Source organism: Schistocerca gregaria, chromosome 7 (genome assembly GCF_023897955.1).
Source record: "Schistocerca gregaria isolate iqSchGreg1 chromosome 7, iqSchGreg1.2, whole genome shotgun sequence".
In the NCBI taxonomy this organism is placed as follows: domain Eukaryota; kingdom Metazoa; phylum Arthropoda; class Insecta; order Orthoptera; family Acrididae; genus Schistocerca; species Schistocerca gregaria.
The window spans coordinates 315,111,441-316,264,873 of NC_064926.1; the positions used below are offsets into that span (position 1 = coordinate 315,111,441).

General features: G+C 42.3%; 6 protein-coding genes, 1 long non-coding RNA gene, 1 other non-coding gene and 1 pseudogene across 14 annotated transcripts in view; 3 read left to right on the forward strand and 6 right to left on the reverse strand.

The window, feature by feature from the left end:
* LOC126281804 (uncharacterized) overlaps positions 1–131,435 on the forward strand; it is a 312,553-nt gene extending 181,118 nt beyond the window's left edge. Inside the window, exon 2 of the mRNA XM_049981021.1 lies at positions 131,423–131,435. The gene's annotated coding sequence lies outside the window, so the exon portion shown is untranslated. The remainder of the gene's footprint in view (positions 1–131,422) is intronic.
* On the reverse strand, positions 756–1,407 carry LOC126281806 (uncharacterized). Its single transcript, XR_007551307.1, has 3 exons — positions 1,317–1,407; positions 1,064–1,158; positions 756–885 (listed from the first exon to the last, which is right to left on the reverse strand). It is a non-coding gene; the product is annotated as an uncharacterized LOC126281806 (long non-coding RNA).
* Positions 1,602–153,179, forward strand: LOC126281803 (S-phase kinase-associated protein 2-like). 3 transcript variants are annotated; one of them, XM_049981018.1, is made up of 12 exons: positions 1,602–1,739; positions 1,875–1,966; positions 26,082–26,216; positions 38,471–38,757; positions 42,941–42,985; positions 65,436–65,471; positions 74,137–74,320; positions 90,183–90,487; positions 92,419–92,604; positions 95,352–95,531; positions 139,389–139,616; positions 145,009–153,179. In XM_049981018.1, exons 3-12 carry the CDS (start codon positions 26,196–26,198, stop codon positions 145,148–145,150), a joined length of 1,614 nt encoding a protein of 537 aa, XP_049836975.1. In that variant the 5' UTR covers positions 1,602–1,739; positions 1,875–1,966; positions 26,082–26,195; the 3' UTR covers positions 145,151–153,179. The 3 variants fall into 3 exon arrangements, with proteins under 3 accessions (XP_049836975.1, XP_049836976.1, XP_049836977.1); XM_049981019.1 differs by having other exon boundaries at positions 1,610–1,739; positions 1,875–2,353; XM_049981020.1 differs by having other exon boundaries at positions 1,635–1,707.
* A 59,465-nt stretch (positions 153,180–212,644) lies between these two features.
* LOC126282376 (myrosinase 1-like) lies at positions 212,645–307,470 on the reverse strand. Its single transcript, XM_049982035.1, has 8 exons — positions 307,377–307,470; positions 303,181–303,314; positions 287,592–287,726; positions 260,780–260,902; positions 258,309–258,510; positions 242,591–242,685; positions 238,381–238,528; positions 212,645–212,781 (listed from the first exon to the last, which is right to left on the reverse strand). Exons 1-8 carry the CDS (start codon positions 307,468–307,470, stop codon positions 212,645–212,647), a joined length of 1,068 nt encoding a protein of 355 aa, XP_049837992.1.
* A 91-nt stretch (positions 307,471–307,561) lies between these two features.
* Positions 307,562–315,242, forward strand: LOC126282377 (craniofacial development protein 2-like; annotated as a pseudogene).
* An 87,566-nt stretch (positions 315,243–402,808) lies between these two features.
* On the reverse strand, positions 402,809–913,734 carry LOC126281263 (solute carrier family 2, facilitated glucose transporter member 1-like). 5 transcript variants are annotated; one of them, XM_049980075.1, is made up of 13 exons: positions 809,346–809,387; positions 803,537–803,561; positions 802,869–802,898; positions 795,915–795,962; positions 787,425–787,451; positions 413,989–414,087; positions 412,903–413,119; positions 410,212–410,345; positions 407,990–408,203; positions 407,345–407,532; positions 405,443–405,655; positions 404,859–405,065; positions 402,809–404,332 (listed from the first exon to the last, which is right to left on the reverse strand). In XM_049980075.1, exons 2-13 carry the CDS (start codon positions 803,546–803,548, stop codon positions 404,189–404,191), a joined length of 1,533 nt encoding a protein of 510 aa, XP_049836032.1. In that variant the 5' UTR covers positions 803,549–803,561; positions 809,346–809,387; the 3' UTR covers positions 402,809–404,188. The 5 variants fall into 5 exon arrangements, with proteins under 5 accessions (XP_049836032.1, XP_049836031.1, XP_049836034.1 ...); XM_049980074.1 differs by lacking the exons at positions 787,425–787,451; positions 795,915–795,962; positions 802,869–802,898; positions 803,537–803,561; positions 809,346–809,387 and adding exons at positions 878,863–879,058; positions 913,632–913,734; XM_049980077.1 differs by lacking the exons at positions 787,425–787,451; positions 795,915–795,962; positions 802,869–802,898; positions 803,537–803,561; positions 809,346–809,387 and adding an exon at positions 683,559–683,609.
* Positions 913,735–996,046: 82,312 nt separating this feature from the next.
* On the reverse strand, positions 996,047–1,041,938 carry LOC126281867 (actin-related protein 10-like). The gene is made up of 8 exons (XM_049981137.1): positions 1,041,691–1,041,938; positions 1,030,568–1,030,720; positions 1,022,434–1,022,542; positions 1,013,805–1,013,980; positions 1,009,680–1,009,756; positions 1,007,636–1,007,838; positions 1,005,352–1,005,553; positions 996,047–996,317 (listed from the first exon to the last, which is right to left on the reverse strand). Exons 1-8 carry the CDS (start codon positions 1,041,771–1,041,773, stop codon positions 996,184–996,186), a joined length of 1,137 nt encoding a protein of 378 aa, XP_049837094.1. The 5' UTR covers positions 1,041,774–1,041,938; the 3' UTR covers positions 996,047–996,183.
* Positions 1,041,939–1,068,363: 26,425 nt separating this feature from the next.
* On the reverse strand, positions 1,068,364–1,094,456 carry LOC126281931 (brachyurin-like). The gene is made up of 7 exons (XM_049981270.1): positions 1,094,348–1,094,456; positions 1,090,461–1,090,533; positions 1,083,377–1,083,527; positions 1,078,476–1,078,642; positions 1,075,263–1,075,361; positions 1,071,356–1,071,498; positions 1,068,364–1,068,593 (listed from the first exon to the last, which is right to left on the reverse strand). Exons 1-7 carry the CDS (start codon positions 1,094,402–1,094,404, stop codon positions 1,068,417–1,068,419), a joined length of 867 nt encoding a protein of 288 aa, XP_049837227.1. The 5' UTR covers positions 1,094,405–1,094,456; the 3' UTR covers positions 1,068,364–1,068,416.
* An 8,967-nt stretch (positions 1,094,457–1,103,423) lies between these two features.
* Trnas-cga (transfer RNA serine (anticodon CGA)) lies at positions 1,103,424–1,103,498 on the reverse strand. Its single transcript has one exon. It is a non-coding gene; the product is annotated as a tRNA-Ser (tRNA).
* Positions 1,103,499–1,153,433: the final 49,935 nt, after the last annotated feature.

The window sequence follows — 1,153,433 nt, forward strand, 5'->3', positions numbered from 1 at the left end:
GGAGGTAATGGACTTGTATCACTATTGAAATAAGCTCTTCACATTACATGACGACATGCAGATTCAGCATCAGTTATGATTGGTCAAACACAGCTGTGACTCTGAATGTATTATATTAATAAGAAGCAACATTGCCTTTTTCTCCTCAAAATATCAGGTAACGTAACAAATGTGATTCTGCTTCCAATATGACAATTTTGGTTAATACTCCACATGTCTACAGGACTTTGCAATGTTAACACAGCAGAACTCAGACATCTGTGTAAGTGTAGTGAAATGAAAACAGCATTATTGAGTCATATGAATGCCTCACTTTTACTCCGGCACAGTTCAAGACTTGGGATAAAAGTTTTGCCCCTGGTGTTCTACATGGCAACTTCACACACACGAACTTTTTACCGACACTACAACCACCTACATAAGTAAGCTTTTCCTGTGTTACTTTCAAGTACTGCACTTTAGCTATTCCTGATTTAACTGTAAGATCTGTACTTCCCACTTTCATATCAACAGCCTCAAAATGCATGTTGTAGACTTCGTGATATGTTACAGGTCGGTGTCACACCAAGATTGTGGAGAAGGGGGGGGGGGGCAGCATGTCACTCTCCAACCAGTGTTTACCAGTAAATAAGTGGCGGAAAATTACGGGTATAGGACGGCTTAAACATGTGGAAAATGAGATTTTCATTATTCAATCACTGTATTTAACATTTATTATTCCTTTAAAATCGCATAACAACTTCAATAAAACACTTATTTCACAATTATGTCGCTTCTAAACTGCAAATCCTCTAAGAGCTGTCTTGAATCTTCACGAGTCTCTCTCAATAGCCTTGATGTGGATAGATAGGTACAGCAACCGGTAATCAAGAGTCAGAACTGTGTCTGCAAAATCACAAGAATTATTAAACAATTTTTGCTGTCACTAATTACAAGCAATATAATTGACAGAGTAGATTGCTAATATTTGCTGTAATGAAAGCCACTCAATGGGGTATATTTCACATGTGCAAGAACGATCTCACTGAAGTAATGAAGTCCATCGAAACACTTAGAAACTAACCTCTCATCTGACGAAAACGGTCTAAAGACGCAGTGGCAATTTCTCCAGATCTGGAGTTATCAATTTACTGAGTGACTGAAATGTAGTTCGGGTACCTGTGAACATAACAATATGTTAGAATTCATTTTCTAAACACGAGCTATTACGCTACTGTATGGCTACTTACATATTAATTACACTATTAATATTTTCACAGTTGTTTCTTTAATACATAATTAAAGCCAACGGAAGAACAAACGTAAAACTTACTTACCAATGACAGGTTTGTTGAGATGCAATTTTGTGTGGGCAGATGTAACTTTTTCATACGGTGGTAAGTCGCAGAAATCGCAGGAGTCACAGAAATCGCAGTAGTAGCAGAAGTCACAGAAATCGCACAAGTAGCAGAAGTCGCAGAAATCGCGGAAGTAGCAGAAATCGCGGAAATAAAAGTGGGGGAGGGATACGCGACCTACGTTCCTTAACTGCGACAAATCACAGTTAAGAATAGCAGATACTGAAGAGTAGCATTCACTGAAATCACTGATATGGGCAAATCGCAGTTTAGCCCATCGCCAACTGTGTCAGTGCAACAGACTGTTTGTTCTCAAAACATGTGACGTTTCTTGCCGGTGGCGGCCTGCGTGCAAGCCAACACTTGAAATGTATTGTGGAATTTTTTGTTGTGACAGTATGGGTAAATCACAATCTGTGTGAATTATCTTTTGACTGCATCTCAGTTGAATTTTCGATAATGTGACATGAATGTTTTCAACTTGCGTTGTACTTAATGTAGTATCTTTGACTAATCGCTTTGGTTTGTCATTTACAGGAAGCTATCGATGGATGATAAAATTAAATAGCTAGCGGTTGATGGCCGTAGGGCGGTTGAAAATGTTATTAAGGCTAATGGAGCGAAACATTGTGAGCAATATAATTGACTTAATAATAGAGGTTTTATGTTTGTATATTAATTTCTTACTTCCACATCATCACCAAGTATGGCGTCTTAATGTCACTTTACATTAGCAAGAGAATTTTCAATAAAATTGATCAAAGTAAAGAAATTGGTTTTCAATATATTAAAATGTGTTTCGTTGTCCGAATGACCCTGCCCAAACGTCTGTTTCACTTTTAGCGGAGAGATATAACGAATGAGGATTTATTGCCGGTAGACTTGTAACTTTCGTTGTGTCAGCAGTTCTTGACGGAAGTTAGATACGTACAGCACTGTTGTCACCTTACGATAATTAACTGCATGTAATCGAATCGTAACAATATCATCTGCAGAATTGAAGAAACTAATAAACGGTAATGCGTTTGTTGTAAATGATGATAGGCTAGAGTAATTACACTTTTATGTCAATCAAAGATTACGCTGTTTTTGTGAAATAATTACTGTATCCGTACGGAAATGAATGTCTTGGGCCTAAAGGTACGCGGGAAACTCCGTACTTTTACTACCTTCCTATGTTAAGGAGTGATTCCAAATCCTGGAAAGCCAGTATCTGATTTGTGGACCATTTGTTTTTTTTCTCCCAATTGATTTATTTCACAGCTTCCGTAACGGAAGACAACATTTGGGAATCAAAAAGAGCCAAAGTACATCTGACGGCGTGAAACAGTAGCCTAGATAAATACTGAATGTTATAACTTATCTGTTATTTTAAATACTATAAACAAACAGATGATAAAATTAGGAGAAATCTTGATACGGGTTTTCAGCCCAAATGTAGATATATAGCTAATGGAATGAGTGACAAATTTACGTTTGCAGTCTATGTGGATTCTATATTTCTTGCAGGTCTATTAGTTTGGTAAACAGTTTTGTGTTTGAATACAGAACTTAATTTTAAGCAACAGGAAAGGAAGCCAATTCTTCAATGAAATTAATTATAAATTCGTAATATGTGTTTCACAGTTCAGTTTAAATCAATTTTGGTCACCAAGTGTGTTATTAGTTACAGTTATAATACTCCTATTGCTTTCTTCTGCCGTAAACATGTTACTTCAATTACCCCGAAAGATTATATAAACTAGTGTGCAAAATAAGTTATCCTTCTTGTTGCTAGGCGGGATAATTTGAAATGCACATCAAATCTGACTGACCGGTTTTGATTAGAGTATCAGAGGATTGACTCTTTTTATGTGATATACATATGAAAATTTCACTGCTTAGTGTTATTTTAATATATGACTTCTTGTACGTCTCTGGTGTCCGTTCTTCATTCAAGCTTCTTGTCTAAAGGATTAGATTCTGGCAACTTACTCATGCAGAGGTAATATGAGAAAAGAAAGAGTTGTTACATAATTATATTAAGGCTAACTATGTAGATATCCCTCCCCCCCCCCCCCCCCCGCCCTATCCCAGTAAATTTTGAATTTTTTATTTATTTATTATGAATTTGTATTCCTAAGTTTGCTGTCTGTAAGAGAGCAGCAAGCAGTTAATACCCTGTGATGACTTAGTTGAAGATGATCTAATGGATTCTGAAAGGAAAAATGATCTGGAAAGCTTATTTGGATCCTACAATTAGATCTTGTTAATTAATTTTCCAGCATGGGTGCATAAAGGCAGTAGGATCCTAATTGATAATGTTTTCATTGTTGAAGCTCAAAGCAAGAAAATAACTATTTACCCTGTCAAAAGTGCTTTCTGTGATCGTGATGCACAGTTAGTTAGGACAAATAATGTAGTGCAACTACACTAAAGATACTCGTAGTGGACTTCAGGTAGAATAAGTAATGACTTGAGGAAAATTAATGTTTTTAGGAATAGTTTACAAGAGATGATCTGGGATGAAATTTATAATGTACAGGAATTAAAAAAAAAAAAAAAAAAATCTGTTCCATGATAAACTCTTGTCATTATTTGAAAATAGCTTTCTGCATAAGCTAATCAAAAAGAACATTTAACAGGCATGTACAAAACCATGAATCCCTAGAACAACTATGGGTCATGCTGTAGTTCCATACTACAAAACTCAAAATTACTAAGAAAAGTTATTAAAAATGGAGGAACATTTACATAACATCAAAAATCAGTAATTCTGATGACATACTTAAGGTTATTTGGAATGTAGTGAAATGAGAGACAGAACAACCAGCCACAGATTTAATATCACTATTGAACTGAATGGAAGGCCTATAAATGATGAGTCACAGGTTGCAAATATATTTAACAATCATTTCTTAATGTAGCAGAAAGTACAGGAACAAACAGTTCAAGAGAAAAAGCACAGCAGTATGTTGAAAAAGTAACTCTCATAAAATTCAGTCATCACAGCAGTATGTTGAACTTCTCCTTCTGAAATTAAAAAAAAATTATGGATTCTCTTAAAAATACAAACTCATCGGGTTTTGTTGGTGTTTCCAATAGAGTGCTAAAGATTTGTTCCCATATAATAAGCCCATTCTTATATGAAATATGTAATGCATCACTAGATCAAGGCATTTTTCCAAAGAAACTGAAATATACCATTGTCGAACCTCTCTGTTAGAAAGGTGGTAGGAGGAATGTCAATAACTACCGACCTCTTTCACTGCTGATGGCAGTTTCCATAATTTTTGAGAAGATGATATGTTCTTGATTAATATCTCACCTGAACAACAACTTCTCCAGCTAATCGCAGTTTGGATTTCAGAAGAGTTGCTCTACTGAGAATGATATTGACATACTCACTCACCAAATTTTATAAACATCAAATAATAAAATATTGTTGGCTGGTATTTTCTGTGATCTATCTAAGACATTTGACTGAGTGAATCACAGGTTTCTCTTATGCAAACTGAAATTTTATGGGGTTGATGATATAGCTAACCGGTGGATAATGTCATGCCTTACAAAAATAGATAAATAAATGGAGGAAGTTGTACCTAACATTGCAACCAATATAGTAAGGGAACATTCACTGACTAAAGAGAAATCACCTGTGGGTTTCCCCAAGACACAATCTTAGGTCCACTATTGTTACTCAAATACGTAAATGATCTTCTATTTAATATACAACAAGCATAATTAGTTCTTTTTGCAGATGACACTAGTATTGTAATCAGTTCAAGCATTCACACAGAAACAGAAGAAATGGTAAACATTGCCGTTAAAGGTGTCATTGGTGCTCTGTGTATGGTTTCACTCTCAGTTTCAAAAAGACTTAACATTTTCAGATCTGGGCATCTAGGGCTACTACACCAATGACATCTCCCATGACATGGGGTTCTGGGTGACTACTCTGAACTCTACTTCTTTTCCTAAAGCTATCCATATCGTTTCCTTTCATCCGTTCAACCCTTACACCAATGATAAGTGCAACACATGCAAATAATAATAATAATAAAAAATAGATAAAAACTTCAAAATTCTTGGGTATCCTTGTTGATGAGAATTTAAAGTGGAAAAAGCACATTTTGGAACTCCTAAAACATCTTAGTTCAGCCACTTTTGCATTTAGAATCTTCATAAAGTTTGGGGAGAGGCACATAAATAAGTTGACATATTTAGCATATTTTTCATTTGATAATGTCGTGGAATGATGATGTGGGGAAACTCATCTTTAGAAAATGAAGACTTCATTACTCAAAAACATGTTGTAAAAATAAAATATGGTGCTCAGTCATGATCATTTATAAGACATCTGTTTAAAGAGTTGGGAATTCGGATTACTGGGTCACAGTTTATTTATTCCCTCGTGAAGTTTATTGTAAATAATCCACTGCAGTTTGAAAGGAACAATGATGTACATGATTATAGTAACAGAAGAAAAAAATGACATTCATTATTCCACATTAAAGTTGTCTTTGGCGCAAAAGGGGGTCACAGTGTTGCAACAAAAATTTTTGATCACTTACCCTGTGATATAAAAGTCTGAGAGAAAGCAAAGTAAAATTTGAAAACTGACTAAACAAGTTTCGCCATGACAACTCATTTTATTGTGTAGAAGAATTTCAATTACTGTAAAGTGTGAAAGGTGGTAGGTAGGAATTACTAATTCACATCTATATATTAAAAAAAGAATACTTTATTAATGCTCAGCATGTAGCCATATTTAAAAATTAAGTTGTGATGTGTTTGTAAAATGGCTCATTCTGCATTATTACAATTAATCATGTAGATGATCCATGGTAAATGAAACTAACTAACAAATAATTAGTACGAGGTTTTTTTTCAGATTAAGCCTTGATGTGTTTGCTGTTCATTGCCAATTTCAATTTTTACAGCTAAAAACGTAGGTTATTTGTATGCTTCAGTGTAAGCCCTTGGTTAAAATTATTGTACCGTGGCTAACATTACAATTTTGAACAGCTCTGTTGTGTCATTGGTTCAATGATTATGTTAGATTAAGAAATTATTGTTAAATTTGAAAAAGAATTGCATTCCTCTTCAATAAATATTTTAGGTTCTTCTAATTATTTCCGGGTATGCAGCCGGATCCCGTCGACATTCTGCCACGATATTTCGGCCCAGAGACGTCCGGCCATCATCAGGTGAGTACACAACTACTGAAGAGCCCAGGTGCAGTTGCGGTATTTATACCGATTCTCGCGCACGTGTTGACATGCGCGCGAGAATCGGTATAAATACCGCGACTGCGCCTGGGCTCTTCAGTAGTTGTGTACTCACCTGATGATGGCCGGACGTCTCTGGGCCGAAATATCGTGGCAGAATGTCGACGGGATCCGGCTGCATACCCGGAAATTATTAGAAGAACAAATACGCCGGGAAAATTTCAGAAGTCACAATATTTTAGGTAATTGGAAAAATACAATCAACCAGTTTTGACCAGTGATGCTACTAACCAGTATGATGACTATGATGTATGGTATCATACAGTACAGCATATTTAAAGTATCAAATTATTGGGATCTCAATTGAAATATGGAGGTTGTTGTTGGGGATGTTCTTGTTTGTAACACCATTAAATGGATTAAATACTTGAAACTTTCAGACCATCCTGTAAAACTAAAGGTTTCCACCGGAGATGGAGGTATATCTACAGAAAGTGTAGGATAGATAAAAAAATCTACTCACCAAGAGGTGGCAGAACACACATTAATAAAGGAGGGTTGTAATTAGGCAAGCCTTTGGAGCCAGTGGCTCCTTCTTCAGGCACAAGGGTTGAAGTGGAAGGAACTGTGGGTGAGGGAAGACTTACTGCACGGGATGAGAAGGAAAGTGTTTCCTTCTCATCCCGTGTGGTAAGTCTCCCCTGACCCACAGTTCTGGGTGACTTTTCTGAAATCTACCCCTTTTCCTAGACCTCTCCAGACCTTTTCCTGTACTGCTCTTCCTTCCTCTTTAGCTCTTCTGCCTGAAGAAGGAGCCACTGGTTCTGAAAGCCTGATTACAACAATCTCTTATGTGTATGTTCTGCTGCCGCTTTGTGAGTAGATCTTTTTCTATCCAATTGTATTGTTTTGTCAAAAATTGATTGTTTTTGTTAATTTGTATAAATCGGATTGTCATGATTCCTTCTTTTGGCATCACCACATCATGACAGTTCACTTTTATACTTAACCTATACCTTAAAAATAATTTGTTTTTGTGACATGTTTGCCAAATCATGATCAGACTACCACATTCCATACTAACCAAATCTTCAGGCTACTATACAAACCAATGTGACAACCTTCATTAAAAAAAACAGCTGGCTGTCATGACACATTTGTTGGCTTTGCTGACTTGCAGACAAACTGTCGTGGAGAATCGTAAACCAGACCTTGGGCTATACTATAGATCAGTAATTCCAAACAGCCTCCATTCAGTGCAGATGGTGATGTCATTGGTCAGTGCAGAATGGCTGTATCACTGATGTCAATATAGCACAAGTGATTATTCTCAAAAGAGTGAAGAATATATATAATGAACTTGAGAAATTAATATGAAGTGCTGTCTGCAGTAATGGAGTAAAGGAAGTACCCATAAAAGGAGAAAAACTTTATAGATTTTGAAATTATAAAACACCTTTCTTTCAAAATTTGTATTTTCAAACTAAATATTTTGAAAGGAAAGTCATTATTTATACCTGTAAACATTCATAAAGCAGAAGACAACCATTCTATATCCCCCCCCCCCCCTTCCCAACTTCCTTTAAACCAGCACAAGGCTACACTAAGCTCAATAAATGACATGCCTTAGTACATGTAAACCAATAGAACAGTAAGCACAGTGGTTTTCTGGGAAATTGAAGTACATTAACATGGGCTGCAGAATAGAATAAAGAAATAATCATCATTCTGTGACGAAAAATAAATAAAAAACACTGTTTACTTATGTCAGAGCTAGCCATCATACCTCAATGCCCTGGATCCCTTGTGATTGCCTGAGGATACTGACACATAAATAGAACTAATGTTGCTCATACATTATGATTGTTATTGGGCTAATTGGTTTCTACTTAGGTGGTCTGCAGATGACGTAATTGAAATGATGTGTATGGCAGGAAACCAACAGAAGTATCCAGAATGAGATTTTCACTCTGCAGCGGAGTGTTCGCTGATATGAAACTTCCTGGCAGATTAAAACTGTGTGTCCGACCGAACTCGAACTTGGGACCTTTGCCTTTTGCGGGCAAGTGTTCAGATGGTAGAGCACTTGCCTGCGAAAGGCAAAGGTCCCGAGTTTGAGTCCTGGTCGGGCACACAGTTTTAATCTGCCAGGAAGTTTCAACAGAAGTATGTTTACAGTTGGTAAGAATTGTTGTTAATGTGACATATGAGAACTAGCAGTAGATGCTCTTTGCACAGGAATTTGAAGTGAACTGACAAAGAGATGCAAATGGGGTGGTTTAGGTCTGCAGCTCTATTGGTATATTTAGAGAATCCTCTAGACATATTTGTGAGTGTGTGACTACTTAGAAATATATGGTTATATTGATTAGATAATTGGCATGATAACACATAAGAACTAAACCATGTAAGAGAAATGCTAGCTTCAAGTTCACCACCAGCCGCTGTGGCCGAGCAGTTCTAGGTACTTCAGTCTGGAACAACGCGGCTGCTAAGATCGCAGGTTCGATTCCTGCCTCGGGCATGGATGTGTGTGATGTCCTTAGGTTAGTTATGTTTAAGTAGTTCTAAGTCTAGGGGACTGATGACCTCAGATGTTAAGTCCCATAGTGCTTAGAGCTATTCCCCCCCCCCCCCCCCCTTTTTTTCAGATTCACTGAAGATTTTTTTCCCAATGTTTACAAATTGAGTTAGTACTCCATATCTTATGATCTCATTGTTGAGATATGTTAACAGGTTTACTACCACCATAGGGGGAAACAGTTTACCAGAGCCATTCAGCTGTACCAGCATTAGATGTTATTTTTTTTCCTTTTGAAGCGCAAATGTCATCTACCTAGGAGCTGCAAACAGCATGCTTTCCTAAAGTACCTACATGTATGTTAGTTTAGATTGCCAAAGCAACACGCAGCCATGGAATTTTTCATCTGACACCAAAATTGTCTTTAAAGTGGCAGAGACGCTACCAGAAGTGTCAACCTGATGCTTTAAAACCTCAAGTGTAGTGAAAATGATGAACTCTATATCCCTTCTTGGTTTCAGGCACTTAGCAGAAAGTTGATTGGCTTAGGCATGTAGCCTGCTGGTGGGAGAGGATATTATACTCAGTCACTAAAGGGATAAGTGTCAGCAAATCCAAATCACAGGGGTTCAATTGTTGGGTGATACTAGGATTTTTCAGTTATTTTTTGCTTCTTTCACCTATAGAAATGATTGGTTAATTTGAAAAATGTCAGTTACACCATGACTTGGCATCTACAGTAAGCTAAGGTCCCCTTAGTATTTGTCGGGTAAGTCATTTTAGAGGTCAGAGGAAGGCAAGGGTGTTCCACTTCCAATAGGATCATGCCTAGTAGTGCACTGTGGTATTCAAACCAATCTTTCGTCTGAGTACTGCTTTCCTATTATCGTATGAAACATGACATAATTGATGTTTAGGAGAATGCTGCAGTTAGTGAAATGATTATTTTTTCCTCATGCACATGGAAATATGAGACATTCATCACTACAATGAAGAGGGTTGTAAGAGGATTTGCTGAAAAGTAATGCCTCAGAATTTTTATGTGGAAACTTTTAAAGCTTTTACAATAAAGCAAATGTTATTAACATTCTACATCTTTATTCTTCATGACTGTGTATTTGCAACAGAGGGTTCTGAATTGTAGCATGTAATGTGCTGGTGTGTAATGTAACTATGTCGGTGTGTGAGAAACAGTGTCTGTAATCGAATTTTGAATTCAAAGAGTTCACCCACACGTCCTCTCGTTCAGCATGGCAATGCCAGACCACACATGAGTGCTGCGACATCTGCAAAAATCGATCATCTTGGATTCACTGTCATCAGTCATCCTCTATATAGTCCCAAATTGACCCTTCCAATTTTCTTCTGTGTTCAAAACTTTAAAGAATACCTCCAAGGACTTCACTTTGATAGTGATCAAGTGGTGCAAACAGGGTTGAGGCTATGGTATGGCTCTGTCAACAAACTCAAATGTTCTACAGCCATGGTATCAACCAACTAGTGACTCATTGGGCAAAATGTCTTCATCATCAAGGTGACTGTGTTGAGAAATAAATATGTAGACATCAGAGAATAAAAATGTAGAATGTTAATAATGTTTGTTTTATTTACAAAGCTTTAGGAGTTTTCACATAAAAAATTCCGAGGCATTACTTTTCAGCATGCCTTCATAGGTTACAGATGAAACTCGTAACTTCATAAATAAAATCTGTAATTGTGCATTTTCAACTTCTCACGGCGTAATGAATAGTCCATTAAATTTTGGGCATGCAGCCATGCAAATAAAATTTCCTCCACTGATATTTCGGCCGCGTGTCATCCGGCCATCCTCAGAGTGAGTCACAAGTCTTGTGACTCATTCTGAGGATGGCCAAATAATACGTGGCTGAAATATCAGTGGAGGAAATTTTATTTGTGTGGCTGCATGCCGAAATTTAATTGACTAAATTTTGTAATTGTTGTCCATTTGAATAAGAGAAGAAAAGAAAATTATGTCCTGTCTTATGCAGAAGTACATTCTCTGTCTTTGTACATATACAAACATAAATGACTGAGAAGTGCTTGTTATAGCTGTAAACAAGATATTGGATGATTTTTAGTGACTTATCAGCAGCATTAAGAAATTACTGACAAAACGGAGAGAGCAACATTTTGGGTTCAAAATATGATCGAGAATCGTAGATTTCGCATTATCTGGGGTAACAAGGAAATATAACTTTGCTTTCTGCATCGTACAGAAACCATGAGTTGCTGTAGTGTTTGCTGCTTAAATTGTATCATTCTTTTCAAATGTGTGAAATTCATTGTGTGATCCATTCTTGAGTACTGCTCAAGTGTTTGGTCCCCCACCAGTGCGGATTATAGCAATACATGGAATCAGTTCAGAGGTGTTTAGCCAAATTTGTTAGTGTTAGGTTCAGTCAACAAGCAAGTATTACAGGAATGTTTTGTGAATTCAGATGAGAATCCATGGAGGGAAGATGATCTTTTTGTGAAACACTATTAAGAAATTTCAGGGATCTGGCATTTGTGACAGGCTGCAGGATGAACTTACTGCTGTTGACATCCACAATGACTGTGAAGACAAGATAAGAGAAATTGTGGCTCCTATGAAAGCATATGGACAATTGTGTTTCCCTTGCTCTCATTATAGGTGGAGCAGCAAAGGACATAACTAGCAATGGTACATGGTACCTTTCACCATGGACCATATGGTTGCTTGCAGGATATGCATGTAGATGTGATTGAAGTCATTTTTCAAAGTGATAAACTGTACAGTTGCAGCACTTAGTAGAGCATAGTAAAGTAAGAGGAGAGAGTTCCCATCAATGTTCTTAGGTCAATTATCTTGCACACAGATTATAACATTGTAGAGAATTAGGAACTGATCATAGTTGTTTCTCTTTCATGGCTAGCTCTTTATTTGCAAGGAAAGAGCGTTTTAGTCCCTTTCTAGATTTTAATAATATCATGCATTTGAGATATTTCTCAAGTCTTTCTCCCTTCTGGTCTTGTGGTCTTGTCTCACATCCAGAGAAGTGCTATGAGATGTTCTCCATAAACTGTAGGTCTACCCACAGAGCTGCTACACACCATTATTAACAGCACATAACATTTTTGTACCTACCTTCATAGCCAATGTTGCTTCTACATATGCATCTATATTCTGCAAATCACTATGAAGTTCATGGGAGAGGGTACTTTGCACTGTATCACACATTGAGATTTCTTGCCATTCCATCCATGTATGGAGCACTGGACGAATGATTGTTTAAATGCTGTTGCACATGCTGTAATCAGTCAAAGCTTGACTTCATGATCCCTCGATTCCTCACTTAATATTGTTTCTTAAAACTTTGTAACCAGGCTTTCACAGGATAGTTGGCGTCTATCTACAAGCAACTACCACTTCAGAGTATTCAGCGTCTTAGTGGTGATCTCAAGAGGATCAAACAAATCAGTGACCATTGTTTCTGTATGTTCAGTATCCCTTGTTAGTCCTGGTTGATATGAGCCCTCCACACTTGAGGAATATGGTTGCTTTTACATTAGTGCTCAACCTGGAAGTAATCAATTCAGATCCTTTGATGGACCATTTTTCATCACAGGTAATTGACCAAGAGGAGTGAGGGGTGGTAATTATGTGCTGTTTACGATAACTAGATTGCATGCCAATATGAAGAGCTAAATTTGAAACCTCTACAGAGTCCCCCATAGAATGTATTTATTTATTCACCTAGGAATCATGACTGAATTTGTCATCATTATGAAAATAATAAAATGGAAATAAATAGTTCGGAGAAAAACCGAAAACAGGATTCCAAGACAGAGCAAATTCCACCCTTCTGAATATGAAATCAGTGTCTTAGCAAAGGCACTTCATAAGTCCATTGGTCCTGTTGTGGTAGTGTTTGATGCTGTTAATGCTAATCCATTCATTAGTTTTGTTTGTTGAACTTCATAACTAGTGTATGCTCTTTGAGAGATGTAGACTCTATATCTGCAGTCTTCATTTAATTCCATAGTAATTCATAACAATGTAAACAAACACATTACTGTATAGTAAGTTAGGTAGTTTCATCTTCCATTCATCATTGTGCACGATAAATCATAATATTGTGGAATGGGTCATTTTCATTAACATGCAAATTAACTGGTAAATATGTTGTTTTTTTTTTTTTTTTTTTTTTTTTTTTTTTTTTTTTTTTTTGTTTTTTAAAATATACAGATGTGTGTGAGTTAGCAATTCAGTTTTCAAATTTTAATTTGTCTGTGTCAGACATTTTATATCACTGGGTAAAGGATCAAAAATCTTACTTGCAGCATTACGCACACCTTTTTGTGCTAAAGGCAGCCTTAATGTGCAGTAATAAAAGTAATTTTTCCTTTTGGTATTGTAATTATGTACATCATTGTTCCTTGCAAAATGCAATGGATTGTTTAAAACAAACTTCAGGAGGAATAAATATACTGTGAAGCAGTAGTCAGAATGTCCATCTCCTTAAACAGATGCCTACAAGATGATTGTGCATGAGTACAACAGTTTATTCTTACAGCACACTTTTGAGCAATGAAGACTTTCTTTTAGAAAGATGAGTTTCCTCTGAACATCGTTCCATATGATATATTAAAATAATCAGCAACCAGTTGCATAAAAAAACTGTTTGCTAATTATTTTGATATATATAACTACAGTTGCTGAGGATGAATAAGATATTAAAAATTCTGTATAAAATTACTAAATGAAAATGTGAAAAATATGTCAACTTACTAATGTGTGTCTCCCCAAGATTTGCAGTGATTCTAAGTGCAAATATGCTTGAACTAAGGTGTCTTAGGAATTCCAAAATGTGCTTCTTCCAGTTTAAATATTCATCAATGTGGACACCTAAGAATTTTGAAGTTTCTACCATATTTGCTCATCATGTGCTACGTGTATCATTGGCGTAATACTCTTAGGTGTGCAGAACTGAATATGTCATGTCTTTTTGAAATTGAGGGTGAGACTATTCGCAGAATAGTCCTTTTAAGGACAATGTTTCCAATTTCTTCTGTTTCTGCGTGTATGCTTGGACTGATTACAACACTTGCACCATCTGCAAAAGGAGCTAATTCTGCTTGTTGTATATTAGATGGAAGATCGTTTACATATATGAGGAATAATAGTAGATCTAAGATTGAGCCTTGGAAAAAACTGTAGCTCATATCTCCTCAGTCAGAATAATGTCCTCTTGCTACATTGGTTGAGTAACTATCTACAAGTTTCTGTATTCTTTTGGTAAGATGTGACATTATCCATTGGTGGACTATACTATCAGTTCCATAAAACTTTAATTTATCTTTCCCAGTATGGTGGCACAGGTCTCCTGTGATGTTCCCCCATGCTCTGTAAAGGAGTATGGGACTTCATCATCATTAATTTATCTATGAGAGTACTGTCTACTCTATCAATGAAAATATTCTGTTTTTGAAAATATAATGTAATTGGATATATAAAAAAATCTACTCACCAAGCAATGGCAGGAGAACATATGTATTGAAGGTATTAAAGTTTACAAGCTTCCAGATTCAGAAGGTACTTCTTATGGCAGAAGGGTGGAAGGGAAAGGAAGAGGGTGAAAGAAAAGGATTAATGATGTTTAGGAAAATGGGTAGAGTTCGGAATAGTCACCCAGAACCCTGGTCAGGGGAAATTTCCAGTGCAGGAAGTCTCACCTGACCTGGGGTTCGGGCTACTTTTCCGAATTCTACCCCTTTTTCTAAACATCACCATTCCTTTTGCTTCATTTCCTTTTCCTTCCCATAGAACCCTTCTGCCAGTGGAAGGTGTCCATGGCACTGAAATCTTGCGAACTTTGACACCTTTTATATTTTGTTCTTCAGTCTCAGCTTGGTGAATAGATTTTTTTCATCAATTCAGTGTCATTATATGTAAGAGAATACTGCAATTCACACAGTCAAATGCCTTAGACAGGTCAAAGAAACTAGGAACTGGAGCTGTTGTATTATTTGATGTATGTAAAATTTGATGAGTAACATGTAAATGGCATAATTAGTAGAACAAATCTTCCGAAATACAAAACTTGATGTGCTGAGTATATTATAGTTGCTCGAATGAGGTTTTATTCTAGAATAAATTACCTTCTAAAAATCATGGAAAATGATTTCAGCAGTGAAAGAGGTCAGTAGTTCGTAACATTCCTCCTATCACCTTTCTTAAAGAGAAATTTGACGATAGCATATATCTGTCTGTTTGGAAAAATGTCTTGAGTTAGCTATGAATTACATATTTCAGATAAGAATGAGGTTATTGTTTGGAAACAAATCATTAGTGCTCTATTGGAAATGCCATCAAATCCAGGTGAGTTTTTATTTTGGAGAGAATGTGTAATTTTGACATGGCGTTCCGTTCATGGTCCGCGCCCACTTGGCACTCCTCCTAAGTTGTTGGCACTTCCCTGGTGCTCCAATGGACGTCCGCGCCCACCTTGTCCACCATCTGCAGTTGTGGCAGTTGTGTGAGGCCCGTCTCGCGTTGGGTGCTCCGTTCGCAGTCCGCATCCACCTGGCGCTGCTTGTAATGTGTTCTGTCTCCCGCGGTACTCCCTTGGACGTCCGCGCTCAACTTGATAATAAACTGAGACAGTGGTTACGAGCTCAGCTAGGCCTGGGGACCAGCTCTGAAGCTTATCAGGGCCCAACGAAAGGAACCAAGATACTCCTCAAGAAGTAGTAACACTGCAGGAGCAGTGCCAGGCGGGCGCGGACCGCGAACGCAACTCCTGAGGAGATATGGGCCTCTGGCAGCCGCCACGACTGCAGATGATGGACCAGCCGGGCGCGGACGACTGTCAGAGCACCAGAGAAGTGCCAACACCTCAGGAGCAGAGCCAGGCAGGCGCGGGACGCAAACGGGGCGCCTGCAAAGGACGGGCCACAGAGAACTGCCACAGATGGGGACCAAGTCCGGCACTGACGTGCGAGGGAGCACCGGGGAAGAGACAACACCTTACAAGCAGCGCCAAGCTGTTGCAGATGGCAAAGGGAGCACCCAGCACACTCTGGGCATAAATAAAGGACAAGATCCTCCAGTACGGCAGTCTCAGGTAGCACCTGAAGAAGGCAACAAGTTACGTGGCTGAAATATTGTGCCAGAGTGACACAAGCATCCGGCAGTAGACCCGATTATTCCACATGTCAAGATCTCGCCGGGAAAGTCTGAAGAGTTACAATGCATAATTTTCTTAATTTCAGAAGAAGCTGACGACACATTCATGTGACTGAATTTTATAAGAGTTGCTGTTTGAACATACTACTGTGATTCTTCTCTTGAACTTTTTTTCCTGTACTTTCTATTATGCATAAGAAATGATTATTAAATATATTTTCTACCTGTGGCTCATCGTTGATAGCCCTTTCACTGAGTTAGTAACGATGTTAAATCTTTGGTGGCTTTTCCTGTCTCTCATTGCACTAAATTCCTTACAACCTTAAGCATGTTGTCTGAATTACTAATGTGTGATGTTATGTTCATGTTCTTTGATTTTTTAAAATAACTTTTCTTACTAATGTCTTTTCTGATTAGCTTATGCAGAAAGCTATTTTTAAATAATGATTCTAAGTTATCATGGAGCAGATTAAATTGCTTGTTAGTATTTGGTTCATTATAAATTTCTTCCCAGTTCATTTCTTGCAAACTATTCATGAAAATGTTTCTCCTGAACTTGTTCTAACCGATTTCCACTGAGGAGTGTCAGTACTGTAAGATGCTATCTTATTTATCCTAACTAACTGTGCAATGTGATCAGATAGAGCGTTTGCTACTGGGTAAACTGCTTTTTTCGTGCTTTGAGCTTCAGCAAAGTAAAAACTATCAGTTAGGGTCCTACTGTCCTTATCCACCCGTGTTGAAAAGTAAATTACTGAAATCAAATTGCAGGATCCAAATAAAATTTCTAGATCATTTTTTGTAGCAGTATCCATTAGAAAATCTACATTGAAGCCACCACAGACTATTAACTGCTTGCCACTGTTGACAGATACCATAGTAAGGAATCCAGATTTCTCATAAACACTTCACAATTTTCCCAGTGGAGCTCTGTGTACATCTACAGTTGAAAGTGAACTATTTTTAACTGTTAACTCACAAGCACACACTTCTATGTGCTGATCACTACAAAATCTACTTGTCTCAACATTTTTGAACCTTTGTTTTGTTGTAATATAGGTTGTTTGGAAATTTGAATTACAAACTTCAAGAACTTGTAGAGGGGAGTGAGTACATAATATTTTGAATAGGAATCCACATCTGGAAACATACCATTTCCATTCTGTGATGGTTTCAATTCAGATGTTTAACTCATCCATTTATGCTCGAGGAATTGAATTAAACATGACACAGTTCAATTATTGGGAAACAAATTTGAAAGAAAACACAACGAAATATTGCATGTATCACTAAAGTACATTTGTTTGTGTTAAAGCTTAAACATTATGAGTTTACAAAAAAGATCCTAGCATACTGTACATGCAAGACAGTACTGATGCATTAAAACAGTGGCTCAATATGGCAACTAAGAAAGTTGTTGCAGACATTGTACTTGTTGTGCTATGCACTCTTTTTCCCGTCTCGTGTCTCTTCAATTTTTAGTGCAGCGACCAGAACTTGTGCCAGCAGATCTTCCTCTATGTGTACAGCAGTCTCATAAATTACCTTTGCACATGACATCACGTGATTGTCTGACACAATATACATCATCGTGTCTACACTATTGTATAGCATGAGAAGTAACTCTGAGACTTTTCTCTGTCCCTCAGCAGACATGGATGCATTACACATCCGAGTTGAAACCATTGTAGAATGGAAACCTTGTGCTACCAGACATGGCTTCCTACTCAAAATATTATGTACGCACTCCCGTCAGCAAGTTCTAGAAGTTTGTAACGGGAATTCTGAACACACTGTATACGTAACAACTCCTGCTTTTCCCATATTAATTTTGTGTTAGTAAGTTGCTAAAGTGTATTTTTTCATAAGTAACTTATTTAATCCTGTGGTTATGTGGTGCTCAAATAGTCACAGGATGTTTATCTTTTCAGAGCTCTTTAAATTTGCTGTACAGGGAAGAAGTTCTTCTCCCTTATTACTCAGTCCTCTAATATTTTGATGGGATAAGCTAACCTTACTTTTCTGTACATTCTAAAGCATTTTGCGGGGCTCTTCTGTTATTTTGACTTTTTTTAAAGCAGGGTGCCTGAATTGTGATTCTAACTGAATAAAGGCACCTCTCTGACACCAGTAACCATAGTGATCTTGCTTTGTATGGTGACACCCTCTATATATTTTCTCCAAGAAACTCAGTGAACCTATTCTTCCATCTCCTATTTAGTTGTAGGCTATGTCTTGTACATCCCCACATCCCAATTGTAGCAACATGCACTTCACTCATATGCGATTTCATTTCTGTTAGCAGTAGTCTGCTCAACTCAGTGTTCACACGACCCTCAACAGTATTAACCCAGGGCATAGCACTGCAGGACATCCACAAAACTCACATTTTTGTTTGTAGCTGCTGCTCCTGTTTCATCTTGGTTCCCCCTAATGCTCTATTACAATAACCTGATCCTCTCTGCTGAAATCTTTGTCCCTCCAGGGGACTCAGCACTCTTTGGCGGGTTCATGCTTGGCTACAATGGGGACCCAGTCTTTACAGCACTTGTATCCTTCTGTGCTGCAGGTCTATCCTCTTGCTGTTCTTGTTCCCCTCACTTGGGGAGCATGTCTGGGGTGTTATTGGGAATGTTCTGCATTGTCTGTCGCTGATGTAAGAACAGCCTCACTACTGTTTTTTGCTCCCTTTTCCCATCTTTGAATGCCTTCTCTTCTCATTCCTCTGCTTCAGCATTTGAGATTCCTCTTTTTCTTCTTCCTCCCTGTGCACTCCTGAAGACCAGCCCATGTATTTGACACATAAAAGGGACTGGGTAATGCATGATTCCAAGCCCCGGATCGACTGGTAGATTTCGCACATACCCCTGGTACACAGGCCAGGCCCAGGGAGGGTTGATTGCCTGAGCTGCAACCTTCCCAAATTGCTGATTGGTCCTTCTGTCAGGTGTTCGGGAGGTGTGACCTAAAGTGTGAACAATTACCTAAGGAGAGTGCGCCCCCTTGTAAAGGGGGTCCCCAGTTGGAAGGAGCACGTCATCAGAGACGCTGGCAATCATGGAGTATTTGGAGTATTTTCTCCCAACGAGCCACTCATCTTCACAATCAGTGTCTACGAAACGTAAACATAATGAGGCTAATGATTCAAAGACCCTTGCCACTGCACCATGGTTCCTCTTGGTCTCACGTACTGAAGACAGTCAGTCCTTCGCCGTGGTAAATCCGTTTATTATTTAGAAAGGTATTGACCCAGTTGATGGCCCTGTGAAATCCTGCTCTCATTTGCGGAATGGCACTTTGCTTTTGGAGACTACTTCTGATTCTCAAGCACAACAACTGCTTGGCGTCTCTCTTCTCCATGGCTACCCTGTTCGTGTCAAGGCCCATAGAATTCTGAATTCTTCTCATGGTGTTATTTACACTAGGCTGCTTGACTGTCTAACCGATGCCGAAATCCAATGTTACCACTCTGATCAGGGTGTCATTCTGTCCTTCGGGTGATGAAAAAGGTAGATTCCTCCTTAGTGCCCACCTGCACTCTTTTTCTCACCTTTGATAGAATGGTGCTTCCATGCAAGATCGAAGCAGGCTATGAAATTATCACAGTCTGGCTGTACATTCGGAACCTGATGCACTGCCACCAGTGTCATCATTTCAACCACACTAGAACATCTTGTCGACACCTAGCCAAATGTGTAACCTGCGTTAGGGTTGTGCACGAGGGCGATTGTCTGCCTCCTTCTCCTCACTGTATCAATTGCAATGGCAGCCATGCCGCATCCTCTTGGGATTCTACTGTGTATCTTTATGAGCGGGCTTCCCAAGAGATCTGGGTAAAAGAGAAAGTGCCTTACCCAGTCACATGCAAGTAATTGGCTAGTCGCTTACCCTGTGTTCTCCCGTTTGGAAATTACAGTTCTGTTCTTGCTACCTCTCGCTCCATGGAGGACATGGCCACGTAGACATGTGACCTCAGATTCAGCTCTGAGGTTGTGAAATCGCCCAGTGTCAAGGTAGCATTGTCATCCCCCCTTCCAGCTGTGCAACAAGCCATCAGACTCTCACCTCAAGGGGCGAAGCCACCAGCTACACAACTGGTAGGCCGGAAAGGCCAGAAGGGGTACTCCTGTGAAGACTTCATATGTCCCTCCAGCCAAACAACACCTGAGTCTTCCTCTAACCAGAAAGGCCCGAAGAAGTCCACCAAAGGCAAACGGTCTTTTCCTTCACCATCTTGAGATCTTCTTCAATGATATTGCCATATGATACCTTAGCCCAGCTGGTCTCTGTGTCACCAGTGTGCACCACCAAGCGTTTTTTAGTGTTGGACTCCACAGACTGACAGCACAAGCAAGGTGATGCTTCGGTTGACCCCATGGAGCAGGATTATCCTGCTTCTGTGCCCTGTAGCAGCGACTCTTTACAATCTGTCACTCAGCAGCTACCGATGTGACATCCCTACAGCTTTTTCTCATCATGACTCTCCTCCAATGGAACGTTCTCGGCCTTTGGTACCACAAAGAGGATTTGCGGCTGTTTATAGCATCACAGCATCCCCTTGTACTCTGCCTTCAGGAAATGAAATTGCGCCCTTATGACCGCTTTTAGCTTTCACATTTCTTCCAGTTCATTTTGACCTTCCCCCTGAGGTCGGCAATCCATCTCGTGGGGATATCATCCTGCTCATATAGGATGACATTCATAGTCAACCCATCTCCCTGGCTACCCATCTTCAAGTTGTTGCTGTTCGCTTTTTTATTCCCCACCTGACTTTTTCTCTATGTACCATTTATATTCCTCTGTCATTCATTGTTACCAGGGCAGACTTCCTTCACCTTATTGGCGAGCTACCTCTCCCTTTTCTGCTACTCAGTCACTTTAATGCATATCATCCCCTTTGGGGTTTTCCCAGAACATGTCAGAGAGCTGCCCTCTTGGCTGACCTTAAGCATCTCAATCTCTTCTACCTTAACACTGGAGCACCCACTTTCCTTTCTGACTCCTTGCACACCTTTTCCCATTTGGACCTATCCTTCTGCACTGTCCAGCTTGCCCGTCATCTTGAGTTTTTCCGTTCTTTCTGACACCTACTCAAGCAACCATCTCCCATGTACTCTCCGTTTGCTGACTCCTACCCCACCTGTGTGCACAACCATATGGCAGCTTACTAAGGCTGACTGGTGGCTTTACTCCTCCCTGGCGACCTTCGAAGAACAAGATTTCCCCGTTTGTGATGACCAGGTGGAATATCTCACAAACGTTATCCTTACTGGTGCAGAATGCTCCATTGCTCGTACTTCTTCTTTACCACACCTTCTGACAGTCCCTTGGTGGACTGAGCCATGCCGCGAAACAATTCGTGCACAGAGATGTGCTCTGTGCGATTTTAACCATCATCCTACGATGGCAAACTGCATTCATTGTAAACAGATATGTAAAAAGTGTCATCGCATGCTTTGGGATAGCAAAGAAGCTAGCTGGATTTTATTCACTAGTTCTTTTATCAGTTCCAACCTTTCCTCTGTCATGTGGGTCAACCTCCAATGGCTCCCTGCACCCAAGATCCATTCGCTAATTTCTGGCCTTACAATAGCAGACGATGTTATTGTGGACCCTATTGTTATCTCCAACACCTTGGGCTGCTATTTTGCGGAAGTTTCGAGCTCTTCCCTCTTCCTTTGGAAATGAGCAGGGGAGTTCTTGGGTGATACCCGTCTCTTCTCAGAATTGGGAGTGCCACAATGCCACCTTTACTATGAAGGAGCTAGATCATGCTCTCAGTTCATCCCAACCCTCTGCTCCACAGCCAGACGCTGTCCACATTCAGATGTTTCAGCACCTTTCTCTTGCAGGCAAGCACTTTCTGCTTAACACATACAACCGCATCTGTCCAGAGAGCACATTTCCCAGACTTTGGTGTGAAGCCACCATCATACCCATACACAAGCCCAGTAAGCAAAAAAACCTTCCTTCTAGCTACCTCCCCTTCTCTCTCACCGGCTGCATTTTCAAGGTGATGGAATGTATGATTCATGCCAAGCTGGTATTGTGGTTCAAGTCTCGTAATTTACTAACAAATGCACAGTGTGGATTTTGAGCATGGTGTTCTGCAGTTGACCATCTCATTTCTTTGTCCACCCATGTCATGAATGGTTTTGTGTGGAAATCCCATACTGTGGCTGTGTTTTTCAATTTGGAGAAGGCCTACGACATGTACTGGCGAACTGGTATCCTCTGTACTCTTTACATATGGGGCTTCTGTGGCTGTCTGCCCTGTTTCCTTCAGGAATTTTAAAAGACTTAGTTTTCAAGGCATGTGTGGGTTCTGCCTTGTCAGACAACTTTATCCAGGAAAATGGTGTGCCTCAGGGTTCCGTCCTGAGTGTTGTCCTCTTTGCTATCGCCATTAACCCTATAATGGCCTGTCTCCCACCGGGCATCTCCGGCTGTCTTTTTGTTGACTATTTTGCCGTCTATTGCAGATCTCCATGGACCTGTCTCACTGAGCGGCGTCTTCAGCAATGTCTTGATCTTCTTTACTCCTGTAGCATTGACAATGGCTTTCATTTTTCCACTGACAAAACTGTCTCTATGAATTTCTGGTGGTGCAAATGGTTTCTCCCACCATCTTTACATCTTGGTCCTGTTGCCCTTCTGTTCATTGAAACTATGAAATTCCTGGGGCTCTTGGTCCTCCCTGCACACGGTTCCTCAATGTCCTACATGTCCTCAATGGTACTTCCTGGGGTGCCGGTCGAACCACCCTCCTCCGTTTGTATTGGTCCGTTTTCCATTTGAAACTCGACTATGGGTGCTATGCTTATGCGTCTGCACATCCACTGCTCATACATCATTATCAACACTATCCACCATTGTGGCATCCATTTGGTAACTGGCACTTTTTACACTAGCCCGGTTGAGTGTCTGTATGCTGCTGAATGATCACTTTCTTACCTCCGTGACTTTCTCCTCAGCAGCTATGCATGCCGTTTGTCTGCTGTCTGTGGCCACCCGTCCTATGCCTCCTTCTTTGATGATACTTTTGATCAGCAGTATGGGGCACATCCCTCTTCTCTGTTACCCCCTGTAGTCCTCTTTTGGCACTTGCTGCAGTGGCTTTACTTCACACTACCTGCAACTTTCCCAGTGGGTGTGAACCCTTCACAACCTTGGCTTCGTGAAGTGGCCCATGTTAACCTCGGCCTTCATTCCCTTCCTAGGGACACTACTACTGCTTCACTCTATTGCCTTCTGTTTCACAACCTTTGCATGGAACTTAGCAATAGTACCTTCATATACTCTGATGTCTCTCGGAATAACTGTGGGATCAGGTGTGCCTTCATCATTGGCACCCATGTCTTTCGATTTCCACTTCTAGCACACTGCTTAGTATTTACAGCTGAGCTCTTCGCCCTGGATCTGGCCACGGAGTACATCCAGCAACACAGACTTTTCAATTGTGTCCTCTGCTCAGACTCACTCAGCGCCCTTCAAAGTCTATGTGCGCTGTACACCACCCATCCCTTAGTGCAACGGATCCAGGAAAACTGTTACTTGCTCACTCTTGGTGGAGCCACTGTGATATTTATGTGGGTTCCTGGTCATGTCAGTCTGCCAGGAAATGAGGCTGCTGACACAGCTGCCAAGGCTGCAGTCCTCGTACCTCAGCCCGCTAGTTCCTACATTCCCTCCGATGCTCTCTGTGTTGCCATCTGTCAGGAGATGGTGTCCCTTTGGCATCGCCAATGGTCCTCCCTTTATGGAATAAGCTCTGGCTTATTAAGCCTACCCCAGAGACTTGGACAACCGCCTCTCGGCCCTCCCACTGGGAGGAGGTCATTTTAAATAGGCTACATATTGGACACTGCCTTTTTAGACATCATCATTTGATAAGTGGCGCTACCCAACCACTTTGGAAACATTGTGCACAAGTTTTAACTGTGTCACTCCCTGACGGAATCCCCATTTTTTAACCGTTTACATTCCCACTTGTGTTTGCCATCTGGGTTATCAGCTGTTTTAGCAAATGACGCATGGGCTGTCGACCGTGTTTTACTTTTTATCCACCAAAGCAATATGGTGAAAGCCATTTAATTTTTAGTTTCTGCATGGTGTCTTTTTTTAGCTCTTTCTCCATGTCCCTATTTTTAGCTGTTTTCTCTTATGTCAATTGGGACTGACATGTAGTCATTTTTTAACTCCTCTCTGTCTTCATGTTCTATAGTTTTGACTTGGGTGAGTTTTTTTTGCGCCCTAAAGCAGAACACAACCAAACAACCAAAATATTTGCACAAATTCACTATGTCTTCTGTCACCTTGTTAAGGCTAGCATGTGGCTTCATTCCTAATTTGTTCTGTACCATTTGGCCTACACCCCTCCCTTGCTACCGCCTAACAGCAAGAGTCTTTTTTTACTGCTCATTTTGAACTGACCTACACTGAAATTCTTTGCTAAAAGCCTGCTGCAACCTACTGCAATGTACAACTTCATTACACCCTTCCCTTATTGTAGTTACCTACATTGTACTGTTCATAAGTAGGCAGTGGCATACCACTCTGTTATGATTTTGCCCTGTATAGCAACATGGGATTACTCTCAGTTCTTTAATCCTGCCAAATCTTTACTATTGTGATATAGTTCAACATGGCATGCATACTGGAAATGGCAGACTATTTGAGTTTACTATGAATGTTTGTATACACTATGTGTGTAACATTTGAGTAGATGATGAAGTCAATCTTTCCTATGCAGAGTCGGTGTGGATGTGTATGGATGGATGACATGATTTCCCTATGGTCTGTTTCCTTCATTGGTTTCATAGCCACTGGAGTCCTCATAACTCTCCTTACATATCAGGTACCTTTCATCATTCCAGAACTCCAGTACCAGATTGGACATGTTCAGCATCTTGGCTGTATCTTTGCATAACAGTCTCTTTCTCGATCTTCTCTGTTTCAGTGATATGACTGTGGAATAAAGCATCCTGTAACCTGTAGCTTATCAAAAACTACTCTTTATTCGAGAGGAGATTAAAACTTTATCTGTTTATCATTGGCACAACTTCTCTTTTGTAATATCACCTACTGCTTGATAGAGAACCAGTATGTCTGTAACAATGTGAACAGTCTCTGCTTTTCTTGTCCCTATTTATTTCTGTTTTCTTCTTTCCTTCTCATATATTAATCTTACTGTATTACTTCTCACTCTTCCTCAGACCCATCAGCTTCTTCTCCACATCTGATTTATTCTATACTGCTGCCATATATTTCTATTAAATAAATAGAAATGTGGGCACGGCAAATGTTCGATCTCATTACTCACATTCTACAGAACTGTAATGAGGAAATCGGTTAGCACAGTGTTATAAGACTGACATTTCTTAAATTCTATATAGTCAGTACTATATCATTGTTATATTTTTTGTTTTATGCATGTTGTAATATGACTCACTAAGGATGTCTGCTTAGATGTAAGAGAGAGTTTGAAGGTGAAATAAATGCATAAATAAATAGATATAAATGGTGTTTATCCTTGGCAAATTTATATTTAGAATACTTATTTATTGACATCCTTCAGGTAAGAAAATCATTTGATGGATCCTGTCTTGGAGTTTTGTTCATATTTGGTTGAAATATTTCAAATAATGCTCTCTGAGTCACAGAAAGAGACCTCCTATATATTCTATAAAATATAATTTATTTCGTTGTTTGCATTTTAAGAAGACATTCCTACAGTTCTGTTGTGAGTGAATCATATAGAAACTGGAAATGACAAAGTTTAATTTTGAAGAGAGATTTTTCATTACAAATATACTAAGAATACGTTCTATGTTTACATTCTACAGCATCTACAGAAAACTTATATGTGAGGGGTGCAGCTTATCAGCGAACTTTTGCTGATATTTCTATGCATATACTATTTCAATATTTTATGAAGAGAGAAAACTACTTCCAACAAAATGAAGACTGCAAAAAGAATGGTAAGTAGGCTCACTAGCTTTTCTGAGACTACTTAAGTGACAGACCTGTACTTAGGATTTTTGAGCAGTTTACTGACAGATCTGTACTTACGATTTTTGAGTAGTTTATTTCTACTTCTGTACTGCACAAGTCAGTGTGTGGCAGAGGGTGTATCAAAAACATTTTCCCATCCATGTTTCATTTGTGAATGGCACACAGAAAGAAAGTAAACCTCTGTGGGTACAAGGAATTCTCTAGTTTTTCTTGTGATCATTGCACATATAAGTTGCAGGAAGTAATTTGTTTATTGACTCATTTTGGAATATAAAATATGATTTATTTTCTGTAATGAGTTATATAAGTTTAAGAAAAAAATAACAAATGGAACCTGACTGTTCCATATCAAAGTACTTTAAAAATGGATTACCCTCAGTCTTGATTGCAAAAACATTTATTTCAATGGTAACCAGTTTCAGTCTGTATTTTATCAACCTGAGACCCTCATACCATGATGGTAGGTGGTATGAAAGTAGTATGAAGTTCTGAGGATGGTCAAATACTGACCAAAACTGATTACCATCGAAATAAATGTTTTTGTGGTCAAGACTGTTTGTAATCCATTTGTAAAGTACTTTTAGCCAGACTGTTGTTTCTTCACAAGAACTGTTCTCAAACATTACTCACACTGCAATGACTGAAGCTGTTGTTCATGTGGACCCAGTATTTTTTTCATTTGATAATTATACCAATGACTGTATTTAAGTTATTTTAGAGTGAAATATGCAAAAATATAGGGAACACGTTGGCTGTTAGTAAAATGGCGATCATAACATTTTGCACATTCCCTTGTTTACAAAAGTGATGAGAGACATTGTGATCACAGGATAACTTAACAAACAGTTACACCATTTGTATATCTAGTCATTAAATTAGCAAACAGTATTTTACATTTGAGGCATCATTTTCAGAACTTAGAGGAAAATGTGTTTGTCAGATGAGTGAACCGGACATTTAGACATGTGAAGATGTGAATACAGCAAGTTAAAAGGAGGTGTACAAGGTGTAATAAAAAATATGGATAGTGAATTTTTTTTAGCAGCAACTGCTCATGTTACAACCATTTGATGTAATCTGTCCAATAGCCTGTTCTGTTGAGACAGGCAGCATCAAGTTGAAGCACATTCAGCCAGCATCCAGAGCCGCTAGAGTGAGGTTATGTTTATTACGTCTGCTGCACAGTGTGGATTTTGAACAATGCAGTTTGCAAAAAGTACCAAAGAAATTCAAGAAATGTTTTGGTGTACGGCAATATTGTTGTAACTCTGAATGCTGCTTACAAATGGTATGAGTGATTTACAAGATGAAAATATTTGGTTGAAGATGAGCTATGTTCAGGGCATCCATTAACCTAAAAAACAGAAGACAACAAAAAAAAGTGGCAAAAATTGTTTGTTCAAACAGGCAAATAACTATTTGAGAGCTTAGCAAAGAACTTACAAGGGAACCTCCCCATCGCACCCCCCTCAGATTTAGTTATAAGTTGACACAGTGGATAGGCCTTGAAAAACTGAACACAGATCAATCAAGAAAACAGGAAAAAGTTATGTGGAACTATGAAAAAAATAAGCAAAATATACAAGCTGAGTAGTCCATTAGCAAGACAGGCAACGTCAAGGACGTTCTGAGCTCAGGAGCGCTGTGGTCCCGTGGTTAGCGTGAGCAGCTGCGGAGCAAGAGGTCCATGGTTCAAGTCTTCCCTTGAGTGAAAAGTTTACTTTCTTTATTTTCGCAAAGTTATGATCTGTCCCTTCGTTCATTGACATCTCTGTTCATTGTAATAAGTTTAGTGTCTCTGTTTTGCAACCGCACCGCAAAACCGTGCGATTAGTAGACGAAAGGACGTGCCTCTCCAATGGGAACTGAAAACATTTGATCGCAAGGTCATAGGTCAACCGATTCCTCCACAGGAAAACACGTCTGATATATTCTATACGACACTGGTGACGGCATGTGCGTCACATGACAGGAATATGTTGTCGGCCCACCTAACTTGTACACTTGGCGAATGGGTAAAAAGATTCTTCTACCTTGCCTGATTTAGGTTTTCTTGTGGATGTGACAATCACTCCCAAAAAAGTGATTAAAACATAAGAGTTTGTCACATAAACTGCAACAAATGAATGCAACAGTTTCACAGTCGCACAGTTTTCCCTGTGCTCTGTCAAAACATATTTTTTTAAAGTTTTAAAATTTTTCCATGTGTAGACTGTCAAATCCTGCTTATGTCCAAGCAAATCTGAACATGTCCTGGAATTTTGGAGAGCGAAGTTGATTATGTGTGAGTGCCTGAGCTTTGATGAGTGTCTGAAAATAAAAATTTTTTCACTCGAGGGATGACTTGAACCATGGACCTCTCGTTCCGCAGCTGCTCACGCTAACCACGGGACAACGGAGCTCCTCAGTTCATATTGTCCTTGATGTTGCCTATCTTGCACATGAACTACTCAGTTTGTATATTTTGCTTTTTTTTCATAGTTCCATACAACTTCTTCCTATTTTCTCGAGTGATCTGTGTTCAGTTTTTTTAGGCCTATCCACTGTGCCAACTTATAACTAAGTCTGAGGGGGGTGCAATGGGGAGGTTCCCTTGTTAGCATCTCATATGGGTCTTTACAATACATTTTAGCTGATAATTTCCAAATTAGATGAGTGTGTGGAAAATTTGTTTCCAGGCTCCTGAGTGATGAATAGAAAGAAAATTGTGTGTCAGTTTGCATGGCGTTGAATGATTGTCTTCATTCAGATAGAGACTTCATGTCCAAAATTGTAACTGGAGATGAAACTCTGGTCTGTGGGTATGAACCTGAAATATATAAATTTCACTTTTTTAGTGATGCCGTAATGCAATCAGAGTTCATTCCAAGGGGAACAACAGTAAATACTGAATTTTACTGCGGTGTACTGCAAAGGTTGCAAAACAATGTAAAAAGAATGAGACCAGAAAAATGGGCTAATGGCTTCCTTCTTCATCATGGCAACATGCTGTGCTACACTCTGCTTCTGATTCATGAGCTTTTGGCCAGAAAAAGTGTCCCTGCCTATCCACATCCACCTTACTCACCATGGCCCACTCTCTCAATGGTTATTGACATTAACCACCTATAAAATGATAGATGTTATTGCAGTGATTAGTATTGCAAACTCCAATGATTTGATTTTGGAATAGTTTTTGGTGACCTTATCGTCTTTAATTACATATATTGAATTAATATGTAAGAAATATTTTAAAGTGTATTTTTGGGCTGAGCCTGTATTATATGTTGTCAGCCCCCAATACACTCATTGTAAGAAACTGTTTAATGCAGCTATCAATCCATTTTGCACATAATGTTAAACAAGAGTAATTATTCCACAAAAAGCTGTGTTCATCATCATAGAACAAGATGCAGATTTAACTTATATGTACTTAGAAAAATTACACAAATAATTCAAAACCATATCTGTTACTAATGAATTAGATTGTTTGATAAATTTGACCAAGGCAAAGAACAAGATAACTAAGACTAACATTTTTTAAAAAGGCAGTTAAATAATACGTAGTATACAGCAAAGGATGTTCTGTCCAAAATGTGTGTCAATATCAGTGTGATTTACCAGCAGAGAGGTGACTATTATTTCATTAACTACTCTTTCAGGCAAATTTACAGTTCCAGAGCTAAATCAATGACCTTCAATAATCCCCTCCCTCAGAACACTCTCATCTATTTTCTGAGTATGTGCTTGGTCACTATGAGGCCGCAGCCCTTGCAGTGCTTCTTCCCTTTCTATGCTACAAATTTAACTTTCTACTGTATCAACAAAAATAATCAGTTTTTGAAAATATAATGTAATCAGATAGATAAAACATATAATCAACAGGCAATGATTCGAGGACACACAAGTAAAAATTATTACAGTTTGCAAGGTTTTGAAGCCAGTGGCTCCCTCTTCCAAGCAATAGGTTGAAGGAGAAGGAAAAGGATTGGTGAGGTTTAAAGAAAGGGATGCATTTTGGAAAAGTCACCCAGAACACCAGGTCAGGGGAGACTGATCAGTCTTCCCTTTTCATTCTGTCCTGTAAGTCTCCCATGACCGGGGGTTCAGGGTGACTTTTACGAACTCTACTCTTTTCCTATAACACACCAGCCCTTCTCCTTCACCCTTTTTCTTTCTCCTTCAAATCTTCTGCTAGTAGAAGGAGCCAGTGGCTTCGGAAGGTTGCATACTGTAATACCATATAAATGGGTATTCTCCTGCAGTAACTTGGTGAGTAGATTTTTTATCTGTCCAATTTCATTTACCAACCTTCTACTTTTCATTTTTCCTCTCTGTCTTTCCATTGGATTTTCTTCTTGGTGCCGATTGTACTTGGATCTGGTTTGTGATTTTGCACACTTGTTTTCTTCCATTCCCACACTACAACTTTTCATTCTTAACTGTATTGTACCCTTGTTGAATTTGACTTGCTACTCCTTTCCTGAGTTTCACAGGAGTGCAGATCGTGCAGGGAAGGTCGCTCAGTGGGCCTGTTTTCTACCTTTTGTGCCTTTCTTCCTTTGCACCCTTCCTTTTTTGCAAAAGTACTGCATCCAAAACCCAGCACAGTAGCCATTACATTGAGGGAGGGGGGGGGGGGGGGTGTTCACCTGGTACCTGAATGGTGGTAGCCCTCTGAGTCACCTAAGCTGGAAACTCCTTACTACACAAGCCAAGGAGTATGTACCCAATGTGAAACCAAATGCTCCACCGCCTATGAGGTGCTTCGGATGTTTACACGGTGGGCATATGTCATCCTGCTGCAAGGCAGATCTGAAATGCAGCAACTGTGGACGATCACACCATGAAGGTTGTCCTTGGGAACATCCAATTTTGTGCATCTACTGTGTGGAGCATCACCCTCCCTGTTCACCAGTTTGTCCAGTTTTCAAGAAAGAACAGAAGACCCAGGCCCACAAATCTATTGATTGTCTGTCATATACTGAGGGACAGAAGAAATATAAACGCCTACATCCTGTGGGAATGGTGATAAGTTAGGCCAACACCATGACCATCAAACTCTTCTACCTCTACATTCTCCAAAACAGTTCTGTCACCACTCTCCTCTCCTTTGGTTTCTGTGGTGCATTCTTCGGGAACCACTTGCTGCTTCTTCAGCATCTCTCTCTCCCCAGCAACCACCAGACAGAAGCCCGATACCAAACAGTACCTGAAGGAGCCTCAGTCTGTGGGTTCCAGGGCTTTCCACTTTTCATCTGCCCCTGCACTCAGTGTGGGTAGCCCCTTGAATGAACCTTGCCCACTAGCAGTTACAAAGTAAAAGAATAAGAAGAAGAAGAAGAAAAACTGGAGGGTTTTGTACTTTGGTTTGTAAAGATGTTGTCAGTGTATGGATTCCCCTTTGTACCTCAGTGGAGACAGTAACAAATGGCCTATGTCATTGCCCTTGCCGCAATGGTAACACCAGTTCCTATCAGATCACTGAAATTAAGTGCTGTCAGGCTGTGCTAGCACTTGGATGGGTGACCAACCTGCGTGCTGAGTGCTGTTGGCAAGTGGCGTGCATTCAGCCCTTGTGTGGCAAGCCCGACCATATCTGCATCCAGTGACACTTATGGCCTGAGGATGACACGGCAGCTGGTTGGCTTGTTATCTAATCAAATGCAGTAAGAAGGAATGCTGGGAGCACTATGTCTGCTCCTGGGGGATGTTTGACTTCTTCTCAGGTGTGGGCCAAGCTCCATTTTCTTAAGGGCTGCCAAAGATCAAAGGCTATTCTGGGTCTTATCCTACTGGGTGATGTTTGTACCGATCCATTGGTTCTTGCAGAACACCTTGCGACAGCATCAGCATCGTCTTCCTATACAGCTATCTGCAGAAGTGATGAGTTGAAGAGATCCCCTTATGTTTGACTCCCCACTGAACTGAATCCTGTAATGAACCCTTCACTGACTGGGAACTACTTCGGACTCTTTCCTCATGCTACGACACAGCCCCAGGCCCTAATTCAGTTCACGATCAGATGATCTAACACCTTAATGTTCCCCAAAGGCAGCATCTCCTCAGAGTCTTCAACAGTATCTCACTCGAAAGTGTCTTTCCCTCACAGTGATGAAAGACTATAGTTGTCCTAATCCTTAAGCCAGGAAAGAACCCAACATCTCTTGACAGGTTTTGACTGATGAACATGGACAACTTACTCTGTAAGCTGCTTGAAAGGATGGTTGCCCACAGATTACACTGGGTTCTCAAGACACTGGTCCTTTTGTCCAGCAGGGACAGTCCACAACCAACCACCTACTGAAGTTGGAAGCAGCAGTCTGAAAGGATTTTTCTAACCACCAACATCTTATTGGAATCTTTTCTATCTGCATAAGGTGTACAACACTGCTTGGTGTCATCAAGCTTTACTTACCCTCTGTGACTGGGGATTTTGAGGCTCCCTACCAATTTTTGTTCATCAAATTGCATCCTACTTTTTGTTCCAGATTGGAGTTGGTACCTCACTCAGCTGCCTGCGGGCCCAGGAGAAAGTCATCACACAGGGCTCTGTCTTAGAGTGCTACTCTCTTCCTCCTCATGATCAATGGGATAGTGACCTCTGTGTTGGGCTGCTGGTTATCCCTGCATTGTATGTTGCTGATTTTTGCATTTGGTACAGCTCCCACTCAGTTGCCACAACTGAATGCCACATAAAAGGTGCTGTCCGGTCTTCCTCTGAAAGCGCTATTTCCCATGGTTTCCAGTTCTCTTCTACAAAAATGCTTGTCATGTATTTCTGCTGTCAAAACACACCCCATCCTAACCTGGAACTCTACTTGGATAGCCAGTCGCTGGACATTGTAGCATACTCCAATTTCTTAGGCTCCCATTTCGATGAAGAGCTCACTTGGCTGTGGTTGCCAGATTTATGGCTTGACAGCTCCATCTGCTTTGGAACTTTTAGGGTGCTGAAGCAGGGATCTTCCCTCATCAGATTTGATGGTACGAGCTTCTAGTCTCCTATGCAATTGCCATATGACAATTCCCTTATCATTTCATGTATCCCATTCTCTTTGCATACAAGGGCTGTCTTCCTCCTGATATGCACTCTGAGGTGGGATTCCCAGTTCGAATGTGTGTCATTTCCTTTTGCCAAGGTTTCCATCTCCTCTCCCTGGACTGTACTCCCTGTGTTTTCTTGTGCACTCCACCTTTGATTGTGCTCAGGCCACAGATTAGGACCAATCTCTTCACAAAGCCCTAATGTCTCGGCCACCTCCATATGCTTTCGGTGTCTTTTGTGTCCAGTCTTTCAAGAGGTTCAAGGTGCTACCATCTTTTACACCAATAGCTTCCAAACTGTGGGTCAGACAGAATATGGTTTTACATCTCCTACAAGTGTGGAACAACATTTGCTGCCAGGAACGCATAATATGTTTACAGCAGAGCTGACAGCTGTTAGCAGAGCCCTCCATTTTATTTAACAGTCTCTTGACCATGTTTTAATGCGTATTGATTCAGTATACAATCTCGAGGCTTCTGACCAATGCTGCCACCCTTTGGTCTCTGGTATACAACTCCCTCTAGATGATCTCGCTGTGCTGCCTTCTCAGTTGCCTTTCTTTGGGTCCCAAGTCATGTGGGTGTTCTGGGGAGTGAACTGACCAACCGTTTGGCTGAAGGAGCACTTACTTGCTCCCTGTTTGCTTTTCTGATCCCGGATGCGCATTTGTGAATGCATGTGAGATCTCTGCTCACTCAGAAGGTAATGACATCTAGTGGGCTACTGTCACATCTAATAAACTCTGCACAATCAAGGGGAGTATTGCAGTGTGGTACTTTTCCTTCTGCTTCTCCCAGAAGGAATCCACAGTTCTTTGTCATCTCCACATCTGTCATACCAGGTTAACCCATAGTTTTATTTTGTGTAACAAGCTACGCCCCACATTGTGATTGTAGAGCCTCTCAGGAAGTAGCTCATACCTTGGTTGAATGCCCCGCCACCCTTTGTGGACCTCCATGGTACGCATGGACTACTAGATTCAGTGCCTCTAATATTGGTGGACTATTCGTGGATGCTTAACCTGATTCACAGCTTTCTCTGTGAAAGTAATTTTTATTCTCAGTAATAAGATTTTAATCTACCACCAGAGTAGGGCATGTCAGTTGGGAATGGTGCGTCTCCCACTGTATGCTAGATCTAAAGGTTCCCAAACCCTACCACCTTGGCCAGGCTGTCCTTTAATCCCTCTTTTACTCTGATTTAATTGCTTTTAGCATTTTCTTCTTTTCTGCTTCACCCAGTTTTCTATTCTAGGTGTCGCACTCTGTTGAATAGTGGGCACTCTTGACTATAAAATATCAGGGGTGGGACTGCTGTGAGTGGGATGGTTCCTGTCATCTGCAGGCCCCTGGAGGTACCCATTTGCTGTGTTTCCTGTTTCCTTAATTTGCTTTTATTATTGTTAGTACAAAAGATGTCAATTATGTTTTTAGACTTCTCACTTTTACTGTATGAATCTCTTGACTAGAGCAGAAAATGTTCTTGGTGGATGCACCACTCTTGGATCGAGGGCCTGATGACGCTGTTTGGTTCCTTACCCTTCCTCTCCTTGCCCCAAATTAACAAACCAACCAACCTACCCTCAGTAACATTCAGTTTTCAATTATCACTCTGTTTTCATTGTATGTGATCATACTCAATCGCTGTGGTAATACTTGATGAATCAGGGTATACAGCATAAGCTTTCCCCATAGAAAATATGGAAAATGTACAGTTAAAACACTTGCCAGGCCCATTAGTGCTACTACATTGTGATGAGTGTATACATGGAGTCTGTGTTTCCTTAGCCATATGGCTGGACCACGCAGTGAGTGCTCACCCTCAGTGGGTGTGCACCGTGTGATACTGAGTTCAGAAACTACTGGTCACGTACTTCCACAATGTGTGCAATGTGAATGATGGGCAGCATCAGATAATGCTCATGTGGATGCAGTGCTCTACCATCTATGGGTGCTGGAACACTGTTGGCATATTCTTTAGTGCAAATAGCACTCTGTGGTAAGGGGAATGATGCAATGGAATGGTAAACAAGGTTTTAAGTCAGTCCTCTATTGCTACATCCAAGTGATGGTACCTGATTCACAAATCCGTAGTTGTAAAATATTGACTGCTCCAGGCTGTCTAAAGTTTCTTGATATTCAGCATTAAGTATGCATTCATAACTGTGGACTGATTTAAATGCCAACAGTGACAATAGAAACCAATATGCCTTACTCCCTTCCATGTGTTTCTTGGTTGCAGTTATCACTGGTGCCACCAAAGGGCCAGTACTTTCTTCTATAAATCAGTCAAGTAGGATAAACAATCATGTAATGTTCAGATACCATATTAATAGTGAGCTGCTTGACACAGTTGCACCATTTAAACATCTAGGCTTACATTTACACAGTAACTTGAGATGGAACAAACACATAAGATTGGTTGTAGTGAAAGTGAATGGTTGACTTCAGTTTATTGGGAGGATTCTAGGAAAATGCAGCTCATCTATAAAGGAGACTGTACAGAGCACTTGTCACCCTTTTGTGAGTACAGAGAAAACAAAAGAGGGCAATGCAAACACTGGGTATCCTAAAGACAAGAAATAGAGAAAGCCACTAACAGCAGAAACTAAACTAAAAGGTGAGAGAACAGGAAAAAAGAAACTCGAAGACTGCCACACGCAGGCTCAATGACTCTTCGCTAGATTTGTTGTGTACGACTCCATATGCAATGGTCAGAAGAGGTGGGTTACAGAGTGGTGAGGCGTCTGTCATCGTAGGAAAGCTGGACAGGAGCAGAAATAATTAGTGAACAAGTTGTCATAGTGAACAGAAGGTTTACTCAACTTGTATTCCTCCAAATGTACAAAGACATCACAAATAATGCTGCAAGAGTTTGGATCCAGTTCATAAAATAACATCTGGATGTGGCTCGCTGTACTGAGCACAAATGGTGATCTCATAACAATGAGGTTCCAAGTGCTGGTGAGGTGAGTGGCTGCCGGCCATCCTCTGTTGTAGCGATGGAGGACACGCGTACTCCAGAGTGGTTGAAGGCATGGCTCTGCAGGCATGCCAGATCCCATGCGACCCCTATCAGTGTCAGATGGAAACTTGCAATTCTGTTGTTGTGACACACTTGGGGTGGTATCAATATGTGATACCACAACCTCCTTTCCACAATCTTCCTCTGTCTCTGTTCTGTCTTCCCTGCTCAGTCCATGTCATTGTGTGCTTCATTAACTCCCCCTGGCTACACCACAGTCTGCTTGCTGATACCATATTCCTATCTTATACTCATGCTGCCTCTCCCTCCCAGCTGTCAGCTACCCTTCCCTCCAATCCTCCCTTCCTGCTCCCTACTTCCTTTTCCACTTATCAGCTTTACCAACTCAGTCCATCTATCGAATCAAATTGTTTGTTTGTGTGTGTGTGTGTGTGTGTGTGTGTGTGTGTGTGTGTGTGTTTTCTGATAGCTATGTAGAAAATTCATCCAAAAGCTCAGCAGCATTCAGTCTTGTTCATGTGCCTGTTGACGGCTCAACACCTCAGCTATGTGGTGAGTTGCTGCCATAACTCCTTCCATTATTTATGAAGACTAATATACCTATTTTTATTTAGTTAAAGATAGCATGTGATTTAGAAATTTGTGAATCCCCAGCATGGAGCCAGAGACGCAAACAATTTGTTTATGCATAGCCTATAAGCTCTCTTTTTCTACATTATTTCAGTAGAATTTGTTCAGATGGTCTATAGAACTTGAATTTAACCAATTAATAAGTAAAATCTTATTGCATAAATGGCTGGGAGGCACTGAAGGGCAGATTCAGCCACCTAACTGGAAAGGATTTTCCTATCCTTTGCATCTCCAGGCACCTTTCCTTCATGAAGTATGAGAACTATGTGGGTAAGTGTAGGTGTCTGTAATGTGTGTGTGTAGAATGTAGCATCATGTTTATGTTGGAGATGATGAGAGAAGGGAAACCCAGTGCTGGCAATAGCCTGCTTCTCTCGAAGAGCACCCAGGGGCTGCCCATCTTAATGTCTGCATCTGACAGGTGGATGACAATCAACAGTGTCACATGCCCTCACTTGATGAAACACTGTGGAGAGGTTTGCAGTACATTGGCACAAAGACTAGTGATCAGGGACTTTACACCACCATATTGTAAAGGCAAATGAAAAATTGTCAACAGCATGCAGCATAACTGGATGGTCGCCCATCCAAATACTGGCCGCTCCCGGTGGTGCTTAACTTCAGTGATCAGATAGGAACTGGTGTACCCACCTTGGGGTGGCTCTTGACAAACCAAGTTCCGTGGAGCACAACTGTTTGACATATTCAAGAAAGAATGCATTTCTTTGTATATGTTGTGGAAGGATGATAAGAACATGGTAAGAAAGATTAGGGTTTATTCAGAGGCTTAAAGGTAGTCATTTTTCCGACACTTGTTGCTAGCTGAACACACAAGTGAAGGATAAGTAGTGCTATGACCTTTTCCAGAGTGAGTAGCAATTTACAGCAGTTTGCTGTGATAGTGTGGTGTATGGGAAGATGTCATTGTTGAGTGACTGTAGGAGTATACACGATGTCTTAGACAGAATTTCAAGCTGGTGCAATGAATGACAACTTGCTCTAAACGTAGAAGATAGTGAGTTAATACAGATGACTAGGAAAAATAATCCTGTAATGTTTGAATACAACATTAGCAGGATACTGCTCGACACAGTCACACTGATTAAATATGTAGGCATAATGTTGCAAAGCAATATGAAATGGAATGAGCCCATCAGGTTGGAAGTAAGGAAGGTGAATGCTCAACTTCATTTTATTTGGAAAGTTTTGAGAAGGCGTAGCTCATCCATAAAGGAGACAGTATATAGAATGCTAGCTAGTGTGAAACTTTCTTCAGCACTTTTCAAGTGTTTATCCCCACCAGGTTAAAAATTGCTTATCTGCTATTTCCAGCTTTCTTGCCTGATTTATTAACTTTAGATGTTGAACTCGTAACAGGTTAAAACTTTTTAGTGACCTTTCTTACGAACCCAGACAACAGAGTTAAGTGAGCCCTACTCATCAAAGGTAGTCATCTAGGTTTGAGTCCAGTCTGGTACTTGCTTTTAACCTATAAGAAGTTTTCAACTTTAATAGCAGCATGAATGTTTTAAAATTACTGGCAGTATCTGGTTAAGTGAAAAATAATGCCCATTGCAGGTGAAAGTGACATCATCGCGTCTGGTTAGAGGACGAAGAGCAAAGTTACTGGCAATCAGATCATTGGAAAGTAAAGTAACATGTGTAGAAAAGAGAAAAGTTGAGCCTCTTGTGAACAAAGATGATGTGCACAATGTGACAATTAATGACTTACCAGATGAGCTGCTTCTCAATGTTATGAAGTTCTTGTCAGTGGAGGAGCTGCTGATAGCTCAAGAAGTATGCCACCGCTGGGAGCAGCTGACTTATGGACCAAGTGTGTGGTTGAACAAGAGTTTTGTTGTTTGGTAAGTACTGTCCAAGTGACAATTAATTACTTTAATGGAACTTTAGTTATCAATACCAGGACATGGGCCTTTTATTCATTTATCTGAGTATCCTGTTGGAACTAGAGACTATTGACCCTCCAGCTGCGGGCAAAGCAGATGTACAGTCAGCAATTTCCATACAATTTCATGGGATCCACAATTATTGCTTCGAATGCAATTTCTTTTCTGTTTCCATATCAGAAGTCACAATTTACTGTCAAATACTTTTCTGTTGGTTTGGAATGCTGTAGGCTGCTATTCTCCTGCAAAATCTTTTTTTGCTGCTCTTGAATACAGGGGCTTGCTATTTTCCTGGAGCTTGTGTATGGAACCTTGCTTCAAGATGTACAACACTCAGAAAATTTACCAGTAAGTTTATTTTGCTTCTGTAGTGTTGAACTTGATTTTCAGGTTTCCCTCATTGTTTACGTTAAATGTCAATGTAAATCAACTCTAAAGTAAGTTTTTGGTTTTTTTTATACATTCCTATAATTTTATCCTTACAACTGTTCTAACTATCAAATAGAAATACCCGCAACTTTGCACAGAAAAAAACTGAAAATTGCCTACAGTGTAAGGGAATGTATATGGAATAGACATAGTTTATAGGATTGTATATGGAATACGCAGAGCCCATATTCTGAAAGCTGATAAAACTGGTCTACATTTGGCAGAAATTAAGACAGGTTTCAATCATGCTGAGTAAATGACTTCTTCTTTGGGCATTGCAGAAAAAGAAGAGGTGATGAAGTCTCGCATAGTTTTGGCAAATACATCCAAAGAAGCCATATGGCAATTAAATTTGTGGTACCACATCTTATGTCATTAGAATTCCTTATCATACATAAACAAATGGTTGTTGAAGAGGCTTCATCATTTATGCTCGAGTACGAATAGTGGCATTTGATGAATATTTTTATGCTTAATGAAACACCCAGTCATAAGAAGACAGATTTCATACATGGTATAAGGTACAAAAACAGATATGAAGTTTGATTGGTTATGAAGATTGCATTTTATGTACCCAGCAGCTTCAACTGGTCTATTGTGTAGCTTGGCCACCACATAGGCATTGCGTGCAAAATTAATCCTTCAGTCTTTACCTGAGTGTGCACCATTTTGAAACTTATTGATAAAAGTTTGGAAAGTAGGAGAGTCATACTGATGAAACTGAAGCTGTGAAGGCAGAGAGTGGATCAGATCTGAATAGCTTATGAGATCACTGATTGTGAAAGGTGAGGTTCTAGATTTGAGTCTCAGTCCAGCACACAGTTTAATCTGAAATCAGGCCTCAACAGTGCACACACTGCTGGAGAGTGAAAGGTTCATTCAGGAATTTTATTTGTTATTCATTAGTTATTGTTTGTCTTTATGTAATGTGGGGTTATGATAAGTCTGAAAATAAACAATCCTAATGCTTCTGAAGTCAGCCTAGTAATATTTTTCAGTGCAAGAAGATGTAAGAATTCTCTCTGATGTTATGGAATTGCAGCATGTTATACAGTTGATTGTGTTGCACTATCAAGCAAAACAGTATGTTGCACTGGTAATTTGACAATAATAGTGACCGTCATTGAAGCTTTTGCACCCTGTAGTCAGGAATTTGTTTTGACGGATGAGACAGTGCAGTCAAAGGCTTATGCAGTGAGCAGGAGAAGTTGTCTGCCATACAGGTAATGATGAAACTTGGTGATACAATATATTGGAGTCAGGGCTTCCTCCTCCAGCTGACTATACTTAATCTGAGCACTGTTCAACACTTTGGAAGCAAATGTGTTGGGGCATTCAGTTTTGCCAATTTTGTGGGATAAAACCACCCCATTGCCACGGAATGAGGCATTGGCTGCAAGCAAAAATGGTTTGAGTGGATCGTAGTGCATAAGACAATGTTGATGAAGCAATGTGTTTTTCAAACTTCGAAAAGCTGTGGCAATTTACATTGCATTAGGAATGAACTTTATGTAGTATGTCAATTTTCCGAGAACAGTTTGCAGTTCACTTAAATTCTTAAGAGATGGCAATTGCTGAATTGGTTGAAAATGTTTCATTGAAGGACAAGCACCATTGGTGTTGATGATGTGTTCTAAGTATTCAATCATTGTGTTGGAAAAAGAACATTTCTGAAAATTACATTTGAGGCCTGCCTCAGTTAAAATTTAAAAAAATATTGTCAAATTTTTAAGGTGGTGTTATGGCGTTTGCCCAGAGACCATTATGTCTTCAAGATAGGAGGACACCATAGATGTTATTTGTTCAAGAAATTTTTGAAACAATGCAGACATGGAAGCACTTCTAAAAGGTAGGCATTAATATTCAAACAAGATAGCATGAATATTGGCAGCAAAAAATTTCTTTGTCTCTCTGTCTGGTGGTAATCGAAGATACGCTTTTGCTAGATCAATTTTTGAGAAGAACTATAGGTGATCCAAAATTTCCTGTATATGTGGGAGCAAGTAGGAGTCAATGACTGTCTGTGAATTTACTGTGCATCTGAAATCTTTCCATGTGGGTCATGAATGATGACTAGGGGTGATGCTCACTGACTTGCTGAAATAGGTTTTAAGATACTCTGAATTTTTGTAGCCAAGCTGACATGTAACGCATGAGGTACAGGGCATGCACAGCAGAATTTGGGTTGTGCATTAGCTTTCAGTTAATATGAACGTGAAAATTGTTTGCTCGTCCTAGAGTACCGTCAAACAAATGTTGCTACTTGTTGCAGACTTGTTTGAATTGTGGCTTGGGAAATGTTTGTGTCAATGGCATGCACATTGTCTTGTATGTCTGAACTGAAGGAATCAAATGAATCCATGCCTAAAATATTTGGGCTCATGCAAGAGCTAACTACAGTGAAAGAGACTTCCATAGTCATGTTTTTTTTATATTGCAGGTAAGCGGCACACTCCAAACACTGAAATGCTGTCGTTGTTATAGGCAATGAGTTGCAGACTTGATGCATGCAAAGACGGTTGGCTAGTTTTTTCATATGTATCTATGTTAAACAACTTTACAGAAGCTCTGGTACCTAGTTGAAAACACTGACTGTTAAAAAATTTGCAATGTAATTGACTGTTTTCAGCCTGTTCTCTGAATTCAATTTCCATTCCATGTAGTGAAAAACTATTCTTTGTTTCCACAAGCGCACTAAAGCACATTCATGAATTTCAAGATTGGGAGAGCCTTTCTTAAGTGTGTGCCTGTGAGTTATTCACATTAAATGTGTGTGTGTACATTTTCTGCACCTTCACTTGTCTGGTTTTTGAGCAGGGGGAGGCATAGAATCTGAACATGAAATAATATTGATTTCCATCCATTCCAGCTTTGTGTTATTCCTTCATGAAACAGAAAATATATGTAGTCTCTTGCAGCAGACCAGTTTTTTATGTCCTGTGCAATAACAAAATTAGCATTCAGCTTGTCTGAAGAAGCAATTCTTCTGATCATGGGTGACATGGCATTTCATACATGACTTGGCTTTACGTGGAGATGGGGCATTGTAATTAGCATTGCACTGGTGTGGCAAATGCTGTGTGTAGTGTGTCTGGTCTTGTTTAAGCGGTGCTGACTTGCGAGTGCTGAGGCCAGGGCTGTGGTTGGGGCGTGGGTTGTTTGTATCAAGTGAAGTCATGACTGGTAGACAGAAATCTTGCTTAGCTGTATCTTGAACTTCGTGTGCATCGATAACTTCAAGCACTTCACTGAGGCTAGGGTTGCAATGATTTAGAATTTTGCCTGTAGGACTTGCAGTAGCGTAACTCGTGGTGCCTGTATTTGAAAGTGTGGCCGACTGGATAGTGAGTGATATCACAGGTGAGAGCTTGTGTGAAGTTCAAAAAGGAGGGAGATTTAGGAAAAATACACACTGTAAAGGTAGATCATGAGTCTGAACCTCAGTAACTAAGAGAATTGATTCTGTAAGGTAAGAATCTGGCTTCAAGTTCCAGTTCTGTGAATTTGTTTCCTGTAACTTACTTGCTTCATCATGTCATCGCAAAATATATCACATCGATCAGTCACTTAGTTTGCCTCTTCTAACGACTCAAGAATAACTTGTGGGCCACAATTCCCATCAGCCTCAGTTCTTCATGTTCAGATTTTTAAAAACAATATCTGTGCATAATGTCGGGAAAGAATATACAAATTATGCATTACTTATTTCCAGGCATGGGCGTCATGCTGTACCTTTGGCACGAGGTGACAGAATTGGGTAAGTTAATAAATAATTTTGTGATTCAGTTAGGTGTATCTAATAGTTGCATTGTTTCTTAGGGAGTCATTAATATTTCTGTAAGACATTTCAGTAAATACAGCTATTGTGGGCCATTAGACTTCTCATTCAGTTTTGTATTTTAAAAGCTTCTACACCTGATGTCAATACCTGTATTATACTGTATGAATCATCATTCAGTTATGTCGTATTTATTAATAAGAAAGCATAATGAGTATAATAGTAGAGAATCTTGGCTGGAGTATACCATTAATATGAGAAAAGAAAAAATTCTTGTTGTAAAGAAGAGTTTAGTGGTAGAGGGGCACACAGACAAGACAAATGATGATTATTATTCACTGTTAAACTGCCATTTCTTTTCAGACCAGACATACAATCATGGATAGCCACTCATTTGTATGACTCTGTGGCATGATGGTCCAGTATGTATGGCTTTCATATTCTTCTTTGGACTATCAGTTTCAGTTTTTATGTTATGCTTGTCGTAATACGAATTATGCTCAGTGTAATACACGAAGAAATTGTCTATTCACAGGAAAGCTTACTAGTTCCAACTGCAGCATCACAGCTTGTTCTTTATACCTTATGAGCTATACTCAACTCTGGCAGATCTTCCTGCAAATATTATCAGTTTTGTAGGTGGTAGTCATGTAATGGTTTTCAAAGAGCACTGTGAAGTTGGTTATGCATCTGTGAAAGACCCTACTATGACCTAGGCAAGACAAGCACAGTGAGATGTGTATTACCAATTACTTATGTTACTGAACATTGTTTCTAAGCAACAAGTAATGTTTCCGAGCAGCAAGTAAGTTTGTTCTGGCTCGTGTCAGAATCCAGGGCAGCTGTGTCCATGCCACAGGAACAGGTGGAGACTGTGGTGCAGGAGTAGGGGTTGCTGGGGCCAGTGTTGGACCAGCAACAAATGTGCCGGAGGTGGCTGAGGATGCGATGGGCCAAGATGAGAAGTACTATTGGTTGGATTGAGCTGGAAAGCCAGAGAGGGTGGAGAAGAAGTCCCCCAAGAGATAGAGTATGCAGGAGCATGGAATCTATTGTGGGAGTCATAATGAACAGTGAGCTGGTCATGCAAATCTGTGTAGGAGAGGGCAGGAAGGTCAATTCCAGTATTAAGGGACTGAAGAAGGCGATAGGCTGAGAGAGCTGGACGAGGTGAGGAGAAGAGCTTGGCAGTGAGAGTCATCAGTGGTGATGAAGGCCACGAAAGAATGCTCCAGATGATCAAGGAAAGCAGACCATGGCTCCAAAGTGTCATTGAAGGACTGGAGTGTCAGTGCTGATGCCTTGCTGTTGGAGAATGGGAAACAGTTGAATGGTGACTTGCTGCTGGGAAAGGGCATCAGCTGGCCAAGGTATCAGCTGCCATGGTGGGGCCATGGCTGTTTGGCAGACTGCTGCAGGAAGAGCGTGTGTTGCACTGCATGGCTTCGATGTCACAGTGTGTGGTCTGTAACTGGAACAACAATGTTGAGACAGTGAAGGGCAACCGTTGCTGATGCTACCAGTCCAAGATATACTGAAGAGAGGAGACCCGACAAAGCGTTAATTCGACACTGTGGAATAGAAACCAATAATCTTCATCACCACTTTTATTTCCACATATTGGGCGGTAGTATTTACAGCAAACAGTGACCGATGATTATACAGTTAGTTTGACAACTTATATTTATTTCAGTCGCATCACCAAAAAGTAAAGTGCCCCATAATAAAATGATAATAGAGATGATCATCATTGATCAATGTGAATGTAGAAACACCAAGAGTTTGTCTTCATCTGGGTCATGACAAAGGTTGTGATGTAATCACTGCTGCAAGACTGCACTCTAGCACTGGGTCTCAGGGAGAGTGCTGATGGCTTCTGGATGGCGCAGTGGAGCAATGTGGCATGGTGCAGAGCGGCTGTGCTCCAACAGATTGGATGTCATAGGCAACTGGTGTGAGTGGCCTGGAGCAAAGCTACGACTGCTACTGACCATTGGGGAGTGTGCCACAGCATTAGTACACTGCAGCAAAGGAATATCCATGAGCTCTCAAGGATCAAGTGATCTGCAAACATAAGATAGTCCATGATAGCAGTGCTGCTGTTGTTGCTGTGTGCACTGCTTGTGTGTGATGATAGCTGTCCCTGTTGGTGCATGTTAGCATTGGGCCTGTGAACAGAATGTTTACAATCAGCACTGAATTTAAAAAAAAAAAAAAAAAAACAGGGAGTACTGGCAAGATGTTTAACTTTCTGTCATGCCAGAACAGGAGTAGCAGGGGCCTACTTCTGTGTATATGCTAACATATTAAAGGGTGACCATACATTCCTAACCCCCATAAGATGCTTCAAGTTCCAGCACCGTAGATACACCACATGATCACAGTAAATGTAGAAAGAAGAGAGTTGGTTTTTCCCTGCCAGGATATGTCAGTGGCTCTGGGAAGCCAAGCCGTCTGGAGTAGAGAATGTAGTGTCTCTATGGAAGAAAGAAGGTTCAGAAATAAAAAAAATCGTGAAACATGTTTCTTCTTCTTAACCCAGGATCATCTATAAAGAACATAAATCTCCGCTGTGTGTCTCAACATTCACCTCTCTAACTAAAATTTTATACCTTTTGCATCTGTGGCAGAGACCATGGACATTGTAAATTTAGAAGCTCTACCACAAATGACTACTGGCCACCTGAGGAACTATGAATATGATGACATAACTGGTCGCAGTGTAGATGGAAGTCAGTTTTCTTCAGGTAGCCACATCAAGCAGATCATGACCAAGCTACACTAAGTCACTGTCTCCTCATTACCACTGCCATTGGACTCTCGAGTACAACATTGCTTCACTCCACTGGACTGTCAAATTCATTGTTTTGTCCTGCTGTAATGTCATGGGACTTCGACTCTGTCAGCAATCGTTGCCCATAAGTGATAGGCTGGGAAATGTTTCCTGTAGATATCTGTGGTGCCTATCATACGTTGTGTGGAACACTCTGAAATTGTTGACATTATTGTCAATTGTCAGTGACTGCATCCTGTGATATATGCTGAACTTCTGGAACTCCAAGTGTTAGTTACTTCTACTTCGTCTGTTCTCTTGTGGAGTTTAATTTTTTCCAGATGAAAGGGTCTGGTAAATTAAGTTGTATTACTATTTGATTCACAGTAACTTTTGTAACTGTAAAAGTGTTTACTTGTCACCGTTGGTTACACCAAATGATGAAGGGGTATTTGTATCGTGTATGCAAGAAAGCTGCAGTATGAGGGATCATAAACAGAGCAGTATCTAGATACATTCAGTTAGTAAGGGCAGGACAGTGTTTTAGCAATGAAGACAGTATTTCTTAAGGTCATCAAACAAAACAACTGGAACTACAGGCATAATAATATGAATGGCAGCAGAAACAATTACAGCAGCAGTCACATCAGCATCAGTAAATGCAACAGTGGTAGATGCAACTTAGGAAGTAGCTTTTGCTTCACTGTGAGGTGGCCCCACCCTCTCCAACATAGTCCACACTGGCCCATTCCCTATATTCAACATTGACTGTGAGGAATGGAGTTAACAAGCAGCATGCCTGTGCTTCATCTCTCAGTGTAACATATTACTGTTGCTTCTTGTTGCCAGGACTACTTCTGCATATGGTGGATACTTTAAGTCTTTTAAATGGTATAGAGGATCACCCCTCAGCAGGAGCCTTCTGCCTTCACCCTGGTGTGCGAAATGAGAATACCAGATACAGGAGTGGCACCACACTGTCTCTTAAGTCGAGTCTTACTTCTGCATACAGCATCACAATGGATGTATCTGAATTTGGAGGCTCCCAAGAGAATGAACATTTGCATTCATCATCAACAAATGGGACCAACATCTGGTGTGATGGTATGAGATGCCACTTAGTGCATAACAGGATTATCTCGTCCTGTCTGAATTTTAATACACTGCTCATGAAGTGTTGATCCTCTACAAGTCTTTCTGCATTTCACTGCTATTTTACATGATTCTTACTATCCTCTGTACAATAAGTTAAGTGGTAAACGGCTTCAGGGAGCTACCAATGTTTTCTGCCAGATCATATATATAAGAGGACTGCTGAAAAAATTCTGAAACTTTGTCAACAAAATTTTTTCTATGCTTACCTTTTACTTATTGTGCCTGGTATTCTTCGAAATACTGTCCTCCACAATTGACACACTGCTCGCAATGCCATTTCCAGTTCAGGAACCAGTGTTGGTATGCCTCTTGCTGGTTTGCTTGAAGAACTGTCTGCAAATTTTTGCAAATCTTTGCCCTTTCAACAAAATTTTCAACTTTGAAAATAAAAAAGGCCACAGGGACCAGGTTTGGAGAGTGTGGAGGATGAGGCAGCACAGTGATTTCATTTTTTGTGAAATAGTCACACACCAAGAGGGATGAATGTGCAGGTGCACTATCATGATGCAAGAGCCATCTCACCACATTTCAGGCTGTTTCCTTCTCACATGCAACATGTCCCGAAAGTACCACCGAGTTTGCCCCTGTGGCACAAATTCATGATGAACTAAGCCTTCAAAGTCAAAGAAAACTATCAGCATGGCTTTGACATTTGACCTGACCTGATGAGCTTTTTTAGGTTTTGGAGAACCTTCCCTGACCCACTGTGAAGATTGAACCTCGGTTTCAACATTATAATCATAGATTCACATTCCATCACCAGTTATGCTTCTCTTGAGGAAAATCTCATTCTCATTTGCACGGCCCAAATGCATTCCATGATCCAACACAATGCATTCCTGTGCCAGGAATTCATAACATGATCGAACTGAAGTCTTAAATTCATTTGCAATCTCTTGGACAGTCTGCCTTCGATTGACATGCACATCAAAGGGCATCCTGAACAAGGGTCATCTTTAACTTCTGCCTGGCCATTTTTAAACTGTGTGAACCATTTTTAACGCTGAGTATGGGTTAAGCATGCCTCACCGTAGACTTCCTCCATCATTTGATTTGTCTCTGTAAAGGTTTTCTTGAGTTAAATGCAAAATTTAGTGCAGATGTGTTGCTCCTCTAACTCTACCATCACGAAATTCACAAACTGTGTGACACAACATTCTACTCAATACAGCACTGAACAATAAGTAACAGACATACAACAGTGAAACTTCTGGCAGTTACACATTAAGCACAGTCATATGCAGGGACACCAACCACATTTTGCTTCAATGCACCGTTGGTGTGAATTTATGAATGTTCCAGAATTTTTTCAACAGAACTTGTATACCTTGATTAGTAATTATCCTATTGCACTCCCATGAGGTACTCCCAGAATTAGTTTGATATCCAGAAACATTGCCCTTTATGAACAACATGTTTAGTTCTGTCTATTAGGAAGTGCTGAACCTAGTCACAAAGTTTTTACAATATCCCATAATGTTATGTTTTGTTCACTTGGTTGTAGTCGCCTTTTGTGCTTCAGCAAGGCTTTGCACCCAATGTATTCAGTATCTGCTGGCAGATCCTCCACATCTCACATGAGACTACCTGGTAAACATAAAGAATCAACTAGGTTATGAAAAGAATAGATTGCTACTTACCATAAAGATAAAATGTTGAGCTGCTGATGGGCACGATGGAATAACTGTTACATACAACCTTTGATTGAAGCCTTCTTCAGAAAAGAGAAATGCACACACATTCACACAAGCAAGTGCTCCTCATGCACAAATAACTGCTATGTCCATCTACTCTGGTCAGTCTTAATTAATTCAGTATCTCCGGTGATATCCAAGTATTTCTACTTGGCCTTGTCTTTTGATCCTCGCTAGCTTCACTATCTCACCTCTTGAAGCTGCACAGTTTTCTTGTACAGAATTCCTTTCCCCTGTTTCAGTCAGTCATTGCCAAATGCTCCTACTGAAACTCTCAACCACGTCTTGTTCTTTCAGCTTATTCAGGTCCCACTTTCTCCTTAATTTCTTACATTTTTGCGACTTCTTCTGTTTTAATCTACAGTTCATAACCAATAAACTATCATCAGAGTCCACAGGAAATGTCTTATGGTTTAAAACCTGGTTCTGAAATCTCTGTCTTATTATTATATAATCAGTCTGGTGTCTCCAGGTCTCTTCAACATATACGGCTTCATTCATGATTCTTAAATGAAGTCTCAGCAATGATCAAATTAGATTCTGTGCAAAATTCTATTAATCAGCTTACATTCCTTTCTTCCAGTCCTTATTCTTCTCCTATTTTTCCTTCTCTTTCTTTTTCTACTATTGAATTGCAGCCCCATCACAATTAAATTTTCCTGTCCCATAACTATCTGAATAATTTCTATTATCTCATCACACAATCTTTTAATCTCAGTATTATGAAAAGGAAAGTTGCTACTCACCATATAGTGGAGATACTGAGTCGCAGTTAGACACAACAAGAAGACTGTCACAAATAAAGCTTTTGGCCAGTAAAGACTTCATCAAAAATAGATGACACACACACACACACACACACACACACACACACACACACACACACACACGACTGCAGTCTCAGGTAACTGTAGCCACACTGCGAACAGCAGCACCAGTTGATGGGAATGGCGACTGGGTGAGGGGTAAGGAGGAGGTTGGAGTGGGGAAGGGGAGAGATAGTAGGGTAAGGGTAGTGGACAGTGCAGTGTTGCTGGGGAGTGCGCAGGGATGAATGAAGAGAGGGTGTAGGATAGTTGTGTGTAGTCTGGAGGTTAGGAGGGCAGAGGAGAGGTGGGGAGGGGTTGGGGGCAGGGGCAGGGGCAGGGGCAGGGGCATGGAGGGGGTAGTAAAAAGGAGAGAATTAAAAAGACTGGGTGCGATGGTGGATTGAGGGTTGTGAAGTGCTGGAATGAGAACAGGGAAGGGGCTGGATGGGTGAGGACAATGACTAACGAAAGTCAGTTTTCAGTGATATTGGTCTTTAATTCTGTGCATCTTTTACCATTTTTGTAAATAGGATCAACCTGCTCTCTTTTCTGCTCGTCTGGGGCTATTCACTGTCAAGTAAATTTCTGTAAGTGTTGATTAGGAAAGAAGCTACCTCCACAGTACATTAAGTGGAAAATGTAATTGGAATTCTCTCAGGGCCTGGTGTCTCATTCTTTTTCGATTATAGACATCCATGTTGTGGTGGTCACACATTGATAGGGAAAAATTCTCATTTGTAAATACAGTTTTAAATGTGGGATTTAATGTATCTGCTGTCTGCCTGCTGTCTTCTGTTTCAACCCAAGACAGGCCTACAAGACACTGAATGGGAGATTTGGATTCATTCATTGACTTTGTGTAGGACCACAACTTTCTAGGCTTTTCATCTACATCTACGTGTCTACTTTGCAAATCACACTTAAGTATCTGGCAAAGGTTTCATTGAACCACCTTCACAATAGTTCCCTAATATTCCACTCTTGAACAGCACACAGAAAAAACAAACACCTATATCTTTCCACGTGAGCTCTGATTTCCCTTGTTGTATTGTGATGATCATTTCTCCCTATGTAGGTCAGATAGATCTATCCCCTGGATCTGACTGTAAAAATTATTATATGTTTCATGTGTTACCCTCCTTACTAATGTGTGATTTGCTGTTAAGTTTTCTCTGTCAGTTTCCCTACAGCCTCTTTTGTAACAAGAGTATAGTAGTCTATATTTGTGAAATGGTACTGTTGAACAAAAGTTGATTGTTGCCCTCTTTGATTGCTTTATTTGTTTAGTAATTACCTAGACGTAAGTGTATAATGACTTTCAGCTTTGTTTTGCATTTTGCAGATCCCACCTGTAATTCTGAGTTGATAATGGCCTCTTATCAGCTCATCCAAAGAGCTTCCTTTTTTTCCCATATTAATAGTGTCAGGTGAGGTTTCTTGTCAGGTCATATCTTACAGTAATCTGATCCTTGTGATGATGCATGAACACTGGAATAGTGTAGCGCAACAGAATCTTGTGTTGGCCATGCTTGCTTACTCAGTACACCCATTCTCCATCAGGTGCCAATGGTATAAATTTGCATTTGAGACTCAAAAAAATAGGAGCATATAGTGTTATGACATAAAACCTTTTCCCATTCACACATAAGGAGATTCAACACAGGTGTGCTAATCCCAAGTTTTCAGTGCTCATTATCAACACTACTATATCCTCACTCTGTCACCTCTCCTAAAAGCTGACCGCTTGTGATTCTCAACTGACTCATGTGCAATCATTGTGCAAATAAGAAGTTGATGCCTCCTCAAAATAGGCGAATGCAGGGAGTACAACTGTAAATAACTTTGCTGCATTTCTTTCCATTTGTTTACCCTCCTTAGAAAATTTGTGTTGTTTTTTGTATCTACTAGAATTCACGTTTCACCTGTTGGTATAGCCTAATCTACTCTTGACAATCACAAAGAAATTACTGATATCCCAGAGCCGTCTGAGTTTTAACTCTTTGCTTATGCTTTTGTTGTGAATGGCATTTTTTAACACAGTGCTGCAACTTCTATAGTCTATCCCATGGTTCACAGTCACTTTTAATTAAAATATTTTATTCATGCAGAAAAGGAAATGCACATTTCAAATGAGGCTACTTTTTTATATAATTAGAGGCTAAGTATAATAATTTATTAATGAATTGTAAACATATGTATTTAATGTATGTTTAGTATTATTTTTTGAATGATGAGACAAGAAAAGGTACCTCACTGTTCAAAATTGAGTGTCCAATAATTTTAAATCCCACACTTACATTTTATTGACAATTAATTATTGGAATTTCTTCTTGACCAAATTTCTTCTTGACCTGTACACTGCAACTCACCACTAATATCCTGGGTGACATCATACTTACACTCCTAAGTAGTCTAGTTGCTTCCAGTTCTTTTCTCTCATTTGTCAAATGAAGGACTTCTGTTGTTTACTTCTATGTTTGCTACCATCTGATAAATAGAAATATTTCCCATCTTTATTTGGTTCTGCATTGAGAAACCTATCCAATAGTTTTTTAATAAGTGAGAGCAATAAAACTGAAAATAAAGGCAACTCTGTGTATTCCAATATGGATTTTCATCAGGTTTGCTGTATCTTCATGGCAATTAAATACTTGTCAGATAATGTTTCTTACAAGTTTGTAATGAAACATACTTTGTTCCCTTGTTTGTTGTCCTCAACTTGTAGCATCTGATGTACGCAATACATTCCATGTTCCAGTGGCAACGTTGTGTCTCCTACAAGGTCCACATGACAAAATGTTTCAGTGCCAATTTATCACCACTGAGACATCCAATTGTGACAGAAAGTGACTTTTAGGTGAACATTTCATGACTGTTAGTGTATATTGTGCCTATATTGCTCTGTGCAAACTTATTAGATAGAACAAAATACAATCACTTGCTAAAATATTCATTTTGCCTTGCTTGTAATGTGGTTATTTTACCATGCAGGACACACAAATTGTAGTGTATATCATTTAGCACGTTTTTATTTGATTGTACATTTACTATGCTTTGTACAAGTACTTTAAATTTCATCTTCAGTAATGTTCATCTCATATTGCAAAATTTGATTATGCATATATCCAGCAAAAAACTCCAGAGAAATAAAGAAAGAATTAAATGAATACTTACTAACACAAATAGAGGCAAAATCATAACCTTACATAAAATGATAAAGAAATTTGTCTTTCTGAAACACTGTCCATGGGGCCCACAAATCTTTTGTGGCCACCCACAGAGTGTGTATGGTGCCCCTAATCATTACAGCTTTTCTTCCCTCTTTTTATCTTTTTTTCTCTCTGAAGTGTGGTTTACTAGTGGCTCTTCTCGACATTTATCTGAATTTTCTCTTAGACTTGATTTTCATTATCCATCTCCAATTTTTTTTTACCTGTTTTGCACTACATTCTGTTTCAGCTTATGCCGAAGGCAGAGAAAATCATCTAACTTGGCTTATGTCCCAATAGTTGGAATATTCCACCTTAAATACCTTTTGGGTATGGCACGTCTGATGTACCCAAACCCATTGTGGCCGTCAGCCTGTCGTTGGTCGAGGAGGGATGGGGGGCGGAGTGAGGGGAGGGGGGTGGGGGGCAATCAGATACCCACATGGTAGCGGCTTCCTCACTAAGCAAGGATCACACTATTGGTACAAAATCTGAAAATTTCCATGAATTCCTAAGAGTGAGAGTTCATTGTATCTGGGGCAAGTGTATTCTGGGCAACAGTTTCAATGCCAGGCAGCTATTGCTGTTGTGATATGGTGCCCATGTGGTAGCACATAGTTGATGTGAGTGGCAATATGGTGGACAAAGGACAATAAAAAGTATTAAACTATCTCATACTGGTGGTTGCACAATTCCAGCACTCTCATCTGATGCTCACCACAGTTTATGGTCTGTGCCACGACAGACCACAGATCTTTATTGGCTACAGAACCATTATTCCGCATGGAATATATTGAAGACAAGTCGGGGTCAATTGCCTTAGCAGATAAAATCTGAAGGGGCTGTCTGTAATGACCAAAACAGTGTCCCCTGCTCAATAGCAGGAACTACCCTCCTGCAAAAAAAAAATTGCTGATGTTCCTGTCATAAGAGCCACACACACACATGTATACCGCTGCATGGACTTCGACCTCCTCATCCATCTCCAAAAGAAGAAAGAATTCAACTTCACCAATATCTCCTGAAGGATGGTAGTCTTCTCCTCCTTCGACCCCCAAAACCCTGGTAGCCCCATGCCCTGATGACGGGTTGTGGAACAGCAGCTTAATAATAATACTGAGAATTTACCAGATGATTGGACATCTGCTCTGATCCACCCCTTACACAAGAAGTGTGATTTGACTGACATCAACAATTATAGAGGGACCTCATTGATACCAGTCACCTATAAGATATTATCTAAGGCATTATTGAACAGAGCTGAACCTCAATTTGACCCAAAACTTGGAGATTATCCAGGCGGTTTTAGAAAAGGACATTCTTGTGCTGAATAGATCCTTAACTTGAAGTCAGTATTAAATCAAACTAGTGAATAAACAGTACGTAGTTACTTTTCGTGACTTCAAGAAAGCATATGATTCAGACGACAGACATACTCTTATGAGAATTTTGCAGGAAATGGGCCTGGACCAGAAAACCCACAGCCTTATCCAAAAGATCCTGTGTAACACTAGATCACAGGTAAAGTTCAGGGAAACACTTTTAGAGGCTTTGAGATAAAGACAGGAGTTAGACAGGGAGATGGACTTTCACCTCTTTTCAACTGTGCACTGGAAAAGGTGATCAGAGAGTGGCGAAAAGAAATGGAAGTACAAAACATACCAAGTTGTATTTACCTGGTACACAAATGGAAGGAACTAGTAGTAGACTGTTTAGCTTTCACAGATAATTTGGCACTTATAGCAACCTCATTGGAAGTAGCAGTAAAGCAGCTCAGGATACCAAAAGAAAAGAGGTTTCAGGGCAGATCACCCCGTAAAAAGACCGGCACCCTTTGGACAAAGGAGAGAAAGGTGAAATTTAGCCAGAGAATGCATGATTATTGGGCAGACATCAAGCCCCTCTCCAGGCTGAAAAGTTGAATATTGTGGTCCTTAACTGGCCCATTCAAAAGAAGAAGAAGAAGAAGAAGAAGAAGAAGTCATAAGTAGTAGGAAATTGAAAATACTGTTCGCCGTCTTTTACGAGAGCCTGGAAACTATTTCTGTGGTCAGCCAGAAAACAATAGGGAAAGTACTGACCATAGTTTCCAGTCTACAAGTCCACATTCTTGTCCAGCCTACTGAAAAAAATATTTATATTCTCTTTTTATTCAGAGGAGTCAGGAACCATGATTATAAATGAAGATTTTGAACTCTGATTGATAGATATATTTGATAACTTTCACATGCTCAACATAGTAATATCCCAGATGATAAGACTAATAATAAATGTCTCTAACCTAAACAGCACTATGAGCAGTTCAGAGGCAACCTCTGCAGTAAGTTCCCATTAAATGGTCTTTCGCCCTGACTCCTGATAATCAAAATAATTGCTCACCACAGAATGCGAAAATGAGTATCACCACTTGACACAAAGATTTGTTAACATTGTGGGTGGCACACTGACAGTCACTTCTGAGAAATCTAAGTAATCCAGGATAGTGTACAGTCCTCAAGAGTTACTAATGAAAATACACATTTATTAACAACCTGTCTGTGACGTCATCTGAGACAGTGCATACTGTGGCGTTTGACGGACGTGGATCATACAGTAGCAGGGCATGGAGTGAAGTCTTTTCACAAATCTAAACAATCCAGGTCAGTGTACAGTCCTCCAAGTTCACTTTCTCTTATTACTAAAAACATGCGTTTAGTAGTGGTCAAGTTGTGATGTCATCCAAGGTATCACGTACTCCTGCATTTGCATTTCACTGATGTGGACTGTATGGTAGCTAGGTGTGAAGTGAAGTCAAGTGTTGCCTCTCAAGCTGTATTTATATACGGTTGCAGCAGATGACCAAGGGAACACCTGCTGTCATAGGCTCTATGGCCCCGGTAGTAGCCTCTAAATTGCCACTTTTTCAGACACACAAAAACTGTTGTGTATTAATTTTGAGTTTTTGTAATTTTTGTATGAATGTAGTTAAGTTGGTTAAAATCACAAAATAATTTTAGCTTGCCTGCATTTAAACTTTGCCGTCTAGAATTTTTTTGAATGGAACTGACAGTAGTAGAATATGGCCTCTGAATTACAACTTTAAGAGACCTTGTATTTGTTATTATTTACATCCAGACCTTGAAACTTGTTATAGCTTTATTATTTAATAGGTTTCATCATGTGCTGTAATAAGAACTTTCTAGTACTAATATAACAGATACTTAATCAACTACAAATAAGGACGTTTTTGTTCCAAATTTAGTTTTCAGTAAGTTACTCAAAAACTGTTATAGATAACTCAATGGGGTCACGTAGTTACTATCTTTATGTTGAACTGAAGCTTCATACAAATTTTCATATTTCTAAGTCCTAATATTTAGTGACTTCAATTTTTCTTTAAAATGTGGATTCTGACCAAAATATTGCTTTAATCACATTGAGACTTGTACCAGTTAATTTTGACATACATCTGCACATTATGACCAATTTTTGGGTTCCTAGCTTTATTATTTAGCACCACTTACTTTTTCTTAAAACGTTGTATTTAGGGAAAAATATTCATCTGATCAATCTGAGATATGACAGTTTAAACATTAATATGCTAAAGCACATGCTGACAAAGTTTGTAAAAGCAACTTTGATTTTTAACTTCATTCTTAAAGTATGGTGCAATACTTGTGTGCTGCGCATTGATGCGTTGTGGTGATGTGGCACTGCTAAAAGTGAACTGGTGTAAGTCCTGGCACACTCGCTCACCTCTGTATCACTCAAATGATACAGTGCTTGTTTTGCCACAGGGGAATTGGACAATGGTCATCAAGATGCCCCACTCTTCGTTGAATAACTGTTCTCCCACTCCTGTATATTTAGTTTTCTCCCATTTACCTTCTGGAAAGTTTCTGATGACTTGCGTGTTGGTGACCATTTTGTAATCGTGTTGTCCTTAGCACACCACTACCTAAATGGATTACCTTCACATTGGTTCCTCAACAATACTGACTGGCACTTCCTTGGCACTTCTCCGTGTGGGATAATTGATATTGTCCTCCACAGCACAACTACAGTAAAATTACATACAGCAGAATCAGCAATCCCCATTCCCGTGGGATCTGCTTATCAGAAACCAGTCTCATGGTGGACAAAAGAAATCACCATGGTCATTAAACACCAAAGATGTGCACTTCAACAACATAAGCATCATCCTTTGAAGGACACTCACTCGTCTAACCTTCAAAAGGCTCCAAGTAGTTTGTAACTACCATCAGGGCACAGACCCCTTCTTCACATGCGTTGATCAAAATGCACTGTATTTTTGGCCAGTTGTCGATGGCAACAGGTATCTCTGGTCCCTCTCTGGACAGTGTAATCCAGTCTGACTATGCTAATATTGCTGAACAGCTAGTAACACATTTTGACGGAACTTCGGCACCTGACAACTATCCTCCCACCTTCTGTCAACAGAAAAGCCTCATGGAATGTGTCAGTCTGTCCTTAGCTACACAATCATGGCATCAGACAGTGTATCTTTTGTGGTATCATATACTGATACCACCTCACGGATATTAACGTTGACAACGGTATTACAGGTTTCCATCAGACGCTGATATGCCCTGGAGGACAGTATGAATTTTCCCACATGGAGAAGTGTCCGCTGTTAGAGAATGGCCAAAGATGTGAGGGATATGGGAGACCCAATAGTGTGTGCCTGCTGAGCCATGTGTCCAGTGGCTCCATACCATATGCTCCTCAAACCACTGTAGCGTTATTCTGGCTCTGAGACACAGACAATTATATGGCTGATGATGACATTGCCATTGGGGAAAGACATCAGGCAAGAAGGGTTGCAGGTGGTTTGCAGCTGTCAGTGTGTCTTTATCACCATAGGTCCCATGCAAGTGCAGGAGAATGTCTCCCATAGCATAATACTGCCCCCACCAGCCTGCGTCCGTGGTGCACTGCAGGTTTTGAGCCACAGTTAACCTCAATTTGTGGAGGTGACCATCGACCTAGTGTGGTAGCAGTGTGATTCATCTGAAGAGCTTACATATTTCCATTGATTAACTGTTGAATCCTGATGATCCCATTGCAATTGAAAGTGTCATTGGGCCAACATATGAACACACAGGGGTGGTCTGCTGCAGGGCTCCATGTTCACCAATGTATAATGAATGGTGTGCTCTGAAACACTTGTGCATGCACAAGCATTGTGCTTTTTTAGCAGAGATGCCACAGATCAACATCTATTCTACTTGCAGAGCAGACAAGCTTCCGAACCCCACATTCTGCGAAGAGTCATGGATGTCCAACTACTTAGCACCTTGTACTAGTTTCAGTGTCCTTTTAGCTCTTTCCATAGATGCTCATCTGAAGAGCTTACATTTTTCCATTGATTAACTGTTGAATCCTGATGATCCCATTGCAATTGAAAGTGTCATTGGGCCAACATATGAACACACAGGGGTGGTCTGCTGCAGGGCTCCATGTTCACCAATGTGTAATGAATGGTGTGCTCTGAAACACTTGTTCATGCACAAGCATTGTGCTTTTTTAGCAGAGATGCCACAGATCAACATCTATTCTACTTGCAGAGCAGACAAGCTTCCGAACCCCACATTCTGCGAAGAGTCATGGATGTCCAACTACTTAGCACCTTGTACTAGTTTCAGTGTCCTTTTAGCTCTTTCCATAGATGCTCATGACAGCAGCATGTTAACATTTGACCAGCTTTGCTATTTCTGAGATACTGATTCACAAGCTCTGTGAAATAATACCACTATTGATTTTGGATTTATTACATATCCAGCATCAGATGGCAGTTACAGATTTTCTTCAAACAATACATGTGTCTGGTTGCTGTTTTAAATTCTAAACTTATAGTTGCATCTTTCTTTTGCTATTTGTCAGTACTTCCTTAGTTGTTGCTCTTTCTGTATTGGTAGACAGACATTCTTCTGACTGGCAGGAGTTTGATATAACTGTTTAAAAATTGACTGTTTGTTCACATGTACTTACTTTTTTGTTTCTGCAGGGCTGAAAATTTAGCAGCAAGAAAACGTATCAACATCAAATGAACTTGAACTGGTTTGTCTAAATCTGAATTTACACCTATGCACACTGCGCCTACTTGCTATGCACCTGTGCTTGCCCCCCAGATGCAAGTAGAGGCACACTTTAAGGGCGCGCCTCTTTCTGATCTTGTGTACATGATTGATTCCATTAACATCTAGAGAGAAATACTCATCCTATTCCTGAGGTCAAACTACAGTTGCAGGTTAAATGTGCCTGTGTGGCTGGCCAGTGGGCAGTGGGTTTGTCTATCAGAGCCAGCCAGAGTGTGTTAGTGATGTGCACCAGCAAGGCTGGAGCATTAATTTGCCTTTTAAGGGCAGCTCGAGGGCCATCTAACATTATTTATAAGGTTTACTGCGAGGAGCAAAACCCTTGCTGGATTCTTAACATTTACAATGAATAGATCAAGAATGTAAAAGTACCTGTATTTTATTCATGTTACGAAACGTAAGAAGAAAGTAAGATTGTCAAAGCAGCAGACTTGTAAAGTCTTTCAGTGCATATTATGAATACATATTTTTCCTTCACTTGGAGGGCCCATACACTGAGGTATTATAAAGAGTTTGAAACACATTGACATTTTAATATTGCTCTGATGAATTCAATTCACTGGCTAAGTCGGGTGTGTTGAGATGTGGAATTTGTGATGCATAAAGGGAAGCAATTACTGCAGTATATGGATCTCCAACATACAAGATGTAGGGTCTCTTGTTCTATGCACAAATAAAAAGTACTTTATAGCTGTGTGTTTCTGCTAGATAGTTCAGTGTCCTTTTATTTGCTTGCATCGATGAAAACTATCAATGAATCATAGTGTTTCATAAAGGAACCAGGATGGCTTTGACAAATCAAAGGCCCAAGAATCATTCTTCTTCTTCAAGATATATCTCTCAGAAGTACGGACAAAAGCTTTTTATTTTGTTCACGTTTGTCTCTGTTCTTTCCATGTGGTTCTTGTTTTTGAGTAACTGTAGATGTAGACAATAATTTAGTTTCACTCTTGTACATAATCCATGGAAGTAACCAGACATAAAAAAGGAAATACACAATAACACTGTTCAGAATCCATGTGTTTCTCATTGGATTGTTTGGCTAAAATCCTAGCACAAAGACAAATTGGAATGCATGCCAAAAACTGAATCTTTTAATGGTGATGCACAGTAAAACAAAGCACCAAAACGGAGAGAAATGCAAACAGATGCATGACTGTTGGATGTGTTTCCCTGCCTGTGATAGGGAGGCCCCTGTGCATGCACATGATGGCTCATGTGCACAAATCAGAGACATGCTTGAGTTTGCAGTGGTGCATGCACTTTCTCTCCTCTTCATATAACAGTCTCATGCAACTAGTACAGACGGAAAATTGAACAGGTGTAAATACACCTCAAGGGATATTTACTGTGTAAAAATTATCTGCTGTTTGTCTGACAGGTGATTTATTCATAATTCCTTCAGTCTTCCATAAATCCTTTATAGAGTGCATTCATAATTGTCATTAAAGTAAATTAAACTGTTTGTGTTTATTCAAGTTAATTTTAAAATAGTAATATTATTTATTATAGTCTGTGCTTTGAACTAGATAGAGCTCTCACTTCCTGGTGTAAGTTACTTACCCTTGCCCCCATGTTAATTATACCTTCATTTGTTAGGGAAAACAAGTCTCAAACGCTATAGAAATTTGTTGAATAAAAAGTTAATTTTTAAAAATATTTGTAAATCTCTCTCCAGCATTTTTCATCAGAGCTCTCTCAAAATATTATTTATCATTTTGTTTCTTATTTAAACCTAATTGGTCAGCATATTTTATTGTTACCATTTGACAATTATGGACAGTTAAACATTTACTGTGACTTTTGCTTCTAAATCAATGTGATCTATAACTTTACTGCTTGTCTTTTACTTAGACATATATACATGCTGAATACTTACAAAAATCTAGTAGCCTGTTTCTACTTTCATGAAGGGCAGCACATTATGAGTTGTGATAAAAAAGTAACAGATTTTTTTTTGTTTTTCTTAAAGAATATTTATTTATTCGTCAACATTAACTTTGTCCCCTTCAGAGTAATCCCCTCATATATAACACACTTATTCCAACACTTTTTCCAACCTTGGGAGCTTTTCTGGAACTCACATCTTGTTATGGTGTTCAGCATCTTCAGCATTTCTGTTTTTATCTCATCAATGGTGGCAAAACGACATCCTTTCATGGTTCTCTTCAGCCTTGGAAGTAGAAAGAAGTTGCAAAGGGGCATACTCCATGAATACGGTGACTGAGACAGCAAAACTGTTTCACATTTTGCAAAAAAAAAAAAAAAAAAAAAAAAAAAAAAAAAAAAAAAAAAATTCATGAACGGACATTACTGATGTGTGAGCATGAGCATTATCACGATGAAATTTCCATGAGTAGTTTTAGCACAGTTATGGTCATTTTATTTGGATTTCTTTGAGCAAATGATACATAACTTCCAAGTAATATTCCTTATTGACCATACAACTGTAAGACGGGAACACACGATACACTATCTCATTGTAATCGAAGAAAACAGTGAGAAGAACCTTCACATGTGATCGAATGTGTCGAGTTTTCTTCCATCTTGGCTCTTCACACAGTTTCCATTGGGACAATTGGGCTTGTTTTCAATGTCAGATCAATGTTTTATCATCTGTTGTAACTTCTGTAAAAGTTCTGGATTATTGACTTCTTTCAGTAGTTCCTGAGTGATGTCTATGTGATGTTGTTTTTGGTCAGAATTCAACAATTTTGGAACAGACTTTGCTGCTACATGTTTCTTTCCCAAAATATTTGAAAAAATTGCTTGGATTGGGCCAAAGGATATGCATGTATCATCAGCAACCTCTTTGATGATGATTTGACAATTTTCCAAAACCTTTTATTTACTCCTTCCACATTGTCATCAGTAATTGATGTGTTAGAGTGTCCGAGGCAATCGTCATGTTTAACATCTTCTCAACAGTCTTTGAAATGTTTATACCACTCGTAAACTCTTTTTCACTCATACCAGATTGCCAGAAGCCACAGACAACATTTCAAATGCAGTGCTGCACTTTATTCCATTTTTCAAGAAAAAATTGATGCAAATTTTTTAATCCTTCTTTTCAAAAGTAAGAGTTTGCATGTATAGCCGTTTTAACTGTCAACAATAAAGTAAATATTTGAAACAGCTGAAAATGCAATTGTACATCAGGAACCTGTATATCAACATGTTAAAAAAATTATAAATCAGATTATAAAGCTCACAAAACTTAAAAACTTCCAATACTTTTTGATCACCCTTTGTATATATGTTTGTAAATGTTAATCAGTTTCATCTATCTATTGGTTATGAACTGCAGATTAAAATTGAAGAAACTGCAAAAAGGTGGGAATTTAAGGAGATGGGACCTGGATAAACTGACTAAACCAGAGGTTGTGCAGAGTTTCAGGGAGAGCATAAAGGAACAATTGACAGCAGTGGGGGAAAGAAGTACAGCAGAGAAAGAATGGATAGCTCTGAGGGATGAAGTAGTGAAGGCAGCAGAGGATCAAGTAGGTAAAAAGACAAGGGCTAGTAGAAATCCTTGGGTAACAGAAGAAATATTGAATTTAATTGATGAAAGGAGGAAACATAAAAACACAGTAAATGAAGCAGGCAAAAAGGAATACAAACGTCTCAAAATGAGATTGAGAGGAAGTGTAAAATGTCTAAGCAAGGATGGCTAGAGGACAAATGTAAGGATGAAGAGGCTTATCCCACTAGGGGTAAGATAGATACTGCCTACAGGAAAATTAAAGAGACCTTTGGAGAAAAGAGAACCACTTACATGAATATCAGGAGCTCAGATGGAAACCCAGTCCTAACCAAAGAAGGGAAAGCAGAAAGGAGGAAGGAGTATGTAGAGGGTCTATACAAGGGCGATGTACTTGAGGACAATATTATAGAAATGGAAGAGAATGTAGATGAAGATGAAATGGGGGACACGATACTGCGTGAAGATTTTGACAGAGCACTGAAAGACCTGAGCCGAAACAAGGCCCCAGGAGTAGACAACATTCCATTAGAACTACTGACAGTCTTGGGAGAGCCAGTCATGACAAAACTCTACCATCTGGTGAGCAAGATGTATGAGACAGGCGAAGTACCCTCAGACTTCAAGAAGAATATAATAATTCCAATCCCAAAGAAAGCAAGTGTTGACAGAGGTGAAAATTACTGAACTATTAGTTTAATAAGTCACAGCTGCAAAATACTAACGCGAATTCTTTACAGACAAATGGAAAAACTGGTAGAAGCCGACCTCGGGGAAGATCAGTTTGGATTCCGTAGAAATGTTGGAACACGTGAGGCAATACTGACCCTACGACTTATCTTAGAAGAAAGATTAAGGAAAGGCAAACCTACATTTCTAGCATTTGTAGATTTAGAGAAAGCTTTTGACAATGTTGACTGGAATACTCTCTTTCAAATTCTAAAGGTGGCAGGGGTAAAATACAGGGAGTGAAAGGCTATTTACAATTTGTACAGAAACCAGATGGCAGTTATAAGAGTCGAGGGGTATGAAAGGGTAGCAGTGGTTGGGAAGGGAGTGGGACAGGGTTGTAGCCTCTCCCCAATGTTATTCAATCTGTATATTGAGCAAGCAGTAAAGGAAACAAAAAAAATCAGAGTAGGTATTAAAATTCATGGAGAAGAAATAAAAAAATTTGAGGTTTGCCTATGACATTGTAATTCTATCAGAGACAGCAAGGACTTGGAAGAGCAGTTGAACGGAATGGACATTGTCTTGAAAGGAGGATATAAGATGAACATCAACAAAAGCAAAACGAGGATAATGGAATGTAGTCGAATTAAGTCGGGTGATGCTGAGGGAATTAGATTAGTAAATGAGACACTTAAAGTAGTAAAGGAGTTTTGCTATTTGGGGAGCAAAATAACTGATGAAGGTCGAAGTAGAGAAGATATAAAATGTAGACTGGCAATGGCAAGGAAAGCGTTTCTGAAGAAGAGAAATTTGTTGACATCGAGTGTAGATTTAAATGTCAGGAAGTCGTTTCTGAAAGTATTTGTATGGAGTGTAGCCATGTATGGAAGTGAAACGTGAACGATGAATAGGTTAGACAAGAAGAGAATAGCTAATGGGGAGGTATTGAATAGAATTGGGGAGAAGAGGAGTTTGTGGCACAACTTGACAAGAAGAAGGGACCGGTTGGTAGGACATGTTCTGAGACATCGAGGGATCACAAATTTAGCATTGGAGGGCAGCATGGAGGGTAAAAATCGTAGATGGAGACCAAGAGATGAATACACTAAGCAGATTCAGAAGGATGTAGGTTGCAGTAGGTACTGGGAGATGAAGAAACTTGCACAGGATAGGGTAGCATGGAGAGCTGCATCAAACCAGTCTCAGGACTGAAAACCACAACAACAACAACAACAACAATCAGTTTCATCATCATTTGGTTTTAAAGCTGTGTTTGCAGGCTAAATTATAGCAGTTCAAGTGAGACAAACAATCTTTTTATTGTGCAAACATGTTTTGGCACATTTATGCCGTTATTGGTTGGTTGATTTTATTCAGATATGTAGATGCAAAAATGCTTTGTGTAATGATTATTGGAACGATAATTTGACTTAAAACTGTGTTGTACCTATTGTGATTATTAACTTATTTTCTACACCATTAAGATATGCACGACCTTCCTAACATTACTTTACAGTATACCATCTGCAACAAAATGTTGTTTTTTGTGGGATTGGGTAGTTAGTTAGCATATAACTATTGTTGGACATAATTCTAATATGCAGAAATATTTTGCAAGTAAAATAGTGTGGTTTTTCTCATGGATCCTGTCTTCATCTGCGAGCTCAGCTGTCGCAGAAATACTCAGAGACATGGTACATGTTTTAAATGAACAAAATTCAAAAGTTAAAGCACTGAGTTTTGCAAAACACAGTTTTTACATTCCTGTTGTTAGTCTTATCACTGTTGATATTCAGATGTTTTATGCTTGTTCTGTCACCTCATTTGAACTATATGTCTCTCTCTTCTGTATTGTGTGTGAACTATTTTTTAAGTGATAGCTCACATAGCATATTTCCCTACTACTTCCAGCCCACATCCCCCACATGACTAAATTTGTCAATACAGACTAAAAATCTCAAAATCTTTCTTCAGCTTATATCTAGAACTTACTGTAGAATAAAACCAGCACATACAGGAGGCGACAGCAGAAGGAGTGCAATTATAAATGACAACACTACAATATTCAATGACATACTGCTTGGCACACTAAAGGAATTATACTAATAGAACAACAAAAACAGATAAAATAGGTGCACACTCACAGCTTTGTGACATACTTTTATGCAATAAAATTTCATTTAGAGTTGAATTGATTTGCTAACTCATCAACCAGCCTCCTTGTGAAGACTGTCTTACAGAACCTAACTGTCTAGAAAGTAAGGTAATGATCACAACTGACACATACAATGTTTTGGGTCAGACTTTTGCTCCAGTAATTATTATGTAAAACATATTTATTTTTTACAGTCCTGAATGAAAGTATCCATTGATAATGGCACAAAATTGTGAAAACATGTTCAACAATAAAAATATTGGTTTTATATGTAATAGGCAGACCTGAATGACCATAAGTTAAACATTTCCAACAATAAACTGAAATACCAATACCTTTTTTGATATCAGTTTATTAATGAAGTATTTAATTTTATGTTTCAGGAGGTACTGCAGTGTGGAAACATCACTCACATCCTGGTAATTACAAAAACTTTAATTTTATGTGGTCTGTTGCATTATCAACAACCCTGTTTAAGCATTAATACAATCATCATCTTCTTCTTCAGCTTGTGCAGCTCCCCAACTCTGCCAGTGACAGCTTGGAATATAAACCTTTCCATTTTCTCCTGTCTCCTCACCAGCTCAGTGACACTTCTCTGGCTATATTATGTAACACTACAAAGAAGTATATTGCATTAATAAGCACAGAAGTAGGAAAAAATGTTCTTAAAGAAAAACATACTTTAATTTTAAAGGAGTCAATATGGCTTAACATTTAAATGACAGTGGTGTTCTCTCCTGATCTTTTAATTGAAGGAAATATGGTTAATATGGAATTAAATAATTATAATATGCATCCATTTGAACCACACTGTACCTATGTAGGCATTTGACCATTCTTTTATATTATACACATTCATGATGTGAGTTTCATAGTTTCCATAAAGCACTCTTAAGTTGAGCATTCATAATGAGCCTCTTAGTGCAGCATGCTACATTGTAACATGTATTCTGTCCAGGTTTAAATACTGGTAAAAATATTTGAAAAAGCCATGAATTAAATTTTAGTTAAAGTTCACTTATTCTTTCCACCAAGTTTTTCTTCCCAGACATGCAAACATGGCCTGTTAGCAAGTCTTTGTGGACTTTTGAAGAAAAGGGCAAAATTAGTGGTGAGTTAAGCCATAAATAGATGTGAGTGAGGCTTGCTTGGGTAACTCATCTGCAAGAAAACTGCATTCAGAATCAGAAATTTGACTTAAGTTCCCAATTAAGTTTTTAGTTTCAACATTACTCAGATGTTTTTTGTACATGTTGGCAAGTTTTAGCTACCATTTTGTGTATTGTTATCCAGTCAGGTTTTTGTACATGGGTGATTCTTCTTTGTATCTGATATGAGATTAGCAAATTTGGAAAAAAGAATGCCGAGTTTGACTGGAATAACTAAATAGTGGTAACTGATGCATATGATGCATATTACTCATTTGAGTCACAGACAGCACAACAAATATACTGCTATATATTCAAGCTTTCAGCCAAAAGGCTTTTTCTAAACTACAAAACACACACACATTTTCACAAGCAAAACACACTCATGGAAAGGAGGGAAGTAGAGGAGGGAAAAAAGACTACTGGCTGTACTGGTGGAATAGAAGGTTGTATAGTACTGGAGTGGGGAAGGGGATAGGTTCGTGAAGAAGAGGAACTGGTAATAGCTGACACCAGGGAGATTGCGGGAATATAGGGATATGTTGCAGGGAGAGTTCCCATCTGTGCAATTCAGAAAAGCTGGTGTTGATAGGAAGGATCCAGATGACACAAGTTGTGAAGCAGTCACTGAAGTGAATTACATTGTGTTGGGCAGCAAGTTCAGCAGTTGGGTGGTCTAGCTATCTTTTGGTCACAGTTTGTCAGTGGCCATTCGTGCAACAAACAGCCTGTTGGTTGTCATGCTTGCGTGTGCAGAGGTTGCAACTTTGTTTGTAAATCACATGACTGCTTTCACAGGTAGCCCTGCCTTTGAAGGATGTGTCATGCCTATGACCAGACTGGAGTAGATGGTGATGGGAGGATGTATGGAACAGGTCTTGCATCTAGGTCTGTTGGAGGGATATGAGCCATGAGATAAGGGATTGGGAGCAGGTGTGGAATAGGGGTGGACAAGGATATTGTGTACTTTTGGTGGGTAGTGGAATACCACCATCGGGAGGTGGGAAGAATGGTGGGTAGGATATTCCTCATTTCAGGGCGCAGCAAGTAGTAATAAAAACCCTGGCAGAGAACACCATTCTGTTGCCTCAGTCCTAGGTAGTACTGAGTCATGAGGGGATTGCTCCTTTGTGGCCGGACAGTGGGAATGTGGGAGTTGATAGGGGACTGGAGAAACAAGGCATGGGAGGTTTTTTCTGTACAAGGTTGGGAGGATAATTTCAGTCTGAGAAGGCCTCAGTGAGACCATTAGTATATTTGGAGAGGAACTACTTGCCACTACAGATTTGACAGCTGGGTGTGGCTAGGCTGTGTAAAAGGACTTCTTGGTAAGCAGCGGGTGGCTGCTGTCAAAGTGGAGGTGTTTCTGGTGGTTGGTTGGTTTGATATGGACAAGCCATCTTTGAGACGGAGGTCAACATCAAGGGAGGTGGCCTATTGGTTGAGGAGGAACTTGTGAAGTTTGTTGAGGAATATAGATAGGGTGTCCTCATCTTCATTCCAGATCACAGAGATGTCATCAGTGAATCGGAATCAGGGGAGGGGTATGAGATTCTGGGTGGTTAGAAAGGATTCCTTTAGATGGCTCATGAGTAGGTTGGCATAGAATGGTGACATGTGGGTGCCATTTGCTGTACCACAGATTTGTTTGTTACCTTCAACGATGAAGTAATTGTGAGTGAGGATTTAGTCAGTCACAGTAACAAAGAAGGGGGTTGTTGGTTTGTAGTCAGTCAGGCATTGGAGAAGGTAGTGCTCAATAGCAGTCGGGGCATGCTGGTTGGTTGGATTTATGGATTTTAGGAAGCATGTAAAAGGTAGGAGTTTGGGGAACGGCAGGAGTGAGGGGGGAGGTTCTAGGATGGGCCTAAGGATTTTAGGAGGAACTGGAGATCCTGTTGGATTTTCTGGTAGAGTTTGTTGGTGGACAAATCTGACAGCTGGCAGAGTCCCTCTGCCAAGTAATAGCTGTAGCTGAAAATCACATGGTGGAACCTTTGTTGGCAGGTAGGATATAGGGTAGGGATCAATTTTTAGGTGGTGGACTGTTGTTCTTTCTGTGGATGTAAGGTTAGTTCACATGTTGAGGGATTTGGGGAATGATGGTGAGGCTAGTTTTGAGGTTAAGAAGTTCTGGAATGTTAACAGAGGGTGATTTGGAGGCAGTGGGCATGTATCATGTTTTGAAGAAGGAGTGAACTGAGTCAGGCAGCATTCAACATTGGGTTCGGGTTAAGTCTGATTGATAGGGCTGGGGGGAAAAAAAATCCACATGATGCATTGGGTGAAGGAGAGGAGGTCTTTAACAAATCCAGCATGATTGAATTTTGGAGTGGGGCAAAAGATGAACCTTTTGAAAAGAACTGATGCTTATGTGGGACTAGGGGTTTTGGAGGAAAGGCTGGAAAGTCGTGACTGTATTTAGACTCTGGATTCTGTGTGGTGTTGGGAGGAGTACCCACAATCTTTTTTTCCTCTCCTCTACTTCTCTCCTTTTTTTACCCCATTGTCTAATGTCCCAACCGCATCTAACAGCCCCACCCTGTCCCGATCACATCCCTGTATGCTTCCCCAAGCAGCACTTTACAATCCCCCACCTGTACCTGGTATTCCTCCCTATCTTTGCCCTGGCCTCTTCCTATTCCTCAACACCAAAATTTCTTCTCCCATATTATGTGCAGTTGCTCTCTGTCCAGCTTTGGTGGCCAAAGTCTGCAACTCGTGGTCTAGTGGCTAGTGTTGTTGCCTCCAGAAATCGTCTTCGCAGGTGCAGTTCCCAGACGGGTTGGGGATTTTCTCTGCCTGGGCACTGGGTGTTTATGTTGTCATCATCATTTCATCATCATCATTCGTGAAAGTGGCTAGTTTGGACTGTGTAAAGATTGGGACTTTGTACAGTCACTGATGACCGTAAGTTGAGTGCCCCACCAACCGAACATCATCATCATCATCATCATCATCATCAGTGGCCAAAACAGAGTTCATGTGTGACTGAAAGCTCACATGGTAAGCAATCTTTTTGTTGTGTCTGTCTGTGACCCAATTTCTCTTTTATAATGTGAATAGCAATATCTCCTTTTAATAGTATAAACATTTACTTTGCTGCATTCTCTATATTCTTAGCACATCTTCAGGTTGCCAGTTATAGTCTTGTCTGTCGAACCACAAGGGCTGCTTCTTTTGCCTGGTCAGGCAAACAGGAAGTAATTTTGATTATGTTGAGCACTGCAGCTGACAATAATTATGAATTTTGTAGCACAATAAATGTGTAATAATACAGTTGAAACTGTTTCCATTAACCATTAAAATTAGTGTCAGCTCAGCATGATCAAGATTATGATTGGAATTTCTCTTCATTAGCTTCTCCATAATATCTTCTCTTGAGCACCATCTGCGATTTTTTATTTTTTTTAAATTTCAGGTTTCAGAAATTCCATAGTTATCTTTACATCCATTCCATCTGAGATATAATAGATTAATAGGACTTGGTTTAATTTGGGAGCTGTAAAGAAAATACCATGTATTCTTGTTTCTTTCTGCAGTGACTGATCATGTGAACCATTTGTTAAATTTTCCTCTTCCTATACACTGGGCCTGCTCTTGAATTTAAAAATAAATTTTACTATGTGTTATCACCACTTTCTTAGTAAAAAAAATTACTACACCACTTCAGGCATTAGTTACCTTGCTTACTTCATTAATGGTACCACATTCCAACAATCGAGGGCTATGAAGTCCCTGTCAACTCTAACACCTCCTGAGCTATAATGTGAAAATTGCCTTCAGTCAAATAATATTCACTTCTCACTTAGAACTATGAACCCTGAATTCATCAATTATTAGTGGTTTGCCTACTACTGATTATCATTGCATATTAGAAAGTGACTGATATAATTCAAATCAGTATGATTTTATTCAGTTACAAATTTCATTGAAACTGTACAACCATATTATGTTAACTGTTGGATGCTTATCTGTTTAGCGACTAACACAGTCTCTATTATTGTAGTGATTACTTTGTCTGAATCTACTTCAGAATGCTCTACCCAAACTCATAATATCCACCTGTGAAAAACATGCTATTTCTTGCAAATTAACAGCAATTCCATTATTCTGTAACATTATTGTAATTTCAGCTTGAAAATCTTGATTCCTAGCAGCCAAGCTCCATCTTGTTTATTCTTAGGCCAGCACCACTTCTCTGTCGGTCCAAGCACTGTGTGTACTTTCTCCAGCACCTTACTGATCATATGCTCAACTTTATTGTGCCAATTTTCCCGCACATTAATATATTTAGACAATAAAATGTCCAACAATTATTAAGACACAAGAAACAAAGTTATAACAGTGTCCAGTTCATCACTATGTACTCAAGACAGTGTGATTCAGAAGCTGTGAGGTCCAAAAAAAAAACTTTGAACCATCACAATACGAATTTTAAAAAAATTAAAAAAAAAGTTGTACTGCTAGCATTAAATTTTATGAAGCTTTTCACAGCAAGGAAAGAATAGATCAGTAAATAATTACAAGAGGACATGATGGCTGACTGTAACTTACTTTCAGGAGGCACATTTCCTAGTAGAAACAATAAAATAGTAATTGTTGTTTTCAGAACTTATACAGGATGGTCCATTGATTGTGACCAGGCCAAATATCTCATGAAATAAGCGTCAAACGATAAAACTACAAAGCACAAAACTTGTCTAGCTTGAAGGAGGAAACCATATGGCGCTATGGTTGGCCCGCTAGATGGCGCTGCCATAGTTCAGACGGATATCAACTTTTTTTTTTTTTTAATGGAACACCCATTTTTTATTACATATTCGTGTAGTATGTAAAGAAATATGAATGTTTTAGTTGGACCACTTTTTTCGCTTTGTGGTAGATGGCGCTGTAATAGTCACAAACATATGGCTCACAATTTTAGATGAACAGTTGGTAACAGGTAGGTTTTTTAAATTAAAATACATAATGTAGGTACGTTTGAACATTTTATTTTGGTTGTTCCAATGTGATTCATGTGCTCAAAATGATGTCCATCAACCTCGATGCATTTGGAAATACATGTAACGACATTCCTCTCACCAGCGAGTAGTTCGCCTTCCGTAATGTTCGCACATGCATTGACAATGCATTGATGCATGTTGTCAGGCATTGTCGGCAGATCACAGTAGCAAATATCCTTCAACTTTCCCCACAGAAAGAAATCTGGGGACATCAGATCCGATGAATGTGCGAGCCATGGTATGGTGCTTTGAACGACCAATCCACCTGTCATGAAATATGCTACTCAATACCGCTTCAACCACACGTGAGCTATGTGCCGGACATCCATGATGTTGGAAGTACATCGCCATTCTGTCATGCAATGAAACATCTCGTAGTAACATCAGTAGACCAATGCGTAGGAAATCAGCATACATTGCACCATTTAGATTGCCATCGATAAAATGGGGGCCAATTATTCTTCCTCCCATAATACCGCACCATACATTAACCCGCCAAGGTTGCTGATGTCCTACTTGTCGCAGCCATCATGGATTTTCCGTTGCCCAGTAGTGCATATTATGCCAGTTTACGTTACCGCTGTTGGTGAATGACACTTCGTCGCTAAATAGAACGCATGCAAAAAATCTGTCATCATCCCGTAATTTCTCTTGTGCCCAGAGCTGTACACGACGTTCAAAGTCATCACCGTGCATTTCCTGATGCATATAAATATGGTACGGGTGCAGTCGATGTTGATGTAGCATTCTCAACACCGACGTTTTTGAGATTCCCAATTCTCACGCAATTTTATCAGCTAGTGATGTGCGGATTAGCCACGACAGCAGCTAAAACACCTACTTGAGCATCATCATTTGTTGCAGGTTGTGGTTGATGTTTCACATGTGGCTGAACACTTCCTGTTTGCTTCAATAATGTAACTATCCCGCGAACGGTATTTTGATTGCAATATCCATACATCTACATGATATCGACCTTTTCCGCAATTGGTAAACAGTCCATTTTAACATTGGTAATGTATCATGAAGCAAATACCGTCTGCACTGGCAGAATGTTACGTGATACCACGTACTTATACGTTTGTGACTATTACAGCGCCATCTATCACAAAGTGACAAAAGTGGTCCAACTAAAACATTCATATTTCTTTACGTAATACATGAATATGTAATAAAAAATGGGGGCTCCTATTTAAAAAAAAAAACACAGTTGATATCCGTTTGACCTATGGCAGCGCAATCTAGCGGGCCAACCATAGAGCCATCTGGTTTCCCCCTTCAAGCTAAATGAGTTTCGTTCTTTGTAGCTTTTTCATTTGATGCTTATTTCGTGAGATATTTGGCCCAGTCACTATCAATGGGCCACCCTGTATATTCTTTCTTAAGGGAGGAAAGTAGAAAGGGGATATGTAACTCGGACACTAGCCTTAGAGGGACACACCAGAGGATAAGGTGAGACAATATGAAGGAAATGGTATCAATGAGAGTAGGAGATAGTAGGTAGTACATTGTTAAGTACAGTGCTAGCTTCCTTACACAGAAGATAATAGGGACTTATCAGGAAGTAAATACAGTTTAAAGAGGAATAGCAATAAAAAGTGGAATGAGTAACCAGGTGAAAGGGGGTAAGAGAAGGAGAGGAGGGAGGGATGAAATCATTGCCGGCCGGACTGGCCAAGCGGTTCTAGGCGCATCAGTCTGGAACCGCACGACTGCTATGGTCGCAGGTTCGAATCCTGCCTCGGGCATGGATGTGTGTGTCGTCCTTAGGTTAGTTAGGTTTAAGTAGTTCTACATTCTAGGGGCCTGATGACCTCATATGTTGTCCCATAGTGCTCAGAGCCATTTGAACCATTTTGATGAAAGCATTAAAAGTGAGTGAAATGAAAAATTTTAAAAATAAATAATGTATTGCTACCACATGGAGAAAGGGAGGTTCCCGTCAGTCGCTTTGAGTTAGCCTCTGTTTGCAACTGTCCACCCTTTCTTCACAGTAGTATATTTTACTTATTTACTCAATTGCCACTTTATTTTATTTTTTCCCCCTCTCTTGATGTCTTCTGATGACATTTCCCCACTTTATTTCCCCTGTTTCTAAATTGCATCATTCCTTAGGCCTTTTGTTTCTCTTCATCACTAATTTTCAATCAAGACTTTCACAGCCAGTATAACTTGTTGCTGTACAACAAAAAAGTAATAAGAGAATGAGGAATTTTGGCTTCTCACACACAGAGATGACATTTATGTGGAGTTCTGTTTCGTTCTATATTTTCTACCGTATCAGGCCTTACTTTTGTTACACACCTTGTAGATCATATACAGAAAAGAGGAGGAAAGGGTGCTGTGAAAAAGGTTAGAGTAACCACGTGGGAAGAGAGTAAAGTAAACTAAGGCCTGTTGAAAGACATGAGATGAGGGTTGGAGAGCTGTTACCTTGTCAAGGGAATAAGCTATACTACTTTGGATTTTCTCTATTTTAGCTAGCAATCCCATCTGGTTAGAGACCTCAATGACTGATATTAGAACCTAACATTGTGTTGCATGTATTGTTAACATATGTTGTAATGCAAAGAAAAAGTAACAACAGTCCTCGGTTAAAGTTACATAATCTGACTTGCCAATATTACATAGTAGTTAGCACAGCACATAGCAGTCATTAACAGTAGATTTTCCAATGTATTCGAAATTCAGTTGATTGATTGATAGATAGATGGTTATTTGCTCACAAGTATGGCTGTTGCCAAGGTAATGAACCATGACATTTTTACAGCACTTAATTCCTTTATATCCCTGCTATTATTATGCAGCAATTTATTATAAAACCAAATTTGCCCATCTTTGGTGTTCTCTAACTTGTTATAAGTAAGGTTGTGTGAACTTTATGGTGTGTATTTTTATTTCATTTGTACGTATAATCCATTATGCAGGTCAAAAGCTGACATCTTTCTGAGAACTCAGTCACCAAAGTACCTGAATAAAATTTTAAAAAGGATGCCTCATCTACGTGTATGTGCCTTACCATTTGAAAGGCAAGCAATTGAAGCTCTGTCCACCTATTGTCAGAACATTACAAAGCTGGAGATTATTACCTGCTCTGAAGTTGATACCATAGTAAGTTTAAACAACTCTTTGAGATACATGTTTTTAGCATTTTTAGCATTTTTGAAGTGTAAACTTCAAAATTAAAGAAAGTCTTTTCTTCTCATCCCATCCGGTAAGTCTCCCCTGACCCAGGGTTGTGGGTGACTTCCCATAACTCTTCCCATTTCCTAACCCTTGTCAGTCCTTTTCCTCATTCCTCTTCCTTCTACTTCAACCCTTCTGCCAGAAGAAGTAGCCACTAGCTCTGAAAGCTTGCACCAGGGTTGCTACTCAACCTGGAAAAACCAGGAAATATCAGATGATAGTAAAGTTCTGTGAAAATCAGGAATGTTTCACATATTTCTGGAATTTTTGGTTTTTAGCTTTAATAAACGATGTGCTTTTATAATGTCGTACATAACTAACATAAGATATGCTGAAATGTTTGAACTGTGCTAGTAATCGTGAATGTTAGAAACAGAGTTTGCATTGCGCAGCTCATTAACACAGATGTAGGTATTTCACTGAATGGGATATGAAAAGCATGTAAGCCATGCAACCAGGTGAAATCAAGTGAAGTAAAGTGTTTGTTCCACAGTGTGGGCGGCAGCTGTCAGTTTTTTGAAACAGGCAATGTCACCAGATGCACAATTTCCCCACCTGACAAAACTTATTTTAGGGAGCCATGCTTCATTATTTACTGTTGCCATTTTCTTTTCAGTTATATTGGCTGGTAAGTTTTGAATTTCAATTAGTGTTTTTTCTACTTTTCTCCTTTTTTGTGGCAGTAATATGGTCCTTCATGGCTGAGTTAGGACGGAGTTTAGTTTGGTTTTTAATAGTTATTTATGCTTGTTTAATTAAGGTTATATTATAACTTTTATTAATGCACAGTACATGAATTTAGTGTTTTTATTGTTTATAAGCATAAGATTAATCATGCAATTTTTATAATTAATTACCTAAATAATAAGAACACATCTTTCACAGATGATTGCCGGTGGCAGGTGTACTTTCAGCCCATCACGGTACTCGATGAAGAATGTTCAGTTTGGTTAGGGGGGGGGGGGGGGGGGGGAAGACGGCACATATTGTGCTTACTGTAAGCTGCATACTGCAACTTAAGTAATACAGGTACAGTTGTGTTAACAAGTCATATAAAAGGGAAGAAACATAAATTGGCAACTGAACTTTCAAAGAAATGTTCACCTGTTTCTTGTTTTGTCAAAAGAGAAGCAAGTTGTGCCAAAGAGTCTTTACATCTGGAAAGTGATGACCAAGTAACAAGTACAATGCAACATCTTTTTCATCAAATACCACTTCTGATTGTTCATGCAATGAAAATTCTCTAAAAATGTTTTTATTGTAAAAGCAACCAACAAAAGCTGAAATGCTGTGATTTAGCATATGTCCTTTTGCAACACAGCAGATACTGTTCCTCTTTTCACAATGATGTTTCCAGACTACTACAACTGCAGCTGCAGCATACCAAAGTTACGTACACAGTTGTCCATGGTCTTGCTCTACATTTTAGGGATATCATTTCAGAAACTGTAAAAGAATGTGACCGTGTTATTACATGCTATGATCAAAGTTAAATAGAATTACTCACAAGCAACAAATGGATTTGATACTCAGATTTTGGAATACTGAGAAAACTGAGGTCTCTGAGAGAAGTTTAACATCTTTTTTTTTTTTTTTTTTTTTTTTTTTTTTTTTTTTTTTTTTTTTTTTTTTTTGAGGGTACACAACAACCAAAGACCTTTTAAATCAGCTAAAAAGTGGTTTGGATGAAGAAAACATGAAGAAAGCTGTACAAATATCAATGGAGGACCCGGACATCAACTTGGAGGTTGTTATATGGTGTAACAATTAATAGCAAATACTTGTCTTCATTTCTCAGTGGTCCCTGTTACTGCAGTGGCTGTAAAAGAATTTGCAAGTATCTGCCCCAGCAAAATTTGCTGCAGCTTCCTGAGCTAGCTAATGATTTGGTAGAGCCAAGAGAAATTTCAAGAAATTCAGGTTGACATGATGTTCTCTTTTAGAATTACATATTTATTGTGAAAAAAACAAACAAACAAACAACTGGCTCACAGAAACCATCTAAAAACTGAGACTCTGATGGCTGATTCACCACTCCTTATATATTATTTAATGATTATTGATTAAGTCATCCATTACTAGAAACAGGAAATTTATAAATTACTTTCGTAAACATGCTTATGTGCAGGCTGACATCATGAATTATATATTGCAACAAAAAAAAAATTTACACAGCTTTTGGCTTTTAGTATTGAAATTCATAAAATGTGTTTGATAAAAATGCTTTTTATAAATTTGCTTATATCATGAAGATTATTGGTTGGAAAAAGTTCTTAACATGTGCATGGATTCATTCCATGAATCCTAACACAAAGCTATTTTCACTTCTTCTGAAAGGAATTCTGGAATTACAAAATGAGAACTGTTTATGCTTTATGTTGAAGTATCAATTAGTGACAGTCAGACCAGTGTAGTTGTTTGCTAAATTCAAAATGAAATTAATGAGAGAATTTGAATCAGTATAATAAATTGAGTTCTAAAATGACCAGATGAATGAAATAAGATTGTTACAAAGTGTATATAACCCTGTGAATGTCGCAGTCTCACAGCTGAGGTCAAAATTTCATGTTTCACTTATTCTAACAATCTTATATTGGTGCAGTTCAAGGTATTGCAAGAGTCAACAAATGTGCTAAAACAATCCCAGGGTGCAGTGCTTTTAAACATTGGTAACTGTGGTTTACACTCCACTAAATAATGCTTTTAAAGCTGGCTTTTAAAAACACTGATTGAAATATAGTAGAGTTTTTACAACCATTGTATTATTTATTGAAGAATGTGCCAGCAAGAAGAGCTGATTACATTAACTCTACAGGTTATTGTACATTCCCACTTAAGTTTTGCTCCGTGAGATGGTTGAAAAATGTAAATGTAGCAGAATGAGTTATTTTTACCTTGCTGAATTCATCAGTGTTTTTTATAGATGTTGTTCAGAATCACAAAGTGTCAGAGAACAGTCACCGTTACAAAGCAAATTCAAGATAAATTTCTTCGGGCAAAATTGGCATCTTTTAAATCTGTTGCTCCTCACTTTGAACAATTTTTAAGAGTGTTCCAAATTGATATGCCATTAGCTCTGTTCCGTACAGTGTTTTGACAAATATTTGAAGGTATTTATGGATTTCATCATGAAAGAAAGTTTTTGAACAGCTTATCTTCCTTTTCGAGTTCGCCTGACTATGTAAAGTAATTTTATTCCTTCAAATAGTATTTATCTTGATTTAGCAACAAAAAATAGAGTTAAAGAAGGTTAAAGGCATCATTGATTTACGTAAGCTGCAGTTTGAAAATGACTATTCAATCTGGATTAAGTTACTGTTACAGAAGTTAATGGAGAAGTCACCATTACAATTTTTCTTTGATACAGGCAATTTCATTTTTAGATCCATATTTGGAAGCATTCAAAACAACTTAAACAACCATGCACATACATTAATGCTTTCAGCTTCTGGTTGAGAAAGAATGGCTGTCTGGGATGCAGGCTGATAATGCTGAGCACCAATTTAAGGAGTTTATTGCACTACCAAGAATAAAAGAATAAAAAGTCAATGTACAAATGAAACAAAAGTAGACTGAATAACCACTGGCTCAAACTTTTAAGCTTATTTGGAGAAGAGTAATTTCCTGATTAAAAGTGCATTGTAAGATTTATTTCCACACTTTCTCATGGAAATGCATCAGTATTCTACAGCAGGTTTTTGATGCTGTTATATCTTCCAGAAGGGTAGCAGAAGTTGAAATAACATAACAGTTGATACATGCCATGAAAAATGCTCATTCTTGTTATGTAGAGTCACTGGAAAAGGACAAAAAAGAAAAATGGAGAACAAAAGGGAAAGTGCAACTTATTGAAGAAAAAAGTGCAAGATCTTAAGAAGTAGTGTCACATATATCTTTCTTCCTTATAGACAATATTGTGAAAAGCTACGCCATTTACTAATGTCAGTGTTTTGGCATTGATAGAACTTATTGTGCTGTAAGTGTACTCATTTCACATACTACATATGCAATGATGCAACAATAAATCTTGAGCAAATTGGAGACCTCTAAAAGGGTATACTAATTTTTTTACAGCATTGTATTTTTAAAAAATTGACTGTTTTTGCTTATATATTTGACACAGAACAGATTGTTATGGCCCAGTACCTGGGAAGAACCATCTCAGAAATGGCAAAACTGATCGACTGTTCACATGCCGCTGTTGTGAGAATCTATGGAAAGTGGTTGACAGGCAGTAATACCACTAGTGGGAGATAAAATGTTGGACATACACTCCTCAAAATGAATGCAGAGGTTGGAGGCATGCCCACTGAGGAAAGCACAACAGGCTGTGATCTGTGGCAGATCTAATGACAGAGTACAATGCTGGTGCAAACCCAAGTGTTTTGGAGATTGCTGCTGTGTGCACATTGTTCAACATGAGGCTCCACAGCAGAAACTCTTGCATTTCCCCATGTTGACCCAGTGACATCATCAGTTATGATAGCCATGGGCATGGTGTCATTGACAATGGGGCAATGGAAATGCATTGCCTGGTTGGATGGATCGCATTTCTAATTACACTAGGTTGCTAATCATGTCCAAATATTCCAGCATCCAGGCAGACGGCTGCTTGAAATGTGCACAGCAGTGTGGATACAGCACTGTGGAGGCTGTATTAAGCTACAGGCAACTTTCACTTTTGTTTCTATGGTGCCTTTGGTGGTGATCAAAGGCACCACGACAGCTGTGGGCTCGTACTTTACTGTGGACCATCTGCATCCCTTCATCTTGATGTCTTCCTTTATGGTGATGGCATCTTTCAGCAGAAAAACTGCCTGTGTCAAGGCCAGAGTATTGCTGCAGAGATTTGAGGAGAGTGATAGTGAACCCTTTAATTTCTTGGCCAGCAAATCCATCAGATCTGAAGCTGATGGAACAAACAGGAGACACTATCAGATGCCAGCACTGTGCCCACAAACCACTGGCCCATAATATACAGAATTTGTGTTACCTGCACAGAGACATCCAGTGCCACATACCTCCAGAAACTTACCAAGGATGTGTTGAATCCATGTCACACAGGTAAAACATCTTTGATTGATGAGTTGTGTACATTCAGATCTCTCATAAAGATAAGTGGTTAAATGTGTAATAACAATTAATGAAGGCAATATTATATAATAAATAAGTAAATTAGTACCTATTGTTAGTTATCTATTGAAAGTTTCACTTTTATTTTGGAAAAAGAAAACATTTCATAGTTGCGAATTTTGTCCTAGGGTTTGTTTACATTATCATATACCGTACGTTTATAAAATACTGTTGCATTGTCTGTGTATTCTTACATGCTATCCATTTGACTCTCTAGTAAATGCCAAAGTGAAAAAGTTGGGAAATAAGTGAAAAGATCATATAGTGTAAGCTCAATTCTCCGTTAAACAGATTTAATTGTTTCTATTTCTTCAAAAGTTTTGAATTAGTATTCAAACTTTAGGCCCAAACTTTCTGAGAAATTTAATAATTGAATTGAGTAGTTAAGAAGTTATTCTTGCTTAATTTAGGCTAAAACTAAAATTTGTTTACCATGAGTGGGAAGTGTATGACTTACCATAGGATAATTAGTTCCGGGATGTAGTGTGAGGGTTGTTGCAGTTTCTTTCATGTGGGTGACTGTAGTGGCACTGGAATTGGGGAAATGAACAAGGCTCATTGGCTTTGCAGGATTTGTTGTAGAGAAGCAAGATAGTGGAACAAGAGGAGAACATTGTTGCCCTTCAGGGGAAACCAGGTAAGGCAAAACAAGATCTGGAAAGGTTAAGGGGGGAGAAGGGAAAAGAGAGGCGGGAAGTGACAACAGGTTATAGAAGAAATAGGAATAGGACTTGCTCAAGCAGTTTTGTTGTTACTGTGGAAAACAGGTTTAATCTGTTGTCACAGTTGGCAACTGATGAGCCACACGTAGATGTAGGAGTAGACAGGACACAACAAACTTTAAAAAAGTGTTTAACACTATGACCACTGGCAACATTTTGGGAAATGTTTCAGTTTGGCCACGACTTTCTTTTTACATATTGTAAAAATTGGTTTTAACCTGATAAATATGATGTGATCAGATATGATACACATGACCCATTTTAAACTTATGATACAACTAGAAGCTTTATATGGCCATGTGCATCACTCCTGATGCACACTCATATATCTGAGGAAGAGGTTATTATTGGAAAATAAAAGCTCCAACTAGCTGTTATGTAATTGCTTTAATTAAAAAAAAAACTTTCATTTTCACACAACTGAGCATTGCAAGAAAACAGCCCATGTACATGAAACTTTGAGTACAAATTTGGCATTTCAATGACACCTGCTTGGTATGTTTGATAGCATGCTTTCACCCACCTGCTTTGGGGAGTTTGTGGTAACAGCTGTCACAACATCCTCCGACTGGAGTTTCAACCAGTTTGTGATTGCCATTCATTGATGTCTCCAGAACATCATCAATCCCGAGTAATGCATTTGCAGTAGCCTCGCAGAAAGTAATGATACCCATTTTCGTTTTGTAATTTGAACATACAAAGTATGCCCGCATCTCGTGGTCATGCGGTAGCGTTCTCGCTTCCCACGCCCGGGTTCCCGGGTTCGATTCCTGGTGGGGTCAGGGATTTTCTCTGCCTCGTGATGGCTGGGTGTTGTGTGATGTCCATTAGGTTAGTTAGGTTTAAGTAGTTCTACGTTCTAGGGGACTGATGACCATAGATGTAAGTCCCATAGTGCTCAGAGCCATTTGAACCATACAAAGTATGAGCATTCACAAGAGTAGTATTGAATAGTAATTCAAAGGCCACTTTGTGGTACCACTTCACTGACTTTCTAAGCATGAGCCATAGGGTTTTCTTTTGATCTGAAAGATCAATGTAGGGTTTGGCTTCATTTTAATTCACAATTGCATTCGATTTTTTCACTTCACCTCTCCTTGTTTTCACTACCACAGGCTCAGGTTTGTGTGTGGTTGTCATAAAAATGACATCCCTCTTGTCATGCCACTTTCAACAACAACCTTTGAGTTGCTTTCCGCAACCAGCACTTCCCCCTTCTTCATCTTTTTTGTGATGATAGTTTTCGGATTTCCCCTTCTTTTTGCACAGAGTGTTTTCACCAGATAAGTTTGTTTTTCTAGAAGAATGTGTGCCAAGTTCATAAAAGTGTAAAAGTTATCTACGAAGAGTGCCCTTCCAGAATTCAGAAATGAATCCTTTAACTCTAAAACAGTTGTTGTTGTTGTTACATCTATAACATTAACTTCTTTTCCACAATATACTTTAACATTCCAAGTACATCGACCTACATCACATACTGTATATAATTTCACTCCATATTTAAAACATTATCCAGCAATGTCCTGATGAAATCATAACCATCCACAAACTAGAACCATTGGTTCATCGATAAAAACCGTTTCACATGGAACGAAAGCTTCCTGGAATATTGTGTTCAGATGATTGACAAACTTCCTGATTTTGAACATATTGTCATGTTCATCTATGTTTTCACTGTTGCAACAATGTATGCAACTGAGGAACAAGTCAAACATATTTCAGGACCTAATAGAAGACACCTGGTTTTTGTGAAGCGGATTCTGGCACAAATACTCTTCCATTCTCAGCTTATGATCAAGCCCCATCCGCAACATAAGCTCCACAAATTTCCTCAAATCATCAGTGGTGATATCACTCCATAAAGTCAGTCTGGATGATGGTTATAATGTTTCTGCAGCTCAGTATAATGTTTTGTTTCATTCACTATGAAATTGCACATTTCTTCATCAAAAAAAAAATTGTAAACGTCAATGGGACAAATATTTGCAGGTAGATTGTCCAAAAGCGCATTGCTTACACCACAGTTACCAGAAAAAACAGAATTGTTTAGGTTTCCTTGTCTATCAAACCACTTTATTTGTGAAGTAGGGAGCCCACCAGCACAAGAGATCTCCTCAGGTGACAACTCACTTTCACTGTCCTTTTCAGTGGAAGATGAAACTTTGTTTGCCCCATTTGTAGACATATTACACTCCTGGAAATGGAAAAAAGAACACATTGACACCGGTGTGTCAGACCCACCATACTTGCTCCGGACACTGCGAGAGGGCTGTACAAGCAATGATCACACGCACGGCACAGCGGACACACCAGGAACCGAGGTGTTGGCCGTCGAATGGCGCTAGCTGCGCAGCATTTGTGCACCGCCGCCGTCAGTGTCAGCCAGTTTGCCGTGGCATACGGAGCTCCATCGCAGTCTTTAACACTGGTAGCATGCCGCGACAGCGTGGACGTGAACCGTATGTGCAGTTGACGGACTTTGAGCGAGGGCGTATAGTGGGCATGCGGGAGGCCGGGTGGACGTACCGCCAAATTGCTCAACACGTGGGGTGTGAGGTCTACACAGTACATCGATGTGGTCGCCAGTGGTCGGCGGAAGGTGCACGTGCCCGTCGACCTGGGACCGGACCGCAGCGACGCACGGATGCACGCCAAGACCGTAGGATCCTATACAGTGCCGTAGGGGACCGCACCGCCACTTCCAAGCAAATTAGGGACACTATTGCTCCTGGGGTATCGGCGAGGACCATTCGCAACCGTCTCCATGAAGCTGGGCTACGGTCCCGCACACCGATAGGCCGTCTTCCGCTCACGCCCCAACATCGTGCAGCCCGCCTCCAGTGGTGTCGCAACAAGGGTGAATGGAGGGACGAATGGAGACGTGTCGTCTTCAGCGATGAGAGTCGCTTCTGCCTTGGTGCGAATGATGGTCGTATGCGTGTTTGGCGCCGTGCAGGTGAGCGCCACAATTAGGACTGGATACGACCGAGGCACACAGGGCCAACACCCGGCATCATGGTGTGGGGAGCGATCTCCTACACTGGCCGTACACCTCTGGTGATCGTCGAGGGGACACTGAATAGTGCACGGTACATCCAAACCGTCATCGAACCCATCGTTCTACCATTCCTAGACCGGCAAGGGAACTTGCTGTTCCAACAGGACAATGCACATCCGCATGTGTCCCGTGTCACTCAACGTGCTCTAGAAGGTGTAAGTCAACTACCCTGGCCAGCAAGATCTCCGGATCTGTCCCCCACTGAGCATGTTTGGGACTGGATGAAGCGTCGTCTCACGCGGTCTGCACGTCCAGCACGAACGCTGGTCCAACTGAGGCGCCAGGTGGAAATGGCATGGCAAGCCGTTCCACAGGACTATATCCAGCATCTCTACGATCGTCTCCATGGGAGAATAGCAGTCTGCATTGCTGCGAAAGGTGGATATACACTGTACTAGTGCCGACATTGTGCATGCTCTGTTGCCTGTGTCTATGTGCCTGTGGTTCTGTCAGTGTGATCATGTGATGTATCTGACCCCAGGAATGTGTCAATAAAGTTTCCCCTTCCTGGGACAATGAATTCACGGTGTTCTTATTTCAATTTCCGGGAGTGTATTTGTAACTTGCAAGTATACCTTTTGTTTCTTCGAAGGAATTACTTTGTCTTCACTACTACTATCACTCAAGGAATGAGCATGGTAACCTGGGCTAGAATCACTACTACTTCCAAATAGTGATTCATCAGATAAACTTGATTCCTCCAACCATTTTCATATTTTCTCCTCTTGTGAATCCATTTTTCACCGAACATCCACAAAATCTTACTGAAAACAACCACTACACAACACCACATCTGTAAACAAAATGTCAGGGCCAGCAAGGAACACGCACTGACACTACAGGTAACCTATGCCTGTCATCTATGCTCCCACTAAAAAACCAGCATCACAGTACTTTCACCACTGGCTGGTATAATGTGACACCCATTTGATTTCAATGCAGGTTTGATTGTGTAAGTACCACAGGCAAATACTCATGAACCCTCACGTGATCAAATGTGATGCACAAGGCAAAAACTGAAAAACTGATATGCGTCAAATATGATGCACATGGTGGTGAAGGTATTAAGAAGTAAGAAATCAGCAAAAGTTGTGAAGAAAAAGAAAGTTTTGTTGTTAGATAGTTCACATAGTAGAGATGTTGGCCAACTGTTGCAGTGTGAACTACGGGCTAGGTTACTAGGTCACAATTTTTTTAAAACCTGGTGCAAGTCTGGACCAGGTGACTGAGGATGTAGCTTCACTATGCAAAGACTTCACAAAGGGAGGCACCATGATAACAGTGCGTGGGGCAGGCAACAGCATGTACAGGAGCCCTGATTTTTCAGTTGAGGGTGACCTGGTAAGGATAGCTTCAGCAATGAGATATACTGGTGTTCTGAGGCACTACGACTGGCCTCATTTAAACTCTTCTGTTAGGAGAGCTAATTTTGAGCTGGAATGGCTTCTTGGATCAGGTATGAGGTCTCATATTGGTGTTGTTCCTGTTGACGTTGTCAGCAGGTGGGACTCTACTAGGCATACCCTTCACTTCAACAGGAAAGGGAAGGGAAAACTGCATGGGCTAATAGCAAATATCTTAATAGGAGACACTATCACATGTGATGAAGTACCAGTTGTTACAAGTGCCAGAACAGCAGTTTTTTGAGGGTAGGGAGGGCAGAAACAAAAGATGTTCTGAAAATGACATCCACATTGAAAATTCAGGCAGCCAGAAGGCAAATTTTAATATACACAGTTCATACAAACAGTTCCTAATTGAAACTGGCGATTTTCAGAAATTGACAGGAATTTTTGTCCAACCAGTTGTAATTCAGCCTGTGCATACAATCAGTTATACTTATTGCATCAGAATATGTGAGGACTGAGAGGTAAGCTTAATGAGTTGCTTATTTGTAATGAAGAATTAGAGTTGAAAAAACCAGTTGATATAATCTGCCTCTCTGAACATCATATGACCAGTGGTATAGATGTGTAGAATGTTAAAGGATTTAAGTTAGCCTCTTACTTCTGTAGAGAAAATATGGAGAAAGGAGTTGCCTCATTTATCAGAAACTGTTTTAATTTCAAGAATATTGATATTAATAAATATTGTTCAGAGCATCACTTAGAAGCTTGTGCAACAGTAGTAGTATTCCATAATAAATCCTTTATAGTAATAAGTACATATAGGGCACCTTCAGGAAATTTTAACTCTCCGTAAAACATCTGGAAGCTCTGTTTTCCTATCTCACAGTAAAAAACAAGGAAATAGTAGTTGCTGGTGATTTTAATGTGGATTTATTGAAAAGCTCTGCCATTGAAGAATTATTGCAATCAGTAACAGTGTCACTCAATTTAATGCCTAGTGTAAACTTTGCAACTAAGGTGTGTAAATGCTCTGAGACTGCTATTGGTGATATCTTTGTAGACAAATCTAGGGAAAAAAATCATATAACAAAACCAATGCTAAATGGGCCATCTGATCATGACATACAGCAACTTGTGTTAAATGTTGAAACATGTCAGGATATAAGATCTGTTAAATCTGTGTACAGGAGTGTAATAAAGCAGTTAAAAATTAATAATTTTAGGAGATTGCTCAGAAACATGATCTGGATAGATGTTTACAATGCTTCTGACTCAAATGGAAAATACAAAGCTTTTATTAATAAAGTTACTTCCTCATTTGGAAATTGTTTTCCCTTAAATGTAACTCAGACCAAATAGAAGTCTAAAAATAAACCATGAATTATGCAAAGAATAGAATAAAGGTATCATGTGGGACAAAAAGGAAACTATCTACTATCTAGGACAGCCCTGGTGTTAGAATTGTAATGCGCTACAAAGAACACTGCAAAATATTGAAGCAAGTAATCTAGAAATATAAGCAGCTTCATTATGAGAAAAATATAATTATATCAGGAATCAAAATAAAAACTGTATGGGATATAATCAAGACAGACAAATGGGGCCATAAAGGAAGAGGAGCAGATAGGCTCTAAAAATAAATGAGATATTGATAACAAGTGCGTGTAGTGTTGCAAATCTCTTAAACAAGTACTTTGTTTCTGTTACTGTCAGCTTGCTGGTTATTATGTTCAGTAAACAAATAACTTCAGTGAAATGGAAATGACACTAACTTCTTCCAAAGAAGTAGTGTCCATAATAGGTCCTTAAAATCAAAGTATTCTAGTGGTTATGAAGTTAATCAAAGAGTGTTCATGTGAGTTGAGTTTCATCTTAATTTATTTGTGTAGCCAATCTCTTTATCAGCAGAACATTTTGAGACTGGCTAAAATATACTGAACTTAAGCCTCTTTACAAGAAAGGGGATAAAGAGATACAGTCAAGCTATTGACTGATTTCACTTTTGGCAGATTTTTCAAAAATATCTGAAAATGTTGTGTTCAAGAGTCTTCTTAAGTATCCAACTGCACACAATATATTGTCCAAGGCACAATTTGGGTTCCGTACGAGTTCTGATGTAGAGAAGGCTATTTCCACATACAGTGAGAATGTACTTAATTTGTTACACAACAAATTAGAGGCTACTGGTATTTTCTGTGATGTGTCAAAAGCCTTTGGCTGTGTGAATCAGAGCGTTCTCTTAAGTAAATTAGAATGTTATAGTGTCACTTACAGTGTTATAATGATTTGAGTTTTATAAAACTGACAGAAACCAAAGGTTGTCACTGTGAAATACCTGTGGAGTAAACAGTCAGTCTTCATCTGATTGGGAATTAATTACATGTGGTGCTCCTCAAGGTTCCACCTTGTGTCTGTTGCTTTTTCTTGCGTGCATTAATGACCCCTCATATGTTACATGCCAAATGATAAGTTTCGTTTTGTTTGCAGATGATACGAACATTGCAATAAATAGCAAGCCAAGTACAGATTCAGAAATGGCTGCTGATCAAATTTTCATTGACATTAATAAATTGTTTACAGCTAATTCAGTGTCAGCAAATTTTGAAAAGAACCTGTGAGAGATTTTGTTCCAGCATGTGTGTAACATATGAAGACATGCAGATAGCGGAGGCTGACAGTGTTACATTCCTGGGATTACAACTTGATAGTAAATTCAGTTCGGAAGGGCATACCACAGAACTGCTGAAGTACCTGAACAAGTCTGTATTTGCAATGCAAATAATGTCAGTTGTAGAAGATGTAAATACAGAAACAAACCTGACCACCCAGGACGCCCCATTGTGGCTGATTACTGTGCGCCCACTGAGAGAATCTCTGCTCTCATAGACCAACACCTTCAACCTATTACCCGGAACCTATCCTCCTATATAAAAGATACCAATGCCTTCAACCTATTACCCGGAACCTATCCTTCTATATAAAAGATACCAACCATTTCCTCTACCGTCTTCCCACAGTTCCTGCCCCTTTACCACACGGTGCCCTCCCTGTCACTATTGATGGCGCCTCCCTGTACACTGACATTCCTAATGCCCGTGGCCTTACTGCTGTCAAACACTACCTTTCCAAACGCCCTATGGATTCCAAACCAACATCCTCCTTCCTAGTATCCAATGACCAACTATATCCTTACCCACAATTACTTCTCCTTTGAAGGCATTACCTACAAATAAATCTGCAGTACGGCTATGGGCACCCGCATGGCACCATGCTATGCTAACCTATTCATGGGCCATCTAGAGGAATCTTTCCTAAAAACCCAGAATCCTAAACCCCTCACCTGGTTCAGATTCATTGGTGACATCTTTGCTATCTGGATTGAAAGTGAGGACACCTTATTCACATTCCTCCAGAACCTCAACTACTTCTCCCCCATTTGCTTCATGTGGTCCTACTGAACCCAACAAGCCACCTTCCTAGATGTTGACCTTCACCTCAGAGATGGCTACATCAATACCTCCATTCATATCAAACCTACTAACCACCAGCAATACCTCCACTTCAACAGCTGCCACTCATTCCGTACCAAGAAGTCCCTTCCATACAACCCAGCCACCCATGGTTGTCACATCTGCAGTGACAAGCAGTCCCTCTCAAAATATACTGAGGGTCTTACTGAAGCCTTCACTGACCATAATTATCCTCCCATCCTTGTACAAAAACAAATCTCCCATGCCATATCTTTCCAGTCTCCCACCACCTCCCAAAGTCCCACAGTCCGGCCACAGAGCAGCATTTCCCTCGTAACTCAGTACCATCTGGGACTGGAGCAACTGAATTACGTTCTCTGCCAAGGTTTCAATTACCTCTTGTCATGCCCTGAAATGGAAAATATCCTGCCCACTACCCTTCCCACCCCTCCTACCGCGGTATTCCGTCGTCCACCGAACCTACACAATATACTTGTCTATCCTTACACAACCCCCAGTCCCTTACCTCATGGCTCATACCCCTGTAATAGACCTAGATGCAAGACCTGCCCCATACATCCTCCTACCACCACCTGCTCCAGTCCGATCACTAACATCACCTATGCCATCAAAGACCTGTGAAACCAGTCATGGGATTTACAAGCTAAACTGCAACCTCTGTGCTACATTCTATGTAGGCATGACAACCAACAAGCTGTCTGTGCGCATGAACAGCCACCTACAAACTGTGGCCAAGAAACAAGTGGACCACCCTGTTGCTGAACATGATATCCCTCATCTTAATGACTGCATATGGATCCTTCCCACCAACACCAGCGTTTCTGAATTGCGCAGGTGGGAACTTTGCCTATAATACATCCTACATTCCCGTAACCCTCCTGGCCTCAACCTTCGTTAGTCACTGTCTTCACCAATCCAGCCCCCTCCATATTGCCATTCCAGCACTACACAACCGTCATTTCACTGCCACACCCAGTCTTTGAATTTCTTTTATTTCTCTCCTTTCTGCTTTTTACCCCCTCCCCCCTCCCCCCTCCCCCCTCTGCACCTTTTCTCCTGCCCTCCGTCTAAACTGCAACACTTGACTCTCCGCCACTCCCACCATACTATCCCTGCCCTTCCCTGCCCCAGCCTCCTCCTTACCCCCACCCAGTCGCCACTCCCATGATGCACTGGTGCTGCTGTTCGCAGTGTGGTCTCAGCTCTCCAGACTGCAGATATGTGTGCAAGTTGCGTTTATGTGTGTGTGTGTGTGTGTGTGTGTGTGTGTGTGTGTGTGTGTGTGTGTGTACTGCTGACAAAGGCTGTAATGGCAGAAAGCTTTAATTGTGTGAATCTTTTTATTGTGCCTATCGTGACTCAGCATCTCTGCTATATGGTGACTAGCAACTTTCCTGCTCTGGTATTGTTACATTCCATCCTGGATTTTCCATTGTTTGATTTTTGCAACAGGTAAAGTAGTCAGCTAGCAGTATTTTGGAATTTGGTATGTGAGGTATAGCAATTACCTGTTGGAAAATGAGAAATTAAGCACAGGCATACTTGCAGCTCTGCAGTATATAAATTTCCCAACAATTTTTTTTAAAAAAGTGCTTAAGCAAGTGAAAACATTCTCTTCCAACAAAGCAGTGCACTTATTTCATTTAGTGGATATAGCCACGGTCATGTTCCTGAGTAGTTGTCTTGATGGATTTGTCATCCACACTGTTCTCTAGGTGTAATGCTTCTCTACCATTCCTTCATAAACTATATTACTTAATGATATGAAATTGACATATAATAAAAACGTCTTGGTATCAAGGAAACTCCTGTTTAGGTGAACTCAAGTGCAGTTCCCCTCCCCCTCCCCCCTTTTCCCCATGCACATTGGGTAGAATGAATAAACAAGGTAATTATTGGAGAAAGGGATTTGGTCAAATGAAGACAAATTTAAGAGATAATTTGTATGAGACTGAACAGAATTAAATAATTTAAAGTATCTGGCTTTGTAGTCACTTTTTTGCTGTAGTGAAAAGTGGTGGTTTTGTGTTACAGACTCTGACAAATTTAGTGGATCGGTGTCCCTTGATTGAAGTCCTGAAATTGCCTGTGAGCTTCATGACAACTGAGTGCTTGGCAGAACTGATTGCACATTTGAAATATCTTCAGGCACTCAGTCTCCATGTGGACATCAGCAATTGGTATTCACAGCCTGTGGTCCTGCAGCCCTTAGCAAGAAACTGCAGCCGTCTTTGCAAGCTTAATCTGTGGTGCTTCACCCTTTCTGACATTGGATATTTATTTAAAGCACAGCCACCTTTGGAAGAGCTGTCCCTTCGCTGGACAACTGAGGAAAAGAGGTTAGTTTCTGCATAGGAGATCATTATTGTTTCTTTGAGTAAAATATAAATTACATAAAGTCACAATTGTGTAATATTTTATTAAGTAAAATGGAGTATTATGTTTAGTGCTCTGCCCACTTTGAGTAGCATAGGAGGGGGTACCCAAAAGGAACTCAACTGATATTGTAGTGTGCAAAGTTTTTGTAATACCTTGTTCTGTGTAGGAGTATACAGAGCTACCATTCCCAAGTCATTAAGCCAAGCATCATTGCTAAGAAAGGTTGCATGATTTTTTTATTGACAGTTGTTTTTGTGCATGTTGTTTTGTTAATGGCTGATTGTCATGAACATGCTGGCTATGAAGTTTCACTTCTTGCTCGGAAAAACTGGCACAGGAACTCTTGAAATGTTCAAAATGGTTTACAAGAAACTCAAATCTTTGAGTTCTTTCCCCACTTCAAAAGAGGAGAAATATCTGTTTATTGCAAATCTTGCTCTGGTCGTCCTTCCATGGTCTTATCAATGTAAAAGTTCCTAACCAGTGTGGAAGTTGAAAACATTCACAAAATCATCCTGGAAGACTAACAACAGACCATTGAAGAATTTGTGAAGCAGTGAAGAATGACATGGAGTTCATTTCAGCAAATCTTAATGGAAGATTTGGCAATGAAAAGTGTTGCTGCCAGTTTCGTACCTTGAGTGCTAACTGCAGAATGAAAATAGTGTCACATGGAAGCATGCTATGCTTTGAAACACAAATTCCAAAATGAACCAACTTTTTTCTAAAGTCATTACAGAGAACAAATTATGGTGCTATTCTTACGACCCTGAAAAGGAGCAACACCAAAGCCAGTGGAAACTTCAGATTTGCCTCATCTCAGAAGAGCTCGTCATATGAAGTCAAACATCAGAATGTAGCTGATTACTTTTTTTTTTTTTTTATGTGTTAAGAGTTGTCCATCGGAGTTTGTTCCAAAGGGACAGAGAGCATAGGAAACAAACATATATTTAGTGGGGAATACTGCAGTGTATTGGCATACCACTGTCTACTATTAAGAGTTATGAAACATGAAATCAAGTTTTCTCCACGGATGACATAAATCACTTACACAGTCAAGGTATGATAGTAAACTTGCTTTCTGACACTGGCAAAACTGGATGAGACGTTGCTACCGCACAAAATTTCCGGTTGAAGTAGGTTTCCTACAAGCTAGAAGTTGCATACTAAACTTTATAAGATGCATGATCTACAATCTAAACACAAGTCTGTTGCTAGCAAAAGTGAATCACTCATAAAACAAGATACCAAATCAGAGTCTGGTTGAAATAGTTACTAATGCAACTGAGTCCAAATAAATGTTGATAGTACTGAGACACAAGCAAAATTGCAGATTCGCGTTGTTTCTCCACTTCAGGAGGTGGATATTCTACAGAGGTTCAGCCCACCGTAGGGGGGAAGTGGTACTACCGGTGGTGAGAGTGCACTTACGGTATCAAAGACAGCTCCAGCTGCTCTGATGTACTCTCTGGATTCTGTGATTCTGGCTGGGATACCAAATTGTCATCTCTGGTTGTCAAGTGGATTACATTAACAAACTTTCAGCTATTTTCATACAGTTCTGATGGTAACCACTGTTTGGTGATAATATGCCTCAGATGCTTTTTCAATTCTGGATAATTTGAAAAACATAGTGGCAGTTTGCTAGTAACTACTAACATGCTCTGTTCAGTATTTCAGTCGAAAGTGAAAAATGGTAACTATCAAGTCTTTCTATTTTCCCCATATTTTCATTCCTTTCCTGAAGTTTGGTCTCATGCAAATTTGGCTAGCCTTTTCAGATCCATAGCTCACACCAGATCTTCAGAGTAAAAAACAGAGTATTCAACAAAATACCCGTGGAATTCTTCTGAAAAACAAGGTGACTTAAATGAAATTAATTTCTTTGTAGGTGTGTACTCCCAGACTTACTAGCCTGCTGGAAATCAGTTAAATTTCTTCAACTGCAAGAGTATAATGTGAGACACGAGGAGAGTTTTCAAGCATTCCGTTCACTCGGGGAGCTCAGTAGACTGAATTGGCTAGAAATACAGTGTGTGAAAGAGTGCCCAGAAGGAGCTATTGGGGAGGCATTTAGGTAATGTTGCTTATGTTTTTATATGTTTTTGTTTGTTATTTATGCACAGTAATCTACACAGATATTTTCTGTAAATTGTTACTTTTCTTGGTATGAAGAATCAAGTAATATTTGTTGCAATGTTAAAATTTTTTATTTCACAATGACATGTTTCACCTTTCTTTAGGCATCTTCAGATTGGCATATGAAGAATTGAAAAATTTTATAACAGTGATGTGATCCCATGTAGTGAGATTTGATTATCAAGAAAATATTAAAGAACTTGACTGATATTTTGTAGGAATTGTACGTGGGATACCGTGCATAAAGTATCCTAGCAGGAAAATGCCTCTTGTCAAAGCCTTAAAATACTGTACAATGTCCTATAAAAGAGTTATAAGAGAAGATAACTGTAAGGTATTTTTAGAAAATATGTAACATACTTTGCTCCTAAATCGACATTTCACAGTACAAATTATGGGAGCATGCCGCGCAGTTCTGTGCTACCAAATGGGATCATGCCTATAGCAAATCCTTATATCATAAACATGCCAGAAGTGTATTGCATATTCTGGCTGCACACATCACTCTGGATATGAAAACATACAAGACTACTAAGACTAGCCCACACAGCTCTCGGCAGGTGGTGTCTGCAGGATGTGAGCTATAATACTGTTACAGTTGCTAAATCTTGTCATAACAACAGCCTATGACAGTCATTATAAATGACTGGTGTTCTAAAAATTGCTGATAAAATGCTTACATTAATATCCAGAATAATCGGGGTTAGTAAAAATTAAAAACTAAAGTTTATAAACAATACAGTGCTATAATGGGAAAGCATAAAAGTACATAGGGTAGCTCCGAATACCAATTTTGATTAACCCAAGTAGTATTACAGCTAACATTGTGCATACCCAACTCTTCCTAAAACCAGAATCTATGCCCCTCCCAACTCCCTCTGATGTACAAGATCATGTCATGCTAGCTACCTGTCACTACTGAAGAACAGTGTCAATGTTAGGGTCTGAATGCGAAGCAAGTGCAGCACCTAAGTCATAAAATACACTTTAATGGGATCCTGGTAAATGCAAATGCAAACACGAAACATAATACATAGTCACACAAACGTTAACAACTGTCATTGTTAATTAGATGGTCTCTTTTTAAAGACAGGAGTCCCTCAGTGCAAAAACTGATAGCAAGAATCAGTATTGAAAATCCCACTTCCAGGGAATAATGAACCTTCTTGTTGAAAATGTAGAGCTACAGTGGTGCAAGAGCACAGCCAAATGCCACAATGTGTATAATATAGACCACACAATGAGTGAAAAAGTAAAAGTGAAAATCAGTAAACATTAAAAAGATAACTTTCTGAAATGTGTAGTAGGTGGCATGATTCAATTACAAAGCATCCAGGGCTTAGTTATTAACATTAAACAATGATCTCATAGTGTCACAATACGCTCGGTACCTTCCAGTCACCTGATCATTTAGGAGCTGCCTGTCTGTTTTGGCATTTGTGTTTATCGATTTCCTTTTCTTCTTTTTCCTTTTTGAGTGTAATAGAGGAACTCTATCATAACTTACAGCCTGCGGGCGACATCTGTCAAGAGCTATATGCACTAGTCTTAGGGCCTTGTATGTTTTCATATTCAGTATGGTGTGTGCAGCCAGAATATGCATTACACCTCCAGCATCTTCATGATGTAAAAATTTACTGTAGACCTGATCCTATTTGGTTTGCATTGGTCTGCATCACATGCTATAATAAGGTAATCTGCTGCTTCCTTTTTATTTTTATTGTGGGTTGTCAGTGTAGGAAAAAAGCAGTTACATATTTTTAAAAAATAGATTTTGTCATCTTCTGTTTTATTCTATTTTATAGGGCACCAGACAGTATTTTTAAAGCTTTTACAAAGGACATTTACCTCCTGGGATAGACTTGCATTTGTAAGGACGACGGTTCAAACTCCAGCCATCCTGATTTAGCTTTTCCGTAATTTCCCTAAATCATATCAGGTAAATGCCAGGATGGTTCCTTTGAAAGGGCATGGCTGATTTCCCTTCCCATCTATCCGTAATCTGAGCTAGTACTCCATCTCTAATGACCTCGTTGTCAATGGGATGTTAAACACTAATATCCTTGTCCTCCTCCTGCTGTGATATTTTATGCGTTGCCTCCCATGTACCCATCCCTACCAAATATCAGTACGTTCTTTTATATTTTCTTGTTAATCCAATCTCACTAAACAGGATCCTGCAACTATTATGAAATTCTGTATTTCTTCCATAGGCCAAACTGAAGACCCCTAAATAAAGCTGAAATGCTTCATTGGAATACAATTAAAAAAAAATTTGACATTGCAACCAAGACTTTTTGTTTCTTGGTTGCTGTACCAACTCTGTTATGAACTGGAAAATGTTTTACTTTTCGTGTTATTATTCTTCTTATGTTAGAATTACTTTTTATTGTTTACCACATGCAACAACTGTATGTGTTAACAGAACTACAGTATCCATCTTTTAGTTGCTGTCCTTCTGGCAGTATGGTAGCTGTCATCTCCCTTCACTTATAAGGAATATTTTCCTCCCAGTTTATTGCCCCATTTTTTCTCCTGCCTTTGATTTCCAAAGAAATGAACCTATATTTACATTTATTGTAGATCATTATATGCAACTGCTTCATATTTGTGTTAGAACCTGTCACCAACAACTCCTATTTGGGAGGGAATCTGTAAAGTATGTAACCCTCACTTTATTACCAGGTATGGAGGTCTTTCGCAACTGCAGCATGTTGACTTGTCAAACAGCTGGGCATTAGATGATACTGGTCTAATTTCCTTGATTCATGGATGCCCACAAGTACGATGGCTTCGACTGTTTGGTTGTTATGGGCTAACAGATGAAGCATTCAAGGACATTTACAAACTTGTGCATTTGAAAAGGTAAGTGAAAAAGATATTGTTGTACATTACGGTTTAACTTTATTGTGTTGAGTAGTTATGTATAACTAGATAGTTGTATAAAGGAAAATTAATTTGAGAATTGCTGGCCAAGACTTACCTATAGGAGGAAAAACATGTAGTACTGCCAATAGATACATACAAAAAGAAAAGTGATGTATGACCTAGCTTTTAGAAATAATAGTTCCTTCTGTGAGGAGAAGAGAAGAATAGGTTGGGGAAAGTTGAAAGGAAGGACAGCTCACTCCAGTCTCAAGATAAGTAGGCCCCATCTGTAGTAAGGACAAAGGTAGGTAAAGATGAAGGGGAATCCATCAGAGAAAGATCAAGAAGTCAGAGATAGTATGTTTGCAAGCAGTGGTTGGTTGAGTGATTCAGGCAGAGGGGACCAAACTGCAAGGTCATTGGTTGCATTGGATTAGCGAAGTATGGGGAAGGAAGTCAGCTGTGCGCTTTCAAAGGAACCATCCCTGCATTTTCCTGAAATGGTTTAGGGAAATCACAGAAAATCTAAATCAGGATGGCTGGACACAAGTTTGAACCGCCATCCTCCCGAACATGAGTCTAGTGCTAACCACCTCTGTTTTGCAAACAATGTGCTAGCTTTTGTGCAGAGACTATAAGGTGAGAATGAGAAGTAAGTACAGAGTAAGGGCAAGAGAGATGTTAGAGAAATTAAGAATTGGGACAGGAAAGTGATAAAATAATAAATAACTGTACTCAAGTATCATCAGCTTCTGAAGTGCAGTGATGCTGATGGTCTTTTGAAATGTATTCCACATAGTGATTACAGTGCTGATTGATATTTAATGATAGCTATGACCCATCTGTCTCTCATGGAACTACTATTAAACTGAGGTACAGTTATGCCCATGTCAACTGGATCCTGCACCTTTTACATTTCCAGTAAATTTCAATCTCATTATTGTAATATTTTCTTCTACCATCCCCTTCTCACTTCCCTCTGTCTGATGGTCAGCCAGGAAAAACTATTTGTCTCTTTCACTCTTTATGGATCATGCTTTCGCAGTCACTGTGTTCATTCTTGTGACTTACTCAACATTTGTGGACCACTCGAAACAGAATTCTCAGCACCGCAAATCGTGATACAGTTATCAATTTCCGTTGTTACTAACCCCAAACTAACTTTTCCAAATTTTAAATCATTTTTCATTCCTAGACCTGAGACAAATGTTTTGGCATGCTAGAGCTTATAGTGTCACCTGGAATCATGGACGTCACTGCACCTTGTGATTTGCACATCCTGGCCGGTCGACACATACCTGGTGGTGAATGGTTAACAGTGGCAGGTTTGGAAATCTCTGTGCAGAATGTGATAGTGGATACTGGTCTCATAGCAGTCCCCCCTGTGCCTTAAAAATAGGTATGAGCTATAGGAGCTCATCTTCATGAAAGGTTCAAACAAGTGCAGAGGGTGGGATTTGTCAATGGGAGCTCAGCATAAGGAAATACCTGACAGGTCAGGAAAGAAGGCCATTGTCCACTCTGTTTGCTTACTTGGGTCACGTCCGAGGTGTGATGTTGCCATGTCGGCAGCAGTAGAGTGCACGTGGTGCACCCATCTGCAAATCATGCCTCATGTTGTTACGAATGATGCCTGCCACCTGGGTTCAGAGACCATCCTCAGGTCATACAAGTGGCTGTCTGCTTTGTAAAGACAGGCAGTCTCACTCGCAGTGTGGAAACAGAGCTACTGTTCTGCAACATCATTCCCAGAATTGATCTTGGTCCTCTGGTTTGGAGCCAAGTGAAAAGGTTAAACCAGGGGGTCAGATGATTTTGACAGTCTGTGATGCAGATTCTTCAACTTCTGCTGTTTGATGGAGAACTGTAGGACCTACCTTAGTAGAACAGCCATGCACTACACGCAGAAAATGACTGCAAGGCTAGTGGAGTAAACATGGTTTTTTTTTTTTTTTTTTTTTTTTTTTTTTTTTTTTTTTTTTAAGATAGAGGCTTGATTTCGTACATGGAAGAATACTTTCCCAATTAATTGAAAAGAATATCAGTCATCATGATATGGCAAAGAAGGAAACTGTTAATATACTACTGTGGTTGTAATTAAACTGGCAGTGTTCTGAGTGCTGCAGTGCAGCTTGTATATACTACAGGATTCTGAAACATTGTAGGTATGTTCATTAATTGCACCATGTGATGTGGGTGGAGAAAGGAGGGAGGGGGATGATCAAGCACATGATAACAGTGGCTCTGGCACTTTTATTAAGATATGGTCACAAATTAAAACATGTGTTCAATATGGTCTCTCGACTCAGCGATATCTTGTGTCTGTATCACAGCATGATCAACATTTGCTCGCAGCATATCCGGTGTAAGCAGAGCAATATGTTTTCATATTCTGTTCTTCAGTTACGTCCCTGATAGTCACAGTCTTTCAGATATACCCACAGTCATAAGTCACATGACTTTAGGTTGGGTGGTCTGGAAGGCCATACATCTTGAAATTGTCTGGAAATGATGAAGTCATTGCTGAAGGTTTCTCAAAGCAAACCTTTCATCTGACAAGTGACATGTGGTGTTGTCCAATGTTGCTTGAAAATAATGGTGTGGACACAGTTGTATTCTTGCAAAACTGGAGCCACTTGTCTCACAAGGTGATTATTATAATGTACAGATGTCATTGGACATCTAACAGGTGTGTAAAGTGCCATCTCCTCAAAGAAAAACGGACTGTGAATGAAGGAGCTTGTGAAACCTCGCAACACAGTCACATAAGCTGAGTGAGTGTATGTTCCTGCACAATATCTGGTGGAGCAGAACCCCATATATGACAGTCCTGTGTATTCGTGGCACCATGTAGAGTAAAATGTGCCTCTTGTGTCCAAAGAATATTCCCAGGCCACATATCATCATGCATGCTAAAAAATGAAGCTGAAAAGTCAATATGTTGTAGCCTATTGTGGTTCTTTGTTTGGTGCCAATTCTGAATCTTGTAGGAATACCAGTGTGAAATGCACCACAAAATCTTCTGAACAGTTTACCAAGGGAGAGAGAATTCTCATACCATAGCTTGAGCACAGCCTGCAGAATTTGAGGCATGTTCTGCTTGAATAGCTGTAGCTACAGCAAGTGCATCAACTGCCATGGTAATGGACCATCTCCATCTCCCTGCTGCACCACTTAACTCACCTGTTTCTTAATATTTCTTGATAACATTCTTTAGTGATTTATTGAGATGGTACCTCTTCACAGATGTTTCTGTCACCAATATTTTCGCAATGAAGCACTGCTATTTCTGTTATTATGATAAAACAACTTTACCAGCAGTGCACTGTCTTTCTTCTCAAAGCCATTGTATTTCATACAGAGAAATTCAACTTTCTTAACCCTCTACACCAACAGTCACTTCATGAAAGAAATCAGCATGAATCACCAAATGACAAACAGCACACTGATATCAATACAGGAAACATATGACATTACGAGTGAGTACCATATTTTCACCTGACGGCAGAAAGTGAAACTATTATTTTTTTCATCATACTCTGTGAGTGGACCGATTAATGAACGTACCTACATTATTCCAGCATCCTGTGATGTATACAGCTTGCACTGCAGCACTTGGAGCACTGTCACTTTCAGCATAACCGCCCAGTATTAGTCGGCTGCTACAGCATCTATGGGAATATCCCAGAACTATCCTTGCCTGGTAACAATGTCCGCGTTCTGTTAGGGACAGAAACCTGTCTGAAACCAGATGTTAATAGCAACAAAATTCTGATTGAAAAGTATTTTGCTAGGAAAAGTTGAATGCTGGTGTAGAGGTAGAATAGAATAGAATATTTTTATTAGACTTTCAGTATTTTCATACAACTGGCTTCATCAAAGTTTACAGAGGGTTTTACTTTCAGTACAATATTCAAATAGATACAGAAAGAGGAGAAAAGGAACTAAAGACCTTTTCTTCAGCATTATGTAAAACAATGTTTTATACAGTAATTAAATACACACATAAGAAAAGAATCACAGTAAATAACTAGCTTATATAATATCAAAACATTTTCTTCACAACTTAGGTAAAACATATATTTTGATGATTAGTTTCTAAGAATTCTTCAGTTGTATGGAATTCGTTGTTTTTCAGCCAGGTTTGCAATGTATTCTTATATTTATTTAGTGGTACTGTACGAGCTGAGCATGGTAACTTATTGAAAAATTTTATGCTTAAATACTTATAGTTATTATGGACTACAGCAAGTCTTGTGGAAGGCAAGTCCAGCAGGTGACTGTTTCTTGTACTGTGTGCATGCACATCACACCTCATGTTCAATTTTTTCAGATTTTCTCTGGCATATATTAGACAGTTATATATGTACATGCTTGGCACTGTCATTACGCCAAGAGATTTAAAATAATTTCTGCAGGACTCTCTGGGTGCTAACCCCTCCATGCACCTGATTGCTTTCTTCTGCCATCTGAAAATACATTCAGCCCCTGGGGAGTTACGCCAAAGCAATATTCCATATTGCAGTTGGGAATGAAAACAAAACACAGTACGAGTGGAGGAGCAATTGCTTGCTCACACTGTTTCTTAATTTATACAATAAGAAAAGTACTCGTGCTAGTTTACTGCATAGATAATTGGTGTGTCCTTCCCATGAGAGCTTTTGCTCTATGATTAGCCCAAGTAATTTCACTGTTTTGTTTTCATTTTTAGTCACTTTGAGATTAAATATTATTTCTTCTGTTTTTGTTTGATTTATGCACAGCTGGTTAACCTGACACCAGTAATTAGCCATTTGCATCATTTCTCTATCTTTGTCCAGTATACTCTGTAAGTTCTCTCCTGTACTTATTAATGTCATATCGTCAGCATATAGTATGTTCTTACACTTTATGTATTTCGAGAAGTCATTGACATTGACAATGAACAGAAAAGGTCCAAGAACAGAGCCTTGGGGTATTCCTCTTTCTATAGGGAGTATTTCTTCTGACCTCTGGCTATTTGCATATACAAGTTGTAACCTATTGCTTGGATAAGATCTGAATAGTCGGAATGTGTCATCTTCAATGCCATAGTATTTTAATTTTTTGATGAGTATGTCATGTGACACCGAGTCAAAAGCTTTACTTAGGTCAATAAGTGTTCCAGACATTGATACCCTTTTTTCATACCCTTCATAAACATTGCTTACCAAAGCTTCTACTGCTTTTACAGTTGATAGGTGTGACCTGAAGCCAAACTGTTGTTCATTTAAAATATTGCTGGTTTCAAAATACCTGTATATCTGCTTATGCATACAATTTTCTACTAACTTGGATATGATTATCAAAATATCCACGGGTGTACTGCCGGTCTATAGTGTCCAACTGGCACAATATTTCAGCGATCAAACATGTCGCCATCATCAGGTGAACTGACGGACTGAGCTCCTGTGAACGTGCCACCACGAAGATCCGTACGCTATGGCTGCTCAGGGGGAACTGGGTTCGGTCGCGGCGGCGGCCGATTTAAATACCCTCCACCCGCGGCGCGCTCCCTCCGCTGTCCGCGCCCCGCGCCACGGTAGCGCGGTGGAACAGATTGCGACGGCATCTGAGATGATGTCGGTGTGATGGCTCTGTCTGCTGTGGTCGTCCCAACTATGCGTTTGCTCGATTTACTCTTTATTAACCCAATTGCTGGTTCCAAAGCCTTGCTAAGATTATAGCCACAGTCACGGTTTATGAGGTCGTCATTGGTGTGAATTTCGATGGCCTCTCTAACAACGCTGTCGCAGTATCTCGACGTCTGTACCAGAATCCTCGTGCGGTCATACTCCATAGCGTGATTTTCTGACAAACAATGTTCAGCGACCGCCGACTTGCTCGGATACATCAGTCGAGTGTGCCTCTGGTGTTCACGGCATCGATCCTCGACGGTACGCATCGTCTGACCAATATATGACTTGCCACATTGACATGGAATCTGGTACACGCCGGCCTTCCTCAAACCGAGGTCATCTTTGGCGCTCCCCACCAGTGCACAAGTTTTATTCGGAGGACAAAACACAGTTCCGACCCGGTGTTTCTTCAGAATGCGGGCGATTTTCCCCGAGAGTGCGCCTGTGTATGGAATAAATACAGTGCCTACGTCCTCCCTCGTGACTTCATCCATCTCAACAGGTTGTGCTGCAGTGGTTGGGCGGAGAGCACGTTGGATCTGCCACTCTGAGTACCCATTTTTTCGAAATACAGTTCTCAGATGTTCCAATTCCTGGGGTAGACTCTCTGTGTCAGAGATAGTGTGCACCCTATGTACTAGAGTTTTAAGTACCCCATTCCTCTGTGAAGGGTGGTGGCAGGTGTCTGCATGCAAATACAGATCAGTGTGTGTTGTCTTTCGATACACCCCATGACCTAGGGTGCCGTCAGCCCTCCTCCTGACCAAGACGTCAAGGAAAGGTAATTTACCCTCCGTTTCAGTCTCCATAGTGAATTTGATGTTGGGGTGTATGGAGTTTAGATGTGTAAGGAAGTCAAGGAGTTTATCCATACCATGTGGCCAGATGACGAACGTGTCGTCCACGTAACGGAAAAAGCAAGTAGGTTTCCATTCGGATGACGATAGGGCTTCCTCCTTGAAGTTCTCCATGTACAAATTCGCTACCACCGGTGAGAGTGGGCTACTCATGACGACTCCCTCCGTTTGTTCGTAGTATTCTCCATTAAAAAGAAAATACGTGGAAGTCAAGACATGCCTAAAAAGTTCAGTGGTATTCTCGTCAAACCTCTGACCAATCAACTCTAGCGACTCTCGCAGGGGTACCCTCGTAAACAAGGAAACAACGTCAAAACTCACCATGATATCTGACTCATCCAACCTGAAGCTATCAAGGCGTTTAACAAAATCCACGGAATTACGGATGTGATGAGGGCATTTACCCACATAAGGACTTAATATTCCCGTCAGATATTTGGCCAACAAATATGTAGGTGCTCTGATGTTGCTGACAATGGGGCGTAATGGTACCCCCTCTTTGTGAACCTTTGGGAGTCCATATAGTCTAGGCAGTACCGGACCTTGGGGTAACAATTTCTTAGCGTCACCCTCCAGTAAATCTGCGTCCTTGAGAAGAACCCTCATCTTGTTCTCCACCTTCTTTGTAGGGTCAACGCTGATCTTAAGGTAGGAATCGTCATTTAGCAGGCTCTGCATCTTATCAGTGTAGTCCTTATGGGAGACAACAACTGTAGCATTGCCTTTGTCAGCCGGTAAGACAACAATTTCATAGCGTTCCCTCAGATTGGTACTATTGAAATGGGTCTGTCGTTATTTGGGAGGTTTCTTTCACCTTTTTTTAAACACAGGCAATGTAACTGTGAGCTTAAGACAGTCGGGGAATATTCCTTCATCAAGTACTCTGTTTGATAGTGAGAGAAGTGGCATTTCAATTTCTTTTGCTAGACATTTAATGATGAGATTACTGAGTCCATAATAATCTTCTGTTTTGGAATTACTTAATTTGTTTATTGACTTGTGAGTATCATTTAATGTGATTCGGGTCCAAGTGAACTTCTCACTTCTTGTCTGTTTTGCACAAGTGAGCAATGCTTCTGCATCAGAGGCAGAATTGATGGGTGGGGTGGTGATGCTATTTAGAAAATATTCATTGAGAATATTGCAGTCAATAGGGATACTCTTTTCTTTATTGGTATTATTTATTTCCCTTTTATTGACAGTCCAGGCAGCTTTACATTTATTTTTAGAGTTTAAAATATATTCGTTATTTGCACAGCACTTAGCATTTTTTATTTCTAATCTGTAAAGGTTTCTCATTTTAGTGTAATTTTCCTTGTCCCTATCACTGTTATGAGATTTGTCTTTCATAATCATCAGTAGTATTTTGAGTCTGTTAAGTTGTGGGGTGTACCATTTGTTGGTATTTTGTTGATTATGAGTAATATTACTCTGGTACCTTTTGGTTACCAAGGGGCATGTCATTTCTACTATATGCTTGATCTCTGTCAGGAAAATGGAAAAACATTTATTAATCGTTTTCTTGTTATCCATTACATGAGTCCAATCCATTTCTTTTAACTGGTTTATCATTTTGTTTACATTGGATTCACCTAGAATTCTATATGTCACTTCTCTCTCTGTATAACTGAAGGCTATCTTTTCTATTTGAAGCCATAGCCCTGCATGATCTGATATTCCTAATTCTATTACATCACATTGTATGGAGTCTCTTTGTACATTGCTAATTATGTTATCAAGGCATGCTTTCAGTCTAGTGGGTTTTTCATTGAGACAGTAATAGTTTAATGACTTCAGAGTGTTAATCATACGAATTACATTTTTTCTCTTTGCCCTTATATCTATGTTAATATCACCTACAATTACAATTCTATGCTGTTTATATTTTGACAACAACAATATTAAAGTATTAATTTTTTCTGTAAATACTATCTCATAAGAACCTGGGATTCGATAGATTGAGTCAATTACAGTTTTCTGTTCATGCATTACCACGCCGGCTACTTATATTGTAGCTTCAAGGCATATTCTACTAAGGTCTATAACTGAGTAATGCAATTCAAGATCACTTTTGACATATATTGAGACCCCACCATGTGTAATACTTTTTCTGCAGTAGCTTGTAACTAACGAATATCCAAGAGGAACACACAAGTCTATTTCAGTGTCTTTCATCCTGTGTTCATTGATGCATAGAACACTGCAGTTGATTTTATCGAGCCAGTATTGTAATTCATTGATTTTACACCTAAGAGATTGTACATTTATATGAAGGAGGAAGAAACTGTCACTGCTACACAATGGTATTCTACTTTCACAGAACCTTCTGTATTCATTTATTTTCGCCCCATGATCTGGGATTTCACAATTATCCGAAGGAATTAGACTGCTGCAGTTTCCACTTAATGTGGTTTCTAACTTTCCTTCGTCTGTAATGTCGTTTTCTCTAAAAAAGGAGGTGTACAGTCATTCTCTGTGGGATTGTCTTTTAAGACAAGTCTGCTGCGTGCTCGTATTTCATTTACAACTTTGTTTATCTCCTGACACAAAAATGTTTTCCCACGGTAATTTAGATGCTCACCATGTTCAGTGTGCAAATTTCTTTCAAGTCTACTAATATCCACTACATTACATTTAGCATAAATGGAACATAGTTGTTTGATTTTAATATTTGTTTTACGAATCTCTTTGTTAACACATGAATTATAGATCAAGTCATGTCTATGAGGTATCGTCACAATAATAGTGTTTTCCACATTACTTACATCTAAAAAAAATTTCAAACCTGTTATACACTTTTTTGCTTCATTATGTGCTACATCATTTGCACCAGTCACACAAACAACAAAGTCACTGTCCCTTGTTGTATTCTTGTGTTCTAAGATGCCTTCAACAATATTTTCTGTCCTCGCACCAGGTTTTACGATACCAGTTGCACGAAGATCCGTATTCACATCCTGTAGAATATTTGCTAGCTTTCTTCCGTGGCTGTCCGCTAGAAAAAGCACATTGTGTTTCTTTGTTCGCTGTTTCTGGCTGTTGGCGATGTTTCTGCAGCTCCTTACAATGTTTTTATCTTCACGCTGGGTGGGTTGTTCACTTTCAATGTTTATGGAGTTGCTGCTGCTTTCTGATAGCACACTGAACTTGTTTGTGCACACGAGATTAGATTTATTCCATGTATTTCGTTGTGAGCAAGGCACTTTTTTAGTCACTTTGTTTGTCATTACACGAGAAATAGTTTTTGAATTGTTTACACACTTTAGGCCACTGTTTTCACTTTGAAGGGCATTTGTGTTAGGCCTATTTACGCAGTTTTGACCGTTACTTTCACTGGCATTTGAGTTCGGCCTCTTTACGAAACTTTGACCATTAATAAGTTTGTAGCTATTAATAATATATCTAGTGAGCTTAGTACAGATACCAAGTGCCGTAATTTGGATAAAGATAAATTTTAAAAGGTAGATAAAACATCATTGTCTGATGCTCAGAAACAGTAGTGTCAGAAACATGGAAATATTTCTTATAAATTTGCTGGTCATCTTGGAGATTTCAATTTACTACGTATACAATGGAAAAGTGTTAGTAATGACAGAGAATCATGTGACATTGTTCTAAAAGCCTTATCCAGATATTGCCTCAAGCAGCTAGTCAGAGAAATGGCTTGCAAAAAACCTGAACTTTTTGACTCATTTAGTGTAGAACAGGGAATCAGTGATCACAGGGCCATTACAGAATCATTGAATATGGCTGTAAATAGGAATGTAAAGAAAGCAGGAAGATACTTCTGCTTGGAAAGTGCAACAAGAAACAGATTTCAAATTTCCGGGGTGATCAAAATGAGAATTTCATCTCCAGGTTTGACAATGTTGAGCATCAGTGGACAAAGTCTAAGAGTGTTGTACAATACACTTTATACAGATATGTTTTGAGTTGTGAAGAATGTAAAGACTCACTGTGGTTTGACAGCCTTGTTATAAAATTGCTATGTACGCAAAGAGCTTCACTGCAAATTCAAACATAGCCAAAGCCTCACAGACAAGCAAAAACTAAATACAGCCAAATTAGCATAAGGAAAGCGATGTGTGAAGCTTTCATAAATTCAAAAGGGAAATGATACCTACCAACATAACATAAAGTCCTAAGAACATTAGGTTTTATGTTGACCAGTAATAGATCGAAGCCATCTATCCAGATGTTGTGACCATAACGGCATTAAAACAGGGGATGGCGCAAAGAAGGCCAAAATAGTAAATGTCATTTTCCAAAACTGTTTCACTGAGAAAGATCACTCTGTAGTTCCTTCTTTAAATTGTTGCATGAACATCAAAACAACAGATACTGAAATAAGTGACCATTGGATAAAAAAGCAACTGAAATCTCTCAACAGAGGAGAGGCCACTGGTCCTCATAGGATACCAGTATGATTCTACACAGAGTATACAAACGAAGCTCGTCTTCTAGCAGAAGTGCACCACAGATCACTGTAGGAGTGAAGTGTTCCTGATGATTGGAAAAGGCACAAAACTATGGGCCAAAATCTCTTACATGAGTATGTTGTAGAATTTTGATACATGTTTTATGCTTGTGCATTATGACATTCTGGAGACCAAGAATTTCCTCTGTATGGAACAACGTGGGTTCCACAAACAACAGTCAACTCAAACACAGCCTGCTCTCTTCATCTGCAAGCCCCAGAAAGTAGAAGATATCAGTGTTCAGATTGATGCCACATGCCTTGACTTTTGGAAGGCATTTGATAAAGTTCCACATTGCTACCTAATGAACGAAATACGAGTGTACAAAATATCAGAGTACATGTAAGATTCAATTGAAGAGTTTCTAGCAAACAGGACATAGCTTCTAATTTTGAACAGAGAGAAATCTTTGAAGTGAAAGTAAATTCTGCCTTACCTAATGGGAATGTTACAGGACCAATACTTTTCACATATATACAGTATAAATGATCTAGTGGATAACATCAGAAGTTTCATGAGGGTTTTCACAGATGATGCTGTTGTATACAGAGAGGTCACAACATTACAAAACTGTAGCAAAATGCAGGAAGACCGGCATACGATCGACACTTGGTGCAGGGATTGGTAATTGACCCTCAACATAAAAAATGTAATGTGTTGGGCATAAATAGGTGGAAGACCAATTATTTTTAGGTTAGACAATTTTCAGACTACCACTGTAAGCTGTCACATCCATAAAATATCATGAGCATGCATATGGAGCAATTTGAAATGGAACGACCACATAAAACTGAACACAGCTAAGGTACATGCCATACATATTCATTGGAAGAACCCTCAGGCAATGTAGCCTACTCACAAAGGAGATAGCCTACAAAACCTTCATTTGATATACAGTATGTGATACAAAAGTATCAGGACACCAGGGTGAAAATGACTTACAAGTTCGTGGCGCATCCATTGATAATGCTGGAATTCAGTATGGTGTTGGCCTTGATGACAGCTTCCACTCTTGCAGACATATGTTCAATCAGATGCTGGAAGGTTTCTTGTGGAATGGCAGCCCATTCTTCATGGAGTGCTGCCCTGAGGACAGGTATCGATGTCATTCGGTGAGGTCTGGCACAAAGTCGACACTTCAGGTCTGGGCTCTGTGCAGGCCAGTCCATTACAGAGATGTGTAACCACTCTGCCAGGTGCCGTGCATTATGAACAGGTGCTCAATCATGCTGAAAGATGCAATCACCATCTGCAAATTGCTCTTTAACAGTAGGAAGCAAGCAGTTGATTAAAACATCAATGTGGCCCTGTGCTGTGATAGTGCCACACAAGACATGGAGGGGTGCAAGCCCCCTCCATGAAAAACACGACCACACCATAACACCATCACCTCCGAATTTTACTGTTGACCCGACATACTCTGGCAGATGATGTTCGCTGGGCATTCGTCATACCCACACCCTGCCATCGAATCACCACATTGTGTACCGTGATTTGTCACTCCACACAACACACAACATTTTTACACTCTTCAATCGTCCAGTGTTTACCCTCTTTACACCAAGCGAGGCGTATTTGGCATTTACCGGCATGATGTGTGGCTTATGAGCAGCCACTCAACCATGAAATCCATTTTCTCACCTCCCGCTTAAGTGTCATAGTACTTGCAGTGGATCCTGATGCAGATTCGAATTTCTGTGTAATGATCTGGATAGATGTTTGTCTATCACACGTGATGACCCTCTTCAACTGGCGGCAGTCTCTGGCAGTCAACAGACGAGGTCAGCCTGTACGCTTTTGTGCAGTATGTGTTCCTTCATGTTTCCACTTCACTATCACATCAGAAGCAGTGGACCTAGGGATGTTTAAGAGTGTGGAAATATCACGTACAGACATATGACGCAAGTGAAACCCAATCACCTGACGACATTTGAAGTCCATGAGTTTTGCGGAGTGCCCCATTCTGCTCCCTCATGATGTGTAATGACTACTGAGGTCACTGATATGGAGGACCTGGCAGTAGGTGGCAGCACAATGCCCCTAATATGAAAAACGTATGTTTTTGGGGGTGTCCAGATACTTTTGATCACATAGTGTATTTAATATTGCTCATCAGTATGGTATTCACACTAGACTGGATGTTCTCTATCAATCCTAAGATGAGCAGTGAATTTCATTACAGGTTTATTTGTTGTTGTTGTGGTCTTCAGTCCTGAGACTGGTTTAATGCAGCTCTCCATGCTACTCTATCCTGTGCAAGCTTCTTCATCTCCCAGTACCTACTGCAGCCTACATCCTTCTGAATCTGCTTAGTGTATTCATCTCTTGGTCTCCCTTTATGATTTTTACCCTCCACACTGCCCTCCAATACTAAATTGGTGATCCCTCGATGTCTCAGAACATGTCCTACCAACCGATCCCTTCTTCTAGTCAAGTTGTGCCTAAACTCCTCTTCTCCCCAATTCTATTCAATACCTCCTCATTAGTTATGTGATCTACCCATCTAATCTTCAGCATTCTTCTGTAGCACCATATTTCAAAAGCTTCTATTCTCTTCTTGTCTAAGCTATTTATCGTCCACGTTTCACTTCCATACATGGCTACACTCCATACAAATACTTTCAGAAACGACTTCCTGACATTTAAATCTATACTCAATGTTAACAAATTTTTCTTCTTCAGAAACGCTTTCCTAACCATTTCCAGTCTACATTTTATATCCTCTCTACTTTGACCATTATCAGTTATTTGGCTCCCCAAATAGCAAAACCCCTTTACTACTTTAAGTGTCTCATTTCCTAATCTAGTTCCCTCAGCATCACCTGAATTAATCCGACTACATTCCATTATCCTCGTTTTGCTTTTGTTGATGTTCATCTTATATCCCCCTTTCAAGACACTGTTCATTCCATTCAACTGCTCTTCCAAGTCCTTTGCTGTCTCTGACAGAATTACAATGTCATCAGCAAACCTCAAAGTTTTTATTTCTTCTCCATGGATTTTAATACCTACTCCAAACTTTTCTTTTGTTTCCTTAATTGCTTGCTCAATATACAGATTGAATAACATCGGTGATAGGCTACAACCCTGTCTCACTCCCTTCCCAACCACTGCTTCCCTTTCATACCCCTAGCCTTCTCTAAGTCTACAAATGCTAGAAACGTAGGTTTGCCTTTCCTTAATCTTTCTTCTAAGGTAAGTCGTAAGGTCAGTATTGCCTCACATGTTCCAACATTTCTACGGAATCCAAACTGATCTTCCCCGAGGTCGGCTTCTATCAGTTTTTCCATTCGTCTGTAAAGAACTGGCATTAGTATTTTGCAGCTGTAACTTATTAAACTGATAATTCAGTAATTTTCACATCTGCCAACACCTGCTTTCTTTGGGATTGGAATTATTATATTCTTCTTGAAGCCTGAGGGTATTTCGCCTGTCTCATACAGTTTGCTCACCAGATGGTAGAGTTTTGTCAGTACTGGCTCCTCCAAGACTGTCAGTAGTTCTAATGGAATGTAGGTTTATTTAATAACTGTGAAAGTGTTGCGATGACGCTCAACCATCTCCAGTGGTAGACACTGTAAGAGAGACATTCTGCATCATCATGTGGATTACTATTAAGGTTCTGAGAGTGTACATTCCTAGAAGGGTCAACCAATATATTGCTTCCTCATACAGATATCTCTCAAAAAGACCTTGATAGTAAAATCAGAAAGATTCGAGCTCACACAGCTAGGCTTACCAACAATCTTTCTTCCCGTGGGTCATTCACGACTGGAACAGGGAAATGGGAAAGTGTCACTAGTAGACAAGGCACCTCCAACCGTACAGTTTAAGATGGCTTGTGAAGTACAGATCTAGATGTATTACACAATGCCAAATCATTGTAGTGCTACAGAAGATGTTAAATCCATCAGCAGAACATAATCAAAATGTTGTTGGTACCACCTGACTATTTTCTGTAATGTCTCACAATGTTTAGCTCGCTTTATTTATTCAGTCCAGTTACTCTGACTGTCAACAATGCAGTCTAAATGATGAACACACTTACTGCCCAACAATAAAAATAATCATTAAAATGAATTTTTGTTGCGAATTAATAACTGTACTGCATATGGACATTGTTATTTATGGTTTACAATTCTTGAATTTACTGTTAGTGAATGAGCCTTGCAGCTAATTCAGATTTCAGTTGCCACATTCCAGTACTCAGTACAGTTCCAGTATAACTGTAATCTAAACATTTGACTTTTCTGTCATATTCATTAAATAATATTCGAATATTGAAAATGTATTTCCAATATCAGTCTACTTTGAAGGTGACAGAGAAACTCAAAGTAGAAACAAAATAAGTTTCCAAAAATAGACTAGTTTTTGCAATTCTATTTTTCATTCTGGTAATCGCCAACATCTAAATCATGATCAAACAACCTTTTTCATTACTAAAAATGTTGTGAAGTCTATCAATACTCTTCGTAATTTAGGTGGATGTTGGACAAATAGTCTTGGCACCTTTTCATCCATTTGTCTGCCAAAACTGGGATAGTTAAATCTTGTGTTTGTAAGCTAACACTGTGTATTGTCCATTTTTTCCAGATTAATGTCATCATGAAAAATGTATAAAATACGGAAACATGTGTGGGAATAAATTATTCAGTTGCAAGTTTGCTGTAAAACTTGTGAAGATGACCGCATCAAATAAATTTCGTCCCTTCCCCACCTTCAATGACTAGCATTATTTACAATCTATATCACTTTTCAAACTATGCACTGACTCTTAATACACAGTGAGAGTTCTTTCCATAGAAGATCACAGGCTTTACTTTGCTTCCCATACAAATTGGCAAAATGAAGAAAAAATAAAAATAGAAACATTGATTTGTAGCTTTTATATTAACCAAGTAATGTCATGTTTCTACTAGAAAAAACTTCTTTTTATGGGCACAATAATTGTCACAAGTATGAAAATAACATATACAAAACTATCAAGAAATAAAATTTAAAACATTGAAAAGCAATTCAATGTACAATATCATTTCTGTTACAGAACATTGTACCATTTTTTCTGTTAAAAATTGTAATTTAAAACAATTTTTGTGCCCTGTTGAAAAATTTATCACATGTATTTGCTAAAATCTGTGCCAGTGTTTATGATTCATATACATAAGAAAAGAGAGTGTTACTTTTACAGACTGTCTCATCTTACTTATTATGTAAATGAGCACTATGCGGTACAATACAGAAATTACTGTAATGCCACAGGCATGTGTCTAAGTAAATTCTCATTGTTCAACCACATTATAGTTAGTTCTATATGTATTAAATGGATTGTTTAATTTCAGATATCTGCAAGAGAAAATTTGAACAATTGTTAGTATTTAATACCTCCCAGTCCTGTACTCTCCATCTGTCACCACGCAATAAGAGTCAACAACTGAAAATTTAAGGTTGCTTATGTGCTACTAATATCACTTTTTGATCAGCTCACCAAAGGACTATGACTTCTTGCACAATCACCACCTGCTGTGTGCATAATGTATAGCTCTTTACTGAAACACAGATACCAAGTGAAGTTCAAAGAGTATGTTCATCATTGTGCACAGTATGGAAGAGTGCAGCTTAGGCTCTTGTAGCCTGCTGTTGCACATTTGTCATGTACAGAGACCTTTGGCACATGGCATTAGGCAGTGTAGATGCAGCAGACCACATAAATTTCCACAGGCTCACTAACACCACCAGTGTAGCAGGATGCACATAACTGATCACTGCACCATACAGCCAACAGTTTAAGAGGTTGGTGCTCGCTGAGGTGAGGAGGAAGAGGTGAGACTAATGGGTATTTGGTTTTCTGATACAGTTTGCATCTCAATATTATCTGAGAACAGTTAAGATTATTTAGCGATAGACAATGTCCCTGGGATTACATCCCAACTGAATGACCCTGCTCTAGGATCAGACAAGTTTACCACCTGCCACATGGAATGACCTCCAGTGGTGATTGTGGCTGCCTGGAGGGCAGTGAAATCACGTGTTGAGGTGAGACTGCAGAATGGGAAGCAGCAATGCAACCACCAGCTGAGTGATGACTCCAGGAGAATATGTCTGTCAGAGTGAGAAGCTAAACAGAATATGATGTTCGAGCCAGACACAAGAGTAATGAACTCTACCCAACCTGGAAACTGCTCCTTTCTGGTATCTGTGAATCATCATCTGCTGTTGCTAACATATATGATCTCAATAGTTTCATGTGTTCCTACACTACCAGCTTCATTTTGTATGAGTGCACTGTTCTACAAGTATTAACTGTTCTGTGTCTTGTGTCCACCTGCAACTACTACTAGTCCTTCATTTCCCTTCTAAAACTCACACAAGGGCAGTTATTAATATTTTATGATTTGTATTTTGTTCAATCTCAGGTTTACAGTCAGTCAGTGGAGATAATTCTGTTGTAAATCTCTTGCTAGTAACACTACAATGTTACCTTTGTGCCATGTAACCACATGTATGGATAAATTAAATAGCAGGGATTATAGGCTAGCATCACTTTCATGTAGAGTTAACATGGAAATAGTTGCAATGTATATAAAAGTTGGACACAAAGTAAAAAAAATAATGAAACAGGTAGTTTATGTGTAAATCAGAACCTAGAAGCGTGTTTTTCTGAGTTTTTTACTGTAGAATACTTCCCTGCAATTGTAACAGTCTACAGATCCTCTCTAGGAAACTCTCAGCTCTTTTTGCAAAATATAGATGGATTAATGAGCTACCTGTCAGATAAGAAGAAATGTTTAGTGGGTTGTGGAGATTTCAGTGTAGATTTCTTAAAAGACATGGACAGGAAAAATGTACTAGAATAAGTTTTGGATGTTTCAATTTAATGTCAGTAGTTGGTTTTCTAACTTGCTTGCAGCAAGATAGTAGGATGCTGATTGACAAGGTTTTTATAGACAGTGTTCAGGTTGAAATAATTAACATGTATCCAATGAGAACAGGATACAATGATTTAAGAATAAGTTAAAAGAGGTGGTGCAGGATGAGGTATATATGGAAATAATTGCTAATGTCAAATTGAGTTTGTTCCATGGTAAATTTCTGTCAGTATTTGAAAATGGACTTCCTTAAAAGTTATCCAGAAGATCGATTAAAGAAAGAAGGAAGAAGTAAGCCATAAATAACCAAGTGAATAAAAATGTCATTGAAGAGGAAAAGGTAAATTTATATAACGGCTAGAGTAAGTCTAGATCTGACATTACTTGTGTACTACAAAAATCACTGTAATATTTTAAGGAAAGTCATTAAAATTTCAACAGTTATGTACATCTGGCAGATATTGATAATGCAGGTAATAAGATTAAAACTATGTGGGCTATTGTCAAATGGAAAACAGGACAGTAGTCAACATACAAGATACCATAATGGTGAAAGTAAATGATTAAGTTCTGACTGATATTTCACATGTCATGAGTACTTTCATCAATCACAATCTAAATGTAGCAGCAAAAATATAATGAAATGGTTCAGTTGAAGCAGAGAGAGTATTAAAATGTTATTTCATGAAAATTTGAGCAAGTAGAATAATCACCAACATCCTTCACATAAATGAATAGAATTATAAAAAACAGAAGCTTATGTGGTGTTGATGGACTTTCAAACAGGATTCTGAAAAGTTATTCTAACTTGATAAGTAATGTCCTTAGTGATATATGGAATGCATCACTGGCAAAGGGTATTTGTCCAGGCTGATAAAAATATGCAATTGGTAAACCCCTTCATAAGAAAGTTACAAGAAAGATTTAAATAATTATCATCCAGTTTGCTAACTGACATATTTTTCTAAATTATTCGAAAACATCATGTACTTGAGAGTAGTCTCACACTTAAATAGAAATAATTTATTTAGCTTATCACAGTCTGGATTCCAGAAGGGTTGCTTGACTTGAGAATGCTATTTATACATCCACACATCGAATATGACAAGCCTTAAATAATAAAATATCACCGGTTGCTAATTTTTGTGATAAATAAACACTTGCTCCGCTTATCTGATACACAATTGATTCCACTGAAAAACACTCCACTGTAACAGATCCTTATGCTAAGGCAAACTTAACTCTCATTACTGATCAGACAAAATTATCTCTCATAAAGACTATTATTTCACTGTATTCCATCAAATTGCGTGATATTCTAGCCTGATGGGTGATGTACATACAAATCTTGCTTACTCGTTCCACATATTACTCCAGGCAACTATGTTTAAAGTTTTAATTCCTTAATGTTAGAAAAGACTACCATGACACCCTTCTATGGGTAGATGGCTGTCTCCATATACTAACTGCACTGAACACACACGCTTCTATTATGCCACAATTAATATTAATAACTTAGTAGTCCAGATGCTATTTACTACATATTGCCTCTACTGCTGCACTCATGAGTTGATTACTTCAGATGATAATTATAGTTTTCAGATAGTCTGCACCTTCTCCTCCACATAATACTGACACCTTTTATTTTATGTTTACATTACCTCTTTGATAGAAATTCTGTAACCTTGGTACCAATTTACTTTCTTACATCCTCTTATCATTCCATTACTTATCACTAACACAATATATATATATATATATATATATATATATATAGCGGGAAAGCACTGGTAGATAGGCACAATAAATAAAACACACACACAGAATTTCGAGCTTTCACAACTGGCGGCTGCTTCGTCAGGAAAGAGGGAATGAAAAGGAAAGATGAAAGGATATGGGTTTTAAGGGGGGAGGTTTTAAGGGGGGAGGGTAAGGAGTCATTCCAATCCCGGGAGTGGAAAGACTTACCTTAGGGGGAAACACACACACACACACACACACACACACACACACATCCATCCATACATACACAGACACAAGCAGACATAAAACCCACATCCTTTCATCTTTCCTTTTCCTTCCTTCTTTCCTGACGAAGCAGCCGCCGGTTGCGAAAGCTCGAAATTCTGTGTGTGTGTGTTTTATTTTTTGTGCCTATCTACCGGCGCTTTCCCGCTTGGTAAGTCTTGGAATCTTTGTTTTTAATATATTTTTCCCATGTGGAAGTATATATATCTTAAAAACAAAGATTCCAAGACTTACCAAGCGGTAAAACGCCGGTAGATAGGCACAATGAATAAAAAAACACACAAACACACACACAGAATTTGAGCTTTCGCAACCGGCGGCTGCTTCGTCAGGAAAGAGGGAAGGAAAAGGAAAGATGAAAGGATGTGGGTTTTAAGGGAGAGGGTAAGGAGTCATTCCAATCCCGGGAGCGGAAAGACTTACCTTAAGGGGAAAAAAAGGATAGGTATATACTTGCGCGCGCGCACACACACACACACACACACACACACACACACACACACACACACACATATATATCCATCCATACATACACATACATGTCTTGTTGAAAGACAGGTGAGGCATGAGCGGCGGCAACTTGAAATTAGCGGAGGTTGAGGCCTGGCGGATAACGAGAAGAGAGGATATACTGAAGGGCAAGTTCCCATCTCCGGGGTACTGACAGGTTGGTGTTAGTGGGAAGTATCCAGATGACCCGGACGGTGTAACACTGTGCCAAGATGTGCTGGCTGTGCACCAAGGCATGTTTAGCCACAGGGTGATCCTCATTACCAACAAACACTGTCTGCCTGTGTCCATTCATGCAAATGGACAGTTTGTTGCTGGTCATTCCCACATAGAAAGCTTCACAGTGTAGGCAGGTCAGTTGGTAAATCACGCGGGTGCTTTCACATGTGGCTCTGCCTTTGATCGTGTACACCTTCTGGGTTACAGAACTGGAGTAGGTGGTGGTGGGAGGGTGCATGGGACAGGTTTTACACCAGGGGTGGTTACAAGGGTAGGAGCCAGAGGGTAGGGAAGGTGGTTTGGAGATTTCATAGGGATGAACTAAGAGGTTACGAAGGTTAGGTGGACGGCGGAAAGACACTCTTGGTGGAGTGGGGAGGATTTCATGAAGGATGGATCTCATTTCAGGGCAGGATTTGAGGAAGTCGTATCCCTGCTGGAGAGCCACATTCAGAGTCTGATCCAGTCCCGGAAAATATCCTGTCACAAGTGGGGCACTTTTGTGGTTCTTCTGTGAGAGGTTCTGGGTTTGAGGGGATGAGGAAGTGGCTCTGTTTATTTGCTTCTGTACCAGGTCAGGTGGATAGTTGCTGGATGCGAAAGCTGTTTTCAGGTTGTTGGTGTAATGGTTCAGGGATTCAGGATTGGAGCAGATTCGTTTGCCATGAAGACCTAGGCTGTAGGGAAGGGACCATTTGATGTGGAATGGGTGGCAGCTGTCATAATGGAGGTACTGTTGCTTGTTAGTGGGTTTGATGTGGACAGACATATGAAGCTGGCCATTGGACAGATGGAGGTCAACATCAAGGAAAGTGGCCTGGGATTTGGAGTAGGACCAGGTGAATCTGATGGAACCAAAGGAGTTGAGGTTGGAGAGAAATTCTGGAGTTCTTCTTCACTGTGAGTCCAGATCATTAAGATGTCATCAATAAATCTGTACCAAACTTTGGGTTGGCAGGCCTGGGTAACCAAGAAGGCTTCCTCTAAGCGACCCATGAATAGGTTGGCATACGAGGGGGCCATCATGGTACCCATGGCTGTTCCCTTTAATTATTGGTATGTCTGGCCTTCAAAAGTGAAGAAGTTGTGGGTCAGGATGAAGCTGGCTAACGTAATGAGGAAAGAGGTTTTAGGTAGGGTGGCAGGTGATCGGCATGAAAGGAAGTGCTCCATCGCAGCGAGGCCCTGGATGTGCAGAATATTTGTGTATAAGGAAGTGGCATCAATGGTTACAAGGATGGTTTCTGGGGATAACAGATTAGGTAAGAATTCCAGGCGTTCGAGAAAGTGGTTGGTGTCTTTGATGAAGGATGGGAGACTGCATGTAATGGGTTGAAGGTGTTGATCCATTTAGGCAGAGATACGTTCTGTGGGGGCTTGGTAAACAGCTACAATGGGGCAGCCGAGATAATTGGGTTTGTGAATTTTTGGAAGAAGGTAGAAGGTAGGGGTGCGGGGTGTCGGTGGGGTCAGGAGGTTGATCGAGTCAGGTGAAAGGTTTTTTAGGGGGCCTAAGGTTCTGAGGATTCCTTGAAGCTCCGCCTGGACATCAGGAATGGGATTACCTTGGCAAACTTTGTATGTAGAGTTGTCTGAAAGTGACGCAGTCCCTCAGCCACATACTCCCGACGATCAAGTACCATGGTCTTAACTACTGAATTAGGGTGTTGTGGTTCCAGATTGTGTTGATTGGAATTTTGAGGTTTTGGAGGGAGTGGAGCTGTAAGTGGGAGATTGAGTAGTTGGGGGAGACTGGGTTTGTGTGCAATGAGAGGAGGTTGAGGTTTGCTGGAAAGGTTGTGAAGGGTGAGTGAGTTGCTTTTCCGGAGGTGGGAAACCAGGAGATTGGATAGTTTTTTGAGGTGGAGGGTGGCATGCTGTTCTAATTTGCGGTTGGCCTGTAGGAGGATGATCTGAACAGCCGGTGTGGATGTGGGAGAGGAAAGATTGAGGACTTTTATTAAGGATAGGAGTTGATGGGTGTGTTCATTGGCTGAGTTGATGTGTAGGTGAAGGATTAGGTGGGTGAGGGCAATGGATTGTTCAGTTTGGAACTGGTATAGGGACTGATGGAAAGAAGGGTTGCAGCCAGAGATGGGAACTTTAAGTGTGAAGCCTTTGGGGGTAATGCCAAATGTCAGACAAGCCTCAGAAAATAAAATATGGGAGCGTAATTTGGCTAGGGTGAAGGCATGTTTGCGGAGGGAATGTAAATAAAACTTAATGGGGTCGTTGTGGGGGTGTTGTGAGGGTGACATGGTATTAGAAGGTGGAAAGTGTAACATGAGGCTGAAATGAAAATAAAAATATATGGGGAGAGATAAAGGTGAATTAGAAAGCAACTGGAGATCTGGTGAGAAAAAAGGCGAAACATCTAACTGGTGATACATAGGGTTTCAGGTCAACAATATTCTTTAATCCTAAAATCCTGTTACTCTTTGTGTAAGCCAACTCATAAGAGCTGTCATGGGCAATGCATACCACTCTGAAAGGACCATCTCTTCATTTATTTTGCTAGATTTTTTTGGTTTTGACAAGGACAAGGTCACCTACTCTGAAAGTAGTCAGAATCACTGCTTTGTCATGCCTTCTCTACCTTCCTACTGCTCTCTTTTTCATCACCTCGTTAGCTAATCTCATCTTTTTGTCCTGTGCTACTTCACTTTCCTGAGGGAAATCCACTTCATCTGTGATGATGTTGCTGGCTCTCTTGTTGAACATAAGCTCACATAGAGCATATCCTGTTGATTCGTTCCACAAGTTGCTGATAATGTTTTCAAATGTTAAATATGATCTACCCAAGCAGTGTCTTTCTTACTACAATAAGTTCTGCACAGCCTATTAATCTCCTTCATAACCCTTTCACCCATGTTACCTTGTGCAAAATAGGTAGAAATCTTTGTGTGTTTTATCTTGCATATTGCCATACAGTGTTCAAACCTCTCTGAAACAAATTGTGGACCATTGTCAGACAAAAGTGATTTTGGTACCCCTACATTGCAAATGTAATCAGCTGTCAACTTCTCAATTAAAGTACTGGTATTTGCCTTCTTAAATGGATACAGTTTTACATATTTTGAGAATGTGTCCAAAACAACGAAAATATATTTACAACCTGCTGTAGATGTAGGCAATACTACTAGAAGGTCAACTGCTATAAGCTCTTTTGGTTCACTAGGAAGGACAGACTGCATTAAGCCTTTTGGTGGCACACCAGTTGTCTTTACTCTCTGACATTATCACACCCTTATGGTCTCTGCTTAACCCTTCTCCACAAGTTGTTAAATATTACTGTATCTTAGCTACTATTTTCCTGGTCCCATAATGTCTGTAACTGTCATGCAAGTAGTCAATAAATTTATTAACATGTTGGTCAGGAACACATAACTTCCTGATCATTCAAATTTTTCCTCTTAAACAACAACACTTTATGTGTAGTATAGTACTGTCTCATCTTTGACATGTTGTCTGAGTTGTAATATCACTTAACTAAACTTACATTTGGATCCTCATTTTGCTCCCTTCTCATTTGCTTGCAAATTTTTGTAATAAGCTTCTCATCCTTCACTCCCTGCAAATAAAACCACCTTACTTGTTCTTCACAGTTCTCACTACAGTCAGTATCCTTCTTCCCTGCTGACATCCTAGATAATGCATTAGCCACAATATTGTCTTTTCCTTTTACATACTAACCTCCAAATCAAATTGTTGCAAATACAAAGCCCGCCTAGTTAACCTGTTGTGTTTCAGCCTCCTTTGTCATGCCTGAAGGTAACTCAAAGCTTTATGATCTGTATACACTATATCTTATGTCCAAGCAAATAGTACTCAAACTTTTGAAACCCAAAAATAATTGCCAAAGCCTCTAATTCTGAAATGTAATAGTTCTTTTCACGTGGTTGTAATGTTCTACTTGCAAAAGCAATAGTTTTGTGTTCAACCTCCATCTCAGTAGGCACTAATTGGATAATTTCTACCCCCAAACCACAAAAACTTGCATCAGTTCTCATACAGAAAGGCAGTGAAAAATTTGGATGTCCTAACATCTTACTATTTACTAATTCGTTTTTCAAACTCTGAAGTGCCTCTTCACACTCCTCTGTTCAATTCCACACCACATTCTTTTTCAACAAATTGCCAAGGCAAGGACAATTAAATGACTGATCTGATACGAACTTTCAGTAGAAGCCAGACAAGCCTAACATAGATCCTTGTTGTTCTTTGAGGGTGGGAAATCCTCAATAGCAGCAAGCTTTTTTGTATCAGACTGTATATCTTCCTCATTAATCCTGTGACCCAAAAATGAAATTTCCTGCTTTACAGATTCTGATTTACTTAATTTTAGTTTCATACCTCCCCTATACATAGCTCTCTGTACTTCATTCAGAATCTTACAGTGCTTGAGCCATTCTGCACTCGCTACGAGGATATCATCTACATAGACCGTGATTTCATTTGTTAATATCTCACCTAGCACCTTGTCAATAGTTCTGATAAACACACACACAGACAAGTTCAGACGAAATGGCACCACACAGTATTGGTAACACTTACTTTCATGTAAAATGCTGTACATGGCCTAGATTGCTTGGAAAAACTGATTATTCCAATAGCCACAAGTCACATCGAAAGGAGTCTTAAATTTACATCTACAGAATTTTTTGCAAAATTTCGTCTATGTTAGCTGGTCTTTCACTCTCCCCTATTACAATTTCATTCAACTTCCTGGCATCCAGAACCAACCTGATGCCACCATTCTCCTTCCGTACAATCACAAGTGGATTATTATCCCTGCTGGTTGTCCTTCCAACAATCCCCCATGAGACCATATTTTGAATTTCTTTTCTCACTGCTTCATTTGTTGAAAATGGAATAATAAAAGTTTGCTTGAAAAATGGTTCATGATCCTTAAACTTTAATTTGTACTCAAAATCTTTTATTAAACCTGGCCTGTCTAAAAATCCTTACAGTTGATCCAGAGAATACCTTTTAATTCCTCCCTTTGATTATTTGTAATACCTTCAATATCCTCAACTCTCTTTATTATTTCAAACCTTACTCTCTCCTCCTCTTCTTCCTCAGTAACCTGCTCAGTGGTCAAAACTCTTATCTAATTCAGTTAGCACACACTCGTCCATACATCCCAAAAATGATACTTCATACCTACTTCTGTTGCACTTAAAACTAAACTAACCATGAGCAAAATCAATATTTACACACCATTTGCTCAAGAAATTAGTCCCAAATATTACACAAGTGCTGAGCTTTTGAATTACCAAGAAATTGCACTCCAACAGCTGTCCTGCCAATTCCACATTTAATAGTACCTCTTGTTTCACACTTCGATAGCTTACCAGTGGCACCAATAATTCTTTTTCCAGAAACATACATCACTACTATACCCTCTGTGTTCTTAATAAATTAAAAAAAATGCCTGTGAAATACCATTCAAATCACTACCACTGTCCAGTAAACATTTAACATGTATACCTTGTACACTTGCTGCTATTATAGGGTGCTACACTTCCTTTTTACTTGCCGTGTGATCATCTTCATACAAAAAAATCCTCATTAATCTTTTCCCTGGATTTCATCCACTTCAATATGGTTTTCGTCCATTTCGCTCACATCACCATACAATGTATATGACACTTATCATTCCATCTACAATAGGGCTTCTGTCCTCATAATTCAAAGTTACATCTTTGCCTGGCGTATAATCACTATTGTCTACAGAGCCAGTCTCCTGTTGTCCCTTGTGTCTCCTAACACACTGTCTTGTTCATTAAGGTCACTCATTATGTATAACTTAATACAAAACAGCTTTTGCAGTGAATTACCTTGTTTTTAATTACTCATCTGTTGCCGATCTGCTGTGGTCATCTCGACTCATGTGCTGCAAGTTGTAATTCTCTCGGCGAGGCATCTTGTTTATCTTGGTCAGCAGTGTCCACCTGCATGCTGCTTGGCTACTCCTGTACTCAATGGTTGCTTCCATAGAACCTGCTTACTGGTTGGCTGCTGTCCTGCTGTGGCCATGGAACCCCAGCTCTGATCGGCTGTAGCATCACTTCCTTTTAAATCCCTGTAAACCGCCTGAGTTCACACTTCACTGTCAAATTTCGTGAGTTCTAGTTTATTGTGCCCACATACAATAGTCCTCACCTCGGGGCACCATATGTGACACTTTGCCTTCTTTATTTCTTCGTTTGTTGTCCTCAGTGTTGACATACTGGGTTGTGATACTGGCTGAAAAATGGGGTGTGGAAGTACAACACTGACTACTTTAAATAACGTAGCCGACAGATCCACAGTTGTGTTCCACAGTAGTTTACTTTCACTGTTCACAACCCCCCAATAATACACAGTTATATACGACCAGTGCACTATTGTTTTAACTTCCCATAAGACTCATTAATAGTTTGCAGACAAACCTCCACATACTGCTACAATAATTTACTATTTAACATCTACAAACAGTAAAAACCTAACAACAGAGTTCACAGTTCTTGAAGAATAGAAAGGCACATGTGGAGCAGACACTGTCATTGTTTTAACACACAGCCTAATTTTGTAACACTTTTTTCACAGATAAAGTTGAAGCATTGTTGTTGTTCTAACCAACACAGGTTTCTTGTCTGAAACTCTGCTATGGACTGACTGTATGTGACTACAAATCGGGTACTTATACATCCTCACAACAATAAGTACTGAAACTAAACATTGTTTGAAGTTAAATTTACAGAAATTACATTTAAAACCTAACTCAATAAATTAACTGACTACACCAAAAAATTCTTTCCTTTTCACAGTTTCTTCTATTACAATGTTTAGGCCAAATTATTTTTTTAAATGATGACGATTAACATTCTGTATATAGTTCCACAAGCACTGCTTTTGATAAAACTATTAATTACTTTGGGATTAATTAAGGGCTGGCTTTGCTAACATGTTTTTGAATAGAGCCAAGTAAATCCTTTAAGAACACTATTAGTTGTTGCTCCAAATGTGTATAATTAGTACAGAATTTATATTCGTTTATACATCAACAATAGAATTTAAGTTTTATATCAATTACTGAATTCACCCTAGAACAAAAGTATTAACTAGTAATAGTCAAATAAATTAGAAAATCAATTATATTCATAAAACTTAGCGCAAAATTAGACCTGGTGTTATGTTCTTTAAAACTGAGAGCCAACCTTTTTCTTTTATGGAAACGCAAATTATGTATGCTGGTGCAGTCTTTCTTGCCGTACGCCACTGATGAATTCTTCTTGGGTTATCAGCCGAGTGGTGGCATCTTGATGGCAATGTTTCAATGAGTTTCGTACCCATCATCTTCCGATGAAGTGTCGGGATGCTGTGTTCTGCATATCTATATAGCTACTTGGCCGTTGTTCGCTACTGTAGGCCGGCTGATCACGTTCCTCTGGAAGGGGGTACCGCGTTGGTAGGGGGGGGGGGGGGGGGTCCAGCTTCAAGACCCGGTGGCTATCCAATCTGTCTGCGGATGCTGTTGCCTTCAGTTCGGAGCATTCCTGATGTATTTTTCCAGTTTTGGAATTCCATGCTGCACTGAGCTGAAAACCCCTATCCCTGTTTACTAAATTGTTGTGCAGATGTATCTCCACTGCCTCTTTGAAGACCGAGTCCCAGAAACCATTGGCGCCCACAGCTTCTTCGTATTTTCGAATTCGAAGGTGTGTCCCTCAATAATGCTATGTTCCGCTACTGCAGACTTGTTTGTCTGTTCTAGTTGTACGTTCCTGATGTGTTCAGTACAGCACTAGGAGATACATCATTGTGTCTGCCCGATGTACTCCATCCCACATTCACACTCAGTACTGTAAGTCGTGGTGTCTTCAACCCCAGTTGGTCTTTGGTTGTTGGCGGTCCAGCAAATGGCAGAAACACCACATGTTTTGCTGTGTCTTCTTCTGGTTTCTCCTCCCACCTCTTGTCTGCACGCAAGGCGTGTCTTATTTGTGTCTCAGTGTATCCATTCTTACTGAAGGTTTCCTGCAGATGTGCTAACTCACGCAGCAAGCTCTTGCTGTCACAGATCGACCTAGCTCTTTGTACTAAGGTGTTCAGTACTGAGTTACATTGTTGTGCTGGATGGTTGCAGCTTCTTCCTGTAGACCAAGTAGTGAACACCTTAGTACAAAAAGCCAGGTCGAGCTGTGACAGTGAGAGTTTGCCGCGTGAGTTAGCACATCTGCGTGAAACCTTCCATAAGAATGGTTACACTGAGACACAAATAAGACACACCTTGCGTGCAGACAAGAGGAGGGAGAAGAAACCAGAAGAAGACAAAGCAAAACATATGGCATTTCTGCCATTTGTTGGACTGCCAATGGCCAAGATCGCAAGAATATTAAAGAAACACGAAGTAACGACCATCTTTTATGCACCGAAAAATGTCAAAGATATACTTGGCTCAACCAAAGACCAACTGGGGTTGCAGGCGCCGGGCATTTACAGTATTGAATGCGAATGTGGATGGAATATATCGGGCAGACACAACGATGTATCTCCCAGCGCTGTACTCAACACATCAGGAATATATGACTAGGACAGACAAACAAGTCCGCGGTAGCGGAACATAGCATTATCAAGGGACACACCTTTGAATTTGAAAAAACGAAGAAGCTGTGCAGCGCCAACGGTTTCTGGGACTTGACCTTCAAAGAGGCGGTGGAGATATGTCTGCACAAAAATTTAGTAAACAGGGATAGTGGTTTTCAGGTCAGTGCTGCGGGGAAGCCCACAATTGACAAAATACGTCGTGAACATTCCGATCTGAAGGCAATGGCGTCCGAAGACAGATTGGATATTCACCTGGTCTTGACGCTGATCTGCACTGCTGTCGTCCCCTTCCCCCAACACTACCGATGCATTACCCCCTTCCGGAGGTACTTCATTGGCCGGCTTACAGTAGCGGATGACAACCAAGCAGCTGTATAGATATGCAGAACACAGCATTCCGACACTTCTGGCGACGCTTCGCTTAATCAGTGGAATATGCGGGGAAAGACTGCAATCACATATATATCACCTCTACAGGGAGGATGTCCAGCACAGCTACAAGATGCTGCAGAATCTATGAATCAAGACAGGAAAGCTGCTCAGCGAACTAGCCTTCTTGCTAAGGTGTCAGGATAAGGAAGTGATGCCGCAGTTTGTGAACTTGCAGCATCCTGTGAACACGGCGAGGATAAAACACGTATTACGATGGGCTGATTCAGCCTTAGTACAGGAACTCATATGTGTTACCAGAGCGGAACTCCCCAAGAACGCCAAGACTTTGCTCACTCACAACTTGTGCCTGGCTTCCACCCTCCCAGCACACACCTAGCAGTGACTGTACGGCAACACATACGCCAGCAGTGATCTCCACAAGAAGTAAGCCACCAACAAACAGTGCCAGAAGTTCCTCAGACTTCCGGGCTGATGTCAACAGGAGGAGAAAGCCATCAATATTAAGACCGTCATCAACATTACAGAGAGAACACTGGATGAGCCAACAATCTCCATGCCTGAACTTTGCTCCGATAAGAATGTTACCAAAATGTGACATCATCAGCGACGTCGAGCAAACCATTTGTGGACTCCCGCTGAGAGCAGCCAAGGAAGTGAGGAGGGAGACCAGCCGGGTACTCGAGAAAGCAAGAATGCCAAAGAACAACATTATGGCAGAAGAGCACAAGGCACTGTTGAACCTCCATGATGACAAGGGTATAGTGGTCTTAGCAGCAGACGAAGGGAATACGACAGTCCTACTGAAGTCAGAAGATTACTGGCAGAAGGTTGATACCTTACTACGAGATCCAGCATACAAATCAGTGGGGAAAGACGCAACTGCTTCTGTTACGCAAAAGACCATCGATCTTCTCAACAGCTCAAGACTTGACAGAAACACCATCAGGAAGCTTTACCCTCAGGCGCGCTGGCTCCACCGTGACCGTGTGGCCTCCCGAACATCCATAAGGAGAGTGTCCCACTACGCCCTACATTGAACACCATAAATTCTCCAACATATGGTGTAGCGAAGCACCTAGCACAACTGTTAAAACCACTCGTGGGTCACTGCCCTCACCATGTCAAAAACGTGACCGAATTTGTTAAGGTACTCAAAGGGTTATACCTGGACGAGAAGGATCTACTAGTCAGCTTTGATGTCACTTTTCTCTTTACCCGGGTGCCACTGGATGATTCCTTAGCTCTGCTTGAAGATCACTTTGTTAAGGACACTTTCAGATTCTTTCATCACGTGTTAACCACAACGTACTTCAAATGTGGTGGGAAATTCTATGAACAAACAGATGGTGTTGCCACGCATTCCCCCCTGGCCCTAGGTATTGCCAACTTGTACATGGAGCGCTTTGAAGATGTGACACTGAACACTGCCCGCCATAAATCAGAGGTGTTCTACATTTACGTAGACGACACTTTTGTAGTGTGGCCCCATGGCAAGGAAACACTACAGGAGTTCCTACGCCATCTCAGTGGCATACATGACAACGTCAAATTCACCATGGAGGTAGAAGAGAATGGCTGCCTCTCCTTCTTGGGTATTGTGATCAAGAAAAATCAGGACGGTATGTTGAAACACTTGGTCTACATGAAGAAGACACACACGGACTTATATCTCAATGCCCGGAGCTGCCACCATCCAGCACAACATAACTCAGTTCTGAACACCTTAGTACAAAGAGCCAGGTTATGACAGTGAGAATTTGCTGCGTGAGTTAGCACATCTGCGGGAAACCTTCTGTAAGAATGATTACACCGAGACACAAATAAGACACACCCTGCGTGCAGACAAAAGGCAGGAGGAGAAACCAGAAGAAGACGAAGCAAAATGTGTGGCGTTTCTGCCGTTTGCTGGACTGCCAACAACCAAGATCGCAAGAATATTAAAGAAGCATGAAATAACGACCATCTTTCGCACACCAAAGAAAGTGGAAGATATACTTGGCTTAAACAAAAACCAACTGAGGTTGCAGACGCCTGGCATTTACAGTATTGAGTGTGAATGTGGGATGGAATATATCAGGCAGACACAACGATGTATCTCCCATCACTGTACTGAACACATCAGGAACATACGACTAGGACATACAAACAAGTCCACGGTAGCAGAACATAGCATTATTGAGGGACACACCTTCAAATTCGAAAAAACGAAGAATCTGTTCAGTGCCAACTGTTTCTAGGATCTGATCTTCAAAGAGGCAGCGGAGACACGTCTGCACAACAATTTAGTAAACATGGCTTGTGGTTTTCAGCTCAGTGCAGCTTGGAATCCCACAATTGACAAAATACATCAGGAATGCTTCGTACTGAAGGCAGCAGCATCCGCAGACAGATTGGATAGCCACTGGATCTCTACGCCGGTCCGTGCTGCCCTCCCCCTCACTGCCGACGTGGTACCCCCTTCGGAGGAACATGATTGGCCGGCCCACAGTAGTGGACAATGGCCATGCAGCTATATAGATATGCAAAACACAGCATCCTGACACTTCGCCATAAGATGATGGGTACGAAACTTACTGAAATGTTGCAACAAGTTGATGACACCACTCGGCTGATAACCTGAGCAGAATTCACCATGCAAATTATGCTAATGTACGTTAATAGTAATTAGTCAGAAATGAAAAAAACAAATTTAAGGAGGCAGATGGAAAAACAAGAGGGGAAGTAAAAATATCCCATTCTCTTTGAGGTAATTCGTAATGTTCAAAAACATTATGTGTTTCAAAATCCTGTTGCATATCAATGTCAGTAATATGGGCCTGTAATTTTGTGGATTACTCCTACTACCTTTCTTGAATTTTGGTGTGACCTGGGAAATTTTCCAGTAGTTGGGTACAGATCTTTCGTCGAGCAAGAGGTTGTATATGACTGTTAAGTATGGAGCTATTGCATCAGCATACTCTGAAAGGAACCTAACTGGGTTGTGGTTTGGACCAGAAGACTTACTTTTATTAAGTGATTTGAGTTGTTCACTCCGTGGATATCTACTTCAAAGTTACTCATGTTGGCAGCTGTTTCTGATTCAAATTCCGAAATATATAATTTGTCTTCTTCAGTGAAGGAATTTCAGTAGGTTGTTTTAGTAACTCTGTTTTTGCAGAAATGTCATTGTAGAGATGGAATTGACTGCGTCTTGCAGCTGGCATACTTTACATATCACTAGAGCGTCTTTGGATTTTCGAAATAAAGTTTCGTTGTGGAAACTATTATAAGCACCTCATGTTGATGTCTGTGCTAAATTGTGACCTTCTGTAAAAGATCACCAATATTGGAGATTTTGCATTCTTTTAAATTTTCCATGTTTTTTCCATTGTGTCTGCAACAGTGTTCTGACCCGTTTTGTGTACCATGGGGGATCAGCTCCATCGTTTGTTAATTTATTTGGTATAAATCTCTCAATTGCTGTCAGTACTATTTCTTTGAATTCAAGTCACATGTCGTCTACATTTACATTGTTAATTTGGATGGATTGGAGATTGTCTCTCAGGAAAGCATCAAGTGAATTTTTATCTGATTTTTTTGAATAGGTATATTTTTCATTTATATTTTGAGGATTTGGGGGCTAAAATATTCAATCTTGCTCTGTGTTAACTATCTGTTTTGATGTTCATTATTAGCTCTTGATTGTTTATTGCTAAGGGGTCAAGTGCGTTTTCACAACTGTTTATTATTAATGTGGGCTCATGAACTAAATGCTCGAAATAATATTGAGAGAATGTATTCAGCACAATTTTGGATGATGTTTTATGTTTACTCGTGGATTTAAACATGTATTTTCGTCAACAAATCAAGGGTAAATTAAAGTCACCACCAACTATAATTTTATGAGTCGGGTACATGTTTGAAATTAAACTCAAGTTTTCTTTGAACCTTTCAGGAATTGTATCATTTGAGTTGGAAGGTCAGTAAAAGGATCCAATTATTATTGTATTCTGGTTGTAAAGAATGACCTCTGCTCATACCAACTCACAGGAACTATCTGCTTCAAACTTCGCTACAAGATAATCTACTTCTAACAACAACAATCAATGATACAGATAGCCGTACCGTAGGTGCAACCACAACGGACAGGTATCTGTTGAGAGGCCAGACAAACGTGTGGTTCCTGAAGAGGGGCACCAGCCTTTTCAGTAGTTGCAGGGACAACAGTCTGGATGATTGACTGATCTGGCCTTGTAACATTAACCAAAACGGCCTTGCTGTTGTGGTACTGCGAATGGCTGAAAGCAAGGGGAAACTACAGCCGTACCGAGGGCATGCTGCTTTACTGTATGGTTAAATGATGATGACGTCCTCTTGGGTAAAATATTCCGGAGGTAAAATAGTCCCCCATTCAGATCCCCGGGCGGGGACTACTCAAGAGGACGTCGTTATCAGGAGAAAGAAAACTGGCATTCTAAGGAACGGAGTGTGGAATGTCAGATCCCTCAACCGGGCAGGTAGGTTAGAAAATTTAAAAAGGGAAATGGATAGGTTAAAGTTAGATATAGTGGGAATTAGTGAAGTTTGGTGGTAGGAGGAACAAGACTTCTGGTTGGGTGAATACAGGATTATAAGTATAAAATCAAATAGGGGTAATGCAGGAGTAGGTTTAATAATGGATAAAAAAAATAGGAGTGCGGGTAAGCTACTACAAACAGCATAGTGAATGTATTATAGTGGCCAAGATAGACATGAAGCCCATGCCTACTACAGTAGTACAAGTTTATATGCCAACTAGCTCTGCAGATAATGAAGAAATTGAAGAAATGTATGATGAGATAAAAGAAATTATTCAGGTAGTGAAGGGAGACGAAAATTTAATAGTCATGGGTGACTGGAATTCGAGTGTAGGGAAAGGGAGAGAAGGAAATGTAGTAGGTGGATATGTATTGGGGCTAAGAAATGAAAGAGCCAGCTGCTTGGTAGAATTTTGCACAGAGCACAACGTAATCATAGCTAACACTTGGTTTAAGAATCATGAAAGAAGGTTGTATACATGGAAGAACCCTGGAGATACTAAAAGGTATCAGATAGATTACATAATGGTAAGACAGAGGTTTAGGAAACAGGTTTTAAATTGTAGGGCATTTCCAGGGGCAGATGTGGACTCTGACCAAAATCTATTGGTTATGAACTGTAGATTAAAACTGAAGAAATTGCAAATATGTGGGAATTTAAGGACTGACTAAAACAGAGGTTGTATAGAGTTTCAGGGACAGCATAAGGGAACCATTGACAGGAATGGGGGAAGAAATACAGTAGAAGACGAATGGGTAGCTCTGAGGGATGAAGTAGTGAAGGCAGCAGAGGATCAAGTAGGTAAAAAGATGAGGGCTAGTAGAAATCCTTGGGGAACACAAGAAATATTGAATTTAATTGATGAAAGGAGAAAATATATAAATGCAGTAAATGAAGCAGGCAAAGAGGAATACACACGACTCAAAAATGAGATCGACAGGAAGTGCAAAATGGCTAAGCAGGGATGGCTAGAGGTCAAATGTAAGGATGTAGAGGCTTATCTCACTAGGGGTAAGATAGATACAGCCTACAGGAAAATTAAAGAGACCTTTGGAGAAAAGAGAGCCACTTGTATGAATATCAAGAGCTCAGATGGAAACCCAGTTCTAAGCAAAGAGGGGAAAGCAGAAAGATGAAAGGAGTATATAGAGGGTCTATACATGGGTGATGTACCTGAGGACAATATTATGGAAATGGAAGAGGATGTAGATGTAGATGAAATGGGAGATACGATACTGCGTGAAGAGTTTGACAGAGCACTGAAAGACCTGAGTCGAAACAAGGCCCCGCGAGTAGACAACATTCCATTAGAACTATTGATGGCCTTGGCAGAGCCAGTCCTGACAAAACTCTACCATCTGGTGAGCAAGATGTACGAGACAGGCGAAATACCCTCAGACTTCAAGAAGAATATAATAATTCCAATCCCAAAGAAAGCAGGTGTTGACAGATGTGAAAATTACCAAACTATCAGTTTAATAAGCCACAGCTGCAAAATACTAACGCGAATTCTTTCTAGACGAATGGAAAAACTGGTAGAAGCTGACCCCGGGGAAGATCAGTTTGGATTCCGTAGAAATGTTGGAACATTTTAGGCAATACTGACCTTACGACTTATCTTAGAAGAAAGATTAAGGAAAGGCAAACCTACATTTCTAGCATTTGTAGATTTAGAGAAAGCTTTTGACAATGTTGACTGGAATACTCTCTTTCAAATTCTAAAAGTGGCAGGGGTAAAATACAGGGAGCGAAAGGCTATTTACAATTTGTACAGAAACCAGATGGCAGTTATAAGAGTTGAGGGGTATGAAAGCGTAGCAGTGGTTGGGAAGTGAGTGGGACTGGATTGTAGCCTCTCCCCAATGTTATTCAATCTGTATATTGAGCAAGCAGTAAAGGAAACAAAAGAAAAATTCAGAATAGGTATTAAAATTCATGGAGAAGAAATAAAAACTTTGAGGTATCCCTATGACATTGTAATTCTGTCAGAGACAGCAAGGACTTGTAAGAGCAGTTGAACGGAATGGACAGTGTCTTGAAAGGAGGATATAAGATGAACACCAACAAAAGCAAAACAAGGATAATGGAATGTAGTCGAATTAAGTCTGGTGATGCTGAGGGAATTAGATTAGGAAATGAGACACTTAAAGTAGTAAAGTAGTTTTGCTATTTGGGGAGCCAAATAACTGATAATGGTCAAAGTAGAGAGGATATAAAATGTAGACTGGCAATGGCAAGGAAAGCGTTTCTGAAGAAGAGAAATTTGTTAACATCGAGTATAGATCTAAGTGTCAGGAAGTCATTTCTGAAAGTATTTGTATGGAGTGTAGCCATGTATGGAAGTGAAACATGGACAGTAAATAGTTTGGACAAGACGAGAATAGAAGCTTTCAAAATGTGGTGCTACAGAAGAATGTTGAAGATTAGGTGGGTAGATCACATAACTAATGAGGAGGTATTGAATAGGATTGGAGAGAAGAGAAGTTTGTGGCACAACTTGACTAGAAGAAGGGATCGGTTGGTAGGACATGTCCTGCGACATCACGGGATCACAAATTTAACATTGGAGGGCAGCATGGAGGGTAAAAATCGTAGAGGGAGACCAAGAGATGAATACACTAAGCAGATTCAAAAGGATGTAGGTTGCAGTAGGTACTGGGAGATGAAGGAGCTTGCACAGGATAGATTACCATGCAGAGCTGTATCAAACCAGTCTCAGGATTGAAGACCACAACAACAACAACAACAACAACAACAACAACTACAAATACATCTCCACCAATTGTCTTTAGCCTATGCTTTCGGAACACTGGTAGGTTCTTCACAAAAACTTTGGCTAAACTAATCTCCGGCTTTAGCCAGCTTTCAGTGCCTATAACGATTTGAGCATCAGTGCTTTTTATTACCACTTAGAGTTGTGGTACCTTCCCACCACAGCTACAACAGTTTTACCAAATTCTGCTTTCCCCTCTTTGCTTAGAACTGGGTTTCCATCTGAGCTCTTGATATTCATACAAGTGGTTCTCTTATCTCCAAAGGTCTCTTTAATTTTCCTGTAGGCAGTATCTGTCTTACCCCTAGTGAGATAAGCCTCTACATCCTTACATTTGTCCTCTAGCCATCCCTGCTTAGCCATTTTGCACTTCCTGTCGATCTCATTTTTGAGACGTTTGTATTCCTTTTTGCCTGCTTCATTTACTGCATTTTTATATTTTCTCCTTTCATCAATTAAATTCAATATTTCTTCTGTTACCCAAGGATTTCTACTAGCCCTCGTCTTTTTACCTACTTGATCCTCTGCTGCCTTCACTACTTCATCCCTCAGAGCTACCCATACGTCTTCTACTGTATTTCTTTCCCCCATTCGTCTTCTGCTGTATTTCTTTCCCCCTGTATCTACGTTCTTCCTATGTTTGACCTGCACCCTTTGAGACTGAAACCATTTTTGTATTTCCCCAGGTCCCTCTAACCTAGAAAACCGCCCAGTCCACACCACACAGACCCTGATACCCATGTAGCCATCTCCAGTGAGTAGTGCATGCCTGACCTATTCAGCAGAACCCAAAACCCATTCGCCCTGTGGCACAAGTTGAGGAATCTGCAGCATACACAGTCACAGAACCTTCTGAGCCTCTGATATAGACCCTACACTTGGCTTTGTGCCAAAGATGCCTGCACTGAGATTGACCCCTCACCCACGGTTGAGTGGGAGATCATTACTAAGCCTGGCAGGCAGTGAAAAGCATTCTGAGGGCTGATCATAGGGCCTCCCCGGTTTATTTGACGAACAGGTTTCAGGCGTTATCTGTGGCTGACGATGTCTCTAAGCCGGATGCAGTTGTCCACCTTGTACCAGAGGAAGCATCTCGGCACACAAGGTCTGGGCGTTCACAGAGGGTGGGTTTGCTGGTAGTTGGGAGTTCCAACGTTAGGCGCATAATGGGCCCCTTAGGAACATGATTGCCAAGGAAGGGAAGGAAGCTAGTGTGCACTCCGTGTCCCTACTGGGGGAGGATGCTCCTGGATGCCATGAAGAGTTCAGGGTGCAGCCAACTGCAGGTGGTGGCTCATGTCAGTACCAATGACATGTGTCACTTTTGATCGTTGGAGATTTTCTCTGGTTTTGGGCGGCTAGCGGAAATGGTAAAGACTGCCAGTCTTGCTTCTGAGATTAAGACAGAGCTCACCATCTGCAACATTGTTGATAGAACCGACTGTTCCTTTGGTGCAGAGCCGAGTGGAGGGTCTGAATCAGAGGCTCAGGCAGTTCTGTGACCGTGTAGGCTGCAGATTCCTTGATTTGCACCATTGGGTGGTGGGTTTTCGGGTTACGCTTAATTGGTCAGGAGTCCGCTACACACAGGAAGCGGCTACATGGGTAGCAGGTGCTGTGTGGAAGGGACTGGGTGGTTTTTTTAGGTTAGAGAGCCTCAGGGAACCACAGATAGGGCATCTGTCTGAAAGGGGGCAGGTAAAACACAGTAAGTTAGTTGTAGAAACAATCAGTATTGTGGTTGTAAATTGTTGTAGCTGTGTTGGAAAGGAACCAAAGCTCCATCCCTAATGGAAGGCACTGAAGCTCAAATAGTTATAGGTACAGAAACCTGCCTAAAGCCGGAAATAAGCTCAGCAGAATTTTTTTCTAATTATTTAACAGTGTTCTGAAAGGATAGATGAAATTCAGTTGGTGGTGGAGTATTTATTGCTGTCAGAAGTAGTTTGCCTTGTACTGAAATTGAAGTAGATAGCGAAATAGTGTGGGTAGCAGTTATACTTGACAATCGGACTAAACTATTAATTGGATCATTTACTGACCCCCAACTCAGAAGATATAGTTGCTGAACAGTTCAAAGAAAACTTGAGTCTCATTTCAAATAGGTACCCCACTCATACAATTATAGTTGGTGGTGACTTTAATCTACCCTCAATATGCTGAAAAAACTACACATTTAAAGCTGGCGGCAGGCATAAAACATTGGCTGAAATTATACTGAATGCTTTCTCAGAAACTTATTTTGAACAGTTGGTTCATGGGCCCTCTCGAAGAGTAAATGGTTGCCAAAGCAAATTTGACCTCTCAGCAACAAATAATCCTGGACAAATAGTGAATATCATGACGAATACAGGGATTAGCGACCACAAGGCAGTAGCTGATAGGCTGAATACCACAACTCCTACAACCATCAGAAAGAAACGAAAAGTATATCTGTTTAAAAAAAAAGGTGATAAAAATGCTCTTAATGCCTTTTTTAAGAGACAGTCAGCACTCCTTCCGATCTGATCATTTAAATGTCGAAAAGTTTTGGAATGCTTTCAGAGACATAGTATTGGCAGCAATTGAGGGATGTATACCACATAACTTAATAATTGATGGTAATGATCCTTCATGGTACCAAAACGGGTCACATTGCTGTTGCAGAAGCAGCAAAAAAAGCATGCCAAATCTAAAATAAAGCAAAATCTGCAAGATTGGCAAAGTTTTGCAGAAGTTCGAAATATAGTACTTACTTCGATGTGAGATGCTTACAATAATTTCCATAATGAAACTCTGTCTCGAAATCTGGCAGAAAACCCAGGGAGATTCCGGTCATACATAAAGCACACCAGTGGTGAAACGCAATCAATGCCTTCACTGTGCGATGATAATGGTGAAGTCACTGATGACAGTCCCACTGAAGCAGAGTTATTAAACAAGATTTTTCTGAAACTCCTTCACAAAAGAAGACAAAGTAAATATTCCTGAATTCCAATCACAGCTGCCAAGATGAGAAACATGGAAATAGATATCCTCGGTGTCGCAAAGCAGCTTAAATCACTTAATAAAAGCAAGGCTTCCGATCCAGATTGTATACCAGTCAGGTTCCTCACAGTGTATGCTGATACAATTGCTCCATATTTCGCAATTATATACAACTGCTCGCTCACAGAAAGATCCACGCCTAAAGACTGGAAAATTGCTCAAGTGACACCAATACTCAGAAAAGGGTAGGAGTAATCCGTTGAATTACAGGCCTATATCACTAACGTTGATTTGCAGTAGGGTTTTGGAACGTATACTGTATTCGAATATTATCAAGTACCTCAAAGAAAATGATTTATTGACATGTAGTCAGCACAGATTCAGGAAAATATAGTTCTTGCGAAACACAACTAGCTCTTTATACTCATGAAGTAATGAGTGCTATCGACAGGGAGTGTCAAATTGGTTCCATATTTTTAGATTTCCAAAAGGCTTTTGACACCGTTCCTCACAAGTGTCTTATAACCAAACTGCGTGCCTTTGGAATATTGCCTCAGTTGTGTGACTGGATTCGTGATTTCCTGTCAGAAAGGTCACAGTTTGTAGTAATAGACAGAAAGTCATCGAGTAAAACACAAATGATATCTGGCATTCCCCAAGGAAGTATTTTAGGCCCTCTATTGTTCCTGATCTGTTCTCAGTAGACGTCTTAGATTGTTTGCAGATGATGTTATCATTTAACTTGTAAAGTCATCAGATGACCAAAACCAATTTGCAAAGTGATTTAGATAAGATATCTGTATGGTGCAAAAAGTGGCAATTGACCCTGAATGAAGAAAAGTGTGAAGTTATTCATATGAGTACTGAAAGAAATCTGCTATATTTTAATTACACTATAAGTCACACAAATCTGAGGGCTGTAAATTCAACTAAATACTTAGGGATTACACTTACAAATATCCTAAATTGGAATGATCACATAGATAATGTTGTGGGTAGAGCCAACCAAAGACTGCAATTCATTGGCAGAACACTTAGAAGGTGCAACAGGTCTACTAGAGAGATTGATTACACCACACTTGTCCCCCTATTCTGGAGTATTGGTGCGTGGTGTGGGATCCATATCAGATGGGACTGACGGATTACATCGAAAAAGTACAAGGAAGGGCAGCTTGTTTTGTATTATTGTGATGTAGGGGAGATAGTGCTACACACATGGTATGTGAATTGGAGTGGCAATTATTAAAACAAAGGTGTTTTTTGTTGTGGCGGGATCTTCTTATGAAATTTCAATCATCAGTTTTCTCCTCCAATTGCAAAAACATTCTGTTGGCACTCACTTACATAGGGAGAAATGATCATCCTGATAAAATAAGAGAAATCAGGGCTTGCGCAGAAAAAAAAAAATTAAGTGCTCATTTTTCCCACGCGCCATTCAAGAGTGGAACAGTAGAGAGACAGTTTGAAGGTGGTTCATTGAACCCTCTGCCGGGCACTTTATTGTGAGTAGCAGAATAATCACATAGATGTAGATATAGAAGATCCACAGTTAGTCCTGTCTAGTGTTGAAATCAGCTTTCATCTCGCAAGCAAGACTGGCAGCCTTTACCAGTTCTGTTAGCCACTCGAAACCAGAGAGACTCTCTTCTGATCCAAAGTGACACTTGTCATTGGTACTGACTTGAGCCACTCCAGCAGGTGGCTGCATCCAGTGCTCTTCATGGCATCTGGAAGGACCCTTTCCACATCTGGAATGACTCCATCCAGTATGCCCAGGGAATGCACATTGGTTTTCTTTCCCCTCCCTGGTAGCCATGTCCCTGTACTGTGCCTAACATTGGAAGTCCCAACTACAATTGCTCGGATCTCGTAGGCAGAGAAGTTCGCTCTGAAACAGGGCAAGTGACTGCATCTGGCTGAGGGATAGTGTCAGCCACAGATAACATCTGGAACCTGTTTATCAGACTAACTGGGGAGGCCTTACATGTGGCCTCTGGGAAGTCTTTTGCCACCTGCCATGGCCCTAGGTGACCTTTCACTCGACCACGGGTGAGTGTTCAACCTCAGTGCAAGTAGTAACTGGGCTAGTCACCAATGCGGGCTGTTCAGCAGACTCAGATGTGCTGGACGTCCATTTGATCTGTACAGTTGGCCCACAAGAGTGATCTCATCCACTGCAGCTTCCAGCTATGTAACTGAAGCCATCACAACCTGGAGCTGAGAGCGAAGTGTCACCAACTCGGCTTCCATTTGCACACAACAGCCACAGTCCCTATCCATACCAAAGACCATGGAATATATCCCCTCACAGACGAACAAGGACAATTCACACACACTGTGGATCTCTACTGTGGGCGAGGAGGAAAACACAAGAACAGTGTACATTAAATTAGATTGACATGCAGAAATTCAAAAACTGAACTCCCAAAGTACACACATGAGATTAAATAATTTGCTTATGATTTGGAAATGATAATATGTCACAAAATCGGTTTACTTTCCTACAAAAATGAACACATGAGAAATGTTAAAGATTAAATCATCACTCATGAAATTAAACTACCAAAACACACAGATGAAACTATACAATTTGCTCTTGGTTAGGAACTCATAAAGTGGCACAAAATCGGTTACTTCCCTCTGGTTGCTTGTGTCTTGGCCCGCTCTGCTGCTGCTTCAAGTGGAAACCATGAATGTAGTAGTAGTAGTAGTAGTAGTAGTTTTATTCATCCGTAGATCTCTTTTTACAAGGATATAGGACATGTCAAAGTATTTACAAGCTTAGATCAATTTACAATAAGCTAATTCGTATACACATATATTTACAGACTTCTAGTTAGAGACAATCATTAGATTTTACTCCTGGTATACAATAATTTATTTACAAATAACTCATTAAATAATGTAATGCCACACTATTCACTCATATTTCCCTATCAGTCACTGCACACACTATACACACATTGTTTCATAACACTTCACTCACTACACACACACACACACACACACACACACACACACACACAGAGGTGATCCTTGGGCCATTTTCTGTACTGCAAGTTCCCATTTGCTATCCTGAAAAACTGAGTCAGCATCCCTTCATAATGAGTGAGATGTTGAGCTCAGAAAGAGGAAGAGGTGTTAGTATTGTGCTATGCATAGCTTGAGGGGAGAGTGTCTCTAGAAAGGAAAAAAGAAGAAAAATAATAAAGTGAAGGTGTTATGTGGAATATTGGATGTTTTATAATCATCATTATTATTATTATTTGTTTGTATAACATTTTTTTATCAAACCCCTACTCTGCTTTATCTAAGTAATCCTTCAATGTATAAAATGTATTGCATAACAGGTACTTTTTAGCTGCCTTCTTAAATAAGTGTATTTTTGAAATTTCTTTAATCTCTTTTGGTAATTTATTGTACAGTTTTATTCCTTGGTAGAAAATGCAACAAATGCAACAAATGTAACTTTATTATCAGTACTGCAAAGAGCAAAGGGACTTAGAGTCAAATACAGTTCCAGATTTTTGTCTTAATCCTACTGTAATTCCCCAAGAATAAATTTCAGCCAACAATTTTTTGACGCTTTAGGTAAATAACTGTTTACTCATGATTACAACATACGTGAGTATATACAGCAGAATTTCAAGCATCTGAAGTACATGAGTGAGCAAATGGAAATAGCACAACCAGAATGAAAGAAGAAGGAAGTAATGAGCATCCTCCAGATAAACCTCTAGTCCATCTGGTTTGTAGAGTAAGAATTTGCTAATAATACAGAGCAAACAGGCAATTATGAGCAGTTGCTCCACCTTCAAATTACATCAACTGAAGTTTTCTGTTAAGTATATGCATTTTCAACCATAGGTATTGTATAGTTACTAATGATAGTGTTTGAACAGTCTGTCTTTCTGTGTCACTCAACTTCTTTATCAGAAAATTGTCTTTATGTTACAGGTTGAATATCTCTCGATGTGTGGGATTAGGCTCAGCAGCCATGTTTTTCATTGCTCGTCTTCCAAAGCTGCGTACACTCTGGGTTGAGTACACAGACTTCAGGCGTTTACGTCCAGGAATAAAATGCATAATTGACCTACCAGAGTTGCGGCACCTCCACATGGGAATGACCACAAATCTACAATATGTACCATTTGATTCCTTCCCAGAGAATCTTCCAAATCTCAAGTAAGTTAAAAAAGAGCATCAAAGAGTCTGAGAATTCTCTCAGTCATTTGAAAAAGTGTATATATGTAATATTTTGTCACAATCTTTGTTGTTTGTTTATTAATATTTCAATTGTGTTTTTGTAATGAATTAGGTATCAAATATGAGTATGGAGCTGAGCTTAACTTTCGTATATTCACACACCTGCTGGTACACAAATTTGGCGTATGCCCAAGTGGAGCTCAGAGCATACACATGACTTGCTTTCAGTAGACCAATGTTGTAGGCCTATAGTACATGGAAAATTACCAATGATTCTTTAGAGATTGATGTATTGTGAAACTCATCTTGAAAGAAGAAGTGACATAGTCACCATTCTTTCACAGCCTCAGTTGTGGAAGCCAGCTCTCATTCTCATACATGGTACATTTCTTAAGCAGCGCAACGTTTACATTGTATCAGCTAGAATGTGTTTAGGGACATATCACAGACTATGGAAGAATACATATTTATATTCTAAACAAATCGGTAGATGATATCAATGTATTATACAATCTCATCTGACTAAATTTCTTATATACTCTCACTTTGTTGCATAATTGGCTGATGGCTCTCCTGCCAAATGTTCTGTGTGTCTTGGGGATGGAAGGATCCTCTAGATTTCATTACAAGTTATGGAGCAGCGACTTGATAGTTCTCTAGATTCAGAGATTCAGGATTATTAAATGATGTACCTTTGTTTATTAACATAACTTTTGTAGTTTACATTACATTAATATTTGTTCGATAGATCATGAATATGACATATTGTAATGATGTGGCATGTACTAGTTTAACATGTTTTTTTTACACAACATAATTTTTTTGCTGTTACTACTTCATATTATCTGTTGAGTAGAAGGAGGAGTCATTCAGAGATTCTTTTAATTTATTTGTAAATACTGGTTGGCTACCTGTTAGACTTCTAATCCTGTTTGTCAGATGACCAAAGATTTTTGTGGCAGCTTAATTTACCCCTTTCTGTCCCAAAGTCAGTTTTAAACTGGAATAGTGAAGGTCATCCTTTCTTCTAGTGTTGTAGCTGTGTACATTGGTGTTATTTTTGAATTGGGATGGGTAATTAATAACAAACTTCACAAGTGAATATATGTATCGCAAAGGTACTATGAATATCCAAAGTTCCTTAAGTAAACGTCTGCTAGATAATCTTGGGTGGGCTCCAGCTATTATTCTGCTTACATGCTTATGCGCAATGAATACTTTTTCTCTTAACAATGAATTACCTCAAAATATAGTGCCATATGGAAGCAGAGAATGAAAGAGAGTATACTAGGCTAATTTACTGATATGTTTATCACCAAAATGTGGTATAACCCTAATAGCATAAGTAGCTGAACCTAACTGTTTCAGCAGATCATGAAAGTGATTCATCAATTCAATTTCTAATCAATGCACACATCCAGAAATTTTTTAACATTCTGCCTTAGCAACAGACGTCTGTTCAGAGTCTTTATTTACCCATGGTGTTATGGCATTTACTATATAGAACTGTATACTCTTGAGTTTTCTCAAAATTTAGTGAGAGTCCATTTGCAGAGTACCATAATTTTCATAAGACATTATTTACAATATCCTCATCTAATTCTTATTTTTTGGGTGTGATTACTTACTTGTATCATCAGCGAAAAGAACTAGGGTTGCATCTTCACGAATATAGAGTGGCATGTCAGTAATATATATTAAGAACGATAAGGGACCCAAGACTGAACTCTGTGGGACACCATTCTTGATACCTCCCTAACATTGGAGGACTCTGCTGATTTTTGAAGACTATCTTTTCTGTTAATTTCAACCTTCTGCATCCTTCCAATTGAATATGAATTAAACCATTTGTGCACTGTCCCATTCATTCCACAATACTGAAGCTCATTTAGAAGAATTTCAGGATTCAGAGTCAAAAGCCTATGAGAGATCACAAAATATCCCAATGGGTGATGTTTGGTTATTCAGAGCATTTAATATTTGATCAGTTGTGGCATATGTAGCATTTTCTGTCGAAAAGCTTTTCTGAAAATCAGACTGCCATTTTGCTAATATTTCATTTTTACCAATATGTGAAGCTGCTCTTGAATACTTTACTGTTTCAAGAATTTTGGATAAATCTGTCAGAAATGAGACTGCGCAGTATCTGTTAGCATCGGACCTTTCCCCTTCTTCATGCAGTTGTTTAACAATAGCATATTTCAGTCTATCTACAAAAATACCATATTTTAGTGAGCTACTACATATGTGAATGAGAATTCTGCTTTTCTGTTGGAAATGCCACCAATTCCATGTGAGCTTTTACTTTTGAGTGAATTTATTATGTTCCTTGTTTCAGTAGGAGAAGTGGGTTGAATTTCAGTTCTATCAAATTGCATAGAGATTGCCTCTTCCATATGTAGCCTTGCATTTTCTAATGAGTAGCTGGTTCCAATTTTTCTCCACAACACTTAAAAATGATTATAAAAAATATTTTACTTCTGACTTTTTGTTAACAAACTTTTCTTAAAGACAGTCTTCCTGTGTTTTAATTTTATTGTCAGAGGTGCTGATCTCAGACATAATGGCCATACTTCTGTACTTTTTAATAACTTTTCTCAGTACAGTGCTGCAGTTTTTATAATGTTTGACTGTTTCTGGATCATTACTCCATCTAGCTATAAGATACATTTCTTGTTCCTGTTTACAAGATATTTATATCCCTTTACTAAACCATGGCTTTTTAGATGGTTTCTTACAATTATATTTCACTGGTTTCTTAGGGAAATATGTTCACATTGTATCAAGAAATAGGTTAAATTTTAAATTAGTATCAGGTTTCCTGTACACCTCATCTCAGTCCGACTGTTGCAAGCTTTCCCTAAAATTTGCATTTGTTAAATTGTTAACTCAATGCATTGTTTTGGAGCACTAGTTTGCATTAGTGCATGGAGCTGTGTTATATACTGTAACTAGCTGTGCATTATGATCAGACAGATCATTTTAACACGAAAAGTATGTATTGGATTAAATTTATCTTGGTCTGTCAAAATGACATCTACCAGTGTGCTGTTTTACTGTACTATCCAAGCAGGAAAATCAGTAACTGACATCAAATTGAAAGATCCAAGTGATACTTCAAGGTCAGGCTTTCTATCAGACTCTTTCAGAAAATCTACATTGAAAGCCCAACGAACAATAATTTGCTTCCCTCTGTCTTGACCGTTAGCACAACAAAGATCCAAGTTTTTCAAAATAACTGAACATTTCTCAATGGGTACCTGTACACAGCTACAGTTATAAAAGGACCATTATTTAGTTTAAGCTCACACATTCACACATGCATCTATATGTTGTTCAAAAGAAGCATGAAAGGGACTGTTTTGGACTCAGGAGGTACCCTTATAGACAGGCCCTCTTCAAGTTTCTTCCTAATTACAGGATATGAAAGTCAGTGATAAGATATCAGTTCCTGAAAGCAGTACGACAGAACTGTCAACTCGAAAAATCAGATTTGAAAACTAAAAGATTTCTGAGTGCTTTTAAGTATAAGACATTTTGAAATTCGTTACATGGTCACCAGTGTTTGAGTGCATAGTGGCCCATGTAATCATAAAGTTGCTGGTTTAAATCTTGCTAGCACCAACATTTTTTAAAACTTTTATTAAAATTCCATATTCATTCACAAATGGAAATTTTAGTTAACAAATATTGAATCATAATATTTTAATAGAAATAATGTTTTTGTTTTAATTATTTGTCATACGAAAATAAATCAAAATTTGGTACAGACATGTGAAATGCCTTACTGCTAAATGGAAAAGTTGTATACATCAATGATATGTTCAGTTTCTAGAAACAAAGAAAGTATGTTATTTTTTTATTTGACATTTTGCATTTTTATACATGAATAACTTCATTTCCTTGTGATTAGTAATAAATAGGAAGAGGTAATTTTTAGAACTTTTTCCAGTTTATGGTGGGATGATACAATAGTTGTGGTAAATGTTTTGAACAGTCTTGGCTGCAAAGCTAGATCTTTTGTTTTGCAGTCAAGACTGTATATCTCTTCAAAAAGTTATTTTTACTTATAAATTACAGTTCAGTATATGTTTATTAACATTTTAATTTGTTAGTAAATATGGAAGTTCAGTAAAAGTAAAGAAAGAAAGTTGCTACTAGTGAGATATCAACCAGCTACTTTTTGAATACTAGATATTCACTCTATGCAATGAGCTACCAGTGACCAGTAATAAGTTGAAAATGTTTTGTACCTGAAAGTGCTCAGAAATCTTCCAATATTGCACACTTATTCTGTTTTGAGAGTTTTTGAGAATCACATCATACTGCTTTAAGAAACTGATCCCGAGGCACTGACCTTCAAATCTTGTAAGTATGAAGAATATCGAAAAGGGTCAGTTCATAGCACCCCTTGTCAAGGATATACCTGACAATTTTACCATAACACACAAGTTAGAGGACTTAAAGAAAGTAACAGCTGAATTTAATGAGCAATGCTTTTGCACCTTGGTGAGCCTGAAGGAAGGCTGCAAAATACTACACTATGTTAGCTGATCTTAGAATAGCACAAAAAATAAACTCAGATCAAGCTGAATTTCTGTTGTTAATTTCTAGAATTATTTAGAGAGAAACATTAGTGTATGTAACAGCTGCTGTCATGAATGGCTGAACCAGTATGTGATCATGTTGACATAATTTTGCATGTATACTCATTAGCTTTCAGAGTTTACTGTAATTTTGTTGATGTCATGTTTCTTGAGTGGTCAAGAAATTTCAGAAGCTCAAGAGGAAGAAATTGGTCTCTCAGCTTAGCCACAGCCTGGGGGGTGTTTGCAGAATGAGATCTCATTCTGGAAACATTCCCCAGGCTGTGGCTAAGCCATGTCTCTGCAGTATCCTTTCTTTCAAGAGTGCTAGTTCTGCAAGGTTCGTAGGAGAGCTTCTGTAAAGTTTGGAAGGTAGGAGACGAGATACTGGCAGAAGTAAAGCTGTGAATATCAGGCGTGAGTCGTGCTTCGGTAGCTCAGATGGTAGAGCACTTGCCCACGAAAGCAAAGGTCCCGAGTTTCAGTCTCGATCGGGCACACAGTTTGAATCTGCCAGGAAGTTTCACTAACATAACTGCCTTACAAGGTTAAGCAATGATTAAGATTTAAATCTCTTTCCAGCCTTTCAGATTTTGGCTTCTCATGATTTTTTGATTTCAGATGCTACAATGATTTCTTTGAAGAGGATGTGGTTAGTTTCATTCCCAGTCTTTGTCGAATCTAAGATTCCACTCAATCTCTTATGAACTAATTTGCCTCCTTTTAAAGCAGCTTATGGTATATCACCACCACCATATGAAACAGGAAAGGATTTATTTTTTCAGGTCACTGGATGTACAATGCTCCAAATTTGATGCTGCGGTAATGGAAAATTTGAAGAAACGGATGCCATCCCTAAAAGTTCATGTTACTCAGTTCCAGTACCAAGACATAAACAGTGCAGATACAAGTGATGATGAAGTTTAGTACACACTATTTTGGAGATACATTTTTTAAATCATATTTGTACTTCATAGTGATGTTTAGAGGTAAATTGTACATACTTTTAACTGTGATTGATATATCACTACTTCTGGTGCTGCAAGATAATTGTGCAATTGTTTTGTATCTAGTCATTTGTTATTCTGGAGTTCTCATTTAGTTTGTAGTATATTTTATGCTCTCATGTAAGGCAGCGTTGGACATTTTAGTTATAAATCAAACAGATTCTGATACGTAGTATATTTGTTTATGAAAAATCAGAAATTATTGCCACGGGTGCAGTCCTGACACCTACGAGCAACTGAAGGCCGTGCTGCACAATCTGGGATATCAGTAGTTGCTGGAACTATAAATCTTGTGCAAATTAGTATCTTTCTCATATACCCTCTATTTGCTGTGAGTTGATGGAAGTGCACATTATAGTGGAAATGTGCAGTCTGTGAGAAACCAGTCCTTTTATTTGATACTGTCAAAGAAGAATGATTATTAATTAACAGTGTAGGCTGATGCCTGTAATACACACAATCCCAACCACAACCACAAACTTTGACTAATTACTCAGATAAGGGGCTGCAAGAAAAACTTCCACATCCCCTGACAGTGATCCGTTGGATTCTAAATCGCACAGCTAAGAACACTGTAAAGATTTCATACACCTAAATGCCATGGCCCAGAGGTTCCTAGCTAGCTAGCCAATCAGAAACTAATACATTGCATTACTCATCGGTGTCAGAATCTAACTTCTTTCCTTCAAATATCAAATCATTTGAGAGGAATAGCCTCCATATTTGTTGTGATTGTTTTCCCTCTTTTCACAGTATCACTATTTTAAAATTTTCCTGTTTCAATGGTATGAAGAGGGATATATGCAGTCATTTGAAATGTGTGCACAAATAATGCTGTATTGCACATTTTTCGGTTTCTAGGAAATTGACAAAAACAGTTAATTCCAGAAAATTATTGTAAAATAATAATGTAATTGCAGATATGTATTGTTTGTGCATAAAAACTACTGAAAATACTTGGTTGTGCTTTATAAAATTGAAGTAAGCATAGGTTTTATGAAAATAAGTGAATATTAAAATGGAAAAACACTGTGTAGCAATAGATATACAGCATTATTCCATACCTGTCTTCTGCTGTAATGATAAGGTTGTCTTGAATCCAAAAGTTGTAAGAAAGAAAATTATAACAAGATACAAAATAATATTTTTGTAAACTGATAATTTTGGTCTTAAAAAAAGTAATAGAACATTCCAGCCCAAGATGCTGGAGTTGGCTGTCCTGTGTGCATGAGGTGTGCTTGCTTGTTTCTATATATATGTGTGTGTGTTTTTCTCTCTTTACTTATTAAGGCTGTGGCCAAAAGCTGTATGTGCCTGTCTGCAACTTGACATGTCTTCTTTACAGTAAATAGCAATCTGTCTTTGCCTATATTGTTAATAGAACATGAGTTTGTTATAAAGTTGAGAGACAAATCTGGTGCATTAAACTCAGTTGTCAAACTGCAGATTTTCATTAAAATTCCTGTATTTTGGTTCAGTATATTTCATCATGTCCAATAAATTATTTCCTCCTTCTTATGAAGTTTCAGTGTCCAGTTGTAGAGAAACCAAAAATCAAAAGCCAACGGAAAACTTTTTACTTGATGTTCACAAACTGATTGACAATACAATGTCTTCGCCATGTGCAAAGCACATTGCAACTAGACACATGCTTATGTCACTAAACAGTCTCAGCCAGAGTAATTTTCAAAGCAAGTGACTTTTTGGAACTTAACTCATTGGATCCTGTCTCCTTGAAGTCTTCCATCATCTTGTGAATGGTCAGCTTTGAAGGACTGACAAAGCCCTCAGCAATGACATGCTTTCATTCTGAAGGAACCATAACTTTTGACACTTTTTTCTTTTTTCAGTCATTGTAAAGTCCATATCAGAAAGTAGGAAACTATGACCTGAACACACAAACTTTTGATGTATTTCTGTAAAGTACTGGCAGCTGATCGGATAGAAATAGAGCACTAAAAATCTACAGTTATTTTTCTGCCCAACACAGCAGTAAGACAATACTATCAGTTGGTGTCTCATATCTTCTTCAAGTGTATTGTAATTGTTTGTCACGAATTCAAGCAGATGGGAAACTATTTCAACTAAATGTCTCCTTGTGGTGGATTCATCCCACAAATTTACTGTGATGTTTTCAGTACCAACATCATGAACCATGAAATTAGACGACGACAGCTGTCTCTGGTAGAATACCATGGACTGCATCAAAGTAGGACGAAGTAAAGCCTTTCATATGTGAGCACAAACAATTCTGTAAGGTACACATGCTGTGCTGTGGGGCTATCAGTATGGTTGAAAATGAACACACTTCATACGTTGCAATCACAGTGTAGACACTTTTATTGCTTCACGATTACCGGTTTCAACAGTCTTATACTGCCGTCCTCGGATGATCTGTACTTTCTATAAAATTGTCCTGTTACATTACATAAAATCAGAGTGGGTATTGGGGAGTGCTTTTTATGCTTTGACTTCATGTAAATTAACTTTGCAATTTTCTGGAAGTTTCAGAAGATTGGATGATGGAAACTGTTGAAACTTGTCATCTTGGAGCAGTAAAAGTGTGTACACTGTGATTGCAGTGTATGAGGTGTGTTCATTTTAAACACATATAATAGGTATATTGTTTTTCCTTTTACCTGTTTCTGTATCATTTTTTAGCACTTTGAGCTGCATCATGCAAAAGCAGATCAAACATACCCTCTCAGGTTCAGCGTTGTGCAGTTCTGTTTTGTCAGAAGCTGCAATGATTTTGTTAAACAACAAATTTCACTGTCTGCAAGTATCTAACCTAGTACTGTGAAATGTAAATTAAAATCTGTTTGATACACACTTTGATAGTATGATCTGCCTATTGATTTTCAGGAATTTTTTTGGTAAACACTCAATACATTCTAGATAGTTTGAAATCAGGAGGCAGACATTCTTTTAAGTATTTGTTCATGTTGTAATGGCTCACCTACTTTGGAAAACAGGAAATGTGATCCCAAATCAGAGCCATGCTGTCATGTGATATGGCATGCGGCCTACTGAAATGTTTTCCTCGACTGTCTTTAGAGTTGGTCATTCCACCTTGTAGTTTATATTGAAGAGGCTGTATTCATCACTGGGTGATGTAGAATATATCAAACAATGTTTATTGACACGTTTCTTTTGGTTGGACTTTGTATTTGAAAGTAACTTGTTTCCGTGAAACATCATCTGTCGTACCTTTCTTTCATCTGGCTAAGCACACCTATGTTGATGGATTTTGTCAAGTAAATGGACAGCTCTTCATATATCAAGGCGCGACATTCTTTGTCCAACTTTAACTTAATTGCCAGGTTTATATCCTTGCATACTTCTTTTGAGCACACTTCTGCATTGCAAACATTATCCTGAATCATACAGTCAAAATTACTATCTAACATTCAACTGGATCAGGTTACCTTCCATTGGGAAAGGAGGTTCACTCAGCGACTGTTATGTGATTTACAAATTATAGAGCGCTGCAGTCAGTCGTATATAGAGGGTGCAATATGACCAATCGATGTGTTCCCCACATAACCTACCTTCTTTATTCAGTAGTATTCGAAGAACTTTGACTGACGACCGAACAACAGGGAACTAACATGCATCGAGATTAGAAAATGTTGGTATGTAATCTAATATACAAGCCATAGAGGTTATGTCATGAGTTGTAACATTTTATTGCATCGTCTGACCATGTACTTCTTGTATTTTTGGCATTGAAATGGCTAGGCACTAGCCGAAATCTGGATTTGCGTAATAAAACCTACAAGAAAAGGATGACTGAGAGCAGCACTCTATAATTTGTAAATTCAAGTGGATTATCATATTTCACATTTTTTAATATAAGAGTGCTCAGAGTGTGTATTATATTTCTTTGTCAATGATAAGACAAAACTGGAGTCAATTTTATGTATGTTACATATTTTTGCTGTAATGATTTCAGAGGATGGACATAACGTACATTGTTAGTGTCATACACTGCTGTACGGGGCACATATGCTTCTCTACACATGTAGAAAATCAAACAATGGAAAGTCCAGGATGAAATAATGACAGTATTATGAAAAGAATAGATAACAATTCAGTGTATGGGTTCAGTGTTGTAGGATCGCCGGATCCAATGATGCACACTACTACATACAATAAGCACTATTTTACCTCTCGGAAGCACACATATACAGTTATATACATTCTTGATTTACGGTGCACGCGTGTACTGTTTCGCACGCAGCCACAGACTGCTCAGAGAGAGCTTGCCAGAACAAAGAGATTACGTGAGACTTGGTCGATAGTTGCCAGATTAGCCCCCCCTCTCCAGAGTGTGGAGCACAAAACATAAATATTGGGGCTTACATGTAACGGAAACAGCCGGGGGGGGGGGGGGGGGGGGGGGAAATTGAAACTATACCTTAAATTATATTACGTTAGTAACTGAAGTTTTTGAGCCAGCGAGGGGGGCAGATGGCCCTGCCTGACCTGGCGAATCCTTGTACAGGTGACGGTGGGTTGTGAGGAGCCGGGGTAGTGGACCTGAATGCTTGTTGAGGTGCGTAGGACGTTTACCGTTGATGGGTCACTACCAACAGGCGAGGGGACAGACTGGAGAAGATGAATGTGGGTTAAGTTGTCATTGGGGGAGCTGGCTCATTCATAGAAGACACACGCATTATCTGGCTGCATAGCAAAAAACACTTTAGAGCTGCAAATAAAATCTGTGTTGACATTAACTACCACTTCCCTATACGGGTTGACAGAATCTCCACATGAGTCGTACGTGGCAGCATGACGTGTTCCGAGGCTGGCCCCTGATACGTCACTAAATCCTAACAGGGGAGAGGCAAGGGGGCTGCCTGTAGGAGGGGGAGTCATCAGACACATCACTCTGTAGGGGAATGTCACACACACCTGTAACACTGTCGTGTTGAGTACAGCTAGTCAGTGTGTTCAATCACTGCGTCGAACTATTGCCAACACAAGGTGGGTAACTGGAAAACCATGCCAAAGAATCCATTGGAAAACCTAGTTGGCATGTGTGCGAAGTAGCGGGCGGCACGCGATCCATTGTGTAGGGCTCAATGGTACAAGAGTTCATTGTAGCACTCATCAACAAAAGTCAGGTTTACCAGTATCGGTTTAGTGTTGTAGGATTGCCGGATCCAATGATGCACGCTACTATATGTAATGAGCACTATTTTATTACTTGGAAGCTCACATATATGGTTATATACGTTCTTGATTCACGGTGCTTGTGTGTACTGTTTTGTGCACAGCCTTAGACTGCTTGCAAAGAGTTTGCCAAAACAAAGATATTACATGTGACTTGGTCAATAGTTGCCACAAGTGTATATCAGAGATTCTGAGTCGCAGATAGGCACAACAAAAAAACTGTCAAGTAAGCAAGCTTTCACCCAAAAAGGCCTTCATCAGAATTGGACAAAATACACACACACACACACACACACACACACAGGTGAGAGTCATATGTGTGTGTGCACTCTGTAATTCTGATTAAGTCCTTTTTGTCCGAACGCTTACTTGCTTGACAGTCTTTTTGTTGTGCCCATCTGTGGCTCAGCACCTATAGACATAAACCTTTTTACAAAACCCATACAGCATTACTCCATTCACCTGCATTGGAGGCTGTTTCACAGGAACTACTTTCCCTTTACATGATTTATATTCCAATCCAGCATGACAAAGCCTGTTCCTCTTCATATCTTGCAAAGTATTGATGTTCATTTCCCTTTTCTCAAATTATTTGCATGTTTCAAACCTAAGCATCACCTTGTTAAACTCCCCAATTCTAGTAGCATGCATCATTGCATGAATCTCCTCGCTATTTAGTGCTGTCCTCAGATGGGAAACAGGCCAACTATTACAACAGGTGATGCAGAATTTTGTATACAACATTATTCCACACAATTCTACAAAATGTCAATGTGCCATACAGTGTTATTAGTGTGCATGCTTCATTTTCTGAAACACTGAGTAGGCAGCATAAAACTGTATATTGGCTTGTTTTCAGTGGGTCACTTTTGTGTGTGTGTGTGTGTGTGTGTGTGTGTGTGTGTGTGTGTGTGTGTGTGTAATGTAATGTAATATTTTCACCATGATACTTTACGTTTCATTCTGGTTACCAATTCTCACAATTAGGATAATTGATAAACTGTTTGTTTGTATTATTATTATTATTATTATTATTATTATTATTACCACTACTGCTGACACACATTATGTAAGGGAAAGAGTGTCATAATCCTTTTCCCAATTCCAGGCTATGTTTTCACATTTATGCAGTGTGATATTGAGAGTGCTTGATAGAAGCTGCAAGTCTAAGAATCAGTATCCTAAGACTTCTACTTTTATAGCATGCTGGCAGCATGAAATTCATTTCCACCAAAGAAGCTAGCACTAACTACTCTTGGCATAATTAAATAATGTAAACAATTTTTGAAAAGGTTTCTTATGTAATAATGAATCTACTGTTCCCATACCTTTATGTTTGGATGTACTATTTCCTTTTTCATTACCACTGTGAAGACAGTATTCTGATGAAGTATGAGAAGAAATATTCTTCACAGTTGGCTGCATGTATAAATAATTGCAGTGTGTTGACATTTTACCCTTAATTTCTTATTGTTTACTACTCTTCCACCAATATGCTGCAGGGTGAGGTGTAGTTAAGGGTTGACTCCACCAAAATAAATGTGAACTAAGGGTGTCTTTTATCTATTTGAAAATTATGAGCCTGGTTGTCAACGCATGAAAGCAAGTAGTTTAATGTGAACATCAGCCCATAATTTACAGCAAGATATTCATCATTCACTTATTGGCAGTGTATATCTGTAGATTTCATGTACTATTATTACTTCCTCTTTATGGAATTCTAGCATTTCTGTCTCCATCCTGTTGATATTTCTTCTGTGTAGTAAGTGTAAGAAAAGTTACTGATAAGTAAACCTCAGTAAGGTTAGTGTTTTTTTATTTTTTATTTTAATGTTTAAATTCATTAGATGTATGTAAATAAAAGTAGTAGATTCACTGTTAAGGATTTTAATGTTATTGAGCTTGTCACTGTGTTGTAGCTAACAAAACTGTAAATTACTCTGTTATACCCTGTTTACCTGATGACATTGTTATATGGGATGCATTAATTTTTAACTGTATGACATTAAAAATAGACATGGATGTTGGCTGTGACTAATGTTTCGTTATATTGTCAGATATCTAGTTCTTGTTCTGTCTGGCTGAACTTTATTATAAATGTTCAGAACTATAAAACTTACTGGGAAAGGGAAAATGTGAAAGAATGTGGCATGTTGGATGTTGTTATTACTCAGGTTTGTTTGTTTGTTTGGTGTGTGTATGTTTGTGTGTGCATAAAGCAGGGGTAGTCAACTTCTGTGATTTTTACTAGTAAAGTTTTCTAAATGCCCACTGGTTGCACAAAGCAGAGGTGCAGTAACATTGTATGGAAACCTAATGAAAATGTTTTTTAAAACCCCTACCATCTACTGCCCACCTTGAAAGCTGGAATGCCTGCTAGTGGGCGGTAGGGACCAGGTTGACTGCCACTGGTATAACGTTTATACTGAAGTGTAGATGAAGATATGAGACTGATCATTAGTATAAAAACTTCATTTTAAAATGTGCAGTATTGTACTCATATTATATCTGTAGTGCTACATTATGTTGTGAAAGTCTAAAGAATTCTGTCTAGCATCAGTCTTGTGGATTGTTATATGGCTGTGTATATTTGTGTAACCTACATAATATATGATTGTGTTACATGTTGAATACAAAATTTGTTTTATTGTGCTCCTAGAGGTCTGACACCATATCTGTGTAATTCTTTTATATTTGACTGGATGTATTTCTCAACTCATTATAGTAAAACGTTGTTCTCTCACTTTCACATCTGTAGAGATGTAAAAGAATATCACAGTTTATTTTTTTGAAGAAGTGATCATGTAGCCACAATACTCCTTCTTTAACCCAAACTTTTGCCTATGCATTCAGCAGTCATGTTCAGCCATTGTGGCAGACACTTGTGCTTAATGATTGCAGCAATCACTCGTGCGGATTGCTTAGGATGCCGCTTCCTGTCCGAGTCCTTGAAGTCCACCGAGTCCACTTGATCCTGTAAATGAGTATACATTTTTGTCAGTGTAAAGATCCTAATTACATACAATCTCCATACTAAAATCTATTAAAGAGTCCCCGAGACTATCTCCTCTTAGTTATTTGTGAAAGAAACCTTGTGTGTTACTGTGACAGTAATGGCATAGCAATATGAGAGTGTTGCAGTAGTTGAAGCAGCTAAATGGTATTTTTTCAGGTTAATTTCACCAGAAATAATAGTCAAGTTTGAAATGGCACGATAAAAGACAGGAATGGTAGGAATAGATTATGTAGTGTTGAATTTAATCAGTTGTGAGTATTGTGTTGCACATTGGGCAGATTGTTTACCCAAATAGCACATGTAGCACATGCTATGCACCCTACACAGTCATGACCCTGCAACCAAAATGCACTGTTTTTCGAGGTAGAAATAGTCGATGATGAAATCTTCTCAGGTTGTCATTCGAGTCAAAGCATAGTTCTGCGGCAACATTTCGACAAGTTTCGTACTCGTCATGTGCAGACAAAGATGATGAGAAGAAACTTATCAAAAGGACGCCCTGACTCAGCTGATAGTCCAAGAACACTTTATCATCAAAACTCACCAAGAGAGCCTGCATTGCCATGTCAAAATAGTCATCTCTAATTTTGAATTAAAAATAGTAATACTGTCTGGGAATAACATTGCAGGAAAAGACAGATTGCTACTTACCATAAAGAAGACACATCAAGTTGCAGACAGGCACGAGTAAAAGATACACACACACACATGCACACGCACTTGCGCGCGCCTGCAAACTCCTGCTTCCATCAAACGTGATGTTTTTTCATTCCAGCCCGAGATGCAGGAGTTCAAAAGCTATACGTGAGAGTCTTTTAATCATGCTTGTCTGCAAATCGACATGTCGTCTTTACAGTAAGTAGCAATCTGTCTTTTCCTACACTGTTGATATTCCTACCTGATGTTTCCATTGTTTGACTGTCTGGTGTTATCTATTCATGATTGTGAGTGTTTTTGGATGTTTGAATAACACGTGTCATTATTGTTAAAACATATTTTACATATTACAAATGGGCACAAATTGTTATTTATATTTTCTGTTACACTCTTTTCTGCTGTGAATTTATACAAACTTGCAGCACAATATAGTTGTCAGATATTATCAACATAAAAGGTTCTGGAGGCCAGAGTTACAATAACGTTAGTAACATGTGGTAAATATAATGAATTTCAGGCCATTAACAAAGAAAACTGTCAGTATACTAAACAGATACTCTGGCTTGCACATTCTTTGGACTTGGCAGAAATGAATAGTCTAACACTGTTCAAATGCTGTACACTATCTTTTGTTTGTTGTTGTTTATGGTTGAATTTTATATATTTTTCTGCTTCCAGCCATTGATGGGGACTTCATGCACCCAACTGTCAAAATACAAATATTTCCTTCCTCTACACAAAAGATTCTCCTATCCTAGGTGGAGCATCTTCAGTTTTCAAGAAATTACACTGTGTCATATGAAGGTTTTGAAAGATTTAAGTGCTGAAAAGGAGTTTACCACCAAAGTATTGTCACAGTGCCACACTGCTGACTGTTGTAAGAGCACATGGAGTACAAGGTGCTACCCAAAAGTTCCTGAACTTTGAATGACCCACAATTACAAATGGTAGTACAAGCAAACACCACTAGATTTTGAGTGTCAGTATGCCAAGTGTGTTCTATCTAAGCAGACCTGTTTATTGCTGATAAGTAGGTTTCCTGTGTGAAATTTGCTCATGTTTGCAAATTTGCAATGACTCATGTGAGAGAATTGTGTTTCTGTATGGAGTTCTGTTTTAAATTTAGTAATACACATGCAGAAACACACAAAATTGTAGTGCAAGCATTTGGTAATGATGCTTTGTGCCAGACACAAACATATGACTGGTTTAAATATTTTAAAAATGGTAAGACATCTGTTGATGTCGACAATGATGATTATGGTCATGATGAACATTCAGGTCGATCATCTATTAGCATTAGAGCAGAAAATATCAGTGCTGTTCAGAATGCGATTCTGAAAGACTGTAAGCAGATGGTGCATGACATCTGGTGACGTTCTAAGGCTGCTGCTAAGGAAGGATATGAGAAGGAAACATCCCGAGAACTGGCCAAGAATAAATAAGTCCTTTGCCACACAATGCAAGGCCACATACATCTTTCATCATGCAGCAGTTTCTGGAAGGGGAAAGGAAAGAAGAAGAAGAAGAAAAAAAAAATTATCCTGAGCCACTGTATTCACCTGACTTGGCTCTGTGCAATTTCTTTCTCTTTCCCAAGATGAAAATGAAGTTGAAAGGATGAAGATTTGACATGATAGAGGGGATTCAAATCAATGGCTGCTGTGCCTATGGCACCACTACTTTGGAGGTATGAGGGCACATCTTGCATGATGTGATTGTGTTATGTTGGTGCATAAGTTTATAGCGTTTTTTCCATAAGTTTAAAAAACACAACAGTTAAACATAACAGAGACATTAGACTACAATAATATATTCTCCTTCACTATTTACAACAGTCTGCCAATGCTGGGATAACTTTTCGAATCCACAACTGTAAAAATCGTCTAGTTTTGAGGTGAAGATTGGAGCAAATTTTCATCCAGAACATTAGTTCCTTGAAGGTTGTTCGACAAAGAGCATAAGAGACGAAAACCTGAGGGCACAAGATCATGTGAATAAGGTGGGTGTGGAATGACTTTCCAAAACCCAAATAATCTTTCTTTCTTTCGTTCTTGTCAGTCTAGCAGAATAAGGGCAGGTATTATCGTGGAATAGCATCATTCCACGCCACCTTCCTGGTCTTTGTTCTTGGATTGTGTCTGCAAGATTTTTTAGAAACTGACAGTTATTGTGAGCAGTAATGGTTACACCTCTGGGAAGCAATTGGTAGTATGCTACACTGTCGCTGTTCCACCAAATGCATAACATTACCTTTTGCTGATGCCCGCTGGTCTTTATATGGGGAGTTTCTGCTTTGTTTGGGCTCAATAAATCCTTTCTTTTCCTTATATTAGCATAAAGACTCCATTTCTCATTACAAGTGATGATACAGGATAGGAATGGTCAGTGTTGTTCACAAGCTAATTGATAACAAGCAAGCAGAGATGCACGTATGGCCACTCATTGATTTTGTGATTTTAGCTTAGAGGATGGGGTACCCATTTACGAGAATTTTGTATCTTCCTCACTGCATGAAAATGTTGCACAATGTTGGAATGGTCACAGTTCTTCACTTTTGCCAGTTCTTAAGTATACTAACGTGGATCATTGAGGATTAATGCGTTTAAACAATCTTCATGAAATGCCGAAAGTCTTCCTGAACCTGGAGAGTCACTAATGTCAAAACAATCCTTCTCAAAATGAGAAAACCATTTTCTTGCCATTCTCTGTCCCTTGGCATTATTCCTATTAAAGACACATATGTTTGCCTGCCTCAGCTGCTGTCACCCCTCTGTTGAACTCCAGCAGAATAATATGTTGTTAATGGTCCGAATTCTCCTGTAGGTACTTAATTTTCTAGCATCCACAGCTCCACTCACTTCCTCCAAATGACAAAATGACAATATGTAAACTCAAATAGCAACAGTGAACTACAAATGAAAAATAACAATGACAAATAAACCCCTCAGCAATTGGAATACCAACATGGAAAACAAAAACAGTATGATCTTGTGCTCCATGCTGATATTTAGTCTTAGATTTTGGGAACTACTGCGCAACACCTTGTACATTCTGAGATATGTGAGTGACTAAGACTTTTTGTCTAATAGGACCCCATACACTGCCTGGGGCAACGAATGTTCATCAGAGACAATGGTATATCATATGGGGAAGAGGGAGGGGGGAGTGTGTGTGTGTGTGTGTGTGTGTGTGTGTGTGTGTGTGTGTAAAATAGAGAGAAACATTCCACGTGGGAAAAATATATCTAAAAACAAAGATTCTGTAAATTACCAAACAAAAGCATTGGTACGTTGGTAGAAACAATAACAGACACAAACACACACACAAATGTCAAGCTTTTGCAACCCACGGTTGCTTCAACAGGAAAGAGGGAAGGAGAGGGAAAGACGAAAGGATGTGGGTTTTAAGGGAGAGGGTAAGGAGTCATTCCAATCCCGGGAGCGGAAAGACCCACCCCAGGGGGAAAAAAGGACAGGTACACACTCGCACACGCACACACATCCATCCGCACATATACAGACACAAGCAGACATTTGTAAAAGTAAAGAGTTTGGGCAGAGATGTCAGTCGAGGCGGAAGTACAGAGGCAAAGATGTTGTTTAATGACAGGTGAGGTATGAGCGGCAGCAACTTGAAATTAGCAGACATACCAACAATTAAAGGGAACAGCCATGGGTACCAGGATGGCCCCCTCATATGCCAACCTATTTATGCATCGCTTAGAGGAAGCCTTCTTGGTTACCCAGGCCTGCCAACCCAAAATTTGGTACAGATTTATTGATGACATCTTCATGATATGGTCTCACAGTGAAGAAGAACTCCAGAATTTCCTCTCCAACTTCAACTCCTTTGCTTCCATCAGATTCACCTGGTCCTACTCCAAATCCCATGCCAATTTCATTGACATTGACCTCCATCTGTCCAATGGCCAGCTTCACACGTCTGTCCACATCAAACCCACCAACAAGCAACAGTACCTCCATTATGACAGCTGCCACCCATTCCACATCAAACGGTCCCTTCCCTACAGCCTAGGTCTTCGTGGCAAATGAATCTGCTCCAGTTCGGAATCCCTGAACCATTACACCAACAATCTGAAAACAGTGTTCGCATCCCGCAACTAACCTCCCGACCTGGTACAGAAGCAAATTACCAAAGCCACTTCCTCATCCCCTCAAACCCAGAACCTCCCACAGAAGAACCCCAAAAGTGCCACACTTGTTACAGGATACTTTCCGGGACTGGAGCAGACTCTCAATGTGGCTCTCCAGCAGGGATACGACTTCCTCAAATCCTGCCCTGAAATGAGAGCCATCCTTCATGAAATCCTCCCCACTCAACCAAGAATGTCTTTCCGCCATCCACCTAACCATGTGGAATGTTTCCCACTATTTATATATATATATAAAATACAAGGAAACTTCCACATTGGAAAAATATATTAAAAACAAAGATTCCAAGACTTACCAAGCGGGGAAGCGCCGGTAGATAGGCACAATGAATAAAACACACAAACACACACACAGAATTTCGAGCTTTCGCAACCGGCGGCTGCTTCATCAGGAAAGAGGGAAGGAAAAGGAAAGATGAAAGGATGTGGGTTTTAAGGAAGAGGGTAAGGAGTCATTCCAATCCCGGGAGCGGAAAGACTTACCTTAGGGGGAGAAAAGGATAGGTATATACTCGCGCATACACACACAAACATATCCATCCATACATACACAGACACAAGCAGACCTATTTAAAGGCCATTAGCATATACATTAGTATATAATGTGTGGGCGTGTGTGATGAAAAGAGAGAGAGCAACCTATGACCGTTCGTTTGTGATGCTGTAATGTATGGTAAAGTGTCATTGTTTATGTGACTGTAGGAGGATGACTTCAATAAATTTGTATTTGGTTTGATGAATGGCATCTGTAAAAATGTAAGTTAATGCAGATGAATAGAAAATATAAGGGGCTTAAAAAAAAAAAAAAAAAAGAGCCGGAGGCATAATTACAGATGCAGTACCTGTATGTTAGAAGTATTGACCCTGGCTGTTGAAACACTTGTCCCACTGTGACACAAGGCAGTGAATGGCTGTCTCAGAAAATTGCCAGGGCTGCGATGTTGACCACTTCCGCGCAGCTCGACGTCATCGTCCGAGGTCAATTGTCTGCCCCCTAAGGGCCTTTTTGAGGGGACCAAAAATGATGTAATCACAGGGAGATAGGTCCGCAGTGTATGGAGGATGGCCGAGAACCTCCCATTTGAATTTCTGCAGGAGTGCCGAGACTGAGTTGGCCTTGAGGCTTTGCACTGTCATGGAGCAGAATGACCCCACGGGTGAGATTGCCTGGTCATTTTGATTTGATCGTTTGGCGAATGGTGATCAAGGTTTGCGAGTAATGCTGGGCGTTTACTGTTGTCTGGTGCTGCAGGAATTGGATCGGAAGGTGGCCATCTTGGTCAAAGAAGAACGTCAGCATAGCCTTTCCTGCACTCGTGTGGACGACGACGTCCAGCTGTACATGCGGAACTGGTTAACATCACAGCCCCGGGAATTTTATGAGACAGCCATTCACTGCCTTGTGTCTTAGTGGGACAAGTGTCTCAACAGCCAGGGTCAATACTTCTAATGTACAGGAACTGGTTTCCGTAATTATGTCTTCAGCTCGTTTCTTTTAGAATGCCCCTTACAAAATGGGCGAGGTGTGAGTAGGATTTGTGCACTGACGGTTCTGTAGAAATTTAATTATGTATCAGATGGCTCATCTATTTCAGGAATTAAGAATCTCAACCATTTTTGCCTGTTATCAACATTGATACTGGAAGGGTATCAGTCCCAGGGGTTCCAAGGTTTTTTTAGAATGTTTTAATTTCAATAATATAAATGTGACAAAATCATGCAGGAGGCTTAATTACAAATTAACAATTTTCCCATTTTTTCCTTTATGTGTACTGTGGAACCTTGCTTCTTGCCAAATTTCATGATTCTGGTCCATAGTGCTTAGTATGTGACAAATTGCAGCTTGAGACACCTACCTATTCCTGAGAAAAAGGGTTTTTAACAAATGGACAACAAAGTGACCTATAAGGGATCTGTTTTTACCAATTGAAGTACATAATTATGCTGCAGAATAGATTAAACAACTATGCATAAAGCTGCAAAGTGACATGAAATGTAAGGAGCACATAAGGTCAGTTGTAGGGAAGGTGGGTGGTCAACTTCAGTTAATAGGATAATTCTAACAAATTGCAGCTCATTTCTGAATATAGTATGCTCGTGTGGTCAATTGTTTGACAACTGCTGAAGTGTAGGATCCTCACTATGTCAGATAGAACATTGAAGTTAGATTCGTTAGCCGTAGGTTCAGGCAACACACAAGTGTTGAAAAAATGCTCCAGGAACTCAAATAGGAATCCCTGGAGGGTACGAAATGTTACTTGTTTGAGTACACTCCTGTTTTCTTGATGATTTGGCATTCACACTAATAATAATTATAAGAAAAATATCAGGTACAAGCTTTTCAGATGGCTCCATTATTTTTGCAGTGTTGTTAATTGAAGTATTTTCTGGAGAACTGTCAAGCGTACAATTTTATTGCTTTTGCTGTGAAATCTCCTCACAGTAATAACTGCCATCATTGACATTTCTGCCATGTTCTCAAAATTAGTAGTGTATTAAAAATAAAAAGATGCTGGGACTTACCAACGGGAAAGCTCTGGTAGATAGACACCACGGTTGCTTCGTCAGGAAAGAGGGAAGGAGAGGGAAAGACAAAAGGATGTGGGTTTTAAGGGAGAGGGTAAGGAGTCATGCCAATCCTGGGAGCGGAAAGACTTACCTTAGGTGTGTGTGTGGGGGGGATATATATATATATATTTTTTTTTTACACACGCACACACGGTGGTCCATTGATTGTAACTGGGCCAAATATCTCCGGAAATAAGCGTCAAACGAAAAAACTACAAAGAACGAAATTGTCTAGCTTGAAGGGGGAAACCAGGTGGCGCTATGGTTGGCCTGCTAGATGGCACTGCCATAGGTCAAATGGATATCAACTGCATTTTTAAAAATAGGAACCCCCATTTTTTATTTCATATTCATGTAGTACATAAAGAAATATGAATGTTTTAGTTGGACCACTTTTTTTCGCTCTGTGATGGATGGTGCTGTAATAGTCACAAACATATGGCTCACAATCTTAGACAAACAGTTGGTAACAGGTAGGTTTTTTAAATTAAAATAGAGAACGTAGATATGTTTGAATATTTTATTTCGGTTGTTCCAATGTGATACATATACCTTTGTGAACTTTTCATTTCGGAGATATCATGCTGTTACAGTGTGATTACCTGTAAATACCATATTAATGCAATAAATGCTCAAAATGATGCCCGTCAACCTCAATGCATTTGGCAATACATATAACAACGTTCCTCTCAACAGCCAGTAGTTCGCCTTCCGTAATGTTTGCACATGCATTGACAAATCGCTGACGCATGTTGTCAGGCGTTGTCAGTGGATCACGATAGCAAATATCCTTCAACTTTCCCCACAGAAAGAAATCTGGGGATGTCAGATCCGATGAACGTGCGGGCCATGGTATGGTGCTTTGACGACCAATCCACCTGTCATGAAATATGCTATTTAATACCACTTTAACCACACATGAGCTATGTGCCAGACATCCATCATGTTGGAAGTACATCGCCATTCTGTCATGCAGTGAAACATCTTGTAGTAACATCGGTAGAACACTAAGTAGGAAATCAGCATACATTGTACCATTTAGACTGCCATCGATAAAATGGGGGCCAATTATCCTTCCTCCCATAATGCCACGCCTTACATTAACTCGCCATGGTCGTTGATGTTCCACTTGTCGCAGCCATCGTGGATTTTCCGTTGTCCAGTAGTGCATATTATGCCGGTTTACATTACCGCTGTTGGTGGATGACACTTCGTTGCTAAATATAATGCATTGCAAAAAATCTGTCATTGTCCCATAATTTCTCTTGTGCCCAATGGCAGAACTGTTCACAACGTTCAAAGGTCGTCACCATGCAATTCCTGGTGCATAGAAATATGGTACGGGTGCAGTCGATCTTGATGTACCATTCTCAGCACTAACTTTTTTGAGATTTCCGGTTCTTGCACAATTTGTCTGATACTGATGTGCAGATTAGCCATGACAGCAACTAAAACACCTACTTGGGCATCATCATTGCCGCAGGTCATAGTTGACATTTCACACGTGGCTGAACACTTCCAATTTCCTTAAATAATGTAACTATCTGGCGAACGGTCCAGACACTTGGATGATGTCGTCCAGGACATCGAGCAGCATACATAGCACATGCCTGTTGGGCATTTTGATCGCAATAGCCATACAGCAACACAATTTTAACGTTTTCTGCAGTTGGTAAACGGTCCATTTTAACACGGGTAGTGTATCACGAAGCAAATACCATCCACACTGCCAAAATGTTACGTGATACCACACACTTATATGTGTGTGACTATTGCAGCGCTAACTATCACAGAGCGGAAAAAGTGGTCCAACTAAAACAGTCATATTTCTTTACATACTACACGAATATGTAATAAAAAATGGGGGTTCCTATTTTAAAAAACGCAGTTGATATCCGTTTGACCTATCACAGCGCCATCTAGTGGGCAAACCATAGAGCCATCTGGTTTCCCCTTCAAACTAGTCGAGTTTTGTTCTTTGTAGTTTTTTCGTTTGATGCTTATTTTGACAGATATTTGGCCCGGTCACTATCAATGGACCACCCTGTATATGTATATGGTAATCATTCCTTGAATTCATCAATTAGCTGTGTGCTAGAAAAACACTGGAATCATTGAAGTTCCTCAGTAAAATGTAGTATATTTGTACAAGGGGAAGGGCTCAAAGGGCAGGGAGGGATGCATTTTGGCAGAGAGTGATGCCTTGAACATGTATAACAGCCATCAGGTACCTGCGAGTTTGATGGACAGTTTGCTAGTGGAAACAGGAAATCAAGTTAACCTTCCTCTCCCTCTGAGTTCACCACACTAACCTAATAAACTGTGAAGTTTAAGACGTAAACATAGCTGTGGGTTAATTTTTGTGAAATTAGGTCTTTGACATATAATACTTAAGAAGAATGTTTCACATAATAGTATTGCAGCTCCCTTGGTAAGAACAATAATAGATTAGCAGCATTTAGTTTCTACGAAATGTTTAGTTTTGTCTTTTTCTTACATGTTTATGTGAAGATGTAAACAGTTACTTAATATATGGTGAGTAGTGCTTTAACTTTTTTCTAAGGCTTTGTATATTTTGTGGGCATTTGTGTCATGAATATTCTGCAGTGATAGCTAGGAACATGCATCGTATTTAATGACTGCATAGTGGAGCAGCATATTTCTTCTTATATAGTTGAGTGTAGGTAAGAATGAACAGTGACTGCACCTGTTGTGTACAGGTGCAGGGGAAACTGACCACAGTTAACAGGCCTCAGGCCACTGCCTTGGGCTATGACAGCATTGAGGCACTGGCAACCCAGGTGGTGCAGCACTTTCCTACATGCCTGAGCCAGCATTTTCACTGTCATTTGAGGGCAAAAGTGGATCAGGCCACACATCTGTCCCCTTACAGCTCAAAAACAGATCTGAGATCTTGCCTATTGCTGAGAGTACACCTGAGCCACCATAGAACACCTCATAAGTTGGAACTTGGTTGATTTCCTGACAGGTTTGGACATGTGCAGATGGTGGATGTGCTGGCCATTGGAAGCTGTAGCATCAAGTGAGTGATGAAGCCCCACAGGAAAATAACAACAGGTCAGTACACCGGACAGGGTTTCATCCACTGTGTGGAAGCTACTGAATTCATGGGGTGCAATGAATTGATGAAGACTGTCAGCTGTGCACATGGGGTGGAAGATGAACTAAGATGTTGCAACAGTGCTTGCAGAACTGATTGTTGTCCTCTGGTTTAGAAGTGAGTAAAACGCATACACCAGATGCTCAGAAGATTCTGTGACAATATTACTTGTAGATTTCTTGACCTCTGCTATCAAGTTGACTGTTATAGGACGCTTTCCCCCCTGCAATAGATCTGGAGATTTGGAAGGCCACCAATGATGAAGTTCATCTTCTGCTCCTCTTCTTCCATTCCAACGTCCCAGACCTCACACCTTGTTAGTTTTATGTGTGGCGTTATGTAAAAGACCATGTTTTTATCTCCCCTATGCCAAACAATCTTGGAAGTCTGCGACATTGCATTGTTGAAGCTGTGTATTCAATAATGAGACAGCAGCTGCATCATGTGTGGCAGAAAATGAGCCACCATTTTGATATTTGTCACGTAATATATGATACAATGAATGGATAAAAATTTGAACTTTTCTCTTTCCAGGAACATTGGAATAGTGTTTCTATCTTTTGTAGTTTGGAAGCAATAAATGTTTGCAATCTGTTCCTTCTTCTTGAATAGCCGTGTGCATTATAAAGATAGGCTCAGCACCAGTGGTGGAAGCATGTTTATAGCCATAATAATATATCTGATGAGATTATTGTTAATTCTGAATGTGAAATAATTTGGTTAAAGGTGCAATGAACATGACAGTCAGGTGCTTTTATAGACCCCCTATCTCAGAAGATCTACACCTGCAGCTATACTTTGCAAACCACCATGAGAGTGTAACGGGACACCCTCCTCTAACATTACTTTTTTTAGTAAGATATAATTGATACCAAAACATTTTCGAATATTGTATAGCTTAAAATTATCTCAGTTGCTTAACTAAAAGAATTTCATATGATTTTATGTATGAAGCATTATATTTCAGGCTAAAATGTGTAAAAATAAATTAAAAATATATGTATTAACTCTGTATGTACAGTTAAAATTGCTTGTCTTTTGGAATTATTTGAAATAATGGACTATCTGGCACACTTGCTATAACTTGGTGAAGATTCTTTTTTTTTTTGTGAAGAGAACTTCACAACTATGACGAGGGACACCAAAAAGGAAAGGCAAATACAACTTATTTGTGCATTTATTTTTTTGTTTTTTTTTCTTCTTTTTTTTTGGCTCGTTGTATTGCTAGCAAAATGCATAGAGATGAGGGTAGTAATGATGTAGAAGTGAAAGCTGTAGGACTCAACCAGGACATGTTTGAACCAAGTGAAAGGGTAGTCAGCAAAGAAAACAGTAAAAAATGATGTTTTGCAGTTGATTTTGGCAAAATTAGAGAAAATGAAGACAGATAACGATAGTAAATTTAGTGCAATCAATGATCAGTTAACAGAAATATGAACTGAAAACAATATTAAAATGGACAGGGTACAATACCAAATAGACCAACTTAGTAATCAGGTTTCAGAGCTAAAAAATAAGTTGTAAGACGGATTAAAAATGTGAATAATAAGTCAGTGTCTTACAAAATAAATTTATTGTTTTGGAAAATGAGTTTATTGCTGAGTCTGCAAAACAGAAGAAGAACGTTAATGACGTCAGAGCTGAACAGAAGGCCTTATTGGAAAAAACAGAACAAAACCTTAGTAGTTTAGAACAAAAAATTTTAAATGTTGAAAACAGTATGCAAACCAATATAAATGTCTTACATTCAAACAATGATATTGTGTGGTCCATCACTACAATCAAAAGTTTTCCATCAGATAATTTACATCTGTGGATTTTCTGCACCATTGGAGAGATAGTTTTGTGTCAGGCATGATTGACAATCAAAAAATTAAATTTGTTGGAAGATGTCTTGAAGGCGAAGCTCTGTCATAGATAAATTTATATTTAAGTCAGTGGGAAACACACCAAAGTTTTGAAAGAAGGTTTTTAAATAAATTTTGGTGGTAACTTCTATCAGGAGTAAAATGGTTGTTATAGTTGTTGTTGTTGTGATCTTCAGTCCTGAGACTGGTTTGATGCCGCTCTCCTGTGCAAGCTTCATCTCCCAGTACTTACTGCAACCTACATCCTTCTGAATCTGCTTGGTGTATTCATCTCTTGGTCTCCCTCAACAATTTTTAACCTCCATTCTGCCCTCCAATGCTAAATTTGTGATCCCTGGATGCCTCAGAACATGTCCTACCAACCAGTCCCTTCTTCTTGTCAAGTTGTGCTACAAACTCCTCTTCTCCCCAATTCTATTCAATACCTCCTCATTAGTTATGTGATCTAATCATCTAATCTTCAGCATTCTTCTGTAGCACCACATTTCGAAAGGTTCTATTCTCGTCTTGTCCAAACTATTTATTGTCCCTGTTTCACTTCCATACATGGCTACACTCCATACAAATACTTTCAGAAAAGACTTCCTGACACTTAAATCTATACTCGATGTCAACAAATTTCTCTTCTTCAGAAACGCTTTCCTTGCCATTGCCAGTCTACATTTTATATCCTCTCTACTTCGACCATTATCAGTTATTTTGCTCCCCAAATAGCAAAACTACTTTACTACTTTAAGTGTCTCATTTCCTAATCTAATTCCCTCAGCATCACCAGACTTAATTCGACTACATTCCATTATCCTTGTTTTGCTTTTGTTGGTGTTCATCTTATATACTCCTTTCAAGACACTGTCCATTCCGTTCAACTGCTCTTCCAAGTCCTTGCTGTCTCTGACAGAATTACAATGTTATCGGGGAACCTCAAAGCTTTTATTTCTTTTCCATGGATTTTAATACCTCCTCCAAATTTTTCTTTTGTTTCCTTTTCTGATTGCTCAATAAACAGATTGAATAACATCAGGGAGAGGCTGCAACCCTGTCTCACTCCCATCCCAATCACTGCTTCCCTGTCATGCCCCTCGACTCTTATAACTGCCATCTGCTTCTATACAAATTGTATATAGCCTTTCGCTCCCTGTATTTTACCCCTGCCACCTTTAGAATTTGAAAAAAAAGTATTCCAGTCAACATTGTCAAAAGCTTTCTCTAAGTCTACAAATGCTAGAAATGTAGGTTTGCCCTTCCTTAATCTTTCTTCTAAGATAAGTCGTAAGGTCAGTGTTACCTCACGTGTTCCAATAATTCTACGGAATGTAAACTGATCTTCCGCAAGGTCGGCTTTTACCAGTTTTTCCATTCGTTTGTGAAGAATTCGCGTTAGTATTTTGCAGCCGTGACTTATTAAACTGATAGTGTGGTAATTTTCACATCTGTCAACACCAGCTTTCTTTGGGATTGGAATTATTATATTACAGTTTTGTCAGGACTGGCTCTCCCAATGCCATAAGTAGTTCTAATGAAATGTTGTCTACACCTGGGGCCTTGTTTCGACTCAGGTCTTTCAGTGCTTTGTCAAACTCTCCACGCAGTATCATATCTCCCATTTCATCTTCATTTTCATCTACATCCTGTTCCATTTCCATAATATTGTCCTCAAGTATATCACCCTTGTATAGACCCTCTATATACTCCTTCCACCTTTCTGCTTTCCCTTCTTTGCTTAGGACTGGGTTTTCATCTGAGCTCTTGATATTCATACAAGTTGTTCTCTTTTCTCCAAAGGTCTCTTTAATTTTCCTGTCGGCAGTATCTATCTTCCCCCAGTGAGATACGCTTCTACACCCTTACATTTGTCCTCTAGCCATCCCTGCTTAGCAATTTTGCACTTCCTGCAAATCTCATTTTTGAGATGTTTGTATTCCTTTTTGCCTGCTTCATTTACTGCATTTTTATATTTTCCCCTTTCATCAATTAAATTTAATATTTCTTCTGTTACCCAAGGATTTCTACTAGCCCTCGTCTGTTTACCTACTTGATCCTCTGCTGCCTTCACTACTTCATCTCTCAAAGCTACCCACTCTTCTTCTACTGTATTTCTTTCCCCCATTCATGTCAATTGTTCCCTTATGATCTCCCTGAAATGCTGTACAATCTATGGTTTAGTCAGTTTATCCAGGTCCCATCTCCTTAAATCCCTACCTTTTTGCAGTTTCTTCAGTTTTAATCTACAGTCCATAACCAATAGATTGTGGTCAGAGTCCTTATGTGCCCCTGGAAATGTCTTACAATTTCAAACCTGGTTCCTAAATCTCTGTCTTACCAGTATATAATCTATCTGATACCTTCTAGTATCTCCAGAATTCTTCCATGTATACAACCTTCTTTTATGATTCTTGAACCAAGTGTTAGCTATGCTCTGTGCAAAATTCTACCAGACTGCTTCATCTTTCATTTTTTACCCCCAATTGGTATTCACCTACTATGTTTCCTTCTCTCCCTTTTCCTATTCTCGAATTCCAGTCACCCATGACTATTAAATTTTTGTCTCCCTTCACCAGCTGAATAATTTCTTTTATCTCATCATACATTTCTTCAATTTCTTCATTATCTGCGGAGCTAGTTGGCATATAAACTTGTACTACTGTAGTAGGCATGGGCTTCGTGTCTGTCTTGGCCACGAAAATGCATTCACTATGCTGTTTGTTGTAGCTTACCCGCACGCCTATTGTTTTATTCATTATTAAACCTACTCCTGCATTACCCCTATTTGATTTTGTATTTATAACCCTGTATTCACCTGATTTAGCTAGTTAGTTAGTTAGTTATATTACTTGTTCCATGGATCATGAACACGATTCTTTCGTAATGATGTGGAACGTGTCAAAGTACAAAAGATTCATTTATCCCAAATAATCTTTGTTAGTCTTATATATGGTACAATTGTTAATACTTACTGTATTTCTTTAGCCTATGTCTAAAAATTCATCTATGGAGTAGAAGGAGTTGTCATTCAGGAATTCCCTTAATGTACTTTTGAATGCCGATTTGTTGTCTGTCAGGCTTTCGATATTGTTTGGCAAGTGACCAAAAATCTTTGTGGCAGTATAATTCACCCCCTTTTGTGCCAATGTCAAATTCAGTGAACGGTAGTGAAGGTCACCCTGTCTCCTAGTATTGTAGCTGTGGACTGTGCTATTAATTCTGAAGTGATCTGGGTTACTAACAACAAATTTCATTAGGCTGTATATATATTGTGAAGCTACTGTCAATATCCCTAATTCTTTAAATAATTGTCTACAAGATGATCTTGGATGAGCCCCAGACATTATTCTGATAACACGTTTTTGTGCAATAAATATGTTCTTTCTTAGTGATGAATTGCCCCAAAAGATGATTCCGTAAGAAAGCAACGAATGAAAATATGCATGGTAAGCTAACTTACTGATACGATTGTCTCCAAAATTTGCAATGACACTAATAGCATAGGTAGCTGAGCTCAATCGTTTCAGTAGATTGTCAATGTGTGTCTTCCAGTTTAAATTCTGATCAATACAGACACCCAGAAATTTTGAACAATCTGCTTTAGCTAAAGATTTTCCCCTACACTCTATATTTATTTCCGGTGTTATGCCTTCCCTGTACTGAACTGTATGTACAGTGTTTTTTCAAAGTTCAATGAAAGTCCATTTGCGGAAAACCACCTAATAAGTCTTTGAAAAACATTATTTGCATTTTCCTCAGCTGATTCTTGCTTTTTAGGCTTGATTACAATACTTGTGTCATCTGCAAAGAGAACCAAGTTTTCATCTTCATGAATATAATTAGGCAAGTCATTAACATACATTAAAAACAATAAAGGCCCCGAGACAGAACCCTGTGGTACCCCATTCTTGATACATCCCCAGTCTGAATAATCTGATGCCCTTTGTGTACTATGTGGGTTTACTGTTTCAACTTTCTGCATTCTACCAGTTAAATATGAAGTGAACCATCTGTGTACTGAACCATTCATTCCATAGTACTTCAGCTTATCTAAGAGGATTTCATGATCCACACAATCAAAAGCCTTAGAGAGATCACAGAAAATCCCAATTGGTGATGTTCTACTATCCAAAGCATTTAAAATTTGATCAGTGAAAGCATGTATAGCACTATCCGTTGAAACACCTTTCTGAAAACCGAACTGGCATTTTGTTAAAACGTTATTCCCACTGATGTGTAAAGTTACTCTTGAGTACATTACTTTTTCAAACACTTTTGAGAAGGATGTCAGAAGTGAAATAGGACGATAATTGTTGACGTCTGTCTTGTCACCGTTTTTATACAAGGGTTTAACTATGGCATATTTCAATCTGTCCGGAAATATTCCCTGATTCAATGAGCTATTACATATGTGGCTAAGAACTCGACTTATCAGGTGTGGACAAGATTTTAGTATTCTATTGGAGATACCATCAGTTCCATGTGAGTTTTTATTCTTAAGTGAATTTATTATTTTCTTCATTTCAGACGGTGTGGTGGGTAGGATTTCAATTTCATTTGTTTGCACCGGGAATGCCTCTTTCATATAGAGTTCTGCCCTATCTGGTGAGCAGCTAGTGCCTATATTTTCCACTACATTTATAAAATGATTATTAAAAATATTTTCAACCTGTGATTTTTCATTTATAAGCTTTTCATTGTGCTTAACAGTAATACTGTTGACCTGTGACCTTGGTTGCCCTGTTTCCCTTTTAACGATATTCCATATTGTTTTAACTTTGTCATCAGAGGTGCTAATCTCAGACTTGATACACATACTTCTGGATTTTTTTATAACTTTCCTTAGTATATTACAATATTTCTTATAATGGTTGAGCTTTTCTTCATCTCGACTTATTCTAGTGTCTTGGTATAGTTCCCATTTCCGGCTACAAGAAATTTTAATCCCTTTAGTCAGCCATGGTTTTTTATCAAGTTTATTTGAATTATGATTCACTAATTTCTTAGGAAAACTGCTTTCAAATATACCCACAAGTTTATCATGGAATAAGTTAAGTTTAACATTTGCATCAGGTTCCCGATAAACATCCTCCCTGTCTACCCGTTTCAAGCTTTCCTTAAATTGTTGAATTGTTATATGGTTAATTGGGCGTATTATTATTATTTTTTTCACATTACTGTATGGAGCAAAGTCATGAATTGAAAGTAGCTGTGCATAATGATCAGAAAGCCCGTTCTTAATAGGATAGGTGCTTACTTCTTTTAATTTATCTTGGTCTATGAAAATGTTATCTACCAGGGTGCTACTGTCATGTACAATACGAGAAGGAAAATCAATGACTGATGTCAGATTGTAAGAGCAAAGTAATAGTTCAAGGTCTTTCTTCTTGCTTGAGTGTTTAAGAAAATCTACGTTAAAATCTCCACAAATGATAATGTGTTTTCCTTTTTCTGACAGATAATGCAGCAAGAGATCTAGGTTTTTAAGGAACATTTGAAAATTTCCAAGTGGGGACCTATACACAGTCACAGTTATGAATTTACTACTGTCCAATTCAAGCTCACAAGCGCATACTTCAATGTGCTGTTCTACACAGAATTTTACGGTTTCTATGTTTTTAAAACCATGTTCCCCCTTAACATAAATGGCAGCTCCTCCTTTCTCCATATTGTCTCTACAAAAATAAGTTGCTAGTTTATACCCATTAATATTTATATTTTCTATTTGTGTAGTTATGTGATGTTCAGACAGGCACAGTACATCAACTTCTGTTGTATTTTTAATATTCTCAAAACAAATTATTAGTTCGTCTATTTTGTTCCTTAATCCCCTGATATTTTGGTGAAATATATTAACACAACTGTTTCCTCTACCTTTATTCGAACCATTTATTTTTTTACCTTTAAGAGCTGCCTGTCTGGACATCTTGTTCAACCTAAAAAAGGTGCCCCTATGCCCTTTCGGGTCACAGGGGTTTTGCCTTGAGTGCTAGTGGCCCCCTTTAGACGACCTACAATTAAATCAGCTAATCTATCCTTCCCTAGACTATTTAGGTGCAGGCCATGTCGAGTGTATCCCCATCTCCCAATGCTACCAACAGGCACTGTATAAATGTGTGTTTTTGCACAGTCCAGCAGCTGCTCGCTCAACTCTCTGTTAACTCGCCACACAGAAGGGTTAAGCGAGGGCTGATCGTAACGCTGCAATACCTCAACAAAACCCACATTCGTACATCCTGTTGCAGCTCCTATTTTATCCAGGTCACTCTTAATATCATAATTCCTATCCTTAGCCAGGCAGTTTCCTGCCCCACCTATTACTATCACCTCATCATTCTTGTCAAAGTCCTTACAGAGTGGTCCTATGTCTTCTATCACCTGGCTAAGCCTAGCACTTGGCTTAAACAAACTCGTAACCTGGTAATCTGCTCCTAATTTCTCCTGCACTAGTTGGCCTACACCCCTCCCATGACTGCTACCTAGCAGCAAGACTTTTCTTTTCCTATTACTAGATTTTCCCGACCTAATGCTGTTACCAATTTTAGTAGTCTGCTGCACCCTACTTTCAACTACTCCTGTTTTTGGCTCCTCCCTTCCTACTTCAGGTAACAAGGAGAATTTATTCATAACTGGAACTTCGACAACATCTACATGGCTGGTCCCTTTTCGCGATTTCCTTGTTACCGATTCCCATTTCCCGCAGTCTTTTTCCCCCTTTAACTTAGCTAATTCAGTTTTTACCGAATCTAGTTCAGCCTAAAGGGCACACATCTTTTCCTCCTGTTGTACGAATCTTTTTTCTATACTGCAGAACCTACAGTTCCATGGGAGAGCCAAAAGCATAATCTCGTCAAATTTCCCGCTACATGAGCCCCAATGAAAAACACCCCCACATCCGCCACATACCACACCCGATTCTATCTTCCTACGGCAGCTTCCACACTTAGTACTCATGGCAATGTACAGTAATAAAATTTAAACAATGATCTCTTAATACAACAAACTAAATTCTTAAATCAGTAAGATAATGAACCTACAATGGATGTAATCTAACGAGCTACGTGAATTTAAGCAATCATTACCTGAAAGAAAACAAACGCCAAATGGAAAGTCTATGAACAAATAAGTTTGAATAATCTACAATCCGACGATAAAAAGCTTTAATTATTGACCAAAGAAGTATTTAAGATTATAGGCGCAAAGTTAAGTAATAATAAGAGGTCTACACACGCACGAAATTTACGCCTACAAATGTAAACAAACACTGACGAAAACCAGCCGTTAAGTAAAACCTTCTTTACGAGTAAAATACGCTAATATTTGCGAAACCTTCAATACACAGTCTAACACAGACGTTAATTTAACTATCTAAACTATAATTTACACTAAGTTTAATATTATTCTATTACTGAACACTTAACTTTTGCCAGAGCTCCGACAGCGCGCGCACCGCACTATACACTTGTGGAAACTGTCAAAAGTCTTGTTCCTCCTGCCACCAAACTTCACTAATTCCCGCTATATCTAACTTTAACCTACCTATTTCCCTTTTTAAATTTTCTAACCTACCTGCCTAATTAAGGGATCTGACATTCCACACTCCGATCCATAGGACGCCAGTTTTCTTTCTCCTAATAACGACGTCCTCTTGAGTAGTCCCCGCCCGGGGATCTGAATGGGGGACTATTTTACTTCTGGAATATTTTACCCAAGAGGATTCCATCATCATTTAACCATACAGTAAAGCTGCATACCCTTGGGAAAAATTACGGCTGTAGTTTCCCTTTGCTTTCAGCTGTTCGCAGTACCAGCACAGCAAGGCCGTTTTGGTTAGTGTTACAAGGCCAGATCAGTGAATCATCCAGACTGTTGCCCCTGCAACTACTGAAAAGGCTGCTGCCCCTCTTCAGGAACCACACATGTGTCTGGCGTCTCAATAGATACCCCCCCCCCCCCCACCACCACCCACAATTGTGGTTGCACCTACTGTATGGCCATCTGTATCGCTGACGCACGCAAGCCTCCCCACCAACAGCCAGATCCATGATTCATGGGGGGAGGAGTAAAATGGTAATAGACAGAAATTTTGAGCATCAGCAAAATAGAATTAATGGGGAGAACAATGGGCAATTTAATAAGAGAAACAATCATAATGGTAACTACTTGGGAAATGACAGTTTGCCTCAATGAAGGTCATAAGGTTTTTAATATGGCTGTCAATGAAGGTCCACACTTTTGGGGAGAGGAAAAGTAACAAGTACAGGACCCCCACCCCCCTCCCTTTACACCTGCAATTAGACAATAATAAAAGTATTAATACTGTGGCACGTATATCTGAAGTTGAACAGAAGGAATATCAGATTTATCATTTATGTTTTGATAAAACGTTTTGGGATACTATGTTTAATTATAGTGATGTAGGTGTGAATCACAAGCGAGTAACAAGACTTTTGATGTAGTGTGTATTAATGATTTATTCTCTTGGTAAGAGATGAGTGTTATTGATGTATGTAAAACAGGTGATGACTTTATTGGATCTGAATTAAGTGGTATTTTTTATGTAGATGTGTATTAGAGTTGTGAAAGAAGTGAGGTTTGTAAGTCTGAGACAGTACCAGAGAAGAAAGTTGCTACTCACCAAATAGCAGAGATGCTGAATCGCGATGTTTGCATGAGTGCGTGTGTATGTGTGTCTACTGCTGACAAAGCCCTTAATGGCCGAAAGCTATTAATTGTCTTGTGTGAATCTTTTTGTTGTGTCTGTCGCGACTCAGCATCTCCGTTATATGGTGAGTAGCAACTTTCCTTATCTGGAATTGTTACATTCCATCCAGGATTTTCCATTGTTTAAGTCTGAGACAGCCTATTGCAAATAAATATAGGTGAGGTGTGTGACTGTGATGGAGATGGAGATGAGACTTGTGTTGTTAATGATATCATTGATGAAGTAATTTTGAAAGACTATGATGATGATTGATGGTACCAGGTATTTGGGGCGTTTAAGACTAATGAAGTTTCAGTGTTATTTGTGAATACAGGTAAGGTAAGTGATGTATGTGATGATGTAAGTGAGAGTCATGTGTTACCAGTTCAGTCACAGCAGTTTTTCATTAACATTATGCAGAACAGTGATCCAAACAGTAAAGGTAAGTTATCTGAAAGCCTAGGGAGGCTGATCCGGATCAGAATGCACCTTCTGCCTTCTGCTAGGATAGTGGCTGCTCCTTCAGCAAGGTCTGGACAGGCACGGGGGGGTTAGGGGTTTGTTAGTTATTGGGAGCTCCAATGTTACGCGGGTCATGGAGCCCCTCAGGAACACAGCGGCTAGAGTCAGGAAGAAGTCCAACATTCACTCGAGGTGCTTGCCGGGGGGCCTCGTCCAGGATGCGGAAGAGGCTCTTCCGGCGGCTATCGAGTGTGCGGGGTGCAGCCAGCTGCAGATTGTTGCGCATGTCGGCACCAATGATGCCTGTCATCGGGGTTCCGAGGAAATCCTTGGATCCTTTCGACGGCTGGCTAAATTGGTGAAGGTGGCCTCTATCTCTCGAAGAGTGGAAGCCAAGCTGACAATCTGCAGCATCATACCCAGGGTGGATCGGGGTGCTCTGGTTTGGAGTCGAGTGGAGAATCTAAACCAGAGGCTACGTCAACTCTGACGAAAATGGTCATAGATTCCTCGTCCTACACTGTGGGGTGGAAGGTTGCAGAACGGCCCTGGATAGATCAGCGGTGCACTACACACAGGAAGCAGCTACGTGGATAGCACAGTACTTGTGGCGTGCACATGGGGTTGTTACAAGGGTAGGAGCCAGAGGGTAGGGAAGGTGGTTTGGGGATTTCATAGGGATGAACCAAGAGGTTACGAAGGTTAGGTGGATGGCGGAAAGACACTGTTGGTGGAGTGGGGAGGATTTCATGAAGGATGGATCTCATTTCGGGGCAGGATTTTAGGAAGTAATATCCCTGCTGGAGAGCCACATTCAGAGTCTGATCCAGTCCCGGGAAGAAAGGATGTGGGTTTTTTCACCTATACATCGTCTCAGCCAATGAACACACCCGTCAACTCCTATCCCAAATCAAAGTCCTCAATCTTTCCTCTCCCACATCCACACCGGCTGTTCATAGCATCCTCCTACTGGCCAACCACAAATTATAACAGCATGCCACCCTCCACCTCAAAAAACTATCCAATCTCCTGGTTTCCCACCTCCGGAAAGGCAACTCACTCACCCTCCACAACCTTCCCAACAAACCTCAACCTCCTCTCATTGCACACAGACCCAGTCTCTCCAATCTACTCAATCTCCCACTTCCAGCTCCACTCCCCCCAACACCTCAAAATTCTAGTCAACACAATCTGGAACCACAACACCCCAATTCAGTAGTTAACCTTTCCTCCAAACCTCTCTCCCAATCCGAAACCTCTGTCTCACCCAAAGGCCTCACCTTCAGCCCCACTCCCAGGTTCAACCAAACTGCCCTTGTCAAAGATTTACTGTCCTACACTCGTAGTCTCCGCTGGAAATACACTTTGCCATGAAGAAAAATAATCCTGATCCCACTCCTAATGATCCAACTCCCCAAGACACTATCCAAATTGAACCCTGCCTGGAACAGTTCTGTCCTCCATCACAGCGGGACCCACCTCCTCTTTCTCAAAATCACCCTCTCCAAACCTTCCAAGAATTTCTCACTTCCAGCCTTGCCTCTCAATCTTTCTTGAAAACCCTTAATCCTACTCCCAACATCACCACAGCCGAAGCCCAGGCTATCCGGGAATGAAAGCTGACCGATCCATCATCATTCTTCCGGCTGACAAGGGTTCCACGACCGTGGTACTTGATCGTCGGGAGTATGTGGCTGAGGGACTGCGTCAGCTTTCAGACAACTCTACATACAAAGTTTGCCAAGGTAATTGCATTCCTGATGTCCAGGCAGAGCTTCAAGGAATTCTCAGACCCTTAGGCCCCCTACAAAACCTTTCACCTGACTCCATCAAACTCCTGACCCCACCAACACCTCGCACCCCTACCTTCTACCTACTTCCTAAAATTCACAAACCCAAACATCCCAGCCGCCCCATTGTAGCTGGTTACCAAGCCCCCACAGAACGTATCTCTGCCTACGTAGATCAACACCTTCAACCCATTACATGCAGTCTCCCATCCTTCATCAAAGACACCAACCACTTTCTTGAACGCCTGGAATCCTTACCCAGTCTGTTACCCCCGGAAACCATCCTTGTAACCATTGATGCCACTTCCCTATACACAAATATCCCGCACGTCCAGGGCCTCGCTGCAATGGAGCACTTCATTTCATGCCGATCACCTGCCACCCTACCTAAAATCTCTTTCCTCGTCACCTCAGCCAGCTTCATCCTGACCCACAACTTCTTCACTTTTGAAGGCCACACATACCAACAATTAAAGGGATCAGCTATGGGTACCAGGATGGCCCCCTCGTATGACAACCTATTTATGGGTCGCTTAGAGGAAGCCTTCTTGGTTACCCAAGCCTGCCAACCCAAAGTTTGCTACAGATTTATTGATGACATCTTCATGATCTGGACTCACAGTGAAGAACAACTCCAGAATTTCCTCTCCAACCTCAACTCCTTTGGTTCCATCAGATTTACCTGGTCCTACTCCAAATCCCATGCCACTTTCCTTGACGTTGACCTCCATCTGTCCAATGGCCAGCTTCACACATCCGTCCACATCAAACCCACCAACAAGCAACAGTACCTCCATTATGACAGCTGCCACCCATTCCATATCAAATGGTCCCTTCCCTACAGCCTAGGCCTTGTGGCAAACGAATCTGCTCCAGTCCTGAATCCCTGAACCATTACACCAACAACCTGAAAATAGCTTTCGCATCCCACAACTACCCTCCCGACCTGGTACAGAAGCAAATAACCAGAGCCACTTCCTCATCCCCTCGAACCAAGAACCCCTCACAGAAGAACCCTAAAAGTGCCCCACTTGTGACAGGATACTTCCCGGGACTGGATCAGACTCTGAATGTGGCTCTCCAGCAGGGATACGACTTCCTAAAATCCTGCCCCGAAATGAGATCCATCCTTCATGAAATCCTCCCCACTCCACCAACAGTGTCTTTCCGCCATCCACCTAACCTTCGTAACCTCTTGGTTCATCCCTATGAAATCCCCAAACCACCTTCCCTACCCTCTAGCTCCTACCTTTGTAACCGCCCCCGGTGTAAAACCTGTCCTATGCACCCTCCCACCACCACCTACTCCAGTCCTGTAACCCGGAAGGTGTACATGATCAAAGGAAGAGCCACGTGTGAAAGCACCCACGTGATTTACCAACTGACCTTCCTACACTGTGACGCTTTCTATGTGGGAATGACCAGCAACAAACTGTCCATTCACATGAATGGACACAGGCAGACTGTGTTTGTTGGTAATGAGGATCACCCTGTGGCTAAACATGCCTTGGTGCACGGCCAGCACATCTTGGCACAGTGTTACACCGTCTGGGTTATCTGAATACTTCCCACCAACACCAACCTGTCAGTACTCTGGAGATGGGAACTTGCCCTTCAGTATATCCTCTCTTCTCGTTATCCGCCAGGCCTCAACCTCCGCTAATTTCAAGTTGCCGCCGCTCATACCTCACCTGTCTTTCAACAAAATCTTTGCCTCTGTACTTCCGCCTCGACTGACATCTCTGCCCAAACTCTTTGCCTTTACGAATGTCTGCTTGTGTCTGTGTATGTGCGGATGGATATGTGTGTGTGTGTGCGAGTGTATACCTGTCCTTCTTTCCCCCTAAGATAAGTCTTTCCGCTCCCGGGATTGGAATGACTCATTTCCCTCTCCCTTAAAACCCACATCCTTTCGTCTTTCCCTCTCCTTCCCTCTTTCCTGAAGAAGCAATCGTTGGTTGCGAAAGCTAGAAATTTTGTGTGTGTGTTTCTGTGTTATTTTATTGTGCCTGTCTACCGGCGCTTTCCCACTTGGTAAGTCTTGGAATCTTTGTTTTTAATAAATTTTTCCCATGTGGAAGTTTCTTTATATGTAACTTTGACAGTAATATATTTTGTGTTCCTTCTGTAATAATTGATATTAGTTATGCTATGGAATCCATTCAGTCTGTTCAATCTTTGCCTGACAAGTAGAGTGACCAAAGTAATGCTATTTTACCAGTAAAGTTCATAAAACCCTGCAAAAACAGTGTGGATGTAGCATTTGATGAAGTAGAAAGTGAACTTTTACATGAAGTGTCTACTAACAGAGATGATGATACAAATTTTGGGTGTCCTTACATTAAGATTGATCATGGGAAGGAAACTGTTTGATTGATACAGGTAGCCCAATTTGAGGTTTATCTTAACAATTTAGAGACAAAATCCTTTATAGTAAGAATTTTGTGGAAATGCCCATTGTAGGTGTAAAGATAAGAGGAGCTGCAGATAAGCGAAGCAAATTGGTAGAATCTTTGTTACATTTAACTTTTAGTTGTTGTTGTTGTTGTGGTCTTCAGTCCAGAGACTGGTTTGATGCAGCTCTCCATGCTACTCTATCCTGTGCAAGCCTCTTCATCTCCCAGTACCTACCGCAACCTACATCCTTCTGAATCTGCTTAGTGTATTTATCTCTTGGTCTCCCTCTACGATTTTTACCTTCCACGCTGCCCTCCAATACTAAATTGGTGATCCCTTGATGCCTCAGAACATGTCCTACCAACCTATCCCATCTTGTAGTCAAGTTGTGCCACAAACTTCTCTTCTCCCTAATCGACTTATGGTATAGAAGGCAAAACCTCTGAACATGGATGCTTAGTGATCCCTAGTCTGGAAGAAAATGTAATTCTTGGTATGGATTGGATAGCGTAAGTTGGGGCTTGTTTTGGATGGAATGCTGAAGAATTTTTTATTTTGGAGCCTAAAAGTAATACTTATGTGAAAACTAATTTCTGTATTTTAAACTGTGTGAAAAGTTTTAACTATTTGCAAAATATTTTGAACCAAGGCGAATACCAGGTGTTTCATGATATAGATTTTGATGAGACTGAGGATCAGGATTTTGAAAGTGTAGTAGATTCTAAAGTAAAGGAAGCTACAACTCTTAATGACCTACAAAATGAACAATTTAAGAATTTGTTATTGGTGTTTAGAAATGTGTTTGGTGAAAAACCATAGAAAGTGAAAGGCTGTCAATGCATACTTTACCTTAGAAATCATCAACCTTTCTTTCTCAAGCCATGTAATATACCATTTTCAAAAAGGAAAGATGTAGAGAAAGAAATTCAGAAAATGGAAAGAAGAAGGAGGGACGGGGTAATTGAGAGAAATAGGAGTGTTTACAATAATCCTTTAGTTGTGGTAAGTAAGAGAAATGGTGGAGTGAGAATTGTTTTTGACTCTAGACATCTTAATAAATTTCTTATCAGAGAGAATGACCATCTCGAGAACATGTATGAGCTGTTACAAAAATTTGATTATGTAAAATACATGAGTAGTTTGGACTCGACCTCTGGATTTCACCAGATCCCATTTTAAATTTATTCTAGAAAGTATACAGCATTTTTGTATGGAGGTAAGTGTTTTTCAGTTCTGTATGGCGCCATTTGTGCTAAATGTATCTGTAGCTGAATTTGTAAGAGCTCTGGATTCTGTCTTGGGAATTGAAGTGAGTTCCAAATTAATTGTGTATGTTGATGACATTCTGGTTACAGAAAGGATTTGGGAGCAATGTTTGTATTTGTTAAGAGATGTGTTTTAAAAATTAGGATCAGGAGGTATGACTTTGAAAATAGATAAGTGTAAATTTGGTATGGAAGAAGTTAAATTTTTAGGACATGTTATATCTGAAAAATGAATTGCACCTGATAAAGAGAAACGTGATGCTATTGCTAATTTTCCTACTCTTTGAAACAGAAAACAGGGTAAATAATTTTTTGTGTTAAATGCTTTTTATAGAAAAATTTGTAGCAGTCAAACTTTGAATGCTCCATGCTTGTATGAACTTTTGAAGAAGAATACCATCTGGGTTTGGAATCAGGAGAGTCTGGATGTTTTTGGTGAGACTAAATGACAGTTGTGTCAAAGTTAGATATTGTTCAGATCAGATTTCTCTCTTCCCTTTTGTATTATGACAGACAGTAGTGATGTTGATTTGGGTGCTCATTTATTTCAGGAGGTTGAAGTTGATGGTGTTATTGAACATAGATCTTTTGCAGTTGCTAGTAGACTATTACAGAAATATGAAAAGACATACACTGTAACTGAGAAAAAACTTCTGGCTGTATGTTGGATGTTCAACAAATCCAAAAATTATTTTCTAGGTAACAAAGTCATCATATATACTGATCACAAAGCATTATGTTATCTTACAGATGTGTAAGCTGAACTGTAACAGAATTACTCGTTGGCCTTTGGTTTTACAGCAGTTCAATTATGAAATCAGATACATTATGGGCACAGACTATGTAGTTGCTGATGCTTTGTCTAGGCTACCTTTAGGGTGTGAATCATCTAAAAATTTTGGAAAAGGAGAAAAAGAGTTTAAAATTATGTACTTGAAAGGTATGAAAGAGGAAAAAGAGGTCTTGAAAATTTGCAGAGACATCTGTAGGTATCAAAATCATGATCAAAATTTGAAATTGGTTAAGAGCATGTTGGTTAAGAAAGGAAGAGAAAAGACAGAACAATACTATAAGGTACACAAGGGTATTTTATTCAGGAGACATAAGACTGATTCAGAGGATTGGAAACTATGTTGGCCAGAACAGTGTATTGATACTTTAATTACTTACACACATAAGAGTTTTGGTCATTGTGGATCAACCAAAAGCACACAAAAGATTCACGAAAACATCTATTTTTATAACATAGGTAGGAGAGTCAAGAAGAAGATTGCCAGCTGTGACAGATGTCAAAGAGTGAAGGTAAGTAACCAAACAAGTAGAGGCCAAAGCTCGAAACATACTGCCTAATAGCAACCTAGATCTCATGTCTGTGGATATTTATGGACTCTTGCATAGGTCTAAAATCTGAACTCTGTCCGAACAGACCTCGGAAGGCCCAATGGTACCAACCGGCCACTGCGTCATCCTGAGCCCACAGGTGTCACATATAGAGGGGCATGTGGTCACCACACCGCCCTTCCAGCCATATGTCAGTTAATGAGACTGGAGCCACTACTTCTCAATTAAGTAGCTCTTCAGTTTGCCTCACAAAGGCTGAGTACATCCTGTTTGCCAACAGTGCTTGGCAGACTGGATGGCCACCCATCTGAGTCCTAGCCCAGCTGAACAGCACTTATCTTCGGTGATCTGATGGGAACCTGTGTTACCACTGTGGCAATGCCATTGGCGGCCTAAGACGAAGAATGGATTTTTTTATGTTTTTGTGGTGGTTGATGTATGAGGTGGGATTGGAAAGTTTTAAGAATGGACTTGTAATTGTGCATTGATGGTACGTACATGCTACTGTGGTGCATCTCCTTCAAAATAGTCCCCTTGTGACTGAACACACCAACTCACACGGTGTTTCCAGTTTTGTAAACATTCCTGGGGATTCTTTTCCTGAAGTGTGTTAAGGACGCTCTCCATATTTGCCTGGATGTCTTCCATTGAGTCAAACCGCTTCCCTTTCGGTGAAAATTTCTGTTGAGGAAAGAGACAGAAGTCTGCAGGGGCATATGGCGGTTGTGGAAGCACAGGAATTTTGAATTTGGTCAAAAAATCAACGATGGAAAAGGCACGATGAGCTGGTGCATTGCCATGGTGAAGCTCCCAATCCTTGTCTTTCCACAGTGCGGGCCTTTTCTTCTGCGCCTTTTTGCACAAATGGTCAAGGACACATTTGTGGTGTTCCTAGTTAATTGTCTGTACTCCAGGGTTAAATTGATGATGCACAATGCAATCACCAACATTATCATCACTTTCGACCAACTTTACCACACTTTTTTCGGTCATGGTGAACCTGGAGTCTTCCACTGTGAAGACTGCACTTTGGTTTCAGGATCATATCCATATACCCATGATTTGTCACCAGTAAATACCATATTTAACAAATCTGGGTCATTTTAGTCCAATTAACCAGTTCTTGGCACACTTCAAGTCTGTATTGTCTCTGGTCACTTGACAACACTTTTGGAATGAATTTTGTGGCCACTCGACGCATGTTCAGATCTTCAGTTAAAATTGGCTGAACTGCATAGAAGCTTAAATTAAGTTCATCAGCCATCTCCCTAATTGTAAGTCTATGATCAGATCGTACTAAATCATGAACTTTCACAACATTTTCATTCGTTTTTGAGGTGAAAGGACGGCCGGACTGTGGTTCATCTCCAAATGATTCGCAGCCATTTTTAAATCTATTGAACGAGACAAAAACATTTGACTGGCTCATACAATATCTCCAAAAGCTGTTTTTATGGTTTGTAAGTCTCAGAAGATGATTTCCCCACTTTAAAACAACATTTGATACAAACTCGTTGCTCTATTTTTATGTACATTTTCATGCAGACAGAATCCGGCAAGAAGCCCTAACAGACCTGCACTCAACCAGCTGCCACAACACACTGAATAAAGGAAACGCAGTTTCCTGTCAGAGGGTGTTCAAGGACAAGGCAATGACTCACTCCACAAGCACATATTTTAGTCAGGCAGGTATTCCTAAAACAATTTTATCTGATAATGGTTCTCAGTTTACAGTACAAGCTTGGAAATATTTTGCTGATCAAACAAAAATAAGACATACTCAAACTTTGGTGTACCATCCTTTGAGTAACCCTGCAGGAAGATATATCATAGAGATTGGAAGACTGTTTAGAACTTATTGCAGTAAGAATCATACCAATTGGGTAGATTATTTAAGTGATTTTAAGGATATTATGAACAGCTTGCAGCATTCTTCAACAGGTTTTTCTCCATTTGAAATGATGTGTAATCGCAGACCAGGTAACCTCATTTCTGAAAATGTTGAGTTTCTACCATGTAAAATTACGTCACCACAACAGAGGGAAGAATGTGTTAGGGAGATGATGAGAAAAAGGGGGATAGGAGAAAGCAGAGACGTGATGGTAGAGGCGGATTTTCATGTTGGTGGAAGCCAATGAGAAATCTAAAGTGTTGATATCTCAGATAAAGAGATGTTACGATATTTATATTGCACCATTTGAAATTCTTGAAACTCCACTTGTTAATGCATAACGGGCTTGTGTATCCTAAATCTAAGAAGTTGTTTGGATTACACAATATCACTGAACTGAAAGCATATATACATGATCCATAGGTATCTAATTTTTGTTTGTTCTTTTTCCATTCTTGTGAATTTAGTATGTAAGATGATGTGATTTTTAAAGGTCTGTCTTATCTATTGACTGAGTTAAAATCTGTTATACACTATATAATTACATTCTGTAGTAGATTTGTGCTTTAGAATTTGATACACTGTGTGACCAAAAGTATCCGGGCACACCCAAAAACATATTTTTCATACTAGGTGCACTGTGCTGCCACCTACTGCCAGGTACTCCATATCAGCTATCTCAGCAGTCATTAGACATCATGAGAGAGCTAATGGGGTGCTCCGCAGAAGTAGCGGAGCTCACAGACTTTGTATGTGGTCAGGTGATCGGGTGTCACTTGTGTCATTCGTCTGTACAAGAGATTTCCACATTCCTAATCATCACTAGGTCCACTGTTTTCAAAGTGATAGTGAAATGGAAACGTGAAGGGACATGTACAGCACAAAAAATGTACAGGCTGACCTCGTCTGTTGACAGACAGAGACCGCCAATAGTTGAAAGGGGTCGTAACGTGTAATAGGCAGACATCTATCCAGACCATCACACAGGAATTCCAAACTGCATCAGGATCCACTGCTAAGTAGTATGACAATTAAGCATGAGGTGAGAAACTTGGATTTCATTGTTGAGTGGCTGCTCATAAGCCACACATCATGGAGGTAAATGCCAAACTACGCCTTACTTGGTGTAAGGAGTGTGCAAAAATGTTGTGTGGAATGACGAATCATGGTACTTGATGTGGCAATCTGATGGCAGGCTGTGGGTATGGCAAATGCCTGATGAAAGTCACCTGCCAGCGTGTGTAGTGCCAACAGTAAAATTCGGAGGCAGTGGTGTTATGGTTTGGTCATGTTTTTCTTGGAGGGGGCTTGGATCCCTTGTTGTTTCGCATGGCACTATCACAGCACAGGCCTACATTGATGTTTTAAGCACCTTCTTGCTTCCAACTCCTAAAGAGCAATTCAGGGATGGCAATTGTATCTTTCAACATGATCGGGCACCTGTTCATAATGCACAGCCTGTGGTGGAGTGGTTACATGACTATAAAATCCCTGTAATGGACTGATCTGCACAGAGACCTGGGATGTTTAGGAATACCGACTTCATGTCAGGCCTCACTGACAAACATTGATACCTCTCCTGCCATTCATCAAGAAACCTTCCAGCACCTGAGTGAACGTATGCCTGCGAGAGTGGAATCTGTCATCAAGGCTAAGGGTGGGCCAACACCATATTGAATTCCAGCATTGTTGATGGAGGGCACCATGAACTTTTAAGTTGTTTTCAGCCACGTGTCTGGATACTTTTGATCACATAGGTAAAGTATATATATGTCATGAGACTAAATGAGTAGATCCTTTTACAATTTTGAAATGATACATTATTCATAATTTGTACTGCAAATATTATGAATAGTATCTTAGTATATCTGTATCAACTTGTTAGTTCATTTTTTTATTGCATTCAACTCTGATTATTAATGTTTCATATGTGAACACTTTTTAATCATGCCTGAAATAAATCCCATATAACTGATGTTGGAAGATGAATAGGAAGAGCATATCTTGTGTGATGTGAAGAAGGTATTGAACAGCATATTTAGTACAAAGAACAATGTTTCAGGATTTGATGTGAATACTGGACAGGACATTATTTATCCACTGGAGCGTGTGATGAGAACTCTAAGAAGGAAACTGTAAGATGTGGGCAGATCCACTCTCCACACTGCTGTATGGCTGTACCCTGCTGGACCAGTCAACTTAGAGGAAATCATAGGTGCTGGGTAACGTACTCAAGCATCTGTTAATTACATCATTGTTGTGACAGAGATTTGTAAATGGTTAGGAAAGACTGCCAAAGGCAGTGTTATTCCACATAAATGTATGTTTTTTCCAAGTAGGGTGATTGACTTTCCAATACATTATGTAACTTTAAATGAGTATGTACTTTTTTTATCAATTGTAAATTAATCTTCTAGGCTTTTATATGTGTAGGTTTGTTTGTATGGACAGTTAGCAAATAATGTGGAAGACATTTACTAGTATAGACAATATAACAAGACGTATACATGTCTGCTTTCATACATTGATTTTGGTTCTCAAGCTACTCAATTGTGTCATCATTCAAAGCTAACTATGACTCTGTTTACCTGTATTTATCCTGAGTAATGCCATATTGTATCTGACAGGTACTTGTGTTGTGGGCAGATTCATCCTTAACTCTGTTTTGGTTACTCCTGGTCATCGCGGCTGTATACTCAATGAGAGTGTACAACTGTTAATTGAGGCTACATGCTTCTACAATTACTCTTTGCATATAATTGAACTTATTGATATGATTATGAGCTTTATTCATTTTGTTGTGTCGAAACATTTTTTGCTGGTTTGTATCCAGTGTGGTTTCGATTCATGGGTCGGTCCCCACATCATAAACTGAGGCCCTAATATTTTTTCATCATTCTGTCCTTTAATGAATCAACACATCCTTAAATACTATGGTTTATATGGCTGATTGATTCCTACTCACTATTGAATGTATTCTTTTGGTCTGTACTCATTGTCATGAGTTTTTCGAGTCAGCTCACTTGTCGTACACTTAGGCTCTGAAATTTCTCTCTTTTCTTTGAATAGATTGAAGGTTTGATTGTATGGATGTAAACTTAAAATTTGTAATCATAGTAATTTACCTTGTCTCTGTAATTATTTCTATAGTTTAGTGGTGTAATGTTGTAGTTTTGGTTTTGTATTATTTGTCTTGTGACAGTATGTTCCACAGATCCGAAAATCTGAATACCATATCCTGATATATGTATAGATTCTGACTCATATAGTACATATTTTTCTTACATTTTCTGTAATACATTATGTATCAGATACTTCTATACATCTGTAATCTAACTTTTGACATCATTTTGTACGCCGTTTGGCAAACCTTGTAGTCTGTCACAACACACTGTTTCCAAACTTTGTGAGGGGGCTCTTGTAATAGGACACCCTCTTCTGACATTACCTTTTTCTTAATAGAGATAATTGACACCAAAATATTTTCAATATAGGTTAAAATTATCTCAGCTGTTCAACTAAAAGAATTTCATATGATTTTTTTTATATGAATGCATTATATTTCAGGCTAAAATGTATAAAAAGAAATTAATTCATTACAGTCATATGTATTAACTCTATACGTACAGTTAAAATTGCTCTTATTTTGGAAATATTAGAAATTATGAAATATCTGGCACACTTAAATTTCTTCATATTAAATTAATTTCTGGAATCATTCTATAAAATAATGATGCAACTTGGTGAAGATTCTTCTTTTCTCAAGAAAGTTTGTAAACTTTTTGGAATATTGTTAGACACCGCAGAATGTAAGTAGTAGTGGAATTGGAGGTGTTTTTATGTTTATCAATAACAATGTAAATTTCTATTTCACAGTGGATATTGTAAAGACAGTGTGACATAGAAGAATGAGATAAAATAGAAAAGTCATAGGAACAGAAATTACTTCATCAGTTATCATGTCATCTATAACATCTATAACCCACAAAGTCAAAAATTTCAGCCTCAAGAATCTACCCCTAGATGTGACAAACTGCAGCCAACAATGAGAAAATGAAGGTCAGTAATAAATTATTTGTACTTATTACTCCTCTCAAAGCTTATGAAATGAATAAATTTTTATGAAGAGACTGGATATCTATTTATTTATGTGTCTGTGTATGTGCAGATGGATGTGTGTGTGTGTGTGTGTGTGTGTGTGTGTCTATGTGTGCGTGCACGTGTGCGCGTGCGCGTGCGGGTGCGGGTGCGGGTGCGCGTGCGCATGCGGGTGCGTGCGTGCGTGAGCGCGTGTATACCTGTCCTTTCTTCCCCCTAAGGTAAGTCTTTCCGCTCCCAGGATTGAAAGGACTCCTTACCCTCTCCCTTAAAACCCACATCCTTTCGTCTTTCCCTCTCCTTCCCTCTTTCCTGATGAAGCAACCGTTGGTTGCGAAAGTTTGAATTTTGTGTGTATGTTTGTGTGTCTATCGACCAGCCAGCACTTTCATTTGGTAAGTCACATTATCTTTGTTTTTAGATATATTTATTTAATTATTTATTTTTGTCCTCTGAATCAATACTGTACATGACATGCACATGGTGACGCACAAACATAAATTTGGTGTTGGACATTATGATAATTTGCTGGCATGAAGTAATATGCTGAAAGTTTACACAAACATGAGCTTACATACATATTTTCTGAGAAGTTATGAACACATAAATTACATACTCAGTTATACATTTGTATTTTAGTGCTGTATTCTTCTCATACATATACACAACAGTACCTGGTTAGATATTCTTTCTGCACTTAATTTGCTTAGTAGCAGATGATATAGATGCAAGATTTTTGCACATACTTGCATTAATGTTTTAATCTTTACAAAATTCTTTGTTGCAATTTGTTTCGTGTTTCTTTTCACCCATATGAAGCAGAAATTCACTTGCACTGTAGAAACAATGTTCAAGTAGGAATGATTTTAATTTTTTATTAAATACAGTCAGGGACTTACTGTTTTTTATTTCTGATGGCAGGCTATTGTATATTTTAATGCCTTTGTTCAAAGGGAGAGTTTTAAAGGCAGAGGTGCACATTTCTTTAACATGGAGTTTCATTTTCTGTCTAGTACCATAGTCATGGACATTTAATAAAAATGTAAATTTTGTAATATTACTTTTTACAAATTTGCATAGTTCTAGTATATACAGGATGCCAAGGGGTAGGATGAGCAAATTTTGGAAGAGAGGTCTGCAGGTATCAGTCGGCTTTGCCTTATTCATTATTCTTATAGCTCTCTTTTGGGTGAGGAGAATGTTTGGGCTATGTGTAAAGCCTCCCCAGAATATAATACCATACTGCATTACACAGTGGAATTGTGCGTAGTAGGCTGTCTACTCTTGACATGTGGGAGGGTAAGATTACAAGGTGCATGGCAGAGGGTACATCACATTGTACCAGTTATTAGGGTTTCTTCCTGTTCCATTCACATATAGAGTGTGAGAAAAATGATTGTTTCAATGCCTCTGCACATGCAGTAATTATTCTACTCTTATCCTCATGATTGTTATGTGAGCAGTCCACAGGGGCTTATAGTATATCCCTAGAGTAATCATTTAAAGCCAGTTCTTGAAACTTCATTGATAGACATTCTTGGGATATTTCACATCTGTCTTCATGAGACTGCCAGTTCGCTTCCTTCGGTATCTCTGTGACACTCTCCCATAGATTAAACAAACCAATGACCATTCATGCTGCCCTTCTCTGTATACATTCAATATCACCATGAGAAATATTCTAGGATAGGTAGCATAGGTGATCTGTAAGCTATGCCTGCTGCAGACTGATTCCCTTTCCCCAGCATTCTACCAATAAACTGAAGTCTACCACCTCCTTTACCCACAACTGAAGCATCATTCCGTTTCATATCCCTACAAAGTGTTACACCAGGGTATTTGTATGAGTTGGTCTATTCCAACTGTGACTTATTGATATTACTGGTATAGGATACTATGTTTTTTTTGTTTTTTGTTTTGTGAAGTACATAACTTTACATTTTTGAACATTTAGAGTAAGTAGCCAACCTCTGGACAATGTTGAAATCTTACCTATAATAATAATAATAATAATAATAATAATAATAATAATAGCTTTATTCAACATCGGATGGTACACTGCACATGTACAAAGAAACAGTAATGATTAAAGTTATTTGTATAATACACAAGACACATTCTTCTGAATACGTCATTAATTTACAACAAAATTACAATAAGATGTTTACTTATTTCTATTCACATAATTTCACAAAGCATTTGTTGTTCTTCACATAAGTATGGTACTCTTCTAATGTGTAGAAAGGGTGTTTTACTAAAAATTTCTTAAGCTGATGTTTCAGTTTAATTGTAGGAAGAGCCATGACTGCACTAGGCAGTGCATTAGCTAATTTTATACCTGCATACTGAGGCCCTTTTTTGTAAAGTGCTGTTCTGTGGCTGTCAATGTAAAATCTTTTTTTTATTTCTAGTATTGTACTGGTGGAAATCTGAATAAGTGTTTGGGTTCAGTCTTATCACAAGCAATATGGCTTTTAGAATGTATGTGTTTATAACAGTTAACACCTCTGTTTTTGGAAACAAGTTGTGTCAATATTCCCTATATTTTGCTCCTCAGATTATTCTCACACCCCTTTTTTGAAGAATGAGTAGCTTATCTAGATTAGCTTTGGTTGTTGCCCCCCAAATTTCAATACCGTAGTTCAAGTGAGAGGAGAACAGAGCATGGTATGCAGTCTTTAGTACTATGGTGCCTTTACAGAACTTGCTAATAGAACTGATTGCAAATATATTTTTTGACAACTTAGTTGCTAGGGAGTCAATATGTGTGTCCCATTTCAGGTTGCTTTGGATTGTTACACCAAGGAATTTTACACTAGACTCTGTCTTTACCAATTCATTGCCCATGTATAATTTAATTTCATTATTCAAACAACTTTTGTTAAACTCCATCGAACATGTTTTACTGGTGCTTACATTTCAGTGGCTTTCATTAAAAAACTGAACAATTTCTTTTGTCACATTATTACAATTAGCCTCTAGTTCATTACATGATTCGTTTTTACATACAATGGATGTGTCATCAGCATACAGAACAATTTTGGAATTTATTGTACAGTATTTAATATCATTTACATAGATCAAGAACAGAAGGGGGCCCAACACCGAGCCCTGGGGCACACCATATTTTATGCAAGTGATCTCTGATTTGTAGACACCACTTTCCATTTTAAGTAGAACAAACTGTTTTCTATTGCTCATGTAACACTTTATTAGGTCATAAGCAGTGCCTCTAATGCCCATGTTCCATAGCTTGTCTAATAGGATGTCAATGTTCACACAATCAAAGGCTTTTTCCAGGTCTAAGTCTACACCTGCTACATGTTCCTTGCTTTTGATACCCCCTAACACCTCTTCAATTAGTTGAGCAACTGCAGTGCTAGTTGATTTACCTTTTAGGAATCCATTTTGATTTTCCAACATCAGGTTGTGTTTGTTAAGAAAGTTCATAATCCTGTTGTATATAATGGTATATCAATATTCATTAAAAATATTTGCAGTTTCCAGTTGGTCTTTTATGAGAATGCCATTGTGGTTAATAGTAAAGTCCCTACAGGATTTGTCATTGCAGGTTCTATAACTGTTTATGACTGCCCATATGCCAGCAGCTACGTTGTGTGAGTTTTGAAGCTTATTTGCAACATAGTTGCTCCTGGTATGTGTGATTAAGTCCTTATAGTGTGCTTGATATATTTTGAAGGCTTCCTTTAGCTCAGGAATCTCTCTATTACTCAGCATTGCACTGTGGAGTAGTTTTAATTTTTCCCTCGCTTCAGTGACATTACTATTTATCCAAATATTTTTGTTTATAGAATGAGATTTTCACTCTGCAGCGGGACCTTTGCCTTTCGCGGGCAAGAGCTCTTGCCCGCGAAAGGCAAAGGTCCCGAGTTCGAGTCCCAGTCGGGCACACAGTTTTAATCTGCCAGGAAGTTTCATATCAGCGCACACTCCGCTGCTGAGTGAAAATCTCATTCTGGAAAAATCCCCCAGGCTGTGCCTAAGCCATGTCTCCACAGCATCCTTTCTTTCAGGAGTGCTAGTTCTGCAAGGTTCGCAGAAGAGCTTCTGTAAAGTTTGGAAGGTAGGAGACGGATACTGGCAGAAGTAAAGCTGTGAGTACCGGACGTGAGTCGTGCTTCGGTAGCTCAGTTGATAGAGCACTTGTCCGCGAAAGGCAAAGGTCCCAAGTTCGAGTCCGGGTCGGGCACACAGTTTTAATCTGCGAAGAAGTTTCATTTTTGTTTATATTTTTTTGTTTCATTTTTGTGATTACAACTGGGCATGTAGCTTCAAAGCAGTAATAGAAGTGAGCAGCAAAGCTATCATATGAAAAGCTATTATTTTCAAACCATTTTATTTGTGCTAGCATGCAGTTTAGTCTATTTATGTTGTCATTATACATTATTCTTTTAGTTACAAACTGTTGTTTTGTGATGACAGCGGGAGCCTCATGGAGTTCCAATTTAAGCTATACTGCATGGTGATCTGAGATGGCTAGTTTTAAAACTGATGCACTGTGGGATAGGTGGGTCATGTTTGTTATTATGTTGTCAAGACATGTTTTACTATTGCCAATTTCTCTAGTGGGTTCCCGAATGAGTGGGGTCAGGTTAAATTCATCACACAGACGATGTAACTTTTTGGTGCTGACATCATTTGTTAATACATTTATATTTATATCCCCTGTAACTAAAATATTTACGTGACCATTTGGCCCAGAAAATGTTGTGTCTATATATACAAACAAGTCAGAAAGATTTACAAGAAAGGTATCTGTATTTGCTGCAGGTGGCCTGTAAACACCGATAACTGTTATGTTATCTCTACCCCATTTTAGGTTTATTGCAGCAAATTCTGAGACTCCTTCTAAGCAGAAGGCACTCACATCAGTAACATTAAAATTACTTTCATTTACAGTGAAAATTGTTACACCTCCCCCAGTCTTCTCTTTTCTACTGAAGGCTGTGCAGAATTTCACTCACAGTGGTTGACTAATGCTAATCAGAGCTTCATTGTACCAATGTTCAGTTACAACTAATATATCGGGTTTGTCAATCCATGAAATTACATCTAGATCATTATGCTTATTTCTAAGACTACCAAGATTCTGGTGTATGATTTTAAGGCTGAGTTTTACCTGCTGGACCTTGGAGGATAATTTTGGACTAGCAATGAGGCCAGCAGGCTTCACAAGTTTCCCTGGCTTGCCAGCGGTGGCTGGTGTTGTGGCAGATTTTGTTGAGGTGGGTTGTACCACCCCATGGCAATGGACTTCTTTTCATCACTTTGTGAACAATGTTGCCTGACTTCCTCAATGATTTTTCTACTAACGATCTTTTTGCCGCCTCTTTTTTTCATGTGCAGACCATGAGATGTGTGCAGCTCTCTTTCTAGATAGCTGATATCTACTAGAGACACATTCTGAAATTTACTACATAGAGCGTTAATCCTGTCATTTGTTTTATGAACTTCCTGGTTCACAATAGACTGTTTCATAAGATCATGCCTCTGTGGAATGTTGACAACAACTGGTTTAGTGTCATTTAACTTACCCAGTACCATTTTGATATGTCTAATTGCATCATTTGCTTGATTTCTTGGTACATCAAATGAACCTCCCATAATAACGACACAGTCATTGGATGAGGAGTCACAATCCTGCATGCATGGCTTCACCACAGCAGAAAGAGCGGCTCCAGGCTGGATTTGGCTTACAGCTGCAAAGTTGTCGTGTATGTTTGCGATGTTTTGTGCTATTTCACGTCCATGGCTGTCTCAATATAATAGAATCCAACCCTGCTTCTGTTTCTGATTGTCATCGTTTCTTCTGTTTTTTTCTAGGGACTATTTCTTGCATGTAATTTCACAGATTCCATTTCCTTGGACGGTTTGTTTACGTTCAGTTTCACGTTTTGCACATGAGTTTGGGACTTGGTGTTTTCTGAACTTATCACTGACAGTTTTTTTGCTGCTTGAAGGATTACTTCTGGTTTGCACGGACTGAACTTGTACTTGTTCCACTATTTCGCCAAGAATTTGAAATCTGTTTCGAGTAACGATGGCAGGAAATCTTTCCTTGGTTTTTAGTTTAGGACTACAGTTGTTCATCAGGCGCTGTTGTTCTAATTCACACACCTTCTTATTTAAGCGGGTAACTTCAGCCTTTAGGCTCTGGATTTCACTTACCCTATCGCCAACTAGTACAGATAATTCACACCTACAGTCACAAATTTTTGCTTTATGATAGTTATCTGAGTTCTAAACGCAGCACTGACTACAGTTCCAGCATGTTATAACGTCATTATTTTCTTTCACAGATGAGTCCACTTTTGCACATCAAAAATGATACGAGTTATTACATTCCTTGCACATGATTCCGGTTTTCAGTACTTTTCTGCATTTTTTACACTTTTCCCCATCAAAACACGAATTTTTACGTAAGCTAAGAACTTTACCATTACTATTTGCCACCATCTAGTTCTGACTGAAAATTTATGCAGCTTCTCTCAGATAGTACTTCATTATAGATAACTCCATAATCTGCAAAAAGTGTGATTTTATTATTAATATTGTCTGCAAGGTCATTAATATACAACATGAACAGCGAGAGTCCCAAAACACTTCCCTGAGGCACATACAAACTCACTTTTACATCTGATGATGACTCTCATCCAAGATAACATGCTGTGTCCTCCCTACCAAAAAGTTCTCAGTCCAGTCACAAAATTCACTTGATACCTCATATGGTCATACTTTTCACAATAAGCCTAAGTGTGGTACTGAGTCAAATGCTTTTCAGAAATCAAGGAACACTGCATCTACCTGGTTGTCTTGATCCAAAGCTTTCAGTACGTCATGTGATAAAAATTCGAGTTGGGTTTCACATGATCAGTATTTTCAAAATCCATGCTGATTGGCATTGAGGAGGTCATTCTGTTCAAGATACCCCATTATGTTTGTGCTCACAATATATTCTAAGATTCCACAACAAATCAATATCAAGAATACAGGATGGTAGTTTTGTGGATCCCTTCTGCTACCCATCTTGTAGACGAGTGTGAACTGTGCGTTTTTCCAAGAACTGGGCATGGTTTTTCATTCATCATTCAGCATCTCTCTCTATATAGCCCTTGTTTTACACCTATTATGCAATAGTTTCTGTTTCTTTAGACAGTGTCTTTAGATAGTGACTGTATATCATGAAGGTTCCCTCCTATTATGAACTGTTCTACTATATACATATCTATCCAGTGCATGCTCAACTATTAAAGTTCCTCACTGAGATATGACACTGCTGATTATTTTTATTGAGTTTACTGAGCATATGTATCTTTCTGCTTGTTTTAGTTGTCGTCTCTACTTTGGTAATCATTATTGCCACAACTGTGTCGTGGTCAATGATACCAGTTTCGATGTGGATATCCACAAAGAGGTCAGGTCTGTTTGTTGCCATTAGATCCAAAATATTTCCATCATTAGTGGGGTTCCTAACTATCTGTTCTAGGTAGTTTTCAGAGAAGGCATTTAGTAAAGTTTCACAGGATGTCTTATCACACCCACCACTAACAAAAATGTAATTTTTCCCAATTAATTGTTGGATGATTAAAGTCTCCATCAATGGTTCAAGTATGATTGGGGAACTTATGTACAACTGAACTGAGGTTTTCTATAAAGTTTTTGGCTACGTCAGCAGATAAGTCTGGTGAGCAATAGAAGGATCCAATTATTTTATCTCATCGCTGATATTGAGTCTTATCCAAACAACCTCACAGGCAGCATCAGTTTCTATCTTGATGCATTTGAGTTTCTTGTCTATGACAACAAATACACCACCTCCATTTCCCTTTGCCTGTCTTTTTGATATACACTTACATTTTCCCCAAAAATCTCACTGCTCTCAATTTCAGGTCAGATGTAGTGATGCAATATTTTAGAAACTTGGAGAAGACTGTGAGTAAATTTGCTCATCATGTTCTGGTGTTAGTAGGAGGTTTCAGTTTAGCAGCTATAGACTGGGATATTCAAGTGATTGAAGTAGGTAGTTGGGACAAGAATTCTTGAGACACTTTTCTAAAAATCTTATCTGAAAATTATTTACAGCAGTTAATCAGAAAACCAACTCTTGCAAGAAATTCTCAGATCTCCCAATTAAAACAGGGCCAATTTTTTTAACACAGTTAATATAGACCACAGAATCTGTAGTCATGATCCTGTTATAGTGTCAGTGACTACAGGAGTCAATAAGAATTTTAAGAAAGTTAGGATGATAATTCTCTTTAGTTAGTGTGACAAAAAGCCAAATAAGTGCCTAGCATTTTGTGGGGGATGGGAAAGATTGGCTCTGATTTAACATTCATTCATGTTCAGGAGTTCTACAAAAACAAAGAACTTCACCACAAATTTAAATGCAGCCAAAGTTTCACAGACAAGCAGTAACTGAATTAAGCCAAAAGAAGCATAAAGAGAGCTGTGTGTGAAACACATGAATTCAAAAGTAAAATTCTCTGTATGAGTCAGCCAAAAAATCCTAAGAGGTTTTAGTGTTATGTCAGTAAAATTAATCAAGCCCACCTGTACAGTTTGCTGGTGAGTGTGCTGGCACCGAAACAGGGACAAGGCTGAAATGTTAAATTCTGCTTTGTGAAATTGTTTCACTATGGAAGATTGTACTACATTTCTTCTCCTAAAATGTTGTATGAATGCCAAAATCTCGATAACAAAAGTCAGTGATCTCGGGATAAAAAATTAACCAAAATTACTCGAGAGAAAATGCAACATGGCTTTATGAGGTATCTGTATGATTCTTCCTAGAGTATGCCCCTCTTCTAACAGCAGTGTGTCATAGGTTGCTGGAGAAACAAAGTGTTCCATGCAGATGTAAAATACAATCAAGATGTTGAGAGAGACCAAGGAAAATAATATAACTAGTCACCAGGTGATTTCCTACTTTATTACTAAAAATTTGAACCATGTTTACCACTATTTATGTTGTGAATAAAACTCCTTTGAGTAGCTCCTTCAGTGCCAAATGCAATATTTCTAATCTATGTACACCTTTCACAGTGACTGCATATCACTTAATAATACCTACTTTGGATTAATAAAACCACCTTTCCACAAAGTTACTATTACTTCAGGTTTCACTGACATTTTCAGTGAGATGCATTCCACTTCACACTGGAAATATTTCCTTCAGAAATGTTTTGCATCAAGTCTTGTAGACCCCTGCCATGCTATACCACAGCAAAGTCAGATTGATCTGTCATGGCTATCTGTACATTATTCTTTGCTTTGGACACAGATATTTATCATGAGATCAGCCTTTTCTTGTTTGGTCTGTAACTCTCCATCTTTTTATTCTAAACAAAACTACTTTGAATGGAGGACATTTACTGAGCCCAGTTAGTAGCAGAAGTGTGATAAATGTTTTTTCTTACCTGTAGCCATTATCCCACTCGTAGCCGTCCATGAGGCTCCAGTATGTGTAGCCAATGACAGGCACTTTGTCCACATAAATAGCTTTCAGCATTTCTGACATATAGCTCTGAAAAATAACACTGTACTTCAATGCCTCCAACTTATGGATGATGCATTTGATTGTCATGTTACAAAAATGACACTGAAATGCTGAACGATTATTTGGCCATTATGAAAGGAACAGCCAGCTTTCAAAGATATATCACATTTATTTCTCAAACAATGGAAATTCCAGGTTGGAATATTGCATATAAGGAGAAGATAGATTGCAATTCACTGTAAAGATGACACGTTGTGTTGCAGACAAGTACAATGAGAGGTCATGTGAGTGTGAAGTGGTCTTGCCTGTGTGAATGAATTTGTGTATGTTTCCTTTTCTGATTAAAGTGTCCTTCTGTTGTGAATGTCTGTAACTCAAGTGTCATTTTTACAGTGAATAGCAATCTATCTTTTCCTGATAATGTTCACATTTATTTTTAGATTTCTACAGATCCTCATGAGTTGTCATAGTTTAATCACATTTACATTTTGTCCATTTCTTCTACTTTTTATACTGACTGAATTAGAAAAAGTAACATTTATTATACAGTTTTTAAGAAGTGTTTTCTATACTATGAGAGGTATTTAGGCACATGTCCAACATCAGAATCAAACTTCCATTTGACAGTGGAGTGTGTTTTACTCAGACTTTTCTCACTGGTGAAGATGGTGAGCTGGCCTTCGGTAGTGAACCAGAAGTATTTCCATTTTGTCAGTAATTCTTTGCCACTTCAGCCATATGACGAATTGATTCTTCTACGTGCACCTTTGACCTACTCTTTCAAACCACAAATCAGATGTCAAACACATACTGATTTCAGTTAGCCACAACTCTGCAGCTCCATTCAGCACCACATACTTGAAATTTTGTGTTTGCAATATTTACTTTTTACAGAATGAATGTATAAAAGTACCACCATACTTACTCTTTGGAAAAAAAGACAGTACTCACAACAATGTAATGTATACGATCAGTGTCATTGAGGCCACCAAGGTCAGCATAGCCATTCTCAGTTACAAAGATAGGATATCGTGGATATTCTTTGGCCAGAGTGTTGACGATCTCACGAAAGCCCCAGGGCACCACCTGTGCAAACCATGCAATAAAAAGCCAACAAGGATCCACACTCTGCTGCATTTTTGTTGTTAGTGAAATAGTTTCAGGAATTGCAATAACCACAAATGTGTACCCAGAGTTCTTTACTTCAGTAACAGACATAGACACACATAAGATAACACTTTTGACAGATACCCAGCAGGAAAAGTTTTAAACTTCATTAAGCCACTGTAGGGAGTATTAACAGTTCTTAGTAGGAATAACTTGGCAGTGATTGTAAGTGGAAATTCCAATACAGATTTCATCACCGATAGTTCTAATTGAGGGCAGCTAGAGGTACCCATGTCTGTCTCTAAATTGGCCACCACAGCAACATTCTGAACAAGAATAGGACTTAGTGCAATAGCAATTGATAATTTATTTCTAAATTCAACTGTATTTAATGTGACTCCGATAGTAAAAAGTTTATCTGACCATGATGACTGAATGTTAGCAATAAAGGCAGGAAAAGTAACCTTTCACAGACTTGTGAATGCCAATTCAGTTACAGTATTGAAACAAAATTTATGAGATGGAAAATGGGAGCACGTTTACAAAGACACATAGTAAATGAGAGATTTAATCCTTTCCTAAAAAACATTCTTACAACATTATGGATTCAGTTTTCTTTTAAACAGTTCATGGATAATTACAGTAGCGCTGAGAAAAAGATGGGCTCACATCTCACATCAAAATATATTTTACTAGAAAGAGAGAGCTGTATTTAATGCAAAGGACTGAAAAATACATTAAAAGCAGCAGTGCAAACTTTATAGCATGTCACCAAAAAGTTAAATACCATGTACTAGAAAAAAAATTAAAAAATTTGAAGAACAAGACAAGGAGAATTTGGAGCTTTACTAGGCATGAAACAAATACACTCAACAAGGCAGTTGATATTGATGGTCCAGATGCCTGTAGCAGTGAGACAAATTGTATGAAATGTAAATCATTAGCTACTAAATTCAGTTAATTTGTCCAAACAGTAACTGAAAAAAGGGGACAAAAAGCTTATTCAGACAATGCAGTGCATATTCCAGCATCAGACAGCCTTTCTGCCAAATCTCAAAAATCTTTAGTTCATTGAAGAGTATTAACTCTTTAGTTTCTGATTGTATTCCCTTTGTCAGAAAAGTTCCAGGACAGATTTTTTTTAAAATAGAAAATTGTATTCACCAAGTAATGATCCTTTCTCCTATTGAAGTAGTCTCCTTGGCTTTCTACGAGAAGCTATCCAAAATTTTCGGGTCTGGTGTGCCATCTGTTGAAAACCTTACCTTTGGACTAATGGTCGCCATCACCCTCAAAGTATTTCCCTTCCACATATACACACTGGCCCCAGCACTTCTGCCGTTGGTCAAACGTTTTCTGGAAATCCTGTTCTTTGAGGGTGTTTATCACCACCAGCGATGCTTGTTGAATCCTCTCTAAAGTGTCGAACCAATGGCCTTTCAACTTGAGTTTCAATTTTGGGAATAGCATGAAGTCACACGGTGCCAAATCTGGCAAGTACAGTTGATAGGGCACAACCACCATGTTGCTCTTTGCCGAAAAGGTCCTGGTGAGCAAGGACCTGTGAGGGGCACGTTTTCGTGATGCATCAGCCAGTTCCCTTGACGCTAAAGTTCGGGCCGTCAATACTGTATGTTTTCAAGGAGCCATCACAAAACGTCACAGTTGTACTGTTTTGGTTGGGTGGGACGAATTCTTTGCGCACAATTCCCTTGATATCAAAGAAAATAGTGATCATGCTCTTCATTTTGCTCTTCATTTTGCTCTTCACTCTGCTCTTCACCTGTCTTGCTTCTTTGGGTCTTGGGGAGCTCACACTCTTCCACTGGGATGATTGTTGCTTTGTCTTTGGGTCAAACCGTAAATCCAGTGCTCGTGACCAGTCATAACTCGTGACAAGAAGGTCCGTGCACACTTCAACATGCTGTGTCTTCTGATCGGCAGTCAAGATCCTTGGCCAAATTTTTCAGTGACACGATGCATGCCCAATTCATCAGTCAACATTCGTTGACATGTCCCATAATCAATACCTACTTCATCTGCAAGGTTTTGAATGGTTTGACGTCGATCCATATGAACCAATTGTTGAAGTTTGGCAACAATGTCTGGCGTTGTGCGGCTAATGGGCCTTCCAGTGTGAGCATCATCTTCTACGTCTGCATGGCATGCTACTCAAACACACTCGTACGGCTCATTCACTGTCCCCCAAACATTTGTTGAATCATTGCAAGGGGCTCTGTAGCACTTTTCCCGAGATTCACACAGAACTTGAATCACAATCACTGTTCTGTTTGCGGATCCATCGTAAAATCTCCATACACCAAACACAGAGTGTTATGGAAATCACTGTGGACACACATGTTCTCTAAGCTGAATGCCACTCTGCACACAGACTCATCCGATATGCAGCTCTTGCCACCTCACGGTGCAAAGATCTAAACCCCCCCCTCCCCCCCCCCCTCAGCCCCCCAATATTTTTTATAAGTCAGGGCCCCTGAGCCAAATAGTACAGTAGAAGGTGATTGGTGATTGGGTAGATTTAAGAGATGAAATAGTGAAGGCAGCAGAGGATCAAATAGGTAAAAAGACGAGCCCTAACAGAAATCCTTGGATAACACAAGACATTGAATTTAACTGATGAAAGGAGGAAATTTAAAAATTAAACAAATCTAGCAGGCCAAAGCGAGTACACATGATCAGAAATGAGATTGGCAGGAAGTGCAAAATTGCTAAGCAGGAATGGCTAGAGGGCAAATGTAAGGATTTAAAAGCATATTTCACTAGGGGAAAGATAGATACCACCCACAGGAAAATTAAAGAGGCCTTTGGGGGAAAAAAAAGAAGCAGCTTTATGAATATTGAAAACTCAGATGGTAAACCAGCCCAAGCAAAGAAGGGAAACCTGAAAGCTGAAAAGAGTATATGCAGTGTCTATACAGGAAAGATGAACTTGAAAGCAATATTATAGAAAGAGAAGTGGAGCACATGAAGATGAGATGGGAGATATAATTCTCTGAGAAGAATTTAACAAACCTCTGAAAGATGTAAGTTGAAACATGGCCCCAGGAGAAGACAACATTATGTCAGAACTACTGATAATCTTGGGAGAGCCAGCCATTACAAAACTCTTCCATCTGGTGTGCAAGATGTATGAGATGGATAAAATAACCTCAGACTTCAAGAAGAATGTAATAATTCCAATTCCAAAGAAAGCTGGTGCTGACAGGTGTGAGAATTACTGAACAATCAATTTAATAAGCCATGGCTGCAAAAAACTAATACAAATTCCTTACCGAAGAATGGAAAAACGGGTAGAAGCAGACCTTGGAGAAAATCAGTGTGGATTCCAGAGAAATGAAGGAACATGCAAGCCAATACTGAACCTACAAAGAAGGTAGGTTAAATAAAAGCAAACCTTCATTTATAGCATATGTGAACTTAGAGAAAGCTTATGACAATGTTGACTGAAATACTCTCTTTGAAATTCTGAAGGTAGCACGGATAAAATACAGGAAGCAAAATGCTATTTACAACTTGTACAGAAACCAGACAGCAATTGTAGGAGAAGGGAGTGAAAAAAAGGTTGTAGGCCTATCCCCAGTGTTATTCAATATGTACATTGAACAAGCAGTAAAGGAAACCAAAGAAAAATTTGGAGTAGGAAGAAAAAATAAACATTTTTAGGTTTGCTGATGACATGGTAATTATATCAGAGACCGCAAAGGATTTGGAAGAGGAGCTGAAGGAATGGATAGTGTCTTGAAAGGAGGATATAAGATGAACACCGTGAGCGTACAAGCTGGGGGGGGGAATTAGAGTGGCAGTTTTCCACCGCAGAGCATGTGGCTGGTGGTTGCTGTAGAGCCATGGTGAGCAGCTAGCTATTACGCAGCCTTGAAAAAATCTGAGTGGAAGCTTGGCAGGGGAGTATATGGCTATGTTTGCATGCTTGGAGGAATTTATATGCCAGAGAAAAATTGATAAAAACAGAGCTAAGAGTGACACAGAGGTGCAAGTTGGCACTTGTGGACAGAAAAATGTGTGAAGCTAAATTAGCTAGATGAACAACAAAAATATATTATAGTTTAAAAGTTATTGTTAACTTAAAAATTGTAAATTTATGAAAGTTCAAAAGCTAATATCTCGGCAATGCTTTGGCTGATTAATATGAACAAAGTGTCTATGGATGCGGCTAGTTGATCTGCAGCGACCAATCATAGCCGATTTAGCAGAATATGTACCATTTTTGAATGAGAGATCAGAATAGGGGATTGCCCATCAGGGAGAGTATTAGGTTGGTAGCCAAGATTGGAGACTAGTATGTATGTAGTGACATTCAAAAACAATCAAGTTGAGCACAATATAGTTGACAGCAGAGAACAGTGTATTTTGTTAACTGTGAACAGACTGTCGAGTGCCATGATCACAACACATTAATAGCCGCACTTACATAAAAGCCCCTCAGACTGAATTTTAAGTGTTTAGTCAATACATTAAAGACTATTCATGGGAAATGAAAAAATAAAATACTTGTTCAAGTTATATATCAATGTGAGTGACTCAATATTTTAAATTTCACCTCAATACTTGCGTGCATTGTGTTTTTTTACATTTTATTTCCGCTTGAAATTGAGTTTATGACAGGTGTGAGCTGGCACACCATGAAAAAAAAAACATAGCCAAACATTGAGACCAGTCACATCTCTGGGGCAGCTCAATTAAGCTGAGTGTTGAGTGTAACAAATATATATCTTTTCGTGCCATAGCACTTGGGGGCTCAAGCTAATTATGCAATGTAAACTAACTTTTTTAATAAAAAATCAGCAAACAGCACCAACGCCAACTATATAAATATTTTCATAATTTTCAGTGAATTTTTACAGTGCGTAGTGTCCAGTACGGTCGTTACACCAATGAAAGGAAAACAACGATAATAGAATGTAATCAATATAAATCAGGTGATGCTAAGGGAATAAGATTAGGAAATGAGACACTTAAACTAGTAGATGAGTTTTGCTATGTGGCAGCAAAATAACTCATGGTGACTGAAGTAGAGAGGATATAAAATGTAGACTGGTAATTGCAAGAAAAACATTTCTGAAGAAGAGAAATCTGTTAACATTGAATATAGAGTTGAGTGTTAGGAAGTCTTTTCTGAAAATATTTGTGTGGAGCATAGCCATTTATGGAAGTGAAACATGGATGATAAACAGATTAGATGAAAAGAGAATAGACGCATTCAAAATATGGTGTTACAGAGGAATGCTGAAGATCAGATGGGTTGATCACTTATCTAAGGAGGAGGTACTGATAGAATTGGAAAGATAAAGAATTTGTAGCAAAACTTGACCAAAAGTAGGATCACTTGATGAGAGACATTCTGAGACATCAAGGGATCACCAGTTTAGTATTGGAGGGAAGTGTGAGTGGTAAAAATTGTGGATGGAGATGAAGAGATGAATACAGTAAAGATATTCAGAAAGATGTAGGTTGCAGCAGTTATTCAGAGAGGAAGAGGTTTGCACAAGATGTAGAAGCATGGAGAGCTGCATCAAACCAGTCTTTGGACTAAAGACCACAACAACAATATGTGTAAAGTAGAGAGAAAGTATTTAATGCACAATGGCAACAATGACAATATGCGGAACTAGGAGAAAGATAGCTGTTACCTGTAGGAAAATTAAAAGAAACCTTTCAAGAAAAGTGTGGTAACTCTATGGCTATCATCTGCATTGATATTGAAATAGATATCACTTATAGAGTTGTTGGTTCACCATCCTCTTGAGCAGCTTACAAACATGATTCATGAGAAATATTAGTGTATAGTTGTCTAGAATACTTGAATTCTTTCCTGGCTTCACCCCCCCCCCCCCCCCCCCCCCCCCCCGCCCCCACACACACACCTTATGCTTGCATGCAAGTGTTCACCCAAGAGGGATGGTGGGCTTAAGGCTGTCTATTTGATCCATAACTTTTAGGGTGCAATAAGAGAAAAGTGAGAGTTGGGTTTCACATAATCAGTATTTTCAGAATCTTTTCTTATTGGCCTGGAGAAAGTAATTCTGTTTCAGTTATCTCTTTATGTCTGAGCTCAGAATATGGTCCAAGAGTCTCTAACAAATGTACGTCAAGGATATTGGTTTTAGTTTTCTGCATAACTTATGGTGTCCTTCCTGTGGATGGGAGTAGTCTTTCTTCCAGCTACTGGTACGATGATTTGTTAAAGAGAACTAAGAAACATTATAGTTGAAAGATGGGTTAATTCAATCCCAAATTTGGTAAAGACTCTGATAGGGCTGCTGTTGGACCTTCGAACTTTGATCAGTTTTAGCAATTTGAGCTGTTTCCCAACACCACTGACATTAATATTCATATCACCATTTCAGCTGTCTTTAGTGAAGCAAGAATTATAACTGAGTAATATTCTTGCATTATCCATTGTAAAGAAATATTTAAAAATCGAGTTAAATATTTCTGCTTTTGCTTTTCTACCCTCAGTTTCACTTCCTATCTCTCTATGAGTGTCTGACACTAACTTTAGTACCATCTTACAAATGCCCCCCGCCCCCATCACCCAATAAAAGAGAGAAAGAGAGAGAGAGAGAGAGAGAGAGAGAGAGAGAGAGAGAGAGAGAGTGAGTCAGGTTGGGCAGAGGGACAGAGCTTGTAGTAACATCTTGCTGAAACAATGAGTAGTTGATTTTGTCTTCCTTTAACTGGCCAATGAAACTGTGGATCTTTAAACAGTAAAGTTAACTGTTTATGGTTTCTTCAAAAAATAAAGGTCCAACATTATGTCGTCTGGATGTTGCTACAAATGCTACAATTTTCCAATGATGAAATGGCATTGCAGTCACAGCACAAGGATCCTTTGTTGACTTTAATTCTGTGTTTTGTGTGTTAACATGACTAGAAAGATGGAACCAGGCCTTGTCTTTATAGAAGGTGACATCAAGAATATCGGTGGTTTTCCTCGCAATAAGATATATGAAACATTTGCAGTATCCCACCTGCACAATTCAAGAAAGCTTGTGCTTGTATTAAGGATCCAGATGATACAGGCTGGGAAGCAGTTATGGAAGTGAAGGCAATGTGTTGGCAGCATGTTCAACAACTGGGTGGTCCAGCTGTGGCCATTCATATGGACAGCCTGCTTGTTACTTGCCATGCCTACATAGAAAGACCCCAGTGGTTGCAGCTTAGTTTGGACATAACATGACTGTTTTCACAGGTAGCCCTGCCTTTGATGGGACAGATGAGTGTGACTGGACTGGATTAGGTTATGGTAGAGCATGTATGGGAGAGGTATTGCAGCTAGATCTATTGCAGATACAAGCCATGAGGCAATGGGTTGGGAGTACGGGTCGAGCAGGAATGGACAAAGCTATTGCTTAGGTTTGATGGGATTCAGAATACCACTGTGGGAGGGATGAAAAGGCCATTAGGTTGGATATTCCTAATTACAGAGCTCAGTGGAGATAGATTAAACCTTGACAGAGCATGAGAATTTGGACAAGACTTAGTATTAGGGTGGCATAAACTGATAATTACATCAGTCTATAGATCTCCAGACTCACCTCCAAAAGTAACCAAAAACTTTAGAGGAAAATCTCATTTTGCTAATATACAAGTTTCCTAATCATACTGTCACCACCAGAGGAGAGTTTAATTATCCAATACTCAGTTGGGAAGATTACAGTTTTGCATGTGGTGAGTGTGACAAGACATCCTGTGAAACATTACTAATGCCTTTTCTGAAAACTAACTAGACCAAATATGGCCAAGCTGACCTGTGAAGGTGGTCAGGATTTAGTGTGCATCCAGTGGAGTGGGTGACTGAATAACCAATGCCAGGTTGAAAGTTGAAAACTGACTGGTGTGCCATCTTTATTGTATAAATAAGGGATACATCAGAGCCTGGGGAGGCCACTGACAGACTGAATGTACACACATCAAAAAAAGTTTTGCATCAGCCCAGTTCCTAGAACCCCTAAAGATAGACATTGACTATGGATATTTTATCACAGACACAGTCCCATTGACTGTTGAGTTGTCACTAAACCCGCCCAAAGATGTAAACAGCCATGCATGAGCAGCGCCTATTACACGGAGGGAGTCCGACAGCGCATCAGTTCCCGTCATTCCAACAGGCTTGTGTTGTCTGTAGTTTAACCATGCCTAGATGGTCAATACCACAGTTCAATTGCTTCCGCATTGTTACTTTGTGCCAGGAAGGGCTCTCAACAAGGGAAGTGTCCAGGCCTCAGAGTGAAACAAAGCAATGTTGTTCAGATATGGAGGCAATACAGAGAGACAGGAACTGTTGATGACATGCCTCACTCAGGCTGGCCAAAGCCTAATACTGCAGCAGATGACTGCTACCTATGGTTTATGGCTTGGAGGAACCCTGACAGCAATGTCACCATGTTGAATAATGCTTTTCATGCAACAACAGGACGTCGTGTTACAACCCAAACTGTACGCAGTAGGCTGCATTATGCACAACTTCACTCTCAACATCCATGGTGAGGTCCATCTTTGCAACCACGACACCATGCAGCATGGTACAGATGGGACCAACAACATGCCAAATGGACTGCTCAGGATTGGCATCACGTTATCTTCACCGATGAGTGTCACCAGACAATCATCGGAGACATGTTTGGAGGCAACTGATCAGGCTGAACACCTTAGACACACTGTCCAGTGAGTGTAGCAAGGTGGAGGTTCCCTGCTGTTTTGTGGTGGCATTATGTGGGGCCAGCGTATGCCACTGGTGGTCATGGAAGGCACTGTAACAGCTGTATGATACACGAAAGCCATCGTCTAACCAATAGTGCAACCATATCAGCAACATATTGATGGAGCATTCGTCTTCATGGATGGCAATTCGCACCCCAATTATGCACATTTTGTGAATGACTTCCTTCAAGATAATGACTTCACTTGACTAGAGTGGCCAGCATGTTCTCCAGACATGAACCCTCTTGAACATGCCTAAGTTAGATTGAAAAGGGCTGTTTATGGATGTCGTGACCCACGAACCACTCTGAGGGATCTACACTGAATCATCATTGAGGAGTGGGACAATCTGAACCAACAGTGCCTTGATGAACTTGTGGACAGTATGCCACGACTAATACAGGCATGTGTCAATGCAAGAGGACGTGCTACTGGGTATTAGAGGTCCAGTGTGTGCAGCAATCTGAACCACCTCTGAAGGCCTCGCTGTATGGTGGTACAACATCAATGTGTGGTTTTCATGAGCAATAAAAAGGGTGGAAATGATGTTTATGTTGATTTATGTTCCAGTTTTCTGTACAGGTTCCAGAATGCTTAATGCTTGGAACCGAGGTGATGCAAAACTTTTTTTATGTGTGTGCATGGAATCCAAGAGGATCAGAAGGGTGCATCTGACTGGAATAAGAGCTGGCTGCCAAGAGATGTTGAGATCTCTGCTTAGCTGTGCTTCCCAGTGAACTTCACAGCTCTCACATGACACTTTACAACCCTCTGAGTGGTGGGCGATGCCACTGCCACTATTTATAAAGTGTCACATCATCAGCAGTGTCAACTGTGAGAGTGGTGTTTACCAAACAGCTCATGAACAGAGAGTGAGTTGATGTTGACATCTGGTGCCAAGCCAGACCAGACTCAGCCATAGATCACAAGAAAAACTTAGTTATATCAAACACTGAATAAAGAATCTGCTTTAAACCATTTGTCTCCCATACAGTCTGCTGGTCTACCAGAACAGATATTTCAGAAGATCACTCATAATGGAAATATATTGCATCTAATGGTAACTAACTGACCTGTCCTTGTTGCCGATGCCCACAATGAAACTAGTATCAGTGACCTGATACAGCAGTAGCTACGATGATTATCAAAGTACAAAAGGAAACTAACATGAATAGATGGATTTATGTGTTGGGCAAACTAGAAAAAGAGAAAACTGTGTCATATTTCATTAAGAAACACCCTGAGGAAGACCATTTGCAACAGTTGGAAATTTTACATATTGATAATGTGCCCCTTGATAAATTTTGTTGCCATAGAAACATTAAGCATGTAGAACAACACTGACTCAAGTCTAAAAGAATAGTTGGCCATGCAGTCGTTAGATATGTACCTTGTGGTGTGCGTACTGTAAGACCTTCGGTACGCACACCATCAGATTATTCGACTTGTCGCTCTAACAAAGTAGGCGAGTGTCAGCAATATGTCTCGTGGTCTTATCGTCGCGTGTTTATCTTCTGCCGTTAGGTCAGACAATAGAAATGCCACTTGCACGCTTAGAGTAGCAGACTGATGGTGACCAACTTTAAAAAGAACTTTATTAATTTTCACACAGATTTATTAAAATAATAACAAGCATAAACATTACATAACTTGATTCTGGATGCTATTTACAAGTGACAATCTGAAGTTCCTTTGGTCTTGGTATTTTAATCTTATTCTCACATATCTCTGATACTTGACAAAGTGTCTATACATTTATCTTCATGGCTATGTACAGAAATATGATAATCTTCTTAGGTGCAGACTGAAACTTGACTATAGACTGGTACAGACTAATGTAGACTGGTGCAGACAAATGCAGACTGAGTAATCGGAGGTCTGTACACTCGTTATAATACCTCGCGCATTCAGGTATCACTGCGCGAGTGTGATCTGTGAGGAGAAAAGGTTCTACGTTAGCAGCGATCTCATTGGCTGCGTTACATTTTAATATGCAGATTGGCGGAAGCAGAATTTGGTCCGTCTTTATGGCAGCGCCATCTCGTAGAGCGGAGATGGACGAGCACTGCGCCTGCGCTGTTGTGCTTAGCAGGGCGCGCTCTAGTGGGAAGGTTGTGTATGCGCTGACTACGCGGAACTATGTACACAACATACCTATTACCACAGTTGTTGATGACAAGGACCCTCCATGGTATCAGAGACTACTACTGAATAATAGATGTAAAACAAAATGTAGGACTGCAGGTATTTACGCTGAATGAAAGGCATTTGGCTGAGAAGAGGGCAATCCATCAAGCCTTCAAAGACTATGGTAGCAGGATATTATCAAAATATCTTTCACAAAACCCAGAGAAATATACTGGTCATTTGTAAAGGCTGTCAGTGGTACCAAAGTTAGTTTCCAGACACTCATAGGTGAGATAGGAACTGAAACTGAGGGTAGAAAAGCAAAAGCAGAAATACTGAACTCTATTTTTAAAGTTCCTGTGTAAGTTAGTAATCAGTTTTGCCATTTTTGGGGAGCAATGTGGAAATTTCACATTGCAGTCCTAGCTAAATTTCTTTGGAGGTGTTTCATTATTCCCACTTTCTCATCTCCCAGCAAGTGAGAAAAGTGCTCTTGCACAAGGTGCTTGAAGTCTGCCATCAAGTTCCGCAGGGGATACCGTAAGCATTTTGGATCAAGCCAACAACACTTTTTGACTGCACAGACTTGAAGTGTATGTTAAAAAGAACTTTTTCACAATTAATAAATCATTTGGTCATTAAGAAATTGTTCATAATATAACTAATAAATTTAAGTTCAGTCAAAACAATAAACATTCAGCACAACAAGAATTTTGTCTCAGAAACATCACACATTTAATTTTGTGCACAAATTATATAATAAATGATTAATGTTTTTGACCAATGGTAATGTAAGTTGGCATAAACACAATGATTAGTGGAGTCACCATTAGCTTTATCATAACCAAAGCCACAAGATCAACATCAAAACAAAGAGGAGGGGGGGGGGGGGGGGGGGTGGAGGAAGAAGGTTAGAGTGCTACTGCCAAATTGCCTGCTACACTGCTCTTATTAGCTATACATTATGTCAATTACATATTATTGTGTAATTTTACATGGCCTCAATACTGGACACATGATCTTACCACTACATCAAAGAGCAAAAGTTGATTGTTTCACATTGCCATTTGACTGTGTATGCTGTCTAGCAGAAAAAGTGCTGCATCCCAATCCGTGATCACTCATCAGCCCTACTTAAATCACAGATTAGGATCAGAGTAGAATGCATGACACTCATTTTCTGTCAGCAGCAACCTAAATGCATTGAATATAATAAAGATTAGCATTCTTGGTAACCAAAAAATTGCTCTCTAATGTTTATACTGTTTAGTATATATTAGCATATGGCCCATAAATATCCTTGGAATGTAGCACCTCTGATCTGAGGTCAAGGAAAGCAGTAGAGCTTATTGTGACTTCTTTTGGCCTCACAGAATTCTGATTTCATACCAGAAATGATATGTATTGTCACATAATAGGGATATATTATTTGTTTTGATTATATACACATATGCCAAAATTAATCCTTATCTGAGAATTTCTTTACAGTGTTGGACTTTTATATTGAGTAATAATAATGATTTTTAAGATTTGGAAAACGCATGCTAAAAGACTGATATGAACATTATTCAAAATTCAATAAAATAAGGTCAGTGAAATGGCATCCAGTCTCTTCTATTCTTGCTCTGAAAGATTCATAAAAATCCACATCTATGTACATTACCATCCTTTAAACTAAGCAAGATGGCACAGAGGTTAGCACTCTGGACTCACATTCAGGAGGATGGCAGTTCAAATCTGTGTCCAGTCATCCTAACTTAGGTTTTCTTTTATTTCCCTAAATCACTTCAGGCAAATGCCGGGATGGTTTCTTTGAAAGGACACGACTGACTTCTTTTCCCATCCTTCCCTAATCCAATGGGGCCGATGAGCTTGCTGCTTGATCCTCTCCACCAAATAAACCAACCAAATGTCCTTTAAAATTTTGTGATGAACACAAAAATCAAGAAAAGCCTAAAATAATAGATCTTGAAGGAGTGAGTAGCTGATCACTGACAAAAGGAAAAAAAGATGATTAATCCATCCTAAAAATATACTACTCACAAAAGCTTCACTTTAACAATGTGAGTTTGATGGCAGGCAGAGAAAAAAAAGGAAAGAAGAAAATGATAGAAGAGAAAGTATGGAAAAAAAGATTCTTGTTATGTTTGTCATCTTGACAACTAAAATGAAGAGCAGGCATTGCACTAAACTAACAGATCCAATTATCACAGTGTACAGTAAAGTTTTTTAATCAATAATCTGACAGGTTAGACATGGTCTGTCACAATTTCCTATCTCTTCCCTCCCATACAAGTTTTGCCCTCCACAGCTCCTTCTAGTATTATGGACATTATTCTGTGATGTCATATAATCTTGTCCATTCTTCTAGTTAGTGTTTTCCAATCATTCCTTTTATCTTTGGTTTTGAAGAGGATTTCCTCATATTTTATCAGTTCAATCATCAAAATCTTTTTGTAACATATATCTCAGATGCTTTTATTCTGTTGTTTTTTTCAGTTCTCCCACAGTACATGATTCACTTCCTTGCAATGCTGTACTAAAGATGGACATTCTCCGAAATTTCTCTTCCAAATGAATGTTTATCTATCACATCCATAGCTGTCTTGTAGTGAGGAATGCTTTCTTTTGCTGCACAAGTCTGCTTCTTGTGCCCTGCTTACATCATCATGCCTTGTTTTGTGTCCAAGGTAACATATTTCTTTCATGGTCCCATTTCTGATGTGAAATTTATCACTAATCTCATTTCCACTACTACTCGGTACTTTTGTCTTTGTTCAGTTTACCTTCATTCCACATTTTGTAGTCAGTAGACTCTTCATTCCATTCAACAGGTCATGTAAACATTCTTTACTGTTATTGACGATGGCAACATGACCAGTAAATCTTGTCATTGATATCCCTTCACCCTGAATCTTAATCCCTTTGCTGTGTCTCTTTCTTATTTACACAATTGCTTCTTTTCTGTATGGGTTGAATAGTAGAGGAGAAAATCTATATCCTTGTCTTATAACCTTTTTAATTTGAGCACTTCTGACTTGATCTTCCATTCTTATTGTTAGCCCTTAGTCCTTGTATATATATTATACATTTTCCCTGCAGCTTATAACTGTTTTCCGCAAATTCCAAACATCTTTCATCACTTTAATTTGTCAAAAGCTTTATCTAGGTCAACAAATCCTATGATAGTGTCACGGTTTTTCTCTATTGTTGCCTCAAAGTGCAATGTCAGAACGGCTGCTCTGGTGCCTTTACATTTCCTAAAGACAAAATTATTGTATTGGCATCTAAGAGATCCTTAGTTTTCTTTTCTCACATTCTGTATACTGTAACTGCACTAGTGTTTCTTATAATTTTAGCAGCAGAAGAGGTATAGTAGTAGGAGGACATAGTTCATATAATGCATTCAAACCTGAAGCCATATGGCTGCAGCAGTTGGCCACTGTGGGTTGAGGTCCATGCTGGCTCCAGCATCCCCTGCAGATTCATTGGACCTCCCCAGTGCTGATGTGTATTCATTTATACCTATGAACTCTGCAGAGCCTATAGGAACAAAAATATCAGGTACTGAAGACATGAAAAAGGACAAGTAGGTTTATTCACTGAACTGGAACGATAAAAGCAAGAACAGTATTTTCAGTAAGTCTAAGAAGTATACACCCGAATTCAAAATGTGTGTGTATCTTTGTGGCAGAAGTCTAAACCATAACAAGTGGACAAATTACTTTTTGCAAAAACTAAATGCTCCCCCACCCCATCTATCTTCATCACCCCTGTCCTATCCCTTTTATACCAATGACCTTTGCCCATCCTAGCTCTCTTTCTCCCCCCCCCCCCTCCCCCTACCTCCTGTTTTTTCCTTGCCTATCTCATGATCATTTTTAACTAGGCATAGGCTGAAACTTACCAATATTTCTGTAAGTATAATGAAGTGATTATACACACCATTTTATGCACAATACCTTGTATGTTTAGTTGCAACATAACAAACAAAGTGTATACCTCTAAACAAATACATTGTCTGAAAGACATTTTCATTGCATGAGAAATGTGACCACTCTCACACCTATCAGAACAACTGTGAGAAATTACTAAAAATATATACATGGGAGGGCTGATTTCAAGGCTAATTTTTACTCTCTGTAGTGTTCCCCTTGACTCAAATCTAAGACGTGAGTCGTGTGATTCCAGTGGAACAGTTGCGCACAGCAACTGTAGTATATTGCAAAAACCGAAAAGGTATTCAAGAATCAACTGCAAATCCAATCTGTATTTTTATTGCACATCTACATTTCAGCTACTGAAAAGCTGTCTTCAATGTTAGAAAATACAATAAATATACAAGAATCAGTATTTAAAAGCTGTAAATTAAAACCACATTGTACAACACCACCATAGTATTAAATTTTGTTTTCACTTGTTGAACTGGCAAGTGCAAGTTTACATGGTTTTTAGTTCTCTAATTTTAATTTCAATTTTTTAAAAAATCTGTACTGGTACTGGTAACTTTGAGCTGATGTTAGTAATGTAGAGGGCACTGCTCTAACCATATGACATATCCTATGGCTGCTTGTACTGCTCTGCAAACAACAGCTCCAGTTAGAATCTGGCAATGTATATCTTAAAGCCATATAATAACCTTTGTTGTCACAAGCTTGATGAGTATATGATTTGACTTAAACAGTATGTTACCTACTATTGTACACAGTGGTTTTTATTTACAACCTTGCAGGTTCACAAGAGAGCTTCTGTAAAGTTTTGAAGGTAGGAGACAAGATACTGGCAGAAGTAAAGCTGTGAGTACCAGGCATGAGTCGTGCTTCGGTAGCTCAGATGGTGGAGCACTTGCCCGCGAAAGGCAAATGTCTCGAGTTAGAGTCTTGGTCGGGCACACAATTTTAATCTGCCAGGAAGTTTCATTACGCAGATTATCATTATTATATGAAAATGGTGAAGCTGGTTGAATGTTCATGTGCTACAGTCATATCTATGGAAAGAGGTATAAGGACAGTGAAAGTACAACTAGGCACTAAATGGTTGGATGTCCACAACTCTTCACAACAGAGGCTTGTCTATAAAACAGAACAGATGGTGACTCAGGCATCTCTGCCAAAATAGAAAAATACTGGTGCATGCACAAGTGTTTTGGAGCAGATTGTTCATTGAACCTTGAACACAGAGCTCCACAGTAGGACTTCCTTACATGTTCACATGTTGACCCAGAAATGTGGTCAATTACAACTGTGGTGGGCATGAGGCCACCAGCATTCAAATGTCAATCAATGTAAATGGTTCAGCTGTTTGGTTGAATCTCATTTTTGCTACACTAGGTCAATGGTCATCTCCAGAAATGCCATTATTGGGCTGAACTGTGGTTCAAATCATACAGCATGCCTCGGACCCAGGCTGTTGAGAGCAGTTTATGCTATGGCAGACATTCTCCTGCAGTTACATGGGACCTGTGGTAGTCGTAAATGACAAGCTGACAGCTGCAAATCACCTGGATCCCTTCATGCTTATGTCCCCCTGGTGGCAATGTCATCTTTCAGTAGCATAACTGCCCTTGTCTTAGAGCCAGAACCATGCTACAGTGGTTTGAGGAACATTATAGCAAACTCGTGTTGATATCTTGGTGACCAAATTCACTTACATCTACATCTGCATCTACATAGATACACCACAAGCCACCTTACAGAGTGTGGCAGATGGTACCCTGTACCACTACTATCATTTCCTTTCCTTTTCCATTTGCAAATAGAATGAGGAAAAAATGACTGTCTATCTGTCTTCATATGAGCCCTAATTTCTCATATCTTATTTTCGTGGTCCTTATGTGCAATGTATGTTGGCATCAGTAGAACAGGTCAGCAGTCAGCTTCAGATGTCGGTTCTCTAAATTTTCTCAACAGTGTTCCTCAAAAAGAACATCGCCTTTCCTCCAGGGGTTCTCATTTGAGTTCCCAAAGCATCTCTTTAACACTTACATGTTGTTCAAACCTATCTGTAACACATCTAGCAGTCCGCCCCTGAACTGCTGTCACCGCCTACACAAATCAGTGGTCCATTATTTATGCGAATTACTTGACCTGTGCATACACATCTAATGCCACATACCTCCACAAACCTACCAACGAACTGTCAGATCACTGATACACAGAATCAGAATTTATTTCATTACAGGGATGGACAAACAAGCTATTGAGCAGCTAATCATAATTTTTTGACTCATCAGTGTATCTATGTGTTCTTGTAGTTAGGACACTAACACATCCAAAGTGATTGTCGTGGACATCTTAGGTCATTTTGCGAAAACACTGGCATGGAATCACTATATACTGACCATAATAGATCATTTTTCACATTATGTGGGAATGGGAGCGATCCCGAAACAGCCAGCCTTCCCAGTGATTCAGGCCATGGTAAATATTTGATTGTTGAAGTTTGATATTCTGGAAATGGTAATTGTGGAACAGGGTACCAATTTTACCTTGGAATTAATAAAGCAGCTGTGTTATCTATTGCATATTTGTAAGTTAAGGACAAGCATGTAATACCAGTGGGTGAATGGATGAACACAGCATGTGCATCAGACAATAGGGAAGATGTAGAGTCATTATGTAAAGAGATATCACGAGGACTGGAAAATGCTGTTACTATTGTTGTCTTATCATGTAATTCGAAAGTTGATTAAAGTATCACTCTGTCATCATATGAGGTAATATATGGCCAGAAAAAAGCTATAATCAATTGAAAGAATCAGATCTAAAATATGGAATGATGATGAATCAGTGCTAAATTTCACAAGAAATTCATTGGACATATGGAAGCAAGTACAATAAGTCAGTACAAAGCCCTTAAAATCTCAGGAACGGATGGGACAATGGAATGCAAAGCTATCCGAGTACTGATTAGAATAGTGGGTAATGTTAACTAACCCTTACACCCTGAAGGTAAAGATAAACAAATTCTTCACACATTATCAGGGTCCATATCAAGTAACTGAAATGACCTCATCAGTGAATATAGAGCTACAACTACCTGGTACGACAGTCATTCATATTGGGTGTATCTAGCCCTTTCAGTGTACTCTGGACTCTTTACTGCCATTACTGGCACCTGTCCCAAGAAAGTGGAGAGGAGGTAGGAAGAGGAGGGCAACACAGCAAGCAGAACAGACTGCACTTGCACCCATCCAAGCTATGCACAGATTACCATACATTTAAGACCTAGGATTAGGGGAATGTAAAAAGGATGGATATAATGAGTTTTTGGGTTTTTTATTACATGATTTGTTTTAGGAAGGGTTTTGTTTTTATTTATATGTGGATATATTTTGTGTGAGGATCTACCAAAGTGCTGGAGCATGGGTGTATGAGAAGTATATGATGTACGAATGGTGAAGGAGTTTTATCTTATTTGTGTGTATTTTGTTTGAGATATTAATTTGGGGCTTGCAGTGTGAAAGTAAATGACATTCATGTTAACCGTAAATTTGGGGGTGATCCTTTTGGTTGTGCATTTGTGTTCTCACTGTGGTAATTTGAGATTTCTTTTTTAACTTCACAATGAGCAGCAGATGTTACCTAAGTGTTACAGTTATGAACAACTTAAATTGCAATGGTTACATAGACAATGTTCTGGGGAAGGCAAACCAAAGACTGCATTTTATTGGCAGAACACTTGGAAGATTAGTAGGGCTATAGGAGACATCCCACACTATGCTCATCCATCCTCTGTTTTGTAATACCGCAAGATAGGAGAGAGAGTGTCAAAGACATGATAAGTGAGCTGGGGTGGCACTCATTAAAACAAAGGAGTTTTTCATTGAGGTGAGATCTTTTTGCTAATTTTCACCTCTGAATGTGAAAATATATTAATACTGTCACCCTACATGAAAAGAAATTATCATAATAATAATATAAGAGAAATCAGAGTTTGTACTGAGAGATTCAAGTGATCATTCTCTCCATGAGCTGTTCACGAGTGGAATGGTCTAGAATTCGGCGGAAGGCAGTTTAATGAACACTCTGCGAGGCACTTAAGTGTGAATTGTAGAGTAGTCTTGCCGATGTAGATAAGATAAAGTGTTTGTTTGTTTTGTATATTATTAAAGTTTACATGCCAGTGCATTCACTTGTAGTGGAAAAAATGTGTTGCATTGTAGAATGAGTATATAATTTTTTTCAATCTGATAATTAAAACTAAAATAAATGTACATTCTAAGAAAAGAAAAAAAAGCAACGCACTATGAAGGAGTTATCCAAATGGGACAGAAATTTGTAGATGTGATGTACATGTAAGACAAACAAATAATTACAATTTCAGCAAAATTCATTCAAGCAATAAAGCTTCACATGTGGTCCACCTCTGACCCTTATGCAAGCAGTTATTCAGCTTGGCAATGATTGGTAGAGTCATTGGATGTCCTCCTGAGGGATATTGTGCCGAATTCTGTACGATTGTCACATTAAGTCATCAAAATGCCAAGCTGGTTGGAGAGCCCTGCTCTAAAAGTTTTCCGTTGGTGAGAGATCTAGTAGACTTGCTGGCCAAGGTAGGATTTGGCAAGCATGAGAGAAGCAGTAGACTCTTTTGCTCTGTGTGGGCAGGCACTATCTTGATAAAACGTAAGCCCGGCATGACTTCCCATAAAGGGGCAAAAAACAGGGCCTTTGCTGGCCATCAGGGCTCAATTTGAAGCAGGACTTGTCACTGAAGATGATATTCCAGGCTGACAACATGTATGGTTGGTTGATTTGGTGTGTGCATGTGTGTGGGGGTGGGGGGGGTGGGGGGGGGGGACCAAACAGCGAGGTCATCGGTCCCATGGGATTAGGGAAGGAAGTCGACCGGGCCTTTCAAAGGAACCATACCGGCATTTGCCTAAAGTGATTTAGGGAAATCACAGAAAACCTAAATCAAAATGGCCAGACCCTGGATTGAACCGTCATCCTCCTGAATGCGAGTCCAGTGTCCTAACCACTGCACCACCTCACTCAATCGACACGTATGGAGACGCCCCCGACACTGGAGGTTTACCAATCTGATTGTGGACGACCATACATTCGTGCAATCAAGAGTGATGGTCATGAGCACCATTTCATTTCATAGCAGGTCCCCCTTTCATTGTCATCCACAGCATTGCTACCCCACAGCAGTATGTTGAAGATATTGTAGCCCCTGTTTTGTTGCCCTTCAAGGCTAGCCGTCCTGGGCTTACATTTCAGCAAGATAATGCCTGTCCCCACAAGGTGAGAGTTTCTACTGCTTTTCTTCATTCTGGTCAAACCCTACCTTGGCCAGCAAGGTTGCCAGATCTCTGCCCATTTGACAATGCTTGAAGGAGTAGGGGAGGGTCCCGCCAACCAGCTTGGGATTTTGACTATCTAATATGCTTTCGTAGTACTGCTCAGGGGGACATCTAAGAACTTTATCAAGCTGCATTGTGTAAGGCCCAGAGGTGAACCAATGTGTTATTGCCTGCTCAAGTTGAGAAGCTCTCTCTCTTGAATAAATTATTCAATTTTCCTGAAATTGTAGTAATTCGCTTGTCTCTATGAGTACATGTAGATCACATCTGCTGATTTCCATCCCATTTGGGTAATTCCTTTGTGGCACATCTGAATGAGTCAAAGGACAGAGTCTTGAATAAAATGCAGATTAAAATTTCAGATGGAGTGTGATGCCTACAGTTTTATACAGGGTGTTTCAAAAAATGACCGGTAGATTTTAAACGGCAATACAAACTAAATGAGCAGCGATAGAAATACACCGTTTGTTGCAATATGCTTGGGACAACAGTACATTTTCAGGCAGACAAACTCGAAATTACAGTAGTTACAATGGTCAACAACAGATGGCGCTGCGGTCTGGGAAACTCTATAGTACGATATTTTCCACATATCCACCATGCATTAGCAATAATATGGCGTAGTCTCTGAATGAAATTACCCGAAACCTTTGACAACGTGTCTGGCGGAATGCCTTCACATGCAGATGAGATGTACTGCTTCAGCTGTTCAATTGTTTCTGGATTCTGGCGGTACACCTGGTCTTTCAAGTGTTCCCGCAGAAAGAAGTCACAGGGGTTCATGTCTGGCGAATAGGGAGGCCAATCCACGCCGCCTCCTGTATGTTTCAGATAGCCCAAAGTAATCACACGATCATCGAAATATTCATTCAGGAAATTAAAGATGTCGGCCGTGCGATGTGGCCGGGCACTATCTTGCATAAACCACGAGGTGTTCGCAGTGTCGTCTAAGGCACTTTGTACCGCCACAAATTCATGAAGAATGTCCAGATAGCATGATGCAGTAATCGTTTCGGATCTGAAAAATGGGCCAATGATTCCTTTGGAAGAAATGGCGGCCCAGACCAGTACTTTTTGAGGATGCAGGGACGATGGGACTGCAACATGGGGCTTTTCGGTTCCCCATATGCACCAGTTCTGTTTATTGACGAAGCCGTCCAGGTAAAAATAAGCTTCATCAGTAAACCAAATGCTGCCCATATGCATATCGCCGTCATCAATCCTGTGCACTATATCATTAGCGAATGTCTCTCGTGCAGCAATGGTTGCGGCGCTGAGGGGTTGCCGCGTTTGAATTTTGTATGGATAGAGGTGTAAACTCTGGCGCATGAGACGATACCTGAATGTTGGCATCATTTGGACCGCAGCTGCAACACATCGAACGGAAACCTGAGGCCGCTGTTGGATCACCTGCTGCACTAGCTGCGCGTTGCCCTCTGTGGTTGCTGTACGCGGTTGCCCTACCTTTCCAGCACGTTCATCCATCACGTTCCCAGTCCGTTGAAATTTTTCAAGCAGATCCTTTATTGTATCGCTTTTCGGTCCTTTGGTTACATTAAACCTCCGTTGAAAACTTCGTCTTGTTGCAACAACACTGTGTTCTAGGCGGTGGAATTCCAACACCAGAAAAATCCTCTGTTCTAAGGAATAAATCATGTTGTCCACAGCACACTTGCACGTTGTGAACAGCACACGCTTACAGCAGAAAGACGACGTACAGAATGGCGCACCCACAGACTGCGTTGTCTTCTATATCTTTCACTTCACTTGCAGCATCATTTGTTGTTGAAAACTGTAACTACTGTAATTTCGAAAGTTTGTCCGCCTGAAAATGTACTGTTGTCCCAAGCATATTGCAACAAACGGTGTATTTCTATCGCTGCTCTTTTAGTTTTTATTGCTGTTTCAAATATACCGGTCATTTTTGAAACACCCTGTATATACTGGTACATAAAAGGTCTTTAAGAAGAAAATTCTGAGCATCAAGGAGGAGGCATTGTGAAACTAAGGGGTGAGTAACAAATTCACTGTTAATCACGCTTTGAAATGTGCATACATGTCCTGAAATGATAGTGATAGCATTCACATACCAATTATAGTCTTAGGCATTCATGGTGGCTGTGCAGTGGAAGATGACAATGATACGTATGCCACTTCCTCATCTTATGGCAGTCAGTTTTAAACTGTCAATGCAGAGGGCCCATATGCATTGAAGCACTTCCGTATTGAACCAACACTGTTGATGTAATCCATTATGTCCATGCCAACAACATGATCATCACTTGCTTTGGTCACAAGGCCTGCTACTCATTGGTTAGGACTTCCTCCTATCCATTGGTACAACACATGCATCACTGTTATAGCATCATGCCCTTCATAAACCAAAGTATCACGATGTCTGACCCATTTCATGGAGAATCATCATTCTGTCCTGTATGAAATCACTCACATGCCCATACTCCATCCTGTGGCATTGCCAAAGCATATTTGCATTTGATTTTAGGCTTCACCTTTGTTTGAAAGCTCTTCAGTGGCTGTGTAAGATCTAATGTTGATATTGCTTTTTTGTTTGTTCTATAGATTAAGGTGAGATCCTTGAGGATGTGAAACTTGACAGAATACCAAAAATTTATAATAAAAATTTACAAAAGAAATTTTGTGCTAAATTTTCTTCACAGCTGTTATCATTTGGTCCAGAAGGATGCGAAAAATGTATAAAAATTGACCGCATTTTCATCTATGAATTCATACAAAGCTTATCACCAATACACACTCATCAACCAAAACATTATGACCCCTGCCCAACATGACATTGTATGGTACCTGGTGGCATTGCAGGCATGTGACATGGTATCAAAAGCATGGAAATAGAGCAGACATGCACAAGGGATCACCATAGCAAAGATATGTGCTCATATGGAGAAATCCAATGAGATAAACAAATTTGACAAAGCGCAGATTATTATTACTCAGAACCTATGAAAGATTATCTCAAAACTGGCAAATCTGGTTGAATGTTCACATGCTATTATCATGAGCATCTACGGAAGGAGTTAGAAGGACAGTGAAACCACCACTAGTGCACTGTAAAGTTGGATAGAGGGTGATCTGTGGCATCTCTGCCAAAAGAGCACAATGCAGGTGCACGCACAAGTGTTTTGGAGCACACTGTTCATTGAACATTGTTGAACACAAGACTTCCACAGCAGACCATCCCTAAGTGTTCACATGTTGACCCAACAACATCATCAATTGCAACTGCAGTGGGCACAGAACCATCAGGACGTTACCATTACCATCAATCAATAGAAATGGATTGGCTCTTCAGGTGAATCAAATTTCTGCTGCACTAGACTGACAGTCTCTTCCACAAACACTGTCATTGAGCTGAACTGTAGTTCAAAACATGCAGCATGCCAAGGACACAGGCTGGTCAGAGCAGTATTATGCTATGGCAGTTGTTCGCATTTTGTGGTGTGTGGTTGTAGCTGTAGCAGCTCTAAAGCTAATTACTGACAAAGTTGTTTGTGCACTGTATTCTAATATGAAATTTAGTGGTTTTCAATCATTCATCCCAAAATTAGGAGTGTGTTTACATTTCACAGCAAGCATTTGCAGCTGTAGTGGTTCTTAAGTTAAGTCCTGACACAATTATTTGTGCATTGTTATTAAGTTAGTAGCTCATGCTGTTTCTGGTGAAGTAACTGTTTGATAAACTTTTGGAAATTTTCACCCACTGTGTTAGAGGTGAAGTCATTTATTGAATATAGACAGTAGATTTCAGCTGACATTTCTTATTGTTTGCAGTGAAATATTTCAGTAAAAACTTTTGTTTTCTGTGTTTAATTTTGTTGAGTGTTCCGATGGTTGCTTGCATTTTTGGATTTAGATAAGAAATTGTTTTAAGGGTTTTTGTTATTGGTATTACTTGTGGTTTGGTAGTATTAACGAAGGTAGTTGCTTTCTTAGCAGAGTGCGAAATTCGAGTTCACAATTGTTAGTTCTTTAAGTAGTTCTGCTGTTGTAATTGAACTTTGGTAACGCAGACATTTAGTTTTTTTCAGTAACTGTTAAAATTTTACCACGAGTGAGAAGTGTGGACTGCTTTGTAGGTTTTTGAGTAGCGGGTTATAGCGTGAGATTTGTTCAAAGTATTTTCATTAGCGGAATGCAGTGGGGAAGCCAGTGGGCACTCTAGCCAGGTCCTCTCATGGAAATGGAGAATTTGTAGTAGAAATAAGTTGACAGGGGAGCAGGAGTGCAAGATCTGTTCCCTTCAGGTGCAGTTACAAGACACAAAGGAGGAGCTAGATAGGTTTGTGGTGGGGAACGGGAACTGGCAGTAGGTAAGAAAGCAGCTAGGAGGAGGAGATATTCAAACAGTTGTACTTTGTGTATAACCAATAGATTTGACCAACTGTCAGAGTTGAGTGGAGAGGAGCTTCTAGTAGTTGTAGGTGTAGGAAACATGCAGCAATCCTCAGCAGTTCAGGAGCTTAAGTCAGTTGTAAATTCTAATAGAAAGAAGATGTTGCACTCCTAGGTAGTTCACATGGCAGAGGTTTGGGCAGCAGTTGCACAAAGTGTTGGGGAGTAAGTACCAGTTCACCATCACTGTGAAGCCTAGTGCAGGGTCGACTCAGGTGACTGTTAACATAGAGGAGTTATGTAGGAATTTTACAAAAGAGGATCAGGTAGTGACTGTTGGTGGAGCTGGGAATAGTCTTTATAGGGACAGGGAATATGATGTAGGTGGTGACCTGGTAAAGATAGCTATTCAAACTGGTGAAACTAATGTGCACTTCATGCAGCTGTGTCAGCATAATGATTGGCCTCGTGCTAATGCTGCTGTTATGTGTGTTAGCATGGGGCTGGGGAAGTCACTGATGACAGAGGGCATGGTTCACATTGCAGTGGTGCCAGCTGAGTCTATAAATAGATCGGGTTCAACTAGGCATGGCCTGCACCACAATAGGTATGGGAAGGGGAGGCTGACAAAGCTTATAGGTAACAGAGTAGTGGGCAGTTTAGATTGAAGTCAGCTGGTAGGTATTACTGCTTAAACAAAGTCCCTCTGACAAAAGAATCATCTTCAGAGGAGATCATGTATCCAAGTAGAGAATGAATTAGCATACTTCATCAAAATATAAGAGGTATTAGAGATAAAGTTAGTGAACTGCTTTTAGATGTTGACTAACATTATTGATGTATTGGAGCACCACTTAAATAATTTGAGAATCCAGAGGCTTCCTTTACCAGAATACAGATGAAGGGGCTATTTTTCAAGGAGTTCTTTGTGGAGTGGGGGAGTGAGCATTTATGTTAAAAACAGTACTCCATTTGAGTCCATAGATGTATCACAACATTGCACAGAATAGGTATTTGAATGTTGTGTAGGGGCAGTTGAATTTAGTGAAACTAAACTCCTAATTGCTGTTGTTCACAGGTCTCTTAACTCTGACCTCAGATCATTTCTGCTCAAGCTAGAGAGGGTTCTTGGTTCACTTTATAGGAAGTACCAAAAATTAGTTACATGTGGTGACTTCAGTATTAATTTTGTATGTAACTGTGGAAGAAAAAGGATGTTGGAAGATCTCCTAAATTCATATGATCTGATGCAGATTGTGTTTTTTTTTCAACTAGGGGAAGAGTAGCACAGCCATAGACAATATTTTTATTCATTCCTCATTACTAGGTGAGCATTCTGTTAGTGAAGGAGTGAATGGCCTTTCAGACCATGATGCACCAATTTTAACACTGAAAGGTTTTTGTACTTAAACAAATGTTATATATAATTAAAAACTATGTAGAAAAGCTAATCCAATGGAAATAAAGAGTTTTTTAAAATATAATGAAGGAACAAGAGTGGCAGGATGTTTATAGGGCCGATATAACAGACAACAAATATAATGCTTTCCTTATTACATTTTCATGCTCTTTGAAAGTTAATTTCCATTAGAACATTCTAAACAGGATACTGACAGTAAAAGGAAGCCTAGGTGGCTGACTATTGGGTTAAAGATATCATTTAGAACAAAGTAGTAATTATGTCAAAATGTTAGAAGTAGTCACAATCAAGCTACAGTAGACCATTATAAACAGTATTGTAAGGTGATTAAAAACGTTATTAGGAAGGCAAAGAGTATATGGTATGCAAATAGAATAGCTAATTTACAGGATAAAATTAAAACAGTATGATGAGACGTGAAGGAAGTGTCTGGTCAGCAGCACAAGGTTGACAATTCAAAGTCAGTTTGTAGTAAGAGGATTTCTGTTACTGATAAGTCAGATATATGCACAGTATTTGACAATCACTTTCTGAGCATTGATAATTAATTAAATAAAAACTTAGTTGCTACAGGGAACCATTTACCTCTCTTGGAAAATTCCTTTCCAAGACTGATGTCTGAAATACTCCTCTGTGGTACTAACAAGAGGGAGATTGAGTCAATAATTAAATTATGAAGACTAAGGACTCTCATGAATATGAAGGAGTGTCTAACAGAATATGAAAGTACTGTACTGCACATGTTAGCCCTGTACTTAGCCATATTTGTAATTTTTCTGTAAGGATGGTTAGTTTCCTGAACGACTAAAGTACACAGTAATTAAGCCGCTTTATAAAATGGGAGAAAGGGATAATGTAGACAATTTTAGACCTATTTCTATGCCATGAGTGTTTGCTTAAGTTACTTAAAAGGCTGTGTATGTAAGGATAACTGATCATTTTAGTCACATAATTGCCATCAAATGTACAGTACAGTTTTAGAAGTGCTTTAACAACGGAAAATTCTATATTTACTTTTCTCTGTGAGGTACTGAATGGATTAAACAAAAGGTTTTGAATCCTAGGCATCTTTTTTGATTTAACTAAGGCATTTCATTGCGTTTATCACAAAATATTGCTCCAGAAGTTGGACTATTATGAAATACAGGGAATACTTACAGTTGATTCTCCTTTTAATTTAACAACAGACAGCAGAAGGTCATTATTCACATTGTTGAGAATGGCTATGATATGGGGGCATGGTCAAATTGGGGTTGCCCCAGGGATCAGTGCTGCGGCTACTCCTGTTCCTTATTTATGTAAATGATATGCCCTCAAGTATTACAGATAGATATCTAGTGGTCACTGGCCCTGCAGACCACATGCTGCGTCTACAAACTGCCTCCATTCCTTCATGTTTTCTGTGCGGTTCCTCCAGGTGTCTTAAGTTCCCAGGGCTGATAGGTCCTTCACCAGGTCGTCCATCCAGTGCTGCCTTGGTCATCCAATGGGGTGTTTTGTGTTTGGCTTCCCCTCCAGGGCCATCTTTGCCTGTCTTCCATCTGGCATACGGGCTACATGGTCCACCCATTGTATTCTTTTGCTCTTTATCTTCTGTAGGATAGTTGGTTATCACATCAGAAGGTAGATTTACTCAGTTTTCCTCCTCTTCCATTCTCCGTTATCTAAAACTGGTTCCAATTTCTTCCTCATTACTCTTCTTTCAAATATTAATAGATTTTCCTTTTCTCATGTAGTCATGCTCCATTAATGCTGGGCATATCACTGTGTTGTAGATTTTCATCTTAGTGTTCACTGAAATTGGTTTAGAGCTGAGCATCTCTCTGAAGGAGTGCATGCATTTCATTACCACTGCTATTTCCTTGATGTCAATTTTTATGTTGTTGTCTGTGGTAAACCAAGATCTCAAGTATTTGAACTAGTGTTCTCTTTTGAACTTCTTGCCATCTATCTCAAGAAATTCTTCCCGCTCTTGTCTTCTTCCTAATTGCATGAACTCTGTTTGGTCTTGGTTCACTTTGAGCCCTTCCTTCTGTGCATAATTGTCCATTTTCTTGTACATTCCTTTCAACTCGTGCTCTGATTCACTTAGTAGTACTATGTCGTCTGCATATGCAAGAAAACTGAAGTTACTGTCCATCTCTACTCCAGCCCACTCCTGTATTACAGGTTATTCTAAAATATTTTTGTTGATGACACTAGCTTGGTAGTAAAGGATGTTGTGTGCCACGCTGGCACTGTTTCAAATAGTGTATTCATGACATAAGTTCATGGCTTGTAGAAAATAAACTAACACTAAATTATAATAAGACCCAGTTTTTAGAGTTTCTAACACACAATTCAACATAACCCAACATTTTAATTTCACAGAAAGGGTGTACGATTAGTGAAACTGAACAGTTCAAATTTCTAGATGTTCAGATAGATATTTAACTGTCATGGGAAGTCCATGTTCGGGATCTTGTTCAAAGAATTAATGGTGCCATTTTTACTGTTCGAACATTATCAGAAGTAAGTGATAGTTTGACATGAAAAGTAGTCTACTTCGCTTATTTTCATTTGCTTATGTCATGTGGTATTATATTTTGGAGTAACTCTTCCCATTCTCAAAGGATATTTTTGGTTCAGAAATAGGCAGTTTGGGCAATAAGTGGTATAAGTTCACGGACCTCTTGTGACCCCTGTTCATTAGTCAGGATATTCTGACATCAGCCTCTCAGTATAAACATTGTTCACTGTTGTTCTTTTGTTAACAATATGAGCTTATTCACAAAAATTATCAGCTTTCAGTCAGATAATACTAGGCAGAAATCCAATCCTCATTTGGATCACACTTCCTCGACTCTTGTGTAGAAAGGTGTGCAGTAGAGAGCTGCATCCATTTTCAATAAGCTACCACAAGAATTCAAAGATCTTAGCAGTAATCCATGCACTTTCAAATCAAAACGGAAGAGTTTCTTCATGGATCACTCCTCCTATTCTGTTAAGGGGTTCCTTGAAAAATTAAGCTGATTCTCTTGTACTTTGTTGACTGCTTTTACATAAACTTATGGCTTGTCTTTTTTGGGTTCGTAAACATTTTATTTTACCTGTTATTACTTGTATGTTGTAATTTCATGTACTGACACTTTGCATAACCTAGGAGTTTTGCTCCTCAATTTGGTCCAGTTGAGCTAGATGTTTGAAATAAAATAAAATAAAAAAACATTCTCCTGCACTTGCATGGGACCTCAGGTGGTAATTGAAGAAAATCTGACAGCTGCCAACCACCAGCATCCCCTTTATGCTTGATGACTTCCTCAAAGGCAATTTCATCTTTCAGCAGTATAGCTGCCCATTGTGTCAGAGCCAGAACCATGCTGCAGTGGTTTGAGGAGAATTATAGAGAACTCATGTTGACATCTCGGTGACCAGATTCACCTGATGTAAATCCTATGAACCCATATGGGTTGCTATTGGTTTCTACCACAGCGTACACAAATCAGTGACCTGTTAATTACGTGACCTGTGTATAGATGTCTAACGCCACATACCTCCACCATCCTGCCGACAAGCTCTTGAATCACTGATATGCAGAATCATTGATTTATTTCATTCCAAAGGCAGACAAAGAAACTATTAAGCAGGTGGTCATAATGTTTTGGCTCATCAGCATAAATGTACACAAACAAAATGCATAAAATAGTTTTTAAGCTATCATAGCCAAGCATCACCAAAAAGGAAACATTTAATCTTTACAGTATTTGCTCTGCTAGCATTGCTACAATTTAGAGGAGCGCAAGGGTGATATTACACTGAATAAAATATTAATTGTCTCTGCTAAGAAATTCTTCAGTGCAGTAGGCAGAGGTGGTCATTAAGAAAACATATAGGCTTTTCTTTATTGTACATTTTTGGTAGCCAGGTTTTTTATGACCGCCATCTAGTTATTAGAAATGTGCAATCCAGATTAACACACATTTTTTCGACCAAAATAAGTGTTTTCAATAATTTATATGCATTATTTTTTATCCCGCCCTCCTAATATTGATACCACAAACTGAGTTGTGGCTTTGATAGATATAATTTCTGAAAATTTTTGTCAAGGAATATATATAGAAGACATTTTTGGAAGGGTAGTCATGATATTTTAATAACCAGCTCAAAAAATGTTACTGGTACATAATTTATTTTATGTATGTTTGTATTCAGGTTCATGTCCTCAGTCCTGTTACATATTGAAATCCCTGGGCCATACTACCACCAATGCCACTAGAGGTGCCAAAGCAAAATGGTGTAACTATTAACAGAATGGGGTATCATGAGGTAATTCCAAATAATTTTATCAGGACTGTGGCTCTTTCTGGGACTGTGTTTTTAAGGATGCCATACATATCCATTTGATGGACTGTCCTACCAACAGGTATGCAGGTTTTGAATTAAGCACCACCTGGACTGTCATTAAATCAAAACAGAAGAAACTACTCTCCTGGAAATGGAAAAAAGAACACATTGACACCGGTGTGTCAGACCCACCATACTTGCTCCGGACACTGCGAGAGGACTGTACAAGCAATGATCACATGCACGGCACAGCGGACACACCAAGAACCGCGGTGTTGGCCGTTGAATGGCGCTAGCTGCACAGCATTTGTGCACCGCCGCCGTCAGTGTCAGCCAGTTTGCCATGGCTTACGAAGCCACTGGTAGCATGCCGCGACAGCGTGGACGTGAACCGTATGTGCCGTCTTCCGCTCACGCCCCAACATCGTGCAGCCCGCCTCCAGTGGTGTCGCGACAGGCGTGAATGGAGGGACGAATGGAGACGTGTTGTCTTCAGCGATGAGAGTCGCTTCTGCCTTGGTGCCAATGATGGTCGTATGCATGTTTGGCGCCGTGCAGGTGAGCACCACAATCAGGACTGCATACGATCGAGGCACACAGGGCCAACACCCGGCATCATGGTGTGGGGAGCGATCTCCTACACTGGCCGTACACCTCTGGTGATCGTCGAGGGGACACTGAATAGTGCACGGTACATTCAAACCGTCATCGAACCCATCGTTCTACCATTCCTAGACCGGCAAGGGAACTTGCTGTTCCAACAGGACAATGCACGTTCGCATGTATCCCGTGCCACCCAACGTGCTCTAGAAGGTGTAAGTCAACTACCCTGGCCAGCAAGATCTCCGGATCTGTCCCCCATTGAGCATGTTTGGGACTGGATGAAGCGTCGTCTCACGCGGTCTGCACGTCCAGCACGAACGCTGGTCCAACTGAGGCGCCAGGTGGAAATGGCATGGCAAGCCGTTCCACAGGACTACATCCAGCATCTCTACGATCGTCTCCATGGGAGAATAGCAGCCTGCATTGCTGCGAAAGGTGGATATACACTGTGCTAGTGCCGACATTGTGCATGCTCTGTTGCCTGTATCTATGTGCCTGTGGTTCTGTCAGTGTGATCATGTGATGTATCTGACCCCAGGAATGTGTCAATAGAGTTTCCCCTTCCTGGGACAATGAATTCACGGTGTTCTTATTTCAATTTCCAGGAGTGTAGAATTCTGATTCTTGTCAAAGCAGTACACTGCTGAGATTTAACTCAGCTTTTAACCACACGACATCTGGCAGCATAGCCATTGCCCACAGTGCACATGCAAAAGGCCTCTCTATGGCTCCCAGCAGGGGGCCCTCCAAGAGCCTCTTTCCTCCAACTGTGGGCATCCTCCCGCATATGTGTATTCTCCTGGCCTATAATTTTCAAAGTCCCCATGTGCCTGGTGTCAACAGCTACCATCACCTGAAGGTATGAACAGCAGTATTGCCAAAATATTTTGGGATTTGCACAGTATGATCTGACAGCAAGAGATGTCAGGAAAGCCTGAAAATTCACATGACATAAATAGTTTTCTGCAGCAGTGGAAATGTTGCAGCTGTGTCAGCCAATCTAGATTACTTCATTAGAAGTAGAGCAGCTATTCAGTGTGGCATGCACCTCATATTGTGACTTCTACACAGTTACTGTATATGTCATTTCCATAGTTGATTAGACCTATAGTGCAATTGGCAGGTACTCAGTGAAAGGTTGGCGAATACTTTTAAGGTTCGAATTTTCTGAACTTTTATTTTGGTTGCATGTAGATGGTCTGTAGTGTAGAACCCAAGTTTTTGACCTCAAAAACACTGTGCTAACTTGGGGGAACTGAGAAGCTGCAAAATTAGGGGACATTTTTGTCTTTTTTTCCTCTCTAAATTTTTCGCTTGTGTTCTATGACTGAAAACCTTTCTTGTAGAGCATTAAATTTCCCACAATTTTTATACACCAAATTTCGCAACTCAAGGACTGCTAAAAGTGCACCCACAGCATTATAGCTTTAATTTTACGAGTTTTTATTTATTTTTTAATCTTAATGCTATCTGCCTCTAACAGTTAATATTTAACAATATTAAGAAGCCACACTCCCCTCCACTAGATTTTCATTTCCACTTGAGTTGGAGGAGGATCAGGTGGCTGAATGGGGCAATGTCCATGGAAGACCATAGCTGTTGGTACTGTCCAACCTCCCGCCATGTTACGTCATGCCTGAGTTCTTGAAAATGAGATTACTTCACATAGTATTGCACTCCTACTGTTGCACTATGGATTCAGTGTTCCCACATGTGTACTCTAATGAAAATCTTCATTAAAGCTGAATGCATGTGGGATCCAAGGTTGCATGTTGAATGTGTCAGAGAGATGGTTCCTTACTACCATGCAGTAGGTATTCTGAACTAATGGTGTGCTAAGAGTGGAAATCTTTACCACAAGGGCATGATCAGGCTAAAATAGGCATTTTCTAACTATGTGTTGTGTCTTCCAGAGGGGGCATGGCCTTACATAGGGACATCCTGATGGGTTCATACAAAGAACAATTAGGTTTATTTGTTTTCTGAGTAAAGGGCCAATGTATTCTCAGGAAGTGGTATCTAGTAGGCTGACAGATAAGTGTTCACACTACAGCAGCATGGTAGATGGCAGTCTAATATTGTGGAAGAAAAAGATGGATTATGAAGGTATTCATTCCTTTCTCCCTGCTCTTTGCACACTGTCAGAGGACTATGACTTTCAGTTCAGCGAAGAATTGAGGTTTGTGTTTGTGGCTCATTTAACTGAATTCAGTGATTACTGAGGGAATTATCCGAATGGGATGGAAACCTATAGCTGTGATGCATATGTACAGACAAACAAATGATTTCAATTTCAGAAAAACTGGATACTTAAGACAAAGAGCTTCACAAATTGAGCAAGTCAATAATGCATTGGTCCACCTCTGTCCCCCTCACCAATATTCTCATGGCATTGACTGACAGTTGTTCAATGTCCTCCTGAGGGTTCTTATGCTACAGTCTGTCCAACTGACATGTTAGATTGGCAAAATCCCGAGCTGGTTCAAGGGTCCTGCTCATAATTCTCCAAACGTTCTCATCTGATGAGAGGCTGGCAACTTTTCTGGCATGTGCAGATGACTGGCTTACCATAGAGGGCAGCAAAACAGGATGTAGAATATTGGTGACATAACGCTGAGCTGTTACGATGCTGTGGATGACAACTGAAGAGATCCTCCCATGAAAAGAAATGGCATGCTAGGCCATCACTTCTTGTTGTTCATCTGTACGACAGGTGACAGACACATCTCCATACACATCTCCACTGGTCACCAGGGCTCAGTTCAAAGTGGGACTCATCACTGAAGTCAATTTTACTCCAGTTAATGAGATTTCAGGCCAAAGACTTGTCTGACAATGCCCTGGAACGTGGCGGGATACCGACCTGACTGTGCCTGTCATATGATCCAACAACCAGGAGTGATGGTCTGGGGTGCCATTTCTTTTCATAGCATGGCATCTTGTGTTGTCATCTGCAGCACCCTTAAAGCACAGTGGCACATCGATGATATTCTACACCTTGTTCAGTTGCCCTCCATGGCAAGTCATCATGGGCTTACATTCGAGCAAAATAATGCCCACCCCCACTCAGCAAGAGTTTCTACTGCTTGTCCTTGTGCTTGCCAAACTGTACCTTGGCTCACAAGGTCACCAGATCTCCCCCCATTTGATAACGTTTGGAGCAATTTGGGCAGGTCTCACCGACCAGCTTTGGATTTTGTCGATCTAACATGCCAATTGGACAGACTGTATCAATCAGTGCCAAACCAAATAATTGCTTGCATAAGGACTAGAAGTTGGACCAACGTATTATTGACTTTCTTAATTTGTGAATCTCTTTCTTTTGAATAAATCATCCAATTTCCCTGAAATTGTACCTATTTGTTTGTCTGTATGTGTACATCATACGTACCAATTTCTGTCCCGTTTGGAGAATGCCTTCATGTTGCATCTTTTTTTGTTTAGAGTGTATTTTCCAGAACAATTTAAGCATTTTGCATCATTTGGCAGTCATCATCAGGAAATACAGATTGCGAATGACTATGGAGGAAGATGTGCAAGTCACAATTTCCAATCTTCAGCTGAGATTTGGGGAACTGATGAAGCACTCTCATCCTTCGTATCTACTTTGTTGTAAGGATTAGATGTACTAACGTTAAAAGTTGATTAAAATTGGGTAAATCAACAGTTAATAAAGAAATAACTACTCTTAGTCATTTGTTTGAAACTTAAGTTTATTCATCCCACATTTTGAATCGGATTCCATGTGTCTAAGGTGCTGGTCAGCGTATAAATTCAGGTCAAGGGTGCTGTGGATACAGAATGTTTGAAAACCACTGGCCTAAAAGATGAATCTTCAAGAATTTCAGAAATTCACAGCTGATGGCTGCTTCAGTATTCGTCATATCGAAAAATTATTGTCGAACTTCTGATCTGACATGACCATAGAGCAGGTCTGAGTTAAGGAGGGTTGTCTGGTGGTCGCTGCTTAACGAATAACGTGCTGTCTCATTGGGCTTCGGGTATGCTGTGCCTCCACCAGTTTTATAAAGAAACAGATGTTCAGATCTGAACAACATGTAGGTATGACATTTTCCTGTGTAGCCAGGGTTCTCTGAACACACACTGTTCCTTGAGATAAGGGAGATAGTATCACGAGAAGGTGACCTCTTATTTAGCACAAGGAATTGGCATGAGCTACACAAAGAAATTGGTGCTGAAAAATTTTGAAGATGTTAATTTTAACGAAAGAGTAAAGATTTTACTTTGATTGTAGTTCAAATTTGAGCTTCCATCCTTTCCAATGTGTGTCTGCACTGAAGTCAGTATTTACAAGAGCACGAATTCAGCATTATAGTATGCAATGTTCATTCCAATACAAGAAGAAGTAGACCTTGAGATATGTGGAGGTGCAGTAGCTGTCGATGGATACCTTCTAGATAAAAGTTATATGCAGTACGGCTACAACAGCCTTATTCATGTCAGTATGCAACATCTATGTGGACTGTGTGCAAAAAACACTTTATATATAATCCCATAAAAGTTTTTGACTGGTATCTCAGCTGACGTCCGTTGCCACACCAACAGGCTTTACTGCACTTGTCCACAACGTTAGTCTTCTCCACAGCAACAGCTGTTACAGTCTCACATGAAATATTTTTTATCGATGAAACCAACAACAGAAACTTCATTTCAGTGACGAAAACTAAAATAGCAGCAAAAGGGCATTACGGTTATGAAGGCAATAGAAGACAATATTATGACGATAAAGACTGCCAAGTCTGATAACGTTACCAACACATATGAAGTCGTATATCCTGGTATTCCTGACAGCATTAGTCTCTTCTCAAAATAACATCCATTTCCGGAAGAGTGGGAGCAAATGATTCCCCCAGCATTCTATACTCATCAGCATCATGCAAACTCAGTCTTCAGGAGATTTTTTCCATTCAATCAGAATTCACGTGTGACACTACTTCAACGCCGTTTGCGTAAGAGTCAGCGCCATTTACAAGAAAAACTCGTAATATTTTCATACAGCCAGACGCAACATCACGCAAAATTTCTGAAGCATGGGGAGGGTTATTTGTGATACTGTGCGGTGAAGTCACGATCAGACACATACCGGTACAGGACGATCTTTACCACTGACAAATCTCTAAATCTGCATAAAAACCCAAATTCCAACTAGTGAGGGTGGCACCTACTCGAGATACTGTCCGATACCATTCCTTTCGTCCCTACCTGCAAGTACAGTCATGGCTGAGTGACGAAAACATTACATCAGTTCTGGGCTGGACGCTAACAAGAGGAGCAGTAATTCCTATAACTACAACGAAAACTGCAGCTTCAGGCTGTTTGCTGAAAATAAACAAAAGATTGTAGCACAGTGAACTACAGCCATAGGACAGCAGGACTCCTGTATTTAGTCACGGGCAAATATTTTGTGGGTATCTCTCGGAGAGTTCACTCTTTGCGGAACGAAGAGAATATCGATACGGATTAGCCTAACATATACACTATGTGATCAAAAGTATCAGGTCACATGGCTGAAAATGACTTGTAAGTTCACGGCGCCCTCCATCTGTAATGCTGGAATTCAGTATGATGTTGGCCCACCCTTAGCCTTGATGACAGCTTCCACTCTCACAGGCATATGTTAAATCAGGTGCTGGAAGGTGTCTTGGGGAATGGCAGCCCTTTCTTCACAGAGCGCAGCACTAAGGAGAGGTATCGATGTCGGTCGGTGACGCGTGGCATGGCATGAAGTCGGCGTTCCAAAACATTCCAAAGGTGTTCTATAGAAGTCTGGTCAGGACTCTGTGCACGCCAGTCCATTACAGGAATGCTACTGTCGTGTAACCACTCCGCCATAGGCCATGCATTATGAACAGGTGCCTGATTGTGTTGAAAGACGCAATCACCATCCCCGAATTGCTCTTCGACAGTGGGAAGCAAGAAGGTGCTTAAAACATCAATGTAACCTGTGCTATGCTATGATAGAGCCATGCAAAACAACAAGGGGTGCAAGCCCCCTCCATGAAAAACACGACCACACCATAACACCATCGCCTCCGAACTTTACTGTTGGCACTACACACGCTACAGATGACGTTCACTGGTCATTCGCCATACCCACACCTTGCCATCGGATCGCCACATTGTGTACTGTGATTCGTCACTCCACACAACGTTTTTCCACTGTTCAATCGTCCAATGTTTACACTCCTAACACCAAGCAAGGCGTCGTTTGGCATATACGACGTGATGTGTGGCTTATGAGCAGCCGCTCGACCTTGAAATCCAAGTTTTCTCACCTCCTGCCTAACTGTCATAGTACTTGCAATGGATCCTGATGCAGTTTGGAATTCCTGTGTGATGGTGTGGATAGACGTCTGCATATTACACATTACAACCCTCTTCAATTGTCGGTTGTCTTTGTCAGTCAACAGACGAGGTTGGCCTGTATGCTTTTGTGCTGTACATGTCCTTTCACGTTTCCACTTCACTATCACATCGGAAATAGTGGACCTAGGAATGTTTAGGAGTGTGGAAATCTCGCGTACAGACATATGACACAAGTGACACCCAATCACACCTAATGAACGTTCCGAATTATCGAAATATGCTGTCATATAGTCTTTCCATTGTTGAGATGGCTGTATGGGCGCTACCGAAAGCCAGAAAATTAAAAAAAGTTGTGAACCTTTTTTGTGTGCTGCAAAATATATGTTTAACTGGTAAGAAAATGCAGTTTATTAGTGGGCGGGAGGTGTTCTTGCAGTTGTTTGATATTTGAAAGCACCTGCCATGAGGAATGTGGATTTCTTGTCATTTCCGAGCAGCCTTAGCAGAAATCAGCAGCCCATTAGTTTTAGAGGAGGGTGGTGGGGTACTTAATGTGCATTAAACATTCTTCCAAAAAAGTTGTACAGTTAAAATTACAATGCTAAAACCTGTCCTTTTTGCACTTTTTCTTTGACGATTTCCAACTTTTGCCGTTCGTTCTGTCTGATAAAAGTACGTTTGACCAGAACACATTTTAGAAAATCTTACAATCTGCAAGTAAGTTCTGAGTACCTTTTATTGTGGGAGGAAAAGGAAAAAAGTATTGAGAAAAAACTAAAGAAAGTCCCAAAATGTTGTAGTTTTTTGGCTCCCTAGTTAGCACAGGGCTCTCGAGGTCGCTACACACCACTACAGGATTCTACCATAGGTCTACATACCACCTACACAGTACATGACGTACTAAAAGTTCATAAAATTCGTTCCTTTTGTAACATCCAATGTGCGTGCCGACTGGGCTAAAACCACGTGATTGAAATCAAAGTACAGCTACTCTCCAAGATCCAGTGTGGGCTGTAATCATCCTATGGCGTCGGAACTTGGGTAGATATGGTGATATAGAACTGATTTATGCTGAGGGAAAACAAATTAGTTCCAATTATGGCACCACGAGCAAATTTGGTGCTGCACACTGTATGACGGTTTCTAGCATCCACGCTGTCATTTGACAACCCATAATGTGACTAAACAGTATGGCTATAGAGAACAGAGACCACGCACTGTTAGTAAAACCATTTTATGTGAACGACAGCACAGCAATAACAGTACTGCATTGATAGAGTGTCGCTTACTGAGAGGTCTGAGGAGAGGTTCGATGTCATTAAGAGGTGTAAAGAAAACAATGGAGTCCGAAAACGAGGGTGAGCTTGGTGAGGCACCTGGGAGAGGAAGGCATCCGATACTGGTGGAAGTTATTGACGAGGTGGTTGTTTGTGTGAATGACCATGCAGCACTTGCGCCGGGTAGTGCTAGAGTTGTGCAGTGTCACGATAATTTTTCAGTCCATGGTCAACAGAAAAAAGTTTTACGGTTTATTTTACACTGTTACACGTGCAAGATCCAGACGGTGCAGCAACTAGAACCTTATAAACCACAGAAATGTTCAGAATTTGCTCTTCGGTTTCTGACACGAACGGAAATTGATGATACGTGGCCGGGCAATATTCTTTGGAGTGAGGAGGCATGTTTTTCACTACAGGGTGCAGTGAATACACGGAACCGCCGAATCTGGGGTACTAGTAAACTGCGTGTTGTGTACGAAGAGCCATTGCATTCGCCTTATGTGACTGTGTGGTGTGGATGTTTTGGTAAATTCTTCTTTGAAGAGAATACTCTCAGAGGAGCTGACGGGTGTAATGTGATCTCTGCACGTTATCGAGACCTCCTTGTATGGCATTTGAATCCTGGCTTTGGAAGAGCGCACTTATATGGAAACCACTGTTTTCATGCAAGATGGGGGCAACATCTCATGTTGCTCGCCCAGCAGAAGATCTGCTTGACTAGTAGAAGGTCTGCTTATCCAACCTTCCACGAACGTGTTACCTGCAGAAGTTTGCCACACGCATGGCCTGCAAGATCACTTGATCGGAATCCATGTGATTTTTCCCTTTGGGGATATCTAACGGAACAAGTTCATCTGGAATACGTTTGGCCTGCAAGATCACTTGATCGGAATCCATGTGATTTTTCCCTTTGGGGATATCTAACGGAACAAATTCATCTGGAATACGTTTGGCCTGCAAGATCACTTGATCGGAATCCATGTGATTTTTCCCTTTGGGGATATCTAACGGAACAAGTTCATCTGGAATACGTTTGGTCTCTACCTGATCTGAAGACCAGTATACAGGAACGCGTAGGTTTAGATTCCATCAGAACTGCTGCGAGCAATTGTTGATCACGTCGTTTTACAGATGCGGTGCTCATGCTGGAAAAATTGTGTCAACGGCGGTTAATAGTAAAATCAGCATTATGCATTTCTCACTTGTTTGACCTTTTGTGCCCACGTCCAGTTGCTAAATCCATTACATATGGAAACATTTCTTTAGGTTTTTCTTGCATTCACAGCACCAGATATGCACCCGGTGGCCAACATTGTAACTAATTTTTTTCCAGGGTAAATCGATTCGTCATCGTTAACACGTGAGAATGTTTACGTAGTTTCGCTGCCATACAATAATTACAGCCTACACTGGACCTTTGTGAATAGCTGCACTTTAATTGTAACCACCGGGTAGAACCATCGACGTGGGAAGCGTGATACCAGGGAAGGGTATTGTGTACACTGCAATACCTGTGAGCATCCGGCACTCGTGTTCGTTGAAGCTGGGCAGACGCGACCACCAGCGACCCTCCATCCGACTACGGCAGTCCATGCGCTCGTGCATCACGGGTGGGTAGTCGCCTTCCGTGCTATAAACGGGCTGCGCGAACCAGCCCACCTGCCAACAGCCACAGCACCACACCCAGTTACAACAGTTTAGAACCAAGTGATCCGATTCAAATGTGTCACATGCAGGCCTATTTCAAAGTTGATCCATGTGAAGGATGTCAAAAAATGGTTCAAATGGCTCTGAGCACTATAGTACTTAACTACCCTCAGCTGGCAAAATCATGGCAACTGTCTTCTGGGACTCTGAAGGGGCTATTCTGTTTGATGTCTTCCCTCATGAGGCAACAATCAACTCTGAAGTGTATTACGCTATCTTCAGGAAACTAAAGAAATGGCTTCGGCGTGTGTATCGCTACAAAAATACAAACCAACTTCGTGGCAATGCAAAGTCTCACCCTAGACTGTATACCTGAGGGGAGTTCACTAAACTTCAGTTGACTATTGTTTCTCGTCCGTCCTACAGCCCAGATCTCGCACCTTCCGACGTCCATCTGTTTGGCTCAATGAAGGATGCACTCCGGAGGAAGCAATACGTGGATGATGGAGAGGTTCTTGATACAGCAAGACATTGGCTCTGTTGTCGACCAGTAGAGTGGTACTGTGAGGGCATACAGGCCCTCTCAGTAAGGTGGCGTAAGGCCATCACATTCATAGTAATTATGTTGAGAAGTAGGGTTTTGAAGCCAAATGAGTGGGAAATAAGATGGTGTATCGGAATGCTGGACAAAATCAACGAGTTTTCAGAAAAAAAGATGTTGCATTACTTATTGAATTCCCCTTGTAATTGGGAGATACCTCAGCATTCCTATCTTCTGCCTACGAGAAGAAGCCTTTCTCATGGCCTGTTTCCACAGTGCTCCTACTACGTCGTTTCGTCCACATACCAGTCACAAAGAAACGACTACCATCGCTAACATGGCGTACATGACGACAGTATGCTTTGTTTAAACAGCTGTCGCCTATAGTCGTTCGTTCTCAGCAATGCAGTTTTTTCTGTTACTTCGCTACAGTATTTATTCGAGTCAACGAAGGAAAATTGGGGGAAAAATTCGTGTGGATCTCATATTTTTGTAAAGTGGTAGGAGGGAGCACCATGACAACACACTGAAAATCCTGACTGGTGGGCCAGCCTGAGTGGCCGAGCGGTTCTAGGCACTACAGTCGGGAACCGCGCGACCGCTACAGTCGCAGGTTCGAATCGTGCCTCGGGCATAGATGTGTGTGATGTCCTTAGGTTAGTTAGGTTTAAGTAGTTCTAAGTTTTAGGGGACTGATGACCTTTGAAGTTAAGTCCCATTGATTCATCAGGTTGGTTGATATAACTTTGCGAGGCACCCTCTAGTTGCTAGTGTGGGCGGGCACTACCTTGCTGAAATGCAAGCCCAGGATGGCTTGCCATGAAGTGCATCAAAACGAGGCACAGAATACCGTCGACGTACCGCTGTGCTGTAAATGTGCCGCAGATGACAACTAAAGGTGCCCTGATATGAAAAGAAATGGCACCCAAGGCCATGACTCCTGGTTATCAGGCCATATGGCAGGCGACAGGTTGGTATCCCACTACTATCCGGGGCTCAGTTCGAATCGGGACTCATCACTAAAGACAATCCAGTCAATGCGATTCCAAACCGAAACCATGTCTGGAGATAACCCAGACAGTGGTGGGATACTAACCTGACTGTAACCTGCCATTGGCCCGACAACCAGGAGAGGTGGTCAGGGATCTAACCCGCCAATTGGACAGAATTTGGTATAATATCCCTCAGGAAGACATCCAACAACTCCCTCAACCAATGATAAGCAAAATAACTGCCTGAATAAGGGCCAGAGGTGAACAAGCGTTTTATTGACTTGCTTAATTGGTGTTGTTGTTGTTGTCATCAGTCCCGAGACTGGTTTGATGCAGCTCTCCATGCTACTCTATCCTGTGCAAGCCTCTTCATCTCCCAGTACCCACTGCAACCTACATCCTTCTGCATCTGCTTAGTGTATTCATCTCTTTGTCTCCCTCTACGATTTTTACCCTCCACGCTGCCCTCCAATACTAAATTGGTCATCCCTTGATGCCTCAGAACATGTCCTACAAACCGATCCCTTCTTCTGGTCAAGTTGTGCCACAAACTTCTCTTCTCCCCAATCCTATTCAATACTTCCTCATTAGTTATGTGATCTACCCATCTAATCTTCAGCATTCTTCTGTAGCACCACATTTCGAAAGCTTCTATTCTCTTCTTGACCAAACTATTTATCGTCCATGTTTCACTTCCATACATGGCTACACTCCATACAAATACTTTCCTGACACTTGAATCTATACTCGATGTTAACAAATTTCTCTTCTTCAGAAACGCTTTCCTTGCCATTGCCAGTCTACATTTTATATCCTCTCTACTTCGACCACCATCAGTTATTTTGCTCCCCAAATAGCAAAACTCCTTTATTACTTTAAGTGTGTCATTTCCTAATCTAATTCCCTCAGCATCACCCGACTTAATTCGACTACATTCCATTATCCTCGTTTCGCTTTTGTTGATGTTCATCTTATATCCTCCTTTCAAGACACTGTCCATTCCATTCAACTGCTCTTCCAAGTCCTTTGCTGTCTCTGACAGAATTACAATGTCATCGGCGAACCTCAAAGTTTTTATTTCTTCTCCATGGATTTTAATACCTACTCCGAATTTTTCTTTTGCTTCCTTTACTGCTTGCTCAATATACAGATTGAATAACATCAGGGAGAGGCGACAACCCTGTCTTACTCCCTTCCCAACCACTGCTTCCCTTTCATGTCCCTCGACTCTTATAACTGCCAGTTGGTTTCTGTACAAATTGTAAATAGCCTTTCGCTCTCTGTATTTTACCCCTGCCACTTTCAGAGTTTGAAAGAGAGTATTCCAATTAACATTGTCAAAAGCTTTCTCTAAGTCTACAAATGCTAGAAACGTAGATTTGTCTTTCCTTAATCTTTCTTCTAAAATAAGTCGTAAGGTCAGTATTGCCTCACGTGTTCCAGTATTTCTACGGAATCCAAACTGATCTTCCACAAGGTCAGCTTCTACTAGTTTTTCTATTCGTCTGTAAAGAATTCGTGTTAGTATTTTGCAGCTGTGGCTTATTAAACTGATAGTTCGGTAATTTTCACATCTGTCAACACCTGCTTTCTTTGGGATTGGAATTATTATATTCTTCTTGAAGTCTGAGGGTATTTCGCCTGTTTCATACATCTTGCTCACCAGATGGTAGAGTTTTGTCAGGACTGGCTCTCCCAAGGCCGTCAGTAGTTCCAATGGAATGTTGTCTACTCCGGGGGCCTTGTTTCGACTCTTTCTTTTCTCGAATTTGTCTGAAATTTTAATCATTTGTTTGTATGTGCATAGACATATGTACAGATTTCCGACCTATCCGGGTAATTCCTTCATCGTGCGTCTTTGTTTCCCCCCTTAGAGTGTATATGTTATCAAAGCTGTAACGGTTATTTGAGTACACCCTGCAATTAAGGGCCGACGGACAATTTATCGCTCTCTTACTATAGCTAATCTGTTGGTGGCTCATAACTTACTATTTATGTACACTACCAGTTAATAAATCGATACATTTACGGCCTGATGTGCCGTCCCACAATGTCAGTATAAGCTCTTAAGCAAAATTGTTTGATGACCCCTGGTGTAGAAATCCACAGCAATCGTGGCCAACACTAACTTCTGGCCAAAAACTGCTTTATTTAATGCTCGTCAAACCGCTACCACTTGAGTCTTTTGACGCAACAAAATGGACCCAAGCTCCCCGTCCTTCGAAGAAAGTACGCTTATTTCCGTACCATGTAGCCGTGTTGTATACCGCAACACGGGGTCCATATTTATTGCGTCATTTATCGCACAAGAGTTGCCTTAGGAAACGGCCTCCTAACCTTAGACTCTCTCCTATACATATATTTTCCTTACTATTTTCAAGTACACCAGAGGAGTTTTTCCATCTCTTGTTTTAAGATGTCGACTGAAATGTACAGCTTAAAATATGAACGAGTTTGTGAGAGAGAAGCAGCCTGGTCTTTTCAGTATGTTTAGCACTTTTATCTTAGCTGTTAATACCTGCTACGTGACTGACTAAGAACCTGAAACTGGAAGAGACGGCGCGCAGCCGCAACATCCTCTGGAGCATCCGACGCAGGCTGTATGTGTACAGCACTCAGTGCCAGTCCCAGACGACCTGCAGCAGAACACACTGGAGTCAGTAACTAAAAAAACACACACACGAACAAATACGATACTTCAGACCGTTTTGATACAGCTGCTCTGGTCCAAACGCTAACGTAGGTTACAATCTTGGTAGTTTTAACAGATCTCTTGCTATGAGGGGCGTTTGGAAAGTACGTGCAAAAATAAAAACTACTTACGTGTTTGGGGTAAACCTTTTTTATTTTTCCACATAGTCTCCTTTTAGATTTATACACTTCGTCCAACGCTGTTATAATTTGTTGACTCCTTCCGAATAATAGGAATTGTTCAAGTCTGCAAAATAGCTATTAGTTGCTACAATCACCTCCACGTTTGAATAAAATCTTTGTGCCGCCAGCCATTTCTTCAAATTGGGAACAAATAGCAGTCCGAGGAGGTGAAGTCTGGAGAACAGCGGGGATGTGAACTGAGCTGAAATCGTATTTCCATTAATTTTGCGACCACAACTGCTGAGGTGTGTGCTGGTGCATTGTCTTGATGGAAAAGAACTTTTTTGCGGTCCGATTGCCGGCGTTTTTGTTGCAGCTCGGTTTTCAAACAGTCCAGTAACGATGAATAATACGCACCTGTAATAGTTTTACCGTTTTCAGACAGTAGATGAGGATTATCCCCTGTGAATCCCAAGAGACAGTCATCATAACCATTCCGGCCGAAGCACTGGCCTTCGGCTTTTTTGGTGCAGGTTCTCCCTCGGTAACCCATTGTTTAGATTGTTATTTGGTCTCAGGAGTATAGTAATGTATCCATGTTTCATCCACAGTCACGAAACGACGCTTAAAGTGATGCAGATTCTTCCCGAAAGCTGCAAACCATCCTTGCAACACTTAACACGATTCCGTTTTTGGTCAAGTGTGAGCAATCGGAGAACCCATCTTGCGGATACCTTTCTCATGGCCAAATGTTATGCAAAATATAATGTACCCCTTCATTCGAGATGCCCACAGTACTAGCAATCTCACGCACCTTAACTCTTCTGTCATCCATCACCATATCATGGATTTTATCAATGATTTCTGGAGTTGTAACCTCCACAGAGCGTCCAGAAGGTTCAGCATCACATGTGCCCATATGGCCACTCCGAAAATTGTAAAAGCACTTGTAAACTGTTCTAATCGAAGGTGCAGAGTCTCCATAATGTTTATCAAGCTTCTGTTTAGTCTCCTGAGGCGTTTTGCCATTCATAAAGTAATGTTTAATAACCACACGAAATTCTTCTTCGTCCATTTTTTGACAATCACTCGACTTCCTTGATTCACACGAATGCCAAACACAAAGAAGTAGACCAATATGGCTAAAACTTGGTGTGGTTCTTTCCAAAGATGCTGCTAACTGAATATGACGTCGATACGCACCGGTGGTGCCATCTCCCGGACTTTGCACGGACTTTTCAAACGCCCCTCGTATATGTTCACTACTGGCCCTTAAAATTGCTACACCAAGAAGATGACGTGCTACAGACGCGAAATTTAACCCACAGGAAGAAGATGCTGTGATGTGCAAATAATTAACTTTTCAGAGCATTCACACAAAGTTGGCGCCGGTGGCGGCACCTACAGCGTGCTGACATGATCAAGGTTTCCAACCGATTTCTCATACACAAACAGCAGTTGACCGGTGTTGTCTGGTGAAACGTCGTCGTGATGCCTCGTATAAGGAGGAGAATTGCGGACCATCACGTTTCCGACTTTGATAAAGGTCGGATTGTAGCCTATAGCGATTACGGTTTATCTTATCGCGACATTGCTGCTCACGTTGGTCGATATTCAATGACAGTTAGCAGAATATGGAATCGGGATGTTCAGGAGAGTAATACGGAACCCCGTGCTGGATCCCAACGGCATCGTATCACTAGCAGTCGAGATGACAGGCATTTTATCCGAATGGCTGTAACGGATCGTGCAGCCACTGCCACGTCTCGATCCCTGAGTCAACAGATGGGGACATTTGCAAGATAACAACCATCTGCTCGAACAGTTCGACGACGTTTGCAGCAGCATGGACGGTAAGCTCGGAGACTATGGCTGCGGTTACCCTTGACGCTGCATCACAGACAGGAGCGCCTGCGATAGTATACTCAACGACGAACCTGGGTGCATTTTTTAGGATGATTCCAGGTTCTGTTTACAGCATCATGATGGTCGCATCCGTGTTTGGCGACGTCGCGGTGAACGCACACTGGAAGCGTGTATTCGTCATCGCCATACTGGCGTATCACCCGGCGTGATGGCATAGGGTGCCATTGGTTACCCGTCTCCGTCACCCCTTGTTCGCATTGACGGCACTTTGAACAGTGGACGTTACATTTCAGATGTGTTACGACCCGTGGCTCTAACCTTCATTCGATCCCTGCGAAACCCTACATTTCAGCAGGATAATGCACGACCGCATGTTTCAGGTCTTGTACGGGCCCTTCTGGATACAGAAAACGTTCGACTGCTGCCCTGGCCAGCACATTCTCCAGATCTCTCACCAATAGAAAACGTCTGGTCAATGGTGGCCGAACAACTGGCTCGACACCATACGCCAGTCACTGCTTTTGATGAACTGTGGTATCGCGTTGAAGCTGCATGGACAGCTGTGCCTGTACACACCATCCAAGCTCTGTTTGACTTAATGCCCAGCCGTATCAAGGCCGTTATTACGGCCTGAGCCGGCCGGGTGTGGCCGAGCGGTTCTAGGCGCTACAGTCGGGAACCGCGCGACCGGTACGGTCGCAGGTTCGAATCCTGCCTCGGGCATGGGTGTGTGTGATGACCTTAGGTTAGTTAGGTTTAAGTAGTTCTAAGTTCTAGGGGACTAATGACCTCAGAAGTTAAGTCCCATAGTGCTCAGAGCCATTTTTACGGCCTGAGGTGATTGTTCTGGGTACTGATTTCTGAGGATCTATGCACCCAAACTGCGTGAAAATGTAATCACATGTCAGTTCTAGTATAATTTATTTGTCCAATGAATACCCGTTTATCATCTGCATTTCTTCTTGGTGTAGCAATTTTAATGGCCAGTAGTGTAATATAAGCAAATACGGAGCTTGTCGGGATATGTAAGAACCGTCAGACGCATATTAACAATTTTTGGTGGAAACATTATACAGGTTTGCGTTCTTGAGACAAATAAGCGCTATACTTAGGATTTTCCTGACGAGACTTCGAATTTACTGCGAAGTGTCGAACTTCTCAGCAGTGAAATTTATCTCGAATAAATTTCTGAAATATCACTATCATGCGGAGCACCAAGAAAGCATCAACTAACTACTGTCCCCACTGCTGCAGGCAGGCGTCGTGAGCCTTTCCCACTCGTCACAGCAACACACGTCTCGACCGAGTTCGTCGTGAGGTAAAGCTCGGAAGATGTTACAATGTTGTAAAGAGCTGGGCTTTTGTACGGCACGCTCCAGCTCATCCGGACATTCTGATTTAGATTTTCCGTGGTTTCCCTGAACTTCTCTACATCCATATTTCTCATGCAACTGTTAAGTGTACAGCAGAGAGTACTTTCCACTGGACCAGGTGTAAGGTGTCAGGAAAATCCAACACCTTCCAGCAAAACACTGACATTATAGCAAATCCGGCAGTATGTCACATAGCTCCGAATAAATCCTGACATTAAATTAACCAAAGTAATACGATCAACGAGTGAGCAAATGGAATACCACAGACAAGCACAAGAACGCCTAAATGCCTGCCATACCTCCCGACCGTGAAACAGACGCAGTTCCGAGGAGAAAAACAAGAACAGAAGCCGAGAGCAGAGTCGTGTATGCTGGAAGGCCCTACGGTAAGGAATCGACACCCAAAACACAGGCCGACCGCCAAGACCACCCCCAGCCCATGTTAAAAGATAGAGCCCTCCAGAAGAACAGTATAGATCTTACGATAACACTAAAAGGGCCACACCAGCTGCAAGTTTTAGCGTGAGATTATACGCGTCTCTGTTACGTTGCAAACATTAAAAACATTGCCCCACCACCAAACTATAACGTTTCTCATTGGATAGACAGAATTTTTGGAGGCGGAGCTTAAGGTTAACGTTGAGACCCTAACTGGTCAGTTGAAAACACAACCAGATACCCTTTTCTTAAACCCACTTCAGTAAATTGTAGTAAAGAGAAGTTGGAGAGGGTTGCTACCGAGACGGCGAAGAGTGTGGAGCTGCGCCTCCCGCTGACGCTGACTAACTACCGACAAGGTAATGAACGCACGCGATGCCGCATAAGAGCGCATAAAGCTTCACTCAGAACTGCAGAAGTCTCATCTGTTACACCCCCTTTTTGCGTAATACTAGTGTCGATCGTCAATTAAAGCTCATGGTATTCACATTTGCTACTTGAAGTTAAAATCTGAAATGCGATTATTTTTCTGTTGTATAACTATTGAGAATCCACATCAGCCACTGTAATTTACGATAAGTTAAATAAGTAATTAAAGATAATTGAGGGACACGGTAGACCATTTTTGATAGTTTTCTCTTTTATGAAACTTAATTTAAACCTAGATTATAGATGTGATATGGCATAGGTCATCCTTCGATCAATTGTAGAACTTGGAAACCCACTCAGGGAATATTCGTTCACATTTTTGTGAACGCAGTTGGTTTTTATCATCCTGTATTAAAATATTTCCTTTTATCAACAGTGCAACTTGTAAACACTTTTTTGTGAGTAGAATAAAAATTCCAGTGGTAAAGTTAACTACTTTCTCGACGTTATTTTACCAGCTAACTAAAAATAGGAAAGCCTTGAACCCCTTCCACTAAATTTAGTTAGTATTAAGATTCTTTTACAGGGAGTGCAGTGGAGCTGACGCTGAAATCATTAAGTATTTGATTATATCATCGCTAGTCTCACTGAACTCTTCTGAACTCTTCATGTCATGTGTGGTCTGGCGTCTCCTTACCAGCAGCAGGTCCCAGGTCCAAACTAGTCAATTCCCTAAAACACACACTCAGAGCGTCGTTGCGCGAAAGTGATAGGGAGACACGACTTAGAACAGACAGACACCACACAGAATGTTAGACAGGTACTACACTGGAGCGCAAAGCTTAAGGATGAAAGTAACTTTCTCATGATGTGTGACGTCTTTAGGTTAGTTAGGTTTAAGTAGTTCTAAGGTCTAGCGGATTGATGACCATAGATTTTAAGTCCCATAGTGCTCAGAGCCATTTTTTCTCACGATGTGTCACTGCCAAATAACGTAGCTCGATGAAACATTTATCATATGTAGAACGAACTACTACAGTATAGCACAGAACGTAACTGCAAGAAATACGCAGCTGGCTGAATGGAAGAGACACTTTTATTCAAAGACAATAATTACACTGAGACTTCAGCGATCCATAACTGTCCCCAGAACATTGCAAAAGACACGACATGGTCCTTAGTAGATTGTGTGATCAGCAATCCATGCTCAGCAATGTCCTCCATTGCTGCACGTAAAGTGGGTAAGGAGTTCTTATGGTTGGGCGTTCCAGTCTTCTACCAGCGCGGTTGATATCTGCTGGGTGATCTTTAAGCCTTCGGCAGTCGGACCATCCATCCGAACGTTTAGACTTGATCGGGCAGAGTTTGGGAGGTCATAGCGTGGAATAGCAGGTTGGTAAGTCCTTACGAACGTGCAGAGCAATATCTAGCACGTCAGATATTCTGGACGTGCGGTTGAACATGGACCAATGAGGTGGCACAACGCCACCTATGTCACGTGCACGCCATCTCCCTTCGGTGCAGAGTTGTGAGGCTCCATGTTGGCTTCCAGTTGAAGCCCGTATGTATAAATGCAACTTCTGACCACCAGCAAACGGGGGAACTCTCAAAAACACTCCTTTAATTGTATGCTTCGTTGTGACAAAATAACAAAAAAAAACCACGTCATATTCGCGGGAAAAGTATTATTGTAACTTGCGTATTATGAGAGTAGGCATTTGACATCAACATGTTGAAGATCCATTAAAATGCATTGTTATTGGTACAGTTCGTTATAATTAAATTTCAGTAAGTAATAAACATCTACATCTACATGACTACTCTGCAATTCACATTTAAGTGCTTGGCAGAGGGTTCATCGAACCACAATCATACTATCTCTCTACTATTCCACTCCCGAACAGCGAGCGGGAAAAACGAACACCTAAACCTTTCTGTTCGAGCTCTGATTTCTCTTATTTTATTTTGATGATCATTCCTACCTATGTAGGTTGGGCTCAACAAAATGTTTTCGCATTCGGAAGAGATAGTTGGTGACTGAAATTTCGTAAAAAGGTCTCGCCGCGACGAAAAACGTCTATGCTGTAATGACTTCCATCCCAACTCGTGTATTATATCTGCCACACTCTCTCCCCTATAACGTGATAATACAAAACGAGCTGCCCTTTTTTGCACCCTTTCGATTTCCTCCGTCAATCCCACCTGGTAAGGATCCCACAAAGCGCAGCAATATTCTAACAGAGGACGAACGAGTAAAGTGTAAGCTGTCTCTTTAGTGCACTTGTTGCATCTTCTAAGTGTCCTGCCAATGAAACGCAACCTTTGGCTCGCCTTCCCGACAATATTATCTATGTGGTCCTTCCAACTGAAGTTGTTCGTAATTTTAACACCCAGGTACTTAGTTGAATTGACAGCCTTGAGAATTGTACTATTTATCGAGTAATCGAATTCCAACGGATTTCTTTTGGAACTCATGTGGATCATCTCACACTTTTCGTTATTTAGCGTCAACTGCCACCTGACACACCATACAGCAATCTTTTCTAAATCGCTTTGCAACTGATACTGGTCTTCGGATGACCTTAGTAGACGGTAAATTACAGCATCATCTGCGAACAGTCTAAGAGAACTGCTCAGATTGTCACCCAGGTCATTTATATAGATCAGGAACAGTAGAGGTCCCAGGACGCTTCCCTGGGGAACACCTGATATCACTTCAGTTTTACTCGATGATTTGCCGTCTATTACTACGAACTGCGACCTTCCTGACAGGAAATCACGAATCCAGTCGCACAACTGAGACGATACCCCATAGCTCCGCAGCTTGATTAGAAGTCGCTTATGAGGAACGGTGTCAAAAGCTTTCCGGAAATCTAGAAATACGGAATAGCTATAATAAAACTTTCATGGTATAGCAATAAGCTAGATATGGTCCTTAAACAGCCGTGGTCACGGTAGTGTTAGTGGTTCGTATCCCACAACACCTAAATATTTTTTTCTCCTGCCCTTCGCTTTTTAATAGGTTCTGATACTTTCTTATTAGTTCAGTCTAAGTATATACTATAATATTCGATGTTACGTAAATATAAGTGGTCTTTTTGAGAAATGAGTGTGTTCGCTTAATCTATAGGGCACCTGGCACTACTTCCAGTAAGATATTTTGCCCTTTCTTCTTTTGAGTTTTGTAATTCACATGTAAAGATTCTGCTACTGGGTGATCCCATAAGAATGACCGTGATGTTTTACTAAAAAGGCAGAATGATGCAATGATTTTATACTATGTGGGGAACTATTGTACATTTGTATTGCCTTATTTTCACGGATATTGAATTTTTCATTTATACACACATCAAAAAAAGTTCTGCATCACCCCTTTTCCCACAACTCTTGAAGATAGATGTTGACTGTAAATACTGTATCAAAGACACAGACCTTTGACTGTTCAGAGATGTCACTAAACCCACCCAAAGATGTAAACTACCATACATGAGCAGTGTCTATTAGACGGAGGGGGTCCGACAGCCGATCAGTTTCAGTCATTCCGCCAGGAAAGAGGCAAACGGCTTGTGTTGTCTGTAGTTCAACCGTGCCTAGACGGTTAATAGGGCGGTTCGATCGCGTGCGCATTGTTACTTTGTGCCAGGAAGGGCTCTCAGCAAGAGAAGTGTCCCGGCGTCTCGGAGTTAACCGAAGCGATGTTGTCCGGACACGGAGGAGATACAGAGAGACAGGAACTATCGATGACATGCCTCGCTGAGGCCGCCCAAGGGCTACTACTGCAGTGGATGACGGCTACCTACCGATTATGGTTCGGAGGAACCCTGACAGCAACGTCACCATGTTGAATAACGCTTTCCGTGCAGCCACAGGACATCGTGTTACGATTGAAACTCTGCGCAAAAGGCTGCATGAAGCGCAACTTCACTCCCGACGTCCATGGCGAAGTCCATCTTTGCAACCACGACACCACGCAGTGCGGTACAGATGGGCCCAACAACGTGACGAATGGACCGCTCAGGGTTGGCATCACGTTCGCTTCACCGATGAGTGTCGTATATGCTTTCAACCAGACAATCGCCGGAGACGTGTGTGGAGGCAACCCGGTCAGGCTGAACGCCTTAGACACACTGTCCAGCGAGTGCAGCAAGGTGGAGGTTCCCTGCTGTTTTGGGGTGGCTTTATGTCGGGCCGACGTAGGCGGCTGGTGGTCATGGAAGGCGCCGTAACGACTGTACGATACACGAATACCATCCTCCGACCGGTAGTGCAACCACATCGGCAGCACATCGGCGAGGCATTCGTCTTCATGGACGACAATTCGCGTCCCCATCGTGCACACCTTGTGAATTACTTCCTTCAGCATAACGACATCGCTCGACTAGAGTGGCCGCCTTGTTCTCCAGACATGAACCCTATCGAACATGTCTGGGATAGAACGGTGACTTGATGAACTTGTGGACAGTATACCACGACGAATATTGCCTTCAGCATCAATGCAAGAGGACGTGCATCGGGTATTAGGGGTACCGGCGTGTACAGCATTCTGGACCGCCACCTCTGAAGGTCTCGCTGTATGGTGGTGCTACATGCAATGTGTGGTTTTGATGAGCAATAAAAAGGGCAAAAATGTCGATCTCTATTCCAATTTTCTGTACAGGTTCCGGAACTCTCGGAACCGAGGTGATGCAAAAGTTTTTTTGATGTACGTATATACTACAGACAGAACAACCTGACTAGCATATGGACAAGGGAGAAAAGTACGTTTTAATAGAGCTAATATGGGAATTTTACGCCCGTCTATTTATTTACGAGCGAGATACTGCCAATAACTGCCACTGGAGCGCGTAGGAGTCCACGTACATGCACAAGTCGCAACGTTTCTGAGCGTTCAGGAGCACGTTGAAGTCGGCACGGTCAGCGTTGAGGTTCAACAGCACGGTCCGTGTGCCTGCGGCTTCACTGTTTGCGAGTGTGCTGCTGTACGTCTCCTCAACGCATTCCACAACTGGTAGGTGGGATTTCATTCGGGGGAACTGGCATTATTCTAGTCCATCAGTCTAATATCTTCCCGTTCCAAGAACTATTCCACCCGCGATGTTCGATGACATCGTGCATTGTCATCCAATAAAACCGTGGTCGGGGCCGAACGTACGCCTGAAAAAGAGACACGCGGGGAAGGAGTACAACGTCACAGTAACGTTGACCGGTGAGTACACCATATTCTAACATTTGCAAGTCAGTACGCCCGTGCAACATTTTACTTCCTCATACCATGACGCCTGGACCACCAAAACGATTACGTTCGACAGTGTTATTTGCTGTATTAAGTACTCTCATACGTCGAGATGGGGTAACACGTAATGTACGCAGGGACATTGTTGCACATGATTGTTTTGGTGATTCAGGTGTAATGGTGTGGGGATCCGTAATGTTGCATGGGTGTACTGATGACCAAATCTATGAACGCTGCGAATAATTCAATAGCTTCTCTTGCTGACATTACGGGTAATGCAACTGATGATCATAAACAGAAGGCCGAAATTCTAAACCTAGCTTTCAGAAAGTCGTTTACGGTAAAGGACTTCAGCAACATTCCCCCTTTCAACTATCGAACAAATGCTAGGATGTCTGACATAGTGTTTAGTGTGTCTGGGATTGTTCAACAGTTAAGATCATTAGACGCCAGGATGGCATCTGGCCCAGACGGTATCCCCGTATGATTATATGTTGACTATGCTACAAATACAGCACCATTCTCATCAATCATCTATCAGAGGTCAGTGGAACAGCGGGAAGTTCCACGGGACTGGAAGAAGGCCCAGGTTATAGCAATGTATAAAAAGAGTAAAAAATCGGATGCACATAATTACCGGCCAATTTCACTGCCATCGATCTGTTGTAGAATCATGGAACATATTTTGTCTTCAGACATAATGACCTTTCTAGATTCTGAGAAGCTCATCTGCAGAAACCAGCACGTTTTTAGGAAACAGCTGTCATGAGAGAGACAACTGACCCTCTTTGTGAAAGATACATAACAGGCTCTAGATACGGGCTCCCAGGTTGATGCCATATTTCTCGACTTTCTAAAGGCGTTCGACTCAGTTCCGCACTGTCGCTTGCCCCAAAAAGTGCGCGCTTTCGGTCTATCCGATGACATATGCGGTTGGATAGAAAGTTTTCGAACAGACAGCGAGCAGTATGTCGTCCTAAACGGAGTGACTTCAACAGAAACAAGTGAAACTTCAGGTGTACCCCAGAGCAAAGTAATAGGTCCGCTGCTTTTTACGATTTACAAATGGTTCAAATGGCTCCGAGCACTATGGGACTTAACTGCTTAGGTCATAAGTCCCCTAGAACTTAGAACTACTTAAACCTAACTAACCTAAGGACATCACACACATCCATGCTCGAGGCAGTATTCGAACCTGCGACCGTAGTGGTCGCGCGGTCCCAGACTGTGGCGCCTAGAACCGCTCGGCCTCCCCAGCCCGCTTACAATTTACACAAACGATCTGGTTGATGGTATTGATAGCGGCATTTGACTGTTTGCCAATGGTGCTGTAGTCTACAGGAAAGTAGTATCACAAGAAAGTTGTGAAGAAATCAATGATTTGCAGAAAATACATGTGTGGTGTAATGACTGGCAGTTATCTCTCCATATTAGTAAGTGTAAACTACTGCATATAACAAGAAGAAAATCCCCGTTAATATATGAGTACAAAATAAATGCCCAGTCTCTCGAAGCGGTAACATCAGTCAACTAACTGGGTGTGACTATTCGAAATGATCTCAAATGGAATGATCAGATTACACAAGTAACCGGTAAGGGTTTGCGGTTTATTGGTAGAATCCTGAAGCGATGCAGTCCTTCAACAAAGGGAATAGCTGACAATACGTTAGTTCGTCCAGTCTTGTTCGTCTGTATGGGACCCTTACCAGTTGGGTGTGATCCAAGAGATTGAGAAGGTCTAAAGAAGAACGGCAATATTCGTGACTGGTATATTTAGCCACGGCGAGAGCGTTACAAATCTCATAGAAAGTTTGAAGTGGCACACACTTGCAAAGAGGCGGCGCGCTAAACAGTAGGGGCTGCTCACTAAATTCCGAAATCCGATTTTCACCGAGGATGTAGAGACAATAAGCGACCGCATCGAACAGAGCAGGTGGTGGAAGTCTTGGAACGAGGGATGTTCGGGCGAATGGACTGGCACGCCTACTCCTCCAACTTAAAACCCATCAAGCACGTGTGGAATGCATTGGAGAGACGTGCTGCAGCTCGAGCACATGCGCCAACGATCATCAACAAGAACTCCTTAGCAACATTGTGACCAGCATGGAACAACATTGCAGATCACCCATTGCAGTGAAAGTTGACCGCATACCGCATTAAGAACCGAGTCCCGTCTTTTTGAATGTACACAGGACCGTAATAAGTGGCGGTGAGTCAGTGTAATTACTGTCTTCAAATAAACGTGTCATTTCTTTTCGTGTCATTGCGTATTGCTTTCAGTTAGCTTCTCTACCACACTGTAGCAGTTCTTTGTACGTGTTATCCTAGTTTCACAAAGCTATGTCACTTGACAGAGACACGTCTTGCGAAAGTTACTTTTGTCATGAATGATTTGGGCAACTAGGTCGCTCGACATGGGTCCCATCGAATATTTGTGGGACGTAATGGAGAGGTTAGTTGGTGCACAAAATCCTGCATAGGCAACTCATTCCCAATTATGAACGGCTACACGGGCAACGTGGCTTAATGTTTCTGCAGAAGACTTGCTACGACTTGTTGAGTGCGTGCTGCAGTACGCCAGGCAAAAGGAGGTATCGCATGACCTTGTCACCTCTGTGTAAATTGGAAAAAGGTGTCTGAACAATCGGAAAGACGGACGGACTACAAAGCGATCGTATAAGGGCTCCGTTTCAGATACGAAACCCCAAAAATAAAAAGAAGTCGACTCGGGGAATGAGTGCCTTCTAGAAGGGATCTCAGATCGATTCCATATTCCTAGGTTTCCAGAAGGCTTTTGATACCGTTCCTCATAAGCGACTATTAATCAAATTGCGTGCATATGGAGTATCGTCTCAGTTGTGTGACTGGATTCGTGATTTCCTCTCAGAGAGGTCACAGTTCGTAGTGATAGGCAACAAATCATCGATTAGAACAGAAGTGATATCAGGCGTTCCGCAAGGTAGTGTCATAGGCCCTCTACTGTTCCTGATTTACGTAAATGATCTAGGTGATAATCTGAGCAGCCCCCTTAGATTGTTGGCAGATGACGCTGTAATTTACCGTCAAGTGAAATCATCAGACGATCAATTCCAATTACAAAATGATCTAGAGATAATTTCTGTATGGTGCCAAAAGTGGCAATTGGCACTAAGCAAAGAAAAGTGCGAGGTCGTCCACATGGGTACTAAAGGAAATCCGATTAATTTAGGGTATACGATAAATCGTTCAAATCTGAGGACTGTCAATTCGTTTACAAACCTAGGAATTACAATTACGAGCAACTTAAATTGGAAAGACCTCATAGATAATATTGTGGGGAAAGCTAAACAAAAAAATGGCGCTTTGTTTGCAGAACACTTACAAGATGCGACAAACCCACTAAAGAGACAGCCTACATTACACTCGTTCGTCCTCTGCTGGAATATTGCTGCGCGCTATGGGGTCCGTACCAGGTAGGATTGACGGACGACATCGAAAAACTGCAAGGAAGGACAGCTCGTTTCGTGTAATCACGCAATAGGGGTGAGAGTGTCATTGATATGATAAGCGAGTTGGGTTGGCAGTCACTGAAACAAAGATGGTTTCAGAACCTTCAACATCGCAGCGCGTCAGCAATCGTTGGTTAACGTATTAAAAAACTAAAAACCCGCCTCGATTGCGAAAAAAGTACCTATTGTTAAGTGTTAATCCAGGTTGCGGCGTAGATAACTACACCTTCTTCAGAACAACAAAACCCACAAGTGCCTAAGAAGACCTTTGTCAATGACTAAAAGAACACCATAGCTATACATTTATAAAAGAAAAAGAAAAGGAAAAGGCAAAGGCAAACAGTGCATATGTACAAAGTCAAAACCACTACTTAACTTAATGGTGTACGCTCCACCTCACACCGGCCTATGTTCGATGAGCCATGACCCGCCATAACCTGCAGCTACAAACGGTCGCTCTCTTACAAGCCTGACCCGCTTTCTATGCACATGCGCAAGACAAGGGAAGTTACTTCAATGCGCATGCGCATACAAATACGACAAAGTTTATACATGGGTCGGGGCTAAATAGCCCACACATTCCCAACCGTGGAGCAACGTATATCAACAGATGAAATGGATAGAACAAGAGACGAACTAAATAGGAGATGAACCTAAAAATAACCGCACACGGTTGCTTATGCTAGTAAACAAACTTATATATGAAGCTACTACCTATGACAACAGGAGGAACTTAGAACTATACCTAAAGCCAGTAGTTAGCCTGGGGGTGGGGGAGGGGGGGGGTGAGGGGACGTAAACTAAAGACGTCGTGGTAATAAAGATATAGGGGTAAAACGTGAGGTGTTCAACGGGCTAAAATCACCTTCATCGTAAAAGAAAAGTGAGGATAGAGAGAAAGAAGATGAACAGCTTGACCAACCGCGTTCGCCAATGAGCACGCATGTGATAATCCCCAGATCATCAGATTTACAAGTATGAAGAACAAAGTAAAGGCGTGAAACCTTCAAAAAATTTTCTATTCCTTAGTAGGAGTTGGTCATTGAGGATATTGTCTTTAACATGTTGCAGATGCTTAAAGATCTGCATTTCTTCCGAGACATCCAGTTTTAAGCCCTTAACCTCGGCATGAAGTAAGTCGATATTAACTGGAGGACTCGGCGCATGAGCTGTTTGCACAAGGCCTCAACGACCAACTCCTACTAAGAAATAGAAATTTTTTTGAAGGTTTCGCGCCTTTACTTTGTTCTTCATACTTGTAAATCTGATGATCTGGGGATTATCACATGCGCGCGCTGATTGTCGAGCGCGGTTGGTCAAGCTGTTCATCTTCTTTCTTTTTATCCTCACTTTTCTTTTACGATGAAGGTGATTTTAGCCCGTTGAACACCTCACGTTTTATCCCAATGTCTTTATTACCACGACGTCTTTAGATTACGTCCCCTCAGCCCCCCCCCCCCCCCCCTCCCTCCAGGCTAACTACTGGCTTTAGGTATAGTTCTAAGTTCCTCCTATTGTCATAGGTAGCTTCATATATAAGGTTTTTTACTAGGATAAGCAACCGCGGCGGTTATTTTTAGGTTCATCTCCTATTTAGCTCGTCTCTTGTTCTATCCATTTCATCTGTTGATATACGTTGCTCCACGGTTGGGAATATATGGGCTATTTAGCCCCGACCCATGTATAAACTTTCTCGTGTTTGTATGCGCATGCGCATTGAAGTAACTTCCCTCGTCTTGCGCATGTGCATAGGTAGCGGGTCAGGCTTGTAAGTGAGCGACCGTTTGTAGCTGCAGGTTATTGCAGGTCATGGCCCATCGAACATAGGCCGGTGTGAGGTGGAGCGTACACCATTAAGTTAAGTAGTGGTTTTGACTTTGTACATATGCACTGTTTGCCTTTGCCTTTTCCTTTTCTTTTTCTTTTATAAATGTATAGCTATGGTGTTCTTTTAGTCATTGACAAAGGTCTTCTTAGGCACTTGTGGGTTTTGTTGTTCTGAAGAAGGTGTAGTTATCGACGCTGCAACCTGAGTGAGCACTTAACAATAGGTGCTTTTTTCGCAATCGAGGCGGGTTTTTAGTTTTTTAATGTAAAAGATGGTTTACTTTGCTGCGAGGTGTATTCACGAAATTTCAATCGCCAACTTTCTCTTCCGAATGCGAAAATATTTTGTTGACACCCACCTAGGTAAGGAGAAATGATCATCATAATAAAATGAGAGAAATCAGAGTTCAAACGGAAAGATTTACGCTTTCCTTTTTCCCAGGCACAATTCGAAAGTTGAATGGTAGAGAAGCAGTATGAAAATGGTTCGGTGAACCCTCTGCCAGACACTTAAGTGTGAACTGCAGAGCAACCATGTAGATGTAGGTGAAAAAATGTTCAAATGTTTGTGAAATCTTATGGCACTTAACTGCTAAGGTCATCAGTCCCTAAGCTTACACACTATTTAACCTACATTATCCTAAGGACAAACACACCCATGCTCGACGGAGGACTCGAACCTCCGCCGGGACCAGCTGCACAGTCCATGACTGCAGCGCCTTAGACCGCTCGGCTAATCCCCCGCGGTGTAGGTGTAGGCGAACCGGAGACCCAGGTTAAAGAAGACCGGAATAAGGAAGTTAGGAAGGTTCCGGCGTGAGGCCCGACGGGAAGGAGGAGGCGCCTCATACCGTGCTGGCAGTGCCGGAAGGTGGTGTTGTAGAGGCGGTAGGCGCGGCCGTGCGCCAGCAGCATCGTGTGGGCCGTCAGGTAGGAGCCCACGCCCGGGTGGCCGGACAGCCCCGGCGCCACGCTGGGTACGTATACGGAAAGAGCAGGCTCGTAGCCCGCCGCGATGTGCTCCGGCTCCTTGATCGTCACCCACCACTTGACCTGCAACACGCGCAGCCTCCGCTGCTAGGCCGTCTCACTGCGAGGACAGCTCGACAAGTTCTCCTCTCGCTATACAGACAGCGTCAGTACCGAGGAAATTTCATCTATGTTACGCTGGTACGAGTTGTCGGAGCCGTAAGGAGGTGGCAAGATAGGCCCCATTGAAGGACGCCAGAGAGGAGGTGGGGAAAAACTGACAAAAAAAAACTACAAGACAGAAAGACGATTTGGTAGTTAACCGGAAGAGGTACGTGATGTCTACTTGTCATGTTCGTATCTTTCGCCAACGAAAAGAAGCCTTTCTGTCGGCCCTCAGTTATTAATGCTCGTTATTGTCACAGTAATTGCTATACTGTCGTTTCGTCAAAGTAGCACCACAAAAAATCGGACATGTCTGTCACTATAACATGGTAATGTACACTGATCGGCCAGAACATCATGACCACTTACCTTATAGCCAGTAAGTCCACCTTTGGCACTGATAACAGTGGAGATGCGTTGTTGCAATGAAGCAAGGAGGCCTCGATACGTCGCTGGATGGAGTTGGCACCACATCTGCGGAGAGGGGGGGGGGGGGGGCGGCGATGAGCTCTGACGCCACTTTCAATCGCATCCCAAATGTATTCGCTCGGGTACAGAGCTGGCGAGTTGCTGGGTCAGCACATTAACTGGAACTCGCCACTGTGTTCCTCAAACCACTCCATTACAAACTTCCTGGCAGATTAAAACTGTGTGCCGGACCGAGACTCGAACTCGGGACCTTTGCCTTTCGCGGGCAAGTTCTCTACCAACTGAGCTACCCAAGCACGACTCACGCCCCGTCCTCGGAGCTTTACTTCTTCCAGCACCTCGTCTCTTCTTTAACCTGGGTCTCCGGTTCGCCTACACCTTACAAACTTTGCAGAAGCTCTCCTCCGAACCTTGCAGAACTATCACTCCTGAAAGGTCCCGAGTTCGAGTCTCGGTCCGGCACGCAGTTTTAATCTGCCAGGAAGTTTCATATCAGCGCACATTCCGCTGCAGGGTGAAAATCTCATTCTGGTCACTCCATTACACTTCTGACCTTGTGTCATGACGCTTTATTTTATTGAAAAATGCTACTGCGGTCAGGAAACATGATTGTGATGAAGGGGTGTACGTGGTCTGCGACCAGTGTATGATACTCCTTGGCCGCCATGTTGCCTTGCACGACCTCCACTGGACCCATGGATGCCCTCGTGAATGTTCCCTCGAGTGTACTGCAGCCGCCGTCAGCTTGTCTCCGCCCCACAGTAAAGGTGTCAACGAGCGGTTCCCCTGGAAGACGATGGAGTCACGATCTACCATTGGCATGATGAAGTGCACATTTCAGTCGTAGCTGCCGAAGTCGTGGTATTAACATTGTCACATGCATGGGCCGTCGGGTGCGGTGGCCCGTCGTTAGGCGTAGTTGGTGCACTGTGTGCTCACACACACTTGTACTTTGCCCGGCATTATAGCCTGATGTTAGTTCCGCCACACTTCGCTGCCTATCCAGTTTCACCAGTCTGCCCAGCCTGCGACCGTCCGACATCTCTAACGAGGTGTGGCCGCCGAACCACCCGACGTCTGGAAATGATCTCACCTTGGTTTCGCTTTGTGTTGAAGACGCTCACCACAGCACTCCTCGAACACCCGACAAGTCGTGCAGATTCCGAAATGCTCGAGCCGGGTCTCCTTGCCATCACAATCTGTCCTCGGCCACACTCAGGTCGCGCCCCTTCCCCATTCTACACACGGACAGCACGCTCACTGATGCTGTATGCACCGTGCGTGTGTCTAACTAGCAGTCATTCCTCGCCAGGTGACGCTGCAATCGCCCGTACGTGTTTACATTGGATAATAGATCGGTGGTCAATGTTATGGCTGATCAGTGTAGCAACAGTGCGCTTGGTTCACAAAGCAGCTGTGTACGTAGCTCCCTCGTCTTCAACCATAGAGTTCTTGCTGAAAAAATTCGTTTATACATCTTATTTTCCCAGAATTTATTCACTGAGGAAGATCACACAGTAGTTCGTCCTTTAAATCGTCGCATATATCAGATATAGAGATAAGTGACTTCATGATAGTTGCTCTGGAAGGTCGGTAGTTTACTTAGTGCACTCAAGCGAATACTGCAAGAGAAAGATCTTGTTATCCGGATATAACTAACAAAGCATTAGGGTCTAGAACGATCCGCAAAGAGTCGCTGTATTAGTGGAGGGGCTTTCTCGGCTGGAACTGTGCGGGACGTGTTACTGGGTGACCTTACCCTGTCGCCGAACTTGGTGAAGAGCACACTGGCGTACTCCTCGAAGTAGGAAGCCACTATCGGGTTGGCCCATCCACCTAAGTCCTGCAGGCGTTGCGGAAGGTCCCAGTGGTACATCATCACCTGCGGGCAGCAGAACATCAAACTGACGTGTCTCTTGTCCAGCGGACGGAATTAACTCGTAACGCGGTCGTCTCTGTACATATACAATGTTTCACTGAGCGCATGCTTAAACGCAACAAAAAAAGCAGCCCTAAACTGAAGAATTTGTGAGAAGTACGATTAACGTTTATCTATTTGTGGCCCGTAGATTGTTGAGACTATCAAATGAAACGTATAAACACCAAAAATTATGTATAGATTTAAGGTGAAATTTAAACATATAAAGTAGATGTCTCATTTGTCATTGAGGAATCGAGTGCAGCACTGCGGTACATTCTTATTACGGTGTCTGATGAACAATGTTCTGAAAGGTCTGATTTTTCACAACACGCTTCCTCCATTACCAAGTCTCATATTGTTGAGCCTTGACTATATGACAAGTGGATCCCCATGAGAGGCATAATATACTGTACATGTCCCTATGTTGCTAGTGAAAAAGGCAGGAAGGGTAGAGGGCAGTGTGCATTTCTCCTTCTGAGGCTTAGTCATGAATAAAATTATCTTTCCCTAAATTTTTGTTTTTATTAAGGTTAGGATGATGATTATGATGATGATGATGATGATGGTGGTGGTGGTGGTGGTGGTGGTGGTGGAGAGGGTTGTAGGGGCGCACGACAGCAAGGTCTTCAGCGCCCGCTCAGTAACAGGTTGAGACGGGTTTCAAGAAAATACTCAAAACAGTAAGTTAAAACAGAACGTAAAACACAGATAACAAGGTTGGAAAAATATGTGCCTACCCACACCGAAACGTGGGACGAAGCATGCTCTCAGCAGTAAAACATGGACAACAGAAGAAGAAAGTGGTTTAGGGAGCTAAAACAATATAGCAGATGGAAGCGGCTGGCTGACCGCAAGGAAAAAGGGAGGAGCCAGCCAGTGTGCAATACACTAAAACCTCCAGCCTAAAAGTTTAGGCCAGAGTCCAGACATATCACAAAACTCTAAAACCCTAGACACACACGTCTCATCATTAGCTAAAACACAGGGCATATCCCCATCAACTTGTGTTTCTGCCCTTGCATCACGGTATAAAATGCAGTCTGTTAAAATATGGCGGACAGAGATGTGCACACCACAAACATCACAAAACGGGGGATGCTCCCGCCGTATTAGAAAGCTATGTGTGAGAGGACAGTGCCAAATTCGAAGACGCGTGAGGGTCACTTCTTCCCGCCTGATCAACCGGCAGGAGGGACGCCACGGCCGAGTTGTTGACTCAACCAACCGCAGTTTATTGGCCGTCACCGCCAGCCATTCTTCCTCCCACAACTCCATGCACTTCTTGTGGAGTGCAGAAATGACAGACTGCTGGGGAACAGGACATTGGACCACATCCTGCTCTCTGCAGGCGTCCTTGGCAGCCCGATCGGCCTGTTCACTGCCCCATATTCCTACATGACCAGGCACCCAGTAGAAGGACACCACCTTACCCCGCCGTTGTGTGGTCATATATCAGCTGGATCAGTTGGGTACAGATTCTGAAATGATTGTAAGGCTCTAAGAGAATCGTAGCAGAGGAGAAATCGATTGCCCCGAACACGATTCATCCGCTCCATTGCCTTCAGGATCGCGTGGAGCTCCGCTGCGAAAACGGTATATTTATTAGTGAGACGAATCCGGGTAACATGATCAGGGAACACTACTGAACAGCCAAGGAAATTCTCCTGTTTGGAACCATCAGTGTAAACGACGGTAAAACCGTGATGCGCATCTAAAAGGTTAAAAAACTGAGATTGGAATGTAAAATCTGGTGTACTATCTTTCGTAAAATTAGGCAAATCTAAAATAAGTCTGGGTCTCCGGAGGAGTCAAGGTGGAAATCTGCTCCAACCGCGACGGAAAACATAAAGACCACCCATATCCATCTCAGAGAGGCAATCGTGTGCGCGAATCTCATAGGGCCGCGTCGCTCGTTGCCGGTTATGAAACAGCTGTGCCACAGGAAGCTGAGCAACGGTATGGTATGCAGGTGTGGATGGTGTGGACAAAGTTTTATACGCCTGGCGCACCGTAAGTAGCCGTCGCCGCATATGAAGTGGCGGTTCACCAGCCTCTGCACAGAGGCTTGGTATGGGGCTGTTCTGAATGCCGCAGTGGCCAACCGAAGCCCTTCATGGTGCACAACGTCCAACATCTTTAAGTAAGAAGGCCTCGCAGACCCATGCACCGTGCACCCATAATGAGCCGAGATCGCACAAACGCCCTGTAAAACTGGAGCAGACAAGTCCTGTCGGCTACCCATGTACTGTGGCTCAGAGGTTTTAAAATACTTAAAGCCTTAAGTGACCGTCGTTTCAGGTCTTTAAGATGAGGTAACCACGTAAGCTTCGAGTCAAAAATGAGCCCCAGAAATCTCACCGTATCTTTAAAAGTAAGGACAGTGTCCCTCATCCTCAACTCAGGGAAGGTTAAAATCGAACGAGAACGCTGAAAAAGAACATATACGGACTTCTCGGTGGAAAACTTTAAACCACTCTTCTGCGTCCAGTCATCCAAACGTCTAAGAGTAATTTGCAACTGACTCGTTGTCGTTGCAAGGCTTGAAGAAGAGCAAAACAAAGAGAAATCATCCACAAAAAAGGAACAAAAAATGGTTCAAATGGCTCTGATCACTATGGGACTTAACTGCTGAGGTCAACAGTCCCCTAGAACTGTTGTTGTGGTCTTCAGTCCTGCGACTGTTTGATGCAGCTCACCATGCTACTCTATCCTGTGCAAGCCTCTTCATCTCCCAGTACTTACTGCAACCTACGTCCTTCTGAATCTGCTTAGTGTATTCATCCCTTGGTCTCCCTCTATGATTTTTACCCTCCACACTGCCCTCCAATGCTAAATTTGTGATTCCTTGATGCCTCAGAACATGTCCTACCAACCGGTCCCTTCTTCTCGTCAAGTTGTGCCACAAACTCCTCTTCTCCCCAATTCTATTCAATACCTCCTCATTAGTTATGTAATGTGCCCATCTAATCTTCAGCATTCTTCTGTAGCACCACATTTCGAAAACTTCTATTCTCTACTTGTCCGAACTATTTATCGTCCATGTTTCACTTCCATACATGGCTACACTCCATACAAATACTTTCAGAAATGACTTCCTGACGCCTAAATCTATACTCGATGTTAACAAATTTCTGTACTCCGAATTTTTCTTTTGTTTCCTTTACTGCTTGCTCAGTATACAGATTGAATAACATCGGCGAGAGGCTACAACCCTGTCTCACTCCCTTCCCAACCGCTGCTTCCCTTTCATATCCGTCGACCCTTGTAACTGCCATCTGGTTTCTGTACAAATTGAAAATAGCCCTTCGCGCCCTGTATTTTACCCCTGCCACCTTTAGAATTTGAAAGAGAGTATTCCAGTCAACATTGTCAAAAGCTTTCTCTAAGTCCACAAATGCTAGAAACATAGGTTTGCCTTTCCTTAATCTTTCTTCTAAGATAAGTCGTAAGTTCAGTATTGCCTCACGTGTTCCAATATTTACCTAAATAACCTAAGGACGTCACAAACATTCATGCTCGAGGCAGGGTTCGAACCTGCGACCGTAGCGGTCTCGCGGTTCCAGACTGTAACGCCTAGAACCGCTCGGCCACTCCGGCCGGTAAACAAGGAACACTGGCCAGGACTTTTCACTATGGAGGTAATGCTATTAATAGCGACGGCAAAGACAGTCACATTTAAAACGCTACCTTGAGGGACACCGTTCTCCTGCTCAAAGCAGCCAGACAGGACGTCATCAATTCGATATCTAAACTATCATGGCGAGAGTCTCTCAGCAGTGTAGTCATTGGTAGCCTTACACTGTCAGATATTTAGCGCTGCAGCTAATCCGAACAAAAATTGTAATATTTAGAGAATAAATGTAAGAAAAAGGTAATAAAAATGAGCAAAAAATTATAACACCTATCAAAATAGATTCCACATGACTGGCTATATGCAAATGGGAATTTAGTAAAACTACTACAAATAAATCCGTAAAATTTTGGGGTCAAGACGGGCACATTAAAAAGAAATGTATTTGCTATTTGCAATTTTCCGTCCTCACGGTAAATAGAGGCCAAGTCCACAGACATTACGATTTGCTGTCTTATGGGCAAAGTACACCGATAAGCCAAAACATTATTACTACGGTACTTCCCACCGCGAAGTTGGATGCCACCTGGTTGCGTTCCGGGCACTTGAGTCGGAGAGGAATGTACGAGGGTAAGTGCAAAAATATGGTCTCCTATTTTTTTTATAAGTACATGGACCTGTTTATTTCTAGAATGGTTTACATCAGCTTACAAAATGGCCCTGAGAACTGTGGGACTTAACATCGGAGGTCATCAGTCCCCCAGAACTTAGAACTACTTAAACCTGACTAACCTATGGACAGCACACACATCCATGCTCGCGGCAGGATTCGAACATGCGACCGTAGCGGTCGCGCGGTTCCAGACTGTAGCGCCTAGAACCGCTCGGCCACCATCAGCTTACAGCTTGAGCATTTAACTACTTTCGACATAGTCACCAATTCTGTGAATGCATTTTTGTAGACGCTCTGGCAGTTTTTGTATGCCTATGGCATACCAGGTGGCCGCCATGCGGTTCGGAAAGTTATGAACCTCTTCTTTCACCTCGTCGTCGGAGCTGAATCGCTTTCCGGTCAAATGTTGTTTTAACCTAGGGAACAGGTGACAGTCATTGGGCTCCAATTCGGGAGTATAGGGTGGGTGGGTGATTATGTTCCACTGAAATTGTTGCAGGAGACCAACGGTTTGCCGAGCGATGTGTGGGCGAGCGTTGTCATGGAGAATGTGTACGCCCTCGCTCAACATTCCTCTTCTCCGGTTCTGAATTGCCCGTTTGAGTTTTTTCAGAGTCTCACAGTACCTGTCAGCGTTAATTGTAGTCCTAGCGATTCAGCTCCGACAACGAGGTGAAAGAAGAGGTTCATAACTTTCTGAACAGCATGGAGGCGAGCTGGTATGACATGGGCATACAAAAACTGCCACAGCGTCTACAAAAATGCATCGACAGAAATGGAGATTATGTCGAAAAATAGCCAAATGTTCAAGCTATAGACTGATGTAAACCATTGTAGCAATAAACAGGTCTATGTACTTATAAACAAATACGAGACCTTACTCTGGGATTACCCGCGTATGTAAGAGGAGCAGACACCCAGGGTATCACCCTAGTGAAGATATCTGCTGCAAATGGGGAAATCCATTGAGATAAGTGTCTTTGACAAAGGACAGATTATTATGACGCAGAGTTTGTGAACAGTGTCTCGAAAACGCAAAGATGGTCGAATGTTCACGGAAAGAGGTAGAAGGACAGTGAAACAACCGCTAGGCGCTAGATGTTCGGACGTCCACGACTCTTCACAGAACGTGAGATTCGGAGGCTTGTCTTCTTCGTGAAGTAGGATAGATAATGATATATTGTATCTCTGCTGAAAGAGCAGAGTGCTGATGCACGCCCGAGTATTCCGGAGCCTACCGTTCATCTTACATTGTTGAACATGGACCTCCGCACCCCTACGATAACAGTCGCACGGGGCCATCGGGATTCGACCGTCAATCAACGGAAAAGTATCGGCTCTTCGGGTGGATCACATTTATGCTACACTAGGTCGATGGTCGTCTCCACAAACGCTGTCATCGAGGGGAACGGCGGCTCGAAACGTGCAGCGCGCCACGGTCGCTTGCCGGTGGAGCAGTATTATGCTATGAGAGATATTCTCCTGCCATTGCATGGGGCCTGTGGTAATAATAGAAGACACGCTGACAATTGTGAACCACTGCATTCCTTCATGCTTGATGTCTTCCCCAATGGCGATGTCGTCTTTCAGCAGTATAATTTTGCGTGATTCGGAGCCAGAACCGTGCTACAGTTGTCTGCTGAGCATTACACACGGCTGGCCATTAAAATTGCTACAGCAAGAAGAAATGCAGATGATAAACGGGTATTCATTGGACAAATATATTTTAATTGAACTGACATGTGATTACATTTTCACGCGTTTTTGGTGCATAGACCCTGAGAAATCAGTATCCAGAACAACCACCTCTGCCCGTGATAACCGCCTTGATGCCCCTGGGCATTGAGACAAACAGAGCTCGTGTGGCGTGTACAGATACAGCTGCCCATGCAGCTTCAACACGATACCACAGTTCATCAAGAGTAGCGATTGGCTTATTGTGACGAGCCAGTTGCTCGGCCACCATTGACCAGCCGTTTTCACATGGTGAGAGATCTGGAGAATGTGCTGGCCAGGGCAGCAGTCGAACATTTTCTGTATCCAGGAAGGCCCGTACAGGACCTGCAACCTGAGGTGCTCATTGTCCTGCTGAAATGTAGGTTTCGCAGGGATCGAATGAAGGGTAGAGCCACGGGTAGCAACACATCTGAAATGTAACGTCCACTGTTCAAAGAATCGCCAATGCGAACAGGAGGTGACTGAGACGTGTAACCAATGGCACCCCACACCATGACGCTGGGTGATACGCCAGTATGGCGATGACGAATACACGCTTCCAATGTGCGTTCACCGCGATGTCGCCAAACACGGATGCGACCATCATGATGCTGTAAACAGAACCTCGATTCATCTGAAAAAAATGACCTTTTGCCATTCGTGCACCCAGCTTCGTCGTTGAGTACACCATCGCACGGGTCAAGGGTAACCGCAGCCATGGTCTCCGAGCTGATAGTCCATGCTGCTGCAAACGTTGTCGAACTGTTCGTGCTGATGGTTGTTGTCTTGCAAACGTCCCCATCTGTTGACTCAGGGATCGAGACGTGGCTGCACGATCCGTTACAGCCATGCGGATAAGATGCCTATCATCTCGACTGCTAGTGATAGAGGCCGTTGGGATCCAGCACGGCGTTCCGTATTACCCTCCTGAACCCCCCGATTCCATATTCTGCTAACAGACATTGGATCTCGACCAACGCGAGCAGCAATGTCGCTATACAATAAACCGCAATCGCGATAACTACAATCCAACCTTTATCAAAGTCGGGAACGCGATGGTACGCATTTCTCCTCCTTACACGAGGTATCACAACGTTTCACCAGGCAACGCCGGTCAACTGCTGTTTGTGTATGAGAAATCGGTTGGAAAGTTTACTCATGTCAGCACGTTGTAGGTGTCGCCCCGGCGCCAACCTTGTTTGAATGCTCTGAAAAGCTAATCATTTTCATATCACAGCATCTTCTTCCTATCGGTTAAATTTCGCATCTGTAGTACGCCATCTTCGTGGTGTAGCAATTTTAATGGCTAGTAGTGTAGTTAACCCACGTTGATGTCTCGGCGTCCAAATTCGTCTGATGTAAATCCTATGGAGCCCATCTGGGCCGCCATCGGGCTCCATCACCGCATACGTGAACCAGCGGCCCGTTATTTACGTCACTTACGTGACCTGTGCATAAACATCTAATGCCACATACATCCCGAACCTACCAACAAACTGTCGGATCCCCGACGCTCAGAATCAGACTATCTGGTAAATTCAGCCCAAAATAAGTAAACAAGTTTAGCACTTGCCTTTAAGATGGAACTACTAATTGCTTTAATAATCACGTCGTAAAAGACACGTGCTATTCTTTTTTACCGGCTTTGGGCTGATTTTACTAGATATGACGTGTTAATGGTCTAACAACTTTCAGTACTGTACTCGATAAAGGGGTACAGAAGAAAAATACAGTCAAATGGCGGTGTATTCTTTAAAAATGTAGGCGTTCTTTCTAGTGCGAAACTAATTTATCTTGGTGAATATAAACTGAGCGTAATGGATCAATAGTCCGATTAAAATTGCTTCATAGTTGACATTTCTGGCGTTGGAGCTCGTTTCCTTCAATCAGAGCGCTCAACGTCACGCCTGAACCGACCGCCGCTGCCGAATTGCCACATCAATCGGTCAGTTCACTTCCAATTTCTTGTCTAGCTTTCTTTCTTGACGTGTTTGGATTCCAAATCCTGAGTCTGATCCTTTTATTTCATATTTCGTCATATACACACACACACACACACACACACACACACACACACACACACATCGATGCTAACGAAATACACGTTTCATACATAGCTCTAACCAAACACTACCGGGTTCTTCCGCACAAGGCGCAATTCAGCCTCACATTCACAGTTATTAAGATCACAGAGTTCGGGTTACATTAGGTAAGCTTTGCACGACGTTACGTTTAGCCGAATTTTTGAAGGCTTCATTACTCATTTCAACTGGGTCGCCAGACTCATAAATATAACAACATAGCGCAGAGTAGTGGCGTAGTGCAGTGATTAGCTTGTAAACCTTACATGTAGAAGGTCGTAGGCTCCAATTTGGTCACTTGCAGCGAAATTGTTTTAATTTCTAAATCTAACCCGAAGACTTTTTATACAATTAAATACCTTAAATGTTTTGTTTTATTTCTAATATATTGCCGCATAATTTTCATTATTGTATTGACTTCTTTTTGCTCTAATTTTTTATTGTTTTTTCTTTTGGAATCTGCCTGTGTCACCTTACTCTGCATCCAAGTGCCAGCCAGGAGTGCTCATCGGTTGGTAACACGGCAGCTCGTGGAGCCAGTGTGAGGATAGTTTCTGGTAACAAATGACAGCGAGAAATTAGAGCTTGCTTTTAGTACTGAAACAATTTCGTTTGTCATGAGTTTGCTCGTAGAGTTTTGCTTCAATCACCGTGAACAAAGCGATCGTGATTTTATTTCAGCCACAGATTGTTGACCTAAGTTTCTCTCAGATACATTATATACCAAAAGTTTGTATTTAGGTTTGGAACATAAAATCACGGCTACAAAACGATTTGTCTGCCGCAGTTCACTCGTTGGTCGCTTAAAATCAGCAGTCGACAAAGCATCTCTCATTTCTGTCATACCTCGCCGCAGCTGTTTCCAACATCGCTCCGTATTATACATTAACATTTAAATTGAACCGCCGTGTCTCTGTGTCGCCTATAAACCGAACGGTGGCCGGCAGTAGAATGAGCATCACTGCAACAGCTAATGACAGACATCAACTATCAAATAATTTTAATCGGACTGTAGTGCCAGTGGCACTATGGATAGAGTCATAATTTGCTGTCTACTAGGTTTACGTACAAAGAGCTGTTACGTGCAGAATACCAGTACTCTTGTAACGAGGTAGATGATCGCAGCATGGACGCAGGCTCGTGGAGGCAGTAGTATGCTGTGGAGGACGTTTACCCTACCTTCCATAGGAGCTGCGTCAGTAATCTAAGGTACCTTGACATCTGTAGACTACGTGAACATTACTGTGGATCACCTGCATCCCTTCATGAAACTTCCTGGCAGATTAAAACTGCGTGCCGGACCGAGACTCGAACTCGAGACCTTTTCCTTTCGCGGGCAAGTGCTCTACAGTCTGAGCTACCCAAGCACGACTCACGGCCCGTCCTCACAGCTTCAATTCTGCCAGTACCTCGTCTCCTACCTTCCAAATTCACAGAAGCTCTTCTGCGAACCCGGAACACGAGTCTCGGTCCGGCACACAGTTTTAATCTGCCAGGAAGTTTCATATCAGCGCACACTCCGCTGCAGAGTGAAAATGTCATTCTGCAACCCTTCATGCTTGACGTCATTCGCGACGACAATGGCGTCTTCCAGCAGGATGACCCAGTGTCAAGTCCAGAATCATCATACAGTGGTTAGAGGAACATTATAGTGAACTCACGTTGATACTTTTGCCACCAAATTTGCCTCTTCTGAATCTGATAGAACACGTTTGTGATGCTCTACGTCCACAAAGCACTGGCCCGTAATTTACATAATTTACGAAGACTGCGTGACTTGCGCACAGACATCTGGAGCCACATACCTCCGGGAACCGACTAAGAACTTGTCATACCCATTCCACGCTGAATTGTTGCTGTATTCTGAATTTAGTTCCAAAGATGGGCCAAAGAAAGATTAGAGTTTAACGCCCCGTCTACAACGAGGTCGTTGTTAGAGACGAAGGACGAAACACCTCTCTCGGATTAAGTGAAGGATGGAGGTGCGGGGGGGGGGGGGGGGGGGGGGGGGGGGGGGGAGGGAGACCGGTCATACCCTTTCATAGGAACCACCCGGAAACTTGCCTCGACTGATTTGGGGAAATCACATAAAACCTAAATCTGCAAAGGTGGACCAACATGCTGTTTAGTAGGGGATTATAAATTTGTGTGTCATCAGTGTGAAACGGATGCGGCTATCAGTATTTTTTAGGTAATAATCCTACAGTAAGGAAGTGAGTCGTTTAATTCTCAGATTTTGCACTGATATTTGTGTACCTGTCTCTTTCCTATATCCTTTTCCGTTAATTTAATGCAGTATACGTAACTGAGATGAGTGCATCTGAGTTTCACAAAGTGGTCGGTGTCTGTAGCAGCTCTTCTAACTAGCAGCAGCATAGGCGGAAAGGTAAAGAGGTCGGACATTACCGTCGGGGCAGAGCTTGGTCAACTAGGCACACTTAGGTGCCTACTTGGGTTTGAAACACGAGAGTGGGTGCGATATGTCTTGTGTGGGACATTCTGCCACTGAGGGCGGGTAACAGCTAGTGTGCCTATCGGACACTCTTTGGATTGAGGTATGTGATATTTGTACTTAATGTCTTTTATTTGAGCATTTTCGATATTGTTGGAAATCATCTTAGTTATTGTAGGGATAATTTCATGTGCACTGCTATTATTATTATTATTATTATTATTATTATTATTGTTATGTTTTACATATGAAGTATTTTTTGTGCGAGTTGGTTTGCTACTACTTTGAATAGGGCACAAAGAAACTATTCACTTTTACAGTTAGTAAAGTGGAACTGATTTCAGTATATAAAGTAGATCCGTGAAGTATAATTGTGCACATGCAGGGCTGAATTTCTGTATTTTTCATGACTTGTAGAGAGTTGGAGGTTACTGGCTTTGTTCAGCCACGACTCCGCATGACTGGTGGTAGAAATTAAGTTAAGTCTTTCATTAATTTTCCGTAAATAATCAGATTCAGCACTTATGTAATATACATGTAGGTTTCCAAAACAAGGGATGATATTTTTCATGGAAAATATGGGTTTTCTTTGTGTGCACAACGGGTATGTTCAGCTACATGTTACTCAGAGTGCACCGAAATTCAGTTACTTGCTAATAATTACACAGATCAAAACTTGTAGAATAGAATGAGCTCTTACACAAGCGGATCTTTTTCCTTAGTTTTTGTGATGTGCAATTTAATATATTTTCTGTGGCTTGATGTGTTCTCGAGGTTGAGATGCCGAGTATACAGTAGACTTAGTAGCGGTTATTGGTAGTGGAGAATCGCTTTAATTTGCATTTCTTTGATGAATGGACAATTGTGTGATTATGTTGTATTGTATCCTATACTTCATGCTCTCTTGTGTCCACATCAGTGCCCTCCCCATGCACATTGTCCTGTATAATTATATGAATAGCCAGTGGGTTAGTTATTCATTATTGAGACATTGGTAAACCTATTTTTATTTAAAGTGGGGGCCATGCATTTACATTACATTCTTGAAAGTATTTTCTTTGAGCATGCCCAGTCTGACCAACCATGCTTGACAACTGCAGCATCTGAATGGAATACTTATGAGAAACCCAATTCTATAGTTAAGATCCCATCAAGTCCTTGATCCATTACCACATGATAAGACGGTATTTCATCGCTAAATGTAGATGTACACTGATTTTTCTACAGCATGATTTAAGTGAGGTAAGATTTTCCACAACTCTTTATAAGAACTATTTTCACGTTCAAGTTAGAATAAGAACTCAAAGAAAAGTGAAGTGGCTAAAATAGCAGCTTTTTAATATGGTGACCGAACCGAGTTCAGGTCTCTTCTAGAGAAGAGTAACCGTTATGTGCATTTTAAGTGAGTGTCTCTAGGTGATCGTAATCTAAACACGTTCAGCCAATAACGTGTCTAGGAGCACTGAATGCTCTGGTCGAACGCTGTCATTTGTCGTATCAAGAAGTGTCGAATGGTTACTACAGCTTTGCTTATGTAACGATTGCTGATGTGAACAACAGTAAGGTTTAATAGATTATCCATGATATTCGAGGTGCTTACATCAGCCTTTTCATTTATCAAGCAGAATGTTTCTATGTGAAAAGTCAGCTGGTTCACAAGCCCTTCGAAGAGCGTATTAACTCATAAGACCGTATGGACAGACAACATATGTTTTTGAAAGATAGCCGCTAATTGCAAGTGAACATTAACTTGTGATTCAAGGCATATAGGTCATCATTAAGGTTTGACAAGACTCAAAGCTTATAATACATTAGTTCTCACAAAAGCCCACGAAGTCTAAAATAGTCCTTTCAAACAGAGAAATATAAGAACTAGAAATATTGATTTTTTGCGAGTCTATCTCTAATTTAACTGTAAAAGCCACTGCGTGGAATTAATGGAGGGATTCAGTTCAGCTGTGGTGGATGTATGTTTCGTTAGTGCTACAGGTGATTTGAAAAATGAAGCAATTAGTTCATTCCGTTTGCTTATATTCACTGATGAATTGCATAATCATCTTTGAGGGAAACTCAAGTTACATGGATAACATTTTCAGAATGCATAAGCGTCACTAAAATCTTCTCGTGATTTTTTCCTGTTTTCCGTGTTTCCTTATTGCTTTAAAATTCATAGAGGTATAATCCGTTTATGCAATTAACTGAAGGCAGTTTGTCGTGTAACTTGACGGAAAGTGCCTGACATGGTGTGATATTCCTGGCTGTGGACGCCAGTATTTTACCTTGTTAGAATCTCGCCTTGATGCAACTTGATACAAGTGAAGCAGCATATGGTACAAAAGTGGAGATACAAGCGACAGATGGTACAGTATGTACCAGCCCTGTGGGAGAGTCCGCCAATTGTACTGAACTTGCATCAGATTGGTCGGCACGTTCGGGTGCTAGGTGCCAAAACGCCTAACTTCTCTCATTAATTATTTATATACTTTTCATTGCATTTAACCCAGTTTTAAGTATGACAGTCTCTCGTGGTTACCCCACGACTCTATCCTTTTTGTTTATTAAGTTTCACTAGTTTTGAGAAACACAAGAGTAACGATATTGCAACCGAAGTGCTTCGGGCACCTTCGGGTCGCTTTGGCGCGCCTGGGAGATGAAGCACTTCAGCTGCACTAGTCACACTGTTTCGGGTTTCTGCAGGACCAGACACGTATCTCAGTATTGTGCGTTCCTTAATTGTGAATATGTAACAGTCACACTGTTTTTGGTGTTCCTCAGAGTCTGACATGTTATACTCCATATCGGGCGTAACTTAGTTGTGAATATGTAACACTGACTCTGTTTGGTGTGTACCGGACGGCCGGACATGTGTATCGTATTTCGAAAGTTGGATGGAAAAGTTACCATACAATTCAGAAAGCTGTGTCGAGTGATGTAAAAGAAAGTGTAAGCGTGTGAATATCTGAATAATAAACGAACAGGCTACGTTAATGAGAAGTGTCGCCTACCATCATTGTCGGGACTATAGATCTTACCATCTGTAGATACAGTGACTCACCTGGGCAAGTGGCAGTCCGTAAAAAGCACCATTACGGGTTCGAACTGACAGCGTAGCAGTCTCCGCTGAACAAGATCCCATGACCGTCTTCTGCGCAGGAGACCCAACTTCTGAAGACTACAGGTTGGTGGATAGAACGGTCAGAGACTCTTATTCAATCTCTCCAGATCTCTCCAGCTTCCAGATCTGACTTTCAAAGGGACACATAATTTATAATGGCTGCATTATCGTCATTTGTTTTTTCGTATTGTAAGATGTCGTGGTCTCCTGACCTTCATTGCTTACATATTCCGCCCTCACAATAATATTCCGCACATCAAGACGCTTCATTCGAACCCAAACTCGATAAGATGAGGTCAATGATGTATGAATTCATGAAAACGGTACACAAATAACAAGTGCGCACTAGGGTTGAGATACTCGAGGCTGGCGTACACACACACATTCGAGACACGATGGTCACAAGAGCTTTTAGTTCAGGAGAGGTGGACTGCACGCCGAGAGGCCGGTCCGTTCAGAGGACGATTCAGCCTATCTACGTCGGACAGCGACCGCCCGTGGAGTGGACAGCATTTGCCCGAGTGAAAGGGAAGAACAATCCCGTGTTTGGCTTAAAAGCAAATTCTGCTACATTGTGTGGGAGCGCCCAGCCTACGCATTCTTTACAAACATAGCATGCAGTTTCAGAGGTTTTCACAGGGAGACAGCAAACGCCAAACGCCGATGCTACAGATTTCCGGATTGGTCGCCTTAAACGAAACGTCATTCTCCCGTTTTAGAAGAGCAATGCTGATTGGCAGACGATATTCCTGACACCTTGAGCTGAAGGAGTAATGGAAGAGACCGAAAGATATACCCCTTCACATCTGGCGTGGAGAGGGGCCGTTCCGTTGTCACTCTTGGAGCGAGAACACGTAACGAGAGCGTGTACATGTGCTCAAAGAGCGAGGAACAAGTCTCTCCTCAGCACTTCACTCGGAGAGCACCTCTGTCGAGAGTGAATCGGAGTGCGACTCTATATTGAGTCCCTGTGATTAAGCGTTGTTCACTGTGTTGGCCGCCACACTTATTGTGTGGTGTGAATGGACAGTTATAGTTAAACTCTTGCGAGCGAATTTTTGAGTTGCATCGTGTTGGACTGGTTATCTGACCAGTGTACCACGCCAATAGTTAGACTAGGGGCGAATGTAAGTCCTTGACTTCATTAAGGCGTAGGGAGAGTTTGATTGGCGAAGGTCAATCCAGAAAGAACGAGAGTTATCTTATTTGTCAGCAGCGAGCGGCGCAGACAGCAGTCATCGGAGCTTATGGTATTGTGCGCTACAGCTCTTGCAAGCCACATATTTCCTCCACAACAATACACTTCACTTCATTTCACACGCGACAGCCTTGACCCTAGCAACATTCTAATGGATAATTATTCAAGTTGATTAGGCGCGGCTCTCAGCCATTCTGCCAAGTCAATAACATTCTTAAACTCTGTATAGAAATTTCATTAGCGAATCATATCCTTAAGAGGTAACTTTACATTCTGAAAAGAACCCGGAAATAATTTGTTCAGTTCATAACTAAAAGTGCCATTGTGATTTCTCAGAATTTTTGCAAAATAAATAATAATTTTCGTTAGTTTCATGTTTTTCTTACAGTAACTAGTACTACTCCAGTACCCAAGTATCCCGCTAGTTACGTAAGAAATGTTGTGAATTTTTGTGTCATTTCCTTACAGCGGACGACTCCAGAAGATATTTATTGCTGAACGTTTTTCAGGCATTTCTCTTTAGAACGTTAGGAGCGTCTGTCTGACTTCTGTAGTAGTGTGGTGGTGGAAATTGCATCTTGCAGGAGCCACAGGGTAAAGGGTACATCTCAGATGAATTCGTTGCTCAGAATGACAGAATAGCACCCATACGCTCACACTGTTTTCCGTCTTTCCTTAGTTACTTTAAAATTCGTAGAGGTATATCCCGTCTATGCAACTAATTTCAGGCAGCCGAGCTGCTTTCAATTATTTGCATAGACGGAATATACCTCTACGAACGAAAATCTTCTTGGTTTATAGGCCGCGTCACTTCGAATAAAATATTCGAACTTTGGACAGCTGCCTCCACCATTGTCATTACGAGTTAAAGTCACCGGCTGCGGAGGCTGGCAAGGTGTTCCGCCTGCATAGGTGCGATCGCAGCGACTGGAACCGTCCGGAGAGGACAAACGTGGGAAGGCGAGTTGGACAGCACGTAGCTCTGGCCCACCGACAGTCCAGTTGCGTCAGGTGGCGCGAGGGACCTGCGCCATGTCAAACTGCCACTCCCACCACCCTACAAGCGTGACCATCCGTCTTTGCTTGCGCTTGGTATCAAAAGCCCATCCCCATGCCCAGATAACTGTGTACCCCTGGTCTCTATTAAAATTGTTGCAGTTCATTCTAACCTCGGCAGTCTTCTTTTTTTACGTAATACCAGTATCACGGAGTATAAGCCTAAAGAGTCTCGTCTTTTTAATTTTTATTCTTTGTCCGTATCCCAGGCAATGCTCAGTTACGACCGACTTCTCAAGCGCCCTTTGTTTAATATGTCGAGAATGCTCGGCACAATACTCTACATCTAGGTCTAGAGGATTACTCAGTAATTCACAATGAAATGCCTGGCAGGAGAATCATCGAATCACCTTCAAGCTATTTCTCCATCGTTCCACTCCCGAACAGGGCAATGGGAAGACAAACACTTAAATCTTTCTGTGCTATCTCTGATACATGTTATCTTATTATGATGGTAATTCCTTCCCATTTAGCTGGTCACCAACAAAATATGTTCACACTCTGAGGATTGAAATTTTATGAGAAAATCGTGTCACAACGAGAAACGTTTTTGTTTTATTGTCCCCCAATGATTGTCCCCCAACACACAGCCGCTGAACTCTCTCCCTCGTTTCGCAATAGTCCAAAACGAACTGACCTTCCTTGAACTTTTTCGATGTCCTCCGTCAATCCTATCTGATACGAATCATACACAGCAGGGCAAGGGCAGGAAAGGGCAGACAATTGTAGTGTAAGTAGTCTCTACAGTAGACCTGTTTCATTTTCATTGCAGTCTTGTGTTTGCTTTTCCAACAACATTTTCTATGTGATCGTTCCAATTTAAGTTATTCGTAACTGTAATCCTAAAGAATTTGAGTTTACAGTCTCTAGATTTGTATGTTTCAGCCAGTAACCGAAATTTAACGGATTCCTTTTAGTACTCATGCGGATAACTTCACACTTCATCATTTGGAGTCAACTGCCACTTTTCGCACCATGCAGTTACCTTAACTAAACCGTTTGCAATGTGTTTTAATCATCTGATGACTTTATAAGACGGGAAATGACAGCATAATCACCAAACAATCTAAGAGAGCTGCTCCGATTGTCTCCAAATTTGTTTATGTACATTAGGAATAACAGAAGGCCTGTAACACTTCCTTGGGGGACACCGGATAGAACTTCGTTTCTACTAGACAATTTTCCGTCGATTACTACGTACTGTGACCTTTCTGACTGGTAATCACGAATACAACGGCACAACTGAGACGATACTACACAGGCACGCAGTGTGAGCATAAGGCGCTTGGGAAGAACATTGTCAAAATCCTTCTGGAAATCTAAGAACATGGAATCAATCTGACATCTCCTGTTGATAGCAATCATTACTTTGTGAGAAAAAAGAGCTATCTGTGTTTCACAAAAACGCTTATTCTCAATCCATGTTGGCTATTTGTCAATAAATCGTTTTCTTCGAGGTAACCCGAAATTGATTAACTTCACAGTCAAGTAGAATATTTTATAAGACATTATATTCACCGTTAAATGTAGAAATTATTTGCATCACAACTGCAATTTCGGCGTTTGGGCCATTTTCAAGAGGTGCTGTAAAAGCTTTTCAGCTCGCTTCCCTTCTGCACGTATATTAATTTTAACACTGATATGTTTTGGAGTCCCATCGTTGGTCTTAAATTGCTTGTTAAACCTTACACACTGAGTTGTCTTCAGCAACTTAAGCTTCATACGAAGGTTAAATTGCTGAAAACAGTACGAAGATTAAATTGCTGAAGACAACAGAAGCCAGTACAAAGATAAAATTTCTGAGAACAGCGGAATGTATAAAGTTTAACAAGCAATGGAAAGCTAACGACGTAACTCCAAAATTTATCACTGTTAAAGTTAAGTCGTCTATAGCAGCGAAGTGAGCTAAAATACTTTTTGTACTTTCACTCGAAAAGCTGTGAACTAAATAATTTCTACTGTCAACGACGAATATGATGTCCTTCACAAAAACGTGGACTCGTAATGTTCCAATGCAGTATTACGTCCCAGAATATTACTACAAATCGACGTTAACAATATGGGTCTGTAAATCAGAGGATTACTCCTATTTCCTTTCTTGGATATTGGTGTGACCTGTGCAACTTTCCAATCTATAGATACAGTTCTTTCGATAAGTTAGCGGTTGTATATGATCGCCGAGTATGGAGCTATTGTATCAGCATACTCTGAAAGGAACCTGACTGGTATCCAATCTGGACCGGCGGTTTTGTTTTAGTAAGGGTTTTAAGCCGCTTCGCTACAACGGGGATATCTACTTGTAAGGTCCTTATGTTGTCAGTTGTTCTTGATTCGAATTCTGGAATTTTACTTTGTGTTTTTTGATGAAGGAATTTCGGAAAACTGTATTTAGTAACTCTGCTTTAGGGGCACGTCATTCGTGACATTACCATTGTTATCGCGCAGTGAAGGTTTTGATTGTGTCTTTCCGCTGAGGTGCTTTACATTCGACCAGATTCTCTCTGGATTTTCTGCCAGAATTCGAGAAAGAGTTTCATTGTGGAAACTATTAAAAACAACCCGCACTGAAGTTAGCGCTAAATTACAAGCTTCTGTAAAACTTCGCCATTCTTGGGAGTTTTGCCTTTTTTGAAATTTGGCATGCTTTTTTTCGTAGCTTCTGCAATAGTGTTCGGACCTGTTTTGTGTACCATGGGGAATCAGTACCATCTCTTACTACTTTATTTGATTGCTGCCGATACTATTCCTTTTACTCAGCAGTCATTCGTTTACACCCTCAGGAAAATAAAGTTAGTCTGAAACGACGTAATGTGGATGTCACTTTTTATGAGGATGCCAGTACTAAACATCCTAGATCTTTTAAGGTATAGTGCAATGCCTTAACGACATTGTACTTCCTGTAATGCAACGACTGTTATGAGATGACAAATGGCAAAGCGGTGAGATCCCTATTATCTCAGGCCATCTCGAAGTCGCTCATGGAGCCATTTGTGGAGCAAGCTCTGAATTCTATGAGATTGCATATGTGTTGCTTCCTACGGTTCGTCAACGACACCTTTCCGATATGGGTTCATGGTGAAAGTGCACTGCAGAAGTTCTTTTGACAACATAAACAAAGGTCAAAGCAATATTAAGTTTAGTACAGAGATGCAGACGAATGGTAAGCTTCCGTTCTTGGATGTTTTACTTGAGCGAAAGGCAGAAGACTGGCTTGGTCATTCCGTATACAGGAAATGTACGCACACTGACTGGTACTAGAATGTCAATAGTTTTCGCTAACCTGTACACAAGAAAGAGCGGACCCGAAAACGTTAATACACAAGAAAAATATTATTTCTGACGACGATCATCTGCAGTCCGAATTTCAGCATTTGAGACATGTTCAGGGAAAATGGTTACAGAAAATGTGGGCTAACGATTAGCGAGAAGGATAGCAGCTACAGAAAACTTAGGTCTACGACATCCTGGCGTGTATGGTGTTCTCTGCGGCTGCAATAGCATTGGCATATGATAAACTATTCGCACCGTTGCTGAGCGTTCTGCAGAGCACTCAGGACGTTAAATGAAGGGAACTTGAGAAGTAGGCCGGGACTTAACATTGACTGAAATTGGAATAATCAGCAACAGTTTTTTGACAGACTCCAGTGCTACACATTCAGTAAGTCATGAGGAGGGGGGGGGGGGGGGGGAGAGTGGAGGGAGGGACGGCTTTGGATATCAAGAAAAACCAAAGACTTACGTTTGAAACTTCTAAGGAGGTGGGGGGGGGGGGGGGGGGGGAATTTGAAATGTGGAGCCAGCCCTCTCGTGTCAACCATCACTCGGTCCCTCGACGAGCCGAAGCCGCTGTGTGTTGCCCAAAACGCCTCCGCGCATGCACCGCTTTGGGCCTCTCTGGAAGGTTCCAGACGATGCTGTCGCACCGTGTACTGATCACTCAAAACACTATTGCCACCAACTTACTATAGATATAAACCCTTATAGGCGATTGCAGCGTCACCTGGCGAGGAAGTCAGACGCGTACAAGGTGAAAGTAGTATCAGTGAATGTGCTGTCCATGTGTAGAATGGGGTAGGCGCGCTATCTATCTGAGTTTGACCGAGGGCAGATTGTGATGGCCCTAAGGCTCGGCACGAGCATTTCGGAAACTGCACTGCTTGTCGGGCGTTCGAGGAGTGCTATGGTGTCTTCAACACGTGGCGAAATCAAGGCGAGACCCACGTCCAGACGTCGTGAAGTTGAGCGTGCACCCCTCTTTACAGATGTCGGATGTCGTAGGCTGGGCAGAGTGGTAAAACAGGACAGGCGGTGAACTGTGGCGGAACTAACATCAGACTTCAACGCTGGGCAGAATACAAATGTGTATGAACACAGTGCATCGACCACTCCTATTGATGGGTCTCCACAGCCGACGACCCATACATGTGACAATATTAACACCACGAAATCGGCAACTACGACTTAAATGCGCACATCGCCACTGGCGCTGGACGTTGGCGCAGTGGCAGAGCGTTGCATGGCCTGATGAATCCCTTTATCTTCTTCTTCATGCCGACAGGAGGGCGCGAATCCGTCGTCATCCAGGGAAAAAGCTCCTTCACACCTGTACTGAGGGACGGAGACAAGCTAGCTGTGGCTCTGTTATGCTCTGGGGAACATTCGCGAGGGCATCCATGGATCAAGTAGAGCTCGTGCAAGGCACATTGGCGCCCAAGGAGTATCATACATTCTCTGCAGATCACATACATCCTTTCATGACGATCATGTTTCCCAGTGGCAGTGGCATTTTTCAACAAGATAATGCTCCGTGTCACGAAGCCAGGAGTGTCCTGGACCGGTTCGAGGAACACAATGGCGAGTTCGAATTGACGTGCTGGCCCAGCAGCTCGCCAGATCGAATACATCGGGGATGTGATTGAACGTGGCGTCAGAGCTCATCGCTCCCCTCTCCGAAATTTACGGGAATTAGGTGACTTGTGTGTGCACATGTGATGCCAACTCCCTTCAGTGACGTATCGTGGCCTCATTGCTTCCATGCCACGAACGGTCGCCGCTGTTAGGTGTGCCAAAGGTGGACATGCTGGCTATTTCGTAGTTGATCATAATGTTCTGGCTATACAGTGTATTCCGTACCATCCACATTAGTCAGTGATTTTCACTTCTGGTACCAATGGCACGACGGCGAAAGCTATCTAAAGCTCGAGTAACGACGCTTCATTTCAAGTTTTTTTTACTGCTCTATTTATTTACTGGTAATGATAAAAGTTATACTGCGTGCTTGTTTCGGCAATTGGCATTATCCATTGTACCTGAGTAGATAGTATATTAGATGTAATATTGTGCCTTACGCCTGTGTAAGACTATGTATACATATGTTTCCCTCGTAGGAAATTCTTGAAAGATCAGGTGTTTTCAACCAAGTGAGGGGGCTTGTAAATTGAGAAGATTTTGATGTAAAAATTTTCTGTGTATGATACCGATTCATAGGCGGTACCATACTCAAAAAACTTTATATCAATTCACTTTGGCCGGGGAAGTCTACGCAATTACATCGGGAGATTTTTATTGAAGAATGATCATATGAAAGATTCCGAGGACACAGTGCATAAGCTCGTTAGGAGTATTTTATCTGGTGTTAGCTCAAGAACATCCTGCACAGATCTTTTCCAAAGTCTTTGTATTCCGCCAAAATTGAGTATCATTAAGCCCAAAAACCAGTCCCTACATGTGAAAACGTGCATTCAACTACATTAGTGACTATATTTAAGGTTTTGCAGGTGATGTGGTGTAGTTTAAAACTAAATTGAAGAACTTTCTTCTGGGCAACTTTCTATTTCAGTAAAGAGTTCCTTATGAGAAACTTAATGGTTTGGATTATTTTGTAATTAACACTAGCATTGTAGTAAAATAATCATTCATGTTATTAAGGCATTTCGTTCTGTTAGCTGATTCTTCCGTCGCATATTGGCGGAACTTCATAGATATAAATCAAAGTCCCAATATTGTGGATGTTCTACGCTATTAATTTATTTCGTCAACCGGTTTTTGGCTTATAAGGTCATGTTCAGACTGTCTATAGATGGGCTCTTAAGCCATCAACCTGTTGTCGAAATAAATTAATACTGTAGAATATTTAACAATATTGTACTTTTCATTTACAATCATTTTGTTCAATTGTGCTTCATTAAAATGTACGTCTTTTACCTCTTTCTACATCCCAGCCCTCTCGACGGGACCTACAAGTAACTATAATGTTGTAAATATAACATAACCTGCTAATGTCAGTTGCTATGGAGCAGTGTATCACCGAAATCTCTCAAAGATATTCGCTACCATGAACAGCTGCATTTCTCAGCAGCAGCTCCAACTTCAGTAAAAAGCCGAGCGGTCTAAGGCGCTGCAGTCATGGACTGTGCGACTGATCCCGGCGGAGGTTCGAGTCCTCCCTCGGGCATGGGTGTGTATGTTTGTACTTACGATAATTTAGGTTAAGTAGTGTGTAAGCTTAGGGACTGATGACCTTCGCAATTAAGTCCATAAGATTTCACACATATTTGAACATTTTTTTCAAGTGAAAAGACCTCTTACGCGGCACTGACAAACAGAAAATACCCAACAACACAATGCACTAAATAAGCAAGCCACCTACGCATCATTACTCCGGACACCGCTTCTTACTTGGTAAGTAAATCATTGAAAATGCTGCCTGTAGTTTACTGCATCTACATTTGGACCTGTACTGTACTCACACTAATGGAGCAGTTCAACAGTTACGTTCTTTTCTATGATTTCGTCACTGCCTTTGGATATTTAAACAAGGAAGTTTCCACATTTTGGCTCGTCATATACAGAGTAAACACAAAATATCCTTCCCATGAAATTAATGAGGACTGTCTAGATCACAAGTAACGTTCATTAAAAAATGACAGATTTCGATTGTCATGTTTTAATAAACGTGCTTGCGATCTAGGCTGTTATGATTAATTACAAAGATTATATTTTGATCGCTGTTTGATGGTTTCAAAAATGATCTTGCCCTTACCTGAGCAAACGGCGAGGTAGGGGTGAGGACAACGGAAGTGCTGGGGGCCCCGTTGTTCACGGCCACTGCACATTAGGGTAAGGGAAGTTTGATAGCATAGCTTACAGCCAACGATTCCAAAAACGATCATATTTATTGATTATCGTATGGGATGCTTGGCCGGAAGAGCCCATTGTGTAGATTCAGCCAGCTAATGCGTGCACAACGTGCAGTTTACCTCTACGAATGTTAGTGTTCTCTCTTCCGTGTATCTATTGAGTGAAGGTGACTAATAGATGTGTGAACAGATGTGTGTATAGTGTTGTGTTACGCTTCTGTTGTATGACGGTAGAAGGTAGATGGGTGATACCATCTGGCGGCACAAAGCATTGCCTCTTTAATAGCACCAATGTGGTCACCAGATTTAACAATTCCATATAACAGATGGATCACCAGTAACGTGGTCACACTCGCTCACTTTACGAAACGCTCTGGAGAGGTTTGGAATTTAATCCAGGATATTAGCACAAAGTCTGGTGATCAGGAACTTTACGCAGCCAACAACAACAGTATTACTAGGTTACTTGGAAATTTGTGGTAAGCTTCTATGGGACCAAACTGATAAGGTCATCGGTCCCTAGACTTACACACTCAATCCAACTGAAACTAACTTATGCCAAGGACGACAGGCACACCCATGCCCGAAGGAGGATTCGAATCTCCGACGGGGGAATCCACGCGAACCGTGATCCTAGGGAATGACAGTGCCTCTACACCTACGTGATTACCCTGCATTTCACAATTAAGTGCCTGTCAGATGCTCCAACGAACCACCTTCAAGCTATTATGCTACCGGTCAACTTTCTAACAACGCCCGGAAAAATGAACACCTCAATCTTTCGATGAAAGCTCTGATTTCTCTCGTTTTATTGTGATGATCATTTCTTCTTATGTAAGTGTATACCAACAAAATATTTTCATACTCTGAGGACAAAGCTGGCGAGTCATGAAAAGGCTCTGCCGCAACGAAAAACTCCTTTGTCTTAATGATTGCCACGCCAATTCTCGTATCATGTCTGTAGCACTCTCTCCACTATTTCGCGATAACAGAAAACTAGCTGCATTTCTTTGAACTTTTTCTGTGTCCTCTATGAGTCCTATCTAATACGGATTCCGCACTGCACAGCAGTACTCCAGAAGATGGCAGACAAGCGTTGTGTAACCAGTCTCTTTAGCAGAACTATTGTATTTTTTAAGTGTTCGGGCAATAAATCACAGTCTTTGGTATGCTTTCCATCACATTATCTATGTAATCGTTACGTTATTTGCAACTGTAATTCCTAGCTATTTAGCTGAACTAACAGGCTTTAGATTTGTGTGTTTTATCGTGTAACCGAAATGTAGAAGATTCCTTTTAGTATTCATGTATAGGACTGCAAACTTTTCATTACTTAAAGTCAATTGCCACTTTTCGCAACATACAGGTATTAATTAATAATTCGACAAATATAGACATTCAAAGTCAATAGTTTCTCTTTAGAATATCGAGAAAGAAAGTCGGAATAACAAAGGACGAATCAAGGCGAAAAGAGTCAGACCATGCACTGTCAGAAGGAAACCCCATAAAACAAAAAAGGCATACACTGATACTGGCAATCTAAAATAATGATCATTTGTCACCCAGAAATAGAGTGTCAGCTCCCCTAACATCGTGTACGTCAAAGCTAAAAATAAAATTCTCTCTTTCTCCTCCTGCTGTGTCTTGCGTAAAGTAGGGAAGCCGTAGAAAGTACTTCTAGCAAAGTTTCCCACCTCGTCCTTTACGAGGTGCATTCAAGTTCTAAGGCCTCCGATTTTGTTTCTAATTAACTACTCACCCGAAATCGATGAAACTGGCGTTACTTCTCGACGTAATCGCCCTGCAGACATACATATTTTTCACAACGCTGACACCATGATTCCAGGGCAGCGGCGAAGGCTGCTTCAGGAGTCTGTTTCGACCACTGGAAAATCGCTGAGGCAATAGCAGCACGGCTGGTGAATGTGCGGCCACGGAGAGTGTCTTTCATTGTTGGAAAAAGCCAAAAGTCACTAGGAGCCAGGTCAGGTGAGTAGGGAGCATGAGGAATCACTTCAAAGTTGTTATCACGAAGAAACTGTTGCGTAACGTTAGCTCGGTGTGTGGGTGCGTTGTCTTGGTGAAACAGCACACACGCAGCCCCTCCTGGACGTTTTTGTTGCAGTGCAGGAAGGAATTTGTTCTTCGAAACATTTTCGTAGGATGCACCTGTTACCGTAGTGCCCTTTGGAACGCAATGGGTAGGGATTACGCCCTCGCTGTCCCAGAACATGGACACCATCATTTTTTCAGCACTGGCGGTTACCCGAAATTTTTTTGGTGGCGGTGAATCTGTGTGCTTCCATTGAGCTGCCTGGCGCTTTGTTTCTGGATTGAAAAATGGCATCCACGTCTCATCCATTGTCACAACCGACGAAAAGAAAGTCCCATTCATGCTGTCGTTGCGTGTCAACATTGCTTGGCAACATGCCACACGGGCAGCCATATGGTCGTCCGTCAGCATTCGTGGCACCCATCTGGATGACACTTTTCGCATTTTCAGGTCGTCATGCAGGATTGTGTTCACAGAACCCACAGAAATGCCAACTCTGGAGGCGATCTGTTTTAAACATGGTTTCGATAGTGGTAACAGGTCAGCCTTGCGTGAAGCATCTGTGACAATCTAAGAAGTTTCGTTGAGTCAACAATGAAGGACATGAAGCCGAAAGTAAAAGTGAACAACAAACTGACTGAGAGCTCTAACTTTACAGGTGGAGTGAAACAGTGAAATGGTTTCGCTGCAATCCTGTTCAGTTTAGCACTGCATAGTAGACACAAAAAATAGGCAAGACAGGAACGATAAAGACGAAACTGCAATTGTGGCATGAGAAGTAAACACCCTTAAAGAAATTTATGAAATAATGGAAGCACAAGGAGCAACATTGCACTTTTGGTAAACAGAAACATCACCAAATACATGTGAACGTCCAATTCTAACGTAAGAAGAATACTAAATAACCTGAAGGCCTCAAATGCTTTTTAAGCTGTCAGCTGCTTCCATTATTTAGCTGTCCTCTTAACCAGTTATGATAATATGAAGCTATGTGTTAGAGAAAGAATACAAGTAGAAAGCTGGGGCTATTACGCAAACTTAGAGGTATTCAAGAATTCTATAATTACAAGAACTACCAAGTTAAATATGTACTATTCATTTGTGCGATCAGTTATTACATATGAGTGAGAAATGTGGACGATGACAGAAGCAGATATGAACAGCCTACAGCCACTTAAAGGAAAATCCTGAGAAAAATATATGGGTTCGAGAGAGGGGCACAGGGTTGGAGAGTAAGGTACACCTACCATGTACAAAATCTTGTAAATGGGAAATATATACTGAAATTTATTAAATCTGGAAGAATACGCTGGTTAGAACAAATGGAAAGGATGAGAGATGACTGGATTCCCAACGAATGATGAAAGGCAGATTGTGTTCCACCAGAAGGAAGGGCCAACCAAGATATAGACGGCTGGAAAGTGTGTTAGCTGACCTTATCAAGATGGAGATCCGAGGATGGAAGAGAAACGCTAAGAACACAGTTGTATGGAGGAACAGTGTTGAGGGAGGCAAGATCTATCAAGAGGTGTAGTGCCAAAAGAGAAAAGGAGGAAGAAGAAGAGGAACAAGTAGAAGAAGAAGCTGTGTACTCACCATGGGTGTGATACCATTCTCCAGCAGCAGGTTGATGAGTGCATCGTAGTGGGCGACGCCCTTGTGGTTGATCTCAGTCGGGTCGCCAGTGGGCAGTATGCGAGGCCAGGACACTGAAAATCTGTAGACGTCCACCTGAAACAACCAAGGATAGGCGTGGAGCGGCTGGGGAGTGGCGAAATATCTAAACTGAAGTAGCAATAAATTGTTTTGATGATACATCTAAAACAAGAAAGGACCATCGTCTAGTGGTTGAATGAGTGAGTGCACCGAGGTGGCGCTGTGCCCTGGCACAACTTGCAAGGCTGCTGCCTCCGCTCTCTGCAACCTTCCCAACTTTACTGTATTTTTGCACAGTTGTCTATAATGTTTTTATTTTTTGCAGGATGAGAATGAAATTTTTGGTGAACATGCTCGGAACATTCAGCTGTAAGTTGGTATATAAAAGTATTTTCTTTTATTTACACGTGAGCCATAATAGAACGTGAAGTAGATGCCCGGTTCGACAAAGGTCGGTGATGGAGTTCCTCTTCAAGACCGGTGATGACTCTGCCACATCGATTCACGGGAAGTTGGTCCCTCTTTATGAGGAGGACACAGTAGATCGCAGCAGTATCCAGCGGTGGTTGCACAGGTTTAAAGAAGGTGATCTCTCTCTAGTGTACAATTCCCGATGTGGTAGACCATCGACGGCAGTGAGTGATGTGAATAAGGAGACCATGGATAAAATCATCCAAAATGACAGATGTGTGATGATACGACAGCTTGCTGAAATGACTCATTTGTCATTGGGTAGTGTGGTATGACTGGTACAGTCACTAGGGTACAGATTAGAAAAATCTGTGCATGTTGGGTGCCTGGATTATTGACAAGAGAAACGAAAGCGATGAGGAAGTATGTGTGTGAGGGTTTAATGAAGAACTTTACTGAAGAGTGGAAACTGTGTTTCAACGGCGTCATTACCCAGGATGAAACATGGTTGTTTTTGTCCGAACCTGAGAGCGACACCCAGTCCATTGAGTGGCATCATCCAGATTCCCTCGGAAGAAGAAACCAAGACTTTCACGAACAGCAGTCCGAAAGGTGATCGCATCCTTCTTCTGGGCTCAGTGTGGTGTCATTTTCATTGGCTTTTTGGAACCCGGCTACAAAATTAACCGGGACAGTTACTGTGTGTCACTGGACAAGCTGCGACGTGCCATCAAGACCCACAGACCACATCTTCAGGGTCAGCTCATCAGACTTTTACTCATCCTCCCTACAGTCCAGACTTGGCTCCGTCTGACTTTTACCTCTTATGTTGTGTGAAGGCCCACCTGCGCTGTAAAACACTTGATAGTCAGAAAGACCTTATTTCCCGCGTCAAGCGATGGCGTAAAAGTCAATCCCCAGAATCGTACCAAAGTGCATTTACATCATGGAAAGTACGTTGGGCCAGATGCGTCACACCTGATGAAGGCTACTTGAGGACGCTCATACCTAGATGTTCCAAGTATGTTCACAAAAAAATTCATTCTTCTCCTGCAAAAAATAAAAAAATTAGAGACAACTGTGCAATACTTTTTGATCGCCCTTTGTATAATAAAATTGTTGTATAGCGAAATCAAATGTTCAGTATAGAATTACACTGATAAAACGTTTAGTACAACGATCAGGAACTAAACTTATACTTTCGACGCTTTGGCATGCATTAGAGTTTCATTAGCGATAGAATAACAATAAAATACCTAATACACAAATAACGCATTCTGTACAGTAGTCTTATGACACCACATGCTAGACCAATGCACCCGATGACGAATGGTACATTATCCGCTCAGCTTAGGCTAACATAACTCTCTGTAGGCATACCGACCAACTCCTGCAGTACTGTTAATCAGCCACGAAAGGCTTAGTCTTGGCTCAAATGGTTCAAATGGCTCTGAGCACTATGGGACTCAACTGCTGTGGTCATCAGTCCCCTAGAACTTAGAACTACTTAAACCTAACTAACCTAAGGACATCACACACATCCATGCCCGAGGCAGGATTCGAACCTGCGACCGTAGCAGTCGCACGGTTCCGGACTGCGCGCCTAGAATCGCGAGACCACCGCGGCCGGCGCTTAGTCTTGAATTCTTTTTTATTAACACAGCTGATCGTACCAACCGAAATTCGTAGCTGCGAAAGAACTAGCTGGAAGGAGAAGTAAATCACATATTATCCTCTACATTTCTTTTGCTTGCTTTCGCTCTTGTCGCGTCTCGCGGCAGGTCTCAGTCGGTAGAAGCAGGCGAATATCGGAATCCTTCGGTCAAATACATATTTACTTCTGCGACGGCTCGGTGACCTCTGACGCCCTACAGTATTGTACCGGTGGCGAAGCAGCAGCAAGAACACCACTGCTGAACGTGAATGAAGAGTGTAGGCAACAACTACATGAACCATGTGCACCATTGCTCATACCCCATGTAAGACGTGTATATTTCTATTGTCTATTGTCAAACCACAATGTATGAAAGATGTTTATATTTTATTAATAGGATTAAGTAGGAATAATTAATATTTGCCATGTTGGAAATAATTGTGGTAGTAGGGAATGTCTGCACCAAAGTATTGCTGGCAAGAGGGACCGCACATTGATATAATTTTAAAAAGGGCTGGAGAGACCGCTTATGGATACATTTTAAGAAAGAGCGAGAAAGACCGCGCAATGATACATTTTGTAATTGTAGCAGGAACTGTCTGCACCAGAAAGCATTGTTGACAGGGGAGACCGCACTTCACCGTTCGTAGGAAGTCAGTAGTAAGCGAGATGTGAAGCGAGCCGGTTGCAGGTCTGAAGCGAGAGGTTGAGAGGAGCGGTGTGCCTGGCAGCCACCAGCTATGGTTTACAAGAGATTATAACCGGATGTATAGAGACATCAGCTAACTATTATCATAAGAGGAACTAATATTATTGAATTATTTTTTGAGAAACTCAAGACTACTGAGGGTATGTTTGCGCAATGCTATCTGTAAGATTATTGTTAAAAGTAAGTCCCATTTGAACGTTTGTAAAATCATTTCATTCAGAATATAATTAATTTTTGCCAGCAATATTTCATTTCTGATTATAATCCATCCCAAAAATCATCAACGTAAAATTTTGCAAAATTGTATTGTTGTCAAGAAAAAAATTTACTATGAATTACGTAACTTCACTCAAATTAATTAAAGAATAACATCAGCTTTGCTATTAAAGAATAATGTCAGCTTTGGTAATAAATACAGCCACTTAATATGAAAGCCCACCAGCAGCTAATAGAGTATAGTAAAACAGTAAGTACACTCCTGGAAATTGAAATAAGAACACCGTGAATTCATTGTCCCAGGAAGGGGAAACTTTATTGACACATTCCTGGGGTCAGATACATCACAGGATCACACTGACAGAACCACAGGCACATACACACAGGCAACAGAGTATGCACAATGTCGGCACTAGTACAGTGTATATCCACCTTTCGCAGCAATGCAGGCTGCTATTCTCCCATGGAGACGATCGTAGAGATGCTGGATGTAGTCCTGTGGAACGGCTTGCCATGCCATTTCCACCTGGCGCCTCAGTTGGACCAGCGTTCGTGCTGGACGTGCAGACCGCGTCAGACGACGCTTCATCCAGTCCCAAACATGCTCAATGGGGGACAGATCCGGAGATCTTGCTGGCCAGGGTAGTTGACTTACACCTTTTAGAGCACGTTGGGTGGCACGGGATACATGTGGACGTGCATTGTCCTGTTGGAACAGCAACTTCCCTTACCGGTCTAGAAATGGTAGAACGATGGGTTCGATGACGGTTTGGATGTACCGTGCACTATTCAGTGTCCCCTCGACGATCACCAGAGGTGTACGGCCAGTGTAGGATATCGCTCCCCACACCATGATGCCGGGTGTTGGCCCTGTGTGCCTCGGTCGTATGCAGTCCTGATTGTGGCGCTCATCTGCACGGCGCCAAACACGCATACGACCATCATTGGCACCAAGGCAGAAGCGACTCTCATCGCTGAAGACGACACGTCTCCATTCCATTCGTCCCTCCATTCACGCCTGTCGCGACACCACTGGAGGCGGGCTGCACGATGTTGGGGCGTGAGCGGAAGACGGTCTAACGGTGTGCGGGACCGTAGCCCAGCTTCATGGAGACGGTTGCGAATGGTCCTCGCCGATACCCCAGGAGCAACAGTGTCCCTAATTTGCTGGGAAGTGGCGGTGCGGTCCCCTACATCTGCGTAGGATCCTACGGTCTTGGCGTGCATCCGTGCGTCGCTGCGGTCCGGTCCCTGGTCGACGGGCACGTGCACCTTCCGCCGACCACTGGCGACAACATCGATGTACTGTGGAGACCTCACGCCCCACGTGTTGAGCAATTCGGCGGTACGTCCACCCGGCCTCCCGCATGCCCACTATACGCCCTCGCTCAAAGTCCGTCAACTGCACATACGGTTCACGTCCACGCTGTCGCGGCATGCTACCAGTGTTAAAGACTGCGATGGAGCTCCGTATGCCACGGCAAACTGGCTGACACTGACGGCGGCGGTGCACAAATGCTGCGCAGCTAGCGCCATTCGACGGCCAATACCGCGGTTCCTGGTGTGTCCGCTGTGCCGTGCGTGTGGTCATTGCTTGTCCAGCCCTCTCGCAGTGTCCGGAGCAAGTATGGTGAGTCTGACACACCGGTGTCAATGTGTTCTTTTTTCTATTTCCAGGAGTGTATATTCATGTCGCAGTTCGATGCAGCAGTCAGATGGCGATCCAGTAACAGCAAAAAAGGTTAGGACAGTTTTAGGTTATTGCAGATAACGACTGAGGGTCACGACGACGACACATTCTATGTTTCGTCGAAATAATCAGAAAATCACTTTTAATAAGCTGCAATTAAATTTGTATGCGAAGATTGAGAAAGAGAATAAATTTCAAAGGGAAGATTTCATTTGTTGTTATTAAGCAAGAGGTAGAAATCCAAAGGGAAGGTTTCATAGGTTATTGTAAAAGGGAAGGTTGCGTAACAAAAGAGATATGGAGGAGACGGGAAGGTTTCAACCATATTAAACAAAGGATGAATGTTCTGTAGCATTCGTTCCTTTATACACTGAAGAGCGAAAGACTCTGGTACAGCTGCCTAATACCGTGTAGGGGCCCTGCTAGCACACAGAAGTGCCCCAACACGACGTGGCAAGGCTCGACTAATGTCTCAAGTAGTGCTGGAGGGAACTGACACCATGAACCCTGCAGGACTGTCCATAAATTCGTAAGAGTACGAGGGGGTGAAGATCTCTTCTGAATGGTACTTTGCAAGGCATCCCAGAATAATATTCATGCCTGAGGAGTTTGGTGGCCCGATGAAGTGTTTAAACTCAGAAGAGTGTTCCTGGAGCCAATCTGTTGCAGTTCTGGACGTGGGGGTTGTCTCGTAGTCCTGCTGAAGTTGCCCAAGTCCGTCGGAAGGCACAATGGACTTGAGTGGATGTAGGTGATCAGACAGGATGCTTACATACGTGTCGTCTGTCAGAACCGTATCTAGAGGTATCAAGGGTCCCATATCACTCCAACTGCACACGTCCCACACCATTACAGAGCATCCAACATTTTGAATAGTCCCCTGTTGACGTGCATGGCCCATAGATTCATGAGGTTGTCTTCAAACCCGTGCACGCCCATCCGCTCAACACAATTTGAAACGAGACTCTTCCAATTAGGAAACGTGTTTCCAGTAATCAACGGCCCAATGTCGATGCTGACGGGGCCAGGTGAGGCGTAAGGCTTTGTATCGTGCAGTCATCAAGGGTAGACGAGTGGGTCTTCGGCTCCAGAAGACCAAATCGATGATATTTCGTTGAAAGGTTCGCACGCTGACACTTTTTGGTGGCTCAGCTCTGAAATCTGCACCAATTTGCGTAAGGGTTGCACTTCTGCCACGTTGAACGATTCTCTTCAGTCACCGTTGGTCCCTTTCTTGCAGGATCTTATTACGGCCGCAGCGATGTCGCAGATTTGATGTTTTACCGGATTCCTTATACTCACGGTACACTCGTGAAAAGGTCGTACGGGCAAATCCCCACTTCATCGCTACCTCGGAGATGCTGTGTCCCATCGCTCGTGCGCCGGCTGTAAGACTACTTTCAAACCCACTTTAATCTTGATAATTTCAATGCGCATGCCTATACAAGTAGCTTTGGCGCTTCAGTGTAGTACTGTACTGTAGTAGAGTGCTATCAATATGACCATCGCCTATGCTCGACATCAACATGCAATACACACTCACAGACGGTAGGTGGCTGCACTAGTAGCGGACGATATACAAGGCGGGTCGGGGGTCGGGAAGCGGAGAAACAGAGGAGTCGTCGTATCACGTATACGGAGCAATTTGTCTGACATCGAAAAGGTCATAATCACTTGCCTTCAGGCCAGAGGTGGGAGCATTTCCGAAACGGCTAAGTTTGTAAATTGTGCTATCACACCACTTCCTCGGTAAGTCCCTGACTGAGTCGTACTACACACGACTACATGGTAATGAAAGGAACAATATCTGGCCACTCCTCTGTCCAGTTCGATGTACGGTTGCCAGATTAAATGGGCAAAATTACCGAACTTTGCCTGGCGAGAGGGATTTGATGAGCTGAGGGCACAGACTGAACACACACACTTAGCAAATATTAAAAATCGTATTTATTATTGCTAGTTACATTTCTCAACATTTTATATTTTTTAATTTTTTCTTAAAGTTTTTGCATGTCGCAGACTTCAAATTACAACGAATGCATAATTCTGCTTTAACCGTATCTACGTCTACATGAACACTCTGCATTTCACACTTACGTGCCTAGCAAAGGGTTCATCGACCCACTTTCCCTCTATTTTTCTACCTTTCCACTAACTGCGCGCGGGAAAAACGAACACTTTTAAATCTTCTGTGCGACTTCTGATTTCTCTTATTTTTACAATGATTACTTCTTCTAATGTAAAAGGGTGTCAACAAAATGTTTTCGCATTCGGAGGAGAACGCTGGATATTGAAATTTCGTGAAAAGATATTGCAGCAACGAAAAACTCCTTTGTTGTAATGACTACCACCCTTACCCGTGGCATACTCTCCCCTATTTCACGATAACACAAAACAAGCTGCACTTCTTTGAACTTTTCCGTCGTCCTTTGTCAATCCCATCTGGAAAGCATCCCATTCTGCAAGGCAGAATTCTAGCAAATCACGGACAACCGTAGTGTACTCAGTCTCTTTAGTAGACCTGTTGCGTCTGCTAAGTGTTTTGCCAATAAAACTTAGTCTTTCTGTTGCCTTCCCCATAATATTTTCTGTGTGATCGTTCCAATATAAGAAATCCGTAGTTTTAATTTCTGAGTATTTAGCTGAAGAATTGAGAGCCTTTAGATTTGTGTGATTTATAATGTGGCGGAAATTTACTCCAGCGAATGAACTCATACTTTTCATTATTTGCCACTTTCTGCACCATACAGATACCGTGTTTAAATCATTTCACTATTGATTCTGTTCTTCTGGTGACTTTATTAGACGGTAAACGATAGCATCATCTACAAACATTATGAGAGGGCTGCTCAGATTGTCTCCTAAATCATTGAAATAGATCACCTTGGGGAACGCCAGATATTACTTCTGTTCTATTCCACGACTTTCCGTTAGTTACTACGAACTGTGGTCTCTCCGACAGTCGCACAAATAGGCACGCAACTCTATTGTAAGCCGCTGGTGAGGAATGGTAATAAAAGCCTTCTGGCAACCTAGAAATATGAGATAAGTTTGAGATCCCCTGTTGATAGCACTCATTACTTCGTGAGAATAAAGAACTAGTTGGGTTTCCAAGAACGAAGGTTTGTGTATCTGTACTGACTATATGTATTTTCTCGAGGTAGTTCATAATACACTGACGGAAAAAACGCAATACCAAAGAATAATTAATGTAGGATAATGAAATTTCTGGAATAAATTTGTCTAGGTCTATATTTAAGTGATTAACATTGCGATATTACGCACGAGATAAGTTTTTTTGCAATTGTTAAATACTGGTACATTAATAACCAATACCACCGCCGGACTGTTGAGTCCAAGTACACATACGTGCATTCATTGTGAAGTACGGGTATCGGATGTAGGTTTGTGGGACCGAGTTCCAAGCCTGTTGTAATTGGTCGGTCAATAAAGTGATGATTAATGCTGTTTGCAGATGACGCTGGAGTTGTTGTCCGATGATGTCCCATATGTGCTCGACTGGAGAGAGATCTGGTGATCGAGTAGGCCACACACTGTAGAGCATGTTGGATTACGACAGCGGTGTGTGGGCGAGCGTTAATCTGTTGGAAAACACACCTTGGAATGCTGTTCATGAATAACAGCACAACAGGTCGAAACACAAGATTGATGTAAAGATTTGCAGTCAGGGTGCTTGGATTAACCACAAGAGATCTCCTGCTGTCACACGAAATCGCACCCTCGACCATAACTCCACGTGTAGATCCAGTGTGTCTAGCATGCTGACAGGTTGGTTGCAGGCTCTCAACTGACCTCCTCCTAACCAACACACGGCCGTCAGTGACACTTAGGCAGAACCAGTTTTTACAAGTAAACACAACATACCTCCACCTGCCTTCCATTGAGCTCTCGTTTGACACCGCTGAAGTCGCAGGTGAGAATGGTTTGGCGTCAGTAGAACGCGTGCTCTGACCTTTTCATCAAATAACTGATCTGCAACAGTTCATTGTATCGCGGTGGTGCCAACTGCTGCTCCAGATGTAATACAATGCGTCAGAGCCATATTCCAAACAATGGTCTTCCCTCTCGTAGTGTCACATGGCTGTCTGGCGACCATACGTTTCCTTGACCGCTACTTCCAACAGTGACTTACAGACCTACATTCCTGCGTTTCTCGTAGACCTATTACACGACTTCGTCCAAATTTAATGAGGTGTTGATAATGCGTCTTCGTCACCTTGGCGGCATTCTTGACTAACATCAGCGCACCACGTCCTATCTCAAAGGTGACTAACGCTCACGACCGTTACAGCGTGTATGTAAAGCAAAACCGATTTGCATCCTCATACTGCTGCTGCTAGCGCCATTCTTATCCACCTGGTGCGGACTGAATAATCATCATTTTTCAGATGTTATTGAATGCAAGGCTGCAAACGTGCATTCACTGTTAAGTACGGGTGTCGGATGTAAGTTTGTGGGACCGAGTTCCAAGCCTGTAGTAATGGGTTGCTCAATTTCCTTTCTTGAGCGTTGATATACAAAAACGAAAAAGCTGGCACACTGTGCTTACTTTCATTCCATAATGTCATTTGGGATTATTTTTTGGGGCAATTCATCATGCCAAGCTTAAGTTTTCCGGGCACAAAAACGTGCAATAAGAGTTATATGTGCTGTGAACTCAAGAACATCTTGCAGAAGCCTGTTTAGGGAACTAGGGATACTAACTACTGCTTCCCAATATACACTCCTGGAAATGGAAAAAAGAACACATTGACACCGGTGTGTCAGACCCACCATACTTACTCCGGACACTGCGAGAGGGCTGTACAAGCAATGATCACACGCACGGCACAGCGGACACACCAGGAACTGCGGTGTTGGCCGTCGAATGGCGCTAGCTGCGCAGCATTTGTGCACCGCCGCCGTCAGTGTCAGCCAGTTTGCCGTGGCATACGGAGCTCCATCACAGTCTTTAACACTGGTAGCATGCCGCGACAGCGTGGACGTGAACCGTATGTGCAGTTGACAGACTTTGAGCGAGGGCATATAGTGGGCATGTGGGAGGCCGGGTGGACGTACCGCCGAATTGCTCAACACGTGGGGCGTGAGGTCTCCACAGTACATCGATGTTGTCGCCAGTGGTCGGCGGAAGGTGCACGTGCCCGTCGACCTGGGACCGGACCGCAGCGACGCACGGATGCACGCCAAGACCGTAGGATCCTACGCAGTGCCGTAGGGGACCGCACCGCCACTTCCCAGCAAATTAGGGACACTGTTGCTCCTGGGGTATCGGCGAGGACCATTCGCAACCGTCTCCATGAAGCTGGGCTACGGTCTCGCACACCGTTAGGCCGTCTTCCGCTCACGCCCCAACATCGTGCAGCCCGCCTCCAGTGGTGTCGCGACAGGCGTGAATGGAGGGACGAATGGAGACGTGTCGTCTTCAGCGATGAGAGTCGCTTCTGCTTGGAGCCAATGATGGTCGTATGCGTGTTTGGCGCCGTGCAGGTGAGCGCCACAATCAGGACTGCATACGACCGAGGCACACAGGGCCAACACCCAGCATCATGGTGTGGGGAGCGATCTCCTACACTGGCCGTACACCTCTGGTGATCGTCGAGGGGACACTGAATAGTGCACGGTACATCCAAACCGTCATCGAACCCATCGTTCTACCATTCCTAGACCGGCAAGGGAACTTGCTGTTCCAACAGGACAATGCACGTCCACATGTATCCCGTGCCACCCAACGTGCTCTAGAAGGTGTAAGTCAACTACCCTGGCCAGCAAGATCTACGGATCTGTCCCCCATTGAGCATGTTTGGGACTGGACGAAGCGTCGTCTGACGCGGTCTGCACGTCCAGCACGAACGCTGGTCCAACTGAGGCGCCAGGTGGAAATGGTATGGCAAGCTGTTCCACAGGACTACATCCAGCATCTCTACGATCGTCTCCATGGGAGAATAGCAGCCTGCATTGCTGCGAAAGGTGGATATACACTGTACTAGTGCCGACATTGTGCATGCTCTGTTGCCTGTGTCTATGTGCCTGTGGTTCTGTCAGTGTGATCATGTGATGTATCTGACCCCAGGAATATGTCAATAAAGTTTCCCCTTCCTGGGACAATGAATTCACGGTGTTCTTATTTCAATTTCCAGGAGTGTATTTCTTCCTTAATGAAATTTGTCATTAAAAATATATCACCTTTTAAAACCAACAGCTCAATTCATGGAATCAATACTAGAAATAAGAATAATCTTCACAAGGATTTAAAGTCACTTAGTCTTGTACAAAAAGGCGTGCATTATTCAGGAACACACATTTTCAATAACTTGCCAGCAGCCATAAAAAGCTTAACAACCAATGAAATTCAGTTTAACAGAAGCCTAAAGGATTTATTGGTGGCCAACTCCTTCTACTTCATTGATGAATTTCTCAGCGGAACTGATTTGTGTATATAACTTCTGCACAGTTTCAGTGCAGTAATGTCTTATTGTAAATAAGAGAGAGAGAGTGTGTGTGTGTGTGTGTGTGTGTGTGTGTGTGTGTGTGTGTGTGAACCTGTGGAATGGTACATTAGCATATTTGTTTGAGTTGCAAGTATTTTTGATGTATTGTTGTTTCTCTGACATGTTCTACATCCTGCAGGACCTCCTCACTACGGATCAATCGGAATGAAAAGAAATCTAATCTAATAGGACCTGCGCATCTTTCCAGTCTTAGGTATGGATCTTTCGACGATCGAGAGGATGAATAAGACTTAAGTATGGAGTTATTATATCAGCATACTCAAAGTTATTTAACTGTTATACAATCTGGACCGGAGGACTTGCCTTTCTTAAGCTATTTAAACTGCTTTACTACACCAGGGACATCTACACTATTGGCCATTAAAATTGCTACACAAAGAAGAAATGCAGATGATAAACGGGTATTCATTGGACAAATATATTATACTAGAACTGACATGTGATTACATTTTCACGCAATTTGGGTGCATAGATCCTGAGAAATCAGTAACCAGAACAACCTCCTGTGGCCGTAATAACGGCCTTGATACGCATGGGCATTGAGCCAAACAGAGCTTGGATAGCGTGTACAGGTAAAGCTGCCCATGCAGCTTCAACACCATATCACAGTTCATCAAGAGTAGTGACTGGTGTATTGTGACGAGCCAGTTGCTCGCCCACCATTGACCAGACGTTTTCAATTGGTGAGAGATCTGGAGAATGTGCTGGTCAAGGAAGCAGTCGCACATTTTCTGTATCCAGTAAGGCCCGTACAGGACCTGCAACATGCGGTCGGGCATTATCCTGCTGAAATGCAGAGTTTCGCAGGGATCGAATGAAGAGTAGAGCCATGGGTCGTAACACATCTGAAATGTAACGTCCACTGTTCAAAGTGCCGTCAATGCGAACAAGAGGTGACCTACATGTGTAACCAATGGCACCCCATACCATCACGCCGGGTGATCCGCCAGTATGGCGATGACGTATATACGCTTCCAATGTGCGTTCACCGCGATGTCGCCAAACACGGACGCCAAACACGGATGCGACCATCATGATGCTGTAAACAGAACCTGGATTCATCCGAAAAAATGACGTGCAACCAGGTTCGTCGTCAAGTACACCACCGCAGGCGCTCCTGTCTGTGATGCAGCGTCAAGGGTAACCGCATCCATGGTCTCCGAGCTGATAGTCCATGCTGCTGCAAACGACGTCGAACTGTTCGTGCAGATGGTTGTTGTCTTGCAAACGTCCCCATCTGTTGACTCAGGAATCGAGACGAGACTGCACGAGCCGTTACAGCCATGCGGATAAGACGCCTATCATCTCGACTGCTTGTGATACGAGGCCGTTGGGATCCAGCACGGCGTTCCGTATTACCCACGGATTCCATATTCTGCTAACAGTCACTGGATCTCGACCAACGCGAATAGCAATGTCGCGATACGATAAACCGCAAAAACGATAAGCTACAATCCAACGTTTATCAAAGTCGGAAACTTGATGGTACGCATTCATCCTTACACGGGGCATCACGACAACGTTTCACCAGGCAACGCCGGTCAACTGCTGTTTGTGTATGAGAAATCGGCTGGAAACTTTCCTCATGTCAGCAAGTTGTAGGTGTCGCCACTGGCGCCAAACTTGTTTGAATGCTCTGAAAAGCTAATCATTTGCATATCACAGCATCTTCTTCCTGTCGGTTAAATTTCGCGTCTGTAGCACATCATCTTCGTGGTGTAGCAATTTTAATGGCCAGTAGTGTACTTTTAAGTTACTCATGTTGGCAGCAGTCCATGATTCGAATTCTGGAATATTTACTTCGTCTTAGTGGTGAAGGAATTTTGAAACGCTTTATTAAGTCTGCTTTAGCAGCTTTATCATCGATAGTATTTCCATTACTATCGCGCAGAGAATGCGTTGATTACGTCTTGCCACTAGCATCCTTTACAAACGACAAGAATATCTCTGGATTTTCTGGCAGGTTTCGAGACACAGATTTGTTGTGGAAACTATTATAAGCATCTCACATTGAAGTCCGCGCTAAATTTTGAGCTTGGGGATTTTGCTTTCTTTTAAATTTGGCATGTTTCTTTGTGGCTTCTGCAACAGTCTTTTCACCTGCTTTGTGTACCAAGGAGATCAGTTCCGTCTTATTAATTCATTTGGTATGAATATATCCATTGTTGTCGATACCGACACTCAGTTTCTTTCTAGCGTCAGACCATAAAATAATGATGACGGTTCCATGCAGCAGTGCCCACGTGGAAAGAGTCTTCAGTCACAACAAGATTCGTATGACTGAAGACTTTCACGTAGGCGTTGCTGCATTGAACCGCCATTACCCTTCTGATAATTTGTTTTATGTTAGGCGCTTCTTCTCTGTTTACAAACTTTTCCATGGAAACGGGCTTTTGGACGTAGGAGCTTGACTTCGTGATTGTTCCAAAGTTTTATTTAGTATCTATTTTTATTACTGTCACGAATGCAGCACGCGTCATCCGACAACAGCGCACAAACTTTTATAGACTTGATGATGTCTAGTTTGTGGGGCGCTTAACTGCTGTGTCATCAGCGCCCGTACAAAGTCCCAATATTTACACAGTCCAGTGTTGACGTAATCCAAACTAGCCACTGATACAAATTATGATGGTGGTGGTGATGATGATGATGATGATGATGATGATGATGAAGATAAGATGAGGAGAACACAAACACCCAATCAGATAAAAACCCCACCTGACCAGGAATCGAACCCAGAACCCCGTGATCCACAGACAACAACGCTAGCCACTAGACCATGAGCTGTGGACTTTCATGGACTTGATTTTGCAAGTCAGCAAATAAATTAGTGACCTAAATGGACTTCTGAAAATAACGAACCACTCTTATTTCAGTACTGAACACAGGGCTTAGATAGAGAACAGTTAGGTAAAAAAAAAAACTTAATCTGGCAATGCAGCTTCCAGGGAGTCTCATCACCACCAGCCAGTCATCACCACCAGCCAGTCATCACCACCAGCCAGTCATCACCACCAGCCAGTCATCACCACCAGCCAGTCATCACCACCAGTCAGTCATCACCACCAGTCAGTCATCACCACCAGTCATCAGCACAGAATCTGCATAACTCCACTGAGAAACAGGGAAGAAAAATCCGTTACAACACACTCCCTTCATAAAAAGACTTTAGTCACCCACATTCGATTAAAACTTGTCTTATATGATTACATGGAAATTCAAGGGGGAACTCTAATACTCCTACGGTGCACAACCCTAAGCCAGCATACACTATTTGAATCTCACTAACACCGTTGCTTGCATGTGTAAATTTCACAGTGCTTCCTATTTCTTCAATTTCACCACTGAAAAACGCGAATGTTGAAGTTTCGTGGCCGGCCGTTGTGACCGAGCGGTTCTAGGCGCTACAGTCTGGAACCGCGCGACCACTACGGTCGCAGGTTCGAATCCTGCCTCGGGCATGGATGTGTGTGATGTCCTTAGCTTAGTTAGGTTTAAGTAGTTCTAAATTCTAGGGGACTGATGACCTTAGAAGTTAAGTCTCATAGTGCTCAGAGCCATTTGAATTTTTTTAAGATTCTTGTAAGCAAGGCTTCAAGCCAGACTGGTCCACCAAGCCACGCTGCCCTTTACATTATGTGTACCCTTTCGATCTACTCGCGTGACAGATTTAACTAAGCCTTTTGCATTTGGCCAGTATCTAAATAACTGGTGCATTTTTCATGTTAGTGATAAATTTGGTTTTCTCTGCAGAGGCTCTTAAGACAGCTCTACTAAACCGTCTTTTACTAGAGAGAGCGAGAGAGAGAGACAGAGAGAGAGAGAGAGAGAGAGAGAGAGATACTCTTAGTTCTGTATCGGCCAGATTTTCAGGACGTACAGCAAAGTGGTCTGAAAATTACAGGCAGCTCATTTCAATGCATTGCTTCGGTCCTACTAGTTTTAATGACGACACTTTATATACTTTTAATTTTCCGTTCCAAATTCTTAGCATTTTTTCTAACAAACAGTTGAAGAAGACTGAAGATAAGCCGTCATCTCATCTCACACCCGTAGTTTTATTTTAAAGGGCTTAAAAATTTCGCTCGTGAACTTTACGTCTGAGACTTACTCAGTAAGTGTTTTAGATTTGTCAGTTTAGTTTTAACTCCAAAATTTCAGATTAATTGGTCTAGTGCTTCCCGTTCAACAGAGAAAATTGTCCTCTTGAAATCCACAAATGTTTGAAATGTGTCTTTGATACTCATTTAGCTTTTGGTTGAAGGGGGAAACTCAGTGCAGCCCTGTTAGCTATTGTAGTGACAACGTTCAGTACTCACCCCCAATTCCTTGAGCATGGCGACGTCTCTCCTGTACTTGTCATACGAGTCGGCTGCCACATCGCCGTTACTGCAGTCAACCGAGTAGTTGGGGTTCCTGTGCAGCAGGTTATTCCATATGCTCTCCCCTTTACCTAAAAAAAACACGTTCAATAAGGCTCCACGTGTCTATTAAGACATCGTATGTTCCAAGCTTTAGCAAGTTTATCTTACAAGTAAAGTTATTTCACAAAAATGCTACATTGTATGTAAGTCAGACGTAAATGAACAATGGCAGTCAACTGATGACGAGAATGATTTCCGTTCCTTCGGCACATACACGCAAACTGTAGGCGCGCCGAATGCTTGCTCGCCCGCGCCTGGAGTGCAACGAGAATTTCAGTGAGATTTCCTATCCGCAAAGGGAAGACAGACTATTGTCTCAATCTGTTTGAATATTCGACGCTGCTTTTGGCCAGGTTTGGATGTTAAATGTGGCTGCCAATTATGATTAACAATACTGCATTAGACAAGTGCCGAGATTATGGAGCAATCTACGAATACGCAGCGCCAGAGAACCTCTAGTAGGTAAGCATTTTCTTTAGTCCCGTCAAATTTTAGTACTCAAGACACTTTGGCATCAAAGTGCTCTGCACCTAGAAGAGACACTCCAAAGGACAATACTTCGAACTAAAGCTTTCCCTGACTGCCTGTTAAACGAAAGGTTGTCAGGTTTTGGTATTTTCTCCTTTGTGTGAAGCTACGGATTTATACAGATAACGCGTCCCTCGAGTCTATAATGGAATTGAAGACTCGTGTGCGAGTAATTCACTAAATTTTACACAGCGAGAATTAAGTTTGGAGACGCGTTACACAACGAAATATCTTTGATGTCAAGTCGGGGCTTCCTCTAATAGTAAAAGACGCTAAAAGTATACAGTGCATAGGAAAAGGGCGAAAAGGTAATGTTAATCGCGTGTATATGGGGCAAACCAAAATTCACGTGCTCGATCACAACGCAATTTCTTTCATACTAACAGTGTCAATATGTCTAACAAAATTTCGTTCCGTACATATTTTCGGAAGAAAATGGACGTGGAAGAAAGGCATTTTGGTGACACTAACCACGTGAAAGACATCAGCAGTTAATATTGTGTTGTTGTGGTGGCCAATGCAGTGTATATCGTTTTGCGTTAGAACACTCGAGTTGTATATTCGAGGACTGATAACTTTTTTTTCTATATGCGTGATACCTCGCATGTGATTTATACAGCAATTACGGAAGGGTTTACAGAAAACACGCGGCATTATTTAATACCAACAGAGAAATGAAGATACAACATTGTTTATTTTACACTTTTAAAGATGTATTTTGCCTTTAAATGTGTACTGTGTTGTCTTACACACACAACAACCTTCCATGCTTCATGGTACATTAACAGTACTGTTCCCATTTTCTTTAGTTACATGCCTTCCCCTACAGTAAAAAATAAATACATACATATACACTCCTGGAAATGGAAAAAAGAACACATTGACACCGGTGTGTCAGACCCACCATACTTGCTCCGGACTCTGCGAGAGGGCTGTACAAGCAATGATCACACGCACGACACAGCGGACACACCAGGAACCGCGGTGTTGGCCGTCAAATGGCGCTAGCTGCGCAGCATTTGTGCACCCCCCGCTGTCAGTGTCAGCCAGCTTGCCGTGGCATACGGAGCTCCATCGCAGTCTTTAACACTGGTAGCATGCCGCGACAGCGTGGACGTGAACCGTATGTGCAGTTGACAGACTTTGAGCGAGGGCGTATAGTGGGCATGCGGGAGGCCGGGTGGACGTACCGCCGAATTGCTGAACACGTGGGGCGTGAGGTCTCCACAGTACATCGATGTTGTCGCCAGTGGTCGGCGGAAGGTGCACGTGCCCGTCGACCTGGGACCGGACCGCAGCGACGCACGGATGCACGCCAAGACCGTAGGATCCTACGCAGTACCGTAGGGGACCGCACCGCCACTTCCCAGCAAATTAGGGACACTGTTGCTCCTGGGGTATCGGCGAGGACCATTCGCAACCGTCTCCATGAAGCTGGGCTACGGTCCCGCACACCGTTAGGCCGTCTTCCGCTCACGCCCCAACATCGTGCAGCCCGCCTCCAGTGGTGTCACGACAGGCGTCAATGGAAGGACGAATGGAGACGTGTTGTCTTCAGCGATGAGAGTCGCTTCTGCCTTGGTGCCAATGATGGTCGTATGCGTGTTTGGCGCCGTGCAGGTGAGCGCCACAATCAGGACTGCATACGACCGAGGCACACAGGGCCAACACCCGGCATCATGGTGTGGGGATCGATCTCCTACATTGGCCGTACACCTCTGGTGATCGTCGAGGGGACACTGAATAGTGCACGGTACATCCAAACCGTCATCGAACCCATCGTTCTACCATTCCTAGACCGGCAAGGGAACTTGCTGTTCCAACTGGACAATGCACGTCCGCACGTATCCCGTGCCACCCAACGTGCTCTAGAAGGTGTAAGTCAACTACCCTGGCCAGCAAGATCTCCGGATCTGTCCCCCATTGAGCATGTTTGGGACTGGATGAAGCGTCGTCTGACGCGGTCTGCACGTCCAGCACGAACGCTGGTCCAACTGAGGCGCCAGGTGGAAATGGCATGGCAAGCCGTTCCACAGGACTACATCCAGCATCTCTACGATCGTCTCCATGGGAGAATAGCAGCCTGCATTGCTGCGAAAGGTGGATATACACTGTACTAGTGCCGACATTGTGCATGCTCTGTTGCCTGTGTCTATGTGCCTGTGGTTCTGTCAGTATGATCATGTGATGTATCTGACCCCAGGAATGTGTCAGTAAAGTTTCCCCTTCCTGTTACAATGAATTCACGGTGTTCTTATTTCAATTTCCAGGAGTGTAGTTTGAAGAAGAGCATTTTTATAGCCATCAGCTGTACAAATTTAAATTTATTCCTGATTGGTTTTAGTTTCTACAAACATCACTGGAAGGCTAAACAAAAACAGGAAAGTGTATAAAAAAGAATGAAAATGTAATAATTGTAGTTACCTACAACAAAATCTGTCAGCACTTGGTTCAAATGGCTCTGAGCACTATGCGACTGAACTTCTGGGGACATCAGTGGCCTAGAACTTAGAACTAATTAAACCTAACTAACCTAACGACATCACACACATCCATGCCCGAGGCAGGATTCGAAACTGCGACCGTAGCGGTCGCTCGGCTCCAGACTGTAGCGCCTAGAACCGCACGGCCACTCCGGCCGGGCTGTCAATACTAACAAAGCAGTGCATCTGATGGAACAAAAATGCATGTCACTCCTACAAGACTCATTAGAATGTCAAGTACGATGTCTCACTGTGGCATATAAAACACACATAACCAAGTCGATGTCAAATCGCGCAGACAGGCTCGTAATGATTACTGACAGTTACCAGATGTATCTAATCAAAGACACATGTAACCTAAGACCACCAAAGGGTCTAACATCAAAAAGTAAAAACATACGAAGATCTTTAATTTACTCCTTAGAAGAAGAGTACAATTTATGCAAGAATAGTTCAGTGTTGGCAACATGTTGTGGTTACCATAAACAAACGACATAAATTGAGTGTAGCATAGGGAGAACAGGGATGGACGACGGTACGTCGTGAAACATGACAACCAAATAAATCTTAAAAATGATGTCTTGCATGATACATAATTTTGGTCTACTAACATTATTTAAAGACATTTGTAGATAGTAATTACAGTCAATGGGTTTGTCATCCAAGCAGAGCAACCATGTAATCTTATATTTAAGACGCAATATTGTCAGCCTTCTCAACAACAAAGTGGAGGTAACAAACGTAACGCATACTAACACTGAGTTTTATAGTCAGATCGCCTTCAAAGCCTTAATTTCACCGATATGTAACATAATGATGAAGTAATTCCTTATATCATAAACATCGAATGCTAGAGACAGAGGTCAGCTGCTGTGAATATAAGACTATTTTTGACAGGAAATGACCTGGGGTGGTCTCTGCAGACACCATGAGATCTGGCGTAAAATGGGGGTGATACGCGATTACAAGAACTCAGCAAGAGAGTTCTCACATCCTCTGTCACCTCAATTCTCTAACTTCCTACCTACACGTGGTGCCCCTGTTAAGCCGAGCAACTCAGCAGAAGGTTGGGTAACCAACCCCAGCGAGAAACTGAGTCGGTGAGCAGATAGGAGTTGGAGGACAGTGGAAGGCAAAGGGAAACCACCACTGAACTATCCCAAGAAAACCCCATGGCTTCGCTCAGCTCAAAATGTTCCGGAGTTTCAAGTTCCCCGATTGGATCTCTGGGGAGAACCAGGTTGAGAGGAGCTTCACGAAGAGTAAGATAACGCAAAGAGAAGCACTGCATAGGAACATGGAATGTAAGATCCATGTATCAAGGAAAACTAGACATAGTGAAAAGAGAAATGGAGAAAATTAACATCGACATATTGGGAATAAGTGAAATGAGGTGGATTGGCATGGGAGAATTTGCTTCGGATGGCCATATGGTGTATTATTCTGGGCACGATAACAACAGAAGTAATGGAGTAGCCTTCATAGTTAGTGATAAAATGAAAAAAGCTGTAATGGGGTGCAAATACAAAAATGATAGAATGATGGGCATCAGACTTCAAGGTCAGCCTTTCAACATGACAGTAATTCACGTTTATGCGCCAACAACCGATGCTGAAAAGGAAATTATTGACCGGTTCTATGGAGATTTACAAGAATTACTACTGTCATCGCCAAAAAAGGATATCGTCTTCATAGTTTGAGATTGGAATGCAAAAGTGGGAAATCAAACTGTAGAAGGTATAACAGGGAAATATGGTCTTGGTACATCAAATGAAGCAGGATAGAGACTCCTAGAATTCTGCCAAGAAAATTCATTAATAATTGCTAATACACTGTTTCAACTACGAAAACGACGCCTATATACCTGGACTTCGCCAGATGGCCAACACCGGAACCAAATTGATTACATACTTTGTAATCAGAGGTGGAAGAGCGCGGTTCAGTCAGCTACAACAAGACCTGGGGCTGACTGCGGATCAGATCAAGAGCTCCTGATTGCAAAATTTCGGCTGAAACTTCAGAATGTAGCAAAAAGTATCCCAACTTGCAGATACGGCCTTAACTCTAGACCTTCAGACTGCACTGTAGAGGTGCATAACAGATTTAATGTACGAGAGATGGAGGACAAAAGCTCACAAGAGATGTGGACAGAAGTAGCTAATACTGTCAAGGAGGCCGCAGAGAAACACATTCCCAAGAAAAGCAACAGCAAGAAAGCTAGATGGCTATCAGATGAGGCACTGCAAGTTGCAGAAGAACGAAGGAAAGCAAAACTCAAGGGAGATAGATCAGCTAGTTTGAATTAAATAAAGATTTTCAAAAATTAGCTAGAAGAGATAAAAATATATTCTTTAATGAACAGTTCAAGGAAGTTGAAGATAGTAACGGAATGGGGAAGACAAGAGATCTTTATAAGAAAATTAGAGAAATTAAAGGAAAATTCCAGGCAAAAATTGGAATGATAAAAAATAGAAACGGGAAAGATCTGAGTGAAGCAGAGGATGTTAAGGAAAGATGGGCAGAATATGTAGAAGACCTATACAAGAAAGAACTGCATAATGACAGGGCTCCTACTGCTGATGTTAATGTCAATTTAGAACTAGAGCCAGATATTTTGGAGAGAGAAATCCAGTGGGCCCTTGAAAATATGGCCGATAACAAAACTAGTGGACATGATGAAATACCAGCAGAATTGTTTAAAGTCACTGGAAAGGATGCAGTGAAAGTGCTGCACTCAATATGTCAAAAAATATGTATCACGCAGCAGTGGCCAGAAGACTGGAAAGATCAGTGTCCATCCCCATTCCAAAGAAGAGAAGTTCTAAAGAATGCTCAGATTACCGAACAATCGCACTTATTTCACATGCTGGCAAAGCTACGTTGAAAATCTTACAAAATAGACTTACCCAATATCTAGATCGAGAGCTACCAGAAGAACAAGCTGGATTTAGGAAAGGAAGAGGAACTAGAGATCAAATTGCTAACATTCGATGGATTATGGAAAAAGCAAGAGAATTCCAGAGAGATGTGTACCTCTGCTTTATTGACTACGCCAAAGCCTTTGACAGCGTCGATCACAACAAATTATGGAACGTACTGAAAAACATGGGTGTACCAGATCACCTCATTCATCTGATACGAGGTTTATACCTTGACCAAGAAGCCACGGTGAGAACTATGTATGGAACAACGAAACGGATAAAGATTCAGGAAGGGTTCTGGCAAGGCTGCGTGCTTATTCAATCTGTATGCAGAACATGTTATGAGGACTGCGAGGCTAGCTGAAGGAGAAACAGGAATTAAAATAGCTGGAATAAATGTAAACAACCTCAGGTACGCGGATGATACGATCCTGTTGGCAGAAAGTGAAGAAGAATTGAGAACACTCTTGATGAAGGTGAAAAACGAAATTGAAAAGGCCTGTCTTAGGCTGAATGTGAAGAAAACGAAAATTATGGCAACTACACCTACCAATTCGTGGGATATAGCAGGAGAAACCATGGAGGTAGTGACCACATTCAGTTATCTTGGTTCCCAGATCTCTGCTGATGGCGACTGCAGCGATGAAATCCGGAGACGCCTGTTGCTCGGTAGACAGGGGATGTTAAACCTTGACAAGGTTATAAGGTCCAGAGATATAACACTAACAACAAAGACCCATATTGTGAGGGCTATGGACTTTCCAGTTGTGACTTATGGATGTGAGACCTGGACCATTAGAAAGGCTGAACAGTGAAGAATTGACTCCTTCGAATTGTGGTGTTGGAGGAAACTTATTAGAGTTCCATGGACTGCAAAGAGAACCAACAGATCAATATTGGATCAAATAAAACCTATTTCTCCCTGGAAGGACTAATGTTAAAACAAAAGCTGACCTATTTTGGACACACAATGCAAAGGCATCCATCGCTGGAAAAAACATTAATGCTGGGGATGACTGAAGGAACTAGAAGAAAAGGACGTCAGAGGATGAGATGGATCGATGGCATCACAGAAGCAATGTGTTCCAACCTGGAAGTTCTATGGGAGAAAGTGCAAGACAGGAAAAAGTGGCGTGATTTGGTGCATGGGGTCACGAAGAGTCAAAACCGACTAAACGAAGAGAGAGAGAGAGAGAGAGAGAGAGAGAGAGAGAGAGAGGGGGGGGGATGAAATAATTCATTATATCATAAACATCGAATGCTAGAGACAGAGGGGTCAGCTGCTGTGGATATAAGACTATTTTTGACAGTATAGAAACAAACAAACAAAAAAAAAATCATGAAGTTATACGAGGTGCATTCAAGTTCTAAGGCCTGCTATTTTTTTTTCTCCGGACTGGAAAGAGATGGAAACATGTGCATTATTTTAAAATGAGGCCGCGTTCATTGTCAATACGTCCCAGAGATGGCAGCACCATACGGCAGATGGAATTTTACCGCCAGCTGCGAGAATGAGAACTGTTTTAAATACTTAAAATGGCGACATTTTCCTTACTTAACAGCGTGCAATCATTCGTTTTCTGAATTTACGTGGTGTGAAAAAAATTGAAATTCATCGACAGTTGAAGGAGACATGTGGTGATGGAGTTATGGATATGTCAAAAGTGCGTTCGTGGGTGCGACAGTTTAATGAAGCTAGAACATCTTGTGACAACAATCCGAAACAACCTCTGGCTCGCACAAGCCGGTCTGACGACATGATCGAGAAAGTGGAGAGAATTGTTTTCGGGGATCGCCGAATGACTGTTGAACAGATCGCCTCCAGAGTTGGCATTTCTGTGGGTTCTGTGCACACAATCCTGCATGACGACCTGAAAATGCGAAAAGTGTCATCCAGGTGGGTGCCACGAATGCTGACGGACGACCACATGGCTGCCCATGTGGCATGTTGCCAAGCAATGTTGACGCGCAACGACAACATGAATGGGACTTTCTTTTCGTCGGTTGTGACAGTTGATGAAACGTGGATGCCATTTTTCAATCCAGAAACAAAGCGCCAGTCAGCTCAATGGAAGCACACAGATTCACCGCCACCAAAACAATTTCGGGTAACCGCCAGTGCTGAAAAAATGATGGTGTCCATGTTCTGGGACAGTGAGGGCGTAATCCCTACCCATTGCGTTCCAAAGGGCACTATGGTAACAGGTGCATCCTACGAAAATCGTTTGAAGAACAAATTCCTTCTTGCACTGCAACAAAAACATCCGGGAAGGGCTGCGCGTGTGCTGTTTCACCAAGACAACGCACCCGCACACTGAGCTAACGTTACGGAACAGTTTCTTCGTAATAACAACTTTGAAGTGATTCCTCATGCTCCCTACTCACCTAACCTGGCTCCTAGTGACTTTTGGCTTTTTCCAACAGTGAGAGACACTCTCCGTGGCCGCACATTCACCAGCCGTGCTGCTATTGCCTCAGCGATTTTCCAGTGGTCGAAACAGACTCCTGAAGCAGCCTTCGCCGCTGCCATGGAATCATGGCGTCAGCGTTGTGAAAAATGTGTACGTCTGCAGGGCGATTACGTCGAGAAGTAATGCCAGTTTCATCGATTTCGGCTGAGTAGTTAATTAGAAACAAAATCGGAGGCCTTAGAACTTGAATGCACCTCGTAAAGTAGGAGGTGGGAAACATTGCTAGAAGTACTTTCTACGGCTTCCCTACTTTAGGCAAGATACAGGAGGAGGAGAAATCAGAAAATATTAATCATAAACATGTTTGCACTAGCATTTAATTCTGCAGTTTTGGGAAAAGGCGTTTAATATTTCGGCATTTTCTGTTTCATCCTCCATTCCAGTGCCTTTATGGTTACGGAGAGTGTGGAGAAATGGCTTCAGTCCATTTACTGATTTAACAAAAGAGCAAAACTTCCTAGGATTTTCTGTCAAGTCAGTAGATAGAATTTTACTTTCAAATTAGTTGAATACTTCACACGCGTCCTTCCTTACGCTAATTTTGATTTCGTTTGGTTTTTGTTTGTCTTTGAGGCACTGGCTACGTTTAAATTTGTAGTGTAGTTCTCTCTGCTTTCGAGCAGCTTTTTACCGCGATTGTCAAACTATGTCGGATCTTTTCCATTGCTCACAATTTTGCACAACATACCTGTCTAAAACAATGCTCTTGAACGTTGTCCACTGACACTCAACACCGTTAATGCTGGAGATGCTGGAGATGAAATTTTCGTGTTGAACTGTTATGTAACCTGCAATCTGTTTCTTGACGCTCTTGTTAAACAGGAAGATGTTCCTCACTTTCTTCGAATTCGTAGTTACAGTCGTATCCAGTGATGATGTAACAATCTTACGATCACTGATTACCTATTCTACGCTGACTCGAAAAGTTCGGGTCTGTCTGTCACAACAGGTAACTTAACAGCATCACCAGTTGGTTCTCTGAGTAATTGCTCGAGATAATACTATATGTAAAGTGAAGGGGAATCTCTGTTATCAGCTGCAGTGAAACGTTAGATGGAGTCAGCGGCGACGAGCGAAAATGTGTACCGGACCGGTCTTCGAACACAGGATCTCCCGATTACTTGGCGGATGTGGTAACCACTGCTCCATCCGGGACACAGAGTTACCGCAACTGCACGGACTACCTCGGTACGCCTCCCAGCCGACCCACACTCCCATCGAGGACCACCTATCCGCAGTCCCTGTCTATTCCACTTCTGTTCGGGACTGTCTGGTAAGCAGGAGATCGCGGATTCGAATCCCGGTCCACTACACATTTTCACTCGTCGGCGCTGATTCCACTGCTGATAGCAGTAACCCACCTTCAATTCACATACAGTGTTTCACAGCTTCTGGATCTGCGTGATGTATGTTCTTTCGAAGGAACAGACACTGGGCAGTCAATCAATGCTAAAGATAATTTCCGGATAAGGCATTTAGAAGCATTTCAAACGATTCTCTGCCCTTATCCCCCGCCATACTCACTTGAGTCTCCTAGGCTAAAACCAGTAAGCAAAAATTTCTTACTAAAACTATAAAAAATAAAACTATAAAAACTATAAAATGTTCGCCAAATTTCCCCTCAAATATTCCGCCACCATTGCTCCGGAGGCGGCTGGTCTATAAAATCATATGATGATCATGTTTTATCAACTATTAACACATTATCTTCCCCTAAATTATTTCGCATTCCCAATCTCTACTAATCGCTACGGTCGCAGGTTCGAATCCTGCCTCGGGCATGGATGTGTGTGATGTCCTTAGGTTAGTTAGGTTTAAGTAGTTCTAAGTTCTAGGGGACTGTTGACCTCAGATGTTAAGTCCCATAGTGCTCAGAACCATTTGAACCAAAAACACCGTCACCAGCGTACAACCTACCTTTGAGATAAACATTTCAGTTAGAGTTTCGAATTTCATTGCTGTTAACCTCTAAGTCACTCAGCTTTCTGTACCTGTAATATGGATATTGTTATCGTTTGTGAGCGAGATTAGTTCCAGGATCTTTCCATAGACGCTTCTGCAGTTAATTAATATTATATAAACATTTTATTTCTCCGATCTGCTATGACGGATGCTGTCTTGTCTGGAATTACACTCCTGGAAATTGAAATAAGAACACCGTGAATTCATTGTCCCAGGAAGGGGAAACTTTATTGACACATTCCTGGGGTCAGATACATCACATGATCACACTGACAGAACCACAGGCACATAGACACAGGCAACAGAGCATGCACAATGTCGGCACTAGTACAGTGTATGTCCACCTTTCGCAGCAATGCAGGCTGCTATTCTCCCATGGAGACGATCGTAGAGATGCTGGATGTAGTCCTGTGGAACGGCTTGCCATGCCATTTCCACCTGGCGCCTCAGTTGGACCAGCGTTCGTGCTGGACGTGCAGACCGCGTCAGACGACGCTTCATCCAGTCCCAAACATGCTCAATGGGGGACAGATCCGGAGATCTTGCTGGCCAGGGTAGTTGACTTACACCTTCTAGAGCACGTTGGGTGGCACGGGATACGTGCGGACGTGCATTGTCCAGTTGGAACAGCAAGTTCCCTTGCCGGTCTAGGAATGGTAGAACGATGGGTTCGATGACGGTTTGGATGTACCGTGCACTATTCAGTGTCCCCTCGACGATCACCAGAGGTGTACGGCCAGTGTAGGAGATCGATCCCCACACCATGATGCCGGGTGTTGGCCCTGTGTGCCTCGGTCGTATGCAGTCCTGATCGTGGCGCTCACCTGCACGACGCCAAACACGCATACGACCATCATTGGCACCAAGGCAGAAGCGACTCTCATCGCTGAAGACGACACGTCTCCATTCCATTCGTCCCTCCATTCACGCCTGTCGCGACACCACTGGAGGCGGGCTGCACGATGTTGGGGCGTGAGCGGAAGACGGCCTAACGGTGTGCGGGACCGTAGCCCAGCTTCATGGAGACGGTTGCGAATGGTCCTCGCCGATACCCCAGGAGCAACAGTGTCCCTAATTTGCTGGGAAGTGGCGGTGCGGACCCCTACGGCACTGCGTAGTATCCTACGGTCTTGGCGTGCATCCGTGCGTCGTTGCAGTCCGGCCCCAGGTCGACGGGCACGTGCACCTTCCGCCGACCACTGGCGACAACATCGATGGAGACCTCACGCCCCACGTGTTGAGCAATTCGGCGGTACGTCGACACGGCCTCCCGCATGCCCACTATACGCCCTCGCTCAAAGTCCGTCAACTGCACATACGGTTCACGTCCACGCTGTCGCGGCATGCTACCAGTGTTAAAGACTGCGATGGAGCTCCGTATGCCACGGCAAACTGGCTGACACTGACGGCGGCGGTGCACAAATGCTGCGCAACTAGCGCCATTCGACGGCCAACACCGCGGTTCCTGGTGTGTCCGCTGTGCCGTGCGTATGATCATTGCTTGTACAGCCCTCTCGCAGTGTCCGGAGCAAGTATGGTGGGTCTGACACACCGGTGTCAATGTGTTCTTTTTTCCATTTCCAGGAGTGTAGTATGCATCTCATCGGCCATGTGGAGGGATTTTTCCATCCTCAATGACCCACGTGTCCACGCTCCATGTACTCCACTACCATAGTAGCAGCTTCTTACATGTAGTGTGCAACAAATCTATTGAGTGGGGGGGGGGGGGGGGTCTTACATTTCTCCAGTCGATAGCGGAGGTTGAGAAATTCGCATCCAAGATCGTCACAGAATCGTCTGAGCCTCTGATTTAAGCCTTCCACTACGCTCCAAACTGAAGGACTATGATCGGTTCTGGGGACATACCGATATCTCTGCTTCCTCCTCGTGAGCCAGCCACCTGTAGGAACAGAGGAGGGACTCTGAACCCAGACGTCGGGCCTCATTCGTGCCGACATGAGCCACGATTTGCTGCCAGGTGCACCAGGTGCGCTGAGTCACTAGCGCCAGAGCCTACTCCACGTCTCGGACGAAACCCCTGGTAAGCAAACTGGACACTGGCCTCCTTCCCCGGCCTACCCGCAGTTTCCCTGAGGAGCCCCACGTCTCACCTAATACTGGAGCTCCCAATAACAAGCAGTCACACACTCTGCGCTGCCCATACTTCTCAGGAAGATCATTCACAAGCCCGATAGTTGAGGCGTCATGCGCTGACTCAGAAGTACTTTCAGCAGCAGGCAATACTTCAAATCTGTTTTTAACATATAAAATCATAGACGTGCGGCCGATATGCATTTGCGGTATCCGTCCAAAGATTCACAACCCCGCAGCTGCTCGCCAGTCAACGTAAGACAAGGGTCTAACGGCAGTCAGATGCGAATCTAGAAGCTCAGTGGCAACCGCGATCCTCGGCGACACGAAGGGCTCCAGAGGTGCCAAAGCATTCGTCTCGTGTGCCCCAACGCCGCCACAGCCCAGGGTAATGGCCTGAAGTCTGTCGACCGTGGCCAACACAGCTGCCAGCTGTTTACAGGCAGTGGACAACTCCCCTTGCATCTGTACACAACAGGCACAATCCTCGCCGATTTTTAGTCAGTCCGTCTATATTACAAGTAATGTAACACTGATACAAGAAATAGCTGAGTGCAATCTAAGCTCTCCTGCTAAGAACAAAATTGTCCTACATGTCCAGTAGTGACACTGATATGGAACAAAACATTTATTTCTAACAACCAAAGAATTCTGCAGGGCAAATGAGTTCTGTGAACTACTTACAGACCTTGTACCATTCTAGTCTTAGGCCATTCACAGAATGTACACAAGTAGTGAAATCCACAAGGTACAAAACCTAGTGGCCACAGAAACTTTCCATACGCACCGTCCTCGTTCCAGGCGCCCTCTGTCTGGTAGGCAGACGTCGCTGTGCCCACCAGGAAGCCGCCAGGCAGCCGTGACAAGTCCACAGCCGATTCCTCCGCTGCTACTGCAGACACAACTCCCACCAGTATCACCAGCATTAGGCTGCTCTCTGCAACAGCAAGCCACGCCCAGCTTTTGCCTTGTCCTGTCTTCGACAAATAAAGAAATCTGTATGGCATTGTCGCCTGATAAACAAAGTAAGAGCCTAAGGAATATCAGACCAGCTGTGTGGCTGGATTGAAGAGTTTTTAGCAAACAGAACACAGCATGTTGTTATCAATGGGGAGACGTCTACAGACGTTAAAGTAACCTCTGGCGTGCGACAGGGGAGTGTTATGGGACCATTGCTTTTCACAATATATATAAATGACGTAGTAGATAGTGTCGGAAGTTCCATGCGGCTTTTCGCGGATGATGCTGTAGTACACAGAGAAGTTGCAGAATTAGAAAATTGTAGCGAAATGCAGGAAGATCTGCAGCGGATAGGCACTTGGTGCAGGGAGTGGCAACTGACCCTTAACGTAGACAAATGTAATGTAGTGCGAATACATAGAAAGAAGGATCCTTTATTGTATGATTATATGATAGCGGAACAAACACTGGTAGCAGTTACTTCTGTTAAATATCTGGGAGTATGCGTGCGGAACGATTTGAAATTGAATGATCATATAAAATTAATTGTTGGTAAGGCGGGTACCAGGTTGAGATTCATTGGGAGAGTCCTTAGAAAATGTATTCCATCAACAAAGGAGGTGGCTTACAAAACTCTCGTTCGGCCTATACTTGAGTATTGCTCATCAGTGTAAGATCCGTACCAGGTCGGGTTGGCAGAGGAGATAAAGAAGATGCAAAGAAGAGCGGCGCGTTTCGTCACAGGGTTATTTGGTAACCCTGATAGCGTTACGGATATATTTAGCAAACTCAAGTGGCAGACTCTTCAAGAGAGGCGCTCTGCATAGCGGTGTAGCTTGCTGTCCAGTGTAGCTTGCTGTTTCGAGAGGGTGCGTTTCTGGATGAGGTATCGAATATATTGCTTCCCCCTGCTTATACCTCCCGAGGAGATCACGAATGTAAAATTAGAGAGATTCGAGCGCGCACAGAGGCTTTCAGACAGTCGTTCTTCCCGCGAACCATACGAGACTGGAACAGAAAAGGGAGATAATGACAGTGGCACGTAAAGTGCCCTCCGCCACACACCGTTGGGTGGCTTGCGGAGTATGAATGTAGATGTAGATGTAGATGTAGTCGGGTAGGCGCTACACTTAATTGGAAATATTTCTTTCTTTGCGCACTGGTACCTTTCCGTTACCAAGTGAGAGACGTGTCATGTTAGCTGAATACCCTGCATTGCCAGGTCGTTATTTATTCCAGTGTTCTATTCCAAAGAAAAAAAATTGTGTTTCTAGTGTAATATACTCTCTCTGTCCACCCCCCTCCCCCTCACTCTCGGGCCATCTTCTCCTCCCCCCCCCCCCCGTGTCCATCTCTTCCTTCCCCTATGTCTGCCCACTTAATATGCAACCGCTCCTCCCCTCCTCCTACCCCCCCTCCCCCCGTGGGAGCTAGGTGGTTCTTAACCATTCAGTCCTTCTTTCCAGACAATAAGGGTTATGTGCAACATGTATGGTTGACTGAAACACTCACCCAGTACTATTTGCAGGCTGCTAATCTAATGGTTTCCAGGGGTAACAAAAAATTGATTTTCAGTAGTTCTTGTAATTATTTACAAACGTAAAAATTTTAAATGCTGTCATAATCCACTCGGTAAGAGGTATAATCCTACGTTAAAGGTCAAACACAATAAATATAAACGTTAAAAACTGTGTAAACGTCTTGAGGCAGAGTGACTCAGGGCATACAAATTACCCAGAATGTATTCATCCAGTATTTGAGAATGAGACAACTTAACGATTTCCAACAAAGTTTCTTTCAGGTGTGCTAGTCCTGTAAGTTTCGCAGGAGAGCTTCTGTAAAGTTTGGAAGGTAGGAGACGAGATACTGGCAGAAGTAAAGCTGTGAGTACCGAGCGTGAGTCGTGCTTCGGTAGCTCAGATAGTAGAGCACTTGCCTGCGAAAGGCAAAGGTCCCGAGTTGTAGTCTCGGTCGGGCACAGTTTTAATCTGCCAGGAAGTTTCAAAGTTTATACATAATTTCAAACGTTTAAGAAACTTTTTGTTGCTGACAACATCTCAAAAAGGAAAAACGTTTATCGGTTACTACCTTTACGCTATTCATACAGTAAAACTTCTACTTCATTTATTACGTCTTTACTACTAATTGTATTAGCAACATTTTTTACATTCAGTCTCCAAGTACATCATTACACATACCTCCGAAACGTCTAACATTGTAGGGTACATACACTCCTGGAAATTGAAATAAGAACACCGTGAATTCATTGTCCCAGGAAGGGGAAACTTTATTGACACATTCCTGGGGTCAGATACATCACATGATCACACTGACAGAACCACAGGCACATAGACACAGGCAACAGAGCATGCACAATGTCGGCACTAGTACAGTGTATATCCACCTTTCGCAGCAATGCAGGCTGCTTTTCTCCCATGGAGACGATCGTAGAGATGCTGGATGTAGTCCTGTGGAACGGCTTGCCATGCAATTTCCACCTGGCACCTCAGTTGGACCAGCGTTCGTGCTGGACGTGCAGATCGCGTGAGACGACGCTTCATCCAGTCCCAAACATGCTCAATGGGGGACAGATCCGGAGATCTTGCTGGCCAGGGTAGTTGACTTAGACCTTCTAGAGCACGTTGGGTGGCACGGGATACATGCGGACGTGGATTGTCCTATTGGAACAGCAAATTCCCTTACCGGTCTAGGAATGGTAGAACGATGGGTTCGATGACGGTTTGGATGTACCGTGCACTATTCAGTGTCCCCTCGACGATCACCAGAGGTGTACGGCCAGTGTAGGAGATCGCTCCCCACACCATTATGCCGGGTGTTGGCCCTGTGTGCCTCGGTCGTATGCAGTCCTGATTGTGGCGCTCACCTGCAGGGCGCCAAACACGCATACGACCATCATTGGCACCAAGGCAGAAGCAACTCTCATCGCTGAAGACGACACGTCTCCATTCGTCCCTCCATTCACGCCTGTCGCGACACCACTGGAGGCGGGCTGCACGATGTTGAGGCGTGAGCGGAAGACGGCCTAACGGTGTGCGGGACCGTAGCCTAGCTTCATGGAGACGGTTGCGAATGGTCCTCGCTGATACCCCAGGAGCAACAGTGTCCCTAATTTGCTGGGAAGTGGCAGTGCGGTCCCCTACGGCACTGCGTAGGATCCTACGGTCTTGGCGTGCATCCGTGCGTCGCTGCGGTCCGGTCCCAGGTCGACGGGCACGTGCACCTTCCGCCAACCACTGGCGACAATATCGATGTACTGTGGAGACCTCACGCCCCACATGTTGAGCAATTCGGCGGTACGTCCACCCGGCCTCCCGCATGCCCACTATACGCCCTCGCTCAAAGTCCGTCAACTGCACATACGGTTCACGTCCACGCTGTCGCGGCATGCTACCAGTGTTAAAGACTGCGATGGAGCTCCGTATGCCACGGCAAACTGGCTGACACTGACGGCGGCGGTGCACAAATGCTGCGCAGCTAAAGCCATTTGACGGCCAACACCACGGTTCTTGGTGTGTCCGCTGTGCCGTGCGTGTGATCATTGCTAGTACAGCCCTCTCGCAGTGTCCGGAGCAAGTATGGTGGGTCGGACACACCGGTGTCAATGTGTTCTTTTTTCCATTTCCAGGAGTGTAGTTCAGGGGACGTCATAAACATTGATATGCGCGAAAAACTAGCTTTTCTTCAAATAGATTTACAAGATTACACTCATCCTGTTTTTTGTAAAAATTCAAATGGCTCTGAGCACTATGGGACTTAACATCTGAGGACATTTCAGGGTCTTGGATTCCGTCCCTTCGTTCCAGTACCGCGATCGAAAGGATAGGGCGTCCAGCAAAGATATCGATACAGATTTGAAATGACTTCCCTATAGAGGCACTGGCGCGACAAGAAAATATAATCCTGGCGCGTGCTTGTCTCCAGTCCGTCACCGACAATGGGGAGTGGATATTTGACAAGTCACTTGTGCTGTAGAAACGTTAGAAAACTCGTTAAACAAGGTGAAGCAACTTCTCAAAACTCATAATGTAAAATTTCCAGGGTAAGCGAAAGGCATACACTGAAAAACTTATTTTATTAATTTATTCGAATTTTACACAAAATATTCAGGTAGAACTCTTTATAAAAATGTTTTATTACTTTTTTTAACTTCCAAGATAGAGCTTTTCTGATGGACTAAATGCGGTTTGTTGGGTGCACAACATGCCTTTTCACCTAAGCTGTTTTGGACATAATGCATTTTGCCATTTGGACACTTTGATTAGGTTGCAATAACACACAACAATGCTGCAGCACCTAAAAAGAATGCCAGTCAGTCATTGTTGGTCAGTCAAAAGGTTTCACTGCAGTCCACCAGTCTTACATTGTAGCCACTTGCTTAAAGAAATTAAATTTACGGACTTTATGCTGTTTTATTCATTCATATTACACGACGAAATGTCATTCGTTGCATCTGCTACATATGAAAGCACTTTTTAAAATGAGTTTCGTTAAGACCTGACAGAGTATGTAGAACGAGTCAGAAAATACACCATTTTGTATCAAACTCATTTTTTGAACCAGTGGACGTTGTGCGTTTTGGAAAGTTGTTGCTCTAACTTAATGCGAAGATCCCAATATGAAAGCCAACAGGAAGTACGCTAGGAAGTTGCCAGGAAAGCTTCAATCCTACTGTAAAATAAATAAATAATATACGCGACACAATTTGTGCGCGCGATTGAAAGTTAAATCTTTAGTCATTTGAAAATGTTGCGTTAGCAGTTTTGACACGAAAAATGTTAGCTGATAATTGCTTACAATGTGCATCAGGGTGACGACGGAAACAGTGTCCTGGAGGTGCAGAGATCAACCTCGTACAGAAAGTATGTTTACCACTTCATAGAATGAACATGGTCGACAATCAAGACACGGTAAAAACAAACATACAGAGGCTGATTTTGTCCAGTGGTTCCAGGTGGTATGAACTGAAAAGTCATGCACTTTTCAGGATGGATAGTTTGCTTCAAAGGAGTATGATTTTTATACGCAGAGCAGGTATCAAGCAAAAGCAAGTTATTTTGACCATCTATTCGCCAAAAGCCGTTCTCATACCATAGTTTCAGTTTTCTCTCGCCAGTTTTCCCGCTCTTGCTTACTGTGTAGTAAATATTTCCTACTACCCTTGCAAGATCATGCACAGGAGAAAGGGGGGCAGAGCACCTCCACTTTCTCGCAGCACAATAAATAACTTTCTAGGTGATTTACCGCCCAGATTAACAGTCGGCATAATTGTATCCGTTATGGCACTGATGTTAGCTGAACTTGATGCAACTCTCTTGGCACCTCTAACTTCCGGTTTCTTTTCATATGCATTTCCTCTTCAATGACTGATTGATTGATTAACAGAGAGAGTATGGGACCACATGGCGAGGTCATCAGTCCCGCGGTTCCAAAGCGAGTTACATAAGAAAGTGTCTGCTAAAAGTGAACAGATTAAGTCAGAGGAGCCAAATTATAAAAGAATGAACATTAAACACACACAGTTTAAACATAAAAGGTGTGACCAAATCTAAAAACTGGAAAAGGGGGAGGGGGGGCGGTCAGTGGGTCACAGACCGTGAAGACTGCAAATGGATTCACAATCACAACTAACCCGCCCCTGCTCCAAGACGAAAGGAGAACCTTATATCTGGAAATAAAAACCACTTTCACGGAGGAAACCGAGGACCAGCTCTATACCATCCGTGGATCGTCCGCTAATATTAAATTGAAGGAAGCAGGAAGACTATACTTAGCGCGTAGGGTCAAAAGAAGGGGACATGCCACCAATATGTGAGATATCGTAGGTCTGGTGCCACAACCACATTGTGGGGTTGGTTCGTTACGTACGAGGAAACAAGGGGTGAGTCGGGTATGGCCAATGCGTAAACGACATAAATCAGTGGACTCCTTCCGAGAGCAGCGGAAGGAATAGCGCCAAATTGCAGTAGACTCCTTGATTGTGCGGAGTTTATTACATTAGGAGCAATGCACCAGGTGTCATTCCTTTTGTGGGCAAAGAGAGATTTGATGTAGATCCACATACCCACACAGCTGGAATCATACAAGGAAATGGGGGTAAGTATCTACTTCTCTAGCCAAACGGTCAGCCAGTTCATTCCCTAGGATGCCCACGTGACTTGGAACAGAGAGATATACAATGGAACAGGTGGCACGGCCGAGGGGCAGAGAGAAGATCATGGATAGCAGAGACCAAAGGGTGACGAGAGTAACATTGGCCGATATCCTGCAGGTTGCTCATTCAGTCTGAAGAAATTAAAACACTGTGGAGGAAGGCCTGAGAAACAAAAAGGAAGGCTCTGTGAATGGCTAGAAGCTCTGCTGTGAACACACTACATGACCTCGGCAATAAATGGTGTTCTAAGCCAGTAGGAGATGTGAAAGCGTATCCCACCTTATCGATTGTCTTAGAAATATCAGTGTAAAAGATGGTAGCACCCTGGAACTCTGCTAGGATGGCGCATACAATACGCTGGAAAACCATAGGAGTGGCAGAGATCTTAGAAACCTGGAATAGATTGGTCCTAGTCCGTGATCTAGGCACCATCCAAGGGGGAGGAAAACATGGGGGGGGGGGGCATTCCATTGGGTGGTGATGGAGATCCCGACAGTGGGAAGTGAGATGCATGCCAGCCGGCAATCCCACCCATGGGTGCATGTCAGGAGGAAGACATCCCTCATTGGCAAAGAGCACAGGGTACACATAATGGTCAGGGAATTGGCCAATGGCGATTGCATAAGAAACCAGGAGTTGGTTCTATTGTATGTGTAGAGGGGAATCTCCACTTCTGTGAGGAGACTATAAACAGCACTAGTTCGAAAGATACCAATAGCCAGACGTACCCCACAATGATGGACAGGGTCAAGCAGTTTAAAAGTGGAAGTAGCTGCTTAGCCATAAACTTGACTGCCATAATCTAGTTTGGACAAGACCAGAGCATGGTGAAGATGAGGAAGAGTGGAAAGGTTTGCACACAAAGATGTGTGGGCCAGGACTCGGGGAGCTTTAATCTTCCGCATACATGTAGTCTTTAGCTGGCGAATGTGGGGCAGCCATGTCAGCTTGTTAGCAGAAGTAAGGCCCAAGAAACGGGATTGTGCTACAACATTGAGGAACTGGCCGCCTAAATAAAGTTCAGGATTGCAGTGTACTATGGGCCAAGAACAAAAATGCACAACCCGCGTTTTGGAGGGAGAAAACTGAAAGACATTTGAGGTGATCCACGCAGAGGCCCACTGGATGGCGCCTTGGAGCCACCGCTCAGCAGATGCTACTTAGAGGGAGCTGCACCAGATGCAAAAATCGACGACGTACAACGCTAGGGTAACCAGAGGGCCAACAAAGGTCACAAGCCCATTGATGGCAATTAGGAAGAGTGTGACACTTATCACAGAACCCTATGGGATACCGTTCTCCTGAACTTGAGGAGCGCTGAGTGAAGTGACAACTCGAACCCAGAAGATACGGAGAGGTAAAATTTCGTGGATAAAAATCTGAAGGGGACCATGGAAGCACCAGCCATGGAGGGTAACTAAAATGTAATGGCGCCAAGTCATGTCGTACGCATTACGTAGGTCAAAGAAGACCAGAACAAGGTGCCGGAAGTGAGTAAAAGCCTGTCGGATGGCTAATTCCAATTGGAGTAAATGGTCAGTTGGAGGTCGTCCTGCCTGGAAGCCACATTGATACAGGTACAAAAGGCCCTGAGATTCGAGTACCCAGCACAATCTGAAGCTGACCATCATTTCGAGCAGTTTACAAAGTACATTCGTCAGGCTAATTGAACAGTAGCTGTCTAGAGACGTAAGGTTCATCCTGGGCTTAAGGACGGGGATAACTATACTGTCTTGCCATTGTGACGGAAAAGCACCTGTGAGCCACATGCAGTTGAAGACACTGAGGATATGTTGCCTCTTGTGAACGTCCAAGTATTGGACGATCTGGTTGTGGATGGAATCCGGGCATTATAGTGCTCAGCATGATGCTGGATGGAACAAAAAAAAAATGGTTCAAATGGCTCTGAGCACTATGGGACTTAACATCTGTGGTCATCAGTCCCCTAGAACTTAGAACTACTTAAACCTAACTAACCTAACGACATCACACACATCCATGCCCGAGGCAGGATTCGAAACTGCGACCGTAGCAGTCCCGCGGTTCCGGACTGCGCGCTTAGAACCACTAGACCATCGCGGCCGGCGAGGATGGAACAGAGAGTGTCTCTTCAACTATACATTTCTGCCTGAGTAATGAAGTAGGGTAGGAAGAGGATGCTGATGCCATCGCAAAGTATGTTGCGAGGTGTTGCGCGAGAACCAATGGATCAGTGCATAGAGCAGCTTGGAGGTTAAGACCCTGGACAATTCACTGTCGCTGGCGGCCCAAGAGGCTATGGAATTGGATAAAACCTGCTATTGGGCATACATCCCAGAGAGGAAATATTTGGAAATTTGTGGTAATTCCTCTGGGACCAAAGTACTGTTGTCATGAGTCCGTAAGCTTACACACTACTTAATGTAACTTACGCTAAGGAGGACACACACATCCATGCCCGAGGGATGACTCGAACCTCTGATGGGGGGAGCCGCCCGAACCGTGACAAGACGCCATCGACCCTGTGGCTATTTCGCGCGGCCCCAGTGAGGAAACATAGCGCTCCCAGCATTCCCTTTTACTCCGCTTAGTAAGGTAACGAGCCTTAGCATGGAGACGCATGCAGGAGGCTGGTCTGTGAAGGGTGTCACTTAAATCGTTGCAGTGCCTGGATAGCGGCTGTGACATCCTTGGTCCACCACAGTACTGGTCGAGACTAAGGGGACCTGCGGATATGGGGACAGCAGTGCGAGCAGCATGAAGAATAGTGGCAGAGACACCTTGCACGACTACATCAATGGAATTCGAGAGGGAGGTGTCGAAGTGCACAGCAGATTTACCAGGTGATCAAAAAGTCAGTATAAATTTGAAAACTGAATAAATCACAGAAAGGTACAAATTGACACACATGCTTGCAATGACATGGGGTTTTATTACCACCAAAAAAATACAAACATTCAAAAAATGTCCGACAGATGGGGCTTCATTTGATCAGAATAGCAATAATTAGCATAACAAAGTAAGACAAAGCAAAGATGATGTTCTTTACACGAAATGCTCAATATGTCCAACCATCATTCCTCAACAATAGCTGTAGTCGAGGAATAATGTTGTGAACAGCACTGTAAAGCATGTTCAGAGTTATGGTGAGGCATTGGCGTCGGAAGTTGTCTTTCAGCGTCCTAGAGATGTCGGTCAATCATGATACACTTGCGACTTAAGGTAACCCCAAAGCCAATAATAGCACGGACTGAGGTCTGGGGACCTGGGAGGCCAAGCATGACGAAAGTGGCGGCTGAGCACACGATCATCACCAAACGACGCGCGCAAGAGATCTTTCACGCGTCTAGCAATATGGGGTAGTTCTAATAAAATCCATGTCATTCCAGCCACGAATTCCTTTCCTGTGCTAACCTCTTCATCTCAGAGTAGCACTTGCAACCTAAGTCCTCAATTATTTGCTTGACGTATTCCAATCTCTGTCTTCCTCTACAGTTTTTGCCCCCTACAGCTCCCTCTAGTACCATAGAAGTCATTCCCTCATGTCTTAGCAGATGTCCTATCATCCTGTCCCTTCTCCTTATAAGTGTTTTCCACATATTCCTTTCCTCTCCGATTCTGCGTAGAACCTCCTCATTCCTTATCTTTTCAGTCCACGTAATTTTCAACATTCGTCTATAGCATCACATCTCAAATGCTTCGATTCTCTTCTGTTCCGGTTTTCCCACAGTCCATGTTTCGCTACCATACAATGCTGTACTCCAGACGTACATCCTCAGAAATTTCTTCCTCAAATTAAGGCCGGTATTTGATATTAGTAGACTTCTCTTGGCCAGAAATGACTTTTTTGCCATAGCGAGTCTGCTTTTGATGTCCTCCTTGCTCCGTCCGTTATTGGTTATTTTACTGCCTAGGTAGCAGAATTTCTTAACTTCATTGACTTCGTGACCATCAATCCTGATGTTAAGTTTCTCGCTGTTCTCATTTCTTCTACTTCTCATTACCTTCGTCTTTCTCCGATTTACCTCTCTATCTACATTATTCCGTGAACAGTGAGGTCATCGGTCCATTGGATTAGGGAAGCATTGGGAAGGAAGTCGGCCATGCCCTTTCAAAGGAACCATCCGGGCATTTGCCTGGAGCGATTTAGGGAAATCACGGAAAAACTAAATCAGGATGGCTGGATGCGGGATTGAACTGTCCCGAATGCGAGTCCAGTGTGCTAACCACTGCGGAAGTGAGTAGACGTCAGCACAATTGACACACACACACACACACACACACACAGGTGGCGGAGCGCAGGGGCTTCCCTGATGGAGTGGGTGTCTACAGTCACCACACAGAGAGTCTGCCGTACAATTGGAAAACATATGGCCAAAACTCAAACACCAAAAGCACTGCATATGTAGATGGACATATGGCTTCACATCACATCTGTAGCACATAATCTTGACCTTCTCCTGGAGGGTATCCTCTTTGAAAGCCAGAAGGAACGTGCCAGTATCAGTCTGGTTGTCTTTGCGGCCCTTATGCAAACGTCGAACAAAATGAACGCCACGCTGCCCCAGATTAGCCCAGAGTTCCTCATCTGTTTCTGGGGTGAGATCCCTATGAAAAATCGCTCCCTAAACCATATTCAGAGATTGGTGATGAGTAATAGACACTGGGACATTGCCAAGACGATTACAGGCACGAAGAGCTGCGGATTGTGTAGCAGAAGCAGCTTTGATCAATAGGGAGCCCGATCGCATCTTACTAAGAGTCTCCACTTCACCAAGCGTGACCTCGATATTCTCCACAAAAAACATTGACTTTATGGTGGTGAATTTGTCCTCACCCGTTCTAGTACAGACGTGTTTCATCCCAACACAGCGTGCCTGGCCCTCCTCCGATGGTGTAGCTGGGTTATACGAGGCAGCATTCAATTATCCTTCACCATTTGAAGAGACAGCTGTTTGAGAATGACCAGATTTTTGCAGCTTGATACGCTTCATGCGCCAAGCATCCACCCTGACATCACACACTCCTACCAGGGGCTCTCCTCATGGGCACCACCGAGCCACAGCAAGGGCCGTCTGGCACAGCGACTGTTGCTGGGTGCTCTGATGCTCCAAGAGGATAAGCAACCACTCCTTGGAATACAAGGGGAGGGAACAGTTCATGTGTCAGTAGTGTGATCCCTGTGTTTTCAGGGGGCTACCTATCAGAGTGTAAGGGGCTGCAGTGGGGAAGGGAGAGGATAAGGAAGGGGGGGGGGGGAGATGACTCCACACCATAGACGCTAAGAGGTAGTTCTTTCCCAAATGGCTCACACTAAAAACAGGAAATTTTGGAGTGGAGGTCAAACCTCAAGTGGGGACTTAAACGCCAAAAAAGGATGAAAAAACAAACAAAAGAAACAAAATTGCAACCAATAGAGGAAACCAGGTGGATAGCCAGGTCGACATAAATCAGAACGCAGAGAGAGGGAAAGGAAGGGGCAACAGAAGGAAGGGAGGGATGGAGGGAGGGAGTGAGGGAGGAGGGTGAAGAAAATGCAGCGAGGGAAGGAAGCATTGTCTGCAATAGCTCAGGGCCCGTGTGCACCACTCACGAACGCACGAAAGAACAGTGAGATTCTTGGGGTGGGGTGGGGGTGGGGGGGGGGGGCGAGGCGAGATGGCCACATTATGACAGATTTTTTCATGTTAATGTCCACTGAAATATCAAGTTGTTATTGGCTGCCTCGTTTTAATAGTGTGCCGTGTTGAGCACGAGGGAGGTGGGAGGGGAGGTTAGGAGAGGGGAAGGGTGGAGTAAAAGGGGGGTGAGGCTTGTCACGTGATGACAATAGTGTTTACAGTGACCTCATCACAAATATGAATGAAGTGCCCCAGAATAGCAGGTGTAAACAAACAGGCCTAAGTAGTACATAGATTATACTACTGGCTGGCTTTCTTACAACTTCGTTTATTTCTAAGATATGAAGAACAGTCATAGTGATAATACGTAAACATCGAAAATTAGATTACCGGTTTATAATATTAATTGTACAAGGAGTCCAATGAAAATTATATTAGTAGAAAGAAACTTTGTCATAGTTGTGCACAACAACTGTACGCAAAAGCCGCTGCTCTCAGTCATTAAGTGATGGCCGTCGGCCACTACGTTGTCCTTGGCTTGGTGAAAGGTAATGCCTGAAATTTGGTAATATCGGCACAGTCTTGACACTGTGGATTTCGGAATACTGAATTCCCTAAGGATTTCCGAAATGGAATGTCCCATGCATCTACTCAAACTACTATACTACGTCCAAAGTCAGTTAATTCGCGTCGTGTGGCCACTATCACGTCGGATACCTTTCCACGTGAATGAATTTAGTACTAACGACAGCTCAGCTATCGCACTGCCCTTTTGTACCTTGTGTACGCGAAGCTACCGCCATCTGTGTACGTACATTTCGCTATCCCCTTGACTCGTCACCTCAGTCTACACACCTGAGAAAAGCTTTCTTCTGTGTCTCACACTGCTACTAACTTCCACCACACGCACCGACAAGGTGCTGTGGTAGAAATGACCCACTAAAGTATGAATGTTTCGTGAAATCGGATTTTACGGACATTCATGTTCAAATGTTGCAGATGGTCCATTTGCATACCGGGCAGCTACGATGCCGAAACTCTAGGTCGCTGATGTTATCTGCAGTGAACAACAAAACATCGTAGTAACGAAGCCTTCGAGGGCAAAAGAGTCTGTGCATAAAGTTTATTGGCACCGATTTTTAGCCTTTCTTTGTCTAACGGTATATGGAAGTAACTTTGTGTTCGTTTGCCGCCTAATTCTCAATTTCTTCATTTTGAATAGCTACGACTTCCCTTATTATATCTGTTTCAGTCTACGCCTCGAAGAGTAACACTAACTGCTCGTACTGAAAGACAAAGAGCGAGACATACAATTTTTGCGTAGATAAAGAAATAGAAATAATGCGGACATTGATGATGATTCTATTGTAGCTTTGAAAATATATTTAAATGTGCCCGAGCAAACTTCCAGATAATTTTAAGAATTATAATTTGGTTTGACGAATTAACAAAGCGGATTCTGTAATGCAGAATGTTTCTAATTCTAAGGTTACTTTAAGCGATACAACGGTATTCACGCTATGTTGTCAGCAGGCAAAAGCTAATTTGCCACCGTTAACACAAAATTTATTTTTCGACGAACTATATCAAGTACTCACTTTAAATGATCGAACAATTAAAGAGAAATCAAAGAGAAATTTCAGTAATATTTCGTCGCTACAATGCAGTATTTGCTATGTTCAGTTCTGAGACCAAAATTTCGGAAAGTTTTACGTGGAGTGTATCACTTTAAGATACTAATTTTTGTCATAGATAAGGTTCAATGACTTCTTCGTAAGGTCGTTCACCATGTTTTGCACAGTTATACTTTTATGACATCGACAAAATTGGTCGAATTTCGATCGCAGGCGATACTAGTATACTTAATTCTGTGGAAGCGCGTCGTCCTTCGGCGACATGGCATGTTTGGAACTTGATCGAACACTAACAAGGCAACAGAGCAACCAATCATTGTCCATCGTCAGCAAAGAGGTCTCCTAAACGTATGTCCTCCCCTGCCAAATATAACTGAACACCTTGGTCAGGTGTGGTTCGTGTGTTTGTTATTGCGGCAGTCCTATGAAGTTCTCAACCCCGACGGGACGTCCCGGCCAACAAAGCCATACGATCATTTCATTTCATTTCTCAAAATATTGACCTAAGGCAATGATACATGCTATACAGCGATTTCAACTGGATTAGCCATTGTTATACTGCATTTCATGCCTTGTTTTAAATTTCCCTCACCGGTAGAAGTCCAGAGGTGTTAAATCTGCTGAGCGTGCCGTTCTGTGTTTCCCGTACGAGCAATTTAACGACCTCCAGACGTTCTGTTAAAGCAGTCTGCTAATATCTGCGCGGTAGATGGGGGAAGCATCCATCGTATTGGCATCTTCGGTGGAATGTCTCCCAATAACTACGGCATGATATATGGTTGGCTCTGAGTACTATGGGACTTAACTTCTGAGGTCATCAGTCCCCTATAACTTAGAACTACTTAAACCTAACTAACCTAAGGACATCACACACATCCATGCCCGAGGCAGGATTCGAACCTGCGACTGTAGCGGTCGCGCGGTTCCAGACTGTAGCGCATAGAACCGCTCGGCCACCTCGGGCGGCCCAGCATGATATCTGTCATGAGCTGTACTGTAGATACTAGTGGCTATTTGGAGTCTCAACGTTAAGACAGGAAACAATAATACGATTCTCGAAGAGACCACAGCCGGCCGGAGTGGCCGAGCTGTTCTAGGCGCTTCAGTCTGGAACCGCGCGACCGCTCCGGTCACAGGTCCGAATCCTGCCTCGGGCATGGATGTGTGTGATGTCCTTAGGTTAGTTAAGTTTAAGTAGTTCTAAGTTCTAGGGGACTAATGACCTCAGAAGTTAAGTCCCATAGTGCTCAGAGCCATTCGAACCTTTTTTTTTTTTTCCCCGGGGAGACCGCACCACACATTGACTTACAGAGGTCGGTATCTACCCACTTCTCTCAGACAGCATGGCTTTCCAGGCTGACTATTCTGTACTTGATTGTCTTAAAATTGAATCTGATGCAAACAAACATAAACGCGGAGATTTTTCAGCTGCAGTAGCACACGTACACTGTGGTGTTACACTCTTGGAAGTAGGTCCTGCTTATGTTACTGTAAATGAAACTAAGATATTCTAATGTATTAACGGCCGGCCACGGTGGTCATGCGGTTCTAGGCGCTGCAGTCCGGAACCGCGGGACTGCTACGGTCGCAGGTTCGAATCCTGCCTCGGGCATGGATGTGTGTGATGTCGTTAGGTTAGTTAGGTTTAAGTAGTTATAAGTTCTAGGGGACTGATGACCTAAGATGTTAAGTCTCATAGTGCTCGGAGCCATTTGAACCATTGATGTATTAACGGCCGTCAACATTTTTCTTAATCATACTTTAGCTATGTAGTTTTTATTTCAAAAATCGTATAAAACGCAGTATCCGTAACCGATAACTGTGCTCTGATCGTCGTGCTGTTGATACGTACCGCCAAAATGGCTGACGCTGCGTTCTGCTCTGTAGCTAAACGTGCTCGTGAACACCGTTAAAAGTAACGTGGAACATGTCATTAATTTTTTTACAAGTTTACAGATAAGTTAGGCTTTGAAGTTTTCCAACGAACTTCACTAAATAAACTTCAGTCGTTTTCTATAAAAGAGAGGTGTGGCTGGCCTGGTAAAGGAGATTAGATTATTTTGTTATCTTCCATGTTGAAGTTCGCCTTAATGTTCAAAACTAACGTCATGTGTCCTGTACATCCTTTAAATGTACTACAGGGATCGGTTTTTCTGTAAACAACAGTAAAGGTATATGGTAAGAATACATTTTTATTCAGTTCTCACATATACAGTTTGATTATTGAGATACAATTTGGTTCTAGTATTCTTTTGCTTTTTTACACAATAACAAAAAGAAAATTCACCATTCGAAATATTTACCATTTTCAGTTATATACGAGTAAATGTACACTAAAAACTAACACAGAGATAGTTACATTCTTTCACTACAACAGCTCCAATAGTATCAGCTATACGATTATTACACAACACCAATTCTGATGAACTGTTAAGTATATAGATATATATCTGTGCACATATTTACAAGTGTATACAGTACATATTCCTCACACACATGGTTTGTATAAATAAATGCTTGCACTCGCACTCTATGGCAAAACGTCATACTGTTCTGTGAAATTTACATTCATTATAATTATCTCATTCAGTCCCCCACCCCTCTCTCTCTCAACAAGTGAACTGTGTGAGTACAGGAGAGTATCAGTGCCATCACGCCAAATGACCCTGTTATTATGAGACAACACGCTGTCTTTAGATTGCAGCACAGTGTACACATTGCGTCCTCTTGGTCGAATACCAGTTTGTCACACCAAATGCCACAGTTGTAATTGAGCACCGCGAACACCGCTGTGCAGGCAGTGCAAACAGTGTCTGATAGTGAAGGCTCTCAGTGTCATGCTACACACACCCATAGCCTTCCTCCAGGTGGCAGCCTCAAATGTGCATACATTTTTGCTCGCAAACCAACAAATTCCACAATCGGCAATCATTAGGCTAATAATTGTTCTGTGGAATAATACTGTGAGGATTATTGACCATGAATGAAGGACATCTAGTTATTCACTGTGGCACGTCATTACTTCATATGGATTGCAGTTCTTCATCTTATAGATGAAGTTATCTTTATCCATATAAAGTAAATGACAATCAGTGAATGAAGTTTCACAAACTCATAACGAAAATTGTACATGTAGAGTTTGGATAGGTATAGTATGCACATCCCCACATAGAAAGGTTTCGTGGACTCTACTGCAACCTTTCCCATCTCCACACCAACAAAGTTCTCAGTGAATATGGTGAACCAGTTCAAATTAGGTCTGGCAAAGCATTATCTTATGCCCCAGCGCTCAGCCCACCATTGAGTTCTAAACAATATTTAACGATGTTTCCTTAGATTCTCCAGTATTTTGTCAAAAACGGAATTATTCAGTAATTTAAAAAATCTTTCTCAAAATCACATCGCAGAACCTATATTTCATATTCAAGTCAATCAGCTGGGATGATACCTTGAAGGAGGTAGCCCAGGTGAATAACCAGCCCCGTCCCAATCTGAGACACTGCAGGAGATTATTTACTAGCGTAATGTATCTCCGCTTGCTTCCAGACTGTCATCAGTTTTGGGATGGAGCCTCCTTGTGGAACTAGTTGCTCCAGTACAGTGGCAAATCAGGATGTGCCTCATGCATTCTAACAGGGTATGCGAGTTCTGCCTCCACCACATACCCCACATATCAGAATCAGCAGCCAAACCCTCGATCTTTGCCATCCAAGAACACGACGCAACTCGAATCAAGGTATGCATTGAACATGTCACCCATCCCTGGGTTATTTGCCTTGGCGTGACTCTGAACATATTGACGAGCTCCTCCATGGATCCCTCGTCAAAGAAAACAAGCATGACAGCATCTGTCAATAGTTTGATACTGCATTTCGTTTTCTTGAGCATAGAGTCCCTAGACAGCCCAGGTGCTGTGTAATAAAAGGTGGGACCCAAGAATTTGTGGTCATGCATAGATTCTGGAATTTCTGTGAAACATCCACGAGCAAGCGCACATCTGCGTCCATGTGAAGCAGCATTTACAGCATGATCAAACTCTGCATCCGTTATGGCATAACCTGTCAGATAGTCTGGTTTCGTCGAATTTTGCCATACTATCCAGTTCATATGGAAAACCTCCTTCCTAGTCACATGTTGAAACCTTTTCTCATTGGGAAATGCAGCTCGAGTGATGTGCATATCATCTTGAGGCAGAGTTTAACAAGTTTCTGGAGTGAGGCCTCTGTAAAACACAGCGAGTCATGGAATTGCAGCGTAATTTGTCTGGAGAATGAAATATTTCTCGACAGTCTCAGATAGGACAATGGTCTGAGCTTTCTCCGTACCGAAATGAGCCAAGTGCTCAACAAGAAAGCGAGCGTCATACCCACTTAAATTATAAAACAAAACGGGTATGTGTAGTGGTAATTGATACTTCAAGTTTCATGTATTGTGAACTGCGCCACGGATCTTTCCCCTAAGATGACAATGGTCCCTACGAGGACCTTCCGCTTCTCTATGCAATGGCAGCCCACAAATATGGCAGTCAACCCCTGCACGCACAAATCTTCGTTCTCCTTGGATTTGGCCATGGGTACATTGTCGCTGTAAAGCTTATCAACATCCCATGAAAGGTTTTCATGCTCAGTGAGAAGCCAAACCACAGGATTATCCTTGACAGAAAACCAGTAGTGTTTAAGACTCGAATCATAGGACAGTAACACTTGATATGCTGCTGCATATTGAACATGTTTTTTGTGAGGCTGTAGTGACACCTTCACATCGGGTCACAGGAGCGAGGAGGCATTGAAAGTCGGCACACACAGCTTCTGATGGTGAGCATTAGAAACTTTACGAATTTCTTTTCCTTAGTAGGTATAACAATACATACCAGGTCTTTGGAAGCGCCATAATCTAGATGCTTTGCTAATAACTTGTCTGAGCAAAAAGCATTAATACACATTAGTCAAATATGCTGTTTACCATTATTTTTACTAATTTGGGAGTAAATGAGTTGGAACATGTGCCTAATCGAATCATAATGATGTGTGTTCATCACAGAATAGCAGCATTTCACATGCATGTTACGCTTACCAGCAAATTTTGAGAAATGGAGGGGTCGTACGACTATATGCTGTTCAGATCATCTGACTCATTTCTTCAGACCATAAACATGAACCAATACTCCAGTATTCTGTGCCTCAAATTTAAGTATGTCCTGGATTTTGACAGGAAACACTATACTGTCAAAGTTATAACACTTATGAATATCAAGGTATCTATCTTACTGAAAGAAATTTCCATGTAATTTCTTTCACTAGTCATCACCGAGCATGCAAAACTAGCCCCATCGTACTCATTGTTCAGATCAATACATGCCTTCTTATCAGCTATATCCTTAGGAAGTTGGATATAGCTGAACCCTCCATGTACTGGATCATAGACATGTTTATGGATGTCAAGGTGTAGTATGTGGATGAGTGCTTTAGCTGACTCTGTAACTTCCATCTCTGAAAACCTGCCAGAAACACTTGGTGATCTATGTGCTCTGTGATATCACGCCGTTTTCCCTCCAAAGACAGTGAAGGCTTCTCTCTTCAATGCCAGAGGTCTGTTTTTTTTTTAGGGGGAGGGGGGGGGGAGTATGTGTGACACTTCGATGGACAGCATTGAATTTAATGGTGGGATACCATGGATCATTAACAACCTAGAGGAGCTCCATTTCAAGAACAGGGAGGTATGCTTTCAGAAACGCTGCAGGGTCACGGTAGCCTACTGCCAGGTTCTTGATAATAGTGAAGAAAATTCGCTCCTCAGAGGCGTTCACAATCACTGAATATTCTAATTGCAGTATGACCATACTAATCTGATATTCTTAACTAAAATCACAGGGAAATGCTGAGAGAAATGCTGCGATCTACAGGGTCGCTACTGTCACTATAATCACAAATGAACGATGACAACGATGCTATACCTGGTTGCAATAATGACGATGGCTGCGTGGAGGAGTAGGGAGGTGCATGAACCTTGTGGTTTAAGCAAGAACATGGGGGGGGGGGGGGGGGGAGTATGTGTTGCCCCTATGAGCAGCCTGGCTGTGGAGATGGTTGTTGCCACGATCCTGAGTCAGTTGGCAAAGAGAGAGTGGTCCTTGGACGCCAGAGCAGTGCTGGTGTGGGGGGAGGGGCGGCAGTGGTGGGGGCAGCTGCAGCTGCCACGGCTTCCCTGGCAGCAATGAGTGGCGTCTTACCTGCCTGTGCATTGAGCACAGGACCACGTCTTGTTGGTTGTTTCTTCACTGCCCCCTGTACCTGCACCACAAAGTATTAAGGAGAGACACTTGCTGGAAGAAGAATAACGAAAAAACTGAGTACAATATTCCAGATATTGGCTGATGCAGCTGCTGCTGCTACAAGACAGTGAAGAACACTGATTGTATGAAAGCAGCTGTAAGATGTCGTGGTCTCCTGACCTTCTTTGCTTACATATTCCGCCCTCACAATCATATTCCGCACATCAAGACGCTTCATTCGAACCCAAACTAGATAAGATACAGTCAATGTTGTATGAATTCATGTAAACGATATGTAAATAACTAATAAATCGCAAGTGCGCACCGTGGTTGAAATACTCGAGGCTGGCGTACACATATACATTCCAGACACGACGGTCACAGGAGCTTTTAGTTTGAGAGAGGCAATCGCACGCCAGGAGGCCAGTCCCAACCCATCTACGTCGGCCGGTGGACGCCCGTGGAGCAGACAGCATTCACCCCAGGGAAAGGAGAGACGACCCCATGTTTGGCTTAAAAGCAAGTTCCGCTACATTGTGTGGGAGCGACCAGCCTACGCAGATTTCCGGATTGGTCGCCTTAAACGAAACGTCATTCTCCCGTTTTAGAAGAGCAATGCTGATTGGCAGACGATATTTCTGACGCCTTGAGCTGAAGGAGTAATGAAAGAGACCGAAAGATTACCCCTTCACGTCTGGCGTGGAGAGGGGCCGTTCCGTTGTCGCTCTTGGAGTGATGAACAAGTCTCTCCTCATTACTTCACTGGGAGAGCACCTCTGTCGAGAGTGAATCGAAGTGCGACTCTGTCTATACTGACTCACTGCAATTAAGCATCGTTCACTGTGTTGACCGACACTTATTATGTTGTGTGAATGGGCAGAGTTATAGTTAAACGCCTGCGAGCAAATTTATGAGTGGCATTGAGGTGGACTGGTTATCTGACCAGTGTACCACGCCAATAGTTAGACTAGGGGCGAATAGGAATCCTTGACTTTATCAAGGCGTAGGGAGAGTTTGATTGGCGAAGGTCAATCCAGACAGAACGAGAGTTATCTTATTTGTAAGCAGCGAGCGGCGCAGACAGCAGTCATCGCAGCTTACGGTAGTGTGCACTACAGCTATTGCGAGCCCCATATTTACTCCAGAACAGTACACTTCACTGCATTCCACACGCGACAGCCTCAACTGTACCTAGCAACATTGTAAAGGATAATTATTCAAGTTGAGTAGGCGCGCCTCTCAGCCATTCTGCCAGATCAACAACAATCTTAAACTTTGTATAGAAATTTCATTAGCGAATCCTATCCTTGAGAGGTAGCTTCACATTCCGAAAATAACCAGGATTCAATTCATAACTAAAAGTGCCATTGTGATTTCTCAGAATTTTTGCAAAGTAAATAATTACTTTCGTTAGTTTCATGTTTTCTTACACTAACTAGCACTACTCCGGTACCCAAGTATCCCACTAGTTACGTAAGAAATTTTGTGAATTTTTGTGTCATTTCCTTACAGCAGACGACTCCAGAAGATATTTATTGCTGAAAGTTTTTTAGGCATTTCTCTTTAGAACGTTAGGAGCGCCTGTCTGCCATAGGGTAAAGGGTACATCTCAGATTAATCCATTGCGCAGAATAACAGAATCTCAGATCAACCCCACACTCACACAGCGTCAGCGCATTTAAAAAAATTACTTGTATTGCTCTGACTGCACGATAATATCACCACCATCTATGGCATCTCTTCACACCGCTGCAGATCCCTCTCCATCTACTCCACCCATTCCAATATGTAATCATTCTCGCCCAAAGCAGGGTGCATACATCGATCCAGCTTGCTGAAATCACTTACAACAGCAACATACTGATTTATTAAAAAAAATGAAATATACACAAAACTGCGAAAAAAAATTTCGGAATATAGACTTATCCAATAGCTGTGACAGGGAGGAATCGCAACCTCCATCGTTCCCTGCTCCTGCTCCTTGAAATCACTAACTACAACAAAGGATATGCCTCAGACAACAACGTATTACATATACAAACAGCACTATGAAAAAGAAAATATGTACTTATAATGCTGCTGCTGCTGTTGCCTCTCAGCTTCCAGCTGTTTCACTATTTCATGGATATGAGCTGTAACAATAACAAGATATGTATTCAGTTCTACGAAATTCTTAGTGAGAGAACTGTGAGGTAAAAAGTTATCAATTTGAGTATGTAGTTACCAGGTAATTCTCCTTACTTAGGGTGTTTGCTATTAGCACCACTGCTGTTGCTGGCTGAACGTCTCTTCTTGTAATGTAAACGAGTTATGCACAAGCAAACAAAGACAGGGAACATCGATAAGTGCACAGACAATCCTATACAGCCATGGGCTATAGCAGTATGAGGGTGACTGGGGGCTTACGGGTGGGATTTGTATACGTTCACTGATTCAGTATGCCAATATGAACACAGTATTGTGAGGAGGGATGAAAACCACCATCTGTGTGTTTGGACACTGGTTCATACAGGTGTTCACACAAACAGGGAGAAACTATGAGAGAGAGAGAGAGAGAGAGAGTATGCCTGCGGTTCAACAGGAATTTTCCACTCAAAGGGATGCTGCCAGTAAGTAATCAGAGACAGTACACAGGTTCTGAGGAGGAGGAGGAGGGGTGGAGGGGTTTCTCAGAAATATAGGTTATCCCCACAGGGTCATAAATCAACCCTCAGGGGATCAAACTACTTAGCGGAACAATAGGTTAAGGCAAGGGGGAGTGGAGTTATTCACCCCTGGATATATGCAACCCGCACAAACAAAAAGTGGGACTGATGATCTTGTTGTTTGGTCCCCTCCCACAAATCAACCAACCAAAAAGGTCAAGAACTCTTTACCCTATTACTTATAGGAGAGGGTATGTTCCACCGTACATGTTATTAGGGATTTCTGTCTTCCATTCACACGTGGTGCACGGAAAAAATTATTACTTAAATGTCTCTGTGCTCTCTTTAATTACTCTAATCTTGTTTGTGAGATCCCTATGATGATGTCTGGTTTGTGGCGCGCTGAACTGCTCGGTCATAAGCGCCCGTACAAAGTCCCAATTTTTACAGAGTACAATTTTTTTTCCACTGTCCAATCTACCCATTGTCGTGAGATCCCTATGGGAGCAATACACAGAGGTTTACAATATATTCGTGGATCCCGAAACTTTGTAAGTAGACTTTCTTAGTATACTTTTCATATGTATGTTCAAGTGTCTGCCACATCTGTTCTTTCGTAACACTCTCCTATAGGTTCAAATGGCTCTGAGCACTATGACACTTAACATCTGAGGTCATCACTTCCCTAGAACTTAGAACTACTTAAACCTAACTAACCTAAGGACATCACACACACGCATGCCCGAGGCAGGATTCAAAACTGCGACAGTAGCGGTCGCGCGGTTCCGGACTCCGGACTGAAGCGCCTATAACCGCTCGGCCACCACGGCCGGCGTCCTATGGGTCGAACAAACCTGCGACTATTCGTGCTGCTGTTCTTTCAAACCACCTTTCAGTCCTTTCTGGCCCAAGTCCCACACACTTGAGCAATATTCCAGGATGAATCGCATGAGTGTTTCGTATGTAGTGTCATTTGTGGACTGATTGCATTCTACCAACAAACTGCACTCTACCACCTGCTTTACCTATTACAGACTATATGATCATTTCATTTTCCTACAGGTTGTTAGGCTCAGGTATTTCTATAAATTGACCAATTACAAATGTAAACCAATGACGTTATACTCATTCTCTGAACTGTACAGTTTTACATTTCTGAATGTTTAAAGCAAGTTGTCAATCTTTGCACTACTTTGAAGCTCTGAATGAATATTTGTTCTGCTTCTTTCTGCAAAAACAGATTACTACAGGGTGGTGCAAAATAGGTGTTAGAAATTTTTTGTCTCCTACGACATAATATGGGGTGATAGATTCGTGTTAACATATTTACACTATAGCAGTCAGCATGAAATTTAACACATAAGGTTTTCAAAGTGGTTTATTTCGACAGCAATGGGTCTATAGAACCTTCAACAGAATTCCGTGATTACGTTCTGAAGAGCATCATTTTAAACTGCATGAATCTCTCTGGAAAAGTGCAGTACAAATATCTTTGAGTATGAAGACGCATCTTAGAAGACTCTGGCCTTCAGATAACGCCATAAGCAGTCACGATACTGGTGGAATTCGGGTCTCTAAGTTGGCCACACCACATCATGTCCAGTGAATGCTAACGTGTCCAGGACAACGATATGATCTCTGAACATATCCTGAAAGACGTCCAATGTATGGCGTGGACGTGCTCCATCCTGTATGAAGCAGTAGTTTCTGAGCATTTGGCAATGTCGTGCAGGCAGTACAAATTCATGTTCCAGTACCTGTCTGTATCTGTCTGCTGTTACAGATCGCTCAATAAACAGCTGAGGTGGAACAGCCAGTTGAAGGTGTGTGTTCTCAGAAGCTCAGTGGCGCCGCTTCTATTTGTTGACGAATCCACGGAGATGGAAGTGTTCCTCATGACTAAACCAGGTCTGATCAGTATTGACTGTTACATTTCCAAAGACCCCAATCATCTAATTTCCAAAATTACTTCACCACTGTATACTCCTGACCTTCAAAGGTTAGCAATGTCGAATTTTTTGAGGCAAAAAGATTACGTTTATCCTTTGGAGGACTGTCATGACATCCTGAGTTTTGCTGCTGCGTGTCTTGTTGATGTAGTAGGCTCCTCATCGAAAAAGGCTCACAATTCGTCCCACATTCCCAGGATTGTAGCTGAGGCTGGTCGTTCTGACTCTCCCTTCCTGGAATCGTGTAGAGATCCGGTCCTTTCAAAAGATTTCATCAACTTGTTAACAATAGGGAAAACATTACACGAAATCGGTATCAGAGAATGCTCAAATTTTCTCACCACAAATTGACTTCAGCACTAAGAAATGGACATTCCTGATGGCGCAGTTCTTGGCCACATGTGCTGCTGAATGAACGTCTCATCATAACTATACGTGAAGAATTTGCTTAAAATATATTTACGAGAAATAAATGCTGTTTCAATGTTAGTGCTTCTATTCTGAAATAAGACATCAGTGACTGAACTATAGAATTTTCAGAGTATCTCGGAAACGTATAAAGATAACAAGAAAATTTTCAAGACTGTTCAAGACGAGATCTTAGGACTACATCGTACAAAATTACAGCAGTTTGCTGTACATGGTCGACTTACAATCAGCAGCTCGGTTTTGGTGCTCAAAAACTATTTTTTTAGTGTTTCTCGTTGAAGGATAATGATTTTTGGAAACGGAAAGATGGCACTTCTAGTTAAATACCTAGAGAATACAGCGTTAAAATTTAAGCAATTTTATGTGGCTAGTTATTTAGATATTCGCTACTGACGGCGAAAAAAATGGTGAGAAATGTAGTGTGTCGTGTACAAATGCACTCTGCGAGACAGCGCTCTCCAGGTCTACGTCGTACGTGCAGGCAGAATCTGCTGTCATCGGTAAAGACCACGGCATGTCATTCTCCCTTCCAAGTAATTCTCTGACTGCAGAAATCGAAATATATTGTATATTCCACGCAATCGCAGCTGACTCTGTAAGTTGGCTGTTTAGGTTTCTATGTTGGTAACGCCACGTAGCACTCTGTATGAAAATCACTGACTGTGCTGTGTGCAGTCTGTGGCTGGTTTGCATTGTTGGAATAGTTGCTATTGTAGTGTTGGGCAGTTGGATGTGAACAGCGCGTATCGTTGCGCAGTTGTTTTATCCTTGCGCAGTTGGGAGGTGAGCCGTCAGCAGTGGTGGATGCCCGGAGAGGGACAGCAGTGGTGGATGTGGGGAGAGAGATGACAGAATTTTGAGAGCGGACGATCTGGACGTGTGTCCGTCAGAAAAAGGAAATTCGTAAGATTGGATGTCATGAACTGATATATGACTTTTGAACACTATTAAGGTAAATAAATTGTTTGTTCTCTACCAAAATCTTTCATTTGCTAACTATGCCTGTCAGCAGTTAGTGCCTTCAGTAGCTAGAATCTTATTTAGCTTGCAGTATTGGCGCTCGCTGTGTTGCAGCAGTTCGAGTAACGAAGATTTTTGTGAGATAAGTGATTCATGAAAGGTAGAGATTATTGTAAGTCAAGGCCATTCTTTTGTGGGGATTATTGAAAGTCCGAAAGTCCTAAATAATATATCTCTTTTTCCAGCAAACAGTTCAGTTCATACATACAATACCAGGAACAAAAATAATCTGCACAAGGACTTAAAAGCACTTACTCTAGTTCAAAAAGGGGTCCACTACTCAGGAACACTCATCTTCAATAATTTACCAGCAAACATAAAAAAATTAGTTACAAATAAAGATCAGTTTAAAAGGAGCCTAAAAGACTTACTAGTGGCCAACTCCTATTCCACTGACGATTTTTTTAATAGAAGCAAATGATGTATTGTATATATTCATACTACTAGTATTGTTATTTCAGCTTAAAAAAAAAGAATGTGACATGTTCCACATCCACGAGGATCTCCTCAACACGGATCTGTGGAACGAAAAACTAATCTAATCTAATCTAATCGTTGCGCTAAAAATATTGTATGTCAGTTTAGTGTTGATCAGATAAAGTATAGAGAGAAATGTCTGAGTACTTTCAGTTTTGCTCAGCTGTTTGAAAATCAAATAACGTAAGAGGTTTTATCAGCACGCAATAGTTAATAATTTTATAAAGGGGGTTTTTCACCTCCACTAACAGCTGGTGAAATTGTTGTTTATTAAAACACAACAGGCTCCGCGGCCTAAAGACGCATTATCAGTTGCAACAACGTTAGAAAATTATAGGCATACCCATCGCTCCTAGTCAAAATTTACTATCATTAACCATATTCTCTGAATTGTGAACTCTGACTACGAGCGATGGGTATGCCTATAATCTTCTATCGCAGTTGCACCTGATGCGTCTTTAGGCCCCGCAGCCGGTTGTGTTTTAATAAACAACAATTTCACCAGCTGTTAGTGGAGCTCTTCCTGTCATTCACATGGATGCTCTGGTGTTAGTGGAAGACGGGCTAGAGCTGTGTGTGCCCGTAGTCCTGCTGCTAATAAACGGTTCGCAACAGTTCGTGTTGCTGGGTGGATGTCCAAAACCTCGCCTATGGATCTGAGAATGTTCACGTGACCACTGATACCAACACCGTTGCACAACTGACGCAGCACATCAACTTGCGTAGCACTTCTCCGAAACAATCATCCCGCCACTCACAAGGCTGCAATTTGATCCCTTTCAGAGTCGCTCATTTGGCTTTAGAAAGCACGAGTGTGTGTCCGTGACACGGCTGCCTCCTTGCTTCACTGAGCCTTCTGGCTGTGAGAATTCCCTATTAAAGGGCAGACACAGATGGTGCTCTGTTAGCTATGCCACTACGGACGCATCTTGCGGACTGCGTTGAAACAATTATCAGTACGTCTACTATCCCCCAGGTGCATGCATGTCTTCCCAAGTACATATTTTTTTTCCCCAGGCAGTGTTTTATACCGGGAGGGTGCCGAAGGTCATAGCGTTTTTCCAAGATTTTAATGAACACAACAGATACTTGATCATCAATAATACACTACTGGCCAATTGCTACACCTAGAAGAAATGCAGATGATAAACGGGTATTCATTGGACAAATATATTATACTAGAACTGACATGTGATTACATTTTCACGCAATTTGGGTGCACAGTACCCAGAACAACCACCTGTGGCCGTAATAACGGCCTTGGTACGCCCGGGCATTGTGTCAAACAGAGCTTGGATGGCGAGTACAGGTACAGCTGCGCATGCAGTTTCAACACAATACAGCAGTTCATCATGAGTAACGACTGGCGTATTGTGACGAGCCATTGCTCGGCCACCATCGACCAGACGTTTTCAATTGGTGAGAGATCTGGAGAATGTGCTGGCCAGGGCAGCAGTCGAGCATTTTCTGTATCCAGAAAGGCCCGTACAGGACCTGCAACATGCGGCCGTGCATTATCCTGCTGAAATTTAGGATTTCGCAGGGATCGAATGAAGGGTAGAGCCACGGGTCGTAACATATTTGAAATGTGACGTCCACTGTTCAAAGTGCCGTCAATGCGAACAAGAGGTGACCTACACGTGTAACCAATGGTATCCCATACCATCACGCAGGGTGACACGCCAGTATGATGACGAATACACGCTTCCAACGTGCGTTCACCGCGATGTCGCCAAACACGGATGCAACCATCATGATGATGTGAACAGAACCTGGATACATGACGTTTTGCCATTCGTGCACCCAGGGTCTTGACCAACGCGAGCAGCAATGTTGCGATACGATAAACCGCAATTGCGATAGGCTACAATCCAACATTTATCAAAGTCGGAAACGTGATGGTACACATTTCTCCTCCTTACACGAGGCATCACGACAACGTTTCACCAGGCAACGCCGGTCAACTGCTGTTTGTCTATGAGAAATCGGCTGGAAACTTTCCTCATGTCAGCACGTTGTAGGTGTCGCCACCGGCGCCAACACTGTATGAATGCTCTGGAAAGCTAATCATTTGCATATCACAGCATCTTCTTCCTGTCGGTTAAATTTCGCGTCTGTAGCACGTCATCTCCGTGGTGTAGAAATTTTAATGGCCAGCAGTGTATATCCTCCTTGACTATTTACCACAGTCTACCAACACTAGGGTAACTTTTCGATTCCACGACTGTAGAAATCACGTAGTTTTGAGGCGAAAGACTCGTCGAGCCATGTCTGGAGCGCATTTTTAATCGGAAAGGAAGCCCCTTGTAGATCGTGCGACAGAGGGCGGAAAAGCTGAAAAACTGAGGGCGCAAGATCAGATGAATAAGTTGGGTGCGGAATGACTTTCCATCCCAATTCCTGTACAGCGGGTTTTTGTCAGTGTAGCAGAATGCATGCGGGCGCTATCGCAGAGTATTATTTCTTGACGCAATCTTCGTGCTCGTCGTTCTTTGACTGCGTCTGCAAGACGCCTCAGTTGTTGACAAATGTTAGCTGTGATGATTACACTTTGGGGAAGCAATTCGTGGCACATCACACCGTCGCTGTTCCAGCTGCTGATAACATTATCAAAAATGATTCAAATGGCTCTGAGGACTGTGGGACTTAACTTCTGAGGTCATCAGTCCCCTAGAACTTAGAACTAATTAAACCTAACTAACCTAAGGACATCACACACATCCATGCCCGAGGCAGGATTCGAACCTGCGACCGTACGGTCGCGTGGTTCCAGACTGTAGCGCCTAGAACCACTCGGCCACCCCGGCGATAACAGTATCTTCTTTGGTTGTGGGCAGGTCTTTGGACGGGGAGTTGCCGCTTTGTTTGAGCTCGACCATTTCTTTCTTTGCCTTATGTTAGCATAAAGACAGAATTTCACGCCAACGGTAACGACACAGGACAGGAATGGTCGGTGTTGTTCACGAGCCGATTGGCGACGAGCAAGTAGAAATGTACGAGGGTCACTCCAAAAGAAATGCACACTATTTTTGTAAAAATACAGTTTTCATTCTGCGTGTGTGAAAGTTATATAGTGTGTAGATACCTCCTTTCCGCTTGTTTTCAAACTTAGTTCAACCTGTTCCCGTGAGTGGCGCCGTTGCAGCATGTTCAAAAAGGTTCAAATGGCTCTGAGCACTATGGGACTTAACATCTGTGGTCATCAGTCCCCTAGAACTTAGAACTACTTAAACCTAACTAACCTAAGGACATCACACACATCCATGCCCGAGGCAGGATTCGAACCTGCGACCGTAGCAGTCGCGCGGTTCCGGACTGAGCGCCTAGAACCGCTAGACCACCGCGGCCGGCCACAGCATGTCTTCAAGATGGCTGCTACACTTGACGTTCGTCAGAAGCAACGTCATGTCATAGAATTCCTGTACTTTGAAAAACGAGACTGTGGGAAACATCCACAAGAGGTTGAAAAAGGCGTATAGAGATGCTGCTGTCGATCGCAGTACAGTTAGTCGGTGGGCAAGCAGGTTACGTGCTGAAAGCGGGCACGGCAATATTGAGGATTGTTCTCGCAGCAGCAGGCCTCGTACTGCAGACACTCCAGGCAATGTGCAGAGTGTTAACGAACTGGTGACTGCTGACAGACGAATCACAGTGAACGAATTGCCACACTACATTGGGATAGGGGAAGGAAGTGTTTGCAGAATACTGTATCTGTTGGCGTTAAAAAAGGTTTGTGCCAGGTGGAAAAAGGTTTGTGTCAAGTGGGTTCCCATGATGTTGACAGTGGCTCACAAAGAAACAAGAAAAACTGTATGCAGCTAACTTCTGGATCAGTACGAGGATGGTGGAGATGAATTTCTTGGAAGAACTGTGACAGGTGATGAAACATGTCTCCACAATTTTTCACCAGAGACGAAGAGGCAATCAATGGAGTGGCATCATGCAAATTCACCCAAGAAAAAAAAAAAGAACTTCAAAACCACACCTTCTGCTGGAAAAGTTATGGCTACGGTGTTTTTCGATTCCGAAGGACTCTTACTTGTGGACATCAAGCCAAGTGGAACCACCATAAATTCTGATGCATATGTGACGACACTGAAGAAACTTCAAGCTCGACTGAGTCGTGTTCGACCACATCGGCAAAAGCAGGATGTTTTGTTGTTGCACGACAATGCACGGCCACATGTCAGTCAAAAAACCATGGAAGCGATCACAAAACTCGGATGGACAACACAGAAACACCCGCTTTACAGTCCTGACTTGGCTCCATTTGACTATCATATCTTTGAGAAACTGAAAGACTCTCTTCTTAGAACAAGGTTTGAAGATGATGACTCCCTTGTGCACGCTGCCAAACAGTGGCTCCAACAGGTTAGTCCAGAATTTTACGGTGCGGTTATACAGGCGCTGGTTCCAAGATGGCGTAAGGCAGTTGAGAGGGATGGAAATTATATGGAGAAATGAAAATATTGTTCCTGAAGGATGTATCTACTCTCTGTAAAACTTCCAAACATGTAGAATAAAAGATGGATTTTTTTAAAAAAAAGTGCATTTCTTTTGGAGAGACCCTCGTACATATGGCCACCTGCTGATCTCTGTGATTTTGGCTTAAAGCATGCGGTACCTATACACTTTATTTCTGTACATCCCCACTGCATGCAAAGTCACACAATGGTGGAATGATCAAAGTTAATCACATTTGCAAGTTCTTGCGTACACTGATGTGTATCGTTGTCGATTAAGACGTTTAAACGATCTTCATCAAACCCCGAAGGTCTTCCTGTACATGGAGAATCACTAATGTCAAAATGCCCCTCAAAACAAGGAAACCATTATCTAGCCAAACGCTATCCAGTGGAATTATCGGAATTATCCTCATTCACAGTACAAATGTTCGTGGTTGCCTCTACTGCTGTAAGCCGTCTACTGAAGTCAAAACAGAGGAACATTACTCCACTCACCATCTCCAAATGACAAAATGATGATACGTAAACTCAGATAGCAACAATGAGCTACAAATGAAAATTGACAGTCTATAAATAAACCCACAGCAACCGGTTTACCAACATGCAAAACAAAATCTCTACTAACTTACCGCACCAATTTAATAATTTCGAGTTCCACACCTTCAAAGTGGGTGAAGTCTGAATAAGCAGCCGAAATTTGCTTCCCGGTACAATTTCCAGTAACATCCCAGTTCAGCGTGTATGTCTAATTCCCAAACACATTTAACAGTTGCGAAGCGTTGCCAGGTTCGCTAGTAAAAAAGTGCAGCACTGACGGAAAATGCATGTAACCTATGCGCTGTCACACATATAATCATTACCTTGTATTTGGTTCTTGAAATGTGATGGGAACAAGCCGGAAACTGTCTCCCAATGAGTCCCCCATCTGCCTTCTAGTACAGACAGCAGTAGTAGTAATCTGAAGCTTTTAATGCTTTACGACCACTATCTTTCCTATCCCACACATTTGTATAGGTGCTAGCGACTTATCTCCAACTTTACGGTCTCATATTTTGCCGGAGGTTGGCATGTGCTTGTTGTTCGGTCGTTGCTCAGCACGTCTCACGGCTGTCTGTTGTAACTACTGTCACGTGCGCTGCAGCTGTGTTTTTCTTGTAATAGCGTTTTTCTTGTAGGTTGTGTTAATGGCTGTAACCTCAAAGCCATGAGGAGTTTACCTCTGCCCTGATTCGGCGGTTACCGAACGATGTGGCACGGTGATATGACAGTTGACATACATACATTCTCGTACCCTTTCTTATGCAAAAGCGAAACAGACCTTACCATTGGTTTTGATCCATCTGTGTAGGTGCCTGTCGAATGTGGGTAGTCACGGAGAACCAGACGGAACAGGTGGCTGACAATGGAGAGATCAGCGTTTTTCTTAGGGCCAAAAAGAGGTCTACACTAACTATAGGACCGGGTACATACGAAGTAAATTGCCTAGAGGGGACGCTACGACCACAGAAAAGAGGGGCTAGTTTGATGTCCCTGCATAGAGCTTCCAATCTATCCCAACTGTTCTACCAGTTTTTGGGCGTTTCGTAAACATTCTGAACTGTCGGTTGCATCCAGACGTTTCCGAGTTAGGAAATTAGGATGGTAGTTATTACATGCGGACAGTTTGACAAAGCGTGCCGTAAAAAATTCAGCAATTACCGCGAGATCAGTGCAGATGTAGCCGAAGAGCGAGATGCAAGGAAAAGCTGTAGATGGTGGGTGGTCACATCTACATCTACATCCATACTCCGCAAGCGACCTGACGGTGTGTGGCAGAGGTTACTTTGAGTACCTCTATCGGTTCCTCCTTCTTTCCAGTCTCGTGGAAAAAAAGATTGTCGGTATGCCTCTGTGTGGGCTCTAATCTCTCTGATTTTATTCTCATGGTCTCTTCGCGAGATATACGTAGGAGGGAGTAATATACTGCTTGACTCCTCAGTGAAGGTATCTTCTCGAAACTTCAACAAAAGCCCGTACCGAGCTACAGAGCGTCTCTCTTGCAGAGTCTTCCACTGGAGTTTATCTATCATCTCCGTAACGCTTTCGCGATTGCTAAATGATCCTGTAACGAAGCGGCCTGCTCTCCGTTGGGTCTTCTCTATCTCTTCTATCAACCCTATCTGGTACGGATCCCACACCGGTGAGCAGTATTCAAGCAGTGGGCGAACAAGTGTACTGTAACCTGCTTTCCTTAGGATTCTTCCAATGAATCTCAGTCTGGCATCTGCTTTACCGACGATCAACTTTATATGATCATTCCATTTTAAATCACTCCTAATGCGTACTCCCAGATAATTTATGGAATTAACTGCTTCCAGATGCTGACCTGTTATATTGTAGCTAATTGATATGGAATCTTTCTTTCTATGTGTTCGCAGCACATCACGCTTGTCTACATTGAGATTCAATTGCCATTCCCTGCACCATGCAATTCGCTGCACATCCTCCTGCATTTCAGTACAATTTTCCATTGTTACAACCTCTCGATATACCACAGCATTATCCACAAAAAGCCTCAGTGAACTTCCGATGTCATCCACAAGGTCATTTATGTATACTGTGAATAGCAACGGTCCTACGACATTCCCCTGTGGCACGCCTGAAATCACTCTTACTTCGGAAGACTTCATCCATTAAGAATGACATGCTGCGTTCTGTTATCTAGGAACTCTTCAATCTAATCACACAATTGGTCTCATAGTCCATTGCTCTTACTTTGTTCATTAAACAACTGTGGGGAACTGTATCGAACGCCTTGCGGAAGTCAAGAAACACATCATCTACCAGTATAGTCTAACATGATACGTGTTCCAAAATTCTACTACTGATCGACGTTTGAGATATAGGTCTATGATTCTGCACATCTGTTCGACGTCCCTTCTTGTAAACGAGGATGACCTGTGCCCTTTTCTAATCTTTTGGAACGCTACGCTCTTCTAGAGAACTACGGTACACCGCTGCAAGAAGGGGGGCAAGTTCCTTCGTGTACTCTGTGTAAAATCGAAATGGTATCCCATCAGGTCCAGCGGCCTTTCCTCTTTTGAGAGATTTTAATTCCTTTTCTATCCCTTTGTCATCTATTTCGATATCTACCATTTTGTCATCTGTGCGACAATCTAGAGAAAGAACTACAGTGCAGTCTTTCTTTGTGAAACAGTTTTGGGAAAAGACTTTTGTATTTCGACCTTTATTCGACGATGGGGTGTGGGCTCCCACATATGATACATACTGTTCCCAAAACTCCTTCCTCTTCTTTATTAAAAACAGCGCCTTCCCTCGAAGCCTCTTCAATGCAGTTACATGTTTTGTACCAGGGATACGTTTGTGTCGAACTGCCCAACGGTGCTCTTTGATAGCTGCAGCTATTTCTTCAGACTAGCGTGACACCAGTGTCTATAAGGAAGAGCCTGAAGAATATGGTACCGTTCCTGCTGCAGCGTGTGTAATCGTGCTGAATTAGGCTCCACTGGATTCCCATTAACAAATGTCTAGTTAGGCAGAGCCACACGGACGTGATCAAGCCTTATGCAACTGGAGCGCAATTGGTGCCCCAGAAGCAAAAACTGCTTCACCTCAGTATCGCTCATCCCATCGAAGAGAGAACACATTGAAGTTGCTTTCTCATTTTTTTGTAGAAGTTTGTACCTTCCTAACAACCCAGGCCAGAAAGTTTAGCTAAGATCCACGTTCTCTGAAAACCACAACGTTCCGTAGTCACACGTAACGATGGTCACTGAATTATGCTCAGAGCTTACAGTAGAAGAGGACTGGTGATTGTGACCAGTCCCCAGCTTGGGAAACGTGGGTTTTCCATGCCTGTACCCAATCATTACTGTTGATATCTCTTGAGGAAGGTTCCCTCAGTCGTCCCTTTCTTAAAGTGGGAGGGAGGGGGGGGGGGGGGGGGAGGGGTCACGCTTCGTCTGCCTACTCTTCTGAGGCTGATCCAGATTGGGAGGCCCCACCAGCAGCTATCTGTGGTTTGCATACACTCGAGAATGGTGGGAGTCGCTGTTTTAATTAAGACAGAACTACTTTGTAGTTTACTGAGGGAAGATGTTTCTCCAAATCCATTTTCCATATTATTCACAAATAACATAGGCTTAGTAATTAGAAATAACTCTCCATCAGTCGTTGTGCACACCAGATATTGAGGGGAGAAGGTTTCTGTAGACCACATGATCTTTCTTTCCTTCATTGGCTTGACCAAGAAGGGAATGTTCTTGGGGTCATAACAATCTACGCTAAAACATTCACGTCTTTCTGGAGGTTCTGCTGGGTCATCACCGACATCAGCTGACAATCTGTATCTTTTCACAGTGCATCATATCTTCCATGACGCTGCCTGCTCCAGTCGATGACTCTCACAATGGGCACAACCTAGCCAGTGCAATGACCAACTGATTTAATGACAATCACGCGGAGTCCCGGTACCCTCAAGAGGACAGGTACCTAAACCCCAGCATGTGCGGGAGCTAACATCTCTGATATCGACAGTGCGATCGCTGTATAGTCAGGGGACTACTATCATGGTGGTGTTTTACTACCCTCCACCAGGATAGTTTATTATTTACCACATGCACTGGCTACCAAGTTGGGTATAGGGCGCTGGTACCCGCATGGTAAGCTCTTTTGTAAAAAAAAAAAAAAAAAAAAAAAAAAAAAAAAAAAAAAAAAAAAAAAAAAACTGAAAAGTGGAGATCAAACACGGATTTGGGGCCAAACATGAGTTAACAGAAACGAGAGTTGTGAAATAACGTTTGAGGGAAAAGTGGGAAGACTCATAATCGAAAGCTACGTTGTTTTCAATGAGATGGTCCTATGGACATAGACAGTAAGACTGCAGTTCAGGAAAGGAAAGGAAAGGAAAGGAAAGGAAAGGAAAGGAAAGGAAAGGAAAGGAAAGAATACTTCATTGATTCAAGAGACCCTCTTGCTCGCCACACACATACTCTCCAAATAGTTGTTTGCCTCCTGCGGAGTCCAACTGTTCGTAAAACTGGTCGTTCTATTTCAAGTACTAAGCCTGAAATAGTACTTAAAACACTGCTATATCGATATGATTCGGTTCAATTGTTACTTAACTTGTTAAACGGAACCATAGTAAAAATGTAAATGTCGTGTGACTAGGGCCTCCCGTCGGGTAGACAGTTCGCCTGGTGCAAGTCCTTCGATTTGACGCCACTTCGGTGACTTGCGCGTCGATGGGGATGAAATGATGATGATTAAAACACAACACAACATCCAGCCCCTGAGCGAAGAAAATCTCCGACCCAGCCGGGAATCGAACCCGAGCCCTTAGGATTTACACTGAGTCGCGCTGACCACTTTTTTTTAATCTCATTTTTGATCGCTTTTGTTCGTTGCATTTGCTCGGGGCGGACGTCGTAAGACACCCGTTTAAGTTCGTGGTTGATCGATGAACTTAGTTTTTTAATTACGGAGGACAGCTAACCCTCTGACCGAACACGCTGAGCTACCGTGCCGGCTCAGCTACCGGAGCGGACGGAACCATAGTAAACAGCGGTACCACACTGAAGGTGAATAATATGTCCCCCAACTGGTCTATCAGTTTTATGCCGAATACAATCCTGTCGGTTACCACGCAGTCATAACAGTGTTGTCCGGAACTTAACAGTCGATTAGGTGATTGAAGCAACTGCACGTATTGAAGGCCCCAATGGCGAGTTTCCTCTCTCAACTTTTGGCAATCCATATAGCCATGTAGGGCATCCGATCTGAAAAGAACTTTCTTAGTTTGACTAAGGAGTTTATCAACCGCGTGACTGTTCTGAGAACATTTGCTGTGGGGTCCTTACACAGTTTCCTGTTTGTCTGCGTGTATAATGAGTCGGCAGTGTTGCTGTGGTAGCCACGTTTGTAACTACTGTTACACTGCTCTTGTGAGGAGGAAGAGTGGTTATTGCTATCGTCCGCTTTTAGGCGTTTTATGGCATTCCTCTCACTCACAGGAACGCTACATTTTTGTGGCTTTGCCGGAGCTAATAGTATTGCCCATTCTGTACTGATTTCTTCAGCTGTTACAGAGTACGCATTACAAATGTCTGCTGCTATTTATAGTTTCCTCCTTTTCCTCATTTCTGGGATTAAAGGCAAAATTTCCCTTTCGCAGTCACTGAACTCTAATTGTCCGTAATGAATATCTGGGTAGATTGATGACAGTACGGGATACGTGTAGGCTGCAGATCATTAGATTAGGCTGCTAATTTTCAAATTACAGTGTCTGACAAGAAGAACTGAAGCAGCCAGAAGATACGATCGGATTTCAATGTACCCATCATCGGCCGGTATGTGACTGATTATAGAGCAGTTCTGTGACTGCTAGAACTGCCACCACAGTGCATTAGAGTTGTTCGTGTTTAATGTTGTTCCAGGGGCGTGATCAGCTTCAGGTGCTGAGTGATCACTGAAGGTCACAGACTTGTCACTTGCTCTGAGGAGACAGTTTTATCAGAACCTGCTATAGTTTGAAAGTGTCTTTATTATGGGTCTCCATTTGGCTGGCTGGTTTGATTAGTGCAATATCGTGATTTGTAGGCCATTGGAATATGATACTGGCCTGATGCTGGACTGCATAGGAACGTGAGGGCAGGTGTTCTCATCGCCAAGGTACCAGTCGACCATATCTGACTACCACAAGCGACGGTCGTCGTATGGTGCACCAAGCACATAGTAACCATGTTTTAAGCTAGAAAATAAAATAATGTCGAAAAATGCACAAGGATTCGGTTAGTCGATAATTTTAAAATTATTAATGGCAGTTTTAAAAGTGAAATACATCAAAAAAAGTTTTTCATCACCTTGATTCCGAGAGTCCGGAACCTGTGCGGAAAACTGGAAGAGAGATCAACATAAACATAATTTCCGCCCTTTTTATTGTTCATGAAAACCACACAACAAGTGGTACCACTATACAGCGGGACCTTCAGAGGTGGTGGTCCAGATTGCTGTACACACCGGTACCTCTAATACCCAGTAGCACGTCATCTTGCACTGATGCATGCCTGTATTTATCGTGGCATACTATCCAAAAGTTCATCAAGGCACTGTTGGTCCAGATTGTCCCACTCCTCAACGGCGATTCGGCGTAGATCCCTCAGAGTGGTTGGTGGGTCACGACGTCTATAAACAGCCCTTTTCAATCCATCCCAGATATGTTCGATAGGGTTCACGTCTGGAGAACTCTAGCTGAGCAATGTTTTTATCCTGAAGGAAGTCATTCACAAGATGTGCACGATGGAGGCGCGAATTGCCGTCTATGAAGACGAATGCCTCACCTATATACTGCCTATATGGTTGCACAATAGGTCGGCAGATGACATTCACGTATCATATAGCTGTTACGGCGCCCTCCATGACCACCAGCGGCGTACGTCGGCCTTACATAATGCCGCCTCAAAACAGCAGGGAACCTCAACCTTGCTGCACCCGCTGGACAATGTGTCTAAGCGTTAAGCCTGACCGGGTTGCCGCCAAACACGTCTCCGACAATTGTCTGGTTGACACTCATCGGTAAAGAGAACGTGATGCCAATCCTGAGTGGTCCATTTGGCAAGTTGTTGGGCCGACCTATACGGCGCTGCATGGTGTCGAGGTTGCAAAGATGGACCTCGTCATGGATGTCGGGAGTGAAGTTGCGCAGCATGCAGCCTATTGCGCAGGGCTGAATTGTAACACGACGTCCTGTGGGTGCACGAAAAGCATTATTCAACATGATGGCGTTGCTGTCAGGGTTCCTCCGAGCCATAATCCGTAGGTAGCGGTCATCCACTGCAGTAGTAGCCCCTGAGCGGCCTGAGCAAGGTATGTCATCGACAGTTCCTGTCTCTCTGTATCTCCTCCACGTCCGAACAACATCGCTTTGGTTCACTCCGAGACGCCTGCACACATCCCTTATTGAGAGCCCAGCCGCGCGGAATTAGCGGAGCGGTCTGGGGCGATGCAGTCATGAACTGTGCGGCTGGTCCCGGCGGAGGTTCGAGTCCTCCCTCGGGCATGGGCGTATGTGTGTGTTTGTCCTTAGGATAATTTAGGTTAAGTAGTATGTAAGCTTAGGGACTGATGACCATAGCAGTTAAGTTCCATAAGATTTCACACACATTTGAACATTTTTTATTTTTTTATTTATTTATTTTTCTTTTGAGAGCCCTTCCTGGCACAAAGTAACGATACGGACGCGATCGAACCGCGGTATTGACCATCTAGGCATCGAACTACAGACAACACGATCCGTGTACCTTCTTGCTGGTGGTATGACGAACTGGTCGGCTGTCGGACCCCTCCGTCTAATAGGCGCTGCTCATGCATGGTTGTTTACAGCTTTGGGCGGGTTTAGTGACATCTCTGAACAGTCCAAGGGACTGTGTCTGTGATACAGTATCCACAGTCAACGTCTATCTTCAGGAGTTTTCGGAACCGGGATGATGCAAAACTTTTTTTGTTTGTGTATGTGTATATTGAGTGCAGCTAACAATAATCTGCTAAATTAAAATTTATTATTTTTAATTAACTTTTGCACATAGCGATCCAAACGTTCTGTATCATATCTACGCTACAGCAAGCTTTCAGTATTGATTAGTGTATTTTGTATTATAGTATATATCACATTAGACTATGCCGGTTTCTTTTGCATATTCTGTACACTGAATGCCTTTTCAGAATCAAAGGCATTGCGAGATGGCCATTCAGGATCAATCCTCAGGAATTTACTAACTCTTTCCACAGAAAGACGATTTCTGGATTGTTTTTGTATTGTTCATGGGGCTAAACCCTCGCTCGCAGTCAACTGTGTGCAGGGGAATACTACCGGCGAATTCTCAAATTAAATCCGTAAGAGGGAATCGTGCACTCATATTATTAACATAAATGATTTCTACCAGCTCTTAAAATCTTTGCATTGCATCTACTGTTCAACCCCTTAAACAATGCCATTCCAAAAAAAGATCAATAAAATTTATAGATGTGGCAGAATTAATTGGGGATAGATTTTTATTATTGGCTGCGTAAATACTAACGCGAATTCTTTACAGACGAATGGAAAAACTGGTAGATGCAGACCTCGGGGAGGATCAGTTTGGATTCCGTCGAAATGTTGGAACACGTGAGGCAATACTGACCTTACGACTTATCTTAGAAGAAAGATTAAGAAAAGGCAAACCTACGTTTCTAGCATTTGTAGACTTAGAGAAAGCTTTTGACAACGTTGACTGGAATACTCTTTTTCAAATTCTAAAGGTGGCAGGGGTAAAATACAGGGAGCGAAAGGCTATTTATAATTTGTACAGAAACCAGATGGCAGTAATAAGAGTCGAGGGGCATGAAAGGGAAGCAGTGGTTGGGAAAGGAGTGAGACAGGGTTATAGCCTCTCCCCGATGTTATTCAATCTGTATATTGAGCAAGCAGTAAAGGAAACAAAAGAAAAATTTGGAGTAGGTATTAAAATTCATGGAGAGAAAGTAAAAACTTTGAGGTTCGCCGATGACATTGTAATTCTGTCAGAGACGGCAAAGGACTTGGAGGAGCAGTTGAACGGAATGGACAGTGTCTTGAAAGGAGGATATAAGATGAACATTAACAAAAGCAAAACGAGGATAATGGAATGTAGTCAAATTAAATCGGGTGATGCTGAGGGAATTAGATTAGGAAATGAGACACTTAAAGTAGTAAAGGAGTTTTGCTATTTAGGAAGTAAAATAACTGATGATGGTCGAAGTAGAGAGGATATAAAATGTAGACTGGCAATGGCAAGGAAAGCGTTTCTGAAGAAGAGAAATTTGTTAACATCGAATATAGATTTATGTATCAGGAAGTTGTTTCTGAAAGTATTTGTTTGGAGTGTAGCCATGTATGGAAGTGAAACATGGACGATAACTAGTTTGGACAAGAAGAGAATAGAAGCTTTCGAAATGTGGTGCTATAGAAGAATACTGAAGATAAGGTGGATAGATCACGTAACTAATGAGGAGGTATTGAATAGGATTGGGGAGAAGAGAAGTTTGTGGCACAACTTGACTAGAAGAAGGGATCGGTTGGTAGGACATGTTTTGAGGCATCAAGGGATCACAAATTTAGCATTGGAGGGCAGCGTGGAGGGTAAAAATCGTAGAGGGAGACCAAGAGATGAGTACACTAAGCAGATTCAGAAGGATGTAGGTTGCAGTAGGTACTGGGAGATGAAGCAGCTTGCACAGGATAGAGTAGCATGGAGAGCTGCATCAAACCAGTTTCAGGACTGAAGACAACAACAACAACAATTTGGATCAGCCTGAAATAAGTTCTGCAGAAATTTTTACGAAGTCTCAGACGGTGTTCAGGAAAGATAGATTAGGCAGAATTGGTGGTGGAGTGTTGGTGTCCGTCAGTAGTGGTTTATCTTGTAGTGAAGTCGAAGTAGATACTCCGTGCGAATTGGTGTGGGTGGAGGTTATACTTAACAGCCGAATTAAGTTAATAATTGGCTCCTTCTACCGTCCCCCAGACTCCGATGATACAGTTGCGGAACAGTTCAGAGAAAGTTTGAGTCTCGTAACAAATAAATACCCCACTCATACGGTTATAGTTGGTGGGGACTTCAACCTACCCTCGGTATGTTGGCAAAAATACTTGTTCAAAACCGGTGGTAGGCAGAAAACGTCTTCCGAGATTGTCCTAAATGCATTCTCCGAAAATTATTTAGAGCAGTTAGTCCACGAACCCACGCGAATTGTAAATGGTTGCGAAAACACACTTGACCTCTTGGCCACAAACAATCCAGAGCTGATAGAGAGCATCATGACTGATACCGGGATTAGTGATCACAAGGTCATTGTAGCTAGGCTCAATACCATTTCTTCCAAATCCATCAGAAACAAACGCAAAATAATTTTATTTAAAAAAGCGGATAAAGTGCCACTAGAAGCCTTCCTAAAAGACAATTTCCATTCCTTCCGAACTGACTATGCGAAAGTAGACGAGATGTGGCTCAAATTCAAAGATATAGTAGCAACAGCAATTGAGATATTCATACCTCATAAATTGGTAAGAGATGGAACGGATCCCCCGTGGTACACAAAAAAGGTCCGAACGCTGTTGCAGAGGCAACGGAAAAAGCATGCGAAGTTCAGAAGAACGCGAAATCCTGAAGATGGGCTACAATTTACAGACGCGCGAAATTTGGCACGTACTTCGATGCGAGATGCCTTTAATAGGTTCCACAACGAAACATTGTCTCGAAATTTGGTAGAAAATCCGAAGAAATTCTGGTCGTATGTAAAGTACACAAGCGGCAAGACGCAATCAATACCTTCGCTGCGCAGTGCCGATGGTACTGTTATCGACGACTGTGCCGCTAAAGCGGAGTTATTGAACGCAGTTTTCCGAAATTCCTTCACCAGGGAAGACGAATGGAATATTCCAGAATTTGAAACACGAACATCTGCTAGCATGAGTTTCTTAGAAGTAGATACCTTAGGGGTTGCGAAGCAACTCAAATCGCTTGATACGGGCAAGTCTTCAGGTCCAGATTGTATACCGATTAGGTTCCTTTCAGATTACGCTGATACTATAGCTCCCTACTTAGCACTCATATACAACCGCTCGCTCACCGATAGATCTGTACCTACAGATTGGAAAATTGCGCAGGTCGCACCAGTGTTCAAGAAGGGTAGTAGGAGTAATCCATTTAACTACAGACCTATATCATTGACGTCGGTTTGCAGTAGGGTTTTGGAGCATATACTGTATTCAAACATTATGAATCACCTCGAAGGGAACGATCTATTGACACGTAATCAGCATGGCTTCAGAAAACATCGCTCTTGTGCAACGCAGCTAGCTCTTTATTCGCACGAAGTAATGGCCGCTATCGACAGGGGATCTCAAGTTGATTCCGTATTTCTAGATTTCCGAAAAGCTTTTGACACCGTTCCTCATAAGCGACTTCTAATCAAGCTGCGGAGCTATGGGGTATCGTCTCAGTTGTGCGACTGGATTCGTGATTTCCTGTCAGGAAGGTCGCAGTTCGTAGTAATAGACGGCAAATCATCGAGTAAAACTGAAGTGATATCAGGTGTTCCCCAGGGAAGCGTCCTGGGACCTCTACTGTTCCTGATCTATATAAATGACCTGGGTGACAATCTGAGCAGTTCTCTTAGGTTGTTCGCAGATGATGCTGTAATTTACCGTCTAGTAAGGTCATCCGAAGACCAGTATCAGCTGCAAAGCGATTTAGAAAAGATTGCTGTATGGTGTGTCAGGTGGCAGTTGACGCTAAATAACGAAAAGTGTGAGATGATCCACATGAGTTCTAAAAGAAATCCGTTGGAATTCGATTACTCGATAAATAGTACAATTCTCAAGGCTGTCAATTCAACTAAGTACCTGGGTGTTAAAATTACGAACAACTTCAGTTGGAAGGACCACATAGATAATATTGTCAGGAAGGCGAGCCAAAGGTTGCGTTTCATTGGCAGGACACTTAGAAGATGCAACAAGTCCACTAAAGAGACAGCTTACACTACACTCGTTCGTCCTCTGTTAGAATATTGCTGCGCGGTGTGGGATCCTTACCAGGTGGGATTGACGGAGGACATCGAGAGGGTGCAAAGAAGGGCAGCTCGTTTTGTATTATCGCGTTATAGGGGAGAGAGTGTGGCAGATATGATACACGAGTTGGGATGGAAGTCATTACAGCATAGACGTTTTTCGTCGCGGCGAGAGCTTTTTACGAAATTTCAGTCACCAACTTTCTCTTCCGAATGCGAAAATATTTTGTTGAGCCCAACCTACATAGGTAGGAATGATCATCAAAATAAAATAAGAGAAATCAGAGCTCGAACAGAAAGGTTTAGGTGTTCGTTTTTCCCGCTCGCTGTTCGGGAGTGGAATAGTAGAGAGATAGTATGATTGTGGTTCGATGAACCCTCTGCCAAGCACTTAAATGTGAATTGCAGAGTAGTCATGTAGATGTAGATGTAGATGTAGAGGTTTCAATTTAAGGTCCTCGAGTCTTTGTATGCATGAGTTCATGCAAATTTGCGTGCACTAGGGATAAAAGTTTCTAAGATTGACTTTTGAAATAAATAATTTGTTAAAAAGCAATGTAACATCTTTCCTAAAAGACAATTGTTGTTTCTATTGTGGCCTTCAGTCCGAAGACTGGTTTGATGAAGTTCTCCACACTGTTCTATCCTATGCAAGTCTTTTCATAACTACTGCAACCTTCATTCTTCGGAAACCGCTTACTATTTTAATCTCCGTTTACGATTTGTATTCCCCCCTCACTTCCCTCAAATACTAAACTGGTGATCCCTTGACGTCTCGGAATATGTCCTACCAACCAATCCCCCATTCTTTAAGTATACCAACAAAATTCTTTTCTCCCCAATTGTATTCAATGCTTTCTCATTAGTTACGTGAGCTAGCGATCTAATCTTCATAATTCTTCTGAAGCACCACATCTCAAAAGCTTATATTCTCTTCTTGTCTAAAATGTTTATCAACCATACTTCACTTCCATACACGGCTACACTACATACAAGTACTTTCAGAAAAAGATTTCCCGACATTTAAATCTACATTCGAAATGTGATCGGAGGCTTTCCGGGCGTATGTGTTGTTTCCAGGGCTCTCGGGTGTCCAGTGGGACTTCAACGATCGCATCCGGCTGGCGACCCGAGAGCCCTGGAAACATCTATATTCGATCTTAATAAATTTCTTTTCTTCAGAAATGCTTTTCTTGCCGTGGGCAGTCTACTTTTTATATGTTGTCCACTTCGGCCATCATCAATTTTGCTGCCCAAATAACAAAACTCACGTACTAATTTCATTGTCTCGTTTCCTAATCCAATTCCTTCAGCATCGCCTGATTTAATTGATTCCATTATTCTTATTTTGCTTTTGTTGTTATTCGTCTTATATCCGTCTTCCAAGACACTATCCATTCCGCTCCACTGCTCTTCCAAGCCCTTTGCTGTCTCTGACAATTACAATGTCATAGGCAGACGTCAAAGTTTTTATTTCTTCCTCCTCATCTTTAATTCCGACTCCTAAATTTTCTTTGGTTTCCTTTAGTGCTTGCTCAATGTACAGATTGAATAGTATCGGGGTTACGTTTCAACCCTGTCTCATTCCCTTCTCAATCGTTGCTTCCTTTTCATGCTTCTTGACTCAGAGTTGTCCTCTGGTTTCTGTATAAGTTGTACATAGCCTTTCGCTCGCAGTATTTAACCCCTGCTACATACAGAATTTCTATGAGAAAAGTTCTCTCTATGTCTACAAATACTTTAAATGTAGGTTTGTCTTTTCTTAATCCATCTACTTAGGTAAGTCACAGGGTCATTACTGCTTCGCCTGTTCCTAAATTTCTCCGTAATCCAAACTGATCATCCCCAAGGTCTACTTCTACTAGTTTTTTCGTTATTCCATATAGAATTCGTGTTAATATTTTGCAGCAATGACTTATTAAACTGATTGTTTAGTGATTTTCATACCTGTCAGTAACAGCTTTCTTTGGAATTGGAGTTTCTACGTTCTTCTTGAAATCTAGGGGTATTTCACCTGTCTCATACATCTTTTACACCAGATTGGAGAGTTTTGTAATAACTGGCTCTCCCAAGGCATTCAGTAGTTCTGCTGTAATGTCGTTTGCTCCCAACTAGGTCTTTCACTGCTTTATCATAAGAGGGAAAAATACTAACTCGTTCAGAAACCTACAAAATAAGTTTACTGTCAGTGCAACTTTAACATACATTGACGTCAGATCTAGTTTTACTACAGTGTGTACTGAGTGAATTAACATATCTGAGGAGTGCACTATCACCTAGCAGGATTTATGCCGAGCAAACTGGGATGAAAGCCTGCCACAGTGGGCTGCCACCTGGTGTCACTGACAAACTTGTAATTGAGTGGCAAGGGCTAGTTGTGCACATCGTGAGCCGTGCACGTTGTTTATCAAATCGGCATGTATTTGGCCCATAAGGCAATTATGTCACGCGAGTTGCGCATGCGCAAAAGCGCCTTAAAACGTGTACAACTGAAGGTGTGCTCGTGACCCTGATTCCAAGTTTCAGGAAGTCTAGAGGAGCAGTAGATTTAAGTGCTGTATCTTTCAGATTTGCAGCATCTATGTTACGTTTAACAGCATTCAAAGAAAAGTAATCAATAAATCTAGTAGGTGTCTTAAAGTTTAGGTGTTCAACTCCTCTTGTTCTCTCACACAGCAGCTGCCACTGCACAAGATTGTCAGTAATGATACAAAAACATTAATTTTGAATAAATATTCTGAACTCACATCTGTCACTTCACTCCTCGTTTTAACATGAAATGATTTCCTCCTCTTAGTGCGCACCTTAGGAAATTCAGGATTGATATTAATTGCACAGACAACTTTAGATTCAGGGACAATTGTGTCCCAATTTTCGCGATGATATTTTTAAGTAATTTAATAAGGTCTCAGAAGAGTTTTACATCAAAATCTGTGGTAATATTTCGAGCTTTTAGTCAACTAGCAGCAACAACTTTAGACAAATTGGTGTCATGATTAATCAAATGAAAGTTCTCACCTAACCCAAAACACCCTGCACTACAGAACTTGTTTCAGCTGAAAAATTTAGCTTACTTTGAGTTTCAGCAGCAATGGCACTCTGATCCAAGTCAACTGCAATTAGTCTTAACTCCAACAGGTGTCAGAAAAGGAGTATAAATAACTTACGACGCACTGTTTCAGAATTTCCCGTCATTGTGAACTCCAGGTTGAAAGATGGAAGCCCTCAAAAACAAAAAGAAGTAAAAAAGTATTTACTTCATAACAGCTCTTAGCTTCATATAGGACACATGACGCTACGACAAACACAGAGAAAATTTCACTGAAGAAAATGCGGCTGAGCCCCTTTATCAGACTGTCTCATATTACTTCTGTTATCATTACCTTGTCTGAAGCATTTACTGATAGGAAGTACGTTTCACAGGTACTGATAGAATTAAATGTCCCATAACAAATCCAGTTTTCTGATTACAATCTGTTGTTGTTGTTGTGGTCTTCAGTCCTGAGACTGGTTTAATGCAGCTCTCCATGCTACTCTATCCTGTGCAAGCTTCTTCATCTTCCAGTACCTACTGCAACCTACATCCTTCTGATTCTGCTTAGTGTAGTCATCTCTTGGTCTCCCTCTACGATTTTTACCCTCCACGCTGCCCTCCAATACGAAATTGGTGATCCCTTGATGCCTCAGAACATGTCCTAGCAACCGATCCCTTCTTCTGGCCAAGTTGTGCCACAAACTTCTCTTCTCCCCAATCCGATTCAATACTTCCTCATTAGTTATGTGAGCTACCCATCTAATCTTCAGCATTCTTCTGTAGCACCACATTTTGAAAGCTTCTATTCTCTTCTTGTCCAAACTATTTATCGTCCATGTTTCACTTCCATACATGGCTACACTCCATACAAATGCTTTCAGAAATGACTTCCTGACACTTAAATCTATACTCGATGTTAACAAATTTCTCTTCTTCAGAAACGCTTTCCTTGCAATTGCCAGTCTACATTTTATATCCTCTCTACTTTGACCATCAACAGTTATTTTGCTCCCCAAATAGCAAAACTCATTTACTACTTTAAGTGTCTCATTTCCTAATCTAATTCACTCAGCATCACCCGACTTAATTCGACTACATTCCATTATCCTCGTTTTGCTTTTGTTAATGTTCATCTTATATCCTCCTTTCAAGACACTATCCATTCCGTTCAGCTGCTCTTCCAAGTCCTTTGCTGTCTCTGACAGAATTACGATGTCATCGGCGAACCTCAAAGTTTTTATTTCTTCTCCATGGATTTTAAAACCTACTCCGAATGTTTCTTTTGTTTCCTTTACAGCTTGCTCAATATACAGATTGAATAACATCGGGGAGAGACTACAACCCTGTCTCACTCCCTTCCCAACCACTGCCTCCCGTTCATGTCCCTCGACTCTAATAACTGCCATCTGGTTTCTGTACAAATTGTAAATAGCCTTTCGCTCCCTGTATTTTACCCCTGCCACCTTGAGAATTTGAAACAGAGTATTCCAGTCAACATTGTCAAAAGCTTTCTCTACGTCTACAAATGCTAGAAACGTAGGTTTGCCCTTCCTTAATCTAGCTTCTAAGATAAGTCGTAGGGTCAGTATTGCCTAACGTGTTCCAACATTTCTGCCGAATCCAAACTGATCTTTCCCTAGGTCGGCTTCTACTAGTTTTTCCATTCGTCTGTAAAGAATTCGCGTTAGTATTTTGCAGCTGTGACTTATTAAACTGATAGTCCGGTAATTTTCACATCTGTCAACACCTGCTTTCTTTGGGATTGGAATTATTATATTCTTCTTGAAGTCTGAGGGTATTTCACCCATTTCATACATCTTGCTCACCAGATGGTAGAGTGTTGTCAGGACTGGCTCTCCCAATGCCGTCAATAGTTCCAATGGAATGTTGGCTACTCCAGGGGCCGTGTTTCGACTCAGGTCTTTCAGTGCTCTGTCAAACTCTTCACGCAGTATCGTATCTCCCATTTCATCTTCATCTACATCCTCTTCCATTTCCATAATATTGTCCTGAAGTACATCGCACTTGTATAGACCCTCTATATACTCCTTCCACCTTTCTGCTTTCCCTTCTTTGCTTAGAACTGGGTTTCCATCTGAGCTCTTGATGTTCATACAAGTGGTTCTCTTATCTCCAAAGGTCTCTTTAATTTTCCTGTAGGTAGTATCTATCTTACCCCTAGTGAGATAAGCCTCTACATCCTTACATTTGTCCTGTAGCCATCCCTGCTTAGCTATTTTGCACTTCCTGTCGATCTCATTTTTGAGACGTCTGTATTCCTTTTTGCCTGCTTCATTTACAGCATTTTTATATTTTCTCCTTTTATCAATTAAATTCAATATTTCTTCTGTTACCCAAGGATTTCTACTAGCCCTCGTCTTTTTACCTACTTGATCCTCTGCTGCCTTCACTACTTCATCCCTCAAAGCTACCCATTATTTTTCTACTGTATTTCTTTCTTCCATTCCTGTCAATTGCTCCCTTATGCTCTCCCTGAAACTCTGTACAACCTCTGGTTCTTTTAGTTTATCCAGGTCCCATGTTCTTAAATTCCCACCTTTTTGCAGTTGCTTCAGTTTTAATCTACAGGTCATAACCAATAGATTGTGGTCAGAGTCGACATCTGCCCCTGGAAATATCTTACAATTTAAAACCTGGTTCCTAAATCTCTGTCTATCTGAAACCTGTCAGTATCTCCAGGCTTCTTCCATGTATACAGCCTTCTTTTATGACTCTTGAACCGAGTGTTAGCTATGATTAAGTTGTGCTCTGTGCAAAATTCTGCCAGGCGGCTTCCTCTTTCGTTTCTTTGCCCCAGTCCATATTCACCTACTTCGTTTCCTTCTCTCCCTTTCCCTACTACCGAATTCCAGTCACCCATGACTATTAAATTTTCGTCTCCCTTCACTATCTGAATAATTTCTTTTATTTGATCATACATTTCTTCAATTTCTTCGTCATCTGCAGAGCTAGTTGGCATATAAACTTGTACTACTGTAGTAGGTGTGGGCTTCGTGACTATCTTGGCCACAATAATGCGTTCACTATGCTGTTTGTAGTAGCTTACCCGCATTCCTATTTTCCTATTCATTATTAAACCTACTCCTGCGTTACCCCTATTTGATTTTGTGTTTATAACCCTGTATCCACTTGACCAAAAGTCTTGTTCCTCCTGCCCCCGAACTTCACTAATTCCCACTATATCTAACTTTAACCTATCCATTTCCCTTTTTAAATTTTCTAACCTACCTGCCCGATTAAGGGATATGACATTCCACGCTCCGATCCATAGAACGCCAGTTTTATTTCTCCTGATAACGACATCCTTTTGAGTAGTCTCCGCCCGGAGATCCGAATGGGGGACTATTTTACCTCCGGAATATTTTACCCAAGAGGACGTCATCATCATTTAATCATATAGTAAAGCTGCATGCCCTCGGGAAAAATTACGGCTGTAGTTTCCCCTTGCTTTCAGCCGTCCGCAGTACCAGCACAGCAAGGCCGTTTTGGTTACTGTTACAAGGCCAGATCAGTCAAACATCCAGACTGTTGCACTTGCAACTACTGAAAAGGCTTCTGCCCCTCTTCAGGAACCACACGTTTGTCTGGTTTCTCAACAGATACCCCTCCATTGTGGTTGCACCTACGGTACGGCTATCTGTATCGCTGAGGCACGCAAGCCTCCCCACCAACGGCAAGGTCCATGGTTCATGGTTCATTGTTCAATCTATGAATTCAAAAAATCGTTCGTTTATTTCGTATTTATCAATTTGCTTACTGAAGTAAATATAATGCAGGGTGAATGTTGTCAGCTCTGCATGATTTGAATCATGAATTGCATTAACAGTAATCGAATAATACTTGTTATTTGCTCTCTGTTCCAAGATGGCACTCCTTAAAATATGAGCACAACTAGAAATAATTTCACTATCGGCATCTGTTTACAGAAGGGTCTTGTAAACGCTTTCCAACTTCTTGTCCGTGTGTGACCTTGCTAACGTGTTTTGCAAGAACTGCACCACAATGACTTAAGAGCTCCAATATTCCGCGGAAATTTCTATTATTTCGATCTCGAATTTTCCGAGATGAACCTCTTAAGGCCAAGCTTCTTTGATGAAGAAATAACTTCATGTCAAGTAACATGAGAGTTGCCATGTTGGTTAGCTATTCTACGGACAAACGAAAGAACATAGCCTCTTTCTCCGAGCATCAGCATGGCCAGTGCACCTTTTTCATTTATCATTTCTTCGCTGTTATGATTCTTCCAGAACAATTATATACAAATTCATATACTTCCCTTTTTGTTTACATTCAAATGCAAAATACTTCCTATATATTTCGTGTAAACTATCCTTCTGATGGAGTCAGAAGTACCTTGTCAAACCTATCAAATTATAATGTTTCACAGTTGTAGCCGCGCACATTTGCTGGGGAAATTATTTTGGTAGGATTTCAAACTACATTTAAACAAAGCACGTATTCGGTTCCATTACAAGTTCGTTTTATCGCACCATGTCTAAAGAAAATACTCTAGATCCAAGATTAAACGCGAAATAATTGTACGTAATAAACCTGTAACAATTGTAAAAACCAAGAACTAAAGCGGAGAGCAAGGGCTGGATTGCTGTGGTACTGAGGGGATAAAGGTCCTTTATTATACGGTATAGAATTTATTTTTTAGTAACAGTCCGATATTTGCCAACTGATGCAAGCCGCAGAGACTTTGCCCTCCCCCCACCCTCGTCAGGCCTGTGTGTAACAAAAAGAAATTACGCGACAAATCTGAGTGGGGAAGAAGTGTACGTGATCTGAAGAAGGGGAGATGGAGCAGGAAGAAACCAACATTGGACGAAAGAGGGGTGAACGCAGTGGACCAAGCTTTTATAAGATCTCAAAGAAGTCTTACAGCAAGCTGCGTTAGATGCAGGTGTACGTAAATCAAGTGTTCATCGCATTTTAAAGCAAGCAGAGTGGAAATCCTACTTTCCTAGGTTACTTCACACGATGAATGAGAACTATCCAGATAGTCGCCTAGAATACTGTGCTGGATTTGCGATAGTGAACAGCTGACTTTCGTAATTGTTTGATCTGATGGTTGAAATGGGTCTGAGCACTATGAGGTCATCAGTCCACTAGACTTAGAACTACTTAAACCTAAGGACTTCACACACATCCATGCCCGAGGCAGGAGTCGAAAGTGCGACCGCAGCAGCAGCGCGGTTCCGGACTGAAGTGCCTGGAACCGCTCGGCCACAACGGCCGGCATTTGATCTTATGACGCAATCTTTAAACCTGAATGGAACCATCAATCGCCGTAACTGTGTGTGGTGGGCAAGAGAATCTGTATGTTACGAAAGAACGAGCTGATAATCTTCCTGGGTTATCAGTGTGGTGTGGTATGGTGTGGTATGTCTAAGAGAGGACTTTTAAGGTAATTATTTTTTGAAGGAATAGTGAAAGATGTAGAATATCTTACCTTGTTGCAGGAACGATTTGTACCAGTTGTTCACCAACTGTACCGAGATTTTTTTTTTTCTTTCAATAAGACGGTGCGCCATCACGTTACCATCGTGACGTGCGGCAAACATTTGTTGAGAAGTGGATATCCCGACGAGAAAGTGTTGTTTCCACACAGATCTCCCGATCTAGCGGCATCAGGCTTCTTTTTGTGGGGAACTGAAGGACACCGTCTTCGCAACAAAGCCACTCACGGTGAGAGATGCGATTGTGTCTGCTTGTCAATCCATTCCAAAGACAACCATAACAAGTGCGTTGATCTGTTCCGCAACGTTCCAGATGATGTACTGCTGCTGATGGAGGACTTCAATGGAAAAACATCAGCAGTAATTTCGTGACTATATGGCTTAAAAATTCGTAGTTTTTTATTTTTGTTCGAATTATTAAAGTTCAAACAGTGTAAACTTCTTTGTAGGATACCTTATACACAACAAAAGTATTGTGAAACATTGTTTTTTAGGCATCTGATATCCCTATTCTCCGCGAGTCGTAAAACAGGTAAAATAATTCACTATAAAGTATTCCGTGAGATTTGAACGAGTTATATGCATGAAATGAGTACAGTACAAGATATGTGAAAATTAATTCTGTCGATTGTTCGTGAGATAAAAACGAACGATGTGTTATTACGTCTACTGTTTGAGCGGAGTTAAGACGCATTATTGAAGCAGACTATTTTGAATTCTAAAAGTTAGGTGCTATACTGAGTCTGAGAGTCAACATTCTCTTTGGCTACGGTATACTGCCACCCTATTGGCTACAGCCAACATCAATGAACTGCCAACATCAGTACGCAACACAAGAACCGCGGACACCGCCAAGTGCACTATATCATTTCTTGCATACCAGGAACAGCACAATAAACGTTTCGGGTTCAATTTTTAGTACGTGACATAAGATACAGCATCGGGAATTTCTGGTCTATGTTCTCGAAACCAGAAAGATTAATTTCTGGTCAAATCTCTTGACAACGTAAATAATCAAATCGCATAAAATAAAAAGTGTCCTCAGTGGTCTAAAGGACATGAACGTAGTAGAGTAGAAATTCTCCAAGACTCGTTAAGGTATTATACTTTTTCCGGGTATTGCGTTGAAAGTTTGGTGACTAAATGTCCAGGATTCAATCCTCAGTCGTTCATAGGATTTCAGTCGCGCACAGATTCATTCCCCTCTAGGATTGATTTGTATACGTGTATGATGTCAAACTGCACCGTGGTTGAGGGTCCACGTAAAGATGGCTACAAACGTAACTGCAAGTTCGACAAGAATGCTTGATTAAACAGTTTGTGCAAGAACGTTGACTCTCCGCAGGGTTATCTTGCGTATGCACTCAGGTTGTTCAAGCTGTTCGAGGGTTGATGAATTTTCAATCGTCCACGCTTGTGCAACGTGCACATACTTGACGTGTGTACCGACAATGTGCAGGCCTTTAAGGAATGCATAGAAGCAAATGAGATCTTCGTAACCCTCTCAGATCGCAAAAAAGCGTTACCACTGCAGTTTGCCTTTAAAATGGCGCTTTAGTTCTTTTCCATGATTGTGTCCTACGCTTTTATCACAGATTTTGCGTGTAAGTTTCTCCATTGATACCGAAATAATGTCAACCACATGGTTAGGCCTATATTCAATTCACAGATGAGTTAATGTAAAAATAAGTTCGTTTCATCAACTTGTTTTTACGCTACTAACCAGCGTTCCTACTGTTTTCGCATCACAATGACAAAGCTAGCCAAAAGGAACACATCGTCCTCGTCCGATACTCACATATTCAAAGCCAAACAACTGTTTATCCACGCAAATCTATAGAACAACGAAAGCCTTCGGTATGTTTTTTGAAACGTGACGACATATGGGTATGTTACGTAGATTACGGCTAGTGTGTGTGTTTAAGTTGTAAAAGTCGGCTGGATGCTTCGTGTATAATATGTCGCCTATTTCTCGTAGGATCGTGTTTACTAGACTTACATAGGACATGACGATACGCTGATGGGAACTGTTCTGAACTGTTGTATACTAGTCGTATGTATGTGTTTGTAAGAAGTAGTTGTGGCAGATTGAACTGTAGCATAGCCGAGGTATTTGTTAGGTTTGAAGGTGACAGTTTAGCTGTAAGTTGAAAAGCCAACAAGTCTGTCATGATTCTCTTATTTTTGTATACATTTCGAATTTTACTTGCATTTGTGGCCATTCACTCTGAGTTTTTTTATGTTTGAAGGCATTTATAACAAGGACATTCTCGGTCCAAAAATCCCTGTTCTCACAGATATCGCACTAGTTTGACGAATTTTATTTTGCTAATTTTTTCATGTTGGGGATGTCAATCGTTGGTCATTTCTTAACATCCTCAGTCCTTATGCCGTATAAATGCTACATCCAACTTTAATTTTTTTAGCTGAGGGAGTTAATTACACTTGCTGCGCCCGATTTTAGCGTGTGCTTTGGACCACGCGTTTTCTTTGCATCATTTCTTTTTCTGTGAACTTACAGTAATTTCAGTATCCACTCGAAGAAAGCTGTTTATCGCACAGTCAGCACAAAGGTAATTTGTTCTAATAATTTTGAACTAAAATGTGTTTAGAATATACTGCAGTATGGTGACATACTATGCATAAGTATTTCTTTAGAACGATACGGCCGTACATTGTTTTTCGATGGAGCACTAGATCTGTCTTCGGCAACGATCTATACTTCCATATTCACAAGAGAAAGTAAAAGAATGTTATGATAAAGTTTATGCAGTTTAAATGAGGAAACGCCACAGAACTCGTAAGCGTACTATCCATTTACGTGATATGATTAATAAAACCCAGAAAAGTTGTTTCAGATATTTGTGTCTCAATGCTAGTATTTGTGCAGTGCACCAAATGCAACCTATATCTGTGTAAAAAAAATCCATTCCATAAAAGAAATAGAATTATGAAAAATTTCTGATTTTGTGGTAAACTAATGTTTCATGTACTTACATAAATGAAATCAATAAAGCAATTCCTGGAAACATTTTATAACTAGGATAAAGAGCACATTTCAGTTCAGTTCGGTTCAGTTCAGTCATATGTTCCATATGACCCAATATTTTAGTGACTCACACCAGCTTTTAAATTTGGTATTTTACTCTTATTTCGTCCCAGAACAAAGCAATGATCACCAATATAAACATTTATTCATAATATCTAAGCTCAGGACTGAGGAAGTTAAGGCTTGTATCTCCACTATGCTATGGATATCAGCCAATCGACGCAGTATCACGCTGTTAAGTATAGCCCGATTAAAATTACTTGGCAGTTGACATGTCACTTGCCGCTACAGTGTTGCCGCATCTGCTGGCGGCTACTGCTCAGTTTAAGGCGAAACACAAACACTTCACAAGTGCTATTAATATGTAATGCGGAGCAATGTTGGAAGCAGTCCCTGTGAGATGTGACGGAAATGGGAGATCCTCTGTCGGCATCTGATTTTAAGCAACTAATGACTGTGGCAGACGATGCGTTTCGTAGCCCTGAATTTAAACTCGTGCCCTAAGCTGACCACAACCTCGTGATGTGCAGTGTATCCAAGAAAACGGCGATCAACAATGTGTGGCAGAACTAAAATCATGATCGCTCTATTCACAAGGTTTAGGCAAACTCCTACGAGCAAACTCAAGACCCAAAAACATTCAAGATACGTTTGTTTGCGTAAACATGTTCACAGCAAAATTTCAGTTATTGCGGTAAAAGCAAACAGTAATTTCTCGCTGCCAATGATTGCCTGAAACTATGCTCACACTGGCTACATGAGATGCCACATTACCAAGCCGATACAGGCAGATTCCAAACGAAAAAAGAATGACAAGGAGAAAAATAAGAGCAAATAAAAAAGTCAACACGATCATGAAAACGACGCAGCAAAGTATTACAAATAAAAAAATACTAAACTAATTAAGTTAAAAAAGTGATGATCAAGTATTTTGATTAGGTTCAGAAAATTTAAAATATCTCCACATTTAACGAGGTTTTTAACGCTCGACGTGAAGCATACCAACTTCACACAGTACCCACTTCGCCATGCCGTTATTTTCGTTTATGTATTTGAAACTCTATTGTTCAACTCGCAACGATTAATAGACAGCCTTCATAATTTCGGCTTCATGCAATGTCGATGGAAGCTTATCTAATGTGAGCCAATATCTGTGTTTATAAAAACTGTATAAATGAGACTGAATCGTGTCATACGCAGAAGGATCCAACCTGTATCAAAGCAGTATATTTAAGCATCGTTTTCGCGTGTCTGTGTGTTTTGGTTTTGGTGTGGTTAACATGTGTGATTAAATGTGAAATAAAAGTGTTGGGGATCCAAACAATGCTGGACAAGGAATTGGAAGCGAACTGACCAATTGTTGCAGCACTTTGGCAACAACGAACAGTTCGGGTGTGACGTTGAGCGCTATGATTGGAGGAAACCGGCTAAGCGCATAAATTGTCATCTGTCAAGCTATTTTAATCGGACTATAATCCCGCACAAACTGCCTTTGGAATACGTAATAGTAAATTGTATTTGTGCATGCTTGCAGTTGCGTGTGTGGGCGCCTTTAAACTGTAGAACCCTATAACTGGCTGGATGAGTGAGTTTGAAAGCACTGCGATATTGCAACCAACTTTCGTCTTAAGAACAGCCTTACCTTAACCTGCAGTCCCGACCGCGTCGTTACACAGCTGGCGACACACTGACGGATCCCTAGCCCATCGTGCCGTCACTGCTTGGCGCTCTGTCATTGGCTGGGCCGCAGATCGCGACAGCCCCCTCTATTTTTTTTCTTTATTGTAATTTTAAACTCCTCATACAAGGGGGGCTAGCACCAGCATATTACGCTGCTCTTCAGCCTTGAGTGGTACAATAATATGACATATAGGTGGCACAGACAATACAATAAAACGGTGGGCAAAAAAATGTAGATATAAAAAACAATAAACATGAAGCCGTTCACACTGAACGAGAAAAAAACACTAACACTTATTGACACAGTGCACATAACACGGATGACTGCGATGGCACACGTGAACAGTGGTGGCGTGACGGCGAAAGAACACTAAACACAAAACGATGGCACACACACGAGACACTGATGGCGATGATCTCCGAGACACTGATGGCGATGATCTCCGGCGCACGAATGTTCACTGAGCGTGTGCGAGTCCGGGGACCTGCCAAGGGAGGGGGAGGAGGAAGGGGAGTGGGACAGGGAGAGGGGAGGGCAGATGCCATGGGCAAGGGAGATGGGGGAGGGGAGGAAAAAAGGGGGGAGCCCGGGGGAAGAGGGGTGGAGGAAGGGGGCGGGGGAAAAGGAAAGGGAAGGGAGGGAGGGTGCCAAGAGGAGAGGACAGGGAGTGGGGGTGGTGAGGATCAAAGTTGATAGGAGGGGTAGATGGAGGGGAGGAGGACATCATCAGGGAGGGGGAGCTGGCGGAAGCCACCTTGGGAGAGGGTAAGGAGGGTGGAGAGACGGAGACAACAGCCCCCTCTGCTGTGCTGCAGTTTAAGACCCCCTACACATGCAACAACTTATCGGTTGGTCGACCGACCGACCGACCAATTTCGTGCCAACCTACACACGTCCCGATCGTCGGAAATCAGCGATCATAGCACCGTCCTGTTTGTGTGATTAGTTTATCATAAGTTCATTGTTTATTTCCCGCGAGATACCTTTTGGTTTCACGCAGAAACAAAAACGGGAATTTGCCTTAGCTGTATTAGAGGAAGCAATTGTTGTTCATAATAGTTTCCACAACGAAACTTTGTCTCGAAATCTGACAGAAAATCCAAAGACATTCTGGTCGTACATAAAGCATTCTAATAGCGAGGCACTACAGAACTGCTGAAGCGTCTTAACAAATCTCTGTTTGCAATGCGAATTTTGTCAGACATAGGGGATATAAAAATGAAAAAGCTGGCATACTATGCTTACTTTCATTCTATAATGTCATATGGGATTATTTTTTCGGGTAATTCATCAAGCCAAGCTAAACTTTTCTGGGCACAAAAACATTGTGGTGTGAACTCAAGAACATCCTGCAGAAGCCTGTTTAGGGAACTAGGGATATTAACTACTGCTTCGCAATATATTTATTCCTTAATGAAATTTGTCATTAAAAATATATCACTTTTTCAAACCAACAGCTCAATTCATGGAATCAATACTAGAAATAAGAATAATCATCAGAAGGATTTAAAGTCACTTAGTCTTGTACAAAAAGGTGTGCATTATTCAGGGACACACATTTTCAACTTGCCAGCAGCCATAAAAAGCTTAACAACCAATGAAATCCAGTTTAAGAGAAGCCAAAAGGATTTATTGGTGGCCAACTCCTTCTACTCCATTGATGAATTTCTCAGTAGAATCAACGGATATATATATATATATATATATATATATATATATATATATATATATATATATATATGTGTGTGTGTGTGTGTGTGTGTGTGTGTGTAACTTATGCACAATTTCAGTGCAGTAATGTGTTCATTGTAAATGTGTGTGTTTCAGTGCAGTAATGCGTTCATTGTAAATAAGTATTTAGTAGTTGTATTACATGTTTATTACCTTATAAATAAATTAAAAACTTTTTTATTTTAAATTCAGTGCATTAGTATTTCTAAAATGACTCTTTCATGTAGTGTTCATTAAAAAGTGACGATCATTCCACTTGGGAACTGTGGGATGGTACATTAGCTTATTTGTTTTAGTTGTAAATTTTTGTCATGTATTGTTGTTTTTTTTGTGACATGTTCCACATCCTGGAGGACAACTTCAGTACAGATCAATTGGAATGACAGTAAATCTAATCTAATCTAACCTAAACTAATCTGCCCTATAGCAATGGAAATTCTATCGAAGACAATGCTGCCAAACCAGAGTTACTAAACACCGCCTTCCGGAATCTCTTCACCAATGAAGACGAAGTAAATATTCCAGAATTCGAATCTAGAACGGCTGCCAACATGAGTAGCGTAGAAGTAAATGTCCTTGGAGTAGTGAAGCAACTTAAATCACATAACAAAAGCAAGTCTTCCGCTCCACATTGTACACCAGTTAGGTTCCTTTCAGGGTATGCTAGAACAGGGCTCCATACTTAAAAATCATTTGCAACCGTTCGCTCGACGAAAGATGTGTACCCAAAGACTGGAAAATTGCACAGATAACACCAATATCCAAGAAAGGTAGTAGGAGTAAGTCACTGAATTACAGGCCCATATCATTAACGTCGATAAGCAGCGGGGTTTTGGAACATATATTGTGTTCGAACATTATGAATTACCTCGAAGACACACAGTCAACATGGGCTTAGAAAACATCGCTCTTGTGAAACACAACTAGATCTTTATTCGCATGAAGTGCTGAGTGCTACTGACAAGGGATTTCAGATTGATTCCGTATTTATGGATTTCCAGAAGGCTTTTGACACTGCACCACACAAGCAGCTTATAGTGAATTTTCCAGCTAATGGAATTTCGTCTCAGTTATGTGACTGGATTTGTGACTTCCTGTCAGAGATACCACAGTTCGTAGTAATTGACAGAAAGTCGTCGAGTAAAACAGAAGTGATTTCTGGCGTTCCCCAAGGTGGTGTTTTAGGCTCTTTGCTGTTCCTTATCTATATAAACGATGTGGGGGAGAATCTGAGCAGCCGGATTAGGTTGTTTGCAGATAGCACTGTCGCTTATCAACTAGTAAAGTCATCAGAAGATCAAAACAAACTGCAAAACGATTGAGAAAAGATATATGAATGGTGTGAAAATTGGCAACCGACCATAAAAAATGAAAAGTGTGAGGTCATCCACATGAGTGCTGAAAGGAATCCGTTAAACTTTGGTTACACGATAAATCATTTAATTCTAAGGGCCGTAAATTCACCTACATACCTTGGAATTGCCGGCCGGGGTGGCCCAGCGGTTCTAGGCGCTACAGTCTGGAACTGCGTGACCGCTACGGTCGCAGGTTCGAATCCTGCCTCGGGCATGGCTGTGTGTGATGTCCTTAGGTTAGTTAGGTTTAAGTAGTTCAAAGATCTAGGGGACTGATGACTTCAGAAGTTAAGTCCCATAGTGCTCAGAGCCATTTGAGCCATACCTTGGAATTACAATTTCGAAGAACTTAAATTGGAGGGAATTTATAAATAATGTTGTGGGGAAGGCTAACCAAAGTCTGCGTTTTATTAGCAGGACACTTAGAAAATGTAACCGATCTACTAAGGAGACTGCCTACATTACGCTTGTCTGTCCTCTTTTAGAATACTGCTGCGCGGTGTTCGTTCCTTACCAGATAGGATTAACGGAGTACATCGAAAAAGTTCGAAGGAAGACAGCTCGTTTTGTCACGAAATAGGGGAGAGAGTGCCACTGAAATGATATAGGATCTGGGGTAGACTTCATTAAAACAAAGGCGTTTTTCGTTAGAACGGAATCTTCTCGCGAAATTTCAGTCACCAGCTTTCTCCTTCGAATGCGAAAATATTTTGTTGACGCCGATCTACATAACGAGAAACGATCGCCATAATAAAATAAGGGAAATCAGAGCTCGCACAGAAAGATACAGGTGTTCATTTCTTCCACCCGCTATACGAGATTGGAATTATGAAGGTAGTTTGATGAACCCTCTGCCAGAGTCTTCAATGCAATTTGCAGAGTATTCATGTAGGTGTAGACGTAGATGTAGAAAAAGGCAAAAAAAACGAGGGAAAGCTATGGGCAAAAAAGTGGCTAACGCAGAGAAAGAAATTTACTCGCGTTCTGTCACTTAAAGCGGCTGGGAGCCGATGATTTTAATAATTATCTCAAAATGGATGAAACATGCATTTCGGAGCTGCTGAACTTCATCAAACCATTGTAAATGAAAAACAATACAGTCATTAGAGAGGCTGTAAGCGGCAAGGAGAGGCTGTTAGTTACATTACGATTTTTAGCCAGTGGCAGAAGTTAAGAGCGCCTCAAAATCAGTGCTGTTGTATTCCCACAATTTTCAACTAAAATGATTCCTGAAACATGCAACGTGATTTGTAATGGACTGAGGAAATACATCATGGTACAGAAAAATAAATGAAACAAAAGATATTAATGTAGGCGTTATTAATTTATTTAGCTGCATAGCATAAAAAGTGACCTGTAAATTTAATGAACTCATTCCACATTCAAATGTGGTGATGCACATGATCTAACTAATACAACAAAAGGTGCATAATAAATTAAGCGTTTAGCTACTGTTTGAACTGTACAAAAACTTACACTTTGTTATTCATAACATAAGGCTTGGAAGTAGACTGGAATTTTTTTAACATTTATAATAATGAGGCAAGTGCGTTTAATGAATAAACGCCCATTAAATGTCGATATTACGTTTTTTGTATTTCTTTTCCGATAAGTACCGGAAATAGAACTTAAAAACAGAAATACAGAAGATCGACGAACTTTTATGCTCTCTAAGTTCCACCTGAAACCGTTGTTGTTGTTGTGGTCTTCGATCCTGAGACTGGTTTGATGCAGCTCTCCATGCTACTCTATCCTGCGCAAGCTTCTTCATCTACCAGTACCTACTACAACCTACATCCTTCTCAATCTGCTTATCTCTTGGTCTCCCTCTACGATTTTTACCCTCAACGCTGCCCTCCAATACGAAATTGGTGATCCGTTGATGCCTCAGAACATGTCCTACCAACCGATCCCTTCTTCCGGTCAAGTTGTGCCACAAACTTCTATTCTCCCCAATTCGATTCAATACTTCCTCATTAGTTATGTGAGCTACCCATCTAATCTTCAGCATTTTTCTGTAGCACCACATTTCGAAAGCTTCTATTCTCTTCTTGTCCAAACTATTTATCGTCCATGTTTCACTTCCATACATGGCTACACTCCATACAAATACTTTCAGAAATGACTTCCTGACACTTAAATCTATAATCGATGTTAACAAATTTATCTTCTTCAGAAACGCTTTCCTTGCAATTGCCAGTCTACATTTTATATTCTCTCTACTTCGACCATCATCAGTTATTTTGCTACCCAAATAGCAAAACTCCTTTACAACTTTATGTGTCTCATTTTCTAATCTACACTCCTGGAAATTGAAATAAGAACACCATGAATTCATTGTCCCAGGAAGGGGAAACTTTATTGACACATTCTTGGGGTCAGATACATCACATGATCACACTGACAGAACCACAGGCACATAGACACAGGCAACAGAGCATGCACAATGTCAGCACTAGTACAGTGTATATCCACCTTTCGCAGCAATGCAGGCTTCTATTCTCCCATGGAGACGATCGTAAAGATGCTGGATGTAGTCCTGTGGAACGGCTTGCCATGCCATTTCCACCTGGCGCCTCAATTGGACCAGCGTTCGTGCTGGACGTGCAGACCGCGTGAGACGACGCTTCATCCAGTCCCAAACATGCTCAGTGGGGGATAGATCCAGAGATCTTGCTGGCCAGGGTAGTTGACTTACACCTTCTAGAGCACGTTGGGTGGCACGGGATACATGCGGACGTGCATTGTCCTATTGGAACAGCAAGTTCCCTTGCCGGTCTAGGAATGGTAGAACAATGGGTTCGATGACGGTTTGGATGTACCGTGCACTATTCAGTGTCCCCTCGACAATCATCAGAGGTGTACGGCCAGTGTAGGAGATCGCTCCCCACACCATGATGCCGGGTGTTGGCCCTGTGTGCCTCAGTCGTATGCAGTCCTGATTGTGGCGCTCACCTGCACGGCGCCAAACACGCATACGATCATCATTGGCACCAAGCCAGAAGCGACTCTCATCGCTGAAGACGACACGTCTCCATTCGTCCCTCCATTCACGCCTGTCGCGACACCACTGGAGGCGGGCTGCACGATGTTGGGGCGTGAGCGGAAGACGGCCTAACGGTGTGCGGGGCCGTAGCCCAGCTTCATGGAGACGGTTGCGAATGGTCCTCGCCGATGCCCCAGGAGCAACAGTGTCCCTAATTTGCTGGGAAGTGGCGGTGCGGTCCCCTACAGCACTGCGTAGGATCCTACGGTCTTGGCGTGCATCCGTGCATCGCTGCGGTCCGGTCCCAGGTCGACGGGCACGTGCACCTTCCGCCGACCACTGGCGACAACATCGATGTACTGTGGAGAGCAATTCGGCGGTACGTCCACCCGGCCTCCCGCATGCCCACTATACGCCCTTGCTCAAAGTCCGTCAACTGCACATACGGTTCACGTCCACGCTGTCACGGCATGCTACCAGTGTTAAAGACTGCGATGGAGCTCCGTATGCCACGGCAAACTGGCTGACACTGACGGCGGCGGTGCACAAATGCTGAGCAGCCAGCACCATTCGACGGCCAACACCGCGGTTCCTGGTGTGTCCGCTGTGCCGTGCGTGTGATCATTGCTTGTACAGCCCTCTCGCAGTGTCCGGAGCAAGTATGGTGGGTCTGACACACCGGTGTTAATGTGTTCTTTTTTCCATTTCCAGGAGTGTAATTCCCTCAGCATCACCCGACTTAATTCGACTACATTCCATTATCCCCATTTTGCTTTTGTTGATGTTCATGTTATATCCTCCTTTCAAGACACTGTCCATTCCGTTCAACTGCTCTTCGAAGTCATTTGCTGTCTCTGACTGAATTACAATGTCATCGGTGAACCTCAAAGTTTTTGTTTCTTCTCCATGGATTTTAATACCTGCTCTGAAATTTTCTTTTGCTTCCTTTACTGCTTGCTCAATATACAGATTGAATAACATCGGGGAGAGGCAACAACCCTGTCTTACTCCCTTCCCAACCACTGCCTCCCTTTCATGTCCCTCGACTCTTATAACTGCCATCTGGTTTCTGTACAAATTGTAAATAGTCTCTCGCTCCCTGTATTTTACCCCTGCCACCTTTAGCATTTGAAAGAGAGTATTCCAGTCAAAATTGACAAAAGCTTTCTCTAAGTCTACAAATGCTAGAAATGTAGATTTGGCTTTCCTTAATCTTTCTTCTAAGATAAGTCTTAAGGTCAGTATTGCCTCACGTGTTCCAGTATTTCTACGGAATCTAAACTGATCTTCCCCAAGGTCGGCTTCTACTAGTTTTTCCATTCATCTGTAAAGAATTTGTGTTAGTATTTTGTAGCTGTGACTTATTAAACTGATTGTTCGGTAATTTTCGCATCTGTCAACACCTGATTTCTTTGGGATTGGAATTATTATATTCTTCTTGAAGTCTGAGGGTATTTCACCCATTTCATACATCTTGCTCACCAGATGGTAGAGTGTTGTCAGGACTGGCTCTCCCAATGCCGTCAATAGTTCCAATGGAATGTTGGCTACTCCAGGGGCCGTGTTTCGACTCAGGTCTTTCAGTGCTCTGTCAAACTCTTCACGCAGTATCGTATCTCCCATTTCATCTTCATCTACATCCTCTTCCATTTCCATAATATTGTCCTGAAGTACATCGCACTTGTATAGACCCTCTATATACTCCTTCCACCTTTCTGCTTTCCCTTCTTTGCTTAGAACTGGGTTTCCATCTGAGCTCTTGATGTTCATACAAGTGGTTCTCTTATCTCCAAAGGTCTCTTTAATTTTCCTGTAGGTAGTATCTATCTTACCCCTAGTGAGATAAGCCTCTACATCCTTACATTTGTCCTCTAGCCATCCCTGCTTAGCCATTTTGCACTTCCTGTCGATCTCATTTTTGAGACGTCTGTATTCCTTTTTGCCTGCTTCATTTACAGCATTTTTATATTTTCTCCTTTTATCAATTAAATTCAATATTTCTTCTGTTACCCAAGGATTTCTACTAGCCCTCGTCTTTTTACCTACTTGATCCTCTGCTGCCTTCACTACTTCATCCCTCAAAGCTACCCATTCTTCTTCTGCTGTATTTCTTTCCCCTATTCCTGTCAATTGTTCCCTTATGCTCTCCCTGAAACTCTGTACAACCTCTGCTTCTTTCAGTTTATCCAGGTCCCATCTCCTTAAATTCCCATCTTTTTGCAGTTTCTTCACTTTTAATCTACAGGTCATAACCAATAGACTGTGATCAGGAGATATGACATGATAAACACTGAGATGCGTGAAGTACTCCCACACTCGAAACAACTTAAAGAAATTCATGATACGTGGCAGTGCTTTTGACCGTTCCAACTGCGAAGCTTAAACGACTGTAAGCGAAAACAAATTGGTGTATAGAGCTATGAAGAGACTTTGCCATAGAGACATAGCAAATCACCTTATAGACACGTAAAGCAGCTGCACCCGGAATAGAGAAACTGTTCATGATCATCTCACACCAAGTCTACTACAGAGGCACATATAAGGTTTCGTTTCTAATAAAAAATTGGCAAAATGAGCACCCAGGCATTTCAGGATTTGTCAGCTAGTTTTTTATGTATTTTTGAAAGACAATCGGCGACTTGTAAGTAGCCATAAAAAAGTTCCAGTTACAACGCTGTTAAAAACATATGTAATATTGAATTTTAAATCATTTGCTTGAAAGAAAAAACCTGACTAGACTACGTTTTTTCCATCTCATGAGAGCTAGCGGGAGAGGGACGGGCTCAGTCCCCTCTGACCCCAGAGATGGGCATCCTTGTATATACGTGTAACATAACCTGGTTTTTATTTTTTCCTGATATCATTCATAACAAATAACACTTTAATACTATTATTTTTCAAATTTAATTTATGTGATATCAAATCAAACTTCATTGCTCTCTAAACAAAGAATTAATTTCATATTCCAAATCTATAATTAACTTATCCAGAAATAACTTGACTTGATGTAACACTAAATTACACATAATTTCAAAAGTTATGTTTGATAACTAAAAACTGGGTGGTTATAATTAAAATGCAGCTAGTCACAGATGTTCAATGTTGGCTGTAATTATCGTATGACAGCAAAAATTGGTAGATATTCTAGTGCGTTAATGCGGAATCGATCTGCATTGGAAAAAAATTAGTTCCAATTTTGGCCACGAGGTGCAAATCTGGCGCTACGAAGACATGTAGAAATTTTTCCATATGTACTGGATTAGGAACGGGCTATGGACAAAAAAGGTCAAACAAGTGAGAAAGGCATAATGTTGATTTTATTATTAGCTACTGTTTACGTAATTTGTTCAGTATGAGCACCGGAGACATCGACGAGATGTTGTACCGTGCCAAGTTTGCATCTAGTGGCCAAAATTAGAACTAACTTTTCCAGTGTAAATTGGTTCTGTATTAACGCAATGATATATCTACATAGTTTCGCTGCCATGCAATAATTACAGCCCACACTAGACCTCTGTGGGTAGCTACACTTAAATTGTAAACAACCAATAAACTTTCGTACATTTCAAAGTATGTGCGATGTGTGTCTCCTTTGTCTCAGTTCTTTGTAAGATCTCGAACACGAAACAACGTATGTCTTTTGTTACCATGATAAGGCACTTATGGAGAAGCTATCCTTAGTGCTGAAAGACGAATAACGTAGTTTTTTTAGTATTACAATAAATCAGCACGTGGAATAAATCTTGTGGATTGATAGCATGAGATGGATTTTCACTTTATTATTTAACACACACGACTTCTGATCAGCTCCGAGAGAATACGACGAGCCTGAATCATCGACAGCTTAAAATATGAGTGCATTACTTAGTTATATTATTGTGCATTGAACTTTTGTTGGCTTTTTCCTAGCAGGATAAAACACTGTATAGCCAGAACATTATGACCACCTACTTAATAGCCGCTATGTCCACATTTGGCACAGATAACAGCGGCGATGCATTGTGCATGGAAGCAATGGGGCCTTGGTAGGTAGCTGGAGGGAGTTGGCCCCACATCTGCATATATGAGTACAAGTCACCTAATTCCCGTAAATTCCGGGGAGGGGCGCGATGAGCTCCAATGCCACATTCAATACCATGCCAGATGTGTTGGATCGGGTTCAGATGTGGCGCGCTCCTGAGTCAGCACATCAATTGAAACTCACCACTGTGTTCCTCGAATCACTCCATCACACTCCTCGCCTTGTGACCTGGTGCATTACCTTGTGGAAAATTGACACTGCTGCTGGGAAACATGATCGTCACTCTAGACTCCCACATCAAATATACCAACTACTTCCTCCACCAACTCTCCACTACCCCACCCTTTACCTCATGGATCCCTGCTCATCACCATTGTTGCCCCTTCTATATACATCAACATCCCTCGTCCCCCTGGTCTTAATGCTGTTGAACACTACTTCTCCCAATGTCCTTCAAACTCCAAACCCACTACTTCATTCCTCATACACCTTACTAACTTTATTTTCACACACAACTACTTCTTCTTTGAAGGAAAGGTACACAAACAAATCCATGGCGCAGTCATTGGCACATGAATGGCACCTTCCTATAGCAACCTGTTTATGGGCTGTCTAGAGGAAACCTTCCAAAGCTGTCAAAACCCCAGATGTGGTTCAGGTTCTTTGGAGGTATCTTCATGATTTGGACGCAAGGCCAAGACACCTTATCCTCATTCCATCACAACCTCAACACCGTGTCCCCTATCTGCTTCACTTGGTCCTCCTCACCCCAGCATGACATCTTCCTGGTCGTAGACCTCCTCCTCTCTAATGACTCTGTCCACACCTCTGTCAACATTAAACCCACCAACGACCAATGGTTCCCAAACTCCAACAGCTGCCACCCAATTCATGCTAAAAAAATTCCTTGCATACAGCTTGGCCACCCAAGGACAATGTATCTGCTGTGAGAAGAATTCCCTTTCCCAGTATGCTGAAGGTCTCACAAAGGTCTTCACAGACAGGCACTATCCCCGTGACCTAGTCCTCAGACAGATAACCCATGCTGTGTCCTCACACACCTTCAATCCCCCACCAACCCCGATAACCAGGTGCAAATGAGCACCCCCTTTATCACGCAATACCCACCCTGGACTGGAACAACTGAATTACATCCTTCATCATGGCTTTTGGGAACCTATCATCATGCCCTGAAATGAGGGACATCTTACCTAACCTCTGTCTCACCCTTCCTAAACTGTGAAATGTGTTTTATTCATCTCATGATGTACATTTGCAATCTATTGAGTTTGCATACAGGAGACATGTCAAAAGTTTAAAATAGAATTACATTAATAAATAATAGCACTACAATAAATAATAACAGTATAAGGATATTTCTTGGAATATGTAACACATTGTATCCAGTTCTAATTTCCAGTCATCCACTGAGTAATAATACTTCAGTGTCAGTACCTCATATAGCTTTCTTTTAAGTGGACCTAAATCATGTGTATCAACTTGTTCCCTTTTAATTTATTAAAAATTTTCATTCCCGTGTATTGAGATCCCTGGGCATACAGTCTGAGATAGTGGGTGAGGAGCATAAAATTTTCTTTATTTCTAGTATCATGTGAATGGACAAAATGGTTTCCTTCAAATAATTAATGTCTGATGTACGAAAATATAATAATCTCATATATGTATAAGGATGGCAGAGTTAATATTTTTCTAAATAATGGTCGACATGGCTCTTTGTGATTTGCAGTGCACACGTTTGAATGTTGTTTTTTTTCTGCATTTTTAGTATCCCAACTATGTGGAGTTACCTCAAAAAACAATACCATACTTAATAATGAATTCACAGTAGCTTGTGTATGCTACTTTTCATGTGTCCATGTCAGATGCAGTTGATAATATTTTGCATTGCAAAGGCAAAGCTGTCAGTTTTTTGCTAGGTATTGTTTTCCATCGCACACCAAACCTCAACAACCCAGCACATCCTATTCAAGTCCTGTCACAGGCTACCCTACACCAACAAAGGCCAGGTTGCCAGTGAAATCAGCCATGTCACATAATAGCTATGCTGCAATCATTGCACAGCTTTTTATATTTGTATGACTACGAACCAGCTGTCTACTAGGATGTGTGGCCACTGACAAACCATGACCAAGAGCAAAGTGGACCATGCTGTGGCACAATGTGCAGCTGAACATAACATGCTCAACATCAATGGCTGCTTCACAATCTGGAACATCTGGATTGTGCCCTCCAACACCAGTGTTTATAAAGTATGCAGATAGGAGTTATTCTTAAACACATTCTGTATTCCCAAAATTATACCAGCCTCAACCTATGATAACCTACAGTCCTCACATTCTCCACCCTACAGCTTCCATCCCCTCTGTCATATCACATCCTCCCAATTCACTTGCCCTCATCTTCATTGTGTGTTTCTGTCAGTACACCAAACAATCTTTCTCTCTCTCTGCTTCTCTCCTTTTCCACTCCCCAGTCCCCACCCATTCCCCACAACCTCCCGACACTGCATTTGGCATCCTTAACCTGCCATCTTCTTGAACCTGCATGTCGTGCCAGACAGTGCTTCCCCTCCCTCTTCCCTATGCCACACCAAACTGCTGCCTTCATTCAATGCAACTGTTGCAGTCTGGCCTGAGAGGCTGAAGAAACTGGCCACATATGCATGAGGTGTGCCTCTTTGAGTGATTGTGTATGTATTTCCCTGTCTTCTCTGTAGAAGGCTTTGGCTGCAGCTCAGTGAGTAACAATATTTATGTTGTGTCTATCTGCAATTCAATGTGTTATCTTGATGGTGAGTAGCAGCCTATCCTTTTCATAATTTTTGGTTCATAATGTAAATTAGAGGAGACATTGTAATATCAGTGGTAATTCTAAAATTTCCATTTTTGAAATACAATATGATGTGATAAGTTTGAAACTGTCTTGCATCCCAGGAATTAAATTTGACAAGAAATATAAAAATCTTTCCCATGCCATATCCTCACTCATCCCCAATCCTATCACCACCCCCAAAACCAGGAACAAAGGAGCACCCCCATTGTCACTGAATACTATCCCAGACTGGAACAACGGAACTACACTATATGATCAAAAGTATCCGGATACTCCCAAAAAACATATGTTTTTCATATTAAGTGCATTGTGCTGGCAGGTATTCCATATCAGTGACCTCAGTAGTCATTAGACATCATGAGAGAGCAGAATGGGGCACTCTGTGGGACTCATGGACTTCGAACATGGTCAGGTGATTGGGTGTCACATGTGCCATACGCCTGTACATGAGATTTACACATTCCTAAACATCCCTAGGTCCTCTGTTTCTGATGTGATAGTGAAGTGGAAACGTGAAGGAACATGTACAGCACAAAAGCGTACAGGCCGACCTTTTCTGTTGACTGACAGAGACGGCCGACAATTGAAGAGGGTCATGATATGTAATGGGCAGACATCTATCCAGACCATCACACAGGAATATCAGACTCCATCAGGATCCACTGCAACTACTATGACAGGCAGGGGGTGAGAAAACTTTGATTTCATGGTCAAGTGGCTGCTCATAAGCTACACATCATGCCAAACGACGCCTTGATTGGTGTAAGGCGTGTAAACGTTGGATGATCGAACAGTGAAAAAACATTGTGTGGAATGACAAATTACAGTACATGATGTGGCAATCAGATGGCAGGGTATGGGTATGGCAAATGCCAGGTGAACGTCATCTGCCAGTGCGTATAGTGCCAACAGAAAAATTTGGAGGCGGTGGTGCTATGATGTGGTGGTGTTTTTCATGGAGGGGGCTTGCAGCCCTTGCTGGTATTGCAGCACAGGCCTACATTGATGTTTCAAGCACCTTCTTGCTTCCCACATTGAAGAGCACTTTGGGGATGGTGATTGCATCTTTCTACATGATCGAGCACCTGTTCATAATGCAAGGCCCATGGTGGAGTGGTTACACGACAATAACATCCCTGTAATGGACTGGCCTGAACAGAGTCCTGACCTGATTCCTTTAGAACACTTTTGGGATGGTCTGGAATGCTGACTTCATGCCAGGCCTCACTGACCAACATCAATACCACTCCTCAATGCAGCACTCCGTGAAGAATGGGCTGCCATTACCCAAGAAATCTTCCAGCACCTGATTGAACGTATCCCTGTGAGAGTGGAAGCTGTCATCAAGGCTAAGGGTTGGCTAATACCACATTGAATTCCAGCATTACTAATGGAGGATGCCACGAACTTCTAAGTCATTTTCAGCCAGGTGTCCAGATACTTTTGATCACATAGTGTACATCCTTCATCCAGGTGATAGTCTCACAGATCTTGTGAACAGTCTTATATACCCCCAGATGACCCCCCCCCATGACAGAACTATGATAACATTTGAAAACAGCCAGAACGAGCTTAGTATGCAGACAGATTTTAAGCTCTTTATCAGGGTACCCACAGTAGCAGAGAATGTCCTTCTGCTGTCTGTACCTGGGAACTTGATGACTAGGTCTCAGTTGCTCTCTAATGAAGCCCAAATTGAGGTCCTGCTCTTGTCATTGCACAAGATCAGCAAACAATGCCAGAACCTCAGTAAGCACTGAATTAACAAGACTTTCTACCAGCTTGGCATCATGGGGAGAATAACCCTCCTCCTCTTCAAAGATTCTGCTTAAGATATCCATTACAACATTATTGCACCCCATAATGTGGCACGTGTTGAAGTAGAAGGTGGAAATTCAGACAGCCTACCTCACCATATTCCCTGTTTTATGTGGGCAAGCCAGAACCCAACTAAGGGCCTTACTATCTATTTCCAGTGTGAATTCCTGGTGTTCAAGCTAGTATTTAAATTTCTCTACTGTGAAGAAGGCAGCTAGCCCTCCCAACTCACAAGTAGGGTATTTCTTCTAAGCTGGAGACAGGCACCTATTGGCAAAGACTAAGGGACTTCCGCTCACCACCTTGCTCCTGAAGCAACACAGTGGCAACCCCTGAGTTGGAGGCTTTGGTTTGGACCACAAAGATTTAATTGAAGTCAGGAATTGCCAGAACAGGGGCTTATTCAAAGTGATCTTAAGTAATCCAGCACCTCCATGGGCCAGGAAAATTCACCAATGCAATGGGAAATGCACATGGGCCCTATCAGAGGAGGAGCTTCACCATTAACAGTTCTGCAAGTTTTATCCATGGGCTTTAAATGATGAAAGTTACAAGTGATCTGGTGTTAGGAATAACACCTACAACTCATTAAGTATAGATTGCTTCCAGAATCTAATAGTACACAAAGTGACTCATGACTGACATATGCACACATAAATGGAAGAGGATTGTGGGACACCCCTTTTACTTTATTACATGCACTCAGTAATGTGATAAAGGTGCCATACCATCTCTGCCTATATTGTCAGCTGTTGATATGTCTTGTTCCATTGACCTCACACTAGTGAGCAAACTGCGCCTGCTGACCACAGTAATAACACTTACCTTGGGAGAACATCATCTTACTAGTGGAAATGGCACCCAAGGTGGGTTTGGAGTAAGACTGAGATAACACCTTCTCAGAGCCTCTCCTTTGATTGGCTTGTTTAATCCCTTCCACAAGAGTGACTAAGTTACCCAAGTCATGATAGGTAGTCAGCCTCTTGAGAAACAAGATCCTGGAACGATCCTCTGGTTTAAGCTCTTAGAAAATGGTGGCAACAATCTCATGCTCAGCCAACTATAGATCAAAGGCCAGAGCTGCCATGCATACTTCATGAATATGCTCAGCTAGGTTCTTGTAATAATGTTGAAATGAAAAAAATACTGATTAACAAGGTAACTTTTAACCCAGGCAAACAGGTGCTCCTAGGCATGCAGACCCACAGTTCAGTTAAATAGCCCTTCCTCGCTAAAATATTATTGACCATTTTGACCAAAGACTCTTGACACAAAGGCTGCACAACTGAAAGACAGTTTCCCATTACACTTTAAAAATGTTAACTTGTTCTTCTAAGGTAACAGTAAACCACAAACATTCACCCAATTCCTGTCACAAAGCAATAGAAAGGCATTTTATCCCATACAACACATTCAAGAAGGGATTAGGTAATTAAGCAAAAATGGACTGCGAATTGTCTACATTGGCACTTCTGGGCCCCAGAGCAACAGTTTCATTTTTGGTAACCTCCGGGATTTTGCAACTCTCTAAGCCCCTGATCACTCTCCCAATCTAAGGCACTCAACCTAATTTGCAAATTTACCACTATACTATGTAATTGATCAACTTCAGATTTGAACTGGGAATCTGTGATTACTGAAGCCAGGTCTTTAACTCTAGGCAACCAGTGCGTAGTTCACACCTGCATGCAGTGCAGCTGAGTGCATGATGGGGCACTAAACCAAAGAAACTTTAAGGTCTGCTCTATCTCTGACATGGAAGTGATGCAGAGGTCAATGACCATGCTCACCTGACAAATACACTCCTCTGGAGCTACCAGGATTTTATGGACTGCTGGTGAAAGGTTGCCTGGGAGTGGAAGGACCAGGCCAAATAAGGGTTGAACGTCATTCTTATGAAGATTTTCATTAATACTTGCCAGAAAAATAACTTTATTAATTAGGTAAACAGGACCTTCACGTATTTTGAAATTAAAAATATTTAAAAACTGTTGCTGATACTCACTCAATAACTTATCAAATATTTCAGTGAGATCAAATAACATAAGGTTATAGTGTTAATTCAAATAGTTGCTCTCAACTCACCAAAAGTCATTCATGAGAACATGAAGTATGAAAATTTAAATTTACAGCAGATGTTATTCTCTTTTCAAAAATATACAAATCTTGTGTGCCACTTGATACTTTTGTTGAAACATTTACAGAAAATTTTAATAAGGGAAGCTAGATAATATTTCACCAACTGAAGTTACGTAAAACACACACACACAAAATTTAAAGCTATTTCATATGAAACCATCACTCAGTGGGGAATGTGGTATGGACAAATGGATGTGAAATTACTTAGAGCAGCCTGATACACTGCTCACCACATTCCTCCTCATGCGCCAAGGCACAAACAATGATAGCCTGATGAACAGAGAAGCAATTGTTAAGTAAAATGAGTAAATCTTAAGACACCAGATTACACACTAGCAGCATATTTATGAAAAATTGCTGAAAGATAATAAGGTAATGGCCAAGGCAACCACCCCACTTACACCTGTTAGTAAAGAAGTTCAGCAGTCAACCAAGATTTAGCTTCAAACCATTCCATGAGACAGAAACAATAAATTCTCAACTGTCATGTGGTATGGAAAACATAGGTGTAAGGAAGATGTAAATGGTTTACTGACCTATGTAAAGACAAGCTTGGCTTTGAAGAATAACCCACCAAGGTACAAGCAATAAGATTTGCCCTGATGAGGTACATAAGCTTGCAGGCTCCAAATAATTAAAGAAAGTGACTTGGTGATTTAGTACACAAGGTACCAGACAAGCAAAATGTTTTGGACATTGCAATTAATGACACTGAATAAACAAGAAATCCACAAAATCCCTATAATGTAAAACATACAATCAAATTATAACTCTATGAAAATTACCAAATGGAAGCTATAATATTTTGATTCCTGTGACACAAACCTCAAATCACCTGGCCAGACACAGGAACATGGAACAACAAGAGGAGACTGAACTGAGCCCAATATAGAAGCAGCAGGACACAAACACTTGCAGGAAGTGAACCAGTCTCAATTATCATGCTCACAGCAGGTAGGAAGGTCAGTCTTTGAATGTGGTATGGTCTTGGCACCAAAGCAATGAACTAAAAGTAGCTTGCCAAGCATACAAAGTCACTGTGGGATGACAAACAGTAGAAAACACGGACCTGTCAGAAGATTTGTAGATGATGATGACCCACTGCTCACCCCCAGATCTGGCCAGCTGAACGAGTAATGTGCCCACTCCCATTTTTGGTGCAGGTTGTGACATTCACCTGCTTTATTTTTTCATTGATAGTCCTCAGTGTTGATGTACTGCGTAGTTATACTGGTTGAAAAATGGGAGTTCAACACTGAATACTGTAAATGATGTAGCCGACAGTTGCACAGTTGCCTTTCACAGTTCTTTACTTCCACTGTTCACAATCCACAATATTACACAGTTAATATGGCCACTTCACTATTGGTTAACTTTCAACGAGCTTCATTAATAGTTTCCAGGCAAACATCAGCATACTGCTACAACAGTTTACCATTGTACATCTATGAGAAGCAGTTAATACCTAACCACACAGCTCTTGCAGAATAATATGGTACGTGTGACAATATTGAACAGACACTGTCAATGTTTTAACACACAGCCTATTTGTGTTACAGTTATTTCATGGTTAAGTTGATGCATTGTTGTTGATTGACCCAATACAGATTTCTCGTCTGAAAATCAGTTGTGGGCTGACTGTCTCAGGACCACAAATCTTACCTTTATATATCCTCACAATAGTAAGCACTGAAACTATACACTGTTTTATGTTTAAGTTACAGACATTACAATTAAAACATAACTCATTCAATTAACTGAATACATAGAAAAATTCCTCCTTTTAAGCAGTTACTTCTACCACAAAGGTTAGGCCAAAATATTTGTTTAAATAATGAAAGTAATAGATTACTTTTGACAAACCTGTTTTGGAATTAATTAAGGGCTGTCTTTACTAATATGTTTTTGAATAGAGCCAAATAAATACTTTAAGAATCTTAGTGGTTCTTTTTCCAAATGTTTATAATAATTACAGAATTTATATTTGTTTATAAGTCAACAATAGAATCTAAGTTATGAAACAATTACTGATTTCACCCTGTATCAAAAAATATCAGCTAGGAATAGTCAAAATAAATTAGAAATTGATGATGTACACAAAACTAAGCACAAAATTAGATCTGGTGCTATATTCTTTAAAACTGAGGGCCAACCCTTCTCTTTTATGAAAATGCAGATTATACTCACGTATGTTAACAGTAATTAGTTAAAAATGATGAACCAAATATAAGGAGACACATGGCAAAACAAGAGAGAAAGTAAAAAGATCCCAACTTGCTTTGTCACAATGTCTCTTGTGTCCAAAAGATGCTCAGTCAGACCAAATTGGAAGTCACATGGGCATTAGAACAAACACTGGCCCATTGCCCTACAGACGTGTGCTGCTTCACACACTGCCTCCTACCACAAAACGTCCTCAACAGCACTTGCCACATATATGACAAGGGCCCTTTCATGCCAAAGATCATTTTCCAGGAGAGAGGGTGTGAGCTATTGATCATACAACAGTTCACATACCAACTGGACTGCTGAATTCATAGCTCACTGATTACATTGGCACTTTGTTTACCCCATAAAGTTGTGAAGGTTCCAATTCCTGGAGAGAACATCTTTTCAATCTTAAAATTTTACAGCTTTTGCCTCCTTTTCTAGTGCTTAAAATGGGATTTTCTGTTTGGGATGATACACTTGAACTAACAGATTAGGTACAGACAGCTGTGTTCTTCAGAGTCTACTACAATACCCTCTGCTGTGTAAATGTGAATCTAGAATTGCAAGCCATCATGGGTCTTCTTTCTCCACAGAGAAACAGTGAACTACTGTTGAGATTCCATTGTGCATCAATGGGAGGGAGGGTTCTTCAAGAAGTTCATTACAGATGACAAGCATGTGTACTGCTGGCATGCTTATGATGTACTGGAAACTGCTCTTCAGGGTGTTGGATTAGTCTCTTGACTTGAAAATGGCCGGAAGGAACAGAAAGTGAAAAGATTGATGACACTGTTTTAGCACTTTCCTGTAGAGATTTACATCTACATTGATTACAAATATCACCAAACCTGGTGCCACACCAAAGAATTAGCAGAATTTCTCATGCACATCAAGAAAACCAAAGAAATCGCATGACAGGTAGTCATTGCTAAAGTCACAGTATTTTCTGTCACACTAAGTGATGTTACATCTGCTATTTAATAGAGTTGTGTGCATTCATTGCTAAAATTTCTTGAAAATGTTGTAAAGAATAAGAAGTCCATCCCCCAAATTCCTGGTGGGGGCAAGTGTCTTTCCCCCTAGTAGGCAGCTGTGACCTCAGGTGAAATGGGAGGCACTTGCTTGGTATTGTGCTTCTCTGTTATTTGCTGTGAGACTTTTCAATGAAGGCATCATTGTTAGTTGCATGTCCATCCTGTATATATTTTTGCTGCTCAATATCTCTGCTTCAAACAGAACTGCCAATAAAAAGTTTTTCTCTTGTGTCCTTTTATTTAAGAGCTGTACCAGTGTAGTTTATCACATTTTCTTGGTACTTAATCAGTTTTGAATCTTTTATTTACTTGTGACAACATTTATTGAATAAGTTAATGGGACATCAGTAAACATGTCAAACACCCTGTCAACAATGTCACACTCAGACTTACCCACTCAGCTGTGGATATCTTGGCCCTCAAGTGTGTAATGTGATTGCTTTTAATATTCTGAAATTCTTAACACAGGAAGGTTGCTGTACACTATAATTAACACTTTTAGTAGTCATGTGCAAGCTTAGATCACACCACAGTCTAGTTCATTTTTATCTAGACTCTACATCCACATTTACATCTATATCTACACCCTGTGAACAACTGTGAAGTGCATGGCAGAGGTATGTCCTACTGTAACAGTTGTAGGGGATTTTGCCTGTTCCATTCATGTATGGAGCATGGGAAGAGTGACTGTTTCAGTGCCTCTGTGCATGCTGTAATTAATCTAATCTTATCCTTGTGATCCCTATGGGGGTGATATGTAGGGGTTTGTGGTATATTCCTAGAGTCATAATCTAAAACTGGTACTTAAAACTTTGTTAGTAGTCTTTCTGAGGATAGTTTCCATCTATCTTCAAGAGTCTGCCAGTTCAGTTCTTTCAACATCTCAGTGACATTCTCCTTCAGGTGAAACAAACCTGTGATAATTCATGCTGCTCTTCTCTGTATACGTTTGATATCGCCTGCTAGTCCTATCTGATATGGGTCGCATTGTAATTATATTGTCCAAGCATGCATCTTATCTTGTTGGATGTTCATTGTTATACTACAAATTGACTTTTCATAAATAGTTCAAAAAGCAGGTCACAATTTGAGTTTTACACCTGATGAAAAGATTAATATCTCCACCAAACACAATCTTGAAGTTGCCACATTTTGTCTACAGGTAATTACTGAGATTCTCTACATTTTCAGTAAATGCTGTAACTCTTGTGACATCACAAATACCACTAAGGAGCATATGTATTGGCACATAAGTAAAACTCCTTAGGTCCTTAAAAGGCTTTTGCAAGTTGTTCGTTATCAACTTTACTCAATAATCTTGTTGTGTGCATCTGCAGAATTTGCTTTTTTCCTTAGCTTCATTATCTCAGTAGATCACGTCTTGGGACAGTATTAAGTAAAAGTATGCAAAGTAGGCCTACTCCATCTGCAGGTCAACACAGTAAGAGAGATTTTCAAGTGCAATCAAGCAGAACTAAGCCTTTTATCTAACTGATGCATGAGCTGGTGGTACTAAAATTTATTGCCCATCTGAACACTTAAGAACTTATCCAGTGCATGCCAGTTAATCATTAGTTCTGGTGCCAATGCCTTTGCCTTACTGAAAAACCAGTTCCTTCCAGATCACTGAAGTTAAGCATCATCAATTGCGGCTGGTATTTGGATGAGTGACAGACTGGGTACATCACACAATGTTGGCAATTTTCCCCTTGCCTTTCTGGGAAAAGGGAAGAAGGGGCGGTAGTGTAAAGTCCCTGGTCACCAGTCTCAGTGTCAATTTCCTAGATTAAATTCCAAACCTCTCTGCAATGTCTCATGGGTTGAGAACATGTGACTTTTGATGGTGCTCTGGCTGTTGGTTGGGGATGTTAAGGTCAGCAGCCCCCTGGGCACTATTTGAGAGGAGTACTCTATGTGCCAGCATTGAGTTTCACACTCACCCTTCTCCCATCATCATACAATGCAAACATGCCATCACACTGCCCACACATCCATTACAGCCATCTACACATATCATATTCACTTAACTCACAAATCACACACTTAGAAAAGAAAAGGTGACAACTCATGCAAAGGGTAGGAAAAGCATTTCCAATTAGGAGGCTGAATTTGCCCTTGGGGTCTACCAGCCAGCATGCTGTACAGCTTTACTTTTTAGTTATGGTAACTGTAAAATTTTTATTTGTCTGTAATTGCATAATATGAGCCTTGCAAGAACACAGATAAAGCTGTTTGATGCTAACCACGTTAAATTTATTACATTACTCCCCTATAAGAGTTTGGCATGGGTATGTTTGGACCCTTCATCACTTTTCTTGCATCATCAGCAGATATCACAGGTTTTGAAGAGTTCTCAAATATGCCTACTAAGTCCCTCATGTAGGTCCAAATCAGGAGTGGACAACACAACAAACATTTTGGGAGGGGCAACATTTTTGACATTTTCTCACTCCTGATGTAGTCATGTGTGTCATAAATTCTTTAATGCAACCATCTGTTTCCTGAATTGAATATATGTATATTTTGATACCATACCTGCTTGAATTAATCCACATTTTTTGTGGTTCTCATTGTGTGATGATACCAACAGAACAAGAAGAGTGACCATGAGTATGCAGTGGAATTGCTGTCGAAAAGGAAATAAGGGGCTGAATATTAATGTAATATTGACATTGATGTCTTTAGAAAGAGTTCTATCTTTAACTGGACTAAGGAAGAGGTTTCAAAATCAGCTAGAGCACTATTGCAGGTATTTCTCTAAAGTTAATCAGAGTAATCATGGAATACCGAATCAGGAAGGGTGAATGGAGATTCAGGATATGAGTGTCCCATGTCATAACCTCTGTACCACTGTGGAACTTAAAAAATGGCCATGTTGTACTACCAGCTTGCATTTTGAGGTTAAGCACTTAGCAATTCCAGATACCTCAGATGCTAAAGTACACCCATAGAAGTCAGCAATACAGGTAAGAGCTACAGTTCCATTTATGGTTCAAATGGCTCTACCACATCTGTGGTTATCAGTCCCCTAGAACTTAGAACTACTTAAACCTAACTAACCTGAGGACATCACACACATCCCTGCCTGAGGCAGGATTCGAACCTGCGACCGTAGCAGTCGGGCGGTTCCGGACTGAGCGCCGAGAACCGCTAGACCACTGCGGCCGGCACAGTTCCATTTAGTTTCAGCATGGCAAGAAGTTTCATGTAATACTTTAATCCGAAGCATCTTTCATTTGCCTTTATTTTATTTAACATAATTCATTTTTTTTTAGAGGTAAACGGTACTAAAAATATTTAAAAAGGAATTAAATATATCCTTTCAGTTGTCTACTTTGTGCAACCCTATATCCCTGTCTATTGCACTTGCTGTTACATTTCTTGATGTACAATGAATTAGGTATTTTTATTGTTATGCTGTGCATTATTACTTCTGCAATGGTGAGGCCTACCTGATGAGAATGTTATCTTGGTTGCCAGACAAAGTATTTATTATCCATCACTGTAATATGTAATTGTCAGTGGCCAAGCATGATCTTCTATCTCAGTTTGCAAATAAATCTTAGTAATATATGTCTGGAAATAAACCTTAGTAATACATCATAATGTAATTGGATAGATAAAAAATCTACTCACCAAGCAGCAGCAGAAGAACACACACACAAGAGGTTATAATTAGGCAAGCATCTGAAACCAGTGGCTCCTTCTTCAGACAGAACAGTTGAAGGGAAAGAAATAGGAGTGAAGAAAAAGGACTGTAGAAGTCTAGGAAAAGGGGTACATTTCAGAAAAGTCATCCAGGGGAGACTTACCAAGCAGCATGAGAAGGAAAGACTGACTTTTTCAAATTCTGTCTCTTTTCCTAGACCTTTCCAGTTCATTTCCTTCACCCCTCCTCCTTCCCCTTCAACCCTTCTGCCTGAAAAAGGAGCCACTGGCTCTGAAAGCTTGCCTGATTATAAGCTTCTTTTATGTGTGGTCTCTGCTGATGCTGCTGCTTAGTGAGTAGATGTTTTATCCATCCAACTACATTACATTGTCAAAAATTGATTAGTCATTCATCAGGCACTCTTCTTATCGTTGTTAATGAATTGCATCATAAAATAAACTTTTAAGTAATCTTTCAAACTGCTTCATAAAATGAAAAATATTTTCAATTGGTCTCTCTTATTCCATCAGATTTACTAATGTCTATAATACCAGTTCTTGTACTGTTCCACATCATTCAAAAAGTGTTGTTTATTCATGTTTACATTATGAGACCTGACTGATTTTTGTGTGTATAGCTTTCTCACCAGTTCTTTTACTTTTTAGCCATGGTTTGTCCCTAATATAACCATTTGGGTGCCAGGCTAGTATCCTAAGGATGCTCACACACCTCAGCCACAGGTAATCTTAACCAACTCACACAACCAGGCGGGTCCAATATGGCAGACTACAGAATACTGCTCAAGAGTGTTTCTCTGAATAGGAAAAGCAGTAAGTACAGGTTAATGATGGCTCTTGAGTGAGTGATGCTGGATCATAAGGTGAGATGTGAGCGTGTAACATGTCATTCCTTAACCATGCCTGTGTGCTATTGTCATCACTAGTGCTAGTTTCCAGCTGTAGGAGAAAAGGGGTCTTTGTTCAGGTTGAAGGCAATGGGATGGCCTTTCCTTAATCATCCTAAGTGGTTGATGCTGGAGTCCAACTTAATGAGTTTCACTGTCAAAAAATTTTCCCAAGATGAACGATGTTTTTTAAAACCTATTGCAGAAAATCTTCTGAAAGTTCTGGCTAGAAACAGCACATTACAGATGCATTGTAAGTGGGAGTGGAAAATGACCAATGAAGGTGCCTTTATTCAACTCTTGATTCTGATTGGCTGGAAAGGCTAAATGTCAAAGAATTTCACAGAGCATTATAGAAGCTTGTGAAATTGACAATTGGCTGACAGCTCCCATGTATATACATGGAGTTGTGTGTCCTCTGTGGTGGAGGTAGTGGTCTAAAGTTGGTGTATAAAGTCAGTAGCTGATGGTCATGAGCGATCAACCAAACTGTTTTCCAGTATATGAAGTTCACAAGAATCTAAAGTGTTTTTCTGTGAGCCAGCATGGAATATTGCTCATGCATTTCCTAATTTTTCTTGTGGAATGTCAACTTTAAGTGATCATGCATGTGCCTGGGAGGAAAAGCTGCTACATCAAATCATAGAAGCAGCAGCTAGCAGGATCAAAGTTTTTTAATGAACAAGGTGGATTTGGCAGGTTTAATAGGCACCAATGAATTATATTTCTTCCTGCCAAGATTTAGAGTGAAGTTTTTGAGTATGTGCATTGTGTTGAACTGTCAGTGGTCAGATCTCAGGATCTGCCCTGAAAGTAGTTAGATAGCTACAGAGCTCTTTTTTATTGACTTTTGAGCTGTTAGAAGTTTAACCCTGTTTTTGGGTCAAAATGAGGCTAGCAATACTTATTTTGATAGTCTAATACTGTAGCAGAGCACAGAATTAACCCGGATCTGCCAGTAAATATTCCTGGCTGAGTCTGTGGAGTAGTACATCACATATTTTGTCTCACACATCATACACTGTCAAGAGTGTGTGGATTCTGGCCACAGTCACTAGTGTGATTTTGCACATTGCCCAAGAAGCTCTGAGGCACAGATGAAAGAAACATTCCAGTATTCCTTAGCCACAGACAGAACCTGATTCCTCTTGTCAGTCCCACCAACTCTCACACTGTTGGACAAGTGCCAGATGGTGGTATGTAGAATACTACTTAAAAGTACTTCTCTTTATAGGGACAGTTATGAGTGAAGATGAGTGAAGATGAGTGATGATGCCTGAATAAGTGGTGTTGGAGCATGAGGTCACATAAGTGTTTATTGCATCTTTGCACTTTATTGTGCTGCTCAGTCACTAGCTATTTGTTCCTTAAACACAGGATAATGCTTTGTCCACTCTGTGCTGGATGTGTGCACAGATTACAGTTTGTTCTGCCTGATCAAAGCCTGGCCAAGCTATGATGTACATTGGTGGTGAACTTGATTTTCAGAATTATCCACTGATCATACACATGTGATCTCAATGAGATGGGGCTGCTTTCAACTTATTTCTAAAGTTAACTTTGACCCATTCTTCTTTATTAATTTTTTTGCAATTAATATTTTATACCCAAGTGTAGATTCATTCCTTATGGCAACATACAAACTACACTATCTTTGGTAACTGAATCAATTTTATTTTGAAATTATCTTCCTGACACTTTTACTACAAAAGATCAACAGATATAGAAAAAGCAAGTAGTTGTTGAAATGAAGGTTTAAAAACATTACTAAAATGTTATATCTTCTGGTGTTATATCTTTAGTGGAATTTGATTGGTGCTTACATCACCAAAAAGGTAATTATTTTGTGTGCAAACTGACAGATATTGTACACCTCGAACTGCCGCCACACCTCAGAGTTCTTCTTTGTGATGAGAACTACTTCAGCTTGATGGTGCTCTACTGATTGAGACTGGTGGCACTGAGCATAAGGGAAGACATCTGATGGTATCTACAATGAAGTTTCACAACAAGAGATTTTATATGGATAACAATAAAGGATGTTGTGTACGATTTTATACAACATGTTTTTGCAGGCATTTCAGATGTTTCAGCAGTTCCCCATGCACTGCATGTTTGCACACCACCACTCGTCCCCTCCTGCAATGCTGTGGTCACATCTTTGAGAGATGTCAGATCAACTGCTTTCATCCCTCTGCCACACTGCACTTCAACAGAACCTATCTTTTCGAATTTTGTAGTCATTTTTTCCAAGCCCTTGGGCAGACATTGGACCAATACTTTGTTTCACTCTCCTGAGTGTCTGAAACTTTTGCATCTCTCACGCAAACTAAGGAACACCCATGTGGGATGCAGCTGTTGTTGTGCACATTCTGACACTTATTGGTCAAATTTTGGTTAAAAAAATTTTGTGCCATGATGTTTGCCCCTGTGTCAATAATATGATGTTCCAACGTGACGTCATTCTGAGCAGTGGTTCTCTTGATACAGGCTTTTACACTGGAACTTTAATTACGGACACCCTGTATATTCCAAAAATGTTCTGTCCATTTAGTCGCTGGATATTATTTACTTGAGCAACTTGTTTTTCTGTTTGATTGAATATTTTTTCATTGTTTTGCAAGCTACCATTTGCCTTCCCTGAGTATCTCCTCTATTAAGTGCATGAATGATTCTTCTCTGTCTCCTTCATACTCATATGTAACATCGCAACCTAAATAAGCTATTTTTTGTCCACAGAGGGGATTTTTCATTTAAAAGCCATTGATTTTGTTTTCTTTTCTGAAATCATCAAATCATACTGACAGACACTGTGCACATCAAATTACCCCCACACCTCTGAGAGTTCTGCTTCGTGATGAGAACTACTTGAGCTTGATGGTGGTCTACTGATTGAGGCTGGTGGAACTGAGCATAAGGGTGGACAGCTGATGGTATCTACCTTTGTTGGTCATCTGCATTCTCATTCTGCATATAAAAACATTTCAAGTGGGAATTTCTGTTAATCTTAATTCTCCCATTAAAAACTCATCTTCATTCCACAATGTATCCTAGGCCTAACAGTTACCCTGTTGCTTATAACTGGACAGAAAAAGGACATTATAAGTCTTGTAGCTATACTTCAAAGTCAAGGTGTCTGTTGACTACAGACACCAAAGTGTTGCTGATGTCAGTGTAATAAGGGGCACAACTCCCAACCAAACATCAGGGACAACTACAAAAATAATTACATTCGTATTTCCAAAACACACATTAATTCAGTGACACATTAATCACTTCAATAAATCATTTACTATAATCCTAGACTGTGACAGGCTTGCTCTGAAGTCAAGTCCATTTGGTCTTCTATCCAGAACAGGCACTTCCATGGTGATGTCATGCATCATCGAAGAACAGGGGTCCTGTTTTGGACAGGTGAGCTGTGATGAACTGGAGTGGTAGTGACTAGAGCTGGAAGACCCTCACTGGAACACTGCAAAACATCAGTTACGACATGGAATGCAGCTTATATCCTAGTGTGCAGTAATACTATGTTCTGCACTGTTTGTTTCCATGATGCGTGAAGTGAAACATAGAGCCATAATTCCGACATGCAAGTGATGTCTGCGGAAAGCTGCTAGAATTTGCTGGTGAACTCGCTTTGCCTGATGACACGGCCATCCTGCAGAGCTTTCAGTGTTTGAGGGAAGTCTAGTCTGCAGGAATTGCAACTCATGGCCACAACTATAGGACAGCCTTAGGATAGAAGAAAGGGAGCAATAGGTCACTGTGGAACACAATTTGGCCTGTCCAGCTTGGGTGACCTTTCTGGTAGATAAGCTACTCCCTGACTGTGGTTTGGAGTACCATCTTTATTACTAACCAAAATGTCCTTGGTCCCTGGTTCAAAACATGACACCCCTTAAATTTTGATTAATAGTCAGCATTGGTGGCTGAAGACTTCTGGCATAAGAAGTCACCCTCAATCTTCCAATAGTCTAGCCAAAGAGGGTGAAGGAGCAGGTAGAGGTTTAGGGCACTCTTGTCCTTGGGGTGGGAAACTGCCCCTAAAATGTGGAAGAATCAGCAATGATCAATGGCATGAGGATGCAGAAGGCAATGGAAAATACTGCATTAAAGACACATACTGTCTGTCAACAGGACACATGGCCTGTAATTGAAAAAGTGTCGTGATGATCTCTCCATTGGAAAAAATTCCAGAAAAGTCCCTCATTCGGATCTCCATGAGGGACTGCCAAAGGGAGGTGGCCATGAGAAAAAGATTGAACAACCAACAGAAGGATAAGATTCTATGAGTCAGGGCTTGGAATGTCAGAAGCTTGAATGTGGTAAGGAAGCTAGAAAATATGAAAAGGGAAATGCAAAGGCTCAATACAGATATAGTAGGGCTCAGTGAGGTGAAATGGAAAGAAGTCAATGATTTCTGGTCAGATGAGTATGGGGCAAAATCAACAGCAGCAGAAAATGGTATAGTGAGAGTAGGATTCATTACAAATAGGAAGGTAGGGCAGGGAGTATGGCTGCTCTTGCCAGGTGCTGGAGTGAAATGACAAACTTTTTTCTGCAACTCAGTTACAGACTTTGTTTCTATCTAATACACTGGCAGAAAAACGCCCCTTGGGACAAATAGTATTTTGTTTAACAGAATAATAAAACTTCTTGTATAAAAACAGTCATCTATTTATCATAAAATACATATATATTACACATATATCAAAAGCATTTTTACATTGCATATTATATCTACACATTCTATGTTACATATTTACAAAACATATACAAATGGCACTGATATGTACAAAATAAAATATGCACAGAACACCATTAAATGTTACATCTACTTACACAATTATTGTTATAAATTAACAAACTCCAGTAACATGTCATTTTGATTAATTAATACACTGCATTCTGTTCCTTTACATGACATGATTTATTGCTCATCAAAATGTATCTGAAACATTCTGTACTAATTTCTGAATGAAATGGTTGTGCATAGTAATTTTGTCGTGTTGTCTGTACATTCATGTGTATCAGACAAAAGATTGGCAATTATTTATTTCTTTGATGAGAATGGTCACCCTTGTTATCTGCAACTGCTTTTGATATATTGTGACAAACTGTTTTGCAGGCTTGAAATTGTGCTATGACATGTACTGAAAACACAACTTTACAACTTTCTATAAAGAACACAGTCTACTAAAAACACTCATCTTAGAAAGCTTTAAGTCTGATATGAAATCTACACAATTTTCTCTGTTTTGTGATGTAATTGCAACACAATTTTTTTATGTTTTACAATGTCTATGAAACTTGCATAGAAATGAGTATTTCTTTACACATATGAGTATTATGATGTGAAACATTGATCCATAACTCTTCTCTGAGAGTATAAATATGTTCAGTCTATGATATTAACAATACTTGTTTTATGGTGACTCCTCTCTTATAAGCAAAGTGACTGCTTAGCTCCTGTAGATAGGCTGACAAAATTTCTATCCTACAGCTGAAGTGTCGTCTTTTTCCATCATGGAAATATATTACTAGAATGCAGTTACTTGATGTCATGGGGGGTACAATGACTATATATCAAGCAGAGGCTTCCAAACATTTTTACTAATGAAACAGCAATTTATTTCTGGGAGAGCGGAATGTAGATGACTAACAACTAAGGTTTACACTGGTACTGACTGAGAATTTTTGTCAAAGCTACAAAATCTAAAGTAATTGTACATTTTATCAGCCTACCTATTAATGACTTGCATTTACTTGAGCTGTAAATTCTTATCCAACTTTGTCATTAGTGCACAATATAAACCATTTCCCACATTATTTGTACACGATCTGTCTTATTGCACACAGCAGTGAGATGTCTTAACTGAAAATAAAGTAAAATAAAGCCTCATTTGTGAGTTGCTTTTTATTTATGCTTTGATGTTATGAATGTGTTTCCTATAAATATGTGCATCCTGTCGTTACACTTGGAAAAGTCTTTTCTACTCTCAGTGATTTACATTTATAGTATCACAACAAAATTCTACCCAAACTGAGAATTTGTAATAACAGTACCATCATTTCTATCATCTTTCACTGTTGCCCTTCTCTCCACATTTGGTAACAGTCTTTTACAAAGAAACTGGCAGCATCTGTGCTTGCTGTTGTCATGATTCCTACTGCTTATTAATTTCAACACAAAATGATACATTTCATAAATAACAGTCTACTGTCATCATGTTCACAGAATCACTGGAACTTAGTTTCTTCATGATCATTTCTGTTCACAGCAGAAAATGCTCAGTTGTATGAAATTTGCCTAAACATTGCTGTAATCTCCTCCAAGGTCTTGTTCTTGGTCTCAGGTACTTTGAAATAAATAAATAGCACAAACAGTGCTTGAAGTATGACGAATATGATGAACACATAACCTCCAATTGCTTCCTGCAAAATGAAAATGTAAAGGGTAAGATAATTCCTTAGAATATGCGAGCACACAATATGACACTAAAACTATCACACAGCAAATCCAAACTATCACATAGCAAATCCAAAAATATACAATCAAAAGCAGACTACAAGGAAATGTAAATGTGAAAAAGTGTTTATCAACCTGAATGGGAGCAGCAGGGCAAAAGCCAAACACAGAAAAGCAAAAAATTTGAAGTCTATGGAACCAATAGTTGAGATTTTCTCCTCTTCTGTGTGAATCAATCAACCTGCTGTCCTCCAAGTTAGTAAACAACCAATTTTCCTATATCTAGGTAGGCTACTAAAATCTGAATGCCATATATAGTTTCAGACTAGGGCCACACATGAAGTTATGAGTAACTGAACTGAAATGTATGTGGAGAGCAAAACTTTACTATGGTAACGTCTATATATCTAATATTTCTTCAGTTTTTGTTTCTGTACTTCTACAGCCATTCTTTAAATGCTACTTATGTATAGAAACTGATAGATTTATTACCTGAATGGGTAAGAAAGCAATGCCCACAATGAAGTTGGCAGTCCAGTTGATGGCAACAGCAAGACTTGTAGCAGTTGGTCTCGCAGACTGATTGAAAAGTTCAGAAACCAAGAACCATGGAATCGATCCTGGTCCAACAGCAAACATTACCACAAACAGAATCACCAGGATGATTGATATCACAGACAGCCACATTACTCCTGGTTTCTGCAGAAAGAAAAGAAAATCATCACTATAAGGAAGGCAAGAAGAGTAACATTTAATATCCAAAGTCAAAAACATTATAGTCATGTATTAATACTTCATACTGGAGGTAAACTGGTTATGTAAATATGGTACTGAATGCAAATAAGTGCACAGGTGTGGACAATTAATTACAGGAAACCTACACTGTCAAGAGTTATCTAGTTTGTTAAGATTTATGGGACCCTATTTTAGGCTTTCCAAATCTGGTAAAGCTTAGTTGATCACTCAAATGTGCTTTTGATTTCTAACCAAACCACAGAGATAACCAGTTGTAAATATCCATATTTTTAACTGAATGGGTGTCTCCCTGAAGTCTGCATAATATTTTTGTTACTTACCACATATACAATGCAGATTGTGAGCAGGATGGTCACCACACACATTCCAGAGAAACCTATCAGAAGTAATGTTTTGCGGCCGGCCCTTTCGACCACTACCAAGGACACCACTGTCATGAGTACATTGATAGATCCCATACCCAGAGTTGCATATTGGGCATTTTCCTTGCTCAGCTGTGCCATGGTGAAGATGCGTGTTGAGAAGAACATCACCTGAAATGTAAGGTTTCATGATAATAACTGGAAAAAATTTCTGAGAAAGTAAAGGTATGAACTGTGCTATAATGATTTATAAAGAAAACATATATGCTGATTTTAACTTGTTTTATGTATATTTCCTTTTACAGCTTGTCATGTGCAAAGGACTGTTAATGCTCTTCTGATGATGGAAAAGAAATTTTAATCCTGTTATTTTCTTTCAGTTCTTCTTTGTGTAATTTTATTGAGCCTGGTGTTCTTGGAAAGCTATTGTTTATTATAGGGGAGGTGGAGATGGAGGTAATGAAACTTTGATTTCTTGTATAAAATAACTGTGAAGCTTTACATGAGAATAGAAATGCTGCGTTCAATTGTATACTGAACCACAAACAATTCCAACCACCTGCATCATTATAGCAACAGACTTGACACTGGTATACAGAAATTATTTCATATTTTAGTATGTATAAAAATGATTCAACATATGCATTATGAAAGACTATTTCAAATGCTGGACAGTTAGAATGTTGCTGATCTAACTTCAACTAATTAAGGAGAAGAAATTGGAACATTTACTGTATCTCCGGTTAATCTGCAGCTGTAGGAATGGGAAGTGCCATACAACAACACTGGGATCAGGCCTCTACCACTACTTTGTGCCCAAGAACAAACACAGGAAATGATGTTGAAATATAGGTATTCCCCCATGTGAAACAAATATAGAATTGCACCTACACACATGCATACATTGGGAAATTCTTCTTTTTCAACTGCAGTGATTTACAGCATGTCTCTGTTCTTGACCAGGGGGCAGCAATCACTGTGGAACTTCATGAGACTAGTTTCACAAACTGAGGGATAAAAGTTGGTAAGTTTTGAAACATCATTAATGGAATCATTGTACACTGTGACAAAATTGGCAATAGGCATTTCAGGAGGTTGCTAGGAAAATATTTTAACATCTTATGGACAGACTTTTTGTCACTTCTGTCCAGGCTATCTGTTGTAAAGTATGGACTACTTGCTCTATTTTTACACTTAATGCATTATTGAAAGCTATATTTTGTGTTTTAATATTTCCTCTAGTACCTTCAAGGATTATTTTTAATCAAGCTATCACATTATGAGTCTTTCTGGCAAGTGGAAAAATATGTTATATTGTAGGCTAAAGAAAGAAAGGGGAGAGGAGTGGCAATAGATAATATTTTAGGAGCAACTGTCCAAGTGTTAGGTTCTTACAGCAAACAAATTTCATCACTTGGTAAAGAATAGTTTTATAGTAGCCTGAATTAATGTTAATCTGAAAAAGATTTTTATAGTAGCTCCTTTACTGCTTCAAAAATCTCACCAATGGACTCCCTCACAGAAAGTACAAGATTAAAGCCTGCAACACAAAACACTAACCTCAGTTCTTTTCTCAAGATGCGTATGAAACATCCTTGTTTAATAAAAGTACAGAAACATGTTTTTACAATGTTCTCTCACATTTTGGCACAGTTTACTTCATGTAGTCAAATCACTACAACCAGAAGGTTTTTTTCAGCAAATTGTAGTGCCATTCCTATTTTAACCATGGATTGTTGACTAAGCGTACCACCAGCACTCTTTTATACATAGCCTCAATATGTAGTGAACAAATCTAATAGTAAAGGAACTGTAGTAAAATTAAGTTACTGTAAGAACATAGTTTAGAAGTGTACTTACAGCATTAATACCAGAAAGCTGCTGAGCAATCATCACCATCATGGCAATTATAAGTGGAATACGAAGGCTAGCATTCACAAACATCTCTGTCAAAGTCACTTTCGGAACCATCTTCAGATTTTCATGTTCATTCCTCATTTCTTCCATCTCATCATGAACTTCAATTGTACCTCTCAACCAAGTAAGAGCTGGAATTGGAAAAAGTACCATGTGAAATACCACTGACATGCTGATATTCTGAGTAAGAGTAAATACAAAACACTCAGAGTTACTTAGGTTTGCTTCAAAATTGTGATTAGTGATACCCTAGAGCTTCTGTGATCTGAGGTGGAACTAATAAGCTGAGTTTTCCAGATAATATTTTTACTTTAAGCCAATATGTACTGAAACTCAATTACAAAGAAAAATTTATTTTTATATATAAAATTTTCATAGGTTTTGCTTTTATTTGTAGCTGATAATATTTAATACAGAGACTGAACTTAATATTGTACCTAACAGATTATCCAGAGTCCACAAGAAAATTCCAGAAGCTTTTGATTTTCCCAAATAACACATTTATTGCAGCAGTAAATCATTGCTTAAAATGTGGCTTCTGTGACCCAAGTGTACTTTATGGGTCCTGCCATGGACTGCAGATCTTACCTCTCTGTGCTTCAAGCTCCTGGCCTTTATTGATGAGCAAATACTTGGGACTTTCTGGACACATGGGGAGTGTTGCCAACTGGAAGAGGCCAGGCACAATGGTCAGTGCTAGTAGCAGAGGCCACAGGTCACTGGTTCCCAGGACAGATTCCAGGCCAAGTATTTGAGAAATTAAAATTGAAATTGTGATCACCAGCTGGTAAACAGTACCAACCTGCAAAATAAAACATTTGTTGTAGGCCACTTTCCAGACTGTCTTCTTCTTAAGAAAAAAAAAGTCAGAATTAGATTGCTATAAAACAAAACTAACTGAATGAAGCTTTCACAATGAACGGAAGTTTACACTGAAATGAAACTTATGCTACATCTTATGTTGTGTCATGAGCAAATGCATCAGATATAGAGTTTTGTCAATCACCAGCAACAAGCTAGTGGTTGTGTCAACCATCCCTGTTTGAGGTATATATAATGCCCAGAGTGGTCAACAACCATTCATGTTTAATAATAGCTTCTTTGCCATTGCAGTTATTATGCAGTCATGATGGTAGATAAACCATTTTTACACAGAAAAAACAGAACTCCTGACTCAAAAAAGATTTGTCCTAGTTAAAGGATGGACGAAGAATGGTAAGGCCAAGCCCTTATTTATTATATGACAACTGCAGTGTAATGTATAAATCCATACATGTTACAAAAAGGATGAAAGTATGTGTTTTTATGTGTGTATATTCCATATCTCCTCCTAAACCACGAGACAAATTTCAACCAAATTTGGTACACATATCCCTTAGCTCCTTGCAACAATTACTGTGGGTGTAAGAACCACATATCTACCATAGCTTAGAAGATGTGATATCATAAAAAATTACTGCTAAGATGCTCCCACAGTTGAGTGAACTTGAGAAAATTCAACCGATTTCAACCAAATTTGGTACACATATTCCTTAGCTCCTTGCAACAATTACTGTGGGTGTAAGAACCACCTATCTACCATAGCTTAGAAGATATGATATCATAAAAAATTACTACTACAGTTGAGTGAACTTGAGAAAGTCCCTGACACTGGATGTGCTTTTGAGAGCTTACAACTGAAAAGTGCAAATGGCTGTAGGCAAAAACAATAGACATCTGTAGAGCAATGAAGAGGTGTTGCCATAGACATGTAGACACATAAGAGAGCTGTATCCAGTATACAGAAACTGTCCAGGACCATCTCACACCAAGACTACTGCAGAAGTGCATACTGTATAAGGTAATAATAAATGAAAGGAAATGTTTATCTTTGTCACAGATCAAATTGGCAAAATGAATAGCTAAGCAATGCTAGGTTAGGCAGCTAGTAAAACACTAAAATGTCGAGATGCACAAAAAATTGTAGGTATCAGTGATCAAACCCTTATTAAATGAAAAACTATCTTACTGGCGCACAAATAATGAGAAATGTTCAGTATAACATTATAATCATTTTAAAAGTCATTTTCTCCACTGTTCTTCCATCATCTCCCCTCTTTTTATTTCATATCCTAACAAAGAAAATGTCTGTAGGTTCAAAAATCCAGTCTTGAATACGTTACTTTAATCTGCATGTATTTCAGCCCATGAAGTCAGATACAAAGCCTCTGCTACTATTCCAAATCAATGGCAAAAATATTATGTATCATGGTGTGTGCCATCTGTTCAATCTGATACCTCTCTGCCCTCCTTCCTGTACACAGATTTTGGTTCTGTGGGGAAAGAGTACTAAATGTTGGATATCTATGGCAGGGGTTGGTGGTGGATAAGGCATGTCTACTTTTATATGTGTTATTAGAATGCTTCTCAGTAGTATGTCAGGCATACATGAATTGTCCACTAGTAACCTGTTGTGGCTTGAAACTTCACTTATAATCTGTATGAATCACTAGCATTATTTTATGTGTAATAAGTGTAAGAAATAGAATTAATGGCATTCATTTGCTTCTCCATTTAGAGAATAATAAATGCAATGGTCTTTGTATTGTCAGTAGTACACGTACATTCGAACAGTTTTACTTGTATTTCTCATAGTATATTGTCTGCACTTAACCAAGCCTGTGAATTTACAAAGTTCACACACAGATTGACCTTTACATACTTTTCACTTTCGTATGTGTCCTTCAGATACTATTCCTCTTCATGTTCATGAACATTCAGAAAAAAGTATGGAGCGACAGTGGGATGGAAGAGTAATTAGTTATACGTACCGCACCCCTGAGGTGCTGTGGAGAGATCTCTGCAAGGTACATTGGTGTGAGACCAGCATTTAATCCAGAATTGATTCCTATTAGAAACCGGCCAATGATGATCATTTCATATGAACTTGCTGCCTTTGAGCACCCTGCAAAAATAAGAAGTAGGTTCTAATAATATCGACATTATTAGTGTGTTTGATGAATAAAAACTATTACTGTGAAGAAAATTTCTAATGTCCAGGATTATCCATTTTTATTAAAAAAGAGTGAAATACAATAAAAGTTAAAACTGGAATGGAAGAAAATGAGAGCAGTCCACTGTAGGAAAACTAACCTTTTTGAAACCACAAACTTCAGACATTTTTAACCAGTTTTACTAATGAAATAAGTGTGGAAAATGTGATTCACTAATTTTCACAGAGTAAGAATTAATGTGAATTATATGAATAGTAACTAAAATGTGATAGAAAAATATAGTGGTAAGGTAAATGGTAACACAACTATTTGTTGCAGTTATACAGAGTGGCACAGATAAAAGAAACCCATGTAAGTATAAAGGAAAAGCAGTGAAATTACAAAAATGAGGAGCCACAATTGACTTATCATTTATTTACAATGAAAAATACAGTGAAAAATTCATTTATAGGTGTCTAAGATTATTCAGATACAACCAGCATCAAGTTCAGGTAGTGATGGCAGTAACTTCATGATTGATACTGTCTTTGAGTTGCTGTATTGTATGTGGATTTGTTTCATAGACCTTGCTCTTCAAGTGCCCACACAAAAACATCACATTTTACAGTGAATTTGGTGGCCATAAAAGTTTGCTGATAGTTATTTCCTCAGTAAACACATCATGGACTCATTTTTGGGATATGTTATATATGTGGCATGCTGCTCCATTTTTTCAGGAAAAAGCAGTATCATCTTTCATATTCAGTGATTTGAGACAAAATGTATCATAAGTTTCCATATACGAAACTGTGTTGACAGTAGTGTCAAAAAATATTGGTCTAGTGATGTGTGTTATTGCTGTACCACATCAAACAGTTGTACTTTCATCATAGAGTGGTTACTGACACACAGTTTCAGGCTCTCCATTGCCCAGTACCTCATGTTGTATGAATTCATATGACCAGAAAGATGAAACAATGCTTAATCACTCATAACGTAATGGAAATGGTTAAACAAACAATCACTAATGTTATCCAGAAGCCATGTGCAGTAATCTACCGGTCTCCAGCTGTCATCCTCCCATAATTGCTGAACAGCTGTCATACGATATGGCTTCAAATTAAGACTTTCAATATCTGCTGGCCACTCCTCCTACTTTCATGCATCTGTTGGGCCAGTTTATGTATAGACTTATTTGGGCTCTGAATAATTCTTTAGCCAATGACTACAATAACGTTTTTTATGTTAACTGAAGGAAGCCTTTGTTATTTTAAATTTTGCACAGATCTGAAGGTGTGCCAGTTTTTATGCAGACTCTGTATTGCTCTCTATGTTGTTAGTCCTCTATCCATATACTTGACCCAAAAAATTTGGCATGTTTCCTTAATCAAACCTGTTTTCACATATGCTTCCACAATTTCAACTCTTTCTTATATTGATAAAATCATTTGCACACCATAAAGAGAAACATGTAACTATACTGATGAAATTAGCTGAAATGCTGACAGAAAAATGCTTACAACCGATTACTGCATAAAACTGTCCATTGTTGCAGTTATTTACTCTCTTACAGAAGTCAAAATACTGCATTTGCATTCAAAAGACAGGTGGGCTACTTTTAACTGTGCCACCCTACACTTACTACACATCTTCAAGGTTTCTTGGGAATGGGTTAATTCATTTTCCATATCTTATTGATGACTTTGTACACATTAGTAATATCTCATCAAGACAACAGATTGTAGTACAGAGGCCCAGATTTTTTGTTTGTCTGTCATCAAAAATAAGGGCAAATTGTTTTTGTGCTAAAATATTGGAGGCCAAAGGAAAAAGTAATGAAGTAGATTTTAAAAGTGTAACTATCCTGGGAAAAAATATCAAGAAAGCTGTATATAAAAATGATTTTAAATTACAGTGCACACACAATGCAAAGCTTTTAGGAGGCAGTATGAACATCTATACATAAATACTTTGCCTGACAAAGCAAAAATAAGTCATCACTGTGTGATAGACACGCCAAACTGCTTCAGTGTAGTCAAATGTTTTCCAGCAAATTATAAATTAGAAAAGCTGTAAATACTGAAAACAAGAAGAATTTTGATAAAACATTTGTCTACAGTGACAAATGCACAAGCCTGAGAGAAGATAAAAACAATGTACATAAAATCTACAGAAATTGCCACAATATAAGTGATATTATTTCAACATATAAATTGAATCAGTGGCAATATTTCAAACAAAATACACAAGAAGTCCACAATAAAAAGAAGTTGAATCCACGAAGATAAAACAGACGGTAAAAAATAATATAGGAGACAAGAATCCAAAAGACATATGTTTTCAGGAAAGGAAATTTGGATGAGAAGAGTTTCTAGAGCAGAGCAATAAAATAACAGCATCAAGTGATGACAAAAAGAAGAAAAAATGGCTAGAAGATAAAGAAAAGGAAGGGAAAATAAGCATATGTAGCACATTAATGATTAAAAAAAGGGAGGAAAGAAGGATGGGCGATCAGAAGGGCTTTAGTACCTTGCAGTAGGGCACTAACGACGACAAGTGCATTGTTGAGCAGAAGTCCACCCTTGCGGCCAAAACGATCTGCAACAATGCCAGTGATTGCACCACCAATCATGCCACCCACACAGAAGATGGAGACTGCAATGGACCAGATCATAGTGACCTTAGTCGAAGTCACCACCTGGCCCGTCCGCGCCTCTTCTGTCTGATTGATCCATGTCTCGATGAGCTGCATGCAAGAACACAAAATACACATTAGATTTTTTCTATTGACATTATCTCACTTGTGAGATGTAAATGTTCACAGTGCTAGAAATGTCATACATATTAATATATTCCAAACTGCTGTGCCATGGCTGAATGAATTTTTGGAGAAGAAATAATTGTTGGTGAAACACTGAATTTCTCTAAAGAAGAAATTCATTTGACCATGGAATAATAACCCAGAATATTTTGGTAAATGTGACTGCCTCACTTACATTAGTATCTATGCATGTACTTTAATGTAAATGGACAGATAACTTTGCTATATGTATGTACTTCACAAGTCACTGTACAGTGTATGGCATGGAGTACTTTCTGTGGTTATTAGTGTCTATCTTTCCTATTAGATTCATAATGGGAAAAGTAAGGGCTATCACATAATATTTATGTATGTCATCTGGAATTGTAGAGTGAGTGCAACAATCTATCATATCCCACTTAGTTAGGCAAGAATAGTCAACCACTGAATGGCCTCTTTTAAGGTTTGCTTTATTGTAACTTATGTGCACTCTTGAAAAAGACAATAAATACTGTATTAAACTGCTATAAAATTACCACAATAATACTGGAACCCACCCACCCTCTCTCCTTCTCCCTCCCTCCCTCCCCCTCTCTCTCTCTCTCTCTCTCTCTCTCTCTCTCTCTCTCTCTCTCTCTCTCTCTCTCTCTCTCTGGGCTCCCACTATATAGTTACATATGTGACTTTTTACTGTATTTCGGTAAATGAAAAGAAACTCACTGGCCAACTGTTTGCTGTGAATGGTGTGCTTCTCATAGATTCATACACATCTTAGCAACATTGATCTAAATGGGTTCATTTCTGAATGTACTCACCTCCTGTGGGGCATTGACGACTCCAGTGTTATACCCATGCTGGAACGAGGAACCTAGGGCTGCCGCTGCAATGGCGAAAGCGAGGCGAGCGTTGAATCCCTGCAACATAAACCAGCTGGTGAGCACACTTCAAACTGCATGAAAACAAGAAAATTTAACTCCCATTATAAGTAAAATAATTTGTATTTTAAACAATCATCTGGTCTGTGAGCTTCCTAATAGCTTTGCTCTGCAAAACATTTTTTTCTCAACTAAATTTATTCAACATGATGTATAGGGCTGGGATTGTTCAATATGACTGAAATAATTAACAGTCGGTGCTCAGTATTCTACATACTTCATTTCTTGCAAATATAGCTGGTTAATTTTGCTCACACACCTGTCTTCCATTCCTTTATTAATTTTCTTTATTATTTCTGCAGCTGATGTGAACTAATAAAAATAGTGTCCAGCTGAGTGTCAAACTCTGACCCCTGAATTTTGAACACTGTGCAGCTCCAATAGGATATCTAGATGCTTGACAAGAACCACCTCTGAGTTTTTATCTGTGTCTCCTATCTTCAAAATGCGACAGTAGCTATCTTGGTAGCTACACAGTGCTAAATCCAAGGACAGCGAGGAAAAAGAGGCACAGTGGAGGCAATCAACAATCCTTAATGAACTTTTGAATGTACTGATACCCATCTACCAACACTCATCAAGCTCAAATATGCAGTTAAATGTTTTATCAAAATTCTTATTGTTTTTAATGTTCAGCATTTCTTAACAGGAAATGTTATTCTCATGACTTCACATTTGTTCGTTTCACCAACATACAACTAAACTGTCACCTTCCAACCTGATCTAGGTACTAGGGTAGGCTACATATCAGTTTGTCTCCACAACCTACATTCCATAACACAATTCAGAAACAAATTAAACATCGTCAGTGTTCTATTCTATTTCAGTGTGTGCACATATGATGTCACATCATCATTGTGTCCAGTGTCATAGCTGATGTTCAGTACTGATGTGTTCAACCCACTTGCCTATAGAGTAGAGTTTAAATAGCCCAAAAGGAAGATCACTGGCAGATTCCTTGAAGCCTTCAGATGTGTCCCATTAACCAATCTCTTATTTTACCCAAGCTGTGCAATAAATTTCTTTTTTCATTCGATTGAATACCTCCTCAGTATTTATTTGATCCTCCCATCTCATCTTAAGCATAGTCCTGTAGAATCACATTTTAAAAGCTTCTTTTCTATTCTTGTTTGAAGTGTTTATCTACAACATTTCACGTGAATACAAGGTTACATTCGAGACAAATGACATCAGAGGAGACTTCCTAAAACTTTAAATCTGTGTTTTATGTTAAGAAATTTGCTCTTCTTCAGAAACACTTTTCTTGTCATTTCCAGTCCTTGCCTCTCTACTTCTACCATCATCAGTTGTTTTACTGTCCAAATACCCAAACTCATCAACTACGTTTAATATCTCATTTCCCAGTCTAATTCCCTCAGCATCGCCTGATTTAATTCAACTACATTCCATTACCCTTGTTTTATTTTTGATGATTTTCATCTTATTACCTCTTTCGAAATACTATCCATTCTGTTCAATGGATCTCCCAGGTCATTTGCGGTCTAACAGAGTATGAAATTTAGCTTGATGAAAATAGTCGCGGTCGTTCCATATTCGAATTCTTGCAGGTGGGGAAGAGAGAAGAATTCGTGATCTCGCTAATGTTTATTGACTGGTGCCGCTCTGAGCGTAGCGGTTTTGACGGAGCACTGAAAGCTACGTGGTAACAATTCTTTTGTCACAGCGCTTTCTTTTACCTAGTGTTGTTTATCAGTTCAGCAACGACAACTACGTAAACGATAACGACGTCGATGTCGTCATTAGAGGAAAAAAATCGCTCGTGTCCTTTTCAGAGGAACCATTCCGGCGTTTGCGTTGAGCTATTTGAGGAAATCACAAGGTTCTTTCAAGTGTTAGTAGTTTCACGCATGTATGTTAATGACAACAAAAATTACGAATGAGAAATCACGAACGCAAACCTCGTCATCGCAAACGAGATCAGTGAATTGCTACGTTCTATGAGTTCCTCATATTTTCCGGAAAGCCAGAGTTTCTGATAGCAGAGAGCAACTCGGATCAATCTCAGTATCTACACGAACTAGCGTCAAGCTGTGTCCCGCTGCAGTTGACTCGTGGACTGTTGGACTTTCGCACACCCAGAGCGTAACCTCAAAATTCCGTAGCTATAGCGTCTGCGAACAGTCTTATCTTTCGTATTCTAGAGGTCTACATTATACGGGAGATACCCTGCAGTGTCATGGTTTGGATAGTTCGCTAATTGGCAGCGGGCTAATTGTAACCATTCTCACAAATAACGACAGAAACGGGGTATGTCCGGGCCTAAACTCACGTAGGCTCAAGGGTCACCTAGCTTCTGTCTGCACCAAGCGAAGCCAAAATAAAGAGTTGCACTAATAGAAACACGTAATTTTTTATGTGCTTGTATGCGCGATTCACTTTCAGGGATGAAACCTTGGGGGCATTCAGCGCTGTTTCTTTAATAAACTGTTGAACAATCCATTCAGTCGTTTTATTGATGACATTCAATGCACCCACATTCGTAGATATCACTACAGATTTTTGGTATGACTACATTTTGGATCGCTTCATGTTTCGGTCGAGCTGGACTGCCGCAAGCAATTCTAAAGACGGAATTGCATAAATTCGAAATAGATCGCGTGAATTAGATGTTATCCATAAAACAGGCGAGGGGATTAGGCACTAAAATTACATTAACATTTCCTATTTTTAGAGTGATTCTGTTCGTACCTGTTTACAGCCTGAAACGGCAGAAGATTTTTATACTTTTTTGTTTACATAAAATGGCTTCTAATCGAGGGATGAACTAAATCTTCTTGAATATGAAAGAATGACTGAGTCAAGTTCGTAATGAAACGGTGAAAACAATGATTAACCTTACGTCTCTAGTAATGTGACAACTCCTAGGGCTATTTTTCACCTAGGTCCATAGTCTTAGCCGTACTTTAGCCTTCACTGAAGCAATGAAGGTATGAAGTTTTTGTCTAAACTTTCAAATATTGTTCTGGCTACGTGAGTCGTCCTTGCTGGTAGGATGACTTCACGATGAATATCTTCTATAGGGTGACTTCGCCTCACTAAAGCTGTTGCGATCAATGACGTCTCGAGTCCTACACTATCATTTCAAAATTATTAAGGTAGCTTCCACAGAAAGGAGAAGATAACCTTAGTCCATACAACTTTAATCACAGGAAGGGCACAAATCCTGTCAAGCTTCTAACTCGAGGAATAGTTGGTTTATTCGTTCGCGACCCAACATCAACTCTTCAAATTCTGCTCTGCAAACAATCCTTTATCGAGAACCTTGGCCAACTCTTCGTGGCTTGAACGACCCAGTTCCTCGGATGTTTCCATCAACGACGACGAATTTCTTAAATTAGGACGACTCCTGTAGCAACGACACACTCGCGGAGCTTCCTGGAGCTTGCAGCATACACTAAATACAGGTTCTGCACGTTCTTGCAACGAATCTCTCCGACAACCACTTACGGAATTGTAAAAATTGGTAAATTGTACTGAGGACAATAGACGATTGCGTACAGTTTATTTTAACGTAGCACCACCAACACGGATGCACAACGCATGTGTCTTTTGTGAAACATAAGCAATTTACAAATACGTATCTGACACATATTGCCAATTGAAAACCACATACTGCCTGAAATATACAGAGTGAGCAGCTAAAGCAGGACACCGAGGTGCAGTTTAGTTATGAGAACCATGTGGTGAATTTTCTGATACAAACATCAAATTTATAACGTTATATTAAGGCCTAGCAGAAATCCTCAGGTGACACAGTAGATATTGAAATTAATTAATGAAAGGAGAAAATATGAATATGCGGCAAATGAAGCAGGCGAAAGGTATTACAAACATCTAAAAAATGAGATTGGCAGAAAGTGCAAAACGGATAAGCAGGAATGGCTGGAGGACAAAAGTAAGGATTTAGAAGCATATATCACAAGGGGAAATATAGATATTATCTACAGGAAAATTAACTAAGCCTTTGGAGAAAAGAAAGACGCAGGGGTATGGATACCAAGAGCTCTGATGGAAAACCCGTCCTAAGCAAAAAAGGGAAGGCTGATATTGGAAGGATTATACAGAGGGTCTAAACAAGGGAGATGAACTTGCAGGCAATATTATAGAAATGGAACAGGTCACATATGAAGGTGAGACAGGAGATATGATACTGCGAGAAGAATTTGATAGTGCAGTGAAAGACATTCCACAGCCACATTGCTGGGATGGTTCATTAGGCAGCAGGAAACAATGCGTGAGTCTGATATGACCAATGCGTAGACGGCATAAAGCAGTGGACTCCTTCCGAGAGGAACGGAAGGAAGGGTGTCAAACTGCAGCAGACTCCTTGATTGTGAGGAGTTTATTACTGCGAGCAGTGGCGCACCGGATGTCATTACACTTTTGGCAAACAGATTTGACGGAGATCCGCATACCCGCAGCTGGAATTATGAAAGGGAATGGAGGTAAATATCTGCTTCTCTAGCCAAAATGCCCACTTGACTTGGGGCCGAGAGAAAGACAACTAAGCAAATGATACGGCCAAGGGCAGAGAGAAGGTAATGGTTAGCAGAGACCTAAGGGCGACTAAAGTAGCTTTGGTCGATAGCCTGCAGGCTGCTCATTGAGTCGGTACAAATTAAAACACTGTGTATGAAGGCCTGAGAAACAAAATGGAGGGCTCTGTGAATGGCATGCCGTAGAGGAACAATTCGGAAATGAGTATTGTTTCCATCAGCAGACAATGCATCCTGTGAGGCCAAGATTTGTGGACAATATCATTCCTAAAATGCACTTTCTTGTCAAGAGTCCCGACATGAACCCAAATGAACATGTTTTGGATGAACCAGAACGTCGCCTTCGCTCCAGGCCCCAGACTCTACCATCACTCTCTTCTCTAGTTGCGTCTCGTGAAGAAGAATGGGCAGCCATTCCTCCACAGACATACTGACTCTTTACTGAAAGTGTGGTGTCACCGCCAGACACCACACTTGCTAGGTGGTAGCCTTTAAATCGGCCGCGGTCCGGTAGTATACGTCGGACCCGCGTGTCGCCACTACCAGACCGAGCGCCGCCACACGGCAGGTCTAGAGAGACTTCCTAGCACTCGCCCCAGTTGTACAGCCGACTTTGCTAGCGATGGTTCACTGACTTCTACGCTCTCATTTGCCGAGACGATAGTTAGCATAGCCTTCAGCTACGTTATTTGCTACGACCTAGCAAGGCGCCAGTATCCGTACTATTGATATTGTGAATCATGTACCATAAAGAGCGACATTCTCCATTAATGGATTTAAGTTAAGTATTCCACCAGCTACGTCCGTTTTTCTCAATTATAATTCCCTTGTCATGTTCCAGACCTCACACCAGCCTGCGTGAGCTGAATTGCGTGCGTTTCGGTCTCCTTTAGTTACGAGGTGTTGGCTCTCCTGTCAGCCACAACTGAATGTATCGCCAACGGGTTTCAAGCCGTCATAAAGGCGAAGATTGGACAATTCCCATATTAATATCTACTAATAGATGTCAGAATATTTTTAATCAGAGAGAGCAGTTAGCAAAAACCACAGCTCTGTATATTTTCTCGACTGGGGTATGTTTGGTGTGGCCTGTATTAGTTGTGGCACCCTTCATTATTTGCGAACACTGGTGCCCATCCTAATTAGGATTAATGTCTGTAAATGAAAGAAATCGAAGGAGGACATCAATGGGGTGGAGGATGACAGTCTTTCAAAAATACTACATCGTTACAAGCCGTAGAAATAGTACGGAGACACAAAACCAGATGGAAGGACTTGCAGTTTACCTCTGTAAGTAGAACTGCTGCTGCTGCTGCTGTTAATAATGATGGTGGGGATAATAATAATAATGATGATGGTTCCCAGCTCAAACTACACTATTGGCCATTACAATTGCTACACCACGAAGATAATGTGCTACAGACGCGAAATTTAACCGACAGGTAGAAGATGCCGTGATATGCAAATGATAAGCTTTTCAGAGCATTCACGCAAGATTGGCGCCGGTGGCGACACCTACAACGTGCTGACATGAGGAAAGTTTCCAACCGATTTCTCATACACAAACAGCAGTTGACCGGCGTTGCCTGGTGAAACGTTGTTGTGATGCCTCGTGTAAGGAGGAGAAATGCGTACCATCACGATTCCGACTTTGATAAAGGTCAGATTGTAGCCTATCGCGATTGCGGTTTATCGTATCGCGACTTTGCTGCTCGCATTCGTCGAGATCCAATGACTTTTAGCAGAATATAGAATCAGTGGGTTCAGGAGGGTAATACGGAACACCGTGCTGGATCCCAACGGCCTCGTATCACTAGCAGTCGAGATGACAGAGATCTTATCCGCATGGCTGTAACTGATCGTGCAGCCACGTCTCGATCCCTGAGTCAACAGATAGGGACGTTTGCAAGACAACAACCATCTGCACGAACAGTTCGACGTCGTTTGCAGCAGCATGGACTAGGAACTCTGAGACCATGGCTGCGGTTACCCTTGACGCTGCATCACAGACAGGAGCGCCTGCGATGGTGTACTCGACGACGAACCTGGGTGCACGAATGGCAAAACGTCATTTCTTCGGATGAATCCAGGTTCTGTTTACAGCATCATGATGGTCGCATCCGTATTTGGCGACATGGCGGTGAACGCACATTGGAAGCGTGTATTCGTCATCGCCATACTGGCGTATCACCCGGCATGATGGTATGTGGTGCCATTGGTTACACGTCTCCGTCACCTCTCGTTCGCATTGACGGCACTTTGAACAGTGTTACGACCCGTGGCTCTACGCTTCATTCGATCCCTTCGAAACCCTACATTTCAGCAGGATAATGCACGACCGCATGTTGCAGGTCCTGTACGGGCCTTTCTGGATACAGAATATGTTCGACTGCTGCCCTGACCAGCACATTCTCCAGATCTTTCACCAATTGAAAACGTCTGGTCAATGGCGGCCGAGCAACTGGCTCGTCACAATACGCCAGTCACTACTCTTTGATGAACTGTGGTATCGTGTTGAAGGTGCATGGGCAGCTGTACCTGTACACGTCATACAAGCTCTGTTTGACTCAATGCCCAGGCGTATGAAGGCCGTTATTACGGCCAGATGTGGTTGTTCTGGGTACTGATTTCTCAGCATCTATGCACCCAAATTGCGTGAAAATGTAATGACATGTCAGTTCTAGTATATTTGTCCAATGAATACCCGTTTATCATCTGCATTTCTTCTCAGTGTAGCAATTTTAATGGCCAGTAGTGTATTCAGTGTAATTCATACAGTCTACATAACTGTGGCGGCAGTGGTTTAAGACACCCAGTTTAATGTCGAGCCAGCAAGACAACCACCAAAAAGACATCACGAAGATTGGCAACCACTGCACTGTCTACTGATTCGATTCGCAAGTAAACTGTGTATTGAAGGAATCTCCGGAAATGCGGTTTTCTTTAGCCGCTGTTTGTGTGTGAGCGGCAGGATATTCGCCGGCCCGCACTTCCACATGAAGCCGTTGCTCCCGTATCTGGGGCTCTTCCGTCCGCAGCGGAAGCTGTGGCGCAGACCCCGCACTGCTTGCTGCCAGCTCAAAAGGAGAGACCTAGGTAGGTAGGCAGGCCGGGCTACACGAAGCACTTTCAGAGCACCCGCAGGGAGACTCTGGTCTGGCTCTTGTGCTGACGGGGCGGCTTCGAACAGTGGTTGCGGGCCGCCGATAAGCTGCTATCTGTGTGCACAGCACTATCTGCCAATCACCTGGTGCAAATGGCGAAGCGACGTTCCGGCGCGGTCCGCCGTCCGTCCCACGGCGTGCAGCCTGCCATTCTGTGCTCGCTAGTCAACTGCCTATACTCGCAGTCACGGCTCCGAAACAGGCTACACTGTCACTTTTTACTCTCAGAACACGATGGGATACACTGACAATCCGAACTCCAAAGTATAGAAACAACAGAGAGAAGCTCTTTTAGGCTCCGTGTGACATATGGATTTGATAAGGTTTGTACTCGTGGTTGTTATAGCCTTTCTTACTAAATGCTGCAACTGTTGTGGTCTTCAGTTCGAAGACTGGTTTTGTGCAGCACTTCACGCTGTTCTATCCTGGGCAAGCTTCACCATCTCTGAATAACTACGGCAAGCCCGTCCTTTTACACCTGCTCACTCCACTCATGTGTTTACTCTCTCTTTATAATCCGCCCACCTCCTTCCATCCCCGTCTCCACGCACGCACACTTCCTTCCAATGGTGATCCCTTGATGTCTCAAAATGTGTCTCATCAACTGATCCCTTCTTCTAGTCAGGTTGTGCCACAAATTTCTTTTCTCCCCAATTCCTCATTGTTTACATGATCTACCTATGTAATCTTCAGCATTCTTCTGTAGCACTACATTTGAAAAGCTTCTATTCCCTTCTTCTCTGAACTGTTCTTCGAGCACATTTCAATTCTCTACAAGGCTACATTCTAGCCAAATACCTCCAGAAAAGACTTCCTAACACTTAAATCTGCATTCGATGTTAGCAAATTTCTTTTCTTCAGAAACACTTTTCTTGCCATTGTCAGTCTAAATTTTGTATCCTCTCTACTTCGGCCATCGTAAGTTATTTTGCTCCTCCTTTTAGTGGCTCGTTTCCTAATCTAATTCCCTCAGCACTGAATGATTTAATTATACTACTTTTCATTATCCTTGTTTTGCTTTTGTTAATGTTCCTCTTACATCCTAATTTCAAGACACTATCCATTCTATTCAACTGCTCTTTGAAGTATTTTGCTGCGTATGACAAAATTATAATGTTATCCGCAGCCTCAAAGTTTTTATTTCTTTGCCCTGAAATGTAATTCCTTCTCTAAATTTTTCTTTCGTTTCTTTTTCTGCATGCTTAAAGTACAGATTGAAAAATATGGGCGATAAGCTACAACTCTGTCTCAATACTTTCTGAACCTTTCATTCCCTACGACTGTTGCAATTGACGTCTTGTTCCTGCGCAAGTTTTGTGTATAATCTTTCACTCTCTGTATTTTATCCCTGCTATCTTCATTTTCCTTAGCTTATCTTCTAAGGCTAGTCGTAAAGTCGTTATTGCTTCGCTTGATCCTACATTTCTCCGGAATCCCTTCCCGAGGTCGGCTTGTACCGGTTTTTCCATTCTTCTGAAAAAAATTCGCGTTAATACTTCGCAATCGTGACTTACTAAACTGATTGTTCGTTAATATTTACAGCTATCACGTGCTTTGTTTGGAATTTGAATTATTACATTCGTGTTGAAGTCAGAGTATTTCGCCATTTCATACATCTTGTGCACCAGGTGGAGTAGTTTTGTTATGGCTGGCTCTCCGAAGGATATCAGTAGTTCTGAGGGAATGTGGTCCACTCTAGGTGCCTTGTTTCGATTAAGGTCTTTCAGTGCTCTGTGAAACTGTTTTCTCCTGTTACTTGTATCTTAATTTGGCTACATAGTCTATAGCGAAGTAAGTCTACGAGGAACAAAGTCTATGGAGAAGTAGGTATTTGGAGAGCCCTCAGTAACAGAAGGAAATGGTTACTGGAATATACCCGAAAGCTTCGAGAAATAATTCGGAAGAGAAATGAGAACGAGCAAGAGAAAAAATTGCATGGAGACAAAGAATAGAAATGTAAAAATAGTTTACAGGAGAGACATGAATGTTGTAAATACACAGAGAATAGTTCAGAGCTGCAAAGGATCAAACTAGTCAAAAGACTGATGAAAAACCACAAATGAACAAATGAAGACCTTTCCTTCACCTTCTAATGTTGGAGTTCCAAATTTTTTAAACAGCTGTAGAACGACATCTTTGGCTACATGCTACAATCGCAAATGAAGCAAGGAATTCATCAAGTAGAATATCGGTTTATAAAACATTGATTTGAGTATTATAATCCTGTTGGTAGTGATCTATCTGCCTCCTTTCACCCACTGGAGAACTAACTCAGAATACCTGTTACGTTTGGACGTTCAGTCACGGTTAAGAGACACGGAAAGAGCTGTGATTGAATGGGAGTCGAATACAGCACCGTTGGAGACCTAGTCAGATACTTAACTAGGTGAGTAACTACACCAAAAATCTTTCACAGATACAAACACAAAAAGTTTCCATAATGTATGCCACTAGCTGTTCCGACCGAGGGAGGTGGCGCAGTGGTAGCACACTTCACCAGTATTAGCGAGGATAGAGGTTCAAATTAACTTTTCCGTGATTTCCTTAAATAGTTTACGGCAAATTCCGGGATGATTCTTTCGAAAGGGTGTGGCTGATTTCCTTCCCCATTTTTCTCTATTCCGAGATTGTGTTCCGTCTCTGTTTACGTCGTCGGCGGGACGTTAAACACTGAACCTCCTTCCTTGTGGCACAGCACTCGTGCAACGTGACAGTGTGTCCTTCCAAACGTCTCGTGAAAGTAATCGCTCATTCTGCAGTTGGACACGACAGCTTTCCGGTTGGAACTGGTTGGCCTCTGTGTGGGGTACGACGGGTCTGACACCGTGACGCACTGCCCTGTCGGACTTCGCACGCTGGCCGGCGATGCTGACGTCTGCTGTGTATGCTTATACTATCAGAGCTCATTTGTTTGTCGTGGTCTGTGACAACCCGGATCCGTAGACGTGACCACCCACCGGCCGGGTACCCGCACTAGCGTTGGGTAGGCTACCCAGCCTGCATTCCCAACTGAAGAATCATGCCGTGGACCACTCACAACTGTCGAAATGGACTTCTCGGCGTCAACAACACAATCTCAAACACGAGTACGTCCCTCCAGAGCAATCTCCCCTCTATATATGTGGCAGACAATGGCTATTTCTGGTGTGCATTCTGTATTTGGTCACGAGGCCATAACCATGTTTGATCGTCATGTCGTGTGTAGTCAACAAGCGGGAATACGACGTGCATTATGGGCGTAACTAGAGATATGGTGTTCCTTCCCATTCAGCATTGGGTTGGTTGTTCATGAATGTTGCTGTTAATCGGAACGATACCTCCATGTCAAGACTTACGTGGCCCATTATACCAAGTTCGACCAGAGAGGAGCACTGAGACATATTTTCTGCATAAACGATGCAGTCTGGAGGAGGAACGCTTTTTCATTAGAGTAGCAATCACAGTACCAATCGTGGCCTGGGGTCTACAACACTCGTCCTTCAGAAGCCGTGGTACGCTTCGTCTAAACAGTCGACCTATTCAAGCGAGCTGGAGGATACTGCTCCCTCTGCACTGACGGCGATACGTGATCCAACAGTTAACACCACTTTTATTATGCTATTTGGCACGTCAACGACATGTAGAATAGAAAACACAAGGAGGAAATGTTTGAAAATTTGTAAGTAAAACAATTAAATGTCAGGAATTTTTCATTGACCACCAGCCGCAAGCATTCACTTGGTATAATTCATAGGTAAATTGAAGGGGGATCACTGCTGTCAGCTGCAACGGAACGTTAAACGGAATTACCGACTAGCGAAAATGTGTACCGGACCGGGATTCGAGCCCGGGATCTCCTGCTTACTAGGCAGGTATGGTAACCACTGCGCCATCCGGGACACCGCGTTATATCAACTGCGCGGACTAACGCGGTATGCCTCACGGCCGATCCACACTCCCACCGAGCACCATCTATCCACAGTCCCTGCACATTATAACGAAATTAGAATTATATATTAATACCTTCAGCTGCTGACGGGGACGCTCTATCCATCTATGCCACCGAGGACACAGAGGATAGTGCGACCTATCTCGCGCACGCCTTCTGCGAGACCCACATTCTCACCTTATATGTCCACACACAGCATTCGTAGTGTCTCTACCCATTGTGTCCCATATCCATATAAGTATAGACTGTCCATTATACTCCTGTTCGCTACTTAGAGATTCCCGCAGGAGGTCGGGCGTATCTGTGCATTCGCAGTGAAGAAAGTGGATTCATTGCCACGCCAGGCTTATCAATTATTTGAACGTAGCTGATAGCAGTGATCCCCCTTCAATTTACATACACATATAGTGTTTCACAGCTGCGGGATCTGCGTGGTGTCTGTTCTTTCGAAGGAACAGATACCATTAATTCAAATAAACGACGTAATTCAGTTTGAGATCGTCTGTTGTAATCGAAGTAAGCGATAGTAAGTACGTTCCGCTAGCTGTATCCAATCTTTACGGCTGACGTACTAAACGGCGACGCAAACACTGAAAAATGAAGAACCATTGTCCAGCCACCAGCCATGCTATGTGATTTGGAAGTACCTTTAAGGGCCGTCGACACTCGTCTGAAAATAATCAACACTCTTCAATTACGTCTGCGTTTCAGATTACGAACATAAGATAACCCTCATTGTAACTTTGTATGTACCAAACCACTAAGCCAATACCCATCATATTCTGTGAGAAATCTATCGCCGGCCGGGGTGGCAGAGCGGTTCTAGGCGCTACGGTCCGGAACCGCGCGACCGCTACGATCGCAGGTTCGAATCCTGCCTCGGGCATGGATGTGTGCGATGTCCTTCGGTTAGTTAGGTTTAAGTAGTTCTAAGTTCTAGGGGACTGGTGACCTCAGAAGTTGAGTCCCATAGTGCTCAGAGCCATTTTGAGAAATCTCTCAAATACATTAGCATCAGAAACCCCAATTTCTCCACAGAAGACGACATATGACCTTCACACGTCACGGTACACATTACTCGCATGCGCAGAACATAGGCAGAACCAATATTACGTAGATTTTTATAAGGTCTGCGTGACTGCATCGATCGCTGTGTCAGAAGTCAGGCCTAAGCTGAGTAAAGCATCTGTCAAAAAATCACACAGTTTCATGCTCTGAAAATTAGGACAATCTTGGATTTCATGACATGTCAGCCAATCATCACAAGCCGTAAATTAAGTGTCACTCAAAAGGAAACAATTCTTAAAAACCTCCCAACTACTCTTGCAATTACTACAGTCACTTAGGTCTTCCAGTTTCGTAACATGGGTTTCAAATGAACAAGCAATAATAGGAGTGGTTACCATAAGTGTATTGTGGACTACTTCCTTCATAGAGATACCATCGTTCCTCAGTTTAGCGAATTATGTCATTTCTTGTCTCCATTGCTCGGCACACGACGACCACCTATGAGGCTGAAGGATTATCATGTGTAAGTTCCGCATAGAGAACCTGCGTTTAATAACCGCTGTCGTCTATTACTTTTACTTTATGGAAGGATTGTAATCATCCCTGCAAGAACAAGTAGAAAGTAACTGAAGGAACAATGGCTACGCTGGCTTCGAAACCCGACATTAAATATCACGAGATTTTCGTGCTGATGTTGTCCTGAAACTTCGCCTGGGAAAGATCAGTCACCAGCTATGGTAGGCTCACAGTACTAAGTTCTTAATATAAAAGTTACCGTGTCAAACTAATAACCAGTCTCAGCTCTGTCTCCTCTCACACGGCGTAACTGAGAATATATCTCTGGTCACAGCCTTGGAGAGCAATGGTTTCCACTCAAAATCAGTCTTCCAATATTACTCTTGGAAGAAACTAAGTGGAAGTACAGACAGTATTGCAGTGGTACCAAAAGCAGTTTCTGCTGGTACAGTGTTTGGTGGTAATGTGACAAGCGTTTTGGCTGAGCTGATGATCCATTATAGAAACGACGCTGCTGTCAACAGGTGGTCATCCATTCACTACAGCCGCACCATTCATCCATTCATTAGGTGCGATCCATGATCATCCCCGTTTCGCTACATCGTAACGGTGGTTGGTAAACTAACAAATACAAGATTCGGCAAATGTCAAAATACCTTAGTTCGTCGAGTATAAACCATTCTTCCACCTCAAATGACTAACTTTCCAGTCAGAACGAGAGCAGAAACGTGGTCGCCCTTCAGTTAGTAGAAACATAGGCACGTGTCACACTGGCTGAAAGACTGGTTTTGCGTTCGCCCGTCGCCGTGTTTAGCTTCTGAGTGAGCTGTGTGCAGGCCAGGGCACGTTCTGTTAACAGACACTAAAGCGAGTCTGCCGTGGCTCTTGCTGAGTAGAAGCAGTCCTCTTGTACAGAAAAGTTACGTCGCAGTGCATCTGTTTTTGTGGCAGCCGTTCTGGAATTGGAGGTGGCACCAGGGAAATTATTGTCCAGTTACTGCAGCCCTAATTTCCTGTTTGATTTCAGTACATCAATCATGTGGTCTGCAGCACTTTAGTGTAGACCTTATCAAATCAGACGATGGAGAATAGTGGCCCATTGTGGCATCTACAGTTCTCTGACTAGGTGCCTACCTTCGAATTGGACATCTATAATTAGTAATACAAATGAAAAATCTGTCATTGACTGCTGGAATCAGATTTCGCTGGTTACTGCTAAATCCACACATCTGTTGGGCTCATACTCGACACACGCATCCCTGCCAAATCTTTACTTTTTACGGACACTTCTGCTTTGCGAAACGACGTACTCAGTAACGTGATCATACACCACTCTTTTCGTGTCTTCATGGTCTCTACTGTAAGCTCTTTTGCTGACAGATCAGTTAGAATTGATCAACGATCCTCTGCGCCTCCACACAAACAGCCAACATGGCTTCACTCAAGGCACTGCTCGGACCATGTACACCCTATCACTCGGTAGCTCTTATCATTTACAGTTTCTTCAAAGACAAAGGGTACAATAAGTTCGTTTATATTCAAAAACAAAATGGTAACACATTTCGTGCGCCACCCTGTATATCCGAAGTTACAGTAGATGAATATCAAAATACAAGAAACTTAGTATTAAGAAAGCAGTCTTAATACTAAGTTAATTTATATTAATCGCTGTCACTCCACAACCACGTTGTCCAAAAATACAGGAAGCCTCGATGAAGGAACTTAAGTCAGTAGCAGTCAAAACAACTCATCAAGTTCCAGGGCAAATGGAGAAACATCGCTTTGCGTTATTACAAGATAGAGATCAAGATGTGGTCTAGAAGCGTGTAGTGAAGAGTCTATGGAAGGAGAGTGAGGAAACAACCAGTGACAGAAGAGTATTTTTGTGGGTTTAACTGATGGGGCGACGCCGGACGTCGGGTGCCGTGTTCTACCGGGACATTCCAGGAGAAATTAAATCTCTCCCGATGAGTCTGGTGTGGATGCGATGTTGCCTGCTGGCACGACGCCACTCTGAGGCTGCGGACCCACTAATGATGCCAGGAAACTTCCCTAATGAAAGGGTGGTCATCTCTCGCTCAGAGAATGACAACCACTTCGTGTCACAAGGACTTCCTGCCCACTCCATAATGTGAGATTGGCCAGAATGAATCATTAGGACTCTCATGGTAGTAATAAGATGTACAGTTATAGTGAGTTGTTATACTTAGCGCTTATTTAATAGCTTAGTATAGATTATGGGTGACACAATCATATTCAATATATATGAGGATGTGCTGAAAAGTAATACCTCCGAACTTTTTATGTGAAAATTCTTAACGCTTTCTAAATAACAAAATACGCTGTTAAGATTCTACATTTTTATTCTTCGTGTCTACAGATTTGTTTCTCAAAAACATTTATCCGAACGAGAGACCAGTTTGTTGATACCGTCACTGAAGTGTGTTTGACTTTGTTGACGGAACCACAACCTCACCTCTGCTTGCACCACTTCATTAAGATCAAAGTGAAGTCCCCCAAGGAGATCGTTACGTTTTCGAAACACATGAAAGTCGGATGAGACTAAGGAACTCAAAGGCGCCGAATCGTTGCAGCTGTCGCAGCGCTCATGTGTGGTCTGGCAACGTCTTGCTGGCAGAACACACTGCCATGTCACAAGCTACAATTCGGAGACCTGTAGCGGCAGAGAGCGGCAAATGCGTAGCCACGAAGAAAAAATTTCGGAGGCATTGCTTTCCAGCAGGCCCTCGTAAAATGTACTCAAAGCAACATAAACCTGACATTTAGTTTCAAGGGAACAGTGGTGGTTTCTTACGATAGATTATTCTGGCTGTAGAAAACTCATTCAACAAAGAATAATGCTTGTAAGAGTGAAAGATTTAATATACCTGCAATTACAATTGGTGTTATACAATCTGCAATAGGTAGCGAAACTTCAGTTTTGGTGTTCAGCTGCAATAAATGAGTAAAAATGTTAATTTGCGACAGCCACTATGTTTAAAGCGAGGCATTACGGTATCACTGTAAGATACAACTTCATGAACAGTCACGACCTGTTCTCCCGACATTTATTGTACAACACGGAAGGGCGTGTCAATTGGACGTTCAGCACTGGCAGATGAAATTGAACAGCGGGGCTTGAAACGTAGGCTTACGCGCATGCGCATTGCAACCGTTTGTACGTCTTAACCGCTCTTAACCGACCGGCGACTGGTCGCTAACGCCTCGACCCCAATTCGTCACCAGTGGTGAGCTACACACTTCGTTCTCGATTGCCAATGCGTACTCACGCGACACTGATTCCACTCTACGTGCGACCTTCAACGTCGTCAGCTCAGACCCTGCTCACGGCCATCCCGTCAATCCACGTAGATCGCATCGCCCGAACCTAGTAACCCACTTCCGACAATGACAGGAACTTCCAAAGGCCGAGGTAAGACCGATTAGGTACACAAGCGACATCAGCTGTCCCCGACATCCCTATTCTCTCTGAAAGCGAGCAAGAATTTCAGGACTTGTTCAATGGAATTGACAGTCAGGTGGGCGCAGAAGATGGATTGCGAGTAAAAGAGAGAATTTCGTACTGAGGATCAGCAGAAATGACGTAAGAGACAAGGTTAACATCGAAATTGGGAACCACGTAATAGCGAAGGAATTCCGCTACCTTGGACGCAAAATAACGCATGACGGGCGGATAAACCATGAGAGAGACGACAGATGACCAAAAATTAAGTCCTACATTAAAATCAACAATAACTGCACAATACTGTACACTGTTCAGAGCAAGTAACCAATGTGGTGTCCCATGTCCCCCAAAATCATCTCTTGTTCACTATCTCTTTCTTTGTACATGCCTTGCAGTTTGTTACAAAAGAACTACTTTACAAGACAATAACATATCCTCGAGTATTGCTCCCTTCCTGGGATCATATCATGAAAAAAAATGACTGACTATGCCGGAAAGCTTCTTGGAGTTGATTGGCGGAAGAGCTCAACAAACATATGAAGAGCCAGTACAAGAAAAACATTGACGAGTCCGGTATGTTAACTAATGAGCCATCCAGCTCGGTAATTTAAGACGATGGAGCGGACAACGATAAATGAGAAGAATTTCCTACTTTCGTAATTGTACTGAGGTAGCGAGGGTTAGCGGTATGCATGCAGAAGGCTGGCTCTGTCAACAATCAAAGTAGGGTAAATAATTAGAGATAACGGAATATGGAAGAAGACAATCATAATGACTTTTCTTAACAGCAAGTTGACATCGGAGCTCGTCCCCTTGAGTGAACAAAGAGTCGTTGGACACTAGCACTCCGTCTTCAGGCCACGAGTGGCCTACCAGCACCATCCGACCGCCGTGTCATCCTCAGTTGAGGATGCGGATAGGAGGGGCGTGGGGTTAGCACACCACTCTCCCGGTCGTTATGATGGTATTCTTCACCGAAGTCGCTGCTATTCGGTCGAGTAACTCCTCAATTGGCATCACGAGGCTGAGTGCACCCCGAAAAATGGCAACAGCGCATGGCGGCATGGATGGTCACCCATCCAAGTGCCGACCACGCCCGACAGCGCTTAACTTCGGTGATCTCACGGGAACCGGTGTACCCACTGCGGCAAGGCCGTTGAGTTGGACACTACATGATTTGATAAACAGTGTTCCCTTAGTACGAACTGCCCGCGTATTCCATATATCCCTATCTTGCTATGAGTTTTAGTTTTCTAGCAGTGACGCTTTTGGTGACTGTCTAACGGTATGGGATGTATTTTAAGGTGACAGCTGGATTCATATGGCCGAAGTGAATCAGTCAAAAACTAGAAATAACTCTCATCACTATATTTCCATGAACATTATTTATAGTACAAATGGTGACATCTTTCACAATGACAGTATTTGATGGTGCTGGGTACAGACTTTTGTAAGTGAATTGCCAACAGATAACACAATTTTACCACACTATTTGTCCACCGATATTGTGAAATATCTGGGATACCATCGAACGATCTACTTTATTTTACACATTAGATCCAGTATGCACAGCATTACAGATAATGTAAATTAACGGCACAAAATTAACAATCTATACCTCGTAGAAATCGCCAGAAATTAGTCGAATGTGTTTTTTGAGCGCTCAGAACGCCAATCGCCACCAAGAGAACGATAATTCGAGTCATGTTGCGCGGTTGCTTTCCCTGACGAGTGCTGGAAGCTTGAGATATAGGAAGTAAGTATGAATAGTCCGAGCGATGAACAGTCTGAACAACGGAATGGTACGGTGTTGTTTCTGTTCCTCTCTCTCTCTCTCTCTCTGTCTCTCTCTCTCTCTCTCTCTCTCTCTCTCTCTCTCTCTCTCTCTCTCTCTCTCTCTCTCTGTGTGTGTGTGTGTGTGTGTGTGTGTGTGTGTGTGTGTGTGTGTGTGTGTGTGTGTTTGTGTGTGTACAGTTTTCAGTCTATGCTAGTTGGCCAGCGGCCACATCTCCGACCTCTAAACAACGTGAGTAATCCTTATTGCGACTGGGCTTCCACGTTATCTGTCGAAGCACAATTCACTGCGTATCTTCTAGGAATTTACGCCGACTTTAGTAATCTATCGGTATGCTGTCCTTCGCTCGTTTTGAAGACGTGCTGCTCCAAGTTACGGCCACATCTAAAAATATACTAGGCCCGCTTTTATCTAACAAATTGTATTCCATTATATACTTGTCCGGCGGATGTAGTGATCCGTGAAGAAAAGCGCACGACTGAAATAGAGCCCACAGGCGGCGAGCGTGCAGTCTTGGAACCGGAAGACAGCATCCGGGAGCACTCGCCTTGAGGTGAAATTATAGCTCATGTTTAAAGATCCCGGTGAACAAATGATTAGTTAGAACTCTCATAAACCCAGATGAAACATGACATACAACGGTTTGCAACGAATTCCTAGGGACATAGCATAAGCGGAAGTGCTGAGAGGACGACGAGTGGATGTAGTAGGTGTCTCGTCATCGCAGAGGTCGTTAAGGAACACTGCCGCAGTTAGACCAATGAAGAGAAAGAAACCACCCTGCACCTTGTTGAAGGAATCATCCCAGCATTCTTGTGAAGCGATGTATCCGCTCAGCGGCCAGCAAGAATACCGAAATGCAGTAAGAGTACGCCGACAGAGTGTCTTTTTACCTTGACGACGTGCCCGCTTACGTGAATAATTTCATAGATGAATCCTGTCTCTTAACGAGAACTTAATATATCTTTACAAAGATGGTGGGATTAGCGATGAACACTAAATCTGATTTTTTATAGTGTAAAAAGCATGATTGCGGTTTGCTCACAGGTTCCATGTTTACTGAATTACCGAAGGTCATTTTATTACTGTTTTTATTGCTGAGATCGAGGTAGAAATGTATGCAAAAAAATGTTATGAGATGACCGAGTAAACACAGAAAGTTCAGATTTATTCTCCTAAGAATGTTTTGGACATCTGTGTTTTCCTTGGTAATGCGTCAGTCATTTAGACCCAAAGACGCGTAGCGAGAAAAGCAAGCCAAATCGCATTACCGTAAAAGCGACGCCTGTGTCAGAGGATCAGAAGCTAATACTGTTACGGGCGCCGTCGTAACAAAGCAAAAAGCTCTGCAGCGATATGGCTTCTTTCCGGAAAACAGAAAATTTGCGGCCTCACAACTTTTAACACTAGTGATACTTGGTAGAAGCGTTCAATGATTGCGTGCTGAACACCATCAGATTGTTCCTTTCAACGGCACCGAGTGGGGAAGTGCAGTGGATAGCACACTGGACTCGCATTCCCGCTTCAAACCCGCGTCCTGATTTAGGTTATTTGTGATTTCCGTAAATCGCTTAAGGCAAATGCCGGGATGGTTCCTTCGAAAGGGCATGGCGGCTTTCCTTCTCCATCCTTCCCTAACGCAAGCTTGTGCTCCGTCTCTAATGACCTCGTTGTAGTCGGGACGTTAACTAATCTCCTTCTCCTCCTTTCAAGGGAGTGTTTGAATATGTTACCTAACTTTTTTTCCCGCTTAGCTACGTGGATGTCAGTGAAGGCGATTTGCGGTAAACGTGTTTGAAAATAATACGAACGAAATTGTAATGGTACTTCTACAAAATACTATGCAGAATGACCAATTCGTGCTCTCACAAAAATCCACAAGACTGACTACAGGACAAAGAAAAAAACCCATTTCGTTAAAAAAATTTCATCTTCCCAGTATCGCTGCTATACTTTACAAGCGAGCAGGTTGTCTTTTGGTTGAGGAGGTAGCACCATAAGCGTTCAACAGTTTACTGTATATACGCAATTTTGTGTATATGGCGAATTTTCGAACAGTTACTACTTCAGTTGACTTTACCATGTAAATAATAATTAATTGTAACAAAAATTAATTTACAAAAGGTGTATCACATTTATTGTTGTCTAAAGTGATAACAAATGAAATGAGTTTTTTAACATGCCTAAAACAACGGAAACATGAATTCTTCATCAGAACTCACGAAAAGCTGTAAAATGCAACGTAAATATAAAACTACTACCACAAAACAACTGATAGCTTCATTTGAGACAGACAAACAACAACAACAAAAAAAAAAAATCCCAGTAACAACACAGCTTTCACGATCGGTATTTGCTCCCTTGATGACTTTCGTTCTACGTTCCTTAGGGAGCCGTTCAAGGCATCTTACTGTGCTGCACGTTTTGTCTGCTAATGTTGGAGACATAGTCACAGGCTGGACAGAAAAACCAAGCCTCTAACTGAAACAAACTCGGCAACCGAAACTTTTACAGCCTCTGATGATGGCTCCAGCATTCAGCCGCCAAAATTTGAGCGTAGAAGCAAGCCTTAGGCAACAGCCTAATGTCCTTATAGCAAATCACCAAGGGCGCACTGAAGATTGGGCAAAAAGTGCTAAAACATGTTTGGGTAAAGCAAAAATAATTATGTTAATATCAGTGACTATTGTCCCTACTTCCTCTAAAGCTGGAAACATCACACGTATGGCTTTTCTGGGCAGTGAGAACTTATTCGTGATCCCCAAATTAGCCAAGTAACATAAACTTCCGTTTGTTGCGCTACACGCGTCCGTGCTCAGTGCACAATTCCACTTTTTATGAGAAAAGAAGGGCTGCCATCTGTGGCCGGACCCGTAGAGCACCACAGTCGCGCGGGAACCCGCCAAAGCTGCGCCGAGCGCTTACTCACCTTGACGTACATGGCTGCTACTTGCCGACTAGACCGTCACTCGGAACTGTGCGTCGCGCGGCGAGCCCCCAGACATATAAAGTGGGGATCCGGTCGTGCGCGGGAGGAGGAGGAGGGGCGGGGGGAATGTGGGGGCACGGCCTCTGCGCGCGTGACGTGGCGCGCTCCCATTGGCCTGCGGGAGACTGGCCCACCGCCGTGCCTAGAGCCGCCCGCGAGACGCGGCGCCGAGACGCGGTGCACGTGGGGCTGAGGGGACGCCGAACCTGGCTTTCCCGCCTCCGGAGAACAGCGGAAGCCGATGGCTTTGTGCCGGCCCCAAGGTCGCCAGTGTTCCCAGTAAAGTGTATCCTCTACCAGTGAACTGTCGCTGCCCTCAGGAGTCCCAAAATTCACGGAAAACTGAACTATTTCTGTACACCATCTTCCATTCTTTTCTTGGTCCTAACTGCACCATTTGAAGAACAAATTATGAGAATTGGGTATGCAACGAACTTTTTCTTCTTCAGTTGTTTTCCTGATATAAACTTTTGTTCCACCACCAATGTGGCCTTATTGCATTGAGACCCTAAATTGCAGTTGGTTAGGCTTTGTAGTATTTTCATTAAATGATCAGAAACTTGGTCATAATTATTTTCAGCCATAATGGCTATGAAACTTCCTGGCAGATTAAAACTGTGTACCCGACCGAGACTCAAACTCGGGACCTTTGCCTTTCGCGGGCAAGTGCTCTACCATCTGAGCAACTGAAGCACGACTCACGCCCGGTACTCAAAGCTTTACTTCTGCCAGTATCTCGTCTCCCATAATGGCTATGTTTGTGAACCGTGACTGTGTGGGAAAATTATTTATTTCAAGTTTCTGCAACCAGTCACTTTATTTTATGCTTAATCTAACATAATGCAACGCGTTTCGAACATGTTTTGTTCATCTTAAAGCGTTTGTACATACATACATTTCTCGATATATGTATGTATATTTGTACAAACGCTTGAAGATGAACAAAACATGTTCGAAACGCGTTGCATTATGTTAGATTAAACATAAAATAAAAAGTGACTGGTAGCAGAAACTTGAAATAAATAAATACTTTTTTATAATTTGTGTGGTTGTTCTGGTGGTCATCCTTAATTTCCTTTCTTGCAGATGGAGGTGTCAAAAAGTACACATGTTATCAATAATTATCCACTTTGCTGGCTGTTGAGGTCTTTGGCTGTGGATTATATTACGTTAGTGCATAAATTCGTAGCGTTTTTGTTTTGCATGTTGGTATTCCGTTACCTACGGGTATATTTATCGATTATCATTTTTTTTTTAAATTTGTATTTCACTGTTGCTACTTGAGTTGACATATTGTCTTTTTGTCATTTGGACATAGTGAATAGAGCTGTGGACTCTAGAAAATGGAATGCCAAGTACAGAAATTGGAACATTTCCGCAGTATTCTTCTTTTTGAGTTCATTAGAGGGCTGAAGCAGCGGTGGCAACCAGAAAAATTCTTGCCATGTGTGGGGATAACGCCATTGGACGTAACCCGGCAAGAAAATGGTTTTCTCGTTTCATGGAGGATCGTTTTGATACTAGTGACTCTCCACGTTCAGGAAGACCTTCGGGGTTTGATGAAGATCGTTTAAACGCATTAACCCACCACGATCCACATCAGTGTACTCGAGAATTTGTACATGTAATAAACTGTGCTCGTTCCACCGTCGTGCAACATCTGCATGCAACGGCGAAGGTTGAAAGATCTGGTGTGTAGCTACCCTATGTTCTAAGCCAAAATCACAAAAATCAACGGGCTTACGCGCATCCCTGCTTACTCGTCATCAATTGGCTCGTGAACAACACCGGCCATTCCCATTCTGTATCATTACTGGTAACCAAAAATGGTATCGTTAGGCTAACATACGGAAAGCAAAGGAGTGGTTGAGCCTAAATAACTCCCCGTAAAAAGATCTTCTCGCATCCAAAAAAGATAATGTTGTACCTCTGTGGTACAGTATAGTGTACTACGAACTGCTTCCCCTAGGTGTAACCATCACTGCTCACAATTATTGTCAACGTCTTGCAGACACAGTCCAAGAACAACGATGAGGAAGATTGCGTGAAGTGACGCTACTCCACGATAACGCCCGCCCGCATTCTGTTATGCTGACGAAAGACACTACACAGGAGTTGGGATGGGAAGTCACTCCGCGCCCACCTTATTCAAGTGATGTTGCGCCTCCACACTGTCACATTTTCCGCTCTCTATCCAACGACCTACAAGGAACTTCTTTTCCCGATGAAAATACGCTCCGAACATGGCTGGAGGAGTCCTCTGCCTCAAAACCACGTGATTTCTACAGTTACCTCAGCATTGGCTGACAGTTGTAAACAGCGAAAGAGAATATATTTTTGATGATTCAAGTTTCTGTTATGTGTATCTATTGTGTTTATCAAACTTATGAATAAACGATACGAACTTACGCACCAACCTAATACTATTTTAAGGAAAATAGCAACCAATCACATTTTTATGTAATTTTATTTAAACCAATACGCATTTCGGAGTTCCACTCATATTCAATTAGTGTAACACATATCACATTATTCTGTAAGTTAAGTCACTATACTGTCTACAAAGTGTAGTAGCTAAACAACATTTTTATTTGACACAAGGCAGCTGCAGAATCCAATCTGCTGTTGATGTTTTAATGATGTACTTACTGATAATTGTAATAAGCATTACGCTAGCTGAAAATGGATGAAAGCCCGAAACGCCTACTGGCTTAAATAAAATACATAAAAACTTGGGTGCTTGCTGTATTTCTTAAAATAATGCACAAGTTATTTTTCGTAACAGCACTAACAAGCTTAATCCCTGCCGCATATGAATATGTATATTATGTTTCTGAAGTTCAGTGAGTGTTGTTACGAGACGTAACAAGTGTATTATCTTTGTACCTCCATCTGCATGAGAGGAACATGTGCATGATGATACTAACTGTGACAAGTTACGTAATCAGTTAATCCATGTCGTACAGAGCGTGACCAACTAGAAAATAATGCCTCGTTAACGTAAGACCACTTTGTTGAGGATGAAAATGTTCCGAAACATGTTTGAACGAGGAGAGTAATATAAGAAGATTCTAGTATTATTGCAAGAGATCACTTTAGTTGCGACGTATATTAACATGAAACACATCCGTTTATAAAAAGAAATGCCGGGGATACCTAGGATCACATTTAACTAACCTCTCGACAGAAACTGAGATCCAAAGTAATTTTTTCCGATTTTTTTTTTCTCCGCCGATTTTGGATTCATCTAATGCGTTGACCAACTTCTCTTTCCAGTCAAGCTTAGCTAAGTCGGCTGGCAATTTTTCCTTTACAAATTGAACACACGTTGTTTTATTTGCTTCCTACTATTTCTATCGCCTGTTTAGCTGGATTACTAGCTCTTTTACGTTTACCCCGATTACGCCTCCCACCGCCTGACAAATGTTCCGCAAATGCCTCTTGGTTTCTGTTTAATTCTGTATAACGATTGCTCCATTTCACTTCAAAATTTAATTCAACCTACTCCCTTAAATATTTACATTCTCCCTTACTATCAAATATAACACACTTCTGACCTCTTATTCACTAAATCCATATTCTCTGCATTTCACAATCATCTAGTAATTTCCATGTCACGAATTATTTCAAGAACTTTTTCTGTAACTATAGCGAAGTATTTGGGGCCAGCAGACATTTTTTTATGTTCACCAATACTAGGTCGCTTTTAATCTGCATCAGTATTTGCCGTGGATATAAAAACTACTAATATACATAGTATCATGTTACCCTTCCCCATTACATCCACGGTGGTTCCCCTTAATGTACAAACGCATATCTGCGATTTTGTCATACTCATAACTGCTGCACGTATATTAGAGAAAAATACGCATTTCTTTGACGCCTCTTGGAATACAGGCTCCCCGTAGTTCAAGAATAAGCTTTTACGTGGCGCAGTCTTTTTTGTCCTTGCCTGTCAAACCGAAAGAACGATTTTATGGTACCCAGAGTCGTAAACAAGCCTTGGGTAAGGAGATAATACAGTTCGTAACATGCGCAAAGAACTGAGACAACAATATTCAGTATTTGGCTTCTTTTCTTCCCGCTGATCGCCGTTCATAGCAACAGTGACGCTTTTGGCCCACACTTTAAATTTCCTATGCGCGACATAGTTCGAAATCACACACAGAGAAATTAAATAAAAATATGGAAATAAAATGATGAAAAATTGCTACTGCTCCGCCGTCGATAGAGCGGCAACAGGCGTAAATAAAAACAATATCGTATAAACAGAGGAAAGACACCGGCAAAATAACCGTGATGTGAGGCAACAGTCACAAGTAACGAGTATGACTTGGAAAATGTCAACACATATTAGCAGACCCGACACTTCCTAGGAACTCCTGCAGACTTACTACGCAGTGCAAGGAGTCTGGGATTTTACGTCAGCCTAGTGTGACACACAATGTTTCGCTAACAACCCGTGGTAAACCCTAAGCAAACGAGTGCGTTACAGCCTTGACAAGATGCGCGGGAGATTTCCAAGGAGGTCGTAACTCAGAGATACCGCAAGTACACAGATAAGGAAGCCATTTCTCCTCCGTACGCGACCTCTTATTCAAAAGTTTTGGGGACGTTTGCATCATACAACCAGATGAAAGCGAAATTCGAAATTGGTCCTACAACTACGAGCGTCCAAACGCGGGAAACAAACATGTTACAACACGAGTACGACACCATTAAGAGATTATAGAAATGTTGAAAATCAGTAGGTCTCGAACTGTACGTTATTAGCATAATCTAAAACTATACTCTGGAAACAGTGTGAAGTGCAATGAAAATGGTACTTTCAATTTTACCGCTATTAGGATTTCTTTCTGCTCGATTCGCGTAAGGAGCGTGGAAAGAATTATTGCGTAAATGTGCCTCGCTGGTGTAATTAGTAAGTTATCTGTATTTGGAATAGGTAGCAGTGGCGCGACCATAGACGCAAACCGAGTTTTCGTAGTCTCACCAACAAAAGTGGAAGATTTATGTCGGAACTCGAACAAAAGCTGACGTGAAAAAGAAACTATTTCTACGCCCGTTCTGTGCAGTCGTGAAGCCTGCCTCTTGCGGAGATGCAGAACGCAGTTTGCCGCGCTGTGTGAAGCCCCTTATCCGTCTGAGGGGCTGTTTTGGTTGTCCACCCCTGGGCTGGAGATTCTGCCCGTGCAGCTAGGCACGTACGCACAACGCAGCCGCTGTACGCACCCGTTCGACGTCTCACCACCGCTCATACACTCTTTTCTGCGTACCAGATTAACACGCGAGTTCACTACAGGCCCCAAATTAAATCACCCAATTGAACAATATAATTATCTGTCAACTCGCAATTAACATATACCATACAAACTTTGCAGAGAGCCAGAATAACTTCTACATTAGACACATACTACTATCGAGCTCACTAAATTTTTTAATCTTATTTTTTATCATTTCTAGATCTAAATTATCAGACGAGTATCACTTTTCAGGTGGTGTTGTTCGTCTTCTAGCTTTTCGCTATCTTCGTTTCCAGTACATTTAATTTTTTGCTGTTTTATTCTTCCATCGATTTCTTAGCTTTCTTCTGTATGTGTACACTTGTAGTTCAGTACTTTCTTCTCAAAAATCTCTCTTCTTTAAAATTCTCTTAATCATTTTTTTCTGCCTAGATCTTTTAATTTCTGCGGTCCGAAGTATTGTTAATTTAATTTTAAAAAATCTGATTATTGTTTCGGTGATGTCTGGGACAATGTTTTATGGTTTCAAGAACTATGTCTCCGAATTTAACATTAAAATAGGTAATCTTTGTGTTTATTGTTTCTTTGTCCCCAGAGAGAAAACATTTCTTGCAATATACACAGACACTGTACATATACAGAGTGACACAGAATAACGGGAATGTTTGAAATAAATAGTGGCAGCCATGGGCAGGTGGCAGCACTGCGGTTCCGTATAGTTAGCGAGTAAACAGTCCGCCATTTCAGTAACCATGGATCCGTGGAACAGACAACAGTGTGCGTTAGCCATAAAAATGTTTTATAAAAACAATGACAGTTTGGTAGCGGCGCAGAGGGAATTGTGACCTTTTTATAATGTAGGACGTCATGACGCTGTTCCGTCGAAACACGTGATAAAATGTTGAATTAATAACTTTGAAGAGACTGGATCTGCCCTCAAGAAGAAACCAACAGGACGACCATGAAATGTGCGTTCTCCAGCGAACAATGATGGCGTACGCGAGTCTGTCTTACGGAGCCCACGGAGTTCAATTCTAAGTAAGCAGCAGTTGTTGAATTGTCCCGAGAGAGTGTTCGCAGAATTCTCCATGTTGTTTTAAAATTTCATCCGTACAAACTACAGATGGAGCAACAACTGAAGGGCAACGATTACCGGTTACCATTAGGATTCTGTCAACAAATAATAACAAAAATAAACAACTACCATGATTTTTTAAACAAGTTGTGGATGTCAGATGAGGCACACTTTCATCTCACAGGTTATGTGAATAAACACAAATGCTAATTACGTTCAGGAGCGCCCTTTACACGCTAGTAAGGCGACAGCATGGTGTGGTGTTTCATCAAATGCGATTATCGGATCGTATTTTTTCGCAAATGAACAGGGAAACACAATAACTATCAATGCCGATCGTTACGTGGAGATGTTACAAACTTTCATTACAGCTGCATTGAACAACTTTCCAAACGTTCAAGAAGCCTGGTTTCGACAGGACGGAGCGACATCCCACACTGCACGGCAAATCAATGGCATATGTGCGAGAATTGTTTGGCAACCGTGAGATCTCACAATTCGGTAATATTCTCTGACCCTTTAGATCGCCAGATTTATCCGTTTGTGATTTTTTCTTGCGGGGATACTTCAAGAGCAAAGTCTACACGACTCGACCAAAAACCCTGGATGAGTTAAAGCAAGGAATTCGAGATGCAATTCACAGTATCCCAGCTGAGATGTTGCAGAGGTCAATGATGGACCTCAACAGTTGTACTCGTACAGAATGACACCATATAAAGGACGCAATTTTTTTAAAAAAATGGTAAATGCCATTAATGTTTCGTAAATGGCAAAGTTGTAAGCCGACATTCTTCTGAATCTGCTTACTGTGCACATCTTTTGGTCTCCCTCTACGATATTTACCCCTCACGCTTCCCTCTAATGCTAAACTGGTGATCCCTTGATGCTCAGAATGTGTCCTATCAACCGATCCCTTCGTTTGGTCAAGTTGTGCCACAAATTTCTTGTCTTCCCAATTCCTGTCAGTACCTTCTCATTAGTTACGTGATTTTCCCATCAAATCTTCAGCATTCTCCTATAGTACAACACTTCGAAAACTTCTATTTTCTTCCTTTCTAAACCGTTTACCGTGCATGTTTCACTTCCATATATGGCTACACTCAATCATATACTTTCAGTAAAGACTTCCTAGCACTTAAATCTACATTCGATGTTAACAAATTTCTCTTCTTCAGAAACGCTTTACTTCCCACTGCGAATCTACATTTTAAATCCTCCCTACTTCGGCCATCATCCGTTATTTTACTGCCCAAACAGCAAACCTCGTCTTCTTTTCTGCACTTTCCGTTTAACTGCTCTTCCAAGTCGTTTGCCGTCTGTGACAGAAGTACAATGTCTTCGGCAAGCCTCGAAGTTTTTATTTCTTCATACTGAAATATAATTCCCTTCCCAAATTTCTCCTTGATTTTCTGTATGCTTGCTCAATTTCGAGGATAGGTTGTCTAAAATTATACTGCAAAATAATGAGACTGGTTCAGTCCTTTCTAAGACATTTAAGTAGATATCTAAAATTTTGGCGTTTTATAGTGGGATTACACAGGGCCGCTTGATGACCTAGTTACATATCGGAAACTTGACACAACATTTTAGAAGATGTGTTATTCTTGATCCAACACCGCCTAAAATTGATGACAAGTTGATCGACCGCATTTGAAACACAGAATGTTAAGAAGGGATGCAGTTGAAGGAGTGTCGTCTTAAATTAAGATTCGTAGAGCGTGCGTGATCAAGCTGCTTCTGCTGCAGCATGTGAAACAAAAGTGTCCCCTATTCTAATCTGATCACTGTACGCAAAGTGCAACGGCGACACAGCACAACCAACTTGGCACTATACCGTTTTATCTTTATACTAACTAACCATGGAAGCTATAGGACAAGTTCAGGATCCTGTAACGGTAGTGGAGTCTGCTTTTAATAGAATTTTTATTTACTCTAAAAAGGCTTTGGGCGATGCTTTTATCGCGACTTTACCAGTACGAGGTGTTGCTCTCACTCTGATGATCATTGAGGCGCTAACCTGTAAATATTTCTATTTTTGAAAAAAAGCTTTGTTTTAGTTTACATGCTGTTCGTCATGTAGCCTGCATAAGAATAGCAAAATAGCCTTCGTTTAGAATTCCTAGAGTGCGACGCTATGTACCACCAGCAGTTAGCGGTTTACAGATGGACAAGATGTGCTTCCCCCGACTCCAGACAGATGACGACCCACGAGGCTGGCCGCTAAGAAACCACCACGTGGCGCCTGTAGCTGGAGGAGTGTTGCTAACCAAGTGGTTAGCGCTGAGACTAGGCGCAGTGAACACCGTCGGCACGCTAATGACGTCTTCGAGGCGACGAGATAAGAGAGCGACAACGTACGCCACGGGGGGCAGTCGTCTGGTCTCCAGCAGCCTATAAGACGAGCAGCGACGGCTGGCAGCTGCTTCTCTGGAGACATCTAGCCAGTCCACTGCACTCCACTACGAACTGATGCAGCTTAGCCACAATCCTCAACAATCTGGTTTTCGGCAGGTTGATACCTTGTATACTTCTACACGAAATAAAGAGTATTACGGAATGGGTGAAAGAGGCCTTTAAAAACTTCGACAGTCCCCGTTCCTCTCTAGCCCCCTCACCTCTACACAGACAAAAAGATTAATATAAACATAGTTCGAAAATCCTTGGGTTTTGGGGTGCTTAATGAAAAAAGGAACGTTTTATATAGTCAGAAATGTACAACAAATAGTCGAAATGACCTCAGATCGCTTCTAAACATCCCGTGTTCATTTGATCATGCGAAGTGGTTACCTTGCATGGAGAATAATGGTTTCGCAGACTTCCGCGACACATTGGTGACACGTCTCTGTATTCCGAAACCAATGGTTCCAAAAGGGTCCCGTACATAGAAGCCCAAAGAACTGAGGTCGGGTGAACGTGCAGACCATGGAAATGGTCCTAATTTACCTATCCATCTGTTATGGGAGATGCCGTCCAGGGAATCTCAAACGATGCGATCGCAATATGCTGGAATTGTATCCTGTACGAACAACATGCTTCCTCTAATTTTCAGTGGTATGTCCTGTATAAGTGTGGAAGAATATTCTGAATAATAAAGTAACACACTGCTGCTGGTATGATAGCCGCCACCAGCCACCACCACCACCACTTCAAAGGTGAAAAGTTCAAGACGTTACAACCTCAAACGTACATATATGTCAAATGTAAAAGTCTCCATAACCATGTCGTCATCTATAATGCAATGAGTTATAAGTGAATCTGACTTGAATCAAGAATATAACTAAAATCTCTGATAAAATAATTTGCAATTATTGAGAACAAGCTTTATTAAGTGGATTTAACTCTAACTACCTTGAATTCAAATTTTCATTAACAATGACCTCACAGAGAATTTTTGGAATTTACTTATGCGGTCTTCTTTGCCTGTTCTTATGTGAAATGCGCGCCAATGCCTGTAAAACCACACTAGATAAAACACGTGATACGGACGGAGAGAAAGAGGCTACAGTGTATGAAACACCCGTGATACATAATACATTGTTATATAAGTGTCACAAAAGCGAACAGCAAGAGCATCCTAAGGTTTTTCTGATGAATTACCTACAATGCTCGTTCGACCTATGTTGATACATGGCTGAAAATGACGGGTGGGAGGTGCGCTGCCAACTGACAAGTGATCAAAAGCCAGTGACAGTGTTGTCAAACGGACGTTTCTGCACGGTTCCGAAGAAAGCCATTTTTGTGACGTTCCTTCCGTGTACAGAACGGAAAAAAATCTTACTATTAGCCAACTATAAGATATCCTTTCGGCATTCATATAAATACTTGACAAACTGCTTGGAACGCATAGCAGAAGTTACCACATTTTTACCTTCCTTCCCTGTTCCACTAGCGAATTGAGATACCTTTACCTCAATATCCTCCGGAACTGCACTACACTTTCTGTGTGTTCTCCTCATGAGTCTGAGCGATCCATTAAGAATACTTACCACAGTTTGTACGTTCGTCACACTTGACATAAATTTGTTGCCACTGAATACATTGAAGAGCCAAGGAAATTGGTACACCTGCCTAACATCGTGTAGGTCTCAAGCGAGCACGCATCAGTGCCGCAACACGACTCAGCATGGCCTCAACTAATGTTTGAAGTAGTGCTGGAGGGAACTGACATTAAAAAAAGGCTCAAATGTGTGTGAAATCTTATGGGACTTAACTGCTAAGGTCATCAGTCCCTAAGCTTACACACTACTTAACCTAAATTATCCTAAGGACAAACATACACATCCATGCCCGAGGGAGGACTCGAACCTCCGCCGGGACCAGCCGCACAGTCCATGACTGCAGCGCCTCAGACCGCTTGGCTAATCCCCACACTGCAAGGCATCCCAGATTTGCTCAATAATGTTCATGTCTGGAGAGTTTGGTGGCCACCGGAAGTGTTTAAGCACAGAAGAGTGTTCCCGTTGCCACTCTGTACCAATTCTGGGCGTGTGGGTTGTCGCATCGTCCTGCTGGAACCGCCCAAGTCCTTCGGAATGCACAAAGGACATGAATGGATGCAGGTCATCTTATAGGTTGCTCACGTACGTGTCACATGTCAGAGTCGTATCTAGACGTATCAGGGGTCCCATAACACTCAAACTGCACACGCCCCGCACCATTACAGACCCTCCACCAGCTTGAACAGACCCCTGCTGACATGAGGGGTCCATGGATTCATGAGATTGTCTCCATACCCGTATACACCTCCATCCGCTCGAAACAATTTGAAACGAAACTCGTCCGACCACACAACACGTTTCCAGTCATCAACAGTCCATCGTCGGTGTTGACGGGCGGAGGTGAGGCGTGAAGCTTTGTATCGTGCAGTCATGAAGGGTACACTAGTGAGCCTTTGGCTCCGAAAGCTCACATCAATGATGTTATTTTGAATGTTCACACGCTGACACTTGTTGATTGCCCAACATTGAAATCTGCAGCTATTGAACGTTTCTCTTCAGTCGTCGTTGGTCCCGTTCTTGCAGGATCTTTTTCCGGTCGCAGCGGTGTCGGAGATTTGACGTTTTGCCGGATTCCTGATATTCACGGCACACTCGTGAAATAGTCATCCCCACTTCATCGCTAGCTCGGCGATGCTGTGTCCCATTGCTCACGCTCCAACTATGACACTACGCTAAGACTAGCTTAAATTTAGATGCCGGCCGAAGTGGTCGAGCGGTTCTAGGCGCTACAGTCTGGAACCGCGAGACCGCTACGGTCGCAGGTTCGAATCCTGCCTCGGGCATGGATGTGTGTGATGTCCTTAGGTTAGTTAGGTTTAACTAGTTCTGAGTTCTAGGGGACTAATGGCCTCAGAAGTTGAGTCTCATAGTGCTCAGAGCCATTTGAACCATTTTTAAATCTTGATAAACTTCCATTGTAGCAGCAGTAACCGATCTAACAACTGCGCCAGACACATGTTGTCTTACATACGACGTTTGCGACCACAGTACTGTATTCTGCCTATTTTGCGTATCTCTGTATTTGAATACGCATGCGTATACCAGTTTCTTTGTCGCTTCAATGTATATTGGACTAAATATATAGGATGAACTGAGTGTATGTGGTAATTTTCATCTATATCTTGCGTACGTTCTTGAATTTAAGATTTTGCACCAAGTGTGTGTTTCACCTGTCACACATTTAATAAAGGATTTAGAACGTATAGTTTACGTGGTAAAAAAGTAAAAAAGTCCCCGTATTGAGTGCTGTAAACATTCTGATACTGGGCACTAGTCATTGTATTGTATATCGAAAAGTTTATTGCTGCGAGTTTCATGAAACATTCATTTCTGGTTCGTAGTTTTCATATTACGTAGCAGTGTTGATCGTCAAAAACATGTGGCGATCCATAGCACTGTTTACTGTTCGTGAAATACTGTTCTTCGAAACGCCTGATTTACACAAGACACAATCCTCATCACCTCAGATTACAAATAGGAATTAGTAAGAGTCTCGCGTATTCTCTGCAAAACGTTTGGAATATTTCTTCGCAGCATAGCTCGAAGTATTACTTCTTCGGCATATTTGGTGTCAGGGTAGTATCACTAAGCAACCGGGGCATTATTATATTCAAGCAGTCACTCCCAAGTAAATTTTAGATTCAAATCGAAACACAAATGGAATTGGTGTCAAAATAACCGTCTTTTGACAGTAGTTAAACTGGCTCAAACGTAAAACGTTTATTTGTATTGTATTGTGTTTTATTTAGTCGTGTGTGACTAACGCCGTGTGAATTTCAAACCTTTCTTTGATGGTGTAGCTGTTTTTTGTTTAACGGAGCAGATTCATCATCATCAGAATATCTGACGACGTATGCGAACAAAACGATCATTCTGTAGTTCGCAGGCAGTCAGTTATCTGTTACGCTTTCCGTGTAACGCATTTAACAGACATCGCTTCGTTCTTAGACGTCACTGGCTGCAGTTGATTATCTGCCTGCGGCGAACTGACAAACCATTAACACTTTGTGTACTTCACGTTTCTTTAATTAACAAAGTTCGAGGTATTAAAACGTGTAAATTGTTCCGGAACTTCCTTGTATACCTATTTCTTTATCTAAATTGACACTGCCACTGGATTAACAAACCATTCTTAGAAACAGCCAGTCGAGATATGTACCTTCTGCGCAGAGAAATAATACACGTTTATTTAAACAATAGCCAATAAATTCAACCTTCATCAAGTAAAAGTATCATCACATTGTGGAAACTTAAAAGAAGGGCAATATGTGAAGCCTCCATAACGATTCCAGCAAATTTTTATTGAAGAACTACTTCTAAAATCTTGAGAAATACTGATGATATGCAAAGTCTGCTGTGCCATCCAGATATTCAGGAATCGAAGTAGACAATACGTTAGTGCCATTCAATTGCTATAATAATACATGAAAATAAATAGTAAATGAAAAAATGGCTAGAAATATGAATCTTCCTGTGAAGAACGCTGGTTCCGCTCTTTTCCTGTCCTAAAAGTTCGTTTGACAAGTCGCCCACTGAACTGGGGTATGCTCTGTGAGCGACAACCTATTCTCGAGGGTCCTCCAACTATCACTGGTGAAGCTTTGTGGTTCCCAGGTAAATTGCTTGAAGGTAGATTCACTATGCGTATATTTGGGACATTCTTGTTTTCATGTTATTACGTCTAGTTGCTCTGATGGTTTGGGAGAATGCTCAATTTTCAGTCACAGATGATGTACGAGTATTTCACAATCCTAATAATGTATACATACCTAATTGTGATATAAAATCCACTTTAGTCCTGTTTACTTTCTCGATGTTGCAATTTTCACAAACACGAGTGTTAAGTGCTGCTCACGGGAGGGTTCAACTATTCTTCCGTTGCGGACTTCCCCCACTAGATACCATGGACACTGTTTGACGGAACCACTGTTACTTGCCTTAGTTGTAAGAACGAATGACTGATAAAACAACTGGTATTGCCTTTGACTGCAAGTAAATATAGTGAAGCTTTCGGCACTGAAAGACTGGCTAAGGATGTCTTCACTCCGAAGACTGGTTTGATGCAACTCTACGCACAATTCTATCCTATGTAAGTCTCTTTCATCTTCGAATAACTACTACAACCTACATCCATTTCAACAGGTCACTGTATTCATTCCTAGGCTCGCTTCCTTCGATTACCAAATATATTCTTCAGGTTTTTCCTTTCAAATGATGCTTGCTTTTAGTCAAGTTGTGCCTAACTGTCTCTTTTCTACAACTGGAGACTTCTTCATTTGTTGCTCGGTCTATGCATCTGATATTCAGCATTCTTCTGTAGCACTACATTTTCAAAAATTCCTATTCTCTTCTTGTCTGAACTGTTTCCCGTCCTCGCTTCACTTCCTCACGAGGCAACACTCACTCAGGAAAAGTGCCTCCAGTAAAGACATCCCGCCACTGGTACAAAGTTTAATTTATTGCTTCAGTCTACATCATTATTGTAGATAAAGGTGAGACTCAATTCGCCTCAGGAACCTCAACTGTATATGATTAATAGTAAAATTTATATTTCATATTAATAAATTTCTCTTATCTCTACTCGGACATTAGCTTTTTACTGCCCAAATAGTAAAACTCACCAACACTTTTAGTGTCTCTTTTTTTAATCTAACACCTTCTGCATCAGCTGATATCATTCGACTATATTGCATTACTCTTGGTTTATTTTGTTCTTGTTCATCTTATAACCTCTTTACGAGATTACTATCCATTCCACTGAACTGCACTTACAAGTCCTTGGCGCAAACCTTAAAGTTTTAATTTCTTCTCCATAAACTTTAATTCCCTCTCCAAATTTCTCCTTGGTTTCTCTTACTGCTTGCTCACTGTATACGTGGAATAACATCGAAATGTTGGCTGCAACCCCGTCTCACCCCTTTCTTGACCATTGTTTCCCTTTCATGTCCTTCTACCCTTTTAACTGCAGTCTGCTTTCTGTACAAGTTGTAAATAACCTTTCGCTCCCTGTATTTGATATCTGTTACCATCAGAATTTCAAAGATAGCATTCCAGACGACATTGTCAAAAGCTTTTCCTGACCACTAGGAAGGAAGGTTGAAGGCACTTCGAGCCAAGATTAAATGCAGGCATTCGAGATAGCTTATTCCCAGTTTCTCAGATGGAAAAATCCTGGTCCTTGGGAAAATTTTATCAAACGAGAATTGTGTCGTAGGGCAACTCATTGAAAACCTCGGACAACGGATAACGTACAAGAGGAAAATCACAGATCCAGTATAAGTTGCACAATCGAAGGTTACAGTTCGTCCCTTTTTTTTATTGGTGGGGCGGAAGGATTGATCGTGTTCTGAGAGGACTCCTTCAGTGGTCCGTACAAGGACGCAGGCAAGAGTTATCAGACGAGGACGCGAAGATAGATGGCATAGTTGGAAAGAAAGTAGGTATCGACACACTTGTAAACGCTGTATCAGCTCATTTTTGAGGTGACTGAACCACAGTTTCATTTTTCCTTGGACGGGAGGTGGGGCGTGGGAGTGGTGATAACAACTGGTCTTGTATAAAAACCAGTGAAGTATTGGACTAAGTTGACTTATACAAAGAGAATCGAAGGGGCACGCAAGCATATCCACATTCGTGCACTGTTCCTTGTAACTTTCTAACACAATTCAGGAACTATGGGGCTGTGCACTGACTTGCTGAAGAATATAGTTACCTGCAGTAGGCTATCTGTATCCTTCGCTGGTCATACACTGGCAACCTTATCAGAAGTCTGATTTTGTCTCATGTGGTTTAGACGCTCACGTATCCGCCCATCGGCGCGCACCAAAGCGTACTATACCAGCTCAGGAGATTTCTCATTCTTCAAGTGTCCAACGCCGGTGTTCCTGCACGTCCATGTTAATTTCCGTTCCGCGTGCAAGGGCATATCTAGCGAGTGGGAGGCGAGCGCAGTTGCAACCCCCCCCCCCCCTTCCTCCCCCCTTCTTATCTTAAGTTTTCAAAGATATTTTTTTCTTAAGTCACATTCTGCCTTGCCAAACAAGCAGAAGTATTAGCTTCAAGAGATCAACATGTAATGGGTACTGACTAGTAGCAAGTGTATTGAGAGTCGTCAAATATCAAAGCTCCGCCGTCCACCATCTCAGGTCCTGGATACGCACTTGTTGTTCGGTGAACAGAGGTACCGTGCATGTGTGGTACGGTGGATGCTTTGCCCTAGCGCATGGAGGTTGATCTATGTAATGCGGTTGTTCAATGGTTCTCGCCCCGCACTGAAGAACCGACAATATTCGACATCGATCCCTAGCACTAACAAGTTGTTGCCCATGCGAGTGGCGGATGTTTATGTCAAATCTGTGAATTTGTGGAACATCCTTGACACTTGACTCTTTGGCTGCATGTTCTTGCTGTAGGAGTATTAAATGACTCTCACGATGTGGTCGAGATCAAATGCACTGATATCAGGCGTCTTCTCCATCCACCAATCGACTATCAGGCCTGGCCAAGGACCAGTACGAGATCTGACGATCTTCTGCTCATGTGACACGCCGAATTATTCCACTAGCCAAGGAATTAATAGAGCTCTCTCTCCAACACAGCCACTGTCTCTCATCCAGTTGTTCATGAGTAAATTCGCACTATCTGTTCCTTTCTGTCCCTAGCTGGTGAGGTTTGTTCAAATGGTCCAAATGGCTCTGAGCACTATGGGAGTTAACATCTGAGGTCATCAGTCTCCTAGAACTTAGAACTACTTAAACCTAACCAACCTAAGGACATCACAAACATCCATGCCCGAGGCGGGATTCGAACCTGCGGTCGTAGCAGTCTCGCGGTTCCGGACTGAAGGGCCTAGAACCGCGCGACTACTCCGGCCGGCGGTGAGGTTTGCAGTACACACTTCACATGTTCCTTCTAAAAAAAGACATCTAATGGCGTCGAATTACTTCGGCGGTACAACAGATCCATCTCTTTTTTTTTTTGCCCATTGCTCTTTGCAGATAGCGGTAATGTTCACTCACATTATCTTTGTTCAATGAGTACACTTATCCCGCACTTTATCCACTCGTACGGATACACGGCGGAACATCAAAATTGCTTGATAGGAAACTCCAGCTTTCATGTATCACAGTGGACTCTGTCCAGAATGTTTCCAGTTTCCTGACAAGGAGAGGTGGTGTAGTCGTCAAGGCAACAGAGAATTTAAAAGGCTCATATCAACAACTGAGATTTAAGCTTTCCGCAGATTCTCTCAACGATTTCAGCCAAATGAGATATCGATTTTCTCAAAATTATCGCGACTATTTTCGGCCTCATCATTATCTGATGCGAACTTGCATTTCGTATCAAAGCCCCATGTCGCCGTGACGTTAATTCGTAGTTTTACTGCATTTTGTTTTTCCTCTCGTTTTCCTTTGCCAGAGAGAGACGTTTTTGTAGAGCCATCACAGCTACTAGCTTCTGTAAATCCTCACGAGTGCAAGGACTTAGTGGTATTCATTCCAGGTGCATATTATTTGTGAAATGATGTATAATTAAAAAATGGCTCTGAGCACTATGGGACTTAACATCTGTGGTCATCAGTCCCCTAGATCTTACAACTACTTAAACCTAGATAACCTAAGGACATCACACACATCCATGCCCGAGGCAGGATTCGAACCTGCGACCGTAGCGGTCACGCTCTTTCATACATGAAGCGCCTAGAACCTCACGGCCACACCGGCCGGCTGATGTATAATCACATGGAATGTATTTGTCAGTTTCGTCACCATTACTCTCCCTGGTGTTGTGTCATGCGGATAATGCAGGGCATTTGATAGATAGTTCTGTGTACATTTTCAGGTTATTCTAATAGTTGTGAAGTCTACACAGCTATTTGATTTATTTCAAGCGCTTGACGATGGAAATGCTCAGATATCATGTGGTAGTGTACAAGTGAACAATGAAATAAATATTCAGTTAAAAGTTATTCAATATCTGAAGGTGACAAAGGAGTTTTAACCTTCAAAAAATGTTAGAGTTAGATGTGTCTCGAAATAGGGAAAGGGGGTTGGCTCTGAGCACTATGGGACTTAACATCTCAGGTCATCAGTCCTCTAGAACTTAGAACTACTTAGACCTAACTAACCTAACGACATCACACACGTCCATGCCCGAGGCAGGATTCGAACCTGCGACCGCAGCGGTCGCGCGGTTCCAGACTGAAGCGCCTAGAACCGCTCGGGCAGCCCGGCCGGCAGGGAAAGAGGGCCCCGAAGATCAGCCAAAGGTAGACACCACTGTCTTCGGTCACTCACCTCGCTAGGGTGTAGTACTCATACCAGACATCGTTCCCAAGTTTCTGGCTGTCATAATTTACTAGGTCATTATATGAACCTCATCCCCATATCCTCTACAGATGTCAGATGTACTGCAGTCTGTGCACAAGCGGGAGGGCAAAATTAAAAACAATAGCAATACCATTCGGATAATTCATTTGTGGTGCGTCGGTTAATTTTTTTAGTTTTTTTGTCTTAGAATGTATTTGTGCGCTTAAGAAATTGATAGAATGAAATGCAAATGACGCACTAACGGACTGTACCGACGGATATCACTGCAGATTGGGGGAACTGTGTTGGGAGGGTGCAGTTCATGCGTGGTGGCCAGATCAGCGCACGTGGCAATCGTGAGAGTGTTGACTGACTAACCATCCGGTACTCTCTGCTTGGCGCCCTAAGAACACGGTAAATACATCATCTGCGTTCAACATGAGGGCTAGCACGTCAGCTCCAATTAACGAAGAACGCAACTTTCAGTGGGATAAGCGAATGAACGATTGTTGCTCGTGTATTATTTTCCACGTCGCCGAGCGTTGTGTACTGTTTAAACACCAGTTCGCTCCTTCACTATAAGCTGGCGTAGTTATGTCTGTGCAATGTTTTGGTTTTTTTCCTGTCTGTGTAGTCTGGGACGCAAAGCTCCTTGTACCCCCCTCACCCCTGCTCACGACAAATTATACGTGCGGAAATTTCTGAAAAACTGACACTCCTACAACGTCATCAGCGTCTTGAACAAGTATGCAAATGTTTGAATTAGTCGAACAATAAGTAGAATAAACAGATAGCGCCACATCGCGTCACATCCCTCCTGGAAACGCAAACACTAACGGACAGGTGTTTAGTTCTCACAGAAACGCTAAACGCCTGCGGTTAGCGTACCCGGCCGCACCGTTTCGCAGTACCGTACTTTTCCCCAGCCACTTCGCTAGTTTACACGCGACTGCAGGTCAATGGGTGGAGACAGGGATCAACTGAAGTGAATAGCGTGCGTAACTGGCGCCAAGACAACACGGCGAGCATATGCGTGGCTCACTCATTGTCCAGTAAACAAGCGGTCTGACAACGCAGTGAAATCCACGCCTGAATGAGGTGCCTACGACATCCCTCCCCCCACCCGCACACGCACGCACGCACGCACGCACGCACACACACACAAAAGAACATTTTACTGAAAGCTTTTACACACATACATATCTCTTTTACACACAAACATATCTCCAAATTTTCCATTTAACTTTCAGAGAGTAAAATAACGTGAGAACTAAGCGAATAGAGAATGGTGAGACATTCTGGAAAAACCGAGCGAGGTGGCGCAGTGGTTAGCACACTGGACTCGCATTCGGGAGGACGACGATTCAATCCCGCGTCCGGCCATCCTGATTTGGGTTTTCCGTGGTTTCCCTAAATCGCTCCAGGCAAATGCCGGGATGGTTCCTTTGAAAGGGCACGGCCGACTTCCTTCCCCGTCCTTCCCTACTCCGACGAGACCGATGACCTTGCTGTTTGGTCTCTTCCCCCAAACAATCCAATCTATTCTGGAAAATTAAACAAACCTTATTTTCCTCCTCTCCCCGCCTGCTCTCTCCCCGCGCCAATCTATACTCTCGCAGAGCTGGATTATGCTGGCCTGTATTCAAAATATTATACTGGAAATTTCCTGGCAGACTAAAACAATGTGCCGGATCGGGGCTCGAACCTAGGAGCTTCAGAAGGTCCCAGGTTTGAGACCCCGTCTGGCACAAATTTTTAATCTCCTAGGAAATTTCCAATCTACGCCCGGCCCTCTGCAGCATAAAGTCTAGTGCTCTCATAAATCTTCACAGTGGTAAGAGCAAACTTTGATTTTATATCGGCTTCACTATGAAATCATTAGTTACTGTATAAAATGTGAAATCATTAATTGTGTAAGTTCATTGTCGTCATTCTATTATAGAGCTGGAAGTGATTCATATTCGCAATTGCGAATATATTTCATATTGTGAATGTTTGCTGCTATTGCTATTCTCGAATAATTTGCATGACACAGGTAGTTCTCTAAATTTTGCATGAATGCTTTTCAAATGAAATATTTATCTAGTTCTAGAAACTTACGCTAAAGTATGTAAACCAATTAATGTAATACTATTACAATCTGTATACACTATCTGATCAGAAATATCCGGAAACCTCTGTGAAATGTGGAACTGATCACTAGAGATCATGAGTGGAGGAGCCGCCAGTATAGAAGGAGGCAGGGAGTACCGTATTGCCAGTGGGGAAGCAGTAAACCAGAAAGAGTCGGCCATGAGAGCTCAGTGACCTCGAGTAGGGCTGGTCACTGGATGTCACCTGAGTAATAAATCCATCAGAAACATTTCAGACCTTCTAAAGCTGCCCTAGTCGAATGTTATTGATGTGACTGTGAATTGGAAACGCGAAGGAACAACCACACTACAGTAAGACCGGGCACATCTTGTGTGTAGAACGGACAGGGACCGTCGAGCAATGTGGAGGATTGCTGAAAAAAATAGCATGAAACAGTGGAAGGAACCACTCGTGAGTGCCGAAGTCCTACCAGCGGTTCAGCTGGTACAATGAGTGTGTGGGAGTTAAACAGGGGGCGCAGTGATCGAGCACACATTTCTGTAGTCACTGCTAAGCGACACTTGGAAGTTGTGCGAAGGGTGATGCCACTGCATTGTCCGTGACTTTACTGGAAACTAGTGATTTTTAATTATGAAACACGTTATATTCTGTGACAATCCAAAGGAAGCGTTTGGGTCTGGCCAATGCCTGGAGAACGTTACCTGCCATCACGCGTACGCCCAACATTTAAGATCGGAAGAGGTGGCGTTAGGAATGGGGGTGTTTTCGAGTCGGAGTGTGGTCCCCTTATTGCCCTTAAGAAAACGGTAAAATCGGAAGGATATGAATACGTTTTACAGCACCGTGTACTGCTTGCAGTAGAGCGAAAGTTCAGAGACGATAAGTCTTCGTACCAGAATAACAATGCACCCTGTCATAAGGCAGCATATGTGAAGCAATGTTTTCTAGACAATAACGTTTCTGAAATGGACTGGCCTGCCCGGAGTCCCAACCTGAACTCAAAGGAACACCTTTGGGATGAGTTAGAGCGTCAATTCGCTCCAGATCCCAGCGTCCAACCTCAGTAGCTTCTCTGGTTTTGGCTCTTGAGGAAGAAAGAGTTGCCATTCTCCCACGACATTCAGACACCCCACAGAAAGTGTCCACAGCAGAGCTCACACATTTCTCCCCATGTTGCTTTTTCCTTGCTTTTGTCCATGTTGTTCTTGAATTTGTATTTTGCCCTGAAAGTTTTCTAAATTTAGATTTTATTCTTAAAAATGTTTCTTTCTGTTATATCTGCTCTTTCACGTTGGTTGTTTCTAGTTCTTTCTTTTCTGTTATCTGTAGTACTATTGACTTCCTTTCACCAAAATACTAGAATATTGGTGATGTTAGTCCGTTCTTATTCATTCGGTAATGTTACCCCTCGCTTCTTTGACACTCCTGATATTTTCTGTATGTTTTAGTAGAGCTCATTACTTTGCATAATGTTGCTAATAACCCGTGTTTAAAGTTCCTCCTTTAAAGTACCTCTCTCCTGACTGGCTTGTAGCTTTCCGTCAACCGTTCACATTCATATAAACATCCTGCTCTCAGCACTGTGGTGCAATGCTTTAGAGTCATATTTCTAATCATATATTTCTTCTTGTAAATATTTCACCATATGCTTTTCCATTTAACTAAATCTTTCATCTAAAGCAAATTTGCTAGTCCATTATACTGTATGGTTTTCTCAAATGTAAATATGAATTTACAGACTCAATCTACTTTACCTATTTGTGCTTTACTGAAATATTTATATTTGTCAAGATTTTATTTTTTTGCAGATGAAATTCTATGACTACGTTTGTGTGCTATTCTTGGCAGAAGATTTTTTTGAGTAGTGGCATCTACAGGACTTCTTGAGAGCTTAGCAAAATCATCTCCATAAGCTAGGCAGCAGAGTTATTAGTTCAATTAGTGATGTTTTCAGCTCCAATTCTACATCTTTATACTTTTTTAAAAAATACAGTTAAACGGTGGTACTGATAAGCCACTCCTTGTCTAATAACAGGTTTTATTTGAAAGGTTGAGAAATTTCTCCCCTAACTTTCTCTTTATATATAGTATTTTTAGAGCTTCATGAATAACGTTTACTAGTTTTGCTTTAACATCAAATTGTCTAATGGTTTCATATATTGTATCTCTGAGTGCAGAATAAAATGTTTTCCTGACACTATTAGATGATACTGTTTGCAGGTTATTATTCTGTGATGAACGATTAAATTAGAAGTCTGTTCTGTGCAGGATCTTCCCTTTCTAAGACTACCTTGATATTCTTCTAGCTGTATGTCTGAAGTCTCTTCAAATCTGACCAGAAATTTTGTTAATTACAATTTGTGTGCCACTGGTAGAAGTGGCATTCTCTGTAACTGTTGACATTTTTTCCGGTCTCCCTTATTTTTAGTGATCAGATAAATGCTACTTTCCACTTTTATGGCATCTCTTCTGTTTCCAGAGTTTTCCCAAAAAGCAACTGTAGACCTCTTATGACCTTTGGTTCTGACCATTTGAACAATTCTGTTGAACTGAGAATAAAGCATTTAATTTGTTCTTTTTGTGTGTTTTGGTGGCTTCATGAGTTTATAGTTCTGTTGATGGGAAATCTTACTATGGATTTTCTGGTATTGCTGAAATCTTAGGAATCTTCGGGCCTTTAAAGATAGGGGTGAAAGCAAGTTAAGCTGAAGCACCGAAGAAACCGGTATATGCATGCATATTCAAATACAGAAATATGTAAACAGGCAAAATACGGCGCAGTGGTCGCCGATGCCAATGTAAGACAAGTGTGTGGCACAGTTGTTAGATGGGTTACTGCTGATACAATGGCAGGTTATAAAGAGTGAATTTGAACGTGTTGTTATAGTCGGCACACGAGCGATGGGGAACAGCATCTCCGAGATAGCGATGAAGTGGTGATTTTCCCGTACGACCATTTCACGAGTGTACCGTGGATATCAGGAATCCAGTAAAACATCAAACTTCGACATCGCTACAGCCGGAAAAGATCCTGCAAGAACGGAACCAACGATGACTGAAGAGAATCGTTCAGTATGACAGAAATGCAACTCTTCCGCAAATTGCTGCAGATTTCAATGCTGGGCAATCAAGTGTCAGCGCGCGAACCATTCAACGAAACAGCAACGGTATGGGCTTTCGGAGCCGAAGGCCCACTCGTGTACCACTGATGACTGCACGGCACAAAGCTTTACACCTCGCCTGGGCCCGTCAGCACCGACATTGGACCGTTTATGACTGGAAACTTTTTGCCTGGTTGGACGAGTCTCGTTTCAAATTGTATCGAGTGGACGGAGGTGCACGGTTATGAAGACAACCTCGTGAATCCAAGGACACTGCATGTCAACAAGGTGCTGTTCAAGTTGGTGGAGGCTCTGTAATGGTGTGGGGCGTGTTCAGTTGGAGTGATATGGGACTCCTGATACGTCTAGATAAGAATTTGACAGGTGACACGTAAGCAAGCAGACTGTTTGATCACTTGCATCAGTTCGTGTCCATTGTGCATTCCGAAGGACTCGGGCAATGCGACACCCTACAAGTCCAGAATTGCTATAGAGTGGCTCTAGGAATACACTTCTGAGTTTAAACATTTGCTCTGGCCACAAACTCGCCAGACACGAACATTATTGAGCATATCTGGGGATGCCTTGCAACGTGCTGTCCGCATTCTTACGGATTTATTGACAGCCCTGCTGGATTCATGGTGTCAGTTATCTCCAGCACTACTTCAGACATTAGTCGAGTCCATGCCATGTCGTGTTGCAGCACTTCTGTGTTCTAGCGAGGGACCTACCCCATATTAGACAGGTGTACCAGTTTATTTGGTTCTTCAAGTGTATACTGGAGGTGGGGCAGTGGCCAAGTGTGACTCATTCCCAGAACCGAAACCTAACCAGATTTGTGCTGCTGCGCTGTAAACCTCTGACAACCGCATGCGCCACGCGCAAGTCACTGGTGCTGACCGTTGTGTACGTGCCTGAGGTTCTCTACGCGATCTGAAGAACGTCCTCGTTTGGTGCGAAACGCGCCTGCATCGCTAGGCGGGTGTGACTGCCCACCCGTGAAGAGGGCTGTTTACCGGCGGACGTGTCCGGCGTTGCCAAAAGGGCTCCACTAGCCCAGGGCCCGAGAACGGCGACCGTGGTCTGCTTCGCTGGCGTCCCGACCCAGGACCGCAAGGGAGTGTCAGCAGGGGAATCGCAGACCAGGCGTCATAGAACACTGCAGTCTTAACCCAGGAGCCTCGTCAACGTTACTCTGCATACCTATCTGGCATTCTTCCAGAAACGACGTCAAGGAGACATCCGTCCCATCTGCAAGTTGTAAGTGTGGCAGACACTCGACTGTCGAATACTCTGCCTCAACATGCATGTGGTACAACACTTGCTCACTTTTCAATGTAAAACAGGTTCTCAACTATTGAAACAGCGATGGCTCAGTATTTTTTTCTTATTTTTATTGCCATCCAGTACTGCAACACGCTTCATTATGCAGCAATGTTGCTTATTTTTCTTGAAGTGCGGTTCTTTTATCAGATGTTGGAGGTCTACACAACGCTTCTATCTTCGTTCATAGCATTTTGATAAACTAAGGCAGATATCCTTTTCAAAGGACTCATGCCGTCAATCGATTTAGGGGAACGAAAGAAAAAAGTAATCTCTTTGGGTGAACGGATATTTGAACGCCACCGCCGCTATGTATTGAAGGAACTTGCAAAATTTATCACAGAATGTTTGCGAAAGAACAATTATTAAAACATAGAAATGGCTATAATTATGCTCCTTTATAAGAAATGGGACATGTGAAGCATAAGAAAGTATAGATGTATTAGCATCTTCTCTTAATGAATGAGATTTTCACAAAACTTCTTAATGAATGAGATATTCACAAAACTAGTCACCAACTTATTAGCATCTTCACTTAATGAAAGAGATATTCACTAAAGTAATCACCAGGTGAAAGAACAAGCTAGCTTCCGACGTGGATATAGCACAGTGAACAAAGAGTCGCGAACGAAGTTACAGAATCGAAAAGTGAATATGAGGTGTCAATATTTCTGAAATTATCAGATTTTGAGGATGCTTCCGACTCTTTTAACGGTATATTTAATAAAAATCCCAGGGAAACAAAACATCGATCTAACATATATTATTATTATTATTATTATTATTATTATTATTATTATTATTATTGATTCCACCTACATCTCCAGACATACTCGCCAAAACGCCATATAGAGCCGCTACAAATCATTTCCAGTTCCACTTGGAAATACATCGACGGAAAAACGACTGTTTGTATGCCTCGGTACGAGTCCTAATTTCTCTTATCTTCGTGATCCTTACACGAAATGTACGTTGGTGGCAGTAGAATCGTCTTGCAGTCAGCTTCAAATGCCGGTTCTCTAAATTTTCTCAATAATGTTCCTTGAAAAGAACGTCGCCTATCCCCCAGGGATTCCGTTTGATTTTCCAAAGCATTTGCATAATACTTGCACGCTGATCGAACCTATCGATAAAAAAATTTTACAGCTCATCTGTGAATTGCTTCGATGTCTTTGTTAATTAGACCTGATGATGATCCCAAACACTCGATCAGTACTCAAGAAAGGGTCGCACTAGTGTTCTATAGCGGTCTCCTTTACAAATGAACCACACATTCCCAAAATTTTCTCAATAAACCTAAGTCAACCGTTCGCCTTCTCTATTTTAATCCTCATATGCTCGTTTCATTTCATATAGCTTTGCAGCGATGCGCCAAGATATTTAATCGACTTGACTGCGTCAAGCAATTTCCATCGGATTCAACAACGTAGTGAGAAATTGAAAAACTGAAAGAGTATTCATAGAAAGAGATTATATCACCCAAGCTATCCTAAGTAGTTCTCGAGGATGTTTCAAATTGGTAGAGTGGGAAAACGAAGAAGGGATTCGGGTTAATGGAACAGACCTTAGTTCTATAATGTTACTTAAAAACCGTCTTGATTGCATTTTTTTTATTCATATGACCGGTTTCGGTTCATTCAGAACCATCTTCAGATCTGATATTTCAGTTACAGGAGTAACCCGTCCAAATCCAGCAGTTTTCACATGCTACGTCACATGCTCACACACATGTGAAAACTGCTGGATTTGGACGGGTTACTCCTGTAACTGAAATATCAGATTTGAAGATGGTTCTGAATGAACCGAAACCGGTCATATGAATAAAAAAAATTGCAATCAAGACGGTTTTTAAGTAACATTATAAAATCACTGATTGCTGTTGTCCCATAAGACATTATGTATGTTTTTTGCAAAGACCTTAGTTCTTCCCACGGCATTGCACAATTTGCTTGTATGGCGAGTAAACTTCATGAACAAATGACAACTAATAGAGCAAGTTCGGAAGTAACAATAAAAACACTAAAACAATACAATAAGCCACATACAATCATTCTACACTGCCTGACAAAATTCAGCACCCAGAAGACATGATACGAAGGCAATGTAACTTCGTAGACGTTCACATTATCGGTGGGCATGTAAATGATTGGAGTTGCAACTCTCTTTAACAGGTAGAACGACCACGAGAGTGCATTTGTGCTCCGTGTGTTTAAAGTTACCAGGCCTTGTGGTGTGTATATAACGGACGTGAAGAACATCGGATGTTGAGTGATCATTGCGAAGGACACGGAAACGCCGCACTGGAGTGTAATAGCGTTATCAACACGTCGCAGATTTGAAAAGGGGGCTCATTGTTGTTATCCGTTTGGCCGACTGATCGAATCGTACAGTGTCCAGATTTTTAGGGCATTCGTCTGTATCAGTGGCCGGACGGTGGACTGCATGGATACGTGAGGGCAGGCATACCCGTCGACCACATCTGCACTAAGCTCAGAGTAACCCCTTCATATATGGTTTCTGTGAAGGCTTGAATAAAATTGATACCAGCAGTCGTAATTTTATGTAGTAATTTTATTTAGCTATCAGTTTGGGTGCACCACTGACACGATCTTCAGGCCGCTATACACGAAACTATGTAATTCATCCAGTCGATTGTGCTGTTATAGGGACCACTATATCCAACTGGTTGCAGTACAGACTTGTAAAAGCTTCTCCGTCGACGTGCGCCCTTCACATCTCTAACTGTGAAGGATCCAAGTCGAGATGTTTTTAGAAGTCTACGGAAACCAGCTGCATAAAGTTATCACTATAATAGCAGAAACGACTGGATGACTTACCTAGTTTCGTATATAGGCGCCTGAAGATTGTGCCAATGAGGCACCGCAACTGGTAGCTAAATACAGTTATTAAATAAAATTACGGTTTTTGCTACCAATTTTCTTCAAATCTTCAGATTTGCATCTGTCATCCCTGACAAGTAATGGTCTCTCTGCAACATTCTGTGTCTTCGTGCACCATTGGTCGGAGATTAGGAGCAGCCGAATTAGGGAATTACTGTCCCACGCGTAGCCTGCAACACAAACGGCTGTGTTTGGAGTGGTGTTGTGACCGGCAAGCTTGGACTGCTGATGAATGGGGTCTCATTGTATTCAGCGATAATAAGCGGTTGTGTACTAGCCCGTATGACCATCGTCAGTGAGTATGGCCGCGAGCTGGTGACAGGACCTTTGCTTCCAATGTTTTGGACAGGCACAGCGGTGTACTTAGTGACCTCTTGATGTGAGCTGTCATCGGGTATGGCTTCAGGTCACAGCTGGTAGTGCCTGCATCATCATGTCTTACCTCTCATTAGATACTATCATGGTGCCCGTCTAGACATGGCATGTGTCTGTATATACAGTATGCGCGATGTTGAGATATTCCCGTGGTCAGCAAGATCCCCAAATATGTCCCCAATAGAACATGGCGGGCGCAGCTCGGACGTCATCTCTGTCACACTGCCAGTACACCAATGACAACAGTTGTGACCCACCTTGTGACAGGACAGGCTGCAAAGGTTTTATGACACACTTCCCAATCGAATCACTGCATGCATCCAGTCCAGAGGGGGTGCAACGTCATACTGATAAGTGCCCTCATACTGCCAAGTTCTTTGTAAATTTGACTCGATGTTTTAATAGCAGAAATAACATCACATACCCTCTCAACCACTGAAGTGACACTTCGTTCATTTCTGCTCTTCTGTGTGCTACACTTTTTTTTTTTTTTTTTTTTTTTAGCAGTTCTGACAAGTAACAGGAAACCTAGACTTTTAATGGGGAAACCATTCAAACCCTGAGGGTGGCCCGTCGAAAGCTAGAGAGATTTAGGTCGGATGTTACCAAGAGACACTAGAATAGAAAAAACAGATGTACCATTATAACCGTAATTAAAATGAGACTGTGCTGTGCGGGATGTGCACCGAGATGAACAGATAGTAAATGGACGAAGTAAATTCCCTATCGCAATCCATAGGCGATAACACACTGAAAACTGCCTAGATGACATCGAAAAACACAAAAGGTCAAATGGTTCAAATGGCTCTAAGCACTATGGGACTTAACATCTGAGGCCATCAGTCCCCTAGAACTTAGAACTACTTAAACCTAAGGACAGCACACACATCCAACTCCGAGGCAGGATTCGAACCTGCGACCGTAGCAGCAGCGCGGTTCCGGACTGAAGAGCCTAGAACCGCTCGGCCAAAGCGTCCGGTACACAAGGTCAACAGTGATGTATTTAGCTGAAAACTGTATTACATGGAAAAGTCTACATAATTGTTTTAAAAAAACTTGTAACACAGCTGATTAGGTCGCTAGGAAAAGAAAATCGCTTGGTGTTCAATAGTTCACACCTACTGACGCGTTTCGGGATCAACTCATTATGAAAACATCTGTCAAAAGACTACAAAACTCATATGCAACAGAGCAATAAATATTTTCTGAATAACGGTTAACAGAATTTTTTTTTTTTTTTGAACATGCAGGGCAAGCCCACGAACACACCTTAGAAGAAAGGTGTTAATCGTCGTAGACAGTAAGGGGTCATGTGAGAGCAAACTGCTCCAGAGTACAACTAGCGTTAAGCCCATCACAGACTAGCAAAGTGACAGAAGTGACCGTCAAATTCGGTTGGTATATGAGTGAAGTGGCGGCGCTACCAGGAACTGATGGAGGTACGAAGAAACAGCTGTGCTAACAATTGAAACCCGATATAAAAGAGTAAATACTTAACAATATACAAAATGTAGCAAGGGACAAAATAATGTAAGAAACGTCTCATATACATGAATAACAAGCATCTTCGGGAGGCATAACAAGCAAATAAAGGATCATAAGGGGCGGTAAATAAGAAAATTGTAAAAATACGAAAGATTACAGTTAAAATGAATGGACATCATACAGATATGTTAAACGAAAAAACAGGAAATGGGACAGTGGCACAAGAGGAACAATACAATTTCCATTGATTACACAAAATTAAACACGATGTAAACACATATAATGCTAGACACATTAAAAAATAGTGTTACCATATGACATTAGAGCAGTATATCACATATCACAATTTTGTTTGTTTAAATTATTTTGTGAAAATACATGTGAGAGAAGGGGAACAGACAAAAGGAAGAGCCAAACGATAAGAAAGGACGACAACATGCCACACACTAGGAAATCGTAATGAGCAAAATGAAAGGCAAGAGTGCGCATAAAAATATAACCAGGCGCATAAATGAAACGAACAACAGAAGTGTATATGCAGTCATCGCATCATTCCGAACAGACAAAGAACATGCCGTCAAAAAGCCATCTAAAATACTAAAAAAACCTTTGGCGAGCGGAACGCGTCTGTTCATTATTCACTATAGCAGGGTTAGCAGTAAGGTGAATATAAACTTCCAGCTCGCCGAGAATATCGATCTTTTGTCCTTAGGTTCGTTATGTAGTATTTTTGTCTCCTCTTTTATATAAGGCAAAGCGAGTCCATGTTTTAGATGACGGTCAATAGAACTACTGTCTCTGTAATTATTATCTCTATACTCAGTCGCAAAGTCCACTCCTATTTGTCCTATGTAGACACTATTGCTCGACCGACAATGAATTTTACGTACAGCAGGTTTTCAACTTTATCTGGTTTGTTGTCAAGTCAGTAACGCAAGACCATAGTACGTTTCTTAAGTATACGGAAACCTATTTTCACATTAGTCTTCTTAAAGGCGTAACCTAGTCTATCAGAGCAGGTACCAAAATAAGACAAAGCGTATTTAGTCCTTTCACCCCTAGCTAGCGCTCATTAGCCGCTGCCTGCTCAAAAATTTTATACCAAGTGCACGGATGGATTTTTTAGCGTAAGCATTAGCTATTCCAGCCTGAACTATAATCTCAAACTCTGTGCTGATAGCGTCTCCGCTAAGCTGCAGTTTGGCGAGTCTAGTGAACATACAGGAAAAGTACGCTTGCTTATGAACGAAGGGGCGATACTAGTCCATTTCGATAACGTGTGAGTGGTAGTTGGCTTACGATAAATGGCAGAAATCAAACTTGAACTTTCCCTACTTATGTTTTTAAAAGAAGTCTAAAGAAAACCTTTATCCAGTAACGTATGTCTAATGGATGATGGCGGTCGTGATATCGAACCACCACCACCACCACCACCACCACCACCACCACCACCACCACCACCACCCTTTCAAGGATTAGGCTGCTATCTGTTCCGAACTCACAAACAAAATAGTTCCCATCTTTTTCTAGACCTTCTATGTCTCTTTTCCCATTCGGCTTGTAGTTCAGCATCTTCTGAGGAATTCTGTGACCTGGCATTTTCATGAAAGTTGTTTCCAGTCTTCGCGGTATTTTTGAATTTTTTCATTCAAGCTGAAAATATTTGATTCTTTTCTAATATCTTCGTGTCCATATCTTAGTTCATATCGATGATATCATCGATTTGAATTACGTTCATGAACCATGAGCGTTCCGCAAGATGTGTCTGACGCGTTGCTTGCCTGTACGAATCCATTCTTACAATAAGCTGTCAACAGGTAGCAGAAAGCTCATTACAAGTACAGGAGCGAATTGTGTAAGACGTGCGTGGACTCTTGCGGTAAACCGTAACGGTTCTTCGGCCACCAGCAGATACAGGGCGTCGTGGGCACAGCCTGGTCCGGACTGAGCCGGATCTAATCCGAAGCCCCGCGCTGACCCGAGGGACAGAGATAGCAGCGACGCCGTCTGTGGCTGTTTGTGAACGGGACTTGTGTCGGCCCTCGCGAGCGCGCACGTGTCCCCTGTTTGTCAACAGGATCGTTCTCTTCTGACACAACACGCTTCTCACAATTCAGCCTCGATGATGAAACAGCCGAAGGTACAGAGTGCACGCACCGAGCGCCTGTTCCTTATTGGTTGGGGGCCGTCGCGGCCTTTTCGTCTATTTCCCTTACTAGGACACAAGCTCCTCCTCTTCGTTAAGCTCGATATCTTTATCACTAAACAGCTTATCAAGGGCACTATTCCAGAAGTAGGTTGCCTATCTAACGATTTCCAGGGGCAACAAACATTTGATTTTCAGTTTCTTACACAGTTATTAACCAAACTTAAAAATTTTAAATGCTGTTGTAATCTACTTATTAAGAATTACAGTCTTAAGTGAAAAGTTTAGCACAATAACTGTTTCAGTCAGAAATTGTGTGTGTGTGTGTGTGTGTGTGTGTGTGTGTGTGTGTGTGTCTGGAGGCAGCTAACTCACAGAGTGCAAGTTACCCAGACTATATTCATCCGTCATTTGAGAATGAAGGCACCTACCGACTTCCAACAAACTTTTCACATAATTTGAACCTCTACGGCGCTTTATCTCGCTGACACCCCTCATAAACTGATGAAAGGAAACGAATCTATAGCTTACTACATTTTCGCTATTCATTTAGTTAAATTTCATCATCAGCCATGGCGTTTTAATTTATTGCTACTTTACCATCGAATGTATTCGGAAAACATTTTGCAGACAGTGTCCACATATTCAACGGAATGTAACTGCAAAATTATAACACTGTAAGACACATAGTTCAGGATACAGAACACCGTAAAAATTGATATACGTTAAAAATTAGCTTTTCTCAAAAAATGGTTCAAATGGCTCTGAACACTATGGGACTTAACATCTCAGGTCATCAGTCCCCTAGAACTTAGAACTACTTAAACCTAACCAACCTTAGGATATCACACACATCGATGACCGAGACAGGATTCGAACCTGCGACAGCAGCGGTCGCGCGGTTCCAGACTGAAGCGCCTAGAACAGCTCGGCCACCAGCGGCCGGCAGCTTTTCTCAAAACTGAGTTCAATTCTTCATAGAATAATGGGTATGTTGGGGTTTACTGGTTCCAATCTTATCTAAAATTACCAACTCGAAACACCCTTTGCTGGCCTCAAAATGTCTAAATTCTACGCAAAAGAATTAATTCACAATTTTATTACCTATATGATAGATTTGTAACGTCCAACTGTAACCTATTACGTATTTGCTAAATCTCTTCCGCCATTAGCTCAAACTCATGTGCAACATACGAGAGCTTGCATACGATATAAGGCATACAATCCTGGTATTCCCTTGTTCAACACCATCTGCTATTTGCTCTCTTGAGAGACTGGCATATATTTCGATTCTACTCTATATTGCTTCGCACACCAAATGCTGGATATCCGAAACGTGAAACAACTGAAGAGCTAGTCTAATACTTCTGATTTCTGCCATCAATGATTTTTGCTTCTCGCCTGTTTGTAGCCTCACACGTGTAATTATTTCACTTTTTCCGAAATTTTCGCTGCGTGAGATTCCAGAACTGTACTGATATTTAAAAATTTCATCTTTTATTTTTCCATATTAGCTGCACATTTCTAATTATAATATGACTAGTTTTGATCAAAGTTGATTTTTTCACATCTGTGTAGCTGCGTAAACGATCCGTCGTATCCATACGGAATTACACGTCAGAATAGTGGTCAGTCTGCCTAAGGTGACTGATGAAAAGTCGACAGTTCTGTACTAATGAAGCAGAAACACAAAACGAACCAGTGTCTCATATCCTTTTCATGTCAGGATGCAGGTCAACCGAAAGTTATTTGAAGTTCTCGGAAGAAATGTAGGTATACCATGATTAATATTGGGAAAATGATGAAAAGCCAGGTGGAATCTACTGATTTCATAGGGCTGGGTTGATTTAGGGGGAGGAGACCAAACTGCGGCCGGCCGCAGAGGCCATGCGGTTCTAGCCGCTTCAACTGGAACCGCGCGACCGCTGCGGTCGCAGGTTCGAATCCTGCCTCGGGCATGGATGTGTGTGATGTCCTTAGGTTAGTTAGGTTTAATTAGTTCTAGGGAACTGATGAATCCGATATTAAATCCCATAGTGCTCAGAGCCATTTGAACCATTTTGAACCAAACTGCGAGGTCATCGGTCTCATCGGATTAGGGAAGGATGGGGAAGGTAGTCGGCCGTGCCTTTTCAAAGAAACTATCCCCGCATTTGCCTGAGGCGATTTATGGAAACCACGGGAAACCTAAACCAGGATGACCAGACGCGGCATTGAACCGTCGTCCTCCCGAATGCAAGTGCAGTGTGGCAACCATTGCGCCATCTCGCTCGGTGATTTCATAGGAATTAAAAAATACTAAATAGAATTACAAAAAGTTAATTACAAAACAAGACTCCCTTGTCATGACGTACCAGAGCACTAGACTATCCTACACTAGTTGATTATTCTGTTTCGGCAGTTAGCAGCATTCTTTGAGTTGTTCGCTTCTTTCCTTTGTAATCTAACATAGTGGAAGGAGGCCTGTTCCCAAATATCACATGGTTACTGTTTGTAAAATTAGAACACTGCGCTCTAAAATAAAGTCCTATCTAATAGATACTTTTCCATCAGGCACGTAAATAATTCATAATCAATATGTAGCTTGGAGGAGCTTGATGCCGACAAAAGTTCATGATCAAAACCGTGTCTTAAATACTACATATGCAGGAGACATCTTAGAGCAACTATTACTGACAATGCTCTTGTGCTGCAGTAAACGATGGAGACAACGCACTGTGGAAAAAGCCAGGGATTATGAGACGTATCAGTCCGCAGACTGGAATGAGCACCTTGAAATGCATGAACTGGGGCAACGAAGACTAAGATATTTGTGTCAAGGCAGCTGAAAGCGTCTGTCGGCGATGATAACGGAAGAAATTTATGTGGACTCAAGAGATTTATATACACATCTCGTGAATGGAACATTACCGGCCCAGTGCAGATCCAAAGAAGGTAATGAAACTTTGCATTCTACATCATTTTTATTTCATTCATTGGTCTTTAGCTTGCACCTTATACAAACTTACTAAAGAGTTACAGACCATCGGTATTACGATATGTTCTTTTAGACGCAGGGGCTCCGTTGACTAGACATCAGATATGGATGGATGGCAATAGATAACCAAGCCATAAAGTCCGTATAAGATGGCTGACGCAGTTTCATGTCGTCTGCGACTCCGAAATATAAGTCTGTCTTCGTCCTCTTCCATAGAAACATAAAAGAAACTCCGTAATGTTCAGCCTGTGGAGATGTTTGCGAAAACGCGTGCTGGAAAATTTAACTGCTAAAGATGCCAGGCGCCTTGAGACTGAAAATTAATGGGGTTGGTTGCATTATAAACAGCGGGACGAGTGAATGCAGAGTTCGTAGCTGTGCGTCATATTGTCTGTTGCACCGCCTTTAATTATTACCTGTCTGTCATCCGTACAGTTTTGTATCTTGGCGCACCACCTTCTTGGCTTGGTGGCCAATAACGTCCTTATGGGTAAGTCGACTATGTGGTTTCAGGCACCTGCAGACATCTTCATGTAATATACGTCCTCGTTGCATCGATACCAGCACCTACTAGCTGCCGCCAATGGTTTAGAAATCGCTAGAACAGATAGTCAATCACTAAGTGTAACGGATAAAGATGATATCTCGCAGCAAAAACGCTTCTAGGAAGGCCACGAATTCCGCAGTAATGATGCTTGTCGAAGTTAGTAACTTTACGAACCCAGTTTTCATATACGGCGGGAAGTCACACACTCACAAATTTTGAACCAGTCAGAGAAGCAGGCGTTCGATTGTTTCTGACGTTTAGAGGATTCTTTTGTTTCTCTCCGGTAAGTGGATGTAGTGCCACGCGTGGAAGTGGGTCGTGACAGTGTATGCGATCAGTGGTGTGAAGTTACTGGAGTGAGCACGAAATGAAAGGGAGGGAGATGGTAAAAATTATCTTGGTTTTCTCTTCCGCAATCAGCATTTTTAAAGGTTTGATGCTGTCGTCTATTTCTTTCAAACTTAATCTTTGTGCTTCGTATACCCATCACATCTAAATCTTCGTGAGAGCTACATTTTTTATGCAACTTTCAATGCTACGATAACAATTTTAAGGCGACTTACTCTCATGGTACTTCTAGGCACTGCTCTCTTGAAAAATACCTGGAGGGGGGAAATGTTTGGAGAGGGGGGTAGGGATTGGCACCAAGCTTGATGTTACCGCTATCAAAATTGTCTTAGTTCTTACATTACCCACGGATTTGTAGTTTGACAACTCAACACTGGCGTAATGTCTGGAGATCACAAACAGCATGCAACCATACTCGTGGATACTGCATGTCCGGTCAATTGTTAAAAGGTAGGGAAGCCCTACGAGTTAGCGCTCTCTGACACTATGTTGTACTTGGGAAAGTGGGTAAAGTTAGTCCCATATTTATGCACTGGCAGCATGTCACCGGGCTCGGCGTTGCGAAGTTCTAGAGGCAGCCTATTTTATGAAAAACAAAAAAAAAAATGACGGAAACCTGAGTTAAGCAAGTATATGAAAAGAAAGTAACAACTGTAATCTGCTACCAGTACAAATACTGTTGCTTTAAAATAACATTAAAGGGGCAGCTAGACATTTCCATGTGGATGGAAGAATCTCCATCTGATATACACAAATGACCTTGCATTGACATTGTTTGAAGACATAAATTTTGTCCACTTTGCAGTCGATGCAGGTATAAGAGTAAAAATAGTACCAGTCCATCGAGCGAGGTGGCGCAGTGGTTAGCATACTGAACTCGCATTCGGGAGGACGACGGTTCAAACCCGCATCCGGATATATAGATTTTCCTAAATCGCTTCAGGCCAATGCCCCGATTGTCCCTTTGAAATGCCACGGCTGACTTCCTCCCCCATCCTTACCTAATCCGCTGGGACCGGTGACCTCGCTGTTTGGTCCCCTCCCCAAAATCAAGCAACCAAGTTCAAATGGCTCTGAACACTATGGGACTTAACTTCTGAGGTCATCAGTCCCATAGAACTTAGAACTACTTAAACCTAACTAACCTAAGGACATCACACACATCCATGTCCGAGGCAGGATTCGAACCTGCGACCGTAGCGGTCGCGCGGTTCCAGACTGTAGCTCCTAGAACCGCTCGGCCACTTCGGCCGGCAAGCAACAAAGTACCAGTCCCCAAACTGGTAAGGCAGCTAGTGAAATATTTAAAAAAAACATCAATAGAAGTTCAAGGCAAATGGGTTGCTGATAAATTTTGACGGACTATATTTACAATTTAGATTAGATTCAGTTTTAGTAAGTAAGTTAGCCTCAAGAAACTCTGCGAGCTATAAAAAAGGTTTACATTTTCTATGTCTTATTTCACTGTTGGAGTAATTATTTTTGGACCACATACATTCACAAAACGAACTGCAAAACCACAATGCCCTGAATTAATGGATGATGATGATGATGATGATGATGATAATGATGATTGGTTTGTAGGGCGCTCAATTGCGCGGTTATCAGGGCCTGTACAAATTCCCAACCTTCGCTCAGTCCAAACTCGCCATTTTCAGGAATGACGATGAAATGATGAGAACAACACAAACAACGAGTCATCTCGAGGCAGATGAAAATCCCTGACCCCGACGGGAGACGAACCCAGGATCCCGTGGTCGGGAAGCGAGAACTCGACGGCGAGACCACGAGCTGCGGACCTGAATGAATGGAGTAAAGTTCGGTTATTTCCAGGACGCATGATTACTTCCGCTGTTGATTTCAAAAATGAACTGACTAGGTTGTTCTGGATATTTCCATTCACTAACGATCATTTTATACAATGTACACTACCTGATAAAAAGTGAAACACCCAAAGGCGAGCTCGTAACGAAATAAAACTCTCTTTGGTTGCGATGATATGTGATATTATTTCATTGATTACAGAATCGACTCAAAATTGCAGTATGAATCAATGTGCAGTATGATTGCACAGCATCAGCAGGGTGTTGCATCCTGTCTGCACCATAATTTTATTGGCGGTTTCAGTGAGAAAAAGTTTCGAATATGTCTAAAATTATCTGTAAAGTTTGTTGGAAGTCGTCAGGTGCTCTCATTGTCAAAAACTGGGTGAATATGGTCTGGGTAAATTGAGCGCCGTGTATTACATAATGTCAAGACGGAAACATACTTTCTAACTTTAATACTTGTCTTATTGTGTTAAACTTTTAGTGTTAGATTATAAGTCTGAATGAGTATCAGAGCATTTAAGATTTTTAAATTTGGTCAATAATTATGCACGGTCTGTGACAATAAACTGACTAGGTTCTAGGTCAAAGTGCAATAACCACTTAAGACTGCAGGTGGCAGCAGTGGACGGGGTATAAAGCGTGCCAGGGGACGCGGAAAACAGTGCAGTCGTTGTGCAGTCGAAATGGAGCGATTTATCTGACGTCCGAAAGGACAAAATTATTGGGTTTTTAAATGTCCAAATGTGTGTGAAATCTTATGAGACTTTACTGCTAAGATCATCAGTCCTTAAGCTTACACACTACTTGACCTAAATTAATGTAAGGACAAACACACACACCCGTGCCCGAGGGAGGACTCGCACCTCCGCCGGGACCAGCCGCACAGTCCATGACTGCAGCGCCTTGGACCGCTCGGCTAATCCCGCGCGACATTGGGTTTCGGGCCAAGGGTGGAAGCTGTTCTGAGGCGGCTACGTTTATTAACTATTCACGTGTAGGCGTAGTCAAAGTATACTGCGTATGAGAAAATGGAGCCGGCCGGAGTGGCCGAGTGGTTCTAGTCTACAGTGTGGAACCGCGCGCCCTTACGGTCGCAGGTTCGAATCCTGCCTCGGGCATGGATGTGTGTGTTGTCCTTAGGTTAGTTAGGTTTAAGTAGTTCTAAGTTCTAGGGGACTGATGACCTCAGAAGTTGAGTCCCATAGTGCTCAGAGCCATTTGAACCATTTGAGAAAATGAAGCTAACCTAAACCGGCGTCGAGGCAACTCTGGTGAACCACGGGGCATAGATACAGGGGTGAGCGGCGGATGTGGAGATGTGAACGGGAGAACAGACGTCGAACTCCCCAACATGAGATTTTCACTCTGCAGTGGAGTCTGCACTGATACCGTGAACTGTTGAGCATCTGACCGCACAGATGAACCTAGAGGCTAACGACAGTGTATCCTCGACGACCGTTGCTGTGTATGGGCCTCCAGAGCGGGCGCCTGGTTCGTGCACCCATGGTGACTGCTGTTCATCGGCGACGAAGCCTGCGATTTGCACGACAACACCGCAAATGGACGTCCACGGAGTCGCGACAGGTGGCCTTTTCGGATAAATCACCTTTTTACTCCATCTGACAACGGGCCGTTGGCGTTTACGGCGTGAAACGTCTGAAAGCAAACATCCTGCAACTGGGAGGGAAGGCATTTTCCGGATGACCTCATTGTTCTGGAAAGCAAAATGAATCCACCTAAGCATGCATCTATCCTTGACGACCACGTCCATTCCTACATGCAGTTTATTTTTCCTCGGCACGATGGTATGTACTCTCCACTGGCCACCAGACTCCCCGGATAAAAACCAAACCGGAAATCTAGGGGACCACCAAGACCGTACTGTTCGCGCCATGGATCCTCAGCCGAGAATCCTAGCGCAGTTGGGTACGCCCTGGCTCCACAACCCTGTCGATACCTGCGAGAACCTCACTGACTATTTTCCTGGGCGCTTCGCAGCGGTCCGTGCTGCAAAAGGTAATTACTCAGGCTTTTGTAAGGTGGTAACATAATGAGACTGGACAACGTACACTACTGGCCATTAAAATTGCTACACCAAGAAGAAATGCAGATGATACACGGGTATTCATTGGAAAGATATATTATACTACAACTGACACGTGATCACATTTTCTCACAATTTGGGTGCATAGATACTGAGAAATCAGTACCCAGAACAACCACCTCTGGCCGTAATAACGGCCTTGATATGCCTGGACATTGAGTCAAACAGAGCTTGAATTGCGTGTACAGGTACAGCTGTCCATGCAGCTTCAACACGATACCGCAGTTCATCTAGAGTAGAGACTGGCGTATTGTGACGAGCCAGTTGCTCGGCCACCATTGACCAGACGTTTTCAATTGGTGAGAGATCTGGAGAATGTGCTGGCCAGGGCAGCAGTCGAACATTTTCTGTATCCAGAAAGGCCCGTACAGGACTTGCAACATGCGGGCGCACATTATCCTGCTGAAATGTAGGATTTCACAGGTATCAATTGGAGCGTAGAACCACGGGTCGTAACACACCTGAAATGTAACGTCTACTGTTCAAAGTGCCGTCAATGGGAACAAGAGGTGACCGAGACGTGTAACCAATAGCACACCATACTATCACGCCGGGTGATACTCCAGTTTGGCGACGACGAATACACGCTTCCAATGTGCGTTCACCGCGATGTCGACAAACACGTATGCGACCATCATGATACTGTAAACAGAACCTGGAATCAGCCGAAAAAATGACGTTTTGCCATTCGTGCACCCAGATTCGTCGTTGAGTACACCATCGCAGGCGCTCCTGTCTGTGATGCAGCTTCAAGGGTAACCGCAGCCATTGTCTCCGAGCTGATAGTCCATGCTGCTGCAAACGTCGTCGAACTGTTCGTGCAGATGGTTGTTGTCTTGCAAACGTCCCCATCTGTTGACTCAGGGATCGAGACGTGGCTGCACGATCCGTTACAGCCATGCGGATAAAATATGTGTCATCTCGAGTGCTAGTGATACGAGGCTGTTGGGATTCAGCACGGCGTTCCGTATTACCCTCCTGAACCCACCTATACCATATTCTGCTAACAGTCATTGGATCTCGGCCAACGCGAGCAGCAATGTCGCGACACGATATACCGCGATCTCGATAGGCTACAATCCGACGTGTATCAAAGTCGACAACGTGGTACGCATTTCTCCTCCTTACACGAGGCATCACAACAACGTTTCACCAGGCAACGCCGGTCAACTGCTTTTTTGTGTATGAGAAATCGGTTGTAAACTTTCCTCATGTCAGCACGTTGTAGGTGTCGCCACCAGGGCCAACCTTGTGTGAATGCTCTGAAATGCTAATAATTTGCATATCACAGCACCTTCTTCCCGTCGGCTAAAGTTCGCGTCTGTAGCACGTCATCTTCGTGGTGTAGCAATTTTAGTGGCCAGTAGTGTATGAAGTACTGAAAATAAAATTTTTGTTCTCCTTGGAAACCGTTACATGACCGTTTAAATTTGTGACTTATTTCCACGTCCCAGAGAGCCGTCTTGATGAGATCCGCGGAATGGGACAGAGGTGATGTAATGCAGTTCAGTGCGCTGTAAACGTTACAGTGCACACTTCACTAGTCACTACGGAAAGACTCGTAGTTTATATGAGTTTGGTGACCAGGAATTGTACACAACTTCCTGTCCTTCCTCACAAGCTTCGGTTTGTCGCTCAAAATATCCAGCTACCAATACAAGGGGCGCCGAGCGCCACCGCAGCGGCGTACGTTAGCGACCTCGGCTGCCGAGACGCTGCTGAGTCAGAACGAGCCTCACAACACGACGTCTGCGAGCAACGCTGTCGCCTCCGGGGTGACTTGCGACTATCGCGTCCCGTCCAAATGTCACGGAGCGCAGCTCCGAGGATCGCTCCGCCGTTCTACAGAGGTAATTTGCGACTTGCCGTCTGTCAAAGACAGCATTTTAGTTGATTCACTGGCGTTCTAAACATTCCTAGAGACAGGTGTCTGCGCGGATACGAATATCTGCGGTAGTAATTATTTCGTGGTTAACAATCAGTGAATAGTGTCAGTGTTATGATTATCACCTATATGCATTACCTGCTTACAAATACGAGAGATATACTCGCAAACGTTTAATCATCATCTCGACAAAATTAACACTTTGAAATGGACTCTTTACCAACTTTAAATCGCTGGCTCTCATAGACTTTTTCAGTGTATCAAGTTAGATTTTGTGCATTTGCTGATACGGAAAATACTATTGTTTCAGTGTAGAAAATAGTCATCTTTTTCGAATCAGTTTGCGGCAGTCGTCATCTTGAGTGAGTCTTGAAGTTCCAAGGTTGTTTTGATAGTGATTGAGTAAACTAACAACTCATCATTTTCTGGATTTAGTCAATTACGCATATGAAAAATGGTCACAGTGGTATTCTTACTTTCCGACATTACACTATTTTTTTCCCCTATGCACTTCCAAAAAGTTTTCCAATAACAAAATGATTACCTAACAAGGAGCATATAACCACAACAAGGCAATATATCATATGTTGCTACACTAATACAAGTAAGACACGACTGATATACCTTTGGAGCCAAGGGCTGGAATTTATAATAAACTACATTGCTCTAGAACATTCTGAGAATAATGCTATGAAGTTAATTTACTATTTCACACACGTTAGTAACAAAAAGTGAAAAAAATTACGAGAGTGCACTAATGGCTCTTAAAAAGCCTCTAAATCAAAGTTTGTGATGGTAAAATTTTAATTAGCACCAGAATAAGTATAAGAATGTCCAGAATTTTTGTACTTTTACAAAATTGAATTTTTGTACATATGGCAGGATTTTGAGTGACGTTATATTCGTTTCTGCAATCAGATGATCAAATGTTAACTAGTGAATAGTAAAATATTGCTCAATTCGTTGTGGCACAGATTTGGAAATTCGTAAGTACACGTGTTCTCTTTGAAACTAAACACCAGTAACTGGAAATTAATTTACTTGTTTTTGGCACGCTAATGTTGCTCAAAATTATGTTTTTTGAACTGATACAGTGTGTAATTAAGAGAATAGTTATTACATTGTGACTTCGTGTTCGGTTGTTGAACTTCATAAACAAACCTGAAATTTATGTAATTTTTGGCAATTTAATTACGTGGGTCGAGTAGCTCATTTGAAATCTAGTACAAAAGTGGTATAGTACGCTTCACTAAATCAGTTTCTCCTGTTATAACTTCTGTAATTAATCATTGTTTAGTTACAGGGAAATATTTGCGGTCGTGACACTCATTGAAATCCCATGGACACTTACCGTATTACACCGCTACAGATTTTAATTTGGCTCCCGAATCCGCGTGCTACGGTACTGTGACATGACGCTTTCAATGTGTACCAAACTCGCAAATACGTACCTGAAAAGAAACAGAACATTAATCACGTAACTTAATTTTTTTTTCAACAGAATAATCTAAACTTTATAACTGTTGAACGTATTGTTTGGAATAAAATCAATGAATTTATCAGAGTTAACAAGTGTAATGCTTATTACAGTGATAAGTGTTGCACATTAAAATGGTTTTACATTATCATCAACTAATCTACATCTCATAACCGAACTATAAAAGCAAACTGTGTAAAATATGTGATGACAACTCACAATACGACTTCATCTGGCTTCCCAATACTGCAAAAACGTTGCGCAGAAAATTTTACAAAACTCGTTTCAGTAATTACGACAGAACGTTGTCACTTACGGAACGTATGTAGAATATGACAGGATATTAAAATGTAGGCACGATTGGCCTCTACTTTCTTAGTGTATGTAATGTAAATTACTAGCACAGACTTCAGCAGACGTAAACTTAGGCCCCACCTTTAGAGGTACGGCGTACTAAACAATTTAAAGTGGTTAAGAAAATTTTAATGTCCACGAATACAAGATTTGCAGATGCAAATGAGGGTACTTGAGGATGGTACACATTCTCGTACCCATGCAGACCTCCACGGAAAGAGTGTCCATGTTTGGTTTTGACTTTTATAGTTTATTGTGATGTATTTCAACTTCATGGATTGGACTCGTGCAAAGAGGTACTACAATATCCCAATTCAAAGATTAATTAATGAACTAACTATTTCATATTTCACTGACATTTCAAAGTGCGCTCACAGATTTATTTAACTTGTGTTTCATGAAATGTCAAAATGGAGCATTAGCGCCTGGTTGTTGTTGTTGTTGTTGTGGTCTTCAGTCCTGAGACTGGTTTGATGCAGCTCTCCCATGCTACTCTATACTGTGCAAGCTTCTTCATCTCCCAGCACCTACTGCAACCTACATCCTTCTGAATCTGCTTAGTGTAGTCATCCCTTGGTCTCCCTCTACGATTTTTACCCTCCACGCTGCCCTCCAATACGAAATTGGTGATCCGTTGATGCCTCAGAACATGTCCTACCAATCGATCCCTTCTTCTGGTCAAGTTGTGCCACAAACTTCTATTCTCCCCAATTCGATTCAATACTTCCTCATTAGTTATGTGATCTACCCATCTAATCTTCAGCATTCTTCTGTAGCACCACATTTCGAAAGCTTCTATTCTCTTCTTGTCCAAACTATTTATCGTCCATGATTCAGTTCCATACATGGCTACACTCCATATAAATACTTTCAGAAAAGACTTCCTGACACTTAAATCTATACTCGATGTTAACAAATTTCTCTTCTTCAGAAACGCTTTCCTTGCCATTGCCAGCCTACATTTTATATCCTCTCTACTTCGACCATGATCAGTTATTTTTCTCCCCAAATAGAAAAACTCCCTTACTACTTTAAGTGTCTCACTTCCTAATCTAATTCCCTCAGCATCATCCAACTTAATTCGACTACATTCCATTATCCTCGTTTTGCTTTTGTTAATGTTCATCTTATATCCTCCTTTCAAGACACTGTCCATTCCGTTCAACTGCTCTTCCAAGTCCTTTGCTGTCTCTGACAGAATTACGATGTCATCGGCGAATCTCAAAGTTTTTATTTCTTCTCCATGGACCTTAATACCTACTCCGAATTTTTCTTTTATTTTCTTCATTGCTTGCTCAATATACAGATTGAATAACATCGGGGAGAGACTACAGCCCTGTCTCATTCCCTTCCCAACCACTGCTTCCCTTTCATGTCCCTCGACTTTTATAACTGCCATCTGGTTTCTGTACAAATTGTAAATAGCCTTTCGCTCCCTGTATTTTACCCCTGCCACCTTCAGAATTTGAAAGAGAGTATTCCAGTCAACATTGTCAAAAGCTTTCTAGCGCCTGGTTAGCAGCGCATATAAAATCTGTGATACTTTTGTTTGAAATAAGAGAAATGACTCAATTTCTCTTTCCTTTTGTGTCTTGGGAGGTGAACAGTGAACAAAATGCTGGCATCAGTGACATAGACCGTCAAATAGAGTATCATTGATTGGAAAAGTATCACATGAAGATATAATTATTCATGAACAAAAAGGGGAACACTACTGTCAACGTCATGGACAGTATACACTGTCTGATCAAAGGTATCTGGATTCCTATTAGTGGGCATAATATGGGGTGTATGCAACTTTCGTCTTTATGACAGCGTGAAATATGCTGCAGACACTTTAAATGAAGTTTATGAATGTCTGTGGAAGAGTGGTAATAATGAGAGGCGCTGAAACGGGTGTTTTGAGGTGAAGAACAAATTGTCGACATTACATATTCCAGGCTGTACGAAATCTTGCATGAGCAACACTTGTGATACACGTCTATGTGAACTGCTTGTCTTTCGTAACAGACAACTGCCTACCAACGGACATTGTTAGCGCCACATCGAAAAACAACAGACAGACGTCTGTGACGAGCCCGCGGTGAAGTAGATAACTGTTTCGAGTTGACGACTCTCTATCAAAAATGGAGCATAACCTGTAACAGGAACTTGCAGTCATACATTTAATATACAGTTCAGTGCATGAAAAGACCAACCAAGAGATAAAATAAAGTTTCGCTGCAGGTTCCATCAGAACCGGAAGTAAGTTATCGTCATGGATAGAAAATTTCTAGAATCTGGATCATACAAGCAGCAGGTTCTCGAAAATCACTTGTTTGAGGTGACAATGCTGGATCCACTTTTCACAGTTAAAAATACCCCCCCCCTAAGATGAATGTAATTTTCAGCAATAAATAATAATAAATAGCGTAAGTACTAAGTTCTTGAGTGTGTATATTAATAAAAACCTTAAACGGAAATAACTAGATAGTAGATGTGCCAAAATGTTTATGTTCAGTTGCTTTTGCGATAAGAACAATTCCCATCTTTAGGTGCGCAGAAATCAGTAAGTCAAAATATTTTGCATATTTGAATTCATTGATGTTTTAAACTGCAGAATGAAAATATTAGACATGATCAACAATGCAATGTTAGAAGGAAAAATTAGCTGCTTTTCCCTCAAGCGAATCTAACTTCACTGAAACCTGTGCACTATTCAGCTATGAAACTTTTTGAGAATCTGCCCAGAGAAATAAAATGTTTGACATACAGCAGAAGAGTTTTCAAATATATATTATAGTCTTTTTCATTAACAATTCTTCTATACCATGGAGAGATTCCTGAACAGAAATAATTGGTGAACTACAAAACTGAATAACTTTTTTTCTAATTGTCTCGGGAAACTTTTGGCCGACTAACACGTGCCAGATTAAAAGTTTTTCTTGAATATGATCTATGGTACCAACATAACTATCCAAATACTGAAGGAGCGGCAATTAGACCCCTATGATAAATAACGTGTGAAAGCAAGTTCTGCTTAATCCAGCATCAGTTCTGTCAATGGGTTCTGCTGTAATACATGCATTAACATTGGCGCTTGTCATTTTGAACGTTTGCTATGAGCTCAAGTTACAGTTATAAGGTGTAACATGTTTATGTCAATAAAAAGAACGGAATACTAATTTTCAAACATTATGTTTCAAACTACTAAGTTAATGATCCTCTGCCGTTTGTATAATATTGGCGCAAAAGACTTGGGTCACCGCGAGTACCGGTGTTTACAGCACAGTTCAGTTAGGATGCAGTGACATGTGGACAAAGCGTTAATTATTACAGTGCACAAACCAGTCTGATCTGGGCCAGTTGTGAGTCTCTTGCGCATCTTAATCCTGTTCTTAGTAAATCGCCAATCAGTTTGGGTTTAACACCTGGTTGCCTCCTGGACCAACTCATGAAGTAAATCCTTCGAACTACTGCGACAGAATGAAATTCACCTCGAGTCCAACTCGGTGGACGTTTCAACCCAGCAAAACGAAAGGAAAAAAATTCAGGTAGCACGCAGATTTCATTGAAGAGTGGTCCTTGTTCTGCGACTGGCAACACTGTAGAACAGCAATTCCTCTTATCATTGTTTCAGAATAGAAGAGTAGTCCATACTTTCATCAGTTTCGGAGTAAACCTCCAAACTTTGATTCGTGGCATCTCAGTCCATCAGGTGGACCACTTATTTCTGCAACCACCAGCGATCCATTACAGATTGCCTTAATGCCGACATCACAGACTAGTGATACTGTTTCTTTTCACGAAACTCAACATTACATCTGTACAGCATTTCTCACACAAACCGTGCTAGCCATATTAACGCCTGTCGAGTGCAACTCACAAACAGCAGATCTCTTTTCCCACCATAAAATGAGACTGGGTGACGTGGCGCAGTGGTTAAGGCAATGGATTCTTATCAGGAATGAGTGGTGTTAAAATCCCTGTACGTCAACTAAACTTTGGTTTTCTGTGGTTTTCCATGATGAATAATGCCAGCTCGTCTCTTTTAAAAAGGACTCTGGATGCTTCCTTCACCATTCCTGTCCCATTAAAACTCACAATCAGACTTTGACCTCCTCCTCCTTCAACAGAATGGTATAAGTTGGGGGAAGGATACGATAACACATTAACGTATAGTATTGGAAGCCTCCATTTGTGCCCAGGAACAGTTCTAAGACGTTTTGTCCTAACAGACGGCTGTTATTCAAGGGTACACCAAAATTTAATTCAGCGCCTTCAAAAATGTTTTATATACAGATAAAAACACTGCATTAGAAAATATAAAAAGAGAGTGAATTTTCTTACTACTGGAAAATATAGTCACATTACCGCCGCTGATGAGCCAAAACATTATGAACGATCTCCACCGCGAGACTGAATGCCGATAGTGGCGTTTTGGGCACGTGGCGCCTAAGCAAAGTATACAAGCTGAGCAGAGAGGAATAGGGGATCATTCTAGCAACGGCCACTAATGGGCAACTCCAATGACATAAGCGATTTTGACAAATATCGGATTGTTATAGACCGACCACTGGAAACTATCATCTCGGAAACGGCGCAGCTACTGCTGCTACTGTCGTGAGCATCTATGGAAAGTGTTGAAGGGCGGTGATGTCACCAGTAGGTGACGCCAAGTCTCATTACAGAAGGTGGACGTCGGAGGCGTGCCCTCTCTGTAATTCAAGATAGATAGCTATCTGCGCCACAACTGAAGACAGAGTACAATGTTGGTGCAGTCACTCGTGTTTACGAGAACATGGCTCAGTGCGAACTGTTGACCATGGTCAGCAGACGACCACTACGTGTTTCCGCATTGCCTAAAGACATGTCAGTTACTTTGCAGAGGGCACGGGATCATCGAGACTATGCCACCGTCAGTAGAAACGTTTTACTTGGTCGGATGAATCATGTTTCTTGATTCGCTACGTCGACAGCGGTGTCCAGATAGATACACCATCATCCAGAAACGGCTACTTGAAACATGTATCGCATCACAGACGTAGGCCGGCGGTGGCAGTATAATGCTGTGGGGGACATTCACCTGGTATTCCGTGGGACCTGTGGAAGTAACCGAAGGCACCATGGTACCTGTGGACTACGTGAACACTGTAGCGAACCACCTGCATCCATTAAGGCTTGATGTCTTCCCCAGCGGAGATGACATCTTCCAGTAGGATAAATGTCCTTCCCACAACAGAAATGTTTCATTAGTTTGAGGAGCTTGATGGAGACCTCATGTTGATGCGTTGGTAACCAAATTCGCCTGAGCTGAGCCCGATGGAACACTTCTGGGTCGCTATGGGCCAACAGCTCTGCACCCGCAAACCACCAGCTAGCAATTTAAGGGAACGACTCGACCTATCTTTGGACACTTGTTCCCATCTATCTCCAACAACCTACCACAGACTTGTTGAATCCATGACACGAAGAATCGTTACTATACTGTTTTTCATTTGTGGATTAGTAAGCTACTAACTGCCGGCCTCTCGAATGCGAGGTCGAAAGTCCAATTTTAGGGACTCAATTGAAAGTCTTCTGTTAACATCATACCACAAAAAGTATTGGATGATAGTGACTCAGCTATGTGAATAAGGAGGGCGACAGAAAAGGTGCAGAGGTCAACCTTCTGTAGGATGCACCAGTATGTACAACATTCACAAAATGGACATCGTCGAGGTCCAAGAAATGTTGAAAACAAACCATTAACCAGCACAATGGAAACAGAATGAAAAATGGCACGCCACTGTGAACACAAAGGCACGTAGCATCAAGATCGAAGGCGAACTCCTTGGGAGTTACAAATCATGCAGGACGTTCAGCTAGATACCCATTCTTACAGATTGCATGTACACTGAATAGCCAATCAAACTGGTACACCTGCCTAATATCGTGTAGCGAGCACGCAGAAGTGCGGCAACACGACGTGGCATGGATTCGACTAATGGGTGAAGTAGTGCTGGAGGGAACTGTCACCATGAATTCTGCAGGGCTGTCCATAAATCCGTAAGAGTGCGACGGGGTAGAGACCTCTTCTGAACAGCACGTTGCAAGGCATCCCAGATATGCTCAATAATGTTCATCTCTGGGGAGTTTGGTAGCCAGCGGAAGTGTTTAAACTCGGAAGAGTGTTCCTGGAGCCACTCTGTAGCAGTTCTGGCCGTGTGGCGAGTCGCATTGTCCTGCTGGAATTGTCCAAATCCGTCGGAATGCACAATGGACTTGAATGGATGCAAGTGATCAGATAGGATGCTTACGGACGTGTCACCTGTCACAGCCGTGTCTAAACGTATCAGGGGGTCCCACATCACTCCAACTGCACGCGCGCAACACCTTCACAAAGCGTCCACCAGCTTGAACAGTCATCTGCTGATACGCAGGGTCCGTGGAGTCACGGGGTTGTCTCCGTACCCGCACACGTCCATTCGCTCGATTCAATCTGAAACGAGTCTCCTCCAACCGGGCAACATGTTTCCAGTCATCAACAATCAAATGCCGATGTAGACGGGCCCAGGCGAGGCGTAAAGCTTTGTGTCGTGCAGTCATCAAGAGTACACGAGTGGGCCTTCGGCTCCAAAAGCCCATATCGACGATGATTTGTTGAATTGTTCACACGCTGACGCCTGTTGATGGCCCAGCATTGAAATCTGGAGAAATTTGCGGAAGGGCTGCACTTCCGTCACGTTGAACGAGTATCTTCAGTCGTCGTTGGTCCCATTCTTGCAGGATATTCCTAATGCGGCTGGTCCCGGCGGAGGTTCGAGTCCTCCCTAGGGCATGGGTGTGAGTGTTTGTCCTTAGGATAATTTAGGTTAAGCAGTGAGTAAGCTTAGGGACTGATGACCTTAGCAGTTAAGTCCCATAAGATGTCACACACATTTGAACATTTGATATTCCTAATATTCACGGTACACTCGTGAAATGGTAGTTCGGGAAAATCCCCATTTCACCGCTACCTCGGAGATGCTGTCCCATCGCTCGTGCGCCGAGTGTAACACCACGTTCAAAGTCGCTTTAATTTTGATAACCTGTCATTGTAGCAGCAGTAACCGACGTAACAACTGCACCAGACACTTTTTGTCTTATATAGGCGTTGCCGACCGCAGCGCAGTCTTCTGCCTGTTTACATATAATTTGAATACATATGTCCACAACAGTTACTTTGGCGCTTCAGTGTAGAATCATATCGGTGTGACGGGGTGATGAGGATAGACTATCATGGCATACAACCGAATGCGAAACAGTCTGCCGTGGAGCTTATCATGAAACTGGCTATAGTTTAAGGTATATCTGCATATAGTGCGATAATATATTTTACAGGCACGCAAAAAACGAACACCCAAAGGTGAATTTGTCGAGTGGTCCCTGGTGGTATGAATTGCAATGTCACACATTTTTCAGAAGGGATATTTTGCTCTAAGGGAGTACGATTTTTATACTCAGATCTGGAATCAAGCAAAAGCAAGTTATTTTGGCCAGCTATTGGCCAAAAGCAGTGCACACCATTTGTGTAATTGTCTTACGCTCATTTTGCCCTCTTGCTTCCACTGACGTAAATATTCCCTACTGCCCTAGAAAGGTCACGTACACGGGAAAGAATCTTAGCGGACACAGTAACTCCAACTTTTCTCAACACAATAGATATCTTTCTAGTCAATTTACCATCCAGATTAACAGTCGATATAATTGTATACGAATGCGTTAAGGCATTGATATTGCTTGATCTACAACTCTCTTGGTACCTCTAATTTCCAGGGTCCCTTTCGAACGGTGGTATAAGTTTGTTTATATCATCCGTAAATTTTCAGGCCCGATTCTGCAGTTGCTATGCATCGTCAAGATGACGCTTTGTTTGAAATTTCGTTATCTTACGTCTTCCAATTCCGTAGCGTTGTTTGAAGTTATGCAACCGTCTACTGCTTCCCTTGAAATAGCTGTAACTACGCTGCGCGCACTTTTATGCACACAACGTAGTAGGTCACAATCGTGCACATCCTGTAAGTTGAATCGAGTATCCTTGAAACGCGCAAACACCAGTTTTTTGTAACAAGTACGCCTTGTCCTCCCTTGAATATCCGTAGTTTTACCTTGTGCACAACACGATCATTTTGCTGTTCATAACTTTTTTATTTTACTATGCTGCAGATGATCTTCTACGTACATAATTTTGTTTAGAACCAGCTCCTTGGACAACGATTGTCCTTTATTACGTTTCACTGGAGACAGAATTTGTGGTTCCGTGTCCGACAAGAATGATGAATAACATAGCTCGACACCTGTTTCAGTATCACTTTCACGTGTAATGCACGTGTCTTCATCAGTGTACTCCTTATGTACATTGCCCGCACATCGAGCGTATACGACACCACACATCTTGCAGAAACGCTGACGGAAAATAAGAGAACTTGAAGGAAATAAGCTACTGCACTACGATGGAATGGCAATTTTTATCATTGTGTTTTGCGATACGGTTTAGCAGTAAATGATGTCAACCGTGAACTTTGAGACTGAGGCCTTACAAAGACAGAGACAGATTGCAATGACCCGCAAAATTAATGAGACATGAAATTAACTCTGATACGGGTTCGAGGAAAGGACGTCAGTAGACTCTGTGATGAAACACTCAAAGAGGCAGGTCCGTCGGCAATAACATATCATTAAAAATTGCACCCGCTGATAGGACATTAAAAAAATATATCGTGTATGCAGCAAATACGATTGCCAGTGACACAAACATTTCCTCTAAATGAAGTAACTGTTTTCATAATGGTAACTACTGACGTCTGACAGAACCAGCGCAATGGTGAAATGTTTCAACATGCTGTTAGTTGGTGACGGCGACGCATGTACAACGAAAACAAGCAGTTAAAGTAAAGGAGAAAAAATATACCATCACGATTCACGACAGTAATACAAAAATACATTTTTATTTTGATAGCAATAATTTTTATTAACATGTGTCCGGTTTCAGTGCCTTTTGAACTATCGACAGATGTACAACGTTTGGCTACGAATAGCACGTCGATGTGAACTGCAGTATCGTAAGCACCATTCTGCGAATGAAAAATATTTGGCAATAATAATTTCATAATTTACCAACAGTTTCGTGATCGCTGCATCTTAGTGACAATGACACCGTTTCACTTGCGAGAGTATCGTTAACTTTGTAGTACATTAGTAAAAATCGTAGAATAAGGTATCAGAGATTCAAAAAACTACATTAAATAATTATTGACAATTAAATTTCAATAAACAACTTAGCAGCAGAATATAACTTGTGTATTATAGTGAAATCGTAATAAACAACAATAGAGTCATGTTAGGCCTAAGTTTTTCATGCAAAGCAAGCAATGTACTATAGAGAAATCCTTATTATAAAGGCCAGTCAAATGAAAACGAAACAGATGGAAAAAAGTAATGAAACTGATTAATATTTCAAACTAATTTCCGTAACTGTTAATATAGACTGAAGAACCAGAGAAACTGATACAATTGCCTAAATCGTGTAGGGCGCCGCGAGCACGCAAAAGTACCGTAACACGACGTGCCTTGGACTCGACCAATGTCTCAAGAAGTGCTGGGGGGAATTGACACCATGAACCCTGCAGGGCTGTTCCTAAGTCCGTGAGAGTATGAGAGGGTGGAGATCTCTTCTGAACAGCACGTTGCAAGGCATCCCAGATATGCTCAATAATGTTCATGTCTGGGGAGTTTGGTGGCCAGCGGAAGTGTTTAAACTCAGAAGAGTGTTCCTGGAGCCACTCTGTAGCAGTTCTGGACTTGTGGGTCATCGCATTGTCCTACTGGAATTGTCCAAGTCCTTCGGAATGCACAGTGGATATGAATAGTTGCAGGTGATCAGACGGGATGCTTACATATGTGTCACCTGTCAGAGTCGTATCTAGACGTATCTGGAGTCCGATATTACTTCAACTGCATACGCTCTACACTATTATAGAGCCTCTATCAGCGTGAACGTCCCCTGCTGACATGTAGTGTCCATGGCTTCATGAGGTTATCTCTATACCCGTACACGTCCATCCGCTCGATACAATTTAAAACGAGACTCCTCCGACCCGGCAACATGTTTCCAGCACCAACAGTTCAATGTCGGTGTTGAAGGGTCCAGGCGAGGTTCAAATGGCTCTGAGCACTATGGGACTTAACATCTGAGGTCATCAGTCCCCTAGACTTAGAACTACTTAAACCTAACTAGCCTAAGGACATCACACACAGCCATGCCCGAGGCATGATTCGAACCTGCGGTTTTAGCAGCAGCGCGGTTCCGGACTGAAGCGCCTTGAACTGCTCGGCCGGCCTCAGGCGAGACGTAAAGTTGTAACGTGCAGTCATCATGGGTACAAGAGTGGGTCTTCGACCCCGAAAGCCCGTAAGATGTTTCGTTCAATAGTTCGCACAATGATAGTTGCGGATGGCTCAGGACTGAAGACTGTCATGTTAAACGATTCTCCTAAGTAGTCATTGGTCCCGTTTTTGTAGAATCTTTTTTCGGCCGCAGGGAGGTCGGAGATTTGAGCTTTACCAGGTTCCTGATATCCACGGCACACTCGTGAAACAGTCGTACGGCAAAATCTACACTTCGTCGCTACCTCGGAGATGCTCTGTCCCATCGCTCGTGCTCCGACTATAACACCACATTCAAACTCATTTAAATCTTGATAACCTGGTAGCAGCAGTAACCGATCTAGCTACTGCGCCAGACAGTTGTCTTATATGGGCATTGCCGACCGCAGTGCCGTATTCTGCCTGTTTACAAATCTGTATCTGAATTGGCATGCCTGTATCAGTCTCTTCGGTGCTTCAGTGTATTTATGCCACTGTGAGGCAAGACGGTCAATGACTTCATGAAAAAATGTCAGCCATTGTCTACGGAAGAATGATTACACCCAGACGTGCCCCTCTTCGTTCGAAGCAAATCGCCGGCCACAAATGTCTTCCTTCAGGGCTTCAAACATGTGTAAATAGCACTGGGAGAGATGAGGACTGTATGGAGGATGTCTAAGACCTCCCAACAGAAACTTCTGCAGCGTCGTCGAAACAACCTCGGCAACATGTCGGCGGGCACTATCCAGCAACAGAATGGGTGCCGTCCTTCAACATTCCTACGCATTTATTTGTGACGGCTCGCTTCATTTTTGCCAAGTGTCCACGTGCCGCTGTACGTTAACTGCGGCGCAGTGTTCCAAGAAGTCAATGAGCAGTGGGCCATTGCAGTCAAAGACAACGGTCATCATACACTCCTGGAAATGGAAAAAAGAACACATTGACACCGGTGTGTCAGACCCACCATACTCGCTCCGGACACTGCGAGAGGGCTGTACAAGCAATGATCACACGCACGGCACAGCGGACACACCAGGAACCGCGGTGTTGGCCGTCGAATGGCGCTAGCTGCGCAGCATTTGCGCACCGCCGCCGTCAGTGTCAGCCAGTTTGCCGTGGCATGCGGAGCTCCATCGCAGTCTTCAACACTGGTAGCATGCCGCGACAGCGTGGACGTGAACCGTATGTGCAGTTGACGGACTTTGAGCGAGGGCGTATAGTGGGCATGCGGGAGGCCGGGTGGACGTACCGCCGAATTGCTCAACACGTGGGGCGTGAGGTCTCCACAGTACATCCATGTTGTCGCCAGTGGTCGCCGGAAGGTGCACGTGCCCGTCGACCTGGGACCGGACCGCAGCGACGTACGGATGCACGCCAAGACTGTAGGATCCTACGCAGTGCCGTAGGGGACCGCACCGCCACTTCCCAGCAAATTAGGGACACTGTTGCTCCTGGGGTATCGGCGAGGACCATTCGCAACCGTCTCCATGAAGCTGGGCTACGGTCCCGCACACCGTTAGGCCTTCTTCCGCTCACGCCCCAACATCGTGCAGCCCGCCTCCAGTGGTGTCGCGACAGGCGTGAATGAAGGGACGAATGGAGACGTGTCGTCTTCAGCGATGAGATGAGAGTCGCTTCTGCCTTGGTGCCAATGATGGTCGTATGCGTGTTTGGCGCCGTGCAGGTGAGCGCCACAATCAGGACTGCATACGACCGAGGCACACAGGGCCAACACCAACATGGTGTGGGAAGCGATCTCCTACACTGGCCGTACACCTCTGGTGATCGTCGAGGGGACACTGAATAGTGCACGGTACATCCAAACCGTCATCGAACCCATCGTTCTACCATTCCTAGACCGGCAAGGGAACTTGCTGTTCCAACAGGACAATGCACGTCCGCATGTATCCCGTGCCACCCAACGTGCTCTAGCAGGTGTAATTCAACTACCCTGGCCAGCAAGATCTCCGGATCTGTCCCCCATTGAGCATGTTTGGGACTGGATGAAGCGTCGTCTCACGCGGTCTGCACGTCCAGCACGAACGCTGGTCCAACTGAGGCGCCAGGTGGAAATGGCATGGCAAGCCGTTCCACAGGACTACATCCAGCATCTCTACGATCGTCTCCATGGGAGAATAGCAGCCTGCATTGCTGCGAAAGGTGGATATACACTGTACCAGTGCCGACATTGTGCATGCTCTGTTGCCTGTGTCTATGTGCCTGTGGTTCTGTCAGTGTGATCATGTGATGTATCTGACCCCAGGAATGTGTCAATAAAGTTTCCCCTTCCTGGGACAATGAATTCACGGTGTTCTTATTTCAATTTCCAGGAGTGTAACTTTGCCAGAGCTGGCGTGTCTGTTGTCTCCACTGTGCCGCAGAGGTTTGTCTGGGAAGCCCTTACCCGTCAACTATACAGTCGAGATCCCTCCTCACGCAATTTTCGTATTTTCGGAGCCATGAAAAAAGACATTCATCGCTGTCGATTTGCTTCGGTGTAAGAGGTCCATGCCTGGGTGCAATCATCGTTCCGTAGGCAACCGCAAACATTTTTCCACCAATGTATTGACGATCTTCCCTCTCTGTGGGGTAAATGTATTAACAGTTACGGCGATCTCTCTTGAAATAATAAATAGTTTGCTTATTTCTTTCCTATTGCCTTGTTTTCATTCAACTGCACCTATAGCTGCAAATGACAAACTGTACAAAAATATCAGTTGTACTGCACACGACAGACAGTTACGTGGACGTAAATATATATATATAAAGATATAATGTTGATTAAAATGATATGAGTATAATCATCATAATCCTAAAACTGTGAGCCGGCCGCGTTGGCCTTGCGGTTCTAGGCACTTCAGTCCGTAATCGTGTGACTACTACGGTCGCAGGTTCGAATCCTGCCTCGGGCATGGATGTGTGTGATATCCTTAGGTTAGTTAGGTTTAAGTAGTTCTATGTTCAAGGGGACTGATGACCTCAGATGTTGAGTCCCATAGTGCTCAGAGCCATCTGAACCATTTTGAATCTCAAACTGTGTATATTATCATCTACTTTTTTCCTGTTATCATACGTAAAATAAGTCCACTGACGGTGAAACATCACCGAAACATGTATGGATAAAACAGAAGAAAGTAGGGTGTGCTTCAGGCAGAATCCCTTCCAAAATCTATTTATTTAAAAGCAAATATTGCCAAAAAGTGAGCTAAACCCCCAAGACGAAGAGAGCGTATTGCAAGTATTTCGCATTTTCTAAATTTTCATCATCTTGCCTTTTACATAGTAACTTTTATTAGGATTACGTACCTATATCAATAAAAACGTAAGCCCTATAGGATCACTTTGCTGACGTCTGCCTGCCAGCCATTTCGTCCGACAGTTAAAAACTCTTTTTCTCAGAAACGGGTAGTCGTATCAAGTTGAAATTTGTGTCATTTACTATGATCTGCGGTGTTTTGGAGGTGTAAAAAATTGAAACTTTTAAGTCAATGCAGTCAAAAGATACGTCATTTAAGCCACATGGTTTTATAGTCGCAAGCAAGCTCACTCATCAAGATCCCGTTGGTCTAGAATAATGAATTCTGGCAAGAAGAAAGGTTTCACAATAAACGTACGGGAAAAATCCGGAATCGTTAATTTGTAATTCCACAATTGGTCATTAAAATTTCTACACCACGAAGATGATGTGCTACAGACGCGAAATTTAACCGACAGGAAGAAGATGTTGTGATATGCAAATGATTAGCTTTTCAGAGCATTCACACAAGGTTGGCGCCGGTGGCGACACCTACAACGCGCTGACATGAGGAAAGTTTCCGACCGATTTAACATACACAAACAGCAGTTGACCGGCGTTGCCTGGTGAAACGTTGTTGTGATGCCTCGTGTAAGGAAGAGAAATGCGTACCATCACGTTTCCTACTTTGATAAAGGTCGGATTGTAGCCTATCGCGATTGAGGTTTATCGTATCGCGACATTGCTGCTCGCGTTCGTCGAGATCCAATGACTGTTAGCAGAATATGGAATCGGTGGGTTCAGGAGGGTAGTACGGAGCGCCGTGCTGGATCCCAACAGCCTCGTATCACTAGCAGTCGAGATGACAGGCAACTTATCCGCATGTCTGTAACGGATCGTACAGCCACGTCTCGATCCCCGAGTCAACAAATGGGGACGTTTGCAAGACAACAACCATCTGCACGAACAGTTCGACGACGTTTGCAGCAGCATGGACTATCAGCTCGGAGACCATGGCTGCGGTTACCCTTGACACTGAATTACAGACGGGAGCGCTTGCGATGGTGTACTCAACGACGAACCTGTGTGCACGAATGGCAAAACATTTTTTCGGATGAATCCAGGTTCTGTTTACAGCATCATGATGGTCGCATCCATGTTTGGCGACATCGCCATGAACGCACATTGGAAACGTGTATTCGTCATCGCCATACTGGCGTATCACCCGGCGTGATGGTATGGGGTGCAATTGGTTACAAGTCTCGGTCACCTCTTGTTGGCACTGACGGCACTTTCAACAGTGGACGTTACATTTCAGATGTGTTACGACCCGTAGCCCTACCATTCATTCGATCCCTGCAAAACTCTACATTTCAGGAGGATAATGCACGATCGCATGTGCAGGTCCTGTAACGGCCTTTCTGGCCGGCACATTCTCCAGATCTCTCACCAATTGAAAACGTCTAGTCAACAGTGGCCGAGCAACTGGCTCGTCACAATACGCCAGTCACTGCTCTCGATGAACTGTGGTATCGTGTTGAAGCTGCATGGGCACTTGTACCTGTTGTACACGCCATCCAAGCTCTTTTTGACTCAATGCCCAGGCGTATCAAGGCCGTTATTACGGCCAGAGGTGGTTGTTCTGGGTACTGATTTCTCAGGATCTATGCACCCAAATTGCGTGAAAATGTAATGACATGTCAGTTCTAGTATATTTGTCCAATGAATACCCGTTTATCATCTCTATTTCTTCTCAGTGTAGCAATTTTAATGGCCAGTAGTATATATCACAGGAAAAACGAATTTCTTTTCTCATTTGTTATTCTACTTTTAAACTTGAAATCCCTGGGACCGATATCTTGCTAGTGTCACTCTCGATAACAGGCAAATATCGTCGAGATTCCCGAGTCCCTGATAGCGGTACTGAAGGTACCCCGCAGATGTAGATGTATGGTCTATATACATAACTAAGTCTGTATGGAACCCTCAGTGCGTGGGTCCTACTTGCACATTTCTAATTTTTTTTCCTTACATATTGCAAAGTCAGATTAGACCCGATTAATGTTTTGAAATGCAGACTGTTTTTTTTTTAAATAAACTAATCATCGTGCGCATCTTCGGGTTCGACATCTTTGCCTGTTCCGAAACAAAGCAATTTAAAGCTGATCGCACTATTTTCTTCGTGGTCGTCTTATCCTTCTTTTACCCTTGAGCCTGTAGTTTTCCTCGGTATCCGACTTTGGTCCGTACATAGTTATGAACAAGGTGTTTTTTTCTATTCCGTAGGATCTTTTCTACTATTCCTCGAATACGGAACTCCTCTCCTATCTCAGTGTTCTCTTTGTGTCCTAATTTGTATTCTGTCACAGGTGTTAGAAGTCTCCTTTCTGCCGCTTCAGTTCCATGCTATTGTTTGGTCGTTAAAGGATATACAGGGTGTATCAAAAAGAATCATCCGATTTGACAGTCTGTATTTCTGAAACTAATAAACATATAAAATGAATTTTGTTTTTTTGATGTACAGAAACTCAAAAAGTTTTTTTCATTCCTTTTCATAGGTTTTGAGTATGCACCCTTGAGATGCATGGCATATGTCAATGCGGTATTCAGATTGTTCCCACACTGCAGTGAACAGGTCTCGAGTTACAGCTGCTGTTAATGCTATACCTCAGGTCCGGTGAGCCTGGAGGCCAATAACGTAAGGCTGAATCATTTGGTCCAGTGAAACCGATCCATCATTCAGTAATCCTTTGATTTAAAAATTTCCGCACTTCCGGATGCCAGTGTGACGGCGCCCCATCCTGTTGGTAAATGAAGTCGTTCGAATCAGTCTCCAACTGTGGGAAAAGGAAGTTCTCAAGCAATCGAGATATATGCTTCCTGTAACAGTGTTCTCGGCAAAGAAAAATAGACCATGCACCTTTTCCCGTGAAACTGCACAAAACACGCTAAATTTTGAAGAGTCCCTCTCGTGTTGTACAACCTTCATGTGGCTGTTCCGTACCTCGTGTTCTCACATCATGACGGTACACCTTTGCATTTAATTGGAATGTTGCGTCGTCACTAAACAATAAGTGTGGAAGGAAACTGTCATCCTCCATCTTGCCACAAACTAAATTACAGAGCTCCACACTTTATTGTTTGTCACCTTCACGAAGCGCTTGCAGTAGCTGAATTTTTGGTTTCATGTGTAAACGTCGACGCAACACACGCCAGATGGACATCGGGGGCATGTTGAGCTGTCAGGCTGCAAGGCGAACGGATTTCTGCGGACTCCTTGTGAAAGTATGGCGGCTGCGCTCAACGTCTGTGTCAGACACTCGTGGACGGCCCGGCCATTTGCCCTTACACAAACAAACCGCTTCTCGGAATTGTTCATGCAATCGTCTAATGCGCTGTGCTATAGGCGGATCCACAGCATACCTTAACGAAAATAACACTGAACAGTTATTACTGAACCACACTGCGCAAACCGTAGAGCCCAACGCTTTCTGTTGTCCCGACACCATTTTTACTAGAACTGAAGTAGGCGCACATTGCTGCTAAATAGCGGAAATCGTGTAAAACTCGAGAGTTTGCTTTTTCAAACACTACGTTGTTCACGCACGTATCTCAGGTACCATAATAGTTTTGATTTTTTTTAAAAATTGGTTGATTCTTTTGGTACGCCCTGTACTTCGGATTCATAGAGCAGCAAAGGGACAGTTATAGTGTTAATGGATGTAAGTACTCCCTCTTTCCTGGGTTTGTTTAGGAGAGTTCTCTTGCTAGTTCCTAACGTGTGTAAACAGGTTTGTACTTTATTTTCAGGATCATGACCATAAGTATAAGAAATATCTCAGCCCAAGTAGTGGAATACGTAAACAGAATTATGGGTATGTTTACGGATGTAGAGATGGCCAATATGATTTCCGTTCACGGCTTCAACAAATGGAATGGAAGAGCGGCACAAACGGCGCTTTGCTGATTTGTTCTCGCAGCGACAAGAGACACATCACAGTATACTACATCATTTGTATATTAGCGCCCAAGAGATGTAAAATACTACATTTTGTGTTGCGCCTGTTGATGATTCCATGATACACGCAGATAAAAAGATACCTATCGTTACTAGTCGAATAAATCATAATTACATTATGACTGTAAAAATCCACTCCAGACCAAGGGTTTTGTTGTTGTGGTCTTCAGTCCCGAGACTGGTTTGACGCAGCTCTCCATGCTACTCTATCCTGTGCAAGCTTCTTTATTTCCGAGTACTTATTGCAACCTACATCCTTTTGAATCTGCTTAGTGTTTTCATCTCTTGGTCTCCCTCTACGATTTGTACCCTCCACAGTGCCATACAATGCTAAATTTGTGATCCCTTGATGCCTCAGAACATGTATTACCAACCGGTCCCTTCTTCTTGTCAAGTTGTACCACAAACTCATCTACTCCACAATTCTATTCAATACCTCCTCATTAGTTATGTGATCTACCCATCTAATCTTCAGCATTCTTCTGTAGCACCACATTTCGAAAGCTTCTATTCTCTTCTTGTCCAAACTATTTATCGTCCACGTTTCACTTCCATACATGGCCACACTCCATACAAATACTTTCTGAAACGACTTTCTGACACTTAAATCTACACTCGATGTTAGCAAATCTCTCTTCTTCAGAAACCTTTCTCTTCCCATTGCCAATCTACATTTTATATCCTCTCTATTTCGGCCATAATCAGTTATTCTGCTCTCCAAGTACGAAAATTCCTTTACTACTTTAAGTGTCTCATTTCCTAATCTAATTCCCTCAGCATCACCCGACTTAATTCGACTACATTCCATTATCCTCGTTTTGCTTTTGTTAATGTTCATCTTATATCCTCCTTACAGGACACTGTACATTCCGTTCAACTGCTCTTCCAAGTTTTTTGCTGTCTGAGAGAACTACAATGTCATCGGCGAACCTCAAAGTTTTTATTTCTTCTCCATGGATTTTAATACCTACTCCGAACTTTTCTTTTGTTTCCTATACTGCTTGCTCAATATACAAATTGAATAACATCGGGGAGAGGCTACAACCCTGTCTCACTCCCTTCCCAACCACTGCTTCCCTTTCATGCCCCTCGACTCTTATAACTGCCGTCTGGTTTCTGTGCAAACTGTAAATAGCCTTTCACTCCCTGTATTTTACCCCTGCCACCTTTAGAATTTGAAAGACAGTATTCCAGTCAACATGGTCAAAAGCTTTCTCTAAGTCCACAAATGCTAACGCGTGTTTGCCTTTCCTTAATCTTTCTGCTAAGTCGTAAGGTCAGTATTGCCTCAAGTGTTCCAACATTTCTGCGGAATCCAAACTGATCTTCCCCGAGGTCGGCTTCTACCAGTTTTTCCTTTCGTCTGTAAAGCATTCGCGTTAGTATTTTGCAGCTGTGGCTTATTAAACTGATAGTTCGGTAATTGTCACATCTTCAACACCTGCTTTCTTTGGTATTGGAATTATTATATTCTTCTTGAAGTCTGAGGGTATTTCGCCTCTCTCATACATCTTGCTCACCAGATGGTAGAGTTTTGTCAGGACTGGCTCTACCAAGGCCGTCAGTAGTTCTAATGGAATATTGTCTACTCCCGGGGCCAAGGGCACGTTACACTAAATTATGTGTGAATAACCTCGGAAATTTATTCTTCGGATTTCGGGTTCGCCCTGTATAGCCACCGTATTATCAACAGTCGATGTAGTAACGAAGAGGCTTACAATGCGTGCGTTTATGATGAATAGGCCACAGCTACGTTTGGTGACTCACGGTGGAATTTTGTTGGTGGAACTGCCGGTCCCGATACATGTGACATGGATTACTAATAATAAAAAGGATCTGAGGCCCCAATGCTGATCTTAAGTGACGCGAACTTGTAGTGGCGAAGTGGCTTTGAAGAGCTATTGCTGGCTTGTCTGAAGGATCCGAGCTATCGTGAGGAGCTTCATTTGTCTTAAAGGTGGCAGCTGGAGACGACTGGAAGACGGCAGTCCAGTGTCGCAACAGTCGGTGACTAAGACCCACAAATAGATGTTTGCTTTGACACCGCCAGTCCACGCGTTATCTTCGCGTGGGAACGAGTTTGTACCGGATACTGGGCTCCGAAAACGTGATCGGATACCGACCTCGTGGACGGGGAACTCATTCTGTTTCGTTCATCGCATGCACGTGTTTGGACCAGCAAGAGTCTCTCTTTTGTATCTTCCAGTGCCAGACAGTAGATTGGCAGATGAATTGGTTAACTAGTGGAGTAGTTATTAAAGGTTTTATTATCAGCAGCAGATTGACATGAGCACGTGATTGTTTAACTAGACTACTAGGCACGTTATAATTGAAGCAAGTATGACCGACGTGTAATCCCATACGGAAGCGTTCTTGCCCGACCAATTACAGCAGCAGCTATAGTTTAACTGCTGGTACATTCATAACACTGTGGTTTGGAAGTTTTGGTAGTCGAACCTAAATACAAAATCAATCATCGACTGCCTCTATGGTTTACTTTAGCAATTAACATGACCTTCAGTTCTTATGAGTTCTGTGCACGAAAGAGTCTAATTGCAGCTTTGTTTGATCTTCCGCCTTAAACTTCGATCCTGAAGAAGGCAAAGGTGCCACGCCGCCAGCAGACCCAATTTTTTTTTTTTCGGTCATCAGTCTACTGACTTGTTTGATGCGGTCCGCCACGAATTCCTTTCCTGTGATAACCTCTTCATCTCAGAGTAGCACTTGCAACCTACGCCCTCAATTATTTGCTTGACGTATTCCAATCTCTGTATTCCTCTACAGTTTTTGCCCTCTACAGCTCCCTCTAGTACCATGGAAGTCATTCCCTCATGTCTTAGCAGATGTCCTATCATCCTGTCCCTTCTCCTTATCAGTGTTTTCCACATATTCCTTTCCTCTCCGATTCTGCGTAGAACCTCCTCATTCCTTACCTTATCAGTCCACCTAATTTTCAACATTCGTCTATAGCACCACATCTCAAACGCTTTGATTCTCTTCTGTTCCGGTCTTCCCACAGTCCATGTCTCACTAATGCTGTACTCCAGACGTACATCCTCAGAAATTTCTTCCTCAAATTAAGGCCGGTATTTGATTTTAGTAGACTTCTTTTGCCCAGAAATGCCTTTTCTGCCATAGCGAGTCTGCTTTTGATGTCCTCCTTGCTCCGTCCGTCATTGGTTATTTTACTGCCTAGGTAGCAGAATTCCTTAACTTCATTGACTTCGTGACCATCAATCCTGATGTTAAGTTTCTCGCTGTTCTCATTTCTACTACTTCTCATTACCTTCGTCTTTCTCCGATTTACTCTCAAACCATACTGTGTATTCATTAGACTGTTCATTCCGTTCAGCAGATCATTTAATTCTTCTTCACTTTCACTCTGGATAGCAATGTCATCAGCGAATCGAATCATTGATATCCTTTCACCTTGTATTTTAATTCCACTCCTGAACCTTTATTTTATTTCCATCATTGCTTCCTCGATGTACAGATTGAAGAGTAGGGCCGAAAGGCTACAGCCTTGTCTTACACCCTTCTTAATACGAGCACTTCGTTCTTGATCGTCCACTCTTATTATTCCCTCTTGGTTGTTGTACATATTGTATATGACCCGTCTCTCCCTATAGCTTACCCTACTTTTTTCAGAATCTCGAACAGCTTGCACCAATTTATATTGTCGAACGCTTTTTCCAGGTCGACAAATCCTATGAACGTGTCTTGATTTTTCTTTAGCCTTGCTTCCATTATTAGCCGTAACGTCAGAATTGCCTCTCTCGTGCCTTTACTTTTCCTAAAGCCAAACTGATCGTCACCTAGCGCATTCTCAATTTTCTTTTCCATTCTTCTGTATATTATTATTGTAAGCAGCTTCGATGCATGAGCTGTTAAGCTGATTGTGCGATAATTCTCGCACTTGTCAGCTCTTGCCGTCTTCGGAATTGTGTGGATGATGCTTTTCCGAAAGTCAGATGGTATGTCGCCAGATTCATATATTCTACACACCAACGTGAATAGTCGTTTTGTTGCCACTTCCCCTAATGATTTGAGAAATTCTGATGGAATGTTATCTATCCCTTCTGCCTTATTTGACCGTAAGTTCTCCAAAGCTCTTTTAAATTCCGATTCTAATACTGGATCTCCTATCTCTTCTAAATCGACTCCTGTTTCTTCTTCCATCACATCAGTCAAATCTTCACCCTCATAGAGGCTTTCAATGTATTCTTTCCACCTATCTGCTCTCTCCTCTGCATTTAACAGTGGAATTCCCGTTGCACTCTTAATGTTACCACCGTTGCTTTTAATGCCACCAAAGGTTGTTTTGACTTTCCTGTATGCTGAGTCTGTCCTTCCGACAATCATATCTTTTTCGATGTCTTCACATTTTTCCTGCAGCCATTTCGTCTTAGCTTCCCTGCACTTCCTATTTATTTTATTCCTCAGCGACTTGTATTTCTGTATTCCTGATTTTCCCGGAACATGTTTGTACTTCCTCCTTTCATCAATCAACTGAAGTATTTCTTCTGTTACCCAGGTTTCTTTGCAGCTACCTTCTTTGTACCTATATTTTCCTTCCCAACTTCTGTGATGGCCCTTTTTAGAGATGTCCATTCCTCTTCAACTGTGCTGCCTACTGCGCTATTCCTTATTGCTGTATCTATAGCGTTAGAGAACTTCAAACGTATCATGTCATTTCTTAGAACTTCCATATCCCACTTCTTTGCGTATTGATTCTTCCTGACTAATGTCTTGAACTTCAGCCTACTCTTCATCACTACTATATTGTGATCTGGGTCTATATCTGCTCCTGGGTACGCCTTACAATCCATGATCTGATTTCGGAATCTCTGTCTGACCATGATGTAATCTAATTGAAATCTTCCCGTATCTCCCAGCCTTTTCCAAGTATACCTCCTCCTCTTGTGATTCTTGAACAGGGTATTCGCTATTACTAGCTGAAACTTGTTACAGAACTCAATTAGTCTTTCTCCTCTTTCATTCCTTGTCCCAAGCCTATATTCTCCTGTAACCTTTTCTTCTACTCCTTCCCCTACAACTGCATTCCAGTCGCCCATGACTATTAGATTTTCGTCCCCCTTTACATATTGCATTACCCTTTCAATATCCTCATACACTTTCTCTATCTGTTCATCTTCAGCTTGCGACGTCGGCATGTATACCTGAACTATCGTTGTCGGTGTTGGTCTGCTGTCGATTCTGATTAGAACAACCCGGTCACCGAACTGTTCACAGTAACAGACCCTCTGCCCTACCTTCCTATTCATAACGAATCCTACACCTGTTATACCATTTTCTGCTGCTGTTGATATTACCCGATAATCATCTGACCAGAAACCCTTGTCTTCCTTCCACTTCACTTCACTGACCCCTACTTTATCTAGATTGAGCCTTTACATTTCCCTTTTCAGATTTTCTAGTTTCCCTAGCACGTTCAAGCTTCTGACATTCCACGCCCCGACTCGTAGAACATTATCCTTTCGTTGATTATTCAATCTTTTTCCAAGGTAACCCCCCCCCCCCCCCCCCCCCCCTTGGCAGTCCCCTCCCGGAGATCCGAATGGGGGACTATTCCGGAATCTCTTGCCAATGGAGAGATCATCATGACACTTCTTCAACTACAGGCCACATGTCCTGTGGATACACGTTACGTGTCTTTAATGTAGTGGTTTCCATTGCCTTCTGCATCCTCATGTCATTGATCATTGCTGATTCTTCCGCCTTTAGGGGCAATTTCCCACCCCTAGGACAAGAGACTGCCCTGAACCTCTATCCGCTCCTCCGCCCTCAGATCCATATTAAACTAAAAACTGTGATATTAAGACTAACCCAAAAGTGACTTACATTGTTCTGTGTCTGTAAGTGGCTGTGTTAGCAACCACACTTGTGGGTGCAAAGGGGGTATGTACCACTTACAAGAGCGGGATGCCTAGAGGAACGCGGTGGTTTGAAATTATTTGACTTCTGGTTTTAACATAGCGTAGTAGATGTATCCCCTCCACCCGGCGGACTTGTGTCGAGTTCCAAGGTCCGGTGAGCTCGACAGCCTGTGGATGGTTTTTAGGCGGTTTTCCATCTGCCTCGACCAATGCGGGCTGGTTCCCCTTATTCCGCTTCAGCTACACGTACGCGCACACCACCATTGCTCTATCACGGAAACATAGGGATTACACTCGTCTGGTGTGAGACGTTCCCTGAGGGAGGGGAGGGGGGAGGAGGTCCACCGGGGGTCGAGCCGCACAATAACCCTGGGTTCTGTGGGGCGGCGGAGGGGTGAAGTGGACTGCGGTAGTCGTTGTGGGGTTGTGGACCACTGCGGCTGCGGCGGGGACGGAGCCTCTCCATCGTTTCTAGGTCCCGGTTAACATACAAGATACAGATGTATCACCAAAACGCGCGAATCTTTTTGTTTCATTACAGTCACAACCGTGGCCGAAACTTGAATCGCCCTTCGCGATCTGCTTTGGCATCAAGTTAACGTCGGTAGAGGAAAGTACAGTTTGCCGGCAACGCTTTCTTTGTTACCTCCGGTCACACATAGCTAACGCGTGTTCGGTTCTAGGGGACTGGTAACAACGGTGGCACATATTAGGCGACGATTCTTGCCTTTGCTGTGAAGCTTCGAACATATAATTGTAGGCCGTGACAATATCATGAGAAGACAAATACACTCTTGGAAATGGAAAAAAGAACACATTGACACCGGTGTGTCAGACCCACCATACTTGCTCCGGACACTGCTAGAGGGCTGTACAAGCAATGATCACACGCACGGCACAGCGGACACACCAGGAACCGCGGTGTTGGCCGTCGAATGGCGCTAGCTGCGCAGCATTTGTGCATCGCCGCCGTCAGTGTCAGCCAGTTTGCCGTGGCATACGGAGCTCCATCGCATTCTTTAACACTGGTAGCATGCCGCGACAGCGTGAACGTGAACCGTATGTGCAGTTGACGGACTTTGAGCGAGGGCGTATAGTGGGCATGCGGGAGGCCGGGTGGACGTACCGCCGAATTGCTCAACACGTGGGGCGTGAGGTCTCCACAGTACATCGATGTTGTCGCCAGTGGTCGGCGAAAGGTGCACGTGCCCGTCGACCTCGGACCGGACCGCAGCGACGCACGGATGCACGCCAAGACCGTAGGATCCTACGCAGTGCCGTAGGGGACCGCACCGCCACTTCCCAGCAAATTAGGGACACTGTTGCTCCTGGGGTATCGGCGAGGACCATTCGCAACTGTCTCCATGAAGCTGGGCTACGGTCCCGCACACCGTTAGGCCGTCTTCCGCTCACGCCCCAACATCGTGCAGCCCGCCTCCAGTGGTGTCGCGACAGGCGTGAATGGAGGGACGAATGGAGACGTGTCGTCTTCAGCGATGAGAGTCGCTTCTGCCTTGGTGCCAATGATGGTCGTATGCGTGTTTGGCTCTGTGCAGGTGAGCGCCACAATCAGGACTGCATACGACCGAGGCACACAGGGCCAACACCCGGCATCATGGTGTGGGGAGCGATCTCCTACACTGGCCGTACACCTCTGATGATTGTCGAGGGGACACTGAATAGTGCACGGTACATCCAAACCGTCATCGAACCCATTGCTCTACCATTCCTAGACCGGCAAGGGAACTTGCTGTTCCAATAGGACAATGCACGTCCGCATGTATCCCGTGCCACCCAACGTGCTCTAGAAGGTGTAAGTCAACTACCCTGGCCAGCAAGATCTCCGGATCTGTCCCCCATTGAGCATGTTTGGGACTGGATGAAGCGTCGTCTCACGCGGTCTGCACGTCCAGCACGAACGCTGGTCAAACTGAGGCGCCAGGTGGAAATGGCATGGCAAGCCGTTCCACAGGACTACATCCAGCATCTCTACGATCGTCTCCATGGGAGAATAGCAGCCTGCATTGCTGCGAAAGGTGGATATACACTGTACTAGTGCCGACATTGTGCATGCTCTGTTGCCTGTGTCTATGTGCCTGTGGTTCTGTCAGTGTGATCATGTGATGTATCTGACCCCAGGAATGTGTCAATAAAGTTTCCCCTTCCTGGGATAATGAATTCACGGTGTTCTTATTTCAATTTCCAGGAGTGTATTTGGAACGCCTGACGGAGGAAGATTTTCATTTCGCGTCGTTCGCAACTATTTGCTGCAGGGATCCTCTGAAAATTATCAGTACTTTTAAATACGAAACTCCTCGGCTTAACTCTGACAGCAAAAGTTTGGTACATGCATATAAGTAATATCTGTTTCTCAGTACTAAGACAGTAGATAGACAAATGCTTGATGTACATCAGGTCCAATGAATTATCTAAAACATCACAGAGAAAATTATAACACAAATAATTACAGTGAAACACTAAACTCAGCCACAGTCTCTCAATCTGCAACAAAATTCCCACCCAAACGATGTTTTCTGAAATGTTAAACTTTGCGTCAGACCAGTACTATGCCTTCCATATCTTAATATATTTTTTTGGTGCTTCCTGAAAAGTCGACAAGGACAAGCTTTATCATCGGCAGCACGGAAGTAAGATTATAAGAGACGACCAAAAAGTTTCCATTCGAAGGCCATGCAGGATATGCTAATCAGGCAAAATCGTCGCGAGCATTGAGACAATCATCCCGCCGACGCGTTAGGATGAAGATCCCTATTTGGCAAAATGTCGTGAAGATGTCTGTAACCGCCTGACGCACAGCCACACCTGGCAGCAGTTGTCGATCCGTCAGGGCCTTTTTTAAGGGACCCAAGGCATGATAACCGCATGGGAGAGATTAGGACTATAGTTCGAGTGCCCGAGTGTTCCCCATTTGATTTAGCAGCATGTCAGCTCGACCGGCGTCTTGTGTCTAATCGCGACCAGTACGGAACTTGGCGCACAATTCCACAACAGTGGTTTTCGACAGGCACGCTGCCCCACACACATTCTTCATTCATCAGTGGATGTCTACCGGCGTTTGTCCTTCGGCAGCCAAGAAAAGATTAAAAGTCCACGTTTCCGCATTTATCGCGCGCACGTCGGGAAAACACAAACCCTACCCCCATCCCTAGCCTAAATATCGCTGCTTATATACCGGCGTCGGAGTCGTCCTGCTTTGCATATACATTGCAGCAACGCTTCGAATGATGGTGGGTGGAGCCCAACGCGGAAGCAACGGCCATACATACAGCATAGCTCTGGCTGGAAAATGTTCAGGATGTCATGAAGCTGGAGTTTCCAAATTATTACTTTGCACGTCTACATCAATGACGCCTGGCTGATGGGTACATCTCTGGGTGAAGAGATTTTCGGATGACAATGTATTGATTAGGGGTACATGGAGGCGCTAGAATATTCTACAAAACCTCTAGCGAGTGGATACAAGGCAAAGGAAGTGTGTGTGTGTGGGGGGGGGGGGGGGGGGGAGGGGGGGTGGTAATGCGGACTGAATAGTTGTCAGTCTCCTACACCAGTAAGCGGTTAAAAATTATTTCTAAGCTAGTCGGGGATTTGTACTCTTCTTAATGACACGCGGCTCTTATACCACGTACTTAAAGCATATGAAGTTCGGAGTGGAATATGCTCCTGAAAACAAAGAAGAGCCCCCGGACATGTTGCTGCTGATATGTAGCATGCACTAGACGGAACGATAAATGAAAGTTCTGTGTAATAATCTGACGACTTTCAAAATAGTCGTGTGAATCTGTTAGGAAACTGGTAACGGTGCAAATTGGATGCACAAAAAGTGCCTTAGGTAATCCAGAGTGACTCTTCCTAGGAATCGTGTGAATGATGTAAATGTTGATCAAAACGAAAGAAGAGAGGTGTTCGGCGACAACTGTGACCCTAGAGACTAATCACACAGTCTAGAAACTGATTAACATTCGAAAAACGATACGAAATAATAGATAAATAGCACACACTGCGTCTGTAACCTCATATAATTTGTAATCATTATTTTCTGTCTTCAGTGTAATGTATGTCGGTAACATTGTTTATAAGACAAACGTGCACAAAAAAACCTATATCAGGTGGTCTTGACCGGTATATTCAGAGTAACTATTAAACCTTAAGGTGCAAAGTAAGCACTGAAAGTCGCCTGGAATACAGCGCTCAACATACAATCCGACGCTGAGAGCTATCGGCGGCTAGGAGAGCATTAACTTTAATTTTCTCTACCTCTATCTGTCCTACTGTGTTCGTTATTTCAACTTCCTTGTACATACTGCAATAAAGCTTCCATAGCTACTAGAAAATACATTAATAACTTCTCAAATTTTCCATATAGTGTTGTTTATTTCTAACGCGTGGTCGACCGTATCCAAAAGATGACCAGTTCCAAAGCAAAATGTAGCAACAATTACATTCTCATGGCTCTACACATGCATTACCGCGTAAGCGACAGACTGAGCCTGCTAGACACATCCGAGTGACCACGCCGCATTCCATCTGTAATTTGTGTGCCCTGTTATTCCTAAGCGTGTTATGATTCACTAGCCGTAGTTTACTGCGATGAATCATTAACAAGCATCTAAGGATGATTCACGCTAGTGGCAAAACCAGTCGAAGTCCAGCAGACTGTATGATATACTGACGCGCTACATGTGAACACCGAACGGAATGAGTTTCTGTGTCTAGTTCCTGACGATACAGAATGAGTAAAAATTACTTCGTATGGAAATATCGTACGGTGCTAATGAAAAGACTATCAGGCACTTTATTTCGATGATCAGGAAAATGAAGGCTATAGATTTTTCTGGCATAATCTCTTGGCCCTGAGGAATATCGAACATGTGGATGTCTCCCGGTATACAACAATTTATTCACATTGGCCAAACTAGTTTTGCCGCCGCCAGTGAGATTTTTAGTTGAGAAAAGCACGGAAAATACAGAAGATACAAAAACAATGAATTCATTTCTTATGTTATTCTTTACTAATTACTTGAAGCAATACTTCAACAGCTTCTGTTTTTGCTACCTCACACAGGGCCAAACTCTTAGTGTGTGTGTGTGTGTGTGTGTGTGTGTGTGTGTGTGTGTGGCACATCACAGTATCCGACATGAAACATGAGCTCTGCTTGATAACTACAGAATTTACCGAGAGACCTTCATTAAATTTAGTTTAAGATTCCTTAGAGAAGTTGAAATGAGCTCTGAAACAAAATAAAAAAGTGTCACTTCTTTAATTTATTTCTGTTCTTTCTTGTTTAGCATTCATCTTTTCAAAATACGACGAACTTAGCTGCAAAATAAACTGTCTTGTTTATGTTGATTGTTTATCTCATGACAGTAGTTTGTTCGATAATTTGACCAATACGTTGTACGTGAGGACCATTCTATTTGTAATAATAAACCTAAGATGTACTTTTTGGCGTGTGTTTGAAGTTGCCTGTCGTGTTTCAAATCCTATGAACGTCGTTAATATGATATTAATGAAGGTGGTTAGGAATCTATAATGGTTGGAATGAACTGATAACAGCATTGGAAAAGTTCCTTCACACAACAGCAAACATAATGATGCAGTTTAAACATTCGTAGCACGACTGACTGCCAAAACCCTTGTACCATCAATGCGAATAAGGACAACAATGGGCTGTAGAATGGAATGACAATAATGAAAATTTGTGCCGGATCGGTACTCGAACCCAGATTTCCCACTTATCGTACCATTTGGCTATTTGTGCACGACTCACGGCCAGAACCAAACTTGCATATGTCGTCAACCATGCGTCTACGACATGTACTTTTACATCCATTATGTATATTCCCTTGCAGGTCAGACGTACTTGAAAGTCGCTTCCCCGGTATCGAAAGATAAATACGATATTGCAGTGACTGCGTTATTCTGATTACGATGCAAAGTTCCTTTGGGGCCGGCCTGGGTGGCCGAGCGGTTCTAGGCGCTACAGTCTGGAACGGCGCGACCGCTACGGTCGCAGGTTCGAATCCTGCCTCGGGCATGGATGTGTGTGATGTCCTTAGGTTAGTTAGGTTTTAGTAGTTCTAAGTTCTAGGGGACTGATGACCTCAAAAGTTAAGTGCCATAGTTAAAAAAAAGTCGTTATGAAATCAGAATAACACATGTACTGCAATATCGTAGTCATCGAAAAATGGAAAATAATGGAACATCTGTTAATCTGAACTGATTCAGATCAATTCAAACACGGATACGTGCAAGACATGTCTAGTGAAAATAATTTTAGAACAAAAGATTCATCAGAAGTACTGTTACTGTTGAGCAAAAGGGTGTGCCTTCAATTAATTTTTCTCGGTTGCATTATTTAACATAGTCATTTCGGCATTACGTGAAGTTTAAAGTAATTTTCTAAGTGGTGTGGTGGCAATATCATTGCGCAAAATCAATTTCAGTTTAGAGTGTAATTTTTTTCGTCAGCAGCTAATCATAAGAATGTTTCAACTTGCAAATTAAGTGTAGGAATGTAAAAAGAAGAGAAAAAAGTACGTCGCATGCTCATAGTTCCCTAAATGTTCTATGACCTTTCCACTGTGAAATGCCTCGGAACGGAAACCGTATAGGTGAGGAAAATCAGTACATTAACTGATGAACTCGTCTATATTTCGCCACAAAGCGACGGCAATCCTCGACATATTTATTGACAAACTAGGTTCAACGAGAATGTTTAGCTGATGATTGTGTACTGGGAGTAGTGTTCGCGATATGGCAAAGCGAGGGAACGGGCTGGAGTCCCCCCTAGGGCCTTAATGTGAGTTTTAATTCTGCCGCTGCAGTATGTGCACACTTCAGTAGTAACATCAGCTGACAGAAATAACAACATGTGCGAGAAAACTGCATTCTCACTGAAAAAGAAGCTATTTTCACAAAAGAGACTATTCGAAGTACTGTCAGATCTAGCGGTCTGACCGAGGGTCCCAACGCCAGTTTTTTTGTTTTGTTTTTCATTAATGTGTTGTTTACCCTGTTGCGATGTGCAACAGTTGCATGATTGAGTCACCCTCTTCTGCGCTAAAGCATCTTTTATGCCACCAGTTTAATTTGATGACGAGCTTAGTTTATGATTTCATTGTCACATTTCTGATATTTTGCATTTCGGTCCTCTATGACTGATTTTTAGCCTTACAATATTGGTTTTGGGTGCCAAGTTTCATTTTATGGAGACCAAACAAAGTGCTGTGTCCCGAGAAAAGACCGTACAACACCACGAACTCTTGTAACCATCTTCATTATCTGTAGTCAGCCAAATAGGACAGCACAATCTGTCTGAGATTTGAAGATAAGGAGACAAAATGTATTCATGAAGCGTTAACAGTGGCGACTGACAACTAAATAAGAGAAACACAAAATTCAATCTGTAATTCTGAGGGAACAACCTTGAACTATTTCTGAATTACCGTGCAGTCAGCAGAAATTAAATTTTTGAGAAAAAAGTTAATTTATACTATGTTAATTTTTCAGTAAAAAAACTCATGTACACCAGTCTGAATAGGTATACACTAGCTCTCATGTAGCGTACATGTACACTTGACAGTGGAATCTTTTCGTTTTGTGTTTACTGGAAGACTCCAGAGCGTGTTTTATGTGTCGCGTGGGCAAGCCTGGACGTGATGGCTTTACTGAGTAAATACGCCGCCAGTCTGTGTCGGCGCAACCTTTCCCTCACTTAACTTTGCCGATCCTCCAGTACACATTGCTTGGCCTCCCAAACGTAGTTCATAACAAGCAGAACAACATAACATTGCATGGTTTCCTGCTGGACTCCTCAGGAACCAAGATATGTTTGTAATGTATTAAAAGTAGGAATAAAACAAGTTTTTTAAAGAATGCAGCTGTACAATGTGTTTCATGAAGGATTGAGGGTACGTAGAGAGATTACAGTATAAACCATTCTTAACGTAAAACATGGAAAAAAATGCGCTGTTTTGGGGTTTATCGGACTCTAAAACTAGAAGTGTTTGTATAAATTCCAAAGGACTTGATTTTGCTTGTTTTTTGGATCTCAGTTGTTTGCCAGATTCAGCTGTTTGAAACTCACAAATTTTCCCGTGACAGCCTTGTAAGAGTGAGCGTCTTTTGTACATAAATGTGAGCACCGTTTGTGTCGGACTGACCTGGAAATGTTGGAGGAATTACGAGTATGCTATGGCCACGCAAGAGTATGTACTCATGCTGTCTTAATGGAAAACGAGAATACAGACTGTAATGTATTCGTAATACCTGGACTACAGCTATCGCTAGTTATGCCTCTTCACCTGTCTTGATAGGACATTGACGGCATATCTGACTCCAGTTAGGGCTCTAGTCAAATTCGACTTGAAGGAAGACAACTTCTTAGCAAAAACAGCATTTGTAAAATATTTATTTACGTTGACCGGTTTCGGTAAACAGAGTTAAAAAAAATGGCTCTGAGCACTATGCGACTTAACTTCTGAGGTCATCAGTCGCCTAGAACTCAGAACTAATCAAACCTAACTAACCTAAGGACATCACACACATCCATGCCCAAGCCAGGATTCGAACCTGCGACCGTAGCGGTCGCTCGGTTCCAGACTGCAGCGCATAGAACTGCACGGCCACTTCGGCCGGTGGTAAACAGAGTTACCATCATTTGATCTGTAAATAGTGTACGTGAAGTGTAAAGCGTATTACATTATTAAAAAAATAGCGTACAGTGTCATAAATGTAATACATAGAGTGAATTATTATTACGTATATCCCGATAACGATAAATAAAAATGCCCAATTAGAGCTATAAATGTACTCCGCTTCTTAATTAGCCAGATAGTTGACGTAAGAGGCATCGGCATGTCAAAGTTAAATCCAGTATTTACAAAATGTTTCGCCAAGTCCAACCATCCCATCTTACAAACTACAGAGTACGTCACTAATAGAGAATCGCCGCTGAACTGAAGCGCGTCGACAGTTACTAGAGAACATGTTGACATTTATTGCCGCTTGAGGCCCTTATAAATTCATGGCATTGTTAATTGCACATATACGTAAATAATTGCAATAAAATTGTGATAACTGGTATACAGTCATAAAATATTTCTAACAGATAGAAATTAAAATGTTTCATAGAAAAGAAGGAGCATGTCACTGTCAAATCAAAAATGTGTGAAATCTTATGGGACTTAACTGCTAAGGTCATCAGTCCCTAAGCTTACACACTACTTAACCTAAATTATCCTAAGGACAAACACACACACCCATGCCCGAGGGAGGACTCGAACCTCCGCCGGGACCAGCCGCACAGACCAGGACTGCAGCGCCTAAGACCGCTCGGCTAATCCCGCGCGGCATGTAACTGTCAATTGCAAATATAAATATGTAATTACATGTTTATATTTGCAGTTGATAATAACATGATCTTTCTATTCTAGAAGATATTTTAGCTTTCCTTGCTACAAAAATTTAATAATTGTGTACTGAAATTTTGTTAAAATTACATGTGTGTTAGTCATGCTCCTCTGTGCTGCGTACTTTAACAATAATCACCATACCTGAAAAATCTTAAAGAGTAATTTATTTAGCTGAGACTACTTACTATCACGGCCCCAGTTGACAAACACTGATCTTATTTAAAAATGTCTTACACTGTAATGCACTTCGTAGCTCATTTATTTACTTTGTTTTAGTGAAAATGTAACAACAACATTGCATTACAGTGGTCAGGGCATTATTAAGCACTGTTCTCCATTTTTCTTTTCTGTTATTCTCAATTATCAGTGTTGGCTTGAGTGTGCTATTGTAGAGACGTTATAGATAAAGCTGGAAGAACAGAAATTTTTCCACGCACGACCATATTCTTAGTAAGCCACCGTCAGGTCGTAAAGGGAAGAGGGAACAGATCACTGTTTACAGACGTTGACGTCAAATGCCGAATGATAGACGAAGGCGATATATTTATTGTTTACTCACGTACTGAGATAGTAAACGCTGACAAGATAAGAGCGGAAGGAACAGAGACATCTGCGGACAGAGATCAAAGTGTGCGTCATCAGTAGCTTCAATGAGAAGGATGCGTGGGGCTTGGCGGAAGACTCTCAGCGAAGGGTATTCCAGGCGAGCTACGAGCTGTGGACACACTTCCCCAATCGTCACCGCAGGCAGCACTGTGGTGTTTCGAAACAATTCACTCCGCGTCGTCAGCGTAGCGGAAGTCCGAAAACGCGGTGTGCGTTCAGCGTAATCCTTCTTATCTGCAGAGACCTAGCGGGTTGACCATAGTAGTTCAGAGCTCAAGCCACCGGCACAAATTCACAGTATCAGCGTTAGCCCCGTCACAGTTCCATACTAACTCCCATTTTTTTTTTCTCTTTGTGCGATTTCGGCATCTTCTTTGATCCTTAACTGGTATTCTTGTTAACTTCGACTAAACCGAAAGGGTGATTAGCAGGTCCACCTTTCATAAGAGGAACATTTTGTTTTCGTTTATTTTGACTAATTGATTATCAACAATAATTATTTCTATTTTCTTTTGAAGAATCTGAGACTAATATAAAATTTTATAATTACTTAAAAGCGGAGTTAGACACAATAATATTTATTTGCATCAACCAATGGCTGTAGCCCTGTTTTAATTGACAGAATTGATAGAAAACAAAAATGATAATTTTGTTTTGTCACCGCCAGACACCACACTTGCTAGGTGGTAGCCTTTAAATCGGCTGCGCTGATTTCAGACCGAGCGCCGCCACACGGCAGGTCTAGAGAGACTTCCTAGCACTCGCCCCAGTTGTACAGCCGACTTTGCTAGCGATGGTTCACTGACAAATTACGCTCTCATTTGCCGAGACGATAGTTAGCATAGCCTTCAGCTACGTTATTTGCTACGACCTAGCAAGGCGCCAGTATCCGTACTATTGATATTGTGAATCATGTACCATAAAGAGCGACGTTCGTCATTAATGGATTAAAGTTAAGTATTCCACCAGCTATGTCAGTTTTTCTCAATTCTAATTCCCTTTTCATGTTCCAGACCTCACGCCAGCCTGCGTGAGCAAAAACGCGTGCATTTCGGCCTCCTTTAACCATACGGTTGGCTCTCCTGCCAACCACAACAAAAATTATACGTCTCTACGCTCCCTCTACTGTCCCTTCCAAAGCCTGCAGAAAATGGTGTAATATTCGTACCTAGAACAGGTATGACAGAGTGTAACACAAGCACTGAAATCCTGCAACTACAGTAGTGTTTTGTGAGTTAAGCAACACCACAGCCCAGTGTATTTTTAAAGGGGAAGGTAAGCCCCAATGACTACCAAAAGCGGGTTGTACAGATTTACTTGTTCTAGTTCTGATGAGTTTTGTGTTGGTCACTCACACAGAGACATAGAAACTACGTTAGCTGAACATGAACGCAGCTGGAGATGGCAGAATTCGTCTCAACATCTGCTGAGCACGTATTGAGTGTGGCCACAGTTACCACTCACAGTTCTGCGTCCTTCACTTAACAAACGCAGGTCAAAAATTTAATCTTTTGGAAACCCCGAAATCAATAAATATCTGTCGCACATTCTTGACTTGATACTGAATTACCAAAGAGCTCAATACATCCAGATTTTTGAAATTAATTTAATCTTCAAATTGTTCCAATTATTCCCACACTGATTGTTGAATTCTACGCGTCCGTTTTCCTGATTCTTTCAGTTGTATTGTCGTCATCTATGTATTCTTAATGGGTACATCTCCCCTGCAGTAATGGAATTCTTCTATCACTGATATACAGGGTGTTACAAAAAGGTACGACCAAACTTCCAGGAAACATTCCTCACACACAAATAAAGAAAAGATGTTCTGTGGACATGTGTCCGGAAACGCTTAATTTCCATGTTAGAGCTCATTTTAGTTTCGTTCAACTACGCTCAATGGAACACGTTATCATGATTTCATAAGGGATACTCTACCTGTGCTGCCAGAACCTGTGCCTCTACAAGTACGACATAACATGTGGTTCATGCGCTATGGAGCTCCTGCACATTGCAGTCGAAGTGTTCGTACGCTTCTCAACAACAGATTCAGTGACCGATGGATTGGTAGAGGCGGACCAATTCCATGGCCTCCACGATCTCCTGACCTCAACCCTCTTGACTTTCATTTATGGGGGCATTTGAAAGCTCTTGTCTACGCAACCCCGGTACCAAATGTAGGGACTCTTCGTGCTCGTATAGTGGACGGGTGCGATACAATACGCCATTCTCCAGGGATGCATCAGCGCATCAGGGATTCCATGCGACTGAGGGTGGATGCATGTATCCTCGCTAACGGAGGACATTTTAAACATTTCCTGTAAGAAAGTGTTTGAAGTCACGCTGGTACGTTCTGTTGCTGTGTTTCCATTCCATGATTAATTTGATTTGAAGAGAAGTAATAAAATGAGCTCTAACATGGAAAGTAAGCGTTTCCTGACACATGTCCACATAACATATTTTCTTTCTTTGTGTGTGAGGAACGTTTCCTGAAAGTTTGGCCGTACCTTTTTGTAACACCCTGTATATTAACTTGTATTTTTCATGCCACAAATGTCAGTCATATCTTTTGCTCTGTTTCTGAATCGCTTTCGGCATATAACACCTCTGCAAGTCATTGTTCAGTACTCCTGCCTTGCATTCATTTTATTTTGTTGTGATTGTTAATTTAATTTAAATTGTTAAATAGGCTTTTTGGCCAATGTTGTCCTCCTTTCTTGTACCCCTGCTTTGCGCGCGAGCGTTTTTTTTCCGAGGCTGGGTGTTTATGTTTTTCTGGTTTTTTCCCCTTTATACCTGTTTAGTGCTTATCTATAAAATTTTCAGTTACGTTACCACTGCAGTGTCAAAGAAGACATTTACTCTGTATTTGTATCAAGGAGGTTAGAATAAATGGAGGTGACCTCACGAGACAAAACTGAAGCCATCGCCGCCATATTGGTGTGTCCATAACGTTTAGTGTAAGTATTCACACTGCACTGCTGTGACACTTTACACTGTTTCAAAATACCAACTCAAAAATAACTGCCTATTAGCTAAGAGAGCAAGTGTCACACGGCATTTAACTGATAAACTCACTTTCTGGGTTCAACAAGATGATGCACCTAGCTTCAATCGATGGCTGCGCTCGGAATAGGTAGTGCCATCTCCCTTTATTTTAACCTCCTTGGTTTGTACTTCACTCTTCTGTATGACGTCTGTTTCCATATTGTTCTCGAGTATTATACCCTGTTACTGACGACAGTATTATTGACGACAGCAGCCATTTACAGTCCGATGATGACCTTGTAAGACGTAAACCGGTTAACGAAGTAAATTACTACCATAGAAAAGGAAAGACTGTGGAGCAAGCCCGTGACCGGCTTATGGGCGTGACTGTAGGCATAGTACATGCCATGGTACTATCGTTGAATCGGCGTAAGCTGATCCCTCACAGTTGCTGTGGACTGGGTGCGACAGCTTCGCGCACCTATCTCGGAAATAACGTAACGCAGTTTTGTAAACGTCCCTATGGCAACGCCCCGTTGTCACAGCTCCATTAGACGGCTACTGTTTTCTCCTGCAGCTGTTCGCGCTTCGTAGCTGAAAGCTGCGCTGTCTTTAGCGATCTTCTGACGGCGACTTGATTATAGGGGGGAGGGTGGCGCGTCCGTGCCCTGGCCGCTTTGTGCCCCTCGAAATGTCTCCCGTACTCTTTTGAAGGCAGTCTGAGTGAGCTTCAGGCTGTCCTGGAGGAAGAGGAAGAGAAAAAATCCCCTGCCGCCTACCCGAGGTTGAACCGAGGACGATCCGAGCCGGAGTCGAGTACTCTACCTGCTGCACCAACGTGGTCACAGTATTTTGCTTTTCATTAATACCTTTAATTATTACTGTACATCAAAATAAAAAATACTACTTTGCACAAAATTTCGTATTGCTTTTGCTGAAATGTAGGAAAAAAGAGCAGGCCGTTACTGTGTTCATCTACATCTACATCTACATGACTACTCTGCAATTCTCATTTAAGTGCTTGGCAGAGGGTTCATCGAACCACAATCATACTATCTCTCTACTATTCCACTCCCGAACAGCGAGCGGGAAAAACGAACACCTAAACCTTTCTGTTCGAGCTCTGATTTCTCTTATTTTATTTTGATGATCATTCCTACCTATGTAGATTGGGCTCAACAAAATATTTTCGCATTCGGAAGAGAAAGTTGGTGACTGAAATTTCGTAAAAAGGTCTCACCGCGACGAAAAACGTCTATGCTGTAATGACTTCCATCCCAACTCGTGTATCATATCTGCCACACTCTCTCCCCTATAACGTGATAATACAAAACGAGCTGCCCTTTTTTGCACCCTTTCGATGTCCTCCGTCAATCCCACTTGGTAAGGATCCCACACCGCGCAGCAATATTCTAACAGAGGACGAACGAGTGTAGAGTAAGCTGTCTCTTTAGTGGATTTGTTGCATGTTCTAAGTGTCCTGCCAATGAAACGCAACCTTTGGCTCGCCTTCCCGACAATATTATCTATGTGGTCCTTCAAACTGAAGTTGTTCGTAATTTTAACACCCAGGTACTTAGTTGAATTGACAGCCATGAAGGAACATTGGACAGATATACATAATTAAACACCTTACATAGCTAACTTCAATCTTTTGTAGAATTATAGATTATGTTTTATGCTTATGACGATTTTGGACAATAACAGTGTCCTCTGTAAGAAGCAACCCGGATTCTGCAAACTGAGATTTTGCACTTTGTTTCGCGGGATCATTTAGTCGGTGCAAGAGTGTTATGAACATCCTCAAAGATCTTCAGTGACAGGCGCTACAAGAGAGCTGTAGTGGCAAGGTTTAATATTGAAATTACGAAAGAGTACATTCCGGGAAGTCTAGCAACTTATTACTTCCCATCACATACGTTTAACGAAATGATCACAACGAGAAGTTTCGAGAAACTGGAGATGATAAGGTGGTTTACCGAGAACCATACTTCTCCCGTGCTGTTCGTGAATAGAACAGGGAGGGGTGGACCATATAAGGTCTACGAGAAGTACCCTCCGTCACACGCCGTAGGTCCTCCCTATGGTAATATCTGTTGTCCACCCTCTGGCATGGGTGTGCGTGTTGTTCTTAGCATAAGTTAGTTTGAGTAGTGTGTAAGTCTAGGGACCGATGACCTCAACAGTTTGGTCTCTCAGGAACTCACACACACTACTGTGCAGTCTGCTCTCATACAGTGTCCTAGCCAATTTTTTTTTCCTTCAGTTAAAAGTTTCCAGTGTTTGTCTTTTCTCGTTAAAGCTTTGTACTGTCATATAACCAAGCTAATACTCATTATGAAATCTACGATAGCAGTGTGTATTCGATCCGTTCATATAAATTTATATAGCAAGACATAAATATGTTCGTAAAGCCATTTGTATAAATATTTACGCAAACTGCAATAATATTTACATGTTAATTTATACGAGAACAATGTTCAACATTTCCATTGAATGCGGCTATATTCTTTGAGTTACATGGATGATACGAAGAGGTGTTCTGTGAGTAGTGGAATAAATTTTTTTTCTCGGCCAGTTTCGGTTGAAAAAAAAGTACGGTATTTGTTGTGGGGCATCGTGGAATATTTCCGCTCCACTTCCTACAGTTTCGTCAAGTTCCGGTACGTGGTGGCTCTATATGCAGACTTCAAACTGGCGTCTGTCCCGAGGAGCGTACCAAGCAGGGAGCTATCATTGAGTTTATTTAGGCGGAAAATCAGAGCATCGCATGTATACCCAGACGCTTGCCAGAGGCTTGGCCGGGAACAGAAGGCCGGTGAGTCGTTCGGTGAGGCGCCTGTCGTCATCGCAACAAGGTCGCGCAAACCTGTCCCATTTCCCGAGTGCCAGCCGGTCATTGGTACAAGTGTCTGTACCAATGGAACGTTGTGTCAAAATTTCAAAGCAATTGGTCAAAAACTCTCTGAGATTTGCGATTAGGAACATCTGCAAGTACTGACGTTAATGTTCGTTTCTTCAGTCTCAAGTCTCCGAAAGTTCTTCATGTATTCCATTGAAATTTTGACACGATGTTGAATTCTATTACGGACGTTTTTTTATGTACCTAATTCTTTAGTATAACGTTTAAACACATGTAGGTTGTATACTTTTACAAGAAAGCTGCATTTATGCCTTATTGGTTTATGATTAGAATACTATTACTACTACTAAATCTGAATTTGCAATAACAATAAACGAGGCTCAAGTTCAGAAAGAGGGGGGGGGGGGAAGAGGTGATGGGCAGAGGGGTGGGAGCAAATAGACATAAAAAAACAGGAAGAGAGAGGTGGCAGGAGGACAGGACAGAGAGAGGTGGCAGCAGGAGAGAGAGAGAGAGAGAGAGAGAGAGAGAGAGAGAGAGGAGGAGGAGAATGTGGAGAGAGAAAGGAGGAAGGATGTAATGGACTGTGAGAGGGGTATAGGGAGGGGGCAGGATGAAATGGAGAGAGAGGGGGGAGAAGAGGATAGGGAGAGGGGGGGAGAAGAGGATAGACAGAGGGGGGAAAAGAGGAGGAGACAGACAAACAAAGGAGGAGGGGGGATGGACAGGGACGGGGCAGAGAAGCAGATAAGGACATATATCCAATACACATACATATTAGAAACGCGTGCTTTCTCTTTTCTTTCTTTTCAGTCTAAGCAGACTGTGCCACAGCAAAGTATGGTCTGGTGCAGCTAGGTCGTTATTGTAAAGACGTGTTGCGTAAGACAACCTCGTTCCTTATTTTGCATATTCATTTCACGCCTGCCATTTTTCTCGAGATCCACATCTCAAAAACCCGTAAGCATTCCTTCTCTCTCTCCGCCGCAGTGCCCGTGTTTCTGAACCACGGAGTATATCATTTCATACAAAACACATCAAAGGTCTTTTTCGTACTGTTTATTTATTGTACTACAGGAAATATTTCTCACCTTGTGATACATTTCTTTTGCAGCACTTATCTTTGTTTTTACTTCTTGATTACATTACATTGTATACTGAGCAAGCAGTAAAGAAAACAAAAGAAAAATTCGGAGCTGGAACTAAAATCCATGAGGGAGAAATAAAAACTTTGAGGTTCGCCGATGACATTCTGATTCTGCCAGAGACAGCAAAGGACCTGGAAGAGCAGCTGAACGGAATGGACAGTGTCTTGAAAGGAAGATATAAGATGAACATCAACAAAAGCAAAACGAGGATAATGGAATGTAGTCGAATTAAGTCAGGTGATGCTGAGTGAATCAGATTAGGAAATGAGACACTTAACGTAGTAAAGGAGTTTTGCTATTTGGGGAGCAAAATAACTGATGATGGTCGAAGTAGGGAGGATATAAAATGTAGACTGGCAATGGCAAGGAAAGCGTTTCTGAAGAAGAGAAATTTGTTAACATCGAATATAGATTTAAATGTCAGGAAGTCGTTTCCGAAAGTATTTGTATGGAGTGTGGCCATGTATGGAAGTGAAACATGGACGATAACTAGTTTGGACAGGAAGAGAATAGAAGCTTTCGAAGTGTGGTGCTACAGAAGAGTGCTGAAGATAAGATGGGTAGATCACATAAGTAATGAGAAGGTATTGAATAGAATTCGAGAGAAGAGAAATTTGTGGCACAACTTGACTAGAAGAAGAGATCAATTGGTAGGGCATATTCTGAGGGATCAAGAGATCACCAATTTTGTATTGGAGGGCAGCGTGGAGGGTAAAAATCGTAGAGGGAGACCAAGAGATGAATCACTAAGCAAATTCAGAAGGATGTAGGTTGCAGTAGGTACTGGGAGATGAAGAAGATTAAGAAGCTTGCACAGGATAGAGTTGTATGGAGAGCTGCAACAAACCAATCTCTGGACTGAAGACCACCACAATAACAACAACAACAACAACAACAACGATTACATTTATGTTACTTGTAATTTCGCATCCTAGGTACCTGAAGTTATCAATTTGTCTCAGCAACTAACGAAGTTTCAGTTTTATCTTCCTCTATTGCCTTGTGACAATCACTGCCATGGACTTCCTCGTGAAAGCCGCATGGAAATGTGGCCAACTGGACTTGCTGTCAGGATGAGCCGTGGTACTGGAGTGGACGCTAGTACACATTAGGCGCTAACTCTATTAGCTGAGGTCGCGCGGTGTGGAGTGCGGTGGCCCCGTCCTCGCCACTTGGCAGTGCTTCGACTTCAGAGGTTGCCGCGGCCTTGTACCCGTTACGCCACAGCTCGGCCTCAATGGAAGTCGCCGTGTCTCCAAACCGCAGTGCGCGGCCGGCGGAACGTCTCAACCGGAGCCGCACACAGGCAGTCTGCTATCGCTGAGCCGCACGTTTAACTCGACTAAGCGACCCGTCCGCAACGAGAACCAACTTGGCGGTGTGGCTAGTTGCAGCCATGTTCTAGATCAAAGTAGCGCCCGTTGGTGCCTTGCAGAGCATGCGCCAAAACTGATCGCGGAAAATCCGTTCGCCGGCAACCGCTGCAACCTGCTGTTAGTCGTCAAGTTTATCGACGACGAGAAGGCGAAGAGAGTAATAGTGCTGACGGAAAAATTGTCGGAACGTGCTAACAACATGTTAAATTTTAATGTAACTCGATGACGTGTCAATTACAGCAGGAGGGCATGACGCCCCAAGCATTAAACAGTAAAATGTCCACAATAAATAACGCACTGACGAACGGATAAATGGATTATATGCAGAAATTTGTCCAATGTAATGAAGAGTTGAAAGGTACCACTACTTTGCGAAAAGTTTACATCTTTTGTTGCACAACACTACATTTCAAGAATGGTAAGGAAACTGATAAAAATATTCGTCTGTCTATTTTTTAAAGCTGTCTCAATAAAAAGGCTCATCACGTACGAACGAGACGACATACACTGTCTGATCAAAAGTATGAGGACACCTATTAGTCGACCATAATAAGCGTTGTGTCCACCTTCGTCATTATGAGACTTTAACTCTGCCGAGGGCAGTTTCAGTGAGGTATTAACTGGCTATGTAACTGTCTAACGCAGGAAATGCGTTTCGTTCTTCCTCAGGAGCCGAAACCAGCGAAGTAAGTGAAGTTGGACACCGGGGTCTGGAGCGAAGTCGACGCTCTGTCTCATCCCAAAGATCTTCCATTGGCTCAAGGTTAGAACTATGGGCAGGTCAGTCAATTCCAGGAACATTATTGTCGAAAAATCTTTGCCTCACTGACGCTGCTTTATGACAGCGTGCATTGTCATGTTGGTAGAAACAGTCATCGTCTCCTAACTGTTGCACTACTGCACGCAGTACACAGTGTTGTAAAATGTGTCCTTATCTTTAGAGTTTTCATAATCACAACAAGGGGGCCGCAGCCTAACAAAGGAAAACACCCTTATGTTGTAACACCATCTCTCTACTTCACTGTTAGCACTTTACGGGACGGTAGGTAATGTCTTCCAGGCATTTGTCAAGCCCAAACCCTTCCATCGCTTTACTATAGTGTGTAGCATGATTCAAGACTTCTAGTCACTCATTTGCAGTCATCCAGTGTCCAGTGACCTCGCTTTTTGTTCTGACTACAGACGTGTAGCTTTTGAGGAGCTACTCGACCATTGCGTCCTATTCTTTTTGCTCCCTACGCTGTCATTGCGCTAGGTGGGCTGTTGGTAGCATGTTGGAACTTACAATGGATGCCTTCCGCTGATTTCACCTGATTTTAAGATTCTATAGCTTAATCGGTAAAAGCAGAACCCTTATAGGATCACTTTGTTGTCTATCTGTCCGACTGTTAAAAACCCCTTTTCTCATGTCACGTGTTAAGGCCTATGGCCCCTGGACGACGCTGGGAGAAATTTAATTTTGTAAGTCAATACAGTCAAAAGATACGGCTATTTATGTCATCTATATTGATACTCGCAAGCTCACTCACCAAAATCTAGGGCACTTCCCTTTGTCTTATAATCATGAAATTTGGTAAGAAGCGAGGTTTCGCAGTACAACTAAAGGAAAAACTCCGAAAAATGTTAATCTGTAATTATAATGCACGGAAATTGTTTTTGCTCATTGGTATCTGTCTGTCTGTCTGTCCGTTCTCCTGTTAAGATCCCTTTTTCTCAGGAATAACTCGAAGTATCAAGTTCAAATTTATGTCACACGCTAAGGTAAAATCCTTAAGTTTCTGAGGCAGTGTAATCAGAATATACGCCCTTTTAATTCACATATTTTAAACTGATAAATTCAACCATCAAAACCTACTGGGTACTTCCGTTGACCTAGAATCAGGATACTTTGTAAGATCAACGGTTTCGCAGTACGAGCAAAGGAAAAAAGTCCGAAAATTGTTAATTTTTAATTGTATCACGAAAGCTTCTTTAGTAATACTCAAGTTCCCTAGCATCTTGGTTGTTATGTAATGCTGCTGGCATTGTCACTGAAGTTAAAATCTTCTGGGTTATTAGGCGTGTCATATTTATACTAAAATGATCGACATTTCAACCCCTCTGCTGGGATCTTCCCCGGGATCTTACGGTGCGCACCACTGCTAGAACACTGTCAGAGACGAGTGTCGCGTCCTCTTATAAAGGGGAGTTGTTAGTTACGCTAAAGACATTGGACTGGCCGACACAAGCGGAGGATGGACGCGAGTGTTGGCAGAACACGTGCAGCGGACACGGGGCCAAGGTTAGTCGCCGTCACTCTTCCCGATGGGTCAGTCACGTGGACCTCCACTCACTTCATCGGAACCCATCTGGTCAAGAATATTTAATAGGGTCGTATACCGCCGCCCTCCCTCATAGAAATTGAGACATTTTATAGAATCAGAAACAGATTATTTTTTCCCTTGAAAGTTATTTGTATTCCTCGGCGCTCAACTTCATCAGTTCGCAGTCGGCACTACTGTACTGTTAGATGAAACGGGTGTGTAGTTGAAATAGTGCAATGCGGTATGACTCGTCACTGCGGAAGGCGTTGCGCGCATTGGATCCTCGAACACTCGCGGAATGTTTATGGGCTCGCAACCTTGGACGGGTGTCTGGTGAAGGGGACAGCGCTTCACTGAAACTGGACAGCGAGAATTGCGCCTTGTTGACGCAAGCGTAAGCGGGTGCCCAGCCACGGCATATAGCAACTCCCCGACATCATCGAAGCCATTACTCCATCCCCCACCGTTTGACAAAGGATAAAATCTACTCCTTATTCCTAGGTAACGATGTATACTGGACGTCAACAGAACGACACGTCCCGTCAAGTGGTAGTACGTCAAAGTCACCTCACATTGCAGGGTCTATAACACCGAATGACAGAAGTGATGTTACGAATGTTCTTCCGTCTTACAACAGATCGGCAATTGGCATCAGTATTAAGGAAACATAGATAGCGGTAGTACTAAGAGGGTAATCCCAAAAGTAAAGTCTCCTTTTTTTTTATATAAGTGCAGAACTCTGATTGTGTGGCAGTTGGTGCCAGTATTATGAAGAGTTCTTCACGCGCTGTGTGTAAACATGCGCACGTCGCGCTGAGGCTCTCAGTCTTGGCAACTGTTGCGAACGGAGCTCCCGTTGGATGTTACCGCCAAGTACGAACTGCGAGCAGTTATTCTGTTTTTGAACGCAAAGGGTACTGCGCCGATTGAAATCCATCGCCAATTGACGGAAGTGTATGTTGAGTCGTGCATGAATGTCAACAATGTTCGTAAGTGGTGTAGAGAGTTTGCAGTTGGTCGGACGGAAATTCACGACGAACAAAGGAGCGGGAGACCGTCAATTTCTGAGGAGACAGTGTTGAAGGTTGAGAAAAGCATGAGTGAAGATCAGCGCATCACCCTGGATGATCTCTGCACGTTGGTTCCTGAGGTTTCCCGAAGCACTGCTCACAGGATTTTAACGGAAACATTGAACTACCTGAAGGTGAACGCAAGATGGGTGCCACGCAAGCTGACTAAGGACCACATACGGGAACGAGTTGATGCTTCCAGCGCATTTCTTCGCCGCCTTGCAGCCGAACAGGACAACTTTCTGGACTCAATTTTCACGGGTGACGAAACCTGGGCATATCACTTTACATCTGAGACCAAGCAGCAATCACGCCAGTGGCGGCATCCTTCTTCGCCGAAGCCGCGGAAATTCAAACAAACGCAGTCTGCTGGTGAAGTCATGACAGCCGTTTTTTTGGGATCGGAAAGGGGTATTGTTGTTCGACTTTATGCCCACTGGGTCTACAATTAACGCTGACAGGTACTGTAAGACTGAGAAAAAACTCAAACGGGCAATTCAGAACCGGAGAAGATGAATGTTGAGCAAGGGCGTACACATTCTCCATGACAACGCTCGCTCACACATCGCTCGTCAAACCGTTGCTTTCCTGCAACAGTTTCAGTGGAACATAATCACCCACCCACCCTATAGTCCTGACTTGGCGCCCAGTGACTATCACCTGTTCCCTAAGTTAAAAGAGCATTTGGCCGGAAAGCCATTCAGCTCCGACGACGAGGTGAAATAAGACGTTCATAACTTTCTGAACAGCATGGCGGCGAGCTGGTATGACATGGGCATACAAAAACTACCGCAGCGTCTACAAAAATGCACCGACAGAAGTGGTGATTATGTCGGAAAATAGCTAAATGTTCAAGCTGTAAACTGATGTAAACCATTGTAGAAATAAACAGGTCTATATACTTAAAAAATAGGAGACCTTACTTTTGGGGTTACCCTAGTATTTACGCCTGTTATTGGCCACAGAAAAATCAGTAGTGCATGTTACTGAGAAAGTTCATACGGTAAATTTTACTGGCCAGAAGAAAATGAAATAACGGGGACAGTGGGGAATATACATTTTAGAACGAACGTTTATTCGTTCAAGAAGGTGTATAATAGGGATATTTAAAGGATTATTTGTCACCTAGAAAAACTGATTATTTAATTGTTTGTAGGCACCTATCTGCAGTCACGGTACACAATGAATAATCCGCGCAACAGCAGCGCATGTTGTTTGAGGTGCCAAAACAAAATGACACAGCCCATTGATAAAATAGACTATGGCGTGGTAACGTACAATGAGGTGACAAGTCTTGGGATACCTCCTAATACCGTGTAGGAACTGCTTTTGGCTGGCGTAGTGTAGCAATTTGACATGCAGAAATATTGAGCCATTCTGCCTCTATAACTGTCCGTAATACCGAAAGTGTTGCTGGAGCACGAACTGACCTCTCGATTGAATCCCGTAAATGTTCAATGGGATTGATGTCGGTCGATCTGGATGGGCAAATCATTCGCTCTAACTGTCCAGAATGTTCTTAAAATCAATCGCGTACAGTTGTGGCCCAGTGACATTGCGCACTGCCATCCATAAAATTCCATCCTTGTTTCGGAACATGAAGTTCATGAATGGCTGAAAACTGTCGCCAAGTAGCCGAACATAACCATTTCCAGCCAATAATCGGTTCAGTTCGACCATGGAAACACTGCCTACACCAGTACGGAGCCATCACCAGCCTGCACAGTGCCTTGTTGACAATCTGAGTCCAGCGCTTCGTAGCGTCTGCGTCACAATCGAACCCTAACGTCAGCTCTTACCAGCTTACCTCGGGACTCATCTGACCAGGCTACGGTTTTTCAGTCGTCTAGGATCCAACCGACATGGTCACGAGCCCAGGAGGTGCACTGCAGGCGATGTCGTGCTGTTAGCACAGGCACTAGTGTTGGTCATCCGCTGCCATAGCCCTAACGCCAGATATCGGTGCACTGTCCTAACTATCCAACTGATACGTTCGTAGTGCGTCCCATATTGATTTCAGCGATTATTTCACGCAGCGTTGCTTGTCTGTTAGCACTGACCTTTGTCTTTTAACAGTGACAACTCCACGCAAACGCCGCTGCTCTTGGTCGTTAAGTGAAGGCCGTCGGCCACTGCGTTGTCCGTGGTGCGAGGTAAAGTCTCAGACTGGGTATTCTCGGCACACTCTGAACAATGTCGACCTCAGAATATCAGAATACTGAATCACATAACGACATACGAAATGGAATGTGCCTTGCAAAAAGTTTTTACAAGTTTAATTTTCATTTTCGTAAGGGCTGATTCTGGGATTTGTCCACTGCGGTTCGTAACGTGGCCAATATAATGAACTTCAAGCCGTCGTGCAGCCGCTGCTCTTTTTCTTAACAATAAATTTTAAGTTTTTTTTCGACTGAAAAGTGTTTGAGAAGAAGGGAATTTTCAGATTTTCCTTAGCTACATTGAACAGAATGCGATATTATTGCAGAAACTGTGGTATTTGATGCTATCACACATTCTAACGCAACGTTGTAATATAGACACTGACAGCGCTCGAGCAGTCTTAGCTCCACGAATCTTGTTACCAGAACGTAGTCACCTCCGCTCGGTGTTTGTCGTGCTCCGATAAGCAGATACGCGGTGTGCAGGTATTTTACTTCAAGGAAAGTCAGAGAAAGAGGAGAAATCCACTAGGGTGGTCTTCCTATCTCGTATTGATGGCGCGTCCTACAAGATCGGTAGACCCTTCGAGAAACACCGAATAAAATATGTCTTCTGTTGTCCGCCGCGAATGCAAACGATTCTGAATTCTGTAAAACGCGGCCTAGGTCTAAAAGGAACAGGACTATACAAGATACTGTGCCAGGGTGCGAAATCATACATCGACGTGTCGCACTGTTGAACACAGATAGGATTAATATAGAAATTACATCAGACTAGATCTGCCAGAAAAACCTGCTGTTGCTGAACGTTGTCTTGATACGGGACTGCGGATGAACGACGGAGTGACTAAGATCCTTTAGTCTGTCTCGACCTAGTGGGACTGGGTCTTAAAGAAAGTTGACACACACATGGGATTTCAGCTCAGTAAAGTATGGGAACTAGCAATGGCTACAAACTAGCAAATTCAACGAGATCATACCGACGGGTATTGAAGCCAGGACAGCTGAGCCGGGCGCCAGCACGTTGCCCCATCGCATACGCTGGGGCCCACGGCTCAGTTCTTAGGCAGGGAACACCGGGGAAACGACGTACAAATTGGCGACCCGCTACAGTCACCCAAAGGCGTACCTGAATATGGCGAGCAGGTGTTTCCCACTCCACCATATGAAATGCTCGAGAACCTTCCAAGCTGTATTTTGTATACTGCCAAAAATAATGTGAACTGACTGAATTTTGTTTCAAAGCTGTAACAGAAATCAGAAATTTCTTTTTGCTGGGTTTGCTCCCTTTCTTTGAAAATAGTCAGAGGAATTGCCAGTAAAATGGAAACAATATTGAGAATGAAAAACTGCATCTAATGAGAAGCTGTCTCATGCAAATTCTATGCAGTTGCCACCGCACGGACAAACTTTCAAGCTACATTCGTATACCACCCAAATATAATGTGAACTGACTGCGTGTTGCCTCGCAGGGGTAAAAGATATCAAAAAAATAGTTTTTTTCTAGTTTTCTCCATTTCTTTGAAACCAGTCAGAGGGCTTACCAGTAAAAAGAAATCCATATTGAGAAAGGAACAGTACATCTAACGAGAAGGGAAGAAAGATTTTTTTCTCCATGGAATAGTATTCCGTCTCCGCAACTAAATGAAGGCAGTTTTTTGTGCCATAAGTGTTTTGCTTGTTTTATTTCCGAAGCGCCAGCGGCCTTATCACGTTGGTAACACAAGTTTCCGTTCAATCAACGAAGTTAAGAAACGTTGGATCCTTGGATGGGCAACCGTCCAGAGAAAACCAGGTCCCACTGGTTATAAGGACATGAAAGTCGCCGAAGTGGCGTCCAATTGAAAGACTTGCACCAAGCCGCGTTGCTACACGAGCTTTTTTCTTTCTATTTATTTGTGAAGCATCTGCTGAGGCCTGTAATACATATTTGTTTCATGTATATGATACTTACGGTTGGTTGGTTTGTGGGGGTTAAAGGGGCCAGACTACTTAGGTCATCGGTCCCTTGTTCCACGACCATAATAATACACGAAGAAAAGTCCAACAAGCAATAAACACATAACGGAGACGACAAGGGACGACACAGTACAAGAAAGACATAGACGAAGACCAGAGAAAAGAGATTAAAAGACACACAGAGTGCGACGGTCATTGGCCGACCATGAAAATAAAACTGGAAAGGCCAACAACCAAGGGACACATTAAAACACCACAAACTAAAACCCCAGGCCAAAAGCCACAGTCGACACTAAAAAAAAAAATAAAAAGGGACTCTCATATTGAATGATAAAAACCCCCTGCTCGAATAAAACGGAGAACTAAGTCAGCCATAGTAGAGTCATCGGTTAAAAGAGCAGGGAGTGTATCAGGCAGCGCGAACGTCTGCCTGAGGGCAGTTAAAAGTGGGCAGTCTAGTAAGACGTGTACCACGGTCAGGGCCAATCCGCAGCGACAGAGAGGCGGGTCGTCACGGCACAAGAGATACGCGTGCGTGAGCCGGGTATGTCCTATGCGGAGCCGGCAGAGGACGACAGCGTCCTTGCGAGACCCCCGCATGGAGGAGCGCCACACACTGGTTGTCTCCTTGACTGCCCGAAGTTTGTTGGGAGAGGGCAGGGTGCGCCACTCATCACGCCAAGCAGCAAGGACCTTCTGCCGCAATACGGATCGGACGTCACTCTCTAAAAGACCGATCTCCATGGCCGGGGAACTGACCGCCTGTTTCGCCAGTTCGTCAACCCGCTCGTTACCCGGGATGCCGACGTGACCCGGGGACCAAACAAAGGTGACAGAGCGGCCGCAACGGACGAGAGTATGGAGGGACTCCTGGATGGCCATCACCAGACGGGAACGAGGGAAACACTGGTCAAGAGCTCGTAAACCGCTCAGGGAGTCACTACAGATGACAAAGGACTCACCTGAGCGGGAGCGGAGAAACTCTAGGGCACGATAGATGGCAACCAACTCGGCAGTGTATACACTGGAGCCAGCTGCCAATGACCGTTGCTCACAATAATCCCGTAGAGTGAGAGCGTAACCAGTGTGACCAGAGACCACCGAACCGTCGGTGTAGACCACCGCCGCGTTCGGAAACTCGGCCAGGATGGAAAGAAAGCGGCGGCGGAGGGCCTCCGGAGGCACTGAGACCTTCGGACCCTGTGCCAAGTCGAGCCGAAGGCACGGTCGGGGCACACTCCACGGGGGCAGACGGAGATTGGCCCGGAAAACAGGCGGCAGAGGAAAAAAGTCAAGGCCACGGAGAAGGTCCCGGAGGCGAACCGCAATGGGACACCCTGACCGGGGCCGCCTGTCTGGAACATGGACGATCGAGCGCGGGAACAGGAGACGGTAGTTTGGATGCCCTGGCATGCTATAAACGTGCGCGGCATAGGCGGCCAGAAGGCGGTCACGCCGGAACCGCAATGGAGGGACACCAGCCTCCACAAGTATGCTGTCGACGGGGCTTGTCCGGAACGCTCCCGTGGCGAGGCGGATCCCGCAGTGGTGTATGGGATCCAGCAATCGCAATGCTGAAGGCGAGGCAGAACCGTACGCCACACACCCATAATCAAGGCGGGACTGGATCAGCGCTTGATATAGTTGGAGGAGGGTGGACCGGTCGGCACCCCACCTGGTGTGGCTTAAGCAACGGAGAGCGTTTAAGTGCCGCCAGCATGTTTGCTTCAGCTGCCTAATATGGGGCAGCCAAGTCAACCGGGTATCGAACATCAGTCCCAAGAACCGATGCGTCGCGACCACAGCAAGAGGTTCACCGTCAAGGTAAAGGCGCGGCTCAGGGTGAACCGTGCGACGCCGGCAGAAATGCATTACGCAGGTCTTCGCGGCCGAAAACTGGAAGCCGTGCGCTACAGCCCATGACTGCGCCTTGCGGATGGCACCTTGCAGCTGCCGTTCAGCAGCGGCGATGCCACTGGAGCTGTAATATAGGCAGAAGTCGTCCGCATATAAAGAAGCCGCGACGGACGACCCCACCGCCTCAACGAGACCATTGATGGCAATTAAAAACAGGGACACACTGAGGACAGACCCCTGTGGGACCCCGTTCTCCTGGACCCAGGAGGAACTACGCGACGCAGCTACTTGCACGCGGAAGGAACGATACGAAAGAAAATTCTGAATAAAAATCGGGAGCGGGCCCCTAAGGCCCCACCCATGAAGTGTGGCCAGGATGTGATGGCGCCAAGTCGTATCGTATGCCTTCCGCATGTCGAAGAAGACGGCAACCAGATGTTGGCGGCGCGCAAAGGCTGTACGGATGGCAGACTCCAGGGAGACCAGATTATCGACGGCAGAGCGGCCTTTACGGAACCCACCCTGAGACGGAGCCAGAAGGCCCCGAGACTCGAGGAGCCAACTCAACCTCCGGCTCACCATACGTTCCAGCAACTTGCAAGGAACGTTGGTGAGGCTTATGGAGCGATAGCTGTCCACCTCCAGCGGGTTCTTGCCAGGTTTCAATACGGGGAGGACTATGCTTTCCCGCCATTGAGACGGGAAAACACCCTCGACCCAGACGCGATTGAAAAGATCTAGGAGGCGTCGCTGGCAAGGCACTGAGAGGTGTTTCAACATCTGGCTGTGAATGCGGTCTGGTCCAGGAGCCGTATCAGGGCAAGCAGAAAGTGCGCTCTGGAATTCCCATTCGCTGAAAGGAGCATTGTACGACTCCGCGTGGCGCGTGTGAAAGGAAAGCCTCCGACTTTCCAACCGCTCTTTCCGGGAGCGGAAGGCCAACGGGTAGTTCGTTGACGCGGAACACTGAGCAAAATGCTCAGCTAACCGGTCCGCAATCGTGTCGGAGTCGGTGCACACTGCTCCATTCAGCGAAAGCCCAGGGACAGAGACAGGTGGCCGATAGCATTGGAGTCGCCGAATCTTGGCCCAAACCTGCGATGCAGAGGTACGGACGCCAATGGTGGAAACATAACGTTCCCAGCACTCCTGCTTCCGTTGGCGAATAAGGCGTCGGGCTCGGGCGCGGATCTGTTTAAAAGCAATGAGGGTCTCCAACGACGGGTGCCGCTTATGGCGCTGAAGATCTCGAATCGCCTCTGCGATCTCGGGCGACCACCACGGCACAGTCCTCCGCCGAGGTGACCCGGATGTACAGGGAATCGCAGATGCCGCCGCAGAAACGATGCTGGTGGTGACCGACTGAACCACCGCATCAATCGGATCAGTGGAAGGAGGTGCGATCACTGCGACAGATGTAAATAAGTCCCAATCAGCCTTATTCAGAGCCCATCTGGAGGGGCGTTCAGAAGAGTGACGCTGTGGCAGTGACAGAAAGATGGGGAAATGGTCACTACCACATAAGTCGTCATGGACCCTCCAGTGGATGGATGGTGAAAGTCCGGGGCTGCAAATAGAAAGGTCAATGGCCGAAAACGAGCCATGGACCGCACTAAAGTGGGTCGCCTCTCCCGTGTTTAAAAGGCAGAGGTCAAGCTGTGACAGAAGAGTCTCGACATCTCTGCCCCGGCCAGTAATCGCGGCGCTACCCCACAAGGGGTTATGGGCGTTAAAGTCGCCCAGCAACACAAAGGGAGGCGGCAGTTGTCCTATCAATGCAGCCAACACATGACGAGAGACATCACCATCCGGCGGAAGGTACAAACTGCAGACAGTAATAGGCTGAGGCGTCCACATCCTTACAGCGGCAGCCTCTAAGGGTGTATGAAGAGGCACACACTCGCTGTAGATAGAGTTAAGGACGTAGACGCAGACTCCACCAGACACCCTCTCATAAGCTGCCCGGTTCTTATAATAACCCCGATACCCTCGTAGGGCAGGGGTCCGCATTGCCGGAAACCACGTTTCCTGGAGGGCAATGCAGAAGAAAGGGTGACGGCTGACGAGTTGGCGGAGCTCAGCAAGGTGGTGGAAAAAACCGCTGCAGTTCCACTGGAGAATCACTTTGTCCATGGGCGAAAAAGGCGTGAAGGGACCGAGGAGGCAGATCACGTCACTGGGTCACCTGCTGTCACCGATCGAGGACCAGTACAATCGGCGTCCTTGGCGTCTGAGGGTATGGCGAGATCCAGGTCCTCAGCGGACGCCAGGATCTCCACCTCATCCTCAAACGCAGAGCCTGTATGGAGCGGTGGGGTGGATGCCACCGCGCGTTCCTTGGCCTTAGAGGCCTTCTTCTTCTTTGTCTTCTCTCTCTGCTCCTTGGGCTTTACTGGCTGGGAGGGCTCCACCGAGTCAGTCTCCGGGACAGAGGAGGAGCGGGAAGCCCTGCGACCAGCCGCTGGCCTGCTTTTCAGCCATTGGCTGACGTCACCCTTCCCAGAGGTGGAAACCTGGGAAGGGAGGGACCCGAGGGATCCCTTGCGAGAGAGAGTCGCCGAAGAAGTCGGACGCTTCTCCGGCTTAGAGTTGGGGACTTGTGTCCCCGATGGTTGGGGGGTCGTTGCTCCTGAGGTAGGTGGTGCAGGAGCAACAGATGGGGAAGTGCCCCCCACCATCAAGGGGGCAGGTGTAGTATTCCGGCTCAGAGTGTTCAGTGGAATCGGTGCAGCAGATGACAAAACTACTGTTTTGGCAGCGGTGGCATAGGAGCTGGTCAGAGCCACAGGATGTAGCCTCTCGTATTTCCGCTTAGCCTCAGTATAGGTCATGCGGTCCAGGACCTTATATTCCATGATCCTTCGTTCTTTCAGTAGAACCTTGCAGTCTGGCGAACAAGGGGAATGGTGTTCGCCGCAGTTCACACAGATGGGAGGCGGCGCACATGCAGTATTAGGATGTGAAGGGCGTCCACAATCTCTGCATGTCATGCTGGAAGTACACCGAGATGACATGTGGCCGAACTTCCAGCATTTGAAACACCTCATCGGGGGAGGGATATAGGGCTTCACATCACATCGGTAGACCATCACCTTGACCTTTTCGGGTAGGACGTCACCCTCGAAGGCCAAGATGAAGGCACCGGTGGCTACCTGATTATCCCTCGGACCCCGATGGACGCGCCGGACGAAGTGAACACCCCGCCGTTCTAAATTGGCGCGTAGCTCGTCGTCTGACTGCAAGAGTAGGTCCCTATGGAATATAATGCCCTGGACCATGTTGAGACTCGTATGGGGTGTGATCGTGACGGAAACATCCCCCAACTTGTCACAAGCGAGTAACCGCCGTGACTGTGCAGAGGATGCCGTTTTGATCAATACTGCCCCAGAGCGCATTTTGGACAAGCCCTCCACCTCCCCAAACTTGTCCTCCAAGTGCTCGACAAAAAACTGAGGCTTGGTCGCCATAAACGATTCCCCATCGACTCGTGTACAGACTAAATAGCGAGGTGAATAAGGTTCGCTGCCAACCGTAGCCTTTCGTGCCTCCCATGGTGTGGCCAGGGAGGGGAACGATTGTGGATCATATGCCTGAGCGTTGTATTGAGGCCGAGAACGCTTAGAGACTGCTGGCGGCTGGCCGCCAGCAAGAGATGATGTACCACGCTTCATCGCGGGTCATCCGCCCTGATGCCACCTACTCCGACCAAGGGCCCTCCCCACGGGCGCCACCCAGCCTCAGCAACGACCACCTGGCGGGATGGCCATTGCCGGGAGTCCCGAGGCCTCAAGGAGACAGGCATCTACTCCTTGGCATACGCGGGGAGTTAACGGCGCAGGCATCAGTAGAGCGATCCCTGTGTTGTCAGGGGGCTACAACCGACAGGGTACATGGCGGCCCCACCACAACGGACTGGCTACCGTGCTGGATTTCAGGTGAAATGTAGCCCATGATCGTCATTGGCGCATAAAGCGACACAGCAGAGCAGACTGCAAAAACCGCACCCAAGAACAAAGCCACGCCCTAGAGATGGTGAGTGGGCGGGACAGCTATGCGACGACGACCAACCAAGCTAGAGATGGTAATGAGCGATGGACACATTGCACCTTGTAAGGCGCCCTTCCCCAATCAGCTCGCTCTTCGGAAGAATTTAGAAGATGGAGGTCAAACCCGGTAGGGGACCATCACATAAGGCCGAAACGTTTGAGACTCCTTTTAGTCGCCTCTTACGACAGGCAGGAATACCGTGGGCCTATTCTTACCCCCGAACCCACAGGGGGGTATGATACTTACGATGTGTAGTAGTAATTACAAATATATTATTACATTACTTTTTTCTTGTTATTATTTGCTTTTCTTTGGGCGAGAAACAATTTTCGCAGGACAAGTTTCATTACCATTCAGCGGGACAAGTTACATTACCATTTGGTGCTAGTTTTTCTGATGTTATTAATTCGTATGTGTCGTCGTATATAGTTGGTCTACATACTCCAAATGGCCGATTTTTGGAGCTTTTTCCGAACACATTTATGTGAGCACTTAACTTACACTTTTACTGTGTGTCGTCCGCCCCCGGTAGCTGAGTGGTAAGCGCGACAGAATGTTGATCCTAAGGGCCCGGGTTCGATTCCCGGCTGGGTCAGCGATTTTCACGGCTCAGGGACTGGGTGTTGTGTTGTGTGTTGTCCTAATCATCGTCATTTCATCCTTATCGACGCGCAAGTCGCCGAAGTGGCGTCAAATCGAAAGACTTACACCCGGCGAACGGTCTACCCGACGGGAGGCCCTAGTCACTTCACATTTACATCTACTGGGTGTTGATTATACGTGTTTGCAGCCTGCACTAATCGACCACGTTATTTTGTAAGTGAGGGCGCTTCGGTCGGGTTATCGTGAGTTTCTATCGCAGTATTTCACGAGGACACTCCGAACCACTTGTTAGTGACAGTATACGCACAACTGTTAGTAAAGGATTCACAGTGCTATGAGTTTTCTACGTTACCACTTGTTTACTGTCACGTCAGCGCGTGTTTTCGATAACGGCAGCAGGAGGCCAAGTGCAGTGATATCGTAGTCTGGTAATAATGTTTCCAACTGTCGTTGCGTACATCACGCGTCTTTTGTCTATGTTGTCGTATCTGTATTTAGTCTGATATTTGTTTGTTTGCTATGTGTACGTGTGTTATTATACATGTTAGTGTGTTATTCCTTGTGTGACTGTTTTTTTTAATTGTAAAAGGATATGTGGATACACCCCGTAGGACCTAATACCAACCAAACAACATACAAGCAATCTTCTTCACTTTAGTGTAGTATGATAGGTAATGTCGTGAACACCACCTGCGAACCGTCCCAATATTCTCCAGTGCTTCAGCTATTTGGGATTTACGTTTGTGAGATAGAGATGGGGAACCAGTGCTTGACTGTACGTTTATGGGAGACTGGTATAGTCACACTCACATTAGACTTTGTAGCAGTCCAACGCATGGTTAGTCCGGTGTGCAGGTTTGACGCAACAATGATTTAAATTCGCATTCGCCGGCTTCGCCAACTCAAAACCAAATTTTTACATTTCAGCCTTAGCTATACCTCGACGTTCGCTACAGATCAGTCTGTCACCAAACCTACATTCCAAAAAATAATATAGACGAAAACAAATTTGCCATAATTTTTTCTCTTCCTGTTTACTGTTATATGGCGTCACACGCCACAACAACATTACGTTACGGGTTGCAACCGAGATTCGGTGCCGGTAGGTTCAGTTGACTCTAAAATGGCACATTCGGCAAAATTGTGAAGAAGCTGTTAATTTTTCAGAGTACTGGTGCAGGTGTTCTTGAGTACGGGGATAGTCCTGAGATAGGCTGAACAAGAGTAGCCGAGAGCCGGACAAGGAAGTGCAGATAGCAGCAGCAGCAGCAGCTTAGAGGCCTGGCCTGGGGTCAGTGATCTGCCAGACCCCGGGTCGCTCTGCCTTATCTGTTGGCACTGATTTCTCTTGCCCTGTGCGACAGACGCAACTGTCCAGCACCAACGTCACACGGGCGGCGCTCACGCACGTCCGACCAACAGTTATCGTTGCTACTGTCCCTTTAGTGTCCCGACAAAGAGCTATAATTGCGCCGGCCGGAGTGGTCGAGCGGTTCTAGGCTCTTCAGTCTGGAACCGCGCGTCTGCTACGGTCGCAGGTTCGAATCCTGCCTCGGGCATGGATGTGTGTGATGTCCTTAGGTTAGTTAGGTTTAAGTAGTTCTAAGTTCTGGGGGACTGATGACCACAGATGTTAAGTCCCATAGTGCTCAGAGCCATTTGAACCATTTCTATAATTGCGTCTCTCAGCGTAGTTTTACCGTTTCATAGAAATTACCAAGCATTCGCAATATCCACTCGTATTTATCTCTTGGCAGCGCTGGATTAAGGTCGCTCTGACTACGTAACACCAATTAACTATGGATGTCATATTCAGAGAGATGTTGCGAAACCCCACGTGCGTCTGAATAAAGTTAACTGTATCGAAACTAATCGTGATGCAGACACACCCTATAGACCTAATACTGGAATAAATGGATGCAACAGAATCATTAACGCCATGAAATATGGCGGCCCTAGCATTGAACCATAAGGTGGGAATATGAGTTTTATCGCTGAAATACCTATATCCATACTAATATGTTAAATGCGAAAGTAACTATATCAGTTACGCTTTCACAACTACACTACTGATCAGATTTTGGTGAAATTTGATATGGGGAGAGCCTGAACGCTGAGGAAAAACATAGGCTCCTGTAGGAAGCGTGTAGCACAAGATATTTATTTACCTGAAGAAAATAACGAGCAAAATACTGTAATTGTTTGATATGTTTTGCATAATACAGTTCAACGTCATGAATACAATATTTATACAGACCTGATAGTGTTTAATTCATACTTCTATACTAATATTATTGCAGTCAAAAGAAACAATGTCGGTTATGTTTCCACCGCTAATCACTAAATGTATTTCAATTAAATTTTGTATGACATAACTTCAATTCTGAAGAAGAACAGGCCGGCCGCGGTGGCCGATCGGGTCTAGGCTACAGTCCGGAACCGCGCGATTGTTACGGTCGCAAATTCGAATCCTGCCTCGGGCATGGATGTGTGTGATGTCCTTAGGTTAGTTAGGTTTAAGTAGTTCTAAGTTCTAGGGGACTGATGACCTCCGATGTTAAGTGCCATAGTGCTCAGAGCCATTTGAACCATTTTTTGAAGCAGAACATAGGCTACTTCAGAAAGTAGAAAATAAAATCGACCCCTACGAGAATGAAGTAACGAATAGAGAAAGCATCTTCTTTTACATCAGTGAACATAAACTAAGTTAAAAAACTGTTAAACTTGTTGCATAACGTACATGTTGTCTAATGTATAGGAAACCATTTTCTGCTGCAGGCACCAGTCAGGAACGACGCTGCGCATCCCACGTCTTCATACTTGGGAGATGATGGGCGGGCGGAGGGCGTGGTCAGATCACGAGCTATGCTTATCCGGACAGACGGACACATGAAAGCAGCTGACTTTGTGGCACATACAGTAGCTTGCTTACTCATCATCACTCAAGGAAACTACTGGTACGTGAGCGCAGCTGCGGGTAAGAGCTAGTATTAAATATGACCAGGGAAAGGAACTTATTAGTTTATTACAAAAGGGCATGAGAATGAAACAGCCTCTAAGTAAGTCATGTAATCATGAAAATTACAAACACAGAATATTAACCATGAAAAGTAGATACGTGAAATGTCGGATGGCAAAGTTACTTGTTTGGCGTTGAAATTAGCTCGTGATCACATACCAGTGTTTGCAAAATTTAGCTCTACCTGCCCCCACATCAGTTACCATGATTTATTGTGTCAACGGAGAAACCAAGAAGCCCATGTAACTGAAAATACGCTGACAAACGTGGGAAAGTGAATTCGAACACGAGTCTTAATTTCTTGTTCGCAGTCGTCCTTACATGCCGAAGCTGCAAGTTGTGCTCAGCGTTATCGTCAGTGCGATATGAGTAGAATGGTGATACTGTGTCTGCCTGCCATTAAGTACGTCGCCGCCAAGGACTCTTTAAACATTAGACCCCACTCTGCTAATGGAGTCTGCTGCTCCAGCTGAAAGCGAGGCCCGAGGGATTACGATGCGTTTAGCGCCAAGTCTAGACAGGAAGTTCTGAATTTCTGAGCCGCCGTATAGTCCAGATCAACGAGATTTTCGTCCTTTCGGGAATCTGAAAGAACATCTCGAGAGGAAGAAATTTTACGGCGATGAGGACGCTCACACAGTGGTTTTCGAATGCCTCCGTCACCATGGAGGTGATTTCTGTCGGCGATAATTCGGACATTTAGTAGAAGGTTCCGACCGTTGATTAAAGAGACTTGCTGAGTACGTTGAAAAATAGTGTCATGTATCTGTGCCACTTTCAAGTGTAGTGCAGCATTCAGTAAAGGTTGCTTGACCTGTCATGGTAATGTGTCGCTTACTTTTTGAATTCTTCTCATAGTAACAGACTTTGAACTTTGCATCCATCCTAGAGGTGTGCCATGATTTTATTCTCGGTACCAAGGGGCGAATGTGCTCAGCACCTCATTGTCCCTAATTTTACTATTATACACACATCACGAAAGGTTTTGCATCACCTCGGTTTGGAGGGTTCCGGAACTTGTACAGAAAATTGGAATGGATATCAACATGAACATCATTTCCGCAATTTTTTATTTGTCAAAGAAACCACACAATGCGTGTTGTACCACCATACGAAGAGAGCATCAGAGGTGGTGGTCCAAAGTGCCGTACACACCGGTACCTCTAATACCCAGTAGCACGTCCTACTGCACTGTTGCATGCCTGTAATCGTCGTGGCATACTATCCACAAGTTCATCAGGGCACTGTTGGTCCAAATTGTCTCACTCCTCAACGGTGGTTTGGCATAGATACCTTAGAGTGGTTGGTGGGTCACGTCGTCCATAAATAGCCCTTTGCAATCTAACCCAGGCATGTTCGATAGGGTTAATGTCTGGAGAACCTGCTGGCCACTCTAGTCGAACAATGTCGTTATCCTGAAAGAACTCATTCATAAGATGTGCACGATGGGGGGCGCGAATTGTTGTCCATCCGTTATGGTTGCACTATCGGTCGGAGGATGGCATTCAAGTGTACAGCTGACATGGCGCCTTCCATGACCACCAGCGACGTACGTCGGCCCCACATAATGACACCCCAAAGAGCAGCGAACCTCTACCTTGCTGCACTCGCTAGACAATGTGCCTAAGGCGTCCAGCCTGACCGGGTTGCCTCCAAACACGTCTCCGACGATTGTCTGGTTGAAGGCATATGCGACATTCATCGCTGAACAGAACGTGATGTCAATACTGAGCGGTCCATTCGGCATGTTTTTGGGCCCATCTGTGCTGCGCTGCATGGTGTCGTGGTTGCAAAGATGGACCTCGCCATGGACGACGGGAGTGAAGTTGCACATCATGCAGCCTATTGCACACAGTTTGAGTCGTAACACGACGCCCTGTAGCTGCACAAAAAGCATTATTCAACAAGGTGGCGTTGCTGTCAGGGTTCCTCCGAGCCGTAATCTGTAGGTAGCGGTCATCCACTGCAGTAGTAGCCCTTGGGCGGCGTGAGCGAGGCATATCATCGACAGTTCCTGTCTCTCTGTATCTCCTCCATGTTCGAACAACATCGCTTTGGTTCACTCCGAGACGCTTGGACGCTTACCTTCTTGAGAGCTCTTCCTGGCACAAAGTAACAATACGGGTGCGATCGAACCGCGGTATGGACCGTCTAGGCATGGCTGCATTATAGACAACACGAGCCGTGTACCTCCTTCATGGTGGAATGATTGGAAGTGATTGGCCGTCGGACCCCCTCCGTCTAATAGGCGCTGCTCATGCATGGTTGTTTACGTCTTTGTGCGGGTTTAGTGACATCTCTGAACAGTCAAAGGGACTGTGCCTGTGATACAATAACCACAGTCAACGTCTATCTTCAAGTGTTCTGGGATCCGAAGTGATGCAAAACTTTTTTCATGTGTGCCTTACGAGAGGCGTCCATTAAGTAAGTTTCCATGTTTTATGAAAAGGATTACACACAAATTATAATGTTGAAATAATTTTATTGGCATTGGCGAATGCTTCTGTTGCATTTCTACGTGGTCGCCATGTTTTACCAAGCATTTTTGTAACGCGACAAGTTTTTGAAAACCAGTTTTTACCAGGTCAATTTCTGCGCTCGTAACCAGCTGTTCACTGTTGACATGACTTCATCATCTGTGTTTAAGTGCCCACCTCCAAGATAACCTTCGTGCTGACGGAACACGTGAAAAAGCTTTGGGCAATATCTGGTGAATGTGGAGGATGCGGGAACACTTTCCAGTTGAATTTTCCGAGAGCCGCTTGAGCCATTCGAGCTATATGAGGGCAAGCTTTGTCATGAAGGAAGAGAAATTCACGAGACGAAAGTACAGGACCGATGATGAAGCCACAGCAACGGTGAAGAGCTACTTACGAGCACAGGACCTGACCTGGTACAACACCCGTTTGAAAAACTTGTATCACGTTTTCAAAAAGTTTGGAAAACCATGGCGACTTTGTAGAAAAGTAACAGAAGCCTTGTACAATGTCGATAAAATTATTTCAACACGATAAACTCCGTGTAATGTTTCTTGTAAAATATGGAAACTTACTTATTTAACGCCTCTAGTAATTTTATCTTCAGTCTTCTGACTCGTTTTTTGTGACTCATCGTGATTTTATGAACTCAGAGCAAAGTTTCCACGGAACGTAGTTAATTCTTTGTTGTATGTGTTGCAACCTCTGTCTTCCTCTCCATTTTTTCCCTCTGTCTAGTACACCATGAAAATTAATCCCCTGCTGTCTTAAGACATGTCCAATCACCCTATACTTCATTCCAAAGTTTCCGTCACAGTCCCTTCCACGGCGATCTTCTTTCTCTACCTCTACATCTATACTCTACAAAGCACAGCGAAGTGTATCGCAGAAGTTACGTCCCATTGTACCACTTTTCATTCCAGCTAATTTTCAATATCCTACCTTTGCAACGACCCTCAAACGCTTCGATTTTTTCTTTTCCTTTTCCCACAGTGCATAATTCACTTCTGTAAAATACTGTGTTTCATATGCACACTCTCAGATATTTCTTTGTCAAGTTTAAGGCCCGCGTTTCATAATTGCATAGCTCTTTTGACGAGTAACGCTGTCTTTCCCTGTGCTAGTCTTATAATCTCCTTACTTCGTCCGTCAGACGTTATTTTGATTAAAAACATAATTCCTTCTCTTTGTCTATCTCTTAGGACCCAATTTTGATGTCAATATGTACTGCAGAAGGTTATGTTTAAGAATTGAGGTTATTATTTACTCTTAAAACACGTTTTGCGCTCCCAGTACTGCCACAACACAGTGCGTCGGTGACTTCTTCCTTAGGCACGCACTTTTCTTGGCTGAGCAATTGCTGGAGCGCATTTGTTTGTAAATACGCACTGCAGTTCCAGAAGACCGGACACTCCTTCACGGAGACGGCGCAACCAGTTCCGTGTAACGGGATCTGGCAGGACAGCCGAGCGTCTCAAGGACGGAGTCTCGCTGTGGCCTTCAGGACCAAAGTCTGTGCACTGACAGGCTAGTGGAGCAAGCAACGCATGTGCGGAAGGGGGTGAGCGGATAGTGTAAATGGGACGTCCAGTAATTAAGTGAGGAGTGTTGTTGTTGTGGCCTTCAGTCCTGAGACTGGTTTGATGCAGCTCTCTGTGCTACTCTATCCTGTGCAAGCTTCTTCATCTACCAGTACCTACTGCAACCTACATCCTTCTGAATCTGCTTAGTGTATTCATCTCTTGGTCTCCCTCTTCGATTTTTACCCTCCACGCTGCCCTCCAATACTAAATTGGTGATCCCTCCATGTCTCAGAACATGTCCTACCAACCGATCCCTTCTTCTAGTCAAGTTGTGCCACAAGCTCCTCTTCTCCCCAATTCTATTCAATACCTCCTCATTAGCATCTTCGGTATTCATCTGCTGTAGCACATTTCGAAAGCTTCTATTCTCTTCTTGTCCAAACTATTTATCGTCCACGTTTCACTTCCATACATGGCTACACTTCATAAAAATACTTTCAGAAACGACTTCCTGACACTTAAATCTATACTCGCTGTTAACAAATTTCTCTTCTTTAGATACGCTTTCCTTGCCATTGCCAGTCTACATTTTACATCCTCTCTACTTCGACCATCATCAGTTATTTTGATACAAAAATAACAAAACTCCTTTAATACTTTAAGTGTCTCATTTCCTAATCTAATTCCCTCAGCATCACCCGACCTAATCAGACTACATTCCATTATCCTAGTTTTGCTTTTGTTGATGTTCATCTTATACCCTCCTTTCAAGACACTGTCCATTCTGTTCAACTGCTCTTGCAAGTCCTTTGTTGTCTCTGAGAGAATTACAATGTCACCGGCGAACCTCAAAGTTTTTATTTATTCTCCATGGATTTTAATACCTACTCCGAATTTTTCTTGTGCTTCCTTTACTGCTTGCTCAATATACAGATTGAATAACATTGGGGAGAGACTACAACCCTGTCTCACTCCCTTCCCAACCACTGCCTCCCTTTCAAGTCCCTCGACTCTAGTAACTGCCATCTCGTTTCTGTACAAATTGTAAATAGCCTTTCGCTCCCTGTATTTTACCCCTGCCACCTTTAGCATTTGAAAGAGAGTATTCCAGTCAACATTGACAAAAGCTTTCTCTATGTCTACAAATGCTAGAAACGTAGGTTTGCCTTTCCTTAATCTATTTTCTAAGATAAGTCGTAGGGTCAGTATTGTCTCACGTGTTCCAACATTTCTGCGGAATACAAACTGATCTTCCCCGAGGTCGGCTTCTACCAGTTTTTCCATTCGTCTGTAAAGAATTCGCGTTAGTATTTCGCAGCTGTGACTTATTAAACTGATAGTTCGGTAATTTTCGCATCTGTCAACACCTGCTTTCTTTGGGATTGGAATTATCATATTCTTCTTGAAGTCTGAGGAGTATTCTTTAAAATTTGGACCTCCCCTCCCCTTTTGGTGACATTTGACAGCCAATGAGATTTCGTTCAATAGCGTTTGAGCTGTCTACTGTTAATGTCGTAGCAAATGCGAACATTAAACGTGGTGACAGCGCGTTTTATTTTTGGTGCAATTTTCTTCATTTGTTGCGAGTTGTCGTCGTCGATGCTGGTGGTGAGTGACAAATTCACATGAACAAGCGGAAGACATAATTTCCAGGATACACGCTTTCTTCAAGGCTGAAGCGGGTAACGCAATTGTTGTTCGGATTCAGCAAAAATGTAGTCCCTGACCGCGCCTCGAAATTGCGCTAAAGGCCATCGTTCGTGAATCGAACTGAAGCGAAATTATCGCTCATAGATACCAGAAGAAAATGAAAAAGAAATTATCGCTGCTGTGTTGGAGACAACTTGGTGGGCTAGGTAAATGCAGATGTCCACACAATCATGTCCACACGTTGTAATATTTGAAGAAATAATTAAGAACCAAGATTCTTTTAAATGATTACGGATTAAGACTTGACTTTCTCCACTTACAGCTCTCGTAACAAATTCTTCTGAATGCTATTATTATCTCGGCGTAATAGCTATGACCCCATCCAAGTGTGTTTCCTTTTGTTCCGCCGCTTTTCTTCCAAATACAAACTCAACGCAATTGTACTAGCAACTGGAGGGCATAACAAGTTGTTCAAAAAAATGGCTCTAAGCACTATGCGACTTAACTTCTGAGGTCATCAGTCGCCTAGAACTTAGAACTAATTAAACCTAACTAACCTAAGGACATCACACACATCCATGCCCGAGGCAGGATTCGAACCTGCTACCGTAGCGGCCGCTTGGTTCCAGACTGTAGCGCCTAGAACCGCACGGCCACTCCGACCGGCAAAACAAGTTGTTGTCCGCCAACTTTAAATTTTACGAAAAATATGACAACAATGTAATACCCATTTTTACCCCAAAGCCAAAGTACTTTCTCAAAGAAGTATGACAGCAACATTGGCCTTAGCGGGATTGGAACAGTCGCGTCATCGACGACCCCTCTTTCAAAGCGCAATCGCTAACCACTTTTTGATATCTCATTTAGTTCACTATTGCTGATTGTATTTTTTAGGGGGCTGACGTCCAAGGCACCCGTTCAAATTCATTGTTGATCCATTCACTCAATATTTTTGTTACAGAGGGCAGCTAACCCACTGACCGAACGAGCTGATATGCCGTGCCAGCGAACCACTTGACCACAATGACTTCTTACAGCTAGCTCCTTCGCACAGATACATTTTAGTTACACAATAGGTGCATACATTTTCTCTTGCGCTTTTCTCGGAATTGCCAGAGTAATGCACCTTATTACCTTCGCATTATGTTATTTTAATGGCCTACTAAAGGTGTACAAAGTCTGAAGTAAATCCGTGATCAGAACCTCGTGGTCTCGCCTGGTGGGCAGAGCGCTGTGACAAGCGAGCTACCTCTTATGTCCACTAGGCGTGTGTGTGTGTGTGTGTATGTGTGTGTGTGTGTGTGTGTGTGTGTGTGTGTGTGTGTGTGTGTGTGTGTGTGTGTTGGGGCTTATGGGCGCTCAACATCGAGGTCATCAGCGCACTGTGTCCACTAGTTGGCAGCCTGGTAGCAGATGTTACTGTTTGCATTTACATTAGACAAAGTATGCAATTCATTTACGAGATAATCGCTCCAGTATTGTCAAAATATATGGCATAAATTTGAAAAAGGTCATGATTTCAAAATAAACACTTAAGTGCGGTCTTGCCTCAGAAATATTTCTTAAAATATAAAATCCGTAGGTCGCCCGCCCCCCCCCCCCCCCCCCCCCCCCCCGACGAGAATGTCTGTAATATATAAAATGTCCACAAGATCAATCAGGCTCTGATTTTTAATCGTATCTCCCTACAGTGCAGCGTAAACAAAATTGCCGCTACGCAAGTGAAGTAGTTCAGCCGTAGATACTTACGTCTGTACTACCCGTGAAAAGCCGGGGCTCATGGCTGGTATTATTATAAAATACGGCTGAGAGCCGTGGGTCGCAGTGCGGTCGTAGAGAGCCTGTATACAAAGAGAGTGACCATATGTGAAGGTGCCCGTGATTGGTTGATTAGCTTTGGCGCCATTTTTCTGCCAAACGTCTCTCGCGCTTCTAGTTTTCGCCGTGCTTTTGAGCTGAATTGAAGTTCAGAGGACTTTTGGAAACGATTAAAAGGTATTTGGATTATTGAGAAGAGACTCGTTATGCGTTGTGCATGCATGTTCAATTTAGTTCTATATAGTTTTTAGTACGTAATTAGCGTTTGCGATCTTAAATACGAGTTAAAATAATGAAGCGTTTTGTGATGAAGTCGGTAGGCCTATATGTTTGAAGTAAACACGTTAGTAATTATACAGTATTGTTTTTGACATCTGTAATTCGTTCTGCAGACGTTCGTAAACAATGCCCGGTTGTGTTGCATGTGGTTGTAAACAACTGCTTACGACTTTCATTCATCTAACGTAATACAGGTACTTTAAATCTTTAGCGTTATGCGTTTCCGATAGGAAACAAATGCTATACACTATATTTTTTTATTTACGTTACTTTCATTGCAGTATGTCTAGTAAACAAACTTTAAAGGAGATAAATGTAAGTAACGAATAATTTTTACAGCCACTGTATCAAATTTTCCTGTGCTGTACGTAGTAGGCTACTATGAGTATATTATAGCTGTAAAGAAAGGCATTTAACGAACGATTTCGCCATATTGTCTTGTGCTTTTGATTCGGTGAGTGTGTACTCCACTACTGACCATTCAAAAGTCCCGCCCGCAGTATGGCAGAAAAATGGCCGCCGTATCGTCCGGTTGGCCACTTTCACCCTATACAGGCTCTCTACTCTGACCTATTGTCACTCCTTACTGAGATAGCGTCTGCCCCCGGTAGCTGACTGATGCCGGCACGGTAGATCAGCGTGCTCGGTCAGAGGGTTAGCTGCCCTCTGCAATAAAAAAACTGAGTGAATGGATCAACGAAGAGCTTAAACGGACGTCATAGGACGTCCGCCCCGAACAAATGGGACAAACTATAACGAACAATATGAGATGGTCAGCGCGACAGAATGTCAATCCTAAGGGTCCGGGTTCAATTCCCGGCTGGGTCGGAGATTTTCTCCGCTCAGGGACTGGGTGTCGTGTTGTCCTATTCATCATCATTTTATCCCCATCGACGCTCAAGTCGCCGAAGTGGCGTCAAATCGAAAGACTGGCACCCGGCGAACGGTCTACCGGGCGGGTGGCCCTAGTCACACTACATTTACAGCTTCTGGCCGCTCACGACTTCCCAGCTCGGCTGGTGAGAGCGTCTGCGGCGGCCGAGCAGCGACCTCCGCGGCTGCCTGGCACGTGTACGCAGCAAGCACGTGCCGCCCACGATACGCTCGTGCGCCGCCAGACAGCGGAACCACACTACGCACTGCCGGAAACGATCGCCGCCCACAGCGCTGCTCAGCGTCCACTGTCGCCGCTGGCGCCACGGTGTGAGCAGAACGTCTACAGACGATCGGGAATATTCGTTGCCAGTGCTACACCAAGGAAGTGTGGCAGGATCGTTACTGTTACACAGTGAGGTGGCAAAAGTCATGGAACAGCGATATGCACATATACACATGGCGGTAGTATCGCGTACACAAAGCATGAAAGAACAGTGCACTGGCTGACATTTGTCATTCACATGAAAAGGTTTCCGACATGATTTAAGCCTCACGACGCAAATTACAGACTTTCAACGCGGAACGGTAGTTGGAACTAATTGCGTGGTACATTCCATTTCGAAAATAGTCAGGGAAATCAATATTCCAAGATCCACAGTCTCAAGATTGTGCCGAGAACACCACATTTCGGGCATTACCTCTCACCACGGACAACGCACAGTCCGACGACCTTCACTTAGCGACAGAGAGCAGCGGCGCTTGCGTAGAGTTGTGAGTGGTAACAAACAAGCAACGCTGCGTGAAATAACAGCAGAAATCAATGTGGGAGGTACGGCGAATGTATCTGTTAGGACACTGCGGCGATATTTGACGTTAATGGGCTATGGTAGCAGACGACCGACGCGAGTGCCTCTGCTAAAAGCACGACATCGCCTGCAGCGCCTCTCCTGGACTCGTCGTAGTGTTAATTGGACACTGGACTGGAAAACCGTGGCTTATTCAGATGAGTCCCGATTTCATTTGGTAAGAGCGCAGACCCCACCTAGTCATGGACCCAGGTTGTCAGCAAGGCTGGTGGTGGCTACGTAGTGACGTGGGCTATGTTTACGTGGAATGGCCTGGGTCCTATGCTCCAGCTGTACCGACCACTGACTGGAAATAATTATGTTCGACTACTTGGAGACCATTTGCAACCACTAATCAACCTAATGTTCCCAAATGACAATAGCATTTTTATGGATGACAGTTTGCCGTGTCACAGGGCCACAATTAATCCCGATTGGTCTGAAGAACATTTTGGACAGTTTGAGCTAATGATTTGGCCACCCAGAAAGCCCGACATGAATTCCATCGAACATTTATTGGATGTAATCGGGAGGTCAGTTCGTGCATAAAATCCTGCACCGGCAACACTCTCGCATTTATGGATAGTTATAGAGGCAGCATGGTTCAGTATTTATGCAGGGGACTTTCAACGACTTGTTGAGTCCATGTCATGCCACGTCGAGTTGTTGCACTACGCAGAGAAAATGAAGGTCCGACACGACATTAGGAGGTATCGCATGACTTTTGTCAGCTCAGTGCACATTACCCTGCGATACTCTATTTTATCAATGGACTGGGCCATTTTGTGCTGGCACCTCAAGGAATGTGCGGTACAGTGCCGCGGAGTATTTCCTCTGAACACATTTTATAAAATGACAAAAGGTAAATGGTACTTTGTTTTCGTAAATGTTTTATTAAATCACGAATTAACGCGTCAGTGGGAGAATTGGTGTAGCTTATTTATAACAACGGATACAACGTTGAACCAATACTCACTGCATCGAAAGTGTTACCTACAGCTCCTTCTCAGAAAGAAAGAAAGAAAGCTAATTATCCACAATGAGGGTAAATATGCTTCCTTTGCACTACTACTCTCCCTAACGACACATTCTTCACGCATGCGCTATAAAATGGTTCTGAGCACTATGGAACTTAACATCTGAGGTCATCAGTCCCCTAGACTTAGAACTACTTAAACCTGACTAACCTAAGGACATCACACACATCCATGCCCGAGGCAGGATTCGAATCTCCGACCGTAGGAGCAGCGCGGTTCCCGACTGAAGCGCCTAGAACCGCTCGACCACAACGGACGGCCTACGCTAATCGCATTTAAAATCTACTAAGTGATATGTGTATACTATATTATATTTCATTGCTGTATTCCTTACTTCTGAACTGACAGTAACTGGAAGACTTCTGGCTGCCGGCACTTAGTGCATGACCACTGCCAACAACAACTACAATAATAATAATAATAATAATAATAATAATAATAATAATAATAATAATGAGTTGGCTCTATGGCAATATAGTAACCATTGCATATTTACTGTTGCGTTGTGATATTAATGAGTTCTTGATTGCTTGGTGCTCCGTCGCTTTCAGATATTTAACATCTTGTATACACCATGAGCTGCACTAAAAGTGTTTATTTGCCGAAACCGGCTTTCGGGTTCCTAAGCCATCATCAGTGGCATCTCAGTAGCAGTGACATGCATATCAGTTAACAAACTAAGATCTGTAATCTGTTCTATTACATAGTATACAGGTTATCACTTATGTTAGCACTGTCAAATCATATGGAGTCACAATTCTCGATAACGTTTGATGTAACAGTCAATTCTTGATAACTTTGGAAATAACTGTCATATATGAAGTCACTGCCTAAGATTTGACAGCATTAACATACATGAAAACTTTTATACCGTGTAATAGGACTGATTATAGAGTCTATCATATTAAATGATAAACATTTATAGTGCAGCTAATGGTGGATATAAGACGTCGTTTAATAGTTAATGAGTTGATTTATCTGTTGTGGAGTGAATAATGAAGCAATTTCAGATCCACTGACCGACTACTTGCAACTCGGAGAAGCCATTTCCGTGAGATATCTAAGCCATATCTGACGTATGTCTCCATTTTATTATCATAGATGCGTGGCACAAAGTATTTGTGTATTAGACGGACTGTGTATGGAAGATGACTTCCATACAGTCGTTTCGCAAGCTATAATCTCCACCATAGTGCCTCATGCGTTGATGATAATATTAAAAAAAGAAAAAATGTTATTATCGGCAATATGTAACCAGTAATACAGCCTTATGAAATAGTGATAATAGTAATGATATTTTAAAAATAATAATGTTTCGTAACCGAAACAGTACCGAACCATTTTGTTTTTACCTCTCAGAAAATTTAATTTTAGCCCTCAAGGGTAATGGAGAACCACTGATGTAGTGGATAGCGCCGGATGTTCCATAAGGCTGTTCACAGATGATACCGTTGTCTATAAGAAGGCAGCAAAGGCAGAAGACTATAGCGAACTGAGGGAAAACATGCAGAGGATGGATGAAGACTGCGAGAACTGGCTGCTGACCCGGAACGAAAATAAATGGAAGGTATCGCACGTAAATATACGAAGAGATCCATTACTGTTCGGTAACACTATTGGTGACTAAACACTGGAAACAGTAACCACGTGAAATATCTACAACTAATCATCCGTAGCGACCTAAACTGGAATGACTATATAAAACAAATTGCAGGAAAACCCATGGACAGGTAGAGATTCCTTGCGAGACTCTTAAGGAAATGTAATTCATCCACGTAATAAGTGGCTTAAGAAACATTTGCTGGATGGGTACTTGAGTATTGCTCATCAGTATGACATTCTCAACACGCAGGGTTAATAAAAGGGAGGGAAGATACAACGAAGAGTGGCGTGTTTTGTCACGGAATGATACAGTATCGGCAACAGCGTTACAGGGACGCTTAACAAACTCCAGTGGCAGATGGTACAAAACATGGGAGGCGTAGTACATCACGGAGAGGTTTACCATTGAAATTCCGAGGTGTACGCTCGACGAAGAGTTGCGCAACATTTTACTTCCAACCACATACGTCTCACGAAATGAGCACAACGAGAAAACTCGAGAAATTAGAGGTAATTCGGAGCTTTATGGGCAATCATCCATTCCAATCGCCATTCGCGAATGGAACAGGTAAGCGCGAAACAGATAGTGGTACCAGAAGTACCTTCCACCACACACCGTCAAGTAGCTTGCGAAGGAGGGATGTGGATGTAAATGGAGCTGCGTGAAGACTGACAACTGGACGTCGCACATGCCCGTCTGGTCCATTAGGACACTTACGGGCACAGAGGGTAAGATTGTGAGGTAATAGGCACTTGTTGGGCGTTACGATGGTTTATCGCAACTTACAGAAAAAACTGACAACGGTCGGGGGGGGGGAGATATATATATAACGGAAGGAAACATATTCTGCTAGGTACGTAAGTAACTGAATAAAATATATCAAACGGGATATACAAAAATGTAGAAATGTACCCTGCGATCGAATGTACAGTTGACAAAACAACAAGCAACAGTTTTTATTATAAAAATGCTTCTGCTCTTACAGAATGTTTTTATGTGGCATTTATCATGGAATACTGTAAGGATTAGACAACAGTAAACAAGTGGTAGTTATTTAATATGCTGAGGCAGCTTTTCTCGAGTTAGCAGCTTCCCAGTTAATTTTAACGTCATCACTTTTAGCATATAAAAGTGCAAAACATATACTACAACGCAATGTCATTACATTATTAATACAATGTACAGAATAACACAATTACTGTCACATATTGAACAGCTAATGGAATAATTGTTCGGTGCTCATGTATGCGACAGCTCTTTGACAATTGTTGAACATGGTGCTAACGCCTTCCCCCATTCAGTCAACTGCAAAACAACTGGGAACGATAATAACAGGACGAGTATTGTCATTTTTGATGATGGGAGGTTTTATCAATACTGTCTTTTAGTTTTTGTTTTGCGCTTTTGTATTTGTATCCAGACACTCCGTATAAAGCGGAATTGAGCACCAGATGTCAGAAGAGGCGGACATGCAAGAATAAAACGAGGCAACGAGTATCGTGTTGTCAGTAGACGAGCAGTACAGCAGAATTACTCGATCAGGAGAGTTCACTGACTTCTAACGTGGACTAATCATTGGATGCCATATGAGCAACAGAACCGTCAAGAGCATTTCAACCGTTATAATACGGCTTAAGTCGAGTGTTAGTGAAGTGACTGTGAAGTGGAGATGCGAAGGAACAACCACAGTTAAACCAAAACCAGGGAGACCTCATTCACTGACTGACAAGGTCTGTCGAGCAAAGCAGAGGACGCTCCTAAATATCGCATGAAATCAGTAGAACTTCCAAAGTTCTACCAGCTGTCCAGCTAGCAAAAGGACTGTCAAGAGGGAGATAAAATGAATGGGGTACTATGGCCGATCAGCTCCTCATAAGCCACACGCTTCTGTAGGCAATACTAAGTGACGGTTGAGTTCTGCATCTACATAGATACTCTCAAAATCAGGGCCTGGAAGAGGATTCGTCGAACCACCTTCACAATAATTCTCAGTTATTCCACTCTCGAACAGCGCGCAGAATAAACGAATTCCTGTATATTTCCGTGTGAGCTCTGATTTCCCTTGATCGTTCCTCCCTATGTAGGTCGGCGTCAACAAAATATTTTCACATTCAGAAGGTTAAGTCGACGACTGAAATTTCGTGAAAGATCCCTCCGCAGCGAGAAATGCCTTTGTTTTAATGATGGCCACCACAAATTCTGTATCATGCCCGTGACACTCTCCTATTTCTCGATAATACAAAACGTGCTGATCTACTTTGAACTTTGTCGATGTACTCCGTTAATCCTATCTGGTAAGACTCCCAAACCGCGGAGCAGTATTCTAAAAGAGGGCGGACAAGTATAGTGTAGGCAACCTCTTTAGTAGATCTGTTACATTTTCTAAGTATACTACCAATAAAACGCAGTCTTTGGTTAGTCTTCCAAACAACATTTTCTATATGTTCCCTCCAATTTAAGTTGTTCGTCATTGTAATTCCTAAGTATTTAGCTGAATTTATGGCCTTTAGATTTAACTGATTTATCGTGTAACCGAAGTTTAACGGATTCCTTTCAGCATTCATGTGGATGACCTCACATTTTTCATTGTTTTAGGGTCAATTGCCAATTTTCGCACCATATAGATTTCTAAATCTTTTGCAATTTGTTTTGATCTTCTGATGACTTTACTTGTCGATAAACGACACCATCATCTCCAAATCGTTTATATAGATATGGAACAGCAAAGGGCCTATAACGCTACCTTGGGGAACGGCAGAAATCACTTCTGTTTTACTCTATGACTTTCCGTCAATTACTACTAACAGTGACCTCTCTGACAGGAAATCACGAATCCAGTCACATGACTGAGACGATATTCCGTAAGCATGCAATTTCACTACAAGCCGCTTATGTGGTATAGCGTCGAAAGCCTTCCGGAAATCTAGAAATACAGAATCAATTTCAAATCCCTTGTCAACAGCACTCAACACCTCGTGCGTGTAAAGAGCTACTTGTGTTTCACAAGAACGATATTTTCTAAATCCGTGTTGACTGTCTGTCAATACACGGTTTTTGGAAATTTGTGGTAAGGTCTTGTGGGACCAAACTGCTGAGGTCATAGGTCCCTAAGCTTAACACACTACTTAAACTAACTTAAACTGACTCACGCTGAGGACGACACACACACACACACCCATGCCCAAGGGAGGAGTCGAACCTCCAACGGGGAGAGTCGCGCGGACGGTGACAAGACGCCTCAGGCTGACACGGTTTTCTTCGAGGTAATTCATAACGTTCGAACACAATATATGTTCCAGAATCCTGCTGCATATCGACGTTAATGATATGGGCCTGTAATTTAGTGCGTAACTCCTGTTGCCTTTCTTGAATATTGGTGTGACCTGTGCAACTTTCCAGTCTTTGAGTACGGATGTTTCATTGAGCGAGACGTTGTACATGGTTGTTAATTATGGAGCTATTGCATCAGCAAACTCTGAAAGGAACCTAATTGGTTACAGACTGGACCGGAGGACTTGCTTTTATTAACTGATTTAAGTTGCTTCATTAATCAGAGGATATCTACTTCTAAGTTACTCATTTGGCAGCTGATCTGGATCCGAATCCTGGAATATCTACTTTGTGTTCTTTGGTGAAGGAATTTCGGAAGGCTGTGTTTAGCAACTCTGCTTTGCCAACACTGTCGTGTATAGCATTTCCAGTGCTATGGCGCAGAGAAGGCATTGATTGTGTCTTGCCGGTATCATACTTTACATACGACCAGAATCTCTCTGGATTATCTGCCAGGTTTCGAGACAAAGTTTCGGTGTGAAAACTATTGTAAGCACCTCGAATTGAAGTCTGTGCTAAATTCGAGCTTCTGTAAAAGACTACCAATCTTAGAGACTTTGCGTTCATTTAAATTTGGTATGCTTTTCTCGTTGTCTCTGATACAGTGTTCTGACCTGTTTGCCAGTCGATAGTGAATGGCTAGAAAGGGGTGGTTTGGAGTGTCGAATTACGCTTTACCCTGTGGCAGTTCGATAGGCGGGTTTGGGTTTGCAATTGCCCAGAGAACTTTACGTGCGGTCATGTGTAGTGTCGACAGTGAAATACGAAGGAGGTGGGTGAAGTGTGGTTCCCCTATAGTGCTTAGTAAAATTTTTAATGCTGAAAGATATAGTGTTACGAAATTTTTACGTTGACATGCCAGATCAAGTGTTAAATAAAGAACAGGAAATATTGTGTTTGAGAAGTGGCTGGCTTGTTTCATTAGTCTGCGATCGTAAATTTCAAATATTTCAAATGCGCCAATTTTTTTCGCATTTGTGCATCGGCGTTAGTGATTAAAAAAAGAAAGAAACAAGCGGGTTGTATATAATTACTGCTCTTCGCTGTTATCTCATTGAGGTAGCTGTAATGGTGGCTAAACAGATTACGTCAAGGCCTACTAATTCTAATCATGAAATAAACTCACCAACTCTTCCAAAAGATAGGGTGTTAAAATCAAATATATCATTAGTATCAGGGAAGTCAATAAGCACTATGTAATGTGTCTATTTGATCGTAATTATCACTGTGCAGAATAAATTAAACAATTTTACATATCCATAGCCGGCCACTGTCGCCGAGCTGTTCTAGGCGCTTCAGTCTGGAACCCCGCGACGGCTCCGGTCGCAGGTTCGAGTCCTGCCTCGGGCATGGATGTGTGTGATGTCCTTAGGTTAGGTAGGTTTAAGTAGTTCTAAGTTCTAGGGGACTGATGACCTCACATGTTAAGTCCCATAGTGCTCAGAGCCATTTGAACCATGTTTTTACATATCCATACAAATAGAGGCGAGGAAGCGAACAGGTAACAAACAAAATGACAGGAGAATGTTGCAAGACAAAAGAAGAAAAGATATTACCAAGCTTAAACACTATGCAAGTATATTTTTATACTAAGGAAAACATTAACTGTCCACGTAAAGTAAGTCACAAAAGAACTACAATATGAACACATTTTACAGTATTGCGTACTGCGTGCAGCAGATGAACAGTTCGGAGACGATGACACATCAGCCTGTCATAAAACAGCATCTGTGAGGTAGTGATATGTGGACAATAAGATTCTTGAAATGTGATTTGTCCATAGTCCAGAACTGGTCCCAATGAAATACCTTTGCGATGAGTTTTAACGTCGACTTCTGCGCAGACCCCAACGCCATATTAATATGCACTAATACGGGTCCAGATATTTTTGAAGAGATGGTGTTTTTTAAGTTGTAACAGCTCTGTCGACATGCAGGTATACTTTAACATTTATACCTAATATAAAACACTAATATTTTCTGTAATGGTCTCTTTAATTGTGTGTAGTACTTCTCTGGAAGAGAGGTATCAAATCCAGACTTCTTTCCGTTTTCGTATTTTTACACGAATGTATCTCGAATTGATCTCTCTGCCAGCTTTTCAATTAGTGTGTATATTGAATTCCAAAACACTTCGTCACTGACAAATATTAGCTTTCTTATCTTATCCTCAGCATATACTAGACTAAATAATTAATGTCACATGAGGTTTTATATGTATGTGCTCGGGGATTGGAAAGTCCGTGACAGGACAAAATTTCCATATGCTTTATCTTATCGCGGTGGCTTTCCGCTATATTGTTTCAGAGCGCCTGAAACAACAAAACTTGTCATGTGATTAAAGCGCGTGTCTCCTGTGTACTATACACATTCCACGTTGCGTGTTCTGCTCTTTTCACCGATGGCACACATTTATGTCATTTCGGACACAGTATATATTTGACGAGATGCTAGGGTACAAAATTTCAGCTAAGTGCATCCACACAGTCAGGCCTTCGATTTTCGGTGATTATGAAAATGGTTTGGTGTTCTACTTTGTTAGTGCAGTAGCTCTTACTTGTCTTGTGAAAGAAATATGGTTTTCACAATTCCACTGCCTGCAGTATTCTCAATGTTTAGTGGAATTCAGAGTAGACATGTCTAGAATCATGTTGTATAGATTTATTGAGTAGTCTAAAAGTAAAAAAAATTCTGTTCAATACTGAATTAACACCACAGCTACAATAGTAAAGGAGTAGATTGTCAATAAGCATAACACTAGCCGGAGAGCCGTAACGTTGTTAGGTCGACTGATTCTGGATCTCATGGAATGCGACATCGAAAAATTCTACAGTGCGTTTCGAAGTTTAGAATGGCAGTATCCTTACAGATCGAGAGCGGGACGGGATGAAACACCACCATCAAAGTTTCTCGGGAAAAATTCCGTTGTTGACGTAGACGTAGGCAAACGATGGTGTCGACATCTGCTGATTTCGCATGTTTATTTACTCCCGCCACACTGATTCATGTTACAGTAGTGGATTTCGAGGTCTTGTGTCTTCTTGATCTTTTCGGCTGAGTTGGTGGTATGGTAAAACGATGGATTTATACGAGGGGGCGTTCAATTAGTAATGCAACACATTTTTTTCCTTGGCCCCGTTGAAAAATTGCCGTAGTACTTGCAGAACATCTTGGAATATTTCCGCTTCATCACCTATAGTATCATGAAGTTCTGATAGCTGACGGCGTGGCGTTCTATGAAACATTGAAAATGGCGCTTACAATGAAGGTGCGTTGCAAGCAGAGAGCGGTAATTGAGTTTATTTTGGCAGGAAACCAGAGTGTCGCAGATATTCATAGGTACTTGCAGAATATCTACATAGAGATTAGGCTGTAAACAAAAGCATGGTGAGTCGTTTGGTACGGCGTCTGTCATCATCGCAACAAGGTCGTGCAAACCTGTCCGATCACACACAGTTGTGACTCCTACAATGTTGGAACGTGAGGAAACTCTCATTCGAAGTGTCAGACGGATCACAATAAAACGTCTCTTTGCACAACTGGACGTCTCTGCTGGTAGTGTTGACGCATTCGCCCATCATTTGGGGTACTCAAAGGTGTATGCCCGCTGGGTTTCTCACAGCCTAACAAAAGACCATAAAGAGCAGCGAAGGATCATCCATGCAGAGCTGCTAGCGTGTTACGAGGCTGATCATGACAATTTTTTGTCGAATGTCGAGCAGACGATGAAACGTGGATTCATCACTTCGATCCAAAACTAAACGGCAGTCCATGGAGCGGCACCACACCGCTTCCCCTCTGAAGAAAAAGTTGAAAGCCGTACCGTCAGCCGCTAAAGTTATGGCGACGGTGTTCTCGGAAATTGAAGGAATGCACTCAGCGTGTTCATCGCCACAAAAATGCAAACGAACTTCTCCTCTTCCATGACAAGTCAAAGGCCTCACATAAATCAGTGCACCTGACAGGAGCTCACAAAACTTCACTGGACAGTTCTTACTCGTCTACCCTACAGTCTGGTCCTCGTGCCTTCCGACTTCCGTCTGTCTGGCCAGGTGAGAGATGCACTCCATGGGGAGCAGTACGTGGATGACGGGAGGTAACTGACCTAGCAAGACGTTGAGTGCGACAACGATCAGTAGACTGTTACCGTGCAGGCATGCAGGCCCTCCTAGTAAGGTTGCGTAAGGCTGTCGCACTGAAAGGAGATTATGTTGAAAAGTAAAGTTTTTGTATCCGAAAGAATGGGAAATAATAAGGTATATTGGAATCCTTAATAAAACCAACCACGTTGTTACATTACTTATTGAATGCCTCTCATATTTGAGAGAATGGCGATTCAAATACCCGTCCGGCCATCTAGATTTAGGTTTATCCCTGCTTTTGCTAAATCAAATCAGGCGAATGCTGGGCAGTTGCTTTGAAAGGACACAATGAGCCGTGTTGTGGCTCGCGTTTGTGCCGTTGGTAGGTTGGCATCGTGTAATAGGGATAGTGGCGTCTCGTTTTCTTCTCTTGTTTACTGGCGCCACTACGTTTGCTAGTGTTGTCTGTCTGCGAGTGGCAGCAGCAGCCCTTTCGAAGGGCGTCAAATGTTTTCCAGATCGGAGTGTGTCGGTTAGTTCAGTTGGGACGGAGCAGCAGTGAGGCCCGGCAGAGCGTGGACATGCCGGCACTGCTGGATAAAGGGGCTGTAGTTGCGTAGGCGACAACCTCGTTCTCCACCGGACCCAGGACGTTTGAGTTGGGTGAACATTAACCCAGTAGTGTTTCCTCTACTATTTTTGAATCACACCATTTGTTCGCGCATTGCTGCTCACAGGGTCGCTGAGACGAAGAGCAATGAGTGGAGTGTTTGGAGTTGGGGAAATTAATTAGCCATCCTCCACCTTTTATTATTAATCATCGAATTCCTCATGTTTATTGATGAAGTTGAACCAGCGGTATTTTTCTGCCTAGTGGCAGCTAATACCCCAATTACCTGCCCTGGAGGTTAGTGTATTTTCGCAGCAGTGTATCTTTCCTTGCCTTGCCGCTGCTGTCTGGTGAGGCGTGTAGCTCGACAGCCTCCTTGATTGTGGTTCGAATCTTTGTTTCTTTTGGACTAGTTTGGTCGTAGTGGTTCCTTCTGCTTCTGGATGTTCTAAACACTGGATTATGAAAACACACTGCTGTCTGCCGGTTCCACCTTGCCTGGGATATTGATGGCATCGTTGTATTGGTTATCAGATGTTAGGTAGATTTTGCAAGAGTGTTGGTCCGCGTTTAAACTGTCACTAGTTTGAGTTGCCATCTGGTTAAGTGAACACTGCTATTGACTGCCTGTCTCATCGGTTACGAAGTTGAGCGACTTTCCCAGGCAGATTCTTGAAACACTGTCTGAGGCCCACTTCTCTCTTGGTTGATCGGATTGTGATGATTTTTTTTAATATTTTAATTTTGAGTTACTGCTATTGGGGCAAGCAGCCGACAAGTAATTTGAATTTCTGGTCAATAAGGCCTTCAGCTGTGAATGCAATATGTCTTAAGAATTTTTAACAAGATATTGTCTCTTAATAGAGAAATTTTAATGATCGTCTTTTTTAAAAAAAATATTTTAGTATCTCTTGGAGAAGTTTAACTGTTCTTAATTGCTATCCAGGCCTTCAGCCGCCATATTGTTTTTGAATTATTACTATTGGGACCTCAGCCGACAAATAATTTGAATTTCTGTTCAATAAGGCGCTCAGCCATGAGTGCAACTTGCTTAAGATTTTTTTATTATTTAGACGTTGTGTCTTAACAGTCAAATTTGATAATTGTTCCTTACTGTCAACCTAATTTACAATTGGTTTCAAACAAAGTGTACGTGATTAAAAAAAACTGAGCAACCAACGGTAAATGAGTAAGGCCCTGTCCACACCGAATCCTACCTTTCCCTAAGTACCATGTTTCAGACACAACCGATTTCTTCCACAATGGGATTCTGCACTATGTCTCTGAAGACCTTGTCGTCAAAGAGGTGTTAAATCCTAAACTTCTTTCCTTCGTTCCTCTTAATCTTTATTTTATTGCTTGCTTTGTTTTCGAGACGCACTGCGAAGACTGAAGGTGGCCTTGCTATTCTCCCCACAAAACAGATGCTACATCTGCAAGTGAGAAATGATTAGGCTTTATACTACTTGGACAAAGAAAAAAACTCTAACTCTAAGCACAAATAACAACATAAATAAGTAGGCGTTTTTTAATTAAATTGTTTCAAGAGTGAAAAAAGGCAGCTCTGTCGAGGGTGAAAAACTTTTTTCCGACGTTAATTAGATAGAAAGGAAGCAAGCTGCCAAGGACATGTTCTGTCTTCAAAATATTGATTTCTTGTATTTTTTCCTCGAGTAAATAAGCGATGATTTAGAATGGAAGATAATCTTCCTATTCTTTCAGCTCTCAGCAGCATGGAAACTGTATCAAAAAATCTTTGCGAAGAAAATCCGTTACGAATTTTTCTTAGGCTTCAATGAACCCAACTACCATTGCTAGTTGCTTAGTGTCTTTATTAAATTTCGCCTTCTTGTAAGATAGACTGCTCTTCAGATCTTTAGATTAGCAGCTCAGTACTGGGCTGAGTGACGAGACGTTGTGCTGACGTTCCGTCTACGCGCATGTGCCGATACAGAAGGGAGGGAGCAGGTTTGTCAGAAAACACCTCTAAAAACATTAGTAAGAGTTTTTAATTTATTAATTACGGTTTCCGTGACAGTCGCAAATAATATTTTTATCGGTGAGTATTTTCGAATTTTTCGTTCATTCTTAAGCCATTACCTTTATTGTAAGATACAATGTTGTCAACGAAACATGAAGTAAAACATTTTCGAAATTACGGCAAGCCAATAATTATTTTGTGAAATACCTGCATTTTTAATGTTTCTCTATACATCACACATTTGTATTTACATCAGATCAACATAACAAATGTTACATGATTGCATTACAGTAGTCTTGATACATTCAAAATTCGATAAGCGTTTTTTGTTGTTTATACACAAAAATATGACAGGCGCCTTCAGTTGTTCATTGTGTGTCCATATGCTCTGTCTCTCAGAGATCATAATGCTACAACTAAATACATAGATCTGTATTATTAAGGATTTCAGACATTGTCACACTATTTTATAAATTACTGATATGTCTGAAGTTAACGGCTTAGCTAAAACTTAAATCATTTTTTTAAAAAAAGCAAAAAATTGTTGTATTAAATTAAGTCGGGTGATGCTGAGGGAATTAGATTAGGAAATGAGACACTTAGAGTAGTAAAGGAGTTTTGCTATTTGGGGAGCAAAATAACTGATGATGGTCGAAGTAGAGAGGATATAAAATGTAGACTGGCAATGGCAAGAAAAGCTTGTATGAAAAAGAAAAAGTTGTTAACATCGAGTATAGATTTAAATGTCAGGAAGTCGTTTCTGAAAGTATTTGTATGGAGTGTAGCCATGTATGGAAGTGAAACATGGACGATGAATAGTTTGGACAAGAAGAGAATAGAAGCTTTCGAAATGTGGTGCTACAGAAGAATGCTGAAGATTAGATGGGTAGATCACATAACTAATGAGGAGGTACTGGATAGGATTGGGGAGAAGAGAAATTTATGCCTCAACTTGACTAGAGGAAGGGATCGGTTGGTAGGACATGTTCTGAGGCATCAAGGGATCACCAATTCAGTAAGGAGGGCAGCGTGGCGGGTAAAAATTGTAGAGGGAGACCAAGAGATGAATACACTAAGCAGATTCAGAAGGATGTAGGTTGCAGTAGGTACTGGGAGATGAAGAAGCTTGCACAGGATAGAGTAGCATGGAGAGCTGCATCAAACCAGTCTCAGGACTGAAGACCGCAACAACAACAACAAATTCCGACCGTTCGTTCAACAATTTGACCGGCTCCATTATCCTCCATTTATATACGTCCCATTCTTCAAATACATTTAACTTGATTTCTTTAGGTGTTACGTGTAGAATTTTCATAGTACTGACCACACCACCAACCCTATATTTTGTGCTTCGCAAATGATGGCCAAAAGCGGTCTTGTTTGGGCTAGTATGTTTCCTTCTATCTAGTTATAAAATTCCGACCTATACAAAAACGATCATATGTTCCACTTGTGATCACTACACACTAGATGCATAATACTTTTTTTCATTTTTTATAATGTAATACCCTACAATTTAGTTTAAACCTTAATTGACCTGCAGCTGGAAATGATATTTTGTACTGTTTAGGGAAAGCGTGCGCAAACTTCTCGATAATACGCCCATAATATTTCCATGTATTAAATTTTTTTCTTTCTTTATGTGGTTTTTTTCGCTTTTATATTTATTGAGAATTTGTGTAAACAATCTTCTCTTAAGACCAGTGGCGACTGCTACTTGTTTGAGGATGCATAACTCCCCTATTGCATCTTGGTTGACTAGGAATGGAAAATTTCAACTTATTTTCTGCCCTCGTTCCTGTCAAGTCTTCCTTTCCCTAAAGGGTCTGCATTCCTTGCAAATGACTCTTAACCAGCAGTATCACAACACTGAGTACACTTCAGAGAAAGAGTTGTAAAGTAAAATAATTCGATGTTATCACAAGTTTATCGAACCTTTCCTCCCAGGCTACGTGCCACCTCTGCAGCCATTAGCTTCCGCCACCGAATGCCCATTATGATGTACATATATACATACTGATTGACTGACTGCTGCTGCTGCTTCTTTGGAGTTTGTCAGGCGCAAACACGTTCCGCTCACCCGCTATGCCTCAGTGTTGACCGAGAAAGAGTATCCTGTGTCGGCTGCTTCGTGTCGAAATTCGAAACGTCGTCTTTGCGGTTTGGCGGGAAGCAGAGCGTAGACCGTCTCCATCTTCCGCTGTGATAAATTCTTTCTTTTTCTTTTTTCAGCCCCTGAGAACGTATCCCGACAACACAAAAAGGGAACCAGTATCTTCAACGACCCTCAAAACGTAAATAAATGTCATGAACAGATTTACTACAGAACACTTTCTGCTCTGGACAGACAACGGTGGACGTCAGGGAAAGTTATGAGTTTTCGCTATTGACAGCGAGGATTTTTACTTGGAAAACAGCACTTATAATGTCTTTGTAATTAATGGGCAGTTACGTGCGATCGTATAGTCCACATTAGGAATAAGTCGACAATTTAAAAGTCATATCTGATAAAAACGACACTTCTCACTGTGTACCATACATTCTAAAATGCAGCATGAAATCATGCATCCAGTTAAAGGTAGACCAGACCTACAGTCCAACGTTAATCTGGACATATTTTCATTAATTCATTTGCATTCGCTGTGCTTCTTTCATATAAATATAATCCAACAAAGTCCTATTGAAGGCATATAACAAAGATCGCTCATTATTCTAAAGAAGAGTATCGGGAGCATTCGATGTTATAAGCCATTTCCATCTTTCGATTATACATGTAATCAAACTGATTGCTATAAGAAGGTATAGGAATCGATTTTATTGTTTCCTAACTGTTTTGATCTTGATTTCTGAAGCAGTACAACCTGGGAAAAAGGAGGACATTAGAAGATAATAACTGGTGTTCAGAGACACCAAGCTTTGATTACTTATGACAGTAGTTTCTTAGTGGTGAAATTCGACCGTCAATTATCCCTGTTCCAACCAAAGAATAAGTTACATATATGTGAGTAAGCTATGGAAAAGAAACATTAAAGGAACGAATAACTACGTCACAAATTAAATACCACGGACTTAAATACGGCCAGGACACCTTTTCTTTGTACAATAGGTCACATTTTCAATTGCTTATCATTCCTGTAAATATTAACTCATCTGGAATTTTATTACGACGTGGCCTTGTTCTTCTGTACCGTATTTCATTAGTTTTCTGCAGTTTTCTTTGGACGAAGTTTAAATGAATGCTAATCAGTTACTTTACGTTAATTCCAATTACACTATCAATTGTTCTCAAATTGTGGATATCGCCAGTTGCTGGCAATATCCTAAAGGTGTGTCACTATAAATATAAAACGAAAATAAAAATGCCATAAATGTCAAAAACGACTGAATGAAAATAAGATAAGTATAAATTGTCCTCCATTTTCTTCGCCGTTTTACGCACCCGTTGTAGGTTCTGCAAATAATGAGCAATCAACCATTCTCGATTCGGTGACTAATTTCTGTGCAACTATGTCCTGATGGCCTCTCTAGTTGCAACTGGTTATGTTTTGTGTTACTGAGGCTCTTATAGGGTTACCAGCCAAATATTTTCATAGACAACCGTGAATCTAAGCCACACACTAATGAACTCTACGCGTGGTAATTGATTCGGATGCAAGTCACCTTCATCTCACAGGTCACTAAACTTCGTAATAAGCAATACGAGAAGGGCAATTACGCTGTTGTTATAACTAATTCGTCCGCCGGATGAGAAAGCTGGTGGCTACTTGGTGCTATTAGAATATCTGCAAACACCATCTAAGACGAAAAAAATCCGGCCGGAGTGGCCGTGCTGTTCTAGTCGCTACTGTCTGGAGCCGAGCGACCGCTACGGTCGCAGGTTCGAATCCTGCCTCAGGCATGGATGTGTGTAGTGTCCTTAGGTTAGTTAGGTTTAAGTAGTTCTAAGTTCTAGGCGACTGATGACCACAGAAGTTAAGTCGCATAGTGCTCAGAGCCATTTTTGAACAAAAAAAAAAAGACAACAGAGGAATTATCCAAAATGGGAACGAAATCGGTAGATGGGTCGCACATGTAAAGTCAAACAAATAACTGCAATTTCAAAAAGTTGGATGAATTATGTAAGAGAGCTTCACAAACTGAGCGCATTGGTCCAATTCTGGCCCTTATGCAAGCAGTTATTCGGCTTGACACAGATTGGCGGAGCTGTTGTACGTGCTCCTGAGAGATATCGTGCCAAGTTTAGTCTAATTGGGGCGTTAGTTCGTCAAAATCATGAGTTGTTTGGAAGGTCCCGCCCTTAATGCTCCAAACCATCTCAATTGGGGAGAGATCCAGCGACCCTGCAGGCCAAGGTCGGATTCGGCAAGAGCGAAGACAAGCTGTAGGAACTCTCGCCCTGTACGGACGGGCATTATCTTGCTGGAATGTAACCGAAGATGACTCGTCATGAAGGGCAACAAAACGGGCTGTACTGTAAGGATGCCGCAAACGACAGCCAAAGGGGATGAAAAACAAAATGGCACTCCAGACCTCTACTCCTGGTCGTCGGGCCTTATGACGGGCTTTTTCGAACGCGTCTTCGCTGGTCATCGTAGCTCAGTTTGACGCGCCACTGATCACTGAAGACAATTCTGCTCCAGACAGAGAGACTCCAGGCCGAAGACGTGTCTGGCGACGCCCTGGACAGCGGTGGGAAGTTGGAATAATTTGTTTGTCTGTACATCATATCTAACAATTTCCGTCCTATTCGGATAATTCTTTCGTTGTGCGTTCTTTTTTTTTTTTCGCCTTGGAGTGTATGAATAGCGAACTATACTGCACAGGAAATTGTGGCAGTCGTCCGCACGATGCATTACATGCACCGTAGGATCGCTTGTGAAGTATGGATGCAGAACTGGTTTACTATACCGGGAACAATCAGGGAAATTTCATTTCAGTACTTCAACACATCCCACAAATATCCTTGATCTGCCACGACGAATGTTCAGACAGACTTCAGTTTTTGAAAAAAGGTTCAAATGGCTCTAAGGAGTATTGGACTTTACATCTGAGGTCATCAATTCCCTAGACTTAGAACTACTGAAACCTAACCTAACCTAAGGACATCACACACAGCCATGCACGAGGCAGGACTCGAACCAGCGACCGTAGCAGCAGCGCGGTTTCGGACTGAATCGCCTAGAACCGCTCGGCCACAGCGCCCGGCAACATAAGCTTCGAAGTATAAAGTTTTTACCACAACTCAACAAGCAACAAGCCTATCATGAAGTGCAAAGAATGAATACTGGTTAAATGATAGATAAAACTAGTAATAAAAAAAAATCATTTCACTGTAAGATGAAGCTATACTTCCCCCCACCTCTGTACAACAAAAATGCGGTATTTCTTACAGTACCTCCTTTTGAATAAAAAAGAAACACCTCTTTTACAAGTGGATGTATACAGGCAAAAGTAATGCATAGTCGCAGGTTGTTACTGCATAACACCCATCATTGAAGATATTGCAACCGAATTCTTAACTCATTACATTTAATATTTACAAATTACCACTCAAGTTCCGAACCTGCATTTGTATAGCTGTGTAATATTACATTTCAATTTTTCTTTCCCACCACCAGCAATGGAGGGGGAAACTTTGACAATGCCAGCCACTCGTGCTGTCGAAATGTCAGAAAAATCGTCAGACGAACGTCGGCCGAAAAACCCGAGACAGAAGGCAACAGGCAGTTTGTCAATTTTTCTATTATGTGAAAAGTGCATTCAAAATATATTTAAAACAGTAATTACTGCTTTGTTCACTTCGCACATGCAATATGAAATATTTTATAAAAAATACTGTAAAAAGTTGCGTGAATGGGTTAACCATCCTCAAGTTAAGCACTGCTGAATCCTAAGAGATGGGGAAAACATGGCGGACGATTCAGCCTGCTATATAGTATCTCTAGTGTGTGGCACAGAGCAGCTGAAGTGCCTGTTAGAAAGTGCATTCAGCCCACACAGGTCCAGTCCCAGGCTTCATGTTTTTCCTCCAGAGTGAAGTAACCGCTGCCCGTCACACTGGCCACTGCACAGGCTGTTATCACCGTGGCCGTGCTGCTGCCATATCTTCGATAGCAAGGACATGCTCTTTTTCAGGACAGTGCGCGTCCCCATACAGCTGCTGCGGATCGTTCTACGTGACCTGCGAGGACCACTGCCGAACTGCAATAAAAGGTCAAGATGCTTGCGACAATCTATTACAGGATGCCATTCGGCGTCTTTATTATCGTTTATATGCGCGAATACACGCCTGCGCTACCGTCGGAGGGAGTGCTCCAAGTGTTGATGCGACTATTTGTGCACCTTTACTGTGACCTTGTTTCATTTTGTCTGAATTAGTTATGATATACTCCTATAATGACGAAGTGCCTGTGACGGACACTCAACTGAAGACGGCTAGATTGTTGTCAGCCGAAATATTGTGGCAAAAAGTCAGTATGATCCGGCTGCAGTCCCGGAACTTCACAAAATACCTGTCACCTCACATGTTAGTAAAATGACCTTATTCTTGCAGGTACTGTACTTTTTCCTCCCTGCAGTGTACTTGATTCACAGAACCTGTCAATGCCATAGGAATGCTAATGTTGTCCGCGTTCAAAGACCGTTTTCACTGCAGGCAAGAAGCCCTAAGATGTAACTTCTCGAGAGAAGGCAGATCGGGGAAGCAAAGTTGAACACAACATTTTTTCTCAAACTTTGCTACACATTAAAATGACGCTATGACCGCGTACGAGGACAGACAATCTGACTCCAAATATCGTGCAAGTTCTTCAACATAGTACGTGATTTCAGGTTCTGTCGTCAGTTCATGGCTAGGTTTGACCAACACTAACTACATGTAAGTGACACGTGTTCAACATACGTGAAAAAGTTTGACACATACAATTAAACTGTCATACAAAGGCAGGGACGCGGTAAATACTCGTAGATTTAGTGGCGGCCTGGAGAAAGGCGCGTTAAGGAACTGGCTACAATGTCGGTGGAGGTAGTGGGGATAATTGTGGGGGCAGGAGCAAGAGACCACTTCCCAGACAGGCCCCAGAGCAGCTTTGAAAAGAATGCAGGGGCTTCAGGAGCTATCAAAGAAACTGCTGGTCCGGAGGGTCCGCGCCCAAACACAGCTCGCTCCATAGGCCTCTACGGATTATGACAGTTGTGTGTTTGGTGGAAGTGGCTGACAAGCTGGAACCTCATCAAAGTGGCCGCCGCGTGTTTTGCTCTGTTACGAAGTTCTGAACTCGTCTTCTTTTTCGTGAGCCTTTGTCCAGCATTTTCGCAGGGTCGCATTTTTATGGTCGGATTTGGCATGAGTGGCCGGATACCCTTCCTGTCGCCACCTCGTTGAATGAGATGATGATGAAGACAACACAACACCTAGTCCCTGAGCGAAGAAAATCTTCGAACCAGCCGGGAATCGAACCCGCGCCCCTTGGCATGGCATTCCGTTGCGCTGACCACTCAGCTACCGAGCTGAACTACATCGGTAAAAACTGTCAGTACGTAGCAGAATAGTACGTGTGTTGCACTGTCAGTGTCTGTCTTTTCCAATTATCATTGGTCCGTCAATACATGCGTGACGAAATAATTAACAGAAACATAGGATATTTTGGCGACGGCAGTCGAAGATTAATTCGATCGAACTTGTCTTTATGTAAGATAGGTCGCAAATGCGTAGCAGTTCAATCGACAATACGCATGGGTGGAAATTTTACTGCGTGGGTAACAAGCTCATTGGCTCCTAAACTTACTTTGGCTCTGAACATTAGCTGTAAGTGTTCTTTTTATCACCGTTAACAAACGGACTTTTGGTTATGTTCTCTCGACATGTCAGTATTCAGAATAAGATTTTCACTCTGCAGCGGAGTGTGCGCTGATATGACACTTCCCGACAGATTAAAACTATGTGCCGGACCGAGACTCGAACTCGGGACCTTTGCCTTTCGCGAGCAAGTGCTCTACTGTAAAAAGTTGCGTGGTAGAGCACTACCACGCAACATTTTACAGTAGAGCACTTGCCCGCGAAAGGCAACGGTCCGAGTTCGAGTCTCGGTCCAGCATACAGTTTTAATATACCAGGAAGTTTCCTGTCAGTATTCGTTTATTATGAGATACATTACGTTCGTTAGTATTTGACTTGATTCAGCCATCGTCAACCAAAGGATACGCAAACAAAATCAATGAAAGATGGTCAGTTAGTCGGAATCCTGCAATCATAACTCAGCGTATGAAGCCAGTTGGTACTTCCCGATCTGGTTTGTCATTATAACTTTTATTCAATTTTTTTACTAGGAACAAATTGGCACCATGAACGTTTTACTGCGTTTTGAAGGCTTAGTCCAATTTTCCGTTTTTCTTTTTGACTAATTGTTATTACATAGTGGAGGTAGAGTATCATGTACATTCACGCTAGTTTAGCTGTTCTGGGCGGATATTTACAATGTTGGCATATCTGTCTTGCAGACGAAGCAGCAAATCTCTAGCTCCCTCCCCTCCCTCCCTCACTTCTACAAAACATCGTCTGATTCTGAGATTTTATTTAGCGAAACTTTTCGTTGTTCCTGTAGTGCATTTTTTCCTCTAATTTCTTCTGATTGTAGTATGTTAAGTTTGCTGCCAAATGATACAGTCCTGGCCTAAAACACTGACAGTTGAAATTTCACTGATTATAAAACACTATGTCCGACGTCTCTCTCTCTCTCTCTCTCTCTCTCTCTCTCTCTCTCTCTCTCACACACACACACACACACACACACACACACACGCTCGTATTAGACGAGCTGTACTTTCAACGTGCTTACATGAACACCGTTGATGTGTTACTAGGCATAACAATTGAGCAGATGTCGAGATGCAGATGGAAGTGTTTCAGGGTTTGGTCCCAGCATTCTCAATGAATAGGAAACTTTATTTCTCTTCCGGTAATGTTTTGATAATAACAATCCACACTGTTATCCATATTTTATGATTAACTGCATCTAATCCCTTAACTGTCTTAGCCAGGTCATCGATCAGAGGAAGGCTGCATCATACACCTTCCAGAAGAAGCAAGCTTGGTAAAGCAATGTAATTGTGTTATTTAGTCCTAGTCGTCATTGCCACGGGGGGACCATTTAATGTTTCACCTTGAGCGTGCAGAAACATAGTTTTCTGAAAAGCGCAAGAGCCACCAACATACCTGTATACACTACAGTTAAACGGGCAGTAGCCTTGTGAGTAGTCAAAACACTGAGTTACTACAAATAGATAAACTGTCCAAGAATGCACGCCTCAGGATGAGGGAATAAGACTACCAGCAAAAGTCTGCTCAGATTGAGCTCTAGTCCTGGTGCTCGCCACAGGACGTAATTTCATTAGACTGAACGTACACGGAACAGAATAACGAATCAAGTGAACGGGACATCAGGCACGTAGGTTTGCATTAGTCACTCACAAACGGATACGCTGACGAACTTTGGCCAGAAAGTAGGTAACGGCTATGTTAAGATAATCGCACGAAAATGCTTGCGCAACGGGAAGTGGACAGCGTATCGCGATCGCGCAACTGAGCGGAAGGAAGTGCACGCAGCTCGTGGAAAAGCTGTGGAAGTGTTCGCTTCCAGCTACCTGTGTGCGCAAATCCAGGGGCAGGACAAAACAATGGAAACCGAAGCACAGGTTCAACGACACGTATCTGTTAATTCTCTGACCTCCCAGCTACACACACACAATATTCAAGAGTGAACGTAAGCACTGTGCAGCAACAAATATCACGCCTCATTGTGTATGTCACTGTCGGCCTGTATCCTGAATATTTTCACACGACACATGAGATACAATTATGTCTACTTCTTTCTACAGCATCCTTTCCTGACTATGTTTTTGAGGCTCTTACTAGAGTGTGATTGGTAGATAAGTACAAAATTTGTTGATTTGATTGCGATTTCTAAAATCTGTATGTGCGGAAACATTTAACTATTATTTCAACTCACTTTCGTCTCTGTTCGCAGCGGCTTTCAAGTTATTTTGGAGTAAAATTAAGAGAAATCCATTGGAGATAGTGGAGCCTAAAAACATATATAAGAATTGTGTATTACGCTATGTGGAATACTTACATGTGTGTGTTACTATGGCAAATAGAGTAGTAATCAGTAAGCCTTTTGAAAGGAAAAACTAGACACGTATTAATAATTATTATTGATGACTCGTCAGAGCAAGCTGTTTCACTCTTCTTGGCTTTTTCTACTAGGTCCATGGTCTGCTAGACGAAGTTCTGTTATTTCAACTTCCTTCAAGTTATCTTTGACAGGTCCGATCCAGTCAGACAAGAAGGTGCTTTTAGTCAACATGGCCTTGAACAAAATTATCAAACAATGGGAAGAAAAAGTAACAGGGATTCAGTTAGAAAGGACATGTGCAAACAAGACAGTTATAAAATTGCTGGCATTTGCAGGTGACTTGACAAGAAGCTCTGGAATATTTCCATGAAGTTCTTGGCAAAACATGTCTGCGTGTATCATATGAGAAGAAGTAATGCATGGAAAGAACAACAACGCTCAAGCCATGCGCATACAAAATACTGAAAGCTTAACGGAGTGGAAAAAGTTTAATATACTGGGGAATACATACAAATAAGAGAATCAAACAAGACATCCAACATAGAACGAACAGAAAAACTTCAGATAGTATACAAACTAGCATGGACTCACTACAATAAAAGAAAGATTTCAAGACAAGCAACACTGAGGCAGTATAATACAGTTGTGCTGCCAGAAGCACTCCACGCACCAGAAACGACCACTATCAGGCATCACAGAGACAGGAAAAATAGAACGTAACATACTCAAAAAAGTTTTTGGAACAATGTACATACATGGTATAAGGATGAAGAGACCAACCAAAGAATTATACGATGGACTCACGGGCATGGTTTGAAAACACCGATTAAAATTCTATGGACATATACGCACAGTGAACAACAACAGACTCATAAAGAGGATTTCTGGTACAGTAAAAAGCTGGATTAAAAAATATATTGCTTTAAAGAAATAGAAGAAGAACTAAAACAACCAGGGAACAACACGGCAATGAAAATCGAAGAGATAAATTCCGAAACAAAATTATAAACTCGAAATATCAAGTATCAGAAGGAAAGAGAACAGGTAAAACATGTACAAAGCAAAGGAAACACGAACATAGCCAAAGAATGAAGAGATTTTGCGCAGAGAAAAAGAAGGAAACAAGAAAAAATTGAATAATCATTTAACATTCAAGTTAAGCGTTGTCTTAATAATAGGAATAGATAATACAAGTATCAAAGAAGAACTAAAAGAAAAGTATAGGCAAAGACTAACAAAAATACTGAAAACAGAATTGACAGCAAAAAACAAGACAAAAGCTATTAATACTTATGCTATACTAATATTGACCAACTCATTTGGAGTAGTGAAATGGAGTAACACAGACCTAGAAGCACTCAGAACACTTACACGATCACAATGCCACAAATATAGAATACATCACATACATTCAGCAACAGATAGATTCACATTAATCAAAAAGGGAGGAAGGGGATTTATCGACATAAAAAACCTACATTATGAACAGGTAGACAATTTAAGAAAATTATTTATAGAACGAGCAGAAACTAGCAAAATACACAAAGCAATCACTCATATAAATACATCGGCTGCACCACTGCAATTTCATAACCGCTTCTACAACCCTTTAGACCACATAACATCAACAGATACGAAGAAAGTAAATTGGAAAAAGAAAACACTACATCGCAAGCACCCGTATCATCTAACACAGCCACACATCGATCAAGACGCATCCAACACATGGCTAAGAAAAGGCAATATATACATTGAGACGGAAGGATTCATGATTGCAATACAGGATCAAACAATAAACACCAGATATTACAGCAAGCGTATTATTGAAGATCCCAATACCACAACAGATAAATGCAGACTTTGCAAACAACAAATAGAAACAGTAGATCACATCACAAGCGGATGTACAATACTAGCAAATACAGAATACCCCATAAGACATGACAATGTAGCAAAAATAATACATCAACAGCTTGCCTTACAGCATAAACTTATAAAACACGTTCCCACATACAAGTATGCACCACAAAATGTATTGGAGAATGATGAATACAAATTATACTGGAACAGAACCATTATAACAGATAAAACACCACCACATAACAAACCTGACATCATACTCAACAATAAAAAGAAGAAATTAACACAACTAATCGAAATATCTATACCCAATACAACAAACATACAGAAGAAAACAGGAGAAAAAATTGAAAAATACATCCAACTGGCTGAGGAAGTCAAGGATATGTGGCATCAGGATAAAGTTGACATTATACCAATTATACTATCAACTACAGGAGTCATACCACACAATATCCACCAGTACATCAACGCAATACAGCTTCATCCAAACGTATATATACAACTACAGAAATCTGTAATTATTGATACATGTTCAATTACCCGAAAGTTCCTAAATGCAATGTAACATATACTGTAGAGTTAAAAGGAAGTCACGCTTGATCAAGGTCCACGTCACTTTCTACTTTTAACCAGACATAACGTCTGAGAAAGGAAAGAAATAATAATAACGATAAGAATAACAAGACTAACAATAATAATAATAATCATATAGTGATTACAAAAATACCCTGCTAATTGTCATGCATTTTGCAAGAGAAATATGCCTGTGGGTATTAGAGAATCATTTGAAAAAAGAATTAAGGTAACAAAGTAGTTTAATATTTACAAATTTTATTAATTTGGGTAAGTTTGAAATACGTGCATCGGAACTGAATTGCAATTCCATAATTCCGCAAAACAAAAAATACAATTTTACAGTCAGTATTATTAACATTCTTCGTACAACTGTAAATTTAACCAACGACATCTCCACAATATCAAAATGGTGAACGCTTAGTAGCGAGAAAGACCAGCGAATCTGAATGAAGCTAACAGACGGCATCAATAATGTGGTAACTGAAGTGAAAGCGAGGAAGTGACGCTAGGGGAAGGGGGCTCCCTGAGTGAGAATGAATCATGGGCAACCAGCCAAGAAGTGATGTGAGGGCGGAGGCGTAGCGGATGAGTGGGTGAGACTTGTGAGAAGGGAATCCAAGGCTTGCGTCATCAACACTACAAGGAAGTCAATAAACTTAGTCATCGTTGTTTAGTGACGATTAACACACTTTGTATAACTGCAAATTCAACTAATTACGTCACTGGAATCAAACTGATAGACGCCAAGTAACATCTAAAATCGACATTACTAATTTGAAGAAAATGTACTCGCGGTAACTTTGATTTTGTGCAATAGTGAGATCAACATTTTGTTAGCTGAATCTGTCATACATCTCCAATCATTAGCTACAGATGTTCAATTTTTACAAAATGAACTTTCGCTATAAACATCCTTTTTCTGATACAAATGTAAACGCCGTACGCGAGTACATTTTTTTTTTTTTTTTACAGATAATGAATGTAAAAATATGCCTCAGCGTAATCACATGTTATTGTCTTTGAAAGGGGAGGGAAAAGTTGGTAACTCATTGCAATCAAGTGACGCCGTGCACTTAGGATTTACTCGACAAACCATTGTACTGGAAATCAGCTGGTATGACTACAAGCGGGCGCTGGCAGAACCACTACTGAAGAAAGGAGTCGTATTGTGAACGATGGACAGGGTGATAGGATGGAGCAGAGGGACACAAGTTAGAGATTTAAAACTAAAACGAGGACTTTTTATCGAAATTACTTTATTTACGAGTGCTACTTTGCGTGTTCAAGTACTTCTTATTGATGATTGGAAAACAGACCGGCTTGATACTGAGAGATTGACTCTCGAAAAATCCATTGTCAACCTGCGTGACGACTTAATACATACAGGGTGTTCAAAACAAAGTGTCGGATACTTTGAGAGGTGGTAGAACTCATCGAAACAAGAAAATAAGTCCTATAGACATGGGTCCGGAAACACACTTTCGGAGATAAACACGTGTTTATACAAAGGGCTCCGCGACGGTTGATTGCGGGTATTTTACCATAGTCGTTGCATTGGCTCTCCGTCAATTGTGTCGACAGGGGATTTTGATATCTTATTCAAAGTACTCTGCCTACGTTTATGTGGTCTGCAGTCATAAGTGATTCGAGTCGTGTTGCAGCCTGCGTTAATTTTCGTCGCGTTTATGTACTTTGTTGTTCAGTACTGTCAACCCTGGGTACGTATCGTGGCGTTTTACCTTCTTCCAAACGCGGATTGCGTTGTGTGTTTACTGTTATTGCACTGTTCGTACGCCGCGCGGGATTAGCCGAGCAGTCTTGGGCGCTGCAGTCATGGACTGTGCGGCTGATCCCGGCGGAGGTTCGAGTCCTCCCTCGGGCATGGGTGTGTGTGTGTGTGTGTGTGTTTGTCTCAGGATAATTTAGGTTAACTAGTGTGTAAGCTTAGGGACGATGACCTTAGCAGTTAAGTCCCATAAGATTTCACAAGCATTTGAACATTTTCAGCACTATTCGTACCTACAGATGGTGAAGTACATTTACATTTTCTCTCCTTCACCACTTGTTACCAATGGAAACTTACTACTAGCCAAGTAAAACGGCGGATATGATATTCTGCTATAGTTTAGCTAATGGACGTAGCCTGTGAGGCCGTGCCCTCTACGCTGGAAAATATGCACAGCACAGAGTGCTCTCTAATAAGCTGTTCGGCAGACTTTTCCAGGTCTGAGGGACACAGGCACCGCTGCACCTCTACAGACTGTTAGGAAAGGCTTCACACAGTCCGCACGCCTCACATGGAGGAGCGCGTTCTACGTTCGGTGGAAGAATCCTGTGGGACCAGTGTGCGACGATTAGCAGCAACAGAAGGCGTGTGTCACTCTCTTATCTGGTGGGTACTTCATGAAAAATTGCTGTATCGATATAATCTATAGCGTGGTCAGGTCCTAAGGCCACAGGATCATCATGGCAGATGGCGGTTCTGGCAATGGCTGTTACAGAAGTGTGCCACACATTCTCTGTTCACATCCAAGATTTTACTACCGATGAAGCAGGGTTTGCAAGAGATGGTGATGTGAATTTCCATAGCCAGCATGTATGGGTAGATGGAAATCTCCCAGCAATTCAGGAAATAGGGCACCAACGCCGATTGTCAGTCAACGTATGGGCAGGCGTACTTGGCGATAGATTAATAGGGCCGTACGTGCTACTACAAAGGTTAACTTTGGTGCACTATTTGCCTTTCTCAATAGTGTATTGTCTATCTTGCTGGAGGGTGTTCCATTGCAGCAGCTAATACACATGTGGTTCGTATATGATGAAGCAGCAGCACAAATTTCGTCACAACGTGCGCGAACATCTGACTCATACACTTCAGGGCTGCTGGATTATTCGAGAAGACCCACACCTTGGCATACTCGTTTCCCAGGCCTCAGTCCCCTAGAATTTTGGTTATGGGGACACTTGAAGGAATTATATACTGATATGTATATGATGTCTGTTCTTTCGGACATGTCCGAAAGAACAGACACCATTGATGACCTGTAGCCGTCTAGAACGAAATTAGAATTATATTCGAAATTAGAATTATATTAATAGCGTCAGCTGCTCACGGGCGTTGATGTACATCAACGGGGACAGGTGAAAATGTGTCCCGATCGGGAATCGAACCAGGGATCTCCTGCTTGTATGGCAGAGGCTCTCTCCATCTGGGCCATGTCCGAAAGAACAGACACCATATCCATATCAGTATCAGTATATAGTTCTGGCAATACCAGCCATGACCTCCTTCTTCTGTGCAGATGCACACATATTCCCCGAACTCTTATAGGACTTGGTAAGGATGTCTCCCATGAGTAATGAGTGTTGGGATGGGACACTACGAATGTAGTGTGTGGACATACAAGGTGAGAATGTGCGTCTCGTGGGAGGCGTGCGCGAGATAATCCCTGCAGTCTCACTATCCTCTGGGCCCTCGGAGGCTCAGATGGATAGAGCCTTTGCCATGTAAGCAGGAGATCCCGGATTCGAGTCCCGATCGGGGCACATATTTTTACCTGTCCCCCTTGATATATATCAACGCCCGTGAACAGATGACAGTTTTTGTATAATTCTAATTTCTTGAAGGAATTGGTCTGCGTCACGCAAGTCAGTGATGTGCGGGCATCACAGGGTCACGTCTTCAATGCACGGCAGCAGGTACAAGAACAACCGCGTGTACTTCAAACGGTGCGTCTTTGTTTACACCGGAGGGCAGAGGGGTGCATCGTCATGAATGGACTCCAAGTTGAACACCTTCTGTAAACACGTGTTTATCGCAGAATGTATGCATTTCCAACCCTCGTTTATTGGACTTATTTTTCTTGTTTCGTTGAATACTACCACCTCTCAAAGTATTCGACACTTTTTTGAACACCCTGTATATATCGGGTTTTTGCCTGGTCATTGGTAAAATGAAACAGTAATAACCGAGACCAGACAAGTAGCGAAAAACACAGGTTATTCAGAACTAAAATACCGGTATGGGTTTTAACTGGTCGGTTTTTCCTAGCCCTAACTAAGCCGCTCGTTTAAGACAGGTTTCAGAAGAAGAAGAAGAAGAAGAAGAAGAAGAAGAAGAAATCGTGTGCTGAGCAGACTGCAAAATGCAGCCTCACCCCTCCGACTGTGGCGCACTCGTTGCTCTCTGCCGGGTGACGCAGCGCGCCGGAGGCGTGGCAGTGACGTCACGGCCGCGTCACGCGGGCACGGCTGCCTCAGCATGAGTGGGCGGCTGACGCAACAGCGCGCCTCCTGTCGACTGCACCGCCGCTGTCCCAGTTCCACTGTACTCGGGTAGTGTGCAATTCCGTCCGTATTTCCGGCACCACAGCTCTGTCACTGCCGGACGCTTGTATACAACAAGTCGATTAAGTCGGCTGCCGTGCACTCGCATTACGGATACCACTTCGCTTTCCAACGTATAAAGCCGTTCGGCTGAAACGTTCAAGTGTGATATGGACAAATAAGTGGCAATAATTCCTTTGTGCTTCAAGGAGGACTTTTCCTTACCGATAAGGGAAGTACAAATCCATTGGCTCTAAACTCATCGAGAGAGAATAAGAAATCACATACCCAGAAGACTGCATCGAAATACATTCCACTGGACCTTATCAACTATCCTTGCAAATATTTGGCGAAATGCGTTACGCGTGGTTTCCTGCCAAACTGTGCGATGAAAGTAAAACTTTTATGAATGTAAACAAAAGTTATTTTTCTATAGAAACACGTAATCGTAAAAATGTGTCGTCTATAATGCGCGCAAGATGCCGAGAAAATGACTGCTTCCTCTGTTTTTACGGCGAATTTCACCTCAGCATGTGTAGATCATCAACTGTAAAATAATAAAAGTACTCGTATATATCTGATTTTACATGCAAAGTTCTTGTATATGCCTTATAATCTGTTGCTGGTAATTTATTTCCAATCTCATATTTTCCTTTGCCTTTTCTTTTCAAGCATTTTTATGAAAATGTTAATCAGTAGAATATATGGAACATTATTCCGCTTTATCTACACTGTAAGTACTGTAAAGTTGCAAATAAGAAAAAGGTTTTGCATAGGGAGTCAACCCCACGACCCTCGGATTACAGTTTTGTGTATTTACCATGGCGCAAACCGCTTCCTGACAACTACGCTAACATACATGGCTCATGCCTCTCTCGACCCGTGCCAAAAATGCTGTTTTCCCTAACCACTCTGCCATCTGAAGCCCCCACTTCCGTCATTGCCGTGTCTAGCAAAGTCCTGCAAGTACAACAAATTTTGACGAAATCTGTGATGATGTGTGGGCGCGGAGTCGTTGTTTACAGTGCTGTATGTAGTGTATGTCACATCTTTAGGTTTAGTTTACGTTCACAAATTTAAATCATTCCACATTCGGAGCCAGTTTCTAGCTCTTGCATCAAGACGAAATATTATCAGAGTCTGTCGTAATGCTAATACAAATCAAGGTAAGAAATTTTTTGTCATAGATTGCCACGTCAATTGCAACTTCCAAACTTAAAACTTGTATTAACTGTGAAGATTTCAGTGTGCAAACAGTTTAAAATTCGAGCTGCAAGGAGTATTACAGACAATTTACAATTAGAGGTCTAGGCATCATCGGGCCACAGTTTTTAAGTAAGCGCCTACACTGCGTTGTTAATACGCCAGAAACGCACATATGTGGAAAGCTATAATTGGTCCTTAATTGCAGTTTGCGAAACTGTGGTGAAACACATACAGAATTACAGAACAACATACGTATATACTTGTTGAACCTATACCGTATCTGCGAATTTTTATGGTTTCTGTCGCACATCACATCAGAATGAAGTAACTTCGACTTGCATACAATCAGATTCGAGTAAGACACTATGTGGTCTGTTTTTGAATTGTTTATGAACCTTTTACTGCCCCAAGCGGTGATCCTGTTCGTCTATGTTGCAGCAATTGTTTAGAACAAAAGATTTAATCTTAAGCTCAGTTAGCTACATATTACGATTATAAAAGCAAAAGGTCATTTAATTTGAACTGTGGAACAGCTGCGTGCATTTCAGAAGATTCATGTTATAAATTTTAGATAATTAATGTTTTAGATGCTTAATTATTTCATTGTACACGTAATGTAAATGCCAGTACATTTTTATTACACATTGTTTCTTGTATGTCTATGGAAGTGCAAAACATGAGTCTATACCAGGGATCCCCAAACTGTTTTCTGCGGAACACTGGTGTTTCGTGCGAAATGAATAAGACCTTCGCAAAAGAGTATTAATAATAAGGCGGTTTTTTCGACGTTTTGATGGTACTAATAACTTATAAAATATCATTATGATTTCTGTGTTAGTAGTTGCGATTTAAAATTGAAGTAATCAAAAATGGTTCAAATGGCTCTAAGCACTATGGGACTTAACATCTGAGGTCATCAGTCCCCTAGACTTAGAACTAGATAAACCTAACTAACCTAAGGACATCACACACATCCGTGCCCGAGGCAGGATTCGAACCTACAACCGTAGCACCAGTGCGGTTCCAGACTGAAGCGCCTACAGTGGCCGGCAAAACTGAAGTAATCCCCAAAGAAAACAAGTTTATCTCCCTTTTTAAAATTTTGTCAACCCTCAGTATAAACAAGGTTTCCCATCAAAGTACCAGGATTCTCGAAGTTTTGCGTTAGAGGAATTGCTTGGGAGCTCCTGGTATATGCAGTTGGACGGCTGCAAGTATTGCACTTAATTGCTGTTCAAAATCCTGGTTGGTTTCTCGAGTTTTGGTTACTACATCTTCTTTCGCAATAACTATTTTCGCTTACACGTTTTGGTAATAGTGTTACAATGGATGTGCAAATACTTGTCATCTTTTGAAATACTGGCGAAAATCTGCGTAGATTATGACATGGTTCTTCGTTCGTTCAGATCATATTGATCCTCTCTTTGTTGATCTTTGTCACGTGTAGTCTCTTAGGAGACAAAATGAATTAATTAGTCTATACATAGCTATATGAATATATTTAGTTTGTAGCGGTATTTAAAATAGATGTACTAGCAAGGGTAGCGCCTCGCGATAGGCCAACAGAGACGCATGTTGATTATTAATCAACAGTATGGCCTAGTTAAACAGAGAAAGTTGTATTAAAGAGAATTATGACAAGAAATTTTTCGTCAGTGGTTGTAGTCTTTTTTCTTTTTTCTTTTTTGTTATACCTCGAAATTCTCTCATTTTCTAGTGACAATGAAGACGAATACTGCCTTTTTTCTCTTTATTTCTGTCCTTCTTACAGTTCCGTACATCAGTCGGTAAGAAAGGAACACTTTATAGCATCGCTCTGTTGTCCTTCTGCCGGCCGCAGTGGCCGAGCTGTTCTAGGCGCTTCAGTCTGGAACCGCTCGACCGCTACGGTCGCAGGTTCGAATCTTGCCTCTGGCATGGATGTGTGTGATGTCCTTATGTTAGTTAGGTTTAAGTAGTTCTAAGTTCTAGGGGACTGATGACCTCAGAAGTTACGTCCCATAGTGCTCGGAGCCATTTTGTTGTCCTTCTGTCTATTTGCCCAAGTGTTAAAAGCCATTTTTTCTCAGGGACGGGCAGATGTATCAAGTTGAAATTATTACGCTTACTGACGTCAAACTACCAGTGGTGTAAATAAAAAAAAAGCTTCTATTACCCAATGCAATCAAAAGATACGGTCATGTAAGTCACACATTTTGATACGCGCAGACTCACTCATCAAAAGCTATAGGGTACTTCCCGTCGATCTAGAATCATCAAACTTGGCAAGCAGCGTCGTTTCACGGAACAACCAAAGGGGAAAAAATCGGAAAATTACTGATTTCTAACTGTATCACAAAAAAAGTTTTTGTCATTTGTAATCACACTGAGTGCCTGCCCGTCCGTCTGTTAGGATCCTTTCTTCTTTCTTTCTCAGGACCACATGGACGTTTCAAGTTGAAGTTCATGTCACGTAAGGCCTGTAGTCCCTTGGCGGTGTAATAAATTTAAATTTCTGAAGTCAGTGCAGTCAGAAGATACGACCATTTATGGTTCAAATGGCTCTGAGCACTATGGGACTTAACATGTATGGTCATCAGTCCCCTAGAACTTAGAACTACTGAAACGTAACTAACCTAAGGACATCACACAACACCCAGCCATCACGAGGCAAAGAAAGTCCCTGACCTCGCCTCGACCATTTATGTCATGCATTTTTTGATTCTCGCAAACTCACCCATCAAAATCTGAAGGATACTTACCATTGACGCAGAATCATGAAATTTGGCAAGAAGCAAGGTCTCTCAGCACAACCAAAGGGGAAAAAAACCGAGTATTGTGAATTTGTAATTATATCACACGAAAAGAAAATTTTTTCTTTTGTTATCTGTTATCCGACTTATAACTTGAAATTGAAACATTTTCGGAAGTCTTGGACTCAATGGGACAGGTATCTTGCGAATATCAGTGTTGGTAATAGGCAAAGATCATACAGATTCTCGATTCCCGAATTGAATGAACTGTCTTTATACATAATTAAGTCTGTACGGAGCCCTACTCGCACTTGGCCAGTTTGTTATATTTATTTTGAAATGTTCCACAACCAGTTAAATCCCTGTTTCACACAGTAAATCTCTACAGCACCACATGAAATGCTGCTCGCAATGCCATTTAGCTATAATACATCTTGCCTGTACACACGTTGTCAAACCAATCCTCCCCCCCCCCCCCCCCCCCCCCACAGCAGTGGATCAACACACAGCAACGGTGCTTTAAAAACCATTCAGTCAAGCAATAGGTTGTACTATAACCCACCACTTCCACTTTAAGAGGTACTAACGCTACCCCGAGGTCACACAAACCGGCTTTCCACTTCCCGTTCGCTACCTCTTTGTTTTCCACAAAAGAAATAAGTGACAGTCTGGCGCAAGCCTGTAGCTTTCCTCCTTCGACATCTGGCGTTTGTTGCACTTTAGAAGTTCGGTTCAAGTTTACGAAGGCAGTGCAGGTTTGTTATCAGCTGCCCCGTCTTCCAATGAAAACTCACCCGAGACTCACAAAGTCCAGTGATGGACTGATCTCTTGCTGCTTTTTCGACCTCGCGGAACATGATGTAACCCTGCTTACTGTTGTGTGGAGTACCTCTGTTTTGTGAGGTTATTTGTTGCGATTCAACATAAATGCTGCTCTGGGTACACACAGATCAACCAACTTTTTTGTGAGGGATGTATTCGGCCATTACTAACTGATAACCATATACAACTGTTGTGTTGCATTTATTAAATCTATTCCAAAGGGGAAGATCGTGATATACGGGATTTATTTATTTATTTATTTATTTATTACGAGATCGGTATATTCTTTAAAGTATCTAACGTGCAGTTTTAAATTCAGTTTAAAGCTAAATGAGAAGCTAACACTCGAGGTCAAGTTTAAATTAACTATTAGCAGAAAATGTTACAACGGGAGTAGGATTTGTTATGAATAGGAAGGTGGGGCAGAGAATAAGTTACTGTGAATAGTTCAATCACAGAGTTGTTCTCGTCGGAATCGACAGCAAACAAACACCGACAACGATAGTTCAGGTAGAAATACCGACGTCGCAAGCCGAAGATCGAGAGATAGAAAGTATATGAGGATATAGAACAGATAATTCAGTACGTAAAGGGAGATAAAAATCTAATAGTTATGTTGATGTTACCGTACACTGATCTGAGTAGAAGTCCCAGTCTTCTTTCCATTTCATTTACTGACCCCCACTATATTTAGATTAAACGTTAGCATTTCCCTTTTCAGATTTTCTAGCTTCCCTACCACGTTCAAACTGGCAACATTCCACTCCTTGAATCGTTTAAAGTTATGCTTTCGTTAGTTATTCAATCTTTTCTCATGGTCACTGACCCCATTGCGGTCCCCTCCCGGAGATCTGAATAGGGGAGTAGTCCAGAATCTTTCGCCAATGGAGAGGTCGTCATGACACTTTTTTAATTAGAGGCAACATGTCTGTGGATTCACATTATGTGTCTTTTGTGTAGTTGTTTCCATAGAATTTTTCATCGTCATGCCCTTTACCATTGCCGATTTTTACGCTTTTTAGGAGCCATTTCCCACCCCAAGAGCAAGAGATTGCTGTCTGCCAGCCGGCCGGAGTGGTCGTGCGGTTCCAGACTGTAGCGCCTAGAACCGCTCGGCCACTCCGGCCCGCTATCCCAGAAATACCTGAAGATCTGTTTCGATTAATCTACTGTCTTGCATTCGACATAAATGTGAGAAATATATCAGTCTTGTTTTTCTCATTATTTCTGATAGGTTTTCTATGTTTCGATACACTTCATCGTTACTTCGTGACTCCTAACCTCCAATGGGTCTGATAATTTCCTAATGATTCGCATTTCTAGTATTTGTGTTGTATCTAAGTTATAGGTTAGTGCTGGTCATTCGATTGTATGTGGACATTCTGGCTTCACCACTGTACTTTAATGCCCCATTTTTCACTTTTTGGATGGACATTGTAGTAGTAGTAGTAGTAGTAGTAGTAGTCGTTGTTGTTGTTGTTCCTCTTCGATGATTCGTTGTAGCGTACAGATTTTTGGTGAAAGATTAGAAAAATAAGAAAATGATGTAGCTGGATGCTGCCAGCGCCGCTGCTTCAGGGCTGGCGCTCTCGTATGGCAGTCAACAGGCTCGAAAAACTTCGAACCTCGACTTCTTGAAAACAGCTGCAAAATGCATCGTAGCAGAGCAGCAGTAGTTTTTTTGATCAAATTCTTTACTTAACGATAAAAACGGACATCAAAGGCTTACACTTACGGAATACATTTGGGAAGAATCACTTTAATACTGCATGATGGCAATCCATCATCTTGAAAAACCTAGTTGTGGTTTTGTCTGTCTTGCCCACAAGTCAATTAACAGAAGAAATCTGTTTTCCTTCACGTAGAGCTTTATCACATCAATCATAAAATGTTTGTATAGGGCTGTTGTTAAGTTTCCCAGATTTTGAGAAATAAAGATGACATTCCTGTGTTTTTCCACGTACTCATCGACCGTTTTTTGAATCTTGAGGATCAAAATAGTCAGTGGTCTCTTGCAGGCAAAAGTAGACTGCTGGCGATAATTTTCCAGAAAGGGTTTAGCGTGTTGTGCTGTATACGAGAGAATTACTTTATTAATATTGCGGTTTATTTGCAGTGCAAGTAACGTAAAAATAGATAATTTAAAAAAGTTCCCATTTAGAGGTTTGACCCCACGGTTGTCGCATTATGGTTGTATACTACTATCGCGGTCTTCTTGTAAGCAACAACTGGAATTTGAAATTTTCTTCACCTATCTGGAACAATAGGAAAGAAAATGAAGTGGACGTAAATTCAGTTTTTGGAAAAGTAAGTGGCAGTTCATTCATAGGACCTGAAGAAACTATATTCGTCTACGAATGGGTCTGCTCCTAATACACTTGTGCAACGTACAGTAGAACATCGCTCGAACTTACAGAGGCAGAAGACCAGGGATGAAAAGTCACAGCTGTGCCAAAGATATGAAGATTTATCTTAACTTGCATGTTCTAGGATGCGAGTTATAGAAAGAAAGTTAATTTACATAATCCAAACTCTGCTCGTTACTGACTGGCACGTTAATCATTATGAACGTACAGTGTCTTGAATTACTATTACGCAACAATACTCAATAATAGCAAAGCGTCTTCAGTCACGATATGTTTGTAACTTTTTCGACGAATGAAATATTTCACCGTTGTATCTCCATTCTCAACAACTAAGCTTCACATTTACTGCAATGACAATAGTAAGAGCCGGTTCGGAAAGTAGTATCTGTAAGAACTTCGGAGAATCATATGTGCTGTAACCATAAGAGACTCAAAGATTAGATTATTGATGATGGATACACGGTTTATTCATGTTTTCTAGTGGCGTCCGTGCCTGGGGGGAGAGTGAATATTACAGCAAAATGGAAAATATCTCTTGTCATGCAACTGACGGTGAATAGTATTGTAGATATGGGATGCCATGAACACTTAAATAGAGTTATCAACTTCCTGGCTGGCGGGTCGGGCTGCGCGCTGTGCCGAATGGTTGGCAACCCTGCGCGCGGAGGCTCGGCTGGGGGCGCGGCCGTGACGTCACGGCAGAGGCCGGTCTAACGGCTGCTATTCTGGGCAGAGTGGAATGCCCGCGCCGTGCTTGCCCTGCCGCGTCTGCAGGTTGGGCTGATGCAACGTGGCAGGGCCCGCCGTAAGCCGAGACACGCACCCCACCCCACTCCACAGCACAAGCTCACGCACACACGCGGAAGCTCACGCACACACGCACCTCCAGATGTCTGGGCGCTCAGACGGGAGGGTCACGTAGTCAGCAAGGCGGAAGTCAGGGACCTGCGAACGCGCCCCGTCTCACGTACGCTTAGAAAGCCAATAGGCAGTCTGCGGACAGTCCTACGGCGGTAAGCCATGTTTACACCAATTTGCACGCGGGACCTACGGTCAGGTGGCGTTACAAGGTGAAATGCTGTCACCTACCGACTGGGAAAAAGACATAGGCTTCGCAAGTGACACCAAATCAACACTTTTGATTATATCTAACAGTAAGCACTATTCAAATCTAGCTGTTTAAGTAATTTAGTACACGAGACAATCCGCCCCGTAACAGTGTAACATGTCCGAAGAACGGCACAATGAATGAAATATCAGTAATGCAATTTCATGTTGGCTATACAGTGAACTGTTCAGAAAAAATAAGATTCATTTGTTTCAGTTCAAAGAGACCCAAGCGATTACAATCATTCCTGAAAAATGTTCCTTGTCGAAGTTTGTAGCAAATAAGCTTTGAAAATTGTCTCCGTTTCTGTACAATGCATTTTTCATGACTAGTTGTGATATTAATAATTACTTCTAGTACTGGGCGACTTCAGGAAACGATTTCATGTATCTGAACTTCGAATAATTAAAACGTAAAAGTCTTGTTACAGTTCTGTGTTCGATGGGCAGGTCGCTAAATACGACAAAGATCAACAGAAATATCTAAGAGTCACAAATTTTTACATCGTCATGACCATTGTAACACTAAGATAGTAGGCATTGTAAGAGATAAACCTGCAAAACAGTAGTAGTTATCCACTGGCGTCAGTATGTTACACAGTGAATAAGGGAGTACTCTAACCGTCAGCGTATTATTAAGCTCACAGAATGGCGACATGAAATGAAACTAGGAACTTTATATTGTACGTTGAAATTGTAAACTACCAAGTTATTGAACAATATAGACTAAGAAACATTTTTCGTTGGATGTTCCGAATGCCATGTCACAAAATAAAATACTTAATTCAGAGGGAATTATTTACTGTTTCCACAAAGCAAATTTACTACTTTCGTCTTCCGGTTAACTAAAACTGTCCATAATTTCCGTCCTTACTTACTAGACACATTAGCATGATGACCATCATTCTTACTTCCATAGCGAATAGAAGTTCCTTGCATGCTTCTAGATTGTAATTTATAAGTACGCTGGCCATACAGGCCAGCGAATCACCATCAGTAAAAATTTGCCTACAAAAACAACTGTGTAAGACTGAAATGGCAATATACAAGCAACAGTGCGGCTAGACGTACCATATTTCCGTATACAAATAATAATCTACCACTGAATCGGTATCCAGAGCATTCAATCCACAAGAGCACCGCGTGCCTTCCAATAGCCGAAGAAAACACTACACATGTTTAGAAAAACAAAGCGTCCTGACCTTTCGGTCAGTCAGGGACTTCATTGACTATACTCGATGTATATACGCTCCTCATAGCCCAGCACACTTGAGCTCACAGAAGCAATTACTTCTGCATTATATTATTACTGCTCCAACCTCCGTAACATGCCTCACACAAAGTACAGGGTAGGGCACTGAAGTATCCCTAACTTTGAAGGTTTATTAAAAAAAAGTAAGAAATGGCAGAACAAAATTATATCTTGGAATCAGTATGGTACAACTGCAAGTTAATTTCATGAAGATTCAGTAACAGGTCTTGCAAGTGATGTCTCTCATTCTTAATAAAGTGCTGCATAGCTTTGTCAAGCATCTGTTGCTAAAAAAATGGCTCTGAGCTCTATGGGACTTAACATCTGAGGTCATCAGTCTCCTAGAACTTAGAACTACTTAAACCTTACTAACCTAAGGACATCACACACATCCATGCCCGAGGCAGGATTCGAACCTGCGACTGTAGCGGTCGCGCGGTTCCAGACTGAAGAGCCTAGAACCGCTCGGTCACAACGGCCGGCACATCTGTTGTAGAATGCACCCTATTTCAAGACGTACTGCATGCTTCAAGATTTGTGGGGTCCTGGGTCAATGTTTATACACTTCTCTCTTGAGATAGATAAATAAAAAGTGGACACATGGAGTTAAATATGGCGAAAGTGTGGATCATCGAATGATATCGTACTGGGAGATCAACCGCCTAAGGAGAATGTCCCTCAAAACAGTAATCAAATTTCTAGCAGTGTGGGCGCCATCCTGCTGAAACCACTGTAGTCCTAGATCCATTTGTTGAAGCTGTGGTTCAAAAAGCTGTTGGATCATCGCTCCGGTGTACTGGTATCAGTATGGACATTTTTCTCAAAAAATAATCTAAGGCCCAATGATGATTTCACTACTAACCGCCCGCCAAAATGTCACGTTTTCACTGTGTAGACGCCTCGTGTGTGTTGCCCTATGGTTATCACCACTCCAATAACGAATATTCTGCTCGTTAACGCACCCAGAAATGTGGAAGTGTGACTCTTCACTAAGTAAAACATGCGCATATTGAGGCAAGTTTTGAATCAACATTTCTCATGCCTGTAGTCAATTTTGTCAATCATGTTGCAACTGTTCGTAACAATGACCACCTTGTGTGGATGGAAACGAAGGTCTTTGAGGAGAATTCAATGCACAGTATGGTCAGAAGCAAGTAGAATGGATACATGCTTGCGAGCAGAATACTTAGCAGACTGCAAAATCGATTTTCTTAACCGCTCACTGTTTTCTGGAGTTCGACTGGTCCTCTTGTTTGCACAACGCTACCACACGTACCGAAATCCTCCATCTATAACAAAATCGATTTCCAGCTAGGAACAGTTCTCCAAAGAAAGATTTCATTTCGAGTATGTACCACACGTTGTCCTACAATAATAGACCGGTATTAGTAAAATACGTTTTGACGACAAAAGCATGTTGTTCGATCAGTGAAGCCCTGTTTACAAATGACAATGGCAGTAACAGCAACTTTCATTGTTACTGAATCCTTTGAGCCCACCCTACCCTTCCAATATCTTCCCCCTCCCTTCACGAGGTCACCTTGAAAGTTGGAATACTTCCTTGCCCCAACCTGTAGTGACAACAACAACAACAACTACTACTACTACTAATACTACTACTAGCAACATAAACATTTCAGTCGCATATTTATTACGGGTCCCAACTTCGCTGACATACAGTTTTGTCTTTATTTTATAAGTTACTGTATAGTGACTGGCGAGAGGTACATAGCGTATCACTAATTTCTATCAGTATCTGTTCTCTTAGCTGATAGTGCACGAAATCAACTACTACTGACAAGCCCGCATAAGCGCGTGTATTTGTTCATCTTTGCGTCGTTGACTTTGAGCAAGATTCGTCAGAGAAAGTAATAGTGCTACCGATCACCCTGGACTGCAGTTACAAAAGACCTAGTAACAGCTGGGACATTATCAGTTTAATTAACCCCTTAAATGTCATACAAAAGAAATAATTCAATAATAATGTAAGTCTCTACAATTTAAAGGCCCATAGAATTCTCCTCACAGAGGGTAGAGCATCCTAGAGTGAACGCCTTGAGATTTGGAACCAACGATCGGAAATGAGCGTATCAGACGGTTACGAAGTACTGAAAGAGCAAAGCTTGTGTCTGTACACTGCTTAATATGTTTCACAACGAACAGGTGCCTACCCCATCAACCTATTGGTGTCGCTGCCTCGTAAAACAATACACAATCATTTGTCAGATGTCGACGGCGGAGTTTAGTACATGTATGGATATAGTTCTGGCAACACCAGTCATGATCTCCTTCATCTGTGCGGATGCACACATATTCCCTGAACTCTTACGGGACTTAGTAAGAATGTCTTCCACGAGTAATGATTGTGTTGGGGTGGCACACTACGAATGTAGTGTGTGGGTCTCGCGGAAAACGTGCGTGAGATAGTCTGCAGTCGCGCTATCCTCGGGTGCTCTTGGTGGCTCACATGGATAGAGCGTCTGCCATGTTAGCAGGAGATCCTGGGTTCGAGTCCCGGTCGGGGCACACATTTTCACCTGTCCACGTTGATATATATCAACGCCCGTTAGCAGCCGAAGGTACTCATATATTTCTAATTTCGAGTTTACCACAGTTTACAGCTCATGGTAGCTTCGCTGAAAATGCAGCATTGCTTGGTACGGGAGCTTGTAAATATGAATTCAATGTGTGGTGCAGCAGGATGTAGTACCCAGAAACCAGAACGGATACACAGAAGAAAGTTTCACAAACAAGTGGCAACTATTTATGTCATAGACAGAAACTTACGAGATACGGAATCGTTCAAGCTACACATAGCTGGCCAAGATTATCGACAAACAATTGGTGGCATAGTATGATTTGAGGAGATAGTGTTGGATGGGAGAGGATTCGTCAACAAGCAACCGCCAACTTGGCAGTAGTCACTCTGAATACTTGTCAAGAGTTTAAGCTGTGGCTCTAAAGTGCATGCTGGTTATGTCAGGAACCACTTTTCTTGCTGTTAGTACTCACTTAGGTTCCTTTACCTCGTACATAATTTTGACCCTAAATGTCTTGTGCAGTTTTACATCATATCTTGTACAGACGAAAACGAAAGAGTGAAGATGACGATTTCGTCTGCTCTTCACGCCTTGAGAGGCACCTAGTATTTTCACCTCAAGTACCATTTGATACCTTATCCGTATTTGTAATCTATTTGAAAAATAGTTACTAGGGTTCTTATAAATAGATGACCAGTAAATTTCCATAGCCTCTGTCATCACCGAGACACAAACATCAATAAGTAACAATAAGTATTATTGTTACTACTATTATTATTGTCATTATTTTTCATTTGAAACTGTGCTGCCGTTTGTTGTGCAATAGCAGTTTTCGGTAAGAAATTCAATTCTATAACTATTCCATACAGCTGAGAAGAAACTGCTGAGCATTATTTAGAATTTTCTTCGATGGGATGTACTCCCAGGAAATTTGCAACTTTTAACCAAAAAGTTGGGAGACTGATTTTGTTCCTGGCATATAAGCGATGTCAGCGGAGTAACTACGCTGGCAGCTTGAACTAACAACTGTAAACAACCGATGTGCATTTCAACAGTTAGTTGTGAGCAGGCAGTGTTAAGTAGTGGACGTGCGGCCCTAGTGTGTCAACCTTGTTGTGCCACAAATGCAATGGAGCAACATCTCTAAATCAAGTGGCCAGGATGTTTTAAAGGAAGAGAAATGCGTGTGCAAAGCTTGTACCGCAGACCTTGACACACGAATAAAAAAAAAAAAGACGCGTGCATGCCTGACGCGACTTTAACGAAGTGCAAACTCGGACAGTTCTTTACTGGAAAAATAATCAGGGACGACTGAACTTGGTGTTATCAATACAAAAATTAATATGAACGTTTAATACTTTGACGACATAACTAACATTCAAGTCAATGTGGAAGCGAGACGAACACCACCCCAAAGGAGGACTTTTCCAGCAGTCTCAGATGGCTGTATGAACGTTCTGGGCTTTTCACTTAACCCTAGAGCACTAAAGGAAGGCAAATGTTACATTGCTACTAACCCATCGTAAATTTTACTAATCCAAATTTTATTCGAAGGAAGTCATATTGGAGATTCGTGAAATTTGTAAGGTCTTATGGGACCAAACGACTTAGGTCATCTGTCCCTAAGCCTGCACACTACTTAATCTAACTTAAATTAACTTACGCTATGGACAACACACACACCCATGCGCGATGGAGAACTAGAACCTCCTTCCTCTTGAGATTCTCCACTGTTTGTGTCTTTATCAGTTCTTCAAGCAACTTATCCAATATGTTAGTATCAAAATCAAACTCAGAACCATCTATATTCCGCTAAGTTCAGTAGAAAAAGCCGAGATTAGTATTGAAGAGGGCCAATGTGATACATGCTCTCTTGTATATTTGGTTCGTAATTCACCTAATATGCCACACTAAGATAAATTCTAAGCGATAAAACAAATACGCCGACTATTATAAAACAGGTACACTATCTTTAAACATTCGTAATATTTACGACAAGAGCACCAGTGTTAGCAAACAGCTGGAATCAGGCAATAAATTATTCAGCCATTGTTGACTAGAATATTTGGCATGAAGGTACTCCAAAAAGAGCGCGTGTTGCTCATGTGCCCAGATGGGCGGGAACCGCAAAGAGATACCAACTGCAATCGTAAATTTTACGAGGGTTCAGTAATGTAGGGTTAAGTGAGGGGAGATGGCAGACTATGTAGAATACCTGAATCTTTAAAACCAACAGATTAAATTTTCTCTCTCTTTTATTAATCCACTCTCGAAACTTTGCGGATTGACGGGGTGTGCTTCTCTTGACGGGGAAAATATTTCTTCGAGGTAAAGAAGGCTTCCTAGTTGCGCATTGCACTTCGTATGAGTGTGAGTGAGTGTGCGTGTGCGTGTACGTGTGCGTTGTTTTTTTTGGGGGGGGGGGGAGGGGGGCTTACGGGTGCTCAACGCACTTCATATGATAAGAACAATAATCTCGATATTACAGCGAAGCGAACGTACGGTGGCCACGCTTTTCCTGGTATCAGGTACCGGGGCACTTTCTGTAAAGCATAGATTCTGCTATTATATACGAACGAAAGGTTGCCGGTGTTTGTAACCTACTTGTGGGACATGGTCAGAGCTCTGAATAGCTGGAATGTCCGCGACCTCTATTAATAAGGCGTGGCTGCAGAACTGAGCTGGAAATGCAAATGTGCGACACCGGACGGCCTTCATGGAGGCGTTGCTGAGCAGCAGTACTTACGGCTACAGAGCGCTCTGTCACTGCTTACCTGAAACACAAACAAACAGCCAGTCAGAACCACCAATACAAGGTATATAGTGTAGTAGCTAAAGCTTTCAGAAAATAATACATTCTCGTTCCCTAGCATGCTCTTTCTCGGATCTCCATAGCCACGATAATGGTAGGTGTCTTTAATTAATGTTTGTGAAACAGAAAGAAACTTGCGACACCACTCATCAACTGTGGCTGGTTCTAAGAACTGCGACAGCAATAGGCGTGTATATGTGCAAAGCACAAAACGAAAGCTTTCAGACACTGCAAACAGAGAGTACTACGATTTTTTTTATTTGAAAAGCCGTCATTTCATCTGAGTCTCGAAACATGGGAAAGATATGAAGCTGAATGGTGATTAGTTTAATGTGCTAGTTGATTGAAAGCACTTCGAGAGGGACCAACTCTTTGCTATTAATTTTTGAGATAACCTTTTTTTCAAGCTACGTTACACATTTCCAGCCATCTCTTGCTACGGCGCGTAATCCACAAGACACAGTAATAATAATAATAATAATAATAATAACGAAATTTTTTGCTAGATTAAGACTGTGTGACGGACGGAGGTTCGAAGGTAAGGTTCTAGGTTCGAGTCTCTGTCGACACACAGATTTAAAATGCCTGAAAATTTTAAAACACCACACTGTCCTCCGCCGAGCGAAATCATCACTATTGGAATAACAGTTATTAGGTATCGTACAGTGATGTACAGCGCTTCACAGTCTCGTAATTTTTTTTTTCAGAACTTTCTTCTAGAGGCCTGTCTCGGCACTAAAGCCGCGACTTCGGAAATATTTTCTGAAAGTAGCGCAGCGAAGAAAATTTATACGGCGTGAAATAAAGTTCTCAACTTGAACTCGAAAGTTGCCTCTTAAGTTGGCACATGCCATTTTTAATTACGTTACCATTCTATTTCGCTAATTGTTCACTGGAGAAGCTTTGCAAAGATGATTCCGTACCAGTATCGACTGCAGTCAGTATCTATCGTTAAAGCTCTCCTCTGTGAGGATCGACGGAAGCATGTTTAAACGTTAATGGGCGCTTAGGCCAATGAACGTTTAACCGGTACAAGAGCACGCGGTATCGGAGCATTTCAAAGTATACTTGTTCGTTGTTCTCGGCGACGTGCATTTCTTCCTTGTTCTTGGCAGCGTACGGTTGACTAATATTGATTGCGGCTTCGCAGGTTGGCAGTTTGCTAAGACGGTTCATGTTACTGGGGTTATCTGGAGGCACTGCCTACTCGCAAAGTGATTTCGTGAGGTGTACGCGAGGTATTTGTATTACGTTGTCAGATGTTCACTGATTTAACTACCGTAGTTGCTACGTTTGCCGCTAGTGGAAGATTGTTCGCCGTGCCGTGACTACTCAGTTGTCTTACGAGGTCTGTAGTTAGCCATCGAGGTGCGGAACCCGAATTCAGTCATTCCATCCGAAGAGTGGTTCAGTCAACTCAAATCACTCTAACTTCCCATTTAAGTTATCCAATCTTTTGTGTAGGATGTAGATTTTAGTTCATTTGTTGTGTGCATATCTGATTTACTAGCCACGTGTCTTTGTAATGCTAAGAGGCTATTCATAATTCTTTCCACTTGTTTCTGAGATAATTATACCACGTGACAATCAACTACTTTCTTTGATTTAAACTTCCTTGATCATTGATTTGGTATTTATTGAGAGAGCATAACTTTGGCTCTACCACCATTACAAAATCCTACGAAACCTTGTCTCGGATAACTGATGCATCTTCTAACTTTCGTGTAATATTTCATGAATAACAATATACCAAAGTTTGGGTCTGGCCATGAGTCGTTCTTGGATAGCTAGTGCTGTTAAGGCGACCGTTCACATAAACGGAAAATCCGGGATCGAGTTCCAGTTTGGCATAAGTTTTGACTGTCGTCATTCCATTATACAGCTGATGTTTTCCGTATTCGCAACTGCGAAAACCTTACATGTACTCTCCACGGTATTTTGAACATGACCAAGGTCGCCACTCGCTGGGTTCCGTAAGTGCTCACACCCATTCATAACGCCCGCCATTCTAATGCAGTAACGGAAAAGCTGCAGCTACACCAGACCAATCCAGATGGCTTCTTGATCCGCCTAGTCACCGTGACGAGTGGTGCGTGAATCACTGCGAGCCCGAGACGACCGGAGCAAAGCAAGCAGTGGAAACATGTAGATTCACCACGTCCGAAAAAGGCGATGACCCAACCATCAAGGGCAGGGTGATACTGACTGACATTAGGGTGTAATGTTGACAGATGATGCGCGTAAGAGACAAAACGGAACTTCGCCGGAAGCTACCCAAAGTGAGGCTTTGCTGTACGTCAGTGCCCCAGCTCATTGTACACAAGAAACAGCCACACATGCTGCTTTTTGCGGCTACCAAATTTTTCCTCACCGCCTATATTTGTCGTGACATGGCGCCCAGAAACGTCTTCCACTTTCTTCAGGTGACGACGAGTTGCTTTTCGAGGGGGAACACTTCCTCCTCAACAACCAAAACGAAGAATGCTGCAACTAAAGTCTCCTCCAAGTAAGCCGACGTTGGGGAAAATGTTTCGCGTTTAAGTACGAATATGCAGCGACAGGTCATTTTCCTCGAGGTGACAAATCTGTATGACTACCACCCTAACATCAGTTGATCAGTCTCTTATGCGAAACCAATAGGTGATACGTTTAATATTTTCTTGTTTTCTGCTGGACAATGATTATATTAGCTCATTAATTACATAACGAGTCTCGTTTCGGCTGTTTGCTACTTTCAAGGTATCGTGCAATATCCAATGACAGCTTTATTAAAAAAAAAAACTATGGAGTATAGGTTAGATGGCTTACGTCTATTTTTCCAGATATTTACGTTTTTAAGTGTCACAACATATTGTTGAAACCATGACTCATTTTCCATGCTGTTACAGCTTGTTACAATTTTATGGACTGTGTGCACTTTTTTATTTGTACTTATGCTAGTTCGATAGCAAAAACGAATCCACAGACATAGCTATGTTTACAATGAAATTACGTTTCATATTCGCGAAACTTCAGTGATAATAGTTACATGCAAAGATCGTATTATTGGACTCTTTTACGTACTGCCCAAAAGATATAATTTATGTTGAGAGTTCTACTGTTTGTTATTTATTTATTTCGTGGCATCGTGCAGCGCGATCAAGGACGCCTTGACACGGTTCGCGTAGCTCGGAGGTTCGAGACCTCCCTCAGGCGTGTGTGTGTGTGTGTGTGTGTGTGTGTGTGTGTGTGTGTGTGTGTGTGTGTGTGTGAGAGAGTTTAAATTACATTAATTAGTGTGTAAGCCTAGGGACCTATGAACTCAGCAGTTTGGCCCTATAGAACCTTTCAATTGGCATCGTGAGGTGCTGAAAATCGTGCTCTCTCTTTTACGAAGTCAATAAAGTTTTCTAAATATTGTCGTGCTTAATTGAGTTCCTGAAAGAGAAAAAATACAATTTTCGCCATCTCACGATGCCAAGAAATAAATGAAAACAGTACAACATCTCTCAGCATAAATTATATCTCTTGCACGTTACACGAAAACATAGAATAATACGATCTTTGTATGTAACTACTATCACTGAAATTCTGCGAAAGTGAAACGTAAATTCATTGTAAACATAAGTCTGTGGATTGGTTTTTGCTGTCAAATTAACGTAAGTACAAATAAAAAAGTGCACACAATCCATAAAATTCTAACAAGTCTCAGCAGCATGGAAAATGAAAATGAGAGACGGTTTCAATAGATGTGCCAAAACAGCGTGTTGACACACAAAAAAGTAAATACCTACAAAATTTCACGTAATTCATCTAAACTATACTGTATAGAAGTGACCCTCACGCGTCTTTGGATTGGGCACTGTCCTCTAACACACAGCTTTCTATTACGGCCGGAGAATCACCCGTTTTGTGATGCTTGTGGTGTGCACACCTCTGTCCGCCACATTTTAACAGACTGCATTTTATACCGTGATGCAAGGGTACAAGCACAAGTTGATGGGGATCTGCCCTGTGTTTTAACTAATGATGAGACGTGTGTGTCTAGGGTTTAAAAGTTTTGTGATGTGTCTGGACTCTGGCCTAAACTTTTAGGCTGGAGGTTTTAGTGTATTGAAAAGTGGCTGGCTGCTCCCTTTTTTCCTTGCGGTCAGCCAGCCACTTCGATCTGCTATTTTGTTTTAGCTCCCTTTCTTCCTGTTTTGTCCACGTTTTACTGCTGGCGGCATGCTTCGTCCCACGCTTCGGTGTGGCTAGGCACATATTTTTCCAAGATCGTTACCTGTGTTTTACGTTCTCTTTTATCTTACTGTTCTGAATCTTTTCTTGATACCCATCTCAATCTGTTACTGAACGGGCCCTGAAGACCTTGCCGTCGTGCGTCCATACAACCCTCTCCATCCATCCATCTGTAGTTTTATTTGTGAAAAACTATACATTGCATATTGCACGAGAACTTGAAAAAGGCAGACTGCCGAAACGGGATCCATCGTTTGTGTAAATAACGAGATAATAAAGTCATGGTGCAACGGAAAACGGGAAAATATTTCACAGGTCATTCACTGACCTAATGCATGCTGCAGGCCCATCAGAAACGAAGCTTTCGGAACCAGTTTTAGTTAAGCTACGTAACACGCAAGCCGCCCATGCACTGTCAGCTAGAAACGCTTGTACCACTGTATGAGGCGACGGGTAAATACATGAGACACCGGTGTGGATGGGCGTTTAGCTTACGCCTGCTGGCTGCGTTAACGTGTTTGCCGTGAGCAGGACGCGGCAGCTGGGCCGGGCGTGCACGTGTGCCGCGCTGGTTGCGACACGCCGGGCAGGCAGGATGCATAGTCCGCCAGGCATGGCGGGCCCGAGAAGCACTGCTGCACGGTTGGTAGCCTACGCTGCAGGGCGCTTTTCCCTGCGTTACGCGACTTATGCAAGAGTGACTTTCTTGTCGCAGTCGACCACTCGAGTCAGTTCATAATCTATACAGGGTGAATCAGGAGAGAAAGGTACGTACTTTTATGGGTGATAGTGATTCTGTACAAAAAAAGTCATATGAATGCATGTCCTGTTCTTAAGTGTCTGAGGAAACTAATGAAAACAATGGGGAACAGGACAAATCCAGATGTTAGTAAATGGAATTATGTGATCTGATGTTTCAGTTGTGTTCATTTCTCCGCAAAATACACTACTGCCTACTAAATTTGCTACACCACGAAGAAATGCAGATGATAAACGGACATTCATTGGAAAAATATATTATACTAGAACTGACATGTGATTACATTTTCACGCAATTTCGGTGTATAGATCCTGAGAAATCAGTACCCAGAACAACCACCTCTGGCCGTAATAACGGCCTTGATACGCCTGGGCATTGAGTTAAACAGAGCTTGGATGGCGTGTACAGGTACAGCTGCCCATGCAGCTTCAACACGATACCACAGTTCATCAAGAGTAGTGACTGGCGTATTGTAACGAGCCAGTTGCTCGCCCACCATTGACCAGACGTTTTCAATTGGTGAGAGATCTGGAGAATGTGCTGGCCAGGGCACCAGTCGAACGTTTTCTGTATCCAGAAGGGCCCGTACAAGACCTGAAACATGCGGTCGTGCATTATCCTGCTGAAATGTAGGGTTTCGCAGGGATCGAATGAAGGTTAGAGCCACGGGTCGTAACACATCTGAAATGTAACGTCCACTGTTCAAAGTGCCGTCAATGCGAACAAGGGGTGACGGAGACGTGTAACCAATGGCACCCTATGCCATCACGCCGGGTGATACGCCAGTATGGCGATGACGAATACACGCTTCCAGTGTGCGTTCACCGCGACGTCGCCAAACGCGGACGTGACCATCATGATGCTGTAATCAGAACCTGGATTCATCCGAAAAAATGACGTTTTGCCCTACGTGTACGCAGGTTCGTCGTTGAGTACACCATCGCAGGCGTTCCTGGTTGTGATGCAGCGTCAAAGGTAACCGCAGTCATGGTCTCCGAGCTGATAGTCCATGCTGCTGCAAACGTCGTCGAACTGTTCGTGAAGACGGTTGTCGTCTTGCAAACGTCCCTATCTGTTGACTCAGGGATCGAGACGTGGCTGAACGATCCTTACAACCATGTGGATAACATGCCTGTCATCTCGACTGCTAGTGATACGAGGCCGTTGGGATCCAGCACGGCGTTCCGTTTTACCCTCTTGAACCCAACGATTCCATATTCTGCTAACAGACCAACGCGAGCACCAATGTCGTGATACGATAAACCGAAATCGCGTTTGGCTACAATCCGACCTTTACCAAAGTCGGAAACGTGATAATACGCATTTCTCCTCCTTACACGAGGCATCACAACAACGTTTCACCAGGCAACGCCGGTCAACTGGCGTTTGTGTATGATAAATCGGTCGGAAACTTTCCTTATGTCAGCACGTTGTAGGTGTCGCCACCGGCGCCAACCTTGTGTGAATGCTCTGAAAAGCTAATCATTTGCATATCACAGCATCTTCTTCCTCTCGGTTAAATTTCACGTCTGAAGCACGTCATCTTCGTGGTATAGCAATTGCAATGGCCGATATTGTATGTCCGAAAAGTCCACCATATAATGCAACGCATTCTGCAGCTCTTGTAGACAGCTGCTGTTTTACTAAACTGAACTCAATCGTACGCTCCTTTACTTCAGCACACGCATGTAAAGTACGAGTAGAAGTTCCTCCTCTGTGTCCACTTTACGCTTGTAGTCTTAGCTCTTAAGCAAATCCCACATGTCGTTTTGGTTGTACCGAGTGGTTATAATTAAACTTTCCGTATTTAACACGCTATAACACGGAAAGTAATTACCGTAAGGATACCAAAGTCGGTAGAGTAATGTCCAGAGTATGGGGTACATGATTTCCCCATGCGTCACAGCGCCACCGTCCAGTGCCAACTATGGCCACTGCGTGCCATGATCAGTCATCGTCATTCGTAGTCTCACACGCCTGACCAGTCTCAGTGCACCAGTTGACGTGTCAACAAGAGCTTGGATAAAAGGAGCAGCGCATTATTGGTGAAGCTCTGTTATCAAAACAACTGCATCTCGAGAATATCGCCGGCTGAAAGGATTACGAAAGTTTCATCTTTCTCCACCTGCTGTGCTGAGCATGATGATGAAGTTCGAATCAACTGAAGAACTGGGCGTCGCTCTGGGGAGAGGCCGATGACCGGTTGCACTACAGTTGGTTGTTGAAATCGCTGTTACTATGGCAGACAGCGATGCGCGCAATTCCCGATTGTCAGGCAGTGCGTGTGCTGTGTCACGACAATTGAGCATCTCGTGGTTCATGGTGTGGAAGGTTCTTCGACCCATTCTCAAATGGTGTCCGTACAAGATCCATATCGTACAGCACCACCGGACGCACAACAAAGTGTTGACTTCGCTCCTACCCACTTTCTCGCAAGGATTGAAGTTGACGAGGGATGGACCTGGTACAGCCTATGGACAGACGAAGCTCATTTTTCTCTGACGGGTGAGGTACTGAGTGTGGGGATCTTCACTGCCAGTCACTGTGCATGAAGTACTCTGTATGGTGAACGTGTCACCGTATGGTGTGGCTTCACGGCTACAGTTCATCATTGGCCCATTCTTTTGTGAACAGGTTGGCGCTCAAGGACCAAGGACGTGCAGTGTCACTGGCCGGCGTTACTGCGATATCCTCGCCAGTATGTCATACCCGCCCCAGAGGAGAGGGACGCATTGAACTCAACAGTTTTCATGCCATATGGGGTCCCACATCACGTCGCTCGTACTTCACATGCTTCTCCGAAAGACATTTGGAAACGATCGAATTATCAGCCGATCGTTTCCAAATGCTTGGCCGTCACGATCACCTGATCTCACTCCCTGTGATTTCTGGGTGTGGGACTGCCTGAAGGACAGGTTTTACCAGGGGAACATTCGCACATGTTCTGATACAAAGCGCAGCATATCAGGAGAGAAAGCCAGCATACCGACGGACACGCTTCGTTCTGCTTTGCAGAATGCAATCCTGTGCTTTCAGACTCTTCTGGTCACTGATGCGCGCCATACTGAGCCATTTTTGTAGCAGTAATGCTACCTGTATGTAATGGTATGATGTACCGTAGCAGCACATTAGAAGTGTTTCAGTTGAATTTATTCTGAATTATTTCTCTTCCCCATGCCATTGACATTAATGCTACTAAGTTTCGCCCTCGTAGGTAATTAGTTTCCGTTTTATAACGTGTTAAATAGAGAAAATTTAATTTTAACCACCCGGAATTCGCATGTGAGTACTTGCGAATGACGGCCATGATTTTCCAAGAGCTGTATATCGGATAATGTTAACAAAAGAGAAAATGTTCATTTGAAGTTTTTTGTTGAGAATCACTAATACTGTGACACCTCAAAGCGTGTACCTTTCTTCCTGATGCGTCCTGTACAGAAGTCTGAACTCTATTGTTCCTTATGAAACCGCCACATTGAGGCTAAAGCGTACTACGCAGTGTAACGCCATTAACAGAACACTAACTTACTTCCGGCAGTATGTATCGCTTTGTTGGTTGTTTTGAACAGGACACGGCGTTGATATGTCTTCAAATAAATCATGGATGCCATAAAAAGCCAACATAAGTTATTTGGTGGGAGAAAAAAAAATCACAAACCTCCACGTTTCGTGTAAAAAATTCATCAACAGTATACTCATGGTCGAACTGTGGCTATGACGATTGCTAGGACAGCAGGTTAGTGCTCTGTATACTTCACAATATTTGTGTTGTGAAAAAAATTTAGAAACTCGGTAATAACAGAAGACGTCTTCAGTGAACCCTTTTATAAACATGTGCACATTTAATACAAAGAGCGGAAACATACTGACATCAGCGCCATAAATGTAGCATTACAATGTTTTTTCTAGCTCATACTACCGAGGCTAATTAATGGAAGACGGAGAAGGACAACTTACAAAATTAAAGCTCCACTTACAGATTTTAGGGAATCTAGAACCAACAATATTGTCAATGCCACAAGCAGAAGATTTTCTTTTGCGTGAAGTGTACCATTTATTGTCTACACATTTGGCCAAAAAATGGCAACAGTCTGCTGTTCCCCATAATAAGCGTATTTCATTCAGTCTTGACGATGTTTTAAACTATTTAAGTTTAAACTTGTCTTTCAAATTACGCGGGACAGGAAAAGGCTTACACTAGAATTTCCAAATACTGTTGTCTATTTTCATTGCACTGCTTTCCATTGTAACGGCCTATTACCATCACTTCAGTTCATCTCGAATTGCGAGTTCTCAGAGTGAAATTTAAACAAATCATGCGCACTTACACTCATAGAAATAAACGTTTTAACTGTAATTTGATTAATCACTTATCCAACAAAACTTGGAACATTTGTTTCTTATCCACTTCTCTCTACTACAGGGCTCGAACCACTTCGCTCTCCGACTGTTTTCGTAGGAGATCTAAATATCGTGATTCCTTTTGCTGAGCTACTGGTACTATTCGAAGCAACATAATACCGCTTTCGAAGTTTCCAACATCATAAATATACTCTCTTTAACTAAAACTGTAAAAAAAAAACACTGTCTACTTTAGACATGTAATGACCCAAGATGGCTACCATCGTATGGGAGCGTGGCTTGGTCTCTCCTGTACAGATCTTGACAACTGAGTCTCCTGCAGAGCCCCTGGCGTGTTATTCCTGTACTGACGTTCCCTTGTCACGAGTGGTCGTTTCCTTTTGGCGTTGGCGCCAAAAGGTGCGCGGAATCTGACACACGCGCACTAGCAGCGTCAAATATTACTCGGCAGGATAAATCTCAGCGTGGTGCTACTTTCGGTCTGACAGTTACGCAGCTCCTTTTACGATGATTTAATGGAAAAGAAGACAGAATACAGTCTTAAGACTTTAACTGGCTCCTTTTATATATATAAAAAAAAACATGTTTGTCAGTCTAGAAAATCCTTTGTAATGTTTTATGTTTAATGCTATGGGATGTTTCGTGTATGAACTGTACCAAGAGGGTGTTTTTAAATCCGTTAGAACGTGTAGAAGGCACTCATTAACACTACAGACTTTTTACACCAATTTATTTCTCTCAGAATTTTAATAGAAAACTAAGGCATACTGGTTTGGCTTTAGTAATGACAGTGCAACTGATACTTCCGTATACCACGTGAAATGGTACGTTATAAAATGCTTTTGTGGAGGTCAGAAAATTCTTTTAGTTCTGTGGCATTGTAAGCACAGCATTAGAACTGAACTGTCATTAATTTTTGTACTGTTTAACAGATACCAATATGAGTGACAGTTCCCGAAAGAGATTAGTCTGAAATAATAAAACAGCAATCGACAGACGGAAAGAAGGACATGTTCTTTAAATAAGGATAGCTGGTAAGTCTCTGTGACAAGTAGGTTGTTCTAATGTTTACGTTCACCGTAGCCTTGTGAATCGGAGTAACTCGTGTGCAGACTGCATTGCACTGAGGGCGCCGTACGTGCTCCGCGCTGGGCCGCCATGTCGCCTCGCAGCCCGCTCGCTCACGTTGCGTCTGCTTTAAGGAGGTCGCCCCGAGACTGGCCCACAGTGAGTGTAAGCCGACACGCGCAGTCGCCAATTCCGGCCACTTCTGTCGGAGCGGCAAGCAGGCAGAGTTTCTCATACGCTGCTGGTTGCTCTGGGAAGCGTTTTGCGCCATTTGTAATCCACCGCACATGTTTATTGCTCAGGACGACCACTGCCTGCACAAAGGGGACGTCCACAAATTACGTGAACTCAAAAGAGTGTGGAAGGGTCGGACAAAATCTTACCAAATCTCATTTAAATTGGGGGTGGGGTGGGGGGCAATGAAAATCTCACCGTCACTTTCTTAATTTAGTGAATATTCATCATTAAAACGGATAATTTTTTTTATAAAATTAATCCCAAGCATAGAAAATATTGAACTGCTCATTAGTCTTTATGGCCTCTCTGAACTGAACTGAATGCTTTGCACGTGTGCATGCTTGGGATTCTCCGATTTGAAACAAGTGCCGCACAAATGTCAGACTTCATTCGGGGAGTTCTGTGTCACTGAGCAGTTGTTCACACATTTTTTTTGTTAAGCTATTTTTTAAGGTGTTGCCATAAGATTGACTTTTTTGAACACGCATTTAGTTCATCTGCCGGTGTGCCTTTAGTTGTTACTTGCCGAGTATGTCAAGACAATGTGCATTCGACGCAGACCAACAGCTGACATTGCCTCAACATCCGTCCACGAGCGCTATTTTTATTCATGTTACAAGTAGGTGAGCTGAGTTCAACGGCAGCTTAAGTACTGAACACGCCGTTCGGCCACCATTGAGCAGCGTGGCAGCTATTCCAGAGGTGGCTACTGCAGCGACGAACTTTTATTTATCCGAATTTGTGCTAAGAGCAAATTTAAATGTTTTACAAGTTACTGCCTGGAGGTTGGTGCAAGTCTTTTCATTTGACACCATTCCAGCGACTTGCGCAGCGATGATGATAAAATGATAAGGACAACACACGTACACCCAATTGTAATTTTAAAAAAAATCGGAGCTAGCCAGGAATCGAACCTGAGACCCCACGAGTAAGTCAGCAACGTTAACCACGGGAGCATCACCTGTTTATGCACATCAGTAGGCCTACGCGTCTCAGAAGGTGCAACAGACGCGAGACGCTGAGCGGCTAAAATCCAAGAGCTGGTCATTGATATTACTACGTAAGCATAGATTAAATATGCAAAGAATTCTATAAGTGTTGTACGCATTACGCTGAATCGTATATCAAACAATATATGCATTTTTACAGATGTGATAAAGTTCTAAACTCAGAGTTTAAATAGCTTTTTCAAAGAGTAATTATTGTTCCATATTTCGTGTTATGTTCTTCAGCTCAATAAATGTGTAGTATTACGAAACGAAACTACGAAAAACTCCTCCCGAACAGGCCATGGAGACCCAAAGGCACCGACCGGCCGCCGTGTCATCCTCAGCACACAGGCGTCACTGGATGCGGATATGGAGGGGCATGTGGTCAGCACACCGCTCTCTCGGCCGAATGTCAGTTTCCGAGACGGGAGCCGCTACTTTTCAATCAAGTAGCTCCTTAGTTTGCCTCACAAGGGCTGAGTGCATCTCGCTTGCCAACAGCGCTCGGCAGACCGGATGGTCACCCATCCAAGTGCTAGCGCAGCCCGACAGCGCTTAACTTCTGACGGGAACCGGTGTTACCACTGCGGCAAGGCCGTAGACCTGTAGTACCACACACTTTCTAAAGTTGCCTATGTTCTTCCTCACCGCTCAAGCTATCTCCATACCAAATTTCATCAAAATCGGTTCTTAGGTTTAGTCATGAAAGCGTAACAGTCAGTTAGTTTCGCATTTATAATATTAGTAGGAAAGCGTGGGTTTCAGCTAGCCGTAAAAATACATCCTGTGGAAACGACGAGCTATGGCCAATAATTCCAGGTGCAGCCTGACGGAGGGGTACTAGTACAGCGGCTGTCTATTGGTGAAGCCCAGTACCTTGCTCTGAGTCCGCTCACATCTGATCGACGAGAAGATTGCTATCACGTAATTCCGGTGGTTCCACTTCCACGACTCACTGTGCCTACTCTGAATGTCACAACTCAGACGGGCCAGCCGGTTTCCACCGCCTTGTGTAGCAGCAGGAAGGCAGCTGGGAAGCTGGTACTCTGCAGAAGGCCCTGTCCCGTATGCAAAACACGCCATCCTCTCGTAGCTGCTGCCACTCTCATCTTTTGTTGATCTCTTTTCTGCTGCTAGTAGCGTTCCTGGCGTTGACAGTACCACCACCAGCTTCTGTCTTCGACCGTGGAATGCGAGGGCGTTTTGCCGTTTGAGGCAGCGCTACGGGTGTGGCTTTGGCTGATTGACAATCTGTTTACGGAGACCCAGCGGATACACAGAAAAAATGTACTGCTCTATGAATGTCTTGTGGCGAACGGCACACACTGATTAGGCACGGCATTCCCGTCTCATTTACACTTTCGTTTTACGAATGTGTCGTACGGAAATTAAGAAGCAAGCTGTGGTAACCCTATTTACAGCTCTCTGGGGTTATATGATGAACATCCTTCCATGTGGCTGCTGTTTAACACAAAACTATGACGAATATTTGTTGAGCGGTAACAATTATGAAAGTCAATAATGAATTATTCGGTTGTTTCAAGTGAATCGTCTTGTTTCTAGTTCTACCTTATGAGGGGTAAGATTCGAAAAATCAGGGAAAGAGTATGGAGTGAGGACGAGTGTAAGGAAAGTGATGAGTAGCAGCAAATATGAAGGGTCCGCCAAAATATCGTTGGAAGCAAAGATTCTGGAACAAGTAAAATCTTTTAGGTATTTAGAGAGTATGTTGGCAAAAAATGCGAGTTTTATGAAGGCATTAAGTAGATTATCTACTAGTAAAAGTGCTTGTGAAAGGTGAAAAGTTTGCTGTCAGAAAAAAGAATTCCGATTAAAACAGAGATTCGCGAAGTGTTTTGTTTGTAGTGTATTACTGCATGGCAGCGCATCATGGACAATCAAAAAGAAAGAGGAAACAATATTTTCATATTTTTGAAATGAGGTTGTGGTGAAATGGTTGTAGTGAAATTAACTGACAGAATGAAGAAAACAATCACTCCCAAGAACAGGCAGGAAACAAAAGTATGGAAATGATAGAAACAGTGCAAAATTTTGGCAGGGACTTATATTGCGAAGTAACTACCTACAGTGAGGAATCTTTGAGGGAAAGAGGATAGGACAGGAAATGGAGAACCTGTATTGCTGGATGGGGTTAAAAAGGAATTACAGGCAAACTGAATACGAAGCAGAAGACTGAGGAAAGTGGTGCAATGGTACAAGTTGAGTAGCATTAAGGGGTTCAAAATACTGTACTGCGTTGTGCTGGTGCATGCAGATTCCGCCAGCTGCAGAATCCAGCGTTCTGAGATATGCTCTGTAATGGTCCAGCATAACTGTTCCAAATCTATACCTTCAACTTTGTGAGCCGTCGTCCAATGGCTACACGCAACATGCAGCAGATGCAACAACAACAGCGGCAATTAACAAAACGCCAATGCCGTCACAGAATCAAAACTAAAATAAACAAAGCTAAGGTAAGAAAAGGCTTGGATTTTATTACAATAAACAACGAGTGGCGTTGTGTATCGCGGAGAGGTTTATTGTTGAAACTTTCTGGGGACGGTGGGACAAAATATTACGTCCTCCCACACACCTCTCACGAAGTAATCACGACGAGAAAATTCCGGAAATTAGATGTACCAGTAATACAGAGGCTTACCAACAATCATTCTTCCAACACGCCACTGACGAGTGGAATAAAAAAAGGGGAGATCAGTTAGTGATACCAATTTATAACACGATATTAATTTCCCTCCATTGAGCACAACTCAGTCAATCATACTCTCAATCGATGAGGAGCCGATACCTCTTCCCACGCTGCTTTAGGTTTAAATATTTTTACTGTAACCGCGGATTCGAAAAGTCCGAGATGATCAGGTGGGAGATAGATTCTCTTTGCCGATATATCGAGAATATTTTATTTATTATTTATATTGAAAAGCACATACACAGTTCACAGAAGTGTGATTCGCTGATTTTATTTCCTGGAAGATGTCAGCTTTTTAGGACAGTATGGCAGTATGGACCACTGTGGGCGTAGCCAATGGCTTTTCCTAGCGCTAAACTGGCGGTGGAATTTCGCTGAGTTGCCTTCTTTCAGCCTTTTTACAAAGAGGATCGTGGCTGTTCACCTACACCAAGTTTAGCGGACTGTTTTATTTCATCCTCAGTCCGCACACGGATTTCAACGTTCTCGTAGTGTAACACAGAGACTTTCCAGTTTCGTTAATAAATCTGTCGAAGTCTCTAGCTGTCCAGTCCAATCCTCAATCGCCCCTCCCGTCACCCAACCACACACACAGACAGAGGGGGAGACAGGAGGGCGAGAGATAGGGAGGGAGAGAGATAGGGAGGGAGAGGGCGAGAGATAGGGAGGGAGAGGGCGAGAGATAGGGAGGGAGAGGGCGAGAGATGGGAGGGAGACGGGGAGAGATAGGGAGGGAGGGAGATAGGGAGGGTGGGAGGGAGGGAGGGTGGGAGATAGGTAGGGAGGGAGGGTGGGAGATAGGGAGGGTGGGAGGGAGGGAGGGAGATAGGGAGGGAGGGAGGGAGGGAGGGAGGGAGCGAATAAAATTAAAACTGCCGTTCCAGTCACAGCTCCGCGCTGGTTTTCCACAATTACGAGTTTAAGGCAATAGGCATGAGGCTGCAAACTCTTTTACTAAAAGACGATTAGCTACATTCGCTTGGTTACGCATTAAAAATAATTTTCTCAAGTCATCCGCAGCGGCATATAGCTTGCCTGAGTAGAGTACTGTAAAGTGGTGGGGATGGAGTGTGTGTGATCACCTATCAGTTAATTCGTAAATTCTTCAAGATGGCGTAAAACTATAGCTGTTTCTTTGGCCGTTGCTTTCGAAAGGCGACGGCTGCGTTCAGAGGGACTCTGGTCTCCCGAGCTACCAGACGCCTCGCGCCACATCAATGAGGCCACGCGGTGCGGTGCGTGGGCACACCGGATGACTCCTAGGCTGAAAGCCTAAGTGACCATTGGCATTCCTACCCCCTTCACATTGGCAAAAGGTATCTCCTAGTCTCTGAGGAAGCACACTGTGTGAGGAACCGAGTTCACAGAACTACAGAGACACGCCCTACTGGTGTCAGTTCGTGGCACTACACGCGATTGTTTACTTGTTTACTTATGAACACTACAGCCTGAAAGAGGAGTGGACAGGGAGAGCGTGGAGGGGGAAGAGGTGGACAGAAAGAGCGAACAGAGGAGATATACAGAGACAGGGGGAAGAGGAAATAGACGGATAAGAGAGGGAGGAGGAAGTGCGCAGCGAGAGGCGAAGAGGAAGGAAGGAAGATTGGGTTTAACGTCCCGTCAACGTCGAGGTCATTACAGACGGAGCACAAGCACGGATTGTGTCAAGAACGGGGAACGAAATCTGTCGTGCCCTTCGAAAAGAACCATCCCAGTACTTGCCTGGAGTGATTTAGGAAAATCACTGGAAGCCTAAATCTGGATGGCCGGACGCTGGTTTCAACCGTCGTCTTCTCGAACGCGAGTCCAGTGTGTTACCCACTGCCCTCTCAGGGGAGGAGATGGTCAGGGAGAGTGGGGAGTGGAGATGGGCAGAGGGACAGGGTGAGTGAGGAGAAGGAGATGGACGGAGAGAGGTAGGAGGATGGTGTGAACAGATAGATGTGGGAAGATCCCTCAGTTTCTTAGTGGTGTCTCATTTTAGATTAATGTGTGCTGGTATTAAAAACGCATATTTAGAATGAGAGTAATTCTTCTCCGGCACTGGAGCCAAGTTGCATGTGCAATCGTCCGTATACGGGGTGTTTAAGAAATGTCTCAATTCCTGCAGGAGGTAGTACTGGTCGAAACTAGAAGAAAAATTCCGATAATTTTGGGCACGGAAACCAAAAGCTCTTGAGCTACAGGCAACTTGCCTTGTGACGAGTAATAGCTAAGAGGCATCATGACAATTCAGTATCAGTATATGGACGGGAATTGTCGATGGTAAGACTCTTAATGCCATATCCTTTACCATACGGATTGACAGGACCTCTGTATCACCGATTTACCAGAGCTACTGGAAAACGTCACCGTTGCAGAAAGACAACGATCTCACTTTCTACGGATTATACGACGGTGCCTCACCGCAACGTTTAAGAGGCGACGGATTGGTCGAGGTGGTCCGGAAGCATGGTCTCCCCGTTCGCCAGACTTGAATTCGTTGGATTTCTGGCTATGGGGTCATTTAAAGGCATTGGTGTATGACCTACCCATCGACAATGGGTAGACGTTGCAAGGTCGTGTGACTACTGCATGTGACGCAGTGCAAATGCAGCAAGGTGAGTTTGAAAGAGTGAATGATTCACTGCGAAGTTGAAATGAGAGATTTGTCAGGATGCGCGGTAGCATGCTGCACTCTCTAGTATCTCCTACGTGATAGATGGGATAGAGAGAGGAGATTCGCCCATATTTCAACATGTATCGGTTTCCGGACATACTACACTCCTGGAAATGGAAAAAAGAACACATTGACACCGGTGTGTCAGACTCACCATACTTGCTCCGGACACTGCGAGAGACGGCACAGCGGACACACCAGGAACCGCGGTGTTGGCCGTCGAATGGCGCTAGCTGCGCAGCATTTGTGCACCGCCGCCGTCAGTGTCAGCCAGTTTGCCGTGGCATACGGAGCTCCATCGCAGTCTTCAACGCTGGTAGCATGCCGCGACAGCGTGGACGTGAACCGTATGTGCAGTTGACGGACTTTGAGCGAGGGCGTATAGTGGGCATGCGGGAGGCCGGGTGGACGTACCGCCGAATTGCTCAACACGTGGGGCGTGAGGTCTCCACAGTACATCGATGTTGTCGCCAGTGGTCGGCGGAAGGTGCACGTGCCCGTCGACCTGGGACCGGACCGCAGCGACGCACGGATGCACGCCAAGACCGTAGGATGCTACGCAGTGCCGTAGGGGACCGCACCGCCACTTCCCAGCAAATTAGGGACACTGTTGCTCCTGGGGTATCGGCGAGGACCATTCGCAGCCGTCTCCATGAAGCTGGGCCACGGTCCCGCACACCGTTAGGCTGTCTTCCGCTCACGCCCCAACATCGTGCAGCCCGCCTCCAGTGGTGTCGTGACAGGCGTGAATGGAGGGACGAATGGAGACGTGTCGTCTTCAGCGATGAGAGTCGCTTCTGTCTTGGTGCCAATGATGGCCGTATGCGTGTTTGGCGTCGTGCAGGTGAGCGCCACAATCAGGACTGCATACGACCGAGGCACACGGGGCCAACACCCGGCATCATGGTGTGGGGAGCGATCTCCTACACTGGCCGTACACCTCTGGTGATCGTCGAGGGGACACTGAATAGTGCACGGTACATCCAAACCGTCATCGAACCCATCGTTCTACCATTCCTAGACCGGCAAGGGAACTTGCTGTTCCAATAGGACAATGCACGTCCGCATGTATCCCGTGCCACCCAACGTGCTCTAGAAGGTGTAAGTCAACTACCCTGGCCAGCAAGATCTCCGGATCTGTCCCCCATTGAGCATGTTTGGGACTGGATGAAGCGTCGTCTCACGCGGTCTGCACGTCCAGCACGAACGCTGATCCAACTGAGGCGCCAGGTGGAAATGGCATGGCAAGCCGTTCCACAGGACTACATGCAGCATCTCTACGATCGTCTCCATGGGAGAATAGCAGCCTGCATTGCTGCGAAAGGTGGATATACACTGTACTAGTGCCGACATTGTGCATGCTCTGTTGCCTGTGTCTATGTGCCTGTGGTTCTGTCAGTGTGATCATGTGATGTATCTGACCCCAGGAATGTGTCAATAAAGTTTCCCCTTCCTGGGACAATGAATTCACGGTGTTCTTATTTCAATTTCCAGGAGTGTATTATAGGTACTTTTCTTCTAGTTTTGACCGATCCTGCCTCTCACAAGTATATGTGGAAACTTCTTTTTTAAACACTCGGTATAAGTTAAGGGGATGGAGAGAGATTACATCTGGCCCATTACTTTGGCTTGGTCACGAGCTGTTACCACACGCTTTGTTGCCTTGCTGTGGTTTCGTAACTGCTGGCTCGCTTACAGGACGGGGTACATAATCTGTAAACAGCTGGGGCATGGCAGGGCTCCACAAGCCCAACTGCACAAAGTCACTATCAGTATGAAGCTGCTATAATTTGCGCGGTCCGGATCAGTATGTACAATTATTTGTATTCAAGCTTCTTCCATCAGGACTCGTAGCTTCCTTTCCTAACGTAAGATTGTTGAACTAATACTCAGTTCCTGATAATTCAGATGTTATTGACACGTAAAACATATTTTTCGAGTAGATATCCTTCCAGTGCGCCTCCGTATCTGGGTCTTCAGCTTGTCTGGCTTCCATGTGAAGGACTCGGGTTCAGTCCCCGATACCACCAGGGATTTTACGTTGGTGGGAGGAATAGAATAGAGGTGCTCTCAACCTCGTGAGGACAACTGGCGAGATATTTGAGAAATGTCGGCTCCAAGGCCTGGAAGGATGAGAACGTGCTGCAGAGCGGTGTTCTGACCCGACAGAGTTTCTGTTCCACTTTGGTATGGGCTAAACTAATCTCTTACCGTCAAAGGATCTCGCCTCTGAATTCATTGTCATGCCTACTTGGTAAGTGCTCGAAACGATGGGAAAACTCTTTAAAATTTGTTATACCGGAGTCTTGTATGCGGTTTCCTTTATAGATGCAGTGCGCCTTCCCAGTACCCTTCCAAGAAATCTGAATCTTGCATTTGCCTACTGTAACAATGATAGTGCGCGTTCTTATATATAAAAAAAAGGTTCAAATGGTTCGGAGCACTATGGAACTTTACATCGGAGGTCATCAGTCCCCTAGAACTTACAACTACTTAAACCTAACTAACCTAATGACATCACACACATCCATGCCCGAGGCAGGATTCGAACCTGCGACCGTAGCAGTAGCGCGGTTCCGGCCTGAAGCGCCTAGAACCGCAAGGCCACCGCGGCCGGCACTCGCGCGTTCTTATCGCTTCACACCAATTCTCAGGGCTACCTTTAAATACTTATACTACACTAAATGCTCAAGAAGTTTACCACCAGTATCGGAATGCCCTTCGGTCTCACGACGCAGTCTCTGGGTAAGTTTCTAAACGTTGTCCCTGGTGTTGTGCCTTAACTACCTAATGCCTTGTATGAAGCAGCAGCTTACTGGAGCAACGAAGGGTACTTGAAACAAAACAAAAAACACGCAGGTTACTCTCGTTTTCAAGGAGAGCCGTAGCACACGTAGTTGTAGGCCTACAGCGTTGACGTCAGTCTGTTGTAGAATTATGGAACACGTTTTATACTCAAGACTTATGACGCTTTTGGAGAACAAAAATCTCCTCTGTAAAAATCAACATGGATTCCGTAAACAGAGATGTTGCGAAACTCACCTCGCTGAGCTCCTCCGTGAGATCCACACGGCGGTAGACAACGGCATTCTGGTTGACTTCGTATTCCTTGATTTCAGCAAGTCATTAGACACCGTCGCGCACTGCCGTTTAGTGAGAAACATATAAGCTTACTGAGCATCGGAGCAAATTAGAGACTGGATTCGAGGCTTCCTTGCAGACGGAACCAAACACGTCGCTCTTAATGAAACAGGATATTCAAATGTGAAGATAATTTCCGGAGTACTGTTATTGTTTGCAATGTATGTGAATGATCAAGTAGAAAGTGTCGGCAGCTCTCTGGGACTGTTCGCAAATGGTGCGATTGTCTGTAAGAAAATAGCAATGCCAGAAGACGGTATTTGTTGATAAATGGTACAGACTCTGGAAGTTGACTCTGAACGCAAATGAATGTAACATGTTGCGCATGCATACGAAAAGAAATCCTCCACTGTATAATACCATTGTTGGTGACAGACTGGGGACACGATATCTACCATAAAATGTCTAGAAGTATTCCATCCGAAGTGACTTGAAGTACATAAACAAGTAGCAGGAAAAGCTGATGTCAAACAGATTTATCCGAGAGACGTGACGCAGTGGCTAGCACTCTGGACTCGCATTCGGGAGGACGACGGTTCAATCCCGCGTCTGGCCATCCTGATTTAGGTTTTCCGTGATTTTTCTAAATCGCTCCAGGCAAATGCCGTGATGGTTCCTTTGAAAGGGGACGGCCGAATTCCTTCCTCGTCCTTCCCTAACCCGATGAGACCTATGACCTCGCTGTCTGGTCTCCTCCCCCAAACAACCCAACCCCTCAAACAGATTTATAAGAAGGATCTCAATGAATTGTATCTCATCCACTTCAGAAATGGCTTAGAAGGATCTCTTCGACTGATTCTTACGTATTGTTCAACAATCTGGAGAGAGAGAGAGAGAGAGAGAGAGAGAGAGAGAGAGAGAGAGAGAGAGATCCAACGAAGAGCGGCTTGTTTCGTCACGGGCTCGTTTAGTCGGCGCGAGAGCGTTACGGAGATGCTCAAGAACCTCCAGTGGCACACGTTACAAGAGAGGCGCGTTGTGCATCACGTAGAGGTTTGCTATTGAAACTTCGGGAGAGTAGTTTCCGGTAAGAGTTGAACTAAATGTTTCTTCCTCCCACACCCATCTCACGAATTAGCAGGACGAGAAAATTCGAGAAATTAGAGCTAACACAGAGAGTTACCGACAGTCATTGTCCCCATGAACCATTTGCGAGTACAAGAAGGAAGGTTAACCGTACAAGAAGTACCCTCCACCACACACAGTTAGGTTGCTTGCGAAGTATGGTATGGGTGTAGAAGGTATCGAGCATATACAGGCACCAGCATTCTAATATTAATTGAATTATATATTTTGAATGATAAAACAGTGTAATGTCTAAAAGCTGTATGATGTTACGTATTAAGCACGCCATATCAATAGAAACAACACGAACAGCCAGGAGCGCTGGCTACTAGGAAAGGCAAAGCTCGACGCTTCATGTGTTTAGAGGCACTGGCAAAATGTAGCAGGTGCGGCAGCTAGGCCACGCCGCTCGGCAGTGAGACAGGCGACATACGGGTCTCGCTGGACGTATCTGCAAGTCAATGCGTCTTCCTGCCGCCAAACACGCACGGGAAAGCTCGCCGCGACGCCTCGGGGCTCGCATAGGGAGCAGACGTGCGGGCGTGCACGCAGCTAGCGGGCGCGGGAGGCGGCTTCTAACAACGCCAACTAGATTGAGGTGGCGTTGCTTCTAGCCTGCACGGCCCGTCGTGTTTACTACCGAATAAGTGAGAGCAAGACCCGCTCTCTGAGCGTCCCGTACGAACTCAGTTATGCAGATATCAACAACAATTTCGTCTGGCTCAGTTGCGTGGAGCAATTCTTTCTATTGTAGCCCACTTTGGCTACTCGAGTGTTCCTATCCTGCCCGAGTTATCCAACCGGGGAAAGGGGACATACAGATTAACGAGGAATTTGAACCAATTTGTTATTTCTGGCGATTCCTCACATCGTTTAGAGGCGAAGGCTAGGTCAAAACGAAAACTGAAGAATCCATGAGGTGACCGAGATACGGTTCTAAGACCTCTCGGATTCCAGATAATTTACGGCAAAAGCACCAGGCCCGATATATGTATACACTGGTGGAAAAAATCGCCACACCAAAGAATGGTTAGTACAGGGTAATGAAATTTCGGAAATACATTTGTCTACGTAACACATTTAACTGATTAACATTGCAAGATCACAGGTTAATGTAAGCGCGATATAAGCAGACGTGAAATGCCAGTACACAGCCGGTGTAACCGCCAGAATATTGAATGCAAAGAGGCAAACGCACATGCATTGTGTCGTACAGGTGGCGGATGGGAATTTATGGAATGGAGTTCCATGCCTGTTGCACTTGGACAGTCAGTACTGTTTATGGATGATGATGGCGGTTTTGTCCGATGATGTCCCATATGTGATCGATTGGAGACCTATCTGAAGATCGATCAGGCCAAGGCAACAAGTCGAGCGAGCGTTGTCCTCTTGGAAAGAACCCTCTGCAACACTATTCATCAATGGCAGCACTACAGGTCGAATCACCAGAGTAACGTACAAATTTACAGTCAGGGTGTATGGGGTAACTACGCGAGTGTTCCTGTTGACATATGAAATTGCACCCTGGACCATAACTCCAGATGTAGGTCCAGTGCGTCAAATGGTTCAAATGGCTCTGAGCACTATGGGACTTAACTTCTGAGGTCATCAGTCCCCTAGAACTACTTAAACCTAACTAACCTAAGGACATCACACACATCCATGCCCCAGGCAGGATTCGAACCTGCGACCGTAGCAGTCGCGCAGTTCCAGACTGTAGCGCCGAGAACCGCTCGGCCACCCCGGACGGCCCCAGTGTGTCAAGCTTGCAGATGGGTTGTTGGCAGGCCCTCAACCGGCCGCCTTCTAAACGACACACAGGCATCACTGGCACAGAGGCAGAACCAGCTTTCACCATAAAACGCAACAGACCTCCACCCTACCCTCCAATGAGCTCTTACTTGCCACCATTGAAGTCGCAAATGATGGTGGTTTGGGGACTGTGAAATGCATGCAGCAGGGAGTCTGGCTCGGAGCCGCCCTTGAAATAACCGATTTGTAACAGTTATTTGTGTCACTGTGGTGCCAACTACTGGTCAAACTGCTGTTACAGATGCAGAACGATGCGCCAGAGCCTTACGCCGATCACTATGAGCTTCCCTCTGGTCAGTGTCACGCGGCCGTCAGAGCCCCGTCTTGTTGCGAACGTACACTCTCCTGATCACCGTTGCCAGCATTCATGTACAGTTGCTACATTCCTGCCAAGTCTTTCTGCAGTATCACAGAAAAAACATCCAGCTTCTCGTAGCGCTATTATACAGCCTCGTTCAAACTCAGTCACCTGTTGATGATGGCGTCTTTGTCGTTTTAAAAGCGATCATGACTAACATCAGCTCACCACGCGCAATATCGAAGGTACCTAACGCTCACGACCATTATTGCATGCATTTGAAGCAAACCTGATATGCATCCTCATAGTTACGCTGCTGGCGCCACTCTTAAGCGACTGGCGGAAAGTTTGAATAAATATCATCTTTCATATGTAGAAACACGCGTACCGACTTTCGTTTATATCGCAAAACTCCTCCTTGGCGTTGCGATTTTTTCCATTAGAGTAGATAGCTCACTTATAGGTTTTGATGACTGAGTTTGCGAGTCAAGATATGTGACATAGATGGCCCTGTCATTTGACTGCAATGACTTAGAAACTTAAATTTTTGACACCGCCAAGGGACTGTACACTTTTTACAACGCGACATAAATTTCAACTTGATACCTTTACCCGTCCCCAGGAAAAAGTGGTCTTAAAAGTCGGACAGATGAGAAACAGAAAGACAGACAGACGGACTACAAATGATCCTGTTCGGATTTAGTTTTTACCGGTTGAAGTAGGGACCCCCCCAAGAACCTTTTAGCAACAGGCTCAGTCGTGTGGTTGGAGCTAATTTTCAGTCTACAATACATGCACCTCAAGCCGATGCCGTACGGGACAAAGTCAGACGTCACATCTGTCCTGGCTCCGCTATCCAGGATATCAAGGACCAATTAAACAACTGAGGGCCAACTTGTCTCAGGAGATGATAAAGCAGCTTTATGACGCGCCTTTCCAACAAAGTCAGTTTAAGGATCCAGGGCAGAGGAGGTGTAACGTCATACTGATAAGTGGTCTAGTACTGCCAAATTCTTTCTACATTTGATTCTATTTTTTAATCTCAAATAACGTCACATAGCCTCTCAACTCGTGAGGTTTCATTTCCTTTCCTCCTCTTCTTCTAGGCGCTTCACTTTTACTTGTCGTGCAGCATGATTCTTTTCGGATACGAAAGAGAAGACAGCACATAGAAAGACATAGGACAGTCTTGTTACAATAATGAACGGAAGAAGATGAGTCCGAGGCACGGCCTCTCTAATGATGTCAAGGCCCTTGCAGCGGATGGGTAAAACGTCTTCCGGTCGGCAGTCGCTAGAGTATTGACGTAGGTGGATGAACGACGTGAAGTGCTCTTCAAACTATGGAGCAAGGCGGGAGATTCTTGCCCCCAATTAACTTGCCCCACTGGACCAACGTGGCGATTACGAAGTCTCCCAGGCGAAATGATGGACGTAAACTTCAGCAGCACGTCGTAAAAACTGTAATGAGGTGGACGAGAAAAAGCAAGAACTGGCCGACAACAGCTGCTCGTTGCAGTTCCTTTTGATGGTGCAGGAATCCGTATTGCTTACACAATCAGAACCAGAAACTGCGTAACGGAGGAGTAGAGTGTGACGGTGTGTAACGCTTCGCTTGTCTTGGAAAGTGTAGAGCTAGCGCCAAGGCGCGTGGAACACCGCGAGTCGAACGCGAGAAGCACCACCTCTCGCGTTCGGGCAAAACAGCGCGATGACCTGACGGTCACACGATGCGCGTAACGCTCATGCTGATCGCAGTCACCGCAGTCTTCTGTATATGCTAAACCTGCAGTATGCGTGAGTCTACACGTGAAGGTGAACGTGGAACTAATCTTAATGACATTTCACTTTCCATAACTACAAGGCCCAGGCTAAATGTTTGTCTGCTAATCACGAGGATATACACCAAAGTGTCGAGATGACGAAGACAGCATGGTAATTTAATGGTGTACAGTGAGTGATAATGCTTCATCATGAACAGTTCTACAGGAATGAATCTATTTCTCTTCACTAATGACTTACAACTGTCTTAACAACTGGCGGTATCTGTGTTTCCTGTTTAAAGAGTACAATGATGACTACCTATTTAACAGCGTGTAGGTCTATCTTTCGAACGCAACACAGCAGCGATTCTGGGTAGGATGGTAGGTAAGTACCACTCAAAGTTTACTCACAGGTGTCGCAGTTCCCGTAAATTTCGGACCACATTAGTGGACGCGGAGCTGGCACCTGATAGTGTCCCACAATTGTTCCACAAGGTTCACATCAGGCAAAATTGTCCAAGGCATCGTCCTGAGTTCACTAATTATCATAGCCCGATTCTGGTCTTGTAACACGGACAGTTATCCTGCTGAAAGATACCACTGCCTATGGGGGCGAAACCCAGCATGAATGGATGTAGGTGGTCTGCAAATAAGTTCACCTAGTCCGCACCTGTAGCGGGGCCCTCTGTTACTGCCACAGACACCATGGAAGCTCAGCAGAATGTCTCACTAATGTAATACTGTCCCCACTGCCCTGCATCCATGCATGTTACGAGCTGCCGTTCTCCTGGGTGAGTGCATATGCAAACACTACCTTCGACCTGGTGTAACCAGAAACGTGATTCATGCGACCAGGCTACCCGTTTCCGTTGATCCACGTCCGAATCTCTATGACCCCGTGCCCTTTGCAGTCTTAATTGACGATATTACTCTGTCAACATAGGAGCACGTAGGGGTCAACTGATGCTGAACCCCACGTTCAGCAAAATGTGCTCTGGAACTCTTGTGCCTGCAACAGCATTGCGCTCTGTTGTCAGATATACCGCAGACTCTGCTTTACAGAGCAGCCTAGCCTCCGACCTACACGTTCTGTTATGAAGACTGGACGTCCAACACCTCGTTGCCTGCTCGTGGTTTTATCGACCTTCGTCCAGTTTCTATAGATGCTCACGACAGCAGCGCGCAAAAAGCCGAACAGCAGCACCGGTTCTGAGATGCCACCAGGTGACTCTGTATTCGGCGGTAGGCAGTGGTCACAACCATACAATTAAGACTTTCACGACTGGATGTTTCAGCTGCCGAGAATTCTTCCGGGTTGTATGGCCGTGGTCCATGGAACTCTTCTATCCCTAACGTTTCGTCCAAAGCTACGTTGGACATCTTCGGAGGTGCTCCTGGTTGTGCTAAGTCTTGCCGACTGGCGAATCGGACGTCGAAGAACGGCCTAAATACCGTGGAAAGTGGGCGTGGTCTGGAGTTCACGTGATAGTAGAGATTAACCTTGTCACGGATAAAATGTAACTCTCGATCATAGTACGTCAAAGATAAAACTTGTCATCGATTCTGTAGCGCCACTGTCCACATATCGCTGAGTTTCATAGCTCCTCTTCAGTCGGATGATCACGCACAAACATGGTGATAATTTTAAAAGAAAAAGAAGCTGTGGAACTCAGAGATATATGAACAGTGGCGCTACAGAATCGATGAGAAGTTTTAATCTTTGACGTACTATGATCAATAGTTATATTTTATCCTTGACAAGATTCATCTCCGTTATCGCGTGAAATCCAGACCAAGCCCACTTTCCACGGTATTTAGGCCGTTCTACGACGTCCTACTCGTCTGTCGGCAAGACACAGCACAACCAGGAGCACCTCCGAAGATGTCCAACGTAGTTTTGGACGAAACGTCAGGGATAGGAGAGTTCCATGGACCATGGCCATACAACCCGGAAGAATTCTCGGCAGTGGTCACAATGTTTAGGCTCATGAGTGTACGGGCATTCAATCCATGGAGTAACACACTCAGAGGTATATAGAAAAAGCAGGGCCCCGTATGACTGTGCAATAATCAAGATAAATCTCTGTAGTCTGTCATCGCAATATTCAAACAAGATGCCTGTAGTCCCAGATTACGTCACATTTCACGGTCTGCTGCCTACAGAGACGAACTGTCTATCATGGCCTCTTTCAGACGCCATAATTCGTAACCACTGGAGTTCTCAGGTGAGCCTTGCTAAGCAGAATATTCATTTAGTGCCGATGTACGTATCTACCCTTCCACTGATTATGCCAATAACAGCGAATAAAGATTGTGTTTAATGAATGTCGCCAGTAAGTCTACATAGCAGAAGTCACACGTCAGTTTATAAATCGTGTTCTGAGTGTAAGACCTGACACGGTAGGTGGTCTCAATAGTTCTCAAACATTGCTTCTCAACTACGTTGTTTACAGACAGGGTGCCACGCGAGAAAATTCTTACAAAATTCAAAAGGCATAAAACTTGTTTTTGGTGAAGCGTCTATAGTAAACTAAAGCAAATGTAGCGTTAAGATGGGGAAAATCGGAGGAGAAGGGAATCGAGTATTTTAAGAAATTATTTGACAGAAGGTTGTTGAAAACAATAAATGAAGAGGTTTTCAGCAGCATCCGGGAGTAAAGGAATATCTGAAGAAGAATAACTACATAGTGGGTAAAATAAAAGAGACTCACACAAGTCAGAAGAGTCATGAAAAAGTTACATCGAGCACGCAGAGGAGTTAAATGTCTCTAACTGGTCCCCGGCACGAATCCGCCCGGCGGATTTGTGTTGAGGTCCGGTGAGCCTGCTAGTCTGTGGATGGTTTTTAGGCGGTTTTCCATCTGCCTCGGAGGATGCGGGCTGCTTCTCCTTTTTTCGCCTCAGCTACACAATGTCGGCGATTGCTGCGCAAACAGGTTCTCGACGTACGCGTACACCACCATTACTCTACCACGCAAACATAGGGGTTACACTCGTCTGTGTGAGACGTTACCTGGAAGGTGGGGGGGGGGGGGGGGGGAGGGGTCCACCGGGGGCCGAACTGCACAATAACCCTGGGTACGGTGGGGGCGGGGCGGGGTGGTGGGGTGAAGTGGACTGCGGTAGTCGTCGTGGGGTTGTGGACCACTGCGGCTGCGGCGAGGACAGAGCCTCTCTGTCGTTTCTAGGCCCCCGGTTAACATACCATACAATACAATACAATGTGTTACTGCGGTTTTGTGGTGGTCGTGATGGTGATCGGTCTGAGAGACTTCAATGAAATGTGCTGTTGGTGACTGGGAGGATTTTGAGGATATGAGGTTTGCTAGGAAATTATATTACAAGACGATAAAGCAATATATTCTCGAAATTGCTGTATGTGCTTAATGTCCATGCAGCCGGAATGACTAAAGAAACTGTACTGACTCAAGGCAGAGAATCACTGCGTGACGTGTTTGTCTGATCCGACAGTGAGTCTTACACTCACGTTTGACAAAATCCTAGGAAAAAAATGTACAAGAAATGCTCCGTTAATAAAGTCGAAGGCAAGCTTTAAAGTCCCTGGCGAGGACCTCTCTGAGACCGTATCTCAGTCAGTGTCATATTAATTTATCTATGACTTTCATACAATTGTAACTTAGAGGAACAGAATTAACAGCCAGACAATTGTTTTCCTCTCCCATGATTCACAAGCGGAATAAGAAGAGGGAAACTGATGTCGATATCAAGCACGGTATCTGTCACAACTCTTGGCCCATATTAATGTAAATTTAGAGGTATCAAATCTGATTCCGTGGATAGGACGACATGCTGGTATCAAACACCACGTCGAAAGCTATTATGAAAAATGATCTGTTTTGCTATAATGTAATTATCTTTCGTATGTCACGTATCAGTCTGGTTCAGCGAAAGTGAGCTCGTTGTCACAGATAGAAAATGGCTGTGTTGGCACAATGAAACGTGAAACCTAGGTATTTCGTGTGTGATCTAGCCAGGATGGAGGGTGATTCACAGTTCACTACACACATACTGACAGCTACGAACGCATGTAAGGCAAACAATTCCAGCGAAGAGGCTTTTGATCGGAGGAAACTACATGGAAACTTCTATAGAACTGAGTATATGTGTGTATTTCCGTTTTCAAGAAAGATCATCAAACAGAGGCACAAAGCTAGGTCTGTATCTCTGACATCTGGCAGTTGTGGAATTTTGGCACACGTTCTATGCTCCTGTATTAGGACATTTCTGAACGCCGAAAATATCCTCTTGCAGAAACCAATGTGGGTTCCGAAAACAACGATCTTGTGAAATCCAGTTCGTTCTGTTCCCCCACGAGCCCCAGAAAGGACTAGATACAGGTTCCCAGAGAGACTTCCGGAAGGCATTGGATACAGTTCTGCAATTGGAACGTACGTAATATCAGGCCAAATGTGTGATGGGATTGAAGAATTTCTATCAAAAAGAACACAGCATGTCATTTTGTACGAAGAGAAGTGCCCGAGGCAAGTGTTATAGGACCTTTAAGTTTCACAATCATATAAATGAGATAACGTTGAAAATTCGTAATATTTTTTGCGGACGATTCTGTGGTAATCAGAGAATTCCCGAAGCTATAAGACTATAGGGAAGTGCGGGAAGACTTGCAGAGATCGACGCTTAGTGTAGGGATTGGCAATTGATCGTCAGCATAAACAAATGTCAGTTGCGAAAATACAACAGAAAGACCCTTTATTGTAAGATTACACGATTGTAGAACAGTCACTAGTCCATCAACAAAGGAAGTAGCTTACAAAACACTCGGTCGACCAATACTTGAATACTGCTCGTCAGTATGGGATCCGTACCAGATAGGACTGATAGAGGAAGTAGAGAAGATCCAAAAAAGAGCGGCGCGATTCGTTACTGGTTCATTTAGTAAGCACAATAGTGTCACGGAGATTGACAACAAACTCCTGTAACAGACACTGCAAGAACGGCGTTCTGGATTCCGGTATGGTTTATTGTAAAAGTTCCGAGAGCATACGTTCCTGCCGGGTGGTGTGGCCGAGCAGTTCTAGGTGCTTCAGTCTGGACCCGCGCGACCTCTGCGGTCGCAGGTTCGAATCCTGCCTCGGGCATGGATGTGTGGGATGTCCTTAGGTTAGTTAGGTTTAAGTAGTTCTAAGTTCTAGGGGACTGATAACCTCAGATGTTAAGTCTCTTAGTGCTCAGAGCCATTTGAACCATTCGTACGTTCCTACAAAAGTCAACAAATATATTCCTTCCTCCTACGCACATGTCTCGGAAAGATTGCGATAATAAAGCTAGAGAGACGCGAGAACACACGGAAGCTTACCGGCAATCGTTCTTCCCTCGAACTGTTCGCAACTGGTTAAGGAAAGCGGTGGAGATATAGTGGTACACAAAGTGCCCTCCGCCACACACCGCGAGGTGGCCTGCTTAGTACAGACGTAAATATATGCAACGAATGAATCTTCGTGTACATATCCTCTGGCACAGGTGGGTTATCTGGTGGGTTAGTCAGTCAGGTAGGTAGGTAGGTAGGTAGGTAGCTAGTTGGTTAGCTAGTCACTTGCATGATCAATGGATCATATTGTGACCTATCGCTATCGTATGGAATGACTCAGTTTTACAGTCATAATACATTGCCTCGGGGTAAAACATGGTAACAACTACACATTCAGAAATTCTTCTATGGAGTAGGGGGAATCGTCCGGCAGATGTGATTTCAGTTTCTGTTTGAATTAATTTTATTACATATTAAATTCTTTATATCAGTGTGTCCCAGAATTGTGTGGATAAATATCTTATTTCCTTTTGTGGAACACTATAGCCGGATGATGGACAGTGTAACCATTTCTCCTTTTAGTATTACTTATGTATTTACGCCCCCCATGAACCATGGACCTTGCCGTTGGTGGGGAGGCTTGCGTGCTTCAGCGATACAGATAGCCGTACCGTAGGTGCAACCTCTCAGGCCAGACAAACGCGTGGTTCCTGAAGAGGGGCAGTAGCTTTTTCAGTAGTTGCAGGCGCAACAGTCTGGATGATTGACTGATCTGGCCTTGTAACACTAACCAAAACGGCCTTCCTGTGCTGGTACTGCGAACGGTTGAAAGCAAGGGGAAACTACAGCCGTAATTTTTCCCGAGGGCATACAGCTTTACTGTATGGTTAAACGATGATGGCATCCTCTTGGGTAAAATATTCCGGAGGTAAAATAGTCCCTCATTCGGATCTCCGGGCGGGGACTACTCAAGAGGATGTCGTTATCAGGAGAAAGAAAACTGGTGTTCTACGGATCGGAGCGTGGAATGTCAGATCCCTTAATCGGGCAGGTAGGTTAGAAAATTTAAAAAGGGAAATGGATAGGTTAAAGTTAGATATAGTGGGAATTAGTGAAGTTCGGTGGCAGGAGGAACAAGACTTTTGGTCAGGTGAATACAGGGTTATAAACACAAAATCAAATAGGGGTAATGCAGGAATAGGTTTAATAATGAATAGGAAAATAGGAATGCGGGTAGGCTACTACAAACAGCATAGTGAACGCATTATTGTGGCCAAGATAGATACGAAGTCCACACCTGTACAGTAGTACAAGTTTATATCCCAACTAGCTCTGCAGATGAAGAAATTGAAGAAATGTATGATGAAATAAGAGAAATTATACAGATAGTGAAGGGTGACGAAAATTTAATGGTCATGGGTGACTGGAATTCGGTAGTAGGAAAAGGGAGAGAAGGAAACGTAGTAGGTGAATATGGACTGGGGCAAAGAAATGAAAGAGGAAGCCGTCTGTTAGAATTTTGCACAGAGCACAACTTAATCATAGCTAACACTTGGTTTAAGAATCATGAAAGAAGGTTGTATACATGAAAGAACCCTGGAGATACTAAAAGGTATCAGATAGATTATATAATGGTAAGACAGAGATTTAGGAACCAGGTTTTAAATTGTAAAACATTTCCAGGGGCAGATGTGGACTCTGACCACAATCTATTGGTTATGTCCTGCAGATTAAAATTGAAGAAACTGCAAAAAAGGTGGGAATTTAAGGTGATGGGACCTGGATAAACTGAAAGAACCAGAGGTTGTACAGCATTTCAGGGAGAACATAAGGGAACAATTGACAGGAATTGGGGAAAGAAATACAGTAGAAGAAGAATGGGTACCTTTGAGGGACGAAGTAGTGAAGGCAGCATAGGATCAAGTAGGTAAAAAGACGAGGGCTAGTAGAAATCCTTGGGTAACAGAAGAAATATTGAATTTAATTGATGAAGGGAGAAAATATAAAAATGCAGTAAATGAAGCAGGCAAAAAGGAATACAAACGTCTCAAAAACGAGATCGACAGGAAGTGCAAAATGGCTAAGCAGGGATGGCTAGAGGACAAATATAAGGATGTAGAGGCTTATCTCACTAGGGGTAAGATAGATGCTGCCTACAGAAAAATTAAAGAGACCTTTGGAGATAAGAGAACCACGTGTATGAACATCAAGAGCTCAGATGGAAACCCAGTTCTAAGCAAAGAAGGTAAAGCAGAAAGGTGGAAGGAGTATATAGAGGGTCTATACAAGGGCGATGTACTTGAGGACAATATTATGGAAATGGAAGAGGATGTAGATGAAGATGGAGATGAAATGGGAGATACGATACTGCGTGAATTGTTTGACAGAGCACTGAAAGACCTGAGTCGAAACAAGGCCCCCGGAGTAGACAACATTCCATTGGAACTACTGACGGCCTTGAAAGAGCCAATCCTGACAAAACTCTACCATCTGGTGAGCAAGATGTATGAGACAGGCGAAATACCCTCAGACTTCAAGAATAATATAATAATTCCAATCCCAAAGAAATCAGGTGTTGACAGATGCGAAAATTACCGAACTATCAGTTTAATTAGTCACAGCTGCAAAATACTAACGCGAATTCTTTACAGACGAATGGAAAAACTAGTAGAAACCGACCTGGGGGAAGATCAGTTTGGAGTCCGTAGAAATATTTGAACACGTGAGGCAATACTGACCATACGACTTATCTTAGAAGCTAGATTAAGGAAGGGTAAACCTACGTTTCTAGCATTTGTAGACTTAGAGTATTCCTGTCAACATTGTCAAAAGCTTCTCTATTTCAAATTCTCAAGGTGGCAGGGGTAAAATACAGGGAGCGAAAGGCTATTTACAATTAGTACAGAAATCAGAAGCAAGTTATAAGAGTCGAGGGACATGAAAGGGAAGCAGTGGTTGGGAAGGGAGTGAGACAGGGTTGTAGTATCTCCCCTATGTTATTCAATCTTTATATTGAGCAAGCAGTGAAGGAAACAAAAGAAAAATTCGGAGTAGGTATTAAAATCCATGGAGAAGAAATAAAAACTTTGAGGTTCGCCGATGACATTGTAATTCTGTCAGAGACAGCAAAGGACTTGGAAGAGCAGTTGAACGGAATGGACAGTGTCTTGAAAGGAGGATATAAGATGAACACCGACAAAAGCAAAACGAGGATAATCGAATGTAGTCGAATTAAGTCGGGTGATGCTGAGTGAATTAGATTAGGAAATAAGACACTTAAAGTAGTAAAGGAGTTTTGCTATTTGGGGAGCAAAATAACTGATGATGGTCGAAGTAGAGAAGATATAAAATGTAGACTGGCAATGGATAGGAAAGCGTTTCTGAATAAGAGAAATTTGTTAACATCGAATATAGATTTAAGTGTCAGGAAGTCATTTCTGAAAGCATTTGTATGGAGTGTAGCCATGTATGGATGTGAAACATGGACGATAAATAGCTTGGACAAGAAGAGAATAGAAGCTTTCGAAATGTGGTGCTACAGAAGAATGCTGAAGATCAGATGGGTAGATCACAAAACTAATGAGGAAGTGTTGAATAGGATTGGGGAGAAGAGAAGTTTGTGGCACAACTTGACCAGAAGAAGGGATCGGTTGGTAGGACATGTTCTGAGGCATCAAGGGATCACAAATTTAATATTGGAGGGCAGCGTGGAGGGTAAAAATCGTAGAGGGAGACCAAGAGATGAATGCACTAAGCAGATTCAGAAGGATGTAGGTTGCAGAAGGTACTGGGAGATGAAGAAGCTTGCACAGGATAGAGTAGCATGGAGAGCTGTATCAAACCAGTCTCAGGACTGAAGACCACAACATATATTTACGAGTGTTACTGTTGTTTCCAAATTCTGACCGTTGACAAGAAATTTCATAAGGGAGAATATGAACTATGGGGTTATTGTCAGTGTTCCCAACTGTTTAAACAGCTGTTCAAGATATTCTAGAGAGGACACCACGTACTACCCTTATTGCACGGTTCTGGGCAATAAATACGTGTTCCCTCTATAGCGAATTCCCAATAATATGATGTCATAATTGTACAACTCTGAACATTTGCTACCCAGATAGTGGTACTCTCGTCTTTTCGTGAGAGGCTGGCAGCAAAAGACCCATTTTATGCTGCGCTATAACTTAGTACGAACGTGAAGTAGTAGGGACAGCAGGTTTTCCGGATGCTACGTAAACCAGGTCTCAAAAACTGTGTCAGCAATTTGATAAGGATAAAGCCGCTCCTTTGATCTAATCTACTTGCTGAAATTCTCCAGGTTACAACTCCGTTGACGTCATAAATTACTGATATCTTCGTACTGAGTCTCGGACTCGACAAGAGAGCAGCAACTCTCCTCCTCAATTAAGTCTTTAGTCCAACCACATAGTCGTCTGGAAAAAGGTATGTTTCGGGCACACTTGTCCAGAAATGTGGACGAGAGGAGGGTCTTTCACCGCTGAGTGTTGCAATACCGCCGAGAGCGGCCCAAGCTCCTAAGCGTGGGTCGCAGGCTGTTTCGTGGGTGTATTTACTGCGTAACGTTTACCCGGGCGGGCTTACATAACGCGGGCCACGGACGCTGATGCCTGGCGCCAGGTCTTCCAGGCTGGCTCCAGGACACAAATTCTAGCCACGAGCTCCATTACAAACGGCAGCTCATCAATATCAAATGCGACATTTAGCCTGGAGTCACCAATGACATTAAGCCCTTAGCTGATGAGATAAACGTTTCATCTGATTTGGTCATTTCACACCATAAAAATTTGAAACGTTTCGCTAGAACGCTGCCATTGTCGTGTGCGGTGTATACGACATCGCCCCACGGTCATCTAACCAAGAAAAATGTGCAGTACTTACGTTGTACAGTGAACGACTGCCACTACAGCACGTCTAAGGAAAAATCACGAGAAAATTTCAGAAAGCAAATTACACATTATGATGGCAGGCCAAGTAACTGTTACTGAATGATGCACTACACTTCAAAGTGACACAGATATGTTCCATAGCATTATTTTTCAGCATAGTAGCCAGGTCTCCGTGAACAACGGTATGAAAATTCTACCACTCTTTCATCAACGATCACAAAGCCATTCGAGAACTTACGTGTAAACATCCTCATCGTCGGAAAACCTTTTTCTCCCCCCAGGTGTTCTTTCAGTTTGTCGAAAACATGGAAATCAAACAGTGCAAGATCTGGTGTACCCCATCTCACCAACATCTATGCGGTCTTAGTCAAATTGTTGGCAGTATTTTAGTGTGGCTGGACGTGACATTCGTCTTGACCACGAGAAGAATACTGCCCAGCCTACTTTAACTTTGGGAGTACGTTTCCACTTGTAGCTCCATTTCAGTCTCACATTCTGCTCCTGTTATACGTACCGCTGCAAAACTAAGTCTGATAACGCAAATATAATAATAATGCGCCACTCTTGTTACGCAGTGGTCTTAGCGAGGGAGTATATGTGTAACTTACTTTCTGAACTCGCTACATATGTAGGATAATGGGAAGTCCCGTACTGGAATGAAAATACTACAAGGCGAATCCATATAAAATAGTTTATACTAAATAATCAGAGCGCCATTTATGGCTTTGGTGGGCGAATCGGAACCTACCGACCGCCATGTCCTTGGGTGTGGTATGGAGAGGCGTGAGGTAAGCGCACCGCTCTGTAGTCAAGTTCCTTGATCCTTTAGAGTCTTACTTCTCATTCAAGTAACTCCTCATCCCGCCTCAAGAGTCTGAGTACACCCCGGACCAGCCCTGAGACCAAGGTAAAGTCCGTGGCAGTGCCGCGAATAGAACCCACGTCCTTCGTGTAGCATCCAGACACGCTGACCACTTTACTTTAAAAATATTAGTTTATTTATCGTTAGAACTACAGAGTTTTTTGACACATAATAATAAGATAGGTGAGTATTTAAATAACAATGGAGGCGGAAATTCTAGGAAGTCACAGAAAAAAATTGTCAAATTTCGAAACTGGGGAAAAGCGAAGTAGGTGTTCGCGTCTCAGAAGCATCCTGAAATATTTGCATTTTTCTGATGATATTTTATAATTTGCCTCTTGTGAAGATATAACTTCAGCAATAATCATGGAACAAGTTTGAAACTAAGCTTGGAAATCAATTACAATCATACTAGATAATGTAGAAGCGACATATTGTGAAGAAAAAAGTATGAAGTCACAGAACAAAACGAAAATTTGTTAATACGAGTATTAAGTGCACTTTTAAGACGATGCCTAGATGAACAGAAACATAAACAGAAGAGTAAAACTGATAAATTAAGCAGGGAATTGCAAGCTAATTTTTCTATAGGTAAGGGATGTTTGTGATCTTTTTGACATATTGGAGTGAGACATGGACTTCGAATAACGAACAAGCAGATCAGGAGACTAGTCGGTGACGTTCAAATGGCTCTGAGCACTATACAACAAAATGGAAGATGGTAGGTCAGAGCAGAAAACGTAAAGGAGCAGCGACGGATGCGTGTAGCTCAAGATCGTAATGCACAGGCTGATGGTGGTGGTGGGGGCGGTAACCTACTTACATCGTAAATCCTGAATCGTCTTAGGAGGACTGATGTCAGCGATGGGCTTAGTACAGCTAGGGAGAACAGGAGAGAGAATGGACACTGGAGAGTAAAACTGCACAGAGATTCACAGTCACACCTTGATACTTCGATCGTATGACGCTTGTGCACAATTGTAGTGCTTCAGCTCGTCACTTAATACATCAAGGTGAACATTATTCCTTTTGTTCGTCTTCTATGCTTTTCCATACCATTCATCCGTTAGCGATGAAACTTTACTGAGTTGAAACCACCTAATTCCAACAGGGTTGTGGGTGAAAAGGGTAAGACATTACAGTATAGCTCAGCAACGTGAGAAAGTTTCAACCAAATTTTGTATATACATGAGTCATTATTCGTATAGAACTAACGTGCGGTAACTATACCTCTTCCAACACTACGGGTGCGTGTGGGTGAGAGTATCCGTGGCCTGTAAAAATATTAGATAACGACCCATATTAGTATCGAATTCATAATTTTCTGGAGCGCTAGGCGTATTGGTGACAGCGGCTTTAAAGTTCTACCCCTTGGCGTGGTGTGTGTCTGTTGGCGTGTGCAAGTACAGTGACGTATCGGCGTATCTCTCTGACGACTGAAGCAATTTCTACCACAGTTGGTACACGTATCACTGGAAAAATTCACTGTGACAATAGGACGCAATAGGACGTCTCCGGTATCCCTATGGCTATGGAATGGGAATGAAAAAGTGACATAAATGCATGACCCAGCAACTCCTGGAGCGATTTCAACCAAATCTGGTGCATGTGTGACTCATAATAAGTTATAAGAACACTGTGAGAATAAGATACCCCTACTACACTTAGGAGTGTGGCGGGAATGAGAAAGGATGACGTAAAAACATTCTAGAACGATCTGGTGATATTTCTTTCCCGTATTAAGTTGACTTGCAATATTTTAAAAGTATGAAGCGTAATCTCTCATGCGTGTTGTCGAATGATTTAACAGGGTCGCGAGAATGGCTAATGCAGCGAGCTAACATTTGTGTATACATACACGCCTGTATACATACACGCGGACGAAGCCGCAGACAAAAAATTAGTTATTATTTTATCATTTTTCTAATAACAGTTATTGTTAAAGGTCACAACCACGCTAAGAAACTATCGCCACACATTGGGACCGATGACCTTTGTAGTCAGCACTAAGTAAATGACATAAAACGTATGTGGGCAGCCGTCTGAAGGTGAACCAGTCAGATTTAAATCTGTAAAGGTGCTATTTATTAAGAAGTAAAGCAATGAACTGCGTTCAGTTGTTGTTTCTACTTTCAGTAAGAATACACGTCTAAGGAGAGAATACTCTAACTACGGGGGTATGAGCCAAAGAACTGCAGAAATGAACAGTCCACTAAACATCAGTGAAAGAGTACATGTTGTCCAGTGTCCTGTACCAAGGAGCAACTCCCGTAGAAAGTAGACAGCGCAATAGGAGATGCCCGTTTCTTGCCGATGACACTCGGAGAATCTTCACCGTGTATGCATGCTTACTCACTTACTTGATCATTGTACTATGTATATTTTACATTTAATAGTATTGTCAGTATTAGCAACGCTTGTGACAGGAGTAATGATCATAATGCTATCAGGAAATAGTCATAGTCAAGCACAAGGTTGTCTACAGGGGAGGGTAATCCGTCCAATGCTGCTAAACTGCTTGAGCGAAGTAAAATACCGGCACAGTAAAGCGCCTCTTCTGACCAGTGTCATCTCCTGCTCGAGCTCCAGAAGCCATCTTCGTTTTTCTCTGGGTAGTCTCTTGCGTCATAAGCTGTGTGAGGAGAATACGATGAGCTGTGTACGAATGTAGTGGCTCTCCTTGAACGCAGTTGCACCTTGAGTTTTGTGTTGCAGCTGCAAACGTGCATAGGTCAAGGGAAGAAATGTGTTGGAGCTAAAAGATATTTATGTTAAGTGCGGAACTATTAGCCATGCAACTAATGAGGTGCTTTCAGACTGCCGTGAAATGTTCTGCAGCGTTTTGTTTTTTTCAATTTACGCAAGCAAATTATTTTACGAGAGCGTATTGTCTCCGACTCATTCAGATCCATGGGAGGAATTAATGCCAAGAGTTGTACCACTTCTAAACCAAGAAGATACATTAAATGAAGTTTTTAATTTGTTATAATCATCTTCTTAGAGGTACTGTTATCTCTTATTACCATATTAACAACCCATAATTCAGACATTTCAGAATACTTCTATCAGTAACTGTGTGTTGGATACCAGGAAACCATGTCTGGAAGTAATTCACAACTCTTCTTCAACATACTTCATTATAGATCTTATGTTGTAGTAAAGCGACACTCAAACTTACGCCATCTCCTTTTTGTACATCAATGATTTTCACACCAGCACACTTCATAATAGGTGTTAATTGTTTTCAGTCACTGATCACGTATCCTGCACTGATCAATTTTCGACTCTAGTATTTGTTAGAATTTGTGACGACGGCACGATCATGGTGCATCAAAGCCTGCAGGTACGGATGTGCCGTATGTTGCCGCTAACCGGACAAGGTGCAGTCGTGTTGCAACGCGACCCACATTCGCCGTTCGGTCTACAGTTTCTCCCGGGCTGCACTAACTGCCTCTATGCGTAGCTGGCTGAGGCTTGGATTAGCTGCTGCATTCGCCACACTGAAGTCATTTTACGCGCTTATTGCCTGAGAGTAGCTCAATAATGACTCAGCGTTTTCTAGACGATAAGGCTCTTATATCTATGTACATTCTCTGCAAGCTATTGCTCAGTGCATGAAGAAAAGTACGGCGCGTTGATAGTCGTCGCATCACTTTCGATTCCATTCACGTACCCAGTTCGATATTTCTTATTTTATTTTTCCTTTCTGACAGTGATAATCTAGTCCTTCTCTACCTGAAATGTTGTTTTTCCAAGATAATTTTTCCTTCGTCGGATTCCCATTTAAAATTCCTTGATCAATCCAACTTCACACTGGGTAAGGTTAATTCTACATAACGTGTCAACAATGTGGCAGCTATTAGGAGGTTGACATTTATGACATTACGATATTTTTGCGTTAAATATTTCTTCTGAATTTACAAATATTTCTGGCGTTCTTCAGTTTACTAACAATATAAAATTGTTTCCATGTAACATTTTGGATTTTCTTTCTTTCTTTCTTTCTTCCACAAACCATAGCTTCCAGCAGAAAACAGCGCTGTCGGATAATGTCCTATTTCTGCTCAGTTTGGTAAATGGTTTGTGTACCAAATGTGTGGATTAGTTGTAGTATTGTGCAATCTTAGAGCAACTAGTCTTGGCGTCGTTTCTAATGTGGCATCCTCCCAAACATAATGTACTGGGTGACCGAACAGTCTCTCATTCAGTCACATCCTGCGGGAGTTACTGCATCTGACAGATCTTGGATTTTGATCTACATTATGAAACAGACTCAGTGTCCCAACTATTGAGCACGCCTAACAACTCTAAATGTAAAGCGTATTCATTGCAGTAACTGGTAGAGTCCGTGAAAGTTCCGAAATGACTTTCCAAACGCGTCCATAGTGGCAACCACGAAAGTTAGGATACAGTGCGATCAGCTGATGAACTAAAATGACGCCTCAGCATATGACCCACCTACAGGTTTCGGGAAGACTCAGCCACACGACTTTCATTGTTGCACCATTACCACCATGCCACAACTTTCTGAACTGCGCCCTCTCGCCGACTATCTGGCTGCAACTTGTCTTCTCGCTTCAGTCGGTACATTGTTGGCTTGAGCTGAAGCGCATCTTGAATTTATTACGAGCCTAAATCTGGTAATTTTGATTAACAGAACAATAGTTTTGATTAAAGTGTACCAACCTTGTTCATCAAACACATCGCTCGAGAGAAAAAGCTAAGGCCTCAGAAGGGGAGGAGGAAACGAAATGAAACTTTACAGGTTGAAAAAGTATGTAACTTTATTTCAATGATCACAGTCTCCAGGAAAATTTACAGGTAACTTGGCAGTGTGAGTCCGCTTATCAGTATGACGTTTCGCTCCCTCTGGAATGGCTGCGTGCGCTGATACGGTTAGTATGGGTGTCCGCTGTATCTTTTCCTGAGGCAAGCTGACCCACAACTGTTGTAACTAGCACGGAGATAGAACTGACGACCAAGATGGTCACATAAATGTTCTATCGATAACAAACCTGGAAAAGTTGCTGGTCTCGGGGAATACCTCAACACCATTCGGACAGTTCACTTACTCACTCACTCACTCAAAAAATGACTCTGAGCACTATGGGACTTAACATCTGCGGTCATCAGTCCCCTTGACTTAAAACTACATAAACCTCACTAACCTAAGGACATCACACACATCCATTCCCGAGGCAGGATTCGAACCTGCGACCATAGCAGCAGCGTGGTTCCGGACTGAAGCGCCTAGTACCACTCGGCGACAGCGTCCGGCTCACTCACTCACTCACTCTCTCTCTCTCTCTCTCTCTCTCTCTCTCTCTCTCTCTCTCTCTCTCTCTCTCTCTCTCTCTCTCTCTCTCACACACACACACACACACACACACACACACACACACACACACACACACACACGCCGTGTCTGGATGAACATCGTTCTTTTCAGATAAAAAAATATAACTATACTGTCGCATCAGATGTGACACACAAGAACGCAGGATGTCTGTGACGTATGGCTGTGCCCTCAGATTTATCTCAAACACTATCAGCCGCAGCCTGAAGCCATATCTGACTGCTCCTCACGCCGTTACGCCAGGAGTAAGGGATCTCTGCCTCTCCACAACGTTGGTCCCTGCCATACTCGCTGACGATGGTCACGCGGGGAAATGCAGAACTGCGATTCGTAGCTGGACACAATACGACACCATTCATCAGCAATCCATGCTTCCTTGTCACGGCAACACTCCACAAAATGGCAGCTGTATTGCTGTGGTGTGAAAGGCAGCTTATGCATGGGAAGGTATAAAGGGCGTTCAAAAACAAACGAGCTGGAGGCATAATTACAGAAACCAGTACCTGTATGTTAGAAGGATTGACCCTGGCTATTGAGACACTCGTCCCACTGTGACACAAGGCGGTGAATGGCTATCTCATAAAATTACTGGGGCTGCGATGTTAGTTCCGCACATACAGCTGGATGTCGTCATCCTAGGTGAATCATTTTCCCCACAGAGCCTTTTTAAGGGGACTAAAAATGGCGTAATCACAAGGAGAGAGGTCTGGACTGTATGGAGGGTGGCCTAGAACCTCCCATTTGAATTTCTGCAGGAGTGCCGCGACTGTGTCGGCCGTGGGAATCTTTACATGGTCGTGGAGCAGAATGACCCCAAGGGTGAGACTGCGTGGTCGTTTTGATTTGATAGCTTGGCGAAAGGTGGTCAAGGTTTGCGGGTAACGCTGGGCGTTCACTGTTGTCCCGTGCTGCAGGAAATGAATCAGAAGAGGCCCGCCCATCTTGGTCAAAGAAGAACGTCAGCATAACCTTTCCTGCACTCGTGTGGATGGGCTTGGCTTTTTTTGGAGACATCTACTGGATGCTTCTACTGGAGACTTTGTCGTTTTGATTCTGGTTCGAAGTGATGACACCATGGCTCATCTCCAGCCTCCACTCCTGTCAGGAAGGCATTCCCTTCCCGACCATAGCGCTGCAGATGAGCAATACAGTAGGCCATTCGACATGCTTCCTGGTGTGGTTGAAGACTATGGGGCACCCATTGGTCACACACTTTGCCCATGTGCAGTCGTTCCTTCATGATGGTGTGAACCCTTCCGACGCTGAATCCGACGACGGCGGCTACGGTTTTCACTGTCACTCGGAGGTCCTGGGTAATGAGTGCATCCACCAGCTGGGCGATGTCATCTGTAATACAATGTGGTGCTCCAGACCGTGCATCATAGGCTAACGATACGCGTGCTCCCCTAAAGCGCTAGTGCCACTCCTTGATCCTTGCAAGGGACATGCAGTGTTCGCCGTACACTTGTGACATTCGTCGATGAATGTCCATTCCTCCTACTCCTTCCTCTGTCAGTAAACGAACACCACCTCTTTGCACTTCTGGTGACGCCTCCTAGTCACTGTCTGCATTGGACGATTGATGAAGGCTGCTGCTAGCTCTGTATAGTCACGTGTCGTGCACGTGTGCCATCTAGCGAAGGGCTGTAAACTTCCATGTTCTGGTCGGAACCACACCTCGTTACACACGCCACGATATGACCTTCCTGTCACCGGTTCGCGCAGTCGAGACTTCGGCTCGTTTCTTTTTGAACGCCCTTTATAAATCATAGTCCGGTTGTTGTTAATCTCTGACTAATGATGCGGTCTGACAAAGAATGTTGCAGGGATTACTTGTTCTTGGATGGCAGGTGCAAATGTGAAGTGTTAGGATGTACTAAGTGCACTATACGACGACTAATGTGGAAACCTCAGCTACTAGCCATTCAACAGAAAACCCACAACAGGCTAAAACCACTAACTTGCCGAACTTTGGGATTACATCACTCCACTACTCTCCACATCCACAAAACCCAGATGCGACCCATCCTCTGCCATACAAATGTTGCTTGCATCTCCGCCCCACCAAAGGCCTATAAGTCCCTACAAATCCTCTAATGCCATGACCTCCTTCTCGCTTTCTGCATCCTTTTAACTTCACCCACCTAGATCCTTCACCATCTCATCAAATTCCCACATCACCTCAACCACACAGAACACCTCCGCGTCTCCTACACTGTACGCAAACTAGATTCCAATCATCCCATTGTCTCCCCTCTGATCACCAACCCTGCTATGCTGCTGCGACTTCACAAACACATCCCTCTGTCCCTACCATTAGACACACTTCATCCCTTACCCAATGCCTCTTCAAACCACTCCCTCTCCCAGATAATATCTGCCCTGATATTTATCCCACCTACCGACTTCAACTCTTCCCCACCTATCCCACTCCACATCAGGACTCCCCTCTTCCTTTCTGTCTCCATCTACCCCACCCTTTTCCTCTTGCAACCATTACGCTATCCACAAGACATAATAATCCTAACTCTCTGTCTTACACACCGACTATATTTCCCGCCGTCCACCTCAGCTCCTGCCTCTCGTCTCCATAGTTTTCTCTCTCTAACAGAGAGGGGACATACTCTCTCCTCCGGCAATACCTCTCACCCTGGCGCAGGTCCTTCAGTATTTAAGTGAAAGTGCAGTCCTCAGAATTTTTATCAGAAGAATTTCACCGTCCTGCGAGGATTTCTTTAACTTCCAGTTCCCTGTGTACCGATGTTCTGCAAATTGGAACTTCTAACACCAGTTGTGACACCCCTAAAAATTGCACAACCCAGTCAAGATACCAGAACGAGGTGCTCAGCGGAAGATTAATATGCTAACTGTCAAGTATTTGTTAAATGTTAAATACTTGGAAGTTCTTATCTACTGTAGATTTTTCAGTTTATCGACGTATCTTTTTGCTGCATTTTACATCTCGTGAGGCTTGAGGCCTTAAAACAAATCTTAGTGTTTAGAGTGAAATATTTCGTGAAGATAGAGGAAAATTGTAACAGAAGTCACGGAGAAGTACAGCGGCACATCATATATTCAACCCTTGTTGGCACTGTTGAAAAGAAAATGGAACGGAAATAGCACTGTGCAAGCAGACATGGACTTGTTACTGTGGAGGAAGGTAAGTGAATCAGATCAGAGGCAGCTATCTGTACGAATATGTAATGACACGATTAAATAAATATAACAACACACATTTAAATCCACTCACTTTTGAAACATGAAAACACAGCATAAACTTTATTCTTATATTTGTAAATTTCAGTTCACAGCGGAATTTGAGATATTTGAAAGCAGTCGCCAGTATTCTGTGAATGTGTCAAGGAACGCCGTCTGTTAGAAACGCAAAGAACTATTTGCACAAAGTTTTCATTTTCCTAAATGTATAAACTCGGAAATGCTGACATTTTTGTGCTCAATTCTTTCAAAAGATTAATAATTTAGAAAGCATAAATATGTAGTGAAAGCAAATGCAACATGTATAACGAATTAAAATGGATGCACGGGAGCTGCACTCGCTAGGCAGAGATTTTATTTTTGTAATAGCTTTGAGCACAGTTAACGTTGTGGAGTTTGTTGTGTTGTGTTCTCGATATAGAGCAGCAGCACGGGTCTGTGACGATAAAGGAATGCACAAGGGAAATTAACTTGGAACATGGCAATATACGGGAATATCAGAAGGAGAGAAAAACCACTACAGAATCATTGATGTGGTATTGCCATAAAATGAGCGATGAAAGACATGAAGAACGACGACAACCCAGATAAAATACCCTTTTCATTGTAACGTACTGTTTCCCAAGAAATAAAAATCCTTTTACTGTAAATGTAGGCATTACCTTCATTTAAATCAGTAAAGTGGATCCGAGCTTTAACTTAACTATTTTTCTAATCCACTTTATAAAACATTTGGCACTGTACCAAACAGATCGTACTGCACAGTATTTTTTTGTACACACAGTTATCTTGCGTAATTAATAGTTCAGTTGTACACTATGGTGACAAAAGTGGTAGGATAGCAATATGGCGGTACTATAGCGTACACAAGGTGTAGAAGGCAGTGCATTGGCGGAGCTGCCATTTATGCTCAGGTGATTCATGTAACAAGGTTCCCGACGAGATTATGGCTGCACGACGGGAATTAAGACTTCGAACGTAGAACAGTAGTTGTAACTAGTGAATGGGGCACTCCATTTCGGAAATCGTTACGGAATGCAATATTCTGAAATCCACGGAGCCGAGAGTGTGCCAAGAATACCAAATCTCAGGGATCACCTCTCACCACAGAAAACGCAGTGCCCAACGAACTTTTCTTAACATCCGAGATCAGCGATGTTTGCTTTGAGTTGTCAGTGCTAACAGACAAGCAATTCTGCGTGAAAAACCCGCAGAAGTCAATGTGGGACGTACGACGAACGTATACCTTAGGACAGTGCGGGCAAATTTAGCGTAATGGGCTGTGCCAGTTGACAACCGACGCGAGAGTTCCTTTGCTAACAGCACAACATCGCCTGCAACGCTCTCTTGGGCACGTGACCACATTGGTTGGACCCTACACTATTTGGAAACAGTGATATAGTCAGATAAGTCCCGGTTTCAGTTGGTAAGAGCTGATGGTAGGGTATGAGTGTGGTGCAGACCCCACGAAGCCATGGACCCAAGATGTCAACAAGGCATTGTGCAAGCTGGTGGTGGCTCCATAATGGTTTGGGGTGTGTATAGATGGAAAGGTGTGGGTCCTCTGGTCAAACTGAGCCGATATTTGACTGGAAATGGTTATGTTCGGCTATTTGGAGACTATATGCAGCCATTCATGAACGATAAGTTCCCCAACAACGATGGAATTTTTATGGATGACAATGTGCCATGTCACTAGGCCACAGTTGTTCGTGATTGGTTTGAAGAACACTCTGGACAGTTCGAGCGAATGATTTGGCCACCCATATCGCCCAACACGAATCCCATCTAACATTTATGGGACATAATCGAGAGGTCAGTTCGTGCACAAAATCCTGCACTGCAACACTTTCGCAATTATGGACAACTCCCGGTGCGGTCAGGGATTTTCACCTGCTTCAAGATGACTGGGTGTTGTTGCGTCTTCATCATCATCATCATCATCATCATCATCATTCATCCCCATTACGGTCGGAGGAAAGCAATGGCAAACCACCTCCGCTAGGACCTCGCCTAGTACGGCGAGGAGTACGGGACTTCATCATCATCATCATCATCATCATCATCATCATCATCAGCGAGACAAATCAAATGGCTCCAAGCACTATGGGACTTAACATCTGATGTCATTAGTCCCCTAGAACTTAGAACTACTTAAGCCTAACGAACCTAAGGACATCTCACACATCCATGCCCGAGGCAGGATTCGAACCTGCGACAATAGCAGAAGCGCGGTTCCGGACCGAAGCGCCTAGAACCGCTCGGTCACAGCGGCCGGCTATCATCGAGACAGCATTGCTCAGTATTTCTGCAAGGAACTTTCAACGACATGTTAAGTCGGGCAAAATGAGGCCCTACACAATATCAGGAGGTATCCCGTGGCTTTTCGCGTCAGTGTAGGTGTGACAGTGTGAGTGGTTATTTTGTATACTATGACTTTAAGTCACTGTGTAATACAAAGCGATGTAAGCAATACCGTTTGAAGACTTTCACTAACACTCTTGTGCTAATTTTGTTTATTACTGATTTCAAAATTGTCTGTTTTTGCGCAAGAAACAGTAATTTTCCGCGTCCTTGAAATTTACTTATAGCACGGCGCTGAGTAGTTCGATACCAAAGGTCACATTTTTGCATAAATCGGTACTACTAAATTTATAAAATGCCGACAGTCACGTTATAAGCTTAAGCACGAGCGTGGGCGTGGTGGGTGTTTTCCAAGCAGCAGCTGCTGGATTTCCAGCCGGCCAGCGGCAGGCGTGCTCCACAAGGCCACGTCCTTCCACCGCAGCCTTCTGCCGCCACAGCGCACTAATTCCTCCGTAAACACTGCTATCTACTTTTTGGTAAGGCACCAGCAAACACACCTGTAATGACAGAAACGGGGGACATGAAAGCCATCGACGCCGTGCAGCGGTTTTTTTTTTCAGTTTTCATTGTGTTGAGTATCGATTGGGACGCATGGCTGAGCATCTGAGAAGGGGCAGAATGTCTGAAGTATCAAAATATACATGACGACATATACTCAAGCACAAAATAGGCTTCTTTTCTGTCTGTCGATCGCTTTTTTTTATTACTTCATGACCGATTTCGGGCAATGTCACCTATCTTGAGATCTGTTACACAGCATAAATAAATGACAATTGGGTTCAAATCCTGCGTTTACAGTGTTACACAGCTACTTTTTTCTGTCTAATGATAACATAAAATTGTTTCATTACAAAGCCAATAATTTTTTCTATCTAACTACAATATAAAAGTTCTATAACACAACACGCAACATAATTAGATACAGAAAAAATGTATTTAGCTTTGTAATATCGCAAAGACAGCATTAGAACTCAATTTTCATTTATTTGTATTTTTTAACTTTTTTGAAGATGGGTAACATTGCCGGAAACCGGTCATGAAATAATATGGTTCAAATGGCTCTGAGCACTATGGGACTTAACTGCTGTGGTCATCAGTCCCCTAGAACTTAGAATAACTTAAACATAACTAACCTAAGGACATCCTACGCATCCATGTCCGAGGCAGGATTCGAACCTGCGACCGTAGCGGTCGCACGTATTCAGACTGTAGCGGCTAGAACCACTACGCCACTCGGGCCGGCATGATATAATAAAAAACATCAACCTACAGAGAGGAGATCAATCCAATTTTCTAAATAAGAATCCTGGATAACACCCCGTGTGAAGCATGTCCAGTTTTGATAAAATACAATTTTTTTCGTTCCAATTTTGACAAGACACTGAATATCTACTTAGAGCATCTGTAGTAGAGGTAGCGTCATCACCAAAACACAGGCAAAAAACTGCAAAGAGATAAACTACAAGTAAATATTTCCTGTTTTGTGGCTTCATCGCAGTCGTTAGGCTTAGATGGCAATGATGATTATCTGGTAACGTGGCTTTAGCCTCGAAACTGATTACGGCAAATGATTTACTTCCTGTAATATTATCAACAAAAAACACATTAAAAATCTTAGTCTGAAAAATGAGACACCAGGAACTATGTGAGTGTGAAAGAGAGAGAGAGAGAGAGCACTAAACGTTTCCTAGCGTATATTGCAGATTTCTATGGAATCTGTAAAGTTTCGAAATTCAAAACACACAATTTCTCGACTGTTCTCTCTTAACCAGCAACGAATTCGCACATGGACTTGCAAACAGACAATTTTAAGAAGGGACTAGAAAATAAATATGAAAATTTCAAAAGAATTCGTGTCATTGGAAACCAGCCGTTTGGTGTGCTGTGTTCAGTAGACCTGTTCATCGGAAATAAATAATGGCACTTACGAACCACACACGCACACGAGTATGTCATATGTACAAAAGAGGCCTACGACCCTTCTTACTTTAAATTTTTTGTTGCACAGCTGCACTCCTCTAGGGTAGTGGACGCATCCGAAGTTGCAATTCCTTAATGGAACAGTTAAGGAATTAGAACCGCACAACCCATACGACTATAAAAAAGTGAACACCTTTTCCGTTCTAACACGTAACTAGAACGTATTATCAATTCTCAGTGTTGTTCTCGATCAGTGAATAAGGCTATAAAGGACAAATATGACCCATTGCAATTAGTAGCTGGGTCGCCATCTTTTTAATTAAAGTTTAAAAATTAATTTTCTCGATCTATACAGCTGGAAGTCCAGTACACACTATATTTTAAACACAGATACCAAACTACGGCTTATATTTTCACAGATATTGTTTTCTCTGTTCTTAAAACACAAGTTTATATTTCTGGTGAAGTGTTCACTGGCTAAACAACGATCTTACAGAAGAACTTCCTCACAGCATGATTTACAATGGAGTGAAGTAGTGAAGTGCTTGAGTCATGATTCATTTTCCGGAGGAACAGAGTTCATAGTTCACTTCGCCCATACCGAGGAATGGTCTCCGCTATTTCACTAAATCAGTTCAGGAGAATGCACCGTTGTATCTACAAAAAATACAAAATAAATAAATAAATAAATAAAAGAAAGGCCTTATTCCTCCTCAACATCATTTTCTAACTAATCGAGTTAGCTGCTCATATCTAATAATCTAAATATCGACGAAACAGTGCATTAAAAGTCAACGGATGGAAAACGAAAGTAATGGGAATACGAGAAACGTGAAACAAATTAAAGTCAGTATAACAATGTATTATGTCAGAACTGACCAGGTGAAACAATTCTGTTGTCTCGGTAGAATAATCACAGAGGACAATAGATATTTCATGGGAATAAAGAGAAGGACTGCACTGGCAAAACAAGTGTTTTTGGATTAAAAAAAAAAAAACATTTTCACCGATAAACATATGATCACATGTGTCAGAAAATCCTTTGGAGAATTATTTGTAATGGAGTACGCTGCTCTATGACACTGAGCCGCTTTGGTTGGATTGTAAAGGAATCTACTCGAAGCTGTTGAAGTGTGAATATGATGGAGAATGACTAGTACGAGCTGGACGGAAAGGAAAACCAAACCTGGAAGTCTTAAGGGAAGTCAAGAAGAAGAAGATTACTAAAGAAATGGAAAACAGAAAAATAAAATTTATTGGACACGTCGCCTACTCATCGTTAACAGACCTGGAGGCAAAGGGCTGGGAAAGGGAGGAAGAGGACGACGGCCCAGGAAGAGGTATTTGGAAAACATCAAGAAGAGGATAGATAGGATGCGACAATTACAATGAACCGAAGCGAGCCTCTAATGACAGAACGTTGTGGTTGCGTCGATACGATATTAGCCTTTAGAATATGTACGTATGATTGCTGAAAACTTTATTTACGAACCGTTTTGAGTAAGCGACATCAGATAAAATATGCTTAGGAAAGCTCATGCAAGTGAGAATTACAAGAAAAACACATAATCTCATGTACAAATGACTTAGACGTATTTTCAAAAGATGTTATTGCGGGACGTCGTATACCAAACTGTGATGCGACGAATAACAATAGCTGGCCGGTGTGGACGAGCGGTTCTAGGCGCTTCAGTCTGGAACCGCGCGACTGCTACGGTCGCAGGTTCGAATCCTGCCTCGCGCATGGATGTGTGTGATGTCCTACGTTTCCTAGCGTATATTGCAGATTTCTATGGAATCTGTAAAGTTTCGAAATTCAAAACACACAATTTCTCGACTGTTCTCTCTTAACCAGCAACGAATTCGCACATGGACTTGCAAACAGACAATTTTAAGAAGGGACTAGAAAATAAATATGAAAATTTCAAAAGAATTCGTGTCATTGGAAACCAGCCGTTTGGTGTGCTGTGTTCAGTAGACCTGTTCATCGGAAATAAATAATGGCACTTACGAACCACACACGCACACGAGTATGTCATATGTACAAAAGAGGCCTACGACCCTTCTTACTTTAAATTTTTTGTTGCACAGCTGCACTCCTCTAGGGTAGTGGACGCATCCGAAGTTGCAATTCCTTAATGGAACAGTTAAGGAATTAGAACCGCACAACCCATACGACTATAAAAAAGTGAACACCTTTTCCGTTCTAACACGTAACTAGAACGTATTATCAATTCTCAGTGTTGTTCTCGATCAGTGAATAAGGCTATAAAGGACAAATATGACCCATTGCAATTAGTAGCTGGGTCGCCATCTTTTTAATTAAAGTTTAAAAATTAATTTTCTCGATCTATACAGCTGGAAGTCCAGTACACACTATATTTTAAACACAGATACCAAACTACGGCTTATATTTTCACAGATATTGTTTTCTCTGTTCTTAAAACACAAGTTTATATTTCTGGTGAAGTGTTCACTGGCTAAACAACGATCTTACAGAAGAACTTCCTCACAGCATGATTTACAATGGAGTGAAGTAGTGAAGTGCTTGAGTCATGATTCATTTTCCGGAGGAACAGAGTTCATAGTTCACTTCGCCCATACCGAGGAATGGTCTCCGCTATTTCACTAAATCAGTTCAGGAGAATGCACCGTTGTATCTACAAAAAATACAAAATAAATAAATAAATAAATAAAAGAAAGGCCTTATTCCTCCTCAACATCATTTTCTAACTAATCGAGTTAGCTGCTCATATCTAATAATCTAAATATCGACGAAACAGTGCATTAAAAGTCAACGGATGGAAAACGAAAGTAATGGGAATACGAGAAACGTGAAACAAATTAAAGTCAGTATAACAATGTATTATGTCAGAACTGACCAGGTGAAACAATTCTGTTGTCTCGGTAGAATAATCACAGAGGACAATAGATATTTCATGGGAATAAAGAGAAGGACTGCACTGGCAAAACAAGTGTTTTTGGATTAAAAAAAAAAAAACATTTTCACCGATAAACATATGATCACATGTGTCAGAAAATCCTTTGGAGAATTATTTGTAATGGAGTACGCTGCTCTATGACACTGAGCCGCTTTGGTTGGATTGTAAAGGAATCTACTCGAAGCTGTTGAAGTGTGAATATGATGGAGAATGACTAGTACGAGCTGGACGGAAAGGAAAACCAAACCTGGAAGTCTTAAGGGAAGTCAAGAAGAAGAAGATTACTAAAGAAATGGAAAACAGAAAAATAAAATTTATTGGACACGTCGCCTACTCATCGTTAACAGACCTGGAGGCAAAGGGCTGGGAAAGGGAGGAAGAGGACGACGGCCCAGGAAGAGGTATTTGGAAAACATCAAGAAGAGGATAGATAGGATGCGACAATTACAATGAACCGAAGCGAGCCTCTAATGACAGAACGTTGTGGTTGCGTCGATACGATATTAGCCTTTAGAATATGTACGTATGATTGCTGAAAACTTTATTTACGAACCGTTTTGAGTAAGCGACATCAGATAAAATATGCTTAGGAAAGCTCATGCAAGTGAGAATTACAAGAAAAACACATAATCTCATGTACAAATGACTTAGACGTATTTTCAAAAGATGTTATTGCGGGACGTCGTATACCAAACTGTGATGCGACGAATAACAATAGCTGGCCGGTGTGGACGAGCGGTTCTAGGCGCTTCAGTCTGGAACCGCGCGACTGCTACGGTCGCAGGTTCGAATCCTGCCTCGCGCATGGATGTGTGTGATGTCCTTAGGTTAGTTAGGTTTAAGTAGTTCTAAGTTCTAGGGGACTGATGACCTCAGCAGGTAAGTCCCATGGTGCTCAGAGCCATTTGAACCATTTTTGACTAACAATATCTTTTGTAAATACGCATAAGAACAACTGTACATGAGATTGTACGTTTTTCTTGTATTTCTCACTTGTACGAGGTTTCCTAAGCACTTTTTTCTGATGTTGATTACTCAAAACGCGTCATAAATAAAGTGTTTAGCGATCAAAACGCTTCCGCGGAATTACTGGATATCTACGAAACTTTTTATTACAATCACAGCAGACTTGCCTCTAAGAGTAGTTAGTTGGGCCACTTTCTCGACACTGGTCTATGGTAACAATGGTGACAAGGTTTGAGGTGATGTTGCGAAGAGGGGCGAATGTCTTTATGGTTTGTTGAGAAACATTCGTCGCCTGCACAAATAATTAGGGACGCTGAGGCGTAAAACTAGTACAAAATAATTGATACTTTGCTGAGGTGCCTCCAAAACCTGCACGCAGAGTGTTACGGAATGATGACGTCGAGATGACGATTATCGATCAACGGTGACAGAATTAGGCTTCTTGCCAGAATGAACTCGGACGTCACCTTCGGTTGCTTTTTCACTCTGTCCTACCGTGGGAACACTAGGTTTCACAACTGCAACGATCTCTCATCACATGCATCGTATCGTCGAAAGATGAATGTGAGACACTGCGAACGGAAGAAGCAGCGAACTTCTGCGTGCGTATCATCGCCTCTTGACATATTCTGAGCCAGTCCGTGACAAGCTCATTGTGTGACGTTTCTAAGTAAGTTCAAGGCTGAGAGCACACGACGACTGCTCGGACAGCTTGTGGCCGCACTTATTTACATGACGTACGCTTTAGGCGCGCCTACCTTCAGCCTGCTGGCTCCCATGGCGTTGCGCGTAGCGTGGCTGGCGTGGCGTGGCGTGGCGCGGCGTCTGCTAGCGGGACTGGCTGGCGCGCGCGGTCGCCGGCGCCTCTTATAGCGAGCAGAGGCAAACCCACTGCCGAGCCTGGCCTGTGCTGGGTTGGGTTGGCGCCGCGGCGCGACCGGTTCCCGCGGTAACCAGCCGCGGCTACAGGTGCCAAAGTCTGCTTTCTGTCTCGTACTGTTTAACCATCCCACTGGCCTGCCGCTTAAGGCACTGACGCGACCAGAGGGTATTCACTTTCTTGCAGACAATCTGTATCGGCCCCTCCCAGGGGATACTGCCTTACCGAGAGTGTCTGCAGCAACGGGCAGGAGGGTACGCGTTTTCCAATGAAGCTGATGGCTATGTTGATGGTAATTCAACTACCAGCATGGCTACCCAGGCTGAACAGGCCTCAGCAGAGTGGAATACTTGTGTGGATTGACACTTCTGCGGAGAGACATTTGTGTGGAGCCTGGGGATTTTGCTGGGATAAACGTCTTTTCACTGGTAGCATACACTCAAAAGTCATGGGATACCTCCTAATACCGTGTCGGACATTTTTTGCCTGGCACTGTGCAGCAACTCGCTGCGGCATGAGCTCGACAAGTCGCTCGAAGTCTCCTGCGGAAATACTGAACCATGGTGCCTGCATATCCGTCCGTAATTGCAAAAGAGTTGCCGATGCAGGGTTTTATGCACGTAGTGATATCTCGATTTAGTCTAGAAATATGAGATGGGATTAATGTAGGGCGACCTGAGTGGCCAAATTATTCGCTCGAATTGTCCAGAATAATCTTCAAACCAATCGCAAACAACTGTGGGTCGGTGGCGCAGTGGTATCCATAAACGTTGTTTCGTTGTTTGGGAATGTGAAGTCCATGAATGGTTGCAGATGGTCTCTAAGTAGCCGAACATAACGATTTTCCAGTCGACGATCAGTACAGCTGGACCAGAGAACCCAGTCCACTCCATGTAAACACAGCCCACACCATTATGGAGCCACCACCAGCTTGCGCAGTGCCCTGTTGACGAGTCCATGGTTTCGTGGAGTCTGCGCCACACTCGAACTCTACCATCTGCTTTTACGAACTGAAGTCGGTGCTCATCTGACTAGGCCACTATTCTGCAGTCGGTCACGATCCCAGGAGAGGCGCTGCACGCTGTGTCGTGCTATTAGCAAAGGTACTCGAGTCGGCCACAGATGTGTTGCCATATCCTATTAAAGCCCTAACGCATACGTTCATCATACGTCCCACATTGATTCCTGCGGTTATTCCAAGCAGTGTTGCTTGTCTGTTAGCACTAACAACTCTAAGCAAACGTCGCTGCTTTCGATCATTGAGCGAAGGCCGTCGGCTACTGCGTTGTCCGTGGTGAAAGGTAATGACTGAAATTTTATCTTCTAGGGACACTTTTGAAACTGTGGACCTCGGAATATTGACTTCCCAACCCATTTCCGAAATGGAACGTCCCATGCGTCTAGCTCCAACTACCATTCCGCGTTCAAAATCTTATTTCCCGTCGTGCGGCTATCATCACTTCGGAAACATTTTCACATAAATCATCTGAGTACAAATGACAGCCCCGCTAACGCACTGCCCTTTCATCCTTGTGTACGCGACACTAATGCCATCTGTATATGTGCTTATAGCTAACCCATGACTATTGTCACCTCAATGTATTTAACTAATCTAAATGGGGGAAGGCTAATAATGAACGCGTGACTGATAATTTTCCCTGATTGCTCACACGTTGATAATATAAGACCCAATGAAACCTTTGCACAGATTACAGCTCAGAAACTAAAAATAAATTATCTTTTCCTGAAATGCTCTGTTTTTATACAACCGTCTTAAAAAGCGTCCTTCATCGTCAGGTTACACATCGTGGAACATCTCAAACAGAAATCTCTGTGCGGCACATCCGCTGTCCAAGCTGATCGTTCCGCGCGGGGTAGTCGTGTGGTCTATGGCACCTTGACAGGGTTCGCGCGGCTCCCCACGTTACCATAAATTTCTAATTTCCAAGCTCCTCGTTCTGCCACGATACAATACTCTCTCTCCATTACTATTCAAGATAACAATTCGACTCTTATCTATTTGCTTGCCAGAGCTCTACTCAATAACGCAATCTCTGGAATCCACACATTGTGCATGGCCTATTTGTTCGTCATGCAAAGCTATTTTAAGTCGCAACGTTCCGAATACACTTGTAGTTTTCATTGAATTTTCATTCAAAGATGCACCAGGTGGCGGTGGCGAAGTATCAAACGAACTGTGATTTACTACCATTTCAATTAGTGTATAAACCTTTCAAGGTACACTAAGAATGTGTTTCCTATCTAGCAGTGTAGCATAATATGCTGTAGTCTACGATACGCTTCGCAATAAAGGCTGTTTGGCCTTTCATATTATTAGGAATCAGTTGTAATTTGTGTTTAAAGGTTGGAAAAACTGCGACACTTTTTTATTATGACTGGTTTGGCTGTATTCAGACTAGGTATAGGTTAAGTTGTTATGTGGCACTTTGGTTGAAAGTTGGAAAAGCCAATGGAGTAACTTTCGAAGTGAAATCCTGTGCTTTCAAGGCTGTGAGTTGGGTTAATGGACCAGCACCTCATTATAAGAAAAGCTCTCTAATGCTAGAGAATCTAAAGTGAAGCCTTGGGACTCGGATGGGTAAACTAGGGTATGTGAATTCTTTTTGGTGGCATAAGAATAGTTCCAATAACAATAAGAAAGGAAATGGATTATTCACGGAGGAAAAGCAGGATATCAAGAATCGAGAAACAAACTAATGATGAAGTAGTAGCTATGACGAATACAAGCGAAAAAGTGATAAGACTGAAAGAAAATCATTAAAGTGGTATAGATATCCGTTGAGAATGCCAGATCATTGGCGGCCAACAAAAAAGTTTTCGTGAAACCGTTTGGCAGACGAAAGCGCGGTAGACCACGACGTTCTTGGATAGGTAGTATCAATGAAAAATGGAGCATCGCCGTGTACTCAGGAAGAATGCCCTAAATAGAGAGATTTGGCAGAAGATAACAGGGATGCAGCAACATGTTGTTACTAATTGATCGTTATACTAATCAATCCTAATATAAATTGCCTGTCATGCTGAATACATTCTCCGTAGCAAGCTTTAACCCACTTGGTTCAAATCTCATTTTTATAACAATTTTCATTAATATTAGAATAACGATATTCAGACGAGGTACTTCGTGCACCTTCGGCTGCCGCCAGAAATGCACTACGAAGCGAAGTGAGTCGGTCTGTCTTGTGAGTCTGGAACGAGGGGTTGAACGGTACGGTTCGTATTACTGGCCGCACCATTAAAACTTCGCACCCGCGCCACATAATATTGTATTCAAATAACACGACTTAATGTGCAAAGCAGAGATGGACAGGGTGCCAACATATATTTCTTGTGAACATGTTTCTTATAAGACTTAATGTAATAGGATTGCGATTGATTATAATAGGAACTGTGAAACGTTAGACTTTGTAATAGAACGTATGCAAATCATCTTATTAGGAATTTACAGCTTTGTGTGTTTTTATTGGCATCCTTAATCTTTTACAACCTCTCTCCAAGAACAACGAACTCGCGGCCTAGGCTATGCATCTGGGCTGGGACAACGAAATCCACACAAGTGTAGCAGAATCTGTGTTTTCCACCTTGAAGCGGCAGGACTCGACTGAGCCCCTCGCATATTCAGCATTTCCATTACAAATGGAGACAATTATGTGCTATTCGTGGTGACACGGAGGAGGGTAAGCGAAGGAAGAATTATTGTGGGAAAGGAGTGTTGATTCCAACGTAGTCTATAACCATCATAATCGATAATTAGCTCAGTTAACATTTGACCTGATGCGAATTCCATAAAACCCTTAATTTACGTCAGTACTCATTTTCCCCTATTATCTCTCCTTGTTTTCCATTCGTACCGCCGTAATCTCCCTGATCTTGTTCCCATGCAGCGACGACCGGTGTTCGTGCCACTATAATAGAATGTTGCTGCGTATTGCAAAGCTGAGATCATCTAATGGAATAGAGTGGCTTAAAAAAAACTGTCTAGCAGAGTTGCACCCTTGGCAGCGGCATCAGCAGCCTCATTCATCAGCATATCGACATGTCAAGTAACTGGCACGAACGATACTCTGGTGGCCAAGCTTCAGCGAGCGCCTGAAGACGTTCCTTGATCCGCGGTACGGTACGTGTTCGTCGCAAGAGGCTCTTGAGAGCACTCAGGGAATCAAGGCATACAATAGATTTATAGACTCAGTGTCACATGACGTGCAGTGTGGCGTGGTAAATGACAAACAGCTCGGCAGCAAAAACTCCAGCTCTGGTTTAAAGGAGAAACCTAAAGGTCTCTCGTTCGACAACAAAGGCGCATTCCAGTATTTTCACTCCGGGAAGTACTGATCCTACTTCGTTCTTATTCGAGATTGTTTTCAGTACGAAAGTCTGATTTATAGAGATGATGAATGGTATGAGGACATGATGACTATTGAATGTATCAACGCTATTGAAAATTTTTCTGGTAGAGATTGCAAACAGAATGAGCAGAGAAAGTGTAAATGCATCTTGTCACCATCTTCCGGACTTTGAGAAAAACTGAGTCGTCGGCTGAGGGGGCGCCGGAGCATCATACTAGCAGATCGAATATACTGTTGGCCGTAGTGTAATGGATGCATATTGGTGGAATATAGTGTGGCAATAGGAGCGGGCACGGGTCCTTTAAAAAGGACTGCACAACGAGAGGGTCGTAGGACTGTTCTAATGTTTGTGACGAATAGACCATTGACTACAGCCGAAATCCAGACGGAGGTTACTGATCCAGTTTCTCCAAGAACCGTCGGGAACATATTATTGAAAGTTGTATTGAGATCTGGAGTTTCAATGCGACGTTTACCGCTGGCAGCAGAGACTTGGATAATGTACCGCCAGAGTCAACTGGAACATTGAGTGGTATTCCGTGATATTTAGCAGAGTGTCTCGATTTTGTATGTTGCGATCAAACTGATACCAACGTGTCCGTTGTTGACCTGATGAAATGTCGCGAGTAGCAGCAAGTCTAAGGTCCATACCTCTGCAACACGTGGAATGTACTGTTGGGTGATACTGTATATGACAACAGGACTGTTTTGATAGTGACTGAAGGGAGGCTGAATGGTCATAAATACGTGGCAGGAATGGTGAACGTGCTGTGCGTTCCTCAATGACCAGGGTACGAAAGAACATATTCCTGCATCGTAATTTAATATTGCATAATTTAATTCATAGCGTGAAATGTGTGCATTGCGAAAAATTAATGATGTTTGACTTGTCTACCCGGTCTCGAGATTTTACACCCATGGACCATGTCTGGAATGGGATGGACAATCACACCAGCTTCCAGCCAATAATCTTCATAAACTGACAAAGCACATTTTTAAATCGCACAGGAAATTAATCAAGATGGCATTCGGAAGCTAACGAATGTAAGAGTATTTCGGGCCATATGGATCACTCCTCATAATGATTTTGATGCTGATGGACATCTGTTCTGAATGGAAAAAAGTTTAATCTTTTGATGTCCGTTATGTAATGAACATATCCACAAAGTTTAATAAATATTGGAGTGATGTGTCATAATTTAACACTTCAACTTTCGTCAGAGTATTTATGGGACGATCGCGTAAAATCAGTACTGAAGACGACGACTGGAAGGGATAAATTTATTTCAAATATTCTGGGAAAATTTAGGGCATCTACAGGTATATAGGTAATCGCATACGAGACGCTAGAGTGCTGTTCCATCATTTGGAGTTGTTATGCATGTAAGTACGTATGACAAAAGACATCGAATGAATTTAGAGACACGTTGCTAGAATCGTAACAGAAATTCTCGGGGATCTGACATGGGAGCGCGTGTCCTGAATTGATTGAGATTCTTATTAACAAGTCAGAGGAAAGGTAGTTGTCTTAGAACCACTCTCCTTCATTCGCGTCAAACTGTAAGCAAATAGCGCGCTAAAACTGACACTCCATACTTAAAATGAAGGGGACAGCAGAACCTATAAAAACTAAACCATGCCACGAGCAGAAACATGGTTCACCGGCAGCAGGCCTGGCAGAAACATGGAAAAATGGTTGCTGTTGCACAAAATTTAAAATAACATCCTCAGTCTTACAGAAATCACATACAAACCAACGTCGCTGCAATTTGCCAGATTTATACACTACTTCATACAATAAAATGAAACGCCCAGAAAGTGAGGAGGAAACGAAATGAAACTTCACGAGTTGAGACGATATGTGATGCTGTTTCAGTGATTATAAAATCGTGTCGGAGTTAGAAAGAACTTGGCAGTATGAACCCACTTATGAGTATGACGCTGCATCCCCTATGGCATGGACGAATGCACTGATTCGGTTGGGAACGATGTTACAAAGCAGTCGTATTCTCTCCTGGGGCAAGCTGGCCAAAGCTGTCGCAAGTAGTCCGTGTACCCTGGGACAAAGCTGACATCAGAGCTGATCTCATATTTGTTCTGTCGGGGACAGATCCGGGGGTCTTGCTGGATATAGGACTACCTCGGTATCACGTGGACCATCCACAGAGACACGAGTGCGGACGAGCATGGTCCTGTTGAAAAATGGTACGACGGTACTGTCACATGAGGGGTACAGTCCACGCAGTATACCATGGACAGTAGATGCGCAGAGGGCAGGACATGTGTGGAGAGAGCGGTAGTGATGGGTGTTGTGGACAGGCGCTGTAGGAGAAATGAGAGCGTTGGGGTGGAAGCGCTGTTCTAAACTGAAGCTTACATTCACATTTTTTTTGTAAATATTAAGCGGGGCCCGTTCACCCCCAAGCCTGCATGGTGTTAAAAAGATCTGTCACCTCTTCTTCGGTTAGTATCTAAAAAGAATTCCACTGAAAATGCAGCGATTTATTTTCGCCTGGTTTGTTGACCATTTGTAACTTTCGGAAAACGAGTGGGGAATTTTGAGTAAAGCGTATCCACTTCTCTTGTTACCATGTTAACATTTGCTTCTCTTGCCTAAACTCAGCAGAGTTTCCAGTAATTCAGTAACTTCTTGTGCAGACGCATTTGCGAGAGAATTCTGAAACAGTGCTTTATCCAATATTAAGCGAGGAAATGAGGAACAGTAAGGTCAGCATTTTATGAAAGAGCACATCCTCGGTACAAAATAAACGAGTAATGATTTCACTTATGTTGTTCCAAATTCCACAGCATTTCTCATTTCACCAGTTATCAATGGTCCTTTAAAACTTACATTCTTTCATCGGAAAAGTCTGTCGTTAGTGGAATAAAACGGTAGATAATGAAGTTTTGCATTATAACCATACTTCAAAATACTCTCCTATTTGCGTGCTATCATTTGCCAATATCTCATTTAGATATCTCAATGTTTTGAATATTTCAGTCTGGCTTTATAGCTGGCGCAGTGCGATCGCAAATGAGTGTGTTACGTCAGTTCAGTTTTCTCGAGATTGGTGAACGATAGAGATCTCCCCCCAAGTCTAAAGAAAAATCCAATATGGTAGCTAAATGTCATATACAGCAACATATTACGCAATATAAAGCAAACGCAAAATCATTGCGACTTCTGTTTTTCATTGCAAACTTTTTCGAATCTCGTGCAGTGTCTTACTTCCATGTACATATCACAATAACTGCGACTATTAACGAAATTATAGGCACATAATAATGAACCCGATATATAAATCAACACAAAAAAAATGGTTCAAATGGCTCTGAGCACTATGGGACTCAACTGCTGTGGTCATTAGTCCCCTAGAACTTAGAACTACTTAAACCTAACTAACCTAAGGACATCACACACATCCATGCCCGAGGCAGGATTCGAACCTGCGACCGTAGCAGTCGCACGGGTCCGGACTGCGCGCCTAGAACCGCGAGACCACCGCGGCCGGCAAATCAACACATAAAGCAAAAAGTTTTTTTTTTTTTATCGAATAGTTTGAGAAAGATTGCAGGACGTGCACGTCGATTCCGTTGTCGCCGATCGGCCGAATGGTGGCAAACGGTTGTCGGCCTCCCCTTCTGAACAAACGAATGAACTCGCCCAGCGCTTTGGACGAGAACTGGTCACTGCGCATCGGCCTCCGTATCCTGCGTGACCTATAGCACATGAGGATGCAGGATGTCCGTTGCGAGCCGCTGTGCCCTCAAAACTGCCTCAATCACTACCAGCCACGACCTGAATCTATACCCAATGGTTCCCCACATTTTGACATCAGGAGCAGCACCGGTATGTCTTGCCAAAACACTAGCAGAACGGAACCTCTAACAAGGTTGCTGCCATACTCGCCGACGGCAGTCATCTGGGGTAGTCTAGAACTGTACACAACGTGTCGCCATATCTCGGCAGTCCATGCATACCGGTCACAGTAACTCTAGAAATCCGCATTTGTGCTGTGGTGTTAATGGCAGCCTATGCATGAGAAGGTAATTTCCTAATCTGGGTGCCACTGGTTTAAAAACTTTGGTGGATGTTGACACAGAATGTTGCAGAGAGTCTACTACTAGGTCTCGGGTGGTGGGTGCAGCTGTGGAGGGGGTTACGATATGCTTGGTGTACCCAACATGTCGATCCTCCCTTTTACTGGTCAAATTCAAATGGCTCTGAGCACTATGGGACTTCTGAGGTTATCAGTCCCCTAGAACTTAGAACTACTTAAACCTAACTAACCTAAGGACATCATCATACACATCCATGCCCGAGGCAGGATTCGAACCTGCGACCACAGCGGTCGCGCTGTTCCAGACTGTAGCGCCTAGAACCGCTCGGCCACCCCGGCCGGCTTTTACTGGTCAGATGTGGTCGACCGGAACCACATCAAGAGTATGTCTGTCCTTATGTTCCCCAACAGTGCAACATCAGGCCACTGTCAAATCCGAATGCCCCACAAATCTAGATATTGAACGATTCGACCAGCCAGCTAAATGGAGACTCACAATGAGACCCTTTCAAAATCTGCTCACAGAAGTACGTGACACATCCGTGTCCTTCGCAGTGACCATTCAAAATATGATGGTGTTCACTCCTTTTAAACACCCCGCTAGGCACAACCTACCAAATCTACACAAAAAAACTACTGCACTTTGGTGGCTGTTTTACTTGTCACAGAGAATTTCAACTGTTTTCATTTACATACCCATAAATGGTGTGTACATGTGCGAAATTACACTGATATCCTGTTATGTCATCTGAGCGCTCACTTTTTTTGTCAGACAGTGCATGTGCGCAACTTCTGTGCCCCAACTCCAGCTGAAGGCAGTACCTGATTCCCGAGTGTAGTTTTCGTTCTGCAATATGAGTAACTGACCTCCTTGACAGGATACAATTGTCTTCGAAACAGATTCTAACCAGGTCCTTTGTTTTTCAAGAGTCAATACTTTTTACCACATTACAAATAGCAGGGAATGGATTATAGTACCAGGAAAGTTGAAAGTAGGAAAGAGCTGCTGAGACACTGCAGTTTTGCGATGGTTCTTTAAGTGTAAACTGATCATAAGCGCATTGCCTGAAATAGGTGAGGGCACAGTGCCGAGCTGCGATCTAATTTACAGTTGTAATATGCCAGTAAATTTTATATATTTCAGACTTATATGATATTATGAGCTTCTTCACTACTTCCAGCATTTGGTGAGATAGTGGTTCTTTCCCTCTCATATTCGATGAAATCTACAGAATGTCTGTAAGTACTCTCAGATATAGCGCTGGTAGCTTATGCTTCCTGATGTATCATTAGAAAATGAAACTTCTCTTTTTTTACCGATGTTAGTGTTAGTGAGAAGCGTGCAGTGATCTTAGTCTACCACTGCATAGTAATAATCTAACGCTGTAGCATGAGCACCTATGTCATGGTGTAATGGTTATGTGAAATGTTAACGATGGTTACCAAGATCATATGTTGCTACGATATATTACTGACTTCAATCCGACTTCACAACGAGATGTCATCTTGCTGTAAGCAGTCAATCTACTGTAAGCGAAGAAGTAACTGAAACTCATCTGCACATTCACAAGCTGGTGAACAGTGTTTAATCCTGACAGTGCAACTTCTATGAATCGTGGCTCGTCACTATGCGTCTGGCATGTATTTCTCAGAGGAGTCTTAATGTCTCAGCCTACTACACGAAGAGCCATTTGGCATACAATACACGCGCTAGGATCACAAAGCTGCTGGATGTGTTCACATAACACCAGCAGATTCCCTCCGTCAGGTATGACTGAGATTGTATCTTGTTACATCAGGTAACTGAGACGTGTTGTGCAAGAATCACGAACTGTGACTTCTCCACCTCGTTGCTTCCTGCCTCTCCGCTGGCAATTTATCGTGCCCGAGTGAAACTGTCGAACAATATAGATGGAAGGAAAACGCGCGAAGTTGTTTTTACCCACCGTACAATTCTACTCGACCTTGGAACCGAGAACGCTGAGGTGAGTGTATCGGCATGTGGTTCACCATGTACTTTGTTCACATGAACACATTAGAGGAGGAAGGAGATGTGAGATAGAAAACTGAAAAGAAGATTAGCGTTTAATTTTCTGTCGACGGTGAGGTCATTATAGAAGGAGCACGAGCTGGAAATTGGAAAGGATGTGTTAGGGTGTTGGACGGTGTCCTCATCCGAACTATCCCGACATTTGCCTTATTTTTTTATATAAACCATGAAAAATCTAAATCTGGGCGGTCAGACTGGGATCTGAAACTCGTTGCTCCCAGACGCGAGTCCAGAGATATAACCACATCACGAACTTGCTCGCTTTCTGCACGTGAACTGCGTGTAAATAATTTGCAACAGGAAAGCGCATGGTCTCATGCCATTGGAATTTTAAGTCGATTTGCGAAGATTTATCCCCTTAAGTGGGTATTTTCGTGAGCGCTTCTCTGCCTCAGTGGAGAATTCCACCATCATGGTGGTGGTCGTAATTCCCCCTAAAGCTGGCTGGAGCAGTCGCGCCATATTCCTCCCTCAGTCGTTAAAATATTCCTTCGTTGATTTTTTTATCGAGCACAATTAAAGTGCATTAGGATTGAATAGAATGTATAGTGAATAGAATGAAATTTTATTGCCACGAAATTACAGGTCATTTTCCGCGAGAAATAAAATAAAACACTGCACTACCAGAGAAGAACTTCACATTCTGCCCACCAGCAAGATGTCTTTCGAAGTTTTCTGTTCGCGTGTACTTCACACCTGCTTGTTGGTCTGTTTTTTCGTTGGGTTTGTCCAACATTCTGGAAATTTTCTGGCCATAAGACAAGTCGTTTATGGTGCTCCACGTGAGCGGGCTAAAAGGCGAATCGTTCCTGGTGTTACAGGTGGGCGTCCAACTGATAACCCTTGTTATGGAGACGATACAGCTAACTTTTCCCCGATGCTAGTAGTGAATTCCAATCTGCTTATTTTCGCTGCCATGTATATTGAAGAATGCGACGTCCAATATATTACGAAAAATCTTGTGGTAAGTTCTTTGCTACATGTCATTTGGGACTTTGCAACTGGGAAAGGCTCCTATCCGGACCTCCCACATTCTTGTTTTAATCCATGACAACACTTGACTTTTGGAATATGTCATTCTTTGAATTTATTTCTTGAAATGTATCGTCACTGAACTTGCTGACGATCACGAAATCTCTCTTGTCCTTCCATTTCATCGACACATGCTTGTTTCTGTACATCGTTAGGCGTTTGCCCTCTTTCAGCTTCTCATTTTTCATGAAGTCAATGAAATGCTTCCTGTTTTGCTGCACTGAATCGACAGCTCCTGCGTTCTTATTCGTTAGTTCGTGTACCAAATGTGGTCTAATATATGAGATGTCAAGATGTATAGAATAACCTCCCCAGGAACTCGCAAACAAGCTACAAAACAATTAGAGGAGCTACGTTCTCCTCAGGATAGATTGACATAATTTGTATCCTTACCAGCAATAACACGAAAAACATTGTAATCGGCCGAGAATATATTTGCCTTGACTGACAGAAGGTAAAATTTAGTGAAGGAAGCGTTAAAACACCCGCCAACCTGAAAGACATTCCCTTTAAGTACAAGATACAGAATGCTGCGGACGGATATATCCGTCGAATCTACTGACGACGAGCAGGCCACGATCGGTATATCCGTCATGGTCACTTTAAGGGTCGAAATTGTACATTAGCGAATGTTAATGAATGTAGATCGTATGAGGTATCCGAATGCGGTCGCTTTATCCTTGTAAAATCCGGCCCCAATATTAATTAACGAACTGTGGTTTTAAATCTTCTCGAAAGAATGTAGGCAGTGCAACTGGGTACTTTAAAAGTCAAAAACATTTTCTAACAATGATTGCTTTTGCCTGTCCGTCCATACCATCTAGACTGTAAAGTAGGGCAATGAACTGGAGAAGAAAAAAAATCACTTAGACCACACATAGTAACGAGTTTATGAGTCGGGCAGTCTGAAACATTCAACAGACCACTCGATTCTATTACAGGACGTATGGAGTTAAACCCAAGATCCTACACTACTGGCCATTAAAATTGCTACACCACGAAGATAACGTGCTACAGACGCGAAATTTAACCGACGGGAAGAAGATGCTGTGATATGCAAATGATTAGCTTTACAGAGCATTCACACAAGGTTGGCGACGGTGCGACATCTACAATGTGCTGATATGAGGAACGTTTCCAACCGATTTCTCATACACAAACAGCAGTTGAACGGCGTTGCCTGGTGAAACGTAGTTGTGATGTCTCGTGTAAGGAGGAGAAATGCGTACCATCATGTTTCCGACTTTGATAAAGGTCGGATTGTAGCCTATCGCGATTGCGGTGTACCGTATCGCGACATTGCTGCTCGCGTTGGTCGAGATCCAATGACTGTTAGCAGAATATGGAATCGGTGGGTTCAGGAGGGTAATACGGAACGCCGTGCTGGATCCCAAAGGCCTCGTATCACTAGCAGTCGAGATGACAGGCATCTTATCCGCATGGCTGTAATGGATCGTGCAGCCACGTCTCGATCCCTGAGTCAACAGATGGGGGCGTTTGCAAGACAACAACCATCTGCGCGAACAGCAGCAGCATGGACTATCAGCTCGGAGACCAAGGCTGCGGTTACCCTTGACGCTGCATCACAGACAGGAGCGCCTGCAATGGTGTACTCAACGACGAACCTGGGTGCACGAATGGCTAAACGTCATTTTTTCGGATGAATCCAGGTTCTGTTTACAGCATCATGATGATCGCAATCGTGTTTGGTGACATCGCGGTGAACGCACATTGGAAGCGTGTATTCGTCATCGCCATACTGGCGTATCACCCGGCGTGATGGTATGCGGTGCCTTTGGTTACACGTCTCGGTCACCTCTTGTTCGCATTGACGGTACTTTGAACAGTGGACGTTACATTTCAGATGTGTTACGGCCCCTTGGATCTACCCTTCATTCGACCCCTGCGAAACCCTACATTTCAGTAGGATAATGCACGACCGCATATTGTAGATCCTGTACGGGCCTTTCTGGATACAGAAAATGTTCGACTGCTGCCCTGGCCAGCACATGCTTTAGATCTCTCACCAATTTTGACCGAGCAACTGGCACGTCACAATACGCCAGTCACTACTCTTGATGAACTGTGGTATCGTGTTGAAGATGCATGGGCAGCTGTACCTGTACACGCCATCCAAGCTCCGTTTGACTCAATGCCCAGGCGTATCAAGGCCGTTGTTACGGCCAGAGGTGGTTGTTCTGGGTACTGATTTCTCACGATCTATGCACCATAATTGCGTGAAAATGTAATCACATGTCCGTTCTACTATAATATATTTGTCCAATGAATACCCGTTTATCATCTGCATTTCTTCTTGGTGTAGCAGTTTAATGGCCAGAAGTGTAGTTATCAGCATGACGACCATGAATTATGCGCCTCACTACCCCTCCTTTTCAGGTTTCGAAATTAGTAAGTACGAACCTAGCTTCAGATTACGAAAATAAGTTATCATCGAGTGAGGTGGTGCAGTGATCAGACATTGGGCTCGTACTCGACTGTGTGGCGGTACAGTTTCCCGACCGACTATGTGAATTTTGGTTTTCCGTTATTTCCCTAAATCGCTTAAAGCGAATACGGGCAGTTTCCTTCCCCAATCAGAGCTTGTGCTGCGTCTCTAATGACCACGTCGTCGACGGAACGTGAACCCTGATTTTCCTTCCTGCCTTTATAAATTACCTATCTCTCATCTACGAAGATACTAAGAAAGCGACAGAAGAACGAATGGGCCGCGCCTCTTTTTAGAACAGTAGGCTGTCATTTGCCAGGTGTAATTTAGCGGAATTACGGCTGACCTAAATCAAAGAGTCTGCAAGGGTATAAGAATTTCCTTCCTCCCAACGGTCCTAGCCGCTACGCCAGCTGACACAAGTAAATCGACGGGGCCGATAGCTTAGAGACAGGCTGCATTACGTCAGTGGGATTATACACAGAAAGAAGCTTCCGCTCCACAGAGACAATGCATCGAGTACGTACGCGCCAACACGCGTGTCTTCCGTACAGCAGAGGCAGATGAACAATGTAGCAGATTTCGGACATAAAAATATTTTGTGTGGCGTGCTACAACACCGCATGGAAAATTTCTCGAGAAGTTATTCAGTCGAGCACAGTAAACTACTCACTCATTTTCTTATCTCCTTATAATGCAGTGAATCGCTAATTATTTGTCACAGTGATTTTTTCTGTATTTATTTCGCGTTTGGCACAGCAAATCACATATATGTAAGATAAAATCAATAGTTAGAAAACAATGTATAAGTTCATGTAAAAGAACAAAGGGACAAATGTTACAAACAAAATCAGATTTTTTTATGTAATCGATTACATGACGGGTAGGATCGCTGACCAGGTTTTGTCTACTGCCGCCACGCTCACATTCTGGTCAAGCGGCTTTTCCCCATCGATAAAGCGAAATCCCCCCCCCCCCCCCAAATTTGCCCTGTTCCCTTCCTGTTGAGGATGGTTCATATTTTACGGCGTTAAGTCGAGGACCGAGATTTTCCCTGTGATTCATGAAAGGTCGTTGGAACTTATTAGCTAGACTTATTCTACTGCTGTTGTCACGATTTGGTGATATTAAAACCGTTGGCAAGTAGTTTTCTGGTTCTTGGTCCGAATGAACTCTGGAATGCAGTCTGTCGATTTCCACACACCTTCGAATGGAGAGTTGGGAGCATATAATCACTTTTTTTTAATGTATTCATTTAAAACCCTATTTTTTTGAGGGGGGAGGGGGGGGGGGGCTTGAACGTGGCTGAGCAGACGGAGCCAATATGTAGGGGTAGACTTTATCTTTTCAGATACTATCTGCGTGTTATGGTTTAGTTTTGCGATGCGGATCGATAGTATTCGGAGTAAGAATACAATTTCTTTGATTCCAAGAGCTAAAAAAAACCTCGTGTCGATTAAATGGAAAGTGTGTAGAGGAAACTAAACCATGCAGGAACAATTGGGATCCGTGCAGCTTAACCCTGTAATGTATGGGCAGGTCTGAAGAATGCCTTTACTCAGCAGTATGTGTTACGGGTGACGATGGTAACACATCAGTGACTGGTAAAATACTGACTACAATAAGCAACAATCTAGTAAGACCACGAAACGGAACTAGCAAAAATTATTCCCTCTCAAGTCCCGAAATGTGTTTTGCACAGTCACGAAATCAACATCTCTGGAACATCGAGAAAGAATCTGGTCTAGATAAATCAACTAAAAATAGAGGCAGGTGGTCTAGAATCTTTTACTAATGGTTCAGTCACATCTCCCTAGACAGTGAAAATGTAGATGACAGGTGGACGATGATTATCTCACAAGATTGCGCCGCTACAGACTACAGAAGGTACTTCACTGTTCTCAACGTGACAACCAATGATGGCACAAAATACCGTGACGAACCAACATGACTGTTAGTTTGACAAACTACTGACGTACATTAGTGAAAATAACTACAATGAAACAATACATTGCTATAACTGGCATTACGATACGGAATCGCAGGTTCATTGTCTGAGATATCTGTGAGAAGTTGTCCAGAAACAGGCACACGTTACTACCTGTTTCAGTCATCTCTCCGTCTGCCAAAATCCGTCTGCAGCTTATCATCAGGATTCGAGTAATCTCCTTCTCAAGATTAAGCGTGACTTTCTGGAAGAAGGGCGTCTCTGAAGGACACATGGCTGATTCAGCCTCCGAATCATTTTATCAATCGCGACGTACTTTGTATAGAGACAACGCATTCCTAGGAACACTTTTTGCTCCCGAGACTCACATTTGAGAATATTCTACAAGTTTTTGATAAAATAATCTCTTACCCAGAATCGAGGAATACATATTCGCTATATTTATAATAATTTTTATCTCATTCGAAAGTGTCAGAAAATATTTTGCCGGCAGTTCAGTGGCCCAGTGATGAGCAGCGATATCCGAGTCCACTTGTTAATAGCCCTTAGCATGTAATGCGTAAGTACTTGCTCATATTTTTCTTTCTTCTCTACAAAGAATTTTTAGTTGAAGCAACATGATCTTCGTAGCAAACATTGTGAGCCCAACAATTGCGTCTTTGTGTTCCACAATGCATTCCATTTGTTGGAATAACGTCACTTCCCTTTCATAAACCGATTGGCTTTCTTCCTTTGGATTATATAATTGATATTTGAAATAATACGGAAGAGTCAGAGAAACATTCTTACCCTATCGTAAGCCTTTTCATAAAAATTGTTTAAATAAAAAATCCTTTTAACGTAACACGTTTTTAAAATTGTTTTTTTAAAGTATAAAATAATTTCACCTATCCCCATACACATAGTCCTGAAAATTTATGCTTGTGAATTTTTAATACCTATAAAAATAGGGCCTATTCGTAAAATTTTAAACGAAGAACCTGGGACGGATGCAATGGACAATAGCAAGTAGTGCAGAGAGTAGATGTCTTTAAAAATCATAAGGGGGTTGGGTTGTTTGGGGAAGGAGATCAGACAACGAGGTCATCGGTCCCATCGGATTAGGGAAGGATGGGGAAGGAAGTCGGCCGTGCCCTTTCAAAGGAACCATCCCAGCATTTGCCTGGAGCGATTTAGGGAAATCACGAAAAACCTAAATCAGGATGGCCGGACGCGGGATTGAACCGTCGTCCTCCCGAATGCGAGTCCACTGTTAAAAATAGTAAGCAATTCATATATTTTCTGTGTAGTAAAACTGTTAGTGACTTAAGTGACCTATTCGTGCATGAATTATCTACTGCATGTGCCCCATGTTCTTCCTTCTAAATTTTACACGTATTGTCATAGCTATGAAAAATCCACAAGTACACGCGGCAACTCGGTCACGTGTAATTTCATTTAGCTGACAGGGGAGGTAAGGGGGGTGGGATCCGGAACCCTGGACCGCCCCCCCACCCCTCCTTGGCTACGTCCTTGTTTGAAAGTTTGAAGTCCCTAGCTCATTGCGAATTTAATTTAAAATCAATTGTGAAATTTGTACCGAATAAGCAGACAAGAAAGTGACGTAATAAAAATAAGTTAATAAAATTGTGTCAAAACTTTGTATAATGAAGAGGCAGATAAATGTTTGACGTTTGATAACCCTCTCGTCGGTATCCCATGATAGTGAGAGTTCTTACTGTGTGTGTGTGTGTGTGTGTGAGAGAGAGAGAGAGAGAGAGAGAGAGAGAGAGAGAGAGAGAGAGAGAGAGAGAGAGAGAGAGAGAGAGAAAGAAAGAAAGAGAGAGAGAGAGAGAGAGAGAGAGAGAGAGAGAGAGAGAGAGAGGGAAGGGGGGATCGGGGGAGCGGCTCCACTGCTCGTGTCTGGGAGGAGAAAAGCGATTCAAATCCTCGTCCGGAAATCCAGATTTAATTTCGCTGTGATTTTCTTAAATGCCAGGATGGTTCTTTTGTAAGGACACGGCCGATTTCCTTCTCTCCTCTTGCCCAATCCGAGCTTGTTCTCCATCTCTACTAACTACGACGAAAACGGGAAATTCAGCCCTGATCTAACTCCTTTCCTTTCAATTTTAAATGGTTTTCTCTTTAGAAGGTCATATGGCAGTCCCATACGTCAAAACAAGTAACGCACACTTATTTTTAACTTTCCGTTTAAGACTTATCGGAAACCGGAAACTAAATCGAGCTTTCGGAAACTCATTTTAATTCGCTAAAAGAACTCCGAGCCACTATTTATTTCTTTTGCTGTCCGTACTGCCACTGTATTCAAATGGTTCAAATCGCTCTGAGCACTATGCGACTTAACTTCTGAGGTCATCAGTCCCCTAGAACTAATTAAACCTAACTAACCTAAGGACATCACACACATCCATGCCTGAGGCAGGATTCGAACCTACGACCGTAGCGGTCGCTCGGCTCCAAACTGTAGTGCCTAGAACCGCACGGCCACTCCGGCCGGCCACTGTATTCAGTTTACGCAAGTATAGAAAGTCAGCAACTAGTAGTTTGACTCCATTGTTAATTTATATAATTTTATTTTCGATGTGTTGACTAGAACTTATTTTTGTCATATTCCTGTGATTTTTCAGGTTTGCTCTCTAAAGGTCTACTGAGTTTTTCGATCAGTTGTCAATAATGGAATGCTTCCACTATAGATAACGTTAGACAGTTAATGGAAAAACTCAATAGAAAAAGCCTTTTTTAAGAAACTGAGGGCATGAAAATAGTGTGGGGAGAGATCATGATTATAGGGCGGATGTGAAAGTGCCTCCCACTTGAGTTGGTATAACTTCTGCGCTGCGAAAATTCCGATAGGGAATATGCGTTATCATGAAACAGCAGCACCCAGCACTGATCTTCGCGCACCATTTCACAATGGTGGTTTCCGACAGACGTGCTGTTCCATGCACATTCATTCTCCGGTGGATTCCTACCGATGTTTGTCCGTCGATAGCCAAGAAAATAGTAACAGCACATTGGTCCTGTTTGGACGCATTTGGTAACAACATCACCATAGTTCACGTTTTCGCATTTACTGCACGCGCGTCCTAAAAACACGAATTCCACACTAATCACTTGCCTCCCCGCCGGTGTTCCTTATACCCGCATCGGAGTCGCGCTACGCTGCACATACACTGCAGCAACACCCTCAAACGGAAACTTTTTGATCGCCCCTGATAACAACGAAGCTATGGTGTCTTGCTATGAGATTCTGTATTCTTATACAGTGGGTTGTTGCATAAGTTTGTAGCGTTCTTCCATAAGTTTAATACATATAACAGAGAATTTAGTCATCAATAATATATTCTCCTTTGCTATTTACAACAATCTACCAATGCTGGGGTAATATTTCGATTCCGTGACTAGAAATTACGTGGTTTCGAGGCGGAGAACACGTCGAGCCATGTTCAGAGCGTATTTTCATTCGGAAAGGAAGTTTTTTGAGAGTTGTTCGACAAAGAACAGGAAAGGTGAATATCTAAGGGCGTAAGATAGGTGAATAACGTTGAGTGGGAAGTGACTTTCCAGCCCAACTACTGTATAGTGTTTTTTTGTCAGTCTTGCTGAATGAGGGCGGGCGTTATTATATACACTCCTGGAAATGGAAAAAAGAACACATTGACACCAGTGTGTCAGACCCACCATACTTGCTCCGGACACTGCGAGAGGGCTGTACAAGCAATGATCACACGCACGGCACAGCGGACACACCAGGAACCGCGGTGTTGGCCGTCGAATGGCGCTAGCCGCGCAGCATTTGTGCACCGCCGCCGTCAGTGTCAGCCAGTTTGCCGTGGCATAAGGAGCTCCATCGCAGTCTTTAACACTGGTAGCATGCCGCGACAGCGTGGACGTGAACCGTATGTGCAGTTGACGGACTTTGAGCGAGGGCGTATAGTGGGCATGCGGGAAGCCGGGTGGACGTACCGCCAAATTGCTCAACACGTGGGGCGTGAGGTCTCCACAGTACATCGATGTTGTCGCCAGTGGTCGGCGGAAGGTGCACGTGCACGTCGACCTGGGACCGGACCGCAGAGACGCACGGATGCACGCCAAGACGGTAGGATCCTACGCAGTGCCGTAGGGGACCGCACCGCCACTTCCCAGCAAATTAGGGACACTGTTGCTCCTGGGGTATCGGCGAGGACCATTCGCAACCGTCTCCATGAAGCTGGTCTACGGTCCCGCACACCGTTAGGCCGTCTTCCGCTCACGCCCCAACATCGTGCAGCCCGCCTCCAGTGGTGTCGCGACAGGCGTGAATGGAGGGACGAATGGAGACGTGTCGTCTTCAGCGATGAGAGTCGCTTCTGCCTTGGTGCCAATGATGGTCGTATGCGTGTTTGGCGCCGTGCAGGTGAGCGCCACAATCAGGACTGCATACGACCGAGGCACACAGGACCAACACCCGGCATCATGGTGTGGGGAGCGATCTCCTACACTGGCCGTACACCTCTGGTGATCGTCGAGGGGACACTGAATAGTGCACGGTACATCCAAACCGTCATAGAACCCATCGTTCTACCATTCCTAGACCGGCAAGGGAACTTGCTGTTCCAACAGGACAATGCACGTCCGCATGTATCCCGTGCCACCCAACGTGCTCTAGAAGGTGTAAGTCAACTACCCTGGCCAGCAAGATCTCCGGATCTGTCCCCCATTGAGCATGTTTGGGACTGGATGAAGCGTCGTCTCACGCGGTCTGCACGTCCAGCACGAACGCTGGTCCAACTGAGGCGCCAGGTGGAAATGGCATGGCAAGCCGTTCCACAGGACTACATCCAGCATCTCTACGATCGTCTCCATGGGAGAATAGCAGCCTGCATTGCTGCGAAAGGTGTATATACACTGTACTAGTGCCGACATTGTGCATGCTCTGTTGCCTGTGTCTATGTGCCTGTGGTTCTGTCAGTGTGATCATGTGATGTAATTGACCCCAGGAATGTGTCAATAAAGTTTCTCCTTCCTGGGACAATGAATTCACGGTGTTCTTATTTCAATTTCCAGGAGTGTAGTAGCATCGCTTCACGAGGTCTTCCTGGCGTTTTTTTGCACTACGTGTGCAAGACGTCTCAGTTTTTGACAAAAATATCAGCAATCACGATTACACCTCGGGCAAGCAATTCGTAGTACAGCACACCATCGCTGTTCCTCGAGATGGATAACGTTGTCTTTTGCGGATGCGAGCAGGTCTTTCTGCGGATGGATGCTGCTTTGTTTACGCTCATCCATTCCTTTCTTTTTGTATTTTGGAATTAAGAGTCCATCCGGTGTTGTTCATGAGCTAATTGATGACGAGCAGCCAGAGATGCACATGTTGCCGCCCACAGATTTTTGTGATCTTGGCTTGTGCAGTATACCCCATTTTTGAACCTTTCCAATTGCATGCAAGTGTCACACGATGGTGGAATGATCACAGTCTATTACATTTGCCAGTTCTCTAGTACACTGACGTGGTCTAATACATTTTAAACTATCTTCCTCAAACCACGAAGGTCTTCCTGCACGTGGAGAATTACTAATGTCAAAAAGATCTTCCTTAAAACGAGAAAACCCTTTTCTTTCCGTCCTCTTTCCAATGGCATTATCCTCATACACGGTGTGAATATTTCTGGCTGCCTCTGCTGCTGTCGCCGATATATTAAACTCAAACAGAGGAATGTATCGGAAGTGTTCCGATTTCTCCATTTGGCATTCCATTTTCTAGCGTCCATAGTAACACTCACTATCTCCAAATGATGAAATGACAATACGTAAACTCAGACAGCAACAGTGAACTAGAAATAAAAGAATGACAATCGATACATAAGCCCACAGTAACCGGAGTACTAATATGCAAAACAAAAACGCTACTAAATTATGCAACAATCTGTTATCTAAACGTTTATATGTATTTGTTATCTGAAGCTGCCCATGTTTCCTCTTTGCCAATGTTAAGAGTACTTGTTTGATTACACTTATTTAGAAGACGCGGTCCGTTACTTGAACGTAACGTTTCATTTAACGCGGGCTGGCACTTGAAGAGGGCAGCACGTAGCACAAGCAGAGAAAAGCTGTTTGGAACATCCTGTCTCTCCCACAGGCACAATGGCAGCTATCCTTGCAACACGCAAGCCATGCTGCAGTTATCTGCCCGCCGGTTGCTCTGCGCCCGACTTTTAAAAGGAATCTGTTGGAGCTGCCATTCCGTGTGTCACGCAATCAACCTGTAATACTCTTCATTTTATTCTTGAGGAAATCGTACGGATCATTCGTGGACGTATTTGGCCAAACTCAAGTCTCTGAAACTATGACGAGGTTCTTAATATTGGAAGTTCACCGACAGGCGACATACCTCACTCCAGGCGAAATGATTGAGGATCACTCCTCAGAAGCAGAAATGTGCTAACACACTGACATTCATTGCTATGGTGTGAACGCATCGAAATTGTTCCTTTCGTCAACAGAGAATAACATCCCTGTCATCAGCATCAGCCAATTCAGCACCGTTTTTTGCGTAGTTTCAATGCTTTGCTTTCCTTCAAAATTTTTCACCCTATCTCATGATTTCCCATACTTCCAAACTTATTCCACGAATCGATATCAGGACAGTCCCATGTAGAGCGAAAACTAGCCTCCAATTCCTCTGTCACGAACTGCAATGTCCAGCAAATTCGCAGCTTACACTATTTTTTCTAGTCTCCTAAAAATTCATTTTTCATAGAACTGCATTTCTGACTGAATGTTTAACCGTTATTACGCTACGCTTATACAGACTTGTTATTACACAGACATAAAAAAACTGCATTTGTGAAATTTAAAGCACCATGACTTTTACACGATCTTCGATAATTAAACATGGAAAGAATTTACTTCTAATTAGCTGTGTCCGGCTACGCGTTGCTGCGGCTCTGCCTGGTTAAATGGATAAGAAAGAAAAGATAATGCATACGTTTCTAGTATGTTTAGTATCACAATGTTCGCTTGTGTTCTGGCCTATCAGCAGCACATGTTTTAGTGATTCTCGGAACCTGGGCAATGCTTCGCAACGGCTAAATATTTATGGGTAATTGATACACATCTACAGAACTCCTGCTTCCCCACGTCTTCGCCCATCTCCACCACTCCTCTGTATGTCCACTGCCTCCCCACCTCTGTTTTCTGTTCTCCTACTTCTCCCTCTGACATTGAGTCTCGTTTATTGTTATTGGAAATGAAACCTTGATTGTAAATAAGTCGGTTGAGACCATTAGTGTATAGGACATGAGGGAGACCTCAGCAGCTGGTGGATGTGTGAGGATATTAGTTTCAGTGACAGTATTTCGCATAGTTTTAATCTGCGAATGGGTGGGATTAAAAAGCTTAGGACGTTTCAGACTCTGTAGTAGAATTACAATCATAAGCCGATAGACGATAAATACAATATTGTCATTTTAAAAAGTAATTAGGCTATGTGCGTCTAAATGTTTATTAGTTTATCGTGTATAAAAATTTGAAGTAAGTCGGTCAAAAACATTTTGAGATCTTTGTGAGAAAATTTCCCCTGTTGTTGTTGTTGTCTTCAGTCCTGAGACTGGTTTGATGCAGCTCTCCATGCTACTCTATCCTGTGCAAGCTGCTTCATCTCCCAGTACCTACTGCAACCTACATCCTTCTGAATCTGCTTAGTGTACTCATCTCTCGGTCTCCCTCTACGATTTTTACCCTCCACGCTGCCCTCCAATGCTAAATTTGTGATCCCTTGATGCCTCAAAACATGTCCTACCAACCGATCCCTTCTTCTAGTCAAGTTGTGCCACAAACTTCTCTTCTCCCCAATCCTATTCAATACCTCCTCATTAGTTACGTGATCTATCCACCTTATCTTCAGTATTCTTCTGTAGCACCACATTTCGAAAGCTTCTATTCTCTTCTTGTCCAAACTAGTTATCGTCCATGTTTCACTTCCATACATGGCTACACTCCAAACAAATACTTTCAGAAACGATTTCCTGATACATAAATCTATGTTTGATGTTAACAAATTTCTCTTCTTCAGAAACGCTTTCCTTGCCATTGCCAGTCTACATTTTATATCCTCTCTACTTCGACCATCATCAGTTATTTTACTTCCTAAATAGCAAAACTCCTTTACTACTTTAAGTGTCTCATTTCCTAATCTAATTCCCTCAGCATCACCCGATTTAATTTGACTACATTCCATTATCCTCGTTTTGCTTTTGTTAATGTTCATCTTATATCCTCCTTTCAAGACACTGTCCATTCCGTTCAACTGCTCTTCCAAGTCCTTTGCCGTCTCTGACAGAATTACAATGTCATCGGCGAACCTCAAAGTTTTTACTTCGTCTCCATGAATTTTAATACCTACTCCAAATTTTTCTTTTGTTTCCTTTACTGCTTGCTCAATATACAGATTGAATAACATTGGGGAGAGGCTACAACCCTGTCTCACTCCTTTCCCAACCACTGCTTCCCTTTCATGCCCCTCGAATCTTATTACTGCCATCTGGTTTCTGTACAAATTATAAATAGCCTTTCGCTCCCTGTATTTTACCCCTGCCACCTTTAGAATTTGAAAAAGAGTATTCCAGTCATCATTGTCAAAAGCTTTCTCTAAGTCTACAAATGCTAGAAACGTAGGTTTGCCTTTTCTTAATCTTTCTTCTAAGATAAGTCGTAAGGTCAGTATTGCCTCACGTGTTCCAACATTTCGACGGAATCCAAACTGATCCTCCTCGAGGTCTGCATCTACCAGTTTTTCCATTCGTCTGTAAAGAATTCGCGTTAGTATTTTGCAGCCGTGGCTTATTAAACTGATAGTTCGGTAATTTTCACATCTGTCAGCACCTGCTTTCTTTGGGATTGGAATTATTATATTCTTCTTGAAGTCTGAGGGTATTTCGCCTGTCTCATACATCTTGCTCACCAGCTGGTAGAGTTTTGTCATGACTGGCTCTCCCAAGGCCGTCAGTAGTTCTAATGGAATGTTGTCTACTCCGGGGGCCTTGTTTCGACTCAGGTCTTTCAGTGCTCTGTCAAACTCTTCACGCAGTATTGTATCTCCCATTTCGTCTTCATCTACATCCTCTTCTATTTCCATAATATTGTCCTCAAGTACATCGCCCTTGTATAAACCTTCTATATACTCCTTCCACCTTTCTGCCTTCCCTTCTTTGCTTAGAACTGGGCTGCCATCTGAGCTTTTGATATTCATACACGTGGTTCTCTTCTCTCCAAAGGTCTCTTTAATTTTCCTGTAGGCAGTATCTATCTTACCCCTAGTGAGATAAGCTTCTACATCCTTACATTTGTCCTCTAGCCATCCCTGTTTAGCCATTTTGCACTTCCTGTCGATCTCATTTTTGAGACGTTTGTATTCCTTTTTGCCTGCTTCATTTACTGCATTTTTATATTTTCTCCTTTCATCAATTAAATTCAATATTTCTTCTGTTACCCAAGGATTTCTAGCAGCCCTCGTCTTTGTACCTACTTTATCCTCTGCTGCCTTCACTACTACATCCCTTAGAGCTACCCATTCTTCTTCTACTGTATTTCTTTCCCCTATTCCTGTCAATTGTTCCCTTATGCTCTCTCTGAAACTCTGTACAACCTCTGGTTCTTTCAGTTTATCCAGGTCCCATCTCTTTAATTTCTCACATTTTTGCAGTTTCTTCAGTTTTAATCTACAGGTCATAACCAATAGATTGTGGTCAGAGTCCACATCTGCCCCTGGAAATGTCTTACAACTTAAAACCTGGTTCCTAAATCTCTGTCTTACCATTATATAATCTATCTGATACCTTTTAGTATCTCCAGGGTTCTTCCACGTATACAACCTTCTTTCATGATTCTTAAACCAAGTGTTAGCTATGATTAAGTTGTGCTCTGTGCAAAATTCTACTAGGCGGCTTCCTCTTTCATTTCTTAGCCCCAATCCATATTCACCTACTATGTTTCCTTCTCTCCCTTTTCCTACACTCGAATTCCAGTCACCCATTACTATTAAATTTTCGTCTCCCTTCACTATCTGAATAATTTCTTTTATTTCATCATACATTTCTTCAATTTCTTCATCATCTGCAGAGCTAGTTGGCATATAAACTTGTACTACTGTAGTAGGTGTGGGCTTCGTATCTATCTTGGCCACAATAATGCGTTCACTATGCTGTTTGTAGTAGCTTACCCGCATTCCTATTTTCCTATTCATAATTAAACCTACTCCTGCATTACCCCTATTTGATTTTGTGTTTATAACCCTGTAGTCACCTGACCAGAAGTCTTGTTCCTCCTGCCACCGGACTTCACTAATTCCCACTATATCTAACTTTAACCTATCCATTTCCCTTTTTAAATTTTCTAACCTACCTGCCCGATTAAGGGATCTGACATTCCACGCTCCGATCCGTAGAACGCCAGTTTTCTTTCTCCTGATAACGACATCCTCTTGAGTAGTCCCCGCCCGGAGATCCGAATGGGGGACTATTTTACCTCCGGAATATTTTACCCAAGAGGATGCCGTCATCATTTAATCATACAGTAAAGCTGCATGTCCTCGGGAAAAATTACGGCTGTAGTTTCCCCTTGCTTTCAGCCGTTCGCAGTACCAGCACAGCAAGGCCGTTTTGGTTAATGTTGCAAGGCCAGATCAGTCAATCATCCAGACTGTTGCCCCTGCAACTACTGAAAAGGCTGCTGCCCCTCTTCAGGAACCACACGTTTGTCTGGCCTCTCAACAGATACCCCTCCGTTGTGGTTGCACCTACGGTACGGCCATCTGTATCGCTGAGGCACGCAAGCCTCCCCACCAACGGCAAGGTCCATGGTTCATGGGGGGGGATTTCCCCTATATATATATATATATATATATATATATATATATATATATATATATATATATATATATATTTACTATATATGTTTAAAAATATATGTAGCTTATGTCCGTCTCACTGTTCATTAGTGTCTCGTGGAAAAATTAAAAATACATAGGCGAAGAATTTCTCGAGATTTTTGGTAACAAGGTTTCCCATTATGTCTCTCTAGTACGTACATAAAACAGCGCACGTAGTTGAATGCAACGTTATGTCAGAATTTCAAAGCAATCGACTGACTACTTTTCGTGTTTTGAGAGCACAAACATACGCAGGCTGTTTCTTTGTACAGTATGTTAAGATGCGAGGCACCTTCATTGTCGTTCTGAAGACGTAGTATTCCTAAGTCTCTTTTTCTTCTTCTTCTTTCGCATCCTAATGTTTCTCTTCTTTAGTAGGCAAGCCTTAATTTATAATTTAATGGTTGATGCGTTCCCATGTGATGTCTGTACGGAAAATACTGATTACAGAAGCAGTCTCAAATAGCAATTTTCACTCCGAACTTTACTAACTGCTCCAGCCTTTAGCGTTGCCTTATACGATTCTGATTACTCGCCATTAACCGAATGGGGGCGCAAAAGGTATTACGACCTAAAAACACAAGATATTCTGATGGCTTAAAGCCTTTTAGCGATATTCGAAAAGCAGCCATCGCTCAGACTTACGAGATCGGTGACTGGCCGCGCCAAATACAGTATTGCGCAGTGTTTCTCCGGATGCTGTGAAACATCGTTGTTCAATAGTTATCAGCAATCGGATTCCTGGAAATGAGCCATTTACAGAGAGCTCACCATCACGAAGCGACTAAGCTTCTGCAGTTCAGAGTTCCCCACCAACGGGCAAGTTCTGAGAACAAAGCGAACAGTTCGTAGAAAGCACACATTACTTTAGCCTATACGTCGTTCTGTGTAAACAGACGAACATCTGGTCTAGTAGTAGGGAAGTTCAAGTCCCTGCAGTTCAGTAAACTATCTAGGAGGTCAAACGCCGTGTTAGACGGTCAGTGTATCGCCGCTTTGTTCTTTTGTCCACAGATGAATCACGGTCCTCACATCTGTCCCTCTCACCTATCAGGCCATGTATATTGTGTTATCTGGAGCAAAAATAATGGTATGCACTGAAGAGTAACTGCTTTCGCTCAGACTTGCCGTTTTACTAGCTACTTGACCATACTGACAGAAAGCCTTACACACGAAAGCTGGACTATCTGGACACGAATGTCAATCGCGCTCTTCTTCATTAAAAACATACGTAATTCGCACATAAATACTTTACACAAGTTATTCATTATACACCACTGGTCATTAAAATTGCTACATCAAGAAGAAATGCAGATGATAAACGGGTATTCATTGGACAAATATATTATACTAGAACTGACATGTGATTATATTTTCTCGCAATTTGGGTGCACGATATCACAGTTCATCAAGAGTAGTGACTGGCGTATTGTGACGAGCCAGTTGCTCGGCCGCCATTGACCAGACGTTTTCAATTGGTGAGAGATCTGGAGAATGTGCTGGCCAGGGCAGCAGTCGAACATTTTCTGTATCCAGAAAGGCCCATACAGGATCTGCAATATGCGGTCGTGCATTATCCTACTGAAATGTAGGGTTTCGCAGGGGTCGAATGAAGGGTAGATCCAAGGGGCCGTAACACATCTGAAATGTAACGTCCACTGTTCAAAGTGCCGTCAATGCGAACAAGAGGTGACCGAGACGTGTAACCAAAGGCACCGCATACCATCACGCCGGGTGATACGCCAGTAAGGCGATGACGAATACACGCTTCCAATGTGCGTTCACCGCGATGTCACCAAACACGATTGCGACCATCATGATGCTGTAAACAGAATCTGGATTCATCCGAAAAATGACGTTTTGCCATTCGTGCACCCAGGTTCGTCGTTGAGTACACCATTGCAGGCGATCCTGTCTGTGATGCAGCGTCAAGGGTAACCGCAGCCTTGGTCTCCGAGCTGATAGTCCATGCTGCTGCAAACGTCGTCCAACTGTTCGCGCAGATGGTTGTTTCTTGCAAACGCCCCCATCTGTTGACTCGGGGATCGAGACGTGGCTGCACGATCCGTTACAGCTATGCGGATAAGACGCCTGTCATCTCGACTGCTAGTGATACGAGGCCGTTGGGATTCAATGCGGCGTTCCGTATTATCCTCCTGAACCCACCGATTCCATATTCTGCTAACAGTCATTGGATATCGACCAACGCGAGCAGCAATGTCGCGATACGGTACACCGCAATCGCGATAGGCTACTATCCGACCTTTATCAAAAGTCGGAAACGTGATGGTACGCATTTCCCCTCCTTACACGAGGCATCACAACAACGTTTCACCAGGAAACGCCTCTCAGCTGCTGTTTGTGTATGAGAAATCGGTTGAAAACTTTCCTCATGTCAGCAAGTTGTAGGTGTCGCCACCGGCGCCAACCTTGTGTGAATGCTCTGAAAAGCTAATCATTTGAATATCACAGCATCTTCTTCCTGTAGGTTAAATTTTGCGTCTCTAGCATGTCATCTTCGTGGTGTAGCAATTTTAATGGCCAGTAATGCAGATTGAAATGACGGTATCGAGATTGGAGTGAGATATATAGGGTTGAACAGAAATAACACTGGAGAAGTGCATGCTTCAACACATATGCACATGCTTATTGAAGCCGGCAGGTTGCGATGATGTATTTGACGACGAACGTCACCTGTTCAGTGCGCTCAATACTTTTCAGATGTCAGTCGTGGTCAGAAGAGCGTTCTGTGTAGCTGCGAGTGCTTTAAGTGAATTCTAAGTGAAAAATTGTTGGTGCTGGTATGGTAGATGTTTCCGTAACCAAGGGAGACGAAGTCTTTGGTGTTAAATGTGGCACCAGATCGATGATTTATGCCTCACATACAGAAAGCGAAAAAATGTCAGACGTTAAGTCGCAGAGCGGACTAAAGAGTGTGTTGAGTAGTATTGACGGGACGGTTATGGAATAGGCCTGCGACGAAAAATAAGAGAACGACCGTTGTAACTGCAAAACTGAATGTCTCTCTCTCGGACATTGTCAGCAGCATAACACGAAGGGCTCCATAAGCTGGGAATTGCACGGCGAGCTGGAATTACATAACGCTTATCAGTGATGCAAATGGAAAAGACAGGAAAACGTGGAGTCAAACCCGCAAAGCATGGACTGTGGAGCAATGGAAGAAAGTGGGGTGAGTCTTGGAAGAAAGTGGGGTGAGTCTTGTTTCACACTGTTTAGAAATACTGGCCCAGTTCACGTCCCAAGAGTGAAACGTAGCGGGGTTTCGGTGATAGTCAGGGTAGCAACATCGTGGTATTCTATGATCTCCACAGATACTGTGCTAGGACACATTACAGCCAAGAACTATGGAATGATTTTGGCTGATCGGGCCCATCCAATGGTACTATGGTTGTGACCAATGGTGACGCATTCCAAAGCGACAGCGCCCTTGTTCTCACAGCTCGCATCATCAGGAACTGATTTTGTGAGCACGGAGATGAATTGTCTCATTTTCCCTGGCCACCACAATCATCCGATCCCAATATTATTGAGCCTTCATGGCCTACTTTGAAGAAACGAAACGTTATTACTATCCACCTCCATCATAGTTACATGAAATTAGCACAATTTTGCACGAAATGTAGTATGATATAAGAGTCTGTTGAAAACCATAAAGGTGGCTTAATGCTGAGACTCTGGATTCGTATTCCCTAAAACGCTTAACACAAACGCTGTGTTGAATGTTTTGGAAGGGTGCAGCCGATTCCTCCCCAGTTCGACATCGTGCTCCGTTGTCTAATCATTTCGTCGGCGGCGGAATATTAAAACTCTTCCTTTCTCTCTACACAAGCAATCATTTGATGTGTGACGGAGATACTATACATGTTGTTGTTGTTGTGGTCTTCAGTCCAGAGACTGGTTTGATGCAGCTCTCCATGCTACTCTATCCTGTGCAAGGTTCTTCATCTCCCAGTACCTAATGCAACCCACATCCTTCTGAATCTGTTTAGTGTATTCCTCTCTTGGTCTCCCTCTATGATTTTTAACCTCCACGCTGTCCTCCAATACTAAATTGGTGAGCCCTTGATGCCTCAGAATATGCCCTACCAACCGACCCCTTCTTCTAGTCAAGTTGTGCCACAAACTCCTCTTCTCCACAATTCTATTCAATAGCTTCTCATTAGTTATGTGATCTACCCATCTAATCTTCAAGATTCTTCTGTAGCACCACATTTCGAAAGCTTCTATTCTCTTCTTGTCCAAACTAGTTATCGTCCATGTTTCACTTCCATACATGGCCACACTCCATACAAATACTTTCAGAAACGATTTCCTGACACTTAAATCTATATTCGATGTTAACAAATTTCTCTTCTTCAGAAACGCTTTCCTTGCCATTGCCAGTCTACATTTTATATCCTCTCTAGTTCGACCATCATCAGTTATTTTGCTCCCCAAATAGCAAAACTCCTTTACCACTTTAAGTGTCTCATTTCCTAATCTAATTCCCTCAGCATCACCCGAGTTAATTCGACCACATTCCATTATCCTAGTTTTGCTTCTGTTGATGTTCATCTCATATCCTCCTTTCAAGACACGGTCCATTCCGTTCAGTTGCTCTCCCAGGTCCTTTGCTGTCATACTTTACATTTACATACCATTCCCGAAAACGAATAGTGCGCTGGAAGAGCGATTCTGTTGGTTGATCCTGTAATTTTACATTCATGTTTATTTCGCGAGATATACTTCGGAGGAAGCAGTCTGTAGGTTGACTATACTAGGAACTTACGCTCTCGAAATTTTAACAGTAAAAGGCACCGCGGTACACAACATCTCTGTTGTATCGTCTGATACTTGAGATGGATGAGCATCTTTGTGGCGCCTACTACAGAAACTCTGACGAAATGTGCCACTTTTCTTTGGATATCATGCATTTATTGTATCAGTGCTGTCTGGTTAGAGTAACGTAATGGCGAGCAATATTCATCTAGCATTCGTACGAGGAGCTTTCGTAAGTTCTCTCTCCCTTTCCCTCTCCACCCTTGCATAATAAGCGTAATTTATGTCTGTGCATGATGTATTTAGCTGTACTGTATTCCTCTGACAAGAGTTACAGGGAGTGGGTCAAAAACATGGAAACATCACAAATAAAGCACATTACCATGCTTAATACGGGATAGTACACGTGCTGGAATTCAAAACAGCCTCGAGTTGTCTGATTATCATCGAGTTTAATTGTTTGGGACCTCATCAGCGAGGGAGATTTGTTAGAGAAACAGCTCTGGAAGTCTGCGTGAGCACTGCTCGCACCGAAAGAACCCGGTGCAGACAAACACTGTGCGATTACATTGTGGGTGACGGCTGGCGTCAGTACAAACACGCTGACAGGCTGGGGATAAAGTGCGCTCCACAGGAAAAACACTGGCAGAGGCACCTGGCTTACCGGACGCGCTAGTCACCAACAGTGTGGGCGCTTCAGCGTTTCACAGTACCCCAGACAAAAGTATTCGGCCAGGAACATCAGTGTCTGAGGGATTGTGTAGTCGGAATTATAGAAGGAAAGCTAGTCTTTTACGTCGCACTGTCTTCAAGGTCATAACATATGGATTAATATCTCAAATGAGTTGGGATAGGTAAGAAAAAGCAGCTGCGTTTCCTTCGGTGGAAGGATCGCAGCATTCATTTATAATGAAGCTTCGGAAACCCTGAAACAGAACGCCCGGAAGCTAATCCGAACCATCCTCATAGTTCTGCATTTGAATGCTGAATCCCACACACAGCGCCTACTTCAACAGGTGAATATTTCGAGGGCTTTGATTTAAGTGAGAAATCTTTTGTTTGGTGACAACGGGTAAGAATGTTCTGACGAATTACGAAGCTTCTCCGAGACACGAACTGCGTAACTGCGCGCGCTTGTGAAGTCAGCTTCGCCACACATTTACAACTCTCATAAATTCTCAAGAGATTCAAGGTTAGGTGATATTAGCGGTAAGGTGATATTAGCGCTTCTCGTGGCGAAGACATTTGGTAAACGGAAGGCTAACATAATCATTCCACAATTAGAAGCACACTTTAGGTATTAATCATTTCCACTTCAAAAAATTCCGTTCAACAGAGCAAAAAAGAAAGACTGTGACGCATTGTTGATAGACAGGACTCTTTAACGGTTGAAGTAGATTTCTGTTTCTCATCCAGACGTGGATAATATTTGAAAAATAACTTATCAATAGAGTGAAAAGGAAACTGCCGGCCTCTGTGGCCGAGCGGTTCTAGGCGCTTCAGTTCGGAACCGCGCTGCTGCTACGGTCGCAGGTTCGAATCCTACCTTGGACATGGATGGGTGTGATGTCCTTAGGTAAGTTAGGTTTAAGCAGTTCTAAGTTCGAGGGGACTGATGGCCTCAGAGAAGGAGGAGGAGGAGGAGATTAGTGTTTAACGTCCCGTCGACAACGAGGTCATTAGAGACGGAGTGAGGGAAGTATGGGGAAGGAAATCAGCCGTGCCCTTTCAAAGGAACCACCCCGGCATTTTCCTGAATCGATTTAAGGAAATCACGGAAAACCTAAATCAGGATGGCCGGAGACGGGATTGAACCGTCGTCCACCCGAATGCGAGTCCAGTGTGCTAACCACTGCGCCACCTCGCTCGGTGACCTCAGAGGTTAAGTCCCATAGTGCATACAGGCATTTGAACCATTTGAAAAGGAAGCTACTGAATTACTGAGGTCCAAGTACGTCAGATTAGATTCAATGTACAACTTTCAAATGATAGGGGATATGCATGCTCAAGTATTGCCGGTGCCGTACGTTGAAATGAAAAGTTAATATCGCGAGTATAAGACAGGACGTACATGTCGAGAGAAGCTATAACAAATCAGCAAACGATGTACAACGTACCGGATTACGGAAGATCCACATAATTACTACCTAGTGAAGCGCCACGGTGCTAAAGACTCTACAGTATACAGGGTGTTACAAAAAGGTACGGCCAAACTTTCAGAAAACGTTCCTCAACACAAATAAAAAAAAAGATTTTATGTGGACATGTGTCCAGAAACGCTAAATTTACATGTTAGAGCTCATTTTAGTTTCGTCAGTATCTACTGTACTTCCTCGATTCACCGCCAGTTGGTCCAATTGAGGAAGGTAATGTTGACTTCGCTGCTTGTGCTGACATGCGACTCCTTGCTCTACAGTACTAGCATCAAGACACATCAGTACGTAGCATCAATAGGTTAGTGTTCATCACGAACGTGGTTTTGCAGTCAGTGCAACGTTTACAAATGCGTAGTTGGCAGATGCCCATTTGATGTATGGATTAGCACGGGGCAATAGCCGTGGCGCGGTACGTTTGTATCGAGACAGATTTCCAGAACGAAGGTGTCCCGAAAGGAAGACGCTCGAAGCAATTGATCGGCGTCTTAGGGAGCATGGAACATTCCAGCCTATGACTCGCGACTGGGGAAGACCAAGAACGACGAGAACACCTGCAATGGACGAGGCAAATCTTCGTGCAGTTGACGATAACCCTAATGTCAGCGTCAGAGAAGTTGATGCTGTATAAGGTAACGTTGACCACGTCACTGTATGGAGAGTGCTACGGGAGAACCAGTTGTTTCCGTACCATGTGCAGCGTGTGCAGGCACTATCAGCAGCTGATTGGCCTACACGGGTACACTTCTGCGAATGGTTCATCCAAAAATGTGTCAATCCTCATTTGAGTGCAAATGTTCTCTTTACGGATGAGGCTTCATTCCAACGTGAACAAATTGTAAATTTTCACAATCAACATGTGTGGGTTGACGATAATCCGCACGCAATTGTGCAATCACGTCATCAACGCAGATTTTCTGTGAAAGTTTAGCAGGCATTGTTGGTGATGTCTTGATTGGGCCCCATGTTCTTCCACCTACGCTCAATGGAGCACGTTGTTATGATTTCATACGGGATACTCTACCTGTGCTGATAGAACATGTGCCCTTACAAGTACGACACAACATATGGTTCATGCACGATGGAGCTCATGCACATTTCAGTCGAAGTGTCCGTACGCTTCTCAACAACAGATTCGGTGACCGATGGATTGGTAGAGGCGGACCAATTCCATGGCCTCCACGCTCTCCTGACCTCAACCCTCTTGACTTTCATTTATGGGGGCATTTGAAAGCTCTTGTCTACGCAACCCCGGTACAAAATGTAGATACTCTTCGTGCTCGTATTGTGGACGGCTGTGATACAATACGCCATTCTCCAGGGCTGCATCAGCGCATCAGGGATTCCATGCGACTGAGGGCGGATGCATGTATCCTCGCTAACGGAGGACATTTTGAACATTTCCTGTAACAAAGTGTTTGAAGTCACGCTGGTACGTTCTGTTGCTGTGTGTTTCCATTCCATGATTAATGTCATTTGAAGAGAAGTAATAAAACGAGCTCTAAGCGTTTCCGGAGACATGTCCACATAAAATATTTTCTTTCTTTGTGTGTGAGGAATGTTTCCTGAAAGTTTGGCCGTACCTTTGTGTAACACCCTGTATTTTCTGAAGAACGAGGTTCGCATCACCTCCAACAATGGGTTGGAAGGAGATAGAAAGATCAGGGTTTAACGAGCCGTCGACTAAGAAATCGTTATAGACGGAGCACAAGCTGAGATTGGGAGGGGGGGGGAGGAGGAATATGGGAGGCAATCGCCCGTCTAGAGTGTCGATTAGGGTCTATAAAGTACTAGATACGAATTTACTGGGAAAGATTTGAATTGCAACGTAACGTCATTTCTGAGGAAGGAGAAGTTTGTCCAATGAATTCATTATTTGGACCGATAAAATGCTGTAAGAAGCCCTGCACCAATTCCTTTTATTAGTGTTCGTTAGCAGTACATTTCTAGTTACGTTACGACGTAAATATTTTCACGTTGACAACTACGATAGTGTGGGGTAGCACATGCGTTAACACGCAAATCTGTCAGTGAGGTATACCATACAAATGTGGCTGTGTTAGACATAATACAGCCCTTTCAAACAGGTACTTTATGCTAACTTTATGTTTCGTCCCCCATTTTGATTTGATGTGACAGAAAAGATATAATACTTTCCTAACTTGTCAAACTTTCTCATTTGTTTCGTTGTCAAAGTTGCTGAGCGATTATGCTGTATTCTCCAAATCTACGATCGGCGTTAAGTGACGTACTCTATAAATGCTGCACAATGTAAGGCTACTTTTATTTCACAAACATGTTTCCAGCTCTCGCTGTTCCGCTTTCTCTATAAAGTCGCCGTTATTATTACATCTCAGCACGAAATTGAACCAAAGAGTAATTTATTTTACTCTCAGTCTCACAAACACGTTTTTCTCGAACTTGCCCTGTGTCATAGAAGATTACACAAATTGTACGCTTTCGGTGTTATTAGTTGCGAACACAGATGTTAGGATTATGTAGTTACAGGTGTGTATAAATTTACACTGACTCTAACACACGTCATAAACAAGAGAAAAAGACGCAGGAAGTCTATTCGATGTTATTACTTTGTTAAGTATAGAGGTAGGGCCTTGACTAGTGTAAAAAAAAAGTGTAAAAACATAGCTGTAATGGCATTCCTCGTCATAATCATGTTTAACCTTAAATCATTTTATACACTAATAAAAGCACAGTATCATGTCGCGATCTGACCTGCTCAGTGGCTTTTAGAGCCTCCGCAGTATGTACGATAATCCGAAATTTAGCTGTCGTGATCACTGCGATCGATGTTTTGGAGCATCTTTTACATTGCGATAGGTAATTATTTCGAATTGTTTCTCAGATGTTAATCTCAGTGGCTAAGTGTTAGCCTATGGAAACAAAATCCACAATTTGTCCTTGGTGACATCGCTTCTTTCGCTGACAAGGATTTGGTATTATGAAAAATACCAAGCTGCAACGTGGTTCAGAATCCTTATTTTACCGTTGGTACCCCCTATAATTGGCTTAGTCGGTCAATTACCCACCACACGAACCATGAAATGTATTTTTTTCTTCACGTAATTATTAAATTATTCGACAGGAAGACAAAGACGAAAATTGGTTGCTTGTTCAAACAAATTTTGGACTTGCAGCCGGTCGTCGTTTAATTGATTGCACGATATTTCGACTGGGCACCTGCCAGTTATCTTCAGACGACTTGGTTCAAATGGCTTTGAGCACTATGGGACTTAACTTTTGAGGTCATCAGTCCCCTAGAACTTAGAACTACTTAAACCTAACTAAGCTAAGGACATGACACACATCCATGCCCGAGGCAGGATTCGAGCCTGCGACCGTAGCGGTTGCACTGTTCCAGACTGTAGCGACTGGAACCGCTAGGCCACACCAACCGGCTCTTCAGGGGACTCTTCGATGGCTCACCTGAAGATGACTGGCAGGTGCCCAGTCGAAATATCGCGCGATGAATTAGACGACGACCGGATGGAAGCCCGAATTTTGTTTGAACATTCAATTCACTGGGAAAATTTTAAAACACACTATTTGTTGTTTGCATTAGTTCGCTCAGCCCAATTTCCGAAAAGACTTTCCGATCTTCAAAGCAGAGCTTACACACCTTTTTCCCATCTAAAATCCTGTTTGTAAACAGTAGAAACATTGTAACTGAAATACTTTATTTCGCCTAGTAGTCCGAAGCTCTAAAATGTTTTGGGAGTGAATGTTCAAACCAAAATCAAAAATCTTTGTGCTTTATAATTAGCCGAAACACTTAGGAAATTGCATTACTCGTCAGAAGCGTTTATTGCTCCATGAAGATTCAGCATCTTCCGACACTGGCATTCAAAAACAGTTCAGCTTCCAGTTACTGGCGCAGCATTCGTAAGATGTGAATTCGCAACACTCGGGATAAAGGGAGTAATCATTGATTGTCGTCAGGTTGACATAGTATATAAATACAGCATGGTAAGACGTTGACGTCACACAAGTAGAAATAAAAACTGAGGTGTTTGTAGAGGTATGACGTTCAATAAGAGCGACTCTCATAGCTTGCTACTGTCTTTGATGTCAAAGTACTGCCCTTCCAAGCCATATTTATATTCTATGTCTACCTGACACTAATCCACGACTGAAACTAGTCGGAAATGAAAATAAAATATTGATATTGCAGCTTTCGGCGGATATTACGCTGAATTTAATAATTATCTGACAACTGTTGAGTCTTATTTAACCACTAAGTAATGAAGTTATAACTGGTTAGTAACACACAATGCAACAACGGAACGCATTACATCGTCACGGAGCAAAACCCATTTCAGTGGAAAAGAAAATTTCGATTAAGAACAGAAGGAAACTGAGCGTCAATCCAGCCTAGATTTACACACTCTTTCTGAATGCTGCAACGTCACCAGAAAAAAAGTCAATCATTAGATACGACGGGTCTTCTCCGTCTGTTTGTCTCACAAGGCAGAAGAAACTCATGACAAATTCACTGTGCACATCTATGACAAAACGTCAAATATAAAGCATAGAGTCGGAAGTAAGAGTCTTCACATTGTAGGCGTACAGTCGTCAGCAAGTAACACCAAGACACCTCTCGCAGCGCATCGCAGACTGGAACTGAACACGCAAAAGCCACACGCGCCGCATTCACTCACCCTGGGAGGCGACATGCTGCCAGACTCGTCGACAGAGACGGATCACTGTGCGTGCGACAGGCGAGCTCAGCGCTTATATCGCATCCGCCCCCGCCACGCCCCCTCAAAGGCACCGTCGTAGCGCATACCCAAAGCACAAACACTTCCGTTAAAACCGCTACTGGCGGTGGTAAGGCTCCCTACAAGACTGTCACACCGCTGCCACAATGTGTACTCAATGGTCGGCAACTGGCGTGACAGCAACATCTCCATGGTTTTCATTGTATCCGACAGCAGACTTAGATTTCATACATACAAAGCACCGTAAAAAAGGACGATCATGTTGATCTTCCTGAAGCGACACCATTAACAGCACGTGACAGAGTTGAGCCGGCTGCTCGAATCGTGCAGTATCCGGATTTGTGGAGCATTCGATTGTGACTGTGGCCCGATGTTGGAATGCATGCGAAGGCATACTCGTCGTCAGCTATCGGAGGATCCCGTCTGACCACCGTAAGGGAAGATTGCCGAATTGCGCATCAAGCACATCTTAGTCTCTTCACATCTGCGACTGTCATCAAAAAACAAGTAGTGGGCCACCTGCTATCCCGCACCATTGTTCGGAGATTAGAGGCGGATAGATTAGGGAATTACCGCCCTAGGGGTAAACTGCCGTCAACACCGCAACAGAAACGGCTGTGGTTGGAGTGCTGTCGTGACCAGGAAGCATGGGCTGTTCATGAAAGGTGTCGCATTGTGTTCAGCTATGAATATCGATTCTGCATTAGCGCGGATGGCCAAATTCGATGAGTATGGCAGCGATCTGGGGAGAGCCCCCTCCTTCCAATATTTTGGAGAGGCATACTCCTTACGTCATCGTGTGGAGACCCATCGGATATGACTTCAGGTCATGGCCGGTAGTGACTGAGGTGACGCTACCGACACAACGGCACGTCACTGACATCCTGTCACCTCACATGTCACCTCTCAAGCAACAGCATCGTGGTGTTATTCTCCAACAGGACACTGCTTGTCCACACACAACACATGTCTCTACTAACTCCCTCGGTGCTGTTGAGGTACTCCCGTAGCGAGAAAAATATCTAATAGATCATCTCGCATGTCAACTGTGTCCCACTGCCAGTAGCCACGATTAAAGAACCAGATTAAAACATCTATAAGCCAGGTTGCTTCAATGAAAGATGCAACTACCTTATGAAAACCTTCCCAACGGAGTCAGAGCAAACATCTAGAGCAGAGGACGTGCAAAGTCATACCGATAACTGGACTTATACAGCCAAGTTCCTTATAAATTTTACTCGATTTTGCCATCTCTGAAGTAACATCACATACCGTCACAACCCGTGAGGTTTAGTTTCGTTTCTTTCTCCCCTTTTGACAAAGTAAAATGCCCATGGCAGCCCCCCTCACCATCTTTAGTGGTAAAATGGTCCAGTAGATGTTGTTGTTGTTGTTGCTGTTGTGGTCTTCAGTCCTGAGACTCGTTTGATGCAGCTCTCCATGCTACTCTATCCTGTGCAGGCTTCTTCATCTCCCATTACCTACTGCAACCTACATCCATCTGAATCTGCTTAGCCTATTCATCTCTTGGTCTCCCTCTACGATTTTTACCCTCCACGCTGCCCTCCAATACTAAATTGGCGATCCCTTGATGCCTCAGAACATGTCCTACCAACCGATCCCTTCTTCTAGTCAAGTTGTGCCACAAACTCCTCTTCTCCCCAATTCTATTCAATACCACCTCATTAGTTATGTGATCTACCCATCTAATCTTCAGCATTCTTCTGTAGCACATTTCGAAAGCTTCTAGTCTTTTCCTGCCCAAACTATTTATCGTCCATGTTTCACTCCCATACCTGGCTACACTCCATACAAATACTTTCAGAAACGACTTCCTGACCCTTAAATCTATATTCGATGTTACCAAATTTCTCTTCTTCAAAAACGCTTTCCTTGCCATTGCCAGTCAACATTTTATATCCTCTCTACTTTAACCATCATCAGTTATTTTGCTCCCCAAATAGCAAAACTCCTTTACTACTTTAAGTGTCTCGTTTCCTAGTCTAATTCCCTCGGCATCTTCCGACTTAATTCGACTACATTCCATTATCCTACTTTTGCTTTCGTTGATTGATGTTCATCTTAATGGCCCGTCGGAAACGGAACACAGATAAACCATGAAATCAGGAATAAGTTCTAATGAAATGTGAAAAAAGGAAAATGAAAATAGTGAACGGACCAAGCTCAACATGTACAACATTGACCGTTTCGCAAGAACCACGGCGTCGTGGTTGTATGGTCACGGTATTGGACTGCAAAGCGGGAGATCTGAGCCTCTTTTTTTCACAAAATTATGAACTTCACGTCCGGTCATTGACTTGTCTGATAGAATATGAGCATATTACCCGTCGCAAGTAAATGTGATGAATCGTGAGTGCACACGAGATGCTGCGTAGACATCTGAAATGAAAACAACATATAAACGAGTGTGAACTATGTTACAACAAAGGAACTAGAGAGGCAAAACTTCCAAACGAAATGCAGGTGTCGTGAAGTGAGGTAATTGTGTACAACAGATAGGGGGAACGTACATGTGGAGGCCCCTTCTTTACACATCGCTGTCGCTAACGGAAGTTACACGACGATCCAGACACAAATCTGAATGCATCGAATCTGAATGCCATGTCAATGACCGGACATACAGTTCACAATTTTGTGGAAAAAAGGGGTCACGAGGGAAATTTGAACCCAGGTGTCCCAATTTAAAGTCCAACACCGTGACTACAACAATGACGCCACGGCTATCCAGCTCCATTCGATGTTACTCGTCTTGAGCTTGGACCGCTCACTGTTTTAATTTAGCTTCTTTTTTCACTGTTCAGCACACCTTCTTCCTGTTTTCATGCTTGATCTGTGTTCAGTTTCAGACTGGCTATCCACTGGGCCACCTTATCACTAAACCAGAGGAGGGTGCGATGGGGGGTTTCCCTTGTGAGTGCTTCAATTATCTTGTCCGGGAGTGTAAATACGAGCTTATCGAGTGTCAGACCAGATTTGTTGCGGGTTACACTTCCTTACAGACAAGACTCAACACGTTTATGGAACAAAAAGGAGAGATATAAGGGTAATTACGGGAGTACACCACTGGAGTGTTATAGTGAGGTTACGCTATTTACAATTTATATTAATGAGTGGATAAGTTGAAACGCTGCGTGAGGCTATCCGTGGACGATGCTGTTGCTTATACGGAGGATGCGGCGCCAGAATGCTGTAATGGTTCAAATGGCTCTGAGCACTATGGGACTTAACTTCTGAGGTCATCAGTCCCCTAGAACATAGAACTACTTAAACCTAACTAACCTAAGGATATCACACACATCCATGTCCGAGGCAGAATTCGAACCTGCGAACCGTAGATACTGTAATGGACTGCAGACTGACTTGCAGAAGATCGATGACTTGTGCAGCGCCTGGCACTTGGACCTCAACGTAATTACAAATACTACATACTGCGTATAAACAGGCGAAGAGATTCGCTATTGCTCGATTACACTGTTGGCGATAAAACAGTGATATAGTAGCTAGCGTAAAATACTTAGACGTAACCAGCCGGAGCGATCTTAAGTGGATTTAAGAGAAACCAAGTAGCAGGAAAAGCAAATATCACGCTTAGATGCATAGGAATAATCTTGATCATTTAAATGTTATTTATACACGAAGGAAGTGGCTTACAAAATACTTGTCCGACCGATTCTTGAGCACTGTTTATTACATCGGGACCCTTATCGAAAATGATTAACACAAGATCCAGTCACATTAAAGTGACCACGGCCTATGTTCGACGTCAATGTGCAATTACCACTCACAGTCGTTCGATGGCAACACTAACAGTGGAGGATACAAAAAGCGGGTCGGGGTTGCCGCGGACAACAATGCAGTCGATGTAATACGGAAACGGAGCACTTTATCTGACATCCAAAAGTGGACTGTCATTGGCTTTCGAGCTAAGGGTGGAGACACTTACGAAACTATTAAGTATTTAACCTGCTCGCGTGCCGCCATGGTTAAAGTATACCGCGCGTGGCAAAATGGCGCTACTCAAAATCGCTGCAGAGGCATCGTGGTGCAGCGCGGGCCGTATAAGGTAGATATGGACGACGGCTACGGATATGTCTACCAGAGAACAGGAGTGACACCACCAGCCGTCGACCAATGGTGTAAACGCCCAGAAGATGACCCCTACGTCGGGTGGAAACCGGTTGGCGGTATAATAATAATAATAAATGAGATTAAGATTGTTTTTGAATAATTGATTAATCATACTAACGGCTGCTTCATCTCCACAAACATGTTGTCCAAAAATAGATGTATAACTGTCCAGCAACTGGCTACCCAGATGAACCAACGACGTCTCCTGTCAACAACCGTTCAGCGCCTGGTTCCTTGCACCCATGCTGACTTAAAACATGTTGTCCAAAAATAGATGTATAACTGTCCAGCAACTGGCTACCCAGATAAACCAACGACGTCTTCTGTCAACAACCGTTCAGCGCCTGGTTCCTTGCACCCATGCTGACTTCTGTTCATCAGCGACAAAAGCTGCACTCCAGTGACGCAACTGGACGTCCAGTGAGTGGCGAAGGTGGTCTTTCCCGAAAAATCACGTTTTATGATCCATCGGACAGATGGCCGTTGGACTTTAAGGATGAAACGTCTAAAGGCAAAGTGTCAGGCACGATGAGGGAGTGTTGTGGTCTGGGGAATGTTTTCGTCTGGGTGATATCGTCATTCTGGAAGGCACAATGGGTCAACACAAGTATGCATCAATCCTTGGAGACCCTCCCTGTTCACCTCTTTTTGCCCGGCCGGTGTGGCCGAGCGGTTCTAGGCTCTTCAGTCTGGAACCGCGCGACCGCTACGGACTCAGGTTCGAATCCTGCCTCGGGCATGAATGTGTGTGATGTACTTGGGTTAGTTAGGTTTGAGTAGTTCTAAGTTCTAGGGGACTGATGACCTCAGGTGTTAAGTGCTCAGAGCCATTTTTCACCTCTCTTTGTTTTTCCTGAGCACGATGGCATCCACCAGCTGTACAATGGAGCGTGTCACGCAGGTCTTAGTGTACGTGCGTGGCGCAAAGAGCACCAGAAAGAGTTTACCGTACTCTCCCGGCCACCAGACTCCCCGGATTTAAATCCAGTCGAACATATGTGGAACCAGCTCGATCGGACTGTACGCGCCATGGATCCTAAACCGAGAGACGTAGCTCGCCAGCCACGGCACTGGAGCGGCACGGCTCCACATCCCTAGTGGCACCTTTGGAAACCTCGCTGACTCTCTTCCTGCACGGCTCGAAGCGGTCTGAGCTGCAAAACGTGGTTATTCAGACTTCTGACAGTTGGGCACATTAATGTCAATGGACAGAGTAGAAGAGATAGAGAAGATCCAACAAAGATCAACGCATTACGTTATTAGATAGTTTGCTTGATCCCACGTTGCGCCTCAGCTACGTGCACTACTGGCCATTAAAATCCCTACACTATGAAGATGACGTGCAACAGACGCGAAATTTAACCGACAGGAAGACGAAGCTGTGATATGCAAATGATTAGCTTTTCAGAGCATTCACAAAAGGTTGGCGCCGGTGGCGACACCTACAACGTGCTGACACGAGGAAAGTTTCCAACCGATTTCTCATACATAAACAGCAGTAGATCGGCGTTGCCTGGTGAAACGGTGTTGTCATGCCTCGTGTAAGAAGGAGAAATGCGTACCATCATGTTTCCGACAATGATAAAGGTCGGATTGTAGCCTATCGCTATTGCGGTTTATCGTATCACGACATTGCTGCTCGCGTTGGTCGAGATCCAATGACTGTTAGCAGAATATGGAATCGGTGGATTCAGGAGGGTAATACGGAACGCCGTGCTGGATCCCAACGGCCTCGTATCACTAGCAGTCGAGATGACAGGCATGTTATCCGCATGGCTGTAACTGATCGTGGAGCCACGTCTGGATTCCTGAGTCAACAGATGGGGACGCTTGCAAGACAACAACCATCTGCACGAACAGTTGGACGACGTTTGCAGCAACATGGACTATCAGCTCGGAGACCATGACTGCGGTTACCCTTGACGCTGCATCACATACAGGAGCGCCTGCGATGGTGTACTCAACGACCAACCTGGGTGCACGAATGGCAAAACGTCATTTTTTCGGATGAATCCTGGTTCTGTTTACAGCATCATGATGGTCGCGTCCGTGTTTGGGGACATCGCGGTGAATGCACATTGGAAGCGTGTATTCGTCATCGCCATATTGGCGTATCAGCCGGCGTGATGGTATGCCGTGCCATTGGATACACGTCTCGGTCACCTCTTGTTCGCATTGACGGCGCTTTGAACAGTGGAAGTTACATTTCAGATGTGTTACGACCCGTGGCTCTACCCTTCATTCGATCCCTGCGAAACCCTACATTTCAGCAGGATAATGCACGACCGCATGTTGCAGGTCCTGTGCGGGCCTTTCTGGATACAGAAAATGTTCGACTGCTGCCCTGGCCAGCATATTCTCCAGATCTCTCATCAATTGAAAACGTCTGGTCAATGGTGGCCGAGCAACTGGCTCGTCACAATGCGCCAGTCACTACACTTGTTGAACTGTGGTATCGTGCTCGAGCTGCATGGGCAGCTGTACCTGTACGCGACACCCAAGCTCTGTTTGACTCAACGCCCATGCGTATCAAGGCCGTTATTAGGGCCAGAGATGGTTGTTCTGAGTACTAATTTCTCAGGATCTATGCACCCAAATCCATGAAAATGTAATGACATATCAGTTGTAGTATAATATATTTGTCCAATGAATACCCGTTTATCATCTGCATTTCTTCTTGGTGTAGCAATTTTAATGGCCAGTACTGTATTACGCAAACATTTGGAACTTGTCGGCACTGTTGCAGATCGGATTAACTCTGAACGCAGGCAGGCGGGACACACAGATCCGCTCTTCGGTCGTTAATGAGAGACTTCTAACCTTAGATATTTAGTCTCTTCCAACAATCAGTGGCAGTAGTAGGAGAAGAAGAAGAAGAAGAAGAAGAAGTAGAAGAAGAAGTAGTAGTAGTAGTAGTAGTAGTAGTAACAGCAGCAACAGCAACAACAACAACAACAACAACAGTTTATTCGGCTGCGAAATCGTTATGGAGATACTCAGCTATGTCTAGCGGAAGGCAATAAAAGAGGGGTGTTGTTCATAAGGGAGTGGTTTACTGTTGAAATTTCGGGGGCGTAGGTTCCCAGAAAAATAGGGCAACATATTATTTGTTGCTACAAACGTATCGGGAAATGATAAAGACGAGAAAAACGAAGGAATTCGATGTTGTATAGGGCGTTACCGAAGATGTTTCCTCCAATGCGCCATTCGTGACTGAAAAGGACAGGAGAGCAAAAAAAGAGTGGTTGTCGCCAGAAATACCCTCAGTCACGCACCGTAAGGTTGCTTGCGGAGTACACATGTAGATGTGGTGTAATGGGGCAAAGATGTGTACCCACGAAAAGACTGTATTTTCGATATTGTTTTTTATTTTGGACAAATGATTTCTTTAAACTTTCATAAAATGGTTCATATGGCTCTGAGCACTATGGGACTTAACATCTGAGCTCACCAGTCCCCTAGAACTTCAACTACTCAAACCTAACTGACCTAAGGACAGCACACACACCCATGTCCGAGGCAGGATTCGAACCTGCGACGTAGCCGTCGCGCGGTTCCAGACTGAAGCGCCTAGAACCGCTCGGTCACATCGGCCGGCAAACTTTCATAAGGCTTATTCTTTAACGCCTTTCTCTCACTGTGTCCAAGACCGGACACATTCACAGACATATAGCTGGAAATTTTTGAATAGTTTATTACGCTGAAACGTTGCGTGCACCAGTGGACAGTAGAGAATCCTGTTCTGATAGCGCGATGAGCAGCGTCAGACGCCCGTTCTTGACAACAGTTCACAAAAAGACTGATGCACCTTTCCTCTGAATCCATGGCACTGTGTGCTTGACATGTGCGTTAGTGCTTCGTCGTCTCCACACTCTTCTAAGGAGATCATTAGTCGTCAGGCAGATCTTGCACTTGCCAGCAAAAATAGGCCGATTTCACTGGCGAAGGTTCCATTAGAGGTATTCCGTTTTTCATCTCCTTCGACAGCTACGGTTCTACTAGTTTCATTATCTGATCTGAAGTATCCGGCCATCTATTTGTGGACATTAGTATGGAATATTTCCACGGTTCGCCACAAAAAAGTGTGGCTTATGAGGAGCTGCTCGATCGTTGTACACCACTGTTTTAAGCTTTCTACGCAGAGTCACTGTGCTAGCTGATCTGCCGGCGCGTCTTGGAAATCACGAACACTTCCTTCCGCCGATTTCATGCGGTTTTTTTTTACAGCCACCGTCCGCAATGCTCGACGGTGTCTGTCCATCACTACACGAGCTTTGCCCAGTCTTGGTTTAGTTGTGGCTGTTCCTTCGCGTCTGCACGATCACATCACATCACCAACAGTCGACTTGGGCTGCCTTAGACGGGTTGAAATATTGTTACTCAGGTGACATCCGAAGCCTAGTCCATGTTCGAACTCACTGTGCTTTCCTGATTGCCCCATTTTTCTGTTACTGATGCCCTACTGACAACACAATACTTAAAAAAAAATGTTTCTGAGCACTATGGGACTTAACATCTATGGTCATCAGTCCCCTAGAACGTAGAACTACTTAAAACTAACTAACCTAAGGACAACACACAACACCCAGCCATCACGAGGCAGAGAAAATCCCTGACCCCGCCAGGAATCGAACCCGGGAACCCGGGAAGCGAGAACGCTACCGCACGACCACGAGATGCGGGCCAACACAATACTCCTTGCCTCATTTCATACTGGCTTTATCGTCTCTCGTGTCACCCAATAGCCACCTAGCCAATATATAAGTATATTCAGATACAGTGGCATATAATCAATGTTTTGTATCTCACGATAGTTGCTGAATGTTCCAAGGATGTCGCTGCGGTGGACGCCATTTCGTTGGGTGATTTTCCGTGCCGACAAACCTTCTACCGTAAATTTACAATGCTCCGTCGAGGCTTGTAGAATAAATACCGGCAATCGTTAAAGAGTGAGCAAAAGGGTCAAATGTGTGTGTGTGTATAAGCCTACAGGAAAGAAGTGAGGGAGGAGATATTCTTTCGGATTTTTTACGCTCGTTATGTAGAACATTCCAAAAATCCTCGCAGATGTTGTACTCACAAAAGGTGACAATTAAAAAAAGAATTAGGTTATACTACTTGATGTTACAGAAACGAACATACATTATGTGATTGAAAGTGTCTGGATACCCTGCAAAACATAAGATTTTCGTATTAGGTGCGTTGTGCTGTGACCTACTGCCAGGTATTCCACATCAGCGAGCTCAGTAGTCGTTAGACATTGTGAAAGAGCAGAATGGGGCCTTCTGCGGAACGCACGGACTTTGAACGTAGTCAGGTGACGGTGTCACTTGTGTCATACGTCTGTACGCGAGATTTCCATACTCGTAAACATCCCTAGGTCCACTGTTTCCGATGTGACAGTGAAGTGGAAACGTGAAGGGACACATACAGCACAAAACCGTACAGGCCGGCCTCGTCTGTTGACTGACAGAAACCGTCGACAGTTGAAGAGTGTTGTAATGTGTAATAGGCAGACATCTATCCAGACCATCACACAGTAATTCCAGACTGCATCAGGATCCACTGGAAGTACTATGACAGTTAAGTGGAAGGATTTTATGGTCGAGCGGCTGCTCATAAGCCACACGTCACGCCGGTTAATGCCAAACGACGCCTCGCTAGGTGTAAGGGGCGTAAACATTAGACTATTGAACACTGGAAAAACGTTGTGTGGAGTGACGAATCACGGTACACAATGTGGCGATCCAATGGCAGGGTGTGGGTGAACATCATTTGCCAGCATGTGTAGTGCCAACAGTAAAATTCGGAGGTGGTGGTGTTATGGTGTGGTCGTGTTTTTCATGGAGGGGTCTTGTACCCCTTGTTTTGCATGGCACTATCATAGTGCAGGCCTACATGAGGTTGCTTCCCACTATTAAAGAGCAATTCGGGTATGGCGATTGAATTTTTCAACACGATCGAGCACCTGCTCATAACGCACGGCCTGTGGCGGAGTGGTCAGACGACAATAACATCCCTGTAATGGACTGGCCTGCACAGAGTCCTGACCTCAATCCTATAGAACACCTTTGGAATGCTTTGATGCGCCGACTTCGTGTCAGGCCTCACCGGCCGACACCGTTACCTCTCCTCAGTGCAGCACTCAGTGAAGAATAGACTGCCATTCTCCAAGAAACCTTCCAGCACCTGATTGAACGTCATGAACTTGTAAGTAATTTTCAGCCAGGTGTCCGGATACTTTTGATTGTATAGTGTACGTTTGGACAGTGGCGTGTACTTTCGACCATGCAGACCAAAACCTACTGTAGAAATGAAAGCGAGAGAATATGGCGGAATATAATGCACTTGCCGAATGAAATGGAATGCAAAGATGGAGAAACTGGGGTAGGGGTGTGACTATGGTCACACGCCGTTTGGTAACTTACAAAGTGTGCATGTGAGAGTAAGGATAGACAGATGCTATGTATTTCATGTTATTGGATGTTGAGCTGCTGCACCGGGCGAATAATATTAAAATCAGATCAGTACATTTTCAATGCAAGTTCCCAGGGAAACGTAATGTGCTTAAACATGTATTCAACTATAAAAATGGCATCACCCAGAGGACTATCGCAGCGTATATTTTATCCAAGTTTCACGCGGAATTCTCAACAGATTTGTATCTTTGGCGACAAATGAAAAAGTAAATCAAAACGTAAACGAAATATTCAACTCGTCATTTTTTCTAAGAATAATTATTGTATAACTGTTTTGTTACAGGGATGTCGTTATTGATATGATTTTCGTTTACTTAATTAGTAGGTCTAGTACGGTAAGTATATTTAACAGCGCAATCATTCTCACTAAAGCTCGATCAGTGAGAATTGAAAAATCTGCGGTGTTAAAAGAGGGTGATGTTCTGATATGACGAGTCAGACTGTGTAAACCAAGCAAATGGACATTCTGACATATTTACGTATGCAGCGAGGTGAGTTGGGCATCTGCACATGAAAGGATTACTAACGCTGCGATATCTGTGAACTCACTGAAAGACTGTAAGTGACACCAACTCAATTGAGCAATTGAGATATTCATACCTCATAAATTGGTAAGAGATGGAACGGATCCCCCGTGGTACACAAAAAAGGTCCGAACGCTGTTGCAGAGGCAACGGAAAAAGCATGCGAAGTTCAGAAGAACGCGAAATCCTGAAGATGGGCTAAAATTTACAGACGCGCGAAATTTGGCACGTACTTCGATGCGAGATGCCTTAAATAGGTTCCACAACGAAACATTGTCTCGAAATTTGGTAGAAAATCCGAAGAAATTCTGGTCGTATGTAAAGTACACAAGCGGCAAGACGCAGTCAATACCTTCGCTGCGCAGTGCCGATGGTACTGTTATCGACGACTGTGCCGCTAAAGCGGAGTTATTGAACGCAGTTTTCCGAAATTCCTTCACCAGGGAAGACGAATGGAATATTCCAGAATTTGAAACACGAACATCTGCTAGCATGAGTTTCTTAGAAGTAGATACCTTAGGGGTTGCGAAGCAACTCAAATCGCTTGATACGGGCAAGTCTTCAGGTCCAGATTGTATACCGATTAGGTTCCTTTCAGATTACGCTGATACTATAGCTCCCTACTTAGCACTCATATACAACCGCTCGCTCACCGATAGATCTGTACCTACAGATTGGAAAATTGCGCAGGTCGCACCAGTGTTCAAGAAGGGTAGTAGGAGTAATCCATTTAACTACAGACCTATATCATTGACGTCGGTTTGCAGTAGGGTTTTGGAGCATGTACTGTATTCAAACATTATGAATCACCTCGAAGGGAACGATCTATTGACACGTAATCAGCATGGCTTCAGAAAACATCGCTCTTGTGCAACGCAGCTAGCTCTTTATTCGCACGAAGTAATGGCCGCTATCGACAGGGGATCTCAAGTTGATTCCGTATTTTTAGATTTCCGGAAAGCTTTTGACACCGTTCCTCACAAGCGACTTCTAATCAAGCTGCGGAGCTATGGGGTATCGTCTCAGTTGTGCGACTGGATTCGTGATTTCCTGTCAGGAAGGTCGCAGTTCGTAGTAATAGACGGCAAATCATCGAGTAAAACTGAAGTGATATCAGGTGTTCCCCAGGGAAGCGTCCTGGGACCTCTACTGTTCCTGATCTATATAAGTGACCTGGGTGACAATCTGAGCAGTTCTCTTAGGTTGTTCGCAGATGATGCTGTAATTTACCGTCTAGTAAGGTCATCCGAAGACCAGTATCAGCTGCAAAGCGATTTAGAAAAGATTGCTGTATGGTGTGTCAGGTGGCAGTTGACGCTAAATAACGAAAAGTGTGAGATGATCCACATGAGTTCTAAAAGAAATCCGTTGGAATTCGATTACTCGATAAATAGTACAATTCTCAAGGCTGTCAATTCAACTAAGTACCTGGGTGTTAAAATTACGAACAACTTCAGTTGGAAGGACCACATAGATAATATTGTCGGGAAGGCGAGCCAAAGGTTGCGTTTCATTGGCAGGACACTTAGAAGATGCAACAAGTCCACTAAAGAGACAGCTTACACTACACTCGTTCGTCCTCTGTTAGAATATTGCTGCGCGGTGTGGGATCCTTACCAGGTGGGATTGACGGAGGACATCGAGAGGGTGCAAAGAAGGGCAGCTCGTTTTGTATTATCGCGTTGTAGGGGAGAGAGTGTGGCAGATATGATACACGAGTTGGGATGGAAGTCATTACAGCATAGACGTTTTTCGTCGCGGCGAGAGCTTTTTACGAAATTTCAGTCACCAACTTTCTCTTCCGAATGCGAAAATATTTTGTTGAGCCCAACCTACATAGGTAGGAATGATCATCAAAATAAAATAAGAGAAATCAGAGCTCGAACAGAAAGGTTTAGGTGTTCGTTTTTCCCGCTCGCTGTTCGGGAGTGGAATAGTAGAGAGATAGTATGATTGTGGTTCGATGAACCCTCTGCCAAGCACTTAAATGTGAATTTGCAGAGTAGTGATGTAGATGTAGATGTAGATATTTTCTTTTCAGATACTTTTTATGACCATCCTGATTATTTCTGATAATTATCTGTTACTACTTTACGTCTTAACGGAATCACAGAAAAATGTTCGGCTACTAAGATCCGATTGCAGTAGTGTGTATATGTGAACTGTTCATGTCATTGAATGAATTTCTCATTGAGAAAGGAGTATAAGAAAGTCGAAGTTAATTGTCACCCATTAAAGTGATGTACTTCTATTTCTTTAACGCTTCACACGATAAATTTAAAACATCATCAGAATAATTTAAAGTGAGAAGAGCTGTGAGAATTTCTGTGACTACTATCGTATGTTTATTATCATCAAATAATATCTTAGCCAACCGTAATATTAGTATCACTGAATTGTTAACCAATTCATATACAGAACAATTCCGAAGTTAAAAAATGGTTTGAGAGTAATATGGTTGTGATGACCGACAACGGACCCTCCAAGATAAGCTTCAACAATATTTTCCTGAAAAACTCATTCTCCGAATTGTAGGACAAGACAAAAATATCGGCGGATTCTTCCATCATGCATAATCGAAGTTTTATTCACGCAACTTTATACAGGGAGAAGTACAAAATACACTGAACTCTACGGCAATGACAATGTACACAGACCGGAAATTAAAGAAAATGGGACAAAAGTGCTATCACCACTCATGCCTCAAATAACGGAAGACTAATTACAAATAATGTAAATAGTAATTTCGAAATATTTTTGTCGACTGTCAACAACAGAGGACAAGCGTACAGGTAAAGAAGTTGATACAAAGTTTCCTAGGATATAACAGAGTCTGAGGGCTTATTTACCCACCCATCTGACAGAACGGTTAACGTAGCGGAAATAAGTTACATGTGCACAGAACGCATAGACATGCAATTACAGTCTACAGCACATTGTTTCTAAAGTGACTTAGTGCCATGTCAGGAGGCAGCGAGAATATTCTTCTTGGGTGTTGTTCAGCCAGGCATTCGCAGTCTGACAAGGGGAAGGCCTCAGACACGGCCAACCGATTCGGATAAAATTTTGCAGGTCTCTTGAGTACAGCCTAAAACGAAGGGCTCTAAGATATTTTGGGTCAACACCCCCGAAATTTTGAGAAAATCACCCCTAAAGGTTATGACGAGCAATCGACTCGAAATTGGAGAGGTCGATGGATAATTGTAAATAGAGCATTTTTCATCATCAGGTATGGGATCTGCAAACGCAAACATTTCCAGAAATCGAGGAAAGAAACTTTTACAACTGCCGCTTCTGTTCCCACACGGTAAACGCTTTTCGCCGACAGCGGCGATATCGCAACGGCCATGGTAACTGGTTGGGAATCGGAAAAACGGGGTTCGAATCTCGTAGAAACTTAGCGGATGTTATTCTAAGGCAGATTTGTTTTCCGTTGACTCTTCGGAAGCAACAGTGTAGCTGTCTAAAGATTTCATTCATTAGATGTTCTTGGTGCCGTGAATATATTTGTTTCCAATGTTTATATGACAAGTGCCATCCATCTAGTTGTTCGAAGAATGGTGAGGACACGTAACAGTGTCTGGAAGAGCCATTGTAAAGTGACCTGGAGTATCATTTTAGTTGTTTACTATCCCAATAGGTTTGAGAAATTTATTTGCCTACCTTATTATCATCATTCCTTATTGATTTACTCACCTTATTAAACCTCCTATCCCTATCAATTGAGATATGGAAAAATACAAACGAAAAGAAAACATACGATTGGTTTCTTCGAGATTCGAACTCGGGTTCTCCGACTCCCAGCCAGTTACCTTGGCCGTTGCTCTATCGATGCTGTCGGCGAAAAAGCGTTTTCCATGTGGGTACAGAGGCGCCAGTTGTAAAGGTTTCTTACCTCGATTTCTGGAAAAGTATGCATTTTTGGACCGCATACCTGAAGATGAAACATGCTCTATTTACAGTTTTCTATCGATTTTGAGTCGATTGCTCGTCGTAATCGTTAGGGGAGATTTTCTCAAAATTGCGAGGGTGTTGACAAAAATATCTTAGATCCCTTCATTTTAGGTTGTACACAAGCGACCTGCCAAATCTGAGCCGAATCGGTTGGCCGTGTCTGAGGCCTTCCCCTTTTGAGCGTCAACGAGAGTTTGTTAGTCGAAACTAATCTCTTCCCACGCGCTGTTATCTGCCGACGTCAGTCAACTTTCCCTGTGTAAAGACAGCTGATAAGCGGCGGGAGATCGTACGATGAGCAGGCAGCAGCTGGACCATTTACACGCGGCTGGGGACAGAATTCCGTGCCTGACAAGGTGTGGGAGGAAGCAAGGTGTACTGAAAGAACGTAAAATACTCCTTTATAAAGTCTACTTGATATTCAACAGACCTGACTGCAAACAACAGCTGCCAATGTGTACGATATGCATTCTCACAAGGCACTGATCGACTACAGAAATGTAACTTATGAACAGAATTTTTCTGTAAAATTGTATAATTCTTTCAGTATGTAGATCTCTCCTTTTTATTTCCATTACCTGTTTCGGACAATTTCTACCATCTTCAGAACGCATTTTGTAACTACAGGGCGGTCGTTGTTGTGCTCTTCAGTCTGAAGACAGGTTCGATGCATCTCTCCATGCTGCTCTATCCTGTGCAAGCTTCATCATCTCAGAGGAACTAGTGCAATCTATAGCCCTCTGAATCTGCTTAATGTATTCATCTCTTGGTTTCCCCCTACGATTTTACCCCTCCCTCCCCCGTCCCATGCTTCCTCCCGTACTAAATTGGTGATCCGTTGATGTCTCAGAATCTCAATCGATCCCTTCTTCTAATCAAGTTGTGCCACAATGTTCTTTTTCCCCCAATTGTATTCAGTGCCTCCTCGTTAGTTATGTGATCTACCCATCTAATCTTCAGCATTCTTCTGTAGTAGTAGTAGTACCACAATCCAAAGGCTTTTACTCTCTTGTCTAAACTGTTGTCTTCTCTCTATGTTGAGAAATTTTTCTTCTTCAGAAACGCTTTCCTTGCCGTAGTCACTCTACATTTTATATCCTCCCTACTTCGACAGTCATCAGTTATTTTGCTTCCCAAATAGCAAAACTCACTTACTACTTTAAGTGTCTCATTTCCTAATGTAATTCCCTCAGTAATTCGACTAAACTGCATTATCCTCGTTTTGCTTTTGTTGATGTTCATCTTATATCCTTCTTTCAAGAAACTGTCCATTCCGTCCAACTGCTCTTTCAAGTAATTACAGAGTTACCTGTCGCAAGGAGACTGTCAGTGCACTGTCATACATATGGTTGTATGACATTATCAATGTGCGACACTGAACTGAGAGTTCCTTTACGACACGTTACTCTCTGACAATAGCATATGATCTGAAGATGAGGGTGTCCGAAACCTGTAATTAGAAAATAAAAAAAAGCAGCGATCTGCAGGCTGAAAATATTACTTAATTTTTTATAAATAAGGATCGCGGATAAGTCTTTTGTGACGAATTTGTCTGATTTTGATAAACATTTATCTTATTTTACAGGCCGTTATAAGTACCGTTGACTTGCCGAGCTATTGTTACTGAAGTGCAACATTTGAACTTTCGCTTGGCTGTGATGATGCAGGTTTTTGTGGTTTTCCGAATAAAAATTAACGAGAAGGAGAATGCCATTTGCTAACGACGGATCCTGTGTCCTTCCTCCCCCCCCCCCCCCCCCCCCCCGTAACTAAACTGCGTATGGAATCAACATTTCCACAGAGACTTCATTGCGGGACATCCTGTGATAATTGTTTTCGTCTTGATACACGTTGTTCGCTTATTGATTACTGCCATCCCATGCTAAGACGATTTCCTTAATCCCCTGAACAGCTGCTCTTCAATTAATATACTGATCCGCTCGCTTGTGAAGCATGCTCCGTTTTCTCCAGCAGTTGCAATCGTAATGAATTTCAGCCGGTCAATAGAGGCAGTTGAATGCTTTCCTCGACCCAGGCACTCTAACGAAAATAGAATGTTGCGGGCGGAAGTAAAACTACGAACCAACTCTGCGTATTACAATTCCTCAGACTTTTGTAGATACGCCATTTAAAATGAATTGTTTTCATTGTGTCATACAATTTGACGAATGAAATGACTTAGGCAAAAAGAATAAATATTCTAAGTGAAGTGGGACTCTGAAACATCCTCACTGAACTTTTCTAATCTATCTCGACGCTGCAGCTGAACAATCCCGTCGACTTAATGAGTTCTGTAATCTTGAAAGTTTTCTTCTAAAACTTCCTGTAGACTTTAAGAATAGTATGAACTTCAATTTTGGTGTTTCTACGAGAATGCTATGTGTCTACGAATTTCAAGTGAAAACAAGTGCTCTTACTTTCTATTACCGTGTCACCCGTGTATTCTGATCTAGAACGACCTTTGTTACATTACGCTGCACACGGACATTAACTATGTAGATTACTTTCTATGTGTGTGGTGCCAATTGCTCTAAGATCTGTCTCTCTGTAAATGAAACTGAATACAAGGAATGGCTTTTAACAGTACACAGAATAACTTCTCTCATCAAACAGTTACATCACAATGATGAAATGTATTGAAACTGTGCCCTGTTAGAAAATGCACCTATTGAAGTACGTGAAAAATTTGAAAATCCATTTTCTAACTTTGTCTCGCGAAGCACGCTTAAGCCTACAGTTGTTTCTACCTGCGACTGAAAAGTAAGCTCTGCTGTTTGCTTAACTGCTTGGTTTGAAAAGTTGAACTGCATGAGGGCCCTGCCTGAAATAAATCACTGCACGACTAATTTCCTTCGTATTTATTTTAAGCTGCTCTATCAAATGAGACTTTTGATATCTCTCTGGAAAAAAACTTGCCAACTGTCAACGCAATAGAGCAATGTGTGACAGAGTAGTTAATGTACGATTTCTTTTAACCTGGGAGGATAAATTTAGTGAAAATGTTTACAAATGAATGAAAATACTGCTGTAAATGAAATGACGTTACGGTTCATTAGTAGCACAGAAATGCATCATACTAAAGTGAAGATTATATTTTTCTTTAGCATTATTATGACCAATGAAAACTGAGTCAGACAAACAATATTTAAGTTAAAAATTTAGTCTTTACTTTTCCTACAAAATGCTTTTAACTAAAGGCGGAGAGTGGTGAATAATAAGATTCGGAACACTTGACCGACAGTTTGCCCTGGATATCAAATGTAGATACTGTTGCTCGGAATGCAACCTTTACACTACAGTACTTCGCAGTTAGTGATCGCAGCAAATAATAACTCTCTTAATGTTTTCTTTACCAACTGCGCCCCCTCTCTGAAATCATCTCAAAATCATCCTCTAGCCTCAGTCACACCAGGGAGCATCTCAAATAAAATTCATTCTCTATTCAGCACGTCCGCCAGCGAAGCTTCTCTCACACAGCAGACTGACTGTCATATATTCCTAATATGAGACTAAGAGCAACGTATCATTCATGTGTTCAGTGATCTAAATTTCGTTCATAGTGGTAATCATTCCAAACAAAACTGGCATTTCTCCCGATGTATAAACCTTTCAACCTGTTGCAACACACTTTCTTAGTATAGCAATCAAACAATATTTTGACTGATTTGTTGTTCTCTGTATTTCTCTCTGTTCTTGAAAGCAACTTCCTAACATTTGCAATCGGTCTGTACAAGGGACCGCAAGCTACACGGAGACACAGGGAGGAGAAAACTTGCCAAACAATGCACTTCAGATATTAAGGAAATAAATGACGTTACAATATTGAACAAAATAAACGTGAGAAGGGAATCTGAAACTGGTTAAACAATGTGTGTGACGAAACTCAATCAGGGCGTCCACCACTCATTACAGATTATTTGATGTATCAAGTAGAGAACGAATTCGCACAAGTTTGACAACTTCAATAACGCAGTAAGTTTCACGCTGACATCTTCTGTAGCACCTACATAAATATTTATTCAAGCAAAACGCCTACACCTTTGGTTTTCACTGCTGTTTGACACTTATCCCTCTTTTCATGTTGTATGTGAAAGAAAACACAAAAATCAAAAGGATTTGTAAATAAAACAGTAAACGGAATTCTATTTTATGTTGAAGTTACGAGAGGCGTTGAATAAATAATGCGAAACTTTTGTCAGTCAGTTTCGGTTGAAAAAATACGGACTTTGTCATGGCACATTGTACAATATTCCCGCTTCGCCCACTTAGTTTCATGAGCTTCCGATAGGTGGCAGCGCTATGGGTAGCCTTCAAAATTGCATCTGTAAAGGAGGTGCTTTTCTTTTAACAGAAAACCAGAGCATCGTAGATGCTCTTAGACGCTTGCAGAATGTCTATGGAGACATGGCAATGAACGAAAACACGGTGAGTCGTTAGACGCGCCGTCTACCAACATCGCAACAAGGTCGCGCAAACTTGTCGATCTCCCGATTGCCGGTCGGTCCCACAGATCCATGGCTCCGACACTGTTGGAACGTGCGGATACACTCATTCGACATGATCAGCGGACAACAATCACACCTCGCTGCACAACTGGACGCGTCCATTGGTTGCGCTGAAACATTAGTGTGCGGAACGGCCTGCGCGTTACGCGGCTGATGGTGTCAATTTTTTGTCGGGCACCCAGGCGATGCGACAAGGGTTCATCATTTCGAACCAGAAATGCCTCGTGTAAGGAGGAGAAATGCGTACCATCACGTTTCCGACTTTGATAAAGGTCGGATTGTAGCCTATCGCGATTTCGGTTTATCGTATCGCGACATTGCTGCTCAAGTTGGTCGACATTCAATGACTGTTAGCAAAATATGCAATCTGTGGGTTCATGAGGGTAGTACGGAACACCGTGCTGGATCCAAACGGCCTCGTATCACTGGCAGTCGAGATGACAGGCCTCTTATCCGCATAGCTGTAACGAGTCGTGCAGCCACGTCTCGATCCCTGAGTCAACAGATGGGGACGTTTGCAAAACAACAACCATCTGCACGAACAGTTAGACTACGTTTGCAGTAGCATGGACTATCAGCTCGGAGAGCGTGGCTACGGTTACCCTTGACGCCGCATCACAGACAGGAGCGCCGCGCCTGCGATGGTGTACTCAACGACGAACCTGTTTGCACGAATGGCAAAACATTTTTTCGGATGAATCCAGGTTCTGTTTACAGCATCATAATGGTCACATCCGCATTGGCGACATCGCGGTGAATGCACATTGGAAGCGTGTATTCGTCATCGCCATACAGGCGTATCACCCAGCGTGATGGTATGCCGTGCCATTGGATACACTTCTCGGTCAACTCTTGTTCGCATTGACGGTACTTTGAACAGTGGAAGTTACATTTCAGATGTGTTACGACCCGTGGCTCTACCCTTCATTCGATCCCTGCGAAACCCTACATTTCAGCAGGATAATGCACGACCACATGTTGCACGTCTTGTACGGGCCTTTCTGGATACAGAAAATGTTCGACTGCTGCCATGGCCAGCACATTCTACAGATCTCTCACCAATTGAAAACGTCTGGTCAATGGTGGCCGAGCAACTGGCTCGTCAGAATCCGCCAGTCACTACTCTAGATGAACTGCGGTATCGTGTTGAAGCTGCATGGGCAGCTGTACCTGTACACGCCATCCAAACTCTGTTTGACTCAATGCCCAGGCGTATCAAGGCCGTTATTACGGTCAGAGGTGGTTGTTCTGGGTACTGAATTCTCAGGATCTAAGCACCCAAATTGCGTGAAAATGTGATCTCTTGTCAGTTCTAGTATAATATATTTGTCCAATGAATACCCCTTTATCATCTGCATTTCTTCTGGGTGTAGCAATTGTAATGGCCAGTAGTGTATTTCCAAAGATGTACTGAAGGTCTTTAATATATATGGCGGAAATAAATGTGAGTGATGAATATCAACACTGTGGCACACAAGAGGTGTTTAGCTTACAAGAGAGTATCCTGTGTGCAATTCATGAAGTGCATCTTCCAGTGATAGCAGTACACTTTCTTGGAAAGGAAGGAGCTAGAGGCGGAGGGGTGGAGGCAACAGTGGAGAGCAGTGGAGAGGGAGGGAGATAGGGGGAGAGAGAGAGAGAGAGAGAGAGAGAGAGAGAGAGAGAGAGAGAGAGAGAGACATGTGTGGGCGTGTTTGTCGGGAGGTCGCGTGCCGCAGCTGTTTTCGCGGCCCTGCTCTACAAGCTTGGCACGCAATTCCTGTCTGTCACACACAGCTTTGAACCTCCCTGTTTCACTGATACGCAGCTACTCAGCTGCAGGTCGTGAAGTGAGAAATACTCTCTTGAGGCCTCGTCAGCTGCGTCCGCGGTGTCGTTGCACGTTTTCCTGCAAAAAGCGCTCTCGGAATGACGCAAGCTCACACGTCATGGAACAGTACACTAGTCGCGCAAGAAGAGCATCATGTGGCGAAATTCGCGAACGGGAGGCTCTTTCAACGACGACAAACTTCGAGGAGTGGAGGCTTTACAAACGGCGGTGGAAGCGTGAGGCGTTACTCGATAGTAACATACCAGAGTTTTAAATATGATGCAAGAGTAATCCAGAACGTAATCACTTTCTGTTTTAATAGATTCAAGAAAATTGTTTAATAAATATGTACTTGTCTCAGCTTCTCTCCACATTATCACGTCTGTTATGTAATCATTTGCCCTGTCTGTCCATGAGCTTCGGAATTCCCTTGTACGATGCCGACGCCAGTCGTATAAGCCATCCGTTCACCGCATTTTTCTCCTCGGCGTCACTTCTAAACCGTTCCTCGCAAGGATAATCTTTAAGCATCGTGAAAAGATGACAACCATTCAGCGCAAGGTCCGGTTGGTAGGGTGGGCGATCCAAATTAACCCAACAAATCTCAGGTTGAGGCAGCAGAAGAGCAGACCGCGGTAAAGCATTCTACGGCTCCGGGTTTGGATTGTCTACCGCAGTTTTCTTAGGTTGTCACAATATCGGCCTACATTGATCGAAGTGTCTCTTGGGATGAAAGAAACCAAGAGAGCATCCTTGAGATCCCAAACAAATGTAACTGCCGTGTTCTTGCCCTTCATACGTTGATCGTTTTGCTAGTTGGTCTGTTTTCTCGTCACCTTGAACGTCACTATGATTCCAGAATGAGATTTTCACTCTGCAGCGGAGTGTGCGCTGATATGAAACTTCCTGGCAGATTAAAACTGTGTGCCCGACCGAGACTCGAACTCGGGACCTTTGCCTTTCGCGGGCAAGTGCTCTACCATCTGAGCTACCGAAGCACGACACACGCCCAGTACTCGCAGCTTTACTTCTGCCAGTACCTCGTCTCCTACCTTCCAAACTTCACAGAAGCTCTTCTGCGAAACTTGCAGAACTAGCACTCCTGAAAGAAAGGATATAGTGGAGACATGGCTTAGCCACAGTCTGGGGGATGTTTCCAGAATGAGATTTTCGCAGAAGAGCTTCTGTAAAGTTTGGAAGGTAGGAGACGAGATACTGGCAGAAGTAAAGCTGTGAGTACCGGGCGTGAGTCGTGCTTCGGTAGCTCAGATGGTAGAGCACTTGCCCGCGAAAGGCAAAGGTCCCGAGTTCGAGTCTCGGTCGGGCACACAGTTTTAATCTGCCAGGAAGTTTCATGTCACTATGATTATTCGCCCGTATGAAGGCCACCTTCTTTCCCATAATTTACAGACTCCTTGCTAATCTCAAAGTACTCTACACATAACAGTAAGTGGTTGCTTAGCCGACATAAAACTGCCAGAATTAGAAATTATCACAACAGAATCTTGTGACTTTCTTCCGCGTTTTTCAGCGATACAAAATTGAAATAACTGTATGTGGAAGTTTTTTTAAGTATAAAACGCGTGGTTATTGCAGCCACGTGGGCGCCACCGGTTCCTTTAACAGCATGTTGCGTAACTGTTCGAAAGAGTGTACATTATGAATCAATAGTCGGCAGAGGCAGCCATTGAGAAATAATCATCAATAATTGCAAGCTTACACACGTTATCCACGTAGCACTTCGGGTAAAGATTGAGATGACGTTAAGATATTTAATTTCAGTTCCTTCTGCAATTGGTGAAAATTCCTCTTTTCCTCCAATAGCGGCTCGTGAGGCATTTTTGAGATTGGATGCAGACTTCACTAATGAGTGGGTGTTGTTCAGTTGACCACATTTGATCATAAATTTACCTGAAAGGCATCAGTGAATAAACGTAACAGTGGTTCTGACGCCTTCAACAGAAACTCATTCGTTTGCTTCGACGTCATCGCCCCGGAGCATACTCTTAGTTGTTCTTGCTGTATTTACTTATTTGTGTTATAAATGTTTTGTCATCGACCTGAAGCCCACATATCCATAGTCACTGTGGTCTGACTATTGCTCTGCACGCCACTATTCGTAGCAACCACGAGCAACTGGAAGCAGGGAAGAACATGAGCTATGACCTACGAACAACCGCACTATTTTGTTGTCATACAGTAAACACAATGCAAAATACCGCGCGTTGACCATACATGTGTATGTCGGAAAGTATATATATATATAGGTTACACGAGCAGTTATAAATCTAGTTGATGAAACCGTAATGCTGTTCATTAACGCCATTTACTCTGCTGTAAGGTGACCTAGCATGTGGAGCTTAATCACTTTTTCGAAACAAGAACAGAATATAACGAGATCACTCGGGAACATCTTGGTGAGATGCTGCAATTTTGTGATGAACTTGCATTGCAGAACTTCACAAAACGGCAAGATGCACGGATGCTCCAAGGAATTTATTGGCAACTTCTTATTTTTTGGCCTCTTGTGATCTTTTTTGAGGCTTCCTTTAAAATCTGGCGTCCGCTACTCACCTGAAGCCAATGCCGTTGGAGAAGCTCTAATGGCATTGCATTCCCTCATGTGCGCAGACGTATTGCGTCAAACTGGGAGAGGACGGAGATGGAAGCCGACTCCGCCACCCATTTAAGCGCTCAATCTGGGGAGTGGCATTCCAGAACGCTGCCGCGCGCTGCAGTACGTGTGCAGGGGGGGATACTGCATGGATCGCGGCCAGATGGAAAACGCTTATGGTGTATGAGAAGCTTCGTGCAAAAACTCAGGCTAGATGCTCATGAGAACCAACCGCTGGAGAGATGGAGAGCAGAGCTAGAAGCCTCGAACAGCTTTCCAACAGAAACTTTTACTGGTGGCTGTGACCTCCCCTATCCCTAATCTGTGGAAATGCTGCGCTGAAAGAAGACCGTGTTAAAGTGGGATCTCCTTCCGGCCGGGGCGGGCGTTGTCTGCAGCTGCGGTGAACTGTAAGAGCAGGGGCATAAATAGGTTGCGGCTGCAAGGGCAATGCCCCGGAGCCCCCGAAGGAAGCTAGAGCTAGCTCTCAAAGGAAAGGATGAAAAGACAAATTAAAAAAATTAAATGCAAATTAAAGATCGAAAGATTAGTAAAGTCGATTAGTTAAGTCCTTAACTATGTTAAAATAATGGAAGATGGTTCTAAAATACCTTAAGAGGTATCACTTACCTTAATTACCCATATCAAAGATCAATCTGCATTTGGACATTAGTTAATTGAATCTATAGAACTAAAGTGTGGAAGTACATGAGTTGTATTCGCAGTTGCAAATATGGATAACCATCAGCTGTATAATACAACGACGACAATGAAAATTTGTGCCGAACCGGGACTCGAACCCGGATTCCCCGCTTATCGCGAGCGGTCGCCTTACCATTCGGCTAACCGAGCACGACTCACAGCCAGATCCAAACGCCCATACGGTGTCAACTATGTGTCTACAGCCTGCACTCATACATCCGTTATGAACAGTCCCTTACAGGGGACATTTTAATTGAAAGTCGCTTGCCCAGTGTCAGAGTATAAATGCGATAAGGCACTGCAATATTGTATAGTAAAATGAAGAGATGTGACCAAATTTTGGGGTCAATGCTACAACTGAGCATCTATCATGAGTGAAGCGTACGATCGTGTGCAAAAAAACTAAATTGAACTCTCAAAACCGCTTTTTTTTTTTGTCGCACTATGGTGGCAGGAGTTCCGGGGTACTCCCCACGTTAACGCCAAAGACACTAAACCCATCCGGCTAAAACCAACCATTGAAATATACGACGCCAGACATGCGCTCAAAGGGATATTCACTTTCGTTATCAGCGCTCTGACAAACATAGTTCTTAAGAGTACAAAAAGCAGCGAACGATGTGTTTTAAAAACACGCTTTAATCCTATATCTTTCTTCTTCAATGTTAAATAATAGAAACAATCTGTACATAACCTAAGTCCTCGAAGTCAGAGCAGGGACCTTGTAGATGCTTATGGCCTCTTAGAAAAGGCATTATCTGAAATAGGTATCACCGAAGGATCGTTCGACGAACTGCTTGACGAAACTTCTTCAACATTTGTGAGAGATAGTGCATCGAGTGTAACCCCTATGACATAGGTGCATATAGGGCAGAACAACGTTGCTCGTTATGGCCACGTGGACTTTACGTTATAATTTATAGTGATTTACGATCACGAACCACTATGAAAAATGAATTCGAAGGAGAAGTTGCTTCTTATTTTAAGAAGAAATAAAAATACGATCACGTTGATAACCTTCGTTTTACAGTGACCAGCATTTTGTAGCCTTTACTGTAGAAATAGAAGTTCATGAGCAGTTGTCAGTAACAGGGATAATATTCTGCACTCCAACTAGCGATTTTGAGTTATTCATGGATCAGTTTGACGCATTATTAAACTTGTTAAGTTTTAAAAATTTTGAGTAGTATTAACATGGTTTAATTTAAACTTTTAGAGCATACCAGTTCTAGAGCTATACCTAGTCACTCGCCATTTTATATAATCTCTCTCTCTCTCTCTCTCTCTCTCTCTCTCTCTCTCTCTCTCTCTCTCTCTCTCTCTCTCTCTTCTTTATGAAAAATATAAAATAATGTGTCAGACATAGTCTACATACTTAGAAAACTGTTATCCTCAAATTCTAAACAATCTCATCAAACAAACAAACTGTATGTATTATAAAAGAGGGAAGGTAGATTGGGGTATGACTAAAAGAAGGGATCGGTTGATAGGACACATTCTGGGACATGAAGGGATCATCAATTTAGTGATGGAGCAAAGCTTGGTGGTAAAAATTGCAGAGGGAGACCAACATATGAATAAAGTAATCATGTTCAGAAGGACAAAGATGGTTGCACAGGGTATAATAGCGTGAAGAGCTGCATCATACCAGTCTTCGGACTGAAGACCAACTCAAGAACATTCATGCATCCAAAAATCAACGGATAGAAGAGTAATATAAAACTGTCCTCAATCTGAAGGTTGCCTGTCGCTGACCTTAGAACGAAGTCACATAGCCGGTTATAGCGGGGCCTTCAGTTTTACATGGATTCTGACCCACGATGCAACATGACATTTTTCTTTATGCACTCTTTGCCAGCACTGAATGCAGCGATGAGTCACAGAAAGGAATCCTAGAACCAGCTGGACACTGAACCCCGGACCTATGGATTTATAGCTTGACATTTACACACCTTGCCACAGTCGTCTGGATATTGACGGCCATTTTTTATGCGTCATCCTCTGTACGCTGCTAAGCGTGTGCTGCTGTATTTAATTCTAATTTCGCAGAGTTCGTAAAAGCTATTAAGGTAATTTTGTAACACTAACTATAAAATATAGTTTCTGGTTGGATATTTTTTTTCCCTGACGGTTAAGTACCCGTATTTGTACAAAGGATCATGGGCACAATAGGACGAGGAGGAAAATTAGGGTTCGATGAGGCGTCGAAAACGAGACAGAACACTAGCTCAGACTGATAGGACGGGGAAGGAAAATGGTCGTAATTCAGGCGCGGATTCGGGGTTAGGTTCTGCGGGGAGGATGTCATTGTTTCTGTCTCTTCTCTCCTCCGCCCTACCCCTCCCTCCCAATTCTAACTTTCTGACATAGCACTTACCTACGACAATAGTACCGATAAAATATTTTTTATTTGTGTTATTTTTTTGGTCCCCGACTGTCTTAGGTTTCTCGAAGGAATCATCCTTGCTTCGTTTGAAGTAAAATCTGAAATGAGATGATCTGATTGATGTTTGAATCCTGCTTCTGTTGCTGCTGGATCCGTAGTATTAACCACTGCGCCTCCTAACTTTGTAACCACAAGAGCAGAGAGACCAGGACCTGTACAGCAGCAGAAGGTGTCAAGATTTTCCTTTTGCTGCATTTCTAAATGAAGCAGGAAAGAAAACGACTTAGAGGCAGAAAGCTCCCACATCATACAATGCACAGTCGCTTAGGGAGTGTCTATGTAGATGTTTACTCTAGCACGCTGTGTATTAACGAAGTAAATAACAGCGAATGCACATCTGCAGAAGCAGGAACTAATGGCAGCCAGCGAAGCAAACACTTGTGCGACTAACTGCTGTATCACTTCATAATACATCATGCAGCGCACACGCACTCACGCCCACTCTCTCCCTCCCCTCCCTACACACACACACATACACACACACACACACACACACACACACACACACACACACACACACTGGTCGTGGTGTGACCGCATACTGGTCCTTCTACTTTTCCTTCTGACAGTCATCTACTATGTATCTCAGTCTTATTAACGCGCTATAAAGCAACAGTAGGGCGGATGCCGTAATAGCGTCCTGTATTCCCTGGGTATGCTGCATTTAATCCGTCTCTTGGTATTTTTTGCGGCGCTCTTTTTGTTAAGACTACCTTTTGAAAATACGTGTGACACTTAACTAAGGCCGCGGAGTTGACTCATTACTTAAAAGAAGGATTCAGATAATTTGGATTCAGGAAGAGCCTGGCTACTTTTAATTATTTAAAAACAAAATTATAACTTCTAACAGCCAATATCGCTATTCTACAGTATTTACTGTGTTGACCGGTTTGTCATCATCAGGTCTGTAAAGAATAGATCAACATATTCAAGCACGCTGGGATGATATGTATAACATATCTTCCGCAGACTTACGAGTAATCTTACGCTTTACACACATTCTTTGCTGAAACGGATATATCGGACATATTATCTTCTTCTTAATTTTCAGGAACTTATAACACTCCTTAATTGCCTGGCTAGGCAGAATATCATATGTGCTTGACACTTTCAAGCTGGTGACGACCTAGATTAATGTAAAAACAGGTCGCTCTTTAACTTGACAATGTGAAGCAATTATCATATTCAGCCTAGCCAGGCTATTGGCGATTATGGTACTGCATAACAGACACTGTAAATTTTAATTCAGTCTTTCAAAAAGTACTGTAACTCCCATTCAGATTAAAATGGTCGTGACAATACGTCGATAAACTGCCTCGTTTTGAGTGTATATACCATTGCAATAACCACTGTTCATTTATATTTCCTTTAAACCACAAGCAAACAGCAAGGAATACATAGCGATGGCACTTCTAAAAATACGGCTGCATGTGCCAGAAGAAACAGTGCAGCATCACTTAACTACACGAAATGTCGCGCTGTACCGATTATTACCGTGAAGGACCGAGCAAAGCCGAGACACATCGAGGTTTGGTCCGCCCGTGACCCGCAGATTGCGCAGGCGTGCATATTGGTAAGCCATGGCCGGATCTAGCTAGACGTTCTCGGACCTAATATGAAAAATCATCTGATGCGCTATTGTACAGGAGCCACATGTTTTAACATACCTGCAGACACATATTCCAAGATCCCATGCAGTATTCCATCGAGGCATCTCAAGTCTGTGGCACCATGAGATTTGGTGAAAGAAGGTACAGCCAACTCAGACGCCCATCTAGGAACCCTGTCCATATGTTCAGACCGTATCGTTCCTTGAAACCCATGGGGATGCCCAGCATGCGGGTTTTCATCAGCTCACACATGACTTTTACGGGATTTGAGCATACTGTCCCTGGTGCAACTGGCTTCATCTGTGAAAAGGATTCGCCATGAAGTAGGTCTTCTCCATCTTCTGGGGATGGTACAAATGTAGGTGCTGCTCTTACAGAACACGCCAGACAGCTTGATGGTCCACATTCAGTCTACTTGCTGCATCACTGTCGCTTTTGATACTCGTTGTTGCATTCATTACCAATGCGTGGACTATAATCTCTTCAAACTCTGACGTGTGGTACTGCCGTGGAGTACTACAGTTGACCTTGCTGGTAGTGAATATAACAGTTTTGAGGTTCCTCCTTGTTTTGGAGTGAGTTCATTTTCTCAAATTTCACGTTTACTGGAACTCGACATGTAGCTGATGTCAATTCGCTGCCTTAAGCGGGTCTACAGAATAAGATGATTAAGCGAGTAGCAAGCTGGTTCCCATGGTGTCGGTGGTAACGAATGGGCCGTACGGCGCGGTCGTGAATAATGAGAATGGAGAGAGGAATGCGAGCACTGAGAACGAATCTTGTTCGGCAGTATACACCTAGGAGAACTACCAGAGTCCTACTTTATTAAACTTTAATGATTTAAGTACACTATTGGTATAACTGGTATTTGGAGGTATAGCTTCACAACAACAGTACCGCTGTGCAGTAAACCAGTAACTTTTGCAAACCAATGAATGTTGTAAACTTACTGAAAATGTACGAAAAGTTACAAAGTTCTACAATGTAAACATGAGACTTCGGCTACACTTTAATCTCGCTGGTCGGCAGTGGGACATAGTCGGATCTTGTTTTTCTATTATAGTCGGCTTTACCATGCGCTCGAAGTTTATTAACATTTTGAGAGGAATCGTTTCATAATACTCATACTAAAGTGTTACTATTTTATTGTGTTTGCAAATAAACTCATCGTAGTGATTTCCCAGGACTTATTCCATATAAAGTAGCTACCTGCTCCACCGCTTAGAATCACAGGTGCCTGTTTGCATCTTCTGCCGAATCCAGTGCGCTACATGAGCTGCTTCACTGAGAAGAGCCAGGAGAAAACTCTATGCACCGAATCACTCAGACCCGGCCGCGGTGGTCTCGCGGTTCTAGGCGCTGCAGTCCGGAACCGCGTGACTGCTACGGTCGCATGTTCGAATCCTGCCTCGGGCATGGATGTTTGTCGTACCCTTAGGTTAGTTAGATTTAAGTAGTTCTAATTCTAGAGGACTGATGACCTCAGATTTTAAGTTCCGTAGTGCTCAGAACCATTTGAATCACTCAGATAATCTATGGCATGGTGAACTTAACCAGTACAGTCTCTGTTGGGAAAACTTGATCGCTATACTGTGGTCACTTATATTACCTTCTACAGAATCGCGGCTGAACTGAAAAACTTGTACGGAGGTTTGGTACCTCGAGGGGATTTTTCCTGTCTCTAAGCACGCTGGTACATCGTAGGAAAGGAGAGCGGTGGGGCCTGGCGGTATGGAAAACGATTCGCATACAAGTCGTGAGCTACCCTCCCCCTGGACAGAGCTTCGCCCCACAATAACATCATGTCGGTGTATTCCGTAAACGTATATTCCACCAATCAGCAGCAACGCACTAAAAATGAAATGTACGTACAGCTTGCATTCTGTATGTAGTGAATGATTACTACTGTACTGTAGTACATGTGAGCAGAGACCGCAAACACAACAGTGAGTACAAAACTCTCTGGACACGTCACAAACTCAACTGAATGGCATGTAAAATAAACCTGTAGTGGGCATGGGACAGTACGTGGTCTGTGAATTACGTACGCAATACTCTAGCCACTGGCGCCGAAAATTCTGGAGATTTAAACTGTGTTTTGCATGTAACGGGAAAATATTTTCCGGACATAGGTTCCAATGCTAAGCTTCCTTCCCCTTACCGTCTGTAAAGGCAGTTTAGTTACACCCTGAATAAAGTTGATCAAATATGGACTGGACGTGTGTTAATGAAACAACTAATCTGTCGAACCTAACTGAATGCTTGACGTTCTGAAGCCCAACAAAACCTCTGTCTTTTGGTGGACGTGAAGATGTTTGAGCATCTTCCTTAAGAACCCATGGTCCTGATAGATAGCGAAAGTAATTTTAAACCCGAACTGAAGTTATGTTTTGCCAGGAAACTCTCAATTATATTAACAAATTTCTGGATTGGCACCATTACTAAATCTGAATGTCGATGAGGACCAACGTAAAATCCAATAATGTAAGCCTCAGTGGTTAGTGTGTGTGTGTGTGTGTGTGTGTGTGTGTGTGTTTAACGTCCCGTCGACAACGAGGTCATTAGAGACGGAGCGCAAGCTCGGGTTAGGGAAGGATGGGGAAGGAAATCGGCCGTGCCCTTTTTGAAAGGAACCATCCCGGCATTTGCCTGAAACGATTTAGGGAAACGACGGAAAACCTAAATCAGGATGGCTGGAGACGGGATTCAACCGTCGTCCTCCCAAATGGGAGTCCAGTGTGCTAACCACTGCGCCACCTCGCTCGGTAATGGTTAGTGTGTAACCTTTATATATAAAAGTAAATTTACTGACTTCCTGACTAACTCATCATCGCCTAGTCCTAACCGATAAGGAAAGAAAAGTTTGGAGAGGGTGTTGTTCTCACACTGTATGCATCGTTTTTAAGGGACTGTTGGAATTCCACCCCTAAATGAGTGAAGTAGATAATGAAAGGAGTTTTGAAAATATGTCACTAACAAGGCAATTTTAAAGTTAGAACTACGACAATTGCTATTTGTCTTCCCAGTCAGAAATAAAAAATACATTGTTCAGGGTTTTTGAAAATTCAACCACTAAGCGGGTAACATAGTGGGTGATTTTTTTTAAAAAAAGTAAATCGTTATTGAATTACTACCTAAGCATTTTCAAGCTACATCTATGAACATTGATATTTCACTTGTCGGTTAGAAATTTAAAAAAAATACATGTTTAAGCGTCTTTCGAAATTCAGCCCCTAAGAGAGTAAAAGCATTTTTGAAACTAATTTTCTGTGAATTTTTCTTTGGCTTCACGGCTGGAAACAACAACAAAACTAAATGTTTCAGCGGTTTTTTTTTAATTCAACCCCTTATGGAGTTTGCCTTAAAAAAAAATATGTGTTAGGTGATGACCGTTTCTGTGAAAATATCGCCACGTCAACTTCAAAGGCAGGTTTAACAAAGCCTTCTCACTCAGAATCGCTGTTTTATCAGAATTACATTCGGAAAAGACCATACTTCTATGGCCTTAATTAGGGGGAAAAGATTAGAAGATATTGCAATTTGTGAACAACATAAAAATTCGATTAAACTTAAACACAAAATCTGTGCAGACCATACAGTCTATATGCGGACGAAGAAACGTGTACTAAGCAAGTGTAGCATAGTTGAAAATCAATTGACAGATTTCATATTCCAGCGAGATACTGTAAATATGATTCATGGAACATACAAAGGATTAAGCGTCACTAAGTTACTAATACACAACACGTTCCTCAGCAGAGACAGGTGGGTAGTACTGTATGCAGGATGATTCTTATTAATGTTCAAGAATCCCAGAAGCGATGTAGATGACGATGAGACAAATAGTTGAATGCAAGACATATGGAGCCGCAAATGTCGGAAAATACCCCAAAAGTAGATAAAAAAAACGTCGAATACGTGACGTCACCAAACAACGTAGCTCTCCGCACATGCTGCAGGTGGGCTTGTCGATCCCAATGTCGTTGGTAGGGAGCGGTGCTACACATCGCTCCGCTAGGCTACTCTGTTTTCGTAAATGTAAACCGATTCATCGTAGTCGTGTATTACTACCACCGTGAGCACTACCGCACTACAATTAACAATGCAAGAACGAAAACTGAGTACCCTAGCGGAGCGATGTCTACCACTGGCCCTTACCGGCGAGGGCTGCACTGACAACCAGAACCGCTACACGTGCCGCGAGTTACGCCATCTGGAGACGTCAGATGTTTTTTAAACGTATATGTATATGCATTTGAAGACTCCCCAAACAGCCAGTGATCGCAAATCCTCGTGAAGCAAAGGAGATGGTGTAAAAGCATTACCTCCACTCTCCTCATCACATTAGACACCCCAACAACACGCATCTAACTGGCACCAAACCGGAGTTAAAATATCCCTGCCACCGAAATTCCAGACCTATGCCAAGAGTAACTAACATCATTTCGGCTATTCAGGCAGCCACCACTTGATTATCCTTTTCTCTAGTCAAAGGCTTTTCCATTTAGTCCATTTCCTTTCACACCAATTGTAAGCATATGCAAGATTCTCTTTCCTGGCGGAACCTATCTTAATGTTCACAAAGATGCCCTGGTAAAATGGGAACACTGTTGACAAACCACCCAACTCAGTATCGCCTGCAAGAGAACTCTTTAAGCAGTGGTAAACTATTGCAAACCATGTTTGGCCTACTTACAGTAACCTAACCTCGTTCGCTAATTACTACCGGCAAGAAGAGAATCCCAGTGAGATATGGAACGAATATATCTTGAAGGAATTCACAGGACGCCCTCAATTGTTTCAATCACATAGTAGTGGAAACCAGTACACAGTCAAGGTTCCCAAGAAAGTAACTGTACGATATCTGAAGCATATATAAATATCAAATTTTTATGATAGTAGTAGATACATATGAGACAAACAATCATAGCGGAATTGTATAGTTTCTTTCATAGCACAAGTAACAAAATATGACATTTGCGTTTCCTGGATGGATGTTAGTATAAAGGCGCTCACTGTCCTGTTGCATTATTGCACTGTTAGTACTATGTTCCCTCTCCGTTCCTTCTAATTACCCCAAAAGTTCTCGTCGGCATTGACTTTGTTAGGGTTTGTAGTTCTTCCATTGAAATTGTCGCCCACTCTTTTTGTATTGCTATTTTCAGCTCACGCAAGGCCTCAAACTGCCTTCCACTGCGATAACCACGCATTGCAAGTATTCTCCAAAGGTTTTCCTTAGAGTTCAAATCCAGGCAACTTGTAGACCAAGGCAAGACATCGATATCTTTATCTTCAGCAGAAATATGCACCGATACATTATCTTGTTGAATGATTAGACTTTCGCCTACTACGTCGTCGTACATTTTAGACCATTCCGTCTCTTGCATCTCAGTGTACATGTTAGGATTCATTCTAGTGATCAGCTAAGCAATGCGTGGTTTACAGTTACCACAGAAGGCTGCGCAGATCATGACTTCCACCACCGAAGTCTGTGCTTTTTTACCTACTGCTCTGTTCTCAGATCATACCAATTACACTAAAATACATCAGACCTATCTAAACTCAACTACTTCTCATCACTGAATGTCACTTTAGTCCATTCTGAAGTCGACGACGTATGTTTTTCAGAAAATTCCAATCAAAAATTCAAATGGTCCTGAGCACTATGGGACTTAACATCTGACGTCATCAGTCCCCTGGAACTTAGAACTACTTAAACCTAACTAACCTAAGGACATCACACACATCCATGCCCGAGGCAGGATTCGAACCTGCGACCGTAGCGGTCGCGCAGTTCCAGACTGTAGCGTCTAGAACCGCTCGGCCACTCTGGCCGGCAGAAAATTCCAATCAATCGTATTTATGTTTAGGTGTTAGAACAGGTCTATGCAGTTGTTTCTTGAATACAAGATGGGTGTCATTTGACAAAATGTTTCGTATACGTCTGGCATTTATTGTCAACTGTAAATCAGCAACAAGCTGAGAAGAGTAACGGTTTATGGTCTTTGCTTTACGCAAAAGTAACTCTTTCTATGCCTCATAATGTTCTACCTTGCCCATATTTTCCGTTTTGACCATACTGTCCGACCAATCTAACAAATTTATCAATCACTGTACTTGAACAGTTAAACGTCTTGGCAATTTGACAACTAGAGTGTCCCATTTCCTCGCACGGATACATTTTTGCTTCTTCACCACATGATAACTGTCTTCCTCGTGGCTGTGTCACAATCGTGGTTTATTTACACAAAACGAGCTATCACTAGTGGTGTCTGTTTTTTATCTGCAGGAAAGGCACGTACTCACACAACAACACAGTAGAAAGCCAAATTTTCCTTATATCGAGTTCCACCATCTACAAGCTAATTCACTGATGTTTTGTTATGTACTGCACAACTGACATTAAAGGCGATATAATTTTACTTTATTTGTCTTACATTGGATCTCATACTATAGTCCATACACTGTGAAAAACTATTAAAACCTACGATGTTAATTCTTCTATAAATATTCATGTCTTTGTACTGACTTCGATTGCTGTACGAGTCATTCTCCGAATCTCGTCCCAAAAGTACACTTCTTCCCGTATGGTTAGCAAACGATAAACTACAACGTAATGTTTTCTGTATTCCTCTGGAAATTTAATCATTTCTTTGTAGCAATTTAGATCATATTGTCACGTAGAAGAAGGTGTAATTAGATGAATGACGAACACTAACTTCATTTAACGAAAGTGTATTCAGCACTTACACATAAAAAAACGCGGAGCGAATTCTCCCGGGCAGAACACATACCGTATATAAACAGCTACAGAACATTCCAGTACAATGATACTTGACATTTGCGGATACTTCTAGAATGTACTCGAACCGAATATAGAAAACAAAATTTTACAGTCGAGGTGAGTTTTGAACTGGCGACCCTCCGTGCAACTTTTTTTTTTTTTTTTTTTTTATCGCATTTTGTTCGTTTACGTTCGTTGTATCTGCTCGGCGCGGACGTCAAACACACCCGTTTTTGATCCATTAACTCAGTTTTTTTTTATTACAGAGGGTAGCTAACCCTCTGACCGAACACGCTGAGTTACCGTGCCGGAACAGTTATATTTAAGTCTTATAACCACTACACCACGGTGCTACCCAGCTTCTTCTCCGACAATATTTTGATCAAATTTTCTATTAGTGTATTGATTTCTTTAATCTTTCCCGAACAGGATCTACGAATCGAGGGAGCGAATTGGAAAACTCCGTGATTGTATGCAGCCTTGTTTCAGTTTGTATTACGTAGCGAATAGGAAGGCCGCAGAGCAGAGTGGGGCACCGGTGGGACGCCGAGCGTCGCGTCGGAGCGACATGCCCCGCTGATTGGGGCTGTCATTACGCACTTAGGCGCATCCTGCTTTGCCTCATTGGGGCGCCTGGGATAAGACGCTGCGTGGATGGAGCGTGGACCTGAGATCTGCCGAGAGGTTTGCGCTACCTGCAGGCGTTGGCAGCGTCAGAAGGGACTTCCTGGCAGCAGTCATGTGCCTACGCGCACCAATGTGATTGCAGTTGCTGAACCCGACCGCCCAGCCCCTGTGCTCGCTGTGATTCAGCAATACACAGACTACACAACGTTACTCATATTGTAAAATTTACTCGACTTCCAGTTGTGCCAAGTAGCTAAATATTTCGGCGGAGTATCCTTCGAACACGGTCAACTTGTAACTCTCTATTATAAGGCTGGAATCCCTGTTGGATCTTCTTCAGTATGCGATGTTTGTAGGAAGGTCCACAACCTTTCGGTTTTTTCCTTCCACTTTGCGTAGTGGGTAGTACAGTCGTTAGCACATTGGACTCGCATTCAGGACGACGACGCTTCAAAATCTAATCTGGCCATCCTGATTTAGGATTTCCGTTATTTTCCTAGATCGTTAAGGCAAATGTCGGGATGGTTCCTTCGAAAGGGCACGGCCGCTTTCCTTCTACATCTTTCCCTAAAGTTTGTTCCCCCGTCTCTCATGAACACGTTGTCGACGGGACGTCAAACACTAATCTCTTGTCCCTCTTCTTCTTCCTCCTTATCCTCCTCCTCCACTTCGCTTATTTTACAAAATTAGACATTTTTTATTTATCTTCTGGAGATGATCGTCATGGCTAAAATAGTTAAAATGTTTATTTTCCTGGCAAAAACATTACTATCTTCCCAGATTACTAGTTTCGACCATCAGTAGTGGCCGTCTTCAGATCCAGCTGCTGCACGCTAAGGCCATGTGTTGTCGGTCAACACATGGCCCTTCTGTGCAGCAAATTGATCTGAAGATGGAAGTTTGAGGCGTTCTAAACCGATGATCTAGGTAGACAATTGCGTTCCTCGTATTTGGAAGTACCTAATTTTGTTATTTATTTTGCTTCTTGTAATATCATATACTCCTTACCGTGTGAGTAGGTCAGGCCAAGTGATATGGCACGTCAGAGGAGCTCGTGTCCAAGAGCCTGGACGTGGCGCTGTTAAGACTGGACTGTACTACTACTGCTGCTGCTGCTACTGCTGCGGACTCTGGAAGGAGAGGGGGGGGGGGGAGGGAAGGGGTAGGTGTGAGACTAAATGCATCGTTCTGTAAGGAAATGCAGATACTGGATGCGTGTATACTATGGCCCCCTACACTTTGGCGGCGTGCTCCACGACCGGCCGGATAGTGCTTCTACGGCATGACACGAGATGTACCGGTGTAAGTAAGCTGCCTGCTTGTTGCACGCACGGTTTGAGGCGCCATGTCACGGGCTGAGTGGCCCGCTATAGACTGTGTTAATATCGCCGAGAGCACTCTGCGCCCTCGGCAAGCGATTCTGTGGTGGGACGGACTATCAGTTAGCGAGTGGATAGGGAAGTGTGTGGACATGACATTCTGAGTGGAGACTCTGAGTTGGTAGGACATGTATTGTAAAGTGAGATGAAATGATGTGTTTATAAGAAAATACGCAAGGAAATGTATGATAATGGATGTATGGTTCATAATGTTTGGGTAATGGAATTATTAACAACTATATAATTTTTGCATCTGGATGTCACATGAATAAGGTAAGATTTTCTAAATACATCGTTAGCTCTCCAACAAAATCTTTCTTTTTGCTAACCATATGCCTCCTAGTAGCTAGAGTCCATAGTAGTTAGAATCCTTTTAATTAGCTGGCCGTTATTACTACTTGTTGTAGTTGCTGTGGTTCATGCCTTGAAGATTTTCTGTGAAGTAAGTGTCCTATGAAAAATAATGGGGTTTCCATTGTCGGGATTCGTGACTGAAATGAGTTTAGGCAATTAACAGAGTTGGAGGTAGTGTCAATTTCATATTTTTTGGGTTTGTATTAATGTTAGGGTATCTTGCAATTCAGAGCCATTCTTTTGTGTTAATTATTGGAAGTGTCCGCAGCTCGTGGTCGAGCGGTGGCGTTCTCGCTTCCCGCGCCCGGGTACACGGGTTCGATTCCCGGCGGGGTCAGGGATTTTCTCTGCCTCGTGATTACTGGGCGTTGTGTGCTGTCCTTAGGTTAGTTAGGTTTAAGTAGTTCTAAGTTCTAGGGGACTGATGACCATAGATGTTAAGTCCCATAGTGCTCAGAGCCAATTATTGGAAGTCATGTTGTCAATGTATAGCAGTCAGATTACGTTGGGCTTGTATATTGTGGCTAATAAATGAATAGGTTAAGTTTGAATTGTCTTTGTCAGGTAAAATTCTGTAGGTCAGTGTTTAATAAAAATAAAATAATTTACGAAAGAGTTTCACCGGCTACTTCGACGTTGGGTTTTGCAGGTGTAGCGGCCCTTAAGATGACGAAGCTCATTCGCCTGCAGTTCGTGGACATGCTGCCGCCAAATTAGTCGCGCATCCAACATGATGCAGAGGTTCCGCCGCAAGGCCGATGGCGCCGTCCTTTTGTAGCTGTACTTCTTGGTGACGTAGGTAGCACAAACTCCACCGTAAAGCGAAGTATCGTTTGCATTCGGCCTACAGCCTCTCACTACAAGACCCCCCCACCCCGCGGTCAGGTACGGGCTATCATCTTTACTGAGATTAGTTTCTATACTTCCAGTTTCAAAAGTTTCTGTGTTTGTGTGGGTGGTCGTCTGTTATGTCTCAGTAATTATTTGTGGGGAATCTAATGACAGCACCAGTGTACTTTCATTTTTAGTGTCTGTGCTTCAATCTGTAAATACGGAACCCTTACAAAATCGCTTTGTTTTCTGTCTGTCCGTGCGATTGTTAACAACCCTTTTTCTTAGGAACGGGCAGACGTTTCATGCTCAAATTTAAATCATATATTAAGGTCTATGGTTACTTGGCAGTGTAAGATTTTAAGTTGATGAGACAACTCAATCAAAAGATGCAGTTTGATAGATCTACTCACAAACTCATTCATCACTTCCCGTTGATCTAGAATCATGGGATTTGGAGAGAAGCAAGGTTTCACAGTACCAGTAACGTAAAAAATATGAAATTCGTAAAATTAAAATTACATCACTCAAAAATGTCTTTCTGCCATTTGAATATACATTGCATTCCATCATCCGTCAAAAGCGTAATAAAAAACATCGCTGCGTGCAAACATAAAACGTTAAGTTTTAGTCATGCTCTGTAAATAAAAAAAAAATGTTTTATGAAAACTTCTCTCTCTACATACACAATAAATTGAAGTGCCCTGCTTGATTCTTTTTGTATTGTCGGGGTGTTCTGAGGAACTGTTGTAGAGATTTTGATGCCGTCTTGGAAATCCCGCGACCAATATCTCGACTGTATCAATATCGATAACAGGCAAAAATTCTCGATTCCCATGACGGATGTACTCTATATACATAAGATTCTACGGAACTCTCAGTGCGCCGGCAGATGTGGCCGTGCGGTTCTCGGCGCTTCAGTTTGGAACCGCGAGACCGCTACGGTCGCAGGTTCGAATCCTGCCTCGGGCATGGATGTGTGTGATATTCTTAGGTTAGTTAGGTTTAAGTTGTTCTAAGTTCTAGGGGACTGATGACCACAGATGTTAAGTCCCATAGTGCTCAGAGCCATCTGAACCATTTGAACTCTCAGTGCGCGGATCCTACTCACGCTTGGACAACTCTTTTTTATTATTACCTCAACCAGTTTGGGTCACAAATGCCACGTCCATCGTCATGAGAGTGCACAGATGGACTCAAATTTGTCTGTACATTCCTATAACGTCAGACATATTAGACATATAACCACTGGAAAATAGCCTTGGTGGCCGAAACTGGAAGTGATAAAAAAAAAAGATGACAAAAGTGCAGCTGGTGTTGTCATTTGGTTCCAAGTAATACAGCTACAGTTCGCGTAAGAGCACCACGATGCTCTATATGCTGGACAAGAAGTACGATTTGTATTCCTTTCTGTCGTAAGCGTACTGCATTTTAAGAGAATGTTACACCGACGCGTTTCAGTTGCTGCACGTACATTTCTCCTTAAAATATTCGTCGTTCTGGACGAAAGATCTTCAGGAGTAGAACGAGAAGAGGAGGCGCTTTGGTTGAGGCACTGGACTAACATTTGGGAGTATCGAAGTTTAAAATGCCGTCTGGCCATCAAAATTTAAGTTTTCCATGGTTTCCCTAAATCGCTTCACGCAAATGCCAGGACTGTTTCTTTGAAAAGGGCCCGACCAACTTCCTTCCCTGTGCCTTACAAAATATGACGTAGAGCTCTGGCAACACTTTTCAATCCATGTAATGGACGAATAATCTCAGTATAAATCCTGTAGCGGGATAGGGAGTTGGGGCACAAACTCCAGGACCAAAAAGAAGCTCTTGAAATTGAATTATTTGTGCGAATACTTAGTCCTTTAGCGTGTGTGGTAAATTCTTATGGGACCAAACTGCTAAGATCATCGGTCCCTAGGCTTACTCACTACTTAATCTAAATTAAATTAACTTACGCTATGGAAACACACACCCATCCCTGCCCGAGGGAGGAGTCGAACCTCCAACCGGGGGAGCCGCACGAACCGTGGCAAGGCGCCAGAGACCGCGCGGCTACTACAAGCGGCCGCTCAGTCCTTCAAATGCTAAGCTGTAACAAGAAATGGGGAAGGAAATCGGCCGGGCGTTATGATAGAAATCTTCCCGGCATTAGCTTTAAGCGATTTAGAGAAATCACGGAAAAACCTACATATGGATGGCCAGAGGGGGATTTGAACCGCCGTCGTCCTGAATACTGTTTCAGTGAAATGCACGAAGAGGGTGGCAGCAAAGGATAAAGTGATGACCGTATATATATTATAAGCAGCCAGTTGCAAATGAGAAATTTGATTTCTTGACCAGCTTCGGGCACTTAGTGCACTTCTTCGGAAGGTTTCCCTATCACATTATTTTCGGTAGGCATAACCTTCTCAAGAACGGCACTGAGTGCCCGGAACTGGTCAAGAAATTAAATTTCTTACATGTAACTGGTTGCTTATTATTTGATTATATACGACTACCGTTGCTGAAGATGGACAAAATGCTAAACATACATACACAGTATAATACACTCTAAGAAAGAAAAAAAGGACTCACCACTAAGGAATTAACCAAGTGAGAAAGAAATAGATAGATTTGATGTCCATTTCCACCACATATTGTGGTTACAAATCCTGGTTCCAGTTGTTTAGCTTGTTGGGTGAAATAGAATCAGTGAAGAATCTCGAATGAAACTTACTTTCGGACTGCAGTGTAAAATTTTGCGTAATGCGTATAGAAGTAGGAAGCACTGCGCCATGAGATTCATCGAATGATTTACAATGAGCTTCAAACGACATGAAAACAGCTTCCCGGCCCCTCTGTTGTCTCCAACGAAGGAGAACAGATACATTCGTCAAGAATCATTATGGTGAAGCGCTCTAGCCAAAGTGAATACTTCTGCCGCCTTGTCCATGAAGACTCAAGCGAAGCTACTTCTTACACCGTGGTGATTTTGGAGTTTTAAGCTAGCTCGTTTAAATCTCTCTTAGACTGTAAGTGCCGATCTGCACCGTTCGTTTCATGCGTGACCTAAATATTTAGTACAGCCATAAAAGCCGCGATATGCTTCATTGGCAACTTGTCGGTGAGTCAATGACAACTAAGATAGTGTGATGATATACAGAGCTTACATAATTTCAAAGATTATAACAATGCACGTGACAGCTCTACGAAAATCGATCATATAGATTACTAATGTCATAAATATCACTAATCAGACTCTTAGACTCCGTCAGTTTGCATAAGTATTTCCGATTGCTTACAACGGCAACAGTATTATAATACTAGGAACAACCTTAGGAATTTTGTATAAAAAAATCAGTCAGGATGGCAAGAGACGATCTGAGCGACAAACTGAATAACTAATAGCACACTGCAGCTGACTGCACAATAAAATTATAAATGGCCGTCTTCAGATCCAGCTGCTGCACGGGCAGGCCATGTGTTGTCGGTCACCGCTTGGCCCTTCTGTGCAGCAAATTGATCTGAAGATGGAAGATTGAGACGTTCTAAACCGATTATCTAGGTAGACAATTGCGTTCCTTGTATTTGGAAGTCCCTAGTTTTGTTATTTATTTTGCTTCTTCTAGCATTATATGCTCCTTAGCGTGTGAGTAGGTCAGGCCAAGTGATATGGCACGTCAGGGGAATTCGTGTCCAAGAGCCTGGACGTGGCGCTGTTAAGACTGTACTGTACTACTACTACTGCTGCTGCTGCTGCTGCTGCTGCTGCGGACTCTGTAAGGAGAGGGGCGGGGGTAGGGAAGGGGTAGGTGTGAGACTAAATGCACCGTTCTGCAAGGAAATGCAGATGCTGGATGCGTGTATACTATGTCCCCCTACACTTCGGCGGCGTGCTCCACGACCGGCCGGATAGTGCTTCTACGGCATGACACGAGATGTACCGGTGTAAGTAAGCTGCCTGCTTGTTGGACGCACGGTTTGAGGCGCCATGTCACGGACTGAGCGGCCCGTCCTACCGGAGGTTCGAGTCCTCCCTCGGGCATGTGTGTGTGTGTGTGTTTTCTTAGCGTTAGTTAATGTAAGTAGTGTATAAGTCTAGGGACCGATGACCTCAGCAGTTTGGCCCCTTAGGAATTCACACATATTTGAATATGTTGGCAGCGTTATAGACTGTGTTAATATAGCTGAGAGCACTCTACGCCCTCGGCAAGCGATTCTGTGGTGGGACGGACTATCAGTTAGCGGATGGATAGGGAAGTGTATGGACATGATATTTGCAATTGCTTATGAGCGTTCTACATAAGATCAGTTTTTCGAAATTGGTGAGAGATGTCTTCACCCAGCCGGCCGGAGTGGCCGTGCGGTTCTAGGCGCTACAGTATGGAGACGAGCGACTGCTACGGTCGCAGGTTCGAATCCTGCCCCTGGCATGGATGTGTGTGATGTCCTTAGGTTAGTTAGGTTTAATTAGTTCTAAGTTCTAGGCGACTGATGACCTCAGAAGTTAAGTCGCATTGTGCTCAGAGCCATTTGAACTATTTTTTGTCTTCACCCACGTCTATAGAAAATTTTGATATGTTCGCTAAATTTCATGTGCAGAAACATATTATGTTATGTGCACCAAACGCAAAATCATAGCGAGCTCAATTTTTCATTGCTGGTGCCTTACTTCCATGTAAATATCACAATAACTGTGACTATTAACCTGAACTTGTAAAGCTATAAGTGCTGCAGAAATGAAACTTTTTTACCACACAGATTCTGTGAAATCGTTTGAGAAAGATAGCACGGTGTGTGCCTCGATTCTGTCATCGACGATTGCCCGAAAGGTGGCAACACTGTTGGCCTCCTCTTCCGAATAAACGAATGAACTCGTCCAGCGCTTTAGACGAAAACTTGTCAGTGCGCATCGGCCATCATGTCCTGCATGGACTCTACAGAGGGGCATGGGCAGGACTGCGCATCTATGCACCGTGCTGTTGAAGTAATGTGAAAGTATGGGTTTAATACACTGAAGATTGTTTAAGCATTGTATTCGTTATTTTGAATCGTATGACGTAGCACATGTCACATGCGTTTCCTCAAATATGACAAAGTTCAAAAGTCAAACAGTAAACAGCTTTTTCGAAGAATATATATTTTTCCCTAATTTATGCAATATTCTTCAAATCAGTAACCATTCTGTACTACACGCTTTCTAAAGTAGCCTATGTTCTTCCTCAGAGTTCAAGCTACCTCGTTACCAAATTTCATCGAAATCGGTTCAGCAAGTTTTAATATCAGGTTTCATGACGTCGTACATCCTAGTTATGTGTCATATGCTTGTACAATTTTGCAGGTACATTCAGTGATACATGTTAACATTGTTTGAAAAATGTGTCGCGAATAAAGTTAGAAGTAAGAAGCTAAAACTTCATTCCATATAAAGGAATCTATAATGTTCTGCCGCTAAATCCATTGTTCTAAAGTAGCTCTCTACGTCACATCCCTCTCGAACTATTATAAACCAAGAGCCACAGGAAATTATGTCAAAAATATATCGCTGAGTGAAACAATTCTTGATGGATGACAATCTGTGCTCTAACCTGAAATGGAGAATTAATCAGAAATAGTTTTAGTTTGTGTGGAATATAACAGAGTTAATGTACTCTCAGAACATAAGAAAATGTCGAAGTTCACAGAGTGACGTAATGTTAGATCGCTCTGAAAAGAGAAATGTGGTGCCTCATTACCTCCAGAGCAGGGAGCAACTTTAAGAGTTCTTGAGTTAACAGGACGAATTACAGTGTAACTACTTGTAAGGCTTATAATGAAACATATTGCAGGAGCCGTCATGGCATTTTATTCTTCGGTGGAACTTAGAACACCTACAAATATTTTCTACCGAGCTCGGCTTTGTACCAAGGGCTTGGCTCCTGTCCAGCTCTTGAGACTATTATTGATTTCGTCATAGGTGCCACATCGACTCGTGATAAGACTGCTCATGAACTCAGTACATATAAAACATCTGTCAAGCGTAGTATGCGTTTTCCTTAGTTTTTTTTAATTAACTATGGCGTTGCCTGTAAAAAGTTACCATCAATGACTAGCTGAATATGTGCTGACGAAATCTACGTAAGTAGGAAAGTTAAAAATTAAAACATGCATAAGATTTGTTTTACATGATATAGTTTTACTTCACATCAGTTGGTTCCAGGTCGCACTACGGTAAGCACAAAACTATCCCTGCTCATTACAGGGATGTTGCAGATATCAATTTCATGTTGGAAATGGTTCTGTTTATATGGCCTTTTAGCACTTAAGTCATAAAATTCTGTGTTGGAAGGTTTATGGTTAACACAAAGTCTTACAAAAGAATGAAGGATAGAGTTCAGTCGTTAAAATGTTTCTCTTGAAGGCGATCCACGTGAAGAATGTTATAAAACTGAATGGGGACCAACTCTTCAAAATACAATTCGAATCATGATACAGTTTTGCATATCTTTTTTACTTCTACAATGCACTGCTAGAGGCGAAATATACTCTAATATTCGACTGCAAGAGATTTGAGAAGTTAACAATTCTCAGCAGTCTCGCTCTTTGATCAGACTAAAAGGAACCTTAAGAAACCACACATGTGTGATGTGGAACGAATACATGAATCAAGTGTAGTGCGAGTACGGTTTTGGTTGATACGGAACACATACACTCCTGGAAATGGAAAAAAGAACACATTGACACCGGTGTGTCAGACCCACCATACTTGCTCCGGACACTGCGAGAGGGCTGTACAAGCAATGATCACACGCACGGCACAGCGGACACACCAGGAACCGCGGTGTTGGCCGTCGAATGGCGCTAGCTGCGCAGCATTTGTGCACCGCCGCCGTCAGTGTCAGCCAGTTTGCCGTGGCATACGGAGCTCCATCGCAGTCTTTAACACTGGTAGCATGCCGCGACAGCGTGGACGTGAACCGTATGTGCAGTTGACGGACTTTGAGCGAGGGCGTATAGTGGGCATGCGGGAGGACGGGTGGACGTACCGCCGAATTGCTCAACACGTGGGGCGTGAGGTCTCCACAGTACATCGATGTTGTCGCCAGTGGTCGGCGGAAGGTGCACGTGCCCGGCGACCTGGGACCGGACCGCAGCGACGCACGGATGCACGCCAAGACCGTAGGATCCTACGCAGTGCCGTAGGGGACCGCACCGCCACTTCCCAGCAAATTAGGGACACTGTTGCTCCTGGGGTATCGGCGAGGACCATTCGCAACCGTCTCCATGAAGCTGGGCTATGGTCCCGCACACCGTTAGGCCGTCTTCCGCTCACGCCCCAACATCGTGCAGCCCGCCTCCAGTGGTGTCGCGACAGGCGTGAACGGAGGGACGAATGGAGACGTGTCGTCTTCAGGGATGAGAGTCGCTTGTGCCTTGGTGCCAATGATGGTCGTATGCGTGTTTGGCGCCGTGCAGGTGAGCGCCACAATCAGGACTGCATACGACCGAGGCACACAGGGCCAACACCCGGCATCATGGTGTGGGGAGCGATCTCCTACACTGGCCGTACACCTCTGGTGATCGTCGAGGGGACACTGAATAGTGCACGGTACATCCAAACCGCCATCGAACCCATCGTTCTACCATTTCTAGACCGGCAAGGGAACTTGCTGTTCCAACAGGACAATGCACGTCCGCATGTATCCCGTGCCACCCAACGTGTTCTAAAGGTGTAAGTCAACTACCCTGGCCAGCAAGATCTCCGGATCTGTCCCCCATTGAGCATGTTTGGGACTGGATGAAGCGTCGTCTCACGCGGTCTGCACGTCCAGCACGAACTCTGGTCCAACTGAGGCGCCAGGTGGAAATGGCATGGCAAGCCGTTCCACAGGACTACATCCAGCATCTCTACGATTGTCTCCATGGGAGAATAGCAGCCTGCATTGCTGCGAAATGTGGATATATACTGTACTAGTGCCGACATTGTGCATGCTCTGTTGCCTGTGTTTATGTGCCTGTGGTTCTGTCAGTATGATCATGTGATGTATCTGACCCCAGGAATGTGTCAATAAAGTTTCCCCTTCCTGGGACAATGAATTCACGGTGTTCTTATTTCAATTTCCAGGAGTGTATGTTCAAATGTATGTAAATTTCTAAGGGACCAAAGTGCTGAGGTCATCGGTCGCTAGACTTACACACTACTTAAGCTAACATGTGCTAAGAACAATACACACAAACCCATGCCCCAGGGCGGACTCGAACCTCCGGCGGGAGTGGACGCGCAGTCCGTGACATGCCGCCTCAAACCGCGCGGCCCTTCGGCGCGGCTTCGGGACACATGTTTGTATGTTCAAGAGAGCCTTCATATAAGACTTTCGTTCGACCTATTTTTGAATACTAATCGAGTGCATAGTATACCAAGGAACACAGGCTTCAGTTTGATGGAACTAAAAGGTTTGTTTCAGCCGGAGCTTTAGTCGGCTTCGTTTGTCGATGTCACAGCGTTTCGTATATGTTCGGGTCACCTGCGTAGTTATAGGCAAGAAAGACAACACCTTCTCACAAAAGATTCGTAGCCTGATTTTACGAACTGTTTTTCGATGTACACTGTGTAACGATTCTTCTGCTTCGATCGTATATTTCGTGAAAGAACCATAAAGAGTAGATAAGAGAGTTTACGTAACACGTTCTGGAATATATGAACATAAGTTTCACTGCCCGAAGACTACTAGATATAATTCTCTTGGGTGTAAAGCGGCGTAGTGATGCAATCTACGTTTCAGCAACATATGCAGAACCCTACGAGAGTCACACAATCTAGACTGCCTTCTTCCAAGCGTGAAGCGTATTGCATGTTCTGTAATGGCTTGAGAGATTACATAGCGACTGTCAGTGGGTCCTTTGCTAGAAACGAAAGATAAGATAACTGGCCAGGATTATGACATTGCTTTAAATTGTTATGTTCATTCAACGAAACAGGCATTGTTCCAAGCAAGGTATTTTATCTTCCAAGATAATTACCTTCCTCCTCCCTCACACTAATGCAAATGCCCAGCAATATTTTGATGAGCGTCAGGAAGAAATAACTCCCTGATATATTCAGTCAGTCAATTGAAATATCATCTACTCATTGTGGTCAGTGCAGGGGAAAGAAGTAAGGACAAGCTGTGTACCTTAGCATCTCAAAGGACTGGAAGAGTTTCTGCGCAACAAATAATACAAAATCCCGTTGATTACCACTTAGAATCTATGAGCATCGAATCCTGGTAATGTGCAACATACGAGAGCTATTCGGCAAGGAAGATTTGAAGAGGTGCGTAATGGAAATCACAGTGAAAATTCGATGAAGCTTTGCACAGATGTGTTGGGCTGTGTCTCCAGTATGCCCGTCGGTCTCAACACGTCCCTTTTTTCGGCTCTGAGTGTACGGCACGCAAAGATGCCTAGACCAATAGTGTCTCCGCCAAGTATGTGAGGTTTCCCCCGATTTCATGCAACACCACTTTAAGTACCTGTCACGCGTTTCGTTCTTCACGACAATTCTCAGCCGCACTCTGCTGGGACAATGAAGATGCTCCTGCAGGGTTTTAGATGAGAAGTGTTTCATTATCCACAACACAGCCCGTAATTGGCTCCCCCTGCGTCTCATCTCTGCTCACATGAACTGCTGGCTATGAAGACAACGTTTTGGCATAGAAAGCTAACTGTAGACCAGCGTAGAGAATTGGCGCAAAGCACAGGCGGCTGCTTTCTGCGAAGAGGGTATTGGAAAGTCGGTACAATGACAAGTGTCTCAGTTGGAGCAGCGACTATGTAGAGAAGTAGCTGGAATGTGCAGCTAAATAAAATACTGTATTTTTGAGTTTCTCGGTGGTTTCCATTTCGTGTTCAATCGCACCTTTCTTTCCAATTAGCCCTCGTGTTTTGATATCCCACGTTGCTTAGATGGGGAAATGTATAGTTTTCTTCTGTACAAGCTTATCAGATTTTGTTATTTTCTACCAGAGACAGAGTCGTAATTGACGGATTATTCGTGTGCGCGGGAAACACTTCGATTTCTTTTCACTTCGATTGAATTGCTAACTTCCGAAGCAGATTTCTTTACCTGACGTGATCTCAAGAACGTGTCGTACAATCTTCCTTCGTTCCGAGTACGAACTGTACGTATTATTACAACTGAATATAGGACAACAGATTTTGTACAATTAGGGTAAACACATTTTTTTTTTTTTTTTTTTTTTTTTTTTTTTTTTTTTTTTTTTTTTTTTTGAAGATTAGGACTGACGAAATTTTGGGGGCCTACAAACCGTCCAACCTTTGTAGTGTCAATCTGGATATGCGTGGTTAGTGATATTACATCATACGATTCTTGTTGCCGTACATGGCACTGTCAGGGAATTGCATTGTAGATACGCTTTTGCATGCAGGTGTTGAACAAAAACCATGAAAACATGTTAGAATAACATAACTTAACCCTTAGTAAATGTTCGTCCTCTAGTTATGAAGCTCGCCATCTGATGGTCAACTATATATACACATCTGTGTATTACTGTCAATAATAGCTTTCGTGTTAGAAGTATGGTATGGTGTGGTGTGGTGTGGTGTGGTGTGGTGCGTGAAACTTCGTTATGGTCGAGGGCTCATATTTCATTTCGAAGCAAACATGGCTGTTGCCCGTCTCGCTGCAGCCCCAGTAACGAAAACGTCTAACCTTACTGGTGTCGGAAGGAACATATTGTCGACTGCAATTACAGCCAACACAAAATGTGGAAATAACCATCATCACTCGGGCACAACAGGGACCAAAAGTCGAAACTGACTGGTACGACACGAGGGCTTGAAAGACAGTTACAGTGAGGAAACACAGAACAACAGCATTCCAGATAACATCTGAGACAAACACACGTCTACAGTAATCCAAATCACCAGAAACTATCTGGCCCGAATTTCATGAGGAATGGTCGCCGTAGGGCTGTTATTACCAAACTGTTATTACCTAACTATTTAATAAATCCACTTCCTTAACATGACGAAACTGATTTCACAAGCATACAAATGGGACACAACAACAGTGGAGGTGTGTCATTTGATTATTTGCATTGTTGTTCAGACCATTCTCGACCAATAGACACGTTTACAAACGTAGAACATCGGTAGAAGCCTCTCATGTTGACAGTCTGTCTTCCATCCAAACGTGGCGGAGATCGGCGATGGTGTGATTGTGTAATGTCGCATCGTGGTCTTAACCTACTTGTTCCTCTGCTTGCGCGGACGACCATATATATGTAGCAGTCTGTGTTTCCTGGTGAACAACCACCGTGCAGAAGCAATAACAGTCCCATTCACACGTTTGGAATTGTACGAGACTGATTTATGGAACACGATGACTAACAAGGAGAGGTCCCCAACGTTGCGATCGACGTTTTTAAACTATCTATACGGTGATATAGGTTAAGATCCTAGGTATCACACACTGCAGTCATTCACCCTAGTGGCCCTCGGTTGCGAGTAATCGACGAAAAAAATTAGATTTCTGTGTGTCACGCAATAATGATGAATAAGATACATGAAATATTGTGGTTGTGTGGTGTAATGGATGGGACAACAGCTTCGCATGCAGGAAGATGTAGATACGAATGTCGTCTGGTGTACACAAAAAAATTGTTTTTAAATCTTTACCGAAATGACTTTGATCACCATTTTTATTTAATTAATTAACTAATTCCATTCCATCGTCACATAATTTTAAACATAATATCAACTACTTCATTTACTCTCATTTTTCTTCCTATCATTCTTTCTCCACCTGAAGTCGTTATTTATGTGTTTTAATTAATTTTAAGTATTAATTTCCATTTAATTTCTATTGTTTTATCATCCTGTTTTTTCCGTCCACATTATTGCGTTTAATGAATCTATTTCTTTTTGTGCTTCAGTTTAGTTTTACTTGTAAACCCGTCTTTCATCTGTGTTGTTTTGTGAGTGGTGCGAAAGGTATTTAGATTATGTTTTAAATGATTCTATGACGATTACCATGTAAAAAAATTGCACAACTGGTAACAAAAATACATTTTTCACACCACTGTACTAACATAAATAGATCATTTCGTGTTCTGTTTTTTAAATGATAGCTCGGAATTTTCAAATAATTGAAATTTATAATAGACAAATAAAATTAAATTCATACTCACAAAAATTCCGATTGGAAAGAGAATATTAAAAAAATAAAAATAAATGAAAAAGTTCATACGCTGATTAAAATGATGTGAGAAAGGAATAGAAATAAAAAATACATTTAAGCCAATTTATTGAATAAAAACGATGATCAAAGTAATTTCGATAAAGCTTTAAAAATAAAAAGAACACGCGCATCCGTCACGATTCGAATCCACATCCCCCTTCATGCAGTGCTCTTGGCTTATCCATTATACCACACAACCACGGCACATTAAACACTTTTTATAATGCTATTGCGTATCACAGAAAATTCCGATTTTTTTTTTTCGTCAATTGACCACGGTGAACGCTGGAAACTTAACTTACATGACCGTATAGATAGTTTCAAAAAGCCGATCGCCCTGCTGGGGACCTCTTCTTGTGAGTCCAATATTTCATGTCAGCCCGCCATCCTTTAAGCTGAATGTACCTGAATCTCTGTGTATTTTAGACAATAAGTTTCTCAGTCGATTTTCTTCTCCATGGACATTTTCTGACTCAGTGAACTCTTTGCAGAACGGTTGGGTATATATCCTTTTCACTGTTGTGCATCCATCCCACGTCGGATACAATCTTCAATCCTAGCAAACGGAGAACCAACGTGTTACTAATGAAGGTTTTCTCTCTTTTCGCAGGGGTTCACATCATTTTGTCCAACACCATTACTACTTGCGGCTTATGGTTGGATATCAGTTTGAGAATGGATATGTCAGAGAAGAGCGCTGTGTCGTGCAGTTTGCGAGTGACGCAGTTTCTTTACAATAGCGTATGGCGAATGACTAGACTTGCTCAGAACCCCCGTGAAGATTTATGTGATACAGTGGAACGCTGACTTCGTGCCAGAGCGCTTAGAGCCACAACAACTATACCTGGCGTTAGTCCAGCTCTTTCGCGACTAACAGGCCGGCGCATCTCAGTAATCTTTTCTCCACCTGGTCACAAACGTAAGTGCAAGAGCACACGCATGAAGTTGCTCAGACAGTAAGCTGTTGGTCTCGTCAGTCTACCTGCGGAGACCCAGTGTTCGACTTTCCCCACAACGCCTGGTCCCTAATAGCAGCTGATATTCAGTATCGTAGTTTTAAAGATAATATCTGCAACATTTTATCAGAATGTGCAGTGCTCTTGTAAAAAAGCAACTTCTTCGTACGCAAACTTTTTCCTTAAGAACCACCACGCTACTAACATTGTAGTGAAATGAAAATGAAAGCTCCAAAACTAGCTCTAATGAGGCAAAATATTTAATAATTTACATAACTGCCTCCTTCGTTTAATCGAACTTATTAAGTAACATCTAATTGGAAGTGATGACCGTACTGCACCTATAGTAAAGTTTTTCTGTCGATTCTTGGTAAGCGTAATATTTTTTGTAGTTACAAAACGTAAAAACTACAGTCTTGACAAATATTTTGACGGTTCCAATATTTTCACAGCTCCCTTACTACGATGCTATATTGACAAAGTTTGTAAGCAAAACGTCACTCGATAATGGCATTTAAGGTAAAACATGCTCGTCGTGTAAAATATTAAATATATTACCTTACTGCAGCTAGTTTTGTTTTATAATGACGTATACTATGCTGCGGACTCGGCAGAACGTAAAATATTATAGTGGAAGTTGACGAGAGGAGAATGGTATGAGAAAGTTAGGAGAGTTCTCACTGTTAATTGGAAACACGAAAATGTGTTTTACACATCCTCTTGTGATGCTAGCGACCCGCAGGTTGTCTCTAAACGATGTCCAAAGAAAGAAAAGAAGGAACAGTGTGTCTCAACCAGTGGTTGTAAAATCGTATCATTAGAAAGTGGTGGAGATGAGAGTAATAGCCGTATTGTGAAGAACACAATGAGAATAACATTCAGGATGTGGTTATTGTAAGCTACTGCGTCATGCACTCTCGGCAGTATGTAGCCAGGAAAGTCCCTCTAAAAGAAAAGATGACATCGTATCAGTTTCAAATGCGTGTAGGAGTGGTAATGATTCTTTTTCAGAGAAGGACATCCAATATTAGGACCAAAGAAAAGGGGAAGAGAGAGGCTGGTAAACGCTGCCAGGTAATGAAGCTGAGGAAATAGATGGTTTGTAGAAGAAACCAATAAAAGTAGCGCCTCTGCGTATTGATGAAGTTAGATATAACACTGCAGGCCATACAACAGAGCAAAGAATGATTCAAAATATAGAAATATTGGATGTAAAACGAAGTACAGGGTAATATACATAAAAGTCTATGTTCGCCTGATTATGAAACATAAATTTTTTTCTTGAAACATTACTCACAATCGCTTTTATTTAACACTGAAATACACAGTATTAATGTTCTATAAAAATATTTAAAGTAAATATTATTGTGGATCACCATTACTGGGTATTTCAATTTCTAATGTGTCTATGTTCCTCCACGTACCGACAGAATATTCCATAAATGGAATTTTGATATCTTCCGTACATGATTCCAGAGTGACAATTACTTTTTAGTGAAAATAAGGAAAATGTTAAGAACAAGTAATCCTTATTCTGATTGGGTCTTGGGATTCGTACCACGGGTTCACATCTATATACCAATTACTTGTCCTAACAAATAACGAAAGTTGAAGATAATGACGTACATATTCTTCTCAGACCATTTTGGTGGAATGTATTAAGTGAAATTAACAGAATTAAATTCATATCTCATGGGCGGAAGGATTTAATACCACTAACTGAGACAAGAAACAACTTAAGACTGCACTTCCTGGCTGTCTCTAAGCTTTTACTCACTTAATATGCGGCACGGTATAAATCTACAAATTGGACTCAGTGCAGCTCAACCTTCCTATATGAATATGACCACACACAAGAATAACAGTTCGTGCCACTACATCCCCGTACAGCATTGAGAATACTCATGTTCTCACATGCACAAAGGCTTCCATTGTGTGCTAGTCCTCTGTTGACAATCAGTTTCACATCGGCTAATAATATCCGACTCTCGCAAACTTAGCTGCTACTTTAGAAAGAACACCCAACTACCCACACACAATCCGCACGGAAAATCACTTGTATTCTCCTCGCCGCGTGATGGTTATAGGAACTGAGTAAAGATTTTAAATGGTAGCATGAACCTCCACGGCCTTTCACACAGAGTACGTAGGGGGGATACTGCGTCCATAGAGTTTCAAACATTTGCACTATTTAAAACGAAGCTTATTCGTTCAACGCGCGTTGACATCAAAATCGCAAGACTAGACACTAAATACTTTTTCAGTTCAGCAAATAAGAAGAGTGAGCCGATCGTGGTCTGAAGAAAACAATGAATACTTATATCGGGGAGGCTATCTCAATAGCTGAAGGAGTTACTAAGTGCTCTTTCCCCCCCCCCCCCCCCCCCCCCCCCCAGAGCATTGGGTCACACAGCTACGCAAGACTGAGCCAGTTCAGGACATGGTGGGTGTCTGTTTGACACACGGAAAGAAGAAAAGTCAGCTATTTCATTCCTGGTGAAAAGTACGCCGTGCTACACATATATTTAGCCATGAGCTGCCTAAAAGAATGTTTAGAGCCCGCTAATCACAGAAACAACTACCGAGTGCAGCTTCCTTGCTACGTACGATCTATAGGAGGCCAATGGAGCATACACACTTCTTGATGTCCACAATCTTAATGATACTTACAGGTGCTGCTTTCTGTTTTGAAATTTAGCAGTTCATTAGCCATGAGTAAATAAATAGTTATCAATGGCATATTTTCTGAGGACTCTCCCAATGAATGTCAACCTGGCACCCGCCTTACCAACAATTAATTTTATATGATCATTCCACTTTAAATCGTTCCGTACGCATACTCCCAGATATTTTAAAGAAGTAACTGCTACTAGTGTTTGTTCTTTTAATGTTTTAACAAACAGCAATTGGGAAGCTAAGAATTCCTCTTCTTGTAATTACTTCAATTTTCTCCTGCGAAGCGATCGAAGGTATGTGTATCTGCTCTATGTACTTCCTCATTCATTGAATAATAATCTTCACCTTTCTGCTAAACGTGTCTGCAATCATTTGCAGAATCCCTTTAGTGGGAATACGTATATTAATTTTGTTCCGTGAGTTTCATGTTTCAGAAGGATATGACACGATTGTGTACTAGCTGTTTGAGAGCAGAACGACTGATCGCGTCGTATCGTTGGAGTGTAACGTGCACACAGTCGAATCTGGACATTCTTGTCCGGTTCATGTCATCGCATTTGGGACGTGTGTCCTTCCTGAGGCAAACATTTCTCAATACATTGCATAATGTTTAACAAATTAGTATTTTTTCACTTTTTATTCTGTCGATAAAGAAGGGTGCTTAACAAGAGGTATTGGGTGAACATAACTCTGAAGGAAGCTGGAACACAACACTGACTAGTAGCAAGTGGCACTTGTCAAATGTCAAAGCTATTTCGTCATTCACCGCGGACGTAACACCAATTGTCACAACCCCTCCAGTCCACCTCACCAACCCAACTCAAACGTAGCAAATAAAAATTACAAATATCGTTGGACATATGTATAGCAATAAATCATGAATAATGTGATTTCCCCACCACCACACACTGCAACAACTCTATCCATACAACGTCTGCTAACTACGAATCCAGGATGAGGCAGCTAAGACAGGCTACCCAAAATATATCCAGAACGAATAAATATATCGAGGTGCGGTTTTCACCAAACTATACCGGAAAATGTGGTGAATTTCCTGACGTCCGCAAGCAGTTTTTTCGTTTACAAACGCCGAGTTGCGACACTTTTTTCTGGCATTTGAAAGAAGCTTCTTAGAGCATTTCAGTGACATAATACGTGTGAGACTTGATCTAATAGTATCAAGATAACAGCACCTCGGACAATTGTACCGCCGCCAGGAGAAGAGGTTCTATGAACGTCTGCCCTATTATACCAAATATAAGCAAGCTCGTAACTCAGGTACGGTTCTTGTGTTTACCTGTGCGCTTGAAGCCCATAAGTCCTTGTTCTGCTACTGTAGTAATGAGATAACTTGCTCTTAAAGCTATGGCGACATTCACAATTTGAACGACAGCCGATAAAGTGATTTTTTTTATTTTTTATTTTATAGCGAGTGCCCGCCAAGCTATTAGAGTTTGGAGTATAAATACGGCTAAGAAGTGAAGAGCAACTGATAAAAGAAGTGAAACTAACATTTTATCAGCAATAGCACACGATGCAAATGTCACTAAAGAGTCATCTCGGAAGTATGAGAGGGATCAACCAAACGAATGTTTTGGGAACACTACATTCCGCTGCGTTTCATCCTTTTCATTTTGCTAAATCTTCAACTTCATCGCAATGACTTCCGAAACTGGTTACAGTTCTCAGAATGTTATCTATGAAAAGTGCGGAGTGATGCGGCACAACTGCGCAGCTGGTCCCAGCGGAGGTTCGAGTCCTCCCTCGGACATGTGTGTGTGTGTGTGTGTGTGTGTGTGTGTGTGTGTGTGTGTGTGTGTGTGTTTGTCCTTAGGATAATTAGGGTTAAGTAGTGTGTAAGTTTAGGGACTTATGACCTTAGCAGTTAAGTCCCATAAGATTTCACACACATTTGAACATTTTTTTTTTTTTGATGTGGCACATTTTTTTGTTTAAGAAGCATCTTTTAAAAACCATGGGCAAGTAAATCTTCGTATTATGCACTAATCGTCAGTTCAAAATCCACGCTGACTTAAAGAAAGTGGATAAAAACAATGCTTTTCGTCTATCAACGTTTGGTGCGTATTTTCCCTGTTTTATTGATGGGAATCTAAATACACTCAACTATCTCGGGTTCCTAAAATATGCTGCTGTCGTAGTTACTGGAAGACATCCCACTGGATATATAGCAATTAGTGTGATACCAACATGACCCTCCCATTCCGCATTTGTAGTGACAGACCCTCTTAAGAGAACATTTGGAAAGCACTGAGACAGTCGCTCAGAAAAAGCACAATAATCTGCACACTCACCAACTTAGTACAATTATTCCTTTATATATGGCGAACATTAAAACAAGACGTCTATTAGGAAACAGCGGAGACTCCAGAAGGCATGGAATGCCATATAACACGGGCCTGTGCTGCCGTTAATTCCAAATGAAATTATACGTTCTCCATAATCACTCTATAGCGTGTAGCAATGTTCAATGTCAACATTCCGAGCACTTGGTATCATTGCCGTGGTAATAAACTCACGAACCCTACCTGTGTTACATGCTTGCTTGCATTTGGTATAACAGGGCAGACTTTTGTGGAACCTCTTCTCCTGAGGGGCGACAGCGGTTTGCGGCACTGTCATTTTGATACATGTTATGCCGTTCAAGTTCTTTTAGGCGCTTCTCTCAAGTGCCACAAAAAGGTACAAATTTCCATTAGAAAAAAAAGTCGGTGTCCTAATTCGGAGAGTATAAAACGATAAAAATTACTTGTGAGCTTCAGGAAATTCCCCACACTGTCCGCTATAACTTGCCGAAAACCACACCTCGTTGTGTTTATTCATTCTGATATGTCTGGGGTGGCCTGTCTTAGCTGCCTCACGCTGCATGGCGGGAGAGCCTCCGAAGCCCGCGTTCTTCGACGATGTAACACCTCGTGTAGCAGCCGTCTCATCGTGAGTCAACAACTTTCGACGAAGTAATGATGGCATCACGCGAGCGACCGACGACCTCGCTGTTTCCCTGAAATAAGTTCTGAACTCCACCGCTGTCATTTGCTTTCTCCCAACGTCACATAAATCAGCATCTTTTCCACTTTCCGCAAACGGAACTCACTGATTTCCCTTTAATTCAGAAACCAGCAATTATACAATCAGAACCTATCAGGAGATGTCTTTCGGTGATTCTGAAACACCGCACTGAATATAATATTGACAACTCAGTTACGCGTACAATAGGTGATTAAGTTTTTCGATATCTAGACTAACAGGACGAAGGGAAAGGGATAAGAGCAGTCAAGTGGTCAGAAGCATGTATTGTATTCTAAGTTTAAAAAAATAGCGAATGCCGGTTTAATACATAATACACACCGTTGATATTGCACTGACGAATCCTTTCGAAGATCATACGAGGATCTGAAAGCAACGACAGTGTATAACCCGGCTCAGTCTTCCGTTCTTGAGGACCCGAATGGTGTGGATAGCGTTGTTTTGTGATTTCCGCATGGCCTTCGGCACAGTTCCGTCTAGGTGATTAGTAAGTAGGATAGTTGGTTGCGGAATATCTGATCTGTGTGGGGATGAATTGAAGACTCCTCAGTAGACTGCCAACATCAGAAGGGAAGTAGGTCACGATAAGTCTTCAAGAATATGATATTATCTTTAGGTCCCACAAAAACTTCGTATGGCGACATCTAACAGTAAGTGCTGATTTTATCCTCTGCTGGAAAACTTCGAATTTTATCAGTTCACAGAGAGGAAGACGAAATGTAATATACATTCTGTTAGCAGAAACTGAAAACACGCATTCGCGCACTGTTGTATCGTGGTAGAGAAATGTCGTATGTTCTTGGATGTTATATGACTCAGTGACATTTGACAACCAAGTGTCATTGATTCCAGGTGTTTAACGTGCATTTTTGTTGATTAGTGACTGCTGTTAAATGTTAGATCATCGTACACATTGAACTACTGAACTTTAGTGTTCTATAGGGTGTCCGAGAAGTGCCCGTAACCACTCGACATTGTATTGTTAAAGCACTCCGTCTTCAGGCCACGAGTGGCCTACCGGGACCATCCGAACGCCGTGTCATCCTCAGTGGAGGATGCGGATAGGAGGGGCGTAGGGTCAGCACACCGCTCTCCCGGTCGTTATGATGGTATTCTTGACTAAAGCCGCTACTATTCAGTCGAGTAGCTCCTCAATTGACATCACGAGGCTGATAGCACACCGAAAAATGGCAGCAGCGCATGCGCCCCGGATGGTCACCCATCCAAGTGCCGACCATGCCCGACAGCGCTTAACTTCAGTGATCTCACGGGAACCGGTATATCCACTGCGCCAAGGGCGTTGCCCTAAATTGTACTGCTGAGGAAATTAATAGTTGGATTGTTGAGATTCCTGCTTTGGACCAGACGAAAGCCACTCGTCACTATTCTGCTATTTTGTTGCAGTATTCCATGGTTTCAGTAGTGACGTCACGGCTGATGTGAACGGACACAGGTTATTACACACTTGATGAGCGGTAAGTGGCGTGCTTATTTCTGCACAGACGTCCACAGACAGGGCTAACAATGACAGAGACAATGACTGCGTTTAGGGCTCACGTCGTAAAGCACTAATGATTTATTGGGAAATCCGTTCTTTTGTTTCAGGGAGTGGCAAAGACAGGCAGCGCAGTGGACATGAGAAAGCGCAACAACAAACGTGTACTGGTGTCGCTCAATCAACTGAGCACTCTCCAGTGACAGTGCAGTCTGTCTTGTCACTAATTGAACAGCCCACACAGAACCGTATGTCTTTATCCTTTGAATATTGTGTTGCAGTTCACGAAAGAGCTCCAAATATAAAATCCTCTCGACTAACGATGTTGTTGTTGTTTTGGTCTTCAGTCCTGAGACTGGTTTGATGCAGCTCTCCATGCTAATCTATCCTGTGCAAGCTTCTTCATCTCCCAGTACCTACAGCAACCTACATCCTTCTGAATCTGCTTAGCGTATTCATCTCTTAGTCTCCCTCTACGATTTTTACCCTCCACGCTGCCCTCCAATGCTAAATTTGTGATCCCTTGATGCCTCAGGACATGTCCTACCAACCGATCCCTTCTTCCAGTCAAGTTGTGCCACAAACTTCTCTTCTCTCCAATCCTATTCAATACCTCCTCATTAGTTACGAGATCTACCCATCTAATCTTCAGCATTTTTCTGTAGCACCACATATCGAAAGCTTCTATTCTCTTTTTGTCCAAACTATTTATTGTCCATGTTTCCCTTCCATACATGGCTACACTCCATACAAATACTTTCAGAAATGACTTCCTGACACTTAAATCTATATTCGATGTCAACAAATTTCTCTTCTTCAGAAACGCTTTCCTTTCCATTGCCAGTCTACATTTTATATCCTCTCTACTTCGACCATCATCAGTTATTTTGCTCCCCAAATAGCAAAACTCCTTTACTACTTTAAGTGTCTCATTTCCTAATCTAATTCCCTCAGCGTCACCCGGCTTATTTCGACTACATTCCATTATCCTCGTTTTGCTTTTGTTGATGTTCATCCTTTCAAGACATTGTCCACTCCATTCAACTGCTCTTCCAAGTCCTTTGCTGTCTCTGACAGAATTAAAATGTCATCGGCGAACCTCAAAGTTTTTATTTCTTCTCCCTGGATTTTAATACCTCCTCCAAATTTTCCTTTTGTTTCCTTTACTGCTTGTTCAATATACAGATTGAATAACATCGGGGAGAGGCTACAACCCTGTCTCACTCCCTTCCCAACCACTGCTTCCCTTTCATGTCCCTCGACTCTTATAACTACCATCTGGTTTCTGTACAAATTGCAAATAGCCTTTCGCTCCCTGTATTTTACCCCTGCCACCGTTAGAATTTGATACTAGTAATGGTTAATGGAATGTTCCAGTAGAAATTCTGTGAAAACTGTCTGCTAACGTTCATGGTTTCACTTCACAACGCCTCGAAATCATCGACGATCCATATGTGTGAATGCTTTCCTTTTCTGAAGTCGAAACTGACGGTTTGTAACTGGCTCTTGTTTCCATTTCACGAATACATCAACTATTACCAAACGTGACGTTTAGAGCTTGTAGCCACTCTCATGGACATATCACCCCCATCACAGTCGTGCGTCCATTTCGACCGATTCAGCTTGGAACACTTCATCCGGGGATTGTTCGGTCTCACGCAGATCCGTGACCTATGTTTCAGTTACATCTACCATATTTTCAAGAGAATGTGATAGGTCACAGGAAGAATGTCTACTTTTTGCCGTAAGTAAACTAAGCCCTTTTCCTCGCTGAAATTTTGCGATGTTGTTAATTTTCCCATTTTTGTTTCATCCAACAAATATTTGTAGAACCTAGCGTTGGTGACTCTTAGTACTTTAGCGTTGTATTCAGCAACTGTACCATGGCGAAAACTGTTTGGGGTGGAGGGTGGCGGCGGGAAGGGGAGGGAGTGGAGCATAGGAGTCCTCACCCACTTTCATACATAGGTTGCTACGCATTAGAGTTTTAATTACTTATTGCGCCCAAGTGCATTGTAGAGCCCAGTTAAGTGCTTTTGGCTCCAAGGTAAGGAAAGGTATCTGTGCTGCTTTCTCATTTGCATCTCGTTCTTGAAGTAGTGAGTCTTGCAAGGAGACCTCGTTTATCTGACCAGCTAAGCAGGAACAAAGTATTACTCGCATACTTTAGTCTTTTACTACGTTTTGCATCAGATCTGGAATTTATCTGCTGTCTGTAAGCCATTTGTTGTGTTTCATGAGTTTACACTATTTAGATAGATTGAGATTTTCACTCTGCAGCGGAGTGTGCGCTCATATGAAACAGAAGAGCTTCTGTTAAGTTTGGAAGGTAGGAGGCGAGGTACTGGCAGAAGTAACGCTATGAGGACGGAGCGTGAGTCGTGCTTGGGTAGCTCAGTTGGTAGAGCACTTGCCCGCGAAAGGCAAAGATCCCGAGTTCGAGTCTCGGTCCGGCACACAATTTTAATCTGCCAGGAAGTTTCACTGTTTAGATATTTTGAATTTCGGTAACCTTTGTCGTAAAGAGGGAAGGTTAGTATTTAATGTCCCTTGGAGAACGTGATAATTAGAGCTGGAGTCAAGTTCTGTTAGGACAAGTGAGGGAATGGCAATCGGCCGTGTACTTTTTAGGAAGAGGATAGCTTCATACTAGTTAACAGATGTTGACATAAGACTCCTTCCGAGCGTCTATGCATTGCCTCAGCTGTGGACCACCTCACTCGGCACCCTTATGAGGAAGCATCTAGATGAAACAACGGGTAATCCAGCTGATATGGTCCTAAGTCGAACTTCGACACCTGAGGCTGCCCGACGAGACTGCATACCAAGCACTAAGGCCCTAAGTATTAGTTAAAGCCTATTCGGATCACTAATAAGTAATGTAGAGCTTAGAGACTAGTTTAATTTTGAAACATCCTGGCAGATTAAAACTGTGTGCCGTACTGCAATCCGAATCGACGGCCAATGCTTTTTCCAGGTGAACCATCGAGGAAGAACTCTCGTTGCATCTCTCAGCTTTATTATGCCAGTGCCTATCTCTTACTTTCTAAACAAACTACACAGAAGCTCGAAGAATACATCAGCAGAATCAAGGATACAATGTCCATTGTTCGAGTCCTGGTCCGACACACAATTTTAATGTGCAAGGAAATTTGAAAATAGTGCATTGTCCCCTACATAGTTATAATGATAAAGCGGTATTGTCGTTGGACTGGTGCAAGTATTTCAATTAGATGCCACTTCGGCGACATGGGGTGTCCCTGAGCCAACGATACCCGCTGCACACAGTGTTAACGGGCCCGGTATTTCCAACGTGGCAAGGCCACTGGCCGTTACATAGTGAAAGTGTCCTTCTGAACAAGAACGGACTCGGGTGATTAATGAAATGGAACATGCGGTTGCTGGTGGCTATAATATTAACACTAAAATAACGGTGTGCGTAGAAGGTGGACATACTTGATGGCAAAATGTTAGGTGAGGACAACACACTCTTTAACAGACGGACGAATTTTGCTAGCTCAGAAGTAGAGTAGATAAGAAGGAAGATGCAAAAAAAAAGGCATAGTAGCGACAACTGCACAAGCCAGAAGGGCTTAGAAAGAAGCAGCTACTGAAATCCAAAATACAAACCTCGAGACCAGAGAAAGGTGTATAAAAAGCTGTGTTTGGAAAACAGCTCTGTGTGGGTGCGAAACATGGACTACTAGGGGAGACGTAAATAACGTCTGAAACGTTGTGTTATAGGAGACTGTTGAACATCAGATGGATTGATGGCTTAAGGAACGAAGACATCCCGCAACGAGGCGAAGGGAAAAGAGACTGGGGCATAATAAAATGTAGTGATTCAATGTTTCAGCGCATATTACGAGTTGAGGTGGTAGAAGTGCAGGCCTGGAATGCGAATGAAGAACAGAGCCTCGCCGATGTCGGATGCACCAGTCATGCGATAGGAATGGGGAGCAGCATCGAACCAATCTTAGCGCTGATGACCAAAATAACAATACCTGCTCTGCTGCAAGACCCTTCTCGTTTAATATTAATAAATGCACAGCAGGAAAGTTCTTAATGAACGATTAAACACAGATTATGTAGGTATAGAAAGTTAGTTGTATTAATGTAACTTATTGGCTTTCGGGACGTACCCATACAGCCGCCTCAAGAGTGGAATGCCATTTCAGATGATACGAACGTAAGTATAACACAACACGCAGTCCATTAGCGGAGACAATCTCCGACCCATCCGGGAATCGAAGCTGGACCCCTTCGGTTAGCAATCCTCTGTGCTGAACGCGCAACTACCGATGAAGATTTAACGTAACATTCTTTTCATTTTGCTTTGTCCCTTTTTTTGGGATTGTGAGTGACACTGACGCCGCCCCTCCTCCCAGGAAGGAACCCGTGTGCAGCTGTCTGCGTATAGACTAGATCTTACGTTCAAGTGTAGTAACGTATTTGTGTTATGTACATCTGAGGCGGGACGTGGGTACCAGCCCGGTATTTATCTAGTTGTATGTGGAAAATAATAATTCCAATCCCAAAGAAAGCAGGTGCTGACAGATGTGAAAATTACCGAACTATCAGTTTAATAAGCCACGGCTGCAAAATACTAACGCGAATTCTTTACAGACGAATGGAAAAACTGGTAGATGCAGACCTCGGGGAGGATCAGTTTGGATTCCGTCGAAATGTTGGAACACGTGAGGCAATACTGACCTTACGACTTATCTTAGAAGAAAGATTAAGAAAAGGCAAACCTACGTTTCTAGCATTTGTAGACTTAGAGAAAGCTTTTGACAATGTTGACTGGAATACTCTTTTTCAAATTCTAAAGGTGGCAGGGATAAAATACAGGGAGCGAAAGGCTATTTATAATCTGTACAGAAACCAGATGGCAGTAATAAGAGTCGAGGGGCATGAAAGGGAAGCAGTGGTTGGGAAAGGAGTGAGGCAGGGTTGTAGCCTCTCCCCGATGTTATTCAATCTGTATATTGAGCAAGCAGTAAAGGAAACAAAAGAAAAATTCGGAGTAGGTATTAAAATTCATGGAGAAGAAGTAAAAACTTTGAGGTTCGCCGATGACATTGTAATTCTGTCAGAGACAGCAAAGGACCTGGAAGAGCATTTGAACGGAATGGACAGTGTCTTGAAAGAAGGATATAAGATGAACATTAACAAAAGCAAAACGAGGATAATGGAATGTAGTCAAATTAAATCGGGTGATGCTGAGGGAATTAGATTAGGAAATGAGACACTTAAAGTAGTAAAGGAGTTTTGCTATTTAGGAAGTAAAATAACTGATGATGGTCGAAGTAGAGAGGATATAAAATGTAGACTGGTAATGGCAAGGAAAGCGTTTCTGAAGAAGAGAAATTTGTTAACATCGAATATAGATTTATGTATCAGGAAGTCGTTTCTGAAAGTATTTGTTTGGAGTGTAGCCATGTATGGAAGTGAAACATGGACGATAACTAGTTTGGACAAGAAGAGAATACAAGCTTTCGAAATGTGGTGCTACAGAAGAATACTGAAGATAAGGTGGATAGATCACGTAACTAATGAGGAGGTATTGAATAGGATTGGGGAGAAGAGAAGTTTGTGGCACAACTTGACTCGAAGAAGGGATCGGTTGGTAGGACATGTTTTGAGGCATCAAGGGATCACAAATTTAGCATTGGAGGGCAGCGTGGAGGGTAAAAATCGGAGAGGGAGACCGAGAGATGAGTACACTAAGCAGATTCAGAAGGATGTAGGTTGCAGTAGGTACTGGGAGATGAAGCAGCTTGCACAGGATAGAGTAGCATGGAGAGCTGCATCAAACCAGTCTCAGGACTGAAGACAACAACAACACAACATGTGGAAAACTGCCTAAAAATCCAAATCCAGCAGCGTTCATCTGCGAAGCAGATCCGATCTGGGGCTGGATCGCCTCCCTGTTTACCAGAAGCAAGCGCTTTAGTGCTATCGGCTGTACGGTCGGGTCTAATATTTACTTAATGGATGACAATGTTACTTGAACAATATGGTTCAAATGGTTCTAATCAGTATGGGACTTAACATCTGAGGTCATCAGTCCCCTAGACTGAGAACTACTTAAATAAAACTAGCCTAAGGACATCACACACATCCATACCAGAGGCAGGATTCGAACTTGCGACCGTAGCAGCAGCGCGGTTCTGGACTGAAGGGCCTAAAACAGCTCGGCAACAGCGGACGGCTCATGAACAATAATTTATATTGTACAGCAATAAAGTTTACTAGTCTTATTTTATAAACACCAGTATCGTTTCAATGCAGACAACTGGGGAAATAAGTGGTAAACGCTGTGTTATCAGCAAGTGATCTAGACGCTTATATGGATCTACTGTCGAGACACATTAATGGGAGCACCTGCCGAAGGCCTGAATAATCACCTTTTGTAGAGCGGACCGCTGCGGGTCGTACAGGAAGAGTGTCAGTGAGGTTCTGGAAGGTACCAAGAGGGATGTGGAGCCGTATCGACAGGTATGTGGAGCCATAGCGACTCCACTGCCGTGGTAAGCTGCGCTAGGTTTCTCGGCTGACGATCAATGACGTCTACAGCTCGATCGAGGTGGCTGCACGGATTCTCAATTGGATTTAAAACATGGGAATCTGGTGGCGAGGGGAGTAAGCAAATTCTTCCAGGCGCTTTTAATCTCTCTTTATATTCTACTATTTATCCCTGCACAATTCTATGAGTGAATTACGTTTCCTACTTGATCATCTATATACTCGCAGAATCGATGCGAAAAGTAGTACAGTACTATTACTATTCCATGAGCGCATAATTTCTGTAGTTTTTTCTCCCTGGTGTGTGCTGAGAGGACTTCTAGGATTTTCTCCGTGCCCAATAGCCGCATTGAATAATTGTAATTTTGCTATCGAGATTACTGGAAGAAAGAGATTAGAAATATATTGTATGCTAATCAAGGGAATGCATACAGAGCATTTACAGCAAAGGTCTGTAATGAATTTAATTATGTATGTATTCTGTAATTGGAAATTTGCTCGGATGTGTCGTTTCGTAGGTAATCACAAGGGAACTTCCGGTGAATTGGAAACGAACCTGCAATTATTAGATCCAAGAGCTCCACTACTTCATCGGATAATCAAACTCTATCAAAGCAAACTTTCCGCTTGATCTGAGGTTTGCCGACTGACTACGCAAAGCAAGAAAACCAAGACATTTTATTTACACAGGATTGCAGGTCACTTCTAAACTTCGAGACTGCGGACAAGGAGAGTCATCGTCTGATTCTGATTAAACAAGTAAAGCTTAATTATAACTTTCTTAAGCGACTGCGGTACGGCTGCTTATGAATGAGATCATTAATAAAATATTAATAAAATATTAGTAACTAAATTTCCTCCTTACCAGCAACCAGTATAAACACAATAGTTAATTAAAATTATATGCTCTTCAAACGACGCACGTACACTACAAGCTGCCTGGTAAATGCCATCGTGCCGGGGAAAAACAAACGGCATGTAGGAGTTGACGTGCTCCTCAAGGACCCATTGTGCCTTCGAGAATGACAAGATCACCCAGAGAGTGCCACGAAAACATTCAGCAGACTACAAAGCTCCCATCTCTGCCCCGGACTCTTCCGACGATTGCTGCAGGACGTTTTCTATCCGTCCGATGTAACATAAACTGTGATTCATCTTAAAAGGCCACCTGTCGCCATGAGTGTCGTACAGTTGCGGTACTGGCATACAAATCCCAGGCTTCTTCGCCGATGAACCGCAGTCAGTATGGGTGCAAAAAAGCAGGCGCCTGCTGCAGGGGGTCCCACACAGCAACGTTTGCTGAGCAGCCGTTAAGGAGACACTGTTGATAGCCCCTGCGTCCATCTGCTCAACAGCTGCATGTCTATTCGCCCGTACGCATCTCCGCAGCCGTCGTGCACCTCCATCATCCAGGACACGTGGTGCACCTCAGCCGGTTTTGAAAGTACCATTTTCCCATGGCTGCACGCGAACAGTTTACAAATGTACTTTCGTCCTAGGCCCGGACGCCAGTGATCATGCCCTTTTAAACGTCAGATTAACCGCTCTGTTTTCGTTTTATGACGACGACTGTACTCTCTCTCTCTCTCTCTCTCTCTCTCTCTCTCTCTCTCTCTCTCTTCTGCCCGCCCCCACTCCGATGGACACGCTTTATATACCCTCCACCGCTAGTGCTGCCTCTGTCGTCTGTGAGTGATTATTGCACTTTGACATCGAACATATGCCGTGGTCACATCAACGTGCTTCGATCGCATACAGAGAAGTTGCAGCATTAGAAAATTGCAGCGAAATGCAGGAAGATCAGCAGCGGATAGGCACTTGGTGCATGGAGTGGCAACTGACCCTTCACATAGACAAATGTAATGTATTGCGAATACAAAGAAAGAACGATCCTTTATTGTACGATAGCGGAACAAACACTGGTAGCAGTTACTTCTGTAAAATATCTGGGAGCATGCGTGCGGAACGATTTGAAATGGAATGATCATATAAAATTAATTGTTGTTAAGGCGGGTGCTATACTTGCGTATTGCTCATCAGTGTAGGATCCGTACCAGATCGGGTTGACGGAGGAGATAGAGAAGATCCAAAGAAGAGCGGCGCGTTTCGTCACAGGCTTATTTGGTAAGCATTACAGCGTTACGGAGATGTTTAGCAAACTCAAGTGGCAGACTCTGCAAGAGAGGCGCTCTGCATCGCGGTGTAGCTTGCTGTCCAGGTTTCGAGAGGGTGCGTTTCTGGATGAGGAATCGAATATATTGCTTCCCCCTACGTATACCTCCTGAGGAGATCACGAATGTAAAATTAAAGAGATTCGAGCGCGCACGGAGGCTTTCCGGCAGTCGTTCTTCCCGCGAACTATACGCGACTGGAACCCGAAGGTAGGTAATGACAGTGGCACGTAAAGTGCCCTCCGACACACGCCATTGGGTGGCTTGCGGAATATATATATATATATATATATATATATATATATATATATATATCGTGCCACACTTATGAATGAAAAGGTATTATCTACAAGTCGATTGAGATACTGAAACGCAACAAATTTGCCTGATCACCCGCAAGTTAATGGCCAGTGCACCAAATCAAAGAAGTGTTTCGCACGTAGGAGTTTATGGACACGTATTGCAGCAATAAGGAAGGAAAGAAGAATCGCTAGATTTATCGTCACGCTGACTGACACTGTCACTGACAGAATATTTTTTCACAAGGAAATCTTAAAAAGCATAAATGCGATTACCCGAAAGGAAATCTGAACTAATTTTTCCTTAACAGAAAACCACTCCACCGTCTAATTGGGGGTCACTGTAGCTACTTCATGCTGTGATCCCTTCCTCCACCAACTACCATTTGCACGGTACTTCTCTGAGGTTTAATATACGAACTTACTTGGGAACAGAGCAACGTAAACGTAATACATGTTTTGTTAATGACATTAGCAACATGGATGGGCAGCTGGTGTCGCTGCGAAAATATCTTGCCAAAACGGCAGTAGGAAGGGTGGAAGTACAGTAAAGTGTCTCTCTTAAATGAGAACAATGTCTAAAACAAATTACACTAACGTCTCAATCGAGTCACAACACAATTCTGAACCAACACTAGGATAATGTATATCATCATCTTTTGCCAACTGATAAGTCGCTACTGGTGAAGCCACAGTGGTCTTACTGTCGGAAAGGGTAGAGTTCCACCCCCGTCTAGAGAACCAATTTTAGGTTTTATATACACTATATGTATATCATTCAAGATCCCTTTGGATACGGACACACTAGATTTCCTTTTTCATCGTTCTCCAATCCGATCTTACATCCCGTCTGATGACGTCGTCATAGACGGAATTGGAACTCTATCTTCTTTCCTTCTTGTGCTTTACTTTAGTACTAAAATCGGTTCCACATGCTTTACTGTACAGAAGATCGCATAAGCTTTTGAAATTACAGATTCATTGTGGTTATAATCAAACCTTCGTTACGTGAGAGCGCCCCCATGAAAAACTAGTGACCGTAGGAGAATGAAACTGTGTGGAGACATTATTAAGGCCAAGCGGAAGTGAAAAAACGAATAAACCATTGAAAGAAACATATTTTAATTTCCACATCAGAGGATAACATTTGTGTACCGTGTTTCGTTCCAGGCTACAATATGAAGACCGTCTGCATCCTCAACAGCCTGGAACCGCACCGAATATTCCAGTTCATAATTGCTCGCAGCACGTTTCGAACGGTGGACCATGGAATGTTCACCTGTCGTAATAATATTACCTTGGAACTCTTCCATTTGGCTCGTGTTTGCATAGGAAAACAGTAATATCACAAATTGAGTCCGCCTTGATGCAAAACACCTTGTTATTCGTTTATTTCTTTATTATCCCAAACTAGTTTCGGCGACAAATATCACCATCATCAGCGGCTTTTTTTAAATCTAAAACAATAGAAGGAAATTACCACATACAAAAGGCTATAGTCGAAGGGAAAAATGTAATAAATGAAAACACAACAACATGCAACAACACACTCTTTACCGCTCTGAGAGAGCTGACCAAGGACACAGAACAGAAAGCACACACACGCAGGAGAACCACTTCCCCATCACACACAGAGACATAAATAATGAACAGAAGTCGTCGTAATTCGCGCTACAATTTTTCATAGCTTTTCTCGCCACTTGCGATACCACTCTGGCGACACACGCGCACAGCAAGATGGCGTAATACTCTGAATCAGAAACAAAGTGCAAAAGTTTTGCTTTTCTGTGTAAAAAGCAGCCATACGCCATCCAAAGAACGTGAGTACACGAACAGCTAAGCAACAACTAAATACACACCCAAATAACTGGTTTCCACAACATTACCACAACCCCAAATTTATACTGCTGACATACGAAGTTCACCTTCAAGTATTTGTTTACTAACAGCCGCTCACATGGTTGCAGATGACATGATGTTCGCTAAGTAAAAAGACGGCATAAGAAAACAAAGAGCACAGAAAATGTCACAAACAGCGCCAATAATTGCATAAAATATGCTGTAGCATACAAAATATAAGGTAGTATGAAAATAACAATATAAAACTAATTTCAAAATATATAACAATGTTTTACTGTGTTTGTACAACCATACCATTTTCTGCATGTTTTAGATTAAAAACCCCCACTGATAGTGATGATATTTGTCGCCGAAACTAGTTTGGGATAAAAAAGAAGTAAACGAATAACAAGGTGTTTTGCATCACGGTGGACTCAATTTGTATTACTGTTTCACCTGTCGTGACCGCTCGTGCATTACTTGAAGAGCGCACATTGCGTCCAGCGTTCTCAGCCATAGGAACACTCACTCCTTCAAGAATTTGTGGCGCAATTGGTCGTCAGCCTCTCCGAACAGCAATTCCCAAATCGCCAGTTAATTCAAATTTCCGAATCATGTTCTTCAATCACGGTACGAAAAGAAGACCTCGCTCTGTTCCTTCGATACATCGATACTCGTGAATAGCAGCACTATTGCTATTTTGATAAAAAGTTTTACGAGCAAACCCCCTCATCCAGATCCATATTGACTGACTGCGACTGTAATGCACACTGATGCTAACGGCAATGCATGACACGAACACTACTGCCAATGCAAATACTGCGACGCACGGCCGGACATCATTTACATAAAACTGGGTACTCGCACGGTAAATAGTTTTCCGACTACACTACATGAAGTAATGAGTCTTTATGACCACACGGAACATTTCGTTAAAGGGGTTGGTAGAATTAGGTATTGTTTGTACCTCATTCTTCCTCGTTGCTGTCCGAATGTACAAGACTCTAAACTATCGATCAACAAAGTGCGTGAAACAGCTGAGTAAACACGGTGGCATCGCAAACAGCTGGTGCAAGGCCTCAGACACACGCACTCTGTGGTTAGCGCCTGTCTGATGTCCCTGGGAGGGACGACCGGTGATCGTAAAATTCGAGGCGAATTCGGACGAAGCTCCCAGATAGGTGATCCGATTTCTACCATTGCACGAGAGAGGGCAACAACCTGGTTTTATAGCCAGTGTATGGTAATTCCCACTGCTACATCATTTCACTCATTAAAGAGCTGTGACAGAAGTTAAACAAAACAAGATACACATTGATGAACCAAATATTAAGACCACCACGAGATTAAATTCTCCCTGGTGGTGTTGGGAGGAGTAGACGCAGCAAAGAAGGCATGTAAGCGGAGCAAAGACAAGAATCCCGCTAGAGACGATACGGGCCGCAAATAAAGAAATCCACTGATAAAAGTGACTTTGGCAAAAGACTGATGGCATTGTCCGAGGGCCTGACAACCATCATCTAAAAAACGAACAGCTGTTCAGCTGTTGGTGTCTTACTGTCTTGAGCAGCTATTGAGAGTGATTGTAGGATGGCGAAACCACAAATAGGTACTTGGATGTATAAACCTCACCACAGAACATGTAGGTCGGAGGCTTGTGCGTTGTGTAAAGCTGGATAAGAGAGATCTGTAGTAGATCTGGCGACAGAGTAGAGTGCTACTGCAGTCGCACGTGTTTCACAGTACACCATTCAGCGTACGATGCTGAACATGTGGCTCTGCAGCAGGCGACCCCTACGTCTTCAATGTTAATCCAAAGATATAGTCAAATGGGGGGACAGTATCGTCGAGAATGGAGCGCGGATCAATGCAAACGTGATGCTTGGTCTAAAGAATCACTTTTCTTCTTACACCAAGTCGACGGTTGTATCCGAATATGCCTTAATCCAAATGAACGGCTGCGCGAAATTGCCTCGAACACAGATCGTTGGCTGCAGTACTATGGTATGAGGGACATTCATCTGGGCCTCCATGGGACCTATTGTGATAATCAAAGCGCCATGATAGTTGTTGACTACTTTAATGTTACTGTGGACCACCTGCATCACTGCATGATTGATGTCATCCGCCACGGTGATCGGATCTTTCAGTAGGATAACTTTGTGTCAAAGCCAGAATAGCGCTACAATGATGCACCTTGTGATCTCAAAATTGGTAATAACCACATCTCTCGAGTAAAAGAATTTAAATATTTAGGTGAATTGATTGCAGAAAATTGTAATGAAAAGAAATTTGTCAGATCAAGAGTCCAAAAAATGGAGGCGGCGTTTCAGTTAACAAAAACGATTACAACAAAAAGAGTCTCTCGTGGAACTGCAAAAATACGACACTACACAAAAGTAATTAAACCCGAAGCTCTCTACGCATCTGAGACACTAAACTTTCAACACAGAACACTAAAATGGAAATTAGAAGCGAAAGAACGTAAAATAATGAGAAAAATCCTAGGACCACGAACTAAAGACGGTGTGCATTATCCAAAACCCAATGCAGAAATGTATAAAAATATCTCAAAAATGACAATGCGCATGAGAAGAATCCAATTCATGGGGTACTTAGAAAGAATGGACTCAAACAGGTTAATGCACAAAATCCATACGTTTTTTAAGAACCAAACTACAAGACCGAACTGGTAAAAACAGACGGAAAAAGACCTGAGAGAATTAGGGTCTCCAAATCTACATGACGGAAATGAAATCAGAAAAATCACAAACACACGGTGTTTTGAGGAAGAAGAGAGAAAAACTAACCGACATACGCGGTCTACGCAACGAAAGCTAGCCCATTCGTTGCTTATGAAGGAATACTGGACGAAAAGGAAGACCAATAAATGTTGATTACGCGTGGTCCTAAGTGATCCATCCGCGAAGAAGAACAACACACGTCAAAGCAGCGGCCAGTAATTTATGGCAATTACGTGATCTGTGCGAAGACTACTGGTGCCACATACCTCCACAAAACTTCCTGGGACTTATCGAATCCATGCCACGCAGACTAATTGTTGGTACTGCGATCCCAAGGTGGACCACGCTATTACGTAGATTATTATAACTCTTCGGCTTAACAGAGAATGTCAAGACAATTGCCTCACAGCTGCCGCTTTATCACAGGCTGCACTATCGATAAAGTTATTGTCTCCAAACCGTTTCTCTACTGTACTTTGCTTTGTAGAAAATGCTGTAAAATGTCCTCATGTTCATTTGCGTTACCTCACTGATGGCACAACACATGATGGGACAACACACGATTGCAGGTAACGTTTCCAAATCCAGACGCTTCCATCGAATTTCCAGAGGATATAGTGTGAGGCATCACTAGAGAGTACTCGTTCCCGTCATCCGCTGTCCAGTGGCGTCGTTCTTTAGATAATTTCAAACGTCGTTTAGAACTGACTACAGGAATGTGTGGCTTATGAGGAGATGTAGAACTGACTACAGGAATGTGTGGCTTATGAGGAGATGCTGTACCATTCCAATCCCTTACTCTTATGACCCTGCCCACAATCATTATTCTAGCTGGACTACTGGTAGTATTTTGGAACTCACGCGTAATATCATCCACTTATTTTATATAACTTTTGACAGCCGCCCTCCGCAATGCACGGAGGTCCTTGTGAATATACAGTACAGCCATTACCTTATGTTGATTTATAAACAAAGATTCGTTGTTACTCTTTGACTAGCATTTTTTAAGTTACAGTACCACTTTTAGACAAAACCTCTTAAGTGTAAGCTGAGAGAGATTATTCCTTGTGGAATTTTGGTGGGGCAGGGGGAGCAGACTATGTTAGTAAATGTGTGAACTTTGTTTACACGTCGTGTTTTCGTGCTTCTACAGGATGTCTCAGTGGAGGTTCCTAACACACAGTGTTTCACTGTTTGTATGATGTTCATTCGCTCCACGATCCTGAACTTTTCAATTTTGCATCATCTTTGTTTAAGACACAACATAATATAACGAAAGTAGTGCTATATGTAAGAAATCAAAAATATATGAGACCTAAAATTTGAGAAATCTCGCAACAAAGTAACGATAAACGCTTATTATCTGGGGATGACGTACTGGAAGGCAATAATTACTGCTGTGTTTCAAATACCAAAAATACTTAAGGACGCCAATATGTAACAATAAGGTACATATTTATGGTTCATGCTACTATTTCTGTCAATATTTATGGTAGTGTAAACACCATAATTTCAAAAACTGTTAAGTATCATAGATCATAAATTCTTTGTCTATTGTTCAACACATAATAAATAAAATTCACTGAATGGAGAAACTTCTCCAGCCGGCCGCGGTGGTCTCGCGGTTCTAGGCGCTCAGTCCGGAACGGAGCGCCTGCTACGGTCGCAGGTTCGAATCATTCCTCGGACATGGATGTGTGTGTGATGTCCTTAGGTTAGTTAGGTTTAAGTAGTTCTAAGATCTAGGGGATTGATGACCTCAGATGTTAAGTACCATTGTGCTCCGAGCCATATGAACCATTCTGAAACTTCTCCAAAACATGTATGGTTAGTAAACCACGATTTTTTGTTTTTGTTCAAGACATAACCACATTTCATTATTCCTTATTATACATGACTTGAGTTAAACATATGCTACAGAACACACTAGATTTTAAGTACACTCTTATTAAAAAATGACGACGTAGCGGAGCAGTAGAGACCGAGACGGTATAGATGATGACGATGGCCGTTTGATCCATAATGCTTAAGTAGTCAAGCACAGTTCACAGCCTGCTTGACTTGCTGCAATGGATAATTAATATTTGAGTTTGCCGCGCAAAGTCTCTCTTGTTCTGTGGAACACTGCGTACTGTATCATGTGACACTGATATCATCTACCGCGCGAAACAGCCGCAACGAAACGACACGCCACTGCAGATCGGATCGTTCAGTGAAGCTCACGCACCTTTCTCAGAGTATGCAACAAGTGGGTGCAGGAAATTTCGTCGTCCTAAGCATCACAGCGTAACTCTTTCCGCTGCTATAACAGAGTGGAAACGCAAAGTGATACCAGTAGCTGAAAATACTTCCTGCGGGCTTACAGACTATTAAAGGACGCTGTGAGAAGCATCTACTGAGCATCGCAACCTTTTAAAACGTAGCTTCACACTCTACTATAATAGAAAGTTTTTGCACGTTTCGTTCTTAGGCACGACGTACGCGGACCTGGTTGCATTCGAGCAAGCCGACGGAAGTAGGCTTAAATTCGGGAGAAAGAGTCTCAAATCCTAATTTAGTTCACCTATGATTTCCCTAAATGGTTTTATGGAATATCGGGATGTTTCTTCATAGAAGGTCATACCCTTATTTTTGGATTCTTCTGTCATTTCTTCAGATAAAAAATGTTTACTTCTAACTAGTTTCTTGAAGATGGCACAATAAGCCGAAAACTAGTTAGAAATAAACATTAATCAGTAGAATAAAAACAGTTTGTTATTCAACTATAAAAAAGAACACAGTCATTTTTCTTCGCCTTCTTTGTCCAGCCCGAGTTTACAGTCCAGCGCTAATGACCTCAACATAGACCGAACACCAAATCCTAATCTTCCTACCTTTCATAGTTTCCTTATATGAGGTATCGCGCAACCCAACGCTACGTGTTGTCTCATTCAGTCTATGGTGAGGCGCAGTGCGAGTCTGATGACCACGTGATCATTACAGAGGGTCTCAGATACAACCCCAACTGCGAAGTCCATCGGGAGTATATCTTTCAGTTTTCAAAACTTGAGTGAAGTCACATGACACTTGGCTGGGAAGCTCTGAGGGATAGGTTCACCAGCCCAACTAAAAAAGGTCTTTTTTCGCTCGTGTTTGCACTACTCCTTTTTCAAATGTAAATGTTGTATTGGAATGTACGTTTGAGTATAGGTGTGTGTGTGTGTGTGTGTGTGTGTGTGTGTGTGTGTGTGTGTGTGTGTGTATTTTGTGTCGTGTTTGGGTTGCTGATCGCAATGAGAAAGAAGGGAGAGGTAAAACCCGGTGCCGGCACGTAGCTCTCTAATTAGCACCAACGTGGGTGCCGAGCTTAACGTCACAATCCGACGACTGTATCACTATCAACAGTTTTATATATACATCTTCACTCCATGGGATACTGTGGGAAGATCTGGCATTTAATTTAGGGACCTGGCAGTCACTGGTGATCAGGAGCTTTACAGATCCACCTCTCTTCCCCTTGCATGCCAAATACTGAAGGTGAATATTTGTTCGACAAACATGAATCGGACGAGCTACACTTCAGCGTAAAGCACTACGGCACAAGCGTACGTTGTTGACCCCGGCTATGAAGGCGGCTGTATCCTTTTGCAATGATCTCATTTCAAAATTAAGAGAAGCTGCCGGCGTGAGCCCTCATAAATTTTGGTCAACGACAATAATGTTGATACAGGCACAGGTGTTCGCTGACAACGAGTTGTGTACATGTAACCTTTCGTAGGGTAAAGCGTCGATGAGTGGAAAAGTAAGAGCGAATCAAGCAAACAATTGTATGGGTATCCTGCGACACACCCTATCTCCTGATTTTTCGAGATGGCGCTGTAGTAGTACTGGATTTGCATTCAGGACTCTAACTCCAAATCTCTCCAGGTCATCCAGGTTTTCAGTGTTTTCCCTAAGTGAAATAACGCGAATCCCAGAATGGTTTCATTAAACGAGAGACACAGATTTCATTTACCTATCGAACTTTTGAGGTTCCTCTCTAACGTTCTTGTCATCGAATGGACCTTAAATGGTAATCGTCTTTCCTATTCTTGATACATCGTAGCTTTCGGTGTACAAATATAGTAGCAAATTATAAAAAAAAATCTAATGACTCCTCCACTAGCCAGTGAAATTCTACGGTAAAATTTACAAGTATGGTCCAGTTCCTCAAAGAGTGGACTTAGGTTTCTTAAAAGCGTCACAGGAGAGATTTAAAAGTGCATTCTCATCTTTTACACTCTGTGTCAACATACCAGTGGTAGGCGAACATGCAGCAGTCCTGAACCAAAGTCTTTGTTATGCTATTTACCCAGAAATATCCTACCATCTGATCACAAGTGATAGTGTTAGAGACCTTATGCTAATATTCATGACTGACCCCGAAAACCAGCTACAACGATCATTTCATTATCTTTAACTGAACGTCTCGTCTCCCTTACAATGCAGGCCTGCTCTCATCAATTTCATTAGAAAACATTATACCGCTAAGTGCTGTTACCTCAAATCTTCTGTAACTCTGTTGAACAGAGCAGTGTCTGTAGTACGCTGTAGGCCGCTGAACAACGTCTTTGTCCAACGAATTTCTACGTTCTACGTTATTCTTACGTGTCTCTCGGACGCTTCTACAGTTTTTCCTCCAGTATAGACGCATGCTTTGAGAGGAGATGCGGCATTTTATTTATTTTGTGTTTTTTCTGACAGTATATTCGTTAAACTTCAAAATGATTTTTTTTTTTACACAAAATCGACATATCTGTCTTGTCCTTATCCGTATTTCTCTGTTTCAGCATTAATGAGACTAGACAAGTGGAAGTCTTGATAAGGTGATACAGTTGATCGGCCACCTAACGCATATTTGCATGATCAGTCACAGAACCTGCCTTGCGATTGTAATTTACTGTACGCGTTTATATGCACACAACCATTGGCGATTAAAACCTTTACTACCAATGCACGGTCTAGCATCATCCTACTAATGACTGACCCCGAAAACCAGCTACGACGATCACTTCATTATCTTTAACTGAACGTCTCGTCTTCCTTATAATGCAGGCCTGCTCTCATCAATTCCATTAGAAAACATTTTTAATAATTAACTCTATTCCGAAAACAAGAAATTCGTTTTGTCACCACTGGGACAATGTTTGAAGTATGTAGACTGCACAATGCTGCCTTTCACTTGGCTCACTTTGATTAGCTTAAATATTTATGAAGGAACATGGCGACTGTATATGCATTGACGCTAGGGGTCGAAACGTCACACAGCCTGTCAGAGAAAGGTAAACAAATATGTTGCATCAGTCTGTCCGTATCTGGTGGTGATGAAACAAAGCAAACTAAAGTTTGGACTCCATAGCCAGGAAACACGCTTTTTTTCAGGTAACAGTCACAGGCCGCCTAAAAGGCCAAGAAGCAAGAGGAAGCTAATCTACAATTTATAAACGTGGAACATTGATCTCGTGTAAGTATAGAGACTAATCAATCGCATATCCTGCACTTTCAAGGAGGGCTTGTGGATTTACATTATGAACTAATACTGTGGAACACTATTTTTTTGTTGAGACAGGGAGTGTGGGCGAGAGGTCAGGATGGCTTTGGTGCATCGCACTGCAGATGCAGCAGGAATTAGAGCAGCAGTTGGCACCACAATGACAGTGAGCTGTTACAAATCGATTACTGCAAGGACCTGTAGCGTACATACCACTGATCCCCAAACCATTTACGTTTGTGACTTCAGTGGCGTCAAGTGAGGGTTCACTAGAAGGCGGAGAGGAACTCTCTTTTTGTTTTCTCATAAAAGCCGGTTCTGCCTCCGTGCCAGCGATGGCCATCTGAGGACAAAAAGGAGACCAGGCGAGTGCCTCCACATAACGCTTGTGTGGTCTACACACACTGGACCTAATCCTGGAGTTACCGTCTGCGATGCAATTTCGTGTGACAGCAGGAGCACTCTCGGTGCTTATCCCACGCACCCTCGCTGCAATTTTTTACGTCAGTCTAGTGATCCGACCTGTTGTCCTGCCATTCATGAACAGCATTACAGGGGGTGTTTTCCAACAGGATAACGCTCGCCCACCTACTGCTAGCGTAACCCTACGTGCTCTGCAGACTGCCGACATGTTGCCATGGCCTGCTCGATCACCATATCTGTCTCCAGTCATCGGACGACAATGGCAGCGTTATCCACAAACAGCAGTAACCGTCCCTGGGTTGAGCGACCAAGTGCAACATGCATCGAGCTCCATGCCAGAAACTGACGTCGGGCCCCTGTGCACGCACAATGCATGCACGTTTGTATGCTTGCATTCAACATTGTGGCAGTTACACTTGCCATTAGTGTACCAGCATTTCACATTTGCAATGGCTTATCTCGCGCTTATACTGATATGTGATCTTACAGCGTCAATCAGTTAAATATGTTACCTAGACAAATGTATTGCCGAAATTGCGTGAGTCTTCATTAATTATTTTTTGATATTGCGATCTTTTTTCGCAACTTTATTTTAGTTCCTGTCTTTCTCTGTATTTCTTGACGTCCTACTAACATAGTGGAAATAATTTCCTGGTATCTGCATACCCCAAATGGTATCTCTCTTCTTCTAGGCAGTGTTTACGATTCATTTCATCCATCTCCAATTCTGCGGAGATTCATATCTCAAATGTTTGGATTCTCTTCTTCTTACCATAGTCCATGATTAACTTCTGTACACTGTTGTAGTACACACGCAAAAATTTCTCTCTTTAATTAAGGCCTATGTTTGAGACTAGCAGACCTATTGTGGCTAGAAGAGCTTTCTGTCTGTGATAGTCTGTTTCTTGTCTCCGCCTTGTTTCGTCTACCGTGCGTTATTTTGCTTCCCAGGAATCAACATTGCATTGCTTCTTCTACTACGTGGTCCCCAATTTTGAAGTTAGTCGCTAATCTTTTTTTTCTAGGAATTAGTGCTTCCATCTTTGTTTTCATTGTAATACATGCTCTTTTTGAAGGTGTACTCGACATTTTTGAGAAATTGTATGAAATAAATCATTACATCAGCAAAATGTCGTTGTTCATTCAGCAGTTTCTTTTTGAATAAAGTATGATTTAATATCAGTTTCTTGTGGTGTAAAAATGTCTTCAATCAATCAGTCCAGTGTTTACTGTAATTCTATTCAACATGACCTGTAATTCTTCCTCACTTTTAACCACATCATCCGAGTCCCTCATCGTTCATACGATTTATCCCTGAATCTTAACCTCGCTCTACAGTATTGCTTCTATTTCCTTCACTACTCCTTCGATGTACACTATCTGATCAAAAATATCCGGACTCCCCTTTGTAATGCGCAAATGACCACTAGACGTCACGAGCCGCTGAGCCGCCAGGATAAAATTAGGTAAGGAGCATCTTGGCATCAGTAGCGAAAGAGTAACAACAGGATGAGTCAGGCAGGGGAACTCAGTGACTTCTAATGTGGGATAGCCATTGGGTGTCATCTGAGCAACGTAACAGCCAGGGACATTTCAGACCTGAAGCTGTCCAAGTCGATTGTTGGTCATGTGATAGTGAAACGGAAACTTGAAGGAACAACCACAGCTAAAACACGACCAGGCAGGTCTCATGTACTGACGGACAAGGACCTCCGTGCATTGTGGAAAGAGTTACGCTGTGATCCTTAGGACGACGAAATTTCCTGCAACCACGTGTTACATACTCTTAGAAAGGTGCGTGAGCTTCACTGAACGATCCGATCTGCAGTGGCGTGTGCTTTCGATGCGGCTGTTTCGCGCGGTAGATGATATCAGTGTCTCATGATACAGTACGCAATGTTCCACAGTACAAAAGAAACTTTGCGCGACAAACGCAAATATTAATTATCCACTACATCAATTCAAGCAGACTGTAAACTGTGGTTGACAACTTAAGCATTGTGGATCAAACGGCCATCGTCATCATCTATACCGTCTAGGTCTCTGCTACTGTGCCACGTCGTGATTTTTTAATAACAGTGTACTTAAAACCTAGTGTGTTCTGTAACATATGTTTAACTCAAGTCATGTATAATAAGGAATAATGAAATGTGGTTGTGCCTTTAACAACAACAAAAAAGTGGTGGTTTACTACTCATAAATGTTTTGGAGAAGTTTCTCCATCTTCCGTGAACTTTATTTATTGTGTGTTGAACAATAGACAAAGAATTTATGCTCTATGATATTTACCAGTTTTTGAAATTATGGTGTTTACACTACCATAAGTACTGACAGAAATAGTTGCATGAACAATAAATATGTACCTTATTGTTACATATTGGCGTCCTTAAGTATTTTTGGTATTTGAAACACAGCTATAATTATTACCTTCTAGTACGTCATACGCAGTTAATAAGCGTTTATCGTTACTTTGTTGCGTGATTTCTCAAATTTTAGGTCTCATATATTTTTCGATTTCTTATACATAGCGCTACATTCATTATGTTATGTTGTATCGTAAACAAAGATTATCTATTTCATTCTTTGACTGCCTAAAATCAGTGCAAAATTGAAAAGTTCAAGATGGTGGAGCGAATGAACATCATACAAACAGTGAAATACTGTGTGTTAGGAACCTTTACTGAGACATCCAGTAGAACCACGAAAACACGACGTGTAAAAAAAAGTTCACACATTTACTCACATAATCTGCTCCCCCTGCCCCACCAACATTTCACAAGGAATAATCTCTATCAACTTACACTTCTGAATTTTTCCTAAAAGTGGCACTGTAACTTAAAAAATGCTAGTCAAAGAGTAGCAGCCGTTCACTTGGATTACGGCATATTCGGATACAACCGTCGACTTGGTGTAACAAGAAAAGTGATTCTTTAGACCAAGCATCACGTTTGCATTGATCCGCGGTCCATTATCTACGATACTGTCCCCCAATTGACTATATCTTTGGATCAACATGATATATATATATGCCTAAAATTAAGTAAGAAAACACTGTAATATTTATTGCAGGTGACACAGCTGAAGACAATAATAATGCAGATACCAGGCGTGTGAGCACTAATATGAAGGGTGTTCAAAGAAAAGTGTCGAATACTTCGAGAGGCGATAACACTCACAGAAACAGGAAAAATAATTCTAGTAAACATACGTCCGGAAACGCGTAGTTTTTGCCACAAGCGTGTGTTTATAGGACGATTGGTTGCGAGTATTAGCGCAATCGTTGCATTGGCGCTCCATAAATGTGGCGGCAGTATTATGGTGTCTTACTCACAGTACTCTACCTACCAGTAGGTGGTCTGCAGTTAGCTATATGGTTCGAGACGTGTTGCAAGCAACGTCAGTTTTCGTCTTATTTGTGTGTCTTAGTCTACAGTAGTGTCAATCTGGGTACGTATCATGATGTTTTACCTTCTTCCAAGCGCGTATTCACTTATGTGTTTACTGTTATTGTGCTATTTGTACCTACAAATGATGTAATACATTTTCTATCTTCCCCCAATTGTTAGCAATGGAAGCCTACTATTCGACAAGTGGATATGATATTCTACAATAGTTTAGCAAACGGAAGCGCCCGTGAGTCGGTGCCCTCTACACTGAGGAACATCCACAGCGCAGAGTGCCCGCTGGTAAGCTGTTAGGCAGACTTTTCCAGCGTCAACACAGGTACCCTTGCATCTCGGAAGACTGGCAGTGGAAGACCCCGCACAGTCCGCAAACCTGACGTGGAGGAGTGTGCGCTACGTTCATAGAAGCAGCCTACCAGTGTGCCGACGATTAGAAACAGCTGAAGGCGTGTCTCTCATATGTTGGGGGTACTTCGTGAACACTTGCTGTACCTATATCATCCAAGGCCTCAGGCCACAGGATCATCATGGCAGCTGGGGGTTCTGTCAATGGCGCGCACCCGCTGCGTCACGCCTCCAGTGACTCTGGATTACGAGTGCCCTCTGCCGCCCCAACATCGGATGGCCAGCGGCAGCTACTCAACTTGCACTTGGAGGCTCACCACGTCATCATCGTTCACGCTTAGTACAGTGAGCCTCACCCTGGTTGCTATTTTATCAGCTCGGCTCTATCTCTTGGTGCAATATTTGTAATGAGTCTTCGTTCGCTTGGAAAAATGCAGGCTAACTAAATCTTCTTTTTGCTGTATTAACTTGTCCACTAATCATTTCTGCTCCTGTCCAGCTTTCCTATGACAGCCACGCCATTCTGTAGCCCACTTTCCCTTGCCGTTGTGTACGCATTCATACACAATACAATCCGATTCAAGACTTAATTAAAACGTCGTTAAAATAAATTAAGCACTTTATGTAATTAGATTAATTTTCTGCAGCCAACAGATAGCACCGACGATTTGCCTGCTTGAAGGAGCACCGCCTGGAAGAGTGAATTAATTTTCAAATCGCCAGTTAATTAATTTACAATGAACGCAAGATGGCGAAAATCTACAAATTTTCGGGCCAGTTACATTTGAATTTTTAAGTTAAAGCCACGCCGTCACCAGTGCACATTCATTATTCCCTTGTTCGGCGAACTGGCGCCCTTGAACATCAATAGTTCGCACATCCCCCCCAGTCCGAGGCAGAAGCCACGGTTACGTCTCCACTCCCTGTCATGTTCAAATGGTTCAAATGACTAAGCACTATGGGACTTAACATCTGAGGTCATCAGTCCCCTAGACTTAGACCTACTTATACCTAACTAACCTAAGGACATGACACACATACATGCCCGAGGCAGGGTTTGAAAATGCGACCGTAGCAGCAGCGCTGGTCCAGACTAAGGCGCCTATAACCCTCGTCCACAGCGGCCGGCCCTGTCATGTTGGATAGGGAACATTTTAGTTAACCAGAGCGCCTTTCTACTGCCCCTTGCAGCTGCAGACCCTGGAAGTTTTCACATCTCGATTAGTTGCTCTTGTTGTTGTTGTTTCTGCTGTTGTGGTCTTCAGTCCAGATACTGGTTTGATGCATTTCTCCATGCTACTCTATCCTGTGCAAGCTTCATCATCTCCCAGTACCTATTGCAACCTAGATCTGAATCTGCTTAGTGTATTCATCTCTTTGTCTCCCTCTACGATTTTTACCCTGCACACTGCCCTCAAATACCAAATTCGTGATCCCTTGATGCCTCAGAACATGTCCTACCAACCGATCCCTTCTTCTAGTCAAGTTGTGCCACAAACTTTTCTTCTCCCCAATCCTATTCAATACCTCCTCATTAGTTACGTGATCTACCCATCTAATCTTCAGCATTCTTCCGCAGCACCACATTTCGAAAGCTTCTATTCTCTTCTTGTCCAAACTAGTTATAGTCCATGTTTCACTTCCATACATGGCTACACTCCAAACAAATACTTTCAGAAACGACTTCCTGATACATAAATCTATATTCGATGTTAACAAATTTCTCTTCTTCAGAAACGCTTTCCTTGCCATTGCCAGTCTACATTTTATATCCTCTCTACTTCGACCATCATCAGTTATTTTACTTCCTAAATAGCAAAACTCCTTTACTACTTTAAGTGTCTCATTTCCTAATCTAATTCCCCCGGCATCACCCGATTTAATTTGACTACATTCCATTATCCTCGTTTTGCTTTTGTTGATGTTCATCTTATATCCTCTTTTCAAGACACTGTCCATTCCGTTCAACTGCTCTTCCAAGTCCTTTGCCGTCTCTGACAGAATTACAATGTCATCGGCGAACCTCAAAGTTTTTATTTCTTCTCCATGAATTTTAATACCTACTCCAAATTTTTCTTTTGTTTCCTTTACTGCTTGCTCAATATACAGATTGAATAACATCGGGGAGAGGCTACAACCCTGTCTCATTTCCCTTCCCAACCACTGCTTCCCTTTCATGCCCCTCGACTCTTATGACTGCCATTTGGTTTCTGTACTAATTGTAAATAACCTTTCGCTCCCTGTATTTTACCCCTGCCACCTTCAGAAATTGAAAGAGAGTATTCCTGTCAACATATTCAAAAGCTTTCTCTAAGTCTACAAATGCTAGAAACGTAGGTTTGCCTTTTCTTAATCTTTCTTCTAAGATAAGTCGTAAGGTCAGTATTGCCTCACGTGTTCCAACATTTCGACGGAATCCAAACTGATCCTCCCCGAGGTCCGCATCTACCAGTTTTTCCATTCGTCTGTAAAGAATTCGCGTTAGTATTTTGCAGCTGTGACTAATTAAACTGATAGTTCGGTAATTTTCACATCTGTCAGCACCTGCTTTCTTTGGGATTGGAATTATTATATTTTTCTTGAAGTCTGAGGGTATTTCACCTGTCTCATACATCTTGCTCACCAGGTGGTAGAGTTTTGTCATGACTGGCTCTCCCAAGGCCGTCAGTAGTTCTAATGGAATGTTGTCTACTCCGGGGGCCATGTTTCGACTCAGGTCTTTCAGTGCTCTGTCAAACTCTTCACGCAGTATCTTATCTCCCATTTCGTCTTCCATTTCCATAATATTGTCCTCAAGTACATCGCCCTTGTATAAACCTTCTATATACTCCTTCCACCTTTATGCCTTCCCTTCTTTGCTTAGAACTGGATTGCCATCTGAGCTCTTGATATTCATACACGTGGTTCTCTTCTCTCCAAAGGTCTCTTTAATTTTTCTGTAGGCAGTATCTATCTTACCCCTAGTGAGATAAGCTTCTACATCCTTACATTTGTCCTCTAGCTATCCCTGCTTAGCCATTTTGCACTTCCTGTCGATCTCATTTTTGAGATGTTTGTATTCCTTTTTGCCTGCTTCATTTACTGCATTTTTATATTTTCTCCTTTCATCAATTAAATTCAATATTTCTTCTGTTACCCAAAGATTTCTAGCAACCCTCGTCTTTTTACCTACTTTATCCTCTGCTGCCTTCACTACTTCATCCCTCAGAGCTACCCATTCTTCTTCAACGTGTTTCTTTCCCCCATTGCTGCCAATTGTTCCCTTAACATTTACTGGTAATTGTGATCGGTAGGTTTCCCACTGTTCCTTTTACTTTAATTATACTATCAATTTAAGCGAAGAAACACTTGCTGTAAGTGAAGAAGTCAACACCTTCACAGTCTGGAAACGGAGCGCAATTTCTGTCTGATAGGGAAACAGTGGTAATACATCCCCCAGCTTTTATCCATGCTCGTCACATACTTGACTACAGATACAGTATAATGTACAATATTTATCTGCATCTCTCTCTCTCTCTCTCTCTCTCTCTCTGTTACATCTGGTTTTCCGGTTTAGGGCACATTGCATCGTACAAGAGACACTGTTTTTACGTGATACACACATTTTGATCCTTCACACAGCTTGACACGTCGTGCAGTGCGCATCAAGAAGAAAAGTGAAACGTTAGCACATTCGAAAATCGCTACCTCATGTTCAGCTGTGTTAATTCTGTACGAGACGTGATAACTGGCAGGCGTCGCCTACTTGCTACAGAACTGCGTCAGAAGCCCAAATGTCGTACAATTGGTTAACGCTCCTGCGACACACAGTCGAGCATACTGGTGCCGAAAGACGCGCTACGAGGATTATTGTACATCTAGATAAGTGCTGCGCAAGCACTGTATAGTGCATGGCAAAAGGTACACACTACTAATGGTTCAAATGGCTCTGAGCACTATGGGACTTAACATCTGAGGTCATCAATCCCCTAGACTTAGAACTACTTAAACCTAACCAACCTAAGAACATCACACACAACCATGCCCGAGGCAAGATTCGAACCTGCGACCGGAGCAGCAGCGCGGTTCCGGACAGAAGTGCCTAGTACCGCTCTGCTACAGAGGCCAGCGATTATCGGTATCCGGAAATGTCATAACACACGAATATACAACATGTTCCAAAAATCTACAACTGTCCGACGTCAGAGATATAGATCTATAATTATGCGCGTCAGTTCGGCGACCCTTCTTGAAAACAGGAATGACCTGAATTTTTTTCCCGGTCATCAGGAACACTTCACACCCCCAAAGATCTTCGTCACACCGCGTCTAGAAGAGGGGCAAGTTCTTCCGCATACTCCACGTAGAGTCTTATTCGTATCCCTTGAGGTCCAGTGGCCTTCTCTCTGTTGAGCGATTTTAGTTGTGATTCTATCGCATGGTCACTTATTTCGGTGTCTACTATTTTGTCGTTCGTGCTTTGATTTGAAGAAGGCTCTGCAGTGCGATCTTCCTTTGTGAAACTGTTTTGGAAAAAGACGTTTAATATTTCGGCCTTCTCTGAGTCGTCATCCGTTTCAGGGCAATTATTGTGTCTGTGCACTAAACTGGAGAGCTAAAAAAGACGTAGAGGCTTCGTCCGGCCGTGGCCCTCATTGGTTCACAACCCTACAACAGGCGACAGCAGTCCACCCACCCCACCGACGCCCCACACTGAACCCAGGGTGACTGTGCGGTTCGGCCCTCAGTGGACCCCCCGGGAACGTCTAATACAAGACGAGTGTAAACCCAAATTTGTGTGTGGTAGAGTAATGATAGTGTACGCAGACGTGGGGGCAGTGTTTGCGGAGCAAACGCCGACATAGCGTAACTGAGGCGAAATAAGAAGAACCAGCCGGCTTTCGCCAAGGCAGATGGAAAACCGCCTTAAAAACCATCCAAAGGCTGGCAGGCACACCGGACGTCGACGCTAATCCGCCGTCGGGAATCAGCCCGTTAGACCGGGCGGCTAGCGAGGCGGGCACAGTGCTATTATGGTCACTCAGTGTCTAGAAAGATGGCTTCGAGCCGTTTACTGTTTAACATAATACAAAAACTTCTTAGGCTTTTACGTCTAGTTATAGTGTATTACAGGCTTCTTTACTGTTGTGAGGATAGTTTTCCATGTAAACACGGGTTACTGCGGTAACAAACCGAATAAATCACAATTACGTTATTACTCTGTAACGAGCCACTGGATACCGTGGGTCTCTTATACCAGAACACTCAGGAGGTATCCCTGAAGCACCTCGGAAAGTTTGTGGTTTGTCGGTGGAATTCTGGATCAACCTTTATTCTGGATCAACCTTTATAAATCCTCCCAACATACAATTCAAACATGAGTATTCACACATGCGCTGGTCTATCGGTCCTGAAATGATGAACGGTAAGGAGAGGAACACTATTACAAATAAAGGTGCCCAATTTTGGTGCGTTGTGCTTATATAGATAGCGAAGCCCTTGGCACCGAGACACTAGGAGATTACAGCGAAGCACAGTACAGATGGTGTTACCGTAGTGCTGTTTACACGCTTCTCCGGTCATAGCTGCGAAGTTACAGAGCTTCGTCAGTCCGTAACAGCTACTGCCTGGCAACTACATGTCTGTGCCATATAAGCTTCCTTTTGCGATGTGATCAATTGGGTAAGGCTTACGATGGCTTACGCAGAAGGATAATTCCTGAAGAGCACTTACTTGCCGTCTCAGCTGAAGCACAACTCTTTATTCCACCGAAGTCTTTCGGCATGTTGCTGCCTCTAGTGCTGGCGCGTGCAGGAAGTAACTACGGGAGATCCCACCATTTGTTAATTGTACCTCTCCATTACTTCCACGAGATATTTTAACGACGGGAAAACAAGCCATTAGAATGGAGCGCCTCGCGCCATTAACTTCACGGCATGAGCACCGCACCATTAAGTTGCCATGTCAAGCCTGGAGTCAGTATTACTTCAGCAAGGGTCACTCCCAACAACATTGTAAAACGAAGGTTATGGTTTAACGTTCCGTGGACGACGAGGCCATTAGAAATTACGGACAAGCTCGTTTTGAGGGAAGGATAGGGGAGGAAACCGGCTTTTCTCTTTCTAAGAAACCTTAAGCGATTTGAGACATCATGGAAACCTCGGATCTGGATGGCTGGATGGGAATTTGAACCGCAGTCCTCTCTAATAGAAGTCCAGCGTCTCACCATTGCACAATCATACTGTGGACGTTGTGACTGGCGAGAGAAGCATTCAGAACCGACACAATGTAAAAATTAAGTAAATGAACATTATACACCACCAGCTACTTTTGTTACTTTTGAAGTGTAGCTACTCGTATCAGACGTCCCACCGGTCTCCTTTGTCGAGATCGCTGACGCTAACCTGTGCGGAGGTCCAGAATGGCATTTTCACAGGCCGGCCGCTGTGGCCGAGCGGTTCTAGGCGCTACAGTCCGAAACCGCGTGACTGCTACTGTCGCAGGTTCGAATCCTGCTTCGGGCATGGATGTGTGTGATGTCCTTAAGTTAGTTAGGTTTGAGTAATTCTAAGTTCTAGGGGACTGGTGACCTCAGATGTTAAGTCCAATAGTACTCAGAGCCATTTGAACCATTTGATATTTTCAGTCTGCAGCAGATTGTGCGCTGATACGGAATTTATTGGCAGATTAAAACTGTGTGCCGGACCGATACTCGAACTCGGGACCTTTGCCTTTCGCGGGCAAGTGCTCTACTAACTGAACTACCCAAGCATGATTCACGACCCGAGTTCGGGGTTCGGTCGGGCACACAGTTTTAATCTGACAGAAAGTTTTATATTTGTGTGTTGGTACTTGGCTCGGAGGTACCTAGTTCGAATCGCAACGGCGAAAACAATTTTATAGTCAATTTAGGGAGAGATGTGGATGTCTAAAGTTCCTCAACGACAGTCTCCGTGCCGAACCCTTAGTTTAAATTCTAAACCTCTCTTCATGGAGTGAGGGCATATGTCAATTTTGCAGATGATCCGTCCATCGGATGGGGACGTTGAGCTCTTCTTTGACACTGGAGTGCAACTTTTAATACAACACTCGCCCGCCGCGGAGGAAAGGTGCCAAGGTACGTTGTGAAAGAAGCACATTTTCCACTAGGCTGCTGAGCCCACTTTTCGCAATCTTACGCTCACAAATATCGTACGACCTTTGCATTACACTCTTTAAGACTCCTGACGTTTAAACGTTAGAGAGATGGTACTGAGGTTTCGTTTTTCCTACAATCCATTCCTTTCAGTAGTAAATTGGTTTCCAACAGGATATGATGAGTTCCACTGGGCTAATCGTGGGAATGCTTGCAGCAGTAGACGTTACTATAGACACAACGGTAAAGATCTGGCGCCAAGTGTAACTATTTGTACCATCGGTTGAGCATACACTCGTAATCGATGAGATCGTGTGGGGACAGTTGAGATACAGTGCGGGATACTGGTATTAACTACGTGTATGAGCCACTGACGTCTTTAATACCCAAATTTCATTTAACAACTCGAGTTTTTGCAAGTTGCACAACGTAAGACCCTTCCGTTCTTTTGGAGATGAGAAGGATGCAAACCATATTTACACCAGGTACCCCAGACGCCACGAAAATACGGCAGTTCTCTTACAAGAACGTCTGAAGCTTACTCATGCATTCGCAAGTCTTCAGATGAACTGTCGCTGCTGTCATCCATCTCCGACACCAACACTCTGCGAATACTCTAACCGTAATAATCTGTCATAACTCTATAAAATTATAGAAGCAGTCCAAATAAGCTGGTTGCATGACGATAGTGAAGGTTTAAATGAAATAAAATAGTTTTCATTTTCTATTCACAACTGTCTTTATCGAAATGGGTGGACTTAGGTTTATCAGTTTCGACTCTTATAAGTCATGATCAGTACCAGTACTTGTTGCGAGAGGATTTAAAAAAGAAAGTTACACATTATTATGTTCGGCCAAGCAACTTTTATTGAATGCTGATCTACGCTTCAAACTGAGACAGGTACATGGCTCAGCTATTCAATAGTCACCAAGTTACAGTAAACAACGATCTGAACGTTCAGTTCCTCGACGATAGAAATCTGCTCCTTGGTCATGGAGCATTCGAGAACCGTTGCATGAACGTCCTCATCGTCAGAAAATCTGCGACTACTGCGAATCACTTCCTCGATTGCCTGGACGTTGCCGTCGATGGCCTTCCTTCCCCGTTCAGCACCATCCTTCTCCATGCGGCCTCGGTCGAACTGTTTCACTATGGGTGGAGAGCGAGAGCGAGAGCGAGAGCGTGAGTGAGTGAGAGAGAGAGAGAGAGAGAGAGAGAGCGCATTTTAGACGTTTGATCTTCATGAATCGTACTGCCCTGCATCATTTCACTCTCACTCTGTGATGAACTATTGTCCGTAATCGCAGCAAAACTGTGCCTGCAGAAAACACGGAACTTGTTCTCCCCTCTGACAATGCGCCACTCTTCTTGCCCAGCGGTGTTCGTGGTGTCCTGGCCACTCGTCTCTTATAGGGTGCCTAAAGGATGCTGCTTTCTCGGATGGCTATACAACTATTCATGGAAATCACATTAACGGTTTTTATTACAATAAAGTAGATAGACAATACTTTGGCTTACAATGTCGTGTTGCAAGCTATTGGCGACATGCAAATAATCTATGTCGTTCGCTATATACTATGTCCATGCAAGTAATGGATACGGATCACGCGTAACAGCTCTTCTAGTGCTCTCTTCTAGTCCGGGTCTACAAGTGTCAGTCTTCTACTGTCCGGCTAGAGGCCGCTCGTGTCGTGGTGCGGTCCTAGTCAGTGAACTATTGGCTGACGTTCTCTCACAGCCTTCTCTGCTCTTGCGTTCTTCATCTTCCTGCCGGCCCTTATCGTTATGTCGGAACAGTCTTACCGTGGAACGACTTGTGTAACTTACATTTTGACGTTGCCTTGTACAAAAGCAGCTCTTACAACTGTCATCTAACGCCCACGTTAGTCACTTGACACAGTAGCCCGACTGATACGTGGCCGTTAGATGACTTTTAGAAGTGCTACTTTGCTACTCGTTCTCATAATGACGCAAAAATATCGAAACTGGCATGCTGTCGCGATTCCACCCAACATGATATTCAGCTAAATTGTTTGTAAAAAATATTTTACAAATTATTAGATCCCGTGCCCTAATTCTCCCATGTCAGTTTTCATTGTGACAAAATAAACTTGTCGTCGCCTTGTGTTGTGTCCGTTCTAAGCAAATAATCATAACGAGTCGACTATCTATCTACCTCGACGTCAAACTCCACGGTATTAGTGCGTATTAGTGACTTCGCTTATGGAGACAGATTGATAATTATTTGACAATGGCTGCGTGGGATTAGCCGAGCGGTCAGAGGCGCTGCAGTGATGGACTGAGCGGTTGGTCCCAGTGGAGGTTCGAGTCCTCCCTCGCGCATGTGTGTGTGTATGTGTGTGTGTGTGTGTGTGTGTGTGTGTGTGTGTGTCTTTAGGATAATTTAGGTTAAGTAGTGTGTAAGCTTAGGGGAAAAAATGACCTTAGCAGTTAAGTCCCATAAGATTTCACACACATTTGAACAATTCTTTTTATTTTACAATGTAATATTTTTATCTACTAGCGTTATTCGCAAGCTGAGGAATCAAACGGTGTTCCAAAAGCCCTAAGACCTATAGGAAAAATTCAGAAGCAGGTTCAAAAAAAAAAAAAATGGTTCAAATGGCTCTGAACACTATGGGACTTAACATCTTAGGTCATCAGTCCCCTAGAAAGTAGAACTACTTAAACCTAACTAACTTAAAGACATCACACACATCCACGCCCGATACAGGATTCGAACCTGCGACCGTAGCAGTCCCGCGGTTCCGGACTGCAGCGCCTAGAACCGCACGGCCACCGCGCCCGGCTTTGGAAGCAGGCTCTGGAGTGATGTGCTACAGTAAACAGTCTGACCTAAAGTACTTCCACTAATTTTAGTACACTGTACCATCTTTATCCCCAGATCTGCTGAAATAGATTTTTGTAACGAACGAAGGAACACACCTGGAGTAAAAATAACCGTAGAAAGAAATAAGACCTGAGCAATGTGGGCCGCTCTTCATCGGTGTCGTTGTTGGAACAATGGTGGAGGCTTAAGTAAATTCTACTCGGTTATTAGGCCTTCTCCATATCATCTCCTGAACAGAATCCCGACAGCTGCTTAAGGAATGTAAGAGGAAAATCACGCGGCAGAGTCACCCAGAGGACTTTACTTTCATTAAAAACAGCCGATTCCCGCTGGCTGTCCACGGAACGGCACGAAAGGTGATGTCACCGTCACCGTCAAACGCAACGTCACTTCACGTAGCCCAATACCAAACGGTAAAAGTGAGTTTATGAGATACGATCAGTGATACAAAAATTCGGAACATAGTATCAGAATTATGGAACAAATACTCGTAATGTACTTTAAAGGCCGGTCGCGGTGGTCTCGCGGTTCTAGGCGTGCAGTCCGGAACCGTGCGACTGCTACGGTCGCAGGTTCGAATCTTGCCTCGGGCATGGATGTGTGTGATGTCCTTAGGTTTAAGTAGTTCTAAGTTCTAGGGGACTAATGACCACAGCAGTTGAGTCCCATAGTGCTCAGAGCCATTTTTTTATTTTTGTACTTTAAAGCAAATTTCATAAGGGATGTTCTTGACAACGTTTGTGCGGTAAACTATACTGACAGGTGTAGTCCAATAAGTGGTGCAGAAATCAGATCGCAAAGTTTGTGACATATTTGTGGGAAGACAGTTCGACACGGTGTAGAAACAACCAACATACAGATGTCTGTACATATTAAGGTACAACGTATAAAAATATCTGCACTTATACCCGTTACATCCCGTATGTACAAACGAGGGCGTATCAAATATGAACTATAATTTAAATCTGACAGATGTGATAGTGGACGGAAATGGGCGCGATTTTGACGGGATGCTGTTGGGTATGTATGGAATATCCCTGTGACGGCGCAGTTGTGTGACATTACCGCTCGATTCAGGTCACCATGTGCGAGCAAGAAGCATACAAGTCTGTTGCGCAGCGAGTAGCCCAGTTCGTCATGAAAATGGTACCAAATATGTAGAAATGTTGAGGAGGCTCAATACAGGGTTGGGGAAGATACCTTTCTGACGTCCCTCTTCTTCTTTGGAGGATGGCATCAAAGAGTTGATGGGAAAATCCGTAGCAAAGTCAGGAACATTCAATAAAGCAAAGTTTACAAAGAATCACTCCGTTTTATATTTGATCATCACCGCACAAACAATACAGAAAACATTTTCACCTTATCCACCGTCTTTTCCTTTTTCTCCTTGTAAGTAACATAACAATTTCTTTATTAGGGTTAATTATTCCAATTTGAAAAAAAAAAATTATTCAGCGAAATTTGTTTCATCAATGTATGTCCTTATTCAGGCACAGTCTGAGCGTTTTCTTCCTCTAGGTTTTGTAAATCCTAAATCATTTCATAAGAAAAATGTGCATCACGAAAATAAAGCAAGCAATAAAATGAAGAGTAAGAAGACACAAAATCACAAAACCCACTACTACGACATGTGAACACGCCTGAAATAAGTTAACTTCCGATGTTAGCAAACGACGTGCCCCCCCCCCCCCCCTCCCCGCCCCACCCCCTTTCCACCCCATCAACGTCAACATCGAAACTTTCTTCCCGAGAAACTTTCACGATCGCGTCTCGTTCTGTTCCATTAATGGCCTGTGTGAATGCCTCTCTCTATTTCAAATGCATTGTGGAATGTTTTGACGTTCCGATCCGTAAAGAGTGAATCGAACTTTATACAGTGTTTGAGACATTGACCTATGTAACCCAGGAACAGTCGCCAGCGTTGAAGGCGTGGCACTGCTGCCTGGACCACGTGTGGCTTTGAAACTGCAGATGACGCCATCCTGGGTAGACAAATAAGCTGTTGAGATTAACGACAAGTCATTTCATCTGCGTGGCCGTGGGACAGAAGTTAAACTGCTGACTTGCACTTCCCATTTACCCATATTATCTGCCTGTGGCCTCTTTATCTAAAGAAGAGGATTTGGCTCGAAGCATGTATGTAAACCTTTTATATCCCACCAGTTAAGAACATCATAATCGTTATACTTGAGACAGAAAAGTAACCATCTCCTTTTAAGCGCAGAGTTAACTCTTGAATAAAAGCAGAAACGAGGTACCACAGTGAACTTAGACTTTCTTCTTGATAATTACTAGATTGAAATCCTCTTTTGCTGTGATGGAGAAACAAAGTAATGATGAAATTTTTTTCTTAACTAGCGACATGCCCCGATTTCAAGCGGGTAGCATTAAATATCCTCGTCTGCACAATCGGTGTGGCGTGGCGGTACTAAACTGTATATCTTACCGGCATTGTGTGAAATCCTGGTATTCTATAGAATGCCTGATGGCTTTATGCAAACTAAAAAAATTAAATTTTTTGTGAAAGTGTTATGTACTTTTCTTAGGAATTTTATACAATTCCTAGGCATTATACAGAATGCCCAGCACCATTTACTCAAAGTAAAAAGTATTAAATGGCACAAGATGAGAAGCCTTTATTAATGAAAACGGATTTGAAACTGAAAGAACAAAGCTACGAGATAAAGAACTGGATATATGTACCAGAAAACAATGAAGGAAGAATTGAGATTAAAGTATTTGTTGCAGCAAGGACTCGCTTTTCTTCTTCACAAAAAATTTTACATTTTGGCAATCTGACCTTGTACATACAAGGTGCGACAATAAAGTAATGAGACTTATTTTCTTTGCAAGATGTGGCAACCTTGCAGGCTTGTGTAGGCACAATATCTTTGACCTTGGTCTATAAGCTGCTTCTAGTCCAAGTGGCACATCGATGCAGCTGCTCAGTTGTGTAGTTGTGGTGTAATAAGTTAACACGTGTTTGTGTCTCTCGTCAGGGAAATGGAATGGTATGCCATTTCTTTTTGCATTAAATTGGGTGAAAACACGACGACAACTTACGGTAAGCTTCAGAAGGCTTTTGGAGAAGTGGTTATGTCAAGAGCTCAGGGTTTTCGTTGGCATAAAATGTTTAGTGACGGCAGAATGAATATTGAAGATCAAGACCGCAATGGAAGACATCAACCTCAGGGAGAGATGTCAGCTTGGCCAATATGTGTGAACTCGTACGATCTGACCGAAGATTATCTGTGAAAATGATTGTAGAATAACTGAACATCAATCGAGAAACGATTCGTCTAATAATAACTGAAGATCTTGGTATGAGAAAGAATTGTGCAAAAATGGTCCCCAAAAATCTCACACCACAACAGCGAAAAACACGGAAAAATGTGGCAGCCGATCTGTTAGAGCAAACGGAAATCAATCCAGAATTGTTGAGCGTGTTATCACTGGTGATGAAAGTTGTTTTTTTTTTTTTCAGTACGATCCTGAGGGAAAACCCCAAAGTTTTTAATGGTGCTCAAAGGGATCACCCAGACCAAAAAGATCTCGCTTGTCAAAGTCAAAAGTGAAGTGCATGCTTGTACGCTTCTTTGATTCCAAGAGAACTGTTCATAAAGAGTGGGTGCCTCCTAGACAAAGTTAACCAATATTACTACAAAGAAATTTTAGAAAGACTTCGTAAGAGAGTTCATCGTGTCCGTGACAACATTGCCGATAGTTGGATTCTGCATCACGATAATGCGCCATCCCATACTGGTATGTCAGTACAGCAATTTTTAACCTCAAAACAAATTTCAGTACTACCACAACCATCGTATTCACCAGATATCGCTCCGAGCGTCTTTTTCCTGTTTCCAAGAATCAAAACGGCGGTCAAGGGACCTCTTTTTCAGAAACATAAAATGTTCAAAAAGCTGTGACGAGGGTCTTTGGAGGATATTGCAGAAGAAGAGTTCCAGAAATGTTACCATCAATGGCAGAAGCGCTGGAAAAAGTGTGTGCGATCAGAAGGGAACTACATTGAAGGAGACAACACTAAACTTGACTAAAACGGTAAGCAACATTTTTTTTTACATCAGTCTCATTAGTTTACTGTCGCAGCTCGTACATTTCATGACAAAGAAGAATGTGAACAGAATATTGTTGCCACTAAAACACTATCTGGAATGTCCTACTTGTTACAGCATGAATGCTAGAGAGACATTTTGAATTGCTCTTAATTTTCTTTTTGACACAAAGACCCCTCATATTTTGCCATTTCGGGTTGCACATACACCTGACGAATCCTTGGCCGCTTCCTGTCGACTGAGGAGTTGCTGCAGATCGGAGAAGATTTTCTTGGTCAGGAACGTCTTCAGTCCTCATTAATTTCTATGGACATACGACGGATTCTTATCTTGCACAAAGTTGCTTTAAGATTCCTTTTGCAGTTGCAAGTCGGTAAAAGCCATCTTCCGTCACGTTCATAACAACTGACAACAGGTTGCTTGAGTCACCCCGCCCTTTGTCGACGTCTGGAATGGGAACTCGCACAGTGGGGCACAGGAGGAATTTTTTGTCAGAATCCCTTATTTTTTGGACTAAATTTCAAGTTCCAGCTTCGATTCCCTTAGTTTCGTCAGCTTTCTCAATACTTAAGCGAACACTGCACAAAATGCTAACACCATAACCTTCTACTTCGTCGCCGTCAACATCTTTAGGAGAATGTTAACAGATGGCATGAAAGTTTCTGCCAAACTTTTGACGTGTATGAGCGTCGCTGGTAGACGCAACTGATATAAGAAAAGTAAAGATTTTCGGTAATCAAAGAAATGGAAGGCTCTTTGATAACCGTGGCTTCATCATTGTTTTGGTTTCCTCCAGCATGGAATGCATTCTCACCTATCTCTTCTGCAGAAGCCTTGCATTGATTCATCTCGTCTTTATTTCTGCTGTTGTGTTATTTGTGCCGTCTCTATTATTTTTCCAGCTGTCCCCCAGTCTCTACGTCTTGTAAAAAGTCGTCAGGCAGGGACGACGTAGAGAGACCTACTCTAACTTTGCAGCTGAGCAGAGCGTCGTATGGTGATCTGTCAATCCCAGAATGACTAGCTCTGTTTTTCGTAAGTTAGACGAACCGCAGTCCGTCATTCCAGCAGCTAGTTTTTTCATCTTTCATCCAAGCATGTAGCATATTTTCAGTGTCCTGATTTGCTCTTTCGACACTCCCCTGACTTTGTGAGTGACGCGGCTTACCAGAGACGATCTTCAAGGTGGGCCAGTACTCCTCACCACACTTACCGTATTGTTTGCAAATTCCCTGCCGCTGAGCACCAAGCAACGTAAACAGGGTGATGAGGTTACAGACTTCTTCCGCTGTTTTTGATTTCAGAGCCCAGAGAACTACAGACCTTTATAAACTTGTACACACTATCAGGGGGGAACTGAGAATCAATGAGATCGACCTGACAACGGGAACTGAATTCAGAAAAAAAATGGCTCGACTACAACACCTTCTTCAACACCTTTCTGCTTTTTCAGGCAAGGCTCAAGGCTCATAAAAATGAATGTAAAGTCCAATGCATAGCTTATACTTAAGTGAAAGCTCTTCCAGTATCCTTTCTCGGCCTACATGACCAATAGCTAAATGGGCCTAATGCATTATGTCAGGTGAATTGGAGTCCGCGACGTAAAATTGAATAGCAGTCGTACCTTCTTTAACGGGATAGATCAACTTAGTCTCATTCCCAACCGTCATTACGTCATAGCGTTTCAGAAACCTGCAGTCCCGTAGTTCATGATCGTCTAAGCCTTTTTCACATCGTTGACTAACTTTCGGTAATTCGTTTCGATTGGGAAAATACAGACTTTCAACACCACTGGCTGTTACTTGAGATAATTCATCGCAGAACTATCGTTGCATGTCAGCATGATGTGATTCCTGCCTTGGTACTGCACTCCCTTCCGACATGTTGATACATGGTAAGGCAAAAAAAGTGGCTCGGATAACAGGGTTCCAGAATACTAAGAAACACAGCACAGTAAAGGAAATACAGTACTAACCTGACTATAGCTGTGGTATCGATAGCTACGATGCCACGGCGTAGGTACAAGTTCTTAGGTTGGCACTACGAGAGCGTACGATCCAAACCGACGACAACGCCCTCTAGCCGGTGCTGTGCTCCTCTACGAGTGCTGCTCCAGATTCAGCCCATTTGATCAAGAGCAGACGACCGACCAACATTGTTTCATTTTCATGGTGGGCGATACAGATTTTGCCCGTGTAGCTTCTGTTAGCTTTGATACATCCGGTTTCGCACCTACGTGCTCCTCAGTACGAAGTTATGTATCCATTTATTTACTGTCTTACCTAGAGTAAACATCTTTTGCTTTACTGCAGCACCGACGTATTTCTATCTCACCTGCTCCTCCTAGCTTCCCACATTTGGCCTACCATTTAAATTACAAGAGCAGACCCACGCGCCACCTTCCAGGCGGGATACAAGAATAGTATGCGCTGAACGTCACCAGCATTCATCTCTTGACACTTTTCGGCCCTCGTCAACAAGTTGCTGAAGGCGGATCGAAGATGGACGGCCGGAATTGCTGCCATCTCACACGGAATGGTTTGCTGCAGTTATTGTAGACAATGAGGGTTGTTGAGATACACTTTAGACTTGAGGGCTCCCCACTCAAAGTAATCGCACATTGATAGATCAGATAACTTGGGTGGCCATCTAGGAGCGCGACCTGACTGACCTCTGCTAACAACTCTGTCCTCTGTCAGGCGTGAAGATTGTGTAAATATGCTCCAAGGTTCTGCCGGTTGTATGAGCAGTTGCTTCTTTCTGTTGGATGTGACTGCAGGTCTTTTGCTCCTCCGTTAACGCACACTTTCACGTCGTCATGTCCACTCGCCGGGACTATTTTTATTTGCCCCATCATGTACAAGAACAATGGGAAAGTATTGCGGGAGAGCAGCTGTGGAATTTCAACCGGATACTATACGTTGGAGAACTGTTGTGGCGATGTCCGTGTTGTGATGGTTAATGTTGCACAACAATGCGCTGTCTTTGTAACATTAAACAAAGGCCCGAACGCCACTACAAACACTGGTGGCGGGAAAAAATGGCGGAATTAGGCGTATTATGTACTTTGCCAGCAGACAAGCCGGCGAGGTATACAACGCCTAGACAATGTATAAAAAAATGTCTCTGATCACTATGGGACTCAACTTCTGAGGTCATTAGTCCTCTAGAACTTGGAACTAGTTAAACCTAACTAACCTAAGGACATCACACACATCCATGCGAGTGGCAGGATTCGAACCTGCGACCGTAGCGGTCTCGCGGTTCCAGACTGCAGCGCCTAGACAATGTATAAAGTATCAGTCTTTTCATACTTTGACGTTCGATTTTAGTCATTCTATACATTACCTAGGCATTCTATAGAATGTCGGATTTTACACAATGCTGGTAACACTTATACAAACCTTCCCCGTGAATCAGTTTGTCTATTAGCGAAAACCGTATCAAAATCCCAACAGTAGTTCTTCAGATTAGCCATCACATGCAGACAGAAAAACGCGGCAGAGGTCTTTAATTTGTAATAAGGTTCTACATACAAATCTATTATCGTGTAAAACTGTGTACAGTAAACTCTCGTCTACAATTTTTCGTGTTTATGTTACATCTTCTGAGAATGTTTTCTATGGGTTTTGTTTTTACTAAGCAATGTTAGAAATACGCTGAACAGCCACACAGACTAGAAAAGGAGGATTGTTTCCCTAACATACTGGTTGCATGATAAAATATACGTGCAAGCTTCATAAGGATCATTTTGTGTCATAGTTTTCTTCCCTAAAATCGTTATATTATAATGCCGATTCGGACCCTTCTATAATGCAAATAATTGTAATTTTTTAATGACAAAATATGTTTCAATATCTTTGTAACATCAATGGGTACTTTTAATCAGGTCTATGAAATACAAACATGTTTTAAGTAATAACTCTGTAACAAAAATTTGGTCTTAAAACGGCGCGGCAGCTCCCGCCGGAGGTTCGACTCCTCCCTCGGACGTACGTGTGTGTGTGTATGTTAATCTTAGCATAAGTTAGTGTAAGTAGTTGTAAGTCTAGGGAGCGATGACCACAACAGTTTGGTCCCTTAAGAATTTACACATATTTGAACATTTTTGGCCTTAAAACATTTTATGTCTCTGGGTTTATTACGTTCTTAGTAAACTACAGAATAAGGTAAAATGTTTTAGGCCTAATTCTTGTAACAATAATAATTACGTGAAAAGTACACGAGCATCACAGGCATGAGTAAACGACTCACTGATGGCACAAAGGTGCTGAAACATGTTTGGGTGATAAGGAAGAACATTCGTTTGCTTAATACGCTTCCCAGTATTCCAATTATTTAATGAGGGAAAGCGACTGCTTTGAGCTTCAAAATCTAGGATTCTTTGCATTCTGTCGAAAATCCATCGGCACACAGGCGGGCTGCGTTTAGTGTTGCCAGATGCCCCGATTTTCGCGGAATGTCCCGATTTTGATAGGCGTCACGACCCGACTCACGTAAGCGTTAGGCCCGACACAAATGTCCCGACTTTTGGGCTCTGCTGAGAATAAGAACTACAGAGCGTATTCACTTAAAAAATGGTACAGTACATGAAAATACAGAAATGAGCTTCTGAACGCGTCGATGACAGTAAGCAAAAAAGTTAGAATACGGTGCACCAGGTGGTCACGATCATCCGCTAAACTGAAACACTACAGCGAATGCCCAAAGTGTACTTTTCGAAAACACTCAGCCGCACGGCTTCTATTGTTGGGTTATTACCATCACGCCTCTACTTCCTGAACAGTGATTCAACGCCAGCCTTAAAATCACTCTTGCCCATTCATAGGCCGCGACTCCTCCCGTCGCGCCAATGAGTACGCGCCTTATGCTGAAGCGAGTCGGAAATTTGTTATTACCTGTAGTTGACACTACCGATGCACAGAGCTGTACCTTTAACTGCAAATGTTCCTGTCCACCAGCCTTATACGTAATCTGTTATAAGGAAATAATTACTTAATGGTTGGAAATTTACGTTCTTTTGTCCCGTCTTTTAGGTCCTTAATTCGCCAATTTTTGTAAACAACCTGCCCTGATTTTCTGAGAACTAGACCTGGAAACACAAGTAGGTACGTCAGCCCATTTATGTAATCGTTGAGCAACTTTCATCATTTATACACATTGTAACAACTTTAGAACAGCGTTTCGTCGACTTTAAGCCACCTCAAACCGTAGCATACAAATTTCTCGAGACTAATGATCCCGATTTTCCAGCGTTAATCTGCCTATCTGAAAGTTCTTAGTTTGATCGTGTCCTCCTTGCGGTTAGTTCCCATTCACTATTCACCTAAGGTAAGTTAGTTCTGTAAGTCCACGATTCTTAAGCCGGTGTTAATTCCATGACCATATTTTAGGGGAAGGAATAGGCCACGACCGCGAGAAACTATTCCAGTCCTTACGTAAAGTGTTTTATTTACGCAACTGATAGTTTTATGTAATCCACCCATAAAGATAGGGTGGTCTGCTATTGAAGGGTCTAAACTCATTGTCTTTTCAGCCAAATATCAGACGAGCTGATGGTGTGGCGTGAGAGACAAAACTAGAAACATCTGGAAGGGAAATTCCAGATTCAGCAGTTGACTTACAACCAAGGCTGGTTAAGAAAGGGGGGAAGGGATCAAACTGTTGGTCATCGATCCCTGCAACCAAGGGAAACATCCCGAAGACAATGGTAACAACTGAGGGATGGGAACTAATTTTCATTTAGTTCTGAGTTAATATGCCCCCAGCCGGCCGCGGTGGTCTCGCGCAGTCCGGAACCGTGCGACTGCTACGGTCGCAGGTTCGAATCCTGCCTCGGGCATGGATGTGTGTGATATCCTTAGGTTAGTTAGGTTTAAGTAGTTCTAAGTTCTAGGGGACTAATGACCACAGCAGTTGAGTCCCATAGTGCTCAGAGCCATTTGAACCATTTTTTAATATGCCCCACGCAAAATAATGGAAGCCTATGTATGTACATGTGTATTTTTTTTATATAGCAACTATGTTTTGTGGGAAGAATGCCCAATTTATCTGACAAGTGAGTGTTTGTTATTAGCTACAAACAGTAAAAGAACTAACTGAACTAATTTTCATGTAGTTCTGGGACAATATGTCCCACACGAATAATATGGGAGCTTAAAGTAAATATAGGTGTATTTGTTTATATGTAGTTACAGTTTTGTGGGAAGGAATGCCCAGTTTATCTAAGTTGTTGTTATAGGCTAAATACGGTGACCTAACTGATTTATATGATGGAGTAATGAACACTGTCCTTTTTCAAAGCTGTCATCGTCGCACTTAAAAGCTTCAGACTGCACTAGCAGAAATGCACAAAACAGTGCGAAGGTGAATGGGCTCTCACACAAAAAAACTGAACGCAGGGATCGCTGATCGTCGGCTACGAAGGCAGCTGTCTCGCCGCTTATCCTGTGCTGCCATCTATTGGCCGCGACCGCTACTGTAAGTCCGCAGTGCCCTGTATAAGGAGACCTTGGAAATTCCCAATAGTCCATCAATCAAGCGGGGTACATTGTAAATATTGGTCACCGCTTAGTTATTTACACTTTCCATAAATCATATTCATGATGAAATTATAACGTAGAACGGATCACCTGCACGAAAGTTACGAACATTTCATTCAGTAGGAGATGCAGCAATCTGCTTTCCAACACACCTGGGTCGTTTGTTAGATACTATTTTCATAAGCAGATAATCGAACAGTATTTGTGGTCGTTTTGATCAGTATAGGTCACTGATGTATCTATTTCCTTCTGGTACTTGTGACTGTCACAGATTTCTCAAAATTATTTGTATTATTTATTTTCACATGGGAACACAGGTGCTGTGAGGCTGTTATAAACAATATTACGTGTTTAATCACATTTGCCTACGGTAAACGAATTTGCAACCAACATGCAATAATTTCTTTTTTTGAATAATAAAATGTTTTTTGCCTCAACTTCTCATGACAATAAAAATAATTCAACGTATATTTATCAAATTATTAAATATGTATCAATCATTGAATCTGTAGGAAACCAAAACCAACGTAAACCAAAACCAACAGAAATACAGAACTGTTTCGCACACCACGTGTCACCTTAGGATATGCAAGAGCGTCAACTTGTGTAAAATCGCCGTTCTCGAGTGTTTAGCAAACAGCTAAAGGGATCCAACTAATTGCAAATTGTTTTATTGGCCAATATGCGAATCTCTGCGTCTCTGTTCAGAGTGAGTCAAGTGGTTTGGGTTTTCTTCTTTTTTTGTGCCGGACGGGGCATTGACGGTTTTTAGAAAAGCTGACTGTAGAGAAATAAGGTGCTCTAGTAACTAAATTCCGTGTACTTACCTCCACATCCCCTGCGATTTTGTCTCCCTGGTGAAGCGTTAAAGAAAGAAAAAGTATTTTTGTTAGTTTCCTAGGTGAACAGGTATGTTTAAAGTGATCAACATTTTATGTCTTTAATACTCTGAGTAGGGATTTCAACATGCAGCACATAGCGCAACAAAATATTTTTAGCTGCCGTGTTACTGGTGATTTGTCTAGCGAATAGTTGGTATACAACACTGAAGTCACTCCCAGAGTAAAAAGTAAAATCATTGCTGACTGTTTTAGTGAGATGACGTAAAAATGTCGGCCATATATTTATATTGTTCTTCGTGACGAAAATCACGAAGACTATCTTACATATTAGGTATTTATTACAATCGATAATGTTTAGTAGCCGCTCAGGTACTGTGCTGCTGTGCACCTAGAAAAATCGCTGCAAACACCTTTCAGGTATGAACTGATAATTAAATGGACACCCTAGCTGCAAACAGGCGTTGATGTACTTCATTGGGGACACGTGTGCCCCGACCGGGACTCGAACCTGGGATCTCCTGCTTACATGGTCCATTTAATTATCATTTCATTTCTAGCAAAGCTGCATGGTCATCTACGGTAACTGTTCTTTCGGGAACAGATACTACCGTCACATATACCTTTCAGATATCTTTGCTGATTTGAGGTGAAGCATCGGTGAGTTTCGTTGCTATTTACGGACAACAAATTTTCTAGGAATGTGTCACATGGATTATGATTTACATAAAGTTCAGGCCACTCCCTTTACGTTGTGTTCGTCAATAAGCGATCAATAATCCTCCCCCCCCCCCCCCCTTGCATTAAATACACGATGGACTGAAAAAAAAATTTTACTGTTTGTCCTGTATACTGGTTTTGTGAATCTCTTTGCGTTTTCTTTTGGAATAATTTCGTATTTCTTCAAATGACATCCACTTAACCTCTCTTGTGCAATATTTGGAAGCAATTTTACAAAAGCCACAGTTGCATCATTCGGAAAAAAATGAAGTGTAATGATCGTTTGGTAACGTTATTCAACCGCCTGATGTAAGTCTTTCTTTATGACGCCACTTCGGCGACTTGCGTGTCGATAAAGATGGAATGAAATTCTGAGGACAAAACGAATACCCAGTCCCCGATCGACGAAAATCATCTACTCCGCTGGGAATCCAACCCAGGACCCCGTTATCTAGAGGCAGTGACGCTAATAACTAGACTATGACCTGCGAACTGTTCAAAAATGTGTAATATGATGAATTTTATTAGTGGCTGTCCATCAACAATCTGTATTCGTTTTTTAAATTTAATCTGCGCCTATTTCGGAGTGAAATCTCTGTCTTCAGGCTCCACGGATTGAAACTGAGTGTCTCCATCTCAGCCTGATGAAGCATACACATGTTTATTTAATTAAAAAAGAAGGCAAACTTAACGTCTCCTCTCTGATGGCGTCATTTGCACACGAGCTCGGATAAAATAAGAACAGTGAAGGAAATTGACAAGTTAGTATTTCAGAAGAACATAACCATCAAAACATTTCAAGCTAATAATTACATGTAAGCGTAGATCCATTCAACGGTTTACAGTTAGTATTCGTGACGTAAAGTGCAAAGTCTTTCGTATTGCTTGAAATGATTGGATTTTGGAGTTATTTTGCCAGGATTCCCGATTTAATTCATTTTTCATTCATCAATATCATCCGTTCTTGATCGTCTGGACCTAAATCCAGTCGGGTCTTCAGTTAGAGTTGTTTTGGGTATTTGCTAACCTTAGAGTTAAAATTTTGCATATACTTTACATCCAGTTATTGAAATACTTATTCCCTGTATTATAATACACTGTTACGACCGTCTTAAAAAAAAGAGGATATAATGGCTATTGACCGGACTTCCGGTATTCTCACCATCTTGCAGCAAAATATTTTTGGTCGCTTAACCTAGCTGCTCCTAGGTTGTAAAACACCTCAGCCTTCTCTCCATTTTTGTCTTTTCAAGTTTATGTTTCTGCAGCTACCGGATTCAGGTGTGAGAGCTTTACATAGAGACCACGCTTCATTGCGTAAATAAATTGAACAAGTGGCTAATAGTAGATAGTGTCGAAAGTTCCATGCGGCTTTTCGCGGATGATGCTGTAGTATACAGAGAAGTTGCAGCATTAGAAAATTGTAGCGAAATGCAGGAAGATCTGCAGCGGATAGGCAGCTGGTGCAGGGAGTGGCAACTGACCCTTAACATAGACAAATGTAATGTATTGCGAATACATAGAAAAGAAGGATCCTCTGTTGTATGATTATATGATAGCGGAACAAACACTGCTAACAGTTACTTCTGTAAAATATCTGAGATTTGAAGTGGAACGATCATATAAAATTAATTGTTGGTAAGGCGGGTACCAGGTTGAGATTCATTGGAAGAGTCCTTAGAAAATGTAGTCCGTCAACATAGGAGGTGGCTTACAAAACACTCGTTTGACCTATACTTGAGTTTTGCTCATCAATGTGGGATCCGTACCAGATGAAGTTGACGGAGGAGATAGAGAAGATCCAAAGAAGAGCGGCTCGTTTCGTCACGGGGTTATTTTATAACCGTGATAGCGTTACGGAGATGTTTAGCACACTCAAGTGGCAGACTCTTCAAGAGAGGCGCTCTGCATCGCGGTGTAGCTTGCTGTCCAGGTCGTAGGTCAACTAATTCCAGAGACGACATATAGCCCAGCGATTGTTGGACCAAGAAGTTGCAGCGGTGGCGCCGCCAGAGAAGTTACATGCGCTGGCGCCGAGAAGACCGCCTTCTGTTTGTATACGCCGTGCCGTATCGTCTGCTTCTAGCGAGTACACACCAGCCCATCTAATATCCAGCCTTAACTTCTGGAATAGTAGCTGAACTTCAATATCTGCTGCCTGATATCAATAAATGTGTTTGTTCTTGTCACCAATTCTTATTAGTGTTTCAGTGTTCTCTCATATTGTTTCCCTCAGCGCACTATAAATAGCTGACGATGGAGATGAGTAAAGTCTTCTGTGGTTGTATCGCACTTCTGATAGAACTACAGTGCGCTGAGGGAAACACGTGATTAGAATACACATTTATTGACGAATACTCAACTTTGTACAAATCGGTTCGGTCGGTAGATCCTGAAGCTCAACTACTATTCCAGAAGCTAAGACTAGATACTAAACAGTTCTTTTCCCACTAGAACGTTCACTGAAGACGCGCTGCTGTGGACTCGCTAGAGGAAGACGATAGAGCACGCTAGTCGAGAAGACTAGGAACTGCCCTCTCTGCTGTGGCGCCATCGCATATCACTTCTCTGGCGGGACTACCACTGCGACTTCTTGGGGCGGCAATCGCTGGGCTATTGTCGTCTTTGGAGTCGGTTGTCGACTTATCGACGCTCGTGGCGCTGCCTGCTGTGCTTACGACACCACAATTACTTTGGTTAATTGTTCCTTTTGCACGTAACACACTTCCCTACCAATGTCTACCCAAAACCAGTCTCGTTTGACAGTTATGTTCGTTTCACATTCACACTGTTGTAACCATTGCTCCGTTGCCTCTCCACACTAATTAAACAGGTAATCACTGATCCCGGAACACACTTCATTTACGTTCTACTAACAATATGTTTCCCTACAACAGTTACTGATTCTCAAACACGACGCTGCATCAACCTCAAATGTCTTAATTCCAGGCGCCTTTCTGCAAACCGATGTAACACTTAATTATTAATTACACTTCCCACTAAATTCTGCACATTAGTTATCGCCGGCGTTCGGTGCGCGATTTGTACGGTACGGAAGCTCAACAATCAAGGCGCTGGGGCATTGTTGTCATTATAAGGCAGGACAATTGTCCCTCACAGAAAAGGCGCGCTAGGCTCCGAAAGTTCCAGAAGCCAGCTATTTACTAAAGAGTATAATATTGATACGTTTGACATCAAAGATAGCAATACTCCTTGCAAGATGAATGCATACCTTAGAAGAACTGCAATCGGAATGTCGCTAGGTTATTGCTGATATTAGCAATTTTCTTACTTTTATGTAAATTCCACATTTAGTAATACACGGAAATGTTAATTAAAATATTGAATTAATTTTTAATAATGGTAGCATCTTCTTATTTTTAATTACTATTTGCACAAAAATGCATATATTCACAATACACTAAAACTTTATAAATTATTCGAAGACAGAAAATTGACTTCTAGAGATTGAACATTACTACTGAGGCGTATAATTTTTTCCATTTAACAAAAATGCATTTCTCATATCTGTATCGAATTAATTTACATTCATAAGACCGATAAATAAAAATAAAAAGATTTCACTTTTATGAAAATTATTTGTCAAATAATACTTTCGGTTGTTAATAAAAATGGAGTTTTAATTAATTAAAACAAATTTGCTTGTACCGAAATTCAAATCAGCATCTTCACGTTTACAAACCTGTTACTCTATTCACGCAACTACGCGCGAAAGCGTTAAAAATACTCAGGTATCTCGAGTACGTAACCAGGCTTTTGTTAAAAGAGAGGAGGGAGCAATTTTTTTAAAAGGAGGTAGAAAAGATTCAGGTTTTTCATTTATTCTTAAATTTCCGTAACGAACGATAAACCATTTTATCCGAAAATGAGATCAGAGTTTTCACCAAGCGGAGATATAATCTCGTTACTTAGGAGTGCTGTATTTTAGCAAACCACTCAGCAACAGTCACGCTACAATGTCCTTTCACTCTCCAAGGTTATTTTACACTTTTTTTCAGTCTGGATTTTTGGTGGCGAAAATGCAAAGGCTGTACCTGGAATTATTCAACCTTAGACTTTCCCAAATTTCTTCATTTAAGTATGTCACTTCTTGACATGTAAGAATGAGTGTCCCTGCAGACAAATGCAAGGGTCTAAACGATAACAATTTGGATTTTTGTTTATGTATCATATGGCTTTTAGTGGCGGGAGTCTCCGAACAGATGCCTTGGTGATGGAGCTCATTTCATTTCCGTAGAAGGGCTGCACATTCAAGGGATTTGGAATCTGTCAGAAAAGAAAGGTAGTCGGAAGGAATGGCTGTGGCCTATAGTAACACAAAAACCCCGGTATTTGCCTACATTGAAAATGAGCCATTGAAAACCATTTTCAAGGTTATCGGCGGATGGATTCAAACCACCTAGCCTCTGAATCCAGGGATTGCTAGCTCAGCGTATGTCCTAAGCCACCAATGTTAAATTATCGAATTTAATTACCCATTATGATGGAATCTTTTTAAGACACCAACTTACAATTTTCCATAATTATTGGATGCACCTTTCTAGATACACTGCATTAGAATTATCACTAAAACTGTATTGTGGGGCATGTTATCTTTTTATTCAAACACTCAATTTCTTGACAGAATTTTGTAAATAAATGGACATACAAACAAAGCAACTCAGGATATTTTAATTATTTTAGTTCCATATGTGTTGACTCTCACTCTTGGCATGCTGTAAAAATTTAATGTCTCTGCCATCAGAACGTTTATAGAAAACGGGTCATTTATTGTAAAAAAAATAGTTAAGAGATATTGAGGTTTAAACCTTTTTTCCTTACAAATTCTTATCCAGACTTAAATTTCTGCCTCTTTTACGCACTAGAATTGCCCTGGCCCACGGTCTGTGTCTTCTTCAGTGTCACAACAGCCCAGTGCTTGCCGCCTCCTTTCCTTTCTTGCTTCTTTTGTCATTTGCTGAGCAGCTAACTCTGTTTCACGTACACGAAGAACATCCAGTTCCCGCAGTCCTCTAGCTGTGTTCTGTCCAAATCTTACCCCTAACTTCTCCAGAGCCGTAAGTCTTTCATAGTTCCAACCATTAAAAGTTATTACAGCATCAGACATTGTTAAGTTTAGATTGATAAGACCAACAAATACATTTTTAGGCACATGGCGCCACACAACATTATTGAAGAACTCATTCACATTCTGGATCTTCCCATGTAAACACTTCTTTAGTAGCTCAGGATTTGCCAAATCTCTGTAAATAGGTTTGATTGCCTCCATTACTGCCAAAGGAAGACAATGTTTATGTGTAAATTCATGGAGGGTGCCAGAAAATTCAGCTTGCGTATATTTACGCCAGGTGTTTGATGGAGGTGGGCACAAAGCTTGACATGGCTTTTCATCGGTTGACATTCGATGAAAGAAAGTGCTCCACACAGCTCTTTTCATCTTCTCTAAATTGTCACAGTTATCTCCAATGGCCTTCCCGTAATATTCCTGTAATTCATCAGTTACTTCGTCCGTTAGTCTTCCAGCACATTTTATTGTCTTGCCATCAGAAAATTTTGTGTTACCCAGCTTGGTTTTTAGGTTACACAGACGAGTTCCCATCCTTTTCTTGACACGTCCTACACACAAGAAATGTAGTTCCCAAGATATGACTGCTGAACTGTGGTAGTATATGCGTAGCCACGAAATTTGACAGTCACACGTGAACATTCAAAATGTTATTTGAAGGTCTCACAATTGCCCAATTTTAATGTATTAGATACCAAAATGTTCAAGAAAGTCCAAAGTACATTATGGAGTAGCAAACAGAAAATGTCAAACTTCTACGAATTTTACGTAGGGAGAGGGAGAGTTGAAGTGCGGGCTCGACTCGCAGGAACTCAAGCAGCCCGCCGAAAAAAATCTTTTAGATACGATCGAACTACAGAACGTGCTGCCATAGCATATCCCTTCCGCTCTGCACAAAGCCCTGACCATATTTCCGTAATGGATCGGGTTTACATAATTGTGTATCACCTGGGTGACCAGACTGGGCTATATTTAGCAATTTTATCTACTAACGATAGAATATTGAGCAAATTTTTTAAAGAAATGCTAGCACCGCCGTTTGAGCGATATTTATGTCGATCAACGCGATCTTCGGGTGACACAGGCAAATACCTGAGTATTTTTATGTCCTAATTTTACTTTAATGTTATTTGTAAATGTATTTACCGCTCTGCCCCTTTGTGAGATACTGAAATACTGGAAGCCCAAAATTCTGCCAGCCTCCACGAATCCAGTGCTAACATTACAGTACTGTAGGTAGGTAAATAATGTATTACAGTACTGCGTAAATATTTTTAATGTACCATAACGCTAGTGGATGAAATAAAATCAATTTTCCTCTTTCTTCTTGTTACAAAATTATCTGTAATTAGAAACTGGTACAAAAGCACACAGCACAAAACAATAAAAGTTAGCATTTACATTAAATTCAACTGTAAATGAGAATCTGACAGACTAACAAAAAAACTAAGCCCAAACACAACTAACAATTGTCTTAGTTAAAACGGAGGTGGATGATAACCGATAGTATCATGAATGTAAAGATAGTATAAATATATTGTCAGACTTGATAATATCGTCGTATGATTCAAAATCAAGACAGCTTTCAATTTCACTACACGGCAGCTCGATCGTGTGTAATTTCATTTAGGTGGTAGTGTGAGTCCGGACTCCCTGGACACACACCCCCACCCTTCCCCCACCTTTGGTTGCGACCTTGGGTATCTGATCAAAGACATTTGCATAAAGTATTGGGTGTTAGGAACGGATGGAGGGGTGGCAACACACTCACGGGCACAGCGTTTCTTCCAAGCTTTGCTGTAAGTAAATCAGGGGACGTCTCTCTTCAGTGGGTGATTGGTGGGATATTAGCAGCGAAAGAGATGATTTACGAATTATTTGACCCGTTTATTGTTTAATGCCACTCGACATTTAGAGACAAATTTCCTTGATTAAAAAGATAACACAGAGAGAATGTGTAGAAAGGGTCAATAAGGACGTACCCACATTTTTTATTTCAGCCTACTGAGAGCTGCGCAGATCTGAAAACATTTAATTTGCAAAGGCTACAGGAAAGATGCCAGGCATTTCGTGATGATGTTCTTACGAAATTTCGAGATCAACCTCCCGCTGCAGTTGGAGCAGGGGACCGTATAAATGAAGTTATATTTCTAGTAGTGTGCTTGCTGAGAAACTTAAGAAACTAACATCCAGTACTACAAACGTGAAATTAATGAATGAGAGAAATGTATAAGCGGCATTACAACACGAGCAATGTGTTGAGCCTGCAATTTAGATGTTCCTGAATCTGGAAACAGCCTAAAACCAGTGACTTTCTCTGGTTAATATTTCCAAATAAAATAAATACACGTAAGCGTACGTCCATCCCACACCTATCAGTCAGTATTCACGATATAAAGTGCAAAGCTTCTCGTACAGCTTGAAATGACTGGATATTTGAATTATTCCTCCAGGATACCGTCGAGCTTGATCTTCGGAATGTGTATACGGCATACACGGGCTACAACAAAACCCTCTCTACTAGCAGATTGAATTTTGCGACGAGAATCCAACTTGACAAGCTTACTTCACACTGCACCTCTCAGAAAGTTAGCATTATTTACGAACGCTGTCCGCTGTAGATATAATAGACATGAGGTCTCTGAGCACGCAGACGAAATTTGATTACTTACCTCTTTTCCGTTCGTCGATCCAACGGAAGTCTTCTTTCCTTGAGGCAGCTTGTAACAGAAAAGTGGACAATGCTTAGCAAACTCGAAATATACAGCACAATGTGTGTTGGTAAGCAACAGATGTGAGTAGCAGCTTTCCTAAACATGTAACGCACCACTGATAAGACCCCCTCGATACGATATGGATGTACTACTTGAAATAGCTAAAATTTTATTCTTAGCTTCTTGCCAAGTGACTGTAACCATTCTGTAGCGCTACCTCTGGCCTGTCTTCAGTATTCAGATGAAAAGAACCGTTCTCCAACAATACTCGTAGAGGGTAAATATCTTCTTTTCGTGTGATACCCTCGACAAATGACTAGCTGTAAATGACTGGTTTTCCTACCCAAAACGCCACGTGAATGTGAAGGTGACATAGCACCACGAAACGTACACATCATTCAATGAGTCAGAGCTCACTGGTATTTGTTTACATACAGAGGAGATAGGCTACACAAGGCTGCACAAAAGTACATGGGTTAAACGGGATATGAGGTCAAGGAGAAACATCTTTCATCTCCGAAACTATGCCGGCATTCATAACGTGTGGACACATTAAGCCATGTAGATCCCGGTAACACGGGGTTGAACACATTCCAAGTGAACGCAGACTGAACTGTTGTCCACGACGGTCGTCACCAGCGACATGAGCTAGAAATTGTGAAACAGTGTAATCAACAAGACCCACTGTATATTTGGGGAGTTGCAAATAATATGTATTTATTATTGAGCAATAAGCATTCGACGAAGCCCGAAGAACTGATTCGGTGCTCGATCGTAAAAGCCTTCGCGAGTTTTCTTCAGGTACGCAGTTCGTGCCTGACGCGAGCCGCGTCGGTTGTTTTCCTATTCCAAACCGTTGGTCCTCCAAATTCGTTCTCGCCGGGTGCGCTCTGGACACCGACCTACACCGAGTGTCTAGTGCAGCTTAGTGTTTTATCTGGCTTAGTATTAGATATGGTAAATCAATGTTTGAGACACTAACTTCGCCTCTTACTTGCATCCTGTAACAATTTTGATGCGATAATCGCAGTGAAATTATGTTTATTTTTAGGCCTTAATTATTCCTCTTCGTCAAGTTATCTATGTGACCTACGTAAACAGACATCTCTATCACTAACATTTAGTGGTGACTCCCTGCATAGGGCGGGGCGGTATTTACAGTCTAAGAGGTGGCGCAGTATCCGAAATGGTAAATAATTATAATTCAACACAGGATTACTGTATAGTGCACAATTTAATACTGTGAGTAACGTTCAATTACAAGGATTATTGGTAAGTAGGAAGTGACCGCATTTCGTCCATGTTGGACTGTGATTCTGGATCTAATCACAGACATCTGCGACTGTTTATGATATAACGGGCAAATGAAAAAAATTGTTTCTGTCGGCCACTCATTTTCTTCCACGGTGCGTTTGAAGGGCATGCTCCCTGATTTTCACGGGGACCAGTGGTTTACATGTGTACCCTTTTTCCTGTTGTTGTTGTTGTGGTCTTCAGTCCTGAGACTGGTTTGATGCAGCTATCCATGCTACTCTATCCTCTGCAAGCTTCATCTCCCAGTACTTACTGCAACGTACATGCTTCTGAATCTGCTTAGTGTATTCATCTCTTGGTCTCCCTCTACGATTTTTACCTTCCACGCTGCCCTCTAATGCTAAATTTGTGATCCCTTGTTGCCTCAAAACATGTCCTACCAACCGGTTCCTTCTTTTTGTCAAGTTGTGCCACAAACTCCTCCCCAATTATATTCAATACCTCCTCATTAGTTATGTGATCTACCCATCTAATCTTCAGCATTCTTCTGTAGCACCACACTTTGAGAGCTTCTATTCTCTCCTTGTCCAAACTATTTATCATCCATGTTTCACTTCTATACATGGCTACACTCCATACAAATACTTTCAGAAACGACTTCCTGACACTTAAATCTATACTCGATGTTAACAAATTTCTCTTCTTCAGAAACGCTTTCCTTCCCATTGCCAGTCTACATTTTATATCCTCTCTACTTCGACCATCATCAGTTATTTTGCTCCCCAAATAGCAAAACTCCTTTACTGCTTTAAGTGTCTCATTTCCTAATCTAATTCCCTCAGCATCACCCGATTTAATTTGACTACATTCCATTATCCTCGTTTTGCTTTTGTTGATGTTCATCTTATATCCTCCTTTCAAGACACTGTCCATTCCGTTCAACTGCTCTTCCAAGTCCTTAGTTGTCTCTGACAGAATTAGAATGTCATCGGCGAACCTCAAAGTTTTTATTTCTTCTCCATGAATTTTAATACCTACTCCAAATTTTTCTTTTGTTTCCTCTACTGCTTGCTTTCCTAGATGTAGCCAATTGTCTGTCATACGATCATTTGGAAGACGTGCCAGCAAAGTACGTGTTATATACGGGCTTCCATTTATTTCTGACGTCCCGAATAACTTTTTATCCAGAAGCAAAACAGAAATGTACCAAGTAAATGTTGTTTAGCTATCAGTTGAACTTTTTGAGTCATGAATCTTCTTCTGACTGGTTTGATGTGGTACACCACGAGTTTCTCTCTCGTGCCAACCTCTTCATCTCACAGTAGCGCTTGCCATCTACGCCCTAAATTATTTGGGGCAATACGCCATGTGACTGCCTTCATTGTAACTTTGCTTTTTAAGCAGACATGAACAGGAGTATGTATTTTTAAATCTCGCCCCATATTTTTATTCGGTAATTCACTTCCTCTCTACAAGACGTGCTCAAAGACGTTTCAAGGTGTATCTTTCACGTAAACATGACGTTATTAAAAATGTATTTCAAAATTGACTGACTCTCGTGAGTTAGCACATAGTGCAGATATCCAGAGCAACGTAACCCGGTCACTTGCTGGTGTTGACAGTAAACAAATCTAAACACAAGGCATCTGAGCACTTATCATTCAGTCAACCGTTTTTAGTTGGAAGATTGTGTCAGTAAATGTTCAACAATGAAGAGATGGTAGAAAGGCTACTCATCTATGGAGAATATAAATTAGCAGAACGGTAATTACAACAACATTTTCTTACCTGTTTTTTTTTTTTTCGTTGTGTTTACTGTCAACTCCAGCGAATAGCCGAGTTACATTACCATGGGCACCTGCAGTATGTGCTAATGCGAGAGAGACAGTTACTTTTGTGTTATGTTTTTAATAACGTTATGTTTGTGAATTAACACTGTGATATGATTTTGAATAGATACTGCTCGGGGAAGTAGATTACTGAATAAAAGATGTAGGGTGCTGTTTAAAAAAGATGCACGCCTGTTCATATCTTCGTAACGAACAGAGTTACAAGGAATGCAATTATGCTGGTTGATGCCCAAATACCATTTTTTTTGTTTTGTCACTGGACAAAAAATTTAACGTAGTTTTTGCCGTAACTTCCTCTAAATGATGTGTAACCCAGATTATTTGCAACATCCAGGAAAAGGAATAATCATTTAATCCACTGATACACCTGAAGATGAGCGTGCAAGCCTTCGAAACGCGTCATGAAGAAAATGAGTGACTGACACATATCATTGTTTATCTTTGTCTATCATAGGTAGTAGTGACTGCAGCCCATGGCAGGTGCGCTAACAATTCACTTAGTGTCAATCTTTTGAAAGTGGCAATGCTTGTAGTAGTCTCTCCTCACTCACCGGTGAAAATGATATTTAGTCAACAACCTAGCGATTTGAGATTCTGTGTTAGCACTTGGAAAGATGGCGGTTAAAGTCCTTGTACGGCTATACAGATTTAAGTTTCCCTAATTCGCTAAAAGCAAATGACAAGAGTGTCCTATTCAAAGTAACTGGCTGGTTTCCTTAACAAATCTAGCTAATGTTCCGCCTCTTACACCTTGTCGTTGGAGACTGTAAATCGTGATTTCTGTCAAGAAACAAGAGCGCACGTACTGTTTGCTATAACAGCTTGCCAGAAAAGACATGTATTCAAGTAACTTCGTAGGTGCTCCGCTGCTACTTTCGATAACACACAGTAGGTTCTTTTGAATGTCTCGCTTACATTTATGCTGCCCCGTAAGAGCATGTGATGTTAAGCACTGTATCTTGAGACACGGCGTGGGTCAAAAATGCAAGAAAAAGGGCGACTTCGATAAAAAAAAAGGGATATGAAGTTGGCACTACCGTGCGTAGCCAGACTGAAATGATGTGTCAGATCGGACTGAGTATACGTATATAAATGCGAAACGCACCTATTGTAGTGGTAGTGGGGACTTCCACGTACTATGTAAGGTAGCGTGAGTCTTAGGAATAGAGCTTAACGTGATTGAGTGATAAATTCTGAAAGACGCTGGCAACGTCCTAATTCGCTACCATTTGGTGAGCATCCAGTATGCTTCTGGTGTTTAAGACAGTACAGTAGTCAAGGAGTGTACAGATTCCCGATGGACGATGAACCGATCTGGAAATCGTGACGAAGGTTCACCGAGAGCACGCAGCTGTCCGAGGACGCGCGCGTGTGGGTGTGAAAGGTTCTGGCAACAGGTGGTGCGACGCGTGACAGGGCGTGTATCGTCTTACTGAACCGGAGTACTGGCGCTACGCAAACACAAACAGAGCACCTGCTGCACCAATATTTACACAGACTATGAATTTCTTCTCACTTCAATGCTACAGAACTAGTGAGTGCATTACGTGAGAAGAGTCTTCATTTTACAGAACTACTCGTAACGAATTTACGAGAAAGGGTAGTGGAGTGATCGATGAGGTGCCATTGTTGACATTCTCCCTACACGCGATAGAACAGCTGTTCCAGTTGCCTTGATATGGGCTTTTGATCGTTTCTAGTCAACCATTTAAGTGAATTTTGTATCGACTCCTTCAAAACCAGTTCCACCCATACTTCCTTTCGCATGATTAATTGTTCTACATCTTCAATTCTGACTACTTCATTATAGTTTAGACACTACTGGATGGTATAAAAATAGAGGACGATGTGGTGACTTATTTTCCACTCCATGTATTTTTCTAAGCCAAGTAAAAGTCTACACGGAGGAACAAAAGGTGCTAACTGTGAGTGTAGTATACCGTAAGGAATATAGAGCAATTTAATTACTCACTCGGCCTTAAGACACTTTTGACAGTTGTATAATAACAATAAAAAAGAATAATAACCTCATACTGTTTGACGACGTTGAACATACCGCACATTAATATCTACCACCTTTTGAATATCTTAGATTGTTAATTTCTCTGCCTGCGAAGAAACATTTGAGAAAATTTCCGCCTCATACAAGATACAATTCACTTATACCGTTTTATCCATAAGAGTTTCAGAATTTTTGCTTGCTATTTTCAGTGATTATTATTATTATTATTATTATTATTATTATTATTATTATACTTCTTGAAAAATTTTCTCATATATAAGAAGTTGATCTTACTTCTGATCTTATTTCTGTAAAAACAGAATTTTTTACCATTGACAGATAACTTCCGGTACCTACTACACTACAAGGGCCAATGTAGCGACGTAAAATTTACCAGCACGAACATACGTTTTACCTAACTACATCATAGTCTTAACCCCTTAATTATATAAAATTATCTTGATGGCACAACCAGACTGAAAACATGGATCGGTTGATAGAATACGTCCTGAGGCATCAAGCAATAATCAGTTCGATAAAGGAGAGAAGTATGGCGTTAAAAAAAGGTGGAAGGAGACAGAGGCTTAATGACAATAAATAAGTTAAGTAGATGTAGTCTCCAGTAACTATGCGGAGGTAGACTTGCGCAGGATGATCTAGGACAGTGGTTCCCAGCTTAGGGGTAATTACCCCCTGAGGGGTAAAATGAAATTTTCTGAGGTGTAAAAGCTAAACGATTCGATTCTGTTTCAGTAATAAACTAAATTATTTTCAACAGATCATTACTATTATCTCAATTTTGTAAGACTCTACTAGTGATTATACACTCTAGTATTGATTATATAAGTTATCAATAATTACTGGCTCTTAATTAGTAGCATTAATGCTATGTAGGTTACAGGTTTCTCACACAATCCGCCCACTACACACACATTTCGTCCTTTGTCCCGTACATCGCTGATAGTAAAAGTGAGACATATACGTAACAAATGTTAAACATCTCAAGCAAAAGTTTTCTCCAAGTTGTAGATAATACCTGCAGTAGACCAGAAATTGCTTCATTACTTACTTCGAACAGATAAATGAGTTAATTGACAGCATGACACACCAGTAACTACATGTTGTTTGTTGTTGTGGTCTTCAGTCCTGAGACTGGTTTGATGCAACTCTCCATGCTACTTTATCCTGTGCAAGCTTCATCTCCCAGTACCTACTTCAACCGACACCCTTCTGAATCTGCTTAGTGTATTCATCTCTTGGTCTCCCTCTACGATTTTTACCCTCCACGCTGCCCTCCAATACTAAATTGGTGATCCCTCGATGTCTCAGAACATAGGGCTACTATACTGCTGTACCTATTATTATTATTATTATTATTATTATTATTATTACATCACTATTAGTGGTCTTCGAGCTTCTGCCAGTTCAGAAGTAAGAAGTGCAACAAAAAGGAAAATTAGGTGAGAGTATGAACGTAGCGCTACAGTACAGTTAAATGTGGAATGCGAAGGCCAATACCACTTGAAAATCTTTAGACACAGAAAGTTGAAATGCGCGATAAACAAAATTTTTGAGAACCTTCACTACTGGTATTGGCCCCTTTTGGCATTTTGTCTGACTCTCCCCACTGACCAAGATCCATTCAGTCCAGTAGTATAATAGAGAAGACACGATGCAGTTTTCGTAAAGCAAATAGTTATTATTAGAGTGAACTTTTGAAAGATAGCAGTCTCAAAGAAATATCGTACTCGGCGGTTTCTGTACAAATTTTAGAAAGATAAAAAATAAAAGTTTTCGAAAACTTACCTCGTGCATCTCGGTCTGATCCTTCGGTTTCTGAGAAGCAGCGTGCAACAGACAAGACACCTTGGTTAGAAGAAAAAAATTCAGGCAAGTGCCAAGTTAACGCCATCTTAATAACACGGATAAAGGTGAGTACGAAAAGGACAATCTTTGGTTTTATTACTGACGTGAGGATAACTTACTGTTTGCCTATGTTTGTGGGTCATTTTGCGTGAACCAGTTTATAAAGAAGAAAACAGAGAACTGAACTACTTCAACAAGGAACGACACGTTAAACACATTTTCACCACACCAAGAAGATTTCGAATAAAGAGAAACCACGGCAAATGTAACAGGTGTTTTTGTTTGGCGAAACGAATGATTGGGCTCTGTTCGGCTTTCTGATTATCACGTGGAAAGCAATTCGCAAGAATAAATCTGTAGCTGCCGTCCTCAGCAGCAACAAAATGAAAGCACCGACGCATGCTGTTCAATTTTAAATTATTCTTGGGTTATAACGTCCGAAATGTATGTTGGTGTAAAATGTACAAAATCAGACAATATAAAAATACATTACATCACGAATAAAAGCAGTCTCTCTCTCTCTCTCTCTCTCTCTCTCTCTCTCTCTCTCTCTCTCTCTCTCTCCCTCCCTCGCCGTACGTACATCAAATTTCATTTTTCACTCTTACCTCAGTATCCATGGTGCTCTACCAGCTGCGTCCATGTGAGTCAGAAAAATAAACAGACGCATTAGTAAAGCAGACAATATTGCAGGCCTTAAATTTTACTCTTCTGATAAGCAAACGACACACTTTCATTGCGACTGGTCATTGGAAAAGACACAAAGCCAGCCCCGCCCCTCTCTCTCTCTCTCTCTCTCTCTCTCTCTCTCTCTCTCTCTCTCTCTCTCTCCCTCTCTTCACCATATGCCTATTGCTGTTTTGAAAAAGCATCCTTAAGGCGAAGCCAGAGCATGCTCGCAATGACATAGCCTACGAAGTATGTAAGTAATAAGTGTAGATGATGGGGTAGGTAATAATTACTTACTACAAGCTGCATAGTGCCCTCGGGTAGTATACATTGTAGGAGAACTCTACGGACACGTGCACTGATGCATTTTTAATATTCATTTCAGGGATGCACATCGTGGTATTTTAACAGCTGGATCAAAATGCCGAGTGATTGCTTGCAGGTCAGATTTAACGCATGTGCTGTCACACGACTCCTCCTGAGTGGGCACCACAGCCTTGATTAAATTTAGAGAACGACATCGCTTCGAACAGGTTGTTAGCTTAAATGAGTATCTTGCTATCCACAACTGGCCAGAGCTCGCGTTCATTTTCAACTGCACAAATGCGTGACGACACAACATCCTCGTCGTAAGATTTTAACAAGAACCACACTTACACTTTAAAATAAACTCGTACACGTAACTGGCTCATAGTGTTTAATAAAGTACTCATTTAAAATATCAGGCTATTGGAAGTGATATTCTTTCTATATGGTAACAGTTTACTCAGCCACGGAAAGAAATCAGTCAGTGGCTACGATGTATCTGCTGATCTCTCATAACGGCTTTGGTATGTAAATGGATACAACCAGACACAGAAGCAACAAGAGGACACTTTCAGAGTTCTTTATAGCCCCGGATATGGATTCCCAAAAGACACAGTTCACCATCTTGAGAAGTGCTCAACGCCGAATGGTGATGAGGTTGTTTCTTTGAGAATAGGTACAAATGTCTCATGTGGCATATACTTATCATTGCATCACACCCTGAACGCGTCCCTGGGACAATGGGTGTTACTCTTGCTATCAGAAGTTCACCTTACAGCTGTTTTCGCATAACCCTAAACGTACATTGTCACCTTTGCCTTGAATTACCCTGTATTAAACAACGTTTTACAACTGTATGTGAATGGGCCATGTCACACGAAATGAAATACTGTATTTCTTGGAGGGACAAGGTCTCAATTTTCGCCATCGACTGTGCTGTTTACTACAATTTCCACGACAGCAGTTTCGACTGATTATTTTCAAGTAGTTACGGGCACTACTGGAAAAAGCGCATCAGCAGTGAACATTAAAAAGATGAATAAAAATGTCGAGTCTCTACGGCAGGGATTACCTGACTTCTTATCACTGCAAACCACTTGACTTTTCAGAAAATTTGGGCCTATCACCATAGCTTCATAGCTGGTTCACTTTTTATTTAACAAACTCTGAAGTGGGTAAGGGGTGGGGGTGAAGGAGGGGGGGTTGCGGGAGGTTGAGGTCGTCTGTCGCAGCGGTGGCTAACGGACCAATGGGAATAATTCTCGCCACCTTGCTCAGTGCTGACAGAACAAATACTGTTTTTGCGACGTAGTGATCAATTACAATGTATGGTAGAAATCTGACACACATAAATAACAAGGTTTCGTAGAAGGACTTTCTTGCAGAATCATTCATGTTCACATGTGGCACTTACTTGTAGGAAATAATGTTAAATTAAGTTAAGCCTATTCTGAAACAAATATTCAATGATTAAGAGAGGAATGACATTTCAAATATTTATTATACTTTTACATCACAAATAATATAAACCAGTTGTGTAACATGGTAATAAACTGAACATGGGCTAAAGTAAATTAGAGTTTAAAGAACAAAAGAACTCAAAACAAAATCACACTTTGACGGCAAATCAGATTTCAAAAGCAGTAATTAGTCAGTTTTCAAATTTAGACGAAAGAACATCTATACGTTTAGCTGGGAGCATGCTGCTGTTCATCTTGAAACATAGCTTCAAAGTCTGGCTCCATTGAGCTCAATTTAACTCCAAAGTCTTCTTAAACGCTAAGTATGTTTCTGTATTTATTTTTAACGTACAGCACAAGAAACGCACTTTTACTCATGTAAACAGTAACAAACGGCATCAAAACTCTGATTGCTTGTTTGAAAAGAGAAAGGTACCGGTATTCTATTTTTGTTCCTATCCGAAAAGAAAGGGTTTTTTTCTGAAAGCATCTTCCATTAAGCTGTCGCTCATTATGTTGTTGAAAGTTTTTTTAGTAATTGCTTCTTCTTGTACTTTTCCTGAAAATGGATTCCTCATCCAGTTACATTGAGTATTCTTCGGGGAAAGTACTTTTAAAAACTCTCTTGCGGGACCTCTACATGTGCAACAATGTCTTGAATATAAATCTTCCATGGGAGCTAGTTCCAAAACTGATGTAAAAGTAGGGAATGCGAAAAGGGTATTGTTCAGTACTCGTGAACTAAAGAGTTTCAACTTTCTTTTGAAAGACGATATTCTGGTATCTGGTAAAAAGGCTGCTTTGCCTCGTCCTTGCAGGTCTGTATTCAAAACGCTAAGTCTGTCAAAGACATCAGCTAAATAGGCCTATCTTGATAACCACAGAGCAGCGGCGAAAAATTCTTCATCTAATTATTTTTGTCCTGGGAGACATAACAACTTCGGATCTCAGCTCAGATATTCAGTTCAAAATCTTGCCGCAAGATACCCATCTTACTTCGGCACGAGGAAGCAAACTTTTAATTTAAACTCCCTATCTTCACACAATAGCTTGAATAATCGCGAGTTTAGAGCCCGTGCCGTCATGACGTTTATAACCTTTACAGCGTCTGTCAAAACAATAAAAACTTTTTCGGCCATATCCTTGGAAGCCAATACTTCTCGGTGTATTATACAGTGTATGCTTCGACAATCAGGTGCTTTACTTCTACCACAGATGTTCTTGCAATACCAGCAGTGTTACCCGTACTACCGTCTCGGAATCCCTGCCGTATAGGGTCGTGTCAGCATTTGTCACATACGCCATCGGTACGTAATCCCATCCGCTACACACCAGTTGTGTATCTGACGAATGCTGACGCTCACATCATTTTTATTCATTTTATTAATGTTGACTCAGTGCTGTGTCCTCACCACCTTTAACCACTTGAAAATAACCTAGGATCGAAAATGCAGTCGTGGAAGTTGTAATAAATAGTGTAGTAGACGGCGAAAATAAAATTAAAAAAAAGCAAAGAAAGAGTTCGTTGTCCGACGAAATATTACTGCTATGCCACTCTTAGTACTGATCAAACTGCGACGACATCTTCCATGCCTGTACTACTCTTCCAAGGCTGTGATTCTGACATACCGCGGCGATGCGTAACGTGGGAACACACACCGGGGTTCGCATTTGCCGTAAGAAATGCTTGCGAAAGGAAGACAGGAACGTCTGAGTCCGTACTTGTAATTGTTTCTTTCTTCTCGCACATGGACAGCAAACTGCAGAAATAGTTTGTCTATTATAGCTACTTGGTTCTTCTTACAAGAAGTGAGCAATAGCCAGTTCCTCAATCATTAATATGTTTATTATGAATATTGCCGCCCAGAAGATTCTTTATGTTTACTTGGGAAGACAGGTCTACTGTTTTTGGAATTGACGGTATGTTTCGATTGGACTGTTAATGGATTCCTTAATCTTACACACACTATTTCGGCAGCCGGCCGCTGTGGCCGAACGGTTCTAGGCGCTTCAGTCCGGAACCGATCTGCTGCAACGGTCGCAGGTTCGAATCCTGCCTCGGGCATGGATGTGTGTGATGTCCTTAGGTTAGTTAGGTTTAAGTAGCTCTAAGTATAGGGGACTGATGACCTCAGATGTCAAGTCCCCATAGTGCTTAGAGCCATTTGAACTATTTCGGCGTGTGCGCCGTTTTCAAGTGACAACAACGTCAAGTGCGTCAAAACCGCCTTCGTGCCCAATCAAATTCATATATTTAATTTAATCTCTACGGGAATAAACATATTTCTCGTCGTCTGCATAAAAGAATGGCGTAACACTTAACATATGCATTCCCACTGCAAATACTGCACCCTTTTTACCACCGTATGTATCCCACGTCAAAACTGGTGCACTTCTACCGGCAAAAAGATCGCAACATTCACAATGAGTTCAATACAAATTTTTATATAACGTAACACGCTTTTCTTTTATGCAGACGGCGAGACCTACGTTCATTCGCAAACAGATGAAGTGAAATATGTGAATACAGTTGGACACGAACGTGGTAACTAAGATGTATTGAGGCTCTTCTCACTGAAATATAATTTTAAAACGGCACAGACGCTGATATCTCCGACTGTTAAATAAATTAATAAATCCAGTAATAGTCTTACTGGAACATGCTGTCGTTCGGAAACTCACATAACTGAACACATTCCGGAACACTGGATCCATCTACAAAGCGGTTAGTGAGTATTAACATACATCTAGAGTGAATATGGCATGTGGTCTTAACCTGAAATGGCAGTTTGCCGCCAACTATAAAAGCTGCAACGTCTAAAATACTATCATGAACAGTTATACTTATTGGGCTCTGGTGTGTGGTGATCGTATGACTATTCCCTATTGATAAAAGGAGTAATCTGAATTTCCGTTTGAAACCAGTACAGTCCAGAATCCCTATGCCAATCAGGCAAAATTGCCATGAAGACCGAGACAATCATCTCACTGCCGTCCGACACGAATCGTCGACCCTTTAGGGTTATTTTAAGAGCCTGAAGGTGTGATAATCGCATGGGGACAGATCAGGACTAAAGAACTGGTGATCATCTTCCATTTGAGTTGGCGTAAATTCTGTGTTACGACATTTGCGATATGGGGGCGTGCGTTATCACGAAGCAGCACCCCCTTGGTGCTCCATTGGCACCATTCCAAAAGGGTGATTTTCGACAGACTTACTTCCCCCTAAACATTTTTTGCTCTCCGGTGGATGTCTACCGGTGTTTCTCGTTCGGCAGAAAAAAATAGCATCACGTTGATCCTGATTCGACGCATTTGGTAATAACGTCGGCATAGTTAACGTTTGCGCATTTACTGCGCCCACATCGGAAGGCACAAATGACACACTAATCCCTTGACTACATGTCGTTGCTTATACACCCGCATCGGAGTCGCGCTACGTTGCATATACGCTGCAGCAACACCCTCAAACGGAAAATTTTCGATCGCCCCTTATATGTTCCGAAAAGGATTCTTCGCAGGGTCAAAATGAAAGCTGGCGCAGCTAGAAATTTAGCCAGTGGGGACTGTCGCCACTGAGATCGAAATCAACCACAAGTAATAAGCAGATTTCGCAAGTAATTAATTTTTTCATACGTTATTCACGGCAGTAGGTGGTCCAGTATTCACCCCCTTGTCCGTGCTACGGGCTGCCAATTCTACCTGCACGTAACATTTGATCGTAAGTAACATGCGAGACACAACCAAAAATAGTAAATAAACAAATGGCGCTAACATAAATATCACTAGTTAAGCGGCTGTTTGTGCAACACAAAGAAGGGTAGCGGCGGCACTACTTCGGACACCAGGGCGAAGCGAACAGGAGCTGCCAGTCACTGTGCCTGGACCACCTCACAGACGACACAGCGTCCGCCACCGCCCACGCCTGTTGGCGTTCTCCGTCTCGCAGCTCCTGCTTCAGGCCCTACGCTGCAGCCCTCACCTGTGCCGACAGCGACGCTCGGGCAGTCGTGACGCCACTGACGGCGCCGGCGCCGGGGCGTCTGCCCGCGCGGACCGGTCCACCCCCGCACCCCTTCGCAGCGCTGAGCGAACTAGGGCGGCCGCCGTGACGTCATGGGCTTCCCCCTGACGTCACGAATCGAAGACCGGCCGCGCGCGGGCTTTTAGGCGCCGCTTCGTCAGCGTACGGCGCAGCGCCTCCAAAACGGCTTATCGCGTTACAGCTGACGCGCCATTCAAGGTGCCGGTGAGCGGATGGCGATGTCATCGGCCTTGACGCTGATGGCATTTGCCAGAAAGTTCATCGCGGAGTGTAGGACCGAGCGAGGAAACGCATGGAGGTCTAGAGATGACTGCGGGAGAGTAAGCAACACAAGCACATGGGCCCCTACGTTGATGCCGTGTACCTTCACTTCCGGAAGCATATGACAGAATTTCACATTCTTATTTAGTGAAAAAAGAAAAAAATTACCGTGTATCAGACCAGGTTTGTCACTGGATTCATGACTCCCTTGAAGATAGAGCTCAATACTTCAAACCGGCCAGTCCGAGTATGACACACATCCACCCTGGAAATCGAAAATCTCTACGATTTTTGGCTGTTATCGATATCGATACTGGCAAGATACTGGTCCCCGCAACTCCAAGACTGTATCAGCATCTCTACACTAATTCTTTGGGCTAGCCCGAACACACAAAAAGAAGCGAGCAGGGGACTTCAGTTTAATATGTAAAGAGCGAAGACTTAATAAAACATGTATTCTCTTCTTAGCAACACATGACTACAACTTTCATTTTGTATTTCAAGCAAAATGTTCGTCTAGTTCTTGACCGATTATGAACGCAATGCTTGTTCAAATGGCTAAAGATATTTTTTGTGATGTAATTGTAATTTAATGACTTTCAGATTTTATTAATTTACTTGTAGTGGAAAAGGTTTCTTGGCAGGTTTCATGATTCCAGGTCAACGGGGAATATCTTACAGCTTTTGACGAGTGAGTTAATATGTGACATAAATGGCCGAATCTTTTCATCGGATGGACGTAGGAGATGAAACTTTTTACACCGCTATGGAATCACAAGCTTAAGTATGTGACATACATTTGAACTTCATATGCCAAACTTCTCCAGAGAAAATGTCTTAACAGACATACAGAGAGATGCATAAGAAACAGCGAACATGTTTTTTTTCGTGTGATATTATTACAAATTAACAATTTTGGGATTTCTTTCCTTTACTTGTAATGGAAAAATTTGCTTCTTTCCTAATTCCACCAGTCCAGATTAACGGCAAGTACCTTACAAGTTTCTATGAGTGAGTTTTCGAGTATCTAAATATGCGACATAAATGACCGTAACTTTTGACTGAATTGACTTAGAAGCTGAATTTTTTTTACATCACCAAGGTACCACTGACCTTAAGATGTGACACAAATTTGAACTTGATACGTCTACCCGTTCTTGAGAGAAAGAGATCTTAGCAGTCAGTCAGTCCTTCAGACAGACAAACAAAGCGATCCTGTAAGGGTTCTGTATCTACAGATTGAAGCAAACAACCTGAAAATAACAACTTGTAAGGAACACTTCTCTTACATATTGGTATAAAGTATCGCTGACGCCAAAACTTGTAGTGAACAAAAAGCAGTTGTATATTAACCTTGGTAGCAGTGAGAATAGTTTTGAGCCAGCGATGGCGTAGCATGGCGGTTCTCGTTTACGGCACACAGGTTCGCGAACTCGAGTATAGTGTAACACTTTAAGTGGTATTAAGAGATCTGTAACCCTCTCCAAAAGTACGTGAAGATTTATCGGTGCTGATAGGTAGTAGTAGCTCATAACCTTTTAAGGTAAGTTCAGGAGTATCCTGAGGGAGCGTGATAGGGTCAGTACTGTTGAATGTATCTTAATGATTTAGCCGATGACGTTGGAAAATGATGTTTGGTTTGTGAGGCGCTCAACTGCGCGGTTTTCAGCACCCGTAGAAATTCCCAACCTTTGCACAATCCAATCTCGCCACTTTCGTGAATTATGATGAAATGATGAAGGCAACACAAACACCCAGTCATCTCGAGGCAGGTGAAAATCCCTGAGCCGATAACGTTGGAGGTTTCGTGTGTGAATTCGTGGACAACGCAGTTGTCGAAAGGGAGATTGCACCGCTAGAAGACTGTAGCGAAATAGGAATAACTGCTCGAGTATCGACGTTTACAGCAGGGAGTGGCGGTGGAACTCGCACACGAGTAAATGTAGCGTATTGTGCATGAATAGGCGATTAGATCTTCTTCTGTTCCATTACACTATTGGCGACAAAACATTGAAAACAGTAACTACCGTAAAACACCAGTGAGTAACCTTCCGAAGCGACCTAAAGTTAAATGAGCAAATGAATTAAATTTTAGGAAAAGAAATGGTTTACTAAACACTTGTTCTGCCGATCCTCGAGTAATAGTCATCAATGTGGGATACTTACCTGGATTGACAGAGAGAGAGAGAGAGAGAGAGAGAGAGAGAGAGAGAGAGAGAGAAGATCCAACGAACAACGGCATTCGATCGTTTAATCGGCTAATCGGCGTGACACCATTACGCATACGCTCAACAAACGCCGGTGGCAGACACTACAAGGGAGATGATGTGTGTACCAAGGAATAGCTTTACTGTTGAAATTCCGAGAGCGTAGTTTTGAATTTACTTGCTCGCACACTGTGAGAAAATCAGAAAAATTAGTACCCACACTAATGCTCACCGATAATCATTCTCTCCACGCAACCATTCGCGAATGGCACAAGAAAGAGGAGCAATATATTGGTAACAGAGTTCCCTCCGCCACGCACCGTAAGGTGGCTTACTGAATCCAGATGCACAACCGATACTAAGTTGCTAAAACATCGTGGATAGCCATATGCCGGCCGCTGGTAGCCGAGCGGTTCTGGCGCTACAGTCTGGAACCGCGCGACCGCTACGGTCGCAGGTTCGAATCCTGCCTCGGACATGGATGTGTGTGTTGTCCTTAGGTTAGTTAGGTTTAAGTAGTTCTAAGTTCTAGGGGACTTATGACCTCAGCAGTTGAGTCCCATAGTGCTCAGAGCCATTTGAACCATTTGATAGCCATATAATGTACTCAGAGTTCGACACTTACGGGTGGTCCGAATTTTCGCGGCTGTGTTGTGTTCACAATGAGATGGATTATGAAACAAAATTACTCTCTGTTAAAAATGTCCCTCTTCTATGAGAAAATAGCTCTTAGAATGTTCTGTGGGAAAACAACTCAAAATGGGGAGCCCTTGGTAACTTGCTGTCAGAGCTGAATGACGCAGTTCGGGCTTCTGTTACTAGAGGTTTCGAGTTTAAAGCATGTCAGCTTCAATAAATGTTTTTTTTTTGGTATTTTCTTGTACAAACTGATTTATCGGTATACATAAACTGAGATGGGGACTAAACTTTACAATACTTTCCACAAACGTCCATCGCAACTCTTAAAGATATGAGTGGCAGAATGCAAAGTACGATGCAGTGAAAAAGAATAAACGCTTGAACTAATTCTAATGACACAGTCGGGAGTGTAACGTTTCCTATCAAATGACTGTCTAGTCATATTTGTTAGGTTTTCAGGTTCTTAGATCACTTGCGCTGACTGGCATGGTGGTGTGCTTGTAATGACCACAGCCACTTTCTTCACCATCCTCATTTAATTTGATTTTGTGTTCGTGTTAACTTCGTCAAGGGGTCTTTAAACCATAATTTTGCTTTATTTTTTTCCCTTGAACCAAATACTCATCATTTAGAATAATTTCTGCAGGATCCGTCACTTCCTATCAGTTTCTGAGACGACGCGGCATCAAATACCAAGTCATTTATATACAGCGCTAATAGTAATTTATCTATGGAAAGTATTGAGATTCCCGGGCAGCTTCTTACTTTTTTGATATACACTCCTGGAAATTGAAATAGGAACACCGTGAATTCATTGTCCCAGGAAGGGGAAACTTTATTGACACATTCATGGGGTCAGATACATCACATGATCACACTGACAGAACCACAGGCACATAGACACAGGCAACAGAGCATGCACAATGTCGGCACTAGTACAGTGTATATCCACCTTTCGCAGCAATGAAGGCTGCTATTCTCCCATGGAGACGATCGTAGAGATGCTGGATGTAGTCCTGTGGAACGGCTTGCCATGCCATTTCCACCTGGCGCCTCAGTTGGACCAGCGTTCGTGCTGGACGTGCAGACCGCGTGAGACGACGCTTCATCCAGTCCCAAACATGCTCAATGGGGGACAGATCCGGAGATCTTGCTGGCCAGGGTAGTTGACTTACACCTTCTAGAGCACGTTGGGTGGCACGGGATACATGCGGACGTGCATTGTCCTGTTGGAACAGCAAGTTCCCTTGCCGGTCTAGGAATGGTAGAACGATGGGTTCGATGACGGTTTGGATGTACCGTGCACTATTCAGTGTCCCCTCGACGATCACCAGAGGTGTACGGCCAGTGTAGGAGATCGCTCCCCACACCATGATGCCGGATGTTGGCCCTGTGTGCCTCGGTCGTATGCAGTCCTGATTGTGGCGCTCACCTGCACGGCGCCAAACACGCATACGACCATCATTGGCACCAAGGCAGAAGCGAATCTCATCGCTGAAGACGACACGTCTCCATTCGTCCCTCCATTCACGCCTGTCGCGACACCACTGGAGGCGGGCTGCACGATGTTGGGGCGTGAGCGGAAGACGACCTAACGGTGTGCGGGACCGTAGCCTAGCTTCATGGAGACGGTTGCGAATGGTCCTCGCCGATACCCCAGGAGCAAAAGTGTCCCTAATTTGCTGGGAAGTGGCGGTGCGGTCCCCTATGGCACTGCGTAGGATCCTACGGTCTTGGCGTACATCCGTGCGTCGCTGCGGTCCGGTCCCAGGTCGACGGGCACGTGCACCTTCCGCCGACCACTGGCGACAACATTGATGTACTGTGGAGACCTCACGCCCCACGTGTTGAGCAATTCAGCGGTACGTCCACCCGGCCTACCGCATGCCCACTATACGCCCTCGCTCAAAGTCCGTCAACTGCACATACGGTTCACGTCCACGCTGTCGCGGCATGCTACCAGTGTTAAAGACTGCGATGGAGCTCCGTATGCCACGGCAAACTGGCTGACACTGACAGCGGCGGTGCACAAATGCTGCGCAGCTAGCGCCATTCGACGGCCAACACCGCGGTTCCTGGTGTGGTGTCCGCTGTACCGTGCGTGTGATCATTGCTTGTACAGCCCTCTCGCAGTGTCCGGAGCAAGTATGGTGGGTCTGACACACCGTTGTCAATGTGTTCTTTTTTCCATTTCCAGGAGTGTAGTTAACCTATATGAGATGACTTACTGGCTTCAGTCTCCTTGCAGATGGCCAGATATTTGTAATTAATTTCTTTTGTTCGCTGAGTGATAATGTGAAACAGTAGCAAATAATTTTAAAAAATTCGACTGTCTGTCGCTGTCGAGAGCTATAGCCTGCTGAATGACACTACTACCCCTCCCTCTCCTCGGACTAAACTGAAATGACGACAGTGACTCTCTCATGATGTGTCATTGTCAAATAATATCGCTCGATGAAACTTGAACCATACATAGAAAGAACTGCTACATTATGGTACCCAATACACTGAAAGAAATATGCAATGAGACGAACAGATATTACACTTTTATTCAAAGACAATGACTACACCGAAGTCTTCGCGATTTATGATGGTCCCCGGGAAAATGCAAAAGACGGCAAAGTATGCTCATTCCAGTTCTCCCATGGTGCCCAGAAACTTGGTGAGGGTTTTTATGGTAGAGCGCCCCATGCCTCCACCAGTGTGATTCTATTACTAATGAAATCAAGGAGCCCAACAACGAGCTGAATAACGGCTGTAGTTATATTTAACATTTGGGATGCATTAAGAAAGTATTGATATAATGAATCAACATTATATTGAATAAAAAGCGAATGCTGGATGGTTCTTGGTGCATGTGGTCTCTTCTACGCACCCCTCAGGTGTTCGATGGCATTTAGGTTGGAGGAAAGGGCAGAGCCTAATAACCTCTATTTCTAAGAGCTTTCCCACCTGCACAATTCGAGTATGGGGAAGGAGTACAGTATCACAATAACGTTGACCAATGAGAGTACGGTTTTTAAAGCTTTGGAAATCAGTACGCCCATGCAACAATTCACCTCCCCACTCCATAATACCCGGACCAAAAAAGCATCGTGTTCGATAATATTCCTGGGTGCATTGTGTGTTCCTACCTCTCGCCATGTGACGGTACGTAATGCACCCAGGAACACTGTGGAGTCTCACGGATTCCCACCAACGCATATAAAAAGTGTGGTGACTACGGCTTCAATCGCGTGGTGCCCATTGTCACCGAAAATCCTGCCAAGACAAAGCATCGCTGAACAAATTCATCCGACATTCGGAATCCACTCGCAGTTCTAAAAAAAAGTTTCAGCACAGTAACTTTGATGTCACTTACTCCTCCACCAACGTGGTCTTCTTGCGTTTTTTTTCTCGCCTTGCTAGAGGTGCTGAGAATTTACACTAACAGAGTTACTAAGCTAGGTCTGCTGTTTCTGCCCATCGCATTCTTTATGAAAGCGGCTGATGGCTACCTGCAAAAGCGCTTCCAGAAAACACACGAACGCGGCTCTCTCCTGCCGTTAGAAAGTTGAGCAAGTCAGTGTTTCGTCTTTTGACCTGTCCCTCGTTACAAAAAACGCATTAAGCCCAGAGTGACTCCTCACCATCTCTGCGCCAGACTCCTGTTACACAGAGTGGCTCGGAGGCTGGACCCAGCTCTCCACAAAGAACCATCTTCTTTGTTGCCGCGTTCCTCTGCCTGTCCACGTCCCCTCGTAAATCAACCATGCTCTGCTTTTCCCGCACAGCAGATACTTACGAAAGTAAGCTAGCCATCACCAGGTTAGAGAAAAAAAGAGTCATGCTTTCTAAAGTAGTACGTCCAGTCTCTGTAATTATGAACAGAGACACCTTGAACTGCTTTGCTATAGATCTCCTTTAAGATTCTAATTAAAATATACATGAAAAAAGAAAGGGCATGTGACCAGGCTTGCTGGCTTTCAAATGAGTTAATATCGTATAGTGAGTGATATGTGATAGCAATGTCACAGTACTTTTGGTGCCTAAAATGGATGATGTTTTTCGATATCCATGAACATATACTTTCTCTCCCAATGAACTAGAACTCCAACCTCCCATAGTCTAAGTTAACCGTGGTTGTCTTTAGCAGATGTCCACTCACATGCTGTGGAAGAGATTAGTGTATGACTTCTGGGTTCCAGCTGAGAGGCAGGTATTGTTTTGGAATGAAAAAAAATGAAAAAAAACATACGAGTGTTGGTGCAATTATGGTTCAGCCACAGACCTTAGTTCTTTGATATCCAAAACTTGAGGACAAAAATGATGGGTCACTGCCAAGTAAGATAGCCTGATGAAACTTGGACTATACATAGAAAGAATTGTTGCAGTATAGCACAAATGACAACTGAAAGAAATACGGAATGAGACAAACAGAAACGGCACTTTTATTCTAAGACACTAATTACACTGAAATCACCGCGATTTATGATGGTCCCCTGGACATCACAATAGGCGGGACATGCTTCTTAATAGGTAGTGTAGTCATCAAGAATGGCAGTGTGTACTCTGCAAAGTGCTCCCTTGCTGGCCACATGTTTGGTAATGAGAGCTTGTGGTAGAGCGTCTCATTCCTCCTCAAGCGCAGGTGGTAGCTCAGAAAATGGTTCTGAGCACTTTGGAACTTAACATCCAAGGTCATCAATCCCCTAGACTTAGAACTACTTTAACCTAACTAACCTAAGGGCATCACACACATCCATGCCCGAGGCAGGATTCGAGCCTGCGACCGTAGCAGCAGTGCGGTTCCGGACTGAAGCGCCTAGAACCGTTCAGTCACAAAGGCCGGCTAGCTGGTAGCTGTTGGACGGTCGTTGGCACAATTAGATGTGGTGCGATACAAAAATGTTCAAATCTGTGTGAAATCTTATGGGACTTAACTGCTAAGGTCATCAGTTCCTGAGCTTACACACTACTTAACCTAAATTATCCTAAGGAGAAACACATACACCCATGCCCGAGGGAGGACTCGAACCTCCACCGGGATCAGCGACATAGTCCATGACTGCAGCGCCAGACACCGCTCGGCTAATCCCGCGCGGCTGGGGAGATAAATTTCCTCAGAGCATTGCACACGTGCTCGATGGAATTTCAGTCGGAGAAACAGGCAGGCCAGTACATTCTCATAATATCCTATTGTTAAAAAGCTCCTCCACCTGTCAAATTCGATCTGGTCGTACAATGTCATCCATAAAAATGAAGTAAGAGCCGAATGCACCCCTGAAGAGACGCACATAGAAAAGGAGTATAGTGTCGCAGTAACATTGGCCTGTGAGTATCTGGAGTTCAAAGATTTGGTGGTCAGTGTCCCATGAAACGTAATGTCTCCCAATACCATAACTCCTGGTCCACGAAAACGATCATGTTCCACAGTGTTTCTGAGTGCATTACGTACCCTCATATGGCAAGAGGTAGGAATACGTAATGTACCCAGGAGCATTCTCTAAAATTATGTTTCGGTGGTGCATATGGAGTGTCGTGTCAATTGTGTGACTGGATTCGCGATTTCCTCTCAGAAAGGTCACAGTTCGTAGCGATAGACGGTAAATCATCGAGTAGAACAGAAGTGATATGTGGCGTTCCGCAAGGTAGTGTCATTCATAGGCCCTCTGCTGTTCCTGATTTACATAAATGATCTAAGTGATAATCTAAGCAGCCCCCTTAGACTATTTGCAGATGACGCTGTAATTTACCGTCTAGTAAAATCATCAGACGATCAATTCCAATTACAAAATGATCTAGAGAGAATTTCTGTATGGTGCGAAAAGTGGCAATTGGCACTAAACAAAGAAACGTGCGAGGTCATCCAGATGGGTACTAAAAGAAATCCAATAAATTTTGGGTCTACGATAAATTGCACAAATCTAGGGGCTGTCAATTCGACTAAATACCTAGGAATCACAATTACGAGCAGCTTAAATTGGAAAGACCACATAGATAATATTGAGGGGAAAGCGAAACAGACTGCACTTTGTTGGCAGAACACTTAGAAGATGCGACAAACCCACTAAAGAGGCAGCCTACATTACACTTGTCCGCCCTCTGCTGGAATATTGCTGCGCGGTGTGGGATCCTTACCAGGTAGGATTGACGGAGGACATTGAGAAAGTATAAAGATGGGCAGCATTGGTCAGTGAAACCCAGCTCCTCTTTAATGATATTGCACCATCCTCTTGAAAACAAACAGAATACACCTCATGTTCATTCGTCGTCCCAGCAGTTCCGCCAGAAAGAATGCATTCAGCCTGTGCGCTTAACGTTCTGAGTTCACTGTTACACCGTCCTCTTCAAAAAACGGCCCGCCTCACCAACAACAGTTACGACACATCACACAGTCACATTTGGGGATTGAACAGGTCTTTCATGAAGTACGCAAGGCTGTTCGGGGATCCTAAAACTATATATCTGTTTAACTGACTCACTCAAATGAAAATGCGTCTCATGGTTAGTAAACACTACTACATTTCGGTCGTCTTCAAAGATCACTTGCGTACGCACAGCGAACCCGTCTTATTTTTGAAACTCCTGTCTCTGATCCACTGAATTATCAGAATTTTATAGGAATGGAATTTTAGATCGAAATGTAATGTTCGTGTCATCCGTAGACAGCGTGAAAGTTGACGTGTGCATGCTCTCTGACTCCTAAAGATTACCTCTCTCGTAATGTTTTCAGATGAAGAAAGTTTTGTTCCGAAAGCTGTAATTCATCGAGGACCGTTGTGCAACTTGGAGCTGTGCAATTAAAATGGCAAAGAAATATTCGCCGTGTTGTAACGACAGACTCGGTATGGACGACAGAGATATCGTATGCGAATAATCGATGTTCTATCGGCCACTGTTCCACTGCTACTGACATGGTGGACAGTCCTGAAGCAAACGACGTTTGCGCTGTCCCCTTCCACTACGACAACGATGCACTGGCCAATCTAAAAACGTTCGTCATCCTATATAAGAAAGCAGTGAAAACTTAATTTGTGGTATTCGTGTCAACTGAAGTTACCACTTAAACACAACTACCTCAGAAACACCCTCTCCCTTCTCAGCTATCCTGAGCGTAAAGAATGGAAAGGCAAACAATTTAATTACAGAAGGGGTATAGATCCATGAACGCACGTTCTTTGCTGCAGCTCTTTGTCTATCTAGGGGACTCGGACTCGCATGCAGCGCAAGTAGTCCGGAATTAGCCGATCTCAGTCACGTGACTGGTCGACTGTTTAATTCACTGCATTAGCCCCCTTCCCGCCACTGCACTTACTTGCCCAGCTGTGACCCGACTACTGATAGAGAAACTTTATGCTGTGGTTGAAACATTCCAAGACATCTTCAAATTTCCCCCCTCTCTTGACTTACGTGGACACACACACACACTTGCATTTACTATTTGTCACACACTCAGAGCAGCTTTTCTCTGTAGTACTACTTCCAATATAGATCATAATTAACACGAAATGCTCCCGCAGGTTTTCTTTCGTTTTAGTCGACTTTGGGGAACTTTAAATCAATCACTTTTTAATGCCCTGTGCCTTTCTATTACCTGAGTATTCTCTTCTTTGATACTGCTTCCCTTTCTTCTTCACAGATTTGGACCGTTCGTTAGTTTTCATTTTGACTTGGAACCTCTCCTTTTTTGCCTTGTTATCTATGAGTATGTTTTCTGTGATTTGGAGTTCTCTCAAGTCCTTCTCTGTTTCTTTAAACCAGTTCTGTTGGTATTTTTTCGTTGTTGCGGAAGTAGTTCTATTTGGTTTCATAAATATAACAGACTATTTTGTAGCAAATAGCATGTCATACTCAAGGTTTAACTTAGACTACGAAATAAGTCGACGTCGCAAGATTTCTTAATGTGTAAGAAAGACGAAAAACCGGACAGCCCACTGTGTGGGAAATTCTGAGCAGAGACGGAGTACCCCATAGAAAGCGTATGTATGGGGAGCAGTACGGGTGTTCCATCACCACCACTTGTGTGATGTGGGGCCGCTTATTATTATTATTATTTCTTTCTTATCTCAGGCGTTATGTCTGGTCAAAAGTAGAAAGTGACGCGGACCTTGATCAAGCGTGACGTCCTTTTAACTGTACTGTATATGTTATATTGCATTTAGGAACTTTCGAGTAATTGAACATGTATCAATAATTACGGATTTCTGTAGTTGTATATATAAGTTTGGATGTAGGTGTATTGCATTGATGTACTGGTGGATATTGTGTGGTATGGCTCCTGTAGTTGATAGTATAATTGGTATAATGTCAACTTTATCCTGATGCCACATATCCTTGACCTCCTCAGCCATTTGGATGTATTTTTCAATTTTTGCTCCTGTTTTCTTTTGTATATTTGTTGTATTGGGTATGGATATTTCGATTGGTTGTGTTAATTTCTTCAGTTTATTGGTGAGTATGATGTCGGATTGTTATGTGGTGTTGTTTTATCTGTTATAATGGTTCTGTTCCAGTATAATTTGTATTCATCATTTTCCAGTACATTTTGTGGTGCATACTTGTATGTGGGAACGTGTTGTTTTATAAGTTTATGTTGTAAGGCAAGCTGTTGATGTATTATTTTTGCTACATTCCATTCCGGAGGTAAAATAGTCCCCCATTCGGATCTCCGGGCGGGGACTACTCAGGAGGATGTCGTTATCAGGAGAAAGAAAACTGGCGTTCTACGGATCGGAGCGTGGAATGTCAGATCCCTTAATCGGGCAGGTAGGTTAGAAAATTTAAAAAGGGAAATGGATAGGTTAAAGTTAGATATAGTGGGAATTAGTGAAGTTCGGTGGCAGGAGGAACAAGACTTCTGGTCAGGTGACTACAGGGTTATAAACACCAAATCAAATAGGGGTAATGCAGGAGTAGGTTTAATAATGAATAGGAAAATAGGAATGCGGGTAAGCTACTACAAACAGCATAGTGAACGCATTATTGTGGCCAAGATAGATACGAAGCCCACACCTACTACAGTAGTACAAGTTTATATGCCAACTAGCTCTGCAGATGATGAAGAAATTGAAGAAATGTATGATGAAATAAAAGAAATTATTCAGATAGTGAAGGGAGACGAAAATTTAATAGTAATGGGTGACTGGAATTCGAGTGTAGGAAAAGGGAGAGAAGGAAACATAGTAGGTGAATATGGATTGGGGCTAAGAAATGAAAGAGGAAGCCGCCTAGTAGAATTTTGCACAGAGCACAACTTAATCATAGCTAACACTTGGTTTAAGAATCATGAAAGAAGGTTGTATACGTGGAAGAACCCTGGAGATACCAAAAGGTATCAAATAGATTATATAATGGTAAGACAGAGATTTAGGAACCAGGTTTTAAGTTGTAAGACATTTCCAGGGGCAGATGTGGACTCCGACCACAATCTATTGGTTATGACCTGTAGATTAAAACTGAAGAAACTGCAAAAATGTGGGAAATTAAGGAGATGGGACCTGGATAAACTGAAAGAACCAGAGGTTGTACAGAGTTTCAGGGAGAGCATAAGGGAACAATTGACAGGAATAGGGGAAAGAAATACAGTAGAAGAAGAATGGGTAGCTCTGAGGGATGTAGTAGTGAAGGCAGCAGAGGATAAAGTAGGTACAAAGACGAGGGCTGCTAGAAATCCTTGGGTAACAGAAGAAATATTGAATTTAATTGATGAAAGGAGAAAATATAAAAATGCAGTAAATGAAGCAGGCAAAAAGGAATACAAACGTCTCAAAAATGAGATCGACAGGAAGTGCAAAATGGCTAAACAGGGATGGCTAGAGGACAAATGTAAGGATGTAGAAGCTTATCTCACTAGGGGTAAGATAGATACTGCCTACAGGAAAATTAAAGAGACCTTTGGAGAGAAGAGAACCACGTGTATGAATATCAAGAGCTCAGATGGCACCCCAGTTCTAAGCAAAGAAGGGAAGGCAGAAAGGTGGAAGGAGTATATAGAAGGTTTATACAAGGGCGATGTACTTGAGGACAATATTATGGAAATGGAAGAGGATGTAGATGAAGACGAAATGGGAGATACGATACTGCGTGAAGAGTTTGACAGAGCACTGAAAGACCTGAGTCGAAACAAGGCCCCCGGAGTAGACAACATTCCATTAGAACTACTGACAGCCTTGGGACAACCAGTCCTGACAAAACTCTACCAGCTGGTGAGCAAGATGTATGAGACAGGCGAAATACCCTCAGACTTCAAGAAGAATATAATAATTCCCATCCCAAAGAAAGCAGGTGCTGACAGATGTGAAAATTACCGAACTATCAGTTTAATAAGCCACGGCTGCAAAATACTAACGCGAATTCTTTACAGACGAATGGAAAAACTGATAGATGCAGACCTCGGGGAGGATCAGTTTCGATTCCGTCGAAATGTTGGGACACGTGAGGCAATACTGACCTTACGACTTATCTTAGAAGAAAGATTAAGAAAAGGCAAACCTACGTTTCTAGCATTTGTAGACTTAGAGAAAGCTTTTGACAATGTTGACTGGAATACTCTTTTTCAAATTCTAAAGGTGGCAGGGGTAAGATACAGGGAGCGAAAGGCTATTTATAATTTGTACAGAAACCAGATGGCAGTCATAAGAGTCGAGGGGCATGAAAGGGAAGCAGTGGTTGGGAAAGGAGTGAGACAGGGTTGTAGCCTCTCCCCGATGTTATTCAATCTGTATATTGAGCAAGCAGTAAAGGAAACAAAAGAAAAATTTGGAGTAGGTATTAAAATTCATGGAGACGAAGTAAAAACTTTGAGGTTCGCCGATGACATTGTAATTCTGTCAGAGACGGCAAAGGACTTGGAAGTGCAGTTGAACGGAATGGACAGTGTCTTGAAAGGAGGATATAAGATGAACATTAACAAAAGCAAAACGAGGATAATGGAATGTAGTCAAATTAAATCGGGTGATGCTGAGGGAATTATATTAGGAAATGAGACACTTAAAGTAGTAAAGGAGTTTTGCTATTTAGGAAGTAAAATAACTGATGATGGTCGAAGTAGAGAGGATATAAAATGTAGACTGGCAATGGCAAGGAAAGCATTTCTGAAGAAGAGAAATTTGTTAACATCGAATATAGATTTATGTATCAGGAAGTCGTTTCTGAAAGTATTTGTTTGGAGTGTAGCCATGTATGGAAGTGAAACATGGACGATAACTAGTTTGGACAAGAAGAGAATAGAAGCTTTCGAAATGTGGTGCTACAGAAGAATACTGAAGATAAGGTGGATAGAGCACGTAACTAATGAGGAGGTATTGAATAGGATTGGGGAGAAGAGAAGTTTGTGGCACAACTTGATTAGAAGAAGGGATCGGTTGGTAGGACATGTTTTGAGGCATCAAGGGATCACAAATTTAGCATTGGAGGGCAGCGTGGAGGGTAAAAATCGTAGAGGGAGACCGAGAGATGAGTACACTAAGCAGATTCAGAAGGATGTAGGTTGCAGTAGGTACTGGGAGATGAAGCAGCTTGCACAGGATAGAGTAGCATGGAGAGCTGCATCAAACCAGTCTCAGGACTGAAGACAACAACAACAACAACATTGTCATGTCTACTGGGGTATTCTGTATTTGCTAGTATTGTACATTCGCTTGTGATGTGATCTACTGTTTCTATTTGTTGTTTGCAAAGTCTGCATTTATCCGTTGTGGTATTGGGATCTTTAATAATATGCTTTCTGTAATATCTGGTGTTTATTGTTTGATCCTGTATTGCAATTATGAATCCTTCCGTCTCAATGTATATATTGCCTTTTCTTAGCCATGTGTTGGATACGTCTTGATCGATGTGTGGCTGTGTTAGATGATACGGGTGCTTGCCATGTAGTGTTTTCTTTTTCCAATTTACTTTCTTCGTATCTGTTGATGTTATGTGACCTAAAGGGTTGTAGAAGTGGTTATGAAATTGCAGTGGTGTAGCCGATGTATTTATATGAGTGATTGCTTTGTGTATTTTGCTAGTTTCTGCTCGTACTAGAAAGAATTTTCTTAAATTGTCTACCTGTCCATAATGTAGTTTTTTTATGTCGATAAATCCCCTTCCTCCTTCCTTTCTGCTTAATGCGAATCTTTCTGTTGCTGAATGTATGTGATGTATTCTATATTTGTGGCATTGTGATCGTGTAAGTGTATTGAGTGCTTCTAGGTCTGTGTTACTCCATTTCACTACTCCAAATGAGTAGGTCAATATTGGTATAGCATAAGTATTTATAGCTTATGTTTTGTTTCTTGCTGTCAATTCTGTTTACAGTATTTTTGTTAGTCTTTGTCTGTATTTTTCTTTTAATTCTTCTTTAATCATTGTATTATCTATTCCTATTTTTTGTCTGTATCCTAGATATTTATAGGCATCTGTTTTTTCCATCGCTTCTATGCAGTCGCTGTGGTTATCCAATATGTAATCTTCTTGTTTAGTGTGTTTTCCCTTGACTATGCTATTTTTCTTACATTTGTCTGTTCCAAAAGCCATATTTATATCATTGCTGAATACTTCTGTTATCTTTAGTGATTGGTTGAGTTGTTTATTTGTTGCTGCCAGTAGTTTTAGATCATCCATGTATAGCAAATGTGTGATTTTGTGTGGGTATGTTCCAGTAATATTGTATCCATAATTTGTATTATTTAGCATGTTGGGTAGTGGGTTCAGAGCAAGGCAGAACCAGAAAGGACTTAATGCGTCTCCTTGGTATATTCCACGCTTAATCTGTATTGGCTGTGATGTGATATTTGAATTTGTTTGGATATTAAGTGTGGTTTTCCAATTTTTCATTATTATGTTTAGGAACTGTATCAATTTAGGATCTACTTTGTATATATCCAATATTTGTAGTAACCAAGAGTGGGGTACACTATCAAAATCTTTTCGGTGATCAATGTATGCGTAGTGTAGCGACCTTTGTTTAGTTTTAGCTCGATATGTTACCTCTGCATCTATTATCAGTTGCTCTTTACATCCTCGTGCTCCTTTGCAACAGCCTTTTTGTTCTTCATTTATAATTTTGTTCTGTGTTGTATGAGTCATTAATTTCTGTGTAATGACTGAAGTTAATATTTTGTATATTATTGGTAGGCATGTTATGGGGCGGTATTTAGCTGGGTTTGCTGTGTCTGTTTGATCTTTAGGTTTCATATAAGTTATTCCATGTGTAAGTGTATCAGGGAATGTTTATGGGTCTGCAATGTAACTGTTAAATAATTTAGTTGGATGTGAATGTGTTGAGGTGAACTTCTTTAGCCAGAAATTTGCTATTTTATCTTTTCCAGGGGCTTTCCAATTGTGAGTAGAATTAATTGATTTGGTGACTTCATGTTGCAAAATTATCACTTCAGGCATTTGTGGTATCATCTTGTATGTGTGTGTTTCTGCTTCTATCCACCGTGCATGCCTGTTATGTTGTACCGGGTTTGAGCATATGTTGCTCCAGAAGTGTTCCATGTCTGTTATGTTTGGTGGATTGTCTATTTTAATGTGTGTGTTATCTACTGTCTGGTAAAATTTCTTTTAGTTTGTGTTGAATGTTTGGTTTTGTTTCCTTCTATTTTCACTTTTTTTGTATCTTCTAAGTCGTTTGGCCAACGCTTGTAATTTCTGCTACTTTTCATCTAATTGCTCTATCGCTTCTTGTTGTGAGATTTTACCTAACCTTTTTAGTTTTTTTCCTGACATTTGATGTCTTATAAATTGTATTATCTGTCCAATGTCTTTTCTCAGTTTTTCTATTCTGATCTGTAGCCTGTGTTGCCATGCTGGTTTTGTGAGTTTCTTCTGTGTGTTGGTTGGTTCTGATCTCTGCCTAGTATGTATATTTAGTGTAGTGAGCGCTCCTATATAAACCAGTAGTTGTAACTCTTCCATAGTTGTGTTTTCATTTATTTTGTTGTGTATGATTGTGTTGATAGTTTTTATTGTTGTTTCGACTTGTGGGTTATTTGGCGGTCTATGCAAGAATGGTCTAATGTCTGTATTTGTGTCTTTGTATTCTATATATGTCAGCTGAAATTTTTCTCTATATCTAACATGGGTGTCACTTCGTGTTCTATTTGTACTTGTTCTGGTGGCAGTCTTAAGATTTCGTTTTTCTCTGATTGTTTAATTGATGTGTGTTGTTCTTTGTTTGTTTGCTCCGGGATGTTTGAGTCCATTACTGTATTTTCTTCTTCTTCTGATTGCACATTATTTTGTTCCAGTATTTGTTGTTTGATGTTTTCTAATTCTGACTGGGGTATCCTGTTATTTTTGATCATTACACGGATCTGATCAGCTAGTCGTTGCTCTGTTAAAAATTTTATTTCTGGGTATCTGGTAATAAATGTTGTGTATACTTTTGATCTGTATCCAGTTGTGTTGGTTCCTAGGTTTGTTTCTTGGTAATAACATAACATCTGGTGTCGATTAACTTCATCTGACCATCTCATCCTCTGTCTTTGTTTTCCTTCTAGGGTGGTTGCAGGAAGCATATCGTGCAAAACACCTCTATTTGGATTTAAATCGTTTTCCAGTTGGCTAGCAGTGTCGTTACCATTGTGGGCGGGCATAGGGTTCAAGCGTCGTCCCCGACCATGACGGCGCTTGTCCGAGGCTTCTTTAGTTGTTTCCTGAACCAACTAATCACACTAAAAGGGGGGTTAGCCCTATTAGTGGTTTGTTCTTTTCGTCGCCTTTTACGACTGGCAGAACATACCGGAGGCCTATTCTTTTCCCGGGCCTCCACGGGGATTATTATTATTATTATATTATTATTATTATTATTATTATTATTATTATTATTATTATTTTGGTTTTTGGGACGCTCGACGGCGTGGTTATCAGCCTACAAATTCCCAATCTTTTCACTGACCAGTCTCGCAGTTTTCTCGAATGATGAGGAAAGGATGAGGACAAGACAAACGCCCAGTCCCCAGAGGGAGAAAATCTTCTATCCGGACGGGAATCGTACCCGGGAGGCCGTGTCCAGAGGGCTTATTCCGTGCTGCTGCATCGCCCTATGGAATAGCACCATGTACAACAATGAGCGACCGACTACTTCTCTGTGCAGAGATATCACATGATGTTGATCTGGAACTTAGGTGACTATCTGTCACATAGAAAACACTGTCCGCTCTGGAATCTGTACAACCTGGTGTTTCCGAAGAAGTTAATGCGAAATGTTGTGTATGGTAATTAATAATATATTAGTGGAACTGACATCTCAGCATTTGTTGATTTGGTGATGTTAGCTGGACAACAGCATTTCGTGAAGCTCCACACACAAGAGCCAGGTGAAAATGAACGATTTGCACGGCAGACCGGAACCGACTAGCGGAGGCGGTGCACTATGCAAAGGGCGACCGAATTATTTAAGGAAATCATGAGTATTCGGAACACCACACGAGACTGTGTACACACTTGCACGTACTACATACGTAACTACCAGCATCGATCAAGCCACCGCGACGTTGCAGGATTTGTCCATTAAAATCAGTTCTTTTCCTCATTGTGTCTGAGTTTTTTCTGTAGTGTAGTAGAGAGTTTCATTTTTTATGTGCATTATTTTGTTGTTGTGGGATCTGGGCCCAAGGAGTTTTCTTAATATATTTTTTCTTGGATCTCCAGTCTTTCACCGGGCGCGTGATTGGTGATGGATAGTGTTTCGGTAGCATACAGGGCTTCCAGTAGGATTACTGGTTGTAGCGTCTTACTTGTGCATTCCGTGAGAGCGACTTCTGTCATATGTGTTTTTGGTGAGTTGGAAAGTGCTCTCGTTACTAAACACTTCAGTTTATTTTCATTGGGAACTATCAGTTTAATAAGCCACGGCTGCAAAATACTAACGCGAATTCTTTACAGACGAATGGAAAAACTGGTAGATGCAGACCTCGGGGAGGATCAGTTTGGATTCCGTCGAAATGTTGGAACACGTGAGGCAATACTGACCTTACGACTTATCTTAGAAGAAAGATTAAGAAAAGGCAAACCTACGTTTCTAGCATTTGTAGACTTAGAGAAAGCTTTTGACAATGTTGACTGGAATACTCTTTTTTCAAATTCTAAAGGTGGCAGGGGTAAAATACAGGGAGCGAAAGGCTATTTATAATTTGTACAGAAACCAGATGGCAGTAATAAGAGTCGAGGGGCATGAAAGGGAAGCAGTGGTTGGGAAAGGAGTGAGACAGGGTTGTAGCCTCGCCACGGTGTTATTCAATCTGTATATTGAGCAAGCAGTAAAGGAAACAAAAGAAAAATTTGGAGTAGGTATTAAAATTCATGGAGACGAAGTAAAAACTTTGAGGTTCGCCGATGACATTGTAATTCTGTCAGAGACGGCAAAGGACTTGGAAGAGCAGTTGAACGGAATGGACAGTGTCTTGAAAAGAGGATATAAGATGAACATCAACAAAAGCAAAACGAGGATAATGGAATGTAGTCAAATTAAATCGGGTGATGCTGAGGGAATTAGATTAGGAAATGAGACACTTAAAGTAGTAAAGGAGTTTTGCTATTTGGGGAGCAAAATAACTGATGATGGTCGAAGTAGAGAGGATATAAAATGTAGACTGGTAATGGCAAGGAAAGCGTTTCTGAAGAAGAGAAATTTGTTAACATCGAATATAGATTTATGTATCAGGAAGTCGTTTCTGAAAGTATTTGTTTGGAGTGTAGCCATGTATGGAAGTGAAACATGGACGATAACTAGTTTGGACAAGAAGAGAATAGAAGCTTTCGAAATGTGGTGCTACAGAAGAATACTGAAGATAAGGTGGATAGATCACGTAACTAATGAGGAGGTATTGAATAGGATTGGGGAGAAGAGAAGTTTGTGGCACAACTTGACTAGAAGAAGGGATCGGTTGGTAGGACATGTTTTGAGGCATCAAGGGATCACAAATGTAGCATTGGAGGGCAGCGTGGAGGATAAAAATCGTAGAGGGAGACCGAGAGATGAGTACACTAAGCAGATTCAGAAGGATGTAGGTTGCAGTAGGTACTGGGAGATGAAGCAGCTTGCACAGGATAGAGTAGCATGGAGAGCTGCATCAAACCAGTCTCAGGACTGAAGACAACAACAACAACCCATGTGCTCATGATTTATTTATTTCTGTGAAATAAGTGAACGAACCATTAAATGCAACACACAGAAACTGAATTTCTTCCACCATTAATCAAACAATATGCTTTCACGACAGTGTAACATTGCTGCTGATAAACATTTTGGAGTATAAACTCGTGGTCCACGAAAATCTTCTGTTCGTAACGTTTCGTCCAGAGCTGCGCTGGACACCTTCAGAGGCATTGCTCCTCCGTGGAGTCTTGCCGACTGACGGGTCGAACGTCGAACGTCTAAGAGTGACACATATATTGTAGAGAAAGGGGCGTCGTGGGAGTTACACATGATAATCACAGATGATCCTTGTCGAGGTTAAAATATGTTGAAATACATAAACAGAGGGATAATTCTAATAGAAGAGGTCATGAAACTTGGTGGCACATGGATAGTGGCCCTGCAGAATTGCTAAACAGTTTTTTATCTTTGACATGACGACAATAGATACTTAAGTTTTATCTTTGACAAGGATCATTTCTGCTTATCAAGCGTAACTTCGGCCACGCCCCTTTTATTACATTACATATGTCGCTCTCAGTCGTCCGGCCCGGCAGTCAGAATCTGTGGGACCACCTCGATCGGGCTGTTTGCGACATGGAAACCTAGTAGTTAGCGTGACTTCATATCCCTGTTGGTACCTTCCAGAACCCCACTGACACTGCAAAAGGTGGTTATTCAGGCTTTTGAGGGTGGTCACATTAATGAGACCAGAGCGTCTCTCTCACTTTTCTGGCAATTTTGCCCTTAGGAAACGGTATGATGCACAGTTACAACAGTTTTATTGAGAAACTACTAGATGTTGTGATGAAATAATATTTTACACTGCATCACTGGCGGACTCTGTTAAATGTGAAAAAATCCTGTACTGCACCATGGCCTGGAGTCCACGTTAATCAGCAAGTTGATCTGCAACTGCTTCGGTAAGTCAGTACAGAGGAGCGGAGGAACACACGGACGAACCATAACCAGTAAAGCGCTGTGGTGTTCAGACCAACCCTTTGGTTAAGGGTAGTACATGCTTGGCATTCCACAAGAGAGACGGAAGCTAGATTTAAGAAATTTAATTAAGAGAATGTTTTACCGTCATTCAGTAGTCTTCAAACACTAAAGAAACTTACCCGCCTCCTCAGTGTGCTGTACCTATCGGCCCTGCTATAGGGTCACTACGCCTGGTTGCTGCAGCTGGAGAGGGGTCACTTTGATCGCATGGCCACCGCGCCACAAATTAATATGTACGTGAAATGTATTCGCAGTTGTGAATATGGACAACTATCAGCTGTATAATGGAAAGACGACAGTGAAAATACATGCAGGACCGGGAGTCGATCCCTGATTTCCCACTTATCGCTAGCTGTCGCCTTACCATTTATCGATCCGAACACGACTCACCGCCAGACCCAAACGACTATATGTCTACAACCTTTACTCTTACAGCCATTATGTATATCGTATTTATCCACCGACTCCGGGGCAAGCGACTTTCAGGTACGTCTCGTCTGTACGGGAATTACGCTATTGGCCATTAAAATTGCTACACCACGAAGATCACGTGCTACAGACGCGAAATTTAACAGACAGGAAGAAAGTGCTGTGATATGCAAATGATTAGCTTTTCAGAGCATTCATTCAAGGTTGGCGCCGGTGGCGACACCTACAACGTGCTGACACGAGGAAAGTTTCCAACCGATTTCTCATACACAAACAGCAGTTGATCGGCGTTGCCTGGTGAAATGATGTTGTGATGCCTCGTGTAAGATGGAGAAATGCGTACCATCACGTTTCCGACTTTGATAAAGGTCGGATTGTAGCCCATCGTGATTGCGGTTTATCGTATCGCGACATTGCTGCTCGCGTTGGTCGAGATCCAATGACGGTTAGCAGAATATGGAATAGGTGGGTTCAGGAGGGTAATACGGATCGCCGTGCTGGATCCCAACGGCCTCGTACCACTAGCAGTCGAGGTGACAGGCATCTTATCCGCATGGGTGTCATTTTTTCGGATGAATCCAGGTTCTGTTTACAGCATCATGGTGGTCGCATCCGTGTTTGGTGACACCGTGGTGAACGCACGTTGGAAGCGTGTATTCGTAATCGTCATACTGGCCTATCACCCGGCGTGATGGTATGGGGTGCCATTGGTTACACGTCTCGGTCACCCCCTGTTCGCATTGACGGCACTTTGAACAGTGGACGTTACATTTCAGATGTGTTACGCCCCGTGGCTCTACCCTTAATTCGATCCCTACATTTCAGCAGGATAATGCACGACCGCATGTTGCAGGTCCTGTACGGGCCTTTCTGGATACAGAAAATACTCGACTACTACCCTGGCCAGCACATTCTCCAGATCTCTCACCAACTGAAAACGTCTGGTCAATGGTGGCCGAGCAACTGGCTCGTCACAATACGCCAGTCACTACTCTTGATGAGCTGTGGTGTCGTGTTGAAGCTGCAAGGGTAGCTGTACCTGTCTGTACACGACATCAAAGCTCTGTTTGACTCAATGCCCAGACGTATCAAGGCCGTTATTACGGCCTGAGGTGGTTGTTCTGTGTACTGATTTCTCAGTATCTATGTACCCAAATTGCGTGAAAATGTAATCACATGTCAGTTCTAGTATAATTTATTTGTCCAATGAATACCCGTTTATCATCTGCATTTCTTCTTGGTGTAGCAATTTTAATGGCCTGTAGTTTACATAATGTGGGCACGAGTACAGGTTGTGAGGCATGAACGATGACATGAGAAAGTTTCGGGTCTGACTGTGAATCGTACACGAGTAGCCAAAGTTGTTAAGGCGACCGCTCGCGATAAGAGGAAAATTTGGGTTCGAGTGCCGGTCCGGAATAAATTTTCACTGTCGTCATTCCAGTGTACAGCTAATGGTTGTCTATATTGTCAACTGCGAATACGTTTCATGTATTTCATAACTGCCGTAGTCGCCGCAGTGTCTGTTCCCTATGCTGCGGGGCGGCATCGTTCTGTCCTCCTCTCGTCTCCTTTGCTCTCTCTCAATCACTTTCATCGAACAGTTCATGTACCTCTATATTTCTTCCTTCCGATTCCCTCCACTCTGCAGTAGCAGATACACGCTAGGTAGTGTAAAGCAGCGCTGATGAAACCACTACCTAATACCTACCACATAACCGCATAACTGAAGTTGCTAATCAGTTCCTGTAAGTTCATTTTCACAAATTTCAGGCGGTAGGAGAACGCAGTTTAATTGCAGTAAGTATATGAAAATTCTATAACGCCTTTTTACTCATAAGGAAGCACATGAAATGGCTATCAAGCCCTTATTTACTATGGTAATAATCTATCATTCAAAGTTCACTGCCTATCCAACATATTTCACACGCAAAAGCAGCCACAATTCCTGCATATTCGACCCGGTTAAATTTGCGATCTAACAGTCACTGACCCACCACTATTAGCGAGTTGAACATTCGGTCGTTTCAGTGGTCTTCTAGGTTAGAAGAGCTCGCGAAAGTGTTCCTTAACACGGAATATGCCACGCGAAATTGTCTCTACGACCAAAAGATCACACGCTTATAAAACTTCATCTAATTAATTCCGAAACATCACACTTTCCTCAAAATGTTCGTAACTTAAACCACTTTAGTCACGACACGTTGTATCTGAAATGATCTCATTAGCTCTCCATTTTACATACTATTTTCGCGGAGACATCTAGCATGGTGTTACTCGGCAGTAATTCTGATTGGCTATTGATCTCAATGACCAATCAGAATAATCCTTCCAGATCATTCTCGCGGCAAAACTTGCCTTAGCCAACCACTAATCAGATAGTCATTTGCGTCATTACAATTTCAATTGCTAATTATGTTTCATAAAACAGAACGAAAAGCAAAATATTCTTTAAATTAATGTTGAAACTTTTCCCGTTTCAGACTTTTATTCTGGCTGCTCTCTTATAAAAGAAAGCAGACATCGACATACGTCATCAGAATCATGGTTGCAACATAATTTTTCCACGGTTCAATGTTATAAGGTTTTACATAAAATGACATTAAGTTTTAACTTACGTCCCACATACACACACTCATTCATTCACACAAAAAATAATATGCAAATTATAATTTTGATTAATTTTTATACTACATAATGTAGAGTAATTAAAGTTTTGAAAAGAAAATTCCAATTACGTGATTTTAAATATTGTGAGCTTTGTTAGGACTTCAGATGATATTAAAAGACGTTTTGTTATCGTTCCTAACTGAGTTTTCAGACATAAGTGTCGGTTTTAGGATATCTCAATCTCAATCTCTGTAACTATAATAGATAAAAATCTGAAATTTTGACAGAATCCCTTCCTTAATAACAAAAGATTGCGTACCAAGTTTGAACAAAATCGGATGATAATTACTATGGCTTATTTAGATTCGTAGGGGGGGATGAATTTGCGAACGGACAGAGTGTTACTTGAGACCTTTCACAGGGCCAGAAACGTCAGCTGCGGTGAGTCAGAGCGAAGAAAAACGTAGCAATTCTGTAGCCACCGTGCTACACTGCGGCGTGCCTTTCTGCATCGAATGTTACTTCGTAATAACTAGCTACGTTACACTTCGGACATGCAGGTATGCCCGAATGAACATTGCATCACAAATCGGAATTACACAGGCACTGCAATATCGTAATTAAGATACATGTTGCACGCAGAACACTACCCTTCGTAATCAGTAATTGCATGCTGGAAGATGGATTACGAAAAAAGGTGTCACTCTTCACGTTTCCCTCTTGCAATCGCCTTTAGTGGTGTAGTGAAGTCTCAAATGGTGCGATACGTCGAGCAGAATTGTACATGGCGATGACAGCAGTTCTGTCTTGACGTCAGTGACGGTCTTTTTGTAACTGGGCGTCAACCAACAACCAGGATGCACCATGTGCTGGATACGAAACCGATATACAAAGAGAGTATACATGGGGAAGCAATGCCTACAATGACCGTACACCTCTGGTGCGCGTTAAGGGAACAATGGAGACATTCAGAACATCGATCAACCCTTACGCGTGGCCTCTATACAACTTAAACATATGTGCTCTTCTAGTGGAAAAATTCCCGTGAGTACAGGGTGTTACAAAAAGGTAATGCCAAACTTTCAGGAAACATTCCTCACACACAAAGAAAGAAAATATGTAATGTGGACATGTGTCCGGAAACGCTTACTTTCCATGTTAAAGCTCATTTTATTACTTCTCTTCAAATCACATTAATCATGGAACGGAAACACATAGCAAACAGAACGTACCAGCGTGACTTCAAACACTTTGTTACTGGAAATGTTCAAAATGTTCTCCCTTAGCGAATGCACATGCATCCAACCTCCGTCGCATGGAATCCATGATGTGCTGATGCATCCCTGGAGAATGGCATATTGTATCACAGCCGTCCACAATACGAGCACGAGGAGTCTCTACATTTGGTACCAGGATTGCGTAGACAAGAGCTTTCAAATGCCCCCATAAATGAAAGTCAAGAAGGTTGAGGTCAGGAGAGCGTGGAGGCCATGGAATTGGTCCGCCTCTACCAATCCATCGGTCACCGAATCTGTTGTTGAGAAGCATACGAACACTTCGACTGAAATGTGCAGGAGCTCCACCGTGCATGAACCACATGTTGCGTCGTACTTGTAAAGGCACATGTTCTAGCAGCGCAGGTAGAGTATCCCGTATAAAATCATGATAACGTGCTGCATTGAGCATAGGTGGAAGAACATGGGGCCCAATGAAGACATCACCAACAATGGCTGCACAAACGTTCACAGAAAATCTGTGTTGATGACGTGATTGCACAATAGCGTGCGGATTCTCTTCAGCCCACACATGTTGATTGTGAAAATTTACAATTTGATCACGTTGGAATGAAGCCTCATCCGTAAAGAGAACATTTGCATTGAAATGGAGATTGACACATTGTTGGATGAACCATTCGCAGAAGTGTACCCGCGGAGGCCAATCAGCTGCTGATAGTGCCTGCACACACTGTACATGGTACGGAAACAACTGGTTCTCCGGTAGCACTCTCCATACAGTGACGTGGTCAACGTTACCTTGTACAGCATCAACTTCTCTGACGCTGACATTAGGGTTATCGTCAACTGCACGAAGAATTGCCTCGTCCATTGCAGGTGTCGTCGTCGTTCTAGGTCTTCCCCAGTCACGAGTCATAGGCTGCAATGTTCCGTGCTCCCTAAGACGCCGAACGATTGCTTCGAACGTCTTCCCGTCGGGACACCTTCGTTCTGGAAATCTGTCTCGATACAAACGTACCGCGCCACGGCTATTGCCCCGTGCTAATCCACACATCAAATGGGCATCTGCCAACTACGCATTTGTAAACATTGCACTGACTGCAAAACCACGTTCGTGATGAACACTAACCTGTTGATGCTACGTACTGATGTGCTTGATGTTAGTACTGTATAGCAATGAGTCGCATGTCAACACAAGCACCGAAGTCAACATTAACTTCCTTCAATTGGGCCAACTGGCGGTGAATCGAGGAAGTACAGTACATACTGACGAAACTAAAATGAGCTCTAACATGGAAATTAAGCGTTTCGGGACACATGTCCACATAACATCTTTTCTTTATTTGTGTGTGAGGAATGTTTTCTGAAAGTTTGGCCGTACCTTTTTGTAACACCCTGTACAATTAATTGTGCACATAATGAACCTGTCTGCACTGATCCAAGACGTTATCAAAACGGTAGACATAGCCCTCTCCCTGAACGCCAATACGCACAAAATACCGGTATTTACATGAGATACCTAGTCGTTGGCTTCCCCAACTCGCAACCTAACCTACACTTCCTTCTACGCTATACAGTGAAGTGACAAAAAGTCATTGGATAACAACGTGCACATATACAGTTGGCGATAGTATCGCGTACACGAGGTATAAAATGGCAGTGCATTTACAGAGCTGTCATTTGGATTCAGGTGATTCATGTAAATAGGTTTCCACACGACGGGTGTTAACTGACTTTGAACGTGGAACGTTAGTCGGAACTAGTCGCACAGGACATTCATTTCGGAAATCATTAGGGACTTCAGTGTTCCGCGATCCACAGTGTCAACATTACGCCGAGAATAACAAATTTCAAACTTCACTTCTCACGACGGAGAACGCTCCGGCCGACGGCTTGCAATGAACGACCGATAGCAACAGCATTAGCGTAGAGTTGTCAGTGCTAACACAGAAACAACACTGGGTGAAATAATCGCAAAAATCAGTGTGGGACATACGACGAACGTATCCGTTAGGACAGTGCAGCGAAATTTTGCGTTAATGGGCTGTGGTAGCACACGGCCCACGCGAGTGCCTTTCTAACAGCACAATATCGCCTGCAGCGCCTCTCCTGCGCTCGTGACCATACCGGTTGAACCATAGATGACTGGAAAACCGTGACATTGTCATTTGAGTCTCTATTTTAGTTGACAAGAGCTTGTAGTAGGGTTCGAGTGTGGCCCAGACAACACGGAGCCATGGACCCAAGTTCCCAAGGCACTGCGTAAGCTGGTGATGGCTCCACAATGGTGTGGGCTGTGGTCCAGCCGAACTGATCATTGACTGAAACCGATTGCGATCGGCCACTTGGAGATCATTTGCAACCGTTCGTGGACTGCCCAAACTACGATGGAATAGTCACCGGGCCTCAATTGTTCGAGACTGGTTTGAAGAACATTCTGGACAATTCTAGCGAATGATTTGTCTACCCAGATCATGAATCCCATCGGACATTAATGAGACATAATCGAGAGGTCAGTTCGTGTACAAAATCCTGCAGTGGTAACACTTTTGCAGTTACAGGCACCTATAGAGACAGCATGCCTCAGTATTTCTGCAGGGGACTTGGCAACGACTTGTTGAGTCCATGCCACGCCGAGCTCCTGCACTATACCAGGCGAAAGGAGGTCCAGCACGATATTAGGAGGTACTCCCTGACTTTTGTCGTATCACTATGTAACCGCGACCAACACTCCACAAAATAATAGAGAAGAAAAATAAATACTGTCAGTGTTCGTTCTATATCTGTTTGCACAATTATGTCGTCACACCCACCACGCCATTAAAATACGGGTGTAACCCATCGACCGATATCAGTAGGTTCTACCAATCACTCCTTGCGTTATCTCGTGGTGTGTCCAAGAATTTAGCCACTCTCCTGAAAAAACAAATTCTGCATGGCTGCTCTCCATTGATAAAAGGGCTTCTGGTCCGATATGCGTTATTGGCAACAATCCTTGACCACTAACGACAACGGGTGGGAGTAGAGCGTCTCTTAAAACGACATTTGACAACTCTTTGAATTTCTTCATACACGATTACTGGACTGCACTGTAGTACGGCACAAGACAAATTATTGTTCAAGAGTGAGTGTCCATAGGCGAATGGCCCTGTGATTTTGAGCAAATTAGTGCCCAAGATACAAAATATGAATAAAGCGTTATTCCTGGGGATATTTTGCTTGAATTTTGTGGTGTTAATATAAGGCAGCCTGCACAAAATCACTGCTGAAAGGAGACTGAAGATTGCGAGGTATGTTCCACTCGTGAAAGATACAAGAATCCCCAAATCAGCACAGTCGTAGAAATTTTTAGACCACATAGTTGTGTGGAGATAAACAGCGATTAATTTACTTATAATCGAGTATTCAAAATGAGAGTCACAATAGCATTATTTATTTTGCCGCCAACCGGTTGATAGTCACCAACCGTGCACAGGCAGGGTGACGACTCCAGCGAGCAACCAAATGATGTAAATTGCCCTGAAGATGACCCCATCACGGGCTGAAACCGGGTGGCGGCAAAATAAGTAATGCGATTATGACTGTCATTTTGAATAATTGATTACTGTTGTAGAAACCAAAAGATGGATGCAGATGTAGAGAAGACCTTGTAACACCTGGAAACGAACTTTTGCAGGGGATGTTTGATGCATGAAAATGAGCTGGGAACAAGACGAAAACATGGCAGCTGATCGAGTATGCAGGAGGATACTTGCTCGACACGCTACTTAGTTGTGGGAGAACTAATTCTACGTCTAGGGCAACAGTCCAAGACAGCTTAGCTTCGAATGAACCGGCAGATTTAATAGAGAGCTCGAAGCAAAAACTTATGTCCTCTTCTCTTCATTACGGTGACTGCAGCGTTAGTTGTTTTTTGGTAGCTATGATAGTCGCAGGAAAGCATTAGATATTTGGAAATAGGCTATAAAAAATTAAACATTCGCGGTAAGGAATTTATCTGTATGGTGCTGAAACTTCTACAGCAGCTATGGTCAGCAAAGTAATTTTGCAATTGTTCTCTTTTTACTCAAGTATTAAAGTAGTCATGTTAACCGCGTATAAGTTGCATTTAATAAATAACTGCGCGAGCAGCAAAAACTGGTTTGATAGTTTTGCATGACCGCTTAGGCCACTACACAGCTGCAGGACGGGTAAGGTCTTGGGAGCTGCCTTCCGCTGTACGCGGAAAATGAGAGCGCCAGATTTCGCTGACTGTAGAGCGCACAGCTGCGCGCTTTGGGCACCCCTGGTGACGTATCGATTGCCAGTGCCTGGCCCACCTTAGGAGCGCTCCCATTGGTGGAGCGCGCGGGTGTGGCGCTCAGCTGTTGCGTAACGGTCGGCTGACCTCCAGGCGACCTTTACCGCCGGCGCCTGCTACGCAAAAACAGCTGCCATTGTTATTGGCAGCTCTAGCGTTGCTGATGGATGACTGCTGAGAACAAGTACACCTCAAACACATCTTAAGCACGGCGGTATGTAGACAAAAGATGCCGCAAGTTCTTCCAGTGAATGGTTAATCATCATTTGAGCATCGCTTCTCAGTTCTCTGTCGAGGACCAGCCCGGATCTATGGGGGGAGGGGTGAGAAGGGGGTGCAGGGGGGGGGGGGGAGGGGTTGCTAACCGGGGTATCTGCTACGGGCGGCAATTTCAGTAGCGCCAAATTGATATTCTTGAATAAAAAACTTCGTTTCACAAAGTGCCTAGCATAGAAGTGCACGCTGGTCTATCGACTATTCATATGATTTTGAAACGAGTTCCTGTTCGTGTTTGAACATTTTTGAATATATTCTATGTTGTTTCTGAACAACTCATATTGATTTTTGAATGCGTGCTTAGTCTAGGCCTACGTGATATCTCAGCCATGGGAATCGCCGTCGCATCTAGAAATAAAAGGCTTTCACGCAGACAAAAGGGGACGGGGCTATCCGAGGTGAGCCGAATAAACCGGAAAGGGTGTATGCCAGTCACTGTTTATGTGGTTGATTGCGTGTGTGAATGATCAGCGTTGTTTTAATTACTAGCGAAATCCATAGATTCAGACTACCAGAGTAGAAACTAACGAGTAACACGTAAGAAAAATTACATATTACTCTTCTCTGTGTATCCAAGAAAATGAAATTTTGACAAAGTTTTTGCCAGATCGCTACACTACTAAGTGCCAGTTGTACAGTCCCAGGTTAGCAGTCGCTTTAAGTTCTTGTCTCGGAATAGCGCTGAAAACGCGTTGTACGAACATGTAATAACGCCTAATCTAAGAATAAACGTGAGATAACTAAACTGGTGATTCTGGCAGGATAAGTGAAGTTAAACAGAGAATACGTTTTGACAATGGCGGGTATAGTTACAGAATTAGTGCGACAATATTGTTTGTTAGAACAAGGAAGGAGACGAAACGGGGACACACACAAATTATATGGAAGTAATTGACGATTCCAATTTTATATAAAAATTTCTTACTACTACTTATCAGTCTCATGCTTGAGAAACTAAAGCGTATGAATGAAATGTGGTACTATTTCCTAACAAAAAGTTTTTTGCTTGTAGTAGGCCTAATAGGCATTTGATATTGGTACTTCGTGAACTGTATTATGTCGTGTTATCTATGTAAATGACGTAGATAAAAATGACCATTTGTGCCAAAACAGTCTCGCTTATTTGGCTTGTGTTCCAATTGGTGCAAAACTAGAAAGGCTATTTGTTTTATCTAGCAGACAGTGACAAAATAGACGTAATCAGATCAAGAAACCACACCAGTCTTGGGTATTGTTCGTATTAACAGCTTTTTCAGTATTAGACAACGACATTTTGATTTTTGCACGTAGCAAAACGTTTGACGAACTTTGTATTTGTCATTACAACGTACTACTAAAACCTTGCCAGAAAAAAAAAAGAAAAACAAAATTAAGTTCTAGCTCATAGAGCCCATCGTATGCATCAGATGATGGGAATGCATTTCTGTCACTGCCATCGAAACTAGTATTACCACCATATTTCTACAAAACTGTAACAGTAGACACTGTGACAAATGTAACATTCTGTTAAAGATCTTGTTTGTTGAGCTGAGAACACGGAGCGCACCACAGTGCAGGCACGTAGCCTGTCCCTTTCGAAAACCACCAAAACGGCCTCTGGGCTTTATATTCATTCCTAGGCAACACAACTTCCGGTAGACGAGAAACGAAATTTCGAGACCAATTTACCCTGTCGTGTTTACATGTTGGCTGTATCGATTTTGCTAGCCTGATCAGATATCTGTTTTTCAATTATCAGTTGTGTTACACAAATAGTTTCTGGAATTCAGTTGCTTTAGCTTTCTGTTCATTCAACACGATGGCTGTTCCTTTTCAGACAAATACTTCTCTCTTAGTCTAATATTTCTTCCACTCTCTCACAACACAAAAATCGCTACGTCCAGATTAGCTGATTTTGAAAACAAGAGTAATCCTGCCAACCAAAGCACAGTTTTAAAAAGGCTGAGCGTTTGGTGGGAGCGGAAATTGGTTGGGGAAACCCGACAGCGACGAGTAGAACAGTATTTCAGAAACCGGTATTGGAGTCTTTTCGATCACCACATTCAGGGGTCCCGCGTGAGCGTCGTATATAAAACATTGCGGATTGGTATGTGATCTACGTCGCGTTACTGGCGCCCAATCTCGTAATTGGGAAATTAAGGTCTCACATATCCTCCTACGAATTACGTCATCCGCAAGATTAGTAACCTTTCACTTTTTCGAGTGCTAGTATGTGAATTAGGTGATGTCAACCATGCAGATCGTTTTTTTATCGGCCTCGGAAATCTCCTGTTGCGTTGATTACAAAATTTCGACGCAACACCTGCAGATTTCCAATCATAATTACGTAGACGTTTCTGTAAACGATTTACCAGCTTTAGCGTAACGATATTAAGTGCAATTTGCACCTTATTTTCTGCTACACCATCCCACTGAACATTTTCAGCTTAATCGATGAAAATGACGTGATCATCACTATTTTATGGTCACCTGAATATGTCCACAGGCCTTGTTTCCCTCTCGAAGCGATACATTCCGATCCCTCTGCATGAATGTCTTACTTCGTTTACAGATAAATCGCCCTTATTTAATAACTATCTTTTGGAATTTAGTGAGTGATAAATTACTGTTTTTCGTTGTTGTGTATAATATAAGAATACGATTACACCCTGGGTATCTCTGGCTTGCCTTACTGGCAGTCTTGCTGGTAAAATGAGCGTGACGTTTTAGGTAAACAGTTAAGGACGAAGTGGATGACGCAACTCATACTGACTGAACCTATTTGAAGCCGTGGGACAAAAGGTCAATTTCAATAATGCAGTTTTAAGTATCCGGATTTTTTTCCATTTTAAAATCAAAAACTGTAAGATTTTTTAAAATCTGGGAATAACCATACTGTCTGCAATTCCTTTTCCGAGGTGGGATGAAACGGCAGAAAGACTGAATTTGTAAAACATGCCAGTAGCTGCTGCCTGAAGTGCAATAATACAGGACGAGAAAGCGTAGAACAAGTAGGAAAAACTTTTGATTATTTTCTACAGTAATACTAAAACAAGCGCATGAAATTTCTATAAATCTCTAAACTGAAACATTAAAAAACAATTGTTTTAAAATTAATAAAACTTAAAAGATAAGTTTGTATAGAATAGAAAGTATAAGAAAAAGTTTCTTCTTAATAAAACATTATACACCTAGGCCTAACTTAACGGACGCCTATCAGCCTTCTGAAATTTCTGGTACTTTCCGGATGTTTTGTTCAAAATATCGGCGTCAGAAAGACTGTTTTTAATGGTATCAGCGACAAGAAAATGTTTAGTCTGTAGAGCTCTGTTCAGCGAAACTAATTTTGAACTATCGTAGGCCTGTCGCTTGATATTCTGAAGTTAGCCTCATTACCGCAAATTTAATCGAAATCCATTCAATGGAATGATCATCATTCTCAGCGATTCACGGGATAGAAAGTCACTCGCAGCATTTTTGAGAAATTGGGGTAGGCAATGTTGGTGAAGTACTACTCTTTTTTTTATTATAAAGACTATTCTTTAGTTTCCATAGCAGATTTTCACTATGCAGTCCAGTGTACGCTGATACGAAACTTCTTGGGAAATTAAAGCCATGTTTTTCGAATTCGGGACTTAGATCCTTAGCCATTTATTGACTAATCAGTAATTAACAGTATAAGCACATAAATTAGCACAATAAATAGTCTGATCAAATGAATTTTGAGTAGCATTGTTTCCGTAGCTACTGTAGTATTGAAAATACCATTACCGAAAAGCTATACTGCTTACTTACATTTCGCTGGCCCATCCAAAGCTGAATGTTGTCAGCAGCCCAAACGTAATACGTCGGTTGGTTAGCTTTTACCGTGGTGAGATCCCGTGTGCTTGTGCGACGTAAACTTAGTCTTTCACGTGTCCTCGTAAAAACGGTAACCGAGAAAGTGCATTCACATACTTTTGTACATCACTATGCGTTTATATATAGCAGTTGCTTTAAGCATGTGTAATTTCTTTACGTCATTGAACATTATTAGATTAAGACCGCAATTTTCCCATTTCAAGACAGTAATTTCATTCTTCTTCTGTTTTGACGTGGCTACACGCTGGTAAATCATGCGTGGCTCTCCTTTTTTTTCAGAAAATAACGTATTAGTTGCTGCGGACAAACACTATCATGTTGCACATACATATCACACGGTTATTGTACGTCCATATACGCACTTTCCAACCAATAACATCGGTCACCGATTCCTAAACCAATAACAAGGCTGTTTGTTGACAGTGTAGACATGTTGCTTGGGTAATCAGAGAACAACACAAGTCCCATGTCAAAGATATTATACGAAGTAAGTAAAATGACTATCGGAAAATTGTTGCTCGTATCAATAGTTCGCCAGATTAGTTGAAAAGTGCGTTTGTTGGCTAATAACGGTCTCGGAAAGCTTTATTTTGGCATTGAAAGATCTGTTCTCTTTAGTATGGTTCATAAAATTAAAGTAAGAGAAGCTTATTCAGCGATCGATGCCATCTTATAGGACTAGAGACTAATTTGGTTTTTGCGAACACGAACAACGTTCTACTGGTGCTCGTTGGCGCTTCATTAATGTATGCGGGGATATTAGGTAAATGATTACTCCATGGGAGAAATTGTTTCTAGTAAACTAACTCTGTCAAAAATTCTTTGTCTACAAGAACCGCAGCCGAACTTCTTCTCAAATTTATCGAATGTTTGCTAAACTGCAAATGAAAACTGGAAACATTAGCGAATTGACGTCGAAAAATTTTAACGTACTATTGACCAGCAGAAAGTACAACACTGAAATAAAGAAAGAAGGAATCAAAGAAAGCAAGATCTGTAGAGCTACGCAAGCCTGAAAACGTCGTACTGACGCTAGGCAGTGCTTGCCGAGGTTTCGTACATGCTCCTATTTTCTGAATATCAGTTCATTATGAACTGTAGATGGTTTGAGTTAGCAAGATACGAAAATGTAAGCGATGCACGGAGCATTCTGTGATCATCTGCCTTTAACTAAATTATCGCTTCTAAGCTGTCAACGTAATTGCGTTTATTAAGATGGTTCCAACATTTTTTTTTAAGTAACTGATTTAAGGAAACTCGTGGTAGACAACTAGCATCATTAATTCGAATTTTCGTAGTTCCAAAAGCAGCATTGCAGTTCAGACGGGTGTATAGTTCTTAAGAGTAACGAAACAAATGTGGCAAAAGTCTAATATTAAATGTACAATACTTATTGTCCCATCGATATCGGTATTATTAGAGAGACGCCTACATGCAACGTGTCGGAGACTGAATCTGTTCTCGTCATAAAGATTTGTAGGAAAATATGAATGAGCCGTACTGTATTAGTACTGTCTACTATAATCACCTTCTGGTAGTTTTAACACGGCATCAGTTTTATAGGCAGATAATGCTACGAAGAAGGAATTCAGGTGATTGTAATTACTAAATTTTAAATAGTGGGCTTAGTTGTCACACGAACATGGGACGTTTAGAAAAAAATTGTCATAAGGAAGTAAAAAGAATCAGAAAGGGTAGACTTAATGCACGGTTTTACTAAATAGACTGCTCTCGAAGAAGGGTTACTGTGTGTCTCTCAGCTGCTTGAGCTGGACTATACATTTCATTGTGGGGTGCCCTATACTCTAAAATGAAGGGCAACACGCGATGTGGTTTGGTTTATTTCCCGCTTAGAGTGTGCTGGCAACTGCTCTACTATCAAGGTCTATGCTACAGACTGTGGATTGTCTTGAAAACCAACAACTATGGTGTTATCAAGCACTTTCCGCGTTTACTGACCTGTGATAGAACGATTCATCGTTGGAAAATCGTTGCCATTCTTCTACCCCATGCGCGCGCTGGCACACACAAAACGTATTGTGTGTGCTCCGTTCTCCCCATTGAAATCTGCTTACAGCACAGAGGTCGGTTCATTTCATTGTAGGGAAGCAGAACAATGGCTTCGTTCTATTTCTCAGGCGCCTTGTTTTTCACGCCTGTGAGCGCTGACCTCAAGCGTTTGCCAGTAAGCGTTGGCATGGTAGTATCAAATAGTTGCGAATCTTCACAAGTCAAGGGAACAGCCACTATAGCTCAGAAAGCCTTAAAAAACTGTTAGTGCCAAGTGTGTGTTTCCGTTCGCCTTGCGATTATCGTTTGTTCATAAAATTTTAACCTCTTCCGTCATCAGGCAACTGGCAACTCAGTGAACGAGTTACGTAGGTGATTACAGAGACCTGGGAAATACCACAGCTGTCGTCGGTACACGTGCACCTTATTTTCCGCTATAGCAAGTAACTTGTATTATTGTTCATTTCAAGAGCGCTTGTCGACCAATAACGCCGATAGGTTTGATCGATGATGTTTAGTACTAAACCACAACAAAAGTTAGAAGAAATGAGCTACAATCTTGCGAAGTTTGTACAGCAAACTGGCAACGCAGCTGCTGGTAAAATAATGTCTGGCGGCGGGAAGATTGCCAAGTCTGCGCACTGGTTCTACTCGACCTCGCCAGCTGTGGACGCAGCCGGGGACCTTTCGTGCTACGCTGCTCCATGGACCATAACAGTCATCACACGTAACCAAACGACGACTCCACACAACCATGGAATTACTCAAAATAAAGTTATTGCAAATTTTCTTTGACGAACAAATTCTAATGATATACAGGGTGTTACAAAAAGGTACGGCCAAAATTTCAGGAAACATTCCTCACACACAAATAAAGAAAAGATGTTATGTGGACTTGTGTCCGGAAACGCTTAATTTCCATGTTAAACCTAATTTTAGTTTGTTCTTCCACCTACGCTCAATGGAGCACGTTATCATGATTTCATACGGGATACTCTACCTGTGCAGCTAGAACGACACAACATGTGGTTCATGCACGATGGAGCTCATGCACATTTCAGTCGAAGTGTTCGTACGCTTCTCAACAACAGATTCGGTGACCGATGGATTGGTAGAGGCGGACCAATTCCATGGCCTCCACGCTCTCCTGACCTCAACCCTCTTGACTTTCATTTATGGGGGCATTTGGAAGCTCTTGTCTACGCAACCCAGGTACCAAATGTAGAGACTCCTCGTGCTCGTATTGTGGACGGCTGTGATACAATACGCCATTCTCCAGGGCTGCAACAGAGCGTCAGGGATTCCATACGACGGAGTGTGAATGCATGTATCCTCGCTAACGGGCGATATTTTGAACATTTCCTGTAACAAAGTGTTTGAAGTCACGCTGGTACGTTCTGTAGCTGTGTGTTTCCATTCCATGATTAATGTGATTTGAAGAGAAGTAATAAAATGAGCTCTAACATGGAAAGTAACCGCTTCCGGACACATGTCGACATAACATATTTTCTTTCTTTGTGTTTGAGGAATGTTTCCTGAAAGTTTGGCCGTACCTTTTTGAAACACCCTGTATACGAATTATTATGGTAGGCTGACAATACTGGAAGAATTTATGATAAACTCCAGTACATTAAGCTGGATGGCGAATGTTTAACAGAAATGAAAGTAACTCCGTTTGCGTCCCACTAAGGGTCCAATCTCCTCAGTTGGCCTACAAAATAAGCGACTTTACGATATTTTTTTGAAAAAAAAACAATATCGAACCCATAAATGTAAATTTTTTTGTACATTTCTTGTTTATAGATTCCTGGACAAATTTTTTCTAATGTTTTAAAACAATTCGGTCATCATTAAGACCACTATCCAAGAGTTAAAGCTGCTCTGTCCAAATGAGATGTGTCCATGACGGAAGTCTTGCAATCTGAAACTCTTATCTGAAAAAAATTAAAGAAAAAACGGAATTTTCTTAATAAATCAGATATTGCGCATGGAGTAATAGCACAGCCTTTGAAATTTGAAAAAATAATAAAAGAGCAGACGTTTGAAATAAAGATGCGAACAAGAGGTGACCGAGTCGTGTAACCAATGGCACCCCAAACCATCACGCCGTGCTGGATCCCAACGGCCTCGTACCACTAGCAGTCGAGGTGAAAGGCATCTTGTCCGCATGGCTGTCATTTTTTCGGATGAATCCAGGTTCTGTTTACAGCATCATGGTGGTCGCATTCGTATTTTGCGACATCGTGGGGATCGCACGTTGGAAGCGTGTGTTCGTCATCGCCATACTGGCGTGTCACCCGGCGTGATGGTATGGGGTGCCATTGGTTACACGTCGCGGTCACCTCTTGTTCGCATTGACGGCACTTTGAACAGTGGACGTTAAATTTCAGATGTGTTACGACCCGTGGCTCTACCCTTCATTCAATCCATGCGAAAACGTACATTTCATCAGGATAATCCACTACCGCATGTTGCAGGTCCTGTACGGGCCTTCCTGGACACAGAAAATATTGGACTGCTGCCCTGGCCAGCAAGTTCTCCAGATCTCTCACCAATTGAAAAGTCTGGTCAATGGTGGCCGAGCAACTGGCTCGTCACTATACGCCAGTCACTACTCTTGATGAACTGTGGTATCGTGTTGAAGCTGCATGGGCAATTTTGGTGTAGCAATTTTGGTGTAGCAATTTTAATGGCCAGTAGCGTACATTCACTCCCTTGTAAAAATTTTTGACAACATATGCATATTTGTGTTGATCCACTGAACCAGCCCCTGTTGAGACAAATTATAGTTGTTTCTTTAGAGAGGGGGAGCGAGGTGGCGCAGTGGTTAGCACACTGTACTCGCATTCGGGAGGACGTCTGTTCAAACCCGCCTCCGGTGATCCTGATTTAGATTTTCCGTGATTTCCCTCAGTCGCTTCAGACAAATGCCGGGGTGGGTCCTTTGAAAGGTAATGGCCGATTTCCTTCCCCATTCTTCTCTAATCCGAGCTTGTGCTCTGTCTGTAACGACCTCTTTGCCGATGGAACGTTATACACTGATCTCCTTCTTTTCCTCCTCGTTCTGCAACGCAGGATCCTGTCTCTTTCACTCACTCCCTTCTGCGTTAGCTCACGCTATAGACGCACGCTTGACAAGAGATGCGGTGTTTTCAGTGTGTGCTTAGTTTGTCATATTATATCAGTTAAACTGTGAAATGTTCTTATTTAAAAGAAACCATTGCAACTACCTTGTCACAACCGGTATTTATTTATTTCAGTGTCAATTTGAGATGAGTCAACGTGGAAGTTCGATAAGGTGATGCAATTGATCGGCCGCCATGCTAACAGCCAATATACAAATATGCATGATCAATCATAGAACCTGCCTTCATTATCTTTTCATGATTTACGAAGTCCGATTACAATTTGTTGCAAATATTTTTTATGCACATCAGCATTGGCGATTCAAAATTTGATTACCGATACGCGATCTAAACTAAACTCCGTCCGAATAGGCATGAAGATTCAGCGTTATCGACCGACCGCCACGTCATCCTCAGTCCACAGACCTCACTGGATGCGGATATGGAGGGGCATGTTCTGCCTGACCTTGACCTTGTCAGTTTACGTGACAACAGCTACTACTTCCCAATCAAGTAGCTCCACGATTGGCCGCACAAGGGCTGAACGCACCCCGCCTGCCATAGCGTTCGGCAGACGGGACGGTCTTCCATCCAAATGCTAGCCCAGCCCGACAGCGCTAAACTTCGGTGATCTGGCGTGAACCGGTGTTAACACTGCGGCAAGGCCATTAACGATGCACATTCTATTGGTGAGTGACCACGCTTATCAGCTACGCCGATTTTTAAACACGGACTTTTGTTCATTTCATTTTCTGTACCAGAACGTCTCATATTGCTTACAATATTGCTGCTCCCATCAGTTCCCTTAGTTCATATTTTTTAGTGATTAACTCTAACCCGAGACAGGAATATTATAGTACCACTACACAACTGTGGCTGTAGGAAACCTGGTTGATGTAATCTCTTCTGACAATGCGTAAATAGCCGGCCGCGGTGGTCTCGCGGTTCTAGGCGCGCAATCCGGAACCGTGCGACTGCTACGGTCGCAGGTTCGAGTCCTGCCTCGGGCATGGATGTATGTGATGTCCTTAGGTTAGTTAGGTTTAAGTAGTTCTAAGTTCTAGGGGAATGATGACCACAGCAGTTGAGTCCCATAGTGCTCAGAGCCATTTGAACCATTTTTGAACAATGCGTAAATATTGTTGCATAGTGCTCTTGGTGTGCGACAGCATATCTGAATTATTTTTCGGAGTCGTCTCACAGATTGGCCAATAAAGCTCTTTACCGCGTTCAAAGAGAGGAGAAAAGTGAAAGGCAACGACATAATGAAACTTTTGAGAAACATCGTGGATGCTTATCATTGTCTGTCTATGCACTGGAAAGGCTGCAGACTACCTTTTAGCAAGTAGTGGATGTCATATGGTCGTTGTTTTTATTTTTGTTGTTAATGATGTTGATGATAGTAGTAATGATAACTGATAGTTACCAAAAATAAGAGTTATCTATATGGTGTGAGAACAGGAACCTGCTTACAATGGACTGCGGTATTTGTAGCGCTGCTAACAGGATATTTCAATTCTTGAATTTTGATAATGACGCAGACTGCACAAATACGGGATAATGGGATACTGAGAAAATGGCGCAGTGGTTGAGACATCTGCAGCTTCCATCAGTGTTTGGGATATTCGTTGATTCCCCAAATTCACACAAGGGAAATGATGTGTTTTCACATCTTTCCAGTGCAATGTAATATATGAACGTGTGTATCTACATAAAATGTTTTCGTCTTGCATAGCGTATAATTTCTTCAAGTTCTATGTCGAAGACTTGTGGTATCTAAATACCTACATTCTTTGTGTGTCATTTTTTTACGGTTTGAAACAAAGATACATGCATGACACACAGAAGTGAGCTTTTCATTGTCAGCTACTCTTCACCTTGCCAAAAGAAATACATACCAGCGCCAGTCCCTGCTGGGACAGACGGTGGTGCAACGTGCAGCGGAATCAGAGCGAGAATGGAGCCGCTGTGCTGGGAACCGGAGACAGCCTTCCAGCCTCCAGCCACAACCTTTCTGCTTGGAGGACGCCGCCTCGCGAATCCCACACCGTTACTCCACGTCCATCTAGTTTACCTGAAAAACGCGCTATCCAGATCATCCTCACGCAAGGTAGTTACTGCTAAGATTGCTTTGCTGTGTCAAGGCTTTTTCTGAGAGCTCGGACTGATGTGGCGCATAGATGAAAGCAATGAAATCCTTTACATTAGGATCAGGATTCAACTGCATATCTAACCATCCAGGTAAGTTTCCTATGGCTGAATGCCAGTATGATTTGTGTATGTATGTGTGTGTGTGTGTGTGTGTGAGAGAGAGAGAGAGAGAGAGAGAGAGAGAGAGAGATGTAGTGTGTGTGTGTGTGTGAGAGAGAGAGAGATAGAGTGTGATAGAGAGAGAGAGAGAGAGAGAGAGAGAGAGAGAGAGAGATAGTGTGTGTGTGTGTGTGTTGTGTGTGTGTGTGTGTGTGTGTGTGTGTGTGTGTGTGTGTGTGTGTGCTCTTGACATGGATTAACCAAAGTGCAAGGATACTACTAACTAAGACGGCTTCAGAGATTCGCCTTAAGATACAGCAGGTTGCTTCCATGTGTGACCACCCACGAAAAAAATTTAAGATACTCGTCACAATTCGTTTACAACATACAGTAGAGGGTGGTTATAATTAAATTTTCTCTACTTGAGAGAGCACCGGTGAAGAACGAGTGATCGTACGACAATGAAACTTTGTGGAAACATCTGAATGGACATGCCGAAGAGAAATGACGAATTAACGATTAAATGAAATCCATTTTAATTTCCACATGACAGGGTTCAAATCTGGAGATATTGGTAGTAACACAGTTTCTACATCTACATATATACTGCGCTAGCCACCAAGTTTCTGCGGGGGGGGGGGGGGGGGCACTATTCGCGCCAAAGTCACATAGTCACATTCCTCCACCCCCACCCCCCCTCCACCCCCTCTGTTCCACCCGCAGATCGCGCAAGGGGAAAACGACTGTATGAACGCCTCAGTACGAGTTCCAATTTGCTTTATCTTTCAATGGTGATCATTGCCCGATTTGTAAGTTGGTAGTAATTATATATGCTCTACATGCTCGGCGAAGATGGTATTTTGGAATTTAGTGAGCAGCCCCTTCCGTTTAGCGTGTCGTCTATCTGCAAGTGGGCCCCACCTCAAACTTTCTATGAGATTTGTAACGCTAAATATACCAGTCACGCTGGGCCATCAACGATGAGCCAATAACTCGGTTTGTCCTAAAAGACGCCGATGGCCATTTGCGCACAAATTGTTGAAGAAGTTACTGTTGGCATGGCTGAGAATGCTGGATTCAATGTGCGATCTTCGAACAGCGCGCGAGCTGTGTCATGGCAGCTGAACATTCCGTGGTCCATCGTACGACGGTACGTAACGGTTTTCTGTTGCTGAATTGCTCTTCCAGACAGCAGGTCATATGAGCAAACCGGCTGCGTCTTTACCAGTGGTATCTGGGTTATGCACTGCTGTGTTTAAGAAGAAAGATGTAGTCATATAGTCGACCCGCGCACACCTACTTTCATGTCCCATGCTAATTCACTGCAAATACACTCCTGGAAATGGAAAAAAGAACACATTGACACCGGTGTGTCAGACCCACCATACTTGCTCCGGACACTGCGAGAGGGCTGTACAAGCAATAATCACACGCACGGCACAGCGGACACACCAGGAACCGCGGTGTTGGCCGTCGAATGGCGCTAGCTGCGCAGCATTTGTGCACCGCCGCCGTCAGTGTCAGCCAGTTTGCCGTTGCATACGGAGCTCCATCGCAGTCTTTTAACACTGGTAGCATGCCGCGACAGCGTGGACGTGAACCGTATGTGCAGTTGACGGACTTTGAGCGAGGGCGTATAGTGGGCATGCGGGAGGCCAGGTGGACGTACCGCCGAATTGCTCAACATGTGGGGCGTGAGGTCTCCACAGTACATCGATGTTGTCGCCAGTGGTCGGCGGAAGGTGCACGTGCCCGTCGACCTGGGACCGGACCGCAGCGACGCACGGATGCACGCCAAGACCGTAGGATCCTACGCAGTGCCGTAGAAGACCGCACCGCCACTTCTCAGCAAATTAGGGACACTGTTGCTCATGGGGTATCGGCGAGGACCATTCGCAACCGTCTCCATGAAGCTGGGCTACGGTCCCGCACCCCGTGACGCCGTCTTCCGCTCACGCTCCAACATCGTGCAGCCCGCCTCCAGTGGTGTCGCGACAGGCGTGAATGGAGGGACGAATGGAGACGTGTCGTCTTCAGCGATGAGAGTCGCTTCTGCCTTTGTGCCAATGATGGTCGTATGTGTGTTTGGCGCCGTGCAGGTGAGCGCCACAATCAGGACTGCATACGACCGAGGCACACAGGGCCAACACCCGGCATCATGGTGTGGGGAGCGATCTCCTACACTGGCCGTACACCTCTGGCGATCGTCGAGGGGACACTGAATAGAGCACGGTACATCCAAACCGTCATCGAACCCATCGTTATACCATTCCTAGACCGGCAAGGGAACTTGCTGTTCCAACAGGACAATGCACGTCCGCATGTATCCCGTGCCACCCAACGTGCTCTAGAAGGTGTAAGTCAACTACCCTAGCCAGCAAGATCTCCGGATCTGTCCCCCATTGAGCATGTTTGGGACTGGATGAAGCGTCGTCTCACGCGGTCTGCACGTCCAGCACGAACGCTGGTCCAACTGAGGCGCCAGGTGGAAATGGCATGGCAAGCCGTTCCACAGGACTACATCCAGCATCTCTACGATCGTCTCCATGGGAGAATAGCAGCCTGCATTGCTGCGAAAGGTGGATATACACTGTACTAGTGCCGCCATTGTGCATGCTCTGTTGCCTGTGTCTATGTGCCTGTGGTTCTGTCAGTGTGATCATGTGATGTATCTGACCCCAGGAATGTGTCAATAAAGTTTCCCCTTCCTGGGACAATGAATTCACGGTGTTCTTATTTCAATTTCCAGGAGTGTAGTTACATGTAGCTGTGATCCTGCAGTTACATAGTCTATGCATTGACTATAATGGCGAACTAATAAAATACACAGAAATAGAAAATAAAAGTTAAATGAATAATTTAACAACAAGGGTTCTACTCTAACGTCTGTAATTGATGTAGGCGACAGAGAATTATGTTGAATAATGTTTATTCAAGAAAGAACATCTCACATAAACGTGAAATGATCTTAAGATATTCAGTTAAAATACAGGCGGAAAATGCCCTTATCAAATGCAGTAAAGTACTCTGAAAGCATTGTGATAATCGCAGCAATATCCACAAACGAAATTGTAATCCAAGATATGCAAAAACTAAGACCATTTCGTAAACTCGACACACCATACAAAGAATAGTAACTCGTACTACGTCTAGTTCTGTAATATAAATGGAGAAAAGTTAGAGTCCTCTTTTAGAGAACATTTAGATTTCTCCAAATATAAATTCTAATCAGAAGTTAAAGTGTGGTAGCAAGCATTCAACGCCCGGACTCAAACACCTCCACGACTGAATACCACTTGTTACCATAGGTACTTGTGCCTCCTTTCAGAACTCACTTTAAAGTGCCCAGAATCGCTCTCTTGAGCTCTTCACTCGAAAATTTGCAGTCTCCACTTGATTCCCATAGTGTTCCGCTACTGCCTGGTTTTCCCACCAAAAATGCATAATTCTTACGTTCTACGGACATCATTTGACTCAACTTGAACACTTCCCACACTAAACTGATATATTACGACAATACGTAAATGAAGAAAAGTTGTAAAAATTCGGTCACAGTCAGACCATTCACAATAAATACAAATAATATTTTGTCCACAAATAACTAAGCCATTATTTTTCTGCAAATGCGCTCACTATAAATGACAACAGATTGACGTTGAATATTGTTTATACAATTATTTAGGCCTGTTCACCAGAAGTGCCTTTTGGCATTCTTTTACAAAGGTGGTGTCAGGTAACACCACTTCTTAAGCTACCATGATTTTGTATTATCAATTGTAATTAATATCTAAATAAAGTTACTGCCAAAACAGTAAACTGTTTATTAAATAAATACACAAGCATGACAAAATGTGAGATATTCATGCTGTTATCAATTGCTGTGTAATTGAGGTGGATACTATGGTCTGACAAACATTTTGATATTGAGAAGATGTAAAAAACATAGTTAATAAAGAAATAAAATAGATATAGATATGTAGCTTTTAGATGTGACAGCCATAGTGCAAAGCTATGATTGGAGATATCATATATTGAAATTGCCTGAATTGTTTTACAGTTTTTAATTCAGAGACTGATTGTGAAAATGTTTATTCATTGTGAAATCTAAAGTTCTGTAGTTTTAAAGGTACTGAAATACTTCTGTGTCACGTATGCACCTCATTTTTCTGAGCTCACAATTGTATTCAGATTTGCTTTAATACTTGACAGCGAATTACTATGGAGTTTTGAAGAGCTGTATGAGCCCATCCGTAAGCTTGTCTGACACTCCGCCATTTCTTGGAGCACTGTCTGTCCTCTTTAACTATCAATATTCCCCGTACCGAGGTTTACCGATATCCAGCCACGTGCTCCTCGTCTCTGCACTTGAGCCCACCAGGAGCAGCCGCACGAAGTCCTTGTCCCGCCGATTCACACCCAGCAAGCAAGAAAATTCAGTGCTCCTCAGTACCAGTCCAAGGTGGGCGAATAGCTTGTCCACATACTCGTAACTATACAACCATTTGAAAAGTGCTGCAGACGATTGTGAAAAGGTATATGTATGAAGCTCACGTTATTCACCATTTTTACCAGACTTTCGAGTAGACTTTGCTCTTATGTTTCTCACAAGGGATGAAATCGACTTGGAACATTCTGTGAGTGATAAAGCACACTTTACGTACACTGGGCCAGTGAACACTCACAATCGTCGCATTTGGGGATCGTCACCGCCAACGAATTTGCACGAAGTTCTCCTGCATAGTGAATGCGTGACTTTGTGTCGTGGCTTCACAGCACCGTTCATGACTGGTCTAATTTTCTTGGAGGAACTCGGACCTCGAGGACCAAGGACATGCAGCATGAACGGCACACGTTACTGTGACCTGCTTCGCCAACATGTGATCCCTACTCTACAGGAGAGAGTTGCTTTGGACTCAATTGTTTTGATGTACTCTTATCTCACATTGTTCATGAGGCCACTCGGTTACTCCGTGACATATGCGGAGAAAACTGAATCACTGGATGATCGTCCAAATTGCGTAACCACCAAGCTCACAGATCACATGTGGAAATTGAAATCTGTTTCTTTCGATGGTTTATTCGTTAATGTCCTTACAAACGTTTCTAAAAAGTTTTATTACCCTACAATCACATGTTTTTCATATTATGCCCTCTTAAACACTGAAATTTTAATTATAGCCACCCTGTACAAGTTAAAACCAAATTGTCCAGCAGGTATATTGACAGCATCGTAGTTCGCACAGGAAAATTTACATGTCAGATGTGAAAGGTGCACAGAGCCGGTAGAACAAAGTGTACTTTAAGAATTATCTATTTCTGCCATGAATGAACCACTTTCCCCATCAACAGACATTAATCTTTATCGCAGTTCCACGCGAATGGACGGGCTGGCTCTCCAGCCAAAGTATATCATGGCTTGAGGATGATGCGTTATATACACACGTCAAAAAAATTTATACGTTACCTCGGTTCCGAGAGTTTCGGAACCTGTACAGAAAACTGGAATAGAGATCAACATAAACAACATTTCCGCCCTTTTTATTGCTCATGAAAACAACACCCTGCCTATTGTACCACCATACAGCGAGACCTTCAGAGCTGGTGGTCCAGATTGCTGTACACACCAGTACCTCTAATACCCAATAGCACGTCCTCTTGCATTGGTCTATGCCTGTATTCGTCGTGGCATACTATCCACAAGTTCATCAAGGCCCTGTTCGTTCAAATTGTCCCACACTTCAATGGCGATTCGGCGTAGATCCCTCAGAGTGGTTGGTGGCTCACGTTGCCCATAAACAGCCCTTTTCAATCTATCCCAGGCATGTTCGATAGGGTTCATGTCTGGAGAACATGCTGGCCACTCTAGTCGAGAGAAGTCGTTATCCCGAAGGAAGTCATTCACAAGATGTGCACGATGGGGGCGAGAATTGTCATGCATGAAGACGAATGCCTCGCCAATACGCTGCCGATATGGTTGCACTATTGGTCGGAGGATGGTATTCACATATCGTACGGCCGTTACGGCGCTTCCCGTGACCACAAACGGCGTACGTCTTCCCCACATAGTGCCACCTAAAAACTGCAGGGAACCTCCACCTTGCTGCACTCGCTTGACAGTGTGTTTAAGGCGTTCAACCTGACCGGGTTGCCTCCAAACTGGTTGAAGGCATATGAGACACTCATCGGTGAAGAAAACGTGATGCCAATCCTGAGCGGTCCGTTCGGTCTGTTGTTGGTCCTATCTGTACCGCGCTGAATGGTGTCGTGGTTGCAAAGATGGACCTCGCCATGGACATAGGGAGTGAAGTTGCCCAACATGCAGCCTATTGCTCACAGTTCAGTCGTAACACGACGTCCTGTGGCTGCACGAAAAGAATTATTCAACATGATGGCGTTGCTGTCAGGGATCCTCCGAGCGGTAATCCGTAGGTAGCGGTCGTCGTCTGCAGTAGTAGCCTTTGGGCGGCCTGAGGGGGGCATGTCATCTACAGTTCCTGTCTCTCTGTGTCTCCTCGATGTCTGAAGAACATCGCTTTGGTTCACTCCGAGACGCCTGGACACTTCCCTCGTTGAGAACCCTTCGTGGCACAAAGTAACAATGCGGACGCGATCGAACCACGGTATTGACCGTCTAGGTATGGTTGAACTATAGACAACACGAGCCGTGTACCTTCTTCCTGGTGGAATGACTGGAACTGATCTGTTGTCGGACTCCTGCGTTTAATGGGAGCTGCTGAAGCATGGTTGTTTACATATTTGGGCGGGTTAATGACATCTCTGAATAGTCAAAGGGACTGTGTCTGTGATACAATATCCACAGTCAACGTCTATATCCAGGAGTTCTGGGAAACGGGGTGATACAAAACGTTTTTTGATGTGTGTAGTATAAATGATGTGATAATCCAGTTTTAAAACTAAGACAATGACAATTTGATGAGTTTTCAACATTCAGAATTGGTATGCATGACGGATAAAATCCATACATGCTATGATAGAGAAGTCGTATTGATGATGTATGAGAAACAATGCGTTACATGATTGAGTCGAATGTTTATGGATAATGGGAGAGTGAAGAATTGCGGGGGGGGGGGGGGGGGGGGGCATGTAATATGGAACGTAAGGCCAGAAGAACAAGAGACAAACTATAGTGCACATTAGAATACGACTTAGAGCCTGCAGCTGGAAGGACAGATATACGTCAGGATGGACTTCATGGATGGGATAGAGGTTCGAAATGAAAGGGGTCCATGACGGCTACGCGGTCTCCCTTTCGCCCTTCTCGAAGGGCATGTACAATCCCTATCGACTATGTATCGGACATACCTGGTTGACTCATAATCTTCAGGCGAGAGGACCCATTCGGTTGTCATGACGCCCCTCGGTCGGTAGCCCATATACTGATAGAACAGCCACAGCTTCTCGCCAAAAGCTGAAGCTTGACAACTCTTTGTCTCTGGTTTTAGGCGACATCCAAACAGCGGACCTCGTTTTACGTTTTATTCGGCCGAGTGGTATATATAATGGGCGTTCAAAAAGAACGAGCCGGAGGCAAAATTACAGAAATCAGCACCTGTATGTTAGAAGTATGACCCGGACTGTTGAGACACTTGTCCCACAGTGACACAAGGCGGTGAATGGCTGTCTCATAAAATTCTCGGGGCTGCAATGTTAACCAGTTCCTTCCGTACGGCTGGACATCGCCGTCCGAGGTGAATCGTTTGCTCCTCACAGCCTTTTTAAGGGGACAAAAAATGGCGTAATCACAGGGAGAGAGGTCCGGACTGTATGAAGGGTGGCCGAGAACCTCTCATTTGAATTTCTGCAGGAGTGCGGCGACTATGTTGTTCGTATGAGACTTTGCATTGTCGTGGAGCAGAATGACCCCATGGGTGAGATTGCCTGGTCGGTCTGATTTAATCGCTTGGCGAAGGGTGGTCAAGGTTTGCGAGTAACGCTGAACATTCACTGTTGTCCGGTGCTGCAGGAAGTGAATCAGAACATGGCCATCTTCGTCAAAGAAGAACGTCAGGAAAGGGGCAAAAGATTCACCTCGGACATACACCTTCTAACATACAGGTACTGATTTCTGTAATTATGCCTCCGGCTCGTTTATCTTTAAACGCTCCTTATATATTCGCATTAAAAGCTTATCGTCATCGTCCCACCTCTTTTTCCCATTCTGTGACGTTAACATTCAGTCAGTATTATAGAGTGAATGGGAGAGTGTCAATCGAGTGAAGAAGTTGATCTTTCACCACAGGACTGGACTCTGGGGACCTCCACCTGTTTCTGGCCGGCGTACGTTTTCACACCCCATTGCATTTTACTACATTTAACCATCGTTTTTTCCGATATTATTTTATCTTTTAACGTTTTGTGACTTGAGCATTAAATCAGGACTGGACTCTGGGGACCTCCACCTGTTTCTGGCCGGCGTACGTTTTCACACCCCATTGCATTTTACTACATTTAACCATCGTTTTTTCCGATATTATTTTATCTTTTAACGTTTTGTGAGTTGAGCATTAAATCTATATTCTAGAGTCACATGGGCTGCCAGTATGGGTGGAAGGTGGTGGTATCCCCCGTTGTAGTCCAGACCCGAAGAGTGAGAGGAGGAGAAGTCTCCCGCTGCTTCAAACCAGCACATCCCTCCTACCTAACTGCAGTCCCTTATCTTTTGAAGATTACTTTCCTTCCTTGTGCTTATTACCTGGCTCTCTGCCTCAGACGCTGCTCAAGCTGCCACTTCATCCTTTCCTTATCCCATAAAACACAGGCTTCGATTATCATAGGAAAAAAGGGACTACTGACCTTCATGTTGGGACCCTTTCAATCTTCCCCAAAAAATTTAATTCAGTTTTAAATACAAGTGGTATACAGTATTATTAAAACGAGAGGAACTCAATACCTAGAGCAACACTTTTTTCTGAAAGTAGGTTGGTTTTGTCCAGAATTCCAATATGCCACATTATTCACCACTCTTTTGAGTACAAAACCCTATTTTTGAACATAAACTTCCTTCAGTGGGACTGCCTTACGTCACCTTATATCACTCTACTGGTCGACGTCGGCGCTAACTTCTTGCTGCATCAGTAACCTGCCCGTCATCCACGTACTGCTTCCCGCGGAGTATATCCTTCATTCGGCAAAAAAGATGGAAGTCGGAAGGTGCGAGATACGGGCTGTAGGGTGGATGAGGAAGAGGAGTCCAATTAAGTTTTGTGAGCTCCTCTCGGGTGCACAGACTTGTGTGAAGCCTTGCGTTGTCATCGAGAACGAGAAGTTCTTTTGCATTGTTGTGGCGACGAACACGCTGAAATCGTTTTTTCAAGTTCCTGAGGGTGTATGCTGTGTGCGGTCGGTCGGCAGGCGGGTGATCGGACTGGTTTGTGTCAACTTGTTGTGATGATGACAGATGCCTCGTCCAAAGACTCACCGCGCTTTTGTTCACTGCCACATCTCCGTACACATTCTGCAAGCGCCTATGAATGTCTGCAATCCTCTGGTTTTCTGCCGAAAGAAACTCAGTGACAGCTCTCTGCTTGGTACGCACCGTCGTTACAGACGCCATTTTGAAGGGTGCGTATAGCGCCTGCGTCCATCACAGGTTCATGAAACTATAGTTACTGAAGCGGGAATATACTACTACGTCCTATAACAAATTCTTAATTTTTTCTGCCGAAAAGGACTGAGAAAGAAAGGTTTGCATTACGTATTGAACGCCCTTCATAATAGTATTGTATTGTGGCTCAAAGGTCTGGTGCAGGTTGTATGGGGGCTTAATTAAAAAGAAAAGCCTAATATTAACGAATAAATGCAATAATTTTCCTAACTGTGTGACCGGCTACGAAGCCTCGTAACCGGTTGGCCCTGACTAGTATTAGCACGCAATCTGACTGCATAAAATAAAAATAAAGAATGACAAGGAATTTTCATTGACACAGTAGGTTAATTAAGTTCCCTGCAACTATAAAAGCCATGAAACAACAAAGCACAAGTGTAACTGTTGTGTGTGTGGTAGTGTGACTCAACGTACATGTATCTGGCTCGGTTCTTTCTCAATACGACAAGATATTTTAAACGCCATTTACAATGAACTAATTGAAAAACCAGAAATACTATAATTGCACATAGAAACCAGAATTAAAAGTCTAATAAATGAACACGAGACAGATGCTTTGTTGACTGTACTTGTGAGCAAGAGGGATTCTTGTTAAAGAAAACTGTAATACCTTTTTACCTCATTGTATACTGACGAAAATATTCCATTATACCATCATCATATATCAAAAGCCCATCGCCTTTCTCAAACATGTTCTGACAATTGCATCTTCTTCCATCTAGACATTACACCAACCGACACAGTACAACATTTCAGTCAACACTCAGATCGTCTAATATCTCGCCCAACAGAATGAACTACTACTGCGCCCTGTGGAGGCGGCGGAATAATAATCTTTGGCGCAATCTCTGGCGCTGTGACGCAGTGTAGCCACCGTTCAAGGTCCTTTTCAGTTGGACGTCATTTCAGCAACATGCGTGTCCCTATTCTACCCGTTATCCAGCAAGGGAATGGAGAGCACCTAATTGACGGGGAATCCGAACCACTTGTTGTTCCCGACGACTCTTCACATCGTTGAGAGTGGGAGGCTAGATTATAGGAAGACTGGAAAGTTCGGTGGTCCAAGCAGGATTCGATCTCACGACCTCCTAGTTTCCAGGGACGGGCTTTACCACTATATCACCAGGAAGTAGTATTTGGCAGAGGTGAGGAAGCTGGCACAGCACAGACTAGAGAACGGCACGGAAATACACTACTGGGCATTAAAATTGCTACACTGGGAAGATGTGCTACAGACGCAAATTTTAACCTACAGGAAGAAGATGCTGTGATATGCAAATGATTAGCTTTTCGAGGCTTTAACACAAGGTAGGCGCCGGTGGCGACACCTACAACGTGCTGACATGAGGAAAGTTTCCAACCGATTTCTCATACACAAACAGCAGTTGACCGGCGTTGCCTGGTGAAACGTTGTTGTGATGCTTCGTGTAAGGAGGAGAAATGCATACCACCACGTTTGCGACTTTGATAAAGGTCGGATTGTACCCTATCGCGTTTGCGGTTTATCGTATCGCAACATTGCTGCTCGCGTTGGTCGAGATCCAATGACGGTTGCTGGCCGCGGTGGTCTAGCGTTTTAGGCGCTCAGTCCGGAACTGCGCGACTGCTACGGTCGCAGGTTCGAATCCTGCCTCGGGCATGGATGTGTGTGATGTCCTTAGGTTAGTTAGGTTTAAGTAGTTCTAAGTTCTAGGGGACTGATGACCACAGATGTTAAGTCCCATAGTGCTCAGAGCCATTTGAAAAAATGACGGTTAGCAGAATATGGAATCGGTAGGTTCAGGAGAGTAATACGGAACGCCGTGCTGGATCCCAAAGGCCTCGCATCACTAGCAGTCAAAATGACAGGCATCTTATCCGCATGGCTGTAACAGTTCGTGCAGCCACGTCTCGATCCCTGAAATGGAGACGTCTGCAAGACAACAACCATCTGCACGAACAGTTCGACGACGTTTGCAGCAGCATGGACTATCAGCTCGGAGACCATGGCTGCGGCTACCCTTGACGCTGCATCACAGACAGGAGCGCCTACGATGATGTACTCGACGACGAATCTGGGAGCACGAATGGCAAAACGTCATTTTTTTCGGATGAATCCAGGTTCTGTTTACAGCATCATGATGGTCGCATCCGTGTTTGGCGACATAGCGGTGAACGTACATTTGAAGCGTGTATTCGTCATCGCCATACTGGCGTATCACCCGGCGTCATGGTACAGGGTGCCATTGGTTCCATGTCTCGGTCACGTCTTGATTGCATTGACGGCGCTCTGAACAGTGGACGTTATATTTCAGATGTGTTACGACCCGTGCATCTACCCTTCATTCGATCCCTGCGAAACTCTACTTTTCAGTCGGATAATGCACTACCGCACGTTGCAGGTCCTGTGGGGCCTTTGTGGATACAGAAAATGTTCGACTGCTGCCCTGACCAGCACACTCTCCAGATCTCTCACCAATTGAAAACGACCGGTCATTGGTGGCCGAGCAACTGGCTCGTCACAATACGCCAGTCACTACTCTTGATGAAGTGCGGTATCGTGTTGAAGCTGCATGGGCAGCTGTACCTGTACACGCCCTCCAAGCTCTGTTTGACTCAATGCCCAGGAGTAGAAAGGCCGTTATTACGGCCAGAGGTGGTTGTTCTGGGTACTGATTTCTCAGGATCTATGCACCCAAATTGCGTGAAAGTGTAATCACGTGTCAGTTCTAGTATATTATATTTGCCCAATGAATACCCGTTTGTCATCTGCATTTCTTCTTGGTGTAGCAATTTTAATGGCCAGTAGTGTAGTCCTCGGATTGAACAGAATAACAACAAGTCGTCATAAATTGCTGTATCTTCCGTAATAATGATGATACAGGGCATTTGCTGTGAAATCTGGTAGCTGAGGTATTTGGGAGGCAACGTGCCCGGTCCCAGCCTGAGGGAGAGAGAGAGAGAGTGCGGAGGCGTGGCGGCCTTCCGCCCTGTTCCACGGCGGGTCGCCGTGCGGCTGGGCCGCCTTCTGCAGATGCCTGACGGGAATAGCGCCGGCAGCTAAGTTTAGCGTCACTTCAGGGGTCTCCAGACACTGCCAGTCGGGCCCGCGATATGCTCCGCGGCAGACCTGCGCTTCGCCACCAGCACGTGTCTGCGGGCGCCGCTACCGCCGCCTCCCGCCGGTGGCAAGAGAGCCCTTCGGGGTATCTCATTAGCTTAGCATGCTTTACTCTAAATCCTGCCACTCCCAGAAAACATGCCGTTCCTTCGATCTTGTACAGTTCCATTCGCAAGTACACTGTGCAAAAAAGGTTGCTCTCAAAACACGTGTCCGACCCTTTCTCGAATAGAAGACGAGTGGATCAGGCCCTTACCAGTTGGTCTAACTGGGTATACTGAACGTATACAAAGAAGGACAGCAGGAATCAGTAATTCTGACAACATACTTAAGTCTATACAGAATGTAGTGAAAGAAGAGACAGGACGACCAGCCGCAGAATAGGTCAGCATTACTATAATTGTCCGCCCCCGGTAGCTGAGTGGACAGCGGTTCGATTCCCGTCTGGGTCGGAGATTTCCTCCGCTCAGGGACTGGGTGTTGTGTTGTGCTAATCATCATCATTTCATCCCCATCGACTCGCAAGTCGCCGAAGTGGCGTCAAATCAAAGACTTGCACCAGGCGAACGGTCTACCCGACGGGAGGCCCTAGTCACACGACATTTTTTATTTACTATTGAACTGAATGGAAAGGCTATAAGTGATTCGTCACAGGTAGCATTTAATAATCGTTCTTACATATAGCATAGAGCATACGAAAAAGTAGTTCAAGAGAAAATCCACAGCAGTATGTTAAAAAAGTAACTCTCGTAAAAAAAAAAAAACAATCATAAGGATGTATTCCTTCCGAAATTAAGAAAATTATGAAGTCTCTCAAAAATAAAAGCTCACCTACTTGTGATGGTGTTTCCAATATGGTACTAAAGATTTTTTTCCATATAATAAACCCAATATTAACTGGAATATGTAATGCATTACTAACCCAACGCAGTTTTCCAGAGATTATGAAATATGGCGTTATTAAATCATGATTTAAGAAGAGTAATAAGAGATATATCAATAACTACCCACCTGTCACAGTACTGACATAATCTTACAAATTTTTTGAGAAGCTGATTATTCTAGACTAGTATCTCACGTTAACAACAATTATATTCTCAGAAAATCAGGAAATCTCAGTTTTGGTTTTTAGAAGAGTTCTTCTACTGAGAATTCCGTTTACATTTTACAAGTATTAAATAACAAAATAAGCACTGGTTAGTATTTTCTGCAATCTATCTAAGGCTTTTGAGTGCGTGAATCATAGTATTCTCCTAGATAAATTGACGTCATATGGGACTGATGGTATAGCCAGCCACTGGATAATATCATATCTAACCAAAATAATGCAGAAAGTTTTATTTAGCGTTTCTGTCAATACTGACTGTGGAGAAATGACTACGGTGTTCCCTAAGGCTGAATCTAAGGTCCACTATTGTTCTTCAGATATGTAAACGATGTTCCATCTTATATACAAATCAGAATGAGTTCTTTTTGGGATGATACTAGTATTGTCACTAAGCTAGGAATACATACAGAAACAGAAGAAATGGTAAACAATGTCCTTAAAATGTCAATGACTGATTTTCTGCGAATGGTCTCACCATAGTTTTAAAAAGACACTACATATTCAGTTCTGCACATCTAGGGGTGCTACACCAATGATAAATGTAACACATGGCGAGTAAATAATAAGTTGTATGGAAACTTCGAAATTCTTAGGCTTCATTATTGATGAGAATTTAAATTTCGAAAAGCACGTTTTGTAGCTGCTAAAATAATTTCGTTCAGTCACGTTTGCACTTAGAATCATAGCAAATCTTGGGGAGAGACAAATAAGTAAGTTGACATATTTTGCATATTTTCATTCGATAGCGTTCTGAGGAATCTCTTCTTTAAGGAAAAGAGGCAGAATCTTGCTGTAAGAATAATGTTTGGTGCTCACCCACGATCGTCCTGTAGACATCTGATTAATGAGTTGGACATTCTGAGTACTCTCTTTCAAATTCTGAAGATAGCAGGGGTAAAATACAGGGAACGAAAGGCTATTTACAATTTGTACAGAAAGCAGATGGCCGTTATAAGAGTTGAGGGACATGAAAGGGAAGTAGTGGTTGGGAAGGAAGTGAGACAGGGTTGTAGCCTCTCCCCGGTGTTATTCAATCTCTATATTGAGCAAGCAGTGAAGGAAACATAAGAAAAATTTTGAGTAGGTATTAAAATCCATGGAGAAGAAATAAAAAATTTGAGGTTCCCCGATGACATTGTAATTCTATCAGAGACAGCAAAGGACTTGGAAGAGCAGTTGAACGGAATGTATAGTGTCTTGAAAGGAGGATATAAGATGAACATCAACAAAAGCAAAACGAGGATAATGGAATGTAGTTAAATTAAGTCAGGTGATGCTGAGGGAATTAGATTAGGAAATGAGACACTTAAAGTAGTAAAGGAGTTTTGCTACTTTGGGAGCAAGATAACTGATGATGGTCGAAGTAAAGAGGACTGGCAATGGCAAGGAAAGCGTTTCTGAAGAAGAGAAATTTGTTGACATCGAGTATAGATTTAAGTGTGAGGAAGTCGTTTCTGAAAGTATTTGTATGGAGTGTAGCCATGTATGGAAGTAAACATGGGCGATAAATAGTTTGGACAAGGAGAGAATAGAAGCTTTTGAAATGTGGTGCTACAGAAGAATGCTGAAGATTAGATGGGTAGATCACGTAACTAATGAGGAGTTATTGAATAGAATTGGGGAGAAGAGGAGTTGTGCCACAACTTGACTAGAAGGAGGAATCGGTTGGTAGGACATGTTCTGAGGCATCAAGGGATCACAAGTTTAGCATTCGAGGGCAGCATGGAGGGTAAAAATCGTAGAAGGAGACCAAGAGATGAATACACTAAGCAGATTCAGAAGGATGCAGGTTTCAGTACGTACTGGGAGATGAAGAAGCTTGCACAGGATAGAGTAGCATGAAGAGCTGCATCAAACCAGTCTCAGGACTGAAGACAACAACAACAACAACAACAACACTCTGACTACTTCTTCACAGCACATTTATTTTCTAATGGAGTTTGTTGGAAATAATCGACTACAGTTCAAAAAGGAACAACGATGTTAATAATTGCGATACCAGAAAGAAGAATGACATCCATTACTCCACATTAAAGTCGTCTTTAGCACAAAAAATGGAGCACAATATTGCAACAAATTTTGATCACTTACCCCATGATCTAAAATGTCTGACAGACAGAAAAGTAAAATTTGAAAAAAAGTTGAAAAAATTTCTCCTTGACAGCTCCTACTCCGTAGAAGAATTTGCATGATAGTAATGTGTAAAAGATTGTGGGTCGCAATTACTAGCTCACATTTGTAAATTCAGGAAAAAAAGCTTATAAATGGTCAACATGTAGCCATATTTACAAATTAATTTGCTATGTGGATATAAAATGGCGCGTTTCACGTCATTACGTTTTATATTGCAAAATGATCCATGGGGCATGAAACTGACAAGAAATGGTCTCAGGTTTCTGCGACGCTTGAGACACTGTGGCGGAGATATCGAAGAGACTGAACTGGCAGACCCTTGAAGATTGAAGCAAACCATCCTCTGAAAGCTTGCTTACAAAGTTTCAAGAACCAGCTTACAGCTCTGAATCTAGCGATATACTCCAATCCACTACGTGTCGCTCTCATATGTGTCCCTATGACGACATTACACTGATTAAACCGCGCACGGAAGCGTTTAAAGGACATGTGTTCCCGCACTCTCTATTTGAATGGGACGGTAAGGAGTTACTGACATCCTACAGTTCGCTCGAAATTCCGTGGAACGATCTTCGCTATCTGACCAAAAGTATCCACACACCTATGGGCGTGTGCCCACCCTTCCCGTTTATGACGGCGTGAACTCCCCTGGGACATGGTGTCCACCGTACACTTTTATGACGGCTTGGACCGTGCTGGTGACACAGTGAGGTGTCTGAATGTCTGTGAAGGAATGGCAGCTATCTCTGCCTCAAGAGACGAAACCAGGGAAGACAGTGATGTTGAACGATGGGGTGTGGAACGAAGTCGAGGTTCCATCTCATCTCAACCGTGTTGAGGTCGGGACTCTGGGCAGACCAGTCCGTTTCAGGAATGTTGTTGTCCACAACCCACTGCCCCACACAAGCTGCTAGATGACAGGGTGCATTGTCCTGCTGATACAGATAATCATCGACTTCGAACTGTTCCTCCAGCGTACGTAGTACACAGTGCTGTAAAGTGTGTCACATCTTTCGGCATTTAGCGTTTGTTAAGCGCATTTTCGGGCGACACCATAACCACGAAAAACACCCTCATATCATAACACCACCCCATCCTCACATCACTGTTGGCATCACAGACGATGGCAGGTGACGTTCTCCAGCCATTCGCCAAGCCTAAGCCCTTCGGTCGGATGGCCGCAAGGTTGAGCCTGATTGATCACTCCAAATAATTCGTTTTCAGTCATCTACTGTTCTCTGGAATCGCTCTTTACACTACCTCAAGTTTCGCTCAGCCTTGACCGCAAAAACGTGTGGCTTATGAGGAGCTACTGGATCATTGTACCCCATTTGTTTTAACTTCCTACCCACCGTCATTGCGCTAGCTTCGCTTCTGGTAGCACTTTGAAACTCACGAGTGAATCGTTCCACTGATGGCATGCGATTTATTTTTACAGTCGCTCTCCGGAAATCTCAAGTGCCCTGTACACCTGTACGAGGAATCTACTTGGCCTTGATTTAGCTGTGATTTTTCCTTCACGTTTCCTCTTCATAAGAACGTCGCCAAAAATCGACTTAGGCAGCTTTAAAAGAGTTGAAATGCTCCTGATGGATCTGTTACTCGGGTGACATGCAATGGTTAGTCCACGTTCGAAATCAGTGAGCTCTCCTGTCCGACCCATTTTGTTGTCATTGATTTTCTTGACATCACGATACTCCACGCCTTCTTTTATACTCGAGGGACTGTTTCGCATGAGATCTAGTGGTCAATTCCGAATTACATAGGGGAGTGCGATTGGGGATGTAGACAGGCAGTACTAACATCCTTGAATACACCGACAATACTGAAACAGCTACAGCCACAATGAACTATTTCATGTGAAGCAAATAATATCAGGCCACTTTCCACGAATGATAAAAAGAGACGATGGAGAAGCATTAAGCTGGATTTCTACACGCTGGTAACAAGGAGAACCCATGCCCAGCAATGAACCGTATCGACGAGATTCGGCATACTAGTGGGTGCTACACGGAAGAAACTATTGTGAAAGGCTTTGGCACACAATACTCCCGTGGCCAAAAAAAGAAAAAAATATCTGAGGTCGTCACATATGTGATTTTAGGATCAGGAGGAATCGTTGGCCACGTTGGGTGTTAGACAGTAAGAACCATAGTTGATTATGTAAGTGGGATTCTTATTATACTTACGTTAAAATATTATGTCGTGTATTGTAATTGCAGTGCAAGACCGGTTCTCACTTTAGTGCACTGTCCGTCGTAATTCTTGAGAGTGAAACGTTAGAACAAAATCTGTTGCCAAATTCGGAACTAATGTTTGTACATTAAAATAGTGGAAAGTTAAAGATGCGCGACTCAGAGGGATAGTAGACAGAGAAAATGGAACAAAACCCAGATACTCAAGTAAGAAGTATTCAAAAGCAATCTATTTCGATTTTTTGTAATGCACCAACCAAGTGTGAAAGCTCCACGAGTCACCGTAAGGATCTAGTGGTTGATGGCGAAAACAGTACACAACCCGAAAGGACAAAGCGAGAGAAGTCCAAAACGTCAAAGTTGAGAATCGTCAGCTTCGTACAAGCAAGCCACAATAGGAAAGGAAGCAAAGCAAGCGAGTAACTGTGGTCGAAAATAGCGTCGGCGATCGGAAAGCTGCCGAAACATCAACACGATTGGACGAGAAAGTGTATGCCAACCGACGCAAAGTCAACACCACCACTCGCAGTGCAGATGAGAAACCAAACAACTCTGCATTGTCTGGATGCGTCCGTCTCCATCTTAATGTACTCATCCGGCGATGATACAAAATGGTCAAAAGTTAAGATCATTCTATTTCTCTCGTTAAGAAATTATATTATTTTGGAATACCTGACGTCATTGCCTTCGTGGGACCTATTTTAACGATCCGACGTCCAAGATAGAACCGCATCTCCGAAATGCATCCTAACTAATAAATATAAATCCTGTGCCCGGTTACGGATTGTTTTTGGTGTTGAAACGTATAAATTGGCTATCCAAATTGCTTTGCCGACATATGGAACCACAATTCCGATCGGCGCTGTCCTTTACAAACCGCCTTCCCCAACATTCTTCTGATCCACGTACATTACTCCACTACCGAAATCAGTATCCAGCCACAACTTTACAGCCAACTGAGTTGTCTGTGGGGCAGTATGCAAAAGATTAATTTAGTATCGATTCACTCAATAGAGAAAACTTATGTATCTTTGATAGAATTTAAGTCGTCTTTTTGCTTGTAAGACAAATGAAAATACATTCGTGTTCTTCAGACTTGGTTTTCTTTTGCTAGTTTTCATAAATATAAGAGTAATTTATTATTACACTTCAGCTAAATGCTACTAATTACCATAATTTTGGCAGATTTTGGGTTCATATTCATTCCAGTAAGCTTTCCTATAAAAATGAATATTTATGTGTTCGTAATTTTTGTTTTATACATATTTTTCCCCTGTGAGGCATAAATTCGAGTTAAGTTATTCATTTTAGAACCAGCGGTCATACCTGCTTGTAAAACGAACCCCGAAGGTTTATTGTTGTACATTGAGGTACTTCTCGTCGTATTGTACCGCAACTTTACACGGTACATTACTGGAATTATTGCTGTACAACAGTGTACTCTGCACCTGCATATAATTCCTCGAATACAAAAAGTAAAAGGAAAAAGTGCAGAACCAGGTATGGAGCAGTTTGGTACAAACAAGTGTTCCAGTGGTTTTAAAAAATCTTTTATCAGCCGTATTCAATCCAGAAACAGCTCTTATAATACATTCCGTAGTAAGCAAACTAAACAATTACTCTCAACATTTTAACTTATATAGACAACGGAATACATTACAAGTAGTGAGTGCTATCATTGGCAGTGTTCCAGTTTGAGAGTATAACCTTTGTAATTCGCTACTTCTTAGAAGGTCGGAAGACCTGGAACTGTCAAACTAAAGCTCCATTATTTAGGCGCTGAATCATAATATCAACAAAGGCTTGCGTTACTTGCGTAACACTTCCCTTGTGTGACACTTCCTTAACGACGTCGGTCGGTTGGACACTTTCTGAAGGTAGACAAATTATTACCGACAGTAATACGTTCTTCTTCTTCACAGATACGGATGGGAAAGGTATTTTTTTTTTTTTTTTTTTTTTTTTTTTGTGGTTTAAATTCAATCGCGAAGACAGAAGTTCAACTCCCCTCTGGCATTTCATCCTCTTCAAGAACAAGGTCCAATTAGAGTACGACACAACTACTGACACGTGCCACATGATGTGACAGTTTATGGTTATGTGACCAAAGACGAAATCCGTAGGTGGTGCGGAGTAGCACCTGTCGTTGAGAAGATGAGGCAAAGCAGTCTGTGGTAGTACAGACATGTAGTTTGAGCAGACCAAGAAACAACAGGAAAAGTCGATTTTCGTTGAAAGTCGATGGAAAGGACCTTTGGGATTCCGAGGCAACGCTTTCTAGATAACCTCCATATAGACCTCAAGACAGCGGGTCTCTATCTTGGAAAGGCAAAAATTCGCTCCAAATGGAGACACAGAGCCGAAGAGGCGGGCTCCGCTACTTTGCGGGACAAAAGCTGACAAAAAAGAAGACTGTACTGTACTAATTCGTTCCACAGTCGGAAAGTGCACTATAACGCACTGGAAGTGCAGAGAAAAAGCTCCTAATTAATTGATGGCGGGAGCTGCTGGTCGGCTTTGTTTTCAAGCAATAAGCTAATGGACCGCTATGAAATGAGTTATTACCGCCGCCAGGAGGACATCAGGGCGCTCTCGCATTGGCAGTATACCTGCGAAGAATTAAACGATGATTAGTCTTTCGATATGGAACCAGCAGACAATGAGTCATTAAGGTAGTGGACTCATAATGAGTATACTGACCGTCTGTTAGTACAGGAGTATCGTAATTAAAGACTGGAAATATGCACAGGTCACAGTAATACACAAGAAAGGAAATAGTAATAATCCGCTGAATTATAGACCCGTATTATTGACATCGATTGTCAGTATGTTATTCAAACATACACTGTATTCGAACATTATGAAATACCTCGAACTAAACAATTTATTGACACTTCCTGGTAGATTAAAACTGTGTGCCGAACCGAGACTCGAACTCGGGACCTTTGCCTTTCGCGGGCAAGTTCGTGTCTCGGTCCGGCTCACAGTTTTAATCTGCCAGGAAGTTTCATATCAGAGTACACTCCGCTGCAGAGTGAAAATCTCATTCTGGAATTTATTGACACACAAACATCACGGATTCAGAAAATAGCGTTCGTGTGAAACACAAATAGCTCCTTACTTACATGAAGTGATGTGTACCACCGAAAGAGGATACGAAGTTGACTCCGTATCCGAAGTAATGTGTACCATCGACAGGGAACATCAGGTTGATTCCAAATACCTAGATTTCCAAAAGGTTTGTGACAATGTTCTTGGTTCAAAAATGGTTCAAATGGATCTGAGAACTATGGGACTTAACATCTGAGGTCATCAGTCCCCTAGAACTTAGAACTACGTAAACCTAACTAACCTAAAGACATCACACACATCCATGCCCGAGGCAGGATTCGAACCTGCGACCGGAGCAGTCGCGCGGTTCCAGACTGAAGCGCCTAGAACCGCTCGGCTACCACGGCTGCCCACCGTTCTTGATACGCTGTTACTAATAAAATTACGTGCCTGTGGGGTATCATCTCGGTTGTGCGATTGGATTTCTCATTTCCCGTCAGGAAGTTCACAGTTCGTGGTAACTGACGGAAACAAAAGTGATATGTGGGGCACCGCAGGGAAGTGATACATGCCCTCTGCTGTTCTTAATCTACATAAACGATTTAGACGACAATCTGAGCACTCATTGTAGAGTGCGTGGAGATTATGACGTCGTTTACCGCTTAGTAAAGTCATGAGAAGTTCGAAACGAATGGCAGAACTATTCGGACAAATTTGTATGGTGCAAAACGTGGCAATTGAGCCTAAACAATAAAAAGTGTGAGTTCCTCTGCGTGAGTACTAAAACAATCCATGAAAGTCAGGCACGTATGTAACGGTTTTCGATGTAACTAAATACCTAGAGTGCAAACAAGATAAATAGGAACCTATAACAAAGCCAATATTGTCGGGGAGGCGAACCAAAGATTCCGTTTTATTGGCGGAACAGTTAAAAAATACAACAAATCTACTAAAGATACTGCCTAAATTACGCTTGTCCATCCTCTTCTGGGATACTGCCGCGAGATAAGAGATAATTGCTAGATAGTACTGTCAGAAAGCATCGAAAAAGTTCAAAGAATGGAAGAGTAATTAAGGCTGACATAATAAGCCTGTCAGTATAGGAAAATCTGGGAGGTTAATTCAGACAGATTCTTTTTTATAACATGTAAGTTCTTATACAAATAGAGTTATCACGGGATGACACTGCAGTGATGTAGTTCAAATAAAGAAAATAACTACTACATTTTTATACTGTGCTGAACCTCCGAGTATTAAAATTATTGATTTAGCAAATTAGGGTGTAAGAACGCCCATCAGGACGTTTATCGGATGGGCAGCACAGTGACTCCTTTATGTCGGGAGCAGTAACAAGGTTGCAACACGAACAAGTTGGCCACTGTGTGGGCGAGATGTGAGATGGCGGTAGGAGCCAGTGAGAGGTCATTAGCGCGGTTCAGCGAAGGAGGGGCGCAATGCCGGGTCTCAGCTGACACTACCTTCACAGACGATGCGTCAAGCAGCCAACGTGGAGGCTCCACAAAGAATTACGAACTAGATAAGCTCACAACGCCTATGCTGCAGGAATCTGATGGATGACACTAGCGGAAGTAAAGATGGCTCCCGATTCCTCCGCCATATGAAGAAAGTGATTTCCATTGTCTTGTAAAACGACGCTTGTGCCTTTAAACACATGCTGGAAGGACTTTTTAGTAACCGATCTTAACACTGTAGCGATGATTCTGAATTACATTTGCGTAATTCGTCTTGTATGTTCCGAATACATCATCAATAAAAGACATCTGAACCTGTGAGTTATTACTCCTCTGGATCATTCTAATTTAATGAGACTGCCACAATAGAAAACTTTCTTTCGGAGTAATAAAATGATATCAGACCACTTAGGGTTTCACCAGTCGTCATCTCGTCGAACTCAGTGGTACGAAGACATCACACGTAAGTAGTGGACTATGACCAGCACAATTTCAATCGATAGACTTAACTGCCTCAGCTACTTTTTGCTTAATGAATTCTGTTGCTGCTGTAACTTGTAATTGGAATACGGGCAGTTAATTACTAGTTTTTTAATGTATCAATACAAAATTAGTAAGCAACTTCTATTATTCATCTTGTTCATATGTCTATGGGGGTCGACTTCTTCGATGATGCTGAGAGACGTTTTTCAGCATTGTTCATCAAAGCACTGTGTTCAGAGCTTGCGATAATGTGGGGTAGTAGAAGGTTTTGTATCCCGCCAGGAAGGCGGTGCGTGGGTCTGCTCCTGTAAACTGAAGGGTAGGCCGAATGTAGGAAGTGTGTAGGAGCAGGCAAAGGTGAAAATCTCTCGGTACTGCTCTTAGAAATGGTTTTACTACATCACAATATTAACTGAATACATAACTTTGCACTGAGGTGCGAAGCCTTAGACCCGTCGTAAGTAGTACATAGTCTCAATAGCAAGCAAAGTGTCCCGGTCGGAGAATCTGGGGCGGAGCTCGTAGATCTGGACAGCACCTGCTAGAGGGCGCTATCATCGGTGTCGGTCGTAGTGCTAACTTAAGTACTTGCACCTAGGCCGTAGCATCGTGGCTATCGATGCCACAGAAGGAAATATTATTTTACTTTGCAGCGTGGCTGCGACTGGCCTATAACCCACAACTGGAGGCCCGTCGCGGCAGTGGTAAATTTTACGACCAAGGAAGCGGCCGGTATTTTAGAGAGGAACGAATAGGTGACGGAAAATGGGATTAGAAAGTTCCTCTTGTCAAAAACTTCGAATCCGCAACTCTGCAATCAAACTAGTACTGATACTGACGCGAAACTATAAAAAAAAAGGAAACTAAGAGCAGAAAAATTGTTTCCACCGGACTAAAACGATAGCTTTCGTGACAGCAAGTGCTTGGTGCATTATAGGGTCGCCATTTAAATATCCCAAGAATTAACGAACGTAAAACATGACGGATATACACTGCCTGACAAAAAATTAAACCTCCCAGAAGGGGAGCAGGAAACGAAATGAAACTTCACGGGTTGAGAGGCTATGCGATGTTTATTTCAGTGAGAACAAAGTCGAGTCAAACTTACAAAGAAATTGTCTGTATGAACCACCTACAAGTATGACGTTGCACCCGATCTAGCCGCTTTGCGTACACTAATTCGGTTGAGAATGCAGTCATAAAACATGGTCTATTGAGGACAGATTTAGGGATCTTGCTTGCCACGGAAGTACCTCAGCGTCACGCAGACATGTCATAGAGACAAGTGTCATGTATGGATGAGCCTTGTCTTGTTGAAAAATGGCACCACAACACAGTCACATGAGATGTAACTCAAGAGGAAGCAGGATGTTCGTGGCTTGCAGCTGTGTCGTCAGAGATTCCTCAATCACTACAAGCCGTGACGTGAAATCATACATGAAGACTCTCCACGTCATAGTGCCAGAAGTAACACCGTTCTGCCGCTCCTAAACATTGGAAAAATCGGACCTCTCCTCAGTCGCCGCCGTCACTGACCATGTTTATCCGGGAGAGTGCAGAACCGCGATTTATCGCTGAACACGATGCGACACCACACACCAACCGTTCTTGCTTCTCGGTCACGAGACCACTCCAAATGCAACAGTTTGTTCCATTACGATGTGAGTAGACATCATACGCGACGAATATTATAGGGAATGAAGAATGTTTGGTTTGATTACTTACTGGATTACATCATTAACTGATTATATAAACAGGTTTTACGTATTAATTGAATGGAATATTTTAAGAATTCCCAAAAACTTTTTATTTTAATATCACTATAGTTTCCGATTTGGATTATGCTTTGCAAATAAATCATGGTTTTGTGAAAGCTCTTTTTTCAATTAGAATATTAGCAATTAGTTAGTATTGTATAGCCATGACTTTGCTTTACACAAAACGATGGCAAAATGTACTATCACAAGGCCACCTAGTGGGCTTAAGGAGTAGTTGATGTGTTTACTCTGCACCTCAGAGTTGTTTGAGCATGAGTACTTGTATTGGGCGCACTATCCTTGTGTTTGTACAGGTTGTTTCTTTTAAAGCTGACATGCCGATATCCAGTGATTTCCACGCTCCTCACAAGCACATTCGTAATGTGACATGATACAAAGTACAGATGAAGGAGATTATGTGAATTTGTAGAGCATAAGGTATGTTACTTTTCGAAGTGTATGGACAGCTCATTTTGTACATTGTTAAACTTGACTTGTAAATCTATTACCCTGTCAGATTTGTTCTGCCATTGCAGATCCGAAGATTATCTCACCGAAACCGGAAATCGAAATAAATATTTTACTAGCGATCTCGGCTTTTCTTCTGATTTTAATAAACTGTAGATCTCTCCCTTTCTGGTGCCTTCTCAGGAATGTATAGCGTTTATATTGCCATGTTAACGACAGCCTACCTCCGGGACTGTAATTCCCTCGTCTGGCGGTGACATATGGTGCGGGATGATACAGGCAATAGTGCAGGGGGTCCATACTTGTTCTCAGATGGAGAGTGCAGATGTGAAGATGTCACAATGAACATTTGTTTTCAATACAGTGATCTCCTTTGTGGTGGTCAGACGTGGTAGACTGGTATCCTGATGACCAGTGTACTTGTCCTCACTTTCCCATGCAGTTCAACATCAGCCCACAGTCACATCCGAATGCCCCACAAATCTAGATATGGCATGATCAGACAACAGGATCCCTTCCAAACTCTGTCGGGCGCTGATAACAGTGTCTCATTCGAGGACGTGGCATCTCATTATCCTTCACAGCGATCACTCAACATCTGACCCTGACCACGCCTCTTATATACTCTTCTGGGCCCGGTAACAACACAAAACACGAACAACACTAATGTACGCTGGAGGCCATTCTAGCTGTCACTGAGAATTGCAACTCGTATCTTTCATACAGGGTGTAACGGTTACAAGTGCAGATATTTCTGTTGGTGACTGAGGACGGTGTTGAACTACATTACATCAGTATTTGGAGCATTCACTGACTAATAATTATAGGCGTTGTAAATCGTTTGTTTTTAGGTTCATTACCACCTCGAAGCGCCAGTGGTCTTGCTGCAGTGGTAACACCAGTTCCCGGCAGGTCACCGAAGTCATACGCTGTTGGGTCTGGGTAGCACTTGGATGGATGACTAGCCGGATCTGCTAAGCGCTGTTGGCAAGCGCGGTGCACTCAGCACTTGTGAGGTCAATTGAGGAGCTACTTGATTGAGAAGTAGCGGCTCCGGTGACGAAAATAACAACGACTGGGAGAGTGCTCTGTTGACCACATGCCTTTCCATATCCAGCTACTCCTGTCAGCTGAGGATGACTTGGCGGTCGATCGGAAACGTTGGGGCTTCCGAGGTCTATTCGGATGGAGTTTAGTTTCATTAGCACCTCCAAGTACGTGTGCCAAGAGTAAGCCACTTATGCCAATGTTGGTTTATACTGGCACACGTCGTTAACTTCGCAGCTCAGGTATTGACATATAGAGAACATCAGATCGTAAAGTTTGTGACGTTTTTGGGGAAGACTGTTCGACGCAGAGAAAAAACAATCAGTCCACTGATGCGTGTACATATTGAGGTACTAAGTATAAAAATACACTGAAGCGCCAAAGAAACTGGTACAGGCGTGCTTATTCAATACAGAGGTATGTAAACAGGAAAAATAGGGCGCTGCGTTCGGCAATGCCTATGTAAGACAACAAGTGTCTGGCGCAGTTGTTGGATCGGTTACTGCTGCTACAGTGGCAGGTTATCAAGATTTAAGAGAGGTTCAACTTGGTGTTATAGTCAGCGCACGAGCGATGGGACACAGCATCTCCAAGGTAGCGATGAAATGGGGATTTTCTCGTACGGCCAATTGACGAGTGTACCGTGAATATCAGGAATCCGGTAAAACATCAAATCTCCGACATCGTTGCGGCCAGAAAAACATACTGCAAGAATGGGACCAACGATGACTCAAGAGAATCGTTCAACGTGGCAGATGAGCAAATTGCTGCAGATTTCAATGCTGGGCCATCAAGAAGTGTCAGTGTGCTAACCATTCAACGCAATATCTTCAATATGGGCTTTTGGATACGAAGGCCCACTTGTGTACATTGATGACTGCACGAGAAAAGCTTTACCCCCCCCCCCCCCCCCCCCTGGCACGTCAACACCGACATTGGGCTATTGATGACCTGGTCGGACGAGTCTCGTTTCAAATTGTATCGGGCGGATGGACACATATCGGTAAAGAGAGAACCTCATGAATCCATGGATCCAGCATGTCAGCAGCGGACTGTTCAAACTGGTGGAGGCTCAGTAATGGTGTGGAAGGTGTGCAGTTGGAGAGATATGGGACTCTTATACGTCTAGATACGATTCTGTCAGGTGACACGTATGTAAGCATCCTCTCTGATCACCTGCATCCATCCATTTATGTCCATTGTGCCTTCCGACGAACTTCGACAATTCCAGCAGGACAATGCGACACCCCACACATCCAGAATTGCTACAGACTGGCTCCAGGACCTGTCTTTGGAGTTTAAAAACTTCCGCTGACCACCAAACTGCCCAGACATGAACATTATTGAGCATATATGGGATGCCTTGCAACATGCTCTTCAGAAGAGATCTCTACCACGTCGTACTCATTCATATTTATGGACAGAGGATTCATGATGCCAGTTCCCTCCATCACTACTTCAGACATTAGTGGAGTCCATACCACGTCGTGTTGCGGCACTTCTGCGTGCTCAGGGGGGCCCTACATGATATTAGACAGGTGTACCAGTTTCTCTGGCTCTTCAGTGTATCTGCACTTTTACCCGTTAAACCCTGTATACCCGCCAAGGATGTGTACCTGTAAGACATCCTACCGTCTACTGGGAGGTTTATTTTCTCTTTATCGGGCAGTGTAGTTGAAGTCGCAACTGAGGATGTGGTACGAGCACCTGCTGGCAGTACTCACCGGCTGCGGACGGCGCACCACTGTGGAGTCCTGGCGGACGTAGATGGGCGCCGCGAGGTCGCTGACGCTGGACGATATGGAGAGCCGGCCCGGCACCTGCAACATGGCCGCCGCCTGCGGCCGCAGGGGGTGCGACTCTGCGTGGTAGCCCTCGCCTTCGTCCGGGGAGCCCTCGCGAGACATGCCGCCCCCTGCGCTGCGAACACCACGATACAAGGCAGCTGTACCACACAATCACTCTGTCAGTGCCCGCTCATGAGCCAAAACATTACAGCCACCTGCTCAATAGCACGTTGATCTATCTTTGAAACGCAATACAGCAGCGAATCTGCGTGACATGGATTCTACAAGTTCTTAATACACACACACACACACACACACACACACACACACACACACACACACACGCGCGCGCGCGCGCGCGCGCGCGCACACAAACACAAAAAGTCGTATTTGATTCGTTGGTAGAATATTGGGAAGATGTGGTTCATCTGTAAAGGAGACCGCTTATAAAACACTAATACGATCTGACATGTGTAATAATAGGATCTACTGCCAGATGTTTGTGTCGCTCTGACACAGTATTTCGGCCACGTAACTCGTTGCCTTCTTCAGGTGCTACCTGAGACTGCCGTGTTGCCGGATCTTGTCCAGTATTTATGCCCAGAGGGCGCTGGGTGCTCTCTTTGCCGTCCGCGCCCGCCTGTCGCTGCTTGTAATGTGTTATCTCTTCCCCGGTGTTCCCTCGGACGTCCGCGCCCGACTTGGGCGCCATCTGTGGCAGCTCTCTGAAGCTTGTCCTGTGTCGGGCGTTCCGTTCGCGGTCCGCGGCCGCCAGGTGCTGTTCCAGAGGTTTTTACCCCTCTCTCGTGCTCCGACGGACGTCCGCGCCCGCCTAGTCCACCATCTGCAGTTGTGGCAGAGTTACACTAATACGACCTATTCTTGAGTACTTCTCGAGCGTTTGGGATCCCTATCAGGTCGGATTGAGGGAGGACATACACTCCTGGAAATTGAAATAAGAACACCGTGAATTCATTGTCCCAGGAAGGGGAAACTTTATTGACACATTCCTGGGGTCAGATACATCACATGATCACACTGACAGAACTACAGGCACATAGACACAGGCAACAGAGCATGCACAATGTCGGCACTAGTACAGTGTATATCCACTTTCGCAGCAATGCAGGCTGCTATTCTCCCATGGAGACGATCGTAGAGATGCTGGATGTAGTCCTGTGGAACAGCTTGCCGTGCCATTTCCACCTGGCGCCTCAGTTGGACCAGCGTTCGTGCTGGACGTGCAGACCGCGTGAGACGACGCTTCATCCAGTCCCAAACATGCTCAATGGGGGACAGATCCGGAGATCTTGCTGACCAGGGTAATTGACTTACACCTTCTAGAGCACGTTGGGTGGCACGGGATACATGCGGACGTGCATTGTCCTGTTGGAACAGCAAGTTCCCTTGCCGGTCTAGGAATAGTAGAACGATGGGTTCGATGAAGGTTTGGATGTACTATGCACTATTCAGTGTCCCCTCGACTATCACCAGAGGTGTACGGCCAGTGTAGGAGATCGCTCCCCACACCATGATGCCGGGTATTGACCCTGTGTGCCTCGGTCGTATGCAGTCCTGATTGTGGCGCTCACCTGCACGGCGCCAAACACGCATACGACCATCGTTGGCACCAAAGCAGAAGCGACTCTCATCGCTGAAGACGACACGTCTCCATTCGTCCCTCCATTCACGCCTGTCGCGACACAACTGGAGGCGGGCTGCACGATGTTGGGGCGTGAGCGGAAGACGGCCTAACGGTGTGCGGGACCGTAGCCCAGCTTCATGGAGACGGTTGCGAATGGTCCTCGCCGATACCCCAGGAGCAACAGTGTCCCTAATTTGCTGGGAAGTGGCGGTGCGGTCCCCTACGGCACTGCGTAGGATCCTACGGTCTTGGCGTGCATCCGTGCATCGCTGCGGTCCTGTCCCAGGTCGACGGGCACGTGCACCTTCCGCCGACCACTGGCGACAACATCGATGTACTGTGGAGACCTCACGCACCACGTGTTGAGCAATTCGGCGGTACGTCCACCCGGCCTCCCGCATGCCCACTATACGCCCTCGCTCAAAGTCCGTCAACTGCACATACGGTTCACGTCCACGCTGTCGTGGCATGCTACCAGTGTTAAAGACTGCGATGGAGCTCCGTATGCCACGGCAAACTGGCTGACACTGACGGCGGCGATGCACAAATGCTGCGCAGCTAGCGCCATTCGACGGCCAACACTGCGGTTCCTGGTGTGTCCGCTGTGCCGTGCGTGTGATCATTGCTTGTACAGCCCTCTCGCAGTGTCCGGAGCAAGTATGGTGGGTCTGACACACCGGTGTCAATGTGTTCTTTTTTCCATTTCCAGGAGTGTAGAAGCAATTCAGAGGCGGGCAGCTAGATTAGTTACTGGTAGGTTTGATCATCACGCGAGAGTTACAAAAATACTTCAGGAACTCGGGTGAGAGTCTCTAGAGGAAAGGAGGCCTTCTGTTCGTGAATCGCTGCTGAGGAAATTTAGAGAATCAGCACTTGAGGCTGACTGCAGTACAATTTTACTGCCGCCAACTTACATTTTGCGGAAAGACCACAAAGATAAGATAAGAGAGATTAGGGCTCGTACAGAGGCATATAGGCAGTTATTTTTCCCTCGTTCTCTTTGGGACTGGAACAGGGAGAGAAGATGTTAGTTGTGGTACGAGGTACCCTCCACCATGCACCGTATGGTGGATTGCGGAGTATAGATGTAGATGTAGATGTAGATGTAGATGTAGCATGACGAAGGATGCATCCGAATGGGACGGAAATCACTAGATGTGATCTAAATGTACAGACAAAATTTTCGCCGGCCGCGGTGGTCTCGCGGTTAAGGCGCTCAGTCCGGAACCGCGTGACTGCTACGGTCGCAGGTTCGAATCCTGCCTTTGCATGGATGTGTGTGATGTCCTTAGGTTAGTTAGGTTTAAGTAGTTCTAAGTTCTACGGGACTGATGACCTACGAAGTTAAGTCCCATAGTGCTCAGAGCCATTTAGACAAAATTATAATTACAGTTTCAGAAAAACTGCATGATTAATTTAAGAAAGAGGGCTTCACAAATTGAGCAAGTCAATAACGTGTTGATCCACCTGTTGCCCTTACGCATGCATTTATTCGGATTGGTATTGACTGACAGACTTGGATTTCCTCCTGAGGGACATCTTGACAAATTCTCTCCGACTGGCACGTTAGATCGTGAAATCCCGAAACTGTCAGACGGCCCTGTCCTTAATACACCAAACGATCTCAGATAGGGAGAGACCCGGCGACTTTATTGTCAAAGGTAAAGCTTTCCAAGCATAAAGACAACCAGTAGTAACATTCGCTGTGTGAGGGCGAGCATCATCTTGTCGAAATCTAAACCTGGGATGGCTTGCCATGGAGGGTAACAAAGTGGGATGAAGTACCTGGTGATCAAAAAGTCAGTATAAATTTGAAAACTTAATAAACCACGGAATAATGTAGGTAGAGAGGTAAAAATTAACACACGTGCTTGGAATGACATGGGGTTTTATTAGAACAAAAAAAAAACACCCCATATTGCTAGACGCATGAAAAATCTCTTGAGCGCGTCGTTTGGTGATGATCGTGTGCCCAGCCGCCACTTTCATCATGCTTGGCCTCCCAGGTTCCCAGACCTCAATCCGTGCCATTATTGACTTTGCGGTTACCTGAAGTCGCATGTGTATCGTTATCGACCGACATCTCTAGGGATGCTGAAAGACAACATTCGACGCCAATGCCTCACTATAATTCCTGAGATGCTTTACGGTGCTGTTCACAGCATTATTCCTCGGCTACAGCTGTTGTTGAGGAATGATGGTGGACATATTGAGCATTTCCTAGAAAGAACATCATCTTTGCTTTGTCCTACTTTGTTACGCTAACTATTGCTATTCTGATCAGATAAAGCTCCATCTGTTGGACATTTTTTTCAACCTTTGTATTTTTTTGGTTCTAATAAAACCCCATGTCATTCCAAGCATTATCTACATTATTCCGTGATTTATTCAGTTTTCAAATTTATACTGACTTTTTGATCACCCAGTACATTGTCAATGTTCTGTTGTCCTGTAAGGGTGCAGCGAATAAGAACCGAAGGGGCCCTGCTACGAAAAGAAATGGCCCTCCTGAACAGCAATCCTGGTCTACATCTACATACATACTCCGCAACCCACCATACGGTGTGTGGTGGAGGGTACCTCGTACCACAATTAGCATCTTCTCTCCCTGTTTCACCTCCAAAGAGAACGAGGGAAAAATGACTGCCTATGTGCCTCTGTACGAGCCCTAATCTCTCTTATCTTATCTTTATGGTCTTTCCGCGAAATATAAGTTGGCGGTAGTAAAATCGTACTGCAGTCAGCCTCAGGTGCTGGTTCTCTAAATTTCCTCACTAGCGATTCACGAAAAGAACGCCTCCTTTCCTCTAGAGACTCCCACCCGAGTTCCTGATGATGATCAAACCTACCAGTAACAAATCTAGCAGCCCGCCTCTGAATTGCTTCTGTGTCCACCCTCAATCCGACCTGATAGGGATCCCAAACGCTCGAGCAGTACTCAAGAATAGGTCGTATTAGTGTTTTATAAGCGGTCTCCTTTACAGATGAACCACATCTTCCCAAAATTCTACCAATGAACCGAAGACGACTATCCGCCTTTCCCACAACTGCCATTACATGCTTGTCCCACTTCATATCGTCTGCAATGTTACGCCCAAGTATTTAATCGACGTGACTGTGTTACGTCGGGCTGTATGGCGGGGGCAGTCAGGTTGGTATTCTACCGCTATTCGGGGCTCCACCAGACACGTCTTCGGCCTGGAATCTCTTTCGTTTGAGTAGAATTGTCTTCAGTGATGAAGTCGCTCTTCGAACTCAGCCCCGATGACCAGTTGGAGGGATACCAACCTGACTGTTGCCCGCCATGTGGCCCGACAACCAGGAGTCATGACCTGATGCGTCATTTCTTTTCATAGCGGAACCCCTTTGATTGTCATTCGCAGCGTCCTTGCAGCACGACTGTACATCGATGACAATCCACGCTCCGCTTTGTTGCCCTTCATGGCAATCCATCATGGGCATACATTTCAGCAAGATCATTCCTTCCCGCACACTCCCTGTCTTTGCGCTTGACAAAACCTACCTCGGCCAGCAACGTCCCCGGCTCTCCCCCCAAATGGGAACGTTTGGAATATTATGGGCAAGGCCTTCCAACCAGCTCGGGATTTTGGCGATCTAACGCGCCAGTTGGACGCAGTCTGGCACGATATCCCTCAGGACGACATCTAACAACTCAATCAATGCCAAGTCGAATAGCACCTTGCACAAGGACCAGAGGTGGACCAAAGCGTTATTGACTTGCTTAATTTGTGAAGCTCTTTCTCTTGAATAAATGATCAAATTTTTCTGAAATTGTAATCATTTGCTTGTCTGTACATGCACACGTGTTGCTGTGCGTGCAGATAAATCGAATTTGGTGACCCAAGCATAAACTTTAAGAGCAATATCATGATCAACAGATCACTGTAGCACGATTCCGATCTTGTGACACGGTCACAAGATCGGAAGAGGCCAGTGCCGTCTGTAAAGACATCAAGCATAAAGGGATTCAGACGGTAATATTCACGTTGTACGTGCGGGAGAGCGTACAGTATTTCGCCTTGCAATACTTCCAGAAAAGTGACAAAGGGCTAATAAAAGGGCAACGCATTCACATAAGTTGTTAATGGATACTTTCCTTATTTGTTCTCCACATCATTTTCAAATATACTGATAGATTATTTTAGTCTGTTTGTCGTTTATAAAGAGACACGAAACTATAAGTTGATTACTGAGATGACCGAATGCAACAACTAAAACTGCTCTGGGACAAACAGGGAAAAGATAGTTCGCGCATTGATAGCTTCTCTCAGTCTCAGTGCTAAATGTAACCAACCGTAAAGAACATTCTACGGTTACGGTAGAGATATCGACTCCAAGAAACAACTTAATGCCGGCGCTAAGCAGGCTACACAATTTAGGTGAATGGAGAGGAACGATAGGAACCCTGAAATATACCGTAAACAATAATATGACATATTAAAAGGAAGGTCAGCGTTGGCCGTAATATTAATGTTTTATTGATAGCACAATCCATTTTCGATCACATAGTGATCATCTTCAGTACTGTACAAATTAAACTCAGACACTGGTATCAAGTTATTAATAACCAAAACTGAGAAACTATCACAATAATTTAGGCGCCAAGAAGATAATTTTCAGAGCATTTATACATTAAGGGCAATAATTTCGCCGGACGACTTCATATTGGTGCTACAGAAGATCACCAGCTTCAGGACAATTTAAGTGTAGTATTGTGTTTATTTGCCTGTACCAGTGATTTGCTTAATGTGAAAATACTAAATGATCTAAAATCTACTCTGTGTAGATTCCTCAGTCATTTAGCTCGACCCGTTTCTCTTCCTAGCGATGCAGTAATTCCAAGGGTCCGAAATTACTGAATGTCAGAATTCAAACTGTTTTAAAAGTGTTCCGTTACTGTTTTGTATGAAATGCTTCATGTGACCAGTAAAATGAATAGTTAAAGTATTTCAGCACATCGAGTGCAAATAAAAAGACTTACTTACAATAATTAATTTTATTTCATTCCAAAATTTTTGCCCAGTACTAAAAGTAACATAACAGGGTTGTGTCTGTAAAAAGCATTCATAAGCCCATGCATACTGCGCATCACTCACCCACAAGCTGCAACCCAAGGAAGAAGGCTCACAGCTGCCGCCCGGTCGTGAGAAGACTGTACTCAAAGATGCAAAGTCCTCTCCCAACCGATACGCCACAGTTTAGCTACCGTAAGAGAGTCATAGTTTTTGTTAACACTGACAACTCTATGCAAACCCTGTTGTTCTCGGTCTTTACGTGAAGGCGACTTGGATTGTATCCCGCAACCTTTGGGTTTTCAAGCATGCACTTTACCGCTTGATCACCAGGCCCGATGCAAACTCTGCTCAAGCTTTGTAGCTGTATGGATTTGCGGCGGCTGTACCACTAGATAGGAATGTCGACTTTTTCACGGTGGTGACGGACGTCTATTAATCGTTGTTCAACCATTTCCCACGAAATATGTATATAAATTATATTCACGAATCTTCCACATGCATAATTGTATCTATTAATCAAAGACAGAACAAAATCCTTATGGAAGTTCCCAGGATTAAGCCCGTACATACAACACATGGGAGTAGGGAACTTCAATATAAACACATCAAAAATTTTTTTCATCACCCCAGTTCCCAGAACTCCTGAAGATAGACGTTGACTGTGGGTATTGTATCACAGACACAGTCCCTTTGACTGTTCAGAGATGTCACTAAACCCGCCCAAACATGTAACAAACAAAGCATGACAAGCGCATATTAGACGGAGGGGGTCCAACAGCCGATCAGTTCCAGTCATTCCATCTGGAAGGAGGTACACGGCTCGTGTTGTCTGTAGTTCAACCTTGCCTAGACGGTCAATACCGCAGCTCGATCGCGTCCGCATTGTTACTTTGTGCCAAGAAGGGCTCTCAACAAGTGTCCAGGCGTCTCGGACTGAACCAAAGCGATATTCGGACATGGAGGAAATACAGAGAGACAGGAACTGTCGATGACAGGCCTCGATCAGGCCGCCCAAGGGCTACAACTGCTGTGTATCACCGCTACCTACGGATTATGACTTGGAGGAACCACCATGTTGAATAGTGCTTTTTGTGCGGCCACAGGACGTCGTGTTAGGACTCAAACTGTGCGCAATAGGCTGCATGATGCGCAACTTCACTCCCGACGTCCATGGCGACATCCATCATTGCAACCACGACACCATGCAGCGCGGTACAAATGGGCCCAACAACATGCCGAATGGACCACTCAGGATTGGCATTACGTTGTCTTCACCGATGAGTGTTGCATATGCCTTCAACCAGACAAACGTCGGAAATGTGTTTGGAGGCAACCCAGTCAGGCTGAACGCCTGTCCAGGGAGTGCAACAATGTGGATGTTCCCTGATGTTTTGGGGTGGCACTAGGTGGAGCCGGCATACGCCGCTGGTGGTCGTGGAAGGCGCCGTAACGACTGTACGATGCATGAATGCCAACATCCGGCCGATAGGGCAACCATATTGGCAGCATATTGGCGAGGCATTCGTCTTCATGGACGGCAATTCGCGTCAAGATGGTGCACATCTTGTGAATGACTTCCTTCAGGATAACGACATCGCTCGACTATAAATGGTTAAAATGGCTCTGAGCACTATGGTACTTAACATCTGAGGCAATCAGTCCCCTAGAGCTAGAACCACTTAAACCTAACTAACCTAAGGACATCACACACATCCATGCCCGAGGCAGGATTCGAATCTACGTCCGTAGCGGTCTCGCGGTTCCAGACTGAAGCTCCACATCGGTCGGCCTACTCGACTATAGTGGCCAGCATGTTTTCCTGATATGAACCCTATAGAACATGCCTGGTATAGTCCGAAAAGGCCTGTTTATGGACGACGTGACCCACCAACCACTCTGAGGGATCTACGCCGAACCGCCGTTGAGGAGACCAACAATCTGGACGAACAGTGCCTTGATGAACTTGTGGATAGTATGCCATGACCAATACAGACATGCGTCAATGTAAGAAGACGTGCTACTGGGTATTAGAGATACCAGTGTGTACTGCAGTCTGTACCACCACCTCTGAGGGTCTCGCTGTATGGTGGTACAGCATGCAATGTGTCGTTTCCATGAGTAATAAAAAGGGCGGAAATACTGTTTATGTTGATCTCCGGAACTCTCGTAACCGAATTGATGCAAAACTTTTTTGATGTGTATATATACCGATGGTTTCGCGAGTATAAGACATATATGCTAGATAGTCAGACACCTGTGACACAATCTACTCGAATAGCGGAAATGTTTTGTGATTAACGGCATTCGGGAACCTTGGATGGCGATTTTTATATCATTTTATTTTTTTTAAAAAAAAAAAGGAGTGCGTCGCGGTTAATTAGGGATAGATGTCCAAGGACTGACCTTCAGAATTCAAAAATCGATACCGCAAAGCTGGTTAATATCCTAACATAGTGTCACTTCTTTTCCTCTGTCGCTTTTTACCTTTGTGGTAAAATACTCGCTTGCTGTCTAAGGGTCCTGTGTTCGATCCCTCAATAATGCAAATTTTTAAACAGTTGTGCATGTTCTACTAGCATTTACATGTACCGCAAAATGAATAAAAATGAAAAAAAATCAGTGGCGTTCGAGTTGGTACTCGCAGGTTCAAGCCTCTTTTCCATCATTATTTTTTCGTTTCTTTCCATTCATTTAAACATTAAATTCTAATTAAAGGATGTGTTAAAGTTATTTTTATAAAAGAATTCAAGTCCTCTCACTTCTAATTATACTCTCCTGGGAAAAAAATTTGTGAACCCTTTTAGAAGTTTCCAACTCATTCAAGATTTATTACTGCAATCGCGGATATGCAGTACATGAGATAATTACAATTAGAGATAAGTAGCACAAGCGATTCTGAGGTAATAGTTATCGACTCATACTAAAACATCGACATTAGTACATGGTGTAGCCTCCACAGCGGCAATGCAGACACTGACTCTGGCATCCAGTCTATCGAACAGATGGCGAATATCGTCGTGAGATACGTCATACCACGCCAGCTCGACCTACTCAAGTTGTTCGAGTTGTTGGCTGACGAGCCGTAAGAGTCAAATCTCGTCCCGTCACTCGATTGGAGACAAGTCCAGTGATCGTTCTGTCCAGGGAAGTTGTTGCATGTCTTGCAGAGCACGTTGATCGCACGGGCGTTGTGTGGGCGAGCATTACCATATTGGAAGAGCCGCGAAATAACGGGTCTACCAACATTCTGCGCATACCGAGAGCTGATTAGCTTCCCTCCAGAAACACCAAAGGTGAACGAGAGTTGTAGCTTATCGCGCAGCAGGCCATAAGGTGTGGGTTGAGGCCATGTATGTTGGACGAATGCATTCTACGAGACAGCTTTCACCAGGACTACGTCGTACGCCCAATTGACCATCACCTGCATGCAGGCAGAGTCTAATATCATCGCTAAAAACCACGGCTCTCCATTCCATCTGCCAAGTGATTCTCTGACGGCACCAGACGAGCCATGCACTTCGATGCTGTGACGGCAGTGGAAGACGGGCTAGAGGTGTGCGTGCCCTAGTCCCACCGGTTCACAACAGTTCGTGTTGACACGTCTGGAGTCACAAGCCCTCTTATCTGTGCTGTGGTAGTTGTACGATCTGCCACTGCTGCCCCTAAAATACGGCAATCCTCGCCGGCGTCTGTGCTGGGTTGACGTTCAGAACGTCATTTACGGGTATGACAATGTTCACGTGGCCACTGATATCAGCATCGTTGCACAACTGACGCAGCACGTCCAACTCGTGTGGCAGTTCTATGAAAGGACCATCCGCAACTCGGAAGGCCACAATCTGACCCCTTTCAAACTCGCTCAGTTGGCTGTAGGAAGCACGAATGCATCTCTGTGGCATGATTGCCTGCTTGCTTTACAGGTTTGCATCACAATGACCCTTCTGGATGTGAACATTCCCTATTAAAGAGTAGACACACATGGCGCTCTGGTAGCTATACCACTACGTCATCTGCTGGCGGACGACGCTGAAACCATTATCAGTACATGTACTACCCCCATGTGGGATATGCCGTCATCGGATCAAAATTGCCAATGACTTTCTAGGCATACTAATTTTTTTCCTGCAATGTATTTTACGCTTCATGGAAATGGTCATGGAACATGCACCATTGTTTAAAATTTTACTATAGTCAGGAATCAAACCCAACCCCACAATGGGTAGACGAGCATTCTACAACATAAATAAAACGTTCTCGGTTTTCCTGCCGCGTCAATTCGAATAAAATGCTCGAACTTTCGATGGCCCTCTCCGCCATCGTCGTCAGGAGTTCACTGACTGTCGGGGTTGTTACGGTCTCCTGCTTATATAGGCATGATGACATTATCAGCAGCCAGTCAGATCGATCCAATGTGGCGCACGCGCGTAAGTCGACCCGGGCAGCACCGGTGACGTCAGGTGGCGCCAGGGGCAGGCGGCACGTTTGAAACTGCCGCTCCCGCGTCGCGCAGCTGTCTCTGCTTTCTTTCGATGTCCAACGCCCGTCCCCATGCCCTGCTGAGTGTGTATCCCTGGTCTCTGTTGAAATTGTTGTTGTTTAAGCGAATCTCAGTCGCTTCCTTTATAACGGAGTCCCTATATGTAGTCGCATGAGCCAACAGTTTTGCATTTTCGAACTTCATTTTATGTCCGTTTTCTAGGCAATGCTCCGCTATGGCCGACTTGTGAAGCTCCCTTTGTTTTATATGGCGCTTGTGCTCAGTACAACGCTCCGCAGCCGTGCGAATTGTCTGCCCAATGTACACGCTGCCACATTCACAGGGTACACCATACACACCGGACACTCGAAGAGCAATGTCGTCTTTAACAGGGTGCAACATATCTCGTATCTTGGGGGGCGAGCCGGAACACTGGTCTTAGCTCCGTTTCTGCAGCAGACGTCCTAACTTACTGCTAGTTGCTCCACAGTATGGCAGGAATACAGTCCGTTTGGCCTCTTCTTCTAATTCACCAGTTGCCTTTCGTCGGCGCCCTTGAAAGCGTTTGCGATGTCTCTTTTGCTGTATCCATTTCCCCCGAAAACACGTTTTAAGTTCTGCAATTCAGACTGTAGGTGGTCGTTGTCAGAGATAATCTTGCCTCTATGAACCAACGTGATCAGGACAGCTTTCTTGTGTACAGGGTGGTGGAAACTATTGGCGTTCAAGTACCGATCAGTGTGAGTTGGTTTCCGGTAGCTTGCCGTGCTTCTCCACCTCGACAGTAAATTTAATGTTGGGATGGACACCATAAATATGATCGACGAACTGCTGTAGTGTATCTTCACCATGAGGGCATATCAGGAAGGTGTCATCAACGTATCGTAGAAAGCAAGATGGCCGTAATGTCGCAGTTTGCAGAGCCTGCTGATGATGTCATCATGCCTATATAAGCGGGAGACCATAACAGCCCCGGGAGTCAGTGAACTCCTGACGACGATGGCGGAGATGGCCATCGAAAGCTCGAGAGTTTTATTCGAATTGACGCGGCTGGAATACCGAGAACGCTTTATTCATGTATGCCGTCGCGGAAGACTCCGAGGACACAATCTACTGCATAGCCACATGGGCCCTCAAGCAGGCTCCTCAAACTTCAAAGTCTGTTTTCTCTAGTATTGTTGAGATTTGTATCGTACTGCTTTTGCTGATTGATATTTTAGTTCAGCTGTTCATGTACGATAAATATAAAATTTTTATTAAAATACGACTGCCGTGTGGTCTCTTTGAAAATACGAAGAAAATGGAGCAGTGCGTGAGGTCCCCTTGCGAGGTCTTCCGGTCAACGGACCAGCGTGCGTGCGCAGGCGGCTCAGGTGCGGTAAACACATTAACCTTGTGACGAGCGGTTGCCCAAGCGGGCGCGCCTGCTGGCAGTCGCGCACTGGTGACGTCAGCGGTGCGTCGCGGCGCCTCGGAATTAGCCGGCGCCCTGGCAGCGGCTGCCTGAGTTACGCAAGCGGCGTTCTAGCCTAGCCTAGCCCTAGACGAGCCCTAGACTAGCCCTAACAGAGTGCACAACGTGGCCTAAACGCAGCTGTCGGAGTTGCGAAAGTCACGGACCCGCCGCTACTGCGCTCCACGTGACAACACGTGTGCCTCAGGAATCCACTCGCGCAGGGACTTATTTGACAATGGCACAGGCACATCGTGCCATGCATGTGGGTAGGTTATGCATTGTAACAAGTCACGAGTGATGGGATCGTGCAGCAACACGGCGTGAAGTGCAGAGATTTGGCAGCCAGTCAACACATGGACAAAACACCTTTGTCTGCTAGTTGCAGTTAAGGATCCTTTCACAATGTGCGATAAATTTAAACATAACGAGATATCTTACCGAGTATCACATCAGATTTGTGTCTGGATTCTGGACTTTCTTGAACATAGAGCTCAACACGTCGCTTTTAAGACCCCTTTACAATGAAGCGAAGACGCGACAGCGAACGAGAATTCTCTCGGGTGTAAACACTTGGCGCGTGGTGTTAGGTTGTGTAAGGGTTGCATTCACAAGTGTTCGCTTTTGATCCGCTGGATATCGGTTTTAGACTGAAGTATCAAAGGAAATTCTGAAGGTGGCAGGGGTCAAATACAGGGAGCGAAAGGCTATTTGCAATTTGTACAGAAACGAGAAGGCAGTTGGTACAGTCGAGGGGTACGAAAGGGAAGCAGTGCTTGAGAAAGCAGTGAGACAGGATTGTAGGCTATCCCCTGTGTTATTCAATGTGTATACTGAGCAAGCAGTAAAGAAAACAAAAGAAAAATTTGGAGTAGGAATTAAAGTCCATGGAGAAACAATAAAAACTTTGAGCTTTGCTGATGGCAGTTTAATTCTGTCAGAGACAGCAAAGGACTTGAAAGAGCAGTTGAACGGAATGAACAGTGTCTTGAAAAGAGAATATAAGATAAACATCAACAAAAGCAAAACGAGGATAATGGAATGTAGTCGAATTAAATCAGGTGATGTTGAGGGAATTATATTAGGAAACGAGACATCTAAAATACACACATAAAAAAAGTTTTGCATTGCCCCAGCCCAAAGATGTAAACAAGCATGTAGGAGCACCGCTAATTAGACGGAGGGGGTCCAACAGCCGATCAGTTACTGTCATTCCACCAGGAAGGAGGTACACGGCTAGAGTTGTCTGTACTTCAACCATGCCTAGACGGTCAATACCGCGGTTCGATCGCGTCCGCATTTATCTTTGTGCCGGGAAGGGCTCTCAACAAGGGAAGTGCCCAGGCGACTTGGAGTGAAACAAGGAGGAGATACAGTCCAAGGGCTACTACTGCACTGGATGACCACTACCTACGGATTATGGTTCGGAGGAACCCTGACAACAACGCCACCATCTTGAATAACGCTTTTTGTGCAACCACAAGACGTCGTGTTACAACTCAAACTGTGCGCAATAGACTACATGAAGCGCAACTTCACTCCCGACGTCCATGGCGAGGTCCATCTTTGCAGCTACGACACCATGCAGCGCAATACTGATGGGCTCAACAACACGTCGAATGGACCGCTCAGCTTTGGCATCACGTTCTCTTAACCGATGAGTGTGGCATATGTGGCATATGCCTTCAACCAGGCAATCGTCGGAAACGTGTTTGGAGGCAACCTAGTCAGGCTGAACGCCTTAGACTCACTGTCCAGGGAGTGCAACAAGGTGGAGGTTCCCTGATGTTTTATGGTGGCATTATGTGGGGCCGACGTACGCCGCCGGTGGTCGTGGAAGGCGCCGTAACGGCTGTACGATACGTGAATGCCATCCTCCGACCGATAGTGCAACCATATCGGCAGCATATTGGCGAGGCATTCGTCTTCATGGACGACAATTCGAGCCCCTATAGTGCACATCCTGTGAATGACTTCCTTCAGGATAACTACATCGCTCGACTAGAGTGGCCAGCATGTTATGCAGACATAAACCCTATCGAACATGCCTGGTATAGATTGAAAATGGATGTTTCTGGACGACGTGGCCCAACAACCATTCTGAGGGATCTATGCTGAATCGCCATTGAGGAGTGGGACAATCTGGACCAATAGTGCCCTGATGAACTTGTGGATAGTATGCCACGACGAATACAGGCATGCATCAATGCAAGAGGACGTGCTATTGGGTATTGGAGGTACCGGTGTGTACTGCAATCTGGACCATCACTTGTGAAACTCTCGTTGTATGGCGGTACAACATGCAATGTGAGGTTCTGAAGAGAAATAAAAAGGGCGGAAATGATGTTTATGTTAATCTCTATTCCAATTTTCTGTACAGGCTCCGGAACTCTCGGAACTGAGGTGATTCAAACCTTTTTTTGATGTGTGCAGTAAACGAGTTTGGCGAGTAAAATACTGATGATGGTCGAAGTAGAGAGGATATAAAGTGTAGACTGGCAATGGCAAGAAAAGCGTTTCTGAAGAAGAGAAATTTGTTAACACCGAGTATAGATATAAGTGTCAGGAAGTCCTTTCTGAAAGTATTTGTGCGGAGTGTAGCCATGTATGGAAGTGAAACATGGACGAGAAACAGCTGAGACTACACAAGAAAAGAAGCATTTGAAATGTGCTGCTACAGAGGAATATTCAAGATTAGATAGGTGGATCACTTAACTAATGAGAAAGTATTGAATAGAATTGGGGAGAAGAGGAGTTTGTGGCACAACTTGTCTAGAAGAAGGAATTGGTTGGTAGGACATGTTCTGAGGCATCAAGGGATCAAAAAATGGCTCTGAGCACTAAGCGGCTTAACTGAGGTCATTAGTCGCCTAGAACGTAGAACTAATTAAGCCTAACTAACCTAAGGACATCACACACCTCCATGCCAGAGGCAGGATTCGAACCTGCGACCGTAGCGGTCGCTCGGGTCCAGACTGTAGTGCCTAGAGACACACGGCCACCCCGGAAGGCAGTGCGATTGGGCCTTTACTGTTTCCAATATGCAGGGCGTCAAAAAATGTATTCTTCAGTTTGAGAGGTGGTAATATGGACCAAAACAAGACAAAAGTGTCCAATAAACATGAGCTCTAAAATGCATACCTTAAGAGCTATGAGCACTTGCTCGTCTTCGCAACTGTGAATCACATCTCTTCTACTGTAAGCTCTTTCCTTTTACCAACGACCTACAAGAAACAAATGAGGTCATATTCCTCTGTTAAACATCAAACCGGGCTAGTCATGTGATTTTGGGAAGACGTTCCTTGCCTGCAATTTGCGCTAATAGCTAAACTTGATGATTACATACTTGCCTTGTTTTATACACGTTTACAAATCTTTAAAATAATGCAGCGCTTGAGCAACCTTTAATTGTTCAGACAATAAGAAATTCAGCCTTCAGTTGCAATTTTTATTTTACCTAGGTTTGGATGCTAATAATGGTATCTTCTTCAGAACCTATAAATTAACCCATACGGACATATATTATACATAGAAATACATCATAAGTCTAATGATTTCTTAATAAGGAAAATCGTGATATTTACAAAAATTAAATTATTTTGAGGACCAAACGTTGGCCATGTCACAGAATAAAACTAATACAGAATAAACACGCATAATCATAAGATTATGTCTGTAAATACTAAAAACAATAAGAAAAACATAGATGGAGCTACCCCGGGCCAGGAATAAGGGTCACACGCAAGCAACAAGGAAACCAGGCGTCGCGAGTACTTCCGTGGCGTGGCTCGGCCAGCGGCCAAGCGCATGCGCAAGCGCTGGAGACAAGCTGTTTCAAAACTACTTAGCGCAACGTAAATTGTAAACAAAATATGACAGAAAACAGTCTTGCAGATGGACAAATTCCTATTAAACAATTTTTCTAAGAACTAGTTACTAAGTCAGAGCAAGAAAATTTACATTCAAATATTATAATAAGAGGATGAAACCCCACTACAGTAACTAATAAATTAGTATGGGAGACACAGGCGTGTGAAGCATGAAATATCTTGAACATAAAACAAGCAAATTAAGAAAGACCTTTGCAACTGGTGTCATTACCAGTATAATACAAAATATATGGAGACACAATGTACAAACGCACTATAATAAAGGGGAAAAGCAGATAGGAAACAGCATCGGCCATTCGAAGCGGACCATGGGTCAACTCCACTGGAGTAAAGGTTAAAATCCTTCGAAATAATTTCTATTTTTTAGTTGCAGCTGATCATTAAGTAAATTTTCTCTATCAATAATAAGATGTTTAAAAATTTGCAATTCTTTGTCTAACTTACATCCTTTGACTCCATTACGCAAAAGTTCTGCATCTTGTAGAGGCTTGGGAGCATGGGCCATTTGGACAAGATGTTCAGCAAATGTAGATCCTCGTGTTCCATCGCCGCTTTTAGTCGGCAGACGTTCTTTAAACCTGACAGACAGGGCCCTTCCTGTACGGCCAATACAATAACAGTGACATTCATCAAATGTGATCTTATATACTCCTGACAGGGATGATTTATCAGTATCTATATCAAGAGAAGGGAGTAAATTTTTTTTTAAGATTGTTGGTAGTAGAGTAAGAAACTTTACACCCCAGGTCTTTTAATAAACGACCTACCTTGTAGGATACGTTACCCATAATGGGAACTGATATGTATTTCGTTGCCTGGTCTTGATTGTGGGTACCTGATCTGCAAAGGGTGATAGTCTTCCTTCGTGTGTTTTCGTTAAACAACTGTCTCACTACACTGGGATTATATCCATTATTCTGAGCGATGTTTTCGAGGACCGTTAATTCGTTTTGTAAATTGTCTAGCGAAAGCAGAATGGATAGGGCTCGGTGGATACTCGAATGAAAGATCATTTTATGGGCCTGAGGATGGATGGAATCAGCTAGGATGGCGCTGTCGGAATAGGCTGCTTTTCGAAAAATGTTGAAATGTATTTTGTTGCCAATAATGGGTAGAGTCAGATCGAGATGGTCTAAAGTCCTATCAACTGTCTCATTTTCTTACGTGAAGCTGATTTTTTATAGAGGTTATTGAAAATGGTAAATAACAGTTCTAGGCCTTCTTGGGAACCTTAAAACACAAACAGCAAGTCATCTACATATATCACATAGAAAATTATATTATTTGCCAGGTCCGGATGATCCCGAAAAAACATCTGCTCCATTGAGTTTATAAAAATCTCTGACATGATACCAGGCTGCCCATAGCTAGACCACAGGGTTGCGAATATAATTTATTATTAAAAGAGAAGAAATTGTATTTGAGGGTGGTGCGTAACAGAACCATTAGCTCATCAATCTCAAGGACAGATAATTTTTTTATGGTATCGCAAGTTGGTTTCAGTAATGTCCATCGTCTGCTCAACAGGTACATTAGTGTACAAACTTGTAATATCAAATGATACAAGTTTTGTGGTGGCAGAACAAGCTAAATTTTTGAGTTTGTTGGTCAGGTCTACCGAATTTTTGACAGAAGAATTTTATTTACGTTTCTGCACGTTGAGTTTTAGTGACAGCTATGGTGCAGTAATGTCGTTATAACGTATGTAAAGAGAAGTATGTGAAAGGAGGCGCAGTTACCTTTCATTGGTGTGTGCAAAAAACGTGTAATTGTAAATGTTATAACGATATGAGGCATTTTATATGTTGAAAAATATCGAGATACGGTGTTGTGAAGTCTTGTATTGTAGACATAATTTCTGCGATGTTATGGCCATGGGTTTACGGGACAAGTGCTAAATAAATTTGCAAGTGTGTTTGAATAAACTGCTAGTCAGTGTACACATGTTGGTAATCTGTCCGTATGCAGATAAAATGTACACATGACCTTGATTAATTTCCTTCAATTTATGCATGTTCTCAAACCATTGCGTGTATTTAAGTATTTCTTCATGAGACAGTTTCTTATACAGTGTCATAACGTATGTAATTCGACGTTATGTATTAGTGCAATAGGAAACGTCAAAAAATTATTAGCTGTCACTTCTATTATTACTCCAAAATCCGAGCTTTGGCCTTGTATTTTTTTATTTTTGTGGATAGTGTCTTGTTTTACTTTTCTGATCAGATGACAAAAAAAATTTGTAGATATTTTACCTGTTTATAAAAAGCAGAAGGGTGAAAGAAGAAAAACTGAAAATGGTAATCGTTACGCAGGTGGTGGATAACGCGTTTATTTTCGAGGCCCTTCAGAGACGTCTGCAGTGTCATTATAAAGCAATTAATTAGAACAGAGATTCGAAAATATGAAGTGCAACAGATAGCGTAAAAAATACTGTTGGCTGTCAATTCTTATCCCATTACCGAAAAAACGTAAATAAAATGGAACCTGAGCTATGGTACTGCGAAGCAAAAGCAGAAAACTATTTCTCTTCACGTCTTCAAGTCAACTTCAGTTCCCGATATCAAATTGTTCAGATGTCTGTAAATCCTTATACAAAGTTTCACGGAACTGCTGACAGTGACCTACCTGTAGCAGCTAAGTAATAACATTCAAAATACGCTAAGTGCTACACGGGCTAAAACGCTACATCCCAAAATTACGAGACTGAGCAGTAGGAGATGTTGCAAGCAGAATTCTCGTTGTGCTCATCCGAGTGCTCATTCCTTAGATATTTATTCTCTATGGTTTATGAACGACCTATACAACAAACAAATGGAGACACATTCTTCTCTTACTGTCCATGGATACATCACGGAGTAAACACTTAGTACTGTTGTTAGTGTAAACCGTATATACAGTTCTGGAAAAGTGCAGCATACACATTAGTTTTGATGGTACGAATCTGCGTTTTGATAAGTTTTTGGATGGGCTTTTACATTGTAATTTCATCTTTGCGCGTACCAGCATAATAGAAGCCTATTATTCGACGCGGTAAACGGCAGCGTTCCATCTGGACAGCTATTCCAGCGACTAGCAGGCTGTGGTTCCAAATATCCAAAAACGGCGGATCGTGGCACACCTCGCACCATTCGTACTGCTGTTGTGGGAGAGCGAGTCTTGCAAGCAGATTACATTACAAGATTTGCTATTTCACAGTAAAAGAATGTGTTCTCATTTGTTCACTCATTTCCCTATTGCATTCTGTACTTTGATCGTCACGGGGTCGCTTAGTGGCAGACGCTGCAAGAGAGGTGGTGTTCATCACTGAGAGAGGTGCTATCAAAATTCAGGGAAGAGTCGGGCAACGTATTACTTACTCACACAAGTACCTCGGTAAATGATCACAACGAGAAAATCCGAGAAATTACAGCTAATAAGGAGGCGTATCGTAGTTTGCGACGTGTTCTAAGCTTTTCATCTGCAAACAACGAAACGTTAATAGTTTTTCTGTTCATTTCACACCGAAAATTGCTGTAGTATATCTTGTTATTTAGCGTGTTACTTACGGTTGTTTTGTGCTGTGGTCCTGCTTCCCTTGTTTACGATACGTTAAAAAATGGTTCAAATGGCTCTGAGCACTATGGGACTTAACATCTGTGGTCATCAGTCCCCTAGAACTTGGAACTACTTAAACCTAACTAACCTAAGGACATCACACACATCCATGCCCGAGGCAGGATTCGAACCTGCGACCGTAGCAGTCGCGCGGTTCCTGACTGAGCGCCTAGAACCGCTAGACCACCGCGGACGGCTGACACGTTAAACATTTATTTCTTTCGCAATTGTGTTTTTCTTCTTTTTTTTTGCTGTTACACACACATTTGACATATTTCGTCACAAAAACATAACAAATGCTGAAAAAAAATTTTCTCGTTGGAATCATTTGCCGAGATGTTTGTGGGAGTAAGTGATAAGTTTGCGTATGACATGTATAGAAGATATATAACTCTGTCCGAACAGGCCTCGATAGACTAAACGGTACCGACCGACCGCCGTGTCACCATCAGCCGATAAGCGAGACATGATGCAGATATGGCGGGGCATGTGGTCAGCACACCGCTCTCCCGACCGTTATCAGTTTTCGTCTCTGGAGCAGTAACTCTTAAATCAAGTAGCTCCTCAACACGCCCACAAGGTCTGAGTGCACACCGCTTTACAACAGCACTGGGAGACCCGAAAGGTCACCCATCCAAGTGATAGCATAGTCCGACAGCGCTTAACTTTGGTGATCTGAGGGGAACGTGTGTTACACTGCGGCAAGGCCGTCGGTAGTAGGTATAAAACTACCAACATACAAAGCTGATAGCGCCATGTGACGTATATGGACAAATGTATAATCATCTTATTTTTAAATTAGTATCCTACACCAAAAGTATTTGAGGATATCTCAAGTTTACAACGACCCAATCTGTGACATGTGTCTTTAACTGTATATATTAACTAATGTAATATCTGACATCTAATTGTGGCTTCTTTGTACATGTAAATAGCTTTAAGCAAAAAATTCATACAATCTGCACAAAATGTTAACATGTACTACCGATAATTTTCAGAAAAAATAAAAACCTACTGGAGATAACACAGAAAAAGCTGAAACGTCTGTGAGTAAAATAAGACTAATCAAACAGTGTCTTGTATAAAGAGACATTTCTCTCCAATTTTTTTAGCATACACGGTCAAAAAGAATAGCTACAACATCATAAAGATGATTATGAATTTTAGAGTTCAACGTCCCGTCCACAACGAAGTCATTCGAGATGGGGCACAAGCTCAGACTGAGGAACATGGGGAAGGAAACAGGCCATGCTAATTTCAGTGGAAACATATTGGCATTCGCCTTTAGCGGTTTAGGTACAACAGGTCTGGATGCTCGGACGGGGTTTTGAACCTTCATCCTTCCGAATGTAAGTCCATTGTGCTAAATGCTGCACTTTGTCTTTCCTGAACGGTGAGCGTGTTGTAGCATTGGAAAGTTACCTGATAAGAATTTCGTTAAACCATGGTACGAAACTCAGTCATGAGAAAACAGATTAAGTTTGGTACATGCGGCCGTGGTAGTGGTAACGGGTACGAGGCTGCACTGCTCTCTTAAAAAGCTTGTCCATGCGGAAGATATGCGAACATACGTCTTTTTGCAGCAGTTCCATGGTTGGACATTTCTTCGACTTCAATTCTTTGGATTATTATTACCTGTGAGATCACGTGCAGAGACGCTTATGTAATGTGTCAGACGACGAACTGTTGTATGGATGTGTATGTATAAGACAGAGAGAGAGAGAGAGTGAGAGAGGGCGGGGGGGGGGGGGGAGGCAGGAGAGGGGGGGAGGCAGGAGAAGGAGATTGGCTGGTTATGTGATTTGGGGGAGGGGACCAAACAGCGAGGTCATCGCTCCCATCGGAATAGGGAAGGACGGGGAAGGGAGTCGGCCGTGCCCTTTCAAAGGAACCATCCTGGCATTTGCCTGGAGAGATTTAAGGAAATCAAGGAAAACCTAAATCAGTATGGTCGGACGGGTTTGAACCGTCGTCCTCCTGACTGCGAGTCCAGTGTGCTAACCACTGGGCCACTTCGCTCAGTGGGGGAGGGGGTGGGGAGGAGGAGGAGGAGGAGGAGGAGGAGGAGGATAATAATAATAATAATAATAATAATAATAATTTACATCGATGTTAGCCGAAGTATGAGGTCAGCCAAGCAACAAGTGGCAATGAAGGTAAAGAAATAGCAGGTTGTGTCTGATTTTCCAAATTGCTCTCCTGTGAAACCACTTGCTCACTGCAGCTTATTTGACAGAATTATAGAGCTAGGTATTCAGATGTAAAACTTTAGCACACTGTGACCTCTTCGTTTGGCATCCTGGACGTACTCGGGAATCGAGATCGAGAACATCCACAGTTGTTCGGTTTGGCGTCCACACCGCAGGCGGCGTGGACTTCGCTCCACTTGGCAAGACCCTCTGGTGGCGCAAGTTAGGAGGAAAGTGTGCTCGCTTTCCTCGTCCAGTTGTCTTGATGTTTCCGAAGTTTTCCGATAGCCGACGTAACTTTTCCATGCAGCTACTCGCTTGTTCTTGATTTCCTCTCGGTTTGCTATTTGTGCCTTTGTCTGTACATTATTGACGATTGTTGGCTTTCAGGTTCAAGAGTACCCTCAGTTTGTCCTTTCGAATGCGTGTTCTGTTCCCACTGTAGACCACTCGACCTTTACGGCCACTCGCCATTTCTGAGAAACTGGTTAGTGTCACTCTCACACGAGGTAGTGCACTAAACTTCGCTTTGGATGTCCACGGCACGCCCTGCGCTTTCTGTTGCGTGCGCACGTTTCTAAATTTTCGCCGTAGCTCATTATAAACTGTCGAGATTATTCTATGAAACTAACCAAATCATGCCGTATGACGCCACAGCCGTCATGATTATGTCGGAGAAACCTGAGAAACAGTTCTGCTGAACGAAAGAAATGTAGTAACTATTTACTGATGCTACGCTACGCTGTCTTCATTTAGTTTCTAGTTCAGTGTTAATACTGATTAGTAACTGCTAATCCGAGATCAATTTAGCAACTATTCTGTCCTGTTTACGTACGTAATTTCCTTCTTCTCGCAAAAAATCTTTTCTAATCACACTTGTCAAAAATTTTTATCCTGTAGAAGACAGGTTTAGGTTATACTTTTCACATCCAACTAACTAAATGACAAGAAAACATACCGAAACAAAATGGGCAAAACATTGACATGTAGAGTTACGTTTCTCTACTTATACATGAGAAAAAAGACAGTTCTGCAGACGTTATTACTTACAGAACCAACCGTCACTAAGTTTGTTCCTCATTCTAAATATTAAAGAAATCTATCTATAGCCTGAACCTTACTATGAATCAGTGAAGTGGTAGAATAACTTTTACAGATTGCCGGCCGCGGTGGTCTCGCGGTTCTAGGCGCGCAGTCCGGAACCGTGTGACTGCTACGGTCGCAGGTTCGAATCCTGCCTCGGGCATGGATGTGTGCGATGTCCTTAGGTTAGTTAGGTTTAAGTAGTTCTAAGTTCTAGGGGACTGATGACCACAGCTGTTAAGTCCCATAGTGCTCAGAGCCATTTGAACCATTTTTACAGATTGTAGACATGCATTTACGTGAAGGAAGGAATTGTTGTATCAATAACCTTACCTGCAGTAAATTTAATTTCAGTTTTTATTATTTTGTTGTGTTACCGTACATAAACATTTTTAAAAATTATCACAAATTGGCAAATGAAATTACGCACATCAAAGAAAGTTTTGCATCACCTCGGTTCCGAGAGTTCCGGAACCTGTACAGAAAATTATTTCCGCCATTTTTATTACTCATGAAAACCACCACAGCGAGACCTTTAGAGGTGGTAGTCCAGACTGCTGTACATACCGGTACCTCTAATACCCAGTAGCACGTCCTCTTGCATTGACGCATGCCTGTATTCATCGTGGCGTACTGTCCACAAGTTCATCAAGTCACTGTTCTTCCAGATTGTTGGTCTCTTCAACGGCGATTCGGCGTAGATACCTCAGAGGGGTTGGTGGGTCAAGTCGTCCATAAACAGCCCTTTTCAATCTATACCAGGAATGTTCGATAGGGTTCATGTCTGGAGAACCTGCTGGCCACGCTAGTCGAGCGATGTCGTTATCCTGAAGGAAGTCATTCACAAGACGTGCACGACAGGGGCGCGAATTGTCATCCATGAAGACGAATGCCTCGCCAATATGCTGCCGATATGGTTGCACTATCGCTCGGAAGACGGCATTCACATATAGTACAGCCGTTATAACGTCTTCCATGAGCAGCAGCGGCGTACGTCGACCCCTCAAAATGTCACCCCAAAACAGCAGGGAACCTCCAGGGAAGTCGCTGGACGGTGTGTCTAAGGCATTCAGCTTGACCCAGTTGCCTCCAAATACATCTCCGACGATTGTCTGGTTAAAGGCATGTGCGCCACTCATCGGTGAAGAGAACGTGATGTCAATTCTGAGCGGTCCATTCGGTATGTTGTTAAGCCCATCTGTACCGCGCTGCATGGTGTCGTGGTTGCAATGATGGACGTCGCCATGGATGTCGGGAGTGAAGTTGCGCATCATGCAGCCTATTGCGCACAGTTTGAGTCGAAACACGACGTCCTGTGGCTGCACGAAAAGCATTATTCAACATGATGGCGTTGCTGTCAGGGTTCATCCGATCAATAATCCGTAGGTAGTGGTCATGCACTGCAGTAGTAGCCCTTGGGCGGCCTGAGCGGGACATGTCATCGACAGTTCCTGTCTCTCTGTATCTCCTCCATGTCCGAAAAACATAGCTTTGGTTCACTCCGAGACATCTGGACACTTCCCTTCTTGAGAGCCCTTCCTGGGACAAATTAACAATGCGGACGCGATCAAACCGCGGTATTGACTGTCTAGGCATGGTTGAATTACAGACAATACGAGCCGTGTACGTCCTTCCTCGTGGAATGACAGGAACTAACCGGCTGTAGAGCCCTCTCCGTCTTACAGGAGCTTCTTATGCATGGTTGTTTTCATCTTTCGGCGGGTTTAGTGACATCTCTGAACAATCAAAGACACTGTGTCTGTTATACAATATCCATAGTCACCGTCTATCTTCAGGCATTCTGGAAACAGGGGTGATGCAAAATTTTTTTTGATATCTGTACATTGTCTGGTTGGTTTTCTGTTGTAAATGATGGGGGAAAACTGGAATCATTTCTTCAGGAACTATTTATCAGCTCCTTGTCGTAGCATATAGCTGCAGCCTTTGGAAAAATGATCTCTACAAATGATGATTTAGTTTGATTTAGCGTAAGCCGTGCATTCGTTTTTTTTTTTAGAAGATTTGTTTGCGAGTGAGGAAATTGGTAAATATTTGACTCTTGTTAGTTGCTTTACTTGTTTTTCTCGAATTAATTGTCTATTTTTCTACTTATATGTTATACGTAACTTTTAAGGCTCGATACCAGTAAACTGTTTGCGTTCTACTGATTTTTGTTTCTTTTTAAATACTCGTAGTATCTAGTTAATTGGGCCATTTTCAGGAAACAATTATCTAGAGTTCGTTAGGTAACAAAAGATTATACGCAAAGATACAATCCACTTGCACAGAATTTGTGTACCAGACATCTTTTTCTAACACTGTAAATTACACTTCACCCAATGAACAATATTAAACACAATAGATAATTAAAACACGATACCGCATTATTCCAGGTTTTATGACTATGACGCTATAATTTGTGACGTCGTGACATTGGTTGAGAACTAAGTGAGCAATAGTCACTTTATGTTGTGCAACAAACATGTTTTACACTGCAAATTGTAATATTGAACACGATACATTATTAAAAAACACTCTATTACAGTATTACAGGCTATATTGTTATAATGTTGAAGTTTGTGAGCTAAGCAAGGTAAGGAATATAAAATTCTATTGTATTTTAATGCTGTGTAGCAGTATGTGTCATTGTCATGGTCTGCGTTCATATGGCTGATTGATTGCATCATGGAAAGCTTGAAAGTTGGGTATGCTCATTTGTAATTGATCGTTTAGAACTAGCTGGGGATTTTAAGCTAAGTGTTTGGGTTTCCAATAGGCTTAGTTTCTTTCCTTTGTTGGTTATAAGTTAGCAGCTTTGAAGTTTAACGCCGCTTTCAGTCGACCATCAGTTACTGCATCTGCATTCAACACAATTGTCTATCATTTTCGTTCGAAATATCAGTGCACGAGTCACTGGATAATCACACACTCTGAATGCCAAACACCAATATATGTCCCCCACACCCCCAATTACTTTGTTTTCCATCCGAAGACGGTCTTGAGTCGTCTCTCCAACATTGAAGTAAGCTCGCTTGGGCTGGTTACAAGCTGCTCAGATGGCAGCGCCTGCACTGAGCTGTATAGGCAACCCAAGGTGCTCTTCGTCTGCTCGTGCTTCCCGATAGCAAGAGGTCTGTGTAGATGAGGCAAATGCTATCCCTCCGTCACTTTATGCGCATCCTCAGTCGCAAGTCTTTTACCCAAATTAACAACTTAGGATGTTAAAATGTTATAAATCACTTTAATTCGTGTAGTACGTCAGACATCTGAAGTAAGCTTGCACTCGGCCTGAATTTCTGTTTTTTGGAAACGGACGTCGCAATTTACATTCCGCTGACTAAGAAGGTAGATGACTATCATCACATTTTAATATAACGTAGTCTGTCATCTTCTTGATACGTTCTGCAAGTTAAAGTTGTCTATACTAATTACTGAATTGGATTTCGTTGAATTTTCTGTGTAAAATTTATGTAACACTAGAAAGTTAAACGAAGTCCTGTCACAAGTTGACGCGACATATTTCACACGATTAAATGTTAGTCATATAGTTCGTTTATCATATGTAAGATAATTCAACAAAAAGTTAAGTTCATGTGCTGCGCTTCTCAATGTCGCAAGCTCTATGAGGCTCTTTGCAGACACAGCTGTTGTTTGTAGGAAGATATCAACACCTCAGAACTACAGCGAAAGCAGAAAAGACCTGCAAAGGATCGATGATTGAAGGATGAACTTAGAGTTGATCCTGAATGTAAGCAGGTGTAAAATTGTGCGTGTAAATAGACGAAGAAATTCATTACAGTTCGAATACGTTATTAGTAAAAAAGTCATTGGATACAATAACAACCTAAAATACTTTGGAGTGACCCAAAGTGGAATGACTTCATAAAACAAACTGTAAGAGAAGTAGTTGCCAGGCTGAGATTCTTAGGATCAATCTTAAGGAAATTAACTCATCCACGAATGAAGTGTCTCACAAAGCATCTACTCGACCGGTTATTGAATTTTATTCGTTCATCTTGGGCTCTTACCAGATAGAGTTAACTCAAATGGTAGTCGCTACAACAGAGATGACGTGCATCATTGAAACGGGTACTGTTGAAATTTCGAAGGCGTACATTAGAAGAAGAGCTGGGCAAAATCTTACTTTGTGCCACACATTTCTCGTGAAATGACTACAACGAGAAAAAACAGAAATTAGAATTCATACAGAAATTTATCGACAATCGTTCATCCCACGCACCAATCGCGAATGGAACAGAAAACGTGAGAAAGATAATAATACCTCCACCACACTGGAAGAGTATAGGTATAGATGTAGTTGTAAATGTAACAATCGTTGCATTTTGTGCTTATACAAACAGGGTGTAACAGGTACAAGTGAAGATAATTCTGCTGGTGAGTGAGGAAGGCGTTCTGCATAACATTAAATCAGTCATTTTTCAGACTAATAATTATAGCTATTAGAAATCGCACGTTTTTAGATTGGGTAGTGCCTCCAAGAGCAAGCCATTAAGGCTTATTTTCCCTTGGACAGCAGGTCAGTTGTTGAACTGTGGACACGTGAGAGCAAAACGTAAGCCATACTGATAGGCGTATTCCACCCAGTGGTGCACTTACGACCGTGCAGAAACATCAGATCGTAAAGTTTGTGACACAGAAAAAAAATACCAACACACTTATGTGATTACATATTTAGATAACATAAATAAAAATCTACATTTATACTCATTACACTCTCTATATTGAGATGATAGATTATCTGATTTTATACTGTACATTATCTACGTCGCATTTGATAGACAATCAAAAATCAGACCATGAATCGAATATTCTGATTGATAGAGTATTCACCAACGTCCTTGATGTCCCATTATGGCAGCTTTCGATAACATCAGAAGTGATCGTTCTTACTGTAAACAGGAATGAGACAGACATAACCTCATGATACGAGAGGAACAGGATGTACGTGTAATTGTGCAGGAAACCAGGAAGAAGAGCATTTCCACATCTTTAGTCGTGGAAAATGTCGAAAACGCATCTTTCTTCTATGGACACTCCGATCCGAATAAGAGCAACTTAAAAAGTAATATTTATAATTTGGGCAAATATAGTAACACAGGAATGTTGCAACTCAACGCTTAACCGCAAAGTAAGTATTATTGTGGGTATCCGCAGATAATAAACATTCAGCTGGGTGGGACCTCTAACCACAGCAGAAGAACCTCACTGCAAGTCGGGGTACATTGCCAACATGGCTAAACTTTTTACAAATGGCTTTATTAAAATCACGTCAAATGTACTCACAAGGACACTGAACCGCATAAATGAAGCGGAAAGAGCCATCCGAAGCATCAGTGTAGAGTCCTAATTTTGAGCTGTCAGGTAAGTGAGGTTGTACGTTGACGCCGTGTCTGTTTCAGTCCATCAGTCACATTCAATTTTTCAGGTTTTATCCTGCTGTTTTCAGTTCTGCAGCTGATTAAATGGAGAGGGACGGTATAGCGATTTAATTAAAGGTGTTTCTGGTGTACTATCTGTGAGGTTTATTGCTCCAAACCGCGGGCTATTACATGAATCTGGATAGTCTACGTATCATACTAAGATTGGTAAATGAATACAGTCACGGGCGTATAGGTCGGTAACAGATCTCCTTGTCTGTCAGACGCCATTGCGAAAGAATTGTGTGAAGACCAGTCCACTGAGCCTAGCGATTCATGAACGAATTCGGCTGCTGCAAACTGCAAGCGTCTGTTACAGTACTTGCTACTTTTCTGAAACTGAATTAAGCAGATTAGCACAGTTGAGGACCTACATTACATCTCTAAGGTGTCATCGCTACACAAAAGGTAGTATAACACCCTTAAATATGGGTCATGAAGAAGGAACTGCTGGCGTATCACGCACCTAGAAGGCAATGCCATTAAGATATGATTATAGTTTTTGGTGCGCTACAGAATGCGAATTTTTATATCTCTCTTTCATTTAATCTACTTAAAGTGCATCCGTTTGAAATTTCACATATCTGACTCCCTAGTTTCTGTAACTACCCTAACGCAAATGCAGTAATGTCTTCGCCACCGATAGAACGTTAACACCTAATCTTCTTTTCATCCTTTAATTACGTGCGACATAAAATTAATTCTTTTGCCATTATTCTCCGATGCCCCTTTTTTTCATCGCCTATGTGCCAAATATATCCAAAGTCTGTGATTTCCTATCAACACAATAATAGCAGGTGCTAAGTACATGTGGTTTTTCTTGGCTACAGGTAAGCCTTAGCTGCCTGCAACTTCACACAGGCGCGTAATTCATAATATATTAGGCTGGTGCGTATGTTCGTAGCGTTTTTGTTTCGGATATTGGTATTCTGCTGGGAGATTTTTTTTATCGATTGTCATCTTTATTTGTAGTTCACTGTTGCGATCTGAGTTTGCATATTGTCACTTTGAGATAGTGAATGGAGCTGTTAGCGATAGAAAATGGAGTTCCAAGTGAAGACATCGGAACATTTTCGGCTTATGCTTCTGTTTGAGATCAATAGAGGGGTGGCAGCAGTGGAGGCAGCCAGAAACATTTTCAATATATTGAGGCTAATGCCATTGTACAGAGCACAGCAAGAAAATGGTTTTCTCATTTCAAGGAGAAACGTTTCGACATTAGTGACTCTCCACATTCAGGAAGACCTTCGGTGTTTGATGAAGATCGTTTAAACGCATTAATCCACTATGATCAACGCCACTGTACTCGAGAACTGGCAGATGTGATGAACTGTGATCATTCCACCATCGTGCGACGTTTGCTTGCAGTTGAGAAGGTTTAAAAATCGGAAGTATGGGTGCCTCACGCTCCAAGCCAAAATCACAAAAATGAATGGGTAGACATAGGTACACCTGTGCTTGTTCGTCATCAATTGGCTCGTGAACAACACACAAGATTTCTATCCTGTATCATTACTGGCGGAGAGAATTGGTAAAATAAGGAAAGGAAAGGAATGGTTGAGCCCAAACAAAGCAGCAACTCCTCGTACAGAAATCAGCGCGCATTCGTAAAAGATAATGTTATGCATCCGGTGGAAAAGCGACAGTGTGGTGTACAACGAATTGCTTCTCTGAGTCGTAACCACAACTGCTGACATTTATTGTCAACAACTGAGACGTCTTGCAAAAGCAGTCCTAGAACAGTGGCCAGGAAGACTGAGAGAAATGATGCTACTGCACGAGAACTCCCACCGCATTCTGCTACACTGACGAAAAACACCACCCTTATTCACCTGATCTTGCGCCATCAGATTTTTACCTTTTCCGCTATCTATCGAACATCCTTCAAGTAACTTCCCGGGTCACAATGTGCTCCGAACATAGACCGAAGAGTTCTTCACTTCAAAACAATTTGATTTCTACAGTCACAGAAACGAAAAGTTAGCCAAATGTTGGCAGTCTGTTTTAAAAAAAATTGAGGACATGTTAGTGAATACTGAAGTCTCTGTTATGTGTATATGTTGTGTTTGTTAAACTTACGGAGAAACGTGACGACCTTATGCATCAATCCAATACACACTGAGGGAATATAGGAAGATAAAGGGAAAACGAAAGCGAGAGTAAATATGACAAAACAGTGTGTGCTCAACAGTGGAATAACTCCGAAATTGGAACAGCGAAAAATTGCGTCCTTTAAGCCATTGATGTTTTGTCTTCAGGTCAGCATAGGAAACCTAAGTCTTGTCACTGGTCAATATTCCATTCAGTAAGCCTTGTCTTCCGTACCGTAACGAAAAAAGAAGTGCAGAAAGCATCCATTCGTTGAGGTTTGCGGTTAATAGAAAGGAGTTCTGGAACCAAACGAGCAATTAGCATATGTAATGCCAACTGTTCAGTCAGCGTATTTCGATGAATTAGTTCAAGAAAAGATAAGACTAGTGTACAAATTTCTGTAGAATGAAGATTTCTTTAAAAGAAGTGTCGGTGCCAATACGCAAAATAACAACAGGAGCTTCAACACGTGTATTTGGTTATTTTTATTTATTTATTTATTTATTGTTCCGTAGGACCAAATTAAGGGTAAGTCTCCAGGGTCATGGAACGAGTCAATACATGAAATTATAACACGATACCGAGCGAGGTGGCGCAGTGGTTAGACACTGGACTCGCATTCGGGAGGACGACGGTTCAATCCCGCGTCCGGCCATCCTGATTAGGTTTTCCGTGATTTCCCAAAATCGATCCAGGCATATGCCGGGATGGTTTCTTTCAAAGGGCACGGCCGACTTCCTTCCTCGTCCTTCCCTAATCCGATGAGACCGATGACCTCGCTGTCTGGTCTCCTTCCCCAAACAACCCAACCCATTATAAAACTACAGTAGAAACAGATAAAATGAAATATTAAAAACATATTCAGACGACAAGTCGTAAGTTTAAATAAAGAAAATCAACAATGTCACACTGGAATTTGCTTAATTTTTTAGCTCTTGCAGGAGCTCCTCGACAGAATAGAAGGAGTGAGTTATGAGGAAACTCTTCAGTTTAGACTTAAAAGAGTTTGGGCTACTGCTAAGATTTTTGAGTTCTTGTGGTGACTTATTGAAAATGGATGCAGCAGAATACTGCACTCCTTTCTGCACAAGAGTCAAGGAAGTGCATTCCGCATGCAGACTTGGTTTCTGCTTAGTATTAACTGAGTGAAAGCTGCTAACTCTTGGGAATAGGCTAATATTGCTAATAAGAAACGACATTAAAGAAAATATATACTGTGAGGGCAATTCGGAATTCCGAGACTATTGAATAGGGGTCGACAAGAGGTTCTCGAACTTACACCACATATAGTTCTAACAGCCCGTTTTTGCGCCAAAAATACCCTTTTTCAATCAGAAGAATTACCCCAAAAAATAATACCATATGACATAAGCGTATGAAAATATGCGAAGTATACTACTTTTCGTGTTGAACTGTCACTTATTTCAGATACTGTTCTAATGGTAAATAAAGCAGCATTTAGTTTCTGAATAAGATCCTGGACATGAGCTTTCCACAACAGCTTACGATCTATCCGAACGCCTAGGAACTTGAGCTGTTCCGTCTCGCTTATAATATGCCCATTCTGTCTGATAAAAATATCGGTTCTTGTTGAACTGTGAGTTAGAAACTGTAAAAACTGAGCCTTACTGTGATTTAGCATCAAATTATTTTCCACAAGCCATGAACTTATTTCATGTACTACATTATTTGATACTGTTTCAATATTACACACAAGATCCTTCACTACAAAGCTGGTGTCATCAGTAAACAGAAATATTTTTGGATCACTTGTAATACCAGAAGGCATATCATTTATATAAATAAGAAACAGCAGAGGCCCCAGCACCGACCCTTGGACTCGCACGTCATGACTGTGGGGCAAAAAGAAATAGCATCATATATAGCTGCAGGCATATTCAACGTAGGTTATTCGTCTGTTCTGAAGACAATGAAAGCTTTAAGAATCGTCACAGAGAGTAACAGAAAAACTTTCGCGGAGTTATGTAACGGAAACACGTGGCCGCCACAGAATCAGGAATGTCTCAGTTTGTTAAAAGGGGCCGGTTTGAATAAATACAACACCATATTACCAACCAGGACATGTTTGAGGTAGAGGAAGAATGCCTCTACCGCAGACTGAGTGCAAGTTCTGAAACTACGTCTTCTTTTTGTTACTGAAAACTTTAAACGCATTTTTTTCGAAGCATTTTTAGTGGGCGAAGCGCTCTAGAATCTCGACAGATTAACCGAGTCATACGATTTAAAAAATCTAGTTTAAGAATTTGTAAGTAGGCTGTTTAGGTTTTTGTGTTAGTAACGCCACGTAGTGCTCTGTATGAAAATCAGTGACTGTGCTGTGTGCAGTCTGTGGCTGGTTTGCATTGTTGGAATATTTTCTATTGTAGTGTTGGGCAGTTGGATGTGAACAGCGCATAGCATTGAGCAGTTGGAGGTGAGCCGCCAGTAGTGGTGGATGTGGGGGGAGAGATTGTATCAATAAGAGTGTGCATTTGATATTTTTGTTATTGTAATTACGAAAAATTTTTTCAAGCGTTCATTGACCACTGTTCAAAACCATTTGTAAAATTTTTTGTGGGGAGCATGGGGGCTGTGTAAGTAGGCTGTTTAGGTTTTTATGTTGGCAACGCCACGTAGCGCTCTGTATGAAAATCAGTGACTGTGCTGTGTGCAGTCTGTGGCTGGTTTGAATTTTTGGAATACTTGCTATGGTAATGTTGGGCAGTTGGATGTGAACAGCGTATAGCGTTGTGCAGTTGGAGGTGAGCCGCCAGGAGTGGTGGATGTGGGGAGAGAATGGCAGAATTTTGAGAGCGGACGATCTGTACGTGTGTCCGTCAGAAAAACGAAATTGGGAGACCGGATGTCATGAACTGATACATACATTATGACTTTTGAACATTATTAAGGTAAATAAACTGTTTGTTCTCTATAAAAACCTTTCATTTGCTGACTACGCCTGTCAGTAGTTAGTGCCTTAGAATCTTTATGTAGCCGACAGTATTGGCGCTCGCTGTATTGCAGTAGTTCGAGTTACGAAGGTTTTTGTGAAGTAAGTGATTCATGAAAGGTATAGGTTATTGTTAGTCAGGACCATTATTTTGTAGGGATTACTGAAAGTCAGATTGCGTTGCGCTAAAAAAAATTTTAAAAAAATAAATAAATAAAAGTTGATGTGTCAGTTTAGTGTTGATCAGAATAAGTAAAGAGAGAAATGTCGGAGTTCTTTCAGTTTTACTCAGCTGTTTTAAAATCAAATACGCCCAGGTTCGATTCCCGGCGGGTTCAGGGATTTTCTCTGCCTCGTGATGACAGGGTGTTGTGTGGTGTCCTTAGGTTAGCTAGGTTTAAGTAGTTCTAAGTTCTAGGGGACTGATGACCATAGATGTTAAGTCCCATAGTGCTCAGAGCCAAGCCAAAATCAAATAATGTAAAGGTTTACCAGCACTGTCATTTGTAAAATTTTCAAAGGGGATGTTTCAAATTTTCAGTTTTTATCGATTTTAGAAATAATCACGAATCCTTACAACGCATCGCGCAAAGCAGGGCAGGTTCTGCAGCCTCCATTTTTAATATGCCTGAGATTTAAAAAATTTATACACATGTGTTTCTGCAATAAAATGGTAAAAGCCCTATTTTAGTAAAAACAGTCCTTGTGAGAAAAAATATTTTAAACTTCACCCACATTTCGTGCCTCTCGACCAGAAGTTGCCTTTAAGGCACTGGTAGCGGAGGTTTGGGGCGGTTTCCACAAGACGCCGCAGCCGGAGTGCGAGACAGGCGAGCAGCGCCGCGGCAGCTACTAACCTGTCAAACTCGGTGAGTCGGATCAGTGTGGCTGCGGAAGAACGCGAAGTCGCGGGCGGACGCGGCTGCAGAGAGGATCGCGCAGGCACTGGCCACGGCGAGGGCCCTGCGCCGCGACCCCGGTCCCCGGTGCCAAACGGCGGGTATTTTGGGACCCTGCGGCTCCCACGCGCCGGGCTGCACTCGTGATCTGCACGCCACACCCCTGCCTTCTCGTGCGCTCCATAAACACAGTGTCCCATTGACAGCGGGCACCGGGGAGCTGTGGGGGAGTATCTACGGAGGCAGCACTGCGTACTCCGCATACCGCCAGCATTAAACTGTGAGTAGTGGTTCCGGTTCACACTGAGATGATACGACATGCGGTACTACACACGAGACTACACTACTGGCCAATAAAATTGCTACACCAAGAAGAAATGCAGATGATCAACGGGTATTCATTGGACAAATATATTATACTAGAACTGACATGTGAATACATTTCCATGCAATTTGGGTGCATAGTTCCTGAGAAATCAGTACCCAGAACAACCACCTCTGGCCGTAATAACGGCCTTGCTACGCCTGGGCATTGAGTCAAACAGAGCTTAGATGGCGTGTACAGGTACAGCTGCCCATGCAGCTTCAACACGATACCACAGTTCATCAAGAGTAGTGACTGGTGTATTGTGACGAGCCAGTTGCTCGGCCACCATTGACCAGAGGTTTTCAGTTGGTGTGAGATCTGGAGAATGTGCTGGCCAGGGCAGCAGTCGAACATTTTCTGTATGCAGAAAGGCCCGTACAGGACATGCGGTCGTGCATTATTCTGCTGAAATGTAGGGTTTCGCAGTGATCGAATGAAGGGTAGAGCCACGGGTCGTAACACATCTGAAATGTAACGTCCACTATTCAAAGTGCCGTCAATACGAACAAGAGGTGACCGAGACGTGTAACCATACCATCATGCCGGGTGATATGCCAGTATGGCGATGACGAATATACGCTTCCAATGTGCGTTCATTGCGATGTCGCCAAACAGGGATGCGACCATCATGATGCTGTAAACAGAACCTTCATTCATCCGAAAAAATGATGTTTTGCCATTCGTGCATCCAGGTTCGTCATTGAGTACACCATCGCAGGCGCTCCTGTCTGTGATGCACTGTCAAGGGTAACCACAGCCATGGTCTCCGAGCTGATAGTCCATGCTGCTGAAAACGTCGTCTAACTGTTCGTGCAGATGGTTGTTGTCTTGCAAACGTCCCCATCTGTTGACGCAGGGATTGAGACGTGGCTGCACGATCCGTTACAGCCTTGCGGGTAAGATGTCTGTTATTTCGATTGCTAGTGGTACGAGGACGTTGGGATCCAGCACGGCGTTCCGTATTACCCTCCTGAACCCACCGATTCCATATTCTGGTAACAGTCATTGGATCTCGACCAACGCGAGCAGTAATGTCGCTATACGATAAACCGTAACCCCGATAGGCTACAATCCGACGTTTATCAAAGTCAGAAACGTGATGGTACGCAGTTCTCCTCCTTACACAAGGCATCACAACAATGTTTCACCAGGCAACGTTGGTCGACTGCTGTTTGTGTATGAGAAATCGGTTGGAAACTTTCCTCATGTCAGCACGTCGTAGGTGTCGCCACCGGCGCCAACCTTATGTGAATGCTCTGAAAAGCTAATCATTTGCATATCACAGCATCTGCTTCCTGTCGGATAAATTTCACGTCTATAGCACGTCATCTTCGTGGTGTAGCAATTTTAATGGCCAGTAGTGTATATATAAACAACCCACATCGGCAGGGCGCGTAGGAACATAATGCATGCATTTCAACTGGTTCCCACTGGGACGACAGCGATAAGACAAATAACTCTGTGTGAAATAACGGTAGAAATCATTGTGGGATGAAATCCACTGGGACAGTGCGGCGAAATTTGGCGTTAATGGGTTACGGTAGCAGACAACCGACGCGAGTGCCTCTGCTAAAAGCACGACATCGCCTGGAGCGCCTCTCCTGGGCTCTTGACCGTATCTTTTGGGCCCTAGGCAACTGGAAAGCCGTGGCGTGATCAGGTGAGTCCCCAATTTCAAATGGTAAGAGCTGATAGTAGGGTTTCAGTGCGGCACAGATCCCACGACGCCATGGATCCAAGTTGTCAACAACGCATTGTGTAAACTGGTGATGGCTTCGTGATTGTGTCCGCTGTGTTTACTAGGAATCTACTGGGTTCTCTGGTCTAACTGAACCGATCATTGACTGGGAATGGTTATGTTCGGTTTCCTGGAAACCATTTTCAGCCATTCATGAACTTCATGTTCCCAAATGATAATGGAATTTTCATGGGTATCCATGGGTAACATATCTAGGAGATATCTAGGAGATATTAAATGAAATAACTACACAATACGAACAACAGGAAAAGCAGACGCCAAACTGAGATTCATAGGAAGAACCCTTTGGAAATGTAGCTCACTCAAGGAGGAAATTGCTTACAATACGCTTGTTCGATCTATTCAGGTAGTGTTCATCACTCTGTTACCCTTGCCAGATAGGACTAACAGAAGAGAGAGAGAGAGAAAATCCAACAGAGAGCAGTGCGTTCCGTCACAGGATCGTTTAGCCAGAGCAAGAACTTTATAGAGACGCTCAACAGACTCCAGTGGTAGACGCTACAAGAGAGACGCTGTGCTTCAAGGAGAGGCTTACTACTGAAATTTCGTGAGAACGCTTTCCGGGAAGTATCGGACAACATATTACTTCCTCCTAAATGGATGTCACGAAAAGACCACGAGCAGAAAATTTGAGAAATTAGAGCCAATACGGGGGCTTATCGACAATCATTCTTCCCTTGCACCTTTCCCGAAGGGAACAGAGAAGTGGAGATTAGTTAGTGGTACCAGAAGTACTCTCCGACACGCACCGCCAAGTCGCCTGCGGGGTACTGATGTAGATGTAGATGTGGCGAGGCCATGAGTCTGGACGCTTTCCCTCCAGGGTCAATTAGACAGCAGGCAGAGTGGACCTGGGGCCGTCCTGGAAGGAGAGAAACAAGGGAAAATCTCCGTCCTTAATTGAGATTGATCCTGGAACCGCTAGTGCGGGAGTCTAGCATTCTATCCGCTAGACCACCACGTCGACCTTTCAAACAAAAGTTTTACATGTTTAATAGCAGCTTTAAGATATATAAAAATGGATAGAAATAAAGGATTTAAAAAAATATATATGTATATTTGTGGTAACTACAATTTTTAGAACTTTTTAGATGATTTTTTTATTACTGTTGAAATATGATCACTGATAATAACGCTCAAGTTGTATAATGATAAAGCTGGTGATACATGAAATGGCCATGTTCACGATGGAGGTGGAATGATGAGTACGGCTATGGGGCCTTAGAAACCGCAGGCAGCGAATAAAACTCATCGATAGGGACGAAGAGGGAGGGAGGAAAGGATGAAAGATGACACGAGCTGGGGCATTGTGGCCAGTACTGGAAAGAGGGGTACATCTTAGGATGATTTTCGTCGTAAGTGGTGGTGATTTATTGAAGTTCCGGAGGATGAAGATGGATAAGACACGGAGGTGCATATAAGTGGGATATGGATGTAGCAGTGCAACTTGTATTGGTGATTAGGGATCGGAATTGGGTCCCGGGACTGGGTTTCGCCGCGCGGAGTGGCTGCGTGGTTAGAGGCGCCATGTCACGGACTGCACGGCCCCTCCCACCAGAGGTTCGAGTCCTCCCTCGCGCATATGTGTGTGTGTGTGTGTGTGTGTGTGTGTATGTTTTGTCCTTCGGGTAAGTTAGTTTAAGTAGTGTGTAAGTCTAGGTGTAAGTAGGCTGTTTAGGTTTTTATGTTGGTAACGCCACGTAGCGCTCTGTATGAAAATCACTGACTGTGCTGTCTGCAGTCTGTGTCTGATCTGCATTGTTGGAATATTTGCTATTGTAGTGCTGAGCAGTTGGATGTGAACAGCGCGTAGCGTTGCGCAGTTGGAGGTGAGCCGCCAGCAGTGGTGAATGTGGGGAGAGAGATGGCGGACTTTAAGAGCGGACGATCTGGATGTGTGTCCGTCAGAAAAACGAAATTTGTAAGACTGGATGTCATTAACTGATATATATATTATGACTTTTGAACACTATTAAGGCAAATACATTGTTTGTTCTCTATCAAAATCTTTCATTTGCTAACTATACCTATCAGTATTTAGTGCCTTCAGTAGTTAGAATCTTTTATTTAGCTGGCAGTATTGGCACTCGCTGTATTGCAGTAGTTCGAGTAACGAAGATTTTTGTGAGGTAAGTGATTCATGAAAGGTACAGGTTATTGTTAGTCAGGGACATTTTTTTGTAGGGATTATTGAAAGTCAGATTGCGTTGGGCTAAAAATATTGTGTGTCACTTTAGTGTTGATCGGAATAAGTATAGAGAGAAATGTCTGAGAACGTTCAGTTTTGCTTAGTTGTTTGAAAATCAAACAACATAAGAGACTTTCCAGCACTGTCATTTATAAATTTTTCTAAGGGGATGTTTCATAGGGACCGATTACCTCACCAGTTTGGTCCCTTAGGAATTCGCACACATTTGAACATTTGACTGGGTTTCGCGGTTAATGAATCGAATCTGATTGTGCTGCAAGGAAGGAAACAGGTGTGGTAAGAGGATGAGTTGTTATAGAATGCGAGTTGGATGGAGTAGGTGGGTGCGTAAGGCGATGCGGAGTGCGTGTCTTTCCAGGATTTCAAGGGACCGATAGAACTTCCGAGAGGCAGACTCCCCATCCGTCTCTGACCCGCTTATACACTTCTGTTGCTCGTCAAGTGCCCCCAACACCACTAGGTGGCAGTAAATTTCGAGGTGTGCAATGATCATAATTTTATGGCTAGTATGTGTAATGAGATCTCACTAGTTCTTATAACAAAAAAACACAATTACTCTGCAACAAAAAAAATTGAGTTGAAGTCTAAGTTTTCGCTGTATTCTTTGTGTTAAAATGTTATGATTTTAAAAACTAAATTATATTGTGTATTTTCTTTATGTGAATAGGCTTATAACATTGATTGTGCGGTTTCCTTTTGAAAGGTCTCTACATAAGCCAATTCATAATGTTTTGTTAAAATTTAACTTCATTTTCCATGTCTTTAGCACCTCATACTTTCGGCGAATTTAATAGATCAGGCAGCGAGAAAACGTCAGCAGTTGAGTGTATCATTTTCAGTCACAAATGCATGCATTTTCTGAATTTATGTTTGTTTTGTAATGTTTTACACGAATATATGTCGCTTTGCTAAGTATCTGCGATTCCTCCAGATTCCTCACACTTGATTATGATGCTTTAATGTTGTATGCTTTCTATCTTTTCCATTTCTAGCCTCTTAGAAAGACAGAACGAGTAAATGCTTCTGGATATTGGATTTTCATAGTGTCTGGTGGTGGGTGAACTTCTTATCTGCTACTGTGGCGGTTTTGACAATTTTTGCGTAAGCTTGGAGAGAGGCCAGGAGATTCCTTCTGGTCGAAGCGCTATTGTGCTTAAATTGGCAGGGTGAGAAAAGCGTTTTCTCTGACGATTCTCGCTGCCTGAAAGGGCCCGATTTGGTTAGCATGTTCTTCTCTGGTTTCCTGGGATTTTGGAGAGAGCTCGGTCGCTCGTGGGAGCTCGTTTGCAGCATGGTAATTGAGTTCATGTATGTTTCAGCCTAGCTGGGATATTTTACATTTTTTCTTGACCTGGTCTTCTTCTACGGACTGTCAGAAATCACCAGTATCTGCATTACGAAATTGCCTTTACATTTCCGCCACATTACTCTGGCGAATAGATGTGAAGATGATATCGAGGGATTTAAAACTTTGATCCAAAAGCTAGGTGAGCGCGGGCAAAAGAGCGCAGAGGGTGCAGTCGGTGTAGGAGACAAGACGGTGCATGGCGGCGTGACCAGGATAACATCATCACCAGCCAGCCACAATAACAGAAATGTTCGGTAAGACAACGAGCAAAACAATCGGCTTGACTGTGGTGAGGAACAGAACTGACAAAGGAACAGTTATGGGAACCCTGATTGTGTCTGAGTGCTGTGAGAACAATAGTTATATTGGTCCACCACCTGGTGATGTAATGACGCAATCTGACCCCCATAGAAATCCACCGGGAGACTGACAACAGGCACAACAGTGACGCTTCCCCTACACGGAACGCGTCGTGGTGGAAAGAACCGTGGCAAGAGAGTGCGGTGTGTGGTATGTCGCAAGAGAAGATGTGAGAAAGGAATTGTTATGAGAGCCTATCAACATGAAAAATCCCGTTGTTAGTCCCGTAGTAAAGATCTTGATTATGGAGGTGCCATTTGTGTGGGTTCTGAACACTGAGAGTTCCTTGATCATTATTAGTAAGGAGGCGTTTCAGAAGTGCGAGGAGGTGTGAGCTTTGCCCATCTTTCCGTTACGAAGATGAAGGATAATGATATGGTTGGGAGCAGGATACAGGGGCTGAGCAATAAATTGAGGATAGAATATAAAATTTAATTTATTACGCAAGAAAATTCGTGCAAGGTACTGGTAACAACGTATTGACATATAACTTGTTCAATTTAAATGTACATCAGCTGATTTAACATGAATCAGCAACAAGTTATCTAACATCCAACAATCTGAAAATATGAGATTTAAACCTTTCACAAAATTGTAATGCTTGTAAAATGTTATTTCGAAACACAGAAAATTTCCAAACTGGTCACTGCATTTAAGCCTTACATAATCTAATGGGCACAATGCCTTACAGGAAATAATATCACAGACGTATATAGTAATATCTGCCCACTACAGCACTGTCTTACGTGACCTTGTGTGCCACAATGATTCACAGAAGCAACTCATATAGTTAAATGGTAAATATTACCCACAATGGCGCTTGCGTTATAATCTTACGTAGCACACCGATTTACCAAGACAATGCAATTAATGCCAAGTACAGTCTGGTCCAGAATAACGAGTGCCCTACCACTGCCTAAACTACTCAGAATCAGTAATGAACTGTTTTACAAGGCAAGCATGTTTCAGTTCAGACAAGTTAACAAGACAGTGCCTCCATTTGAATTTCATCACAGAAATCCATCAATAGTCGTAGACCAGACGGTGATTCGAAAAGGATTGATAACAAGTTACCGCACTGTTGGCGGTTGCCACTAAACCCCTGCCTGGCGTGGGATGGATGTGTGGGCCAGAAACCCCATTGCAACAGCAGCCGTTAACAACAGAACCCACAGAACTCTTTCTAAAACCAAGCCGTGAAAAGACGCCAAAGGGGTTTCCAAAGCAGTTTAACACTCAACAGCAGTGAGTAAGAGAAAAGGACAAAAAACAAACACACGGTACTTACAATTAGCCTTGAATTATTCTCAGCTGTGGTTAAGATTGAATTAATTTTAATCCAACAGGTAAACAGTGGTGTCACAGTAGACTTAAACTTTACTTGACTTGTGTGACAATGTGGGCGTCGCTTAACTGACATAAGTTCAGTAACAAACTGAAACGCAATTTAAAGACACTCAAGTAAGGGTATTGTGAAACATTTCATCAACAATTTAAGCAAACGCACCCACAAAGGCACTCCAGATCATACGTAAATCAACCAGGGCACAAGTCAGTATTTCGACATGCGACGTGGGAACACTCACTGCTCAGCAGTGCAAGCCAGAATAAGACCGAAAGAAGTCTCGCGGTAACTCCACCAGATGAAGATGCACCAAACTAACAACTCACCTTTAACAATATTAACCAAATGCCGCTAATACGGTAGTGACCCCACCATGTGGGGATAGACCTGTGTGGAGAAATTACGACACTGAAAATAAAAGGAAGCTCCCTTGAAAGTAGTGTTTGAGGAGCGCATTGTGCATAACGATTCTGCAATGAAGTGACTAAAGTTTAATACTCGTCCCAGATCACGGCCCGAACTGGAGGTCCTCGTCAATTGTGTTGGTGTGTTGAGCCTCCATCTAACGAATGTAGGAGAGATGGAATCTTCGCTGATGTTGCGAACAGAAGCATTCGTGGGATTGGAGCAGCAAAGTTCAACCAAATGAGGTCATTCCATAGTCTTAGCAAATAGCGCTTGCGTGTCCTCAGAAGCGCCTGGTGCAACTACAGGTAATATTTGCTATTCTAGGATGTGGAGCATCCCACATTCCAACGCCCTGGAGATGGAGACTTTTCGGTCATGGCGATCAAGGACGCTGCAACGTGAAGCCACTCATTGAATGGTCTGGGTGTCGACGGATGAAAGTGACGTGGAAATAGCGCAGCGATACTCAGATCATTTGTGTTGATTTTGTTATGTTGTGTGGCCAGTGGAAATTCAATGTTTTTTCATTCTTTCTTCTATGCTAGAATGTCATCAGGATTGATGATCACGAAGCAGATGAAGTGAAGGAATTCTGCTACCTAGACAGCAAAATAACCCATGACGGACGGAGCAAGGTGGACATCACATGCAGATTAGCTCTGACACAAAGGCCATTCCTGGCAAGAGACGTCTACTAGTATCAAACATAGGCCTTAATTGGAGGAAGAAATTTCTGACAATGTACGCGTGGAGAACAGCACTGTATGGTAATGAAACATGGACTGTGGGAAAATCGGAACAGAAGACAATCGAGCATTTGAGATGTAGTGCTACAGACGAATGTTGAAAATTAGGTGGACTGATAAGCTAAGGGATGAGGAGGTTCTGCGCAGACTCTGAGACAAGAAGACAAGAAGAAGAGACAGACTGGTAGGACACCTGTTAAGGCATCAGGGAATAACTTCCACGGTACTAGAGAGAGAATTAGAGGGTAAAATCTTTGGAGGAAGACAGACTACATCCAGGAAATAACTGGGGAAGTAGGTTGCAAGTGGTACTCTGAGATGAAGAGTTTGGCACAGGAGGGTAATTCTTGACTGGCAGCATCAAACCAGTCAGGAGCCGGATGGTTCGAAAAAAAAGGTAATGTGTATAATGTATGAGCGTATGATGACAGTCTTCTTCATTCCAGGTGTGTGTTGATTTTATATACGTGTTTTCTTTGTGTAAATGTTTCACGGGAAACTTCGTTTCATTCATGGTTCTGTGATCGTGAGCAGCTACTGCGAACATCAGAAGTCTGGAGAAATGTTGTCTAAGACAAAAAGAGAAGTAATTTAGTAAGCTGAATGTGTAGTAAAGACATTTCCTGTTTAGTATGGCCAGTTGTGTTTTGTAGTGTGGTTTTTTAGTGGTAGTCGTGTTGATGTAATGTTTTTAGTTTGGTGTGTTTCTGTGTATATTAAGGTGTAGAAATCAAATCTACATGAACCCTGTCCAACCCATTCTATATTGCACGAGAGGGATTTTATGTTTTAGAAGTCAAATGTTTTTTGGTTCAGTTGACTCCTCCCATATTATATTATTATCATAAATTTTCTAGTGATATTATTTTTTAAGTTATCTTGGGCGGATAATTTTAATCATTTTTAAGTAGTAGGTTTAAAACTAGGGTTTAAGACAGTCTGATATGTTCTTAGAGGGACAATTGTACTATTTGATTTTAATTCGATATCATATTACTAACCTAAAATGTTATGAGTCCAGTTGGCAGTGAGAAGCGAGGCATCTGCCAATAACTAGTACCGTGTACAGTGCAACTGCGTGGAAGAGTCGTTAGCAGTCGAGGTACACAGGGATTTCCACGGCGTCAAGGTGTTCGCCGCAATTAGCTGGCCGCAAGCGGTGGCCAAGTCGCAGAGAGGATGTCGCTTGCGCTACCCGTCCTCCTGCTCTGGCAACAAAGCAACTCGACTGGGTGCAGCATTCCTGAGTCCTACACTGGCCCTCTCCGCTGGTCAGGCGAAACACCCACTTGGCGATGGAGGTGTCAAACTCATATGCTGTCCTGTGTCCCAGCGGTCCTCTCTTTGAAAGTTAAGAGAAAAAAAAGCCTTGAAAAACTACTGTTTTAAGCTGTTTTGATACTAACAAATATACAAAGGTTGTAAAAATATGTTTCATTTTAGACAAAAAAAAAAAGGTTCAAATGGCTCTGAGCACTATGGGAGTAAACTTCTGAGGTCATCAGTCCCCTAGAACTTAGAACTACTTAAACCTAACTAACCTAAGGACATCACACACATACATGCCCGAGGCAGGATTCGAACCTGCTACCGTAGTGGTCGGGCGGTTCCAGACTGCAGCGCCTAGAACCACTCGGCCACTCCAGCCGTCTCATTTTAGACAAAAAGTTCTAACTTTATTGAAATTTGTAGCATTCACAATATTATTCTGAGTAACTTCTTTTATATAACTGTTAACATACAGCAACAAGTTCATAAGCCACAATCACTTTGTTATTCTGGTCCGCGTATAGACGTTGAAGAATTTAAGGAAATATACATTGTCATTCTGTCAAGAGCGCTTACCACATCAACAAGTACGTCTATCCACGAACACACACTTTTCGCTGCCTTAGTAAATACAGTAAAACTAATTTAGTTTTATCAATTAGTTTGACTCATGAAGATGAAGGGTGAACATCAAAACACTTCGTGCTCATCAAGTAAGACGACTGACGTAGAAATTCTCTGTACTTTCTAATTTAACTTTACAATCGCAGCACCAAAAACAGTCCACTATGGACGAGAACGTGTAAAATTTGTGTACTCTCAAATAACATTACTTTACTAAGACTAATTCCGAAATTAAGTAATACAGGAACAGAAAGCACTGGTCAACATAATACGCAAGGAGTCATTTGCATGTTGTCTCCTGTTTCCAGGGAAGAAATTGTTATTTCTGAAACTCGTCTCACATCACACAAAAGTTAAAAACTCCACACATTCAAGAGTGAAACATCCCCATAGAAAAATTAGGAATGACTGTGCTGGTCAACCGCTTACGTTATTTTATTTTCAAACAGCTGAGCAAAACTGAACGTACTCAAACATTCCTCCCTTTACTTATTCTGATCATCACTAAACTGACACACAATATTTTTAGCGCAACGATATCTGACTTTCAATACTCCCTATAAAAGAATGGCCCTGATTAACAATAACCTATACCTATCATGAATCACTTACCTCACAAAAATCTTCGTTACTCACACTACAGCAATACAGCGTGCGCCAATACTGCCAGCTAAATAAAAGATTCTAACTACTGAAGTCACTAACTACTGATTGGCATAATTAGCAAATGAAAGATTTTGAAAGAGTAAAAACAATGTATTTACCTTAATTGTGTTCAAAAGTCATTATATATATATATATATATATATATATATATATATATATATATATATATATATATATATATATCCGTTTATGACATCCGGTCTTACAAATTTCGTTTTTCTGACGGACACACGTCCAGATCTCCGCTCCATATCTCCACATCCACCACTGCTGGCGGCTCACCTCCAACTGCGCAACACTACGTGCTGTTCACATACAACTGCCCAACACTACTATAGCAAATATTCCAACAATGCAAACCAGCCACAGACTTCACACAGCACATTCAGTGATTTTCATACAGAGCGCTACGTGGCGTTACCAACATAAAAACCTGAAGAGCCTACTTACAAGAGGAACGTCCCCTTCACACTGAGCTACCGCTGGTGGAAGATCGATTTCATTAGCGGTTTTGACATGACGCCACTCGGTGACCAAGGCTCGGATCGACGCCTATGAAAAGTCAGCACGTGACGTCAGCGTACCAGTAACAGAAGGCGCACTAACAAAGCTGATCGCCGTAGCATCAAAAGCAGATCGCAGCAGCAGCGGCAACTGTTCTCAATGGCAGAGTACCGCGCCGCGCTGTGGGAAGGCCCAGGAGCTGCAGAGAAGCACTACGCGGTGGCCTCACGTGGAGGCGCCCAAACTGTTTGGTTATGCTGCTGAATTGTGGGCAAGTTGTCCAACAAATCTAGCAATTACAATAATAAGCGCAAAACAGATAGTGCCGTAAAGGTAACGCGAAGAGAGTGCTTCTGTGGCAGACAGGGAAGCCCTGCTAATATTTGGCGCCCCCAAGTCGAACAAGAGGAGGAGCACATGTCACTGGTATAAGTAGCACATTCTCTCGAGCACACAAAGTAAGATGGCTTGGGGAATACTGAATTAAATGACTAAATCCACTGACCGAGACTCTAAATTCGCGTGCTTAACGTCGGTGCAGATTACTAAAATTATCATGTAGTCTTAATTTAGTTTCAACTTTCGGTGGGGGCGGTCGTCCCCCCCCCCTCCCCCCCCCCCCCACCCCCCGCGCCCAAAGTCTTTAATCTGCCCTTGGCTGGGACGTGTAACCGCTCAATGTCATTCAATAGGATCACGACGGCACCCCTCGACCGACGTTAACACTCGTGGTGTCACTCGCCTTCATACATGGCAGTGGACGTTTGTTGAAAATCGTGACGCTAGCTAAATGGTCGTCAATTGATTTAAATGTTATTCTCTGCTGACTCTTAGTTCAATTACTGCCACGGGGGTGAGGAGAAAGAACACATCCTGGTGGTACCAGCAGTATGCGTATTTAGATGTTCGATTAATCTGAATGGTTTGCAATGTTCCAGCGATTCTATTCGAACTCTATGCTGTTGTACCGACAAGGACCATGTTCGCAGATAAACATGCAAGTACATAATGGATGTTCAGTTTCTCAATATAGTTCGTCGCACTCACACATTATACATCCGCTGTAGAACAATTTCATGCATTTAGATTTTTGGCGTTCCACAATATTGGTTGGCTAAATATTATGAGGATACGTTGTATACAACTTCCACAGATATTGTTTATCATTTAGTCAAGACTACGTAATGAAGCCAAAATCGTGGATAAAATTGAAATGTAGTTTGTTTATTATCATTTTTCTTCTCACTAACTAAATATGAAATATGAATCGGCATTGGAGGTGATGATCCCATCCTTCATATCTGGTAGTTAATAAGTGAACTATTTTTATGCTGGCACGTTGTTTGTATCAGTTACCCCCGCAACCGTCCAAGGATAAGATTCTCTTAATGTTCCGCGCACACGCGTTTCACAATTTTATAAAATGTAGAATTACCTAAACTATGGCTCTCCGTTGCGTACAACTTTCGTGGGTTCCACAACCATAATAGTTTCCCGAGAGTATTTTCCCCAGCTAACACAAAGTTCGAATTATGTTGTCGGAATCATTTTCACTTCACCCAACAATAAACGTCTCTGATCGCTTCGTCACACGTAATGTATTTTAAACGTTGTTGAATAATCTTTAAAGAATCTCCTTAACCAATTTCGCAGTCGCGTACCACTTTTTCATCGACTAGCCCGATCGCGATAACTGAAGGTAGAGAGCTCAATAACGTGTTACATGTTCTTTTATATATATGAAAAACAAACGTGCCCCTATATCTTTCTGTCCCGCTGGGTCTTTGCTACTTTCCTTTTTATTACTTTTCATTATATTGCTTCTTGGTAATACTGTGCAGTTATTAAAGTTTCTTATTACTTTCCTCTTTTAAATTCTTCCAAAATAAACTCAATTTATCCCCGATTTTAATTAATATGATGCTAATTGACACGCCTGCCCGCAAAGTACCGTTATAGACGGGATCGCTGGTCGCATGCGTGTGACAGTGCACTAGCGTGCAGCGAGTCCTGCACTGTGCCTGTCACATATTCGCTATGGATTTCAAGTCGATGAAGTTATCAGAAGAAGACTGGTGCACCACAGGGGTGTACTACCCACAAAAGGTATCGTCTTATAGACTACAGATGACACCACTAAGAGATGTCAAGGGGGCGAGTCGACACGCCCACCCAGCTGACAGCTTTCAGACAATAGCACTACCACAATCATAGAAGCTAGGACAAGGTTCACTGCCTTCTACGTGGGGCACAAAGAAGAGATTATACGTGCCACCATGAGGCAGGAACCTCCAGGACGTTGTCAATACGTTATGCTACAAATCATTGCCAACCCCAGGTGGATGTACAAATACCACCACCACCATGTAATGGTCTATCGAAGAAGCTCCACACAAACTACTGTGAATAAGTTTTTCTGGTAGATCAGAGGCAGGAAGGTCGTGTTTCGTGAATGGACAGTCAGCTGTGACGACGAGCGCCATCCCCTTTCACCATCCCCGAAAACGGAATCCGAAGGTGTCTCCCTCCAGACTGTGTTTTGATTACTAGTATGTTATTTTTCCATTTCATTGTCTGCTCTTATACCACGAGTCACTCAGATTTCCCTTTTTAGTCGCACGTAAATGTGCCAAAGACGTATATAATTTTCGAGTGATCGGAAGAGCTGACCTTTGCGTACGTCGCTAAAGATTTAGAACCAGATTAATAATTATTTGTTTGGCTGATATAATACTGAATTCTTAACTTTGTTTAATGATAATTTTGACACGTTGCTTTGGGATAATGAATTTGTTTAAATAAGTTATACTTTTTCTTTGATTCAGAATGTTCGAAAGATAGATTGTTTAGAACGACATTCAAGATTAGAATAATATTATTTGTATGTTTGACATTTCATTATTTATTGGTGCTTGTGGTGCATTTTTTGTGATGGTTTGCTTTAGTTCATTGTTTGTTTGAATTTATTATTGTAGCATTTTTGCTTTTGTTGCTAGTGTTTGTAAATAGTTTTGATTTTTGATGACCTCTGTTCTCCATAAGGGTAACAGCCTCCTGTTCATTTTAATATATAGCATAGAACCCAATTAAATTTGGCTGACATAAATAACGTCCAAAGTAATTATTTAAATCGGCTATTTCAGAATTAACAAATTTTTAATATTAATGGTTAATCTTAGTTAAAACTGTAGCCTATAGTACTGGTTGCCAGTATGCCATTTTGCAAATTTTATTTTAAATCGTTTGCACATCAGTTCATTGACATTATCGTATGAGTGGCGTGGCGTGCTTGATATTGTCATAGCATGACCAAAACACTGCCTGCACTGTCTTTCCCTCCGTAGCATGAGGGTGATGAAAGATCTCTATACGAGCCATATCATACGGTTTTACTGACATTGTACTTCATTTTCCGTGTCTTTAGCACCTCATACTTTCGGTGCATTTAATAAATTAGGCTGGAAGAAAGAATCAGCAGGTGAGTGTGTCATTATCAGCGTAAATTCATACATTCTCTGAATTCGTGTTTGTTTTGTATCTGTTTTGCGTGCGCATACGTCTGTTTACTAACTATCTGTTTCCTTCAACCCACCACACTTCATTATAATGTTTTAATGTTGCACTGCTATCCTTCATTCCTATTTCTACCCTCTTCGAAAGACAAAGAGTGAATGCATCTGGATAATGGGCTTTCATAATATATGGTGGTGGGTAAACTTCTTGTCTGTTACTTGGCCATTTAAACAACTTTACGTCGGCTTAGAGAGAGGCACCACATTCTTTGTGGTCAAAGTGCTATTGTGTTTGTTGGCAGGCTGTTCACAGGCTTTCCTCTGACATCTTCTGCTACCTGTGAAGTCCCCGATTTGATTAGGCTATTCTTCGCTGTTTCCTAGGATTGCGGGGGGGGGGGGGGGCGGGAGAGGTTACTCATGGGAGTTAGTTTGTAGTAGTGTGTATGGTAACTGAGCTTGTATAAATTTAAGCCTAGCTGAGGTGTTAATCCGCTTCTTTTGCAACTTCAGACTTTAGTAACTACACAGAATATTTCACTGAGAATAGTAAACTTAGGAATGCGAGAGCTTAGTATTCTAACTACACTTGGTTTCAGTTAATATTCGCATTGCGCAGTATGAATGTGCATGTGTGTGCGTTTATGATATTAGTTAGTTTTGTTTCTTTAGTTCAATCTGTAATTAGCAATTCCTACCCGTTATTCATATGCCTTTCTACGTTCAACTCCATACGTTTGTCGTTGCTTTGGAGAGCCTTATTTCTCGGAATATGTTTCATCTTGCAATTATTGAGCAGTAGTTTACTTATGTGCGTAATTCCTTCCACAGGGTAACCGACGTTTCGGGGTTTTGTATAGTTTTTCTTGGTTTGTCTTGGTGTGGCTTGGGCCGCGAGTTTGAAAAACGAACGAGTCTCAGGTTGTTGAATTTCATTTCTCGTTCTATTCCGGTAGGGGTTAAATTACATTCCATGCACGTGTGTGTGGTCTCTTGAATGCATTCATGATATGATTTGCGTACCCAATCGTAATTCTCGTTCAGTTCCAAAGCTTGAGATTACCATGAGATTAGACTAATGGAGCGAACCTAATGCCGACTGTATGTATTCGCCGTGCGTCTCATAGTTCTAGTTCCTTTTCTGCCTTCTGCGTGGTGTTAAAGTGAATGCAAAGTGCATGTGTGATTCCTTACCATTACGTTATGCCTACTTTGTGAGAACCTAATGATTCACGAGTCCACCGGGTTTCATATTATTTGTTGCATTTTTATATAAAATATATAGTGCTTTTGTAATTGTTTATGTTAAAATAAGTGTTCTGTACGAGTTAAACAGAAACTCAATGTTACTATTGGCAATTCATCCCACACATCCCAGTCTTTCTTCCGTAGGATACACCAGAGTGCATTTTCCCTTGTGCAAATATACAGGTTCAGTCATTTCAGTGCTTGTTAAGTAAAGACTTATTTGATAAAGTAATTAGCCTACGAACAGGCTGCTGGCTGATTAATAATAGATTTAAGCTATGAGCTTTCAGCCTGTCCAACAACTAAAGAAGTAATATTTTGGATGTGCACTATTGATTGTCGAGGGCCTCATCTGCTGCTTATTAAATTCAAACTATTTACTGTAGAACAAGATAAATCCACAGTGAGTCACTTTGAATTAACTGTAAAACTCATCCAGCAGTTGCACCAGTGGGTTAAAAAAACGGTTCAAATGGCTCTGAGCACTATGGGACTCAACATCTTTGGTCATAAGTCCCCTAGAACTTAGAACTACTTAAACCTAACAAACCTAAGGATATCACACACACCCATGCCCGAGGCAGGATTCGAACCTGCGAGCGTAGCGGTCGCTCGGTTCCAGACTGTAGCGCCTAAAACCGCACAGCCACTCCGGCCGGCGCACCAGTGGGTAATTTAATCTATTAATTTTAAATAAATCAGTCTGTGAAATGGGTGCTTATTCTAGAATTGAGAACAACTTTGTAAGTTGAAATTACATGTTTAATGTCGCAAATTTTAGCACAAAAACTACAACTTTTTCACAGTTTTCAACTCGATGACATAAAAACAGCACAATGGATAACACATCTCGCCAACATCAAAAAGTGAAATAATCAAATACACAACACTATTAAATATCACCGAAAGAACATTAATCCTAAGCACAATAATATGAAAGTTTAATTGGAAGTCTCTTTGCAAAATTGCTCCTACACATACGTTATGATGTTGGTCATACGACGAAAATTGTCCTATTCCGGTTCAAAGTTCGGTACTATTTATGATGACAATCAATTCTACGGTGGATGGTTAGTTATGTGACAAATTTTAGCGCAAGGTTACCCAAGGCCTCTCGAATCTACAATGTACGCTAGCTGGTGAACCAACAAAGTTTACGTGATTGTTGAGTTTCTCCCGGCGTATTTGATAATCAAAATATCCACGGGTGTACTGCCGGTCTATAGTGTCCAACGGGCACAATATTTCGGCGATCAAACATGTCGCCATCATCATGTGAACTGACGGACTGAGCTCCTGTGAACTTGCCGGCACGGAGATCCGTACGCTATGGCTGCTCAGGGGGAACTGGGTTCGGTCGCGGCGGCGGCCGATTTAAATACCCTCCGCCCGCGGCGCGCTCCCTCTGCCGTCCGCGCCCCGCGCCACGGTAGCGCGGTGGAACAGATTGCGACGGCGTCTGAGATGACGTCGGTGTGATGGCTCTGTCCGCCGTGGTCGTCACAACTATGCGTTTGCTCGATTTACTCTTGATTAACCCAATCGCTGGTTCCCAAGCCTTGCTAAGATTATAGCCACAGTCACGGTTTATGAGGTCGTCATTGGTGCGAATTTCGATGGCCTCTCTAACAACGCTGTCCCAGTATCTCGACGTCTGTACCAGAATCCTCGTGCGGTCATACTCCATAGCGTGATTTTCCGACAAACAATGTTCAGCGACCGCCGACTTGCTCGGATACATCAGTCGAGTGTGCCTCTGGTGTTCACGGCATCGATCCTCGACGGTACGCATCGTCTGACCAATATACGACTTGCCACATTGACACGGAATCTGTTACACGCCGGCCTTCCTCAAACCGAGGTCATCTTTGGCGCTCCCCACCAGTGCACGAGTTTTATTCGGAGGACAAAACACAGTTCCGACCCGGTGTTTCTTCAGAATGCGGGCGATTTTCCCCGAGAGTGCGCCTGTGTATGGAATAAATGCAGTGCCTACCTCCTCCCTCGTGACTTCATCCATCTCAACAGGTTGTGCTGCAGTGGTTGGGCGGAGAGCACGTTGGATCTGCCACTCTGAGTACCCATTTTTTGGAAACACAGTTCTCAGATGTTCCAATTCCTGGGGTAGACTCTCTGTGTCAGAGATAGTGCGCGCCCTATGTACTAGAGTTTTAAGTACCCCATTCCTCTGTGAAGGGTGGTGGCAGCTGTCTGCGTGCAAATACAGATCAGTGTGTGTTGTCTTTCGATACACCCCATGGCCTAGGGTGCCGTCAGCCCTTCTCCTGACCAAGACGTCAAGGAAAGGTAATTTACCATCCGTTTCGGTCTCCATAGTGAATTTGATGTTGGGGTGTATGGAGTTTAGATGTGTAAGGAAGTCAAGGAGTTTATCCATACCATGTGGCATGGTGTTGAGTGATGATGCAGTCTCGGTTTTGCAGAAAGGTCTCAACTTCGCTCCCACCCCCAAGTTCACTCCGGTCGCAGAAATTGTTAGTGCTGTTGAACAGGTTGCAGCTCGACTTCCGCCAGAATCAGCCGAGGAAATACGTCGTGAAACTTGTCGTGCGTTGACCAAATCCAAGCCGATGAAGTCAAATATCAGCAGTAAAGAGAGGGCTGCCATTCGTGATCTGAGGTAACGCTCTGAAATTGTTGTCTTACCGGCTGACAAAGGCAATGCTACAGTTGTTGTCTCCCATAAGGACTACACTGATAAGATGCAGAGCCTGCTAAATGACGATTCCTACCGGAAGATCAGCGTTGACCCTACAAAGAAGGTGGAGAACAAGACGAGGGTTCTTCTCAAGAACGCAGATTTACCGGAGGGTGACGCTAAGAAATTGTTACCCCAAGGTCCGGTACCGCCTAGACTATATGGACTCCCGAAGGTTCACAAAGAGGGGGTACTATTACGCCCCATTGTCAGCAACATCAGGGCACCTACATATTTGTTGGCCAAATACCTGACGGGAATATTAAGTCCTTATGTGGGGAAATGCCCTCATCACATCCGCAATTCCGTGGATTTTGTTAAACGCCTTGATAGCTTCAGGTTGGATGAGTCAGATATCATGGTGAGTTTTGACGCCGTTTCCTTCTTTACGAGGGTACCCCTGCGAGAGTCGCTAGAGTTGATTGGTCAGAGGTTTGACGAGAATACCACTGAACTTTTTAGGCATGTCTTGACTTCCACGTATTTTCTTTTTAATGGAGAATACTACGAACAAACGGAAGGAGTCGCCATGGGTAGCCCACTCTCACCTGTGGTAGCGAATTTGTACATGGAGAACTTCGAGGAGGAAGCCCTGTCGTCATCCGAATGGAAACCTACTTGCTTTTTCCGTTACGTGGACGACACGTTCGTCATCTGGCCACATGGTATGGATAAACTCCTTGACTTCCTTACACATCTAAACTCCATACACCCCAACATCAAATTCACTATGGAGACCGAAACGGATGGTAAATTACCTTTCCTTGACGTCTTGGTCAGGAGAAGGGCTGACGGCACCCTAGGCCATGGGGTGTATCGAAAGACAACACACACTGATCTGTATTTGCACGCAGACAGCTGCCACCACCCTTCACAGAGGAATGGGGTACTTAAAACTCTAGTACATAGGGCGCGCACTATCTCTGACACAGAGAGTCTACCCCAGGAATTGGAACATCTGAGAACTGTGTTTCCAAAAAATGGGTACTCAGAGTGGCAGATCCAACGTGCTCTCCGCCCAACCACTGCAGCACAACCTGTTGAGATGGATGAAGTCACGAGGGAGGAGGTAGGCACTGCATTTATTCCATACACAGGCGCACTCTCGGGGAAAATCGCCCGCATTCTGAAGAAACACCGGGTCGGAACTGTGTTTTGTCCTCCGAATAAAACTCGTGCACTGGTGGGGAGCGCCAAAGATGACCTCGGTTTGAGGAAGGCCGGCGTGTAACAGATTCCGTGTCAATGTGGCAAGTCGTATATTGGTCAGACGATGCGTACCGTCGAGGATCGATGCCGTGAACACCAGAGGCACACTCGACTGATGTATCCGAGCAAGTCGGCGGTCGCTGAACATTGTTTGTCGGAAAATCACGCTATGGAGTATGACCGCACGAGGATTCTGGTACAGACGTCGAGATACTGGGACAGCGTTGTTAGAGAGGCCATCGAAATTCGCACCAATGACGACCTCATAAACCGTGACTGTGGCTATAATCTTAGCAAGGCTTGGGAACCAGCGATTGGGTTAATCAAGAGTAAATCGAGCAAACGCATAGTTGTGACGACCACGGCGGACAGAGCCATCACACCGACGTCATCTCAGACGCCGTCGCAATCTGTTCCACCGCGCTACCGTGGCGCGGGGCGCGGACGGCAGAGGGAGCGCGCCGCGGGCGGAGGGTATTTAAATCGGCCGCCGCCGCGACCGAACCCAGTTCCCCCTCTGCAGCGCCACGTCAGTGAAGAAGACGACCTCATAAACCGTGACTGTGGCTATAATCTTAGCAAGGCTTGGGAACCAGCGATTGGGTTAATCAAGAGTAAATCGAGCAAACGCATAGTTGTGACGACCACGGCGGATAGAGCCATCACACCGACGTCATCTCAGACGCCGTCGCAATCTGTTCCACCGCGCTACCATGGCGCGGGGCGCGGACGGCAGAGGGAGCGCGCCGCGGGCGGAGGGTATTTAAATCGGCCGCCGCCGCGACCGAACCCAGTTCCCCCTCTGCAGCGCCACGTCAGTGAAGAAGGCCTGCTTCCTGACGAGCAGTTCGTATTCCGCCGCGGTCATGCTACGCAGCATCAGCTACTACGACTGGTGGAGCAGGCAATGGGGGCCCTGGAACATCGCGAGTACCTCGGGGCGGTTTTCCTTGATGTTTCTAGGGCCTTCGATAGCGTGTGGCACGACGGCCTCCTGTACAAGCTGCTGGTACAGGGGGTTCCTGTGTCGCACGTCCGCCTTCTCCAGTCGTACCTGCGCGGGCGCACCTTCCATGTGCGCGCTGACGGTGGCGTGTCAACGGCGCGCCACATCCGAGCAGGAGTACCGCAGGGGTCCGTGCTTGGCCCACTGCTGTACTCTCTGTACACCGCCGACGTGCCAAAGTCGACGCCGAGGGTGCACCTGGCGCTCTACGCGGACGACACCGCCATCTACACTCGCAGCAAGGACGCGCAGCTAATGCGCCGCCGGCTGCAGCTCTCCTGCAACGAGATTGGAGCCTGGGCCACCAAATGGCGGCTCAAGTTCAACGCCGGGAAAAGCCAGGCGGTGATATTCACGCGCCGCCGCATTCCCGACGCGCTGCTGCAAGTGCGGATCATGGGAGGCCCCATCCCGTGGTCGCGCACAGGAAAATACCTCGGCGTCACCCTCGATCGACGCCTGACGTGGGGTCCACACATCCGGGAGCTGAGGGGCCGAGCGCTCGGCAGGTTGCGCCTGCTGTACCCGCTCCTCAACCCAACGACGACACTGCCCCCCCACTGCGGCCTCTCGGTGTACCTAGCACTCATCAGGCCAGTGCTAGAGTACGCGGCCGTGGTGTGGGGAAACGCGGCAGAAACGCACATCCAGACGCTGCAGCGTGTGCAGAATAAAGCCCTTCGGCTCCCTCTACACCTGCCGAGGGACTACGGCACACGCAGGCTGCACGACGCCGCTGGAGTCCAGATGTTGGAGCGCCGCTTCCGCGCGCTCGCTACACCATTTTATGAGTTGACGAGGACCTCCGAAAACCCGCTGGTCAGGGGGCTGGGAAACCAACCCCACTGGCGCCCAGCGACCAGATGGCCAGACCTGCTGCTGGAGTAATCCAAGCAGCAAGAGAAGAAAAATTACGAAGCGTGAAGACGTGAAGACGAACAAAACGTGAGGACCACAACGACAAATTGCGATCTCTGACGCAGGAACAGCAGGCCCTGCTTAACCTGCCCAAAACGTGCAGTGAATGCACGAGATGTCACGCAGGACGACGACGACGACGACCGAACCCAGTTCCCCCTGAGCAGCCATAGCGTACGGATCTCCGTGCCGGCAAGTTCACAGGAGCTCAGTCCGTCAGTTCACCTGATGATGGCGACATGTTTGATCGCGAAATATTGTGCCCGTTGGACACTATAGACCGGCAGTACACCCGTGGATATTTTGATTAACAAAGTTTACGTTTCTGAACGCGGTATTTACCTTAAACTGCGAAAAGCCGACGACTACAAGGCCGCTCCCTCCCACTGAACTTCCTACAAAACTAATGAGGCCTTTGCTGAACATTCCAGCAGAAACTTTCCCTATGTTTCCCATTATGCAAGAAAACATGTACTCAGCCCTAGTCTTAGAATGTGATGATATACACGCACATGGTGGAGCAGTGTGCATATTAAGTGCCCTCTCAGTTCTCGCAAGACCAATTAACTAATATGGCTGATTCGTTTCTCCACATTTGGAGCTAAACTTTGCTACAGCTAATCTCTAGCTGGATTGCAGCTGCTGTGAATGCAGTGTCCAGACAAATTTCTTCTCTGCGTTGTACAGAGCGTTAAGCGCTCCATTCTGCACTTGACGCCAGTTTAGTGAAGAGAGAAGAGTCCTCGAAAATTTCTTTGTTGTCCTACTCATGGCAGAGCTTCCTCCCCCATTTGGGTTCATTCGTTCTTCACGTCATGGCCTCTTTCGACCAATAGGAGCGTTCCTCTTATTTTGTGGAAAATCTCTATATCAATCTCAATGTCCCTTCTATCAAACTGCGTCGAAACTTCAGTATTTTCTCCTCCTTACTGCGTATCCGCCAATCGGACGTTTTGTACCCATTATAGACGTCTAAAGTACATTGACCTTTCCGTGTGTCGCACTCGCTGGACACATGATCGAAATGTGTTACTAGTTTTTGTTCATATCCTGTTGGAATTCCGAAATGCAGCTTTCTAAAGCTTTTTCTCTGTCCCTTGTGCAGATTTGCCGTTACACGCAGTACTTCCTCCTGAATCACCTGATTGGTATTGCTGACCTTCCTCCTGCCACCCCTTTAAGTGGTTTCCACGATAACCCCTGCAACACGCCTTCGCTACGCCGTTGTCCGCCTGACTTTTCACACTAAAAACGACTCACGTTGCCTGTTCCACCTTCTGCTCAAAGAATGCATTGTATAGGAATGTTTTGTAAAATTATGAAATTTCAGAAATACTTTAGTCTAGATGACGTATTTGAGTGATTAACATTGCAAGATCACACAAGATAAGTCATTGAAAATGTGAAATGCTGGTTCATTAATAACTGATGTAACTGCCAGAAAGGTGAATGGAAGCATACAGATGTGCACATTGTGTTATACAGATGCTGTGTGTCAGCTTGTGGGATGGAGTCCCAAATCTCTTGCACTTGGTCAGTCAATACAGGGTCAGTTAATGGTGGAGTTGTCTGATGATGTTCCACATATTCTCGATTGCACGCAGATCTAGTGATCGATAAGGGCGAGGCAACATGTCGACTCTCTGGAGAGCATGTTGGGTTACAACGGCGACATGTGGACGAGCGTTATTCTGTCGGAAAACACCCCTTGGAATGCTGTTCATGAATGGCAGCCATCAGGTTGAATCATCAACCAAGAGAGTGCTCCTGCTGTCATATGAAATCGCACAGCAGACTGCAACTCAAGTGTGTCTACGTCACAGACGAGCTGCTAGCAGGCCCTCAACTGTCCTCCTGACCAACACATGGCCATCACTAGCGCTGAGGCAGAACCAACTTTCATCAGAAAACGTAACAGACGCCCATCCTGCCCTCCAATGAGGTCTCGCTTGAAATCACTGAAGTCTAAAATGGTGGAGATTTGGTGTCGGTGAGATGCACACTGAATGGCGTTTGGCTCGGAACTGTCTTTGTAGTAGCCGATTTGTAATACTTAATGTAACCGATTTGTAACGGTTCGTTTTGTCACTGTGGTGTCAGCTGCTGCTCGAATTGCTGCTGCCGATGCAATACGATGCACAAGACATACGCCGAACACGATCATCTTTCCTCTAGATAGTGCCACGTGGCCATTCAGAGCCCAGTCTTCTTGTGACCGTACATTCCTGTGACTCCTGTGACCACCGCTGCCAGCAATTACGTATAGTGGCTACTTTCCTGCCAAGTCGTTTTGCAATATCGCAGAAGGAACATCCAGCTTCTTGAACCCTTATTACAAGAAAACGTTCAAACTCAGGATGTGTTAATAATGGCGTCTTTGTCGCCTTAAAGGCATTCTTGACTGACATCACCTCAAAACCTCTAATCTCAAAGGTAACTAACACTCACGGCCGTTACAGCATGCATTTAAAGCAAACCTGGTTTACATCCTCATAGTAGCGCTATTAGCGCCACACTTATGAGACTGGTGCGAAATTTGAAGAGACATCATCTTTCTCATACAGAAACACCCCTACCAATTTTCGTTTATGTCGCACAACACCTTCTTGGTATTGCGCTTCGTTCCATCTGGGTATCTTTATCACCTGAGTAAATTGTATAACGTAAAGAAAAATCTGATTCCAATAGGTAGTTTCATTTTATTCTCAATAGATACTGTTAACTGTTATCAAAGTACACAATAACTAATCAATTTTTTGTAGCAGGCGTACCATAAACATAATTAATTATTCCTAATCATTTAACATTAGCTCATTACAGTTGCAAAAAACTTATAACTATAGCTAGTTTGGTTGGTTTGAAACATGGAATTTGCAATCTGGTGACTTCTTCTCGAGGCAGGTTACGCGAAAGTTTCAAACAAATTATTCCTTCTTAAGCTACACTCTTGCTTTACCGACGTGTTTAGATGTCGCAAACCACCAAGGACGGATGAGGGGAGAAGGTGGGTGAGTGATAAAAAAACCAAATGAGGAGAAATTAGCAGAAAGAGGAGGCAAAAGGAAGGGTGCGCAAAAGTTTTGTGGAGTTGGGGTTACGAGGACACTTTTGATATCAAATTGATATGCAAATTAATTAAATTGATCAATTAATCACCCTGGTCCTGCCCACGCGCGCCCCCGACCACGTCCACCCCCACTCCCAGATGACGTCACGTGGTGTTCTCAGCTCCCTTCCCCAACCTACCCTAATGGCGGGAATTTCGAGTATTGGCGGGAATTTTTTTGTATCAGGGCTGTGCTGACATCCCCCCCCCCCCCCCGGTAATTGGTGGAAAATTAAAATTGGTGGTTCCCTTTCCGGGACTCGAATCGTTGTCCTCCTGGAAGGGAAGCCCAACTGCACCCCCTAACACAATCATACCACCAGAGGTGCTTGGAATTGATGGGAAATCAAAAAATGGCGGTGCCCTTTTCAGGACTTGAACCTTGGTCCTCCTGGACAGGAAGTCCAAGTGCTCCCTCCTAATGGAACTAAACCACTAGAGGCACTTGGAATTGACGGGCAATTAAAAATGGCGGTGCCCTTTCCGGGACTCAAACCCTGATTCTGCTGTATGGAAAGCTCATGTCGAGAGAGGAAGGTTAGATTAGGCTCCCTCCATCTCAACTGAGAGTGGTGTCAGTCAATCATTATGCGGTAATCATCAGCGTACCCAATGTACGGTCGGCATGAGAAAGACACCGAGGATGTGGAACGATGACTGTAACACACACCACAGTTGATAGCAAGATAAATTTTAGCGAGATGTCGGCGAGAGCTATATCTACCACATTCTACTACCTGTGTAGAAACAAGTGAGGTGAGTTAAGACTGCCGCCCAGGATCAACCGGGCGGTGTAAGGCGCTGCGTTTATGGACTGTGCGGCTGGTCCCGGCGGAGGTTCGAGTCCTCCCACTGGCATGGGTGTGTGTTTGTCCTTAGGATAATTTAGGTTCAGTAGTGTGTAAGCTTAGGGACTGATGACCTTAGCAGTTAAGTCACATAAGATTTTACACTTTTTTGTTGTTGTTAAGACTATAGGACCGTGTTTGGACCACTCAGTGGAAATGGGAACAAGTTGCCGCAGTTCCGCCACCCGTGTACAATGTGTAAGGTCAGCGCCAAACGAAGCCTGCTCTTTCAACACAACGTAATATAAAAGACAGTACGTGGTGTTTCACATAAGTTATTTTTCTCTCTGTAACTTATAACATAATTACTGAAACAAATGCTCATTTAGATAGGTAAACGTAAGGAACTTTACTCTTTCTGCTGAGATTTTAACATTCAGTTGTTTTAAAGTGTTCAACAAAGGCGAGCGGGTGATACCGATGGTGTTGCGGAATTGGAGGATCGTAGAGGTACCCTTCACAGTTTTATTCACACATGTGTCAACATCGCACAGCTCCCTGATCACAGCACAGGAGACTGCAGTACACGAGGGCTGAAAAAGCATAAACACCTTATGCTATTTCGGATCGCGTTCATATTTCATCGGATGGTTTGAATGGTCCCTTGCGGTTTCAATCTCTACAACAGAGATAAAACTGCGGTCGCACCGCACCCCAAAGGGGTGCAGTCAGGTTCAATGGGGTTGTTGGCCCACGATATCCTTAGAAGAAGGCTGAATCGTGAGGGGGGGGGGGGGGAGAGGAAATGGTCAGCTGTGTCAAAAGTTGTCAAGAACGTCACTCTGTTCCTTATCGCACTGTCTACTGTCGTTTTCGATCGCAAAATGTTTGGGAATCAACGTCCCAAGGGAAGATGTGTTTCCATTGGCGCCATTTATGCCACCCCCAACGGCTTTTTAGTGTAGATTTTGAACGGCGGCGTGTCTGAAATTTTTCCTCGGCCACCCTTATGGAAAGAGCGTGATTTCAACGCTAGGCGTCGCGGTTCTGACCTCCATCGCATAGACGTCAAAAAATGGGGCGAAACGTGGATAACCAGGAATGTGGCGACCTCCGTATCGTGTGACCCGTCAATGGTGGCATTGGGTAGAATTTTGATGAAAATTTGGTGCGAATGTGGCTTAATTAACCTACCTTACACCACACTTGAACAACTGAGCTCTGGCCTTTTTTTCGCATGTGTCGACACCTCTCTGTATGAAGTGTCGCCGAGCCCAAGGGTGGCGTCGCAAGGCGTAACCCTTTTGCGCCATTAGAGAGGAATTTTGTAGGTACCTTGAAATTAATTTCAAACTTCTATACCGCAGTGAGAGACAATGACGACGTTTCGAAAAAGTAATTGCTTAAGTGCATTGCGCAGAGTGTTTTCCATTGAGCTACAGCAAAGAGTTTTGATTTTTTAAACAGAACATTTTTTTCCATCGTTTACCTGACACATAAACCAACCGTCTACTAATTACTTCCTATCACACGCTGAAGGGCCAAAGAAACTGGTACACCTTCGTAATATCATGTAGGGCCTTCGCGAGAACGCGGAAGTACCGCGACACGACGTGGCATGGACTGGACTAATGTCTGAAGTAGTGCTGAAGGGAATGGACACCATGACTCCGCAGTGCTGTCCATAAATCCGTACGAGTACGAGGGGGTGGAGATATCTTCTGAACAGTACGTTGCAAGACATCCAAGATATGCTTAATAGCGTTCACGTCTCGGGAGTTTGGTGGCCAGCGGAAGTGTTTAAACTTACAAGACTGTTCCTGGAGCCACTCTGCGGCAGTTTTGAACGTGCAGGGTGTCACATTGTCCTGCTGGAAATCTCCAAGTCCGTCGGAATGCAAAATGGATATGAATGAATGCAGGTGATTAAACAGGATGGTCACGTGCGTGTCACCTGTCAGAGTCGTATTTCGACATATCAGGGGTCCCATATCACTCCAACTGCACACGCCCCACACCATTACAGAGTCTTCACCAGCTTGAACAGTCCTCTGCTGACATGCAGGGTCCTGGATTCTTGAGGTTGTCTCCATACCCGTACATGTCCATCTGCTCGATACAATATGAAACTAGACTCGTTCAACCAGGCAATGTGTTTCCAATCGTCAACAGTCCAAAGTCGGTGTTGAAGGGCCCAGACGAGGCGTAAAGCTTTGTGTCGTACAGTCATCAAGGGTACACGAAAGGGCCTAGTATTGAAATCTGAAGCAATTTGCGGAAAGGTTGCACTTCTCTCACGTTGAATGATTCTGTTCAGTCGTCTTTAGTCCCGTTCTTGCAGGATGTTTTTCCGGCCGCAAAGATGTCGGAGATTTGATGTTTTACCGGATTCCTGATATTCACAGTACACTCTTGAAATGGTCGTAAGGGAAAATCCCCACTTCATCGCTACCTCGAAGATGCTGTGTCCCACCGCTCGTTCGCCGACTGTCACACCAACCTCAAACTCACTTAAATCTTGATAACCTGTCATTGTAGCAGCAGTAACCGATCCAACAACTGAACCAGACACTTGTTGTCTTATATAAGCGTTACCTGTTTACATATCTCTGTATTTCAATACGCATGCCTTTACAGTTTCTTTGGCGCTTCAGTGTGTTTATGTCTATTTCAGTTAGAGAACTAGAAACGTTCTAAGTTTTAGGGAAGTTTGCAACATTCTGTACATAAAGTTGCCAGCGTCATGCAGTGACAAGTTTCCTCGAAGTGCTATTTTAAGTCAGGATTGATTAGACTGTAAAAAGTATCTATACATTGTCATATACAAGGCAGATCGGAATGCATGTACAAATGAGGTTCGGACTGGCACGGTCATTGACGTGGAATACACATATATATATCTATCAATTAATGACAACCATCTTTACAAATTTCCTTTTTCTGGAGGACACACGTCCAGATCGTCCACTTATAGTAACCTCTCAAAACTCTGGCATGTCTCTCTCCACATCCACCACTGCTGGCGGCTCACCTCCAACTGCCCAATGCTACGTGTTGTTCACATCCAACTGCCCAACACTACATAAGCGAATATTCCAACAATGAGTCCAACAAGCCACAGACTGCGCACAGCACAGTCAGTTATCTTCATACAGACCGCTACGTGGCGTTACCAACATAAAAACCTAAACAGCCTACTTATGTAGTGTTACTGAATTTCACTTTGTATTGCTCTATTAACCCAGCTTTACTACTGATTTATTTTTCTTGTTGCTACACATTGGCTCATGTTAGTTGTAATATTGCATTTGCTTTGCTAAATTAGATATACCGCTGCTTGCTATTTTGTCATTGCTGTTTGTGTTAATTGTTTTGTACTGCTGCGTTGCCTCGTTCTCTAGTATATGTATCTGAGCTCAATAGATTTAAGTTAGCTTTAGAGGGGGTTAGCTACATAAGAAAATGATTTGTGATGAATTGGAAGAAATGCATTGAAAAGCTATAAGAAAAAGGTTTGGCCAAGAAAGTAGTGTACAATGAAGAATAATTATTTTGAAAGAGGATGTGAACAAAAAAGTAGGGTTTAGGGACAACAGGTGTAGGTAGGATTTTCTCAGAAATAAATGATGAGGTAAGATAATGGAAAATAAATAATGAGGTAATAAATATGCGAACATATAAATACAGAAAGCATGCTTAGATAGGATTTTTTTGCGGGAACAAATGTTGAAATAAGAGGAAAGATCTATGGAATGAAGTTTTGAGTTGGATTGCAGTGTCAAATGTTACACTGAAAACAAACCCTGTCCTTTCCTTTTGTGTTATTCTGCTATGTGTTTGTGTACCCTTGTGTATTTGTGTTCTTCCTGTCTTTATATGTTTAGCTGATAAGAGTTACTTTGTAGAATTTTTCTAAGACTAAGCTACATTCACTATGATGAGGAATACTGTTATCCTCAAATATAATTTGCATTAATAATATGTTCTTTACTTTGTAAAGATGTTTAGACATTATTTACTCTGTTCTGTTTTTAATGCTCATGTGTGAAGTTAATGTTTCCAAAGCTATTCTCATTTTTTATTTATTTACTTATGTCACAATTCCTCTAGCACTGATGTATATGTTTTTTCTATTCTTTTGTAAAGCCTGTATTAATACAAATGTTATCTGTATTATTATGTTCTTTAATGATGTTTTCTGTAACTTTGTAACTGAATTCTCATGTCATAAAATTGTACAGACACCAGTTCTTCGATTTAAGTTTTATTTCACTGCACACGTTTCTGTTGGTCATAGTATATGCACAATATGTGAGAAGTTAAAAAAAAAAAGGGAGGGACTGTTAGTGCTCGCACGTGTTTTTATAATTCAGGAAGGGACTGGTTAACAGCACTGCTGGTTCTAAGGACATTCCAAAAAGTTTGTGAGTGCATAAGTGGTGGTTTATGGACTTGCTATATTGTCCGCAAGTCTCTTCGATGGTGACTCTGCACCTGCACAGACGCAACAGATGGCTGCTGGCCATCTCTACAAGGACTACAGTGGGTCTACACCTTTGATGGCCCACCAATACCATTATCTCTACAAGGATTACAGTGGGTCTGCACCTTTGACGGCTCACCAATGTCATTATCTCTACTAGGACTACAGTGGATCTGCACCTTTGGTGGCCCACAAAAACCTTTAGCTCTTCAAGAAATACTGTGGGTCTGCTTTGTGATGACCTACCTACCAACATTCTTCATAACTTCGACTGATTATGCAGTGGGTTTGCTCTGTTGTGGCCCATTACCTGTCTGCATGTCAAGAGTTAGCACTGTCTTTCGGTTGGAAGGCAAACACTACTTCTTCAAGACTGCATGGAAATCCAATACTTCCTTGTGCATTTTCTTTTCCTGATCAGACTTCGTGCAATGTAATTACTACTGTGATGAGTGATCAGGACTGTCTTTATGGACTGTGGACAATTTTTGCTTTTGACCAACAGTGTATCAATAAGTTTGTACATTTAATATATTTATTAGCGTTAATATAAAAAAATAGCAAAACTGTCTTGGCCACTGCACAAAACAATTTGTAAAATTTTTTGTGGTGAGCATGGGGGCTACGTAAGAAGGCTGATTGGGGTTTTGTGTTGGTAGCGCCACGTAGCAGTCTGTTTGAAAATCACTGACTGTGCTGTGTGCAGTCTGTGGCTGGTTGGACTCATTGTTGGAATATTCGCTTATGTAGTGTTGGGCAGTTGGATGTGAACAACACGTAGCATTGGGCAGTTGGAGGTGAGCCGCCAGCAGTGGTGGATGTGGAGAGAGAGATGCCAGAGTTTTGACAGGTTACTATAAGCGGACGATCTGGACGTGTGTCCGCCAGAAAAAGGAAATTTGTAAAGATGGTTGCCATTAATCGATAGATATATATGGTGACTTTTGAACATTATTAAGGTAAATACATTGTTTGTTCTCTATCAAAATCTTTCATTTGCTAAGCTCGCTGTGCTGCAGTAGTTGGAGTAATGAAGATTTTTGTAGGGTAAGTGATTCATGAAAGGTATAGATTATTGTTAGTCAGGGTTATTCTTTTGTAGGGATTAGTGAAAGTCATATTACGTTGCGCTAAAAAAATTGTGTGTCAGTTTAGTGATGATCAGAATAAATAAAGAGATAAATATCTGAGTACGTTCAGGTTTGCTCAGCTGTTTGAAAATCAAATAACGTAAGAGGTTTACCAGCACAGTCATTCATAATTTTTCTAAGGGGACGTTTCACAGTGAATGCCGATATGATGCCAATGAAGCAGCTATGGCTTATGCCGTGAGATGTTTTGGGTGTAGAACTCTATCAGCTATTAAGTTTTTACACGCTGTATAAAGAGTTCGCGAAACAAGTGATTTGAGAAAGTGCGGAGTAAAGAATGATGAGTAACAAGTAAGGATATGGAAGTGTTTGGTTCAGCTACAACATACCACGGTGCGCAAGTCATTTTATGCGAAGTTGCTGCGTTCACTGGGATCATCTTTAAGCCTATGTGGTGAGTTCTACATGGCAATACATTTAGCTACGGTCGCAGGTTCGAATCCTGCCTCGGGCATGGATGTGTGTGATGTCCTTAGGTTAGTTAGGTTTAAGTAGTTCTAAGTTCTAGGGGACTGATGACCACAGCAGTTGAGTCCCATAGTGCTCAGAGCCATTTGAACCATTTGAACATATTTGTCCAAAAACAAAGACAGTCTAGAAGCCATATCATTCAATGCTGAGTGGGAATTGTTTTGCTTTACGTATAGTATGAAGGTCTTGCAAAGTACTTTATACACCATCACACTGTTATGGGCTGGGAAAATATTCATGCAACCATCATTACGTGAAAAAAGTGTGCTGCATTTGTCCTCTGTCGAGCGGGTGTGATGCTGGCTGAATGTAAGGTGGCTACAAGGGAAAAGCTCAGTTGAGGGTAAATAGAGCGGTGACGATGATGATGTTTGATTTATGGGGTGCTCAACTGCACAGTCAGCGGCGCCCATACAAAGTCCCAAGTTTTACACAGTCCAATCAAGCCACTATCACGAATGATGATAATCATGATGAGAACGCAAACATCCGGTCCCCGGGCAGAGAAAATCTCCAACCGAGCCGGGAATCGAACCCAGGACCCCATAATCCAGAGGCAGCACGCTAGCCACTAGACCACGAGCTACGCGCTAGAGCAGTGACAAAAGCTTTTATGGTAGACATCACCACTTACTTGTTTTATTTAAGATTTTTAGTGCAAGAGGAGAATAATTTGGTAACATTTGTGATGGACAAGAATGATACTATCAAGCATCCCATGGAAAAATCAGTTTGAAGTTCATGAAATTTCCCGAAGCAGACATGATTGACTACTTTTCCAAGAGTTTGCATGTTGGAGACTGATTACGATTTATTTTCCAGATAGTTCTTAGTTCTCACTTTTGGCAGGTGGTGTACCTCATCATTAACTCTAACGTGAGCTGATAGACGTACAGTGCAATACATGCTTCATTGACCTGTTCGTTCAATCAACTAATTTACAAGGCTCTTAAAAAACGTTACTTCAAGAGCAATAGCTTCAATTGCACAGATAAGTCGCTAAAGTTATTTCAATATTTGGTTCAACATGTGTGTGCAAGCCTTTCTTTTCTGTTGTCAAATTGGCGAAGACTCCCCAACATTCGGTTTTAACCGATTTTAATTTGTGTAACAAGATGTTTTTGTTTCACGAACCCAGATGTATTACTTATTTTAAAATCAAAATATGCATAGATTTGTAAACATCAAAACTTAATTTTAAATGCCATTATGTATAGCTTTTGTGGTTCTACTCACTGTATCAGCACTGACTATTTTACTTAATGAATTAAGTACTAGAGTTATTACTTTGATGGAAAAAGTTGAAAATAAACACTTGAGATAAAATTATGAGTATAGAAGTATGCTGCAGTATTCGCTTCTTTGATGTAAACACACAATGCAGCAAACAAGTCTTCCTGAATTTCTCGCATGTGCAGCCTTTTGGCATATACAAACAGTCCTGTCGGAGGAAAATCCTCAACTAAGCATTATAGCACAGGTTGAAAATACTCCGTGCTCTGCGCTCGCTGATGAAACACGTTACTCGCCCAACGCGGCGCTCGGGTCACAAAACAAAGTTATAACACCTGATGATGGCCATATAAAAGCCCGAAACCGGTGGTGTTTTAAACAAAAAGAACCTTACGACTGAAGCGATATATTCAACCTCTGCTTTTAGCACATAGCCGTTTCACGCACACGCCTTCTCGGAGTAGCGCAGTGGGTGGGAAGCCGGAGCGCCCAGAATACTCGGATCTTGTCCAGGCCCTATGACGACCTCCCAGGTCGTATGTGGAGGAGGACGATAGTCACCCAGCCCAGACAGCGCCTGGTGGTGTGCAAGACTTCATGGAAGACGATTAGGAAACCGTCGACCTCACGAATGGCTTGATTTAACACCAATAGATTTCTTATTGTGAGGATCACTAAAAAAAATTTGTTAAGTCCCCGAACCCACAATCCTCAATGATTTCAAACGGCGTATGGAGAAAACTTGTCGCTCTGTGATACCAGCACCTTTATATACACTCCTGGAAATGGAAATAAGAACACATTGACACCGGTGTGTCAGACCCACCATACTTGCACCGGACACTGCGAGAGGGCTATACAAGCAATGATCACACGCACGGCACAGCGGGCACACCAGGAACCGCGGTGTTGGCCGTCGAATGGCGCTAGCTGCGCAGCATTTGTGCACCGCCGCCGTCAGTGTCAACCAGTTTGCCGTGGCATACGGAGCTCCATCGCAGTCTTTAATACTGGTAGCATGCCGCGACAGCGTGGACGTGAACCGTATGTGCAGTTGACGGACTTTGAGCGAGGGCGTATAGTGGGCATGCGGGAGGCCGGGTGGACGTACCGCCGAATTGCTCAACACGTGGGGCGTGAGGTCTCCACAGTACATCGATGTTGTCGCCAGTGGTCGGCGGAAGGTGCACGTGCCCGTCGACCTGGGACCGGACCGCGGCGACGCACGGATGCACGCCAAGATCGTAGGATCCTACGCAGTGCCGTAGGGCACCGCACCGCCACTTCCCAGCAAATTAGGGACACTGTTGCTCCTGGGGTATTGGCGAGGACCATTCGCAACCGTCTCCATGAAGCTGGGCTACGGTCCCGCACACCGTTAGGCCGTCTTCCGCTCACGCCCCAACATCGTGCAGCCCGCCTCCAGTGGTGTCGCGACAGGCGTGAATGGAGGGACGATGGAGACGTGTCGTCTTCAGCGATGAGAGTCGCTTCTGCCTTGGTGCCAATGATGGTCGTATGCGTGTTTGGCGCCGTGCAGGTGAGCGCCACAATCAGGACTGCATACGACCTAGGCACACAGGGCCAACACCCGGCATCATGGTGTGGGGAGCGATCTCCTACACTGGCCGTACACCTCTGGTGATCGTCGAGGGGACACTGAATAGTGCACGGTACATCCAAACCGTCATCGAACCCATCGTTCTACCATTCCTAGACCGGCAAGGGAACTTGCTGCTCCAACAGGACAATGCACGTCCGCATGTATCCCGTGCCACCCAACGTGCTCTAGAAGGTGTAAGTCAACTACCCTGGCCAGCAAGATCTCCGGATCTGTCCCCCATTGAGCATGTTTGGGACTGGATGAAGCGTCGTCTCACGCGGTCTGCACGTCCAGCACGAACGCTGGTCCAACTGAGGCGCCAGGTGGAAATGGCATGGCAAGCCGTTTCACAGGACTACATGCAGCATCTCTACGATCGTCTCCATGGGAGAATAGCAGCCTGCATTGCTGCAAAAGGTGGATATACACTGTACTAGTGCCGACATTGTGCATGCTCTGTTGCCTGTGTGTATGTGCCTGTGGTTCTGTCAGTGTGATCATGTGATGTATCTGACCCCAGGAATGTGTCAATAAAGTTTCCCCTTCCTGGTACAATGAATTCACGGTGTTCTTATTTCAATTTCCAGGAGTGTACATCATGTTGCATTAAATAAAAAAAAGTGGAAGTTTCTACACTACTGGCCATTAACATTGCTACACCACGAAGATGACGTGCTACAGACGCGGAATTTAACCGACAGGAAGAAAATGCTGTGATATGAAAATGATTAGCTTTCCAGAGCATTCACACAAGGTTGGCGCCGGTAGTGACACCTACGACGTGCTGACATGAGGAAGGTTTCCAACCGATTTAACATACACAAACAGCAGTTGACCGGCGTTGCCTGGTGAAACGTTGTTGTGATGCCTCGTGTAACGAGGAGAAATGCGTAACATCACGTTTCCGACTTTGATAAAGGTCGGATTGTAGCCTGTCGCGATTGCGGTTTATCGTATCCCGACATTGCTGCTCGCGTTGGTCGAGATCCAATGACTGTTAGCAGAATATGGAATCGCTGTGTTCAGGAGGGTAATACGGAACGCCGTGCTGGATCCCCACGGCCTCGTATCACTAGCAGTCGAGATGACAGGCATCTTATACGCATGGCTGTAACTGATCGTGTAGCCACGTCTCGATCACTGAGTCAACAGATGGGGACGTTTGCAAGAGAACAACCATCTGCAGGAACAGTTCGACGACGTTTGCAGCAGCATGGACTATCAGCTCAGAGACCACGGATGCGGTTACCCTTGACGCTGCACCACAGACAGGAGCGCCTGCGATTATGTACGCAACGACGAACCTGGGTACACGAATGGCAGAACGTCATTTTTACGGATGAATCCAGGTTCTCTTTACAGCATCATGATTGTCGCATCCGTGTTTTTCGACATCGTGGTGAACGCACATTGGAAGCGTGTATTCGTCTTCGCCATACTGGCGTATCACCCGGCGTGATGGTATGTGGTGCCATTGGTTACACGTCTCGGTCACCTCTTGTTCACTTTGACCAGTGGACGTTACATTTCAGATGTGTTACGACCCGTGGCTCTAACCTTCATTCGATCCCTGTGAAACCCTACTTTCCAACAGGATAATGCATGACCGCATGTTGCCGGTCCTGTACGGACCTTTCTGGATACAGAAAATGTTCGACTGATACCCTGTCCAGCACATTCTCCAGATCTCTCACCAATTGAAAACGTCTGGTCAATGGTGGCCGAGCAACTGGCTCGTCACAATATGCCAGTCACTACTCTTGATGAACTGTGGTATCGTGTTGAAGCTGCATGGGCAGCTGTACCTGTACACGCCATCCAAGCTCTGTTTGACTCAATGCCCAGGCGTATCAAGGCCGTTATTACGGCCAGAGGTGGCTGTTCTGGGTACTGATTTCTCAGGATCTATGCAACGAAATTGCGTGAAAATGTAATCAGATGTCAGTTCTAGTATAATATATTTGTCTGATGAATATCCGTTTATCATCTGTATTTCTTCTTGGTGTAGCAATTTTATTGGCCAGTAGTGTAGTTCCCTAACTAAAATTGATAAAAATTAAAACTGATTTGTAGACAGTTAGTTTAAGTATGTCAGCTAAATGACCGAAAAAAGTGCCATACATAAATTTTTAACTCATTTTTATAACTCTGAAAAATATTAATAAATAATGTTCATAACTTCACAGAAGGAGCAACGTTCATTTCCTTTAACTATTGAAACAACTTTCCATTTCCCTCACTATTTTGTAAGCTACGGACAAAAACAGTTTATCTGAAACAACCTGTGTACTTGACCTGATGGGTAAGATCTAGAGCTCTATGAGGCTTCTGCAGATGACTTAGTTATACACGGTTAGAAACTTGGTGCAATACGCAGAGATTCTTGCAAATGTTCAGTGCCTGGTGCAGATATTGGCAGCTGGTTCTCAACGTAACTAAATGCAATGTAATGATCGTAAGCAGACGAAACGATTGGATATAGTTTGACTTCGGGATCGGTGATATAAATCACTGGATCAGATACAACCCCTCATGTACCCTGGGAGTTGCTATCTGCAATTATTTAAGGTGGTAGCTCAGATAAATTTAGCGGTCGGGGAAGCAAATGCCAGGATCGGATGTATTGGAAGAGCCCCACAAAAGTGTAATTCACGTACATACAAAACCCTTGTTATGGTAGCAGGGTATTTGACTGTTTTCTGGAAATTTTCTTAATTAATTAATTATTTCCTTTTATACTCCTAACCCGCTTTTTTCCTCTTGAATTGCGGTATTCCTTTATAAAAAACGAAAATGAAATTCAAATAATTTGAATGCCCGCTAATATGCTCCATTCGAATCATGTGATACCTGTGACGTCACTGGCTAGCTCGCTGACGTCTCGGAAAATGGGTTAAAATTGTGTGTAGTACCATACTGATCAAATAGATGTCGAAAAACGTCTGAGAAGTTGTTTTTGAGTGTGCAGAGAATGAGAAGATGCGTAAAATGTGGTTGCTCTGTATCGGCAAATTGCCACTACGTCGACACCCAAGTTCTGTAACGTAATTAAAAGTGTATTGCACTGTGAAGTTAACATTAACTTATCTCCGAGATACGCTCCTCCCACTGTTACAACGAAGGATAGCGTCATTCAATAAATTAAACTCCTAGTAAAATTTGTCACTTTACCCAATAACACCTCAATTATTCGGTAGCTCAGCGTGTTCGGTCAGAGGATTAGCTGCCCTCTGTAATAAAAAACTGAGTAAATGGGTCAATGATTAATTTCAATGGGTGTCATGGGACGTATGTCCCGAACAAAGGAAAGAAAGATAACGAACAAAATAAGATAAAAAAGGTTGTTAGAGCGATAAACCGTCGAATTTTATAAGACGATGTCCATAGTACGCTGGTTAGAATCTAACTTGAAAGAATATATGATTTACTTGTAAAACGACTCGACGGTCGTATCATATGAAAACCAAATTACAATTACAAAACTTCACCACACCGATCAGAAACAGATTATTATTGTGTTTTTCTTGCCTTTTACATGCGCTTTTATTTGCAATCGCTGTTCACACACGTCACGTTCAAAAAGATATTTTCAAGTTAATGTAATCACACACTTTTTACTTTCTTAGAAACTATGTTTTCATCTTCTTACTGTCTGGCTAGGATCCTTATTGTTTAAACTGTTGCAGTTTCATCATTTTATTTAAAGATGAAGCACGTCTGCTTCGGATGCTAACGTTATTTTACACTCACAAACATCACCTCGCTTACGTTCGTGTCACTGCAGGTTGTACCCGCTTCATATCTCTCAGTATCAACTCATCTTTCAACAACTCGCTGTACTGTGGACATACGGACATATCTTCACTACTGGCAGTGCTTTCCAAAAATTGAATTGTTCGTTTGCAAAGTAAATGCGTCTGTTTCTCAGACTAAGACTACTCTGAAGCTACGTGTTATACACCCCACAATCGAAACAACTGCTGCAATCAGTTCTTGCTAACCCTATTTTCCTATTGCGTCTAAAACTTTCAAAAAGTATACGTCCCTTCCGTTATTCGGACATGTGATCTCTTGCACTACAGTCGTATGCGCTATCCGTAGCGCCACGGAAGGCCTATCAAATGCATTGTCTCTGCTGAGTGCCTTCTACACAGGTAATCAGCACCCAAGTTTTACCAAGAATAACTTTTTTGTGCTTTGGGTCGTAGCTCATGACTGGTAGTCCATAATCTAGTTATAATACACTGACCCATTTGCAAGAGTTCTAGAATTCCATAGTTTTGAGAGTGTGTAATGATGTTGCAGGGACCATGGAAAAGAAAGTCCGACGTAGCACACACCGCCACTCAACTTTCGCAAGGCTTCCACTATCAGCGTTCAAAAAATTCCTTTCAATCGTTACTTAAAAGTTGTAATTGCGTTTTCGATCACTCAATAGCTAAACTGATTGCAGTAAAAATAAGCAAAAATCTCGTACGTTCGGCCAACGCTTCTGTACCACAATTATAGCTTCGTCTTAATCCTAGACTGTGTCGTCAGCAGAGCATCGGCCAGTAACAGAGCGTTTGCTATCACGTGACCAGATATTGATATTTAATGATTTTTAAGCTTTAATTACATAAAAATAATAGATATTTTCTGAGAATGTTGACCTGAAACGATATTTAATGTTTAATCAATCAGAATAACAACAGTCCGAATCATATTTTTAACATAGGACAAACAGCCTATTCTTGAATATTGTTCACTTGTATGGAGCCCTTACCCAATTTTTGTATTGGAAGAGACAGAGAAGACCCTAAGAGGAATCACCAGGTTGTTTAGTAGGAGTGACAGAGTGCGATCTTCCTTGCTTTGCGAAGTATCAAATCTCTCGTTGCCTTCCTCATAGATTCTTGTACAAGCTTAGATATAACGAGCTATCCGTCGATATTACCTGCCACTTCAGTGAAACTGTCGATATGGTAAGGTCTGTTTGTAGCCATCGAGTCCAAAATATTTCCCTTACGTGCGGGCTATCCAAATAGTCTTTTTCTGTTACTCATGCAACGGTGGCCGATTCGAACATCATATGACTAATTTGTAAATGTCTGCCGAGACATCAACGTAAATGCTTTTGACAGCTCTTAAGACGAACGCACGGTATGTACGAGGAAGCCAGAACTCCAATGACAAATTTTCAGACATGGTAGTATGTGCCGAAACAAGAAACAAATGTCACGTAAAAATGGGCATTAACTGCATATCCTAAGAGCTATGAGCACTTGTTCATGTTCAGTTTTTGTAAAACATCTCTTCTATTGTAAGCTCTTTGCTTTCAATATTTTTGATGATAGATGGGTAGTATGGAGCAAAAAAAAGTTCTGTAAACTTGTACTCTATAATGCATAATTAAAATGTGTGGAAACTTATTCAGTACAAGAGTTGTGTTCACCATACATTTTTCCTTAATTTAGTTCAAATGGTTCAAATGCCTCTGAGCACTATGGGACTTAACATCTATGGTCATCAGTCCCCTAGAACTTAGAACTAACTAAACCTAACTAACCTAAGGACATCACACAACCCCAGTCATCACGAGGCAGAGAAAATCTCTGACCCCGCCGGGAATCGAACCCGGGAACCCGGGCGTGGGAAGCGAGAACGCTACTGCACGACCACGAGCTGCGGACCCTTAATTTAGTCCATATACGAGTTCTGAAAGTTTGTAGGTCGAGTTCTGGTTGACTATATAAACGACCCATCCAAGATTTGCACGCGTAGAATGAAGAATCTACGGCAGGACGATTGTCCTAATAAATTACACACGCAGACGTTCCTCGTGAATCATTGACCACCAGTGAAAATCGTATCAAAATCCCTACAGCAGTTCCTGAGATTAGCCTACACATATAGAAAGAAATACGCACCAGAGGATTTTATATTTTGTGTAGATATATTTGTTCTTTTTTTGTACGCAATGTTGTTACAGTTACACTACTGGCCACTGAAATTGCTACACCAAGAAGAAATGGCGATGATAAACGGATATTCATTGGACAAATATATTATACTAGAACTGACATCTGATTACATTTTCACGCAATTTCGTTGCATAGATCCTGAGAAATCAGTACCCAGAACAGCCACCTCTGGCCGTAATAACGGCCTTGATACGCCTGGGCTGTGAGTCAAACAGAGCTTGGATGGCGTGTACAGGCACAGCTGCCCATGCAGCTTCAACACGATATCACAGTTCATCAAGAGTAGTGTCTGGCGTATTGTGACGAGCCAGTTGCTCGGCCACCATTGACCAGACGTTTTCAATTGGTGAGAGACCTGGAGAATGTGCTGGCCAGGGCAGCAGTCGAACATTTTCTGTATCCAGATAGGCCCGTACAGGACCTGCAACATGCGGTCGTGGATTACCCTGTTGAAATGTAGGGTTTTGCAGGGATCGAATGGAGGGTAGAGCCACGGGTCGTAACACATCTGAAATGTGACGTCCACTGTTCAAAGTGTCGTCTATGCGAACAAGAGGTGACCGAGACGTGTAACCAATGGCACCCCATACCATCACGCCGGGTGATACGCCAGTATGGCGATGACGAATACACGCTTCCAACGTGAGTTCACCACGATGTCGCCAAACACGGATGCGAACATCATAATTCTGTAAACAGAACCTGGATTCATCCGAAAAAATGACGTTTTGCCATTCGTGTACCCAGGTTCGTCGTTGAGTACACCATATCAGGTGCTCCTGTCTGTGATGCAGCGTCAAGGGTAACCGCATCCGTGGTCTCCGAGCTAAATGGTCCATGTTGCTGCAAAAGTCGTCGAACTGTTCGTGCAAATGCTTGTTGTCTTGCAAACATCCCCACCTGTTGACTCAGGGATCGAGACGTGGCTACACGATCAGTTACAGACATGCGGATAAGATGCCTGTCATCTCGACTGCTAGTGATACGAGGCCGTTGGGATCCAGCACGGCGTTCCGTATTACCCTCCTGAACACAGCGATTCCATATTCTGCTAACAGTCATTGGATCTCGACCAACGCGAGCAGCAATGTCGCGATACGATAAACCGCAATCGCTATAGGCTACAATCCGACCTTTATCAAAGTCGGAAACGTGATGTTACGCATTTCTCCTCGTTACACGAGGCATCACAACAACGTTTCACCAGGCAACGCCGGTCAACTGATGTTTGTGTAAGAGAAATCGGTTGGAAACTTTTCTCATGTCAGCAGGTTGTAGGTGTCGCCAGCGGCGCCAACCTTGTGTGAATGCTCTGAAAAGCTAGTCATTTGCATGTCACAGCATCTTCTTCCTGTCGGTTAAATTTCGCGTCTGTAGCAGGCCATCTTCGTGGTGCAGCACTTTTAATGGCCAGTAGTATATAACGCTACTGACACAAATAAATAAATTGATAAATTACCGAAGAATTATTAAAAATTAAGTGCAACCAATTACAGTTATTTAGTAGATGGTTGTATGGGCAGATATCAAAAGGACAGTAAAGAAATTAAAAATAATGTGTACACAACAGGAAATCTGCAACAATGCTACGACCTAGCCATAATTCACCATACGTAGGGCGGCCAGCCGTAAAGAAACAGGGCGACTCGTTGGAGATTCGAGTCAGAGGAACTGACGTAATCTGACGGAAAGTAAGCGCGGGTTCGGCGCCGTCGCGTGTATACACCGTCTTTTGCTGGTCACGAGTGCTGACGTCACGCAGGCGGCAGAAATAGCGGCGCAGCTGCGAGCGCCCCCCATTCACGGCGCGGTCCTGTACTGCACGGAATGCACTCACACGTACCTCCTCACACAGGCACTGCGGCAAATGCGTTTTTTCCGTGTGCTGTGAAAAGCTTGCTACACACGTAACTGAAAGTTAGACGAGCACGAGTGTTCAACCTTGCGCAAAAACCACCTTCGCCTTGTAAAGAAAGCAAAAGTAGTCTTTTCTCAATCTTTCAAAATCCCAAATTTCACCCTTTCCAAATTTGCAATCTGTTCACCACTCCGTTTTCTGGTTTCTGTTTCTCCTCTTGAATATACGCTTTCCTCCACACGTCTGGAAACACCATGTTGCGTGTTACACTGAAGCGCCAAAGAAACTGTATAGGCTTGCGTATTCAAATACAGAGATATGTAAACGGGCAGAATACGGCGCTGCGGTCGGCAAAGCCTATATAAGACAACAGTTGTCTGGCGCGGTTGTTAGATCGGTTACTGCTGCTGCAATGGCAGGTTATCAGGCTTTAAGTGAAGTCGGCGCACGAGCGATGGGACACAGCATCTCCGAGGTAGCGACGAAGTTTGGGTTTTGCCGTACGATCAGTTCACGAGTGTACCGTGAATATCAGAAATCCAGTAAAATATCAAATCTCTGACATCGCTGCGGCCGGAAAAAATATTCTGCAAGAAAGGGACCAACGACGACTGAAGAGAATCGTTCAACGTTACAGAAGTGCAACCCTTCCGCAAATTCCTGCAGATTTCAATGCTGGGCCATCAGCAAGTGCCAGCGTCCGAACCATTCAACGAAACATCCTCGATATGGACTTTCGGAGCCAAAGGCCCACTCGTGTACCCTTGATGACTGTACGACACAAGACTTTACTCCTCGCCTGGGCCCGTCAACACCGACATTGGACTGTTGATAACTGGAAACATATTGCCTGGTCGGACGAGTTTCGTTTCAAGTTGTATTGGGCACATGGATATGTATGGGTACGGAGACAACCTCGTGAATCCATGGACCCTGCATGTCAGCATAGGACTGTTCAAACTTGTGTAGGCTCTGTAATGATGTGGTGTGTGTGTAGTTGGAGTGGTAGGGGACCCCTGATACACCTAGATACGACTCTGATAGGTGACATGTATGTAAGCATCCTGTCTGATCACCTGCACCCATTCATGTCCACTGTGCAATCCGACGAACTTGCGCAACTCCAACAGGACAGTACAATACCCCCCCTCACCCCCCCCCCCCCGCCCCCCCCCCCCCCACGTCCAGATTTGCTGCAGAGTGGCTCCAGGAACACTCTTCTGAGTATAAACACTTCCTCCAAACTCCCCAGAAATGAAAATTATTGAGCATTTCTGGGATGCCCTGCAGCATGCTGTTCAGAAGAGATCTCCATCCCCTCGTACTCTTCCGAATTTATGGACAGCCCTGCAGGATTCATGGTGTCAATTTTCTCCAGCGCTACTTCATACATTAGTAGAGTCCATGCCACGTCGTTTTGCGGCACTTCTGTGTGCTCGACTCCCCCCCCCCCCCCCCTCCCCCCGGTTAGCTGAGTGGTCAGCGTAGCGGAATGTCACGCCAAGGGCCCCGGGTCCGATTCGCGGCTGGGGCAGGAGATTTTCTCCGCCCAGGGACTGGGTATTGTTTTGTCCTCATCATCATTTCATCCCCATCTCCGACGCGCAAGTCGCCCAATGTCGCATCGAATGCAATAAGTACTTGCCCTCGGCGGTCGAACTTCCCCGAATGGGGGACTCCCGGCCCACAATGCCGCACGCTCATTTCCATTTTGTGCGCTCGCGGAGATCCTACACGGTATTAGCCAGTTGTACCAGTGTTTTTGGCTCATCAGTGTACAACAGAGCAAGATGGGAGTGATGTGTTACTGGTTAGAATACAGAATGGTGTTTTCAGATAACATTAATAATGACAAATTATTGTGCAGATAATTATTGTACTTACACGTAAATATTGGTACATATTGGTACTGATATAAACTGAGTTTACCTGTCCAAGCAGTTTCACTAAAGATGCAAGGTGGAGCCCGAAGATGGCACGACTGTGTAGAGGTACGTTGTTTACAGTACTTCAAATGGGTCTAAGCACATCTGAGGTCATCAGTCTCCTATACTTAGAACTACTTAAACCTAAATAACCTAAGGATATCACACACATCCATGCCCTAGGCAGGATTCGAACCTGCGACCGTAGCAGCAGCGCGGTTCCGGACTGAAGCGCCTAGAACCACTCGGCCACAGCGGCCGGCTGTTTACAGCACTGTTCGCTTGTAGTTCCGTTTGTATGAAGGTAGGACTTGCAGCGAGAGGAGGTAATACACTCAGCGAAAGTAAACGAAAATGGCCCAAAAGTGCCAAAGTCCTCATGATTCGCGGGCAAAGATGATCACTTTACACCAATAAGGCAACACTGTCCGACAAATATCAAAAAAATGGAAAATTTCCGTCACCGGAGTTGTCAAGACCACAAACTGGCATCGAGTTATAGGCTCCTATGACGACCGTCCTTGCTGAGCAGCAGAAAACAACAGAACGCCAGGAAAAGTGTTTGGTAGTAACCATTAAACGTAATAGATTCAAAACTGTCCGTTAATGACTCCTGAACTAAACACGATTACGGCTGCTCCAGTGAATGAGTCAACAGCGAGACGGAACCTGGCAGAAAACAACCTCCAGGGTTATGCAACAGCAAGGAAACCATTGTTGCGCCCTGTTAACAGCAAGAAAAGGCCACAGTAGCCTACGACACACCAACAGTGGACTGCAAAAGATTGGGAAAGAGTCTTACTCACTGATGAATCCAAGTTGGAGATATTAGAAAGGAGACGCCGCCAATTCATACGCCGTTTACCCCATGAATGTTTGAATCCTCAGTGCATAATTCCAACTGTGAAGCATGCATGTGGATCTGTGTTGGTATGGGGATCTTTTGGAGGGAATGAAGTCGGAGACTTGGTGAAAGTAGATGGAAAAATAAACCAAACTGAATGGAAATGCAGTGTGGCTAGGGCCTCCCGTCTAGTAGACCGTTCGCCTGTTGCAGGTCATTAGAGTTGACGACACTTCGGCGACTTCCGTGTCGATGGGAATGAAATGATGATAATAAGGACAACACAACACTCAGTCCCTGAGCGGAGAAAATCTCCGACTCAGCCGGGAATCGAACGTGGGCCGTTAGGTATGACATTCCGTCGCGCTGACTACTCAGCTACCAGCGGTGGACAACCAAACAGATCATCATGCCATTCTCCAGCGCATATCAAGACACTTGGTTTGGTTTGCGTCTGATCGGGAAAGGGTTTGCTTTGCAGCAAGACAACTACCTGAAACACACATCCTGCCTGTGTCAGGAATTTGTGAAGTCTCTAGAGGTTCAGAAGGTTTTGTAAAACATGGAGTGGCCTTCCTAGTCTCCTGTTTGTACCTCAATGGAGCTACTACGGGATGAGTTGTCAGGATGATTTGAAAACAGATAATCAGGAAAAGGACACACTTGTGGGACGTCCTGCAATAATAATGGAGACTAATTTCAACTGAAATCCTTGCAAAATTGACCCATGCCGGGAGTAAGCAAGGTAGTGAATAATGAAAACGGTGACTATTTTAAAATCTAATATTTGCATTTACCTATGTAATATTATATATTTTCTTTCCATTGTCAGTCACTCGGTGTTTTCAGACTTATGGAGGGCAGGGTATAAGAGCATGAAGGTTTAGATAATGTTTGAAAAATGTAGGCAACAGGTGCGGAGCCTCTCAAAGAAATTTTTAATAGAAGTTGACATCTTCAGTAACAACCGCTTGGTTGCTCTTGTACATAATTTATTTAACGACCGCATTCAAAGCCTAGAAGCCACATTATCAGGTTAGATATGTTAAATCAGAAAAAGCGTTTGATATAACTATGATCGAATTAGTGTTAGAATCATTAGAGCAAATTACTTACATGGTGAATCATGACGTTAAAGTTGCTGCATGGACAGGGCCGAACATTCCTTGTCTATGAAGAAATGATGGAGTTAGCGAATTGTGAGGTAAGCGGGAAGTATGGGGCCACAGTTCCTCAAGTATGCCATGAATCCGGAATGGGCAACAGAATGTAACTGGTTAACCATTAGATATAGTGGCGCAATTCATTTAGACTGGCATAAATACAGCAGACAGCATGCATGATGATGCAGACTGGAAAGTCTCTCATAAAAGATAATCTTTTTAATGAAAGTGTTCATATTTTTATTTATATGAGTTTTCATATTCATCAGCCAATTTTCAGAGAGTAAAATAGCATGAAAACCCATAGACTATTCATGAGCAGGCCACAAATACTGCTATAAGGGTCGGTGAGCTGTAACCCTCGCGGATGCAGGAGGATGAAGTGTGGAGCTTTGTGGTGAGGACCTGTCAGTCTTCGTGGGTACTAATGAGACAGCATTGGCGAATTAGACATTTACGAGCTTTGGTTTACAATTGTCTTCTCCACGGCAGCAGCAAAGAGGGCTATGGACTCTGAAAGCAGAGTGGTGTAAACACTGAGCTGCTGACGTGCACAGCTCAGCAGTCTCCCAAGGCTGTTGGTGGGGTCACAGCAGAGCGGCGCCATGCAGGGTAGCCCGACTAGTTGGCTTCAGGCATCGCTCGTGCAGCGTTGACGCCCAGCGGCTCAGCGATGCTTGTGATTAGGTCATGCTTGAGGACCTCATAGAGACTGTCCCAGTCAGTTTACAGCAGTTCCGCATGGAAAGGCGATGGTACTGTAGAGTTACAACATGGCTTCTCCATCAGATCAAGGCTGTGGACGCCAGTGTCAGCTAACAGGTATGAGTCAGGTGCGGGAGCAGCTAGTGCAACTCCCAAGTACAGCGACAGGGTGACAGTGTGTCAAAAGCCATCAGTCCTGCCCCAGTGAGCCAGTGCCACTAGCAGAAGGCTCAAAGTCTTCACATCAGCAGATGAGAGACAGCAGCTTATTCCACCAGACCAGCTGCAATCTCGAAGGTAGCAGTAATCTCACGAATGATCACGAGTCTTGACTCGATGTTGGCTCACTGTAATTGCAACAGAGAAAGGCTCAGAAGCACGAGCATTTACAGTTGTCTGTCGAAGGCAGTCATCTTATGTCTTGGCAAGGATGAGCGAATGTGCCCTCGTTTTCTAGGTCTGTCAGCTGTCTTCACAGCACCTTGGTGTCCCACCAATGGGTTTCAGCTCTTCTGTTTGGTGCTTTAAATATCTTGGGTCACTGGTAACTGAGAATAATTATACGAGAGAAGAAATACATGCAAGGATTACAGTTGGTAACAGGAGCTACTTTGCACTAATTAAAGTATTTAAAGCAAGAAGCCTTAAGTAGGAATCTGAAGCTGACAGTGAATCATACAGTAATAAGACGTGTAGTGATGTATGATTCGGGGACCATACAATGACGCAAAATGATGAGGAGTTGTTGCAGAGATGAGAAAGGAAGATAGTTAGGAAAATCTTCGGGCTAGTGAATGATACGGGTTTTTGGCAAATCAGAAATAACAAGGAGATCATAGAGTAGTACGACAAACCAGATATCGTGACAGGAATAAAGAGTAAAACGCTTCGCTGGTTCGGACATGTAGAAAGAGTGGTGGAGAGCAGCGCAATCAAAGTTTTCAAAGGAAAACCAGGTGGACGCCTTATAAGGGGCAGACCACGGACCAGATGGCTAGACAACGTGAAGGAGCACTTCAGAAGAATGGGAGCTAGAAGATGGAGAGCCAGCAGAGAAGAGTGGGTGGAGATTGTCCAGGAGGCCAAGGCCCTACAGGGGATTTAGCGCCAAGGGGTAAGTACAAAGTAAGGCTGGCTGTGGGCTGAGATGTAGCAGTAATCTGGCGGATGATAGCACATCACCAGTCCTGCTTCGATGTTGGCTCACTGTAACTGCAACACAAAAGGGCTTGGAAGCATGAGCATTTACAATTGTCTGTAGAAGGCAGTCATCTTATGTCTTGGCAAGGAGGAGCGCACGTGCCCTCGTTTTTTAGGTTTGTCTGCTGTCTTCACCGCACCTTGGCGTCCCACCAATGACTTTCAGCTCTTCAGTTTGATGCTTTTCTGCAGTATCAGAAGGCTGAAAGGCGTCACTGTGTAAGATTTACACGTTGTTTTAGAATCTAGTAGCGCTGTCAAAATGATGTCATGTTTCCTGCACAGTAAGGTCATCTTACTGAACTGGCGATTCATACTGAGACGTGGCTACCCTTGCTCTCTGGCCAGATCTCACCCGTGTGACATGCAGAATGGAATAGTATGCTAATAACAGGTATACTGTGACACTTGCGTTTGAAATCATAAGTCTGGATACGGCAGCGATGCAGGGGTAGTACTAATTATCTACGTTTCCTCTTTCTCTACTGGGCTTCTATACGTGGAGGTGAAAAAATTGGACGCTGGGCCATCTGGAGCAGACGAGAAAAACAAAAAGGGGGACGACCATCACAGGGGTCGCTCCTGTGAGACGCAGACAGAAGTGTCTTTTCATAGCTGGGCAGGGAACTCACTACAAGGAGAAAGTGGCAGTACGGTCTTTGTGTGAGCAGATGGACAGGCGTGAAACATTGGCCCACCCTGGCCTCGGACAATGTGAAAGAATGCAATTATGGTGGTAAAAATGCAATGTCCTCCCCGTTTCCTCCAGTCCGGCCTGCGGACACCATGGAGCGTCCACAGGTGGACGGGCAAAAACTCGCCAGTGACGTGAATAATTTAGGGAAAAGCTATTCTCAGCATGCAGGAGTATAGACTCTACATCAGATAACATCTTTTGAAAGCAGAACAAAAAACGCCACCATCTCTGGCATTATTGCGGAGCTAGTGACTCTTCTAACTGATGTTAAGAGAGCAAAACCTACTTTTTCCCTTTTGTTTTCTCGTGGTGGCGATATTGCTCTGGCGGGAAGAACATGCCCTGTCATTGCTAGTCGGCTGTGACGTCCATCCTGAATTCCACTTTTTGAGTAGAGGTGTAGGAGAAGTTGATAGGGAGAGTTTTTGCGGAGGCGATGGAGGGAGTGGGAGATACTTTATAAAATTATAGTACAGGGCAAGGTTGGCGGGAAAACAGAAGATCGAGGAAATTTCAGATGCGCGACAAGATGTTCTGAATCAGACGGCAAGTAGAAAAGTTACATTTTGGGAGAAAGATTAGGGATTCGGAGTCAAATGGCGGCAGTGGAATGCACGCACAACCAGCAGTGACAGGGAGCCACGTCGAGATACAATGGTTCGACGACAACCAAGACAGCTCCCTGTAAGGATATATTGCTACTTCAGCGTATCAGCACGCTAGGGATGGATAGGCGCGATAATTTATTCGCTTGGATGGAAGTTGCATCCTCCATAAAGATCGCTCTGCCCCAATGATGTTGTTGTCTTCATTCTCTGTCAATTCCTTGCCATGCAATCACAACATACCTACCGTGCGACTTCTCACTTATGTACTTATGATAGGGACGCATCATTATCCGACTGATATCCTCACTCATCCTTGGACCTTGCCAACCAATAGGGATGACCGTTAATGTGAACCATCATATGTTATCGGCAATGAGCTTGCTTTGATAAGCAGCAAACCCCATGCCATAAGAAGGAGTTACAGAAGAGTCAGAGAGACCCCACTCTGGATACAGTGCTGAGGCCTTCTTACACCAGATCACGTTATCGAAAATCCTTTGCACAACTTATTAGCACTGGATCCTGGGAAGAGACCTGATACCGGAATTTTACTGGTTAGATCAGACAGCAGAACTTCAATTAGAGGGCGAGGTCTCAGAACACCTCTCACTCAAGCGATGTGAGGCAATAACCTCTGTTGTGTGCTACGACATTGCGGTGTCGGCTCTCCTGCCTGTATGACAATCCAATTGTAACACTGCACTTGAGTCTGGCTTACCGTGACTCAGCACTGACTGGAGGAAACTTTAAATTTTTTTTAAATTTTTACATTCGCTTATGATAGCTTTCTGTGGCGCAACACTACGTTTTCCAATGCTACGAAAAATATCGAACCTATCAGTTTATTAATTTTAAATTAATAAACGGCTTGACTGACACCAAATATGAACCTATCAGTTTATTAATTTAAAGGTTCGATAATTAAATCACTCAATTTTACCATTAAGGTTAATTTTCTCTGAGCCTCAAATCACACTGACATGCCATCAAAGGAGACTGTCGGGTGGGAGGGGAGGGGTGGGCTAACTATTTTTCCTGTTCACCCTTTAATTTATGTTAAAATTCCTCAAGCTGGCGTATTGTCTTATGACTCTGTTGCCGTTACATTCAGATTTGGCCAGATGGTCAGTAGTTACATGAGGCCACGAATATGCCATTTATTTCGGAGAGTTGGCCCCGAAAGAGGCCTGGTGACCTAATCTTTAAATGATCAATCCAGGCCTTCAGTCCAGGACACAGGAACTGTTAGCTCCAGACCCTCCAGATATGTTGGCATTTGGCACCATTTCATATTTCACACAAGTGCACTTTGGAGAGGAAGCCAAGGTATCAAAAGTCCTTAGAGGCATCTCTCAGCCCAGTCATATGCAGATGTTTGAAGATGCAAAGCGTGCTGCTTCACAAGTAGCAGTAACACGGAAGTTGTCAATATCTTAGTCAAGCCTATTTTTTCATCGCTTGGGAAGCAGGCTCATGTAACATCCAAGTGCTATGAAATGTCATCAGTACCAGAATACTGACCGGAATCTTGCCACATCTTAGGTGGTTGCTCACACGCTGTTAATCAAAGTACCACTCTTGTGTCTAGTACCATGAATCCGTCAGCAGTAAGATACTAATTTACATTGTGCCACTTTTCTACTTTTGCGCATCAACTCCCTTGGACTGCTTTTGCAATGAGCAAGGTAGATTTCTCTCTCTCTCTCTCTCTTCCTCTGGGATTAGTTCTCAATTTAATTGCTCTCTTGAACTACAAACGTGCTTATCTTATATATTTCCTGACCTACAGGCAGGATAGAATCTCGCCATTTATGATACAAACATAACTTTTGTAATAGGTGGAGGAGATTAGTTTTGAATGTCCCATCGACAACAACGTCATTAGAGACAGAGCACAAACTCGAATTAGGGAATGGTAGAGACGAAAAGTGACCATGCCCTTACAAAGGAAGCATCCCAGCATTTGCCTTAAGAGGTTTAGGAAAATCATGGAAAACCCCAATCAGAATGGCTGGACCCTGGTCTGAAACATCATTCTCCCGAATGCGAGTCCAGTGTGTTAACCACTGTGCTACCTCACTCAGTTTTTGTAACAGCATTACCTCAAATTGTGTTCTCTTTCGTTACTATATATTTTTAAATTAACATATCAAAATGCCTCTGAGTGTTGCTTTCTCCTGTCCTCTTTCTATTAACTGAACAACCTCTAGACATCACCACCCCCACCAGTTGAAGAAGAATCTGACAGCCTACGCAGTCAATGAGCCATACATTTTTAGGTGAGTGACTATCTCTGTGTCTGATAGGCAAAAGCTGTGAGGTCATTTATTATTCTTTAATCCCAGATGCTGCAGACACATTGAGTGTTTTGATAACAGTAACAGTCGGTTACCAATATTACACCACAGTTGTCTATGATTCTTTTGTACAAATCTACAAGTCAGTGTTATTCAAGTGTGATCTGTCACTTTAAAAGAAATCCAATTGTCGTTGGTCATAATTTGCCAAGTCAGTACTGGTGACAGAAGAACAATTTATTTCACGTTAACCACACTGCAAGTGGTGACCATAGGCTTTTCCTTCCTTGTGTACTTATATCAACTGCAGCTGTGAGGTAAAGGTTGCAACACTGAACAAGCAGCCTGGCTGGCAACTCAGAGGGCTGGCCTGGCACTGCACAGGGTGAGCCATCCCAGTGTTCGGCCTTCGCAGAAGCAGGTCCGAACCACTACTGGGACAAGGGCATCAGTCCATGCAGAGGCATCAATGGACCACCTTGATAGCCCAGCAGACAAGGATGTTGTTCCTGCCTAACCCACTGATGGTAGCAGCTTGCTGCACCATCCTGTGTTGAACATTGATGGCACCTCTGGCGTTGCTGAGATGATGATAGTGCCATCTCCACTGCCTCTGACACTGCCAGCAATGGTGACGCTGCCACAGCTGCCATTGAATCACAGCACACTGACATTAAGGAAACTGACATGCAGTTGTCAGTGTTGCCAGTTGCAGAAAAGCAAAGGCAAGTGCCACTCATCAACCAGCTATTGTTCACTCTGACTTGCAAGGTATCTCGGATCAGTTGCTGGCCGCCATGTGTGCAAACTTAAATTCTCAAATTTCTGAGTTCAGCACAATGCTAGATGAGAAAAGTGATAAATTAAGTGCACAACTTTAAAACCTGCTCAACCAACAGTTCCAAGCCCTACAATCTGTAAAATACACATTTTTTCAGCCTTTCATGGACACAGCAATGAAATTCATTGGCACCTACATGCTCAGGCAATGGATCTTCAGATTCAGGGAGAGGTCCTGAGCTTTGCTTACAGATAATAAGCAAACACAGAAGACTTTAGAAATAAAATTAAGTTCTGTAGATGAAAATTTTTGGGCATGGAGGAACAGGTAACCAACATTGCTATTCAAATTTAGGGACAGAATGCAAAAGTGTGGAGGAAACTTGAATTGTCTTTTCTGGGTGTGCAGAATCATTCTCACCTATGGAGCCAAGAGTGGTGATGATGAGAGAAAACTAGTAAAGTTTCAACCAGGCTTTAATGAAAATATCACAGCATCATATGCTGAAATAGAAATACGCCTGATGATAAAATTAGTGATAACTTGCAATGCAAGAAGGTTGACCAACAGAATCTTGTTTCTGGTGCAGGAATGTATGTGTTGCCTAGCACTCAGATGATCTAGCCATTTCAGGAGGCGACATCACTCAGTCAGGCAGTGTGCTAAAACAGACAGCTTTTATATCAGATGGCAGTAAGTGTGCAGATCAACTTCAGCCCAGGCTTGTTGTAATGCCTGTGTACACACTAAGGAATACCTGCAAGGATGTGAAAAACAACTGGAATAAATTCATTCACCTCAACAGAAAGAGCACTGCTGATTCCCGTGGGAACTTCTTCACAGAATTTGGTCAAGGAAGAACTAATAAATTAGACACCTACAAATTTCTGCCTTCATATCCAAATTCCACCCCTGAACTGGGAACAGTTTTGTGGGTTAAATTTGAAAATTCATCCAGAAGACTCCCTACAGAACTTTCAGGACTGGTATGGGTCTATGAGTACCAGTTGTGGTCCATCTATCACAGCTTTTGTTCAGCATCTCATCTCCAAGCCAACTTGTTGATGCAAATAATGAGATGCTACTGTGTGTGTTTCGTGCAACTAAAGATGGAGTTTTTTGGCTGAGCAATGGAACCAGCCACATCAACAAAATGTTAGGAGTTTTTTTTATCATGGATGCATCTTACAACCCTTGTGGTAGGGCATTACATTACTTCTTCTTGTGTGAGGTGGCGGCAGTGCGTCATCTGGAGCCTCCCACAGATTTTGAGGAGGTATCTGAACTCTACCACCGAATACTAAAATGGGCACGGCAACAGCCGTTGAGTGTTCCCATTGTTAATATGAAGTAGTCATTTGTGGTTTTGTGAACTTTGGATGACTTTCAGCAAAAAAGAAATTGTCAACTGCCTGCCGATGAAGGGATAAATACAAGAAACAATCAGTCACAAAGGAGCCATGGTCATAACCTAAATTGCTCAGGCCACACAAGTGATCAGTCAGTCAAAATGACAGGAACACTGCATTGATATGATTTATGAATACTAGAGGGTGGAATCAACAAGCAAATCACTGGCTGTGGGTGCCTCTGCAGAACAACAATGGGGAACATGCACAACAGGTGACTGATGCTAGTGTCTCTGAGATCACTCCAGAAACTATCTTTCACAAACCAGTTACACTCATGGTTGGGCCACTGAGGTGCAGCAGCAAGGCACAAGCAAAAACAGGACAATTGTGTGCCATGTGACAGTGAACTCCATGGATGTTACTTCAGATAAGCTAGGCAGCTGAAGTGACTACACTGGTTTGCCACACATTTGCATTGGGTCAAATGCATACCTCACTTCAAGCTTTCTCCAGAAGATGATCTTCAAACTAAAATAGTAGTGACTTTGAGAAACATTAGAAGAAAGGGACTTCTCAGGACAGGGAAATATGATAGAACTGCCAAGAAAGCCATTATCAAGAAGGGGATTCACTATTGGTAAGGAGTCACCCTAAAGCATATTTGCTGAAAGAAAGTATTGCTAATTTCTATCTATTGTACAATGGACTCTATGTATTTAAAAAGGTGCTAGTTGACCACCCATACATAGCTGTTAATCTGAATTCTGGGGCAGAACAGCGCATTCAGATGATTAGCAATATTTATCAGCTACAGGCTGCAAACTTTAGAATTAAGATCTTTTGTCTTTTGGAATTCTGTAGTCTTATGTGCTTGTATGGCAGGCAAAAATTTTAATACTGTTAACTTGAACAGATTGAAAGAGAAAGATGAGTATTAATTTGTGTGCTTTAATAGCATGTAATTTTCTTTTTATCACCTAAAGAGTATCACGTAACTGGGTGAGGAATCATCCAGCACTGGACGTCAAGAGAGAGGAATAGGAAGGAGTATCTCTGGAGTAGGAATACAGTGCTCAGGTCAGGAAGAGTAGGATGCTGGGAAGATGATCACGTAAACTACAATGTCTAGAGAGATCATAGAGGTGGTACCAGTGAGAATCTGTTCCCTTTGAGGCAGGAGCACCTTGACTATGGCCTCCTGTGTGTGTTTAGTGTGACAGGCATACAGACTACATCTCCTAATAATACTTGCCATTGACAGGGTGTACCTGTGGATCGATCTAGAGCCCTGACATCCTCACAACTTAGTATGTTGTCCCATTGCCCATGACGCAAGTAGTCAGCACACAAACATTATCACACACTCACAGACATGAATGCTCACCAGAGCCAGCCACTAATATAAGTGAATTGGATCTTTTATTTTTTGTTATGAGTTAGTTGAACATTCTACATAACATAGACAAGGGAGAAGAGGAAAACTGAAAGAACAAAACAGTAAACAATACATAACATAGACAAGGGAGAAGAGGAAAACTGAAAGAACAAAACAGTAAGCAATCAGAGGTGATAACTTAAGCATCTTGATGAGCAGGTACATGAGCAGAATAGTAAAAGGTTAAATGAAACAGAGAGAATTAAATAAAAGTAGGGGTTAATAAAAGGAGAGCTTAAGATACCACTAGCCCAGACAGTAGTTGAAAGTGTGGACATGGGGTAAATCATGCAATACACAGAAGAGGGTACACTGAAAATGCAGATCAGTTGAAATCCCTTATTCGGCTAATGACTATTGGGAATTGTAGAAGGAAAAACCAAAGAATTAAATGGTAAGTAACAGCACTCTCATGACACATAGACTCTTTATCTATGGCACTCCATTCGTGATTTTAAAATAATTCAAATGTAACCTCACCCTGAGGTCAGGAGGTCATAATGTTCTGAGAATAAGATACCAATGAGAAGAGTTAATGAAAATGTACAGTAATTATTTTAAAAAACTCAGGGGAAGGAGTCCTAAGTCTATCAAAGGTCAACAAAGACCTGATAAGTGACAAAAAAGAAGACATGGAGACATAGAAAGTAGGCAGGTGAGGTGTCCCATCTAAGAAGCAGCCAGAAGCCCCAAAAGCAAACTTCAATGCGAGGGGAACATACACCCTCCCTCCTCCCCCTCTCCTCTCTTAATAGAGGTACCCCACTCAGGAACTGCCTAGGAAAGACTAGAAACATGGACAGGGCAAGAAAAACACAGACCACATGATAGGGAGGAGCAGTTAGGGTGAGGCCTTAGGTGGACCACCAAGCTCAGGCAGCCAAAGCCCTGTCTAGGTAGAGGAGGCAACAGTGTGTTCTGCCAAGCTCTCGATGGGTCAATAAGGTTAAGTGGCTCTCACTTCAAGGGAGTAGTAAAAGCCCCTTTCATGAATAAATTATAAAACTAAGTCAGTCACTGAGGCACTGTCTTCTAACACCCGAAGTTGCATGTCAGGGAGATCAGGAGTCTGCCACAGGGTGGCTAGGTTGGGACAGTTCAGCAAATGTGGATCATTGTCAAATGGGAACCACAATTACAGTGAGGTGGATCTTTGCAATTGAGGAGATGACCTGAGTCAGCCAAGTACAGCCAATGTGGAGCCATCAAAGGATGGTAGATTCCTTGCGAGAGGCCTGCATGGAGGATCTCCATGTATTCATAGCCTCCTTTGTGAGCCATTCCATATTCCAGATCCCTAAAACTTGACGTTGTTCAGTTTACAGAATACCAATCTCAAGAGTCAGCTTGCTAGTAACCAGTTTAGCTAAGCTATCAAGTTCATTCCCTGGGATCCCAATGTGACCTGGGGTCCAGACAAAGGTCTCTGAGTGCTCACATTGTTCAGTGGCATACAGGGAATACTGGATAGCCAGAGCCAAAGGATAGTGAGGATAACACTGGTCAAGAGCTTGCAGACTGTTCAAGGAGTCACTGCAGAAGAGACTCACCAGTGCAGTAACTGATATGCTCAAGAGCACAAGAGATGGCTACCAACTCTTCACCTCTATTCGGCAAGGAGCTCACTTCAGTATGTCCCACATGACTATAAGTAAAGCCTACATGACCAGCCATCAGTATTTAACTGCTTATGAACCCTGAGATGCAGCAAGGATGGAGATGAATTGGTGGCTGAATGCCTCAGATTGAACCGAGTCTTTTGGACCTTGTGATAGGTCAATATGATGCTGAGGGATGCACCATGGAGCTGCACCCCAGAGATGTACAAGAGGGGGTCCAGATGAGATGTGATAGAGGGAACAACTGGAGTTCAGAGAGGAGTGACTGGATGCAGATTGTGATTTTAATCCCTGATTTGGACCACCACTGCAGGAGAAGATCTCCCTGTTTGGAAGGAATGTGTGTACCATAACTGACAACCTGTTGTTGGCACCTGATCCCAGTGGAGCAACCACAGTCTCCATGAGTAAGCTGTTCACAGGGCTAGTCTGAAAGGCTCCAGTCACAAGTCAAACCTCGCAGTGGTTATCAGCAATGCTGAGGATGAAGCCAAACCTCACACCTGATTCATAAGGTGGCAGAAGGGTAGTGGGATCTGTACCACAGCTGGTGTTATTCAGACAGTGAAGTGTATTAAGGTGCAGCCAGCACTTTTGCTTAAGCTGGCAAAAATGGGGAAGAAACGTCAACCGAGCATCGAAGACCAGTCCTAAAAAGCAGTAAATCTTGAGCCGTATTGTGACTGGTGTTGGTGCTGTTGGTAGTTTGGCATCGTGTGATAGGGATAGTGCAATCTCATTTTCTTTTGTGTTTTCTGGTGCCACGAAGTTTGCTAGCATTGTCTGTCTTTGGGTGGCAGCAGAAGCAGTTATCGATATCTAGTATGGTGGTACTATCTTTGGAGGGACATCAAGTGTTTCCCGGGTTGGAGTGTGTCAGGGAGTTTAGTTGGGACGGAGAAGCAGTGAAGTTGCAGTGCGCAGGCACTGATAGATCGAGGGGCTGTAGTTGTGAGGGCCACAACCTCTTTGTCCACCAGACCCGGGACATTTGAGTTGAGTGAACATTAACCCAGTAGTGAAACCTCCACTATTTTGAGATCACGCTGTTTGTTCACGTGTTGCTGCTCGCAGGGTCGCCGAGACGAAGAGCAATGAGTGGAGTGTTTGGAATTGGAGAAATTAATTAGCCATTCTACCCTTCGTATTATTAATCAATGAATTCCTTGTGTTGTTATTGGTGAAGTTCAACCAGAGGTATTTTTTTACCGAGTGGCCGCTAACACCCCAGTTAGCTGCCCTGGAGGTTAGCGTATTTTTGTGGCAGTTTATCTTTCCTCGACTTTTTTTTAGTTAGAAATTGCCTCTTAATAGTGAAATTTTGATGACAGTCTTTTTTTAAAATATTTTAGTATCTCCTGGAGAAGTTTAACTAGTTCTTAAGAATTTGCTATCCAGGTCTTCAGCCGTCAAATTGTTTTTGAGTTATTACTATTGGAGACTTCAGCTGACAACTAATTTGAATTTCTGCTCAATAAGACCTTCAGCCATGAGTGCAACTTGCTTAAGAATTTTTTTAAGTTAAACATTGTGTCTTAACAGTCAAATTTGATAATTGTTCCTTATTGTCAACTTTATTTGCAAATGCTTTCAAATAAATTGTACGTGACTTTTTAAAAAAATTGAGCAACCAATGGTAACTGATTATGGCTCCATCCACACCGAATCCTACTTTTCCCTAAGTACCAGGTCTCAAATCTCCACCACATTGAGTCGCTTGTTGGCGAGGTAAAGTTCTGGTTGTGGGTGAATGGTCCAACATTGACAGAAGTGTATGACATGAATATTAGCAGCTGAAAACCGAAAGCTAGGGGTGAGGCCCCATGACTGGGCCTTTCGTATGGCACTTGCAGTTGATGTTCAGTAACTAGGTGAGGGACACTCAGCACAGAGCCCTGCAGGGCTCCATTCTCTTGGAGGTGGGGGGTATTGTGGGAAGCACCAACCTGAACCCAGAAAGTAAGATGCGACAAGAAGTTCTGAATAAAAATCGGAAGTGGGTCCTGGAGACCCCATTCGTGTAAGGCAGCGAGGAGGTGGTGCTGCTATGTGGTGGCATAAGCCTTTAGAAGGTGGAAGAAGATGGCTATAAAATGTTGATATTGGACAAAAGCTGTTTGGATGGCAGGCTCCAGATAAACCAGATTATCTGTAGCAGAACAGCTTCAGTGAAAACCACTCTGGGATGGAGCCAAAAGACCCTGACACTCAAGGTGACAACACAGCCGCCAGCTCACCAAGGGTACAAGCAACTTACAGAAAACATTGGTGAGATTAATTGGGTGATGACTATCTGTCTCTAGAAAGTGCTTACCCAGTTTTAGTATAGGTGAGATGATGCTTTTTCACCACTGTGAAGGAAACTGTTGAGTTATGGGTTTATTGCCCTAGTGAAGGGGGTACATGAAGGAAAAAGCGCAAAGGTGGAGCATACACTGCATTAGGTGACCTTTCTACATAATCTGCACTTCTGGAAAATTTTGAAAATTGATGGCAGGTCAAACCCAACAATGGGGATCATGTGTTTGTTTAATGAAAAGTTGTAGGAAATTTTGGAAATGTAAATTCGATTCACAGGTCATAAACAAGGTCCAAGCATGGTCTGCACCAAGAAAACCATCCGATGGAGAGGCAGAGGGGGAAAGGGATAGTGGAAGTACAAGCTTGCAACAAAGAAAGAAAGTCATGCTGCAAAGCCTGGGGCTCCATGGTAATGTAAAGCAGCATTGGACATCATCACCCATATAATTCACAAACCCACACACAAGATACAATGCTGGTCCTTGAAGAAGTAAATCATTACTTCCTAACCTCAGTGAGTGAGCTGAAAAACAAAATCAAGCAAAGTGGCACTTGTGCACTAGATCATCTTGGTGCTGTGTCCCATAGGAGGTATGCTTTCCACTGGAATGTTGTCACCCCAGAGGATATTGTAAAAGCTGTGGCAAGGTTCACTAACTCCAAAAGTATGGACTGTTATTGTTTCTCTAACTACGTGATGAAAATAATAATACACTTTATCTGTCAACCTCTTTCTTTCATTTTTAATGTGTGTTTAGAATCTGGAGTTTTTCCAGATGCACTCACAACTGCTAAAGTGATACCAGTCTTTAAAAAGGGAGATAAGCATCTGCTCCAAAACTATCGACCAGTTTCTATTGTCCCATTTTTCCCTAAAGTTTTTGAATATCTAATGTACAGCCAACTAAATAACTATTTTGAAAAGCACGATCTCCTCTCCAACAGACAGTTTGCATATCAATATGGTAAAAATACCACTACTGCTGTCACTGAAGATGTTAACCAGGTGTTAATTGCATTCGAAAATAAGGATCTAGTATCAGTTGTACTTTGTGATCTTATTAAAGCCTTTGACTGCATACCATTTAACACCCTACTTGCAAAACTGGAATTTTATGGCATGCACAAACCATCTTTAGATGTAATCAAATCATACTTAAGTAATAGGAGACAGTTTGTAATAATTAAAAATAGATGCTCCTTGATGAAGGAAGTACGGACTGGAGGGCCTCAGGACTCGGTCCTAGGTCCTTATCTGTTCATCACTGCAGTTAATGACTTACCTTACCTTGTATGAGAAAATTGAATTGTGTGTTAAGCAGATGACACAACAGAACTGCATCAGCCAACACAGGAAAAACTAGAACTAGTAATGAATTGGTTTTCTTCTAATGAACTCCTATGTAATCCTGATAAAACATAAGAACTAATTCTGGGTTTAACTACAGCTGTTGAAAGCAAATCAGTAGAATTGTTAGGATTCCACATTAATTCAAAGTTAAGCTGGGAGGAACATATTAGCCATATCTGTAAGAGAATAGCAAGAGAGTATCATCTCATCTGGAGACCGACAGGTGTAGTCACTGATAAGTGTTTAAAGATGGTATATTTTGGCCTGTTTCAATCACACATTCCCTATGGCATATTGTTATGGGGATATTCTTGCTTTTTCAGTGAAATTCTGAAAATTCAAAAAAAGTAATCAGAATGATGAGCAAAGTTAAGCTTAAGGAACACTGCCACCCCCTCTTTATCAAGCACATGATATTAACTGTTGTAAATCTATACATCTACATAGCAGTGCTTTATGTCAAAAGCAACTTAAATGAGTTTGAGACCAGAGAGAACATATACCCCCACAAAACCAGAGGAAAACTGGACTTTAACATACCAAGACACACACTCATGATGACTGCGAACTCACACAAAATAATGAGTTTAAAACTCTTCAATAAACTTCCAGCATCTGCTCGGTCACTGACCAAATATTTTCAAACGTGAGATTTATGACTGGTTACTCAAACACCCATTTTATAAGACAACAGAATATTTTGAAGTAATCATTAACATTAGTGGACAAGAATATTCCTAAAAGCAGTGGAATTAAATTGTAAAAACTTTGCTGTGAAGTTGAATAAAAATCTCTCGGTGTACATGCCGCGTCAATTCAGGATAAAACTCTAAGCTTTCGACCACTACCTCCATGGTTGTCGTCAGGGCTAAAACTGACTGTCGTAAACTAGCAAGGCTCCCACTTTTATATGCAAAGCACAGCTTCTGATTGGCTCGAATATGTCATAGCAACAGCGATATGGCGCGTGGTGAAGTGGTGTAATCTACTTACATAGATGTAGTTTCTATTCCATGTTGCTTGCAGCGCCATCCCTTGAATTAGGAGGTAAAGTGCGGGACGTTTTCCTCTGCAATTTTTCTTTATCCAGTGCACTCTTCTAGGTGTTGCTAAGTGCATAGCCTTTGTCTCTGTTAAAGTTATTATCGCTAAGTCTAATTTCGACTGCTTCCTGGATCACAGAGTCCCAGTAATTTGATGTGTGGGCTATTACTCTTGTTTCTTCAAATAAAATCTTATGCTTGTTAAGCAGGCTATGTACTGGATAAAGAAAAATTGCAGAGGAAAACTTCCCACACTTTACCTCCTGATTTAAGGGATGGTGCTGCAAGCAACGCAGGATAGAAACTACATCTATGGAAGTAGAGGGCACCACTTCATTACGCACCATATCGCTGTTGCTATGATGTATTCCAGCCAATCAGAAGCCGTCCTTTGCATATAAAAGTGAGAGCCTTGCTAGTTTACAACAGTCAGTTTTAGCCCTGACGACGACCATGGAGGTAGTGGTCAAAAGCTTGGAGTTTTATCCTGAACTGAAGTGGGATGTACACCGAGAGATTTTTATTCAAGAAATACGGTGCTAAAGACTTTTTAGCCACTTTACTGTAAAGTTACTGTTAATTGTATATTTAATGTTCAGACCTATTCCGCTGTAAGTGAATACCGAATAGCCAAATACATGATCACAAAGGAATTGTGAACCCCCTTGGGGCTGGAAAGAACTTTGAATTGTCATGAAACCAAAGCTCACTGTGTAATGAAAGGGCATAAAGTTGAGACCTATTGATTGAGGTAGCACCTACATGAGAGAGAAGGTGACCACAGGAAAAAACGAAAACAAGTCCTTTAAGTATTTGTATTACCACAGTATGAGTAGGTGTCAGGTACCTATAACAATAAGATGAATTAACATGTAAACAAACCTCAAGTCTGAGCAAGGTTAGTTTACAACTGAACCATCACAGTTGTGTATCACAGGGTCCATTTCTGAGATGGCCTCAATCAGTCAAAGTCATCTGCAGGATTGGGGGAGTGGCTATCTCTGGATAGGTCAGATGAAAATAGGCGGTGGTGAGCAGATACCTTCCAAGCCCTAGGAAAAAGCGGGCGGCAGCAAGCTAAGAAACTGCAGGGATATGTTTCAGTGGCTGCAGCAGTGACACTGAGTCCCATTGTGACCAGAGAGCAACTGTCCTTGGGACTCTGTTACTGCCCTTCAGCCTTGCAGGATGGTTCTGCTCATAGTTTGAAAGTCAGTGGCCACTGCTCACCCCAGTCCACGGGTCAGGCTGTGCAAAATACTAGTTGGCACCCTTCGTCACCTCTGATGAGACATTGTAGCTGTCTGTTTCACAATGGCCAAGCCCGCCAACTACTTATGGGGAGTGTTGTAAGAAAACAGTGGTCCCTGTTAGATTGTGGGAGGAAAGCTAAGCCCTTCCAAACCAGTGATAAGAAAACACACCAGGTGTGGCATAGTCAGACTCTGAAGCATGAAAAATTTCCAGGATTCCACAAATTTAGTGCACACGAAGTTTAGTAATAGTGTAGTTCATTGTTTGTTATGAACACCCCTCTTGGGACAAACTGTCCTTAAGGGCTAGAGCAAATCAGAAAATAGTGAATTTCTTAAAATAATGCATGCTATATAAGTTTCAAATAACATTTATTTTGTTAAATAAAAATTTCTATTGTAAAGTAAATTCTGGCAAATTGGGAAGACTGCCTCTGGAACTTGGTTCCCGCTCCTGTGCAAGGATTACATCAGTCCCACTGCTTTTGTAATTTTTGTTCATGAATTTGTAGGGCTAATTTCTCGCTGTAGTTGTATTTGTAAACATTGATGTATGGACTGATTAGCAAGGAATTCTGATTCCCAAGTGAGAATTGCCTAAATCAATATCCTGGAGTGAGCAGCTGTAAGCCATGGCAGACCTCCTATTTGGTGTGGCCACAAAGACTGCCCTTTCCAGTGCCAGAGTGCAAGAGAGACATATAATTCAGCTAATCTGATTACTGATTCACATTGATGGTGAGATAACAACTAGACTGATACCTATCAGTTGATCAATTGACTCATTCAATTTGACCATTAAAGCTTATTTTCTCTGACTATCAAACTATACTGATGCAATGTCTTTGAAGCAGACTACTGGGTGGAGGGGCTAACTATTTTTCCTTTTCACCATTTTATTTACATTTCAATCCCTCCAGATGGCAGGTCATCTTAAAGTTTGTAGCTGTTATGTGCAAATACGACCAGAGGGTAAGCGGTTGCACAGAGCTAACAATCCATCACGCATTTCAGAGAGCTGGTGCCCAAACAGGCCTGGCAGCTTAATCTTCAAATGAGGAAGTCACACCTCCAGTCCAAAAACAATCTACCCACTTGACATATGATGGCATCTGGTAGCATTTCACTTATTGCAAAAGTGGTCAGTGGAGAAATGCTGGCACCAGTATTATGCATCACAAAAGTGCAATGTGGAGAGGTGCCTGAGGTACTGAAAGTCCTCAAAGACCATCTCTCAGCCCAGTAGTACACATTTTTTTGAAGATTCAAGATACTGCAGTGAAGCAGAAGTCAAGGCTGTCTTTACATCACTTGGGGAGTAGTCTTATTAACACACCACTGCTATCAAGCACCATGAATACCAATCAAGAACTTGCCATGACTCAGGTAGTCGCTCATTCACTGTTAAATGAAGTACAATGCTCATGTCTACTACCACAAATCCGTTAGCAGTAATGAAGTAATTTACATCATGCCGGCTCCATTTCTCCTTGTGATTTGCTACCTTTAACCTTATGTATGTTTATATTGTTTATTTCCAGCCAGCAGTGCGATGAAAGCTCACCATTTGCACCAGCAGTCAAAATTTTCACAACAACAAGGAGAAAAATGTGATGGCCTACACTGTCAATAGGCCATACATCAGGTGTGACTCTCTCTCTCTCTCTCTCTCTCTCTCTCTCTCTCTCTCTCTCTCTCTCTCTCTCTCTCTCTCTCTTTTATAGGGCAAAGGTGTGAAGTCTTTTATCAATCTTTAATTCCAGCTACTGAAGACATGTTGATTATTTTGATCACAGTAACACTCCATTAAGTTCAAGTGATTAACCAAATTCCTACTTGCTATACAAAGTAACAGACTTGGAAATGGCAAGTATTCTAGAAACTTACAAGTTATGTTTAACACTGAATACTTTTCACTTTCATTAGTGAGAGTAAGGCCAGCGGCATGGGCTTGCAATCTAATGATCTGTAGAGGCCATTACAGCCTAGTACTGGTGCTCATTTTCAGGTTGGCTGTATCTGATGCCAACACTGTCATGAACTCAGACATGACAGAAAGGGAAAGACTCTCTACTACGAAAAAAGCAGCAAAGACTTTCTCTCCTGAATGAATAGCATTTCCCCACCATAAACACACTCATTTAGCTACTGCCTACAGACCCATATTCACAATCGTAGGGATAAGTGCTGACTCTTGTGATTGTGCACTTCCATTTGACATCATTTAAACTATGACACTGTGAAAGTTGTGGTTCTGTCAGTATTATAGTTCTTAAATCAGCTACACGACATATATACATTTCAATTTTTTGTATGGACACAGTTCGACATGTGTATTTCTCTGAATGGTAGGAAGTTATGTTCAAGGGGTATATGAAGCACTCATCTAAACAAATTATTATTATATTAAGCATATTATGTATTTTACCACTATTATTAAAATCATAGGCATAAGTGGCATGTTAAAAGTGATTTACAGCAGGTTATGCTTGTGGAAGAGGGTGAAATTGAGCCAGTAACTGATTTTTACGTGCTTCTATGAACCACTTGCCCTCTAGCCATTTTTTTTCTTTCTGTCTTTTTTTGCCTTCTATTTTTCCTTTTGCCTGCTTCATTTTTATATTTTCTCTTTTCATCAATTAAAATCAATCTCTCTTGTGATATCCCAGGAATCTATTAGGCCTCAAGTTAGAACTATTTGATCCACTGCTGCCTTCATTGCTCCATGTCTCAAAACTATCATTCATCATTTACTGTCTTCCTTTTCCCTCTTTCAGCCAGTTATTGCCTAAAGTTCCCTTTGAAACAATCAACAAGATCTGATTCTTTCAACTTACCTAGGTCCTTCTCCTAATTTCCTATCTTTTTGCCATTTCTTCAGTTTTAATCTACGTTTCATAACCAATAAATTATGGTCAGAGTTCACATCTGCCTCTGGAAATGCCTTACAGTTTAAAATCTGTTTCCAAAATCTCTGTCTTACCATTATATGATCGATCTGAAATTTTCCAGTGTGTCTTCCCCGTATACAACATTCTTTAGTGACTTAAACCAAATGTTAGCTTAAATTAAATCAGGCTCTGTGCCAAATTCTAGCTGGTGGCTTCCTCTAACATTCCTTTTCCCCAGTTCACATTCTCCTACCATTTTTCCTTTTTCTACTACCCAATTCTAGTCACCCATCACAAATTTTGTCTCCCTGAACTGCCTTAATAATTTCTTTTACCTCAACGAACAGTCTTCTGATCTCTTCATCATTTTTGGCAGTAGCTGGCATATAAACTTTTATTACTGTGTTAGGTGTTGGCTTCATGTTTGTCTTGAATAAGACTGTGGATTCACTATGTAGTAGCTTATCCACATTTCTATTTTCTTATTGATTATATTATTACACCTACTCCTGCACTGAAACTATTTGATTCTGAATTTACAACCCTTTAATCACTTACCAGAAATTCTGTTCATCCTGCCACCAAAAGTAACAAATTCCCTCTATATCTAACTTTGACCTATTCATTTCCCTTTTAAATTTTCCATCGTATCTACCAGACTAAGGGATTTAACATTGCACAGACTGATCTGTACAAAGCCAGTTTGCTTTTCCGGATGATGACATCCTCCTGAGTAGTCCCTGGCAAAAGATCCAAATGGGAGACGATTTTACATCCAGAATATTTTACCAAAGAGAATGCTGCCAAAAAGAGCCAAATGGGGGACAATTTTACATACAGAATGTTTTACCCAAGAGACTGTCATCGTTTAATCGTACAGTAGATCTGCACATCATCAATAAGAGTAATGGCTGCAGTTTCCCCTTGCTTTCAACCTTCCTCAGTATCAGCACAGCAAGACCATGTTGGTTGATATTCGAAGGCTAGATTAATTGACAGTGCAGATTTTTACTACTGAAAAGGATGGCCCCTTCAGGTACCACATGTTTGGTGGCATCTGAACAGATACTCTTCCACTGTGGTTGTTTCCATGGCACAACTAACTGCATCGCTGGGCACACAAGCCACTCCACCATGGCAAGGTTTGTGGCTCAGAGGGGGTGGCAACTCAAGCTAAACAATCCACCCTATAGTGTGTTAAGGAAAAACTATAAAATAACAAGGAAAAATAATATTTTCCACTCAATAAAAGTGCTGGCTTGTTTTTTGACAAACCTTTGTAACAATTTAACCCGGTGAGGATGTGGTAGGGTCAATTTGACACCACTCATTTTGTTTTGTTGGCAGTTCTTTGTTATGCAGTTGCACATTGTTGAAGTTCTCAGTAGCTGTAATTATTGAACTCCCTTCTCTAATGTGTGCAAGCAGTTGGCTGCCGTCCATGAAAGGAAATGAATGAGTGCAAACAGTAAGAGGGAACTTTTGACCCTTCCACAATTCCGAAGCAGTATTTCTGTGCCTTTTTCAAATTATCTTTTTTCATGAATATTCTGTGCTTTTTGGTGTTTTTAGTCAAAATGGATAATGAAGAAAGGGAGGCTGAGTGTAGACATTGTTGGCTGGCAGAATTATCAAACAGTGAAAATGACTTTACAACAGATGGCCGTGAAAATGAAGATTGTGTAAGTGAGCACATGAGGGCAGTGACATTGGAGATAATGTACCCCTAAATCAACTACAAAATATTGCCCATAATGGTGTGTTACCAGAGTTAGTCAAGCGATTGGAAAAGTAGGTACGCAGTTCACTTTATTTTGGTAAAGATGGATCAAAGTGGTGCAAAAATCCACCTTAACAACAAGTTTGGACTCATTTTGAAAATATCATCAGGCAGGTTAACTGGCATGAGTTTAGTCGCAAGATTGGCAAAGGCAGAGTTTGAATGCTGGAGTCTGTTTTCCAACGAAAATATGCTTAGTATTATCTTGAAATACACAAACTTGCAAATTGCAGAAAGGAAAGCAGCTTGTGAAGTAGTTGCAAATCATTACTTTACGAAGGAACTGACCATGAATGAGCTCTTATGTAGGCTTGTTGTACATACCGATCTAGGAGGCAGAACACTGCTCTCTATTGGGCTTCAGATAGAATAGGTACTGTAATATTTCACCTGACAATGACATGGAAATGTTTTCATTTTATTCAAAGCTGTCTTTGTATTGATGATAAATTCACACATGAAGAAAGAAAACAGCTGGACAACTTAGCACCAATACCTCAGATATTTGAAATATTCATAAAAACTGCAAGAAAGCCTTTGTACTAGGGGAACATACAACCATAGATCAAATGCTACTTATATTCAGAGGCAGATGAAAAGTTAGAAAATACGTTCCATTAAAACCAGCAAAATATGGCATAAAAATATTTCCCTTGGTCAATGCAAAGAATTTCTATACCTTCAACCTCGAAATATATGCTGGGAAGCAGACAAAGGTACCATTTTCACTGAGTAAGAAACAATTTGATGTGGTGAATCAGCTGGTGCAACCCATTTCAAAAACAGGACATAATGTGACTTTTAATAACTAGTTTACAAGCTATGAACTAGTGTCACATCTGCAGAAAGAACAAAAGCTAATTTCTGTGGAAACAGTGTGTAAGAACAAGAGGCAAATCCCTCCTGAATTTTGCAAAACTCATGGTGCAGAAAACTACTCATCTAAGTTCAGTTTCAGAAAGGATATTACACTTGTTTCTCATATACCAAAGAAAAACAAAGTTGTTTTGCATGTGCCTAGTCTTATAATTCTAAGGGAGGTGGAGTTGACGTTGCAGATGAGCTGTCAGAGACTTATGATGTAAGCCACAACTAAAAAAAAAAAATGGCCTCAGACTGTATTCTACACAACACTAATTATGGCCAGCATAAATGCTGTTATTGTTCAGCAATCTAATACCAATAAAAACCAAAAGCGTTGTAATTTCATAAAAACACTAGGCCCTATGCTTGTCACTTGAGTGCCTGACAAGAAATACCTTAACTGCCAAGCACTTTGCGTATGATAAAAAGAGAATTTAGTGGAGAATGTTCACAACAATCAACTGCCAGAGTCCAAGGTGCATGAAAAAGATGTCAAGAGTGTCCCTATACTAGACATCATAAGACACCTCATGTTTGTGAAGGTTGTCATAAGAACATTTGTCAAGAACACCTTGTTCCATTCTGCCACCAGTGTGCTATGGCAAGAGATGATTAACAGCTTATGTCAAAAGTTTATTGTTCATTTGAGTTTGAAGCAGCTCATAAATACTTAGCAAAAAATCTGAATTGCTGATAATAATGTATGATTTTGTTGATTTCAAAAAAATGTAATGTTATGATCTGTTAAAATGTTTATTTTACAGACTTTATGTAAAAATTAATTAATAAAGCATTTGTACACTTAATGATGTTTATTTATATGAAAAGTATTTAATTAATAATTAATTCATAAATTAAATTACCATCTTTTGTTAAACAGTGCCAATAAATACTTTAAAAATATAAATGAAAAACAGGGTCAATGCGACCTTCCACATCCTTGATGTACTCTCCTTGCACCACATCCTCGCCTGGTTAATGGGGAAAATTAATGTTAGATAAGTGTAAAAACCTAAAGCAGTTAACGTTGCTATAAGAAGAAAACTGATCAGTGATAGGAGTAAAGTGGTGGTGACAATAACAACATTTCTTAGGAAAGACAAAATCAGAACGTTTGGGAACACACAAATTACAACATGGCGGGTGCACATGTAAAAAGGAATGAAATTATAGCATGCATTACACCATAAAACAGGAATTTGAACATTTTATTTTGTTCATTTGACATGATTCCATTTATAAAGAGTAAGAATATATGAGAAAAATGGGTCTCTTCCCTGAAAAACAATGGTTATAAGGGAGTTGACTGATCTATAAAAATCAAAGCTTCTGTATACTAACTGTTATGAAACGAGTAAGCTAGAAAATTGTCACATAGAAGAAGGTGTAATTACACTCCTGGAAATTGAAATAAGAACACCGTGAATTCATTGTCCCAGGAAGGGGAAACTTTATTGACACATTCCTGGGGTCAGATACATCACATGATCACACTGACAGAACCACAGGCATATAGACACAGGCAACAGAGCATGCACAATGTCGGCACTAGTACAGTGTATATCCACCTTTCGCAGCAATGCAGGCTGCTATTCTCCCATGGAGACGATCGTAGAGATGCTGGATGTAGTCCTGTGGAACGGCTTGCCATGCCATTTCCACCTGGCACCTCAGTTGGACCAGCGTTCGTGCTGGACGTGCAGACCGCGTGAGACGACGCTTCATCCAGTCCCAAACATGCTCAATGGGGGACAGATACAGAGATCTTGCTGGCTAGGGTAGTTGACTTACACCTTCTAGAACACGTTGGGTGGCACAGGATACATGCGGACGTGCATTGTCCTGTTGGAACAGCAAGTTCCCTTGCCGGTCTAGGAATGGTAGAACGATGGGTTCGATGACGGTTTGGATGTACCGTGCACTATTCAGTGTCCCCTCGAAGATCACCAGAGGTGTACGGCCAGTGTAGGAGATCGCTCCCCACACCATGATGCCGGGTGTTGGCCCTGTGTGCCTCGGTCGTATGCAGTCCTGATTGTGGCGCTCACCTGCACGGCGCCAAACACGCATACGACTATCATTGGCACCAAGGCAGAAGCGACTCTCATCGCTGAAGATGACACGTCTCCATTCGTCCCTCCATTCATGCCTGTCGCGACACCACTGGAGGCGGGCTGCACGATGTTGGGGCGTGAGCGGAAGACGGCCTAACGGTGTGCGGGACCATAGCCCAGCTTCATGGAGACGGTTGCGAATGGTCCTCGCCGATACCCCAGGAGCAACAGTGTCCCTAATTTGCTGGGAAGTGGCGGTGCGGTCCCCTACGGCACTGCGTAGGATCCTAACGGTCTTGGTGTGCATCTGTGCGTCGCTGCGGTCCGGTCCCAGGTCGACGGGCACGTGCACCTTCCGCCGACCACTGGCGACAACATCGATGTACTGTGGAGACCTCACGCCCCACGTGTTGGCAATTCGGCGGTATGTCCATCCGGCCTCCCGCATGCCCACTATACGCCCTCGCTCAAAGTCCGTCAACTGCACATACGGTTCACGTCCACGCTGTCGCGGCATGCTACCAGTGTTAAAGACTGCGATGGAGCTCCGTATGCCACGGCAAACTGGCTGACATTGACGGCGGCGGTGCACAAATGCTGCGCAGCTAGCACCATTCAACGGCCAACACCGCGGTTCCTGGTGTGTCATTGCTTGTACAGCCCTCTCGCAGTGTCCAGAGCAAGTATGGTGGGTCTGACACACTGGTGTCAATGTGTTCTTTTTTCCATTTCCAGGAGTGTAGATGAATGACGAACACAAACTTCACTTAACAGAAGTTTATTTAGCACTTGAACATACAAGAGTGCAGAGCAAACTGCCTCTGGCCAGAACACATATGGTATACATACAGTTACATAACATTCCAGTACAATGATTCTTGACATTTGTGGATACTTCTAGAATGTACCCGCACAAATATAGAAACTAAAATTTTACACCTGAGGGTTTTTCATTGTGTTTGTGTCCATGGCTTTTGTAACCATATATATTTTATATTTATTCCTTCCCCCCCCCCCTCCCCCCCCCCCTCATGAACCATGGACCTTGCCATTGGTGGGGAGGCTTGTGTGCCTCAGTGACACAGATAGCCGTACCGTAGGTGCAACCACAACGGAGGGGTATCTGTTGAGAGGCCAGACAAACGTGTAGTTCCTGAAGAGGAGCAGCAGCCTTTTCACTAGATGCAGGGGCAACAGTCTGGATGGTTGACTGATCTGGCCTTGTAATGCTAACCAAAATGGCCTTGCTGTTCTGGTACTGCGAACGGTCGAAAGCAAGGGGAAACTGCAGCCATAATTTTTCCCGAGGGCATGCAGCTTTAGTGTATGATTAAATGATGATGGTGTCCTCTTGGGTAAAATATTCCAAAGGTAAAATAGTCCCCCATTCGGATCTCCAGGCGGGGACTACTCAAGAGGACGTCGTTATCAGGAGAAAGAAAACTGGCTTTCTACGGATTGGAGCATGGAATGTAAGATCCCTTAATCGGGCAAGTAGGTTAGAAAATTTAAAAAGGGAAATGGATAGGTTAAAGTTAGATATAGTGGGAATTAGTGAAGTTCGGTGGCAGGAGGAGCAATACTTTTGGTCAGGTGAATACAGGGTTATAAATACAAAATCAAATAGGGGTAATGCTGGAGTAGGATTAATAATGAGTAAAAAAAAAAAAAAGGAAAAAAAAACCAGAAGTGTGGCTAAGCTACTACAAACAGCATAGTGAACGCATTATTGTGGCCAAGATAGACATGAAGCCCACGCCTACTACAGTAGTACAAGTTTATATGCCAACTAGCTCTGCAGATGACGAAGAAATTGATGAAATATATGATGAGATAAAAGAAATTATTCAGAGAGTGAAGGGAGGCAAAAATTTAATAGTGATGGGTGACTGGAATTCAATAGTAAAAAAGGAAGAGAAGGAAGCTAACACTTGGTTCAAGAATCATGAAAGAAGGTTGTATACATGGAAGAACCCTGGAGATACTAAAAGGTATCAGATAGATTATATAATGGTAAGACAAAGATTTAGGAACCAGGTTTTAAATAGTAGGACATTTCCAGGGGCAGATGTGGACTCCGACCACAATCTATTAGTTATGAGCTGTAGATTAAAACTGAAGAAACTGCAAAAAGGTGGGAATTTAAGGAGATGGGACCTGGATAGACTGAAAGAACCAGAGGTTGTGCAGAGTTTCAGGGAGAGCATAAGGGAACAATTGACAGGAATGGGGGAAAGAAATACAGTAGAAGAAGAATGGGTAGCTTTGAGGGATGAAATAGTGAAGGCAGCAGAGAATCAAATAGGTAAAAAGATGAGGGCTAGTAGAAACCCTTGGGTAACAGAAGAAATACTGAATTTTATTGATGAAAGGAGAAAATATAAAAATGCAAAGAATGAAGCAGGCAAAATGGAATACAAACGTCTCAAAAATGATATCGACAGGAAGTGCAAAATGGCTTAGCGGGGTCGGCTAGAGGACAAATGTAAGAATGTAAAGGCTTATCTGACTGAGGGTGAGATAGATACTGCCTACAGAAAATTAAAGAGACCTTTGGAGAAAGGAGAACCATTTGCATGAATATCAAGAGCTCAGATGGAAACCCAGTTGTAAGCAAAGAAGGGAAAGCAGAAAGGTGGAAGGAGTATATAGAGGGTCTATACAAGGACGATGTACTTGAGGAGAATATTATGGAATTGCAAGAGGATGTAGATGAAGATGAAATGGGAGATATGATACTGCGTGAAGAGTTCGACAGAGCACTGAAAGACCTGAGTCGAAACAAGGCCCCCGGAGTAGACAACAATCCATTAGAACTACTGACAGCCTTGGGAGAGCCAGTCCTGACAAAACTCTACCATCTGGTGAGCAAGATGTATGAGACAGTCAAAATACCCTCAGACTTCAAGAAGAATATAATAATTCCAATCCCAAAGAAATCAGGTGTTGACAGATGTGAAAATTACCGAACTATCTGTTTAATTAGTCACAGCTGCAAAATACTAACACGAATTCTTTACTGACGAATGGAAAAACTGATAGAAGCTGACCTCGGGGAAGATCAGTTTGGATTCCGCAGAAATGTTGGAACACGTGAGGCAATACTGACCCTACGATTTATCTTAGAAGAAAGAGTTAGGAAAGGCAAACCTACGTTTCTAGCATTTGTAGACTTAGAGAAAGCTTTTGACAATGTTGACTGGAATACTCTCTTTCAAATTCTGAAGGTGGCAGGGGTAAAATACAGGGAGCAAACGGCTATTTACAAGTTCTACAGAAAGCAGATGGCAGTTGTAAGAGTCGAGGCGTATGAAAGGGAAGCAGTGGTTAGGAAGGGAGTGAGACAGGGTTGTAGCCTCTCCCCTATGTTATTCAATCTGTATATTGAGCAAGCAATAAAGGAAACAAAAGAAAATTTCGGAGTAGGTATTAAAATCCATGGAGAAGAAATAAAAACTTTGAGGAGGACTTGGAAGAGCAGTTGAACAGAATGGACAGTGTCTTGAAAGGAGGGTATAAGATGAACATCGACAAAAGCAAAACGATGATAATGGAATGTAGTCGAATTAAGTCGGGTGATGCTGAGGGAATTAGATTAGGAAATGAGACACTTAAAGTAGTAAAGGAGTTTTGCTATTTGTGGAGAAAAATAACTGATGATGGTCGAAGTAGAGAGGATATAAAATGTAGACAGGCAATGGCAAGGAAAGCATTTCTGAAGAAGAAAAATTTGTTAACATCGAGTATAGATTTAAATGGCAGGAAGTTGTTTCTGACAGTAGTTGTATGAAGTGTAGCCATGTATGGAAGTGAAATGTGGATGATAGTTTAGACAAGAAGAGAATAGAAGCTTTCGAAATATGGTGCTACAGAAGAATGCTGAAGATTAGGTGGGTAGATCACATAACTAATGAGGAGGTATTGAATAGGATTGGGGAGAAGAGAATTTTGTGGCACAACTTGACTAGAAGAAGGGATCGGTTGGAAGGACATGTAGAGGGCAGCGTGGAGGGTAAAAATCATAGAGGGAGACCAAGAGATGAATACACTAATCAGATTCAGAAGGATGTAGGCTGCAGTAGGTACTGGGAGATGAAGAAGCTTGCACAGGATAGAGTAGCATGGAGAGCTGCATCAAAACAGTGTCAGGACTGAAGACCACAACAACAACATTTATTTATTTAAATATATTAACAATGATACATTTAAAAAGAAAAACATTTTATTCTATTAACCTATTATATTCCTAGTGTTGGTTAATATTACTGCCATTTTATAGGTTTTCGTTTTTATATTTTTTCCTTTTTCATTTTTCTCTTATTGTTGTTCGTTAAACGTTTTTACATGGCCATTTGTCATCTTTTTTTAGTGGTAGAAATTGCAGGTCAGGCATAACAGTTTATATTTAGCATTGATGTATTGATTCTGAGTTCATGTTTCTGTATGTGATGCACTTGTGATGCCACAGGCACATTGTGTATTCTGGTTTGATCTCTTCCTCTAGTTTACACTGTTAGGTGGAACAGTATGAGGGAAACATCAGCATGATAGATGGAGCAGAAGTGGAAGAAACTTTTTTACATATACTACATATTATACCTAAATTGAAGAAGAGAGAAAATTTTGTCACATTATATATGAGAAGTAGAAAGGAGAGTGTGAATAAACAATAGAATTTTATAGGCACAAAGTGAAGGAAATCATTAAAATAATAATAATTATAATAATAATAATAATAATTATTATTATTATTATTATTATTATGAGTAGTTGGCACTTTCCACTAAGTAATGCTTGTCTCCTAGACAATATAGTACAAATAATGAAAAAAATTAATTAAAAAAGCTGTTAGTACTACTGGGCATACTTTGACACTGTTTTGGCTGTGATCATGACAGATGTTTGGTGAGAAGCACTTTGTACCACTGATTTCACTAAGAAGCAACACTTTATACTACTATACTTCAGTATTTGATGCAAGAGGAGAAAGCACTTTATCTTTCCTGTTCGACTTATTCACTATTACTGCACATGTTATTCTTGTTGTGAGTGTGGTGAGGTGGCTGGTGGCAGTGCTGAGGGTCACAGGCTGGGGAGGACTCTGGCGATTGCTGTCTGCAGTGTAATCTGCAGGAAGTTTTTGAAGTTCTCGCGGTAGTGCCTGTGCTGCTGGGCCATCTTTTTCTCCTCCCAGAGGTCCATCAAGAAGGCCAGCTGGTCGGTCTGCCTCCGCACTATGATGGCGTATGCCGTCATGACGAGGATCCAGAGAGTCGCCAGTCGCTTGGGTCATGGAAATGGGTTGCAGTCTGGGGCATTGATTGCTTCCACTGTGATACTTCCCGGCGCCATTCTGTTGATGTGGGCCACCATCTGCTGGCACGCTTCCCAGATGTCGATGGCATTCCCGCAGGTGAAATAGTGCTCGAGGGTGTCGGTCATGCCACATACGTCACACTTGTCACTTGCGATGAGATTTATCTCCGCCAGTCTTTGGTTGGTTGGTACCGTTCTGTTAACTATTTTGTACCATGTCTCCTTCACATGTTTAGGCAACACGTTTTCCGAGACGTTTCCCCATATTTGTTTCCAATTGTATTGTGGGAGTTTGTGTTCAATTTTGTTTTTTGCCGGATTCCCCCTGAGGGCTCAGTATATTCTCTTGGCTGTTCTGTGGCTGGGGTTCCCCATGGTGTCCAGAGCGTAACTTTTGTTGGGGTAGTGCAGCCTGATGTGTCGCATTCTGAAGGGAATGTGCCTCGTGTCGACCAGTGCTTCTTCTGATGTGGGCTTGTATCTTCCAATTATCTTGGCTGTGATGCTGTCAGGGTTTTTGTCCTGGATGGCGAGCGTTCGTTTTAGTAGAAGGGCTGCGCATTTGGTCTTTATATCAACTAGACCTAGTCCCCCTTCTTTCGCTAGCAGTGAGCACGTTACTTGAGTCACTTTGAATATATTTCGATGCCACAACAGGTAGTACACTGCGCTCGTTAGTGCTCGCGCAATTTCTGTCTGGATGCTTAAGATTTGTTCCAGGTACCATGCTTTAGACAGGATTGTCATGTTTATCAGTTCAGTTTTCTGGTGGATTGTTAGTTTCCGGTTTGCGTGCTGTCTGGAGAGACCTCTTATGGTGTGTAGTACATCCCTCCAGTTGTATGCGGCCATTCTAAGTGGACAAGACTGTGTGTATATTGCAAGAATTTTATGGCTTTCTGCTATTTTATACCACTGGCTGTCTGGTTTGAGTCGTTGATTCCCTATTGGAAGTAGCACTGTTTTTCTGGGGTTGGTTTGGGTGCCTGACGCTTTTTCAGAATGTGTTCATGATGGTTTCTACTCTCCCAATATATTCCTGGTCTTCAATAAAGATGCCTAGGTCATCAGCATAGGCTATACATGCTACTGCTTTGTCTCCTACAGGGAAACCTCTGATGTCATTTGTGAGTTTCTGTAGCAGCGGGTCCAGTGCTATAGCGAATAGAGGCATTGACAATGGACAGCCTTGCCTCACAGATCTGTCCAGTTTTATCTGTTTTGTTTTCCAACTATTGATTATTACTGTTGATCTCACAGTACTTAGTATCTTCTGGATGATCGTGATGAATTTTTTCCCAAACCCGAGTCTGTTTAGTGTCTCTACGAGATATTTGTGATCGATCCTGTTGAAGGCTTTGTTGAAATCCACTGAAATTATGGCACCTGCGCTTCTGGTGGTGGCTGCCTGTGCTATTATGTCCCTGTAGGTGCATGTGGCGTCAAATATATTTTTCGCTAGTACCACACAGGTTTTCCACGGACTGATGACTTTCCTCATCGCCGATTTCAGGTTGGTTGCGATGCATTTTGCTATTATTTTATAGTCGGCGTTGAGGAGCGTAATCAGACGAAACTCTTCGAGGTGAGTTTTGAACTCACAACCCTCCATGCAACAGTCTAATATCATAACCACTACACTACCGTGACTGAGCTACTCAGCTTCTTCTGTGACAATATCATTTTATTCCAAAAGAAGTACAAGCAATCTTAAGTTAGAAAGAAAATCAAATAACCTCACGTTTTAACTTTTGCTCTACTACAAGAAGGCCACTTATACCGCTAAGAATTTTAAGTATTACTCTCATGGTGTGGAAACTAATACAGAAGAGCTGGGGCATACTGTGGGAGAGTGGAAAAGGAAGACTTTTATGTTAAGATTAAGTTACTCTGAGAGTCGATGACACTTCCACGTGACTGGTATAATTATTTTAGGATCAGTGGAAAAAGGTATTTGAACCTCCCACCACTTGTAACACACACCGATTAAAAAAGCAGGATACAATAATGATAGACAATGTGGCAATGCACGAAAGACTTACAGCAACACTGCTTCTCATGATGTGAGCTGGTTAAGCAGCACAAAATATGCATTTATACACATTTGAAATATCCATGTGTTGTCTTACGTAACTCACCTCTTCTAGCTCCAAATGAATAAACCACCTCAAATTTTTTCCCTTTGCTTAGTGTTTTCTTAAAAATTAACTGTACACAACATCCCTCTTTACCTTACTGTGACAAGCTTTTGTTTTAACACATGTGAAGCATAGCTAGCTTTAATATACTTAACAAAACTCTTCCAGATATTTGTGGTTGATTTGCTTCACATCACTTGACATACTGATGCTGTGAAGACAGCCACAGAACTGATGTTTGCTTACTTAAGCCCGCACATGTGGTCAAGCATGAGTACTTTGGTATGTTTGCACAGGGCTTGTGTAGCTGAAAATTCATCAAGCAGCTTAACACTGTGAATGCTTGCACAAAACTCCCTATAGATGGTCGCGCATACTTATACATAGTGGTTGGTCACTCATGCATATCAAGCTAGGAGTTATGTATGTAATGGCCTGAAGTAGCTATTTTAAATTAGCTGGCATTTGACATTTAAAATCAACTTGTTGCAAGGACTATCTGTGACAGCCACCACAGTCCTATGTAGTGATACAAAATCTACATTTCCCACAAAAAAGTAAAAAAATCTGAAATTCACTTACAGTATAGATCTAAATAGTCCCTAAGCATGTCAAAAATCTGTTTTTAATTTTGATCAGTGGCAGAGTTGTGTTATTTCATAGAAATAGAGGAAATTTTCATACCAAGAAAAGTCTCCTACTACAGATACGGACCCCTGTTGGCGAATTGCTGGTGGGAGCTGTCCGTCCAATCAAATACCTCGGTAATTTAAATAGGACCATAGTGCCCATATATTGTCACAGAAATTGGTGTTTTTAATGGCTAGAACTAAGAATATTATGTATGATAGCTTAATTAAGTTAATCCAGACATAATTATAATGTGTGGCACTTCACGAGCCTTTTAACAGCTGTGATATGCTGTGACATGTTGTGAATAAAACTGCAGATTTCATTGTCCAGTAAGTCCTATGACAAGAAAATGGACAGTTCAATAAGCTTCTGCAACCCATTATGAGTGAATGGCAGAGGATATTTTTCACTATACCACTGGAGTGTTTCCCACTCCATTCATGTACGTAGTGGAGGAAGAAAGACAGCTAGCGTGTGTGTGTGTGTGTGTGTGTGTGTGTGTGTGTGTGTGTGTGTGTGTGTGCTGAAATGAGTCTGATCTTGTCTTCGAGTCTGCAAGGAAAAATACATAGGAGCGTTATAGTACATTCCTAGATGCCTATGGTGTGCGTACTGGAAGACCTCCGGTACACACACCGTCAGATCATTTGACTTGACGCTCTAACGAAGTAGGCAAGTGTCAGCAATATGTCTCGTGGTCTTATCGTGGAGTGTTTATTTTCTGCCATTAGGTCAGATGATAGAAATGACACTTGCACGCTTAGAGTAGCAGGGTCTTGGTACGTTAATCTTATTCTCACATATCTCTGATACTTGACAAAGTGTCTATACATTTCTCTTCATGGCTATGTACAGAAATATGGTAATCTTATTAGGCACAGACTGAAACTTGACTATAGACTAATGCAGACTGACTCATTGGAGTTCTGTACACTCATTATAATACCTCGAGCGTTCAGTTATCACTGCATGAATGTGATCCGCAAGGAGAAAGGGTTCTATGTTAGCAGCAATCCCATTGGCTGCGTTACATATTAAAACGCAGTTCGGTGGAAGCAGAATTTGGTCCGTCTCTAAGACAGTGCCATCTCGTACAGCAGAGATGAATGAGCGCTGCGCCTGCGCTGTTGTGCTTAGTGGGGCGAGCTCTAGTGAGAAAGTTGTGCATGCGCTGACTAAGCGGAACTATGTACACAACAATGCCTTACTTGAAGCTTGTTCTTGAAACATTGAAAACTTTTTGTAGACTTCGACAGAGTAGCTGGTGTTTCACTATCTCAGTGCAGCTATCACAAAATTCAAACTAACCTGTGACCATTTGTGCTCCTCTTCTTTGTTTTTCATTATCCTCTGTTGGTGTTATTTTGTATGGGTTCCACATACTTGTACTACATGCTAGGATGGGTTAAATGAGTGTTATGTAAGCATTTCTTCACTCTGCCTATGACTGATCCTATGTGATCATTTCATATCCCGACAAACTGCTACACCCAAGTATTTGCACAAGCTGAACTGACCCATATTGACACTTACTGTTTCTGTAGTTTTTCTCCTTCTGTGAAGTGCACAATTTTACATTTCTGAACATTTAAAACAACTTTCAGCTTTTATCAAACAGTACTTCATTATAGATAATAGTATCATCTGTGAAAACCTGAGATCACTATTAATATTCTCGGCCAGATCCTTAACACACAACATAAACAGCAAAAGTTCCAAAACACTTCCTGAGACAGGCCTAAAGTGACTTTTAAATCTGGTGACTATCCACTGAAGATAACAAACTGCTCCCTCACTACTTGGATACATTTCAGTTGATATCCCAGATGATCATACTTTCATTAATAAGCATTGGTGTGGTACTGAGTCAAGTTTTCACAACCCATGTTGGCTGGCTTATGGTATGTAATTCTGTTAAAAATACCTCATTATATTTCAACTCGGAATATGTAAAAACTCTACAACAGATGGATGCTACAGATATAGGAATGTAGCTTTGCAGATTATTTCCGCTACCATTTTAGTAGCTGGCTGTGACCTATACTTTCTTCCAACTACCACACACAGTTTTTTGTTTGAGGGATCTTGTGTATACAAGGGGTAGTCAAAGTTTTAATCATCACTTTGAAAAATCTAGCTGCAACCTTGAAATTCAGTCATGGTGTTACTCCTCTATGTATTTATCCTTCAATGTGACATTTTTTCAGGCAATGTATGTCACGGCAGATATTTTGATTGTTGAAGCCTGCATTTTGGCTGTTGAGGAAATGTTCCCTCACTAAAATCACCTTCTTGTCATCCTGGAAATGCCTGCCATGCAATGGTTTAATCATGAGAGGAAAGACGAATAATTAACTGGGTGTCATGTCCGGAGAATAAGAAGGTAAGGCAAAATCTGAAAGCCCAAAGAAGTGGCATGTGTGTATCCTGTGCAGAATGATGTAGAGCATCACCTTGAAACAAAAACATCTGTTTGTACAATTTTCTCCATAATGCTTGCACTTGACAGCCTGCCACAGCCTTGTCAATGGATTCCATTAGTACGCTCTAGTGATGATTTGTCCCTTATGAGCCTTATCTAATAGCACCATGCCATGGCAGCCAAGGAGAGCTTCTCTGAATATGGGAAGAAAGGATGTATGTACTAGTAGAACTGAATCTCTGTGTGTTATAGGTTGCACACAGATAGGTAAGTGAGTAAGTATGTTGCCAAATGAAGGAAAAGTTCAAGTTAACTGTCAGGAACAGTGTTTTAATTATACACGAAGTTTAAATATTCTGTAAAGTAGGGATGCAGCATTAAGTAAGGCAAGTGCTGCAGCAAATTAGTATCCTTTTCATTATATGGAAGCAATAGTGCAATAAATAAGTACTGCAACATTTTACATGCTGCATTATATGGAAGCAATAGGGCAATATATATGTACTGCAAAATTTTACATGCTGCATCTTTTGATTACTGCCAATAATACACTTTTATCCTAACATGAAGGCACAATGGCCATAACTAACATTAAGAGTTAAAGATTATCTTGTGACCAGTGCAGGTACTAAGATCACGAGCAATGTTGTTGGTGCTATACCACAGAAAAATAAAAACATGAGTAAAAAAACAATCGAAAAGTCAAAATAGCTCAATGGACTTTGAGCTTCAAAAAATTCAAAATAATTATACAACTTACAACTTGGTCGATGAATTTGCGACTTTTTAATTATGTGACTTCGCTTCAGGGCCTTAGGAAAGAATATGTTTTGCAATAAGATTGTATTATTTGTGATTTCCAATAATTGACAATGTATTACTCTGTTATACAAATTAAATTATGTATAGTAGCTACATGAGTTACAAGTTAGGACACAGCCAAAATAGCAGATGAACATTTGTTTTTAGAGGCACATCTGCTCTGATGAAGGCCTGTTGTAGTATAAATTAGCCCAGTCAGGAACACAGTTGGTCTTCATGTAGGACTCCTTCGTCAGGGACCGTGACACCAAGGAGTCTGTTGCACCAAATATTGCACCTGGAAAAAAAAAAAAAAGTTATTTATTTCGATACGTTACAGTATCATTAATACCAATCTCACTAATGGGGAAAAAACGGAATGACATCTGAACTAAAAAGCTTCAAAACTATAAGAAATTGCTTAGTATTATATTACACATAAAATAAGGCCACAAGAACCTGATATGTTTATCATCACAATAATGCTGACTATCTGGCAGGCTTGCTTATAGAAGTCATCTATACACTTTACATACTAGATTCCTGGTATTAATATTCTCCTCCTTGGAGCACAGGCAGACAGTTGATTGTCAGGGACACTGTGCAGCAACTTTTGTACAGGAAGTGTTGGACTTTAAATCATTTGACAGAAGTTACAAATATGGAAGGGATACAATGGTATACAGTAATGAGGAAATGGTATGCCCCCAAGCCACTTGAGTCAATGTTTCTACGAGATTAATATATTAAAAACAAAGATTCCAAGACTTACCAAGCGGGAAAACACCGGGAGACAGGCACAAGAACAAAACACACAAACACACACACAGAATTACTAGCTTTCACAACCGATGGTTGCTTCTTCAGGAAGGAGAGGGAAAGACGAAAGGATGTGGGTTTTAAGGGAGAGGGTAAGGAGTCATTCCAATCCCGGGAGCGGAAAGACTTCCCTTAGGGGGAAAAAAAGGACAGGTGTACACTCGCACACACACACACACACACACACACACACACACACACATGCACACATATCCATCCGCACATATGTGCGTTCTTGTAGTGAAGTTTTGAAATCATGATTAAAATTCTTTTAGTCATGCCAATGTCAATGTCCATATCTTCTTTTATATATAAGGTCACCCCTAAACATAATCACAAACTACATATTTTTCCAGCCTGGTGAACTCTGATGTAGTGGTCTTTATGTGCCTGTGTGAGCAATGGCCTCTTGTGAGGTGACTTAACTCCTAATGTTCATTGCATGCAGTTCCTGTTGAGTTTGGAAATGATTTTAATTCACAAGCTGTGAAATGCGTCCCTTGCCACTCTCAGTCACAATCTTTTTCGAATCACAATTGTGATCTACATCTACATCTTGTTTCATGATTGCATGTGTTACACCGCCATGTAGACACATTGAACAGTTCACTGCAACCAATCCAGCAGCTTCACACACCTTATGGCCATGAGCGTGGCCAAACAATATTGCCCATTTTTGTCGCCCTGTCACATCCTTAAATTTACCCACGTTTAGATACAATGTCTGCTTGAAACGTAAATGTCTCACTTAGCGCCTTATGTTCACATAGAGGCAGTGCACACACAGTTGAGCACAGATCAGTCGCTGTGCCACCTGTAAAAGCCTAACGATTCATCTAAGTGTGCATACTGGGATAACTAAAACTGCCATAAGCAACATTCTAGAAAGCCAATGTTCAGCCAGTCTTCACTTTCACAGCATATTCAGTACTACATTTTCTGAAGATTATATACCTACAGCAATGAATTACAATCACAACAGTGATGTAGAAACGAAAATGTGAGACAGAGCAGGGCAGGAGTTCAGGGGATTTTCCTAAAAATACTCCATAAATAAATTTGCTATGACTTGTGTTGTTATATAATTATTTGAAGTATTACCTATCATGCAATAATGTTTTCCACATTACATATTAATTGTCCTTGGTGTTAAGATGTTCTGATCACTTTATTTTATAGTGTGTATTTCTTCTGTAACTCTCCAATCTTCTGCAAAACACTTCGTTTCGAACAAACAAAAGCAGACATTAGCTGTCAAATCCTTCAGCAAGTTTAATTATATTCAGTGTTTGACTGCGGCAGGCTACCACAGGAGTCACAATTTTTCATGGCCCCAATGATGATGCCTAACAGTTAATTTGCTAGCTAACTACTGTGATGCATAGTACTGATGTAGGCTCAAGAACTGTGTATTCATTTGTTTGTGTGTGTGTGTGTGTGTGTTCCTTCATTCACACATCATGTTCTGCAAATGCCATCATTCTGGGATGTGAAATGAGTCAAATTATATTAACAGGCAGATGCGTACACTGCATGCTACTTCTGTAAACGATACTAGCAACAAATTAAAACTAGAGCTTATTTGCTCATACTGGAAATTGTGGGAATTACTTCTACATCACTTTATGTATGTATATATTAGGAGAAAAACAGCTGCTTTGAACGGAGTCACTGCCCCTTCTCCCACACAACTCAGCTGCTGTTTTTATCTAATACTTCAAACAAGACATTAATGTCACTGCAAAATTTTTTGCATAAAATTTTCTCGGTTCACTGGCTGTGTCAAATTGGGACAAAATTCCCAGCTTTTGATTATATCCACCATCATTTTCATCAGGGACTAATACTTACTGTCATGAGCTGGCAATGTTCCTCTTTTATACCCCGAGAATGGCATCCAATTGGCTGGATTATGTCACAATGGTGCTTACAGTGGTGGTGCACTCTAAATCCATAGATTTTGCTTGCACTCACTCTCTAGTGTTGCTTGCAGTACCACCTGTCATATAAGGTAGTGACTTGTGGGAAGTTTTCCTCTATATTTTTTCCCTGTCAAATGCATTCTTCCATGCATTGCAAAATGCATAGCCATTGTCTCAAAGCTGTTTTCACAAAGTCCAATTTCAACAGCTTCTCTGATCACAGAATGCCAATAGTTCGATGTGTGAGCCAGTATTCTCATTTGCTCAAACAAGATCTTGTTATTACTTAACAAGCTGTGCTCTGCCACTGCTGATTTATCCAAATGCTTGTATCACAAGGAATGTTATAAATTGCTAGTACTCTCAGGTCAAAATTATCTTCGAGTCTCAATATTTTTTTAATTTTTCTCAGTGCCCGGAAGACTGGTCTGACTCCTTGACTGTTTAGGACTCTACCTATTTTGCTATTGTTGCACCACGGAATGGTAGCCACAACGTTGATCTAATGTCATGGACAGAACACCCGTTCCTTCTGAATATCGTCTTCAGATACTTAATCTCACAACCGAGGTGGTCCATGTCCGAAATAGTTCTGGTTCTGTGTACTAAGATGTTCAGTATAGCTCCCATCTCAGCTGGACGATGAACGCTGCGCCCATCAAGATACAGATTCCTATGCGTCAGTTTTCTGTACACAGAATGGCTGAATCATCCGTCCAATTTCCATTTGACCAACGCATCTAAGAAAGGTAACTTCCCATCCTTGTCCATCTCCACTGTAAATCTTATGTTGGGATGTATACCATTCAAATGATCAACTAACTGCTGCAGCACCTCACTGCCACGCGGCCAGATTAGAAATATATCATCAACAGATCTGAGCAAGTAAGATGGATGGAAGAGAGCACTGTTCAATGTTCGTTCTTCAAAAACTTCCATGGAAAAGTTAGCTATGTCTCTTGAAAATGGCAAACCCATTGCTGTTCTATAACTCATTTCATAATAATTTTCACCACACAAGAAGTATGTGGTTGTCGAAGTGTGGTGAAATACTTTTGAAATTTCTGGGGAGAAATGAGTGGCGAACAGTTTTAATGTTTATTCTACTCGTATCTTGGTAAACAGGAGACCACATCAAGGCTAACCAAGACTTCATTCAGGCCAATCCTCATCTGCTTTAAAATATGAACAAACATTTGTGAGTTTTTAATATGATGTCTGCAGCAATCGACTATAGGTGCCAGTAGTTTAGTCACATACTTTGCCAGCATGTATGTAGGAAAGACAATAGCACCTAATAAATGGTCTTAATGGGATGCCATCTTTGCATAATTCAGGCAGACCATGCAACCTGTTTGGCCTCAGTGCTCTTGGCCTTTAAGTGGTCTCCTTATTTATAGAGGAACCATTGGAAGGCACATTAAAATGGTTCGTCACTCATTTTTCCCTGAAAACTTTGAAATTGTTTCACCACACTTTGACGACCACGATGGAAATTATCATCAACTGACTGATGGAACAGCGATGGGTTCGCCACTGTCACCAACCATCACTAACGTTTCTATGGAAGATTCTGAAGAACCAGCATTGAACAGTGCTCCCTTCTAGTCATCTTGCTTCTTCAGATATGCTGATGATACATTTTTAATCTGGCCACATGGCAGTGAGGTGCTTCAGCAGTTTGTTAATCATTTGAATGGTATACATCCCTACATAAGATTTACAGTAGAGGTGGAGAAGAATGGGAAGTTCACTTTGATGATGATGTTTGGTTTATGGGGTGCTCAACTGTGCGGTCATCAGCGCCTGTACAAAGTCCCAATTTTTATACAGTCCAATTTTTACATAATCCAATCTAGCTAGTCATGGATGATGATGATGATGACAATGCAACACCCAGTCCCCAAACAGAGAAAATCCCCAACCCAGCTGGGAATTAAACCCGAGACCCCGTGATCCAGAGGCAGCAATGCTAGCCACTAGGACTTACCTTTCTTAGACGTGTTGGTCAAATGGAAATGAGATGGATGATTTAGCTATTCTGTGTACAGAAAACTGATGCATATGGCTCTGTATCTCAACGGGCACAGCTTTCGCCATTCAGCTTAGAAGGAAGCTATGCTGAACACCTTGGTACACACATCCAGAACTATTTCGGACACAGTCCACCTCAGTTCTGAGATTAAGCATCTGAAGACTATATTCAGAAGGAACAATATCAGATCAATGCTGTTGAGAAAACCAAGATGTATCTTCATTCATACATGTTGTCACCATGACAACAAGAGGACCAACACCTAGTATAGCTTCCATTCTGTGGCGCAACAACTAGCACGGTAGGTAGAACCTTAAACAGCCAAGGAATCAGACCAGTCTTCCGGCCACCCAGAAAAATTAAAGAAATGTTGTGACCTGTTGACGATACTCTTGGCCTGACAGTGCCAGAAAATTTATGATGTTCCTTGTGAGTGTGGAAAGACTTAGGTGGGCCAGTCTCTACAGAGAGCTGCTGGTTACTGCATCAAGCACCTTAAATACAGACATTTGGATAAATCGGCGGTAACACAGCACAGCCAGTTGAGTAACCGCAAGACCTTGTTTGATCAAATGAGAATACTGGCTCACGCTCTGAACTATTGGCACTCTGTCATCAGAGAAGCTGTTGAAATCAGACTTTGTGAAAACAACTTCAATGGAGATAATGGCTATTCATTTAGCAACACCTGCAAGAATGCATTTGACAGGGAAAAAACACAAGGGAATACTTCCCACAATCCACCACCTGATCTGATGGATGGCACTGCAAGCAAATCTAGATAAGAGTGTGCAAGCAAAATCCATGGATGTAGAGTGCACCAACCCCTGTACCCACCATCAAGACATAATTCGGTCAAATGGATGCCATTCTGGTGGTATAAAACACAGAACCTTGCCAGTTTTAGTCCCCAAAAAAGATGGTGGTGCATATCACTGAAAGCTGTGAATTGTGTCCAAATTTGACATAGCAAGTGAACCACGAAATTTTTATGCAAGGCATTTATATAACTTTACATGAACCACAGTCAGCTGTCTATGTACTAGCAAAGTCAGTGTCTGTCTATATTAAACACCAAAGTTATGCAGAATTTACAACCCTAAGTTCAAATTTTCTAATAAATTGTGGAGTGGTTAATGAGATATTCTTTTACTTGATTTTTTAATATCTGGGAATTTTTTAGTTTCTTGCCTGATGTCTGTCAGTAAACTGTTAAATGATTCCATACTCCACTCTGCAACCTAGATGCAGATGCAGAGTGTAAACAGAAATCATTTTTACTTCTAGTACTTCAGCTCTGAAATGCACAGCTTATCCCATATTCACTTTTGTTACTAACCATAAATACCACCAGAGAGTATGTGTATTAGCATGTAAGTGTAAGAATCCCTAGGTCCCCGAAGAGGTTTCTCTAATATGGTCAGTTGCCAACTTAACAAAATATTTTTACAGCTCAATTCTGTAGAATAGACTTTCTTGACCTTAGCTGCAGTGTCCCAGAAGACTATTTCATAGAACAGAATTCAGTAAATGTAAGCAAAGTACGCCAATAATCCGATGTGTGGGTCAACACAATGACAGATTCTTAAGTGCAAAGCAGGCAGGTCAGAGTTTCTTGGTTACCTTACCCATCCACCAATACCACCTAATATCTATCTGGATGCCTATGAACATCACACATGGGACTTCACCCAGTATGTGCCACTTTATCTTTACTTATGGAAGCTGAAAGTCATCTTGAATTGTTTGGAACCACATAGTATGAGTATTAGATCATGGGTTAAACTATTTGTTGTAGATCAGTTGTAAGACCATTTTCTTACTCTTCTGGCTGTGTCTAATACTAATGTGTTTGAGCTCCTTATTAGTATACTAGTGTCACCATTAAGTCTCTCCATTTATAAAGAGTCCCTTTATGTTCCAGATAAATTACATATGCAGGCCAAGAACAGGAAGGGGCTAAATATTGAACCTTGCGGTATGCCATTTTATTCATATCCCTGTCACATTAATGTAACACCTCTGTTTTTTATTGTTAATCATCCATGCAAGGGGACTGCCTTTAATGACATACCATTTTAGTTAGCCTCATAGAATTTTATCAACTACTCAATGAAAGACCATGGCTTAAAAAAAAATCTCATTTATTTGTACCAGAACTGAGCTCACAAGATCGTATATTGTATTCTCAGTGAAAAAGCCTTCAAAGAAGCAGGACTGAGTTGCTGCTGAAATGTGGTTCAATATTTTCTTGTGAACTGTCTTCTAAATTGAATACAAGAACAAGAGGAGGAGGGAGATGGGTTTATAATTATAGGTCACTTGCTATTCTCCACTTTTATAAATGAGTGTTACTGCTACCTACATCATCATTCACAAAAATACACATTGACTCATTATAAGGATACTACGATTACTCAATGGGGGTGCCACCAAGTCAGCACAAGATTTTAGTACTTCGTTTAAAATACAATTATAACCTATCACTTTCCAGTGGACTAGTAATTTTTGTGATTATTATTTGATAAGTTGTCTCCTTTACTCCCAAATTATTTAAATTCTGACAGAGCTTTTCTTATCATATAAATCTTAAGTCTTTTTCAGTGGATCAGTTTTAGTCCTTGTGTTTTCAGTTACTGTTATAAAGAATTCACTGAATTTAGAAGCCAATGCTTCGGATCTGTTAAAATCTACCTCACTGCTAATATCACCAGGAAATTGGATAGCATTCGCCTTGTCAAATTTATTCCAATAACTTTTCTTTGTTCTTGATTTTTTTGGACCTAAGGCACAGGTTTTGCCACTTTGACACCACAGTAAAGAATTTCTGGGACAAGCTGCTTTGATCCATGGTGTTAACCACTCTTTCCTTCAGCTTCTGCTCTTATCATTCCTGATGCATTGTAACATAAAACTGGATTATTATTTTGTAAGAAAGTTAAGGGTCTTTCAAAAAGAGTTCAACAAGTTTCTCACATTATGTCTTCTGCATCACTGAAGATAAAACCTGGTTTAAATTTTTATTTATGCATTGAAACTAAAAAGTTTACCTTGGCCCCCAATGTAAGTTACCACTTCATGTGACTGCTGTTACAGTTCTCCTTCGTGCAGCTAGCTGACTCACTCACTATGTGCGTTGGGCGAAGATCACAATAACACAGCAACAAAACGTCTTTTACACTCCTTGTCTCAAAAGGTGCAATTCAGTTACAACAATGTGTTGGCAGTGTGGCACTGAACTCACTAAAACATAAGATGTGTATGAATTTTGTATTGCAGCATTGGCCTCAGATGTTGCCTGATCTCACCATGGTTTTCAAAAGGGGGACAGGGCTGTTGCAAAAGACTATAAGCCTCCCCTTATAAAAACTTGGGATGAACTGTAATGCCACCAAGCAACAGCATTAAATGCCATTACTTCAGATATGCTTGTAAGTGTATGATACCAGTGTGATTATCATCTGAATGCTTGTCCTACACCTGATGACAGGCATAATGAACATTTATGGGAAGCAAATGAAAACTATGATCCTAAAAGTAATTGTAAAAAGTAGAGAAACATTGTATGTTCACACATGTAAAAGATGCACTCTTGTAAAATCAGAGGGTTCTTTTGGAAATAAAAACTTTGTACCTCTATACGAAAGCCAAAATCGACCTGAAGTTTCTCCCTTCATTAATGTGGAAGATATAGTCACATGAAATCAAATGAAAATTTTTGTAATACTTTATATTTACAAAAGAATATAAAATTTCTCAATTATCTTTTTGTAGTTTTTTATATTTAAGAGTGAATATAAAACTTCTCTCTTATCTTCTTGTAATAGTTTATATTTAAGAAAAATTATCAACTTTCTCATTGATCACATGTCCTTGATAAACTCCTTTCCATTGTTCATCTCATAAATTCTCTGAATGTCTGCATGACTGAAGGACTGTCTTCCAGCACATAACTGGATTAGCACTTGTGCATATGTAAAACTGTATGTTTCTTTCTTAGCTGAACCTAACTGATAGGGATACTTTGTTGCAGCCATCTGACCTTATAGTTACACAAACCATTTATTATGGAGCTCACAACTGGTTCATGAAAAACAGATGATTTAGAAATAAATTGTCAATTGATATTGCCCTATGCCCTCTTCTTGTCTGGATTGCTATATTGTGAACAAAACTGTTTTACAGAGAAATCACAACTGAGAAAGTTTCTATAATAACATAATGAATACAAAGATTTTGTTTCAGAACTCATTGACAGTCACATTTTCTTTGTGCATGCATAACACAGTCACAGACCAAAGTCTGTCATTGATCACCATAATAGTAGTAAGTGCAGATGCCCTGTCATTCTTAGATTTTGAAAAAGGAATTATGATTATTCATTACATATAAAACTTTTGATAGTTGATTCAACATGTTTATTGTTAACCAGTTATGTCTAAAATTTGGCAACCTTTATAGAGACATTGATTACATTACTTACAGTTAATTCAGCTGCAAAGTTATAATTTTTCCTCACTACTTGATAACTAAAAACTTTCTTGCAAGAGACTCACCTCCAAGCCATGCAGCATAATTTTCTTTGGCAGGGGCTCTGTGAAATTTCAGATTTGGCAATGAAAGCTTACTGGCATAACGCTCCAAACCCAAAAGCTGCCTCATTTCATCCCGTAACCTGGCACGGAGGCCAGGCACCATTGCTGTCCCACCAACAATGAAGATATTTTCTGCTAGCGGCCGACGAGCATCTGTTGCACACTGTTTAAAATTGAAAAATTATTGTAATGAATTATTCATAGTACTTTATGGCAAAATTAGATGCTTTTTCAACACTCATCTCACAACTAATTAAATTAGAAGACATACTATTTTGCACTTGTCTTTGTAATGACATAGATATCTCACCAGTAATTGAGTAGTTATGGCAACCAAATAGTGATATCCCAATAACAGAAAAAGCACGCACCCACACACACACACACACACACACACACACTCCTAAAATATTCTTATTGCTGACAACTAATCATTCATTTACCACATCTTAAAGCCTCCTCCCATCCACTTTTAAAACCTTTTCACACGTTCCTGATTGTTGGGCCCAGCTCTCCATTAAGGTCAGACTCTGGCCTCTCATCATAACAAAAAATAAAATGATAAAAGAAAGATGCCCCATGCTCCTGCCAAAAGAGGTCACCTGTCTTAAATACATTAAAATCACTTCTTTAAGTCTGTATGACTAAAGGACTGTCTTCCAGCACATGACTGCTGGTTGAATCTACTGCAGTTTGTTACTTTGTACCTCCCATAGCTCATACTCAGATTTTTAGAGGCTTCCCTTACTGCCATGTTAGTCTGCTCCTTTCCATTCAATCCCATGTGCATGCTGACATAACCGACACAGACAGTGAGGAGGAGTTATCACAACAGTCCAAAATCAATCCATACTTGTGGCCTGCACCGTCAATGGCACTGCAAGTTGCGAGTGACCCCCATAAGACAAATGGCGGAAAGGAGCCACACCCTTGAAGTGATCGCTGTGTCACCTGGTGGGATCCTGTGGCAGACCTGCCCGATATAAGCAGGCACTCCATTGGAAACTGCAATTCTTGCTAGTACTCTGTATGACCTGTGTATTATGCCGGCTGCCTTGGGGTGACAACAACCACCTCAGACCTGGTCAATTCTTGGACTGTGCGATTCTGTATTTATTGTTCATTGTTTGTGTATTCAGTGAATATGGAATAGTGGTAAACTTCAATATATTCACACCCAACAGAATACTATTTTCTTATGCTGCTTGGGGGGAGAGGGGGTACATAAAAAGTGTCCTGTATGTACAGTTTAACAGTGTCAGGTGGGCACATTTGCAAAATCTGAGGGTGATTAGAGATAATAGAAGCACTTGAGAAAATTCTTCTGTCAATTACATATCTAGTAGCCCTTTCAGGACAGCATCAGAGACCATAAATCTTTTAGAAAAATGTATCTTAAAAACAATACCAGAAAAAAACTATGAAGCAGCCAACACTGACTCCAAACATTAACTCATCATTATACATTATGAATGAGATTATGCTCAGCAGAAAGAGAATAATAGACTTCTTTAAAGTAAAATCTGATACATGGAGTCTCTTTACTAAGCTAAGCTTAAAAACGTTCTGTGTGTCTCTAGGCAAGACATGTACCTGAACTTTATGTTAGAACATCCAAGTTTTCCACACCCAGATCAAAGGGTTGTTCATTAGTTTAAATCTAAAATGACACTGTCTTCCAAAGTTCCAAATATTTCTCTTTTACATACATTCACAAAAGCCTTCACTAATGCAGAAGCTTTAGTTTCTCTGCATGTGATCTGAATTCATTTGGGAATCATATGATTCATTGCAATATGAATGCCATTTGGATAGATGGATTTTTCTGAATGTGTCCTTTGTAATGCCATGAGGACACTTTCTTTACTTAAAGCTCAGATGGTATGTCCTTAGCTTTATTCTTGAACTACCGTCACAACTTGTGCGATATAAATTCAAATTAAATAGTTCTGTTAAACAAACTGTCGTATCTGTTATGTAGAAGATGCATATAGGAAACAACTATAAATTCATGTATGTTAACTGTGGCTGAATGACTCCTTAGTCCAATTCAGTTTTCATGTCATTTCAGATATGCACCAAGGTTTTTCAATATCTCAAGTAATACACTACCAGAACTGTGTTGTTTCACATTAAACATTAGTTTAATAGAAGTATTACAGAAAAATGATTTCAAATTGCCGACAAAAATGGTATTAATGTAAAATTATAGGATGTGAACATTCAAGCTAAAGAGAACAATGACCTCCAGTATAGCATCCAATATGAGATTGGACAGAGACAACTGGTCACCATCTTCTTCAAACAAAACTTCAAAAGCAGTTTCCCGCAAGTTTCCAGGAACTGTTATATGGCGTCCACATGCCACTGGGTAGTCCACAGAAGGAGGTGGTTTTACTTCACTTAGCTTTTGAGAGCGTTCCAGCGTTGTCACAAAGCAAGTTCTAACTGCAAGAAGAGAGAGTATTGTGATCAGAAAATTTTAATGCAACAATGGAATGTACAAAAATGCACTTTTATAAATATGCAATGCACTATAGGTAACTTAAACTTTTGACAATCCTGGTCCAATACTGGAATGCCTAAAAGACACATAATAAAAGCATTTAATCTTATCTTTTAATTCAAGTTTCCTTAATTTCTGACTGTCAGAACCAAAAACAGAGCCCCTGCTGCCATGCCTAAATAGCAGTGAAACACTATCAGCCCTTGAATTAGAAGAGAAGTATTTCTGTTGTCACCTTTTTATGATTACAAAGTGAGTTCATGAGACTAGAGCAACTGCATGTAGCAGTGGTCTTACACTCAGGCCGCAGTTTCTCACTGAACTGATTATGTGCAACCCACAATAATTTTTTAAAGATGGAGATAAGCCTGAGTGTTAATCAGCTACCAGCGCAGAAGTAAATGTATTTCAAGAATGACCACTAAGAATGTCAGTTGCAATCATCAATACAAGAAGTGCTCTCTTTTGCAGATTATGGGAGAGACTGTGTGTGTGTATGTGTGTGTGTGTGTGTCAAGCATACACAGTTAGGCAAACTATTCCACAGAATAGCAAATATTTTCAGATCACACAACATTAACATTGCTTTCACAACACAAAACACATGGACGCAACGTAAACAAACATATAGATAAACACCATTACGCATTTACAAAGTAGTACGTCATACATACAAAACCACTCTATAAAGGTCAAATTAGGAGACCTCCAAAACAGATACAATCAATCAAAAAATGTCCACCATGAAAGCAATTGTACTAAATCACCATACAAATAATTATACTAGATCAGCAATAATCACCCACATAAAGAACACTGGCCACCCATACCATATCATCATGAATGATTTTCGTATATTACATAAAATGGACAAGGGACACCAAATAGAATTGTATGAAGAATTAGACATTTTCAATCAAGGCACAGTACTTTGTGACAGGCTGCTGAATGCTTAGCTAGAAAGTAATAGAAAAATTTCTTTAAAAATCTCTATACTATCAAATTCTTATTTCAGTATTTAAAAAATGGTTATATCATTTAATAAGTGCCATTACATCACTACATCTATATATAAAGGTTTCATCTTCATTGTACAGACTATCCTAGCAACTCAAAGTAGTTTATCTTATTAGCAAAGACTCTCTTGAATGACACAAACACATGAATGTGAAAGTGTTAAGTTGTGACGTGACTGTTACTGTGCTCTGTGTGACGACCAACTTCCAGCAAAAGTATGAGTAAATATACAAAGGAAATGATTTAAAACATAAAGCCCACTTACGTATCTTTCTGTACAGAGTTATATTTTAATACATTATCACACTAGCACACCCAGTAAAGGAATCTCATCAAAACTCAGGTTAATTAATGTACATGTAACTGTAACACACACAATGGTGGCAGTATGCTGCTGAATCACTTCATGCTAATTAAATGTTAGTAAATAGTGACTGAAGCAGTAGAAATTACATCATAAACAAAGCATACTATCTAACCTAGGTGCTGGATAGCTCTGTCAACCAATTATTTATAGTTTTTGATTCTGGCAGTTCAAATTGCTGTCAACAATGTCACTGGTGTCAAAACATGGTTTTACCATCTGGCATCAGGGACTGACCATGAGGCAGTCAGGCATGGTGACCACTCAGAGTTGTAGACAAAGCAACTGTTTATGAACAAAAAAAGGCACTAAAAAAATCTACAAGATTGCCTAGGAAAAGGAAAAATCCCTGTTAAGTACCATATCTGTAACATAAAAAAAAGAAGCTTTGTTGCTACCAACCCTTAATGTCTTCAATTTGCTCACTGCTCAGGCCACAGGGACTACCTTCACTTGCTGCAAGTTGCTCTCTGATGCGCCTGAAAACAAAAAGTAATACATTACTTCTAAACTGAAGTAACACACATTAAATAAGAAAGGAAATTTTGTGATCTCTACTCGAAATGTGCATCATTTAAATGACATGGCAAATAACAAAAAAACTTGCTTTCTTATATTTTCCATTGTTTGTCATATAAACAGATCCCATTTAATCCTTCCAAAATATTCTGGGACAACAACATCAAAATCATTACTGCAAGAAAGGTACAATTACTTAATTCTAACATGAAAACAGAAATAAAAATATTTATTAAGACAGTATTAAAGTTTTCAGAGTGTAAGACACATCTTTAGGAAACTATTGAGCCCATTAATTGTGGTTATTGCACATAAGCTAAGAGTTGGTAGTTAACTGTTACTTCCTTTCCTTTAATTGAGTAATCTGAAATGAATTTATCGCATTTTGTACAGGCAGAAATAAAGAAAATAATGAGAGATTTGTTGCCAACAGTGCATGACCTGATTTTCAAGGAAAATAAAGCATGGAAATCCCACTGACAATGTGATGACTTCAACAGCTGCTTGACTATGCAGGCCATTTGGATATTCCCTTCCAGCACAAGTTTCTCTGTACAGTGCAGATGGGAACTGTCTCTTAAATACATCCTGTGCTCTCAGAGCCCCTTATTGTAAACCTCTGCTAACCTGTTCCCACAGCCTTATCTTGCCTTTTACCTTCTCACTTCTGTCCAAACCAAACCTGCTCCATGTAGATCAATAGAGTGATAGAGTCTCTCTCTCTCTCTCTCTCTCTCTCTCTCTCTCTCTCTCTCTCTCTCCCCCTCCCTCCCTCCCCCTCCCTCTATTTAACTTTCTCTTCCTCTTTTACCCTTTCCCATTTGCCCCTCTCCCTCTTCCTTCATCAGTTACTAGGAGAAGACTACAAGCTGGTGAGTAGATTTTTATCTGTTCAATTAAATAATTTTATAAATTTTTCAGAACTTTGTAGTTCATAGTTTTTTATGTATCTCTGGAACTATGATGAAAATGTAAGGTAGGTACGATTCTGGAGATGGTTCATCTCACACTCTTAAAACTTTCTTACACAGTTAATCATCTACAAGTGGAGCATTGACTTTTGATAAACAGCACTGAATCCATAAACTTTTTCAGAGAAACTAATGCATACTCCACTGCAAACATTCAGTAATGAAAAGTCGTTCCTGCCAGGATATGAAGAAAGGAAGGTAAGTTTAGAGTTTAACACCCTACCAAGACAGAGTGCAAGGTCCACCTGGAGAAGGTTGAGTAAATAATCTGATTGTGATCTTGTTTGATAAATTACCTTGATTCCACCTGAAATAATATAGGGAAATTGCAGCACACCTAAAATACAAAGGACATATGGGGAAATGTATGCCGCATGACTTGGTTATGAGAAGGTTCAGAGAGGACCGAACAATGGCATATGGAACAGTGCCTGCCACGTGCAGCATTTCTCTGTCTTCATAAAGAATATCTGTCTCAAGCATCATACATAAAGACTAAGTTTACTTCTGTGAGAACTATCTGAAATAATACAAATAATGACAAATACCAAATGCCTGCTGGTCAGAGTTAACAGTTTGTTAAAAGGTAGAATTTTTACACAAATTTTACATATCAAGAGGACAGAGATTTTAACACAAGTTTCATGTGCAGTGTTCTTTCATCCATGCTAATCTCTGTACTTTGCGATATATAATGAGCCAGGGCACATGTATGATGTAACGTAACTGCCAATGTTACGTAGTACTGGAGAACATGATTTCTTATTAGCAAAAAGCCTGATAGCTTGTGTATTTTATTTTACACTTTCATTAATTTACCAACAAAAGATGTTTCATTTTACCTTGCTGAACTATAATTCAATGTCTTCTGTGTGATTTATATTTATTTTATGCTAATACTAGTGCTTATAAAATTGAACATTGTATATAGGTATCATTTATATAGATAAGGAACAGCAAAGGGCCTATAACACTATCTTGGGGAACGCCAGAATTCGCTTGTTTTACTCGATGACTTTCGGTCAATTACTACGAATTTTGACCTCTCTGACAGGAAGTCACATAAATAAGACAATGTCCCATAAGCATGCAATTTCAGTACAAGCCACTTTTGTGGTACAGTGTCAAAAGCTTTCCAGAAATCCAGAAATACGGAATTGATCTGAAATCCCTTGTAAATAGCACTCAACACTTCATAAGAATAAAGAGCTAGTTGTGTTTTATAAGAACAATGTTTTCTAAACCCATGTTGACTGTGTGACAATGACCGTTTTCTTAGAGGTAATTCATAATGTTCGAACCCAATATATGTTCCACAATCTTGCTACATATCAACGGTAATGATGTGGGCTTGTAATTAAGTGGATTACTCCTACTACCTTTCTTGAATATTGGTGTGACCTGTGCAACTTTCCAGTCTTTGGGTGCGAACCTTTCATCGAGCGAACAGTTGTATATGATTGTTAAGTATGGAGCTAATGCATCAGAATACTCTGAAAGGAGCCTAATTGCTATACTACTCCAAGGATATTTACTTCTGCATTACTCACGTTGGCAGCTGTTCTTGATTCAAATTCTGAAATATTTACTTTGTCTTCTTTTGTGAAGGCATTTTGGAAGGCTGTGTTTAGTAACCCTGCTTTGGCAGCACTGTCTTCGATAGTATCTCCATTGCTATTGCGCAGAGAAAGCATTGATTGTTTCTTGCCACTAACATACTTAAGAATCTCTTTGGGTTTTTTGCCAGGTTTTGAGACAAAGTTTCATTGTGGAAACTGTTATAAGCGTCTCGCATTGAAGTCCGCACTAAATTTCGAGCTTCTGTAAAAGATCGTCAATCTTGAGGATTTTGCGTCTGTTTAAATTTGGCATGTTTGTTTCGTTGTTTCTGCAACAGTGTTCTGACCCGTTTTGTGTACCAAGGAGGATCAGCTTTGTCGTTTGTTAATTTATTTGGTATAAATCTCTCAATTGCTACTGATACTATTTCTTTGAATTCAAGCCACATCTGGTCCACACTTATATTATTAATTTGGAAGGAGTGGAGAGTGTCTCTCAGGAAGGCATCAAGTGAATGTTTATCTGCTTTATTGAATAGGTATATTTTTCGTTTATTTTTGGAGGATTTGGGGGTTACAATATACAATCTTTCTATGACAAACCTGTGTCCATATTGATGCGCTATATTAACTCAAGATTATTTGTTGCTAAGAGGTCAAGTGTGTTTTCACAACCATTTACTATTCGCATGGGCTCACAAACTAACTGCTCAAAATAATTTTCCAAGGATGCGTTTAGCCCAATTTCGGATGATGTTTTGCGCATAACTCCGGAATCAAAGATGTACTTCCGCCAACATATTGAGGGTAAATTTAGTGACCAGATAAACTACTTCTAACAGCAACAAACACAACACTGCCAACCATGTTTAGCCTATCCTTTTGGAGCACCGTTAGGTTCTTGACATCTTGAATGGCTATTTTCAGTTGATTAGTATATTCTGGGCTATTCACTCTGTCATGTGCGTGGGCTTGTAAACACACACAAACACAAACACACACACGTTTCTTAAATTATTGTACTGCATTTAGTGCCCAGAACACAAGTAGTTTGGGATGGTTGGTGGAAAGACAAATGGTATCATCTATCAGGTCCCATGAGGGTAAACATTTGCAAACATTAATACATTTCTCATTTTACTATTTATATTTTTTATTTGTCTCTAAAACTTTCTGGCCCAACTTTTGAAACATATGTTGCAAAAGTCATGTCTGTGAAACACAGTGTGACTATCATACAGACTGTAAAGTTGATCAAACTGTCTTAAGGTTCCAGTATTTCTTACTCATGATATTCATGCAGCACAGGAAAGAATACTTACGGTTTCATGAAAATGAATCAAAGGTTGTTCCAGGAAGAGAAATGCGCTCAGTATGGTTTTAACACCCTGCAGTCTGGTTTAGGAAACTGAATTTCTACACAATCTTAATAGTGTTTTACAGTAGTAACTTACACTTAATCCTGGGATTAGATTTACCTCTCCACTGCCTCTCCTGCTATAGGTTGTGCCTGCCAAGCACGAAGCACTGGAACACCTGCATACACTGGGACAACAGTGGCTTCGCGATACCCCAAATCAACAAGGAGTGCTGTATCGGTGCCCAGTGTACAGAGAGCTGCTAACTGTGATGGTAGAAACAACAACGAGGCCACCTGTGTCACACAGCACAAACATGATTTGTTAACAATGAAGATGCAAAGACAAGCTGAAGGTTGAAACAAGGTAAGTACATTCATTACAATGAAATAAATGTGGGGAAACATTATTTCTCTACTTGCCCCTTAACTACAATGGACACGAACAGGAACATAGTTGCTATGGAGGGGTCTCTCAGACCAACTTTTTATTTTTTATAGGTAAAACCAGTGTTTTGCTGAATATATATTTTCATGACTGTCATTCATTGCACTTCTAAGAAATAGACTTTGTGGAAATTTGAATGTTTTTAAACAACACAGGATTTTAAACATTTAGACAAATAAAACACGGCAAAACTTGCAGTATGTTTTTAATTTATGTGTTACAAAAACAACAGCAGATAGTTCCCTGCCTACTCATAGATTATCATCAAAGAGATAATATTTCATATTCACAAACTAACTAGTTAGAAAAACACACTTCACTTATGAGAAATTGGATGCAAAGTCAGCTTTGAGTTTACTGCTCATTGTTTCACAGTAGAAAGACTAGTGCACTCCACAATTCAATAATGGAAAAAAATTGCCACATTTTGTTTTTAAAAACCAAGTACAAATTTCAGTCACTTTCATCTAGCATGCATTTCACAGGTCTTGCTAGAACACTCCAAACAAATCGGAACGGCACACTGTTAACAGGGAAATGCTGTTTTCCTCTTCAGATGAGTTCTTTTTTTAACTGTTCTTTTTGTGTCTGCGACTTATCTTGGAAGGGAAGTATTCTTCTGATGGCGTCACTCAATTCTTGTGGCAAGCATCTTATAGAAATCCTACACTTCATATGAGGCTCAGCAAGACCTCTCTAGCTAGAGTCTTCCTGAAGATCGATCTTGTCATTACTTCTGCCTTTGGATAAGCTTGACATACCACTCTTTTTGAAAGTTCATTGACTACTCCTACTGATGATTACCAGTTGTCACCTGTAGTATTTCTCCATGTATTAGGTTTCACCAATCGAAAAACAGCCTGTGTGGGAACACTGTGGTCTTCTCATAATCTGAAGGCACATGACCATGGCTGCCTTTCTGGAAATAAATGTATGAATTATACATGTAATCTGTATACCGTAGCAGTCAAGCACCAAATTTTCAAGCCATGTTTTGCTGGTTTGTATGGCATACACACCCTAAACCCACACCTTCCGTGGAAAGGTACAAGCATTTCATTGACACAAACTGTTGCACCTACAGAGTAGCAAAGTTAACTGTTTTTGATCAAACACCGAAAGATGTGTGAAATTGCTGGTGACTTGTCTACTTCCTTTCTCTCCTCCTGATCATCTGGATTATCAAATCATAATGCATATAACGAAAGAGAAATTTTTCTTTACTAACACTGCAGCTGAAAACATCTCTGCCTGTCCGATCAGTTGCAAATAAGCTTAAACCAATTTGTTTTCCAAATGAAAATGGCTGAATACATCAACAGATCAATCAGTGCAACAGCCCAATCAGTGCCTTCCATTCAATGACATCAACATCTTGTACATAGGATAAGCGATCACTTGCGTACTGTGCTCTAAGCTTAGTTATCTTCAGATTTGTCCCTAAAATGATTTCATCTAGAATATCTTGGGTAAAGAACAGTTTCTGTATCTCCAAAATAGCAGCATTTTCTTTGAGACTTTTCACTGTCTGTCCAGTTTAGGAATCTGCAAGACAATATTTGTTGCCTTGTTCTTACATTAGCTGGTGACTGCTGTTTTCTCCAGCAAAAACATCTGATCTTACTGAGGTAGTAAGCTTCCACATCATCATCAGCTGTCATATCTCCATCACTTTCTGTTTCCTGTTCTGAATTAGAAAGATTGATTGATTGGTTGGGGGGGAGGGGGACTAAATGGTGAGGTCATCAGTCCTGCAATTCCAAAGTTACACATGGAAGAGAGGGGGTCCACTAAAAGTGGACGGATCCAATCACAGAAAGTTAAAACACAAACAGTAGAAGGTATGAAAGGGTAGTGAAAATCTAAAAACTAGGAAAACAGAGCGGGCTTTGGAAGGGGGAGTGGTCACGGGTCCCAGACTGAGAAAGCTTGGAGAGAGGCCCCAACCATAAGCACCTTACCCCTGCTCCAGGAGTAAAGCAAAACCTTACATCTGAACATAAAAAACACTTTCATGGAGGAAACTGAGGACCAGTTCAACCATCCATGAATACTTTGCTAATATTACATTTAAGGAATCTGAAAGACTATACTTAGCTTGAAGGGCCATAAGAAGGGGACAGTCCGCCAATATATGAGATACCGTCAGTCTGGCTCCAAAACCACATTATGGGCGTGGTCCTGTACACAACAGGAAACAGTGAGTGAGCCTTGTATGGCAAATGCTTGGATGGTATAAGACAGTGGACTCCTTCTGACAGGAGTGGAAGGAAGAGTGCCAAACTGCAGTAGACTCCTTGATTGTGTGGAGTTTTTTACTGAGAGCTGTAGCACAGCAGATGTCATTTCACTTTTGGGCACAGAGATCTGAGATACATCTGCATAACCGCACCTGGGATCATGAAGGGAATGGTGCATTAGTGTCTGTTTCTCTATCCAAACAGTCAACCAGTTCATTCCATGGAATGCCCACATGACTTGGGATCCAGAGAAGTACAACTGGACAGGTGACACGGAAAAGGGCAGAGAGGAGGTCATGGATAGAAGAGACCAAAGGGTGATGATGGTAGCATCGGTTGACAGCCTGCAGGCTGCTCACTAAGTCGGCAAATATCAAAATACTGTGCATGGAGGCCTGATAAACAAAATGGAGGGCTCCGTAGATGGCTAGTAACTCGGCTGTAAACACACTACATGATCCCAGCAATAAATGCTGGTCTAAGCCAGTGGGACACATGAAAGTGTATCCCACCTTATCTATCATCTTAGAACCATCAGTGTAGAAGATGGTGGCATCCTGGAACTCTGCAAGGATGGACCATACAAGATGCCGCAAAACAATAGGGGCAACAGAGACTTTAGAACTCTGGAATAGGTTGGTCCTAATCCGTAGTCTAGAACGCTGTCCAAGGAGAAGGAGGGGGGTGGGGTGGGGAATACACGGAGAGCATTCCAGTGGCTGGAGGTGGGGATTGACAGGATTGTCAGGCAATCGGCGAATGGCGATTGCGTAAGAAACAAGGAGTTAGCTCTGTCATATTTGTAGAGGGGGAATCCCCACTTCTGCGAGAAGACTGTCAATGGGACCAGTGCGAAAGCTACCAATACCCAGACACACCCCATAAAGCTAAACAGGGTTGATTATTTTCAGAGTGGAAGGAGCCACTGGGCCATAAACCTGACTACCACAATCTAGTCTGGAAAAGAGAAGAGCACAGTAAAGATGAAGAAGAGTAGCACACTCTGCACCCCAGGAGGTGTGGGCCAGGAGGTAGAGAGCATTAAACTTCTGCATGCATGTATTCTGCATATGGTGAATATGGAGCAACCATCAAGGCCCAAAAAAGGGGACAGTGCTACAACATCAAGGAGCTTGTTGCCTAAATAAAGTTCTGGATTGGGGTGTACTGTGGGTTGACGACAAAAATGCATAATCAATGTTTTGGAAGGAGGGAAGTGTTAGTCATGGGAGATGGCCTATGCACATTGGATAGTGCCTTGGAGCTGGTCTAAGCAGATGCTGCTGAATGGGAGCTGCAACAGATGCAAAACTCGTCAACATACAACCTCAAGATACCACAAGTCCAACAGAAGTTACAAGCCCATTGATGGCTATGAAGAAGAGTGTGACACTTAACACAGAACCCTGTGGGATACTTTTCACCTGAATCCGAGGGGTGCTGAACGATGTGCCAACTCAAACCCAGAAGAACCAGTGGGATAAAAACTTGTGGATAAAAACTGGAAGGGGGCCTCAAAAGTCCCAGTCATCAAGTGTAACTAAAATGTGATGGTGCCAAGCCGTGTTGTATGCCTTATGTAGGTCAAAGAAGAATGCGACAAGGTGCCGGCAGTTAGAAAAAGCCTGTCAGATCGCTGTTTCCAATCTGAGTAAATGGTCAGTTGAAGATCATCCTTCCTGGAAGCCACACTGATATAGGGACAACAGGGCCTGAGATTTGAGTACCCAACATAATCGGATGCTAACCATCCTCTCGAGCAGTTTACAAAGTACGTTCATCAGGCTAACAGGGCGGTAGGTGTTGAGAGATGTTAGGTTTCTCCTGGGCTTATGGATAGGGATAAATATACTGTCTCAGCACTGTGACAGTAAAGCACCCATGAACCAAATGAGGTTGAAGACACTGAGTAGATATTGCCTCTGTGTAAAGTCCAAGTGTTGGATCATCTGGTTGTGGATGGAATCCAGAAGTGAGGCAGTACCATGTGAAGAGGTAAAAGCCTGCAAAAATTCCCATTCAGTGAAGCGTTCATTATAGGGTTCAGTGTGGCGACACTTGAAACAGAGGGGGAGGTCTGTTCAACTCAGCATTTCTGCTGGACAAAGGTAAAAGGACAAGAAGAGGATGTTGATGCCATCACAAATTGTGTGAGAAAGTGACCTGATCTGCAAGGACCAACAAATCAGTGCACAGATCACCTTGGAGGCTAAGAACCTGGATAGTTGACTGTTGCTGGTGGCCTAGAGGGCTACGGAGCTGGGACCAAACCTGTGAGGAAGGGGCATGTATCCCCTGGGAGGAAACATACCACTCCCAGCATTCCTTTTTACTCTTTTTAGTAAGGTAATGAGCCTTGGCACAGAGACGCTTAAAAGCGAGGAGGTTCCTTTGTGAAGAGTGTCTTTTAAATCGCTGCAGCGCATGTTGGAGGTCCTGGACAGCGACTGCTATGTCCGTGGTCCACCATGGTACTGGCCGACGAGTGGGTAACATGGTCAGGGGGACAGCAGAGCCAGCAGCATGAAGAATAGTGGCAGAGACGCCCTGCATGACCACATCAAATCAATTCGAGAGAAATGTCGAAGTGCACAACAGATGTATATAAAGGCCAATTGGCCCTGTGGACGCCCAATGTGGGGGCCTGTTTGCCTGGTGGTGGCAGGGTAATGATAGAATCACCAGAAACTGGTCACTCTCACAAAGATCATCATGGGGTGACCAATGCAGGGAGGTCACGAGAGGAGAACCGTCATTGAGGAGATACAAATCAAAGTCAGTAATAAGCTGGTCAATCAGGAGACCTCTACCTGTTGAAGCGGCACTCCCCCACAAGGAATGGTGTCCATTGAAGTCATCGAGGAGGAGGAACTGGGGTGGGAGTTGCTGTAATAAGGTAACACATGGAAGTGGCCTACCTGGAGGGAGACAGACATTGCATATGGTGATTGCCGGAGTCATTTGCACTCTACCCAGGTTGGTACAAAGGGGGATCCAGTCACTTCTGACACTGAAACCCCCCCACAAGATTCTATCCCACAGCTAACATAATTCCGACAGAATGCCCAAGAACTATGAAACATTGACGAGTGGTAATCACGGAAGTGCATTTCTTGAATAGCAAGACAGAATGCAGAATGGAAGGAAACAAGAGGTTGTATTTCCAGTAGGTGATGATAGCATCTGTTGCAATTCCACTGGCTTATCATGTGGCGAGAGTCCAGGTTAGACATAAAGAAACCAAGAGGTGGTCATGTCACTCTATCATCTGTTGTCACCAACAAGAATGGGGTGACATCCATAAATAAGATGTCAGACTCTGGTTGCGATGGGGAAACGGTATCTCCGGGCGCACTGAGGGAGCCTTGTCCTGGGACTTATGTTCCTTCTTCTTCTTCTTCTTCTTCTCCTCCTCCTCCTCCTCCTCCTCCTCCTCCTCTTCCTCCTCCTCTTTTGGAGGTAGAGGGCAGGGCACAGAGGGAGTACAGGCTTCTGCAAGCTCCAGAAGTGAAAGAAAGTGAGCGACCTTGGAGCACATAGATGATGCGTCTTGTGGCAGAATTGTGGTAGTAGGCTTCCAGCCTGAGAGACACTGTTGAGAGGGGTCTCTGGGAGGAACCCCATCACCAGTAGGTGCAGAAGAAGTGGGGCACTTCTTTGGCTGGGAAGGGGGAGCAGCTCCTGGAGGGGAGATGGTCTGATCTGCAAAGAGGGGGAGGGGAGAGAGGAATGGGGCTGGGGTAAGGATGAGGTAGGAGGGGAAGTATGTAACAGAAGCAAAAGTTGAAGAAAGTGACACCGGATGGGGTCTCTCATTCTCATGTTTTTGGCAAGCCTCAGCATAAGACAGGTAATCCAGGGACTCGTAATCTTTGATCTTTTCTTCTCTCTTGTAGGCTGGGCAATCTGGCAAGTGAAGGGAATGGTGATCATGACAACTGACACACACAGGTGGCGGAACATAGGGAATTTCCTGATGGTGTGGGTGTCCATAGTCACCACACAGAGGGTCTGCTGTACAGTGGGAAGATATATGCCCAAAATGCAAGTACCAAAAGCACCTCACAGGTGATGGGACATACAGCTTCACGTCACACCTATAGTAAATAATCTTGACCTTCTCTGGGAGGGTATCCCACCAAAAGTCAGAATGAAGGAACCAATGTTGGTGCAGTTGTTTTTGCATCCCTTCTGCACACGTCAAACAAAATTAACGTTGCATCATTCCAGATTAGCCCAGAGCTTATCATCATTTTGCAGGATGAGGTCCACAAGAAAAATCACTTCCTGGACCATATTTAAAGATTGATTAGGGATAACAGACACTGGGACATTGGCAAGGCGATTAAAGCATGAGAGCTGTAGATTGGGTGGCAGAAGTTTTAATCAACAGGAGTCCCACTGCATCTTACTGAGAGCCTCCAATTCATCAAATTTGTCCTCAATATTCTCCACAAAAAAAAGGCTTTGTGGCAGTAAATGTGCCCCATCTGTTCTAGTACAGACGAGGTAGTGAGGAAAGTGTTTCATCCCAAGACTGCGAGCCTGGCCCTCCTCCCATAGTGTAACCAGGGAAGGGCAGGCTGCTGGGTGATATGCAGCATTCAATGATTCTTCATCCTTCAAAGAGACACCTGTTTGAGGACAGCCTGGTTTTTGTAGCTTCATGCACTTCAAGCACAAAGTATCTGTCCTGATACTACCCCACTCCTATCAGGGTCTCTCGCCACAGCAACCAACCAGCCACAGCAAGGGCTGCCTGGCACGGTAGCCATTGCTGGGTGTTCCGATGTTTCAGGAAGACAAACAACCACCTCTTGGCATACATGGGGAGGGAACAGCTCAGCTATCAGTAGTGTGCTCCCTGTGTTGTCAGGGGGCTCAGCCAGATGGGTACATAATAACTCCATCACAACATGGACTGGCTACACGTGCTGGTGAACTAGTGGAGAGGAAGGGGGCTAGGGCAGGGAAGGAACAAGGGAAGGAGGGGGGGGGGGGGGAAGAGGAATTCACACTATAGATGCTAGGGAGACAGTTCTTCCCCACATGGCTCACACAAAAACAGAAAATTTAGAAGTGGAGGTCAAACCTCCAGCACAGACCTTAATGCCAAAAAGGAGAAAAGAGAACAGGCAGGTGGAACAAACACTGCAAGCAATATAGCGAACCAGATGGATAGCAAGGTCAACACAAATCAGAACATCAAGTGAGGAAAAGGAGGAGGCAGCAAGGAAAGAGCGAGGATAAGGAGGGAGGGGCACGGCGAAGGAAATGCAGCCAAGGAAGGATGAATGGGCTTCAATAGCTTGGGGCTCCATGTGAGCCATACACAAATTCACGAAAGAACCGTGAGCCTCCAGGAGGTGGGAGATGGGTGCTCTGAATTAGCGTCACGATCACAAATGATCTTGAAATCAGGGTCTTTATCACAGCAATCAAAGTCTTCATGTGAGGATTCACTAAGTTGTTCTTGAACATTCACATCTCTCTTATGTAAAACATGTCCCACAAAATGCCATTTCTCTGCACCATGGAGAAATGATGGCACTCAACAAAACAATGACACACAAACACAATGGTAAGGCCTCTCAAGACCCTTAAACACAAAACAAAGAGCAGCAATAATGCAAGAGTTCTGGCATGTGTAGCTTGTCAACCAATAGGAAGGTACACTGTCTAGTCCATTTCACTTCACAGGACTGTGCAAAATATCATGAGAGAAAAAATTGTAGTGGTGTGAGAGTTGGTCCACAGTAGTTAAGGGTTAACAAACAGCAGCAAACAAAGAAACAAACAAAAGGTGACACAAAGTCTGGCTTTTGGAATGAAAACATTATATGAGTAAAATGTTGCTCCTGCCTATCCTTGCCATGTAGCAATTAAACACTGTCTCCATTTACATTCTATTGATATTCATTTTGAAACTACTGTATGTCATAACATTGGCACAGTTTTCGTGAGTGTGAGTGTGTGTGTGTGTGTGTGTGTGTGTGTGTGTGTGTGTGTGTGTGTGAGAGAGAGAGAGAGAGAGAGAGAGAGAGAGAGAGAGAGATACTCACATCAAAATGCCGGAAGAAGACCTTAGCCAAAGTATCTCGAAAACTTGTTGGGCACAAGAGAGATTCAACGATTACTACACGCCGATCCTTTGGGCTAACCAACAGCTTCCTACAACAGAAAAAATGTAATAGACATAAATTATTTTTGTCCATTTTACTTATGAGGACTATTCAAAAAACTCCAGAACTTTTTCTACAAAATTTTTCTATGCTTACCTTTTACTTATTGTGCACGGTCTACTTCGATATACTCACGTCCACAATTGCTACACTGCTCCCAATGCTATTTTCACTTCTAGCAACAGTTCTGGTATGCCTCTTTCTGGATAGCACAAGGTGCCATCTACGAATATTCTTTTATCTTGTCTATCATTACAAATCTTGATACTTTCAATGGGGTTTTCATCTTTGGAAATGAAGGAAGTCCACAGGTGCCAGGTCTCGAGAGAATGGAGGATTAGGCAGTGCAGTGTTTTCGTTTTTTGTGCAATAATCATGCACCCACACAGATTAATGAGTGGGTGCATTATCATGATGCAAAAGCCATGAATTGTCTCACCATGATTCAGGCTGTTTCCTTCTCACATTTTCTTGCAGGCATCACAACATATCCTGATAGTACCATTGATTAACAGTTTGTTCCTGTAGTACAAATTCATGATGAACTAATCTTTAAAAGTCAAAGAAAACTATCAGCCTTGCTTTGACATTTGACCTGACCAGCTTTTTTTGGTCTTGGGGAACCTTTCCTGACCTACTGTGAAGACAACCTTGGTCTCAACATTATAACCATATACCCACACCTCATCACCAGTTATGATTCTCATTCTCATTTGTGGGATCCAAACGCTCTTCACAGATTACGAGACAAATGTCTTTCTGGTCTTGATTCATGTGCAGTAGGGTGTACATGGCAGCAACAAGATGCATTCCAAGATGCTGTGTCAGGATTTCATGACATGATCCAACTGAAATGTTCCAGTCTTCTGCAGTCTCTCAGTCAGTCAGTCTTCAATACGCATGCACAATTTCGTTGACATTCCTGACACGAGCATTGTCAACAGACTTCGAAGAGCATCCTGAATGAGGGTCGTCTTTAACTTCCATCCAGATGTTTTTAAACTTTGTGAACTATTTGTAACACTGAGTATGGCTTATGCATTCATCACTGTAGGCTTCCTGCATCATTCAGTGTGTCTCGGTAAAAGTGTTCTAGCATTTAACGCAAAACTTACTTCAAACACGTTGCTCCTCTAACTCTGCCATCTTGAAATTCACAAACTGTGTGACGCAACTTTCTACTCAATACAGCACTGAATAATAGCTAATACACATACAACAATGGAACTTCTGGCAGTTACACATTACACACAGGCATGTGCAAGAATGCCAACTGCATTTCGCCCCAATGCACCACTGGTGCGAAATTATGAATGTTCAGAATTTTTTGAACAGACCTTGTACATTATGACAGGTCAAAATGCTTACCAGAAACAACAAAGACAAAAACCTGCTACATCACAGCCTATCACAATAGAGTAACTAAAAGCAATGCAGTAATGGAAAATTCAGATGGACTTCATCATTATTGGTACATCACCAATAATAAAATCTTACTACAAAAGGATGTATACAAAAAAACAGCATATTAAATTCTACAGCTCAGATGTCTTTAAACAAATATTTACTGTGACTACTGCACTGAAATGGGATATATACAAAAACTTGTGCCACAGGAAATACATTTAAGCCATCTTTGGACTATAGACACCCTTGCATAAAAAGAAAAATTCACTTGACACGCACCAACCAGATAGAATTGCTGATCATCACTTACCTTCAGGAGGCAAAATTTCAGTTACACTGTCAAACATATTTAAAACTGAAAAACTATTTCTAGCTTTCAAAATTTATATTTTCTACCTCAGGTTGGGAAAAAAGGATACACTAGGTAAGGTAAGAAAGGAAAACAAATCACTCGGACCCCAAGATGAGGGGAAACACCTTATTAAAAACTACATTAAAAGATTTCTTTAGAATTTCTGTACATCATTAGGCTACTATTAAGGAAATGTCTTCCAGCAGAAAGTGGACAGTAATAATCATCGTAGGTTCATATTTTTTAAATGATAAAGATCTATTCATTACTCTGTTTTCCACATTCTCTTTTATGAATATAATTGTATTAAGAACATACACAGAATACAAAATTAGTAAATTAAAATTTAATAAAGCAGGCTCAACATGATCAACATTTGTACACATTATTAATTATTCACGGTCTAAGTTAATACTGAGGAAGTCAGCACTTCGTTGTTGATTTCTGTGTACATGTAAAATGTAGTCTTGCAGTGACCTGACTACAGTGAGCATGTTCCCGCAGATGGGAATTGTCTCTGCAACATATCCTGCGCTTCCACAATGAGCCTGACCTAGACCACCTCTAACCGGTTCCCACTGCCTCACCTTAACTTCTCTCTTTTCTCTTGTGTCCACATCACTCCTTTCCAAACAACATTGTGCACTGTCTTCTCCCACTACTCTTCCTAGCCCCCCCCCCCCCCTGCAGGCTTGCCTTCTTCTTCATCTTACTCTCCTCCTTTGCACCCACCCCTTCCCCCCAACCCTCAGTCTGCCCCTTTCCCTCCCTTCCAATATCCCTTTTTGCTGCACCCTCTTTTCATGTTGGTGTGCAGCTGCACTGTCATTTGTCCAAAGACCTGCCTCTCACACTACCCCTTCCTCGAGCCCCTCTCTACCTTGTCTCCACCTCCACTAGCTCAAGCAACTGCATTAGGTAATCAAGCATCAATAATTAGTCTTGCCATGGCATTTTGTGACTGTACTGAGGACTTTTTGGTAGGGAGGACACAGCATGTTATCTTGAATGGATAGTCATTGTCAGATGTAGAAATAACTTTGGGTGTGTCCATGGGAAGTGTATTGTTTCTGTTCATGTTGTACATTAATGACCTTACAGACAATGTCAACACTAAAATCAGGCTATTGCAGATGATTCAGTTATCTATAATGAAGTACTATCTGAGAGCAGTTGCATAAATATTCAGTCAAATCTTGATAAGATTTCAATATGGTACAGAGATTGACAACTTGCTCTAAATGTTCAGAAATGTAAAATATAGAACTTCACAAACAGAAAAAAAACGTAGTGTACAATGACGGTAACATCAAAGAATCACTGTTGGAATTGGCCAACTCATACAAATAACTGGGTGTAACACTTTGTAGGGATATGAAATGGAATGATCACATAGGTTCAGTCATGGGTAAAGCAGGTCGTAGACTTTGGTTTATTAGTAAATGCTGGGGAACTGCAATAAGTCTACAAAAGAAATTGCCAACAAATCACTCATGTCACCCAGTCTAGAATACTGCTGAAGTGTGTGGGACCCATACAGATAGGACTATCATGGGATATTGAATGTATACAGAGAAGGGCAGCATGAATGGTCACAGGTTCATTTAACCCATGGTAGTATGTCACAGAGATAACTGAAGGAACTGAAATGGCAGAAGTAAAATATCCTGAAAAAGTCTATTAACAAAGTTTCAAGAACTGGCTTTAAATGATTACTCTAGGGATATACTACAGCCCCCTACATATTGCTCACACAGGGATCATGAGGATAAGATTATAATAATTGCTGCAGACATAGAGGCATTCAATCAATCATTCTTCCCGCACTCCGTACGTGAATGGAACAGGAGGAAATGCTAATGACTAATACAATGGGACGTACCCTCTGCCACGCACCTCACCGTGGTTTGCAGAGTGTAGATATAGCTGTAGATTTGGGTGTCTGTGTGGTTGTGAATGTGTATAGTTTTGCAAGATAAAGAGCTAGCGCTCAGAAGTTACAGTGAGTGTCATTTCCTGTTCCATGTTTCTGTGCTCCACACATTGATCTGCTATAATTGAGTGATCACCTCTCTTTCTATTTTACATACTGATATCTCCTTTAGCCTGAATACCCTACTGATGTACAGCTATCCATGCCAAATTTCAATCACTTACTGAAGGTGCAAGTGGATCACTCCATACGAGATTTATTTCAGGACTGGAGGAGTTATAGTTGTAGAAAGGAAGGAAAGAAGGTTAGGGTTTAACGGCCCCGTCCACAATGATGTCATGGAGTGCAAGCTCTGATTATTTCAATGAAGGAAAAGAAAATCCACAGAGCCCTTTTAAAGGAAACATCCTGGAATTTGCCTGGGGCGATTAAGGGAAATCATGGAAAACCTAAATCTGAATGGTCAGATGTAGATTTGAGCCATTGTCCTCCCAAATGGAAGTTCAATGTACTAACTATTGTGCCACCTCACTTTGTCTTATGACTGCATGTTGTATCAATAAGCAAATGTTTCACCTAATTTATTCACAGATGTAGCTGATATGCTATTTCCATGTAAGATGTTCAACCATAACAATACCTAAAATTGGTTTATCACTCTTTTTACCCAAAGGAAAAGGCAATTCAGCCCTTTCTCATGGATTATAATTCATCAAAAACTTCATCACAACTGACCTATTCATACAAGTAGTATATAAATCAGTCCTGGCAAAGTGTGGCTTGTGAGACATTTTCCTTCAGTGAGCAATTCCATCTCCAACTTTACTCACATGGTGTCATCACAATCTATGGTTTGCTTTAGCAACAACTGAGTGAGGCTGTGCCTTTCCCACAAGGCATAGGCTTTTGCATCTTCACTCTCTGTCTGACTTTACAGAGACATCATTGGTTTGTTAGTCCAGTTGCTCTTGGTGTATTGTTCAGATTTATTCTCCTTAATATTGCACTATTATTCAGGTTGTCATTTTGGTTATCATTACTGGCAATTATTCTGGTTACTACTGTGGCTATTTCTATATTACAATGCTCAAGAATGTCGAAAACAAACAATTCAGTGAGGAGTGGGAGATTAAGTACTTTTTTGTACACAATTCCTATGGAAAACCCCAATATTTAACATGTAAAAAAACAGCTTAAGTGAAAACAATGCTCCACATTTCTCTTAGCTTCGTAAAGTGGGCATTACTCTCATGCCTATCAATGTGCTTTAGTATTCCACCTGGGGGGGGAGGGGGAGGGGGAAGGTGGGAGGGAGGGGGAGAGTTGTCTGAACCATCAAATATTAAAGAAAACAGTTTTATTGCATCACATGTGATATCCTTAAAGTTAGCAAAGGGTCATAAATGGCAAATGCACTTGGATACAATGATGCCACTGAACATTTTACAACAGCTGCTTTGTCATGTAAAACTGTAAAAAGTCCATTTCTTGGTATAGGACATAGAATAAACAATTTAACATCAAAGTGCCACTGCTGGTTGGATAGAAAGCATACATAGTGGTGCAGTAGGATCAGGGAAGGGGATAGGCTGAAGGCTGCACCCAGCAAGTTAGAGGAATGAAGTAAAAATTGCAGGGAGAGTTCCTGCCTCAGAATTCAGAAATGTTAGTGTTGATGGGAAGGCTCCTGATGGCACAGGCAGAGAAGAAGTCACTGGAGTTAAGCACATCAAGTTGAACAGCATGCTCAGCAACTATGCAGTCCAGTTGTCTATTGACCAGTAGCCATTCATACAGACAAACAGCTTGTTAGGTGTCACGCTCGGTAGAATGCGGCACAGTGATTGGAGCTAAATTAGTAGAGCATGTGGTTGCTTCCAAAGGTGGGCTAAGAGATGCCTGTGCAGGACTAGAGTAGGTGGTAGTGGAATGATGTATTAGCCTTGCATCAAAGGCTATTGCAAGGATTGAGCCGTAAGGCAAGGGGTTGGAAGCAGGGGTGGAATAAGGAAGAAGATGTAGCATAGGTTGGGTGGGCAGTGGAATACTACTATGGGAGGCGTGGGAAGGGTAATTCTCATTTGAGGGCATGATGAGATGGGAAATCTGTTTCCTGGACAGGATGGGGAGGGTGATTTGGTCTGAAGGCCTCAATGAGATCCTTGGCACAAGTGACGGGCGGCAGCATGTCGTTACAAGTGCAATGGCCCCATGCGGCTAAGGTTATTGGCTGTGTTGCAGATCTGTTTAAGTTCGGGGGCCTGTTGGGTGGATGTGGGGTGGGGGGAGGAGAAGATCGTTTCTGAGGCTATGGTAAATGCAGTACGTCTCTGTGGCAGAGTTTGACAGCTATGAGGGGACACCAGGGAAGTGTGGAACCGGTAGCAGCAGCCGAACTGGAGATATTAGTGGTGGTTTGTAGGTTTGATGTGAACAGATGTTCTGATATAGCTATGCTTGCAGCGGAGATTAACATCAAGGAAGGAGGCTTGCAGGGATGAGGGGGGCCAGGTGAAGTGAATGGGGAAAACATTGTGCGGTTCTTGAGGAATGTGGATAGTGTCCTCACCCTCAACCCAGATCATGAAGTCATCAATGAACCTGAACCAGCAGAGGGATTTGAGATTCTGAGTGATTAGGAAGGATTCCTCTAGATGGGCATTGAATAGGTTAGAAATTAGTGCCATGAAGGTGCACACAGACTAGTTTGTAGTGACACCTATGAAGGAGAAGTAATTTGGGATGAGGATATCTTGGTCATGGAGACCAGGAAGGAGGCTGGAGGTTTGGAATCAGTCAGGAGTTGGGAAAGGTGTAGTGTTCTCAGAGACAAGACCACAGACATTGAGAGGGAGGGGGCACTGACAGCGATGAGCAGGATGGCGGGCAATGACAGTAATGAGTAGGGTGCCTGGTGTTAAAGGAAATGCAACTTATACAGTGGGGTAGGTTATGGGTAACACGCTGAAGGTGTCAGTCCACAAGGGCAGAGATTCAGTATATAGGGGCAGGGCACAGTAACATGCCACAATGAGTCATCCTGGGTGGGAGGGTTTATGTACTTTGGAAGCTATTAATTGCTAGGGGTCATAGGCATGAGGAGAGAGTCAAGTCACGTAAGAGGTTCTGGGATGGACCAAGGGGTTTGAGGAGGGACTGAAGATGCTGCTGGATCTTTAAACAGAAATCACTGTGGTTCATAGCCAAAGCAATGGAAAAGTTTTAGGTAGGTAGGATTATAAGGTAGGTGCAGTATGGCAGAAGGGTGCAGCTCAACACAGTCACTTTAATTAATTATCTGAGAATAACATTGAAAGCGATATGAAATGGAATGAGCATACCATGTTGGTAGTAGGGAAGGTGAATGCTCAACTTCATTTTATTGGGATAATTTTGGGAAAGTGTAGCTCAACATAAAGGAGATGGCAAATAGAACACTAACACAACCTTTTCTTTAGTACTACTCAAGTGTTTGGATTTCCCACCAAGTCAGATTAAAAGTAAACATTAAAGCAATTCAGAGGCAACTTGCTAGATTTGGTACCAGTAGGTTTGATCAGCATGCAAGTATTATTTATATGCTTTGTGAACTAAAATGGGAATCTCTGGAAGGAAGCTGAAGCTCTTTCCGCAGTTGCACAAATATAGAGAATTGGGAATTGAGGCCAACTGTAAAATGATTCTACTGCCGCCAACATACATTTCACATAAGGCCCATGAAGATAAGATATGAAAAATTAGGGCTTTTACAGAGGCTTTAAGACAGTTGTTTTTCCCTTGCTCTATTTGTGAGTGAACAGGAGAGGAAACGAATAGTAGTGGTACCAGGTAACATCCACCATGCATTGTACTGTGGTTTATGGAATATGTATGTAGACATAGATCAGTTTTATGTGGTGGATTGTAGTTGATACTGTGTGTTGATACACTGAAACATCTCTTCTCCTGCAAGCTCTTTGCTTACCATATTTTGGAAGGAGGCAGCATGGACCAAAACAAGAAAAAGATGTCCAATAATCATGGATTCTGAAATGCATACCTTAACAGCTACGAGCACTTCTTCAACAGAAGAGATGTGTTTCACAGTACCACATGAATTTTAGACCTATGTCTATAAGACATTTTTTCCTAGTTTTGTTGCAGGGAACCTGCACCCTAAGTTTGTGGAATTATTTTGGAAACACCCTGTATATGTCAATTCTCTATTGAATGAGTATTATAGGACTGTTTGCTTTAATCAAAAGCATTAAGAACAGAAGAACAATATTGGTTTGAATGTAACTTAATTTGTGCAATGGAGAGGTTGCTATTTACAACTTTACCTGAAGTATAGATGGTGTATAAACTCCACAAGCAAATCGTAAAGTTTATCATCCTGCAGGTGATCAAATATCTTAACCCTGGACTTGTTTTCTGGAAGTGCAGCTTCTGTTCTTATAAAACCCCTCGGTGCTGCTTCACCAGTGAATCCATACCTGAAGAACAACAAAGAAACTTTATGCATGTTCATGGTGTAACAATGTTTTGGCCTTACAAAATCTAAATAGAAATGCCATTAGTGAGGGGGGAAAAAGCAACAGGTTTAAATATCCTTCTTAAAATCCTATCTTATTTCCTGATACACATCTATACACAAAGCCAAATTGTTAATATTGCACATGTATTAATGAATTTACTAGATTAGTAAGCAAGATGATACAAAACTGACAGACCGATGACATCATAAACATAGTGTAGATTGGAGTCTCCAAAAATGACCAATGGATGATGTCACCAAAAATGTCAAAACAAAAATCAACACACTGATGGAACCCTCATGTTGAAAAATATTAAAAATTTTGAATGTCTGACCTCAGTGCGAAAACAGAGGCTTTCAACATGGAAAAAATCTGGGTAGCAGTTTTATATACTGGTACTGGACTTTCTGCCACTCTTCGGAAATTGAAATTGAGATTTCACTGTGCAATGTGCTTTTATTAGACAACCAGACATGTGATCTCATCAGCCAATTAGAGCAAAAGATATGTGATCCTGTCAGCCAAACAATGCACAGAATCAGAGCACACGAGACGATGTAACAGCCAATCACATTTTCAACGCATCAACACACAAACAAAGAAAAATATTAAGCATGAAACAGGAATAAAGTAAATATCTAAAGTAGTATACAAAAGTGTACAGTACCAAGCAAAGCAATGCTGTACTTATTTCTAGTGGAAAGTGGAGGCCCTGGTTTCCACGGGGAGAAAGACGGAATTATAAACTGCAGCCGCTAATAGTGCTTACAGCATTCTTCACAAGAATTACTGTGTCACAGTTCTGTTGAGTGGGTTAGGTTTACCTGCTTCAATGAAATAGTGCTGTAGTATTTCTTTCAAGCAAACCACAAAATGTTCAGTCTTTTTGCCTTATCATGGGGTGATACATCTGACACACTTGTTCGCCCAATGCTTGAATACTGCTCAGCAGTGTGGGATCCGCACCAGGTAGAGTTGATAGAAGAGATAGAGAAGATCCAACGGAGAGCAGCGCGCTTCGTTACAGGATCATTTAGTAATTGCGAAAGCGTTACGGAGATGACAGATAAACTCCAGTGGAAGACTCTGCAGGAGAGACGCTCAGTAGCTCGGTACGGGCTTTTGTTAAAGTTTCGAGAACATACATTCACCGAAGAGTCAAGCAGTATATTGCTCCCTCCTACGTATATCTCGCGAAGAGACCATAAGGATAAAATCAGAGAGATTAGAGCCCACACAGAAGCATACCGACAATCCTTCTTTCCACGTACAATACGAGACTGGAATAGAAGGGAGAACCGATAGAGGTACTCAGGGTACCCTCCGCCACACACCGTCAGGTGGCTTGCGGAGTACGGATGTAGATGTAGATGACACGCCACCCATGCTCTCCACATTCTGCCTGTGAAAAGAATAACCTTTCAGGTCTACAAAGCTCAGAGTATGGTTGACTCTAAGGTGTTGGAAACATTCAGTACTTAGAGTGTCATATGAAATGAAGCAGTTGCTTCATCCCAGGGAGGATCTTTCCCTTGCATTTTTCGACCCTTGCTGAATTCCACCAAACACTCAAATTCCAACAATTTCACAACTGCTGCCATGTTTCATTTTACCAAATATCACCTCATCTTGTGTATCGCCCACTTGATAAACACTTCACCACAGAAGGAAGACCAGGTCATCACTGTACATGAAAACATTCTGAAATGCGTGACAAGTCTCACTATAGCTCTGGACAACAAATGGAGACCCACATGGTACAGAAGTCAAAAATTTATTGGATCGTCATTTGTGAATCACCAACCAAGTACCGATATGGGCATGCCACTTGAATATGTACTTTGTATTACATGCCACATGGCAGTCCACTGCTCATGGTACTATGTTGTGCTCCACCAACCACAACCCTAAGACAGCTTTGCTTAAACTATAAAATGCAACTTCATCTAGAGGGCACTCGCAGCACTCCATTTTTAAGATTGGGCTACAAATATGCATATGATACTTGACTTTGAATAAGCCAAAATTTTGCAATGCATCACAGCACTCAATACAGTATTGACATTAGTTGAACAATAATATCAAATTTGACTTGAGCAGAGTGAGTACTAAGGCATACTACGAAACAGCCTTAAGTTATAACTCTGCTTAAAAATTGACAGTTTCAGAAACACGAAATTTATAATCTAGGTTACAACAAATAGTTGGCTTCACCTACTGAAGCTGTGCTCTTAGTATTCTGCCTATGCCCACCCTCAGAAGTGGTGACATATTTGGAGAAATTTCTCAATATTGTTGACAAGCAAGACCACACACTTCACTGTTGCACCGCAAGTTACAGATACGTCAATTATCACAATCAAACAATGGAATATCCAGAATGGAATTATGACAACATTATGATAAGAATAGTTGCTACTCACCATATAGCAGAGATGCTGAATCGTAGATAGGCACAACAAAAAGTGTGATGAACACAAAAACGCACATCCACAGTCTTTGGTCACCAAGGCAGACTGCGAGCAGCAACACATGATGGGAGTAGCAAACTGGCTGATGGGGGTAAGGAGGAGGCTGGGGCAGGGAGGGGGGAAGGGGTAGCAGGGTAGGGGTGAGGGCCAGTAAGGTGCTGCTTGTGGGGGCATATAGGGATGTGGTGTGGAGAGAGTAAGGCAGCCGAGTGCAGTTGGGGGGTTAGACAAGAAGGTGGAGGGGGACAGTGGAAAAGGAGAGAATTAAAATGACTGTAGGTGTGTTGGTGGAACAGAGGGCTGTGTAGTACTGGAATGGGAACAGGGAAGTGGATAGGTGGGTAAAGGACAATGACTAACAAAGGCTGAGGCCAGGAGAATTACAGGACCTTAGGATGTACTGTAAGGAGAGTTCCCACCTGCACAGTTCTGAAAAGCTGGCTCTGGTGGGAAGGAACCAGATGGCACAGGCTGTGAAGCGGTCACTGAAATGAAGAACATCGTGCTGGACAGTGTGCTCAGCAACTCGGTGGTCCAGCTGTTTCTTTGCCACAGTTTGTCAGTGGCCATTCATACGGACAGAGAGTTTACTAGTTATCACGTCCACGTAGAATGCAGCACAGTGGCTGCAGCTTAGCTTCTAGATCACATGGCTGCTTTCACAGGTAGCCCTGCCTTTGATGACATAGGTGATGCTTGCGACTGGACTGGAGTTGGTGGTGGTGGGACGATGTATGGGACATCTATGTTCCCACGAGCAGCACTGTACTGTTCCCCACTTCTACCCTGCTAATCCTCCCCATCCTCCTCCTTACCCCCACCAACCAGTTTGCTTCTCTCATCATGTGCTGCTGCTTGCTGTCTGGCCTTGGCAGACTGAGACTGTTGTCATTTGTGTATGTATTGTTTGTCTAGTCCTGATAAATGCCGAAAGCTTTGTTTGAAAGTCTTTTTGTTGTGCCTATCTGCAACTCGGCGTCTCTGCTATATGGCTATTACGATCAGGTTTCCTGCTTCCACACTCGTTGGCTTGACCGAAACACAACCAAACCGTCAGCTTTCAACCTAACATGGACCCTGGGCTGTGCTACAGATTGGTCTGATACCACAACCAGACTTTGTGCTATATGATTTGTTGGTTTTGCAACACACAACCGAACTGTTAGTCTCCAACCTAACCTTCAGGCTACGCTACTGGTCATTTTGCTTTCACATTCATTGGCTTCACTAACTCACAACCATAATGTTACATTCGAAACTTACCTTGATGTTGGGCAACACTACAGATCATTCTGTGACCACAGATTATTTTTTTGCTTTCACATTCTTTGGCTGTGCCAGTTCACAACCAAACTTTTACCTTTCAAGCTAACGTAGAAATCAAGCCATACTACAGATCAGTTTGTCACCACAACCAGGTCTATTGTGGCAATTCAAGTAGCGCTCGTTTCCCAGCCTGATGACAGCCTCAGAAACTGCAAGACATATAGAGAAAAACAACCTAACCAAGCTCCACGGAAAAAAAGCAGCAGGCAGTATTATTGACAACCAAAACTATTGTGAAGGTATAGCTCTACTTATTTCTATACCGTATGTATATTACTTTATGTGTGCATGACGAAAAAGTCTTGTTCTAATTGGCTAACAAGGTCACGTCTGCTGTGCTCACAGTAACTGGCTGATAGCAGCAAATCTAGTACCAGTCATATTAATTTCAGTGATCTGGAAGCTATTTGGTGGATATTATATTTATACTTGTGTATTTCAAAAACATGCAGTTTCAATATCAGGTGCATCATAGATCTTGAAATGACACATCATTTGGAGTAACGAATATGTGCTACAGTGGCAGAAAGTCTGAGACAGGTATATAAAAAAATTACCCCTAATTGTAATAATGGAGTGCACAGCATTAGTAAACAAAGTGATGCTGTGCCAATGTACCAATGACATCATGAAAATGCTGAAGATACAACCTCCAAAGTAGTGAGGTGACTGAAAGAATTTATACATGGATAAAGTCACTTTTAATGATAAAACACGAGGAAAACGAGAGCTGACAAACTAATATGACCGCCACAGGAGTATGAAGTATTGATTGGGTATGTTGTTGTTTGTAGCTTCAAAAATACAAGTCATTAGCTTTGACCAGTGAAAAACAAAAAATAAATAAAATAAAATTGCTACAAACACCATAAACAAATGGCAACTCTAATGTGATGTATCGATTTTTCCAAAAGGCTAAGCTACAGATCAGCCTGTTACCACAACCAGATTTTTTTTATCGCATTTGTTGTCTTCAGCAACTAACAACAGAACTGTGAATATATGCACTGAAAGGTGACGTGACAGCAGCCATTCATTATGTCATTGACCAAAGACGACTTGTATTGAATGTTCCTCTCAACCTCAAAGCAGAATGGGAACACTTGTATACCTCAATATATCAACTACACATACGTAGGGCTAGCAGACACCCTGATTTAAGCCCACCACACAAACAATAATTAAATATTAAAGACACTTCAAAGGATACACCTGGGTTTGAATTACTATGCAAGATGTGGTTGGTTACTGGCACAATAACAACAAACACTGGCAGATATCCCATTTCGCAGCATAATTGGAGGTGCTGAAAAGCAAGACATTCACTGTGTAGTTCAAGAATGTCCTCTGAGAGCTTTCCCTGGCAATCTAACAGTGTTCTTAGTGGTGATGGAGCAATAAAAAAAATTACAGTTGTGGCCAAGATATTAGTTTGTAACACGACATAATGGTAAACATTAATTTTTATTGATGTAGCCATGTTGTTGTTGTAGTTGTTGTTGTGGTCTTCAGTCCTGAGACTGGTTTGATGCAGCTCTCCATGCTACTCTATCCTGTGCAAGCTTCTTCATCTCCCAGTACCTACTGCATCCTACATCCTTCTGAATCTGCTTAGTGTAGTCATCTCTTGGTCTCCCTCTATGATTTTTACCCTCCACGCTGCCCTCCAATACTAAATTGGTGATCCCTTGATGCCTCAGAACATGTCCTGCCAACTGATCCCTTCTTCTGGTCAAGTTGTGCCACAAACTTCTCTTCTTCCCAATCCGATTCAATACTTCCTCGTTAGTTATGTGATATACCCATATAATCTTCAGCATTCTTCTGTAGCACCACATTTCAAAAGCTTCTATTCTCTTATTGTCCAAACTATTTATCGTCCATGTTTCACTTCCATACATGGCTACCCTCCACACAAACACATTCAGAAATTATTTCCTGACACTTAAATCTATACTTGATGTTAACAAATTTCTCTTCTTCAGAAACGCTTTCCTTGCCATTGCCAGTCTACATTTTATATCCTCTCTACTTCGACCATTCAGTTATTTTGGTCCCCAAATAGCAAAACTCCTTTACTACTTTAAGTGTCTCATTTCCTAATCTAATTCTCTCAGCATCAACCGACTTAAATCGACTACACTCCATTATCCTTGTTTTGCTTTTGTTGATGTTCATCTTATATCCTCCTTTCAAGAAACTATCCATTCTGTTCAACTGCTCTTACAAGTCCTTTGCTGTCTCTGACAGAATTACAATGTCACCGGCGAACCTCAAAGTTTTTTTAATAACTACTCCAAATTTTTCTTTTGTTTCCTTCACTGCTTGCTCAATATACAGATTGAATAACATCGGGGTAGAGACTACAACCCTGCCTCACTCCCTTCCCAACCACTGCCTCCCTTTCATGTCCCTCGACTCTAATAACTGCCATCTGGTTTCTGTACAAATTGTAAATAGCCTTTCGCTCCCTGTATTTTACCCCTGCCGCCTACAGAATTTGAAAGAGAGTATTCCAGTCAACATTGTCAAAAGCTTTCTCTATGTCTACAAATGCTAGAAATGTAGGTTTGCCCTTCCTTAATCTAGCTTCTAAGATAAGTCGTAGGGTCAGTATTGCCTCACGTGTTCCAACATTTCTACGGAATCCAAACTGATCTTCCCCGAGGTCGGCTTCTACTAGTTTTTCCATTCATCTGTAAAGAATTCGCGTTAGTATTTTGCAGCTGTGACTTATTAAACTGATAGTTCGGTAATTTTTACATCTGCCAACACCTGCTTTCTTTGGGATTGGAATTATTATATTCTTCTTGAAGTCTGAGGGTATTTCGTCTGTTTCGTACACCTTGCTCAATACTACACAAAATATAATAAAAATCTGTAATGCAGCTCACTTTAATCTTTACATCATACTAAAACTGTCTGTGACGATCACACCCATTCCATTATAGGAGAAAGATAAAGGTGTGATTTCTGGAGATACAACGAAGCAATATGTCCACTACCACCACTCCTATGCCTTCCATACTACTGAAAACATCTTCATATTAGCTTTGGCTTCCTAGCTTTAGGTGTCTATTGCAAGATCTGAATAGCCAAACATTGAGATTCCAACACCACGTGATCTGATTTTTATTTGGTCCTGCACAAACATTGCACTGTAATGTAGGACAAACAAAAGAGTATAATATTACATGGAGAAAAAGAGGAAGAAAATCAATACTGGAAACAACACACACACACACACACACACACACACACACACACACACACACACACACACACACAAAAAAAAAAAATATGCAAATAGCATAGCATATAACATTACAATATCCAGCAGCAACTGTTGAAAATCTCCAACGTAAACAATAACAGCCAAATAAAGATTTATTGAAATCATTGACGACGGTTTCGGTGTAACTAAATATACCTTCATCAGAAGCAAAAATACACCTGAACAAACTGAGCGAGGTAGCGCAGTGGTTAGACACTGGACTCGCATTCAGGAGGACGACGGTTCAATCCCGCGTCCGGCCATCCTGATTTAGGTTTTCCGTGATTTCCCTAAATCGCTCCAGGCAAATGCCGGGATGGTTCCTTTCAAAGGGCACGGCCAACTTCCTCCCCCGTCCTTCCCTAATCTGATGACCTCGCTGTCTGGTCTCCTTCCGTGAAAACAACAACAACACCTGAACAGGAAGACACCTCAATTAGCAAAAAACTTAGCAACATAACACAGATAGAACAAAAAAACACTTGTAGCTTTAAGTAACCATGAAAATTACCAAAGTATTACAAGCACAAAAACTTTTAGTCACTTACTAAAATCACATCCTGCAGTGGAGATGCATAAAACAATTGTGACCTCTCTCGGTGAAATTGTCTTCCCTTGTGCTTCCACACCCTCTTCACACTAGTGTGCCATGTTCGCATCGACCACCTCTTTATAATTATATACTGTAGAGATGGAGGTGATATTTTAATTTTAACTTCTGACAATGCCTTTGGCACAATTGTTTTATGCATCTCCACTGCAGGATGTGATTTTAGTAAGTGACAAAGTTTTTTTGCTTGTAATACTTTGCTAATTTTCATGGTTACTTAAAGCTACAAGTGGTTCTTCTGCTATCACAGTCACATTGCTAAGTTTTTGCTAATGAAGGGGTCTTCCTGTTCAGGTGTATTTTTGCTTCTGATGTAGGTATATTTAGATATACCAAAACCGTAGTCAAGAATTTCAATAAATCTTTATTCTGCAACTGTTTGGCTGTTATCTTTTACCATGAAGACTATGATATTATTTATGATATCTCTTTTACATAACTTATAGCACTAGAAATCATTTAAATTACATACAGTATTGTTTATGAGGACCTGTTTTCCATTTCTTCTGGAGAATATGAGGGTTGTCAATGAAGTTTTTCATAGTCAGTGGAAGCTTATTGTAGACCCTTATTCCAGACTGGATAAAACATTTTTACACTGTATTCAGAATTACTGGGTCTTTGTTTCTGTCCTGTGTCATGAAAATACCACAATTAGTGGATAAAGTTTTCAGTTGTTGATTTAAAAAAAATCCTCACTGAGTAGATATACTGAACTGTGAGGATCAATATTCCAAGTGTCTATCACAGATGCGTATAAGAGGTCTGATTCATAACACCACAGATCAACCTCATAGTTCTCGTTTTTGTAGTTTAAAAATTTTCTACTTTTACATTTCCCCAGAGTATTATGCCCATATGACAGCAGTGGGTTGAAATATACATGATACGATATCATTGTTTCCCTGTCAACATTGGGCAAAACAGTTCTTAGTGCAAAGCATACTGTGTTATTGTTTCAGATTTAACCCGCACTGAGGATTTCATGCCCTTGATAAAGACACTTGTAGGATCAGCAGACATTATTATACAAGTATTTGCCTTTTTACTGATGCTGGTAAGTTGTTAATGTACACCAAGATGATCTGTTGTCTGAAGATTGAGCTATGAGGAACACTGTACTTAAGGGTACCCCACTCTGACTTTATTGTTTCACCTGCACCTGTTACAGAAACTGTTCGCTATCACGCAAGCAAGATTCCAACCAAGCTAGTGGTTCGTCTTCAATGCCAATGCACAGTTGAAAGCTTTAGTGAAGTCACAGAAAAATTGCCAAAAGATATCGTGTACAGTTCAGTTTATTTAGAATTTCTTTTGTGAGACAATATTGTTCTTTCTGGGAAGAGCCTTTTGCAATAACCAAATAAGGAGGGTGTCAGTGAGCCCTTTTTTGTTAAGATGTCCATAGAGTTTGTTGCACATTACTCGCTCAAATCTTTTTGAAAGAACTGGTGGCAGACTATCTCTCTGTCTCTCATCACCTTCGTGTGTTAGCTTCATTGTAGTATGTCTTAACCCATAAAGGAACACCTCAGTTGTCACAGACTGGTTACATAAATAGAATAAGATGTCAATCAAATCATCAAATAATTTGCATGCTTGTTTGCTACTCCACGATTCCCTGAAGTACTGCAGCTTTTATGGCTTTTTTAAAATTGCTTTAGGTGTTATGGACTTGAAATGCAGTGTCATTGTTGAGCAAGACTAAGCAGTTTTACTGCTTCTGAGGAAAACTGAATTTCATGTATTTATATTGTCATCTAGAGAGAGGAAAAAATGAATTCAAAGTTGGCCTTTAACAAATATTCTAACCTTTAACCTTTCCCATTTTCCACAAACTGTGCTATTCCAGATCACTGTAATTATTTGTTCCTATCTGTTTCAAAATTTGATTTTTCATAAAGTTTTCATGTCGTTTCACCTGTTAATGCATTCCGTGTTGATCACATGTTTTTGGTTCCCTGATTATACATTTTAAATTAGTTCTTACAATATCTTTCCACTGTTTTGTGTGTACTATCCTTCTGTTCTCAGTAATAATCCTCCTTTCTGGCATATGACATTTGAATTCCAGATTTTACCCAATCTCCCCACTTGCATTTGAGTTAATTTTGTTCGTGGGAAAGTTGGTTGAAAACTGTTTGAGAAACAGGTTTAAAAACGAGTTACTTTTCTCATGCATTGTGTCTTAACTACCATGATTATTCAATCTTGCTTGTATTTAAGACAGGATTTTCCAGTACAGTATTTCCATTGAAGGGAATATATGCTAAGTTGCAGATCGGAAGTCATAATAAGGTATGTCACAGAATTCTTAACTGAGGCAGTACAATATGGCATTTCAAGGAATGTACATCAAAAAATAATCACGTAGACCAGTAACACAGCTATCTGCGTGGTTCAATAAAATAAGAAAATACATAAGCAACTTTGCATAAGCAGAAAAACATTTAATACAAAATAATTTTCAAAATTAAACCAACATACAATGTTTTGAACCTGGGAGAGTGATACGTATAATGTGTACTTGTGGTATCATTGCTATAAACTGACATCACATTCCTGATATTTTCGAACAACAAATCGTATAAAAAATGAAGAATTTTTGAGATCCTCGACTGGCTTCAACAATTAAACAGCATAATTTCGCAGAAAACAATTTTAAATACAGAAACGGTTACATACCGCAACATAAACATAAATATGTATGGGATAGGCTAGATGGTACCATGAAGTAGCATTACAGAAAATGAGTCTTTGCCTTCAAACAGTTGTTACGTGTAAGTGAAATGTGGAAATTAAGTGCATATTTCTCACAGTAGTACGTAAGCACGAACTGATTCGACTGTGACCGAAATTAGACCCTGTAACACGCATAAGCAGTATAACCAAAACACAATCAAGAAAGAATGACTTAAAGGTAAGTGTGTTACCTTCACCACAATCTATCCTGGAAACATACTGTACAATTTAGAGCTGAATTTTATGTCAGATATCTTTGAATTTGATCATAAAGACGGAAATGCAAATGAAGGTGAATTCATGTAGCGAAATGTCAATTATTATGAAGAAGCTGAATCTTTTGGGAACCAAAATATCAATCGGTAGCCTCTTATAAAAGGATTCAATAACGGCTTAATAATTGGAGCAGAGACCGCTACATTGTTTACAAACATTCGCAACCCGTTCTTCCAAGTTAAGCGATGTAAAATTAGTGGAAGCAGCGCGTAGAGTTCACAACACATACTTCGTATACGCATATCCGATGTCCAACACAACTGTTTGCCTATCAGTTGTCACGCCAAGTCCAATTCCTTCATAAAAAGCCATGATATAAACACATGGAAAGGCTAACTGACACTGACAGCAACTTCATAGATCTTATATAAAATACCAAAGATAAAATACAATGTAAGCTTTCACGGCCGGTATCACAGTCTAACACACGCAACGATCTGTCTGCGCAGATGTCTGTACATGCAAAAGATCGCTGCAAATGTGGTGTGTTCACACGACACAAACACCAATCTACTACTCGCCCGCCATCTGTCGGTGTAGAAAAGAAATCACTAGCAAGCGACTACGCTCCCTGTAAATGTCAAAAATTTAATTCATTTATTTTGGAATATAAAAATGGAGGAAGTTCTGTTGTGGTCTGTGTTCGCTACTTGGGTTGCAAAAAACACTCAGACCAGCTTCAGGAAACAGAGAAAGCGGTCAAAATGGTGAAGACAGTGGCTGCTAAAGCGAAAGCAACTTTCTCACGTAAATTTACTGCGAGAGTTGCTGGGCGATCCTAACGACTGGCGAAATTATTTGCGGATGGATGTCGAAACTTATAATTATCTTTTAAAGCTTGTAACCCCTCATATTATGAGAAAAAATACTTGTATAGAGAAGGGCAATTACTCCTCATTAACGGCTGGCGGAAACTTTAAGATTCCTAGCAACAGGAAGGAGGTACAAGGATTTGGAATTTTCAACTGCAATATCAAAACAAGAGTTGAGTGAAATAATACCCGCAATTTTTCAATTAGAGCATTGTATGCTGCTGTATTTTTGTCTCAGTCTCTATATTCTTTACTTTAACCTTCCACAAATATGGGCGGTTTCTATATATTTCAATGAATTCACTTACAAACTCTCGAGAACACTGAGGAGTATCAGCCATTTCAATGCCCTGTGCGCACAAATATTTATTTATTTATTTATTTCTTACACCATGGATCCAACTGTGACAATTTCACATGGATGTAGTGTGTGTCAATTTTAAAACACTAGACTGAACAAACAGCTGTTTCGCGCCAGATTTGCGGCGATCTCCTGTCCACACACTCCAACTTGTCTGCGCAGATGTGGTTTGAACCCACAGATTTGAGAGGTTTTGCTCAAACCTCCAACTAAAACTTTCAGGTTTGCACACACCTCAGGTTGGTGCAAATCTTCTGTTCACACGCAACGATCTGTCTGCGCAGATGTGATGTGCGTAGACATTTGCGCAGACAGGTCGTTGCGTGTGGACTGGCCTTTAGACTGTGGCCGGTATTGTCTTCACTTAAAACTTCCGTGCTGATAGGCCAAGGTCGAAGTATAAAACTTTCTCCTGACGTTTCGGCTCCGACTGCAGGAGACATCCTGGGAGGGTGTCTCCCGCAGTCGAAGACGAAACGTCACGAGAGAGTTTTATACTTCGACCACGCCCTATCAGCCCAGAAGTCTTAAGTGAAGAAAGATAAAATACTCACATCGACCGACTTCAACAGGGTGGTTGATCGTAATATCATAAACACCCATAAAATGTTTTTATAAATAGTACTTTTATAAATAATATTTAAGGACGTGTAAAACCGTAGTATAATCTACTGAGCACCTATCCCTCAAAACTTGCAAAGAAATAATGAACATCACTAGCTGTAGTATGAAAGCATCAAAGTTAATGTAGTAAAACTGTATAGACACGCTACCTCTGCCGTATGATGGTGTCAACATTAGTATACTACATGAACGTAGGCAAGCGTCCTCCATAGATCCAATTGTAGTAGTAAATAATATGTGGTAACAATAATACCACTCATAATAATAATAAAATTTTTATTGTCATTCAGCTCTCACAGCAATAGACAAAGGCAAAAACATACATTTCTACATTAACTACTGTATCAATGTAATTTAATTTACTTTAAACAGGTAAAATTAGAAACTACATATTAGAAAGCAGTATTTTGATCTTCAAAAACTTCATCAACTATGTAAAAAGAATTGTTTACTAGTAGCTTATACAGTTTAGCTTTAAAAATACTTACAGGTAATTCTTTAAAATCTGCTCTTAGCCTACAGTATTAAAAATCCTTAGCTCAACGACTAGGTAGGAGTTATGTGATTTAGATAACTGCAATATGGCATTTCTCTACATGTTCTGTTTCTAGTGTTATAGCTATGTACATCGTTCTCAATGGAAAATTAGAAACATTGTTCCTGACACACAGTAAAACATTATAGACGAATAAGTTTACTTCTTACAGGCATTCCAGTTTAATGAACAGAGATTTACAATGTTCTGTTTTAACGAAATCAGTTATTACTCCTGTTGCTTTCTTCCACAAGAGTGAAACATCATTTACATGACAACTACCACACCACATTAAAATCCCAAACAGTATGATACTTTGGAAGAAAGCACAATATGCTGATCTTCCATAGTTATTTGGAACATATCGTTTTAAATCACTAATTAAACAAATAACTATTGAAAGTCTAGCAGATATAATGTTAATGTGTCGTTCTTTGGTCAATTTATTGTCAATAAGGACATCTAAAAATTTAACAGTTTCTAATACACAACAGTTAGGAATCTCTTTGAAGATAAAGTTAAGTACCTGTGTTTTTCTTTCATTTAGTAGGAAACTGTTCACTCTAAACCATAACGAAGAATAAGCAATGGTATTTTCGAGTAATATTTTCAGTGTGCTTAGATCTGAACTTTTATTGTGTCATCAGCACAGAACACTATGTGAGGATTTATGAATGAAGGCAGATCATTAATCAATCATAAAAACGATAAAGATCTGAGGAGAAACCCTTGACACTCCAGACCTAATGCGAACAAAATTTGACTTCTCACTGCCAATGCACACAACTTATGGCGTTCTCTAGGGAAGCTTTAAACATAATTATGCTGTCGTCGTCAAAACCATAACAGAATAGCTAATTCAACAAAGTATCATGCTCTACACAGTCAAAAGCTCTGCTCTGGTTGCAGAATGTAGCCTGGGCATGTCCTCTAGCCTCTAACACATCTAGGACAAATTTTACTTGGGATATTGCCATAAGAGGCACTGCTTATGACCTAATAAATTTCTCCTTGAGTAAGCAAAAATAATGTGTAGTTCTTAAAACTGAAAGTGATCTTCATAAATCTGAAAACACTACAGACATCAAACAAAAGTTCTGCATCACCTCAGTTCCGAGAGTTCCCGAACCTGTACAGAAAATTGGAGCAGAGATCAACATAAACATCATTACTGCCCTTTTTATGGTTCATGAAAATCACAAATTGGAAATTGTACCATCAAACAGCGAGACTTTCGGAGGTGGTGGTCCAGATTGCTGTACACACCAGTACAGCTAATACCCAGTACCATGTCCTCTTGCATTGATGCATGCCTGTATTCGTCATGGCTTACTATCCACAAGTTCATCAAGGCAGTGCTGGTCCAGATTGTCCCAATCCTTTACGGCGATTCGATGTGGATCCCTAAGAGTGGTTGGTGAGTCACATCGTCTATAAACAACACTTTTCAATCTATCCCGGGCAAATTCGATAAGGTTCATGTCTGGAGAAGATGCTGGCCACTCTAGTCGAGCGATGTCGTTATCCTGAAGGAAGTCATTCACAAGATGTGCACGATGGGGGCGCGAATTGTCGTCCATGAAGATGAATGCCTAGCCACTATGCTTCTGACATGGTTGCACTATCGGTCGAGGGATGGCATTCACGTATCGTACAGCCGTTCCGACGCCTTCCATGACCACCAGCGGCGTACGTCGGCCCCACATAATGCCATCCCGAAACAGCAGGGAACCTCCACCTTGCTGCACTCGCTGGACACTGAGTCTAAGGCGTTTAGCTTGACCGGGTTGCCTCCAAACACGTCTCTGACGATTGTCTTGTTGAAGGCATATGCGACATTCATCTGTGAATAGAACGTGATGCCAGTCCTGAGAAGTCCATTGGCATGTTGTTGGGCCCATCTGTACTGCCCTGTATGGTGTTGTGGTTGCAAAGATGGACCTCGCCACGGACGTCGGGAGTGAAGTTGCGCATCATATCGCCAATTTGCGCACAGTCTGAGTCGTATGACGACGTCCTGTGGCTGCAAGAAAAGCATTATTCAACATGGTGGCGTGGCTATCAGGGTTCCTCCGAGTCATAATCCATAGGTAGCTGTCACCCACTGCATTAGTAGCCCTTGGGCGGCCTGAGCGAGGCATTTCATCGGCAATTCCTGTCTCTCTGTGAGAGGTTGCATGCCCTCTTTAGCATATCGCTTCTCATTTTCATTAATTTTATTTTTGTTCTATGTCATTACACGGTAGTAACAGACCGAATAAGGTTACTGTAATGAGAGTATTTGTACTGAGAGCTCAAAAATAGTTTTCACTTGATTCCTATGTATGTTGCGTTACTTTCCTGGGTAGCCCGTGCGAGGCGATCAGCGGAGGACGCAGTACACTTCATTTCCGGATGGGGGCGCGGCTTCCACGAATTCGAAGGGGTTTGTGGTTGGCTCTGAGCAATAAGGGACTTTTCATCTGAGGTCATCAGTCCCCTAGAACTTAGAACTACTTAAACCTAACTAACCTAAGGACATCACACACATCCATGCCCAGGATTCTAACCTGCGATGCTAGCGGTCGCGCGGTTTCAGACTGAAACGCCTAGAACCGCTCGGCCACATTGGCCGGCGAGGGGTTCGTACAATGGGCTTAAGCGCCTGGCGAAACAACTGACGTCGGTCGAATTTCGCCTATTGTGTGCAGGGCGAAACAACCTGCGAGGCGTCTGAGTGTCGCCGCACTTTATGTGTTTACCGTCCTAGCGCGTCCTTAACGAAGACTCGTGCCACCAACTGACTGCATTGTCTTCTTGATTATGAGAATACTTGTGGACCGTGCCCTGCTGGGTACGACTGTCTGGTGCTCGATGGCCAGTGGTCTAGCCATGTTGTTTTCATAGCTGGTCAAATGGCAGGTACAGTGCCCTCAGTTGAATAGCAGAGGCATGATTGGTCAACTTAAACTGAGGCTAGTTGACATCATAAACCCCTGCTCGAAATTGGAGGGAACGGTCGCTATTGGCGCGAATGATGTTCTGAGACAGTGTGGGGGAATTTTGGAATCAACAATGAATGTTGATTCGCGGTTTTCGAGGAGAGTAGGGAGTTGAGCAATGTTGGCTTCACTCTTGCGTTGCACAGGCGCTGGGGATTCGGGATCTGATCTTCATCAGAGTCGGATGGTCTTGCGACTTAGTCGCACTTTTTTTTGCAGAACTTGGAATTCTCGGACAGCCTTCGAGGTCAGGGTTGAAACAGAGTTGCTATACACCAGAAGTCGACGCCTACATCATCAGAAAGCTTCCTACCGACAACCTGCTACAAATTTCAATATTGGTAAAGTATTTTGCGGTACCAGCATTCTAGGACCTATCAGTTTTATACTGAAGTCCTCAGCAGCACGTGCGCTCGCTTTGCCACAAGTCCACCTTGCTTGTTTCTCCATTTGATCCTATGTGAGGTCTCACTTCTAATCGCGATACTGCAATATAGTCGAGAGAGTAATGTTTGATTGATTAGGACCTCCAGTCATTATCGTCAAGCTGTTGCATCACAGAGAGTAGGAGCTCTTGTTCTCGAGCCAACTCTTATTCGCATTATAGTTCAGAATACCCTATCCTTTAACCTACTGTTTGTATCGATAATCATGTGCCTTTATTTTCTGATGTATAATAGATCTCATTGTAATATTTAAGCTGCATATCTTTTCGTAGATATATGCAGAATCCTATTTCCTGTTGTTTATTATGATAAAGTTATATTTTTTTCTCTTTTTCTCTGGGTAGATTACGATTTTTATTAAATTATTGTGAGTGTACACTCCTTATTTTACCGACTAGCAGGGTCTACCATCATTTCCCTTCGTTACTGTTGTGGGCATAATTAATTGGGTCATAGGTAAGGAGGGGTCGAGTGCATGTCTCGTTCTCATGCAAAATTCGTCATAATTAAAGAGGTACACACTCTTCTCCACCCCGGCACCTCACATCTCTATGTCCTTCATGTCCATACAATAATGATATAATTCACTTCGAGATGCCTGGACGCTTCCCTTGTTGAGAGCCGTTCCTGGCACAAAGTAAAAATGTGGACGTGATCGAATAGTGGTATTGACCATCTAGATGTGGTTGAACTACAGACAACACAAGCCGTGTACCTCCTTCCTGGTGGAACGACTGGAACTGATTGGCTGCTGTACACCTCAATCTAAGAGGTGCTGCTCATGCTTGGTTGTTTACACCCTTGTGTGGGCTTAGTAACATCTCTGAACAGTCAAAGGGACTATGTCTGTGGTACAATATCCACAGTCAATGCCTATCTTTAGGAGTTCTGGGAACCAGGGTGATGCCAAATTTTCTTTGATGTGTATAATTTAAAAGATTTTGTGCCACAGGGTTCATATGGCCTCATCTGTTTTTGATATCTGTGAATGACATTAAATATTGCTCTCGAAGCTCCGAAGCAGTGCTGTATGCAGACGTATGTGCATAGTGTATAAAAAGGAATCATATAGTGGACTAGGGACCTGGTGCAATTATGTGACGAATGAAACTGTTCAGTACTATGAAAGATACCTAAATGTAAACACTAGAAGGAACATCTCACGCAGTTCAAAAGTAGATTTAATGATAAAATTAATCTGTACACAGGTAGTAAAAAGGTAAAAGAAGCGATAATTGTAAAATTCCTTGTTTTAACCATTCAACACAATTTGTAATGGAACATGAATATTGACTCTCTAGCAAGTAAGTTATCTACAAACATATTTGGAATCAATATTGACTACTAGAATCATCTGTGGAGTAAATAAGGGGAATCCTCCTGTGGCCTCTTTCTAAATATTAGTGTGCTGAAGGCAGTAAACATGTGTATTCTGAAAGCTATACTGTTTGTGAAAAGGGTGCATGTCAAAAGATATTCTGATTTGTTAAAGAGAAACAATAAAACTAAAGAAAACTTTTACATGAACAGCCACAGAAAAGCATTCTATGAAAAGGGTCCAATGTATACATGTTGGGTGCAGTTTCAATTAGAGCTGTCTTACATCTGAATAGGATGTATTTATGAAGCCAAGTGGTAGTGATAAAAAAACTACTCCTGTGATCCATGGAAAGTAGGAACCTTATGTAACAGAATGAACACACTCAACACACAATAGCTATGAGCAGTGAATAGATTTTTACTTGACAGTAAAACATCTACATCTACACCTACATTTATACTCCGCAAGCCACCCAACGGTGTGTGGCGGAGGGCACTTTATGTACCACTGTCATTACCTCCCTTTTCTGTACCAGTCGCGTATGGTTCGCGGGAAGAACGACTGTCGGAAAGCCTCCATGAGCGCTCGAATCTCTCTAATTTTACATTCGTGATCTCCTCAGGAGGTACAAGTAGGGAGAGGAAATATATTCGATACCTCATCCAGAAACGCACCCTCTCGAAATCTGGCAAGCAAGCTACACCGCGATGCAGAGTGCCTCTCTTGCAAAGTCTGCAACTTGAGTTTGCTAAACATCTCCGTAACGCTATCACGGTTACCAAATAACCCTGTGACGAAAAGCGCCGTTCTTCTTTGGATATTCTCTATCTCATCCGTCAACCTGATCTGGTACGGATCCCACACTGATGAGCAATACTCAAGTATAGGTCGAACGAGTGTTTTGTAAGCCACCTCCTTTGTTGATGGACTACATTTTCTAAGGACTCTCCCAATGAATCTCAACCTGGTACCCGCCTTACCAACAATTAATTTTATATGATCATTCCACTTCAAATCGTTCCGCACGCATACTCCCAGATATTTTATAGAAGTAACTGCTACCAGTGTTTGTTCCGCTATCATAGAATCATACAACAAAGGATCCTTCTTTCTATGTATTCGCAATACATTACATTTGTCTATGTTTAGGGTCAGTTGCCACTCCCTACACCAAGTGCCTATCCGCTGCAGATCTTCCTGCATTTTGCTACAATTTTCTAATGCTGCAACTTCTCTGTATACTACAGCATCATCTGCGAAAAGCCGCATGGAACTTCCAACACTATCTACTAGGTCATTTATATATATTGTGAAAAGCAATGGTCCATTAACACTCCCCTGTGGCACGCCAGAGGCCACTTTAACGTCTGTAGATGTCTCTCCATTGATAACAACATCCTGTGTTCTGTTTGCTAAAAACTCTTCAATCCAGCCACACAGCTGGTCTGATATTCCGTAGGCTCTTACTTTGTAATGATAACATTAGCTTATAACTAGTAAAACTCCTTAAATATTTATACATTACAATGGATGAAATATGCACTGTTGCTGTTACATACTACATCATTACTGTCTTGTATTTAAATCTGATAGTTGCAACAACAACATGCAACACGTATAGCAGATTAGCAGATGATGGTGATCTGATGCTATAACAGCCTCCTTAATGGAAATAGAGCAACACTGAGAGAATGCATGTGACATTCAGATCAAGTCGTGTGCACTGGTTGTGGTTCTGCAATGTGCAGCTGTTGCATCTGTGATGTGTTTGTTATGTTGTTATTGGAAGATGAGGCTGCCTTCAGGATGCTTCAGCTGGTAGTGCATACTGGAAAATGTATGTAGGCTTGACATAATTGAAAAATGCGAATGTGTTCTTGTCGTTCACCACAATGCCCAAAGTCGACACACCTCTTCTTAAAACACAATGTGGATCAGTGTAAGGAGGTTGTATTGGAGATGTCACACCATTCATACATAATATTATGTGAGATGTAATGCACCAGCTCATCTTCAGCCCATAAAAAGTGCATCATTTGTTTGCATCGCCTGAACGTATTATGATTTTTATGTGTTATGAGAATGAAGAGTTTGTTAGGTTATTTGTACAGTTTTCTTATATTTTTTTGTTATGAGGGTCGTTGAATAAGTAATGCCCCGCATCTTTTTCTCAAAACATATTTGTTGTTAAGAGTCAGAATTTGGTGACAATATACATCAATATGTCTTGTTCATGTCTTATTTTTCTATGTAATCTCCATCACGTTCTATGGCCTTACACCAATGTTGTGGAAGAGCATGTATTCCCCGGTGGTAGAGGCAAAGTGGTGTATCCAACTTTTGTCCCCCATAACAATCCATGACAGAAAGGCTTTTCTGTCGGTCAAAACACTGCAACAACTCAGATGAAATGGCCTTTCTCTGAATTTTGTGGTCTACTGTGAGCATTCGTGGAATCCATCGTAAGAACCTCTTTGAATACCCGAGAGTAACGATCATTGCAGACACACTTCCAATGCTGACCGACAACTGTAGAATCAATTGTCCAATTGTGATGCACCGGTCGGCACAGATAATGGCATCTGCACGCTTCAGCATTTCTGGAGCAGTGGCTGTGACAGGGTGTCCCGAGTGTGGCTGATCATGGAGCTCTGTTTCTGCATTTCTTTACCCATCTTCCAACTGGACTTCTATCGACTGCAGCATCGCCATACACTGCACACAAACGTTTATGGATGTTCACCACAGTTTCTTTTTCTGTATACAAGAATTCACTAACAGCACGTTGCTTGTAAAGTGAGCCGTATGTAGACGCCACTTTGAAGCTGTACTATGGCTCTGCCATCTGCCAGAACGGTTCGAAACTTCTCTGGCTCACAGAACAAACATCAAATGTGAAGCACCAACAAGGACGTTTGTCCATGTATATTAATGGCTTTTTCCTTTTGAAAAAAAAAAAAGAAGTGGGGCATTGCTTATTGAACGACCCTCTTAAAATTTAGAAATGTGGCACGCGATGGCCGAGAAAGGCTGTGTCCTGTCAAATCAGCGAGTTTGCTGCACCCAACCGACTGCTGAATCGCGGCGAGCGCAAATATAACATCTACGATGCAGCTGGCCCCTACAAAAGTTTGCTGGCGACAATTAAGAAGAAATACTTATTGTTAAAGAGAGAATTAGCATAATACGTTTGTTCACAGAGAGTGGTTCTTGACTTGTCCTTTTAGAATTTCAGTAGTAGTGTCCGAGTACTGTTCGAGTAGTGAGCCTCGAGAGAGATAATCTTAAGAGTGTGACGAGATCAGCTCACACCTACTATACTGAAGTAATCTGCAGTGGGATACAACGCAAGTGTGTTCAAAGCAGTTCTAAGTTGTTTAGAAAGATGTTTTGGTAAGATTATCGGCTGGTATAGAAAATGTTTATTTTGCCAATTTTGGTAGAGTGTAGCCTCCTCAGCTAGAGGAAAAAATTCACATTTATTGAAGTGTGCGATTAGTTTCTCTTACATGTGATTAACAGTGTGTCGTGGTGCTTAATAGTCATGCAATGGTAGATGTACAGTGAGATATTTTTGTGATATTTTCGGTTGGATGGTGTATTGAAGAGACGTGTTCACGTGAAGTTGTTTATTTATTTTGTGGTTGAGGGTTAAAGCACGCACTAAGGGAAAGTAGAGTTACATTGTGTTATTGTGGTTGTACAGGTGTACACAAGCGCTGAGGAATAGTGACTTAGCGATATGTTGTTGGGATTTATTGTATGACTTCAGCGTGAGCGTTGTAATATAGTAAATTTCGGAAATCTTGTTGGATGTACTGAACGTATGGTCTACATTAAAGAGAAAAGTCGTCCTACATAATAGTTATTTATTGAGAAACAGTCAGAAGTTTATTGGGAATTGGATAGCTTTACCCCTTAGCCCTAAACGACAAGTCAAGAATTATTTATTAGAAAAATCTTTAAAAGAGAAGTAACTACAAGCGGCAACGGATATATATGATGTATTCATCAGTTGTATACGAAAGCTATCGTTTCTGGCAGCTATGTTGTTGAGAAAGTGTTTAGTTGTCTCGTCAGAGTATACACAGTAAACTCCACTGTAGGCTGCTGTTATTGGCGAAGTATACATCATTCGTACTCCCTGTAGACTCTCACATTTAGTATTTTTCTGGTGACTGGTATTAGCTTTGGTGGGAGTTTATCTTTTGAAACTAGTGAAACCTCAATGTCAGGTGCGTTATTGTAATTAATATCCAAATAACTACCACTGACTCCATTATAACACAAAAAGCGTAATTGTTTCCGCACATTTGTAGATAGTGATGTCGTAGCGAGCTGTGATGTAATTTATAGCGTGAGAAGCTGAATATCGAATCACATTTTCCAGAATGAGATTCTCACTCTGCAGCGGAGTGTGTGCTGATATGAAACTTCCTGGCAGATTAAAACTGTGTGCCCGACCGAGACTCGAAATCGCGACCTTTGCCTTTCGCGGGCAAGTGCTCTACCAACTGAGCTACCCGAGCACGACTCACGCCCTGTACTCATAGGTTTACTTCTGCCAGTATCTCGTCTCCTACCTTCCAAAATTCTTGCTTCGGTAGCACAGATGGTAGAGCACTTGCCCACGAAAGGCAAAGGTCCCGAGTTCGAGTTTCGTTCGGGCAGACAGTTTTAATCTGCCAGGAAGTTTCAAAAATTTTCCAGCTTGCTTAGTGGCGCACGAGATATCAAGATATGATGTGCACAGTGCATTATACTCTGGGGAATACACACATTCCATATTTGTTGATGGGCAACGCAATATATTTTGCATAGCCAAATGTATTAATATGTGGTGTGTGAATAAAGCAAAAGTTTATTTTGTCCCTTAAAGAGTTGTTACTTATCATTTAGCTGCGTTAATCTGCATAAACTACAACAGGTTATGGGCGAAATAATAAGCTTTAAGGTGACGTGTATTTGGACAAGAGGTGCGCAGAAGTTCGTATAATATTGGATTGTGTACGCTATACGAAGAAGAAAAATGTAAAATGAGTAGAACACAGATACCGCAAATAGAGTAGCTTGTAGGGCGCGAAAATTACGCGATCTGGAAATTTGCCGTTGAGGAGTATTTACACTTGGATGACTTATGGGACTGTGTAAATGGTAAATTGGAACCCCCAGAACCAAGTTTTGCTACTAAGGATCGGAAGGCGAAATCATGTATCCTTCCAAGCGGTGTGTCGAACTGCCTTTTGCCGGCAGTGCGCCGCCTTATAAAGCCCGTTGGCGGAGGTATCTTCCGGCACTATTTGCGATCACGTGCCTGGCGTATCAATATGTTTCTGGGCTATCTGCGACCTCTGGTGAAGCTGTGCTGCAGGCTTCGCGAACGGATAGCGGTCCCTGGCGGCCGCTGGAGTTGTGTTCTGGGCGCCGGTAAGCGTTTTGTTTTGACAAAACAGATGATGTAGGTTTTCCTGGTGAATATACGCCCTGTGATGCAGGCATCCCGTGTTGGTTTGACGTGAAGTGGGATGCCGATGCAGCAGCCGCTATGATGTATGAAGTGGGCGGCCACAGCAAATTTTCACACTGCAGCTGAGTGTGCGCTCATATGAAACTTACTGGCAGATTGAAACTGTGTTCTGGACCGAGACTCGAACTCGGGACCTTTGCCTTTCATGGACGAGTTCGAGTCTCGGTCCAGCACACAGTTTTAATCTGCCAGTAAGTTTCATATCAGCGCACACTCCGCTGCAGAGTGCAGACCATAAAGGCGAAAAGTGGGCTAAACCCATAATAATGTCCACTAATAGTCATCTGTATAACTCTGATTAGGTAGTATATTCTGCTTCTCCTGGATCATTCATTCTGGGAACATTCCCCATGCTGGGCCAAGCCATGTCTCCGCAATATCCTTTCTTCCAATAGTGTTAGTTCCTCAAGTTTTGCAGGAGAGCTTCTGTGAAGTTTGGAAGTTAGGAGACGAGGTACTAGCAGAACTGAAGCAGTAAGGACAATTAGCGAGTCGTGTTCGGTTAGTTTGGACATAGAGAACTTGCTTTTTTTTATCTGCCAGGAAGTTTCTCATCAGTGCACTCTCTGCTGCAAAGTGAAAATATCATACTGTGAGTTGATGCTATTTCCCCTGGTCCTGACATTAGCATCAGGTGTAGCGTTACCTTTATAGATAGATTTATCGACTTCACCCTCTGAAAGGCTAGTGAGATTGGTGGCAAATATATGTCTATCTGTGCAGGTTGGGGAGATAACAATAGGATGTAATTTTTGGCCATACACTTTTCTACCCTCACATGCTCTCTCGCCATATGTGTGTTCCAATCAAGAGACCCTGATGGGCATCAGGTACGCATACATACCATGATTCTGATGCAGGCCCCCCTGCGGGTCCGAGGATAAGAATAGGCCCGTGGTATTCCTGCCTGTCGTAAGAGGTGACTAAAAGGAATCTCTAATGTTTCGGCCTTAATGTGATGGTCCCCTAAGGGGGTTTAATTTTCAAAATTTTCTGTTCGTGCATACCATTTGGGGAAGGACGCCTTATGTGGAGCATCATAAATCCATCTCACTCTAAGATCTGGCACACTTGATATTATCAAGGAGTATGACTTGGACCGAGCTTCCGGCCACTTCAGCTGCAGTGTGTTCTGGGTAGCATACATTCCCTCCATTGTGCACATACCAATGGGTATTCGTCATCTGAAATACAGCATGGTAGCCAATCCGTTGTGGTAGGGTCGTCATGTATCCTCTTGTTGGTAGCCCCCTGACTACACAGGGATCGCATTGCTGATGCCTGAGCTGCTACCTCCCCACGTATGCCAATGAGTAGATGCCTATCTCCCTGGGGCATCAGGACTCCCAGCAAAGGCCATCCTGCCAGGTGGTCTTTGCTGTGGCTGGGTGGCGCCTGAGGGGAGAGCCCCTGGTTGGTGTGGGTGGCATCAGGGCGGATGACCAACAATGAAGTGTGGTACATCATCTATCGCTGGTGGGCCTCCACCAGCAGTCTCTAAGCAATCGAGGTCTAACCTCAATGGCAAGAAATACGATCTGAATTCAGTCCCCTCCCTGGCCACTCCATGGGAGGAACGCATGTCTAAAGAAGGCAACGAAGTTTATTCACCCCAGTACCTCATCTGTAAGTGAGTTGGTGGCGAATCATTTATGTCGACGAAGCCTCAATTTTTGCGGAGCTTTTAGAGGAAAAGTTTAGGGAGGTGGAGAGCTTGTCCAAAATGCGCTCTGGGTTAGTTCTGATCAAAATAGCATCCTCTGCCCAGTCATGGAGGTTGCTCACTTGCGACAAGTTGGGGGATGTTTCAGTTACCATCACGCCCAATAAGAGTTTAAGTATGGTCCAGGGTATTATATTCCACAGGAATCTTCTTCCACAGTCAGATGATGCGCACCAACCTAGAACGACAAGATGTTTACTTCGTCCGGCGCGTCCATCGAGGTCCAAGGGATAATCAGGTAGCCACCGGTGCCTTCATCTTGTCCTTCGAGGGTGATGCCTTACCCAGAAAGGTCAAGGTGATGGTTTAATGCTGTGATGTGAAGCCATATATCTCACCCCCGATGCGGTGTTTGGGTATATGTCATCCTGATGTACTACTGGCGTCATGTGTCGAGATTGTGGATGTCCTTCACATCCAAATACTCCATATGCACCGCCTCCCATCTGTGTTAACTGCAGAGAACACCATTCCACTTGCTCTCTGGACTGTAGTATCTTCCAGAAAGAACGAAAGATAATGGAATTTAAGACCCTGGACCAACTGACCTACACTGAGGCTAAGCAAAAATATGAGAGACTCCATCCTGTGCCAATGACATCCACCTACACTGCCGCTGTGACAGTGGTTCTACTGTCTCCTGTTTCATCACATACATTTGGCTCTCTGATCCATCAGACTCCACCTGCCCCCTTGATGGTGGGGGGGCACTTCACTCCCTGTTGCTCCTGCTCCATCTACTTAAGGAGCAACACCTTCTCAACCATCAGGACATCAGTTCCCACTTCCCAGCTGGAGAAGCGTAAGTCTTCTTCGGCTCCTCTCCCCAGGAAGAGGTCCCTTGGGCACCCTTCCCAGGTGCTGACCAGTGGAAAAGTGGACACCCACCAGTGACTGAAGCAACCACAGGCCGCTGGTCATAGGGCTTAAATGTCCTTGACCGTCCCTGAGACTGACCCAGTGAAGTCTTTCCAGCAACAACCACCGAAGCCACAGCGAGAAAAACAGAAAAAGAAGAAGGCACCTAAGAATCCAGACCTTGCGGTGGCACCCATCCCACCACTCCCTACAAGCTCAGCGTCTGAGGATGAGGTAAAGATTCTGGCGTCTGCTGAGGACCTAGATCGCGCCGGACCCTTGGACGCAATGGATGTCACTCACACGGGTACTCAATCGGTGATGGCAGGCTACCCAGTGGCCTAATCTGCCTTCTCAGTCTCTTCACGACTTTCTCAACCATGGACAATGTCATCCTCCAATGGAACTGCAGCGGTTTCTTCCACCATCTTGCTGAGCTCCGACAACTTGTCAGCCTTCACCCTTTCCTCTGCATTGGTCTTCAGGAAACTTGGTTTCCAGCGATGCAAACCCCCACCCTCCGTGGCTATCGGGGTTATTATAAGAACTGGACAGCTTATGAGAGCGTATCTGGTGGCATCTACCTCTACGTCCTTCACTCTCTTCACAGCAAGTCTGTCCCTCTACAAACACCTTTAGAGGCTCTCACTGATCGGGTGTGGATGCCTCAGGCTGTTACTGTCTGCAGTCTCTATGTTCCGCTGGATGGTGATGTCCGGCAGCATGTCCTGGCTGTGCTGATAGCCCCATTGCCGCCACCTTTTCTGTTACTGGGCGACTTCAAAGCCCATAACTCTTTGTGGGGTGGATCAGTGGCAACAGGCCGAGGCCGCGTTGTTGGGCAAGTGTTGGCACAGCTCGACCTTTCTCTTTTAAATAATGCTGCCTTCACACTTTTCAGTGTGGCACATGGCGCGTACTCTGCCATTGACCTTTTGATCTGCAGCCCTAGCCTATTACCATCTGTCTAATGGGGTGTGCACGACGACTTATGCGGTAGTGACCACATTCTGATCTTTCTGTCGCTGCCACAGCGTCACTCTTCTGGGCGCCTCTGTAGATGGGCTATGAGTAAGGCTGACTGGAACTTTTTCACCTCCATTGCCACTATGGAGCCTCTTTCCAATGACGCCACTGATGCGGTGCTTCACACGGTCAACACCAGCATCATTACTGCCACAGACTCTGCCATTCCCTGTTCTTCTGGGTCCCCTCAGCGGACGACTGTGCCTTGGTGGTAGCCAGAGATCGCTGAGGCGATTAAAGATCGCAGGCGAGCCGTCCAGCGTCACAAGCAGCATCCCTCATTGGAACACCTCATCACCTTTAAACGGCTATGTGTGTGGGCCCCGCCGCCTCATTCGCCGATGCAGGAGTGCTGGGAAAGATATAGCTCCACCATTGGCCTCCGTACCTCTCCATCTCAGGTTTCGGCCAAGATTAGGCGAATTTATGGCTATCGGACCCCAGTCAGTGTACCTGCACTTTCGCTGAATGGAGCAGTCTATACTGACTCTGCCACACTTCCAAACCACTTAGTGGAGCATTTTGCTCAGAGTTACGCTTCTGTGAATTACCCACTGGCCTTCCACTCGCTGAAAGAGCGATTGGAACGTCGGAGCCTTTTATTTCACACATGCCACCCTGAATCTTACAATGTTCCGTTCAGTGAGTGGGAATTCCAAAGTGCCCTAGCTGCTCGCCCTGATACGGCTCCCAAGCCTGATCGCATCCACTGTCAGATGCTCAAGTACCTCTCGATGGACTGCCAACATCGCGTCCTAGACCTTTTCAACCGTATCTGTGTAGAGGATGAGTTCCCGTCGCAATGGCGGGAAAGCATCGTAATCCCCGTTTCGAAACCCGGCAAGATCCGACTGGAGGTGGACAGCTACCACCCAATTAGCCTCACCAACAATCTTTGCAAGGTGCTCTAATGCATGGTGAGCCGGCGGTTGAGTTGGCTACTCGAGTCTCGGGGTCTTCTGGCTCCATCTCAGGGTGGGTTCGTAAGGGCTGCTCTGTCACCGATGATATGGTGTGCCTGGAGTCTGCCATCCGTACGCCCTTGCCTGCCGTCAGCACCTGGTCGCCGTCTTTTTTGACATGCGGAAAGCATACGATATGACACGGCGACATCGCATCCTCTCTACGCTTCATGGTTGGGGTCTTCGGGGTCCACTGCCGATTTTCATACAAACTTTTCTGTCGCTTCGTACCTTCCGTGTGCAAGTTGCGGCCTTTCATAATTCCTCCCGAGTTCAGGAGAATGGGATACCACAAGGATCTGTCTTAAGTGTCTGCCTATTTTTAATTGCAGTTAATGGGCTCGCTGCGGCGGTGGGAACGTCTATCTCAGCTTCCTTGTATGCTGATGACTTCTGCCTATGCTATAGCTCCACTGGCATTGCCGCTGCTGAACGGCAGCTGCAGGGCGCTATCCGCAAGGCGCAGTCTTGGGCCGTAGCGCATGGCTTCCAGTTTTCGGCTGCCAAGACCTGCGTTATGCATTTCTGCCGACGTCGCACTGTTCACCCTGAGCCACGGCTTTGTCTTGACTGCGAACCTCTTGCTGTGGTGGAGATGCTTTAGTTTTTGGGTTTGGTTTTCGATACCTGGTTGACTTGGCTGCCTCATATTTGGCAGCTTGAACAGACATGCTGGCTGCATCTTAACACTCTTCGTTGCTTAAGCCACACCAGCTGGGGTGCCGTCGGTCTACCCTTCTACGGCTGTACCAGGCATTAATTCAGTCCCGTCTAGATTATGGGAGCCTGGCTTATGGTTCGGCATTCTCTTCTGCATTGTGGTTGCTGGAGCCCATCCTTAACAGTGGGATCCGACTAGCCACTGGAGCTTTCCGGACAAGCCCTGCCAACAGCATACTTGTGGAGGCAGGTGTCCCTCCACTGCAGTTCCAGCGCCAACGATCACTGGCCGGTTATGCTACACACGTTTGTAGCTTTTCCAGGCATCCCAGTTATCGTCTCCTGTTCCCTCAGTCGGTCGTCCATCTTCCGGAACAGTGGCCCCACTCAGGGTGTATGATAGCGGTTCGCGTCAGAGCTCTTCTCTCTGGGCTCGAGGTTTTGCGTCTTCCACCTCTTTTCCGGGCCCCTCTGCACATACCTCCATGGTGTGTGCCCCGCCCATGCCTTTGGCTCAGTTTGGCACAGGGCCTGAAGGACTCAGTCCCTCCTGAGGCTCTCCGCCGCCGCTTCCTTTCAATCCTTGCCGCGTTTCAAGGTTCTGACGTTGTCTGTACCTACGGTTCGATGGTCGCTGGTCGTGTCGGTTATGCTCTTACTCTAGGCGATCATTATGAACAACACTCATTGTCGGCTGGCTACAGTGTTTTCACTGCTGAACTGCTCGCCATCTCTCGCGCCCTAGAGTATATCCGCTCCTACTCAGGTGAGTCCTTCGTTATCTGTTGTGACTCCCTGAGCAGTTTACGTGCTATCGACCAGTGTTTCCGTCGCTCTCGTCTGCTGATGGCTATCCAGGAGACCCCCCATACTCTTGCCCGTTGCGGCCGATCTGTGGTCTTTGTGTGGACCCATGTCAGCATCCCGGGCAATGAAAGTGTTGACACGCTGACCAAACAGGCTGTCGGTGCACCAGCCTAGAGATTGGCCTTTCGGAGAATACCTCGGGTCTGTTTTGCAGCAGAAGGTACTTCGCACCTGGGGAGAAGAACGGCGCACCCTTCCTTCACCCAACAAACTTCGCTCCATCAAGGAGGCTACCGGTGCATGGCGCTCCTCCTTGTGGGTCCCCCGCAAGGAGTCTGGTGTTCTTTGCCGGCTATCCATGGCCACACCCGGATGACCCACAGCCACTTATTGCGCCGTGAGGACCCACCTTTATGTCACTGCGGGTCAGCTTTGACGGTAGTCCACATTTTGTTGGCCTGTACCCTTTTAACTGCGCTCAGGCAGACGTTTGCGCTGCCTGATATGCTCCCTGCACTTATACAAGTGACGCTGCCATGGCACCCTTCGTTTTGCGTTTTATTCGGGCAGGGGGCTTTTATCATTTGATCTAAGTGTTTGTCTTTTTTGTGTGTTGAGTCTGGCCTTTGGCCTACGATTTTAGACTGCTTTTTTAGTGTATTTCTTGTAGTTGGCTTTTCCTTTTTTTATTTTTGGTCTTAATGGTCGGCCAACCACTGTCCCTCTCTGTGTGATTTTAATTCCTTTTGTCTGGTCTCTATCTGAGTCTTTCTTATCCTGTGTCGTCTCTTGTGAACTCCATGTTTGTTTTTATTCTTTGTGGATGTTTCCCGTTCGTGTAAAAAGGGACTGATGGCCCTAGCAGTCTGGTCCCTTCAATCCCACAAACCAACCAATCTGCTGCAGACTCGTTGTGGTGAAGCAAGATATCATTATATAATTTTTTGGATTTTGATAACTTGTGTGAAGATAATTTCTGTATAATTTGTTTGGCTCCATACCACCTGGGATCCGCATCTTGCAATGTACTCATATTCTTAGACGTATCGAGATATTAGCGATGATGTGCCGAATTTTTCATCAGATGAATCACATACTCGGTCACCTGCTCAATAAACTCAGCGCATTCAGGTAACCCTTGGGGTGACCTGAAAAGTGTATCAGTGATCATGTTCTCACTGACCATGGTGTATATGATTTCGGAAGTGTAGTCTTACAGGAAAATACACCACCTAGTTAGTTGTAGCTGAACTAGCTTACAAGTAAGAAGAAAGCTCATTGCTTTACGGCCACAATAAACTCTAATATAAAAAGTGTAAACGCAATAATTTTTCTGAGAGACCAGACAACAGGGCCTCCAGTTCTGTTACTGAGGATGTAGTTTTGCTTTTAGATAACACCCTATTTGCGTAGCTGATCATGTTAATTTTGCTTTTACCATCCTTTTGCAATATTTGAAATAGACTGACTCCAAGCCCAGAACAGGACCCATCTGATGTGACACAGAAGTCTCTCTCCATATCTGTCTGGTGGAGTATATCTGAACATAGCATAGTTCATTCAGTGATGTTTAAAGCTTTGTGGTACCAATATCCAGGGTGAGTTCCTCTTTGAGGGGACTAACAGTTCTCGAATGTTGAGGAGGTGGTTGGAAACAAATTTTCGAAAGAATGCTACCAAACTGTAACAGTCCTTCAATTATTTCTTTGTGATAGGAGGAGGTAACCTCTATTGATTTTATCTTATCTGGATCAAGAAAAATCCCAGTAAGAGATATAATGTGGTGTAAGATTTTTAACTGTTTCTTGGAAAACTTTGATTTTTCAAGGTTGGCAGAATGCCTATATATATTAAAGGTTTTTTAACACTCTCACAAGGGCAGTCTCCCACGGTGCAGGTGTTGTAATCAGTAGATTATCCACATAAAAAGTGACTTTGTCTAATACCTCTGGCCTGAGAATTGTGTCAAGTGGAGTAACAAACACGCTGGGACTGATGTTTAGCCCAAACAGTAACACTTTAAAATGATACAAATGCCCTGAGAAGATGAACTCCATATCCTTTTTAGATCCCTCTAACAAAACCATATGCCAGTATGACGATCTTGATTCGATGGTAATTAGTTTGCTCCATGAAATCTCTGAAGATCTCCTCTAGCACTTCAGGTTGGCTCCTAACAGGGACAATAATTTTATTTATATACCAGGCGTCAAGTACTAGGTGCATGCTTCCTCTTGCATTCGAAACTGCTAACCGCTGACTGCTGCATGGGAACAGTGAAGTTTCAATAATATTCCAACGCAGCATCCTACGTATCTACAGCTTTTTTTTACTCTGTTACGTAGATCTTTGTTGGCCTAGGAAACATATTTTTTTGTTTTGTCTTGTAATATGAAACGTTTCTGTTTTGCTTTATTTGTATTCCTACTTGAATCTCGTTTTAAGTGAGTATGCAAAAGTTTCAGTGGATGTTTCCTTTCTTTGTAATGCTTTTGTGTAAAACTAAATGTAATATGCAGCACTGTTTTATGAACTGGGATGCGACAGTGATGTGGATAGTTGCAGTCGAACAGTGAATGAAATTCAGGATGTGTGCTGTATCGTGGGCTACGCGCCGATTATGTTGTGTAATAGTGCTAGACAAAATTACACGAAAGTTTATGGCCGCGTTCTTATTTTTTGGTCGCTGTGTAAACTAAATTTCGACATGGACGTTATGAAACGAAATGGTAGACTGTGAATACTGTAAGATTCATTGAGTACTATAAACAGTAGTGACATTGCTCACGAAAATGGACTGCGATTGTCGTGATTAGAACCGAACTGTTTTTCAGGTGACTGAGTTGCACGAACAAATGTAACTTGAATTTATTGTCTCGTACGCAACTTAATGAGCAACAAAACATTAACTTTCGCAGTAGATACCTTAAAACTGATTGTGACACGTGGCACCGGTTTCTCCAGAGCTATGAACTCGTGACCGTGATCGCTAAAACGTATAGACTGTAATATCACTGTCAGCGGATGGAAGTGAATTGCTCACTACTTTAAAATTATGTACAGGACGTTAACACAGAAACGTGTGTGTAAGGGCAACTTTATTGGTACACTTACGAACGTGGATTTACACCGCAATAATTACGGGTGTGAACAAAAATGAAGTAGAACCGAGCAATATACTCATAAACCGTTTAAATCGAGCAGGTCACACAAGGATTCATAAGAAGGAACAGATATAAGTGAATCCATAGTACACTATTCGATGAAACTAGCTTCTTTTTTATATGAAACAAGTATGGAATCATGTTCTCCATAGAATATTACAGGCACGACCAAAAATCAAGCAGAACACGAGCAAGACATTTACAATGGAATTCAAAGGGTGCAGTAGACACAAGAACACAATACCATGAAAGCAGTTTCTGTGTACCACGAAATGAACACAAATACTGAATACTTTCAGTGAAGCAATAAGAAAGCGAAATGATGGACTGATAAAATTATAGCACACCATATGGCCTGGCGGCGAACCAAGGTCACATTACCAGAAGCCCGTAAATGTGTTTCACGTCCCTGATGTAAAGAAACCAATAAGCATGACTAAAGTAGGCGTTCAAAGAATTTGCGTTGGAACAGATTTCTTTGGTCGACACTCCCATTTTTGAATGTTGCATGTTGATGACAGCAAATACACATACAGGTTTAATTACATTCATTATTACAAAAGTAACCTGTATTCATTATTTCAAAATTAACGCTTAGAGTACAGGGCGATGTTTCTCCTATAATTTTTGGTATTGGAATTACATTTAAAGTTATTCTTGTTTAGTACCCGTTCATTAATAGCTAGACAGAAGAGCTTCGCATGCCGGTGGCTTCATTTAATGATAATGGTAAGTCCCCTGGGCATTTCGGTAGTTCGTGTAGTGGGTTATGTTTTGTGCCTGTGTGTGTGTGTGTGTGTGTGTGTGTGTGTGTGTGTGTGTGTGTGTGTGTGCGTGGTATGTGTGTGTTGGTCTTGCATATTAACAGTTTAGTTGTTCAAGGTTAAAGATTCCTCAAAATTCTGAAAAATTTTGATGTTTACTAAATCAATATCTTCATTTAAATGATGCTGGGTGATTTATGGTTCTGGGTGAAAGTCTCTAACTGTTGCATATGTACGTCTTCATTTCCTTGTCTACAGTGTGCAGAACATGGAAGCATGTTTTTGTATCTGTAATGGAGTGACTATTTCGTGTTATATCGCAAGCAAAACTGGATTTGTTCAGCTTCTTTTTTAAATGGATTGTGTCAACGTGCTCTTTATGCCGGATTTTAAAGTTTGTTCTTGTTTGCCTTATTGGTAACTGGAGCTGCTATCTCAAGTTAGTTTATATATAACAGATTTGTGAAAAGGTGTGCCGGCTGATTTAGTGTTATAAACTATTTTGTTTTGTATACTGTTGTTTTTGTAGAAACATATTTTGACGTTTTGTGGTTTAGACAGTTTTGCGAATTGCTAAGAAATGTTATTAAGAAGATCTAGAGATATATTTAGTTTCATCTTCTGCTTTGGCCTGGTTTTTAGAGGCTGTTTAATCGGTTTTCATTTTTGCATCTAATTTGTCAACTATGGATGGGTCATGAGCATTATTGTAAGCTATTGTTTTTAAAATGTTAAGTTCTTTAATTGTTGTGTATAAGTTAAAATGCTAGTTTGTGTAGATTGGGATGGCATGCTGTGTCGTTTAAAATAACAACTGATATGACGAGTTTCCTATAATTTTAGGCTTTATGTCTGTTGTTGTGTCTTGTAATGTTTAATTCAAGAAATTTATGTACAAATTTTGAAAATGCGAGTGTTGCTTGTGACAAAGCTTGTGTAATAATGTGATATAACTGGAAAACATGAATTATGTTTCCCAGAATAATGTGTACACCCATTTCTGCTGATAACTGTAAGTAAAGGCTTCAAGCCGAACTTGCGATGTAAATAATTTGTGACGCTTCGTTATATTTAATGCTTACTTGTTTCATTTGTTCTCTCTTGTCATGCTATACGACTCCCACAATGCTACAATCACGCAAAGTGAGTACCATGTGAAGATGAGTCACTAGGCGATTTGGGTGTAAGGAAAACTAAAGCATCGCTAAAAGTGATTTGTTGCAGTTATTTCTGAAAACCTTTATTTGTCAAAGTCGCAGTGTTCCACTTGCATAACGGATAAAATTTTTATGAATAACAGTGTCAAGGAGTTTCCAAATACTGAAGCTAGGTCAGTAGATTTACTGCAATGATTTGTGTTATTTGAGGCGTCCAGATGCAATCTGCTGCAAATATACTTTTTCTCGAAAATGAGTTGGTGCCATCATTTTGTTCTCTGTGCTGCCATCTATCGATTACCCTCTTAAAACACGAACAAAACAGTTTTTTTCTGCCCTAAAGTGTACTTAGAAAACCGTCTGCAGATGCAAAACACTGTCTTTCCACTTCTCGTCGCGAAGCAAAACTGAGTGAATCCATTGTATGATAAGGAAGCAGAACTTGGTGTATCCTTAGCATACGCCATTATTAAAAAGGTTTGAAGATGCAAAACTCGCTTTGTACACATTATATATTTTGTCCGAATAATCTAGCCTTTCCAGCTTACTACTTCATAAACTTTACTTTTGAGCCTATAGGTGGCAATTTGTCAAGTTGTACTTACTGCTATCTAGTGTGAAACAAAAAACAGTAGCACGTTAACTGTTACCTAGGCATATTGGCGCGTTTTTCTTGGCTTGGCTTCTTTGTGAATGCATGGAGAGCGTTTGTGGTATTGTTGATCGAAAAAATACGAAGAGTGCTTAATCATTTCCTCCATAATCATGGATGTTACTGATGGAAGATTTATACAATCAGTTCCAAAAGGAAAATGCCGGAAAAAATCGGCCAATCCTTATGCCTGGAAGAGGAACTAAGCAAAACGCACGAGATAAGATTTACTCCTCAACCTTAGTATTTTGTGCTATTTCACTGCATGGAAATAATAAGAACTTCATTACCAACATTTCTGTAAGCAGTAAGTTATACTGTGATGTTTTAGGTTTATGTTAATATAAATTATGGTCATTTCACATGGCTGTAGTCAGGAGCGATTTCCTTGAATGAACAGTGCATCACTGATGTTATAATCGTTTATTTAGGAAACGTAGTACAGCATACGATTTTTTAGTGCATTATCCTAACTTTCTCCTCATTGGTTCTGTTCTTTGGTAGATATTCCGCAAGTGGGTTTCCAGTTCTTCCCCAGTACAAGCATGCAGCTTCATCAGTATACCAGTGTGCAAGAGTATCAATGCAGAATATAAGATCACATCAGGCCTTTTATAAAGTTGCAGACAAAATAAAACAGGACGTGTTTATAACTATAAACACATCAGTCGAATCTCCGAGGAGACATCGGATTGTAGCAGCAGATTCCAGGAAAAGCATAAATACTTCAATCTGATACTATTTGCCCTATCTGAAAGCGTTAAACCAAACTCAGCAACTGCGTGTGTGCCAAAAGGTGTTTACTAGTGTTCTTGGCATATCAACAGCGAGAATACAAAGAGTCTGTAGACGGTACTTACAAACAGGAAAAGCTCCAATTGAAAAACGAGGTGGAGACCAAATGGCGAATATTTATCAACGAAAACGGGATTCGGTTAAGGAGTTTATTGAGAAGCTGAAACCAGTGCAATGGCATTACTACCGTGGAAAAAACGTCAGTAGTCTCTTCATGTACTGTGAATTATCGATTGCAAAGCTTTGGAAAATTTTTAATGCGGATCCAGAGAAAACTGTGGATAAAGTTACGTAAGAGTTTTCCAAATCTGTTTTTGCATCTCATTATGATATCAGTTTCGCTTCCCTAGCAACCGACTGTTGCGCAGTGTGCATCAGTTTAGAACAACAAATGAAGCCATTAACCCGAACAACTAGAGATGAGGTGAAGAAATAAGAATTGACAACACAACTTGCTTTACACAAAGCTAAGGCAAATGCTTTTTATGATGTACGGGAAGGACAATAGTGGAATAACCCTGACATTTGACTGCCAGAAAAATCTTCCACTGACTAAAATTCTAGACCAAAGTGCTTATTAAACATGTCAAATGTTTTTTCTTTTGTTTCTTTTACTGCTTGCTCAATATACAGATTGAATAACATCGGGGAGAGGCTACAACCCTGTCTCACTCCCCAAGCCGGCCTGTGTGCCCACGCGTTTCTGGGCGCTTCAGTCTCGAACCGAGCAACCGCTACGGTCGCAGGTTCGAATCCTGCCTCGGGCATGGGTGTGTGTGATGTCCTTAGGTTAGTTAGGTTTAAGTAGCTCTAAGTTCTAGGGGACTGATAACCTCCGATGATAAGTCCCATAGTGATCAGAGCCATTTGAAAACGAAAATCTTGGTTTTTACTAGAATGTAATCCATTGTCAGACAGCTGGGAACATTGCAGAAGAAGATTCAGACTTTGAAATTCATCCAGAGGAGAATGAGTTGCCAGTGTAATTTAGAGGGGACGGGTAGGAATTGAAAGCTTGTGACGTATTAACTACCTTCAAACTATTGTTTAATGTCACATACTTTGCATCAACTACTTTCAAACTACTGTTTAATGTCACATACTTTGTAATCACATTCAGTTTTAGTCTTTAAATCTTTTGTAACAGTATTAAGGTTTCTTTTTTTATATAATGATAATATATGCACATCGATATCTACAGAAGCATAACTCTGTAGATCCCTGGGAACAGAGGCAAAACTCGATGAGTCCAAATTATTTAAGGTAATAACTAACAAAATAAAAGCTGAATATTTCAGGAATTGCCAGAAATATACTCCTTAGGTAAGCATAAATCTATGATGAAAAGGAATTTCGAATATCTGCCATGTGAAGTAAGTAAGAAGTGTTTTTCGTTCCCTGGAAAAAATATTCTAGTACACTCACTGCATTTTGCTTCTGGACTCCTCAATTTGGTGTTGTATGTGTTATTTCTTAATACTGTGGGCGGAATAGCTAGTGAACTAACTTTCGTCATTAGCTGGGTGCTCAAAGGTACTGTTGACACTGATATTTTATAGGCTTGGTCTATTCGTGGCCATGTTACTTGCTAAAGTGAATCCAATTACTTAATGGCTACCTTGTACTGCTTCATAGAGAGCTGTACTAAGAGACACTTTCCTGATCATAAGATAAAATGTGGAAGCTTAGTGCTCTCCGTATCTACGCTAACAAAGGAAAATACAATGTTGCTGTTTTGGGTCTTTTATTGATTCACACAGAATACACGAGCAAAGCGCATCTATGATCTGATGGCGATGCCACTGTTCTCGCTGATCCAGTCCATGTAGTTGGTGACGCGGGTGAACACTGGTGGCCACCCGATCTCACATCCAAAGACGATACCGAAGGACACAATTCCGATCTGCGTGGCCGATCCGTCGTCCTCGTAGATCACCAGTGGGCCGCCACTGTCGCCCTGTACACACAGACGGGGACATTACCAGAGGACTGGAAAATGCAGACGTTCACGCGGAACGTAGTAGTAATGAGGTACAGGAGTCATCTTCACACATTGAGGAATTAAATTGTTGTATGAAAATTAGTTCGGAAACGCTGTATTTCCATGTTAGAGTTTCTCTTCAAATCACATCAAGCACGGGGGAGGGACAGATATAGGACGTACCAGCAATGCACGAAACGTGTTGTTACATGAAATGTTCAAAATTCCGCCTTGATTACGTTACAGACCAGATTTAAATGAATAAATGAAAATGGATAGGATTACAAAAGCATCGTAGTTGTAAGCTTAGGGACGGCTCATTGTGTTGTCTGTTAATCGTCGATGACACCTCGTACTGTAGAGGTCTCTCGTGTATACACAATGCTGCTGCAAGGACAGCCTCCAGCAGCTTAACCAGAAGGTCACAGTTCGCTGGAGTGCTTAGTCTACAGCTGAAGCAGCATCTATGTAATCATCAACAGCTGCCGGTAACAGCGGAACTCTTCGTCATTCCTAGAACAATGAACCGAACAGAGTGCAGCAAGTTATTTGACTTCCAATGAATACAAATGACAGTACGGACTCGAGTTACATTGCCTGATACTTGTATTGAATGATCCGAAGAGAAGCATAGGGGAGCACGCTTATAATTCTTTATGGGCGGAGATACGAATAAAATATATTATAGTACATATGTCTGTGAGAACCTATTCAATCTCAGTCATCACCAACACAAGAAACGCCGACACTGCCCTTCCCATTTGCAGACATTTAAAGAGCCTATGACTGTGTACAGATGGAATTTTGTGCGAACTCCACAGACATGTGCTTCCAGTCAGTTACGTCCGCCTTATGGCATACTTTCTAACTGTCCATCATGTGTAAGAATCAACTAAACCCACTCGCCAAGGTTCCATATCGTCACTGCTCCTTCCATTGTCTTCTATTTGAATTCAGAAACTGCATCTCCTGGTGCAACTACTGGCAGTACTTCTTCATCAGTCTTGGAAAATCCAGGGAATAATTATAGGAAAGAACTCTTTACGCACTAGACCTTTACCTCACAATCTACAACTATTCAAATACCTAACCAAAGCACTCAGATATCTTGACCTAATCTTCGATGAAAAGTTAACCTACTAACAGTCCAAAATACATCAGCCGTAATCTTGATCTAACCCAATATTGAGATTAAATCCGTCTACAGTCTTACAGACCTAAAAGTCGTTCATCGATTCCATCTTCCTCTATGCAAGTGTTGCATGGCTCTCTGCCTCTCCCATGTTTACCACTCTTTCCGAGTCGTTGAGCGTTGCCCAATCCGCCTCGGTTTGCGTGTTCTTTTACCCTTCCCACCTGTATCCCGTACCAAATCATAAACACCTGAAGTGTCTTCAGTCCTATGCCTCCCCTCAAAATCAAACCCCCTACACCCTGCTACATCATCCACCATTGAGAACCGTATTTGGCTGCCTCACCTTTCTCACCAGTCCCTCCTTCCCTAAATCATCACACACTCCATGCACTTTTCCTGGGTAACTTCAAGCACCTTCCCCTCAAAGACCAAGACATCATTCTTGAAACGTTACCATTGTATCGATACGGAACCTACTTATTCCATCTTTTCAAATAAAGACTCAAGGCTATCGTTCCCATTCATAACGGAAATCCTTCCGCCCCTTAGCACCGACAACCATCCCTTGATCCCTACCGATAATCGACCCACACCGTTCCTCATATTACCTAGTCTTCAGTTCTATACACGCCTAAACTCATCACGTAGGAAATGTTAGTAGGAACGCAGAGCACCATGACCCTAAGAAGTATTCAGATTGCTCATACAACCGTTCCATCAAGATTATGATATTGCTTTTATTCTTGTCCAAGACTGTGATATTGCTTTTATTCTTGTTCTTATCTGTATATGTGATTGTTCTTCAATCAAAGGCTGAAGGCAGCAAAATGGACGCTGCCAGTCCGCCTCCCCTAGAGGAGCAATGTAAATGTTAAATGAAAAAAAAAATGCATGACGACAAAGGGAAGTAATTGTATACTACTCAGATTGTGGTAATTTCTCTGTGTCTCATTGGGACATAGAGAGTCGAGTGATTCTGCACGATCTCGTTTATAGCAGCAGAAACACGCGCATGTCCGCGTGCAAGGATGTAAAAACCTTAGTATATACTGTTTTTGTGTGTGTAGAATAGACAAAAATGCCATATGTATCTGTTTCCCCGCTAGCAGTTCGTGGAATTTTTGACTCTAGTGATACTCAGAGACGATGTTCAAACTTCTGTGTGATGAATATTGTTTTAGAGATATTGCCTCAATCTTCTGGATTTTCTCTTGAGGGCGAAGAAGAAGAATTGGCTGTACAACACACAGATAGACGCCACATAAGAACGGGTTGCCCATTCGGCTAAAGCTGCAGGCAGTTTTCGTGAAACACCTGGTTGTTACGACCTTGTTAGACAGTCACCAGAACGCCGATACCAGTTATCCGTTAATGTAAACGGGCGGCAGCCTCACCAATATCTCTGAAACAGTATTTATGACACAGCACTCTGAATACTGTCTCCGATCGACGACAACAACATTAAAGCACTAATGGCCCTTAGCAGGGGAAAGAAGCATCTGTGTCGTGCCACACAAATGTAGTGTTTCTCTTTACCTTATCTAAACACTAAAACTTTGTACAGGTATTTTTTCTACTCTGTGTGTTGTGTGTGTATACATACGTTGCAAGTGCTGACGCCGTCGTCGCCGGACGTGCAGATGTGCATGTCGTCGTCGATCTGGAAGAAGTAGCGCAGGTTGCAGGACAGGTGGCTGATGACGGGAGCCACGGCGTAGCGCAGCACCTCGCTGATCTGTTCAGATGCTGCAACACGAAAATGGCAACTGTGTACTCTCGCTGAGCGTAATGCAATAAGGAACGAGGAACTGTGGCATAAGCTGGACACGCCGACTGCTGAAGTATCAGCTTATCAACTGCAACCCTACATGACAGAGGGAGTACCAAGAAGAGGTCTTACATCAATTACGAACAACTTAAACTGGAAAGAACACATAGAACGTGTTGTGGGGCAGTATAACCAAAGACTGCGTTTTATTGGCAGGGCACTTAGAAAATGTAACAGATCTACTAAAGAGACTGCCTACACTAATGTCCTTCCTGTTTTAGAATGCTACTGCGCGGTTTGGGTTCCTTACTAGTTAGAATTGACGGAGTACATCGAAAAAGTTCAAAGAAGGTCTGCACGTTTCGTATTATCGTGAACTAGGGGAGAGAGTGTCTTTGAACTGATATAGGATTTGGAGTGGACATCGTTAGAACAAAGGCGTTTCCCGTTGCGTCGGAGTCTGTCTCCTCCAAATATGAGGTTATTTTGCAAACGGCTTTTGGCCAGGCGTGTTAACTGTCCCTGAACGTTCATCGAAGTAATTCGTGTTGCACAACTGAAGGTGAGATGCTCGTAGATACTACAGCTGAATTTCAGTATCTTGGTCAATCTACATGAGTCATTGGCTCTATTTTATCTTACATTTGAGATTTAAGCAGCCCCCTTTCTTCACTTCATCGAACAACTTTTGTGGAGAAGGAGCTTTATATCACGATTTTTCCTTTTGGGAGAAGGAAGCCTAAAGTTCGATGGAAGGAAGAAATGGGTAAAGGTCCCAGAAAGTGCCGTGAATATCGTTTTTAGTATATTAAAACGGTGAAGGATTTCCTCTTCAACATGATATATATATTTTGTATTTACCTGAATTCTTTTTAAATGTATTTTTTAAAAATGCTCATATAGGCTTGGCGCGAAATATTCTCTGGTGAAATATGTCATTTAATTTTTCAGAAAATTCACAGATAATACATCGGGGTACATGTAGTCACAGTTCGCTAATGTTCTACTATAGGCAGTTGTTTCCATTTCAGGTGGCGAATATCCAGAGAGCCAATATGATAGTTTGTTGGGGGTGGGGGGACAAGGCCTGGAGGGTACGGAATATTTTTAATAATTTCACAGATGAATGATGCCTTAAAGCACCCATAAAACGTTCCAGTTCCGACCCTATTACAAACCTGCATAATACCGAGTTTTAAATCATTTTCGTGAAAGAAAAGCGACTGGCTGCACTATATATTTTTTTTCTTTTTCCTGAGGGCTAGGTGGGGTGGGGGGAGGCGCATCCCCCCTTGTCCCCGGGTACGAGCACCCTTGCGAATATCAAGAACAACTAACACCTTTGTTGTTTGTTTGTGATTTTTATTGTTGGATCAGTGCAAATATGGAATGATTCAGTAACCGAATTTTTAAAAAGAAGAAATCTTCGGGGAAAGCATATAAGTAACAGAAGAACGACAGGTTTTTGTGAAAATGGAGACATTGCTACTGTTAGTGCAGTCGCTGTATGGGAGGAGGCGACATCAACTATGATAACCAGTGCAAAGAAGCTTCATGCATATGAGGACCAGAATTCCGGTCGAAACTATGTTGCCTCATAATCTCATTCTGATTCTGTGTGCGATCATCAAGACTTCTCTTTAGTAACTATGTATGACACAGATCTCTATGATGTCCACGACAGCTTTTGGCAGACTCTGGTTATGTTTGTAAACACACTCCTGTCCTTAGTATCTACTGTATTTGCACTAATAGTCTGGTCACTTCGGACATAGCCCTTATAACTCATGTAAAGGTTCAAGACAGATAGACATAGTATATTATAGTCTACACTTGGGAACAAATAGTGCTGTTGTCACATACAACAAAGATATATTATTAAATGCCATGCGATCTGAGAAATGCGAGTCATTCAGGGACGATGAGAGAAAAATCAATACGGCGAAAAAAGATGATTGGGTGAGGCATGATTTACAGAGGTCGAAAACTTCTGAAAGAAGCATAGTTGTACAGCGGCACAGAAAATACTTCCTACGGACCGGGAGTCACTAAACTGTTGCTGAAACTTCAGTCGCCGTCCCCATTCGTACCATCCCAAAATATTTTTCCGTCATGTAAAGAATATTTTCAATCCATTTGCTAAAGACAAAATATTGTCAGTGCTTGTACAGAATATCAGTGTACACATATTGCGATAATTTTTACGAAATATTCCGGAAAATAGAAGATGAATACCAACAGTAGATGTTGAGAAAGTTGTTTTCATTTTTTTCATAGAAAATTGATCACCTAAAGAATAATTAAGGGTGTCCAGCGAACGAGTCCCTGATTTCAGTATTAAATATCTCGAAAGCTAAGATCTATAGACAAGTGCAACAAACAGGATATTTGTTGTGAAGGCTGTAGGAACTTTATACAGAAAATCTGCTAACAGGTAGCGTTGTAATCGCAATACGTAGTGGTTATAAGTAGTGCACCACAGCTAAGAGCGATCAGTTCTGCAGATGAAACGTGAAAGGAGGTATGTGTAGCGAAGAAAGAGATTAAAATCATCTCTTCCATTGAACAACGTGTTTTTTCTGTTACAGGAATACCATAGGTTAGAACACAGCCCTACGAAAACTAGGCGCACTTTCCAAACAGGATTTAATGTTCCAAAAGAATTCGATACGAAAACTATTCGCAAGCTCTTCGCCGGATTCCAGCGGACAGGCAGTGTGGCTCATCATCTAGGAGGGATTTTTGGCCCAGGCAAACTGTAGTTGCTCCTGAATATGTCATCATGGTTTCTGGAATTGTTTGTCAAAATCCGAGTAAATCCGTCCGAAGGACTGTGGCTGATGCATTCCAGCACGCAGAATATACCGAGACAGAGCCTACATATGTGTCCATTCAAAACCCAAAGCCACCAGGCGATACCTGAGCCGTGCGACATAGGGCTGACTTTGCGAACCATATCTTCATAATGGTTGCTAATGACGGTTTTCATGTTGGCTGCATCTGGTTCAGAGATGAGGAACGCCTCCACCTGAACGGAGTTGTGAATAAACAGAAATTGTGACTTTGGGGTAGCGAAGATCTCCATTTGTGTGAAGCGGAATCATTGCATTCTCAGAAAGTTAGTGTTTGGGCTGTGGTATGCAGCAGAGGCCGATAGCTTCGGAGGATCGAAAACGTACTGAGTGATTTATGCAAGATGGAGCCAGACCACATCGCACCAAATAGATGTTTCACTTTCTTGATGAACGCATCGGTAATGCCGTTGTGTTGGACTACTGCCAATTTGTTGACGCAGTGATGGATTGACACCCATATTCACCCGATCTGACTCCTTGTGGCTACTTCTTGTGAGACACATTGCAAGACAGTGACTACCGGAACCATCTCACCACACTGGACGAGCTGTAATCGGCGATCTAACTACATCTGAGTCCATTTTTGTTGAGAAACTACTATATGTTATGGTAAAAGGTATTGTTCGTTTGCGCGACCAGATTGTGCTGTGATTGTATATATTGATTGAAGAGCAGGAGTCTGTTTCACTAGCGAAGCAACGTTAGAACGAAGGAGAGCCCTATGTCTTGCTTACATTATTATACTTACATACCACGCACTTTTATTCACGCGCTCGCGCGCATTTGGGCGCACACACACACACACACACACACACACACACGCACACACACACACACACACACACACACACAAGGTATGCATATGTTATCAACAGAGGATTACTCACAGTCGCTCTCCAGTCCCCACCCACTGACCGTCGTCTCGGCTCCGACGAACTTGTTGTTCAGCTCGCTGCTACTGGGCAGGTTCACAGGCTGGATGTATTCTGTAGGCAGAGAGAAGTTTCATTGTCTCACATTGCAGCACACCTCCCACAGGAGATTAACAGCAGCAACGACTCTCCTTGTGACAATGGACGGCAAGGAAAGAAAGACATGTGATCTATACTAGTTATACACTGAGGTGGCAAAAGCCATGATGGGGCAGAGATATGGACACACACAGATGGCTATGCTATCACGTACACAATATTCGAAAGGGCAGGCGACGTTCGGCGAGATTATGGTCTGGCGACGGGAATTAACAGACCTTGAATGGGGAATGGGGAGCTAGACACGTGGGACATTCCATTTCGGAAATCGTTAGGGAATTCAGTATCCCGAGATACACAGCGTCAAGAGTGTGCAAAGAATACCAAATTTCAGGCATTTCTCTCACCACAGGCAACGTAATGGCCGACGGCCTTCTCTTAACGACCGAGAGCAGCGGCGTTTGCTTAGTCGTCAGTGCTAACAAACAAGCGACACTGCCTGAAGCAACCTCGGAAATCAGTGTGAGATGTATGACGAACGTATCCGCTAGGACACCGCTGCAGAATTTGGCGTTAATGGGATGTAGTAGCAAACGACCGACTTGAACGCCTTTACTAACAGCGTGACATCACCTACAGCGCTTCTCCTGCACTCGTGGCCGTATCTGTTGGACCCTAGACGATTGTAAAACCGTGGCCTGGTCAGATGAATCCCGATTTCAGTTGGTAAGAGCTGGTGGTAGGGTTCGAGTGTGGCGCAGACCCCACGAAGTCATGGATCCAAGTTAGTTAGTTAGTTGGTTACATGTTCCATTGATCAATCGCACGATACGGTAGCCGTTATAATGTGGAACGTGTCAAGTGCAGAAGAAATGCACATATGAAACAAAAATTTTTAATATATATATATATATATATATATATATATATATATATATATATATATATAGTTAAAGATTAATATTTCTATTATTTACCCCATACCCCTAAATGGCACAAAATGCCTATAATATATTTGTAGATTATATTTGTTCCTATTCAAGAATTCATCTATGGTATAGAAGGAGTTGTCAAGGAGACATGATTTCAATTTATTTTTGAAGCTATTACTGCTGTCTGCCAGACATTTTATTTCATCTGGTAATTCGTCGAATTTTTATAACAACATATTTTACCCCTTTCTGTGCTAAAGATAGGATGAGTAAAGGATAGTGTAAGACTTACTTTTTTTGTTATTATGAATGTCACTGTCGTTTTTAAACTGGTTCATGTTGTTGAGAACAAATTTCATTAGTGAGTAAATGTACTGAGGAGCTGTTGTAAGAATTCCCAATCTTTTAAAAAGATGCCTACAAGATGGGTCACTATAGCCTTTAAATCGTCCGCGGTCCGTTAGTATATGTCGGACCCGCGTGTTGCCACTATCAGTGATTGCAGACCGAGCGCCGCCACATGGCAGGTCTAGTCTAGACAGACTCCCTAGCACTCGCCCCAGTTGTACAGCCGACTTTGCTAGCGATGGTTCACTGTTTACAGACGATCTCACTTGTCGAGACGACATTTTAGCATAGCCTTCAGCTACATCATTTGCTACGACCTAGGAAGGCGCCATATTCTTCAAGAATGTATTCTGAACAGACAATATTGTGAATCATGTAACGTCAAGAGTGACGTTCATCATTAATGGATTAAAGTTAAGTATCAAACTAATTACGTCCGCTTTCTGAATTCTAATTACTTGTCATGTCCCAGCTCTCACGTCAGTATAGTCCTTCCCTCCTCAAGCCAGCCTGCGTGAGATAAACCGCGTGCATTTCGGCCTCCCCTCGTAAAACGGTATTGGCTCTTCAGCCAACCCAACAGTCTAAATGTTGAGTTACCCCAAAATATTATTCCGTATGATATCAGAGAGTGAAAGTATGCAAAGTATGTTAGCTTAGTAATCTCTAAAACCTCAAAATTGACGATTATTCTTATTGCAAAAGTTGCTGAACCTAGTAGCTTTACAAGATCCAAAATATGAATTTTCCAGTTAAGATTCTCATCTATATGTACACCCAAAAACGTAGTATGCTCTACCATGTCTACTGACTTCTGTTGATGTGTTATATTTATTGAAGGAACTGTACTTTTTGCAGCAGAAACTTGGATGTACTGTGTTTTTTTTTTAAGTTTAGAGCAAGCCCATTTGCAGAAAACCAATTAATGACTTTTCCTAAGACCTTATTTGTATCATTTTCAATTGGAGTTTCTTTTAAAGTTGTCAACAAGGCACTGTGCAAGCTGGTGGTGGCTCCATAATGGTGTCGGCTGTGTTTACATGGAATCGACTGGGTCTTCTGGTACAGCTGAACCGAACGATGACTAGAAATGGTTATGTTCGGCTTCCAGGAGACCATTTGCAACCATTCATGGACTTCATGTTCCAAAACAACGATGGAAGTTTTGTGGGTGAGAATACACCATTTCACCGGGCCACAATTGTTCGTCAGTAATTTGAAGAACATTCTGGAAAATTCGAGCTAATGATTTGACCATCCAGATCGCCCGGCATGAATTCCGTCGACCATTTATGAGACTCATTCGAAAGATCAGTTGTTGCACAGCATCCTGCACCGGAAACACTTTCGCATTTAGGGGCACCTATAGAGGTAGCGTGGTTCTCTAGTTTTGCAGAGGACTTCTAACGACTTGCTAAGTCCATACCATATCGAGTTGCTGCAATATGCCAGGCAAAACGAGGTCCGACACTTTATCAGCAGGTATCCCATAACTTTTGCTACCTCAGTGTTTTTTGTCCGCTGAGATTGCTGTAGAACTACAGAACCCTGCAAGTGAAAAGAAATAAGCAATAATTTGTGTTCTAATTAAGTGTAAAATTAATTTTGTCTAAATGGATTATAACAGGTAAGTCGATGGACAGTGTCCACTAAGATAACGGTTATTCATTCAGTTTTACTAGGCAGAGGCTCTCGCTGCAATAGGTCCGCAGTTTTAAGTTATACTGTACAGTTAAAACTGTGGACCTCTTGCAGCAACAGTCTATGCTATACATTGTACTCGTATAGCGTTGACTGACGTGCGTCTGAACTGGAGCGCAACGGCGCCTGTCGCTGTGGGAGTGCTCACCGTTGAAGGTGACGGCGCTGGGCAGCTGCACGAGGGCGATGTCGTTGGAGGGCGGGCTAGCGATGTATCTGTTATGCACGATCTTGGTCGTGCTCGAGAGCACCACCTGCTGGGCCTCCTCCTGGCGCACGTACAGAGCGCCCAGGTGAATCTCGAAGAGCGTGCCCCTGCAACACAGCACAGAGAGCGTGTCATAAACGCAGTACGCCAGAGGCGGACTAAGCATGGCGGTTGTTCATTCGGTCATTCAGTAGATTCCAAAAAAGGATAACAGGGACATACATTAAAAAGCAGACAAAACAGAGAAACTTAATCAATGCGTTGTATTAACATTAAACCACCACAATATAGTACAACAAGCTCTCGAATACCAGGGCACTGATTAACTTGTTTGTGTATTATCCGTGCACAGTTCGGCGATTGTTGAAAAACTAAAAACGAATCCTGAAGTATCTATGAGAGGCAGTCAAATGAAAACCGAACACCCCCCGTAATAGGACCGTGAAATGGTTCCATCCAAAAGTGATCACCGCTCATATTGAGACATTTATCCCACAGGGAAACGCCACGATCAGTTCGTGTTTGAGTCGGTCGGTGTGGCCGAGCGGTTCTAGGCGCTTCAGTCTGGAACCGCGCGTTCTACGGTCGCAGGTTCGTATCCTGCCTTGGGCATGGATGAGTGTGATGTCCTTAGGTTAGTTAGGTTTAATTAGTTCTAAGTTCTAGGGGACTGATGACCTCAGATGTAAAGTCCCATAGTGCTCAGAGCCATTTGAACCAGTTCCTGTTTCGCAGAATGCAGCCAGCCGCTGAAGGATCCAGAACCTCATCCATTTTTGCACTTCCTCGTCCGACTGAAACTCAAGTCCACACATGCCTCACTTCATTTCGCCAAAGATGTGAAAATCAGACGGTGAAGGATCCAGTTTGTACGGAAGATGATACAGTGTTTCGCAACCTAATTGCTGAAGCGCAGCCTTCGTCCAATTCGCAGTGTGAAGGCAACAGGCTTATCCCATCCGACGTCATTCGAGGGCAAACGGCAAAGCAAACAGTGGAAACATCCCATATCTCCCCTGCCAAAGAAATCCAAATCTGTTCGCACAAGTTACGATAAGGTGCTGATGACTTCGTCTTTCGCAGTTACCATCCGCTCGTCGAGTTCCTCGAGCGTCGAACCACAGTCAATGCGCTACGAAGACACTTCGCAGAAACTGCAACGTGCCATAAAGTCAGAACACCCAGGAATGCTGTCGGACAGAATCATCTTGTTGCATGTCAACGGCCGCCCCCACACTGCCATCGGACGAAGACAACGCTCAGTGATTTGGTTGGGAAACATCACAACAGCCTTCGTATAGCCCGGATCTTCCACCGTGTGATTTTCACGTCTTTTGCGACCCGAAGAAAGACATGCGTGGACTTTGGCTCCAGTAAGACGAGGAAATGCAAGAGTGGTTGCGCTCTACGAAACAGGAATTGATCGTCTCTTCTCCCAGTGGGATAGATGCCTTAACGTAGGTGGTAATTATTTTTGAGTGGAACCATTCTATGGTCCCGCTGTGGTGGGTGTTAGATTTTCATTTGTCTCTCCCCTTATATATTGCTGACTAACCCGTTTCATGACTCACAGTTCATCGTTTATGATTCATAATTTCAGTTGCAGAATGCGTATCTAACTGCTTGAAGAGGCAGCAAAATTTGATTTTCAATATTTCATGTAATTATTTACTGAATTCAAAAATTTGGAATTTTATCACAATTTACTCATTAAGAGGTATGATCTTACGTTAAGGATCTAAGACAGTAAGTCAAGTGCTACAATCTGTGATTGTCTCAAGGCAGGATAGTTCACTATGCGCAAATTACCACGATTATATTCACCCTGCAGTAGAGAATGAGAGCAATTAGTCTTCCAACAAACTTTAACCACAATTTCAAAGATATGTGAAACATTTACTCGCTGACAGTCTCCGCAAGATTATGAAAGGAAAGGAGTGTATCGCTTACCGTACTTCCGCTGTTCTTGCAGTAAGACTTCTGCATCAGTCATGACGTTTTACTTTGTTACTTCTTAACTACTAGCTCTACTCGGATCATGTTTTGCAAGCAGTATCCATCTATAACACTGAATATACTCGCAAAATTACACCATTATACGAATCATATATCAGTACATGCGTGATAAACTAGCTTTTGCTTCAGACGGACGCGAATTACCAAAAGTCCACCGATCCAGTGTTTGATAATGGGAGCACTTAATAATTCCAAAAAAATTTTAACGTAATTTCAAGCTTATTGTAAAATTTTTCTTGCTTATAGCCTTGTTGTAAGATATTTAACACAGTGATCAAACGTTTGAAGCTGTTTCATACAAGAGACTTCAATTCTTTAAAGAACCTGGGGTTTACTGGTACTGTTATAAGCAGAACGAATATTTGCGTTTAGAATACATCACCAGAAGCTCACGTCCACATCCGATTCTTTAAAGAATCGAACTGCCATAAAATTGCATTAATACAGCTGTTGTAAGAAAAGCTAGTTCTTCACATATCTCAATCCTTATGTCATAAGTCTCCTGAACTCTTCTGAACTATGCGTCTTATAATGATAAAATATTGCATAGACTTTCATTGTTATGTGTAGATGCTGTCTGCAAAATGTTTGTGAACTGAGTTTGCAGTGAAGAAGTAATGAACAAAATCGCCATGTCTGCTGTTGAAGTTCTACTGTGTGTTCAGCGAAAATGTAGTAAGCGATACAGCTTTTTCTTTCATTGTTTTGTGGTACGTAACAGCGAGAAAAAGTTTCGTAGAGATTTGGAATTATGTGTAAAATCCATTGGAAGCCACTAAGTGGTCTCATCATCAAGTACTGGATGACTGTAGTCAGGGTAATTTGCGCGCCTACAGTTGCCTCAAGACATAAACATAGTTTATAACCTCAATAGTTGTGATACTCTATTAAACTTTAAAACAAGATTATACCTCTTAAACATTTGAAATTTCAAAATTCCGTCAGTGATTGTATGGAATACTAACAATCAAATTTTATTGCCCCTGGAAGATGTTAGTTAGGCTACATGCAATAAGACCCGTGCAGCGTTTTAGACGTTCAGTATTATAGATTAAACATGTGACTCACGTTATACCACTGAATGGTATGCGAAACCCAATCTCACCGTCGGGCATCCCTGAAATATTTGTTGTTTCCCATTTCGTCTATAACAGGTATTCCAAAACCTTTCCCCTGACGGAACAATTTGAGAATCCTGGTACTTTGATGGAGCACCTTGTTTGTTTTGAAGGTTAACAAAATTTTAAAAATGGAATAAAAGTTTTATTTAGTAGTTAGTTCAATTTTAAATCGTAACTAATAATACGGAAAACATAATAAAATTAAAAAGAAATAATTAGCATGGTAAAAAATCATGTTTTTATTAGTTTTTTTCCCGGAGTACTTATTCACTTCCCGTGGAAAACTGGTGTTCCTCGGAACATAGCATTTTTGTGAAACCCAGGCGTAGAGCACTCTCTGTAAAACCGAACTGGGATTCCACACCCACTTGGAGACTTATTTGTTTTCAATTCTTTCAGCTGCTCCTCTACGCCATGGAAGCCTATTATTATGTTCTCCATACTGGGGTCTCCTTCGTGGATGAATTCTTAAACGCGATATTTAAAACTTCCGCTTTCCTTTGCTGTCTTTTATTGCCATACCAGACTGGTAATAGAGTGAGTGAACAGAAGCTTTCGACCCGCTTAGCGTTTTATGTAGGACCAGAATCTTTTCTTGGTTTGTCGTCAAGATCATTTGCTGTACACCTCGCATATTGATGTTTTTACGGGGGCACGAATTCCTAACAACTTTTGCCTGTCATCATTTGTGCGTTCTTTTTTGAATCGAAAGTACAACAGTTTTCCCAGAATCCTATATTGTAGCCATAGGATACTATTGTTCGTGAACTCCACCGTTTTATATTTATGAACATTTAAAGTTAGTTGCCAATCCTTGTACCATTTAAAAGCTCATCAGCCTCAGACTGGATACTTGTGCATTTTTTTTCAGGTAGTACTCTAGCACAGATAACTGGATCATCTATAAAAAGTTTGAGGTTACCATCAATATTCTTTACCGGATCGTTAACATACAATATGAACAGCATGGGTCCCAAGACACTTCCCAAGGGACATGTCTGAAGTTACGTCTATGGATGGTTCTCCATCCAAGATAACATGTTCCATCATCCCCATCAATAAATCCTCTATCCATTTAAATTACGGATGGTATCCTATGTGATCGTACTTTGGCTTCCTCAATTATATTAATGAACTCCTGTTTCTCTCCTATTGGTAGCTAAATATTTACTTAATTTCTTAGATATTTTTCAAAGAACATTGTCATCTACATCAGTAAATATAGAGTCCCTATCACAATACTTCGTTAGTTACGTGAATCCTTAGAGCGAATACTGTTATTTGCCACGTGCCAGTCTTTTGTGGAAAGCAAACTGGGATCTTCCTAGTAATGACCTTTAAGAGGACAAAACAAGAATTACTGAAAACTATGCAAATCTTTTGTACACTGGAAATCATATTGTGAACGTGTGTACAATGTTGCGATGGATTTCTAAATGTCTCATGTTTTTACCTATTCTTGATCATAATTTCTTCAATGTTGGTGCATTAAGTCTGTTTCGTTATGTGTTAATGTTTAGGTACCTTAAGATGGTCTGAAAGACCGAAACTGTTAGTCAAATAAAAGCAATTCACATAGTAACAGTCGGTGTATCTATACATTATGAGTTTCCTTAATAAAAAAAAAGAAAATTAAAAAAACTACTGGACCAGTTAGTTGAGAATGGTTGTGGCTGGAAGTAATTGTATAGTGAGGATACTCACGGGTCAGCGCAGTGAGCGGCGGTGAGAATCCAGGTGTCACTGATGATGGAGCCACCGCAGAAAGCCTGTCCGTCAGACACAGTGATGATGAGACCAGCCTGGTACGGGAACTGGCCCAGAGTCGCAACCTGACCGTTGGTGATGCGTCCAGCTGCACGGAAAAGAAATCTAATCACACACCACACATACAGTGATAACACATGCACATGCCTCTTGATAGTGGCTCCTGAGGACGTGGCCACGCCACTACTCTTCCTATTTCGGTAAAATCAATGTCAATCGTCAAGGCGCAGGATCCGTTTCGGGCCAAACGGAATCGTTAGAACACTCGAAAACAATAAAATTTTATTTTTAAATATCACGCCCACAATCTAATATTTTCTAGGAAATCAAAGATTTGATGATTGCAGTCCGTTGCAGATTTATTTGGAGAGAAAAGTCCTTTCCAAGGAGGTCGTTGGTCAAGTGGTATCAGACCCACTTTCGTATCATAGTACTTTTGGGTTCGATTGGTCTTTCTTGAAACTTTTCTACTCTCTAGTAGGAAAATTAAAACTGTCGCGAAACTGACATACATTGTTGCTCAACATATGCTTTGTTAGCGCCTAAATTAAACACCAAGGGAGGTATTTTAATGAATGTAAATCAACTTAGCTTTTCATTGCATATAGGGCAGAAAATATGTGGACCAGGCAAATGGGTTTCGTTCAGTGTTCATTTCACTAGTTCTGTAAAGAATACTGTCCGATGCACATTGACTATGGTTTCTTCTTTAGAGAGAGAGAGGGCGATAGGGAGGGAGAGGGGGGGAATATTTCAGTGAAAACTGCAGACTACTTCTGACAAATTTTTCGTCGCTTTTCCTAAAAACAACCACATTTAGCGAAGAATAAAACCCAGAAAAAAACAAAAAGAAAAACGGCTGCACTAAGGAGAAAGCATATCATCGAAGTTAGTAGGCCTGCGTGTTTCTTGTCTACTTTCTTGTCACAATATATTTCTTTTGGGGGGTGAATGTGAATGCTAAAATAGAAATTTTGCGATCGCTTTCATTCACTTGCCAAAGAGCAAAAATATGTCTGCATGGTCATCAATATCTTTTCTCCACTATGTATCTGACTTGGGTCGAAATCATTAATTCTGCGACTAATCGGTAGTTATTGGCTGACTACCTTCATACGTACAAATAACATGTCATTTTTTTTTTTTTTAGAATGATCGAATGATTCCACCTGCCCCAAACCGGATCCTGCATCGTGTCCCTTGACCTCGATTTTTGACAGACGGAAGTATTTTGATTTAAACTCACTCACATGAGTCACTTTATAGCTGCCACTGACCAATATGCCAAGACGCATCGACAAAAGTTGATCTCGGGATAGGACCTGTCCTTGTTAGGAATAGAGGCTCGCAGAATACATCAGGGGCCAAAGCGTTGTGTATAGTGTGAGAGCAGTGCTATGGTTCCAGTCCATGATCTATGAACGACATACGGACGGCATCAGTTTCGGCACCGATCCCTGCAACAGTACTTTCGTGTGGTTCCCAGAGCTCCACTCGGAAATGGGCAATGACAAGCAGAAGACTAAAGTGGGCACCGTTGGAGTTCTACCATATGTACCTTCTTTCCAAAAATTTCGTAGATGTACTTGGTCTTGTGTTATCCACTGATCAATTAAGGAGCTGAAAAATATTATGTTAAATATCGTCAATCACCATCTTTGAGAGTTATCAGGATTAGTCACTCCTCAATAGTAGGCAACAGTGGCCCGGTTTACCCCGCAAAACGACCAATTTATAGTGCTAATGCATGTATGTCTGAAGGAATATTGCATTTAACTTATTAATAACACAGGCACTGGTATTCCGTGTTTATCCACTAATACCAGACCCTCGACTGTCAAAAAATGTGTCCTTCCTGGATGGGAATATATGTACCGTACTAGTGCAGGTTGTAACGTATAAACAACGACATATGGAAGTTTGGATGTGGCTGTGATACGTGGCCGGATAGCCAAAGCAGGTAAGGCAACTTCTCCAGTAAATCGGGAAATCTGGGTTCTACTTCCAATCTGACACAAATTTTCACTGGCGTCATTCCAATATACAGCTGAAGGTGGTCCATATTCGCAACTGTGAATACATTTCCTGTATTTCTTGACAGATGTAGTCGCTACAGTGCGTGCTCATTTGGGCATGCATACATCTCCGAAGAAACATTTCATCGTACTTTTTAATGACATACTCACTGCTATTTCGTACTAGAAGTTTTGTTTCATCGTTTGTAACTGATCCATACCTCAACTGTAGTACTGCTACCTAGGCTTGGAGCAAATGTGATGTCTTTAGTAAAAGCAATAAGAAGTAGTTAGGAAGCCACCGTAGAGCATGAGTTAGCACCCGCGAGCCAGGAACCGCCAGTGTGGTGACATGTGGGGTCGCAAAAACAGACGCACTCGGAGACCTGCGAGGCAAGGGCAGCCAAATGCAGCAGTAGACTGCACCGCACAGCAGTAATTGGCAGCAAGTGAGGCGATGTCATCACACCAAAGCAAGTCTCTTGCCATGGGTGACGCGACTAGGTGCGTATTCTAGTAAAACAAATGCGCGCCAGATGGAAGTAAATAAGCCAGGAGTTTTTGAGAGGGGGGTCACTTCTAGTCGCCGGAAACCAGCTGCATCACTATGATGCTAGGTCTACGCCAGATAGCAAGACGATTCGGCTGCCAGCAGCAAATATGGGTTCAAGACGGGGCTGCAAGCACTAAATCTTTTACGGGTCGACTCCTGCATTCTGTGCCTGTTGCCGCCAACGCTGAGTTCGTGGTGGAACTGAAGCCACAGCACCAGCGGCCATCCAGCTTCTGCCAGAGGGCAGCGATTCATGTGTAAACCATTGTATCGTGCGTGGAGAGAGTGTCCGCGAGTGTTCCACGATGCCGATGAAAGCAGTGTTCCGACAACGTCAATGGCCGTAGCCTACAAAGGCCGCCGAGCTGTCTCAGGTATTCCGTCAGAATTACGGGGCTCTGGATCAGCAGTCAATCCAGAAGCCGCTGCCCATATGTCAGCGCTGGCCAGAGACAATAGAGAGAAGCATAATTTCTTAGACTTTCCGGCGATTCGGTGTCATCTCGTGGAATCGGCTGTACTGCCGGTGGCGTGCGTCTTCCCAACATCTGATCGAACGTGAAGCAGGATACCAGTACGACGTGGAATGCGGCTTTAGAATTTCCTAACAAGTTAATAAAATTAACTGAGATGAACGTGGATAACATCAGAAGTCAGGTTAAAGTTCAGGGATGTCTGTCGATATCCTTTCCAACGGAAGAAGGCCTAATACAGGGAGACACTTTATCCCCAGTACTATTCAACCTGGTATTAGAGAATGCAGTAGATCAATAACCACAAACGCAGGGGGCAATATTTACAATAGACTTCTTCAAATTTTAGTCTACGCAGATGATGTAGTAATAAGTGCTGGAAGTACGGAGATGCTTACATCAGCTTTCAAAGAGCTTGAAGACGCTGTCAAGAACCTTGGTTTAGTAATTAGTGAGACTAAATCTAAGTACATGGTAACTGGAAGAGAGTTAGAAGAAACATAGATGATCTCCAGTTAGAAGAGTACAGCTTCGAAAGAGTAGACAGTTTTATACACCTTAACTCAGTAATTAGATCATAAATTTAAGTGGAGGCAGATATAGCAAACCGAATTAAGGTCCTCAGCAGATCATATAGAGCGCTATACTCCATGCTCGAAAGTAAGAACCTAAGTAGGAAATTTAAGCTGACACTTTACAAAACAGTGATCAAACCAGTTCTTATGTATGGCAGTGAGGCATGGGTACTGACGGAGGCTTTGGAGCAGAAGCTAAATATCTGGGAAAGGAAAGTGCTGAGGAAGAATTTTGGTCCTGTAAAAAGAAGGTGAGGTATGGAGAATTATGACTGATGAAGAAATAAGGTCTCTGTACAAAGAAGCTGATTTGGTAACCTCAGTCAAAACGGGAAGGCTAAGATGTATCGAACATGTCCAGCGGATGACAGAAGAAAGTCTCCCGAAGAAGCTGATAATGGGACATCCTGGTGGTAGAAGGAAGAGAGGACGACCGCGTGTGAAATAGCTGGAAGATGAGGAAGCCGACCTGGAGGCAATGGGAGTGAGGAGGTGGTGCAGGTGTGCTGAAGACCGAAACGACTGGAAGACTGTGACTGAGGTGGCCAGGGTCCTCAGACGAGCATATTGCCATGGAGTAAGTAAGTAAGTAATTTTTAGACTTTCCCATCGATTCGGTGTCATCTCGTGGAATAGACTGTACTGCCGATGGCTTGCGTCTTCCCAACACCTGATCACACGGGAAGCATAAAGCAGAGTAGTACGGCGTGGAATCCTGCTTTAGAATTAATAAATAAACAACGGGAAAAAGTTCCCTTCTTTGGTAACGAACCTCAGACAACGGGATCAACTTTCTTATGGAGCACCAGGCAGCTATTAGCTCCTCGGGAGACAACTGTAGCCCTCACGGACAAGAGAAAGAGCACCATAAACCACCCAAAATCTCAGGCACCACACATCCTGGGAGCAGACGCAGAACAGAACTACAGACGGCGGCCACCGCCACGAGAGATTGCAGCGGCGTGCGCTGACAGGATATGCATGTCCCACAGCAACCTGATTCGGCAGGCAGCGCACCTTGCAGGGGCGTAACGATATCATAAGGCCAGAAGAACGACGGGGGTACGACAGAGCGGTCGCCAGCGGCATGAGAAACGTCTGCTGCACGCCGATAGTGCTGGAAACGTGCCTGGAGGGCGTCGGCCGAGTACGAAACGCCTTGGCACTGCCGCCACCGGGGAAAACAGCGGCAACGGGCGCGGACAGCGGATGGGATACCTAGCGATAAATAGCATCCCGACAGACGGCCTCAGCGGGCGCGGTAGGTGTAGGGAACACCAGACTACTCCCAGGCATAAATGTGGGATACGGTCAGCTTGTCGACCAGTCTCAGGAAACACCTGACGAAGACGCCGATTTACGACGTCGAAATATTGTGTTGGGAAGTTGCATAGCACCGGCAGTACACACAATTCCACGAGACAACAGAGAAAAGTGTGTTTGCGTCTCTGCATCTAGTACTGGAGTCATTATTAACTGTCAAAAGTGTTTCCACTGGGTCCCCCTCGCCTCCATCACCCTGACACTTCACAATGTATACTTGTAGAGTATTTTATCCATATTCAGCAGCTGAAATCGTATATAACGAAATAATATGCAACCAGTTGCGTAAAAGAAATTCAATAATGCACTTTAACAATTAAGATTGTCATCTATATGTACATTCAAATACTTAGTATGATCTACCCTGACTACTGACTTCTGTTGATGTTTTACATCTATTGAAGAAACTGGACTCCTTGCACTAGAAACTTGGATGTACTGTGTTTTTTCAAGGCTCAGAGCAAGCCCATTAGCAGAAAACTAGTCAATGACTTTTCCAAAGACATTATTTGTATTATTTTCTATTGGTGTTTCTTTACTGGATTAATAATTATGCTTGTATCATCAGCAAACAGTGTCAGTTTATCTTCTTGTTTCAGACAGGAAGGGAGGTCATTCACATACATCAAGTACGGAAGGGGACCCATGATCGAACCCCATGGAACAACTAATGTAATTTCACCCCAGTTAGATGAAGTGGGAAACTTCCTTAAATCACTTAAATCGTATAAACAAACATTTTGCTTCCTGTTCTGTGGATATGACTTAAACGACTCATATGCTTTTCCATTTATACCACAGAATTGTAATTTATGTCATATAATGTCATGGTTTACACAGTCGAGCGCTTTGGGTAAGTCACAGAAAATACCTATTGGTGACATTTTACTATTTAAAGACGCTATTATGTTGGCAGTGAAATTGTATATTGCTGTTTCTGTGAAACAGCGTTTTTGAAATCCAGACTGTGATTTATGTTGTGTTAACCGTAGACCTAGAAACGACGGGGAGGCTCCGTCCCCGCCACAGCCGCAGGGGTCCGCAACCCCACGACGACTACCGTCGTCCACTTCACCCCTCCGCCGCCCCACACCGAACCCATGGTTACTGCGCGCTTGGGCCCCCGGTGGACCCCCCCGCCCCCCCCCCCCCCCCACCAAGGGAACGTCTCACACCAGACGAGTATAACCCCTATGTTGGCGTGGTAGAGTAATGGTGGTGTACTCGTACGTGGAGAACTTGTTTGCTCAGCAATCGCCGACATAGTGTAGCTGAGGCGGAATAAGGGGAACCAGCCCGCATTCGCGGAGGCAGATGGAAAACCGCCTAAAAACCATCCACAGACTGGCCGACTCACCGGACCTCGACACTAATCCGCCTGGCGGATTCGTGCCGGGGACCAGGCGCTCCTTCCCGCCAGGAAAGCCGTGCGTTAGACATCACGGCCAACCGGGCGGGCTGACTGTGATTTACTAAGTATCCCATTACGGTTGAGATCGGTAACCACTCTTGAGTACATTACTTTCTCGACGATTTTTGAAAATACTGTAAGGAAGGATACTGGCCGGTAATTATTGACATCTCTGTGTGTAGATTTCAACATATAGCCATGTTACTCACAGCTGCTCGAACAGTGCACTGATGGGGGAAGCTGGAACGCTTAGAAGATTTGACTGTGCTGCCGCAGCGTAAATGTTGGCCAGGGCTGTACTGAATCACGTTCATTAACCTTGGATGCGGCTTTGATGCGGGTCTCTCATTAGCCAGCCCTTCAATTGTTATGCACGCGAAATAGTGGTTCTGTCCCATCTTTCTACTGAAACCACGATTGTCTAATGTGAAGCCAATTTGGATGACGCATCGTCTTTAAAAGATTTGCTGGCATCGTACTAGCACCGACCTCAGTTCAAACCGTGGTCCTACTCCCCTGCTTGCTGCATGCAGTCTTCTGAAGTGGTATAAGTACATGTCATGGACTATGAGCAAGTGAACAATCTCGTCTCCATTTCAGAAAGTCTTTCGTCTTCCCCCAGTATGAGGTGCGAGTTTACAATCTAGTGTAACACAGTGTTCTGAACTTACCACCCTTGAGGACTTTGACGGGCACTGAAACGTGCTGCCTCATAGGCTTGACGTCACTCCAGTTCACCGCAGCCTGCAAGACACAAGAAGACGTCGGTTAGTGTTCGCAGTTTGTATGAAAAAAGTGCTTTGATAACAATAAACAGCACAAAATAATATGACACAGGGTGAATACAGCTAAGTTGATACATTTATCACTTTAGTGAGTGCTTTTGCCGACAGAACCACGAACTTTCCGAGACAGTGGGCCGCCAGTGTCACATGGTTACTGAACGACCTGTTCTCACACTAGCAACGAGTGTTCTAACATGCACTGACAGCACACAGAGACGCTACAGAGTAAAGACGCTCATTACTTACTTTGGGCATCAGGCAAACCTGAGAAGAGATGACAATTAAGTTGCGGTAAGGGTGTCAACGGCATACATGGATCTACTCGGAAACTGCTTGTTTTCAGAGATAAAAAATGACTCAGAGCACTACGGGACTTAACATCTGAGGTCATCAATCCCCTAAAACTTAGAACTACTTAAACCTAACTAACCTAACTAACCTGCCACGCCCGAGGCAGGATTCGAACCTGCGACCGTAGCGGTTGCGCGGTTCCAGTCTTAAGCGCCTAGAACCGCTCGGCCACACCGGCCGGCTTTTCAGAGATAACTGGGACAGTTCACTGTAAGTACTCGGGCATACATTTTTCTTGTTATTTTTAACTTGAGTTAATTTTTATATTTTTATTTCCATCTATAGTATTTCACAGTTCAAAATTGTTCTCCACACAAGGGCGACATGTCACTGTAAACATTAAACAGCTGATAACAGCAATAAAGCCATCTGATAAAGAAAAACTGTCCGTAACCAATAGTTATCAAAACTCATAAAATATTTGCAAATTGTGTCGTCAACTTAGTACGTGGTAGCTGTGATTCTTGTTGAGGTCTTCAGTATGAAGACTGTTTTGATGTAGCTCTTGAATCTCCATCCCTATGTAGCCATACAACCATTTTAAACTGCTTACTGCAGTCTAGCGCCAGACTTTCTCTACAATTTTATTCCCAGCACTTCTCTCCATTACCGAATTCATGATTCGTTGACGTGTCAGGATGTATCCTATCACACGATCCCCTCTTTTAGACAACTTGTGCTCTAAATTTCTTATTTACCCATTTAGATTTGTATCGTTTTATTAGTCTTTCGACCTACCCATCTATTCCTCAGCCATCTCCTGTAGCAGCACATTTCAAACCTTTCTAATCTTTTGTTGTTTAAACTGCTTATCGTCCACATTTCACTTCAATGCAGAATTATACTTCACACAAAAACCTTAACTCAAATTCTTATTCGACGTTGATAGATCTCTCTTTCTTCAGAACTGTTTTCCTTGCTTTTACCAATTTGCATTTTTTGTTCTTTCTATACCGCCCATTTCCAGTTATTCTGCCGCCCAAATAGCAAAATGCCTCTACTACTTTCAATGTCTCATGCCCTTATGAAGTTCTATCACAATTGCCTAATTTAATCTGCCTGCATTCCACTATCCTCGTCACTTTTGCTGATGTTTATTTTACACTGTATTTTTAAGATTCTATCAACTCCATTACCCACTCTGACGGAATTATAATGCGTTCGGTAGACCTCAAATAGTTAATCTCTCGTACCTGGACATTAATTCCCTTTTCCAAATTTTCCTTGGTTTCTTCACCACTTGCCCGATGTGGTAACTGATGTTATAATACTATAAAATAGAGACTGTAAGTACTACGTAATTTCGCCACTATTATCCACTCTGAACTTGTAGACTAGGTATGAAGTACTACGTTCATAAAGATGATGTATGTGGTATCGTTCAGATATCGCGGTACGACAGCAATGTCAGCAACATGAAGCGATACCACTGATATATGCGGGGGCTCGCTACAATTCGCAACAACCAATAGGAGGCACTCCTAAAGACCACGACTCTCCCCCAATACCGCAGCGTCCTCACACTGTGGTCAAAATAGTGTTGAGCATCCAAGAACGGAGTCCCAGTTCGAGACCTCAGCTTCAGCAGTCAAAACAACATCGAGAAAGACAGCGTTTGTGACATTTCAGATGGAGATACACTTTTGTCAAGGTTGAACGTTGTACTTCAGGAGCACTGTTTGTTAGTCCATCACAATTGTAGATTATTCAGTACTTGTGTGCTAAAGTGAACTAATACTTCATGTGTTCTAGTGTTATGGGCCTCCTCGCAGAGCAATCAAAGAACCCGCGGTTGTGGACGGGCGATTGTATTTATTTGGCGCATAAGTTGATAACGTTTCGTTTTTGTTTTTCACGTTAGTATTCCGGCTGATATGGGTTTATTTAACGATTTTCGTTTTTTATTTGTAGTTCACTGTTGCCATTTTGGTTTATATATTGTCATTTTTTCATTTGGAGATAGTGAGTGGAGAGGTGCACGCTAGAAAATGGAGTGCCAAATGGAGAAATCAGAACATTTCCGACATATTCTGCTATTTGAGCATGACAGCAGCGGAGGCAGCTGATAACATTTGCGCCGTGTATAGGGATAATGTTGTTGGACAGAGCAAGGCAAGAAAATGTTTTTCTCGTTTAAAAAAAGAAAAATGTTAAAAAGTGCGTGTAATCTTATGGGACTTAACTGCTAAGGTCATCAGTGCCTAAGCTTACAAACTACTTAACTTAAATTATCCTAAAGACAAACACATACACCAGTGCCCGACGGAGGACTCGAACCTCCGCTGGGACGAGCCGTACAGTCCATGGCTGCAGCGCCTAAGACCGCTCGGCTAATCCCGGGCGGCTTTTCTCGTTTTAAGCAGAACAGTTTTGACATTAGTGACTTTCCACGTTCAGGAAGACCTTCGGGATTTGATGAAGATCGTTTAAACGCATTAATCCACAATAATCCACATCAGTGTACTTGAGAACTGTCAGATGTGGTGAAGTGTGATCATTTCACCATCGTCAAACATTTTCATACAATGGAGGAGATCTAAATCACAAAATCAGATAATCAGAGGGTGGTCATATGTGCCCCTCTGCTTGCTCGTCAACTGGTTCATGAAAAACTTCGAACATCCCTGTCCTGTATAGTTTCTGGTGACGAGAAATGGTGTCTTCATGCTAAGTAAAAGAAAGGGATGATTAAGCCCAAACAAAGCAGAAACTCCCTGTACAAAGACGTGCATGCATCCACAAATGTAATATTATTCATCTGGTGGAATAGTGACAGTGTGGTGTACTACGAATTGTTTCCACGAGGGGTAATCATCCCTACTGACATTTATTGTCAACAACTGAGACGTCTTGCAGACTCAATACAGGAACAACGACCAGGAAGTCTGCGCAAAGTGATGCTGTTTCACGATAAGGCACCCTCGCACCATGGTAGACTGACAAAAAACGCTAAAGATGAGTTGGTCGGTAGGTCATTTCGCATCAACTTTATTCACGTTGCTCCCTCAGATTTTTTCCTTTTCCGATCTCTAACGCACAACTTCAGGGAACTTCCTTTCTGGATTAAAATGAGCTCCGAAAGTGGTTCGACGATTTCTTCTTTTCAGAACATCATGAATTCTACGGTCACGGAATCGAAAAGTTAAACCATCGTTGGAAGAATGTTGCAGGTAGTGAAGGAGAATATATGATTGACGACCAAAGTTTCTGTTATGTGTATCTGTTTTGTTAGTTAAACTTACGGAAAAACGATATGAACATAAGCACTGGTCACAACAGTGTGGAGAACCGAAGACGTCCAGACATGCGAATATTTGGCGCGAAGGAATCTGGCGTCTCACCACGCGAGGACAGCGTAACAAACGGCAGCAGCATCGCATGGCTAGTGCTGAAGTTGAGCAAATTGAGATAGAGTCCCTCACCTGAGCTGCGATGACTGTGGCGGCCAGGACCAGGAGGTGCAGGCTGAGAGTCGTCATGGCGATGGCGTGTCTCTGCCCCACCGGGCAGCCCCTTATATATCCCACACCAGTGTACGCCTCGTGGGGCCCTCCACCTAAACCTCGCCCTTCAGCCAATGATGTCAGCAGTCAAAGATATGAAGGCTGCAAATGAGGAACGCGTCGCGTTTCTTCACAGCGATAAGCAGTCGATCGAGAAACGAACAGGTGGATCACTTCTCGAGTGGTGCATTGCTATCTCCAGATATCCCCCCCCCCCTCTCTTCTTGACTATTCTCTGTAAAGCACGTGAAGTGCACCAGAACGAACAAAGAGATGACCATCGATGGTGCATTTGATTTCACAAGCTATCTTTAAAAAATATGTTATCAAATGATTTAGCAATAACAAGTGTGCTAGAATCAATTGACACTGGTTTTGAAAATTACTTTCGTTGTCCTCAATCTCGTCAGGATTTTTCACAAATCTCATTTTTCAAACATTTAAGTAATTGAAGCACAAATTTTAAAATAAAATTTCAGTCAAGCTCTATATCTTCATTAATATTTAATTTTTTAGACTTAGGCCAAAACTACTAGAAACAATTGTCTAAGTAATATTATGAATTTTCAAACATTCTCGTTCTTTTTATTCTCTCGCAGAACCTTCGTCTTTCCTGTGCCTCTTCAACATCTAGTAACAGTCGACCATCGTACCATCATTCCAGTTCCTTATAACTGAATCAAATGTGGGTTCTTGGTGAAACATTGTATACAGTATTAACTAAATGAAACACTTTTTAGCCAGTTTCACAAATTTTTATTATTACTGTACGACATAGCTTTCGTGTAAAAAGCCCATTTTTTAGTGCATAGCTAACTCCGAAGATGAGAACTAAGCAAAGATAAACATAACTCTCTAAACTATCGATTCTTGACTTAACTGTAAAAATTATCTATGCTGACAATTTTGACAAAAATACACAGATTTACAAAATTCATTAGGGCAGCATTTACAATAGCTGTGACTAAGCATGCGTTGAGGTAGAGATATGCTCTGAAATGGAATTGATGTGAATGTAGGCACCAAGATGTTTCTTCTGTGTAGAGGTTGCATTATTGTCTAAAAGTGGTGAATAATTGAACTAAGTTTGTTCATTTAGCTATAGATGTGGCGATATACTCCTGTCTTTCTTAATTTCCAAAATTTCTGACTGAGTGAGCTTTGCTTCCTTTCCCGTCTATGTGTAGGATTTCGGTATCTATGATGCATTTTTGACCTCTCTTTATGCAATGTTTGCCGACCGGAGTGGCCGAGCGGTTCTAGGCGCTACAGTCTGGAGCCGTACGACCGCTACGGCCGCAGGTTCGAATCCTGCCTCGGGCATGGATGTGTGTGATGTCCTTAGGTTAGTTAGGTTTAAGTAGTTCTACGTTTTAGGGGACTGATGATCTCAGAACTTAAGTCCCATAGTGCTCAGAACCATTTGAACCATTTTTGTATTAGCTTATTTGTTATTTCTTTCCTGCCTAATTATTATACGTTTATCTATTCTGACAGATATTGATAAAATTTGTGAAACTAGGGTAAAAACGTGTTTCGTTTATTTAACACTATCGTTATATCTTCCCAGGCATCTCTTCTCCTTTTAATGTCCTGGTGAAATGTCCTTGGTTTTCACTTCAATGCCCAAGATTTTCAGAGAATTAGTTAGTATATGAGCGTAGGGAGTGGATTTCTACACTGATGTTACAGCACAAGTTCTTGAAATTTTCCAAAGTGGTTTTGACAGTGTTCTTATACGTGAGATTTAAAACTTTCCCGGCGTAAAAATTATTCCATAAAATGTCGGCCAAACTGCCGAATGTCTGCAACTTGGTTGCCACGATTTTTCAGCTCAGAGTCTTCTGTCCATCTTCAGGTGAATATTGACAGGAAAGGCACTGAGCTCACATATTTAAGACCCACCTGCCTTGCGCAACTCTATGTCATCTTTAATAGATCCCAATAAAGTCGAGATTTTAGAATGTCTTCTTAATATTCTGTCTCTTTTGGCTGAAATACACTCCTGGAAATTGAAATAAGAACACCGTGAATTCATTGTCCCAGGAAGGGGAAACTTTATTGACACATTCCTGGGGTCAGATACATCACATGATCACACTGACAGAACCACAGGCACATAGACACAGGCAACAGAGCATGCACAATGTCGGCACTAGTACAGTGTATATCCACCTTTCGCAGCAATGCAGGCTGCTATTCTCCCATGGAGACGATCGTAGAGATGCTGGATGTAGTCCTGTGGAACGGCTTGCCATGCCATTTCCACCTGGCGCCTCAGTTGGACCAGGGTTCGTGCTGGACGTGCAGACCGCGTGAGACGACGCTTCATCCAGTCCCAAACATGCTCAATGGGGGACAGATCCGGAGATCTTGCTGGCCAGGGTAGTTGACTAACAACTTCTAGAGCACGTTGGGTGGCACGGGATACATGCGGACGTGCATTGTCCTGTTGGAACAGCAAGTTCCCTTGCCGGTCTAGGAATGGTAGAACGATGGGTTCCATGACGGTTTGGATGTACCGTGCACTATTCAGTGTCCCCTCGACGATCACCAAAGGTGTACGACCAGTGTAGGAGATCGCTCTCCACACCATGACGCCGGGTGTTGGCCCTGTGTGCCTCGGTCGTATGCAGTCCTGATTGTGGCGCTCACCTGCACGGCGCCAAACACGCATACGACCATCATTGGCACCAAGGTAGAAGCGACTCTCATCGCTGAAGACGACACGATTCCATTCGTCCCTCCATTCACGCCTGTCGCGACACCACTGGAGGCGGGCTGCACGATGTTGGGGCGTGAGCGGAAGACGGCCTAACGGTGTGCGGGGCCGTAGCCCAGCTTCATGGAGACGGTTGCGAATGGTCCTCGCCGATACCCCAGAAGCAACAGTGTCCCTAATTTGCTGGGAAGTGGCGGTGCGGTCCCCTACGGCACTGCGTAGGATCCTACGGTCTTGGCGTGCATCCGTGCGTCGCTGCGGTCCGGTCCCAGGTCGACGGGCACGTGCACCTTCCGCCGACCACTGGCGAGAACATCGATGTACTGTGGAGACCTCACGCCCCACGTGTTGAGCAATTTGGCGGTACGTCCACCCGGCCTCCCGCATGCCCACTATACGCCCTCGCTCAAAGTCCGTCAACTGCACATACGTTCACGTCCACACTGTTGCGGCATGCTACCAGTGTTAAAGACTGCGATGGAACTCCGTATGCCACGGCAAAATGGCTGACACTGACGGCAGCGGTGCACAAATGCTGCGTAGCTAGCGCCATTCGACGGCCAACAGCACGGTTCCTGGTGTGTCCGCTGTGCCGTGCGTGTGATCATTGCTTGTACAGCCCTCTCGCAGTGTCCGGAGCAAGTATGGTGGGTCTGACACACCGGTGTCAATGTGTTCTTTTTTCCATTTCCAGGAGTGTATATCCAATATATGGCAAATAAGCAGTCACTTTGAAGGCCCCATCCTCTTGTTTGTCTTGTCGTTTGTATGTCAACAGCGGTCCCTGTATTTGCTGGGACGAATATCCATTCTTTTGGAACACAGTTTTCAGCGGTCCAGTTCCGTTTGCAGATTATTGGCATCCGATATGGTATGAGCTCGGTGGATTAAAGTCTTTAGAACGCCCCTCTTTTGCGCCGGTACATGGCAATTAGTAGATTGCTTTCGAAATATCGAATACCCAAGTGTGCCATCTCTCTTCTGTCTCGTCAAGACATCTAAAAACGGCAAGCAACCGTTTTTCTTCATTTACTTAGTAAATTTTATGGTTTCTTGTACGGAATTCAAATGTTGCAGAATGTCTCGGAGACTGTTCAAGCCATTAAGTCAAACTATAAAAGTGTCATCAAGGTACCGCCAAAATACTGTTGGTTTTAGAGTAGCTGAGGCTGGTGCTCGCTCCTCAATGTCTTCCATAAAAAGATTGGCCACTAGGGGAGACAAGGGGCTCCCCATGATGACACCGTCAAATTATTCAAAAACCTCGTTGTTAAATAAAAAGCACGTCGAGGAGAGATTTTGTTCCAACAAAGGTGAAACCTATTACCGATGAGAAGTAGTGAGCCCACCAGAGGTACAATTTTAAAAAGCGAAGTTACATCGAAACTGACCAAGTCGTTGCTTTCGAGCATAAATGACAGAAGTCTGTTGATAAAATCACTATAACTTCTCATATTAACTGGACACTTGCCTACAAAGTATTTCAGTAAAGATGCATTTTTTGCGTACTACAGGACCTAAAGGCACGCCTTCTTTGTTGACCTTGGACAGTCCATACAGCCTGGGTGGAACTGAGATATTTCGTCTGTCTCTTAACAGCCCACTTTGGTAGAGAACTGTTAGAGAGAAGTTCTACTGTTTTTCGCATCATCGATTGGTAGAACCCTTTTCGATTTTGCGATACGTTGAGCGCCTGAATAAAACATCGCTCTAATGCCGTGCGAAGACAACCGATCTACTATCGATAATGCCAGCTTTCACCACAAAGGGCGCGCGACGCAGCGCACAGATTATGGAACATGTTTTATGCTCAAGAATTATGACGTTCTTGGAAAATGAACAGCTACTCTATAGAAATCAACATGGATTCCGAAAACAGAGATCCTGCGAAACTCGGCTCGCTCTGTTCCTCCATGAGATACACAGTTCGGGTTGATGCTGTGTTCCTTGATTTCACTAAGTCTTTTGACACCGTCCCGCATTGGTGTTTAATGACAAATTACGAGTTTACGGAGTATCGGAGCAGACCTGCGATTGGATGCAAGACTTTCTTGAAGATAGGACTCAACATCTCGCTCTTAACGGAACTAAATCGACAGATGTAAAGGTAATATCCGGAGTGTGATACGACCGTTGCTGTTTACAATATATATAAGTGATCTAGTAGAAAGCGTCGGATGCTCCTTAAGGCTATGATGCAGTTGTTTATACCAAAGTAGAAACGCCAGAAGATAGAAAGAATTTGCAGAACGACCTGAAGAGAATTGATGAATAGTGCAGACTCTGGAAGTTGACCCAGAACGTAAATAAATGTAACATATTGCGCATACATAGGAAAAGAAGTGCACTACTGTATAGCTACACTATTGATGACAAACGGCTGCAGACAGCGTCTGCCGTAAAAAATATCTAGACGTAACTATCCAGAGAGACCTTAAATGGAATAACCATATACAACAGATAGTGGGAAAAGCAGACACCAGACTCAGATTCATTGGAAGAATCTTAAAGAAATGTAACTCATCCACGAAAGAAGTGGATTATAGGGCGCTTATTCGCCCGATTCTTGAGTGTTGTTCATCTATCTGGGATCGCTTTTAGGTAGGACTGATAGAGGAGACAGCGAAGGTCCAACGAAGAGCGGCGCGTTTCGTCACGGGATCGTTTAGTTGGCGAGAGAGCGTTACGGAGATGCTAAACAGACTCGACTGGCAGACGTTACAAGAGAGGCGTTGTGCATCAAGGAGAGATTTACTACTGAAATTTCGGGACAGCACTTTTCAGGAGGAGTCAGACAACATATTACTTCCCCCACATACATCTCGCGTATTGAACACGGGGAGAAAATTCGAGAAATTAGAGGCAATACAGAGGCTCACCGACAATCATTCTTCCCACGCACTGTTCGCGAGTGGAACAGGACTGGAGAGATCAGATAGTGATACCGAAAGTACCCACCGCCACACACCATTAGGTGGCTTGCGGAGTGTGATGTAGATGTAGATTTTTTAGGCGGCGCGTGGGTCTGCTCTTGATATCTGTATCATAAACCGAATGAAGGAAGCGAGTAGGAGCAGGTGAGGTAAAGCAATTCTGTACTGCAAATACAGTTAAAGTACCTTTACTAGTGAATATACATATGCAAATCTATTACATATCTTTAGGTGATGAGCACATAGGTGCGACGTCGTAGACCCGTAGTAACCGGTACACAGTCTCAAAAGCAAACTAAACTAAAAGTTTCTCGGCCGTCTGCTCTTGATGTACTGGGCTGAAAGTAGAGCGGCTCTCGTAGAGCTCTACAGCGGCGGCTATTAAGGAAAATTCAAGTTAAATCTTCGGCTGAAAGGCCAATTACAAAAAAAATTTCTTTACATAATAAGATAGTGATTTTACCCGCAAACCAGACTACAAATGAAAATGAATAAAAGGAGTACAGGAAGAGTGGTCTCAGATGAAGAAAGAAAGAAAATATCTGAAAGAATGAAGAAATACTGGGCAGAAAGAAGAGCAAAACACCTTTCATATAAGAATAGACTGTAATAATTATTTTACCTAAATATCATATTAAGTTATTGTTCAGCCAAATTGTATCGCTGTGTAACAACTTGTTTACAATTTCGTATTTTTGACTAGAGTGGTCCAATGACGGCCATGAAATAAATAATAATAATAATAATAATAATAAAAATAGAGACTTTAAATGTAAGCCTTTACACAGTACTTGAAACATTTTGTCGGCTGAAGGCTTAAACAGTTACTCAAGAATAATTAAAGACAACCTTAAGATAAACATTTACAGAACGCGGATGAAGGGCGTTTCAACAATTCTAGATAATTGAAGTAAAACCTTACAGACAAGGATTTACCTATTATAGCCACAGATTCCGAAACAAACGCCGCTGAAGGCCTGAATGCAGAGCAACAAGAATTTTAAATGAAACATGGCTGAAGGCCTAATCTTAAAGTTGTTATGAAGTTCGGTTGAAGGCCATTTACTAAACTTAAAGCAGACAACATTAATACAGGGCTGTCGGCCTGGCACAGTAGCTGCGACCAAATAAAACGACAATCACAAACAACAAACAGTGGTGCTCAGAAGTGTTCCAAGGGTCGGCCTGGGGAGAAAATTCTAACAACAGTTTAGATGAGACAGGAAGCCAGGCATAACACTCAATAATCGGGTGGCAACACGACCTAGGGACGGCTGTCGAACCAACAAAGAACCTAATCAATTCCCACTTCACGCAGCGGAGACTTCCTCGCGGTCATTCCACTTTCGGTTGCTTGTGATGGTTACTCATAAGTATTTTAGGGTTGTTACTGTTTCGAGCGATGTGTAGCCAATAGTGTGGTCGTACAGTAGTGGAACTCTTAGCAGATTTCCTTGACCTCCCAAATGACTAAAACATAAATTAGACAGCCGAGTCAGTCACAACCTTTAAGTGTTTACATGCACCGAGCGATTTAAGGTGGTACAATCACATCAAAATTGTCGGAAATCGATTACTAGGTTTATTGGGAGGATCCTACGGAAATACAGTGCGCAACAGCATTAAAGGAGGACTTTTTCGAAAACCCGTAATTTCCAACCATTGTTGTTGTTGTTGTTGTGGTCTTCAGTCCTGAGACTGGTTTGATGCAACTCTCCATGCTACTCTATCCTGTGCAAGCTTCTTCATCTCCCAGTACCTACTGCAGCCTACATCCTTCTGAATCTGCTTAGTGTATTCACCTCTTGGTCTCCCTCTACGATTTTTACCCTCCACGCTGCCCTCCAGTACTAAATTGGTGATCCCTTGATGCCTCAGAACATGTACTACCAAGCGATCGCTTCTTCTAGTCAAGTTGTCCCGCAAAGTCCTCTTCTTCCCAATTCTATTCAATACCTCATCATTAGTTATGTGATCTACCCATCTAATCTTCAGCATTCTTCTGTAGCACCACATTTCGAAAGCTTCTATTCTCTTCTTGTCTAAACTATTTATTGTCCACGTTTCACTTCCATACATGGCTACACTCCATACAAATACTTTCAGAAACGACTTCCTGATACTTAAATCTATACTCGATGTTAACAAATTTCTCTTCTTCAGAAACGCTTTCCTTGCCATTGCCAGTCTACATTTTATATCCTCTCTACTTCGACCATCATCAGTTATTTTGCTCTCCAAATAGCAAAATTCATTTACTACTTTAAGTATCTCATTTCCTAATCTAATTCCCTCAGTATCACCGGATTTAATTCGACTAAATTCTATTACGCTTGTTTTGCTTTTGTTAATGTTCATCTTATATCTTCCTTTCAAGACACTGTCTATTCCGTTCATCTGCTCTTCCAAGTCCTTTGTTGTCTCTGACAGAATCAGAATGTCATCGGCGAACCTCAAAGTTTTTATTTTTTCTGCACGGATTTTAATACTTACTCCGAACTTTTCTTTTGTTTGCTTTACTGCTTGCTCGATATACAGATTGAATAGCATCGGGGAGAGGCTACAACCCCTTCCCAACCACTGCTTTCCTTTCATGCCCCTAGACTCTTATAACTGCCATCTGCTTTCTGTTCCAATTTTAAATAGCCTTTCGCTCCCCGTATTTTACCCCTGCCACCCTCAGAATTTGAAGGAGAGTATTTCGGTCAACATTGTCAAACGCTTTCTCTAAGTCTACAAATGCTAGAAACGTAGGTTTGCCTTTCCTTAATCCTTCTTCTAAGATAAGTCGTAAGGTCAGTATTTGCTCACCAGATGGTAGAGTTTTGTTAGCACTGGCTCTCCCAAGGCTGGATCTCCACCCATTGCGACGTATAAATTTAAAATTTGGCTCAAAAGTGCGTACGAACTTCCTCTATAACGGTGCCAATGCGTGACATCACTCTCATGCTCTGCGATGCTTCAAACAGCAAGGTGTCGATACTCGCGGAAAAAAGGCTACAGCTAGGTGGTTCGTATAAGATGGGTTAATGATGTCACATTGACCACAACTTGCACCACGATTCCACCCAGCACTACCGAGGATATGTCACGTGATGGAAAGGTCGTCACAGCCTCTCTTTACCCATATTTCACTTCTTCTTTTGACGCTTCCGCGACGCCCAGCGTTGAAATACCGCTGGTTTCTTATCAGTGGCCGAGGAAAACATTCCAGACATACACGAAAAAGCCTCTGGGGATGGCATACAGGACGTCAATGAACACAGTTCTTTAAGAATGAGATTTTCACTCTGCAGTGGAGTGTGCGGTGATATGAAACTCCCTGGCAGATTAAAACTGTCTGCCGGACTGAGACTCGAACTCAGGACCTTTGCCTTTCGCGGGCAAGTGCTCTACCAACTGAGCTACCCGAGCACGTCTCACGACCCGTCCTCACAGCTCTACTTCTGGCAGTACCTCGTCTCCTACCTTCCAAATTCCCCAGAGGCAGAGCTGTGAGGACGGGTCGTGAGTCGTGCTCGGGTAGCTCAGTTGGTAGAGCACTTGCCCGCGAAAGGCAAACGTCTCGAGTTCGAGTCTCGGTCCGGCATACAATTTTAATCTGCCAGGATGTTTCAACAGACTTATTTATTTGGGGAGTTTATTCCCACACATTTACAGCCCCTGTTACCCACATTTCACTTCTTCTTGTGACGCTTTCGCGACGCCCAGCGTCGAAATACCGCTGTTTTCTAATCAGTGGCCGAGGAAAACATTTCAGACATACACGAAAAGGCCTCTGGGGATGGCATACAGGACGTCAATGAACACACTTCTTTATCTGGGGAGTTTATTCCCACGCATTTAGCAGTATAAAACAATAGTTCGCATTGCGATGAGTGGCACGAAGACTTGTTTGACAACTTTCGATACTGCTGACACCCTCAGACATTTCAGCCCTTCTCTAACGACCTTATGGGGCTGCGTCCGCATTGAACCGCGCAGTGGGAACGCATTTTTCGCTCCCGTGCACGGGCTAGTATCACTAGGGACCATTCAAAACATTCTGTTAAATTTGAAAGTAATCCGAAGCAGCAAACGCTACATGCGCTTTTTTAGCCCTCCAGTTTGCGCCCCCGTTTTGTCGTGATCATGGTAGAGTGCAACATTAAAGTGGTTAGGTTGGGTTGTTGTGGGGGAGGAGACCAGACAGCGAGATCATCGGTCTTATCGGGTTAGGGAAGGACGGGGAAGGAACTTGGCCGTGCCCTTTCAAAGGAACCATCCCGAAATTTCCTGGAACGATTTAGGGAAATCACGGAAAACCTAAATCAGGATGGCCGGACGCGGAATTGAACCGTCGTCCTCCCGAACGCGAGTCCAGTGTGCTAACCACTGCGCCACCTCGCTCGGTCATTAAAGTGGTATCAGGAATGATACCAGCTGTCGACACATCAAAGTTGGTAACAGTTTCCATCGGACGCCGATAGTGGTCGCGTGAGATCAGCGGATTACATTCAAATATCGTCGACTCACTTAGAATGGTCTGTAGTGTCCCCATCCTGTACATGAGAGCAAAAACTGCAGTTATTGTATCCGGGAAGTGTTAAACAACAAAGTGTGTCGGCATGAGTGGAAAAACTAGTTTAATTGCACAATTGAAGATCACACAAGATCAGAATAAAAACACTGGCTAACGGAATTGTACACTGAGGCCTTATTACGATCATACAAAACTATCACTTCAAGTATGTTGTTATAAAGAGTGAGTCCAAACACTTCGCGAGGGAGCAGCCTGACTTCGCACTGTTGTCGGTGGCTTGGCATGCGGTTTTAACAATTCCGGGCGCGCAGGAGTACATAGGCCGCCAGTGAGCCCTCCGTGGCGTGGCACGGCGCGATGGGCCCGTAGTCAGTAGGTTGCTATGAAACTTCCTGGCAGATTAAAACGATGTGCCTGACCGAGACTCGAACTCGGGACCTATGCCTTTCGCGGGCAAGTGCTCTACCGACTGAGCTACCCAAGCACGACTCACGCTCCGTCCTCACAGCTTTAATTCCGCCAGTACCTCGTCCCCTAACTTCGAAACTTCACAACAGTTCTCCTGCGAACTGGCGGAATTATAGCTGTGAGGACGGGGCGTAAGTCGTGCTTGGATAACTCAGTCGGTAGAGCACTTGCTCGCGAAAGGCAAAGGTCCTGAGTTCGAGTCTCGGTCCGGCACACCGTTGTAATCTGCCAGAAAGTTTTATATCTGCGCACACTCCACTGTAGAGTGAAAATTTGATTCTAGAAACATCCGCCAGGCTGTGGCTAAGCCATTCTCCGCAATATCCTTTCTTCCAGGAGTGCTAGTTGTGCAGGGTTCACAGGAGAGCTTCTGTGAAGTTTGGAAGGTACGAGACGAGGTAGTGGTGGAATTAAAGCTGTGAGGACGGGGCGTGAGTCGTGCTTGGGTAGCTCAGTCGGTAGAGCACTCGCCCGTGAAAGGCAAAGGTCCCGAGTTCGAGTCTCGGTCCGGCAGACAGTTTTAATCTGCCAGTAAGTTTCATATATCACCGCACACTCCGCTGCTGAGTGAAAATCTCATTCTAGTAGGTTGCTATTTTCCTTATGTACGCCGGCTGGCGTTGCTGGAGTTACCGCGGAAGTGGCTTAGGGGTGGTTGCGCCTGCGCTATGAAGAGGCGGTGGTGCCGCCGCCCATCGGCCTGAGCTGAACGTCATCTGATTGCTGGTGGAGATGGTCGTTCTCGATCTAATGCGTCCATAGGAACGGTGCAACCAAGATGAACGAAAGGAGCGAGGAACGGATTCTAAGGAACGGTCTTTCAAAGTTTACTTTCTCCTTCCAGTTGCCGGAAACGCGCAATGGCACTTCGGCCGGTCTCGTTCCTGCCTCGGTCCCGTTCCCGTCTTTGTCTCGGTATCGGTTTCGGTCTCTGTCTCGGTGTCGCCCTTCTTCGTGAGGCCGCTCGTAGCAGTCCCACCACCGACTGCTCCTTTTAGTTAGTTCAGCATCCAGTTGTTGTTTGTATAGTTCGCTGCGCTCGCCCATTTGTTAAAAAAAATGGTTAAAATGGCTCTGAGCACTATGCGACTTAACTTCTTAGGTCATCAGTCGCCTAGAACTAACCTAAGGACAGCACACACATCCATGCCCGAGGCAGCATTAGAACCTTCCACCGTAGCGGTCGCTCGGCTCCAGACTGTATCGCCTAGAACCGCACGGCCACTCCGGCTGGCGCCCATGTGTTTCAAATCTGTTTTGAACTCTGGACTTGTGGTACTTTTCGTATTCTATTCAGCGTCCAAGATCGGTAGTTAAAATATGTTTTATAATTACGTAAATTACATAAAAATTTCGTGGTATGTATTACATACATCTTTTAAGGTAACAAAAGCGCATATCAGCTTACTTCACTATTTCGATTAACAGCAGAAGACATACTTGTAAAAAGGCAAGTTTTTTGTTATTACACTTGCAAAGGAACTCGGCACGGCACACAGAAGAAAGGCAGACTGACTTACAACCAAATGAAGCCCACACTCCTTAATCGAGTGTCAGGTGTCACATTTTGTAAAGAGAATATGATAACTATTATATTATATAATACTATTCAGGGGTACAGGGTGGTTCACGAAAAATCGGCTCATTGTCGCCCACCGATCGTCATCTATTGTTTCGAAAAGAAATGGTTTAAATGGCTCTGAGCACTATGCGACTTAACTTCTGAGGTCATCAGTCGCCTAGAACTTAGAACTACTTAAACCTAACTAACCTAGGACATCACACACATCCATGCCAGAGGCAGGATTCGAACCTGCGACCGTAGCGGTCGCTCGGCTCCAGACTGTAGCGCCTAGAACCGCACGGCCACTCCGGCCGGCTATTGTTTCGAAGTTGTTTGCATTATCTTATCTGTTATTTCTTCTCTGCCTAATTATTACACGCTTATCAATTCTGCTTCGGCCGGAGTGGCCGTGCGGTTCTAGGCGCTACAGTCTGGAACCGAGCGACCGCTACGGTCGCAGGTTCGAATCCTGCCTCGGGCATGGATGTGTGTGATGTCCTTAGGTTAGTTAGGTTTAATTAGGTCTACGTTCTAGGTGACTGATGACCTCAGAAGTTAAGACGCATAGTGCTCAGAGCCAGCCATCTGTTCTGCTCGTAGCGGTCAACAAAGTTCAAATGTGTGTGGAATCTTATGGGACTTAACTGCTAAGGTCATCAGTCCCTAGGCTTTCACACTACTTAACCTAAACCCTAAGGACAAATACAAACATCAATGCCCGAGGGAGGACTCGAACCTCCGCCGGCACCAGCCACACAGTCCATGAGTGCAGCGCCTTTAGCGGTCAACAAATTGCGCGTAATTGGTGAGCAGTCTGGGGCGGGTTTTTCGTACACCGCCTTTTATTATTTCACTGCAGTCAGCTACATAACGCTGCAGTTGGCTAAACGAGATGTTTTGCAGAATCACGAAACGTACTTCTACAAGTCTATGAGACTTCTGTAATGAACAAAAACTCTGTACTCCAGGGGCGAACGAACGGTGCACAAACGAACGGTGAACGAGTAAAAATTAACTGTTCCCAAATAAGAGCGATCACCAGTGAACTATTTCTCATAGATGAACGAGTTTGCCCATCTCCAATTCCTGGCCACGAAACGCTGTGCTCCACGGTGCGGTCACTGACGATACTGCATCAGTAGCGGTGCACTCCAAAGGGGTACCATCAAATTCAATGGGGATGTAGTGCACACAGTGTCCTTGGTGAACAGTCGAAACGTCCGAGGGTGCTAGCAGTGTCGAAGGTTGTCAAGAACGCCTTCCTGTTGCTCATCACACTACCTACTGTTGTTCTCGACCGCAAAATGTGCGTGAATCAACTTCCCAAGGTAGGGGTTGGTTTCATTGGTAGCCTCTGTGCCACAGTCTGAGGTCCTTTCGTATCGATTCTGAACGGCGGTGTGTCTCAAATGTTTTCCTCGGCAGAATTGTGGTCAAATTTGTTGCCAACGTGACATCATTAGCCCAACTTACAACTCAAATGAGCTTCTGACTTGTGGCCTTTTCTACACACGTGTCGACACCGTGCTGGGGTGCCGAGCTCGTTCGTAACGTCGCACGGCGCCATGCTTTTTCACCATTACAGTGGAAGGTTGTAGGCATCTTTGAGCCTAGTTTGAAACATTCGTCACAACTGGTGACAACTGCGCCGTTGTGGAAACGTGTTTCTTTATTTTGTTGTGTAGAGCATATTTCACGCAGGAAAGACTTTTCTTACGAAATAGCTTTTCAGCAGTGACTCGAGGCCTGTGGCTTTCCAGTGATAAAGGTCGTGCCGATTTCATGGGGATCAATGTGTGTTACCATTTTTTTCTGGTTTAAACCTTTGACTACTATTAGGGCATATGTGTCCCACTGTAAGTTATCAGAGAATCAGTGGGCATTTGCTGCATGGGAAAGGAAAACCTGCTAATGGTTTACGGAATACTAATAAATGCAGAATGCACCTGTAGGTTGTGCTGTTTCTTTCTTAAAAATCTGTTCATTATTATAGATCGAATTATTTCGTGCCTACAGATAGGCAACTTAATGACTAGATTTGCAAAAAGTGCAGCTGTCGCGCTTTGGTGAACAGATTCTTTTTTGTTTTCGTTTCAGTTCATCGGATTTCAATTCGTACCCACTCAGCCATCGCTGCAACGGAAAGATATACGACAATGTATTGGAGACGATTTGCTTACCAGTTACGACAATACGAACTTAAGGACAGTAAAAAAAAAAAAAAAAAAAAAAAAAACAGTTCCCAAGTGGAGAAAACGTCCAACGCGGCCGGGAATCGAGAACGGACCCATCGTATACAATCTGCGGCGCAAAATCCCTCAGCTACTGAAGCGGACAAGCGGAGAGTAACGGACAGCTCAGGTCTATACATTGGACGCACTTAATGACGTTTACCGCGTCAGTAATGGTGCCCATAGTGGGCATCTGTTGTGTGAGTTAACAACTTGAAGAGATGCTCTGTCCATTGACGGATGTGTGTCTGTTTCCCGTGTCTTGCAGTTTTAGCGGAGTCGCCTTCTCAAACCCCGGAGGTACTTATGAATAACTCTGTACGTCTCAAACATTCTCGGTTTGCAAATTAAACTGTGAGACATATTTTTTCATATTGCTACTTCTGACTACGGAAATAATTAAAATTACCACAAATTAATGTCTTTAACTCCGGATAAAGTGACAGTTAAAGGGTTCCAAAAGGGTTTTTCTTATTGATTATCTTTTAAAATATAAAACATTAGCTGTCAATTACTACGTAAGTCTTTTGAACAAACTTCGAATGTATAAGGGGAAAAAACTCGCCTGACAGTGACTCTGCCAATAAAGCTGACTTTGTAAAGCCAGAACTAAAAATTTTCAAGAAAGAAGTTATGGACCATCAATACTATTTAGCAACTCGCATTCAGGAGGACGTGGGCTCAAACCCGTGTCCGGCCGCCCTGATTTAGGTTTTCCGCGATTTCCTTATATTGTTCTGGGAAAATGCCGACATGGTTCCTTTGAAGGGGCACGGCTGCATTCCTTCCCCATCTTTCCCTAATCCGATGGGGCCGATGACCTAGCAGTTTTGTCCCTTCACCCAAGTCAACAAACCAACCTATTTAGCAAACTGTGCTTCCTCTATCTGGAACGTACTCTCGTCAGTCCACGAAAGAGTTTAATGTAGCTGTTCATATGTATCCAGAATCGTACAACAGGATGAAAAAATTTTGTTTTGAGTCATCAGCCTGCTGACTGGTTTGATGTGGCCAGCCACAAATTTCTCTCCTGTTCCTCCTTTTCACCTCAAAGTATCCACCTACGTCCTCATTAATAGACTAGGTGTATACCAATCTCCGTCTTTCTTTACAGTTTTTACCATCTACAGTCCCCTCTAGTACCAAGGACGTTTTCCTTAATACATTAACACCTGTCCTACCGCCAGGTTAGCCGAGAGCGCTAATGCGCTGCTTTGTGGACTCGGGTAGCCGCGTCGGCCCCGGATCGAATCCGTCCGGCGGATTAACGAAGTGGGCCAGTGTGCCGGCCAACCTGGATGTGGTTTTCAGGCTGTTTTCCACATCCCATGAGGTGAATACCGGGCTGGTCCTTACATCCCGTCTCTGTTACACGACTCGCAGACATCTGAAACATGTTCGCACTTTCTCATGGTTTACACTAGACGCAGACAGCTAGGATACACTCATTTCGTCCTGGGGAGTATGGGGTGGCGGCAGGAAGGGCATCGAGCCACCTCTTTAAAGTAACCATGCCAAATCGGATTGTAACACTACCGACCCTGCGAAACCTGCAGGACAAGGCACGAGACGAAGAAGAAAAAATCTTAACATATGTCCTATCATCCTGTGCCCCCTTCTTCTCAATGTTTTCCACATATTCTTTTCCTCGCCAGTTCTGCAGAGAACCTCCTCATTCCTTTCCTGATCAGTCCACCTAATTTTCAACATTCATCTGTAGCATCTTATCTCAAATGCTTCAATTTTCTTCTGTTCCGGTTTCCCATAGCCCATGTCTCACTACCATACAATGTTATACCCCAAGTGTACATTCTTAGAAACTTCTTCCTCAAATTAAGACCCCTTCTTTACATTAGCAGACTTCTCTTGATGATGAACGCTCTTTTTGCCAGAGCTATTTTGCAATTTCTGTCCTCCTCGCTCCGCCCGTTGTGGGTTATAATCCTCTCATCGTTGATATCCTCTCACCTTGAAATTCAATCTCGATGTATGTTTGTTCGATGTACGGACGGAACAGCAGGAGAGGAAGACTACATCCGTGTTTTACACCTATTTTAATCCGAGCACTTCCTTCTAGGTCTTCCACACTTATTTTTTTCCTTTTGGTTCTTGTACATACTGTATATTACCTGTCTTTTCCTATAGCGTAACCCTATTTTTCTCAGAATTTCGAACAGTTTGCATCATTTGACATTGGTGAACGCTTTTTCCATGTCGACAAATCCTATGAATGTGTCTTGATTTTTCGATTTAACCGCAATGTAAGTATTACCTGTCTGTTGCCTTTCCCTTTCCTAAAACAAATTGAACTTCTTTTTATAGGTTCTCAACTTTCTTTTCTATTATTCTCGTCATTAACTTTTATGCATGAGCTGTTAAGCTGATTGTGCGATAATTGTCGCATTTCTCGGCTCTTGCTGTCTTTGGATTTGTATGGATGATGCTTTTCGGAGTCTGCTGAAATATCGCCGGTCTCATACATTCTGCAACCCAACGTTTTGCTGGCACTTCTGCCAATGATTTTAGAAATTTCGATGGAATTTTATCCATCCCTTATTCCTTATTTCATCTTAATTATTCCAAAACTCCTGTAAATTTTTGTTCTAATACTGGATCCCCTAACTCTTTCCTATAGACTCCTGTTTCTGCTTCCATCATGTCCACACACAATTCTTCACCCTCACAGAGGCATTCGATGTACTCTTTCCAACTATTCGGTCTCTCCACAGCATTTAATAGTGGAATTCCCACTGCACGCTTAATGTTACTGCCGTTGCTTTTAATTTTACCGAAAGTTGTTTTGAATTTTCTGTTTGCTCAATTGGTCCTTCCTACAATCATTTCTTCTTGGATTTCATAACATTTTTCATGCAGCCATTTCGGCTAGGCTTTCACGCTTCTCCTATTTATTTCATTCCTAAGCGCCTTGTGTTTCCGTATTCCTAAATTTTCTTGATCATTTTTGTATTTCTTCCTGTCATCTACCACCTGAAGTATTGTTTGTGTTATCCAGGGTTTCTTCGCAGTTACATTCTCAGTATCTATGTTTTTCTTCACAACTTATAATCATTGCAAAACTTTGTTAAATTATTGATACTGCTACACTAGTAATCAAACAAAAGCGGGCGTTTTCCCATTATTTGAGGAATTCCCAGTAAATCACGTGAAGCCCCACGATACGTATATTTTTGTCATTGTCAAGAAACATGTATTTTATTACTACCAACTCAAAGAAAGCAGAGATTATAAGCCACAAAGGAATTAGCTTCTTGGTTGTGTAAACAGTTGTGAATAAAAGATTGTTTCAACAAACGTCAATCACAACAATAATTATCGCATGATTTCTTTGTTATGCGGTAGTTTATTACAAAGTGAAAGTATTTCATCTAATAACTGGTAATTTGTTTACAACGTCTTTAAAATTTCATCTTGGTGCAATAGAAAAATAAAAAAATAAAAACATAAACTGATTAAATTTTTCTGTTATCCAAAGGATATTTTATCCTTGTCTCCCTCAAATTATTTCCCTCCTCGAAAAACACTGGTGTTCCAGCGGCTTTTCCACTTTGCCATGTAGTGCCGAAAAGTTTCATTTGGAGCGTTCTTCACTGCCCATAGCGAATTTTCCTCAGTGCCATAAATAATGTGGAAATAGTGTCCTATAGGAACTGATTTCAATTTTAGAGACACTAGAGTCGCATGTAGCGAGGTCTGTGGCATGAGGTTTTTGGCACAAAAATCGCGGGCTGACAAAGCTCAATGGGCAAAAATGTTGTATGGTAGCAGAAACCACAAGATGTCTTGCCACAATTGTAGTGTCTCTTTTGCAAATTTTTGCAAGAAGACACATCAAAACTCTTGCATTGTAATGGAGGTTGACTGCTTCGCTAAATCAGACATTGTAAAATTCATCACGACCACTGCACCACTGTCCACTAAAATACCAACAACTTGGAAACTTAACATGGATATCAACGTTGTGGAACAACGAGGAAGTGAAGTATTCGGTGCCTCTGATGAAACGCTACCCTACGCTTTTTCCTTTTAAACAGTTATCTTATTAAATGGATCTTATGAATAGATTATCAGGTTCGACCTCTTAAGAATCAGTTTTTATATACGTTATTGGCAACTTATGACTGCCGTTTTTTTAATAATTCGATATCAGTAGATAGCTAAATTGTAACCACCCCTGTTCTGTTTAGAAATGATAACATTTAAAAATGGGATGGTTCATTCAGTTTTAGATCTTTCAGTACTGTAGCTTGTAGAATAATTAGACTTTAGATAAGACTAAAATAGCACATTAAAAAACCATTCTGATCTCCGCTCCAGTCACGTGCTCCAGACGGGCTTTAGGCCTTGAAGTAGTCAAGCAAAGAGTTAAAGTGTATCGTGCGAGGTAGATAAGCTGCCAGGTGCTCATTAAAACTTGAATTTCCACTTTGAGTGATATACACATGCTCGTGCGGCGATAAGACGTCCTTGTGTGATTCTGAGAGACAAACTATTCGCCGGCGATAACGTATCATTATTACTTAGCGGTCTATAATATTTGATGAGCATTTGTGACAAGCTAAGACTAGGTGCTAAAGTGGAACTCAAGACTCAAATCTCTGTCTTTTGTAGGAATGAGCTACCGCTTTCGCCAACCAGATCGGTCTTTAATACAGTGATTTAACGTAATGACTGAAACAAGATTGAAGTGTGGTATCGTGGATTTACCTTGATCAGCCATACCTTTATAACTACCGGCACCTCGATATAAACCCGTCCATGCGATAGTAGCGTCACATGGCGAGGAACAACTGCTAGTCAAACACCCGCATGGTGCGTGTAATATCAGGGAGCGTGCTGTCAAACATTAGTTCAGATGGCTCTGACCACTATGGGACTTAACATCTGAGGTCATCAATCCCCTAGAACTTAGAACTACTTAAACCTAACTAACTTAAGGACATCACACACAACCGTGCCCGAGGCAGGATTCGAACCTGCGACCGTAGCAGTCGCGCGGTTCCGGACTGAAGCGCCTAGAACCTCTCGGCCACCGCGGACGGCACGCGTTTTGTCCGTGAGTAGAATGGGAAAGGCGCAGGTAGATCATCTGAGTTCGACCGAGGGAAGATTTTGATCGCCCAGAGGCTCGGAACGAGCATTTAGGAACCTGCACGACTTTTGGGCGTTCTAGGAGTGCTGCTATGAGTCTACAATACGTAGAGAAACCACGTCCAGAAGTCATTGGGTTGGGCTGCACTCCTCGTTAAAGGTCTAGGACGTTGTAGGCTGGGCAGACTGGACTGGTAAAACAGGACAGGTGGCGAACTGTCGCAGAACTGACTACAGACTTTAACACTGGGCATAGTACAAGTGTGTCTGAACACACAGTGTACCGAACACTCCTAACGAAATGCCTCCGCTGCCGAAGACACATCCATGTGCTAATCTACATCTACATCTACATCTATACTCCGCAAGCCACCTGACGGTGTGTGGCGGAGGGTACCTTGAGTACCTCTATCGGTGCTCCCTTCTATTCCAGTCTCGTATTGTTCGTGGAAAGAAGGATTGTCGGTATGCTTCTGTGTGGGCTCTAATCTCTCTGATTTTATCCTCGTGGTCTCTTCGCGAGATATACGTAGGAGGGAGCAATATACTGCTTCACTCTTCGGTGAAGGTATGTTCTCCAAACTTCAACAAAAGCCCGTACCGAGCTACTGAGCGTCTCTTTTGCAGAGTCTTCCACTGGAGTTTATCTATCATCTCCGTAACGCTTTCGTGATTAGTAAATGATCCTGTAACGAAGAGCGCTGTTCTCCGATGGATCTTCTCTATCTCTTCTATCAACCCTATCTGGTACGGATCCCTCACTGCTGAGCAGTATTCAAGCAGTGGGAGAACAAGCGTACTGTAACCTACTTTCTTTGTTTTCGGATTGCATTTCCTTAGGATTCTTCCAATGAATCTCAGTCTGGCATCTGCTTTACCAACGATCAACTTAATATGATCATTCCATTTTAAATCACTTCTAATGCATACTCCCAGATAATTTATCGAATTAACTGCTTCCAGTTGCTGACCTGCTATTTTGTAGCTAAATGATAAGGGATCTATCTTTTTATGTGTTCGCAGCACATTACACTTGTCTACATTGAGATTAAATTGCCATGCCCTGCACCATGCGTCAGTTCGCTGCAGATCGTCTTGCATTTCAGTACAATTTTCCATTGTTACAACCTCTCGATATACCACTACATCATTCGCAAAAAGCCTCAGTGAACTTACGATGTCATCCACAAGGTCATTTACGTATATTGTGAATAGCAACGGTCCTACGACATTCCCTTGCGGCACACCTGAAATCGCTCTTACATCGGAAGACTTCCCTCCATTGAGAATGACATGCTACTTTCTGTTATCTAGGAACTCTTCAATCCAATCACACAATTGGTCTGATAGTCCATATACTCTTAGTTTGTTCATTCAACGACTGTGGGGAACTGTATCGAACGCCTTGCGGAAGTCAAGAAACACTATCTATGAACCCGTGTTTATGGCCCTCTGAGTCTCGTGGACGAATAGCGCGAGCTGGGTTTCACACGACCGTCTTTTTCGAAACCCATGCTGATTCCTACAGAGTAGATTTCTAGTCTCCAGAAAAGTCATTATACTCGAACATAATACGTGTTCCAAAATTCTACAACTGATCGACGTTATAGATATAGGTCTATAGTTCTGCACATCGGTTCGACATCCCTTCTTGAAAACGGGCATGACCTGTGCCCTTTTCCAATCCTTTGGAACGCTACGACGTACACCGCTGCAAGAAGGGGGCAAGTTCCTTCGCGTACTCTGTGTAAAATCGAACTGGTATCCCATCAGGTCAAGCGGCCTTTCCTCTTTTGAGCGGTTTTAATTGTTTCTCTATCCCTTTGTTGTCTATTTCGATATCTACCATTTTGTCATCTGTACGACAATCTAGAGAAGGAACTACAGTGCAGTCTTTTTCTGTGAAACAGCTTTGGAAAATGACATTTAGTATTTCGGCCTTTAGTCTGTCATCCTCTGTTTCAGTACCATTTTGGTGGCAGAGTGTCTCTACATTTTGTTTCGATCCACCAACCGCTTTGACATAAGACCAAAATTTCTTAGGATTTTCTGCCAAGTCAGTACATAGAACTTTACTTTCGAATTCATTGAACGCCTCTTGCATAGCCCTCATCACACTACATTTCGCCTCGCGTAATTTTTGTTTGTCTACAAGGCTTTGGCTATGTTTATGTTTGCTGTGAAGTTCTCTTTGCTTCCGCAGCAGTTTTCTAACTCGGTTGTTGTACCATGTTGGCTCTTTTCCATCTCTTACGATCTTGCTTGGCACATACTCATCCAACGCATATTGTACGATGGTTTTGAATATTGTTCACTGATACTCAACACTACCGGTACTTGAGACAAAACTTTTGTGTTGAGCCGTCAGGTACTCTGATATCTGCTTTTTGTCACTTTTGCTAAACAGAAAAATCTTCCTACCTTTTTTTTAATATTTCTATTTACGGCTGAAATCATCGATGCAGTAAGCGCTTTATGATCCCTGATTCCCTGTTCTGCGTTAACTATTTCAAATAGTTCGGGTCTATTTGTCACCAGAAGATCTAATATGTTATCGCCACTAGTCGGCAACTACGACTGGAATGGACACGTAACCACAGCCACTGGACGTCATCGCAGTGGCAGAGCGTTGCAAATTCTGATGAATTGCGATACCTTCTTCATCATGCAGAAGGGAGGGCGGGAATACGTCATCTGCTGGGGGAACAGCTCCTTGACGCCTATACTGCAGGACAGAGACAAGCTGGCAGCGGTTCCATTATGCACTGGGGAACAGCCACGTGGTCATGCATGGGTCCAGTGGAGCTCTTGCAAGGCAGCATGACGGCCAAGAAGTATCGTATACTGGTTGTAGACCGCGTACACCCCTTCATGACGATCTTGTTTCCCGGCGACAGTTGCATTTTTCAGTAAGAGAAGGTGCCATGTCACATGGCGAGGAGTGTGATGGAGTGATTCGAGGAACACAGTGGCGAGTTTCAATTGATGTGCTGGCCCTCAACTTCGCAAGATCTGAACCCGATCGAACACATCTGGGATGTGATTGAACGTGGCGTCAGAGCTCATCACCCGTCTCCCGGGAATTTACGGAATTCAGGTAACCTACGTTTGCAGATGTGGTGCCAACTCCCCCTAGCGACCTACCAAAGCATCATTGCTTCCGTGGCACGATGTTTCGCCGCTATTGTCCTCCCAAAGGTGGACATACCGGCTATTAGGTAGGTGGTCATGACGTTGTGGCTGAACAGTGTACTTTAATTTAGAATGTGTCGACCGTATAAGCAGAGATGATGATTCTTAATAGCCTTGAATTTACTGTGACGCAATATTCGTGTGGTATATGTGGTGTGATAAAATCTTCAAGTATAACTTGAAAGACGTGGAAGCGATGCAGGTTGCATAACGGCTATTTTGCTTACTTCACAGATTTTCGAGGTTTTTTTTTCCAACTGTTTGGAAACGTTGTACAAGATGTTACAAAAAGGTACGGCCAAACTTTCAGGGAACATTCCTCACACACAAATAAAGAAAAGATTTTATGTGGACATGTGACCGGAAACGCTTAATTTCCATGTTAGAGCTCATTTTATTTTCGTCAAATTGTCATTTTTCACAATCAACATGTGTGGGCTGACGAGAATCCGCACACAATTGTGCAATCACGTCATCAACACAGATTTTCTGTGAACGTTTGGGCAGGCATTGTTGGTAATCTCTTGATTGGGCCCCATGTTCTTCCACCTACGCTCAATAGAGCACGTTATCACGATTTCATACGGGATACTCTACCTGTGTTCCTAGAACATGTGCCTTTACAAGTACGACACAACATGTGGTTCATGCACGATGGAGCTCCTGCACATTTCAGTCGAAGTGTTCGTACGCTACTCAACAACAGATTCGGTGACCGATGGATTGGTAGAGGCGGACCAATTTCATGGCCTCCACGCTCTCCTGACCTCAACCCTCTTAACTTTCATTTATGGGGGCATTTGAAAGCTCTTGTCTGCGCAACCCCGGTACCAAATGTAGAGACTCTTCGTGCTCGTATTGTGGACGGCTCTGATACAATACGCCATTCGCCAGGGTTGCATCAGCGCATCAGGGATTCCATGTGACGGTGGATGGATGCATGTATCCTCGTTAACGGAGGACATTTTGATCATTTCCTGTAACAAAGTGTTTGAAGTCTCGCTGGTACGTTCTGTTGCTGTGTGTTTCCATTCCATGATTAATGTGATTTGAAGAGAAGTAATAAAATGAGCACTAACATGGAAGGTAAGCGTTTCCGGACACATGTCCACATAACATATTTTCTTTCTTAGTGTGTGAGAAATGTTTCCTGCCAGTTTGGCCGTACCTTTTTGTAACACCTTGTAGATGTGTTTTACGAGGACTGTTCGGAAAGTAAGGAACGAGAGGTCGCGAAATGGAAACGACAGTGAAAATCAAAACTGTTTTATTTGCATCAGTTAGTTACAACTTCCAGCTACTTATCTCCATAGTCGCCGATCCGACTTAGACGTATGTCGTAGCGTTATACCAGCTTTCCAATACCGTCGTTATAGAAGGCAGCCGCCAGCGCTTTCCGCAAATTCTCTACGCTGGCTTACAGCTCGTTGTGTGTGCCACAGTTCATAGCCAGCGGTTCATATGAGCAGAGATGAAACCCAGAGAGAGACAATTACGGGCTGTATTGAGGGTAATCAAACATTTCCAATTGAAAACGATGCAGGAGCAACTTCATTGCCCCTGCAGAATGCGGCCGAGAATTGTCTTGAAGAAGACAGCTCACGACAGTTATGTAATGTTGTCTGCATAGCTTCAGGCGAGATTTCTCACCAGACCCTCATTCTTGGCGGGAGACACTATTGTTCTAGCAATCTTTATGTGTTCCTAGTGTGCTCAGAACTAAAAAGAACGAAGTAACGCGATCACACTGCCCAACACACCTGTGCTAAACTTCATCGGATTTTTCACTGTGGTTTCCATTTCGCGACCGATCGTTCCTTACTTTCCATTGTTGTTGTTGTGGTCTTCAGTCCTGAGACTGCTTTGATGCAGCTCTCCATGCTACTCTATCCTGTGCAAGCTTCTTCATCTCCCAGTACCTACTGCAACCTACATCCTTGTGAATCTGCTTAGTGTATTCATCTCTTGGTCTGTCTCTACGATTTTTACCCACCATGCAGCCCTCCAATACTAAATTGGTGATCCCTTGATGTCTCAGAATATGTCCTACCAACCGATCCCTTCTTCTTGTCAAGTTGTGTCGCAAATTTCTCTTCTCCCCAATTCTGTTCAATACCTCATCATTAATCATGTGATCTACCCATCTAATCTTCAGCATTCTTCTGTAGCACTACATTTCGAATGCTTCTATTCTCTTCTTGTCTAAGCTATTTATCGTCCACGTTTCACTTCCACATATGGCTACACTCTGTACAAATACTTTCAGAAAAGACTTCCTGACCCTTAAATCTATATTCGATGTTAACAAATTTTTCTTCTTCTGAAACGCTTTCCTTGCAATTGCCAGTCTACATTCTATATCCTTTCTACTTCGACCTTCATTAGTTATTTTGCTCCCCAAATAGCAAAACTCATTTACTACTTTAAGAGTCTCATTTCCTAATCTAATTCCCTCTGCATCACCCGATTTCATTCGACTACATTCCATTATCCTCGTTTTGCTTTTGTTGGTGTTCATCTTATATCCTCTTTTCAAGACACTGTTCATTCCGTTCAACTGCTCTTCCAGGTCCTTTGCTGTCTCTGACAGAATTACAATGTCATCGGCGAACCTCAACTGGAAATATCGTATGGATACGTGCTTTTGTGGCTCGAATTTATCCTTTTTCCCGAGAAGCTGTTAAACTGACCTACTATAAAATACAATTGTAGTTATTAAATTTATAATTGCTTGTGACTACCAGAATGGGGCGGTTTTTAACAATGTCAGCCACTCGTGCTGGCGAAAAATCAGAAAAATCTTCAAACAAATGTCAACCGAAGATCTAGGGACAAAAGTCAACAGACAATACGTTTTAGTGGACCGTTCACACTCTTGTCAGAATTATGAATATTAATGAAGTCGTCGTACTTCCAGCCGGCTTCTTCTCGTTGCGTATCGGCCGTTGGGTCCAGGCGTCAACCTCGATATACACAAATATTCTCAGGCAGCTGTGTTTTCTACCATAGTAACGATGTTAATGTGATTCCCTATCAAAAGCCTGATTAACCCCCTTTTACAGAGCACACCGCTGTGAGATGGGCAGGAAGAACGTCATTAAGGTTCTGGAAGCTACCAACAGAGATATGGAGCCATTCCGATTCCAGTGCCGTGGTCAACTGCGCATGGTTTGTCGGTTGAGAATCCATGGCGCCACCAGCCCGATCGGGTTTTCAACCGGGGAGTTTGGTGGCTAGGGGAGTAGGTAAACTCATCCTGGTGCTCTTAGAACTGCGTATGCACCGTGCGAGCTGTGGCACACATTGTATTGTCCTGCTGGTGGTCAGTACCATCGTATCGAGGAAAAGCAAACTGCATGTAGGAGTGGACATGGTTAGTTAGTTAGTGTTTAACGTCCCATCGACAACGAAGTCATTAGAGTGGACATGGTTCCCAAGGTTATATGCACCTTGTGTTGCTCTTTTGTGCCTTCCAGAATGGCGAGATCAACCAGGGGATGCCTCCGGCCCAGATCCTTCCGACGATTGTTGCACGGTATTTACTTTCAGACGTTTCGCGCTGCACGCGCCAACGGCCATCTTTCCAACGGAGAATACAACGTGATTAATCTGAAAAAAGCCATCTTTCGCCACTCAACTGACATCCAGTTCTGGTGATGATGTCGATGAAGATGATGATGAGGTCCCATTATCCGAGGAGCATAGGAGACGATGCGGGAGACTCGCACCGCCATACTAGGTAAGGTCCTAGTGAAGGTGGTTTGCCGTTGCCTTCCTCCGACCGTAATGAGGATGAATGATGATTATGAAGACGACACAACAGCCAGTCATCACGAGGCAGGAAAAACTCCCTGACCCCACTTGGAATCGTACCCGGGACCCTGTGCGACGGGAGCAAGAACGCTACTGCAAGATCACTAGCTGCCGACCCAATTCTGGTACTGGTGTGCAAATTCCAGCAGTCAGCATGAATGCACAAACTAGTTGCCTGCTGCGAAATTCCATACACAGCAACGTTCGCTGAACGGTCACTGAGGAGATACTGTTGATAGCCCTGTCACTGAGGAGATACTGAGGTGATACTGTTGATAGCCCCCTCGGTTCTGGATCGGCAGTTGCTCAACAGTTGTACGTTTGTTCTCCAGTACACATTTCCGCAGCCGCCTTCGTCACTGTCATCAGTGGCTCGTCGTACATACTGTTACCTCGGTGCCATTTTTGGATAACGCCACTTTGCCATGGACGATACTTTTAACCATGTCAGCAGGTTTACAAACATAACAGTTTTGGAAATGCTTCCGTACTTAGACTCTAAGCCAATGACCATGACCTTTCGGACGTCAGATAAATCGCTCCGTTTCCCAATTTCTGTAACGACTGCACTGTTTCCGCATCCCCTGACACGCTTTATGGACACTCCTAGTTAGTGCTGCTACCTGCCGTCTGTGAATGGTTATTGCCCGTGGACGTCGAACATTGCTTGTGGTTACATTAACGTGACTGGACCGTGTAAGTGCCCGCTTCGTGTATAAAAGCAGTATTACACTAATGGAAACCATGTCGTTATGGAGGCCACGTACTCGTAAATCCGTTAGAGACCGAATGCACTAAAATAAGTCACCCCTTCTTCAGCGGTATTTCTCCCACAGCACAGTCCTCTTTGGTTACGGACAACTAATTAACATTAATTGTGTAAGAGCCAGAAATAGCAATGTGAGATGAATGAGAGGATCTTCAGCTTTGAAAGCTGGAATATTCGCTCGCCCATGCTGACGTGGCGCTCTTGTCATATGTTTTCCTTGTTCGATAAGACCTGCCCTTGAAATGCGGGCGATTCCAGTATCGTCAATCGCGCTTCACGGTAGAGATTTCTAGAGATATGCGACAGCGTAGCTTCTATAAGCGGACATTACGACTGTTCAGTGCTAAATGGTGGAAACGGGTGCTGGAGAACGTTTTTCGTCCGAAGTTATCCATTTCAAACTACTAGAAGCCAATCGAGGCACATTATCTAGGCACAAGCAGCAGACCAAGTATTTCCTATTTGTATTATAAACTACGAATGAATTGTTTGTAATTTATTACTGTTGTCATAACTTCCTATGCCTTTTATTATTTCACAGACATGTAAGACAAATAATAAGCTTTTATATAAAATTTGTAGCATTCATCTCTTTTCATTACTTCCAATTAAAAACCCATTATTAGTTCAAATATATATCTTTACTACCAGTCACCCGCTGCTTCGCTCGCATATCAGTAGTTCTGCTATGATGAGCGATGGTGAGTAAGAAAGCTAGTGATTTTACGATTGTCTGTCTAAATAGTGGTGTGAAGAGATATGTATAAATGTATGCTGTTTCGGTATGCATTTACATAATGAACGTGTTTCTATTACTTTGCTTTTTATGTCTAATCTAAAAGTATGTATTATAATTTCTAATTATATCCAAAAATACCTCTATTCATTACATACGTGCAGAAGTAGAGTTCTTAGTGATTTCTCTGGCTCACCTAGTACAGGTTGTGAAAAGTTGCCACCAGAGCAACACATACCAACCATTTCTCCCTTCCATTTTAAAGCATTATGGCGCCTACATTTTTGATCATACCACCATGATAACTAATTCATAATCAACATAGGTATTTAATCTATCGTAATCAAATGAGGCCTTACCAAAAGTCTCCAACGTTCCATATGTGAATGAACGATTCTCTGTTTGTCGTACAGCCCTTAAATTACGCCGTCGTTATGTCTTCAAGCATATTGGAAGAAGTAAGAGACGCGTGGCGCTCAGCGTACAAAATGCGACGGGATTGTGACTCTTCTGTTGTCTCTGTAGCTCTTGGGGCCGCCTGACGCTCCGTATCCAAATTCTGGCTGAAGTGAGAGTGCTCTGAGGTTTGCTGGATTCGAGTAACTTTTCAACTTGAGCTTTCTTAGAACTGTGTGCTAAATCAGACTTTTGTTTGCGTGGCTTATACTAATAGTTTCAAATATGTTGCGATTTTATTGTTGTATCGCTACCAAAACTCTCCAACTATGTCAGATGGTGTAGTAACTCAGTATTATAAACCATATGCATAACATTGGATTTGCACTGTCACGAAATAATCTATAAACACTAAGAGTCGACCACCGTAACGCCAGCATCGTCTGCATGCCATCAATGCACACCATATTTAAAAATGTTAGTAATTCTCAAAAAGTTACAACTTTCTGAAGTAGCCTAAGGTCTTCCTCAGGGTTGAAGCTATCTGCGTACCAAACAGCATCGGAAACGGTTCCGCTGTAGATTCGTGAAAACGTAACAGAGTGAGTTACTTTCTGAATTAATAATACTGGTTTTAGTATGGAAGTACGGATTAAACAGGTTGAAAATTGAATAAACAGTGTTTTCATTACTTTGAATCATATTACGTAGAACATATCAATCAATAAAAGCATTTTTACAAGTACGATGAAGCTCAAAAGTGAAAGAGTAAATAGCTTTTTCAACTAGTAATTATTTTTGTTTGAGTTGAGTAATATTCTTCAAATCAATAAATATCTGGTAATATACACTTTATAAAGGAGTCTATCTTTTTTACCAGGGTTCATGCTATCTCACGCCAAATTTCATGGATGTCGGTTCAGTGGTTTAGTCCTGAAAACGCGACACACTTAGTTACTTTCACGTTTATAATATTAGTCTGGCAATATAAACTGGCATGGATTAAACACGTTGAGGATTGTATAAGCACTATATACTAGTCTTTACCCACAGCTGGGCTCGCGTGTCAGTAAAATGAAATGAAATGTGCGTATGGCTTTATTGGTCGGGAAACCATGGTTGGGATGTTCGGGAGCTTGGCGCAAGCCTTTTTCGTCGATTTCACTTCTGTGACTAGCATGTAGATGATGACAAAATGATGATGACAACGCACACATTCAGTCGTGAGCAGAAAAGGATAGCCAACCGGCGTGCGGGTTGAACCCGAAAGCCCATATAGAGAAACTGCAATGCTAACCGCTATTTTCCACAACTTTTTTCGTTGTGCTAAAACACAATGAATTACAGTGGTATAAAGAAGCTGATCAAACCCAATCACTATCAAACCATTCTTCAAACTGTTACCTTAATGAAAGGATTATTTTTTAAAAATGAAATAAACAAATAATAAAATAATGGGCAATATTGATCAATGAAACTTCCTGGACAATTTAAAACTGTGTGCCCGACCGAGACTCGAACTCGGGACCTTTGCCTTTCGCGGGCAAGTGCTCTACCATCTGAGCTACCGAAGAACGACTCACGCCCGGTCCTCACAGCTTCTGCCAGTATCCTTTCTTTCAGGAGTGCTAGTTCTGCAAGTTTCGCAGGAGAGCTTCTGTAAAGTTTGGAAGGTATGAGACGAGATACTAGCAGAAGTAAAGCTGTAAGGACCGGGTATGAGTCGTGCTTCGGTAGCTCAGATGGTAGAGCACTTGCCCGCGAAAGGCAAAGGTCCCGAGTTCGAGTTTCGGTCGGGTACACAGTTTTAATCTGCGAGGAAGTTTCATATCAGCGCACACTCCGCTGCAGAATGAAAATCTCATTCTGGAAATGTTGATCAATATTCATATCCATGGCGCGAACTGCAGGACACATTCACTATTGTATGTTGATGTGTTACTTGAACTACTTTCAGATGTAAATTAGGGAACAAAATTTTAAAAAATGCCACAGGACTTGTACTTAAGATTTTTTAAAGGTTTCTGTAACTGGTATTTCGAAGACATTTTAAGCACTTTTCCACAGTTCTTTTTGTGATCTGAGTACCTGATAGTTTTATATAATTCACACTTCGTATGCTTGTGAATTCAATTATATTGTCATCTCCCAACATTAATGAAGTAGTTCAATTACTGGCACAGATTTATACCACGCTGTACGTATTTCAGATGAAAGTCCGCCCATGTTTATATTTTCCCATACAGCATCCCTTTCGTTATTTGTGTATTTCCGTTCTGTTTTGTTTCTCCCTTCATGTTTCTTTCTGCGCAGTATAATGTCTCTGGCCGTTATGTGTTGCGAACTAGTGATCTCATTGTTGGGGTAATTTATTTCCACAAAATATGTCCTTACAAACTGTAATTGTCGGTTTATTACTTTGCATATCTATCGGTGCTTGGAGACTTTCGTGCCTGAGGATTTCAAATAATCTTTTAAAATAGCAGCGGTCCTTTATATAAAAAGTGCGGAGGCCTTCTTTTTTGTGAACTAATACTAAACCTCCGTTTTTGGGATCTCGAGTGGCTGTTCTTGTGTGTACTCTGAATACTTCTCGTTTCCACTTGTAGTTGGTGATGGTTGACATAATCTTACAAAATTGTTAAGGCTTTCGTGGCCACTTGTTGACAAACTGCCTATTGGCTTCTGTCTCGGGTTCTTCGCCGACGTTCATCTAATGATTTTACTGACGTTTCACCAGCACGAGTGGCTGGCATTGTCAAAGCTTCACCCTCCATTGCCGGTGGTGAACTGGTGGTGGTGAACAGTTCACCACCGGCAATGGAGGGTGAAGCTTTGACAATGCCAGCCACTCGAGCTGGCGAAACGTCAGTAAAATCATTAGATGAACGTCGGCCGAAGAACCCGAGACAGAAGCCAATAGGCAGCTTGACATAAGCTTCCTGTCTATCATTTTTGGTAACGAAACAGTTACACCGTGTAGTAAGCTTTCGAGTGACTGCAGTTGATGATTAATTTCAATCTCTGCACTTTGTTTACATTACGTAGATACTCTCCTGTGACTCCTTGTATTTTTCACCGAGGGATTTTTCCAGTTAATAGATATCACTCTCTGTTAATTTGGTGGAAGCACCGTAGATGTAAAAGTCTGCTTTTATTTGTATTAGTGCTTGCTCGTGACACAAGGCAGTACTTTTTTTGATAACTACTTGTAATTCGAAAATATGATCGTAATTTCTCAATACGACCATACGTCATCAGCATACAATTTTCCGACCCTCTCGTGCCCTGGCGATGTTATTCCTGTTAGTCTGGCATGAACATTACGGAGGACAAGTAAGAGCATTGAGAGAGGGTTTCCTTGAGGAACTCCACGTCTTAACTCTGTCTGCTTCGTTTTCTGACAGTTCACTTATGTATTAGCACTGATTCCCGTTGCAACGTTCTTAATTACGTTTAGCACTCGTTCGTGAAAACGTATTTTTCTCGTAGTTTCAATGATAAACCTATGGTCTACCGGGTCTCTATATGCTGTTGTGCTTTGGAATATGATCCTCCCAGGTGCACATGACTGATGTTAACTTACAATGTTTTTGGCCAAAAGTGAAAAATTGCTGTTTATGATTCACGATATTATTTTATAGTCGGAATTAAGCAGGGAAACAGGTGAAAGGTTTTAAGTTTCGCTTGCCTTTTCTTGGGGACTAACTTCATTCGCCATGTGAGTTAACATTTCACCCAGGATATTCCAGTACGGTTTATAAAATTCAATAGTTAAGCTATATGGTCAAGGAGACTTTTTTAAAGGTGAGTTGCAGACGGTCTCGCGTATTTCCTGTTCGCTTAATTCGGTAAGAAGGTCTTCATTTTCCTCTTCTGACAGCTGTGGGCCAATGATGTCAAGGAATTCTTCAAGAGGCTCTTCATATATTCGACCTGCAGAATAGAGATTTTCTTAATAGAAAAAACTTCCGTCATTACGTGTTTCTGAGATGTAAAGACTGTACCAGTCTTAGTTCAGAGTTCGTCAGTGAAGGTTCACCATCTGTACTTGGCGTGCTCCAAGAGATGATACAGAGAAGTAGTTTCATCATCCAGTACAGTCTTGGCCTTGAATTTTAATTTGAGTCCTTCCATCTGATTTTTCTTAATGCTTAGCAATTTGGCTTTGACTTTTTAATATCTTCTCAACGAATGTTGGACGTATTTGCCTGATCGTACAAGTACCTTAACTGAGAGTAATAAAACTCTATGTTGTTGTTCATATCTCTAGATCGTTGCTGGCTCTATTAGATAATAATTTTCCTCAACTTAAGTTTCGCCTTGTCGCACCACCAATCTATCATTACTGGACGAATATCAGTCTAGCGCAGACACAATACCCATGCTTCATTCAGACTGTCTTCTAAGTAATTTTTTTGCGATAATGATATGTTTAGGTTGCACTGATGCCAGAACCTTCGAGACTGTTATTGTCACAATATTTATGCAAGCCAATATGCTACAGTGGTCAATGAAATACACGGAAGTTGTTTCAGCTTTAATCAGAGATCCTTCCAGAGTTCGTGACTCATAGATTCTGCCGATTCTACTACACGACTGTGGAGCCACATACGTGAAATCAGCAAATGCGGTATAGTAGACTTCGCAGGCATCCTTAAGTTTTAAGTCAGTAGCTAGGCGTTTTAATTCATTAGAGACATTAAAATTCCGAATCTGATCTTTGCTGCTTAAAACACATTTAAACGCACCTCCAATTGAAAGGTCTTTCGGATTTCTTCTCAACTAATAAACGATTTCTTATTTAAAAAATCTTGCCCTTTCCTTTCTATTGGAGGTTACAGAAGGAGCATACATGTTAATAAGCGTGAAGTCAAAAACTTTTGTGCCTATTGCTCTGCCAGATCCTAGTCTTTCAGTTTCAAAAACAGGTATCCCTTCTCTTATTAAAATGGCACTCCCCGAGATTGTTTTGAGTGCAGTCTCATAATCAGACATCACAACTTCTTGCAACAAGGCCTTATCTGTCCCTGACTCACAAAAATATTCTTTTAGGTCAGCCAACTTTGGTTCTGACATCATCCTGTTAATATTTCGGCTTGCATCATTTTCATTTCGTTTTAAAAGAAAAAAATTAACATAGGGAGTGAATATCTACTCCAATAACAAAGACGTGTATCAGTGCATGAACGGTTAAATGAAACAGTTAGGCTGCGAGGGATTAGCCGAGCGGTCTTGGGCGCTGCAGTCATGGATTGTGCGGCTGGTACCGACGGAGGTTCGAGTCCTCCCTCGGGCATGGGTGTGTGTGTTTGTCCTTAGGATAATTTAGTGTAAGTAGTGTGAAAGCTTAGGGACTGATGACCTTAGCAGTTAAGTCCCATAAGATTTCACACACATTTGAACATTTTTTTTGGAACAGTTAATAAGTAACAAACACTGCTGTGATAGAAATTTGCAGTAACATTTTCTCAGGTAAACATTACTTCATTTTTAAATTACCTTAGAAGTCTCTTTACGGTTATGATTTAATCAGAACTGAGGGGTTTTGCGTCATTTACATGTTTTCAGTTCATCTCTTGAAGATACTTGTAAATTTTTAGACTTCGTGTTGTCCTTCTCAAGTTTCTGTTTCCCTTGGTTACAAGAAATCTTTGGATCAGATTGCGATTTGATCTTGCGTCGATCGATGTCTTGAGCCACCGTGTTTGCCTTCGAAGTCTTCTTGTCTGGCATAATGTCCGTAGTGGTCGCAACAGTTCTGTGTTTGGCTGTTCTCGTTGGTTGTTTATTATGTTTTTAAGTCTCTTTTGGAATGTCCGGAACTAATTTGTGTATTTAAACCGCAACCCGAGACTGTTTCTGCTCTATCATTTCTGGCTCTTCTGAGAACGACGTCCTCGCCATAGTTTCACACAGTATTGTGTCTTAGTCCATGCCTTCTGAGTGTGTATCGACGCCGGACAGTGGCTGTGTTGCTTCTGCCGATGTCATAAGCTCCACTCGTGTGCTCTCTGTTTCCTCGGATCCTTCTTCATTACACTGTGTCTACGAGAGGAATGTGATAAGTGTGAGGAGTCGTCATTTGAACTGTCTTCGATTGTTTCTAGAGCTCTCTTTTTGTTTTGCATATTGCATTCAAGGACACGTGAGCCATGAATTATCTCTGCTTCTAAGAGAAGAAAATCTTTGTCAGATTTTGTGGGCACATTAGAAGTACCTGCTATGACACTAATAACCGAAAGAGGTTTTTCATTACTTGGCAGAACATCACTGATGCGAGTTTTTTTTTTTTTATTTTTTTTTTTAGTGCGAAAACATGGTGTTGACAATGTTATCGGAAGTGGTCTAATTCATTGCAAATGTGACACACCAGGACCAGACAAGAATATGCAATGTGAGCTTTGTGACCATCCACAGATATGGGATATTTGCCTTTATTTCCATTTCCACAAGCCGGATACCACTGAAACATCGGTTTGTACAGTCTTGACCATCTTTCATAACCTCTCCATATTTAGAAAGAGCGTCTTTAATTAACTGATTATTAACTTCGGTCGGGACATTCAACACTCTCATAGTTTTATACGCGATATAAGCTTTTCTTACAGAAACATTACTTTTCGATCCGTCTCTGTGCACAAATTTTCTGCGCTACCCCACTTCATCATCAGCTTTTCAACCGTCACCGGACTAAGAAATTTAACAAAATCCCACTAATTACCAGAATCTAATTGTGTTGTGTGTACAGAATCAGAATTTATTGCAGTTACCTCCTTTCTCCAGTTGTGGATCTCCAGGGCGGTAGGTTGAAATGGGCGAGTTTACATTATTTTTGAGATCAACCCGAATTATGAGCGTTGTTTGGTTGCTAGTCTAAGATACTACTGCGCGTGACCACGAGCTGATAACGTGAACTGGAACGTGTCATCAGAGACGGATGACGTCTGTGGCTAAAATCTGTTGGGATTGTGACTGGTATTATTAAGGAAGTGTCGATTAAGCACGTAGAGGATTGTATGAGCATTGTATTCATTACGTTGATTCGTGTCATGTGGAACATATCAAACAAAAAAGCATTTTCATAAATATGTTAAAGTTCAAAAGTCAAAGAGTAAATAGCTTTTTCAAAGCGTAATTATTGTTCCATATTTCTTGTTTTATTCTTCAAATTAGTAAATGATGTACTACACACTATCTAAAGTAACCTATGTTCTTCGTCGGCGTTCAAGTTATTTCCACAACAAATTTTATCAAAATCGACGGAGCGAAGTATTCGTGAAAGCGTAACAGACAGTTACCTTCACTTTTATAATATTAGTATCGATATGGATTGTTTAGTAGGAAATCGAATACAATTGATTTATGCTCACAAAACTAAAAATACCCATTCAAAAAATTGAATTGAATAGTTAGGTATTAGTCGTATTGTAACATTTACTAGGAAAAAGTAGGCTACATGACAATAGTCAACTTTTAGATAATGAATTAATCGCATGGCCGATGTTTCTTGTCCTATCCGTTCATAAATAATCGTTCTATAATGTGCTGATAGTAACCTTTGACCTAGGGGTAGTGGCTTTGATTGGTAATGAAAAAATCCTCGGTCCAGCTTTCGCAACCCCCAGCGCTTAAATTTTGATTAATAATCAGCATTGGCGGTCGAAGACTTCCGACATAAGAAGTCACCATCATTCTACCAACCCCCTTGTCAAAGAGAACGGAAGAGCTGACGGAGGTTCAGGGCACTCTTATCCTTGAGGTGGGATGCTGCCCCTAAAGGCGGAAGAATCAGCAATGATCAACGGCAGGATGCATTAAATGCACATAACGTTTATCCACAGGACGTGTGGTCCGTAACTCAAGAAGTATCATGATGATCTCTCTATTGGCAAAAGATTCCGGAATAGTCCACCATTCGGAACTCCGGGAGGGGACTGCCAACAGAAAGATGACCTTGAGAAAAAGACTGCATAACCAAAGAAAGGATAACGTTCTACGGGCCGGAGCGTGGAATCTCAGAATTTTGAACGTGATAGAGAAGCTTGGAAATCTGAAAATAGAAATGCTAAGGTTCAATCTAGATGAAGTGAGGGTCAGTGAAGCGAAACGGAAAGAAGATAAGGAATTCTGGCAAGATGAGCAAAGGGCAATACCAACAGCAGCAGAAAATGGTATAACACAAGTAGGATTCGTTATGAATAGGAAGGTAAGGCAGAGAGTGTGTTACTCTGAACAGTTCAGCAATAGGATTGTTCTTATCAGAATCGACAGCAAACCAACATCGACAACGATCTTTCACGTATACATGCCGAGGTCGCAAGCCGAAAAAAGAGAAAGAGAAAGAATATTAGGATAATGAGAGGGTAATAAAGTAAGTGAAGGGAAATGAAAAATCTAATAATCATGCGGTACTGGAATACATTTGTAGGGGAAGGAGTAGAAGAAGCGAATACAGGAGAATGTGGGCTTGGGACAAGGAATGACTGAGGATAAACACGAATTGAGTTCTGTAATAAATTTCAGCTAGTAGCAAATAATCTGTTCAAGAATCACAAGAGGAGGAGATATAATTGGAAAAGGCCGGGAGATAAGGAAATATTTCGGTTAGATTACATCAGGGTCAGGCAGAGATTCCGAAATCAGATTCTGGATTGTAAGGAGACCCAGGAGCAGATTTAAACTCAGATCACAATGTAGTGGTGATGGAAAGTAGGCTGAAGTTTAAGAGATTAGTTAGGAAGAATCACTATGCAAAAAAGTGGGATACAGAAGTACTAAAGAATGGCGAGATACGCTCTCTAAGGCCGTAGATACAGCAATAAGAAATAGCTCATAGGTACAAGGAAGGTAACTAGGAAGAAGTCATGGGTAACAAGAAATAGTTCAGTTGTTACGAAGAATGGCTCTAAGCACTACGGGACTTAACATCTGAGGTCATCAGTCCCCTAGACTTAGAAACTACTTAAACCTAACTAATCTAAAGACATCACACACATCAATGCTAGAGGCAGGATTCGAACCGGCGACCGTAGCAGCAGCGCGGTTCCGGACTGAAGCACCTAGAACCGCTCGGCCACAGCGGCCGGCCGATCGATGAAGAAGAACGTACGAAAATGTTCAGAGAAATTCAGGAACACAGAAATAACAAGTGCAGGGAAGGTAAGACGCAATGGCTTCATAAAAATGTGAAGAAATCGAAAAAGAAATGACTGTCGGAAGGACTGACCCTGCATATAGGAAAATCAAAACAACCTTCGGTGAAATTCAAAGCAAGGGGAGTTCCAATGTTAAATGCAGAGGAGAGAGCGGATAGGTGGAAGGCTTCTATGAGACGGAAGATTTGTCTGATGTGACAGAAGAAGAAACAAGAGTGGATTTAGAAGAGATAGGCGATCATTATTAGAATCAGGATACAAAAGAGCTTTGGAGGATGTAAGATCAAATAAGGCAGAAGGGATACATAACCATTGGGGGAAGTGGCAACGAAACTACTGTTGACTTTGGTGTGTATTATGTATGAGTCTATCGACATACCATATGACTTTCGGAAGAATATCGCCCACACAATTCCGAAGACTATGAGAGCTGACAAGTGCAATAATTATCGCACAATCAGCTTAACAGCTCATGATTCAAGTTTCTGACTAGAATAATATACAGAAGAATGGAAAAGAAAATTGTGAATGTGCCACACGACAATCAGTTTGGCTTGAGGAAAGGCAAAGGACCAAAGAGGCAATTCTTATGTTGTGGTTGATAATGGAAGCAAGGCTAAAGAAAAATCAAGACTCGTTCATAGGATCTGTAGACCTGGAAAAAGCATTCAAAAATGTAAAATGGAGCAACATGCTCGAATTTCTGAAAAAAAGGGTAAACTATAGGGAAAGGCGTGTGATACACAGTACGTACAAGGGCCAAGGAGGAATAATAAGACTGGACGACCAAGAAAGAAGTGCTCGGGTTAAAGAGGGTGTAAGACAAGGATGAAACCTTTCGCCCCCACTGTTCAATTTGCACATCAAAGAAGCAATGATGGAAATAAAAGAAAGGTTCAGGAGCGGGATAAAAATTCAAGGTGAAAGGGCATCAATGATACGATTCGGTGATGACATTGGTATTCTGACTGAAAGAAAAGAAGAATTACATGATCTACTGATGGAATGAACAGTTTATGAGTAAATATTATGGACTGAGAGGAAACCGAAGAAAGACGAAACTAATGAGAAGTAGCAGATAACAGAACAGTGAGAAACTTAATATCAGGATTGATGGTCACGAAGTAGGTGAAGTTAAAGACTTCTTCTAGCTAAACAGCAAAATAGCCAATGACGAACAGAACAAGGACATCAAAAGCAAATTAGCACTGCTAAAAAGGTATTCCTGGCCAAGAGAAGTCTACTGGTATCAAATATGGGCTTTAATTTGTGGAATGAGTTTCTGAGAATGTATGTTTGGATCACAGCATTATGTGGTAGTGAAACATTGACTGTGGTAAATTCGGAACAGAAGAGAATCGAAGCACCTGAGATGTAGTACTACAGACGAATGTTGAAAATTAGGTGGACTGATAAGATAAGGGATGAGGAGGTTCTCCGCAGAAAACATTGATAGGGAGAAGTTACAGGATTATAGGACCTGTTAAGACATGAGGGAAAGAGGGAGCTGTAGAGGACAAAAGCTGTGGAGGAAGACAGAGATAGGAATACATCCAGCAAATAATTGAGGACGTAGGTTGGAAGCGGTAGGCACAGGATAGGAATTCGTGGCGGACCGCGTGAAACCAGTCAGAATACTGATGATTTAAAAAAAGATAATGCTGGTCTCCAAGTAGACCCCTTAATGCAAATTCGATAATTCAGAGGCGATAACCGTCCTTCATAAACCATAGGCAGAACTTCCTACCAAACTGTTATTTAAAGAAGTTTGATTTAAAAATCAAAAAATTAACACCACTGCAATGGCAAACTGTTACATCGGGCCTATGCCCGGCTATCAGTATGAAAATAAAAAGACCTGTTATGACCGATACCAAACAAATACCGAAAAATAATGGTTATTGAAAACTAAAATATATGTATCGGTTTTCAACGGTCGGTTTTTCCCACCTCTAGAATTCGATTGGAGACCACCTCAGTGAGGTGTGAAGTGTGAAAGGTGCGTGGGATATTGAAAAGAGTGTTCTTACACAGTCGTCAGCCTGTTCTGTCAATGATTAGCTGTCAAACGAATTTCGGCACAGTTCCACCAGAAAAAAGTAAGAAATGCTAAATCTGGGCAGGTTTCACCTATTTACACAAGCAATTCAGTGCTCCTGATGCTACTTATTCAGTTATCAACACTATGGAAAGCGTGTTGTATGAGGAAGGCTAGCGCAAAGGCAGCCGCTCACACGTTTGCAGAGAAGTTACCAGCTGCGAGTCTTCAGCTGATTTCTTCCCAGATGGCGGTCTAGCCTTGGCTGGCTACAACGAAGCAAATAACTGTGACAAGGGCGACTAATTTCGACGAACTACAACTTCCGTATCTCTATTGGTATTATATAGCTTTCCTGGCCATTTCCTGTGTATACATTCCTTTCTGCTACGGCGTTCTCTAAAATTTAATAGCGTGTCCTAAGTCTGATAGTAGTAGAAGCGATCTCTGTGTTCAGCCCAAGCGATACTTTGGTTTCCATGACGATCACGCAGTAGTAAAAAGAATTAGGCAGGACTACAGTAGTGAGCAACTGAATTGGAATAAACTCATATTTTACAGGGAATAGAAGTTGATTAGCTGCAGCCACTTTTATCCGCTTAGTTGTTGGACTCTCCGCGCACTGTTGTTGCCTCGACTACGAACTACAATTATAGGTCCCCTCCAGTACAGTTGAGTGCTTGCATGTGTGGCAAAGTAGGTTTTATATCTGTGTTATCGACAGGAAAACTTTGAGTTTGTGTTAAAATAGACATTACAGCTAAGAGGAGGAAAAAATAGTCTTCACGAACACAGGTCTATACCTATTAGAAACATTGATTCTGTCGTTCGTGTGGAAAAATATTACATATTGTAGTGGTACTGCCTCACTGTCTCCAAAGAGAAAGGGCAGATAGTGACGAAAACGCTAAACCACCCATAGAACTACTTAGAAACAGTAGAATTAAACCTCACAAGACAAGTAACGGCCTTCAGAGAAATTCATTGTCTACTGGAGTTGAAACTGACTCTTCAACGGTACGGTGTAGACTTCTTGAGTGTCGGAGGGTGGCACCAAATCCAGTAAAGAAACAGTTTTTGACATCTTCCATGAAGAAAAAATGGTTGACATGGGCCAAAATACATAAATCTTGGACCTCCAATGACTAGAAATGTGTAATTTTCAGTGAACAGTGACATTTTATTGTTCAGTGATACAGAGCTAGCGTTGTCAGTTGAAGCACCCATGAGGCAGTGAGAGCTGAGCATCTCGAACAGACTGCAGAATTCCTTCCCAAAAAATGTTTTTCGCTTTCTTCACTGCAAGTCGCCCACGGAATTAGTTCTAGTTGATGGAATAATGAATTCAACCAAATAAGTGGAAGACCTTAGGTGCAAGATTATGCCATTCCTACATACCTTTGCAGATGGTGGAGCAATATTTCAACATAATCTGACCCCACGTCTCACTTCTAAAGCAGTCAAGACTTTCACGGAATAAAGTAGCATTAATGCGCATCAGCGACCTGGGAATTCACCAGACTTCAATCCTATCGAGAATTTGTGGAGTATTGTGAAAAGGCGTCTTGATAAAATGCACTGTTCAAGAAAAGATGCTCTCACTCGGTCGAATCTAAGCCACAGCGAGTTCAAAAACTCGTTACAGCAAAAGACTACTAACTGCATTATGAACCATGGACCTTGCCGTTGGTGGGGAGACTTGCGTGCCTCAGCGATACAGATAGCCGTAGCGTAGGGGTATCTGTTGAGAGGCCAGACAAACGTGTGGTTCCTGAAGAGGGGCACCAGCCTTTTCAGTAGTTGCAAGGGCAACAGTCTGGATGATTGACTGATCTGGCCTTGTAAGAATAACCAAAACGGCCTTGCTGTGCTGGTACTGCGAACGGCTGAAAACAAGGGGAAACTACACCCATAATTTTTCCCTAGGGCATGCAGCTTTACTGTATGATTAAATGATGATGGCGTCCTCTTGGGTAAAATATTCCGGCGGTAAAATAGTCCCCCATTCGGATCTCCGGGCGGGGACTACTCAAGAGGGTGTCATTATCAGGAGAAAGAAAACTGGCACTCTACGGATCGGAGCGTGCAATGTCAGATCCCTTAATGGGGCAGGTAGGTTAGAAAATTTAAAAAGGGAAATGGATAGGTTAAAGTTAGATATAGTGGGAATTAGTGAAGTTCGGTGGCAGGAGGAACAAGACTTCTGGTCAGGTGACTATAGGGTTATAAACACAAAATGAAATAGGGGTAATGCAGGAGTAGGCTTAATAATGAATAGGAAAATAGAAATGCGGGTAAGCTACTACAAACAGCATAGTGAACGTATTATTGTGGCCAAGATAGATACGAAGCCCACACCTACTACAGTAGTACGAGTTTATAGGCCAACTAGCTCTGCAGATGACGAAGAAATTGAAGATATGTATGATGAAATAAAAGAAATTATTCAGATATGAAGGGAGACGAAAATTTAATAGTCATGGGTGACTGGAATTCGGTAGTAGGATAAGGGAGAGAAGGAAACGTAGTAGGTGGATATGGATTGGGGCTAAGAAATGAAAGAGGAAGCCGTCTGTTAGAATTTTGTACAGAGCATAACTTAATCATAGCTAACACTTGGTTCAAGAATCATAAAAGAAGGTTGTATACATGGAAGAACCCTGGAGATACTAAAAGGTATCAGATAGATTATATAATGGTAAGACAGAGATTTAGGAACCAGGTTTTAAATTGTAAGACATTTCCAGGGGCAGATGTGGACTCTGACCACAATCAATTAGTTATGACCTGTAGGTTAAAACTGAAGAAACTGCAAAAAGGTGGGAATTTAAGGAGATGGGACCTTCATAAACTGAAAGAACCAGAAGTTGTACAGAGTTTCAGGGAGAGCATAAGGGAACAATTGACAGGAATGGGGGAAATAAATACAGTAGATGATGAATGGGTAGCTCTGAGGGATCAAGTAGTGAAGGCAGCAGAGGATCAAGTAGGTAAAAAGACGAGGGCTAGTAGAAATCCTTGGGTAACAGAAGAAATATTGAATTTAATTGATGAAAGGAGAAAATATAAAAATGCACTAAATGGAGCAGGCAAAAAGGAATAAAAACGTCTCAAAAATGAGATCGACAGGAAGTGCAAAATGGCTAAGCAGGGATGGCTAGAGGACAAATGTAAGGATGTAGAGGCTTATCTTACTAGGGGTAAGATAGATACTGCCTACAGGAAAATTAAAGAGACCTTTGGAGATAAGAGAACCACTTGTATGAACATCAAGAGCTCAGATGGAAACCCAGTTCTAAGCAAAGAAGGGAAAGCAGAAAGATGGGAGGAGAATATGGATGGCCTATACAAGGGCGATGTACTCGAGGACAATATTATGGAAATGGAAGAGGATGTAGATGAAGATGAAATGGGAGATACGATACTGCGTGAAGAGTTTGATAGAGCACTGAAAGACCTGAGTCTAAACAAGGCCCCCGGAGTAGACAACATTCCATTGGAACTACTGACGGCATTGGGAGAGCCAGTCCTGACAAAACTCTTCCATCTGGTGAGCAAGATGTACGAGACAGGCGAAATATCCTCGGACTTCAAGAAGAATATAATAATTCCAATCCCAAAAAAAGCAGTTGTTGGCAGATGTGAAAATTACCGAACAATCAGTTTAATAAGCCACAGCTGCAAAATAATAACACGAATTCTTTACAGACGAATGGAAAAACTGGTAGAAGCCGACCTCAGGGAAGATCAGTTTGGATTTTGTAGAAATGTTGGAACACGTGAGGCAATACTGACCTTACGACTTATCTTAGAAGAAAGATTAAGGAAAGGCAAACCTACGTTTCTAGCATTTGTAGACTTGGAGAAAGGTTTTGACAATGTTGACTGGAATACTCTCTTTCAAATTCTAAAGGTGACAGGTGTAAACTACAGCGAGCGAAAGTCTATTTACAATTTGTACAGAAACCAGAAGGCAGTTATAAGAGTCGAGGGTCATGAAAGGGAAGCAGTGGTTGGGAAGGGAGTGAGACAGGGTTGTAGCCTCTCCCCAATGTTATTCAAACTGTATATTGAGCAAGCAGTAAAGGAAAAAAAAGAAAAATTCGGAGTAGGTATTAAAATCCACGGAGAAGAAATAAAAACTTTGAGGTTCTCCGATGACATTGTAATTCTGTCAGAGACAGCAAAGGACTTGGATGAGCAGGTCATTTAAAGGCTCGGTCGATGAACTACAGCTTACCTCCGAGATATACGGAAAGGTAAGTAGCCGACCTAATAGGGATGAGAGGTGGAACCGTTCCTGCTGTTATGGCCGCCTGGAGTGACAAAAGTTCCGCTTCTCACGTGTGGTGCTCTGAAATGGCGAGAATTGTCATGAGGCGGGAGAACCGTGCGTGCCTCCGCCACCACGTGGCTCCAACGATGATCTGAAATAACAACCAGAACAGCAAGCTAGATTTCGCCATCTTGGGCATTTTCTATATCTATTAAACGCGGAATACTAAAATTATCCTGCCACCTCTGACTGATGGTATTCTACGTAGACAATACCTCGGTAGTGTCTGTGGACTTGGGAAAACTAATTTAGTGGTATTTATTCAATGATCAAGTTTGATTAACTGTTAATTCCAGAATGAGACGTTTGAAAGGTAGGAGACGAGGTACTGGCAGAAGTAAAGCTGTGAGGACGGGGCGTGAGTCGTGCTTGGGTAGCTCAGTTGGTAGAGCATTTGCCCGCGAAAGGCAAAGGTCCCGAGTTCGGGTCTAGGTCCGGCACACAGTTTTAATCTGTTAGGAGATTTCATAACTGTTAATTAATCATTAGACTGGTCGGAGTTAGGTAGCAGTTTGATCGAAATTTTATTTGAAGTTCGAATCTGTGATCAGAATTAAAGGAATAATTGTATGACTGGTCTGGACAGATGCTGTGGCATTGCCACACGCTTGAGAAGGTCCTGAGTTAGAGCTGCCCCCTCAGAGGTCCGGTTTGGGAAACAGCTGTCCTCTAGGAAAACAGAGTCCTTCCCAACTCCAGTACATAACAACAGTAAGAAACATACACAGAATACAATTAAGACATATGATACACAACTAAATTTTTAACAGCAAAATCTGTGAGGGAAATCCTGAAGCGCTAGCTGACATAGTGGCCATTCAGTTGAAGAGTTTGGTTGCACTCGGTAGGGTCGTGTGAGTGGCGGCGACAAGGGACCGGGAGGCCCACTTGAAACACGCCTCACTCTGTTGACCCTGGTCGGCGCCGGCTCGTGGATGGCTACTTGTATTCGGCCGAGGACATGTTCTCTTAAGAGCGCTGCGATGCTGACGACAGCTCGAAATGCCAAGCAGCCTCAGTAGACGACATCCGCAACCTAAGTGGTGCTGCTTGTTGTACTGTAGTGGCGTTCGTCTGAGAACGGCCTCGCCTTGCGTCTCAGCGCAGCACGCAATTACTGCGGCGGCACGTGCTGACTGCTATTCCCAGTATGCGACCCGGTGCCCTCTGGCAGGAGTCGGATGGCGGCTGGCTCGGACGGCTGGTCGGAGGCTTTGTGGCACCAAGCCCCGCAAGGAACTCAGTGTTGACAGTGGGTAGCTCAACCTGGAATCGAACCCTTGGGTGCTGCTGGCGAAGCCTCTCATCTCATCGTCTGGCGTTTCCATGGCGTCATGGTGGTAGACCCGACGAAGCTTCAGTGCCTCAAAATTCAGACATATTTATACGACTCTGGCGCGCATTTGAACACCAAAACCTGGCAAGCAGTCACGTAGTCTTGCCCTGGTGTGACGATATTGGCTCGGCCACTACAGTTATTACAGCTGCACAGCGCAGTTTCTCATTGGTGTGGCTAGCCCACTTCGCAATCCATTTGCTTACACGTTATTTTCACCCACATGTCACCACAGTGTGACTACGAGCCCTGGCGTTATTACACTACTTCATGGCGGCTTTCATACCACTTCTTATTAATTTCACTAAAAACTACGTAGCGATACTACAGATAAATGCAAATGCAGCTCCTCTGGGCCCATTTCTTCCCGAGAAATGCATTCATTATTCGCCTGGTTGGCGCTGCTTAAGGTAGCAGTTTCCTCGACCGATCACCTCTGCTGACCACGTAGAGCTTGCCAGTAACACATTTGTAACGGGTCTGCTGTAAGTACATAGCTGCTTACTCGCACACGTGCGACTTCGTAGCTCAGCAATCGTCGATGCTTGGGAATGCTGAGTGAACAACTTCGGGCAGGGGATCCCAAGTTCAGCAAAGGAGAACTAGCAACATTTAGCATCGCCCTCACCAAACGCAGTACAGGCGACAATTGTTGTTGTCATTTATATACATATGAAGGCTGACGAGCACACTTGGGATGGTTCCACGATGCTGTCAGAAGCCTGTCATTTGGGATTCGCCGACTGTCCCCACCACAGGCGATGGTGGAGAACAGAGATCCTAGCCTATATAAACCTAATGTTTTATGAGTAGGGAATTCACACGGCGCCGAACCTGTGATGGTCGATCTCCGACCACTGATGTAGAAGTCTTACATTTTTTTGTCTCTCCTCACCTCTATTAGCGCTCGTAGGCTCAGTCACGTGTGGTTGCTGACATCAAAATTGTAAAGAGCACAAAAAGACGCCTCTATTAAGTAGACAAAAATTATTGTTTAATTGATATTTAACGACATTTTGTTGTTTTCTAAAGTGAGTGCTCTGATTCAAGAGCGCAAGCATATTTGTTTCCTGGCAGAAGTAAATAATACAAATAATAAAATTAAAACTCTACAGAACATTGTCAAGCAAGAGACGGAGCAGGCAGTCAATGTACGGAATTCCACAGCAATTAAACTAATTGACGATGTGTAGACAGATAATTCACAAGTTTCAAGCACTTTCAACAGTCACTTTCAAATTATAACAGCAAATGTGGGATTAAATAGTTCAGTTGATGAGCAAAAGAACATATTAAAACTGCCATTCCACAAAACGTTAAGCCGTTAGAACTGACTCCAAAATACTTCACTGAAATTGATAAAGTTATAAAAATTTTGAAAACGAAAGCCCATGTGGGGGTTGAAAAAATTTCAAACAGAATTCTAAAAAGTTGTTCCAGCTTAATAGGTAATGTGATTAGTGATCAGAGATGTACAGGGAATTTTTCCAGACAAGTTAAAATATGTAGGTGTTAAACCACTTTATAAGAAAGGTGATACGACAGTCTTAAACAACTATTGTCCAGTTTCTTTACTGACATCTTTTTCCAAAATATTCGAAAAATTAATGCATTCAAGAATAGTCACATACTTAATGAAAACAATCACACATCACAGTTCGGGTTATAGAAAGGTTGCTCGACTGAGAATGCTATTTACACATACACTCATCAAATGGTACTAACCCTAAGTAATAATTTAACGCCATTTGGTGCATTTTGAGATCTCTCAAGGCCTTCGATTGTGTAGATTCTAATACTCTCGTAGAAAAACTCAAGTTTTATGGAACTAATGGTTTTACGTATAGCTTGTCTGAATCGTATTTGACAAACAGAAGGCAAAAAGTGTGTTGAATAATTCAGACAACGTCAAAAAGGTAGTGACTAGGGGAAAAAAAATCACAAAGTGAGACCCACACGGTTCAAATTTAGTTCAACCCCCCCCCCCCCCCCCCCCCCCCCGTACTCCTTACGTATTGGAATGCCCTTCCACTTAACATTCTACGAGGTAAAATTGGTACTTTTTGAAGATGTTATAATAAATCTCATTTCCGACAAAGCAACGACAGCGTTGGTAAACGATATTTTCCAAAGATTTATTAAGTGCTTCTGGGAATATGGACTCTCCCTAAATTATGAAAAAATACATTACATTCAGTCCTGTTTAACAAACAGTCATGCCAACAAATGATGTAGCACATGAGCAGGAGTCAATAAATAGGATAGAATGCTCCAATTTGTTGGGTGTACATACTGATGAAAACTTGAAGAAGCATATTAATGAACTTCACAAACAATTAACTTCACCTACTTCTGATTTTCGAGTAGTTGCTAATAGTGGAAACAAACGAATCAACCTTTTGACATATTTTTCATTTTTCCACTCAATAATGTCTTAATGAATAATTATCTGTGGTTTCTCATCACTTAGGAGGAATGTATTGATTGCACTGATGCGACCAGTAAGAACATGCAGTGTTCACACTCACGTCATGTAGGTACCTCTTCAAGGAGATGGGCATTTCAACTGCGCCGTCAAAGTACATTTATTCCCAAATGAAATTCGTCGTAAATAATCCAACATAATTTGTGACGAACAGTGATGTCCATACCACAACATTAGAGGGTACTATCACCTTTATTACACATTATCGAAGTTGTTAGTGCCTCATAAAGGGGTACAACATACAGATTTTTAAGTATTGTTGCAGGAGTAGGAATAAAAATTATGATGTTTTCATTAATGTAAATACTAATCATATATGCATATCCTGCAAACTGAATCGTACCACATCATTTAGATAAAAGAATCGTTCAAATGTAAATGGCCCGTGTGTGACAGAATGTGTACAACATTTCTTTATTTGAATATTGTTAAGTGAGGAAAGTGGTGAGGAGGTGTCAAAGTAATGTATGCGGAACATACGGTCGATATTATTTTGGTGGGAACGGTCTTCAGCCAATAAGAGTTAGATAGTGGATTAATGCTGCAAGAGTCAAGGAGAGAAAGACACTCTTTAAGTGATTTGCCAAAGAGAACGATTCTGGTCCTTGAATACGGGAGACCTGCCTGTGATATGATTTAATATTTGGTCTTATAGGCGGGAAGAATCAGCAATGATCAACGGCATGACAATGCAGAAGGCAACGGAAACCGCTGCATTAAAGACTCATAATTGTGTCCACAGGATGCGTGGCTTGTAATTGAAATTGTCAGGGCGATCTCATCAATGCAAAAGATTTCGGAATAGTCCCCCCTTCGCATCTCCGGAAGGGGACTGCCAAGGGGGAGGTGAGCATGGGAAAAACATTGAGTAACCAGGGAAAGGAAAACGTTCAACGTGTAGGAGTGTGGAGTTTCAGAAATTTTAACGTGGTAGAAAATCTAAAAATTTGAACAGGGAAATGCTAAGGCTCAGTCTGGATATAGAGAGGGTCAGTGAAACGAAATGGGGCGAAGACAAGGATTTCTGGTCAGATGAGTATAGGATAATATGAACAGCAGCAGAAAATGATGTAACGTGAGTAGGATTCGTTATGAATAGGAAGGTAGGGTAGAGAATGAGTTACTGTGAATGGTTCAGTGATAAGATTGTTCTCGTCAGAATCGACACTAACACCGACAGCTATGATTCTGGTATACATGCCGACATCGCAAACAGGAGATATTGAACAGGAAATTCAGTACGTAAAGGGAGAGGGAAATCTAATGTTGGGGATTGGAATGCGGCTGTAGGGGAAGGAGTAGAAGAAAGGGTTACGTGAGAAGACGGGCTTGATACTAGGAATGAGAAAGGAAAAAGATTAATTGAGTTCAGTGTTAACTTTGAGATATTAATAGCGAAAACTGTGTTCGAGAATCACATGAGGAGGTGGTAGACTTGGAAGAGGTCGAGAGGTACGGGAAGATTTCAAAAAAATGTTCAAATGTGTGTGAAATCTTATGGGACTTAACTGCTAAGGTCATCAGTACCTAAGCTTACACACTACTTAACCTAAATTATCCTAAGGTCAAACACACACACACACACATGCCCGAGGGAGGACTAGAACCTCCGCCGGGACCAGCCGCGGGAAGATTTCAATTAGTTTGCATCATGGTCAGGCGGAGACTCCGAAATCAGATATTGGATTGTAAGGTGTATTCAGGAGCTGATATAGACTGAAATCGTAATTTAGTAGTGATGAAGAGTAGGTTCAAGTTTAAGAGATTAGGCAGAATGAATCAGTGCACAAAGAAACAGGATAGGGAAGCACCAAGTAAGGAAGAGGCACGCTTGAAGTTCTTTAAGGCTATAGATAGTGCGATAAGAAATAGCTCAGTAGGCAGTTGAGTTGAAGAGGAATGGGAAAGATGACATTCACGGAAGCTGGGAAGAAAACTGTCGGGACAAAGAACGTAACTGCAAAGAAACAACAGGTAACAGAAGAAATACTTCACTTGATCGATGAAAGAAGGAAGTACAAAAATATTCAGGGAAATTCAGGAATACAGACACATAAGTTGCTGAGGAATGAAATTAGTAGGAAGTTCAGGGAACCTAAGGCTAAATGGTGAAGAAATCGTAAATGAAATTACTGTCGGAAGGACTGACTCAGTATATAGGAAAGTCAAAACAGCCTTCGCTGAAATTAAAAGCACAGGTGATAACATTAAGAGTACAAAGGGAATACCACTGCTAAATGTAGAGGAGAGAGCGGATAGGTGGAAAGACTACACTGAAGGCCTCAATGAGGGGGAACACTTGTCTGATGACGCGGTAGAAGAAGAAACAGAAGTCGATATAGAGGAGATGGGAGATCAAGTATTAGAATCAGAATTCAAAACAGCTCTGGAAGAGTTAAAAACAAATAATACAGAAGAGATAGATAACATTCCATCGGAATTTCTAAAAGCACTGTGGGAAGTGGCAGCAACACGACTATTCACGTTGATGTGTAGAATTATGGGTCTGTCAGTATACCACCTGACTTTCGGAAAAATGTCATCCACACAATTCCAAAGATTGAAAGACCCGACAAGTATGAGAATTATTGCACAATCACCTTAATAGCTATTTCATCCAAGTTGCTGACCAGAATAATATAGAGAAGAATGGAAAAGAGGATTGAGGATGTCTTAGATGACGATCTGTATGGCTTTAGGAATGTAGATGCACCAGAGAGTCAATTACGAATGTGACGTTAAGGTTGATAATGAAAGCAAGACTAAAGAAAAATCAAGACACGTTCACAGGATTTTTCGATTTGGAAAAGCCTTCGACAATGTCAAATGGTGCAAAATCTTCAAAATTCTGAGGAAAATAGGGGTAACATATAGGGGGAGATGGGTAATACACAGTATGTACAAGAGCCAAGAGGGAATAATGAGACTGGAAGACCAAGGATGAAGTACTAAGATTACGAAGGGTGTAAGACATGTACTATTTCGTCCTTTCTGTTCAGTAGGGGCAAAGAAGCAATGGCGGAAATGAGACGGGCTCAAGAATGGAATTAAAATTCAAGGTGAAAGGATATCAATGACAAGTTTCGCTGCTGACACTGTTATTCTCAGTCAAAGTGCGTAAGAATTACGGGATCTGCTGAATGGAATGAGCAGTCTCTCTCTCCCTCTCTGTCCGAACAGGCCATGACGGCCCAACGATTCCGACCGGCCGCCGTGTCATCCTCACCCACAGGCGTCACTAGATGCGGACATGGAGGGGCATGTGGCCAGCACACCACTCTCTCGGCCGTATGTCAGCTTACGAGACCGGAGCCGCTACTTCTCAATCAAGCAGCTCCTCAGTTTGCCTCACAAGGGCTGAGTGCACCACGCTTGCCAACAGCGCTCGGCAGACCGGACGGTCACCCATCCATCTACATCTACATCTACATCCATACTCCGCAAGCCCCCTGACGGTGTGTGGCGGAGGGTACCTTGAGTACCTCTATCGGTTCTCCCTTCTATTCCAGTCTCGTATTGTTCGTGGAAAGAAGGATTGTCGGTATGCTTCTGTGTGGGCTCTAATCTCTCTGATTTTATCCTCATGGTCTCTTCGCGAGATATATTTAGGAGGGAGCAATATACTGCTTGACTCTTCGGTGAAGGTATGTTCTCGAAACTTTAACAAAAGCCCGTACCGAGCTACTGAGCGTCTCTCCTGCAGAGACCTCCACTGGAGTTTATCTATCATCTCCGTAACGCTTTCGCGATTACTAAATGATCCTGTAACGAAGCGCGCTGCTCTCCGTTGGATCTTCTCTATCTCTTCTATCAACCCTATCTGGTACGGATCCCACACTGTTGAGCAGTATTCAAGCAGTGGGCGAACAAGCGTACTGTAACCTACTTCCTTTGTTTTCGGATTGCATTTCCTTAGGATTCTTCCAATGAATCTCAGTCTGGAATCTGCTTTACCGACGATCAACTTAATATGATCATTCCATTTTAAATCACTCCGAATGCCCGATAGCGCTTAACTTCGGTGATCTGACGGAAACCGGTGTTACTACTGCGGTAAGGTCGTTGGCAATGAGCAGTCTAATGTGTAAAAAATATTGTCTGAGAGAAAATCGAAGAAAGACGAAAATAATGCGAAGTAGCAGGAATGAGCCCAGTGGGAAACTAAACATCGGGATCGGGAATTAGATGAAGTTGAGGAATTCTGTTACTTAGGCAGCAAAATAACCCATGACGGATGGAGTATCGAGGACATAAAAAGGAGACTAGAACTGGCAAAAACGGCATTCCTGGCCAAGAGAAGTTTTCTGGTATCAAGCAAAGACCTTAATTAAAGAAAAGAAGTTCTGAAAATGTACGTTTGGAGGACAGCATTGTATGGTAGTGAAACATGGACTGTGGGAAAACCAAAAAAGAAGAGACTGTAAGCGTTTTAGATGTGGTGCTACTGAAGAATCTTGATAATTAGGTGGACTCATAAGATAAGGAATGAGGAGGTTCTCCGCAGAATCGGTGAGGAAAGCAATGTATTGGAAACACTGACAGGAAGAAGGGACAGTATAGTAGAACGTGAGTACTAGAAGGAGGCTAAAAATTGTAGAGGAAGACACAGATCGGAGTACCCGCAACAAATAATTGAGGACGCAGTTGCAAGTGCTATTCCGTTCGCATTACGGAATTGAGGACAGACAGAGTATGAGTTCCTACTCGTTATCTCTCATGAGTTAATGCCTAAATTACCATACTGTCCGCAGAATTGTTCTGAGCTGGCAGCTATTTCGTATACTGGCTTCAAATGGCTCTGAGCACTATGGAACTTAACATCTTAGGTCATTAGTCCCCTAGAACTTAGAACTACTTAAACCTAACTAACCTAAGGACATCAGGATTCGAAACCTGCGACCGTAGCAGTCCCGCGGTTCCGGACTGCAGCGCCTAGAACCGCACGGCCACCGCGGCCGGTTTTCGTATACTGTGTTCATGCAATTGACTTAACTTTTTACGCACCGTCAGGGATTCTGATGCCATTCTGGTAACGCTCTCTATGCAGCTTTGCTGCACTTAATAAGGTTATTTTCTGTCTATTGTTACTGGTTATCGTAGGACAACTTTCCGAATATTTAAGATTTACCTTCTTAAATAAACATTAGTCAACAACAGACTCATTTTTAGTAATTATTCATTTATATTTTATTTCATATTTCTGTTTATTTTATTAATTCGTGGTTATAGCCACTGCGTAGGGTATTTGTCTGCAGGATCACAGGTTATTTTTGCAGCACGTTAGCTGCTTGGAAAGAAAATAAATGTTTGCGGCTCGATCCTGCTACATTATCGTGCTAATTTTTTAAACAAAGTCTTGCGTATTTCGATTACCTAAGGTGCGAGAAACTTCAGGTAAAGACGCAATTGGTTTGTTCGTATGACACGTTGCTTAGTGAGTAACTCCATCAGTCACCGTCTTTTAAAAGAGCTTTACCGGCAGCACGCTATGCTTCATGGGGACACTGATGCTGGGCGTCTCGGATGCAAACTAATTATCAGCCATGTACAACATGTCTGTTGGAGTGCACGTTCTGACGCTTTCAGCGCCATCTATTGGCCAAATTTTCGTTAAATTTTTTTTGTTCCCTGGCGTTTCCTCCTGCGTCAATTCTGAGCAGTGGTTCTGTTATTGAACTGCAGCTTTTGAAACTGGAGCTTTAATTATAGTCATCCTTTATGCATAATAAGCCAAAACGCTGCTACAGTCGAAGACTTTGTATTTAGATGTTATTTTCTGGTGCTATAAGCTTATTTCAGCGCCATAGTCATTATTAAGCTATCAGCAAACATATAGAGTTAGTGCGTATAGATTTTTTTCCTCCGTGTACAGACTCGAGGGATTGATCAATGACAGGAAACGGAACAAAAAAAGGTCTGATGAATTTACATCCGAAAAAGCATTGTTTCGACGCTAGAGACCATTTATTCAATCATACTTTGCTACAGAGACTGCGGTCTAGCATGCGTTGTACCATGCAGCCACAGGTACAGTACGCATGCTAAATGGTTTCCATGTGCTTCAACACACGACTCTACGCGCCGTAGCATGTTCTGTCTTACACTTTCACATCGCCCAGGCTGCATCCGAATAATGTCGAAGGCATCATGAATAAGCTGCTCCAGTGTCTTCCCACTTCGAATGGGCTCTGCATATACGATACTTTCGAGATAGCCCCATAATCAGAAATCGCACTGGCTGAGATCCGATGAACGAGTAAGACAGGCAACTGGACCCCCTCAGCCGATCCATCGACGAGGTAAGACACGACTGAGATGCGTCCGGACGTTAACGGCGAAGTGGGCTGGAGAACCATCATGCAGCAGCCACGTAACGCTTCGAATCATCAGCGCGTGGGGTAGCCTTGCTGTCTAGGGCGCCTTGCCATGGTTCGCGTGGGTTCCCCAGTCGGAGGTACGAGTCCTCCCTCGGTCATGGGTCTGTGTGTTGTCCTTAGCGTAAGGTAGATTAAGTTAGATTAAGTCGTGTGTAAGTCTAGGGACCGATGACCTCAGCAGTTTGGTCCCTTACTAATTTACCACAAATTTCCTACGAATCATCAACGGGACATCTTCCAGCAGTGGCGGAAAAGTCACTCGCAAGTTCCGACCTGTTAGGCGATGTGGAACGAAGACTGGTCCCAAAATACGGTTGCCAATTATGCCAGCCCACACATTCCGACTGCATCATGCTGATGATTCGCTGTCATCATACCATGAGTGTTCTGTTTACTATACCACAGACGACTGTTACGAAAGTTGAAGATACCACTCACGTAAAGATGGCCTCATCTGTGAATAGGATGCATGACACAAATCATGGTACCGTGGCTGCTGGGCGAAACAACTAGTGACAAAACTGCTCCCAATGTGGAAAGTCTATCTCGGACAAAAATATCATTGCCTTTCTAACAAAGAGAATGCAGACGGCAACATGTTTTTCAATGTCTGTTCAGGTCCGTTGTGAATAAAGAAATTCGTCCATGAAAATTTAGCAGAATTTGGTACAAAAAAGTCAGGGAAATCCTGCGGAATTTGTGTGTCAAATGTTAAGCCATTTATAAAATAAGGTTCAGTTTGTAGAATTGAGGCGTTAGGACTCAACATAATAATTATAATTTGTCCTTGACATTTGAAAATTTGTCCTAAGGTGCATCCATCACAGATTTGCTGAATGAGGTATTCTCGTATTATGTGTGATTTCCATCTATAACTCCTGAGGCTGATTAGTTTTGAAATGAAAGGATAGAATTTGATGTGTGATGATGTATGTGAATCCATCTTGAAAGGACGTCTCGATTTTATAATTTGAGTGTTGAAAGATTTTTTTTTTTTTTTTTTTTTTTGGAAGCTCGATGGGAGCATTTATATTTGGGGTGTAAAATAAGTATTTGAATAAATAAAGAAAAGGGAAGAGATGCATCAACAAGGGGTTTGGGTACACATTAGAAAAGGAGAACTTTTTGACAGCAGGACTATTAAAGGAGATAAATACGCTTATGAGGTAGATATGATTAATTTAACAATTTATTCCGCCTACCTGTTCCTGTTGCAAGCATTAACATCGTTTACAAAATTGTTGGAATATATTGGAAATTAGAAACGAAATCCGCCATGTCGATCTTCATGGGAAAACAGGAGAGAGATGCGATGTGGTGAATATCTCGTCCGCATATCTGCGGTACACAATAATTTTCTTTTGAACTCACGCACATATACTTGTCTTTTAATTACTTTAAAATGAACGGACGCATTTATCATCAAAGCGACCGTCTCACCATGAGATGTAGCCTTCCTGGGATCCTTCTCGATGCTTTTGTGAATTATCTTGAAAATAGATTCTGTAACTATTATCTTGATTTGAAAAAGAAAATTATCGGGCACCACAGATATGTGGATGATATATTTGTCATTTTCCAGGGCAGTACGTCCAAGGTAGACTTATTCGCACAAGTTTTTAACGCAATGCGTGGAAACATAGAGTTCACGGTGGAACACGAAGTTGATGGTAGTTTGAATTTTTTTGATCTTCGGATTTCCATGACAGGCTGTAAGTTGATTATGGATATCTTTCGGATACCTACTGCATCTGATGTCATTAATGTTTAACATTAACATCCATATGCGTGCATTCTTTTCGCCTATGTTTCACAGGCTCACCAGATTTGGTTTGGACGACGATGTAGTTAACAAAGAGATTACTATCATAACGCAGGTGGGCCTGCCCAATGGTTTACCTGAAAAAAAAAAGAACGGAATATGGGCAACAGAATCCTTGCCAAAGTACAACCCCTGGTACCTACGTCTAAACAGAGAGTGTAGCATATATCCTTATCCTATTTCGGCCCCTGGTGCGATAAAATAGCGCAAACTTTCACAAAGGCAAATGTACAAATAGGCTTCCTCACTGACAAAGTGGGCGACACAATCCTGATACTGGAGGTAACAAGTTTAAAATTTTAGTGGTTTATAAAATTGTTTCTGGTTACTGTGACCGTATCTACGTGGCTGATACTGGGAAGGACTTAAAAAAAAGTTTAGAGAACATAATAGTGCACTCAGCTGCCATTTAAAGACGAAGGGCCTTTTTTTATCCTCGGTAAATGTGAATGAATCCTTCACATCAAGCTTGAGGGTAGGGATCTTGATGTCCCGGAGGTACTCGAAGTGTATGTGCACCATAAATTAGGTGCTAGCACTACAATTAACGAGTAATATGCGAGCAACAGGAGCTGGATTTTTAATATCTTTGATGATGTGTTGCTTTAGTGATCTCATTTAGGTCTGCTGCCTTCACAACTCTCATTTCTCATGTTTCTGCTTGTTTCATTCACTTGTTTCTGTATGAATGGATACCAGTTTTGGGGGGTGCCTCTGCGGCCCTTTGTAAAAATGAGTGCCAGGTTTTTCTAGCTCGCCCAGCACTTGGAATTTTATTGGCCGATGTTTGTCTCGTGTTATAATGTACAAGTATAGCAGATGTCTGCGTATCGCCGCCCTGAGCGCAGTATGCTCCTCCTTTTGGTGTTTTATTAAAGATTTGGTGGTTTTATCATAATTTTCAATTACTGTCCTCGTAATTTTTATTTTTGTTTGGAAGGATGTCCCACTGGGATTACTTTTTGCCTAATTACTCTCATCAGTTTCGTGTATTGTGTGAAATATGTTTTGGTTTTGATTCTAATAACCAGTGCCAGGACTGGACTGTGTCTACGCTGTACTGAGTGCATCATGCTGTAGTGCAGCGGCTTTCCGCATCTTTTTTTACTAATTGTTTTATGATTTGTTCCTACGGTTTTGTTATATGACTTCAAATTGAATCCCTGTACTTATGTTAAGAAAATTTTAGTAAAATTACCCCTTCCCTTCGTATCTTGTATCCCTGACTCTAGTTAGAATCACGTAGGCTGGATAAGCTACTGTTATGATTTGTTATTGCCATGTAATATATATGTATTTCAGTTCATTATAATGAACGTTATGAAATTTGATGATATTCTTTGTCACACAATACTAATTGTAGCCTTTTTGTTTCTCTCTCTCTCTGTCTCTGTCTACCGCCGTCAGTGTCAGCCAGTTTGCCGTGGCATACGGAGATCCATCGCAGTCTTTAACACTGGTAGCATGCCGCGACAGCGTGGACGTGAACCGTATGTGCAGTTGACGGACTTTGAGCGAGGGCGTATAGTGGGCATGCGGGAGGCCGGGTGGACGTACCTCCAAATTGCTCAACACGTGGGGCGTGAGGTCTCCACAGTACATCGATGTTGTCGCCAGTGGTCGGCGGAAGGTGCACGTGCCCATCGACCTGGGACCGGACCGCAGCGACGCACGGATGCACGCCAAGACCGTAGGATCCTACGCAGTGCCGTAGGGGACCGCACCGCCACTTCCCAGCAAATTAGGGACACTGTTGCTCCTGGGGTATCGGCGAGGACCATTCGCAACCGTCTCCATGAAGCTGGGCTACGGTCCCGCACACCGTTAGGCCGTCTTCCGCTCACGGCCCAACATCGTGCAGCCCGCCTCCAGTGGTGTCGCGACAGGCGTGAATGGAGGGACGAATGGAGACGTGTCGTCTTCAGCGATGAGAGTCGCTTCTGTCTTGGTGCCAATGATGGTCGTATGCGTGTTTGGCGCCGTGCAGGTGAGCGCCACAATCAGGACTGCATACGACCGAGGCACACAGGGCCAACACCCGGCATCGTGGTGTGGGGAGCGATCTCCTAAACTGGCCGTACACCTCTGGTGATCGTCGAGGGGACACTGAATAGTGCACCGTACATCCAAACCGTCATCGAACCCATCGTTCTACCATTCCTAGACCGGTAAGGGAACTTGCTGTTCCAACAGGACAATGCACGTCCGCATGTATCCCGTGCCACCCAACGTGCTCTCTAGAGCACTAGGTGTAAGTCAACTACCCTGGCCAGCAAGATCTCCGGATCTGTCCCCCATTGAGTATGTTTGGGACTGGATGAAGCGTCGTCTCACGCGGTCTGCACGTCCAGCACGAACTCTGGTCCAACAGAGGCGCCAGGTGGAAATGGCATGGCAAGCCGTTCCACAGGACTACATCCAGCATCTCTACGATCGTCTCCATGGGAGAATAGCAGCCTGCATTGCTGCGAAAGGTGGATATACACTGTACTAGTGCCGACATTGTGCATGCACTGTTGCCTGTGTCTATGTGCCTGTGGTTCTGTCAGTGTGATCATGTGATGTATCTGACCCCAGGAATGTGTCAATAAAGTTTCCCCTTCCTGAGACAATGAATTCATGATGTTCTTATTTCAATTTCCAGGAGTGTATATAGCTGACAGAGGAACCTGATAAGTTTATTGAGTTTGATTTCTGTTCTGTATCGCTCTTCAACGCCTTCCCAGATTGAAGATGAACTTTTGAGATCAGAAGATTGTTACCTGATCCGCATTCTGCGCCTGTCGTTACTCTTACATCATTTAATTTTTGATAAGTATCTCGTTTTATGATAATGTAATCAATTCTAGATTTTAATCCCTATGTTGGGCCTGTGCATCTATATTTAAAGATGCTCTTTATTTGAGCCATCCGCTTACTATTTTGAGGCTGTGCTTACTGGTATTGCCATTGTTATCGCAACAAATCGTCCAACAATGGGATCATTTATTTTGTAGCC

What these genes read in the sequence shown, in the direction of transcription:
- LOC126281803 (XM_049981018.1), top strand. Translation starts at nt 26,196, where the DNA reads ATGAAGACTGCAAAAAGAATG. An exon ending in TGAAGACTGCAAAAAGAATG is followed by an intron (nt 26,217 to 38,470) that starts GTAAGTAGGCTC and finishes TGCCCATTGCAG; the next exon opens with GTGAAAGTGACATCATCGCG. An exon ending in GCTATTGGGGAGGCATTTAG is followed by an intron (nt 92,605 to 95,351) that starts GTAATGTTGCTT and finishes CTTTATTACCAG; the next exon opens with GTATGGAGGTCTTTCGCAAC.
- LOC126282376 (XM_049982035.1), bottom strand. Translation starts at nt 307,470, where the DNA reads ATGGGGTTTTCTTGGGATAGTTCAGTGGTGGTTTCCCTTTGCCTTCCA. An exon ending in TCACCAAGTTCGGCGACAGG is followed by an intron (nt 258,511 to 260,779) that starts GTAAGGTCACCC and finishes CGCGTGTTGCAG; the next exon opens with GTCAAGTGGTGGGTGACGAT. An exon ending in CTTCCGGCACTGCCAGCACG is followed by an intron (nt 242,686 to 258,308) that starts GTATGAGGCGCC and finishes GTTCTGCTGCAG; the next exon opens with GTCGTCTGGGACTGGCACTG.
- LOC126281263 (XM_049980074.1), bottom strand. Translation starts at nt 879,045, where the DNA reads ATGTCTCGCGAGGGCTCCCCGGACGAAGGCGAGGGCTACCACGCAGAG. An exon ending in CAATCTGCATTGTATATGTG is followed by an intron (nt 405,066 to 405,442) that starts GTAAGTAACAAA and finishes TTCTTTCTGCAG; the next exon opens with AAACCAGGAGTAATGTGGCT. An exon ending in TTGCTTTCTTACCCATTCAG is followed by an intron (nt 404,333 to 404,858) that starts GTAATAAATCTA and finishes TTCATTTTGCAG; the next exon opens with GAAGCAATTGGAGGTTATGT.
- LOC126281867 (XM_049981137.1), bottom strand. Translation starts at nt 1,041,773, where the DNA reads ATGGCTTTTTATGAAGGAATTGGACTTGGCGTGACAACTGATAGGCAA. An exon ending in ATACACCATCTATACTTCAG is followed by an intron (nt 1,022,543 to 1,030,567) that starts GTAAAGTTGTAA and finishes TTTCTGTTGTAG; the next exon opens with GAAGCTGTTGGTTAGCCCAA. An exon ending in TATTGGATGCTATACTGGAG is followed by an intron (nt 1,005,554 to 1,007,635) that starts GTCATTGTTCTC and finishes AATTTTAAACAG; the next exon opens with TGTGCAACAGATGCTCGTCG.
- LOC126281931 (XM_049981270.1), bottom strand. Translation starts at nt 1,094,404, where the DNA reads ATGACGACTCTCAGCCTGCACCTCCTGGTCCTGGCCGCCACAGTCATC. An exon ending in GCCGCTCACTGCGCTGACCC is followed by an intron (nt 1,078,643 to 1,083,376) that starts GTGAGTATCCTC and finishes GCTGTGTTGCAG; the next exon opens with GGGCACGCTCTTCGAGATTC. An exon ending in CAGCGCCGTCACCTTCAACG is followed by an intron (nt 1,075,362 to 1,078,475) that starts GTGAGCACTCCC and finishes CTCTGCCTACAG; the next exon opens with AATACATCCAGCCTGTGAAC.